The sequence below is a fragment of the Schistocerca gregaria genome, chromosome 9, assembly GCF_023897955.1.
Source record: "Schistocerca gregaria isolate iqSchGreg1 chromosome 9, iqSchGreg1.2, whole genome shotgun sequence".
NCBI classification, from domain to species: domain Eukaryota; kingdom Metazoa; phylum Arthropoda; class Insecta; order Orthoptera; family Acrididae; genus Schistocerca; species Schistocerca gregaria.
In genome coordinates, this window is record NC_064928.1 from 194235538 (window position 1) to 195386704 (window position 1151167).

At 43.5% G+C, this 1151167-nt stretch overlaps 7 protein-coding genes, 2 non-coding genes and 1 pseudogene across 13 annotated transcripts; 5 read left to right on the forward strand and 5 right to left on the reverse strand.

Moving 5' to 3' along the window:
- The first annotated feature begins 34841 nt into the window (after positions 1–34841).
- On the forward strand, positions 34842–110235 carry LOC126291552 (uncharacterized). 2 transcript variants are annotated; one of them, XM_049985062.1, is made up of 8 exons: positions 34842–34971; positions 35049–35185; positions 48935–49126; positions 69742–69905; positions 77351–77499; positions 80025–80274; positions 97348–97502; positions 110032–110235. In XM_049985062.1, the coding sequence occupies exons 1-8, from the start codon at positions 34893–34895 to the stop codon at positions 110169–110171; spliced, it is 1266 nt and encodes a 421-aa protein (XP_049841019.1). In that variant the 5' UTR covers positions 34842–34892; the 3' UTR covers positions 110172–110235. The 2 variants fall into 2 exon arrangements, with proteins under 2 accessions (XP_049841019.1, XP_049841020.1); XM_049985063.1 differs by having other exon boundaries at positions 34844–34971; positions 35065–35185.
- Trnat-ugu (transfer RNA threonine (anticodon UGU)) lies at positions 38009–38083 on the reverse strand. The gene has a single exon. It is a non-coding gene; the product is annotated as a tRNA-Thr (tRNA).
- A 98732-nt stretch (positions 110236–208967) lies between the features above and the next one.
- Positions 208968–714028, forward strand: LOC126291818 (interference hedgehog). 4 transcript variants are annotated; one of them, XM_049985517.1, is made up of 15 exons: positions 208994–209295; positions 599453–599544; positions 624420–624709; positions 640051–640285; positions 644241–644438; positions 648601–648819; positions 658653–658808; positions 667870–668022; positions 669017–669118; positions 672070–672316; positions 679754–679910; positions 684041–684254; positions 692145–692363; positions 700800–700963; positions 710333–714028. In XM_049985517.1, the coding sequence occupies exons 2-15, from the start codon at positions 599466–599468 to the stop codon at positions 710516–710518; spliced, it is 2619 nt and encodes an 872-aa protein (XP_049841474.1). In that variant the 5' UTR covers positions 208994–209295; positions 599453–599465; the 3' UTR covers positions 710519–714028. The 4 variants fall into 4 exon arrangements, with proteins under 4 accessions (XP_049841477.1, XP_049841474.1, XP_049841476.1 ...); XM_049985518.1 differs by having other exon boundaries at positions 209011–209295; positions 684044–684254; XM_049985520.1 differs by lacking the exon at positions 700800–700963 and having other exon boundaries at positions 208968–209295; positions 684044–684254.
- Positions 211456–211573, reverse strand: LOC126292353 (5S ribosomal RNA; annotated as a pseudogene).
- Trnas-uga (transfer RNA serine (anticodon UGA)) lies at positions 272150–272224 on the forward strand. Its single transcript has one exon. It is a non-coding gene; the product is annotated as a tRNA-Ser (tRNA).
- Positions 714029–780169: 66141 nt separating the features above from the next.
- Positions 780170–855439, forward strand: LOC126291503 (cytochrome P450 4C1-like). The gene is made up of 8 exons (XM_049985009.1): positions 780170–780317; positions 789143–789262; positions 803744–803993; positions 808686–808887; positions 822068–822295; positions 837893–838123; positions 846959–847159; positions 854609–855439. Exons 1-8 carry the CDS (start codon positions 780170–780172, stop codon positions 855041–855043), a joined length of 1815 nt encoding a protein of 604 aa, XP_049840966.1. The 3' UTR covers positions 855044–855439.
- A 33249-nt stretch (positions 855440–888688) lies between these two features.
- LOC126291504 (trypsin 3A1-like) lies at positions 888689–934194 on the reverse strand. Its single transcript, XM_049985010.1, has 4 exons — positions 933888–934194; positions 917512–917719; positions 905196–905337; positions 888689–889042 (listed from the first exon to the last, which is right to left on the reverse strand). The coding sequence occupies exons 1-4, from the start codon at positions 934192–934194 to the stop codon at positions 888689–888691; spliced, it is 1011 nt and encodes a 336-aa protein (XP_049840967.1).
- A 19557-nt stretch (positions 934195–953751) lies between these two features.
- LOC126291505 (chymase-like) lies at positions 953752–1012012 on the forward strand. The gene is made up of 4 exons (XM_049985011.1): positions 953752–954058; positions 978660–978867; positions 997240–997381; positions 1011671–1012012. The coding sequence occupies exons 1-4, from the start codon at positions 953752–953754 to the stop codon at positions 1012010–1012012; spliced, it is 999 nt and encodes a 332-aa protein (XP_049840968.1).
- Positions 1012013–1041120: 29108 nt separating this feature from the next.
- On the reverse strand, positions 1041121–1080207 carry LOC126291506 (collagenase-like). The gene is made up of 4 exons (XM_049985012.1): positions 1079871–1080207; positions 1066049–1066256; positions 1055711–1055858; positions 1041121–1041465 (listed from the first exon to the last, which is right to left on the reverse strand). Exons 1-4 carry the CDS (start codon positions 1080205–1080207, stop codon positions 1041121–1041123), a joined length of 1038 nt encoding a protein of 345 aa, XP_049840969.1.
- A 19966-nt stretch (positions 1080208–1100173) lies between these two features.
- LOC126291507 (chymotrypsin-2-like) lies at positions 1100174–1140743 on the reverse strand. Its single transcript, XM_049985013.1, has 4 exons — positions 1140407–1140743; positions 1125855–1126062; positions 1110637–1110781; positions 1100174–1100512 (listed from the first exon to the last, which is right to left on the reverse strand). The coding sequence occupies exons 1-4, from the start codon at positions 1140741–1140743 to the stop codon at positions 1100174–1100176; spliced, it is 1029 nt and encodes a 342-aa protein (XP_049840970.1).
- Between the last annotated feature and the right edge of the window lie 10424 nt (positions 1140744–1151167).

Below are 1151167 nucleotides of genomic sequence, written 5' to 3' on the forward strand. Positions count from 1 at the left end.
CATTACATTTGACATAGCAGAAAGAGATTGTTACAAAGTGTTTGATGTAAGTTGTGGCTATAACCATTTCTTGTCATATAAAAATTACTAATTTTGGTTAAGGTAAATCCTCTTGAAGAAAGGCAAACCCACATTTGTAGATTCAGAAAAAGATTTTCACAGTACTTGCCAGGATACACTCTTCATAATTCTGAAAGTTATCAGCGATAAAATACAGGGCAAAACATTGTCTGTACAGTAACTAGATTGTGTTTCTAAAAGTCCCAGGACATGGAAGGGAAGCATTCATTCAGAAAGGGGTGAAGTAGGGTTTGTAGTATACCCTCTTGTTACTCAAACAGCAATAGAGCAAACAATAGTAAACACTGGGAAGAAATGTGGAAATGGAATTAAAGTTCCGGGAGGAGAAGCAAAACCTACGAGTTTTGGTATTGACATTTTAATTCAGTCTGAGATGACAAAGGACATGGAAGATAGGTTGAATGGAATGGATAGTATCTTGAGAACAGGTTGTAAGATAAACATTAACAAAGGTAAAACAAGAGCAATGGACTGTAGTAAGTAAATCAAGTGATGCTGAGGGGATTAGATTAGATATGAGATGCTGAAAATAAATAGATATTTGATATTTGGATAGAAAAACAAAGCAGCAACAGGAATAAAAAGGATGTGAAAGGTAGACTGGCAATGTATAAAAATGTAACATCTGATAAAAGTCTTAGGAAAACATTTTCTGAAAGTAACAGTACTATATAGAAGTGAATGTACAGGTAGGATAAAAGTAATTAATGGCATAATTTGATTAAAAAGGGATGGGATGCACCCTAAGCCATCATGGATAGGTAATTTGCTGTTGGAGGGTTACAGGCTGGAAAACAGTAAGCATATTTCAGTGGATCCAGGATGCAGTAGTGACACAGATGTGAAAACACATGCACAAGGTAGACTAGTGTGAGGAGCTGCATCAAACCAGTCTTCACTCGTTATGACAACAGCAACAACTTGTCATTTTCATACATATTTTTTCTCTTCATACTGTTCTGACTGACATAATTAAGATTAATATCCAAAGTGAAAAGTACTAACATATTACAAGGTCTGTTCAGAAAATTCCAGAACATTTATAATTTCATGCCAGTGGTGTGTTGGAGAGAAATGTGGTTGTCATCCTTGCACAAGCCTGTGTTTAATGTGTAATTGATGAAAGTATGTAATGTGTCTGTTAGTTATTGTCCAGTACTGTACTGAGTAGAATGTTGAGTCATAAAGTTTGCAAATTTCGAGATAGCATCGTCAAGAAGAGCAATGGGTCTGCATTAAATTTTGCTTGAAACTCAAGAAAACCTTTACAGACACACACCAAATGATGCAGAACGCCTACGGTGATGAGTGCTTAAGGCATGCTCTGTATTACGAATTTTCACATGGTTTAAAAGTGGCCGGACGGAGGTTAAAGATGACCCTTATTCAGGATGCCCTTCGACACATACCGACGTCAGGAACGTCAATGAAATTGTGCGTGTGAATTGAAGAAAGGCTGTCTGAGAGATTGCAGAAGAATGTAACATTTCAGCTGGACCATATCAGGAAATAATTAGACAGCATCTTGGAATGAATTTTCCCGCCAGGTGACTGCCTGAACTGCTGCCTTTCCGAATTGCCAATCTGTCCCTCTGTCAGGTGTTTGGGAGGTGTGAACAGTTACCTAAGGCGAGTGTGCCCCCTTGTGAATGGGGACCCCAGATGAAAGGATCGTGCCATCGGAGACACTGGCAATAGTGGGAGTTTTTCTCGCAATGAGCCAATCATTTCACTATCGACGTCTACAAAACATAAACAGTTCCTTGTGGTTTCACATACTGAAGACGGCCAGTCTTTGGCAATGGTAAATATGTTTATTATTTAGAAAGGTGTTGCTGCAGTTGCTAGCCCTATGAGAAATCCTGCTCTTGTGTACGGAATGGCTCTTTGCTTTTGGAGTCTACTTCTGGTTCTCAAGCACAAAAACTGCTTGCCGCGTCACTTCTCCACGGCTGTACTGTTTGTGTTAAGGCCCATCAAACACTGAATTCTTTGTTTGGTGTTATTTACACTAGGCTGCTCGTTGGCCTGACAGAGGCCAAAATCCAAACATACCTCTCTGATCAGAGCGTCCTTACCATCCAGTGGGTGACAAAATAGTAGATGCACTCCTCTTTTCACCTTTGATAGAGTGGTTCATCCGTCCAAGATCAAAGCAGGCTATGAGGTCCTCACAGTCTAACGGTACTTTCCAAATCTGATGTGCTATTACCAGTGTCAACATTTCAACCACACTCAAATGTCTTGTCAACACCCGGCCAAATATGTAATCTGTGGTAGTGATGTGCACGAGGGTGATTGACCACCTCCTCCTCCCTACTGTATCAACTGCAATGGTGACCATGCCACTTCCTCTCGAGATTGTCCTGTGTATCTCGATGAGTGAGCTGTCCAGGAGATCTATATAAAGGAAAAAGTTCCTTACCTGGTTACTCACAAGTTATTGTCTAGTTGCTAACCCTGTGTTCTACTGTCTGGCACTTATAGTAAGTACTGTTCTTGCTACATCTCACTCCACAAAGGGCGTAACCACACAGACACACAACCTCAAATTCAGCTCTGGGGTCGTGAAATCGCCCAGTGTCATGGTAGCATTGCAGTCCCCTCGTTCAGCTGTGCAACAAGCTATCAAACTCTCGCCTCGTGGGGCGAAGTCACCAGCTACACAACTGGCAGGCCAGAAGGGACAGAAGGAATGCTCTTGTGAAGACTTCCTATGCCCCTCCAGCCAACCAACGCCTAAGTCTTCCTCTGCTAACTGGAAAGGCTTGAAGAAGTCCAACAAAGGCAAATGGTCTTCTTCGCCAACTCGAAGAGCCTCTTTGACGGTGTTACCATGTGATACCTCGCCCGTCCGACCACCATGTTGCTGGTGCACACCACCAACCGTTTTTCTGCGTTGGACTTTGCAGGCCAACAGCGGAAGAAAGCCGACACTTCTGTAGACCTCATGGAGCAGGATCCTCCTGCCTCGGTGCCCTGTAGCAGCTAGTCTTAGCAGGCTGGCACTCGGCAGCCGCCAAGGTGACGCCACTTCATTTTTTCCTCATCATAACACTCTTCCAATGGAATGTTCACGGCCTTCAATCCAACAAAGAGGATTTATGACTGCTTTTAGAATTGCAGCGTCCACCTGTACTCCACAGGAAACAAAATTGCGTCCTCATGATTGACTTGAGCTTTTGCATTTCTTCCTGGTTCATTTTGACCTTCCACCTGAGGTCTGCACTCCATCTCATGGGGGAAGCTTGCTGCTCATATTGGATGACGTTCAGAGTCAACCCATCTTCCTGACTGCCTGCCTTCAAGCTGTTGCAGTTTGCCTTTTCCTTCCTCACTTGACCTTTTCCCTTTGTACTATTTACATCCCTCCGTTATTCAGTGTCTCCAGGGCCAACTTCCTCTAGCTGATTGGGCAACTACCTCACCCATTTCTGCTGTCCACCATCCCATTTGGGGTTGTCCCTGAACCTGTCCCAAGAGGTGCCCTATTGGCTGTCCTCCTTAATCAACTTAACCTTTTATGCCTTAAGACAGGAGCACACCTATGTTCCTCTCAGACTCCTCGCACACCTATTCCCATTTGGACCTATCTTTCTGCACTGCCCACCTTGCCATCATGTTGAGTGGTCCTTTCTGGCACCTGCTCGAGTGGTCATTTCCCATGTGCTATCCATTTGCTGACTCCTACCCCATCTGTGTGCACGCCTAAATGGCAGAGTCCTAGGGCTGACTAGCAGCTTTACTACTCCCTGGCTACCTTCAAAGAACAAGATTTCCCCAGTTGTGATGACCAGGTGGAATATCTCACAAACATTATCCTTATTGCTGCAGAACGTTCCATTCCCTGCACTTCCTCTTTACCATGTCATGTCTCAGTGCCTTGGTGGACTGAGGCATGCTGCGATGCAATTCGCACACAGAGACGTGCCCTCCGCCTTTTTAACCACCATCCTACAATGGCAGACTGCATTAATTATAAATAGATGCGTGCAAAATGTTGTCGCGTTCTTCAGGATGGCAAAAGAGCTAGCTGGATTTCATTCACTAGTTCTTTTAACAGTTCCACACCTTCCTCTATTGTGTGGGCCAACCTCCGACAGCTTACTGGCACCAAGATCCATTCTCCAATTTCCAGTCTGTCAGTAGCAGATGATGTCATCATGGACCCTATTGCTATCTCCAATGCCTTGGGCCCCCATTTTGCAGAAGTTTCAAGCTCCTCCCACTATCACCTTGCCTTCCTCCTAGAATTGTGAGTGTTAGAATGGCAAGTTTACTATGAAGGAGCTACATCATGCACTCGCTTCATCCAGATCCTCCACCCCAGAGCCAGAGGCTGTTCACATTCAATGTTGCAGCACCTTTCTCTTGCGGGAAAGCACTTTCTGTGAAATACATACAACAGCATCTGGGCAGAGGGGAAGTTTCCCATGCACTGGCATGAAGCCACTGTCATACTCATACCCAAGCCCAGTAAGGACAAACACCTTCCTTCTAGCTACTGCTCCACTTCTCTGACCAGTTTTTGCAAGGTGATTGAACATATGATTCATGCCAGGCTTAAGTCTTGCAATTTACTAACCACTGCACAGTGTGCATTTTGAGCTTGCCTTTTTACGGTTGACCATCTTGTCATTATGTCCACCCATGTCATGAATGGTTTTCTGCAGAAATCCCAGACTGTGACCATGTTTTTGAGTTGGAGAAAGTCCATGACACCTGCTGGAGAGTTGGTATCCTCTGTACACTCTACACATAGGGCTTCCATGACTACATCCCCATTTCCTTGAAGAATTTTTAAAAGACCGAGGTTGGAAACTGTGTGGGTTCTGCCTTGTCAGACACCTTTATTCAGGGAGACAGTGTGCCCCAGGGTTCCATCCTGAGGGTCGTCTTCTTTGCTATAGCCTTTAACCCTATAATGGCCTGTTTCCAGCCAGTCGTCACCGGCTCCCTTTTTTGTTGATGATTTTGCCCACTATTGCAGTCCGTCATAGACCTGTCTGATTGAGTGGTGTCTTCAGCAATGTTTCAATTGTCTTTACTCATGGTGCATCAACTTTGGATTTCATTTTTCCACTGACAAAACCATTTGTATGAACTTCTGGTGGCACAATTGATTTCTCCCGCCATCTTTACATCTTGTGCCTGTTGCTCATCCATTCACTGAAAATACAAAATTCCTGGGGCTCCTGCTCGGCAGGAAACACTCTTGGTCCTCCCACATTTCTTAACTGCCAGCCCGCTGTATGTAGTTCCTCAGTGTCCTATGTGTCCTCAATGGTACTCCATGGAGTGCAGATCGAACCACCCTCCACCTCTTATACCAGTCCCTTGTCTGTTCAAAACTAGACTATGGGTGCTTTTCGGAACGAGATTTTCGCTCTGCCGTGGAGTGTGCGCTGATGTAAAGAGTGCGCAGAAGAGCTTCTCTGAAGTTTGGAAGATAGGAGACGAGGTACTGGCAGAACTGAAACTGTGAGGGTGGATCGTGAGTCGTGTTTGGGTAGCTCAGATGGTAGAGCACTTGCCCGCGGAAGGCAAAGGTCCCAAGTTCGAGTCTCAGTCCAGCACACGCTTTTAATCTGCCAGGAAGTTTCATATTATGAATGCTTTGTTTATGCATCTGCACATCCATCCCTCTTATGCCGTCGCAATACTGTCCATCATTGTGACATCTGTTTGGCCTCTGGCACCTTTTAGACTAGCTCGGTTGAGATTCTGTATGCAGAAGCTGCCGAACTACTACTGTCCTACCACCGTGACTTCCTCCTCAACAGGTATGCATGCTGTTTGTCTACCGTGCAGAACCACCCATCCTATGCCTCATTCTCCAATGACTCCTTTGATCACCAGTACGGGGTTCATCGCTCTTCTCTGTTACTTCCTGGAGTTCACTTTTGGCTCTTGCTCCGGCAGGTTAACTTCATGCTCCCTGCAACTTTCCTGGTGGGTATGGACCCATCACCACCTTGGCTTCGTACAGCGGCCCGTGTTTGTTGAGATTGGCCTTCATTCACTTCCTAAGGACACTACACCAGTCTTGCTCTATCGCCTTCAGTTTCACAACCTTCACATGGAATTTCATAATAGTATCTTTGTGTACACTGATGGTTCTCAGACTGATCGTGGCGTCAGGTGTGCCTTCGTCATTGGCGCCGACATTGTGTGGTATCGGCTACCAGCACACTGCTCAGCATTTACACCAGAGCTCTTTGCCCTATCTCAGTCCATGGACTACATCCAGTGGCACAGGCTTTTCAATTTTGTCATCTGCTCAGACTCAGCACCCTTCAAAGCCTGTGCACTGTACAACATCCATCTCTTAGTGCAATGGGTCCAGGAAAGCTTGCACTTTGCTCATTGTTGATAGGGCCACCGTGATATTTGTGGCTTCCTGGTCATGTCGGTCTGACAGGAAACGAGGCTGCTCATGCTGCTGCCAAGGCTGCAGTCCTCATACCTCAGCTCACCAGTTCTTACATTCCCTTTGATGATGTATGTGTTGCTGTCTGTCAGGAGGTGGTGCGACATTGGCATCGCCACTGGTCCTCCCTTCATGGGAATAAGCTTCAGGTTATTAAGCCTCTCCCAGCGGCTTAGATGACCTCCTCTCGCCCCTCCTGCTATAAGTAGTTCATTTTAACTAGGTTGTGTATTGGGCACTGCCTTTTTAGCCATCACCACTTGTTAAATAGCGCTCCCCCACCACTTTTTGCACATTGCACCTAACTTTTAACTGTCTGCCATTTCCCGACAGAATGCCATTTTTTTGGCCAGAGTTTTCCATCTGAGCTATTGGCCATGTTAGTGAATGACGCACAGGCTGTCGACCGCATTTTACTTTTTATCCACTGTAGCAATATGGCGAAGACCACTTAATTTTTAGTTCTGGACCTCCATTTCTCTATTGTGTATTTTATAGATCTTTCTCCACACACATTTCATAAAAGATAAGTCACTCTTTTGAAAGACAAGAGTAAGGGCTTTCAAATAATGTATTCCAATTCTAGAACGAACCATTATTAGCAGGGCTTATGTTGAAGTGCACATTGTTTTAGTTAAAAGTAAACATTGAGTATGGTACTTCTTGAAGTAAAATGTTTCCTCATGAACTAAACTATTCGTACTGTTCTCATCAGCAGACTGTAAACTATACACTGAACAGTAAGGTTTTGAAAAATATAACTTTGACAAGAATTTAGAGCTTTCATATATGGACATAACTGTTATTAAAAGGAGTGGGAAATTGAAAAAAAAAAAAAAAAAAAATATTGTTAGGAGAAACTTTTTTAAATAAATTTATTTATGTTATTTAAAAGTCAGAAAACATGCAGTTTAAGAATACAGAAAATAAATTTATTTCCTGAAAATAGCATCTTCAAATGAGCTCCATTTTTGTGCAAACATTCCAGCAGTCTCTCAACCCTCAAGCAGACACGCCTCTGTATAAAGTGTGTCAATCACAGATAACATTGTTTTGTCCCACTCTATTGTTTTACAAGTGTGATCCTGTACCTATTCCTTCATTATTGCTTCAGCGAACACAGTAGTAAGTTGTATTGTCTTAAGTCCAAATGAGCAGCAGTAATATACAATAAATAGCAACCTAGGTGAGAAAAATTTACAATCTGTGCAAGAAAATACCCAGATTCCTAGCTAGCGGCACAATCCCACAATCAGACAGTTATCTACAAGATAATTAGTAATCAAACATGTAGTTGGCAGGGATTTGACGCAAGTGCACTGTTGAATGCTTCAGTGGGTCATTACTATGAGATAACACATAAAGTAAAAGAATGATATAATGAAAAGGTTTATTTTATTAGTGTTTAATTAAACAGTGGTTTAGGCTGTTCACAATTTGTACAGAAACCAGATGGCAGTTATAAGAGTCGAGGGACATGAAAGGGAAGCAGTGGTTGGGAAGAGAGTGAGACAGGGTTGTAGCCTCTCCCCGATGTTATTCAATCTGTATATTGAGCAAGCAGTAAAGAAAACAAAAGAAAAATTCGGAGTAGGTATTAAAATCCATGGAGAAGAAATAAAAACTTTAAGGTTCACCGATGACATTGTAATTCTGTCAGAGACAGCAAAGGACTTGGAAGAGCAGTTGAACGAAATGGACAGTGTCTTGAAGGGGGGATATAAGATGAACATCAACAAAAGAAAACGAGAATAATGGAATGTAGTCGAATTAAGTCAGGCGATGCTGAGGGAATTAGATTAGGAAATGAGACGCTTAAAGTAGTAAATGAGTTTTGCTATTTGGGGAGCAAAGTAACTGATGATGGTCGAAGTAGAGAGGATACAAAATGTAGACTGGCAATGGCAAGGAAAGCAGTTCTGAAGAAGAGAAATTTGTTAACATCGAGTATAGATTTAAGTGTCAGGAAGTCGTTTCTGGAAGTATTTGTATGGAGTGTAGTCATGTATGGAAGTGAAACATGGACGATAAATAGTTTGGATACGAAGAGAATAGAAGCCTTTGAAATGTGGTGCTACAGAAGAATGCTGAAGATTAGATGGGTATATCGCGTAACTAATGAGGAAGTATTGAATAGGATTGGGGAGAAGAGTTTCTGGCACAGCTTGACAAGAAGAAGAGATCGGTTGGTAGGACATGTTGTGAGGCATCAAGGGATCACCAATTTAGTATTGGAGGGCAGCGTGGAGGGTAAAAATCGTAGCGGGATACCAAGAGATGAATACACAAAACTGATTCAGAAGGATGTAGGCTGCAGTACATATTGGGAGATGAAGAAGCTTGCACAGGATAGAGTAGCATGGAGAGCTGCATCAAACCAATCTTAGGACTGAAGACCACAACAAACAACATCTTTTTTCAGGATAATGAGTAGTAAATAATAATTTTCACGGTCATAAATGTGTTGTTAGGATTACATGGGAATAAAAAAAGGAGCTGCAAGACTCAATCCACAGACCTTGCGCTTAATAAACTAAGTGACTACCTTCTAGGCTCTGGACTCTTTAAATACTAACCACCCTACATAGTTTTATACTCTGAGGTGACAAAAGCCATGGCAGAGTGATACGCACGTATACAGGTGGCAGCAATATCGCACACACGAAGTATAAAAGGGCAGTACATTGGTGGAGCTGTCATTTGTATTCAGGTGATTCATGTGAGAAAGTTTCTGACATGATAAAGCTGCATGACGGGAATTAACAAACTTTGAATGCAGAATAATAGTTGGAGCTAGACGCATTGGACATTCAATTTCTGAAATTGTTATGGAATCAATATTCCAAGATCAACTTTGTCAAGAGTGTGCTGATAGTACCAAATTTCAGGCATTACCTGTTGCCATAGACAATACAGTACCCAATGGCCTTGTAATGACTGAGAGCAGCAGTATTCACATAGAATTGTCACTGCTAACAGACAAGCAACACTGTGTTGGGGATGTTGTCTGGGGGGGAAGAGTCCAAACAGCAAGGTCATCGGTCTCATCGATTTAGGGAAGGATGGGGACGGAAGTCGGCCATGCCCTTTCAAAGGAACCATCCTGGCATATGCCTGGAGCGATTTAGGGAAATCACGGAAAACCTAAATCAGTATGGCTTGACGTGGGATTGAACCGTCGTTCCCCCCAAATGCGAGTCTAGGGTGCTAATGCGCCACATCGCTTGGTGCAACACTGTCTGATATAATCATAGAAATCAATGAGGGACATGTGACACAAGTGCACCTGTTAGTGCAGCAAAATTTGGTGTTAATGGGCTATGGCACATGACTGATGTGAGTGCCTTTGCTAACAGCATATCACCTGCAGCACCTCTCCTAGGCTCATGACCATATTGGTTGGATTGTAGATGACTGAAAAACTGTCTTGGTCAGATGAATCTTGATTTCAGTTGGTAAGAACTGACAGTAGGATTCAGGCATGGTGCAGACTGCACGAGGCCTTGTCAACAAGGCACTTGCAAGCTGGTGGTGGCTCCGTAGTGGTGTGAGCTTGCCTGATGCGAATCCCACTGAACATTTATGGGACATAATTGAGAGGTCAGTTAATGCACAAAATCCTGCAGCAGTAACTCTTTCGCAGTTATGAACATGTATGGCTGCAGCATGGCTCAATATTTGTGCAAGGGACTTCCAACAACGTGGTGAGTGCATGCCACATCTTGCTGCTACTCTGTGCTGGGCAAAAGGATGTCTGACATGACATTAGGAGGAATTCCTTGACTTTTGGGACTCCAGTGTAAGCATGCCTAAAATTTCTTGAAAACAGTTGAGAGTTGTGTCTTCGTGTTTAGTCAGGCCCTACACACCTTGTCACTGTGTATCGAACTGGTGAGCGGAAGTTCCTACGGTCCCCATGTAAGGCAAAAAAAAATATGGAGGGACTGACTTTTCCCAAACATTGATGGAAATGACCAATAGAAGCAGCATTTTCCCATATAGCTGTAGTCTCAAGACTTGTGTTCACAATTGTACTGTTAATTGTGAGTGCACACCTCAGTTTTATGTCGAGTAGATTATGATGAACTCAATGTTTATGAGAATTTGTTCCTATTATAGCCTTAAATTAATTGTATGATGCATGTACGTATCAATTTTTCAAATGACAGCTTTTCAAGTGATATAGCAGGTGCTGCAGTGAAACAGATGATTCTGAAACCTGCATCAGTGACATGAACTTATTCACAATGATATAAAAGAAATACAAATGAATTTAAAACGCTCATCACTTGAAAATAACATCACATAGGTGACCAACGTTTTCGTTCACACACATTTCAAGTCTTTTCTGGAAGTTAGATATTACTTCTTTCAGGACTAGCATTAGATTTTGATTAACATCTGCCAGAATTTGATCCTTCAGTTCCTGGGTTGTTTGTGGTGTGTCACACCTGATAATCTGAGATTTCAAATGAACTCAAAGGAAGAAATAACACACTGAAAGGTCAAGGGTTCTTGAAGAGCAGGAAATGTCCACATTCTTGAAACTGAAAAAACCAGAAAAGATGCTCTCTAGCCCATTAATGGAATGCCATGAGGTTTGGCATATGGTCCTGTCTCATTGGAAGAATGCTTTTGCAGTTGGGGGAAAACCAGCAAACTGTCTTGCTAGGAAGTGGTTCAAATTTCTGTGTTCACAGTAACAGCAGTGCCACAATCATCTTCAAAAAAGTAAGGCCCTGTGATTCCAGACGATGAAACATCACACCACATTACCAGTCTCTGACTGTGAAATGGCATTTCATGATCATTTCAGGATTTTCACATGACCAGAACCTAAAGTTTTCTTCATTAACAAAGTCTGGCACATAAAAATTGGTGTCTTCGCTTATGATCAGATTGTCACACAGAGCTGGGTAGTTGCTCTTGCATTCCAACAATCTGTAGCAAAAGTGTAGTCTCTATGGGAGGTTGTCCGCATTCAGTTTTTGCACATATGAATATTGTATGGGTGGTATTGCAGTTCCTGGTGCAATATTCACCACACACTGTGATCTGATATATCAGGTTGCAGCCCATGCTTGCATGTTGGGCATCTGGGACTTTGGCTAAAGGCATCTTCTACTCTTGCAACATTGTTTGGTGTGCACAAGTGTTTTGCACTTCCACCCGGCTTTCACAATATATTACCTGTTTTCTTGAAGTTCTGTACCCACAATTTGACAGCATGAGCCAACAGGACTGGGGAATGACATGTGAGATTGGAATGAGGTTGAAATACATTCTGCATGGTCAAGTAGCTGTTATTGTTTTTGTAAAACATCTTCACAGCCACAGTGCGTCATTCACTGGTCCATAACATCATACTGATTGAACATCAATATTAGAGTCCATGGCAAAGTTTTGTTGTCCAGATAGCACCACTCCTGGGTTCTGATTCCAGGATTGTCAAACTGCCCATTTCATTGCCACACCTGCTATTTCTCTGAACAGAAACTTCTTAGAATCTGTGCTAAAGGGATGTACTAAAATCTCATGCAAACAATGCCGGTAAAAATGTGTACCAGGTGATCAAAAAGTCAGTATAAATTTGAAAGATTAATAAACCACGGAATAATGTAGATAGAGAGGTAAAAATTGACACACATGCTTGAAATGACATGGGGTCTCATTAGAACAAAAAAAAAAAAAAAAAGAGAAAGAAAGAAAGAAAGAAAAGTCCACGAAATGTCTGACAGGTGGCACTGGACAGCAAAATGTCAGTGACTGTGCATGACAATCGTGTATAAAATAAAAGGAGCTGTAATGAGAGAGAGAATCAGATGCACGAGCAGTCACAGCATGTTGACGTAACCTGAAAAGGCACTTTTAGTGAAGCTGTATTATCAGAATGGGGAATGTACTAGTTCAGCATTATGATTCTATCGCCATAGGAAGGGGATGGGTAAAGGTTCATTGACAAATGCAGCTGTGATGAGAATGATTTCAAAGTTCGAAGCCATGGGTTGTTCAGACGATAGACCCCACAGTGGCCGACCGAGCACAAGCGTAATGTTGCTGAGACAGTTCAGGAAGAAATGGAGACTGTAGTGGGTTCGTCTATGCAAGGGGAAGTCAGCGCTCGTGCAGTCGCACGTTCCACCAGCATTCCATACAGTACTGTTTGGTTGGCACTTAGGCGTATCCTCTGATGATATCCGTACAAAATCCATTGGCATCATGAACTGTTACCTGGCGATTTAATGAAGCGGAGGGCATTTGTGGTGTGGGTGTTTCAAAAGATGGTGGAAGATGGCGATTGGTTGAGTAACGTGCTGTGGACCGACGAAGCTCATTTCACACTCCGAGGGTTTGTCAGCGACCACAACTGCAGAATTTGGGCTACCAAAAATCCTTGAACTGTCTTGGAAACTCCATTGCACAACGAGAAAGTCATGGTATGGGTTGGATTTACCACATCTACCATTATTGGGCCTTTTTTCTTCGAGGAAATGCGTGATTCTGGTTTTGTAGCTGCTATCGTGATGGGTGAAAGGTACGCCGGTATGTTACAGAATCGCACCATCCCCACCCTGGCTGATAAACACCTACTGGAACGTACGATGTTTATGCAGGATGGCGCTCCACCCCATATTGCTAGACATGTGAAAGATCTCTTGCGCTCGGCAGCCACTTTCGTCATGCTTGGCCTCCCAGGTCCCCAGACCTCAGTCCATGTGATTGTTGGCTTTGGGGTTACCTGAAGTCGCAAGTGTATCATGATCAACCGACATCTCTAGGGATGCTGAAAGACAACATCTGATGCCAATGCCTCACCATAACTCCGGACATGCTTTACAGTGCTGTTCACAATATTATTCCTCGACTACAGCTATTGTTGAGGAATGATGGTGGACATATTGAGCATTTCCTGTAAAGAACATCATCTTTGCTTTGTCTTACTTTGTTATGCTAATATTGCTATTCTGATCAGATGAAGCGCCATCTGTCGGACATTTTTTGAATTTTGGTATTTTTTGGTTCTAATAAAACCCCATGCCATTCCAAGCATGTGTATCAATTTGTACCTCTCTATCTACATTATTCCGTGATTTATTCAGTTTTCAAATTTATACTGACTTTTTGATCGCTCAATATTTTACAAGTGAACCTGGCGTTGCTTCACAATTGCTAAGTAATTAAGGGAACTGGATATAAGTCCTAATGTACTTCTCTCTTCGTCCTTCTCCCCCAGCCTCTCTCTCGATCCATCTCCTCTATCTTGCTGTCTCTGTCCATTTATTCTTTCTCCCCTCTCTCTTAGCTTTAGCCTTGTTTATAGTTATTGCAATCAAAACCTGGATTTACTTAAAATGATTGGGTAAATAGCTTGGGATAATTGATATGTGGGGTTTAGAGAGACCTTTCCAGTTGTTGGACCTATGAGGGTAGTAGCTTCAAGGACCATATTTTCCATCATTTTAATCTGAGAATAGGAATGATTAAAAGTGACAGACAATTCAAATTACATAGTAGTATTCTATTCATAAGCCATAAATACAACTTTCTTGTTTTCTGTTAAAACCAACTGTAAGGAGGAAGACAAAACAGATAGACAGACCTGCGCCGTACAGGATTCTTACCAAATAGTAATAACAGAGTACATCAAAAAAGTTCAACAAAGTAGCACATTTTGTATTATTACAAAACATGGGAGAGAGTGTCACTGACATGATACAGGATTTGGGTTGGACATCATTAGAACAAAGGCGTTTTTCATTGTGATAAAATATTCTCATGAAATTTCAATTACCAACTTTTTCCTCGAAATGCAAAAATATTTTGTTGATGCTGACCTACATAGGGAGATATGATCATAATTAAATAAGGGAAATAAGAGTTTGCACAGATATAGGTGTTTGCTTTTTCCATGTGCTGTTTGAGATGGAATAATAGAGAATTACCGTGAAGGTTGTTCAATGAACCCTCTCCAAGGCACTTAAATGTGATTTGCAAAGTATTCATGTAATTGTAGACGATTATGTCCATAAAACTGAAACTGGTTATCTTTAGAAATAAAAGGTGGCAAAGATGGCAAATTTTGCTATGTACTGGAGTAACATTTACTAGATTGTTACATAACTCCTAATTGTCCAGTTTGCGATATTATGTTCTCATGAGTTAATCCCTCTATTTCCTATGAACTGTCCCAGGAAAAATGTATTTTGTGACCTTACATGGTCAATTGTGACATTTCCAAATGGATTTCTTTTTATGTGCAACAAGACATTTCACTATGGTCTGCAATTACTGAAAATTGTTCCTACTCCTTGGGTCTTTGTACCTTACTGCACAGCATCCCCTCATTATTCAATTAATTATCAATAGATTTCTGTATATTAGAATGACCTCTTGCAGTAAGCAGTCTGATTTCTCAGTAATATTTCATTACATTGTCATTTTTTCGGTCGAATTACATTCTGCAATAGCTGCCTTCCTGTTGCCTTTCATCTTTCCTTCTCCTTCTCTCTGTCTTGACGAAGCAACCGCCGGTTGCAAAAGCTCGTAATTGTGTGTGTGTGTTTGTGTGTTATTTTATTGTGCCTGTCTACCGGTGCTTTCCTGCTTGGTAAGTCTTGGAATCTATGTTTTTAATATATTTTTCCCATGTGGAAGTTTCTTTCTATTTTATTTAAAAACAAAGATTCCAAGACTTACCAAGCGGGAAAGCACCAGTAGACAGGCACAATAAAATAACACACACACACACACACACACGCACACACAAAATTTCTAGCTTTCGCAACCGATGGTTGCTTCTTCAGGAAAGAGGGAAGGTGAGGTAAAGGCGAAAGGATGTGGGTTTTAAGGGAGAGGGTATCCTTTTTTCCCCCTAAGGTAAGTCTTTCCGCTCCCGGGATTGGAATGACTCCTTACCCTCTCCCTTAAAACCCACATCCTTTCATCTTTCCTTTTCCTTCCCTCTTTCCTGACGAAGCAGCCGCTGGTTGCGAAAGCTCGAAATTCTGTGTGTGTGTTTGTGTGTTTTATTCATTGTGCCTATCTACCGGCGCTTTCCCGCTTGGTAAGTCTAGGAATCTGTGTTTTTAATATATTTTTCCCATGTGGAAGTTTCTTTCTAATGTAACTTACCAAATGAAAGCGTTGGTATGTTGATAGAGACACTAACACACACATAAAATTCAAGCTTTCGCAACCCATGGTTGCTTCATCAGGAAAGAGGGAAGGAGAGGGAAAGACGAAAGGATGTGGGTTTTAAGAGAGAGGGTAAGGAGTCATTCCAATCCTGGGAGCGGAAAGACATACCTTTGTGGAGAAAAGGGGCAGGTATACACTCGCACACACACACACACACACATATCCATCTGCACGTATACAGACACAAGCAGACATGTGAATTGGATGCACTTACCCTCGATCCAGACCTTGGATCAAGGAATCAGAACCAGGTGAGGGTTTTAGGATTCTTGGTGGTAGGAAGAATTCTTCTAGATGGAACATAATAGGTTGGTTTAAGATGGTGCCATGCAGGTACCCATTGCCATACCACAGATTTATTTGTAAATGTTGCCTTCAAAAGTGAAGTAATTGTGAGTGAGGATATAGTTAATCATGGTGACTAGGAAGGAGGTTGCAGGTTTGGAATCTGTCGGGAATTGGTGAAGTTAGTGTTCAGTAGCGGCAAGGCCATGGGTATTAGGTATGTAAGTGTAAAGGGAAGTGGTATTAATAGTGATGAGCAAGGACCATGACCTACTATATTCTCACCCACAGTTACTTCACCTTTGAAGGCACCTACAAACTAATTTGTGGTATGGCAATGGACACCATCTTATGCCAACCTATTCACAGGTTATTTAGAGAATTCCTTCCTAAACATCCAAAGACCCAAACCTCTCACTCGTTTCAGATTCATTGACATCTTCATAATCTAGACTAAGGATTAGGACACCCTATCCACATTCCTCCAGAACCTCAACACCTTTCTCCCATTCACTTCACCTGGTACCCCTCAACTCAAGTGGCTCTGTACATATCAAATCTATCAGCCACCAATAATATCACCACTTTGACAGGTTCCACCCATTCTGCACCAACAAGTACAATCCACACAACCTAGCCACCCATGGTTGTCACATCTGTAGTGACAACCAGTCCCTCTCAAAATACACCAGAAGTCTCACTGAGACTTCCACAGACCAAAATTACTCTCCCTTCTTTGTACAGAAACACATCTGCTGTGCCCTATCTCTCCAGTCACCCATCACATCCTACAGTGCCACTATCCAGCTGTAAAGGAGCATTCCCCTCATGACTCAGTACCACCCAGGAATGGAGCAACTGAATCACACTCTCCACCAGAATTTTGACTACTTCTCATCATGCCCTGAAATGAGGAATGCCCTACCCACTATCCTTCCCGTCCCTCCCACAGCTGCATTCCACTATCCACTGAACCTGCACAATATCCTTATCCATCCCTCTGCCCTCTCTGCTCCCAACCTCTTGCCTCATGGTTCCTATACCTATAATAGACCTAGATGCAAGACCTGTCCCATACATCCTCCCATCACCACCTACTACAGTCTGGTTATAAGCACCACCTTCCCCATCAAAGGCAGGACTATTTGTGAAAGCTGTTATGTGATCTACAAGCTATGCTGCAACCAAGTTTCATATCAGTGCACACTCCACTGCAGAGTGAAAATCTCATTCTGGAAACATCCCCCAGACTGTGGCAAAGCCATGTCTCTGCAATATCATTTTTTTCTAGGAGTGCTAGTTCTCCAAGTTTTGCAGGAGAGCTTCTGTGAAGTTTGTGAAGTAGGAGACAAGATATTGGCAGAAGTAAAGCTGTGAGTACCGGGCGTGAGTCGTGCTTCGGTAGCTCAGTGGTAGAGCACTTGCCTGTGAAAGGCAAAGGTCCCGAGTTCGAGTCTCGGTCTGACACACAGTTTTAAGCTGCCAGGAAGTTTCATATCAGCACACACTCTGCTGCAGAGTGAAAATCACATTCTGGAAATATTTCCTCAATTTTGGAGTTTTTTGAGGCAGGCTTTTGATGTCATTTGGTACAGCATAAAACACTTTTGCACCCAATTAATGTTCTCTTTTCTGCACTTGGAAGATGTTAGTTCATTTTCAGTGTAAGGCATGTTTGACTTTGTGTTGTGGTACTGAAGAGGGAGTGGATTTTACTAATAAAACATATGTGGGAGAATGTATATTATGATGTCACAAAGAAAATCCATAGTTTCTGGAACTGGTTTCTGCAAAGTTGTTGTTCCTCACTAAATTGCTAAATGATTTGTTCACTGTAGCCCACCTATCCCATAGTTAATTCCAATCCTTTTGTTTCCTCCCAACGTTGTAGAGTCTGATCAAATCAAGTTAATCACATTTATGGGGTCACACATAATGCACCAAGAGCCTTCATTACCTCAGAGAGAATGTGTTCCTGACATGGGATGCACACAATCTGACCAAGACTAAATGTGATGGTTTTGTGCATCTTGTCCAACCTAAATGTGATTGCCACACTAACAGCCAGTGCAGTACGCACAAAATAACTTGACCCATACGTGCAAAGATGGTACAGTAGAAAAGGGGATGGCAGTAGTGGTGGAGGCTCTAAGAGTGCACTCCCTCAGTCCAAACAACAAGGATTTATTATAATGATGTGAACAAGGTATTTGCATTTCTGAATCAGAACTATCTGATTTGTAAATTCTAAGCAGAATGTGATGGGAAACAGCACTGTAGAATTTCAGTTTCACTAATGGGTGTTGCTTTAACCAAGAAGACTTTTAATACTCGTGTCAATTTTTCAAACTATCTGCTGCCCACCTCATCATCTCCAGGGTATTAATTGACAGTGTAATGCCAACATGGTTTATTTTCAAATCTAACATTTCAAACAATCAACTTCACATTTTCATTTTTATGAACTTTGATAAAGAGAGCGGTCCCTCCTGCCGGAGGTGCGAGTCTTCCCTCGGACATGGGTGTATGTGTCGTACTTAGCATAAATCAGTTTAAGTTAGTTTCAGTAGTGTGTAAGGCTAGGGACCGATGAACCCAGCCGTTTGGTCCCTGAAGAATTAACACAGATTTGAATATTGATAAAGAGAGTTACAGTCAAACAAACATTGATTCCAAATTGATGGGATTGTACTGTATTTCAGTTCCACAATTCATTAATAGTTGAAGAATTATAAATCTCTTCTCCTCCTGCCATGTCTTTCCCCATGTAATCAGTCTTGGGAAGTACTTGTACCTACACTTTCTCTCTCCTTTTTTATTCTGTGTAGTGAGCAAACAGAATAGCTAGTGGTTTCTGCAACCTTCTCAAGCATAGATTTTAAGTGGGGACTTCAGGAGGTAGGTTACACTTGTTATCCCATGCTAAGACTGCTGCACAACAAGACTTGTTTATTTTCAAAAGAGTGTACATGATCGAGGTTTCCTGCAGATACAGCTCTGTATGGTATGGATAGCAGCTGCATCACAGTGTCAAAATGGTGTAACATCTGAAAATGCACTAGGAAGTTGACGTATGTGAGACAGTATGGTTCCTGTGGTCAAAAAGTCTACACTGCACAGAGTTTCACCATGATATTCTGGTGGTATGTGGACCAAATGCAAAGCTACATCCAGCCGTAGTGAAATACTGTCAACAATCTGACCAAGGCCACACAGACATGGGTGAAACTGATTGGGATGTGAGGATCATGCACCTTTCAGTCTCCATCCATATGGTGAGCTGGGAGAACATGTGGGGAAAGAGGTTTTTCAAAAATGAGGACATTCACACAGTGGTTCTCAAATGCTCTGTGACTGGGGTGCAGATTTCTTTCTTTGAGGAACTGAACAACTGGTAGAACATTTCTACTGTTGTTTACAGTGCCTTGATGAACATGTTGAAAAATAAAGGATGGTTACAATTAGAATCCTGCATGACCAAGTAAGCGAGCACAAAACACGAGATGGGGTGAGCACACCCTAACTGGATAAGGTGCCCGCACTAGTTCTAGTGACAGAGCATAGAAGCCGCGACCGAATACGTGGCAAGTAACTTCAAACACATTACCCGTGTCATTATCCATGTGAGACTGCAGCCAGTAAGGGCTTCTCATTTGTGGTGTGTCTCCCTCTCTCTGTACTCATGCAGTGCAAGGAAGCCAGTCCAGTAAGACATAAGATTGAAACCAATGTTTACACATTGAAGAAATGGAAACGTCTAAAAAGCCAAGTTGGAGTACATTTTTGTTGGTTGTAGACAAAAACAGTGCGTCTACTGGGTACGTATCGTGCATAAACTGCTCCACATTATTGTGTTTCCAGTCGGGAACAACTCATTTAAAGAAACACAGTTGCAAGAAACCTCACAAAGATACAGCTCCTTCAGGAATACAGGCAGTAATAAAAAATAATATTACTGCGAAGTGTGTTGTAATGTGTGCTAAAGATATGAGACCTTTTAATGCTGGCCAGCCAGAGTGGCCGTGCGCTTCTAGGCGCTGCAGTCTGGAACCGCGAGACCACTACGGTCGCAGGTTCGAATCCTGCCTCGGGCATGGATGTGTGTGATGCCCTCAGGTTAGTTAGGTTTAAGTAGTTCTAAGTTCTATGGGACTGATGACCACAGATGTTAAGTCCCATAGTGCATAGTGCCATTTGAACCATTTGGAAACGTTACTTTTGTATTAAAAGAGAGAGAGAGAGAGAGAGAGAGAGAGAGAGAGAGAGAGACAGACAGACAGACAGAGATAAATACATTGTGTGTGTGTGTGTGTGTGTGTGTGTGAGAGAGAGAGAGAGAGAGAGAGAGAGAGAGAGAGAGAGAGAGAGAGAGAGAGAGAGAGAGACAGAGAGAGAGAGAGAGAGAGAGAGAGAGAGAAAGGTGTTGGATTTGTACAGTACAGCGCAGCGAGCCGGGGCGAGGTGAGGTGACCGGTCATGCTCTGTTATCCGCGTGTCTGGAATCCGGACAACAGACATGGGGCGAGTACGTGACCGAGCCAAGTCGTGTGGGGCTGGACACGAGCGGCTCGGTCACCCCGTCAATAGGCGAGCCGTGACCGGTCAAACATTGAGCGTTGCAGCACTCTAGTTACAATGTCTGTGTTTATACAGTGTCTGTATCTTCACATTACAATATTCTTCAGACATGCGTGTATGCCTGAAGAAACGGACAATTACTGCTTTGGTCAATGTTATGAAATAGATTCATATTTTAGAAATCTGGATTGACATCAGCTGTTTGCAATGCACAAAAATTTGAGCCAGACCGGGACTAAAACCAGATTCCTCACTTATAACATGTGATTGTCTTAACCATTTTCGCTATCGAAGCACAGCTCCAGGACCAATCCAAACTTCCATATGTCAGTGAGTCCACTAACCTTACACTTGCACATTTTGTGATTGACACACAGGAAGAGACAAATATTTTATCATCACGTGTCACTAACAGTTGACGTCAGTTCCATAATTGTCTAGTATCCTCCATAGTATTTGCCTATTTACTCAATCAAAAGATTTATGTATAATATAAAGGCTCTATGTGTTTCTGAATTAAATTTGTGCCTTGTCCCTGTTAAATGTCTTATAATGAATACACTAGCTGTTCCCAGCCTCCCGTCCTGAAAACATTCTGGTATTCTAAAAGAAGGATTTCACTTGTAGCTTGTACTCTCTTGTCAGTTATTCTAACATTATTTATTTGTCCAAGAATCATTTTAGTACACTATTTGTACATGTGATATTTTCCTTTTTTAAAGAGAAGGATGACAACTTCACTCCTCCATGCACTTGGTATATGTCCATTTTTCTGCCACTTTAAACAGATGGAGCATTGTTAATTTTATCGCAATTCTACCATATTTTACAAACTCAGCATTAATTCTGTTCATCTCAATCACCTTTCTATTTTTTTTTCCTTGACACAGCTTCATCAAGATCTTCATATGTCAAAAGATCACCCAGGTCAGATTCATCTGCAACATTGTCTACTGATGCTTTCTGTTCTTCACCAAAAGTCCTCATAATCTCTTTTCCCATTTTCTTCTGATACTGTGTTTACATTGGCTGTCTCATCTTCTGTCTCGTTAAGATGTTTCATTACTTTATAAGCTGTTGCTTGCCTGCCATGTAGGCCAGCCTTGATATTACTAACAAATCTATTCCGTGCTTGATTGTTTAAATGTTCTTACAACTGTTTTTCTCTTTCTAAAATATTCACCTTTATTAATACCCATTTTTGTCTTAAATATACCTTATAAGATTTCTTGTTTCCCTTAATAGCTGTTACATTCTGTGGTATTCTGTAAATAGCACTAATCAGTTTGGTAGTAAGAGATCTACAACTTAGATTCTGTTAAAGGAAAGTAAAGTATTTGAATATGATTCCAATAATAAATAAACATGCACATGAATAAGAATCTGGGAATGTATCTGCCTGCTACAAGTCATGTGTACAGGACATTATTATGGTTCAGAAATGCTTCTATACTGTAAAATGAACCTTACAATAGGAACTGCCTTAAGTAATTTTTAAAGAAGAGTTCACCATTCACTAGAAGGCACTAAAAATCTAATGACCACTGAAACAATTCCCCTTCTGTACCACACCCAGGTTTGTGTTCTTACAGAAGATGTGGTGTGAGAGCTGTTTAAAAAGTATCCAACTTTTATTTATAAAATCAGTCTTTATCCAGATACCATTGTTTGACCATTGTCACCTTCATCTTCTTGCTGCTTCACTTTGTAAGTGATCAACTGTCATATAAAATCCTTTCACACTATTTTCGTAACACATAACTGATGCAAATCTATCTGCTTCCTATACAGGCTGTGAAATACATAGTCAACCACAAAGAAGAAAACCAGCAGAAGACATCACTGATTTCGATTTCTAGCCATACACTGCCACCCTCCTTCCCCCCAAATGCCACACCAGCAGCTACAGTAAAAATAAATGGACAAAGTGTTCAAGATTAATCTAGTTTAAGACTGTTTGAGTAACATTTCTCTATGTATGTGTGTGTGTAAAAATGCCTGAAGATGAACAGAACATGTTCGAAATGCATTGCATTATGTTAGATTAAGCATAAAAGAAAAAGTGACTGGTAGCAGAAACTTGAAATAAATATAAATATTATTAATTTTAAATGTTTGTCAGCCAGTCATTGTTTTTTGGGGTGCAATATCAAGAGTGAAAGATTTAACTGTTCTATCTGGATTACTACAAAGAAATGCCATAACTAAATGCATTAGTAATTCTTCAAGAAATCATTATGAAAATAAATTCAAAGATCATCACTGGAAGAGTCAATGATTGATGTACTAGTAATATTTTGTATTTATGATCATTTGAATCTCATTTCTCCTCTTCATGTTTAAAGGGCTTGCAACCAGATAAGATTTTATTAGAACATTTGAAAGTCAGTCATAATATCCATCATGAGAAATGGTAAAAAAGATAAAACTATGATGTATGGGTGTTGCTAAATGGTGACATGTTTGTGGCAAGTGACAGATAGTAACAAAAATCAAGCCTTGTTCTACCAATCTGAAGAATATAATTTCATAATTTTGTAGCAACCCTTAAAAACCCTTCATCAATTTAACAGTTCTGTAATGTAAGCTGTGCTGTCTAGAAGAATTGGATCCAGAATAGAAAATCTTATGGAGAAATTAAAAATATAAAAAGGTAATTAACTTCTATGGATTTATATTGAGACTGACAACTAGGATGGCATGCATGGACACATCAAAAATTTACTCTCCACAAATTAAATCTGTTACAGTTTTGTTGAGTAACTATTCTCCAAGATAAAGAACAGGACTATCATGGAAAGAGAGTAGTTTGATGGCAGAGTGGCCTTTGTGTGACAAAGCACTATGTTGGATGGACATATTGAGTTTCAAGTCTTTCTTAACGGTCAAAGGGTTAACATTTAGGGATGCAAAGATAAGGCAATGATGCAACAGAGCCGTACTTAGGATCCATAGCATCTACGTTGAACCCTTTCTGTGGAAGCTTTCACGGCAAATATTGTCATGACTAACTTGCAAAGATACAGTGATAGCCAAGCTTTGCTGTTACATCTACATCTACATGCATACTACACACGCAAATGCACGGTTCATGGTGGAGGGTATCAGTTGCCTCTACTAATCATTTCCTTTCCTGTTTCACTGGCAAATACAGTGAGGGAAAAACAACTACCTGCATGCTTCCTATACAAACCCTAATTTCTTATATCTTATATTTGTGGTCCTTGCGTGAAACTTACATTGGCAGCTATCGAATCATTCTGCAGTCAGCTTCAAATGCCGGTTCTCAAAATTTTCTTAGTAGTGTTGCCGTGTTGCTCAAAAAAGAATATCTTCATTCCAGGGATTCCAACCTGCATTCATAAAGCATCTTTGTAACACTTACATGTGTTCAGTGCTACTGGTAACAATTCAAGTAGCCAGCCTCTGAACAGCTTTGTTGTCTTCCTTTAATCTGGAAAGGTGTGGATTCCAAACATTCAAGCAGTACTCAAGAATGGGTCATAATAATGTACTATATGTGGTCTCCTTTACATCTGAACCACACTTTCCCAAATTTTTTCCAGTGAACCAAAGTCAACCATTTGCTTTCCCTTCTATACTCCTTACATGCTTGTGTCATATCATACCACTTTGCGATGTTATACCCAGATATTTAAATGATTTGACTGTGTCAAGCAGGACGCTAATAATGCTATATTAAAACATTATGGGTTTATTTTTACTACTCATCTACATTAACTTACCTTTTTCTACATTTAGAGTTGTTGCTAATCATCACACCAACTAGAACTAATTTGAAGCTATCAAACAAAGAAAATAAGACCGTTAAACTGCTAGGAATGATGATTGACCAGAAACTTAGCTGGGATAAACATATCACATACGTCTGTTCTAAACTTGCACGTGCTATGTTCCTACTTTATAAGCTTAGGAGTAATGTCAGCCAAAACTTACTGCTGCATTCATATTTTGCTTATATCCACCCCCATCTTTCATATGGTATTCTGCTCTGGGGAAATTCTCCCAATTCAATATCCATTTTCAGATGGCAAAAAAAAGCTCTTCGATGTATAGTGGGTTTATCTCCTAGGGATACATGCAGGGAACATTTCAAAAAACTTAACATCATGACAGTTCCTTGTTTGTACATCTATTATTGCTTACTACACGTAAAAGAAAACATAGCTCAATATCCCATTAGGTCATCTGTCCACACCCACAATACAAGACGAAACCACACAATTGATCTGCCATACTCTAGACTGTCTAAGATACATAATAGTTAAGATAAAAAGAAACTTCCACATGGGAAAAATATATTAAAAACAAAGATTCCAAGTCTTACCAATATGTCTGCTTGTGTCTATATATGTATGGATGGATGTGTGTGTGTGTGTGTGTGTGTGTGTGTGTGTGTGTGTGTGTGTGTGTGTGTGTGTGTGTGTGTGTGCGTGTGCGCGCACGCGCGAGTATATACCTATCCTTTTTTCCCCCTAAGGTAAGTCTTTCCGCTCCCGGGATTGGAATGACTCCTTACCTTCTCCCTTAAAACCCACATCCTTTCATCTTTCCTTCTCCTTCCCTCTTTCCTGACGGAGCAACTGCCGGTTGCGAAAGCTCGTAATTTTGTGTGTGTGTTTGTGTGTTATTTTATTGTGCCTGTCTACCGGTGCTTTCCCGCTTGGTAAGTCTTGGAATCTTTGTTTTTAATACATAATAGTTATAAATATGTAGGCTTCGAACTGTTTAATATGCTCCCTAAAATTGTACAAACAGTATCTAAAAGTAAATTTAAGACAACATTGGGTCAATGGCTCAAAGGTAAAGCATTTTACTCAGTTGATGAATTTAAAGACTGTAATATGGCAGATTTGCTGTTTTGTCATAGAGAAAGGTACCTCTACCTGTAGTAGGACCTAAATTTGTATCAATAGCTTAGGATAGTGACATAGTGCTTTCAACATGTATATGATAATGACGTGAATACTCCCTGCTTAGTATAAATCTGTATAATGTTTTCCTTTTTATTGTAAAATTAATAATATATAAAATTCCAAATGTGTGCTATTGTACTACACTAAATTTCATATGATTTATTTATACATTGTTATGAGAATATAACGATCTTTATACTGTAATTGAACTTATTGATGAAGCCCATTGTATAAGAAAATACTGAGCGGCTAATGAAGATTCTTATTCTTATTCTTAGAAATGTTGTCCAAGTCATCTTATATACTCTTCCAGTCACTCAATGATGACACCTTCCTGTACATCACTTCCTCATCAGCAAACAGCTGCAGATTGCTGCTCACCCTATCCACCAGATCATTTATATCTATAGAAAATAACAGTGGTCCTATCACACTTACCTGAGGAACTCCTCATGATATTCTTGCCTCTGACAAATGCTCCCCATCAAAAACAATATACAGGGTTCTGTTAATTAAGAAGTCTTTGAGCCACTCACACATCTGGGAAACTATTCCGTATGCTCATAACTTTGTAAACAGTCTGCAAAGGGCACAGTGTCAAATGATTTTTGAAATCTGCCTGTTCCCCTTCATCCACAGTTCACAGAATATCATGCGAGAAAAGGGCAAGCTGAGAGTAGCATGAGCAGGGTTTTTGAAAACCACGCTGATTCTTGAACAGAAGCTTCTCTCTCTTAAAGAAATTCATTATATTCATATACATTTTACACACACACACACACACACACACACACACACCACACACACACACATACACACACACACACACACACACACACACTGTTCTTCTTTGATTGGCTGCTAAGGCAATTCTGTGTATTGCACTACAGACGTCACAGAGCTATAATATGAATGTTGAAAATTCTGTGGAGTTGTTTTCCATTGGAAGTAGTATTAATTTTTACAACTAAAATATTTTTTTAATATGAGTGTGAGTGTCAGTCTGAAAGTAATGCCTCCAATTTTTTCTTCTTTGTTAAGGTTGTAACATAGTAATGATGAATTTGACACATTTCTACAATGATTTTTCTACAGTCCACTCCAGTAACAGCATCCTACATCAACAGGAGGCAACACTGTGTAAGTGTAGAAACTGGCTCACATTCACATATGTATAAGACAGCATTCTGTGACTCAGTAAAGTCAGTGTGAGCCGTTATTGAAAAATTGAGCTACTGGGCACCAAAACTGCTGACCTACCCAAAAAAATGCAAGGAAAATGATTACATCCAATAAGACTTGCATCTGTTTGACTCACTCAAAGAATCGCATTGAAGGCATCACTTTAAAGGTGTGGAGACATTGAAAAATCTTGTGCACCAATGGCTCAGGAAGCAGGACCATGGTTTTTAACACATAAGTACACATGCTCTTGTTTCAAAGTGAAAAAAGAAACTATGGACAAAGATGGTGATTATATTGAGAAGTTAAAAAATTAATCATGAATGTTGTAGCTGTTATTCTGTGTATGTAGCATTTACAGTTCTTGCAACTATAAAAAGAAGTAGGAGGCATTACTTTTTGACTGACTGTTGTTAATTCTTATTTTATTTGGAAATAAATTTCTACGTTTGATTAAAATTTTCTCCTAAAATGCTGACACTGATAGTGTGAGCTGGCAGTGACATCAAGAGTCAATCAGCTATCTTGTAGATTCATACTTCTATGGACTTCAGCTATGTTCAGTACAATACCTTATTATGCCATTTTTCTCCAATTGGGTTCCGGTATCCAAATAAAATGGATGAAAAAACGTTTTGTTACACTCTCTCTGTGATAACCAGAAACCAGTGTCAAGTTTTGAAATGGTGTCAGCTGTGCTACAGTCGACTCAGAGAAGGGATGCAGCTCTCTGTTATCAACTAGGCATGCTCTGATGTGTCATTATCACTGCTGGCAGCACAAGTGCTACATTTTTCACAGCATCAGGTCAGTACTTTTCTTTGAGATGATGTGTGTAGTATACTGCACAGACTATTAGAACTTTTCAAAGAACCTTTGTCATGTCAGAGAGTGGTCACAAGCACATACTGTTAATTAGTGAATGTTGTTTGAAACCCACTGATAATAATATTTTTTCATTTTATTTTATTCCTTATAGTGTTTAATTAATAATTATAAAATTGAAATACATGGACTCCAGATTATTCATGTGTGGATTGCCCAGTTTGCGGATTATCCATTCATCTAAAACAATAGAAAAATAAATGGGTGAGGGGAGTGTTGTGGTTGGCAGGAGAGCCAACCGTGTTAGTAAAGGAAGCCAAAATGCACGCATTTTAGCTCACGCAGGCTGGCGTGAGGTCTGAAACCTGACAAGGGAATTAGAATTGAGAAAAACGGACGTAGCTGGTGGAATACTTAACTTTAATCCATTAATGACGAACTCCGCTTTTGACGGTACATGAATCACAATATCAATAGTACGGATACTGGCACCTTGCTAAGTCGTAGCAAATAACGTAGCTGAAGGCTATGCTAACTATCGTCCTGGCAAATGAGAGTGTAGAAGTCAGTGAACCATCGCTAGCATAGTCGGCTGTACAACTGGGGTGAGTGCTAGGAAGTCTCTCTAGACCTGCCGTGTGGTGGTGCTCGGTCTACAGTCACTGATAGTGACGACACGCGGGCCCGACGTATACTACCAGACCGTGGCCGATTTAAAGGCTACCACCTAGCAAGTGTGGTGTCTGGCAGTGACACCACATTCCTCCCCCGCAAATCGGCGTACGCTTGTGACATAAGGCTGCCGCCCGCTGTGGGGAGGACCGCATGGTGACGTATGCGATGAGGTGGGGAGCCTAACAACAGACGAGGCTGTGCCACCCGCACCCTGCCATTCGGACTGCGGGAAGCTAGGAAACGCCTGAAAACGTGCTCCAGGGTGCACACCAACATGCGGTGTATGCGCCCGTAGAGAGACAGGAGGAGCCGAAGGGTCGACCTCCATTGGGCCGGGGCACCCGACGGGCGAAGGCAACATATGGTCTGGAGTGGGCAAGAGTTCCATGGCGGAGGACAACTGGTCACGGGAAGCGATCGGCGGTGTGTGACCCAGGGAGGCACCCGGCGGTTGCAGCGGCACGTCCACTGTGGGCATCGCCGGCGGGAGGACAGGCGGCGGCAGCGGCGCCATGGGGCAAAATGGAAGGCAGCATCGGTAACACCTGGGGCTGAGGCGAGCCAGTAGATGGGTCCCCAGAGCGCTGACCGAACGGCATCGTCGCTGAAAGCAGATGGCGAGCGGCAGATCCCGTGCGACGACAGAGGCGCAGCTGATTGAGATGCCGACGCACCTCACCAGAGGCCCCCAAAACCAGATACATAGCGTGTCCGAGGTAGCGAAGTATTGCCCCTTCAAGCCAACGCCGTGAACCTCAATAGTGGCGATAGTAGACAACGTCGCCTGGAGCAAAAGCAGGTGTCTGCCACTGCACAGGCACCTGATGCGGCGGATGGAGCAAAGACATCAAGGTTTTATGAGGGTGACCGTGGAGCAACTCAGCCGGCGAGCGACCATCACAGGGCTGAGAGCGATACGAGGACAAAAAGAGCAATAACGCGTCCTCCCGAGAATGCGACTCTTTCAACTTCAACATCTGTGATTTGAAAGTCGTGACCAATCATTCAGCGGCACCATTTGACTGTGGCGAAAACGGCGCAGAAGTCAGATGTTGAATACCATTGGCCTTGTAGAATGACTGAAATTCTGCGGATGTGATAATTTGCTGTGCACAATTTGGTGCACTTGTTTACCACTACAGGTTGACATGAATGGCGTCACAAACAGGAAAGCCATTAGACTGAATACAGGAAGTCATCGCCCCTCAGGTCAGCACAGTGACAGAACCATGCGGCAGTATAATGGTGACAGCAGTGTTTGCACACACCGAGTACAACTCTTTAGCAGTAAAAGCGGATTTACTGTGCACACAAACTAGTCAGTCTTTAATGCAAAATGGTGCCCATAAAAATAGCGAATGGTACTGTAAGAGATCTAGGAGCTGTTTGTCAACTTTGCACCCTCTAATGCAGACCAGTCAACATGACAGTACCATTGCAAGTTTGAAGAGCAGGTGTGGAAGAGTACTGCACTGTGTGCTTTCCCAAAACGCAGTTCTGGTCTTATGTTAAATCAGTAAGTGGCTCAAAACAGCATATCTAGACACTCTGGGATAATGATGCCATTGAAACAGAGGATGACACGCGTAAAGCTAAAATACTAAACACCTTTTTCCAAAGCTGTTTCACAGAGGAAGACCACACTGCAGTTCCTTCTCTAAATCCTCGCACAAATGAAAAAATGGCTGACATCGAAATAAGTGTCCAAGGAATAGAAATGCAACTGAAATCACTCAACAGAGGAAATCCACTGGACCTGATGGGATACCAATTTGTTTCTACACAGAGCATGCGAAAGAACAGCCGTGTACCACAAGTCTCTAGAGGAATGGAAGGTCCCAAATGATTGGAAAAGAGCACAGGTAGTCCCAGTCTTCAAGAAGGGTCGTCGAGCAGATGCGCAAAACTATAGACCTATATCTCTGACATCAATCTGTTGTAGAATTTTAGAACATGTTTTTAGCTCGCGTATCATGTCGTTTCTGGAAACCCAGAATCTACTCTGTAGGAATCAACATGGATTCCGGAATCAGCGATTGTGTGAGACCCAACCCGCTTTATTTGTTCATGAGACCCAGAAAATATCAGATACATGCTCCCAGGTAGATGCCATTTTCGTTGACTTCTGGGAGGCGTTCGATACAGTTCTGCACTGTTGCCTGGTAAACAAAGTAAGATCCTACAGAATATCAGAACAGCTGTGTGGCTGGATCGAAGAGTTTTTAGCAAACAGAACACAGCATGTTGTTCACAATGGAGAGACGTCTACAGACGTTAAAGTAACCTCTGGTGTGCCACAGGGGAGTGTTATGGGACCATTGCTTTTCACAGTATATATGAATGAACTAGTAGATAGTGTCGGAAGTTCCATGCGGCTTTTCGCAGATGATGCTGTAGTATACAGAGAAGTTGCAACATTGGAAAATTGCAGTGAAATGCAGGAAGTTCTGCAGTAGATAGGCACTTGGTGCATGGAGTGGCAACTGACCCTTAACATAGACAAATGTAATGTATTGCGAATACATAGAAAGAAGGATCCTTTATTGTATGATTATATGATAGTGGAACAAACACTCGTAGCAGCTACTTCCTGAAAATATCTGGGAGTGTGCGTGTGGAACTATTTGAAGTGGAATGATCATACAAAATTAATTGTTGGTAAAGCGGGGTACTGACTGATGGCCTCAGATGTTAAGTCCCATAGCGCTCAGAGCCATTTTAAAGCCGGTGCCGGGTTGAGATTCATTGGCAGAGTCCTTAGAATATGTAGTCCATCAACAAAGGAGATGGCTTACAAAACACTCGTTTGGCCTATACTTGAGCATTGCTCATCAGTGTGAGATCCGTACCAGGTCGGGTTGACAGAGGACATAGAGAAGATCCAAAGAAGAGTGGCGCATTTCATCACAGAGTAATTTGGTAAGCATGATAGCGTTAAGGAAATGTTTAGCAAACTCAAGTGGCAGACTCTGCAAGAGAGGCACTCTGCATCGCAGTGTAGCTTGCTGTCCAGGTTTCGAGAGGGTGCGTTTCTGGGTGAATATATTGCTTCCCCCTACTTACACCTCCCGAGGAGATCACGAATGTAAAATTAGAGAGATTCAAGCGCGCACGGAGGCTTTCTGGCAGTTGTTCTTCCCGCGAACCATATGCGACTGGAACAGGAAAGGGAGGTAATGACAGTGGCACGTAAAGTGCCCTCCCCCACACTTGCGGCGTATAAATGTATCTGTAGATTAAATGCCAATGGCAGCTGGTCTTAGGTGCAGCAGCTTGCTGTCAGCATCACAATGCCTGTTTAAGAGTGACAGAAAATCAGATAAAAAATATTTGGGGGAAGGCATTGTGTTTGACATTGTCAAACAATTCCTCCGTATCAACTTATGGAACCCGGAGAACAGAATTAGATCTGGGAGTACATCACTCTTTCATATGGGATTTCACCATCAATTGTAGAAGCTGACTTTCTAGCATATTAGCATCTGCTATCAGATATGGTAATTGCTCGGCTAGTGGATAACATAACTGGCATGACTTATTGTGTGGTGCTGCTAAGCTGAGCATCTCGCACCACCAAGCTGATGAAAGGGAATATACAACCTCAATTAGATCTCCAGGCACTCTTAAACAAGTGCTACACAATACAGTGGACCATATTAAGACTACTGATGACCCACATATATAATGCAGCACTATTTGCTTGCCACCCTGATGCCTGGCTATTGCTAAAGCTGAGTTTGACACTATGCTGAAAGAAGGTATTATCTGACCATCAAGTAGCCCGTGGTCATCTCCTCTACATCCGGTGCCTAAAAGGTGTGGAGCATGGCATCCAGGTGGGGATTATTGCACACTTAATGCCAAAACTGTGTCAAACAACTACTCAGTACCATTGTTGTTGGAATATACTGCACCTTTCATGGAGCCACTATACTCAGCGTCCTGTATTATGCTGAAGTTTAAACTTAGGTCTCGATGGCAGAGGAGGATATACCCAGAATCACTATCATCATTCTGTTTAGGTTGATTGGAAGCAATTACACAACCTTGAGCTTATTGGAATGCTGCTCAGAAATGGAAGCAGTTTTTCGATTCAGTTCTACAAGATCTGCCATTTCATTTAGCGTACCTAGATGACATTCTCATCTTTTCTGCCACCAAGGAGCATCAACAACAGCTAATTGAAGTACAAAAGTGGACCATATTAGTGTTTAGAGCATTACAGTGTGGTTTAGAATATGATTGATGTGTTTTCAGTCAATCTGAGATCACCTTCCTGGGCCATCAAATTTTTATCAAAATTGCACACCATTAAGGAATTGCACCTGTTTCTGGGGCTGTCAAATTTTTATCACCGGCATCTACTACATTCAGTGGAATTACTGCAACAAATAACCACAACACTGTTTGGCCTGAAAGTTGGCAACAATACCCACTTTGGTGAACTGATGCAATGAGAGCTCTACGTTTGAAGCCACAAAACAGAGTATGACTAACACTGCACATCTTGTGCACCACAGGCTGGATGCACTCTTCTTGGTAGTGGTGGACGCAGTGTTCCAACATTTGCCAGATGACGCATGGCAAGAACTTGCATACTATTCACACACGCTGTTGCCATCGCAGCAAAAGTGGAGTGCCTACGACTGTGTGCCTCTTGTTGTGTATGAAGCAGTTAAGCGCTTTCAACCAGAGTTAGAAGCAATAGAAGTCACCATCCAGTCCTATCATAAACCATTGACGTATGCCTTCTAACGGACAGAATAATTGCTCATCTTCCCTGTATAACCACCTGGAATCCATAGCCCAATTCACCACAGTAATCAAGCACATTTCGGGTATTGACAGTGTAATTGCTGACATTTTGAAAAACGGGACTTCTGCCGGATGTTTGCGTCGTTTCGGGTGGCACCAGAAGAAGAAAGAGAGTTATGTTGTCGAAATATCAAGCGATAATGACGCGAAAATCCAGCAGAAGTCCCGTTTTCCAAAAGTCTGCAGATCGCTGGGAAAGCCTGAAGAATTACAGTGCAGTTGCTGATTACTTCTTGCATGTCAACAGTACCTCATTACCTTCTAGGTCAAAATGATGTCTCTTCTTTTTTGACATTTTAGTTCAGCAGACATTATGAATTAAGACACGAAGGAATGGCTCACGTTGATTGTGAGTGGGCATTAACTGAAATCAATTGTTGAAAGTTGAAAATTTGTGCTGGACCAGGATTCAAACTCCGGTTCGAATACCTGTCGGGCACAATGTTTCATCTGTCCCCACTTACTTCAATCAATGCCCGTTGACAGCCAATGTATGTGGTTCCATTATGTCTTAATTTCTGTGATTCTTTAATCTGATACTTTCAGAATGAAGTTTTTACTCTGCAGCGTATATAGTTTCTATTAGTGCGCGTCTGAGGAAGTTGACTGTTAGTCTTTATCAATGCAGGTGCAGAGGGCATTCATGGTTAAAAAGTAATCGACTTTAAATGAGAACTATATATCCATACTCTGAAAACCACTGGTAGCGGGTACATCCCGTTGTACTAGTTATTAGCATTTCTTCATGTTCCATTCACGTATGGAGAGCGATTTTTTGAATGCCTCTGTGCGTGCAGCAATTATTCTAATTAGTTGTTTCTTAGCTAACCGCTTGAGTGTCAAATTGCCGCAGATACTAAGAATCGCTGTTTACACGACATAAGGTGACAATGTGGATTCGGATTATAGACGTAAATGTATGTGAATGTGGTCAGTGTCGAGTAATTCTACTGAATTACCTGTTACAATTTATTTTTATATCAAAACTGATACATTGTGAAACTAGCAAACAGCTCCACCGTACTTAGTTTTATGGGAGATCTACATTGACAGTGAGGTTTCAACAGCGTTCTTAAAAACATTGAAGTTACGTTTGTCGGTGGTACCCATTCTTTCATTCATTAAAAACAAACGAATATGATGCCGTCTCACATATTTCCAAGTCGTTAAAGCCTTACGATGAAGTTCTCTGTCTCGGCATATCTATCCTTGTTAGTAGGAGGAGAGGGCCACAGCCGATATGAACATTATGAGTTTCAACGTTACTGTCAGCTGTAATTTCATTATAAATGTATTGGCAACCGGTTTCGATGATACACTTCATTGTCATCAGGTCCTCTAAATACACAGTGCCTGAATTTTCCCGAAAGCCATCAGTCAGAAAGTCCTGCGTGAAAATAACCGCTTTCTACATCAGCTCTTATAGTAATCACACAAGTGACACCACTAACAGTAGTCCATGCGCTATTGTTTACTACAAGAGCTGATTCAGGTACACGTAATTTTCAAGCGGGACTTTCTGAGTGATATCTTTCAGAAAAATGTTGCCACTATTCATTTAGAGCGCCTGATGATGAAGTGTCGAAACCGGTTGCCGATTACTTGATAAAGTACACTTTACAGTAGTGTTGAAAATTGTAGCAAATTCTCTGTCAGTTGTTCCACGGACAAGGGCACACGTGGGGTGAAAGCATATAAAATCGCATTTCATTTTCGTGGAAGTAAATACACTTGAGGTGTTGGAAAAACATTTTCTTGAGCGAATCATTCGAATGAATGAATGACTACGACTTCTATTGTTTAGCTTGTTTAGTAACATCTTTGACTCTTCCTTAACTCATCTTTGTGTTTAGTGTTTACGTATTTCGAAAAAAAGAGCGTGCTTTATGCCTAGTGTTTCAAATGCTTCTAACCAGACAGTGAATAATCTGGATACACAAGTATGGAGTGTGAAACTCGTGACAGGTATGTAATACCTGTTTTGATCATATGATTATGTGCTAAAGTTGATTTACATGTTAACAATGTGTATATTCCGTAAGAACCTTCGATTTACAGCAGTAGCTCCGATGAACTGGAACACTCTGAGGATGAAACAGAAATACAAAAGGAGCTGGTGGAAATGCTTGACACAGCTGAACTTTTAGACGGTGAGAGGTATTCCCCCTTAATGATTGAGGTATGTGCTCTTATATCAAAATTAATGTAAATTATTCGAAGTGTTTGCAAATGAATAACGAAACGGGTGTTGCCTACGAGACTCGAATATTTTGTTATGTAGGCACAATACCGTAGCGTTTAGAAAGTTATAGCTGAACAATCTGGCCATAATTACATTCATTTTTAATCCAAAAATGGATACCATTGTATTTTCATTGCCACCATTCAGTATAATGCAGAATCCTCAATTGGGAAGCGTAAGATACATTATAGAAAACCGTGGACGTAGTTACAGTCATGTGACACCACGTTATCTATTAGTCTGGTTTCTTGCCTTAATTGAGGGAGTGACATCTGGCTGGAGTGTTTGTCGATGATTCCCACCAAAGTCTTGGTCATACTGACAGATCTGGGGCACACAAATTAACGTATGCAATATCAAAGCGCAAATATAGTTGTGATAATTCTGGGGAGAGTAATCTCGTCTGCACAGAAAACTTAATCTGATCAAGTAGTGTAACCTATGGCGAACTTGCTTCTGACACCGCGTTGAATCGATCTGCCAAAATAATTACAAAACTTACTGACATGCAAGTTTTAAAGAGAACTGAACACGGACATTTCTTTTGTGTTTCTTAGTTTTTGGAATGTGTGTTGTGACAGGCTGATCTGTAAGGTAACTTGAACTATAGAATAAGGCCCTGGACTGGTTTGCAGCCAATAAGTTCCTGTGCAATCCCATTAAAACCGGACAACCTTTAATGGGAATGTCAAATAAAGTAGGCAATAAGTCAGTAAAACTCTTAAGATATTTGTATTGACTCAAAACTCTGTTGGGAGGGAACTGCCAATTCAAGTTCAGTCTATGGATACATTCTTTTTTTAAAAATTAAGTGGTACAGCTAGCTGTCAGATCATCATATTTTATGACACAAAAGAATTCTTTGAGATGCCTGAGGAGGATATTACCATTTAAAATTTGTCTGTAGTTAAACATATTATTGTGTGCTGTGGTTAAGTCGTATGTAAGTACTTAGTTTATACAAATCACTATGTACAGAATATACTATGCAATACCATATAGTATTATATTATAGTATAGTTTATTGCATTAACTTTAGAAACTATCCTGGCGTAATTTGGTACACTGCCATGCGTAAAATGTAAACTACAATGTACTGACATTAGTTTATTATTATGTATGTACTGCTACATCCTATATGACAAAGCCAGTATCATTGTAAAATGATCTACGGTGAACAAAATTCTTGATCCTAGGGTAGGTAGGAAAGTGAGTTTCATTCTTAAGTGGCAAAGCAAACAAATGTGACAATGGTGACTCATTGATGCGAAGCATAGCTTGAAGTCTAGGTCAGATTGATAAGTGACGGTTGGGTTATCAGCTGGTGAAATGCTATTGAAGGCTTCAGTTAGCTTAAGCCTTTTTTTTTTTATCCAGCTGGTACATGACAGTAGTGCCATGTAAAATCGGTAAATGCCAAACATATGGAAAATCTATTATAGTTTATTGATATGGGCCAAAACCTAAACCTGTATTTAATAGCTTTTTTTCATTGGAACAAAATACATCAATGATTCTTCATATCAGGAATCCGACAGTTGATAGGTGTAGGTATTGTAATCTGTGTAAGTAATAGCTGTTGATTGCATATGTAGTGATGGCGCCCGATAGCAACCCAGATTGGTTCCGTAGAATTTACATCAGGTGAATTTGTTCGCCGAGACGTCTTGAGTTCACGATAATGCTCCTCAAACAACTGTAGCATGGTTATGGCAAGATTTTAGGAGATGAGCAGTGATCTAGTGTAGCAAAAATGTGATTCATCTGAAAGGCCGGCATGTTTCCATTGATTGATAGTCAAATCCTGAAGGTCCCGTGCTCACTACAGTCATAATTGACGATGTTGTTGGGTCAACATCTTAAAGCGTAGGGGGTGGTGTGCTCCAGAGCTCCATGTTCAACAATGTGTAATGAACAGTATGCTCTGAAATACTGGTGCATGCACCAGCATTGTGCTCTTTCGGCAGAGATGCCACAGAGCACCCTGTATCCTACTTTACAGAGCAGACAGCCTTGGAGCCCAATGTTCCATGAATAGTCAAGAACGTCCGACCATGTAACACCTAGTTTGTTTCACTGTCCTTCTACCTTCTTCTGTAGATGCTCACAACATAAGCATGTGAACATGCAACCAGCTTTGTCATTTTCGAGATACTTGTTCACAGGCTCTGCATAATAATAATCTTCCCTTGTCAAAGTCGCTTATCTCCGTCGATTTCCCCATTTGCAGCCCGTATCTTCACTAGGATGATCCGCCGTACATGTCTGCTCAACTTGCATACTTTCGCTACCACTTCATGTGGCCGTAATGCCACCAAGTAACATCCAACATCGCGATGGGCTGTGGTCATGTTTTGGCTCATCAGTGTATATGCTGGCCCCTGTCCTTGTGCCTCCCATGTCACTCATTCTACACTCACACAATCCTCTCCTTACTCTCCATCTTCCTTTGTCCTGCCTCCCCCTCCCAATCCACTCTTCCACATCACTGTGCACTATACACAACTTCTCCCGTGCCTACAGCAGGGTTAGCTTGCATGTGCTGCAGTCCTATGTTGTCCACTTGTACTCTATCTCAATGAGCTGTCAATCATCCTTCCCTCCCACCCGTCCTGTCTCCTTTCTCTCCCTGCGGACTCTGTCCACCAGTACCCCTTCATTCTGCCCAAGCTACTGTGTGGTAATGAAATGATAATTAAATGGACACCCTAGCTGCAAACAGGCGTTGATGACCTTCATTAGGGACATGTTGAAAATGTGTGCCCCGACCGGGACTCGAACCCGGGATCTCCTGCTTACATGGCAGACGCTCTATCCATCTGAGCCACCAAGGGCACAGAGGATAGCGCGACTGCAGGGACTTATCCCTTGCACGCTCCCCGTGAGATCCAAATTCCCAACATGTCCACACCACTACATTTGACTGTGCCTAAGAGATGTTTGCCCATCATACTCATTACTCATTTGAATCCTGCCTCGGGCATGGATGTGTGTGATGTCCTTAGGTTAGTTAGGTTTAAGTAGTTCTAATTCTAGGGGACTGATGACCTCAGATGTTAAATCCTATATTGATTATAGCCATTTGAACCATTTGTTAGGCGATATTGGTTTGGTGTTTGTTGTGCGGGAAGAAGTTTAATTTGGTGTATGGTTTCTGTTAGGTATGGATATGACAGTGAAATTTAATAGTGCGTCATTGCATGCCAAGATGGGTGATGACATGATGTCTATTATTAAATTTCTGCATTTATTTGTGCTGGTTGCAGTGCGTTAGGTGCAGCATTTGTGGTAATAACGAGGCTAATGGGTGTTTTGTGTCTCGGACCAGGGGCACGTATATGTGGCAGTGTCGCTGGGATAACATCTGGCAGTTGATTAGATGTGACACCTGGTTCAAGAAATGTAGGTTGGCCATGAGGGAGATTGTTTTGTTGACTTTTTTTTTAGATCCTCTATTGGTTTTTGTTTCTGAGAGACTGGTGTGGGTGAGAGAATGGTGTTGAATTGGTTTTATTTTTGTTGAGAGGTTTATCCTGAGTATGCTAAGTATAGGGAAAGCTGAGTGGGTGGTGGTTATTTGTTGAGATTGATGAGTCACATTTTGGTAAGAGGAAGTATGGGAGGGTGATTGGATATGCTGATTGTGTTTGAAGGGTTTTAGAGGGCAGTACTAAGAGGGAATTGGTGGGTTTGATCGAAGAATATATTGAAGAGGGGAGCACTACAGTTTGATAAGTTTTCACCCTATAGGGGTGTGTGAAAGAGGTGTTGCGAGCATTTAGCTGATAATCACAGTACTGAGTTTAAAGATTATGAAACTGGGGCTTGTATTAATACAATGGAAGAGGGTTTTTGTGTGTGTGCGGGGGGGGGGGGGGGGGGGGGATTAAATCGGTCATAGGGATGAGGAAGAGGCACTCTTCCAACCTACAATCTCATTTAGATGAGTTTTGCTGGCAACTGAAAAGTGTCATTGGGGATTATTGTATTTTTCACGTTTTTTGAGGATTGTGAGTAACATGTATAGGACGAGGGTGGTGAGTTTTTGGGGTTAAGTTTGTGTGGCATTTGGGGGAGGAAGGTTGTGGGTATTGGTTGTGCAGTTAACGGGGCAGGATGTGGGTGGGGTCGGGGAGAGGGAGGTGTGTTATAATTATGTTCTAGAGGACTAGTTTGGTGGCAGTTTTGTTGATTTGTAAGGTGTGCTTGATTTTGGTTTATTTTGTGTTCTATTTTTTCATTGTTATTTTTTATTTGTTTTTTGGAAGGGGGGTTGATGTGCGTGGTTTAGGAGGCTTTTGTTGTGTTTAGGGTGGCCAACCTAGATTATACCGCCAGATCTTGTTGTCAGTAAGCAATTTTTGTTTTGGCTTTAAGTAATTGTTATGTTTTGTGTATTAAGGTAGGTTGATTGTGTTTTAATTGATGTAGTAATGTCTGATTTTTGGTTTGTTGAGGTACTGGGCTTCTGGTTCTATTTTTCGTAGTAGTAAGTGTTGGTTTTTTGGTATCAACAGTTGTGGTTGAGCTACATAGGCCAAGGGAAATGTCAGATTCCTGCAGTTTTTGTTGGTGTTGCGGAATGCTGTAATTTTTTTTCCCTCATGATATTGTTTTGGGATTGTGCGGCGTTTTTTCTTATTGCTGTATATTTAGCTTGTCCACACCCAAAACCCCAATTTCCCGCAATTGTCTTGTTAGTTTCATTTTATTTTTGGAGTGAGGTGATATTGTGTTATTTATATGCTTTCGCATTATTTTATGTGTGTACATAGTGACGTCATAGTTGTATTGGATATGCTGAAAGTAGGAGTTTCTACTGTATTGATGACATCATGGGTCAAATCAGATGGGTGGAATCAGATGCTTCTGTAATGCCAAATATTGTGTTAAGTAGTTTACTGTACATCATTCAAATCCTCCTGACTGGTTTTTGTTGCTGATGATAATCAGTTTAAGCTAAACTGTGATTTACGTAGCCAAATATGAGAGAGACAAATCATTTTCATGTAGACTTTGCCTTCTTTTCCAGGGTTCAGAATGGACTTAACAGGTCAAGTCTAGTGTGCTGATTCCAATTCTTCACTTTGAGTCAGGATGTAATATGACGTGATGAGGTTACAATGCAAAGCATGTAAGCGTCCTGTTATTAAACCTTATCTGTGATTGTCTTAGTAAATGGCATACACTATACTGTTTGATCAGAGTATGTCCTGGCTTTCGAGTGTTAGGTTAGGCAGTAATCTAAAAGCACAACTTAAACTGCTGCAAATCAAATTGGTAGTAATCATTTTTATAACTTCGATTTTCACAAATATTTGACATTCCCCCCCCTCCCCCCCAAATGTGTCATTATTTCTTTTAAGATTTATTTACTTATCTTTTGCATTGCTGTGTCTACTTGACCTAAATAGCTCAATTTTAGTTGTCAATTCCATGTTTCATGATTTTTTAGCCATGCCTTGTTCCTGTGTCAGTTGGTTTGTTATATTGGGCCATTTCATATTAAATCAATCAACAACAAAATAGACTTGAACCTTGATATTTAATAATTTAGTAATTTTTTGTCATTTTATTGTATTAGAGTAGGATAGTCCAAAATTAGATTTTTTTTGACATTTTGTTTGTATGTTATTAATTTTTAAAGTTTCTTGAAATTGTGTAATTTTTGCAGTGTTTGGAAACCTAAAAATGGCTAGTCTCAAAGTATTTGACACACAGACCTGCAACTTAGACAGTTTTATTTTGTTCATTAAAGTCTCTAAGAATATGTGCTGCTTGACCAAATTCATGAAGATGCCAAATGTTCTCAAACAAAATGATAAGTTCTACAAATTTCAAAAATCAGATTTTTAGTTTAAAAAAAAGAAAAACACAATGTGTTATACACTATTTGTTAATCTGTGTGCCAAATATCATGATGCTATTCCAAAGGGAACATGTGGAAATAATTTTATTTTACTGCTATATGCACTGCCGAATGTACCTTAAGTGCACCTGGGTTTGCAAGTTGGCCTATAAAAATATAGTTAAAGTGAAATTATTGGATATTAATTAAGCACACTTTGCTTTTTCATTTTAAAGTTTCACTAAACCATGCTGTCCAACAATTAACATAAGTAATGTAAGGGACACAATGCCTTTTGCCATTTTATATAACATTTAATATACATTAATTGTGGTTTATAGTTGTGGATCAACAAAAAGGAAATAGATATTTTCAATGTGTGAGGGTAATCCCAAAAGTAAGGTCTCCTATTTTTTTATAAGTACAGAACTCTGTTTGTATGGCAATTGGTCACACTGTTATGAAGAGTGCTTCATGTGCTGTGTGTAAACATGCACGCACTGTAATGAGACACTCAGTCTTGGCCTGGCAGCTGTTGAGAATGGAACTCTCGTTTGATGTTACCGCCAAGTGCGAATTGCACACTGTTAGTCGGTTTTTGACTGCAAAGGGCACTGTGCCAATTGAAATCCATCGCCAGTTGACGGAAGTGTGTGGTGAGTCGCGCATGAATGTCAAAAATGTTCGGAAGTGGTGTAGAGCATTTTCATTCTGCCGGTAAAGTCATGACAACCATTTTTTGGGTTCAGAAAGGGGTGTTGTTGGTCGACTTTATGCCCACTGGGACCACAATTAACGCTGACAGGTACTGTGAGACTGAAAAAACTCAAACGGGCAATTCAGAATCGGAGAAGAGGAATGTTGAGTGAGGACATACACATTCTCCATGACAACACTCGCCCACACATCGCTCGGCAAACCGTTGCTCTCCTGCAACAGTTTCAGTGGAACAGAATCACCCACCCACCGTATAGTTCTGACTTGGCACCCAGTGACTCTCACCTGTTCCCCAGGTTAAAAGAACATTTGGTTGGAAAGCGATTCAGCTACGACGATGAGGTGAAAGAAGAGGTTCATAACTTTCTGAACAGCATGGCGGTGAACTCGTATGACATAGGCATATAAAAACTGCCACAGCGTCTACAAAAATGCGTCAACAGAAATGGTGATTGTCGAAAAATAGCTAAATGTTCAATCTGAAAACTGATGCAAACCATTTTAGAAATAAACGGGTCTGTGTACGTATAAAAAAATGGGAGACCTTACTTTTGGGTTTACCCCTGTATAATGAAACAAAAACAATCATTTGTATTGACAGTAATTCACTCCAGTAGAGCTTAGTTGTTGAGATAAAATTAGCAAAGCACTGGTGAAGGAAAGAGGACCAGTTTGCTGCATGCATGTGTAACTCATTAAGTCCTTGGGCTCAGATGATAAAGTGACAGAAAAATGCCGGTGTCATGATTTAAAATAGTTAATCTTGAAAGGCACCTGTTGGAATATGGCAAGTACCAAGCACAGCCAACAAAGTGGGATGAATGTTGTACATGTTGTATCCCAACATGTGCAGTTCAATGTTTTATTGGAAAAATCAAGCATTTTAAATAATCACACTGTCACATTTATGCCACATGATCACCTGAGGATGTTTATATAGAAATATAGAATCAGTTTGTGGTGCAATAAATGTAACACACATAATTTTGATAGTTTTATAAATTAGTAATTCAGAAATGAAAGTCCCAACAGAATTTTTAATTTAGGTTTTTTTTATGGAAACTACTACAGTACTATAAATATAAAAAAATATAAAAATCTGAGGTGTCAAGAACCTGGTCAATGGTAGTAGTAGTGGTGGTGGTTGTTGGGATGTTTAAGGGGGACTAAACAGCTAAGGTCATCAGTCCCCCAGGTCAATGGTAGATTTCACATGGACTGATTTTATTTTACTATTACTGTGTTTGTAAGATTCTTATGTTACATCTTAGCTTTCACCACCCAGAACAGAGTTTTTCCATGGTTGTCATGTTAGTTTCTATTATTATTATTAACAATTCTTGCAGTTCTGTAATTCATCATTACATTTTGGAGCCATGAAAATGTTTACAAGTATTGGTTGACATTTTGAAATGTTGTACATGTTGCATCTTTCCAGTATGGTATTAGAGGTCAAAGCTTATGAGTTGAATTGCATACTGGAGTTTATCATAGTTGTGTACTTTGGTGGTAAGATACTCAGTCCTGATTCATAACAAACACCAGTTTTCTTTTGTTCTACAGTATTACTTTTATTGTGTTAACTGGTTTTTGGCTTACAAGGCCATCTTCAGACATTTACTAGTATTGTTGCAAAAGAAGTTAAAATGTTTGTGAATGGCATTGGAAGAGAAGTTTATTTATTTATCGTATGGTAATACAGACACATAAGCAAGATACAGACAATCATTAATATAAAAAACGTTAATAATTGCAAACAAACATTACTAATATAACAAAGTTTAAGGATTACAAACAAACATCAAGTCTATAATATAGAGAAGTGACACATTTAGACTGAAGCAGAAACATACAGTAAGTAACATGTTTGACAGTGTGGTGGTAATGCAATGAAAAAGTAAAAAATTGAACAGTAAATAAATAAAAATGGAGTACACAGGAAAACTTTAACCCAAAATGGGAACAGCATGCCTACATAAGTTTCTATTAATAAACAAAACTAATAAAATAAAATAAGACAAGACTACATCAGGAGTTATAAAACATGGAGAGCAATACACAAACCAATTAAAAGGAGAAACAATTTTCAGTGAAACTACAGCATACATAAGGAAATTAAGCAATATCAATAAAATAAACAGAAATAAATAAATGCAGGACAGTGGAGGAGTTTGAGGAAACTTAACGGTAAATACAATCTTTGAGAGTGTGGTGGTGCTGCCTTTTACCATTAACATTATATTCAAAACTGTGGTTTGATGAGACAACTACAAAAGGTGTTAAACATGGACAGTAATACAAGTACCAGTTAAAAGAAAGCCTCAACAATTGAAACTACAGTCTATATGGAATACATAGACAACTTCAATAAAACAGAAGAACTTAATGAATACAGGAAAATAGGAGTATGTAGGAAAAGACAGTGTGGTAAGTAATGAAAAACAGAGATGATCATATGAAGTTTAGAAGAGGGGGAAGTGTTGAGCTGTGTCTGGTCATTTAGGAATTGATCTGGACTGTGAGCTGGATGTTTGTTAATTTCCTGGTCTTCTAGCAGGTTGAGTTTATGGCCTTTCTTTGCTAAGTGAAGTACATGGGACACTGGCTGGTAGTTGTTAGCCTCACTCAGTACATGCTCAGCAAATACGGAGTCAGAATTCTGCAACGTCCAGCTGCGTTCATGTTCAGCCAGCCTAGTTGCTTTTTCTCTGCCTGACTGACCAATGTAAAATTTGTCACAATCAGGACAGGTGATTTTACATAACCCACTTTAGGCTAATAACTGGATCTTATCTTTGCTATTAAAAATACACTGGGCTGTTGTGTTCTTAACATAGTAGGAAAGCCTACACTTGCAGGATTTCAGTGCTTTGGCTACAATCTGTGATACCTGACCTAGATATGGCAGTGTGCACCATTTCTTGCAGACAGTGGATGGGGAAGCAGGTGGGGTATGGAGGAGGGGTATAATTTTCCGTTTTTGTTTCCTGTGCAAGATGTGGCAATAAATTTTATTGATTTTATTTTATCTAACTGTTCTTTCAAATCATCTCTGAACATGCGGACAGATATGAGGTGGTGTACCACTGAGTGGAAAGCTGCAAGTTTGTGAGCTATGGGGTGTTGTGAGAAAGAAGGTATTGCTGTGTCTCTAGTTGTAGTTTTTCTATAAATTTTGAAATAATGTGTGTGTGTGTGTACTGACGTCAATTGTTAGATCTAAGTAGTTCATGGATTTGTTGCCAATCTTCTTTGTGAACTGAATATTTTTATGTTGACTGTTCAGGTTTTTCAAAAATATGTTGAGTTGTATTACCAGTCCACATACGCAGGAAATCATCTACATATCTAAACAAGAATTTGATATTTGCAGTCAAAGGTTCTGTTTTTAGAAAATTTTGTTCCAAATGGTCCATAAATATTTGAGCCAACAGTCGACTGAGAGGGGAACCCATAGCTACGCCATCTAATTGTTTATAAAGAGTCCCTTGAAACTGGAAATAGTTCTGTGCCAAGCATGTCTGAGTGGCTAGTCTGAAGTTGTTCAGTTCCACAGGATTGACATTAGACTTGTGCATCAGCTCTGTCAGAATATCGATGAGTTCCACCACTGGTATGTTGGAAAACAAACTGCAGACATCAAAGGATACTAATTTATCACTGTGTGAGACAGATATACCTTTTATTTACTAGGTCCACAGAGTTTGAAATACCATGCTTTGATTTGAATTTAGTCTTAATTAGGACATCCAGTTTACTTGCTAATTTGTAAGATGGAGCAGTGAATGATGATACAACTGAACGAATAGGAACATCTTGTTTATAGAGTTTAGGAAACCCATACATTCTAGGAGACACTGGGTTCATATTAGTTAAGTTTTGCTTCAAACTCATGCTTTTGCATGAATTGATGGCGATTTAACATCCTCTTTGCATTACTACTGCACTGTCAAAGATGTTACTTACTGTATGTTTCTGCTTCAGTCTAGATATGTTACTTTTCTTCCAATGTTGTTTGCAAACATTGTAACTTCTTTGGTGACAATACTCAGTAAATGTCTGAAGCTGGCCTTGTAAGCTGAAAACAAGTTATCACAATAAAAGTAACACTGTAGAATAAAAGCAAACTGGTGCTCTTCATTTGTTATAAAATTAAAAACATATCATTAGCTGCTATTTTAACAAATTGTCTGAATATGTAGATTCAGGGATTGAAAAGTTTTTAGCTACTTGTCAAGTACTGGTGTAATAATCCATACATACTTTTTGTACTAATATTATAAATGCAAATTTAATCTTTGTGTTATGTTTTCATGACTAAGCTGCTGAATAGATTTTGATGAAATTTGGTATGGAGATTGCATGAACCCTGAGAAAGAACATAAGCTTCTTTACAAAGGATAAAAATAATTGACCACTGAGAGGGTGAAGTAGGGAATGGAACAGCTTGTTCACATCAGTGAACATAAACCATGTTAGAAATTAATAATTTTGTTGTATGATGATGTATAGCACTAAGTTGTACCATGCAGAATATTAATAGTGATCTAAGTTTCATAGGTGGAAAGGTCATATTATTGGCTTGCAGTTGTATGCACTTTTTTTTTTTTTTTTAGTAACTAAAGGGACATTCATGGATGAAATAATCTCATATTAAAAGGTATCAGTCTTAGTGTAGTAAAACGGTCATCATTCCGAAGATTGTTTTGAACACAACATTGTTCTGAGGTGTGGTCCTGTTGGAGGTAGCAACATTTGAACTGAGATGCTGAACCAGTCCTAGTGGAAACTCAGTTTGACGTGAATCCTGAACTACGGTGTAACTCAGAATTTTGAACATCAACAACATTTATCTATACGTGGTGTCTTTTAGACACGTCCAAAGTGTAATCTTCGTTAAATTGTGAGGAAACTATTCAGTAAAAAAATAAAAATTCACATCTTATAGGCAGATATCACAACTTTATAATGAATTGGGTTTATTTATGCTATTGCCCATAGTTAATGTGATGCGTAGAGGTTAAAGAACACGTGAATATTTTGAAAAGTTCAATGAAAAATATAGTCACTGGGCACTTTATGTTTGGTGCATTTTACAGCACATATTGCTGGATAAGAAATGCAGCAAAGATATTGAAATTGTTTTTAATGCTGGAAAGAGAACTGCACCTCTTTTGGGTATCGAGTAAATATGTGATACATTTTGACATATGGGGGTGACGAGCTAAGACGTCCCATACTCGACACTACTAAGGTCACGTGTAGCACCATGAGGAGCTACTTCGTGTTTCTCTTTTTCATGTGTTGCCGATACAAGCCGAAGTATTCACTCTCACATGTGCTTTGAAGCGGGAAACACGTCTTTACCTGTGCATTTCTTCCTGTCGGGATGTGTAGTCAAATGTCATTCACACAAGAGGATTGTTTGAAGATCTTTTTTGTCCAGCTTGTTGAAACAAGCCCTTGACAGTGGAATTACGTTGTTACGTTGTTACTTTGTACTTGAAGTAGATGATGGCCAGCTTGTTGTGGAGGGAGATAGCAACAGAAATATGAGGATTTGATTTAAAACTCCTGTGAAATCTGTACCATCATTTTTAACTCATTATTTTCATTGTGGCAGTTTCTTATGCATATAGCAAACCTACAACTTTGGTCTTCGGAATTTTTCATTCAACACAGAAGTGGAGCAGCTGCTATTTAAGGTTCTGGGCCACCTGACCCCTCCCCCCCCCCCCTCCCCCTCCCCCCTCCCCTTTACCCATATGTAAAGGGGTCTTGCTCTTCTGGGCATGTACTGCCACTTGCAGAAAATGAAGACGCTATGGCAATTTTAGTACAATACTGTTTGCCACGGACCCTCAGGAAGTGGAAAGTTGTCAAACATCAGAAGAGACAAGGAATGTAGTTGAATGTGATGTCGTTGTACAACCACCTCCCCGAAAACAGAAGACGGAGCCAGCAAGGATGGTGCTGAGAAAGCATTTGCCAGCTGACTGGAGATTAAAAAAATATAATTAGATGAAAGGACACGAGGAGTCATCAGCTGATGATGCTCACTGGATGTTTTCTCATTCCATGCTCCTGAATTTCAAGAAACTTAGTGACAGGTGTGGAAAGAGCTCTAAAGGCAAAATTCCTGTTACTTTTGAATGAGCAGCTGGACAAAAGTGAGGTGTAGATGTTGGAATTTTCCTCTTCATCATAGTCTACTTAAATTTTACACACATTGTCTACCCCTGCACAGAATTCACAGCCACTGCCAGTGATGGTGACTGATCTTAGTGAGGCAACATTTCTCATGAAGACATCTAAAATTAATCACATTCTACATTAGCTTTTTAACTTTAACCATTATTTGTATATGTACTTCACTGAACAAATTACCACACTTGGTTGTCTTACTAAAAATAAACTTTTGATGATGGCATTTTTAATGTCATTCTCATACTTTCACCAACTTCTCTTCTCAGCAGGAGAAATAGTAAGTTGAAAATTTGTGTTCTGCTTTTTCAGAACAGCTGAAAGTAGTGGCTCCAGAAAGTGGGAGCTAGACTCATTCTGTAGAAGTCTTGGAGTTCGTGGTTGTGTTGAGAGGTAACAAAACACCTCAGCTGAACTATGTTTAATATTAATAGCACTGTATGGGTGCACCCGGTCCTTCCTTTTTTTTATTCAGTTGTTTGTTCTTTAAATAATAAATTGCAGTAATGTCCTGTTCAGAAGTGCTAATGATTTGCAATTGAGCCAGAAGCATGGTTCATACTGCCTTGTTACTTGTTGTAACACATGTCGCGTCATGTATTGTGTAACATATTGTATCTCCTTGTTGTGATCACAGTCTTAGCATTCGGGTATGCCCTACGTCACTTTCATTCCTGAGTATGTTCGCCATCCTGTATAACGTACTGTGTTCTACTTGTCAAATATTCCCCAAACCAATTATATCTACAAATACTCTGTGCAATCGTATGTCTTTATTATTTAATTTTTAATGCCTGAAACACATGGTTTCTTTGTGTACAACCAAATTATATTGTCATGCTCTTGGGCAAGGTATTTCAGAAGTTTATAAATTGTGTGTCATCTGGTTTGTTGTACATTGTGGTTGCATTTTGCAGAGGCTGAAACATCTGGAGATTCTGTTGACCTTTGACATCCCAGACACACACTGCATTGAGCATAGGTTCGACAGACCACCCAACGAAAGTGAGGAGGAGCGTTTCGAGAGGCTGGGAGTTGAAATAAAACGTGGGTACTTTGACCCGAGTGAAGATGAAATAATAAAAAGAAACTGGGACTCATTTTCTAAGGTAAGACTTTTTATAAATTTATTGCATGCCTGTGTATTGTACTTCTGTCAGTTAATTGATATAGCTACAAAAATAGTTGTCTGACCCAGTTTGAAAATCTATTGAATTACTTATGATGTAAATAAAGTAGAAAGAAACTTCCACATGGGAAAAATATATTAAAAACAAAGATTCCAAGACTTAACAAGCGGGAAAGTGCCGGTAGATAGGCACAATGAATAAAACACACACAGAGAATTTTGAGCTTTCGCAACCGGCGGCTGCTTCATCAGGAAAGAGGGAAGGAAAAGGAAAGATGAAAGGATGTGGGTTTTAAGGGAGAGGGTAAGGAGTCATTCCAATCCCGGGAGCGGAAAGACTTACCTTAAGGGGGGAAAAAGGATAGGTATATGCTCGCGCGGGAGCGCACACACACACACACACACACACACACACACACACACACACACACACACACACACACACACCCCCATCCATCCATCCATCCATCCATCCATCCATCCATCCATCCACACAAGCAGACATATTTAAAAGCAAAGAGTAAGGGCAGAGATGTAAGTTGAGGCGGAAGTGTGGAGGCAAAGATGTTGTTGAAAGACAGGTGAGGTATGAGTGGCGGCAACTTGAAATTAGCGGAGATTGAGGCCTGGTGGATAACAAGAAGAGAGGATATATTGAAGGGCAAGTTCCCATCTTCGAAGTTCGGATAGGTTGGTGTTGGTGGGAAGTATCCAGATAACTCGGACGGTGTAACACTGTGCCAAGATGTGCTGGCTGTGCACCAAGGCATGTTTAGCCACAGGGTGATCCTCATTACCAACAAACACTGTCTGCCTGTGTCCATTCATGCGAATGGACAGTTTGTTGCTGGTCATTCCCACATAGAAAGTGTCACAGTGTAGGCAGGTCAGTTGGTAAATCACGTGGGTGCTTTCACATGTGATTCTGCCTTTGATCGTGTACACCTTCCGGGTTACAGGACTGGGGTAGGTGGTGGTGGGAGGGTGCATAGGACAGGTTTTACACCAGGGGCGGTTGCAAGGGTAGGAGCCAGAGGGTAGGGAAGGTGGTTTGGGGATTTCATAGGGATGAACCAAGAGGTTACGAAGGTTAGGTGGACGGGGGAAAGACACTATTGGTGGAGTGGGGAGGATTTCATGAAGGATGGTTGTCATTTCGGGGCAGGATTTTAGGAAGTCGTATCCCTGCTGTAGAGCCACATCCCGAGTCTCATCCAGTCCCGGGAAGTATCCTGTCACAAGTGGGGCACTTTTGGTGTTCTTCTGTGAGAGGTTCTGGGTTTGAGGGGATGAGGAAGTGGGTCTGGTTATCTGCTTCTGTACCAGGTCGGGAGGGTAGTTGCGGGATGTGAAAGCTGTTTCCAGGTTGTTGGTGTAATGGTCCAGGGATTCAGGACTGGAGCAGATTCGTTTGCCACGAAGGCCTAGGCTGTAGGGAAGGGACCGTTTGATACAGAATGGGTGGCAGCTGTCATAATGGAGGTACTGTTGCTTGTTGGTGGGTTTGATGTGGACGGATGTGTGGAGCTGGCCATTGGACAGGTGGAGGTCAACGTCAAGGAAAGTGGCATGGGATTTGGAGTAGGACCAGGTGAATCTGATGGAACCAAAGGAGTTGAGGTTGGAGAGGAAATTCAGGAGTTGTTCTTCACTGTGAGTCCAGATCATGAAGATGTCATCAATAAATCTGTACCAAACTTTGGGTTGGCAGGCTTGGGTAACCAAGAAGGCTTCCTCTAAGCGACCCATAAATAGGTTGGCATACGAGGGGGCCATCCTGGTACCCATGGTTGTTCCCTTTAATTGTTGGTATGTCTGGCCTTCAAAAGTGAAGAAGTTGTGGGTCAGGATGAAGCTGGCTAAGGTGACGAGGAAAGAGGTTTTAGGTAGGGTGGCAGGTGATCGGCGTGAAAGGAAGTGCTCCATTGCAGCGAGGCCCTGGACGTGCGGGATATTTGTGTATACGGAAGTGGCATCAATGGTTACAAGGACGGTTTCCGGGGGTAACAGACTGGGTACGGATTCCAGGCGTTCGAGAAGTGGTTGGTGTGATATGAGCAGCCCTCTTAGGCTATGACCAAGTTTTTATGGAGAACTTTGAGCAAAGGTCATTTCAGACTGCCAGCAAAAGACCAGCCAGGTGGTACCGCTACTTTAATGACTTATTCGTAGTCATACGGTGCAGAGGAATTGGATGCCTTCCTAATACAATTCAGCTGCATTAATCAAAAAATAAGATTTACTATGGAGATGGGGAATGATGGTAAACTGAATTTCTGGATGTGTCTGTTATCAAGGGAGAGGACAGGACATTTGGCCTGGAGGTATATAGAAAAGCCACACATACTGACCATTGCCTGCACAGTGTTTCCAACCACCACCCCAGACAAGAAAGAGGTGTTAATAAAACCTTGGTAGACAGGGTGCACAAAATTTGTGACCTGGCTTATATTTAAGATGATAATGTAGGGTTCACATTCAAGAAGAATGGTTATTCGAACAAGGAGGTAGGTAGAGCACTTCGTCCTTGGGAGAGAATCAGGATTGACAAGGAACAACATCAGCCCAATAGGGAAGTTTGCATTCTGTTTATCAGCATGATTACACATCGCATTGGGAAAGTGTTGAGCATGTTGGTGTCTAAACTACCTTCAGACCCACCAGGAAGATAAAAGAACATTTAAGATTTGCAAATGACATGATATCCTTTGGTCACACTGGTAGTATATAAAATAACTTTTAGTTATGGTCCAGCTTGTCAAGATACCGCAAAATGTTTTAACACTTGTCTGGTTGAACACGAGGAATTGCTGCCTGGGACATACAGATAAATCAACTGTAGTGGAACACACAATAATGAAATAAAATTCACTGAGATAAGTGTCATATCAAAAACATCACTTTATCATGTCTCTTTGTATAGAGAAACTGTTGTTGTTGTTGTTGTTGTTGTGGTCCTCAGTCCTGAGACTGGTTTGATGCAGCTCTCCATGCTACTCTATCCTGTGCAAGCTTCATCATCTCCCAGTACCTACTGCAACCTACATCCTTCTGAATCTGCTCTCCGATTTTTACCCTCCACGCTGCCCTCAAATACTAAATTGGTGATCCCTTGATGCCTCAAAACATGTCCTACCAACCGATCCCTTCTTCTGATCAAGTTGTGCCACAAACTTCTCTTCTCCCCAATCCTATTCAATACTTCCTCATTCTTGTCTCTAGCGTTCGCTGCCACGTTGGTGTTCTTTCAGTGACTGGGGGGAGGGGCATACTCCTCCCCCCTTGGGGTTTTACCTGCTACGTAAATTTTCGTCTCGCCTGTTTTTGGAATGGGGGACTGATGACCTTAGCTGTTTAGTCCCCCTTAAACATCCCAACAACCACCACCACCATTAGTTATGTGATCTACCCATCTAATCTTCAGCATTCTTCTGTAGCACCACATTTCGAAAGCTTCTATTCTCTTCTTGTCCAAACTATTTATCGTCCATGATTCACTTCCATACATGGCTACACTCCATACAAATACATTCAGAAATGACTTCCTGACACTTAAATCTATACTCAATGTTAACAAATTTCTCTTGTTCAGAAACGCCTTCCTTGCCATTGCCAGTCTACATTTTATATCCTCTCTACTTCGACCATCATCAGTTACTTTGCTCCCCAAATAGCAAAACTCATTTACTGCTTTAAGTGTCTCATTTCCTAATCTAATTCCTTCAGCATCACCCGACTTAATTCGACTACAATCCATTATCCTCGTTTTGCTTTTGTTGATGTTCATCTTATATCCTCCTTTCAAGACACAATCCATTCCGTTCAACTGCTCCTCCAAGTCCTTTGCTGTCTCTGACAGAATTACAATGTCATTGGCGAACCTCAAAGTTTTTATTTCTTCTCCATGGATTTTAATACCTGCTCCGAACTTTTCTTTTGTTTCCTTCACTGTTTGCTCAGTATACAGATTGAATAACATTGGGGAGAGACTACAACCCTGTCTCACTCCCTTCCCAACCACTGCTTCCCTTTCATGTTCCTCGACTCTTATAACTGCCATTTGGTTTCTGTACAAATTGTAAATAGCCTTTCGCTCCCTGTATTTTACCCCTGCCCCCTTCAGAATTTGAAAGACAGTATTCCAGTCAACATTGTCAAAAGCTTTCTCTAAGTCTGCAAATGCTAGAAACATACGTTTGCCCTTCCTTAATCTAGCTTCTAAGGTAAGTCGTAGGGTCAGTATTGCCTCACGTGTTCCAACATTTCTAAGGAATTTAAACTGATCTTCCCCGAGGTGGGCTTCTACTAGTTTTTCCATTCATCTGTAAAGAATTCGCTTTAGTATTTTGCAGCTGTGACTTATTAAACTGATAGTTCGGTAATTTTCACATCTGTCAACACCTGCTTTCTTCCGGATTGGAATTATTATATTTTTCTTGAAGTCTGAAGTTATTTCGCCCGTCTCATACATCTTGCTCACCAGATGGTAGAGTTTTGTCTGGACTGGCTCTCCCAAGGCCGTCAGTAGTTCTAATGGAATGATGTCTACTCCGGGGGCCTTGTTTCGACTCAGGCCTTTCAGTGCTCTGTCAGACTCTTCACGCAGTATCGTATCTCCCATTTCATTTTATCTACATCCTCTTCCATTTCCATAATATTGTCCTCAAGTGCATCGCCCTTGTATAGACCCTCTATATACTCCTTCCACCTTTCTGCTTTCCCTTCTTTGCTTAGAACTGATTTTCCATCTGAGCTCTTGATGTTCATGCAAGTAGTTCTCTTTTCTCCAAAGGTCTCTTTAATTTTCCTTTAGGCAGTATCTGTCTTAGCCCTAGTGAGATAAGCCTCTACATCTTTACATTTGTCCTCTAGCCAACGCTGCTTAGCCATTTTGCACTTCCTGTCGATCTCATTTTTGAGACGTCTGTATTCCTTTTTGTCTGCTTCATTTACTGCATTTTTATATTTTCTCCTTTCATCAATTAAATTCAATATTTTTTCTGTTACCCAAGGATTTCTACTAGCCCTTATGTTTTTACCTACTTGATCCTCTGCTGCCTTCACTACTGCATCCCTCAAAGCTACCCATTCTTCTTCTATTGTATTTCTTTCCCCCATTCGTGTCAGTTGTTCCCTTATGCTCTCCATGAAACTATGTACAACCTCTGGTTCTTTAAGTTTATCCAGGTCCCATCTCCTTAAATTCCCCACCTTTTTGCAGTTTCTTCAGTTTTAATCTACAGTTCATAACCAATAGATTGTGGTCAGAGTCCACATCTGCCCCTGGAAATGTCTTACAATTTAAAACATGATTCGTAAATCTCTGTCTTACCATTATATACCCTATCTGAAACCTGTCAGTATCTCCAGGCTTCTTCCATGTATACAGCCTTCTTTTATGATTCTTGAACCAAGTGTTAGCTGTGATTAAGTTGTGCTCCGTGCAAAATTCTACCAGGCGGCTTCCTCTTTCATTTCTTTGCCCCAGTCCATATTCACCTAATACGTTTCCTTCTCTCCTTTTTCCTACTACCGAATTCCAGTCACCCATGACTATTAAATTTTGGTCACCCTTCACTATCTGGATAATTTCTTTTCTTTGATCATACATTTCTTCAATTTCTTCATCATCTGCAGAGCTAGTTGGCATATAAACTTGTACTACTGTAGTAGGTGTGGGCTTCGTACCTATTACTTGGCCACAATAATGTGTTCACTATGCTGTTTGTAGTAGCTTACCTGCATTCCTACTTTTTTTATTCATTATTAAACCTACTCCTGCATTGCCCCTATTTGATTTTGTGTTTATAATCCTGTATTCACCTGACCAGAAGTCTTGTTCCTCCTGCCACCGAACTTCACTAATTCCCACTATATCTAACTTTAACCCATCCATTTCCCTTTTTAGATTTTCTAACCTATCTGCCCGATTAAGGGATCTGACATTCCACGCTCTGATCCATAGAACGCCATTTTACTTTCTCCTGATGACGACGTCCTCTTGAGTAGTCCCCACCCGGAGATCCGAGTTGGGGGACTATTTTACCTCCGGAATATTTTACTCAAGAGCACGCCATCATCATTTAATCATACAGTAAAGCTGCATGCCCTCTGGAAAAGTTATGGCTGTAGTTTCCCCTTCCTTTCAGCCGTTTGCAGTACCAGAAGAGCAAGGCCATTTTGGTTAGTGTTACAGGGCCAGATCAGTCAATCATCCAGACTGTTGCCCCTGCAACTACTGAAAAGGCTGCTACCCCTCTTCAGGAACCACACGTTTGTCTGGCCTCTCAACAGATACCCCTCCGTTGTGGTTGCACCTACGGTACGGCTATCTGTATCGATGAGGCACGCAAGCCTCCCTACCAACGGCAAGCTCCATGGTTCATGGAGGGAGGATAGAGAAGCTATTGAGATTTTTTAACACCATAATCACTTTAACAGAAAAGAGGAAGGTGTTAAATTAGATAAAATTTGGATGTCAGCATTGCAGTGTAAGAAAGATGATAGATTACTTTTCAGTTGAGTATGTTGGCACTACCAGAGATAATCTTGTAGCTGACATCACGTGATGGATATATTTGGCACTCCCTCGAGTTCTGGTTGGAGTACGCCACTTTACGAAATGTTACGAGAAAATTTTATACATCACCCATGGCCTATTAACTTGGAGGGTTTAAGATATTATCTATGTAGGTGTACTAAATAACACAATCTAATCCACCAGTCTCAAGAAACATTGCAATCAGAACATACAATCAACATCTGCAACTGAAACACACAAACACAAACCCTCCAGACCCCATCCGTGAAATGTATTTTGACATCACACTTAAAAGAATGTGCCAATGGCTCACTATGTTCACTAGGCACCAGATGTGCTCACAAATGGAGGAAAGTATTGAAATACTGTATCCAGGAACAGGTTTTCTTGTTTCATATTGTCAATTAGATTCTGTTGACAGTACTCAAGACCAAAGTGAAGACAGTTTTTAGTCATAGCATGATAAAGATTTTACAGCAAAGGTGATTTGTTAATACAAAAACAAGAGTTTTTAATTATTGTGCAAAAATTAAAAAAGCTATAATAAAAATCAGTGACTGGCAAACCATCGATTGCGAGCTACTAGTAGCTCACGTGATCGGTAGATCACAGTAATGCTGGATTGCTCCATTGAGCTCTGAATGTGTTCATGGTAACTGCTTGTTCCTCCATGCAACTGCCTTTTGTCAGTCAAAAATACTACATTGTCAGCCTAATAGTTGATTGTATACATGTGACACTGTGAACATTGTTTCTTGTGTGTATTTTAGATATTATCTGAAGTAGATAATTCAATTTAAGCATTAACACCAAGCTAGGTTTGTTGTAATGACGTGTTTGAGCAAAAGAAGGAAAAAAAAAAATGCCATTTAGAATGGAACAATGATTATTTCTTTACCCAGGAAAAGGGCAAATGTGTGTTTACCGTGCTATGCAAATATATTAGTTAAGAAAGGAAACACCAAGTAAGTGCTATTTCGAAACTGTTCACTTGGGGAATGAAAAGGATTTTTCACTGGATTATGCTTTAGGGAAAGAAAAGGTAAGTCATCTATCGACCAAACTTAATGCTCAACAACCACTTTTTAAGTTCATTGGACAAGAGTGAAGCAGCAACTGAGGCGTCATTCAAAATTTCAAAAATTATTATACGGAATAAGAAACTATGGATTAATAAAAACTGCATTGTTAAGAAGCTTTAGATTTATTATTCGATAGACTCAAAAATAAAATAAAATTATAATTATGTATTTACTGGAATGATCAGTAAACAAATGTAATATTTTTTTAAAATTTTGTTGCTTCTATCCTAGTTTCTTTTGGTAGCTCATAGTAGGATTTAAAAATGGCTATGGTTGCTCAGAAGCTTCGTAAGTTTGGTAACCACAGCTGTAAATAATTGGAATTAGTTAAATATGTGACTGACATTTGCTGTCTTTACTATATTGCAAACAAGACCAATTGACGACTCCCCCAGAGGGCTCGCCGATCTGTGGCAGGTTTGTGCATGGCTACCATGGAGACCCAGCCTTCCTAGCATCTTTTCCCATCCGTGCTGCATGTCTGTCCTCTTGATGTTCTTTTTTTCTTCCCTTGGGGAAAATGTCTGGGCTGTTTTTGGCAATGTATTCTACATTTTTGGTAGTTGGTGTCAGAATACTCCCTACTGTTTCCCATTCATTTTATCTTTCTTTGTTCAACTTCTCCTATCCTTCCTCTGATTTGGTGTTAGAAGTTTTTGTTCTTCCTCCATGTGTGGTCCTGAAGGCTGGTCTACATGTCTGACACCTAACAGGTGACTGAGTGCCTCGTAATTCCCAACTCTGGAACGACAGGTAGGATTCCCACATACTCCCCTTGTACAAGTCAGGCCAAGGAGGGTCGAGTGCCTGAGTTGCTTATATTCCCAAATTGCCGATTCATCCCTCTCTCAGGTGTTCGGGAAGTGTGACCTAAGGTGGGTCTGCGCCCTTCTGAAGGGGGTCCCCAGTTGGAAGGAGCGCACTGTCAGAGACTCTGGCAATAATGGTGATTTTCTCACAATGAGTCGATCATCTTCACAGTCAATGGCTATGAAACTTAAATGGAATGAGGCTAACAATTCAGAGACCCTCCCAGCTGCACCACAGTTCCTTGTGATTTCACATACTGAAGACAGTCAGTCTTTTGCTATGGTAAATCTGTTTATTATTCACAAAGATCTTGATGCCATTGATGACGATGTGAAATCCTGCTCTCGTTTACACAACTACACTTTGCTTTTGGAGACTACTTCTGATTCTCAAGTACAACTGCTTGCAGCTTCACCCCTCCATGGCTGTCCTGTTCACGTTTAGGCCCATCGAATGCTGAATTCTTCCCGTGGTGTTACTTACACTAGGCTGCTTGGTGGTCTGACCAAGGCAGAAATCCAAATTTACCTCTCTGCTCAGGGTGCCATTGCAGTCTGTTGGGTAATCAAAAGAGTAGATGCCTTCTTAGTGTCCAGACACACTCTATTTCTCTCTTTTGATACAGTGGTTCTTCCATCAAAGAACGTTATGAAGTTATCACAGTCAGATCATATATTCCTAACGTGATGCACTGTTACCAGTGTCATTGTTACAACCACACTCGAGAGTTCTGTTGATACCCAGCCAAATGTGTAACCTGTGGTAGGGATGCTCAAGAGGGCGATTGTCTGCCTCTTACTCCCTACCACATAAACTGCAATGGCAACCATGCTGCCTTATTCCCGCAATTGTCTCGTGTATCTCGATGAGCAGACTGTCCAGGAGATCTATGTAAAGGAAAAAGAACCTTACCCGGTCGCTTGCAGGTTTCTGGGTAGTCGGAAACCCCGCGTTCTACCATCTGGCATCTACAATACTGTTTTTGCTACATCTCGCTTCACGAAAGACATGATCATGCAGACAAGCAACCTCAAATTTAGTACTGCAGTTGTGAAATCGCCCAGCACATCGGTAGTGTCCCCATCTCCTCCTTCACCTGAGCAGCATGCCACCAAACTTTCGTCTGACGGGGCGAAGTCACCAGCTCCACAACTGCAGGCTGGAAAGGACAGAAGGAATAGTCCCATGAACACTTTGTGGCGTTTGCTGTATTATTCAGTGGTTTGGTATTTAACTAATTTGTAAATGAAAATGATTATCTTATTTTATTACATTGAGTAATTACTAAATAATTTTTCTTCCGGCTAAAGATTTGGTCAAGTTACCAAATAACTCCAAGTTAACGTTGTGTTACAGTGTTGTCTGTAAGTTGTGTAAGTCTCACAAAATCACAGTTCATACAACAGATTCTATACAACTATTGATTATGATGGAAATAGTTATCTTCAGCAAAATGATCATTAAAACCACCGAATATCAGCCGCGCACAACACTGACGTATGTTACCTGAAACAATATTCTTCGCAACTCGTGTGTAATTAATTTCGGCTCCATACATCAGATAGAAAAGTTTCTTATAAGGATCGTGCTATGAGCACTGTTTTTAAAGAACCAATCCGATTCGAATCATTTTCATTAAAATAAGTTCGGGACCACCAGTGCACATTTATTTTTACACATTTGTATTATGTTCGGCAGAGTTGCGTAATTTGAATTTGCTGCTGAGATAATTGTTAAGATGGCAGCAGACAATTGATAGATACTTTCTATTGTTGGATCAAATAAGTAAGTATTTGAAATGCTTATTAAACTCTATAAAGTCTACTTTCGTATTGTGCGCTATTTAGACTTCATCAAGCAAACATTCGATTTGTTTCTAAGGAAAACACAGACAAAAATGATACAAATCGCTATGATCAATGGCTGCGCTCGTTGCAGCGGAAAGAAATAATTAACGCAGATAATGCTTACTGAGAGAAGAATTAAAGTTACAAATAATTATTCACTCATATTTATTATAATAATGAACTCTATTTTCAAGTAATAATTAACAAATAATTACAATTTCTTAACAGGCCTCTGTTCAATATGCGTCTGCAACCAACAAAAGCCAACCAACAACGTTCTGACCTCCCCCCCGCCCCGTTCTGACCTCCCCCCCGCCCCGTTCTGACCTCCCCCCCGCCCCGTTCTGACCTCCCCCCCGCCCCGTTCTGACCTCCCCCCCGCCCCGTTCTGACCTCCCCCCCGCCCCGTTCTGACCTCCCCCCCGCCCCGTTCTGACCTCCCCCCCGCCCCGTTCTGACCTCCCCCCCGCCCCGTTCTGACCTCCCCCCCGCCCCGTTCTGACCTCCCCCCCGCCCCGTTCTGACCTCCTCCCCGCCCCGTTCAGACCTCCCCCCCGCCCCGTTCTGACCTCCCCCCCGCCCCGTTCTGACCTCCCCCCCGCCCCGTTCTGACCTCCCCCCCGCCCCGTTCTGACCTCCCCCCCGCCCCGTTCTGACCTCCCCCCCCGCCCCGTTCTGACCTCCCCCCCGCCCCGTTCTGACCTCCCCCCCGCCCCGTTCTGACCTCCCCCCCGCCCCGTTCTGACCTCCCCCCCGCCCCGTTCTGACCTCCCCCCCGCCCCGTTCTGACCTCCCCCCCGCCCCGTTCTGACCTCCCCCCCGCCCCGTTCTGACCTCCCCCCCGCCCCGTTCTGACCTCCCCCCCGCCCCGTTCTGACCTCCCCCCCGCCCCGTTCTGACCTCCCCCCCGCCCCGTTCAGACCTCCCCCCCGCCCCGTTCTGACCTCCCCCCCGCCCCGTTCTGACCTCCCCCCCGCCCCGTTCAGACCTCCCCCCCGCCCCGTTCAGACCTCCCCCCCGCCCCGTTCAGACCTCCCCCCCGCCCCGTTCAGACCTCCCCCCCGCCCCGTTCAGACCTCCCCCCCACCCCGTTCTGACCTCCCCCCCCACGGCCCCGTTCTGACCTCCCCCCCACGGCCCCGTTCTGACCTCCCCCCCACGGCCCCGTTCTGACCTCCCCCCCACGGCCCCGTTCTGACCTCCCCCCCACGGCCCCGTTCTGACCTCCCCCCCACGGCCCCGTTCTGACCTCCCCCCCACGGCCCCGTTCTGACCTCCCCCCCACGGCCCCGTTCTGACCTCCCCCCCACGGCCCCGTTCTGACCTCCCCCCCACGGCCCCGTTCTGACCTCCCCCCCACGGCCCCGTTCTGACCTCCCCCCCACGGCCCCGTTCTGACCTCCCCCCCACGGCCACGTTCTGACCTCCCCCCCACGGCCCCGTTCTGACCTCCCCCCCCACGGCCCCGTTCTGACCTCCCCCCCCACGGCCCCGTTCTGACCTCCCCCCCACGGCCCCGTTCTGACCTCCCCCCCACGGCCCCGTTCTGACCTCCCCCCCACGGCCCCGTTCTGACCTCCCCCCCACGGCCCCGTTCTGACCTCCCCCCCACGGCCCCGTTCTGACCTCCCCCCCACGGCCCCGTTCTGACCTCCCCCCCACGGCCCCGTTCTGACCTCCCCCCCACGGCCCCGTTCTGACCTCCCCCCCACGGCCCCGTTCTGACCTCCCCCCCACGGCCCCGTTCTGACCTCCCCCCCACGGCCCCGTTCTGACCTCCCCCCACGGCCCCGTTCTGACCTCCCCCCCACGGCCCCGTTCTGACCTCCCCCCCACGGCCCCGTTCTGACCTCCCCCCCACGGCCCCGTTCTGACCTCCCCCCCACGGCCCCGTTCTGACCTCCCCCCCACGGCCCCGTTCTGACCTCCCCCCCACGGCCCCGTTCTGACATCCCCCCCACGGCCCCGTTCTGACATCCCCCCCACGGCCCCGTTCTGACCTCCACCCCCCCCCAAGGTCCCGTTCTGACCTCCACCCCCCCCCCCACGGCCCCGTTCTGACCTCCACCCCCCCCCCCACGGCCCCGTTCTGACCTCCACCCCCCCCCCCCACGGCCCCGTTCTGACCTCCACCCCCCCCCCCCCACGGCCCCGTTCTGACCTCCACCCCCCCCCCCCCACGGCCCCGTTCTGACCTCCACCCCCCCCCCCACGGCCCCGTTCTGACCTCCACCCCCTCCCCACCACGGCCCCGTTGCGACATCCCCACCCCCGCCCCCGTTGCGACATCCCCACCCCCGCCCCCGTCGCGACATCCCCACCCCCGCCCCCGTCGCGACATCCCCACCCCCGCCCCCGTCGCGACATCCCCACCCCCGCCCCCGTCGCGACATCCCCACCCCCGCCCCCGTCGCGACATCCCCACCCCCGCCCCCGTCGCGACATCCCCACCCCCGCCCCCGTCGCGACATCCCCACCCCCGCCCCCGTCGCGACATCCCCCACCCCCGCCCCCGTCGCGACATCCCCCACCCCCGCCCCCGTCGCGAGCTCCCCACCCCCGCCCCCGTCCCGTCCTCCCCACCCCCGGCCCCGTCCCGTCCTCCCCACCCCACCCCCGGCCCCGTCCCGACCTCCCCACCCCACCCCCACCCCCCGGCCCCGTCCCGACCTCCCCACCCGCACCTCTCTTGAGGATGGCATTCTATTTCATGTGGAAGTCATGCTGCTCATATGGGATGATGAGCTTAATCAACTTATCTCCCTGACTACCCGCCTTCAAGTCGTTGCAGTTCACCTTTACCTTCCTCACTTCAACTTTTCCCTTTGTACCGTTTACGTCCCCCTGCCATTCTGTGTCACCAGGACAGACTTCTTCCAGCTCATTGGGCAGCTACTTCACCCTCTTCTGCTGCTCGATGACTTTAATGCACACCATCCTCTTTGGAATTCTCCCAGAATCTGTCTGAGGGGTGCCCTCTTGGCTGACCTTTCTGTCAGCTTAACCTCCTCTGCCTTAACACAGGAGCACCCACATTCCTTTCAGACTGCACACACCTATACTCGTCTGTACCTATCCTTTTGCACTGCCCAGCTTTCCCATCGTCACTTCGTGCCAATCCATGCACTGAAAAGGCCCAACTTCACCAAGAAAGAAAAAAAGGTTGAATGAGCAAATTAAGATTCAAACTGATGATTGTTTTTCTCAATGTTCATGTAATTGTGCTTCTTCACTGGGTTCCTTAAAGTCAAACTATTAAAAAACATTACTGCCTTGAGATTGTTGCTCAACTATGTGGGGAAAGCACGAAAGGAATACCCAGATTGTGGAAGAAAAAGTCATGTGTTCTTCATCAAGACAACACACTGTCTCATATGGCATAGTCTTGTTTAGAGGTTTCTAGTGAAGTATGGCATCCCGGTGTTAGACCACCCATATTATTTGCCTGACTTAGTACCACATGATTTACCTGTTTGCCAAGGTCAAATCTGCGTTAATAGGAACAAGATTTCAGTCCATTGAAGCAGTTAAAGAAAAAGTGGCACGTGCCATCAAGGATCTTACATAGAAAGACTTCCTGCACCTATTTCATCAGTGTAAAGTTGGCTTGGAGTGTTAAAGGGAAAGGGATAGGGGAGGGGAGTGTATTCAGTGTGACAGTGACAAAACATATGAATTTGAAATAAAATTATTTTTTATAGCCACACCTAATTCTGGCACATGTGATTATGTTCAGAGCAGTTTAAGCCGAAGTGAGTACATAACTCTGTAGAGGTGGAAAGGTAGTTGACAGTCTCAGATATACCAGAAGAATCCTAAAAGAATCCTAAGGAAGTGTATTTTGTCTACATTTTAGGTCACTTACAACACAGCCTTTTGCCTGGTTCTTGAATATTGTTTGTTGGTCTAGAATCCTATGCAAGTTAAATTAAGATGCAAGGAGGAGTTGCACCATTCATCATCATTTTTCTAATTGCCACTAAACTCGGAAGTGTTCGAGAAATTCCAGTGAGACACACTACAAGGAAGTCATTCTACATTACAGAGAACTTTGCTCTAAAAAAATTCCTAGGAGCTACTTTCCGGTATGAGTTTGCTATCACATTACATTTCAGTAAATGTTTCAGCAGAGTGAAAGTGAGAAGACTCAGAAATTACACAATGGATTTTTGTCTGAATTCTGGCAGTGAAATGAAGAGTATGGAGAAATGAGGTGTGAAATTGACCAGCATGGAATGTAGTTTTGGAAACAAATATTTAATTGCTTCAAAGTTATCAGGGTAATGATGAGAACTTAATTATTGATTTGAGGGAGACTTGAAATATTTCATGAACAGCTGCTGAAACTATCTATGCAAATTGAAGTATCAAAAAATATCAAATCACAGCAGAAATTGAAACTTTTCTGCTTCCCCTTCTTCTATATATCAATAATAATAATAATAATAATAATAATAATAATAATAATAATAATAATAATAATAATAATAAAGAAATATGAAGAAAATCAGTTGGATGCTTTGTGAAATTGTTTGTCTAAAACTAAGAAATAAAATATATTAGACAAACATGTAACCTTCATCTGCATGATGCACAAAATCATGAAGTGCATTACATTTAGAGCAAATGAAGTGTTAGTTGAGAATTTAAAGTTAAATAATCAACTTAGAAGATTGAGTACTAGAGAATTTGTCAGATGGGATTTCACTCAGTGGTCTCCTTATGTCACTAGTGTATCTCATCTGCTGTACATGATTTTGAGAAAGATTCATAGGTGTGTCAAATGTTTCTCTAGTCCATTTTATTTCTTGTTTTTAGACAAATAATTCTACAAAATATTTGACTGTTTTCATTTTATTCCAACGTGTCTCTTGCCTAACGATCGGAACAGTAAAATTAGAAGGGTGTAAACCTGTTTGTCAGGAGATGTTATAGAATGTAGTGGCACCGTGAAGTGAACTTCGCTCACACTAGACAGAATGTCAACATACTGTCTCTTTGCTCTGTCAAACACTGAACATTGAAAGTCAGGTTATGTGGGTCCATCTGTCTTACAAAAAATACTGAATGTAGTGTCAGTATCCGAGCAGTATTTAGGATCTAAAGACTTCTGAAGTAAACCTGTGATGCAGGTCCTAAGAGGGATAACCAACCTCCAAAAATAGAATTATAAAACAATTTTCAAACTAAAGGCCTATAATGCAGCAGTTGAGGTTTAACTATAAAAACTGTACTGTACAATTTATTATGTTATTACTGTTGAGGCCAATGTGACTTCACAAGTAATGGAGGACAACACTTACTCTATTAATCACATTATCCACAGTGATTTTCAATTGGAACAGGTCTTTGCCTCAGAAAGCCATCAGAAGCCCAGTAAGCCTTGGTTTTAGAAATGTCAGCATCGTATCGTATTGTATTGTATCTAGATGTAAAATAGGTTACAGTATTTTTTTTTATTTTTTATTTTTTTTTTCATTGTAAAATAGATGTGGAAATATGTGGCACCATTCATAATGTTTTTAAACAACAAGACCAGGCAAGAAATGGTAAAATTTTGTAAAACTGTGGCTCTTCCAGCACTTTTTCATGGGAGTGAGTGCTGGCTACAAAAGAAGACTAGATAAAGTGTGAAGTCTAGAAATGAGATTTTTCAGAAGAAAAAGACTGCATAAGAACAGACCACATAAAAATGAGTGTGGAAAAACTAAAAGTAGAGCCAATCACCAAATGCTGCAATGAAGAAGAAGAAGAAGAAGAAGAAGAAGAAGAAGAAGGTGATGAGATTAAAAAGAAAAGAATTTTTGTTTGCTATTTCCACTTTTAAATTTCTGTCTTCCTATATCCATCAGTTGGTATTTTATTGTGCTCCATTATTATACAGAAAAATGTCAGTCCTGTTCTACTAACATCTCTATTTTGTTCTTGCATTCTCATCTGCTTTCAGTGACCGGTACAGCTGCAACAGTAATTCTGGTTACTGCAGTGCAATGACAGGTGCAGCTATTGTAACGTTATAATTTGGATGTTGACTATTTTGTTGTCTCATATTGGTGGTGGTGTAATTACTATGATGAAAAGGAAATATTTCTGTAAAAATACATTTGTTTTTAAAGTAAAGGCATTTGAGTATTTCACTTTCTAGGTTCCTGCTAAAGCTCTCCCAGTGGGAGTTTGGCATGACAAGCTAGTGAGCCGCTTGCTATGGTTCCTCTTCTTCTTCTTCTTATTCTTCATCTTCATGAAGTAGGCTGCACAGTCTCTTCCAGAAACTATCTTGTCCTCAGATGCCTATCACTATTATTCAGTGGGTTTCATAAGGCATGGCAATTCTAGGCAAGTGTTGGTGCACTCTTTCTATATGATTACATTCGTTGACTTTGTATTTCTTAATTTTGCCTTCCAAATTGAAAATCTGCAGCACTTGTCTTATTTCTGTGTCTTGTATTTTGTGCATCAGTGTGTGTGCAGCCTATGGTTGCCGTGAGAAATTTCATCCCAACTTAAAATGTAACCAACTGTCATGACTACATTTTTTATTAAGTTTCTTAAGATTGACGACTTGATTGAGGTGTGTAATATGGGTCTGTTGCACTTACTCCACTTAAAATAACATCTGCGCCCAGTTTTATTTAAGTCAGGCAATGTATGTCAAGTTGCATGTTAAAAAAATGCTCAAAATTTTTAGAAGAATTTAATAAAATTACTTCTGGAAACTGAATTAGCTGTTGGTACTTGAGTGCTCATTAGGTTTTGCAGTTTGCTGTAATTCTGCTACAAACACATCATGGTTGTTGAGTGAGCAAGAAATTTTGGAAGCTCAAGAAGAAAAATTGCTCAATAAATCACCTTCCACTTTGTAATCTGTCAAAGAGCTAAAGTAAACTTGAAAAATAAAGATTGAATCTTGTTCTTTTTTTAGTATTTATTACTCTTGATGATACATACATTAGCCTGCATATGTGCCAGCATTGCTTCAAGTAATTGCATAAATGCCCAGTTTTCTAGGCTAGTCTCTGAAGTGTTAACAAGCTGGCTACCTTTTCTCTTTCACACTGTCCTCGAGTGCATTTGAACATCTTGATACGCTTACATGTTTCTTTTGGTCAAATGTTCAAGTGGAGTAAAAATCTTACGCAATGGCTTTTTCGTGAATTTTCATAGCCAAATGAAGAGTGGGATATGGGAAACAGCACTATCAAAAGGAGCAGCATGAGATCTAGTTTTGGAAGGAATAACTAATTAAATAAAATTAATTGATTGTAAGAAATCAGGGTATTCTAGAAAAACTTAGTGGTTTGAGAGAAAATTGAAATACTTCTTAACAGCTGCAGCTAGCTATGTCAATGAAGTGTCAGTATATAAGATCACAGTATAAATTGAAACTTCTGAATAATAATAATAATAATAATAATAATAATAATAATACTGACCAATATTTAAACATATCTTGTGCTTGAAAATAGCTTCTTTTGAAAAAGCTAGTCAAATGATTTGTGAAATGATTTGTCTAAAAGCAACAAATAAAATAGAGAAACATTTGACATATGTGTGAATGACTCTCAAAATCATGTACAGCAAATGAAATGTCAGTTCAGAATTTAAAGTTTAGTATTTAACTTAGACTCTAGAGAGTATTAGAGGATATTTGTCTGGTGGAATTTCACTCAGTGGTCTTCTCATACCATTAATGGCTGAGCATCTCAGCTGCTGTACATTATTTTTGAGCATCACTTAAAGGTGCGTCAAATTCTTTTCTAATGTATTTTATTTCTTACTTTTAGGCAGACCAGTTCACATAACTTTTGACTTTCCAAAAATAAAAAAAAAATTAAAATAAAAATGTTATTCATTAAGTCCTGTGGTTGATACGTGCACTGGCAGCTCTCCTGTTGTATGGCCATTTGAAAACTGAAATGCAGCTAAACGTGTCACTTGTTTTGTATAATACCAAGTATGGTGCATAAGGTAGCACAACATATTTTTACATTGCCCCATTTAGTGTTTGCGTTAAGTATGCCACTAGAGACTGTCACTGCTGATTGTGGTTATCTCTTACACTTATAGCTTTCTGTACCAGAACTGAAGTGTTAGCATTTATCTTCCTGATTGTAAAACAACGAAATAGAGGCTTGGTAGGCTTCTTGTTAAGATTTGACTGTCTAACAGTAGCCGTCATCACATTTACATGACAGCACAGGCTGGTGATCATCACAAGCATGTCGTCGCATCTTACAAAGGCTATCCAGAAAGTAACAAATGTTTTGAAATAAAACAGTGACAGTATGGGATAATCAAATTTTATTATATACATTTTAAAGGTACACGCTTTGGCTATTTTTCTACATACTTACCATTCAAATTGAGGCACTTATCATGGCACAAATTTTTCAATACTGTCCCTAGAAATCTGCTACCTGTAATTGAAACCACTGGTTTTCACCAGCATCCAGTTTGGTGTCAACATCAAAGTGTTGCATATCAAGCAATGTCCTCTTTGCTGAGTAGAGATCGTTGTTGCTCGGTGTCAAATCTGGATCAATGGTGGATGATCAAACACCTTCCATCCAGAACTCCTTGGCTGTTGGGTTGGACTAGCTGTGTGTGAACGTTTGTTGTCATGCAAAGCAAAACTTTTGCACGAAGTTTCCCCCCGATGCCTGTTTTGTATCGCCTGCCTTATCTTTGTTGATATTTCAGCAATACCCCATGAGTTGTGGTGTCACGTTCAAGGAAATCAGAGAATCATTCCCTTACAGCCCAAAAGCACAGTAGCCTTGATATTTCTTACATAGCAGTTGCAAGCACTTCCTTGGGATCTCGAGAGAATTTGTCTGTCCCTATTCCATTGACTGCCTTGTTGTTCCGCAGTTGACATGATTCACCCAAGTTTTGTACGCAGTTAAGATAAAATTGATAACTTCATTAGCATTTTTCTTGTGCCCTTAGAGGAAAGTCAGTGCTGCACGAGTCTTTCTCTTTTTTTAGTCTTCTGTTAGGATTTTGGGAACCAAGCCAACACAAAATTTCTGGTAACCAAGTTTTCAGCCACAGTTTCACACATCAGCTCCTTGAAATTTGGGAAAAATGTTGTGAAAGTTCAGTAATCATGAAATGACAATTTTCACTGATTGTCATTGTTTTCATTGTCAGTCAGTCAAGTCAACGAGGCTTAGGCCTACAACTGCAGTCCTCATTGTGAATGTTGATACAACCATCTTTAAATAGCACACTGGCCTCTCATTCAGGAGGATGAGGATTGAGACCTATGTCCAACCATTCTGATTTAGGTTTTCTGTGCTTTTCCTAAATTGCTTCAGGCAAATGCTGGGATGGTTCCTTTTAAAGGGCACGGCCAGCTTCCTTCCCTAGTCCGACAGGACCGATGACCTCACTTGTTTGGTCCCGTCCCCTGAATAAACCAACCAACCATCTTTAAAATCAATGTGTCATTGCCTCACTTGGCTTTCTCATTATTGCTTTTCTGTACCCCTCGTGAAGGTTACAATACAGTTTACTTGGTTTGCAGTTTTTTGCCCGTTGAAATCTAATTACAGAATGAACCTCACAAGTGGTAGGATTTTCTATTGCAGCATACATTTTAACATGCCACAGAAAGCAAAGTAGCAGAGACAGAGACCATTTGCTGCCACTGCTGGATGAGTACTGAGTGTAGGAATTTCACAGCACCAAGATGGCAGCTGTGGTCCTGCCCACTGCCATGATAGACCAAAATGTCTGTTACTCTCTTGATAGCCCTCGTATATTTGGCCTTGTGGCATTCTGTTGGATTACATGGCCTCCTCTGGCATAACACCTTGATATATCCTTTAGTTCTTCAAATATGCCCATATCACACAAAACTCAAACTGACAATACAGGTTTGACTTTCACCAGTCTCCTAGGCAGTGAACAATAAACTGTTGTTGGAGCCCTACAATATATTGAACATATTACTTACAAAAGTATTGGTGCTGGATTCACAGAAACGTGACAATTTGGAAATATACACGAAGGAAATATGTCACTTTCAATAAACACTGATTTATTGATGCCTTTTTAACAGGATGAACAGTACATTGAAAAGAAAAAAGCAAGTAGTATGAAGGAAAAAATGTAGACAATGCTGTGAAACTGCTTTTGAATGTTAGTCTGAGATGGAGTTACATCAGTTTGGAAATATTGGAAATAATCTCTTCAGTTCAGTTCCTGGCTTCAGTTTCTCTTGGAAAATCTCTCATACCCTGTTGACCAAAATTTTATTAACTTTTTCTGTTTTGCCATTCTGACTATTTCATTGCTTTGTATGTTGCAGATGTATCATTTTGAAGATCCACAACTGTTCTTCTCACTTAAACACCTACAGCCAAGGCAGAAGGTGAAATTTGTGCAGTATCTTGGCCATGGCTTACCCAAGAGGAGACTGTATAGTATATTTACCAGATTTATAAATCTGTACAGAGCAAAATGGGTAGGAAGGTTAGTAGGCCATATCACTTCTTTTTTTCCACCTGTTTGGCTTTTATGTGTGTATGTGTCCGTGTGTGTGTATTTTTGTCTGTTATTTCTATCTCGTGCTCTTGTTTCATTGTATCCCAGGTTCTAAGTAATATTCGCTGTGCAACTGACTTCAGCACAAAGGTTTCAATTTGATGAAAATTTTTCAAGGCAGGCATTCTTTTTATAAAGTTGGAGAAATAAGTGTTGGAGATCACTATGAAAATAAATTAAAACTGATGCATTTTCTGTAGGCTTGTGGCAGGCTTCAGATTTATGAAATTGATTCAACTACACAGGAGCATATTGTATTAATCTGAATGTGGTATTTGTATTGAATAACATGACACAATTTCAAAGACTTAACTGGTCTCATACAGATACGACTGTGTACCTATACCAAAGTGATAAGTAAAAATGTCTACCAAGGCCGGGAATCGAACCCAGGTCCGCTGCTTACTAGACAGGTGCATTAGCCACTAAGCCACCTTGGTGCAGCTGTTCACACAACTACACGGATTACCCTGGCACACCTTCCTCCTCAATCAAAATTCTTACTGTCATCCCAGTCTACTTTAAATTCCCCTTTACACATGATCAGAATTGCTCGGGCTGTCCATGTTCTCAGGAATTGTCATTTCAATTGTATAAGTACCTGCACCTGGGTTTCAGGCTGGATCCCCCATTTACATTTGAAGCCAAGGTGCTGTTCCTGAACAGACAGAATCATGGCAATTCTGTTCATGTGTAAGGAGGAGTTTAAAGTAGACTAACATGGCAGTGAGAATTTGGATCGAGGAGGGGTGCGTGCCAGGATAATCCTCACAGTTGTGTGAACCGCTGTCCTAAGATGGCTTAGTGGTGGACACGCCTGCCTAGTAAGCAGGGGCCCCAGATCAATTCCTGGCCTTTGTGAAAATTTTCACACACTGCTTCCATCTATATACGTTAAATTGAATATTTTCTCTTTTTAAATACTTAGCTGCACCATTTTTTTTTTTTAATAAACATTCCATGCGGAAAAAATATATCTAAAAACAAAGATGATGTGACTTACCAAATGAAAGCGCTGACAGGTTGATAGATACACAAACATACACACAAAATTCAAGCTTTCGCAACCAACGGTTGCTTCATCAGGAAAGGGGGAAGCAGAGGGAAAGGCAAAAAGATGAGGGTTTTAAGGTAGAGGGTAAGGAGTCATTCCAATCCCGGGAGCGGAAAGACTTGCCTCAGGGGGAAAAAAGACAGGTATACACTCGCATACACACACACATCCATCTGCACATACACAGTCACAAGCAGACATATTTATATTACGAATTATATGTTAATTGTTTTTATAGATTGCTGATAAAGTCCCACTGTCATTTCGAAAAATCTCAACTAGGAAACTAAAATATTATGAGGAGGATAGATTGCTAGGGGTAGCGTCTTTGATTCATAATCAGAACGTCATTGGTCCCGGGTTCGATCCCCGCCACTGCCTAAATTTTGATAAATAATCAGCATTGGCGGCCGAAGACTTCCGGCATAAGAAGTAGGCCTCATTCTGCCAACGGCCTTGTCAAAGAGGGCAGAGGAGCAGATAGAGGTTGAGGGCACTCTCTTGTCCTAGGGGTGGGAAATTGCCCCTAAAGGCGGAAGAATCACCAATGATCAACAACATGAGGATGCAGAAGGCAATGGAAACAACTGCATTAAAGACACGTAACGTGTATCCACAGGGCATGTGGCCTGTAGTTGAAGAAGTGTCATGATGATCTCTCCATTGGCAAAAGATTCCGGAATAGTCCCCCATTCGGATCTCCGGGAGAGGACTGCCAAGGGGGAGGTTACCATGAGAAAAAGATTGATTAATCAACGAAACGGTAATGTTCTAAGAGTCGGAGCGTGGAATGTCAGGAGCTTGAACGTGGTAGGGAAACTATAAAATCTGAAAAGGGAAATGCAAAGGCTCAATCTAGATATAGTGGGGGTCAGTGAAGTGAAGTGGAAGGAAGACAAGGATTTCTGGTCAGATGAGTATCGGGTAATATCAACAGCAGCAGAAAATGGTATAACAGGTGTAGGATTCGTTATGAATAGGAAGGTAGGGCAGAGGGTGTGTTACTGTGAACAGTTCAGTGACCGGGTTGTTCTAATCAGAATCGACAGCAGACCATCACCGACAACGATTGTTCAGGTGTACATGCTGACGTCGCAAGCTGAAGATGAACAGATAGAGAAAGTGTATGAGGATATTGAAAGGGTAATGCAGTATGTAAAGGGGGACGAAAATCTAATAGTCATGGGCGACTGGAATGCAGTTGTAGGGGAAGGAGTAGAACAAAAGGTTACAGGAGAATATGGGCTTGGGACAAGGAATGAAAGAGGAGAAAGACTAATTGAATTCTGTAACAAGTTTCAGATAGTAATAGCGAATACCCTGTTCAAGAATCACAAGAGGCGGAGGTATACTTGGAAAAGGCCGGGAGATACGGGAAGATTTCAATTAGATTACATCATAGTCAGACAGAAATTCCGAAATCAGATACTGGATTGTAAGGCGTACCCAGGAGCAGATATAGACTCAGATCACAATATAATAGTATTGAAGAGTAGGCTGAAGTTCAAGACATTAGTCAGGAAGAATCAATATGCTAAAAAGTGGGATACGGACGTTCTAAGGAATGACGAGATACGTTTGAAGTTCTCTAACGCTATAGACACAGCAATAAGGAATAGCGCAGTAGGCAACATAGTTGAAGAGGAATGGACATCTCTAAAAAGGGCCATCACAGAAGTTGGGAAGGAAAACATAGGTACAAAGAAGGTAGCTGCGAAGAAACTATGGGTAACAGAAGAAATACTTCAGTTGATTGATGAAAGGAGGAAGTACAAACATGTTCCGGGAAAATCAGGAATACAGAAATAAAAGTTGCTGAGGAATGAAATAAATAGGAAGTGCAGGGAAGCAAAGACGAAATGGCTGCAGGAAAAATGTGAAGACATCGAAAAAGATATGATTGTCGGAAGGACAGACTCAGCATAATGGAAAGTCAAAACAACCTTTGGTGACATTAAAAGCAACAGTGGTAACATTAAGAGTGCAACGGGAATTCCACTGTTAAATGCAGAGGAGAGGGCAGATAGGTGGAAAGAATACATTGAAAGCCTCTATGAGGGTGAAGATTTGTCTGATGTGATAGAAGAAGAAACAGGAGTCGATTTAGAAGAGATAGGGGATCCAGTATTAGAATCGGAATTTAAAAGAGCTTTGGAGGACTTACGGTCAAATAAGGTAGAAGGGATAGATAATATTCCATCAGAATTTCTAAAATCATTGGGGGAAGTGGCAACAAAACGACTATTCACGTTGGTGTGTAGAATATATGAGGCTGGCGACATACCATCTGACTTTCGGAAAAGCATCATCCACACAATTCCGAAGCCGGCAAGAGCTGACAAATGTGAGAATTATCGCACAATCAGCTAAGCTGCTTACAAGAATAATATACGGAAGAATGGAAAAGAAAATTGAGAATGCGCTAGGTGACGATCAGTTTTGCTTTAGGAAAAGTAAAGGCACGAGAGAGGCAATTCTGACGTTACGGCTAATAATGGAAGCAAGGCTAAAGAAAAATCAAGACACGTTCATAGGATTTGTCGACCTGTAAAAAGCGTTCGACAATTTAAAATGGTGCAAGCTCTTCAAGGTTCTGAAAAAAGTAGGGGTAAGCTATAGGGAGAGATGGTTCATATGCAATATGTACAACAACCAAGAGGGAATAATAAGAGTGGACGATCCAGAAGGAAGTGCTCGTATTAAGAAGGGTGTAAGACAAGGCTGTAGCCTTTCGCCCCTACTCTTCAATCTGTACATCGAGGAAGCAATGATGGAAATAAAAGAAAGGTTCAGGAGTGGAATTAAAATACAAGGTGAAAGGATATCAATGATACGATTCGCTGATGACATTGCTATCCTGAGTGAAAGTGAAGAAGAATTAAATGATCTGCTGAACGGAATGAACAGTCTAATGAGTACACAGTATGGTTTGAGAGTAAATCGGAGAAAGACGAAGGTAATGAGAAGTAGTAGAAATGAGAACAGCGAGAAACTTAACATCGGGATTGATGGTCACGAAGTCAATGAAGTTAAGGAATTCTGCTATCTAGGCAGTAAAATAACCAATGACGGACGGAGCAAGGAGGACATCAAAAGCAGACTCGCTATGGCAAAAAAGGCATTTCTGGCCAAGAGAAGTCTACTAATATCAAATACCGGGCTGAATATGAGGAAGAAACTTCTGAGGATGTACGTCTGGAGTACAGCATTGTATGGTAGTGAAACATGGACTGTGGGAAAACCGGAACAGAAGAGAATCGAAGCATTTGAGATATCGTGCTATAGACGAATGTTGAAAATTAGGTGGACTGATAAGGTAAGGAATGAGGAGGTTCTACGCTGAATCGGAGAGGAAAGGAATATGTGGAAAACACTGATAAGGAGAAGGGACAGGATGACAGAACACATGCTAAGACATGAGGGAATGACTTCCATGGTACTAGAGGGAGCTGTAGAGGGCAAAAACTGTAGAGGAAAACAGAGATTGGAATACGTCAAGCAAATAATCGAGCACGTAGGTTGCAAGTGCTACTCTGAGATGAAGAGGTTAGCACAGGAAAGGAATTCATGGCGGGCTGCATCAAACCAGTCAGTAGACTGATGACAAAAAGATTGCTACTTGCAATGTAGGGGAGATGTTGAGTTGCAGGCAGGCATACTTTTTAGCTCTTGGCCAAGAGGTTCACTTATGAAGTAGAAACACTTGTACAGCTCAGACACATGACCACTGTCTGTGACCACTGTGCGTAGATTGAGTCATAACTATGCCTGATGGAGCAGCAATTTTGTGAGGGTGGTTGCAGGTAAGGAGGCAGCATGAGGTGGGGAAGGGGGATAACAGGGTGGGGTGGGGGCAGCTGTAGTGCTGCTTGTGAATGTGTGCAGAGACGTGGTGGGGCAGGGTAGGACTACTAAGTGCAGTTGTGAGGTTTGAGGGGAGTGGGGATGGGGAAGGGAAAAGGGCTAGTGGGCACATTGGCCAAATAAAAGGCTGTGTTGTGCTGGAGAGGGAATAGGAGGAGGGAGAGGTAAGTGGAAGACAGGGACCAGTGAAACGTGGAAACTATTGGAGACAGAGCATTGTGGCTTGCTGTAAAATGTTTAGTAGCTGCCAAAGTTCTTTTGGTTTTACCAAAATTTAAATGTGTGTCCCACTCATCGCTTGTTGTACGTCAATGCGATATTAGAGTGCTGCCCATATATGGGTGAGCACTGAAGCATTAACAGTTCTGATTGCTTCATGGATTCTTGCACGGAGGACAGCCATGTTTTTTTCTGGCGTTCTGCACGCATGGTCCTTGGTGTAACCCTACAAAAAATGTCTAGTGGCGGGTTGTAGGGAGTGAATCGAGGTCCTGCTATTCAAACATCATGACCCATTCATTTTATGGACAATCGATCTTTCTTCATGGAATTCACATGATGCACGATGAATTTACTTTTGATTGCTGTGTTGAAATGGAGCTTGCACTCTGTCAGTGCATGCTTGAGATATGGGGGACGCCGACTTTGGAGGAGGTCTTAGACATTACCTGCCTCCGAAGTTCTTGAACTGTCTTATTAGGCTAGTTTTTGGTAGTGGTTCCCTCCCATACTGTTGTCAATAATTCAACAATATGGTCTTCACAGATTTGGAGTCTGCATACCACATGACACATTGTGCCTTCTCGTGTTCTGTTACCATTTTTAAGTAGTCCGCACCAAATATTTAACAGACAAAGAAACAAGAACCTCTTTGTGAGCTCCTAAACATTTTACAGCCAATTTTGTTTCTAATAGATCCCAAGTTATGATTTTTTTGAAATAATAGGACGACTTTGGATGCCCTGTATATTAGTACTTCTGTAAGACTGCTTCTTTAATAACACAGATCCTTACTTTACTCTTTTGAAATAAGCAGAAACAAGGATTTCTGGAGGTGGCTACCTCTGGCCATTAGTGCGCTCTGGAGATTTAGTGAGTAACTCAAACATTACTCCTGGAGAACACTGTAAGTTCATCAGATTAGTAAACACTAGAATATGGACCACTCTGTCGGTGCTTACACTGCTGTCAGTTTGCTCACGGAATATGCAGTGTGTGATGAAAAGGAGAATGAAGACAGCACCGCATTAGGGAAGTAGACATACTCATCTGCGAGCCAAATGGTTATGGCAGGGAATAACAGGGTCCAAACAATTGTCAAGAAAATCGCTAAGTATTCCAGATCGTCATAAATAAGTCTACCAAAGGTCACAAAGTACACATCAGGGTGCTGAGACAAGTGAGACCTGATGCTGTGGGCAGGCTTTAGACATGTTGCTGTTGTTCACCCACATTACCTGGTGTTGTCAGATATATAACCTGGCCAACTCGCTAGACATAAGTGTAGTCATATCGATTGATTCAGAACTATTCAGATTTTTTGGTAATTACAATATTTCATAATATTTAACAGTCAAAAAGATGTTGATAAATGAAAACTGCACTAGTGTTTCCTCACGTAAGGCAGCTGTGGTTCTGCTGACTTTTGTTTAGCAAATACAGAATTCCACTATAAAGTTTACTTGAGTAAACTTATTTCTTTATATTTTTAATTTCAGAACTGTGTCATACTGGTTTAGGAAACACTTATGCTTGTAGGATTATGCCATTTCCTTTCACAATATAGGCATGAGAGCACCAGTATTACACAAAATACTGTGTGAATGTGAACAGTTTCAGTTTAAACAGATATGGCACATTATTGAGCTGTACAATATAGAATACAAGAAGTGTTGGTACCTACTGTGCTGTGAGATGTCACCAGTAGCAAAACGTGCTCTGGAAAATGAACACCCAATTGCTTATAACGCAGCATCTTTCATTAAATGAAAAAATGGTTTGTGAGATAGTGTCCTAAAAAAAAGCATCAGAGTTACAGTTTCTGAAACTCCTTCAATAAATCCTGCAGCTGGTTGAAGAGGGTGTGGCAGTCTTGAAATGAAAACTTTGCCTTACATGGCCTTAATGACGTATTGGGCAGTAGCACTGCTGACTAAGGTCAGCAGCAACAGTTCGTGACAGTCAGCACATGACACTGGCCGAGAGCACTCAGCTGAAAGCTCATGGCTTTCTAACCATTTGACACAGCTAGAAGCTTAGGAGAATTTTATCAGTACATATCACTGTGAAGCCATATATTCGTACCTATTTCCTAACTTTTTGGATGACTAATTGGAAGTAACACATTTTAGCACTCTTAGAACTGCCATTTAATCCTTTTCCATCTACATTGTACACACTTGAATGATTTGAGAAATATTTTGTGCTAATCAAACTGGCTTGTGTCTGTCCACAGGTTCACAAAGCATGAGGACAAGCTAATAAAAATGTATATGGAGACGAAGGGAAAAAACAAGTACAAGGAACTTGCAAAAATCCTTGGTAGGGACAGGATGTCAGTCTACAGGAGGTGTGTGCTTCTGGCCAAGAATGGAGAAATGCCGGGTAAGATTCTGTTGGTGTTCACTTGTTGCCTTTATCCAGCAAGGCGTTAGGTAGATTACATGTAGGGTAACCTGTCACTTCTCTAGTAGAAAAAAATTATTGTTCTAGTAGTAGCAGTCTTCAGTCCAAAAAGTGGCTTGATGCAGCTGTCCATACCGTTCAATCCTGTGTAAGTCTCATCATCTTAGAGTAGCTACTGCAGCCTACATCCTTCTGAACCTGCTTACTGTATTCATCTCTTGGTCTCCCTCTACAATTTTTATGCTTTACATTTCCCACCAATACAAAGTTGATAATTCCTTGATGCCTCAGGATGTGTCCTATCAACCAGTCACTTTTACTAGTCAAGTAGTGGCACAAATTTCTTCTTTCCCAAATTCAGTTCAGTACCTCATTTGTTATTGAATATTCCCATCTAATCTTCAACATTCTTCTGTAGCGCCACATGGCAAAAGCTGCTTCTATCTTTTTGTCTAAACTGCTTATTGTACAAATTTCACTTCCATACAAGACTACACACCAGACAAATACCTTCACAAAAGGGTTTGTAACATGTAAACTTGCATTAGATATTAATAAATCCTTGTTTTTCAGATTTTTTTTCTTATATAGTCAATCTACATTTTATATCCCCTCTTCTTTGGCTATCATCAATTACTTTGCTGCCCAAATAGCACAAGTCATCTACTACTTTCATTATTTCCCATTCCAGTTTCCTCAACATCACCTGATGTAATCAGACTACATTCTGTTACCCTTGTTTTACTTTTACTGGATTTGTTTTACAATCTCTCCTTAAGACACTATCCACTATTATCTAAAGTGAATGTGGAGAGGAGGAAAGGAAAGAGAAGCAACTAATGTCAGCTGCATTGGGGGTTTATACAGTGTCAGAAGCAATGAGTGAAAAATGGAGCTGGACCAGGACTTGAACCCAGGATCTCCTGCTTGCTAGGCAGATGAGTTAACGATTGCACCACCCAGACAGTATTTGTTGCCCCCTGTGGGCTCACAATGTTTTGGTGAGTTCGTGCTTGGCTACCGTGGACCCCCAGTCTTTGAAGCACCTCTTCCCTTTCTGTGCTGCCTGTCCATCCTCCTGCTCTTCTTTTTCCCCTCCCTTGGGGAACTTGTCTTGGATATTTTCAGGGATGCTTGTTGCACTTCAGATAGCCTGGCATTGCAACAGCCTCTCATCTGTTTTTCTTTCTTTCTTCATTCTCCATATTCTCCTCTTCCTCTGCTTTGGTATTTGAGGTTTCTCTTTGTTTCTGCTTCCTCCCTTTGCACTCCTGAAGGTGGTCCCATATATTTGACACGTAACAGGTGACTGGGTAATGCGTAATTCTCAACCACAAGTACACAGTTAGGGTTTGTACGTACAACCTGGTAAAGACCAAGGCCCATGGTGGGGGATTGTCTGAGCTGTGTGATGAAAATAATGAGGTGGCACATAAGTCTACAGTCTTTTTTTCATTATGCAGAGATAGCGTTTCTGACAGACTTTATCCTGTTCTGTAGAAACATAGTGTGAAGTGTGTTTTCTGACCACCAATTAAGATTAGAGGCCTTTTAGGTTCTGTTCTTGCAGTGCTGGCATGTTACGACATTGGTCAGACACATCAGGACTGTGGAGGACCAGTGTATTGATCATAAGTGCCACACACACTGAAAAAATAACAAGGAAATCTGCTATTGTAGTACATTGCATTGGTACCAGACATCTTATGGAATCCAGAATGAGATTTTCACTCTGCAGCGGAGTGTGCGCTGATATGAAACTTCCTGGCAGAAGTAAAGCTGTGAGAACGGCCGTGAGTCGTGCTTTGGTAGCTCAGATGGTAGAGCACTTGCCCGCGAAAGGCAAAGGTCGCGAGTTCGAGTCTCGGTCGGGCACACAGTTTTAATCTGCCAGGAAGTTTCATCTTATGGAATGTAATAGAGTTTCTGTTACGCACTTCCGGTTGCTTGGACAGTGTTGTTAAGGTTGCAGTTGAGGTTGAGTTAGCCAGGTATCTTGTAAATAGAGGTGGAGGTTTTTGCCCAATTTCTGCTCGTTGTCCTGCTCTTTCTCTATCCATACAGAGGGTAAAGTTAATTCCACTCCCTCACACATTGGTAGTTGACATTAGCTACCAATAACTTTTGATTCTGGATCTATCTTGTGTGTGTAGGTACTAGCTATTTAGGTTGTGTGGTGGTGCTAGTTGTTGACTGTGCGCGCCTGCGCCCTATTCTGGGTTACAGTTCTTAGTTGGAATAGCCGTATCTACTGAAGGCTTAAATTTCCTCACTCACTGCTCCCTTGTATTTATGCCTTGACTGTGGTGAGGTGTTCCTGTTGAAATGTCAGCAGTTGTTGTAAACATCACCTGGCTACTGTCCCATAAGTTATTTAAACGTTTTATGTGTCGGCAGAAACTAAAACACTTTGTGACTTTTCTTTTCCATCCCAACACTTAATCTGTGTCATTTGCCACCACTACCCCTTGTATTATTGATGAAACTGTATTTTTGTTTTTCAGAAAAAATTGTTTGGACATACGAAAAAGTGGAGGAAATGGTGCGTCTGCTGGTAACTGTCTGCGGTGTTGACCATGTGGAGGAATTTCGTGGACATCTGAATATCAAACATCAATTTTGGGATCTTGTTGGCATTCGTATGGGTTTACCGAAAGCTCGTCTAGTTCGCTTCTGGAGGTGCAAGCTATATACACAGATTTTTGCAAAGAGACCCATCACTCGTAATGATGTATGCATTCACATAATTAATTGGTAAGCTGCACATATGTGAGAAAAGTCTGTTTTTTGTATATTTCAGTTTGAATTTTAATCAGTCTCAGTTGTTATACCTTACACACACACACACACACACACACACACACACACACACACACACACACACACACCTGCCTGTGCCTGTATATGTGTGGATGGATATATATGCGAGTGTATACTTGTTCTTTTTCCCCCTAAGGTAAGTCTTTCCGCTCCTGGGATTGGAATGACTCTTTACCTCTCCCTTAAAACCCACATCCTTCTGTCTTTCCTTCTCCTGCCCTCTTTCCAGATGAAACAACCCTGGGTTGCGAAAGCTTAAAATTTGTGTGTGTGTTTGTGTGTTTTTATTGTGACAAGTTTTTTGAACTCATCGTTGTTCAAATTTTTGACCACCAAGAAACTTTTTCATGTGCAGAAAGAGAAGGAAGTTGCTAGGGGTAAGATCAGAACTGTATGGGAGGGGGGAGTCAGACTGGTTCCAGCCAAAGGTCTGCAAGAGGTGATGTCTTGTCAGCAGTGAGAGTACTAGAACTGTCATGAATCAAAACAATACAGTTTCCGAGCTGTCTCCAGTGCTTATTTTGTATTGTGTGATGCAGTTTCAAAAGTCCCACAGTAAACATTTTCATTTATTTTTCACCTCACAGTAAAAAATGCACCAGGAGATTGCTGTGTCTATCCCAAAAGGCTGTGCACGTGACCTTTTGAGGTGTGAAGATGATTGTCTGCTGAAGTCCCCATTGGTGATGCCGTGTGCCTCCATTCTGTTGATTGTTAAGATTGAGTGTTATTAAAGTGACCCATGCTCATCTCCAGTCATGCTCTTGCTTATAAAATCATCACAATTTTTGTTGTAACATGCATGGACCAGGTACTGTTTCCTTTTTTGTGCCCTGTTAGTTTTTGGCCCCCAACGAACAGAAAGCTTTTGATAATTTAGTTTTTCAGAAAGTTTCATGAAGAAGGGATCTTGAAATTTGTGCAGAGTTCTTAGGATGATGGGATGTTTTAAACTATTTTCCTCTGAGTTCTTAAACTGTACAGACCAATTCTTCATTATCTAAACATGGATGCCCCCTTTGTTAGTAATCAATCAGTTGATCATGTCCATTGAATTGTCAGACCCTTCTTTTTACCGTTGCCTCAATGATCTGTTTCTCTGTAAACCTCACAAATCTGTTGATGAATGTCGACAGGTTTACTGTTTTTGACGATCAGGAAGTGAATTACAGAGCAAATCCCATAACTGGTAGGATTTTTAACCAACTTCACCATTCTAAACAAGAACTATAGAACATAAACAACAGACGGAATATAAACTGGTGTTACCTCCTCCTTGACTCAAAGCAACTACTAGTGCTCCCGTGGAAAGAAATACATATGGAACTTACTTTCTGGATGTACATTGTACATTGTTTGTAACATGCAGAGAGATCTAAAGTTTCAAAAGTTAAGTTGGAACTTCTTATATACCCTCCTATTTAGAGCTAAATAGACAGCTACAACAGTGCTATTAATTCAAGACAGTTTAGTGGTACATACTGTTCAGACAGGAGAAATATAAAGAAACTTAATAAATACTCAGCTGACAAAGTGGGCATGTTCTTTTAGATTGGTGAGAGGTTCAGTTTGTGATTCAAACTGTGGGATGAAATACCATCTTTCATGTCTCAAAAACATGTATTGTCTCATTATCGATTATAATATGAATATTGCGCAAAACACTGGTTGAAATATAGTGCATCTTAGCCTCAAAACCTGACTAATACATTCTCCAGTCCTTATATAACTGAGTAACAGTTATAAATAAGTTTTTCAATTATTGTTTTATTAGTAGCTGTTATTTTTTAGCGAAAATGGTATAAATTTTTTCAAAATAAAATTCAGTTGCCAGCTGCACAGTTGTAATATTTGTTTCACTTAACTGATTCTGATAGATTCATCTGTTTTCTTTGGAAGTCTAAAACTGTAGGAATGTACAAATATGAGGAGCATTCAAGTTCTAAGGCCTCCGATTTTTTTTTTCTCCGGACTGGAAAGAGATAGAAACAAGCGCATTGTTTTAAAATGAGGCCGCGTTCATTGTCATTACGTCCCAGAGATGGCAGCACCGTACGACAGATGGAATTTTACTGCCAGAGGAGAGAATGAGAACTGTTTTAAATACTTAAAGTGGCGATGTTTTCCTTACTTGAACAGCGTGCAATCATTCGTTTTCTGAATTTGCTTGGTGTGAAACCAAATGAAATTCATCGACAGTTGAAGGAGACGTGGTGATGGAGCTATGGATGTGTCGAAAGTGCGTTCGTGGCTGTGACAGTTTAATGAAGGCAGAACATCGTGTGACAATAAACCAAAACAACCTCGGGCTCGCACAAGCCGGTCTGATGACATGACTGAGAAAGTGGAGAGAATTGTTCTGGGGGATCGCCGAATGACTGTTGAACAGATTGCCTCCAGATTTGGCATTTCTGTGGGTTTTGTGCACACAATCCTGCATGACGACCTGAAAATGCGAAAAGTGTCATCCAGGTGGGTGCCATGAATGCTGACGGACGACCACATGGCTGCCCGTGTGGCATGTTGCCAAGCAATGTTAACGCGCAACGACAGCATGAATGGGACTTTCTTTTCGTCGGTTGTGACAATGGATAACACGTGGATGCCATTTTTCAATCCAGAAACAAAGCACCAGTCAGCTCAATGGAAGCACACAGATTCACTGCCACAAAAAAAATTTCGGGTAACCGCCAGTGCTGAAAAAATGATGTCCAAGTTCTGGGACAGCGAGGGCGTAATCCTTACCCATTGTGTTCCAAAGGGCACTATGGTAACAGGTGCATCCTACGAAAATGTTTTGAAGAACAAATTCCTTCCTGCACTGCAACAAAAGCAGCCGGGAAGGGTTGTGCGTGTGCTGTTTCACCAAGACAACGCACCCGCACATCGAGCTAACGTTGCGCAACAGTTTGTTCGTGATAACAAATTTGAAGTTATTCCTCATGCTCCCTACTCACCTGACCTGGCTCCTAGAGACTTTTGGCGTTTTCCAACAACGAGACACTCTCCGTGGCCGCACATTTACCAGTTGTGCTGCTATTGCCTCAGCGATTTTCCAGTGGTCAAAACAGACTCCTAAAAAAGCCTTCGCCACAGCAATGGAATCATGGTGTTAGCGTTGTGAAAAACGTGTACGTCTGCAGGGCGATTATGTCGAGAAGTAACGCCAGTTTCATCGATTTCGGGTTAGTTGTTAATAAGGAAAAAAAATCGGAGGCCTTAGAACTTGAATGCACCTTGTAATTAGAGCATGTTCCTAAATCTGTGTGAAGTATGAGAAGTGTGTTAAAAAGGTGTACTCAGGATTGGTTTCGCACATTTCAATGCCTTCGTCAAGAAAGCAGAATGCCACAATATATCTATGGTTTAACCAACACATGTACACTTTGCTATATCTCTTACAATTATGCTTTGTTGATTAAAGTATTGACGTCTGCTAAACCAATATTAAGTTTTTGTTACAAAGGTGGGGCCCAGAAGTTTCAGTAATAAATTTTTCTAACATCATTTATGCAATATTTTCAGAACTTTTCAAAGTATTCACCTCCTGCTTAAATATGCTGTTGCCAACACTTCATTCAATCATTGAAGGTTCCTTCAATGCAGTTGTTGAAGCTGCTTTTACTACATCCAGTGTCCCATACTGAGTTCCTTTCAGGTTCTTTTGATTCTTGAGGACAAAAAGCAGTCCGCTAGTGGCAGACCGGGATGTATGGCAGCAGGAGCTGCGTTGCCACACCCATTTTGACCAGCAACTCGGAGACAATGAGCACGGTGTGGCTTGATGCATTGTCATGGTGCACGATCCAATTGTTACGAACTTTTTTTCAGATGTCAAACCCAATTGTGTAACCATTTGAGCACTGTCCTTGTGGCACAAATTCACTGTGAACTACACTTTCTCTGCCAACAAAACACAGCGAGCATTGCTTTGATTTGCTATTTGGTCATGGTTACTTTCTTGAGGCGAGAGACTCCTTGGTGTGCTACTTGCTGCTCTGATGTTTTGTTTTGAGATTGTACTAAAAAAATCCATGTCTCATTTCTTTTGATCACTGTGTCCAAAAAGTCTGGGCTCGTTTCATAGTGCTCATGCAATTCCTGGCAACAAACGCTGCACCTTCATCCCACTCGTCAGTACTTTTGGCACCATTTTCACGCAGACCTTTTTCATTTAAAGATCCACAGTTAAAATGTCATGAAAGGTTGCTTTTGGATCTTCTGCAGTCATCCAAACACTTCATCATTGGTTCTTGTCCACAACACGGTGCACATTTTGCACAAAGTTATCTGTGATGTCAATGGGTGTCCCGAGCAGCATTGATTGACTCCAGATCTTCCCCGAACCTTTTGTGCCACATAAAAGTTTGGCTTTGTTTCCTTACTGCATCACAATACTCTTCCCAAAGCATTTCAAGCATCTCTGCCCCATTTTTGACCAGTTTCACAAAGAATTGCATAACACTGCTCCAAAAACCAGTCCAGTTTTTCTCGACGAGGGTGCATTGAGTGTGACCCTGCCTCAACAACTGCCCGCATTCGGCTGTCACTAGTATCATTTCAAAGCTTACATTCCCCACCAACTACTCCACCCAGAGCTCCATCCTGCCACCCAGCGTTGCCAACTACCAAAAATCATTCCGGGAACTTTTAGGACAGACACTGTGTGCTTCTTATACTTTACATACATGTATGGCCATGTTCGAATGGTTTAAGTATTCCTAAATTGTATAGACTTTCCAAGATGACAAATTAATCTGTTGAAACCATTTCTTGATTGCCCCTGTGACCAAGCACTAGGTATCTGCTCGAGAAAATGAGTGAATGGTAGAACGTTATGACTGTTGTTTACAGGGACTTAGTAACTATGTGGAAAAATAGTGTCGTGTATCTGTGTGTAGTGTAGCACTCAATAAAACTTACTTGGTCTGCCTTAATAATGTATTGCAAAATTAAACAATAGAAACTCCAGGTGGGAATATCAACATAGAAAAAGACAGATTGCTACTTAATGTAAACAATAATCCAGAGTGCTGATAGTCATCTGTAGCCAAGCATGTAGTGTTTAACTAGTATGAAAAGCATCCCCATTCTATGTCCGTTGTCTCCTCACCCCTCTCTCTGTCCACCATCTACTATATCCATCTCAACCTTACCCCACCCTCTCACAAGTCGATGTTGATGGGACATTAAACCCCAATCTTCCTCCTTTTTTCTCCCAGCTCTGCCCATGCCCACTATTAGCCCTTGCAAAACAGGTCAGTAAAGTAGGTCAATACTGCTGACACAACACACCTGTTATGCAAGGTATAGCCTGCACTCAGGTGCTAGTAAACCTTTTCTTGCCCCCTGACATATAGGCTGCCCTGCAAAGCATGTCAGTAAAGAAAGCTGATACTATTCCCACACAACATGCCTGTCGTACAGGGCAGTCTATAATTTTTTTGCCCACATCTCTGCTCCTGTCAGAGCTAGGAGGTTATAAACCACACATTGCTGATACTTACGAAGTTTTCTGTTTGTGTGCCAAATTTGGTTGAAACCTATCCAGGGGTTTATGAGGAGACCCTAAACACATTTACCAGAATAAAAATGTTGTTTATTATCAATTAATATCTGATACATAAATGTGAAATGTCTTATTTTTAAATGAAGAAAATAAATACACTGCCTGACAAAGTGAAGCACCCCAAAGACATGGTCAGACTACAATTGTAACTTTATACACATGCACTCATCATTGGGTATGTAAATCATTAGAGCTGCAATCCCCTGGGACATGTAGAACAGCCACAATAATGCATTAGTGTTAATATTGCTAGCCAGGCCTGTTAGGCTACACAGTGATAGGCCAAAACATTATGATCACTGCCCACCGCAACACTTGAATCCACCTGATGGCATTGCAGGCACGTGACATGGTAACAAAATTATGTAAAGCGAGCAGGCACAGATGGGATCACCCAAGGCAAGATACGGGCTGCAAATGGGGAAATCCATTGAGATAAGCGATTTTAACAAAGAGCAGATTATTATTACGCAGAGCCTCTGAACGAGTTTCTCGAAAATGGTGAAGCTGGTCAAATGTTCACATGATACTATCATGAGCATCTATGTAAAGAGGTAGGAGGCCAGTGAAACTACATCTAGGCACTTAATGGTTGGACGTCCACGACTCTCCGCAGAATGTGGAGTTCGGAGGCTTGTCTGCTCTGTTAATTAGGATAGATGATCTGTGGCATCTCTGCCGAAAGAGCACAATACTGGTGCATGCACAACTGTTTCTCAGAATACTGTTCACCATCATAGTTGAACATGGGGATCAACAGCGTACCATCCCCTAAGCGTTTACATGTTGACCCAGTTACATTGTCATTTATGATTGCAGTGGGCATGGGACCATCAGGATTTGACCATCAATTGATGTAAACATGTTGTCTCTTCAAGTGAATCACATTTGTGCTACACTACGTTGATGGTAGTCTCCAAAAACGGCGTCATTGAGGTGAAAAGCAGCTCAATATGTGCAGCACACTACATGGACACAGGCTGGTGGGAGCAGTATTATGCTATGAAACACATTTTTCTGTGCTTGCATGGGACCAGTGGTAGTAATCAGACATATTGACAGCTGCAAACCACCTGCATCCCTTCATGCTTGATGTCTTCACCGATGGTAATGTCGTCTTTCAGCAGTACAAATGTGTGCGTCTTATAGCCAGAACCGTGCTACAGCAGCTTGAGGAACATTATAGTTAACTCAGTGTGATGTCTCAGTGACCAAATTCACCTAAAGTAAATCGTGTGGAAACCAGCCATATTGCTGTCGGGTGTCGCCATCGAATTCGCAAATCAATGGACCATCATTTATGCGAATTACACTACCTATGCTTAGGCATCTAATGCAAAATACTTGCACAAACCTACCAACAAACTGTCGGATCCCTGATATGCAGAGTCAGTTATGTATTTCATTCCAAAGAGGGAAACACTTGCTGTTAAGTAGGTGGTCAAAATGTTTTGCCTCGTCAGTGTATAAGTTGTATGGACTGCATCAGATGTTGAATGATCACTGTCAAGGACACACATGTGCCACATACTCGTGCGAGACAATGTTATTGACACCTGACAGAGTTTGAAAGGCGCCTCAAGCACTTTGTAACACTTTCGCATCTATGCCTGACAACCAAAAACAATTTATGGACTCCTCAAAACATTCTACATCATCCCACACTACTGGTTGGAGATTAGCAGCTGTGGGACTAGGGCAGTATTGTTCCTTACTTTGGCTGGCATTAAGATCGCGACACAAACGGCACCGTTTGGAATAGTGCCATGAGTGGGGAGAATGGACTGCTGATGAATGGCATTGCATTGTGCTCAATGATGTGTCGCAGTTCTGCACTGCATTGTACTGCACTGGATTACCAGTGTCAGCATGGCAGCGACATTAACAGGTCTCATTCTTCCAGTGTTTCGAAGAGGAACAGCATTGTTAGTCTTTGACAGCACAATTGTTAGTCATGAGCATCCTGTGTCCTGATGTTGGCTCTGCCATTTTTCTACAGGACAATGATAGTCCGTTGTTGTTGTTGTTGTTGTTGTTGTTGTCGTCGTCTTCAGTCCTGACACTGGTTTGATGCAGCTTTCCATGCTACCCTGTCCTGTACAAGCTTCTTCATCTCCCAGTACTTACTACAACCTACATCCTTCTGAATCTGCTTAGTCTATTCATCTCTTGGTCTCCCTCTATGATTTTTACCCTCCACGCTCCCATCCAATGCTAAATTTGTGATCCCTTGATGCCCCAGAACATGCCCTACTAACCAGTCCCTTCTTTTTGTCAAGTTGTGCTACAAACTTCTCTTCTCCCCAATCCTATTCAATACTTCATCATTAGTTATGTGATCTACCCATCTAATCTTCAACATTCTTCTGTAGCACCACATTTCGAAAGCTTCTATTCTCTTCTTGTCCAAACTATTTATCGTCCATGTTTCACTTCCATACATGGCTACACTCCATACAAATACTTTGATAAATGACTTCCTGACACTTAAATCTATACTCAATGTTAACAAATTTCTCTTCTTCAGAAACGCTTTCCTTGCCATTGCCAGTCTATATTTTATATCTTCTCTACTTCGACTATCATCAGTTATTTTGCTCCCCAAATAGCAAAACTCCTTTGCTACTTTAAGTGTCTCATTTCTTAATCTAATTCCTTCAGCATCACCCACTTAATTCGACCACATTCCATTATCCTCGTTTTGCTTTTGTTGATGTTCATTATATATCCTCCTTTCAAGACACTGTCCATTCCGTTCAACTGCTCTTCCAAGTCCTTTGCTGTCTCTGACAGAATTACAATGTCATTGGCGAACCTCAAAGTTTTTATTTCTTCTCCATGGATTTTAATACCTACTCCAAATTTTTCTTTTGTTTCCTTTACTGCTTGCTCAATATACAGATTGAATAACATCGGGGAGAGGCTACAACCCTGTCTCACTCCCTTCCCAACCACTGCTTCCCTTTCATGCCCCTCGACTCTTAAAACTGCCATCTGGTTTCTGTACAAATTGTAAATAGCCTTTCACTCCCTGTATTTTACCCCTACCACCTTTAGAATTTGAAAGAGAGTATTCCAGTCAACACTGTCAAAAGCTTTCTCTAAGTCTACAAATGGTAGAAACGTAGGTTTGCCTTTCCTTAATCTTTTTTCTAAGGTAGGTCGTAGGGTCAGTATTGCCTCACGTGTTCCAATATTTCTACGGATTCCAAACTGATCTTCCCTGAGGTCGGCTTCCACCAGATTTTCCATTCGTCTGTAAAGAATTCGCATTAGTATTTTGCAGCTGCGGCTTATTAAACTGATAGTTCGGTAATTTTCACATCTGTCAACACCTACTTTCTTTGGGATTGGAATTATTATATTCTTTTTGAAGTCTGAGGGTATTTCGCCTGTCTCATACATCTTGCTTACCAGATGGTAGAGTTTTGTCAGGACTGGCTCTCCCAAGGCCGTCAGTAGTTCTAATGGAATGTTGTCTACTCCCGGGGCCTTGTCTCGACTCAGGTCTTTCAGTGATCTGTCAAACTCTTCAAGCAGTATTGTATCTCCCAATTAAACATCATCTACATCCTCTTTCATATCCATAATATTGTCCTCAAGTACATCGCCCTTGTATAGACCCTCTGTATACTCCTTCCACCTTTCTGCTTTCCCTTCTTTGCTTAGAACTGGGTTTCGATCTGAGCTCTTGATATTCATACAAGTGGTTCTCTTTTCTCCAAAGCTCTCTTTAATTTTCCTGTAGGCAGTATCTATCTTACCCCTAGTGAGATAGTCCATATGTGGCACATATCTGTATGAACTGTCCATATAATACTGAGGTACTCCCTTAGCCAGCAAGATCTCCTTATTTGTCCCCCAATAGAACGTGTGAGACCAGCTCAGCGGTAAACTCCATCTTCATTCCTGCATGTCAGGACAATTTATAACAGCTGTGAATCAGCTCACCTTACGAGGGGATCCAATTACTTCATGTCACTCCTCCTAACTGAATCTTAACATGCATCCAGGTGAGACGGGGTGCTACATCATACTGAGAAGTGGGCTCATACTGCAAGTTCTTTGTAAATTTGACTTAGTTTTGTAACCACTGAAGTAGTGTCATATATCCTCTACACTCGTATTTCTTGATTCCGTTTCCTCCTAACCTTTCTGGCTGGTTACTCGTTTTGGTTGTCATTGAATGTCAGTAATACTGCTCAATCACCAGCATTAAAGTATTTCATTTTCTTTTTGATGTTCTGCATTTTTGTTCCAGATTTCAATTTATTGCTAATACTTGCATTTCATGTGATTGGTAATTATAAATAAAAAGCATTATTCTTGTAAAACATACTTTTCAAATTTGTCATTTATTTTTTCCATTTGATAATCAATGTAGAATTCAAATAAAAGATTAAAAATCAGTAAGAATCAAACAGGCGACTGATTACAAGATTTGTCTACAGCTATATTCCACAATTGACATTATGATGTGTTTCAGGGGTATTTCTTTTACCAGTGTCTGTTCTCTCTTTTCTTTTTCTATTCACAAATAGAACATGGGAAAAATGATTTAGTCAAGCTTGTAGATCTGACTTTTCATGATTTGTAGGTGGGAGGAAAAACATTAACGTTCTTTTAAAATACCAACAGTAAACCTCTCTGAAATGGACAATGCTTCTTTTTTAGTGTCTGCTGCGGGAGTATGTTGAGTAATGCACTCGTGCAGAGTAAACAGTCCCATGATGAATGGCACCACATTTTTGTGATGTTGTCCACAGAACGAGATTTCGTGTAAAAATTGGTACCTCATGATGGCACCACAAGTAAAGACAGCTGGTGACAGACGCGTCAGTGAATCGGAGGCATCAGTGTAGACATTCCTCCATGTATTTTCTTGCACCGCTGCAGCCGGAGAGTTATTTATGTCCCAGCACTGTGGCGCTCGTCCAGTCTCTATGCAATCAGTGACCACTTGTAATCATTGCTTACAACAACAGCGATCTGGCTGTGTGTTAATAGAGCAGTTACTCAGAACTTTATATCAAGTTATAGACAATTGTACTATGGTGTGAACTATCATTCTGCAATGAACACAGTACTAATTGTTGTTTGTGAGAATAATAATGGTTTCCAAAAAGTATTTTCAATGCTAAATTTTTGATAAATGACTAATAATGTGTGTGTGTGTGTGTGTGTGTGTGTGTGTATGTGTGTGTGTGTGTGTGTGTGTGTGTGTGTGTGTGTGAGAGAGAGAGAGAGAGAGAGAGAGAGAGAGAGAGAGAGAGAGAGAGAGAGAGAGAGAGAGAGAGGGAGAGAGGGGGGGGCACAAACCTGCGAAGGTTCTTGTATCTGCTAGACGTCCTCTTCTGTTAATCCACCTGGTACGGGTATAGAGTCAGTCAAATAAATGTTTGGAAAGACATTCTTTCGTGGATGAGTCAAATTTCCGTAAGATTCCTTTAATGAATCTCAGCCTGGCATCTGCTTTTCCTAAAATTTCTTTTATGTGGTCATTCCTTTGAGGTCGCTTCAGATGGTAACTCCTAGGTATTTTATGGTAATTACTGTTCCAGCAATTTGTCACAAATAGTGTACTTATGGAATGGAACTCTAAGTTTAAAGAGCACCAGCTGACAGTAAGCAAGAGCAAAACTGTAGAAATGGTTATGAGCAGGGTATCTGCCCAGGGCAACCTGATTAGAGTTGGAGAGGAAATTGAATGTGTGAATGCTTTGTTATCTAGGAAGTAGAATAACAAGAAATTGAACTGCCAGACAAGAAATAGAAAACATAGTAAGAAAGGGCTCTAATTTTTTCAGCAAGTGCAGGACCTTGTATGGGACAAGGGAGTTCCTATGAGAACCAAACAGATCATTTTTAAAACATTATCTCCAACCGTTAGTGCCATACAGCTTGGAGTGCTATGTAAATAATTAACAAGGCAAGTTTGAGCAAGTCACAGCAACGCGAAATGAAGTTTCTGTGATCAACCTTACAAAAGATTAAATAAAATAAAATTAGGAATGAAAACATTAAAGGAGACACACAAGAGGATCTATCAGTGACTGAGGGACAGAGTACTGCAAACAACCCCCCACCCCCCGCCCTTTACACCACCACCACCACCACCACTTGTCTGGGCCTCAAGGATCTTTCATGAGTCCACCCTCTCCTTCCCCTCTTTTGGTGTCCTTCCTTACATTGGCCTGGCTATCCTCCTGGTTTCTGGTTTTCTTTCCAGGTTTTATTCCTCTTGATATTCTTTTTCACCTTTCCTTTTAAACGGCTTTGGTCCCCCTTTGAGGTTTGACCATCTCTTCTAAATTTTCTCTCTGTAATGTGGACAAACTGTGGAAGAGCTGCTGCTTCCATCTTTCCCTTGACCCCGTTGTCCTTGAATGCTATATAGCTGGCATGGTAGCCAGACTGTGCGGTGGTGTTTTTATGTACTCTCTTGGTTGAGCACCCGGACAATATAGGGATCACACTTCTGATATCTCCATGTGTATGCCTGGTAGCAGTTGCTTGTCATTCTGGTGCATCGGAACAACCGGCAATGGTTGCTGTGCCTGGTGACCCCTGTTGTGGCGGGGTGGCACCCATAGGGAGAACTGCTGATTGGAGTGAATGGTATCAGGGCAGACACTTTGCATATGTAACACATTAACTGGTTTTGTCTCTACTGCAGTCTGTTTTGTTGGCAGTGGCTCTTTCAGTGCTGCTTCTTATGCTCCTCCCTTCCCTGGCTATGTCCTGGGAGGAGAGCAGATCTCACTGGCTTGAAGTGCACCCCATTTCCACGTGGCCTGATGTGCAGCAGGACTGCTGGGGACACTTTCACTGCCCCGTGATGGAAACCATTGAAGACAAGTTTGGTGAAGTGGACTCTGAGTTAGATACGGTGGAGTTTGGTGTTGATCAAGCCTTTGCTCATCTTGACGACTGTGATGGTAAATTTACAATCCTCACACCAGTCACAAAGAGTAATCACAAGAAAACGCAAACACAGACTTGTAGTTCACAAAGATTTATTACTCATATCCGCAAAAACAGTTTTAAAAAATCTTTTACAAAACTGGCCTTCCAATAGCCACCAGTAACAAATATAATTAAAAACCTTATACAGTCTTTACAAGAGTATATGGAATGAAAAAAGTAAAGATCCTTCCATTTAACTAAATAACAAGTAGCCCCAGATAAATATAGATGACAAGCATAATTGCCCACAAATTTAACAGGAATTTACCGGGACCAAATACCCATTGGTAAAACAAGCAACAGTACGGAATATTAAATAACATTTTAAGTAAAAGAGAAAATTCCCCCATGGGAACTTTAGTACAGTGGAATTCCACCAGTTATATAGTGACTTATTACACTGAAGTCACTCATGAAATCCCTTTAAAGTTTAACAGTATTTAGGCAGAAAAGACAGTTATCTTAATAGTCAGTTTAAGTTTCACGCAACAGTGGGCACAACCCCAACGGATGACCACCCTAATACAAGAGTGAGTAAACTACTTAGGACAGGACGCATCTTGGCACAGCTCAAACATTTTAACGAGAAGAATCTCCAAATAATTACAAGAGAGAATTCTTAACTTCTGTCAACTACTGTGGCGGGCAGCGACTGACGGGATACAGCCAAGTAGTGCCGAGCGTTACCAAAATGTAGCTCGCCGAGCTAACTGTCAATCAAGGTGCCACCCCTTGTATTAGTCAATCTGGAGGTGATTGTGCCCGCTGCTCACAGTACACTTTAACATATGCCAACCCCTTTAAATTCAATACCCTTAACACATGCAAGACCTCAAACAAATAGCATGGAAACTTATTCACTTCTTACAGCTTGTAATTCTTTACTTTTACAGACAGGCGCCAATAACAAGCATAAAGTCTGGAGAAGGTAACGGCCTGCCTGACCAAGAGCATAAAACACCCATAATACAAGACACCAAAGTCACAGCCCCTTCAAACGGACACCACAGAATAAATCATAAATTACTCAAGTAAAATTAAAAGCACACTGTCTTTAACAGTAAACATGTCCTGTGCACTATCCTAGAATGACTCGTGCAGCCTTAGCACTACTCACGCTTAGTGCTCTCGTCACAATGAAATGGTACTTACTTCCTGGACATGCATCATACAATGGACAGACATCTGCGATGTAGATGAGCAATTATGCACATCTACCTGATGATTGTTCTTGATCAAGGGAATGACCTGCACATTTTTCCAAATGCTAGCTACTTTCCATTGCTCCAGCAACTATGTTAAATTACTGGCAGAAGGGGACTGAAGTCTCTCATAATCTCTGCATAACCCCACATGTCTCTCATCCGATCCAGTTGTCTTTCCTCTGCTGAGCAGATTTAGCTGATTTCCTATTCTGCAATTATTTACCTCAATATCTGACAAATTTCATATGGTACACCATCTGATAGCAGTCCTGTTAATAAGTGTTGATTTGGTACTCACTAATATACTTCCAAGAAGTCCAGAAATAATTAATACACTTTATAACCTTCAATCACGGCTTCATGATATTGTGTGAGAAAAGAGTGAATTGGGTTTTCCATGACAGATGTTTGCAGAATCCAGTTGAATGCAATGAACAACAGAAACAATTTCAGTTGAAATCAGCTTTTCAAGTACACGCTAACCTATTGTATTTCAAACAGAAACATGAAACGTACATTAAGAAGGTAAATTTTATGTTACTTAATTTGTAATTTGGAAGTCTGTATTGTGCTAATAAAAGAAAATTATTTTTGCTCACTTCTGTTTACTAAGATTTCTATCTTCACTGAAATTGCTTGCATACAGTGCATTATCTCTTGTTGTCAAGCACAATAAACGAGGTACTTCTCCAGCTTTTCTTCAGTTGTTGAATGTCATCAATCAAAAGAATGAATTTGTAGGAGTAAAACTGTCTTTCCACGTCGGAGGATGATGATGGTGAAAATTTTATGAGATGAAACATTGCTGGAAATGTTGTCCAGTGGACTGTCTTCTTCTCCTCCACTGATAATACAGCAATATTCACTACCTTGTGCTCAATATCACCTCTAATGTCTGACTTTGAATTTGGAATTTCAACAATTTCTAATGATTTCTGCGAAGGTAACGAGATGGACTATAATTCTTTAAAGTTGTTAGCAAGGAAGCTGAAGATGCTATGGTTGTATACCAGAGCATTATTGTTTTAAGTTCAGTAAAAGCCTTTTGTACTGGAACTGAAGATCCTTTTGAAAGTAATCATCAAGCATTGATTACATGGCTTGCAAAAGTTCATTATAAAAACCAACAGCTTTGATCCATGTATCCCACTTCATTTGGACAGTCATTTGGGACAACACTAAATTTAGCACTAGTGAAACATGATGGGATGGCTTTGAGATACATTCATGCTGTATGAAAGTACTTTATTTACTTCTATGGTAAGTCAGATGTGGATATTTTTCCAAGGGACTGGCCTCTTGAGAGAGTCTGGGGAAATATGAACAAGGGTAAAAAACCAATAATATATAATTTCATGCAGTATATGTAAAACATGTAATTATACAGAAATATAAAAAATATGTAACATTAGAATGAAATATGTCAGTGCTAACAACATAGTACGTAAACATTTACATTTTTCATATATGCAGGAATGAAGGAAAGGAACGTGTAATTCATAAAAATCTGGGCTTTACTAATGACCTTCTCACAGAAGTTAAACCATAATCTTTTTCTTTTATTTTAGGAAGAGTACTGTTCCCTCTGTACTAGTGATCTCGCTTTAAGCTCATGTAAATTCTCTCTAATTAATTTTGGGCTGCTTCATTCAACTGTGCAATAGCTGATTTCTTGCCCTGTCAGAGTGAGTACAGTGTTTCAAAAGTACTGAGACTTCATTGGAAGCAAAACCCTCTGCTACCTTACATATACCTCTTAAGACAATAAACGCACCAAGAGCGAATTATCTGAATGGTTCAGAAATTGGTAGATCTGATATACAAGTACAACCAAACAAACAATTACAATGACAGAAAAATTTCATGGCGTATTCAAGGGAGAGAGTTTCACAAATTGAGCAAGTCAGTAACACATTGGTCCACCTATGGTCCTTACACAAGCAGTTATCTGGTTTGGCATTGATTGGTAAAGTTGTTGGAAGTCTTCCTGAGGGACATTGTGGCAAATTCTGTCCAATTTGGTGTGTTAGATCATCAAATTTCTGAGCTGGTTGGATGGCCCTGCCCATAACGCCCCTGAAAGTTCTCTGTTTGGAAGAGATCCGGCAACCTTGCCATCCACGGTAGGGATTCACCAGCACAAAGACCAGCAGTAGAAACTCTTGCTTTGTGCATGCAAGTGGGCATTATCTTGCTGAACTGAAAGTCCAGATTGGCTTGCTGTGAAGAGCAACAAAAGAGTTAGTAGCATATTGTCAGTGTACTGCTGTGCTGTAAAGATGCTGCTGATGACAGAGGGATCCTGCTATGAAATGAAATGGCTCCCCAAACCATCTCTTGTGATTGTTGTGCTGTATGCGAGGTGAGTCAGGTTGGTATCCCACTGCTGTCTGGCATGTCTCCAGACACGTATTTGGCCTGGAATATTATAGACTGCAGTAGGATTGTCTTCAATGATGAGTCTTGCATCAAATTGATCCCCAGTGATCAACACAGACTTGTCTGGAGATGCCCCAGACAGCTGCCGTACGGATCAACAACCACGAGTGGTGATCTTGGATGCTATTTCTTTTCGTAGCAGGGCCCCTTTGGATGTCATCCATGGCACTGATACAACACAGCAGTATGTCGATGATAATCTGTGCCCCGCTTCGTTACCCTTCCCATCCTGGGCTTACATTTCGGTAAGGTAATGACCTCCCCCACATATGAAGAGCTTCTACTGGTTGTCTTCATGCTTGCCGATTAGCAGTTAAGAGCTTCAGGGGCATTATGGACATTGTTGTCCAACCAGCTTGGGATTTTGATGATCTAATGCACCAATTGGACAGAATTTGGCATGATAACCGTTAGGAGAACATCAAATTACTGTATCAATGCCAAGCCAAATACCTGTATGCATAAGGGCCAGAGGTGGACCAATGCATTACTGATTTGTTCAATTTGTGAAGCTCTTTCTCATGAATAAATTGTCAATTTTTTCTAAAACTGTAATAATTTATTTGTCTGTACATGTACATCAGATCTGCAGATTTTACCTATATGGATAATTCCTTCGTGGTCTCATTTTTTTCTCAGTGTATTTGCTGGTATGTTAGTTCACCATCATTTGGTATTCTCGAATTGAGATTGTATTGGGAGGGATTAGTTTCTTAATGTTGAGTGATTTTGTACATGCAGTGTAAAGTGAATTTTTAAAGTTATATTAAAATGTAACCTGTTTTCATGACAAGCTTTTGGTACTCTTAACATACAACTACTTTCCAGGTTAAGGAAAGCCAAGATAAAGTACTGGCAGAATATAAGATGGAAAGAAATTGGAAAGGCCTACGATGAAGGTATCACAGGAGAGTTCCTTGCAGTGATTTTCTACTCTCTAGTGCAACATAGGGTGCCAAAGCAATATTGGCACAAAGTTAAAGGTATTTTACGCTACTTCTACAACTTCATTCTTAACAGTCTAATAAAATAACTCTGTAGTAAATATATTGTATTTTCATTGCAGTGATTGAATGTACAGTTAGTGTTGTTATACATAAGTATGTACCATGAAATGGTTATCAGATTGTTCATGTATTCCACTCAGAGTTAAAAGACAGCTCCGATAAGCATAACTCATACCTTGTAGGAGCCCTCTTTCCATCCACAAGAATGACAGAAAATGCCAGGGATGGTTCTATTTGACTAAACTACACCAAATGTATCTGTATTGCGTTAATTATACCTGCACATGTTTCTTACAGTGTAACAAGTCATTCATAATATTTGTCACATTATGTGAATGTTAGCTAGATATATAACTGCCAACAGCAGTGAAAGAGAAAAAGGAAATCTCAGGAGAAGGCTAGTCCAGTAACCCTGAAGATGCCAGATCTCCCCATTACAGTCAAAGTATTAAAGAGGGGGGCAGCATTCACTTTTCATTGGAGGACTCTCTGTAAAACAGATGATAGGGTGTAGCAGAAAAAGGGTTAACTGCATCTAAAAGCAATTAAAAAAGGATGAAAGGGACTGACAAAGGCAGCTGGCAAAGGAGGTAGGTTTGAGGGTCCTTCAGATCCAGCATGTGGCAGGAGAGGTCCCAACTTAACTGCCCTGCCCCAAACCCAAAAGTAGCTTAAAACATTATATCTGAGAATGAAAACCACTTTTCTTGGAGAAAATTAAGAACCAGTTCAACTATCTGAAGTTTTTGCCAACATGAGAGGTAGAGAATCCAGATAGCCAAGCTTAGTGTGAAGAACTAGGAGGAGGGGGCATTCCACCAAGGAATGAGCTGCTGTCTGCAAGGCTCCATAACCACAAAATGTGGTTGATTCATTACATAAGTTAAAACTATGAACTAATCTGATATGATTAATGGAGAACGGTATAGGGTGGTGGATTCCTCCTGAGAGGAATGGTGCACCATGCGGCAGTAATCTCCTTGATAGTGTGTAGTGTATTAGAGCAGACAGTAGCCTAGTAAATGTTGTTAGAGCTCAGAGAGAGAAGAGGTGCAATTTGCACCCACAAATCTGCACTTCAAAATTATCAAAGTGAATGTTTGGTAAGTAACTGCTTCTCTAGCCAAACGGTCAGCCAGTTCGCTCTCAAGAATATCCACATGCCTTGCACTCTGAACCAGTGTTAATTGCTGTTGTTCTATCCCCACTGTGACTGACAGTGATAAACAACCAATGGAAAATCCAGGATGGAAAGTAACAATATTATGAGAAGGAAAGTGGCTACTCACCATATAGCGAAGATGCTGAGTCGCAGATAGACACAACAAAAAGACTTTCACAATTAAAACTTTCGGTCATTGGCCTTCATCAACAATACACTCACTCACTATAACACACATACACGCACGCGCGCACACACACACACACACACACACACACACACACACACACACTGCAACCAGCAGCACCAGTGCATCATGAGAGTGGCGCCATGGTGGGGGTAAGGAGGAGGCTGGGGCGGGAAGGGGAGGGATAGTATAGTGGGTGTTACGGACAGTGAAGTGCTGCAGGTTAGATGGAGGGCAGGGGGGAGGGGGGGGGAAATAGTGGAAAAGGAGAGAAATAAAAAGACTGTATGTGGTGGTGGAATGACGGCTGTGTAGTGCTGGAATGGGAACAGGAAAGGGGCTAGATGGATGAGGACAGTGACTAATGAAAGTTGTGGCCAGGAGGGTTACGGGAACATAGGATGTATTAAAGGGAAAGTTCCCACCTGTGCCGTTCAGAAAAGCTGGTGTTGGCGGGAAGGATCAATATGGCACAGGCTGTGAAGCAGTCATTGAAATAAGGATGTCATGTTTGGCAGCGTGTTCAGCAACAGGGTAGTGCACTTGCTACTTGGTCACAGTTCGTCAGTGGCCATTCATGTGGACAGACAGCTACTTCCCCCTCCCCCCCCCCCCCCCCCCCCCACCTCTCCTCTGCCCTCCGTCTAGCCTGCAGCACTTCACTGTCCACCACCTCCACCATACTATTCCTCCCCCTCCCCACTCCAACCTCCTCCTTACCCCCACCCACTCGCCACTCCCATGATGCACTGGTGCTGCTGGTCGCAGTGTAGTTGCAGTTGCCCGAGACAGCAGTCGTGTGTGTGTGTGTGTGTGTGTGTGTGTGTGTGTGTGTGTGTGTGTGTGTGTGTGTCTACTGTTGACGAAAGCGAATGGTCGAAAGCTGTAATTGGGATAGTCTTTTTGTTGTGCCTATCTGCTATATGGTGAGTAGCAACTGTCCTCCTCATAATATTGAGACAGTGATATACAGTGATCCTGATGCATGACCTGTCCTCGTAGCCCTTTCACACGTAATCAGGGCACGATTAACATAACAGTAAATGGAGTTGTAGTGGATGTTACTGTCATCTGCTCTGCGATGTGTGTCACTCTCCGAGAAACACAATTCAGATTACCATTCCCCCACCGAGATTAACAAATGTACTGATCCTGAGATAACATCTGCAGGGGTCTGTGGCTTACTTCGCACAGATGTCAGCGAGTTTATTCCCCTCCGTTCTGTTTTGGAAACAAAAGCAATTCAAGTGCGGATGAACCCAGTGGTCATCATATGTATGTTTATTTATCTCCAGGTTGAGAACTTACTTTGAGAAGATTACCTCAGTCCAACTCCCTTGCCTGCCTGCCTGCCTGCCTGCCTCTCCTCGTTTCCCTTACTTGGGCACTTCAGTGTGCACGATTGCCTGTGGGGATGTACAACATTGTTTGAGAGGAGCCTCCTGAATGACCAGCTTCTTACTGACCATGATAAAGTACTGGGAGGAAAAAAGTATGCCACACCATTTTATTGACAAGTGATGACAGGTAGGTCATCATTGTAGGACTATATAACAACAGATTCAGGCTTGCTTCTCAATAAAGGGTTTCCAGTCACATTAGTACACAGTTTACCCCCTCTGGTAGCAACCAGGCATGTACTCTTACATGCAAATGATAAGAAAGGTTGTTCCAAGAATCTCGTGCCTTTTTTTGCTGTTCAGATGTGGAGAAAGTGTAAGTTACTTGTTCAGTGTCCCACATGTGTTCAATTGGTTAGAGAGCTATTGATCTTGTTGGCTAGGGTAATTGTTTGACACCACAAAGAGCACTTTGCATCGCAGCAGCTATGATGAACATTTGTTGTACTTCTGAAAATGCACATTACGTTCTTGCTAAAGAAATGACAGTGGCGCCAAACAGTGCGTGCAATTTAGTGGGCACTTGTTGCTTTACCTTGCAGAAACACCAGAAGTGGCTGCAAGCTGCAACTTGTGTCCCCCCCATGTCAATCCTGGGATGGAACCCGTGTGTATGGAATAAGCATCGCACCAGGTGTGTACCATACATATGTGCATCCATCACTCATGTACAGGCAGAGCCTGCTCTCATCACTGATGAAAACAGAATGCCATTCCACTATCCAGTCAACTCTTTCATGACATCATTGTAACCACACTTGGTGGTGTGATGATGTAAGTGCTACCCTGGCCAGAGGCGCACATGATGTTAGTGCTGCAGCAAGCATATGGTTCCCAGTGTTCCCTCGTGACACAGCAGATGCCATATGTGGCTGGATTTTGGCCCTGAGTGTTCAGTCAGCCACTGCTGCTCATGTAATACAGTGGTCTTGATGTGTGCCTATACTATGCAGGCACCCGGTGTGTAGTATGTGGTTGTGGAAATGTTGGGAAGGCCACTGCTAAAAACAATGAAGTACCACTGATACATTTAGCCCAATATGTACAGCACTCTGTCAGTACATCTGTCAAGCTTCCCACAGGCCCACCGTATTCAAATGACAGAAGTCATTCAACAGAAATATGTACATGTTGGTCAGAAATGGTTGTAGGTTTTCAGCAATTTCTGTAAATCACTTCAGGTAACTGCCGGGATGGTTCCTTTGGAAGGGCACAGCCACTTTCCTTCTCCATCCTTCCCTAATTGGAGTCACTTGTGCTCCATCTGTAATTTCCTCATTGTCGACAGGACATTAAATACTAATCTCCTCCTCCTCAGTGACTACTCCTACCCTCTTCAGTGGAACCCATGGCCTCTTTTTAGGAATTGATCTTATGGTCACTCTCCCCATCTCATGACTTTGTTACTTTGATCACTACATGACATTTTTGTGCCAGTCATCATTTTCTGGTGATACTGTCACTTCCTTGTCACTGCTTGATGGATCAGTTACCACATTGGGGTCTTTGAAGAGTCATGTGGCAGTTGTATTGCATTGCTGTCACCTTTATCCCCTATCTCTGATTGCACTGACAGGGTTGTGGGAGACATTTCTGACTTGATCACTGTCTTCATTGGATCTGCTATTCCCCTTTCGACAGGCCCCTCTCCACTGCCAGTCAGTTGGAGTTGTGGTAGACCAAAAGGCATTGCAACAACTATACTTGTTTGTTGAATGGTCATGCGACATTTCGAGTGATACTCTTCACAGACCATCCTCACCACTTATCAGCAGTTCTCCACTAAGGCTTTCTATCTAACTAAATGCAGTAAGAAGGAATGCTGGGAGCACTACATCTCTTCCTTGGAATGTGTGCCTCTTCATTCCAAAGTTCCATAGCCCGTAGAGCTGCTTTTCTGGGTCTCCTCCTTCAGAGTGGCATTTGTATTGATGCATTGGTTCTTGCTGTACAGCTTTTGACCCTCTTGGCCACATCGTCAACGTCCACTTCTAACAGGCTATCTTTCAAATACGTAGAAGACAAGTTGAAGACATCTCCCTATCCTTAACACCACCCCTCCCATCTCCTCTGTCATGTCGACTTATATAATGATCCTATTAGTGACTGGGAACTGCTTCAGGGTGTTGACTCATCACACACAGTATGGCCCAAGCCCTTGATTAAATTCATAATCAGATGATCCAATGCAAGATTGGTACTCAGGGTCTTCATTTGGATAGAGGGCGTTTTGCCTTCATAGTGACGAGATAGTGTCTTCATCTCTGTTCTTAAACAGTAGAAAACCTCATGTCCGTTGACAGATAGCAACTGATGAGCCTCACTGTGTTGTGCCAGCTTTGTGGTAGGATGGTAGCCCAATGAATATGCTGGGTTCTCAAATTGAGACCTTTTTCAATTATCTCCCACGAAAATGCAAGTCTATCTCTCTCTCATATAATACACTTGTCAACTTGGAAGAACTTCTGGAACTCACTTTTCATTATGGGGTTCAGCTTCTTCAGTGATTCTTTTTGTCTCATCAGTGATGGCAAAACTATGTCCTTTCATGATTCTCTTTGGCAATGTCCAGCAAATACAGTGGCTGAGGCAGTGTAATGGTTTCCTTTTTTGCCAAAAAAAGATTATGAACAACTGTTGATGTGTAAGCGGGAGCATTATCGTGATGTAATTTTCACGAGTGGTTTTACCACAAGTCTGGTCATTTTTGTCAGATTGCCTCATGCAGATGGCACATAATCTCCAGATAATATTCCTTACTGACTTTTCAGCCATAAGACAGGAGCTTATGATGCACTATCCCCTTGTAATCGAAGAAAACAGTGAAAATAACCTTCACATGTGGTTGAACTTGTTGAACTTTCTTGGTTATCACTTGTAAGCTTTTGTCATCCTCTAGTAGATTTACTGAAAGCCACAGCCAACATTTTGAATGTGGTGCTGCACTTTATTCCATTTGTCAATCAAAATTTAATGCAAATTCTTTGAGCCATCTTCTTCAAAAGTAAGGGCATTCAAAAACACACACAACCTTTCTGACTGTCAACACATTGAAAATCGGGTATTTAAATCCCATGAAACAAAAAAAAAAATTCCCATTATTTTTTTATGACACCTATATTCTGAGACAGAACTCTACTTACTGGTTCCAAACCTTGTCATGATATGACAATGTTTGTGGGGCTTATGGCACAGTGGCTGTGAAATTATTGGATCCAGCCTATTATTGTGGAGTAAGAATGGCCACTGGCACCTCCCAGACTAGTCCTGTAAACAGTCTCCTTACTGAAATGGAGATCGTACTTCTTCATTTCCAACGGTACCAATTTCTGCTCGCTTACACAATCACTATCGGAAAATTTCCTAATCATCGGACTTACCAAACTATTTTTGCATCCAGTGACAGGGATTCAAAGTTGGAATGTACACCCCCCCCCCCTTTTCTCCTTTGTTGTTAATACCCCTGCAATGAATTAAGACCAATCTATTTTTGATGACCTGAAGTTTGTCACCCCCATGCCCCATTGATGTCTATTCTTCAGGGATAGCAGGATGCTATTGTCATTTCAATGCTCATAAGGCATGGATAGATTGGAATATGCTTTCACATCTCCTGCTGGTCAAGAACATTATTTGTTGCTGCAAGCGTGTAGCATTTTTTATTGTGGATGTGATAACCATTAACAGAGCCCTACATTTTATTAACCAGGCCTCCATAGACTGTGTTTTAATATGTAGTTCCTCAGTGAGTAGCCTCCAGCCTATCAATCGCTGTTAATGATTTTCTCTAAGTCTGTAGTTGGTACAACTGCTTCATTTGTCTTACACTGGTTCCCAAGTCATGTGGATGTCCTGGAGGATTAGCTGGCCGATCGTTTTACAGAGAAGCAATCACTCGTCCAACATCCACCGACAGATTTGTGGGTGCAAAGAGCAGCTCTCCTCAGCCAGCAATGGTACAATGTCTAGTGGGCTACTCCCTGCTTTAATAAACTCGGCACTATCAGGAGACCACAGCCTCACGGTGCTCCTTCCATTCCTCCCAGGAGGAATCCACTATTATATGCCACTTGTGCATTGGTCACACCGGATTAACTCGTAGCTTTATCTTATGTAAGGACTTACCCCCGCTTTGTGGTTATGGAGCCTTGCAGAGAGTAACTCGCATAATAGTGGAATGCCCACTCCATCTGGCTCTCCACATGAATTGTGAGCATCTGGGTTATCTACCTTTTTCCAGACAACTCAGACAGTTGATCTGATTCTTTGTTTTCTCCAAGAAGGGATTTTCAGTGTCAGATATGTCATTTTATACCACTTTCAACATGGGGCTGACTGGTTAAGATTGGGTTGTCTTTTGCCACATGCTGGGTCTGAATGACTCTCGACGCTACCTCCTCTCTCAGCTGCCTTTGTCATACCTTTTTTACACTGTTCTAATTGCTTTAGGTACAGTCAGCCCCTTTTTCTACTGCAGCCTATTATCTGTTTCAGAGATTACCCTGTGATGAATAATGGGTGCTGTTCCACCTCTTAAATGCTTTCAGTATAATGGATCAAGCAGCTGTCATTGCATGAATAATTCCCACAAGCTCCTGGCCTGACCCACCTACTGACAAGGTTATTTCTCTTGCCTTATCTTATTATTGTTGCCTTATCTTATTATTGTTAGGCTTCTCACTTCTACTGTTACATATGTCCTGTCCACATGGCATTCTTTACCTTGCAACAGTCTTACCCCTTAACCCTTTAAATGTGGTGGACGAGTTAACACATCATGCTCTGTCACTTCCCAGATGCTAAGGAAGTCTTTAAATGTGGCCCCTGGGATATCTGGAAGTGTTACTGATGTGTTTACACATCCCGTTCCATTGACTTCTCACTGCTGCAGAGCTGAAGATGAGTTACTTTCCTGTCTCAGGCAATAAATATCACACAACATATGTGCCTCTTTGTGTGCTACCCTTTGCAAGAAACCTTATTTTGATGTATGACTTACGGTTGGTCATGACATGACCAGTTCCATCCATGTGGACTTGCCAGCTGCAATGACATACCTATCATCCATTTTAAGAAAACTGTTCCATGCAAAAATTTGATTTTCTTGCATCTTACAGTCTGATATCTTTGCATGATAAAGGACTGAATTTCTTTCTTTGTATGACAGTTATTGTGCTGCGTCAAATAAACTAAAACATCACATGCAACTGTAAAGATTTTATAGAGATAAAAATGCATTATTTAAACTTTGTGTATGGTTGGTTTTAGTTCTTACATTGCAGTGAATGAAACATAAATAAGATAAAACTTTTTTAAATAAGATAAAACTTTAGTTATAATTGCGAGAAGAAGGAAATCTCATTTTGCTCTCAAGTTATAAGGTTTTGTATCATTAGGACAATCACGCACAGTGTGCCCATTCATGTCCATGCACGTCATGAACCACGTGGTTATAACATTTGTCATACTCTGTAAACGATTCAAGATACTGAAACAAGGCTTTCTTGCAAAAGATAGCATACAATGATGCACGTATGTTGTGTAATAAATACTGAAAACCTATTTATTCAACAAGATTGGAAGTAAATCTTCTGCAGCAATGAGAGATTAGTGGCTCAGGATGTGTTCAGATGTCCATTGCACTGTAGGGAAATCCAAGCGGCACACGTATACAAATCCACATTATCTGAGGAATGGCAAAGCAGAACATGTATACATTCCCACAACAGTGGAAGGTTAACACCACACAGCAAACGCCTTCATTTTCTTCTTCTTCATTTTTCTCACACTACATATGAGGACTGTTCAAAAAGTATCGGACTTTTTCTTTATTGTTGAAACCAACAGTGGTATCAGGGTGCACGTACTTTCTGTTTGCAGACATACTTAGTGTACGTGCCTGATTTTTTACAACTGTGGAAACTACCAGTTGCTGGCTAGCCATTGACTAGTGAACGTGTGTAAGTGCTAGTCCTCGGATATGTGTTGTGGAGAAAATGGCAGAAAAAGTGGATCAGTGATATTGCAAGTTTTGTTTAAAGTCTGGTGATACTCTGGTTGAAACAGTCTGCAAGATTAAAGTATTTGTGGGACGTAGCAATGGGTGCCACATAGATGAAGGAGTCGTAAAACCGCTTCAAAGATGGATGCTCCTCAGGGATGAGTGAAGCACATTCAGGCAGGGCCTCAACATCTGCAAGTGAGCTTGTTATTAGGCATGTAAGAACACTGGTGACTCAGGGAAGACAAATAACAATTGGAGAAATTGCAGACAAGTTTAAAGTTAATATTGGATCCATTCATTCCATTTTAACAGAGCATTTGGACTTCAGAAGGTTCTCAGCAAATTCGGTAACAAGTGAAGAGAAGAAACTTGGTTTGGAGATCACACAAGACATGCAAGACATGCAAGATACTTTGAACAGTAATCCCAACCTTAACACAATGAACACCGGTGATGAGCCCTGGGCTTATGGATGTAGCACAGAAACAGAGTAGTTTGTCGTCAGTGGAAGCACCCATCATCCCTGAGACCCAAAAAAGTGAGGCAAGTCTGCAGCAATGTGACATGCTGACTGTATTTTTTGACTCCAGTAGCTTGGTCCGTCACGAGTACGCCTCAGAAGGTACAAATGTCGATAAAAAGTACTATCAAGGGGTTCTGCATTGCCTTTGTAAAGCAATGAGAGACAAATGGCTGGACTTTTGGGCAGTGGGGAATTGGCATGTACACCATGACATCGTTCTCAGTTCAGAGCCTTTTGGCCACACACACATCATGACTGGTTTGTCATTCTCCCTATTCCCTTGCCCTATCTTGGAGTGACTTCTGCTGGAAAAGACTCTGAAAGGGACCAGATTTCAGAGCAGGGAAGGCTTGATGCCAAATCGAATGAAGCAGCTGCGCACTATACTAAACTATACCTTCCAACGATGCTTCCAGCAGGGGTAGCAGCATTGGGAGAGGTTTGTAGAAGCTGAAGGGGACTACTTTGAAGCTGATTGGTGTCAAACAATTATCTAAGTGAAAGTTGATTTATAAATAAAACTTGGATACTCTTTTTGAACTGGCCTCGTAACTCAGTGTCCGTACAATGTGCTGGACATTCTCAGAAATTTCTTCCTTCAAATTAAGGCTAATGTTAGGTACTAATAGATTTCTTTTAGTCAGGTATGCCCTCTTCGCATGTTCTAGTTTGCTTATCATCTCCTCCTTGATTCTTCCACATGTTATTTTGCTCCCAAGGTGCTTTAATTCCTTCACTTCATTAACCTCGTGATCGCCAATTTTGATGTTAAATTTATCATTAATTCCATTCCTTCTACTCATCATCACTTTCATTGGTTTCCCCAGTCCCACTTATCTACATAGACTGTTCATTTCGTTCATTGTATTCTGTAATTCTTTCTCGCTTCCAGTGAGTATAGCTATTTTATCACTGAATCCTGTCATTGACGCCTTTTAACCCTGAATTTTAATCCCACTCCTGAACATTTCCTTTATTTCTGTCATAGTTTATTCAATGTACAGTTTGAACAGTAAGAGACAAATACTGCATCAGTCTTTGGCATTTTTACTGTGATAAATTTTTTTTTTCTTTTGCAAACATACACACCCCAAGAGAATCAGCAAGTGTGTTCGTATTTAAAACAAATCTTATTTATTGTTCAGCCTCAGATGCACATTTTTAATTATAATGAGAATACTGTAATGATGTTCTGACACAGGCAAGATGTTGCTGATGCAGCTTCATAGATCTGAAGATGATCTAGAGATTGAAACATGTCATGTAATTAAAAATGTGCAATTAAGAAGTTATCATCATTCTCATTGTCATTTCTGCCTGAACTTAGAATTTTGCATGAGCTTTCCTCTTCATTGTTTCCTAGTTAATCACCTTGTCAGGATGGTTGTTCTGCTACAGATGCATTAGCAGTCCTGTCCAGCGTGGTGTAAATTACAGTGGAGCACCCCAAGTTCCCTATTTCTTTGCAGTCACAGAGAACTGTAGTCTGTTTCCCTGTTCTCTGTAGCGAACAGGGTAAGGACTATGTCCAGTGATGAAGCGCACAGTTTCTTTTGTTAGGTCATCCAGGTGCAACAATTGCTCTGACACATACGAAAAGTTTAGACATAAAAGTGATACCCCTATCATTGCACTCACACTGCCATTCATCTCTTCTCCGGTACTGGAGTTGGACTGTGTAACTGGTATTTACACCTGTGACCACTTTCACTCTCGATAGTCTGCCTCTACTAAACCAGCAGGGTGTTTATCTAAAGTGCTCTTGAAAGTCAGTGGGGCAGATCCATAGTAGTGTCAGTATGGCCTTGTCAAGTGTTGCACCTGAGGCTCTGGTAAGCCTGAGGATTGTGCTTCTCTGTGCTCATCTAAGGATGGACCAGTAGTTCTCGAACTGTAGCCAGTGCATCCACAAACTGGCTGCGAAGCCCGTCATTGAAGATAACTTTGTGGTAAGCATTAATGGCATGTGACGGCAATTTGTAATTTGTGGTGCTGGTTCACACAAACTTGTGCATAATTTTCATAGTTTAAGTGTCTCAGGTATCTTCAGTTCCAAGAGTGTCTGCATAAAAGCTTCCACGACTGTGTTGGACATACTGTTGAATTGTATGCGCAGAAATAAAAAGTAGTTAAAAGCTTACTAATGACTGCCTGCAAGGCTCTACAAGAGGTCCTATCTTTAGACACCTTACTACTGGACTGCTGCTGTTTCTCCTCTTTGTGGGATACAGTCAGTAAGGTGGTGGTGTATGCAGACAATGCCCTGGAGGGCCGACTTCTTGTGTGAAGCTGCAAGAGGAGGCAATGTGCTCAAGCAGGTGAAGCTGTGATGTTAGAATACTACACTAGCCACGGCAGTACACAAAACCACCTATGTAATATTCAAAGATTATCTCAGACAAGACACTCCAGTCAAAATTAATAACACATCTACAGCAAGGTCAGGAGATATTTCCGAGTTCAGTCGGATGGAAGAGTAGTTTTATGACACACATTGAATGAATAGCTCAATATGTGTATAAAATTCACCCCCATACTGTAACTCCATTTCCTCTGTACTTCATTGCTGCCACTACACGTGCCACACTCCAGACCACTCGGACCCGGTCATAACTCGCTTCCAGTGGTGTCAGTCTTTACACCACTGTGAGTGTCATTTAGCACTGACTGCAGAAATGTGCAACTTGTGACGAACTGCTCAACCATTCTATCCCATTGCAGTGTGCGCAGCAACTGTACTAGCTGGGCTGCACCCAGTAGTTCTTTCCCCTGATTTTGTGTGATTTTTTGCAACCACTCTTTACGACACTAGACTACCCCTGCCGATCAGTATGTGAGGTGTGCCTGGTATCGATTTAACGGTGGTTATTCCCCTGTATTTCCATTTCACAATCGGATCACAGTCAACTTGTGCAGCTTTGGAGGGTCGTAATGCAATAGACTGTTTGTTATTCGGCTGACATCCGACGACTAGCCCACATTTAAAGTTTCTGAGCTCTTATGATTGACCAACTCTATTGTTACTGCTTCTCTAGTGACAACACAGTACTCCCTGCCACCTTTTGTTCTGTCAGGTCCACCTCTTGGGATATATACTGATCAGTTGCGCACTATGTATGCGCGTTTTTCTGATCGTATAGTGAATTTGAGAGTATTGCAAAGCAGTGGTCAGTATTTCTACATTTTATATCCTGAAAGTGCCTGATGTGTGTTTTGTCTTTTGTTCCAGCCACTCTGCACTATTTGAAGCAGATAATTCCATTAATTGAATGCAGACGAGATAGGAGATTGCAGAGACTGCAGTTTGACAGTGAATGTAAGCTCCATTTAGTTCACGATCAGGAAAACTGTGATACAAGTGGCTGTTAAATGATGCTGTTCCTGTTTTGTACAAAGTTTTCTACTTATTTATAAAAATATTTATATTTTTCAATTGTCAGTTTTTTTACTTCCATGTCCGTATCCCTGCTGCAAATTATTTTCCTGTATTCTTTCATGCTGCCCAAACTCATCTCTTGCACGTCAATCAGTTGGTCACAAAGTAATGACAACAGACAATCTGCACTGCATAACAAATAATATTTAAATGATAATTAATTGAAACCCTCAGCTGACGACAGGTGTTGTTGACATACCTTGATGGGGACAACTTTGGGAATTGTCAACTTAAGTGGGCGCGAGTAACGAGTGGCTGGGCAAATTATCTATTAGGAACATTACGTATGTAGATTGTGGACAGTTGGGAATGTGGGTCTCACAGGAAGTGTGCTAGGGATAAGTCCCTGCAGTCACCCTATTGATCTGTGTCCTCGGTGGCTCAGACGGATAGAGCGTCTGCCATGTAAGCAGGAGATCCCGGGTTTGAGTCCTGGTCGGAGCACACGTTTTCAGCTGTCCCCATCAAGGTATGTCAACAACACCTGTATATGTTCTTTCGAGAACAGTTACTATCTTCGTATATAAATAATATTTATACACACATTTGGAATTTTTTGGAAACTAGTCACTACAGACACATTAGTCAGTAGCAAATAATGCCATTCAGTAATCTATAGTAAGTATACTTCCACTCAGTGATATTGAGAATAATAAATTTTCAACTTGATGAAGATGAGATTATCTAAGGAATAGTGACCGTAGAAAATTTAATCAAAGTGCATTATTCTAAGCCACAGATAATTAAAGAAATGTACAGAGAAAAACTAAAAGTTATGCAAACTACTCCTAAAAAAGAGAGAGCCAAACAAGACTAAATTTGTAGTTTTGCCATATAATGGAGATGTTTCTAATAGCCAAAATTATAGAAATACAAATATCAAAATGGCTTGCACACTGGAAACAATAATGGTAATACTGGAAGAAATGTCACCCATAAATGACACATTTAATAAGTCAGTCGCATACAAAATTAGATGTGATGGCTGTGACAAAATCTACATTGGGCAAATTGGCAAAAACTGTCAGACACATTTAAAGAGCACATAATGTAATGATAACAATGCAAGCACATCAGAAGAAAATTTCAACTTTTTATTCTTGTGGCCGAACAGTTCTAGGCGCTTCAGTCTGGAACCGAGTGACTGCTACGGTCGCAGGTTCGAATCCTGCCTTGGGCATGAATGTGTGTGATGTCCTTAGGTTAGTTAGGTTTAAGTAGAGCCATTTGAACCATTTTTTCCATTCTCCTTCAGAGCTTTCAGACACCTTTCCGCTGTTTCATGGTTTCTCTGTACATCGATCACTCAATATTGACATGGTGGGGTACATGTTTTGATATATTTGCTTAAACTTAGACCTGAACAAGGGAAATGGTGGAAGTCCAGGATATACTTTTTGGAAGACTTGATTTAGAATCACCATATGATGACAATGATTTACCTACTTCACAGTTTCCCTAAAGTACTTGTAGGTTATGTTGTTTTGGCTTGTTTCCAGCCATGCCTGATTCCTTCTCCTATATAAAACAGTAAATGATGTTACAAATATGCCTGGGTTGCTGCTCTAAAGACTAAAGCTTGCAGGTACACTTAGAAAATTATACAGAAGAAACAGTCGGATCCCAAATCGGTTACAGACAGATATAGATAAGGAGTTTTACAGCACACATTTCCAGAATCTAATGCAGATACAAGACATTAACTACAACTCATCATTTTCTGTTTTCAAAGCTTCACTTGTGGAATGATTCAGTATAACTCTTTCAGGTATAATGTTTAAATCTATCACTGCTCAAGGTTCTTTCAAATGGCTTGATATGGTGCAAGGTTCCATATTCCTGGATTCCTGTATAGCATTTGACACGGTGCCACACTGTTGCCTGTTAATGAAGGTACAAGCACTTGGAATAGCTTAAAAGATATCTGAGTGACTCGGAGGGTTCTTAAGGAGAAGGACCCAATATACTTGTCTCAGCGGCCAGTGTTCATCAGAGACGAGGTTCTCGCCAGGAGTGCCACAGCGAAGTTTGTTGGACCTGTGTTATTTTCTATATACATAAATGTACTGGTGCACAGGTTAAGCAGCAATGTGTAGCTATTTAATGATGAGGCTGTGGTGTATGGGAAGGTGTCATCATCGAAGAACTGTAGAAGGATACAAATTGTTAGTTGGCACGATGAATGGCAGTTAGCTGTAAATGTAGAAATTGTCAGTTACGGCAGAATCGGGAAAACAAATCCATAATGATCAAATAAAGCTGCATGATGCAGTCATGTCAATTAATTATCTAGGCATAACATTCCAAAGCAGTATGAAATGGAATGACCCTGTAAGGATTGTAGAAGGGAAAGCGGATGCTCGACTTCCATTATTGGAAGAATGTTAGGAAAAAGGAGACTGCATATACAATGAAGTGCCAAAGAAATGGTATAGGCATTCGTGTTCAAGTAAAAATATATACAAACAGGCAGAATATGGCACTGTGGTTGTCAACGCCTATATAAGACAACAAGCATGTGGCGTAGTTGTTAGATCAGTTACTGCTGCTACAATGGCAGGTATCAAGATTGGGTTTGAACGTAGTGTTATAGTCGATGCACGAGAGATGGGACATAGCATCTCTTAGGTAGTGATAAATTGGGGATTTTTCCCTTATGACCATTTTGCAAGTGTACTGTGAATATCGGGAATGCAGTGAAACATCAAATCTCCGACAGTGATATGGCCGGAAAAAGATCCTGCAAGAGTGGGATTAACGACGACTGAAGAGAATCGTTCAACATGACAGAAGTGCAACCCTTCCGCAAATTGCTGCAAATTTCAATGCTGGGCTGTCAAGTGGCAGCATGCAAACCATTCAATGAATCATCATCAATACACTTGATGACTACACGACTCAAGGCTTTAAGCCTCTCCTGGGCCCGTCAACACTGACATTGGACTGATGAAACATGTTTTCTGGTTGGTCGAGTCTCATTTCAAATTGTATCGAGCGGATGGATGTGTGTGGGTATGGAGGCAACCTCATGAATCCATGTACTGTGTGTCAGCAGGGGACTGTTCAAGCTGGTGGAGGTTCTGTAATGATGTGGGGTGTGTGCAGGTGGAGTGATGTGGAACTCCTGATATGTTTAGACATGACTCTGACAGGTGACACGTACGTAAGCATCCAGTCTGATCACCTGTATCCTTTCATGTCCTTTGTGCGTTCCGACAGGCTTGGGCAATTCCAGCAGAACAATGCAACACCCCACACATCCAGAATTGCTACAGAGTGGCTCCAGAAACTCTCCTCTGCCTCACTAACACCGTGGGGAAATTTGTGGCGGGGAGCGGAAAAGTAGCCCGGCAATATGCTCACATCGGAACGGCTCATAGGAGCAGTGGTAGTAGTGGACATATGATAAAATTTGCATTACTGTGTACTAAATTTTATTGCCTTTGGGTAGTGTTTTGTTTTTCCCCACTTAAACGCTCCAGCTTTCTTCCGTTAATACATTATACTTTTCTGTTATTTATACCTTTATAGTTTTGTTTTTATTCTGTCAAGAAAAATGCATACTTCAGTAACTGATGAGCCATTGCCCACTGGAATTTTATCATATGCCTCCGCGATGTTTTTAGATCACAGGAAGGGACAGAGGGTACTGAATAAGGAAGCAAGGAATATTATAAAATCGTGTGATTAAGAAGCAAGGCAGGAAAGTAAAACAAGATTATCTCTTTGCTGCCTAGTATGCTGGCGTATGTGTACCATCTCTTACAAAAATTGAGAAAAGGATAATCTCCACAGGTGTGATCCCTTTGTGCTCCAGGTAAAAAGCGTCCAAGATCTGAAGTATAGAAGTCTCTCTGTGATTACTTCCATATGGATGTAACAATATTATACGACACACTCTACTATAGTTCAATTCTTTTATCGTGGCGGTTCGCACATGCCCGCCCAGGCGCGGGAGATTGCTGCGTTGCCAATTGTACGCGCCAAGAGAAGCAGCGCCATAGTATAGTTCGCAAACTTACGTTTAGGGAGGAGCGCGCAGTTTATGAAGTAAAGCCACCATGCCCGCATTAACCCTTTCGCTGCTTCAGAGACGTGCTCCTCGCATTCCGTGATGTGCGCGATTTTGTCATTATTGCATTGCTTGCCTGTGAAGAAACATGGTGTTTCGACTGCTTTGACACACTTTATCATTCGATTTCATAAAAACTATTTGGCCCAAAAATTTGATTTTTACACATCTTCTTGAGTGATACTTTCCCCCCCATAAATGACTTAATTTTGTTTCGATGTTCAGCGCAGTTATTGTGCAGCATTAGATGTAGTAAACCATTGCACGAAATTTTGATGAGTTTGCAGAGGTAAAAGTCCATAGCGTATACTTTCCGTATGGTCGAGTTTAGTTGCCACTAGAAATTTCAAAAAATTACATTCAAACGAATATAATTCATGAAGTAAGACACTTCGATATTGTTTCAAAATAAAGAAAATGTTAAGCACCGTACAAGGTTTGAACTCGGAACCTTTCGTTTAGCAGTCATACATTTCTTTTTTATTTATTGTTTTCTTTTTTCCATTTTGTTCGTTAGTGATCGTTGTGCTTCGTCGTTGCGGACGTCCCAAAACATCCTGTTCAAGTTCGGTGGTTGATCCTTCCACTCAGTTTTTTATTACAGAGGCCAACCGGTTCTGACCGAACACGCTGAGCTATACACTTCAACAATTACGCTAACGCAACTCGTCATTCAATGCATCTTGCGAAGCACTTTAACATATCATGCAAAATACCGACAAACACTGTTGGTATCACTATGAATTACTCACGTTTCGTCGAAGTACAATAGGAACTAACAATTGCCGCTGTTCTTTATTGCGAAAAAGTGGTTAGTGAGAATTATACAAACACCTATCCTTGCTATCGCCTGAATTGGGAGGCTTATTGCTTGTTTGGTTTAATTAATTAATAGAATATGAAGCAGTTGGTATAAAGAATGCTTTTTTCCAAACTTTCTATAAAAGAAAGTCTGCTATCAAGACATTGCTTTTGTTCAATTACTTTATGACTGTCAGTTTCTAAAACTGAAGACACTCGTCCGTGCTCTGCACTGCAGTCGAGCACTGGCAACGTCGTTCTCTGCTCACTGGCTGACTGTGTTTTGTGACGTCAGATGCGCAGAACGAACCTAAAACTCGGCCGCCGTCATAAATGACGCGCACTTTAAATGCATGTGAATATCATATTTCCACTGCAAGCTAGAAACAGTCGAAAAGCAGTCACAAATAACAATGTTTTAATTGGTTCACCGTGATGAGAAAAAGCATTTCAATTCTTGCATGCACATTATCAGCACTAACAAACTAATTATACAACAGGCTACACAAATGAAGAAAATGGTCGGTATTATTACGAAAGTAGGAATATCCTAAAAGAGTGTTATGATTAGATATATTTAATTTGTTGAAATGTACTGCTGACAAAGGCACATCTGCTTTCATGACGATGTTTTTCGAGCGCGAACTCACAAGGCACACATGGCTAGCTTGTGCATTCCTGTCACGCACATTATCCTCCCGCTGCTGACAATACACTGACCATTGTGCTGTGCGACGGACCAATTGTTTACTTTTTTCAATAACAAATATTTCATTCGCGATCATACATTGTCAGTTTGGCAATCCGTAGGTGAGTAACCCAGTATCTGGCATGTGCCTATCATTCCGCCTGAAGGAACGCTCGTCATTATTTTAATACCGCTCAGATCAAGAGAAGGAATAAAATCCTTTGGTAAGTTTCCATTCCAGTCGCTCAGTGTTAAAAATACGATGGGTTACGGGGATTCCACCGAAATTCCGACAGAGTTGGCAATCTATTTTTGTGCGAGTTGTTAACCTTTCCTCATTCGAAGAAGCATCACCGTTTGTGAGTAACGGCCACATTTCTCTTGGTGACTGGTTGAATTGTACTTCCTTTGTCACAGTGTGATTTGCCAAACTCATCTCACAGCAGCTATTGAGACAGAATTCCGAAACGGAGTGCGTCATTTAACAAGTCATTGGCAATCACAGAGCTCAATAGCTAACGAAAAACTTCATAGTGTCGGTTTGCAGTAACATAAAAGAAGAAATTTCATGTTTATTTTCATACTAGTAAGCTCTTGTATCGCTAGCTATCGACAACTCTTAAAAAATTACAGTCAATGGAGTGAAATAAATAAAAAAATGCAAGTGCTGATTTATAGATAAAGTTCCGTGTGTTTAAGAATTGGCAAAACACACTCCTGTTTGTGTGCTATCATTCGCGAAACTTTCGTTTCGATGTCTAGAGCGGTTTAGGAGATATAAGAGATGTTGCGAGTGTTTCATTCCTTCGGAAGTGAGGGCGCTACATGGGATCCATTTTCTCGAGATCGGAGGCAGATAGAGACATCCTCCCAAGTCTAAACAAAAATTTAACGTGTTAACTAAATTTCATACGCAGCAACATATTGCGTAATACTCACCAAACGCAAAATCATATCGACCCCTAACTTTCGTTGCAAACTTTTTGAGTTTTGCGTAGTGTCTTACTAAAATGTGTACATCACGATAAGAATGGTCATTAGCGAGATCATGGGCACTTCGCCACGAAGCTGACATACTGTATAACGCTACAAGTAAGGCAAAAATCATATATTTTCAGTGATTAGTTTATGTAACATCGTTTGAGAAAGGTAACTGGTTGCGCGCGTTCGGTTCTGTCAGCGCAGAACGTCGCCAGTCGGCGCGTACGAAGTATGGTGTACGCGTCGCAATATGCGTTGCACCCGAAAGGCAGTAATTGAGTCCATGCCATGTCATATTGCAGCACTTCTGCTTGCTCGTGGGGGTCCTGCACAATATTAGGCAGGTGTACCAGTTTCTTTGGGTCTTCAGTGAAGGATACTAGAGCGACACGTTGAGTACTGCACCAGGTCCTATTAAAGGATTACATCGATGCAATTCAGAGGTGGTCTCGTAGATTTGTTACCATTCAAACAACACACAAGTATTATGGAGAAACAATTGGGATTTACTGGAGGACAGGTGACATTCTTTTCAACGAGAACTCATGAGGAAATTTAGAGAATCGGCATTTGAGGTTGACTGCGGAGTGAGTCCATTCCCACCAATGTACATTTTGTGTAAGGATCGCGAAGATAAGATTAGAAGGTTTAGGGCTCGCATGGAGGCACACAGACAGTCGTTATTTTCTTGCTCTAAGTTGTAAGTAGAATAGGAAAGAAAATGACTATTAGTGATACAGGGTACCCTCTGCCATGCACCATACTGTGGGTTGTGGAGTATGGATGTAGTAGATGTAGAAGATCTAGTAATTCAGCACAAATACACAAAATACAGAACAATTATTGTGAAATCTTTTGATGCGAAAGGTAAGTCTTTTGTGTACTGTGTCTAGTAAGATCAAGATGGTAGATTCTCAAATCGCTAAATCCAAAGTAGGCGATTTGGTTATAAAATGAAATGATTGTGTAGTGTTTTTGGCCAGAAGACCCTATCTGGGTTTGTTTGGCCAACTAGTCTGACACCATTTTGTTGACTTGCGCACCAATGAGGAAATGATCAGGACAGCACAATATCAAGTCCCTGAAGTTTATGCTGTTGGGACCTGTGGTTTGTGCTTTCACAAATCACTATTTTGAGCTGCCTCTTAATATGATAAAATTGATTAGATGGGTTTGTTTGGCAGTGTATTTTGGTAACTTTGTAGGGGACCTGTTGAAATTTATGTAAATTGTCGGCCATTAAAATTACAGTACTAGGAAGGATAGCAATAAGTTAATTTGTGCGGGCAGTATAGTAGGAAGAATACACCATTAAATTTGTAAATGATTTGAGATTATATACAGCGAGTGAAATTATATTCAGTCAGCCGCCAACTCGGGCAGCAACAGTGGTTCTAACCCTGTTAGGCACTGAGCGGAACAGAGCTCGATGAGAGATAAGGAGATGTTATTCCCAGCAAGGGTTCATCAAATATTATGGCTTGGAAGCAGTGGCATGCCAGTCTCTCAGTAACCTGTGACCATATGTTTTCAATGAGGGAGAGGTCTGGAGAACGGGGTGGCCAGGGCAACAGTTGAATGCCCTCTGTATCATTGCACAGGCATTGTTCAGTATTGTGTTAACTTGTCAAAAGCTAAGATTATGGAGACCTCATAGATGTAGCGTGGCCACTGGCCTTAACACATTACAGATACACTACTGGCTATTAAAATTGCTACACCAAGAAGAAATGCAGATGATAAACAGGTATACATTGGACAAATATATTATACTAGAACTGACGTGATTACATTTTAACGCAATTTCGGTGCACAGGTCCTGAGAAATCAGTACCCAGAAGAACCAACTCTGGCCGTAATAACGGACTTGATATGCCTGGGCATTGAGTCAAACAGAGCTTGGATGACGTGTACAGGTACAGCTGCCCATGCAGCTTCAACACAATACCACAGTTCACCAAGAGTAGTGACTGACGTATTGTGACGAGCCAGTTGCTGGTCCACCATTGACCAGACGTTTTCAATTGGTGAGAGATCTGGAGAGCCGGCTGCGGTGGTCTCGCGCTTCTAGGCGCTCAGTCCGCAACCGCGCGACTGCTACGGTCGCAGGTTCGAATCCTGCCTCGGGCATGGATGTGTGTGATGTCCTTAGGTTAGTTAGGTTTAAGTAGTTCTAAGTTCTAGGGGACTGATGACCTCAGATGTTAAGTCCCATAGTGCTCAGCGGCATTTTAGATCTGGAGAATGTGCTGGTCAGGGTAGCAGTCGAACATTTTCTGTATCCAGAAGGCCCATACAGGACCTGCAACATGCGGTCGTGCATTATTCTGCTGAAATGTAAGGTTTCGCAGGGATGAAAAAAATGTGTGTGAAATCTTATGGGACTTAACTGCTAAGGTCATCAGTCCCTAAGGTTACACACTACTTAACCTAAATTATCCTAAGGACAAACGCACCCACGCCCGAGGGAGGACTCGACCCTCCGCCGGGACCAGCCGCACAGTCCATGACTGCAGCGCCTTAGGCCATGCGGCTAATCCCGCGCGGTTCGCAGGGATCGAATGAAGGGTAGAGCCACAGGTCGTAACACATCTGAAATGTAACGTCCACTGTTCAGAGTGCCGTAAATGAGAACAAGAGGTGACCGAGACGTGTAACCAGTGGCACCCCATACCATCACGACGGGTAATATGCCAATATGGCGATGATGAATTCACGCTTCCAATGTGCGTTCACCGCGATGTCACCAAACACGGATATGACCATCGTGATGCTGTAAACAGAACCTGGATTCATCCGAAAAAATGACGTTTTTGTCATTCGTGCACCCAGGTTTTCGTTGAGTACACCATCGCAGGCGCTCCTGTCTGTGATGCAGCGTCAAGGGTAACCGCAGCCACGGTCTCTGAGCTGGTAGTCCATGCTGCTGCAAACGTCGTCGTCGAACTGTTCGTGCAGATGGTTGTTGTCTTGCAAACATCCCCATCTGTTGACTCAGGCATCGAGACGTGGCTGCACGATCCGCTACAACCGTGCGGATAAGATGCCTGTCATCTCGACTGCTAGTGATACGAGGCCGTTGGGATCCGGCACGGCGTTCCGTATTACCCTCCTGAATCCACCGATTCCATATTCTGCTAACAGTCATTGGATCTCGACCAACGCGAGCAGCGATGTCGCGATACGATAAACTGGAATTGCGATAGGCCACAATCCGACATTTATCAAAGTCGGAAACGTGATAGTACGCATTTCTCCTCCTTACACGAGGCTCACAATGTTTCACCAGGCAATGCTGGTCAACGGCGAGAAATCGGTTGGAAACTTTCCTCATGTCAGCACGTTGTAGGTGTCGCCACCGGCGCCAACCTTGTGTGAATTCTCTGAAAAGCTAATCATTTGCATATCACAGCATCTTCTTTCTGTCGGTTAAATTTCGCTTCTGCAGCACGTCATCTTCGTGGTGTAGCAATTTTAATGACCACTAGTGTATAACGGCTGCTATCAAAGTTACTGGCTGTGTGAATCAGAGGTGATTATGGTGCCCCTACCATCACATCAGTTGCTGTAAATGGAGTCTGGCCAATCTACTTCTTGTCAGATCCTTCACATACAGATATGTTCATCGTGGTACTGTTCCCGTAACCGAGACCCTTCCAAAAAAGACACTGTGCTCCTGTGTCCTGCATGGCCCTTCTGCTGCCACATCTAGGGAAGCTCCAACAACGGTCATTGTTATCTGTGGTGCTCTCGACATCGTCACACTGTCCCTGTTGATACTTCTAATTGAAAATGAGCCCACTTTCTGACTCAGGATATGCGAACGTGGCTGTACGATCCTGTGTGTGGAATTGAAAAATATTCTGCTCTTTGTGTGTGGCATTGAGTATGGCTATCGTCACCAACCAGTTTTATACTTGCACAACAGTTATGGGATCACAATAGATGCGAGCAGTAATACAGCACGTGATAAATTGCATTCTTGATTGGCAACAATCCTGCCATTATTGAATATCGACATGTGCTGATAGGCGTTGCTCTTCCTATGAGGCACGACACAATCCTCTCTCAAACATTAAAATGTGACTTTTTAAGTAAAAATCCAGTGTATAATCTTTCCTTTTATATTGAATATACACGATGCGCCCAGCTTCCTATAGGACTGTGGCTATAAAAAAAAATAAAAGTAAGGGATAATTTTTATAGAATCACTAATTTATTCAAAATGGCCTCTGCCTGAATCAATACACACCTGAAATTATTTTAAAAGTGTTTTGAAAGAGCCCCTGTAGTAATTTCTTGGAATTGCCTTTAGTACTGCTGTACAGTTTCCTTGATCGCGTCGTAATGGTGTCCGTTTATTGCCAGGAGTTGGCAGAGGTCAAATCCGGCGAATATCGCGGATGATCCAGGACTGTGATCCATTTGTTGGCCAAATACTTAAGCAAGATATTTGCTTTGTGGGCTGGGTTGTTGTCACGGAGGAGCGACCGGGAACGAGCCCTTCGATATTCGGGTTGTCTTTGACAAATTCTCGCTTAGAAACGCACAACTTTGTTCACATGTTTTTAATTTTATGTATTAACTGCAATTTAATTTAATTTGTTTTATGAACCTGTTTTTTCGTCTACATTATTCCGATCATTGTATCTGTTTCTCATTTTTCTTGAATTTCGTTTTACTTACAAACCCGTCTTTTATATAAATTATTATCTGCATTGCTTTTTCCGTACTGCAGTAGTTACTTAGGTTATATTTTAAATGTTTAAGGACGAATAACGTGCAAAAAAATTCCGCATGTGGTAACAAAAATGTTTTTCACGCCACTGCACAGATATAAATAGATTATTTCGTCTTTGTTTCCTAACGGATCGGAATTTTCAAATTATGGAATATCATAATAGATAAATATAATTAAATTCCTATTCAAAAAAAATCTGATTGTAAAAAGAATGCTATAAAGAAAAGATGAAACAAATGAAAAAGTTAATACGGTAATAAGAATTATGTGACACAGGAATAGAAATAAATTTCATTGAAACCAGTCAATTGAATAAAATGAAGTAATTTCGAGAAAGATTTAAAAATAAAAAAGTTGTGAGCATTGAGAGATTCGAACCCACAACCTCCTGCACGTGTGCCATCTTATTCATTATACCACGCAAGTAGATTACGTAATACAACTATTTTAATGCTAATGAGTCTCACACAAAATTTCGATTTTTTTCGGTTACTGGCAAACGAGGGCCCATCAGTGTATATGGCTGCAACATGTGATACCTGGGAACGTAACTAAGTCACAGTATAGTTTCAAAAAAATCGATCGCACACTGGGAACCTCTCCATGTCAATTCAGCAGCCTGACGCAAATGCGAAAACGGTTAATCGCTCGCGCACAGATTTGTTTGCAGAGCTGCGGAGGATATGTGGAACTTTCTCAGCCACCGACTAGCCATGATTAATAGGGCGAACGCACGGTATCTGAACGCTAGAGAGCTGATGCAGGATGACCGCCTGCGATACCCATTTACTAAACAAAATGCAGCACTATGAATGATCGGACATGGAGACACCTACGTTATTGAGAACCGAGATGCAATGTTCTCCAAATACTTGTCCCACGCTGAAGGGGAATATTTTCGGATGGCGCAAGATGACAAAATGCTGCATATCATAATCAGGGAAGCCCCACAAGTGCGCTCTATTACGTCACTTAATAGATTATCGACGGAGTGTAAAGGCAGAAACTATAGAAGAATCTGTTACATTGTTATAGCTATCTCATGTAAATGATGCAGGAGCATGAGTAGTAATAGAAGTCGGCATAATTTGGAAGATGAACACTCAGCAAAAGAAGACAGCTTTTATTTAATTACAAAAAAAAAAATCTTTTTACTGCAGGTATAGTTACTTTCCTCCTTGGTGTCAAGAACAAAGGATCTTTTTCTTGCCAAGTCGGAAGTAGTACATTTTAATGAACCAAGAGTAATATGTGTCTAAATTCATATCACCATTTATCATTACTAAAGGAAATTTAAAACTTTACGCTGTCGGAAGGACGACCGACACAATCCTATTTATTTCTTCATATCAATATTATAATCTTATCATCTGCATATGCACGTACGAATTAAAGGCCCTGAAGCCTGGCCAATATAGGCACTTTTTATGAGAGAGAGAAAGGGCTATATAAAAAAAAAACAACAAACAAAAACAGACTGAGTAGACTTGTGGGACCTGGAACCCACATCCGATGGAGTACACGGATGATGAATACGACGATTTGCTCTTCGTGCTGGGAACATCCAATAACTAGGCTGGTGCGCAGCTCGTGCGTATACTGCAAGGTACCCTCAAAGGAACATCCCGATAAGAATGTTTATCGTCGCCTGGAGAAACGCCGTCGGGAACCCGGTAATCTGCGTGCGCAAATAGTGGACAGAGGTCGTCCAAGGACTAGACGTACTCCACAGACAGAGGACGCTATTCTTCAAACCGTGATATTACAAAGCAGTTACCTCAAAGAGAGGTTGTTGAAGCGTTGCACAATGAATGCATCCATATCACTTACATACACGTTAACTCATCAACAGCAGCCAGAATCACATTCGACTAGAACAGTTTTGTGAATGGTTTTTGCACCAAGTGGATGATAACGAATATTTTATAAATAACGGGATATGGATGGACGAATCTAGCTGCACTCGGGAAGGTATTTTCAACCTCCGCAACAGCCATTCTTGGTCGGAACACAGCCCACGTATCAACCGTGAATATAGGTTTCAGGCAAGCTGTGGTATAAACCTGTGGGCTGGAATCGCGGGAAGAATGGTTTTGGGCCGTTGCCTATTGCCGGACAAGCTGAATGCGTCGCTGTAACGGACGTTTATTTGCAGTACTTTGCATGAACCGTTTGATGTTCGGCGATAGCTGTGGTTTCAGCATCATGGTCCACCTACACAATTTGGAATGAATATGCGAAACTATTTAAATGAAGCGCTTCAAGGGAAATGGATCGGTCGTGGAGGTCCATTGTTCTGGCTACACGTTCCCCAGACCTTAATCCATTAGATTTTTATTAGTGGGGGCACTTAAAGATCAAGTATATAGTACTTCACCGATGGATGTACACGACCTAATATCTCGCGTGCATGCGTTTTCGGCTATGGTGGACGCAGCTGTGTTGAGCAGGTTCCTGTAAAGTATGACCCAGCGAGTGGCGAAGTGTCTGCAAATGTAACGTAGTAGCTTTGAACATATTTTCTAATGTGAATGCTGCTCGGCAGTATACGTACCGGCTCTGTGAAGATAAGCGTCGACATTTACATTAACAAACATAAACCTTTACCACCTGCAAACATTTTCAAATTCATAATGGACAATTTTCTTCAAAATATTTATAAAGAAGTAACAAAAGTTTTCAGATTGATTTCTACATTCCCTGTCACTATACAGCTTCTTCGGAAAGAGGAATGAACACACTTAAACGAATGAAACATTGCCTTCGCAATTGAAAGACATAGGTTAAGGTCTCTTTGATCAACTGCAATAGAAAAAACCTGGTTAAACAACTTACAAGTGCTCAGAAATGTAAAGATAAAGTGATTGATAACTTTGCTACCAAGAAGAATCTACGCATCTCCTGCATCAGAAGACGTAAGGTAAGTCTACCCACCATTAATCCATTAGCTTCGCCACTGACCAGCTCAGTACTTTTTTTAATTTTTTTTTATTTCGCGGAACAGGAAAATCTGCCACATGAATTCAGCACTGAGCACCCGTAGACAAAACTTATCATTACACCTAAAAGTGTCTGTGCAGACAACGAGATATTCATCAGTTATTGTTGAGGGAAAGCTATGTGAAAACTGGATTATTTTATTATATGTACTAGTGCAATCATTAAATAGACAAAAAGCGAATACTTTGCAACACGTGTGCGGTAGATGGCGTCAGATATAGGTCACACTAGAACTGTACTTAAATATTTATGAAGATGTTCTTTCGGACATGTCCGAAAGAACAGATACCATCGGTGACCATGCAGCACGATATAATGAAATTACATTGAAATGAATACCCCTAGCTGCAGACAGGCGTTGACATAAGTCAACGGGGACTCGAACCCGGGATCTCCTGCTTACATGGCAGACCTCTATCCATCTTTTTTTATCTCACATTCACAACGTATTGTCCCGCACTATATTCATGGTGCCCCTTCCCATTATACTCATTACTCGCGGCTTTCGCCAATTCCCGAAAGAGTTCGGGCACTGTGCATCCCCACAGAAGAAAATGGTCAAATGGCCGGTGAGCCTTAACATGTCCGAAAGAACAGATACCATCTTCATATATATATACACTCCTGGAAATTGAATAAGAACACCGTGAATTCATTGTCCCAGGAAGGGGAAACTTTATTGACACATTCCTGGGGTCAGATGCATCACATGATCACACTGACAGAACCACAGGCACATAGACACAGGCAACAGAGCATGCACAATGTCGGCACTAGTACAGTGTATATCCACCTTTCGCAGCAATGCAGGCTGCTATTCTCCCATGGAGACGATCGTAGAGATGCTGGATGTAGTCCTGTGGAACGGCTTGCCGTGCCATTTCCACCTGGCGCCTCAGTTGGACCAGCGTTCGTGCTGGACGTGCAGACCACGTGAGACGACGCTTCATCCAGTCCCAAACATGCTCAATGGGGGACAGATCCGGAGATCTTGCTGGCCAGGGTAGTTGACTTACACCTTCTAGAGCACGTTGGGTGGCACGGGATACATGCGGACGTGCATTGTCCTGTTGGAACAGCATGTTCCCTTGCCGGTCTAAGAATGGTAGAACGATGGGTTCGATGACGGTTTGGATGTACCGTGCACTATTCAGTGTCCCCTCGACGATCACCAGAGATGTAAGGCCAGTGTAGGAGATCGCTCCCCACACCATGATGCCGGGTGTTGGCCCTGTGTGCCTCGGTCGTATGCAGTCCTGATTGTGGCGCTCACCTGCACGGCGCCAAACACGCATACGACCATCATTGGCACCAAGGCAAAAGCGACTCTCATCGCTGAAGACGACACGTCTCCATTCGTCCCTCCATTCACGCCTGTCGCAACACCACAGGAGGCGGGCTGCACGATGTTGGGGCGTGAGCGGAAGACGGCCTAACGGTGTGCGGGACCGTAGCCCAGCTTCATGGAGACGGTTGCGAATGGTCCTCGCCGATACCTCAGGAGCAACAGTGTCCCTAATTTGCTGGGAAGTGGCGGTGCGGTCCCCTACGGCACTGCGTAGGATCCTACGGTCTTGGCGTGCATCCGTGCGTCGCTGCGGTCCGGTCCCAGGTCGACGGGCACGTGCACCTTCCGCCGACCACTGGCGACAACATCGATGTACTGTGGAGACCTCACGCCCCACGTGTTGAGCAATTCGGCGGTACGTCCACCCGGCCTCCCGCATGCCCACTATACGCCCTCGCTCAAAGTGCGTCAACTGCACATACGGTTCACGTCCACGCTGTCGCGGCATGCTACCAGTGTTAAAGACTGCGATGGAGCTCCGTATGCCACGGCAAACTGGCTGACACTGACGGCGGCGGTGCACAAATGCTGCGCAGCTAGCGCCATTCGACGGCCAACACCGCGGTTCCTGGTGTGTCCGCTGTGCCGTGCGTGTGATCGTTGCTTGTACAACCCTCTCGCAGTGTCCGGAGCAAGTATGGTGGGTCTGACACACCGGTGTCAATGTGTTCTTTTTTCCATTTCCAGGAGTGTATATAATATACGGGAGTGCCAAATGTGAATCCATAATGCTTCGGACTGAATAACCAGAACAGTCTCTTGTAACACCTTGTGCCAGAATAACAGCGAGCCTCCGCAATTCATTACAAGTTCAGCAAGCGAAATTAATGAAACATAAACCGTGCGATGCCAATGCTACAGGACTGAACTGTTTGCAACACTTTGCTCATTATAACCACTTCGAGGAACGCTCTCACCAAATCCGTCGAAGTGCTGCAGCCGCCTCTGAGCAGCTGTAAGTACCCTCTACCTCCCGGTGCGAGAATTATCTGATTTGCTGCACGTGTCAGCCCGCCCTGCTAGCGGTGCGGTCTAACGCCCTGCTTTCCGGGCGGGAAGGCCAGCCGGTCCCCGGCACGAACCGCACAACGACCCTGGGTTCGGTGTGGGGCGGCGGTGGGGTGGGTGGACTGCTGTAGCCTGGTGTGGGGCTGTGCGCCACTGAGGGCTACGGCGGGGACAAAGCCTCTCCGTCGTTTCTAGGTCTCCAGTTCCATACCGTACCACAGACGTCAGTTTTAAACCCACTACTATATTCCTCTGGATAGAAGTGATAATTTCCAGTTTTATAATTACAAAAAAATGTTCAAATGCGTGTGAAATCTTTTGGGACTTAACTGCTAAGGTCATCAGTCCCTAAGCTTACGCACTACTTAACCTAAATTATCCTAAGGACAAACACACACACTCACGCCCGAGGGAGGACTCGAACCTCCGCCGGGACCAGCGGCACAGTCCAGATATACGAGTTATACGAGTTAGCATATGCTTACTAACGCTTTAGTATCAGCATACAATATACGTCAATAATTAGCGGTTGGCGGTCAGAGAATTGATATAAATACTACCATGTATGTTCTCAGCCTTTTCAGTCTTTGCCGGCCGGTGTGGCCGAGCGGTTCTAGGCGCTTCAGTTTGGAACCGCGCGACCGCTACGGACGCAGGTTGAAATTCTGCCTCGGGCATGGATGTTTGTGATGTCCTTAGTTTAGTTAGTTTTAAGTACTAAGTTCTAGGGGACTGATGACCTCAGATGTTAAGTCCCATAGTGCGCAGAGCCATATGAACCATTTTTTTCAGTCTATAAATACTTTCATGTTTAGTAATAAAAGAAACAGAATACCTTGAACGACAAGAGATACTACGTTCGTATTCACAGGAAATGTTCATTACTGTGGTCTGCGGAAATGATTAGAATTTCAACCATGTCGGCCTGCGCGTTCAAGGTCGGCATCGATGTTGCGGCGCTACACAACCTACCGGTAAAATGTGGCTGCGGCTCTCGTAGCTGTAAATCGAAGGTAACGGATCAATGCGACTTGAACAGACGTGCACGATGCCTCGCAGGCGTATGCGCGAAGCGAACCGTCAAATCAGTCAATTTGAAAGGGGTCGCATTGTTGGCAAGCGAGGATGTGATGCATCCATGCGGTAAATTGCTGCTTGTGTAGGACGAAGAGTTTCGGCAATGCGATTGGTGTGTGCCAAATGGTTCACAGAAGGCCGTAGAACGCGACGCAGACACCCCCCCCCCCCCCTCGAGGAGATCGACACATCCGAATGGCATTGCAGGACAGATCTGGGTCCTTCTCGGCTATGGCGCAGTACTGAATGAGCCGTGGTAAAAACTGCTGTTTTGAAGAGCGCGCCGCAGCGTGTAGTGTGAAGCAGTCGCCCTCCGTTTCTGGCGGTGGCGCCGCTGTGGCTATCGCAGCGTTGGTGTCTCCCTCTGGTTGCCTGTTCACGTTCACTTAAGGGGCGCTATGAGCTCAGCAGCCAGGGAGTCTGTCAGTCTCAGTCGCCGAGTCTGGTTAGATGGTCAGCCAAGTTACTCTGGGTCTGTCTCTCGTCCGCATTGGTGAGGCGGTTAGTGTCTGTCTGTCGTCCGGAGTGCTAGTATGTGTTAGGGCGCCAGTCTGTTCGAGTTTGCTCAGGCAATGGGCACTGGCGGATGGAATGATCGGTTGGTCGGCCGCTCACTGAGACACAAGATGACTTGTCAGTCTTGAGCGTCGGCGCATGTGAGGTCGCCACGTAAGTCCAGCGGGCCGCGCCGTATAGCGAGGGGTAGTGGCTTCGCGGCCGACACGAGAGCAACAGGAGCCAACCTACGACACCGGTCTGGCCGGTGCGAGCTGCGACGCCGTGAGACGGGAGATCGGCGAGCCTTCATGCGTCCGTTGAAGCGGCTGGCAGCGGACGGTTCGGGAGAGCGACTTGGGGGTGCTGCGCCAGGTGTTCGCCAGAAATCGCAGTTATTAGACGTTAAGTGATTGGTGACACGTTGTTTCATTACCTGTTAAATTCTACTTGTTTTCTTGGTCAGTCTCTCGTCCCCAGCTTGCACGGTTGTCTCCCGTTCGCATTTATTAGGCAGTTACTGTCTGTCGGTCTGCCGTACGTTAATAGCTGCCTCTGTCATGTTTGTCGGATTCGGTGTTGACGAATTTATTGCTTAAGGTGTAAAGGCCGAATTCCTGAAATATGTTTTTATCTTGCCTATCATCTTGAGAGGCGGTATATGTGTAATGTTGAGCATGGTGGTGGTGTTGGTGGTGGTTAGTGTTTAACGTCCCGTCGACAACGAGGTCATTAGAGACGGAGCGCAAGCTCGGGTTAGGGAAGGATTGGGAAGGAAATCGGCCGTGCCCTTTCAGAGGAATGTTGAGCATGTTTGTACACTTTATGTAAGAGTAAATTTCATGGGTTTTTATTTAAATGGTCATTTTAGTGTATAAAGTTGCCACCCTTCCACCGTAAGAGTCCTTTTAAAAACAAGTTGCACTTTAGGTGGCAAATAATTTTAATGTGAGTGTTTTGTGCCATTTCCATCCCTCTTACGGGGCGCATAGTTAATGGGGTCGTGTGAGTTGTTACAATTTTTATTTTAAAGTAGTCTGGTGTGTTGCAGATTTGCACCAGTGTAGTCTTTCAGAGGTTGTTGTGAGCGGTCGTGACTACGCTGTGACGGCTGTGTTCAAAGGGAGCGGCAAGGTTCTCAGCCCGAAAGCTCTTACTATCAAAAATAAAAATTGCTAATCTGCCTCTGAATGAATTATAACTTGATATTTACAGGGTGCTTTCTAATTTTAAATCTGTTTAAAAAAAGGGTTTTTAGGAATAAAATTTCCATTTATTAAAAAAAGAATTTAATTTGTCTCATCAGTTACCCATTGGCAACTACTTCCACCCTCACATAGTGTGATTAAATATGTTAATGTCCTTGATGAATCGCTAGTAAATAAAGTAATTCTTAAGAAAAGGTTTTGAGAGTAAATACACGGCTCAGTGAACTGTGTAGCTGTGTAACAAATCGTGCACCATTAGCGGTGGCAGTCCATCGCCGTTCATTACGGTATGGGTTACTTGCGCGTCGTACACTTATCCGCCTACCTTCGACGAATGTGCAGAAACATGCTATACGGCAACGGTCTATGGAATGACGTCACTTCAGACAGGGTCAATGGCCGACTTTTGGTTCGTGGCAGCAGGGGGAGCAGCAGCACAGTGACTGCATTTGAACAAGACGCACAGTGCCAGCTTAAGGCCTTGCGGTGTGGAGTGCTACTGAGCACAACCAAAAATGAGTGTAGGGGATACATGAATGACATCCTGTGACCTGCAGCCATACCCTTTCGGCACAGCACCCCGGACGCCATTTTTCAGCAAGACAATGCAAGACCACATGTTGCTTAATCTACACCCACATGGATACTCTGCAAATCACAATCAAGTGCTGGCAGAGGGTTTATCGAACCACCGTCACAATCCTCTGTTATTCCAATCTCGTATAGCGCGCGGAAAGAATGAACACCTGTATCTTACCGTACTAGCTCTTATTTCCCTTATTTTATCGTGGTGATCGTTCCTCGCTGTGTAGGTCGGTGTCAACAAAATATTTTCGCATTCGGAGGAGAAAGTTAGTGATTGGAATTTCGTGAGAAGAATCCGCTGCAACGAAAAACGCCTTTCCGTTAATGATGTCCAGCCCAAATCCTGTATCATTTCAGTGACTTTCTCTCCCATATTTCGCGATAATACAAAATGTGCTGCCGTTCTTTGAACTTTTTCGATGTACTCCGTCAGTCCTACCGCGTAAGGATCCCACACCGCGCAGCAGTATTCTAAAAGAGGACGGACAAGCGTAGTGTAAGCAGTCTCCTTAGTAGGTCTGTTACATTTTCTAAGTGTCCTGCCAATAAAACGAAGTCTGGTTAGCCTTCCCTACAACATTTTCTATCTGTTCCTTCCAATTTAAGTTGTTCGTAATTGTAATACCTAGGTATTTAACTGAATTTACGGCGTTTAGATTAGACTGATTTATCGTGTAACCGAAGTTTAACGAGTTCCTTTTAGCACTCACTCTTTTCGTTATTTGGGGTCCACTGCCACTTTCCGCACCATTCAGATATCTTTTGTAAATCGTTCCGCAATTTGTTTTGCTCACCTGATGACTTTATTAGTCGATAGACGACAGCGTCATCTGCAAACAACCGAAGACGGCTGCTCAGATTGTCTCCCAAATCGTTTATTTAGATAAGGAAAGCAGAGGACCTATAAAACTACCTTGGGGAACACCAGAAATCACTTCTGTTTTGCTCGATGACTTTCCGTCAATTATTGCGAACTGTGACCTCTCTGACAGGAAGTCACAAATCCAGTCACGTAACTGAGACGATATTCCATAAGCACGCAACTTCACTACGAGCCGCTTGTGTGGTACAGTGTCAAAAGCCTTCCGGAAATCCAGGAATACGGAATCGATCTGAAATCTCTTGTCAATAGCACTCAACACTTGATGTGAATAAATAGAATGCGTTTAGCACAATTTCGGATATTTTATGCGTACCTCCGAAATTAAACATTATTTTCGACAACATATCGAGGGTACATTAAAGTCACCAGCAACTATTATCGTATGAGTCGGGTACGTGTTTGAAATCAAACTCAACAAACTGAACAGAAGCCTTTTCGGTGTCGCAGGAAGTCAGCCTTTTGCCATGGCCCGCCAGATCACCAGACCTGTCGCCAATCAACAATGTGTGGGGTATGGTGCAACGACAGGTGCAGCGCTGTGACCCAGTGCCAGTCACCTCAGATTAACTTTGAAACAAGGTGAATGCAGCATGGTTGGCAATTTCACAGGACACCATTCGTGCCTTATGCACGTAATGCTGTCACGCACGGAACAAGTTACCATGGCCCATGGCTACTCCGTGCGTACCAGACAACAAACAGGTCTTATACTGAAACGAGGTGACTAAAATGCTCATCATTTGTGCAGAAAGTACTAACGTACATATCTGTGAATATGAATGTCCTATCTCTACTCATCAAACGAGTTCCGTTTCTTTTTTTTTTTCTCGCAAGTTATTATTAATTTTCCCTCTTGAAATGTTAGTTTGAAACCTTTCGTGAAAACTGTCGTTAGATGATGCTAGAAAAACACTCGTTGTCGCCGGCCGAAGTGGCCGATCGGTTCTAGGCGCTACAGTTTGGAACCGCGCGACCGCTACGGTCGCAGGTTCGAATCCTGTCTCGGGCATGGATGTGTGTGCTGTCCTTAGGTTAGTTAGTTTTAAGTAGTTCTAAGTTCTAGGGGACTGATGACCTCAGAAATTAACTCCCTTAGTGCTCAGGGCCATTTGAACCACTCGTTAAATTTCGTAAAGCGCTATTTCTTTTCTTACACATAGCAGTAAGACAAAAACAAATCACCGCAATTGTCGGAGATGCTAGAGCTTAGCTTTCGATTTCTTAATTCATATCTGTATTACTTTATTAGTCATACGCCGATATTTCTCTCTATATTTTGATGTCATATATCCTTTTAGTTTATTGCTTTATAAATTATTCATGCAACATAAAATCCCGTTGTTTGACATATCTGACTGCGGTTGTCATCGTGATGTGCAGATGGAACGAAAAATTCCGCACTTGGCGGTCGGTATGCGATTCCTCATACCATTTCAGAACAGGTGTATCTAGCAAAACCTAGTCTCGCCAATAGATTTAACAGAAAATCTTTATTTATACAATAAGACGTTACATGAACTACTTTCAGACGTAAACGGCCACTTTGTTCGGTTCACGACACAAATAAAGCCAATAAAAAACAGTAGTGGATACAATACTATCGTCTATATCCGGCGAGGTACAAAAAACACATTAAGTACTGCACGTTATGCTACACACAATATTTTGCAGTGAACACATAGTGTCTTGTGGGGCGATCACTCTGTTGTAGAAATAATTCAAAAGCCAAGATCGCTTAAATACTGTTCATTGGATGACCGGTTTCAACACACTAAAGATGCCATCATCGGATCTGAATGTAGCTTAACATTTATAAACCATTTGGATGTAACGATACATGAGGCAGACCAGCTGATATAAAATCAATGCCATGACCATGAGAGCAGTTGTTTTTTATCTTTTATTTCTGTGACAATGTCCCCCGCTGAGTGGCCGCGCGGTTAGAGACGCCATGTCACTATTCGTGCGGCCTTTGCCGCCAGAGGATCGAGTCCTCCCTCGGGTGTGAGTATTATCCTTAGTTTAAGTCTAGGGCCCGTGGTCTAGGTGTAGCGTCTTTGATTCATAATCAAAAACGTCTTCGGTCCCGGGTTCGATCCCCGCCACTGCGTAAATTTTGATAAATAATCAGCGTTGGCGGCCGAAGACTTCCGGCATAAGAAGTCAGCTTCATTCTGCCAACGGCCTTGTCAAAGAGGGCGGAAGAGCCGATAGAGGTTCAGGGCACTCTCTTGACCTAGGGGTGGGAAATTGCCCCTAAAGGCGGAAGAATCAGCAATGATCAACGACGTGAGGATGCAGAAGGCAATTGAAACAACTGCATTAAAGACACGTAACGTGTATCCACAAGACAGGTGGCCTGTAGTTGAAGAAGTGTCATGATGATCTCTGCATTGACAAAAGTTTCCGGAATAGTCCCCCATTCGGATCTCCGGGAGGGGACTGCCCAGGGGGAGGTTACTGCACGAGAAAAAGATTGAATAATCAACGAAAGGATAATGTTCTACGAGTCGGGGCGTGGAATGTCAGAAGCTTGAACGTGGTAGGGAAACTAGAAAATCTGAAAAGGGAAATCCAAAGGCTCAATCTAGATATAGTAGGGGTCATTGAAGTGAAGTGGAAGGAAGACAAGGATTTCTGGTCAGATGAGTATCGGGTAATATCAACAGCAGCAGAAAATGGTATAACAGGTGTAGGATTCGTTATGAATAGGAAGGTAGGGCAGAGGGTGTGTTACTGTGAACAGATTCTAATCAGAATCGACAGCAGACCAACACCGACAACGATAGTTCAGGTATACATGCCGACGTCGCAAGCTGAAGATGAACAGATAGAGAAAGTGTATGAGGATATTGAAAGCGTAATGCAGTATGTAAAGGGGGACGAAAATCTAATAGTCATGGGCTACTGGAATGCAGTTGTAGGTGAAGGTGTAGAAGAAAAGGTTACAGGAGAATATGGGCTTGGGACAAGGAATGAAAGAGGAGAAAGACTAATTGAGTTCTGTAACAAGTTTCAGCTAGTAATAGCGAATACCCTGTTCAAGAATCACAAGAGGCGGAGGTATACTTGGAAAAGGCCGGGAGATACGGGAAGACTTCAATTAGATTACATCATAGTCAGACAGAGATTCCGAAATCAGATACTGGATTGTAAGGCGTACCCAGGAGCAGATATAGACTCAGATCACAATATCGTAGTGATGAAGAGTAGGCTGAAGTTCAAGACATTAGTCAGGAAGAATCAATACGCTAAGAAGTGGGATACGGAAGTTCTAAGGAATGACGAGATACGTTTGAAGTTCTCTAACGCTATAGATACAGCAATAAGGAATAGCGTAGTAGGCAGTACAGTTGAAGAGGAGTGGACGTCTCTAAAAAGGGCCATCACAGATGTTGGGAAGGAAAACATAGGAACAAAGAAGGTAGCTGCGAAGAAACCATGGGTAACAGAAGAAATACTTCAGTTGATTGATGAAAGGAGGAAGTACAAACATGTCCCGGGGAAAACAGGAGTACAGAAATTCAAGTCGCTGAGGAATGAAATAAATAGGAAGTGCAGGGAAGCTAAGACGAAATAGGTGCAGGAAAAATGTGAAACATCGAAAAAGATATGATTGTCGGAAGGACAGACTCAGCATACAGGAAAGTCAAAACAACCTTTGGTGACTTTAAAAGCAACGGTGGTAACATTAAGAGTGCAACGGGAATTCCACTGTTAAATGCAGAGGAGAGAGCAGATAGGTGGAAAGAATACATTGAAAGCCTCTATGAGGGGGAAGATTTGTCTGATGTGATAGAAGAAGAAACAGGAGTCGATTTAGAAGAGATAGGGGATCCAGTATTAGAATCGGAATTTAAAAGAGTTTTGGAGGACTTACGGTCAAATAAGGCAGAAGGGATAGATAACATTCCATCAGAATCTCTAAAATCATTAGGGGAAGTGTCAAGAAAACAACTATTCACGTTGGTGTGTAGAATATATGAGGCTGGCGACATACCATCTGACTTTCGGAAAAGCATCATCCACACAATTCCGAAGATGGCAAGAGCTGACAAGTGTGAGAATTATCGCACAATCAGCTTAACAGCTCATGCATCGAAGCTGCTTACAAGAATAATATACAGAAGAATGGAAAAGAAAATTGAGAATGCGCTAGGTGACGATCAGTTTGGCTTTAGGAAAAGTAAAGGCACGAGAGAGGCAATTCTGACGTTACGGTTAATAATGGAAGCAAGGCTAAAGAAAAATCAAGACACGTTCATAGGATTTGTCGGCCTGGAAAAAGCGTTTGACAATATAAAATGGTGCAAGCTGTTCGAGATTCTGAAAAAAGTAGGGGGTAAGCTATAGGGAGAGACGGGTCATATACAATATTTACAACAACCAAGAGGGAATAATAAGAGTGGACGATCAAGAACGAAGTGCTCGTATTAAGAAGGGAGTAAGACAAAGCTGTAGCCTTTCGCCCCTACTCTTCAATCTGTACATCGAGGAAGCAATGATGGAAATAAAAGAAAGGTTCAGGAGTGGAATTAAAATACAAGGTGAAAGGATATCAATGATTCGATTCGCTGATGACATTGCTATCCTGAGTGAAAGTCAAGAAGAATTCAATGATCTGCTGAACGGAATGAACAGTCTAATAAGTACACAGTATGGTTTGAGAGTAAATCGTAGAAAGACGAAGGTAATGAGAAGTAGTAGAAATGAGAACAGCGAGAAACTTAACATCAGGATTGATGGTCACGAAGTCAATGGAAGTTAAGGAATTCTGCTATCTAGGCAGTAAAATAACCAATGACGGACGGAGCAAGGAGGACATCAAAAGCAGACTCGCTATGGCAAAAAAGGCATTTCTGGCCAAGAGAAGTCTACTAATAGCAAATACCGGCCTTAATTTGAGGAAGAAATTTTTGAGGATGTACGTCTGGAGTACAGCATTGTATGGTAGTGAAACATGGACTGTGGGAAAACCGGAACAGAAGAGAATCGAAGCATTTGAGATGTGGTGCTATAGACGAATGTTGAAAATTAGGTGGACTGATAAGGTAAGGAATGAGGAGGTTCTACGCAGAATCGGAGAGGAAAGGAATATGTGGAAAACACTGATAAGGAGAAGGGACAGGATGACAGGACACATGCTAACACATGAGGGAATGACTTCCATGGTACTAGAGGGACCTGTAGAGGGCAAAAACTGTAGAGGAAGACAGAGATTGGAATACGTCAAGCAAATAATTGAGGACGTAGGTTGCAAGTGCTACTCTGAGATGAAGAGGTTAGCACAGGAAAGGAATTCATGGCGGGCCGCATCAAACCAGTCAGTAGACTGATGACAAAAAAAAAAAGTCTTGGGACCGATGACCTAAGCAGTTTGGTCCCTTAGGAATTCACACACATTTGAACATTTTTTCTGCGACAATGTTTTTATATCAGCTGGTCTGCCTCATGCATCGTTACATCCAAATGGTTTATAAATGTTAACCTCATTCAGATCCGATGATGGCACCTTAAGTGTGTTGAAACCGGTCATCCAGTAAACAGTATGTAAGCTACCTTGGCTTTTGAATTATTTCTACTACGCACAATAATTCCATTCTCTACTTTTGACGTCCAGGCTGATCTTCATATAGCCGATACGTACACGTACGAGAAACGTTCACTTTAGAGATGATGTTGATGGCTACTACGTTACATTTGCAGACAATTCGTCGCTCGCTGGATCATACTTTACTGGATCCTGCGCAACACAGCTGCATCCAACATTGCCCAAGCGGCATGCACACGAACTATTAGGTCGTGTACATCCATGGGGGAAGTACTGTAAAACTTTTTTCGTCCGTCTAGCCACGCGGTTTAACGCGCTTCTTCCAGAGCGGAAAGGCGTGCCGGTCCTCGACACGAATTCGCCCAGCGGATTGGTGTCGAGGTCCCGTGTGCCGGGCAGCCTGTGTATGGCTTTTAGGCTGTTTTCCATCTGCCTCATCGAATGCGGGCTGGTTCCCCCTATTGCACCTCAGTTACACTATGCCGGCGATTGCTGCGCTAATACTGGCTCCACGTACGCGTACACTGTAATTACTCTACCACGCAAACATTGGGGTTACACTCGTCTGCTGTGTGACATTCCCGGGGAGGGGGGTGGGGGGGTGTCCACTGGCGCCCAAACCGCACATGACGCTGGGTTGTGTGTGGGGCGGCGGTGGGGTGGGTGGACTGCTGTGGCCTGCTGTGGGGTTGTGAACCACTGAGGGCTACTGCGGGACGAAGCCTCTGTCGTTTCTAGGTCCCCGGTTTAAAACACAATACACACACACACACACACACACACACACACACTCACACTATAAACTTGTTCCTGTAAGGGTCCCCACAAATAAAAATCTAGTGCATTAAGGTCTGGGGAACATTGCCTCTTCACGCCTGATCCTTTTCCCTGGAAGCGCTTCATTTCAATAGTTTCGCACATTCATTCCAAAGTGTGACTGTGCATCGTAATGCTGAAACCATAGCTATCGCCGGCCGGAGAGTCCGAGCGGTTGTAGGCGCTATAGTCTGGAATCGTTTCGGATCTGATAAATGGGCCAATGATTCCTTTGGAAGAAATGGCGGCCCAGACCAGTACTTTTTGAGGATGCAGGGACGATGGGACTGCAACATGGGGCTTTTCGGTTCCCCATATGCTCCAGTTCTGTTTATTGACGAAGCCGTCCAGGTAAAAATAAGCTTCGCCAGTAAACCAAATGCTGCCCACATGCATATCGCCGTCATCAATCCTGTGCACTATATCGTTAGCGAATGTCTCTCGTGCAGCAATGGTAGCGGCGCTGAGGGGTTGCCGCGTTTGAATTTTGTATGGATAGAGGTGTAAACTCTGGCGCATGAGACGATACGTGGTCGTTGGCGTCATTTGGACCGCAGCTGCAACACGGTGAACGGAAATCCGTCACGTTCCCAGTCCGTTGAAATTTTTCAAACAGATCCTTTATTGTATCGCTTTTCGGTCCTTTGGTTACATTAAACATCCATTGAAAACTTCGTCTTGTTGCAACAACACTGTGTTCTATGCGGTGGAATTCCAACACCAGAAAAATCCTCTGTTCTAAGGAATAAACCATGTTGTCCACAGCACACTTGCACGTTGTGAACAGCACACGCTTACAGCAGAAAGACGACGTACAGAATGGCGCACCCACAGACTGCGTTGTCTTCTATATCTTTCACATCACTTGCAGCGCCATCTGTTGTTGAAAATTGTAACTACTGTAATTTGGAAAGTTTGTCCGCCTGAAAATGTACTGTTGTCCCAAGCATATTGCAACAAACGGTGTATTTCTATCGCTGCTCGTTTAGTTTTATTGCCGTTTCAAATATACCGGTCATTTTTGAAACACCCTGTACATGCATGCAAATTAATGGATCCCATTCTCAGGTGACAGGCTGTTTTCATGTGACAAAATGATGCCCTCTTGTAAACAGCGAGAACTAGGGAACGAAGGTCTGAAAAGTGAAAAACGAGCCAGACGAGGATTCGAATCATAGCCCCAATGTTGGATGTCGGTTCGATGTCACAGTGTCTATTCATCCATATTATTTATTTGTTCTTATTTATTTATTGAACGGGCCTCGCATTTCCCCTTATAGCCCTTCCTGTCTCTCAGCAAAAGTGCCTTCATCGGCCAGGTATCAGTGCCTTTGTTGTGTACGTGCACAACCAGATGACAATAACAAAATAGCCGGCCGTTGTGGGCGAGCGGTTCTAGTTGCTTCAGTCTGGAACCGTGCGACCGCTACAGTCGCAGGTTCGAATCGTACCTCGGGCACGGATGTGTGTGATGTCCTTAGGTTAGTTAGGTTTAAGTAGTTCTAAGTTCTAGGGGACTAATGACCTCCGATGTTAAGTCCCATAGTGCTCAGAACCATTTGAATAACATAATAATATTGAAATGAAGAAATAAATAGGATTTAATCTTCTTCCGACTGCATGAAGTAATAATTTCCTTTAGTAATGATAAATGGTGAAATGTATTTAGTCAAGTTTACTCTTGACTGACTAAAATGTATTTCTCCGAGAAGTTTTCCTTGTAAGTAAATAAAAGCAATCTTCTGTTGCTGCGTGTTTATCTTCCAGATGATTCCGTTTAATTGTTTTTCCTTTGTTGGCGACTTCTATTACTACTCGTACAGCTGCATCACTGACATGAGATAGCTATAGCAATGTAAGAGATTCTTCTATAGTTTCTGCGTTTACACTCCGTCGATGATCTATTAAGTCGCGTAATGGAGCGCAGTCGTGGGGCTTCCCTGATTATGATATGCAGCATTTTGTCATCTTGTGCCATCCGAAAGTATCCCCATTCAGTGAAGTTCAAGTATCTGGAGAACGTAGCATCTCGGTTCACAATAACATTGGTGGCTGCATGTCCGATCATTCATAGTGCTGCATTTTGGATAGCAATTGGGTATCGCAGGCGGTCACCTCGCATCATTTCACTAGCGTACAGATACCATGCGTTCGTCTTATCAGTAATGGCCAGTCGGTTAGCTGGGAAAGTTCCACATTTCCTCCGTTGCTCCGCAAACAAATCTGTACGCGAGCGATTAACCGTTTCCGTATTTGTGGCAGGCGCTTGTTGCACTCACATGGAGAGCTTCCCAATGATGCGGTCGATTTTTTGAATCTACCTATACTGTGATTTAGGTTAAGATCCAAGGTATCACATATTGCAGCCATTCACATTCGTTTGCGAGTAATTGGCGAAAAAAAAAATCGAAATTTTGTGTGACACTCACTAGCGTTAAAATAGTTGTATTAAGTAATCTACTTTCCTGGCATAATGGATGACATACTCGCAGGAGCTGATGGGTTCGAATCTCGTCATGTACGCTACTCTTTTTTGTTTGTAAATCTTCATCGGAGTTACTGCAACCGTTATTTTTATTCAATTACATGGCTTCAATGAAATTTTTTATTTCTATTCCTTTGTCACATCAGTTTAATCACCGTATGAAGTTTTTTATTTGTTTCATTTTTCTTTATATCATTCGTTTCACAATCGGAATTTTTTTGAATATGGGTTTAATTATATGTATTTATGATGATGATGATGTGATGATGATGATGATGAGGTCCCATACTCCGAGGAGCGTAGGGGACGATGCGAGAGACCGGCACCGCCGTACTGGGCAAGGTCCTAATGGAGGTGGTTAGCCATTGCCTTCCTCCGACCGTAATGGGGATGAATGATGATGATGAAGACGACACAACAACACCCAGTCATCTCGAGGCAGGGAAAATCCCTGACCCCGACAGGAACCGAACCCGGGGCCCCATGCGCGGGATGCGAAAACGCTACCGCAAGACCACGAGCGGCGATATTCAATTATTTGAAAATTACGATCAGTCAGTTAAAAACAAAGACGAAATAAAAACGTATTTTTTTTAAAGATGCGCAATTTTTTTTGCACTGTAATCGTCCTCAAACATTTAAAATGGCTCTGGGCACTACAGGACTTGACATCTTAGGTCATCAGTCCCCTAGAACTTAGATCTACTTAAACCTAACTAACCTAAGGACATCACACACATCCGTGCCCGAAGCATTATTCGAACCAGTGACCGTAACGGTCGCGCGGTTCTAGACTGTAGCACCTAGAACCGCACGGGCACCCGGCCGGCTCCAACATTTAAAACATAGTATAAATACCTACTGCAGTATGGGAAAAATTACGCTAATGAATATTTAAATGAAAGAAAGATTTGTAAGTGAAACGAAATTCAAGACAAATGAGAAACATATAATGATCGCGATAATATTGACGAAAAAACATGGTGATAAAACAAATGAAATTAAATTGAAATTAAAACATAAAATTAATTAAATTCATATGAACAAAGGTTTCAAGTGGAGAAAGAATGATGGGGAAAAATTTAGAGCAAACGAAGAAGTTGATATTATGATTAAAATTATGACAATGGAATAGAAACAAAACATTGCATTCAAACCAATTAATTGAATATAGTAATCGAAGTAATTTCCATTAAGATACTAAAATTAAAAAAAATTGTGTGTTTGCCAAGATTAGGACCAGCAACCTTATCCTATCCATTACACGACACACACCATGCAACGAAACTTTTTTAGCGCTATTGGGTGTCACACTTTTTTTTTTTTTTGTTTTCATTTCGTCAGTTATCGCATACGGGGACCTACCAGGGTGAATGGCTGCAGTGTGTGATACCTGGGACGTTAACCTACATCACTGTATAGACAGTTTCAAAAAACCCATCGCACGCCTGGGAACTTTTTGTGAGTTGGATTGGATGCAGTTTGTTGGTCGTGGGGATTTTGTCACTGACAATCAGATACGACTGTTGCATGCGACAAAACTTCCGAAAGACGAAAACCGAATTTCGGAAACCGTTTTCCGCTGTCGTGTTTACATGTTAAGGTCTGAAGCGGATTTGTTAGCCCAGTAAAACGCGGCGCCTAGAAAACAGCTGATCCTGTTTCTGATTTAGTGAACTCAGTCGTTATTTCTCCTCGCTTCAATATTACAGGTAGACAGTCTAATATTTCTGCTTCTCCTACAGTGCATAATAATTCCATATTAGCCGAATAAGCAGAAAACAAGACGTAACTTGACAATCCAAGCACGTTTCAAAACCGGTTGCGTCTACATGGGAGCGAAAATCGATTGCGGAATTGGTAAACCGGCAGCTGGAAGCGGATTTCCAGAACCGGTACTGGGAAATCGGTTTACGAAACCCGGCTTTGGAAGCGCCACGTAAAAGGGGTATCATTGAGCTACGATGGCTGCGGGGTGATACACGTTTTTATGTGCTACACGATGTGACTGTTGCCAGTTCTTCGTTTGCATTCATCTGTTTTCGAAAAGCATCCGATCTGATTTTGCTAGATAAACTTTTGTCTTGATTCTGGATGAGGAATGCATGCCGACCTCCAAATGCGGCATTTTTTCTACATTCTGTTTACTACTCTGCCTCTCACAATTAAAAACAAACCGTGAACAAATTGAATTTATTCTCAAAAGTTATATGTATATCTATATATCAATATTCTCTTTTTATCATTGTTACTTATGGTGAAAAGCAACTACTAAAAAAACCAAACTTCGCCCCCAACAGGCCCTGAAGGCCCAACGGTACCGACCGGCCGCCGTGTCATCCTCAGATAATAGGCATCTCTGGATGCGGATATGGAGGGTCACGTGGTCAGCTCACCGCTCTCCTGGCCGTATGTAGGTTTCCGAGATTGGAGCCGCCACTTCTCAACCAAGTAGCTCCTCAGTTTGCCTCGCAAGGGCTGAGTGCATTCCGCTTGCCATCAGCGCTCGGCAGACTGGATGGTCACCCATCCAAGTGCCAGCCCTGCCCGACAGCGCTTAACTTCGGTGATCTGACGGAAACCGGTGTTACCACTGCGGCAAGGCCGTTGGCGAAAAGCAACTACACATCTACTGAACTAACTACGAAGAGAATAAGAAAAATTTTAAATTCCTATTTGATATTAATGCACAGCACGAAATTTATTAGTCAGTTAGCCGTCGCATTTTATTGTAACCGCGTTCCAATGAGTAACCCACAATACCACAAAACAAATTAATCTTTTGCTACCGCCAGTTTTGCCGTGTCCATTATTAAAATTAGCAGATTTCAGGTGTTGGCCACCATCTACCATACTTACCCCTAAGTTTGGATGTAGAAGATTGTCTAAAGTCGATCCAGCTCACGTGACCCCAAGTGACTAAAAAAGCAATTCTCCGATCTTCAACTGTTCCATACGTTCAAAGAAAGAGGTTTAATTCGACTATACGATCAGTCCTGACCTTCTCATCGGTACTTTTCTGCGTACATTTAGTGTGTTTGCTTCTAGAAGACCTGTGTCGTAATTATATTCATGACATACTCTATGAGCCATTCCTGGCTCATGCTATGCGTTGGATTAAACCTTGGTTGCTATTCTGTGTTAGTCCCCCGCGGCCATGGCGATTATGCTGTTATTCTCTCTTTCCGCGGATGGCAGCAGCAGTGTGTGTCGATATTCGTACCTTGGACTATCTTTGGTCTAACGGTTATAGTTTCGGGCTGGGTTGCGTGTGGGCAGTTGGTCGGTTGTTGCGGAGCAGCGAGTAAATCTCCACAGCGCTCAGTTTGGCCGGGCCCGCTGGCAGCCACTATGCTGTGTCGGAGTGTGTGGGGGCTGTTCCCATTGCTATGAGGTTCGTGGCTCACCGATCCTGGACATGAAGGTTGAGTTTTGACTTAATCTACCAGCAAGTCACGACTGTTCACATTGTGTCGTTCGGAGTTCGTTGTCGGCTGTTGGGATATTCCCGCTAGCAACAACGTGTGTTTTTCACCTGATGAGGGAATGATACCGTGGCGTGGACGGTTAAATTTTAAAGTTTACAATCTGTCGAAAGTCACGAAATACGGCATACTCATTCTGATGCTGTGTGATTCGAGTACGGGATACATTTCCTCATTCAAGATACATTCCGGCGCTGGACAGCCTTTAGCAAAAACAGTGATGGAACTATTCATAAATTCTGATGGAAAGTGGCATCACCTGTGCATGGATAATTGTTATAGCAGTGTAGAACTTGCAGAGAAGTTACTTGAAAGGAAAATTCGAGTTTGTGGAACGATACGACAAAATAGAGGATTTCCGGAAAATTAAAGCGCACAGAAGTCAATGTGTTTGAAGCTTGTCATCAACGAAAAGGTCACAAGCGGCCGGCTACAAGCCAAGTAATCCGAATTATCGCTGCCGGCGCCAAGCGAACAAATTTGTAGGTGACTTGCGGACGGCAAAGTGTCGACAGACGTAGCTTAGTGACGTGTTTTAACTAGTTTCGATAGATTTCAGCTTTTATTCGAAAAGTGTTCCATAAGTAGAATGGGCTACTTGTCGTCAATAACAAGTACGTTATTCATTTGAGTGTTCTTACAAAAGCTACAATCTGCTTTAAACGTGTGTGTATGTACCATGATCTTCTCCACATAATACGATTAAACAATGAATGTGTTATATTCAACTAGTACGCAAATATGTGCTCAACTGCAGAACTTGGTTAGATCACTTCGTACAGCTTACAGCGTCATTTCGTTTCAGAAAATCGTTGTAGTACGTTACACAAACTTCCAGGTGCCACCATCTTATCTCACCAAACGCCAGGCTTCAGCAACCTACTTGGGATTCAGTAAAAGATGCGTCTTTGCCAGAGTAATAATGTATATCTGTGGATATCGACTCCATATATTAGCATCTTTGCATTGCATAGCTGTTGCTGTTTGCATGTTTACATCTTTGACGCTCGTGTCATCCATTTACCACGCCTGCTCAATGAAATTTAAACAAGTTTTTGTATCATTATTTCACGGGCTTTATAACGAGTATGGTATATGGAACAGCAGATAAACTCACAATACCACATGCAACTGCTCTTACCCAGCAAGTAGCCGCTTGTATTATTGAGTAGGTTACAACATCCCGTGTAAGTAGCTCCGAAATTTCTATTTTAACGTTTGTCAGTTTCATATATTTGACGACTAATTGTCTTGAAAATGCTTGAAAATGACCACGTGTCGAAACTGCAAAGGCAATAAATAATGTTTTAACAGCCTAAATCGAAATGATTTCATTTAAAAGTTTCACAGAGGTTGTGGACTTAGTCATCATCAAATAGAGTCGTGTTGTGACTGTTAGCCTCTTGTAACATTTAAATCCAGTTTATATGTGCTAATAATGGCGCTGCTATGTGGTTATAAGTTACGGGAACACCCCACATCTGTAGTCCCCTGTGCATCAGTGAATCAGTCGTGCTGGCAGTGTTTGCCTTACGACGGTACGTACTGGTGCCGTGCATCGACACTTCTGATGAAAAAAATAATCAAAAACGTGCTCAGTGGCGTGTGCTGGGAGGTGGCTTTGGCCAATTCAACCCGTGTAGTTGACACGAGCACGTGGCCTAAAGACATTTAATAGAAAAGCTTTGGGGAAAAAGATGTTGAGTAATTTGCAGATCGCTTGGACAAACCAGATATGTTTAAGCATTTCATATGTTTGGACACTTACGAGGACTTTTCTGGAAGTTGTGAAATAAAAACAAAGTGGCTCACAGGTCTGATTCCGTTGACAATTACTGGCAAGACAATTACATTGTCGTCTAGTGAACGTGAAAGAGGATTTTGCCAAATGAATATGATCAGTACTGACGTTAGGATCTCGCTGTTAATAAAACTTCCTTCACTACTTTTTCTGAAGTTGAATGGTCCACCAGTGACTCGTTGTGGCGCTTCAAGATACGTGGAATCCAGGTTGTTTAGTGACGGCTCATCGCTCTGGTCACCAATAACAAGGACAGAGGGAGAGGAGAGGAGAAAGACTGAGTTCCGTTATAAATTTCATCTAGTAATAGCGAATACTCTGTTCAAGAATCACAAGAGGAAGGGGAATTCTTGGGAAAGGTCAAGGGATATGGGAAGATTTCAGTTAGATTACATCATGATCAGAGATTCCGAGCCGGCCGTGGTGGCCGTGCGGTTCTAGGCGCTGCAGTCCGGAACCGCGGGACTGCTACGGTCGTAGGTTCGAATCCTGCCTCGGGCATGGATGTGTGTGATGTCCTTAGATTAGTTAGGTTTAAGTAGTTCCAAGTTCTAGGGGACTGATGACCTAAGATGTTAAGTTCCATAGTGCTCAGAGCCATTTGAACCATTTTTTGAAGAGATTCCGAAATCAGATACTGGACTGTAAGGCGTACCCAGTAGCAGATATAGACTCAGGTCACAGTCTAGTAGTGATGAAGCAGAGGCTGAAGAGATTAGTCAGGAAGAATCAATACGCAAAGAAGTGGGATACAGAAGTACTAAGGAATGACGAGATGCGCTTGAAGTTCTCTAAGTCTATAGATGCAGCAATAAGGAATAGCGCAGTAGGCAGTACAGTTGAAGAGGAATGGACATCTCCAAAAAGGGCAATCACAGAAGTTAAAAAAAAAGCATTGGTGAAAAGAAGGTAACTGCAAAGAAACCATCGGTAACAAGAAATACTTCAATTGATCGATGAAAGAAGGAAGTACAAAATTTTTCAGCGAAATTCAGGAATGCAGAAGTGTAGGTCACTGAGGAATAAGTAAATAGGAAGTGCAGGGAAGCTAAAAGGAAATGGATGCAGGAAAAATGTGAAGAAATCTAAAAATAAATGATAGTCGGAAGGAGTGAATCAGCGTATAGAAAAGTCAAAACAACCTTCGATGAAATTAAAAGCAAGGCTCGTAACATTAAGAGTGCAGTGGGACTTCCACTGTTAAATTCAGAGGAGAGAGATGATAGACGGAAAGAATTCACTGAAGGCCTCTGTGAGCGGGAAGGCTTGTCTGATGACGTGATATAACAAGGGACAGAAGTCGATTCAGAATTGGTAGGGGACCCAGTACTAGAATAAGAATTTATAAGAGCCTTGGAACATTTAGAAACAAATAGGGCAGAATGTATACATAGCATTCCATTGGAATTTCTAAAATCATCGGGGAAAGACTGTTGACGTTGATGTGTAGAATATACGAGTCTGGCGACGTACCATCTGACTTTCGGAAAAACAGCATCTGCACAATTACGATAAGTGCGAGAATTATCGCACAATCTGCTTAATAGCTCAAGCATGAAAGATGCTGACAAGATTAATATACATAAGAGTGGAAAAGAAAATTGTGGTTACGTTAGATAACGATCAGTTTGGCTGTAGAAAAGGTAAAGGCACTAGAGAGGCAATTCTGGTGTTGCGGTTGATAGTAGAAGTAAGAGTAAAGAAAAGTCGACAAGTTCATAGGAGTCGTCGACACGGAAGATGCGTTCGATAGTATCAAATGGTGCAAGATGTTCGAAATTCTGAGGAAAATAGGGGTAAGCTAGAGGGAGAAACGGGTAATATACAATAAGAAACAAGAGGGAATAGGAAGAGTGGAAGACCAGAACGAAGTATTCGTATTAAAAAGGGTGAAAGAAGAGCTGTAGTCTTTCGTCCCAACAATTCAGTCTGTACATCGAAGAAGCAATTATGGAAATAAATAAAAGAAAAATTCAAGAGTGGAATTAAAATTCAAGGTGAAGGGGTATCAATGATAAGAATCGCTGATGACTTTGCTATCCTCAGTAAAAGAGAAGAAGCATTATAGGATCTGCTGAATGGAATGAACAGTCTGTTGGGTACAGAACGGATTGAGAGTAAATCGAAGAGAGATAAAAGTAATGAGAAGTAGCAGCAATGAAAACAGCGAGGAACTTAACATCAGAAATGGTGAACGCGAAGTAGATTAAGTTAAGAATTCTGCTACGTAGGCAGCAAAATAATCCATGACAGTTAGAGCAAAGAGGACATCAAAAGCAGGCTAGCACTGTCAAAATTTGCTTTCCTGCTCAAGATAAGTCTATTAACAGTGAACATAGGCCTAAATTTCGGGAAGAAATTTCTGATAATGTACGTCAAGAACACAGCATTGTATGTTAGTGAAACATGGACTGTGAGAAAACGAGAGTAGAACAAAATGGAAGGATTTGAGATGTGGTGCTACAGAGGAATGTTGAAAATTAGGTGGTCTCGAAAGGTACAGAACGAGAAAGTTCTCCGCTTAATCGGCGAGGAAAAGTGCCAGGATGATAGGACATCTGTTAAGACATCAGGGAATAACTTCCATGGTACTAGAGGAGCTGTAGAGTGCAAGAAATGTAGGGGAAGACAGATCGGAGTACTTTTATGTCTTTTTGTCTCTTGCTACTGCCTTTATCCCGCATTGTGCGCAGGGTCGGCAGGGTTAAGTACGGATTTTGCATGGTTAATTTTTAGGGGAGGCCGGATGCCCTTCGTGCTGCCACCCCATACCCCCCAGGACGGAATTAGTGTATCCCAGCTGTCTGCGTCTAGTGTAAATCGTGAAATAGTGTGTATGTGTTTCAAATGTCTGTGTGTCGTGTAACTGAGGCAGGACGTGGGGACCAGCTCGGTATTCACCTAGTAGGATGTGGAAAACCGCCTAAAAACCACGTCCAGGCTGGCCGGCACACCGGCCCTCGTCGTTAATCCGCCGGGCGGATTAGATCTGGAGTCGGCGCGCCCACCCGAGTCCAAGAAGCAGCGCGTTAGCGGTCTCGGCTATCCTGGCGGGTAGAGATCGGAGTACATCCAGTAAATAACTGAGAACGTAGGTTGCAAGTGCTACTCTGAGATGAAGAGGTTGGTACAAGAGAGGAATTCGTCGCGGGTCGCATCAAACCAGTCAGAAGACTGATGACTAAAAAAAAGTTAAAAGATATAGGTTTTTTCCCTTTTTCAGTATCCTACAGTTAGAATTTCAGAGTGTTCACTTTATTGTAGTGTCCTTTTTGTAGAACATTGTAAATTGAGAAATTATAGCAGGCCGCAGTGGCCGAGCGGTTCTAGGCGCTTCAGTCCGGAACAACGCTGCTGCTGCAGTCGCAGGTTCGAATCCTGCCTCGGGCATGGATGTGTGTTACGTCCTTAGGTTAGTTAGGTTTAAGTAGTTATAAGTCTAGCGGACTGATGACCTCAGATGGTAAGTCCCACAGTGCTCAGAGCCATTTGCACCATTTTTTTTTTTTTTTTTTTGAGAACTAATACACTGACGGACAAAAATCACAATACCAAAAAGGAGTTGTGCGACATAAACGAAAGCTGGTAGGGGTATTTCTGCATCTGAAAGATGGTGTCTAATTAGATTTCGCACCTCTGTGAGGATGTAAATCAGGCTTGCTTTTAAAACATGCTGTAACGGTCGTGGGCGTTGGTTGCCTTTGAGATTGGAGTTGGTGAGATGATGTTAGTTCACAATGTTTTAAGGCCATGTTGTCATTGAAAATTCGATTTTTATTGCATTTTTGAAAGATGTATTTGTCTGGAATGTTGGGACACATGGTTTCTACAGCCCACTGTTCGAAGCAGTGCCACGGGCACCGTGGGATGCTCTCAGGCCGGCCTCTGTGGCCGAGCGGTTCTAGAAGCTTCAGTCTGGAACCGCGTGACCGCTACGGTTCGAATCCTGCCTCGGGTATGGATGTGTGTGATGTCCTTAGGTAAATGAGGTTCAAGTAGTTCTGCGTTCTAGGGGACTGCTGACCACAGATGTTAGGTCCCATTGTGCTCAGAGCCATTTGAAGCATTCTGATGCTCTCAACCGGAGACGCCAGCCCCAGATAGAAAACTTGTCGTGCCGCGACACATGTTCACAAAACGATTTCTATTGCAGTATTCATGCAAACGTATTCGCCGAAAAACCTGATGAACAACGTGTGCAGGCTGCCGAACGTAGCATAAGTACACTCCTGGAAATTGAAATAAGAACACCGTGAATTCATTGTCCCAGGAAGGGGAAACTTTATTGACACATTCCTAGGGTCAGATACATCACATGATCACACTGACAGAACCACAGGCACATAGACACAGGCAACAGAGCATGCACAATGTCGGCACTAGTACAGTGTATATCCACCTTTCGCAGCAATGCAGGCTGCTATTCGCCCATGGAGACGATCGTAGAGATGCTGGATGTAGTCCTGTGGAACGGCTTGCCATGCCATTTCCACCTGGCGCCTCAGTTGGACCAGCGTTCGTGCTGGACGTGCAGACCGCGTGAGACGACGCTTCATCCAGTCCCAAACATGCTCAATGGGGGACAGATCCGGAGATCTTGCTGGCCAGGGTAGTTGACTTACACCTTCTAGAGCACGTTGGGTGGCACGGGATACATGCGGACTTGCATTGTCCTGTTGGAACAGCAAGTTCCCTTGCCGGTCTAGGAATGGTAGAACGATGGGTTCGATGACGGTTTGGATGTACCGTGCACTATTCAGTGTCCCCTCGACGATCACCAGAGGTGTACGGCCAGTGTAGGAGATCGCTCCCCACACCATGATGCCGGGTGTTGGCCCTGTGTGCCTCGGTGTCCCCTCGACGATCACCAGAGGTGTACGGCCAGTGTAGGAGATCGCTCCCCACACCATGATGACGGGTGTTGGCCCTGTGTGCCTCGGTCGTATGCAGTCCTGATTGTGGCGCTCACCTGCACGGCGCCAAACACGCACACGACCATCATTGGTACCAAGGCAGAAGCGACTCTCATCGCTGAAGACGACACGTCTCCATTCGCCCCTCCATTCACGCCTGTCGCGACACCACTGGAGGCGGGCTGCACGATGTTGGGGCGTGAGCGGAAGACGGCCTAACGGTGTGCGGGACTGTAGCCGAGCTTCATGGAGACGGTTGCGAATGGTCCTCGCCGATACCCCAGGAGCAACAGTGTCCCTAATTTGCTGGGAAGTGACAGTGCGGTCCCCTACGGCACTGCGTAGGATCCTACGGTCTTGGCGTGCATCCGTGCGTCGCTGCGGTCCGGTCCCAGGTCGACGGGCACGTGCACCTTCCGCCGACCACTGGCGACAACATCGATGTACTGTGGAGACCTCACGCCCCACGTGTTGAGCAATTCGGCGGTACGTCCACCCGGCCTCCCGCATGCCCACTATACGCCCTCGCTCAAAGTCCGTCAACTGCACATACGGTTCACGTCCACGCTGTCGCGGCATGCTACCAGTGTTAAAGACTGCGATGGAGCTCCGTATGGCACGGCAAACTGGCTGACACTGACGGCGGCGGTGCACAAATGCTGCGCAGCTAGCGCCATTCGACGGCCAACACCGCGGTTCCTGGTGTGTCCGCTGTGCCGTCCGTGTGATCATTGCTTGTACAGCCCTCTCGCAGTGTCCGGAGCAAGTATGGTGGGTCTGACACACCGGTGTCAATGTGTTATTTTTTCCATTTACAGGAGTGTATATAAGCCAGATCGGCTTTTTCCGCCAAGAAGAAGAGGGTTCAAAAATGGTTCAAATGGCTCTGAGCACTATGGGACTTAACTTCTGAGGTCATCAGTCCCTTAGAACTTAGAGCTACTTGAACCTAACTAACCTAAGGACATCACATACATCCATGCCCGAGGGAGTATTCGAACCGGGGACCGTAGCGGTCGCGCGGTTCCAGACTGTAGCGCTCAGAACCGCTCGGCCACCGCGGCCGGCGAAGAAGAGGGAATTGCTCTCCAGGAACAATTGGAGTTACAGGAAGTGTTGATATACGATCCTGGAATTGCAGACAAAACGTAAGTAACCAAAAAAATTGTCTTGTCAAATTTTAGCCAAAACTGGTCAAAATAAGTTCAGAGTTGTGTTCAATGGCATCAAAAGTGTTTAATAACTTGTTGTTTTTATACAAATTGAACTAATAGTAATACATTAAAAATTTTTCCTGAACTTCAAACATGTTTTTCTCGAGAAACAGTTTTTCAAAACTGCATGCAGCATAAAATAAAAATGTTTCAACCTTTTAACTTCTGCCTTTGACCCCGAAAAGTAAACTCTTTTGTTGGGAGCTAATACCTATAATATACAACACTTGCCATTAAAATTGCTACACCAAGAAGAAATACAGATGATAAACGGCTATTCATTGGACAAATACATTATACTAGAAGTGACTTGTGATTACATTTTCAGGCAATTTGGGTTCATAAACCCTGACAAATCAGTACCCAGAACAACCACCTGTGGTCGTAATAACGGCCTTGATACGCCTGGGCATTGAGTCAAACAGAGCTTGGATAGCGTGTACAGGCACGGCTGCCCATGCAGCTTCAACACGATACCACAGTTCATCAAGAGTAGTAACTGGCGTATTGTGACGAGCCAGTTGCTCGGCCACCATTGTCCAGACGTTTTCAATTGGTGAGAGATTTGTAGAATGTGCTGGCCAGGTCAGCAGTCGAACATTTTCTGTATCCAGAAAGGCCCGTACAGGACCTGCAACATTCGGTCGCGCATTATCCTGCTGAAATGTAGGGTTTCGCAGGGATCGAATGAAGGGTAGAGCCACGGGTCGTAATACATCTGAAATGTAACGTCCACTGTTCAAAGTGGTGTCAATGCGAACAACAGGTGACCAAGACGTGTAACCAATGGCACCGCATACCATCACGCCGGATGATACGCCAGTATGGCGATGACGAATACACGCTTCCAATGTGCGTTTACCGAGATGTCGCCAAACACGGATGCAACCATCATGATGCTGTAAACAGAACCTGGATTCATCCAAAAAATGGCGTTTTCCCATTCGTGCAACCAGGTTCGTCGTTATACGATAAACCGCAAGCACGATAGGGTACAATGCGACCTTTATCAAAGTCGGAATCGTGAAGGTACGCATTTCTCCTCCTTACACGAGGCATCACAACAACGTTTAACAAAGCAACGCCGGTCAACTGCTGTTTGCCTATGAGAAATCGGTTGGAAACTTTCCTCATGTCAGCATGTTGCGGTGTCGCCACCGGCGCCAACTTTGTGTGAATGCTCTGAAAAGCTAATCATTTGCATATCACAGCATCTTCTTCCTGTCTTCGCATCTGTAGCACGTCATCTTCGTTGTGTAGCAATTTTAATGGCCAGTAGTGTATGAAATTTGTTAATATTAACTAATTTTGGTAAAGTCATGAAAATGGGAAAACCTCCAAAAATCGAAATCGAAGTTCTAGTAGCACCATATTGTTAAATTGAAGGTTATTTAATTATGTTTAGGTATAACGTCCGATGAACTTAATGTAGTATCGACTGATGTTATCCATTTTTGATTTCACGTAACTCCTGGGGGACTGTACGCGGTGTGCATACTTCAAATTCGTAGCCCTTTGATCAAACCATAATTGCCACTTTTTTTGTATTGAAAATCTACAGTATAGTTCAAAGTATGATCAGTCATAATCCCTCAAAAACGTCCTTTGTATGTCTTTTCATTGTTTAGGAAAAAATTCAGACTTTGCCTATTTTTTGTTCACTTGAATGAGAAACTGGCCTTGAGGCAACAAAGACTCCATTACGAGCGCCTCACTGAGTCTGAACGAGGTCGCGTAATAGGGCTACAAAAAGCTGGTTGTTCCTTCTGCGATACTGCAGAAAGACTTGTCAGGAACGTTGAAACGTCCCCTTAGAAAAAATTATGAATTAGTGTGCTGATAAACCTTTTACATTATTTGATTTTCAAACAGCTGAGCAGAACTGAACGTACTCAGACAGTTCGGTCTTTACCTATTCTGATCAATACTAAACTGACACAAAATATTTTTTAGCGCAAAGCAATCTAAGTTTCAATAATCCCTACAAAAGAATGGCCCTGACTAACAATAACGTATACCTTTCATGAATCACTTACCTCGCAAAAATCTTCATTACTCGAATTACTGCAACACAGCGAGCGCCAATACTGCCAGCTAAATAAAAGATTCTACCTACTTAAATCACTAACTACTGATGGGCATAGTTATCAAATGAAAGATTTTGATAAAGAACAAACAATGTATTTATCTTAATAGTGTTCAAAAGTCATTATATATATATATATATATATATATGTGTGTGTGTGTGTGTGTGTGTGTGTATATCAGTTCATAACATCCAGTCTTACAAATTTACTGTCTCTGATGGACACACGTCCAGATCATCCGCTCTCAAAACTCCGCCATCTCTCTCCCCACATCCACCACTGCTGGCGGCTCACCTCCAACTGCGCAATAGTGATGGGAAGCTCGTGAATGAGTCGTTCAAATGAACGCTTGACTCCAGTGAAGTGTGAACTAACCACTCAATTTCAATGAACTGGTACTTCAAACTCTTCAGAGATAGCACACTCCACACTTTTTTCTAGTTCACTCACTCTCCCCCCCCTCCCCCCCCCCTTCTCCGCCCTCTCCCGCTACATCGGCGCTACGTCACTCATTCTCCCTTCGCTTCAATCCTCCCTCTACAGCCTGTCGACGAATCGCGTGGTGTTTGTGGGGAACGATAGGTTTACGAGGGGTTGGGGAGGTGAGTGGCGAGGGGAAAGCAGCGTCAGTTGCTTCCTGCAGTGCTGACATCATTACCTGTGACTATTTGTGCAGTTAAACTTCGCGTCTACAGATAGCAGACAAATGAATATTAAAGATACAAACGAAGAAGCTGGCTGTGTGAGCACGCACAGCCAACATGAAAATAAAAAGTTTGTTAACAACACTGAAAGAGGGATTTTACCTGAAATCATACCAATGACTACAGGTGACAGATTACGTTTTGAATCTGGAGGGTTATTATTCTCAACAAAAATAAAATCTACAGGAAAACTTCTGAATAATTACTTAACGTGGGTATATACACTTTGTGACAGTGGTAAACATACTCGTTCTATTTTGGGTTAAATTTTAAAAGGAACATGAAATTGGACTGCATTTCTTTGGTAGCCCTAGTTTTCAGTCCATGAATAAAACAAATAATGTTTCACTTGGCAGATAAAGACTTTTTTGGGCGCTTCATAAAAAAAATGTCGAGCAAGATCACCTTCTTTATATGTAACAGGCCTCTCTGTTTATCTTTCCTTTGTCCCCTTCGACCATGCTCTATTTACGTTAACTCAGACGCTGTAAGAGCGTAAAACGTTGCGTGCACGTTACTGCATATTTCGGCCATCTGTTGGTAAAATTATGGAGTATTACGACGCTTTATCGTACGAACGAGCGTAGCCGCGGCTGAGCGGCGAACTGGGCAACTTCGCAAGGCTTCGGTACTTCATGAATGAACTACTTCATTTGAACGCTTCACGGCAAAGAGTGAAACGAATGAAGTAGTTCACGGGAATGAACCAGTTCGACCCATCTCTACTGCGCAACGCTACGCGCTGTTAACAGCCAACTGCCCAACACTACCATGGCAAATTGCAACAATTCAAACCAGCCACAGACTCCACACAGCACAGCCAGTGATTTTCATACAGAGCGCTACGTGGTGTTACCAACATAAAAACCTAAACAGCCTACTTACAACGTAGCCACTGTACGTGATTGCGGGCAGCCGTGCTTACGAGGATGTAAGGCGTTTTTTGCATGGGTGGCGGAATAGTGCGGAACATATATTAAAGACAAGGTACGTAAGTCACCATAGACCGATTAAAATTACTCGATAGTTGACACCCGTCACTTGCAGCTACACTGTTGCCACATCGGCTGAGGACCCGGATATAGGCGACACACAAACACGTTGGGCCATTTCACAAATACTGTTAAAGTGTAACGCGAAGCAATGTTGGAAGTGGCCGCCCGCGAGGTATGACGGAAATGGGAGATACTCAGTCGACAGCTGATTTTAAGTGATGTAGCGACCCTTTTTTCTATCCCGACTTTCGTATCTTGCATGAAAGTAGGAATGTTAATTTATCTATACATTGACTGGTATTGAGGGGTTTTGTTTTATCCCGGCTAGTTCTTAAATTAACCCCAGTGAGTCACTACACGTATTGTCTTCCCAGTTTTGAAGGAAAAAAACATAAGTAAATTAATACTAGTGTTTTCAATACATTCTCATTCACATGTTTCAATTACTAGTCTGCAGTTTATTCTTTGTGAAAATCACGTAACCTAATTACTTATAAACCCAAATCGAAGTAAAGTTCAAGACGAAGAGTCAGTTTCAAATTAATACGTTATTTTATATAACATTCACACGATCGCATTCAAAGGGGATCTTTAAGTATCTAATCTGGAATCCCGTCAATACCACAGATACTAAACAATGTTCTATCACTTACGATAAAAAGATTATTCCCGTTTAATATCCATAAACCATCACTTACTATGATTACTAGTCGCGTGAAGTAAAGCTTTTCCACTATCACAATACAAAGTCCGAATCTGTCCAAAAACCGTTAATTCCGTAAGATATTTAATCTAGTCGCGATTTATTCTTGCGCCTGGTTTAATAAAACTCTTATTGCTGCTTCCTAAAGCTGTACGTCCTAATTGACTTCGAACAGACTAGAGGATAGAGACTGAAGTATCATAATTGCATTGTATGTCTATTTATACTTTAGTAAACGCTATCTTTGGTATTCAAGACCTACTTTCTGTGACTATAACATTGATATTCTCATATATAAGAATAACTAATAATTTAACTATTTCTATCGCTCCCCCCCCCCCCTCCCATGCTTCCAAAATTTATGATTAAAATTCTTTTCTTTTTCTATTATTTTTCTGCTATAGATTTCCCTCTATTTGTCTCTTGTTTCTATTTCGTAAATTACTACTTGTGGAGGGGCTTGGGACATTTTCTGAATTTACATCTCGAGGGCATGGGAGCTAATTTGTGAGCTATTTTGGTTTATTAACACCGAGAGGCGTTGTAGGTGTTACAGTGACCAGTGACTGAACTGCGACGGACGACGCGTTTTGTAGTCCTCAATGTCCTAAGCTAACCACAACGTGGTTGTGTGCAATGTATCCGAGAAAATGGCGGTCAACAATGTGAGGCAGAACTAAAATCACGATCGCTTTGTTCACGGCGATTAAGGCTAACCTCTACAAGCAAACTCAAAGCAGAAAAAAATCAATTTCACCACTAAAAGCAAACTGTAATTTCTCGCTGTCGTTTGTTGCCTGAAACTATCCTCACACTGGCTAAACTAGCTGCCGCTTTACCAACCGATTAGCAGTCCTCATTGTCACTTTCTTGCAGATTATAGGCGACTCAGGAAGATTCCAAACGAAAAATAAAAAAATGACTATAATGATGAAAATGACGCGGCAAAATATTAGAAATGGCGAAGTATTAGAAATAAAAAGAGATATATTTAAACCAATCAGATGATTAAAAATAATAAACTCTTTCGATTAAATTTAGAAATAAAAGGCACTAACTAAGGATAGGCACAGTTAGCAAATGAAAGATTTTAATAGAGAATAAACAATGTATTTCCCTTAATAGTCATAATAAATATATCAGTTCATGACATCCATTCTTACAAATTTCAAAACTCCGCCATCTCTCTCCCCACATCCACCACTGCTGGCGGCTCACCTCCAACTGCGCAACGCTACGCGCTGCTAACAGCCAACTGCCCAACACTACAATGGCGAGTATTACAACAATGCCAACCAGCCACTGACTGCACACAGCACAGCCAGTGATTTTCATACAGAGCGCTACGTGGCGTTACCAATAAGAAAACCTAAACAGCCTACGTACATGCGTTACTTCGCAAAACTCGCTTAAATAGTTACATTTAAAACCATGGTGTCCCAGTCGCAACGATGAATTACAGCTTTCAGAAATTCGGCTTCACACAATGTCGGGCGAAGTTTATCTGATGTTATTGTGATAACTGTACATATATCGCTCAATCGCTGCTTGTGCGCAAGTATCTATTACTGTATCGTTAGTGCTGTGGATGAAACGTGTATATTTCATTAGCACCGATATGCGTGTGTATTGTTTTTGGTGTGGTTATCATGTGTGATGAAATACGAAATAAAAGGATTGCAAACACATCAAGAAAGAAAGTCAGACAAGGAATTGGAAGTGAACTGAGCAATTGTTGTGGCCTTTTGGTAACGGCGAACAGTTCGGGCGTGACTTTATGTGCTCTGGTTGGAGGAAACCAGCTACAACGCGTGAAATGTCAACTGTCGAGTAAGTTTAATAGGACTTCTAGTACGACCGTTTCAAGAGCGTAGTTCTATCGCTTGGAGTCGTCATGAATTATACTGGTAGATTTGTAACGGACTCACACGAAAGTGAACTCTAACGGAAATCTTTGGAAGAAAGCCGACGCTATCTATTGCGAAACCCTGTTGAGCAAATTTAGATAACCGGTGCTCGAGATGGTTATGCAATACGTCTGCTACTTGAATCTGTGAAGTTATTTAAGACGACAGGTGCTCAAGACGGTTATGCAATATATCTGCTACTTGAATCGTGTATGTCGCGTAAACACCACGGCAATGAGATAAGGGGGAACTCACCGAAGCAGACAGACAGTCGTTTCTTTCTCGCTCCGAAAGCGGATGGAAAGTCTTGGCAGTCGATAACATTGCAAGGAAGTACCCTTTCTCACTCGCTGTACTGTGGTAGCATGCAGAGCTAGGTTTTTCCGGCACTGTGACCTTCTGACCGCGATGTTTACTCATATTGTAACACATGTGCATTACAACATAAAGACTCCACAGTCGTCGTTCTGTTTGATCTCATGTACGCAGCATTTTGTAAATACAATTTGTCAATATTTTCGTAAAAACGTTTTCCCTTCAGTTACATCAAAACAATCTCTTTTAAGCATAAAAATACACGTAAAGGATAGTGCCGATAAGAGGGAGCCAGATTGGTGGTTTCATTTGTCTATAGGAGGCAGAAGGCATTTTTCGTAATTTTTCTTTGGTCCTTGCACCCTTATGAGAAAATCTGATCTTATGGACGTCTTTCATAGGAAATTTAATGTAATTTCACATGGGAAAGGTGTTTTTGTGATAACATGTATATTTTTTGAATTGTAGAGGGCGGGATTTGGCATTTCTGGCGTTTTGGCCGAAGGGCCAAAAAAATCACTGCTTGTCAGCACTCTGTAGCGCCATTACCAATTGATAGAAAATCAAAACTCACTAACCGATTTTATAAGAAATTTTGTGTACTTTAAGTTTGTACAGACTGCTAGTCTTTGAAAAACACTTAGTTTTGTAGGTGTAAACGAAAAACTGAAAAAGTGTGATAAATTTGAGTTTTTTGCATTTTTTATTGTGAATTCGGATTAATCACACCAAAAAACATATAGAGTCTGTGCGAGGAACACTTCTGCAGTTTTGTTACGGGAAAACCACCATTTGACTGTACTAATGTTTGAAAAAGGATTCTCATTATTTTGCTGTGTTAAATGGTTTCAATTCTTTAAAAAGTGGAAATAACGTTAAACAGTATGTTATTTGAAGTAATTTGCTTAGTTCTGTTTATATAGCTGTATTTCACTACTACATACTTTAGTCTGGCATTGCCAGAATAACCTGTAAAGTGATCTCTCAATTTTCATATTGCTGCTGCTACCCAGGTGCCTCTGATAACAAGTATGTATATGCGACTAGTTGTAGTATCTCAGGCAATGCTTCCATTGGTCTGCAGAGTGGGGTAAAATGATTTTATGAAACTAAGAGTAATAGTGAATGATGTGGAATTTAAAGTAATGCTTTTCTGAGTATTTTAAAATCTTGAATACAACATCTGTAATAGTAAAAAACAAAACTCCCATGTACATCAACAATCTTTTACTACAATTTTTATCAATGAACTCAACTACACTGATAGAAAAAAACGCACGACCAAAAAATTATTAATGTAGAGCAACGAAACTTCGGGAATACATTTGTCTAGGAAACACATTCAAGTGATTAACATTGCGAGCTGACAGTTTAATGTAATCGCGAAATTCTAATCCATTAATAACTGATGTAATCGCCAAAATGTAGAATGTAAGCATGCAAACGTGCATGCATCGTGTTGTGCAGGTAATGGATGTCCGTTTGTGGGCTGGAGCTCCATGCCTACTGCACTTAGTCGCTCAATAAAGGCACGGTTAATGCTGTATGTGGATGACGCTGGAGTTATCGTCCGATGATGTCCCATACGTGCTCGATTTGAAACAGATTTGCTGGTCGAGCAGGCCGAGGCGACATGTCGAAACCCTGTAGAGCACGTTGGGTTGCAACAGCGGTGTGTGGGCGAGCGTTATTCTGTTGGAAAACAGCCACTGGACTGCTGTTCATGAATGATAGCACAACAGGCCGAATCACCAGACTGAAATACAAGTTTGCAGTGAGGGTGCGAGGGATAGCTACGAGAATGATGCTGATGTCATACGAAATCGTACGTCACACCATAAATCCAGGTGTTGCTCCAGTGTGTCCAGCACTTAGATTAGTAGCAGGCCCAACCCACGAGCATCGCTGCCCCCAAGACAGAACCAGCTTTCATCAGAAACACGAGAGACCTCCGCCCTGCCCTTCAATGAGCTCTATCATGACACAACTGAAGTCGCAAAAGGCAGTGGTTTGAGGTCAATGGAATAAAAGCTACAGGGCGTCTGGCTCGGAGCAATCCTTAAAGTAACCGATTTTTAATACTTCAAGGTCCCCCTGTGGAATCTTGGTATTATATTTATTTATTTAACCTGATCAGATTAGGGACATCAGGCCCTCTCATACATCGGACCAGTGTTTCACACATGCAGCATTTCACACATCAGAGTTCATCATGACAATAGTTTAAATAAGAAAATTAGATTACTCTAGTCACAATATGAATGAAGAGTAATGACTAAGACCTAATAAAGTAAGTACTGGCAGCATTTTTACAACAGGTGCTGCTGTTGTTGTTGTGATCTTCAGTCCTGAGGCTGGTTCGATGCAGCTCTCTATGCTACTCTATCCTGGTGCAAGCTTCTTCATCTCCCAGTACCTACTGCAACCTACATCTTTCTGAATCTGCTTAGTGTATTCATCTCTTGGTCTCCCTCTACGATTTTTACCCTCCACGCTGCCCTCAAACGCTAAATTTGTGATCCCTCGATGTCTCAGAACATGTCTTACCAACCGATCCCTTCTTCTAGTCAAGTTGTGCCACAAGCTCCTCTTTTCCCCAATTCTATTCAATACCCCCTCATTAGTTATGTGATCAACCCGTATAATCTTCAGCATTCTTCTGTAGCACCACATTTCGAAAGCTTCTATTCTCTTCTTGTCTAAGCTATTTATCGTCCACGTTTCACTTCCATACATGGCTACACTCCATACAAATACTTTGAGAAACGATTTCCTGACACTTAAATCAATACTCCATGTTAACAAATTTCTCTTCTTAAGAAACGCTTTCCTTGCCATTGCCAGTCTACATTTTATATCCTCTCTACTTCGATCATCATCAGTCATTTTGCTCCCCAAATAGCAAAACTCCTTTACTACTTTAAGTGACTCATTTCCTAATCTAATTCCCTCAGCATCACCCGATTTAATTCGACTACATTCCATTATCCTCGTTTTACTTTTGTTGATGTTCATCTTATATCCTCCCTTCAAGACACTGTCCATTCCGTTCAACTATTCTTCCAAGTTCTTTGCTGTCTCTGACAGAATTACAATGTCATCGGCGAACCTCAAGGTTTTTATTTCTTCTCCATGGATTTTAATACCTACTCCGAACTTTTGTTTTGTTTCCTTTATTGCTTGCTGAATATACAGATTGAATAACATCGGGGATAGGTGCTGTACATGTGCTATACATACAAATTATGATAAAAAAATCAAATAATAATGATAAACATGAGAAAAATTGGCAATAGTAATGAAGATTTGTGCAGGTGTACATTAATATCTTGGTGTGTAAATTAGATGTTTACTAGTATAGCGAGTTTTGGGGAAGGGAGATTTAAGGAGGGGGAAAAGAGGGAAGTAATGAGGTGAAGTGCATTCATGTACAGAGGAAGACATTACTGTTGTTTAAATAGATACGTCATTAACTGTTTTTTGAAGCCGGACATTTTTTTAAGTTCTCTAACATAACGAGGGAGGTTATTAGAGTCGGGTTCCCGCTACTGTAAAGGACTTGGAGAAGGTGACTGAGCGATGCAGTCGAACAGAGAGGATTTTGTTATGATGGGAACGTGTGTTTCTGTCATGTTGTTCCGAAATAAGCGTTAAGGACGAGGAGAGATATGAGGGACAGTGTACATTTATAAGGCAGTAAATGAGACAGAGTGTATGGAAATCTCTGCGTTTGTCTGCACGCAGCCAGGACAATTTTGCATATGCTGGTGAAATGCGATCAAAAAGTCGAACGTCACAGATATATCGGACGCAGGCATTCATGACCAGTTCCAGACGTCGCGAATTTTCTGAGAGAGGCCTTGTAGGATAATATCGCTGTAGTCAATGATTGGGAGTATAAGCGTTTGTACTAATTTGTTTTTCAGATCGAAAGGGAAGAGTTTTTATATTTTTGTAGGACATGAAGGGATGCTGTTGCTTTTTTGCACACTGCAGTTACGTGCTCTGTCCAATTTAGATTTTCATCCATTATTACTCCCAAACTCTTTGCTGAGGGAGAGAAGTTAATATTTGTTCCATTTAGGATAAGAGATGGTACGGATTCCCGATGTTTTGGGCTAATGAGCTTAGAGTGACCAACAAGTACCGCTTGGGTTTTAGATGTGACTCACTTCAAATGTTAACCACTAAATTTAGGTTTTTAAAGTGTGCCTTCTGCAAAAAGCAACGTATTTATTTATTCTGTTTACCCAAACTATGTGTCATCCTCTGTGGACCTCGATTTATTTGTGAAGTTGCATAAATTCTGAAATTGGTTATGTACATGTCGGCATGCATTTGTGTCTTTTTATGATTTCAGCTAGTCATGTTTTTCCATCTTGTTGTGCATCTCTGGAATGTGTTGTTTTGCTGTAAACACAGAAACTTTTTGACGTCTTTTACACATCAATCTCATCTGTTATTAGGCTACCTCGTACACAGAACCAGCTTATGTCGCCCTGTTCAACTGAAACACAGGAAAAGAAAGGTCAACAGGATCTTCCAACCAGTACACTTAATCATATCAACACGTCACCGAGGGCTCACCACAAATCTTGTAATCGGATACTATCAGCGCCTTTCACTTTATTATGGGCTTTATATAAGATGTTTTTATTCTAAAACGGCCATTAGAGACCCAGTTAGGGTGCTAATTAAGACATTATGCGAAGCATTCTTCGTAGCCCAAACTGTTTGCATCCTTTCTGTGGCAGGCTGTCTTCGTGGCTCTGCCCGCCCCACGCTCAGTTCTCATTCCTGATGTAGAGCCACACCGAGGTGATCCTACGGCCCTATCAGAATTGCCGAAGTTACGTGCCCCCCTCCCCCCACCCCCGGCACACTTTCCACGAAAAACTACATTTCTGCAATTTTTTGTACACAGATGAAGGAAACTTCGTAATTTGTAAGGTAGGTTTAATAAAAATGCACTTTAATTAGCTATACAGACGAAAAATGTTGCATATAACAAAACGAATGTATAACTGTAATAAATGAATTGCAAATTGTACTAGTTTTCTAAAAGAATTCAAAGCAAAGCAAAGTCTGTCTTATAATTTGTGGTAGCTATTGTGATATACCTTTTGCATTTCTTACTGTTATGTTTTCATCCTCTTTAAAAGCAAAGAGAAAAGATGAGGTGGTAGTAGCCCAGCGTAGAACCTGTGCCTACCGTCAGGTATTTTTTGACTTTCAGATGTTAAAAGACAGAGCAGTTTTTGTTCTTGTACGAGTTGTTGGAAGGAAGGTTTCGCTCAGTGAGTGAACGAGTGAGAACCGCAAATTTTTTAGCGAGTAATTGCAGACCGCCATTGTGTGTATTTTCTATGTGCATCGAACAGAAATATATTAGTGTTTTATTAACAGAATATTTGTCAGAGTTATTATTATTTCAAGCAGTAATGCAATAAGAAGAAAGGAAACCCACCTGTGTACTTCGGAAAATTTACGAAGATCCGAATATAACAACACGGCCACAGTCAAGGAGACGGCGATCGGACATAATATTAATAATTGGTACGCATAAAATACTATGAAGACGATTTATTTATATAAATATAAACTAAAATGATTCCTTTCCCGTTACAGGCAGTGCCTAGCTTATTGTGCTTGTCCTTCATGCCAAAGAATTAATCTCTTTAATTCCTCCATTTTAAAAAAGCCACACATTCCAACATTTTATTATCATTCATTCCCTATCCTATTATATTATCATTTTATTATATTATACTATGTTATACTGATTTTATCATGAGGTATAAAAAACAACGGATATTTTTGTTCCCATTAAATTATTAACAGCGTATGAATCATAGAATGAAGGCTTTCACGGCAGGTGTTGTCATCACTTAACACTTCCGGGCTGAGATGCCCCTCACGTTTCGCCTTCGACTGCGGAAGGCATCCTGCAGTTCACCGAGTGTCCTCGGAGGACGCCTTCCGCAGTCGAAGGCGAAACGTCAGGGGAGAGTCTTATGTAGGGACCACGACATCTCATCCCGGAAGTGTTAAGTGATGAGCGTAGGAATCATTCATAGGAAATGAAAGAAAAAGGGCTATAAGCCAGTGTTGAGAACACACTTCTTTGCAAGAGTATAATTTGACTTTCCATTCCCTTGCGTTGAACGCAGAAAACTCACTGACAAAGTCACCGAAGTCAAATTTAGCAGCTACGTCGTATTCTGTCGACAAGGTAGCTGAATTTGACAGTCTGCTTCATCTATACTCGACTCTAAGTACCTTTTTTATCATCTTTAATTTGCTGAAACTGCGCTAAAGTCGTCATAAATATCCTCAAAGCTATTTCGATGTCTGGGTAAGCATCTCGTAAGCCATACTTAGAAAAAAAAAAACCAAAATATCCGAATGGTAATCTGTGACTGTGCTCTTCATCTGTTCTTTCTGCTGGAATTTAATTTAAAAGCATCCATTTCGTTAACTAGCTTTGTTGTATCGATATTTCTGTTGTATTTGGCACCAAAATCTGCTGCCTACACACAGCCATCATTTTATGCTTGTCTGACAGGAAATTAAAGTGATATAGAATTATGTTATAGGTGATAATTGTTTCCCCTTTTCACTTATTATTCTGTCAGATATTTTGATGAAGTCTAGCTTAAACAAATGAAAGTCGTATGTAGTTTCAGAGACTTTTTCAAGTCTGAGATGTATACAGGGTGGTCCATTGATAGTGACCGGGCCAAATATCTCACGAAATAAGTATCAAACGAAAAAACTGCAAAGAACGAAACTCGTCTAGATGGAAGGAGGAAACTAGATGGCGCTATGGTTGGCCCGCTAGATGGAGCTGCCATAGGTCAAACGGATATCAGCTACGTTTTTTAAAATAGGAACCTTCATTTTTATTTCATATTCATGTACTACGTAAAGAAATATGAATGTGTTAGATGGCGCTGTAATAGTCACAAACGTATAAGTTCGTGCAATCACGTAACATTCCGCCAGTGCGGACGGTATTTGCTTCGTGATACATTACCCGTGTTAAAATGGTCCGTTTACCATTTGCGGAAATGGTCGATACCGTGTTGATGCATTGCTATTGTGATCAAAATGCCCAACGGGCGTGTGCCATGTATGCTGCTCGGTATCCTGCACAACATCATCAAAGTGTCCGGAGCGTTCGCCTGATACGTTATTTAAGGAAACAAGAAGTGTTCAGCCACATGTGAAACGTCAACCACGACCTGCAACAAATGACGATGCCCAAGTAGGTGTTTTAGCTGCCGTCGCGGCTAATCCGCACATCAGTAGCAAACAAATTGCGCGAGAATCGGGAATCTCAAAAACGTCGGTGTTGAGGATGCTACATCATCATCGATTGCACCCATACCATATTTCTGTGCACCAGGAATTGCATGGCGACGACTTTGAACGTCGTGTACAGTTCTGCCACTGGGCACAAGTGAAATTATGGGACGATGACAGATTTTTTTGCACGTTTTCTATTTAGCGACGGAGCGTCATTCACCAACAGCGGTAACGTAAACCGGCATAATATGCACTACTGGGCAACGGAAAATCCACGATGGCTGCGACAAGTGGAACATGAGCGACCTTGGCGGATTAATGTATGGTGCGGCATTATGGGAGGAAGGATAATTGGCCCCCATTTTATCGATGGCAATCTAAATGGTGCAATGTATGCTGATTTCCTACGTAACGTTCTACCGATGTTACTACAAGATGTTTCACTGCATGACAGAATGGCGATGTACTTCCAACATGATGGATGTCCGGCACATAGCTCGCATGCGGTTGATGCGTTATTGAATAGCATATTTCATGACAGGTGGCTTGGTCGTCGAAGCACCATACCATGGCCTGCACGTTCACCGGATCTGACGTCCCCGTATTTCGTTCTGTGGGGAAAGTTGAAGGATATTTGCTATCGTGATCCACCGACAACGCCTGACAACATGCGTCAGCGCATTGTCAATGCATGTGCGAACATTACGGAAGGCGAACTACTCGCTGTTGAGAGGAATGCCGTTACAAGTATTGCCAAATGCATTGAGGTTGAGGGACATCATTTTGAGCATTTATTCCATTAATGTGGTATTTGCAGGCAATCACGCTGTAACAGCATGCGTTCTCAGAAATGATAAGTTCACAAAGGTATATGTATCACATTGGAACAGCCGAAATAAAATGTTCAAACGTACCTGCGTTCTGAATTTTAATTTAAAAAATCCTACCTGTTACCAACTGTTCGTCTAAAATTGTGAGCCATTATGTTTGTGGCTATTACAGCGCCATCTATCATAAAGCGAAAAAAGTGGTCCAACTAAAACATTCATATTTCTTTACGTACTACTCGAATGTGTAATAAGAAATAGGGGTTCCTATTTAAAAAAAACGCATTTGAAATCCGTTTGATCTATGGCAGCGCTATCTAGCGGGCCAACTATAGCGCCATCTGGTTTCTCCCTGCAAGCTAGACAAGTTTCACTTTTTGTAGTTTTTTCGTTTGACGCTTATTTCTTGAGATATTTGGCCCGGTCACGATCAATGGACCACCCTGTATATGCAGACTGAAGCAATGAATGGAACTTTGTACCGATATATACACATATGCATCATAGACGTTTGAGACTTGAAAAGTTTCATTGCATTAAAGCATCTGTTCCTGGGTTTCTTTCGATGCTGAGGTACTATTCGAATACATTTGGAGTTTAGGGAGAGTACACAGTGAATTGGTGTGCGAATTGCAACGGTTGGTGTTCTGCAAAGTCATTGTGGCAAGGTGGCGTAGTGGTCAGCGCATGTGTCTATTGAGCAGGAGACCCGGGCTCGAATCCCAGCCATGGTGCAATTTTTCATTCATCATTTCCGTCTGCATGTGTTTTGTCAGCCTCTTCCCATCCATACAAAACAGATCTCGCTAAAATCTTTGTCTCCTTCTAACCACTCTTTCGTTTTTCTGGTACAATTCTTCCTTCCTCGTTTTCTCCACTATATAGTCCAGGGACATAATTCTGGCTGGGGAGAAGTGACGTATGGCTCTCCCCAAGATCAACCTTAGGTCCAGTACTGTTCCTCATGTATGCAACCTGTCTTCCGTCTCGTATACAGCAATGAGAATTAGTTCTTTTTGCAGATGACACTAGTATTGTAATCAATCCAAGCATACATGCATAAACAGAAGAAATGGTAAACTAAGTTCTTAAAAGTGTCATTCACTGGTTTTCTGTGAATTGTGTCACCCTCATTTTTAAAATTCCCAACGTATTCAGTTCAGCACATATAGAGGTACAGCACCACTGATAAGTGAGGAAATAATAAATAGGGTGTAATTCCTAAAAGCCACATTTGCGCTTAGAATCATTGCAAATCTTGGGGAGAGAGAAATCATTAAGTTGACGTATTTTGTATATTTTCATTCAATAATGTCATACGGAATAATACTCTGTGGTAATTCACCTTTAACAAAGAAAGTCCTCATTGCACAAAAACCTGCTGTGAGAATAATATGTGGTACTCACCCACGATTATCTTGTAGACATCTGTTTAAGGAGATGGGCATTCTGACTTCTGCTTCACAGTATATTTGTTCCCTCATGAAGTTTATTGTAAATAATACACTACACCAACAATGATTTGTAATTACAATACCAGAAGGAAAAAGACATTCATTGCTCCACATTAAGGTTACTAAATAACTAACTAGCTAATTCTGGTCAAAACTATCAGCACACCTATTAGTGGATATTAATATGGAGTGTTTCCACCCTTCGCCTTTCTGACGACTTGAACTCAGCTGGGGACACTCTCTATAAGGTGACTGAATGTCTGTGGAGCAATGGTAGTCCACTTTTTCCTCAAGAGTCGGAACCAGAGAAGGTAGTCATGTTGGATGCCAGGGTCTGGCATCTAACTCATCCCAAAACTGTTCCATTGGGTTCAAGTCCGGACTTTGGGGCCGCCAGTCCATTTCAGAAATCGCATTGCCTCATAGATACTGCTTTTGATGGGGTGCATTGTCATGCTGACACAGTCATCATCTACAAACTGTTTCTCTACTGACAAACTAACTGTTAGTTTCTCTTGGTTTCTATCTCGAGTTCTTCGGCTGACGTTTGTTTGATGATTTTTCTGACGCTCCGCCAGCACGAGGGGGCTGACCTTGTAGAAGCTTCAGCGTTCATTGCTGGTGATGGACTGAAGTCGAGCTCGCTGAAACAGATTATATGTACCTGGCGCGTCGTCCAAGGGCTTTCCAGTGGTCATTTCCGGTCCGGTTCTCCTCTTGTTACATGCAATGGTCTTTCGCTGGAGCACTAGAATCCAGGATACGTTCACCTTGAGGCTTTCTTTCATGGTGAGGAACAGCTCGGTAACTTCCTAAGACACCAGAATGCCAACATAAGATTTACCATGGAGGTAGGAAAGACAAATAGCTACCCTTTCTAGATGTGCTGATAACAAGGGATGGTGTAAACCTGGGACACGGCGTGTACTGAAAACCGACACCCACGGACCGATACCTGCACAAACAGTCAAATCACCACCCGAGCCACAAGAGGGGCATGATTAATAAGCTCGGAACGAGAGCGAGACGAATATGCCGCAGCACCTACATCTACATCTACATGACTACTCTGCAATTCACATTTAAGTGCTTGGCAGAGGGTTCATCGAACCACAATCATACTATCTCTCTACTATTCCACTCCCGAACAGCGCGCGGGAAAAACGAACACCTAAACCTTTCTGTTCGAGCTCTGATTTGTCTTATTTTATTTTGATGATCATTCCTACCTATGTAGGTTGGGCTCAACAAAATATTTTCCCATTCGGAAGAGAAAGTTGGTGACTGAAATTTCGTAAAAAGGTCTCGCCGCGACGAAAAACGTCTATGCTGTAATGACTTCCATCCCAACTCGTGTATCATATCTGCCACACTCTCTCCCCTATAACGTGATAATACAAAACGAGCTGCCCTTTTTTGCACCCTTTCGATGTCCTCCGTCAATCCCACCTAGTAAGGATCCCACACCGCGCAGCAATATTCTAACAGAGGACGAACGAGTGTAGTGTAAGCTGTCTCTTTAGTGGACTTGTTGCATCTTCTAAGTGTCCTGCCAATGAAACGCAACCTTTGTCTCGCCTTCCCGACAATATTATCTATGTGGTCCTTCCAACTGAAGTTGTTCGTAATTTTAACACCCAGGTACTTAGTTGAATTGACAGCCTTGAGAATTGTACTATTTATCGAGTAATCGAATTCCAACGGATTTCTTTTGGATCATCTCACACTTTTCGTTATTTAGCGTCAACTGCCACCTGACACACCATACAGCAATCTTTTCTAAATCGCTTTGCAGCTGATACTGGTCTTCGGATGACCTTACTAGACGGTAAATTACAGCATCATCTGCGAACAGTCTAAGAGAACTGCTCAGATTGTCACCCAGGTCATTTATATAGATCAGGAACAGTAGAGGTCCCAGGACGCTTCCCTGGGGAACACCTGATATCACTTCAGTTTTACTCGATGATTTGCCGTCTATTACTACGAACTGCGACCTTCCTGACAGGAAATCACGAATCCAGTCGCACAACTGAGACGATACCCCATAGCTCCGCAGCTTGATTAGAAGTAGCTTGTGAGGAACGGTGTCAAAAGCTTTCCGGAAATCTAGAAATACGGAATCAACTTGAGATCCCCTGCCGATAGCGGCCATTACTTCGTGCGAATATAGAGCTAGCTGCGTTGCACAAGAGCGATGTTTTCTGAAGCCATGCTGATTACGTGTCAGACTAAAGATGCAACGCCTGGAAAGCATTCTGAGCATCATTGGGTACTCCACCAGTACAGAGTGAGTCACTAACTGTTCCCACCAAGAATAACTCCTGAAGTATGATAGTAGCTGAAACGTTTGTGGGACAAATGTTGCATGGGGCAGGGAGGGCCATATATTACGTTCGTTTTTTATTGCTAGGTGATATCGTGTCAGAGATATTAAGGTCAGCTTTGTTTTTTTTTTTTTTTAATGGGATGCTATAGTTTGGTCCTTATGTTCTGATAGTGGCTATCGAGACGAATCCAATGATGTGTAACAGTAAGGTCTTTGAAGGTCAAGGAAGGTCACAAAGGTGGCATGAACGTCCATTTACAGAAGGTGTTCGAAGTGATGACCTTTGGTATCAATGTAGTGTTTCAGCCTTCTTATCACGGACTGAGTGGTCTTTCTTATCACACTGCGCTTATCGAAGCACATGCTCTGACCATTCTCTCTCGCATATCTTCAGGTGTAGCTGGAACGTCTTTATAAACAATGTCTTTTACGAATCCTCACAAGAAAAAATCCAGAGGCGTCGAGTCTGGCGAACGAGCCGGCCACGACACTTCTCCTCCGTGGCCAATCGAACGATTTGGGAATTGTCTCTGCAACTCATTTCTAGCCATTAGCGAAAAATGTGCCCGACACACATCGTGTTGGTAACACATTCTGTTCCTTGTTCCTAAAGGTATTTCTTCCAGTAACATACCTAATTTTTCTTGCATGAATGTGGTGTACTTCCTACCATTAAGATTTCCTTCGATGAAATAGGAGCCTATAATTCTGTCCTCCAGAATCATACACTGACCACGGTTTTTGGTGAGCAACTTGGCCGCAGCCAACATGGATTTTCAGTCGCCCAATAATGCATCTTATGCAAATTAACATTTCCATAGTTCGTGAATGTAGCCTCGTCAGTAAATAAAATCAAATTAATGTGTTATCCCTCTCGAGCCCACCGCCAGAATTCACTGTGACGCATACAATCCGTGCCAGTTAATCCTTGGTGCAGACTGAAATGGTAAGGATGATATTTATGGCGTTGCAGAACACGAACAACACTACTCTGGCTAATTCCAGATTCCCTTGCGATTTGACACGAACTAACACAAGGATCTCGAACCACAGTGGCAACAGTACCAATTTCCGTTTCCTTGTCAGTAACTTTCCTTTGCCGGCTATTTTTCCGAAGCCTTAAAGATCCAGTTCTTCTCAATTTATCATACACATATTTAAATGTACGCGGTGTAGGGCGAGTACGTTGAGGATATCTTTCAGCTTATAAGTCTCTAGCTCTCACTGAATTTTGTTTGCATTCTCTGTAAATGAGAAGCACATCGACTTGTTCTTCGAGATAATATATCAACCACATTCCCTTGATTCGACGATACGAGTCTTACCGCTTGTGTTAGTGTTCTACTGCGACACCGTTGAATGGTGTTTACAGGTCAGTGGCACATTAGATGGCTACGCCGTATTCGGCGAATATTTACTATTTGCACGATATACCAGAGAGAATTGTCAGAGCATGCGCTTCGATTAGTTCAAAAATGTCTCTGAGCACTATGGGACTTAACATCTTACGTCATTAGTCCCCTAGAACTAAGAACTACTTAAACCTAAGGACATCACACAACACCCAGCCATCACGAGGCCGAGAAAATCCGTGACCCTGCCGGGAATCGAACGCGGGAACCCGAGCGTGGGAAGCGAGAACGCTACCACACGACCACGAGATGTGGGCTTCGATTAGCGCCGAAGTGATAAGGAGTGCCATTCAGTCCATGATAAGAAGATTGCAGCACTGCATTGATACCAATGGTCATCACTTCGAACACCTTCTGTACTTCTGTAAATTGACGTTCATGCCCCCTTTTTGTCCTTCGTTAACCTTCGAAGACCTGACCGTTACACATCATTGGATTCGCCTCGATAGCCGCTATCAGAAAATAAGTACCACACTATAGTATCCCATTAAAAAAAATGTTGACCTTTATATCTCTGACGCGACCCCACCTAACAAAAAAAAGCCAATGTCATTTTATGGCCCCCATTGTTCCATGCAACATTTGTCCCACAAGCTTTTCAGCTACTGTCATACTTCAGAAGTTATTCTCGGTGGGAATAGTTAGTGACTGACCATATGTAAGACGTGTAACAGAGTCAAACATTCGGCGAAGTAACACACAGGAAAAAGAAATGTTGGGCACGGCTTTTCTGCAACGTCTTCCCAGAGTGACGGACAGAATCGGTCGTATATTGTGCAAACCGACAAAGAAGATCAAAGAGTGTCTCAGATCGGCAAAGGAGAAAAGGGACTCTCTTGCAATGTCGGGGATATACCGCATACCATGCACATTTTGAAAAGTTTATGTTTGAATGTTTGGACTGTGAATCGACACCACGTTCACCGATCATAAGCGGCATTGCAAGTTGGGGCAGGTAAAGAAATCGACCGTGGCAGAGTACGCGCTATGTGAGACCGACCATGTAGTAAAATTCGCCTACGTGGAAGTTCTGGCTATGGAGAACTATCACATCCACTTGTTAAGAGAAGCTATAGAAATACACAAACATGAGAATAGCTTCAACGAGAAAGAGGGACCCCTCAAAGTGAACGCATCCTGGATTCCCGTGCTGCAGCGAACGACCGTTGCAAGTAGCAAGAGGAGAACCGCGCCGTAAATGACCGCGGGAAAGCTGTTGGACGTGGGCTCCCAGGTACATACAACTTGCGGCTGCGAGCTCGGCTCCAGTCCGCCACCAGCTATGGAGCGTGAAGCTTTCACAATGCCAGCCACTCGCGCTGACGAAACGTCAGAAAGATCATCAAACAAACGTATTACGAAGAACCCGAGACAGAAGCTAACAGGCAGCTTGTCAAAAAATGGCCACATTGCAAAATGTTTTCACATCCTTCCGCATTTAGGATTTTTTATGCGCAATAACGGAACCACGCCCCAACCACGAAAAACAAACTCAAACCGTAACACTACCACCCCATACTTCACTGTTGGCATTTCACAAAACGGCAGGTAGCTTCCAGTAGTAATTCGCCAAACCCAAACTCTTTCATCGGATTGCACTTGGTATAGCGTGACTCAGGACTCCAAATGACTCGTTTCCAGTCACTCGCTATCCGGTGGCGTCAGTCCTTACACCGCCTCAAGCGTCGTTTAGCATTAAGTACGATCTCGTCGACCATTTCGTGCCATTCTTTACGGCGCGCCACAAAAACCGGGAGGCGCGGACGCCACACTGCAAAGCCCCTATGTCGAGCGGGTTGCCAGAACAGCCCCTGCGGCTACACGCCGTTCCAGCACCGCCATATGCAACGCGACCTGCAGAGGGCGTGTAAATCAGCAAGAGAGGTCGCTCCTGCCACGAACCTTATGCTGCATCCGTCAGTGACACGTGCAGCCAATCAGGGGTAAGTGTACCCCCGCTGTGCAGGTATTTAGGAATCCACTCGGACCGATCACGCACCTCCGGCCAACTCGACCCTCCTCACCCGCTTGTCTCGCCTATCCTCTCCCAACCCCGACCGCTGCAGCGCCTGTATTCCCACGTCCCACCCGGTCTCCATCTGTCCACCCTCCTTACCCTCTCCCAAGGTGGCTTCTGCCAGCTCCCCCTCCTTGATGATGTCCTCCTCCCCTCCATCTATCCCTCCTGTCAACTTTACATCTACATCTACATCCATACTCCGCAAGCCACCTGACGGTGTGTGGCGGAGGGTACCCTGAGTACCTCTATCGGTTCTCCCTTCTATTCCAGTCTCGTATTGTACGTGGAAAGAAGGATTGTCGGTATGCTTCTGTGTGGGCTCTAATCTCTCTGATTTTATCCTCATGGTCTCTTCGCGAGATATACGTAGGAGGGAGCAATATACTGCTTGACTCTTCGGTGAAGGTATGTTCTCGAAACTTTAACAAAAGCCCGTACCGAGCTACTGAGCGTCTCTCCTGCAGAGTCTTCCACTGGAGTTTATCTATCATCTCCGTAACGCTTTCGCGATTACTAAATGATCCTGTAACGAAGCGCGCTGCTCTCCGTTGGATCTTCTCTATCTCTTCTATCAACCCTACCTGGTGCGGATCCCACACTGCTGAGCAGTATTCAAGCATTGGGCGAACAAGCGTACTGTAACCTACTTCCTTTGTTGTCGGATTGCATTTCCTTAGGATTCTTCCAATGAATCTCAGTCTGGCATCTGCTTTACCGACGATCAACTTTATATGATCATTCCATTTTAAATCACTCCTAATGAGTACTCCCAGATAATTTATGGAATTAACTGCTTCCAGTTGCTGACCTGCTATATTGTAGCTAAATGATAAGGGACCTATCTTTCTATGTATTCGCATCACATTACACTTGTCTACATTGAGATTCAATTGCCATTCCGTGCACCATGCGTCCTTTGATTCTTTCCGCCCCCACTTCCTGTGTCCTTTCCTTTCGGCACCCTCCCTCCCTTCTCTTTCCTTAACCCCCATCCCCCTTCCTCCGCCCTTCCCCTGGGCTTCCCCTCCCCCTTCCTCCCTCCCCCTATCTACGGCATCTCTGCTCTCCCCCTCCCTCTCCCCTTCCCCTTCCTCCTCCTCCTCTCGAAAAATGGTTCAAATGGCTCTGAGCACTATGGGACTTAACCTCTGTGGTCATCAGTCCCCTAGAACTTAGAACTACTTAAACCTAACTAACCTAAGGACATCAAACACATCCATGCCCGAGGCACAATTCGAACCTGCGACCGTAGCGGTCGCGCGGTTCCAGACTGTAGCGCCTAGAACCGCTCGGCCACAGCGGCCGGCTCTCCTCCTCTCTTGGCAGGTCTCCGGACTCGTACACGGTTAGTGAACATTCGCGCGCCGGAGATCGACGCCTCCGTTTCTGTGTGTGCCGTCGTTTTGTGCTTCAGTGGTTCAGTGTTATTCATTTTGTGCACCTATGTTCACGTGTGACTATTTTTCGTGTAAGTCTGTGTCCAAGTGTCTGAACAACATTTATCTTGGACTCTACGCCCGTGAACGGCTCCATGTATTTTAAAAAGTGTTTGTCTCGGTTTATATGTCCACCATCTTTTTATCTCACATTGTCCTCATTTCTGTCTTGTATGTTTCTCTGCTGCCGAAGAGCGGCGTAGCATGCTGCTGCAGGCCTGCCTGTAAACTGGTTTAAAGTAACAATAAAGAAGAAGAAAGAACGATCACGCGAGTTACGAAGAAGCCAGCCGAGAGAAGTAGTTTCCTCCGGATCGAGCGTCACCTCAACCACAACCCGCCTTCGGCAACGTGCTAGCGGGCCTATTGCTATATTGTCAGATTCGTTTGGCAAAACTGTAGAAACTGTGAACTCGTACAGATCGCAACAGTTCTGTTCCAATGTGCTCCGCGCAAGGAAAGCGAGGACTTCAACATTTGGTAGTCACACTATTGGAGAACGAACTTCGTCTATAGAAACTTCCATTGTGTTGTTTCCTCAGCCAATACTTGTATTCCAAGTACTTGCGTTTAGTTTGATCATACACTACTGGCCATTAAAATTGCTACACCAAGAAGAAATGCAGATGATATTCATTGGACATTGGACATATATATTATGCCAGAACTAACATATGATTACATTTTTACGCAATTTGGGTGCATAGATCCTGAGAAATCAGTACCCAGAACAACCAACACTGGCCGTAATAACGGCCTTGATACACCTGGGAATTGAGTCAAACAGAGCTTGGATGGCGTGTACAGGTACAGCTGCGCATGCAGCTTCAACACGATACCTCAGTTCGTCAAGGATAGTGACTGGCGTGTTGTGACGAGCCAGTTGCTCGGCCACCATTGAACAGACATTTTCAGTTGGTGAGAGATCTGGTAAATGTGCTGGCCAGGGCAGCAGTCGAACATTTTCTGTATCCAGAAAGGCCCGTACAGGACCTGCAACTTGCGGTCGTGAGTTATCCTGCTGAAATGTAGGGTTTCGCAGAGATCGAACGGAGGGTAGAGCCACGGGTTAACACATCCGAAATGTAACGCCTACAGTTCTAAGTGCCGTCAATGCGAACAAGAGGTGACCGAGACGTGTAACCAATGGCACCCCATACCATTACGCCGGGTGATACGCCAGTATGGCGAAGACGAATACACGCTTCCAATTTGCGTTCACAGCGATGTCGCCAAACACGGATGCGACCATCATGATGCTGTAAACAGAACCTGGATTCATCCGAAAAAATGACGTTTAGCTATTCGTGCACCCAGTTTCGTCGTTGAGAACACCATCGCAGGCGCTCCTGTCTCTGATGCAGCGTCAAGGGTAGCCGCAGCCATGGTCTAAGGGTAGCCGCAGCCATGGTCTGCGATCTGATAGTGCATACTGCTGCAAACCTCGTCGAACTGTTCGTGCAGATGGTTGTTGTCTTGCAAACGTGCCCACCTGTTGACTCAGGGATCGAGACGTGGCTGCACGATCCGTTACAGCCATGCGGATAAGATGCCTGTTATCTCGACTGCTATTGATACGAGGCCGTTGGGATCCAGCACTGCGTTCCGTATTACCCTCCTGAACCTCCCGATTCCATTTTGTGTTAACAGTCATTGGATCTCGACCAACGCGAAGAGCAATGTCGCGATACGATAAACCGCAATCGCGATAGGCTACAATCCGACCTTTATCAACGTGATGGTACTGATTTCTCCTCCTTACACGAGGCATCACAACAACGTTTCACCAGGCAATGCCGGTCAACTGCTGTTTGTGTATGAGAAATCGGTTGGAAACTTTCCTCATGTCATCACGTTGTAGGTGTCGCCACAGGCGCCAGCCTTGTTTGAATGCTCTGCAAAACTAATCATTTGCATATCACAGAATCTTCTTCCTGTAGGTTAAATTTCGCGTCTGTAGCACGTCATCTTCGTGGTGTAGTAATTGTAATGGCCCTTAGAGTAAAATTTACTCCGGAAAAATGTTGTTTTTCCAAATATGAAACTGTTTCAAGGCAGAACATGCTGATGTACGTAGGGACAGATACTCTACTCAAACTTAAAATTGTTTCAATCTAGAGAGTCTCATCAATACTGTATTTAATACTCAATGTTTTATAGTAGCATTTTACCAATGAAATCAAATTAAGAAGTATTATCAAAAAGGAGTTACAAGTGTGAAAGTGGTTGGACACTGAACTCGCATTCGGGAGGACGAGGGTTCAATCCTGCGTGCGGCCATCTTGATTTAGGTTTTCCATGATTTCGCTAAATCGCCCCAGGCAAATGCCGGGATGGTTCCTTTCAAGGGGCACGGCCGACTTCCTTCCCCGTCCTTCCCTAATCCGGTGAGACCGATGACCTCGCTGTCTGGTCACCTTCCCCAAAACAATCAACCAACCAACCAACAAGTGTGAAAAGTTTTGAAATAGAAACTATTGGCAATAACACAGTTGCCAGTTTTCGAGGCAGGGACATTGTGACACTAAATAAACTCAGCTCCTTTCCAAATATCACGTGTTCCATAGCTAAGAACCATCCATGTCGAGGTCCACAATGGTGCACGACGAACGAAGCATGGTCTAATCGTCCACACGTTATGTAATTATTTTAAGAAATATACAACATTTTACTCATCATAAATATTTGACAATATCCACAAAATAGCTTTTATATACACAGTTCAAAAGAATTATGGAAACCTATGAAACGATGTCCGGTATGTTATGTTTAACCTTTTTCGATGCAGTACCTACGCTCTTAATGCATGGTTTAAGATCTTCGCTTTCAATGTAGACAATGTAAAATATTCTCTCAAATTAATTCGGTAATTCTAGCTGTATGTGCAGTGGTATCTCATGTACTTTGTTATGTACACATGCACAGATGTGTATGTGTTAGTATGTCTAGTGTAGGTTGGCGCGTCTATTACGTTCATCTGTTTGTCAAGCTATTCCCACCACGATAGGCGATTGTCCGAGGTTTCTGCCCAAGTTCTTTCAAATTCAGCGCTTGATTTTGTTCATACATTCGATCGGGAGATTTTTGGAAGAGAACGTATAAAGAATACCTCTAAGTTTTTTCTCTTTATTTACACACAACAACAAAAGTTTTACATCACCGTGGTTCCCAGAACGCCTGAAGATAGACGTTGACTGTGGATATCGTATCACAGACACAGTTCCTTTGACTGTTCAGAGATGTCACTAAACCCGCCCAAAGATGTAAACAACCGTGCATGAACAGCGTCTATTAGACGGAGGGGGTCCGACAGCCGATCAATTCCAGTCATTCCACCGGGAAGGAGGTACACGGCTCTTGTTGCCTGTAGTTCAACCATGCCTAGAAGGCCAGTACCGTGGTCCGATCGCGTCCGCATTGTTACTTTGTGCCAGGAAGGGCTCTCAACAAGGAAGCGTCCATGCGTCTCGGAGTGAACCAAAGCGATGTTGTTCGGACATGGAGGAGATACAGAGACAGACAGGAACTGTCGGTGACATGTATCGCTCAGGCCGCCCAAGGGCTATTACTGCAGTGTCTAAACATTCATGGTGGTGTCTGTTTGTTCTATATCGTGTCTCCCTACCACTTTCGCGCAACGACGCTCTGAGTGTGTTTTTTAGGGAATTAACTGGTTTGAACCTGGGACCTGTTGCAGATAAGGAGACGCCAGACCACACATGACATGTAGAATTCAGAAGAGTTCAGTGAGACTATCGATGATATAACCAAATACTTAATGATCTCAGCGTCAGCTCCACTGCACTCCCTGTAAAAGAATCTTAATAGTAACTAAATTTAGTGGAAAGGGTTCAAGGCTTTCCTATTTTTAGTTAGCTGGTAAAATAACGTCGAAAAAGCAGTTAAGTTTACCATTGGAAATTTTATTCTGCTCACAAAACATCGTTTATAAATTGCACTATTGATAAAAGGAAATGTTTTAATACAGGATGGTAAAAACCAACTGCGTTCAACAAAAATGTGAACGAATATTCCCTGAATGGGTTTCCAAGTTCTACAATCGATCGAAGAATGACCTATGCCATATCACATCTATAATCTAGGTTTAAATTAAGTTTCACAAAAGAGAAAACTATCAAAATGGTCTACAGTGACCCTCAATTATCTTTAATTACTTATCTAACTTGTCGTAAATTACAGTGGCTGATGTGGATTCTCAATAACTATATAACAGAAAAATTATCGCGTTTCAGATTTTTACTTCAAATGGCAAATGTGAACACCATGAGTTTTAATTAACGATCGACACTAGTATTACGCAAAAAGGGGGTGTAACAGATGAGACTTCTGCAGTTCTTAGTGAAGCCTTACGCGCTCAAAAATGCGGCATCGCGTGCGTTCATTACCTTGTCGGTGTTTAGGCAGCGTCAGGGCGACAGCGTCTGACGCAGCAGCCATCCAGCTCGCCGTCTCGGAACTAACTCTCTTCTAACTTCTCCTTACTACAATTTACCGAAGTTGGTTTAAAAAAAACTATCTGGCTGTGTTTTCATCTGACCAATCAGTGTTAACCTTAAGTTCCGCCTACAAAGATTCTGTCTATCCAATGAGAAACGTTATACTTTTCGTGGTGGGGCAATGTTTTTTAAAGTTTGCAACGTAACAGAGACGCTAAAAAGTCTCACGCTAAAACCTGCAGCTGGTGTGGTCCTTTTAGCGTTATCGTGAGATCTATACTGTTCTTCTGGAGGGCTCTATCTTTTAACATGGGCTGGGGGGGGGGGGGGGGGGGTGGTCCTTGACGTACCTGAGACACAAAAAAGTCTCACGCTAAAACTTGCGGGTGGTAGTGGCCCCTTTTGTGTTATCGTAAGATCTATACTGTTTTTCTGGAGGGCTCTAGCTTTTAACATGGGCTGGGGGTGGTCCTTGACGTACCTGAGATGCGAAAAAGTCTCAAGCTAAAACGTGCGGGTGGTGAGCCCTAGTGGTTAGCTGGAGACGTGGGTGTCCGTCCCTTATCGTAGGGCCTTCTAGCTTAACACGGTTCTGCTCTCGGCTTCTGTCCTCGTTTCTCCCCTCGGAACTGCGTCTGCCTCACGGTGGGAAGGTACGACATGCATTTAGGCATTCTTGTGTTAGTCTGTGGCATTCCATTTGCTCACTCGTTACTTGTATTACTTTGGTTAATTTAATGTCACGATTTATTCGGACCTATGTGACATACTACTAGATTTGCTTATCATGTCAGGGTTTTCATGTAAGGTGTTAGATTTGCCTGACACCTTACAAGTGGATGACCGCTACCTACCGATTGTGGCTCGGAGAAACCCTGACAGCAACGTCACCATGTTGAATAATGCTTTTAGGGCATCCACAGACGTCGCGTTACCACTGAAACTGTGCGCAATAGGCTGCAGGATGCGCAACTTCACTCCCGACGTTGATGACGAGGTGCACCTTTGCTACCACGACACCATGCAGCGCGGTACTGATGGGCCCAGCAACAAGCCGAATGGACCGCTCAGTATTGGCATCACAATCTCTTCACCGATGTGTCGCAGATGCCTTCAACCAAATAATCGTTGGAGACGTGTTCAGAGACAACCTAGTGTGGCTGAACGCCTTAGACGCACTGTCCAGTGAGTGCAGGTTCCCCGCTCTGTGGCTGACGTACGGTGGTGGTGGTCATGTAAGGCGCCGTAACGGCTGTACGATACTTGAATGCCATCCTCCGACCGATAGTGCAACCATATCGGGAGCATACTGGCGGGAAAATTGTTTTCGTGGATGACAATTCGCACTCCCATCGTGCACATCTTGTGAATGACTTCCTTCAGTGTAACGACACTGTTCGACGAGAGTGGCCAGCGTGTTCTCCAGACATGAACTCTATCTTACATGACTGGCATAGATTGAAAAGGGCTATTTATGGACGACGTGTCCCACCAACCACTCTGAGGGATCTACGCCGAATCGCCGTTGAGGAGTGGGACAATCTGGACCAACAGTGCCTTGATGAACTTGTGGGTAGTATGCCACGACGTACGCATCAATGCAAGAGGACGTGCTACTGGGTATTAGAGGCACCGGTGTGTACAGCAAACTGGACAACCACCTCTGAAGGTCGCACTGGTACAACATGTAATGTGTGGTTTTCGTGCGTAATAAAAAGGGCGCAAATGATGTTTATGTTGATCTCTATTCCAATTTTCTGCACAGATTCCGAATCTCTCGGAAACGAGGAGATGCAAAACTTTTTTGACGCGAGTATTATAAAAGGTACTGAGTACTGATTGAAAATATCATTAAATGTGAATAAATAATGTTTTAAAGGTTCGTTTGAGTCATACAGATTACATACCTAGTTCTAAGGTCGTTTGTAATCGAAACAATCGAAACACAGATGAATTTTTCAACAAATAAATAAAACAGTATCTTATTTTAAGAGATGTTTTATTTACGTAGAAGGAATTTATCACGTTTGCAGCTGGCTATACTGTACTTTACCAATTATGACGATATATCAGAATAGGTGCGACAATCCCCGACACACATTAAAAACTGCTGAAGAAAATGATAGAGAAAATAAAATACTGTTTAGGAAAAATTTATCATTGGAGTTACTGTGTCATAAATTTAAGTGATTAGGTTTGCACATATTTTAAATTCAAGCTGTTACCATCGTTTAACATTTATATCTGCTTTAGTTTAAAATAATCATTTAAGGAAGCCACAAAAAATTAGAATGTATCTAATATCTTAATCAAGTAAAACGTCCCTTGGCAGAAAAAGCTCCTCTTCAACCGTTGCTGGAGGCTAACAGGCATGTCTCAGCAGTGTGAAAGTTGACTTATGAACCCGCTAGTTGTTCAGTTATTATAAAATGTACTTGCTACAATCGCTGGGAAACTTTAATTTTTGAGTTTGGCCAGGATTTGGGTAGAAATATTCCACTGGCTGCGGTGAGGTATTTTTCAGTATGGATAGCTGTTGGAACGGCGATAGTGTAGATTCTGGTGGTCGCTCCGCGTCGAAACTACTTGCTGTGGCCCAGCTAACAGAACTGCCGGAGAGTGGCCGTCGCCATCTTAAGTAGCTCCTCAATACTCGGATGACACGTGATTTGCGCAGGCAAAGCAGTACTCCCGCTTGTGACACTGTTGTCTAAGATGTGCGCGCACTGGTCTCGACGCTGGCGCCTCTCGTGGTGAAACTAATGCCCACTTCAAAACGGGCGTGTCTGGGCACAAAGGAACTTCTTGTGGATGGTACGGAGTGGCAGCCGTAATGTTGACGTCTGAGTGGACCGAGGAAGTGTCCCCTACGGAGCCGGAGCACTAGCAACTTGCACAACACGCGTGTGTAGCGGGTAGCAGCAGTTGCAGGCGAAATCCTGGGATACAGCAAGATGCAGAGTTCAGCGAGCGGTTGAATAGTATTTGGTATACCTCCTCGTTGACTGGGTTGGGCAAGATCCTGTAATTATCTCAGGCATAGCATTAATACTTTTGTTTAACAGTACTCTAGGTAGTTGTCACTGTTAATTACGTAGTAGGTTAGAAAAGTAGCTGTTGTTTGTAAGTACACGACTGGCAATTAAAATTGCTACTCCACGAAGATGACGTGCTACAGACGCGAAATTTCACCGACAGGAAGAAGATGCTGTGATATTCAAGTGATTAGCTTCTCAGAGCATTCACACAAGATTGGCGCCGGTGGCGACACCTATAACGTGCTGACATGAGGAAAGTTTCCTACCTATATCTCACACACAAACAGCAGTTGACCGGTGTGCCTGTCGAAACGTTGTTGTGATGGCTAGTGTAACGAGGAGAAATGCGCACCATCACGTTACCGACTTTGATAAAGGTCGGATTGTAGCCTATCGCGATTGCGGTTTATCGTATCGCGACGCTGCTTCTCGCGTTGGTTGAGATCCAACGACTGTTAGCAGAATATGGAATCGGTGGGTTCAGGTAGGTAATACGCAACGCCGTGCTGGATCCCAATGGCCTCGTATCACTAACAGTCGAAATAACAGGCACCTTACCCGCATGACTGTAACGGATCGTGCAACCACGTCTCAATCCCTGAGTCAACACATGGGGACGATTTCGAGACAACAACCATCTGCACGAACAGTTCGATGACGTTTGCAGCAGCATGGACTATCAGCTCGGAGGCCATGGCTGCGGTTACTCTTGACGCTGCATCACAGACAGGAGCGCCTGCGATGTTGTACTCAACGACGAACCTAGGCGAATGGCAAAACGTCATTTTTTCGGATGAATCCAGGTTCTGTTTACAGCATCATGATGGTCGCAACCCTGTTTGGCGACATCGCGGTGAACGCACATTGGAAGCGTGTGTTCGTCATCGCCATACTGGCGTATCACCCGGCGTGATGGTATAGGGTGCCATTGGTAACACGTCTCGGTCACCTCTTGTTCCCATTGACGGCACTTTGAACAGTGGACGTTACATTTCAGATGTGTTACGACACATTGCTCTACCATTGATTCGATACCTGCGAAACCCTACATTTTAGCAGGATAATGCACGACCGCATGTTCCAGGTCCTGTACGGGCCTAACTGGATACAGGAAATGTTCGAGTGCTGCTCTGGCCAGCACATTGAAAACGTCTGGTCAATGGTGGCCGAGCAACTGGCTCGTCACAATACGCCAGTCACTACCCTTGATGAACTGTGGTATCGTGTTGAAGCTTCATGGGCAGCTGTACCTGTACACGCCATCCAAGCTGTGTTTGCCTCAATGCCCAGGCGTATCAAGGCCGTTATTACGGCCAGAGGTGGTTGTTCGGGGTACTGAATTCTCAGTATCTATGCACACAAATTGCGTGAAAATGTAATCACATGTCATTTCTAGTATAATATATTTGTCCAATGAATACCCGTTTATCATCGGCATTTTTTCTTGGTGTAGCAATTTTAATGACCAGTAGTGCACATCGGCATACATACTCCGCAAGGTACCTAACGGTGCGTGGCGGAGAATACCCTGCGTCACTACTCGCCATTTTCTTTCCTGTTCCACTCGCAAATAGAGCGAGGGGAAAACGACTGTCTGTCTGCCTCCACATGAGTCCAAATTTCTCCTACCTTGTGTTCGTGGTCCTTAAATGTCGGCGGCAGTGGGATCGGTCTGTAGTCAGCTTCAAATGCCGGTTATCTAAATGTTCTCAAAAGTCTTTCTCGAAAATGAGGTCGTCTTCCCTCAATGGATTTCCATCAGAGTTCCTACAGCTCCTCCATAACACTTGCCTGTCGTTCGAACCTAGCTGTTACAACTATGGCAGTCGGCCTCGGTATTGGTTCAAAGTCTTCCTTTAATCCGGCCAGGTCCGGATCCCTAACACTTGAGCAGTTCTCAAGAATAGTCACACCAGCGTCCTATATACGGCCTCCTTTACAGATGAACCACACTTTCCTAAAATTCCCCCAGTAATCCGAAATCGATCGTTTACCTTCCTTACCACAGTCCTCACATGCTCGTTCCGTTTCATGATGTTTAAAATACGTGACTGTGCCAAGGAGGAAACTAATGCTCTGTCTGAACATTACGGGTTGGCTTTTCCTACTCATCCGCATTAAGTTACATTTTTCTACATTTAGAGCCAGCTGCCATTGATCACACCAACTAGTAATTTTGTTCAAGTCATCTTGTATCATCCTGCAATCACTCCACTTGGACACCTTCCCGTGCACCACAGCATGATCAGCAGACAACCGCGGACTGCTACCCACCCCGTCCGCCATATCATTTATATGCATAGAAAATAATAGAGGTCCTATAATACTTATCTTGGGCACTCTTGACGATTGCCTTGTCTGTTACGAACACTCTCTGTCGGGGAGTTGCACCGTGGTGCTACTCAATTCTTTAGAAAATCAAAAATTACAATCTCATCACTGTTATTTACAGGAAATAGGAAGCCCGGGATCACTGGTGATCGAAAAGCTTGTGATTGTTCTACAATTTTAATTTGACTCAAACAGATTTTATAATAAACTTCAATTCGGAGATTTCCCCTCTTACTGATGCAATATACAAATCTTCACTTTAATTGAACAAGCCGGCTGGAGTGGCCGAGCGGTTCTAGGCGCTAGAGTCTGGAAGCGCGCGACAGCTACGGTCGCAGGTTCGAATCCTGCCTCGGGCATGGATGTGTGTGATGTCCTTAGGTTAGTTAGGTTTAAGTAGTTCTAAGTTCTAGGGAACTGATGATCACAGCAGTTAAGTTCCATAGTGCTCAGAGCCATTTTTTCATTGTAAAAGTTGTTTTTGTTATGCCATTTAGCCTGAAATTGAGGTGTTACCTCGAATCATGTCGCTAAATAAATAAGTAATACAATAGAACTTGACAAAATTTGTGACTGGTTGCGGTAATTTAAAAAAAAAAAAACATTTACATAATAAGATGTTGATTTGAATTATACTTTGGACAATGGCCAAACGTAAGAGACGAAGAGATCGTACCACGAAAATGAGCACCGTGAGAAGCAGAGAAACCGAATGAACGGACTGAAGAATCAAGAACTGCGACTCAGCAAAAGACTGCGAACTCAAGCCAGCCGTGAAAATATCACCCTACGAGAAGCGCCGATAAGGACAAGTGAACAGTACAACGCAACAAATGAAGCATTCCATTACTACCTGACGAAATAATATAGTAAGACAAACACGTCGTAATCGAAAAAATGGATGACATATACCAATTCGGCAACGCGAAATATTTCAGTAGAGACACACCAGGATTCTGTTGCACGGATGGAAAAATTCGATTACCACAAGTGGAAGCACCTCCGCGGGGATTTATGCATTAAGTGAGCAGGGAAACTGAGTGGGCCATAACTTTTAGCAGGCGTCTCACCAGGGGTTGCGTGTTACTCCCTTGTGCGCTTTTGGCTGCCCCGCCTAGTCGGGAGAGAGGCCTCCAAAGAGCGTCGTCGTGCAGGCAGTTGACGGGTAGTTTTCGCACAGTGCTTGGAGCAACGGACACACGGTGCGGATCGGCACGGCGTCTGTTTCAGGTCGCCGTTCACTCTTCTTCGCCAGGACTGGTCAGAAGGCAAAGATCTGGTCTGCTAATGCTGTTCAGTTCCGTTCACCGATTTCCTGCTCCGAAAGATGTGTGAGCAGATGTTAAGTCTTTATGTTCATTTAGTCGTCATGTACTCCTTGTCTTTTTGGGCTCTATGATCTCAGAATAGTGTACTGCCCTGTTTGCTCTGTGTGATTTTGAAGTTACTTGGCCGGTCGGGGTGGCCGAGCGGTTCTGGGCGCTACAGTCTGGAACTACGCGACTGCTACGGCCGCAGGTTCGAATCCTGCCTCGCGCATGGATGTGTGTGTTGTCCTTGGGTTAGTTAGGTTTAACTAGTTCTAAGTTCTAGGAGACTGATGACCTCAGAAGTTAAGTCCCATAGTGCTCAGAGACATTTGAACCTCCGAATGACACAAAGGGCCCCGTAAAAAAGAAACATTCTCAGCAAGATAATGGCTGACCATCCGGTCTGCCGAGCTCAGTTGGCAAGCGGGGTGCACTCAGCCCTTGTGAGGCAAACTGAGGAGCTACTTGACTGAGAAGTAGCAGCTCTGGTCTCGTAAACTGACATGCGGCCAGGAGAGCGGTGTGCTGATCACATGCTCCTTCATATACGCATCCAGTGACGGATGACACGGCGGGCCTTCCAAGGCCTGTTCGGACGGAGTTTACTATAATCTTGTTATGGTTACGTAGACAACATTCCATAAGAATTTCTAAAATCATTGTGGCAAGTGGCAACAAAACGACTATTCACGTTGGTGTGTAGAATGTACGAGTCGGGCGACATACCATCTGACTTTCGGGAAAGCATCATCCACACAATTCCGAAGACGGCGATACCTGACAAGTGCGAGAAGTATCGCACAATCAGCTTAACAACTCATGCATCCAAGTTCGAAAAAATGGCTCAGCACTATGGGACTTAACATCTGAGTCATCAGTCCCCTAGAACTTAGAACTAAATAAACCTAACTAACCTAAGGACATCACACACATCCATGCCCGAGGCAGGATTCGAGACTGCGACCGTAGCGGTCGCGCGGTTCCAGACTGAAGCGCCTAGAACCGCTCGGCCACTCCGGCCGGCCGGTTGTATATGATTACTAAGAAAGGCGCTATTGTGTCTGCATAGTAGTGGCACCGCCCCTGTTCAAATGAGTGATTCGCAGGTTAATGCCCGTCCAAGTTGCTTAGAAGAATAATATACAGAAGAATGGAAAAGAAAATTGAGGATGTGCTAGATGACGACCAGTTTGGCTTTAGGAAAGTTAAAGGCACGAGAGAGGCAATTCTGACGTTGCGGTTGATAATAGAATCAAGATTAGAGATTTGTCAACATGGAAAAAGCGTTCGACAATGTTAAATGGTGCAATATGTTCGAAATTCTGAGAAAAATAGTGTAAGCTATTGGGAGAGACTGGTCATACTTAATGTGTACAACAGCGAAGAGGGAATAATAAGAGTGGACGACCAAGAACGAAGTGCTCGTATTAAAAAAGGGTGTAAGACAAGGATGGTCTAGGGGTAGCGTCTTTGATTCCTAATCAAAACGTCTTCGGTCCCGGGTTCGATCCCCGCCACTGCCTAAATTTTGATAAATAATCAGCATTGGCGGCCGAAGACTTCCGGCATAAGAAGTCAGCCTCATTCTGCCAACGGCCTTGTCAAAGAGGGCGGAGGAGCGGATAGAGGTTCAGGGCACTCTCTTGTCCTAGGGTTGGGAAATTGCCCGTAAAGGCGGAAGAATCAGCAATGATCAACGACATGAGGATGCAGAAGGCAATTGAAACCACTGCATTAAAGACACGTAACGTGTATCCACAGGACATGTGGCCTGTAGTTGAAGAAGTGTCATGATGATCTCTGCATTGGCAAAAGATTCCGGAATAGTCCCCCATTCGGATCTCCGGGAGGGGACTGCCAAGGGGGAGGTTACCATGAGAAAAAGATTGAATAATCAACGAAAGGATAATGTTCTACGAGTCAGGGCATGGAATGTCAGAAGCTTGAACGTGGTAGGGAAACTAGAAAATCTGAAAAGGGAAATGCAAAGGCTCAATCTAGATATAGTAGGAGTCAGTAAAGTGAAGTGGAAGGAAGATAAGGATTTCTGGTCAGATGAGTATCGGGTAATATCAACAGCAGCAGAAAATGGTATAACAGGTGTAGGATTCGTTATGAATAGGAAGGTAGGGCAGAGGGTGTGTTACTGTGAACAGTTCAGTGACCGGGTTGTTCTAATCAGAATCGACAGCAGACCAACACCGACAACGATAGTTCAGGTATACATGCCGACGTCGCAAGCTGAAGATGAACAGATAGAGAAAGTGTATGAGGATATTGAAAGGGTAATGCAGTATGTAAAGGGGGACGAAAATCTAATAGTCATGGGCAACTGGAATGCAGTTGTAGGCGAAGGAGTAGAAAAAAAGGTTACAGGAGAATATGGGCTTGGGACAAGGAATGAAAGAGGAGAAAGACTAATTGAGTTCTGTAACAAGTTTCAGCTAGTAATAGCGAATTCCCTGTTCAAGAATCACAAGAGGAGAAGGTATACTTGCAAAAGGCCGGGAGATATGGGAACATTTCAATTAGATTACATCATGGTCAGACAGAGATTCCGAAATCAGATACTGGATTGTAAGGCGTACCCAGGAGCAGATATAGACTCAGATCACAATGTAGTAGTGATGAAGAGTAGGCTGAAGTTCAAGACATTAGTCAGGAAGAACCAATACGCAAAGAAGTGGGATAGGGAAGTTCTAAGGAATGAAGAGATACGTTTGAAGTTCTCTAACGCTATAGACACAGCAATAAGGAATAGTGCAGTAGGCAACACAGTTGAAGAGGAATGGACGACTCTAAAAAGGGCCATCACAGAAGTTGGGAAGGAAAACATAGGTACAAAGAAGGCAACTGCAAAGAAACCATGGGTAACAGAAGAAATACTTCAGTTGATTAATGAAAGGAGGAAGTACAAACATGTTCTGGGAAAATCAGGAATACAGAAATACAGGTCGCTGAGGAATGAAATAAATAGGAAGTGCAGGGAAGCTAAGACGAAATGGCTGCAGGAAAAATGTGAAGACATCGAAAAAGATATGATTGTCTGAAGGACAGACTCAGCATACTGGAAAGTCAAAACAACCTTTGGTTACATTAAAAGCAACGGTGGTAACATTAAGAGTGCAACGGGAATTCCACTGTTAAATGCAGAGGAGAGAGCAGATAGGTGGAAAGAATACATTGAAATCCTCTATGAGGGTGAAGATATGTCTGATGTGATAGAAGAAGAAACAGGAGTCGATTTAGAAGAGATAGGGGATCCAGTATTATAATCGGAATTTAAAAGAGCTTTGGAGGACTTACGGTCAAATAAGGCAGAAGGGATAGATAACATTCCATCAGAATTTCTAAAATCAGTAGGGGAAGTGGCAACAAAACGACTATTCACGTTGGTGTGTAGAATATATGAGTCTGGCGACATACCATCTGACTTTCGTAAAAGCTTCATCCACACAATTCCGAAGACGGCAAAAGCTGCCAAGTGCGAGAATTATCGCACAATCAGCTTAACAGCTCATGCATCGTAGCTGCTTACAAGAATAATATACAGAAGAATGGAAAAGAAAATTGAGAATGCGCTAGGTGACGATCAGTTTGGCTTTAGGAAAAGTAAAGGCACGAGAGAGGCAATTCTGACGTTACGGCTAATAATGGAAGCAAGGCTAAAGAAAAATCAAGACACGTTCATAGGATTTGTCGACCTGGAAAAAGCGTTTGACAATATAAAATGGTGCAAGCTGTTCGAGATTCTGAAAAAAGTAGGGGTAAGCTACAGGGAGAGACGGGTCATATACAATAGGTACAACAACCAAGAGGGAATAATAAGAGTGGACGATCAAGAACGAAGTGCTCGTATTAAGAAGCTAGTAAGACAAGGCTGTAGCCTTTCGCCCCTACTCTTCAATCTGTACATCGAGGAAGCAATGATGGAAATAAAAGAAAGGTTCAGGAGTGGAATTAAAATACAAGGTGAAAGGATATCAATGATACGATTCGCTGATGACATTGCTGTCCTGAGTGAAAGTCAAGAAGAATTAAATGATCTGCTGAACGGATTGAACAGTCTAATGAGTACACAGTATGGTTTGAGAGTAAATCGTAGAAAGACGAAGGTAATGAGAAGTAGTAGAAATGAGAACAGCGAGAAACTTAACATCAGGATTGATGGTCACGAAGTCAATGAAGTTAATGTATTCTGCTACCTAGGCAGTAAAATAACCAATGATGGACGGAGCAAGGAGGACATCAAAAGCAGACTCGCTATGGCAAAAAAGGCATTTCTGGCCAAGAGAAGTCTACTAATATCAAATACCGGTCTTAATTTGAGGAAGAAATTTCTGAGAGTGCACATCTGGAGTTCAGCATCGTATGGTAGTGAAACATGGACTGTGGGAAAACCGGAACAGAAGAGAATCGAAGCATTTGAGATGCGGTGCTACAGACGAATGTTGAAAATTAGGTGGGCTGATAAGGAAAAGAATAAGGAGGTTCTGTGTGCAGAATCGGAAAGGAATATGTGGAAAATACTCATAAGCAGAAGGGACAGGATGATAGGACACAATGTTAAGACATCGGAGAATGACTTCCATGGTTCTAGATGGAGCTGTAGAGGGGAAAACAGTAGAGGAAGACAGAGATTGGAATACATCCAGCAAATAACGGAGGACATAGGTTTCAAGTGCTACTCTGAGATGTAGAAACTGGCACAGGAGAGGAATTCGTGGTGGGCTGCATCAAACCAATGAGAAGACTGATGAGAAAAAGAAAAAAAAATGTTATGTAATCTACTCAGTTGTCACTCATCGCTATATGGGGGGCCCATGCCTAACCTGGTACGTTTTTGTTATTGTGTTGTTTTTTTAAAATTCTTATGCAAGGAAACCAGCTGTTTCAAGGTTTAATATTTGTTTTCACTGTGTTTTAGAAGCTGTTGGGCTCTGGTATCACTACTTTCCAGCCCTTTGAGCATGTTGTGAGCTAATGGAAAGACGCGACCGAGCTGTTTATTGTATCCCTTCCTGGAAGAAATTACGGCATCCCTTCTCTAGGTCTCTGTTGGTGAAGCTTATTTCCTACGACGAATGAACTTATTGAAAACGTTCTATATGTGCAATTATTATTAAACCGTAACTTAACTTGTAGTATAATCCCCTCACTTATCTTTCTTGTTGCTAACAGTGCTTATTAAGTAACTGGGAGAAAGTTTCGTTTCGGCGGCTTCTCGCTGCGTGGTCCTGGCCTACTTTCAGCCGTGTGGACGGCTCTCGGGCACTTCGTAGCGTGGTTTGCTGTTTGTTTGCAGTCGTGCGTCCTGGCTGTCTGTGCTCAAGTTGGGTACCTTACGTTATCTGACTTGCACTATGAATGAAGTTTTGCTGTTGGCCAAGAGACCTTTGATTAACTGGCTCCGCACACGAAGTTTTCCCTTTAATGTTTAATACATATTATAACCATGTTGTGAGTTTATTGTAAATCTTTTGATGTTAACCTTTTCCGGGTCTACCTAATGTTTGAAGAGATGTGTCTAGAACTATTTTAATTAGCTGATTTATTTTAAACTGTTTAATTTACGATTTTTAAAAACGCCAATATTATTAAGATCTTATTTCTTGATTTGGTTTGAGGTTATTATTATTACTTTAATTCAACGGTTGTCCAATTTACCAATTTGAAAGCCCTCATATTCACAATGTCAAATCGACTTTAATTTTCTTCACTGTTTTACGAATGGAACCTATTATTGCCAAAAAATACACTCCTGGAAATTGAAATAAGAACACCGTGAATTCATCGTCCCAGGAAGGGGAAACTTTATTGACACATTCCTGGGTCAGATACATCACATGATCACACTGACAGAACCACAGGCACATAGACACAGGCAACAGAGCATGCACAATGTCGGCACTAGTACAGTGTATATCCACCTTTCGCAGCAATGCAGGCTGCTATTCTCCCATGGACACGGTCGTAGAGATGCTGGATGTAGTCTTGTGGAACGGCTTGCCATGCCATTTCCACCTGGCGCCTCAGTTGGACCAGCGTTCGTGCTGGACTTGCAGACCGCGTGAGACGACGCTTCACCCAGTCCCTAACATGCTCAATGGGGGACAGATCCGGAGATCTTGCTGGCCAGGGTAGTTGACTTACACCTTCTAGAGCACGTTTGGTGGCACGGGATACATGCGGACGTGCATTGTCCTGTTGGAACAGCAAGTTCCCTTGCCGGTCTAGGAATGGTAGAACGATGGGTTCGATGACGGTTTGGATGTACCGTGCACTATTCAGTGTCCCCTCGACGATCACCAGAGGTGTATGGCCAGGGTAGGAGATCGCTCCCCACACCATGATGCCGGATGTTGGCCCTGTGTACCTCGGTCGTATGCAGTCCTGATTGTGGCGCTCACCTGCACGGCGCCAAACACGCATACGACCATCATTGGCACCAAGGCAGAAGCGACTCTCATCGCTGAAGACGACACGTCTCCATTCGTCCCTCCATTCACGCCTGTCGCGACACCACTGGAGGCGGGCTGCACGATGTTGGGGCGTGAGCGGAATACGGCCTAATGGTGTGCGGGACCGTAGCCCAGCTTTATGGAGACGTTTGCGAATGGTCCTCGCCGATACCCCAGGAGCAACAGTGTCCCTAATTTGCTGGGAAGTGGCGGTGCGGTCCCCTACGGCACTGCGTAGGATCCTACGGTCTTGGCGTGCATCCGTGCGTCGCTGCGGTCCGGTCCCAGGTCGACGGGCACGTGCACCTTCCGCCGACCACTGGCGACAACATCGATGTACTGTGGAGACCTCACGCCCCACGTGTTGAGCAATTCGGCGGTACGTCCACCCGGCCTCCCGCATGCCCACTATACGCCCTCGCTCAAAGTCCGTCAACTGCACATACGGTTCACGTCCACGCTATCGCGGCATGCTACCAGTGTTAAAGACTGCGATGGAGCTCCGTATGCCACGGCAAACTGGCTGACACTGACGGCGGCGGTGCACAAATGCTGCGCAGCTAGCGCCATTCGACGTCCAACACCGCGGTTCCTGGTGTGTCCGGTGTGCCGTGCGTGTGATCATTGCTTGTACAGCCCTCTCGCAGTGTCCGGAGCAAGTATGGTGGGTCTGACACATCGGTGTCAATGTGTTCTTTTTTCCATTTCCAGGAGTGTATATAAAGTATATGTTCTAGTTCAAGGATAAATGATTTTAGTTAAAGGGCCCTAGCCCTTCCATGTCATTTCCCTGATCCTGGTAATTCTCGATTTCACTCAGAACCGAAATCCTGAGACCTGATTTTTATGATTGCATTGGGTGAAGACGTATTCATGCGTCGCATTTCGTTGACACCCAGTGATTCAAATATGCGCTTCCACTTAAAACGATTGCAATTTACCATGCGGCTTGCATTCGCTTTGAGCATCAACAACGGACAGGGCCAATCATTTTGTGTGGCAGATATTAACCATTTCCGGCAACGCCGGGCACTGCATATAGTGGATTAATACATATGAAAAAACTCCACTACTTGTTCTCTGATGGAAGGCGCTGGTGTGGAGCAGCTACGATATGCTTCGCGAACAATACCGAGCGAGGTGGCACAGTGGTTAGCACACTGGACTCGCATTCCGGAGGACGACGGTTCAAATCCGCGGCCGGCCATCCTGATTTAGATTTTCCGTGATTCCCCCAAACCGCTTCAGGCAAATGCCGGGACGGTTCCTTTGAGAGTACACGGCCGACTTCCTTCCCCGTCCTTCCCTAATCACATAAGACCTATGATCTCGCTGTCTGCCCCCCCCCCTCCCCCCATCAGATCAACCAACCAACCTCCTTTGTGGTGGTCACACATAGTCGGCGGAAACTTGGTGATGAATATTCCTGCCCTCGTGTTCACATGCAGTACAACATCGGACCAGTGTCAAATCCGAATACCAAATAAGTCTGGATATTGGATGATTTGACCAGCCGCTCAAATGGAGACCCTCAATGAGATCCCTTTCAAATTCTGTATGTTGCTGATAACGCCATCTTACTGGAGTACGTGACACCTCCGTGCTCTTCAATACTCACTCAACATCTGACAAGAGCTAAACAGTTTTATGCTATCAGGGGAAACGGAGTTGGTTCTTATAAATGGTTTCCCAACTTAGAATAAGAAAAGTTGCTCTAGGCGTAGAGAGAATAGCTTTGGTGATATGCAATCTCCCTGCCTGAATTCACTTTAGCTACTCAACTTCTCATCATACTGATTAAGTATAATTCCAGCTGTGACATTGATATCTACACTGAAGAGCCAAAGAAACAGGTACACCTGCCTAATGTAATGTAGGGCCCCCACAAGCACGCAGAAGTGCCGCAACACGACGAACGGTGACTCAGAAATGCTTCAAATGGCTCTGAGCACTATGGTTTCAAAAATGGTTCAAATGGCTCTGAGCACTATGGGACTTAACTTCTGAGGTCATCAGTTCCCTAGAACTTAGAACTACTTAAACCTAACTAACCTAACGACATCACACACATCCATGCCCGAGGCAGGATTTGAACCTGCGACCGTAGCCGTCAGACTGTGGCGCCTAGAGCCGCTCGGCCACTTCGGCCGGTTACGAGGACTCGATTGATGTCTAAAGTTGTACTGTAGGGAACCGACTCCATGAATCCTGTAGGGCTGTCCATAAATCCGTAAGAGTACGAGTGCGTAGAGCTCTCTTCTAAACAGCAGTTTGCAATTCCTTCCGGACATGCTCAATAATGTTCACGTCTGGGGAGTTTGGTGGCCAGCGGATGTGTTTAAACTCAGAAGAGTGTTCCTGGACCCACTCTATAGCAATTCTGGACGTGTGGGGTGCCCCATTGTCTTGCTGGAATTGTCCAATGGACATGAATGGATGCGGGTGATCACACACGATCAATTATTTAAAATGACAGTCACAATCGCATTATTTATTTTGTCGCCAACCGGTTTCAACCCGCGATGGGGTCATCTTCAGGGCAATTTACACTGTACAGTTATAATATTAGTAAGTAATCAGGAACTAATCTACAAACAATTAGATCCACAAGTGATGGAAAAATGAAGGGGACAACAGTTATCTGAATTTTAAATAATTGTATATTTCTCTAGATTTAGTTAGTTATATTTATTATTTATTGTTATTATGTTTAGTATTACAACTGGAACAAACTTTAAAATTTACAATTTCCTGCTTAAGCATGTAACTACCGTTGGTCACCGTGGAGGGCATTACTGTCTGCCCACGTGTTGTTGGCAGTTATTTAAGCTCATGCAGAGAACCAAGCATGCGTAGTCACCAACCGTGCACAGGCAGGGTGACCACTCCTGCGAGCGACCAAATTGGTATAAAAATCTATTTATTTATGTAACTTTGACTAATTGCTTGTAGATTACCTACATGATTACTTACTAATATTATAACTTTACAGTGTAAATTGCCCTGAAGATGACCCCATCGCGTGTTGAAACCGTTTGGCGACAAAATAAATAATGCGATTGTGTCTGTCATCTTAAATAAATGATTATAAGTAAACCAGTCGCTGTTATCTCCACACAGCTATGCTGTCTTAAAAAAAATCAGTCACGATGCTTACCTACGTGCCAGCTGTCGTATCACGCCAACAGCATACTCCTCACATCACTGCAAAGCCTCCACCAGCTTGAGCAGCCCCTGGTGACATGCAAAGTCCATGGGTTCATTACTTTGTCCCCGTACACGTACGCATTCATCCGCTCGATACAATTTTAAGCGAGACTCGTCCGACCAGGCAACATGTTTCCAGTCATCAACATGTCAATTTCGGTGCTGACGGGCCGAGACGAGGCATAAGGCTTTGTGTCGTGCCATCGACTCCGAAAGCCAATATTAATGTTATTTCGTTGAATGGTTTGCACGCTGGCACTTGTTGATGGCCTAGCATTGAAATCTGCACTTCTGTCACGTTGAACGATTCTCTTCAGGCGTCGTTGGTACCGCTCTTGTAGGATCCTAGGACTAGTACACATTGGAAGTTTTCTGCTGTTACTGCATTTCTGTTGACCATACGATACTCCCTACAGTCTTTTGTACTGGTCTCCTGACATCTAGTTGTCCAATCCGCTTTACATACTTTCTATTACATAGTGTGTACCTATATGTAGAGCCGATGAGCAATCTGTGAAGTTCGCTTACATTGGACAATCCCAGTCGCTTATAGACTACCATTACGTGAGGCCCTAAAAGAAGCTTTCGGAAACAAATATCTACATCTACATCTACATTCATACTCCGCAAACCACCCAACGGTGTGTGGCTGAGGGCACTTTACGTGCCACTGTCATTACCTCCCTTTTCTGTTCCAGTCGCGTATGGTTCGCGGGAAGAACGACTGTCTGAAAGCCTCCGTGCGCGCTCGAATCTCTCTAATTTTACATTCGTGATCTCCACGGGAGGTATAAGTAGGGGGAAGCAGTATATTCGATACCTCATCCAGAAACGCACCCTCTCGAAACCTGGCGAGCAAGCTACACCGCGATGCAGAGCGCCTCTCTTGCAGAGTCTGCCACTTGAGTTTGCTAAACATCTCCGTAACGCTATCATGGTTACCAAATAACCCTGTGACGAAACGCGCCGCTCTTCTTTGGATCTTCTCTATCTCATCTGTCAACCCGACCTGGTACGGATCCCACACTGATGAGCAATACTCAAGCATAGGTCAAACGAGTGTTTTGTAAGCCACCTCCTTTGTTGATGGACTACATTTTCTAAGGACTCCCCCACTGAATCTCAACCTGGCACCCGCCTTACCAACCATTAATTTTATATGATCATTCCACTTCAAATCGTTCCGTACGCATACTCCCAGATATTTTACAGAAGTAACTGCTACCAGTGTTTGTTCCGCTATCATATAATCATACAATAAAGAATCCTTCTTTCTATGTATTGGCAATACATTACATTTGTCTATGTTAAGGGTCAGTTGCCACTCCCTGCACCAAGTGCCTATCCGCTGCAGATCTTCCTGCATTTCGCTACAATTTTCTAATGCTGTAACTTCTCTGTATACTCCAACATTATCCGCGAAAAGCCGCATTGAACTTCTGACACTATCTACTAGATCATTTATATATATTGTGAAAAGCAATGGCCCCATAACATTCCCCTGTGGCACGCCAGAGGTTACTTTAACGTCTGTAGACGTCTCTCCATTGATAACAACATGCTGTGTTCTGTTTGCTAAAAACTCTTCAATCCAGCCACACAACTGGTCTGATATTCCGTAGGCTCTTACTTTGTTTATCAGGCGACAGTGCGGAACTGTATCGAACGCCTTCCGGAAGTCGAGGAAAACAGCATCTACCTGGTAGCCTGTATTTAATAATTTCTGGGTCTCATTAACAAATAAAGCGAGTTGGGTCTCACACGATCGCTGTTTCCGGAATCCGTATTGATTCCTACAGAGTAGATTCTGGGTTTCCAAAAACGACATGATACTCGAGCAAAAAACATGTTCTAAAATTCTACAACGGATCGACGTCAGAGATATAGGTCTATATTTTTGCGCATCGGCTCGACAACCCTTCTTGAAGACTGGGACTACCTGTGCTCTTTTCCAATCATTTGGAACCTTCCGTTCCTCTAGAGACTTACGGTACACGGCTGTTAGAAGGGGGGCAAGTTCTTTCGCGTACTCTGAGTAGAATCGAATTGGTATTCCGTCAAGTGCAGTGGACTTTCCTCTGTTGAGTGATTTCAGTTGCTTTTCTATTCCTTGGACACTTATTTCGATGTCAGCCATTTTTTAATTTGTGCGAGGATCTAGAGAAGGAACTGCAGTTCTGGCTAGCCATGTAAACAGTCAAATATCGATTCCAGAAATGCGATTCCAGCTGCCGCATTTGCTGTTCCACAATCGATTATTCGCTCTCGTTTAAACGCACAACCGATTTGGAAACGTGCTTGGATTGTCGGGTCTCACCTTGCTTTTAAAATTTTCGGCATATCTGCATGGAATAACCATTAGTGCAGTGAAGGAGAAGTAGAAACATTAGGCTGGGCACTTCTTCCTCTAATATTTAAGAGGAACAGCCATTCGGCTGACTAAAGCAGAAACTCCGAGCGGCTGATTTCGCGACGTCATTTGCGCAAAACAACTGACGATCGGAAAACTGATTTGTGTCGGTGTAGAAAAACCGTTTCGGGCGTTAACGTGTAAAGATGACAGCGAAAAAACTGTTTGTGGAAATCAGTTTTCGTCTTCCGGAAGTTGTGTCTCACGTAAGCGTAGCAATAGTGTTCCAGGGGTCACTTGTTGCCGCGACCAATGGATGAGCAGCCTTTAGGTCCCTTTAGACTATGAAACGTAGTTTTCAAATTCGCTGTTAGCTATACACGTATTTGTTAAACAGTCTACATTATCAAATATAACCTCACTTTTGAGGTAACTGTTACGCTCTGCGCCGGCCACTGTGGCCGAGCGGTTCTAGGCGGTTCAGTCTGGCACCGCGCGACCGCGACGGTCGCAGGTTCGAATCCTGTCTCGGGCATGGATGTATGTGATGTCCTTAGGTTAGTTAGAGTTCTAGGGGACTGATGACCTCAGGTGTTAAGTCCCATTGTGCTCAGAGCCATTTGAAGAATATTTTAGTTACGCTGTGTGTAGCAAAGTACTTTGGACACCAGTTGGCAGCGTACATTTACATATACGGGGTCTTCGGAAATTCCCGTTACAAACTTCTAGGACTTGTACGGTTCAGTGAGTAGACAATAGTGTATTTTTAATTGGAAGGTATCCTCGGAAGTGTACTGTTTCCCTGCTACTTTATTCGAAAACACCTTGATAATGCACGCGTAGTTGGTTAGGCGAGTCCCAGTATATCACTTCGACAGGTTCTCTTCAACGACATGCAGTACGGCCTCTTCCATTTTCTTGTGTGCGGCATCACCTTGGTGCACCACAGTCACTCCCGCTGATGGTGAAGGTACCCTTGTGTATTGTACACTCCTGGAAATGGAAAAAAGAACACATTGACACCGGTGTCTCAGACCCACCATACTTGCTCCGGACACTGCGAGAGGGCTGTACAAGCAATATCACACGCACGGCACACCGGACACACCAGGAACCGCGGTGTTGGCCGTCGAATGGCGCTAGCTGCGCAGCATTTGTGCACCGCCGCCGTCAGTGTCAGCCAGTTTGCCGTGGCATACGGAGCTCCATCGCAGTCTTTAACACTGGTAGCATGCCGCGACAGCGTGGACGTGAACCGTATGTGCAGTTGACGGACTTTGAGCGAGGGCGTATAGTGGGCATGCGGGAGGCCGGGTGGACGTACCGCCGAATTGCTCAACACGTGGGGCGTGAGGTCTCCACAGTACATCGATGTTGTCGCCAGTGGTCGGCGGAAGGTGCACGTGCCCGTCGACCTGGGACCGGACCGCGGCGACGCACGGATGCACGCCAAGACCGTAGGATCCTACGCAGTGCCGTAGGGGACCGCACCGCCACTTCCCAGCAAATTAGGGACACTGTTGCTCCAACATCGTGCAGCCCGCCTCCAGTGGTGTCGCGACAGGCGTGAATGGAGGAACGAATGGAGACGTGTCGTCTTCAGCGATGAGAGTCGCTTCTGCCTTGGTGCCAATGATGGTCGTATGCGTGTTTGGCGCCGTGCAGGTGAGCGCCACAATCAGGACTGCATACGACCGAGGCACACAGGGCCAACACCCGGCATCATGGTGTGGGGAGCGACCTCCTACACTGGCCGTACACCTCTGGTGATCGTCGAGGGGACACTGAATAGTGCACAGTACATCCAAACCGTCATCGAACCCATCGTTCTACCATTCCTAGACCGGCAAGGGAACTTGCTGTTCCAACAGGACAATGCACGTCCGCATGTATCCCGTGCCACCCAACGTGCTCTAGAAGGTGTAAGTCAACTACCCTGGCCAGCAAGATCTCCGGATCTGTCCCCCATTGAGCATGTTTGGGACTGGATGAAGCGTCGTCTCACGCGGTCTGCACGTCCAGCACGAACGCTGGTCCAACTGAGGCGCCAGGTGGAAATGGCATGGCAAGCCGTTCCATAGGACTACATCCAGCATCTCTACGATCGTCTCCATGGGAGAATAGCAGCCTGCATTGCTGCGAAAGGTGGATATACACTGTACTAGTGCCGACATTGTGCGTGCTCTGTTGCCTGTGTCTATGTGCCTGTGGTTCTGTCAGTGTGATCATGTGATGTATCTGACCCCAGGAATGTGTCAATAAAGTTTCCCCTTCCTGGGACAATGAATTCACGGTGTTCTTATTTCAATTTCCAGGAGTGTATATTGTGTATTGAACCGGCAACCTAGAAACGACGGAGAGACTTCGTGGTGCACAATCGTACAACAGGCCACAGCAGTCCACCCACCCCACCGCCGCCCCACGCTGAACCCAAGCTTATTGTGCGGTTCGACCCCGTGTGGACACCCCGCTATTTCCCTCCCTCCCCCTCCCACCGGGGAAGTGAGACCAGACGAATGTAACCCCGATGTTTGCGTGGTAGAGTAATTATGGAAGTGTACTTGAAGACAGTGTTTGTGCATCAATCGCCGACACCGTGTAACTGAGGCGGAATAAGGGGAACCAGCCCGCTTTCGCCAACGTAGATGGCAAAGTTCCTTAAAAACCATCCACAGGCTGACCGGCACACCAGACCTCGACACGAATCTGCCGGGTGGATTCTTGCCGGGAACCGGCACGCCTTCCCGCTCGGAAGCAGTGCGTTAGACCGCGCGGCTAGCCGTGTGGGTCGTGATATCATACACATACCGTCTTTAAAATGAAATGTTATTAACCACAACTGGATAAGATTTGGAAAAGCTAAGCACAAAATGTCTACCAAAAAAGTCACCCGGTGAGACAGTTCCCCATAGCAAGACCCCCCTCCTCCCAATCTTGGTAAAATATCTGCTTACTGAAGCTGAAATAATGTTGCCAGAATTCAATTACTGGAACTTCCCTAATAATTAGGATCGTTTCATCCACTGTGTTGAGATTCGTGATATCAAGCGATGCAAGCAAATCCCCAGAAGAACTCTTTAAAAGAGTTAACTTGTTCTTTCGTATTTTTCACTGAAAAAGACGTCTGCCCCCAGTAGCTGAGTAGTCAGAGCTACAGAATGTCAATCCTAATGGCCTGGGTTCGATTCCCGGCTGGGTCGGAGATTTTCTCAACTTAGGGATTGGGTGTTGTGTTGTCCTAATCATCATCATCTCATCGCCATCGACGCGAAAGTCGCTGAAGTGGCGTCAGATCGAAAGACTTGCACCAGGCGAACGGTCTACCCGACGGGAGGCCCTAGTCACACGACATTGTCCGCCCCTGGTAGCTGAGTGGTCAGCGAAACGGAATGTCATACGTAACGGCCCGGGTTCGATTCCCGGTTGGGTCGGAGATTTTCTCTGCTCAGGGACTGGGTGTTGTGTTGCCTTCATCATCATCATATCATCCCCATCGACGCGCAAGTCACCTACCAGACAAATGTAACCCCAAATGTTTGCGTATGTGGAAACGGTGTTTGCGCAGCAATCGCCGACACCGTGTAACTGACGTGGAATAAGGTGAACCAGCCCGCATTCACCAAGGCAGATGGCAAAGCTCCTTAAAAACCATCCAGAGGTAGACTGGCACACCGGACCTCGACACGAATCCGCCGGGTGGGGGACCGACACGCCTTCCCGCTCGGGAAGCAGCGCGTTAGACCGCGTGGCTAGCCGGGCTGGCGGGATCCGACGCTTTCTACTAGATCATTTATATACGCTGTAAACTAACTATCCTATTAGAAATCCTTGGCGTACTCCGGAAATTACCTTTACATCTCTGATTTTGTTCCCATAAGAGCGACTTGCTGAGTTCTACCTGCAAGGGGGGTCTTGAATCGAGTCGCAAATCTGATCCGATACTCGGCAAGCTCTTATTTTCTTTTTTACACCAAATGGCGTTGCGAGATGGTGTCAAATGTGTTCGTGAAGTCGAGGAACAAGGCACCAGTCTGTGCTCCGCTATGCAGGGTGTTACAAAAAGGTACGGCCAAACTTTCAGGAAACATTCCTCACACACATGCGTCCGGAAACGCTTAATTTCCGTGTTAGAGCTCATTTTAGTTTCGTCAGTATGTACTGTACTTCCTCGATTCACCTCCAGTTGGCCCAATTGAAGGAAGGTAATGTTGACTTCGGTGCTTGTGTTGACATGCGATTCATTGCTCTACAGTACTACCATCGAGTACATCAGAACGTAGCATCAACAGGTTAGTGTTCATCACGAACGTGGTTTTGCAGGCAGTGCAATGTTTACAAATGCGGAGTTGGCAGATGCCAATTTGATGTCTGGATTTGCACGGGGCAACAGTCGTGGCGCAGTACGTTCGAATCGAGACAGATTTCCAGAACGAAGGTGTCCCGACAGGAAGACGTTCGAAGCAATTGATCGGCGTCTTAGGGAGCACGGAACATTCCAGCCTATGACTCGCGACTGGGGAAGACCTAGAACGACGAGGACACCTGCAATGGACGAGGCAATTCTTCGTGCAGTTGACGATAACCCTAATGTCAGCGTCAGAGAAGTTGCTGCAGTACAAAGTACCGGTGACCACGTCAGTTTATGGAGAGTGCTACGGGAGAACCATTTGTTTCCGTACCGTGTACAGCGTGTGCAGGCACTATCAGCAGCTGATTGGCCTCCACGGGTACACTTCTGCGAATGGTTCATCCAACAATGTGTCAATCCTCGTTTCAGTGCAAATGTTCTCTTCACGGATGAGACTTCATTCCAACGTGATCAAATTGTAAATTTTCACAATCAACATGTGTGGGCTGACGAGAATCCGCACGCAATTGTGCAATCACGTCATCGACACAGATTTTCTGTGAACGTTTGGGCAGGCATTGTTGGTGATGTCTCGATTGGGCCCCATGTTCTCCCACCTACGCTCAATGGAACACGTTATCATGATTTCATACGGGATACTCTACCTGTGCTGCTAGAACACGTGCCTTTACAAGCACAACGCAATATGTGGTTCATGCACGATGGAGCTCCTGCACATTTCAGTCGAAGTGTTCGTACGCTTCTCAACAACAGATTCAGTTACCGATGGATTGGTAGAGGTGGACCAATCCAATGGCCTCCACGCTCTCCTGACCTCAACCCTCTTTTTCATTTATGGGGGTATTTGAAAGCTCTTGTCTACGCAACCCCGGTACCAAATGTAGAGACTCTTCGTGCTCGTATTGTGGACGGCTGTGATACAATACGCCATTCTCCAGGGCTCCATCAGCGCATCAGGGATTCCGTGCAACGGAGGGTGGATCCATGTATCCTCGCTGACGGAGGACATTTTGAACATTTCATGTAACAAAGTGTTTGAAGTCGCTCTGGTACGTTCTGTTGCTGTGTGTTTCCATTCCATGATTAATGTGATTTGAAGAGTAGTAATAAAATGGGTTCTAACATGGAAAGTAAGCGTTTCCGGACACATGTACACATAACATATTTTCTTTCTTTGTGTGTGAGGAATGTTTCCTGAATGTTTGGCCGTACCTTTTTGTAACACCCTGTATACAACGCTGTGGATCTCATGGAGGAACAGAGCGAACCGAGTTTCGCAAGATCTGTTTGCAGAATCCATGTTAATTTATATAGAAGATAATTAATTGAAACCCTCAGCTGCCGACAGGTGTTGTTGATATGCTTCGAAGGGGCAGCTATAAGTGTGTGCCCCGACCGGGAGTCGAACCCAGTATCTCCTGATTACATAGCAGGCGCTCTATCCATCTGAGCCACCGAGGACACAGATGAATAGCGCGGCTGCAAGGATTTATCCCTTTCACGCTTCCCGTCAGACCCACATTACCAGCTGTCCACCTACATACATAAGGTACCTGTGGTGTGCGTACTGTAAGACCTTCAGTACACACACCATCAGATTATTTGACTTATCGCTCTAACGAAGTAGGCGAGTGTCAGCAATATGTCTCGTGGTCTTCTCATGGCGTGTTTATCTTCTGCCGTTAGGTCAGACGATAGAAATGCCACTTGCACGCTTAGAGTAGCAGATTGACGGTGACCAACTTTAAACAGAACTTGATTAATTTTCAAACACATTTATTAAAATAATAATAAGCATAAAAATTACTTAACTTGGTTCTGGATGCTATTTACAATTGACAATCTGAAGTTGCTCTGGTATTGGTACGTTAATCTTATTCCCACATATATCTCTGATACTTCACAAAAGTGTCTATACATTTATCTTCATGGCTATGTACAGGAATATGGTAATCTTATTAGGCGCAGACTGAAACTTTACTATAGACTGATACAGACTAATGTAGAACTCGTACAGACTGGTACAGACTAATGCAGACTGGTGCAGACTGGTACAGACAAATGCAGACTAACTAATCGGAGGTCTGTACACTCGTTATAATACCTCGTTCATTTATCACTGCGCGAGTGTGATACACGAGGAGAAAAGGTTCTACGTAAGCAGCAATCTCATTGGCTGCTTTACATATTAATACGCGGATCGGCGGAAGCAGAATTTGGTCCGTCTCTATGGCAGCGCCATCTCGTAGTGCGGAGACGGACGAGCGCTGCGCCTGCGCTGTTGTGCTTAGCGGGGCGCGCTCTAGTGGGAAAGTTGTGTACGCGCTGACTACGCGGATCTATGTACACAACAGTACCTAATAGATATTTGCTCATCGACTCATTACTAGCGCACACTAAGGTGACGATTCCCGTAAGAGTTCGGGCAACCTGTGCGCATTCGCACAGATGAAGGTCAATGGCTGGGTAGCCTTTAACTATATATATGAAGATAGTAACTGTTCTCGAAAGAACAGATACCACTGATGACCGTGAAGCTTCTCTAGAATGAAATGATAATTAACTGAAACCCTCAGCTGACGACAGGCTGTCCACTTCGAGGTATATCAACAATACCTGTGGCAGCTGAGGGTTTCAAGTAACTGTTCATTTCATTCTAGAAAGGCTACCCAGCCATTGACCTTCGTCTGTGCGAATGCTCACAGGTTGCCCTAACTCTTACGGCAATCGTCACCTTAGTGTGCGCGAGTAATGAGTGGCTGGGCAAATATGTATTAGGTACATTACGTGTGTAGATTACGGACAGCTGGAAATGTGGGTCTCACGGGAAGCGTGCAAGGGATAAGTCCCTGCAGTCGCGCTATTCATCTGTGTCCTAGGTGGCTCAGATGGATTAGCCGGCAGGGTAATTCAGCGTGTTCGGTCAGAGGGTTAGCTGCCTTCTGTAATAAAAAAAAAACTGAGTTAACGGATAAAGAACGAACTTAGGCGGGTGTCTTATGACGTCCGCCCTGAGCAGATGGGCAAATATACTAAAGCGAACAAAATGAGGTTAACAAAAATGTGAAACGTCCCCTTAGAAAGATTATACATGGCTGTGCTTAAACTGACACACAATATTTTTTTCAGCGCAACGCAATCTGACTTTCAGTAATACCTACAAGAGAATGGCCATGACTAAATTAACCTATACGTTTCACAAATCACTTACCTCACAAAAGTCTTCGTTACTCGAACTACTGCAATACAGCGAGCGCCACTACTGCCAGCTAAATAAAAGATTCAAACTACGAAAGGCACTAACTACTGATAGGCACAATTAGCAAATGAAAGATTTTAATACAGAACAAACAATGTATTTACCTTAATAGTCATAATATATATAGCAGTTCATGACATCCATTTTTACAAATGTACTGTTTCTGATGGACACACCTCCAGATTATCCATTCTCAAAAATCCGCCATCTCACTTCCCCACACCCACCATTGCTGGCGGCTCGCCTCCAGCTGCGCAACGCTACGCGCTATTAACATCCAGCTGCCCAACACTACAATGGCCAACAACAATGCAAACCAGCCACAGATTGCACACAGCACAGCCAGTGATTTTCATACAGAGCGCTACGTGGCGTTACCAATATAAAAACCTAAACAGCCTACTTACAAATGGATAGAGCGTCTGTCGTGTAGGCAGGAGATCCCGGGTTCGAGTCCCGCTCGGGGCACACATTTTCTGCTGTCCCCTTCGAGGTATATCGACAACACCTGTCGGCAGCTAAGAGTTTCAATTAATTATCATTTATTCTAGAGAAGCTGCACGGTCATCAACGATATCTGGATGACATCGAAAAAGTACAAAGGACAGCTCATTTTGTATTACCGCGAAATAGGGGAGATAGTGTCACAGACATGATACGTGAATTGGAGTGGCAATCATTAAAACAAAAGCGATTTTCGTTCCGACGGGATCTTCTCATGAAATTTCAATCACCAGTTTTCTCCTCCGATTGCGAAAACATTCTGTTGGCACCCACTTAGATAGGGAGAAATAATCATCACGATAAAAGAAATCGGGGCTCGTACGGAAAAATGTAAGTGCTCGTTTTCCCCGCGTGCCGTTCGAGAGTGGGACGGTAGAGAGACAGCATGAAAGTGGTTCATTGAACCCTCTGCCAGGCACTTTATTGTAAATAGCAGAATAATCACGTTGATGTAGATGTCCCAGGTCGACAAATCCTAAGAACTGGTTTTGATTTTTCTTGTCTAGCTTCCAGTATCAACCGCGTCTTAACTGCCATTTTGGTGTCGTTACCTCTCCTAAAGCCAAACTGATCTTCATCTACTCGATCCTCAGTTTTCCATTATTCTATATATTGTCAGAAGCTTGTATGAGTGAGAAGGTGACTGTGCGATAATTCTCGTAGTTGTTGGCTCTTGCTATCTTCCGAGTTGTGTATACTACGTTTTTCCGAATGTCTGATGGTATATCTTCTGTCTCATACATCCTACACACCAACGTGAATAGTCGGTTTGTTGGCACTTCTTCTACGTCTACATCAATACTCCGCAAGCCACCTGACGGTATGTGGCGGAGGGTATTTTGAGTACCTCTATCGGTTCACCGTTCTATTCCAGTCTCGTATTGTTCGTGGGCTCTAATCTCTCTGATTTTATCCTCGTGATCTCTTCGGGAGATATACGTAGGAGGGAGCAATATACTGCTTGACTCCCCGGTGAAGGTATGTTCTCGAAACTTCAGCAAAAGCCAGTACCGAGCTACTGAGCGTCTCTCCTGCAGAGTCTTCCACTGGAGTTTATCTATCATCTCCGTAACGCTTTCGCGATTACTAAATGATCCTGTAACGAAGCGCGCTGCTCTCCGTTGGATCTTCTCTATCTCTTCTATCAACCCTATCTGGTGCGGATCCCACACTGCTGAGCAGTATTCAAGCAGTGGGCGAACAAGTGTACTTTAACCTACTTCCTTTGTTTTCGGATTGGATTTCCTTAGCATTCTTCCAATGAATCTCAGTCAGGCATCTGCTTTACTAACGATAAATTTTATAAGATCATTCCATTTTAAATCGCCCCTAATGCCTACTCCCAGATAATTTATGGAATTAACTGCTTCCAGTTGCTGACCTGCTATATTGTAGCTAAATGATAAGGGATCTATCTTTCTATGTATTCGCAGCACATTACACTTGCCTACATAGATTCAATTGCCATTCCCTGCACCATGCGTCAATTCGCTGCAGATCCTCCTGCATTTCAGTAAAATTTTCCATTGTTACAACCTCTCGATATAGCACAGCATCATCCGCAAAAAGCCTCCGATGTTATCCACAAGGTCATTTGTGTGTATTGTGAATAGCAACGGTCCTATGACACTCCCCTGCGGCACACCTGAAATCACTCTTACTTCGGAAGACTTCTCTCCATTGAAAATGACATGCTGCGTTCTGTTATCTAGGAACTCTTCACTCCAATCACACAATTGGTCTGATAGTCCATATGCTCTTATTTTGTTCATTAAATGACTGTGGGGAACTGTATCGAACGTCTTGCGGAAGTCAAGAAACACAGAATCTACCTGGGATCCCGTGTCTATGACCCTCCGAGTCTCGTGGACGAATTGGTAAGCTGGGTTTGACACGATCGTCTTCTTCTAAACCCATGCTAATTCCTACACAGTAGATTTCTAGTCTCCAGAGAAGTCATTATACTCGAACATAATACGCGTTCAAAAGTTCTACAACTGATCGACGTTAGAGATATAGGTCTATAGTTCTGCACATCTGATCGACGTCCCTGCACCATTTTCCAATCCTTTGGAACGCTACGCTCTTCTAGAGACCTACGGTACACCGCTGCAAGAAGGGGGTCAAGTTCCTTCGCGTACTCTGTGTAAAATCGAACTGGTATCCCATCAGATCCAGCGGCGTTTCCTCGTTTGAGCGATTTTAATTGTTTTTCTATCCCTCTGTCATCTATTTCGGTATCTACCATTTTGTCATCTGTGCGGCAGTATAGAGAAGGAACTACAGTGCGGTCTTCCTCTGTGAAAGAACTTTGGAAAAAGTCTGTCGTCCCCTGTTTCAGTACCATTTTAGTTACAGAGTGTCTGGACATTTTGTTTTGATCCACCTACCGCTTTGACCTAATACCACAATTTCTTAGAATTTTCTGCCAATGATTTTATAAAATTCTGATGGAATGTTATCTCTCCCTTCTGCCTTATTGGTCTTAAGTCGTCCAAAGCACTTTTAAATTCCGATTCGAATAATGGGTACTGTTAACAGTTTAGTGCATCGGAAAGGTTGTCTCAGAGTTGCTACAGTTGGAACGATGTAAATGGAGAAGCATGCTAGCGATGTTCCAGCTCCTCAGCCGCTGAACGACAAAGGCCTCGCCGCCCGGCGCCAGCAGTTCGCGCGTCGGCCGCCAGATGGCGGGACTGTAGCAGCCCGGCCATAAAAGCAACGTGCTCTCCCCCCACCACGACGACCGCGGCTGCCCAATCAGGCGCGACGCCCCCCCACCACCGCGCCATTCACACGCGGAGCCGCGGCGCGGTGCCCGCGAGTTGAGAGTGAACGCGCGTGATTCCGCAGTGCGTTCTGGCGTGCCGTCGCGACTATCTCGTTTCGGCTGACAGTTGCTGCGGCTGGAAGCGCATCGCTTCAGCTCGATCGCGTGTCGTATTAACCGTGTGTGCGTGGGTAGCAAAATTTTGACGGCTGTTTCTGAGTGTGTGCGGTTTGTCTCTGCTATAGCTGCGGCAGGGGCTATGAGTCTGGCTGCGTAAGGGAGAAGCGGAGAGGAAAAAGGAAGGACGAAGCGGGGAGAGGCGAGAGGCTACCAAGACGGCGCGACGCGCAAGGTAAGAGCATCTATCTGCGGAGCTCGTGCTGGTCTCTTTTGGCGGCGCGGCAAGGAAGAAGAGGCGGCCGGCGCCCCCGGCTAGGAATTCTTTTTCTTCCCCCCCTCCCCCTCCGCCCCCCTCTTCCCCCTCGTCCTACAGCCGTGCCGGTAGACCTTGGAATAACTTCCAGCCGGCCGGACACAGGACGGAGCGGTGCCGCCACAAAAACACTCGGGCAGGGCGCTCGCTTCCGTCTTCAAAACAGACCTGGAGCCGCCGCCTGGCGAGTGAAACAACAGGTGTCCGCTCCGCCGGGCCATGGCTGTCACACGGGGCTTGCCCTAGTCTGTCTTTAGCACTCATTCAACCACGCTACTTTCTTTGTGAAAATACTTCGGCTTTTAAAAATCCACCTGCTGCATAATGCAACGTACCTCCTTTTCTGATTCGTTAAAGTACCGGGTGATCAAAAGGTCTGTATAAATTTGAAAACTGAATGAATCACGGCATAATGTAAATAGGGTGGTACAAATTGACACACATGCTTGGAATGACATAGGGTTTTATTAGAAGCAAAAGCAAAAACAAAAGTTCAAAAAATGTCCGACAGATGGCGCTTCATCCGATCACAATAGCAATAATTAGCATAACAAAGTAAGACAAAGCAAATATGATGTTCTTTACAGGAAATGCTCAACATTTCCACCATCATTCCTCAACAATAGGTGCAGCCGAGGAATCGCAGTGTAAAGCGTGTCCAGAGTTATGGTGAGGCATTGGCGTGGGATGTTGTCTTTCAGCATTCCTAGAGATGTCGGTCGATCACGATACACTTGCAGGTAACCCCAAAGCCAATAATAGCACGGACTGAGGTCTGGGGACCTGGGAGGCCAAGCATGACGAAAGTGGTGGCTGAGCACACGATCATCACCAAACGACGCGCGCAAGAGACCTTTCAAAAATGGCTCTGACCACTACGGGACTTAACTTCTGAGGTCATCAGTCCCCTAGAACTTCGAACTACTTAAACCTAAATAACCTAAGGACTTCACACACAACCATGCCCGAGGCAGAACTCGAACCTGCGTCCGTGGCGGTCGCGTGGTTCCAGACTGTAGCGCCTAGAACCGCTCGGCCACTCCGGCCGGCAAGAGATCTTTCACGCGCCAGCTGCCGGACATTTCGTGAACTTTTTTTCTGATAAATCCCCATGTCATTCCAAGCATATGTATCAACTTTTACCTCTCTGTCTACATTATTCCGTGGTTTATTAAGTTTTCAAATTTATACTGACTTTGTGATCACCCTGTACATCAGCACGATGCCTCTTCCTTCTAGCTTCCTAGCTTGCTAGCTAGTGGAGACGCGTACGCTAAAAGTAGCACACAGAACGTACTGTACGAGAAATACAAAGTGGCGGGCACATTCTGTTAGCTAGCCGGCTGGAGTGGCCGAGCGGTTCTAGGCGCTACAGTCTGGAACCGCGTGACCGCTACGGTCGCAGGTTCGAATCCTGCCTCGGGCATGGATGTGTGTGATGTCCTTAGGTTAGTTAGGTTTACGTAGTTCTAAGTTCTAGGAGACTAATGACCGCAGCAGTTAAGTTTCATAGTGCTCAGAGCCATGTTAGCTATTTTCAGGGGGAGGTCCCGGCAAGATTTTGATTTTCCGCTGGGGAAAACTGAAAACTAGGGTCTCTACGCAAGGTAATTGCACGAGCATTGCAATTACTGCAGCTATAGGGCTCGCAATAACATTTCGTTGACTGGAAAGCGATAACAGGAGTTGCACGAAGCACACCGGAAAATGCATGAGTGACATAAATACCGTTGCTAGCCACGCCTGCAGGTTACAGGGTGGTCATAATTAAACTTTAGTAACTTCAGACAGTCCACACGAAAACAAATGATCGTACGGCTGTGGAACTCTGTGGAAACATTTGTAAGGACATGCGGTGCAGAAATACGAATAAGCCATTGAAATAGAGCACTCCGTCTACAGGCCACAAGTGGCCCATCGAGACCATCCGACCGCCGTGTCATCCTCAGGGGAGGATGCGGATAGGAGGAGCGTTGGGTCAGCACACCGCTCTCCCGGTCGTACTCTTGACCGGAGCCGCTACTAATCGGTCGAGTGGCTCCTCAATTGGCATCAGGAAGCTGAGTGCACCCCGAAAAATGGCAACAGCGCATGGCGGCCAGGATGGTCACCCATCCAGGTGCCGACCACGCCCGACAGTGCTTAACTTCGCTGATCTCACGGGAACCGGTGTATCCACTGCGGCAAGGCCGTTGCCCATTGAAATAAACACATTTTTCAATTTTCTCATGAGAGGATAACATTTGTTAACTGCGCACCATATCTGCGTTCCATGTTACAAGCTTTGTTCACTGTGACGACCATCTGCATCGACGAGAGCCTGGAACGGCACTGGAGATACCATTTCACAATTGCTCGCAGCACTTTTGGAACTGTGGACCGATGGATGTTCGTGATACAGCTTGTGTACTGCTTGAATATTGCACATTGCGAAAAGCAGTCTCAGCCATGGCAACACTAGCGTCTCCAACAATTTATACTGCAGTCAGCCTTCGGCCTCTCCCAGCAGCAATTAACGTATCGCATGCTTGAACATACCTGCAGATGCTAGGCAAGCCTCCAGCTGTATTTGAATACGGGGGCACCTGTACAGCGTCCTTAATACAGAGGGATCAAAAAAAAAATGTATCCACTGTTTAAAGTCCATAATTGGCAAACTAATTGATGGAGTTGTATCATCTTTGGTAGTGTTCCGGCAGTCGCCACACAAGCGTTGTATTGAGTTGTTTTGTTTTGTCAGATGACAGTCGCCAGATAGTGTGTTCTTAGTTGCACCTAGTTACTCGAGTAAACATGGCTGGCGCAAGGCTTACATTCGATGAAAGGAAGTCAGTTTTGAAGTGGTATTTTAAGTACGGAAACATTAATGAGGTTCAACGGCAATGGCGAAATGAGTATCAAACAGAGCCACCGACACGTTTAACGATTCGTCGCATTCGACACCAATTAGAAATGTGTTAAAGATGTACACAAACAACGATCTGGGCTACCTGTAACAGTAACAAGTCCAGCCAGCTAACTCCCGTCGTGTGTTACAATAATTCACTCGCTCACCACGGAAGTATGTGAGACAGTGTGCCCGTGAAACCGGAGTGAGTCGGTCAGGTGTTCGGCGAATTCTGAAGACAGCAAAGTGGAAGTGCTACATCCCACGATCGCTACACAGAAATGAACGAGGACGACCCAGGTCGTAGAATGGAGTACTGCGAGTGGTTTACTAACATGGTGCGCAACGATGAAGGCTTTGCAGAGATGACTGTGTGGTCTGATGAGGCACAGTTCAAACACAATGGTACAGTAAATCGCCACAATTGCATCTACTGGGCCGCCGAAACTCCGAATGTCCATGCAGACAAAGCCGTGAATTTGCCAGTAGTAAATGTGTGGTGTGGGTTGTCTTACCGGGGCCCGATTGGGCCATTCTTTGACGGCACAGCTACCAGTGAGGTGTACCTTCAGAAGCTTCAGACATCCATTTTACCTGCCATCCGAGACTTGGAAGAGTTTACTTTCAAAAAAGATGGTGCTCCAGCCCACTACAAAAGTCGTGTTAGGGCGTATCTCGACGGAAAGCTACCAGAAAGATGGATAGGCCGTAGAGGTGCTGTGGAGTAGCCACCAAGTTCGCCGGCCGCGGTGGTCTCGCGGTTCTAGGCGCGCAGTCCGGAACCGTGCGACTGCTACGGTTGCAGGTTCGAATCCTGCCTCGGGCACGGATGTTTGTGATGTCCTTAGGTTAGTGAGGTTTAAGTAGTTCTAAGTTCTGGGTAGTGCTGACCTTAGAAGTTAAGTCCCATAGTGCTCAGAGCCATTTGAACCACCACGATCCCCAGACCTAATTCCTCTGAACTTTTACCTGGGGGGAGCTCTATAGGACGTCGTTTATCGACAAAAGCCACGCACATTGGGTGGACTTCGAGAATCTAACGTACATTCAGGTGCAAAAATCTAACTGAAGACGTTGCAGAGTGTAGTTCGTGCTGCAGTTCGGCGGCATCGTTTGTGTGTGGATGTTAATGGAAACCATTTCGAACACCTACAGTGATATCTTTAAGTTGGACTTTAAGCTACACTTTGAACAAAAATAAGACAATTCTGTCAATTAGTTTGCAAGTTATGGACTTTTAAACAGTGGATACATTTTTTGGACCCCTCTGTATGTTACAAATCGTCAGAACAGTGTTTTGTGTCGTCAGTGCATTATGCCGGAGCTGAGTACATTAGAACGGTGGTAGATTGTAGGTGGTGGTATGGTGGCTGCTTCCGCAACCAAGGCAGCCAAAATGCTAGGTGTTTCAAGAGGCACAGTATCGAAGATATATAGGCTACCGCGTACAGGAAAAGTGGAAAAAAAATCATCATCCGCTGAGTCACAACGCGGACGAAAGTGTGTATTGAGTGATAGTGACGAACGGTCATTGGAGAGGGCTGCGACGAAAACCAACTGACGACAGCTACAGAACTGAAGGTACGGGAACCCTGTTGGCTCCAAAACAACACGAAGGGAGATCAAGAAACAGGGAATTGCAGGGTGTGCTGGAATTTCAAAACCGCGGAACCGTGATGTAAATGCCAGTAAAATAAAAACGCGGCGCCGAATCCATAAAACCTGGACTTTGGAGCAATGGAGGAAAGTCTTTTGATCGGATGAGCCTTGTCTCGCACTGTTTCCAACATATAACCAATTTTAGCCTCGACATCTACATCTACGTTTATACTCCGCAAGCCACCCAACGGTGTTTGGCGGAGGGCACTTTACGTGCCACTGTCATTTCCTCCATTTCCTGTTCCAGTCGCGTATGGTTCGCGAGAAGAACGACTGCCGGAAAACTTCCGTTCGCGCTCGAATCTCTCTAATTTTACATTCGTGATCTCCTCGGCAGGTATAAGTAGGGGGAAGCAATATATTCGATACCTCATCCAGAAACGCATCCTCTCGAAACCTGGCCAGCAAGATACACAGCGATGCAGAGAGCCTCTCCTGCAGAGTCTGCCAAACATCTCCGTAACGCTATCACGCTTACCAAATAACCCTGTGACGAAACGCGCCGCTCTTCTTTGGATCTTCTGTATCTCCTCTGTCAACCCGACCTGCTACGGATCCCACACTGATGAGCAATACTCAAGTATAGGCCGAACGAGCGTTTTGTAAGCCACCTCCTTTGTTGATGGACTACATTTTCTAAGGACTCTCCCAATGAATCTCAACCTGGCACCCGCCTTACCAACAATTAATTTTATATGATCATTCCCCTTCAAATCGTTCCGCACGCATACTCGCAGATATTTTACAGAAGTAACTGCTACCAGTGTTTGTTCCGCTATCATATAATCATACAATAAAGGATCCTTCTCTATATGTATTCGCAATACATTACATTTGTCTGCGTTAAGGGAACAGTTGCCTCTCCCTGCACCAAGTGCCTATCCGCTGCAGATCTTCCTGCATTTCGCTGCAGTTTTCTAATGCTGCAACTTCTCTGTATACTACAGCATCATCCGCGAAAAGCCGCATGTAACTTCCGACACTATCTACTAGGTCATTTATATATATTGTGAACATGGCTGGGTTCGGTGGACTGGGCAGCCATGTTTTGGTTTTCCATGGGCCGCTCGGTTACTCCGCTGTTTTCCAAGACGGCAGGGTCCCTGTTCACCCACCTCGAAACGTCCAGGGCTCGTTTTGTGAGCAGAGAATAAATTGTCGTATCTGCGCTGGCCGCCACAGCCGCCAGATACAATTTGCAAAGCACGACTAGCGTTATAGTGGACTTGGGTTCCACTACATTCCCAAATTTCTCGAGTCCAAGCATTTTCATCCATATACAAGGTGGTCCATTGCTCGTGACCGGGCCAAATATCTCACGAAATAAGCGTCAAACGAAAAAACTACAAAGAACGAAACTCGTCTAGCGTGAAGGGGGAAACCAGATGTCGCTATGGTTGGCCCGCTAGATGGCGCAGCCATAGGTCAAACGGATATCAACTGCGTTTTTTTAAAAATAGGAACCCCCATTTTTTATTACATATTCGTGTAGTACGTAAAGAAATATGAATGTTTTAGTTGCACCACTTTTTTCGCTTTGTGACAGATGGCGCTGTAATAGTCACAAACATATGACTCACAATTTTAGACCAACAGTTGGTAACAGGAAGTTTTTTTAAAATTAAAATACAGAACGTAGGTAAGTTTGAACATTTTATTTCGGTTTTTCCAATGTGATACATGTACCTTTGTGAACATATCATTTCTGAGAACGCATGCTGTTACAGCGTGATTACCTGTAAATACCACATTAACGCAATAATTGCTCAAAATGATGTCCGTCAACCTCAATGCATTTGGCAATACGTGAAACGACATTCCTCTCAACAGCGAGTAGTTCGCCTTCCGTAATGTTCGCACATGCATTGACAATGCGCTGACGCATGTTGTCGGGCGTTGTCAGTGGATCACGATAGCAAATCAACTTTCCACACAAAAATAAATTCGGGGAAATCGGATCCGGTGAACGTGCGGGCCATGGTATAAATTCTTGGACGACCAATCCACCTTTCACAAAATATTTTATTGAATACCGCTTCAATCGCACGCGAGCTACGTGCCGGATATCCATCATGTTGGTAGTTCATCGCCATTCTGTCAAACAGTGAAACATCTTATAGTAACATCGGTAGAACATTACGTAGGAAATTAGCATACATTGCACCATTTACATTGCTATCGATAAAATGGGCGCCAATTATCCTTCCTCCCATAATGCCGCACCATACATTAACTCGCCAAGGTCGCTCATGTTCCACTTGTCGCAGCCATAGTGGATTTTCCGTTGCCCAACAGTGCATATTAAGCCAGTTTACGTTACCTCTGTTAGTGAATGACGCTTCGTCGCTAAACAGAACGCGTGCAAAAAATCTGTCATCGTCCCGTAATTTCTCTTGTGCCCAGTGGCAGAACTGTACACGACGTTCAAAGTCGTCGCCATACAATTCCTGGTGCATAGAAATATGTTACGGGTGCAATCGATGTTGATGTAGAATTCTCAACACCGACGTTTTTGAGATTCCCGATTCTCGCGCAATTTGTCTGCTACTGATGTGCGGATTAGCCGCGACAGCAGCTAGAACACCTACTTGGGCATCATCATTTGTTGCAGGTCGTGGTTGACGTTTCACATGTGGCTGAACACTTCCTGTTTTCTTCAATAACGTAACTATCCGGCGAACGGTACGGACACTTGGGTGATGTCGTCCAGGATACCGAGCAGCATTCATAGCACACGCCCTTTGGGCACTTTGATCACAATAGCCGTACATCAACACGATATCGACCTTTCTCACAATTGGTAAACGGTCTATTTTAACACGTGTAATGTATCACGAAGCAAATACCGTCCGCACCGGCGGAATGTTACGTGACACATCTATCACAAACTGAAAAAAGTGGTCCAACTAAAACATTCATATTTCTTTACGTACTACACGAATATGTAATTAAAATGGGGGTTCCTATTTTAAAAAACGCAGTTGATATCCGTTTGACCTATGGCAGCGCCATCTAGGAGGCCAACCACAGTGCCATCTGGTTTCCCCCTTCAAGCTATACGAGTTTCGTTCTTTGTAGTTTTTCGTTTGACGCTTATTTCGTGAGATATTTGGCCCGGTCACTATCAATGGACCACCCTGTATAATGTTTTTTTTCAATGACTTAGTGTAACCAGTTTAATTACGAAATAAAATATAATGACGTAGTGGAAGTTAATCAGCTTTCACACAACGAGTGAGAAACTTCCTGAAGTATTTCAGAAATAACCATTGAAATTCTTTGTTCTAAACAAAGAGCTTAAACAGGTATGCAATGTTGCAAGTATGACGAAAACGATTAGTTTGGAGTCTTGGATGACGCTGTACTCTCTGGCCATCCGATGGCAGGGTTCGGGGTTTGGGGAACGCATCATTGTACTGCGGAATGATTTTATTAGCTCTTTATTTATATAAAGAGACACGTGAAAATTGTGAGCTAACAAATCTGAAGCAGAAAAAAACAGAAGTATTTAAGCTGTCATTCACTGACCTAATGCCCTGTGATGCTTCGCCATTTCTTGACCGAATGACCTTCTTTTAACCACTTACATTGTATTGTCTACTTGCCATGTTGAGTTAGCGGCTGTTTTAGAGAACGGTGCGCGGTTTGTCGTTAACCTTTTGTTCAGGACCTCCGTCGTCTGCACGGGGTGTTGTGTGCACTGTTCTCCAAGAGGTTGTTTTTAGATGACTTTCCTTTCGTCGATTGGGCTTAACGTGTAGTCGCTTTTAACTTCTTTTTTTTCTGATTAGTGTTCTAAGGCTATGACATGGGCGCTTATGACGCGAGTTGTACCTGCACAAAAAAGCCGGCCGGAGTGGCCGTGCGGTTCTAGGCGCTACAGTCTGGAACCGAGCGACCGCTACGGTCGCAGGTTCGAATCCTGCCTCGCGCATGGATGTGTGTGATGTCCTTAGGTTAGTTAGGTTTAATTAGTTCTAAGTTCTAGGCGACTCATGACCTCAGAAGTTAAGTCGCATAGTGCTCAGAGCCATTTGAACCATTTTTTGCACAAAAAAAGAGAAGCCCACTGACCTTACGCATGCTGTGGCCCACCTTAAAAAAAATATTTTAAAATTACTACCAAGTGCAACTACGGTGAACATCTTGCAATACTTAGGTCTTAAAATTAAACTGGTAAGACATACAGAAAACGTAAGATATAACACATAAAACCGCAAATATCAACAGAAATAGAAGTCATCTAACTTGTATTACGCAATTTTATACGAAAAAACCTGTAAGTTATCATTTGCACGATGATTTGGAAATGGCAACCTGCCGAAACGAGACTAGTCGGTTATGTAAATAAAGGGCTAATAAAATCATTGTGCAGCAGAAGATGGGAAAATATTGCGGTTCGCAACATCCCTGAAATGGACTCGCTTGCCCGTAGTCGCTTCCTGAACCCAGTGAAACAGCTCAGCGATAAGTCAGAACGTTGTAGCTAACTTAGTGCTAATCTGGAGTGTGTTGTGTTGGCGTGGGAGGGTCAACCCGAGTGAGTGTCAATTTTGGCGCGTGCGCCAAGTTGTTCCGCAATTTCCGCTAGGGGCGGTGTGGTTTGTTCTCGGGACGCGCAGAGCTTTTATTCTTTGTTTTCTTACTTTTCGTGTGTCGGTTATTCTGTGTGTTTTTGCCTTTAGCCTTATATGGGTTCCTATGTACAATGTATCGACGAGGGGAGTCCCAAAAGTAAGGACTCCTATTTTTTTTTATAAGTACACAGACCTGTTCATTTCTACAATGGTTTACATCAGTTTACAGCTTGAACATTTAGCTATTTTTCGACATAATCACCATTACTGTCGATGCAGTTTTGTAGACACTGTGGGGGCTTTTATGGCCATGTCATACCAGCTCACCGCCATGCTGTTCAGAAAGTTATGAATCTCTTCTTTCACCTCGTCGTCGGAGTTGAATCGCTTTCCGTCCAAATGTTCTTTTAACCTAGGGAACAGGTGATAGTCGCTGGGCGCCAAGTCAGGGCTATAGCGTAGGTGGGTGGTTATGTTCCACTGTAACTGTTGCAGGAGAGCAACGGTTTGCCGAGCGATGTGTGGGCGGGCGTTGTCATGGAGAATGTGTACGCCCTTGCTCAACATTCCTCTTCTTCGCTTCCGAATTGCCCCTTTGAGATTTTTCAGAGTCTAGGAGTACCTGTCAGCGTTAATTGTGGTCCCAGCGATTCATATCCGACGACGAAGTAAAAGAAGCGGTTCATAACTTTCTGAACAGCTCGGCGGCGAGCTGGTATGACATTGGCATACAAAAACTGCCACAGCGTCTACAAAAACGCACCCACAGAAATGGTGATTAAGTCGAAAAATAGCTAAACGTTCAAGCTGTAAACTGGTGTAAAGCATTGTAGAAATAGGTCTATTTACTTATAAAAAAGTAGGAGACCTTACTTTTGGGATTACCCGCGTAGTAACGCAGGCGGACAACGAGCTCACTAAGCGCAACTGATTTCGCGTTCCTCGTCTCGCGAGCCCGGTATTTAAGCGTTCCTCCTCGTGAGAGCTGCAGCATCCTAAATTCACATACGGTTCCGTCGTTGTGATGATGTCATTTGGTGCACTTACAGCAAACTCTACATTCACCGGGCTACCGCTGGGCCCAGGCTCCTTGCCGCCAACGAAGTGATTGCTTTTGGTGACATCATTCGCAGTAGGGACTGCGCGAATTGACGCTACCTCGTACGGGAAGAAAGAGTAGCTGATGCTTCTGAGGACCGGTCTCGAGCATTACCGACGACTTCTTGGGCTCTTATTCGTGATGGCATTCAGACAGTCAAGGGTGCTGTCGATTGTTACATACGATTGCGAAATATCTGCATTGTGCATCATACACAGCGGCCAAAACGCAGACTGCGCACCAGAAACCAGTGGCTTAACAACACGTTCTCTGGCTTCGGCTCTTGAGGAAAAACTGGGGTACCCCTTCTGCACATTGTGCTCCAGCGGTGCGACCTTACGTTTTTGGGACGGTAGCTTATTTGATGATTTGGCGCTACGGGTCTCAATCAACGCTGATATCAGATTAAATTTCGCTACTTGGTTCCGACCATTCCACATAACTGACCTCCGAATGATGAAATATACAAGCTGTATCAGAAAGAATCGTCCGATTTGGCACGTCTATATTTCTGAAACTAATGAACGTCATGAACGGGAAACTCCAAAACTTTTTTTTTTTTTTTTTTACTACCTTTTCGTAGATGTTCAATACGCCCCCCCCCCCCCCCCCCCTTGAGATGCACGGCATATGTCAATGCGGTGTTCAGATTGTTCCCACACTGCAGCGAGCATTCATTGTTGTTGGTAGCGGAGACACACAGAGTTTTTAATGAACCTCACAAGAAATGAATTTATACAGTCACGTCCGGCGACGTTGGACGCTAGTAACGTAAAGCTGAATTATTTGGTTCAGGGCGATCAATCCATCGATCAGCAACACTCTGATTTAGAAATTCCCGCACTTCGAGATGTCAGTGTGTTGGAGTCCCGTCCTGTTAGTAAATGAGGTTGTTCAAATCAGTCTGTAAGTGTGGGAAAATAAAGTTCTCGAGCATATCGATATATGCACTTCCTTTAACAGCGTTCTCGGCAAATAAAAATGGAGCATACAACTTTTCCCGTGAAACTGCACAAAACACATTAAATTTTGGAGAATTCGCCATGTTGCGGAAATTCATGTGGTTGTTGCGGACCCCATATTCTCACATTAGGTCGGTCACCTTTCCATGGAATGTTGCCTCGTCACGAAACACCAAGCGTGGAAGAAAACTGTCATACTCCCTCTTGCCAAGAACGAAATTATAGAAATCCGCACGTTGTTGTTTGTCACCTTCACGAAGAACTTGCAGTAGCTGAATTTTGTATGGTTTCATGTGTGAACGTCGACGCAATACATGCCAGACGAAAATCTGGGGCATGCTGAACCGTCGAGCTGCACGGCAAATGGATTTCTGTGGAGTCTTTGTGAAACTATGGCGAATGCGTTTGACGTCTGTGTCCGACACTCTGGACGGCCCGGCGATTTGCCATTACACAATCTGTTTCTCAGAATTGTTCATGCCATCGTCTAATGTTCTGTGCTGTAGGAGGCTCCACACATTACCGAGTACGAAAGTCACGCTGAACAGTTATTACTCAACTGCACTGTGCAAAGCGTAGAACACAAAAAACGCTTTCTGTTGTCCCGACACCATTTTAACTAGAACTGAAGTGGGCGCATACTGCTGCTACCTAGCGGGAACCATGTAAAACTCGAGAGTTTTCTCTTTCCAAGAGAACATTGTTCACGCACGTGTATCAAATAACATAATAGTTATGATTTTTTTTTAATCGGATGATTCTTAGGATACACCCAGTATAATATATTAATGCCTGATGTTCCCGCTACAGTGGTCGGCACGAATTCATACCTTTACTGGCGAAATGTTTTCCATTTAATCACAAACATGCGGCGTTTAATGGGCGCGCTTGATTTTGTTACCGTGACAACAAAAGATATTCCAACTCTGCCCACTTATGTGCGCAATTCATCGCTGCCCAAGCAGTATCATTGTTCTCGTAATGGATGTCCGCTCCGCAATTCGGAATAACACAGCCTCTGCAATATCGGAAGTAATATGTTGGCCAACTCTTCTTGGAGCACGCTTTCGCGAAGTGTCCATACTAAACCTCTCTGTGACGCACAACACCTCTCTTGTAGCGCCTGCCGAGCATCTCTGTAACGCTCTCGCGCCAACGAAACGCCCCCGTGACGAAACGCGCCGCTCTTCTTTGGATATTCGCTATCTCTTCCATCAATCCTACCAGGAAGGTGTCCCAAACTGATGAACAGTACTCAAGAATCGATCGAAAAAGTACTTTAATCCACTTCTTTTGTACATGAATTATATTTCCTTACAATTCTTCCGCTGGATTTCAGCCTGGCATATACTTTTCCTATTGTTTCTCCTATGCAGTCATTATGCTTGAGGTAGCGCTGCAAAGATATTCCTAGGTATTTTACGGTGGTAACTATTTTGAGAAATTTATCGTCAATAGCATAGTTCTACAGTAGTTGAATTTTTCTTCTGTGTATGCCAATGCGTTACAGTGTCAACTGCCAGAACGTGCACTATTCATCAAACATCTGCAGGTCATTCTGCAAATCGATACCGTCTTATGGCGTTACTACATTCTTCTAGGTAACTGCATACTCTGCGAACAGTCTTAAAGGGCTTGCGATGCTTTCAGCCAGATAAATTATATTTCTATAGTGGTAAAAGTCCATTTTTGCTCATTCTGAGACAAAGAGTCCTAAAGTTAAATGAGCGCTGAAAAGTCTGCAGTCGAGACACCAGAAATATTCAAGTATATATACTTGAATATTTCTGCAGATTTTTCAGCGCTCATTTAACGTTTGGACTCTGTATCTCAGAATGAGGAAAAATGGACTTGTACCACTATTGAAATAAGCCCTTCATATACGAATGAGGCAGCTAAAACAGGCGACCCCAAATACATCCAGATTAAATAAAGACGTCGAACTGAGGCTTTCGCCAAATTATAGCGGACGATAATGCGAACTTCCTGACATTCGCAAGTAATTTTAATAGTCTGTAGTCGCCAAATTACGACACCGACTTTATTTTTACTCCTGACTGAACTATATACTTTTTTCTGTGACATTTGAAGGAAACTTCTAAGAGAACTTCAACGACATTACGTAAATGGGACTTTATCAAATAGTATCAAGATAACAGCGCAGCAAGCCACTTACAGGCCGACGGTAGAAGTTCCACAAACGTCTGCCCTATTATATCAAGTGTAAGCGAACACGTAACTCAGGTACGTTTCGTGTGTTTATTATCACGGCTGTCACGCTATAAAGAGACTCTGGAGAAAAAAATACTACGCGTTGGATTTCATCTGAAATTAATGGCAGCACAAGCTCGTGTTATATGGAATTTCTTCCTTCGAGTCGTCGATGTTTCCTAGTAGACCTTTTGTTTTAATTTTCGCCGGCGATAAAAGTGTAGGGGTGTTAAGTTTTATTATTGTGCAGTCCCTTTTGCGTTTCCTGAACAATCGCTCGATTGCTTTCCAAATATTCCCTTCAGAGGGTCCGTCGCTGCATGTGTGAAATGAGATGGTTCAAATGGCTGTGAGCACTATGGGACTTAACATCTGAGGTCATCAGTCCCCTAGAACTTAGAACTACTTAAACGTAACTAACCTAAGGACATCACACACATCCATGCCCGAGGCAGGATTCGAACCTACGACCGTAGCAGTCGCGCGGTTCCGGACTGAAGCGCCTAGAACCGCTCGGCCACCAGTGCCGGGCAGAATTAGCAAATCTGCTTCGTGAAAAAAATTATAGATGCATTGTCTATAGTGAAATTTATGGGAGCAATGTGCCAATGGGGCACCTCTACGCCCACACCATGGTGACAATTCGAAGACCGATATGGCCGAGCGGTTCTAGGCGCTTCAGTCTGGAACCGCGCTGCTGCTACGGTCGGAAGTTCGAATCCTGCCTCACGCATGAATGTGTGTGATGTCCTTAGGTTAGTTAGGTTTAAGTAGTTCTAAGTCTAGGGGACTGATGACCTCAGATGTTAAGTCCCATAGTGCTTGAAGCCATTTGAATGAGAATGAGTGGGAACATCAAACCTATAATGTTCGGATGCAGTTTTCCTAGTGTCCTGCTTGAAACAGTTAAGTCGTTTAAATATCTGGGCATAACGTTGCAAAGCGATATGAAATGTACGAGCGTTTGAAGATTGCCGTAGGAAAGGCGAATATTCGACTACGGTTTATTGGGAGAATTTCAGGAAACTTGTCCGAACATAGTGAATTACCTCGAAGGAAACGGTCTTTTGACACACAGTCAACAAGGGTTTAGAAAACATCGTTCCTGTGAAACACAACTAACTCTTTATTCACATGAAGTGCTGACTGCTATTGGCAAGGGATTTCAGATCGATTCCGTATTCCTGGATTTCCGGAAGGCTTTTGACACTGTACCACACAAGCGGCTCGTAGTGAAATTGCGTGCTTATGGAATATCGTCTCAGCTGTGTCAGAGAGGTCACAGTTCGTAGTAATTGGCCGGAAGTCGTCGAGTAAAACAGAGGTGATTTCTGGCGTTCCCCAAGGTAGTGTTATAGGCCCTTTGCTGCTCCTTATCTATATAAGTGATTTGGGAGACAATCTGAGCAGCCGTCTTCGGTTGTTTCCAGATGACGTTCTCGTTTATCGATTAATAAAGTCATCAGAAAATCAAAACAAACTTGAAAACGATTTAGAAAAAATATATGAATGGTGCGAAAAGTCGCAGTTGACCCTAAATAACGAAAAGTGTGAGGTCATCCACATGAGTGCTAAAAGGAACTCGTTAAACTTCGGTTACACGATAAATCAGTCTAATCTAAAAGCCTTAAATTCAACTAAATACCTAGGTATTACAATTACGAACAACTTAAACTGTAAGGAACTCACAGAAAATGTTATGGGGAAGGCCAACCAAAGGCTGCGTTTTATTGGCAGGACACTTAGAAAATGTAACAGACCTACTGAGGAGACTGCCTACACTACGTTTGCCCGTCCTCTTTTAGAATACTGCTGCGCGGTGTGGGATCCTTACCAGATAGGACTGACGGAGTACATCGAAAAAGTTCAAAGAAAGGCAGAACGTTTTGTGTTATAGCGAAATACGGGAGAGAGTGTCACAGAAATGATACAGGATTTGGGCTGGAAATCATCCAATTACCAACTTTCTCCGAATGCGAAAATATTTTGTTGACACCGACGTACATAGGGAGGAACGATCACCAGGGTAAAATAAGGAAAATCAGAGCTCGTACGGAAAGATATTTCATTCTTTCCGCGCTCTATACGAGATTGGAATAATAGAGAATTGTATACGAGATTGGAATAATAGAGAATTGTGAAAGTGGTTCGATGAACCCTCTGCCAGGCGCTTAAATGTGATTTGCAGAATATCCATGTAGCTGTAGATGTAGATATCGAAGAACACTATTGACAAAATTTAGAGAAGCGGCATTTGACGTCGACTGCAGAACAATGCTACTGCGACCAACATACATGTTGCTTAGGGACTACGAAGGTGAGGTACGAGAAATGTAGGGTTCATACGGACGCATATAGACAGCCGTTTTCGTCTAGCTCTTTCTGCTTGCGGAGTATGTATGTAGATGTAGATGTACGTATGTTCCCTTATGACCAGTGGGATGTCATCCAATAACTGCGGGCAGCAGCATATCTTAGGAACTCGAGATACTTTAGAGCATTTAGATTCACATCAATAAAACAGGGACCAATGGAGCGGGTCTTGAAAAACACGCACCAAACGTTGATAGACCAAGAGCGTTGTTTTTATCCAACTTTTGAGGCACCGTGGATTTTGAACTGGCGATTAGTGCATATTGCGAAGGTCGACGTTGTATACGATACTTCTTCCTTAACCAAAACTTTACGTAGGTGACTTTGCACTTTCCGGAGATAGCATTCGGAGAAGAGTAAACAATTTTGGAAATCTTTCCCACGAAACTGTAAACGCAGCGAAATGTGAAGAGTATTAAATACCGTGGAATGCAGTATTCGTGGAACAAACGTTTGATTGATCCTTCTCCTACTTTCGACATTCCTCCTATTGAAATTTGCATCGTGTGTTACTACTGCTAAAATGTTAGTGTCATTTCCTTCGTCAGTAGCTCTTCTTTTTCCTTGGCGTATTTTATTCTCCACTCTTGCATTTTTCTAGAACTTTTTTTACAATGTTTGCAAAGACAGATCGCGAGTGCGTGGCATTGTCTGGATACCATTCGGCACACAACCGCATCGCTTCACTAATAGTCGGGCGACGTTCGTCATAAACGATATCCTTTTCTTCGACTGTCGTATTCAATGTACAATGTAATCACATTAGGAAAAAAAAGAAAAAACAATAGCAAGTTAAGTGTCCTAATTCAGTGACTATAAACGATAAAATTACTTTCGAATTTCAGGAAATTCGCCAAATCGTTCGTTATAATTTGTCGAAAACTGCACCTCGATGTATTTATTTATTCTGGTTATGTTTGAGGTGGCCTGTCTTAGCTGCCTCACCCCATATATTGTAAACAGTAGCGGTGCTGTTACACTTCGTTGCGGTACTCCTGAAATTATCTGTACATCTGTCGCTTTTTTTTCAGTTAAGAGCGACCTGTTGACCTCTGTCTGCGAGAGAGTTCTGAATCCAGTTCACAAATCTGATCCGACGCTAGATAATCTCGAATTTTTTCACTAAATGGCGGTGCAGAGCTGAGTCAAATGATTTCCTTAGGTCAAGGAACACTGCATCAACCGAAGGGGATTTCACCGGAGAAGAGAACGAGCTGGGTTTCATAAGATACGTTTACAGGAACCGTTTTAGTTTTCATTGATATTTTCGATCTCAAAAAACGTCATAATTGCGGATCCAAAGCGTCAAATATGTCCAGCCTCGGCTAAGTGGACGCGAGAGCGTTAAGATAACGCTCCAAAAGTGTGAGGAGTTGCTCTGAAATAATACGAGAGATGGCACTGTGACACAGAAGCGCTTTGCGCTGATTTAACTGGTAATGTGTGATTGAAACAGAAAATTGCGAGTGATTTATCATAAACTCTATCGTACGCGTCAGTTGAGTTTTATTTTCGAATTACCAAATAAAACGAACACGGCGCGCCTCGTCAGAACACAGGAGTCTGCTACCTGCATTGAACGCAGAGCGAGTCTTATCTTTATCGCTATGTTCTCGCAAACCCTGGCATTTGACTTATGTGAAAGATTTCACGTTTTTCCCCTCGTTGCCCCTTCACCAACTCAAATACAAATCAATTGACGCCTCCAGGGAGCGTGAATTACTCAACTCATCTGATTTGATCTATTTAGCTTCCGCTTACGAAACATTTGTGCAACCCATTCTGAAGTCCTGCTGAAGTGTGTGGGATCCACACCAGACAGCGCTAGCGTGTACAAAGAAGGGCAGCGCAAATTGTAATAGATTTGTATGACCAACGACATAGTGTCACAGAAATGTTGGAAATCTTGAACTAAAGTGTTTTTAAAATATATGCCAATTATGAGGGCTGGCCCAGAAGTAACCGACCTAACAAAGAAACCACAATTTTGGCAAAAAAGTCTTTATTTCTCTAAGTAATCTCCTTTCAATTCTTGCCAACGATTTTCACTTGTTCAGATGTCTCCGTACGTGCTGTTTCACCTTTTCCCACGATTCCTACGACAGAGATACGTTGGCGAATGTACAGGATGGGCCTAAAGGCCGTGTGCGATTATCATTATATTATTTCTCAATATCCCTTTCTCTCAACACATACTAATCGTACAGGGATTAATGAGGTATCGTCACAAAGGTTTTTTAACCGGCTTATAACATTGCATACCGATTCTGCACTAAAACTTAGTATTTGCGGAAAATTTCAGGCTAAAAGACACTTTTAACGATCATAGGCAAAATGACATCACGGATGCCCAGCTTGATACCTATATTTTACGAAGTTAACTTAGTAATCACAAATAAGGGACTCCCTTTTCATATTGTCTTATTACAAATACCGTTTTGTTTGTTTTAAAGTACTTATTAACTTGATAATATTTGTACAGCGTTGCCATAGATAACAGTCGTGACCTCTGAAGTAGTCTATTATTTCTGCCCCTCACACAAGTTGATTTTCTGAACGGAAACTATCCGAAACCAGAAACATATTTATCAATGTCGTCTTGAACTGTGATTTACCCATTGCAGTTACAGCCTAACGTGCTTACATAAAGTACGAAGTGCAATTAAAATCTCAAATAAAGTTAGAGGTTATTGTAGCTTTACAGTGATGTGAGACACAACAAGCGGGCACTATGTTCTAAGCTATACATTTCGCATTTATTTACTTCTTCCTGTTTTATATTTGTATTTCTCGTTAAACAACAGGTAAAATATTATGATAGAAAGGTAGAAATTACAAGCAATTGATGACAGTCGAATATTGAGACCGGGAGAACTGTTGTAATACCATCTGATCCGAGTGTGCCTTATCAGTTGACAAGAAGACAGCTACCTATTGAAATTGCATTTGCAATCGCTATAAGCAAGTCTCTAGGACATGCGCTTCAAAGAGCAGGATTGTTTTTACGTAATCCCGTCTTTTCTCATGGACAACACTGTATGTGGCCTTTTCAACGGTAACTACATAAACTATTATTTTTGTATCCCTTAAAGAACCGGAAAAACAAAAAGTACACGGGGATTATATTCTTACGTTAAATGTCGTTTACACCGAGAAACTGTAATGCTCAGTAAAGGATTTTATTCAAAATTATATGCATCGAATTGTGTGTACAAGAATGTACCATTAATTCATTATTATTGTTTCACGTCGTTCGGTTCATTTTTATAGGAGTTTTTTCTCCATTCGTACAAGTAGCGTTATCCCTATGACTGCACATATTCCAAATACCGTCGTTATTTACAACTATATAAGTGCGAAAGTTTCGCAAGAGTTCACTGGTTATCAATATTTATTTTTCAACAGCGATAGAACCTACAAATATGTGGTTTGCGACAAAGAAAAGAATAAATCACCAAGTTTTTGTTACGATGTCAATAAACTTCAACAAGTGCGTCGTTTGTTTCTCGAAGAATATCTAATCTGTATTGCATTTCACGCTATACGCTTGACTACATTCACTGTGTAACACCAGCAACAGTATCTCTTATCCTTCTTCTTAACATATCACATCGCGAACTTGTGTAGCGTAAACCTTATCCTACACGTAGCACCAAAAAAGAACTCTAAACGCGGTGTGATGATGATGTTTGGTTTGTGGGGCGCTCAACTGCTCGGATACCAGCGCCTGTACAAATTTCCAACCTTTGCTCAGTTCAATCTCACCACGCGCATGAATTATGATGAAATGATGAGGACAAAACAACCAGTCACCTCGAGATAGGCGAAAATTAAACGCGGTATGTCTGGTGATCTTACAGTCGGAGCACTGGTACCATAACACCCAATCCACCTGTCGGGAAATGTTCCAGTAACCAAATTCCTAACATGCAATCCCCAATGCGGTGGTACACCGTCTTGTTGAAAATTACATCGGGGTGCAAGTCTCTCGGTTGCGGTTCCGCAAATTGTTCTGCCATAGCCGGACAGAAATTAGACCTTACCGATTTTTCGACAAAAATGGAAGTACCTGTCACTGTGTTGTTTATTAAACCGCACCACATATTCATTTCAGGGGAATCTCTGACCGGATCTAAGGCAACGTGTCGACTTTCCGAGCCCATATCCCAACATTGTGCTTGTTCACTTTACCTGATACGTAGAATGTAGCCTCGACTGAAAAACAAATACTTTGAAGATACTCATTGCTGTGCCGATATCTCAGTTGCGAATTCCGCTCGACAAGTTCCATAACCCGGATGTATGGCGTGTCGTATCTCCACATTATACAGGGTGTTACAAAAGGTCCGGCCAAACTTTCAGGAAACAATCCTCACACAGAAATAAACAAAAGATGTTATGTAGACATGAGTCCGGAAACTCTTAATTTCCATGTTAGAGCTCATTTTAGTTTCGTCAGTATGTACTGTACTTCCTCGATTCACCGCCAGTTGGCCGAATTGAAGGAAGGTAATGTTGACTTCAATGCTTGTGTTGACATGCGACTCATTGCTCTACAGTACTGGCATCAAGCACATCAGTACGTAGCATCAGCAGATTAGTGTTCATCACGAACGTGGTTTTGCAGTTTACAAATGCGGAGTTGGAAGATGCCCGTTTGATGTATGGATTAGCACGGGGCAATAGCCGTGGCGCAAGACGTTTGAATCGAGACAGATTTCCAGAACGAAGGTGTCCCGACAGGAAGACATTCGAAGCAATTGATCGGCGTCTTAGGGAGCACGGAACATTCCAGCCTATGACTCGCGACTGGGGAAGACCTAGAACGACGAGGACACCTGCAATGGACGAGGCAATTCTTCGAGCAGTTGACTATAACCCTAATGTCAGCCTCAGAGAAGTTGGTGCTGTACAAGGTAACGTTGACCACGTCACTGTATGGAGAGTGCTACGGGAGAACCAGTTGTTTCCGTACCATGTACAGCGTGTGCAGGCACTATCAGCAGCTGATTGGCCTCCACGGGTACACTTCTGCGAATGGTTCATCCAACAATGTGTCAATCCTCATTTCAGTGCAAATGTCCTCTTCACGGATAAGGCTTCATTCCAACGTGATCAAATTGTAAATTTTCACAATCAACATGTGTGGGCTGACGAGAATCCGCAAGCAATTGTGCAATCACGTCATCGACACAGATTTTCTGTGAACGTATGGGCAGGCATTGTTGGTGATGTCTCGATTGGGCCCCATGTGCTTCCACCTACGCTCAATGGAACACGTTATCATGATTTCATACGGGATACTCTACCTGTGCTGCTAGAACATGTGCCTTTACAAGTACAACACAACATGTGGTTCATGCACGATGGAGCTCCTGCACATTTCAGTCGAAGTGTTCGTACGCTTCTCAACAACAGATTCGGTGACCGATGGATTGGTAGACGCCATTCTCCAGGGCTGCATCAGCGCATTAGGGATTCCATGCGACGGAGGGTGGATGCATGTATCCTCGCTAACGGAGGACATTTTGAACTTTTCCTGTAACAAAGTGTTTGAAGTCACGCTGGTACGTTCTGTTGCTGTGTGTTTCCATTCCATGATTAATGTGATTTGAAGAGAAATAAGAAAATGAGCTCTAACATGGAAAGTAAGCGTTTCCGGACACATGTCCACATAACATCTTTTCTTTCTTTGTGTGTGAGGAATGTTTCCTTAAAGTTTGACCGTACCTTTTTGTAACACCCTGTATGCATGCAGGTGCAATCTGTTGCTTAGAATTCTTCACAGTGTCTTAGGAATCCTTAGTTCACAAGATTCGCGTCGAGTAGATTTTGAAGGTCCTCGTAAGAACGCCTGTTGCACAGCTCCAATACATTCTTCACTAACCGAGGGCGGCCCTGTTCGCAGAGGATCTAACACACTGGCGGCATGTTTAAACTTTATGTACCACGCAACAATATTCCTGCCATTAGGTGCTTCTCTTCTGTATTGTCTTCGAAAATACCGTTGCCCAGTAATTTGAGATACCACAAAACACAGTGCATATCCTCCTTCTCAATCAAGTAGCTCCTCAGTTAGCCTCAGGAGGGCTGAGTGCACAGCGCTTGCCAACAACAATCACGTTTTCTTTTAAGAACAAAAAAATTGTTAATAAAAAGCAGAAGACCTGCTCTTTTGTAGACAGACGTCGTATATGACTTAACAACGCGAACCTTTCTTCACTCTTCTTGCAGTCAAATCAGCGATTGTGGAACGTAGGGAACTTGTATGGAAAGCAGTAGCTACATTATGTAACGTACCATATACGGGTACCCAACTGTAGCTGAAGGGAAAATCACGCGCACTACGTTTAAATGTGACTCATCTTCTGAAAGATGAAAACCGAATTTCGGAAGCCGATTTTCGATGTCGTGTATACATGCTAAGGGGGGATGTAACGGAAAATGTAAACATTTATTTAAAGAATCGTTACAGCCATATTTATTAATGTACAAATCTAAAATTTTGCATGTGTAAAGCAACGGAAAAATATTATTAAATACGCACGAGTAATATTTTGTCAGAAATTTGGATTTTTAATTTTTATAAAAAGCCATAACTCGAATTCTAATCATGCAATTAATCAGAAAATTTTATTGTAGTGTCCTGAGGAGGTTATACGACCACTGAACTACAGTTATTAATTTATGGTACAACCTGTATCATTAACAGAGTTTCTAATTTTGCGCATCCAAATTTAACTTTCTCTCTGCATGCAATCATATAAAAATCAGAATTTAGCTGCAGACTCTCATATTTTTAGTTCCAAGGAGACAGCAACACGTCGCGAACAGTTCCTGAAAATTTTATAGCATTATCGCTTATACTTTTTGAGTAAAGGCTTCTAATAACGTAAAAAATATAAAATAGAGAAAATGAGTTTCAACGATTTTTTCGCATACTTCTATATGTAATAGGCTTACCTCAATTTTCAAATCCTCCATTCTGATACTCCTCATCCTCCAGGTTTCTCTTCTCTCGTCTTCGAATCTGCCTGACCTGTATTTGCACGTAAGATACTGATCTGAGCTTTCTTGACCCTGCTCTCGTCGATGGTGTAAAATGCTTTGGTTGTCAGCATACCATGATCTATATCAACACCTTTGAGCACTTCAATTTTGTCATGGAAATGAAAATGCCGTGTGGCTAGAGCCTCCCGTCGGGTAGACCGCTCGCCTGGTGCTTTCGATTTGACGCCACTTCGGCGACTTGCGTGTCGATAGGGATGAAATGAAGACGATAAGGACAACGCAACACCCAGTCCCTGAGGGAAGAAAATCTCCGACCCAGCCGGGAATCGAATCCGGGCCGTTAGGTATGACTTTCCGTCGCGCTGACCACTCAGCTACCAGGGGCGGACAATTCTGCCATTATTTCCATTAGTGTAACATAAAACTGCATCATAGATACCTATTTTGAGTACTTTAAGTTCACATAATGTCCTTTTTGAGCATCTAATCCATTAAATTATTGAGTCTTTCATTTGCATTATGTGCATTTCCGTGAAGACACTTCCTCAATAAATCATGGTTTGCAAGTAACCCGAATGTGGGCTTAATTTCCTTAATAACAGGTTCTGGTAATGACTGTTTATGTGAATAGACCTCATTTCTGTTGTTGAACTTACACCAATCGTCATTCGGACACAGATTGTGTATTTTTTGTACACAAATGCGTTTCATCCCCGCTTAACGTCTGAAGCGGAGTCGCTAGCCCAGTTAAATATGGCAGCTGACAAACAGCTGTTCCAGCTTCTGAATTAATCATCAAAGTCGCTAATTCTCTCCACTTGAATTTTAGAGGTACACGGTTTCATGGTCAGTGTAATATTTCTTCTCTTCATTCGCAACAGAATAAGTCAACGTTTCGTATTAGTCGAATATTTTGGAAACAAGGCGTAATCTGGATGGGATCGAAAATCGATTGTGGAAGTGAAAAATCGGCAGCTACAAACAGATTTCCAGAATCGATTGTGAAGTGTTTATTTGACAAGCCAGAAACGGTATTGTGAAATCGATTTACGAAATCCGATTTTGGGAGTCCCATGTAAAAAAAAAGACAGATTTGATAATAAAACATCAATAGCAATGAATCTTGTTTCCAAACGCAGAATAAAACAATTCCATAATTGCTGCTACATCTGAGGCAAAAGCCACAAGACTCTTCAACACATTCGCTTTAGAACCAAAAAGAATTGCTTAAAAAAATATTAGTGTATTAGAAAATCGAGCGAAGTGTAGGAATGTGCATATGGTTAAACTCTACATGAAATTGCTTCATGTCAAGTAATGCGCCTTTTATAAAGGGAACAGACACCAGAAATATGTTTCTCAGGGATGAAATACGTGCTTATATTCTGCAGCTTTCAGCGGAGTATGCTGCAATTATACTCATATTCGAAAGTATTTCATAATGAATAAGTTGTAGCTTATGTTACTGAATTTGGGATCCGCCTTTTTTTACATTAATTTCACAATCATTCACGTCTCTTGATACACTACTGGCCATTAAAATTGCTACACCACGAAGATGAGGTACTACAGACGCGAAATTTAACACACGGGAAGAAGTTGCTGTGATATGCAAATGATTATCTTTTCAGACCATTCACACAAGGTTGGCGCCGGTGGCGTGGCCTACAACGTGCTGACATGAGGAAAGTTTCCAACCGATTTCTCATACCTGTCTGGTGAAACGTTGTTGTGACGCCTCGTGTAAGGAGGAGAAATGCGTACCATAACGTTTCCGACTTTGATAAAGGTCGGATTTTAGCCTACCGCGATTGCGGTTCATCGTATCGCGACACTGCTGCTCGCATTGGTCGAGATCCAATGACTGTTAGCAGAATATGGAATCGGTGGGTCCAGGAGGGTAATACGGAACGCCTTGCTGGATCCCAAGGGCCTCGTATCATTAGCAGTCGAGATGACAGGCTTCTTATCCGCATGGCTGTAACGGATCGTGCAGCCACATCTCGATCCCTGAGTCAACAGATGGGGACGTTTGCAAAATAACAACCGTCTGCATGAACAGTTCGACGACGTTTGCAGCAGCATGCACTATCAGCTCGGACACCGTGGCTGCGGTTACCCTTGACGCTGCATCACAGACAGGAGCGCCTGCGATGGTGTACTCAACGACGAACCTGGGTGCACGAATGGCAAAAAGTCATTTTTTCGGATGAATCCAGGTTCTGTTTACAGCATCATGATGGTCGTATCCGTGTTTGACGATATCGCGGTGAACGCACATTGGAAGCGTGTATTCGTCATCGACATACTAGCGTATCACCCGGCATGATGCTATGGGGTGCCACTGGTTACACGTCTCGGTCACCTCTTGTTCGCACTGACAGCACTTTGAACAGTGGACGTTATATTTCAGATGTGTCTCTACCCTTCATTCGATCCCTGCGAAACCGTACATTTCAGCAGGATATTGCACGACCGCATGTGCAGGTCCTGTACGGGGCTTTCTGGATACAGAAAATGTTCGACTGCTGCTCTGGCCAGCACATTCTCCAGATCTCTCACCAGTTGAAATCGTCTGCTCAATGGTGGCCGAGCAACTGGCTCGTCACAATAAGCCAGTCATTACTCTTGAAGAACTGTGGTATCGTGTTGAAGCTGCATGGGCAGCTGTACCTGCACACGCCACCAAGCTCTGTTTGACTCAATGGCCAGGCGTATCAAGGCCGTTATTACGGCCGGAGGTGGTTGTTCTGGGTACTGATTTCTCAGGATCTATGCACTCAAATTGCGTGAAAATGTAATCAAATATCAGGTCTAGTATAATATATTTGTGCAATGAATACCCGTGTATCATCTGCATTTTTCTTGGTGTAGCAATTTTAATGGCCAGTAGTGTACATGAATACTGAGGGTATACGTCTAATTTCCGTTTTATATACATATATATACACATACACACACAAATATAAAGCTGTCAATGTAACTAAATACTTAGGGATTATAATCTCGAATAAATTGGAACGATGACATAGAAAAGCAAATCGAAGACTGCCATTTATTGTCAGAACACTTAGAAGATGCAGCAGGTCTACTAAAGAAACTGCCTACACTACGCTTGTCCGTGCTCTTCTGGAGTATTGTGGCGCGGTGTGGGATTCTTACCAGATAAAATTGACGGAAGACATCGCAGAAGTCCCAAGCAGGACAATCACTTTAATATTATTGGGAAAGAGAGGAGAGTGTGCCTTGGATATGAACGTGAGCTGGGGTGGCAATCATTAAAACAAAGGCAAAATTCGTCGCGACAGTAATTACTTTTGAAATTTCTGCCACCAACCTTGTCTCCGAATGCGAAATTGTTTCGGTGTCCACGTACATAGGGAAAAATTATCATCATAATACGACAAATAGGAACTCAAACGGAAAGATTTAAGCGTTCGCTTTTCCCCCGCCCTCTTCGAGAGTGGAACGTTGGAGAAATAGTTTGAAGGCGGTTCGATGAATCCTCTGCCACTCACTTAATTGTGAATCGCTTGAGTTATAACATAGATGCAGATGCCTACTAATTAGGGAACTCCAATGGCATACGCTGAAAGAGAGGCAAATTTATGTTAAAGTTCTGAGAGCTTATTGGCTCAAATGGTGCAAATGGCTCTGAGCACTATGGGACTTAACATCTGAGGTCCTCAGTCCCCTAGAACTCAGAACTACTTGAACCTAACTAACCTAAGGACATCACACACATCCATGCCCGAGGCAAAATTCGAACCTGCGACCGTAGCGGTCGCGGGGTTCCAGACTGAAGCGCCTAGAACCGCTCGGCCACAGCGGCCGGCTTAGTTTTGGATTTAGTGATTATGTTAGAGTGAACAATCACCTGAACCTGTCGGAGTGGACTTCTTTTGTTAGAAATATGGTTTGTATTGTTGTTACTCTGAATGTTTATAACACAAAAAAACCGTTTTGGTCAATGTTCTCACAAAATACCTGTTATTTTTACGTAATTACGAGTTAAAAAACCATTAAATTTCAAAAGTTCGGCTCTGCTTATGTATATCACATGAGTGTTACCTGAAATTACAAGTGACTGCATACTTTTTCCCACAAATGGTTTTACTTATTAATTACCGAAACGCGTTTAAAACTTTTAGAAAACAATGGAAAGGGATTTTGTGAAGCCTGATAGAGGAACCCTCCAAAATATCATGCATTTACGATTTACGTCCATTATTCATAAAAGTTAAGTATTTTCTGGAATATTCATTGTTATTTACTCGGGCATGGATGTGTGTGTTGTCCTTAGGTTAGTAAGGTCATCAGTCCCTAAGCTTACACACTACTTAACCTAAATTATCCTAAGGACAAACACACACACACCCATGCCCGAGAGAAGACTCGAACCTCCGCTGGGACCAGCCGCGCAGTCTATAACTGCAGCGCCTCAGATTGCTCGGCTAATCTCGGGCGGCTGTTAAGTAGCATAGTGCTCAGAGCTCTTTGAACCATCTGAATCCGAAACTAAAACAATTCAATAATTCTAAAATGTCAAATTCTAACTGTTGACAAATCACACCGAATCGAACGAGTGGCCATACCGAAACCTAACCACCTCTCGGTGCGGAAAATCGGCGGCAAGATCGATCGGCATCAGGTCTGAGAAGCTTACAGAATAGCAGCTTCGGATGAAGAGCCGAAAATGACGTCACTACCGAGGCTAACCTACCGCCCCGATCGGCACGAACGATACGGAATAGGGCCCGAGGGCGACCGCGACAGCGTGTGGCGACCGCTGTCGGCAGCAGTGTGAACGCAGCCTAAGGCGCAGTTTGTGTGGAGGGTCGGACAGCGGCGGCACAGACCGGCTCTGTTTACGCACCAGGCCGCAGTGACGTGGCGCGGCGGAAGGGATGAGCCGTCGAACGCGGTCCTTATCCGCCCGCGCGGCCTTCCGCGTGCAAACCACGTGCGGCTCGACGCCTGCATAGCAAGCGGCTGTGACGCAACTGGGCGGCCGCCAGGCCAGAGCAGACGTGCCGCAAGTAAACAAACGCCGCTCTGTTCCGGGCCGACCACTACCTGCTGAGTGCGCGCGCGCACTGGCTCTGCTTGCCAAAGGTTTCTGTAGTCGCCACTGTAGTGTCCCATCCTCGTCGCCAGTGTAGAGCCTTGTACTGTAGGAAGCAAGGGAGAGGATGTTGTTATGGGTGGCGAGTATCCTCTTTGCACAACAGAAATGCACACGTGCACTAATACGATTCTTTATTTACTTGTACTGGCAACACTTACTTGACTGGAATGATGTGTTGTGGTACAAGCTCATCAGTAATAGTCCTCTTGCAGGTAATATCGGTAATCCTGCTATAGTCACTGACCTGGTCGCTATGCACTGTCATAGCCTGTGACGTGAAATGAGCCCACAGAGCAATGTACCGACAGACGCCAAGTGAGATGAGTGAGTCAGTGAGGCCCTCCGGCGCCGGCCTAAATACTTGGTGTCGAGAGGCCGTTGTCGGCGTGTTGCTTGTCGGTGTGTGTTTGTGTCCTCTCTCGTGATAGGCTCGCTTGATCCAGCACCTACTGTCGATCATCGCGATTCATCTTTGCCAACCAATGTGCTGGTGACAGCTTACGCCAGCACAGTTTATTTGTTGGGGATCCGAACCTCAATTGGTAGAAACGAAATCCTTAAGGTGGCTTCACACTTAACGGAATGCCATATCACATCACAGGATTCTCTTCTGTAGTTTAATGTTGTTGTTTGTTGTTGTGATCTTCAGTCCTGAGACTGATGTGATGCAGCTCTCCGTGCTACTCTATCCTGTGCAAACTTCTTCATCTCCCAGTACCTACTGCAACGTACATCCTTCTGAATCTGTTTAGTGTATTCATCTCTGGCTCTCCCAAGGTTGTCAGTATTTCTAATGGAATGTTGGCATTCACAAACGCCTTCAACAGAACGTCATCAACACGTCACGTCACAGTTTCTCAGGAAGAGTGTTCAGACGGGCTATTGACGTAGCTTGTTGCCGGCAAGTAGCATCTCCATATTTGTTTTGCTTTGTTCAGCAAAATGGCTCATGAAGTCGTATCTTAGGCAACTGTCAGGTTCTGTGGTGATATTGGACGCCTAAATCTTGAATTCCTCCTCGTAATTTTTATTTGTGTCTCGCTTAACAGGTAAAAATCTCTTGTTTAGGAATCCTGAAAGATTTGTAGAAGCATGACTCCTTCTCTTTCAGCTCTTTGTAAAGAGTGTGGAATGCTCCTACATAGTCGAGATTTTTTTAACATTTTTCTAACATGGACTCTTTCTCGGTCCTGTTCCTCGTCATCGAGTGAAACAGCAGTCATTGCGAGATAGTTTAACCTAAATTTCGGCATTTTATGGCGATCTACTGTCAACTACCAAGTAGCACCTCTGGTGGATATTTTGTGAACCAACTGAACCGTTACATCCTTTCAACGTTCATGTGCCGTGTATTGTGAAAGCTCAAGAATTCCTTTAACGCTCAGAAATGTGACGATTGCGTGACCGCGACGTTCCGACACGTGTGAAGCCACCTTCATGGCATCACTTTGTCCTCTGTCTGTTTCTCTATCTGATTGTCGAAAACCCTTTTCTCAGGAACTGATAGACATACAAAGTCCAAATTTATGTGGCATACTAAGATCCATAGTCCCTCAGTGTTGCAATAAATGCAAGCTTCTAAGTCAGTGCAGACAAAAGACATGGCCATTAATGCCACACATTTTGATATTTGCAAACTCAGTCGTCAAAATATGCCGTTTTCTTCCCTTTGACCTAGAATCGTGATATTTGCCAAGAACCAAGGTTTCACAGTACAACCAATGGGGGAAAAATCCGAAAATTGCTAATCACACGAGCAGAATATTTATTTCGTCATTTGTTGTCTGTCTGTCTGTCTGTCTGTCTGTCCGTCCATCCGTATGTTAAGACCCCTTTTCCTCCGAAGCGGGTTGTCGTATGAAGTTGGAATTTATGTCACATACTTACGTCTGTCTGATGGCAGTGAAAAAAAGAAAACCCTTAAGCTTCTAAGTCAATGAAATAAAAAGACACGGTCATTTAAATCACTCATTTTTGATACCCGAAAACTCACTCATCAAAACCTATAGAGTACTTAGCGTTGACTTAGATTTAAGAAATTTGCCAAAACGCAAGATTTCGTAGTATTAGTACAGTAAAAAAAAATACGTAAAATGTTAATTTCTGAATATATATCACACGAAAAAATATTTTTATTTGTCATTTATTGTCCGAATTTCTGTCCATCTGTTAAAACCTGTCAAGTCACTTGGCGTTGTAAAAAATTTAAGCTTCTACATTAATGCAGTCAAAAGATGCTGCCATTCATATTTTTCATGACTTGCCAGCATCGATAACGATAACAAACAAAAATCATTGAAATTATCGATTCCCAGGATGGATGAGCTGTCTATATACGTAATTAACTTTGTAGGGAACCCTCAGTGTGTAAGTTCTACTTGCACTTATTCGGATTTTGATAATTCTATAGACATTTATACAACCGGTACCGAGAAATAATAACATTTTTAATTTTTTCATTACACCCATTGCTGATTAGAAACCTAGCTCAGTCCAATTAAGGAATAAGTTCTATGATACTACAGGGATATGTAGAAGGTTAAAACTGAAGGGGGAAGGCAGAGACTGGAACATACACAATAAATAATCGAAAATCTTGGGTCCAGTCACTACTCTGAGATGGAGAGTTTGGCTGGCTGCATCAGACCAGTCAGGAGACTAATGTAAGACTAAAGTGCTGCACAGGAAATGGTATGAATCATACTTAACAAACCGGAAAAGTTGTGCTGAATAGTTCAGATAGCGCCGGAAAAGTAGAAAATTTTAGTTCCTACGGAAAAATCATAAATGGAATTCCACAAGGTTCGATTTTGGATCCACTCCTATTCATTACATACCTGAATGACCTTCCATTTAACAGTCAACAAGCAGAATTGGTGCTTTCCGCAGACGATACTAGTGGTACGATAAATCCCATTAGAGAGAAACCAATAGAAGAGCTGGTAAATGATATTTTCCAAAGAATTTTGAAAAAAACATACTACATTCAGTTCTGTATGACAAATAGTCATACCAACGATCGATGTAGCGCATGAGTTGGAGTCCTTAATGTTCCGGCGTAACGTCAAGCGCCCTCTCGTCTTGGCCAGGAACATTACACCAGAGAGGGCATCTAGGCGAATAGAACATGAAGACTAGCTGTTCTACTAGCTTTACAGTAGCGACTTGAGACTTGTATGATTTCACTTGTATTACGCACTGTCTACGCTGACGATACTTCTCGTCTGTCTGTCGCCATTTGCTCACAACCCACCATTGTAAATGCTCAAAGTTAAGTATTGTCATTTATTCACTGTAATAAAAAAATTCGTTAATACGATTTGCTTGGATTGTCGTCTAGCGATCCGAAAAAGCAGCTTTCCTAGGCACCCCATATTCGACGAGTAGATAGAAGACAACAGTTAAGTAGGGTAGAATGTTCCAAATTTTTGGATTTACACACTGAAGAAAACTTGAATTGGGAGAAGAACATTACTAAACTTCTCAAACAGTTAAGTGCAGCTGCTTTTGCTCTTCGTATAATTGCTAATTTTTGAAACAAAAGTCTCAAATCACACATATTGCGTATCTCCAGTCAGTAACGTCGCACGGAATAAGTTCCTCGAGCAACTCATCACTACCGAGCGAGATGGCGCAGTGGTTAGACACTGGACTCGCATTCGGGGGGACGACGGTTCAATCCCGCGTCCGGCCATCCTGATTTAGGTTTTCCGTGATTTCCCTAAATCTCTCCAGGCAAATGCCGGGATGGTTCCTCTGAAAGGGCACGGCCGACGTCCTTCCCCACCCTCTCCTAATTCGATGAGACCGATGACCACGCTGTGTGGTCTCATTCCACAAACAAACAACCAACCATCAACTCATCACTTAGAAAGTATTGATTGCACAAAAACGAGCACTAAGAACAATATGTGTTCTTCACTCACGGACACCATGGAGCTAGGCATTTTAACTGCGCCATCACAATACATATATTCGCTAATGAAATTCATCATAAATAATCCATCACAATTTGAGAACAGTGATGTCCATAACTACAACACTAGGGAAAAAAATGACCTTTATTATCCATTGTTAAAGCTGTCAATGGCTCAGAAAGGAGTTCAGTGTGTAGCAAGAAAACGTTTTGGCCATTTGGCCAATAACATAAAATGCCTGACAGGTAGCGAAGCAAGTCTTAAATCTAATTTAAATTTATTATCCGTCCTCTGCAACTCCTTCTATTCCATTGACGAATTTCTTCTTAAGAACTGGTAGCCAGTTAAAAGAACAATAAATGTAGCTGATCGAGTAGGACTAAAAATAATGCGTTCATTAACTTTAACGCTAATCATATAAACTGACTCGTTCCACATCATTTCGTTAAAAGAATCATTCAAATGATCTGTGGAACATGTAACTACCTAACTAACGGATTGAGGGATTTAATAAAGAATGATGGTGTTCGAAATGAGTTGATCGTTCGTACTATTACTGAAGCAGTAATTGAGTAGAGGAAGGGGTAGAAACTTGGGAACAGAATGAAAGATCCAAGAAGTTTATCATCATGAACTACTACCCGAAAGGCAGGAGAGGCATAGACTGATCGGGATATTCGAGAGCGTGCTGAAAAATAGTACCTCAGAAATTTTTATATGAAAATTCTTAAAGCTTTCTGAATAAAATAGACGTTATTAAGGTCTTTTGCAGCACTTAGCAGTTCTGCTCTATCATTGCCTGCAGTATTCAACCAACAAACTCGTACACGTTGTCCAACTTTCTAGAGGGACAGTACTGAGAAGAACCATTTGTCGACTCCTTAATGCTCTGATGTGTGAAGTAATGTTTACCAGAAGATCTCGAGGATTGTCTGTTTGCCGGTATTTTGTTGCTCGCTTAGCACCACTCAGGGACACGTGTAGGATAATTAACCTTCTCGGCTCCCTCGGTTTACATTTGGGGACCTTCGCTCATTACTGTTTCTCTGTAAACAGGCATATTTTTACGCTTATAGACCGATGGTCCGCGAGTGTGGACCTTCTAGTTGCTAGTTTTAAAATCGGGGCGCAGCAGTTTGCAGAGTACGATTCGTGTGCTATTTTAGAGCTGGCCTTATGCAGAAAATGGTTACTTCAGCAAGTCGGAATGGTATGTGAATAATTATTGTGTCTAAATATTTGACTGAGAATCTGTGTTCTTTCCCTAACTTTCGCTAACTGTTCTAGATGTGGAGATTCAGTTCAAATTCGTATATATTCTGTTCGTTACTTTGAAATAATCCGTTTCCTGGAGGTCCTTGTTATGTGGACCTGAGGTTGTAATGCATATCTGCTGGTTTCAATTTGCTCTTCGATAATGAAATACTGAAATAACTGTTATTTCTACACCGTACAACATTGCATGATATACAGGATTAATTGATGAGTAAGTAGAAGCTCTTTTTTAATGACAGCAATGCGGTATTCTCTGATTGGGTAGATGAGGAATTCTCTTTTTTGGCTGGAGATTGTACTGCAGAGCTTGATGAAACTGGTAAACAATAAGAACGTGAAGATGCCGTGACAACAGCTGAGAGAAGAGGATGTAAATTCGTCTGGGAGTGAAGAGCAAGGTGACGTAGAAAGTGTCAATGAACAGGCCCAGAGGAGCTGTGTTACAGCGAATTTTAGAAGTTAGGTTTTAAATTCTTGGCCAACTACTGAAATTTGTTTAGGCAGGGAATGCCTCAAATGTAGCAAACCTGGCTGCAGTTCCAAGGCAAGAGACGTGTGCATCAAATGTGGACTGTATTTATGTATGAAAAATAATTGTTTCGAAACCTATCGTAAAAATTAGCTAGTAGAATTATTTACTGGCAGTAGAAAATTATTACATGCCAGAAATTATAGTATAATTATCATGTTCTTGCATTTATGTAGTTGGTTTAGAGCATCAACAAAAACCTGTATTGGAAATCTTATGTTTAAAAAAATGTTATCATTAAGAATTCTATTTTCTGTGTGCATTAGCACGCACAGTTTACAATTTCAAATAAAATATTTATGTTGCTGAAGAAACGAGAAAGAAAATGCACTGAAAAGACTAGTAGCTGGTGTAATAGACTGCCAACGAGTTGCAATAAATGGTGGTTTTCAATTAAGCTTTACCATGGTTTCAATGGATTTAAGCCCGTCTTCCTCAGAAGGACAAACTTCACATTATCAATCTGTCTGTAAGGCTATCTCCTTATGAAATGTGTCGGCAATGGTCTGCACGTCCATATACAGAACTTAAGGCCCCTATGATCAAGGACTTGTCACATCAGTAAAACCAATCTCATAAAATACGAGACCATGTTAAGAGGTACATGAGTCAGCATGCAGCTCTTAACATGGTGTCGTATTTTATGAGACTGGTTTTGCTGATTTGACAAGCCTTTGATTCTAGGGGCCTAGGGTATATCAGGAGGAATGTTAAATATTAGTTATATGACAGGAACCATCACTCGGAACAAAAAAGTCAAGTAAACGTGGGCGCTACAATGCATAAGTTAAAGAGACGTGAGGAGTTAATCTTCGACGATGTGGAACGAAGATCTTCTATTGCAAACTCTTTGCTTTCCGTATTTTGTGAGGTGGTAGTATCGAGCAAAACAAGAAAAAAACGATTCAGTAAACATGAGCTGTGCATACCGCAAGAGCTACGAATACGTTTTCATCATTGCTAATGCGAAGAGTATCTCTTCTACTGAGCAAGTGCTTATAGCTCTTAAGGTGTGCATATTACAGCCCATGTTTACTAGAATTTTTTGTTTCGAATGATCGTTCCTGTCATATCGCTTTCCATTCGTCCTCTCACATCTAGTATGTAGACTAAAATCGTATATAATATTTCTCAAGTCAATATCCATTTTTCTCAACGTATAATAATCGTGCAGGGATGACTGAAGAATGGTTAGAAATGTTTTTGAATTAGCTTCTCAAAATGCGTAGCAATTATGCGCTAAAATTTACTATTTGTGGAAAGTTTTAACATAAATAGGTAATAGGGCAGCGCCGCTGCCAAGTTTCATACCTAAGTTTTACGAAGCTGACTTATTAATGTCGAATAAAAGACTCCTTTTTCGTATTAACTGGATAATTTGTATGTAGCATTGTCATAGTAACCGAGATCAATGCAGTAGCCGCTTATCTCTCCCCATATCCGTTAAAGAAAATGAAAAACGGAAAGTACGCCAGGATTAAATTCTTACGTCAAATATCGTTTACATAGAGATATTATAATCACCTACAAAGAATTTTGTTCGAAATCATGTGCATGGTAATGTATATACAAGGATCTATCATAAATTTGTGAATATTATTATCGCGTAGCCTTTTTTCAAAAGAGAATGAAATAAATTATCCGGTAATTGGAAATGAAACTGTTTCTTTAAAAATTCTCTTTTATGTTGGTTAAAAGCTTTCGAAATGTGGTGCTACAGAAGAATGCTGAAGATTAGATGGGTAGATCACATAACTAATGAGGAGGTATTGAATAGAATTGAGGAAAGGAGGAGCTTGTGGCACAACTTGACTAGAAGAAGGGATCGGTTGATAGGACATGTTCTGAGGCATCAAGGGATCACAAATTTAGCATTAGAGGGCAGCGTGGAGGGTAAAAATCGTAGAGGGAGACCAAGAGACGAATACACTAAGCAGATCCAGAAGGATGTAGGGTGCAGTAGGTACTGGGAGATGAAGAAGCTTGCACAGGATAGAGTAGCATGGAGAGCTGCATCAAACCAGTCTCAGGACTGAAGACCACAACAACAACAACATGTTGGTTAAAAGCCACGGCTAATTGTTGCTCAGGGTGCTATCGTCAGAAATATCATACGTATTCCAACGTGAAGACATCCGTCTTACTCACAATGGATAAAAAAAATCTTTCTTTTATGTTTCGCTATAAACCAGTTAAATAAACTACTTAATTATTTCTTTTTCTGTGAAATTTGATGCTCCAGTATAGCTGCCAACGTGCAATGGCAGCGTATACATTAATAAAAATTATTATTCATAAAACTGTACTTCCGGCCTAAAAAATGAAATGGAAAATATTACAAGACGCCGTTCTGTATTTATTAAGATTATTATCTTCAATACTTCTTGCAAGAAATGACTATTAAAAGCGTTTTTATAATATTATTATTAATGGCGTCGCTACAGCAATTAACTTACACAAAATGGCCAGGTCAACATTTAATTACTACGTAAATGAATCATGGATCAGAGAAGGTACTTTCTGCTACCAACAAAAAACACATTCTACCATAAATAATTGCATACATATTTGACATAACTGATAATAACGCTACAGATAATTATATTAATTATTTATCTCTATGCGACCGTCAGATAGGACATCAGAACCAAAAAGACCAGGAAGACAAAGAAGAAGACAAAGGATCAAAATCTCCTTTCGTTATATGCTAAGATACAGAGATAGTAATTATTGCTCATCTAAGGGCGCAGAGAGCGCTTCCATTGTTGATGAATATCGATAAGTTAATTTACATTACCTTTTTCCGAAGGTTATGCTAAATATTTCTCGTCATTCAGTTCATTTTTAAAGATGTTTTCCCTTCATTTCCACACTAACCTTATGCCAACGATTACCCTTATTTCAGATACTGTCACTATTTAAAACTATAAAAGTGCGAAAGTTTCGCTCGGCTCCCATGTTTATCTTAAATAAGGTACTCCGTATGAACCCAATGTAAGAACAGACTTGTGGGTAACGTAATCTCCTTGGGTGTCCCCAAAGTCAGGCTTACTGCGTCATTTTACGGTAACTCAAGGTTTTATGTCAACTGTCTGTAGTCATGCCTATTGCTGCTCTACGACCAATGTTGCCCAAGTCTAAAATAAATAAACTTTGGAAGACGGAACAGGCAGGTGTCCAGCTTCATTGTGTAGGAAGATGACGACATTATACCGAACATAAAAAGGGTCTAAACCATATTTCTGCTGTCCTAATTTTCCGATTAGGTGCTCAATTGCTTCAATTGCTATGAGCACTATGGGACTTAACTTCGGACGCCTCTCTCAACGACTGACCGTGCGTTCGGTCACTGCCAGATCTCCTCAGCGCATGTAAATACCTGCAATGCTCTGGGTTTGCGCCAAGAGAAACTCAATGGCAGCGCTCTGCTTGAAACGGCCCTCCATAAAGGACGTCATTTTGAAGACGACGTACAGCGCCGCCTCCTACAGGAATTTCATGAAACTACAGAGGCTGATGCAGGAATATTCCACGATGTCAAACAACAAATTGCTTCATCTTTCAGCCGAAACAGGCCGATAAAAAAATTGTGATGCATTACTTATTGAACGCATCTAGTATAACAGTTTTGTTATTACCGATTGAGGTACAGAACTACGCTTATGCTCATAAATTAAGGATAATGCTGATATATGGTGAAACAACGCTCTGGTGGGTGGTTTGCGGGTTTAAATCACCTCGGGGTATGATCGTACAGTGCATTTGACCTGTGGCCGTCGCACGGTGGCGCTGGGAGCAGTCCACATACGCAGAGGTGTGTTGGTGCATGTCAGAGTACGGTGCAGCGAGTAATTGTGCAGACGTTTTCAGACGTGCTAATGGTGACTCTTGAGTGTTGAAAATGGCTCAAAGAACACATATTGATGACGTTATGAGGGGTGAACTACTAGGGCGACTGGAAGTGGTCAAACACAGCAGGTCGTAGCACGGACTCTCCGTGTGCCACAAAGTGTGATCTCAAGATTACGGAAACGATTCCAGCAGACAGGAAACGTGTTCAGGCGCTACAGTACAGGACGTCCACAGTGTACAACACAAGAAGACCTATATCTCACCATCAGTACCCGCAGACGGCCACGGAGTACTGCAGGTAGCCTTGCTCGAGACCTTACCGCAGCCACTGCAAACAGTTGTTTCCAGACACACAGTCTACAGACCTGCAAGGTGCATTCCACTGACCCCTGGTCACAGGACAGCCCGTAAGGCCTGGTGTCAAGAACACAGTACATGGTCATTGGAACAGTGGACCCAGGTTATGTTCACGAACGAGTCCAGGTATAGTCTGAACAGTGATTCTCGCCGGGTTTTCATCTGGCGTGAACCAGGAACCAGATACCAACCCCTTAATGTCCTTGAAAGGGACCTGAATTGAGGTCGTGGTTTGATGGTGTGGGGTGGGATTATGATTGGTGCACGTACATTCCTGCATGTCTTTGAGAGATTAACTGTAATACGTCAGGTGTATCGGGGGGTCATTTTGCACCAGTGTCCCCCTTTGCAGGTGTGCAGTGGGTCCCACCTGATGGATGACAACGCACGGGCCCACCGAGCTGCCATCGTGAAGGAGTACCTTGAAACAGATCAGGCGAATGGAGTGGCCTGCCTGTTCTCCAGAGCTAAACCACATCGAGTACGTTTGGGATAATCTCGGTCGACGCATCGCTGCACGTCTTCAAACACCTACGACACACGCTAGTCAAGAATGGGAGGCTATACCCAGCAGCTGCGCGACCACCTGATCCGGAGTATGGCACACGTCGTGTGGCCTGTATACGTGTGCATGGTGAACATATCCCATACTGATGTCGGGGTACTTCGCAGAAAACAGTGGCGTTTTGTAGTACATGTGTTTCGGGACGGTTTTCTCATCTTATGACCAAATGGCTTGGCTCTGAGCACTATGCGACTTCTGAGGTCATCAGTCCCCTAGAACAGAACTAATTAAACCTAACTAACCTAACGACATCACACACATCCGTGCCCGAGATAGGATTCGAACCTGCGACCGTAGCGGTCGCTCGGCTCCAGACTGTAGCCCCTAGAACCGCACGGCCACTCCGGCCGGCCTCTTATGACCAATACCGTGGACTTACAGATCTGTGTCGTGTGTGTTCCCTATGTGCCTGTGCTATTAGCGGCAGTTTTGTGTAGTGCCACGTTGTGTGGCACCACATTCTGCAATTACCCTTAATTTAGAGCCACCACAATGATACGCCGTATACTGCCTTCTAAACCTGATGCAGGAACAGAACGATCTAAGTTGCACGTGGGTGCCCCTTGCATGATGCGTTTGTGTCCAATCGTGCAAGGAACGTGCAGTGCCGGAGTCGCCCGAATGGCTGGCAACCGGTGGAGGGAGGGGGGGGGGGGTGAGGAGGGGGGGGGGGGGTTGAAGCCGCGACAAAGCAGGAGCGTCCCGCCGCGTCGAAATAGCCGACGAGCATTTCAGCCAAGCTGTCGCCATCATTGCGGTGTTCCTGGAAGCCATTCTCTGCGTCGCCTCGTTCCGCACAACACTTCCCACGAAACACCGCTCCATGTTAACGGCGTTCTGCGTACACGCACTTGGAGCGGGGCTTTAAACAGGAAAGGGGGGGGGGGATGAGGACAGGGAACGTGACGGAATCATTGCTCGGGAGCTGCAATACAGAGTGCATCAAAGAGAATCATTCGATTTTAAAAAAATAAAAACTATCATGTTATTTGATACATTTGCGTGAACAGTTGCAAAGAGCTAACTCCCGAGTTTTATACGCTTCCCGCTAGGTAACAGCAGTGTGCGCCCACCTCAGCTCTACACTACTGGCCATTAAAATTGCTACACCAAGAAGACGACGTGCTACAGACGCGAAATTCAACCGACAGGAAGAAGATGCTGTGATATGCAAATGATTAGCTTTTCAGAGCATTCACACAAGTTTGGCGTCGGTGGCGACACCTACAACGTGCTGGCATGAGGAAAGTTTCCAACCGATTTATCATACACAAACAGCAGTTGCGGCGTTGCCTCGTGAATTGTTCTTGTGATGCCTCGTGTAAGGAGGAGAAATGCGTACCATCACCTTTCCGACTTTGACAACGGTCGGATTGTAGCCTGTCGCGATTGTGGTTTATCGTATAGCGGCATTGGTGCTCGCGTTGGTCGAGATCCGATGACTGTTACCAGAATATAGAATCGGTGGGTTCAGGAGGGTAATACGGAACGCCGTGATGGATCCCAACGGCCTCGTATCACTAGCAGTCGAGATAACAGGCATCTTACTCGCATGGCTGTAACGGATCGTGCAGCCACGTCTCGATCCCTGAGTCAACAGATGGAGACGTTTGCAAGACAACAACCATCTGCACGAACAGTTCGACGACGTTTGCAGCAGCACGGACTAGCAGCTCGGAGACCATCGCCGCGGTTACCCTTGACGCTGCATCACAGACAGAAGCTCCTGCGATGGTGTACTTGACGAACCTTGGTGCACGAATGACAAAACCTAATTTTTTCGGATGAATCCAGGTTCTGCTTACAGCATCTTGATGGTCGCATCCGTGTTTGGCGACATCGCCATTGGAAGCGTGTATTCGTCATCGCCATACTGGCGTATCACACGGCGTGATGGTATGGGGTGCCATTGCTTATACGTCTCGGTCACCTCTTATTCGCGTTGACGGCACTTTGAACAGTGGACGTTACATTTCAGATGTGTTACGACCCTTGGCTCTACCCTTCATTCGATCCCTGCGTAACCTTATATTTCAGCAGGACAATGCACAACTGCATGTTGCAGGTTCTGTACGGGGCTTCCTGGATACAGAAAATGTTCGACTGCTGCCCTGGCCAGCACATTCTCCAGATCTCTCACCAACGGAAAACGTCTGGTTAATGGTGACCAAGCAACTGGCTCGTCACAATTCGCCAGTCACTACTCTTGATGAACTGTGGTATCGTGTTGAAGCTGCATGGGCAGTTGTACCTGTACACGCCATCCAAGCTCTGTTTGACTCAATGCCCAGGCGTATCAAGGCCGTTATTATGGTCAGAGGTTGTTTTTCTGGGTACTGATTTCTCAGGATCTATGCACCCAAATTGCGTGAAAATGTAATTACATGTCAGTTCTAGTATAATATATCTGTCCAATGAATACCATTTTATCATCTGCATTTCTTCTTGGTGTAGCAATTTTAATGGCCAGTAGTGTAAAATCGGCCTGGGATTCCATCGCGACCAGGTGATTCATTTGTTTTCAAATCTTTAGGCTGCTTCTGTACGCCATTCTCATTGCCGTTGTTTCAGCACCTACTAATCTGCAGAAAATCGAAGAATAAAGCCTCCGAACCATGAGAGGATTTTAAATTTTTACTCAGCAATAATTATATGAAATCTTTAAAACCAAGTATTTCTTGGCCGGAAGCCGTAGACAGTCATCGTGCAATAGGGGCTTGGTTGCCGTAACCGTTAGTAATACAGACTGTGTAACATAAAGCAAGAATAGTGGCCCAGTGGTGGAACCTTGAGGGAGACACGCCACGTGACGGGTTGTCAGTAGAAAGAACGTAGCGAGTTCTTGGAAGTGGACGGGCGAGATTGGCTGCAGGTTTGGACGCTTCACTGAGCCGTGTCTGTCCTCTCGCTGTGTGTGTCTGTGTGTGTGTGTGTGAGCGCGTGCGTGCGTGTGCGTGTGTGTACTCAGTTCCCACCCTCCCCCCCCCCCCCTCCCAATACACACACACACACACACACACACACACACACACACACACATTCACAGACAAAAAGAGAGAGAGAGAGAGAGAAAGCGAGCACGCGCTAGGTGGTCAGAGAGAGAGAGAGAGAGAGAGAGAGAGAGAGCACGCGCTAGGTGGTCAGAGAGAGAGAGAGAGAAAGCGAGCACGCGCTAGGTGGTCAGAGAGAGAGAGAGATAGATAGAGAGAGAGAGAAAGAAAGAAAGCGAGCACGCGCTAGGTGGTCAGAGAGAGAGAGAGAGAGAGAGAGAGAGAGAGAGAGAAAGAGAGAGGGGGGTGGTGCTGGCTCGCCAGTTGGCAGTTCGCCGACTCGGACGGCGACTGCGCACGCTCGCTGTATGGCGATGCGACTCGACCAGACACACATTCTCCGGCGCGTGCCAACACACACACGTGTTATACGTATGCTGTCTTTTCCAAGCGTACGGAAACGTCACCTACAGCAACTAACTGCCCAGTATCTATGACACGCATCTGCATGTTTAAGCCGTCCTCACATCAGGGTGCGAAAGTTACCCAGACTGTTGTAAGTAAGGGTGCAGGAACACTGCTTCAAACATTTACTGATTAATCATACAATGAAGGCTTTCACGACCGGATGGTACTGTTGGTGATACTTCTTCCGGGTGATATGGCCGTGGTCCATGGAATTCTTCTATTCCTAACGTTTCGTCCAATACTACGTTGGACATCCTCAGAGGTATGGCTGGTCCTGCTGAGTCCTGCCGACTGATGAGTCTAAGCACTATGGAACTTTACTGCTGAGGTGATCGGTCCCCTAGAACTTAGAACTATTTAAAACTAACCAACCTAACAACTACGTACACATTCATGCCCAAGGCAGGATTCGAACCTGCGACCATAGCGGTCACGCGGTTCCAGGCTGAAGCGCCTAGGACCACTCGGCCACTTCAGCGGGCTGTACAGTTACAGCTGCCCATGGAGCTTCAACACTATACCACAGTTCATCAAGAGTAGTGACTGCCGTATTGTGACGAGCCATTTGCTCGGCCACCATTCATCAGACGTTTTCAGTTGGTGAGACATCTGGAGAATGTGCTGGCCAGGCAGTAGTCGAACATTTTCTGTATCCACAAAGGCCCGTACAGGACCTGCAACACGCGGTCGTGCATTATATTGCTGAAATGGAGGGTTTCGCAGGGATCGAATGAAGGGTAGAACCACGGGTCGTAACACATCTGAAATGTAACATCCACTGTTTCAAGTGCCGTCAATGCGAACAAGAGGTGACCGAGACGTGTAACCAATGGCACCCCATACCATCATGCCAGGTGATACGCCAGTATGGCGATGACGAATACACGCTTCTAATGTGCGTTAACCGCGATGTCGCCAAACACGGATGCGAACATCATGATGCTGTAATCAGAACATGGATTCATCCGAAAAAATGACGTTTTGCCATTCGTGCACCCAGGTTTGTCGTTGAGTACACCATCGCAGGCGCTCCTGTCTGTGATGCAGCATCGAGGGTAATCGCAGCCACGGTCTCCGAGGTGACAGTCCATGCTGCTGTAAACGTCGTCGAACTGTTCGTGCAGATGGTTGTTGTCTTGCAAACGTCTCCATCTGTTGACTCAGGGATCGAGACGTGGCTGGATGATCCGTTACAGCCATGCGCATAAGATGCCTGTCATCTCGACTGCTAGTGATACGAGGCCGTTCGGATCCAGCACGGCGTTCCGTATTACCCTCCTGAGCCCACCGATTCCATATTCTGCTAGCAGTCATTGGATCTCGACCAACGCGAGCAGCAATGTCGCGATACGATAAACCGCAATCGCGATAGGCTACAATCCGACCTTTATCAAAGTCGGAAACGTGATGGTTTGCATTTCTGCTCCTTACACGAGGCGGTGGTGGTGGTGGTGGTTAGTGTTTTACGTCCCCTCGGCAACGAGGTCATTAGAGACGGAGCGCAAGCTCGGGTTAGGGAAGCATTGGGAAGGAAATCGGCCGTGCCCTTTCAAAGGAACCATCCCGGCATTTTCCTGAAACGATTTAGGGAAATCGCGGAAAACCTAAATCAGGATGGCTGGAGACGGGATTGAACTGTCGTCCTCCCGAATGCGAGTCCAGTGTGCTAACCACTGCGCCACCTCGCTCGGTCTAAACGAGGCATCACAACTACGTTTCACCAGGCAACTCCGGTCAACTGCTGTTTGTGTATGAGAAATCGGTTGGAAACTTTCCTCGTGGTCAGCACGTTGTAGGTGTCGCCACCGGCGCCAACCTTGTGTAAATGCTCTGAAAAGCTAATCATTTGCATATCACAGGATACTCTAGCTGTCGGTTAAATTTCGCGTCTGTAGGACGTCATCTACGTGGTGTAGCAATTATAATGGCCAGTAGTGTATTAAAAAATTCACAACCCGAAATTTTCAAGAATATCTGTATCGGATTGGGAATCTGTAATGGTGGTAGGAGAAATGTGTTGCATTGAACATTTATTTTCATTTATACGATTATTTATGACGTTCTTGCAGTCTCGTTTTACCACGTCCTCGTTAGCTAGTGAAATATAGGACGTTGGTGTTTACAGTGGATACGGTTTGCTTTTCAAGTTCTGTCCGTCTGTGGGTTGGCGAGAGACGGCACACACACGGACCCCCCTGTGTTTACACTGGTCGCCGGTTTGTTGGCAGTGCGCTCTATGAGTATCGCCTGTCGAGAGACGGCTAGCAGGTGCCACGGCTGTGTTCCCAATATCCGGGGCGACGATCGTCAATGCGCGGGTCTCTGCCCACTTCCTTACTCTGAAAACCACTGTAATAGCAGTAGAGGTCGTTTCTTTGCGTTGCATTCGCGTATGGGGTGCGACAAATCCTGGTCTTTATCGAGCGAGTTTCCGAATGCCTTTTTAAAAGCAGCGCCTGGTCCCGGCGGAGGTTCGAGTCCTGCTTCGGGCATGGGTGTGTGTGTTTGTCCTGAGGATAATTTAGGTTAAGTAGTGTGTAAGCTTATGGACTGATGACCTTAGCAGTTAAGTCCCATAAGATTTCACACACATTTGAACATTTAAAAGCAGACGTGCACGTGTTTTTTTAAATTTCCAGCTGTCACGCTATCGTCAGACAGAAAGCCTTGTGTAAATTTTCTCGTTGTTTAATTCTGTCGTGGTGGAACTGAATCCAATACATAGAGATCTTTCAGATTCTGAACCCTGCAATAATGTGTACTTCCAAATCGCAGAATCCAGAAATGGTTCAAAATAGCTCTAAGCAATATCTGAGGTCATCAGTCCCCTAGACTTAGAACTACTTAAACCTAACTAACCTAAGGACATCACACACATCCATGCCCGAGGCAGGATTCGAACCTGCGACTGCAGCGCTTAGTAGCGCTCTGCCACAGAGGCCGGCGCAGAATCAGACGGAAGTTTCAGTAGTTGCATTTGGGAGCACTTCCCAAAAACTGTTTTTATTTGCATATCGCCTTTTGAAGTTAATGCGATCGATCCCACAATTAGATTCAACTGTGGAGTAACAAGCAGATTAAACAATCGAGAGCAGACTAGGCATCAAATCTGGGAACAACATAAAAAATGGGGTACTACTGGTGGACAGGGAATGTGTTGCTGTAGCTGAGAAAGCTGCTGAAAGCATGACCAAGGAGGCCAGAATAACAAAGCAAAGAAAGAAAACTAAAGAAGACGAAAAGGACACTAAGATTCAGCAAAACTATGAAGGTGGGAGCTTTTGACATGTTATTATTGAGAAGAAAATCACATGCAAATTTTTGTTTGAATTTCACATAAAAAAATGTTATTGCATACTTAGTTATCATTACCTCACCCAGTATTAAAGCTAAGAAAACAAATTTTTTCATGAAGAATAATACAGTTATTGCCTACAAAGCGAGGCACAATATTCAACAGTGTATTAAGTATTATAAGATGGAGCGTGACATATGTTCTTAAATTATTAGGAGAAAAAAGTGGCTTTTCAAAACCATTTCTTTTAAATACACAAAACAAGCCGTGCGGTATAGCCGTGCTGTCTGGGGTGCCTTGTCATGGTTCGCGCGGCTCCCCCGTCGAAGGTTCGAGTCCTCCCTCGGTCATGGGTGTGTGTGTTGTCCACAGCGTAAGTTAGGTTACGTTACATTAAGTAATATGTGAGCTTAGGGACCGATGACCTCAGCAGTTTGGTCCCATAAAAAAACACTCACAAAACAATACATTTATAACTATTCGTCGTTTAGTCATTCTAGAAGTTAATAAATAAGAATAAAATTTGTTTTGACCTTTTATTCGTAATAATGTGTAAGCACAGTGTACCAAAAATAAAAATTGCTCGTAATTCAGTATGTTAGCCAAAAATTAATTTTCATTTTATTACCAACTTCACAGTATTTAAATTTTGGCTGGTAGAGTTCACAGTATACTGACTATTTGGTTAGAGTTTCATTTCATTATCTGTTATGTTTCAAAATACCATGACGTGGAGGTACCTTTGAGACTGAATTGCAGCGCGAACTTTCCTAAGCTATATTCCAAAACTTTGCACGTGTTACGTCGGTTGATGGTTTTCGCTCGAATCGCATTACTGCTGAGAAGGAAATGTAAAAGCAGAACGTTACTTACCGACGAACGACGTAATCTAAGGCTAACATTTACACTATTGTTATTAGCAGCTGGAGGCATTTACATAAGTAATTGCTTCGCATATCAGCAGCTGGTACATATCAAATAGTTTCTGATGTCTGCAGTGATACATGTGAATTGCTTCAAGGAATTTCTTGAAGTATAAGCAAGATAATGTCAATAAAAAGAAATGTAAAATATATGTATGACTTACACCTTCGTAGAATGTACATATGCTGCCTGGTAAAATTTACTATATAGTTTGTTGCAGGACAAATAGCGTTATAATACCAGGTAAATCATTTTAGCTGTTTTAAAAAATCTCTAATGTAACAGTACACACTCTAAGACAAAAAAAGGAAAAAAGACTAGCGAAGTACCGTGAACGAGTTATGCAAGCTGGTCACGAATTTATATTGATATTGATATTGATGGACGAAGTACCGTGAACGAGTTATGCAAGTTGGTCACGAATTTATATTGATATTGGTATTGATGGAAAGTGCAAAATTGTAAAACTTCGGCAGCCGATGGATCAATGTGTGACGCTGCAGCTAGCAAGGGTAGTAACAGCGGCATGCTAGGGCATAAAGTCTTGGAGAATTTCATTCCGTGTAGGCAGACGGACAAGTAACTATGCCACGTAGGGAGACGCGTGAAGAATTTACGCAGTTGTCAGCATTTGGGAGAGGACGTGTAATTGGGTTCAAAGAAGACGGCTAGAGACGAAACACTCATTTGAACAGGAGCGATGATTACTATTGACACACAATAGCGGCTTTGTTAGGAACCATATACAACCACTCACTTGACAAAAGGTCTGCTCCTAAAGGCTGGAAAGTAGGACAGGTCACACCAATATTCAAGAAAGGAAACAGGAGTAACCCACTGAATTACAGACCCAAATCACTGACCTCGATTTGCAGTAGCATTTTGGAGCATATACTGTACTCGAACATTATCAATCACCTTGAAGAAAATGACTTATTGATACATAACCAACACGTATCCAGAAAATATCGTTCTTGTGCAACGCAGCTAGCTCTTTATTCTGATGAAGTAATGAGTGCTGTCGACAAGAGATCTCAGATCGATTCCATATTCCTAGATTTCCAGAAGGCTTTGATACAGTCCCTCTCAAGCTACTATTAATCAAATTGCGTGCGTATGGAGTATCGTCTCAGTTGTGTGACTGGATTCGTGATTTCCTCTCAGAGAGGTCACAGTTCGTAGTGATAGACGGTAAGTCATCGAATAGAACAGAAATAATGTGTGGCGTTCCGCAAGGTGGCGTTCCTGATTTACATCAATGATCTGAGCAGCCTCCTTAGATTGTTTGCAGGCGACGCTGTAATTTACCGTCTAGTAAAATCATCAGACGATCAATTCAAATTACAAACTGATCTAGAGAGAATTTCTGTGTGGTGCGAAATGTGGCAATCGGCACTAAACAAAGAAAAGTGCGAGGTTATCCACATGGTTACTAAAAGAAATCCGATAAATTTTGGGTATACGATAAATCGCACAAATCAAAGGGCTGTCAATTCGACTAAATACCTAGGAATTTTAATTACTAGCAACTTAAATTGGATAATATTGTGGGGAAGGAGAAACAAAGACTGCGCTTTGTTGGCAGAACACTCAGAATATGCGACAAACCCACTAAAGAGACAGCCTACATTACACTTGTCTGTGCTCTCTTGGAATATTGCTCGGCGGTGTGGGATCCTTACCAGGTAGGATTGACGGAGGACATCGAAAAAGTGCAAAGAAGGGCAGCTCGTTTCGTGTTATAGCGCAATAGGGGTGAGAGTGTCACTGATATGATACGCGACTTTGGTGGCAGTCACTGAAACAAAGGCGGTTTTCTTTGCGGCGAGATCTGTTTGCGAAATTTCAATCACCAAATTTCTCTTCCGCATGCGTAAATATTTTGTTGACACCCACCCACGTAGGGAGAAATGATCATCACAATAAAATAAGAGAAATCATAGCTCGAACGGAAAGTTTTAGCTGTTCCTTTTTCCCACCATTAGAGAGTGGAATGGCAGAGAAGTAGCATGAAAATGGTTCGATGAACCCTCAGCCAGGCACTTAAGTGTGTTAAGATGTAGATGTACTCGACGGTTTTTGATGGAATCACGGCCGAACACATAGTCAAAATGAACGCGGTCGACCTACAGAGAGGATAGCAAGCCATCCTGGACTTACAAGTCTCCGTGCTTGCCAAAACCTCCTCTCTGCCAGCAAGGTCACGGGATCTTTCCCCAAATGAGAAAGTTTGAAGTATTATGGACAGGGACCTCCAATCGACTCGGGATTTGGAGGATCTAACACGCCGATTGAATAGAGTTGGGTTGTTTTGGGGGAAAGACCAGACATCGGTCATCGGTCTCATCGGATTAGGGAAGGACGAGGAAGGAAGTCGGCAGTGCCCTTTCAAAGGAACCATCCCGGCATTTGCCTGGAGCGATTTAGGGAAACGGAAAACCTAAATCAGGATGGCCGGAGATTGAATAGAAACTAGCACTATATACATCGAGGGGAGATCCAAGAACTCTATCAGTGAATGCTAAGACGGATAACTGGTCCACAGGTGGATCAACGCGTTACTGACACTTTAATTTCGGTGAATATTTGTATGAAATATTGAAAATTGAATTTTGGCAGCACCTGGGAGCAGGCAACCTGCAACTGTAAGCAGATGGCGGATTATACCATTTAGTAACGTAGACGATCTGTACTCACAGCAAGGGAAAGTTGGTTGTTTGCTGCCGTCCGTAGAGTTGTGACGAAAGTGGTGAGCACTCGAGGCCCACGAGAAAGACAGCCCGCGGCGAATGCGTCACGAAGGTAGTCCTGAACTCGCTCGCTCGCTCAGCTCAGCAGACAAAATGCGTTTCTAACCCTGTTAACTGGCAGCTGGGCGAGTAAGTACTAACGAGACTTATATCTTCCTCTGGAATCTGCTATTATGGAGCCTTACTGATTAACAGAACGAGGTGCATTCAAGTTCTAAGGCCTCCGATTTTTTTTCTAATTAACTACTCACCCGAAATCGATGAAACTGGCGTTACTTCTCGACGTAATCGCCCTGCAGACGTACACATTTTTCACAACGCTGACGCCATGATTCCATGGCAGCGGCGAAGGCTTCTTTAGGAGTCTGTTTGGACCACTGGGAAATCGCTGAGGCAATAGCAGCACGGCTGGTGAATGTGCGGCCACGGAGAGCGTCTTTCATTGTTGGAAAAAGACAAAAGTCACTGGGAGCCAAGTCAGGTGAGTAGGGAGCATGAGGAATCACTTCAGAGTTGTTATCACGAAGAAACTGTTGCGTAACGTTAGCTCGATGTGCGGGTGCGTTGTCTTGGTGAAACAGCACACGCGCAGCCCTTCCCGGACGTTTTTGTTGCAGTGCAGGAAGGAATTTGTTCTTCAAAACATTTTCGTAGGATGCACCTGTTACCGTAGTGCCCATTGGAACGCAATGCGTAAGGATTACGCCCTCGCTGTCCCAGAACATGGACACCATCATTTTTTCAGCACTGGCGGTTACCCGAAATTTTCTTGGTGGCGGTGAATCTGTGTGCTTCCATTGAGCTGACTGGCGCTTTGTTTCTCGATTGAAAAATGGCATCCACGTCTCATCCATTGTCACATTCGACGAAAAGAAAGTCCCATTCATGCTGTCGTTGCGCGTCAACATTGCTTGGCAACATGCCACACGGGCAGCGATGTGGTCGTCCGTTAGCATTCGTGGCACCCACCTGGATGACACTTTTCGCATTTTCAGGTCGTCATGCAGGATTGAGTATACAGAACCCACAGAAATGCCAACTCTGGAGGCGATCTGTTCAACAGTCATTCGGCGATCCCCCAAAACAATTCTCTCCACTTTCTCGATCATGTCGTCAGACCGGCTTGTGCGAGCCCGAGGTTGTTTCGGTTTGTTGTCACACGATGTTCTGCCTTCATTAAACTGTCGCACCCACGAACACACTTTCGACACATCCATAACTCCATCACCACATGTCTCCTTCAACTGTCGATGAATTTCAATTGGTTTCACACCACGCAAATTCATAAACAATTGATTGCACGGTGTTCAAGTAAGGAAAACGTCGCCATTTTAAGTATTTAAAACAGTTCTCATTCTCGCCGCTGGAGGTAAAATTTCATCTGCCGTGCGGTGCTGCCATCTCTGGGACGTATTGACAATGAACGCGGCCTCATTTTAAAACAATGCGCATGTTTCTATCTCTTTCCAGTCCGGAGAAAAATAAATCGGAGGCCTTAGAACTTGAATACACCACTACAGCAAAATTTAATTCAAGATCAATACTCGATATAAATGGTATAACAGCATCTTTATAGCATTTAGTCTCGTTTGCTTAACAATACTCATTACATGCTGGAAGTGGTGCCTTATGCAACTGATAATCGTTTTAGCATGATTTAATTTTATTGTACGCCAGTACAGCCGTAACAAATTATAAATAGGCACATGGACTTCCCATCATTGTAGGACTAGTAACAATAAGATTTTTGTTCGCACGGACACGTCTAGTTACGAGTTAACAGGTGTTGAAACGTAGTTTGTCTGCTGATGAGCGAGCACAGGACAACCTTCGTGATGTACGCGCCGCGGGCTGTCTTTCTCGTAGACCTCGCCAGCACTGAAACTACGGAGGATGCTAAGTTCACCGGACTTGGATACGATGTGACGTCATTATGACGTATACACGCTACATCGAAAACGATAGAAACCGGCCGGCCGCGGTGGCCGCGCGGTTCCAGGCGCTCAGTCCGGAACCGTGCGACTGCTACGGTCGCAGGTTCGAATCCTGCCTCGGGCATGGATGTGTGTGATGTCCTTAGGTTAGTTAGGTTTAAGTAGTTCTAAGTTCTAGGGAACTGATGACCATAGAAGTTAAGTCCCATAGTGCTCAGAGCCATTTGAACCAAATTGATAGAAACCGTATATCAACTATTCGACTTTTGTGAACTTTCGAGAGGTTGTGACAGCGTAGCGCTGTGCTCTGCTCCATTCGTTTGTGAACAGTCGACTCCAAAGCTGAACTGAGTATATGATGACCAAACACATTGGTTCTCCGAGTAAGAGACCTTTACTGGTGCCATCTTCCGCAAGCTGCATCCAGCAAAAGTTAAGAGACTTCTGCATAGTTTAAGGTATCCGCTCATGTTGTGATGCAATTCGTATTTTGCATAATCTTGTCTTCGCAAATTATACTGCTGACATAAACCACATTGACATGGCCAGGTACATGCTAAAACTATTGTGGTCGTATACATGACATAATATACAGTACGTCTGGTTTATCATACCACCATGGAATGCTTTGACACTGCATTCAATCATTTCATACGTCAATCAGTACTAGACACTAACCTTTGGATAAGATTACATTGAGAAATCCACTTCCCCTCGTATTTCATCTCCGGTCGACGATTTTTCTTCAACAATGCCTCATACTTTTCTTTTTGAGTTCGAAATTGAATCGTTCTACACACCAGTCATTACTGGACACTAACGCAGCTCGTGGTCGTGCGGTACCGTCCTCGCTTTCCGCGCCCGGGTTCCCGGGTTCGATTCCCGGCGGGGTCAGGGATTTTCTCTGCCTCGTGATGACTGGGTGTTGTGTGATGCCCTTAGGTTAGTTAGGTTTAAGTAGTTCTAGGGGACTGATGACCGTAGATATTGAGTCCCATAGTGCTCAGAGCTATTTGAACCATTTTGAACTGGACACTAAGGTACCTGTTTCTGCGGTCCGAGTGTAAAATTACTTGGAATTATGGTTGATAAAAGACTATCTTGGGATGGACATATAAATTACTTAGCTAACAAACTTGCACGAGTTTTCTTTCAGCTATATAAAGTAAGAAGAAAAAGCCAGCAAGAGTATGCTGCTACAATCTAATATGTACTGACAAGACCAGTTGTATGAAACCATACTAAAATGTTGATAATAAATAAATATTATTTTCGGCGTAAGCATTCAGTACAACAATCACACAATCTAATGTGGTCGGGACATAAGAAGACTTCACTTTTTACGAAACGTGTTGTCCTTGGTGTTTTCAAGGCCACGGTCAGGAATGTTTCTATTAATATCCAGCTCTTTTACTTTTATTTTGCCGAAATACATATACGCTGCCACACTGAGCTGTTTTGAGAATCGCACCACTAGCTGACGACAGTTTAGAATCTCGAACGTTCGTAAAAGTCGATAGGTGTGTTAATCGACTAAGGCGTGTATACGTCATAATGTTGTCACATCATATCCAAGTTGGGTGAACTTGGCATCCTTCTGAAACAACGGGCATCAGCTAGGCCGGCTGTCATGCCGTTGAGATGGGTGACGGTTTCGATGAGGTGGGTGCGCGCGGTGTGTTTACCTGGGGAGCAGGGGGAAGCTGCGAGCCGAGTTGAGGGCGTCGGCACTCGTGTCTTGCATCGGCCGGACACGGCTAAAGAGAGTGAGAGGGGGGGGGGGGGAGGTGGAGAGAGAGGGGGGGAGAGGAGAGGTTCATTTATAGACGGCACGCACGCCGGCCCCAGCTGGCTTCAGCCTGCCGAGTCGAGACGAACCGCTGCGGCGCTGGATTGCCTGCCGGCTTCCTGCTGCACTGCCAGCAGCGTGTGTGGATATTGCATAGCTGCAGGGGTTGTAGTAAAACAACACCGCGAGAAATGCGGGCACGAGCTGTAAATTGCGCTGTTTGAATTTGACCACTAACGGCGTCTGTGGAACGCCTTCAGCACGTTGCAAGTGTCATTCGTGATCATAACAGTGTTCTGTGTACTTGTGAGTACACATGTCGGAGCTAAACGAATTGGAACGTGGGTAAATTGTTGGCGCTCGTATTTTGGTTGCTTCCGTAAGCATAGGAGACGACGTGTTTGTTGTTCTAAGCGCCAGCGTATCAAAGACTTACATCGCAGGCAAAGAAAGCAGAAATACATCTTGTATCGCACAATACGGATGTGTGCTTACCTGTCGCGACGGACTGTCATTGAAGAGCCCTATGACGAAAATTAGAGGACTACAATTGCAGAAGTTAGAAAAACTGAATGTAGCTCTCGCGCACCCTGTCAAAACAACACGAAGAGAGATCCACATGCAGCGAATTTCAGGACGAGTTCTAAACCACTCATATCTTCTTCCTTTGTTTTTTTTTTTTTTTTTTTTTTTTTTTTTTTTTTTTTTTTTTTTAGTCGTCAGACTGGTTTGATGCGACTCCTCACGAATTCTTCTCCTGGGTCAACCTTCTAACCTCAGCGTAACAGCACCATGGGACTTAACATCAGAGGTCATCAGACCCCTAGAACTTAGAACTACTTAAACCCAACTAACCTAAGGACACCACACACATCCATGCCCGAGGCAGGATTCGAACTCGTGACCGTAGCGGTCGCGCGGTTCCAGACTGAAGCGCCTAGAACAGCTCTGCCAAACCGGCCGGCCTCAGAGTAACACAAGCAACTTATATCCTCAATTATTTACTGGATGTATTTCCTCTACAGCTTTTGCCGTCTACAGATCCTTCCACCGTCGAAGTTATTCTCTGATGTCTTAACAGGTGTCCTGTCATCCTGTCCCTTCTTTTCCTGTCAGTATTTTCCACATATTCCTTTCCTCTCCGATTCCGCACGGAACCTCCTCATTCCTTACCTCATCAGTGGACCTAATTTTCAACATTCGCCTGTTCCACCGCGGCCGACTGTGTATGAAATCTTATGGGACTTAACTGCTAAGTTCATCAGCCCCTAAGCTTACACAATACTTGTTGTTGTTGTGGTCTTCAGTCCTGAGACTGGTTTGATGCAGCTCTCCATGCTACTCTATCCTGTGCAAGCTTCTTCATCTCCCAGTACTTACTGCAACCTACATCCTTCTGAATCTACTTAGTTTATTCATCTCTTGGTCTCCCTCTGCGATTTTATCCTCCACACTTCCCTCCAATACTAAACTGGTGATCCCTTGGTGCCTCAGAACATGTCCTACCAACCGATCCCTTCTTCTAGTCAAGTTGTGCCTTAAAATTTCTCTTCTCCCCTATTCTATTCAGTACCTCCTCATTAGCTATGTGATCTACCCATCTAATCATCAGCTTTCTTCAGTAGCACCACATTTCGAAAGCTTCTATTCTCTTCTTGTCTTAACTATTTATCGTCCATGTTTCACTTGCATTCACGGCTACACTCCATACAAATACTTTCAGAAACGACTTCCTTACACTTAAATCTGTACTCGATGTTAACAAATTACTCTTCTTCAGAAACGATTTCCTTGCCATTGCCAGTCTACATTTTATATCCTCTCTACTTTGACCATCATCAACTATTTTACTCCCTAAATAGCAAAACTCCGTTACTACTTTAAGTGTCTCATTTCCTAATCTAATTCCCTCAGCAGCACCCGATTTAATTTGACTGCATTCCATTATCCACGTTTTGCTTTTGTTGATGTTCATCTTATATCCTCCTTTCAAGACACTGTCCATTCCGTTCAACTGCTCTTCCAAGTCCTTTGCTGTCTCTGACAGAATTACAATGTCATCGGCGAACCTCAAAGTTTTTATTTCTTCTCCATGAATTTTAATACCTACTCCGAATTTTTCTTTTGTTTCCTTTACTGCTTGTTCAACATACAGATTGAATAACATCGGGGAGAGGCTACAACCCTGTCTCACTCCCTTCCCGACCACTGCTTCCCTCTCATGCCCCTCGACTCTTATAACTGCCATCTGGTTTCTGTACAAATTGTAAATAGCCTTACGCTCCTTGTATTTTACCCCTGCCACCTTCAGAATTTGACAGAGAGTATTCCAGTTAACATTGTCAAAAGCTTTCTCTACGTCTACAAATGCTAGTCACGTAGGTTTGCCTTTTCTTAATCTTTCTTCTAAGTACTTAACCTAAATTATCCTAAGGACAAACACACACACCCATGCCCGAGGGAGGACTCGTACCTCCGCCGGGACCAGCCGCACAGTCCACGACTGCAGCGCCCAAGACCGCTCGGCTAATCCCGCGCGGCCGTACTTGCCTAAAAGCGTCAGTAGTGGTAATAATAAATCGTAGGCAGCTAAACACAATGCGGAAAAGATCAACTACAGTAAGTGTAAGCATAAGATACGCCACCCTTCTCACTTTAACAAAGTAATTTTTGGAGGATATAAACAAGAAAGTATGAGAGAAGAAATTGAAAGAAAGAGACTAAGATGGTATGGCCATGTAAAGAGGATGCATGGGCAGAGACTCCCCAAAATTATGGAAGAACTAAAGATGGATGGGAAAAGACCTAGAGGGCGCCCAAGAACACGGTGGAAAAGGAGTGAGAATATCTGTAGAGAGGAGAAGTGTGACCTGGCAGCAAGTGGAGGAAGAAAAGTGGTGGGAGGACCGAGCCAGATGGAGAGGACTTGTCAGCACCGAGACCCGTCAGTAGCTGGAGCGGGATACGGATATAGATAGATAATTTACGTCTACAATCCCTGATAAAGGTTTTCCCTACTTGTGGCTTCCAATGAAGCTGCGATTTCAGGCCATAGAATCTCAGCTATATTGCGATACTGATTTTTTTCATCCTCAAGATACCACAGAATACTTCTTTCTCGCTGCGCGGGGTAACCGAGCGGTCTAGGGCGTCTTGTCACGGTCCGCGCGACTCCCCCTGTCGGAGGTTCGAGTCCTCCCCCGTGTATGTGTGTGTGTGTGTGTGTGTGTGTGTGTCGTCCTTAGCGTAAGCTAGTTTAAGTTAGATTAAGTAGTGTGTAAGCTTAGGGACCGATGACCTCTGCAATTTCGGCCCATGAGACCTTACCACAAATTTCCAATTTATTTCTTCTTTCTCGGACTAAACATAGTGTAAGAGGTCCATCATTAAGGAATTTGTTGCTGCGCACTCGAGCAAATGTAATTTCGATGGATTGCTCATGCGCTGCCCGCGATATGTAAGGTATAAGAGAATCTCAGACCAGATAGCAGTGTTGTCAGCAGTAGGAACTCTGTAGCTGTAGGAGTTTGTAGTAGCGAGCAGTCTGGGGTATCGTGTTGGCTGGGCCGGTCGTGGGAGCGATGGTGGTGCCTGAGCGTTGTAGTATAAGGTAAAAGCAGCCTCGAGGAAATGTATTATTGTTAAGTCCCATGTAAATGTTTTTAAAAAAATCTCTTAATAATAATATTTCCTATAAAAATTAACTTTTGACAATCAATCATTTCAATTTAATGAATTTACTAATTTCTCCAATCCATGGTGATCCCGATTATTGTAAGGAAAAATCAGTTGTTTCTTTTAGACATGGCAAATCTATCAGCCAGCATTGCACTGGGCTGTGCCAGAAAAATTTCTTATAGGAGCAGATATACACTCCTGGAAATGGAAAAAAGAACACATTGACACCGGTGTCTCAGACCCACCACGCTTGCTCCGGACACTGCGAGAGGGCTGTACAAACAATGATCACACGCACGGCACAGCGGACACACCAGGAACCGCGGTGTTGGCCGTCGAATGGCGCTAGCTGCGCAGCATTTGTGCACCGCCGCCGTCAGTGTCAGCCAGTTTGCCGTGGCATACGGAGCTCCATCGCAGTCTTTAACACTGGTAGCATGCCGCGACAGCGTGGACGTGAAACGTATGTGCAGTTGACGGACTTTGAGCGAGGGCGTATAGTGGACATGCGGGAGGCCGGGTGGACGTACCGCCGAATTGCTCAACACGTGGGGCGTGAGGTCTCCACAGTACATCGATGTTGTCGCCAGTGGTCGGCGGAAGGTGCACGTGCCCGTCGACCTGGGACCGGACCGCAGCGACGCACGGATGCACGCCAAGACCGTAGGATCCTACGCAGTGCCGTAGGGGACCGCACCGCCACTTCCCAGCAAATTAGGGACACTGTTGCTCCTGGGGTATCGGCGAGGACTATTCGCAACCGTCTCCATGAAGCTGGGCTACGGTCCCGCACACCGTTAGGCCGTCTTCCGCTCACGCCCCAACATCGTGCAGCCCGCCTCCAGTGGTGTCGCGACAGGCGTGAATGGAGGGACGAATGGAGACGTGTCGTCTTCAGCGATGAGAGTCGCTTCTGCCTTGGTGCCAATGATGGTCGTATGCGTGTTTGGCGCCGTGCAGGTGAGCGCCACAATCAGGACTGCATACGACCGAGGCACACAGGGCCAACACCCAGCATCATGGTGTGGGGAGCGATCTCCTACACTGGCCGTACACCTCTGGTGATCGTCGAGGGGACACTGAATAGTGCACGGTACATCCAAACCGTCATCGAACCCATCGTTCTACCATTCCTAGACCGGCAAGGGAACTTGCTGATCCAACAGGACAATGTACGTCCGCATGTATCCCGTGCCACCCAACGTGCTCTAGAAGGTGTAAGTCAACTACCCTGGCCAGCAAGATCTCCGGATCTGTCCCCCATTGAGCATGTTTGGGACTGGATGAAGCGTCGTCTCACGCGGTCTGCACGTCCAGCACGAACGCTGGTCCAACTGAGGCGCCAGGTGGAAATGGCATGGCAAGCCGTTCCACTGGACTACATCCAGCATCTCTACGATCGTCTCCATGGGAGAATAGCAGCCTGCATTGCTGCGAAAGGTGGATATACACTGTACTAGTGCCGACATTGTGCATGCTCTGTTGCCTGTCTCTATGTGCCTGTGGTTCTGTCAGTGTGATCATGTGATGTGTCTGACCCCAGGAATGTGTCAATAAAGTTTCCCCTTCCTGGGACAATGAATTGACGGTGTTCTTATTTCAATTTCCAGGAGTGTATTTGCGTTATCCGGCGACGTTATTGAGGTAAGAATTTTTAATTTATTCAGAATGATCTTTCAGGGCCATGACGCAGCACTGCTGACGTCCAAAATTTACCAGTTTAGATTCACAGTCAATTACTGAAAGGTTATAAGTGAGCCACAATTTTTATTGAGAGATTACTCACATTTTATTATTGGTAGGTTACGGAAGTTATTTGTTGGGAGGTCACGCTGAATGTGAATTATATACTTATGTTTTTTACTGTTGGGAGGTTATTATACATATTATTTATCTGTTGGGAGGTTGCAATAGTTTCTCACAGTCCATACTTCGTATGTGCTAACGACGGTCGATTCGACCGAAGAAAAGAAACTAATTCGAATTTCATCGATTGTCGTCCTAACTGATTATATTCAGGCGATGAGATCGGCTGAATTGTGACCACGCGCAAGAAGTCGCGGACTCATCTGAAGAGGTCGGTCTACGTCGGTCATCGGCGGACTCCACCGTTGTCGGTACCACACTGCAAGAATTCCTGAAGGAAGGAAACATAACCAGCAGTGGGAAATTCTGTTTTCGGGCCTGACATGGCGCAATACACCAGGCCACCCGTGAGGATAGCAGATATGCAAGGCTGGGACCGACGGTCACAACACGGGGGCGAACGTTTCAGACACTAAAAAGGCATTTGATCGGGTCTGACATGACGGTCGTATCTACGAACTCCACTAATATGACCGGCCGCGATGGTCGAGCGGTTCTAGGCGCTTCAGTCCGGAGCCGCGCGATTTCTACGGTCGCAGGTTCGAATCCTGCCTCGGGCATGGATATGTGTGATGTCTTTAAGTTAGTTAGGTTTAAGTAGTTCTAAGTTCTAGGGGACTGATAACGCGAGATGTTGAGTCCCATAGTGCTCAGAGCCATTATGACTGTCCATATCGTTGTAGAACTGAACGTCGCAGTTGCGAATCCTGTCAGCACCAAAATAACACAAGCGGAACCCCATAAGCAGGTAAGTGTAGGTAGGGCTGGAATTCTGTATGCACTCATCAGTGGTTTATATGTCTTTAGCAGGAAAAAGTGGAGCCGAAGCCATGAAACCTGGACCATGGAGAAGTGGAGGGATCGTTCTTGCTTCATAATACTGGGCGATCAAAACGTCAGTATATATTTGAAAACTGAATAAATCACGGAATAATGTAGATAGAGAGGTACAAATTGACGCACATGCTTGGAATAACGTGGGGTTTTATTAGAACAAAAAAAAAGTTCAAAAAATGTTCGACAGACGGCGCATCATCTGATAAGAATAGCAACAATTACCATAACAACGTAAGACAAAGCAAAGATGATGTTCTTTACAGGAAATGCTCAATATGTCCACCATCATTCCTCAACAATAGCTGTAGTCGAGCAATAATGTTGTGAACAGCACTGTAAAGCCTGTCCGGAGTTATGGTGAGGCATTGGCGTCTGATGTTGTCTTTCAGCATCCCTAGAGATGTCGGTCGATTACGATACACTTGCGACTTCAGGCAATCCTAAAGCAAATAATCACACAGACTGAGGTCTGTGGACCTGGGAGGCCGTGAATGACGAAAGTGGCGGCTGAGCACACGATCATCACCAAACGATGCACGCAAGAGATCTTTCACGCGTCCAGCAATATGGGGTGGTTCTAACAAAACCCCACGTCATTCCAAGCATGTGTGTAAATTTTTACCTCTATATCTTCATTATTTCGTGGATTATTAAGTTTTCAAATTTATACTGACTTTTTGATCACCCGGTATTTCCCTCTGCCCGAGCTAATATCCCAAGAATGAAAAACGGTGGATGTGTGGTGATGGTTTGGGCATCCATATCATCATATTCCATGGCCCCCCAAGACTATTCTGCAACGTCGTATTATTAACAAGCTTTCTGTGAGCATTTTGGATGATCAGGTTCAGACAGTGGTACAATGTTTGTTCCCGAGTGGTGATGCCGTGTTGCAGAGTGACAGGGCCCATGATCAAACCGTCCATGATTGGTTTTCTGAGCATGGGCATGGATTTGCGCTACCATGGCCACCAGAGCTCTGTACTGTTGAGCCTTTGGGGTCTAATTTGGAGATAAGCGTGCTTGATCGCTATCCACCACCATGATCGTTATCCTATCTTGTCACTACTTTGCAGCATGAATGGTACGAGATTCCAGGAGCAGTATTTATCCGTTCCAAGACGAGTGGAAACTGTTTTAAATGCTGGACAGTGTCCTACATCGGGCATGGTTATGTACGTTTCTGGTGTTTCCAGACTTTTGTCCAACTACTGTATTTAACTCATTTTGCAACGTGCCCTTAGAAAAATTGTAAATGACTGTGCTTTAACAGCCGGCAGGGGTGGCCGAGCGGTTCTAGGCGCTACAGTCTGGAACCCCGACACCGCTACGATCGCAGGTTCGAATCCTGCCTCGGGCATGGATGTGTGTGATGTCCTTAGGTTAGTTAGGCTTAAGTAGTTCTAAGTTCTAGGGGACTGATGACCTCAGCCATTAAGTCCCATAGTGCTCAGAGCCATTTGAACCATTTTTTGTGCTTAAACTGACACACAATATTTTTAGCGCAACGCAACCTCTCATAAATTCCTACAAAAGAATGGCCCTGACTAACAATAACCCATACCTTTCATGAATCACTTACCTTACAAAAATCTTCGCTACTCAAAATACTGGAATACAGCGAGCGCCAATAAAAGATTCTAACTAATGAAGTCAGTAACTACTGACAGGCATAGTTAGCAAATGAAAGAATTTGATAGAGAACAAACAATGTATTTACCTTAATAATGTTCAAAAGTCGTAATATATACCAGTTCATGACATCCAGTCTTACAAATTTACTGTCTCAGATGGACACACGTCCAGATCATCCGCTCTCAAAACTCTGCCATGTGTCTCCCCACATCCACCACTGCTGGCGGCTCACCTCCAACTGCGCAACGCCACGCGCTGTTAACAGCCAACTGCCCAACACTACAATAGGAAATATTTTAACAATGCAAACCGGCCACAGACTGCACACAGCACAGCCAGTGAATTTCATACAGAGCGGTACGTGGCGTTACCAATATAAAAACCTAAACAGCCTACTTACATAGCCCCCATGCTCCCCACAAAAATTTTTCCAAATTGTTTCGGGCACTGGCCAATACATTTTTGAAAATATTTTTTTCTTAATTGCAATGACAAAGATATCAAATGCACACACTTACTGATACGCTATTGGTCAAAAGCGAAGATTTTCTCACAGTCAGTGTGGCATCCGTACCAGATCGGGTTGACGGAGGAAATAGAGAAGATCCAAAGAAGAGCGGCGCGTTTCGTCACAGGGTTATTTGGTAAGCGTGATAGCGTTACGGAGATGTTTAGCAAACTCAAGTGGCAGACTCTGCAAGAGAGGCGCTCTGCATCGCGGTGTAGCTTGCTGTCCAGGTTTCGAGAGGGTGCGTTTCTGGATGAGGTATCGAATATATTGCTTCCCCCAACTTATATCTCCCGAGGAGATTACGAATGTAAAATTAGATTCGAGCGCGCACGGAGGCTTTCCGGCAGTCGTTCTTCCCGCGAACCATACGCGACTGGAACAGGAAAGGGAGGTAATGACAGTGGTACGTGAAGTGCCCTCCGCCACACACCGTCCGGTGGCTTGAGGAGTATAAATGTAGATGTAGATGTAAAGACCATAAAGATAGTCCTGATCATTCATCACAGTTGTAATTACAGTTTTTTTTCCTCAAAATTCTGAGCAGTAAAAGAAAATGCACACGGAAGTAGTGGATTTCCATGCAGTCTTGAAGAAGTAGTGTTGTCCTTCCAACGGAAAGACAGTGGTGTCTCTTGACATGCAGACAGGTAATGGGCCACAACAGAGCAAACCCACAACAGAGTCAGTCGAAGTTGTGAAGAATATTTGTAGGTAGGTCATCACAGATCAGACCCACTGTAGCCCTTGTAGAGTACAATTTGTAAAGTAATGATACGTCTGAAGCCGTTTTGTACAGGGGAGTTGGACCCATTACAGAATCGGCGGGGTGCAGGTGTTACTGGTGTGTTATTAATTTTCCAGCTTATCCGAGCCTGAAGACGCATTCCGCCGGAGTTGATGCAGGAACGCGGATCCGGTACGAACAGTTGCGCTGCAGCCAGCAGCCACCAGGATACTGGGGCCCGTGCCGCCGGGTCACGACAGGAGCGGACGCAGGGGTCCGTCAGCCTTGAACCTAACCTCGGCGCATCCTCTCCCTCGCAAGCCGTCTGCTCTCTCTCTCTCTCTCTCTTTCTCTGCCTCTTCCTCATCCTGACATTCTATTCTCATGGCTGGCAAAATTACACTAGTACATTATATCACAAACACATCTTCTCTGCGTATGAAAGGCAACGTCCTGACTGACTGACTCTTCACCGCCCAGCCCAAACTGTTAAGGACAGAAACTTCACATTTGGAAAAGGTGTGGAGCTTATACTGTAGGCGTCGTTTGAGATGGGATTTATCGAGATTCCAATCCTAAGTGAGTAAAATATAAGATGAAGGTTTTTTTTAACAACTGTCACTATTAAGGCAATTATGAAGCTAGACCAACGAAAATTGGTATCTGCTTTCTCTGTCAGAAATAAAGAAACATGTGTTTCAGTGAAACTTCCTGGCAGATTAAAACTGTGTGCCGGACCGAGACTCGAAATCGGGATCTTTGCCTTTCGCGGGAAAGTGCTCTACCAACTGAGCTACCCAAGCATGACTCACGCCCCGTCCTCACAGCCTTACTTCTGCCAGTACCTCGTCTCCTACCTTCCGAACTTAGTGCTCGTTCTGCAAGGTTCGCAGGAGAGCTTCTGTTAAGTTTGGAAGGTAGGAGACGAGGTACTGGAAGAAGTAAGGCTGTGAGGACGGGACGTGAGTCGTGCTTGGGTAGCTCAGTTGGTAGAGCTCTTGCCCGTGAAAGGCAAAGGTCCCGAGTTCGAGTCTCGGTCCGGCATACAGTTTTAATTTACCAGGAAGTTTCATATCAGCGCACACTTCGCTGCAGAGTGCAAAACTCATTGGGGAAACATCCCCCAGGCTGTGGCTAAGCCATGTCTCCGCAGTATCCTTTCTTTCAGGAGTGCTAGTTCTGCAAGTTTCGCAGGAGAGCTTCTGTTAAGTTTGGAAGGTTGGAGACGAGGTGCTGGCAGAAGTAAGGCTGTGAGGACGGGGCGTGAGTCGTGCTTGGGTAGCTTAGTTGGTAGAGCACTTGCCCGCGAAAGCAAAAGGTCCCGAGTTTGAGTCTCGGTCCGGCACACAGTTTTAATTTGCCAGGTAGTTTCATATCAGCGCACAGTCCTATGAGGGTGAAATACAGGGTGAAATCTTTTTAACGAAATAAATCATTATTAAAGAACTACTACAGTATTTTTAAAGTCACTTCTACGAAAACCGGTGTTACGCTTCTCGGTTACAAATAAAAGAATTCGTGTTTCGCGTTTTTTCTAAATTAGATCTCTGTGGGGGTAAAATAAGCAGTGAAAGTTTTCATTGTAATTGTTCATTATGAAAGTATGTTTGCAGCTAAATCTATGAAAATATTTTTTTTTCTTCTCTGTCGGAAATAAAACATACGGAGTCACTCTTTTTTTGGGAATTCGACCTCTTAAGGAGGTGAAATAAGGGATGAAAAGTTTTATGAAAGTATTCTATTGCGAAAGAATTTTTAAAGCTAAATCTTTGAAAATAGATGTTTGGCTTATCGGTTAGAGATGAAAAATACGTGTTCATTGTTTATTGGAAATTCAACCCCTAAGGAGGTGAAACAGGATCAGACTAATTCACTGAGTCATCGTCGGCCACCCCAAACCGCTAAGGATACAAACCTACTACATTCGACTATATTCCATTATCCTCGTTTTGCTTTTGTTGATGTTCATCTTATACCCTCCTTTCAAGACACTGTCCATTCCGTTCAGCAGCTCTTCCAGGTCCTTTGCTGTCTCTGACAGAATTACTATGTCATCGGAGAACCTCAAAGTTTTTTTTTTTCTTGTCCATGGATTTTAATTTCTACTTCAAGTTTTTCTTTTGTTTCACACGCCATAGTGAACACATTAACCAGTTGTCGGAATATGTGCGTAAATCTGTTAATTTGGAAGAAACGAAGAACGCTTTCGTCTATTGTTATGCATGATGCAATTATTTACGTTCAGTGTTCTTCTTTCTGTGTTCTGCTTCTGCTTTGATATCAGCCGTTTTATACTGTTTTGTGGCAAAATAGACGCAACCTTGAAAACCTTCCGTTTGTTGATTTAATTTTCGACACCAGTCTGTATTTAGAGATAAAAACGGATCAAGATAAATGCTGTACAAAGAGAAATACAGTGGAAGTACTAGGTCTACAACGTTGCTTCCGCGGTTTTTTTCTCTAAGTCCGAGACTTTTTTGTGAAAAACTTACAAAAAATTTACGATTCAAGGTATTGGCCATCGTTTGCCACTTGTTTCTTCTTGCTTTATGGCAGCATATGAATCCCGCAGTGTATAAACTAGGCATCTTTTGAGGGGAGCCACGAATCGATCCATTTTTTACAATTGTTCATAATACCGCAAGTGTTCGTCAGCTATGTCGTGTGTCATAGACCCAGAAGGGTGGCAGTCAAAGGGTGGAATATCTGGAGGATACAGCAGGTAGGGTATACTTTCCCATTTCAACGTTTCCAAGTATGATTTGACGGGATTTTCGACATGGGGTCGTGCACTGTCATGCTGCAAAATCATTTTTTCATGTCTATCGCTGTAGTGTGGCCGTTTGTCTTTCAGTGCTCTGCTCAAACACATCAATTGCTTTCGATAACGATCTCCTATGATTGTTCCATGCAGTTGCAGTAGCTTTCCCTTTTTCACAACCCTGCCGGTCTTCTATCTATCTATCTCTATCTATCTATCTACATGACTACTCTGCAATTCACATTTAAGTGCTTGGCAGAGGGTTCATCGAACCACAATCATAATATCTCTCTACCATTCCACTCCCGAACAGCGCGCGGGAAAAACGAACAGCTAAACCATTCTGTTCGAGCTCTGATTTATCTTATTTTATTTGGATGATCATTCCTACCTATGTAAGCTGGGCTCAACAAAATATTTTCTCATTCGGAAGAGAAAGTTGGTGACTGAAATTTCGTAAAAAGATCTCGCCGCGAAGAAAAACGTCTTTGCTGTAATGACTTCCATCCCAATTCGCGTATCATATCTGGTTCAACTGGCTCTGAGCACTATGGGACTCAACTGCTGTGGTCATTAGCCCCCTAGAACTTAGAACTACTTAAACCTAACTAACCTAAGGACATCACACACATCCAAGCCCGAGGCAGGAATCGAACCTGCGACCGTAGCAATCGCACGGTTCCGGACTGCGCGCCTAGAACCGCGAGACCACCGCGGCCGGCCGTATCATATCTGCCACACTCTCTTCCCTATTACGTCATAATAAAAAACGAGCTGCCCTTTTTTGCACCCTGGCGATGTCCTCCGTCAATCCCACCTGGTAAGGATCCCACACCGCGCAGCAATATTCTAACAGAGGACGAACGAGTGTAAGCTGTCTCGTCAGTGGACTTGTTGCATCTTCTAAGTGTCCTGCCAATGAAACGCAACCTTTGGCACGCCTTCCCCACAATATTATCTATGTGGTCTTTCTAACTGAAGTTGTTCGCAATTTCAACACCCAGGTATTTAGTTGAATTGACAGCTTTGAGAATTGTACTATTTATCGAGTAATCGAATTCCAACGGATTTCTTTTATTACTCATGTGGATCACCTCACACTTTTCGTTATTTAGCGTCAACTGCCACCTGCCATACCATACAGTAATCTTTTCTAAATCGCTTTGCAACTGATACTGGTCTTCGGATGACCTTACTAGACAGTAAATTACAGCACCATCTGCGAACAACCTAAGAGAACTGCTCAGATTGTCACCCAGGTCATTTATATAGATCTTCGACGTCAAAAACACCATTCTTGAAGCATGGAAACCATTTTCTGAGAATGATGATTATGATGATGAGGTTTGGTTTGTGTGGCGCTCTACTGCGCGGTTATCAGCGTCCGTACAAATTTCCAACCTTTTCTCAGCCCAATCTCGCAACTTTCATAAATGATGATGAAATGATGACGACAACACAAACACCCAGTCATCTCAAGACAGGTGAAAATCCCTTACCCCGCCGGGAATCGAACCCGGGACCCCGTGCTCGGGAAGAGAGAACGCGACCGTGAGACCACGAGCTGAGGACATTTTCTGCGAAGTTCTGTCACTAACAGGCGTCACATGTCTTACCCAGCTTTTTTTTTTAGCCTTAGCCGCAGATTTCTTCATATGAAATCAGAACATTAAGACGTCCCGCAGATGACGAGAATTGGGCTCATAAGTTGACGTATTCAGTCGAGAATAACTTTATGATGCAATCAAAAATCGACTGATATTTTGATGGCGTTATGTTCTGAAATACCTAAGCTTACTGTAAGACACTTACGACGAACGACTTGCACAACTACTTTCCACTACTGCCGTCTATTGCAAAACGGCGGAAGCAAAGTTGTAAACCTAATAATTGTAAGAAAATTGAAGATGAACCGTGCATTAGGTATACTAGTGACATCGAGGACGACCTACAAGGTTTATAAAGTAATGAAACAGTTTGAAAACGACGGGGAAGGATGCAGCCTGTATGAAGACGATATCAGAAGAACGTTGGAAACACATTACAAGGGCATACGGTAGAGTAAAAACCGGAAGTACCATTAGAAAATGTCACGTACGAAGCTTACTCGGGTGATCAGAGTCAGCGAAACCTAATCTGGAGCGTCCGTGTCAGCCGTCAGCAGTCAGCGGGCGCTGAAACCACGGAGTCAGCAGGTGTCTCGCGTGTAGCAGTCGCCATAGGAAGCGGGGCTCGTTTTTGTACTGGTTTACCTACGAAAGTCGCCTGCTGTATAGGGAGATATGCGCCACCCTGAAATATGACTTCATTGCCGGAAGTACAACCACACTGCGCTCCACAGGTCACCGTTCACGGCCACGCGGAATGTACTTTAAGGACAGATGCAGGGCACCATTGCGGAAAAAAAAATTTGAATTTTTTAATTTGCGTAATTTATTAGATGGATTCTTCAAGAATAACATCGCAAAGTTTCATAATCGAATTCTGGCTAGAAATGCGTTTTAAAAAGCTTGCTTGGGTGGTCTGCGACTGCCACGCCTCGTCTTTCTACGCTGTGATCCACACCTCCTCTACTGAGCGAGGTGGCGCAGTGGTTAGCACACTGGACTCGCATTCGGGAGGACGACGGTTCAGTCCCGTCTCCAGCCATCCTGATTTAAGATTTCCGTGATTTCCCTAAATCGTTTCAGGCAAATGCCGGGATGGTTCCTTTGAAAGGGCACGGCCGACTTCCTTCCCAATCCTTTCCTAACCCGAGCCTTCGCTCCGTCTCTAATGACCTCGTTGTCGACGGGACGTTAAACACTAACCACCACCATCACACCTCCTCTAAGCTTAAGCTTGTTTTGGTTCCATTTTCGTTCACACTATCGAAACGATCTGCAGGTGAGTCTAGAAGGCTGTGGGAAAGATTATCTTTGCTGGTTCCTTTGTTTATAACGTAATTTCTTTCAATAGAACGTGTTACGAACATATTTCAGCTTGTACGTTTGCATATATCAGTCTGTTTTGGTCGAAATGGGTCGTAACAGTGGACGCATATTAAAAGAAGTGAGAAAATGTGCAGGATATTTAAATAACAGCTTCATCAAAGTTTTTGTCATTCACATAATGACCACGGTTACACACGTGATTTGTCTCGAATTACACTGACTGTGGCTTCGTGCCATACGATGACAAGGCGAAACATTGTGACCAGGGCACACGGTGACTCTGAATCTCACCTATTGGCGCCCATCATGAGAGACATGAAGGACCATACCCATCGCAAAGACCGTTAATCCATTAATCGTTAACAAACGAAGTTGACTTTCCGAGTGACGGATTAACTTTAACGTATTAACTTCTGAGTTAATTCTAGAGAACGTCGACGGATTCTTTAATTTTATGACAAAAATGACACCGCACGGCGCACGGAAATCACGTTCTGACTAGTTCGGGTTAAGAAAGTGTGTGCCTACACCGGGTCGCGCGCTATTGACGTGAACAATCGAGTGCAAGTGAGAATAACTGGGTGTTGGCTGTTTATTTTCGTTTGTTTGCAACGTTCGCAAAGACAGTGGTTCCCATCCTGTGAGTAATTACCCCCTCAGGAGTCAAATGAAATTTTTCGAGTGGTAAGAACTAAACGATTTCACTCTGTTCAGTAACACAATTAAATTATTTTCAAAAGATTACTTCCATTATTCTAAGACTATTATATTGATTATATCAATAATTACTTTTTTCAATTAGTAACATTAATCCAGTGAAGCTTGCAGGTTCCTCACATACTTCACCCACTACACACATGTGGTGCTTTGTCCCGTACATCGCTGATGATAAAAGTGAGACAAACATGTAACAAATACTAAATATCTCAAGAAAATGTCTTTTCCAAGTTATAGATAGTACCTGCAGTCGTCCAGAAATTGCTTCATTGCCCACTTCGAAACAAATAAATCGATTAATTGACTGCAAGACGCAGCAGTAATTACATCAGGCTGTACGCAGTATTATTATTATTATTAGAAGACTAATTAGACAGTCTGAAGTCGTCCTATTTATGCCAGTCGAGAAATAAGGAGTCCACCAATCAGGTGATTCACAAACAGTAAGTATAGTGCACACATCTGAACTTGTTTGATTTTAAAAGGCATTGCAGTAAGTGCCGCAAAGGAGAGGAGACATGCAGCAGTTGTATGATTCGCAATGCTTCCTGAAATAATACAACTGATAGCACACCGGACTCGGGATGACAACAGTTCAATCCGCGTCCGGCCATTCTGATTTAGGTTGTCCGTGATTTCCCTAAATCGCTCCAGGCAAATGCCGGGATGGTTCCTTTGAAAGGGCACAGCCGACTTCCTACCCAATCCTTCCATATTCGGATGAGACCGATGACCTCGCTGTTTGGTCTCTTCCCCCAAAACAACCCCAACCGCCATAAACCAACGTATCCGGATGTAGCCTTGGATGGATTTCTGACATACAGACGACACTGTGAAAAAATCCATCGGAAGGTGGGCTCCAGAAACAATATTTTGCGGAAAATCGTAAACAGCAAATGAAGAGCAAAGCCTCTAGCCTGAGAACCACCGCACAAGCACTCTCTACTCTACAGCTGAATACGCCTGCGCGGTGTGAACGAGATCCACCCATGTGAAGAGGGTCGACGTAAGACTTAATAAAATATTTCGAATAACAACACGGTGTGAAACCCACGCCCCTAACAAAGCTTTACAGAGCTGCTCGTCTTGCGAGTCCCAGCTCCGAAGAACATCTCACGAACTCACAGAGAGGCTCAGACAAACCGTCGATGATCGACATCCTCTCTCTGCCATTTAATGCAAGACTGGACAACCGAGGTCCCGTGAAAGGTTGTTAAACAGCGCCATTAAAGAACCACCACCTGACTATCCTCCAGCACAGATAATGGTTCGCGGCTCCACAACAAACTGGAAACATGGCGGACCCTGAACCGCATAAGACAAGGGGTGGGCAAAGTGAAAACAAACGTGATCTGGTGGGCTCATGGTAATCTGGTTGCCGAGAAGTGCGTTTGAGGTGTTGTTCAAGACATGGAAAACCACCTGTCCTGTCCAAACTGTCTCTACTGATGCAAACTCAACGGTTTGTTCAAAAAATGGTTCAAATGGCTCTGAGCACTATGGGACTCAACTTCTGATGTCATCAGTCCCCTAGACTTAGAACTACTTTAACCTAACTAACCTAAGGACATCACACACACTCATGCCCGAGGCAGGATTCGAACCTGCGACCGTAGCAGCCCCGCGGTTCCGGACTGCAGCGCCAGAACCGCACGGCCCCCGCGGCCGGCTCAACTGTTTGTGACTGGTTAAGAAAGAAGCCCTGGACGTAGCCCAATACTGGGTTGCAAGACTATGATCTGTTTCCGGACACACAGAAGCAAAAGTAATTGCTTCTTGAACCCATTGATATCCAGAGACAATTACGTTCTTCACAACAAATTCCCACAGCCGATCATTTTTAAGACTAACTTTATTTCATAAATCAAAGCAATCCAAGGGCTGCTGCATTCCTTACAGTGTATGGACCGTACCCGGCATATTCATGTTGCTATGGAGCGGTGGAGTGCCCCACATATGATCACGTAGCAGCCGAACTAAGACAACGGCTTCCTGCTTCAAATGGCTCTGAGCACTATGGGACTTAACATCTGATATCATCAGTCCGCTAGAACTTAGACCGTAGCGGTCGCGCGGTTCCACACTAAAGCGCCTAGAACCTCTCGGCCACACCGGCCGGCTGGCGACTTCCTGATCGTGAGACATATCACCTACTTAGACAAGAGGAAACTTTTGACGTATTGCACACCTTGACTAATCAGATTTCACAAAAAAGCTTCGGGGAGTTCTTACGGGAAAACGGCCAACAGTAGAACATAGAAGATGTAGTTAGATCGCACCTGTTCATTGAGGAGAAAGGTGCGATGATTATCACGAATTTGACAACAGCACTTAATTTAATTGTAGTGTAGAATCGGATTTAGAATAAGAAGTTTTTTTTAAGTTATTTTTTCAGGAGACTGCAGTGGGTGATAAAGCTTTACAGGCCAGCCCAGCGCCGGGATACGCCCCCTGAGAATAACTCGGTGGACATCGGCCGATAAATTGCCAAGGGCTTGTATATTTACTGGCACAACCTGTAACGCTGCAGGCAGTAGATTTAATCCTTAGAATACAATATTATTACGTGTATCAGGATTTCTGTTGGAACTGTAGTATCGTTGCAGTTTTACGTACGTTAATAGGACCCAGTGATTAGTTCAGGTAATGGGTAGATATGAGCAAATAAAGGAATACAGGAGACTTTCTGTGAAAGAAAAAGAGCTATTGGCAGAAGTACAGCTGTGAGTACGGGTCTGTGACTCGTGCTAGGGTAGCTCAACCGGTAAGAGCACTTGCCTGCATTAGCTCAATTTTACAAGGAGTACACGGTATTGGCCCTTTACCTAGCTTGCGTTTATCGTGAATCTCTCGCGCGGTACAAAGTCCCAAGCGACAGGAAAAAAGCGCAGGTGACTCCAGTATATAAGGAAGGTAAAGTAACGGAATCGCAGAAGTGCAGACCAATATTGGCAACTTCTGTTTGCTGCACATCCTTTAACATATTCTCAATTCGGATATAATAAACTTTCTTGAGACTAAGAAACTTATGTCCACGAATCAGCATCGTTGCAGAAAGCATCGCTCGGCGAGTGTTCATCAGAGACAGGGATATCGTCCGGAGTGCCCCAGGGAAGTGTGATAGGACCACTGTTGACCTCTGTATACATAAATGATTTGTCGGACCGGGTGGCAGCGACCTGCGTTTGATTTCTCACGATGCCGTGATGTACGGCAAGGTATCGAAGTTGGGTGACTGTAGGGAGGTACAGGACGACTTAGACAAAATTTCCAGTTGCTGTGATGAACGGCAGCTGGCCCTAAACGTGATGGAAATGTAAGTTAATACAGATGAGTAGGAAGATCAAAACTGTAATGTTCCGATACATTTTTTTACTAGTGTCCAGCTTGATACAGTCAAGTAGTTTAAATATTTGGGCGCAACGTTGCGAAGAGAAATGAGAGGAAACGAGCATGTGAAAACTATGGTAGGGAAGGCAAATGGTCGACTTCGGTTTATTGGGAGGATTTTAGAATAGAGTGGACCACTTGTAAAGAGACCGCATATAGGACACTGGTGCAACATATTCTAGAGTGCTACTCGAGTGTTAGGGATCCGTAACAAGACGAATTGAAGGAAGACACCGCAGCAAATCAGAGGCGGGCTGCTAGATTTGTTACTGATAGATACTAACAATACGCAAGTGATACAGAGATACTTCGGGAACTCAAACGGAAATCCCTGGAGAGATGGTGACGTTCTTTTCTAGTAAAACTATTGAGAAAATTTAGAGAACTGGCATCTGAAGCTGACTTTCGAACGATTCTACTGCCACCAATATACAGGGTGGTCCATTGATCGTGACCGGGCCAAATATCTCACGAAATAAGCGTCAGACGAAAAAACTACAAACAACGAAACTTGTCTAGCTCGAACGGGGAAACCAGATGGCGCTATGGTTGGCCCGCTAGATGCGCTGCCATAGGTTAAACGGATATCAACTGCGTTTTTTAAAAATAGGAACCCGCATTTTTTATTACATAATCATGTCGTACGTAAAGAAATATGAATGTTTTAGTTGGGCCACTTTTTCGATTTTTGATAGATGGCGCTGTAGTAGTCACAGACGTAGAAATACGTGGTATCACGTAACATTCCGCCAGTGCGGGCGGTATTTGCTTTGTGATACATTACCTGTGTTAAAATGGACCGTTTACCAATTGCGGAAAAGGTCGATATCGTGTTGATGTATGGATATTGTGATCAAAATGCCCAACAGGCGTGTGCTGTGTATGCTGCTCGGTATCTTGGACGACATCACCCACGTGTCCGGACCATTCGCCGGATAATTACGCAATTTAAGGGAACATGAAGTGTTCAGCCACATGTGAAACGTCAGCCACGACCTGCAACAAATGATGATGCCTAAGGGGGTGTCTTAGCTGCTGTCGCGGCTAATCCGCACATCAGTAGCAGACAAATTACGAGAGAATCGAGAATCTCAAAAACGTCAGTGTTGCGAATGCTACATCAACATCGATTGCATCCGTACCATATTTCTATGCACCAGGTATTGGATGGCGACGACTTGGAACGTCGTGTACGGTTCTGCCACTGGGCACAAGAGAAATTACCGGACGATGGCAGATTTTTTGCACACGTTCTATTTAGCGACGAAGCATCATTCACCAACAGCGGTAACGTAAACCGGCATAATATGTACAATTGGGCAACCGAAAATACACGATGGCTGCGACAAGTGGAACATCGGCGACCTTGGCGGGTGAATGTATGGTGCGGCATTATGGGAGGAAGGATAAGTCGAACCCAGTTTATCTATGCCAATGTAAATTGTGCAATGTATGCTGATTCCGTACGTAGTGTTCTACCGATGTTACTACAAGACAGAATGGCGATGTACTTCCAACATGATGGATGTCCGGCACATATCTCGCGTGCTGTTGAAGCGGTATTGAATAGCACATTTCATGACAGGTGGATTGGTCGTCGAAGCACCATACCATGGCCCGCACGTTCACCGGATCTGACGTCCCTGGATTTCTTTCTGTGGGAAAAGTTGAAGAATATTTGCTATCGCGATCCACCGACAACGCCTGACAAGATGCGTCAGCGCATTGTCAGTGCATATGCGAACATTACGGAAGGGGAACTACTCGCTTTTGAGAGGAATGTCGTAACATGTATTGACAAATGCATTGATGTTGACGGACATCATTTTGATCATTTATTGCACTAATGTCGTATTTACAGATAATCACGCTGTAACAGCGTGCGTTCTCAGGAATGATAAGTACACAAAGGTACATGTATTACATTGTAACAATAGAAATAAAATGTTCAAACATACCTACGTTCTGTATATTAATTTAAAAGACCTAGCTGTTACTAACTATTCGTCTAAAATTGTGAGCCATATGTTTGTGGCTACTGCAGCGCCATCTATCACAAAGCGAAAAAAGTGCTCCAACTAAAACATTCATATTTCTCTACGTACTACACGAATATGTAATAAAAAATGGGGGTTCCTATAATTTTAGAAAAACGCAGTTGATATCCGTTTGACCTATGTCAGCACCATCTAGCGGGCCAACCATAGCGCCATCTGGTTTCCCCCTTCAAGCTAGAGAAGTTTCGTTCTTTGTAGGTTTTTCGTTTGATGCTTATTTCGTGAGATATTTGGCCCGGTCACCCTGTAGACAGTCGCTTCACCCACGCTCTATTTCCGCTTCGAAGAGGAAAGGAAATGACCAGTAGTAGTACAGGGTACCCTCCGCTACGCACCGTAAAGTGGCTTGCCCATTATCTATATATAGTTAGTGAAAGGTTCCGGGTTCGAATCCTGAGACTTTTAATCTGGCAAGGAATTTCAGATCAGATTTTCTCGTGAGCGGCCTGCGAAAGTAGATCGTGCAGTCGCTGACCCCCCCAGCTATCGCACTGGGAAAATGGTTTCAGCCGTGCGGCCGCCGACCTCCTCAGGATCGGGTTGGTGGCGCCAGCGTCGGCGCCGCCGTGGCCCGCTACCCGCTACCCAACCGGTACCTGCCGACACCCCGCACCGAGCACCCAGCCTCGCCGCCTCCTGAAATACTGACTGAGCCGCGGGCGACTTCCCCCTCAGCTCTAGCGGCCGAGTTCAACGGCCCTGCAGCACCCAGTGAGGTCATTAGAGAGGGGACACGGCGTTCTGCAGAATGGCTCGGCGGTCTCCACAGCATCATATTTTGGGCTGCGGATCGCCGCTTGCCATCTAGGACAGCCTCAGCGAGCCCAAACGGATGCAAGACCAAAAAGACCCTCTCACACGAGTGGCTTTCGTGCCTCACATGGAGACCACACGCCACTTAGATTTTTGTAATTTATACTCCTGTATAAAAACAAGTCGGTGATTATTATTGTTACGAAAAATCTCGAAAAATTGCTAAATTACTTCAGATTTTTACGCGATAGTCTAATAAACGTTCAGGCGGATATAGGTTACATCTTTTTAATGTTGATGTGGTGTATAAAAACGTATGTACCAGGTGATCAAAAAGTCAGTATAAATTTGAAAACGGAATAATGTAGATAGAGAGGTAAAAATCGACACGCGTGCATAGAATGACATGAGGTTTTATTAGAACAAAAAAAAAAAAGATGTTCACAAAATGTCCGAAGATGCGCGCAGTTTGGTGATGATCGTGTGCTCAGCCGCCACTTTCGTCATGCTTGGCCTCCCAGGTCCCCAGTCCTCAGTCCGTGCGATTATTGGCTTTGGGGTACCTGACGTGGAAAGTGTATCGTGATCGACCGACATCTCTAGGTATGCTGAAAGACAACATCCGACGCCAATGCCTCACCATAACTCCGGACATGCCTTACAGTGCTGTTCGCAACATTATTCCTCGACTACAGCTATTGTTGAGTAAAGATCGTGGACATATTGAGCATTTCCTGTAAAGAACATCATCTTTGCTTCGTCTTACTTTCTTATGCTAATTATTGCTATTCTGATCAGATGAAGCGCCATCTATCGGACATTTTTTGAACGTTTGTATTTTTTTGGTTCTAATATTACTCCATGTGATTCCAAGCATGTGTGTCAATTTGTACCCCTCTATCTATATTATTCCGTGATTCATTCAGTTTTCAAATTTATACTGACTTTTTGATCACCCGGTACTATATGAAGGGGAAAAGTCATTCGCAAAAATCTCGATAAGCTCTTGATCAGTTTACTTCAAATTTTTCAAAAATGGCTCTAAGCACTATGGGACTTAACATCTGAGGTCATCAGTCCCGTAGACTTAGAACTACTTAAACCTAACTAACCTAAGGACTTCACACATCCATTCTCGAGGCAGGATTCTAACCTGCGACGGTAGCAGCAGCGCCGTTCCGAACTGAAGCGTCTAGAACCACTCGGCCACCCCGGCCGGCTTCAAATATTTATACGAGACTCGAATAAAGAGTTGGACGAACATATGCCATGTGGTTTTAGCATGCATGTCATATAAACATATATAAATAAAGTATATGTAAAAGGGGAACGTTGTTAACAATTATCTTGAAAAGTACTTGACCAATTTACTTAAATTTTTACACGATACTCTAATAAACACTTGGACATACGTAAGTTTCTCATATCCTCTATGTTAATGACCCCAACAGATTTACCCATTCATTTTAAGCGACTAGAATAGACATCAAGCTTTCGTTGGAAAAAAGTTGTTAACAAAAATCTCGAAACGTTCTTGAGCGATTTACTTCAAAATTTTTAGGTGATACTCTAACAAACATTCAGACAGACATGTTGTTGTTGTTATTGTTGTTGTTGTTGTTGTTGTTGTTGTTGTTTTCTTCAGTCCAGAGACTTGTTTGATGCAGCTCTCCCCTTCTTAATCTCCCAGTACCTACTGTATCCTACATCCATCAGAATCTGTTTAGTGTATTCATCTCTTTCTCTCCCTCTACGATTTTTACCCTCCATGCTGCCCGCCAGTACTAAATTGGTGATCCTTTGATCCCTCAGAATATGCCCTACCAACCAAATCCTTCTTCTAGTCAAGTTGTGCCACAAATTTCTCTTCTCTCCATTTCTGTTCGACACCTCCTCATTAGTTATGTGATCTACCCATCTAATCTTCAGCATTCTTCTGTAGCACCACATTTCGAAAGCTTCTATTCTCTTCTTATCCAAACTAGTTATCGTCAATGTTTCACTTCCATACATGGCCACACTCCATACAAATACTTTCAGAAATGACTTCCTGACACTTAAATCTATATTCAATGTTAACAAATTTCTCTTCTTCATAAATGCTTTCCTCTCCATTGCCGGTCTACATTTTATATCCTCTGTACTTCGACCATCAGCAGTTATTTTGATCCCCAAATAGCAAAACTACTTTACTACTTCAAGTGTCTCATTTCCTAAACTAATTACTTCAGCATCACCCGACTTAATTCGACTACATTCCATTATCCTCGTTTTGCTTTTGTTGATGTTCATCTTATATCCACCTTTCAAGACACTGTCCCGTTCAGCTGCTCTTCCAGGTCCTTTGCTGTCTCCGACAGAATTACAATGTTATCGGCAACCTCAAAGTTTTAATTTCTTCTCTATTCCTACTCCGCATTTTTCTTTTGTTTCCTTTACTGCTTGCTCAATTTACAGATTGAATAACATCGGGGAGAGATTACCGCCCTGTCTTACTTCCTTCCCAACAACTGCTTCCCTTTCATGTACCTCGACTCTTATAACTGCCATATGGTTTCTGTACAAATTGTAAATAGCCTTTTGCTCCCTGTATTTTACCCCTGCCACATTTAGAATTTGAAAGAGAGTATTACAGTCAACATTGTCCAAAACTTTCTCTAAATCTACAAATGCTAGAAACTTAGGTTTGCCTTTCCTTAATCTAGCTTCTAAGATATGTCGTAAGGTCAGTATTGCCTCACGTGTTCCAGTGTTTCTACGGAATCCAAACTGATCTTCCCCGAGTTCGGCTTCTACTAGTTTTTCCATTCGTCTGTAAAGAATTTATGTTAGTATTTTGCAGCTGTGGCTTATTAAACTGATTGTTCGGTAATTTTCACATTTGTCAACACCTGCTTTCTTTGGGATTGGAATTATTATATTCTTCTTGAAGTCTGAGGGTATTTCGCCTGTCTCATACATTTTTCTCACCAGATAGTAGAGTTTTGTCAGGTGTGGCTCTTCCAAGGCAGTCAGTAGTTCTAATGGAATGTTGTGAACTCCTGGGGCCTTTTACGACTTTCAGTGCGCTGTCAAATTCTTCACGCAGTATCATATCTTCCATTTCGTGTTGATGTACATCCTATTCCATTTCCATAATATTGTCCTCAAGTACATCGCCCTTGTATGGACCATCTATACAGGGTGTTACAAAAAGGTACGGCCAAACTTTCAGGAAACTTTCCTGACACACAAAGAAAGAAAATATGTTATGTGGCCATGTGTCCGGAAACGCTTACTTTCCATGTTAGAGATCACTTTATTACTTCTCTTCAAATCACATTAATCATGGAATGGAAACACACAGCAACAGAACGTACCAGCGTGACTTCAAACACTTTGTTACAGGAAATGTTCAAAATGTCCTCCGTTAGCGAGGATGCATGCATCCACCCTCCGTCGCATGGAATCCCTGAGGCGCTGATGCAGCCCTGGAGAATGGCGTATTGTATCACAGCCGTCCCCAATACGAGCACGAAGAGTCTCTACATTTAGTACCGGGGTTGCGTAGACAAGAGGTTTCAAATGCCCCCATAAATGAAAGTCAAGAGGATTGAGGTCAGGAGAGCGTGGAGGCCATGGAATTGGTCCGCCTCTATCAAACCATCAGTCACCGAGTCTGTTGTTGAGAAGCGTACGAACACTTCGACTGAAATGTGCAGGAGCTCCATTGTGCATGAACCACATGTTGTGCCGTACTTGTTCTAGCATGTTCTAGCAGCACAGGTAGAGTATCCCGTATGAAATCATGATAACGTGCTCCACTGAATCGAGGAAGTACAGTACAAACTGACGAAAGTAAAATGAGCTCTAACACGGAAATTAAGCGTTTCATAACATAACATCTTTTCTTTATTTGTGTGTGATGAATGTTTCCTGAAAGTTTGGCCGTACCTTTTTGTAACACCCTTTATACTCGTTGGGCCATACGGAGCACGATGGTGAGCTTAGTACCCCGCCACTGTCGAGGACCTCTACAAACAGGTCTCCACTGGTCATCATTTTGAAGCAGGGCTTGTCACCAGAGACTGCTCTACTCCAAGGAGATTCCAGGCCGAAGATCTGTCTGGAGACGCCCCGAACAGCGGTAGGATACTAACCCGACTTAGGCCCACCAAATGGCGCGACAATGAGCAGTGATGGTGTGAGGTGCCTTTTCATTTCTTAGCAAGCAGGACCACTTTGGTTGTCATTGGCGACACCCTTACAGCTGAGCGGTACGTCGACGATATTTACACCCCCTTTTGTTCCCATTCCTGGGAAACTATTTTGTTTTGACATTTCAGCAAGATAGCGCCTGCCCACGCATGGCGAGATTTCCTTCTGGTTGTCTGCGTGCTTGTCAAAACCTGCCTCGGCCTCCGAAACCGCGGGATCTGTCCCCGATTGAAAATTTTTGTTGCATTATGGTCGTGGCCCTCGAACTCACCAGTTGGACATAATTCGGCACGATATCTTTCAGGTGGATACCTCACAACTCTGTGAATCTGTAGCAAGAAAAATAACTGCTTGCATAAGGCCTGGAGGTGGCACAACGGTTTATGGACGTGCTCAATTTGTGAAGCTCTATACTTGAATAAGTTATCCATTTTTTTCGAGACTTTAATAATTAGTTCGTCTGTACATGTGCATCACATCTACCGGCTTCTGTTCTGTTCGAATTTTTTTTTTACCTACGTAGTAAGCGAAATGAAAAATAAAATGCAGTTGGGGTGTGTCCCTCGGAGTGTTGAATCACGGAGAGGTCGCGTCAGAGGAGACGCTGGGGCAGTCTCTGTGGATTACCCAGGCGCCGGACTGCGTGTAGCGGTTCGTAGCGCGGGCCGGTATTTCCGGAGAGCGGAGCTAGGCAGGCAGCAGACAGAAGTGGGTATAAATGCGCCGGATACGCATTCCTGAGCTCTCGCACGGCATTGGGGCCGGTGAGGGGCGGGAATCTGACGCCACGGCGAAAGACGCACGCCGGGAATAGACTCCAGCGGCCGAGCGCCGCGGCGAGCTGCCGCGGCAGTCCGTGACGTCAGCAGGTGGTTGGACAGCGGTGGAGGAGTGGCGGCGCTGTGAGGCGAAAGTATTCGGCGCCCTGTGCAGCCGTGGGTACGCGAAAACCACACAAGCCCTCTGTCCAAGCACAAGTTTTGAATCTCACGATTTATTCGGTTGCTTTCTTGACTGTTTGTTCGGTACCTACATTATGTGGTCAACACTTTGCGTACATCCCCAAAAACATTTTTCATATTGGGTTAAAATGGTTCAAATGGCTCTGAGCACTATGGGACTTAGAACTACTTAAGTCTAACTACCCTAATTACATCACACACATCTATGCCCGAGGCAGGATTCGAACCTACGGCCGTAGCGGTCGCGCGTTTCCAGACTGAAGCGCCTAGAACCGCTCGGCCACACCTGCCGGCTCATATTAGGTGCGTTGTGCTGCCACCTACTACCAGGTACGCCATCGGCGACCTCCGTAGTCATTAGACATCGTGAGAGAGCAGAATGGGGCGCTCCGCGGAACTCACGGACTTCGTACGTGGTCAGGTGATTGGGTGTCACTTGTGACATACGTCTGTACGCGAGACTTCCACACTCCTAAACATGCCTAGGTCCACTGTTTCCGATGTGATAGTGAAGTTGGAACCTGAAGGGACACGTACAGCGCCAAAAGGGTACAGACCGACGTCCTCTGTTTGTAATGGTACTTTGACTACCGCGCCTCCGCCAATACAAAGATGTGATTTACGATCGCGCATCCAGAAGAGCGCTGCGCCAGCGACCGATATTTATAAATAATTTTGATCTTTTTTTTACTTTTACGTAGGTGTTTGTTTTTAAGAACTAATGTATTACTCTCTCTCTCTCTCTCTCTCTCTCTCTCTCTCTCTCGTCTTCATACGAAATATGTGTATTTTTCAGCGCTGTGTTGAATATGCTTTTGGGTGGAAATTAAAATTATATTACGAAACGAAGTTGTTTCAATAGTGATTCGAAATGGTTATCACCGAATTTGTAAATTGATCATGACAGTGACAACTTAAAGAAATTTTCAACAGACAGAGAAAAGTGAAAGACGGTTCGTCCTACAAGAGAATTAGGAGGACAGCCACGGAGACTATATTGTAATTAGTACTGCGTTTCTAACAAGATTATAAGGTAAATTTCCACTAGTTTCTGATACTATTTCCTTACAGTGTTGCCGACCCGGTCTGCCATGCACGGTCAAATTACAGTACGATCTCAATCAGTAATACGAATTCCGCCTTATCCGTAACTTATTCCATCAAAATTCAAAACCCAATCAGGTTTTCTATTTTATATTTTTCACGGCAGAACCCCGAGAAAGGGTAACAGTACATGTTGACTGACAGGGACCGCTCACAGCTGAAGAGGGTCGTAATGTGTAATAGGCACACATCTATCCAGAACATCACAGAGGAATTGCGAACAGCATCAGGATCCACTATGGGAGTTAGGCGAGAGGTGAGAAAACGTGCAGTTCATCGTCGAGTGGTAAATGCCAAACGACGCCTCGCTTGATCTAAGGAGAGTAAATCTGGAAATTTGTGGCAAGTTCCTATGGGACCAAACTGTTGAGGTCATCTGATTAGTGCATTATACAAATAAGTTAAAAATAGACATTCAGATAAAAAGACATACAGGTTCCAATTTTTAATAATATTTTTTTCCGCTTTTAAGGAATCCTAAAGAAAAGATCGTTGAATGTACTGCAGAAATTGCAAAAGCATACTTCAGTAACTAATGAAACTGTAACGTTTTATACTTTAAAATTGCTCTCCTGAAAAATCTGTAAAGTGGACTTGCCCTCTTCTTTCCGTGTAGTCTTCAACTGTAATCCCTCAATATTTAATTGAATTGGCAGACTGTAGATTTATGTGATTTATCGTGTAACCGAAATTTAGCGGATTCCTTTTAGTACCAATGTGCTGTTATTTCGGATCAGTAAGTGCACTATGTCTTGTACCGGCAACACCTCCGTAGTTATGGACGGATTTAGATGCAGTATCGCTTAATATTGCTGCAGGGGACTTCCGATGACTTGTTGAGTCCATACAACATCGAGTTGGTGCATTACGCTGGGAAAAAGGAGCCCCGACGCGATATCAGGCACCTTTGTCACAGTATATCCCGAGGTTTTCACAAGTAGTATTCAGCGTGGACCCGGATTGCACTCATACACACTTTTTTTCGTGTCATCGGTCTTCTTAATCGTTTGATGCAGCTTGCCATGCGTTCCTCTTCTGTGCTGACTTTTTCATTTCAGAGTACCACACTGCATCCTCAATAATCTGTTGTCATACTTTAATCTAGAGGACAAATGTAAGGATGTAGAGGCTTATCTCACTAGGGGTAAGATAGACACTGCCTACAGGAAAATTAAAGAGATCTTTGGAGGAAAGAGAACCACTTGCATGAATATCAAGAGCTCAGATGGAACCCCAGTTCTAATCAAAGAAGGGAACGCAGAAAGATGGAAGGAGTATGTAGAGGGTCTATACGAGGGCGTTGTACTTGAGGACAATATTATGGAAATGGAAGAGGATGTAGATGAACATGAAATACGATACTGCGTGAAGAGTTTGATAGAGCACTCAAAGACCTAAGTCTAAACAAGACCCCGGGAGTAGCCAACATTCCATTAGAACTACTGACAGCCTTGGTAGCCTTTGCAGTTATAAGAGTCGAGAGACATGAAACGAAAGCAGTGGTTGGGAAGGGACTGAGACAGGGGTGTAGCCTCTTTCCGATGTTATTCAATCAGTATATTGAGCAACCATTAAAGGAAACAAAAGAAAAATTCGGAGTAGGTATTAAAATCCATGAAGAAGAAATAAAAACTTTGAGGTTCGCCGATGACATCGTAATTCTGTCAGAAACAGCAAAGGACTTGGAAGAGCAGTTGAATGGCATGGATAGTGTCTTGAAAAGAGGATATAAGATGAACATCAACAAAAGCAAAAAGAGGATAATGGATTGTAGTCGAATTAAGTCGGGTGATGCTGAGGGAATTAGATTAGGAAATGAGAAACTTCAAGTAGTAAAGGAGTTTTGCTATATGGGGAGCAAAGTAACTGATGATGGTCGAAGTAGAGAGGATATAAAATATAGACTGGCAATGGAAAGGACAGCATTTCTGAAGAAGAGAAATTTGTTAACATTGAGTATAGATTTAAGTGTCAGGGAGGCGTTTCTGAAAGTATTTGTCTGGAGTGTAGCCATGTATGGAAGGGAAACATGGACGATAAATAGTTTGGACAGGAAGAGAATAGAAGCTTTCGAAATGTGGTGCTACAGAAGAATGCTGAAGATTAGATGGGTAGATCACATACCTAATGAGGAAGTACTGAATAGCATTGGGGAGAGAGGAGTTTGTGACACAACTTGACCAGAAGAAGGGATCGGTTGGTAGGACATGTTCTGAGGCATCAAGAGATTACCAATTTAGTACTGGAGGGCAGCGTGTAGGGTAAAAATCGTAGAGGGAGACCAAGAGATGAATACACTAAGCAGATTCAGAAGGATGTAGGCTGCAGTACGTACTGGAAGATGAAGAAGCTTGCACAGGATAGAGCAGCATGGAGAACTGCATTAAACCAGTCTCAGGACTGAGACCACAACAACAACCATTTCAACCTCTTTCTCCCTCTACAGTTATTACCTTCTACAGCTCGGTCTAATACCACGGATGGATTTCCCTGGTATCAACTCGTCAGTTCTTCTTTTCAGTGTTTTCCATGTGTTTGTTTCTTCGCCAGTTCTGCAGAGAACCTCGTCATTCCTTATCAGTCCACATAATTATCAACATCCGTACCGGAACGACTGAAACGTTTCGAATCTCTTACTGTTTTCCCAATGCTGTGTTCCAAACGTACATTGTCAGAAATTTCTTCCTCAAATGAAGAGCAATGTTTGTTACTAGAAGATGCTAGGAGTACCTTCTTGCCTTTACGTGATTCCTTATGGCTAACGGCTTTCTTTCGAGCTTCTCAGTTCCCAAAATTGATCTCAGTTTTTCCGATTACCACCCTCTCTAGGGACTGGACCAGTTTTATTTGACTTGTTCGACAGCAAGACGGCAGCTTGCAACATAGCAGAAAATTATGGTGTGGATAAATCCCATCTTTGTGACAAGACTATCTCGCGTTTATGTGCTTTTTCCACGAATATATCTGATTTAATTTCAGTTCTCCATGTGTTACTGATCTGTAATTTTCCCCCCTGTTCCCTTCAACATTAAATCATTTACCTATGGAATAGAATTCTCTGTAGTAAGTGATGAAGACTGTTGCGTCCACGGTCTAGGGAACGGAACATTAGCAGGAGAGACCGGTTTGACCTGCTGACAGGGTAACAGTGGGAAGCAGTACCCCTGATTGTTGCCCCACCAACCAACCAACCAAACGAAAGTTTCAACAGAATGATCATTGTTGACATTCTGTTTGCCGGCCGGTGTGGCCGAGCGGTCTAAGCGCTTCAGTCTGGAACCGCGCGACCGTTACGGTCGCAGGTTCGAATCCTGCCTCGGGCGTGGATGTGTGTGATTTCTTAGGTTAGTTAGGTTTAAGTATTTCTAAGTTCTAGGGGACTGATGACCCCAGATGTTAAGTCCCATAATGCTCAGAGACATTTGAACCATTTTTATGACATGATGCTTTTTGCGACGACTCTACATCTACATCCATACTCCGCAAGCCAACTGACGGTGTGTGGCGGAGGGTACCTTGAGTACCTCTATCGGTTCTCGCTTCTATTCCAGTCTCGTGTTGTTCGTGGAAAGAAGGATTGTCGGTATGCCTCTGTGTGGGCTCAAATCTCTCTGATTTTATCCTCTTGGTCTCTTCACGAGATATACGTAGGAGGGAGCAATATACTGCTTGACTCTTCGGTGAAGGTATGTTCTCGAAACTTTAACAAAAGCCCGTACCGAGCTACTGAGCTTTCACGATTACTAAATGATCCCGTAACGAAGCGCGCTGCTCTCGGTTGGATCTTCTCTATCTCTTCTATCAACCCTATCCGGTACGGATCCCACACTGGTGAGCAGTATTCAAGCAGTGGGCGAACAAGTGTACTGTAACTTACTTCCTTTGTCGTAATTTCATATCGTCTATGACACCCGAAGAGAAAATTGCTGCATTCTCCGCTTTTCCAGCGGACACCATTCCTACAAACCGGCCAGTGTAGTCCTCGTTCCAGGCTAACACTGTTTGTTCCGAAGGGCGCAGATCCTTCTCTACCGGGATACAGTACCGTCTGACACTAAGGCAGTCGCAGGTGAACCTACTGATTTGCTTATCTTTCAGTAAAGGAGCCATCTGTTCTTTACCCAACGACACACTCTCTCATGCTGTCCACACACTGCGTCGCTTAGATACAGCACACATTGTCTCGTGCAGTTCGCGCGTTACTCAGTTGCAGCCATTGTTTCGTGACATCAGACGTCATAATTCGTGTACCCAAGCCACGTGTCGTCCCACTTCCAATGGGGCCGTTGTGACACTGAACAGCTACGCTGGCCACAGTGGAAAGCACTACAATGCGTTTAAAACTTTTGACGTTTGGCTGACAGCAGGGGGCCGTGATGCCGTTGCCTAGGTAACACCAATGGCGAGCCGGCTTTGGCTCCCACGTCGCCAGCGATTCTGCTGGTAAGACGCCCCTGTTGCCATAGTACCACGTGGTGCAACGCACTACATGCATCAATGTTCGTCAGATCCCGTTGTAGAGGCGTATTTTCTGGCGTTGAAATGTGCTGTACTCATCAGGTATCGTGAAGTGTTTTTTGAGTTGGTGTTGCATTAATACACTACTGGCCATTAAAACAGCTACACCACGAAAGTGACGTGCTACAGACGCGAAATTTAACCGACAGGAAGAAGATGATGTGATATGCAAATTATTAGCTTTTCAGAGCATTCACACAAGGTTGGCGCCGGTGGCGACACCTACAACGTGCTGACATGAGAAAAGTTTCCAACCGATTTCTCAGACACAAACAGCAGTTGACCAGCGTTGACTGGTGAAACGTTGTTGTGATGCCTCGTGTAAGGAGGAGAAATGCATACCATCACGTGTCCGACTTTGATAAAGGTCGGATTGTAGGCTATCGCGATTGCGGTTTATCGTATCGCGACATTGCTGCTCGCGTTGGTCGATATCAAATGACTGTTAGCAGAATATGGAATCGGTGGGTTCAGGAGGGTAATACGGAACGCCGTGCTGGATCCCAACGGCCTCGTATCACTAGCAGTCGAGATGACTGGCATCTTATCCGCATACTGTAACGGATCCCGCAGCCACGTCTCGATCCCTGAGTCAATAGATGGAGAAGTTTGCAAGGCAACAACCATCTGCACGAACAGTTCGACGACGTTTGCAGCAGCTCGGAGACCATGGCTGCGGTTACCCTTGCCGCTGCATTACAGACAGGAGCGCCTGCGATGGTGTACTCGACGACGAATCTGGGTGCACGAATGGCAAAACGTAATTTTTTCGGGCGAATACAGGTTCTGTTTACAGCATCATGATGGTCGCATCCGTGTTTCGTGACATCGCGGTGGACGCACATTGGAAGCGTGTATTCGTCATCGCCATACTGGCGTATCACTGGGCGTGATGGTATGCGGTGCCATTGGTTACACGTCTCGGTCACCTCTTGTTAGCATTGACTGCACTTTGAACAGTGGACGTTACGTTTCAGATGTGTTACGACCCCTGGCTCTACCCTTCATGCGATCCCTGCGAAACCCTACATTTCTGCAGGATAATGCACGACCGCATATTGCAGGTTCTGTACGGGCCTTTCTCTATACAGAAAATGTTCGACTGCTGCCCTGTCCAGTACATTCTCCAGATCTCCCACCAATTGAAAACGTGTGGTCAATGAAGGCCGAGCAACTGGCTCGTCCAAATACGCCAGTCACTACTCTTGATGAACTGTGGTATCGTGTTGAAGCTTCATGGGCAGCTGTACCTGTACACGCCATCGAAGCTCTGTTTGACTCAATGCCCAGGCGTATCAAGGCTGTTATTACGATCAGGTGCTGATTTCTCGGGATGTATGCAGGCAAATTGCGTGAAAATGTAATCACATGTCAGTTCTAGTATTATATATCTGTCCAATGAATACTCGTCTATCATCTGCATTTCTTCTTGGTTTAGCAATTTTAATGGCCAGTAGTGTAGCAACAGTGCAGCATGTCTGGGCACGAGATTCGGAATAAAACTGTCGTTCAAGAACACGTTCACCGGCTGGGAACATTATTTGCACTTCGACAATAGTAATGGGCAAAACGCCCTACCACTCAGTTGCGATGCATAAAGCTACAACAGTGCTGCGAAGAAAGCGGATGTTTTGCACTGGGTACGAAGAAACGTTCTATGACATAAAGTTTAACCTAGTATGTATAAGGCGCAGGTGATGTAGTGTGGTTCATGCCAAAATTTCACGCAACCACATCGACGGGCTGGTTAATGGTAAAGGGCATAATTTAATCAGGCTTCCTCCGTATCATTTAAATCCGACTGAGAATATATGAGCCTAGATGAAAACTAACGTGGCCAAAAAGCAACAAGAATTTTACGCTCACTGACCTTGAAATGCTGACAAAAGGAGCCACTGAACATGTTACACCACATGACTGCTCTCGAGTTGTCAGCGACTCTAAGAAGGCAGATGAGCAGACTTTGGTTCACGAAGGACTATCACAAGTTTTGAGGAACACTTAACTTCTCTTGTTGCCATGTTAAAATCTCCTTCTCTTGTCAAAACACAGAAGAGTTCATAAATACTCATCTCACTAACATTTTAATGCAGTTGAAATTGCGATATAATCCTGAAATAGTGTATTGTTAAACAAACAATTGAGCGCAAGTGACGTCAGTATTTTATGACACAGCTCATTCTGAATGTAAAAATAAACGTTTAACTTCTTCACTTGTACTGTTACAAAACCCACAGCAGTTCTCGTTTCACTAGCTATCGATGGTCCTCAATAATTACAACTGCTAAGCAGTATAAAATAAAACAGCTATGGCAAACGGAAAGCCGTCCGCTGTGGCAGAGTGGTTCTAGGCGCTTCAGTTCGGAACCAAGCAGCTGCTACGGTCACAGGTTCGAATCCTGCCTCGGGCATAGATGTGTGTGCTGTCCTTAGGTTAGTTAGGTTTAAGTAGTTCTAAGTTCTAGGGGACTTATGACCTCAGATGTTAAGTCCCATAGTGCTCGGAGCAAGTAAATGAGTTTTGCTATTTGGGGAGCAAAATACTAACTGGTGATGGTCAAAGTAGGGAGGATACAAAATGTAGACTGGCAATGGGAAGGGAAGGGTTTCTGAAGAAGAGTAATTTGTTAACATCGAGTACAGATTTAAGTGTAAGGAAGTCGTTTCTGAATGTATTTGTATGGAGTGTAGCCGTGGATGCAAGTGAAACATGGACGATAAATAGTTAAGACAAGAAGAGAATAGAAGCTTTCGAAATGTGGTGCTACTGAAGAAAGCTGAAGATTAGATGGGTAGATCACATAGCTAATGAGGAGGTACTGAATAGAATAGGGGAGAAGAGAAATTTGGGGCATAACTTGACTAGAAGAAGGGATTGGTTGGTAGGACATGTTCTGAGGCACCAGTTTAGTATTGGAGGGGAGTGTGGAGGATAAAAATCGCAGAGGAAGGCCAAGAGATGAATACAGTAAACAGATTCAGAAGGATGCATGTTGCAGTAAGTACTGGGAGATGAAGAAGTTTGCACAGGATAGAGTAGCAAGGAGAGCTGCATCAAACCAGTCTCTGGACTGAAGACCACAACATCAGTAACATATAGCACTTTAATACTCGTCCCTACTTCCCGGACATTTATGTTTCGGAAATGAGTGATTGTCAGTGTATGGTACAGTCTTGACGTAAGTGTGTCGTTACAAACACCCCACACCACAACTCCAAGAATTACGGCCCTATGGATTCCCTGTTTGTTGTCATCTTCCACGAGCACGTTTCTGGACAAGTTTCTGTCGCTCCGACTGCCACAGAGAGAATCGACACTCATCACTGAAGACCACAGAATGCCACTCAACGTCCCAATTGACTGGCTGTATACCAAGTAAGCCTGTGATATGATGTCCTTGATAAACGGTGCATGGCAAATACGTAGATAACCCAACTTGCAGTAATCTGTTTCCGATGGCTCGTGGTGACCTTCCGCTTGGATTTCAGCTGACGTCATTAATCCGTTCGTCAGAGCTACTTGACAATACTACGATCTCACACATTCAAAATGTTGGCTGAATCACAACGCAGAATGCTTTTGCTGATAATGCGAAACGCACCTGGCGCACAACTTTCTTAATTTGCTGTATGCTTAATACAGGAAAACGTAGTAACTCTCATAACCTATTATTTATGACAGTCGCCGTTGCGATGCACTATAGGTGGTTACGAATTTTTGGCCCATCGGTCACCTCCAGATGTATTTGTTTATGTATGTCGTGTGACTAGGGCCTCCCTTCGGGTAGACCGTTCGCCGGGTTCAAGATTCCCTATTTGACGCCACTTCGGCGCCTTTCGCGTCGATGTGGATTATGTGATTATGATTAGAACAACACAACACCCAGTCCCTGAGTAGAGAAAATCTCCGACCCAGCCGGGAATCGAACCCGGGCCCTTAGGATTGACATTCTGTCGCGCTGCCCATTTTTTCTTTTTTAAATCTCATTTTGTTCGTTTTCGTTCGTTGTATCTGCTCTGGGCGGACGTCGAAAGACACCCGTTTGTTAGTTCGTTGTTGGTCCATTAACTCAGTTTTTTTTTTTTTATTACAGAGGGCAGCTAGTCCTCTGACCGAACTCGCTGAGCTACCGTGCCGGCTAACCCACTCAGCTACCGGGGGCGGACATCTTCAGAATATTTAAAAGTTGGATACGGTGTAAAATCGCCCCGTTATAACGCTGAGTGTTGAATCATCCATACGTGATTACCAAGTAGATTGTTACACAGTAACCATATGATGTGTTACACTGTAAGAAACAAAGTTGGCATTTTGATGAAGAAAACAACCAAAGTTGCGAAAATCATTTGACTGATTACCGCTGTTGGGTATCAGAACCCATAATCAAAGCGAAAAATGACGTATTCTGAAATAGCACGCAAACCATGTTAACAATGTACGTACATGTGTCTAAGTCAAGTTTTTCAATGACCATTGGCATGACAAACATTCAACCCAGCATGCTGGAAATCTAAACTGATATGTTACGTCGTAAAGAAATCGAGTTGGCTTGTTATATTGTAAAGAAACCAAGTTGGCTTGTTACAATGTAGAAACCAAGCTGGCATGTTACGCTGTGTAACACACCAAATTATATGTTACCCCTTAACAAGCAAAGCTGCTCGTGTTATACTGTAAACAAGATGACGTTTAACACCGTAAACCAAGTTGATGTTTTATACTGCAAACCAAATTGACATTTTACGCTGTAATCAAACTGACGTGATATAATATAACTAAACAGACGTTTTACGCTTAACCAAGGTGACATTTGAGGTTATAAGCAAGTCGACATTTTACGTTGTAAGCAAATCGGCATTTTACGCTATAAACCAAGTCGATGTTTCATACTGTAAGCCAAGTTGATGTTTCATGCTGGAAACAAAGTTGGCACACTACACTGGAAACCAAGCTGACATGTTACACTGTAGCCAAGGTGAAAAGATGTGAAGATTGTCCACAACAGGCGAAGCTGGGTATCATCTGAATTACCTCACAAATTAGACATTACTGCCCATTGCAGCTTACGAGCAGTTTGCGTGTCTCTCTGTAGTCATAATGCCTGCAATTAAGTAAATACACTCATTGTAACGACTGTTGCGGAAAGTAGCCTCCAACACAAACATACTTAGTTTGTATATTGCACTGTTACTTACCTGTGGTGTAAAGTACATTTTTGTTACCTGTGCTGCTGAGTGTTTCAGTAATCATAAATGTTACTGAATCGGGAACTCGTAATGATATTTTCGTTTATTTTATGTTTCAGGTGAGAAAGAGCCATCCAGTTCACTACATTTGCTCTAGCGATCGATGCCCAGTTATGGAAACGGTATCAGGCTAAAGGTAAGAGAGTTATGGCTGCAGCTGTTTTTTTTCCGCAAACTTTGCCAACGTAAATTCATAAAGACTTGATGTATACCTATAGGGAGTCCGCTCCCTTCTTTCGAACAGTTAACAAGTTGACAGCTGAATACAAACATGTCTGAGCGTTGAAGTTAGTTAGTTACGTGTTCCATTGGTCAATAGCACGGAAAAACCGTTGTGATGTGGAACGTGTCAAATGCACAAAGAATGAGTATGGGAAACAAGTTTTTTTTTCTTTTTCTTTTTTTACATTATAGTGTTATACCTAAATATTTCTATTATCTATCCGATTCTCTTAAATGGCACAAAATGCATATATTATACCTCCAGATTTATTTACTCATATTCAGAAATTCATCTGTGGTATAGAAGGAGTTGTCAAGGAGGTATGATTTCAGTTTGTTTTTGGAACTATTATTGCTGTCTGTCAGATATTTTATTTCATCTGGTAATTTATCAAAAATTTTATAGCAGCATATTTTACCCCTTTCTGTGCCAAAGATAGGTTAAGTAAAGGAAAGTGCAGGTCTTTCTTTTTTCTGGTATTGTAATCATGAATGTCGCTGTTGATTTTAAACTGGTCCATGTTGCTGAGAAAAAAATTTCATTACTGAGTAAATGTACTGTAAAGCAGTTGTAAGAATTCCTAACTTTTTAAACAGATGCCTACAAGATGTGCGACAATGAACCCCACACATTATTCTAACTACTTTCTTTTGAGCAGTGAATACCTTTTGCCTAAGTGTTGAGTTGCCCCAGAATATTATTCCATATGACATCAGAGAGTGGAAGTATGCAAAGTATGTTAGCTTACTAATTTCTACATCATCAACATTGGCAATTATTCTGACTGCAAAAGTTGCTGAACCTAGTCGCTTTAGGAGATCCAAAATATGAATTTTCCAATTAAGATTCTCATCTATATGTACACCCAAAAACTTAGTATGCTCTACCCTGGCTACTGACTTCTTTTGATGTGTTACGTTTATTGAAGGAATTATACTTTTTGCAGCAGAAAATTGGATTTACTGTGTTTTTTCAAAGTTCAGAGCAAGCCCATTCGGAGAAAACCAATTAATAACTTTTCCAATGACCTTATTTGAATCATTTTCTATCGGACTTTCTTTTACTGGATTAATAATTACGCTTGTATCATCAGCAAACAGTATCACTTCAGCATTTTGTTTCACATAAGAAGGGAGGTCATTCACATATATCAAGAACAGAAGGGGGGACCCATGACGAACCTTGTGGAACACCTAATGTAATTTCACCCCAGTTAGATGAAGAGGTAAACTCCTTTGAATCAATTGACGCATATAAAGAGGCTTTTTGCTTCCTGTTCTGTAGATATGACTTAAACCACTCATATGCTGTTCCATTTATATCATAGAATTGTAATTTCTCTAACATAATGTCATGGTTCAAACAATCAAATGCTTTGGATTAGTCACAGAATATTCCTACTGGCGACATTTTACTATTTAAAGACTCTATTATGTGGACAGTGAAATTGTATATTGCTGTCTCAGTAGAACAGATTTTCTGATATCTGAACTGTGATTTACTAAGTATCCCATTACTGTTGATTACATTTAGCAGTAATTGTACAACTGTACGTGAGTGTGCCATTTGTGATCAATTTAATTAATATAGCTATAACGTGTACTAACGGCAGGAACTGAGGGCGGTCAGATGAGGCGAGTCATCCTTTAGCGAACACAATTACTTAATAATTAACAGCTCCCTATTTAAATGCGTAAACATCAATATTGTACCTCTTATGTTAATGAGAATCTCTCAGGGTTGCTTACCATAATTTATTTATACGTACTTCTAAACGGGACATTGGTATATGGGCTTTGATGAGAATGCATGTTTTCTACTGGTTTGAAGCGGTTCGAAACCATACGAAAGTTGCTTGTTTTGAGTTACACGTTCACAGAAACTTGTTCGCTTTTATTATTGTATATTTCCACCATGTCACTTTCCGCTATTAATAACAATACACCTTACGAGTATGTAAGGTTTTATATATCAACCTATGAGATGGTAGTTAAATAACCAGCTGCGAAATCAAATACGTATCAGCTACTATGATTATTTTACGTACTAGTGCATGGTGTTACTCATAAAACCGGTATGCCTCAAGTAACAATGAATTAACTAATAAATAATAGTAACGTTAAAAATATGTAGTTACCTGTTTGTAAGACATGCTGGAAGTGGTGGCCTTGATCATCCAACCACTGCTGATTTCGTGTGATGACATCACCAACATGCTGTAATTCTGCAGGCGCCGTTATGTTGTTAATTTCTCTAGTAATGTTCCGTTTAAGATCGTCTATTGTGCGAGGGTTGTCAGAATACACTTTGCTTTTTAGTGTACCGCATAAATAAGAATCACACGATGTTAAGTCCAGAGACGTTGGGGGGCCAGAGGCCTCTACTGTACTGGGAAGACTGCCTTCAGGGAACACGTTGCTGATGTGGGCCATACTGTGGTTGGAAGATGAGCGGTTTCTCCAGCTTGTTGCAATATTGCATACAGCTTCTCCGCTTCTGTTGATTGTGCATAGAAAGAGTCAAAGATCTCCAGCTATCTGGCACTGTTTAAAGTGTCTTTGAAAAGTATTCGGCCGAAAATGTGCACGCCGTACAATGCACACAAAACACTTAGAGGGTGACAATTATTGAACTATATGAAAAAAAAAACGTAACTTTGTTACAAACTACGGGGAGCGCACACTTTATTCTACATGTAAACATCTCTCCAGATATTAGTATTTACATTATGACATGTTCGATTTAATATTGGCAACCAATGCTGTACAGTCGCAATAAAGTCATGAGATAGAATGAAACTTCCTGGCAGATTAAAACTGTGTTGCGCCACGCACCCCCCAACTCAGTGGAGGTCTAACAAAGACCGCTCGAAGATAGTTAGCAAATAATGTTCGCTAACGTGGCGTGTCTTCGAGAGCTGCATGGGCTGTTCGTAAATAGGTCCAGAAGTCTAGGCGGGATTTAGGTCCCTCATGAAAGAGATAAGCGACCGCCCACCCTTTGACCCACGTAATAGCGTGACATTTGGCGGGGGGAAAATGTCTGTCCTCCGGGCATAGAAACATTCGAGGTTCGATTGTGTCTGGTGGCACCCGGAGATAGCAGGCAGTGATTTGCTGCACGAAGCGCCATACGTCTTGCGATGAGGCGCGTGTCAGACGGTGTTCATCAGTGTCCAGTTGCTGGCGAAGGAGACAAAGAGGGGATTCCGACAAGCCAATGTTGTGCAGTCGCTGCTTCGTGGTGATTTTCCTGTTGACTATGTGATACAACAGTGCACGGACGTTCGTAGGGAGGAAGGGCTGGTGGACGGTAGTCCACACTATGGGCCACTGGATGGAGAGATGTTTGGTCTCCATCACATTCCAGGGACACACAGCGCAGCAACAGGCTGTAAAAATCCTTAGTCCTGGGTGGGCGTGTATCTGGGAGACTGGTATGTATGTAACTGTAGTCGACGAAAAAGGTCGGAAGATGGGACAAATGAGGCACGATGTGGCCGACAGACACCGGTGGTGAGGTGGAAGCGGGTAGGAGGACCTCAAGCAAGCTGCGTGTTAGAGATGTACCCTGGCCCATCCACTGTTTTCTCATGGTACTCATGTACAAGGCTGTGGCTCGCATACGGACACTGACGAGCCCGACGCCTCAATACTGTGAGGGCAGGGTAAGTGTCTCATAACGTATTTTAAACATTGAACCAGCCGTGAGATAATAGCCAAAGGGCGCCTGAAGGTTGCGCCCAATTGCAGTTGGCAGAGGGAGAACTTTTTTTTTATAAAAAAAAATTCTTTATTTCCAGAAAGAATGTTATTTATACATCTAGCCCACTGCCTTATGCGATTAGTGGGCCAAAATAGTTATACAAAGATATTAGTTGCAGCTAATTCTAAGTCATATTTTAGTAACTAGTTAGTAGGTAAGCTATTAGGAGAGAGCAATGGGCAAAAGTTAAAGTGTTAATCTACTACAATCATGTAACCTTAAGACTAGTTACTAAGCCCTACAGCGTTACAAATGTGTCAGCTGAATAGTATAAACCTACTTATAGAGCCTTGCTCATTGAGCTAACTCCAATGAGCGTGCCCCTGACACTGGGCAGGCCAAGATGTTGATCGCTGCAGGTTTATAAGAATAATGGCTAAAAACTAAGTCCTACAACTAACTTATCCTAAGGTCAAGTCCGGTGCGATTTCCAATTCAGTAAGGCTGCACCCCGCTCCCCCAGAATCCTGTGGCGCAGCGGATTCAGACTGAGGAAGTCGGCCTTTCCGCGCCCAGGCGGTTTGGGAGTAGGGTTTCGAACTCTGTTTGTGTTTAGGTTTGTCTCCTATTAGTGCTAATGTAGTTCTCTCAAGTAGTCCTTTAAGACTTCCTGTGATACCGCCTTAGCCAGTTCATTGATGGTATGAAAAGTGTCGCGATGTCTGATCAGTCTATATGTGTCGTTATGCGGTAGTTGGTCACGTAGTACTGAGGCCACATCATTGAGAAGGGGGCACTCGTAGACTACATGGTCAGGAGTACCCTCCGGAACACCACAGTCACACGCAGGTGTCGCCTTTTTACCAAATCGACATAGGTATGTCGAGTACAGTCCATGACCAGTGAGAAAGTGGATTAGTCCCCGGGTTGGATCGAAATATGACATTCCCATCCTTTCCCTGACATCTGGTAGGAGCTAAAAGGTTCGACGCCCTGTTTCTTCGCTTTCCCACGAATGTTGCCAAAGCAGATCCCCTTTTTGCCTGATCTCTACTTTATTTTCAGTCCTGCTGCCCAGAATTTCCTCAGTTTTCTCCAAATTCCCCTTCTTTGCCCAGTACCAAGCGGCCTGCTCCCGAATTTTGATACCCAAGCGGCAGAGCCCCATTATGACTAACAGGGCTCCTCCCGGTGTAGTCCTGTATGCCCCCACTGATCTCAAAATCACGTTTCTCTGCACTCTCCTCACTGTCATGGCGGGCACCACCCTCGTGAGCCTGTGTGCCCAGACTCCCGAGCCGTAACCCACTATAGATGTGAGTATGCTATTGTGATAAAGTTTGATGAGATGTGGTGGGAGATGAAACCGTTTGTGTCCAATGGAGATGAGGTTGTTGAGTACTTGTAGGGCTCTTTGAGTTACGGTTTCGATGTGTCTACCGAAAGACCACCTTTCATCAATGATGATACCAAGGTAGCGAGTCTCACGTCGCCGGAGAACTGGTGATCCGTCTATCCTGACAGTTGGATTGCGAGCTAATTGTCCCTTCAGAAGAAGGTATGTGGACTTGGCCGGTGAAATTTTCATCTTCGTGTTACGGCACCATAGTTGTAGTGTTTCTATTGTTCTCTCAATCTTGGGCTCTATGTCTTCTCGGCTACGGCCGCCGACCCGTAGGAGGAGGTCATCTGCGTAGGCTATCACCTCCAGCACTTCATCACTTTGCATCTAGTAAGGGTTCCATGTGGATGTCCCAAAACAGGGGACCCAGTACGGAACCCTGGGGACATCCTTTAGTGATAGTTTTTCTTACTCTTGTGCTAGTGGATGATAGCCAGACCTCCCGATCCTCACAATAGCTCCTCAGACACCCATATAGCGGCCCTGGACACTCCTTCTCCCGTAAGCAGGAGAAGAGCGAAGGCCATCACAGGTTATCGAAGGCGCCACTTATGTCCACCATGATGCCAACAACGTACTTGTACGGGGTAGAGCCGCAGACCTCGGCCGCCAGGGCGATTGCATCAGATGCCGGAGGGAGAACTTGCTCGATGTGAACCAATTTTGATGCCACATAAAGATTAAGAAACTCAACCCGTTGAAGTGTGTCCTGGCGGCGCAAGACATTCTGGCGGACGTCGTTGCGGATGACGTGTAACAGGCGACGGAAATTCGTTGCATCTGTGCGTGTGACCGTGGGGGTAAAGGTAATGCCCAGGTACCGGAAAGTCCGCACAAGCGGCAGGGGTGCCACTGCATCCCCCTGGAGGCCTCGTCCAATGTGCATCGCAGAAGATTTGGCGACATTCATGGCGCTGCCAGCCCCATAAAGGGTAATCAATTCGAGGTCTTCTCGAATCTCAGAGCCGCAGCGAATGAGGAGGAGGAGGTCATCAGCATATGCCCGACAGCGAAAAGTGTGTTGGCGTAGGGTGAGGCCAGATAGCTTGGTCGTCAAGCCACCAATAAGGGCAATGGCATACAGGAGGGCAGAGAGGGGGCACCCATGCCGTATCGAACGGCAGATAGGTACCGGCCCTGCTAATCGTCCATTGACTTGGACACGTGAGCTGGCACTGTCGTAAAGACGCCGGATGACGTCGAGAAACGGAGGAGGGATGACTATTCCGGGTGCCACCGAAAACAGGAAACGATGACGCACTTTATCGAAGCCGCTGTCGAAGTCTATAGCTACCCAAACACGACTCACGCCCCGTCCTCACAGCTTTAATTCCGCCAGTACCTCGTCTCCTACGTCCCAAACTTCACAGAAGCTCTCCTGCGAACCTTGCAGAACTAGCACTCCTGGAAAAAAAAAAAGGATATTGCGGAGACATGGCTTAGCCACAGCCGGGGGGATGTTTCTAGAATGAAATTTTCACTCTGCAGCGGAGTGTGCGCTGATATGAAGCTTCCTGGCAGATTAAAACTGTGTGCCGGACCGAGCCTCGACTTCACTCTAGAGTTCAGCAATGTGGAGGTTCCTTGCTGTTTTGGGGTGGCATGTGGGGCTATTATCAAATTTCCGATTCCCTGATGCAACAGGGTGTGTCCTATCAACTGATCTTTTCATTTACTCAGACGCTGCTCCCCAATCCGACTCATTAAGCGTTCCCACATACGTCGAGAGTTGTCGAACACTGGGAAGAGACGGCGTCTAGTCCAGTGGCACCTGGTGAGTGGCGCACAGCAGCAGTAGCGTGAACCGCCACTGTATCCTCTGGTCAGACGAGGAACGGTTGGGAGGCGTCGGGAGGGGGGAGGACAGAAGGACAGGGAACAGAAGGGAACAGGGGGGAGCGAAGGCGGGAGAGCAGAGGAGGAGAGGACCGGAGAACCTGCTGCCGTCCTTGGAGAGGCAACGGGGCGCCGCCGCTCCTGCCTTCTTCCTCGGAATGCCGTCGCAGGCGCAGCCGACATGCTCCGACACCCGTCTACAGCTCCACTGGGTAGCCGTAGGCCAGCTGCATCTACCCTTCAGCAACCGTGTGGTGGCCCTTCTCCTAAAAGTAGTAGTAGTAATAATAATAATAATAATAATAATCTATCTCGTAGAGGCCCGGCAAAAGAATAGGCCTCCGGTATGTTCTGCCAGTCGTAAAAGGCGACGAAAAGAACAAACCACTAATAGGGCTAACACCCCTTTTAGTGTGATTAGTTGCTTCAGGACAGAACTAATGAAGCCTCGGACAAGCGCCGTCATGGTCGGGGACGACGCTTGAACCCCATGCCCGTCCACAATGGTAACGACACTGCTAGCCACATGGAAAATGATTTAAATCCAAATAGAGGTGTTTTGCAGTATATGCTTCCTCCAACCACTCTACAAGGAAAACAAAGACAGTGGATGAGATGGTCAGATGAAGTTAACCAACACCTCATGTTCTGTTATTACCAAGCAACAAACTTAGGAACCAACACAACTGGATACAGATCGCAAGTGTACACAACATTTATTACCAGATACCCAGAATTAAAATTTTTAACAGAACAACGACTAGCTGATCAGATCCGTGTAGTAATCAAAAATAACAGGATACCCCAGTCAGAATTAGAAAACATCAAACAACAAGTACAACAAATACTGGAACAAAATAATGTGCAATCAGAAGAAGAAGAAAATACAGTAATGGACTCAAACATCCCAGAGCAAACAAACAAAGAGCACCACGCATCAATTAATCAATCAGAGGAAAAGGAAATCTTAAGACAGCCACCAGAACAAACACAAATAGAACACGAAGTGACACACATGTTAGATATGGAAGAAAAATTTCAGCAGACATATATAGAATACAAAGACACAAATACAGACATTAGACCATTCTTGCATAGACCCCCAAATAACCCACAAGTCGAAAAAACAATAACAACTATCAACACAATCATACACAACAAAATAAACGAAAATACAACTATGGAAGATTTACAACTACTGGTTTATATAGGAGCACTCACTACACTAAATATACACACTAGGCAGAGATCAGAACCAACCAACACACAGAAGAAACCCACAAAACCAGCATGGCAACACGGGCTACAGATCAGAATAGAAAAACCGAGAAAAGACATCGAACAGCTAACACAGTTTATAAGAAATGAAATATCAGACAAAAAACGAAAAAGGTTTGGTAAAATCTCACAACAAGAAGCGATAGAGCAATTAGATGAAAAGAAGCAGAAATTACAAGCATTGGCCAAGAAGATACAAAAAAAGTGAAAATAGAAGGGAACAAAACGAAACATTCAGCACAAACCAAAAGAAATTTTACCAGGCAAATAGATAACACACACATTAAAATAGACAATCTACCAAACATAACAGACATGGAACACTTCTGGAGCAACATATTGTCAAACCCGGTACAACATAACAGACGTGCACGGTGGATACAAGCAGAAACAGACACATACAAGATGATACCACAAATCCCTGAAGTGATAATTTTGCAACATGAAGTGACCCGAGCAATTAATTCTACGCACAATTGGAAAGCCCCTGGAAAAGATAAAATAGCAAATTTCTGGCTAAAGAAGTTCACCTCAACACATTCACATCTAACTAAACTATTTAACAGTTACATTGCAGACCCTTGCACATTCCCTGATACACTTACACAAGGAATAACTTATCTGAAACCTAAAGGTCAAGCAGACACAGCAAACCCAGCAAAATATCGCCCCATAACATGCCTACCAACAATATACAAAATATTAACTTCAGCCATTACACAGAAATTAATGACACATAACATAGAACAAAATTATAAATGAAGAACAAAAAGGTTGCTGCAAAGGAGCACGAGGATGTGAAGAGCAACTGATAATAGATGCAGAGGTGACACATCAAGCTAAAACTAAACAAAGGTCGCTACACTAAGCATACATTGATTACCGAAAAGCTTTTGATAGTGTACTCCACTCATGGTTACTACAAATATTGGAAGTATACAAAGTAGATCCTAAATTAATACAGTTCCTAAACATAGTAATAAAACATTAGAAAACCACACTTAATATCCAAACAAATTCAAATAATATCACGTCACAGCCAATACAGATTAAGCGTGGAATATACCAAGGAGACTCATTAAGTCCTTTCTGGTTCTGCCTTGCTCTGAACCCACTATCCAACATGCTAAATAATACAAATTATGGATATAATATTACTGGAACGTACCAACACAAAATCACACATTTGCTATACATGGATGATCTAAAACTGCTCGCAGCAACAAATGAACAACTCAACCTGTTGTGGTTGGCAGGAGAGCCAACACCGTGTTACTAGAGGAGGCCGAAAGGCACGCGATTTAGCTCACGCAGGCTGGCGTGAGGTCTGGAACAGGACAAGGAAATTAGACTTCAGAAAAACGGACGTAGCTGGTGGAATACTTAACTTTAATCCATTAAGGATGAACGTCGCTCTTGACGATACATGATTGACAATATCAATAGTAACTGACTATGGCGCCTTGCTAGGTCGTAGCAAATAACGTAGCTGAAGGCTATGCTAACTATCGTCTCGGCAAATGAGAGCGTAGAAGTCAGTGAACCATCGCTAGCAAAGTCGGCTGTACAACTGGGCGAGTGCTAGGAAGTCTCTCTAGACCTGCCGTGTGGCGGCGCTCGGTCTGCCACCACTGATAGTGGCTACACGCGGGTCCGACGTATACTAACGGACACAAACAATTACTAAAGATAACAGAAGTGTTTAGCAATGATATAAATATGGCTTTTGGAACAGACAAATGTAAGCAAAATAACACAGTCAAGGGAATACACACTAAACAAGAAGATTACATATTGGATAACCACAGCGACTACACAGAAGCGATGGAAAAGCAGATGTCTATAAATATCTAAGATACAGGCAAAAAATAGGAATAGATAATACAAATATTAAAGAAGAACTAAAAGAAAAATACAGACAAAGACTAACAAAAATACTGAAAACAGAATTGACAGCAAGAAACAAGACAAAAGCTATAAATACTTATGCTATACCAATATTGACCTACTCATTTTGAGGTGAAATGGAATAACACAGACCTAGAAGCACTCATTACACTTACACGATCACAATGCCACAAATATAGTATACATCACATACATTCAACAACAGAAAGATTCACATTAAGCAGAAAGGAAGGAAGAAGGGTATTTATCGACATAAAAAACCTACATTATGGACAGGTAGACAAATTAAGAAAATTCTTTATAGAACGAGCAGAAACTAGCAAAATACACAAAGCAATCACTCATGTAAATACATCGGCTACACCATTTCAATTTCATAACCACTTCTGCAACCCTTTAGATCACATAACACCAACAGATACGAAGAAAGTAAATTGGAAAAAGAAAACACTACATGGCAAGCAACCGTATCATCTAACACAGCCACACATCGATCAAGATGCATCTAACACATGGCTAAGAAAAGGCAATATATACAGTGAGACGGAAGGATTCAAAACTGCAATACAGGATCAAACAATAAACACCAGATATTACAGCAAGCATATTATTAAAGATCCCAATACCACAACAAATAAATGCAGACTTTGCAAACAACATATAGAAACAGTAGACCACATCACAAGCGGATGTACAATAGTAGCAAATACAGAATACCCCAGAAGACATGACAATGTAGCAAAAATAATACATCAACATCTTGCCATACAACATAAACTAGTAAAACAACACGTCCCCACATACAAGTATGCACCACAAAATGTGCCGGAGAATGATGAATTATACTGGAACAGAACCATTATAACAGATAAAACAACACCACATAACAGACCTGACATCATACTTACCAATAAAAAGAAGAAATTAACACAACTAATCGAAATATCCATACCCAATACAACAAATGTACAGAAGAAAAGAGGAGAAAAAAATTGAAAAATACGTCCAACTGGCTGAGGAAGTCAAAGACATGTGGCATCAGGATAAAGTTGACATCATACCAATTATACTATCAACTACAGGAGTCATACCACACAATATCCACCAGTACATCAACGCAATACAGCTACATCCAAACGTATATAAACAATTACAGAAATGTGTAATTATTGATACATGTTCAATTACCCGAAAGTTCCTAAATGCAATGTAACATATACCGTACAGTCAAAAGGAAGTCACGCTTTATCAAGATCCGCGTCACTTTCCATTGTTAACCAGACATAACGTCTGAGAAAGGAAAGAAATAACAACAACAACAATAATAACAACAACAATAATAATCTGAATGAGTATTGTAACCAGGGCTGAAGGCTGTAGCCCCTCAACGCCCACATCGGCCTGGTGATCATGGCAAAAGTTCTACTGTCAATTCCGTATTTATTAGTTACTAATCGAGGATGTGATGCCGTGATGTTATAAGTGCGTCTCGGTGAGATTACCCAGTAACACGGTCGCATCGAGGAGATGGTGGACGAAAAGCGATCAAAGATTAGCGCTTTCAAGGCAGAGGAAAAAACGCGCGAAAGCTAGCTACAAGGGGGAAAAAAGCTTCTGCGGTAGCGGTTTTCTTGCTATCTGTGACAGATCATACGAGGGTGGGGTGGTTGTTAGTTTTGGGTATCGTGCAAAACTCGCTACTGTTTTCATAGGTCGTCGTAAAGAGTGACAGTCCTTTGGAGGAGGGGTACTGCTGGGCTTATAACCCTCCTACCTCTCCTGCTAATTACGCTTTTCTATAAGTCCCTAACATCTCGGGAAAAGCCATCTACGCCGAAGAATGCCGGTCGCATTGACCGAGCGGTTCTAGGCGCTACAATCCGGAACCGCGCTACTGCTACAGTCGCAGGTTCGAATCCTGCCTCGCGCATGGGTGTGTGTGATGTCCATATAACCTTAGGTTCGAGTAGTTCTAAGTTCTAGAGGACTGATGACCTCCGATGTTAAGTCCCATAGTGCTTACAGCCTTCTGAACCATTTTTGAACAAACGGAAAGTTGATGTGCAGTAGCTAAAGTCGTCGAATGCCTGCACCAAGGCGGCCGGTCATGCCCCTTATAGAGCCTCGCAGCCAATGACGCCAAACGTTCATTTCCCTTTACGCCACTAGTCACCATACTTTTCAACATTCTTCTGTTGCACCACATCTCAAATGCTGTTACGCTTTTCCCACTGTCCACGTTTCACCACGATACAATTTTTTTCCCCAAACATACATTCTCAGTTATTTCTTCCTTAGCCGCGCGGGATTAGCCGAGCGGTCAGGGGCGCTGAAGTCATGGACTGTGCGGCTGATCCCGGCGGAGGTTCGAGTCCTCCCTCGGGCATGGGTGTGTGTGTTTGTCTTTAGGATAATTTAGGTTAAGTCGTGTGTAAGCTTAGGGACCTTAGCAGTTAAGTCCCGTAAGACTTCACAGACTTTTTTTTTTCTTCCTCTGATTAAGGCCTATGTTTGATACCGGGACAGTTCTCTTGGCCAGGAATGCCCTCTGCCCGCTGTGCTAATGTCCTTATCGTATCCTCCTTGCTTCTTTCGTCATGGGTTATTTTGCCTCCGAGGTAGCAGAATTCTTTAACTACTTCGTGATCACCAATTTTGATTTTAAGTTTCTAGCTATTCTCACTATTTTGGTCTTTTTTCTACGTCCTCCTTGCTTCTTTCGTCATGGGTTATTTTGCCTCCGAGGTAGCAGAATTCTTTAACTACTTCGTGATCACCAATTTTGATTTTAAGTTTCTAGCTATTCTCACTATTTTGGTCTTTTTTCTACCTCAGGTACTGGATTCTAAGGCTTACCCAGTAGCAGATATGGTCAGAGTACAGTTTAGTAACCATGAAGAGCAGTCTGTAGTTTTCCGGCCGCTGTGGCCGAGTGATCCTGCCTCTGGTATGGATGATTGTGATAGGTTAGTTGGATTTAAGTAGTTCTGCTCTAGGGGACTGATGACGTCAGATTTTAAGTCCCATAGTGCTCAGAGCCATTTGAACCATCTCCCGTCAGGGTACGTAAGTGCGAATAACAGAGTAACCATGTAGCTGTATTTGTAGGTGTAACTATACAATTTCACCTTGGGTGGGTTCTCATAGCACATGCCCTCATGCTACCAACAAGTGAATACCAGAATGAGATTTTTCACTCTGCAGCGGAGTGTGCGCTGATATGAAACTTCCTGGCAGATTAAAACTGTGTGCCGGACTGAGACTCGAACTCGGGACCTTTGCCTTTCGCGGGCAAGTGATCTACCATCTGAGCTACCAGAGCACTACTCACGCCGCGTCCTCACTGCTTTACTTCTGCCAGTACCTCGCCTCCTACCTTCCAAACTTTACAGAATCTCTGTTGCGAACCTTGCAGAACTAGCGAAAATGGATATTGCGAGACATGGCTTAGCCACAGGCTAGGGGATGTTTCCACAATGAGATTTTCACTCTGCAACGGAGTGTGCGCTGATATGAAACTTCCTGGCAGATTAAAACTGTGTGTCCGACCGAGACTCGAACTCGGTTTGGGGGAACGTGACCAGACAGCGTGGTCATCGGTCTCATCGGATTAGGGAAGGGCGGGGAAGGAAGTCGGCCGTGCCCTTTCAGAGGAACCATCCCGGAATTTGCCTGGAGTGATTTAGGGAAATCACGGAAAACCTAAATCAGGATGGCCGGACGCGGGATTGAACCGTCGTCCTCCAGAATGCGAGTCCAGTGTCTAACTGGGATTTAGAACCACTGCGCGCCGTACCGTTGACCGCTACGTCGGAATTTGCCTCACTGAGGCAGGAGTCCTTATTTGCGTAGGCAAAAGTCCACCCGTGACGTCATCCAAGGTGTGGAGCAATTCCCACCGGCGCGTAACTAGACAGGCATTCGCCGATTTCCGGTTGTGTAGCGCGGCTGACCTCTGCTCCGGAGAAAGGCTGTCCAATTCACCTGTCGAGTGACTCAGTTTTCCTAACATATTAAAACCGCAGGTCGAACATGATCTTCAAGTCAGTCCGTTTGGTCACTTAATAGCACTCTCTCGACAAATACAACGCTGTAGACAAACGCAACCAGGTCCTTGACTTTAGGAAGGCTTTCGAAAAAGTCACGTATTTTCTTTTACAAGGGGAGCCACCATACTGTAAATCAAGGATTTTGATGCGCTTCAAATACGAGGGCTATCCACAAAGTACATTACGTTTTCGTATTAAAAATAAATAAAGTATTGGAAATTTTTTCTATTATATACAGATGAAAGCCACACTTAAATACTACTTTTCTACATAGTTGCCATTTAAATTAAGTCACCTATCGTAGCTTGGAAATTCCTTCGTCGTAAAATTCGGCCGCCTGCGCCTTCAACCACGTGGTTACCTCTTCTTGCAGCTGTGCGTCGTCATCAAAACGCTGCATAGCCAACCACTTCTTAATTGCTGGGTATAAGTGGAAGTAGTTCGGTGCCAGGTCGGGACTGTACGGCGAATGAAGAAACAACTGCCACTTAAAAGATTCGAGAACTTCACGAGTGGCATTTGCCGTGTGGGCCCGGGCGTTGTCGTAAATCAGCAAGGTGTTTGAGCCCAACTTCCCACTGCGCTTGTTTTGTATTGCTCTTCTGAGGTTGTGCAGAGTTTGGCAATACCTCTGAGAGTTTATTGAAGTGCCTCTTTCCAGGAAATCCACAAAAATCACACCTTTTCTGTCCCAAAAGACAGTCGCCATCACCTTCCTTGCCGACATTGTCTGCATGCATTTCTTGGGTTTTTGGGGGGTATTTGTGTGCCCCCATTGCATTGACTGCAATTTTGTCTTGCAGTTCTCATGCTTAACCCATGTTTCGTCACCAGTGACGATGCGATCGAGTAATGAGTCGCCATCTTTCTCGTAAGCGTCCAAAAACGTTAACGCTGCAGCCATTCGCTGATTTTTGTGAATCTCTGTCAAGATTTTTGGTATCCATCTTGCACAAAACTTGCGGTAACCAAGCTTTTCGGTGATGATTTCGGGCAACAAACTTCGTGAAATTTGTGGAAAACTCATAGAGAGTTCCGTTATTGTGAAATTACGGTTTCCACGGACCGCGGCATCGACTTTTTCGACAAGTTCGGCAGTCACTGTGCTGGGTCTTCCACTTCGCTCTTCGTCGGCCCTCGCATGTTGTAGAAGCACTTACCCAGAGTATCTGGATATCCGCTTTTTTTAGCGACGGGCCTTGGTTTTTGAGAAAATCGATTTTGAAGTTCATTGCGTTCTTTGTATACCCGTAACATTACATATATTCCGAGCAAGTCAGCGTAGCGGCGGTGGTACCGTGTTCGAATCCTGTTCCCATATGTTTTTTTATGTATGCAAGAGCCGTCCGAAAAATTTGCCCCTAACGTTCAAAAACGAGTAGACCAATTAACTGGGAAACACAGAAATGTAGTCGTGTCCTGCACGAAATCCGGGAAGTTCACGAAACTGATGTACGACGAATTTTTGCCTTCTGTAGCTCTTCCGTATGTGGGACAGAAAAATACTTGATACTGATTAAAGGAAAGCGAGCACCTGTACCCTGCCCGCATCTCGTGGTCGTGCGGTAGCGTTCTCGCTTCCCACGCCCGGGTTCCCGGGTTCGATTCCCGGCGGGGTCAGGGATTTTCGTTGCCTCGTGATGGCTGGATGTTGTGTGATGTTGTTAGGTTTAAATAGTTCTAAGTTCTAGGGGACTGATGACCATAGATGTTAAGTCCCATACTGCTCAGAGCCATTTGAACCATTTTGAACTTGTACCCTAAAAGTGATCGCTCCTTATTGCCAGCCCTGCGATGTTTATTTTTACCGCCAGCTGAAAATCTTCACGAAAATTATTCAGAATGCTCCGACTTGATGAAAAACAATAGAGAGATCGCTTCTAGGGAACATTCGATAAAATTACATTCACTAACTCTACATCAATTCAGCGCACCTAATTTTGAAAGCATTATTAGATACGCATGATTCGCATCGGAATTAGCGGATGAAAGAGAAATCTTTTTGAATGCAAAAGAATTGTGTTTCCCGGTATCGCTCATGAAGAAACCATGCGCCTGCAAGACGGTTGCTTTCATAAAATGCGCGTGGTGCTGCCAAAATTTGTGCTTCGGTTGTTTCTATGATAAGTATCACCCACAATATTGTTCTGGCACACCAAGCAACGTAGACGATGAAAAATAAGATTTTGTAATATATTATGACAGAAAAAATTAATAACTGAATATATCTTTATAATTTAGCACACCTTACATTGTTTGTTGATATTCTGTGAAATAAAATTGAAAAATTCGGTCGATTTTGGAAAAAAAAAGAAAACGTAATTACAGAGAGCGGGATTCGAACACGGTACCTCCAGCGCGGTAGCTGTGAACCTCAACCGTTGCGCTACGCTGACTTACTCGGATTATTTGTGACTGGATTGAGGTCTTCCCAGAGTATAGACTCGGCACGCTGGTCTTAGGAGGATGAAATTGGCAAATGTATGGCCTCCCCCCATGAACCATGGACCTTGCCGTTGGTGGGGAGGCTTCCGTGCCTCAGCGATACAGATGGCCGTACCGTAGGTGCAACCACAACGGAGGGGTATATGTTGAGAGGCCAGACAAACATGTGGTTCCTGAAGAGGGGCAGCAGCCTTTTCAGTAGTTGCAGGGGCAACAGTCTGGATGATTGACTGATCTGGCCTTGCAACATTAACCAAAACGGCCTTGCTGTGCTGGTACTGCGAACGGCTGAAAGCAAGGGGAAACTACAGCTGTAATTTTTCCCGAAGACATGCAGCTTTACTGTATGATTAAATGATGATGGCGTCCTCTTGGGTAAAATATTCCGGAGGTAAAATAGTGCCCCATTCGGATCTCCGGGCGGGGACTACTCAGGAGGACGTAGTTATCAGGAGAAAGAAAACTGGAGTTCTACGGATCGGAGCGTGGAACGTCAGATCCCTTAATCGGGCAGGTAGGTTAGAAAATTTAAAAAGGGAAATGGATAGGTTAAAGTTAGATATAGTGGGAATTAGTGAAGTTCGGTGGCAGGAGGAACAAGACTTTTGGTCAGGTGAATACAGGGTTATAAATACAAAATCAAATAGGGGTAATGCAGGAGTAGGTTTAATAATGAATAAAAAAATAGGAGTGCGGGTAAGCTACTACAAACAGCATAGTGAACGCGTTATTGTGGCCAAGATACACAAAGCCCATGCCTACTACAGTAGTACAAGTTTATATGCCAACTAGCTCTGCAGATGACGAATAAATTGAAGAAATGTATGATGAGATAAAAGAAATTATTCAGGTACTGAAGGGAGACGAAAATTTAATAGTCATGGGTGACTGGAATTCGTCAGTAGGAAAAGGGAGAGAAGGAAACATGGTAGGTGATAATGGATTGGGGCTAAGAAATGAAAGAGGAAGCCGTCTGGTAGAATTTTGCACAGAGCATAACTTAATCATAGCTAACACTTGGTTCAAGAATCATAAAAAAAGGTTGTATACATGGAAGAATCCTGGAGATACTAAAAGGTATCAGATAGATTATATAATGGTAAGACAGAGATTTAGGAACCAGGTTTTAAATTGTAAGACATTTCCAGGGGTAGATGTGGACTCTTACCACAATCTATTGGTTATGACCTGTAGATTAAAACTGAAGAAACTGCAAAAAGGTGGGAATTTAAGAACATGGGATCTGGATAAGTTGAAAGAACCAGAGGTTATACAGAGTTTCAAAGAGAGCATAAGGGAACAATTGACAGGAATGGGGGAAAGAAACACAATAGAAGAAGAATGGGTAGCTCTGAGGGATGAAATAGTGAAGGCAGCAGAGGATAAAGTAGGTAAAAAGACGAGGGCTGCTAGAAATCCTTGGGTAACAGAAGAAATATTGAATTTAATTGATGAAAGGAGAAAATATAAAAATGCAGTAAACGAAGCAGGCAAAAAAGAATACAAACGTCTCAAAAATGAGATCGACAGGAAGTGCAAAATGGCTAAGCAGGGATTGCTAGAGGACAAATGTAAGGATGTAGAGGCTTATCTCACTAGGGGTAAGATAGATACTGCCTACAAGAAAATTAAAGAGACCTTTGGAGAGAAGAGATCCACGTGTATGAATATCAAGAGCTCAGATGGCAGCCCAGTTCTAAGCAAAGAAGGGAAGGCAGAAAGGTGGAAGGAGTATATAGAAGGTTTATACAAGGGCGATGTACTTGAGGACAATATTATGGAAATGGAATAGGATGTAGATGAAGACGAAATGGGAGATAAGATACTGCGTGAAGAGTTTGACAGAGCACTGAAAGACCTGAGTCGAAACAGGGCCCCCGGAGTAGACAACATTCCATTAGAACTACTGACGGCCTTGGGAGAGCCAGCCATAACGAAACTCTACCAGCTGGTGAGCAAGATGTACGAGACAGGCGAAATACCCTCAGACTTCAAGAAGAATATAATAATTCCAATCCCAAAGAAAGCAGGTGCTGACAGATGTGAAAATTACCGAACTATCAGTTTAATAAGTCACAGCTGCAAAATATTAACGCGAATTCTTTACAGACGAAAGGAAAAACTGGTAGATGCGGACCTCGGGGAGGATCAGTTTGGATTCCGTCGAAATGTTGGAACACGTGAGGCAATACTGACCTTACGACTTATTTTACAAGAATGATTAAGAAAAGGCAAACCAACGTTTCTAGCATTTGTAGACTTGGAGAAAGCTTTTGACAATGTTGACTGGAATACTCTCTTTCAAATTCTGAAGGTGGTAGGGGTAAAGTACAGGGAGCGAAAGGCTATTTACAATTTGTACAGAAACCAGATGGCAGTCATAAGAGTCGAGGGGTATGAAAGGGAAGCAGTGGTTGGGAAAGGAGTGAGACAGGGTTGTAGCCTCTCCCCGATGTTATTCAATCTGTATATTGAGCAAGATGTAAAGGAGTAGGTATTAAAATTCATGGAGAAGAAGTAAAAACTTCGAGGTTCGCCAATGACATTGTAATTCTGTCAGAGACGGCAAAGGACTTGGAAGAGCAGTTGAACGGCATGGACAGTGTCTTGAAAGGAGGATATAAGATGAACATCAACAAAAGCAAAACGAGGATAATGGAATGTAGTCAAATGAAATCGGGTGATGCTGAGGGAATTAGATTAGGAAATGAGACACTTGAAGTAGTAAAGGAGTTTTGCTATTTAGGAAGTAAAATAGCTGATGATGGTCGAAGTAGAGAGGATATAAAATGTAGACTGGCAATGGCAAGGAAAGCGTTTCTGAAGAAGAGAAATTTGTTAACATCGAATATAGATTTATGTATCAGGAAGTCGTTTCTGAAAGTATTTGTTTGGAGTGTAGCCATGTATGGAAGTGAAACATGGACGATAAATAGCTAGGACAAGAAGAGAATAGAAGCTTTCGAAATGTGGTGCTACAGAAGAATGCTGGAGATTAGATGGGTAGATCACGTAACTAATGAGGAAGTATTGAATAGGATTGGGGAGAAGAGAAGTTTGTGGCACAACTTGACCAGAAGAAGGGATCGGTTGGTAGGACATGTTCTGAGGCATCAAGGGATCACCAATTTAGTACTGGAGGGCAGCGTGGAGGGTAAAAATCGTAGAGGGAGAGGAAGAGATGAATACACTAAACAGATTCAGAAGGATGTAGGTTGCAGTAGCTACTGGGAGATGAAGATGTTTGCACAGGATAGAGTAGCATGGAGAGCTGCATCAAACCAGTCTCAGGACTGAAGGCAACAACAACAACAACAACACAAGGGAAATGTACAAAAGAATGGAAATGAAACTTGAGGAAATGTTAGATGACGATCAGTTTGGCTTTAGGAGAGGTAAACTCACCAGAGATGCAATTTTGTCATTGCCGTTGATAATGGAAGCAAGACTGAAGAAAAATCAAGACACGTTCATAGCATTTACCGACCTGGAAAAGGCGTTCGACAATGCAAAATGGTGCAAGATGTTCGAAATTCTGAGAAAAATAGGGGTAAGCCTTAGGGAGAGACGGGTAATATACCGTATGTACAACAGCCAAGAGGGAATAATAATAATAATGGACTACCAAGAACAAAGTGATCGGTTTAAAACGGGTGTAAGACAGGGAAGTAGTCTTTCGCCCCTACTGTGCCATCTACACATCAACGATCGAAATAAGAGTAAGGTTAAAGAGTGGAATTAAAATTCAGGGTGAAAGGATATCAATGATACGATTCGCTGATGACACTGCTGTCTTGAGTGGAAGTGACGAAGATTTTCATGATATACTGAATGGAATGAACAGTCTAATGAATACAGAGTACGGGTTGAGAGAAAATCGAAGAGAGACGAAAGTAATGAGATGCAGCCGAAATGAACACAGAGAGAAACTTAGCATCAGGATTGAAGATCATGAAGTAAATGAAGTTAAGGAATTCTGCTATCTAGGCAGTAACATAACCAATGACGGACGGAGTAAGGAGGACATCAAAAGCGGAATAGCACTGGTAAAATGGGCATTCCTTGCAAGAGAAATCTACTAGTGTAAGTAGGCTGTTTAGGTTTTTATGTTGGTAACGTCATGTAGCGCTCTGTATGAAAATCGCTGACTGTGCTGTGTGCAGTCTGTGGCTGGTTTGCATTGTTGGAATTTGCTATTTTAGTGTTGGGCAGTTAGCTGTTAACAGCGCGTAGCGTTGCGCAGTTGGAGGTGAGCCGCCAGCAGTGGTGGATGTGGGGAGAGAGATGGCGGAGTTTTGAGAGCGGATGATCTGGTCGTGTGTCCATCAGCGACAGTAAATTTGTAAGACTGGATGTCATGAACTGATATATATATTATAACTTTTGAACACTATTAAGGTAAATACATTGTTTGTTCTTTATCAAAATATTTCATTTTCTAAGTATACCTATCAGTAGTTAGTGCCTTCCGTAGTTTGAATCTTTCATTTAGCTGACAGTATTGGCGCTTGCTGTATTGCAGTAGTTCGAGTAACCAAGATTTTTGTGAGGTAAGTGATTCGTGAAAGGTATAGGTTATTGTTAGTCAGGGCTATTCTTTTGTAGGGATTTTTGAAAGTCAGATTGCATTGCGCTAAAAGTATTGTGTGTCAGTTTAGTGTTGATCTGTATAAGTAAAGAGCAAAATTCTGAGTACGTTCAGTTCTGCTCAGTCGTTTGAAAATCAAATAACATAAGGATTTTACCAGCACAGTAATTCAATAATTTTTCTAAGAGGACGGTTCACTATTATCAAACATAGCCTTTGATTTGAGGACGACATTTCTGAGAATTTGAGCACAGCATCGTATGGGTCTGAAACATGGAGCATGGGAAAAACGAAACAGGAGAGAATCGAAGCATTTGAGATGTCACGCTACAAACGAATGTTGAAAATTAGGTGGACCGATAAGATCAGGAATGAGGAGGTTCTGCACAGAATCAGGGAGATAAGGAATACGTGGAAAACGCTGACAAGGAGAAGGGACAGTATGATAGTACATCTGTTAAGACACGAGGGATTGACTTCAATGGTACTAGAGGGCAAAATCTGTTAAGGAAGACTGAGACTGGCCTACACCCAGGGAATAATTGAGGACGTTGGTTGCAAATGCTGCTCTGAAATGAAGAGGTTGGTACCGATGGTCCAAAAAGGTAACATTTTGGGTGCCATAAGGGACACTTGTATGCCAGATGCTGTTCCGATATGTAGAGTGTCTTTGGAAATCCCCTTTACAAACTTCTAGGACTTATAGAGGGAGGGAGTACATATTATTTTGAATAGGAACCCACGGAAATAGAGGGAACGATAGGCTATTTACAATTTGTACATAAACCAGATGACAGTTATAAGAGTCGAGGGGCATGAAAGGGAAGCAGTGGTTGGGAAGGGAGTGAGACAGGGTTGTAGCCTATTCCCGATGTTATTCAATCTGTATATTGAAAGAGCAGTAAAAGAAACAAAAGAAACATTCTGAATAGGAATTAAAATCCTTGGAGAAGAAATAAAAACTGTGAAGTTTGCCAATGACATTATAATTCTTTCTGAGACAGCAAAAGACCCGGAAGAGCAGTTGAATGGGATGGACAATTTCTTGAAAGGAGGATATAAGATGAACATCAACAAAAGCAAAACGAGTATAACGGAATGTAGTCGAATTAAATCGGGTGATACCAAGGGAATTAGATTAGGAAATGAGACACTTCGAGTAGTAAATGAGTTTTGCTATTTGGGAAGCAAAATAAATGATGATGGTCGAAGTAGAGAGGATATAAAATGTTGACTGGCAATGGCAAGAAAAGCGTTTCTGAAGAAGTGAAATTTGTTACCATCGAGTTTAGATTTGAGTGTCGGGAAGTCAATTCTGAAAATATTTGTATGGAGTGTAGTCAGGTATGGAAGTGAAACATAGACGATAAATAGTTTGGACAAGAAGAGAATAGAAGCTTTCGAAATGTGGTGCTACAGAAGAATGCTGAAGATTAGATCGGTAGATCACATAACTAATGGGAAGGTACTGATCAGAATTGGGGAGAAGAGAAATTTGTGGCACAGCTTGACTAGAAGAAGGGATTGGTTGGTAGGACATGTTCTGAGGCATCAAGGGATCACGAAATTAGTATTGTAGGGCAGCGTGGAGGGTAAAAATCGTAGAGGTAGACCAAGAGATGAATATACTAAGCAGATTCAGAAAGGCGTAGGTTGCAGTAGGTACTGGAAGATGAAGAAGCTTGCACAGGCTAAAATAGCATGGAGGGCTGCATCAAACCAATCTCTGGACTGAAGACCACAACAACAAACAGGAACCCAAGTCGATGAACGTACCGTTTCCGTTGTATGACGTTTACAATTCAGATGTGTGACGAGTTCACGTCAGCTGAGGTGGTCCAAGCGCGTGGTCGCTGCGGTCACCGGATTTAGCTCGTGTGTACTACTTCTTGCGGGTCGCATGCAAAATTTAATTTACGAGGCTCTTGTAGAGAGAGAGGAAGATCTGCTGGCACGAGTTCTGGTCTTTGCATTAGAAATGGAAGAGACACCGGGTGGAATGGAGAGTATGTACCAGAACGTGTTTCGTAAGTAGAGTGCCTGTAACAACGTTGGTGGTCTCCGCATCGAGCCGCTGTTGTTATGCGTCACTACTGTTCTGTATGTACAGTGTACTGGGTTCTTTTTTGTTTTGTACGTAAATAGGTAACGATTAAGCGTAAATTCAGACAAGTGTTCAAATGGTTCAAATGGCTCTGAGCACTATGGGACTTAACATGTGAGGTCATCAGTCCCCTAGAACTTAGAACTACTTAAACCTAACTAACCTAAGGACATCACACACATCCATGCCCGAGGCAGGATTCGAACCTGCGGCCGTAGCGGTCGCGCGGCTCCAGACTGTAGCGCCTAGAACCGCTCGGCCACTGTTGCTTGCCAGACAAGTGTGCTCAAGTGATAAATGGTTGTTTTGTTAAGTTTCCTTTCGGATTGTTACCTACAATTGTACTGTGTCACGCCTAATTCATTTCCTCAAGCAGATGACTTAAACGTCTGAATAGAAACGGTCGTAGTTCCTATTCAAAATATTATCTACTCACTCCCCTTTGCAAGTCCTAGAAGTTTTTAACCGGAATTTCCGAACAGACAGTATAAATCGTCTAGTGCGACAACCTCGGAAGCTCGTCGAGACTGCAGTGAAATGATCGTATGGCATTATTGGCCGGGAGACCCCCCCCCCCCCCCTCCCCCCGCATCTGGGGTTGTTTAGTCGCCCAGTGCAAGTCTAATAGTTCACGACTTGGGCGCATTTCTCATGAATCTGGCCATTAAAATTACTACACCAAGAAGAAATGCAGATGATAAACGGGTATTCATTGGACAAATACATTATACTAGAACTGACATGTGATTACATTTTCACGCAATTTGGGTGCATATATCCTCAGAAATCAGTACCCAGAACAACCACCTCTGGCCGTAATAACGGCCTTGATACCCCTGGGCATTGAGTCAAACAGAGACTGGATGGCGTGTACAGGTACAGCTGCCCATGCAGCTTCAACACGATACCACAGTTAATCAAGAGTAATGAATAGCGTATTGTGACGAGCCAGTTGCTCGGCCACCATTGACCAGACGTTTTTTATTGGCGAGAGATCTGGAGAATGTGTTGGCCAGGGCACCAGTTGAACATTTTCCGTATCCAGAAAGGCCCGTACAGGACCTACAACATGCGGTCGTGCATTATCCTGCTGAAATATAGGGCATCGCAGGGATCGCATGAAGGGTAGAGCCACGGGTCGTAACACATCAGAAATGTAACGTCCACTGTTCAAAGTGCCGTCAATGCGAGCAAGAGGTGACCGAGACGTGTAACCAATGGCACCGCATACCATCACGCTGGGTGGTACGCCAGTATGGCGATGACGAATGCACGCTTCCGATGTGCGTTCACCGCGATGTCGCCAAACACGGACGCGACCATCATGATGTTGTAAACAGAACTTGGATTCATCCGAAAAAATGACGTTTCATCATTCGTGCACGCAGGTTCGTCGTTGAGTACACCATCGCAGGTGCTGCTGTCTGTGATGCAGCGTGAAGGGTAACCGCAGCCATGGTCTCCGAGCTGATAGTCCATGATAGTGCCACAGACATGATACGTGGAGTGGCAAACATTAAAGCAAAGGCGTGTTTCGTATCGACGGGATCTTCTCATGAAATTGCAGTCACCAGTTTTCTCCTCCGGTTGCGAAAACATCCTGTTTCCACCCACCTACATATGGAGAAATGATCATCACGATAAAATAAGAGAAATCATGGCTCGCACTGAAAAATTTAAGTGCTCGTTTTTGCCGTGTGCCGTTCGAGAGTGGGGCGGTTGGGAGACAGCTTGAAGGTGGTTCATTGATCCCTCTGCCAGACACTTTATTGTGAATAGCAGAGTAATCACGTAGATGTAGATGTAGATGGCGTTTTTATACCGTCGTAACGGTGTAGTTCTTGCAGCCAGTTTCATTCCGTGCACTTTATATTTTAATTGATACGCTCTGACGACCGTGCTGTGGACAATTACGCGTCGCATGCGATTTTTAAAGGATTTGGACGATGGATCCTCATCTGCTACAGGTGGTCACTACGTCTGCGTAAGCACCGCATCCACTATAGTTGCGTGGCTCTTATGTTGTAAAACTCTCTTCGTCATGGCGGGTTTTCATGTTTTGATACGCACTTACCCGTAACTACCGCTGCTAAATGAACTATAATTTTTAAAATACAGCCCACTCAAATGATGTCTTTCCCCATTTCTTTCCATAATTCGCCAAGCTTTAAATTTCTTTGACTTATTGCGAACTATAACTTAACTGAATGTTTTTGTGCTCAGTTTTTCACTCTCAGTTACCACTTTTGGCTCCAAAAGCCACGACAGTGGACGAAACAAGAGCTTCGTTTTGGCCTTGGGACTACGGTTCATTTCAGTGTCATTTTGCAATTCATTTTGATCTTTACTAGACGGTAAACGACAGCGTCATCTGCAAATGATTAAGAAGGCTCTACAGATTGCCTCCTTAACCGTTTATACAGAGAATAGCAGAAGGACTGTGCCTTTTCCTGGGAACTACACGCGTCATTTCGGTTTCACTAGATGACTTCCCGCCAGTTGCTACGAACGCTGTGGCCTTCGTGACAGGGAATCACTTATCCAGTAGCGCAACTGCCAAGCGGTCATTCCTAAGTAAAAATAAACGATGTTCAAGAAACTTGGCGTGTATGCAGAGTGGTCAAAATAATGCAATACGTATTTTTTTCGTTTTTAATGTGTAAGAAGCACCGCGAAAGGTTATTTGGCCAATTAGGTTGAGAGGAAATGTCTTCGAAACCATGAAATAAAAGAAATGTGTTTTATATAAGCTATGTGTTTTATATATATGTGTGTGTGTGTGTGTGTTGAAATGTAATCAAGGTTCTTGAAAATTGTATAATCAGATTTTTTAATGACTTAAAATTTTGCATCGTACCCCACTATCTTTAATTGAGTTTGCAGACTGATAACTTCTGTTACAATCAGAATTAAAGAAGTTTCTACGCCACATTCGACAATATACAATGAAACTGGTTACTGAAATGCCATTTTTGGAAAATAAGTTGTACACAACATGCTGTCGGAATATTTTCAACACACGCAATTAAAATATTTGTTACTTATTATTCTAATTATTTGTTTTACTTATTTTTATGATTTATATTGTAATTTTACGTTTTGAATTAATGTTATTTTTTAGTTTACCGTTTCACATATCTGTATTTTATAAATGATAACGATAATGCTTGAAACGTAACGTTTTTTTTAGACCATGCACATAAAGTGAGCGGAAGTTCTTCACATAATTCATGTGCTGGACAACACTCTATAAAACAAAATTCAGCAGGATTCAAAATTATCGCGAGTGATCGTGTAAATATCCTGATTTTTACCAGGCCTATTTCAGTACATTCTAAAACCTCGGTGAAGAAAATTGGTTATATACTGGAGACTGCAGCTTAGTTATATTGTTTCTCAAGCGGAGATAGACGTAACAGATCTGAAAATCTTCTAACGAAGTCCAACGGCTTTTCCTGTCCGTTCGAGACTTTGAGGACCACTAGATGAAAAACTTCCTTGGCCTCAGGTATGACCCTCAGAACGGTTGCTTCACTCTGAACACGCCAAGAATACAACAGCGACACAAATGTTTGTCCCACGCAGGAAAGAAAACTTCTCTCAAATGTCTTTTGACGTAGTCAGACGCAAGTTTTACAGATTTTCGCTTGACGATCAATACAATCGGCTTCTGCCAGTAGTACATAATCAGTTCTCTTCGATGAGGTTTCCAGTGTACTGAAATAGGCCTCAAACAAACCAGGATATTTAGAGGATCTTTCTCCACAATTTGAGAATCCTGTTGAACTTAGTTTTACATTCCGTTCACCATCGTGTGTATTATGTGAAGAAATTTCGTTCCTTTTCATTATTTTGTTTTAATTGTAAGTCTGTAGTCGGATAGCAAATCACAAAAGATATATTTTTTCGTGTAATATAATTTCAAGTTAACAGTTTCTCTCTTTACTTGTACTGTGAAACCTTGCTTCTTACCAAATTTTATGATTCTAGACCATCGGGAACTACCACATAGGTTTTGATGAGTGAATTTGCGAGTGTCAAAATATGCGACAAAGAAAAATGTTTCAAATGGCTCTGAGCACTATGGGACTTAACTTCTGAGGTCACCAATCCCCTAGAACTTAGAACTACTTAAACCTAATTAACCTAAAGACAGCACATATATCCATGCCCGAGGCAGGATTCGAACCTGCGACCGTAACGGTCGCGCGGTTCCAGACAGTAGCGCCTAGAACCGCACGGCCACCCCGGCCGGCAATATGCGACACAAATGGCCGTATCTTTTGATTGTACTGAACTTAGAAGCTAACGTTTTTTATGCGCCAAAGCACTATAGACCTTAGTATGTAGCATAAAGTAGAACTTCATACGCCTACCCGTAAGGCAGGAAAAGGGGTCTTAACGGATGGAAGACAGACAGCTGGGTAACAAATGGCAAAATTATTTTCGATTGATATAATTACGGATTTATCCCTTTAATTGTACTGTGGGACATTTCTTCTTGTCAACTGTCACGATTTAGGTGAACGGGAAGAAACCTATAGGTTTTGATGAGTGAATTTGGGAGTACAAATATATGTGACATAGATAGCGGTATCTTTTGTCTGCACTGACTTAGAAACTTCAATGTTTTCCACTGCCAAGGGATCGTAAACCTTAATGTGTGACTTTAATTTCAACTTGATACGTCTCCCTCGTCGTAGAAGGAAGGTTTTTAACCGTTGCGCAGACAGACGAACATCAAATTGGTTCTATTAGGGTTTAGTTTTTACCTATTTATGTACGAAATGCTAAAAATACATATCGCATTATTTTTTCCCCTTTACATACCCAGCATGTTTCATCAAGATCGTTCATTTGCACCTGTGTGACGGGCACGGCTGTGAGCTCCCGTGTCAAAAGTATTCTGGAAATCCTGAAATATGGAAACTACCTCTTCGAAAGCGTTAGCCCACTTCGTGGGAACAAAAGATTGTATGGGGCATACTTACAAACATTTCCACTCCGTTCTCAGTTACTGCATCGCTTTCAGGCCCTTCGCCTCTTAGCACGTCGGCAAACGACAGTAAATAGTGGAATCGTGTTGGAGAGAGAGTGGGTCTACCTGCCCCTTTGTTCCAGCCGCGCGCAGGGCATGTCGGGGGATGGGCCCTCTCTTTCTTTCTCTCTCGCGTCGTGTTAAAGTTCCCTCATACCTTCCATAATATTGTCAAACCATCAATATATTGACCGCCTGAGCGTTCCGTATCAGTACTAAAAATATTGACGAGCAGTATTGATGGCCCTCAAATTATTCACAATATTGTCAATACATACTTGAACATGTGAGGTCAAGTGTTGACGGTTTGATAATATCCTCCATTAATGTGTCGACAGAGCTTCACGAACCAGCCACACGGCGTTAGCACAGTCTATACTGTGTATTTAGTGTGTGCTGTTTGTTTTCAGTTCGCCTTTGGGCGTGTCGTACCTCAGATTCAGTTTTCCAACGTAGTCTTTTAAAACATTGTATATAGGAACGCATAATAAACCAATATATCCTCAACATAGGGTACTCTGTGACACTGTTTATCTTATGAATTAAAAAAAAAAAAAAAAAAAAAAAAACAGAATCGGTACGTGAATCTCCACATCGAAAACTATATGTCATACACCTGCAATGATTAGTAAGAGGTCTGCGAAATGCATGTCAGTTTCACCAGATTATCACAAGCCGTAAAAGATGTTTTGCTTTAATTGCCTGAAGATATTCTTGCCAGACAATTACAATTCCTTCACAGGTTTACATAGAATTTTATTAACTGTATTTGCTGACATTACAGAACTAAACTTCGAGCATTCGGGTGATCCGCCTACCGCCAGAAATTTCAGTTATTCCTAATCTCTCGTTGAACGCGATTGCCTCTCTCATGTATGTATTTTACTTATTTATTTTATCTCGTATTGACTTTAGTAACTTGTCGTACGCTGCAGAATAATTTACGAAATCTTTCGGGTCCGTGATTATGATTTCAGTCAGTAAATTCATGAGACCAATCGCTTCTTTTTTCTGTCACTCTCGGATCTATTTCCTCTTTTTCGTTTTTTTTTTCTGTTGCTTGCAAGGTCGACATCTTCCTCTCGTAAAATCGCGTTGTCAACTGACAGTTTTTGTCAGTGTTATTGATGGCGTGAGGTCGCTTCAATATATTCAGGGTGGTCCATTGATAGTGACCGGTGCGAAGATCTCACGAAATAAGTGTCAAACGAAAAAACTACAAAGAACGAAACTTGTCTAGCTTGAAGGGGGAAACCAGATGGCGCTATGCTTGGCCCGCTAGATGGCGCTGCCATAGACCAAACGGATATCAACTGAGTTTTTTAAAAATAGGAACCCCATTTTTATTACATATTCGTGTAGTACGAGAAGGAAATATGAATGTTTTAGTTGGACCACTTTTTCGCTTTGTGAAAGATGGCGCTGTAAGAGTCACAAACGTATAAGTACGTGGTATCACGTAACATTCCGCCAGTGCGGACGGTATTTGCTTCGTGGTACATTACCCGTGTTAAAATGGACCGCTGCGTTTACCAATTGCGGAAAAGGTCGATATCGTGTTGATGTACGGCGATTGTGATCAAAATGCCTAACGGGACTGTGCTATGTATGCTACTCGGTATCCTGGACGACTTCATCCAAGTATCCGGACCGTTCGCCGGATAGTTACGTTATTTAAGGAAACAGGAAGTGTTGAGCCACATGTGATACTCCAACCACGACCTGCAACAAATAATGATTCTTAAGTAGCTGTTTTAGCTGCTGTCGCAGCTAATCCACATGTGAGTAGCAGACAAATTGCCCGAGAATCGGGAATCTCAAAAACGTCGGTGTTGAGAATGCTACATCAACATCGATTGCACTCGTACCATATTTCTATGCACCAGGAATTGCAAGGCGACGACTTTGAACGTCGTGTACAGTTCTGCCATTGGGCCCTAGAGAAATTACGGGACGATGGCAGATTTTTTGCACCCGCTCTATTTAGCGACGAAGCGTCATTCACCAACAGCGGTAACGCAAACCGGCATAATATGCACCACTGGGCAACGGAAAATCCACGATGGCTGCGACAAGTGGAACACCAGCGACCTTGGGGGGTTAATGTATAGTGCGGCATCATGGGAGGAAGGATAATTGGCCCCCATTTTATCGATGGCAGTCTAAATGTTGCAATGTATGCTGATTTACTACGTAATGTTCTACCGATGTTACTACAAAATGTTTCAGTGCATGAGGGAATGGCGGTGTACTTCCAACATGATGGATGTCCGGCACATAGCTCGCGTGCGGTTGAAGCGGTATTGAATAGCATATTTCATGACAGGTGGATTGGTCGTCGAAGCACCACACCATGACCCGCACGTTCACCGGATCTGACGTCCCCGTATTTCTTTCTGTGGGGAAAGTTGAAGGATATTTCCTATCGTGATCCACGGACAACGCCTGACAACTTGCGTCATCGCATTGTCAATACATGTGCGAACATTACGGAAGGCGAACTACTCGTATTGCCAAATGCACTAAGGTTGACGGATATCATTTTGAGCATTTATTGCATTAATGTGGTATTTAGAGGTAATCACGCTGTAACAACATGCGTTCTCAGAAATGATAAGTTCACAAAGGTACATGTATCACATTGGAACAACCGAAATAAAATGTTCAAACGTACCTACGTTCTGTATTTTAGTTTAAAAACCCTACCTGTTACCAACTGTTCGTCTGAAACTGTGAGCCATATGTTTGTGACTATTACAGAGCCATCTATCACAAAGCGAAACAAGTGGTCCAACTAAAACATTCATATTTCTTTACGTACTACAGGCATATGCAATAAAAAAATGGGGGCTCGTATTTAAAAAAAAAGCAGTTGATATCCGTTTGACCTATGGCAGCGCCATCTAGCGGGCCAACCATAGCGCCATCTGGTTTCCCCTTTCAAGCTAGACAAGTTTAGTTCTTTGTAGTTTTTTCGTTTGACGCTTACACAGGGTGTTACAGAAAAGTACGACCAAACTTTCAGGAAACATTCCTCACACACAAAGAAAGAAAGTATGTTATGTGGACATGTGTCCGGAAACGCTTACTTTCCATGTTAGAGCTCATTTTATTACTACTCTTCAAATCACATTAATCATGGAATGGAAACACACAGCAACAGAACGTACCAGCGTGACTTCAAACACTTTGTTACAGGAAATGTTCAAAATGTCCTCCGTTAGCGAGGATGCATGCATCCACCATCCAACGCATGGAATCCCTGATGCGCTGATGCAGCCCTGGAGAATGGCGTATTGTAACCATCCGTCCACAATACGAGCACGAAGAGTCTCTACATTTGGTACGGGGGTTGCGTAGACAAGAGCTTTCAAATGCCCCCATAAACAAAAGTCAAGAGGGTTGAGGTCAGGAGAGCATGGAGGCCATGGAATTGGTCCATCTCTACCAACCCATCGGTCACCGAATCTGTTGTTCAGAAGCGTACGAACACTTCGACTGAAATGTGCAGGAACCACATGTTGTGTCGTACTTGTAAAGACACATGTTCTAGCAGCACAGGTAGAGTATCCCGTATTAAATCATGATCATGATAACGAGCTCTATTGAGCGTAGGTGGAAGAACATGGGGCCCAATCAAGACATCACCAACAATGCCTGCCCATACGTTCACAGAAAATCTGTGTCGATGACGTGATTGCACAATTGCTTGCGGATTCTCGTCAGCCCACACACGTTGATTGTGAAAATTTACAATTTGATCACGTTGGAATGAAGAGAACATTTGCACTGAAATGAGGATTGACACATTGTTGGATGAACCATTCGCACAAGTGTACCCGTGGAGGCCAATCAGCTGCTGATAGTGCCTGCACACGCTGTACATGGTACGGAAACAACTGGTTCTCCCGTAGCACTCTCCATACAGTGACGTGGTCAACGTTACCTTGTACAGCACCAACTTCTCTCGTTGACATTAGGGTTATCGTCAACTGTTCGAAGAATTGCCTCGTCCATTGCAGGTGTCCTCGTCGCTCTAGGTCTTCCCCAGACGCGAGTCTTACGCTGAAATGTTCCGTGCTCCCTAATACGCCGTTCAATTGCTTCGAACGTCTTCCTGTCGGGACACCTTCGTTCTGGAAATCTGTCTCGATATAAACGTACCGCGCCACGGCCATTGCCCCGTGCTAAACCATACATCAAATTGGCATCTTCCAACCCCGCATATGTAAACATTGCACTGACTGCAAAACCACGTTCGTGATGAACACTTCCCTTTTGATGCTACGTACTGATGTGCTTGATGCTAGTACTGTTGAGCAATGAGTCGCATGTCAACACAAGCACCGAAGTGAGCATTACCTTCCTTCAATTGGGCCCACTGGCGGTGAATCGGGGAAGTACAGTACATACTGACGAAACTAAAATGAGCTCTAACATGGAAATTTAGAGTTTCCGGACTCATGTCCACATAAAATCTTTTCTTTATTTCTTTGTGAGGAATGTTTCCTGAAAGTTTGGCCGTACCTTTTTGTAACATCCTGTATTGTGAGATATTTGGCCCGGTCACGGTCAATGGACCATCCTGTATATTGAAGGTTTGAGAGACTAGTAATGTCAATAAATATTGAACGCGTACAGGCCCCTTTAGTATTCGCCAAGAATGCGGCGACCCGCCTAGGTCATTAGCAGCGCATTACCCGCGCAGACACGGAGGGACCGCTCGGGACACAAAAGACACGTAGGTAGACACACAGCTTTGTCCTCTCGCCGGCCTCTTGTCCAGCCAGCCGCACCGCTGTGCCCTGCTGGAGTCTTCCCCCTCTCTATTCCTGGAGAGCTGCGACGCCGGCCACATGTTTCGGGCCCCGTGGCATTTTAACGGGCGACCGCCTTTCACCGGTCGGTTCCCCGGTTCGATCTGGGACGGGGCACTTGTCGCTATTTTTACCGCGCCGGCTTGTCGTCAAACGGCACCGGAATGGATATCCGATTCGGAAAACATCGTAAAACCTCGAATAGATCCGACGACCCAGATTTCGCAGTCTGTTGAGCGATGTTTATGTTCGTGCGGTTCGGCGAGACGGGTGTAAATTTAAATGTAGACGGCAAGACACAACAATCCTTTTTCTTTTCTTTTATCTTTTATGCACACTTTATTATTTTTACTTCGTAGTGGCTGACAGGTCCCTCTCAACGGCTGATTTCTAATAGTGTATATAAAAATGAATATTTGTATGTTTGTCCGTTCGTCTTTTGCGTCTTTCTGTACCATTCAACCGATTACGATGAAACTCTGGTGAGTTGTTGTGCAAGGCCACAAATATTTCTGTGGGGTTAAGGCCCACCTACCACCTTTAGGGGCGCGGGATGGGGGATGAAGAGAATATGACGTCTGCAGCAATCTCAGTAATACATATATATGAGGGAATTAGATTAGGAAATGAGACACTTAAAGTAGTAAAGGAGTTCTGCTATTTAGGAAGTAAAATAACTGATGATGGTCGAAGTAGAGAGGATATAAAATGTAAACTGGCAATGGCAAGGAAAGCGTTTCTGAAGAAGAGAAATTCGTTAACTTCGAATATAGATTTATGTACCAGGAAGTCGTTTCTGAAAGTATTTGTTTGGTGTGTAGCCACGTGTGGAAGTGAAACATGGACGATAAATAGTTTGGACAAGAAGAGAATAGAAGCTTTCGAAATGTGGTGCTACAGAAGAATGCTGAAGATTAGATGGGTAGATCACGTAACTAATGAGGAGGTATTGAATAGGATTGGGGAGAAGAGAAGTTTGTGGCACAACTTAACTAGAAGTGGCTCTGAGCACTATGGGACTCAACTGCTGTGGTCATTAGTCCCCTAGAACTTAGAACTACTTAAACCTAACTAACCTAAGGACATCACACACATCCATGCCCGAGGCAGGATTCGAACCTGCGACCGTAGCAGTCGCACGGTTCCGGACTGCGCGCCTAGAACCGCGAGACCACCGCAGCCGGCTCTTAACTAGAAGAAGGGATCGGTTGGTAGGACATGTTTTGAGGCATCAAGGGATCACAAATTTAGCATTGGAGGGTAAAAATCGTAGAGGGAGACCAAGAGATGAATACACTAAGCAGGTTCAGAAGGATGTAGGTTGCAGTAGGTACTGGGAGATGAAGCGGCTTGCACAGGATAGAATAGCATGGAGAGCTGCATCAAACCAGTCTCAGGACTGAAGACAACAACAACATATATATCTGTGGGGTTAAGACCTACCTACCACCTTTAGGGGCACGGGATGGGGGATGAAGAGAATATGACGTCTGTAGCAATCTCAGTAATATATATATATATATATATATATATATATATATATTGGGATTGCTGCAGACGTCATTTTCTCTTCATGAGAATGATGAAGAGAAGATGACGTCTTCAGCAATCTCAATCATATATTTATTGATTGGGATTGCTATATATATTGGGATTGCTGCAGACGTCATCTTGTCTTCATCCCCCACCCCGCGCTCCTAAGGGCGGTAGGTGGGTCTTTTATATATATATATATATATATATATATATATATATATATATATATATATATATATATATATATATATAGCAGAACTCCTGAAAATAGACGTTGACAAAGATGCATGAGCGCGCCTATTAGACGGAGGGGATCCAATAGCCGAAGTTCCAGTCGTTCCACCTGGAAGGAGGTACACGGCTCGTGTTGTACGCAGTTCAGCCATGCCTAGACCGTCAATACCGCGGTTCGATCGCGTCCGCATTGTTACTTTGTGCCACGAAGGGCTCTCAACAAGGGAAGTGTCCAGGCGTCTCGGAGTGAACCAAAGCGATGTTGTTCAGACATGGAGGAGATACAGAGAGACAGGAACTGTTGAGACATGCCTCTCTCAGGCCGCCCAAGGGCTACTACTGCAGTGGATGACCGCTACCTACCGATTATGGCTCGGAGGAACCCTGACAGCAACGCCACCGTCGTGTTGAATAATGCTTTTCGTGCAGCCACTGGGCCCTGTGTTACGACTAAAACTGTGCGCAATAGGCTGCATGATGCGCAACTTCACTTCCGACGTCCAAGGCAAGGTCTGTCTTTGCAAACACAACACCATGCAGCGGGGTACAGATGGAACCAACAACATGCCGAATGGACCGCTCAGGGTTGGCGTCACGTTTCTTCACCGATGAGTGTCGCATATGCCTTCAACCAGACAATCTTCGGAGACGTGTTTGGAGGCGACTCGGTCAGGCTGAACACCTTAGACACACTGTCCAGCGAGTGCAGCAAGGTGGAGGTTCCCTGCTGTTTTGGAGTGGCATTATGTGGGGCCGACGTACGCAGCTGATGGTTATGGAAGGCGCCGTAACGGCTGTACGATACGTGAATGCCATCCTCCGACCGACAGTGCAACCGTATAGGCAGCATATTGGCGAGGCATTCGTCTTCATGGACGACAATTCGCGCCCCGATCGCGCGTATCTTGTGAATGACTTTCTTCAGGAATTGGCCAGCATGTTCCCCAGACATGAACCGTATCGAACATGCCTGGGATTGATTGATAAGGGCTGTTTGTGGAGGACGTGACCCACCAATCACTCTGAGGGACTTACACCGAATCGCGCTTGAGGAGTGGGACAGTCTGGACCAACAGTGCCTTGATAAAGTTGTTGATAGTATGCCACGACGAATACAGGCATGCATCAATGCAAAAGGACGTGCTATTAGGTATTAGAGGTACTGGTGCGTACAGCAATTTGGACCACCACCTCAGAAGGTCTCTCTGTATGGTGGTACAACATGAAAAGTGTGGTTTTCATGAGCAATAAAAAGGCGGAATTGGTGTTTATGTTGATGTCTATTCAAATTATCTGTAGAGGTTGGAAGAGGTCCATGATTAAGGAATTTGTTGTTAGCGCACTCGAGCAGATGTAATTTCGATGGATTGCTCACGTGCTGCCTGCGATATGTAAGCTGTAAGAGAATCTGAGACCAAAGAGCAGTGTTGACTGCAGTAGAAACTGTGTAGCAGTTGTAGTAAGCAGTTACTAGCGAGCAGTCTGGTGTATCGTGTTGGCTGGGCCGGTCGTGGTGGAGCGATGGCGGAGTCTGAGCGTTGTAGTATAAGGTAAAAGCAGCCTCGCGCATGTGTAGTATTGTTATATCAAGTCCCATGTAAATATTTAAAAAAAATCTGTTAATAATAATCTTTCTCATGAAAAGTAACTTTTGACATTCATTTCAATTTAAAGACTTCACTAATTTCCCCAATCCATGGTCATCCCGATTATTGAAAAGAAAAATCAGTTGTTTCTTTTTATACATGAAAGATCTATCTGCCAGCATTGCACTGAGCTGCGCCAGAAAAATTTCTTATAGGAGCAGATATATACGCGTTATCCGGCGACCTAATTGAGGTAAGATTTTTCAATTTATTCAGAATGAATTTCCAGGGCCATGACGCAGCACTGCTGACGTTCTAAATTTACCAGTTTAAATTCACCGTCATTATTGAAAGGTTATAAGCGAGCGACAATTTTATTGAGAGGTTAATCACATTGTATTATTGGTAGGTTACGGAATTTATCTGTTGGTAGATTACGCTAAATGTCAATGTTATGGTTATATTTTTTACTGTTGGGAGGTTTCGCAACTTTTGCTGTTGAGAGGTTACACTAAATATGAATATTATTCATATTATTATTATTTTATTGTGGGGAGGTTACAAGGTTCAGGGACTCTCCGAACCGAGGTGATGCAAAACTTTTTTATGTGTGTATATGATTCTTTATTTTGTATAATTATTTGTATACAACTATCGTTGGGGAAATATACCTCAGTTACCCTTCGAGATGGTGGTGGCGGTGAGAAGACGTGAGATTTAAAAATATTCGACAACCAATTTTTTTTTTTTTCCCCAGTCGTCATTCTTCTCTCCCGTGCCAACTACTTCTACTTAGATTAGCATTTGCAACATACATCCACAGTTATTTTCTTGATATATTCCATTATCTGCCTTCGTCTACAGTTTTTACCCTCTACAGCTCCTTCTAGTAACATGGAAGTCATTCCCTGGTGTCCTAACAGAGATCCCACCATCCTGTCCCTTCTCCGTGTCAGTAATTTCCTCTCCGATTCTGTGCAGAACCTCCCCATTACAGACCTCCCCAGTGTGCGCCCTGATAGCTGATTGGTCAGCGTCACGGACTGTCGTCCTCAGGGGCCCGGGTTCGATTTCCGGCTGAGGGACTCGGCGTTGTCTTCATCATCATTTCATCCCCATCCGGCGCGCAGGTCGCCCAATGTGACGTCGAATGTAATGAGAGCTGCACCAAGGCGGCCGGACCAGCCCCGTATGGGCCTCGCAGCCAATGACGCCATCAGTCACCATACTTTTAAACATTCTTCTGTAGCACCACATCTCAAATGCTGTTCCGCTTTTCCCATTGTCCACGTTTCACTACGATACAATGCTTATCCCCAAACGTACATTCTCAGATATTTCTTCCTGAGATTAAGGCCTATATTTGATACCGGGACAATTCTCTTGCCCAGGAATGCCCTCTCCCTGGCGTGCTAATCTCCTTATCATATCCTCCTTGCTTCTTTCGTCATGGTTCATTTTGCCTCCGAGGTAGCAGAATTATTTTAACTACTTCGTGATCACCAGTTTCTCGCTATTCTCACTAATCTGGTCTTTTTTTCGAAATCAGATACTGGATTCTAAGGCTTAGCCAGTAGCAGATATAGCCAGAGTACAGTTTAATAATCATGAAGAGCTGACTACAGTTTAAGAGAATCCTCCGGAAGAATCAGTGTGAAAAGCAAACGGGGTGGTGAAGTACCGGAGATTGACGAAAAATGGTTCACATGACTCTGAGCACTATTGGACTTAACATCTGAGGTCATCAGTCTCGTAGAACTTAGAACTACTTAAACCTAACTAACCTAAGGACGTCACAGACATCCATGCCGAGGCAGGATTCGAACCTGCGACCGTAGTAGCAGCGCGGGTCCGGACCGAAGCGCCTAGAACCGTTCGGCCACAACGGCCGGCGAGATTGACGAGATGCGTTTGAAGTTCTTTATGGTTGTAGTTGCCTCGATAAGCAATGCCAGGGTAAGCAGTTCAATCGGAGACCATGGTAACGTTTTTCTTGGAATTTTCTTTCTGCGGGCGGCATCATATGGACTGCCTGATGCGTCGTTGATCTGCAGGTGCCGGCCGTTGTGGCCGAGCGATTTAGGCTCTGCAGTCCGGAACCGCGGCTGCTGCTACGGTCGCAGGTTCGAATCCTGCCTCGGGCATGGATGTGTGTGAGGCCCTTAGGTTAGTTAGGTTTACGTAGTTCTACGTCTAGGGGACTGATGACCTCAGACGTCCCATATTGCTCAGAGCCATTTGAACCATTTTTAATCTCCAGGTATGCAGATCTTCCAGGGAAGGTAGTAAAGGAGCGCAGGGTTGAAATGGTTCAAATGGTTCTGAGCACTATGGGACTTAACATCTGAGATCATCAGTCCCGTAAAACTTAGAACTACTTAAACCTAACTAACCTAAGGACATCACGCAACGCCCAGCCACCACGAGGCAGAGAAAATCCCTGACCCCGCCGGGAATCGAACCCGGGAACCCGGGCGTGGGAAGCGAGAACGCTACCGCACGACCACGAGATGCTGGCGGAGTGCAGGGACTTTCGCTTTCTTCAGTCTTCAAACGTCCCATATTTAACTAAGAAACAGCTTCCACAAGAACCAAAAAACATATATATTTTTTCTTCTATTGTTCCTCGGGGCACTTGGACCAAATGAGACTGTACAAACTTTCATTTGCATTTTGCCTTTTGCCGTCACTTCGTCTTGCCAGTAGTGCATCAGACGGAAGTCTCTGGTAGACAGCCGTCGGTGATTCACAGTCCATCAGGTACTGTGCCAGAATTTAGAGGTGGACATGTCACCCAAATTCATTATAAAAAGCCGAACTAGTTAGGCTAATATACTCAACCCCCCCCCCCCCCTTTTAACTACCACAGTTCCTGTCACGCGACAGACTGTTTATGGAGGATATTATGATATTACCCTGTTTCTGATTAGTTTAAGAGTTGCTCCTTCGACATAATTCTATTTATGATAGTTTAATTGCTGATCACTCTTATCTGGCAAAGGACCTTGATAATAAAGGTAAAATAACCCCCCCCCCCCTTTAACTACCACAGTTTCTGTCACGCGACAGACTGTTTATGGAGGAAATTGTGATATTACCATGTTTCTGATTAGTTTAAGAGTTGCTCCTTCGACATAATTCTATTTATGATAGTTTAATTGCTGATCACTCTCATCTGGCAAAGAACCCTGATAATAAACGTAAAATTCAACTACTAAATAATACAGGGTAATTACAAATGATTGAAGAGATTTCACAGCTCTACAATAACTTTATTATTTGAGATATTTTCACAATGCTTTGCACACACATACAAAAACTCTAAAAGTTTTTTTAGGCATTCACAAATGTTCGATATGTGCCCCATTAGTGATTCGGCAGACATCAAGCCGATAATCAAGTTCCTCCCACACTCAGAGCAGCATGTCCCCATCAATGAGTTCGAAAGCATCGTTGATGCGAGCTCGCAGTTCTGGCACGTTTCTTGGTAGAGGAGGTTTAAACACTGAATCTTTCACATAACCCCGCAGAAAGAAATCGCATGGGGTTAAGTCGGGAGAGCGTGGAGGCCATGACATGAATTGCTGATCATGATCTCCACCACGACCGATCCATCGGTTTTCTAGTCTCCTGTTTAAGAAATACCAAACATCATGATGGAAGTGCGGTGGAGCACAATCCTGTTGAAAGATGAAGGAGGCGCTGTCGGTCTCCAGTTGTGGCATGAACCAATTTTCCAGCACGTCCAGATACACGTGCCCTGTAACGTTTTTTCGCAGAAGAAAAAGGGGCCGTAAGCTTTAAACCGTGAGATTGCACAAAAGACGTTAACTTTTGGTGAATTGCGAATTTGCTGCACGATTGCGTGAGGATTCTCTACCGCCCAGATTCGCACATTGTGTCTGTTCACTTCACCATTAAGAAAAAATGTTGCTTCATCACTGAAAACAAGTTTCGCACTGAACGCATCCTCTTCCATGAGCTGTTGCAACCGCGCCGAAAATTCAAAGCGTTTGACTTTGTCATCGGGTGTCAGGGCTTGTAGCAATTGTAAACGGTAAGACTTCTGCTTTAGCCTTTTCCGTAAGATTTTGCAAACCGTCGGCTGTGGTACGTTTAGCTCCCTGCTTGCTTTATTTGTCGACTTCCGCGGGCTACGCGAGAAACTTGCCCGCACGCGTTCAACCATTTCTTCGCTCACTGCAGGCCGACCCGTTGATTTCCCGTTACAGAGGCATCCAGAAGCTTTAGCCTGCGCATACCATCGCCCAATGGAGTTAGCAGTTGGCGTCTCGCCCTTCCGTGAAGCGCGTCATATCCGGCCACCGATCTTTGCCTGTAAACCAGGATTGTATGAATTGTCGTCACAAGCTAGTCCTGACCTATCTAGGTCAGGTCCTGAAACCTGTACGTACCACTTTCTACCTCTGAGAGCACGTATCGCTTCCAGAGCTGAGCCAGCAATGAGGGCATAACAAAGCGGTCATAAAACGAGGAACGATCGGTTCATAGTTCACTTCGGCCGCGGCGGTCTACTTATAGTTCCCGGGAACGAGGAACAATCGGTTCATAGCCCACTTTGGTCGCAGCCGTCTACTTTAGTTCCCGGGAACGAGGAACGATCGGTTCATAGTTCACTTCGGTTGCGGCGGTCTACTTATAGTTCCCGGGAACGAGGAACGATCGGTTCATAGTTCACTTCGGTCGCGGCGGTCTACCTATAGTTCCCGGGAACGAGGAACGATTGGTTCATAGTTCACTTCAGTCGCGGCGGTCTACCTATAGTTCCCGGGAACAAGGAACGATTGGTTCATAGTTCACTTCGGTCGCGGCAGTCTACTTATAGTTCCCAGGAATGAGGAACGATCGGTTCATAGTTCACTAGTTCACTTCGGTTGTGGCAGTCTACTTATAGATCCCGGGAACTAGGAACGATCGGTTCATAGTTCAATTCGGTCGCAGCAGTCTACCTATAGTTCCCGGAAACAAGGAACAATGGGTTCATAGTTCACTTCAGTCACGGCGGTTTCCTTATAGTTCCCCTTGAACGAGGAACAATCGGTTCATAGTTCACTTCAGTCGCGGCGGTCTACCTATAGTTCCCGGGAACAAGGAACGATTGGTTCATAGTTCACTTCGGTCGCGGCAGTCTACTTATAGTTCCCAGGAATGAGGAACGATCGGTTCATAGTTCACTAGTTCACTTCGGTTGCGGCAGTCTACTTATAGATCCCGGGAACTAGGAACGATCGGTTCATAGTTCAATTCGGTCGCAGCAGTCTACCTATAGTTCCCGGAAACAAGGAACAATCGGTTCATAGTTCACTTCAGTCACGGCGGTTTCCTTATAGTTCCCCTTGAACGAGGAACAATCGGTTCATAGTTCACTTCAGTCGCGGCGGTCTACCTATAGTTCCCGGGAACAAGGAACGATTGGTTCATAGTTCACTTCGGTCGCGGCAGTCTACTTATAGTTCCCAGGAATGAGGAACGATCGGTTCATAGTTCACTAGTTCACTTCGGTTGCGGCAGTCTACTTATAGATCCCGGGAACTAGGAACGATCGGTTCATAGTTCAATTCGGTCGCAGCAGTCTACCTATAGTTCCCGGAAACAAGGAACAATCGGTTCATAGTTCACTTCAGTCATCGTGGTTTACTTATAGTTCCCCTTGAATGAGGAACAATCGGTTCATAGTTCACTTCAGTCGCGGCGGTCTACCTATAGTTCCCGGGAACAAGGAATGATTGGTTCATAGTTCACTTCGGTCGCGGCAGTCTACTTATAGTTCCCAGGAACGAGGAACGATCGGTTCATAGTTCACTAGTTCACTTCGGTTGCAGCAGTCTACTTATAGATCCCGGGAACTAGGAACGATCGGTTCATAGTTCAATTCGGTCGCAGCAGTCTACCTATAGTTCCCGGAAACAAGGAACAATGGGTTCATAGTTCACTTCAGTCATGGCGGTTTCCTTATAGTTCCCCTTGAACGAGGAACAATCGGTTCATAGTTCACTTCAGTCGCGGCGGTCTATCTATAGTTCCCGGGAACAAGGAACGATTGGTTCATAGTTCACTTCGGTCGCGGCAGTCTACTTATAGTTCCCAGGAATGAGGAACGATCGGTTCATAGTTCACTTCGGTCGCGGCGGTCTACTTATAGTTCCCGGGGACTAGGAACGATCGGTTTATAGTTCACTTCGGTCGTGACGGTCTATTTTAGTTCCCGGGAACGAGGAACGATCGGTTCATAGTTCACTAGTTCACTTCGGTCGCGGTGGTCACTTGGGCAGTTCTCGTTCCAGCCTCGGTCGCGTGCTCGTCTCGGTCTCGGTCTCCCTCGGCCGCACCCGTCGTTCTTCGCCTGACCACCTGTCTCAGTTCCACTGCCGACTGCTCCTAGTTAGTTCAGTATCCAGTTGTTCGTTTCGTTCACTGCGCTCGCCTATTTTACATCTGTTCCAAACTGTTCTTGCACTTGATTCTGGCTATTCAATGTCCACGAACGGTAATCAAAAAGTATTGTATAGTTACGTAAATTACATAAAAATTACGTTGTATCTAATAGGTACGTCTTTTCAGGTAACAAAAGGGCATATCAGCTCACTTCATTATATCGATGAACAGCAGAAAACATACTTATAACTGGGCACTTTTTTTTTCTTTTTTGTTATTTATATATTTTTTTGGTTTCATTGAATTGATTTAGCAACTAACTTTCAATAATTTGCTTAATTTATAGTGTAAGAAAATTCACATAAAACTATTTTCCTGTATCTTTCATATACATAACATCACATTTAGAAAGGCTCTAATTATTTTTAAGTTTGGTTATTTCCAATTTGCATTACCTGCTAGTTAGGTTTCTTTGAAAAAAAAAAAAGTGGGTTGTGGGTCATTTTGTCTCAGTAGGAAAAGCGGTGTCTCTCCATTTGAAAAGACTCAGATTACCATAAAATCGTATTTACTTATTATCTCGGAAACAGTTGTTCAGAAGGAGCTTCCAAACCAAAAACTTTATTACTGCGAACTTAATTATTATTATTATTATTATTGCATTAACTTTAATAATGCAACATAAAAACCTAATTTTTACTAAGCATGTGACGCAAGTATGATGAGAAAACCACATTTTACTTTATGCTTCCGCAAAGTCTCTACTTCGCTTACGAACTCAGAGACAACGTGAAGTATATATAGGGTGTAAACGATTATTATTTACAACGTAGCATAGCTATGTAGTAGAAGTCTAAACGAAGAATTTTATACAAGACACTTGAGGTCTATAAGTTGGGAAACAGCTACCAACAAGTTTGCAAGACTACATGAGCTATAGCCCATGCGCATCGCGTGATATTTTCATGTTCTCTTTTCCAGCTCTCTGCACATCGTCATCGATTGTTTCGCAATTGTTGCTTGCATTAGCTTGTTATTTCTTCACGGCCTAATTATTACATGTTCGTTTGTTGTGTCTGCTCGTAACGGGCAACACATCGTCCGCAATTGGCGAGTAGTCTGTACTCGGGGCCGGTTTTCCGTGCGCCACCCGTCATTACTTCCCTGCGATCAGCCACACAACGCTACAGTCGGCTAAACGAGAGGCTCTGCAGAATCACGGAAATTACTTCTAAAAGTGTGTAAGAATTCTGTAATGAATAAAAACTCTATACTCCAGGGGGAGGGGGGGGAGGCAAGTGCTACCTCTTGGTGCCCTCCATCCTTCAGTCACCTACAGTACTAGTTTTCAGTTTTTCATAAGAACCATATACCAAGCACAAATGAACGGTGATCGAGTAAAAATGAATGGTTCCCAAAAACTAGTTCCCAAGGATGAACGAGTTTGCCCATCTCTGCGATGCAACGACGTTCAGACGGAGATCTTGAGATGAGTTTCCACAAGAAGCAGCTCTTGTGGTTGCTTATTTCCTGGGCGTGCATCTGGACACGAAAGCCATTTGTTAGACTCAGACCAGAGCCTGTAAAGCTTTACTACCATCCACGCGGCTTTTTAAGTGCCCCCTTTGAACAAAATTGGTCAGGTGCGAGCACGTCTCGCGCGCTAAGTGCTCCGTACAGAATTAATCATGTGTGTAGACATTTCCTCCACTCTGGGAACCGAGAATCCCGACGAATTTGTCTGTTATCGATACTGATACTCGTAGAATATCGCTCCCAGGAATTCCAGACTTTCGAGAATGTTTTAATTTCAAGTTTGACGTCGAATTACAAATCACAAAAGAAACTCTTTTCGGATGATATAATTCTTCCTTTCGGTTAAATTTCACTTCTGTAGCACGTCATCTTCGTGGTGTAGCAATTTTAGTGGCCAGTAGTGTATAAGGGTTCGCCGGCCTTGGTAGCCGTGCGGTCCTAGGCACTTTAGTAAGGAACCGCCGAGCGGTCTAATTCGCTGCAGTCATGGACTGTGCGGCTGGTCCCGGCGGAGTTTCGAGTCCTCCCTCGGGCATTGGTGTGCGTGTTTGTCCTTAGGATAATTTAGGTTAAGTAGTGTGTCAGCTTAGGGACTGATGACCTTAGCAGCCAAGTCCCATAAGATTTCAAACACGTTTGAACAGTATGGAACCGCGCAACCGCTACGGTCGGAGGTTCGAATCCTGCCTCGGGAATGTGTGATGTCCTTAGGTTAGTTTATGTAGTTGTAAGTTCTAGGGAACTGATGACCTCAGCTGTTAAGTCCCATAGTGCTCAGAGTCATTTGAACCATTTGAGCCTGTAAGGGTTCCCTTTTAACCGACGACTTTCGGAACCCTACCATATATATATATATATATATATATATATATATATATATATATATATATATATATCGATTACTTGGGTTTTTCTTCATGACGGGCCCACAAATTGTTTTAGTGGTTAGAGGAGGACGCGCTCACGAAATCTCAACCGCCGAAGAAAGTTCGTCTTTCTCTCGCGATACTGGATCTAGAGAGCTGCGGTTCGCACTTCGGTGTGGGTAACGTGAGACAGTCGGCCGTGTCCGGACATGGATACGCTGCGGCTGCGAGCGCGGATACACTGCCCGTCCGCCGCCGACCTCACCGCATTCCGTCGTAACAGGAACCTGCGCGGTGCCGGCGCAAACTCTAGTCACGTGGCGGATTACCTGTGGAATCCGGCTGGCCAGGGAGCGGGTCCGAGGCACGCGGTTTATTTGCGGCCGATATAACTACGGAAGGAAGGAAATAAAAAAAGAAAAAACGTCGCAAGCAGGAGAGGGGGAGGGTGGGGGGAGGGAACCGGTCACTTGCAGCGGTGCGCTGCAGGATCCTAGCCGGGCCCGCGTAGTAACGTGTGGAGCTTCCGCTAGCGACCGCTCCGCACCGCGGCGGCGCCACCGCCGCACCGCGGCCGTGACGTCACCGCTGGCCGGCCCAGTGGAATGCAGATCTGAGCTGCCCATCTACCTGCCGCCATAAAACTCCCACACCGCTCTCGCTCTCTGCCTCTTTCTTTCTGTTTCCTTCTCGTCCTTTTCTGTCTTATTTATTTATTTTTTTTCTGCCCGTCTCTCCACGCTCCGGAGCCTGCTTTGTACCGCTCGCGCCCGCATAGCAACTGGACTGGACCCGTCCCGCTCCGTCCTTGCCCCGTTTGATGGGTCGTGACTTAGTGGGGCTGTGGTGGGGGCGGGAGAGACGGGGAGCGCGGGGGAGGGAGTGGCCGCGGCAGGCGCCTGCACGGGCGTCCAGCGGCGCCTGCTGGCGGCCCGCATGCATAAATAACTCCCACTCCAGCCGGCCTGCGTCCCTCAGGACAATCCTCTCAGCGAGCTGGGCTGCGTCAGCAACTGGAGAAACGCCGCCTGACAGCGCAGTCGTTAGCGCGGGAGTCCGTACGACGCTACGCACTTACTGGCGGCTGATTCGTGTGCGCGAGACGTCAACGAACAGAGCATGTGCAACAAAGATGTACAAGTAGCTTCTCTGAACTGCTCAAACTATAGTGTTCCAGAGACATTTTCAAGCGTTCTCGCTTCCCGCCCACTGCGGTCCCGGGTTCGATTCTCGGCGGGGTCAGAGATTTTTCCCGCCTCGAGATGATTGGGTGTTATTGTGTCGTCTGCATAATCATCATTCATCCCCGCCGGCCTGTGTGGCCGAGCGGTTCTACGCGCTTTAGTCTGGCCTCAGGTTCGAATCCTGCCTCGGGCATGGATGTGTGTGATGTCTGAAACATCCCCTTAGAAAAATTTATAAATTTATACAAGACTGTGCTTAAACTGACACACAATATTTTTAGCGCAACGCAATCTGACTTTCAAAAATCCCTACGACGAATGGCCCTGACTAACATTAACCTATACCTTTCACAAATCACTTACCTCACCAAAAATCTTCGTTACTCGAACTACTGCAATACAGCGAGCGCCGCTACTGCCAGCTAACTAAAAGATTCAAACTACGGAAGTCACTAACTACTGATAGGCACAGTTAGCAAATGAAAGATTTTAATAGGGAACAAACAATGTATTTACCTTTATAGTCATAATATATAAATCAGTTCATGACACCAATTCTTACAAATTTCAAAACTCCGCCATCTCTCTCCCCACGTCCACCACTGCTGGCGGCTCACCTCCAACTGCGCAACGCTACGCGCTGTTAGCATCCAGCTGCCGCTGCCCAACACTACAATTGCAGACAACAATGCAAACCAGCCACAGACTGCACACGGCACAGCTAGTGATTTTTATACAGAGCGCTACGTGGCGGCGGCGTTACCAATAAAAAAACCTAAACAGCCTACTTACATGTCTTTACGTTAGTTAGGTTTAAGTAGTTCTAAGTTCTAGAGGACTGATGACCACAGATGTTAAGTCCCATAGTGCTCAGAGCCATTTGAACCATTCATTCATCCCCATTACGGTCGGAGGAAGGCAATGGCAAACCACCTCCACCAGGACCTTTCCTAGTACGGTGGGTCTCTCCTACGCTCCTCGGAGTATGAGACCTTATCATCATCATCTATGATCTACACTCATGAGTCAGAACATTATGACCATCTGGTTAATAGCATATTTGTCCGTATTGAGAACCAAATACGTCACTGACTCTGAGTATTGTGGAGGTATTGGCATTAGATGTCTACCCACATGTCATGTTTTGGAGATTTGTGGTAAGTTCTTATGGGACCAAACTGCTGAGCTTCACAAGCTGCGGCATCGTCGCGAAAAAACAGTTACCCGTATATGTAATAAGTTTCCTTTAATTTACGTCTATGGTCACAAACTTTTATTTAATAGATTACCGGTTTCGGTCTTTAATGAGCATCATCAGATCTGTTCCATAAAAACAAAGTCCTAATGTACTGCAGCCATAGTGGCATCGTCAAATGTTAAATGCGGCTTATGTGTCCGAGTACAACACGCCTTAAACACCTAGTTGGTATTTGGTCATACACCGTTCACGCAGGATTCCGAGTGTATTTTATCTAATTCTAGAGGCTTTTTTTTTTCAGACTAGTACATCCACCTTCAGCCATGACCACACCACGTGCCCCTGGTTCCACAACTCGTTAGAGTTTTCTCCATTATATAGCACATTAAAGTCAATGTATAGTGATTAACTAGGTGCCACCCGCATTACATTTTGGTTACCAGTTTCACGAGTTTGTGGCAACCTGGTTCCACAACTCGTTAGAGTTTTCTCCATTATATAGCACATTAAAGTCAATGTATAGTGATTAACTAGGTGCCACCCGCATTACATTTTGGTTACCAGTTTCACGAGTTTGTGGCAACCTGTCTCAGTAGAGGTTCCTTTGATACGAATGTGAGTGCATTCGCCATGTGCTCAGCTTGCCCACCATAGATAGTGGCCCATGTGATTGCCCACCGTTTTATTACGTGCTTGGGTGTGAGCATGATAGGAGTCTTACCACCAGCCCTGATCAGTCGCGTTGTCCATTATCGATCCCATCTTGTGTACCTAGATGAACCGATTATGAGATTAATAAATATTATTCTAGTACAGTTTTTGGTGTTGGTATGGTGGAGCGGACCATACAGCGAGGTCATCGGTCCCATCAGATTAGGGAAGGGTAGGGAAGGAAGTCGGACGTGCCCTTTGAAAGGAACCATCCTGGCATTTGCGCGAAACGATTTAGGGAAATCACAGGAAACCTAAATAAGAATGGCGGTCGTCGTCCTCCTGAAAGCTTATCTAGTGTGCTGACCACTGCCCCACCTCGATCGGTACGATTTTTGATACTTCTGTTTGCGTAATGAATGCGCTGAATATGCTGCATACTATTCCCATCAGATGCTTGGTTTTAAGGAAAGAAATCTTCATTACAAATGAAACAGAAACCATGTCTATCATGCAAATGATTTCTCACCATCTCAACCATTGCTAGCTCATGCTAGACCACTTCCATCCCGAAGGATTAGTACGCTTATAATGTGGAGACAGATGATTTGCAAAGTACTGAAGGAATGGGAATGAACAGTGTAGGAAAATCTGGATTTGTGTATGAAGCGTTCCCTTTCCTAATTGTTCTCAAACACTTGCGTTGTTCGCTGTGCTATCGATAATCGTGCCATTAAATGTCGTGCTAACAGATGTGGTACTATTAAACGACTGACCATGAAATGCAGTAATTCGAGTATCGGGCCGGCAGACTCTCATATTAAGACGAACTTTTAATCAGAGAGTTCCTCCAGGGAAGGCACCGGCGAGGTAATAATTAAACTGCAGCTATTCGCAGAGGTGTAGTATGGGCTGTAATTATCGTACGGCAGGTCCGACTATACTGAATATCACTGCTAATTGGTACTGTATCTAATCATCTTGGTATTGAAGCTCTTTTTTCCGTGTTTGCTTTAACAATATATATGTTTTTGGATAGGGTCCGCCTTTAGCAAAACACAGTTTTGTTTTTTAACCCAAACATGTTTCACTGCAGTTGCAGCATCCTCAGTGGGCTTTTATTTTCCATCTGTTAAAGATAAAGAACGTTCTTTGTTGTTTTGTATACATGTAGCTATTAGTTTTTTTAAAAAAAATGTAATTATAGATATTTGAAAAAACACATAAATTATGAAAATCCATACCTTTTTACCACATGGTGTGGTTTTTCTGACGTCTTGTGTTTCTACAATGACCGACAGTTTGTCATCTGCAACCACTTATACCTTAAAGTAGATAAATTGTTTAAGCCAAAATTACGATTTGAAGAACTATGTTATTATTATGCCTGAAATTATTTAATTCTATGTGTTTGTGTGTGTGTGTGTGTGAGTGTCTATTTACATGGTGTTTCACTTACTCTTTTTTCGTCTTCATCTCTGTCAAACACTGAATATTGAGTTGCCACTGCCACTGTCACTGTCACTCACTGTTACACTGTTTATCAGCTATAAAAACAAAACATGGCTGGCAGTGGAACAGCTGGAGGTGTAAAAACAAGATGGCTGACAGTGGAACAGTTGAAGGTGTTCCTGGCGGCTGTTTTGAACCTTTCAGAGGTGACTGAGATATTTTTACTTTTTTATTATTATTTTTTTTTTTAGTGTGTGTTTGTGTGTGTGTGTGTGTGTGTGTGTGTGTGTGTGTGTGTGTGTGTGTGTGTGTGTATGTATGTAAAAGGGGGAGACAGAGAGAGAAAGAGAGGGAGAGAGACAGGGAGGGAGAGAGAAAGGGAGGGAGAGAGAGATTTTAGGTTTCAGGATCTTTTTTTTTCTGGTGGTTGGGGGAGGGGGGGTTAAGATCTCTATAGGTTGGTTTTGTCTGTTAACTCTTTGAGGGCAGAGAACAGAGTGCCATTGCAGAGAGCTGTGTATTCATTTATTATTTGTTTGCCTTCTACTATGGCTTTTTGTATCTGGTAATTTTCTTCCATTATCAGTTTCTGTGAGGGGCTGTTGCTGCATTTGAGAACTTTCAAATCCGTGTTGATGTTTGTTGGGCTATGTTTCTTGTCCATGAGGTGTTCAGCAAATGTGGAATGACAGCTGTTACTTTTTAATGCTCTTTTGTGTTCTGTATATCTGGTATTAAAGTTTCTGGTTGTCTGTCCTATATAAACTGCTTTGCAATCCTGGCATGTTAATTGGTAAATACCAGATGTGTTGTGTTTGTCTGTGCTTGTGTTGGTTGTCCTTAGTTTTTTCTGTGTTGAGTTGTCTGTCCTGTAGGCTATTTTTATCCCTTGTTTTTTGAGTATGTTGCCTATTCTGTGTACTGTTTTGTTGTTATAGGTGAGAGTGAACCATCTGTTTGTCATTGTGGGTGTTTCCTGTTCATGTGTGTTTGTAGGTTGAGGCTTTTGTTTTTGACTTTGTATGTTGGGTGTCCTTTTTAGTTTTGCTTTAATTTTGTGGTTTAGTTTATCTATAGTGTTTGTGTCATATCCATTCTTGTATCTACTCTACGACAGAGTTCCTCAATACTAGACCCGTTTGGAGCTTCTGGCGGCTCTGACTCTCTGTCTGAGGCAAGGTACTTTCAGAGGCAGGAAATGGGGAAGGACGTACCCAAAAAGGTCCGACATCAGACTTGGACGGAAATGTGATTAACACTGTCCCAGATGGCCACCGTGTCAGTAGCAGGCAGTTGGCCCTCCAGTACAGAGTAAGCCAGACGACCGTGTGGAACCATGACAATTGTTACTGCCCTTATCACTGACTGCTTGTGCAGGGTTTACTAGCGACGGACTTTGCACATCGGGAGCAGTTTTGTCACTGGTTTCTTACCCGACAAACACGATTGCGGGATTTGTGTCATCCATCCTATTCACCTGTACGTGGAGTGGTATCTTCAACGCTCATAATAGTCATCTCTGAGATGGTATGCAGAACACTCATGGTATGGTGACAGCGAATCATCAGCATCGCTGCAACTGGAATGTGTGAGCCTGGATAATTGGCGACCGTAGTTTGGAACCAGTCTTCTTTCCACGTCGCATTACAGGCCACAACCATCGGCGTTTCTTACGGATGACTTGCCTTGACTTCCCCTCCTAGAAGAAGTGCCATTAATGATTCAGGGTTATCTGTTTTTGCTGTATGGTGGTCCTCCAGCCCATCTCGGCTTTAACACTTGGGCGCATCTCAATCGTGTCTTTACCGGTCTACGGATCGGATAAGGGGGTCGAGTTGCATGGCCTGCACGGGATTTCAACCCCGTGTCATTTCTGATTACGGGGCCATCTCGAAAGTATCGTGTACGCAGAGCCCATCCGAGATGTGGACACACTGGAGCAGCAGATTCATGCTGCATTTGGGACTGTTCGGATGCAGCCTGGCCGATGTGAACGTGTAAGCTAGAACATTCTACGACGCGTGCTCGCTTGCTCTGAGGCATATGCTGTAACTGTGGCTGCATGGTACAGCGCGTATTAGACAGCGGTCTCGGTAATAGTGTGTGGATGAATGGTGTGGCGCCTACCGCCGGATGTTCGAGTCCTTCCTCGGGCATGGGTGTGTGTGTTAGCATAAAACTAAAACTAAACTCCTCCCGAACTGGTCATAAAGGCCCAACGGTACCGACCGGCCGCCGTGTCATCCTCAGCCCGTAGGCGTCGCTGGATGCGGATATGGAGAGGCAGTTGGTCAGCACACCGCTCTCCCGGCCGTATGTCAGTTTACGAGACCGGCGCCGCTGCTCCTCAAGCAAGTAGCTCCTCAGTTTGCCTCACAAGGGCTGAGTGCACCCCGCTTACCAACAGCGCTCGGCAGACTGGATGGCCACCCATCCAAGTGGTAGCCCAATCCGACAGCGCTTAACTTCAGTGATCTGACGGGAGTTCTTAGCATAAGTTAGTGTAAGTCTAGGGACCGCTGACCTGAACATTTGAATGAGTCTAGCATGGAAACTACACATATGTTCATTAGACCTCTTTTGTTGCGTATTCTCTCATCGATCACTCCCTAGAGTTTGTACACGCTGGAGAAAATCACATATGTATATACATGAGTACAGCAGTGACACGATACGGCGACTGTCGTGAGCCCCGTCCGCATCTCGTGGTCTAGTGGCTAGCGTTGCTGACTCTGGATCACGGGGTCACGGGTTCGATTCCCGGCCGTGTTGGGGATTTTCTGCGCCCGGGGACTGGGTGCTTCTATTGTCCTCATCATTTAATCATCACCATCATCATTCGTGATAGTGGCTCATTTGGACTGTGTAAAAATTGGGACTTTGTGCGGGCGCTGATGACCGCGCAGTTGAGCGCCCCGCAGACCAATCATCATCATTTGTGGAGAGTCTGCTGTCCGACCGAATGCGAAACGCGCGACGTGTGCCGCGGGAAGCGAGATCCGGGCTTTTCGGGACAATGGGGGAGAGAGGATGCCCGGCGTGGTCAGAGCCAGCGGCCGAGCAGCCGCCGCCACAACAGGAACGCGACGAGAGTGGGGGCGGGAACGGGGGGGGGGGGGGGGGGGGAGCGTTCCTCCTCCCGCTGCTCCTCGCGCCGACCTGGCTGCGCTCATCGTCCGGACTGGTCGGAGGCGATCGGAAGCGATTGTATCCGGTGCGGAATGCCGAGCCGGTTGCATCGCGCCTCTTATCTGGCGGCAAGGACGCGGCCCGACACTGGGGACAGGCAGGTGCCCAAGGAGGTCAGGGCGAAGAACCGAGCACCTGCCTGCCTCTCCAGACAGCCAGCGGGCTAGCGATGATACTGCACGCTGGTAAAATCAATCGTGGCGTCATTTTGAACGTGTGCCGTGGCCAACGATAAATACAGGTCTAAGCCATCGTGTGTGTGTGACGTCAGCGATGTAGTGCCGACACAGCGCAAGCTTTCTCAAACATTTCGTCGAAGTTCTTCGACCAAACTACACTACTGGACATTAAAATTGCTACACTACGATTATGACGTGCTACAGACGCGAAATTTAACCGACAGGAAGAAGATGCTGTGATATGCAAATGATTAGCTTTTCAGAGCTTTCACACAAGGTTGGCGCCGGTGGCGACACCTACAACGTGCTGACAGGAGGAAAGTCTCCAACCGATTTCTCCTACACAAACAGCGGTTGACCGGAGTTGCCTCGTGAAACGTTGTTGTGATGCCTTTTGTAAGGAGCAGAAATGCGTACCGTCACGTTTCCGACTTTTATAAAGGTCGGATTGTAGCCTATCGCGATAGCGGTTTATCATATCGCGACGTTGCTCCTCGCGTTGATCGAGATCCAATGTCTGTTAGCAGAATATGGAATCGATGGTTTTAGGAAGGTAATACGCAACGCCGTGCTGGATCCCAACGGCCTCGTATCACTAGCACTCGAGATTACAGGCCTCTTATCCGCATGACTGTAATGGATCGTGCAGCCACGTCTCGATCCCTGAGTCAACAGATGGGGACGTTTGCAAGACGACAACCACCTGCACGAACAGTTAGAAGACGTCTGCAGCAGCATGGACTATCAGCTCGGAGACCATGGCTGCGGTTACCCTTGATGCTGCATCACAGACAGGAGAGCCTGCGAAGATGCCACAAAGATGAACCTCGGTGCACGAATGGAAAAACGTCATTTTTTCGGATGAATCTAGGTTCTGTTTACAGCATCATGATGGTCGCATCCGTGTTTGGCGACATTGCCGTGAATGCACATTGGAAGCGTGTATTCGTCATCGCCATACTGGCGTATCACCCAGCGTGATGGTATGGGATGCCATTGCTTACACGTCTCGGTCACCTCTTGTTCCCATTGACGGCACTTTGGACAGTGGACGTTACATTTCAGATGTGTTACGACCCGTGGCTCTACCCTTCATTCGATCCCTGCGAAATCCTACATTTCAGCAGGATAATCCACGGCCGCATGTTGGAGGTCCTGCACGGGCCTTTCTGGATACAGAAAATGTTCGACTGCTGCCCTGGCCAGCACATTCTCCAGATTGAAAACGTCTGTTCAATGGTGGCCGAGCAACAATACTCCAGTCACTACTCTTGATGAACTGTGGTATCGTGTTGAAGCTGCATGAGTAGCTGTACGTGTACATGCCATCCAAGCTCTGTTTGACCCAATGCCCAGGTATAACAAGGCCGTTATTACGGCCAGAGGTGGCTGTTCTGGGTAGTGATTTCTCAGGATCTATGCACCCAAATTGCGTGAAAATGGACTCACATATCTGTTCTAGTATATTTATCCAATGTATATCATCTGCATTTCTTCTTGTGTAGCAATTTTAATGGCCAGTAGTGTCCTTCACACCAACTGATGCAAGAAGCCTACGGTTATGAGTGTTTACGTCGTACTCGGTGTCACGAATGGGTTACACGGTTCAAAAATGGCCGGCCGGAAGTCGGAGATGACCCTCGTTCAGGACGCCCTTTGACCTCCGTCGACATCGCTCATGTCAGGAACGTCAACGAAACTGCGAGTGCCAATCGAACATCGCTCGAGACATTGCAGAAGAATGTAATGTTTCAGCTGTATCATGTCACGAAACACTGACACAGCATCTTGGAATGCATAGTGTTGACACCAAGTTTGTCTCACGTCTCGTGAGTCATGTGTAAATATTGCAAAAAAAAAAAAAAAAAAAAAAAAAAAAAGCGGTCACTGTGGTGCCTCATTCTCCACACTCACCAGACCTGGCCATTATGGACATTTTTCATTTCCAAAGTTGAAAACCCCGTTGAAAGGACGAAGATTCGCAACGATAGACGGGATAAAAAAATATTCACAGATGGCGCTTCACGCGATCCAGCAAGAGGCTCACCAAGACTGCTTCCGGAAATGGAAATGGCGTTGGGAGCGGTGAATCACTTGGGGAGGAGAGGATGTAAAAGATAAGCGTAGATAAATTTTGCGGAAGGAGTTCCGGAATTTTTTTGAACAGATGTCGTGTACCACAGTTTTGTGGTAGTACAGAAAGATATCATTAACCCATCGACTTTCTAATATTTTTCCCCATAGTCGACCCTATATTTACTATTTAAATTTACGAAAATCAGTATATTTTGTCTTACACACTCTTTTTAAAATTATATCATTTTTTCGTAGGAATTCGTCATAAATCCATTCTTACCATTTGTTGAAATGACGAGGAGTTAAGATAATACTGTTTTAGAAGTTTTTGTTGGCGTGGTATACTCGCAAAAATACGGGTAAGTGGAAAGCCACTAGACATTTCTCACACTCGTACCATGTATCACTTTACTTTTTCCATGCTTTGCGCACTGCACAGTTTCTGGATGGTGTTTTCTTGCTAGGATTGGGGAGTGAGGATAAACCTAACAAAACTGGAAAACGATTGCTTATAACTCGCGAAATGTCGAAAGAAATCGAGTGTGTTACACAAAAAAAAAAAAGATTCAAATGGCTCTATGCACTATGGGACTTAACATCTGAGGTCAACAGTCCCCTAGACTTAGTACTACTTAAACCTAACTAACCTAAGCACATCACACACATCCATGCCCGAGGCAGGATTCGAACCTGCGACCGTAGCAGCAGCGCGGTTCCGGGCTGAAACGCCTAGAACTGTTCGGCCACAGCGGGCGGCTATTATACACCACTAAATAGATCGATTTCTCAGCTTTCCAGTGCTGTATAAGAGGCGCAGCAAGAAAGTAAGTTTCGCCACTTTTTTAAAATAAAGACAACCTTGTTACATGAAAAACTTCATTGGCAACAGGTACAACAATGTTTGAGCTATTTTTCGACAAGGTCACCAAAAGAATTGAGACACTTCTGTCATCGTGGTATCAACTTTTGTATTCTTGTGTCGTAGAAGCCTACCACCTATAAGTGGAACCAGCTCTACCAAATGCTCATTGGTGAGGCACCCACCTGGCACACAATTTCTTGAACAGCAGGTGCTTAGTGACTATTTCACGCAACAAGGATCGCGATATCTGCGGAAAATGCGTGCTTCCGTAAGCGTGAAGAGTCACACCACCTGTTAACAGAGAAGAAGAAACACTAAGAAGAAGCGACAGCTGCTCGTCCAGCCTCACAGCTGGCAGTGTAATAACGGACTTGAACCCTGCGACCGGTTGTGAGCCGGCTGTATAGACCAGTGGGTTAAGGAAAGTCGGAAATAAGAATACAGTCTTAATTTTTTTTTTCTCCACCGGCACACATCACTGTTTACAGGGGACGTTCAAAAAGCTTTGCACAGTCGTATCTAATTTTTTATTTTTTGCAGGACGAGAACGATATTTTTTGTGAACATACTTGGAACATTCAGCTATACATTGAGCCTACTCAATGTAGCCTCCATCAGCTGTTACGCATCTAGCCCAGCGTTCTTTCCATGATGTAAATGCACGTTGGTAAAATTGTGCGGATTGACTTTTACACCCTCACTTGACACAGAAAGTAAGGTCTTTCTCACTATCAAATGTTTTACCGCGCAGGTGGGCCTTCAGACGACCAAAGAGGTAACAATCAGACGGAGCCAAGTCCGGACTGTAGGGGGGATGAGCAACAATTTTACAACCCATTTTCCTCATTTTCTCCTGCGTCATTGGAGCTGTATGGGGTTTGGCATTGTCATGGTGTAGTCTGATGAGCTGACCCTGAAGCTGTGGTCTGTGGGTCTTGATGGCACGTCGCAGTTTGTCCAATGGCAAACAGTAACTGTCCCGGTTAGTTATGGAGCCAGATTCCAAAAAGTCAATGAAAATGACACCACACTGATTCCAGAACAAGGAGGTCATCACCTTTCGGCCTGCTGTTCGTGAAAGTCTTGGTTTCTTCTTCCGAAGGGAACCCGGATGACGTCATTCCATGGATTGGGTTTTGCTCTCAGATTCGGACAAAAACAACCATGCTTCATCCTGGGTAATGACGCCGCCAAAACACTGTTTCCACACTTCAGTAAAGGTCTTCATGAGACCCTCGCACACATTCTTCCTCATCGTTTTCATTTCTCTTGTCAATAATCTAGGCACCCACCGTGCACAGATTTGTCTGTGCCCTAGTGACTGTACCAGTGATACCATACTATCCAATGACAAACGAGACATTTCAGCAGGCTGTCGTATCATCACACATCTGTCATTTTGGATGATTTGATCAGTGGTCTCCTTATTCACGTGACTCACTGGCGTCGATTGTTTACCGCATCGTGGATTGTCCAGTGGAGATAAATCACCTTCTTTAAATTTCTGCAACCACCGCTGGATCCTGCTGCGATCCACTGTGTCCTCCCAGTAAACAGGGAGCAACTTCCTGTGAATCGATGTGGCAGAGTCATCGCCGGTCTTGAAGGGGAAGTCCATCACTGACTGTTGTCGCAACCTGACGTCTACTTCACGGTCCATTATGGCTTACCTGTAAACAAAAGAAAATTTATACACCAACTTATAACTAAATGTTCCAAGTATCTTCACAAAAATTTCATTCTCCTCATGCAAAAACATAAAAAAGTAGAAGACGACCGTGTAAAAATTTTTGAACGGCCTTTGCAGTATCAGTTTCTGGTTCAGGCAGCTCTCGAGATAGTACGGAACTCATGGCGACGGGTGCAGATCATTTGGCTGAAGAAACAGCTGTGCTTCCATCAATGCTATGCAGCATTTTTGCCTCACATTTGGCGTAGGTTCGAAGATTCGGGAATTTTTTTGCATCCTTCGTAAAGGCTGATTCCGAGCTCATCGTGGTCAACATCCCAACAATTCATTTTCACGTTGTCATCTTTATAGACATTACTTTCGACGTCCAATAGGCCTGGTCGCAGATGAAACGCGTTTATAAAAATTATACACTCCTGGAAATGGAAAAAAGAACACATTGACACCGGTGTGTCAGACCCACCATACTTGCTCCGGACACTGCGAGAGGGCTGTACAAGCAATGATCACACGCACGGCACAGCGGACACACCAGGAACCGCGGTGTTGGCCGTCGAATGGCGCTAGCTGCGCAGCATTTGTGCACCGCTGCCGTCAGTGTCAGCCAGTTTGCGGTGGCATACGGAGCTCCATCGCAGTCTTTAACACTGGTAGCATGCCGCGACAGCGTGGACGTGAACCGTATGTGCAGTTGACGCACTTTGAGCGAGGGCGTATAGTGGGCATGCGGGAGGCCGAGTGGACGTACCGCCGAATTGCTCAACACGTGGGGCGTGAGGTCTCCAAAGTACATCGATGTTGTCGCCAGTGGTCGGCGGAAGGTGCACGTGCCCGTCCACCTGGGACATGACCGCAGCGACGCACGGATGCACGCCAAGACCGTAGGATCCTACGCAGTGCCGTAGGGGACCGCACCGCCGCTTCCCAGCAAATTAGGGACACTGTTGCTCCTGGGGTATCGGCGAGGACCATTCGCAACCGTCTCCATGAAGCTGGGCTACGGTCCCGCACACCGTTAGGCCGTCTTCCGCTCACGCCCCAACATCGTGCAGCCCGCCTCCAGTGGTGTTGCGACAGGCGTGAATGGAGGGACGAATGGAGACGTGTCGTCTTCAGCGATGAGAGTCGCTTCTGCCTGGGTGCCAATGATGGTCGTATGCGTGTTTGGCGCCGTGCAGGTGAGCGCCACAATGAGGACTGCATACGACCGAGGCACACAGGGCCAACACCCGGCATCATGGTGTGGGGAGCGATCTCCTACACTGGCCGTACACCTCTGGTGATCGTCGAGGGGACACTGAATAGTGCACAGTACATCCAAACCGTCATCGAACCCATCGTTCTACCATTCCTAGACCGGCAAGGGAACTTGCTGTTCCAACAGGACAATGCAAGTCCGCAAGTATCCCGTGCCACCCAACGTGCTCTAGAAGGTGTAAGTCAACTACCCTGGCCAGCAAGATCTCCGGATCTGTCCCCCATTGAGCATGTTTGGGACTGGATGAAGCGTCGTCTCACGCGGTCTGCACGTCCAGCACGAACGCTGGTCCAACTGAGGCGCCAGGTGGAAATGGCATGGCAAGCCGTTCCAGAGGACTACATCCAGCATCTCTACGATCGTCTCCATGGGAGAATAGCAGCCTGCATTGCTGCGAAAGGTGGATATACACTGTACTAGTGCCGACATTGTGCATGCTCTGTTGCCTGTGTCTATGTGCCTGTGGTTCTGTCAGTGTGATCATGTGATGTATCTGACCCCAGGAATGTGTCAATAAAGTTTCCCCTTCCTGGGACAATGAATTCACGGTGTTCTTATTTCAATTTCCAGGAGTGTAGTTTTGTACCCTGAAAAGTTTTCCACTGGTCTACACAACAAACTCACGGCAACAAACTGCGAAACACAAACTGTACGTACATGCACACTTTCAAACAAAGGCGAAACGACATTGTTTTCGTATAGATCTTATAATTAAATTTTCCTCGAGACTTTTAATTGTCATCTTTATCTGCGATAATGCTGGAAGCCGAATAAAGGAATTAAATTTTGTGCCATAGCCGAGACTTGAACCCTGGTCTCTTTGCTTACTAGGCAGGAATGCTGACGATTACATCACCGCACGCACAAAGGAAAACATTGCCGCATGGACTTCCCAAGTCGATTGCCCTCCCCAACACAAACTTCGCTTCATATCTTCAGCTTATTTTCCCCCTAAATCGTCGCTATAGCCAGGGTTCTCCGGCAAGGGAATAGCACCACAGCGTTGGATATGATGGGGAAATTCTGCTCCTCAGTATAAGATCTATACGATCCCCTGACGTACATCATTTCCCCATTACGTCCAACGTTGTGGTGCTGTTCCAATGCCGGAGAATCCTGGCAATAGTGACAATTTAGGAGGGAAATAAGCTAAAGATATGAAACGAAATCTGTGTTGGGGAGGGTATTGAACTTGGGTAGTCCGTGCAGCAATGTTAGCCATAGTGCTGTAAGCAAGGAAACACGGGTTCAAGTCCTGGTACAAATCCATCATTAACCTTGACATTATTTTCGCTCAGACTGTGGTGCTGTCGCTGAGAGAAATAGGAAAGAAAGGTGAGAGATAGAGGGAAGCATTTACAGATAAGAACAAAGAGAGAGATATTCACCGTCCATGTTGGACAACACAGTAGCCCCTTTGCAATGCATCCGCAACTATCTACAACATCAGAAACATTCGCTGGCCACACCGCATAATTGCTGTCTATTGCAGTCACATTGCAGCTATGTTGGCAGCAGCACTGTTGCAGCTAAATATTTTCGTAAAATTTGGCCTACCTAAAGGTACATTAAGATCTGGGCTGCCAATTTGGGCAAGAGTCAAGAAGCGTCCCATGTCAAACAGCGTGTGCAATTGCAAACACATTTAACAGTAATGCAAGGCTCGCATCTCGCGCTCAACAGTGGCATGGTAAGTACCTTGGGTTCAAATGGCTCTGAGCACTATGCGACTCAACTGCTGTGGCCATTAGTCCCCTAGAACTTAGAACTACTTAAACCTAACTAACCTAAGGACATCACACACATCCATGCCCGAGGCAGGATTCGAACCTGCGAGCGTAGCGGTCGCACGGTTCCGGACTGCGCGCCTAGAACCGCGAGACCACCGCCGTCGAAAAGTATCTTGGGGTGGCCTCTCTCGCTGACGACCACTACGTTGTATTCCGTTGGCACCCGCACATCGGCATGCCAGTATCATGCGGACTGGAAGCCGGCCACTGGGGCCGAGCGGTTCTAGGCGCTACAATTTGGAACTGCGCGACCGCTACGGTCGCAGGTTCGAATCCTGCCTCGGGCATGGACGTGTCTGATGTCCTTAGGTTTAAGTAGTTTAAGTTCTAGGGGACTGAAGACCTCAGTAGTTAAGTCCCATAGTGCTCAGAGCCATTTGAACCAACCAAAGGAGAGGGAGACATTTCAGAGGAGACAGTGTTGAAGGTTGAGGAAAGCATTCGCGAAGATCGGCGAATCACCCTGGATGATCTCTGCACTTTGGTTCCTGAGGTTTCCCGAACCACCGCTCACGTAATTCTCAAGACTCCCTGGGCTTCAGGCACTCTTTAGTCAACAGAGATGGCCTGTTATCATCCTTCAATTCGTCCGAGGTTGTTGTTAAGCCTACATTTGCGAGGCAATCCCAAAGTAAGTACATAGACGTGCTTATTTCTACACTGGTTTACATCAGTTTACAGCTTGAACATTTACCTATTTTTCGACATTATCCCCATTCCTGTCGATTCATTTTTGTAGACGCTGTGGCAGTTTTTGTATGCCCATGTCATACCACCTCGCCGCGATGCTGTTCAGAAAGTTATGAACCCCTTCTTTCACCTCGTCGTCGGAGCTGAATCGCTTTCCGGCCAAATGTTCTTTTAACCTAGGGAACAGGTGATAGTCACTGGGCGCCAAGTCAGGACTATAGGGTGGGTGGGTGGATATGTTCCACTGAAACTGTTGCAGGAGAGCAACGGTTTCCCGGCGACGTGTGGGCGAGCGTTGTCGTGGAGAATGTGTACGCCGTTGCTCAACATTCCTCTTCTCCGGTTCTGAACTGCCCGTTTGAGTTTTTTCAGAGTCTCACAGTACCTGTCAGCGTTAATTTTGGTCCCAGTGGGCATAAAGCCGACCAACAATACACCTTTCCGATCCCAAAAAACGGTTTTCATGGCTTTACCGGCTGACTGTGTTTGTTTGAATTTCCGCATCATTGGCGAAGAAGGATGCCGTCACTGGCGTGGTTGTTGCTTGGTCTCAGGTGTAATGTGGTATGCCCAGGTTTCGTCACCCGTGACAACTGAGTCCAGACAGGCGGTGAAGAAATGCGCGGGAAGCATCAACTCGTTGCCGCATGTGGTCCTCAGTCAGCATGCGTGGCACCCATTTTGCGCACACCTTCCGGTATTTCAGTGTTTCCGTTAAAATTCTGTGAGCGGTGCTTCGGGAAACCTCAAGAACCAACGTGCAGAGATCATCCAGGTTGGTCCGCTGATCTTCACGCATGCTTTGCTCAACCTTCAACACTCTCTCCTCCGAAACTGACGGTCTCCCGCTCCTTTGTTCGTCGTGAATTTCGGTCCGACCAGCTGCAAACTCTCTGCGCCACTTACGAACATTTTGACATCCATGCACGACTCATCATACACTTCCGTCAATTGGCGATGGATTTCAATCGGCACAGTGCCTTTTGCCGTCAAAAGCCGAATAACTGCCCGCAATTCGCACTTGGCGGTAACACCCAACTGGAGCTCCATTCTCATCGGCTGCCAAGCCAAGACTGAGCGCCTTAGCGCTGCGTACGCATGTTTACACACAGCGCGTGAAGCACTCTTCATAACAGTCTGACCAACTGCCACAAAAAACAGAGTTCTGTACATATCAAAAAATTGGAGACCTTACTTTTGGGATTACCATCGCACTTACGCGGAAGTAAGACAATGCGCGAAATTCGGAAAAAGCGCGCAATGGAAAATAGGGGTCGCTATGATTTCGCGTTTCTTGCATGTTACATAATACGTTGCTGCGTATGAAATTTAGGTAAGATATGGGAATTCTCTTTAGACATCGGTAGAGGTATGTACCTGCCACCAACCTCGAGAAAATTGATCTGATGTAGCACACTCTTTTGCAATCGCGCCGTGCCAACGATAAAGCCAGAGTGAAATATCCACAACACTCCACATATTTCATAAACGGTATCAGATTTAAAAATGAGATTTTTGCAAATGACAGCACGCAAAGAGGAGAGTATTTTACCATATCGTTGTTACATAAGACTTCATTATCTACTGTCTTATTGCAACAACTACAGACAATTTTGGTGAAAGATCGAAATTTGTAATGGCCACCGATAGCCGGCGAAACGAGAAATGCTTTTAGTTTTGGAACAACATATGTGAAACTACAGGTTTTTGTACAGAGTATATACTTTTTCATAAGCTACTGACTTTACTTTTCCTCAGTTCTTCATTTAAAGCTGGCCACTGTGGCCGAGCGGTTCTAGGCGCATCAGTCCGGAATCGCCCAACTGCTAACGGTCGCAGGTTCGAATCCTGCCTCGCCATGGATGTGTGTGATGTCCTTAGGTTAGTTAGGTTTAAGTAGTTCTAAGTTCTTGGGGACTGATGACCTCAGGTGTTAAGTCCCATAGTGCTTAGAGCCATTTGAACCATTTGAACCTTATTTAATAAACTGAATAAACCACTGTTTCAGAATTCTCCCGCAACTGTGCCTGTGTCTGTTATTGAAGTGAGACAGTGCAAACTCCGCTGTGTTTTGGCAAACGAATCAAATTTTGACATGGCAACCAGAAAAATGTCTAGATTTTACTCAAAATTCTCCACTCATCACACTTCTCTGAAAGCTACAAATCGTTAACAAGCCAGGCGAAAATATATCGTTGCATTTTCGGCGGAATTCTTTTTAGGTACTGACGAAAGCACAGGTGATTGTAAATGTTTTTGAATGGTCAAAAAACGGTTCCAATGGCTCTAAGCACTATGGGACTTAACATCTGAGGTCATCAGTCCCCTACACTTAGAACTACTTAAACCTAACCAACCTAAGAACATCACACACATCCATGCCCTAGGCAGGATTCGAACCTGCGACCGTAGCAGCAGCGCGGTTCCAGACTGAAGCGCCTAGAACCGCTCGGCCACAGCGGCGGGCGAATGGTCACCATGCAAGTGTGGGCGTGGAGGCTCCCCATTAACAGATTGCTCCCATAAATTTTACCGTAGACAATGCATCTATAAGTGTTTCACGAAGCAGATTTGCTAATTCTGACTTACGAGGCTCTACGCTTTGTCAAACGCTTCCCTGGTGGAGACTATTCGCTAATGTTGTCTTCTTACTTTGTTTCAGGTAAGGAAGACGCTAGCAGTGCTGTTCTCACTTGAGACCCCGACGCCTTCCATAGTAGCAAGGTAACCGCCTCATTACGACAGATCTCTATGCGCCGTCAATCACGAGTAAAATCCTTTCCTTAAGGGGGTAAACCAGGGTAGAAATATTTTTTGAGCTGATTTTTTTTTTACTGGCTTATAATGTCCCTTAACGAGTCTAATTACAAGTTTCATTCACATGCAGCGCGCCAGAAATGTTAAAAAATGTGGAAACCGCGATTAACTGCGTGGGCGTTTGGCGCATGCGCGCGCTCGAAGGCAAACGATGTAAGACTGTAACAGTTACTGATGGAATAGAGTTCCTATTAGTTTCGGATGGAACCATAGGGGACTTTAGTATTCTCAACAAGATTTCTCTTCGTAATATGATTTGCTTATGGTAAACAGTTTGAAAACATATATTGTCTCGCGTGTGCTTGGTTTGTATTTCGCCTGTTGTTGTTAGTTTTTTTTTTAACATGAGTGTTTTAAAATGACAAACTAAGGCATTTATACGGATAGAGAAATTTCGAAACGTAATCCCAGACGCGCAAAAAAAACTTGGATTGGTAAGCGGAAGCCAGTTAAATGATATGATTTCGTCAAAATGGTTGTGATTCGGCGTCGGCGAAAAAAAAAAAAAAAACGCCAACTGGGCGGTGCTGGCTTTGCCTATCAAAGGTCGGTTCATTTTTAATGACAAAAAACACAAGTTGAAACCTTAAACGCTTGTTTTTTTTTCAAAACATCAATTTTTTTCAATTTGGCTGGAGTTCAAACTTATTCAGTATACATGCAGTTGCCCGCCCTGTTCACCGTGCGGTCTAACGCACTGCTTTCCGGGCGGGAAGAAGCGCCGGGTCCCCGGGACGAATCCGCCCTGCGGATTAGTGTCGAGGTCCGGTGTGCCGGGTAGTCTGTGAATTGTTTTTAGGCGGTTTTCCATCTGTCTCTGCGAATGCGGGCTGGTTGCCCTTATCCCGCCTCAGTCACACTATGTCGGCGATTGCTGCGCAAACACTTTCTCCACGTACGCGTACACCATAATTACTCTACCATGCAAACATTAGGGTTACACTCGTCTCGTGTGAGACGTTTCCTTAAGGGGGGGGGGGGGGGTGTCCACTGAGGGCCGAACCGCACAATAATCCTGGGTTTGGTGTGGGCCGGCGGTGGGGTGAGTCGACTGCTGTAGCCTGTTGTGGGGTTGTGAGCCACTGAGAACTACAGTGTGGACCAAGCCTCTCCGTCGTTTCTAGATCCTCAGTTCCGTACCATACCAGACATGCAATTACATTATACCTTTTTGTAACTTGTGCATCGTTGTTTTTCTACTGTTGAACGTAGAATTTTGGCCGTATACTTGTATTTTAATTTCGATATTTGGTGCACGTTTTTATAACGACATTTTTTTTCGAAAAAATTGACTTTTACTTCAGAGTGTCGCCATTTTATTAACAACCATTTCTTTTAAATATCCTTTCGTACTACGTTAGACAGTTTCATCAGTTTCAAAGCAGTTTTTAAAATTTTATTTTAGGCTAAAAATTGTGGCGTTTAGAGCTTCCACCGATCTCTCTCGCACTACGCAAAGGTCCTTCGCCGGTGTCGTGTAGTATCCTCTGGGTAAAAAAAACGCATCATTCAGTGTTAAGGATGTGCATTAAAAGCCTAAAGAAAGTTTTGTAATTTCTTTGTTATTTTACTGATTAAAACCACGAATATCGCTTCCAAAACCGAATGTCAGCCTGGTCTATCCCCCTGTAAGTAGGCTGTTTAGGTTTTTATGTTGCTAACGTCACGTAACACACTGTATGAAAATCACTGGCTGTGCTGTGTGCAGTCTGTGGCTGGTTTGCATTGTTGGAATATTCGCTATTGTAGTGTTGGGCAGTTGGATGTGAACAGCGCGTAGCGTTGGGCAGCTGGAGGTGAGTCGCTAGCAGTGGTGGATGTGGAGAGAGATGCCAGAGTTTTGAGAGCGGACGATCTGGACGTGTGTCCGCCAGAAAAAGGAAACTTGTAAGACTGGATATCAAAATCTTTCATTTGCTAACTATGCCTATCAGTAGTTAGTGCCTTCAGTAGTTCGAATCTTTTATTTAGCTGGCAGTATTGGCGCTCGCTGTATTGCAGTAGTTCGAGTAACGAAGATTTTTGTGAGGTAAGTGATCCGTGAAAGGTATAGGTTATTGTTAGCCAGGGCCATTGTTTTGTAGGAATTATTGAAAGTCAGATCGTTGCGCTAAAAATATTGTGTGTCGGTTTAGTGATGATCAGCAGTTTTGCTCAGCTGTTTGAAAATCATATAACGTAAGGGGTTAACCAGTACAGTAACTGATAAAATTTTCTAAGGGGATGTTTCACCCTTAACGCAGTGCCGATACGGACGCGATGGAAAATCTATGGATACTTCTTCGCATCCAGCACTTTCATCTCGATGAAGGAACATATGTACTCGATACTTCTCAATAGGTTCTTTTACTCACACGACTGCTAGTCTCCCGAGAAATTTCAAGTTCTTCGTTTCAGATCGTAATAGCGAGGAAAATATGCAAATTAGTCGTAACGCTTCGGAAAGTACGCGAATTAGGGAGATGAAAAATTGGTGAAGAGAATGAAATCAATAGACCCACGTCTTCGGGCCACGTATGCGCTCTGAAGAAAGCGGTAATTTGTAATACTTTTGCAATTCAACACCATCTGAATGTAATAGCTCAAACTATTGAATTAAGCTGTTCTACATCATACTGTCGTGGAACATGTGCAGGTGTAAGCCTCATGAGTCTACCATATTTTACGGGCTATAAGACTCTACGAATATAGGACGCCTCTTAATTCTTAGGCAGTTTTTTTTAAAAAAATAACATTACTGCCATTTTTGTTATCAGACTGCAAAGCCAGATAAAAAAATTATTAGTGTATGAAACTGATCAGCAGGCCGGGGTGGCCGAGCGGTTCTAGGCGCTACAGTCTGGAATCGCGCTACAGCTACGGTCGCAAGTTCGAATCCTGCCTCGGGCATGGATGTGTGTGATGTCCTTAGGTTAGTTAGGTTTAAGTAGTTCTAAGTTCTAGGGCACTGATGACCTCAGAAGATAAGGCCCATAGTGCTCAGAGCCATTTGAAACATATGAAACTGATATTTAAAATTCCTGAAAATCTCGTCATTTGAAATTCCTTCCCCCCCTTCCCCCTCCGCTCCTCCTCCTCCTAATCATCATCATCGTAATATATAAGATAAGCTATTAACAAAAATATTGTACTGTTACCAATAGCACAATTCACTTTCAGTTTTACATAAAACGAAATGTCATGTGGCTAGGGCCTCCCGCCGCGTACATCGGTCCCCTGGTGCAAGTCTTTCGAGTTGACGCCACTTCGGCGACTTGCGTGACGATGGGGATGAAATGATGATGATGATAGAACAACCCAACACCCAGTCCCTGAGCGGAGAAAAATCTCCGACCCAGCCGGGAATCGAACTCGGTCCCCTTGGCATGACAGTCCTTCGCACTGACCACTTTTTTTGTGATCTAGTTTTGTTCTACATTGTTCGTTTTATTCGATCGGGGTGTACGTCCGATGATACCCATTCAGGTTCTTCGTTGATCCGAACCCTCTAAGGGGGGGGGGGGGGGGGGACTTTTAGTTAAGGTTCACCGGCACAGTAGACTGCAATGACCCATCATAGTCTGGAGACTGTTCTGAGTTCCCGTGGCGGGAACAAGAAACTTCCCGGCAGATTAAAACTGTGTGCCGGACCGAGACTCGAACCCGGGACCTTTGCCTTTCGCGGGGAAGGGCTCTACCGACTGAGCTACCCAAGCACGACTCACGCCCCGTCCTCACAGCTTTAATTCCGCCAGTACCTTCCAAACTTCGAGTGTTGACAAGCTTGTGAATGCCCGCAGCTCACGTTTGTCGCATTGGTGCACTGCTGCTGCCAGTTGGATCAAATGTTGCCAGACAGAGAGATAGGTTGCACGCGGCATCGAATATATGGCCATTTTTACGACTGGCGGGAATTATAAATAAAACACTGGACTTTTTGTAATAATTTAGAGTATAAGACGCACCTGAATTTTGTAGGAAATTTTTCTAAGAAAAAAGTGCGTCTTATAGTCCTTAAAATACGCATGACTCACTCCAAATGCACTGATGATATATATTCCGTAGCTCAAATCAAGATCTGCCGGTAACGTACAGATAGAGCTGCGACAGACTGCAGACTTCCGTCTTATTTTTGACGACGTTCACTCTTAAAGAAGCGATGTGTTTGTTTTTAAATAACTTTTCAGTTACCAGTCACAATTTTCGTTTATCTATATTTAATTCCAGTCCCAAAAAGAGCAGGTGTTGACAGACGTGAAAATTACCGAACTAGCACATTAATAAGTCACAGCTGCAAAATACTAACGCGAATTCTTTACAGACGAATGGAAAAACTGGTAGAAGCCGATCTCGGGGGAGAGCAGTTTACATTCCGCAGAAATACTGGAACACGTGAGGCAATACTGACCCTACGACTTATCTTAGATTAAGGAAAGACAAACCTACGTTTCTAGCATTTGCAGAGTTAGAAAAAGCTTTTGACAATGTTGACTGGAATACTCCCTTTCAAATTCTGAAGGTGGCAGAGGTAAAATACAGGGAGCGAAAGGCTATTTACAATTTGTACAGAAAGCAGATGCCAGTTATAAGAATCGAGGGACATGAAAGGGAAGCAGTGGTTGGGAAGGGAGAGAGACAGGGTTGTAGCCTGTCCCCGATGGTATTCAATCTGTATACTAAGCAAGCAGTAATGGAAACAAAAGAAAAATTCGGAGTAGGTATTAAAATCCATGGCGTAGAAATAGGTTCGCCGATGACACTGTAAATCTGTCAGAGACAGCAAAGGACTTGGAACAGCAGTTAAACGGAATGGAAAGTGTCTTGATTGGAGGATATAAGATGAACTTCAACAAAAGCAAAACGAGGATAAAGGAATGTAGTCGAATTAAGTCGGGTGATGCTGAGGGAATTAGATTAGGAAATGAGACACTTAAAGTAGTAAAGGAGTTTTGCTATTTGTGGAGCAAAATAACAGATGATGGTCGAAGTAGAGAGGATATAAAACGTAGACTGGCAATGGCAAGGAAAGCGTTTCTGAAGAAGAGAAATTTGTTAACATCGGGTATAGATTTATGTATCAGGAAGTCATTTCTGAAAGTATTTGTATGGAGTGTAGCCATGTATGGAAGTGAAACATGGACGATAAATAGTTTGGACAAGAAGAGAATAGAAACTTTCAAAATGTCGTGCTACAGATGAATGCCGAAGATTAGATGGCTAGAGCACATGACTAATGAAGAGGTATTGAATAGGATTAGGGAGAAGAGGACTTTGTGGCACAACTTGACTACAAGAAGGGGTCGGTTGGTAGGACATATTCTGAGGCATCAAGGGATCTCCAATTTAGTACTGGAGAGCAGCATGGAGGGTAAAAATCGCAGAGGGAGACCAAGAGACGAATACACTAAGCAGATTCAGAAGGATGTAGGCTGCAGTAGGTACTGGGAGATGAAGTAGGTTGCGCAGGATAGAGTAGCATGGAGAGCTGCATCAAACCAGTCTCAGGACTGAAGACGACAACAACAGTAACGACACGTTTTGGGGAAAGATTCCCATTTCCAGGTGCTTTTTTCTCTGCGTACTGCGCCCTTTTTACGCAATGTTTTTTATGTGTATTACGCAAAAAATGGCATAGTATACAGAGAAAAACGCACTTGAAAATGGGAATCATTTAAGTAAACGTCTGTTAATAAACAGTGACCACGATGACAGGTGGTAAGAGCAGGGTGCAGACAACGAAAATGGTTTAACAGTGCCGGAACGATCGAATGTTTCCACTCAGAACTGAATGTGCAGGGCACCAGGTGAGTGTTTCCACCCGCTCGTTCACACAGAATGGTTTCACTCGCAAGAGTGAATGTATAATTCAACCGATACGTGCAACTGTGGATCGATTATGTCGCAACAACCGAGTGAATCCTTTGTTTTCAAAAGCTGGAGATGGTGATGCAGGGTGTTGACACCATGTCTCCTGGGGGTGCGCACAGAGACGTGTTAACCTGGCGATTGCGAGGTGCGTGAGGACTGGATTAAGAACGCCGGGTTTGCCAGCTCACTTTCCTCAGTGATCATTGTTTGCGACCTGATGGTCTAGCCACCACACTGTAGAGCAGGTAAGGGATGTGAAAAACCGACTGCTTAATACAGATACCAGCATTTTTTAGGGTCGTTCAATAAATAATGACCCACATTTTCTTTTCGGAACATATTTGTTATTAAGAGCCAGAATTTGGTGAGAATATACACTCATGGAAATGGAAAAAAGAACACATTGACACCGGTGTGTCAGACCCACCATACTTGCTCCGGACACTGCGAGAGGGCTGTACAAGCAATGATCACACGCACGGCACAGCGGACACACCAGGAACCGCGGTGTTGGCCGTCGAATGGCGCTAGCTGCGCAGCATTTGTGCACCGCCGCCGTCAGTGTCAGTCAGTTTGCCGTGGCATACGGAGCTCCATCGCAGTCTTTAACAATGGTAGCATGCCGCGACAGCGTGGACGTGAACCGTATGTGCAGTTGACGGACTTTGAGCGAGGGCGTATAGTGGGCATGCGGGAGGCCGGGTGGACGTGCCGCCGAATTGCTCAACACGTGGGGCGTGAGGTCTCCACAGTACATCGATGTTGTCGCCAGTGGTCGGCGGAAGGTGCACGTGCCCGTCGACCTGGGACCGGACCGCGGCGACGCACGGATGCACGCCAAGACCGTAGGATCCTACGCAGTGCCGTAGGGGACCGCACCGCCACTTCCCAGCAAATTAGGGACACTGTTGCTCCTGGGGTATCGGCGAGGACCATTCGCAACCGTCTCCATGAAGCTGGGCTACGGTCCCGCACACCGTTAGGCCGTCTTCCGCTCACGCCCCAACATCGTGCAGCCCGCCTCCAGTGGTGTCGCGACAGGCGTGAATGGAGGGACGAATGGAGACGTGTCGTCTCCAGCGATGAGAGTCGCTTCTGCCTTGGTGCCAATGATGGTCGTATGCGTGTTTGGCACCGTGCAGGTGAGCGCCACAATGAGGACTGCATACGACCGAGGCACACAGGGCCAACACCCGGCATCATGGTGTGGGGAGCGATCTCCTACACTGGCCGTACACCTCTGGTGATCGTCGAGGGGACACTGAATAGTGCACAGTACATCCAAACCGTCATCGAACCCATCGTTCTACCATTCCTAGACCGGCAAGGGAACTTGCTGTTCCAACAGGACAATGCACGTCCGCATGTATCCCGTGCCACCCAACGTGCTCTGGAAGATGTAAGTCAACTACCCTGGCCAGCAAGATCTCCGGATCTGTCCCCCATTGAGCATGTTTGGGACTGGATGAAGCGTCGTCTCACGCGGTCTGCACGTCCAGCACGAACGCTGGTCCAACTGAGTCGCCAGGTGGAAATGGCATGGCAAGCCGTTCCACAGGACTACATCCAGCATCTCTACGATCGTCTCCTTGGGAGAATAGCAGCCTGCATTGCTGCGAAAGGTGGATATACACTGTACTAGTGCCGACATTGTGCATGCTCTGTTGCCTGTGTCTATGTGCCTGTGGTTCTGTCAGTGTGATCATGTGATGTACCTGACCCCAGGAATGTGTCAAGAATGTTTCCCCTTCCTGGGACAATGAATTCACGGTGTTCTTATTTCAATTTCCAGGAGTGTACATCAACATGTCTTGTCCATGTCCTATTTTTCTACGTAGTCTCCAACACGTTCTATGGCCGTACGCCAACCTTGTGAAAGGGCAAGTGTTCGCTGCTGCTAAAAGCTCTTTTATTGTTGACATATCAATGTTTTCGCTGCATGAGTGACACTCTCGTCACCTTCAACGTGTGTTCCCCGTAGAGAGTCCTTAAGCGACTTAGAGAGATGTAAGTCCTAGGGTGCCAGGTATAGACTGTAGGATGGATGAGGCAGTGATGTCCAATCCAATTTGGCGATGTGTTCCCGGGGTCTCAGACCTGTAGAGCAAGATTTCTGCTGTATTATTGTCCGATCGAACACGTCGGAAACGGTTCTTGAGTTTATTGAAAGCCTTCACGTATGCCTCTGAATTGATAGTTGACCCACTTGGCATCACATCCACGAGAATGACTGCATCACAATCCCAGAGGATTGCCACTACGACTTTTCCGGTATAGGGGGTTGTCTTGAATTTCTTCTTTTGTGGTGAATGTGGATGTCACCCTATGGACTGCCTTTTAATTTTCGGCGCAAAGTGGTGCACCCAGATTTCGTCCCCTGTAACGATCTGTGACAGAAAGGTCTCTCCGTCGGTCTCAAAACGCTCCAACAATTCAGATGAAATGGTCTTTCTTTTAATCTTGTGGTCCGCTGTGAGCATTCGTGAAACACATCGTGAGCACCTCTTTAAATATCCGAGAGTCTCGATCATTGCAGATACACTTCCATTGCTGACCGACAACTGTAGAGCCAATGGTCCAGTTGTGATGCACCGGTCGGCACGAATAATGGCATCCGCACGATTCAGCATGTCTGGAGCAGTGGCTGTGACAGGACGTCCCGAGCGTGGCTGATCATGGAGTTCTGTTTCTGCATTTGATGAGGCTGTAACTTTCTTCACCCATCGCCCAACTGTACTCCTATGAGCTGCAGCATCGCCATACACTGCACACAAACGTTTATGGGTGTCCACCACGGTATCTTTTTTTGCACACAAGAACTCAACAACAGCAGGCTGCTTGCAACGTGAGTCGTATGTAGACACCACTTTGACGCTGTACTACGACTCTGCTATCTGCCAGAACGGTTCGAAATTTCACCGGCGCACAGAACAAATATCAAATATGAAGCACCAACAAGTCGGTTGTCTTTGTATATTAATGGCTTTTTTTGTAATGTGGGGCATTACTTATTGAACGTTCCTCGTAATTCGGAATAAGTGGTGTTTTTCGGTATTTGTTTGGCCTCGGCTGTAACCGGTACTTTTATTTTTTGCTGATCACTAGGGCAGTACTTCCCAACCTTTCTTAGACTATTACGCCTGAGTGCAGTCAGACAGTGGCTAGTACCTCCGCCCTTTCAGCCCCCCCCCCCCCCCCAAACTTATTACCATTTTCAGCCCCTAACTAAACTGTAGTATGAAAGATTTTTCTTGGAACACTTTTAGTTTAAAAATGGTAAAAGATGAATGACATTTTCGGTGTGTGTGTGTTGAAATGAATGACGAAGGAATTTTTGGTGCGACGCAAGTACTACCCACAACTCCTTCTCAGTAAGAAGGCTAACTATCGACAGTGACGGCAGCACCCCGAAAACCGGCAACGGTGCATGGCGGTCCTGACGGTCACCCATCCAAGCGCCGGCCACGCCCGACAGCGCTTAACTTCGGTGATCTGACGGGAATCTGTACATCCACTGCGGCAAGGCCGTTGCCCTATATATTGAAAAGTATAATATAAAAGTATAAGGCAATCTTGGAATTTGTCTGCCCTTGTTCAGTGACTACGTTTGTTACTATAAAGCAGAGCGCGAAAAAACCGAAAATAGTTATTTCATAACGCCGTTAACTTGAGCAGTTATAGCATTCTGTTTAAATGTAGAAGGAAAAATAACCGAAAAACGGTTGTTTCAGTGATAACCGCTGCGCGGGATTAGCCGAGCGGTCTCAGGCGCTGCAGTCATGGACTGTGCGGCTGGTCCCGGCGGAGGTTCGAGTCCTCCCTCGGGCATGGGTGTGTGTGTGTGTGTTTATCCTTAGGACAATTTAGGTTAAGTAGTGTGTAAGCTTAGGGACTGATGACCTTAGCAGTTAAGTCCCATAAGATCTCCCACACATTTGAACATATTCAGCGATAACCGCCTTCCCGGGGGGAGGGGTTTCCGAGTTTTTTTGTCTGACGGAACACTTTGAGAATCACGGTTCTTTGATAGAACACCTTGTCTATTTTTAAGATGAATAAAATTTTAAATAAAATGAGAAGAACTTGTTCTACTCCGTGATTACTTCAGTTTAAAATGATAAGCAGTGAAACTGCGTAATACAATTTTAAGAAAATAATTAGCATCGTCAAAATATCGGAAACAGTCGCCGTATTATGAATAATTTTTCGCAGAGCGGCTGTTCGTGGGACACCAGTGGTTTTCGGAAAGCAGTTTGGGAAACTCTGATCTAGGTTAAAGTGCGTGTTTGGGAATCACGAGACCCCGGGATCGATTCCTGGGTGAACCACGGACTTTTTCAGGCTGCATTTAACGCAGCCTTCAGGTCTCTGAAGATTCGATGGTTCGTATTCCACGTTCAACTGTAGGTCCCCTTCTCCCGGTTAGATTACTGGGGCAGGTTTGGGACGCAAAAGTCGCCTAAGCGGCGTCCGATGCAAGAAACTTGCACCAGGCCTTCGAGCCATACGGTGTTATTGTTTCTGTGCCTGCGTACTTTGGTATAGTATGAACTTGGTGTTTGCCTCGCTGGTGGCGCCCTTGCCTCAACAATGGAGTTTGCAGTGGCGTGACAGTGGCACGGGAACAGAGGTCGTCGCCCTCTGTTCTGGAGCTTCCTGCGTTCCACGCCAGAGATAATGTTCCATTTGCCGCGGTATGTTTACCCTGGCAGCATGCTACCCTCGCTTATCTGCCCCTCTCTGTCCTCTCGTGTAAATTACACCGCGTCTGCTACGCGATAAGTTTCGCGACAAAAGAGCCAACGAAGCGGGAGTTTTGATGTCAAGCCGACCGAATTCCGAGATCGGGTTAGGTGCATTGTCACTCCCACTAGTTCCCTGTTCTTCTTCTCCTTCTTCTTCTTACAATTACTACCAAGCTTGATTTTTTTTTTGTTTTTTTGTTTTTTTGTGTCTCCAGTCTTCCGACTGGGTTGACGCGACCCACCAACAGTTTTCATTTATTTATTTATTTAGCCTGACCAGATTAGGGCTTTAAGGCCCTCTCTTACATCTGACCAGGAACTACACATACAGATATATTACCAAAACATTCATGAAAATGATAACAATCTTAGAGATGATAATCAGCTAATAATAGTAATAATAATAATGATGATGATAATAGAACAGATCTGGAATGTGAAAATGATTCTCCAGATGAGAAACAACCGAAACACAGTGGTCACTTTTGTAGATTTTAAAAAGGCCTACGACTCAATAGACAGAGTAGCGCTGTGCGACACCCTGGAAGAATTCAGTATTGACAGAAAGACAAGAGCAATCATTCGGCAAACATTAACTGACAGTCTCCAAGGTTAAATTTATGGGGGATATCTCTGAACCATTTGAAATCCAAACTGGAGTGCGACAGGGTGAAGGACTTTAACCATTACTCTTTAATATCATTCTTGAAAAATTATCAGGACATGGTAAAAAGAAGTCAAAGGAATCCAAATTGGTATTATAAAAGATAATAGATTCAGTGTGAAGTGTTTAGCTTTTGCAGATGACCTTGCAATCCTCACAAATAATAGAAACGAAGCCACTATCGCCATACAGAAGTTACACGAAATTGCACAAAGCACTGGCCCGCAAATTTCGTATGAGAAAACCCAGTACATAGAAAGAGTGCCACGAGACAAATTGCCTATTGTGACACACATGGGAAAATCGTACAAGTACCACATTTTAAGTACCTGGGAGAAATCATCCAGCCATCAGGGATCAACCTAAAGGCCAATGAGGAAAGAATAAAAAAACTACAGAAAGCATATGAACTCACGTGAAACTATTATAACAAAAAGTCCATATCCATTAGCGCAAAATTGAGGCACTACAACACTGTCGTACTTCCGGAGGCACTGTATGCATCTGAAACAACACAAATAGGTGGGCAAACTAAAATCAAAGAAATAGAGAAACAAGAAAGGCAAATTCTCAGGAAAATTTTTTGCCCGATACAAGAGCAAGGAATCTGGAAGAAGAGACCAAAATCAGAATTATATAAATACATAGACATGATTACGGATACAATAAGGAAAAGAAGAATGCAGTTCTACGGACATATCCACAGGATGAATAAAAACAGAATTTCAAAGCGAATTCTTAAACTCATCAACTCAGGCAGGGGAAAAACGAAATGGATAAAAGAAGTTGAAGAGGACTTCAGACAAGCACTCATAACAGTAAACGATGCAGAAAATAGAACTGAATTCAGGAACATCATCAAAAAACATAAATTTGACACCACAAGACAGAAGAGACCAGGATGCAAATGGACAGCGGAGCGAAAGAAACAACACAGTGAACACATGAAGAAAATTTGGGCTAAGAAAAAACATAAGCAATCATCATAAAGGAATTCAAGTTCAAACGCTCTCTTTAAATGGGAATAATCGATAATAATAATAATAATAGCTAACATTAAAGAAAGAATGGATAAACGACAATAATAACAGTAATAATATAACAAAGTGCATTAAAATAAAATAGACTAGTTCAGAACAACGTAAATCATGTTTAGTACTGTCAGAAAAAGAAAGGATGAAGAACAAGAAAATTGGAATGACAGTAATAGTGGCTTTTAAGGAGAGGACTTGGTTTAAGTAAATAACTCTGTAAGCGAGGAGAAAAGAAAAGTTGTAGGGGGAGGGGGGATTGAAGAGTGTGGGCTGCAGCCCTTAGCTGCTTTTTGAAGCCTGAAAGTGATTTAATTTCTCTGATATTCTGAGGAAGATTGCACCAAAGTCGGGTTCCAAATACAGAAAATGATTTAGAAAACATGGCGGCGTTGTGTGGTGGTACTGAGAGGATCTTTCTTTGTTGAGATCGAGTATTTCTGCTGTGCTGTTCAGTTAGTAATGCAATGGCTGAGGATAAGTAACAGGAAGTCTGATAATTGAGAAGACGATGGAGTAAACATAAAGTGTGGTAGTCCCTACGTTTATCAGCACGTAGCCACGATATTGTTCATAGGCTGGCGTGATGCATCGGACGCAAGCATTCATCGCCAGTTCAAGAATAGCATCGCCACAGTCGAGAATAGGGTGTATTAGAGATTTTCCGAACTTCTTCTTAAGCTCGAAAGGAAATACTTTTTTTATATTTCTGTAGACAATGGAGGTATGCAGAAACTTTCTGGCAGACTGCTGTAGTGTGTTCAGCGCAGTCTAAGTGGTGGTACAGGATTATCCCCAAGTTCCTTGAAGAAGGAGAAAAGGTTATTTCGGTGCAATTTAAAATTAAACATGGAAAAGATTCTCCTCGTGTACTAACCTCTTCATCTCAGAGTAGCACTTGCAACCTTTGTCCTCAATTATTTTCTGGTCTGCCCCAATCTCTGTCTTCCTCTACAGTTTCTGCCCTCTACAACTGCCTCTAGTACCAAGTAAGTCATGTCTCAACAGATGTCCTATGATCCTGTCCCTTCTCCTCGTCAGTGCTTTCCACATGTGCCTTTCCTCTCCAAGTCTGCGCAGAACCTCCTTATTCCTAACCTTGTCAGTCCCCCTGATTTTCAGCATTCGTCTGTAGCACCACATCTCAAGTGCTTCGATTGTCTTCTGTTTGGTAACCGGATGTAGTCCAACTGAAATCTTTCCCTGTTCAAATTTGATATCCAAGTGTAACGTCTTCTTTTGTGGGGTTCAAATAATGTTTTACCCACTGCTAATGAATTCTCTTTACAGAAACTAATTTGTCGTTCCCGTCTCTCATTTCTTATTCCTAATCCAAATTTTCCTACTGTATCTTCATCTCTTCCTTCACCCACCACTGCATTCCAGTCCCCTTTGCGTTTTAAGTTTCGCTGCAGTTTTCGTCAGGTGTTCTTTGAATGTTAGTGTCCTATCTAGGGTAACCCCAAGGTACTTTGGGTGTTTGTTGTGATTTAGTATTTTCCCGTCTAGATATACATGTAGTTCTCTGTTGGCCATTTTGTTGTTCAAATGGAAGGCAGATACTTCCGACTTTGTAGCACTAGGTTGTAGCCTCCATTTTCTAAAGTACTCGCTGAGAATCCCTAGGTCACTCGTAAGGATATCTTCGGCAGTTTCTATATCTCTGTGGGCTGTTGACAGAGCCCTGTCGTCAGCATAACCAAATTTGTGCGATCTGGTTGCAGGCATGTCAGCGATGTAAAGGCTGAAAAGAAGGGGCGCAAGGACAGAGCCTTGTGGGAATCCATTATTGAGATTCATCTGTTCAATTCTCTCATCCCCTTGATGATAATGTAGGCATTTCTCGATGAGTTCTTGCATTTTCTCATAATATTCTTCCACTTCCTCATCTGGCTGGTTGGCATATATACCTGTATTAACATCAAATTTTTGAACTACCGGCCGAATATAAAAATTTAAAATACTGTCATAATCAACTAATTAAGCCGTACGCTAACCGGCCAGAACATTATGACCACCGAGTACTATCGATAAAACCTTCCAGGCTCTAGCAGTGTCACCTAGGGAGGAATGACACCTAGTCAGATGCACGAACATTGCATGTACGAGGGTCACTCCAAAAGAAATGCACACTATTTTTGTAAAAATACAGATTTCATTCTGCATGTGTGAAAGTTTTATAGTGTGTAGATACATCCTTCCCGCTAGTTTTCAAACTTAGTTCAATCTGTTCCCGTAAGTGGCATTGTCACGGCATGTGTTCAAGATGGCTGTTACACTTGACGTTCGTCAGCAGCAACGTGCTGTCATAGAATTCCTGCGCTGTGAAAACGAGACAGTGGGAAACTTCCACAAGAGGTTGAAAAAGGTGTATAAAGATGCTGCTGACGATTGCAGCACAGTTAGTCGGTGGGCAAGCAGGTTACATGACGAAAGCGGCCACGGCAATATTGAGGATTGTCCTCGCAGCGGCAGGCCTCGTACTGCACACACTCCAGACAATGTGCAGAGAGATAACGAATTGGTGACTGCTGACAGACGCATCACAGTGAACGAATTGTCACGCTACGTTGGAATAGGGGAAGGAAATGTTTGCAGAATACTAGAAGTGTTGGCGTTAAAAAAGATTTTGTGCCAAGTGGGTTCCCAGGATGTTGACAGTGGGTCACAAGGAAACAAGAAAAACTGTATGCAGCGAACTTTTGGAACAGTACGAGAATGGTGGAGATGAATTTCTTGGAAGATTTGTGACAGCTGATTAAACATGGCTCCATCATTTTTCACCAGAGACGAAGAGACAATCAATGGAGCGGCATCATGCAAATTTACCCAAGAAAAGAACATTCAAAACCGTACCTTCTGCTGGAAAAGTTATGGCTACGGTGTTTTTCGATTCCGAAGAACTCTTGGTCGTGGACATCATGTCAAGTGGAACCACCATAATTTCTGATGCATATGTGACGACACTGAAGAAACTTCAAGCTCGACTGAGTCGTGTTCGACCAAATCGGCAAAAGCAGCATGTTTTGCTGTTGCACGACAATGCACGGCCACATGTCAGTCAAAAAACCATGGAAGCGATCACAAATCTCGGATGGACAACACTGAAACACCCGGCTTACAGTCCTGACCTGGCTCCATGTGACTATCATCTCTTTGGGAATTTGACTCTCTTCTTGGGACAAGGTTTGAAGTACATGACTCCCTTGCGCACTCTGCCAAACAGTGGCTTCAACAGGTTGGTGCAGAATTTTACCGTGCGGGTATACAGGCGCTGGTTCCAAGATGGTGTAAGGCAGTTGAGAGGGATGGAAAGTATGTGGAGAAATGAAAATATTGTTCCTAAAGGATGTATCTACACACTGCAAACCCTCAAACATGGAGATAAAACATGGATTTAAAAGAAAATAGTGTGCATTTCTCTTGGAGTGAGCGCGCCATCCCTGTGTAGAATGGGGAAGGTGCCCGATATATCTGAGTCCCACCGAGGGCAGATTGTGATGGTCCGGACTCTCGGCGTGAGCATTTCGGAAACTCCAAGAGTTGTTGGGTGTTCAAGGAGAGATGTGGTGAATGTCTTCAGCACGAGCCAAAACCGAGGTGAAGCCATGTCCGGAGTTGTGGGGTTGGGCTGCCATCCCCCACTACACATGTAGCTCGTCATAGGCCAGGCAGACCAGTAAAACAGGACAGGCGGCGAACTGTGGCGGAACTAAGATCAGAATTTATGTTGAGCAGAGTACAAGTGTGTCTGAACACACACAGTTCACCGAACACTCCTAACGATAGGCCTCCATGACCGATGACCTGTGCGTGTTCCCATGTTAACACCACGACATCAGCAACTACGACTAAATGGGCATGTAACCATCGGCATGGACGTTGGCGTAGTGGCAGAGCGTTGCGTGGTTCTTCGTCATGCCGACGGGAGGGCGCGACTCTGTCATCTTCCAAGCGAACAGCTCCTTGACACCTGCACTTCGGGAGGGAGACAAGCTGGCGGTGGCTGCATTACGCTCTGGTGAATATTCACGTTGGCATCCATAGGTCCAGTGGAGCTCGTTCAAGACATTGTGCCGTACACTGGTTGCAGACGACGTAAACCCCTTTGTGACGATCATGTTACCCGACAGCAGTGACATTTTCCAACAAGACAATGCGCCACGTCATAAGGCCAGGAGTGTGGAGGAGTGGTTCCAGGAACGCAGTGGTGAGTTCCATTTAATGTGCTGGTCCCCCAACTGGTCAGATCTGAACCCTATCAAACACGTCTGGGATGTGATTGGGTGTGACGTCAGAGCTCATTGCCATCCCCTCCCCCTCCCCCCTGTTTTCCGGAAGTTAGGTGACTGGACTGGGCTGCGGCTGGTCCCGGCGGAGGTTCGAGTCCTCCCTCTGGGCGACTGATACGGTCGCAGGTTTGAATCCTGCCTCGGGCATGGACGTGTGTGATGTCCTTAGGTTAGTTAGGTTTAAGTAGTTCTAAGTTCTAGGGGACTAATGACCACAGCAGTTGAGTCCCATAGTGCTCAGAGCCATTTTTCCTCCCTCTGGCATGGATGTGTGTGTTTGTCCTTAGGATAATTTAGGCTAAGTAGTGTGTAAATTTAGGGACTGATGACCTTAGCAGTCCCATAAGATTTCACACACTTTTTTTGTAATTAGGTGACTTGTGTGTGCAGCTGTGGTGACAACTCCCTCCAGCGACCCTCCAAGGCCTGATTGCTTCCATGCCACGACTCGTCGCCGATGTTTTGCGTGCCGAAGGTGGAAACACCGGCTGTTAGCTAGGTGGTAGTAGTGTTGTGGCGGATTAGTGTGTAATCTTGCATTTAAAAAAAACCAGTAAAACAAGTGTTACAGTTGGTAACTGTCTTTATCTTGGAACAGCGTGACTGACGGCGCGGAAATACCCTGATTTTAATCTTCCAATGAAACTTCCTGGCAGATTAAAACTGTATGCCGGGCCGAGACTCGAACTCGAGACCTTTGCCTTTCGCGGGCAAGTGCTCAAGTGCTCTACCATCTCAACTACCCAAGCACCCGTCCTCACGGCTTTACTTTTGCCAGTACCTTCCAAACTTTACAGAAGCTCTCTTGCTGTCCTTGCAGAACTAGCACTCCTGAAAGAAAGGATATTGCGGAGACATGGCTTAGCCACAGCCTGGGGGTTGTTTCCAGAATGAGATTTTCACTCTGCAGCGGAGTGTGCGCTGATATGAAACTTCCTGGCAGATTAATCATCCAATATTTGAGAACGGTTACACTTACTGACTTCCAATAAAACTACACATATTTCTCACCCATCACGAAACTTTTTCTTGTTGCTATCCGCCCCAGAAAATGATGAAAGGGAAAAGAAAGAGTACCGCTTACGACATTTTCGCTGTTCATGCTGTCAAACTTCATCCTCAAGCTTGAAGTTTTAATTTATAATTTATTACTTTTTGATGCCAAATCTATTCGCAATACAGTCTGCAGACAATATCTACATGTACCTCTGAAATTAGTTACGAAATTATATCATTGTACGACACTTAGTTCAGGAAATACGACATCATAAACATCGAAGTTCGTAAAAAACGAACTTTTGCTTAAAATGGAGCGCAAATTACAATAACCAATGTCCATCCAGTGTTTGATAAGGAGAGCAATTACCGACTTCCAACAAAGTTTTGCATAATTTCAAACCTTTTCGGAACGTTTTCTCGCTTACATGCTTATCGGCAAATGTTTAACACTGTAACCAATAAATGCGTAAACAGACGTTTGAAGCTTTTTTACATTAAGCAGTTCGATTCTTTAACGAATTGGGGATTGACTGGTATTGCCTAAACCGTGAAGTGAAGGAAAAGGAATAGCCAAAGAAGAAGATAAATGATAAAGTTAAACATTCTACAAGTCAAGAACACATAATAATTTTCTGTATCTGGCATTTGCGTGTCTGTATTTTTGTCCTATAAGATTAAGGTTAAATGATTGGTCGCGTCAGAGTAGTCAGAAAAGTGATGACTAATGGAAAAAAAGTTTTTCAAGAATGGGGGCATCTGGTAACGTGCGCAGATTTAAGCCTTCCTTGTTCAAAACCATTGAACGGCCAACATCTCAAGAAATATTTATTTAAGATAAAGGATTTCAATAAACTATGCTGTCGTCTTCAATGCCTCAAAATCTTTTGATGTAGAACATTTTCATTTTACGCTGACCTCACACGCAAGATGTCAAGTGGATAACAACAGCACAAAATAAAAGCAAAATTTTGTACATGGATGCACGTTCAGAGACCGTGAATAGTTACAATTAAAAGAAAACAGCCCTCGGTCATTAATTTTTAACGAATTAACCGGGTTTCAACACTGCTAGGAGTGTCTTCCTCAGAATTTAAACTGAAAAATGGTCTACATCATAGTCACAGAATTAAGAACGTATGATACAAATTTTAACTATGGTATTCTCGTGAAAGACTGTCAGTATAGACCATTCTTTAGTTTAAATTGTGAGGAAGACGCTCCTAGCAGTGTTGAAACCCGGTTAATTCGTTAAAAATTAGTGACCGAGAGCTATTTTCTTTTAATTGTGACATAATAAAAGGTTTCTCATCGATAAAATACTTAAAACATAAAGCACATTGTGTAAGAGGCTATGGCAATATACGTATACCTCACACTTGCTTGTTGCATCATACAAACTCGGTACACAATAAATGGCTTATTAGGTAGAACCTATCATTTAAAGTGGTTTCGCACTGTTTAGAATATGCCCAGCAAATGTAAACAGCTGTGCTGTTGTGTACGATGTTTGTATGATGCAACTGTGTGCAGTATGTAAGTGGATATAGCCTGTTAGACAAGATGCTTTATGTTTTAAATATTTTAGCGATGGAGAACCTTTCATAATATGCTATTTTAATCCACTTGACATCTTGTGCGTGAGGCCAGTGTAAAGTGAAGATGTTTTACAACAAACGATTTTAAGACATTGAAGATGACAGCTTAGTCTGTTGAAACTGGTTCTTAAATAAAGAAATATTTCATGCGATCTTGGCTGTGAATAGTTTTTAACCATCACTACTCGCAAAATGAGAAAACTCTGTTACGCCTTCCTGCGGGAATTACTTGCTGACTGGTCTGGGCATTTGCACGGATACTCCGAATGCGATATGTGAGCCTACCAGAAGTGCTGAGCTTACGGTAGAGCAGACCTGCAGCACGCAGTTGAGCGAACAAAACGCAAACGCTGCTAAGGCAGCTGACTTGGTGCGAAGCACGTGCGTAGCCCACGCACCGCCGCACGTGTACGCTTGCAGAGCCCACACCTCAGGCCCGAAAACTCGCTCACAGCAGCGACGGATTTTCGAGAACGCTACCACTGACACGCACCAGTCATTGCAGATATAGTCTAAGACCAAAAAAAAGACGCATCACGAAGGAGTCAACCGAATGGGATGGAAATCGACAGATATGATGTAAATATTCAGACAAACGAATGATTATACGCTGAAGCGTCAAAGAAACTGGAATAACATGCGTATTCAAATGCAGATAAATGTAAAGAGGCAGAATACGGCGATCGGCGACGCCTATATAAGACTACAAGTGTCTGGCGCGGTTGTTAGATCGGTTACTGCTGCTACAGTGGCAGGTTATCAACATGTAGGTGTGTCTGAACGTGGTGTTATAGTCGGCGAACGAGCGATGGGACACAGCATCGCCGAGGTAGCGATGGAGTGGAGATTTTACCGTACGACCATTTCGCGAGTGTGCCGCACATTGGGCTATTGATGACTAGAGACATGTTGCCTGGTCGGACGAGTCTCGTTTCAAATTGTTTCGAGCGGATGGATGAGCAGGAAAATGCAGGACGATCTGCAGCGGATAGGCACTTCTTGCAGGGAGTGGCAACTAACGCTTAACCTAGATTGTTCAAATGGCTCTGAGCACTATGGGACTCAACATCTTAGGTCATAAGTCCCCTAGAACTTAGAACTACTTAAACCTAACTAACCTAAGGACATCATACACACCCATGCCCGAGGCAGGATTCGAACCTGCGACCGTAGCAGCTCCGCGGTTCCGGACTGCAGCGTCAGAACAGCACGGCCACAGCGGCCGGCCCTTAACATGGACAAATGTAATGTATTGCGAATACATAGAAAGAAGGATCCTTTATTGTATGATTATATGATAGCGGAACAAACACTGGTAGCAGTTACTTCTGCCAAATATCTGGGAGTATGGGTACAGAACGATATGAAGTGGAATGACCATATAAAATTAATTGTTGGTAAGGCGGGTGCCAGGTTGAGATTCATTGGGAGAATCCTTAGAAAATGCAGTCTATCGACAAAGGAGGTGGCTTACAAAACACTCGTTCGACCTATACTTGAGTATTGCTCATCAGTGTGGGATCCGTACCAGGTCGGGTTGACAGAGGAGATAGAGAAGATCCAAAGAACAGCGGGCGCGTTTCGTCACAGGGTTATTTGGTAAGCGTGATAGCGTTACGGAGATGTCTAGCAAACTCAAGTGGCAGACTCTTCAAGAGAGGTTCTCTGCATCGCGGTGTAGCTTGCTGTCCAGGTTTCGAGAGGGTGCGTTTCTGGATGAGGTATCGAATATATTGCTTCCCCCAACTTATACCTCCCGAGGAGATCACGAATGTAAAATTAGAGAGATTCGAGCGCGCACGGAGTCTTTCAGACAGTCGTTCTTCCCGCGAACCATACGCGACTGGAACAGAAAAGGGAGGTAATGACAGTGGCACGTAAAGTGCCCTCCGCCACACACCGTTGGGTGGCTTGCAGAGTATAAATGTAGATGTAGATGTACTGGTATGGCGACACCCTCATGAATCTTTGGACCCTGCATGTGAGCAGGGGAGTGTTCAAGCTGGTGAAGGCTCTGTAACGGCGTGGGGCGTGTGGCGTTGAAGTGAAATGGGTCCCCCGATACGTCTAGATACGACTCTCCTGCATCGATTCATGTCCATTGTGCATTCCGACGGACTTGGGCAATTCCAGCGGTTTCTTTAGCTCTTCAGTGTACTTTCAGTAAAATTGGTTGATTTATCCAGCATAAAGAGCTTCACAAATTGGGCTCGTCAGTAACGCATTGGCTCACCTCTAGTGCGAGCACTTGTTCGGAGTTGCCACTGACTGACAGAGTTGTTGGGTTTCCTCCTGAGGAATATCGTGCTAAATTCTGAACGTGGTGTTATAGTTGGCGCACGAGCGATGGGGCACAGCATCTCCGAGGTAGCGATGAAGTGGGGATTTTCCCATACGGTCCTGCACGGGTGCCCCGTACATTGGACTGTTGATGAATGGAGATATGTCGCCTGTTCGGACGAGTCTCATTTCAAATTGTATCGAGCGGATGGACGTGTACGGGTATGGACACAACCTCATGAATCCTTGGACCCTACAGTTGAGCAGAGGACTGTTCAAGCTGGTGGAGGCTCTGCAATGATATGGGGCATGTGCTGTTGGAGTGAAATGGGTCCCCCGATACGTCTAAATGGTTGAAATGGCTCTGAGCACTATGGAACTGAGGTCATCAGTCCCCTAGACTTAGAACTACTTAAACCTAACTAAGGACATCACACACATCCATGCCCGAGGCAGGATTCGAACCTGCGATCATAGCAGTCGCGCTGTTCCGGACTGAAGAGCCTAGAACCTCTTGGCCACTGCGGCCGGCCGATACGTCTAGATACGACTCTGACAGGTGACACGTACGTAAGCATCCTGTCTGATCACCTGCATCCATTCATGTCCACTGTGCAATCCGACGGACTTGGGCAATTCCAGCAGGGCAATGCGACACCTCACACGTCCAGAATTGCTACAGAGTGGCTCCAGGAACGCCCTTCTGAGTTTAAACACTTCCGATGGCCACCAAAGTCCCCAGACATAAACACTATTCGCCATATCTGAGATGGCTTGCAACATGTTTTTCAGGAAAGATCTCCACCCCGTCGTACTCTTACGGATTTATGGACAACCCTGTAGGATTCATGGTGTCAGTTCCCTCCAGCACTACTTCAAACATTAGTCGAGTCCACGCCACGTAGTGTTGCGGCATTTCTGCGTGCTCGCGGCGGCCCTGTACGATATTAGGCAGGTGTACCAGAGTCCTTGGCTCTTCAGAGTATTTCCGCTTTGCCTATATGCGATATAAGTTTTCCACATGTCGCTCTTGACACACCAATCACTTCGACTACCTTGGTTACGGAGGATGCATTATGGTACCCGGACATTGAAGTTCGTCCTGATACTTACAGACTCAGAAAGTCTCCTGTAGAAATTGCAACATCGCGCGTTTGATAAACAGGTCAACAGGTATTTCCTGCCATAATAGACGCGCGCACGTTGGGCATTGCCATTCAGTTAGTTTAGTTTAAAGGACATCATGGCATTCTTCACAATGAAACTGTTGACATGAACATTATTGAGCATATGTGGGATGCCTTGCAACGTGCTGTTGAGAAGAGATCTTCATGGACAGCCCTGCACGATTCATAGTGTCATTTCCCTCCATCACTATTTCAGACATTCCATGACACGTCGTGTTTCGGCACTTATGCGTGCTCCCGGGGACGCTAAACGATATTAGGTAGATGTACCAGTTCCTTTAGCTCTTCAGTGTAATTTCAGTAAAATTGGTTGATTTATTCAACAAAAAGACCTTCACAAATTGGGCTCGTCAATAATGAGTCAGTCCACCTCTGGTCCGTATGCAACCACTTGTTCAGAGTTCCATTGACTGACAGAGTTGTTGCATTTCCTCCTGAGAGATATCGTGACAAATTCTCTCCAATTGCGCAAACTCTTAGATAGTCAAAATCCCGAGGTAATTCAGGGACCCTGCACGTAATGCTGCAAACGTTCTCAATTGGGAAGAGATCCGACGAACTTGCTGACCGAGGTAGGTTTTGGCAAGCACAAAGATAAGCAGTACAAACTCTCGTCGTCACGGCCGGGCATTATCTTGCTGAAATGTGAGCCCAGGTTGGTTCGCCATTAAGGGTAACATAATGGGGCGTACAATGCTGTCGACGTACCACTGTGCTGTAAGGCTGCCGCTGATGACGACCAAAGGATTCCTGCTATGAAAAGAAATGACACACCAGACCATTGCTCCTAGCTGTCCAGCGACTTCAGGTTGGTATTCCACCGCCGAACGGAGCGTCTCCAGAGGCGTCGTCGCTGACCATCGGGACTCAATTCGAAGTGGGACTCGTCAGTTAGATCTACTCCAGTCAACGGCATTCCAGGCCTGGAGGCGTCCCGGACGGCGGTGGGATCCCAACCTGCTGCCCGCCATGCGCCTCGACAGCGAGAAGTGGTGGTTTGGAGTGGTATATCTCTTGATAGCAGAACCTCATTGGTTGTTACCCGTGGCACCTTCATAGCACAAAGGTACATCGACGATATTGTACTCCCTGTTTTGTTGCCCCACATGGGAACCCATACCGGGTTTACATCTCAGCAGGATAATAATGCCTTCCCACACCGTTTTGATGCTTGTCAAATCTTACCTTGATAGGCGAGGGCGCCAGATCCCTCCCCAATTGAAAACATCTGTATCATGATGTGTAGGGCAGCAGTTTCCGTGCTGCAGCAGTCCCCAAGTTTGCTTAAATGTGTAGGGCGAGCCAACCAGCTCGGGGTTTGGCGCAATTGGAGAGAATTCGGCACGATATCCCTCAGGAGCTCATCCAACAGTTCTGTCAACCAGTGTCAACCCGAATAACTGCTTGCTTGAGGCCATAGGTGGACCAACGCGTTATTGATTTGCTCTTGAATAAATCATCCAATTTTTCTGAAAATCTAACAATTTTTTGTCTGTACATGTACATCACACCTACTGATTTCTATCACATTCAGATAGTTGCTTGGGGGCGCGTCGGTTGCGATTTTTTCCCCCCCTGTCTTGGAGTGTATTTGGCTTTAGGAGAGGTCCCCTGGAGAGACAATTCCGACGTTGCGATTGACAACGTGAAACATCCCCTTAGAAAAATTATACAAGACTGTCTTTAAACTGAAACACAATATTTTTGGCGCAACAAAATCTCACTTCCAAAAATCCCTACGAAAGAATGGCCCTGACTAACATTAACCTATACGTTTCACAAATCACTTACCTCACAAAAATCTTCGTTACTCAAGCTACTGCAATACAGCGAGCACCACTACTGCCAGCTAAATAAAAGATTCAAACTATGGAAGGCACTAACTACTGATAGGCATAGTTAGCAAATGAAAGATTTTAATATTGAACAAACAATGTATTTACCTTAATAGTCATAATATATATATCAGTTCGTGACACCAATTCTCACAAATTTCAAAACTCCGCCATCTCTCTCCCCACGTCCACCACTGCCGGCGGCTCACCTCCAACTGCGCAACGCTACGCGCTGTTAGCATCCAGCTGCCGCTGCCCGACACTACAATGGCAGACAACAATGCAGACTAAACACAGACTGCACACGGCACAGCCAGTGATTTTTTCATACCGAGCGCTATGTGGCGTTACCAACAAGAAAACCTAAACAGCCTAATTACAAACGGAAGCAACATTTGAAGCTAGCGCGCACGACTTTTTTGTGTCACCGTGAGCATTTCATCTCTGTTGTCAGGTCTGTGAATATGTGGGTGCGTTACAACGTCACTTCCGACTCGCGAACAAGCTGTCACTGTGCCGTTAGGTTTTGATAGCCGCGCGCACAAGGGTGACAAAACTGTCATTCTCTGTGCTTTCTCCGTTCCCCATTTGCTTTCCTACTGTGGACACAGTGATACGGGAACATGACATCAATATCTTCGCACAGCGCGACTATACACGATGACGCCATCGGTAAAGCCAGCTATTCTTACTGAAATATTGTCAAGTGTTTGAGGCAGCTTACGTTCAGGTGGGACAGACAGTCTCAGGTTCGTTTCTATGTGTACTTATGCCTGTAAAATGTGAAATAATTTATCAAAACATTCATTCTAAAACATTGAAAAAAAATTTCCGTGATGTTGTCCACGTATATGAGGGATTATGTGAAATATGCCACTTATTAACCTGTCACTCGAAAGGCGTTGTACCCACTATTCTTTTTTATGTTCAAATGTGTGTGAAATCTTATGGGGCTGCTAAGGTCATCAGTCCCTAAGCTTACACGCTACTTAACCTAAATTATCCTAAGGACAAACACACACACCCATGCCCGAGGGAGGACTCGAACCTCCGCCGGGACCAGCCGCAAGGTCCATGACTGCAGCGCCTAAGACCGCTCGGCTAATCCCGAGCGGCATTCTTTTTTATGATATTTTCTTTTGGGTCTCAGGTGTTCGCAAACAATCACCGTCTCCTCAAGACCATATCGACAAACAAACGCCTGGAGTTCAAAGAAGTTTTAGTAACTGTCACTCTTCAAAGCTCAACTTTGATGACGTGATGTGACAGTGACGGAAACTTTTCTGTCACGTTGACAAGTCACCTGTGCACGCCACCGTTTAATAAAACTCAAGAACAGATACAGAAAATGACAAATAGTGCAAGTTTTCAGAAAAGTAGATGTAAGCTGTAGGGAGAAAGGGATAATATACAATATGTATCAGATTTAAGAAGGAACAATAAGGATGGAAGATCAAGACCGAAGGGTTCGGATTAGAAGATGTATAAGCTAGGGACGTAGTGTTCGCCCCATGGTGTTCAGTCTTATATCGAAGAAGCAATGACGGAAATGGAAAAATGGTTCAGGGCTGGGATTAAAATTCAGAGTGGATTTAGATTTGCTGATGGCATCGCTGTCTTCAATGAAATTCAATAAGAAATGCAGGAATCGTTGTCCAGACTGAACAGTCTAATGAGCACAAAATGAGGAATGAGATTAGTGACAATTTAACATCAGAATTGGAGAACAGGACGGAGAATGCAGTGAAGACGTTCTGCTAAATTCGAAGAAAAATACCACATGGTGGACGAAACAAGCAGCAAATAAAAAAAGACTAGTGCAGAAAAAGTAATATAAAACATCGACTTTAAATTGAGGAAGAAATTTGCAACACAGCAATTTATGGTAATAAGTCGTGGACAGTAGGAAAACTGAATACAGGAGAATCGAAGTGGTGCTGCAGAAATATGTTGAAAATTAGGTGGGCTGATAAGGTAAGGAATGGGGAGGTCCTACACACAATCGGCAAGGGTAGGAATATGTGGAAAACACTGAGAAGAAGACGGGGCAGGACGATACGTCTGTTTGGACATCAGGGAATAACTTCCATGATACTGGAGGGAGCTGTAGAGGGTAAATACGTGTTGCATACTTAAACAGTAGAACATAATTGACCTACAAATCACAATCTCAATTGAAAAAATCAAATATGTAAACTGAAGCGTAAGTCCACGACTTGTACGTCAAGCTATATGCGTCAGAAAGTAAATCTGTAGCAGGCCTTTCAGAAATTGATGAAATGTAAAGGAAGAGCCAAAAGTTGGAAGAGAAAGTTATGGTTCCAAATGGCATATGGGCTGAAACAAAAACTGCAGACTTATGCAGAACAGAGACAGCAAAGGACCTGGAAGAACAGTTGAACGGAATGGACAGTGTCTTGAAAGGAGGATATAAGATGAACATCAACAAAAGCAAAACGAGGATAATGGAATGTAGTCAAATTAAATCGGGTGACGCTGAGGGAATTAGATTAAGAAATGAGACACTTAAAGTAGTAAAGGATTTTTGCTATTTAGGAAGTAAAATAACTGATGATGGTCGAAGTAGAGAGGATATAAAATGTAGACTGGCAATAGCAAGGAAATCGTTTCTGAAGAAGAAAAATTTGTTAACATCGAATATAGATTTATGTATCAGGAAGTCGTTTCTGAAAGTATTTGTATGGAGTGTAGCCATGTATGGAAGTCAAACATGGACGATAACTTGTTTGGACAAGAAGAGAATAGAAGCTTTCTAAATGTGGTGCTACAGAAGAATGCTGAAGATAAGGTGGATAGATCACGTAACTAATGAGGAGGTATTGAATAGGATTGGGGAGAAGAGAAGTTTGTGGCACAACTTGACTAGAAGAAGGGATCGGTTGGTAGGACATGTTTTGAGGCATCAAGGGATCACAAATTTAGCATTGGAGGGCAGCGTGGAGGGTAAAAATCGTAGAGGGAGACCGAGAGATGAATACACTAAGCAGATTCAGAAGGATGTAGGCTGCAGTATGTACTGGGAGATGAAGAAGCTTGCACAGGACAGAGTAGCATGGAGAGCTGTATCAAACCAGTCTCAGGACTGAAGACAACAACAACAACAACATAGACAAGTTCTATGGTCACGTCTACATAACGACCAACACTAGATTAACAAAAAAACTATTTAATAAAATAAACTCAAAGAAGGTAGAAATGACTTGTTTAGAAGAAATTACGCAGGATTTGCTACAAATCAATCGCACAAAGACGGCATCAGAGAACTCAATCTTTGTAATCCTAGTTGCAAATCACACTTCGCAAAGAAAGGTATCAAAAAACACTGGAAAACAGTGGATGGAGGAATGCAAGAAGCAACACGGCGAATTCATGAAGAGGTGTTGAGACGAGAAGATGAAAGAAGCTGTCTGACCAAGTTAGCAAGTTCAAACACGCTCTTCAATTGGGCAGAACGAAGACGAAATCAACCTGTGGCAACTGGAGTACCAACACGCGAAATTAAATGTGTCTCAGTAACCAACTGTGTCTCTTTAACCACTACAAACTGGATACGTGTTTTATGAAATATTTTACTCTATACTGGCTCCTCCTAAAATACTTTCCACTCCTCCTGAAACACTGTTTATTTCGAATTACCCATTTTTGCCAGCTGGTAGTCTATGTTTTCGTCCGTTCCCCTCTCACAAGAGAGGCCACCGCGTTCGGATCACGGATTTACTTCAGAATTCACACGCTTTTAGCAGTCTATTACGACAACAGAATGTGCAAGTAGCAACGCGTACAACGTAGGCAATTTCGGGAAAATTGCGAGAGAAGTAATTTGATGAAATAACACGTGTATTTGCACGAACTTTATTGAATATACAACGGTATTTGAGCGTTTACTAATTTTAATGATTACAACAATTATTATATTTACAATCATCGAAAAGTAAACGACCAGACGCATAACGTTTTCCTGAAAATGGTTGCCTGTCGTGATTTGCGAAATCACTTTTACCTGCAGGCGGGTAAGGTACCCAGAAGTGCTATGCAGCTAGACGCTTCGCTCTGCAGACATAGAGAGACTGGTCCCGTTTGGCAGTTAATTTGCGTAGCGGTGAGACCTTATTAATGCAGCCATTGGAAATTTGTTTTAAGGTCTTACGCCACCAAACTACTGAGGTCATCGGTCCCTAACCGTACACGCTACTCAATCTAACTTAAACTAACGACGACACACACAGCGATGCCCGAGGGAGGATTCGAACCTCCGACGGGGAAGCCGTGCGGACCGTGACAAGACGCCTAAGACCGCGCGGCTATTAATGCAGCAAGAAAGAATAGTGTACGTGCGAATCTTTTTGAAAATCACGAACTTAAATTTTACTGCTAAAATGGAGGTAAAAATCCCAACTTCACAACATCACTAAACAGACCAATCATGTGCTTCGTCGGAATGAAAGAGGACCTCGTCAGCAATAAATGTGAGGGGAAGTCAAAAAGTAAAGGAACTTTTGAGAAAAGTAATATTTATTCTAATGATAAAAACTGAAACATAACCTTCCTGCAATGTTTCACAAGTTCTTTGATTCGGTCGCTAAAAAAGTTGTTCGGTTGCACCTGTAAGCAGTTTTGCACCGCATCAATGACTTCTGCGTCTGTTCTTCCTCTGAGCGCTTCCTTCAATGGTCCAAACTATGGAAATCACTTGTAGCCGAGTCTGGATTGTATGGCTGGTGTTAACAGCAATTCGAATCCCAGCTCCTGTATTGTTCCGGCCGTCCGTTTGGCACAATGTGTGTTCTCTTGCTGCAGTTTTCCGAGACGTTAGTTCGGAATACATCACAATAGTCCTCACTGCTCACAGTTTCGCCTATTGGGTGAAATCAACGGCTACCACACCTACCACGTCCCAGAATAGTGTTACCATAATCCTTAATTTCTGGTGATGATGGCTGTTTCCAAACCATGCTCGCAGGCTTACCCACGTTTCGTCTACAATAACGATTTGCTGTAAAAATCAATCTCGCTCGCCATGATAGCGGACCACATGTTTTCGAGAGGTGTCCATCCTCTGCACCTTATGCTGCGCTGACAATTGTTTCGATACCCACCTTGCAGACACTTCCCGAAAATTTAGCCTCTTGTGTAAGAGGAAATACGCTGAACCATGACTGATGCGTAAAATATTGATTTCGTACACTGTGATTCGTTTGTTCTCCATCACAAGACCCACAGAGATCTCCAGATTGTCCTCAGTTGTTGTCGCTGGCATGACCGGTTTCTCGTTGTCACATAGAGAAGTTCTTCCCTTTACGGTATATTCATAATTTTTACTTTATGGACCGTCTGATTACAACTGAATGAAACACAATTTTCGTGCCTTACGCGTTTCATCTTTATTTTGTCCAATGTATCTTTAGCAGCCTCGACTATGTACAGATTTTCGCTATTTAGTTTACATTTTTTTCAATGTACCTATAGGTTGTAAACAGTGCTGGTGTTTGGTTTTTGCTATTGCTTACTGATTGTACATGGCACTTTACTTTTCGTGGACGATGGAGGAAATGTGCGTATTAATAGAGCTAACGTGGGAATTTTAAGAGCGTACGTTGAGTAAACAGTGTGATTTACGAACTAGAAACATCCCTCAACTGCCGCTGGAGTGCGTTGCGATTGCGTGTACCACGTTGTGGCCCACGTATTGTTCCTGAGCGTTCAGCAGCACGTTGAACTTGGCACGCTCAACGTTAACGTTCGACAGCACGGTCCGTGTGCCGATGGCTTAAGCGTGCTAAGTTCAATGTGCTGCTGAACGCTCAGAAACGATGCGACTTGTGCATACGGTACGTGGGCCCCAGTGGTACACGCGATCGCAACGCACTCCGGCGGCAGTTGCGGGAAGTTTCTAGTTCGTAAATCACGCTGTTTACGGGCGCGCGTAAAATTCCCACCTTAGCTCAGTTAAAACGCACATTTTCCTCCATCGTGCAGGAAAAGTAAAGTGCCATGTACAACCAGTAAGGACACAGCCTTACAAAAGTTCCATTACAAACAGTGCGATACAAATTTGTAAACCTCTTCTACACATAAGATAAACATTATTTCATCGTTCCCACATTTCAATTAGACCCCAAGGTTAGTATTAGTTGATCACTGTTCCTACCCAACAGCAGAATCTTTGCAACATGTGAATTACGAAGCGTAAAAGAAAGAGGAGCAAAATAGCTTTACACAAGTAGCACAAGATGTCCTGTAGATCAAGCCAATCGAACATCAAAAGAAAGGTTATATTTACATAACATCAAAAATTATAGTATATACTTATATTAAACTAATAATAAAGTAACAGAACTCAAAAAAACGCAAATGTTAGGGAAAAAAAGTTATGTACTGGCGAGTCGCGAACCACCACCCAAACATAACAATTTCTCTCGAAAGCAACGGTACTCACCACGCTAAACCAACACCATTTCGTTGAGTGCCATTTCTAGGATCTTAACACTCACTGAAAGCACCTAGCCAGGTGGCGCAGTGGTTAGCACACTGGACTCGCATTCGGGCCTTCCTGATTTAGGTTTTCCGTGATTTCCCTAAATCGTTTCAGGCAAATGCCGGGATGGTTCCTTTGAAAGGGCACGGCCGATTTCCTTCCAAATCCTTCCCTAACCCGAGCTTGCGCTCCGTCTCTAATGACCTCGTTGTCGACGGGACGTTAAACACTAACCACCACCACCATCACTGAAAGCTTTAATAGTAGCTGTGTTACTAACTGAATTTTAAAGATACCAAGAACAAAGCGATTTGTGTGCACCCTCAGTGTACTGCTGCCGTCGGATAGCATACTCTCATGATACGAAAGTAACAATAATTCTTTTGCCACGAATATGATGTTTCCCATTATTTTATTGCAACGGATCACATAGTTTTCCAGTGATTCTCAATTTGCTGGTATTCAGAAACGGCTTATATGCGTATAGGCTTGAAATGAATGCCAATATGGCGGCTCACAACTTTGTGCCGAAGGGAGACGGCGCGCGTGTGACGTAGGTGGCGTTGCGCAATCTGATTGGTCAACGCTCAGCGCACGCTCAGAATATCTGACATGCCAGATATTGCTCTGCACGCTCGGAAAGACACCCGAACTTGCTATCTACATCTACATCTACATCCATACTCCGCAAGCCACCTGATGGTGTGTGGCGGAGGGTACCCTGAGTACCTCTATCGGTTCTCCCTTCTATTCCAGTCTCGTATTGTACGTGGAAAGAAGGATTGTCGGTATGCTTCTGTGTGGGCTCTAATCTCTCTGATTTTATCCTCATGGTTTCTTCGCGAGATATACGTAGGAGGGAGCAATATACTGCTTGACTCTTCGGTGAAGGTATGTTCTCGAAACTTTAACAAAAGCCCGTACTGAGCTACTGAGCGTCTCTCCTGCAGAGTCTTCCACTGGAGTTTATCTATCATCTCCGTAACGCTTTCGAGATTACTAAATGATCCTGTAACGAAGCGCGCTGCTCTCCGTTGGATTTTCCCTATCTCTTCTATCAACCCTATCTGGTGCGGATCCCACACTGCTGAGCAGTATTCAAGCAGTGGGCGAACAAGCGTACTGTAACCTACTTCCTTTGTTGTCGGATTGCATTTCCTTAGGATTCTTCCAATGAATCTCAGTCTGGCATCTGCTTTACCGACGATCAACTTTATATGATCATTCCATTTTAAATCACTCCTAATGCGTACTCCCAGATAATTTATGGAATTAACTGCTTCCAGTTGCTGACCTGCTATTTTGTAGCTAAATGATAAGGGACCTATCTTTCTATGTATTCGCATCACATTACACTTGTCTACATTGAGATTCAATTGCCATTCCGTGCACCGTGCGTCAATTCGCTGCAGATCCTCCTGCATTTCAGTACAATTTTCCATTGTTGCAACCTCTCGATACACCACAGCATCATCTGCAAAAAGCCTCAGTGAACTTCCGATGTCATCCACCAGGTCATTTATGTATATTGTGAACAGCAACGGTCCTATGACACTCCCCTGCGGCACACCTGAAATCACTCTTACTTCGGAAGACTTCTCTCCATTGAGAATGACATGCTGCGTTCTGTTATCTAGGAACTAGGCTATTCCATGCTATGACGTCAGAAACTCGGCACGCTCAGCGGGCAACGTACAGATGCACGGTCCGTGTGCCGAAGGCTTTGTTGACGTTCGACAGCACAATCCGTGTGCTTTAGAGTGGGGGGGTTGCTGCAGCGAACGTGCAATCCGCAACGGTCGGAGATGCGGTCGGCGTTGAGCGCTTGACAGGTAGAAGCTAGGGAGGGGTCGCTCCTGAGAGCTGCCGGCCACGTAAACAGCCCGCGTCTCAAGCCCCCCCACTATTAGGAGACACCCCAGCAAACGCCATTGTCAGCATCTCTGGGGCTTCCCGGGCGGAAAATCGATTTCCGACAGCTGTCCTGTCCGGGAGTCTCTCCTCCTCAGCTTTGTCTTCCAGCTTCAGCTGGGTCCTACCGAAAGAGCAACAACAACAACACACAGGCAGGACGTATCTGGTAGGCTGGCCTCCGTTCCACAGCCATCTTGCGTTCTCAGCAGCACTTCTCCACTGCGGAAAACGTTCTTTTGAGCCATCAGTCCTCTGACTGGTTTTACACAGCACGCCCCGAATTCACCTCCTGTGATAACATTTTCATCTAAGAGTCGTACTTGGCACCTACGTCCTCAATTATTTGTTGGATGTATTCTGATCTCTGTCTTGTTCTACTGATTTTGCTCTCTACAGCTCACTCTAGTGCCATGGAAGTTATTCCCTGATTTCGTTAACAGATGTCCTATCACCTAGTCCCTTATCCTTGTCAGCGTTTTCCACATATTCCTTCCCTCATTTCTCACATTATCAGTGCACTTAATTTTCACCATACGTCTGTAGTACCACAGCGTTTTCCACATATTCCTTTCCTCATTTCTCACATTATCAGTGCACTTAATTTTCACCATACGTCTGTAATACCACAGCGTTTTCCACATATTCCTTTCCTCATTTCTCACATTATCAGTGCACTTAATTTTCACCATACGTCTGTAGTACCACAGCGTTTTCCACATATTCCTTCCCTCATTTCTCACATTATCAGTGCACTTAATTTTCACCATACGTCTGTAGTACCACAGCGTTTTCCACATATTCCTTTCCTCATTTCTCACATTATCAGTGCACTTAATTTTCACCATACGTCTGCAGTACCACAGCGTTTTCCACATATTCCTTCCCTCATTTCTCACATTATCAGTGCACTTAATTTTCACCATACGTCTGTAGTACCACAGCGTTTTCCACATATTCCTTTCCTCATTTCTCACATTATCAGTGCACTTAATTTTCACCATACGTCTGTAGTACCACAGCGTTTTCCACATATTTCTTTCCTCATTTCTCACATTATCAGTGCACTTAATTTTCACCGTACGTCTGTAGTACCACAGCGTTTTCCACTTATTCTTTTCCTCATTTCTCACATTATCAGTGCACTTAATTTTCACCATACGTCTGTAATACGACAGCGTTTTCCACATATTCCTTTCCTCATTTCTGACATTATCAGTGCACTTAATTTTCACCATACGTCTGTAGTACCACAGCGTTTTCCACATATTCCTTTCCTCATTTCTCACATTATCAGTGCACTTAATTTTCACCATACGTCTGTAATACCACAGCGTTTTCCACATATTCCTTTCCTCATTTCTGACATTATCAGTGCACTTAATTTTCACCATACGTCTGTAGTACCACAGCGTTTTCCACATATTTCTTTCCTCATTTCTCACATTATCAGTGCACTTAATTTTCACCATACGTCTGTAATACCACAGCGTTTTCCACATATTCCTTTCCTCATTTCTGACATTATCAGTGCACTTAATTTTCACCATACGTCTGTAGTACCACAGCGTTTTCCACATATTCCTTTCCTCATTTCTCACATTATCAGTGCACTTAATTTTCACCATACGTCTGTAGCACCACTTATCTAACGAGTCTGTTCTGGTTTTCCCAAGTCAGTTTCACTATCGTGCCAACGGTCTATCGCCGAAACTAGTTTGGGATAATAAAGGAATAAAGGAATAAAAAGGTGTTTTGCATCAAGGCGGACCCAATTTTATGATATTACGCACAAGACGTGCTCGACAATGTGGTCAGGAACACCAACTTTTTGTGACTTTCGGCTGTTTTCCAAGCCGAAATGCTTCCAGTGTGTTTTTCAGTAGCATTGCACCTTATCTGACTACGATAGTCAGTTAAGATGGCTGTCTTGGAAGCCGAAAACGGGTTAAGGGGTAACAACAACGTAATGGCTGCTAAAAGCGTTTTCTTGATAGTTTTTTTTTTTGCGGTAGAAAAGGTGATAACAGACATAATACTTGGAGTAGTTATTGAGCATATATTTAAGTACATTACGAGAAAATTGTTGGAAAAATATTGCGAAATTGTGATGATGCTGAGCGTAGGGAACGATGCGCACCGCCGTACTGGGCAAGGTCCTAATGGAGGTGGTTTGCCGTTGCCTTCCTCCGACCGTAATGGGGATGAATGATGATGATCACGATACAACAATACCCGGTCATCTCGAGGCAAAGAAAATCTCTGAATACGCCGGTAATCGAACCCGGGATCCCGTGCGCGAGAAGCGAGATCGCTACCGCAAGATCACGAGCTGCGGATTTTTTTTTTAATCTCATTTTGTTCGTTTTCGTTCGTTGTATATGCTGTGGGCGGACGTCGAAAGACACCCGTTTCAGTTCGTTGCTGATCCAGTAACTCAGTTTTTTATTGCAGAGGGCAGCTATCCCTCTGACCGAACACGCTGAGCTACCGTGCCGGCTCGGATAGAACGGTGAAACGACAGCAATTCTCGCGAGGCACGTTAAATCTGAGACCATCTGCGGCACGCATTATAACTAGAGTCGCTTTGAATCTGGACAAATGTAATCTACATAAGTGTAGCTGCCGGCCGCGGTGGTCTCGCGGTTCTAGGCGCGCAGTCCGGAACCGTGTGGCTGCTACGGTCGCAGGTTCGAATCCTGCCTCGGGAATGGATGTGTGTGATGTCCCTAGGTTAGTTAGAATTAAGTAGTTCTAAGTTCTAGGGGACTAATGACCACAGCAGTCGAGTCCCATAGTGCTCAGAACCATTTGAACCATTTTTTAGTGTAGCTAGTGAACCACGTAGCGGATTTCAGAAATACTGATTATTGTGTAATTGCCCAGCGTTTGAAAAAAGTCGTTCCGTTTTCACCAAGAAAGGATAATCATTTGTTAATAAATATTTTAAGTTAACTAATCGAAACTTCTCTATGTGGTTCGCTCTGGAACGTTCTTTCAAAGTTATTGTTAAATTTTCAGATAAAAAGACTCAAAATTGTTGGTGTTACTGTTAACGCCGCTTTAAAAAAGCATATCCCGAGAAAAATGCGTTTGAATTTTTGAAACGTGTTATAGACATGAGCAAATGAAATAATACTTTTAGAAAACTTTTACCATTAATATGCTTTCCCAATAGAGGCCTGTCATACTGTTGCCGTTGCGATTGCCATTATATGCGCTAATTTATCTAGAAAGACAGCGTCGGTCTTCGCAATTCCGTGAACGCACAGAACTTTATAGTTGCGTTTGACCCTACTCCTAGCAGGCGCATTGCTAGGGCTATTCGACGGTTGATGTCACGTGTGTTCCGTATTAACAGTTTCTGGGCAATTTGGACAAAGAATAAATATTGTGAAGCCTAAGCGTGGAGCACTTCGGTCCTGCAACGTGACGTCTGCATTGCATGTTTTATATTTCACGTGTTGGGAAATAACAGAGAAAACGGCAATCCGTTATTCACATCAGAATGCCGGTCAGTGCCTTTCAATTTCTTAGCAGAGGCTCTGGTCCCTGTCTCATATCTATTCTTTGGACTCTGGTGACACACTGCTTCGACGCCGCGTTGGACACGATGTTTTCGAACCTTTTCTGCCCGAGTACACTTTCTTACCACCCATTCTTTCTTTAAAGACAATACTGTGTACTATAATATCACAAATAAACTATCCAACATTAATATTGCACAGAAAAATCAAGATTCGAAGCGAAAAAACTGTCTTTCCGTCCATGTACTGACGCTTGCTGAAGCCAAGCTATCGTATTATTGTAGTGGAATGTTTCTAATTAGGGCTGTTGATAAACTAACGGTAAATATCGGCGATATTTTCGTCCCCGATATATTGCTATCGGAATGGTGATATCGGGTGCCAGTATTTTTATTCTATATTATTTTTGGAATACAGACGTCTCAATACTGTGATCGACAGAAAGTACAAAATGGCTAAGCAGGGATGGCTAGAAAATAAATGTAAGGATGTATAGCAATATCTCACTAGGTGTAAGATAGATACTGCCTACAGGAAAATTAAAGAGACCTTTGGAGTAAAGAGAACAACTTGGATGAATATCAAGGACTCAGATGGGAAGCCAGTTCTAAGCAAAGAAGGGAAAGCAGAAAGGTGGAAGGAGTATATAGAGGGTCTATACAAGGGTGATATACTTGAGGACAATATTATGGAAATGGAAGAGGATGTAGATGAAGATGAAATGGGAGATATGATACTGCGTGAAGAGTTTGACAGAGCACTGAAAGACCTAAGTCGAAACAAGGCACCGGGAGTAGACAACATTCCATTGGAACTGCTGACAGCCTTGGGAGAGCCAGGCCTGACAAAGCTCTACCATCTGGTGAGCAAGATGTATGAGCAGGCGAAATACCCTCAGACTTCAAGAACAATATAATAATTCCAATCCCAAAGAAAGCAGGTGTTGACAGATGTGGGAATTGCCGATCTATCAGTTTAATAAGTCACGACTGCAAAATACTAACAAGAATTCTTTGCAGACGAATGGAAAAACTGGTAGAAGCCGACCTCGGGGACAATCAGTGTGGATTCCGCAGAAATATTGGAACACAACACCAACAGAATTATTTCTGTCCCAATTTTCGGTAAATATTTGAAACAGTTATTTTTTTGAAATTGCGGTAGAACATAATTTTACTTTCACTATGTGGCGGAGTGTTACTACTTTTTGAGCTTTCATCACGTCCAGTCTTCCTCTGTGGCTGTTTCAAGCACGCATAGGTGGCACAAATAAGTAGTCCGATTGCACTTCAAATTCAAATGGGTCAATCCCCTAGAACTTAGAACTACTTAAACGTAACTAACCTAAGGATATCACACACACCCATGCCCGAGGGAGGATTCGAACCTGTGACCGTAGCGGTGGCGCGGTTCGAGACTGAAGCGTCTAGAACCGCTCGGCCACAGCGGCCGGCTCCGATTGCATTTGAGGTGGCTGTTAAACAGAATAACAAAATTTATGATCTGAATAAATACCACACCAGTTTCGTAAAAAAATATTTAAAAAAATAACAGATCTAGTGTGTTACTTCTTCACACCGACATTCTACAAAATCAGTTGCAGAAATTGATGAACAAGAATCTTAATAACAAGGTTGGTCTTTGCGGTGGGCGGAAACGTGTGCGTATAAACGCTGTCGTAATCGGCGATCATCGCTACCAGAAGAAACTGCAACGCTTAACTTCACAACTACTGCTAGGTCGCTGGTGTTTGCAGATGTGAAAAAGCAGGGAAGTCGACATGAAGTGTTCCGGACAAATCCGATGTGTGACGAAAGCGAACGACTGATCCATTCGACGCCTTCTACTGTGCTACATACGTGCAGTTACCATTGTTGCCAAAGTGGTTATCGCCAAGCGTGGACGAGCAACGGTTTCCTTTTCCTTTCAGTTCTTGCTCCAACGCGGATAGGCATTCTGCTAGACTGTTGATGTACAGAATATACGAGGTGCGACAATAAAGTAATGAGACTGATTTGAAAAAAATGTTGCTTACCGTTTGAGTCAAATTTAGTGTTGTTTCCTTCATAGTAGTTTCCTTCTGATTGCACACACTTTTTCCAGCGCTTCTGCCGTTGATGGTAACATTTATGAAACTAATCTTCTGTAATATCCTCCAAGACCCTCGTCACAGCTTTTTGGACATCTTGTGTTATTTGAAAATGGAGTCCCTTGACCGCTGTTTTGACTCTTGGGAAATACAAAAAAGTCGTACGGAGCGATATCTGGTGAATAAGGTGGTAGTACTGAAATTTGATTTCAGGTTAAAAATCACTGTACTGACAGAGCAGTATGGGATGGCGCATTATCGTGATGCAGAATCCATCACAGACACGAAGAACTCTTTTTACGAAGTCTTTCTTAAATTTCTTTGTAGTAGTATTGGTTAACTGTTTCTCCCGGAGGTACCCACTCTATGTGAACAATTCCGCTGGAATCAAAGAAGCACACAAGCATGCATTTAACTTTTGACCTTTTTTGGTTTGGGTGATCCCTTTAAGCACCATTGCGAACTTCGGCGTTTTGTTTCTGGATCGTACTGAAAAAACCAACTTTCATCACCAGTGATAACACTGCTCAACAATTCTGGATTGATTTCCGTTTGCTCTAACTGATCAGGTGCCACATTTTTTCCTTGTTTGTCGCTGTTGTGGAGTGAGAGTTTTGGGGACCATTTTTGCACAAATCTTTCTCATATCAAGATCTTCAGTTATTATTAGGCGAAACGTTTCTCGATTGGTGTTCAGTTCTTCTGCAATCATTTTCACGGATAATCTTCCATCAGATCGTACAAGTTCACGCACTCTGGGCCAAGTTGACATCTGTCTGTGAGGTTTGGTGGTCGTCCACTGAGGTCTTCATCTTCAACATTCGTTCTGCCTTCACTAAACATTTTATGCCAACGAAAAACTTGAGATCTCGACATAACCTCCCTCTCCAAAAGGCTTCTGAAGCTCACCGTAAGTTGTCGTCGCGTTTTCACCCAATTTAACGCAAAAAGAAATGGCACACCGTTGCGCAATATTGTGCGGTTCCATTTCGGTGAGGAGAGACACACGTAACTTATTACAGCACAACTCACGGCTGACCAGTTGCATCGATGTGCCGCTTGGACTGGAAGCAGCTTATAGACCAAGGTTCAAATGGTTCAAATGGCTCTGAGCACTATGCGACTAAACTTCTCAGGTCATCAGTCGCCTAGAACTTAGAACTAATTAAACCTAACTAACCTAAGGACATCACACACATCCATGCCCGAGGCAGGATTCGAACCTGCGACCGTAGCAATCGCGCGGTTCCGGACTGCTCGCCTAGAACCGCTAGACCACCGCGGCCGGCATAGACCAAGGTCAAAGATATTGTGCCTACGCAAGCCTTCAGGCTTGCCACATCTTGCAAAGAAAATCAGTCTCATTACTTTATTGTCGCACCTCGTATAATAATAAATCGTTATTTAAACATGCAGGTCTAAAACCCGCAGTATATTTACAATGTGCAGCCGATATTTTTAGGTAGGGGAAAGCGGGGCAACATGGGGAAGCTAACTTTAAACCCTTACAAAAGGGACAAAAATAAACAAATTCAAGTAGGTTTAATTATCATTTGTTTACTTAACCATTGAATTACTATAGCGTGCAAAGAAACCTGCAAACTTGTAACGTTTAGTTAGAAATCATGGTTCTGCGAATTGTAGAATCAGGTCTTACGTTTTATTTAGGCCTCTTACTTTTACAAAGTACACAAGTGTGGACAGCCTCGTTATCACCACTTTCTGTCCCTGCACAAGTGTCGTGGGCACCCCGACGCTGAAACACAGATTTCTGTGGCACGTTGAACTGTCGAGCAGCTCTGAAAGAACCCATATGACCTTCTATAACAGCATTTAAAGCGCCTTCCGTTGACTGCAATGATCAATCTTGCCGAGACGTTTGTCGCCGATACTTGCGAACCATCTGAAGTAAAACACGTGGAACGTACTATTGAGTCGGATCATTCCTGGTAATCTACACTCCTGGAAATTGAAATAAGAACACCGTGAATTCATTGTCCCAGGAAGGGGAAACTTTATTGACACATTCCTGGGGTCAGATACATCACATGATCACACTGACAGAACCACAGGCACATAGACACAGGCAACAGAGCATGCACAATGTCGGCACTAGTACAGTGTATATCCACCTTTCGCAGCAATGCAGGTTGCTATTCTCCCATGGAGACGATCGTAGACATGCTGGATGTAGTCCTGTGGAACGGCTTGCCATGCCATTTCCACCTGGCGCCTCAGTTGGACCAGCGTTCGTGCTGGACGTGCAGACCGCGTGAGACGACGCTTCATCCAGTCCCAAACATGCTCAATGGGGGACAGATCCGGAGATCTTGCTGGCCAGGGTAGTTGACTTACACCTTCTAGAGCACGTTGGGTGGCACGGGATACATGCAGACGTGCATTGTCCTGTTGGAACAGCAAGTTCCCTTGCCGGTCTAGGAATGGTAGAACGATGGGTTCGATGACGGTTTGGATGTACCGTGCACTATTCAGTGTCCCCTCGACGATCACCAGAGGTGTACGGCCAGTGTAGGAGATCGCTCCCCACACCATGATGCCGGGTGTTGGCCCTGTGTGCCTCAGTCGTATGCAGTCCTCATTGTGGCGCTCACCTGCACGGCGCCAAACACGCATACGACCATCATTGGCACCACGGGAGAAGCGACTCTCATCGCTGAAGACGACACGTCTTCATTCGTCCCTCCATTCACGCCTGTCGCGACACCACTGGAGGCGGGTTGCACGATGTTGGGGCGTGAGCAGAAGACGGCCTAACGGTGTGCGGGACCGTAGCCCAGCTTCATGGAGACGGTTGCGAATGGTCCTCGCCGATACCCCAGGAGCAACAGTGTCCCTAATTTGCTGGGAAGTGGCGGTGCGGTCCCCTACGGCACTGCGTAGGATCCTACGTTCTTGGCGTGCATCCGTGCGTCGCTGCGGTCCGGTCCCAGGTCGACGGGCACGTGCACCTTCCGCCGACCACTGGCGACAACATCGATGTACTGTGGAGACCTCACGCCCCACGTGTTGAGCAATTCGGCGGTACGTCCAGCCGGCCTCCCGCATGCCCACTATACGCCCTCGTTCAAAGTCCGTCAACTGCACATATGGTTCACGTCCACGCTGTCGCGGCATGCTACCAGAGTTAAAGACTGCGATGGAGCTCCGTATGCCACGGCAAACTGACTGACACTGACGGCGGCGGTGCACAAATAATGCGCAGCTAGCGCCATTCGACGGCCAACACCGCGGTTCCTGGTGTGTCCGCTGTGCCGTGCGTGTGATCATTGCTTGTACAGCCCTCTCGCAGTGTCCGGAGCAAGTATGGTGGGTCTGACACACCGGTGTAATGTGTTCTTTTTTTCCATTTCCAGGAGTGTATATTATATAGTAAATACCATATTTCCTGTAGTTAGTCGTTAAAACATAGCAAGAATACTGACTTTGCACGGTTTGTGTATTTTTATTCACCATAATGCCTAAGGCATACTTTGTAATTAGTTAGGAAACGTTGGAATAACGAGTACAATTGTATGCAACGTATAATGAACGTGTTCAAATGGCTCTGAGCACTATGGAACTTAACTGCTGTGGTCATCAGTCCCCTAGAACTTAGAACTACTTAAACCTAACTAACCTAAGGACATCACACACATCCATGCCCGAGGCATGATTCGAACCTGCGCACGGTTCCAGACTGTAGCGCCTAGGACCGCTCGGCCACTCCGTCCGGCTACGTGTTCAAAATCCGCAGCGAGACGATAAGAACGTAATGGTTGAACAAATAGTAGGAGCAAGACGGGGAAGTTCCCCATCTTGCCCCCCTACGATGCTGTCAGGTTATGTTACGCCTAAATGAACACTATGTAGTGAACATTGACTACTGACACAGCAGTTTACTGTTAATAAGACGTATTATTCAGTGCTATATATATAGTCTGGACAAATGTTCACGAAACACATGTTTTAGGGCCTCGAAAGGTGTAAAACATTGCAAATCAGTATAACAGTTGTACGTACCTTGCAAAGCTCACAGAAACCGCCGTGAAACTAAAGTTCAGCAATGTCAACACACTGGGACCTGTGTACTGATGATGTTGAGGTACCTATCCACAGATGGCAGTACTCTAACTGAAGCTTATAGCCCTTCCCCGTCACACCCCCTGCCTTCCCCTACGTCGGTTATTACCCCGTCGATACATCGATAATCTTTTGATACATCGACGTCCGTTAGAGATAATTTTTATATATCGGTACATCATGTTCACGATATTTTTGAACAGTCCTCCTTTCAACTCTACCCAGATGCTGCAGGTGGAATCGAGTACGCCCCGATACGCCGTTTCTGGTCATCTGAGCTGCTAGACAAGGAGTTCGGAATTCCATAGAGCAAGGTTTTTTTTTTCAGGGATTAGACTTTTGCCTCATATTGCAGAAGGTTCAAAGCCTCTAAAGACAAGAAAAGCATACTTTTTTAAAAAAAATTCTGCAATTGTTCCGTTACCCCTTAACAAAACAAATTAATTCTGTGGAATATACACAGTATTGTGCTATTTACAACTGGCATCTCCAGGTATCCGGTCCGCTGGTCAAGGCAGGCTGGGCCGCTGTGCCGGATGTCGGAATGACGCAACGCCAGAGCGGCTGGCCTCGCGCCCGATAGAGCGGCAGTTCGACTCTAGGCGCCGGTGTTCCGGCTCGTGATGTACGACACTGTCTGCGTACACTGCCCACGGCCCTTGTCTCGCAAGACACGCTTTCCCTAACACATTTTCACTCCCTCATTGTTTTTTTTTGTGAGTTGGGGGAGGGGGGGGGGGGACGTAGGGCGCAGGGTCCGGAGTCCAATGATCGACTCCACACGGTCCACTTTGAAAGTTCGACGTTAATACAGGGTGTGTCTAAAAGCATCATCCGATATGGCACATCTTGTTGTGTTGCGTTGTGGTCTTCAGTCCTGAGACTGGTTTGACGCAGCTCTCCATGCTACCCTGTCCTGTGCAAGCTTCTTCATCTCCCAGTACCTACTGCGACCTACGTCCTTCTGAATCTGCTTAGTGTATTCATCTCTTGGTCTCACTCTACGATTTTTACCCTCCGCGCTGCCCTCCAAAGCTAAATTTGTCGAATAATAAATGGAATGTCGCTTACCACGTAGCCTCCTGCCTTTTATATCAGTCACTCTCCCGGGGAACATTTCCCCTTCGAAGTTGACTACCACAAAGTCATCAAGTTTGAATGTACATTCAGGGGTCTTCTTATTGACCCTTTTCAAGTGGTGGACGTTTCTTGTGTCTCGATGTGACTGACCAGTAGTCGGAGGTGCGCCTCTGTCTCATGGCTCATCTAATGAACTTTCAGAGAGCTTCCGTGTCACTCGGATCTTCGCCGGTCCCCTTGATGACTTCGCTTTCATCTCAGGACTCGACCTTACGTCCTTCTGAATCTGCTTAGTGTATTCATCTCTTGGTCTCACTCTACGATTTTTACCCTCCGCGCTGCCCTCCAAAGCTAAATTTGTCGAATAATAAATGGAATGTCGCTTACCATGTAGCCTCCTGCCTTTTATATCACTCTCCCGGGGAACATTTCCCCTTCGAAATTGACTACCACAAAGTCATCAAGTTTGAATGTATATTCAGGGGTCTTCTTAGTGGCCCTTTTCAAGTGGTGGACGTTTCTTGTGTCTCGATGTAACTCACCAGTAGTCGGAGGTGCGCGTCTGTCTCATGGCTCATCTAATGAACTTTCAGAGAGCTTCCGTGTCACTCGGATCTTCGCCGGCCCCTTGATGACTCCGCTCTCATCTGAGGACTCTTCTTGAGACTTCAGAACACTTTTTCTTTGGCTGCTGAGTATTGTTGGTACCGGGACTCGAAGATTTCGCCTTCGACTTACCAGTCGTCCCTTCTGCTACTGGTATGCTGATTTTATGGTTGTATAATTATACTGCTTACACAAACATTACAATTAACGTCAAATCACGCCATAATGTAGCCAACATATTAACAATCAGGCGTACATACCTGTTTTCTGCAGTTCTTTCACATGAACAGCTCCAGCACACAATGTTTACAACAATTCAAACAATGGCTCCATAGCAGGTGTCAGTACGAACGCACTTCCGACGAACAAAAGAAGCGCGGCAGATTCAGCTGCCACAATATGGTGCAGCACTACAGGCAAGCCACTGGAGATAATCTTTGGTTTCTGGGCATCTTGGACGCAGCGGGAGATTCGAAATAAGCGAAAATGAACATATGTCACAAAGTAATCACATTTTACGGTACGGGTTAAAGCAGACGGGTGGAATCAAACCTTTGTCTATTCCCTGGCAGAGGATGACATGGCGGTCTGTCGGCCACGAGTGGCCCACCTGCTTTTGTCTTAGAGGGCTGTGCCACATTTACGGGCCACCCTGTAATTTATTTTGCATTTTGATAAAGCTTGTCATTAGTCCTAGCCTCCTGTTGCAGCTGGACGCCGTAGTGACACATTAGTTGCATCCTGGTGAACAAGGGGTTTGCTATGTAGCAGGTGCCCCCAGGACCCAGACGAATTTGTTAATGCCAGGCAGATGACGGGACAGGGGACTGGTAGCAGGAAATCAGTACCACCACCTCCCCGTTCATTAATCCCCACTTGTCAGCTCGTTTGGCCCCCTTTGTCCGTCGTTTTTTGTTTTAGAGCCCCTGCGTCCGGTGTTAAGTGGCCGCCGAGATCCGCGCTCGCTCTGACCGCCGGGAAGCCCCCTCCAGGCTGACACGGAACACCATGCGGGCGCCCGCCGCCAGGGCTGCCAACACAATGCACCGCGCAGCGCGCATGCGCAAAGCGACACGGGCCGCGCGCGTCCGCTGCCGCCCGCAGCGCGCTGGGAGACAAAAGACGAACGCGGTGTCGCGTTACCATGGCGACGCGTGCTCCGCGCGGGTGACATGCACGCGGGCTGGTTTTCAGACGCCCATTTCTTTACAGACGAATGGAAAAACTAGTAGAAGCCGACACTGGGGAAGATCAGTTTGGATTCCGTAGAAATATTGGTACACGTGAGGCAATACTGACCCTACGTATTATCTTAGAAGTTAGATTGAGGAAACGCAAACCTACGTTTCTAGCATTTGTAGACTTAGAGAAAGCTTTTGACAATGTTAACTGGAATACTCTTTTTCAAATTCTAAAGGTGGCAGGGGTAAAATACAGGGAGCGAAAGGCTATTTACAATTTGTACAGAAACCAGATGTCAGTTATAAGAGTCGAGGAACATGAAAGGGAAGCAGTGGTTGGGAAGGGAGTGACAAGGGTTGAAGCCTCTCCCCGATGTTATTCAATCTGTATATTGAGCAAGCAGTAAAGGAAACAAAAGAAAAATTAGGAGTAGGTATTAAAATCCATGGAGAAGAAATAAAAACCTTGAGGTTCGCCGAAAACATTGTAATTCTATCGGAGAGAGCAAAGGACTTGGAAGAGCAGTTGAACGGAATGGATAGCGTCTTGAAAGGAGGGTATAAGATGAACATCAACAAACGCAAAAAGAGAATAATGGAATGTAGTCGAATTAAGTCGGGTGATGCTGAGGGTATTAGATTAGGAAATGAGACACTTAATGTAGTAAAGGAGTTTTGCTCTTTAGGGAGCAAAATAACTGATGATGGTCCAAGTAGAGAAGATATAAAATGTAGACTGGCAATGGCAAGGAGAGCGTTTCTGAAGAAGAGAAATTTGTTAGCATCGAGTATAGATTAAAGTGTCAGGAAGTCGTTTCTGAAAGTATTTGTATGGAGTGTAGCCATGTATGGAAGTGAAACATGGACGATAACTAGTTTGGACAAGAAGAGAATAGAAGCTTTCGAAATGTGGTGCTACAGAAGAATGCTGAAGATTAGATGGGTAGATCACGTAACTAATGAAGAGGTATTGAATAGGACTGGGGAGAGGAGAAGTTTGTGGCACAACGTGACTAGAAGAATGGATCGATTGGTAGGACATGTGTTGAGGCATCAAGGGATCACCAGTTTAGCATTGGATGGCAGCATGGAGGGTAAAAATCGTAGAGGGAGACAAAGATATGAATACACCAAGCAGATTCAGAAGGATGTAGGTTGCAGTAGGTATTGGGAGATGAAGAGGCTTGCACAGGATAGAGTGGCATGGAGAGCCGCATCAAACCAGTCTCAGGACTGAAGACCACAACAACAACAACAACAACAACAACAACATTCTCCAATGACGAGCGAAACCAGAAATACGCGGCTGCGACGTCCTCTGCAAGTAGAGCCGTGGATGCGACCATGGCCTTCTAGCCGTGACGTAGTACCATATTGTCGAGTGGCTTTGGCTTCGTTCGTTACCGATGTACTACAGCGCCCATCAAATGAGAGAAGTGATTTCTGGGAAATATCAGAATAAGACCACAGACGAAGGAAAAGAAACTTACTTTGCTGCCATGCTGTGGCTCTGTGTCGGGTAAGATAAGCCGCCTGTTGAAAAGACACAAGATCAAACCAATCTTCAGCTCCAACGAAACTACGTCAATTACAGAGACCAGCTAAAGACGCTGTGTGTCTACGAAATACCTTGTGAGTGTGGCCAGAAGTACATCGGACAAACCGCGCGTACTGTGGAACAACGCAGGAAAGAACATGAGAGGTATTATAGCCTACGCTATCCAGAGAAATCTGCGTTAGCTGAGCATGCGTTAGAAAACGGTCACCACATAAAATTTCACGATACCTCTGTCGTGGCTCGCACTAACGCCTTCTGGGCAGTTTAATAAACGAATCTATTGAAATAAAAATTACCGCAAACACCCTGAATAGAGACGGTGGCTTGCAGCTCAGCGCTGCGTGGGATCCAGCGATCGCGCGGTTGAAGAGGGCACATCGAACGCCGACTCAAAACATGACCACATATGGCAATGTCACGGGCGCCAGTGACGTCACAGCCGGCAGCTAGCGTATATAAGGGCGCACCAACAGCCCACTGGCAGTCATAACACTTGACAATGGCCAAGGAGTGCTTGGCCGAAAGCTCGTGTAGTTTTAAGCAATTGACGCGGTTGGGAACCCGAGAACATTTTATTCAATGTTATCGACGCGAGACTCTGCATTCATACTTTAAAGTTATTGTTCGCCATTATTTGTAGAGGATAAGCCATGTGTCATTTCCGCTTCCTTTTAAAATCTGTATTCTGAGTAATTTTGGGCTGAACAGTTAGAGCCGCCGCTGCAGCAACAGAGGCCGGCCATTACGTGGCATTTTTAATTCACGAATTTAGCGGAAACTAAGAGATCGTCCGCTCCAAACATAACAAACATTTTTTTTCCACAGCCGCCTGACGAAGCGGAAGAAAACATATTTTTTTAAGATTTTTATTTTCAGTTACTCGGTGAGATCCAGAGCCATGACTCGGACTTCCATTATTTGTTAACGGTGGTAAGAACAATTCCCTTGCGTGTGTAGGCAGTTGCAAATTATAGCAAAGATCTCATGCTTGTTAAAAAAATTTTGGCCGAGGCAAATACAAAAATATTATTTCAGTTTTCAATTTAATGGCTGTGAGCACTATGGGACTTAACATCTCTGGTCATCAGTCGCCTAGAACTTAGAAGTACTTAAACCTAACTAACCTAAGGAATCACATACATCCATTCCCGAGGCAGGATTCGAACCTGCGACCGTAGCGGTCGCGCGGTTCCGGACTGAGCGCCAAGAACCGCGAGACCACCGCGGCCGGATTTTCAATTTAAATGCAATGTATTTCTAGACTGGCTCATATTAAGGCAACTTTGACGTGAACAAAAAGTTGCTCATCTTAATCTTTATTAATCAGCCAGTTATTAAAAGCATAAAATCAAAAGTATAAATAAAATCTCAAAAATAATTTCAGTTGATTTCAAAATCAAATCGAAATCATAATATCGCGCCCCCTCATTTTATTTTACCGCGAGAGCTATGTAAACAACTGCTCCAGTATTGAACTAGAGAGTGAGTTGAAGACATACAACAGAAATGATCCTGAAAAGTATGAAAACAACTGAGAGTAGTTGTATCTGGCGGGCGGCTTGAATTCGCTCCCGCAAATTGGCTAATTTCAATTTTAATGAAATCGGGAACGGCGCAACGCACCGAATTCTTTTTCCTGGACAATTATTTCTCAGTGCGAATCTACCCCACAACATTCCTACAAGCTTTTCAGGCTGCTTCTGACCACCTTGTAGACCCGCATCGGAATCACGGTACTATCGAAAGCTGTACGATCGCCGGATATATTTTGTGGACTGTGTCTGCCTCTGCCGGAAAGGTTTCAGAAAATTTTGAAATTGTGTGTAAAGTTTTTTTAGAAACTAGTAACTGCTATCGTTCTCAGATTCTGAAGAAATGTAGATTGAGCGGAGTGACACACAATTACTAGCTTTAATGGTTTGTTTATTGCGTTATACCTTTAACGTAAGATTATACCAGGGCGAGTCAAATGAAAACCTTGAATATATTTTAAATAGTGGTACAAAGCTGTATCACCTTTTAACATATACTCACCCACGCTCAATGCAAGTCCTCCAGCGCTTACAGTGCATAAATTCATTTAGAAAAAAATAACTTTTGGTAGTCCGCGCATCCTCTCATGCACCGCGTGGCGTACCTCATGATGAGACGGAACTTCTTTCCTCCCATTGCGTCTTTGAGTGGTCCAATCATATGGAAATCACTTGGGGCAAGGTCTGGTGAGTATGGTGGATGAGGAAGGCACTCAAAATGTAGGGCTGTGATTGTTGCAACTGTTGAACGGGCAGCGTGCGGTCTTGCATTGTCATATTGCAAAAGAACTCCTGATGACAGCAATCCACGTCCCTTTGATTTGATTGCAGGGGGCAGATGATTTTTTAGGAGATCTGTGTGTGATATGCTGGTGACAGTGGTCCCTCTAGGCACGTAATGCTCCAAAATGAGGCATTTTTCGTCCCAAAAGGGAGTCAGCATAACCTTCCCTGATGATGGTTCTTCTCGAAATTTCTCTGGTTTTGGTGATGAGGAATGACGCCTTTCCTTGCTCACTCTCTTCGTTTCCAGTTGGTGGAAGTGAACCCAGGTTTCGTCGCCAGTAACGATTCTTGCAAGGAAGCCATCACCTTCTCGTTCAAAGCGCCGAAGAAGTTCTTCACAAGCATCAACACGTCGTTCTCTCATTTCAGTAGTCAGCTGCCGTGGCACCCATCCAGCAGACACTTTGTGAAACTGGAGCACATCATGCACAATGTGGTGTGCTGACCCGTGACTAATCTGTAAACATGCTGCAGTGTCATTCAGTGTCACTCGGCAGTTTGCCTTCACTATGGCTTCAACAACTGCTGCCATGTTCTGTGGAGTCACAACTCGTTGTGCCTGAACTAGACGAGGAGCATCTTCCACTGAAATCACACAATTTGCGAACTTCCTACTCCATTCGTAGACTTGCTGCTGTGACAAACATGCATCACCGTACTGAACCTTCATTCGTCTATGAGTTTCAATAGGTTTCACACCTTCACTACGCAAAAACCGAATAACAGAACGCTGTTCTTCCCTGGTGCAAGTCGCAAGTGGGGCGTCCATCTTTATACTGCTTGCTACGGGGACGGTATGTATGCATCTGTCCTATCCTTCCACCTACAGCCCATTCTGCACGCTGTTTATAGCAGCTTACCAACTTACAGGATAACGTCGCGAAATTTCGATTTGTTATTACAAATTTAAGGTTTTCATTTGACTCACCCTCGTACACCTTGACGAGTAGATTGCGTCAGCACATTTAATTTTTTATTTTCGATCAAAAATTATATCAAATATAGAAGCCAAATATTTTTATTGCCCCTAGAAGCAATGTGATGGGCGACATGTAAGTGACATTCGCGATGGGTTAAGCCTTATAGTAATATCGTACCATCGAAAGATTATTTCATACTTTTTTCATTGACGAACTGCATTTCCTTAGCCTTATTCAAATGAACATGTGCTCCAGAAAAAAACAAAATTTAAAGAAAAATTAAATTTTTTGCAGGGCTATTTTATCTCGGCTCTAGAAGATCGTAGAAAACATTTTTTTAATTGTTGAAAAAATATCAGTAATTTCATTATTTCATTGTTATTTTCCACAAAATAAAAATTGAGATATTTAAAAAAACACACTGAACAGAAGTACAAGTTTCCGAACTCAGTTTCTTGATTGTTAAAATTAGTAAGATCCTGAATGAAATATGGTAGCAGAACTCTTTGTGAAGAAAAAAAGTGTGTTACGGGAGGGGGATATGGTGAGGAGATTAGCAAATTATTGAGAGCGCCATTTTTTTAAAAAAAATCGATAGATCACAAAAAATAATTAATATTTTTTAATTTTCCAGACAAGTAGTGTTTGGCTTATGGCGGGCTTTACGTACATTACATGTCAACTATTGGTGAATGTTACCGAGTTATTGAGAATCTAACTTTTAGCTCTTTCTCGGTATGTCTCTAGACGTAATAAAGCAATCAAGACTTGTAAATAAGCGATCAGTTGATCTTTTTAATCCCCGCCTCTTTCTCCTTTAACACAGTTCGATCGGAGGTACAATTTTTTTTAATTATTTAAGGAAAACCTTTTTTTTCCAATCTTGCGGAAGTTTTTTGGTCCTGTTCGTGATCTCGAATCGAGTTTCATTAAAAGAGAAACTCTATTTAAAATTTAATTTTCTATACGCTCATATTTTTTGTTTTCACTTAATAATTTGTGCAGATTTAACGTTAGGCCGTCACAGAATGCTTGGACCATCACTGGCTCGTACGACTTGGATGAGAATGCACGCGATCGCATTGTCGCCAGGACAGACGAGGGTACGTAGATAGCCACAGCGTTGGCTGCACTGCTATCTGGGGCGTATTGCCGTAAATCAGGCGATAGGCGCTGCCTACGGCACGATAATACGGACCCGGCCGACACGAGCGGCTCCGTGCTGCCCTGCCGAACATCCTGGCCGAACCGTCCTAACAGAACCGCATCACGTCCCTTACATCGCGACCACCGTGTGACAGTTACTGCTGTTACCGTATGAAGGACACCGTAATGCCTGTTGAAAAGCTTAAAAACCAGGGCTTAGTTAGTTACACTACTGGCCATTAAAATTACTACACCACGAAGATGACGTGCTGTAGACGCGAAATTTAAACGACAGGAACACGGTGCTGTGATGTGCAAATCGTTAGCTTTTCAGAGCATTCACACAAGGTTCGCGCCGGTGGCGACACCTGCAACGTGATGACATGAGGAAAGTTTCCAACCGATTTCTCGTACACAAACAGCAGTTGACCGCCGTTGTCTGGTGAAACGTTGTTGTGATGCGTCGTGTAAGGAGGAGAGATGCGCACCGTCACGTTCCCGACTTTGGTAAAGGTCGGATTGTAGCATATCGCGATGGCGGTTTGTCGTATCGCGACATTGCTGTTCGCGATAGTCGAGATCCAATGACTGTTAGCACAATATGGAATCGGTGGGTTCAGGAGGGTAATACGGAACGCCGTGCTGGATCCCAACGGCTTCGTATCACTAGCAGTCGAGATGACAGGCATCTTATCCTCATGGCTGTAACGGATCGTGCAGCCACGTCTCGATCCCTGAGTCAACAGATGGGGCGTTTTCAAGATAACAACCATCTGCACGAACAGTTCGACGACGTTTGCAGCAGCATGGACTATCAGCTCGGAGACCATGGCTGCGGTTACTCTTGACGCTCCATCACAGACAGGAGCGCCTGTACTCAACGACGAACCTGGGTGCACGAATGGCAAAACGTCATTTTTTCGGATGAATTCAGGTTCTGTTTACAGCATCATGATGGTCGCGTCCGTGTTTGGCGACATCGCGGTGAACGCACATTGGAAGCGTGTATTCGTCATCGCCATAATGGCGTATGACCCTGCCCGATTGTATGGGGTACCATTGGTTACACGTCTCGGTCACCTCTTTTCCGCATTGACGGCACTTTGAACACTGGACATTACATTTCAGATGTGTTACGACCCGTGGATCTACCCTTCATTCGATCCCTGCGAAATGCTACATTTCAGTAGGATAATGCACGACCGCATGTTGGAGGTCCTGTACGGACCTTTCTGGATACAGATAATGTTCGACGGCTGCCCTGGCCAGCACATTCTCCAGATCTCTCACCAATTGAAAACGTCTGGTCAATGGTGGCTCTTCACAATACGCCAGTCACTACTCTTGATGAACTGTAGTATCGTGTTCAAGCTGCATGGGCAGCTGTACCTGTACACGCCATCCAAGCTATGTTTGATTCAATGCGCAGGCGTATCAAGGCCATTATTAAAGCCAGAGGTGGTTGTTCTGGGCACTGACTTCTCAGGATCTATGCACCCAAATAGCGTGAAAATGTAATCACATGTCAGTTCTAGTATAATATATTTGTCCAATGAATACCCATTTATCGTCTACATTTCTTCTTGGTGTAGCAATTTTAATTGCCAGTAGTGTAATAGCTAGGACACCTTACTAGTAAGCAAGGAGTCCTGGCCGTGGCACATATTTTAATTTATTTCTTCAGCTTCTGTCATTATTGAAGATAATATTGAGACATATCTCAGGAAAAACTAGTTACGAGGTTTGGAACATAAGTAGTGGCAACTATTTATTCACAACCGATACAAAAGAGTTGCATGTTTGCACCTGTTACTGCCCTTCAAAGTAGTCACCAGCGTTGTGTAGAACCCGTTGCCAGCGACATGGAAGGTGTAGTATACCGGTAGCAGAGCCTGTTCTGTTGATGGTGCGAATGGAGCGGTCTGCTGCATGTCGAATCTCTGGAACAGTTCTGTCCCTAATGCTACGAGGCGGTTCCTTCATCTTCGGAATCAAATCAGAAGTCACAAGGACTTTAGTCCGGGGAGTATGGTGGATGGTACAGCACTTCCCAGTCCCGTCGACCGAACAGAGCAGCCACAGCTTGCGCTGTATGCGCCCGCGCATTGTCGTGCAAAATGATGAGTGGATTGCGCAGAAAGTGTCGCCGCTTCTTTCGCAAAGCTGGTCGCAGATGATGCTCCAAAACCGAACAGTAATACTGTGCACTGACAGTCTGCCGTGGAGGACGTAATGAGTTAGGTTAACACCATCACAGTCGTACACGAGAATCACCATAACTTTAGACCGCTCCATTCGGACCATCAACAGAACAGGCTCTGCTAACGGTATAGTACGCCTTCCACATCGCTAGCAACGCGTTCTGCACAACGCGGGCGGCTACTTTGAAGTACAGTAACAGGGACTAACATGTAACTCTTTTATTGGTTGTGAATAAATAGTTGCCACTGTTTAAGTTCCAACCGTCATATAAAGGTCACTTGTTATCCTCTGGCATTCCACGTATGGAAGTCACTGTTCTTCTCAAATTGTGATGAATTACATTCTAAAGAAAAAAAACAATGTGCCCCTCAGAGGACTTATCAAATTGGGATGGAAATTGATGCCTTGGCCGAGCGCTTCTAGGTGCTTTAGTCGGGAACCACGCGGCTGTTACGATCGCAGGTTCTAAGCCTGCCTCGGGCACGGATGTGTGTGATGTCCTTAGGTTAGTTAGGTTTAAGTAGTCCAAAGTCTAGGGGACTGATGACCTCAGATGTTAAGTCCCATAGTGCTTAGAGCCATTTGAACTGTGGTGTCACCGCCAGACACCACACTTGCTAGGTGGTAGCCTTTAAATCGGCCGCGGTCCGGTAGTATACGTCGGACCCGCGAGTCGTCACTATCAGTGATTGCAGACCGAGCGCCGCCACACGGCAGGTCTAGTATAGACTCGCTAGCACTCGCCCTAGTGGTACAGCCGACTTTGCTAGCGATGGTTCACTGCCTACATACGCTCTCATTTGCAGAGACGATAGTTTAGCATAGCCTACAGATACGTCATTTGCTACGACCTAGCAAGGCGCCATATTCAGTAATTAGTATGAATTCTGAACAGACAATATTGTGAATCATGTACCGTCAAGAGCGACGTTCATCATTAATGGATTAAACTTAAGTATCAGACTAATTATGTGGGCTTTCTGAATTCTCATTCCTTGTCATGTTCCAGACCTCACGTCAGTATAGTTCTTCCCTCCTCACGCCAGCCTGCGTGAGCTAAAACGCGTGCATTTCGGCCTCCTCATGTAACACGGTGTTGGCTCTTCTGCCAACGCACCATGAACAATTTTTTAGGTTGACTTCATATATAGCGGGAATCTTCGGCCGCCAGTGCTGATTATTAATCAAAATTTAAACGGTGGTTGGTTTCGAATCCGGGACCGAGGACGTTTTGATTGTGAATCAAAGATGCTACCCCTAGACCACTTCAAACAAATTATAGGAATCGAATATAAAGCAACAGTATCCACGATAGAAACAGAACGAACAAAAACGCTAAGAACTTTTGCATGAACCTATTAGTTCAAATATCTGCTGTTGGTCTAATATGGTACCGACCGGACACAGTTTGAGAAAAATTGTACGGCTGTGCTGTCTGACTGTGTAGAAGACGTCGCTGGAACTGGAGAAGTTGCATACCTGCCGTTCCGGCGTTCCATCGGGCAGAACCCCCCGTCCTTGGCTGCGGAGATATGGACTGGTTGGCTGGCGTGTGCAAAAACACAGGGACCGAAGCGAAGGCTGCAGGATGGAGGAGACCCGGCTACAGCTGGCGTAGGTCACGCCGTGCCCAGAAGCCTCGGCTGGCGAGGCTGGGCTGAGCTGCGATCGACGTCTACATCTACTGGGTGATCAAAAAGTCAGTATAAATAAGAAAACTGAATAAATCACGGAATAATGTAGATAGAGAGCTACAAATTGACACACATGCTTGGAATGACATGGGGTGAACCAAAAAAATACAGTCGTTCAAAAAGTGTCCGACAGATGGCGCTGCATCTGATCGGAATAGCAATAATTAGCATAACCAAGTAAGACAAAGCAAAGATGATGTTCTTTACAGGAAATGCTCAATGTGTCCACCATCATTCCTCAACAATAGCTGTAGTCGAGGAATAATGTTGTGAACAGCACTGTAAAGCATGTGCGGAGTTATGGTGAGGCATTGGCGTCGGATGTCGTCTTTCAGCATCCCTAGAGATGTCGGTCGATCACGTTACACTTGCGACTTCAGGTAATCCCAAAGCCAATAATGGCACGGGCTGAGGTCTGGGGACCTGGGAGGCCAAGCATCACGATAGTAGCGGCTGAGCACACGATCATCACCAAACGACGCGCGTAAGAGATCTTTCACGCGTCTGGCAATACTTTTTTTTCTTCTAATAAAACCCCATGTCATTCCAAGCATGTCTGTCAATTTTTACCTCTCTATCTACATTATTCCGTGCTTTATTAAGTTTTCAAATTTATACTGACTTTTTGATCACACTGTACATTCCAGTGGCCATCTCATGGTCTATGGTGGAGGGCCGTATATGACGGCCGTCGTTCCTTATATGCATAAATGATTTGGCGAACAGGGCGGCTGCAATCTGCCGTTGTTTGCTGATAATGCCGTGGTGTACGCTAAGGCGTCGAAGTTGAGTGAGTGTAGGAAGATACAAGACGACTTAGACAAAATCTGCGGTTGGTGCGATGAACGGCAGCTGGCCCCAGATGTGGCAAAACTTTAGCTAACGGTGATGAGTAGGAAGATCAAACCTGCAGTGATCGGATACTGTATTATTAGTGTCCTGCTTGAAACAGTCAAGTCTCGTTTAAGGGGACCACACCCTGCCTATCTAACCCACCTTAATTTAGACAAGTATTTGATCCATTTCTGAAAAATCTATTTCATGCAGGACCTTAATATTTTTACTGTATGTTACATGATGCTAATAGAGTCAACTGTACTAAAATCTACTTTATTCATTTTATAGTTTCTAAGAAATACTTTTTAAATTTATTAACAAAAAATATTAAGTTTTTTCTGTAGAAAATATTTTTTGTGAACATCCTAATGGGGGAATGTTAATGAATGTAGTACCAGAGGTGACTTTTTATGTTATGCAGAGTCTCTGAAAATTTCATTTATTTACCTGTGATAGTTTATGATATAATGGGGCATATGTACTGAAAATTTTAGTTTGCGGGAAATTGACTTTAAAGAAAAAACTTTTGAAACTTGTTACTTACAGTTAATTAAAACTGTCCTGCTGCATATGTGGCCCTTCTTTGGCCTCTAGCAGGTCTTCCAGCTTCTTTTTCACGTTCTTGGATGTTTGTCTTGTTTTCTTGGTCATATTAGATGCAGACCTCTCTGCACTGGCTATTCTCATTTTATCGCAGTGTTGCAGCCCAGTGATCATATTTTCACCAGGATTAATTCCCAGCTTTTTCAGTACCCAACATTTTCCAATATTACAACTGAATGTAATAACAGCATCGTGAACTCCTAGTTTCATTGTATGCATGCCTACAAATTCAGTTGTAGGAAGGCTGTTCCAAATTATGCAGTTGAAACATTCATTTGGGTTCTGTGTCTGCCCATACAGACATTTCCTTAGAATACGTTTCATTGCTGTAATAGCAGCATCAGGAAGAGAATGGTGGTGAGAATAAGATTCTCCAGTTGCCTGAGCCCTATTGTATTTGCACCACGAATTTTCTCCTGATGGACACAATCCATGACATGGCTTATCATCAGTAGAGGACTTATGGAAGAATATGACCCAAACATCTCTCTTCGTTGCCACCAATTTTTCTTTATTTCTCCCAATTTCCTGCCCATAGTATACCTGCAAGTTTTCTGTTGCAGTTTTATTTAACCGACCCTGTCCGGTCAACAATTTTCCATCTTCTAATTTTTTTCCTCTCATATCAGCATTTAGTTTTCTCAGCCTTGTTCCCAAACGTTTTTGAACGTGACCTACACATTCTATTTTGCTAATAATGGCATCTCCACATGGCTTAGAGTTCACCACATTGTTGTATGCCTTACTGTCACCATCGCCCAAATATTTGGTGTACCGTACGCCTCTTGTTTCTACGGAGCAATGAAATATTTGTTGTACCCCATGAACTTCCATACCACCACTTGTTCCTCTAAAATTAGCCACACAGTTGTGTTCTTTATGTTAATTGACTTTACAACATTTGCAATATTTAGACATTATCTCCCCATCTAACACTTTACCGGTGTCTACACTCGTGGCAGTCACTACTCCATTCGGAGAAGTAGGTCCTCTTTTCTGCCAACTTCCATCAGGTGCAACTGCAACATCCGAACATCCATCATTTTCTTCCACTGATTCCCTAGCAGACAGTTTCATGCTTTCCTCACTGACCTCACATACAGCTTTCTCTAATCTTGCAGTCAGTTTTTTAAATTTATGTGGTGGTTGAGGCAAGTTCATCACTGATCAAAATGTTCTCCCTGCAGCCATGCCCTTGCCAATGGATCGTAAAGCATAAAATAATCTAATATTAATTTCATAAGGGCCACTTGCTTCTGCTTCTGAACTCATAAATGAAATCATACTTGACCATTTAGTCCAAATTAAATCCAAAGCAATTGCTAGGCCTTTTCTCCCACTGGCACTCTTACAAATTTTCACACTCTGTGACTCACCACACTGTCTACATTGTATAAATTTAGAAATTACATCTGATAATGTTCTCAAATTTATAATAATGTTACTGCACCCCTTGTCACTTATAGTAAATTCGTTGTAACTCTCTTGAAATAGTGATAGCTTCTTCGATGATGCACTTGTTGAAGATTTGAGGTTAGAAACATCGTTACCGGGCGACATAACCTCTTGTACAGAAAGATTTCTGAACTTGCTTCCTCTAAATTGTCGTTTCTTGAAAATGCCTTCACTTTTCGTCATCTTCAACAAACACACGTAAACAAGCACTGCAAACGTAAGTATAACAACTACTCGCAATCACACTTGAACAGAACTAACCGAGTGTTTGAAAGCGTGTTGTTTGCAAACAGCACAACCAAAAGAATACCGACCGTTGCATTCCAAGGATAGCCAACACACTCGGGAGGAAAAAAAGAAAAGCGAACTAACTTGCAATGTAGGTGATATAAAGATCTAAAATATATGCAGAAAAGTGGGAGCGGCACATAAGCACACGTGGTAGGAAAATGCTCTAAAAAAATTTGCAGCAAAATCCTTTTCAGAGTACTTAAATAAAACCTTAATATATCGAAACGTGATGAAAACCGAAAATCGATTTTTTTCGACCTGAACCACGGCGTGGTCCCCTTAAATATGTGGACGTAAGGTTACAAAGCGATATGAGGTGGAGCGAGCATGGGAGAACTGTGGTAGGGAAGGCGAATGGTCGACTTCTCGAAGCAGTTCAGAGGCGGGCTGCTAGATTTGTTACCGATAGGTTTGAACAACACGTAAGTGTTGCGAAGGTGCTTCGGGAACTCAAATGGAAATCCCTGGAGGGAATGCGACGTTCTTTTCGAGAGAGACTGCCGCCAATATACATTAAGCGTAAGAACCACGAAGATAAGGTACGAGAAATTAGGGCGCATACGAAGGCATACGGACGGTCGTTTCTCCCTCACCCTATTTGCGACTGGAACAGGAAACGAGATGATCGGTACAGGCACATGCCCTCCGCCGCGCCGTGCAGTGACTTGCGCAGTATCTTTGTAGATGTTCACTCCTGGAAATTGAAATAAGAACACCGTGAAATCATTGTCCCAGGAAGGGGAAACTTTATTGACACATTCCTGGGGTCAGATACATCACATGATCACACTGACAGAACCACAGGTACATAGACACAGGCAACAGAGCATGCACAATGTCGGCACTAGTACAGTGTATATCCACCTTTCGCAGCAATGCAGGCTGCTATTCTCCCATGGAGACGATCGTAGAGATGCTGGATGTAGTCCTGTGGAACGGCTTGCCATGCCATTTCCACCTGGCGCCTCAGTTGGACCAGTGTTCGTGCTGGACGTGCAGACCGCGTGAGACGACGCTTCATCCAGTCCCAAACATGCTCAATGGGGGACAGATCCGGAGATCTTGCTGGTCAGGGTAGTTGACTTACACCTTCTAGAGCACGTTGGGTGGCACGGGATACATGCGGACGTGCATTGTCCTGTTGGAACAGCAAGTTCCCTTGCCGGTCTAGGAATGGAGAACGATGGGTTCGATGACGGTTTGGATGTACCGTGCACTATTCAGTGTCCCCTCGACGATCACCAGAGGTGTACGACCAGTGTAGGAGATCGCTCCCCACACCATGATGCCGGGTGTTGGCCCTGTGTGCCTCGGTCGTATGCAGTCCTGATTGTGGCGCTCACCTGCACGGCGCCAAACACGCATACGACCATCATTGGCACCAAGGCAGAAGCGACTCTCATCGCTGAAGACGACACGTCTCCATTCGTCCCTCCATTCACGCCTGTCGCGACACCACTGGAGGCGGGCTGCACGATGTTAGGGCGTGAGCGGAAGACGGCCTAACGGTGTGCGGGACCGTAGCCCAACTTCATGGAGACGGTTGCGAATGGTCCTCGCCGATACCCCAGGAGCAACAGTGTCCCTAATTTGCTGGGAAGTGGCGGTGCGGTCCCCTACGGCACTACGTAGGATCCTACGGTCTTGGCGTGCATCCGTGCGTCGCTGCGGTCCGGCCAGGTCGACGGGCACGTGCACCTTCCGCCGACCACTGGCGACAACATCGATGTACTGTGGAGACCTCACGCCCCACGTGTTGAGCAATTTGGCGGTACGTCCACCCGGCCTCCCGCATGCCCACTATACGCCCTCGCTCAAAGTCCGTCAACTGCACATACGGTTCACGTCCACGCTGTCGCGGCATGCTACCAGTGTTAAAGACTGCGATGGAGCTCCGTATGCCACGGCAAACTGGCTGACACTGACGGCGGCGGTGCACAAATGCTGCGCAGCTAGCGCCATTCGACGGCCAACACCGCGGTTCCTGGTGTGTCCGCTGTGCCGTGCGTGTGATCATTGCTTGTACAGCCCTCTCGCAATGTCCGGAGCAAGTATGGTGGGTCTGACACACCGGTGTCAATGTGTTCTTTTTTCCATTTCCAGGAGTGTAGATTTACTGCTGTTCGATCCCCACTTTCCCTGTTCCACTTTCGAACGGCGTCTTGGAAGCATAAATGCCGGTAAAAATTTGTATTAACGTCTCGCATTTTCACGCTGTGGTCATTTCGCGAGGCGCTTGTGGAAGGACGTAACACATTGCCCGACTCCTCGCGGAATGTATTCGTCCGGAATTTCTGCAGTAAAACTCTCCGTGATGCACAACGGCTCTCTTGTAGCATCTGCCACTGTTGTTCGTTGTGCGTGTGTGTAAGGCATACACGTCGGCTAAACGATCACGTGATGAAAAACGCCGCTCTTCGTTCGATCAAGTCTATAGCTTCTATGAGTCGTACCCGGTAAGTGTTCCACGTAGACGAACAATACTCAGTAACCGGTCGAAAAAGAACGTTGAAAGCCACTTGTTTAGTGGATGAACTACTTTTACACTACTGGCCATTAAAATTGCTACACCGCGAAGATGACGTGCTACAGACGCAAAATTCAACCAACAGGAAGAAAATGCTATGATATTGAAGTGATTAGCTTTTCAGCGCATTCACACAACGTTGGCGCCGGTGGCGACACCTACAACGTGCTGACATGAGGAAAGTTTCCAACCGATTTCTCATACACAAACAGCAGTTGACTGGCGTTGCCTGGTGAAACGTTGTTGTGATGCCTCGTGTAAGGAAGAGAAATGCCTGCCATCACGTTTCCGACTTTGATAAAGGTCGGATTGTAGCCTATAGCGATTGCGGTATATCGTATCGCGATATTGCTTGCGTTGGTCGAGATCCAATGACTGTTAGAAGAAGATGGAATCGGTGGATTCAGGAGGGTAATACGGAACGCCGTGCTGGATCCTAAAGGCCTCGTATCACTAGCAGTCGAGATGACAGGAATCATATCCGCATGGCTCTAACGGATCGTGCAGCCACGTCTCGATCCCTGAGTCAACAGATGGGGACGTTTGCAAGACAACAACCATCTGTACAAACAGTTCGACGACGTTTGCAGCAGCATTGACCAGCAGCTCGGAGACCACGGCTGGGGTTACCCTTGACGCTGCATCACAGGCAGGAGCGCCTACGATGGTATACTCAACGACTAACCTGAGTGCACAAATGGTTGAACGTCATTTCTTCGGATGAATCCAGGTTCTGTTCACAGCATCATGATGGTCGCTTCCGTGTTTGTCGACATCGCGGTGAACGCACATTGGAAGCGTGTATTCGTCATCGCCATAATGGCGTATCACTCTGCCTGATGGTATGGGGTACCATTGGTTACAGGTCTCGGTCACCTCTTTTTCGCATTGACGGCATTTTGAACAGTGGACATTACATTTCAGATGTGTTACGACCCGTGGATCTACCCTTCATTCGATCCCTGCGAAATGCTACATTTCAGTAGGATAATGCACGACCGCATGTTGCAGGTCCTGTACGGGCCTTTCTGGATACAGAAAATGTTCGACTGCTGCCCTGGCCAGTACATTCGCCAGGTCTCTCACCAATTGAAAATGTCTGGTCAATGTTGGCCGAGCAACTGGGTCGTCACAATACACCAGTCACTACTCTTGAAGAACTGTGGTACAGTGCCGAAGCTGCATGGGCAGCTGTACCTGTACACGCCATCCAAGCTCTGTTTGATTCAATGCGCAGGCGTATTAAGGCCTTTATTACGGCCAGAGGTGGTTGTTCTGGGTACTTATTTCTCAGGATCTATGCACCCAAATAGCGTGAAAATGTAATCTCATGTCAGTTCTAGTATAATATATTTGTCCAGTGAATACACGTTTATCATCTGCATTTCTTCTTGGCGTAGCTATTTTAATGGCCAGTAGTGTATTTCAGATTCTTCCTATGAATCCTAGTAAGGCACCTGCTTTCCTTACTATTTGTTTTATAACACTTAAGGTTCGCCTGCCGGGGTGGGGTGGCCGAGCGGTTGTTGGCGCTACTGTCTGGTGCCGCGCGACCGCTACGGTCGCAGGTTCGAATCCTGCCTCGGGAATGGATGTATGTGATTCCTTAGGTTAGTTAGGTTTAAGTACTTCTAAGTTGTAGGGGACTGATGACATCAGAAGTTAAGTCCCATAGTGTTCGGTGCCATTTGAACCATTTGAACTTAAGGTCGCTCTGGATATTTTACAGTAGATCCTGTTTCTGGAAGTTTTTCATCATTGGTGTAGTTGTACAGTAGTGGATTTCTTTTCATATGCATTTGGAATATGCTACATTTATTTGAGGTCAGGATCAGCTGCCATAGCCTATACCATTCAGCAATCCCGTACAGGTCGTTCTGCAAATAGATACTGTCTGCTGGCGTTGCTACTTCCTTGTAGACAACCGTATCATCTGTGAACAGTCTTATGGAGATTCCGATGCTTTCTGCTATATCATTTATGTACACTGTAAACAGTAAGGGTCCTATCACCCTTCCATTGTATACTCTGGAAATTCTCTTTACATCTGTTGGTTTTGTTCCGTTAAGAGCGATGTGTTGAGTTCTATCTGTAAGGAAGTCATGAATGGAGTTGCAAAACCGGTAGGATCGTATTTTACCACTAAATGACTTGCGGGACAGTATGAAATGCCTTCGCATAGTGAAGGAACACAGCATCAACCTGAGCGCCTATGTACACAGCTCTGTGGATCTCATTGACGAGCAGAGTGAGCTGAGATTTGCAAGATCTCTGTTCGTAGATTCCAGATTGATTCATGTAGAAGACATTTTCGTTCTCCAAAAAGGGTTTTCTTTTTAACCCCCCCCCCCCCCCCCCCCATCCCCCGTACTCCTCTCCCATACCAACCTTTTCATCTCAGAGTAGCATTTGCAATCTATGTCCTCAATTATTTGCCGGATGTATTATTCCAATCTTTGTTTTCCTCTACAGCTCCCTCTAGTACCATGCAAGTTATTCCCTCTTGTCAGTGTTGACCATATGTTCCTTTCCTCGTTACTTTTGCAGACTACCTGCTTATTCTGTACCTTGTCAGCATTGTTATATAGCACCCCGTCTCAAATACTTCGATTATGATTTGTTCCGGTTTTTTCACTGTCTGTGTTTCACTACTGTACAATACTGTGTTCCAAACGTACCATGTCAGAAATGTCTTCCACAAATGAAGGCCTAAGTTTCATTCTAGCAGGCTTCTCTTGGCCTAGAATGCTCTTTTTTGCAATTCTAGTCTCCTTCTTATGTCTTTTTTGCTCTATCCGTCATGGGTTATCTTGCGTAGCAGAATTCCTTAACTTCGTGATCGCCAATTGTGATGTTCAGTTTCACGCTGTTCCCATTTTTGCTACTTCTCATTACCTTCGTCTTTCTTCGATTTACTCTCAATACATATCCATTACTCGTTAGTCTGTTCATTCCATTCGGCAGATCATGTAATTCTTCTTCACTTTCACTCAGGATAGCAATGTCAACAGCGAATAGTACCATTGATATCCTTTCACCTTGAATTTTGGTCGCACACTTGAACCTTTCATTTATTGCCATCATTGCTTCTTCGATGTACAGATTGAAAAGTAGGGGCGAAAGTCTACATCCCTGGCTTACACCCTTTTTAATCCGAGCACATCGGCCTTAGTCCCCCATTCTTATTATTCCCCTTTGGTTCTTGTACATATTGTACGATCCCGTCTCTCCATATAGCTTACCCCTATTTGTCTCGGAATTTTGAACATATTGCACCATTTCACAACGTCGAAGACTTCTTATGGTGCTACAAATCCTATCAATAGGTCTTGATTTTTCTTCAGTCTTGCTTCCATTATCAAGTGCAACGTCAGAATTGCCTCGCCGATACTGTTCCTTTCCTAAAGCCAAAGTGGTCGCCATCTAACAGAGCATCAACTTTGTATTTCATTTTTCTATTTATTGTCCTTGTCAGCAACTTGTATGCAATAGCTGTTATGCTGATTGTGCGACAATTTTCGCTCTTGTCTACGTCTAGGTCTTGCAGTTTCGGAATTGTTGGATGATGTTTTTCCGAAAGTGAGATGTTATATCGCTGGCCTCAAACATTCTATATACCAACGTGAATAGTCGTTTTGTTGCCACTTCCTTTAATGATATTAGAAATTCCAGCGGGATGTTGTCAATTCCTTCTGCCTTATTTAATCTTAAGTCGTCCAACGCTTTTTTTAAATTTATAAATTATAGAGTGCAGCAATCAGCCGTCCTTTTTAGATTTTGTTATGCAAATCCAGATTTCGGCTAGTAGCTATCCCTTCTCAATGTGCTATTTTTTAATCTCAATGTATATAAGTCCCTGTTGTTCGGGCGTCAGTCACAGTTCTTTGAAAATTGAGATTTAAGTGCCAGGAAGTCGTTTCTGAAAGTATTTGTATGGAGTGTAGCCATGTATGGAAGTGAAACATGGACGATAAATAGTTTGGACAGGAAGAGAATAGAAGCATTTGAAATGTGGTGGTAGAGATGAATGCTGAAGATTAGATGGGTAGATCACATAACTAATGATGAGGTATTGAATAGAACTAGGGAGAAGAGGAGTTGGTGGCACGCCAAGCTAACGTATCATTGTTGTGAAATGCTTCTGCCTACACCAAGGCACTACAGGGGCTATCGAGTTGCTGCAGGTAGGCCGTTCCGGATTTTCCGAGGCGCTGGAGGAGGAACTCAGAATTCCATAAAAAGTTTTTCTTCGCAGGTTAGACGTTTTGGCTTATATTTGAAATGGTTCAGAATAACTTTTTAAGCCACTAAAAAGTGATTTTTTGAAAGCTGTACAGTGGTGTTGCCACGTAACTGAGTCGCCCCTGAGTAGTAGGCAATCCGGCGCTCTGCTGTGTATGGCGGTGTTCCGTATTATACGGAGGACAGAACACAGGCAGTTCTGCGAAATTGCTTCTGCTGGCAGGGAGGCACCCGAACAGACACGGCTCTTAACTCTTAACATATCGTATCGCGAATGCGCGCCGCTGGGAAAGTATGTGCGCCGGAGTGGAGTATGTGAAATGCGAGGAATGGGCTGAGGGCGACCGGGACCCCCAGACTACAAGAGCCGGGCTCGAGATCAGACCGCGGACTGCATTTTCCGAGTCAGCGCCTGCCGCATACTTTCGCAGGAGGGAGTGGCCGGTGGCAGGGGCAGAGTTTCGGATTATACTGCGGCCTTGTCCTGCAGCCTCGGTGCAGAAGGTACGGCCCGCCGCTGCCAGTGCGAGCCTTGTTTTTTCGCGCACTTACGCCCGCCTCGCCAACCACCTGTCGCCACATTGCGCCGTCGGCTCGGCATGTGGTCGTCATTAATAACGGAGTGCGTGTGTGCGCGTGTGCACCTCAGCCCTCGCCAGGGCCGGCATTCCTTTTGTTCTGGCTCCTGCTGCGCAACGACACCGCCGCACCTACCTATCCATCTATCCGCAGAGACCTCTTACTGCGTTCGAAGGACAGCAAGCCCGTCCCTAGAGCAAGAAAATTGCGCTAGTGTCTGATGGTAAACAAATATCAACTGGTGACGTCTTATTAGGGTTACCGTACTTCCAAAAAGCTGCACTGGTGGCTGATGATAAAATACTGGCCATTAAAATTCATAAACCACGAAGATCACGTGCTATAGGCGCGAAATTACACCGTCAGGAAGATGATGTTGTGATACGCAAATGATTAGCTTTTCAGAGCATTCACACAATGCTGGCGCCGGTGGCGACACCTACAACGTGCTAACACGAGGAAAGTTTCCATCCGAGTTCTCATACACAAACACCAGTTGACCGGCGTTGACTGGTGAAACGTTGTTGTGATGCCTCGTGTAAGGAGGAGAAATGCGTACCATCACGTTTCCGACTTTGAGAAAGGTCGGATTGTAGCCTATCGCGATTGCGGTTTATCGTATCGCGACATTGCTGCTCGCGTTGATCGAGATCCAATGACTGTTAGAAGAATATGGAATCGGTGGGTTCAGGAGGGTAATATGGAACGCCGTGCTGGATCCTAACGGCCTCGTATCACTAGCAGTCGAGATGACAGGCATCTTATCCGCATGGCTTTAACGGATTGTGCAGCCACGTCTCGATCCCTGAGTCAACAGATGGGGACGTTTGCAAGACATCAACTATCTGCACGAACAGTTCGACGACGTTTGCAGCAGCATGGACTATCAGCTCGGAGACCGCTTGCGATTGTTTACTCAACGACGAACCTGGATGCACGAATGGCAAAACGTCATTTTTTCGGATGAATCCAGATTCTGTTTACAGCATCATGATGGTCGCATCCGTGTTTGGCGACATCGCGGTGAACGCACATTGGAAGCGCGTATTCGTCATCGCCATACTGGCGTATCACCCGGCGTGACGATATCGGGTGCCATTGGTTACACGTGTCGGCCACCTCTGGTTCGCATTAACGGCACTTTGAACAGTGGACGCTACATTTCAGATGTGTTACGACCCGTGGCTCTACCCTTCATTCGATCCCTGCGAAACCCTACATTTCAGCAGGATAATACACGACTGCTTGCTGCAGGTCCTGTACGGGCCTTTCTGGATACAGAAAATGTTCGACTGCTGCCCTGGCCAACACATTCTCCAGATCTCTCACCAACTGAAAACTTCTGGCCGAGGAAGTGGCTCGTCACACTACGCCAGTCACTACTCTTGATGAACTGTGGTATCGCGTTGAAGCTGCATGGGCAGCTGTGCCTGGACATGCCATCCAAGCTCTGTTTGACTCAATGCCAAGGCGTATCAAGGCCGTTATTACGGCCAGAGGTGGTTGTTCTGGGTACTGATTTCTCAGGATCTATGCACCCAATCTGCGTAAAAATGTAATCACATGTCAGTTTTAGTATAATATAGTTTTCCAAAAAATACCCGTTTATCATCTGCATTTCTTCTTGGGTTAGCAATCTTAATGGCCGATAGTGTATCAACTGGTGATGTCTTAGTAGGTTTACCATATTTCCAACAAATTGCACTAGTGGCTGATGACAAATATTGTAACTTTCTTTAAATAATTTTTTACTTTGTGCTACATTAGACGAAGGCGGGTGCATACGTAGCTGCAGTTAACGTGCAGCGTGTTGTAACTGCAAGTGGCGTACTTACTCTGTATTATTGTTAGCAATAACTTCATGCGACTTTATTGGGCAATGCAACTCCCAATACCAATAACGAGATACAGTCACTGCAAAATACGTTCAACCCCTTACACACTGAATGCTCTGGACCTCTTCAAAGCTGATAACTTTGGTCCCTGTGCACATAACACAAATTACCTCTAAGCCGCAACGGTTGAACGCGATGTATTCTGATCTCTCATAAAAAATGGGGAAAGAAGTACAGTAGAAGAAGAATGGGTAGCTTTATGAGAGGAAATAGTGAAGGCAGCAGAGGATCAAGTAGGTAAAAAGACGAGGGATAGTAGAAAACATTCGGTAACAGAATATATATCGAATTTAATTGATGAAAGGAGAAAATATAAAATTGCAGTAAATGAAGCAGACAAAACGAATACAAACATCTAAAAAATGAGATCGACAGGAAGTGCTAAATGGCTAAGCAGGGATGGATAGAGGACAAATGTAAGGACGTTGAGGCACATATCACTAGGGGTAAGATAGATACTGTCTACACGAAAATTAAAGAGACCTTTGGAGAAAAGAAAACCACTTGTATGAGTATCAAGAGCTCAGATAGAAACCCAGTTCTAAGCAAAGAAGGGAAAGCAGAAAGGTGGAAGGAGTATATAAAGGGTCTATACAAGGGCGATATTCTTGCGGACAATACTATGGAAATGGAAAAGGGTGTAGATGAAAAAAAAATGGGAGATACGATACTGCGTGAAGAGTTTGATAATGAAGTGAACTGAAAGACCTAAGTCGAAACAAGGCCCCCGGGAGTAGACAACATCCCATTAGATCTACTGATAGCCTTGGGAGAGCCAGGCCTAACAAAACTCTACCATCTAGTGACCAAGATGTATGAGAGAGGCGAAATACCCTCAAACTTCAAGAAAAATATAATAATTCAAATCCCAAAGAAAACAGATATTGGCAGATGTGAAAATTACCGAACTATCAGTTTAATAAGCCACGGCTGCAAAATACTAACACGAATTCCATACAGACGAATGGAAAAACTGGTAGATGCGGACCTCAGCGAGGATCAGTTTGGATTCCGTCGAAATGTTGGAACACGTGAGGCAATACTGACCTTACGACTTATCTTAGAAGATAGGTTAAGGAAGGGCAAACCTACGTTTCTAGCATTTGTAGACTTAGAGAAAGCTTTTGACAATGTTGACTGGAATTCTCTCTTTCAAATTCTGAAGGTGGCAGGGGTAAAATACAGGGAGCGAAAAGCTATTTACAATTTGTACAGAAACCTGATGGCAGTCGTAAGAGTCGAGGGGCATGAAAGGGAAACAGTGGTTGGGAAGGGAGTGAGACAGGGTTGTTATTCAATCTGTATATTGAGCAAGCAGTACAGGAAACAGATGAAAAATTCGGAGTAGGAATTAAAATCCATGGAGAAGAAATAGAAACTTTGAGGTTTGCCGATGACATGGTAATTCAGTCAGAGATAGCAAAAAACCTGGAAGAGCAGTTGAACGGAATGGCCAGTGTCTTGAAAGGAGGATATAAGATGAACATCAACAATAGCAAAACGTGGATAATGGAATGTAGTCGAAGTAAATAAGGTGATGCTGTGGGAATTAGTTTAGGAAATGAGACACTTAAAGTAGTAAATAAGTTTTGCTATTTGGGGAGCAAATGGCATTAACAGAGGACATCGAGAGATTTCAAAGAAGAACAGCACATTTTGTATTATCGCGAAATAGGGGAGAGGTTATCACCGACATGATACAGGATTTGAGGTGGACATAATTAAAACAAAGGCGTTTTTCGTTGTGGCGGAATCTTCTCACGAAATTTCAGTCACCAGCTTTGTCCTATTTTGTTGATGTGGACCTACACAGGGAGAACAAACATTATAATAAAATAAGGGAAATCAGAGCTCGCACGGAAAGATATAGTCCTTAGTTTTTTCCGCGCGCTGTTCGAGATTAGAATACACACATCGAAAAAAGTTTTGCGTCACCTCCGTTCCGGGAGTTCCGGAACCTGTACAGAAAACTGGAATAGAGGTCAATATAAACATTATTTTCGCCCTTTTTATTGCTCATGAAAACCACACATTGCATGTTGTACCGCCATACAGCGAGACCCTCAGAGGTGATGGTCCAGATTGCTGTATACACCGGTACCCCTAAAACGCAGTAGCACGGCATGTTATACACAACTTAATCAAGGCACTGTTGGTTAAGGTTGTCCCTCTCCTCAACGCCGATTCGGCGAAGGTGATCGATAGGATTCAAGTCGCTATAACATGCTGGCAAATGTAGTCGAGCGATGTCGTTATCGTGAAGGTAGTCATTGACAAGATGTGCCCGATGGGGGCGCGAATTGTCGTCCATGAAGACGAATGCCTCGTCAATATGCAGCCGATATGGTTGCATTATCGGTCGGATGATGGCATTCACGTATCGTACAACCGTTACGGCGCCTTCCATGACCACCAGCGGCGTACGTCGGTCCCATATAATGCTACCCCAAAACAGCAGGGAACCTCCACCTTCTTGCACTCGCTGGACAGTTTGTTTAAGACGTTCAGTCTGACCAGGTTGCCTCCAAATACGTCTCCGACGATTGTCTGGTTGAAGGCATTTGCGACGCTCATCGGTGAAGAGAACGTGATGCCAATCCTAAGCGGTCCATTCTACATGTTGTTGGGCCCATCTGTACCGCGCTGCATGGCGTCGTGGTTGCAAAGACGGACCTCGCCGTGGAAGTCGGGAGTGAAGTTGCGCATCCTGCAACCTATTGCGCACAGTTTGAGTCATAACACGACGTCCTGTGGCTGCACGAAAGCATTATTCAACATGGTGACGTTGCTGTCAGTGTTCCTCTGATCCATAACCCGTAGGTAGCGGTCATCTACTGCAGTAGTATCCCTTGGGCGGCCTGAGCGAGGCATGTCATGGACAGATCCTGTCTCTTTGTATCTCCTCCACGTCCGAACAACATCGCTTTGGTTCACCGATACGCCCGGACACTTCCCTTGTTGAGAGCCCTTCCTGGCACAAAGTAACAATGCGGACGCGATCGAACCGCGGTATTGACCGTCTAGGAATGGTTGAACTACAGACAACACGAGGTGTGTGGTTGTTTACATCTTTGAGCGTGTTTAGTGACATTTCTGAACAGTCAAAGGGACTGTGTCTGTGATACAATATCCACAGTCAACGTCTATCTTCAGGATTTCTGGGAACCGGGGTGATGCAAAACTTTTAATGTGATTGGGATTGCTGCCGACGTTATCTTCTCTTCAACCTCCCCCACCCCCTCCCGCCGTACCTAAGGGTGGTAGGTGGGTCTTAACCCCACAGAAACATTTGTACCTCCTTCCTGGTGGAATGACTGGAACTGATCGGCTGTCGGACCCCCTCCGTCTAATAGGCGCTGCTCATGCATGGTTTTTACGTTTTTGGGAGGGTTTCGTGACGTGTCTGAACAGTCAGAGGGATTGTGTCTGTGATACAATACCACAGCCAACGTCTATCTTCAGGAGTTCTGGGAACCGGGGTGATGTAAAACTTTTTTTGATGTGTGTAATAGAGAATTATTGTGAAGATGGATCGATGAACCCTCTGCTAGGCACTTAAGAGTGATTCGCAGAGTATCCATATAGACGTAGGTGTAGATAATATACGTACAAAATGTCAGTATCATGTAGCAGCTTCAGATCCAAAATGATGTCTCGGTGAAAATTTATTTATTAAGTGTCGCGGTAAGGATACTGATAGGAATATTATTGCAATTATAATATGTACACCACGGAATCCTATAGTAACAAACGACGTTGATCTCTTGAGTGTATTCTGCTCTGTATGGTACCATAGAAAACTAAAAACTAATTCGTACACTACGTGGCGTATATCTTTTGAGTCTAGAAATACCTGAGCATTGTAGGAACGGTAATGGTGATGTTTTATGTTTTATTTGTTCCAGGTAAGAGAGCTGTGCGTGCTGCATGAGAGACTGACCCACAAGTTTCGCCAACAGTGTTCATAGCGCGGTAAGTTTTTTTTCTGTCGTAATTAATCCTAGATACAAAATTAAAATTTCAGTGATAGTTCATTGGTTTGCTTCATTTGCGGTAGTAGAAGCACCTCCACCCCCACCCCCCCACCCCGACCTGTTACCTTCGATTATTTAAAGAAGCGAAGGCCCATGTATCAAACAGTGGAAGGGTGTAGTCTGACTAATTAGGGCTCCGATTTAAGGAAAAGCTGAAGTCAGTGTTTATGTCTTCAAATCATAACTACGTGCCGTATGAAGATGTAAGTTAGCAGGTACTATATCGCCCTGAAAATAAGCAGCCACCACATGTAAGCCGCATCCTTAAATTGCGTGGAAAATAAAAGATGTTGCGCAAGAATAAGCCGCACATTGACCGAGAGGAGAAAAATTACCAAAAATTTATAATATTGTTTTTATACTTGCCTGCAAGATCTAGGCTTGTAGCGTAATCATTTGGTCTAAAATTTTATACAACACACTGGCGACATATTGTGTCTCATTTACTCTCTCCGTTAGCACTGCCGGTATTCGCTTCATCACTTTCACTTCTATCATTTTCTTCATTCTCTTCCCCCACTAAATCATTATCACTGCCATTCAGCGCATTCGATATGAGGCAGTTCTTCAAGACCTTGATGATGGACTGTGATGATACTGAGAACCATGAAGCAAGTGTAACTGGTGGCTTCTTAATCTTACCAGACGGTGTGAGGATATGTATAGTCTCCCTCCAGGAGCCCAACTGCATACATCTTTCAGAAGTTGTCCTTCAACGGTTGTTTTTGGCCGCATCTAGTACCTGTAGTTTTGAATTCATTCCTCCCGGTATTACAAGATCTGTCTTTTGTGCAGCACGTTTATCTTTTACTTTAGCAGCTAGCTGTCCCTTAAAACCATCCAAAACTAGCATGGTTCTCTTAGCAAGTAGTGACCCAGGCCTCGATTCCAAACTGTTGAGCCGGCCGCGGCGGTCTAGCGGTTCTAGGCGCTCAGTCCGGAACCGTGCGACTGCTACGGTCGCAGGTTCGAATGCTGCCTGGGGCATGGATGTTTGTGATGTCCTTAGGTTGGTTAGGTTTAAGTAGTTCTAAGTTCTAGGGGACTGATGACCTTAGAAGTTAAGTCCCATAGTGCTCAGAGCCATTTGAACCAAACTGTTGACACCCAGTCAACCATCAGTTGCGTTGTCACCCATCCACTTTGTTGGCAGCGTATGACTAAGCCCGTAGGAAAGTTTTCTTTGTACATGGTTTTTCTCTTCAGAATGACATAAGGCCCCCATCGGCTCTAATAGCTAACATCACAGTTATTCTGTCTTTTTTTTAAATTCTTTGTTCCTCTTAATGAGATACTTCTGCGCCCTTCATAACTGCTGTCATATTGCTCTGCATGTCAAAAAAGACACGCGTTTTGTCAGCATTGCCACTCTGGTGAAAAGGGTATGAGCGAGACTTTCGCGACTGTATGACGCAACGTTGGCAGGTAACCAGCTTCTCCTCGAAATCTGCTGGCATTCTCTGTGCTGGTTTCGTACTTCGTCGGAAGGCAAGGCCGAGTCTCCGCATAAACCGAAAACACCAACCAATCTTCGCATGAAATTCTCGTTGTGGCACGTTTAAGACTTCTGCGATTTCCAAGGCCTCCAGTTGGATAATTCCTCGTGAGATAGGCATCCTACGTTCCCTCTTATCTTACACGTAGGGAGAACCTTAGCTGCAAGATCCGGATATTGGCCACATTTAGGTCCCCTCAATGATTTTCTCGTTGTAACTGCTTTCTTCCATTTTTCTTCTACATTAACTCAACATCGCACGTTAGATTCGTCCAGTCCGTACTTATTTCCTGCGTCTCTGTTGGATGTGGTTTTGGCATTACGCACAACTGTAAGTTTGGAGCGTGCATTACAACTGCGCCGCATTCTGGTAGATCTGTACAACGTTAACACTAACAGAACAGCGGCAAAGGTTTCCTTTTCATTGCGTTTGCATTGTTGCGTAATAAAGCGCGCATCGCAACTGCGCCGATTCCTTTGGCTTGATAATGCTTTCGCTCTAAATCGTCGTTGTTATCGTCATAAGTCGGTCTTTCTTGCCAGTATCGAACGCAAACTGAATTATAGGCTGACGAAACAATAATGCTAATGCTGAATCCTGCCTTGTCGTCAAATATGTGAAGTCTAGGAAGCCTGCCTTCTCGGGCCGCAAAACAACATTAAAACAAAAAGTATTAATGAGTTTTATTACGAAATGAAAGGCGACAATGTTTAAGTTTGACAAAAACACGCAAGTGTCGCAAGCAAAGGACGACATGTGAATAAAACAAGTGAAGTAAGACAGTTGGCTCTTCTATTCACGTCGCTAGTTGTGAAGCTTCTGACTTCTTCTTCACAGCCCTCTCTGCTCTAACATTCCCCACTGCCGTGCCGGCGCTTGACTACACAGGTGGACCCACACAACGTTCACGCCAATAAAACAGCGGTAAAAGTTTGCACTGTTGCTTAATAAAATGCCTTGTCGCAAGATTCGTCTGCAGACCTCTAGTCGTATTGTTGCAAAAGAGTTTAATTTTTAAACACCAGTCTTTGGTAAAAGGACAAGGTAGCGGATATAAGCCGTACCCTAACTTTTACAAAGTGAAATTTCGATAGAAAGTGCGGCTTACTTTCGAGTCAATACAGTATACGCAGCGGTTTACATGGATACTGTCTGCAAACTGTGTTGCGAATAATGTTTGTAGTAAGGAAGCAATAAGCTGAAACGTCATCTCTGATGAAGCTTATCCAGCATAAATAGCGAAAATGTTATCAAGGATTAACTTTTTTCTTGTCATTATGTTGCTGCAGGTGACAGTTCTCTCATTCTGTTATACTGGAAGAATATAATCTGGGTAATTTGTGCGCCATCTGCCTCAAGACACATACACAGTTTGTAATTTTAATACTTTAATTAACTGTGTTAAACCTTTACTGTAAGATTACGCCTCTTTATCGGTATATAACGACAGCATTTCTAATCTCTAAATTCTATGAATCATTATATGAAATACGTAACATGAAAGGTCTGTGTCTTCTGGAAGGTGTTAGATGGGCCACCTGCTGTTGCGGGCCAGGTGATCAAGCAACCCTTCCAGACAGATACACCACAGATTCAAAGATATAGAAACCCTGAAATCCACCTGAAGATAATGGCATGGCCATAGAAACGCTCAGTGACGTCATAAATAAAAATAATAATTAATTGAAACCCTCAGCTACCACAGGTGTTGTTGATACACCTCGACGGGGGCAGCTGAAAATGTGTGCCCTCGACCAGGACTCGAACGCGGGATCTCCTGCTTACATGGCAGACGCTCTATCCACCTGAGCTACCGAGGACACAGGTGAATAGCGCGACCGCAGGAACTTATGCCTTGCACGTTCCCCGTGAGACCCACATTCCCAACTGTCCACAGTCTACATACGTAATGTACCTAATAGATATTTGCCCATCCTCTTATTACTTGCGCACGTTAAGGTGGCGATTCCCGTAAGAATTCGGGTGACCAGTGCGCATTCGCACAGACGAAGGTCAGTGGCTGGGTAGTCTTTTAAGGGATAAGTCCCTGCAGTCGCGCTATTCATCTGTGTCCTCGGTGGCTCAGATGGATAGAGGGTCTGCCATGAAAGCAGGAGATCCCAGGTTCGAGTTCCGGTCGGGACACACATTTTCAGCTGCCCGCAGCGAGGTATATCAACAACACCTGTCTGCAGCTGAGGGTTTCAATTAATTACCATTTATCCTAGAGAAGCTGCACGGTCATCGATGGTATTTGTTCTTTCGAGAACAGTTACTGTCTCCATATATACACTCCTGAAAATGGAAAAAAGAACACATTGACACCGGTGTGTCAGACCCACCATACTTGCTCCGGACACTGCGAGAGGGCTGTACCACCAATGATCACACGCACGGCACAGCGGACACACCAGGAAATGCGGTGTTGGCCGTCGAATGGCGCTAGCTGCGCAGCATTTGTGCACCGCCGCCGTCAGTGTCAGCCAGTTTGCCGTGGCATACGGAGCTCCATCGCAGTCTTTAACACTGGTAGCATGTCGCGACAGCGTGGACGTGAACCGTATGTGCAGTTGACGGACTTTTGAGCGAGGGCGTGTAGTGGGCATGCGGGAGGCTGGGTGGACGTACCGCCGAATTGCTCAACACGTGGGGGCGTGAGGTCTCCACAGTACATCGATGTTGTCACCAGTGGTCGGCCGAAGGTGCACGTGTCCGTCGACCTGGGACCGGACCGCAGCGACGCACGGATTCACGCCAAGACCGTAGGATCCTACGCAGTGCCGTAGGGGACCGCACCGCCACTTCCCAGCAAATTAGGGACACTGTTGCTCCTGGGGTATCGGCGAGGACCATTCGCAACCGTCTCCATGAAGCTGGGCTACGGTCCCGCACACCGTTAGGCCGTCTTCCGCTCACGCCCCAACATCGTGCAGCCCGCCTCCAGTGGTGTCGCGACAGGCGTGAATGGAGGGACGAATGGAGACGTGTCGTCTTCAGCGATGAGAGTCGCTTCTGCCTTGGTGCCAATGATGGTCGTATGCGTGTTTGGCGCCGTGCAGGTGAGCGCCACAATGAGGACTGCATACGACCGAGGCACACAGGGCCAACACTCGGCATCATGGTGTGGGGAGCGATCTCCTACACTGGCCGTACACCTCTGGTGATCGTCGAGGGGACACTGAATAGTGCACGGTACATCCAAACCGTCATCGAACCCATCGTTCTACCATTCCTAGACCGGCAAGGGAACTTGCTGTTCCAATAGGACAATGCACGTCCACATGTATTCCGTGCCACCCAACGTGCTCTAGAAGGTGTAAGTCAACTACCCTGGCCAGCAAGATCTCCGGATCTGTCCCCCATTGAGCATGTTTGGGACTGGATGAAGCGTCGTCTCACGCGGTCTGCACGTCCAGCACGAACGCTGGTCCAACTGAGGCGCCAGGTGGAAATGGCATGGCAAGCCGTTCCACAGGACTACATCCAGCATCTCTACGATCGTCTCCATGGGAGAATAGCAGCCTACATTGCTGCGAAAGGTGGATATACACTGTACTAGTGCCGACATTGTGCATGCTCTGTTGCCTGTGTGTATGTGCCTGTGGTTCTGTCAGTGTGATCATGTGATGTATCTGGCCCCAGGAATGTGTCAATAAAGTTTCCCCTTCCTGGGACAATGAATTCACGGTGTTCTTATTTCAATTTCCAGGAGTGTATAAATAATAGTGATTGAAGCACAACACCAGTAACTGCTTGTATCTAAACCTGTGGGGGAGGGGGTGCGGCGAGATTTTGGCTCGCGAGCTCTGCCATGGCACGAGTACCAAAGCGCTCAGCCTAACTGCCCCCCCCCCCCCCCCTCCCAACCATGGCACGCTGTCTGGCGGGGAAAACTGTGAACGTGCCACGTGTAGATGGCAATGTGGTCAGACTGCGTATGACTTGGTTTTATATTTTACATTCTTCAGCTGCACATAAAACAAATTCCAGTGTTATGTAATTATTTTTGGCGCGCTGAAGACAATGTAATCTTTATCAAACACACATAGTGAGCATACAGACAGTTGTATTTCTAGTTTCGCTCGTCATTGGAGAATGTTGTTGTTGTTGTTGTTGTTGTTGTTGTTGTCTTCAGTCCTGAGACTGGTTTGATGCAGCTCTCCATGCCACTCTATCCTGTGCAAGCTGCTTCATCTCCCAGTACCTACTGCAACCTACATCCTTCTGAATCTGCTTAGTGTACTCATCTCTCGGTCTCCCTCTACGATTTTTACCCTCCACGCTGCCCTCCAATGCTAAATTTGTGATCCCTTGATGCCTCAAAACATGTCCTACCAACCGATCCCTTCTTCTAGTCAAGTTGTGCCACAAACTTCTCTTCTCCCCAATCCTATTCAATACCTCCTCATTCGTTACGTGATCTATCCACCTTATCTTCAGTATTCTTCTGTAGCACCACATTTCGAAAGCTTCTATTCTCTTCTTGTCCAAACTAGTTATCGTCCATGTTTCACTTCCATACATGGCTACACTCCAAACAAATACTTTCAGAAACGACTTCCTGATACATAAATCTATATTCGATGTTAACAAATTTCTCTTCTTCAGAAACGCTTTCCTTGCCATTGCCAGTCTACATTTTATATCCTCTCTACTTCGACCATCATCAGTTATTTTACTTCCTAAATAGCAAAACTCCTTTACTACTTTAAGTGTCTCATTTCCTAATCTAATTCCCTCAGCATCACCCGACTTAATTTGACTACATTCCATTATCCTCGTTTTGCTTTTGTTAATGTTCATCTTATATCCTCCTTTCAAGACACTGTCCATTCCGTTCAACTGCTCTTCCAAGTCCTTTGCCGTCTCTGACAGAATTACAATGTCATCGGCGAACCTCAAAGTTTTTACTTCGTCTCCATGAATTTTAATACCTACTCCAAATTTTTTTTTTGTTTCCTTTACTGCTTGCTCAATATACAGATTGAATAACATCGGGGAGAGGCTACAACCCTGTCTCACTCCTTTCCCAACCACTGCTTCCCTTTCATGCCCCTCGACTCTTATGACTGCCATCTGGTTTCTGTAAAAATTATAAATAGCCTTTCGCTCCCTGTATTTTACCCCTGCCACCTTTAGAATTTCAAAAAGAGTATTCCAGTCAACATTGTCAAAAGCTTTCTCTAAGTCTACAAATGCTAGAAACGTAGGTTTGCCTTTTCTTAATCTTTCTTCTAAGATAAGTCGTAAGGTCAGTATTGCCTCACGTGTTCCAACATTTCGACGGAATCCAAACTGATCCTCCCCGAGGTCTGCATCTACCAGTTTTTCCATTCGTCTGTAAAGAATTCGCGTTAGTATTTTGCAGCCGTGGCTTATTAAACTGATAGTTCGGTAATTTTCACATCTGTCAGCACCTGCTTTCTTTGGGATTGGAATTATTATATTCTTCTTGAAGTCTGAGGGTATTTCGCCTGTCTCATACATCTTGCTCACCAGCTGGTAGAGTTTTCTCAGGACTGGTTGTCCCAAGGCCGTCAGTAGTTCTAATGGAATGTTGTCTACTCCGGGGGCCTTGTTTCGACTCAGGTCTTTCAGGCTCTGTCAAACTCTTCACGCAGTATCGTATCTCCCATTTCGTCTTCATCTACATCCTCTTCCATTTCCATAATATTGTCCTCAAGTACATTGCCCTTGTATAAACCTTCTATATACTCCTTCCACCTTTCTGCCTTCCCTTCTTTGCTTAGAACTGGGCTGCCATCTAAGCTCTTGATATTCATACACTTGGTTCTCTTCTCTCCAAAGGTCTCTTTAATTTTCCTGTAGGCAGTATCTATCTTACCCCTAGTGAGATAAGCTTCTACATCCTTACATTTGTCCTCTAGCCATCCCTGTTTAGCCATTTTGCACTTCCTGTCGATCTCATTTTTGAGACGTTTGTATTCCTTTTTGCCTGCTTCATTTACTGCATTTTTATATTTTCTCCTTTCATCAATTAAATTCAATATTTCTTCTGTTACCCAAGGATTTCTAGCAGCCCTCGTCTTTGTACCTACTTTATCCTCTGCTGCCTTGACTACTACATCCCTCAGAGCTACCCATTCTTCTTCTACTGTATTTCTTTCCCTTATTCCTGTCAATTGTTCCCTTATGCTCTCCCTGAAACTCTGTACAACCTCTGGTTCTTTCAGTTTATCCAGGTCCCATCTCCTTAATTTCCCACATTTTTGCAGTTTCTTCAGTTTTAATCTACAGGTCATAACCAATAGATTGTGGTCAGAGTCCACATCTGCCCCTGGAAATGTCTTACAACTTAAAACCTGGTTCCTAAATCTCTGTCTTACCATTATATAATCTATCTGATACCTTTTAGTATCTCCAGGGTTCTTCCACGTATACACCCTTCTTTCATGATTCTTAAAAGACAGGTGTAGACAATTTCACAGATTTTCGCAGTCTGGTTGCCACGTAATAGTAACTTAGTTAGCTTCATCATTGAAGAAAGATCTTTCACATACACATGTTGATCGAAATGCTGTAGCACTTACGCAACTTCACTACGAAGACGTGGAAAACCTACCTGAAGAAAGCAATGAAGGCGTCCTAGGCTTTTTTAACGTTATGGCATTTGTCTCTAAAATTAGAATTACAATGCAGATAAGTCAACTACATCTGCACATGCACAAGGCTGCATTCAACTGAAATGGTGAAGAGTCTTGAAAAAGGCTTGGAAACACATACAGAACTGGTATTGTATTCAAAAGGTTTAGAAAAGTATCCTTGTAATGCTTTCAGGGTCACAATGAATTCTTCAAACCTCAAATTTTCTTTAATGCCAGTGAGCTTAGATAAATGGATGGCGTCTTTTGACAGAATTTGTCCTTTGCTGAATGCGATTTTCTTTTTAAATGAGTCGCTATCAAATCTGAAATAACTTTTTTCTCACGTTATATTGCCGTAGTGTGGGCAATGTGCAGTCACAGCGGCATGCGATTCAATCCTGACGTCATTTTCGTTCATGCACTCCATTTTCCTTCACGAATTCAACAGTGGCGGGTTTTAAGTCAGAAAACGTTCCAGATAAGCCCCTAGACTTAACCAATGTACTATGGATTATTATACACATAGTCTCAATACTGTTCGTTCAGTATACTCGAAACTTATATCAGCTTACAGTGGAATAATGCCAGCTACTTCAGAAATTTTACTATTCATACCACCAATTTCTTCAAATGCGCCATGCCTGCAAAGTGAGCACCAAGTGCTTTTTGGCGTACAGGTGAATGAATCTCGTCTAAAGGTCGTTGTAATTTTATACTGCTTCATTGTCACTAAACCTTTAAATTCTTTCTGCATGTTACTGTAATGTCATTTCGCAGAAAATCTGCAGTACCTGTCGATTATGTGGCTTCATGATAGATACTGAGAATTATCATCCCTTTTTTCAGTAATGCCCATTCGATTGTAAAGGCTTGTGGCGGTAGATCGCTAGACTGCCTCTTTGTGTAGAAACAAACACTGGACACACACCAATAGCGCTTAGACAACGATTCTGCCGGACTGGAGAGAGTTGTTGCGACTGAAAACTGCGACACCGCGGTACTACCAGGCATGTTCATCATCATTAGATTTTTATATTTTGTTTAGAAAAAGCGTGTTTGAAAAAAAACGATATTTTTGATACCCTTGTTGACCATTTTTCCACATTATCGCCATCCCGTTCAGTGCATTTGGTGAACCGTGGCGTGTGTGCCTTTATGTCCTCCTGAAAGAAATCTCTTGCCAGCTCCTTCACCCACTTCAGAAACTCTTTCTGCACCTACTTGTCGCCGGCCGCGGTGGTCTCGCGGTTCTAGGCGCGCAGTCCGGAACCGTGCGACTGCTACGGTCGCAGGTTCGAATCCTGCCTCGGGCATGGATGTGTGTGATGTCCTTAGGTTACCCTTAGGTTTATGTAGTTCTAAGTTCTAGGGTACTGATGACCACAGCAGTTGAGTCCCATATTGCTCAGAGCCATTTAGAACCTATTTGTCCGCTGAAATGTTAATTCCGCTCATGTGTGCCGCCCGGGAGGGTGAAATGGTTTGAAGGAACAAAGTTTACGGGGAGGGGGGTTCGGAACATGCCATCGTATAGAGTCCAGGGGCGCCTCGGTGGCTGAGTCTGTGTGGAGGGCGGCCAGTGTCGTGCCACAAGCACACTCCTCTCTCCAGCACTCCCCGCCTTTTCTTTGGAACGCTCCTTTTCAGTTTTTTTAGAGCCTCACAGTATCGTTGTGTGATTGATGGTCTCCCTCTGGGGCGGAAATTCAACCAGAATGATGCCTTTTCAGTCCCAAACCACTGAGGCCACGAATTGTTTGTGACCGAAATTGTTGTTTTGCATTTTTTTTTTTTTTTTTCGGTAGGTGGGGAGTTGGTGTGACGTCATTCTGACGACTGTCGTTTTGTCTCAGGGGTGTATTTAACCACCCAAGTTTCGTCTCCAGCTCAGAAAATTCTCAGTTTTCCAATTTGAGTCGCTCAAGAAATTCGCGGGTGCTATTGATCCAATTTTACCTGTGCTGCTCTGTCAGCTGTTTTGGGGTCCACCTTGCGCACTATTGCCTGTATCCCTGTAAGTGTCTTGTATAACAGACTTGCGGAGAGTTGTGCAAATGTTGCAGAACTTTCATTCTCTGTCAGTTGGCCGTCTTTACGAATAGTTTCCTCCTCTTTTTTTTTTTTTCTCCAACTCGTCTGTCAAACTGGAATATGTTCCCACTCGTCGGTTCCTCGCCAGCATTTATTCTGCCTCCACTAAATTCCCTAATGGCACAGTGTAGGTAGAAGTTCCTGGGTTGGCACTACGACACAGACACCGACGACAGCGCCCTCTAGGCGGCGCTGTGGAGCTCTACGAGCGCCGCTCCAGATTCTGCCCAGTTGAGCAAGAGCAGACGACGGGGACACTTCGCTTCTACTTCATAGGGACAGACAGACTTTGTTTGGTTACTTCAGTGATTGTTTGTCTAACTACTAGTAGCTGTTAGCGTTGGTACCAGCACGGCTTCGCACCTACATGCTCATCTCAGCCGAAATTAAGTGACCATTTTTACTATAGTAAACTTGTAAAATCTACAATCAGTACCGAATTACTTCACTTTTTTCTGCCCCTACTCGCTCCCTACATTCGACCTACCTTTCAGTTTACAGGAGCAGACCCACGCTCCGCCTTTCCAGGCGGGATACGAAACCTAACATCGCTTAAAACACACCCGTTCTGTTTACGAGACCTTCGCCATCAGGCGTTTTTTGATTAGCGAAAAAATTTCGGTAAGAGCTATCCCATCCACGAGTATGTGTGGCAGGATTTCTTACCGACACCTTCCACACAACTGGACAAAATCGTTCAAATGGCTCTGAGCACTATGGGACTTAACATCTGAGGTCATCAGTCCCCTAGAATTTAGAACTACTTAAACCTAACTAACCTAAGGACATCACACACATCCATGCCCGGGGCAGGATTCGAACCTGCGACAGTAGCGGTCGCGCGGTTCCAGACTGAAGCGCCTAGAACCGCTCGGCCACTGCGGCCGGCGCAACTGAACACCAGAATGTGAGTTTACGTGCTACCGTGTTCTCTGTGGTGCTTGCTCTGGTCATAGGCTCCCCCTCTATCACTGAGTGTTGCCAAAACCAAAGCCCGTTATGGCTACAATACATTTACCTTCTGAACGTACGTCGCAAGCGAAATAGCGAGCTGTACCGAGGACCTCCGACAAGGTCTGAGACAGACCACACGCGGCATGCGTGCGGTTTGGCAAGCCGTAGCCGGCACTGCTCTAAAAATTCGCCGCTCTTGCCAAGAAATCCATCATGGAAGACACACCCTATTTTATCGCATAAGCCCCGTCTACCCTCGCATATCCCCCTACCCTACGAATTTTTGTCATTAAAAATTATTTTATTAATATCGCGCGTAATTCCCTCTCCTAGTTCATTCTTACTGCAGGGGCCTTCAAGCGACTTGACAATAGATAACAATGGACACAACCGTACTTCTCATAAAAATATTTCTATTGTGACAACATACCGTAAATTTGAAAAGTGAAATTGCAGACGCATTTCTAGGTCAGTTTTGCTACAATGTCGAAATATTCAGACTACACTACAAAATGTAAATCAAATGTGTCATCTTATGCCGGCACAAAGGCTGCAGGAAGGCACTTCCCCTTTAATCGTGATCCAATACGGAATTGACGGAGGCAAAAAGATAAACTCATGCCTGCAAAGGCAAGCTCCAAATCTATCCGTGGGCCTAATATAGGAAAATATTCCGAAAATGACAACGGTGTAATCGCCTATGTCACTGAACTTCGGAATGATCGTTATACTGCCTCTTACGAAATGGTTCAGAACAGAGCTCGCGAGATACCTGCCACGCTCAACAATAACAGAAAGGATTTTAAAACGAGCGTGCGTTGGGTGATCCGTTTTATGAGATGGCAAAATCTTAGTCCACGAACAAAAACATCTTGCCAGCAGGACGATCTGCAGCGGATAGGCACTTGGTGCAGGGAGTGTCAACTGACCCTTAACATAGACAAATGTAATGTATTGCGACTACATATAAAGAAGGATCCTTTATTGTATGATTATATGACAGCGGAAGATACAATGGTAGCAGTATATCTGGGAGTATGCGTACGGAACGATTTGGAGTGGATTGATCATATAAAATTAATTGTTGGTAAGGCGGGTACCAGGTTGAGATTCATTGGGAGAGTCCTTAGAAAATGTAGTCCATCAACAAAGGAAGTGGCTTACAAAACACTCGTTCGACCTATACTTGAGTATTGCTCATCAGTGTGGGATCCGTACCAGGTCGGGTTGACAGAGGAGACAGAGAAGATCCATAGAAGAGCGGCGCGTTTCGTCACAGGCTTATTTGGTAAACGTGATAGCGTTACGGAGTTGTTTAGCAAACTCAAGTGGCAGACTCTGCAAGAGGGGCGCTCTGCATCGCGGTGTAGCTTGCTGTCCAGGTTTCGAGAGGGTGCGTTTCTGGATAAGGTATCGAATATGTTGCTTCCCCCTGCTTATATCTCCCGAGGAGATCGCGAATGTAGAATTAGAGAGATTCGAGCGCTCACGGAGGCTTCCTTGGCAGTCGTTCTTCCCGCGAACCATACGCGACTGGAACAGGAAAGGGAGGTAATGACAGTGGCGCCAGCCGCGGTGGCCGAGCGTTTCTAGGCGCTTCAGTCCGGAACCACGCGACTGCTACGGTCGCAGGTTCGAACCCGGCCCCGGGCATGGATGTGTGTGATGTACTTTGGTTAGTTAAGTTTAAGTAGTTCTAAGTTAAAGGGGACTGATGACCTCAGATGTTAAGTCACAGAGTGCTCGGAGCCATTTGAATGACAGTGTCACGTAAAGTGTCCTCTGCCACACCCTGTTGGGTGACTTGCGGAGTATAAATGCAGATGTAGGTGGTATATACAAGCAGGAAAATGCAGCATGCACGAACGCTGTTCGAAGGACACCAGGATGAGTCGACCGTACTCGACTGGCTGCTCGACTCCCCGGATTTAAGCCGAATCGTGATTCTATGGGACGAACTCGATCTGGCTGTTTGCCACGGCACTGGAGTCGAAATGACTCCACATCCCTACAGGTACCTTCCAGGACCTGGTTGACCCTCTTCCGTCACGTCTGGCAGCTTTCCGCTGTGCCAAAAGGTGGCTATTCAGGCTTTTGACAGGTGCGTCACATTAAAGTAACAGCTGCCCATGGACGCCCGCAGTACAGGCGGTTTTGTAGCCCACGCCTCTGCACAAGCGCACGAGAAAAGAAGCGTCGTACAGTCCACCTTGACGAGCTGTCAAGACAGCTGAACGAGCACCTGCAGTCACGTTTTTCCCCGGGCCTCTTCCGCCCCCTCCCTCCCCCCCCCCCCCCCCCCCCCTCCTCTACACTGGTATTGGCCGATTCGGCGCAGTTTGCGGAGAACGTAGCGCCGGTGAAGGCCGGGTGCGGATGTCTGCCTCCGCTGCCGTGTCTCGTTCCAGCCGCCCCGCCGGAATCCCGTGCGCATAAAAGTGAGATGTATTGTTCCGCGACTACGAGACGGGGCTGTGGCGATCGTAACTGGCGGTTATTGTCGCCTGGCCAATCTGGCGCTGGCTGCAACATAGCCTCGACGTTTCTTTGTTCGGCCACCACGAACGGCCCTGGCGAGGACCGGCTCGCTTTATTACAATGGTCTCTCCTCTCTGCCTCTTCCCTGCCCTCTTCTCCGCTTCTCCCTCTCTCTCCCCTCCCCTCTTCCCTCCTTCCTCTTCTTCATCGGACGGCCAGCATTTCGAGTTATTAATCTTCCGGGCGAAAAGATAATTAACGTTTTTCTTATTGGCTAGTGCCTGCGCCCGGTCGGCTGCTCGGCGCCTTCTCGATGTTAGTTCCGAGGCGCTGCCTGCCTGTAATAATGGGAAAACGAGCCGACGCCAGAGCCACCTCGCGGCGCGCCGGCCGTAATTGCCCGGCCGGCGCTCTGGCCTAATAGTGCAGGCGAAAAGTTTCCCAGCTCTCTTCTCCTGTGGCTGTTTTTACGCGGCGAGGCAATCTCGAAGAGTCACGCCTGTTGTTGCCGACGATACCAAGGCCTCTCAATTTTTAAGGTACAGGAATGCCGCAGATTTGGCCGTATAATGTCGTGGCGCTTTCTGTATGCTACATTCAGGCGCGAGCACGAATGTAACAATTTGATATGGTTTGATTTGAAGGTTCGGTTGTCTATTAAGAATAGATAAACATTATTTTTTGATAACAGGCATTATCAGAACTGTGGCTGTAGTACAGTGATAATGTTTATAATTTAAAAACAGTAACCATCCACAAATACGCAGTAAAGGATTATTTTAATCACCGTAAACCATTTTTGCATTTACTGCAAATCCATCTTCAAAAGACTTTTAGAGATTCCCTTGCATGCCTTCTGGAGCCTAGTTTTGTAGTCATTATTGGCACCATGCACTAAGATAAACAATTTTCTTTTCTTTCAAATTTCTGTAGACTTACGAAAGATTCTTTTTTCTCTTTCTGATCTTCACAGGAACATGCTTGAAATGCTTAATACATTATGAAATGTGGCAAAAACTTACAAGGTGCATATTTCTGTCTGATGAATTTGTTGTTTGTGTTATACATTTTAAAGATTCCACATTTTGACACTGAGTGCTGTTAAATGCACTGGAAACTGGTTGACATACACCATCGTACATTTTATGGCAGCACACACGCTCAGTATTCACAAAATTTGGACCAGCTTCACAGGAGTGACAAAAACGTTAGCCTCAAAGATGGTAGAATAATAAAGATGTTAAGTTACAGAAACTGTATGGAATATATGGCCAAGTAGGTTAGGTCTTTGCCACTGCACTGAAAGGAAAATAAAATTATGTAGAATGAATCTGAATGAGGCATCCTACTGAATGATGGCCAGTCCGGCCAAGCAGTTGTAGGTGCTTCAGTCTGGAACCGCGCGACCGCTACGGTCGCAGGTTCGAATCCTGCCTCGGGCATGGATGTGTGTGATGTCCTTAGGTTAGTTACATTTAAGTAGTTCTAAGTTCTACGGGACTGATGACCTCAGAAGTTAAGTCCCATAGTGCTCAGAGCCATTTGAACCATTTTGAACCATCCTGTTGAATGGTTAAGACTATTACATTTACTGTACTCACAAGTAAACTATGAAAAGTTTATAGATGTGCATTATATAAATGGATCAGATGAAACACTATTTTATGTTTTGCTGATTGACCAGTTTTAATGTAAGAAATAAGCTGCAATGTTTTTATATATCTATCTATGAATATCAAATTAACATGAGTTTCAGAATCAAAGTGTGGGTAGTTTACATTGCATTCACAGAAGACAGGTAAATATATCAATCAAACACCATTGAGGGTGTGATATGGCCATAATGGGCTATGGCTATTATATGTTGGCTTAAGAGATCAGAAATCTTTTGGAAGTTATTAAAGAGGTCTGTGTTGGATGACTGTTCACTCATTCAGAATTAGTCCTGGGAAGATGTTCCATAACAAGTGAAATTACATAGTTTCTAAGTCGCTGCTGTGGAGCTCATAGAACGGCTAGTCTTCATTTGGCGCACAGCCAGGCAGTGCGGTGCTTCTGTCCTCTTCGTGTTGACGCCATTGCTGTCCACTTGTCGTCATAGAGAGGGGTTGGTCAGTGTACTATTCTCTGACATCTTTCACTGCCCTCTCTGCTCTAATGTTCTTGACCGATGCGCCAGCACTTGATGTTACATTGCAACACTTGGGGCATCAATGTGTTCTTTAAGCCTTCTTTCAAAACTTGTACGTTTTTGGCCTATGTAAAATATGGGACAGTTATTGAAGTTCATTTTATTAATTTCTGCTCTCTTTTTGCGGCAATAAATGTATGGAAATGAGTGTAGAACTCTATACAAAAGTTTATTATTGGTAGGAAAGCTAACTTCGACATTCTTGTTTTTGAATAAGTGTGGCTACATACTTGGTCAATTTTGCAGTAAATGTGATGGACAGAAAATCAGCAAACCACAGGAACTTGAGCAAGGAAGGTAGAAATGGAAATAATCTCCATTAAGGAAAAAATAACAGCAACACTGATTTCCTAGACTGTAGGTGGAAATGATTGAAGAAAACATCATTTCTCTCATTTACATGCAGATAAAGCCATAGATTGAAGACCTGTGTTGAAAATCGTGAATAGAGACTGCATGCTATCCTTATCATTATTAAATTCTAGGCAATTGTGGTACATTAAAAGTGGCTGTGAGAGCAAATTCTACCAGTGGGAGACAGGGATACTGAGTGGGAAAGCAATATAAACTCTGAAGTACTTTACAATGAACTGAGCTTAATTCTAGATGTTTGTCTCCTTGTGGTAGAATCCTAGTTAGTAAAGCACTATGATGTTCAAACTGATCATCTGGTAACAGCAGTTTTAATTCATTTTTTAAAGTTCTTAATCATTTTCAGTTCTGACTTCAGGACATGTACACATCATCATTTGGCTGTTGTATGCTTAATATTATATATACAAACAAGTATGTGATGCAAGTATAGTAATATACAGTATGTAGTGGATTCTGTCAGTACATCCCTTATCCATATTTCTATAATGATTGGAACTCCCATGCATAAAACAGTTTCAAGCATCTGATTAATTTACAAATGTCGAACTTGTAAGCAAGAATAAGTTTAGAAAATGTTTGAAACTATGTTTAAAGTTTGTTGGGAGTTCCTAAATAGTTTCATTACCAAACACTGACTAAGTACATTCTGGGTAATTTGTACTCCATTTTACACAAAAGCTAGTTTCTCTCAAATCTCAATCTTAATGAAGTCATATCACCTGAACTATATGTTGCGCAAGGTATGATATTTTGTAGAAATAATATCTATATTCTTACTTTAGTATCATGATGTTGATATAATGACAATATGGTTATATTTACCCATTATATTTTCATAATTATATTTTCTGTTTTCTGGATATTAAACTGGATTGAAAATGGGAATGTTATTTCTGGAGTGTAATAATTGAGTGTGACTAATATTCTGGAAGGCACCACTTCATGTGATGATGAAAAGACTAGTTGAGAAATCTTTTATTATCTACATTTCCCAACTTGACATGATTTCGGAGCAAACACACACAAGTCTTCAGAACTAAAAAAAATAAAAAGATTGATGCCTGCAGTCTTTGTAAATAATTATATTCACCATGTTTCTCATGAAACATACTAATCTACAATTTGGAGCGCCTAGAATTATCCTTTTTCTTGAGTAGACATTATGTTGTTATATATGCACATTTTTATTATGTTCGGCTACGAACAAAAAGCCGAGAAAAAGAGATTAGCGGTGTGAGAGGAGTGTTGCTGCAGATTACACCGTTCGTTGACGTAAAAATAAAGGAGCAAACTAGGGAAGAGCTTCTCACATCGGAACGGACGTTGTTAAAGCGTGGAAAGTAATCACGGCTGCCAGCTGCCAGATGCCGTGATGACAGGCGCTGTGATTGTTGGTAAGCACGCGAGCGACGGGAATCACATCGAGAAGGCGGTGGTTGCGCCTACGGCGCGAGAAGGGAAGGCGGTGCACGCTTCCAAGGCAAACTGGGATGTGGCGGCGGCGCCTGCGGCAAAATGGACGACGAAGTTTCGGTCTGGAACAGAATAGCAGAGGCAGGCAGGGTGGTAATGGCAAGTTACTCGTGCCTTTCGTGCAAATAGAGGTCGTCCAGAAGCGAAATACTAAAGTTCGTTGTCTTCATAAGCTTTTACCTTTGTTGTCTGCTAAAATATTCGGAGAAATATGTGACCTTTATTACTCACAGCCTGGTCAATTTCTGTCGAAAACAAGAAATTTGTTTCATCTTACTCTTGTGTCTGCTTTTTTCATTTCCGCTTATGTTGCACAACATACTTCACTTTTAATCTCCTGTATGTTATATTATCCCTTCCTTTATGTGGTTATTAATTATTATTATTACTAAAAGGGATTATATATATATATATAGGTGGCCAAAGATAAGTATTAAATTATGTTTCAAATGAGCGCCAGGCTCCCTACAAATTATTTCAAATGCTTTCGGCGAAATGTAATGCAGCGTAAGTTCACCGACATACACTAAATCGTATCTTTGAAAGTATGCATTTTTTGTCAACATAACATTAGTGGACTTTTGCACTGTACTCAATTGAATAATTTGAAATGATTCTTTCTGCTCCGGCTGTGGTGATATGTTACACAAAAAAATAAATTTAAATACGCCATTAATGGCGGCCAATTGTTGCCAGTCAAAGATAACCCGCTGCTCGCTCCGCAGAGACTGAAAAAATGCTAAATAACTTCTTGTAATTACTAATTCGGGGAGAATTGTTTGCATGGGTTCTTTAAGTAACACAATGCACTCACTTTTTGTAAATATATTACTACTAAGCACAGAATACACACTTGAATTATTCGCTACGTACGAGAACAAATAGAACAAAAGCTACCGCTTTACAATAGCAATCGTACCATACATGCAGCAGAAGAAATGATCCGGCTCCAAGTGATTTTTAATATCTTTTTTCTCTTATATATAATGACAAAGATAATAATGTTAGTTTCGAGAACGTTATGCACTACGATCTCATTTAATATAAATGTCTTTTTATTGCATTGCAATCGATATAGTCTTTCTTTGAAGCTAATTACACTACTGGCCATTGAAATTGCTACATCGCGAAGATGAAGTGCTACAGACGCGAAATTTAACCGACAGGAAGAAGATGCTGTGATATGCAAATGATTAGCTTTTCAGAGCGTTCACACAAGGTTCGCGCCGTTGGCGACACCTACAACGTGCTGACATGAGGAAAGTTTCCAACCGATTTCTCATACACAGCAATTGACCGGCGTTGCCTTGTGAAACGTTGTTGTGATGCCTCGTGTAAGGAGGAGAAATGCGTACCATCACGTTTCCGACTTTGATAAAGTTCGGATTGTAGCCTATCGCGATTGCGATTTATCGTATCGCGACATTGCTGCTCGCGTTGGTCGAGATACAATGACTCTAGCAGAATATGGAATCTCTGGGTTCAGGAGGATAATACGGAACGCCATGCTGGACCCGAACGGCTTCGTATCACTAGCAGTCGAGATGACAAGCATCTTATCCGCATCGCTGTAACGGATCGTGCAGCCACGTCTCGATCGCTGAGTCAACAGATGGGGACGTTTACAAGATAACAACCATCTGCCCGAACAGTTCGACGACGTTTGCAGCAGCGTGGGGTGTAAGCTCGGAGACCATGGCTGCGGTTACCCTTGACACTGCATCACAGACAGGAGCGCCTACGATGGTGTACTCAACGACGAACCTGGGTTCACGAATGGCAAAACGTCATATTTTCGGATGAATCCAGGTTCTGTTTACAGCATCATGATGGTCGTATCCGTGTTTGGCGACATCGCGGTGATCGCACATTGGAAGTGTGTATTCGTCGTCGCCATACTGGCGTATCACCCGGCGTGATGGTATGGGGTGTCATTGGTTACACGTCTCGGTCACCTCCTGTTCGCATTGACGGCACTTTGAACAGTGGACGTTACATTTCAGATGTGTTACGACCCGTGGCGCTACCCTTCATTCGATCCCTGCGAAACCCTACATTTCAGCAGGATAATGCACGACCGCATGTTGGAGGTCCTGTACGGGCCTTTCTGGATTCAGAAAATGTTTGACTGCTGCCCTGGCCAGCACATTCTCCAGATTTGTCACCAATTGAAAGCGTCTAGTCAATGGTGGCCGAGCAACTGACTCGTCACAATACGCCAGTCACTACTGTTGATGAACTGTGGTATCGTGTTGAAGCTGCATGGGCAGCTGTACCTGTACACGCCATCCTAGCTCTGTTTGACTCAATGCTCAGGCGTGTCAAGGCCGTTATTCCAGCCAGAGGTGATTGTTCTGGGTACTGATTTCTCCGGATCTCTGCACCCAAATTACGTGAAAATGTAATCACATGTCAGTTCTACTATATTTGTCCAATGAATACCCGTTTATCATCTGCATTTATTCTTGGTGTAACAATTTTAATAGTCAGTAGTGTATAAGGGACGTTCTAACAGAAACGGGTCGGAGGCGTAATTACAGAAACCAGTACCTGTGTGGTAGAAGTATTGACCCTGGCCGTTGAGACACTTGTCCCACTGTGACACAAGGCTGTGAATGGCTGTCTCATGAAATTCCCGGAGCTGCGATGTTAACCTGTTCCCCACGTACAGCTGGACGTCATCGTCCGAGGTGAATCGTTTGCTCCTCAGATCCTTTTTAAGGGGACCAGAAGTGGCGTAATCATAGGGAGGGATGTCCGGACTGTATGGAGGGTGGCCGAGAACCTCCCATTCGACTTTCTGCAGGTGTGCCGCGACTGTGTTGGCCGTATCAGGCTTTGCACTGTCGTGCAGCAGAATGGCCCTACGGGTGAGACTGCCTGGTCGTTTTGATTTGATCGCTTGGCGAAGGGTGGTCAAGGTTTGCGAGTAACGCTGGGCATTCACTGTTGTCCCGTGCTGCAGGAAGTGAATCAGAGGGGGGCCATCTTGGTCAAAGACCAACGGCAGTATAGGGGCCAACGATTCACCTCACATGACTACATCCAGCTTTACGTGCGAAAGTGCTAGAAACGTCCCCTTAGAAAAAAATTATGAATGACAGTGCTGGAAAACCTGCTACGTTATTTGATTTTGAAACAGCTGAGCAAAACTGAACGTTTCTCTCTTTACTTATTCTGGTCATCACTAAACTGACACACAATATTTTTTGCGCATTGCAGTCTGACTTTCAACGATCCTTACAAAAGAATGGCCCTGACTAACAATAACCTATACCTTTCATGAATCACTTACCTCACAAAAATCTTCGTTACTCGAACTACTGCAATACAGCGAGCGCCACTACTGCCAGATAAATACAAGATTCTAACTACTGAAGGCACTAACTACTGATTGCCACAGTTAGCTAATGAAACATTTTGATAGAGAACAAACAATGTAGTTACCTTAATAATGTTCAAAATGGTTCAAATGGCTCGGAGCACTATGCGACTTAACTTCTGAGGTCGTCAGTCGCCTAAGAACTAATTAAACTTAACTAACCTAAGGACATCACACACATCCATGCCCGATACAGGATTCGAACCAGCGTCCGTAGCGGTCGCTCGGTTGCAGACTGTAACGCCTAGAACCGCACGGCCACTCCGGCCGGGCCTGTTCAAAAGTCATCATATACAAATTTCCTTTTTCTGGCGGACACACGTCCAGATCGTCCGCTTACAGTAACCTCTCAAAACTCTGACATGCCTCTCTCCACATCCACCACTGCTGGCGGCTCACCGCCAACTGCCCAACGCTTCGCTACAGCACAGTCAGTAATTTTCATACAGAGTGGTACGTGACGTTACCAACATAAAAACCTATACAGCCTACTTACATAGCCCCCATGCTCCCCACAAAAAATTTTACAAATTGTTTTGGGCAGTGCCCAATACTGATTTGAAAATTTTTTCATAATTTCAATAGCAAAGATATCAGATGCACACACTTATTGATACAATGTTGGTCAAAAGGAAAAACTGTTGTCACAGTCCACAAAGGCAGTCCTGGTCATTCATCACAGTAGTACGAAGTCTGAGCAGTAAAAGAAAATGCACACGGAAGTAGTGGATTTCCATGCAGTCTTGAAGAAGTAGAGTTGTCCTTCCAGCGGAAAGACAGTGCTGACTCTTGACATGCAGACAGGTAATGGGCCACAACAGAGCAAACCCGCAGCAGAGTCAGTGATTTTCATACAGAGCTGTTCGTGGCGTTACCAGCATAAAAACCTAAACAGCCTACCTACATGGTTAACATCGCATCCCCAGGAATTTTATGATACAGCCATTCACCGCCTTGTGTAGCGGTGGGACAAGTCTCTCAACAGCCAGGGTCAATACTTCTAACACACAGGTGCTGGTTTCTGTAATTATGCCTCCGGCTCGTTTCTTTTTGAACTCCCATTATACGTTTCAAGGGAACGATGATTAGCAGCTATTGCTGATTCGAAGAACAAGGACCGCTTAATATCAGTGTGAATGGACAAACTGGTCAAAGCTGCCATAGCTTCCAAGCAAGCTGAGGAAGATGCCGATATCGAGGTTATGAACACCTATCATTTTTGGACCCCGCATATTCAGCTGTCGTTAGGGAAGCCATGGACCTTCTCCCCATTCTAAATGGCCTAATCAATACAGTAATGTATTGTTGAAATCAGGTAGAGAGAAAACCCCACATCAGCTCTACTCTCCTCGGGAACTGGCCACCCCACTTGAGAAATGTCCTGTTTTTGCATGCACTTAGTGGCTGTGACACTACTTCTGCTCTTTCCAATCTGGGCAGAGTGAAATCCGTCACTACAATGAACAAAAACGGTGAACTGCAACAGGACATACAAACATTTCAAAATCCACTGGTGAGGCCGCAGTGGAGTTTGGTAACAGATCCTTCATCCAGTTGTATGGTGGTAAAGCGTCTCTGAACCGCAAAAGATGCAGGTGATACGTCAAACCAACATTCAGAATAACCGCCAGCGTCTCTTCTCTGCCGCCAACTGAGGATGCCGCTTGCAAGCATATTTTCCGAGTGTACCACGAGGTTCAACAGTAAATGAGCAAAATTAATTATCACGAGGAGTGAGTTTGGACAAGGTCCAAATCTCACCTTCTCCCGACCACAATACTTCAGTCGCCAGCACCTATACCGCATGCAAATGCAAACATGTCGTGGCTACTCTTGTAGCCGCCGAAAAATAACCTCCACAGCTAGATACATTAAACGTATTCGCAATTGCAAATGTGGGCATCACCTGTATAATGAAATGACGGCAGTGAATATTTGTGCCGGATTGAGAGTCGAACCCGTACTTTCCGTTTATCACGAGCGATCGCCTTACCAGTAGGCTATCCGAGCAGGACCCACGACCAGACTCGAAGTGCCATATGTCGTCATCCATGTGTCTACAACGTGTGTTCGTACGTCCACAGTGAATATTCCCGTACAGGCGAGACATTTTACTTCGGCAGTCGTTTGCCCGGTGTCGGCAGATAAATACGATACTGCAATGTGTCTGCTATTCCGAATTAGGATGCAATGGTACGCCGCCAGGTCATAAATTTAAACTTGATACGACTACCTATTCTTCAGAAACAGGGTTCTTAACAGTGGGAGAGACGTACAGACGTATAACAAACTGCACAAGGAAGGACGGGAAAAAATAATTTTATTTTACGGCCAAACTCGGTGTTATTTTAAGCCAAATTCAGTGTTATTTTTATCCAAATTCGATGTTATTTTTTATCAACTTTGGTGCTTTATTTTTTCCAAATCCATGTTTTTGCCCCTTTCGCCATTTTTTGCCACGTTCGCCGTTTTGTGTCAGTTAAGGGGATTTCACACAATTAGTTTTTTTTTCAATTTCTGTTCTATTTTTTTGCCAGTTTTGGTGGTACCTCCTTTGGCTGCCTTGCTGTTACTTTTTTTTGCCGAATATGCACTTACCTTTTATAGACAATTATTTTCTGGTAAATTTGGTGCAATTTTTTGTCTAATTCCTTGTAAGGCTCAAATGGTTCAAATGGCTCTGAGTACTATGGGACTTAGCATTTGAGGTCATCAGTCTCCAAGAACTTAGAACTACTTAAGCTTATGTAACCTAAGGACATCACACACATCCATGCCCGAGGCAGGATTCGAACCTGCGACCGTAGCGGTCGCGCGGTTCCAGACTGAAGCGCCTAGAACCGTTCGGCTATAACGGCCGGCAAATTCCGCGTTTCTTTGCCAATTTCACTGTTATTCTTTGCCAATACTCGCTGTTGTTTCTTTTTCAGTTTCGCCAGTTTTTCCTTTTTCGATGTTATTTATTTCCAATTTCGGTGTTTTTTTTCAATTTCACACTTTTCTTTCAATGTACGTGTTTCTTTAGTTTCGGTAGTTTTTCCAGTTTCGGTGGTTTCTTCCAATTTTGGTGCAAATTTTTCCAATTTCAGTGTTGTTTTCTATCCAGTTTCGGAGGTTGTTTTCCAGTCTCGGTGCTTTTTTCAGTTTCAGTGTTATGTTTTTCCAATTTCGGTATTATTCTTCCGATATCGGTGTTTTTCTTTGTCGTTTTCCGTGCTATTTTCGGAGTCACAGAATCGTTAGTGACGCTGAAAATTAAATGTCGTTTTAATATTATACAGTCCGGAACCCTGCGGCTACTAAAGGCGCAGGTTCGAATTCTGCCTCGGGCACGGATGTGTGTGATGATCTTAGGTTAGTTAGGTTCACGTAGTTCTACGTCTAGGGGACTGATGACCTCAGAAGTTAAGTCCCATAGTGCTTAGAGCCATTTGAATGTTATACACTACCGTCAGCTTTGAGGAAAATAGGAAATGCGAGTGCAGTTTAATTATTCAGTAACTACCAGTTAAAAATATCGGTAAACTATAACTGCCGTCCTCAGATTCAAAACATTTTTTATTAGTGTTATTCCATTAAAAACCGTCATTTTCGCGTAATTTTTCGCGTTATCGTCCCCGCAAAATACTTCCGAATAGACTGGAGTGTCTGTGAATTCTCGCCCCCTAGGTGGTACTTTTCAGCATTAGAAGATGGGAGAGTATAAGACAGGTTTTGTTAGGTTAGAGTGCTGTCACTGCAGAGGTGTACGCGGTACTGAGTACCAACCCCTGAACGTGTAACTGACGTTGACACTCGATAATAACTTGGCGTGACGTTCGCGATCTCAGTGTGTGTGTCTTTGTCATGCGGAGAGAAAGAGAAATAATTCCTGCAATTAGTTTTAATGCTTTTCGCGTCGGTTTTTTAATGCACGCCGTTATCTCCGTTCGGTGGACGGGCGGCGAGCTATTTACGAGCGTTCCTGGGCAGCTTACGACCGCGAGACGAAGCTTGGGCCGAATTCTGCACGGCCGATAGCGTCGGTTACTGCGACGCCTGTCTTACCGGCCGCAGCGTAATTGTCGGAGCCGCGGGGGAACGCCGAGCTCTTCTGTATTTTACGACCCACGCCACACGGCTGCAGGTGCGGGCGCTGTCAGCCTCTTTGCAGAAGAGAAAAATCCTGGCCTTCTCGGCAGGGAAACGTCGCTCCTGTCTTTATTTCTCATCTCGTCGGTCGTGTGTGTGGCGATTCCACGTGTCGGCTGGCGAGCTTCTGACAGCATCCCATTCACAGTGCTAGCTTCCGGTTTATCTCCTTGCAGGCCACGCCGAAATCTACGTCATCCTCTTACGAATACGTTGCGATAATAATTCGCACTGATGAAGAGAGAACGCACGATGGTTACTCATAAAGCTTCAATTATCACCTCGAAAACATCAAGTAGCGACCATCAACTTTGCGAAGCTGTTAATCCTTTCAATCTTTCCACCAACTTTGTTGCATGGAAGCGAAAACTGGGTGGATTCAGGTTACCTTATCAATAAGGTTGAGGTTACGGATATGAAAGTAGCTAGATAATTGCAGGTACTAGTAGATGGCAGGAGGGTGTACACAATGAGGAAATCAGAGAAAAACTGGGAATGAACTCTACAGATGTAGCAGTCAGGGCGAACAGGCTTAGATGGTGGGGTCATGTTACACGCATGGGAGAAGCAAGGTTACCCAAGAGACTCATGGGTTCAGCAGTAGAGGGTAGGAGGAGTCGGGCCAGACCAAGGAGAAGGTACCTGGATTCGGTTAAGAATTATTTTGAAGTAATAGGCTTAACATCAGAAGAGGCACCAATGTTACCACTGAATAGGGGGTAATGGAGGAATTTTATATGGGGGACTATGCTATAGATTGAACGCTGAAACGCATAATCAGTCTTAAATGATGATGATGATAATGATGATGATGATGATGTTAATCCTCTTCTACATACAGGGTTGTAAGGTGCGGTTTGGTTTATTCTGTTCTAGAATTGAGAACAACTGTGTAATATGAAATGACAAATTTAATGTCGCAATTTTCTCATAAAATTACACGCTTTTACACAGTTTTCAACCCAACAACATAAAAACAGCGCAATGGATAACGCAACTTGCCAACATCAAACGTTGAAATAATTTTATACACAACAATGTTAAATATTAACTCTCTGAAATATTATGAAAGTTTAATTGAAAGTATCTGTACATTAATCCTAAGCACAATAATATAAAAGTTTAATGGGAAGTTTCTTTACAAAACTGCTCCTACACATACGTTATGATGTTGGTCAGTACTACGAAAATCGTCCGATTTCTGTTCAAAGTTCGGTTCTATTTAGGATGACAATCAAGTCTATGGTTGGTGGTTAGTTAAGTGACGAATCTGAGCGCACGAATACCCGAGACCGCTCGAGTTTACAGTGGACGCAAGCTGGTGAACCAACAAAGTTTACGCCTCTGCACGCGGCATTTACCTTAAGCTGCGACGTGCTGCTGTCTGCAAGGCCGCTCTCTCCCACTGAAATTCCTACAAAACTAATCTGGCCTTTGCTGAACTTTCCAGCAGAAACTTTCCCTATGTTTCTCGATATGCGACAAAACATGTACTAAGACCTTGTCTTATTATGTGGCGATATACACGCACATAGTTGGAGCAGCGTGCATATTATAGTGTCCTCTCAGTTCTCGCAAGAAGAGTTAATTAATTTGGCTAGTTCGTTTCTGCACGGTTGGATCTAAACGTTGCTACAGCTAATTTGTAGCTGAAGTGCAGCTGCTGTGAATGCAGTGTCCACACAGATTTCTTCTCTGCGTCGTATGGAGCGTCAAGCGCTCCATTCTGCACTTGACGCCAGTTCAGAGAAGAGTCCTCTTAAAAACGTCTCTCTTGTTCTACTCACGGCAGAACTGCCTCCGTCCACTTGGGTTCATTTTCCACATCACGGCTTTTTTTCGACCAATAGGAGCATTCCTCTTATTTTGTAGAAAGTCTCTCTACGAATCGCAATGTCCCTTCTATAAAACTGCGTCGAAACTTCAGTGTTTTTCTCCTCACCAGTGCGTTTCCGCTAATTGGGCGTTTTGTGCCCATTCTAGACACCTAAAGTACACTGACCTTTCCGAGTGTCACTCGCTGGCCAAAATGTGTCACTGCCTTATGTTCATATCCCATTGGAATTCCGAAACGTTGCTTTCTTTCCCTTGTGCAGACGTGCCGCTACATGCGTCCTCCAGCCTGAATCATCTGGCCCAGGGTTGCTGACCTTCCTCCTGCCACGCCTTTAAGTGGTTTCAGTTGTAGACTCCCACAGTGTGGCTTCGCTATGCTGTTCTGGGGTTGGCTTTTCAAAACTAAAAGCAACTCATGTTCCCTGTTCCACCTTCCACTCAAAGGCATGCAATGTATAGAAATGTTGTGTCAATTACTGTCGATTGGCTGTCATCCATTTTTGCATTACGTACTGATAGACAAATTTTCTAATAACTGCCGAACTACATTAGGTGTCATCTTCACTTTCTTGTTGCGATGTGTAAAGGTCTCATGTAAGGTGCGAATCTGGCCATTTACGAGGGCATTCAAGCTCTAAGGCCTCCGTTTTTTTTTTGTTTTTTTTTTTTATAATTAACTACTCACCCGAAATCGATGAAACTGGCGTTACTTCTCGATGTAATCGCCCTGCAGACGTACACATTTTTCACAACGCTCACGTCATGATTCCATGGCAGCGGCGAAGGCTTCTTTAGGAGTCTGTTTTGACCACAGGAAAATCGCTGAGGCAATAGCAGCACGGCTGGTGAATGTGCGGCCACAGAGAGTGTCTTTCATTGCCGGAAAAAGCCAAAAGTCACTAGGAGCCAGGTCAGGTGAGTAGGGAGCATGAGGAATCACTTCAAAGTTGTTATCACGAAGAAACTGTTGCGTAACGTTAGCTCGATGTGCGGGTGCGTTGTCTTGGTGAAACAGAACACTCGCAGCCCTTCCCGGACGTTTTTGTTGCAGTGACCTGCTACCCTAGTGCCCTTTGGAACGCAATGGGTAAGGATTACGCCCTCGCTGTCCCAGAGCATGGACACCATCATTTTTTCAGCACTGGCGGTTACCCGAAATTTTTTTGGTGGCAGTGAATCTGTGTGCTTCCATTGAGCTGACTGGCGCTTTGTTTCTGGATTGGAAAATCGCATCCACGTCTCACCCATTGTCACAACCGACGAAAAGAAAGTCCCATTCATGCTGTCGTTGCGCGTTAACATTGCTTGGCAACATGCCACACGGGCAGCCAAGTGGTCGTCCGTCAGCATTCGTGGCACCCACCTGGATGACACTTTTCGCATTTTCAGGTCGTCATGCAGGACTGTGTGCACAGGACCCACAGAAATGCCTACTCTGGAGGCGATCTGGTCAACAGTCATTCGGCGATCCCCCAAAACAATTCTCTCCACTTTCTCGATCATGTCGTCAGACCGGCTTGTGCGAGCCCGAGGCTGTTTCGGTTTGTTGTCACACGATGTTGTGCCTTCATTAAACTGTCGCACCCACGAACGCACTTTCGACACATCCACAACTCCATCACCACATGTCTCCTTCAACTGTCGATGAATTTCAATTGGTTTCACGCCACGCAAATTCAGAAAACGAATGATTGCACGCTGTTCAAGTAAGGAAAACGTCGCCATTTTAAGTATTTAAAACAGTTCTCATTCTCGGCGCTGAGGGTAAAATTCCATCTGCCGTACGGTGCTGCCATCTCTGGGACGTATTGACAATGAAAGCGGCCTCATTTTAAAACAATGCGCATGTTTCTATCTCTTTCCAGTCCGGAGAAAAAAAATCGGAGGCCTTAGAACTTGAATGCACCTCGTATTCTGCCGCCTTACAGGGTGAAAACTGCTGAACTACGATGAAGAGCCAAAGAAACGTACACCTGCCTAGATATTACATAGGACCCCCACGAGCACATAGAAGTGCCACAACACAACGAAGCATGGACTCGACTAATGTCTGAAATAGTGCCGGCAGGAATTGACACCATGAATCCTGCAGGACTGTCCATAAATCAGTAAGCGTACGACGGTATAGAGATCACTTCTGAACAACACGTTTGAAGGTATCGCAATTATACTCAATAATGTTTATGTATGGGGAGTTTTGTGGCCAGACGAAGTGTTTAAACTCAGAAGAATGTTCTTGGAGCAACTCTGTGGCAATTCTGGATGTGTGGGTTGTCGCATTGTCCTTCTGGCATTTCGAAAGTCCGTCGGAATGCACAATTGACATGAATGGAGGCAGGTGGTTAGACAGGATGCTTACGTACATTTCACCTGTCAAAGTCGTATCTAGACGTATCAGTGGTCCAATATAACTCCAACTGCACGTGTCCCACACCATTACAGAGCCTCCATCAGCTTGATCAGCCCTCGGTGACATGCAGGGTCCGTGGATTCATGTTGTCGCTATACCTGTATACTTCCGCTCAATGCAATTTGAAACGAGACCTGTCAAAGTCGTATCTAGACGTATCAGTGGTCCAATATAACTCCAACTGCACATGTCCCACACAATTACAGAGCCTCCATCAGCTTGATCAGCCCTCGGTGACATGCAGGGTCCGTGGACTCATGTTGTCACTATACCTGTATACTTCCGCTCAATGCAATTTGAAACGAGACCCATCTGACCAGGCAACAGGTTTCCAGTCATCAACAGTCCAATGTCGGTATTGATGGGCCTGGGCGAAGCGTAAAGCTTTGTGTCGTGGAGTCATCAGGGGTACACGAGAGGACCTTCGGCTCCGAAAGCCCATATCGATCAGGTTTCGTTGAATGGATCGCACACTGACACTTATTGATGGCCCAGCATTGAAATCTGCAGCAACGTATGGAAGGATTGGACTTCTGTCACGCTGAACGATTCTCTTCGTTCATGCAGAATCTTTTTCCGCCCCAGCGATGTCGGAGGTTTCATGTTTTACCGGATTTCTGATATTCACTGTACACTCTATAAATGATCACACGGGAAAATACGTTCAAACTCACTTAAATCTTGATAACCTGCCATTTTAGCAGCAGTAACCGATTTGACAACTGCGCCAGACACTTGTTGCCGACTCCAAAGCTGTATTTTGCCTGTTTACCTATCTGCCGCCCGAAGTGGCCGAGCGGTTCTAGGCGCTGCAGTCTGGAACCATGAGACCGCTACGGTCGCAGGTTCGAATCCTGCCTTGGGCATGGATGTGTGTGATGCCCTTAGGTTAGTTAGGTTTAACTAGTTCTCAGTTCTAGGGGACTAATGACCTCAAACGTTAAGTCCCATAGTTCTCAGAGCCATTCGAACCTTTTTTTTTTTTTTTTTAAGCCGCGCGAACCATGACAAGACGCCTGAGACCGCGCGGCATTAATAAGACATCTAATACATAAATAGGACTTACTTCCAAGAGCGTACAATACCAGTGTACGTGTGCTACGGCTTCTGACCAATAATCACGTTTGTGTGTGTTTACCCCAGGTTTATCCTTATGATGAATGAACCGTGAATTTAAACATTCAATTTTTTTTCTTATAGATTTTCCTTTTTTACTAGCGATTCATCAAGAACATTAACACACTATGTGAGCGTGGAAGTAGTTACCAAGGAATAACTGATGGAAACAAATTAAATTTCAACCAACGGAAATTTTATTCATAAAAGCCTTTACCAAAACAGATTTAAATTTATAAGCAGGAAAGCACCCTCGAAATATCAAGTTACAATTATTCAGAGGCAGAATTTTTTTTTAATTTTTTTAGCATTAGGAGCCTTCGGGCTGAGAAGCTTCCGCTCCCTTTCAACACGGCCGTAGTCACGACCTCGGAAAAAGTACACTGATGCAAATCTGCAACACACCAGACTACTTTAAACTAAAAATTATAACAACTCACACAACCACATTAACTATGCGCCCCTTAAGAGGGATGGAAATGGTACAAACACTCACACTAAGAAATTATTTTCCACCAAAAGTGCAGTTTGTTTTTAAAAGGACTCTTAAGGTGGAAGGGTGGCAACTTTATAAAAATGACTATTTAAATAAAACCCATGAAATTCAGACTTACATAAAGTGTACAAGATGCTCTACATTACACATATACCGCCTCGCAAGATGATAGGCAAGATAAAAACATATTTCATGAATTTGGCCTTTACTTTAATTCTATAAATTCGTTAACACCGAAACCGACAAACATGACAGAGGCAGCTATTAACGTATGGCAGACCGACAGACAGTAACTGCCTAATAAATGCGAACGGGAGACAGACGAGCAAGCTGGGGACGAGAGACTGACCAAGAAAACAAGTAGAATTTAACAAGTAAATGAAACAACATATCAGTAAGCACTTAACTTCTAATAACTGCGATTTCTGGCGAAGACCTGGCGCAGCACCCCCAAATCGCTCTGCCGAACCATCCGCTGCCAGCCGCTTCAACGGACGCAGAAAGGCGCGCCGATCTCCCGTCTCACGGCGTCGCAGCTCGCACCGGCCAGACTGATGTCGTGGGTTGACTCCTGTTGCTCTCGTGTCGACCGCGAAGCCACTACCCCTCGCTATACGGCGCGACCCACTGGACTCGCGTGGCGACCTCACATGCGCTGACGGTCAAGACGGACGAGTCATCTTGTGTCTCAGTGCGCGACCGACCAACCAATGCCCATTGCCTGAGCAGACTCGAGCAGACTGGCGGCCTAACACATACTAGCACTCCGGACGACCGACAGACAGTAACTGCCTCACCAATGCGGACGAGAGACAGACCCAGACTAAGTTGCCTGACCAACTAACCAGACACGGCGACTCAGATTGACAGACTCCCTGGCTGCCCAGTTTTTTTTCCTTAATTGAATTTCGATTCCCCTCGAAGGGGGCGGGCTGGCAGCTGCTTACTAGGCTGCTCTGCAGCCTACAGACTTTGTTAAAACATAAGAAGAAGATAAGAAACAATAAAAGCAGGCGATAAAACGGTGACTTAAATGGAAAACGGCGGAAAAATTGTGGAAAGATAAAACATAAAGCAAAGGTTTGGCAAACCTAATAAAATACACAGGAAGCAGACAAGTAACATAGTAGACAGCCAATTAAAAAAACATGGCGACAGTCTGGTTTCTGTTCGCAAGAGATATAAAAATCACACCCAGCGATGTCCGTTCGCAACACTTCGGAAAAGACACACGACACTGAACACTCACTGTAAACACTGCACTAAAATGTCGGCACAAAGATGACACACCCTAGCCAAGGGCAGATGGGGGGGGGGGGGGGGGACCCTGGACAGATGTGGGGAAAACAAGGAGGGAGGAGAGAATATACGAAAGGGGTGGACCAAAGTAGGAAGAGGACTCAGAAGGGGGAAGGGGCAGAGCAGACTTGAGAGGGAATGGAAAAAGGCAGAGGAGGGAAATGCAAAAGGACTCGGGAGACAGAAAGGGGGCACAGAGAAGGTAGGTGGGGAAAAAAGAGGATGGAAGGGGGGGAGAGGGAGCCCAGGAAAAGGACAGAGGAAAGGAGAGAGGGCATCATCCGGGAGGGGGAGTTGATGGAAGCCACCTTGGGAAAGGAGATGGAGGGTGTAGAGATGGAGGGTAGGGGGGACACAACAGTGAAGACATGGCAGGGGGCGGGGATGGGAGAGGAGAGGAGCAACCAGGGGGTGAGGGGGATCAAGGCGGCAGGAGGTGTAGAGTATGCGGATATGTTTGAGGCACAGGAGCAGATGGGGGAATGGAATGAGATCATAGACGATCCGCATGGGGGATGGGAGGCATGTACTGAAGGCGAGGTGGAGTGCATGACGCTCAAGGATCTGGAGGGACTTAAAGAATTTGGGGGGGGGGGGGCTGATATCCAGGTGGGACTGGCATAACAGGAGATGGGACGGATTAAGGATTTGTAGGCATGGAGAATGGTAGAGGGTTGCGACCCCCATGTCCGGCCAGAGAGGAGTTTGAGGAGTCGGAGGTGGTTGTGGGGTTCGGATTGGATGGAGCGGAGATGAGGGATCCCGGTGAGGTGACGGTCAATGGTGAGGCCAAGGTAGATGAGGGTGGGGGTGAGGCGGACAGGAAGGGTGCAGGCAGTAAGGGAGAAATCCAGGAGCCGGAAGGAGCGAGTGGTATGACCTACGATGATTGCCTCGGTCTTGGAAGGATTGATTTTTAGGAGCCACTGGTTACACCATACGGCAAAAAGGTCAAGGTGATTCTCGAGAGTGAGCCGGCCGCGGTGGTCTAGCGGTTAAGGCGCTCAGTCCGGAACCGCGCAACTGATACGGTCGCAGGTTCGAATCCTGCCTCGGGCATGGATGTGTGTGATGTCCATAGGTTAGTTAGGTTTAAGTAGTTCTAAGTTCTAGGGGACTCATGACCACAGCAGTTAAGTCCCATAGTGCTCAGAGCCATTTGAACCATTTTTTTCATTCTGGAGAAGGCGTTGGGGCCTTTGGTGGATAGGAGTGAGGGCGAGTGCATGCCGAGCTCATAGCGCCCCTGAAATGCACGTGAACAGGCAAGCTTTCTCCTTCCCCACCAGAGAGAGACATCAAAGCTGCGACTGCCACAACGGCGCCACCGCCAGAAACGGAGGGCGACTGCTTCACACTACGCGCTGCAGCGCGCTTTTCAAAACAGCAATTTTTACCACGGCTCAATGAACGGGGAACTAAAGTGGGCGCACACTGCTGCTACCTAACAGGAGCATGTAAAACTCGAGTGTTCGCTCTATCCAGCCATACGTTGTTCATATCTCAAATAACACAGTAGTTGGGATTTTTTAAAATCGGATGATTCTTTTCGATACACCCTGTATACCGTGGCCGGGATGCTTTTTTGAGGGAGTACTCGGGTCGGCGCCTCCTCCAGCCGCCGTTCTGGTTTTTGTGTAGCCCGCTCGCCGCCCGGATGCCCCCTGGCGTCCTTGATGAGGAGAGCCCCCGGCCTAACGATAAGGCTGCGGCGGCGCCGCAATCAGCGCCTTTGTGGCGCTGGCGATTTGTCAGCGGCAACAAGCCGCCTAACGACTCCAGCCTCTCGTCGCACCGGATTACCCTCCCCCTCCTCACGACACAGCGCCGCTCCTCCGCCTCCCTCCAGATATACGATTCAGTCTCCAGATACCCTCAACAGGTACAGCAACTTGCTCTTATGCCGCTCTGGTCTGGCTGCCACTAATGTGTCGTCGGGTTTCCACACGCGACTAAAGCCGTCGGCACACAGCTCTTGGATCCGAACGTTGAGCGTGCCGAGTTTCTGGCGTCATAGTGTGGAACAGCACGCTAGGGCGTCTTTCCGAACGTGCAGAGCAATATCTGGCATGTCAGATATTCTGAGCGTGTGTATGACAGTTGACCAATGAGACGGCACAGTACGCTTGTTCGCCCACTGCTTGAATACTGCTCAGCAGTGTGGGATCCGCACCAGATAGGGTTGATAGAAGAGATAGGGAAAATCCAACGGAGAGCAGCGCGCTTCGTTACAGGATCATTTAGTAATCGCGAAAGCGTTACGGAGATGATAGATAACCTCCAGTGGAAGACTCTGCAGGAGAGACGCTCAGTAGCTCAGTACGGGCTTTTGTTCAAGTTTCGAGAACATACCTTCACCGAAGAGTCAAGCAGTATATTGCTCCCTCCTACGTATATCTCGCGAAGAGACCATGAGGATAAAATCAGAGAGATTACAGCCCACACAGAAGCATGCCGACAATCCTTCTTTCCACGTACAATACGAGACTGGAATAGAAGGGAGAACCGATAGAGGTACTCAGGGTACCCTCCGCCACACACCATCAGGTGGCTTGCGGAGTATGGATGTAGATGTAGATGTAGATAGCAAGTTCGGGAGTCTTTCCGAGCGTGCAGAGCAATATCTATCATGTCAGATATTCTGAGCGTGCGCTGAGCGTTGACCAATCAGATTGCGCAACGCCACCTACGTCACACGCACGCCGTCTCCCTTCAGTACAGAGTTGTGAAGCGCCATATTGGCATTCATTTCGAGCCTGTATGTATATATGCCGTTTCTGAGCACCAGCAAATTGAGAATCATTGGAAAACCCGTTGTTAGTTGTGTGATTCGTTCCAATTAATTAATGAGAAACATATTCGTGGTAAAAGAATTATTGTAACGAGCGTATTATGAGAGTAGACTATTTGAAAACAGCGACACACTGAAACGCATTGTTCTTCCTACAATTTGTTATAATTATATTTCAATTAATAACATAATTATCTACGATTAACGTCTTTATAAAGGGGCAAAACAATATGTTTAAGATACATGTGCTCGTTGTTGGTTTAGCGTAATGAGTAGCGTCTCTGTTCGTTGACGAGTAGTGGTTAAGCCGTTGGTTCGCGTCGTAGCACTCCCAAGATTTTTTTTTCCTATTCGAATTTTTATGTACTTCTGATACTTTATTATTAGTTTAATATACACTCCTGGAAATTGAAATAAGAACACCGTGAATTCATTGTCCCAGGAAGGGGAAACTTTATTGACACATTCCTGGGGTCAGATACAACACATGATCACACTGACAGAACCACAAGCACATAGACACAGGCAACAGAGCATGCACAATGTCGGCACTAGTACAGTGTATATCCACCTTTCGCAGCAATGCAGGCTGCTATTCTCCCATGGAGACGATCGTAGAGATGCTCGATGTAGTCCTGTGGAACGGCTTGCCATGCCATTTCCACCTGGCGCCTCAGTTGGACCAGCGTTCGTGCTGGACGTGCTGACCGCGTAAGACGACGCTTCATCCAGTCCCAAACATGCTCAATGGGGGACAGATCCGGAGATCTTGCTGGCCAGGGTAGTTGACTTACACCTTCTAGAGCACGTTGGGTGGCACGGGATACATGCGGACGTGCATTGTCCTGTTGGAACAGCAAGTTCCCTTGCCGGTCTAGGAATGGTAGAACAATGGGTTCGATGACGGTTTGGATGTACCGTGCACTATTCAGTGTCCCCTCGACGATCACCAGAGGTGTACGGCCAGTGTAGGAGATCGCTCCCCACACCATGATGCCGGGTGTTGGCCCTGTGTGCCTCGGTCGTATGCACTCCTGATTGTGGCGCTCACCTGCACGGCGCCAAACACGCATACGACCATTATTGGCACCAAGGCAGAAGCGACTCTCATTGCTGAAGACGACGCGTCTCCATTCGTCCCTCCATTCACGCCTGTCGCGACACCACTGGAGGCGGGCTGCACGATGTTGGGGCGTGAGCGGAAGACGGCCTAACGGTGTGCGGGACCGTAGCCCAGCTTCATCGAGACGGTTGCGAATGGTCCTCGCCGATACCCCAGGAGCAACAGTGTCCCTAATTTGCTGGGAAGTGGCGGTGCAGTCCCCTACGGCACTGCGTAGGATCCTACGGTCTTGGCGTGCATCCGTGCGTCGCTGCGGTCCGGTCCCAGGTCGACGGGCACGTGCACCTTCCGCCGACCACTGGCGACAACATCGATGTACTGTGGAGAACTCACGCCCCACGTGTTGAGCAATTCAGCGGTACGTCCACCCGGCCTCCCGCATGCCCACTATACGCCCTCGCTCAAAGTCCGTCAACTGCACATACGGTTCACGTCCACGCTGCCGCGGCATGCTACCAGTGTTAAAGACTGCGATGGAGCTCCGTATGCCACGGCAAACTGGCTGACACTGATGGCGGCGGTGCACAAATGCTGCGCAGCTAGCGCCATTCGACGGCCAACACCGCGGTTCCTGGTGTGTCCGCTGTGCCGTGCGTGTGATGATTGCTTGTACAGCCCTCTCGCAGTGTCCGGAGCAAGTATGGTGTGTCTGACACACCGGTGTCAATGTGTTCTTTTTTCCATTTCCAGGAGTGTAAGTATATGCTATAATGTTTGCTGTTATGTAAATATAAGTTCACCTTTATTTTTTAGGGGTGACTTTGTTCGATTGGCATACTTACAGGACAGCTTGCGCTACTTGAATAAAGATATTTTGCTCCTTTTTCTTTTACGCTTCGTAATTCACATGTTGCAAAGATTCTGCTACTGGGAAGGAACAGTGATCAAGTAAGACTGACCTTCGGGTTGTACTAAAACGTGGAAATGATGAAATAATGTTTATCTTATGCGGAGAATTAATCCAAATTTGTAATGCACTGCTTGTTATCGAACTTTTATAGGCCTGTGTCCTTATTAATTGGACACGGTACTTTCCTTTGCGTGGACGATGGACGGAATGTGCGTTTTAATGGAGCTAACGTGGGAATTTCACGCGCGCCTGTTGAGTAAACAGTGTGATTTACGAACTGGAAACATCCCAAAGCTGCCGCTGGAGTGCGTTGCGATCGCGTACACCACGTTGGAGCCCACGTACCGTGTGCACAAGTCGCATCGTTCCTGAGCGTTCAGCAGCACGTTGAACTCGGCACGCTCAACGTTCACGTTCGACAGCACGGTCCGTGTGCCGACGGCTTTACGCCGCTCTTGTCTGGCGGCCACTAATCCGTACCGTCGCAGGGTTACCACACGGGACTAAAGAGACGCCACAGAGCGAGTGGCGCCTTCAGCTGCCGTTCACACGACTCCACAAACTCCGGTAACACTCAGTTGACCACGGACGACGCAAACGTGACGTAATTTTACGTCATCCGTGACCTACAATTAGGGTGACCAGATGAAATTGTTTAAAAAGGAGGACAAACAGCTTCAAAAAGGACAAAGGAAGAAGATAAGAGGACACATCAAACGGGTCAACTGCAGATGAGGACACCACCCGTCAGCTTTAGATAAGTCACGTGACTGCCGGGAATTCCCGATAAAACTAGTAGTTAATTGTTACTGATAGTCAGGTGGTGGCTAACAGAGCAACATAAAAAAGTTAAAAACATTGATTGTGGTGACAGTGTGACGTCAATAGTTTTGTTATGTCAACAAAACGGAATTGTTTACAAAGCGAAAAACGTAAGACCATTCACCTCCCTTCATTCGATGCACCGCTACCAACATCTACAGTTCAAGAAGCAGCTGACGACATGTAAAATGTACTTTAACCTTCCGAATACAAATAATCTGAATGACTATGAAACAATGAAATAAAACCATGACAGTTAACCTGTCGAGTTATTTCTTACCTTTATTGGCCACTGAGACGTACGTTCCCGCTCCACATATCTTACATTCCGCTTCAAATTCATTTCTCCCTTTCTTGAAAGCCGGATATATGCAAGAAAGGACATCAGAAAATGTATACTTTCGTTTACGCGTAGCCAAATATTTTTACGTAACTCACTCGGTTAAAAATTACACTCACAAATCACACCTGCACTACAGGAAGCCAAGCCAATACAAAGTGAAGATACGAAACGAAAATTTTAAATAATCGATATTTGCATTCACTTATAGGTCGATCAACGATGTCATCGACGATCCTGGTGCCACCTACTAACACCGCCTTCGTGCGTGTTTGTCACGAAGGCCGTGCCAATAGTTAAAGTATTTAAGAAAAGAGCATAGAACGGGACGAATTGTAAATTTAACTCTATCACGCTCAATTTTGCGAAAAAGTCGGACACTGTAAAAATCCGCCCGGACCCCGGACAAAGAGCTAAAAAGGAGGACATGTCCGGATTAATCCGGACGTCTGGTCACCCTACCTACGAAACATAGAGGCCTAAGCGCGGGGCAGTGTGACGTCAGGCCAACGATAAATACGTGTCGAAGCCCACAGTCAAACGTAAGCATGGAGGTAGAATAAGGGGAGATGGCGCTACACATTTACTCTGTACGTTCTTTTCAAGCCAGTGGGCGGGCCTTGCCGTCATCTTGGATCCCTCAAAACATTAGCAGACGAGTATTTACAATTGACTCTTGTCCCGTATTTCTGTCTTGTGCAGGTGATATTTATTTTGTACAGGGTGTTACAAAAAGGAACGGCCAAACTTTCAGGAAACATTCCTCACACCCAAAGAAAGAAAATATGTTATGTGGACATGTGTCCGGAAACGCTTACTTTCCATGTTAGAGCTCATTTTATTACTTCTCTTCAAATCACATTAATCACGGAATGGAAACACACAGCAACAGAACGTACCAGCGTGACTTCAAACACTTTGTTACAGGAAATGTTCAAAATGTCCTCCGTCAGCGGGGATACACGCATCCACCCTCCGTTGCACGGAATCCCTGATGCGCTGATGCAGCCCTGGAGAATGGCGTATTGTATCACAGCCGTCCACAATACGAGCACGAAGAGTATCTACATTTGGAACCGGGGTTGCGTAGACAAGAGCTTTCAAATGCCCCCATAAAGGAAAGTCAAGAGGGTTGAGGTCAGGAGAGCGTGGAGGCCATGGAATTGGTCCGCCTCTACCAATCCATCGGTCACCGAATCTGTTGTTGAGAACCGTACGAACACTTCGACTGAAATGTGCAGGAGCTCCATCGTGCATGAACCACACGTTGTGTCGTACTTGTAAAGGCACATGTTCTAGCAGCACAGGTAGAGTATCCCGTATGAAATCATGATAACGTGCTCCATTGAGCGTAGGTGGAAGAAACTAAAATGAGCTCTAACACGGAAATTAAACGTTTCCGGACACATGTCCACATAACATCTTTTCTTTGTTTGCGTGTGAGGAATGTTTCCTGAAAGTTTGACCGTGCCTTTTTGTAGCACCCTGTATAGTAAATGTTACACTGTTTATTGAACAACGGCATAAGGAACGCAACTTCAAACGTTTTTCTAGTCTTAAATGCGTATTCGATACAGTAACCCGACAGGAAAATATGACGCTTTTGGCCTCATTACTGTAATTCCTTTTTGTTTATACACTTCGAATAACCGAGAAGAGATGTATGTGCTATGAAAAGCGTGCTTTTGTGATCCATTTCTATTCACTTTCATTGCGTTTGTGTCGATAATTGATAAAGTCAGAACTTCAAAAGCAATGATTGATAGTTTAGAGGTACCGTTTTGTATTCGTTGCATTTTCAAGTCAAATGCAAATTTTAAATCTTTACGTTTGCAAGAAACTTACCTTATTTCCTTTGGTGTCCCATATATGTATGCAGGGATGATATAAACAAGCCAGCTCTCACGTCAGCAGAGTGAAAGATACCTTAAATTACGAAGGAAAAGAACTGAATTTAAGATTGTCAGGACCATTGTAATTTCCACATCTGGTCTCTTTGTAAACTGTACCTACCAAATGGCATTCAGTGCGGCAAATAATAGCAATTTACAGGGTAACACGACAACACAATGATTAGTGTAATGATCTAAGCCTGGACTTAGATAGGGAAGTTTGCTTTAACAAATATGTAACCATTCAAGTGGCAATAATTTAACCACTGTAACAGGTGTTCCACACATTTTATTGAAGATTTAATTAACTACATCTAGTTACATTAGTTTTATATTAAATTATTGCATTTTGAAACATTAGTCCCCATTTCCAGGACTTCTTGTCAGGACTTCTCAGGTACTCAAAAACCAAGTGTATTGCTCACCTCACCAAATGTATTCGCCTTGGACTGATAGGAAATCTAAAGTCAAATCACAGAAATAAAACCATACTGTAAAACTTTACAGTGCATCAGAATTTCACTTATAAATAAGAAAATAACGCTTAAATAAGTCCACTTACGAATGAAATGTGATTGTTTAAACTTTACACTACAATCAGAACGATTAGTACACCCGTAAGCGACGCAAGCCGGAATTTTTTATCAAAACACTTCACGACTACACGAAATCAAACCACCAGAAGCGAATGTTTTGTGGTAGCTAACATGGCGGACCTTCGCTTGGGTTGGCTTCAAGTTTGTGACGTCTTGACAACACCTCTTATTTTTACCTCCATGTACGTATGTCTTAGTGTCAAAACCCTTTTATCAAATCATTGCCAGTGTAGTAGGGAAGTTTTACAACGGTCTTTGATAAATGTTAGAGTGAGGCCATTGTTTACATGTCACTTGGCTTGCTTTTGTGCATTTAAGCTATAAAATGACGAAGTGTATTTGGTGCGTGGTCAACACCAATGTGATACGAAATTCTTCATTCCACGTAGTACGCTGACTACAAAACCCATAATAAGCGGTTGCAGTCTTAGAAACAAATAGCTGCAACAGTCTGCTGCATTCGAAGTTGCTACACTGTGGATGATGTTACATGCACTGAACAACCAAAGAAACTGATACACCTGCCTAATATCGTGTAGGGTCCCCGCAACACGACGTGGCATGGACTAGACTAATGTTCGAAAAAATGTTCAAATGTATGTGAATTCCTAATGGACCGAACTGCTGAGGTCATCGGTCCCTAGTCTTACACACTAGTGAAAACTATCTTATGCTAAGAACAACACACACACCGTTGCCCGAGGGGTGACTCGAACCTCCAGCGGGAGGGACCGCGCAATCCGTGACATGGTGTCTGTAACCGAGCGGTGGCTAATGTCTGCTGGAGGCAAATGACACCATGAATCCTGCAGGGCTGTCCATAAATCCGTAAGATTACGAGAGGGTGGAGATCTCTTCTGAACAGTACGTCGCAAGGCATTCCAGATATGCTCAATAATGTTCATGTCTGGCAAGTTTGGTGGCCAGCAAAAGTGTTCAAACTCAGAAGAGTGTTTCTGGAGCCACTCTGTAGTAATTCTGCACTTGTGGGGTGTCGAATGGTCCTGCTGGAATTGCCCAAGTCCGTCGGACTGCACAATGGACATGAATGGATGCAGGTGATCAGCCAGGATGCCCGCGTACGTGTCACCCGTCAGAGGCGTATCTCGACGTAACGGGGGTCCCATATCACTCCAAATGCACATACCCCATACCATTACAGAGCCTCCACCTACTTGAATACTCCTGGTCACATGCAGGGTCCATGGATTAATGAGGTTGTCTTCATACTCGTACACTCTCATACGCTCGATACAATTTGAAACGTCCGACCAGACAACATGTTTCCAGTCATCAACAGTCCTGCGTCGGTGTTGACGGGTCTAGGCGAGGTGTAAAGCTCTGTGTCATTCAGTCGTGAAGGGTACACAAGGGAGCCTTCGGCTCCGAAAGCCAATATCGATGATGTTTCGTTGAATGGTTGGCACGCTGACGCTTGTTGATGGCCCAACATTGAAATCTGCAGCTGTTTGCGGAAGGGTTGCACTTCTGTCACCTTCGAGGATTCTCTTCAGTCGTCATTGCTCCCGTTCTTGCAGGATATTTTTCCAGCCGCAGCGACGTAGGACATTTGATATTTTACCAGATTCCTGACATTAACGGTACAGTCGTGAAATCCCCACTTCATCTCTACCTCGGAGATGCTGTGCCCCATCGCTCGTGCGCCGACTGTAACACCACTTTCAAACTCACTTAAATCTTCATAACGTGCCAGTGTAGCGGCAGTAACCAATCGAACCACTGCGCCAGACACTTTTTGTCGTATATAGGCGTTACCGACAGCAGCGCCGTATTCTGCCTGTTTACATATCTCTGTATTTGAATACGAATGCCTATACCTGTTTCTTTGGCACTTCAGTATATATTGGTACACATGTTTCTGGAATGATAAGTAGATGGTGCATAGTGGAATTCGATTAATGTATGGAAAGTTGGAAGAGCTTTCGCCTGTCCCTAAAACCTCACATTTTCCACGAAACCATCTTTAGCAGAAATAGCATTCATGATTATAAAAATGAAACACTGCACCAGTTATGTATTTTCTGACGATTTGCACAATACTTTGTGAGAATTTATTCTCATCATCAAGTGCAGATATTTACACAGGTATTTTTGCGATGTTTCGGAAATCGCCCAAAATAAATCTGCCCGACAGCAGTTGACCGTAATAACATAACTAAAGGGCAAGTCAGGCAGAACAACACACCTATAAACACCACATTGAATATCTATGCTAATAATTCCCAAAATACGTCGTATTAAGCGTGAAATAATATGTAACTAGTGAATGTTTCGTTATTTAAATCGTGAATGACACAATTGCAGATTTTCAAAAACATCGTTTATGATTAATGAAGTCAAGAAATGAAATTTCTTTAATGAGCAGCGTGAATGCAACTGTGAGGGACCACTTTCACGAGAGCAGGCTGTAATGTCTGTTCGTCTATTCTCAAATAATTTTTATTGTTCATTATGTTCTTGCACTGTAGCTCGTGTAGCTAATTCTGGTGAACAGTTCGTGCTCCTCTCGCTATCCGCGGTTTCACCCGCTATTGTTTCTTTCAAGCAGTGCACTCGGCACCAACATATGCGTTGTTAACTGTTCCGCTTTCATACCGAAACAACATTGACGAAAAATTTTACAATCGTGTAATAGCTCCAGTAAAGTAGTTTGGTCAAAGAAGTTTGACGAAATCTCTGACAAAGCAAGAGTTTTTGTGAGCCAAGTGGGTTAAAATAAGGGGAGATGGCGTTACCATTGCTGAGTACAAGGGAGTATCTAACCTCCTTGGTGTTGGACAGGTATCACTACAATGCTGACGTCACAGAGAAGTCCGCTTAGTCCTATGTTTATCATTGGCCACGACGTCATACGCCATATCGAACATGGCAGGGGCTATCTGTCCACGCCGTATTGGATTTTGTCCGTTTTACATAGCTCAAAAGAATTTGGGAATCACTACTTTGAGAGAGTGCCACTCTCCGTTGAGTAATAATTGAGGGTAGCGTATGCTAGCTCATTATACCTTTATCTTTCACAAATTAAGTACACGGCAAAACATCGTTACACCCTGAGTCGTTTACATAAGAATCACTGAAATGTCCGACAGCGGTTGAAAACAAGGTGGAAACAACCGTTCATCCGGTCACCCTGGACGCTTATCATTGGATTTCGAAAGCTTCAGTAATGTGTATGCCCTCCGTGAGCGTTTATCACTGCCTGAAACCTACGTGGCATGCTCCGTATAATATGTCCACGGAAATTACTCTGTGCTATTCGTTCCCATTCGATAGCCCGTGAGAGTTGTTGGAATGTCTGTGGTGGAACAGAAGCAATAACATTCACCTCAGAGTCAACAGAAAGTTCTATTTTTCTTTACCGCCGGATACATTAACTTCGAAATTGCGTTGTTTTTAAAAACTTTAAATGGACAGAGTTGTGGATAAGGGACATAATATATTTTTAAGAGTAATTCCAAAACTTACTGAAAATGTTATACTGTCTACAATATTTTTCCTAATAAGCCAATCAACCACGAAAGAGTGATGGCTTGCTGATTTACGAACAAAAAACAATCTAGTTGAAGCTAGCGAGCATTCAGTCCAGTAATGTATATATTCAGCAACATAAGTTTATTTTTAGAAAACTGGAAAATTAGAACTCGGAAATTAATATTTATTTAGAAAGGGTGGGGCAAGGACTGGCCTGCGCTTAATTTTCACCCCCCCCCCTCTCTGAGCTAGCCTCGTCCTTGCCTTTTCGGACGTAGTCAGCTTTTTAGACAATGTCACTCATCTATGACCTCTTATTTTCACGTATCGCACTTACTTACACGTCTTATGAAACGTCCCCTTAGAAAAATTATAAATGACTGTCCTTAAAATGACACACAATATTTTTGCGCAACGCAATCTGACTTTCAATAATCCCTACAAAAAAATGGCCCTGACTAACAATAACCTATACCTTTCATGAATCACTTACCTCACAAAAATCTTCGTTACTCGAACTGCTGCAATACAGCGAGCGCCACTACTGCCAGCTAAATAAAAGATTCTAACTGCTGAAGGCACTAACTACTGATAGGCATAGTTAGCTAATGAAAGATTTTGATACAGAACAAACAATGTATTTACCATAATAGTGTTCAAAAGTCATTATATATATATATATATCAGTTCATGACTGTCTCTGCTGGACACAAGTCCAGATCATCCGCTCTCAAAATTCCGCCGTCTCTCTCCCCACAACCACCACTGCTGGCGGCTCACCTCCAACTGCGCAACGCTACGCGCTGTTCACATCCAACTGCCCAACACTCTAATAGCACATATTCCAACACTGCAAACCAGCCACAGACTGCACACAGCACAGCCAGTAATTTTCATACAGAGCGCTACGTGGCGATGCCAATACGAAAAAATAAACAGCCTACTTACAGTCTCCTTCTACATCTACATCTACATCCATACTCCGCAAGCCACCTGACGGTGTGTGGCGGAGGGTACCCTGAGTACCTCTATCGGTTCTCCCTTCTATTCCAGTCTCGTATTGACGTGAATACTTCTTTTAAGACCAGACGCAGGCACGGGCCATCACTCAGTGAAACAGAAGTGAAACGTTTACTATGTAATACATTTTGAGATATAATTCCAAAATTGTATATGCAACCAAAATTGTTGTGTCACTCGCAGAGTATGCAGCGTGCGGAGCGAGACACGTGCCTGCAGCAGCCAGCACAGCTGAGAACTGCGTTGTCGATGTGATCGTCGTCAGTTCTGCTGGAAGGTCGCAGGACAGCGACTCACTTACATATAAAGGCTTCACTTGCCGAAAAAAGGTGTACAAATCTCCAGTACCTATTCAGCGTGGCCAGAGAACGTAAAAGAAAAACGTCTCTGGCCCAGTATCGAAAAGCCGTGCCTTCCAACTAGCCATGACCATGATTTATGGCTCAGAATAAGCAGTTTGGGAAGCACTTCCATTTTTCCAAATAAAGTTGTTGGAACGGAAACAGTGTGACGTACGGCGTAACTGGATAAACTGTTCGTACAGAGCTTTCTAGTTGCTTCAGCTCCAAAATGAGGTCTGACAGTTATTGTCTCAAATATTAATAGCTATTGATTTTTGCTTTCAGATCGAGAAAATAAAGGGAATGGCGGAAAAATTAAAAGAAGTTACAGGAAGAGCGGGGAAAATCAATGTAGAGGACAGTGATAAGAAGAAGGACTATGTAAATGATATTAACGGCAGATACAGTGGAGAGGGGTTGGTGGAGGGAAGACGACATACATATTTCCACATGTAAACGCGTCTACGTCTGGGTAGAAAAGAATGTGTCATGTGACGGGCAGTGAATGATGTACCTGTCCTTTCTCTATATATTACAAAGTATTGTCTTCAGCGATACCCCTATAACAGTGGTTCCCAAACTAAGCCCTAAGCGTAATTAGGTATGAACAAGTCCCCCCTACCCACCCCCCATGTCCCTCCATCATGAACATTAGCGCCTAATATAAGAACGAAAGAGAATTTTCTCTTAACATTTTTATTTTTAAAGTAACGAAAGATTAATGACATTTAGTTTGTGTTGGTGCTTTATTAAACCATGAACTAAAGAGTCGATGAGACATTCTTCCCTATCTCTAGCAACTTTTTTCCTTTCAGAGTGATGTATTCTCAGTGCGTCACAAGTGCTACCTATAACATCTTCTGAGATAAGACAGCTAACTATCCGCACTAAAGGGTAAGACACTTGTTACAAAACGTGCTTCCTCTGCACCACTCCTCTCGCTAATGACACCTGCTTTGTCCCGACCCTGCATCCCATGTAAAATTAACCAGGTTAAAATGTGTGCCCTGCACTTGTTGTTGTTGTTGTTGTTGTTGTTGTTGTTGTCGTCTTCAGTCCTGAGACTGGTTTGATGCAGCTCTCCATGCTACTCTATCCTGTGCAAGCTTCTTCATCTCCTAGTACCTACTGCAACCTACATCCTTCTGAATCTGCTTACTGTATTCATCTCATGGTCTCCCTCTACGATTTTTACCCTCCACGCTGCCCTCCAATACTAAATTGGTGATCCCTTGATGCCTCAGAACATGTCCTACCAACCGATCCCTTCTTCTGATCAAGTTGTGCCACAAACTTCTCTTCTCCCCAATCCGATTCAATACTTCCTCATTACTTATGTGATCTGCAGATCTAATCTTCAGCATTCTTCTGTAGCACCACATTTCCAAAGCTTCTATTCTCTTCTTGTCCAAACTATTCATCGTCCATGATTCACTTCCATACATGGCTACACTCCATACAAATACTTTCAGAAATGACTTCCTGACACTTAAATCTATACTCGATGTTAACAAACTTCTCTTCTTCAGAAACGCTTTCCTTGCCATTGCCAGTCTACATTTTATATCCTCTCTACTTTGACCATCATCAGTTATTTTGCTCCCCAAATAGCAAAACTCCTTTACTAATTTAAGTGTCTCACTTCCTAATCTAATTCCCTCAGCATCACCCGACTTAAGTCGACTACATTCCATTATCCTCGTTTTGCTTTTGTTGATGGTCATCTTATATCCTCCTTTCAAGACACTATCCATTCCGTTCAACTGCTCTTCCAAGTCTTTTGCTGTCTCTGACAGAATTACGATGTCATCGGCGAACCTCAAAGTTTTTATTTCTTCTCCATGGACTTTAATACCTACTCCGAATTTTTGTTTTGTTTCCTTTACTGCTTCCTCAATATACAGATTGAATAACATCGAGGATAGACTACAGCCCTCTCTCACTCCCTTCCCAACCACTGCTTCCATTTCATGTCCCTCGACTCTTATAACTGCCATCTGGTTTCTGTACAAATTGTAAATAGCCTTTCGCTCCCTGTATTTTACCCCTGCCACCTTCAGAATTTGAAAGAGAGTATTCCAGTCAACACTGTCAAAAGCTTTCTCTAAGTCTACAAATGCTAGAAACGTAGGTTTGCCCTTCCTTAATCTAGCTTCTAAGATAAGTCGTAGGGTCAATATTGCCTCACGTGTTCCAACATTTCTACGGAATCCAAACTGATCTTCCCTGAGGTTGGCTTCTACTAGTTTTTCCATTCGTCTGTAAAGAACTCGCGTTAGTATTTTGCACCTGTGACTTATTAAATTGATAGTTCGGTAATTTTCACACCTGTCAACATCTGCTTTCTTTGGGATTGGAATTACTATATTCTTCTTGAAGTCTGAAGGTATTTCGCCTGTCTCGTACATCTTGCTCACCAGATGGTGGAGTTTTGTCAGGACTGGCTCTCCCGAGGCCATCAGTAGTTCCAATGGAATGTTGTCTACTCCGTGGGCCTTGTTTCGACTCAGGTCTTTCAGTACTTTGTCAAACTCTTCACGCAGTATCGTATCTCCCATTTCATCTTCATCTACATCCTCTTCCATTTCCATAATATTGTCCTCAAGTACATCGCCCTTGTATAGACGCTCTATATACTCCTTCCACCCTTCTGTTTTCCCTTCTTTGGTTAGAACTGGGTTTCCATCTGAGCTCTTAATATTCATACAAGTGGTCCTCTTTTCTCCAAAGGTCTCTTTAATTTTCCTGTAGGCAGTATCTATCTTACCCCTAGTGAGATAAGCCTCTACATCCTTACATTTGTCCTCTAGCCATGCCTGCTTAGCCATTTTGCACTTCCTGTCAATGTCATTTTTGAGACGTTTGTATTCCTTTTTGCCTGCTTCATTTACTGCATTTTTATATTTTCTCCTTTCATCAATTAAATTCAATATTTCTTCTGTTGCCCAAGGATTTCTACTAGCCCTCGTCTTTTTACCTACTTGATCCTCTGCTGCGTTCACTACTTCATCCCTCAAAGCTACCCATTCTTCTTCTATTATATTTCTTTCCCCCATTCCTGTCAATTGCTCCCATATGCTCTCCTTGAAACTCCGTACAACCTCTGGTTCTTTTAGTTTATCCAGGTCCCATGTCCTTAAATTCCCACCTTTTTGCAGTTTCTTCAGTTTTAATCTACAGGTCATAACCAACAGATTGTGGTCAGAGTCCACATCTGCCCCTGGAAATGTATTACAATTTAAAACCTGGTTCCTAAATCTCTGTCTTACCATTATATAATCTATCTGATACCTCCTGCACTTACTGTTTCTAAATCACTTGACTCCTAGTCTCCTTACTCCTGAAGCAGAAATCTGAAGACTTCAGGCTGCCAATGCTTCGTGCCTAATCACTGCCACCCGTAACGACAACGACAATAATAATAACAATACTGTGTTAGCCCCACAGCAATTTAATAACCATTACATACACTATGTGATCAAAAGTACCCAGACACCCCCCAAAAACATACGTTTTTCACATTAGGTGCATTGTGCTGCCGCCTACTGCGAGGTACTCCATATCAGCGACTTCAGTAGTCACTGGACTAGAATGGGAAGCTCCGCGCACTCACGGACTTCGAACGCGGTCATGTGATCGGGTGTCACTTGTGTCATAGGTCTGTACGCGAGATTTCCAAACTCCTAAACATCTCTAGGTCCACTGTTTCCGATGTGATGGTGAAGTGGAAACGAGAAGGGACACGTACAGCACAAAAGCGTACAGACCGACCTCGCCTGTTGACTGACGGAGACCGCCGACAGTGTAATAATCAGACATCTATCCACAGGAATTCCAAACTGCATCAGGATCCACAGCAAGTTCTATGACAGTTAGGCGGGAGGCGAGGAAACTTGGATTTCGTGGTCGAGCATAAGCCACACATCACGCTGGTAAATGCCAAACGATGCCCCGCTTGGTGTAAGGAGCAATAACATTGGATGATTCAACAGCGGAAAAACGTTGCGTAGTGTGACGAATCACGTTACACAATGTGGCGATCTGATGGTAGGGTGCGGGTATGGCGAATGCCCTGTGAACGTCATCTGCCTGTAGTGCCAACAGCAAAATTCGGAGGTGGTGCTGTTATGGTGTGGTCGTGTTTTTCATGGAGGGGGCTTGCACTCCTTGTTGTTTTGTGAGGCACTATCACAGCACAGGCCTACATTGATGTCTTAAGCACCTTCTTGATTCCCACTGTCGAAGAGCAATCCGGGGAGGGCGATTGCATCTTTCATCACGATCGAGCACCTGTTCATAATTCACGGCCTGTGGCGGAGTGTTTACACGACAATAACACCCCCGTAATGGACTGGCCTGCACAGAGTCCTGACCTGAATCCTACAGAACACCTTTGGGATGTTTTGGAACGCCGACTTCGTGCCAGGCCACACCGACCGACATCGATACCTCTCCTCAGTGCAGCACCCCGTGAAGAATGGGCTGCCATTCCCCAAGAATCTTCCAGCACCTGATTGAACGTATGTCTGCGACAGTGGAAGCTGTCATCAAGGCTACGGGTGGGCCAACACCATACTGAATTCCAGCATTGACGATGGAGAGTGCCACGAACTTGTAAGTCATTTTCAGCCCGGTGTCCGGATACTTTTGATCACATAGTGTTGTTATTGTTGTTTTGTGCTGTCAATTACTTCGTTTATCTGTTGCGAAATGAAAGATGAAGCAATTTCCGTTCCGAGTCACTGCGGGAACTACGTATAACTCGGAGATGGCATTTTCATGTGGTGTACAAGCATATATGATGCGTATGCCTCAGTTTTGTTGTCATCGAAGGATGGTACAAAGTACGCAGTATGTATGTAGTGGATGGACTGTATGAGGAAGATGTTGTTCATATATTCGTTTCACAGGCTATAGCATCCACCACACTGCACTCCTGTTAACGTTAGTATTGTATAAAAATACCGGTGACTTGCGTAGTCAGTATTGCAGCCTTATGAAAAGTGCTGGTAATAATGATCTTCTAAAAATAGCTAGGCTTCGCGACATCAACAAAATCGGACCCTTTTGTTTTTACTCCTCAGAAAATTTCATTTTACCCGTCAAAGAGAAATTATCCCGATGTTGGGAACCACTGCTGTATAAGTATTTAAAAATTTGTTAGACGGCCGTGGTGGCCGAGCGGTTCTAGGCGCTGCAGTCTGGAACCGCGCGGCCGCTACGGTCGCATGTTCGAATGCTGCCTTGGGCATGGATGTGTGTGATGTCCTTAGGTTAAGTTAGGTTTAAGTAGAATGAGATTTTCACTCTGCAGCGGAGTGTGCGCTGATATGAAACTAACTTTCATTGTCATCTGTAGCTATGTTAAAATTTATAATTTTTAATGTTTTTTATTTATTTTAATTTCTTTTAGGGACAACCTTCTCCCCTCACCGAGGGCACAGAGGATAGTGCGACTGCAGGGATTTATCCCTTGCACGCTCCCCGTGAGACCCACATTCCCAGCTTAAGGTCCACACACTACATTCATAGTACCCCTTCCCATTAGACTCATTACTGGCGGCAGACAGTCTTACCGAGTCCCATAAGAGTTCGAACAATGCCTGTGCATTCAGATCACAAGAAAAAGGTCAATGGCCGGTTAGCCTTAACTATATGAAGATGTGTCCGAAAGAACAGATGCCATCTTCATATTTGTCATCTGTTTCCAGTTAGCACTAGATTTGTGTTGTATTTACAACTGATTCTCACACTTCTCCATTTACACAAAACTTTCATTTGTCATCTTTAGCTATATTAAAATTTATAATTTTTAATGTTTTTTTATTTCTTTTAGGGACTCCCTTCTCCCCTCACAGCCTTTCGTTTTGAGAACTGAAACCATCCTGGTGTGTAGCAAGAATTTTTCGGTAATGCAAATTTGTATACGAATATCTTGACGTACTGTTCTTCTCAAAGCAAAGTAACAGAACTTAGGTCAAACACAATGGCCAGCAGATGGTCGAAACGACAGTTCTTCATAAGAGTTTAAAGCCTGGAACGTTTCTTCCTCGTCAAATGGAAAAATAAAATTTTCACTGGACACTGTTCAAAAATAATAATCGTTATTGAAGCACAACATCGAAAACTTTTTTCCATTGTAAAAAAAAAAAAAAATCGTCTTCTAAATGAAAAGCTCCTGACTGAAACATGGAATCAAAGATAACATGAACTGGCAGCAGATGTTCTCGCACACACTCGAAGTAAATGTTTACCTCCAGAGTTTACATCCTGCTTGGAAATAAAATGTACGTTAAATGTAAGGAACAGAAGTTTCTACCAGCTGTTCTGCCTTTGGCAGTATTTTTCAGTAGACCAGCCTCCTGTCCCCATACATAAGGAGACATGTACTGGAATGTGCACCACACCAAGCAACTCCAGAACACTATTCAGGCAAGTTCACTACGTCTATTTTTCTGTCAGTACTCTTCCAGTAAAGTGTTAGACATGGAAAAAATAGTAATCTCGACACCTGGATCACAGAAAAGCAAATAAGGACTTCGGACAGTAGATCACGAAATCACATTAAATGACAAGAGAACACAAAAGAAAAAGTAGTGCAATAAATTGTAGTCCCACATCACCATACGCTTTTTACAATGGGATTTTCAGGAAATTTGCAAAAGTTTCGTTTTATATTTCTTCCGTGTTTTGTCCTTACCGGGTTCATTCCACAAATGTTATATCTCTTTCTTCCAGGATCCAGGATTAGATAAAGGAATTACTTGCGTAATTGCTTTTATTATGGTGAGTAATAAGCCTCAGTGCTAGAGACTGTAATGCCTGAAATTGAAACAGTACCTCCTGTTATGAATGAAGCAGACTGTGCAGCCCAGAGCGTGCAGGCAACACCAAATCACGAAAGTCGATAGCAGCTCCTGCGGTCTTCGATACTGGTTGTGACGTCAAATTGGCGTCGCGTTTGTAACCTGTGCGTTATCCCACAAATATGGCATCGCCCAGGCACGGACCGAAGGGGAAGAGAGACGGCGTAATCCGTAGGAAACAACGTTTTTACATATACACGGTAATCATAAACTCAATGAAACGTTTCATAAGATGAGTGCTGGCAAATGGCAAAGAAGAATGTAATGTGAGGTACAGTGTGTGAAAGATAAATTCTCACAATTTCTTTTTACAAAGTTTATAAAAGTTTTGCTGTGCCCACCCTTCGTCACACGGCAAACATGTAATCATTCCGCCCATACGTGGCCCAACGTATCAGGATTGAGAGTAAGAACAGTTGCTGTGATCCACTGCCGCAAACGCTACCCTCGACATGACCACACAAGAAAAAGACTGGCCGGGCCATAGTAGCATTCCCACACTGGAGGTTCCATATAAACTTAGTGACGTATGCAGACAGCTCATCCATCTCGGGAATCGAGAACCTGGACGACTTTTTCCTGTTAGCGACGTTGATAGTGGCAAGATATTGGTCCCAGGAATTCCAATACCTTCGACAATGTTAGAATTCGGACAACAATAGACAAAAGAAACATTATTTTCCTGTTTCATAACTACAGATTAAGAATTTTCGGATTTTGTCTTTAATCGTACTACGAAACATTAATTTTTACCAACTGGCATGATTCCAGGTCAGTGGTTCGCAACCTGAGGGTAATTACCCTACCCCTTGAGAGGTAAAATGAAATTTTCTACTGGGTAAAAATTAAAGTATTCGATTCTGTTTCCGTGCGACTGCTACGGTCGCAGGTTCGAATCCTGCCTCGGGCATGGATGTGTGTGATGTCCTTAGGTTAGTTAGGTTTAAGTAGTTCTAAGTTCTAGGGGACTAATGACCACAGCAGTTGAGTCCCATAGTGCTCAGAGCCATTTGAACCATTCGATTCTGTTTGAGTCACGAAACTAAATTGTTTTTAAAAGATCGTTACTATTATCACAGTTTTGTAAGGCTCTAATATTGTATATGTAAGTTTCAATAATTACATTTTCTCAATTAGTGGCATTAATGCTACAGCTTCCGCACATACTCCACCCACTACACACATATGTTGTGCTTTGTCCCGTACATCCCAAATATCTCAAGGAAAGTCTTTAAGTCGTAGACACTACCTGTAGTAGTCCAGGAATTGCTTCATTCAAAAATGGTTCAAATGGTTCTGAGCACTATGGGACTTAACTTGTGAGGTCATCAGTCTCCTAGAACTTAGGACAACGTAAACCTAACCAACCTAAGGACATCAGACACATCCATGCCCGAAGCAGGATTCGAACCTGTGACGGTAGCGGTCGCACGGTTCTAGACTGTAGCGCCTAGAACCGCTCGGCCACCACCACTACCGGGAATTGCTTCATTACTCGCTTCGAAACAGATTAATGAATTAATTGATAGCACGACATAGCAGTGGTAAAGGCTCTATAGTGCCATACACAGTATTATTATTGTTACTATTATTGATCTTATTGCTACTACTCTATTATTATTATTATTATTATTATTATTATTATTATTATTAGTGCTATTACTACCAGCATTACTATTAGTGGCTGTGGTCAGACACAAACCAGTAACAGTCTGAAGTCTTCCAATTCCTGCCAGTTCAAAAGTAAGAAGAGCAGCAATCAAGTAAAAATGTAGATGTCGTGTGACTAGGGCCTTCCGTCGGGTAGACCGTTCGCCTGGTGCAAGTCTTTGTATTTGACGCCACTTCGGCGACTTGCGCGTCGACGGGGATGAAATGACGATGACGATGATTAGGACAACACAACACCCAGTCCCTGAGCGGAGAAAGTCTCCGACCCAGTCGGGAATCGAGCCCTGGCGCATAGGATTGACATTCTGTCGCGCCGACCACTCAGCTACCGGGGGCGGACAGCAATCAAGTGACTTACGAACAATAAGCGTAGTGTACAGATTTTAACTTGGTTGATTTTAACTGGGGTTGCAGTAGTATCATTCTGCTGAACATACTAATGTACAGGGTGATCAAAAAGTCAGTATAAATTTGAAAACTTAATAAACCACGCAATAATGTAGATAGGGAGGTAAAAATTGACACACATGCTTGGAATGACATGGGAACCAAAAAAAAAAAAAACGTTCACAAAATGTCCGACAGATGGCGCTGGACAGCAAAACTGCTACTGTGACGGGTGAGAGGTACGCCGGTATGTTACAGAATCGCATCATCCCCAACCTGGCTGATAAACACCTGCTGGAACGTACGATGTTTATGCATGATGGCGCTCCATCCCATATTCCTAGACGCGTGAAAGATCTCTTGCGCGCGTCGTTTGGTGATGATCGTGTGCTCATCCGCCACTTTCGTCACGCTTGGCCTCCCGGGTCCCCAGACCTCAGTCCGTGCGATTATTGGCTTTGCGGTTACCTGAAGTCACAAGTGTATCGTGATCGACCGACATCTGTAGGGATGCTGAAAGACAACATCCGACGCGAATGCCTCACCATAACTCCGGACATGCTTTACAGTGCTCTTCACAACATTGTTCCTCGACTACAGCTATTGTTGAGGAAAGATGGTGGACATATTGAGCATTTCGTGTAAAGAACATCATCTTTGGTTTGTCTTACTTTGTTATGCTAATTATTGCTATTCTGATCAGCGCCATCTGTCGGACACTTTTTGAACGTTTGTATTTTTTGGTTCTAATAAAACCCCATGTCATTCCAAGCATGTGTGTCAATTTGTACCTCTCTATCTACATTGTTCCGTGATTTATTCAGTTTTCAAATTTGTACTGACTTTTTGTTCACCCGGTACATACGATACATGTCAATATGAACGTCCAATCTGTGGTCGCTTTTTCTTAACATGAGTGTAGTTTCCCGTCATTTTATTATAACCAACCCGTAGCTAAAAGGACTTGTCTTCGAGAGATCCTCAATTTTATGCTGCTCTGAAGCAGCTTATTTCCGTATTACGTGCTCTGTGATAAAAAACCTCGCCAAATACGTAGTTTAAATCAATACAATATTGCGGTTCTTATCTCCTGCTTGCAACGTAAAGCGATGCCGCGCCTCGTTAGCTACACTGCTCTCCACGAGGCAAAGATCTGACATGCCAGATTCTCTATTTCACGCTCTCCAGAGTAGTGGAACGTGCGATTCCAACCTGTGACGTCACCAGCTCCTCGTCCACGTGTATTTTCACGTCCCGTGAGAGTACGGCCTTATCGCTAAGTTTCGGCTGCAGCTTCGGGACGTGGCCACGCTAGGAGTGGTGTTGGGCGATGGTTGTGAAGATGTGGGCAGATTACAGCTCTGACCAGGGACGCCTCCGTCGCCTTCCCCCGCTGCCTCCCTCCCCCCGCGTTCCACCTCTCCCTCCCCCCCCCCTCCCTCCCCACCTATATAGTGTTGCCGACCAGCCTGGGGCAGTGCGTGAGAAGTAAGTGCCTCAAATTGCCGGGTCTGGCGCAAACAGCGGTGTCGGCCCCTCCCATAACAGACGCACTGCCTCCTCATACCTATACCTAGGCCTCTCCTGGACGTGTCCGCCGTCATAGGTACTCCTCGGAGAGGCTCAGAGCTTACACCGCGTCCTGAGCTGAGGTCTGGACCACAGACCACGTAACACGTGATCTGTGGCGTTCACACGAAACAGGCGGTGCAGCTGGTCCACCGCAAGCATAGTTGCTCTATCTGGCGGTGACGAAATGAGGGTGGGGGGGGGGGGGGGAATTTGGCGCTCCTAAGGGGAACGTTTCTTTCTTCTTCTTGCATCGACTCTAGCCAAGTGCCGACCACGTAAAGCAATTACTTAGAGGAACTGTTCATGCGAATAATGTTCTTCTTCCTATCTTCCCAATACCTCTCATTCTTTGTCTCTGCTAATCTTGAAAACTGTTTACTTCAACATTTATAGTTATTACTGTTCGGGTGAAAGACGTACGGAAATGTGTAAAGCTCCATCTCTGACAATATTAGTTTTCTGATTGAGAAAAAATCAGAAATTTATTGTTCTTCCTATAAATCATGAAAAATCAAATTCTCTTATATCTGACTGCGATTATAAAAATATTCTCTAACATGTAACATTTAATACAAACACAAAAAAAAGTTTTGCATCACCTCGGTTTCCAGAACTCCTGAAGATAGACGTTGACTATGGATATTGTATCACAGACACAGTCCCTTTGACTCTTCACAGATATCACTAAATCCGCCCAAAGACGTAAACGACTATGCATGAGCAGTTACCTATTAGACGGAGGGGGTCGGACAGCCGATCAGTTCCAGTCATTCGATCAGGAAGGAGGTACACGGCTCATGTAATCTCTAGTTCCGCCATGCCTAGACGGTCAGTACCGCGGTTCGATCGCGTCCGCATTGTTACTTTGTGCCGGGAAGGACTCCCAACAAGGGAAGTGTCCAGGCGTCTCGGAGTGAACTAAAGCGATGTTGTTCGGACACGGAGGAGATAAGAGAGACAGGAACTGTCGATGACTTTCCTCGCTTAGGCCGCCCGAGGGCTACTTCTGCAGTGCATGACCGCCACCTGCAGGTTATAGCTCGGAGGAACCATGACAGCAACGCCACCATGTTGAATAGGGCTTATCGTGCAGCCACAGGACGTCGTGTTACGACTCAAACTGTGCGCAGTAGACTGCATTATGTGCAACTTCACTCCCGACATCTGTGGCGAGGTCTATCTTTGGAACCACGACACCATGCAGCGCAGTACAGATGGCCCCTACAACATGCCGAATGGACCGCTCAGGATTGGCATCACAATCTCTTCACCGATGACTGTTGCATATGCCTTCAACCAGATAATCGTCTGAGACTTGTTTGGAGGCAACCCAGTCCGGCTGAACGCCTTAGACACACTGTCCAGCGAGTTCAGCAAGGTGCAGGTTCTCTGCTGTTTTGGGGTGGCATTATGTGGGGCCCACGTACGCCGCTGGTGATCATTGAAATCGCCGTAACGGCTGTACGAAGAATGGGTGCCATCTTCCGACCAATAGTGGAACCATATCGGCAGCATATTGGCCAGGCATTCGTCTTCATGGACGACAATTTGCGCTCCAATCGTGCACATCTTGTGAATGACTTGCGTCAGGATAACGACATCGCTCGACTAGAGTGGCCAGTATGTTCTCCAGACATAAACCCTATCGGACATGCCTGGGATAGATTGAAAATGGCTGTTTATGGACGCCGTGATCCACCAACCACTCTGAGGGATCTACACCAAATCGCTGTTGAGGAATGGGACAATCTGGGCCAACAGTGCCTTGATGAACTTGTGGATAGTATGCCACAACGAATAAAGGCATGCATCAATGCAAGAGAACGTGCTGCTGGGTATCAGAGGTACCGGTGTGTACAGCAAACTGGGCCACTGCCTCTGAAAGTCTCGCTGTGTGGTGGTACAACATGCAATGTGTGGTTCTCATGAGCAATAAAAAGGGCGGAAATGATGGTTACGTTGATCTCTATTCCAATTTTCTGTACAGGATCCGGAACTCTCGGAACTGAGGTGATGCAAAACTTTTTCTGATGTGTGTATAATAATGCTCCTGCACGCAGCAGACAACACACCTCGTCTTGTCGCTGGAACTGCGCGAATATCTTGCAGCGAGGATCTAAATTAATTCAAAAGAAGTACTGCAAATCATGCAGAGTGCAATGCATGGCAGGAACTACTCATACAACTGCTGCATTTCCTTATCTAGAAATTGAATGGTCAGGAGGGTTTGGTCAATAACCCTTAGGCGACATAAAAAAAATGAAAGCAATAAAAACGTGTAATTTACTGTATTGTGAAAATTGACAATTCAAACACTGAGAAACTTTACCCGGGTGTTCCCTTTCCTTTGACAGTTTGATTAGCAACTACTTTAATTATTGCATAATGTCTGTAATCACGTATCTGGTCACAACAAAGATACGAATATTACCAGAATGAGATTTTTCACTCTGCAGCGGAGTGTGCGCTGATATGAAACTTCCTGGCAGATTAAAACTGCGTGTGCCCGACCGAGACTCGAACTCGGGACCTTTGCCTTTCGCGGGCAAGTGCTCTACCAACTGAGCTACCGAAGCACGACTCACGCCCGGTACTCACAGCTTTACTTCTGCCAGAACCTCGTCTCCAACCTTCCAAACTTTACAGAAGCTCTCGTGCGAACCATGCAGAACTAGCACTCCTGAAAGTAAGGATACTGCGGAGACATGGCTTAGCCACAGCCTGTTCGCAGGAGAGCTTCTGTAAAGTTTGGAAGGTTGGAGACGAGGTTCTGGCAGAAGTAAAGCTGTGAGTACCGGGCGTGAGTCGTGCTTCGGTAGCTCAGTTGGTAGAGCACTTGCCCGCGAAAGGCAAAGGTCCCGAGTTCGAGTCTCGGTCGGGCACACGCAGTTTTAATCTGCCAGGAAGTTTCATACGAATATTACTCTGAATGCATGCATACACAAGTCTGACAAGATCCCTCCAGTGCGCAAACAGGCAACAGCTACGTGCAGCAAAAAATCAAATTGCTAAAAATCCTCCCTTAATAGCGAAGTCTACTCCGGCGCTAATGCCACGATCACGGCGGGCTGCGACCTCATGTCGGGCGGCTTCTCTCCCAGCGCACGCTGCGTCCGACTGCTTTCAATTGTTCGCTACGACTCGCGATAGTAATATCTCACTCAGAGGTTGTGTATTCACGCCACAGCAGGATCAGCGGCCAACTTGCCAGAGAGATATTAATGCCCAACTTTTCAATCCTTCTCTTCTTGGCTGGAGATTGTTTCACATTTTGTACTCTGTCCCTCGAAAGTGCTTCGTCTCCCTTAATGTAATGTGGACGAACGCACTTCAGAATAGGCAGCCCACAAGTCTGTGCCACACACACGTGCCCGCGCATCACCAGCATGCAAACAGAAACTAGTCTCGTCACTGAAGACACCGGAGTAGCCGTGTTTGGCGGTCTGCGGTCTCGTGGCGTCAGCTGTAGCCTGGCCAGAGACGCACGTCATCTCAACCCTGTTGCAAGCAGATGATTCTCAGTGCTCCCTCACGATACAGCAGGTGCAACATGAGCCCGGATTTCGCCCGTACATGATTTACGGTTGGCCACCGCTCCTGGCCAATACGTCAGTTTTGACGTGCGTCTGCAGGTGATGGAATGTTTCACGGACCACTGCTGAAAGCGCCGAGACAACACCATACATTGTGCCCAACGCGTGTACCAACTCCTCGGACATTACTCTTTGGTTACAAATATGATTTTAAAAGCCTGTCTTTGCCGGCAATGTACAAATTTATTATTACCAATGAGGAAACGAAAACAGCCATAGAAATTAATAACGAGAAAAAAAAATTTATGATTACAGAATGAGATTTTCACACTGCAGCGGAGTGTGCGCTAATATGAAACTTCCTGACAGATTAAAACTGTGTGCCGGGCCGAGACTCGAACTCGGGACCTTTGCCTTTCGCGGGCAAGTGCTCTACCACACACTCCGCTGCAGAGTGAAAATCTCATTCTGGAAACATCCCCCAGGCTGTGGCTAAGCCATGTCTCCGCTGTATCCTTTCTTTCAGGAGTGCTAGTTCTGCAAGGTTCGCGGGAGAGCTTCTGTAAAGTTTGGAAGGCAGGAGACGAGGTACTGGCAGAAGTAAAGCTGTGAGGACGGGGCGTGAGTCGTGCTTGGGTAGCTTAGTTGGTAGAGCACTTGCCGCGAAAGGCAAAGGTCCCGAATTCGAGTCTCGGCCCGGCACACAGTTTTAATCTGCCAAGAAGTTTCAAAATTTATAATATTGGGAGCTAGTTGTTGTGCAAAAAAGGGCAGCTCGTTTTGTATTATCACGTTATAGGGGAGAGAGTGTGGCAGATATGATAACACGAGTTGGGATGGAAGTCATTACAGCATAGACGTTTTTCGTCGCGGCGAGACCGTTTTACGAAATTTCAGTCACCAACTTTCTCTTCCGAATGCGAAAATATTTTGTTGAGCCCAACCTACATAGGCAGGAATGATAATCAAAATAAAATAAGAGAAATCAGAGCTCGAACAGAAAGGTTTAGGTGTTCGTTTTTCCCGCTCGCTGTTCGGGAGTGGAATAATAGAGAGATAGTATGATTGTGGTTCGATGAACCCTCTGCCAAGCACTTAAATGTGAATTGCAGAGTAGTCATGTAGATGTAGATGTAGTTGTTTAGGTATTACTCACTGTCAGGCACTTAATTCTACATTGCAGAGTAATCAGGTAGATGTACATGAAAGACAACGGCCACGAAAGTCAACCGACTTAAATGTTTACGGAACTTTTTTCTATAGTTTTGTTCAGTACTATAGCCTGTGAGAATATGTGACACTGTTTAAGCCCTGTATTATCTGATGGAATTGTATAGCTGTTTTTTGTTTGTATTAGCAATAATAATAATGATATAATAATAATAATAATAATAATAATAATAATAATAATTTTTTGTTCGTCTGTTCTAGGTAAGATTTTGCCGACTGCTGCTTACGACGGTAATTCACACAAGTTGCCCACGTTATCCGCAAGTAGGTAAGTAGCCAGCCGTCACGTGAGTTGCTCCTTCATGTTTACCAATTAGCCCAATTAAACATGTCCACTCTTATAGATGAGCAGACAACTTCGGGAATACCTGATGGCGTGTAAACCTCTTCATAAACTGAACTGCATGACAAATGTTGATGTCTGTCCTGTTGAGTGACCAAAACACCACTCATTCTGTTGTGATTTTCAGTCTGAAGGCTGGTCTGATGGAGTTCTGCAAGGTACTCAATCCTCTGCAATCTCCTTCACTTCCTATTAACTTCTGCAACGTCATCCATCTGAACCTGCTTACAGTAGCAAACTTATCCCTCTACAGTTTTAACTCCACCACACTTCCGTCCGTCACTGATCCGATCTACCTATCTAACGTTCAGTATTCTACTATAGCACCCACATTTAAAACGCTCATATTCGATTTTCGCTGGAACTGCTTATCGTCGGTGTTTCGGTTCCATACACGGCTACACTCCAGACAATTATTAAATTATATGAAGTAAAATAGTCATAACTTCTGAACGGTTTGCGTTAGGAACAATCGGCGCGATATTCCTTGATGGCAGGGTAATTACCGAACGGTACCTGAAGTATTTCGAACATGATTTCAGCCCCATTATCCAAAAGAACTCCGTCTTCAGGCCACAAGTGGCCCATCCGACCGCCGTGTCATCCTCATTTGAGCATGCGGATAGGACGGGCGTGTGGTTAGCACCCCGCTCTCTCGGTCGTTATGATGGTTTCCTTCGACCGGAGCAGCTACTATTCGGTCGAGTAGCTCCTCAATTGGCATCACGAGGCTGAGCGCACCCCGAAAAATGGCAACAGCATATGGAGGCCCGGATGGTCACCAATCCAAGTGCCGGCCACGCACGACAGCGCTTAACTTCGGTGATCTGACGGGAACCGGCGTATCCACTGCGGCAAAGCCGTTGCATCGTCCAAAGTGGCCGTGATTTCGGCAAGATGTGATTCATGGAAGACGGAGCACGACGTCAACGAAGCAGAAGAGTGTTTGACATCCTGGAGGACCACTTTGGGGACCGCACTCTGGCTCTGGGATACCCAGAGGCCACTGGCATGGACCTCGCTTGGCCGCAATATTCTCCGGATCTGAACACGTGCGACTCCGTTTTTTTAGGCGAGGTGTACAGCAATAACGCCAAAACAACTGCTGAACTGAAAACAGCCATTAAGGAGGTCATCGACCGCATCGATCTTCCGGCAATTCAGCGGGTCATGCAGAATTTCGCTACTCGTCTCCGCCACATCGTCGTCAGTGATGGCAGGCATATCGAACATATCATAACCTAAATCGGAATATATGTAGTTACGTTGACATGTTGAATAAAGTATTTGCACGCCGTAGTTTGTAACTAATTTACGTTTTTTTTTCATTAGTTCAATAATTCTCATACTAATAATAGCTCGACTGAATCTCGGTACCGCTTGATAGAGTACTATGCTCGAGACCGGTAGAAATAAATAAAAAAATGTCTAAAAAAGAAGCCATGTTAGACTATCATTACGATAGTATGAGCAACTACTGTTAAATAGAAAGAGAGAAGTATGAGTATGATAGGATCAGTTTTTTTAGAACGAACCTATCCACCATAAACGATCATCTTAAAGGAATGTAACATAGAAGAGGGCACTGGGTTAGTACTCTACAGTTTATACTTTGCGATGTAATGTATATTACTATATGACAGCAGTGACAAATACATGGTTCTAGCCGACCGTGCGGTTCTAGGCGCTTCAGTGTGGAACCACGTGACCGCTACGGTCGCAGGTTCGAATCCTGCCTCGGGCTTGGATGTGTGTGATGTCCTTCGGTTAGTATGATGTGAATTATTTTGTATCCGCCTAATGTAGTTGTTGTGGTCTTCAGTGCAGAGACTGGTTTGATGCAGCTCTTCATGCTACTCTATCCTGTGCAAGCTGCTTCATCTCCCAGTACGTACTGCAACCTACATCCTTCTGAATCTGCTTACTGTATTCATCTCTTCGTCTCCCTCTACGATTTTTACCCTCCACGCTTCCCTCCAATACTAAACTGGTGATCCCCTGATGCTTCAGAACACGTCGTACCAACCGATCCCTTCTTCTAGTCAAGTTGTGCCACAGGTTTCTCTTCTAGCCACTTTTGTACAGTACCTCCTGATTAGTTATGTGATCTACCCATCTAATCTTCAGGGTGCTTCTGGAGCACCACATTTCGAAAGCTTCTATTATTTTCTTGTCCACACTATTTATCATCCATGTTTCACTTCCATACATGGCTACACTCCACACAAATACTTTCAGAAAAGACTTCCTGACACCTAAATCTATACTCGATGTTAACAAATTTCTCTTCTTCGGAAACGCTCTCCTTGCCATTGCCAGTATACATTTTGTGTCCTCTCTACTTCGACCATCATTAGTTATTTTGCTTCCCAAATACCAAAACTCATCTACTACTTTAAGTGTCTCATTTCCTAATCTAATTCCCTCAGCATCACCTTACTTACTTTAACTACATTCCATTATTCTTGTCTTGCTTTTGTTGATGTCCATTTTGTTCAACTGTTCTTCCAGGACCTTTGCTGTCTCTGACAAAATTACAATGTCATCGACAAACCTGAACGTTTTTATTTCTTCTCCTTGGATTTTAATTCCTACTCCAAATTTTTCTTTTATTTCCTTTATTGCTTGCTCAATATACATATTGAATAACATCTGGGATAGGATACAACCCTGTCTCACTCCCTTCTCAACCACTGCTTACCTTTCATGCCCCTCGACTCTTATAACTCCATCCGCTTTCTGTACAGATTGGCCGGCCGTAGTGGATGAGCGGTTCTAGGCGCTACAGTCTGGAACCGCGCGACTGCTACGGTCGCAGGTTCGAATCCTGCCTCGGGCATGGATTTGTGTGCTGTCCTTAGGTTTAAGTAGTTCTGAGTTCTAAGTGATTGATGACCTCAGAAGTTATGTCCCGTAGTGCTCAGAGCCATTTGAACCATTTTTTGTCCAAATTGTAAATAGCCTTTCGCTCCCTGTATTTTACGCCTGCCACCTCAGAATTCGGCTAATATGGTGCTGTAAGTACTGTTAAGAAGGTGAGGATGGCCAGTCGGCCGAAACTAGTTGTTTAAATAGAGATTTTATCAGCAGCTCAAGGCGGTAATCATGTCATTTTTTTCTATTTTTTTACAGTAGTGCTTTGTAGTCCTAAAAAGAAATTCCTAACGTAACAGTTATTAATAAAATTCTTTTCCGGGCTATTGTGGTCTGATGGATTTCGCATTGTAACTCAACGTTTCGTCCCTATCTGCGGAGGACGTCTTCAAGGGGGTTCGTGGCTTCTGTTAACTTCCGAAACACACACCGTCTCACTACTGACTGCAGCAAATTTTTGTTTTCGCGTGCTCCCGCGCATAGGCGTGACGTCACATGTTTTGAATACGCGACCGCAATTGGCCGTTGTCGGTTGCCGCCGTCCGCTGTTGCTATCATCCCATGGCGGAAGACTGGTACACGTCTTCTTCAGCACCGGCATCCAGATGTCATTCAATTTCACGCCCTCCTCCTTCCTATTAAAATTCCTGGGGTGTTTCATGATCTCTATAGCCTCTCTGTAAAGCCTTTCATGATATCCGCTTGTGGCTGCCAGTACTTGAGTGCCATCAAAATAAATGTGGTGGTCTCCTGACTGCAAAGCGTGTTCCGCAACAGCTGATCTATCAATCTCTCCCCTTCTACAATTGCCCTTCTGCTCTTCTAGTCGTTTTTTGACCGTTCTTTTTGTGGTATCCACATATACCTCCCCACAACTACACGGTATCCTGTAAATTCCTGCTTTTTCCAACGGCTTACGAGCATCCTTAGCCAATCTCAGGTGTTCTTGTATCTTCCGGGTAGGTTTGTAAATCACCGCGATATTCCGTTTTTTCAATATTTTCCCTATGCGGTCAGTGACGTCCTTAATAAAAGGCAGGAAAACTTTCGATTTTTGCAAGCGCTTGTGCATTGCTATGATTTTGACGCGGCGGTCTTAACGCTCTTTTTATCTCAGCAGCCGAGTAACCATTCCTGAGTAATGCAAGCAACAGTTATTCGAATGTTGGCATAGAGGTAACCTATACTATTAATCGGTTTATTGGAATAATCGATAGAGTAGTTAATCGACTCTGACTCATAATCACCCGTCCCTACAGAGGGTAGCATTTCTCTCACTCGTCCAGATTTCTAAACACGGTGTGGCAACACTTATAAAACAGGGCGCACCGTTTTATTTTTTTTACTCGGGGCTTAGGGTGGATTGTTAAAAACGGATTTACAATGCCGCCGGAGCACACGTAGCCGCGGCAGCCGCTGTCAATCGAGTGGAGCGCGCGTGCGTGTGTGGAATTAGGGGCGAGTCATTCCTTGTTGCTGTTGGGGAGCCCAGGCCGGGCTTATAAGCCCGATGCGCGCCCCTGCCTGCCCCCTGCCGCTATATAGCTAAGCACCCCGCGTGCCGCCTGCCCGGGCTGCACAAAAAACAAGGCTCCGCGGCCCACTGGACACAAATTGTCGCCCCTCCACCTTTCCCTCTACGGGTCCGGTGTTTACGGCTGGCTGCCCTCTGTAGCTACCTGCCGCGTCTGCCGTGCTCCGCGTTCCATTACGGCTGTTGCCTCCGAGAGTCGTCTTCGCCGGTGACAAGAGGACAGAAACCAGTCGCATGCGACGCTGGGGAAAAAAAGACACCAGTGATAACTCCAAATTTCTACCCCTATCACCTTTAATACACTACTGGCCATTAAAATTGCTACCCCAAGAAGAAATGCAGTTGATAAACGGGTATTCATTAGGACAAATATATTATGCTAGAACTGACATGTGATTACATTTTCACACAATTGGGGTGCATACATCCTGAGAAATCAGTACGCAGAACAAACACCTCTGGCCGTAATAACGGCCTTGATACGCCTGGGCATTGAGTCAAACAGAGCTTCATTGGAGTGTACAGGTACAGCTGCCCATGCAGCTTCAACACGATACCACAGTTCATCAAGAGTAGTGACTGGCATATTGTGGCGAGACAATTGCAAGGCCACCATTGACCAGACGTTTTCAGATGGTGAGAGATCTGCAGAATGTGCTGGCCAGGGCAGCAGTCGAACATTTTCTGTATCCAGAAAGGGCCGTACAGGACCTGCAACATGCAGTCCTGCATTGTCCTGCTGAAATGTAGGGTTTCGTAGGGATTGAATGAAGGGTAGAGCCACGGGTCGTAACACATCTGAAAAGTAACGTCCACTGTTCAAAACACCATCAATGCGAACAAGAGGTGACCGAGACGTGTAACCACTGGCACCCCATGCCATCCTTCCGGGTGATACGCCGGTATGGCAATAACGCATTCACGCTTCCAATGTGCGTACACCGTTATGTCGCCAAACACGGATGCGACCATCATGATGCTGTAAACAGACCCTGGATTCATCCGAAAAAATGACGCTTTGCCATTCGTGCACCCAGCTTCGTCGTCGAGTACACCATCGCAGGTGCTCCTCTCTGTGATGCAGCGTCAAGGTCAACCGCAGCCATGGTCTCCGAGCTGATAGTCCATGCTGTTACAAACGTCGTCGAACTGTTCGTGCAGGTGGTTGTTGTGTTGCAAACGTCCCCATCTGTTGACTCAGGGATCGAGACGTGGCTGCACGATCCGTTACGGCCATGCGGATAAGATGCCAGTCATCTCGACTGCTAGCGATACGAGGCCGTTGGGATTTAGCACGGCGCTCCCTATTACCATCCTGAACCCACCGATTCCAACACTCAAGTAAGCTAAAGGGGTAATCCGTTGAATTACAGGACCAAAACGCTAATTCCAAATCCAAAGAAAGCAGGTGTTGACAGATGTGAAAATTACCGAACTATCAGTTTAATAAGTCACAGCTGCAAAATACTAACGCGAATTCTTTACAGACGAATGGAAAAACTGGTTGAAGCCGACCTCGGGAAAGATCAGTTTGGATTCCGCAGAAATATTGGAAAACGTGAGGCGATACTGACCCTACGACGTAGATTAAGAAAAGGCAAATCTTCGTTTCTAGCATTTGTAGACTTAGAGGAAGCTTTTGACAATGTTGACTGGAATACTCTCTTTCAAATTCTGAAGGTGGCAGGGGTAAAATACAGGAAGCGAAAGGCTATTTACAATTTGTACAGAAACCAGACGGCAGTTATAAGAATCGAGGGACATGAAAGGGAAGCAGTGGTTGGGAAGGGAGTGAGACTGGGTTGTAGCCTCTCCCCGATGTTATTCAATCTGTATATTGAGCAAGCAATAAAGGAAACAAAAGAGAAATTCGGAGTAGGTATTAAAATCCATGGAGAATAAATAAAAACTTTAAGGTTCGCTGATGACATTGTAATTCTGTCAGAGACAGCAAAGGACTTGGAAGAGCAGTTGAACGGAATGCACAGTGTCTTGAAAGGAATTAGATTAGGGAATGAGACACTTAAAGTAGTAAAGGAGTTTTGCTATTTGGGTAGTATAACAACTGATGATGGTCGAAGTAGAGAGGATATAAAATGTAGGCTGGCAATGGCAAGAAAAGGGTTTCTGAAGAAGAGTAATTTGTTTAGAATTGGTACAGATTTAAGTGCAATGAAGTCTTTTTCTGAAAATATTTGTATGGAGTTTACTCATGTATGGACGTGAAACGTGGACGACAGTTTAGACAAGAACAGATAGAAGCTTTTGAGGTGTGGTGCTAGAGACGAATGCTGAAGATAGGGTGGGTAGTTCACGTAATTGATGAGGAGGCACTGTGTAAAATTGGGGAGACATAGAAATTTGTTACACAACTTGACCAAAGGAACGGCCCGGTTGGTAGGACACATTTTGAGACATCAAAGGATCACCAACTATGTGCTGGAGGGAAGTATGTATGGGGGAGGGGGGAATGAAAATCGTACGTAAGCAGATTCAGAAAGCTGTAAGTTGCAGAAATCGTTCGGAGGCGAAGAGGCTTGCACATGATAGAGTAGCGTGGAGAGCTGCATAAACCCAGTCTTCGGACTGAAGACCACAACAGCAACACCGCTAACGTCGATTTGCAGCAGGATTTTAGAGCATATACTGTGTTCTAACATTATGAATTACCTCGAAGGTATAGGTCTATCGACAGACAGCACGGAAACAGAAACTATCTTTATTCTCACGAAGTAATGGCTGCCGTTGATAGGGTATCTCAGATTGACTCCATATTTCTAGATTTCCAAATGGATTTTGATATCGTACCTCACAAGACACTTCTGGTCACATCGCTTCAGTTGTGAGATTCTATTCGTGATCTCCTGTGCTAAAGGTCACAGATCGTAGTAACCGACGTAAAATAGTTGAGTAAAACAGAAGCGATATTGAGCGTTCTCGAAGAAAGTGTTATAGGCCCTCTGCTGTTCCTAATCTACACAAACATTAGGAGACAATATGAGTACCTTTCTTATATTGTTTGCGGATGTTGATGTCATTTAACATCTAGTAAAGTCTTCAGAAGATCAAAACAATTAATGATTGCAAAATGAGTTAGACACGATATCTATATGGCGCGAACAGTGGCAACTGATTCTAAAGAAGGAAAGATGTGTTATCCACATTAGTACAAAAAGGAATCCGTTAAATTTCGGTTACAGAATAAATGTCACAAGTTTAAAGTCTGTCAGTTCGACTAGATACCTAGGAATTACAGTTACGAAGAACTTAAATTGGAATAATTACACGCGTAATGTTGTGTTGAAGGCAAACCACAGATTACGTTTTATTGGTAGAAATCTTAGAAGTTGCAACAGGTCTACTAAAAAGACTGCCTACACCACTCTTGTTCACCCTCTGCCAGAGTTTTGCTGTGATGTATGGGATGCTTGCAAGGTAGGACTGACGGACTACATCGAACAAGTCCAAAGAAGGGCAGCTCGGTTTGTACCATCGCGAAATAGGGGAGAGAGTGTCATGGAGATGACACCCGAATTGGGGTGGCAATCATTAAAACGAACAAGTTTTTAGTTGCGGCAGAGAATCTTCTCACGAAATTTCAATCGCCATCTTTCTCCTCCGAATGCGAAAATAATTTGTTGGCGCCCACCTACATACGCAGAAAATATCATAATAATTTTAAAAAAATCAGAGCTCGCTCTGAAAGATTTAAATGTTTGTTTTGAATGAAAAACAGCCCACAGTTGCACTAATCACTTGTATACTAAATCTTTTGTTGGTGCTGGTGTTGCTGCCATGATGAAAATAATTTAAATGTTTGTTTTTTCCGCATGCTCTTCGAGAGTGGAACTGTAGAGAAATAGGTTGAAGGTGGTTGGATAAACCCTCTGCCAGGCAGGAATTGTTGATTGCAGAGTAATCATATGGATGTACACTCCTGGAAATGGAAAAAAGAACACATTGACACCGGTGTGTCAGACCCACCATACTTACTCCGAACACTGCGAGAGGGCTCTACAAGCAATGATCACACGCACGGCACAGCGGACACACCAGGAACCGCGGTGTTGGCCGTCGAATGGCGCTAGCTGCGCAGCATTTGTGCACCGCCGCCGTCAGTGTCAGCCAGTTTGCCGTGGCATACGGAGCTCCATCGCAGTCTTTAACACTAGTAGCATGCCGCGACAGCGTGGACGTGAACCGTATGTGCAGTTGACGGACTTTGAGCGAGGGCGTATAGTGGGCATGCGGGAGGCCGGCTGGACGTACCGCCGAATTGCTCAACACGTGGGGCGTGAGATCTCCACAGTACATCGATGTTGTCGCCAGTGGTCGGCGGAAGGTGCACGTGCCCGTCGACCTGGGACCGGACCGCAGCGACGCACGGATGCACGCCAAGACCGTAGGATCCTACGCAGTGCCGTAGGGGACCGCACCGCCACTTCCCAGCAAATTAGGGACACTGTTGCTCCTGGGGTATCGGCGAGGACCATTCGCAACCGTCTCCATGAAGCTGGGCTAAGGTCCCGCACACCTTTAGGCCGTCTTCCGCTCACGCCCCAACATCGTGCAGCCCGCCTCCAGTGGTGTCGCGACAGGCGTGAATGGAGGGACGAATGGAGACGTGTCGTCTTCAGCGATGAGAGTCGCTTCTGCCTTGGTGCCAGTGATGGTCGTATGCGTGTTTGGCGCCGTGCAGGTGAGCGCCACAATCAGGACTGCATACGACCGAGGCACACAGGGCCAACACCCGGCATCATGGTGTGGGGAGCGATCTCGTACACTGGCCGTACACCTCTGGTGATCGTCGAGGGGACACTGAATAGTGCACGGTACATCCAAACCGTCATCGAACCCATCGTTCTACCATTCCTAGACCGGCAAGGGAACTTGCTGTTCCAACAGGACAATGCACGTCGGCATGTATCCCGTGCCACCCAACGTGCTCTAGAAGGTGTAAGTCAACTTCCCTTGCCAGCAAGATCTCCGGATCTGTCCCTCATTGAGCATGTTTGGGACTGGATGAAGCGTCGTCTCACGCGGTCTGCACGTCTAGCACGAACGCTGGTCCAACTGAGGCGCCAGGTGGAAATGGCATGGCAAGCCGTTCCACAGGACTACATCCAGCATCTCTACGATCGTCTCCATGCGAGAATAGCAGCCTGCATTGCTGCGAAAGGTGGATACACACTGTACTAGAGCCGACATTGTGCATGCTCTGTTGCCTGTGTCTATGTGGCTGTGGTTCTGTCAGTGTGATCATGTGAAGTATCTGACCCCAGGAATGTGTCAATAAAGTTTCCCCTTCCTGGGACAATGAATTCACGGTGTTCTTATTTCAATTTCCAGGAGTGTAGATGTCTTGGATATCCATCTTTTGTGGTTTCTTCCGGGAGTTTTAACTTTTACGTCCTATATAAGTCAGGACGTTATTTGCAGGTGCCCAACCTTCTGATTTCTACTAATCGCAGGATAACGTAAACATAGCCGTAATTCTCACAAATGTGAGGAAATTATATTTAGCACATGTAATGTCATGGTGGAGAAGGGGGGGGGGAGGGGCCAACACAACCTGCATAACAGGTGTGAAACAAAGCACCGGGCGATAGGTACCGGTGTGTAGATGCTGAATGAATTGCGTTAAGAGAGCAATGGATGGAGCCTTGGTTACTACCGTAGCAGAATATTATCTCAGGATATCACACATAAAAAGAAATTCTGGTCATCTACATCTACATGGATACTCCGCAAATCACACTTAAGAGCCTCGCAGAGGGTTCATCGAACCACCTTCATAATAATTCTCTATTACAGTTTTCCAATCTCGTACAGCGTTCGGAAAAAACGAACATCTATATCTTTCCGTTCGAGCCCTGACTTCCCTTATTGTATTATGATGATTGTTTCTCTCTGTGTAGGCCGCCGTCAACAAAATATTTTCGCAATCGTAAGAGATAGTTGGTGACTCAACTTTCGTACTCTCACGGATGTATGGACAGCCCTGCAGAGTTCATGATGTCAGCTCCCTCCAGCACAACTTCGGACGTTAGTCGAGTCCATGCCACGTCGTGCTGCGGCGCTTCTGCGTGTTCACGGGGGTCCTACACGATACTATGCAGGCGTATTTGTTTAGCTGTTCAGTGTATATTTCGCAAGCTAGAGCTGCAGCCAACTTGAAAAACAAGTTATTTTGAAGAAACAAGCGTTTAAAGTTTCAACTTGTAGTTTTTACTATTGAAATCGAACGAACCTTTAATCGGCAGTGCCAGTACCGTATAGTTGGCCTTTCTTTCGCTGATGTCCAAATTCATTTGGACCAAATTACACTCCTGGAAACTGAAATAAGAACACCGTGAATTCATTGTCCCAGGAAGGGGAAACTTTATTGACACATTCCTGGGGTCAGATACATCACATGATCACACTGACAGAACCACAGGCACATAGACACAGGCAACAGAGCATGCACAATGTCGGCACTAGTACAGTGTATATCCACCTTTCGCAGCAATGCAGGCTGCTATTCTCCCATGGAGACGGTCGTAGAGATGCTGGATGTAGTCCTGTGGAACGGCTTGCCATGCCATTTCCACCTGGCGCCTCAGTTGGACCAGTGTTCGTGCTGGACGTGCAGACCGCGTGAGACGACGCTTCATCCAGTCCCAAACATGCTCAATGGGGGACACATCCGGAGATCTTGCTGGCCAGAGTAGTTGACTTACACATGCTAGAGCACGTTGGGTGGCACGGGATACATGCGGACGTGCATTGTCCTGTTGGAACAGCAAGTTCCCTTGCCGGTCTAGGAATGGTAGAACGATGCGTTCGATGAAGAGGTGTACGGCCAGTGTAGGAGCTCGCTCCCCACACCATGATGCCTCGTGTTAGCCCTGTGTGCCTCGGTCGTATGCAGTCCCGATTGTGGCGCTCACCTGCACGGCGCCAAACACGCATACGACCATCATTGGCACCAAGGCAGAAGCGACTCTCATCGCTGAAGACGACACGTCTCCATTCGTCCCTCCATTCACGCCTGTCGCGACACCACTGGAGGCGGGCTGCACGATGTTGGGGCGTGAGCGGAAGACGGCCTAACGGTGTGCGGGACCGTAGCCCAGCTTCATGGAGACGGTTGCGAATGGTCCTCGCCGATACCCCAGGAGCAACAGTGTCCCTAATTTGCTGGGAAGTGGCGGTGCGGTCCCCTACGGCACTGCGTAGGATCCTACAGTCTTGGTGTGCATCCGTGCGTCGCTGCGGTCCGGTCCCAGGTCGACGGGCACGTGCACCTTCCGCCGACCACTGGCGACAACATCGATGTACTGTGGAGACCTCACGCCCCACGTGTTGAGCAATTCGGCGGTACGTCCACCCGGCCTCCCGCATGCCCACTATACGCCCTCGCTCAAAGTCCGCCAACTGCACATACGGTTCACGTCCACGATGTCGCGGCATGCTACCAGTGTTAAAGACTGCGATGGAGCTCCGTATGCCACGGCAAACTGGCTGACACTGACGGCGGCGGTGCACAAATGCTGCGCAGCTAGCGCCATTCGACGGCCAACACCGCGGTTCCTGGTGTGTCCGCCTTGCCGTGCGTGTGATCATTGCTTGTACAGCCCTCTCGCAGTGTCCGGAGCAAGTATGGTGGGTCTGACACACCGGTGTCAATGTGTTCTTTTTTCAATTTCCAGGAGTGTATATAGATTAACTAGTTTCCGCCGGCCGTAGTGGCCGAGCTGTTCTAGACGCTTCAGTCCGGAACCGCGCGACTGCTACTTTCGCAGCTTCGAATCCTGCCTCGGGCATGGATGTGTGTGATGTCCTTAGGTTAGTTAGGTTTAAATAGTTCTAAGTTCTAGGGGACTGATGACTCAGAAGTTAAGTCCCATAGTGCTTAGAGCCATTTGAACCATTTTTTGAACTAGTTTCCGCTTACCAATAGAAGCATTTTTATCTATACGTATAAACATGTTTGTTTGTTATTTTCAAGAACTCGCGTTTTACTGTGTATAAAAAAACAAACGAAATAACAAGTTAAATAGACTCGAAACAAGGACGTGCTTCCAGACTCTCTTACGACATACGAATCATGTTACGAAGAGAAATTTTGTTGAGAATGATATTTTAGCTGGTACTAATGCCTTGTGTGATACTACCTAAAATTATTATAGCATTACATCGGTGATATCCGAACTCGCAAGAACCAGATGCCTATGCAGTAAATCGCGGTGTTAACATATTGTAACATTTGCGCTACACTTTATATGAATGAATCTTAAAAATATACTCTCTAAGGAAAATTTTAAGCCAATAATTAGGCTAAAAAAATTCTACACCGTTCTGCCCTCTTAAAGAATAGATGTAGGATCCTTATAACTTGCCCGCATTCGGGAGGACGACAGTTCAATCCCGCGTCTGGCCATCCTGATTTAGGTTTTCCGTGATTTCCCTAAATCGCTCCAGGCAAATGCAGGGGTGCGTCCTTTCAAAGGGTACGGCCGACTTCCTTCTCCTTCCTTACCTAATCCGATTAGTCCGATGACCTCGCTGTCTCGTCTCCTTCCCAAACAAGCCGACCCAACCTTATAACTTGCCCGGTAAATCACTTTAGAGGTCGGCAGAAAATGTACTGGCTATAGCACAACGTCTAGGCACTGCGGTGAAAAACTAACCTCCTGCTTGACGACAGATTTACCTAAAATAATGAAGATCAATACACAGTCTTGTCAGTGACACCACAGTTGCCTACTATGGCACTACCTGAGTTTTGATTCTGCGTTGTGAACATTCGCTTCGAGAACTGTATTCAGTATTGCTCCCGCCTTTTCCGGTCACGCATGTTGTCGTGACAGGAACAGCACGCGGTAAAAACTGGAGGCTGAGGGGGCAATTTGGTGGTGTGACGGAGATTATGGCGAGAGTCGAGGGAGGAAGGTGGGGAGGGTGCGATGTAAAAAAAAAAGAAGGTGAAGTGTGGATGACGTAAGAACTGTCGGCAGAGTGAAGAACAAGGAGACAGCCGGCGTCTGTGTTTACCCGTGTTTTCCGAACTTGGCAGTTTGGTTCGCCGAGCGGGACCAATCATGCGGGATTGCCGCGATGTGTGTGTATGTGTGTGTGTGTGTGTGTGCTACCTGAGAGAGCCGGGTCCCCCCATCCCCTCTGCCTCCCCCCACCGCCCCCACTCGCTTCTACCATTCCTCCCACACCCTGAGGCAACAGCTGCCGCTACCTGGGGTACAGTCGCTTACGCAACTATTGGATCCTCCTGTCGCACCGACTCGTCCCTTGTTGCTTTCAAGACGCCGCAGAGGATGCATTGCGACTTTATGGCGGCAGCTGAGTGTCTGTTGGGAAGCATTTTTGTCTCATTTGGAATGAGAAACTGGCAGCTGGCTACGTGACGTCGAACAATACCTGTCGTTTTTCTTTCGAAGTCCCACGGGGGTTCCCTCATCTCGGTAGTAGGGTAAAGTTTGAGTTTACTCTTTATTTAAACTCACAAGGAGAACTTGTTAGGACCATCACGTCCCTAACTCTCTCCTCTGCCGGTTGTTTATTATTTGCATTGTATCATTTCTGTTACCCTTGGGGACTCTTTACCGATGCTAGTGTCCTGTTGTGGTGGTACCTAAGCCGCAGATGTGTCTGATTTCATATCTTTGTTGGTCCAGATGTTCATGTACTTTTGTTGATCTGTGTTATGGCGTAAAGGCAAGCGCCGGCACGCCAGTCGGCAACGATAGACTAGAAATGGCTGTGACAAGAGGTTAGTCAGTAGCACCCTGACCGATGCCTCTCCAGGACGACAATGCGACAGCAGAGGCCCCTAAGTAAAGAGGACACAAGCGCCGCGACCAATCGGTGACAACACAGTTCAACAGCAGCTTCAAAACCAGCCAGTTCTATAGCAGCGTCAACTCTAGTTACTTCGCTTGTACTCTCTACGTATTGCAGACTTGGAATTATCCAATTGTCAGACACTACAATCTGAGTTTTAACATTTTTGTAAAAGGTTTTCACATTTGCCTCCTGGTGTCACTGTTTGAATTCTCGTGTGTCTTAAAGCCCTCAGTATCCGTCGGAGGATATTGTTTTTGTAGTACATAGACGCCTTGGTTCAATTGGCTCTGAGCACTATGGGAATTAACTGCAGACGTCATCAGTCCCATAGAACTCAGAACTACTTAAACCTAAATAAACAAAGGACATCACACAAATCAGTGCCCGAGGCAGGAGTCGAACCTGCGACCGTAGCGGTCGCGCGGCTCCAGACTGTAGCGCCTAGAACCGCTCGTTCACTCCGGCCGGCCATAGACGTCTTGAATTTTGGTCTTGGTAGCTATACCTTCACGAGGTGTATGTATTTCGCTAATGCAGTTACACTACTGGCCATTAAAATTGCTACAGACGCGAAATTTAACCGACAGGAAGAAGATGCTGTCATATGCAAATTATTATCTTTTCAGAGCATTTACACAAGGTTGGCGCCGGTGGCCACACCTACTACATGCTGACATGAGGAAACTTTCCAACCGATTTCTCATACACAAACAGCAGTTTACCGGCGTTGCGTCCGCAGCTCGTAGTCGTGTGGTAGCGTTCTCGCTTCCAGCGCCCGAGTTCCCGGGTTCGATTCCCGGCGGTGTCAGGGATTTTCTCTGACTCGTGATGACTGGGTATTGTGTGATGTCCTTAGGTTAGTTAGGTTTAAGTAGTTCTAAGTTCTAGATGTTAAGTCCCATAGTGCTCAGAACCATTTGAACCATTTGAATCGGCGTTGCCTGGTGAAACGTTGTTGTGATGCCTCGTGTAAGGAGGAGAAATGCGTACCATCGCGTTTCCGACTTTGATAAACGTCGGATTGTAGCCTATCGCGATTGCGGTTTATCGTATCACGACATTGCTGCTCGCGTGGGTCGAGATCCAATGACTCTAGGAGAATATGGAATCTCTGGGATCAGGAGGGTAATGCAGAACGCCGTGCTGGAACCCAACGGCCTCGTATCACTAGCAGTCGAGATGGCAGGCATCTTATCCGCATGGCAGTAACGGATCGTGCAGCCACGTCTCTATCCCTGAGTCAATAGATGGGGACGTTTGCAAGACAACTAGCATCTGCACGAACAATTGGACGACGTTTGCAGCAGCATGGACTATCAGCTAGGAGAACGTGGATACGGTTACCCTTGACGCTGCATCACAGACAGGAGCTCCTGCGACGGTGTACTCGACGACGAACCTGGGTGCACAAATGGCAAAACGTCATTTTTTCGGATGAATCCAGGTTCTGTTTACAGTATCATGATGGTCGCATCCGTGTTCGGCGACATCGCGGTGAACGCACGTTGGAAGCGTGTATTCGTCATCGCCATACTGGCGTATCACCCGGCATGATGGTTTGGGGTGCCATTGGTTACACGTCCCAGTCACCTCTCGTTCGCATTGACGGCACTTTGAACAGTGGACGTTACATTTCAGATGTTTTACGACCCGTGGCTCTACCCTTCATTCGATCCCTGCGAAACCCTACATTTCAGCAGGATGATGCACGACGCATGTTGCAGGTCCTGTACGGGCCTTTCTGGATACCGAAAATGTTCGACTGCTTCCCTAGCCAGCACATTCTCCAGATCTCTCACCAACTGAAAACGTCTGGTCAATGGTGGCCGAGCAACTGTCTCGTCACAATATGCCAGTCACTACTCTTGATGAACTGTGGTATCGTGTTGAAGCTTCATGAGCAGCTGTACCTATACACGCCATCCAAGCTCTGTTTGACTCAATGTCCAGGCGTATCAAGGCCGTTACTACGGCCAGAGGTGGTTGTTGTGGGTACTGATTTCTCAGGATCTATGCACCCAAAGTGCGTGAAAATGTAATCACATATCAGTTCTAGTATAATATATTTGTCCAATGAATACCGTTTATCAACTGCATTTCTTCCTGGTGTAGAAATTTTAATGGCCAGTAGTGTGCTTTATATGGTCTTACTGTCCTTGTTACTTTGAGTTCTTGAATGCGGAATAGTGACACAAATTCGCTCGCCGTTGTGCACACTTTATTTTTTAGGTTTTTGTACATACCACTGGAAAAATAATTGATACTCTAATTTTAAAATGAACATAAACAGTCTCTACCTCAAGTAATCTTTTTTTGTGGTTACTAGTTTCGGTCGTTACTGGCGATCTTCACGGTGGCGGTGGCGGTGAACGGAGCAGCCGCTATGAACTCCACGAACGTCAACTGCTGTGCTCCACGAGAATTATTATCAAATTTCTAATGGTTCAAATGGGTCTGAGCACTATGGGACTCAACATCTTAGGTCATAAGTCCCCTAGAACTTAGAACTACTTAAACCTAACTAACCTAAGGACATCACACAACATCCAGTCATCGCAAGAGATCTTTCACGCGTCTAGCAATATGGAGTGGTTCTAATAAAAAAAAAAAAAAAAACCATGTCATTCCAAGCCTCTGTGTCAACCTGCTACCGTAGCAGTCCCGCGGTCCCGGACTGCAGCGCCAGAACCACACGGCCACCGCGGCCGGCAAATTTCTGATAGTCTAATGTAACCCCCTCGGCCTTGCCGCATTGGTTACCCCGGTTCCCGCCAGATCACCAAAGTTAAGCTCTTGGATGGGTGACCATCCGATCTGCCGAGCGCTGTTGGCAAGCGGGGTGCACTCAGCCATTGTGATACAGACTGAGAAACTGCTTGATTGGGAAGTGGAGGCTCCGGTCTTGTAAACTGACATACAGCCGGGAGAGTGGTGTGCTGACCAAATGCCCCTCCATGTCCGCATCCAGTGACGCCTGTGGGCTGAGGATGACATGGTGGCCGGTCGGGCTTTCATGGCTTGTTTGGGAGGAGTTTAGTTTTAATGTCACTCCCACGTATCTGATAGTTATACTGGTTGGTGAGTCTTGCCCCTACTATCCGCATCCAGCGACGCCTGTGGGTGAGGAAGACACGGCGGCCGGTCGGTGCCGTTGGGCCTTCCACGGCCAGTTCGGTAGGAGTTTAGTTTTAATGTTACTCCCAAGTATCTGGTATTTATACTGGTTGGTGTGTCTTGCGTGGTCTTGGGTACTTATTTCCTCTCCTTGTGTGGATGTTTCTTTGCGCAAATATATCGACGTTTTTCCGGGATTAATTGTGTTTCCGCTATTGCTGCGCCGATCCACAGTTGGATCAGATTGTGTCCCTAGTCTTCTGCTGTTGGAGTTATAATGTTTTCCACTTGTAAGCAGAATCATCTGTGAACTTGTAAGTAGGCTGTTTAGGTTTTTATGTTGGTAACGCCACGTAGTGTTCTGTATGAAAATCACTGACTGTGCTGTGTGCAGTCTGTGGCTGGTTGGCATTGTTGAAATATTCGCTATTGTAGTGCTGGGCAGCTGGATGTTAACAGCACGTAGCGTTGCGCAGTTGGAGGTGAGCCACCAGCAGTGGTGGATGTGGAGAGAGAGAGAGAGAGAGAGAGAGATGCCAAGTTTTGAGAGCAGACGATCTGGACGTGTGTCCGTCAGGAAAAGGAAATTTGTAAGACTGGATGTCATGAACTGATATATTATGAATTTTAAACACTGTTAAGGTAAATACATTGTTTGTTCTCTATCAAAATCTTTCATTTGCTAACTATGCCTTTCAGTAGTTAATGCCTCCAGTAGTTGGTATCTTTTATTTAGTTGGTAGTATTGGCGCTCGATGTATTGCAGTAGTTACAGTAACGAAGATTTTGTGAGGTAAGTGATTCATGAAATTGTTAGTCAGAGCCATTCTTTTGTAGGGATTATTGAAAGTCAGATCGCGTTGCGCTAAAAATATTGTGTCAGTTTAGAGATGATCAGAATAAGTAAAGAGAGAAATATCTGAGTACGTCCAGTTTTGGTCAGCTGTTTGAAAATAAAATAACGTAAGAGGTTTACCAGCACAGTATTACATAATTTTCCAAAGGGGACGTTTGAAACTGCGCAAATTCTACACTGATGAGGAAAAATTTTACGAACGAACGTCAGTTCATAATGACGTGTCACAGACATGTAACATAGCTTGAGAAAACTTGGACCACACACAGAAAGAACTTGTACAGTGTAATATAGAAGGTAACTGGAAAAATTACGCAGGGAGACGAAGAGAAATGACAATTGTCTTCGAAGACAATAATTACGCTGAAGTCACCGCGATTTGTGATGGGCCTCTGGACATTGCAAAAGGCAGGAATGGTTCTTAATAGGGCTTGTTATCACCATAAATGGCCATGCATACTCTGCAAAGCACTCCCACGTTGGCCAGAAGGTTGGTGAGGAGTTCCTTGGTAGGGCCTTCCATTTCTCCACCAGCACAATCCACAATCACTAGCTGGTCGTCTGTGCATGTGGAAGTGATGTAATGCATCTCCCAACGGATCCCACACGTGCTCGCTGGGATTTTAGTTGGGGAAACGGGAAGTTCAGTCCTTTCGCCGAATATCCTTTCTCTGTATGTTCATCTGTTTAGAGATAGTTGTGGGACTCGGCTGTTCGAACGAGGATGTCAAAAGAAACAACACTTTCAGCAGTCTAGTTTCCAACATTACTTTATTTGGCAACCAGTTTAATTGTTCTACTACAACCAACTTCAGGCCCCTGACCGATCTGTAGGTCAGTGAGAGTGTTGACGAGATACAATGTACACCACTGGCCATTAAAATTGCTACATCAAGAAGAAATGTAGATAATAAACGGGTATTCATTGGACAAATATATTATACTGCAACTGAAATGTCATACATTTTTACGCAATTTGGGTGCATAGATCCTGCGAAATCAGTACCCAGAACAACCACCTCTGGCCGTAAGAACGGCCTTGATACGCCTGGGAATTGAGTCAAACAGAGCTTGGATGGCATGTACAGGTACAGCTGCTTCAACACGATACCATAGTTCATCAAGAGTAGTGACTGGCGTATTGTGACGAGCCAGTTGCTCGGCCACCATTGACCAGACGTTTTCAATTGGTGGGAGATCTGGAGAATGTGCTGGCCAAGGCAGCAGTCGAACATTTTCTGTATCCATAAAGGCCCGTACAGGGCCTGCAACATGCGGTCGTGCATTATCCTGCTGAAATGTAGGGTTTCGCAGAGATTGAATGAAGGGTAGAGCCACCGGTCGTAACACATCTGAAATGTAACGTCCACTGTTCAAAGTGCCGTCAATACGAACAAGACATGACCGAGACGTGTAACCATTGGCACCCCATACCATCACGCCGGGTGACACGCCAGTATGGCGATGACGAATACACGCTTCCAATGTGCGTTCACCGCGATGTCGCCAAACACGGATTCGACCATAATGATTCTGTAAACAGAACCTGGATTCATCCCAGAAAATGACGTTTTGCCATTCGTGCAGCCAGGTTTGTCGTTGAGTAAACCATCGCGGGCGCTCCTGTCTGTGATGCAGCGTCAAAGGTAACCGCAGCCATGGTCTCCGAGCTGATAGTCCATGCTGTTGCAAACGTCGTCGAACTGTTCGTGCAGATGGTTGTTGTCTTGCAAACGTCCCCATCTGTTGATTCAGGGATCGAGACATGGCTGCACGATCCGTTATAGCCAAGCGCATAAGATGCCTGTCATCTCGCCTGTTACTGATACGAGGCCGTTGGGATCCAGCACGGCGTTCCGTATTACCCTCCTGAACGCACCGATTCCATACTCCGCTGACAGTTATTGGATATCGACCATCGCGAGCAGCAATGTCGCGATACGATAAACCGCAATCGCTATAGGCTACAATCCGACCTTTATCAAAGTCGGAAACGTGATGGTACGCATTTCTCCTCCTTACACGAGGCATCACGACAACGTTTCACCGGGCAACGCCGGTCAACTGCTGTTTGTGTATCATAAATCGGTTGGAAACTTTGCTCATGTCAGCGCGTTGTAGGTGTCGCCACCGGCGCCAACCTTGTGTGAATGCTCTGAAAAGCTAATCATTTGCATATCACGGCATCTCCTTCCGGCCAGTTAAATTTCGCGCCTGTAGCACGTCATCTTCGTGGTGCAGCAATTTTAATGGTCAGTGGTGTATCTAATGGTCACTTTTGTATGACTGACATAACGCTGGTAAGCTAGAATGCCATATTCTACTCAATATATTATGTCTCTAATCAATCTTGAAATGTAACATATTTTCATATCTTCTGATACCAGTTTTGTGTAGTATTTGTGTAGTACTGAAAGTGACGGAATGTCGAAACGCGTAAGGTATTTTTGGAAGTAATAAAAGTGTGGGCAAGTCAAGAAAAGCTATTAAAGTCAAGAAAAGCAGATGCGGTAGCGTTTGTCACGTTTAAGCTTTTCACTTCGTGTTCCGTGATTCTTCGGACATTGGACAGAGTGTACGCACTGGTGAACAGCGCAGTTCTGTACACGAGAAGTTTTTCCGCTGACGGTATCCTGAGAAATCAGCGGTAGCTCTGGAAAACGGACACCGTATTGACTTCGCCATCTGTTGGTAAACGGACCAATGCTATTCGGGATGGCGCCGTAACAGAAATGATCGAGGTAGAAATCTGTGACAACACGCTCAATAAAAACGACAGCTTGCAGCCTAGTGTAGGCTAGGAGCGGGCTATAGGAAGTCTGAAGCGGTTGCGGCCGTTGCGCAACGAAGACATTTCCGTATACGGAGCTGGAGTGAGCACCAGTGACGTCACGGAAGGCATTGTGGCTGTATAAGGACGGCAGCTCTTGACAATGGCCGATGGGTACTCGGCCGAAAGCTAGTGCATATTTAAATCACTTTACGCGTCTGGAAGTACGAGAGAATTTTGTCAGTAGGGTGAGCTGGAGGCGGAGTGGGATAAATGTTTAATAATTTTTGTAAAGAAATACAAGAAAAGTCTTCTTACAGTTATAAAAATTCACCTTGCAGTATAAGCTAACAAACCGTACGTTTAGAACTGTACCGAGCGAGGTGGCTCAGTGGTTAGCATACAGGACTCGCATTCGGGAGGACGAAAACCCGAATACACGTCCGGTAATCCTGATTTCGATTTCCCGTGATTTCCCTAAATCGGTTCAAGCCAATGCCGCGATGGTTCCTTTGATAGGGCACGGCCGACTTCCTTCCCCATCCTTCCCTAATCCGAAGGGACGGATGACCTCGCTGTCTGTTCCCCTCCCCCAAATCAACCAACCAAAAATGTAGATTACATTTTTCAAAGAAATGCCCGCATATTTCCCGTTCTGCCGCAATGGGAGAAGGCAATATCTTGTGAAATCGTTGCTTATACGTTAAAATCCTTACAAATAGAGGTTCAAAACTAAGACATAAAATTTTATATGGAATCGTCAGAAAATTCGTGAAGAATAAGAAAATATTTTAATGTCAGAAAGAACATTATTTTTAATCATCTTCTTCTTCTTTCGCTTGTGCCGTTTTCCCACCATGACACAGGATCAGCATGATTAATCGTATTTGGCAAGGTTAATTTAAGGGTGGCCAGATCCCCTCCATGCCGCCATCCTGTACCCCCCAGGGGCGGTCGTATGCCCTTCCTGTCACCCCCCTCCCATCCTCTCCGGGAAAGAATTAGTGTACCCCGAGGGTCTGTGCCTTGTGTAATGAATGGAATAGTGTGAATGTGTTCAGATGTCTGCGAGCCATGTAACTGAGGCGGGACGTGGGGACCAGCCCAGTATTGACCTAGTGGGATGTGGAAAACCGCCTAAAAACCACATCCAGGCTGGCCGGCACACCAGCCTCCGTCGTTAAGCCGCTGGGCGCATTCGAACCGGGGCCGGCGCGCCTACCTGAGTCCAGGAAGCAGCGCATTAGCGCTCTCGGCTTACCTGACGGGTAAAGCACAATTATTTTTAATGCTTAGTACCTAATTACCGTTACTGTTATTGTTGAATCCCCTAGGTCGTGCACCAAATGTATTTCTGACTTGTGAACAGACAACATATGATGTCTATACGATGCCTAGTGATAATTCACTGTAACCCAGTCCTTATTTATTTTATTTTTATTTAATTTAAATGTCAAGTTCCGTAGGAATAAATTGAGGAGCAAATCTCCAAGGTCATGGAAAGTGTCAGTACATGAACTTACAACATAAAAAGTAATAACAGATAAAAATAAATGTTCATGAACCTGAAAGAAAATCAGCGCATAAGTTTAAGCAAACGCTATCAGCAATACAATGAGAATCAGCTTAATTTTTCAAGGAACTCCTCGACAGAATAGAAGCAGTGAACCATGAGGAAACTCTTCAGTTTCGATTTGAAAGCGCGTGGATTACCGCTAAGATTATTGAATTCGAGTGGCAGCTTATTGAAAATGGATGCAGCAGTATACTGCACACCTTTTTGCACAAGAGTTAAGGAAGTCCGATCCAAATGGAGGTTTGATTTCTGCCGAGTATTAACCGAGTGAAAGCTGCTTATTCTTGGAAATAAACTAATATTGGTAACAAGAAACGACAATAAGGAATATACGTATTGAGAGGCCAATGTCAAAATACCCAGACTCGTGAACAGAGGTCGACAAGAGGTTCGTGACCTCACACCACTTATTGCCCGAACCGCCCGTTTCTGAGCCAAAAATATCCTTCTAGAATGGGAAGAGTTACCCCAAAACATAATACCATACGACAGAAAGTGAATGAAAATAAGCAAAGTAGACTAATTTACGTGTCGAAATATGACTCACTTTCGATACCGTTCGAATACTGAAAATGGCAATATTAAGTCTTTGAACAAGATCCTGAACGTGGGCTTTTCACTACAGCTTACTATCTATCTGAACACCTAGGAATTTGAAGAGTTCAGTTTCACTAATCATATGCCCGTTCTGTGAGATTAAAACGTCAGGTTTTGTTGAATTGTGTGTTACGAACTATAAAAACTGAGTCTTACTGTGATTTAACGTTAGTTTATTTTCTACAAGCTATGAACTGAGGTCATGTACTGCTCTACTTGAAACCGAGTCAATGTTGCTCATAACATCCTTTACTACCAAGCTAGTGTCATCAGCAAACAGAAATATTTTAGAGTTACCCATAATACTAGAGGGCATATCATTCATATAAATAAGGAACAGGAGAGGCCCCAACACTGATCCCTGAGGCACCTCTCCCCCCCCCCCCCCCCCCCCAACTTGACAGTACCCCACTCAGATCCCACATCACAGCCGTTATCAACATTGTGAATAATGACCTTTTGCTGCCTGTTGCTAAAGTAAGAGGTGAACCAATTGTGAGCTACTCCCCTTATTCCGTAATGGTCCAACTTCTGGAGCAATATTGTGTGATCTACACAGTCAAATGCCTTTGTTAAATCAAAAAATACCCCTGCTACACAAATTTCTTTGTCAAATCTGTGTGGTAATCCATTTCTTTCTTCTGCGTGATTGGCTAGTGACCCGATAGTGAGGAAATGTTTCATATTCGGAATAAAAAGACTGCCCGCCGCTGCCCGCCAACCAGCTAGGGATCTTGACAATCTGTCGCGCTAATTGGACAGAATTTGGCACGATATGCCTCAGGACAACATCCAACAACTCTATCAATCAATGCCAAGCTGAATAACAGCTTGCGTAAAGGCCAGAGATGGATCAACGCGTTATTGACTGATTTGCTTCGTGAAGCTCTTTCTCTTAAGTAAACTACCCAATTTATCTGAAATTGTAATCATTTGTTTGACTAAACGAGTACGTCACATCTTCCGACTTCCTCAGTGTTCGGATAATTCCTTCGTAGTACGTCTTTTTTCTTTCTCTTACAGTGCATACGCCTCGAAACCGTGCATTTGGACAATGTCCTGGAGTCTATCTTCGTGTGTTCTGTCGACAGTTTTGCCGGAACTGCTCAGTAGGAAACTCGTTCAGTAGTCGGTTGGTTTGGTCAAATCTTTCCTCGGTTTTGAGATCGGTATAACTTATGCTTTTCTGCACTTGTCCTGGAAACAGCAGTTCAACGTATAACTACTGTAGATTCTAGCTAGTAAGATGATTGGTTTTATTGGCATTTCCTTGTGTTAATCGTTTGTTAAGGCAGCCGGTTCTGATGCTTTGTTTTTTTTTTCAATTTTTGAACTTAGTCCAAACTTCTCTGGCCGTGGTTAGGTGGGGCGAATGTCTAGTGCGATGCGTATCTACCGGGGAAGGAAGACTAGCGGTCCCCACGCCGTACTCGTACTCGGGATGTAGGTTTCCCATGATTTGGTTTCCCATGATTTCCATAGATCTGTTAAGGTAAATGCCGGGATGGTTTCTTAGGAAGAGCACGGCCGACTTCCTTCCTTAATCCGAGCTGTTGCCGTCGATGGGGCGTTAATCACTAATTTTCCTCCATTCCTTTCTTTGTGTGGCCAGTTATTTTCCTGATTCTCGTTCTCTGATACAGAGGCTATCTTGCAGTACTTTGTTTTGTATTGCGAAGGCTTTTGCTTCTGTTAACAGGTTAACGAATTCTTATGAAACACAACTAGCTCTTTACTCACACGAAGTGTAGAGTGTCAATAACAAGGCATTTCAAATTGATTCCGCATTTCTAGATTTCCAGAAAGCTTTTTGACACTGTACCACGCAAGCGGCTTATAGCGACATACCTTTCTTATGGGCAGGATTTGTGATTGGAGTAAAGAATGGCAGCTAACTTTAAATATAGATAAATGTACATTAATTCAGATGAATAGGAAAAAGAATCCCGTAATGTTTGAATACTCCATTAGCAGTGTAGCGCCTGACACAGTCACGTAGATTAAATATTTGGGCGTAGCATTGCAGAGCGATATGAAGTGGGAGAAGCATGTAATGGCAGTTGTGGGGGAGGCGGATAGTCGTCTTCGGTTCATTGGTAGAATTTTGGGAAGATGTGGTTCATCTGTAAAGGAGACCGCTTATAGAACACTAATACGACCTATTCTTGAGTACTGCTCGAGCGTTTGGGACCCCTATCAGGTCGGGTTGAAGGAGGACATAGAAGCAATTCAGAGACGGGCTGTTAGATTTGTTACTGGTAGATTTGATCATCACGCGAGTGTCACGGAAATGCTTCAGGAACTCGGGTGGGAGTCTCTAGAGGAAAGGAGGCGTTCTTTTCGTGAATCGCTATTGAGGAAATTTAGAGAACCAGCATTTGAAGCTGACTGCAGTACAATTTTAATGCCGCCAACTTACATTTCGCGGAAAGATCACAAAGATAAGATAAGAGAGATTAGGGCTCGTACAGAGGCATATAGGCAGTCATTTTTCCCTCGTTCTGTTTGGGAGTGGAACAGGGAGAGAAGATGCTAGTTGCGGTACGAGGTACCCTCCGCCACGCACCGTATGGTGGATTTCGGAGTATTTATGTAGATGTAGAATACTGTCTCTGTTACATTTACTGGTTTCGTGATTTCCTGTCAGAGAGGTCACAGTTAGTACTAACTGACGGTAAGTCATCGAGTGAAACAGAAGTGATTTCTATCGCTCTCCAAGGTATTGTTACAAGCCATCTGCTGTTCCTTATCTGTATAAACGATTTAAGAGACAATATGACCATCAGTCTTAGCTTGTTTGCAGATGATGCTGTCGTTTATTGTCTAGTGAAGTCATCAGAAAATCAAAAGAAATTGCAGTACGATTTTGAAAAGATATCTCTAATGGTGCAAAAATTGGTAATTGACCCTAAACCATGAAAATTGTGACATCAATCACATGAGTAGTAAAAGGAATCCGTTAAACTTCGGTTACACGATAAATCAGTCTATTCTAAAGGCCATAAATTGAACTTAATGCCGCCGGCCGCTGTGACCTAGCGGTTATAAGCGCTCCAGTCCGGAACCGCGCTGCTGCTACGGCCGCAGGTTCGAATCCTGTCTCGGGCATGGATTTGTGTGATGTCCTTAGGTTGGTTAGGTTTAAGTAGTTCTAAGTCTAGGGGACTTATGACCTCAGATGTTAAGTCCCATAGTGCTTAGAGCCATCTGAATCATTTTTTGAATTTAATACCTAGGAATTACAATTACGATCAACATAAATTAGAAAGAACACACAGAAAAATGTGGTGTTGAAGGCAAACTGAAGAGTGTCCTTTATTTGCAGGCTTTTGTACTCAAACAAATGCCACATATAATTACAGACTATCTAGGAAAGTTAATACAACAGCAATAGATAATTTTTTAAACCTCGTCAAGCAACAAGAACGGCAGGATGTTTATAGTGCCGATAACATAGATGCCAAATATATTGCTTTCCTTAACACATTTCTTATGCTGTTTGAGAGTTGCTTTACATTAGAACGTTCTAAACGGGGTACTAGCAATAAATGGCAGCCTGGGTGGCTGAATAGTGGGATAAGGATATCATGTAGAACAAAGCGGGAATTGTATCAAGATCTTAGAAGTAGTCACAATCAACCTACAGTAGCCCATTACAAACAGTACTCTAAGGTGGTCAAAAATGTTATTAGGAAGGCAAAGAGTATGGCCGGCCGGAGTGACCGTGCGGTTCTAGGCGCTACAGTCTGGAACCGGGCGACCGCTACGGTCGCAGGTTCAAATCCTGCCTCGGGCATGGATGTGTGTGATGTCCTCACGTTAGTCAAGTTTAATTAGTTCTAAGCTCTAGGTGACTGATGACTCAGAAGTTAAGTCGCATAGTGCTCAGAGCCATTCGAACCGAAGAGTATGTGGTATGCAGACAGAATAGCTAATTCACAGGATAAAATTAAAATCATATGGTCAGTTGTGAAGGAAGTGTCTGGTCAGCAGCACAAGGTCGACGATATAAAGTGAGTTCGCAGTAAAAATATTTCTGTTACTGATAAATCAGATATATGTACAACATTTAACAATCATTTTCTGAGTATTGTTGGTGAATTAAATAAAAACATAGTTTCCACAGGGAACGATATAAGTCTCTTGGCAAATGCCTTTCCAAGATTGATGTCTGAAATACTCCTCTGTGATACAGACAAGGGGGAGATCGAGTCAATGATTAAGTCACTGAAGATTAAGGACTCTCGTGGCTATCATGGAGTGCCTAGCAGAATATTTAAGTAGTGTGCTGCACATGTTAGCCCTGTATTCAGCCATATTTGTATTTTTTCCTTTAGGAATGGTCAGTTTCCAAAACGATTAAAGCACTCAGTGGTAAATCCGCTTTATGAAAAGGGAGAAAGGGATAATGTGGACAATGTTATACCTATTTCTATACTAACAGTGCTTGCTAACGTTATTGAAAAGGCTGTGTATGTAAGGATAATTGTTCATTTTATATTACAAGGTTTGCTATCAAATGTACAGTTTGGCTTTAGAAGTAGTTTAACAACTTAAAATGCTATTTTTTTCTGAGTGAGGTACTAGATGGGTTAATCAAAAGATTTCGATCGCTAGGCATATTGTTTGATGTAATTAAGGCGTTTTATTGTGTTTATCACGAAATATTGCTCCAGAATTTGGAGCGTTACGGAATGCAGGCACTAGCTCATAATTGGTTCACCTCCTACTTTAGCAACAGGCAGCAAAATGTCATTATTGACAGTGTCTAGAATGGCTGTGATGTGGAGTCTGAGTGGGGTACTGTGAGGTGGGGGGTGCCCCAGGGATCAGTGTTGGGGCCACTCCTGTTCCTTATTTATATAAATGATATGTCCTCTAGTGTTACGAGTAACTCTAAAGATTTCCTGTTTGATGATGACACCTGCTACATGTGGTCGTGCGTTATCCTGCTGAAATGTAGGTTTTCGCAGGGAACGAATGACGGGTAGAGCCACGGGTCGTAACACATCTGAAATGTAACGTCCACTGTCAAAGTGCCGTCAGTGCAAACAAGAGGTGACCGAGACGTGTAAACAATAGCACCCCTTACCACCACGCCTGGTGATACGCCAGTATGGCGATGACGAATACACGCTTCCAATGTGCGTTCACCGCGATGTCGCCAAACACGGATGCGACCATCGTGGCGCTGTAAACAGAACCTGGATTCATCCGAAAAAATGTTTTGCCATTCGTGCATCCAGGTTCGTCGTCGAGTACACCATCGCAGGCGCTCCTGTTTGTGATGCAGCGTCAAGGGTAACCGCAGCCACCGTCTCCGAGCTGATAGTCAATGCTGCTGCAAATGTCTTCGAACTGTTCGTGCAGATGGTTGTCTTGCGAACGTCGCCACCTGTTGACTCAAGGATCGAGACGGGGCTGCACGATCCGTTACAGCCATACGGATAAGATGCCGTTGGGATTCAGCACGGCGTTCCGTATTACCCTCCTGAACTCTCCGAATACATATTCTGCTGACTGTTACTGGATCTCGACCAACTCGAGTACCAGTGTCGCGATACGATAAACTGCAATCTCGATAGGCTACAACCCGATCTTTTTCAAAGCCGGAAACGTGATGGTATGCATTTCTCCTCCTTACACGAGGCATCACAACGTTTCACCATTAACGCCGGTCGACTAAATACCTAGGAATTATAATTACGAGCAACTTAAATTGCAAAGACCACATACACTACTGGCCATAAAAATTACTACACGATTGACCAGACGTTTTCAGTTGGTGAGAGATCTGGACAATGTGCTGGTCAGGCCAGCAGTCGGAACATTTTCTGTATCCATAAAGGCCCGTACAGAACCTGCAACATGCGGTCGTGCATTATCCTGATGAAATGTAGGGTTTCGCAGGGTTCGAATGAAGGGTAGAGCCACGGCTCGTAACACATCTGAAATGTAACGTCCACAGTTCAGAGTGCCGTCAATGCGAAGAACAGGTGACCGAGACGTGTGATCAATGGCACCCCATACCATCACGCCGGGTGATTCGCCAGTATGGCGATGACGAATACACGCTTCCAATGTGCGTTCACTTCCCATGTGCGTTCACCGTGATGTCGCCAAACACGGATGCGACCAACAGAACTTGGATTCATCCGAAAAAATGACGTTTTGGCATTCGTGCACCCAGGTTCGTCGTTGAGTACACTATCGCAGTCCGTTATAGCCACGCGGATAAGATGCCTGTCATTTCGACTGCTAGTGGTACGAGGCCGTTGGGATCCAGTACGGCGTTCCGTATTACCCTCCTGAACCCACTGATTCCATATCCTACTAAAAATCATTGGATCTCGACCAACGCGAGCAGCAGTGTGGCGACACGATAAACCGAAATCGCGATAGGCTACAATCCGACCTTTATCAAAGTCGGAAATGTGATGGTACGCATTTCTCCTCCTTGCACGAGGCATCACAACAATTTTTCACCAGACAACGCCAGTCAACTGTAGTTTGTGTATGAGAAATCGGTTGGAAACTTTCTTCGTGTCAGCACGTTGTAGGTGTTGCACACCGGCGCCAACCTTGTGTGATTGCTCCGAAAAGCTAATCATTTGCATATCACAGCATCTCCTTCCTGTCAGTTAAATTTAGCGTCTGTAGCAAGTCATCTTCGTGGTAACAGACACCGCAAGAAACGTGTGAAGCTGGTGCCAGCAGCGAGTGCTGGTGTGGTGGCGAACAGGAGCTCCGCTGCCGGCGGCTCGGGCATGAGTTGCGTGGCGGGGCTGCGCCCTACGCAGGCACGCAGTTGTCAGCGTGGGCGTCGAACGGAAAGAGAAAGCTGCCTACCTACCGTGCCGGGCTGCGCGCTCGTTAAGCACCGCAAAGCAAACCACAGCGGAGTGGCGAGTTGCGACGGTGAGGGGGGGGGGGGGGGGGGGTAGAGGTGGAGACGCCCCCCGCCTCACACACACATACAAGACGCCCACCCACTCCAGCCAGGCTGTGTCCAAGTCGGCTGGCGCTGTCATGTACCCGTAGCAGTAGCGGCCAGCCTTCCCCACCACTGTGCCGCCGTTTCTGCACCCCGTCGGGCCACTTTGCTACAAGACTTAACACCGTTATGACGTCTGGAATTAACTTTTCAGACGACTCCAATTTACGCTGAGTACGTACGTCCTATTCCTACAGTGTTAAATTTGCATGATCGATGGCCCGTTATCTCAGAACCTTGGAGATATAGAGATCGGATATTTTTAGGAAATACAGTCTTACTCCTTTCCTGATTATTGGTTCAAATGGCTCTGAGCATTATCGGACTTAACTTCTGAGGTCATCAGTCCCCTAGAAGTCAGAACTACTTAAACCTAACTAACCTAAGGACATCACACACATCCATGCCCGAAGCAGGATTAGAACCTGCGACCGTACCGGTCCCGCGGTTGCAGACTCAAGCCCCTAGAACCGATTATTGAACCAGGATCAGAGTACAGGGTGGTCCATTGATCGTTACCCACCGAGCGAGGTGGCGCAGTGGCTAGCACACTGGACTCGCATTCGGGAGGACGACTGTTCAATCCCGTCTCCGGCCATCCTGATTTAGGTGATTTCCCTAAATCGCTGCAGGCAAATGCCGGGATGGTTCCCTTGAAAGGGCCGATTTCCTTCCCCATCCTTCCATCACCTGAGTTTGCGCTCCGTCTCTAACGACCTCGTTATCGACGGGACGTTAAACGCTAATCTCCTCCTCCTCCTCCTGATTTAGGTTTTCCGTGATTTGCCTAAATCGCTCCAGGTAAATGCTGGGATGGTTCCTTTGAAAGGGCACGGCCGACTTCCATCCCCATCCTTCCCTAATCCGATGAGACCGATGATCTCGGTGTTTGGTCTCTTTCCCCAAACAACCCAACTGATCGTTACCAGGCCAAACATATCACGAAATAAGCGTCAAACGAAAAAACTACAAAGAATGATACTTGTCTACCGTGAAAGGGGAAACCAGATGGCGCTATGGTTTTCCCGCTAGATGGCGCTGCCCTAGGTCAAACGGATATCAACTGCGTTCTTTTAAAATGGGAGCCCCCATTTTTATTACATATTCGTCTAGCATGTAAAGAAATATGAATGTTTTAGTTGGACCACTTTTTTCGCTTTGTCATAGATGGCACTGTAATAGTCACTAACGTATAAGTACGTGGCATCACGTAACATTCCGCCAGTGCGAACGGTTTTTGCTTCGTGATACATTACGTGTCTTAACCCATCAAGTACCAGTGTCCTATTTTGAGGACAGAGCACATATTTATTTATAAATACACAATAAATTATTAATTTGCAGCTATTACTGTTTTTCGTCATTTGCTGATGCTTTTTATAACAAATGTATGCTCACAGGAAATTACAAGCAATAAATCCTACCATTAATTGATTATTGAATACTAAGGCACTCTTTTCGTTACTACAGGTATTTACTTTATCGACAATTTAGTAAAATTTGAAATATGTGGCAAAGATCTTTTTGTGATTATTTATAGTCTACAATGTGTCTTTTAAACTACTTGCATTGTTAGCTCAATTGGAGTTATATTCATTGTTTTCCATTGTTATAAAATTTGGTGTACTCGAAATAGGACACTGAGACTTGGTGTTATCATTTCAGTTATCTGTATTGCAGCACGTTCGAATATGATACTCTGCTACTGCTGATGTATTTTCTTTTTAGAACGTGTTAATTTTACTATATTTTGTTGCTGAGTTAACTGTATGTAAAACCAAGTACATTACAAGTTTCCAGAAGTAACTCGAAGAAGAGACGTCTTACTCATGAGCAATTGGAAAAAGATACCTCCAGTTTATACAAAGCTGTCTCAAGCTAGTGAGCATGACATCACCACAAAGAGAGGGGAATTGAAGGAACGACTTTCTTCCTTGACTCCGAAGGAGATGTTTGAAGAACTGATGAACGAAAACATATACGAGTTCATAGTGAACGAAACTGTGAGATATGCAGTAAATATGAAGAATATGCAGGATTTTATCCTCACAGTTGAAGTGAGGGTCTTTGACGGATTTCTTCTTTTTGCTGGCTACCATAAGCTACCTGCTGAGAAGCTATAGTGGTCTGAGGATGAAGATGTTGGCATACCAATTATAAAGACAGCTACGTCAAGGAATAAATATCAGAAGTTGAAAACATTGCTTCATTTTAAAGATTATGGCTTAGCCAATGAAAACAAACACGATCGCGGATTCAAAACTAGACATCTCCTGAAAATGATAAATGAATCTTTTCAAATATTTGGAATCTTTGAGGAAAATTTGTCAATTGGCGAAATGATAGTCAAACACTACGGACGAAGTGGGCTGAAAAAGTTTATCCGAGGCAAGCCTATTAGATTTGGCTATAAGTTGTGGTCTCTTTGTGGAGCAAGTGTTTCAAATTTGATTTATACTGTGGAAAGGATCCAGAAGATACTGCAAGGGATGACCTACTATTGGGAGCACATATTTATTTATAAATATACAATAAATTATTAATTCACAACAAATAAATAGTTAAGACTTGAATATAGTTTAGTATACTGTTAGATCCCAGCGTCCTATTTTGAGGACGGTCATTATATCAGCATGTATAAATATTCTTTGGCTATTTTTGTACTTATTGTGGTTCATACACTATGTACATTATAATGAAGGAATAAAAAATTCAATTAAAAAAATTAATTTGGGACTTAATGGGTTAAAATGGACTGTTTACCAATTGCGGGAAGATATAGATGTTCATTCTTTCCGCGCGCTATACGAGATTAGAATAATAGAGAAATGTGAAGGTGGTTCGATGAACCCTCTGCCAGGCATTTAAATGTGATTTGCAGAGTATCGATGTAGATGTAGAACTTAGTATGTGACATGAATTTCAAGATGATAGTGTACACGTTCCTAGAAAAAACAGTTATTAACCGTCGGGAAAAGGACATCAAAACGATCGTATAAGGGTTCCGTTTTTACTAGTTGAGGTATGGAACCTTAAAAACACAAAATACAGAGTTTAGCTCCATAGAATGTGGCGTCGCCGAAGTTCTAATTCACCACATCTCAATGTGTTTTGCTTGCATATCATGTCATTTCTGGAAACCCAGAAAGTAGTCTGTAGGAATCAATGTGGATTCCGGAAACAGCGATCGTGTGAGACCCAACCTGCTTTATTTGTTCATGAGACCCAGAAAATATTAGATACAGGCTCCCTGGTAGATGCCATTTAACTTGACTTCCGGAAGGCGTTCGATACAGTTTCGCACTGTCGCCTGATAAACAAAGTAAGGGCCTATGGAATATCAGACCAGCTGTGTGGCTGGATTGAAGAGTTTTTAGCAAACAGAACACAGCATGTTGTTCTCACTGGAGAGACGTCTACAGACGTTAAAGTAACCTCTGGCGTACCACAGGGGAGTGTTGTGGGACCATTGCTTTTCACAATATATATAAATGACCTAGTAGATAGTGTCGGAAGTTCCATGCGGCTTTTCGCGCATGATGCTGTAGTATACAGAGAAGTTGCAGCATTAGAAAATTGTAGCGAAATGCAGGAAGATCTGCAACAGGTAGGTACTTGTTGAGGGGAGTGACAACTGACCCTTAACATAGACAAATGTAATGTATTTCGAATACATAGAAAGAAGGACCTTTTATTGTATGATTATATGATAGCGGAACACACACTGGTAGCAGATACTTCTGTATAATATCTGGGAGTATGCGTACGTAGCGATTTGAAGTGGAATGATCATATAAAATTAATTGTTAGTAAGGCGGGTATCAGGTTGAGATTGATTGGGAGAATCCTTAGAAAATGTAGTCCATCAACAAAGGAGGTGGCTTACAAAACACTCGTTCGACATATATTTGAGTATTGCTCATCAGTGTGGGATGTGTACCAGGTCGGGTTGACAGAGAAGATCCAAAGAAGAGCGGCACGTTTCGTCACAGGGTTATTTGGTAAACGTGATAGCGTTACGGAGTTGTTTAGCAAACTCAAGTGGCAGACTCTGCAAGAGAGGCGCTCTGCATCGCGGTGTAGCTTGCTCGCCAGGTTTCGAGAGGGGGCGTTTCTGGATAAGGTATCGAATATATTGCTTCCCTCTACTTATACCTCCCGAGAAGATCACGAATGTAAAATTAGAGAGTTTCGAGCGCCCACGGAGGCTTTCCGGCAGTCTGGAACAGGAAAAGGAGATAATGACAGTGACACCTTAAGTGCCCTCCGCCACACACCGTTGGGTGGCTTGAGGAGTTTAAATGTAGATGTACAATGCTGACGTTCCACTCCAAAAGGCAAAAAATCGGACATGCCAGATTATTCATTGCCTACGCCAACTAGTGGAATTCCACGCTGTGACATCACTAGCTGCCCTTCCACGTACGTTCTCTGAGAGAACAGCTTCACCGTGGTGGAGATATAAAACCCTGTGAGACGCCAATAAAGTTTTCTTTTCAGACGTAAGCATCTTTTCTCCTTCCATTAGCCGAATTATTTTTGTTAAATACGGCGCATGCCTGTGGTTTGTTTAAGAGTGACTGCACGGAATTTCTGCGGTTTACGGCACGTTTTTAGAGACGGCAAGATGCGCATGTGCTAGGCACAGCCGCCGTAATGGAGTATTCCCGGTAGGCAGTATACGGCGGAGTGCAGAGTTAAGTATAGACGGCGGTCATACTGCGCGCCAATGTGTACGCGTATCACCGGAGAGAGCCCGTGAGCCGCTGCTGTGTGCCGCGTCACGCATTCCTGCTGATTCAGTCGGCGCTCGCCACCCACCCACACCCACACCCACACCCACACACGCGCGCGCGCTCGCGAGCGAGCCAGCGAGAGCTGGTATCCGTCGGTCGTGGGTTCGGTACCTGGCGCTCCGGCCGGAGCGGCAGCCTGCCCGCGACCACACGTATTAAAGACTGTGAGAGATCCGTTGGAATTCGATTACTCGATAAATAGTACAGTTCCCAAGGCTGTCAATTCAACTAAGTACCTGCGTGTTAAAAAATTACGAAAAACTTCAGTTGGAAAGACCACATAGATAATATTGTGGGGAAGGCGAGCCAAAGGTTGCGTTTCATTGGCAGGACACTGAGAAGATGCAACAAGTCCACTAAAGAGACAGCTTACATTACACTCGTTCGTCCTCTGTTAGAATATTGCTGCGCGTTGTGGGATCCTTACCAGGTGGGATTGACGGAGGACATCGAAAGGGTGCAAAAAAGGGCATTTCGTTTAGTATTATCACGTAATAGGGGAGAAAGTGTTGTGGGGAAGGCGAGCCAAAGGTTGCGTTTCATTGGCAGTACACTGAGAAGATGCAACAAGTCCACTAAAGAGACAGCTTACTCTACACTCGTTCGTCCTCTGTTAGAATATTGCTGCGCGTTGTGAGATCCTTACCAAGTGGGATTGACGGAGGACATCGAAAGGGTGCAAAAAAGGGCAGCTCGTTCTGTATTATCACGTAATAGGGGAGAGAGTGTGGCAGATGTGATACGTGAGTTGGGATGGAAGTCATTAAAGCAAAGACGTTTTTCTTCGCTGCGAGATCTATTTACGAAATTTCAGTCACCAACTCACTCAAGAGTCTTCATATATTACATACGTAACGTTTCTCATTCGTAGCAATGATTTCGGCTGAGAAAAAAAAATGCGGTGCATTATTCTCTGGGCTTCCCTCGTGAATGCCATTTCGCGACGCTGCGCTTTTCGGTGTGCAATCGATGCTTTATCACTTAACAAAATGGTGACTAATATATAGCGGCAGGCAAGTTATTTTTAGTCACATTCCGTGTTATTTTTAGCTATATTCGATGTCATGTTTCTGCCAACTTCGGTGCTAATTTTTTGAATTCTGTATTTCTTGTCACTTTCGCTGTTTTTTTGACAACTTACGTGGTTTTTTCCCTTTTTACTATTTTTTTCAGTTTCTGTTCTATTTCGTTGCCAGTTTCGATGTTAACTGTTTTTGGTAGCCACGCTATTACCTTTCTTTCCAGACTCGTTGTTAATCTTTTCTTGCTAAGTTCGTTGTACTTTCTTTGCCAAATTCGGCGTTACCATTTTTACCAAATTCGACGTTTTTCCTGGTAAGTTCGGTACAGGTTCTTTTGTCAAATTTACTATTTTTACCTGTTTCGCAGATAGTTTTGGCGAAATTCGCTGTTATTCCTTTTTCCAATTTCGCCGTTTCTTTTATTTTCCGCTTTTATCTCTTCCATGTTCGGTGTTTTTCGAATTTCAGTGTTTTCCGGTTTCGAAACTTTTCAATTGCGGTGGTTCATTTCAATTTAGGTGTTTTTCCCAGTTTTAAGTTATTTCCTTCCAATTAGAGCCTTTTTCAATTTCAGTGTCATTATCTCAGTGGCATGTTTTTTCCAATTTTGGCACTATTTTCTTTCCAATTTCGGTGTAATTTTCTTTCCAGTTTCTGTGGTATTTTTCCGGTTTCGGTGTTTTACATCTGATATCGCTGGTATATATTGTCAAATACAGTGCTATTTTTGACGTCACATTGTCTTAAATTGCACGAGAAAAGAACTGACATTTTAATATACTCCTGGAAATGGAAAAAAGAACACATTGACACCGGTGTGTCAGACCCACCATACTTGCTCCGGACACTGCGAGAGGGCTGTACAAGCAATGATCACACGCACGGCACAGCGGACACACCAGGAACCGCGGTGTTGGCCGTCGAATGGCGCTACCTGCGCAGCATTTGTGCACCGCCGCCGTCAGTGTCAGCCAGTTTGCCGTGGCATACGGAGCTCCATCGCAGTCTTTAACACTGGTAGCATGCCGCGACAGCGTGGACGTGAACCGTATGTGCAGTTGACGGACTTTGAGCGAGGGCGTATAGTGGGCATGCGGGAGGCCGGGTGGACGTACCGCCGAATTGCTCAACACGTCGGGCGTGAGGTCTCAACAGTACATCGATGTTGTCGCCAGTGGTCGGCGGAAGGTGCACGTGCCCGTCGACCTGGGACCGGACCGCAGCGACGCACGGATGCACGCCAAGACCGTAGGATCCTACGCAGTGCCGTAGGGGACCACACCGCCACTTCCCAGCAAATTAGGGACACTGTTGCTCCTGGGGTATCGGCGAGGACCATTCGCAACTGTCTCCATGAAGCTGGGCTACGGTCCCGCACACCGTTAGGCCGTCTTCCGCTCACGCCCCAACATCGTGCAGCCCGCCTCCAGTGGTGTCGCGACAGACGTGAATGGAGGGACGAATGGAGACGTGTCGTCTTCAGCGATGAGAGTCGCTTCTGCCTTGGTGCCAGTGATGGTCGTATGCGTGTTTGGCGCCGTGCAGGTGAGCGCCACAATCAGGACTGCATACGACCGAGGCACACAGGGGTAACACCCGCCATCATGGTGTGGGGAGCGATCTCCTACACTGGCCGTACACCTCTGGTGATCGTCGAGGGGACACTGAATAGTGCACGGTACATCCAAACCGTCATCGAACCCATCGTTCTACCATTCCTAGACCGGCAAGGGAACTTGCTGTTCCAACAGGACAATGCACGTCCGCATGTATCCCGTGCCACCCAACGTGCTCTAGAATGTGTAAGTCAACTACCCTGGCCAGCAAGATCTCCGGATCTGTCCCCCATTGAGCATGTTTGGGACTGGATGAAGCGTCGTCTCACGCGGTCTGCACGTCCAGCACGAACGCTGGTCCAACTGAGGCGCCAGGTGGAAATGGCATGGGAAGCCGCTCCACAGGACTACATCCAGCATCTCTACGATCGTCTCCATGGGAGAATAGCAGCCTGCATTGCTGCGAAAGGTGGATATACACTGTACTAGTGTCGACATTGTGCATGCTCTGTTGCCTGTGTCTATGTGCCTGTGGTTCTGTCAGTGTGATCATGTGATGTATCTGACCCCAGGAATGTGTCAATAAAGTTTCCCCTTCCTGGGACAATGAATTCACGGTGTTCTTATTTCAATTTCCAGGAGTGTATTATACATGAACGTCAGCCTTGAGGGAACAGGAAATTAAAGTGCAGTTTCAAGATTCAAAAACTATCAGTTAAGAATATCGGTAAAGTGCCGCCCTTAGAGTAATAAAACTTTTATACCAAAAAAATGACAAATTTCGCGATATTTGGAAAAAAAACACCGATTTCCCTCTATTTCGTAAACATCGTCATAGTCGTGTATTTTGCTAAAAACCGGCAGTTTCGTTTTATTGGTTTCGCGAAATTTTCTGCCTCTTCTAACACGCTCACGGTGGAAATTTAATGAAATATTATCGCACACGCCCAGCAGAGTATTGTGTAAAGGAGGGAGCTGTAAGCCAAGGATAGAACGAAACCTCTCCTATGAGACCTTGGATCGTTCAGCTCTGGAAACACGCCCGAGGACGCGTGATAACCAAAACGTGAAGGCTGTGCAGTACTTTCTTTGAGGCCCACAGTAACCAGCAAGGCTTTTTTCCCCCCCCCCTATCACTGAGTGCCAAAATTGATGGATGGTGGTGATAAGGCCAACCTCACACCTCTTGTGATATCGGAGTACGACGACAAACATTTGCGAACAGTTAACGATAAACACGTGCGAAGTGTGAAGCCAATCAGGACTCGGAAGCAGACTGGCTGCTCACACATGTGCAGTGGGAACTGCAAACAGAGGGCGCGCGGACACACACACACACACACACACACACACACACACACACACATGGGCGGGTCGTTCTGGCGTCTGATACGCTCATGCTACACATCGGTACCTCCGAATGAGCCAGACAGGACCGTTCGTACCTTGAAAGCATGAGAGACTGAGAATGCCATTGAAATGAAATGATCGTATGGCATTATTGGCCGGGAGGCCCCATGCGGGGAAGTTGACCCCGCCGGGAATCGAAACCGGGACCCCTTGCGCGGAAAGCGAGAACGCTACCGCAAGACCACGAGTTGTGTGTACATACGCTATCTGATCCGACACCAATTACTGGCAATCATAAGGTGTGTTATTAATGACGGCTTCAACTTTACTGAGAACACTTTCAATGAGGTGTCTCAAGAACCGAAATGGTTCAAATGGCATCTTCTCATATTATGACGGTTCATCCTTCCAGTTAAACACTAAGCGTGGAAGAAGTCAATCATCCTCCATCTTCTCAGAAACGACATTACAGAACGCCACACGTTGTTTGTCACCTTCACGAAGCTGAATTTTATATGTTTTCGTGTGTAAACGTCGACGCAGCACAGGCCAGACGGATATCGCGGGCATGTTGAGCTGTTGAGCTGCACGGCGAACGAATTTCTGCGGACTCTTTGTGAAACTTTCGCGTTCGACGTCCTGTCAGACACTCGGGGACAGGCTGGCGATTTGCCTTTACGCAAACAACCTGTTTCTCAGAATTTTTCATGCCATCATTCAATGGTGCAAATGGGTCTGAGCACAATGGGACTTAACATCTGAGGTCATCAGTCCCCTAGACTTAGAACTACTTGAACCTGACTAATCTAAGGACATCACACACATCCATGCCCGAGGCAGGATTCGAACCTGCGACCTTAGTAGCAGCGCTGTTCCAAACTGAAGCGCCTAGAACCGCTCGGCCACATCGACCGGCATCAAGAACCGAAACCAGAAGAGGTAGTGGTTTTGGACGCTAGTGTCTGTAGCGAAGTTGATGCTCAAACTCATCCGAAGGGGCTTCCATTGAGTTCAGGTCTCGACTCCGTGCAGACCAGACCATTTCAGGATTGTTGTGGCCGAGAAACCATTTTCTCATTTATGCTGCTTTATAACAGGGTAAAGTACCTTGTGACTGATACAATTATCGACTTCCGAATTGTCGACCAGTGTGTATTGTAAAATGTACGTATGTCCTCATGCATGCAGGGTTTACTGAACGCAATAAGAGGACCACACCCCAACCGCAGAACCCATTCTTCTTCAGGAGCAGAAATTAGAGAAGCTAGCGATGTTGGACGCTTGTGTTTCGAGCGAAGTCACGTTCTAATTAATACCGAAAGTGTTCCGTTGCGTTCAGATCGGGACCCTGGGCAAGTCAGTCCATTTCATTTATTATCCACAAACCATTGACTCAAAAAATGGTTCAAATGCCTCTAAGCACTATGGGATTTACCGTCTGAGGTCATCAGTCCCCTAGAGATAGAACTACTTAACGCTAACTAACCTAAGGACTTCACACACATCCACGCCCGAGGCAGGACACGAACCTACGACAGCAGCAGCGCGGTTCCGGACTGAAGCTCCTAGAGCCGCTCGGCCACAGTGGCCGGGCACCATTAACTCACAGATGCTGCTTTATGACATAGTGCATTGTCATGCTGAAACAGCCATCGTCTCCGAACTGTTCCTCTGCTGCACATCCTTCCACATTTAGCGTTTTCTTAGCCACAGTAACAAGGAAAAACACCCCCATATCGTAACTCCACCTCCTACGCATAGTTTCCTGTTTCGAAAAAAGTGAAACACCAACTACGAGAATTGTGATCACATTGAGGTCTTCCCACTGACTAGCGACATGACATTCCGCGAATCATTACAGAACCTTTACATGCAATGTGACCCCGGAAATTCAGCAAGGACCGGCCGTTGTGGTCGAGCGTTTCTAGACGCTTCAGTCCGGAACCACACTGCTGCTACGGTCGCAGGTTCGAATCCTGCCCCGGGCATGAATGTGTGTCCTTAGGTTAGTTAGGTGTAAGTAGTTCTAAGTATAGGGGACCGATGACCTCAGATGTTAAGTCCCATAGTGCTCAGAGCATAAATTTATTTTTTAAAAACGCAGTTGATATCTGTTTGACCTGTGGCAGCGCCATCTAGCAGGCCAACCATAGCGCCAGCTCGTTTCCGCCTTCAAGCTAGACGAGTTTCGTTCTTTGTAGTTTTTTCGTTTGACACTAGTTTCGTGAGATATTTGGCTCGGTCACTATCAATGGACCACCCTGTATACTTACTCTCTGCGGGCACTAATGTTTTTAAATTTGCAAGCTACCTTACTGAAAATAATTAAGGTAAACAAAGTTGTTTTGTAACCAGTGCAACGCGCGTTTTCACAAGTGATGACTGAGACAATCTACAGCACTCACCTTTAATGATTTTGTAAAGCTTGCATGGTTGTTTCGAGTGTGGCGTACGATATCAAGCGCGAGCGCGTGCATGTTGGTTCAAATGGCTCTGAGTGCTACGAGACTTAACATCTGAGGTCATCAGACCCCTCGACTTAGAACTACTGAAACCTATCTAACCTAAGGACATTACAAACATCCATGCCCGAGGCAGGATTCGAACCAGCGAGTGTAGCAGTTGTGCGGTTCAGGACTTAAGCGCCTAGAACCGCGTGCATGTGCGTGTGTATGTGTGTGTGTGTGTGTGTGTGTGTGTGTGTGTGAAACAGAGAGGTCCGTACTCCACGTGTTCGAAGTATAATGCGACGCTTGTACAACAAGGCCGTTGTGTGGAACGTGAAAGAGTTCCGTGTGCGCTTGAGTAAAATGCTCGCACACGCTCGCTTCTTCTGCCTGGATTCGCGCACTCGGCCGCTCTCAAAGTATGTGGTCGGCGCGGAAGAGGCGCGCTATATGTTGACAGGTCCAATTTGCAGGAACACGGAACGTATGGACGTCTTTTCTTAAAAAAAAAAAAAAAAAAAAAAAAAAAAAAAAAAAATCGGTGGGAAAAGGACCCAATAGCCGGGCCTCAAAAACAGGACGTAATGTTTCAATGTTTAGATAAGTATTTCTTTACAATACAACGTATTTTACGGACTATAAGGCGCACCAGATTTTTAAGAATTTTTTAAAGAATATTTTTACTATTTTTATTATTAGACTGCCTATGCACATAAAAAAAAATTTCGTAGTTTGTAAAACCCAACTGGCATTTAATCATTTAATATCCCTGAAAATCGTCATCATCTAGTTTCGGCCATTTTACGTTCAGTACTCTATATGTGCATTTAGTTTTCCTCGTTTACTTTCAGTTCTTCTTTACTAGCCCACAGTGGCGAATTTTTTTTGCTCTTGGTTCGGGCCGAAATGCCATTCGGCTGCTCTCTTTCCATATTCTTCTGCATGTGCTATTACTTTCAGTATGTAGGTCACATCACATAAATACCTTTTATTTTTTTCCATTACGAAACTAGTTACTAACAAAAATATTGGACTGTTACTAATAACATAAATCACTTCAGTTCAAGGTCACTGGCAATGACGCATCATCGGCGAGACAATGTTCTGGGAGGTTGGGTTGTTTGGGGATGAGAGCAGAGACAGAGGTTCACGGTGTCATCGGATTGGGGAAGGACGGGGAACGAAGTCGGCCATGCCCTTTGAAAGGAACCATCGCGGTATTTGCCTGGAGCGATGTAGGGAAATGGCCGGACGCGTCATTGAACCGTCGTCCTCCCGAATGCGAGTCCAGTATTCTGGGTTTGTAGTGGCGGGGCGGGTGGGACACTGTGTTAGCGAGCTGGTGAATTCCGGATTGGGAAGGAGCGTCTGGTCCCCGACACGAATCCGCGTGGCGGACTGGTTTCGAGGTCCGGTGAGCCGGCCAGTCTGTAGATGGTTTTTACGCGGTTTTCCATCTGCCTCGCCGAATGTGGGCTGGTTCCTCTTATTCCGCCTCAGTTACACTATGTCGGCGATTGCTGCGCAAACAAGTTCTCCACGTACGCGTACACCACTATTACTCTACCACGCAAACATTTGGGGTTTACACTCGTCTGGTGTGAGACGTTCCCTGGGGGGTCCACCGGGGGCCGAACCGCACAATAACCCTGGGTGCGGTGTGGGGCGGCGGAGGGGTGAAGTGGACGCCGGTAGTCGTCGTGGGGTTGTGGACCACTGCGGCTGCGGTGGGGTCGGAGCCTCTCCGTCGTTTCTAGGTCCCCGGTTTAACATACAATTCAATACAATACAAGCTAGTGAATCCCCGCAACTCATGTTCGTCGCATTGGTACACGGCTGCTGCCATTTGAATCCAGTGTTGCAATGTATAGAGATAGGTTGCGCGCGGCAGCGACTGACGGGAATTTTAAATGAAACACTGGACATTTTTATATTAATTTCCTGCATAAGACGCATCTGAATTCTGGAGGCATTTTTCGAAGAGAAATGTGCGTCTTATGATCCGTAAAATACGGATGAGAGAAGTTGGTACACTGGTACAACTTAACTCAGAAGTACTGTTTTATTCGTCAAAAGTTCCACCTTTGCATAAACTAAAATTAGAGTTTCTATTAGCCTTCCTCACAGGCACGACTCATAAACTCGTCTACAAAAATTCCGCAGCGCCAAGAACGGGACACTAAGCATACAGTTAATTATTACTCGTGACTTTCTTTATATTTAATCTTTTGATTAAGGTTGATAAAGATTTACCTTGCGTTCTTTACAAGTACTAATCAAATCTTACAATACAAGACAGTTCAATGTTTAGGCTCGTTATTGTAGTGGCGTCTATCCAGCCCCTCGTTAGCCAATCTGGCGTGGCGGTAGAATAAGGCAAAAGTGAAGACGAAGTTTTAAATTTCGCGTTTAAGAAATCGTTCACGCAGCATAATCGTACGAACACATAGTCAGTTGACCATCGCACAGACTGCCGTATGGAGGTCGTAGTAATAGGCATTCCAGGGGTAGAGAAACAACTGGAAGAGATGAAAGTAAATAAATCTCCAGGTCCGGCTGGAATAGGAGAATAGCAGAATACTCTACGGCATTGGCCCCTTAGTTTTCATTTATCGCTAAACTTTCGCCTAGCGCCAAGGCCCAAGCGACTGGAAAAAATCGCCGGAGTTCTGTCTATAAGAAGGGCGAAAAAACGGACCCGAAAAATTACAGATGAATATCCCTAGCCGGCCTCGGTGGCCGTGCGGTTCTAGGCGCTGTAGTCCGGAACCACAGGACTGCTACGGTCGCAGGTTCGAATCCTGCCTCGGACATAGATGTGTGTGATGTCCTTAGTTTAGTTAGGTTTAAGTAGTTCTAAGTTCTAGGGGACTGATGACCACAGATGTTAAGTCCTATAGTGCTCAGAACCATTTGAATATCCCTAACATCGGTTTGATGCAGAATTGTTGAACATATTCTTAGTTGGAATACAATGTGTTTCTGCATTCTGTGTACATAAATGATCTGACGGACGGGGTGTGCAGTAGTCTGCGGCGAACGGGAAGGTGTCTACATTGAGTAACTATTGGAAGTTACAAGATAGAGAAAGTGTCTTGTTGGTGTGACGAATGGCAGCTAGCTGTAAATGTAGAAATATGTAAATTAATAGCCGGCCGCTGTGGCCGAGTGATTCTAGGCGCTTCAGTCCGGAACCGCGCTACTGCTACGGTCGCGGGTTCGAATCCTGCCTCGGGCATGGATGTGTGTGATGTCCTTAGGTTAGTTAGGTTTAAGTAGTTCTAGGGGACTGATGACCACAGCAGTTGAGTCCCATAGTGCTCAGAGCCATTTTTCTAAGTTCTAGGGGACTGATGACCTCAGAAGTTAAGTCCCATATTGCTCAGAGCCTTCTGAACCATTTTTTTTTGTCTTTTCCAAAAATGCTTTTCGTACCACAGCCAATCTACATTTTCTCATCCCCTATGCTTCATCGTTCGTCATTTTGTTGCCCAAGTCTGCCTTTTATCTACTATTCTTACTGTCTCAATCCTTCAGCATCGCGTGATTTAATTTTTCTTCATTTCAAGGAGAAGAAATTTGTGTAAGTTCCTATGGGACGAAACTGCTGAGCTCATCCGTCCCTAGGCTTACACTCTACGTAATCTAACTTAAACTAACTTACGCTAAGGACGACACACACGCGCCCAAGGGAGGATTCGAACCTCCGACTGGGGGAGCCTCGCGAACCGTGACTTGGCGCCGAAGACCACACGTCCCAGAGAGAAAAAATAAAAACTTTGAAATCTAGTAATACCGTACCAACAGCCGTTATATTGTTGTATTAGACAACCAGTTTCAACGTTCCCATCATATTCAGGCCTGTCGCAAAACAAAAACATATCGAACAACGCTTGAATACTTCGTCGAGGTTATACAAAACATATTTAGTTACTCATAAAAAAGTTTCCCACTTGTCAATAATAACAGAAAACTTTTGCCTCTGATTACGATGAAGAACGTCGTATAAAGTACAAAAAACTACAATTATAATGTAGATATATTATGTTTGGGCCTGTAAACTGTGCCTGCATCAAAAGTAAGTACTTTGCTTACATAAAAGCGCAGAAGTTATGCCATCAACTAATTTTATATATATATATATATATATATATATATATATATATATATATATATATATATATATGAAGATTGCCGGCCGCGGTGGTCTCGCGGTTCTAGGCGCGCAGTCCGGAACCGTGCGACTGCTACGGTCGCAGGTTCGAATCCTGCCTCGGGCATGGATGTGTGTGATGTCCTTAGGTTAGTTAGGTTTAAGTAGTTCTAAGTTCTAGGGGACTATTGACCACAGCAGTTGAGTCCCATAGTGCTCAGAGCCATTTGAACCATATGAAGATAGTAACTGTTCTCGAAAGAACAGATACCATTGATGACCAAGCAGCGTCTCTAGAATAAATGATAATTAATTGAAACCCTCCGCTGAAGACAGGCGTTGTTAATGTACCTCGATGGGGAAAGCTGAACATGTGTGACGCGACCGGGACTCGAACACGGGATCTCCTGCTTACATGGCAGACGCTCTATCCATCTGAGCCACAGAGGAGACAGAGTATACAGCGATTGCAGGGACTTATCCCTTGTACGCTTCCCGTGAGACCCACATTCCCAACTGTCCGCAATCTACACAGCCATTGACCATCGTCTGTGCGAATGCTCGCAGGTTGCCCGAACTCTTACGGGAATCGTCACCTTAGTGTTCGCAAGTAATGAGAGGATCGGCAAATATCTATTAGGTACATTACATATGTAAATTGTGGACAATAGGGAATGTAGGTCTCACGGGAAGCGTGCAAGGGGTAAGTCCATGCAGTCGCTCTATACTCTGTGTCCTCGGTGGCTCAGATGGATCCCTCTGTAATAATAATAATAATAATAGTAAAACTTAGTTAATCGATGTGCTACAGAAGAATGTTGAAGATTAGATGGGTAGATCACATAACTAATGAGGAAGTATTGAATAGGATTGGGGAGAAGAGAAGTTTGTGGCACAACTTGACCAGAAGAAGGGATCGGTTGGTAGGACATGTTCTAAGGCATCAAGGGATCACCAATTTAGTATTGGAGGGCAGCGTAGAGGGTAAAAATCGTAGAGGGAGAACAAGAGATGACTACACTAAGCAGATTCAGAAGGATGTGGGTTGCAGTGGGTTCTGGGAGATGAAGAAGCTTGCACAGGCTAGAGTAGCATGGAGAGCTGCATCAAACCAGTCTCAGGACTGAAGACCACAACAACAACAGTTAATCGATCAACAACGAACTTAAACGGATGTCTTACGACCACCGCCACGAGCAGATTCAACGAGCGAAAAAAAAAAGATTAAAAGAAAAAGATGGATAGAGCGTCTGCCATGTAGACAGGAGATCCCGGGTTCGAGTCCCGGTTGGGGCATACATTTTAGCTGTCCCCATCGAGGTACATCAACAACACCTGTCGGCAGCTCAGGGTTTCAATTAATTCTCATTTAACTTGTATTAGTTATAAAATGCGATTTACATTCCGTAAGGATATCGCATACACAATCGACTAACACCAACGATGTACGGTTCTGATTAGGTGCAAACAAAAATTCTTTCTCACACATCCATGTTTGTCTCTCTGCCTACCAATGCTACCACTCCACCAGTAATGCAGCCGTTTACTCTTTCATTTATTATTGTACCAAAACTACCGAACCGTAGTTTTGGTAGAGGGCAACTCTGTAATGATGAGTGATTGGTCAGTTCCCATCGAAAATGCAGAAGCAGAGTCTTCAGTTCCCCTGCAGTGTGCGGCAGAGAATTGTCATGAAGAAGGCAACGGCTGGTCCCGGCGGAGGTTCGAGTCCTCCCTCGGGCATTTATTCTAGAGAAGCTGCACGACACCAATGGTATCTGTTCTTTCGAGAACAGTTACTATCTTCACATATATATAATAAAAATTAGCTGACGGCATAACTTCTGCGCTTTTATGTAAACAAAGTACTTACTTTTGATGCAGGCACAGTTTACAGGCCCAAACATAATAAATCTACATTAATATTGTAGTTTTTTGTACTTCATACAACGTTCATCATCGTAATCAAAGGTAATAGTTTTCTGTTATTATTGAAAAGTGCGAAATTTGTTTAAGAGTAACGAAAACATGTTAGCTTAGTGACTGATGACCTTAGCTTAGGGACTGATGACCTTAGCAGATTTCATACACATTCGAACATTTGAAGAAGGCAATGCTTGACAGTCGCCTTATGTGGGCTGCGTGAAATCAGGCAAAATCGCTCAACAGAACGTCACCCTTGGAGGGAGATACATTTTTCCAGGCATCTTTATGTACTCACTCCGCCTTTAGAATTGAAAAAAAAATGGTTCAAATGGTTCTGAGCACTATGGGACTTAACTTCTGAGGTTATCAGTCCTCTAGAACTTACAAGGGAAACTCCCCATCGCGCCCCCCTCAGATTTAGTTATAAGTTGGCACAGTGGATAGGCCTTGAAAAACTGAACACAGATCAATCGAGAAAACAGGAAGAAGTTGTGTGGAACTATGAAAAAAATAAGCAAAATATACAAACTGTGTAGTCCATGCGCGAGACAGGCAACATCAAGGAGAGCGTGAGCTCAGAAGCGCCGTGGTCCCGGGTTTAGGGTGAACAGCTGCGAAACCAGAGGTTCTTGGTTCAAGTCTTCCTCCGAGTGAAAAGTTTACTTTCTTTATTTTCGCAAAGTTATGATCTGTCCGTTCGTTCGTTGACGTTTCTGTTCACTGTAATAAGTATAGTGTCTGTGTTTTGCGACCGCACCGCAAAACCGTGCGATTAGTAGACGAAAGGACGTGCCTCTCCAATGGGAACCGAAAACTTTTGATCGCTAGGTCATAGGTTAACCGATTCCTCCACAGGAAAACACGTCTGATATGTTCTATACGACACTGGTGACGGCATGTGCGTCACATAACAGGAATATGTTGGCGACCCACCCAACTTGTACACTTGGCGAATGGATAAAAAGATTCTTCTACCTTGGCCGATTTAGGTTTTCTTGTGGGTGTGATAATCACTCCCAAAAAAGTGATCGCATCGGACGGACAGACGGATAATAATTGTCTGAAAATAAAAAATTAAACTTTTCACTCGAGGGAAGAATTGAACCAAGGACCTCTCATTCCGCAGCTGCTAACCACGGGACCACGGCGCCCCTGAGCTCACGCTATCCTTGATGTGTCCTACACAAGGACTACTCAGTTTGTACATTTTGCTTGTTTTTTTCATAGTTCCACACAACTTCTTCCTGTTTCCTCGACTGATCTGTGTTCAGTTTTTCAAGGCCTATCCATTGTGCCAACTTATAATTAAATCTGAGGTGGGTGCGTTGGGGAGGTTCCCTCGTTAGAACTACTTAAACTTAACTAACTTAGGGACATCACACACAACCATGCTCGAGGCAGGATTCGAACCTGCGACCGTAGCGGTCGCGCGGTTCCAGACTATAGCGCGTACAACCACTCAGCATTAGAAAATTACAGCGAAATGCATGAAGATCTGCAGCGGATAGGCACTTGGTGCGAGGAGTGGCAACTGACCCTTAACATAGACAAATGTAATGTATTGCAAATACACAGAAAGAAGGATCCCTTATTGCATGATTATATGATAGCGGAACAAACACTGGTAGCAGTTACTTCTCTAAAATATCTGGGAGTATACGTACGGAACGATTTGAAGTGGAATGATCATATAAAATTAATTGTTAGTAAGACGGGTGCCAGGTTGAGACTCATTGGGAGAGTCCTTAGAAAATGTAGTCCGTCAACAAAGGAGGTGGGTTACAAAACACTCGTTCGACCTATACTTGAGTATTACTCATCAGTGTGGGATCCGTATCAGGTCGGGTTGACAGAGGAGATGGAGAAGATCCAAAGAAGAGCGGCGCGTTTCGTCACAGGGTTATTTGGTAAGGGTGATAGCGTTACGGAGATGTTTAGCAAACTCAAGTGGCAGACTATGCAAGAGAGGCGCTCTGCATCGCGGTGAAGCTTGCTGTCCAGTTTTCGAGAGGGTGCGTTTCTGGATGAGGTATCTAACATATTGCTTCCCCCTGCTTGTACCTCCCGTGGAGATCACGAATGAAAAATCAGAGAGATTCGAGCGCGCACGGAGGCTTTCCGGCAGTCGTTCTTCCCGCGAACCATACGCGACTGGAACAGGAAAGGGAGGTAACGACAGTGGCACGTAAAGTGCCCTCCGCCACACACCTTTGGGTGGGTTGCGGAGTATAAATGTAGATATAGAAAAAATCCGAAACTTTTGAGTTCGTAGTTAGATCATATGAAAAATAATCTCGTCTCTGATTTGTTATCACAGATACAAAAACTTGTTACGAACATCTGGAAGGAAGAAAGAATGCCAGAGGAGCGGACAGAAGCGATAATAATACTAGTTCATAAAAAGGGCGACAAAGAGCAATGCAGGAACTACAGAGCGTCTCATTAATTAGCACCGCCTATAAAGTGTTCTCCAAGATCCTCCAGAAAAAAGAACGACTTAACGCATTAGACGCACATACTGGAGACAGTGTGCAACATCTATGCAGAGCTTCGCTGGATCTTCACTGGGTTTTAATTTCGCGACCGATCGGAAGTCGAAGGGAAAAAAAAAATCTGCCCTCTTTTGCAAGCAAGCTGATGATCCGGTAATATTCTCGCTAGGCGCGCAGTGTCGCGGGAGCAAGGGGTTCAGGTGTTACGTAGCGTCCCTGGAACTCTGGAGGCTGCGCTGTTTGGACAGCGATAAGCCTGAGTGGGCGCTTTCAACGGTCGCGTGTCTGCGCAAACAGCGCGCAGGAAGCCGGGGCTTAAGCTCTGTATACCAGCGGGCGCTTCGGTTCGCGGTGTGGCCTGGCGTGCAGTCGCACCTGAGGATGTGGAGATAGCGCCGTACCCGTCGAAATCTTGCGCCTGGTCTGCCAAACCTACCTCAATCTCTCGTTTCCCAGCTTTCTCCTGACATATTTTACGTATATTTTCCTACCAAATCACACAAAATTTTAATACGATATTGCTCTGCTGTTCTGAATTGCGATGGAACACATCGTAATTCGGAATGACGTAGGCACCGCAATAGCGTATTTATCTACCGACACCGGACAAGCATCTCTCAATTAAAAGGCCTTCCCTGTACGGGAATACACCGGGCGATCAAAAAGTCAGTATAAATTAGAAAACTGAATAAATCACGGAATGATGTAGATATAGAGGTACAAATTGACGCACATCCTTGGAATGACATGGGGTTTTATCAGAACCAAGAAAATACAAAAGTTAAAAAAATGTCCGACAGATGCCGCTTCGTCTGATCAGAATAGCAATAATTAGCATTACAAAGTAAGACAAACCAAAGATGATGTTCTTCACAGGAAATTTTCAATATGTTCACCATCATTCCTCAACAATAGCTGTAGTCGAGGAATAATGTTGTGAACAGCACTGTAAAGCATGTCCGGAGTTAAGATGAGGCATTGGCGTCGGATGTTGTTATTCAGCATCCCTAGAGATGTCGGTCGATCACGATACACTTGCGACTTCAGGTAACCCCAAAGCCAATAATCGCACGGAATGGGGTCTGGGGACCTGGGAGGCCAAGCATGACGAAAGTGGCGGCTGAGCTCACGATCGTCACCAAACGACGCGCGCAAGAGATCAAAATGGTTCAGTTGGCTCAGAGCACTATGGGACTTAACATCTATGGTCATCAGTCCCCTAGAACTTCGAACTACTTAAACATAACTAACCTAAGGACATCACACAACACCCAGTCATCGCAAGAGATCTTTCACGCGTCTAGCAATATGGAGTGGTTCTAATAAAAAAAAAAAAAAAAACCATGTCATTCCAAGCCTCTGTGTCAATTTTTACTTCTCCATCTACATTATTCCGTGGTTTATTAAGTTTTCAAATTTATACTGAGATTTTGATCGCCCGGTATATGTTCCAGAATGCTGCTGTATATCGACGTTAATGGTGTGGGCCTGTAATTTAGTAGGAGTAATCCACTCTTTTTTGAATGCTGGTGTGAGCCGTGCAAGTTTCCAGTCTTTGGGTGGGTATCCTTCGTCAATTGGGCATGCCTTGTAGTTTAGGGCGTCTGGTATTTTCCGCCGCACCTACACGCTTCTGACCACTGGGGACAGCTCGCTCATCAGGGCCGCATTTCTGGCGCCGCTCGGTGTGACGTCAGACGGTGGAATGGCGGCGCCACCTTGTTTGCATACACGCCGGCTGGGAGCGGACGCCAGCTAGCTAGGCTACAGCCAGGCGCCGCCGCCGAGTCCTTGGCTTGTCCAGCCGGAGCTGACCATAACTCGGCTCCCTGGCTCGCAGCCCAGGCGAGTATTTCTCCCGCGCGTTATCCCGGCGACATCGAGGCCGCGCCGAGTCGTTATGCGGTATGCGGCGAGCCACAAACTGCGCGTTACTTAACCCAACTCTAGGCGCCTCATTCATTCCCCGTGGTTTTTATGGTGACAGGTAACTACGTAGTGAGTATAATTCTGATTCTGACGTAAGTCACCTTACAGCAGTACGCAGGTAGCGGGAAAATGCAAAGGGTAGTCGAGATGGTGGCATTGGAATTGACGTCTTGAGGTAACCAGCAACATCAAATTTTATGAAAACTAGAACAGAAATGGACAAAATAAGAAGATATCTAAAGGTGATAAAACAGGTTGGATGGATGAAGACTTCCTAAGCTAACATAAGACTGAAGGGCATTACAGAAGCGTTCGATTCCACCATTCTGCTTTGACCCATGACGTCTTCAGTACGGCGGAAACGGCTACTCCCAGCAGATACAAAATGAGAATGACGTCACTAAACACGCAACAAAAATAAAAATGACACAATAACGTCTCACTCCAAAAATAAATTGAAACTAAGTTTCCTTTAATTTACGTCTATCTTTTATGCTTAACAGATTACCGGTTTCGGTCTTTAATGACCATCATCAGATCTGTTTCATAAAAACAACAATTTTTATGAAACAGATCTGATGATGGTCATTAAAGACCGAAACCGGTAATCTGTTAAACAAAAAAGGTTGTGAGCATAGACGTAAATTAAAGGAAACATATTAGATATACGGGTCACTGTGTTTTTCCGCGACGATGTCGCAGCTTGGTAAATTGAAACTAACAGCAAAACGTCGGAAAATGGGCGGTTTGGGTCGGAGGCAAGCTAAATATAAAAATGGTTCAAATTGCTCTGAGCACTATGGGAACTTAACATCTATGGTCATCAGTCCCCTAGAACTTAGAACTACTTAAACCTAACTAACCTAAGGACATCACACAACACAGCTAAATAAACATTAATAAAAATCACCGCACCATACCAAAACAAATAATATCCAAGAAAAGGTTAAATTACAGCATTCCGCTACACCAACAGAACCATAGAAATAAGATATTTCCCTTGATCTACATAGCTCAACTGCAGATACGAGTACCCAAAAATCAACCACACCTACAACCCAAGAACGAGGAATCGGCCATTTCACTTCACCTACATAGCTAAGCTGCAGCTATCAGTACCAAAAAACTATCTACAACTCCGGAAAGAGGAACCAACACTCCAACGACTCAAAAACCCAAATACCCCATTTCAGTAGAATAAAATCAAAACGAAAGGTATTTACCGACAAAAGCCTCTGGCAAATGCAACCTCGATTGCCCACCACACACACACACACAACACACACACACACACACACACACACACACACACACACACACACACCGACATCGCCATATATACACGTCCCTGGTCCCAGCCGCCGGAACTCTCGTAAAACTTACGTTGCTGCCTAGGCTTGACACACAACGTATTCAGCAATGAGACCGAACATCTACAGAAACTGTATGACAGGCAACATAACATCACCGATCTCAAAATTTAATGATTCACTCGTGAACTTCACTGTCATATCCATACCTAACAAAAGGCAATAAAAAAATTAGACTTCTTTTCGCACAACAATCACCAAAGTAATCGGACCTAACCAAAACGCCAAACACATAAACAAAACAAAAAAATTGTGCAAATGGCTCTGAGCACTATGGGACTTAACATCTGAGGTCATCAGTCCCCTAGAACTCAGAACTACTTAAACCTAACTAACCTAAGGACATCACACACATCCATGCCCGAGGCAGGATTCGAACCTGCGACCGTAGCAGCCGCGCGGTTCCGGACTGCAGCGCCTAGAACCGCGTGGCCACCACGGTCGGCCACAAACAAAACAAAACCGTTAATGAATTACTGAAAACACTTCGACAACCCTTGTTACCGCATCAACTACCTACAATCAAAACCACATTACCACGATGACAACCGAAACTGAAACTCAGATGAACCCAGTACCATACATTAAACTCAGCAGGTTCACATCCACCACCAGAGGATACCATCGCCGGCTGCTGTGGCCGAGCGGTTCTGGGCGCTTCAGTCCGGAACCGCGCTGCTACGGTCGCAGGTTCGAATCCTCCTCGGGCATGGACGTGTGAATTTTCCTTAGGTTAGTTAGGTTTAAGTAGTTCTAAGTCTAGGGGACTGATGACCTCAGATGTTAAGTCCCATAGTGCTTGGAGCCATTTGAAGGATACCATTAAATACAACAACACGACATCTACAAAGCCAACGAATTCAAAAACTACTCGCCGTAGTGTCGTTACACACCACAACGTCATTACGCCACGGGTCAAAGCAGACGGGTGTAATCAGTTTCGTGTCTACAGTATTTCTTGGGATGTAGATTCTGGTGAGAACGGATCTGTAGCGTATCCCGAGACCTGGGTTACTTTGTAAGTTGCCGGAGCGGTATCGAGCGCTTCAGTTAACGCCAAGTAACCACGCCCAGATGTTTGCTCGGGCGCAGCTCCCAGTGCGCCGGGCGAAGTTGCGTGCCCTCTCCCACGTACGCAGTGACACGCGGCAACCCACCTAGCCCCCCCCCCCCCCCCCCCCCACACACACACACACGCACGCAACACTTCCACCGTTGCGTAAGAAGTGCGCGTGCGAAAATAAACGCACACTTGCAGCCGCGAACAGGCGCCGCTAAAGATAGGGCGGGTGCATGCATTCTGCCGTACGGTAGCCAACAAGGACAGCCACTGTAATGTGACGTACGGGCGAGCAAACACAACTGCGAAAACTCCGCGCTATGACGGCTTCTGGCCGCATGTTATTTCCCACAGACAAGCAGGGGACAGCTATCGAAGATACATTACTGGACATTAAAATTGCTACACCAAGAAGAAGTGCAGATGATAAACGGGAATTCGTTGGACAAATGTATTATACTAGAACTGGCATATGATTACATTTTCACGCAATTTGGGTGCATAGATACTGAGAAATCAGTACCCAGAACAACCACCTCTGGCCGTAACAACGGCTATATTCGCCTGGGCATTGAGTCAAACAGAGCTTGGATGGCGTGTACAGGTACAGCTTCAACAGGATACCACAGTTCATCAAGAGTAGTGACTGGCGTATTGTGGCGAGCCAGTTGCTCGGCCACCATTGACCAGACGTTTTCAGTTGGTGGTAGATCTGGAGAATGTTCTGGCCAGGGCAGCAGTCGAACATTTTCTGTGCCCAGAAAGGCTCGTACACGACCTGCAGCATGCGGTCGTGCATTATCCTGCTGAAATGTAGGGTTTCGCAGGGATCGAGTGAAAGGTAGAGCCACGGGTCGTAACACATCTGAAATGTAACGTCCACTGTTCAAAGTGCCGTCAATGCGAACAAGAGGTGACCGAGACGTGTAACTAATGGCACCTCATACCATCACGCCTGGTGACACGACAGTATGGCGATGACGAGTACAAGCTTGCAATGTGCGTTAACCGCGATGTCGTCAAACACGGATGCGACCATCAGAAGCTGTAAACAGAACCTGGATTCATCCGAAAAAATGACGTTTTGCCATTGGTGCACAGAGGTTCGTCGTCGAGTTCACAATCGCAGGCGCTCCTGTCTGTGATGCAGCGTCAAGGGTTACCACAGCCACGGTCTCCGAGCTGATCGTCCATGCTGCTGCAAACGTCGTCGAACTGTTCGTGCAGATGGTTGTTGTCTTGCAAACGTCCCCATCTGTTGACTCAGGGATCGAGACGTGGCCGCACGATCCGTTACAGCCATGCGGATGAGATGCCTGTCATCTCGACTGCTAGTGATACGAGGGCGTTGGGATCCAGCACGGCGTTCCGTATTACCCTCTTGAACTCACCGATTCCATATTCTGCTTACATTCATTGGATCTCGACCAACGCGAGGAGCAATGTCGCGATTCGATAAACAGCAATCGCGATAGGTTACAATCCGACCGTTGTCAAAGTCGGAAAGGTGACGCATTTCTCCTCCATACACGAGGCATCACAATAACGTTTTACCAGGCAACGCCGGTCAACTGGTGTTTGTGAATGAGAAATCGGTTGGAAACTTTCCTCATGTCAGCACGTTGTATGTGTCGCCACCGGCGTCAACCTTGTGTGAATGCTCTGAAAAGTTAATCATTTGCATATCACAGCATGTTTTTCCTGTCGGTTAAATTTCACCTTCGTGGTGTAGTAATTTTAATGGCCAGTAGTATAAAAGTGTCTCCGACGACGTCTTTACCTTGCCGAGCCAAAACGTTATGGATAACTAGTGATGGAAACAGTTGAATGAAAACTGTGGATACTATCGATTGTTGGAAAACAATCACTCTTTCGGTTGTAGTTTTACGTATGAGTTGAGTTATTCTGTCATTATTTTCATCGAAAACAGTGTAATGGAGCAACCGGACGAGACAGTAGACGCTATTCGGCGCATTCACTTCTTAGCGGAAACATTCGATTGTTTTGCTATTGTTAAATTGTTATTGTTGGCTACACTCTGTTATCATCCGTCGTCACTGTAGCTGCCGTTTCGATGTTTGCTCTCCACTGGGTGCCAATAAGTAGCTCAAGTTCATTTTTCTGTCCATGTTTATGAATAGCCATTTTTCTTAATAGCGAACTCTGTGTCTGGATCGGAATACCGAAACGCTCAGTGGCATGAGAAATGAACGAGTCATATGAGTCGATAAAAGGTGATCTCCATTGTAAGTTCAGTACTGTGTAAGCGCAAGAATAATTCATATTATGTAACTATACAGGGTGAGTCAGGAGGAAAAAACGTCGTATGAAGATACTTCCTGTTCTTAACAGTTTCCGAGGGAACCCGATGGGAGCAGTGGCGAAGCACGACAAATGCAGCTGATAGTAAATGGAACACTGTGATCTAATGTTTTGTTTAATTGTGTACGCCTCCGCACAAAAGATGATGAAAAAGACCACAGTCAGCTACACTTCTTTCTCTAATTTCGGCTCTGGGGGAACAATAGACTGCCATTCCTCCACAGATATCAAGATGCCTGATTGAATGTGCCCCTAACAGACTATGCCCTCACAGATATTAAGACATCTAACTGAAAGTACCCCGAGCAGAGCTCAACCCGTTACAAAGGCGACGGGTGGACACATCCCATATTAATGTCCACTAATATTTGCCCGTATACTTTTGACCGTTTGTATGTCGCTTTTAACGGCGGTGTAGATATTCAAGATGTGGTGAGGTCGATTATTATTGGCCATCGATGATGAGGCGGCAACCAGCCATGGGGATGAAACTCATATAGGGACTTCCGGCAACACAGCCTTGGTTCGCTGTCACGCCACTTGGAGCGCTGCAAGTGTATCAATCCGTTATATCGCTTTCTTATTGGCTGACTTTTAGTCACCCAGCCTGTTTTCGTTGTAACACAAGTTGGATTCATCAGATTTTGCTTCGGATCACGACTTCTCGTGTCTACTGCACCGTCCCGAAGTGGAGCCGTGGCCTTAGGGATGGTATTTGACCACCAAATGGCAGTGACACTGTCAAAGCCCATATAACACTGCCGACCCCGTAGAGCAACGTGACTGTGTTGGGAGGAAGAAGTTGAAGAAGAAGATGAAGAAGAAGAAGAAGAAAAGTATAGCCAATATCTCAATAAGTAATTATTTCCAGACACATTTTTGATTGTTATTCTTTCTATCTTCGACCAGTGGTATCTCCCAGTATAACACCTAACGCTATCTGAAGATGATCTCAACACCGAAACCTGCAAAGCTTTATCACGCACGTGTCATCACGAGCTATTTCATGGAGCATGGCAAGTTCTACGATCAGCTGTCACTTAGTCCAGTGGTGCCTAACTTCTTCACGAAACATTTAGAAGCAGACGCTGGACATGGCACCTTGTCAACCAAGGTGTGGTCCAAATTCGTCGACGACACCTTCGTTGTATGGAGCCATGGTGAGGAAACAGCTCAGTGACTTCCTAAGCTTCCTGAACAGCCTCCGTGCCAACTTAAAATTTACCGTGGTGGTAGAAAAGTACCAACAGTAGCCCTTTCTAGATATGCTCGACACTAGGGATGGTGAAAACCTGGGATACGGCGGATATCGAACACCAACGTACACGGACTGATACCTGCGCAATCTGTCTAATCATCACACGACTCAGAAACGAGGCATGATTAATAGGTGTGATTAATACGCTCGTGACGTGATGAAGACGGATATGTGAGCCACAGCACTTCAGACACGAGATACGACAACTAGAATATGGTTTAGAGGAGCAGTGGGTACTCCATCATAAGAAGTGTACAGAACAAAACAGTCGGCAGAGTGACACATTGGAAAAAGAAATGTCGGGTACGGCCTGTCTGTCATACATTCCCAGAGTGATGGATAGAATCGGCCGTATATTAGGCAACCACGTCGTAAGGACCATTCATAAACCGACAAAGAATATCACAGAGTGTCTCAGATCGGCAAACGAGAGAAGGGATCCACTTGCAGATGAATAGGAAAAAGAATCGTGTAATGTTTGAATACTCCATTAGTAGTGTAGCGCTTGAAACAGTCACGTCGATTAAATATTTGGGCGTAGCATTGCAGAGTGATATGAAGTGGAACAAGCATGTAATGGCAGTTGTGGGGAAGCGGATAGTCGTCTTCGGTTCATTGGTAGAATTTTGGGAAGGTGTGGTTCATCTGTAAAGGAGACCGCTTATAAAACACTAATACGACCTATTCTTGAGTACTGCTCGAGCGTTTGGGATCCCTATCAGGTCGGATTGAGGGAGGACACAGAAGCAATTCAGAGACGGGCTGCTAGATTTATTACTGGTAGGTTTGATCAACACGCGAGTGTTACGGAAATGCTTCTGGAACTCGGGTGGGGGTCTCTAGAAGAAAGGAGGCGTTCTTTTCGTGAATCGCTACTGAGGAAATTTAGAGAACCAGCATTTGAGGCTGACTGCAGTACAGTTTTACTGCCGCCAACTTATATTTCGCGGAAAGACAGATTAGGGCTCGTACAGAGGCATATAGGCAGTCATTTTTCTCTCCTGTTTGGAAGTGGAACAGGGAGAGAAGATGCTAGTTGTGGTACGAGGTACCCTCCGCCACGCACCGTATGGTTGATTGCGGAGTATTTATGTAGATGTAGACGTAGATGCGATGCCGGGAATATACCATCTACCATGTGGATGCGCAAAAGTCTATGCCGGAATGACTGGACGATCGATCAACACCAGGATCACCAAACATAAGTGGCAATGGATGTTGGAACAGGTAGAGAAATCGGCCATAGCAGAGCACGCGATGTGTGAGACCAACCACAAAGTAAAATTCGCCGACACGGAAGTTCTTGCTGTAGACTAGAGCTATCACACCCGCTTGTTCAGGAAAGCCGTAGAAATACACGAATATGACAACAGATTCGACAACAAAGAAGAAAGCTTCAACATGAATGGATCCTGGATTTCCGTGCTGTACATAACTAATGTCGCATGTAGCTAGGGGACAACCAGGCCGGCAATGACCACGGAAAAGCCCTTGGACTTTGCACCTCAGGTACATATACAGGGTGTTACAAAAACGTACGGCCAAACTTTCAGGAAACATTCCTCACACACAAATAAAGAAAAGATGTTATGTGGACGTGTGTCCGGAAACGCTTAATTTCCATCTTAGAGCTCATTTTAGTTTCGTCCACCTTCGCTCAATGGAGCACGTTATCATGATTTCATACGGGATTCTCTACATGTGCTGCTAGAACATGTGCGTTTACAAGTACGACACAACATGTGGTTCATGCACGATGGAGCTCCTGCACATTTCAGTCGAAGTGTTCGTACGCTTCTCAACAACAGATTCGGTGACCGATGGATTGGTAGAGGCGGACCAATTCCATGGCCTCCACGCTCTCCTCAACCCTCTTGACTTTCATTTATGGGGGCATTTGAAAGCTCTTGTCGACGCAACCCCGATACCAAATGTAGAGACTCTTCGTGCTCGTATTGTGGACGGCTGTGATACAATACGCCATTCTCCAGGGCTGCATCAGCGCATCAGGGATTCCTTGCGACGGAGGGTGGATGCACGTATCCTCGCTAACGGAGCACATTTTGAACATTTCCTGTAAAAAAAAAGTATTTGAAGTCACGCTGGTACGTTCTGTTGCTGTGTGTTTCCATTCCATGATTAATGTGATTTGAAGAGAAGTAATAAAATGAGCTCTAACATGGAAAGTAAGCGTTTCCGGACACATGTCCACATAACATATTTTCTTTCTTTGTGTGTGAGGAATGTTTCCTGAAAGTTTGGCAGTACCTTTTTGTAACACCCTGTATACTGAACAGCCAACGAAAGTGTTACACGTGCCCAATATCGTGTAGGACCCCCGTGAGCTCGCAGAAGAGTCGCAACACTACGTGGCATGGACTCAACTAACGGCTGAAGTAGAGCTGGAATCCTGCAGGGCTGTCCATAAATCCCTAACAGTACGAGGGGTGGAGCTCTCATCTGAACAGCACGTTGCAAGGTATCCCAGATATGCTCAATAATCTTCATGTCTGGGGGGTTTGGTGGCCAGCGGGAGAGTTTAAATTCAGAAGACTGTTCCTGGAGCCACCCTGTAGCAACTGTGAATGTAAGGCGTGACCGGGCGTAGTGGCCGAGCGATTCTAGGCGCTACAGTCTGGAACCGTACGACCGCCACGGTCGCAGGTTCGAACCCTGCCTCGGGCATGGATGTGTGTGATATCCTTAGGTTAGTTAGATTTAAGTAGTTCTAAGCTCTAGGGGACTGATGACCTCAGATATTAAGTACCATAGTGCTCAGAGCCATTTGTGTCGCATTGTCATGCTGGAATTGTTCAATGTCCAAATGACGTTAATGGATGCAGGTGATCAGCCGGGATGCTTACGCACCTGTAGCCTGTCAGAGACGTATCTAGACGTACCAGAGGTCCCATATCACTCCAACTGCACACGCGCCATACCGTTACAGAGCCTCCACCAGCTCCAACAGTCCCCTGCTGATATGCAGGGTCCATGGTTTCATGAAGTTGCGTGCATACCCGTACAGGTCCATCTTCTCAATACACTCTGAAACAAGGCTTGTCCAACGAGGAAACATGTTTCGAGTCATCAACAGTCCAATGTCGGTGTTGATGAGCCTAGGCGAGGCGTAAAGCTTTGTGTCGTGCAGTCATGAAGGGTACACGAGTGAGCCTTCGACCCCGGAAGCCCATATCCATGATGTTTCGTTGAACGGTTCGCACGCTGACACTTGCTGATGGCCCAGCGTTGAAATCTGCAGCGATTTACGGAAGGGCTGCACTTCTGTCACGTTGAACGGTTCTGTTCGGTCGTCATTTGTCCCGTCCTTGCAGGATCTTTCTCCGGCCGCAGCGATGTCGGAGATTTGATGTTTTAGCGGATTCCTGATATTCACAGAACACTCGTGAAATGGTCGTACAGGAAAATCCCCACTTCATTGCACCTCGGAGATGCTGTGTCCCATCGCTCGTGCGCCGACTATAACACCACGTTCAAACTCAGTTAAATCTTGATAACCTGCCATTGCAGCAGCAGTAATCCGCCTAACAAGTGCGCCAGACACTTGTCTCACATAGGCGGGCGTTGCCGACCGCAGCGCCGTATTCTGCCTGTTTACGTATCTCTGTATTTTAATACGCATGCCTATACCAGATTTGTTTGTCGTTTCAGTGTATTTGTGCGGTCGCGAGTTCGGCTCCACTCCTCCACTGGCAATGGAGGGTGAAACTTTGGCAATGCCAGCCGCTCGTATTGGCGAAACTCCAGAAAAATCCTCATACCCGAGACAGAAGCCAACAGGCAACTCATCAACAAGTGCCCAGGAAAACCTTAACAATTTTGTAGTAGTGAATTCTTCACGTCAAGGCAAATGTTCCTGTTGTGTTCTCAGTACGCTGTAGAAGTCGTCATGGATTCCTCCGCCCATTTCGGATAAGATATATGGAGTCTAATTGAGACGTTATATTCATTATGGACCATCGTGCTGACCCTCCTCGCTTATCTTGGAGCCGCTGCGACCCGGTAAACGGTCTAAAGTACAGGGTGATCAGGCAGTAACATCAAGACTGGAATCTCGGCAACTCCAAACAAATTGTAGCGCAACGCGGGTCACACGCAAAACATATGCGACTTATTTATAATAATTAACTATCGCGATAAAAATAAGCGTTGCTTTATGTAGAAAAATGAGGGTTAGTTTTAGTGTTGTTGTGTTAGGCTTACCGGTAGTGTTGGTAGCACTGGTAGGGACAGAAAAACAATTGAATGTGTGAGAGAGGAACTGGGAGCCTACGACTTCTCTCTTTGTTGTATATGTGTGTGATTAGCGTCGCACATCGTTCAGTGTTAGTCCATTTTATTTGATTACAATGTATAAATTGCATTTCATAAGTAATAAAAATTAGTTGATTGCGTAACTTCTGAAATTTATGTAACGATACCTGCTACTTTTGATGCAAGTATAAACATGTCTATATAATTATTGCTGTTATTTTGTACTGAATAGGATGTCCTTCATCATCATCATCAAAGGCATGAGTTTCCGGTACTTATTGATAAGTTCGAAAGTTGTTTGTCAATGGTAAATCTGAATTGTTTTTACGATTCCGTACCTTAATCGGTAAAAACGGAACCTTTGTAGGATCATTTTGTTGACCATCTGTCTCTGTGTGTGTTCGATTATTAAAAATCCCTTTTTCTCGGGAACGGGTAGACATCTCAAGTTAAAATTTATGATTCACTTCGGCCTACGTAAAAAATTGAAGCTTTTATGTAAACACAGTGGGAAGATAAGGCCATTTATCTCAGATGTTTTGATATTCGCAAACTCACTCTTCAAATCCTGTAGGGTACATCCCACAGACATATAATTATGAAATTTGGCACGAACCAAAGTTTCACACTACGACCAAAGGAAAATATGGTAAAATTGTTAATTTATAATTATATCACACGAAGAAAATTTTTTGTCGTTTGTTCCCTGTTGCTATGGACTCTCGGCGGTATAAAGGTTTTAAACTTCTAAGGCAATGCAACGAAAAGATACATATTGATTCCGGAAAATTCACTGACCAAAAACTAAAGGTTCCTGCCCGTCGGTCTAGAATCATGAAATTCGGCAAGAAGCAAGGTTTCCCAGCACAAACAAAGGCAAAATCCCAAAATTGTTTATTTGTAATTATATATAGCGATAAAAATATTTCTTTTGTCGTTTGTTATCCGATTTCAAGCTTCAAATTAAAACATTCCCCAAAGTCTTCGATCCATAGGACCAATATCTAGCTAGAATCAGTGTCGATAATAGGTAAAAATCGTCGATACCCAAATTGCTGAACTGTGTACATACGTAATTAAGTCGTTCAGAACTCCCAGTGCACAAGTCCTGCTTACATCTTCCTATTTTTTTTTTTTTTTTTTTTCAACTACAACATCCTACTGTTTCTTCAGTGGTTAGCACACTGGACTCGCATTCGGGAGGACGACGGTTCAATCCCGTCTCCGGCCATCCTGATTTAGGTTTTCCGTGATTTCCCTAAATCGTTTCAGGCAAATGCCGGGATGGTTCCTTTGAAAGGGCACGGCCGCTTTCCTTCCCAATGCTTCTCTAACCCGAGCTTGCGCTCCGTCTCTAATGACCTCGTCGTCGACGGGACGTTAAACACTAACCACCACCACCACCACCACCTTCTGTTTCTTACAAGAAGTACACATAAAAGAGAACAACGTAAGTAAGTCTATTTCTTCAGTTTCTTTCTTCATCTAAATATAAATAAAATGTGAATCTTCCTTCGTGTATAATCGTAAACTTCGAAAATTATTCACCGATTGTTTTCAAATTTTGGCACAATGTAGCATTGGAATGCGCCTGTTTTTATATACCCACTGCAGTGGCGCATATATACGAGGGCTGGAACTTAAATAGTGGCAACTGTTTATTCACAACCGATACAAAAGGGTTACGTGTTTGGCCCTGCTACAGTCCTTCAAAGCAGTCACCAGCGTCGTGCAGAACCCGTTGCGAGCGATGTGGAAGGCGTAGTATACCGTTAGCAGAGCCTGTTCTGTTGATGGTGCGAATGGAGCGGTCCACTTCCTGTCGAATCTCTGGAACAGTTCTAAAGCGAATGCCACGAACCCAAAAATGAAACGCCAGTCCAACGAATGACGTCATTATGGGTCTCCGCGAAAGTCGAAAGTGTGTCAGAGCGTCGTATGGTGAAAGCTGTAGTGATTCTCGTGTAAGACTGTGATGATGTTATCCTAACGCATTACTTTCTTCAACGGGAGACCGTCAATGCACAGAATTACTGTCCGTTTTTGGAGCATCACCTTCGACCAGCTTTGCGAAAGATGCGGCGACACTTTCTGCGCAGCCCAGCCATCACTTTGTACGACAGTGCGCGGGCGCACACAGCGCAAGCTGTGGCTGCTCTGTTCGGTCGATGGGTTTGGGAAGTACTGCACCATCCACCATAGTCCCCGGAATTAATTCCTTGTGAGTTTTGATTTGATTTGACGCTCTTTAGCGTCATTGGATGACGTTTCCGGACAGGGGTTATTATGTAAAACTCGATCTACCAAGTACCTTCTGGAAGTGTGTGGTAAGAGTCGTCGGGCACATTTACTTTGCTTTTGCGGCAGATACTTGCAATTTCGTTTTTGCATTGCGTAGCTGGCTTCATTCCAAACAGTTACTACCCGTCACGCCTTTCGTTAGACGCTCAGTGACAACAGAAAACGTCGGTTTGTTTCCCATTACAAACAAGACTATCTTTAAATCGAAATTTTATGCGGCCGTTAGCTCGTTCATAGGATTTGTAGACCTGGAAAAAGCGTTCGACAATGTAAAATGGAGCAAGGTGTTTGAAATTCTGGGAAAAATAGGGGTAAGCTATAGGGAGATACAGGTAATATACAATACGTACAAAAGCCAAGAGAGTATAATAAGATGGTTCAAATGGCTCTGAGCACTATGGGACTTAACTGATGAGGTCATCACTCCCCTAGAACTTAGAACTACTTAAACCTAACCAACCTAAGGACATCACACACATCCATGCCCGAGGCAGGATTCTAACCTGCGACCGTAGCCGTCGCGCAAAACCAGATTGTAGCGCCTAGAACCGCTTGGCCACTCCGGCCGGCGAATAATAAGAGTGGACGACCAAGAACGATGTGCTCGTATTAAAAAGGGCATAAGACAGGGCTGTAGTCATTCGCTCCTACTGTTCAATCTGTACATCTAAGAAGCAATGATGGAAATAAAGGAAATGTTCAGAAGTGGAATCAAAATTCGAGGTGAAAGGGTATTAATGATACGATTCGCTGATGACATTGCTATCCTAAGTGAAAGTGAACAAGGATTACATGATATGCTGAATGGATTGAACAATCTAATAATAACAGAATATGGAATGAGAGTAAATCGAAGAAAGACGAAATTAATGAGAAGTAGCAGAAATAAGAACAGCGAGAACCTTAAAATCAGGATTGATGGTCACGAAGTAAATGAAGTGAAAGAATTCTGCTAGCTAGGCAGCAAAGTAACCAATGACTGACGGAGCTAGTGGGACATCAAAATTTCTGGCCAAGAGAAATGTACTAGTACCAAACTTAGGCCTTAATTTGAGGAACAAATTTCTGAGAATATACGTTCGGAGCAGAGCATTTGTGGTAGTGGTTCCCGGGTTCGATTCCCGGCGGAGTCAGGGATTTTCTCTGCCTCGTGATGACTGGGTGTTGTGAGATGTCCTTAGGTTAGTTAGGTTTAAGTAGTTCTAAGTTCTAGGGGACTGATGACCATAGCTGTTAAGTCCCATAGTGCTCAGAGCCATTTGAACCATTTGCGGTAGTGAAACATGGACGGTGGGAAAACCGGAACAGAAGAGAATCGAAGTATTTGAGATGTCGTGCTACAGACGAATGTTGAAAATTAGATTAATGGTAAGGAATGAGGAGGTTCTGCACAGAACCTCAGAGGAAAGGAATATGTGGAAAACGCTGACAAGGAGAAGGAACAGGATCTACATCTACATCTACATTCATACTCCGCAAGCCACCCAACGGAGTGTGGCGGAGGGCACTTTACGTGCCACTGTCATTACCTCCCTTTTCTGTTCCAGTCGCGTATGGTTCGCGGGAAGAACGACTGTCTGAAAGCCTCCGTGCGCGCTCGAATCTCTCTAATTTTACATTCGTGATCTCCTCGGGAGGTGTAAGTAGGGGGAAGCAATATATTCGATACCTCATCCAGAAACGCACCCTCTCGAAACCTGGGCAGCAAGCTAAACCGCGATGCAGAGCGCGTCTCTTGCAGAGCATACCACTTGAGTTTGCTAAACATCTCCGTAACGCTATCACGCTTACCAAATAACCCTGTGACGAAACGCTCCGCTCTTGTTTGGATCTTCTCTATCTCCTCCGTCAACCCGATCTCCTTTGTTGATGGACTACATTTTCTAAGAACTCGCCCGCCTTACCAACTATTAATTTTATATGAACATTCCACTTCAAATCGTTCCGTATATATACTCCCAGATATTTTACAGAAGTAACTGCTACCAGTGTTTGTTCCGCTATCATATAATCATACAATAAAGGATCGTTTTTCTATGTATTCGCAATACATTACATTTAAGGGTCAGTTGCCACTCCCTACACCGAGTGCCTATCCGCTGCAGATCTTCCTGCATTTCGCTACAATTTCCTAATGCTGCAACTTCTACAGCATCATCCGCGAAAAGCCGCATGGAACTACCGACACTATCTACTAGGTCATTATACTAGGATGATAGGACACCTGTTGTCAAGGATTGACTTCCATGGTACTAGAGGGAGCTGCAGAGGGAAAAAACTCGAGGAAGACAGAGATTGGAATGCATCCAGGAAATAACTGAGGATGTAGGTTGCAAGTGCTACTCTGACATGAAGAGGTTGGCACAAGAGAGAAATTCGGGCGGGCCGCATCAAACCAATCAGAAGACTAATGACTAAATAAAAAAAATTTCGATCGAGCGGTCCCAAATTAGTCTAGTCCGATATTTATCTCGTCGATATGCGTTAACAAGCAGAGTAAAACACGCAGAACAAACAGTTATCCAGCAGTGATTCAACAGCGCTGGATGCTTGGCATTAGCAGTCAGCAAAAGATGGCCTAAATTATAGACCGAAATCTTTTGCCAATCAAAATAAACAACTGTTTTCGTGAGATTTAGAGTTCCCCCCCCCCCCCCCCCTCTCTCTCTCCATACAAACAGGTGGCCAGAACCAGTTGCCAGAGTGAAGCAGGTTTCGTCGGACAACATCACTCTGGACCACAGTTGATGACCCCTATCAACATGCTCCCTACGTCAACAAACTCTTTGTCGACGGCGACGTGGTTGAAGAGGGATGCACTCAACAGGCTTCCGGACGTACGCACCAGACTAATTTAATCACCGCGAAATGGTTCTGGGAGAGACACATGTATCAGTAGCGGTTACAAGGTCTACAGTGATGTTTACTATTAAAAACAGTCTTGATCACTATTTATTTAGTACGGTGACCGGTTTCGACCACTACTGTAATCATTTTCAGACCAATGAGTAAGAACCTCCTTCTGCTGGAGAAGTAGTGATTCTTCAGCAGAAGGAGGTTCTTAGTCGTTGTTCTGAAGATGACCACAGTAGTGGTCGAAACCGGTCACCGTACTAAATAAATTGTGATCAAGACTGTTTTTAGTAGTAAATATTTGTAACATATTGATCACTGTCACTGCCATAATGTATTCTACAGTGATGTGCCTAGGCAGGAGATGTCCGTTCCTTTTCGCCACTGGGGCTACACATCAAGCCTCTTGCGGCGTGGTGGGCCACCGGCATGTTTTCCCATAGTATTTCCAGCGTCAGCGGCCTTTTTTCATCGCGAGATGACGCTATTGGACACATGTGTTGTTGCGGCAGCAATAACACGTTCATCGGCTTCGTGCTGAGCAACTCCTCGTCCACGGTCGTAAAGACTCACATGATGTGCTGCATACGTATGTACCACGCGGAGTGTCGCACTCAACGTTTCCAAAACAATCTTCTTCAAACAACATACTACATTAACTGTCGAATGCTTACAGAGCGTTCGTACAAAGGCTTCGCTGCAGTCAACACGTCTCGCCCTCCACATTCCCTTTTACTATCATTGTTCGGGTGTTCCGAAGCAATTGTCGGCTGTTCCACTGCAACTGGCAGTAGTTCCTTAGTAACTGTCACGCAGTGTACGAACGTGGGTCGTTTCAAAAGTCGTGCACACTGCGCATGCGCGACCGGTATGGTGGCGTGATCAAATTGAAATGCCTATCAGTTGTGGGAGAGACTGTAGGGCGTGACAATCGTACATGTGTTTGCTGGTTCACGCGCTGTCTCGTGAATAATTCAGTGTTAAAATGGAAGCTAAAACTGACTCAGGTCAGATTACACATAGTGACCAGCGATCCCATCGAATTCCTACGTGGACAGAAGCCCAAGGAAATTTACAGTGCTTTGAGAGAGGTGTGTGGGAATAGTGTAGGGGATCGTAGCGCAGTGTCACGATTGTCTGCTCGTTTCCGTGAAGGTCGGGTAGCACTGAGGACAACCCAAGTAGAGGGGAGGCCATCAACTGCAACAGACTACACCTCCCAGATTTCGGTGCGTTTCAGGCCGGAATGTCCGTCTCTTTAATTTATAGAATCCTAACTGAACAGTGAAAGATGAGAAACGTTGCTGCCAGATGGGTCCCACATGATCTGAGTGAAGAGCAGGAAGCGAGACGAAAAGAATCGCAGAAGAATTCCTTCAACGCTTTCGAACAAAAGAATAGTAGCTTCTAAAAGCATTGTTGGACTCGATGAAACCTGGCTACGGAATTTTGAGCCAGAACAGAAGTGTCAGTCGTCACAGTGGTCAAAAAAATTCCGCCGTCAACAATCAAAGTGGAACTGGTGATGATTTTTGCGTATGACATGAATGGAGTCATATGTACAAACAGGAAACGTCCGTATCGGGCGCGTTCTACAAGCTGTTTGGGCAAAATGTTTTTCGCCCCAAAATCCGTCAAAGAGGGCCTGATATGTTTACAGCTGATGTCCCCGTTTTGCATGCTGACGCAAGACCGCATATTGCCCTACCAGGTAGAGTAATGCTCGAGAAATATGAATGGGAAATACAGGGAGATGATAAAAGACATGGGGTACTCCTAACATCTTTTCGAACTTCGCTTTGCCCTACGTACTCTAGTAACTCGACGTGACATGAACCCAAAAAGTCGTTCAAAGTCCCCCGCAGAAATATTGAGCCGTGATGCCCCATAGCCGTCCATAATTGCGTAGGTGTTGTCGGTGGAGGATTCTGTGAACGAACTGACTACTCGATTATGTTCCATAAAGGTCTGGTGGGATTCGTGTCGGTTGACCTTAGTGGCCAAATCATTCGCTCGAATTGTCCAGAATGTTCTTTAAACCAAACACGAACAGTTGTGGCCCGCCGACATGGTACATTGTTTCCATTAAAATTCCACCGTTATTTGGGAACATCAAGTCCGTGAATGGCTCCAAATGGCCACCAAGTAAGCACTCCGTCTTCAGGCCACCAGTGGCCTACCGGTACCATCCGACCGCCATGTCATCCTCAGTGGAGGATGCGGATAGGAGGGGCATGGGGTCAGCACACTGCTCTCCCGGTCGTTATGATGGTATTCTTGACCAGAGCCGCTGCTATTCGGACGAGTAGCTCCTCAATTGGTATCACGAGGCTGAGTGCACCAAGTAGCCGAATGTAATAAAAAAAATGGTTCAAATGGCTCTGAGCACTATGGGACTCAACTGCTAGTCCCCTAGAACTTAGAACTACTTAAACCTAACTAACCTAAGGACATCACACACATCCATGCCCCAGGCAAGATTCGAACCTGCGACCGTAGCAGTCGCACGGTTCCGGACTGCGCGCCTAGAAGCGCGAGACCACCGCGGCCGGCGCCGAATGTAATAATTTCCAGTCAATGATGGCTCCAGTTGGCCCACACCATTATAGAGCCACCACAGTGCCTTGTTGATAACTTGGGTCCATTGCTTCGTGGGATCTGCGCTTCACTACCATCAGTTCTTATCAACTGAACACGCCACGGTTTTCCAGTCGTCCAGGGTGTAACCGATATGGTTGCGAGCCCTGCAGGCGATGTCATCTGTTGGCAAAGCTATTCGGGTCGGTCTTTTTCTGACGTATTCCATTAACCCCAAATTTCACCGCATTGTCCTTGTGAATCCGTTCATCGTGGGCCCTCCATTGATTTCTACGGTTATTTTGCGCAGAGTTGCTTGTCTGTTAGCACTGACAACCTACGCAAACGGCGCTGCTCTCGGTCGTTAAGTGAGGGACATCGGCCGCTGCATTGTCCGTGGTGAGAGGTAATGCCTGAAATTTGTTTTCTCAGCACACTGTTGGCTCTCAGAATATTGAATTCGCTAACGATTTTCGAAATGGAATGTTCTGCGCGTTTAACTCCAGCTACCATTCCGCGGTGTGTTATTCCCGTGGTGCGGCCACAATCACGTCGGAAACCTTTTCACATGAATCACCGGAGTGGAAATGACAGCCCAGCCAATTTATACCTTGTGTTCGCCCTACTATCGCCATCTACGTATCGCTGTCCCATGACTTTTGCCACCTCTGTGTACTTCCTTCCACGCCATGCAGTCCTGATATGACATGACCAGACTCTGATTTGTTCACGAAACTGAAAGAACTACTCCGTGTTAAATGTTTGGATATAAATGATAAAGATTCCTATGTGACCAGACAGTTCGACAATGAAGGTGCCCTACCCGGTATATAGAAGTGGCCCAAACGTTGGGAAGCTGTCATCTACATCTACATCTACGTGATTACTCTGCTATTCACAGTTAAGTGCCTGGCAGAGGGTTCAATGAACCATCTTCACGCTGTCTCTCTACCGTTCCATTCTCGAACGGCGCGCGAGAAAAACGAGCACTTAAATTTTTCTGTGCGTGCCCTGATTTCTCTAATTTTATCGTGGTGATCATTTCTCTCTATGTAGGTGGGTGCGAACACAATGTTTTCGCAATTGGAGGAGAAAACTGGTGACTGAAATTTCATGAGACGATCCCGTCGCAACGAAAAATGCCTTTGTTTTAATGATTGACACTCCAATTCACGTATCGTGTCTGTGGCACTATCTCCCCCATTTCGCGATAATACAAAACGAGCTGCCCTTCTTTGTACTTTTTCGATGTCATCCGTCAGTCCCACCTAATGCGGATCCCACACCGCACAGCTGTACTCCAGAATAGAGCGGACAAGCGTGGTGTAAGCAGTCGCTTTGGTAGACCTGTTGCACCTTCTAAGTGTTCTGCTAATGAATCGCAGTCTTTGGTTGCTCTACCCACAATATTATCTACGTGGTCGTTCCAATTTAGGTTATTTGTAATTGTAATCCCTAAGTATTTAATTGAATTTACAGCCCTCAGATTTGTGTGACTTATCATGTAATCGAAATTTAGCGGATTTCTTTCAGTACTCATGTGAATAACTTCACACTATTCTTTATTCAGGTTCAATTGCCACTTTTCGCACTACTCAGATATTTTATCTAAATCAGTTTGCAATTTTTTTTGTCGTCTGATGACCTTACAAGACAGTAAATGACAACATCATCTGCTAATAATCTAAGAGGGCTTCAGAATGAGTTTCACTCTGCAGCGGAGTGTGCGCTGATATGAAACTTCCAGGCAAATTATAACTGTGTGCCGGACCGAGACTCGGGACCATTGCCTTTCGCGGGCAAGTTCTCTACCATCTGAGCTACCCAAGCACGACTCACGCCTCGTCCTCACAGCTTTCTTCTGCCAGTACCTCGTCTCCTACTTTCCAAACTTTACAGAAGCTCTCCTAATCTAAGAGGGCTACTCAGATTGTCTCCTATCTCGTTAAAATATGCACTCCTGGAAATTGAAATAAGAACACCGTGAATTCATTGTCCCAGGAAGGGGAAACTTTATTGACACATTCCTGGGGTCACATACATCACATGATCACACTGACAGAACCACAGGCACATAGACACAGGCAACAGAGCATGCACAATGTCGGCACTAGTACAATGTATATCCACCTTTCGCAGCAATGCAGGCTGCTATTCTCCCATGGAGACGATCGTAGAGATGCTGGATGTAGTCCTGTGGAACGGCTTGCCATGCCATTTCCACCTGGCGCCTCAATTGGACCAGCGTTCGTGCTGGACGTGCAGACCGCGTGAGACGACGCTTCATCCAGTCCCAAACATGCTCAATGGGGGACAGATCCGGAGATCTTGCTGGCCAGGGTAGTTGACTTACACCTTCTAGAGCACGTTGGGTGACACGGGATACATGCGGACTTGCATTGTCCTGTTGGAACAGCAAGTTCCCTTGCCGGTCTAGGACACGGTTGCGAATGGTCCTCGCCGATACCCCAGGAGCAACAGTGTCCCTAATTTGCTGGGAAGTGGCGGTGCGGTCCCCTACGGCACTGCGTAGGATGCTACGGTCTTGGCGTGCATCCGTGCGTCGCTGCGGTCCGGTCCCAGGTTGACGGGCACGTGCACCTTCCGCCGACCACTGGCGACAACATCGATGTACTGTGGAGACCTCACGCCCCACGTGTTGAGCAATTCGGCGGTACGTCCACCCGGCCTCCCGCGTGCCCACTACACGCCCTCGCTCAAAGTCCGTCAACTGCACATACGGTTCACGTCCACGCTGCCGCGGCATGCTACCAGTGTTAAAGACTGCGATGGAGCTCCGTATGCCACGGCAAACTGGCTGACACTGACGGCGGCGGTGCACAAATGCTGCGCAGCTAGCGCCATTCGACGGCCAACACCGCGGTTCCTGGTGTGTCCGCTGTGCCGTGCGTGTGATCATTGCTTGTACAGCCCTCTCGCAGTGTCCGGAGCAAGTATGGTGGGTCTGACACACCGGTGTCAATGTGTTCTTTTGTCAATTTCCAGGAGTGTAGATCAGGAACAATAGATGGACTATAACACTTCCTTGGGGAACGCCAGATATTACTTCTCTTTTACTCGATGACTTTCTGTCTATTATAACGAACTGTGACCTTTCTGACAGAAAGTCACGAGTCCAGTCGCACAAATGAGGCGATATTGCATTGGTACACAATTTGGTTAGAAGACACTTGTGAGGAACGGTGTAGAAAGCCTTCTGAAAATCTAAAATAGAGATTTTACCGAAGGCCTATAAAGGCATTTTGTAACTTCCGTCTTGCAATGTGCAGAACATTTGAAATGACCCTCGTAAATATAGATGTAGGTGTTGGCACGTTAAGTACAGACCAATATCCTTAACGTCGGTTTGTTGCAGGATTCTCGAACATATTCTCAGTTCGAATATAATGAATTTCCTTGAGACAGAGAAGTTGATGTCCATGCACCAGCACGGCTTTAGAAAGCATCGCTCCTGCGAAACGCAACTCGCCCTTGTTTCACATGATATTTAGCGAGCCATGGATGAAGGGTATCAGGTGGATGCCATATTCCTTGACTTCCGGAAAGCGTTTGACTCGGTGCCCCACTGCAGACTCCTAAGTAAGGTACGAGCATATGGGATTGGTTCCCAAGTATGTGAGTGGCTCGAAGACTTCTTAAGCAATAGAACCCAGTATGTTGTCCTCGATGGTGAGTGTTCATCGGAGGTGAGGGTATCATCTGGAGTGCCCCATGGAAGTGTGGTAGGAGCGCTGTTGTTTTCCATCTACATAAATGATCTTTTGGATAGGGTGGATAACAATGTGCGGCTGTATGCTGATGATGCTGTTGAAACGTCAGCGTAGAAAAATTTATGAATTACTGTGCTGATAAACCTCTTACATTATTTGATTTTTAAACAGCTGAGCAGAACTGAACGTACTCAGACATGTCTCCATTTACTTATTTTGATCAACACTAAACTGACACACAATATTTTTAGAGCAGCGCAATCTGACTGCCAAAAATCCCTACAAAAGAATGGCCCTGACTAACAATAACCTATACCTTTCATGAATCACTTACTTCACAAAAATCTTCGTTACTCGAACTACTGCAATACAGCGAGCGCCACTACCGCCAGCTAAATAAAAGATTCTAACAACTGAAGGCACTAACTACTGATAGGCATAGTTAGCAAATGAAAGATTTCGATAGAAACAAACAATGTATTTACCTTAATAGTGTTCGAATATATATATATATATATATATATATATATATATATATATATATATATCTCAGTTCATGACATCAAGTCTTACAAATTCAATGTCTCTGATGGACAAACGGTCAGATCATCCGCTCTCAAAACTCCGCCATCTCTCTCTCCACATCCACCACTGCTGGCGGCTCACCTCCAACTGTGCAACGCTACGTGCTGTTAACAGCCAACTGCCCAACACTACAATAGCAAATTCCAACAACGCAAACCAACCACAGAGGTCACACAGCACAGCCAGTGATTTTCATACAGAGCGCTACGTGGCGTTACCAACATAAAAACCTAAACAGCCTACTTACACTGTGGTGTGCGGGAAGGTGTCGTCGTTGAGTGACTGTAGGAGGATACAAGATGACTTGGACAGGATTTGTGATTGGTGTAAAGAATGGCAGCTAACTCTAAATATAAATAAATGTAAATTAATGCAGATGAATAGGAGAAAGAATCCCGCAATGTTTGAATACTCCATTAGTAGTGTAGCGCTTGACACAGTCACGTCGATGAAATATTTGGGCGTAACATTGCAGAGCGATATGAAGTGGGACAAGCATGTAATGGCAGTTGTGGGGGAGGCGGATAGTCGTCTTCGGTTCATTGGTAGAATTTTGGGAAGATGTGGTTCATCTGTAAAGGAGGCCGCGTATAAAACACTAATACGGACTGTTCTTGAGTACTGCTCGAGCGTTTGGGATCCCTATCAGGTCGGATTGAGGGAGGACATGGAAGCAATTCAGAGGCGGGCTGCTAGATTTGTTAGTGGTAGGTTTGATCATCGCGCGAGTGTTACGGAAATGCTTCAGGAACTCGGGTGGGAGTCTCTAGAGGAAAGGAGGCGTTGTTTTCGTGAATCGCTAATGATGAAATTAAGAGATCCAGCATTTCAGGCTGACTGCAGCACAATTTTACTGCCGCCAACTTTCATTTCGCGGAAAGACCACAAAGATAAGAGAGATTAGGGTCCGTACAGAGGCATATAGGCAGTCTTTTTTCCCTCGTTCTGTTTGGGAGTGGAACAGGGAGAGAAGATGCTAGTGGTGGTACGAGGTACCTGAGGAGAGCTGATACCTGTCGTAGAATTTTAGAATATGTTTTTTGCTGGCGTATCATGTCGTTTCTGGAAACGCAGAATCTACTCTGTAGGAATCAACATGGATTCCGGAAACAGCGATCGTGTGAGACCCAACTCGCTTTATTTGTTCACGAGACCCAGAAAATATTAGATACAGGCTCCCAGGTAGATGATATTTTCCTTGACTTCCGGAAGGCGTTCTATACAGTTCCGCACTGTCTCCTGATCAACAAAGTAAGAGCCTACGGAATATCAGACCAGCTGTGTGGCTGGATTGAAGAGTTTTTAGCAAACAGAACACAGCATGTTGTTCTCAATGGGGAGACGTCTACAGACGTTAAAGTAACTTCTGGCGTGCCACAGGGGAGTGTTATGGGACCATTGCTTTTCACAATATATATAAATGACCTAGTAGCTAGTGTCGGAAGTTCCATGCGGCTTTTCGCGGATGATGCTGTAGTGTACAGAGAAGTTGCAGCATTAGAAAATTGCAGTGAAATGCAGGAAGATCTGCAGCGGATAGGCACTTGGTGCAGGGAGTGGCAACTGACCCTTAACATTGACAAATGTAACGTATTGCGAATACATAGAAAGAAGGATCCTTTATTGTATTATATGATAGTAGAACACACACTGGTAGCAGTTACTTCTGTAAAATATCTGGTAGTATGCGTACGGGACGATTTGAAGTGGAATGATCATATAAAATGAATTGTTGGTATGGCTGGTGCCAGGTTGAGATTCATTGGAAGAATCCTTAGAAAATATAGTCAATCAACAAAGGAGGTGGCTTACAAAACACTCGTTTGACCTGTACTTGAGTATTGCTCATTAGTGTGGGATCTGTACCAGGTCGGGTTGACAGAAGAGATAGAGAAGATCCAAAGAAGAGCGGCCCGTTTCGTCACACGGTTATTTGGTAAGCGTGATAGCGTTACGGAGATGTTTAGCAAACTCAAGTGGTATGCACTGCCAGAGAGGCGCTCTGCATCGCGGTGTAGCTTGCTGCCCAGGTTTCGAGAGGGTGCGTTTCTGGATGAGGTATCGAATACATTGCTTCCCCCTTCTTAAACCTCCCGAGGAGATCACGAGTGTAAAATTAGAGAGATTCGAGCGCGCTCGGAGGCTTTCCGGCAGTCGTTCTTCCCGCGAACCGTACGCGACTGGGACAGGAGAGGAAGGTAATGACAGTGGTACGTATAGTGCCCTCCGCCACACACCGTTGGGTGGCTTGCGGAGTATAAATGTAGATGTAGATGTACCCTCCGCCACGCACCATATGTTGGATTGCGGAGTATGTATGTAGATGTAGATGTACCGCCCGCCACACACTGTGAGACCGCTTGAGCGCTTGTGGACGTAGACGGTAATGATGATGCTCGAAACTCGCCCGCGACAATTATATTACTGCGCTCGCCGTGTGGCTGTGAAACGGGTCTCGAGGAGTGTAGGTTTTGCCGGCCACATGCCAGATGAGCAGAACAAGGGCGACAGCAGAATGCGGCCGAACCGGACCCGCGGCGTGCGTGGAGTGTAGGTGCGGCGATGTTATCTGCGGAACAAACGGCAGCTGGCCGCGCGAGGCAGGTCGCAGGCGCCGCCAGGGGCGCTGGCATCGCCTAATAAGGCAGCCGACTGAGTCTCGGTGGGCATCGGGCAGTGGGCGGACAGCGTCCAGTCCAGCTAGGCGGCGCCGGCCCTGCCATCTGGCGGCTGGCCGCGCCAACCGGCCGCTGCGCAATTAGCGCGTAATTTCAAACTGCGGCCACCCGTAGCCGAAAGTCCACATTTTTAAACGATTCGTACTGGCTGTGAAATACTTTTATTGAGTTATTTTTGAAGACACTGCTCCAGAAAGCCAGCGTTCACAATGTAACACCGTATTTGAAATAAACTATGAAACAATCTAGATCGCAAGTAACCTCTGGCGTGCCACAGGGGAGTGTAACGGTGCAAAAATGTGGCGCTTTGCGAGTCACCTTGGGGCTCAGCGACTTTTCAGCCAGCAAGGCGTCGACACGTGCGGAAAAAAGGCCGGACCTCAAAAGCTTGGGTGTGCTGTAAGGTGGGTTAATGACGTCACATCACCATATTTCGCCACAATTCTGTCCAACGCCACTTTTGATGTGCTACACGATGGAAAGGTGGTCACACACTCTCCTTCGCCTATATTTGACGTCTCTGCTCGCACCCTCTTTTAGCCATATTTCACCCCTTCTTTTGACGTCTCTTCGACGGAGGTCAGAACCGCGACACTCACCGTTGAAATCACGCGGTTTTCTGATGGTTGGCCGAGGAAAACGTTTGAGACACACCGCCGCTCAGAAAAGGTCTCTGAGGGTAGCATAAAGGGTGTCTATAAAACCACCCATTCACCTGAGGCGTTTATTCTCACATGTTTCGCGGTGAGGCGAAGAGTAACAGGAAGATGATATTGACAACGTTTGACATCGTTGGCACCCCTCGGACGTTTCAAACCTTCTCTAAGGATGAGATTTTCACTCTGCAGCGGAGTGTGCACTGATATGAAACTTCCTGGCAGATTAAAACTGTGTGCCGGGCTGAGACTCGAACTCGGGACCTATGCCTTTCGTGGGCAAGTGCTCTACCAACTGAGCTAACCAAGCACGACTCACGCCCCGTCCTCACAGCTTCACGTCTGCCAATACCTCGTCTCCCACCTTCCAAACTTTACAGAAACTCTCCTGCGATGCCACTCCAATTCACGCATCATGTCTGTGGCACTATCTCCACCATTTCGCGATAATACGAAACGAGCTGCCCTTCTTTGTACTTTTTCGATGTCACCTGTCAGTCCCACCTAATGCGGATCCCACATCGCACAGCAATACTCCAGAATAGGGCGGACAAGCGTGGTGTAAGCAGTCTCTTTAGTAGACCTGTTGCACCTTCTAAGTGTTGTGCTCACAGAACCTTTGGTTGCTCACAGCTTTACTTCTGCCAGTACATCATCTCCTACTTTCCTAACTTTACAGAAGCTCTCCTGTGAACCTTGCAGAACTAGCACTCCTGGAAGAAAGGATATTGCGGAGACGTGGCTTAGCCACAGCCTGGGGGATGTTTCCAGAATAAGAATTTCACTCTGCAGCCGATTGTGCGCTGATATGAAACTTCCTGGCGGATTAAAACTGTGTGGCGGGTCGAGACTCGAACTCGGACTACGAGTCTCTGCCCGGCACACAGTTTTAATGTGCCAGGAAGTTTCTTCTCAAAGGACGTTGTGGAGCAGCATCCCCAATGAACGTGGTGGCTCCGCTTTGGAGTGCATTGCCACCGCATTGTTTACCCTCGTGTACAGGTTGTAAGCACTGTGGATCGTTAAGAACCATTCGACGAAATCTGCACGCGATCCGAAGCATGAAAAGGTACTTATCCTTTTTCAAACCTCCTGTTTTTCGCTCTCCTGTGACGTGATCACACGGGAGAACAACATATGCGTGAATAAATCGGCAAAACGACCCTATAAGACCACTAAAGTACGGCAACACCTTCAGTGTCCCTCCTTCCCCCCCCCCCCCCCCCCCCACACACACACACACACCCCACCCCGCTCTCACCTCCTCTTCATAACATCTCGAACTACCAAAACGATGATATTCGACAATATTCCTAGGTGCATTGCGCATTCCTACCTGTCCCCGCATAAGTGTACGTCCAGCAACTGGATCACGATCGCTTTGGTGGTCCAGCAAAAGTCCTTGGATACCTTGATAAGTTGGAAGATTAAAGGGAAAATTGAAATTGATGACGGGAACGTAGGTTTGATGTAGGGTCGCAACTTTTGGAGTAATGTCATTCATGGCCGCCATTTTGAAATCCGCCATTTTGGATTCAAGTCTTTTTTTTTTTTTTTTTTAATGGGAACGGGGATGTATGACACATCAGATAACACTCGCTTAAGCTCTGGAATTTCGTGGTGTAATTTGTTTTTGTCTATCTTGTACAGTTTACAGGTTATTAATGTTCAAAGTTGGGAAAGTACCTTCATACCGACTGCTACAACACACGTTCTACGTGTTGTCCATCCCATGCAATGCCCAACTGTAGTCGCCGCAACCTCTGACTGCACACGGAGGAGAGTATCTCCTGGAATTTGGTCACAGGCGTGTTGTATGCGTTCCTCCAGGTGTCTCAAATCACGGATGCTCTCAGCATACACTATCTGCTCAAGATGTCCCCATAGATAAAAATCAAGGGTTCTGTGCGGCCACTCCACTGGACCACGGCGACCAATCCACTTCCCTCCAACCATTCACGGACACCAATGCCATTGTGTGGAGGGGCTCCATCGTGCTGAAAATAAGATGGAAAAATGCCGTGAGCATTCAGTCTGGAAGGTCCTGCAGCAGACTCAGATACTGTAGTGCAGTTAAGGTGTTGTAAAAGAAAAATGGCCCAATGATGCGGGTGTCCCATATGCCACACCGCACCATCACCTTTGCTGGACTATGTTCTCGAATTGAGGCAACTCAGTTCGAATTTGCGTCACTCCAATATCGACAATTACGTCGATTAACTTCCCCGTTCAAAGTGAAATAAGCCTCGTCGCTGAACAGTATGCCCTTGGCAAAAGAAGGATCCAGTTCATGTTGTTCAGTAGCCCACAGGCAGAACTCCAACCGGCGATCATCCTCGTTTAAGTCGATGTTGCATCTGCAGCTTGTAAGGATGCCACTTATTGGTGTGCAATATCCACATGGTAGGGCCACACGACGGGAACTTCGTTTAGGACTTCACGAACGACGCAACAACCGCAGTTGCAGTTTCCTCATTGGTGGCAGTCCTTGGTTGCCCACTACGTGCCCTATCGTGAACAGAGCCCATCTCGCGGAATTTGGTAAACACGAGAGCCACCATGCTGTGCGATACCGGTTCTCTGGCTGTTGTAGTCAGCTGCGATTGTTCGGTAGCTGCGTTCCCGTGATATAAGGATGATTTCGATCTTCTGTTCACGCGTCAGACCCAATTTAGATCACCTGGAACATAGAGAGTCATGACTCGGTATCAAAGTAACTTCTAACATTAATAACTTCTAAACTGTACAAGATAGACAAAAACAAATTACACCACGAAATTCCCGACCTCAAGCGAGTGTTATTTGATGTGTCATACACCCCCCTTCCCATTAAAAAAAAGGAATCCAAAATGGCGGATTTCAAGATGGCGGCCATGAAAGACATTCACTTCAGAAGTTGCGGCTCCACGTCAAACCTATGTTCCCATCTTCACATTTCAATTTTTTCCTTTAATCTTCCAACTTATTAAGGTGTCCAAGGACTTTTGACTCGCCCTTTCATTGTAGGGAAGCATAATACTGCATGGGTGTAATTACCTCCAGATCTTTGAACATGGTACACTCACGGGAGCTTGTAATCGTGACACTGTAATTCCCCCCCCCTGCCCCCCCCCCTCTTCCGGGTGCATTAGGCCCTCAATTCATTATTTTTAAGTGACAATGGGCGCCCGTGTAGAACAGAGCAGGTGGCAGAACTCTTGGAAGGAGAATGGACTTCAAAATGGTTCAAATGGCTCTGAGCACTATGGGACTTCACTTCTAACGTCATCAGTCCCCTAGAACTTATAACTACTTAAACCTAACTAACCTATGGACATCACACACATGCATGCCCGAGGCAGGATTCGAACCTGCGACCATGGAGGTCGCGAGGTTCAAGACTGTAGCGCCTAGAACCGCTCGGCCACCCCGGCCGGCAGAGAATGGACTGGCCTGCTTCTTCCTCACGACTTAAACCCCATTGAACACGTGTGCGATGGTTGGGGAGACGAGTTGTAACAGGTTCACGCGCACCAATGACTATGCAGAAGTTTACCATTTCGCTGGTGGAAGAATGAAACATCCTATCACCAGGACTCCATTCCGACCTTGTGGTTAGCACGAGAGCATGCATAGCCGTCCATGGTGATAACGCACCCTATTAAGAACCATGTCTCACTTTTTCTCTGGGGGACTCTCATGAATCACAGTGATTTCAGTAAAATTATCGTCATCTCTGTTCGCGTCTTGGCGTTTTTTCAGCTCCTTTCTATACTATACTGTACTTTACCAGTTATTTCTATATATGGTTTAAATGTAATCTACGTCTACATGGATACTCTGCAAATCACATTTAAGTGCCTGCCAGAGGGTTCGTCGAATCACCTTCACAATTCTCTATTATTCCAATCTCTTATAGCGCGCGTAAAGAATGAACACCTATATCTTTCCGCACGAGCTCTAATTTTTCTTATTTTATGGTGGTAATCATTCCGCCCATGTAGGTCGGTGTTAACAAAATATTTTCGCATTCAGAGGAGAAAGTTGGTGATTGGAATATCATTAGAATATTCCGTCGCAACGAAAAACGCCTTTCTTTTAAAGATTTCCAGCCAAAAATCCTGTATCATTTCTGTGACACTCTCTCCCATATTTCGCGATAATACAAAACGTGCTGCCTTTTTTGAACTTTTTCCATGTACTCCGTCCTACCTGGTAAGTATCCCAAACCGCGCAGTAGCATTCTAAAAGAGGACGGACAAGCGTAGTGTAGGCAGTCTCCTTAGTAGGTCTGTTACGTTTTCTGAATGTCCTGCCAATAAAATGAAGCCTTCAGATAGCCTTCTCCACATTTTCTGTGTGTCCTTTCCAATTTAAGTTGTTCATAATTGTAATACCTAGGTATTTAGTTGAATTTACGGCTTTTAGATTAGACAGATTTTTCGTATAATCGAAGTTTAACGACTTCCTTTTAGCACTCATGCGGATGACCTCACACTTTTCGTTATTTAGGATCAACTGCCACTTTTCGCACTATTCAGATATTTTTTCTAAATCGTTTTATTAGTCGATCAACGAAAGCGTCATTTGCAAACAAACGAAGACGGCTGCTCAGATTGTCTCCAAATCGTTTCTATAGATAAGGAACATCAAAAGGTCTATAACACTACCTAGGGGACTGACTTCCCGTCAGTTACTACGAACTGTGACCTCTCTGACAGGAAATCGCAAATCCAGTCACATAACTGAGATGATATTCCATAAGCACGCAATTTTACTACGTACCGCTTGTGTGGTACAGGGTCAAAAACCTTCCCGAAATCAAGGAATACGGAATCGATCTGAAATCCCTTGTCAATACACTCGGCACTTCATGTGACTAAAGAGCTACTTGTGTTTCACAGGAACGATGTTTTCTAAACCCATGTTGACTATGTGTCAATAGACCGTTTCCTTCGAGGTAATTCATAATGTTCGACACAATATATGTTCTAAAATCCTGCTGCATATCGACGTTAATGATATGGACCTGTAATTTAGTGGATTACTCCTACTTCTTTTCTTGAATATTGGTGTGACCTGTGCAACTTTCCAGTCTTTGGGTACGGATCTTTCGTTGAGCGATGTTACCTGACTGTGGCACATCATGGAATAGGTGCTGTCGTCCTTTTGTTCACCAATATGATGCCGGACGGTGTGGCCGAGCGGTTCTAGGCGCTACAGTCTGGAACCGCGCGACTGCTACGGTCGCAAGTTCGAATCCTGCCTTGGGCATGGATGTGTGCGATGTCCTTAGGTTAGTTAGGTTTAAGTAGTTCTAAGTTCTAGGAGACTGATGACCCCAGAAGTTAAGTCTCATAGTGCTCAGAGCCATTTTAAACATTTGAACCAGTATGATAAATCAATGAAATGAACAGTCACATACGTCTTTTAGACGACAACGTTCCCTCTAAGAACGTGTAAGCAGTGTATCAGTACAGAAGACAGTCTGAAGCATAATTTATCCTCGACATTCACTGCGAGTCATTAATGCGCTCCTGTTGCTCACGCGCAGTTTGTCATCAAAGACAATGTCAGAGGTGGGGGTAAACACCATTCCATAAAAGGGCAGCGGATGCTCCCAACAGCTTTGGTTCTGCGGCGCTGAACAATGGAAAATGGTGCACGCGCGCGGTGCTTGTTTCCCGTCCGCAGACTATACCATCTCTGGCGTGACGTATAGGCTGCCGCGGCTAGCATCTCTGGCGGGACAAAAACATCTACGGCACGGCAAGATGGCGGTGTTGTCCGAAGCATTTCACGGCCATTGTGTGGGCGCCCGGCGTATGTGGTTCCGATCGCAGGTAGCATTCTCTGCTCCTTTTTGTGATTCTCCGCTTATTGTAGCCGCTGTCGGCGCGGAATGCATCGAATCATTCGAGGTCATCCCCTCACCCCCACCTTCTCAGCCTGGTGTCGGCGGCGTCTTTTGTTGCCAGCTCTCCGACACGGCACTAAAACCTCTGTCCGCCCCCTCCTATCGATTGAGATATAATTCAGTAGTTGTGGCTTAACGAGCGTAGGGGCCGGGACACACGCTGCCTCGAAAGTTTCTCCCTCACGGTTGATCGTTACAATTAGAATGTCTTGGTAAAGCGTTTACACACACGCAATATTTTACGGCAATGTGTGGCCACAATAGTGATGCCGTCAGCGTTGCTGCGCTGTATCTACATCTACATTTACACTCATACTCCGCAAGCCACCTGACGGTGTGTGGCGGAGGGTACTTTGAGTACCACTATCGGTTTTCCGGTCTATTCCAGTCTCATAGCCGGCCGCCACGGTCGCAGGTTCGAATCCTGCCCCGGGCATGGATGTGTGTGATGTCCTTACGCTAGTTAGGTTTAAGTAGTTCTAAGTTCTAGGGTACTGATGACCTCAGAAGTTAAGTCCCATAGTGCTCAGAGCCATTTGAACCATTTTTGAACCAGTCTCGTATTCTTCGAGGAAAGACATATTGTCGGTATGCCTCTGTGTGGGCCCTAATCTCTGATTTTATCTTCATGGTCTTTTTGCGAAACACACGTAAGAGGGAGCAATATACTGCTTGACTCCTCGGTGAATGTATGCTCTCGAAACTTCAACAAAAGCCCGTACCGAGCTACTGAGCGTCTCTCTTACAAAGTCTTCCACTGTAGTTTATCTGTCATCTCTGCAACGCTTTCGCGATTACTAAATGATCCTGTAACGAAGCGCGCTGCTCTCCGTTTGATCTTCTCTATTTCTTCTATCAACCCTATCTGCTACGGAACCCAAACGGGTGAGCAATATTCAAGCAGTGGGCGAACAAGTGTACTCTAACCTACTTCCTTTGTTTTCGGATTGCATTTCCTTAGGATTCTTCCAATGAATCTCAGTCTGGCATCTGCTTTACCGACGATTAATTTTATATGGTCATTCCATTTTAAATCACTCCTAATGCCTAGTCCCAGATAATTTATGGAATTAACTGCTTCCAGTTGCTGACCTGCTATATTGTAGCTAAATGATAAGGGATCTTTCTTTCTATGTACTCGCAGCACATTACACTTGTCTACGTTGAGATTCAATTGCCATTCCCTGCACCATGCGTCAATTCGTTGCAGGTCATCCTGCATTTCAGTACAATTTTCCATTGCTACAACCTCTCGATATACTACAGCATCATCCGCAAAAAGCCTCAGCGAACTTCCGATGTTATCCACAAGGTCATTTATGTATATTGTGAATAGCAACCGTCCTACGACACTCCCCTGCGGCACACCTGAAATCACTCTTACTTCGGAAGGCTTTTCTACATTGAGAATGACATGCTGCGTTCTGTTATCTAGGGACTCTTCAATCCAATCACACAATTGGTCTGACAGTCCATATGCTCTTTGTTCATTAAACGACTGTGGGGAACTGTATCGAACGCCTTGCGGAAGTCAAGAAACACGTCATCTACCTGGGAACCCGTGTCTATGGCAATTTGAGTCTCATGCACGAATAGCGCGAGCTGGGTTTCACACGATCGTCTTTTTCGAAACCCATGCTGATTCCTACAGAGTAGATTTCTAGTTTCCAGAAAAGACTTTATACTCGAACATAATACGTGTTCCAAAATTCCACAACTGATCGACGTTAGAGATATAGACCTATAGTTCTGCACATTTGTTCGACGTCCCTTCTTGTAGTTGCAAAACACGGCACTTTTGGGGGATGGTTGGGCTGTCGCAGTTAATTGCCAAGATATTTCTAGTTTTTTTCATCAGGGCTGTAGAATTTTCGTATTGCTGAGCAAAATCAGCTGTGTCCTTGTCTGTAGGTACATTATGTGGTCAAAAGTATCCGAACACCTGGCTGAAAAAGACTTAAAAGTCCGTGGCGCCGTCCATCGGTGAAGCTGGAATTCAATACTGTGTTGGCCCACCCTTAGACTTGATGACAGCTTCCACTCTTGCAGGTATACGTTCGATCAGGTGCTGAAATTTTTCTTAGGGAATGGCATCCCATTCTTCACGGAGTGCTGCACTGAGGAGACGTATCGAGATCGGTTGGTGAGCCCTGGCACGAAGTCGACGCTCCAAAGCATCCCAAAGGTGTTCTATAGGATTTAGGTCATGAATCTGTCCAGGCCAGTCCATTACATGGATATTATTGTCGTGTAACCACTCCACCGCAGACCCTGCATTATGAACAGGTGCTCGATCGTGTAAAAGATGCTGTCACCATCCCCGAATTGCTCTTCAGCAGTGGGAAGCAAGAAGGTGCTTGAAACAGCAGTGTAAGCATGTGCCGTGGTAATGTCACGCAAAACAACAAGGGGTGCAAGCCCACTTCGAGAAAACCACGACCACAGAATAACACCATCTTTTCCGAATTTTACTTTTGGCACTACACACGCTGGCAGATGGCGTTCATCGGGCATTCGCCATACCCACATCCTACCATCGGATCAAAAATGGTTCAAATGGCTCTGAGCACTATGGGACCTAACTTCTGAGGTTATCAGTCCCCTAGAACTTAGAGCTACTTAAACCTAACTAACCTACGGACATCACACAGATCTATGCCCGAGGCAGGATTCGAACCTGCGACCGTAGCAGTAGCGCGGTTCCAGACCGTAGCGCCTAGAACCGCTTGGCCACTCCGGCCGGCGCCTTCGGATCGCCAAATTGTGTACCGTGATTCGTCGCTCCACACAACGTTTTTCCACTGTTCAGTGGTCCAATATTTACGCTCCTTACATCAAGCAAGTCGTCGTTTGGCATTTAATGGCGTGATGTGGAGCTTATCAGCAGCCATTCGACCATGAAATCCAAGTTTTCTCGCCTCCCGATTAATTGTCATGGTACTTGCAGTGGATCTCGATGCAGTCAGGAATTCCTTTGTGATGGTCTGGACAGATGTCTGCCTGTTGCACATTACGACCCTCTTCAACTGTTGGCGGTATCTGTCAGTCAACAGACGAGGTCGGCCTGTATGCTTTTGTGGTGTACGTGTCCCATCACGTTTCCACTTCACTATCACATCGGAAACAGTGCACCTAGGGCTCAGTTCGAAGCGGGACTCGTCACTGAAGACAGTTCTGTTCCAGTCAATGATATTCCAGACCGAAGGCGTATCTAGAAACGCCCCGTATAGCCGTGAGATACCAACCTGACTGCTGTCTGCCATACGGCCTAGAAATCGAGGAGAGAAACCTTTATGTGACTACCGCATATGTGCCTTTAAGAAAAACACTGTTCAACGAAAGCACCTTTGGCTTTAGCGACCTAGGCATCTAGCTGGCGAGCAAAGAATCTGAGTTGTATTTTCAAATGCATTCTGCAGTTATTTTTAGTTTCGTATTTCATACGAATTGGAGGCTTAGTAAAGTAAATAACGTCAAAAACATAGGTAAATAAAATCCTCAAATGACCTTGATTAGTGAAGAATTAAAAACGTAATCGTGGTCGCTTTACAATCACCCTTTAACTCATTCTGAAATGTTAAAATGGCTTAAACTTCATACTTGTTAATAACATTTCACCTGATTGTATAAACTAGTACGAATGTTTAGCTGTTTTAATTTGTCAAAATTGAATTTGTATACCACCTGAAGTACACACATATATATTCGACACCTCAAAACAAACACCTCCAAATGCTTTAAACAATTATTCTGTAATAATGTTTTTTACGATGTATATTCTTTGCACTTTGCGATTATGTCTTCTCTTCTGCTATACGAACCTTGCACCCAGTAGATTTCAGACGCCATATTTGTTTACAAATGCGACAGTATACATGTGATGTGTTACGTTAGCGAAAGGAACCTGTGACCACTGGAGGTACTCTAGTTAACTTATTTTATGTTCACCATTAGACATTAGTTTAATTTTTTGTCAAAAGTAATCCTAAACCATGTTCTGAAATAGTGTCTTGTTTCTCTACTAGGCAGTGCCACAAGTGCCTCCAAAATCGTAACACAACACACACACACACATGTCATACTAGCTAATGTAAATCTACCCGAGGATGGAGGTTTAAACCTTTGAAACGCGTCGTGGATATAAATAAAACGGTGACTGGTAACAGTAAACTCGTTGTTTCATTTAATATTATTCTAATATGAGGCGACAAAGATCCGTGGAATATTTTACGTAAGCATACCGTCGCGAGAGAGTTGGTCCCCCACATTCGAGGTGCAGGCGGCAGCGACGTGCCGAAACTGGCCGCTGTGGAGGGGAGCGTGTTGGACGTGCAGCGCGCCCAGTACGGTATTTACGACCTGGAATGCCCGCCGTGCCGCCGGTCTTTTATTCCGGCTGGCAGCCCGCTGCTCAGCCGTGCCCGCCGCTCGTATAACGCCTGGAACGCATTCCGATACAACCCGCACAACACAGCGGTCTTGCGGGGAAGCCGCGGTGCCGGCATTACCAAAGCCGAACGAATTACACGGTAAGGACCTTACGTACTGCCTATCTATGATTTCCTTTATACCCACAGGATTTTAAGGTCCGTAACCGAACATCAGCTTTCTAAAGCGGCGCGACGCAACTAAATAAAAAGAAAAAACGTCGCGTCTCAAGAACAGAAGGGTTCTAGACTACTGTCGTATTTGGCGATGGACGAATGCGTAATGCAATGGAATTGTAATCGTGAAGTCGGTAGTTCGAGTATCGCTAGAAGCTCTGATTTCACCATGTCTTACCTGTGATAGAAATATTGTTGAAAAATTGATATCATAAAAGAACAATCACAAAACGCGGTTCATTACTTTCGTCAACCCTCGTTGAAGGAGCTGACCCCGCGCCGATGGAAAGAGCGGGAAGCCCCCTGACAACGGTGACTTAACAGCCGACCATGGCTGGTGGGCCCATTTGGGTAGTAGAATAATAGGAAGACGATACGTAGCCTGCATTCTGCGAGTTATAATAGGGCTTAATGTACACTACTGGCCATTAAAATTGCTACACCAAGAAGAAATGCAGATGATAAACGGGTATTCATTGGACAAATATATTAAACTAGAACTGACATGTTATTACATTTTCACGCAATTTGGGTGCATACATCCTGAGAAATCAATACCCAGAACAACCACCTCTGGCCGTAATAACGGCCTTCATACGGCTGGGCATTGAGTCAAACAGAGCTTGGATGGCGTGTACAGGTACAGCTGCCCATGCAGCTTCAACACGATACCACAGTTCATCAAGAGTAGTAACTGGCGTATTGTGATGAGCCAGTTGCTCGGCCACCATTGACCAAACGTTTTCCATTGGTGGGAGATCTGGAGAATGTGCTGGCCAGGACAGTAGTCGAACATTTTCTGTATCCAGAAAGGCCCGTACAGGACCTGCAACATGCGGTCGTGCATTGTCCTGCTGAAATGTAAGGTTTCGTAGGGATTGAATGAAGGGTAGAGCCACGGGTCGTAACACATCTGAAGTGTAACGTCCACTGTTCAAATCATCATCAATGCGAACAAGAAGTGACCGAGACGTGTAACCAGTGGCACCCCATGCCATCCTTCCGGGTGATACGCCGGTATGGCGATAACGCATACACGCTTCCAATGTGGGTACACCGTTATGTCGCCAAACACGGATGCGACCATCATGATGCTGGAAACAGAACCTGGATTCATCCGAAAAAATTACGTTTTGCCATTCATGCACCCAGGTTCGTCGTCGAGTACACCATCGTAGGGGCTCCAGCTGTGATGCAGCGTCAAGGGTAACCGCAGCCACGGTCTCCGAGCTGATAGTCCATTCTGCTGCAAACGTCGTCGAACTGTTCGTGCAGGTGGTTATTGTCTTGCAAACGTCCCCATCTGTTGACTTAGGGATCGAGACGTGGCTGCACGATCCGTTACGGCCATGCGGATAAGATGCCTGTCATCTCGACTGCTAGCGATGCGAGGCCGTTGGGATCCAGCACGGCGTTCCGTATTACACTCCTGAACCCACCGATTCCATATTCTGCTAACAGTCATTGTATCTCGACAATGCCAGCAGCAATGTCGCGATACGATAAACCGCAATCGCGATAGGTTACAATCCGACGGAACGCATTTCTCCTCCTTACACGAGGCATCACAATAACGTTTCACCAGGCTACGCCTGTCAACTGCAATTTGTGTATGAGAAATGGGTTGGAATCTTTCCTCGTGTCAGCACGTTGTAGGTGTCGCCACCGGCGCCAACCTTGTGTGAACGCTCTGAAAAGCTAATAATTTGCATATCACAGCATCTTCTTCCTGTCGGTTAAATTTCGTGTCTGTAGCACGTCACCTTCGTGGTGCAGTAATTTTAATGGCCAGTAGTGTATTATAACCACCCTTCATCTGGTGCTACATACTTCCGAAAACCTACTAGGAACTTGTCGGACCCATGCGACATAGAGTCGCCACTGTATTGCTTATCAAAGGTGGACCGGTACGCCAGTAAGTAGGTGCTCCCAGGGTTGGCTGACGAGTATAACTTGTCAGGGGAGAAGCGTATCTCAGCTTTATTATTCGCGCCGGAAGCGAGACTCGCTTCTTTACACTGACTACACGAGTCAACCCGTGCGTTGTCCCGCGCCTGCCTTTCCAGGGCGCACGTTCTGAGCGGCTGCCATTGAGTGTCGCTGCGGGACTTCTCCGGCGGTGCGTCATGGAACTGGAGAACTGCTTCCGGCACCCTCCAGTGCTCGCTTCCGGCACGAGCGCAGCTTCCGCTTCTCGCAGGGCCGGGGACGCTGTGAGGCAATCCGGTGTCCGGGAGAGAATATCTTGTGGGCTGCAGCACCTGCTGTTTCATTATGATGCACTGGTATCTTTGGATCTTTGGTACGCGTCCCAGACTGACGTGGTTAGTTACCCAGTTAGGGTATTCTTGTGGACGATAATTATCAGCCGTGCTGGTATTCAGAGGTGCAGAGAAGAATTCATACAATTCGTTAGCTGAGACCTGAAAAGCAGTTTCCGATTTCGCCTTTCCGATCCCCAGGCAACTGAGTGTCTTCCACAGACTCATGGGCGTCATATCGCTGCGTACAAGGGAGCGAGCGTGCCGTAACTTCCTATATTCTTCGAAACGCTCGGGTTTCGGATCGTCCTTTTACGGTTGATTAGTACCGCCAAGTACATGTTACAAGTTGAAACGTCCCCTTAGAAAAATTTTACACGGCTGTGCTTAAACTGAAACACAATATTTTTGGCGCAACGCAATCTGACTTTCAAACATCCTTACCAAAAAATGGCCCTGACTAACATTAACCTATACGTTTCACAAATCACTTACGTCACAAAAATCTTCGTTACTCAACCTACTGCAATACAGCGAGCGCCACTACTGCCAGCTAAATAAAAGATTCAAACTACTGAAGGCACTAACTACTGATAGGCATAGTTAGCAAATGAAAGATTTTAATAGAGAATAATCAATGTATTTACCTCACTAGTCATAATATATATAGCAGTTCATGACACCAATTCTTACAAATTTCAAAACTCCGCCATCTCTCTCCCCACGTCCACCACTGCTGGCGGCTCACCTCCAACTGCCCAACGCTACGCGCTGTTAACATCCAGCTGCCGCTGCCCAACACTACAATGGCAGACAACAATGCAAACCAGCCGCAGACTGCACATGGGACAGCCAGTGATTTTCATACAGAGCGCTACGTGGCGGCGGCGTTACCAATAAAAAAAACCTAAACATCCTACTTACAAAGTACATATAGCAAGAGCAAGCCACTAATTCTTATTTTGACCTGGTCAGTAGGTCAGGTGTTGAAGTGTGGACGTGTGGACGCAAAACGGTTAGTTTGTACTGACAGGCATATTCCACTCAGTGGTGCAGTTACGACCGTGCAGAAAACATCAGGTCGTAAAATTTGTGACATGTTTGTGGTACGGCTGTTGGATGCAGAGAAAAAAGTACCAGCACACTGACAGGTGTGCATATTAAGGTACCACACATAAAAATATCTGCTCGTATACCCGTTACACCTTGTATATTAACAGAATTTGACAATTACAAACATCCGAGAAAAACAACACTGTAAAATACTTTAAATATTCTCTTAGTTTCTTGAAAAGGTCCGTTTTCAGATGTATTTGCCGTTTTATTGATGTTCATAACAGAGCACTTCAAATATTGACGTGTTTTCATGTTTCATTTTGTTTAATGGGAATAAACTGCAAATAAAGAATCCTGAGAAAATAAGTATCAAAGAAGGCCATATGTATATGTGGCCAGAAATGCGTTCAAGTATCGGTCAAACGACGGTTTTGGAAGTTACATCCTCCGTGAGTGGTTCAAATGGCTCTGAGCACTATGGGACTTAACATCTGAGGTCGTCAGTCCCCTAGAACTTAGAACTACTTAAACCTAACTAACCTAAGGACATCACACAACACCCAGCCATCACGAGGCAGAGAAAATCCCTGACCCCGGCGGGAATCGAACCCGGGAACCCGGGCGTGGGAAGCGAGAACGCTACCGCACGACCACGAGCTGCGGACCCTCCGAGAGTGAATTGCAATTCCTGAGTATAATTTCAGTGAATCTCAGTCTGGCATCTCCGTTTCCCATTATTAGTTTCATGGGGTCGTTCCACTTTAAATCGCTCCGAACGCTACTCCGGATACGGAGTTTGAACTTAAATAGTGGCAACTATTTATTCACAAGCGATACAAAAGAGTTACATGTTTGTACCTGTTACTGTCCTTCAAAGTAGTCACCAATGTTGCGTAGATCCCGTTGCCAACGATGTGGAAGGCGTAGTATACCGTTAGCACATCCTACTCTGTTGATGCTGCGAATCTCTGGAACAGTTCTGAATCGAATGCCACGACGTGGTTCCTTCATCTTCGGAATCAAATCAAAGTCACAAGGACTTAAGTCCGGGGAGTATAGTGGACGGTACAGTACTTCCCAGTCCCATCGTCCGAACAGAGCAGCCACAACTTGCGCGGTATGCGCCCGCGCATTGTCGTGCAAAATGATGGGTAGATTGCGAAAAAAAGTGTCGCCGCTTCTTTCTCAAACCTGGACGCAGGTGATGCTCCAAAAACGAACAGTGATTCTGATGTCCCATACTCCGAGGAGCGTACTAGGCAAGGTCCTATTGGAGGTGGTTTGCCCTTTCCTTCCTGCGACCGTAATGAGCATGAATGATGATGATGATGAAAACGACGAAAGAACACCCAGTCGTCTCGAGGCAGGAAAAATCCCTGACCCCGCCGGGAATCGAACCCTAAACCCCGTGCGCAGGAAGCGAGAACGCTACCGCAACACTACGAGCTGCGGACGAACTAATACTGTGCACTGGTCGAACTCCGTTGTTCCTATTTCGAAAACACAGTGACACCATCACGTTAGACCGCTCGCTCACAAGTGACTGTGTTTCCCTCGATTGTGTTCACGCCGGTGGCGTGGGACGGGCGAGTCCATTTGCTCGGTGGGTAGGTAGGTATGTCAACAACGTGTGTTATCAGCGACAATAATAGATTCTAGAATGAGATTTTCACCCTGCAGCGGAGTATGCGCTGATATGAAACTCCCTGGAAGATTAAAACTGTGTGCCGGACCGAGACTCGATCTCGGGACCTTTGCCTTTCGCGGGCAAGTGCTCTACCAACTGAGCTACCCAAGCACGACTCACGCCCCGTCCTCACAGCTTTACTTCTGCCAGTACCTCGTCTCCTACCTTCCAAACTTTACAGAAGCTCTCCTGCGAACCTTGCAGAACTAGCACTCCTGAAAGAAAGGATATTGCGGAGACATGGCTTAGCCACAGCGTGGAGGATGTTTCCAGAATGAGATTTTCACTCTGCAGCGGGGTGTTCGCTGATGCGAAACTTCCTGACAGATTAAAACTGTGTGCCGAACCGAGACTCAAACTCTGGACATTTGCCTTTCGCGGGCAAGTGCTCTAGTAGACTCTATTGCATAGTGTCTCCACAGCAGTGTTGCCCACAATTTAAGAACCTACGTATTTAATGGATGTGAAAATTCTGCAATCGTTTAGTCATACAGTAACTGGCCTTTCTGCCTATTTAAGCAGAATGTGCTACACATGGTCGGATATAGCTAGTTTGTTTATTTTGAGAGTCAACTGGTAATCACTGCGGCATGCGTCGATCCACTGCGGATGTCCTGCATTTCGCCACAATTTTCCAGCGGTGAGGATTCTCTGTATAGTTGAGTATCATGTGCGAGATTCCTCATGGAACTTACGCCGTTATCCATTACGTCATTTATATATACCATTTTTAGGAATAAAGTGCATCATATTTTGAGAGGTGACACTATTGACAAAAGACAAAAATATCTTGCGGTCAGGTAGGACTGACGAAGGACATCGAAAAAGTTCGAAGAAAGGCAGCTCTTTTTGTATGATCGCGAAGTAGGGGAAAGAGTATCACGCATATGTCATGGGAATTGGAGTGGCAGTCATTAAAACAAAGGCGTTTTTGGTTACAGTTGGATCTTCTCACGAACTTTTCCCGAGAATGCGAAAATATTGTGTTGGCGCCTACCTGCAAAGGGAGAAACGATCATCATGATAAAATAAGAGAAATCTTTTTTTTTTCCTTTATTGAGTTTCGATTCCCCCCGCAGGGGGCGGACTGGCAGCAGCTTAGTACGTCGCTCTTCAGCCTACAGAATTTGTTTTTAAAAAAATGAAGATAATAATATATAAACAGGCGATAAAATCGGAGGCTTAAATGGTAACATGGCGGAAAATCGTGGAACTTAAAACATAGAACAAAGGGTTGATGATGTTAACAAAATATATATGAAACAGACAGGTAAAATAATAGACAGACAATTAAAAAACACGGCGACATTCTCGTTTCTGTTCGCAAGAGACATAAGATTCACACCCAGCGACAACATGATTTCTGTACGCAACGCTTTGGAAAGACGAACAACACTGAACATGCACTTGAACACTGCACTAAAAAATTGGCACAAATATGATACACCAAAGCCGAGGACAGATTTGGGGGGGGGGGGACGGAAAGATGACGGGAAAAGCAATGGTGGGGGGCGGGGGGGGGGGTGGGGGAAGGGAAGGAGAGGAAAAAAAAACGAAGTGGAGGGAAATGGGGAAGGAGCCGGTGGAGGTTCAAAAATGGCTCTGAGCCTTATGGGACTCAACTGCTGTGGTCATCAGTCCCTTAGAACTTAGAACTACTTAAACCTAACTAACCTAAGGACATCACACACATCCATGCCCGAGGCAGGATTCGAACCTACGACCGTAGCAGTCGCACGGCTCCGGACTGCGCGCCTAGAACCGCGAGACCACCGCGGCCAGCCGGTGGAGGACGTGGACCCATAAGAGGGGGGGGGGGGGGGGGGGGGCGGAATCAGAGCTCGCACGGGAGGATTTAAGAACCGTTTTTCTCCCCGCGCTGTTCGAGAGTGAAAATGTAGAGAAATAGCTTGAAGGTGGTTCGATGGACCCTCTGCCAGACACTTAACTGTGAAGTGCAGCAGAGTAATGATGCAAATGCGCCGTAATGTGCCTACCTTAAGAGCTGCGACCTTCATTACTATGACACACATCTTTTCCACTGCAAGCTCTTTGCTGTTACGGGCAACCTACAATATGCAGCAAACAAGTCGGAGCGCATTCCTATGTTATTGTGCACGGATATGGCATGCAGTAAACATCTGTGTTAGTGTTGGTGCTGTAAACCGTATTCACTCTTCTGGGTAAGTGTAGCACATACATCAGTTCTAAAGAACTAGTTTGTGTTTTGATAAGCCAGTTGCTTTTTCGTTGCAGTTTTATCTTTGCGCTTACTAGCGTAATGGAAGTCTCTTATTCCACACGAAAATATCAGACACGATCTCCAGTTACGGTCTGACAAATGGAAGCAATCGTCGAGCCCTTGTGCTGTATGCTCAAAAATATCCAGAACGCAGGATGTAATCTGCACAGTTGTTCAGCCGTTTTTTTCCCCAATGGCTAGCAGACTCTGGTACTTTTCATTACATTCGTCTCTGTTCGATTTACTCTCAATCCATATTCTGTACTCATTAGACTGTTTATTCCGTTCAGCAGATCATGTAATTCTTCTTCACTTTCACTCGAGATGGCAAAGTCATCAGCGAATCATATCTTTGATATCCTTTCACCTTGAATTTTAATTTCACTCCTGAACCTTACTTTTATTGCATCATTGCTTCTTGAATGTACAGATTGAACAGTAGAGGTGAAAGGCTACATCCCTGTCTTACACGCTCTTTAATCCGAGATCTTCATTCTTGGTCGTCCACTCTTAAAAAAAAAAAAGAAAAAGAAAAAAAAAATGTTGAGATGTGTGTGAAAACTTATGGGACTTGACTGCTAACGTCATCAGTCCCTAAGCTTACGCACTACTTAACCTAAATTATCCTAAGGACAAACACACACACACACACACATGCCCGAGGGAAGACTCGGACCTCCGTCCACTCTTATTATTCCCTCTTGGCTCTTGTACGTATTGTATATTATTCGTCTCTTCTTATAACGTACCCTCATTTTTCTCAAAATTTCGAGCACCTTGCACCATTTTACACTGCCGAACGGGTCGTCAAATCCTATGAACGTGTCTTGATTTTTCTTTAGTGTTGCTTCCATTATCAACCGCAGAATTGCGTCTCTAGTAGCAATAATGACAACAGGAAGAAACTTAACATCAGAATTGATGGTCACGAAGTAGATGAAGTTAAAGAATTCTGCTACCCTGGCAACAAAATAACCAATGACGGATGGAGCAAGGAGGACATCAAAAGCAGACTAGCACTGCCATAAAGGGCATTCCTGGTCATGAGAAGTCTACTAATATCAAACATAGGCCTTATTCAGAGGAATAACTTTCTGAGAATGTACGTTGGCAGGACAGCATTGTATGGTAGTGAAGTATGGGCGGTGGGAAAACCGGATCAGGAGAGAATCGAAGCAATTGCGATGCGGTGCTACAGACAAATGTTGGAAATATGATGGACTGATAAGGTAATGAATGAGGAGTTTCCGCGCAGAATCTGAAAGAATTATGTGGAAAATAATAATGGACAGGATGCTAGGACTTCTATTAAGACATCGGGGAATGACTTACATGGTTCTAGAGGAAGCTACAGAGGGCAAAAACTGTAAAAGAATACAGAGATTGGAATACACCCAACAAAGAATTGAGGACGTAGGTTCCAAGTGCTACTCTGAGATGAAGAGACGGGACGCATCAAGCCAGTCAGAAAAAAAAAAAAAAAAAAACAGATTCTGGGTCTGTATTGCAACAATGGCTGATCGTGACAGATTTCGGACTATTCGTACTCCAGTCGCGGAGGAAAGACAAAAGACTGGAGAAAGATCTTGGAACTTGTGTACGTACAATTTCAGCATCTATCAGGGTTAGTCATCCTCTATGGGCTATCCCGCAACACAGCGGCCAGCGATGTAGCAACCTACCAACTTTCGTTTCTGTCGCACAACTCCTTTTTTGTAATGCGATTTTTTTTTCCATGAGTGTAATTAGGGCCGGCCGAAGAGGCCGAGCGGTTCTAGGCGCTTCAGTCTGGAACCGCGGGACCGCTACGGTCGCAGGTTCGAATCTTGCCTCGGGCATGGATGTGTGTGATGTCCTTAGGTTAGTTAGGTTTAAATAGTTCTGTTCTCGGGGACTGATGACCTCAGATGTTAAGTCTCGTAGTTCTCAGAGCCATTTGAACCATTTTTGTGTAATTGGGGACATAGGATGCAAGTGTCGGCAAGGAGAGCTGATTTTTTTTGTTGTGTTGGTCCATAGTACGACCTCCTAAATATGGAACATTTTTTAACTGTATTTTGTGAACAGTAATGGTGCTATGACACGCCCTTGGAGTACGCCCGAAGTTGTTCATAAATAACGACTTGCTGTGTTCTGTTTGCTAGGAACTGTTGAGAAAACTGGTATTATAGTACGCTTGCATTTCGTTCAGTAGATGGCATTGCGGAACTAGGCCGAACGCTTTTTCTGGAGTCAAGGAACACACGGCGTCTATCTGGACATGTGCGTCTACTGCCTCATGAGACTCGTGTGCGAACAGAGAGGGCCGGGTTTGAGGCAGTCGTTGTTTGCGGAACATATGTCGACTGGTAGCTATTAGTGACAAAACTGTTTACACAGTCAGTGGTTAGCGACAGAACATTTGCTAATCCTGTGCACCGAAAGAGCAATGTTGTTACTTATTCGGAAGTTGTCCAGCCACTCTGAGTTTAAAAAATAGTGAAGTAGAATACATGATGTCCAGCCAGTGGTCACTTCGCACATTTTCCACAACGCGCGTGTCGTAGTAGGTGGGTGTACGAAGACAGTTTCACCCACACGATTTCGTGTTCGTAACACGTTTAAACATATCCTTTTTTTCTTTTTTTTTTTAATAGTTCGCCTGCTTAGCTGGGCCCCGTAACGGTAGCTCAGCGTGTTCAGAGGGTCAGCTGTCCTCTGTAACAAACAAACAAACAAACAAACAAACAAACAAAAACCAACTGAGTCAACGGCTCAACACTCAACTTGAACTGGAGTCTTGGGACATCCGCACCGAACTAATGCAACGAAAAAAATCTAACAAAATGAGAACAATAAAAAAAGGTGATAACGTGCTCGCCTCCCATGCAAACGGGCCCGAGTTCGATTCCCGGTCGGGCTGGGGATTTTCTCCGCTCGGGGTCTGAGTGTTTTGTGTTCCTCATCGTCATTTCATCCTCATCAGGTGCGCGCAAGTCGCTCAACGTGGCGTCGGCTGCAATAAGACTTGCAATTGGCGGCCGAACTTCCCCGGACGAGGCGTCCAGGACAACGATGCCATACTCTCATTTAATTTTTTTTAAAATAACATCCTCCTCCTTAGTAATTCAGTGACTAAAAATGTTAGGAAGGTATTGATAACCTCATTCCGTCGAGGCGAAGAAATCGGAACAGTTCATTGCAGACACCTTTCGTGCGAAAGAACTGACGCTCGAAAAACAAATATTTCGTCTTGGTAGCAAAATGGACTCTGAGTTAAAATGTGAAACGACAGCGAAAATCTGATACAGGAATTCGATGTTCATTTTTCGCAAATTGTGTCGCGTGTGTACGTGGCGATAGATAAGGCAAACGTGCCAGTTTCGCGAAGCTAGTTTTCAATCGCACGCTCAGAAGAAATGTGTGTTCTGGTCACAAATTTTGTTGGGAGAAACAACCAAACAATCTTGGAACCAGTACTGCGCGAGTATCAACTGCCTCCCGTATTCTTGACGATCGGCAGTAGAATTTCCGTTGCAAAACCTGTGATGAAATACCATGTCTGCATTTTTAGTACCACGCTCAGAAGAAATGTGTGTTCTGGTCACAAATTTTGTTGGGAGAAACAACCAAACAATCTTAGAACCAGTACTGCGCGAGTATCAACTGCCTCCCGTATTCTTGACGATCGGCAGTAGAATTTCCGTTGCAAAACCTGTGATGAAATACTATGTCTGCATTTTTAGTATATGTAGAGGAGCGCGGCGTTAAGTACTTGTATTATCACAGACAGACACTTTGAAACGAGTCTGGTTTATTTACGGCAACTTAGTCGCCTGTGCTAATCATTCGCATGGCACCGTCAATTCTGAAGTATTTACAGTTATTCGCGAATGACATGTATTTATCTGCCACAGTCCATATGTCCTAAATAGTGATCTTGACTGTTGTCCCACCTGGGGTGCTTTTTAACCATTTCAGTACCAGTGGTTTCTGCTTGAAACCACCGTTTCACTATATTTATTTTGAAGTAGCCGTGCCTTTAGCATGAAAGCTCTGGTGTTGTTGGACACACACATCTCGTGGTGCACTGAGGTCCTTCTACCAATGTAGTGTGTTGTAGCAGTTACTTATGACGTTCGAAGCAACAGTCGACGCGGAGATTGTGTTAAGTGATTCCAGGAGACTGTGGCAAGCAGGTTTCTAATAGTGTCCATATTGAGAAGATCAATGACAGTGGAAGTAAGTACGAGGAGCGTTCAGTAAGTAACGCGATAAATTTTTTTCTGAAAGGAGGTTGATTTTATTCAGGATTCTTTACACCATATTATTCCCCACTCTTTTGGCTGTAAAACCCTATTTTTCAACATAATGCCCGTTCAATGCGTCGGCCTTACGGCACATTACTGATAGGGCCTATGTGCCAAAATGGTACCACTCTATTGATCGACATTTTGCTGCATCAGTAAACCCCCTCCCCCCCCCCCCCCCCTCATCTTCCTCGGAGTGCATCCTTCGTTGGGCTTAACAGACGTAAGTCGGAAGGGGCGACGTCCAGATAATAGGATGGATGAAGATGAACAATCCAGTGATAATACAGCTATCGTGTGAGCCCCAACTCGCTTTATTTGTTCATGAGACTCAGAAAATATTAGATACAGGCTCCCAGGTAGGTGCCATTTTCCTTGACTTCCGGAAGACGTGTGATACAGTTCCGCACTACAGCCTGATAAACAAAGTAAGAGCCTACGGAATATCAGACCAGCTGTGTGGCTGGATTGAAGAGTTTTTAGCAAACAGAACACCATGTTGTTCTCGATGGAGTGACGTCTACAGACGTTAAAGTAACCTCTGGCGTGCCACAGGGGAGTGTTATGGGAGCATTGCTTTCCACAATATATATAAATGACCTAGTAGATAGTGTCGGAAGTTCCATGCGGCTTTTCGCGGATGATGCTGTAGTATACAGAGAAGTTGCAGCATTAGAAAATTGTAGCGAAATGCAGGAAGATCTGCAGTGCATAGGCACTTGGTGCAGGGAGTGGCAACTGACCCTTAACATAGACAAATGTAATGTATTGCGAATACATAGAAAGAAGGATCCTTTATTGTATGATTGTATGATAGCGGAACAAACACTGGTAGCAGTTACTTCTGTAAAATATCTGGGAGTATGCGCACGGAACGATTTGAAGTGGAATGATCATATAAAATTAATTGTTGGTAAGTCGGGTACCAGGTTGAGATTCATTGGGAGAGTCCTTAGAAAATGTAGTCCATCACCAAAGGAGGTGGCTTACAAAACACTCGTTCGACATATACTTGAGTATTGCTCATCAGTGTGGGATCCGTACCAGGTCGGGTTTACAGAGGAGGTAGAGAAGATCCAAAGAAGAGCGGCGCGTTTCGTCACGGGGTTATTTGTATAAGTCTTCATATCTCCTTTTAATCCACCTATTGTTTTTCTCAGGACCTAGAATTTTTCTTAGTATTTTTCTCTCCCTTTTTTCTAGTTCTCTTAATTCGCCTTTCTTATTCAATTTTAGGCACTCTGATCCATACGTTGCTTGTGTCCTAGTAACTAAATTATAATGTTTAATCTTCGCTTGTATGGATATTGATTTCTTATTGTAGTAGCTTTGTGTTAATTTATATGCAAATTCTAACTTTTTTATTCTTTCTTTATTTGTTGTGTTATCCAGTCCATTGGCGTGGGTCTACTCCCCCATGTATTTGAATCTATCAACTCTTCTGTATTATCTTTGTATTCTATATACTCGGTTCTTTCATAGGATATTTTTAGTCCAGTCTTTACAGCAATCTCGTGTAACAGATCGAGCATAACTGTTGCGTCTGTTCGGTTTTCAGTCATCAGTGCCATATCATCCCCAAAGGCTAAACATTTCACTTCAAATTTGTTCTTTCCTTGGCTCATGCTCATACCCTTTCTGCCTCTGTTTTTAATGTGCTTTCCCATGTTTTTACTGTTTTATCTAAAATCAAGTTAAAGAGAATTGGGGACAGTCCGTCTCCTTGTCGAACTCCTGTTTTGATTTTGAATGGTCCAGAAATTTCGCCTTGAAACTTAATTCTTGATGTTGTATCTGTGAGCGTTTGTTCAACAACTCTTCAGGTGTTTTCATCTATCCCTGATTCATAAAGTATCTGGAATAGTGTTTGTATGTCAACTGAGTCGTAGGCCTTCTTCAAGTCTATGAAAGTAGCTACTGTATTTTTATTTTGTATAGCTCTCACTCTCAAACTTATTTTTAAATTAAGAATCAGTTCTGTACATTATCTACCTTTTCTAAATCCTGCTTGATAGTCTCCTATATTAAGTCCTGCTTGTTCCTCTATTCTATTTAAAAGTGCTTTAGAAAGTATTTTGTATGTCACTGGTAACAAGGATATGCCCCTGTAGTTGTTGGTGTATGTTTTATCTTCTTTTTTATGGAGAGTATTGATCAGTGCTCGTTTCCAGTCACTGGGTATGATTCCTTTTATCCAAATGTCTTTAAATTCTTTGTGAATTTTCTGTCATGCGGATAAGCCCCCTAGTTTCCACATTTCGGCTACCATCCCATCCTCACGTGGTGCTTTGTTATTCTTCAATGCTTTGATAATCTTTTCTTTGCTGTGACAATAAAGGTTAGTTTCGTGAAAAATTTAAAAAATATATTCGTAAGTGAAAGAACCACCTTAAAAGTATTTAATGTTAACTTTTTGCTAATTTCTTCTCGTATTCGTCCCCTACTGTGATAACAAAGATACTTTCCCAAAAAAAATTTAAAGTTATGTTTTTTCATGTTGCTGTTCTCAAAGTTTTTAAGATGTAACAGATCTGGCACCACATTGCTGACGGCTTATTTTGTTGTGTTGGCAGGAATGCGGCCAGCATGGCGGTGTCGCAGGTGCTGTGGCGGCTGTCCGCCGCGCCTCTGCTGTTGGCAGCACTGACCGTCGTCCGCGCTGCAGGTGAGAGAGTAGCGAGCGCCAGTTCAGTTGTTCAATTGGCGTTCAAGATATGGTTACGAAAACTACGGGAGGATGAAATTTTAGAAAAGAAGCAGACCAAAACAGGCCCACTACATTTCAAATGCAAATTTTTAATTAGATCACATGTTTCGATCACTCTGGATCATCTTCAGAATTAAGTAGTTGCGCAGCAAACCGTCTTGTGTACTCAGGACCTTATATCGGAATGCTATAATGGGTTTGAAGACACACATATGTGTTGTTACCAAACGTCATTACTGTTCCAAAAATTTTGTGTGAAATCTTATGGAACTTAACTTCTAAGGTCATCAGTCCCTAAGCTTACACACTACTTCACCTAAATTATCATAAGGACAAACACACACACCCATGCCCGAGGGAGGACTCGAACCTCCGCCGGGATCAGCCGCACAGTCCATGACTGCAGCGCCCCAGACCGCTCGGCTAATCCCGCGCGGCCGTCATTACTGACTTGGCCATTACACCTAAACATTTTTTCACTGTTGCAGCAACTTGTGGGCACAAACGTACTCTTGAGTGCGCCATTTGAGTGGGCACCTTTCCTGAACAGTTTCTCCTCTTCTAAAGATTGGTAAACAGTCACCACAGCTGTACTGGTAGTAGCCGGCCGCTGTGGCCGAGCGGTTCTAGGCGCTTCAATCTGGAACCACGCGGCGGCTGCGGTCGCAGGTTAGAATCCTGCCTCGGGCATGGGTGTGTGTGATGTCCTTAGGTTAGTTAGGTTCAAGTAGTTCTAAGGTCTAGGGGACTGATGACCTCAGATGTTAAGTCCCATAGTGCTCAGAGCCGTTTGAACCATTTTGTACTGGTAGTAAGGCTGAAGTTGCGGGATTTGCACTTCTTGTCTTCTTTTGTGTCATCAGTCTTCCCTATGGTTTGATGTGCCCATCAGGAGTTTCTCTAATGTGCCAGCATCATCTCACCCAACCCTCAATTATTAGTCCGATGTATTCCAATCTTTATCTTCCGCTAGAATGGGGTATGGATTGTGGGAAGATTCCCTGATTAAATACCTTTGTACTTGCTGTCATTAGTCTAATATTGTCTTCGCCAGAAGAGAGAAATATAAAAATGCGAGACTAAGAACGAAGTTCCATAAAAACAGGGTAGAACTGCCGGATGTCAGTAACGTCCTGCCACGATATTTCGGCGCAGAGTCTTCAGGTGAGTGCCACTGTAGTAGTACTGGCGAGTCAGTCTTGATGTGGTTTCACTGTTCACAAAGCTGCCTCTGGTGGACTCACTACACCTCATTGGCAATGTGTTTGGTGCAGACATCACAGCGTTGTTTGAGCACACTCTCCCCTCTACATATTTTATATTTAACAACTAATTTTACGAACAATCTGACGGTGTCGCCATGGGGAGTCCTTTGTCTCCCCTGGTGGCCAATCTTTTTATGGAGGATTTTGAGGAGAGAGTACTCGACTCTGCCACTTATAAACCGACCATATTTTGGCGGTGCGTTGGTGACACTTTTATAGTGTGGCCTCATGGTCTGGGCCGCCTCCAAGAATTTTTACATCACATGAATTCCATACATGAAAACAAAGTTTACCGTGGAGATAGAGAAAGATGGTTGTCTGCCATTTTTAGACGTCTTGGTGCGACGGAAGAGTGATGGCACACTTGGTCACACGGTGTACAGAAAGCCCACTCACACAGACCTGTATCTACAAGCTAGTAGTTGCCACCATCCAGCACAAACAATGGACCAATGGACGTTGTCAAAACCTTGGTCCATCGTGCCCATACTATCTCTGACGCCGACAGTCTTCAAGCGGAACTGGAACACCTGAAAAAAAGTATTTTTGAAGAATGACTTTTCACCTAGGCAAGTGAACAGAGTGATGAAGACCTACAAACGACGGAACAAGGAAGAGGAAGAGGCCTTCAGGTCGACTGTTTATCTACAATTTATTGGGAATATTTCTTCGCAGATAGGCAGAATACTGAGGAAGTATCAAGTGAGAGTGATCTTTCGCCCTCCTTCCAAAATTTCATCACTGGTGGGATCCGTTACAGACGACCTGGGCCTGCGTAAATCAGGTGTTTACAAAATTCCGTGTGAATGCGGCAAATCATATATAGGGCAAACAACACGAACTGTTCAGGAACGCATTGTCGAACACCAACGGCATACTCGCCTTCTCCAACTCACCAAGTCCGCAATCGCCGAACATTGTATTTCCACAGACCATCCCATGAATTACAACGACACAAAAATTTTGGCCCATACATCAAACTTTTGGAGCTCGATTATCAATGAATCTGTGGAAATAAGATTGTCTGACAACGAGACTCTCATCAATCGAGATAGCGGTTATCAGCTAAACTCTGCTTGGAATCCTGTTATAGACGTAGTTATCTGCATAAAGATGGAAATCGCCCTGACACCGATACGCCAGGCTTTCACAGTGGAGGGCGCGACGCGCAGCGCACGGAGTTGTTATGAACACGCACGCTGATCAGCGCATGCGCAGTGTCACCTCAGTTTGGCTTTAAATAGCGGAGCTCAGCGCGCACTCGACAGTACTGCTACAGTGGCACTCAGCGGAAGACTCTGCGCCCAAATATCGTGGCAGGACGTTACTGATATCTGGCAGTTCTCCCGTGTTTTTATGAAACAATCAGTACGCCGGGAAAGCTTTAAACATCACATCAACAACAAAGTGCTCGGATTAATAAAAGGTGTAAGGCGGTCTTTCGCCCCCTACAGTTCACTCTATAAGATGTCCCAGAAATGTGTCAAGCTCCGATGGGTTGCAGTGGGTGTCTGGAGGAACAAGTCGAGGATAGGAACCCGAGCCGAGAAACGTCATCCAACGACGCTACAGAGCGTAGAAGTTATAGGCGGCGGCGCCTCCCACTAGGCAACCCCATCGCCAGCAAACGTGACTTTCTACACTGACGGACCCTATTCAAAACGGCTTACAATGTTGTTTGTTATTCTGCGATTGCGATTGATTGCCACCATCACCGGTGAAGAAGATGCAGCAAAGAGCTGCGTAGGCAGGCCTTGTCCGATGTGAATGCACTGCTGTTTTCCCTAGGTAGATGAAGACACGGGTTTCCATCCACAGTTTCTTTTCCTCCTGGAACCCTCTAAAATCTTCTACAGTTTTCAGTATGCAGGAGAATAACACCAATTAGTGCCATACTAGTGTAGCATCCATGCTGTCCCAGGTATTGATGATCTGGTAGACATTTGGGACAATCTTCTGCCTATAGAAGCGGCTATTCGTGATATTTGCGTAGGAAAGTGGAAAGCAGTCAAGTATCGTAAAATATGTTAAATATCAAAATACCTGGCATGCAACGAATACAGACTATTTAAGAGAATCTGAAGAGTGATATAGTAACAGAAATCAAAAAGAGGTTGCTGTCAACAGGGATTGTTAACGATATTAGCCAATCTACATCCCTCAATTCTGTGGTTTAGATTCTAGAACATACATTTTTAAGATGCTTTAGCATGTTCGAAGGAAACCAAAACTATCAAGGATTCAGTTGCAGCTTCAAACGACTGCCAGCGAGACTCGGCAACACGTTATGGGAAAACAGAGAAACCAAATTTTATTTATGGCCTGAACATTATACTCGTAAAATAGTACAAGAAAAAGAGCAATTTGCACTGCGGTTATTAGCTGAATAATCGCCTTCTAGACGTTAAACAAGATATACACACATCAAAAGAAGTTTTGCATCACCCCGGTCCCCAGAAGTCATGAAATAGACGTTGACTGTGGATATTGTATCACAGACACAGTCTCTTTGACTCTTCAGAGATGCAACTAAACCCGTCCAGAGATGTAAACAACCATGCAAGAGCAGCGCCTATTAGAGTCGGGGGTTCGACAGCCGATCAGTTCCAGTTATTCCACAAGGAAGGAAGTGCACGGCTCGTATTGTCTGCCGTTCAACCAAGCCTGGACGGTCATTACCACGGTTCAATCACGTCTGCATTGTTATTTTGTGCCAGGAGGTCTTTCAACAGGGGAAGTATCCAGGTGTCTCGTAGTGAACCAAAGCGACGTTATTCGGAGGTGGAGGAGATACAGAGAGACAGGAAGTGTCGATGACATGCCTCTCTCATGCCTCCCAAGGGCTACTACTGCAGAGGATGACAGCTACCTGCGGATTATGTCTCGGAGGAACCCTGACAGCAACGCCACCATGTTGAATAATGCTTTTCGCGCAGCCACAGGACGTCGTGTTACGACTCAAACTGTGCGCAATAGGCTGTATGGTGTGCAGCTTCACTCCTGACGTCCGTGGTGAGGTCTATCTTTGCAACCACGACACCATGCAGCGCGGTACAGATGGGCCCAACAACATTTCGAATGGACCACTCAAGATTGGCATCACGTTCTCTTCACCGATCAGTGTCGCATATGCCTTCAACCAGAGAATCGTCGGAGACATGTTTGAAGGCAACCCGGTCAGGCTGAACGCCTTGGACACACTGTCCAGCGAGAACAGCAAGGTGGAGGTTCCCTCCTGTTTCGCGGTGGCATTATGTGGGGCCGACGTACGCCGCTGGTGGTCATGGAAGGCGCCGTAACGGCTGTACGATATGTGAATGCCATCCTCCGACCGATAGTGGAACCATATCGGCACCATACTGACGAGGCATTCGTCTTCATGGACGACAATTCGCGCCCCCATCTTGTGAATGCCTACCTTCAGGTAACGACATCGCTCGACTAGAGCGGCAGCGTGTTCTCCAGATATGAATCCTATCGAACATGCTTGGGATGGATTGAAAAGGGCTGTTTATGGAACGATGTGACCCACCAACCACTCTGAGGGATCTACGTCGAATCGCCGTTGAGAAGTGGGACAATCTGGACCAACAGTGCCTTGATGAACTTGTGGATAGTATGCCAGACGAATACAGGCATGCATCAATGCAAGAGGACGTGCTACTGGGTATTAAAAGTACCGGTGTGTACAGCTATCTGTACCACCACCTCTGAAGGTCTAGCTGTATAGTAGTACAACATGCAATGCGTGGTTTTCATGGACAATAAAAAGGGCGGAAATGATGTTTATGTTGATCCAATTTTCTGTACAGGTTCCGGAACTGAGACGATGCAAGTCATTTTTGACGTGTGTATTATAAGTATGCAGTCACCGGGTACTACCTATCCAAAGCTACAAAGGGTGCGCTGAAGTATTTCAGCTGTATGGCCAAAACACGGTTCCGAGTAGCAGGGTATGTCAACAACACGACAGAAGTGTAAAGTTCTTCCAGAAATAATTTTTGCCCAGTAAGTACATAAGAAGTTGTGATATGGTATCATATGTTTTTGTGGTCATACGTTGCATTTTACACCATTCTATAAATTCCACATTTAACATCAATTTAAAAACATCGAACATTACTGTCGGCCATCTAGGTTTAGACGCCGATGATAAACTCGAAACTGTATCGATGCCTTCCACACATAGCACATCTCTGATCGCGACTACTGCTCCCCCGTTATGTCCTTCGATCCTTGTAACGTACTCGGGTTACTGTAGTAAAGTTCGCGACAATCCAGAAGGTTTTTGACACGGCTTCTCAGAGGTAGCATCCAATGAAATTGTATGTGTTTGGCACATCGTCTCAATTGTTTGACTGAATTTGTGATTTCCTGTCAGGATATTCACTGTTCGAATTAATTGCCAGGAAGTCATAGAGTGAAACAGAAATGATATCTGGCGTTCTCCAACGAACTCTTACAGGCCCTCAGCTGGTCTTTGTATTTTGTAGACAGTCTGAGTAGCCTTGTTAAGCTGTTAGCAGTCGATGACGTCGTTTAAAGTCTAGTAAAATCATCCGAAGATCAAAGGAATTGCACAATGTTAGGTCGTCCACGTGAATACTAAAAAAAATTTGCATTACGCGATAAATAATACAAATTTAACGTTGTAGGTTGAGCTAAATATCTAGGGATTGTAATTACAAACAACTTAAATTGAAACCATCACGTAGAAAATGTTGTGGGGGAAGGCAAACCAAAGATTGCGCTTGGAAGGTGCGACAGATCTAATAAACAGACTGCCTGCAGTGGGGGGGGGGGGGGGGGGGCGTCTCCCACTATACTTTAAGCAGTCTACCTACCTGGATAGGTTTCAGGTTGTCTGCCCCTAACTCTGCGGTAGTAGATACTGGTTTAGCCGACAATTGCAGCGTTGACAAAAATTCGACTAAATCCGTGTCACACAAAGACCACATAAGTCCATGGGCAATAGCTGAAAGATGCATGACTTCGTTAAAAATGTCTAAAATTTAGTTTAAGTTGGTTTATTGCATTTAGGACACTGAAAAAGGCTATCAAGTCCGTCTTTAATAACCCGACATCAATTATGTAATATTACTGACCGCTACTGTTACAAGATCACACCCGAATGCAGGCAGAAGATATTTAGTCGGACCCGATATTTTGAACGTCCTAAACAATCACTCACCCACGACTACCTGCGAGTTAACACATTGAATCTGCTCCCTCCAAAGAAATTCTCGCCATAATGTCTCAGAATCTGCACCAAACACGCCACGCGGACTTTATGTTCGACATGAAATTTTCACACGCAAATATCCCCTAAAGTAAACCACTCACAAAGCTCGAACTTTCACAAAATACTCAAAACTGTAGTCGCTTTTCGTCAACGACACGAGTACTGATCAAATGCGTGAATTTCTTCATTTTGGAACAAATTTGATGAGAGCTGTTTAATCTAGGTGTTTACAAGAAAACTGTTACCGAGCGACTATGGTGACTCATAGATCTGGGGCACTAAGCCGTACTTAAACACGCGGAAATGGCTATCAAGTCCTATTCAGATGATTCAAATGGCTCTATGGGACTTAACATCTGAGGCCATCAGTCCCCTAGAACTTAGAACTACTTAAACCTAACTAACCTGAGGACATCACATACATCCATGCCCGAGGCAGAATTCGAACCTGCGACCGAAGCAGTTGCGAGATTCAGGACTAAAGCGCCTATAACTGCTCGGCCACAACGGCCGACCAAGTCATATTGGCTAGTGTGTTAAGCAGCGAATCAGACCATCTCGAGCTATTCTAGATTTGCGGTATTTGTATAGTCAGATTACCACAAGTAATTTAGACCAGAAACCTCGTAAATTCCGAAACAAAGTAAAATTTAATGAAAACAAAATACTATTCCTTCCACAAAGTAAATTACTAATAAATTTAATACTCAACGCCCCTTCTGGCTGCCGTTTACAAAATCAAGCTCGCTCAGACATATGTCACAAATTTGTCCATTGCACAAGTTTCTCGTCCATCCATTTACATAGTTTTAAATAAAATATCACATTCTCACTTTACGTATATTATCCAGTTACTCTCTCAGCCTCTCCAGAAAACTCACACAACCACAACACGATGAAATAATAATTTTCCAAGTGTTTTTAATTCTAACACAAATAAGTGGTAATGAAATTAAAGAAATTCCAGAAAATTAGATTATATGAACCTATCCTCATGAATGTACTTTCAATTGGTGCTATAGATGAGTACATTACAGTCCCTAACTCAGGTTCAGAATGCTAGCACGGTTATTATGTGTTTCAGGTAAAAATCTATATCTCCGAAAGTATTGAAGTTATTGATTTGGAATTTTAACAATGTGGTTGTCAGAATTAAATTTTCACTTTGCAGTGGAGTAAGCGCTGATATGGAACTTCCTAGCAGATTAATACTGTGGGCGGGACCGAGACAGGAACTCGGAACCTTTGCCTTTCGCGGGCAAGTGCTCTGAGCTATACAAGCACGACTCACGCCCCGTCCTCACAGCTTTACTTCTGCCAGTACCTCGCCTCCTACCTTCCAAACTTTACAGAAGCTCTCCTGCACGCCTTGCAGAACTAGCACTCCTGAAAGAAAGGATATTGCGGAGACATGGCTTAGCCACAGCCTGGGGGATGTTTCCAAAATTAAATTTTCACTCTGCAGCGGAGTTTGCGCTGATATGAAACTTCCTGCCAGATTAAAACTGTGTGCCCGACCGAGACTCGAACTCGGGGCTTTAGCCCTTCTCAGGCAAGTGTTGTACGACTGTGCTGATTTTTATCCACTTGACAACATGGTGTGAGGTTCAACGCTAAATGAACACATTGCACAAGAAAAATATTTTTAAGACCTGAAGACAACAGCAAAGTCCGTTCGAAACAGGTTGTCTTAAATAAAAATCAAACTGTATAAAATGCGTGTTTAAACCACCATCAGCGAAAGGCAAAGGTCCCGAGTTCGAGTCTCGGTCCAGCACACAGTTTTAATCTGCCAGGAAGTTTCATACCAGCGCGCACTCCGCTGCAGAGTGAAAATCTCATTCTGGAAATATCACCTAGGCAGTGGCTAAGCCATGTCTCCGCAATATCCTTTCTGCCAGGAGTGCTAGTTCTGCAAGGTTCGCAGGAGAGCTTCTGTAAAGTTTGGAAGGTAGGAGACGAGTTACTGGCAGAATTGAAGCTGTGAGGACGGGCCGTGAGTCGTGCTTGGGTATCTCCGTTGGTAGAGCACTTGCCCGCGAAAGGCAAAGGTCCCGAGTTCGATTCTCGGTCCAGCACACAGTTTTAATCTGCCAGGAAGTTTCATATCAGCGCACATTCCACGTTGTTGTTGTTGTTGTTGTGATGATCTTCAGTCCTGAGACTGGTTCGATGCAGCTCTCCATGCTACTCTATCCTGTGCAAGCTTCTTCATCTCCCAGTACCTACTGCAACCCACATATGTATTCATCTCTTGGCCTCCCTCTACGATTTTTACCCTCCATGCTGCCCTCCAATACTAAATTGGTGATCCCTTGATGCCTCAGAACATGTCCTACCAACCGATCCCTTCTTCTAGTGAAGTTGTGCCACAAACTCCTCTTCTTCCCAATTCTATTCAGTACCTCGTCATTAGTTATGTGATCTACCCATCCAATCTTCAGCATTCTTCTGTAGCACCACATTTCGAAATCTTCTATTCTCTTCTTGTCCAAACTACTTATCGTCCACATTTCAGTTCCATACACGGCTACCCTCCCTACAAATACTTTCAGAAACGACTTCCTGACACTTATATCTATACTCGAAGTTAACAAATTTCTCTTCTTCAGAAACGCTTTCCTTTGCCATTGCCAGTCTACATTTTATATCGCACTGCACACTCCAATGCAGAGTGAAAATCTCATTCTGCATTACGTTTATCATTACTTAAATAATGTGTAGAGCATGTCATGAATATCAGTAACCAATAATAACAAGCGTACACACACCAGTCCTAAGATCTTCTCTCTGCTCTGTGTACGCTTGTTACTAGTATGTTAGCATCTAACAGTTCTGTGTGGTATATCTATATTCATGGCATGCTTTACACATTATTTAAGTAATGACAAATGTGATGTGGGTTAAACCATTGTAATCCTTATCCGTGAAGATGGCCCATGACGTAAACCGGTCGATATTTGGGTTTAAAATAAAAGCAGCTGATGGTTAAATACGCATTTTATACATTACTTGAAGGCTCTTGATAGACACCTTCCAAATATGTTTAAAAAATGTTTCATACGAGCTAGGCTGTTGAATGTTTTTAGCGCTTCAGATGCGATTTCATCACTTAAACTTTGGGAACTTACTGTTCATGAGCTAAAAAATAAATTGAAAATTTTTAAAAAGATTTCTTTCAAAAATTTGGTCTTGATCACACCACGTTTGTTTCAAGTACATAGGTGACCGGGTTTGATCATAGTAGATGACCATCATCAGACCTGTAATTTAATTTGGAATGTAATAGAAACCTTACTAGATTGACAATAAAATATGACAAAATGCTTATAAGGATAAAATACAATAAAACTTGTTATAGCCATGGCAACCTTCGAAGCTGGTAGGTGGAGCACTCTTCTCAGCTGCTGTGATGTCAACTGGTGCCAGCAAGTGACGGCCATACGCTTAAATACGAAGATACTCCGCCTACTTCTTCTCCCTCTACCTCACGTCAACCAATCAGTTCAGAAAATCATAGCACCCAGTTCAATCCATGGCAGAAATGTACCTTAGAACAGTAGATAAATATGTATATCACAATCATAAACTTCCAACTAGAAATATTAAGAAATATAACTCCATTTTTAATAAATCAGTTTTAAGACACTTAAAAAGAAGTGTATGTAATATCATACCACTCTGCAATTGATCAAATCTTATGCTTGTTAAGCAGGCTATGTTCAGCCACCGCTGATTTTTCCAAATACCAGCATTTCAGGCGACGCTCGTGCTCGATGCAGCGGTCGGCAACGGTTCTTACAGACTGGCCCACGTAATTCTTGCCGCATTCGCAAGGAATTGTACAAATTCCCGGCACTCTTAAGCCGAGACTATCTTTGACTGGTCTCAACATTTCCTTAATTTTACTAGGTGGTCGGAAAACAGGTTTTATTCCTTGCCTCTTCAGGACTCTGGCTATCATGCTCGTTGTAGCACCGCAAAACGGAAGCCGCACTGTGTGTTGGTCCTCTTCTTGTATATGGGCGGCATCGAGTCTTACTTTCTTGGACAATACTGATTTAATTTCACCGGCGGAATAACCATTCCTCTTGAAAACAGTCGTCAAATGGTTAATCTCTTGACCGAGGTGGTCCTTGTCGGAAATAGTCCTGGCTCTGTGTACTAAAGTATTCAGCATAGCTCTCTTCTGAGACGGATTATGGAAGCTGTGGCTATGCAGATATAAGTCTGTATGGGTTGGCTTGCTGTACGCAGAATGGCCCAGTCGTCCATCCGGCTTTGGCTCCACCAACACATCTAAAAAAGGTAACTTCCTTTGCTTCTCTACCTCCAATGTAAATTTTATGTTTGGATGTACACCATTTAAATGTTCGACGAACTGCTGCAGCGTGTCACTGCCGTGTGGCCAGATTAAAAAAGTATCGTCGGCGTATCTGTAGAAGCATGATGGGCGGAGGTGAGCACTGCTCAACGCTCGTTCTTCAAAATCCCCCATGATATTTTATACAATATTTAAGTAGTTCCATGGCTGTAAAGAGATATTTTGTAAAATGTAAACTTTCACGGCCGGAACTGTCTTGATTAATAAAATTCTTTTCCGGGCTATTATACCGTGGTCTGATGGATTTCGCATTGTAACCCGACGTTTCGTCCCCATCTGCGGAGGACATCTTCAAGGGGGTTCGTGGCTTCTTCCGAAACACACACTGTCTCACTACTCAGTACTCAGTAGGGAGACAGTGTGTGTTTCGGAAGTTAACAGAAGCCACGAACCCCCTTGAAGATGTCCTCCGCAGATGGGGACAAAACGTCGGGTTACAATGCGAAATCCATCAGACCACGGCATAATAGCCCGGAAAAGAATTTTATTAATCAAAGAGATATTTTATACATAACTATTTTATGTTATTGTCGTACTTTGGTTTTTTTACGTTTTGACGATTATGTGAACCCGTTTTACACTGACTGGTTGACTTGAGGTAGAGGGAAAAGAGGTAGGCAGAGCATCTTAGTGTTTAAGCGTATGCCCGTCACTTGCTGGCACCAGTTGACATCGCATCAGCTGAGAAGGTTGCCATGGGCATAACTAGTCTTATTGTATTTTATCCTTATAAGCATTTTGTCGTATTTTATTGTCAATCTAGTAAAGTTTCTATCAATCTAGTAAGGTTTCTATTACTTTCTAAATTAAATTACAGGTCTGATGATGGTCATGTGATATGACCGAAACCGGTCACCTATGTTCTTGAAACATACGTGGTGTGATCAAGACTGAATTTTTGAGAGAAAAATTTTTAAATTCAAAATTGATATTTTCGGTCAGTTTCATGAGCGTCCCCAGTTAAAAAGCTTTGAGTATTCAGGTAAACAATTCGGAGGCATTACTTTTCAGCACGGCCTCGTAGAGTGACTGAACGAGGCCAGCGAGATGCGACTTTCCGCCGTCAGCGGAAATGGAAGAGGTTTCTCCGTCTGTGAAAAGGGGCGAGGCCACGCTTGTGAATGGAGCGGCCGCCAGGCTCGCATTTCTGCCCGCGAAAGCTGAATGGACGGAAAGGCCTGGTGGCTGTTGAGTGCGGTGTGGCGACGCTGATGGACGGGTGGCCGCTGCTGTGACTGTCCCTGGAGGCCGGTTTGGGGTTCCGAGAAACGCGCGACGCTCGGGGACCGCTGTGGCTCCATTGAGCGGCTTTCTCCGCCGCCTGGTCGTCATCGCAGCCTCCAAATGCGGAGTCGGCGCTGCAACCTGTCTGGAAGGAGGCTGTACAGACCGTGCGCTCTGCGCGTATGACGAAACCGGCTTTTCCACGGGTTATTTTGCTTTCAACCCCACGCCCCACCACCCCCTCCCCCAGCACCGTGACACTGTGACCTATCGAAGATACTTGATTGTCGCAATCACGATACTCTACGGCAGGAGTTCACTAAGCAATCCACCACCTCCTTTTTTTTTTTTTTTTTTTTTTTTTTTTTTTTTTTTTTTTTTTGAGAGCAGACCAGTATCACTTGCAAAGCGATTTAGAAAAAGATTGCTGTATGGTGTGGCAGGTGGCAGATGACGCTAAATAACGAAAAGTGTGAGGTGATCCACATGAGTTCCAAAAGAAATCCGTTGGAATTCGATTACTCGATAAATAGTACAATTCTCAAGGCTGTCAGTTCAAATAAGTACCTGGGTGTTAAAATTGCGAACAACTTCAGTTGGAAAGACCACATAGATAATACTGTGGGGAAGGCGAGCGAAAGGTTGCGTTTCATTGGCAGGACACTTAGAAGATGCAACAAGTCCACTAAACAGACAGCTTACACTACACTCGTTCGTCCTCTGTTAGAATATTGCTGCGCGGTGTGGGATCCTTACCAGGTGGGACATCGAAAGGGTACAAAAAAGGGCAGCTCGTTTTGTATTATCACGTAATAGGGGAGAGTGGCAGTTATGATCCGCGATTTGGGATGGAAGTCATTACAGCAAAGACGTTTTTCGTCGCGGCGAGATCTATTTACGAAATTTCAGTCACCAACTTTCTCTTCCGAGTTCGAAAATATTTTGTTGAGCCCAACCCACATAGGTAGGAATGATCATCAAAATAAAATAAGAGAAATCAGAGCTCGAACAAAAAGATTTAGGTGTTCGTTTTTACCGCGTGCTGTTCGGGAGTGGAATGGTAGAGAGATAGTATGATTGTGGTCCGATTAACCCTCTGCCAAGCACTTAAATCTGAATTGCAGAGTAATCATGTAGATGTAGATGTAGATGTTGGTTTTATTCAGTATTCCAACACACCACATTATTCTCCAAGCTTTTCGCTACAAAACACAATTTTTCGAGTCACCGTTCAATGCTACGGCCCTGCGCTACCTCACTACACTGAGGCGCCAGAGAAACTGCTATAGGAATGCGTATTCAAATACAGAGATATGTAAACAGGCAGAATACGGCGTTGCGGTCGGCAACGCCTATATAAGACAACAAGTGTATGAAGATAGTAACTGTTCTCGGAAGAACAGATACCGCTGATGACCGTGGAGCTTCTCTAAAATAAATGGTAATTAACTGAAACCCTCAGCTGCCGAGAGGTGTTGTTGACGTACATAGATGGGGACAGCTGAAAATGTGTGCCCCCACCGGAACTCGAACCCGAGATCGCCTACTTACATGGCAGACGCTCTATCCATCTTATCCACCGAGGACACAGATGAATAGCGCGGCTCCACGGACTTATACCTTGCACGCTTCTAATGAGACCTGCCTCGGTCATGCATGTGTGTGATGTCCTTAGGTTAATTAGGTTTAAGTAGTTCTAAGTTCTAGGGGACTGATGACCTCAGATGTTAAGTCCCATAGTGCTCAGGGCCATTTGAATTTGATATATGCGTCCGCAAATCAACCGTTGCCGCGGTATCGTATTAATTCGATTTGGGAACTAGCTGTAAATGCCCCAGAATACTACTGTGTTTACGTCGGTATCGTAAGGACACCACACCCTGCCCTTCTAACCCTGTTAATTTAGGCAAGTATTTGACCCATTTTTGAAAAAAACTAATTGACGCAGGACCATAATATTTTTACTGTATGTTACATGATGCTAATAGTGACTGAGTTTTTATGTTATGCAGACTATCTGAAAAATTCATTCATTTACCTATGATAGTTTCTGATATAATGGGGCATATGTACTGAAAATTTTAGTTTGTGGGAAATTGACTTTAAAGAAAAAACTTTTGAAATTTGTTACTTAAAGTTAATTACAACTGTCCTGCAGCATATGATGGCCCTTCTTTGGCCTCTAGCATGTCTTCCAGCTTCTTTTTCACCTTCCTGGATGTTTGTCTTGCTTTCTTCTCCATATTAGATGCAGACCTGTCTGCATGGCTATCTTCATTTTATCGCAATGTTGCAGCCCAATGATCGTATTTTCACCAGGATTAATTCCCAGTTTTTTCAGTACCCAACACTTTCCAATATTACCACAATTAAATGTAATAACAAATACAATTTTAGGAATGCGGTTCCAAATTATGCTGCCAAAACATTCAATTGGGTTCTGTGTCTGCCCATGCAAACATTTCCTTACAAGTTCAGGATGAGCCAAGTCTCTGCAAATAGGTTTCATTGCTGTAATAACAGCAGCAGGAAGAAAATGGTGGTGACAATAAGATTCTCCAGTTGCCTGAGACCTGTTGTATTTACACCGCTAAATTTCTCCTGATGGACACAATCCATGACATGGCTTATCATCAGTAGAGGACTTATGGAAGAATATGGCCGAAACATCTTTCTTCATTGCCTCCAGATTTTCTTTATTTCGTCTAATTGCGTGCCCATAGTAAACCTGCATGTTTTCTATTTCAGTTTTAGTTAACCGACCCTGTCCGGTCAACAATTTTCCATCTTATAATTTTGTTTTCCTATCATATCAACAGTTAGTTTTCTCAGCCTTGTTCCCAAACGTTTTTGAACACGGCCTACACATTCTATTTAGCTAATAATGGCATCTCCATATGGCTTAGGGTTGACAGTGGGTGACAGAAACGTGGGCGTGTCACATGAACACACGTGGTAGGAAAACGCTCTTTAAATGTTCGAAAAAAAATTTTCAGCAAAACCTTTTTCAGAGTACTTAAATAAAACCTTAATCTATCGAAATCTGATGAAACCGAAAATCGATTTTTTTTTTACCTGAACCGCAGTGTGGTCCCCTTAAGGTTTGGAATCGACTTTGTTTGTTTACGCATGCACAACTACTCCCCCCCCCCCCCCCCGGCTCCCCCCCTCCCCCGCCCCCCTGCACTGTGCTGTACCGGCACCACAATCAGTTACAAACATGAACCCAACACATCCGCTGACCACCAGACTCTCTGTACATGAACATTGTTGGAGGTATCTGGGATGCCTTGCTACGTGCTGTTGAGAAGAGATCTCCACCTCTCGTACTGTTACGGATTTATGGACTGCCTTGAAGGATTCATGGTGTCAGTTCACTCGAGCACTACTTGAGACATTAGTCGAGTCCATGCCATCTCGTGTTAGGGCACTTCTGCGTACTCTCGGGCGTCCTACACGATCTTAGGGAGGTGTACCAGTTTCTTGGGCTCTTCAGTGTATATCATTTTCCTTTACAAATATTAACACGTCCAATAACATCGTCAAAATAATAGCCATCTTACGCACCCTGTAGATAGCTGCCCCCTGAAACAGCCTGAACGGAGACGTGTGTACTGATGAGTAGGTTCAAATGGCTCTGAGCACTATGGGACTCAACTGCTGTGGTCATTAGTCCCCTAGGACTTAGAACTACTTAAACCTAACTAACCTAAGGACATCACACACATCCATGCCCGAGGCAGGATTCGAACCTGCGACCGTAGCAGTCGCACGGCTCCGGACTGCGCGCCTAGAACCGCGAGACCACCGCGGCTAGCCGGTGGAGGACGTGGACCCATTAGAGGGGGGGGGGAATCAGAGCTCGCACGGGAGGATTTAAGAACCGTTTTTCTCCCCGCGCTGTTCGAGAGTAGCAGTCGCACGGTTCCGGACTGCGCGCCTAGAACCGCGAGACCACCGCGGCCGGCTACTGATGAGTAGCGCCCGGATTCTAATTACCTAAAAAACAGTGAAATATGCAAGCATATATGACAAAACTTACATAAATACACTCCTGGAAATTGAAATAAGAACACCGTGAATTCATTGTCCCAGGAAGGGGAAACTTTATTGACACATTCCTGGGGTCACATACATCACATGATCACACTGACAGAACCACAGGCACATAGACACAGGCAACAGAGCATGCACAATGTCGGCACTATTACAGTGTATATCCACCTTTCGCAGCAATGCAGGCTGCTATTCTCCCATGGAGACGATCGTAGAGATGCTGGATGTAGTCCTGTGGAACGGCTTGCCATGCCATTTCCACCTGGCGCCTCAGTTGGACCAGCGTTCGTGCTGGACGTGCAGACCGCGTGAGACGACGCTTCATCCAGTCCCAAACATGCTCAATGGGGGACAGATCCGGAGATCTTGCTGGCCAGGGTAATTGACTTACACCTTCTAGAGCACGTTGGGTGGCACGGGATACATGCGGACGCGCATTGTCCTGTTGGAACAGCAAGTTCCCTTGCCGGTCTAGGAAGTGTAGAACGATGGGTTCGATGAGGGTTTGGATGTACCGTGCACTATTCAGTGTCCCCTCGACGATCACCAGAGGTGTACGGCCAGTGTAGGAGATCGCTCCCCACACCATGATGCTGGGTGTTGGCCCTGTGTGCCTCGGTCGTATGCAGTCCTGATTGTGGCGCTCACCTGCACGGCGCCAAACACGCATACGACCATCATTGGCACCAAGGCAGAAGCGACTCTCATTGCTGAAGACGACACGTCTCCATTCGTCCCTCCATTCACGCCTGTCGCGACACCACTGGAGGCGGGCTGCACGATGTTGGGGCGTGAGCGGAAGACGGCCTAACAGTGTGCGGGACCGTAGCCCAGCTTCATGGAGACGGTTGCGAATGGTCCTCGCCGATACCCCAGGAGCAACAGTGTCCCTAATTTGCTGGGAAGTGGCGGTGCGGTCCCCTACGGCACTGCATAGGATCCTACGGTCTTGGCGTGCATTCGTGCGTCGCTGCGCTTCGGTCCCAGGTCAATGGGCACGTGCACCTTCCGCCGACCACTGGCGACAACATCGATGTACTGTGGAGACCTCACGCCCCACGTGTTGAGCAATTCGGCGGTACGTCCACCCGGCCTCCCGCATGCCCACTATACGCCCTCGCTCAATGTCCGTCAACTGCACATACGGTTCACGTCCACGCTGTCACGGCAAGCTACCAGTGTTAAAGACTGCGATGGAGCTCCGTATGGCACGGCAACTGGCTGACACTGACGGCGGCGGTGCACAAATGCTGCGCAGCTAGCGCCATTCGACAGCCAACACCGCGGTTCCTAGTGTGTCTGCTGTGCCGTGCCTGTGATCATTGCTTGTATAGCCCTCTGCAGTGTCTGGAGCAAGTATGGTGGGTCTGACACACCGGTGTCAATGTGTTCTTTTTTCCGTTTCCAGGAGTGTATGACTTTAAAAATAAAATATGACTTAATAGAAGTTTATTTAAAGCATTTTTGTTTATTTAATTTTTTATTCACCAAAAAGTAATACAAAATTCACTGCTCAAAATGTTGTAGGTATAGTTCTTTCTTTCTGTAGGGTTCGTGGCTAATTTGCACCTATTTTTTGAATGTCTTTTTTGTTTTCTAAACACAAAGTTCAGTGAAAAGGTCATCTATCGAAACACTAAAACAATGTTTTTATTTCTACATAGTGTTTAAAGCGTTTCACATTATTTAATACTGTATGTCAATCTTCAGTATCTGCAAAGTTGCACTGGATCACAAGGTGCATCTTCAGGTTTTCCACTGTCAAAGATCTACTACGGTTGTCGCTGAGGATAGTTTTGTACTTGGAAAAGCTCCTCTCCACTTCACAAGACGTCACTGGAGCGTATTTGAAGGCAGCCAGGTCACTGGAGTTCAGCTTTGTTTCACTATCTTCAAATGTTGCGGCATTCCCTGAAAGACTGTCACTAATTTTGCACAGCGTAGAATATCCAGGATTCCGTTGGAGAACACTTTGCAATTTGGTTTTCACTTTGTCAGCCACGTGACCAGGGGCTCGACACAACTCACTCTGCACATGTTGCACAATACTCAGGGCCCCACATAGCTGAGTGCCAACGGCTTCCAGTCGTTTGATGGCTTTTGATATCACTGAAAAATTGTCGTTGATGAAGTTTCGAGACAATTTATCTGTAAAAACTTCTTTCACAATTTAGATAGCACTTGATTCATCGCTATCAAGCTCACAGAAGATTTTCTTTATTTGGGTGTAGTTGGTGCAGTAATACTCAACAGCATTAAGCCAAGAACTCCATCGTGTAAGAACAGGTTTAGGTGGGAGGGGCGTTGAATGTGTTTGTTCCCTGAATTTCTGCACCCTTAGCGGAGCCTTCGCATAGATTTTCTTGCCAGAGGAAATTAATTTGTCGACGTCACGGTAATTTGATCGCACATCTTCGGCAACTCTGTGCAACGCATGTGCGAGGCAAGTGGCGTACACCATACTGGGGTAGAGAATCTGAAGCCCTTTGGCTGCTTTAGCCATATATGAAGCATCATGTGTTACAAGGAGCTAAACGTTGTCTCTTTTCACACTATCCAGCCAAGGTAGCTTCAGAGAGTTGTCAAACAAGATAGCAATCGCCTAATTCTTTACTCTATCGAGAGCTTCACACGTTAGTAGGAACGTATTTCCAGGGCCATGAACTTTTAGAACACCACCAACAACATTTGCAATATGTCGCCCACTAATATCTGTAGTTTCATCTGTCGACAGCTAGATATTCTGCTCAGCAATAGTAATTCGTATTTTGTTCAGCACATCGTTGTAGCATACGGATAAATAGTTCCTTCTCAGTGTAGATTCATCTGGAACTGGATGTGTTGTATACTTCTCCAACAACCATCTGAAGTGTGGAGTCTTCAGCTTTTCCAATGGGATGTTGCAGGACACCATCATCTGACACAAATCCTTGCAGAATGATTGCACGGTTGACGATTGACCTGCCTCTTCAAATAACAGCGTTTGCCTGCTGTTATTTTCAGCACTTCGTTTCGCACAGCCGCTGTGTTGAGCGATATTACAGTGTTGTTGCACATTAAAGCGCTTTTCTGCACTAACTTTAAGTTCACACAGTTAACAAAATAATATTTTCCCCATCAGTACTAAAGAACTTGTCTGCAAATTCTCGCCGGCCGGAGTGGCCGAGCGGTTCTAGGCGCTGCAGTCTGGAACCGCGCGACCGCTACGGTCGCAGGTTCGAATCCTGCCTCGGGCATGGATGTCTGTGTTGTCCTTAGGTTCGTTAGGTTTAAGTAGTTGTAAGTTCTAGGGGACTGATGACCTCAGAAGTTAAGCCCCATAGTGCTCAGAGCCATTTGAACCTTTTTTTTTTTTTTTTTTTTTTTTTTTTTTTTTTTTTTTTTTTTTGCAAGTTCTTGAACATATCCTCGCAACTTCACGCTGTCGGAGCATTTTGCTTTAGGCATGTTGAACAAGGCAAAGGCTGTATTCAAACTGGCTACTGGGAACACCTGTGCGACTGCCATTGTTGGCTCTGAGAGTGTATTGTCGACTCTGCGCAACAATGTTTTATGTTCGCGAAACGACTGTTGTGGTACACCGATTTTCTGCTACAGTCCTGAGAAATGAAGCTGTGTACTAATTTATCTGTTTATCTTTTATAATAGCACGTTAAATATTGTCTCGTGAGCAACATATTCGTTTTCTTATTCATGTGTCCCGTAACATACGAGAAAAACTGTATATGCATTTTTGGCTAAAGTTGACGGAAATATGGCCTATTATATTAAAAGTTAGCCGCAATATGACCTATTACTAAAATTTGTTGAAATATGACTTTCACATTTTTCGACACTAAAATGCCTAGATTTGTGTATAAATTGTTCTAAAATTCACCCTATAGTCCAGAACAGAGGTCTCCAAACTACGGCCCGAGTTAGCTGGCCGGACATCCCCGGTACCCGGCCCGCCAAATATTAGAGGTGGTGCCTATACTGCCAACAATTGAGTTTCGAGGCCTATGGCGACCAATACACCCCGACACTGGCTCTGCTACTCGCTACAAGACTGCATAAGTAAACTTATTGTTGCGCCGCTTGAAATAACAATGCGTTGACATACTATTCCTCTGTTACGTCTTGTAGTAATAGTGTTGCTAACAATGATTTTGAGATTTCGTTAACTTTGCAGGACGCTTTCGTGAAGAATGTGCAGTGACATACTTTTTTGTCCGTGAAATTCGCCAGAATAAAATACGCCAGAATTTCGGTCTGGTACGTCCACCAATCAAAATTATGTAATGAAATAAAAATCGTAGTTCGTTTCAGTATTCCCACAACCTTAGATTTTTGCGATTTCATCTTTCCTTTAGCCTTACATTACGGAAGTCATGGAGTCCTAGGCTGCTTTAATCCCACTAGGTTAGGGTGACCAAATTATTTTCGGTGAAAACTGGGACACATTCACCCGAATGCCAATGGACACCTCATTCCACATGTACCCAGGTTTCTTAATTTTAAATATTAATGTTTTGTTGATACATTTTGTAAACCCGATTACTATAACTAATAAGAGGATACAGAAGATTGATATAACCTAGATTATCTGTATAATTGATGACATTTAATAAACGTATACAGTAATAAAGAAATGTATTACGATTTTACAAAATTTTACAGCCATTCAACTTTTAATCAATTAGTATTAACATGAGCTTTAATATTACTGAGCACTTGTAGATGGAATTGACTGTCCTTGGAGAAAAGGGTATTTTTCACTGTCTCCAGCCTTCTTGATCATGTCTTTGTTCTTTGAGACACCGTGATCAAACTCGGCACAATCCATTTTGTAGTTGTACAGGATCTGCAGGATTGCTTCAAGAGAGTCCACCTCCATTCTGTTTCTTTCATCAGTCCACTGGATATTCATGAACGAAAATATTCTTTCCACATTGGCATTATGGGCTGGGATTGCAAATAAATACCTTGCAATTATTACCAACTCAGAGTAATGCTGAAGACAGTCACAGCTTTTTTTTTTTAAAAAAAACCTCACCCAATTCTCATGACATTCCAATGGTGTTTTTTTTTTCATCATTCCACTTGTGAAGACTTTCTTCAACAAAATTTGTCAGTACGCCGAACTGATCAAAGATAATGGAATCATCGATTTCAATCTCTTTACTCTTCAAATAAGAAACTGTTCCTTCAACACTTTCCCATTTTGTCACTCTCTTAAGTAACATCCAATCAAACACCGGCGATGAGGGTAAACATGAGGCGCTCCACTTGCTAAGGTATTCTACACAAGTGTCATAAAACTTGTTAACTTCTTCTCTAAAACTCCTTTTCGCTGCTTCTGATACTTCTGCTCTTTTAAGGACAGATTAAACATTAAAAGAAATGAACTGCTGTTCTCTCCTCTTAGTAACAGTTTACAGAGTATTTTTCAAAGCATCATTTACCTCTATTACACTTTTCGTGCTTCCTTCAATTTCCTTTATGCCATGCTGCAAAGTGCTAAGCTGACTGTGAGTGAACTATAAGTAGGCTTCACCTAAAGGGTTACTGAAAAACTGGAACGATATTTTGGGGGCTTTGTCTTCATTTAGGAAAAAATCTTTTAACGGTTCAAACAGGCGGATTACTCTTTCAACTGCTGGAAGCAGTGATAACCAGCGAGATTTCGAGTGACACATTACTTTCATATATTCAGTTCCCACATAACCACAGAACTCCTTAAGCCTCTCTGTTCTAACAGTATAAATGTAAAAGTGTGAGTATACCTTCATGACGATAGTTTCAACATCACTTAAACTGTCCGCAGATGTCTGTACGCTATTGTGTAAAACATGTGCAGGGCACCCTATGCCTTCAATGTTTTCATGCAATGTTGATTTTAATTGGGTAAATACGTTGCATTTGCCTTGTTTTTTTTAAACCACCAAAGTTTGTGTTGATGTTGTCTCCACAAAATGCCATACATTTATTTTTCTCAAGATCGAACATTTCGATAATATTCATACAAAATCTTGAAATTTCGTCAGATGTTTCATTAGGTGGGGAACTCACCTTAAAAGTTTGGTCTGAATTCCCTGATTAATATCGAAACACTGAACAAAAAAATGGAAATATTTTAGTGGCCTTATGATTGCTGGCATCAGTGGATATCCCGTAGAAAGAAGACTTTTTGTTGTATTTAAGACTTCCCTTTACACTCTGGGGAGCAATAACTCCTTTCACTAAGGCTGACACTGTAGTTCTTGCTGAACTAAACTTTTTTGCAATGGAGGAATCATCAAACATAATGCTGTTAAGCTTATTAGTACAATCACTACATCTATAAGTTTGGTGATGTTTTACCGTGTGGTAGGCTAGTGTAAGCTCGGCTGCTCCAACTTTCGTCTCTTCACTTGACTGATGTTTCACAAAATAATTTTGTAGAGTTTTACTGCAGCTCGGTGCACTGTATCTGTTAATGTGTTTCTTTGACCTGATATGATCAACTATGTCAGAACGTCCACCATGACTTATACTAATAAAACAGTTACATACGGAACACTCTGCTTCGTAACCAAAACGACCTTTCTTAATGAAATTCCATTCCTTGGGATAACAGTCACTGAACTTGCAGGGACGTTTCGGCATTGCGTTTCACAGTACTGCAGCAATAATACCACTAATATGAGAAAAAAGTATTGCAGTTTGTCTGACGAAACATCAACTACTACACTGTTCTGACAATGAGTGTGTAAGTGGCGCGACAATCGGACAGTTTCATAGCTCTCTTACAATAATACAACTTGCTATTTGTTGGCCAAAGTACCGCTCAAAATAAATTATTGCCTGAGTGTATCAATACTGATACTGTGATTACTAGTATGGGACAACGGAGGTTTTAGACAAATAAGCTAAAATACACTCCTGGAAATGGAAAAAAGAACACATTGACACCGGTGTGTCAGACCCACCATACTTGCTCCGGACACTGCGAAAGGGCTGTACAAGCAATGATCACACGCACGGCACAGCGGACACACCAGGAACCGCGGTGTTGGCCGTCGAATGGCGCTATCTGCGCAGCATTTGTGCACCGCCGCCGTCAGTGTCAGCCAGTTTGCCGTGCCATACGGAGCTCCATCGCAGTCTTTAACACTGGTAGCATGCCGCGACAGCGTGGACGTGAACCGTATGTGCAGTTGACGGACTTTGAGCGAGGGCGTATAGTGGGCATGCGGGAGGCCGGGTGGACGTACCGCCGAATTGCTCAACACGTGGGGCGTGAGGTCTCCACAGTACATCGATGTTGTCGCCAGTGGTCGGCGGAAGGTGCACGTGCCCGTCGACCTGGGACCGGACCGCAGCGACGCACGGATGCACGCCAAGACCGTAGGATCCTACGCAGTGCCGTAGGGGACCACACCGCCACTTCCCAGCAAATTAGGGACACTGTTGCTCCTGGAGTATCGGCGAGGACCATTCGCAACCGTCTCCATGAAGCTGGGCTATGGTCCCGCACACCGTTAGGCCGTCTTCCGCTCACAGCCCAACATCGTGCAGCCCGCCTCCAGTGGTGTCGCGACAGGCGTGAATGGAGGGACGAATGGAGACGTGTCGTCTTCAGCGATGAGAGTCGCTTCTGCCTTGGTGCCAATGATGGTCATATGCGTGTTTGGCGCCGTGCAGGTGAGCGCCACAATCAGGACTGCATACGACCGAGACACACAGGGCCAACACCCAGCATCATGGTGTGGGGAGCGATCTCCTACACTGGCTGTACACCTCTGGTGATCGTCGAGGGGACACTGAATAGTGCACGGTACATCCAAACCGTCATCGAACCCATCGTTCTACCATTCCTAGACCGGCAAGGGAACTTGCTGTTCCATCAGGACAATGCACGTCCGCATGTATCCCGTGCCACCCAACGTGCTCTAGAAGGTGTAAGTCAACTACCCTGGCCAGCAAGATCTCCGGATCTGTCCCCCATTGAGCATGTTTGGGACTGGATGAAGCATCGTCTCACGCGGTCTGCACGTCAAGCACGAACGCTGGTCCAACTGAGGCGCCAGGTAGAAATGGCATGGCAAGCCGTTCCACAGGACTACATCCAGCATCTCTACGATCGTCTCCATGGGAGAATAGCAGCCTGCATTGCTGCGAAAGGTGGATATACACTGTACTAGAGCCGACATTGTGCATGCTCTGTTGGCTGTGTCTATGTGCCTCTGGTTCTGTCAGTGTGATCATGTGATGTATGTGACCCCAGGAATGTGTCAATAAAGTTTCCCCTTCCTGGGACAATGAATTCACGGTGTTCTTATTTCAATTTCCAGGAGTGTATATTAATTTCTTGTGTTTTATTTCCTTTAATATAGCGAAATCCCAAAAATTTGAGAAAGTTTCACGAAATGTAGTTAAAAATTGAATTCCGGGAATTTTGAGCGTCCCGAAACAAATTTTCGGGACACCGGAACACAGGGATGAAAACCGGGACAATCCCGGTTTTCCGGGACGTTTGGTCACCCTACACTAGGTAGATCTTGACCCTTATGACTTCGTGAAGGAGTCAATGTATCCCGCGGACTAAAATGTTTGGAGACCCCTGATTCAGAACAAAATATGACCTGTCATTAAAATTTGGTTCCTAGTGATGAGAGCCCGCCGTGTGTTTGCCGTGCAGACATGACGCAGCTGTTCCTGCGGAGCCCTGAGGACGCGGTCGCGCCGCTGGGGGACCGCGTCTCGTTCGACTGCCGGCTGCGCTCGGGGGCGGATCGCATCCGCTGGAAGCACGCCGGCCGCTTCGTGTCGCACGTGCCGCAGCAGGCGCAGTCGACGTCGGCGTCGTCGGCGTCGTCCCACGCCCAGCAGGCGCACCCGGCTCCCTCCGGAGCCAACGGCGGCAAGGGCCGCGTGCGGTCCAGCTACCAGGTGCACGTCACCAGCTACGACCAGGCCGGCGACTACCAGGTCGGTACCACGGCAGCGGGCGCTCGCAGTTACCACGGGCGCCACGTGAAAAACTTAAACACACTACTGGCCATTAAAATTGCCACACCAGGAAGACGACGCGCTACAGACCCTAAATTCAACCGACAGGAAGAAGATGCTGTGATATACAAATGATTAGCTTTCCAGAGCATTCACACAAGGTTGGCGCCGGTGGCGACGCTTACAAATTGCTGACATGAGGAAAGTTTCCAACCGATTTCTCATACACAAACAGCAGTTGACCGGCGTTGTTGTGATGCCTCGTGTAAGGAGGAGAAACGCGTACCATCACGTTTCCGACTTTGATAAAGGTCGGATTGTAGCCTATCGCGATTGCGGTTTATCATATCGCGGCATTGCTGCTCGCGTTGGTCGACATCCAATGACTTTTAGTAGAAAATCGAATCGGTGGGTTCAGGAGTGTAATACGGAACGCCGTGCTGGTTCCCAACGGCCTCGTATCACTAGCTGTCGAGATGACAGGCATCTTATCCGCATGGCTGTAACGGACCGTGCATCCACCTCTCGATCCCTGAGTCAACAGATGTGGACGTTTGCAAGACAACAACCACCTGCACGAACAGTTCGGCGACGTTTGCTGCAGAATGGACTATCAGCTCGGAGACCATGGCTGCGGTTACTCATGACGCTGCCATCACAGACAGGAGCGGCAGCGATGGTATACTCAACGACGAACCTGGGTGCACGAATGGCAAAACGTCATTTTTCCGGATGAACCAGGTTCTGTTTACAGCATCATGATGGTCTCATCCGTGTTTGGTGACATCGCACATTGGAAGCGTGTATTCGTCATCGCCATACTGGCGTATCACCCGCCGTGATGGTACGGGGTGCCCTTCGTTACACGTCTCGGCCACCTCTTGTTCGCATTGACGACACTTTGAACAGTGGACGTTACATTTCAGATGTGTTACGACCCGTGGCTCTACTCTTAGTTCGATCCCTGCGAAACCCTACATTTCAGCAGGATAATGCACGACCGCATGTTGCAGGTCCTTTACGGGCCTCTCTCGGTACAGAAAATGTTCGACTGCTGCCCTGGCACATTCTCCAGATCTCTCACCAACTGAAAACGATTGGTCAATGGTGGCCGAGCATTTGGCTCGTCACAATACGCCAGTCACTACTCTTGATGAATTGTGGTATCGTGTTGAAGCTGCATGGGCAGCTGTACCTGTACACGCCATCCAAACTCTGTTTGACTGAATGCCCAGGCGTATCGTGGCCGTTATTACGGCCAGAGGTGGTTGTTCTGGGTACTGATTTCTCAGGATGTATCACATGTCAGTTCTAGTATAATATATTTGTCCAATGAATACCTGTTTGCCATCTGCATTTCTTCTTTGTGTAGCAATTTTAATGGCCAGTAGTGTATTTTAATGTAGCCTCATATTGTCAGGGAGGAGACTGTGGTCCTAACAAAAACTGGTCCTGACAAAAAAATTGTGAACTATAATGTGGAAACATGCCCAAGTCACACCAATATTACACATAGTACGCGAAGGAACTTTGCCCACTTCTTTCAGCGGTGTACCGTAGATCTCTAGAAGAGCGAAGGGTTCCAAAAGATTGGAAAAGGGCACAGGTTATCCCCGTTTTCGAGAAGGAACGTCCAGCAGATGTGCAGAACAATAGACCTATATCTCTAACGTCGATCGGTTGTAGAATTTTGGAACACGTTTCTAGCATTTGTAGACTTAGAGAAAGCTTTTGACAATGTTGACTGGAATACTCTCTTTCAAATTCTGAAGGTGGCAGGGGTTAAAAAATGGGAGCGAAAGGCTATTTACAATTTGTACAGAAACGAGATGGCAGTTATAAGAGTCGAGGAACATGAAAGGGAAGCAATTGTTGGAAAGGGAGTGAGACAGGGTTATAGCCTTTCCCCGATGTTATTCAGTCTGTATATTGCGCAAGCAGTGAAGGAAACAAAAGAAAAATTCGGAATTAAAATCCATGGAGAAGAAATAAAAGCTTTAAGGTTCGCCGATGACACTGTAATTCTGCCAGAGACAGGAAAGGACCTGGAAGAGCAGCTGGACGGAATGATCAGTATCTTGAAAGGAGGATATAAGATGAACATCAATAAAAGCAAAACGAGGATAATGGAATGTAGTCGAATTAGATTAGGAAATGAGACGCTTTAAGTAGTAAATAAGTTTTGCTATTTGGGGAGCAAAATAACTGATGATGGTCGAAGTAGAGAGGATATAAAATGTAGACTGGCAATGGCAAAGGAAAGCGTTTCTGAAGAAGAGAAATTTGTTAACTTCGAGCATAGATATAAGTGTCAGGAAGTCGTTTCTGAAAGTATTTGTATGGAGGGTAGCCGTGTATGGAACTGAAACGTGGACGATTAGTAGTTTGGACAAGAAGAGAATAGAAGCTTTCGAAATGTGTTGCTACAGAAGAATGCTGAAGATTAGGTGGGTAGATCATATAACTAATGAGGAGTTATTGAACAGAATTGGGTAGAAGAGGAGTTTGTGGCACAACTTGACTAGAAGATGGGATCAGTTGGTAGGACATGTTCGAAGGCATCGAGGGATCTCCGATTTAGTATTGGAGGGCAGCGCGGAGGGTAAAAATCGTAGAGGGAAACGAAGAGATGAATACACTATCAGATTCAGAAGGATGTAGATTGCGATAGGTACGGGGAGATGAAGAATCTTGCACAGAATAGAGTAGCACGGAGAGCCGCAGCAAACCAGTCTCTGGACTGAAGACCACCACCACCACAACAACAACAAAACAACAACATTGTGTTCGAGCATTGTGAACTATCTCGAAGACAGCGGTCTATTGACACACTGTCAATGCGGATTTAGAAAGCCACCGAGGACACAGAGGATAGTGCGACTGCAGGGATTTATCCCTTGCACGCTCCCCGTGAGACCCACATTCCCAACTTAATGTCCACACACTACATTCGTAGTTCCCCTGCCCATTACACTCATTACTCGTACCAGACAATCTTACCGAGTCCCATAAGAGTTCGAACAATGCGTGTGCATCCGGACAGAAGAAGAAGGTCAATGGCCTGTTTACCTGAACTATATATGAAGATGGTATCTGTTCTTTCGGACATGCAGTTTGTGGTGGGAAAAGCGATACCGTTAACTGTTTCGAACGTTTCGAAGCAGCAGCCAACCGTTCCTGACAACTGAATCACTGGCAACCAGTCAGTGAGTACTTTCTTGTTCTCTGAGTAAGCCGAGATACGTGACACGGTGTACTTCGTTATTCACTTATTGCTCCCTTCTTGTCGGATATATGGTCGGTACCATCCTGCTTTTCGTTGCAAGATAATTTAGAGGAGGAGGCAGTACTTTAGTTGTTCAAATGGTTCAAGTGGCTCTGAGCACTATGGGACTCAACTGCTGTGGTCATTAGTCCCCTAGAACTTAGAACTACTTAAACCTAACTAACCTAAGGACATCACACACGTCCATGCCCGAGGCAGGATTCGAACCTGCGACCGTAGCAGTAGCACGGTTCCGGACTGCGCGCCTAGAACCACGAGACCATCGCGGCCGGCCACTTTAGTTGTAATAGTTTTAGCTTCAAATGGTTCTAATGGCTCTGAGCACTATGGGACTTAACATCTGAGGTCATCAGTCCCCTAGAACTCAGAACTACTTAAACCTAACTAACCTGAGGACATCACACTCATCCATGCCCGAGGCAGGATTCGAACCTGCGACCGTAGCAGTCGCGCGGTTCCGGACTGAGCGCCTAGAACCGCTAGACCACAGCGGCCGGCAAAAGTTCTAGGTGTCGCAACGCACCTCTTAAACCATATAATCGCCCCCCTCCCTGTACCTTCTCCTCCCTTCCTCCCCCCCCCCCCCTTCTCCCCATGTAAATCACAAGTTTCAATATCTGAAAACCTGTGATGAAGCTCACAATGAGAAATCATTTTTTACAAAATAGTGGTGTGAGATGTAGATTTTAAAACACTATTTCTTACAATCACAACAATAAAACCACAAGATTTAATATAAACAATGGGTGGTACCATCTGTTCCCGTAGCTGTGTCACTATGCCCCCTAGTTCTGCTGGATACATACCGGCGCAAGTCGGTAATCTTCGTGCCTATGGCGTCATGTTTTTAACTGCTGCCTGCAGCAACGTTCAAACATTTGCACTGTAGCTGCTCTGTGAACTTGTCCTGAGTGTGCTGCACGCACGCACACACACACGCAGACACACACACGCGCACGCACACACACACACACACACACACACACACACACACACACACACAGTATAACGCCCACCGTCTGCCCATCGCGTCATGTTTTACTGCATCTTGCACGTTAAAATTCTTGGTTGTACGGTACGTTTATCCTGTCATTTAAATTAATCCGCATGTACACCTCTGAATGAAAAGGACACAAGATCTGTGAAAATAGTTGAAATCTATTTTTTTTAAAAAATTTCTGTAATACCACTTTTCTCCCTCACTCTCGTTTTAATAAGATGTGTCTTTTCCATGCTTGAAAGTACACACATCAAAAAAAGTTTTGCATCTGCCCCGTTCCTAACAGTCCTGAAGATAGACCTTGACTGTAGATATTGTATCACACAGTCCCTATGACTGTTTAGAGATGTCACTAAACCCGCCCAAAGATGTAAACAACCATGTATGAGCAGCGCCTAAGACGGATGGGGTCCGACAGCCGATCAGTTCGTCATTCCACCAGGAAGGAGGTACACGGCTCGTGTTTTTTGTAGTTCAGCCATCCCTAGACGGTCAATACCGCGGTTCGATCGCGTCCGCATTGTTACTTTGTGTTAGGAAGGGCTCTCAACAAGGGAAGTGTCTAGGTGTCTCGTAGTGAACCAAAACCATGTTGTTCGGACATGGAGGAGACACAGACAGACAGGAACTGTCGATGACATGCCTCGTTCAGGCCGCTCAAGGGCTGCTACTGCAGTGGATGACCGTTACCTGCGGATTATGGCTCGGAGGAATTCTGAAAGCAATGCCACCATGTTGAATAATGCTTTTCGTGCAGCCACAGGTCGTCGTGTTACGACTCAAACTGTGCGCAATAGGCTTCATGGTGAGGTCCACCTTTGCAACCACGACACCATGCAGTGCGGTACACATGGGCCCAACAACATGCCGAATGGAACCGTCAGGATTGGCATCACGTTCTCTTCACCGATGAGTGTCGCATATGCCTTCAACCAGACAATCGTCTGAGACGTGTTTGGAGGCAACCCGGTCAGGCTGAACGCGTTAGACACACTGTCCAGCGAGTGCAGCAAAGTAGAGGTTTTGGGGTGGCATTATGTGGGGCCGACGTACGCCGCTGGTGGTCGTGGAAGGCGCCGTAACGGGTGTACGATACGTGAATGCCATCCTCCGATCGACATTGTAACCACATCGGCAGCAAATTGGCGAGGCATTCGTCTTTACGGACGACAATTCGCATCCCCAACGTGCACATCTTGTGAATGACTTCCTTCAGTGTAACGACATCGCTCGACTAGAGAGACCAGCATGTTCTCCAGACACGACCATATCGAACATGCATGGGGTAGATTGAAAAGCGCTGTTTATGGACGACGTGACCCACCATCCGCTCTGAGGGATCTACGCAGAATCGCCGTTGAGGATTAGGACAATCTGGACAATGCCTTGATGGACTTGTTGATAGTATGACACGACAAATACAGGCATGCATCAATGCAAAAGGACGTGCTACTGGGTACTAGAGGTACCGGTGTGTACATTAATCTGGACCACCATCTCTGAAGGTCTCGCCATATGGTGGTACAGCATGCAATGTGTGGTTTTCATGAGCAGTAAAAAGGGCGGAAATGATGTTTATGTTGATCTCTATTCCAATTTTCTGTACAGGTTCCGGAACTCTAGGAACCGAGGTAATGCAAAACTTTTTTTTTGATGTGTATAATTTGCAGAATGTACAAAGCGTGTTTGTTTTATTGCATTTCTTCTACCTTTGGGTGATAAATTTCTCCGAGCCGAAGTCCAGTTCACGCGACAGGACCATAGTAATTAAAGAGCGTAATTTACAGACGTTTATTGTAAGTTGATGCTAATGTAAATGAAATTAACTTTCCGTACAGGGCTGCTCTACGCCAGAAGCATCTTAATGTTTTATAAAAAGTTTAGCGTCTGTTGTAAACACGTAGGGAACTTACCCGCCAGCCGTCGGGTGTGGAAAAATCTAGAAAAATTTCCTTTTATTTTTTTCCACATCATTTTTAAGCGACTTATCGCGACAAGTGTTCACCCATTGTCATGTTCACTGGTGCCCGCGCAGCGGCAAATTATAGTTATGTTGCGATTTCATACGCGTGTGTTATTTTAAATCTCCGGTGCAGACCTGTTCCAGTGAGTTCAAGAAAGAACCCCTTGAAGGTGCTGGAACGCCATCAAGCCCTGAGATAATGTAACCAGAGCAGCAAAATTACAAAGTAATTTACTTGTTCTCCTGCAACTAAAAAGTTAAAACTTGCCCATAATTCAAGCGCGACTGGAAGGTCAGAGATTTAGACGTTGTCGGTGAATGATAAAAGAGCAGATTTAAACCTGAACATTTCAAAAATGATCAGCCACGAGACATCACAGTGTGTTCTGCCCAACGGGAGGTCTGAAACCAGCTGTTGGTGTTCTAGGGAAGGAAACTGAGGAATGGTCCTCATTACCATGACACTCTCGGAGCAGTAGAAGAGCTCAACTTCAGACGAATTACACTGGAAAGGGGAACATAAAGCAGACGCCTCGAGCTCAGAAAATTTTATGATTGCTTAAAACAGCCAGTGAATATTGCTACTTCCGATTGCGCGGAAGTGTTGGACTCATCGACTTGGCCTGGAAATCCTGGAATGACTATTTGAGGGAGAAAAAATGCCTGCATACCTCCTCCTTCCTCCCCCCTTCTTCTTCTTCTTCTACCTGAAACGCTTCTGCTTACGCAGCTCATTCACAGAGCTTCTTCCAAGCGTCTCTTTGCACCCACAGTCTATCATTTAGCACCTCCTACCATTGCAGTCCTCTTCAGTTTACATCGCCCTCCACCTGATCTCTCCATCTTGTTCGTGGTCTTCCGGTTGATCTTCAGCCAGATGCTGTTCACTCTAGGACCCTTCTGGGAAGTCTTTCTGGTCCCATTGTTTAATGTGGCAAAACCATTTAAGCCTGTTTCCCTCAGTAGCCACTTTTAGGAGACTGATCTGCAGGTTGTTTCGTACAGTTTCATCCCTTATACTGTCTGTCCCTTCCCGTCTTATCCTGGATCCCTTGTAGAAATCTCGTATCTGTTGCTGGTATTCTGCTCGGTTTTTTCTTGGTCAAATCCAACATTCTGAATCATAGGTCAAAATTGGCAGATAATATGACTTGTACTTTCTGATCGTTGCTTTGGCAGGCACTTTCCAGTTTCTACTATTTTCTGTTCTCTCCGAGATTTAATCCTCGATGTTTCCTTTCTGGTTAATCTACTTTCTAGATACTTGAAAGAATCTACTTCTTTAATAATTTTTCCACTGCAAGTTACATACTTAATGTTTTCAATTTTTCTTGCTGATTTTTATTAGTTCACGTTTTCTTAAGTTAATTTCCATGTACGCTTCTTCAATTACTTTCTGCCAGGTATTTATGTGTTCATCCAATTTCTGCCGATTTTCTTACTAAATCATCACATCGTCTGCATACGCTGTGTGTTGTGGACTTCCCTTACGATATCCATTGCTGTTTTAAAAAGCACTGGCGAGATCACAACTCCTCTTTATGTTAGAAATCATTCTGATTTTTCGCCGCCTATTATAACACAGTTCAGGCATATTTGAACATGTTTCTGATTCTCAGTTGCATTTCTTTTGTTAATTTAAGTCTGTTCTGACCTTGCCATATCTCTTCCCTTCTGACAGTGTAATAAACCTTTTTTATATCTCCGAAGGCAACATCGATGTCTTTCCCAGATTTTCGAATCTTTTCTAAAACCTGTTGATCTACAGTTGATCTTCTAGGCCGAAACCCTTGTTTTTTCTTCTCTTAACTGTGTTTGTCTTATTCCTGATTTTTCTTCATGCAGTGACACAACGGTGCTACTCCTCTGTAATTCTCACAGAACGCTCTATTATCGTTCTCAACATAGGTACAATAATTGCCTTTGTCTAATAACCAGGAATCTTTCCATATGTCCATAGTAGCCTCATTAGTCTATACAGCCACTGAATTTGGGTAGGTCCTGCGGCTTTGATCATTTCCACTGTGATGTCTTCTACTCCAAGAGCTGCTGTGGCATTTTTCATTTCTAATACAGCTGTCTCCACATGCTACATCTGCAGGTCTTCTCTTTCTAATTCCTCTCTGATGGTGATATTTCTTTCGTCTCCCTCTATCTCGACATGTGTTTTTGTTTCGTCCTGTCCATCATAAGTTTCTTGCAAGTATTCTTCCATACGTTCAAAACTTCTTCCTCCCTCATTACTTTTCTCTCTTTCCAAGCATTCATCCCAACTTCCAGGGCCTGCTGGTTAAGCGAATGTGGCATGTTAATTTTAAGGCCCTTACTGTCGCCACCCTGGTATCACGACAACGTTTCACTAGGAAACACCGGTCAATTGTTGTTTGTGTGTGAGAAATCGGTTGGAAACTTTCCTCGTGTCAGCACGTTGTAGGTGTCGCCACCGGCGCCAACCCTGTGTGAATGCTCTGAAAAGCTAATCATTTGCATATCCCAGAATCTTCTTCATGTCGGCTAAATTTCGCATCTGTAGCACGTCATCTTCGTGGTGTAGCAATTTTAATGGCCAGTAGTGCATCTTTAGAGCGTCAGCAATCTGATGTTAGTTAAATTGCTAGGTCCTCCACTGCAGTTGTTTCAGTTTCTGAGTTAATTACGCTCTTTGCTTATAAACGGCAGACATTGTGTCACTGATATCAAAAGTGAAGTGAGAAGGCGCAATGAACTGACGACAATTTGGAAACAATTATAATGCTAGGTAATGTTAATGACAATGTAATTTTATAGTTAAATACTCGTAAATAATCAGCTATATTGAAAACTTCAGTAATTATCGCTGCTTATATCTAGCGTGAAAGTCCCCCAAACTTATTTAGAAAAAGAGCACTGGCCAAAGCGATTGAATATAATATTAGACTAATCGCAGCCCTCACGGATGCATTTAGCCAGCCATTCATACGTGAATCGTGACTTAAACGGAGTAAAAGCCCTAATAATACGTACAATTGAGCGCACCCTCTGCCACGCAATTCACAGTGGTTTGCAGAGTATAGATGGCAGTCTAATATATACAGTCACAACATTCTCTGGTGCGAGCTGGACACAGTAGCGCTCCAAGTGGTGAGAAAGCACAGTCACATTTGTCATAAGGATAATGTTTGATTTTAGTTATTTTCTACGTAATTAACGAAGTAGTTGTATTTTTGCCTTCCATGCGTTAGTAATTTACCAAGACACATGAATTGTGTATTTGCAGCTTACTCCTCTGAAAGCAAGAGAATATAAATACATGTTTCATGCATGAGAAGCCTGTATTTCCGTTGTTATTCTGACAGGCACTTTCTGTGACACTTAAAAATCTTATGGACTCTAATGATACGCCCAATCTTACACTTGACTCCACTTCTAGCTAAGGAATCTTTTTATAAATATAATTACATTTGCTTCAAAAGCGAATGTGTGGAAGATCCTTGCCGTTAGTTGCTCAGATTTAGCAACAGTTGTGGAACTGTCTTCCTCTGTGTTTGGAAACAGTTTTATTGCCGTTGACGATTTATTATCACGTCTGAGAGTTTTCCCCTTAAGCTACAGGTGTGGTGACTTATTTGGTACGTTAAATAACGTTGGTATTGCATCTTCTGGAGTTTATCAGTAAATATCTGTACATTACAAGAGAATCGCAAATAAACTGCCCTGTAGTGTTCGTTTCATACCTCTCATGGTACCTACGAAAGTAAATGAGGACAAATGCAATGTCTTAGTTATTGTCGACTTTTATGACACTGCGTACACTCATTACGTTGCAAGCCGATATTAAAGTTATTATTTGCACTCATCCGATATCGTATTCAGAAGTATCGCTTGCTGACCACTTAGGGCGCCCCTATCTCTGTGGTTAAGAAAAACGACGGAGTGTCACGACTGTAATGTTGGACTGTGTTATAATTGTAAATGTCTTTGCTGTAAGCGAACCTGTTTTCGACTGTCGAAACCGAACAACAGATTGATAGGGCGATGACAAACAGAACGCTGAATGCTGAGGAGACAGCTTGGCTAGTGTGTTATCTTTCGCGTGTGAGGACACAGATAGATCATTTAAATCAATGTTAACCAAATCAACTGCAGAATTGCAGCGAATAATATTGAGTAAACTGCTAGGTGTGCGCTCTGCTTTTATGCATGAATGAACTAAGACAGTTTTCACGCATGCGATGGACGCCAGTCGGCGAGTCATAGGGGAAACAGTCCGTTTACGATATTGCAGGTTTGAACATATTCGAGGACTGTGTTTTGGTGTGAATAAGCCGTGAACTGTGTTGTATCTGTCACTGAACTGACTGTTTTGCGGGTGCCATGAAGTGGATTACTCGTATACTCTGTAAATACGTGCCGCATAGATCAAATTGCGCACACTCTGAAATAGCGACCCCAGGTTAGGGTTCTTTTTCACAGTTTTGGGGAAAACTATATTTTTTTGGTGGGGGGGGGGGGGGACACATTTAGTGAAACAGAAGAAACCTTGGGGACATTTTTGGAAAGAAAGTATTTTATCTGTCTAGCCTTACCACTAATGCCATCTCTAATATTTTAGAACAAACAACACATACTTGCAGAATGAAATTTTCACTCTGCAGCAGAGTGTGCGCTGATATGAAACTTCCTGGCAGATTAAAACTGAGTGCCGGACCGAGACTCGAACTCGGGACTCTTGCCTTTCGCAGGCAAGTGCTCTACCGTCTGATCTACGACTCACCACCCGTCCTCACAGCTATCTTCGCCAGTACCTCGTCTCCTACCTTCCAAATTTCACAGAAGCTGTCCTGTGAAACTTTGCAGGACTAGCACTCTTGTAAGAAAGGATCTCGCGGATACATGGCTTTGCCAAAGCCTGGGGGATGTTTCCAGAATGAAATTTTCTCCCTTTAGCGGAGTTTGTGCCGATATACCTGCAAAGGCAAAGGTCCTGAGTTCGAGTCACGGTCCGGCACTTTTATCTGCCAGGAAGTTTCATATCAGTGCACACTCTACTGCAGAGTGAAAAAAGTTAAATTTGTATAATCCAAGGAACTTAACAGTAAATGTGTTAATATCATGGAAAGCATGGCACAAAAGTCATTAACGTATCTTCAAAATTGTGAGTTTGGCGCATCTTTTAAATACTGTGTTTTTGTCAAGAACGTCCCCTCTTAAAGAAGAAGAAGAAGAAGAAGAAGAAGAAGAAGAAGAAGGAGCGTGTCCTACATCTGGCGTAAAATAAGACAGAGCTTTATTTACCCATAACAATTTTCTAAAAGAAATATTACTCTTAGAACCCATTGATTACATCAGCTCTCTTCGAATGGACAATGAAACCTTTAATAACTTTTTAAGGCCCTTGTAAAAGCGCAAACTTGTTTATCAGATTCGCCATTATCTAACCACCGGTGTATCAAAATAAGCCTGTACACGTACCAACGATCTTCGTCAGTTCCACTTGACTTTTGAATCAGACGTTGTTCATGTATGCTGTATTGTAACACTAGTGGGACACTCAGAACCTGATGAGTACTTCAACATTCTATGTATGGACAGTGAAATTTTGTGCCGGACCGAGACTCTAACACGGATTTCCCGCTTATTGTGAGCGGTTGTCTTACCATACGGCTATGCGAGCACGACTCTCGGCCAGGCAGAGTGAGGGTATCTACCCCGGGCAGCAATTTCAGGGGGCGCCAAATTCATGTTCTTGAAGAAAAAGAGAAAAAAACCTTGTTTCACAAAGCGCCTAGCACCCAGCGCACGTTGATCTATCGATTGTATGATTTTGAAACGCATCCCAGTTGGCTTTTGAATACATTCTAAGTTGATTTCTGATCGAATCATGAAGGCGTTTTTTGAATGCGTGCATAGTGTACGTGATGTCTCTGCCAGGGGAATCCCCGTCGCACCTATAAATTAAAAACTTTCCCGCTGACAAAAGGGGAAGGGACTATACGAACTCAACAGAATAACCCCAACGAGTGAATGCCAATCGCTGTGTGTTTATGTGGTTTTTTGGGTGTGCAAAAGATTAGCTTTGTTATAATTATTAGCGAAATCCGTATATTCAGAATACCAGAGTGGAAATTAACAACAAAATGATCATTTGTGCCAAAACAATCTCGCTTTATCGGTGCGTGTGGTACAACTGCTGCAATGTTAGAAAGGTCTATTTCGTTTTATATAGTAGACAGTGACAAAATAGACGTAATCAAATCGAGAAACCACACCAGTCTTGGGTACAATTCGTACAACAGCTTTTTAAATAGACAACGACATTTTGATTTTTCATGTAGCGAAACGTTTGACGAACTTTGATGAAGTGATTGGTTCTTTCGCAGAAAGGAAAGCACGCCGTGTAAAGCTGTAGCAAGATTACAGAGACGAAAAAAAAAAAAGTACTGGGATCTAAGGATTGGAGAAATATGCACTGTCTTGCTTGCCTGTTGTATTTACTGGTTTTATGTTTCCTATTTTTAATTTTATGTCACGCAAAAGACAAAATTATTAGGTAATAGGCGATAAAAAGTGCAAATTTACTGAAAAGTTCTTATTCTCCGGGTTACAAATAATCCCACCCAGCACTAATTGTGTTTTTTCTTTTTTTTTTTTTTTTAAAAAAAAAAGGGTACAGGGTGTCAAACCGGCCAACTGGGAGCAGGAGATGCACCACCTTACATTTTACTTTCCACCATCCTGGATATTGGTTTGTGGCTTCCATTACAAAATATACTCGTTTGAATTCCACAGAGCCAAATATAGTGATGTCCGGTAGAGGAATGCTGTGTAAATAGGCGTGACATTGCACTTTGGCACACTTATGGCCAGATAATATGGCTTACATTTCCTCGAACATATATGTTTTACATATCAAACTCTTCAGAAAGTTGTGCGCTGCAAAGAGAACAAATTTTTGAAAAAATCGTTTTTTTTTTTTAAATTTTTGACGTCCTATCTCAAATGGTCGAGGGGGAGGGGAGCTATATCAGGTTAAATTTCCGGTTCGGAAATATCCCAGATCTGGGACTGCTCTCGGCCAAACCCAAATTTCCATATTTCACTTAAGGATGTGTCAACAACCTGCACTCATACAATCATTATGCATATCCCGTACAGGGGAGAAAAACCTCATTGAAAGTCGCTTGCCAGGTGTCGGCGGATAAATGCAATATTGCACTGTCTGTGTTATTCCGTATTACGATGCAATATTTCTTCAGACATGCAGGCATGTCCCAAGAAACAGGCACTGCGGCAACTGCAGCCATTACGAAACGCATGAAATGTATTCGCTGTTGGGAATGTGGACAGTCATCAGCTGTATAAGGGAATGGCGACAATGAAAAGCACATGGGAGAGAAAATCGATTGTGGAAGTAGAAAATAAACAGCTAGAAACTGATTTCCAGAATGGATTTTGGGGTGTTTCCATGACCATCCATAAAACAGTATTGTGATATTAATTAACGAAATCTGATTTTGGGATCCCCATGTAAACACAGTAATTCTCATTTACATTTTCCTTTGTATAATCAGATCAGTTGCATTCCGTAGATATGTTGGCACACGTGAGGCAATATTGACCCTATGACCTATCTTAGAAAATAGATTAAGGAAAGGCAAACCTACGTTTCTAGCATTTCTAGACTTAGAGAAAGCTTTTGACAATGTTGACTGGAATACTCTCATTCAAATTCTGAAGGTGGCAGGGATAAAATACAGGCTATTTACAATTTGTATAGAAACCAGATGTCAGTTATAAGAGTCGAAGGGCATGAAAGTGAAGCAGTGGTTGGGAGGGGAGAGAGACAAGGGTTGTAGCCTATCCCCGATGTTATTCAATCTGTATATTGAGGAAGCAGTTAAGGAAACAAAAGAAAAATTCGGAGTAGGTACTAAAATCCATGGAGAAGAAATAAAAACTTTGAGGTTTGCTGATGTCATTGTAATTTTGTCAGAGACAGCAAAGGAACTGGAAGAGAAGTTGAACGGAATGGACAGTGTCTTGAAAGGAGGAAGGAGGACATAAGATGAACATCAACAAAAGCAAAACGAGGATAATGGAATGTAGTCGAATTAAGTCGGGTGATGCTGAGGGAATTAGATTACGAAAAGAGACACTTAAAGTAGTGAAGGAGTTTTGCTATTTGGGGAGCAAAATAACTGATGATGGTCGAAGTAGAGAGGATATAAAATGTAGACTGGCAATGGCAAGGAAAGCGTTTCTGAAGAAGAGAAATTTGTTAACATCAAGTATAGATTTAAGTGTCAGGAAGTCATTTCTGAAAGCATTTGTATGGAGTGTAGCCATGTATGGAAGTGAAACGTGGACGATAAATAGTTTGGACAAGAAGATAATAGAAGCTTTCGAAATGTGGTGCTACAGAAGAATGCTGAAGATTAGATGCGTATATCACATAACTGATGAGGAGGTACTGAATAGAATTGGAGAGAAGAGAAATTTGTGGCACAACTTGACTAGAAAAAGGGATTGGTTGGTATGGCATATTCTGAGGAATCAAGGGATCACCAGTTTAGTATTGGAGGGCAGCGTGGAGGGTAAAAAATCGTAGAGGGAGACCAAGAGATGAATACACTAAACAGATTCAGAAGGATGTAGGTTGCAGTAGGTACTGGGAGATGAAGAAGCTTGCACAGGATAGAGTAGCATGGAGAGCTGCATCAAACCAGCCTCAGGACTGAAGACCACAACAACAATCACTACAAAAGTTGGAAATTACGAAAACTGATTTTATGGGACTAAATAATTTGTCAGAAATTTTCTTTTATTGTACAGTATAATCAGAAAAAGTAATTATTTTGCTAGGAGTTAGTATTTTTGTGAAGGGTACCAATGTGTAATTATTATTTGCATAATTTCTACTCCAAGAGTAAATTCGTTTTTATTTGATCTGAATTTGGGGCACTAAAATGATTAAGCTTTATTGAACTTACTGATACTGTGCTGTGAGACAAACCTATTGAAATAGACGTAAACATATTACAAGACCTCCAAGGAGACAGACATGTCCACACGTGACCTCACGCCTGTTGCAGTGTGTGGCGTGGTTCGGTGCGGCGGCCCTGGTCTCGACGCCTGCGCAGTTGCTGGTGGCTCGGCTGGACCCCTTTCCCGGTGGCGACGGGCCCAGCCAGCAGGTGGAGGTGCACGTGGCCGTGGGTGGAAGTCTGGTACTGCCCTGCCAGCCGCCCCCGAGTGTGCCACCACCCGCGCTGCTCTTCTACCGGGACGAACACCGTCTCCAGCCCAGGAGCTCCTCTGCTCAAGCAGGTAAGTGCCAATGGCATAGCTAGGCTGAGGTAGCTGGAGCAGAACACCAGAAATAATACACCCCCCCCCCCCCCCCCCAGAAAAAAAAAAAATGGAAATAAAATGTGTAAAATTATATGAGGATCACTCATAAAGAAATGCACACTATTTTTGTAAAAATACAGTTTTCATTCTGGTGTGTGAAAGTTTTACAGTGTGTAGATACATCCTTCCCACTTCCTTTCAAGCTTAGTTCAACCTGTTCCCGTGAGTGGCACCAGCACAGCATGTCTTCAAGATGGCTGCTACACTTGGCATACGTCAGAAGCAACGTGCTGCGAAAACGAGACAGTGGATAACATCCACAAGAGGTTGAAGAAGGTGTACGGAGCTGCTGCTGTCGATCGCAGTACAGTTAGTCGGTGGGCAAACAGGTTAGGTGATGAAAGTGGGCACGGCAATATTGAGGATTGCCCTCACAGCGGCAGGCCTCGTACTGCACACACTCCGAACAATGTGTAGAGAGTTGACGAATTGGTGACTGCTGACAGATGCATCACAGTGAACGAATTGTCACGCTTCGTTTGGATAGGGGAAGGAAGTGTTTGCAGAATACTGAAATTTTTAGCATTAATAAAGTTTGTGTCAGGTGGGTTCCCAGGATGTTGACAGTGGCTCACAAAGAAACAAGAAAAACAGTACACAGTGAACTTTTGGAACAGTATGGGAATGGTAGAGATGAATTTCTTGGAAAAATTGTGATAGATGATGAAACATGGCTCCATCATTTTTCACCACAGGCAAAGAGGTAATCAATAGAATGGCATCATGCAAATTCATCCAAGAAAAAATTCAAAACCGCACCTTTCTGCTGGAAAAGTTGCAGCTACAGTGTTTTTCGATTCTGAAGAATTGTTGGTTGAGGACATCATGCCAAGTGGAACTACTATAAATTCTGATGCATGTGTGACAACGCTGAAGAACCTTCAATCTCGACTGAGGCGTGTTCGACCACATCAGCAAAAGCAGGATGTTTTGCTGTTGCACGACAATGCATGGCCACGTGTCAGTCAAAAAACCATGGAAGCGATCACAAAACTCAGACGGACAACACTGAAACACCCGCCTTACAGTCCTGACCTGGCTCCATGTGACTATCATCTCTTTGGGAAACTGAAAGACTCTCTTCGTGGAACAAGGTTTGAAGATGATGACTCCCTTGTGCACGCTGCCAAACAGTGGCTTCAACAGGTTGGTCCAGAATTTTACCGTGCGGGTATACAGGCGCTGGTTCCAAGATGTCGTGAGGCAGTTGAGAGGGATGGAAATTATGTGGAGAAATGAAAATTTTGTACCTAAAGGAACATGTTGTAAAACTTTCGAACATGTAGAATAAAAGATGGATTTAAAAAAAATAGTGTGCATTTCTTTTGGAGTGACCCTTGTAACTTACAAAATGATGTATGTAGATTCACGAATACCCATATTGTAACACGATTGTGATATAAAGTCACTTAGGAGGCAGGTGACCATGTTGAATATGAACAGTACTACTGAACGAAGGCTGGACTGCTTGCTAATCAAAAAGGACTGCTTCAAAAATAGTATGACTTTATTGCTCATAATGATGTGATTCGGACTTTGCCTTCCTCAGATATCTGTTAAAAATAGTAAAGATACATGAAAATTACATAACAGGATCAGTATAGTGAAATACAAGAGCAACTCTCAGTTGTACAAATAAGGTACTTAGGTGAAAATATTTTGAGGAGCAACATGCTCTACATAGATATAAAGGTTATAAGATGTGTATGGAACAATCTTAAGCAGATTAGTGAAAAAATTTTAACATGAAGCATAGAGATGAACATTCATGCAAGATGGCAGTTAGTAGAGATGGTGGCGCCATACTTCGACATAATTCACAGCATAGTACAAAAAATTAAATCATAAAAAAACAACTGTCAAGTATATATAGAAAACAAAGTTGCTGTAACTTACCAAACGAGAAAGCGCTGGTCGAGTATACATGATAAAATTATAACAGTAAAATGGTTGCTGTCAGGTGGCAGAATGAAAACAGATGTGATACCTTACATTGTCAAGATTGACAGGGAATTTTATTTATGCAGAATAAAAGGTCAACAACAAAATAATTACAAAGTTTAATGTGTAATATAAAACTAATAAGTCTTATTGGCTGCCACCATGTGGAAGAGCAGTAGCAAAATAGGCATCACACATCATTGGAATTGACAATGGATACAATTAAAGCTAAACAACAAGTTATATAAAATTATGACTCAAATAAGAAAAAAATTGTCTGAGGCATATTGGCTGATGTCAGCTTGTAATAAAAACTAACAGATAAAAGGAACACAAGACCTATGGTGAGTGTCTTTTAAAAAAATGATAAACTTGTAGAAATGGAATAAGCAACACAATTGTACCATGATATAAAGACACAAATCTGAAACATAGAAGTACAGTTTGTTACAGCTAGTAGAAAAAGTTAAGACTGACACACATAGGAATAAAAGACTGTTTCAATGCAAACTGAATTTCATACTAGATAAAAACTATTCATAAAACAGTAACAACAGTGTGCATAATGTCTGTAGTGTGAAGGAGTGGGGGGGGGGGGGGTCTTTGAATCTGAGCTGCATGGATTCCAGCCAATTCAGCTTGTGCTGACTGCTATATTTGGGTATTTCATTTACCAGTTACAACTCACAGTGGACTTAAGTGGAACACTGCATATGGCTGTGATCATTCCAGAAATCTATAAGTTTGTAGCTTTTGGAAAAAAACAAAACATAAATAATATTAGTACTTGGCTTTTGACTTTCTTGCCACAATAACCCAAAAGAAATTTCCACAGGCCAGTGATGAATAGACTCAATTAGAACAATAATACAAAGATGTTCTACTTAACTATGTTGCAGGATAAACTGGTTCAGTGTTGTTATCGTACATTAACAACTTGATACACTTTTATCACTACACAACTTTTATTTCTTCCAGTTGCAATACATAGTGACAAATATCTTCTATCTCCGACTCGCAGTAAGCTGTACAATTTCCAGTCTAAAACTCAGTGTGAATGTTAGGAGATATAACTACTTGTAAATATTGAAAACAGCTAAGTTAGTTAATTACATGTTCCACCGGTCATCTGAACAATTCTTGTTCTTTTACTGGCTAACAGTTCTCAAGCAGAAATTCATCAGTGGAATAGGAGGAATTGTCCAGAAGAAATAATTTTAAAATAGATTTGAAATTTGCTTCACTACCTGTACATTATTAGGCAAATGATCAAACATTTTTGTTGCTCCATACTGAACTCTTTTCTGATTTACTGACAGTATTAACAATGGATAATAAGTCATTTTTCCCTCTAGGAAACAGGAGTTTATCAAGTACAAAATCATTATGTATTGACAGTTTTACACGTAAGTTCACTCAGAAATAGTATTAACATTCTAAAAAGGATTTCATGTCATGTTTTCACTATCCTATACAAACTAATTCTTAGGTAACTTCATTATTTTTTCTAGAATTTTATCCAAATGCTTTTGAAACAAAGAGTGCCATATATTTATATGTAACTATTAATGAAAGATAAAATGACACACACTGATATTACCATAAAATAAATATATGCCATACAGGAAACATTAGTTACAGCTCAACACAATAAAATGAAACATCCTTTGTTAGTATGCAAAAGTATGCATGGTGTCAGGTTATTTAACAATGGTGAATTGTGTTCTCCACATTATCTGACATTGGTGCATTATACCATTTCTGTTGGATTGGAAATAACAATATTGTCCATCTTTTGACAAAACCAATTCCTCACGTACATCCCCAGTTTCTACTCAACCTTTACGACGTAACATTCAGTTATTTACTGCAACATTGTCATAGTACTTCTTGATGTAAATGCAAGTATCATTGTTCTGTTTTATTACAGGACCGGGAAGACTGCTCCTTACTTCCCTGAGTGAGTCTGACTCTGGTAACTACACGTGTGAGGCTGTGAATGACATCACAGGGCAGCTGGTGAGGTCACCTCGTATCTTCTCTGTGACTGTCACGAGGGACCCACCACGCTCAGCACCCCGTTTCCTGGATGACCCTGTTCCACTGCGGAGGTACCCTGTCAGGGCAGGTGAGTGGTCTCTCGACTGGATCGAAACTTCAGCCATCACTCACTTCATAAACTTTTATTTCTTTTTCAGTCATACCTTATGAGAAAGCATGTACTGTTCCAGTTTATAATGTGTGCTTTTCAAAGATTAGAGTGCTAGGGTAGAACAGAGGGAAATGAGATGCTGAGTTTTAAGTAAGACTGAGACTTTTCATCCAAATGACCATATTTTGTGGTGTTCTGTTACATTAGTTTGTGCATGGTTTAGGCTGACCCTCTCTAAGCATTATTACATTAACAGTTTTCACATTGTGGTGGATGTCTGCTTGTGATTACGTATATACAGTAGTGACACCATAGACACTTCATGGGACAGTGCTCCATATGATCCATAACAAGTATATTCCAACCAGTTTTGTGGCAGGTTGTTCCTAAAGCAAAATACAAGAAGATGTACATATGAGGTTATAATAATGGGCAAATTTTAATAATCATTGACTGAGCAAGCTTCAACCACAGATCATGGGTAGTAATTCCCAAAAGTGGTCTGGCAAAAAAGTTGGAATAACCTCTTCGGATCCACTAGCATAAAAATAAGTTTATACACATAGTATTTCTCTTACATGTAATCACTTGACCAAGAAGGTTAAGAAAATGTAATTATTTACAAAAATTGTTGGCTATATCAGTGGTTCCTAACATGGGTATAATTACCCCATGAGGGGTAAAATGTAATTTTCTGAGGGTAAAATGTAATTTTCTGAGGGATAGAAACAGAAGGATTCGATTGTATTTCACCAAAGAAACTGAATTATTTTTAAAAGATCATTACTATTACACTATTTCATAATGATTATATAAGTTACCGAAAGATGATATTTTTTCAAGTACTAGCAGTAACATGTGAGAAAGTGTGGTGGAGGTTACAGCTTGCGAAATGAATGCATGAATATCCTTTTCCTCAAACAGACTACCCACTACACATGTACATACTTTGTGCCATACATTTATGAAAGTATACTTGATACATGTACATGCCATACAGCACATATTAAAATGCAATATCTGAGTTGTAGGTAGTTCCCAAAATAGACCAGGAACTGCGTCATTATTTAGTGAGTTTTCTTTCATGGGAGACAACATTCATGTACAATTTTTTGAAAGAAATTTCTTTCATTTAACTTTAATTGTTCATTTATTTTGAACAATTGTGATTTCAGTTTTGTAGCCATTTTCAAGTGCATATTGAAATATTAAAATATTTAGGACATGTTGATGATGACACATCTCAGACACGTCAGATGTAGTTTAATATTTCAATATGCACTAGAGAATCACTACAAATGATTATGTAAATTAAATACTTCATTATTCATTTTGCAATGGATAAATGGAATAATAGAGAACATAACACAACAGTAATTATATAACGGCTGGTACTTTGCTGTATGGCCTCCATTTTATTATTATTATTATTATTATTATTATTATTATTATTATTATTAGTGGCAGTGGTCATAAACAAAGCATTGGCAGATTGAGGTCTTCAGTTTCTGCCAGTTCAGAAGTAAAGGACAGAGCAATTATCTGACTTTAGAAATGTAACTTATCTATAAAAAGATGGTTAAAATTAGCAATACTGATAGTCTCATTAGTTTGTGGGTAAATAAAACACCCCATTTATCCTTTGTCATTTTAAAAATAAAAGTGGTCAAAGAATATTATTTTATTTCTAAATTTTAGTTAGGTGCTAATAATGACTGCAGTGCAGTGAGTGGGACGTCAGGGGTAATACATGATTACATTATTCAATCTGGACATTGAGCAAGAGAAGAAAAAAAGAAGGAGCAATTTGGAAAGGCGATTAAAATTCAGGGAGTAGAAATAAAAACTTTGAGATTTACCTATAACATTGTAATTCTGTTGGAGACAGCAAAGGACTTTGGACAACACCTGAATGGAATGAATGGTGTCCAGGAAACAGACAAGATGAACATTAACAAAAGTAAAACAAGGGCAGTGGAATGTAGCTGTATTAAATCCGATGATGCTAAGGGAATTAGATTATGAAATGAGACACTAAATGTACTAGATAAGTTTTGCCATTGGGGCAGAAAACCCATTGATAGTGGCCATAGCAGAGAGGATATAAAATGCAGGTTGCAAATGGCAAGAAAAGTGTTTCTGGGAAAAAAAAGGGTCAGTAAATTTTGGCACCTAATATAAATTTTAATATTAGGTAGTCTTTTCTGAAGGTATTTTTCTGGAGTGCACTTCACTTGTGAAACGTGAATGACAAGGAGTTCAGAGAACAGAAGATTTTGAAATGTGGTGATATAGAAAAATGTTGAACTTTAAGTGAGTAAATTGGATAATTAGTGAGGAAGTACTGAACTGAATTGGGCAAATAAATTTGAGATACATCTTGACTGAAAGAGGATTGGATGACAGGACATCCTGTGGCATCAAGGGATTGTAAATTTGCTAATGGAGGGAAATGTGGGGGGATAAAAGTTGTAGAGGGAGAGCAAGAAATGAATGCACTAAACAGGTCCAAATAGATGTAGGTTTCAGTATTTATGCAGAGATAAAGAGGCTTGCACAGGATGGACTAGTACGGATAGCTGAAGACCACAATAACAATAACAATCATGCCTGACTTAGTTTACAGGTCACATTAAATAAGAGGGTAATTCGAAAAGTGAAGAATGTTTTTTTTCTACAGAAATTTTTATTTGTTATAATTAAAAAAACTGTATTTTGCATATAATTTGATACCCATACTACTTTTCTACAGAGTCATTGTTCAAATTTAGGCACTTTTCATACTGTTTTACCAGCTTATGTATGCCACCTTCATACCCAGTTGTTGCAAAGTTGTTGAAAGATTAATGGCTTCCATAGCACTATCCACTCAAAAAATCTTTAAGTTTGGGGACTAAGTGATAATAACTTGTGGCTAAGTCCTGATTGTATGATGGTTGTTGAAACATTTCCCACTGGAACCACTGAAGCAAATCCTGTGCCACGCCTGCTGCATGCGGGCTGTATTACTGTGAAGGAGGATGACTTCAGTGATTAACATTCTGCACTGATTGTTTTTTATGTGTGGTGAAGTTATTGAAGCATCTGGCAGTAGGCTGCTGTATTTATGGTCTCATATCTAGGCTTATAGTTGATGAGCAGGGCACCCTTATAATCCTAAAACACTGTAGCTATAATCTTTCTAGTACTCAAAATTTGTTTTGCTTTTTTTTGTTTTGGTGCATATTGCAAATGATGCAATTCCACTAATTGGTTGTGGTGTGAAATGTGATATCCAAGTCTCATTACCAGTAGCTCTGTGATTCAAAAATTCATCACCACCCTGTTCATAGTGACTGAGAAATATCAAATGCAACTGCAATTTTTTTGGTTTTGTGTTCGTTGGACAAACTTTTTTGTTCGACACACTTTTTTTTGTAGCCTGGATCTGCAATAACAGCCTAGTACAACACAGTTTCTGAAATTGTTGGAAAGAACAAGTGAGGTCCACTAATATTGAAGTGGCTATCTTCTTGTATGTTTGTTTCAGTCCTTCCTTTGAGTCTGTCAGTCACCACTGAGGGCTGGTCCAAGCGATCTTAGTCGTGAATATTCTTCTGTCCGTCATTAAACATGATACAGCACTTCTGAACTGACACCTTGTTCATCGCATTACTGTAAACTTATTACCTGTCTATAAATTTTGATGGGTCAGACTATTTGTCCATTTAAAAAGTGGATAACACTGTGCACCTTACACTTGTTGGAAGTCATCAATTTTGCCACATATTTTAAAGTCACACAGTCAAGCAGTAAACAACCATATTGGACCATAGCTGCTGCCAAATTGAAACGATTGAGTAGGGGAGGAAGTGGGGGGTGGGGGGAGGGAAAAGGGGGGGGGTGCAGTCAAGCCTCAGAACAAAACATTCTTTACATTCCGAGTAACCCTCATAGCTACTGTTTAAATTTTGAATCTCTTTTTGCTCATTCAAATCCTGTCTTTTTCTCCCACAACATTCTTGTTCATCCTGATTCACATCTTCTATAATTTTACTTCCAGTTTTGCACAGCAGCTTTCACATACACGCACTAAATTTGTTCTAATTTATGATGTTTTGTCTTACGTGTTTCCCATATGCTGCATTTGACATTTCAGGTGATAATGTGACGTTGCCCTGCTGGGCGCTCGGACATCCGACTCCAGTGACGAAGTGGTTCCGGGAAGGTAACCACAAATTGCACCCCACGCGCTCTGCCCTGGTTCCTGGTGGACTGATGCTGACAGGGACCACACTGGAAGATTCAGGGCGCTACAAGTGCATCTTGGAAAATTCACTAGGTTCTGTCTCACTGGAAGCACTAGTTGAAGTTTTGGGTACGTGGCTTCATACTTTGTAGCTGAGGTCTACTCTGAACTGAGAGCAGAAACAGTATTTTGTGTTATCCTGTTCATTTTATTATTTTCATTTTAGCTTTTGTAACCAAAAATAACATAAAACAATTTATAATTAATTATTCAGGGTGTATACACCCTGGGACAATCAGGAAATCTGAGAAAAATGGGAATTCTTTCATCCATGGGAAATCTAGGAAAAAATTACCATTTTTTTAGAGATCTGAGAATTTTTCTTTGTTTTAGTTATCAGTCAAATTTGTGTAATTTTATTGGGTAAGAATGGATATTCTAGGGTAGAGCCCACTGCTGCAGAATAATACTGCAGCAGCAAAACATAAATGAGGGAATAATACCAAAATAAAATTTTAGTTGTAATGAAAAGGCACCATTTACTACTACAAAACACAGTGCTTACACAAATGTTTGCTGACAGAAAAACATATCAAAGGCTTTAGGATGGAAAATATGCAATACTCCATAACAACAAACTGCTTTTTATGAGTGTAATGTCACAACTGTGTACATTTCTAACAGGCCATAGAAAAAATTGCAACTGGTGGTTTGAGAATTGTTTCTTTCAAAATAAATTTAGATGAATTATTTTAAGTTTGGAAATGTGTGATGAATTTCTTAAACAGTGGAGTGTTTCTACTCTCACTCAAAATTTGACTCTTTGAGGACCAGCCACTTAGAAAAATGTTGGGCACAGAAGACCAGCCATTTAAGCCATTATTTAAAATTTTACTGGCACATTTGTGTTTGATGTATCTTAAATAACTCCTGTGAAGAAATACCATAATTCAAGGTTAGTTTTTCATATTTATTTTAGGTCCTTCATAAATTACAAATTATGCATTAATGATGACAAAAAGTATTATCATCTTTAGAAAAGGGGGGGGGGGGGGGGTTCTTGATTGATTTCACATATAATTGGCTTTTTTTATGGAAAATTCAAAATACTTGATAAAACATATATCCAACCAGGTAAATCCTAAAATATTCAGTGTGCAGCAGTGAAATTTATAATCATGCTTGTCAGAAATATTCAGCTGCTGCAATTTAAGGCAGGTATTTGATTGTGATCAGTCAGTCATGCTGTACTTCATTCAAGCTCTCTGTTTGGGACACACCTCCACTACAGATGCCCTTTTGAAGGTTATGTATAGTGTCACCACCAATCGGAACTTCATGAAACTATAGGGGCATCGCATATATTCATAGGCACTTGTAGAATGTCTGTAGCGACCTGGCAGTGAACAAATGCGTAGGGAGTCGTTGGGCGAGACGTTTGTCATCATCACAACAAGATCGTGCAATCCTATCTGATATCCTACATGCCAACCAACTGAAGCGGGAATTTCCACAATGTCCCAAAACAAATTCTACATCTTTTCAACTGAAATCGGCAAATGGCGGAAGCAAAGTTGTACACGTTACACACACACACACACACACACACACACACACACACACATACACACACTCTCTCTCACACACACACACACGTGCCACAGTTAGGTGCAGGCATTCTAAACTATAGTGCACCTCATACATATTGTGATGGCTTATAGTTTTTGGTTTTTATATCAATTTGTTTGAGTAGAAAATTAAGGAAAAAAATATATTCAACAAATTTATTTTACAATTTATGAAATTTAAATACCAGTTTATAAGAAGATAACTGATGCAGTTGTTCATTTGTTCCGTACACCTTCGAGTTCTTTTATAGAATATAACTTTCTTTTGTTGAATGCCTTAACTGGCAGTTGAATTTTGAAAATTACATCAGATTCATTGTACATAAGAAGATCACTTTGTTTTTGCCAAATATGCCATTTCCTCTTTTTGCCATGCAACTCACTTCTGTCCCAGTTTTACAAACTTTAGTGACTCTTCCTTCCCAGACTTCACTCTGATTGCCCTCATATTTGATAATGACACAATCTTTAATTTCAGATGCTTCCCTTTGACTCATATTTTTTCAAGTACTTCCCTTAAACATAAGTCCATTTTATCTGGTTCATAAAGGCAAAATTGCCTTCCACCTTCTTTGGTTTGATATTTATTGTTCATTATTTCCTGTAGTATAACTTGCAATTTGTATTATAAAGACTATTTTAATACAAGTGTTAAATACTGTACCAGCAGTGCAAAATAATTTAACATGAACACCCTGTAGGTGGAAATTTGGAACCATAGTTACATCTTATTTTTAAGTTTCTTATAAAATATCATACAGGATGGTGCACAAAATGATCCAATATTTGTTTCTGTAAAAAATATTCATTTCACTCAAAATACATAATTGTAAAATACAACATGTTAACGGTGTACCTGAAGGTTATGTTCTGCTTATCGTGTGTTCAATATGACCACCATTACGTGTACCAACTTCTTCATCAGAAACTGCTGTAGTTTTGAATTACTCATTGACACACATCCTCTGCTATCTCATTGCATGCCTCAGCTACCAGCTCTCACAGTTCCATCACTGTACAAGGATGTTTAGAAGAAATCTTTTCCTTCACAGATCCCCGAAGAAAAAAAATCACACAGATTCATGTCTTTCTGAAAATACATTTGTCTTGAAAGTTTCATGTCTGAGACAACATCAGCTGTGTGTGGTTCGATATCATCCTGCATGAACCACTGGTTTTCTAATTGAAATTGTTTTTGCAGAGGAACAAAATTATTACGTATCATGTTTAGATAACATTCACTGTTCACCTGAGGTAGCGGCCCATACAGTAATCTGATATAGTGTGATGCACCATTTCATGAAAAACATTTGGATTCTCGGAAACCCAAAAGTGCACATTTAGTTTATTTACAGTGCATCAAGGTGAAAATATGTCTCAACTGAAACCAAAATTAGTTCAACAATACGCCTTGATTCACAACCCATTCAGCGGATGTTTTCTTCAATGTTTATTGTCTGTCATTAATTTAGGAGACACTGCTTGTTTGTATGGATACAAATGCAAATCAGTTTTTAAAATTTGTTGTACAGATTGTCTGTAAATCCTAAGCTATGCTACTGCTTTGCCTGTTGATTTGCTGGGCTTCTCAGTAATGCTGCTCTGACAGCTATGATGTTCTGTGGAGAATGGAACAATGGCAGACCATTCACACATTCCTTGAGGTACTGAACCATCACTATTGAATATTTCATAACATATACACATTGTTTTAAATGAGAGTGACCAATGAGTTTTAAAATGAGCATGAAACCAATTCTCTGAAACACCACACTTTTCGTTTTACAAAAAAATAACACACAATGCTCTGTTCAACAGTCAGTCTTCCTTTGTCAGCCATATTGGACCAATACATAAACATTGCACTTGGAAATAAAATAAACTAATCTCCTTGAGCTACTCTCACGTCTGTCAACATAACACAAAGTAACAACTGATAACCAAAAAAATTAATGTCAAAACAAATGTAGGATAATTTCATGCACTGCTCTGTGTAATGCAAAATTTATTAAAAATGTCTGGAATAAATCATTGCTAAATATTGAGAAATGAGAATAGTATTCAGCATTATGTAAATTCCCTTACCCATCTATGATCACACACAAAGGTTTGCAACAAAAGCAAAATTACGTTGCCTTCTCAAGAAAGTTCGACAGCAACTGATGCTTTCCAAGTATGCCAGTGTAGTAATTTGGCAGTTTTGTAGTGTGCAGCATGTATAGCATTTCCATATGTAGCAGAAAAGAAATTCACACAATTTGTTCAGGTGTACACAACAATGTCATTGGAGACTTACTGTTAGGACCATAGTTACAAGCCCAGACTATAATTACGACAAACTGGCTTAACATCTACTGCTTTGCTAGTGTAGGCTGTATGGCTTGTAGAGATGTTTTGTTTTGTTTTTATGTAATCAAATTTTTATGTTGTTCACAAATTGCAACAGCTTCTAAGCTTTTCGCTCTAATTAAGGCCATGTAACCATGGTTTTATCTGAATGTATCTCTGATCAAAAATCAATTCTGGTAGCTGGAGTCCAAAGTTTTTGTTAATTGTGCTTTTTGCATTCTTGTGGAGATATTTCCATATCAACTTTCATCCCTTAACAAATATTTCTTTATATCTAACTGAGAAGTGAAATACCAGTTGCCATAAATTTAGCTTTAAATATTTAAAAATGTAATTTAGATTTAATTTTTTTTTAATGTAACAAAATATTTTCTTAAAAATTTACAGCCTCTATTGCACTCTCCAAGGGGTTGAATTCCCAGAAGCACTGAAACATGTATTTTTTTCTTTTTTCGATTTCAAATCAAGAAGTCAAATGCCAATTGTCATAGATGTAGCCTTAAAAATCCTTTAGTAGTTCTGTAGAAATTATTTGTTTTCAAAAAAAATCTTTCAACCACTATTTCGCCCCCTTAGTGGTTGAATTTTCAAAAATGTTTAAACACATATTTTTTATTTTCTGACTGAGATACTTGTTTTTGTAGATCTAGCTTCAAAATTCCCTTAGTAGAGACATACTTCAAAAAGCCTTTCATCCACTATTTCACCCCTTAGGGGTGGAATTTCAGGCAATCCCTCTTCAAAAAGCTTTTGTAATGAAATATTTTCATAAAAAGTCCCATCCCCTATTCCACCCTCTTAGTGTTTCAATTTCCAAAAACACTGAAACACATTTTTTTTATTTGTAACTGTGAAATCAAATACCAATTTTCATGGGCGTAGCTTTCAAAAACTTAAGCAATTTTTTAATAGTGACATACTTTTTTAAAAAGCTGCCACTCACTATTTCACCCCCTTAGGGCACTCTTGTCCTTGGGGTGGGAAACTGCCTCTAAAAGCAGAAGATTCAGCAATGATAAATGGCACGAATATGCAGAACTGAATGGAAACCACTGCATTAAAGACACGTAACATGTAACATGTATCCACAGGACATGTGGCCTGTAACTGAAGAAGTGTCATGATGATCTCTCCATTGGCAAAATATTCCAGAATAGTCCTCAATTCGGATCTCCGGGAGGAAACAGCAAAAGGGGGAGTTACCATGAGAAAAAAACTAAATAATCAACGGAAGGATAACATGTCAGGAATGTCAGAAGCTTCAATGTGAGAGGGAAACTAGAAAATCTGAAAGGGGAAATGCAAAGGCTCAATCTACATATAGAAGGGGTCAGTGAAGTGAAGTGAAATGGAGACAAGGATTTCTGGTCAGATGAGTATAAGGTAATATCAACAACAGCAGAAAGTGGTTATAACAGGAGTAGGATTTGTTATGAATAGGAAGGTAGGGCAGAGAGTGTGTTACTGTGAACAGGGTTGTTCTTATCAGAATCGACATCAAACCAACACCAGCAATGATAGTTCAGGTATGCATGCCAACGTCACAAGCTGAAGATAAAGAGATAGAGAAAATGTATGAGGATATTGAAAGGGTAATACAGTATGTAAAGGGGCATGAAAATCTAATAGTCATAGAATAAAGTTGTAGGGGGAGGAGTAGAAGAAAAGATTACAGAAGAAAGATGGGACAAGGAATGAGAGAAGAGAAACACTAATGGAGTTCTGTAACAAGTTTCAGCTAGTAACAGTGAATACCCTCTTCAAGAATCCCATGAGGATGGGGTATACTTGGAAAAGGATGGGTGGTGTGGGAAGATTTCAGTTAGATTACATCATGGTCAGACAAAGATTCTGAAATCAGATACTGGATTGTAAGACGTACACAGGAGCAGATATAGATTCAGATCACAATATAGTAGTGATGAAGAGTAGACTGAAGTTTAAGACATTAGTCAGGAAGAATCAATACACAAAGAAGTGGGATATGGAAGTACTAAGGAATGACAAGATAACGCTTGAAGTTCTCTAAGGCAATAGATACAGCAGTAAGGAATAGCTCAGTTGGCAGTACAGTTGAAGAGGAATAAACATATCTAAAAAGAACCATCACAGATGTTGGGAAGGAAAACTTAGTTACAAAGAAGGTAACCATGAAGAAACCATGGGTAACAGAAGAAATACTTCAGTTGATTGATGAAAGGAGGAAGTAAAAAAATGTTCAGGGAAACTCAAGGATACAGAAATACAAGTCGCTGAGGAATGAAATAAATAGGAAGTGCAAGGAACCTAAGATGCAATGGCTGCAGGAAAAATGTGAAGTCATTGAAAAAGACATGATCGTTGGTAGGACAGACTCAACATACCGGAAAGTCAGAACAACATTCAGTAACATTAAAAGCAATGGTGGTAACATTAAGATTGCAATGGGAATTCCACTGTTAAATGCAGAAGAGAGTGCAGATAGTTGGAAAAAATACATTGAAAGCCTCTGTGAGGGAGAAGATTTGTCTAGTGTGATAGAAGAAGAAACTGGAGTCAATTTAGAAGAGATAGGGGATCCAGTATTAAAATCAGAATTTAAAAGAGCTTTGGAGGACTTACGGTCAAATAAGGCAGAAGGGTTAGATAACATTCCATCAGAATTTCTAAAATCATTGGGGGAAGTGGCAACAAATCGACTATTCACATTGGTGTGTAAAATGTATGAGTCTGGCGACATACTATCTGACTTTCAGGAAAGTATCATTCACACAATTCTGAAGATGGCAAGAGCTGACAAGTGCGAGAATTAATGCACAATCTGCTTAACAGCTCATGCATCCAAGTTGCTTACAAGAATAATATACAGAAGAATGGAAAAGAAAATTGAGGATGCACTAGATGATGATCAGTTCGGCTTTAGGAAAAGTAAAGGCACGAGAGAGGCAATTCTGACATTGCGGTTAATAGTCGAAGCAAGACTAAAGAAATATTAAGACACGTTCATATGGTTAGTCAACCTGGAAAAAGCATTTGACAATGTAAAATGGTGCAAGATGTTCGAAATTTTGAAAAAAGTAGGGGTAAGCTATAAGGAGAGACAGGTCATATACAGTACATACAACAGCCAAGAGAGAATAATAGGGGTGGGCGACCAAGAGTGAAGTACTCATATTAAAAAGGGTGTAAGACAAGGATGCAGCCTTTTGCTCACATCGTTCAATCTGTACATCGAGGAAGCAATGACAGAAATAAAGGAAATGTTCAGGAGTGGAATAATAATTGAAGGTGAAAGGGTATCAATGATACGATTCGCTGAGGACATTGCTATCCTAAGTGAAGAAGGATTACATTATATGCTGAATGGATTGAACAATCTAATAAGAACAGAATATGGATTGAGAGTAAATCAAAGAAAGAAGAAAGTAATCAGTAGTAGTAGAAATGAGAACAGTGAGAAACTTAGAATCAGGATTGATAGTCACGAAGTAGATGAAGTTAAGGAATTCTGCTACCTAGGCAGTAAAATCACCAATGTCGGACAGAGCAAGGAGGATATCAAAAGCAGACTAGCTACAACAAAAAAGGCCTTTGTGGCCAAGAGAAGGCTAATAATACACTCCTGGAAATTGAAATAAGAACACCATGAATTCATTGTCCCAGGAATGGGAAACTTTATTGACACATTCCTGGGGTCAGATACATCACATGATCACACTGACAGAACCACAGGCACATCGACACAGGCAACAGAGCATGCACAATGTCAGCACAAGTACAGTGTATATCCACCTTTCACAGCAATGCAGGCTGCTATTCTCCCATGGAGACGATCGTAGAGATGCTGGATGTAGTCCTGTGGAACGGCTTGCCATGCAATTTCCACCTGGCGCCTCAGTTGGACCAGCGTTCGAGCTGGACGTGCAGTCCGCGTGAGACGACGCTTCATCCAGTCCCAAACATGCTCAATGGAGGACAGATCTGGAGATCTTGCTGGCCAGGGTAGTTGACTTACACCTTCTAGAGCACGTTGGGTGGCACGGGATACATGCGGACGTGCATTGTCCTGTTGGAACAGCAAGTTCCCTTGCCAGTCTAGGAATGGTAGAACGATGGGTTCGATGACGGTTTGGATGTACCGTGCACTATTCAGTGTCCCCTCGACGATCACCAGAGGTGTACGGCCAGTGTAGGAGATCGCTCCCCACACCATGATGCCGGGTGTTGGCCCTGTGTGCCTCAGTCATATGCAGTCCTGATTGTGGCGCTCACCTGCACGGCGCCAAACACGCATACGACCATCATTGGCACCAAGGCAGAAGCGACTCTCATCGCTGAAGACGACACATTTTCATTCGTCCCTCCATTCACACCTGTCGCGACACCACTGGAGGCGGGCTGCACGATGTTGGGGCGTGAGCAGAAGACGGCCTAACGGTGTGCAGGACCGTAGCCCAGCTTCATGGAGACGGTTGCGAATGGTCCTCGCCGATACCCCAGGAGCAACAGTGTCCCTAATTTGCTGGGATGTGGCGGTGCGGTCCCCTACGGCACTGCGTAGGATCCTACGGTCTTGGCGTGCATCCGTGCGTCGATGCGGTCCGGTCCCAGGTCGACGGGCACGTGCACCTTCCGCCGACCACTGGCGACAACATCGATGTACTGTGGAGACCTCACGCCCCACGTGTTGAGCAATTCAGCGGTACGTCCACCCGGCCTCCCGCATGCCCACTATACGCTCTCACTCAAAGTCCGTCAACTGCACATACGGTTCACGTCCACGTTGTCGCGGCATGCTACCAGTGTTAAAGACTGCGATGGAGCTCCGTATGCCACGGCAAACTGGCTGACACTGACAGCGGCGGTGCACAAATGCTGCGCAGCTAGCACCATTCGACGGCCAACACCGCGGTTCCTGGTGTGTCCGCTGTGCCGTGCATGTGATCATTGCTTGTACAGCCCTCTCGCAGTGTCCGGAGCAAGTATGGTGGGTCTGACACACCGGTGTCAATGTGTTCTTTTTTCCATTTCCAGGAGTGTATCAAATGTCGGCCTTATTTTGAGGAAGGAATTTCTGAGAATATACATCTGGCGTACAACATTGTATGGTAATGAAACATGGACTGTGGGAAAACCAGAACAGCATTTGAGATGTGGTGCTACAAGCAAGTGTTGAAATTTAGGCAGACTGATAAGGTAAGGAATCAGGAGGTTCCTCGCAAAATTGGAGAAGAAAAGAATATGTGGAAAATGCTGACAAAGAGAGGGGGCAGGATGATACGACATCGGTTAAGACATGAGGGTACCTGTGAAGAAACCATGGGTAACAGAAGAAATACTTCAGTTGATTGATGAAAGGAGGAAGTAAAAAAAATGTTCAGGGAAACTCAAGAATACAGAAATACAAGTCGCTGAGGAATGAAATAAATAGGAAGTGCAAGGAACCTAAGATGCAATGGCTGCAGGAAAAATGTGAAGTCATGAAAAAGAAATGATTGTCGGTAGGACTGATTCAAGTGCTACTCTGAGATGAAAAAGTTAGCACAGAAGAGGAATTCATGGTGGGCCACATCAAACCAGTCAGACGACTGATGACAAAAGCCTAAATAATAATTATAAAAAAAGGTTAAACTTCTGAAGATGGTGAAACATGTACTTTTTTATTTCTGGTCAAGAAATCAAATACCATTTTTTTGTAGGTATAGCTTCATAACTGCCTTAATAGTGACATTTTTCAAAAATGCCCTACATCCACTACTTCACTCCCTTTGGGTCAGAATTTTGAAAAAAAATCCTTCTTTAATGACACCTATAGTTTAAAGTCCACACCTTTCCCAAATTTCAAGTTTGTATCATTAGCTGCTTGGACTGGGCAATGATGAGTCAGTCAGTCACTCAGGACATTGTCTTCTATGTATAGAGATTATAGTACTTCAGTGTAAGACTTACAGATTTCCTATATATTCATCAGATCCACAAATTCTGAAAGCTAGTTTCCAATTACAGAGCCACCAGTACTGGTGAGAGGCCCGAAGGTGGATCGAGTGCAGCAAGGAGACAATGTTGTTCTCGAGTGCGAGTTTCGAGGGTCTCCACAACCCAACATCACGTGGGTCTTCAACGGAAACTCTGTGACCAATGACAGCCACATCACAGTTATCAGTAAGCAATGTTCCATGTTCATAGACAGCATAATGAGTGCAACTTTTGCATGTAATCTGTTTGGCATTAAAACTGTTTAATAAAAATGACAATAATACTATAACTTTGTTTTGAAATGTAGTGTTTTACAGCATTCTAGAGTTTTGTAATTCTATAGCTTTCACTCTTCTCCAATTTAGAATTATACAGATTTGAGCCGCAACTCCAATTTACTCCAAAATAATGAGTCTGTTGCAAAGTCTTCAAGGGCAGGAAGTGCACATATCTTGTTTTACTGATGCTCTCAATGATTGTCAGTTGTTATTATTCCATTAACTGTCTGGATTTTTTAAAAAAAATATTTGTGTAATTTATGTAAAACTGGTGATGTTTCAATTAATTTCAGCATCTGATTTATTTGAGAATCATCCATTTATTCACATTTTTTTGAATGCTTTAGGTTTGAAACTGTTTTACTGCGCACTAGTGCATCATTTCACTCTCCTTGTTCTATTACAAGTTTTCATACTGCAGTGACAGAACAAAAACATCTCTTTCAAAAACCCTAAAATATAAAAGTAAATAAGATATATATTATACATAGATTGTTAGTGGAATACAATTTTTTGTGAGTTGAAAAATACTAATAATTTTTATAGTAGTTTTGGTTTATAAAAATTAATTTTATAAAACAAAATAATTATTTCAAAACACTTTACATTAAATTTTATTTAGAAAAGTAATTAAAAATTACTAATAACTGGTTTTGGATGAGACAGGATCACAAGAATATTCATTATTTGTGCAGTATTTACTCCAGAAGTAAACCTGTAATGATGTGTGTGGTTACTGTATATGAAAATGTTTTTTTATTCTTGTGCCTTTGTCCCACATCAGTACAGGGTCAGCATGGTTTTTAATGCGTTTGGTATGTTTAGTTTAAGGAGTCACTGGGTGCCATTCCTGTCTCACCCCTTAACCTTCTCCCCCTCCCAAGACAGAACATGTGTACCTCAGCTGCCTGCGAGCAGTGTTGTTTATGTGGAAGTGAGCAAAATGTTTGTGATTCATGTAATTGATGTGGGATACTGGTACAAGCCTAGTATTCACCTGGTAGGATGTTCTGCTGCAGCAGTTCTTCTAGCACTTGACCCCAGCGTTGTGTTCAGTTGTAATATACACAGTCCCCCAGCTGAGGTGTAGGAACTGTCCTCGCTCTGTCTGCATGCAGCATGTCAGGTCTAAATGAACCAGTCTTGTGCTGGTGCTGGTGGGACCTATTGAGTACCCTGCAGTTTGGACGTCTTCTCCGGGTATATTTTTTGTGATACAGTCATGCTTTCTCCCACGAATTGCTCGTAGCATGCCCATACGAGAAGTGGTTATCACCCATTTCTTCACTTGAAAATATGTATGGCGCTGTGGCAACTACTTCAAATGCTACACATGCACATCATGTTTGCTGTTCTGTGAACAAACTGATACCTGAACCGTAAGGTCACATTCACGTTGCATCCTCGATGCTCACAAATCACCAGCATGGCCGAAACTTGAGATGTGTTCGGGTGCTTTGAGGTCACACTTTGCTTGACAACAATGAAAGCAAAGTACTCAACTAAATGACAGTGATGCTTCAGCAGTGGGGTTGCAGCATAACATAGCCTTAGACACTAAAAGTATTGTAAGATTGGCAGGACTGCAGTTGCGCGTACATTGTAACGTGGAAAATCTTGGCTTCCAAACCCATGTTTATTAGGATTATTTGCATATTTCACTGTTATCTACTTTCCACTTTCCTTTTTACCTAAAACAGTCAAGCACCCAGTAAAGCTAAGATGTTGGCAGCTAATGATCCCATAAACATGAATATGAAACTGATATAATTAAATTTTCCTTGAGACATTTTGGTCTCATCTTTATCTCTGCTGGGGTGCTACTCCAATACCAGAGAACATCAACAATAGTGACAATCTAAGAAGGGAAAAATAATCTGAAGGCATAAACTGAAGTATGTGTTAGGGAGGGCACTGCAATAGGGTAGTCTGTGCAGCTGTTTTAGCTAAACTGCTGCAGGGATGTGAAGGCTAGCACACCTGCCTAGTAAGCAAGGAGACATGGATTCAAGGGCCAGTTGTGGTACAAATTTTAATTCATTCCTTCAGCTTCTGTCATTATCGAGGAATATTAATTATGTATCTCTACCTCCATGGGTACATTCTTCTGTAAAGCACCTTGCCAACCCCCCCCCCCCCCCCCCCCGCCCCCTTTCCCCCTGCTGCTCCCTCTCCCCCCCCCCCCTCCCCACTCTCTCATACACACACACACACACACATTCTCCTTTATCCCTCCTCCAGAACAACTTCTCCTGTTATTTCTTGCATTTCAAATGTTCCTTCCCAAGGAGTAAAGAACATCAGTGTTTGGAGAATGTGAAAATCTGTGTGTATGTGTTTTTGAGAGAGAGAGAGAGAGAGAGAGAGAGAGAGAGAGAGAGAGAGAGAGTGAGTGAGTGAGTGAGAGTGTGTGTGTGTGTGTGTGTGTGAGAGAGAGAGAGAGAGAGAGAGAGAGAGAGAGAGAGAGAGTGAGTGATTTTGTGCTTTACAAGATGAGTTAACAGTAGGGGTAAGTGCAATTTCACAGAAAACGAAATGGAGCAATTACATTTTTGACTTTAGCTGCACTGGTTGCAGCATTGGACAGCACTGAATGGAAGTATGCTAGCAAACTTGCCCGCAGGTCGACATGAGAGAACTGAGCTTTTTAATTAATTTGTCTATGGGCTGTTGTCATCTCACTCTGTTATCCATGTGGATCTCTAAGAATTTCACACATGGAGCTTCATCCAGTGTTTGTCCATTGATCTCTCAACTTTTGGCACCTTAAAGTAATTTTTATATGTTTGGAATTGTATAGTATTAGCACTTCCAGGATTAGGGGCTAAGCTCTTTACTGTGAATCAGTTGTACTAAGTGTATTCTATTAGTCTCGTGTCTAGTTACATATAACTATGACAACAAACCAAGTGAACTACTTTGCAATGATCCACTTGAAACCAAGGTCTCCTATATATCAAAAACTCACAAAGCCTCTGAAAGTTTATTGTTATAGTCTGCTTTTGCCTTATGTACAACATTTGTGTCATAAATGATTGTTTTCAGCATAATGTACAGAAACAATTTTATCAGTCATACCACTGTGGTGATGTAGATACAATTATGATATTAAGAGTGACCTGGATAAAATAGGAGCTGCAACAGGATGTACGAATGTGGGTTTTGTTGAGGTATTGCAGCGTTACGATCAGCCCTCGGTTAACCCTTCTGTGTGGCGAGTTAACAGAGAGTTGAGCGAGCAGCTGCTGGACGGTGCAAAAACACACATTTATACAGTGCCTGTTGGTAGCATTGGGAGCTGGGGATACACTCGACATGGCCTGCACCTAAATAGTCTAGGGAAGGATAGATTAGCTGATTTAATTGTAGGTCGTCTAAAGGGGGCCACTAGCACTCAAGGCAAAACCCCTGTGACCCGAAAGGGCATAGGGGCACCCTTTTTAGGTTGAACAAAATGTCCAGACAGGCAGCTCTTAAAGGTAAAAAAATAAATGGTTCGAATAAAGGTAGAGGAAACAGTTCTGTTAATATATTTCACCAAAATATCAGGGGATTAAGGAACAAAATAGACGAACTAATAATTTGTTTTGAGAATATTAAAAATACAACAGAAGTTGATGTACTGTGCCTGTCTGAACATCATATAACTACACAAATGGAAAATGTAAATATTAATGGGTATAAACTAGCAACTTATTTTTGTAGAGACAATATGGAGAAAGGAGGAGCTGCCATTTATGTTAAGGGGGAACATAGTTTTAAAAACATAGAAACCACAAAATTCTGTGTAGAACAGCACATTGAAGTATGCGCTTGTGAGCTTAAATTGGACAGTGGTAAATTCATAATTGTGACTGTGTATAGGTCCCCACATGGAAATTTTCAAATGTTTCTTAAAAACCTAGATCTCTTGCTGCGTTATCTGTCAGAAAAGGGAAAACACATTATCATTTGTGGAGATTTTAACATAGATTTTCTTAAACACTCAAGCAAGAAGAATGACCTTGAACTATTACTTTGCTCTTACAATCTGCCATCAGTCATTGATTTTCGTACTCGTATTGTACAAGACAGTAGCACCCTGATAGATAACATTTTCATAGACCAAGATAAATTAAAAGAAGTAAGCACATATCCTATTAAGAATGGGCTTTCTGATCACGATGCACAGCTACTTTCAATTCATGACTTTGCTCCATACAGTAATGTGAAAAAAACAAACAAAATAATACGCGCAATTAACCATATAACAATGCAACAATTTAAGGAAAGCTTGAAAAGGGTAGACTGGGAGGATGTTTATCAGGAACCTGATGCAAATGTTAAATTTAACTTATTCCATGATAAACTTGTGGGCATATTTGAAAACAGTTTTCCTAAGAAATTAGTGAATCATAATTCAAATAAACTTGATAAAAAACCATGGCTGACTAAAGGGATTAAAATTTCTTGTAGCCGGAAATGGGAACTATACCAAGACACTAGAATACGTCGAGATGAAGAAAAGCTCAACCATTATAAGAAATATTGTAATATATTAAGGAAAGTTATAAAAAAAATCCAGAAGTATGTGTATCAAGTCTGAGATTAGCACCTCTGATGACAAAGTTAAAACAATATGGAATATAGTTAAAAGGGAAACAGGGCAACCAAGGTCACAGGACAACAGTATTACTGTTAAGCACAATAAAAAGCTTATAAATGAAAAATCACAGGTTGAAAATATTTTTAATAATCATTTTATAAATGTAGTGGAAAATATAGGCACCAGCTGCTCACCAGATAGGGCAGAACTCTATATGAAAGAGGCATTCCCGGTGCAAACAAATGAAATTGAAATCCTACCCACCTCACCGTCTGAAATTAAGAAAATAATAAATTCACTTAAGAATAAAAACTCACATGGAACTGATGGTATCTCCAATAAAATACTAAAATCTTGGCCACACCTGATAAGTCGAGTTCTTAGCCACATATATAATAGCTCATTGAATCAGGGAATATTTCCTGACAGATTGAAATATGCCATAGTTAAACCCTTGTATAAAAAAGGTGACAAGACAGACGTCAACAATTATCGTCCTATTTCACTTCTGACATCCTTCTCAAAAGTGTTTGAAAGAGTAATGTACTCAAGAGTAATTTTACACATTAGTGGGAATAACATTTTAACAAAATGTCAGTTCGGTTTTCAGAAAGGTGTTTCAACAGATAGTGCTATACACGCTTTCACTGATCAAATTTTAAATGCTCTGGATAGTAGAACATCACCAATTGGGATTTTCTGTGATCTCTCTAAGGCTTTTGATTGTGTGGATCATGAAATCCTCTTAGATAAGCTGAAGTACTATGTAATGAATGGTTCAGTACACAGATGGTTTACTTCATATTTAACTGGTAGAATGCAGAAGGTTGAAACAGTAAACCCACATAGTACACAAAGGGCAGCAGATTATTCAGACTGGGGATGTATCAAGAATGGGGTACCACAGGGTTCTGTCTTGGGGCCTTTATTGTTTTTAATATATGTTAATGACTTGCCTAATTATATTCATGAAGATGCAAACTTGGTTCTCTTTGCAGATGACACAAGTATTGTAATCAAGCCTAAAAAGCAAGAATCAGCTGAGTAAAATGCAAATAATGTTCTTCAAAGAGTTATTAGGTGGTTTTCCGCAAATGGACTTTCATTGAACTTTGAAAAAACACTGTACATACAGTTCAGTACAGGGAAAGGCATAACACCAGAAATAAATATAGAGTGTGGGGGGAAATCTTTAGCTAAAGCAGATTGTTCAAAATTTCTGGGTGTCTGTATTGATCAGAATTTAAACTGGAAGACACACATTGACAATCTACTGAAACGATTGAGCTCAGCTACCTATGCTATTAGTGTCATTGCAAATTTTGGAGACAAGCACATCAGTAAGTTAGCTTACCATGCATATTTTCATTCGTTGCTTTCTTACGGAATCATCTTTTGGGGCAATTCATCCCTAAGAAAGAAGGTATTTATTGCACAAAAACGTGTTATCAGAATAATGTCTGGGGCTCATCCAAGATCATCTTGTAGACAATTATTTAAAGAATTAGGGATATTGCCAGTAGCTTCACAATATGTATACAGCCTAATGAAATTTGTTGTTAGTAACCCAGATCACTTCAGAATTAATAGCACAGTCCACAGCTACAATACTAGGAGACAGGGTGACCTTCACTACCGTTCATTGAATTTGACATTGGCACAAAAGGGGGTGAATTATACTGCCACAAAGATTTTTGGTCAATTGCCAAACAATATCAAAAGTCTGACAGACAACCAATCGGCATTCAAAAGTAAGTTAAGGGAATTCCTGAATGACAACTCCTTCTACTCCATAGATGAATTTTTAGACATAGGCCAAAGAAATACAGTAAGCATTAACAATTGTACCGGATATAAGACTAACAATGATTATTTGGGATAAATGAATCTTGTGTACTTTGACACGTTCCACATCATTACGAAAGAATCGTGTTCATGATCCATGGAACAAGTAATATAACTAACTAACTAACTAAGCCTCATTCCTTTTCATTGAGGGTCCTCCCTCACATGTGTTAGACTGCAACACTGTGTCTTTTGAAAATTTGTAGAGAGCTCAGGCAATCAATTCCTATCTTAGGCACACACATTCAGATGGTATTTTTTAAGGCCTAGAGGAAGGGCAAATCTAAACTACATGAAAAGAGCGAAGTATCTTGTGAGATCATATCAATGATTAACGGTGATTTAACACCAGATTTGCACATATGAAAAGTGAGACAAAGATGGCTTCAAAGAAAATCACGACTGAGAAGAAGAACAAATGGAAGGTTGCAAGTCTTTATCTTCTGGACTGCCTTCAGAGGGAGCCTGAATTCTTCAGCCTCATCACAGGTGGCAAATAATGGATCTTGAATATGGTCCTATGACAAAATGCCAGAGTGAGGAGTGGTACACTGCAGTTTTACCCCACCCTAGGAAAGGAATGATGAATAAACCAAGAATCAAACTGATAGTCATTCAGTATTTTTACAGTCAGAGGACTGTCCACAAAGAATTTATGCCTCCACTACAAACAGCTGATCAAAATTTTTGTCAAGAACTTCTTGAAAGACTCAGGGAAAGGGTGAAATATAAGCAACCAAGCAATACACCCATTTGGATGCCTTGCTGTGGCACTGCTCCTTGTCACATGGTCATTTCCACCAGGGAGTTTTGCATTAAATAGCAGTCCTGTGGTTCCTCAGTACACTGGGTTTGCCAGATCTCATGTTCAGTGACGTTGTTGTACTACCTCACTTCATATACCAGTTTAAAAGGACGTCATTTTGATAATGTTGTAGACAAACAAGGTGCTTTCAAAAGTATTGAACCTTCCTCTTTCCTGTGTATACCAGGAAAGCATGGGAGGCTTTCTTCTGAGGAGATTCATGCGCAGTTATGAATCTTTTCCTGCCAGCAGAAAGCATTAGTTGCTGGCAGTCGACCTGTGAATGTGGATGTGTAATGTGTGGTCTTGGATTCCTGCAAGTTGTAAACTGTCATAACAAAGTCTGGCAAAAGTTTGGTGGTAGTTAAGTGGAAATCTTTCACAATATTAAAGCGCCTCATGGATAAAGGAGTGGTACAACTACTTCAAACATGGCCACTCATCAGTGGATGAACCACGCTCGGGCAGATCCTCAACAAGCCGAAATGACAAAGTCATTGAGTAAGTGCGGACTTTGGTCATGGAAGACCATCTTATATTAGTTTACTTGCAAGTAAGATAAGGTAAGCATTAGATTTGTGCATAAGGAGAACGTCTGCAAAATTTGTGCCAAAACTTCTGCCAATGCAGCAGGAGCAGCACTGACTGGAAATTGCACAGGACGTGCTGGACAATGCAAACAGTAATCCAAACTTTCTGAATATCATGATCATAGTTGTTGAGATGTGAGTTTATGGGTATTACCAGGAAGCCAACATACAGTTGTCATAGTGCAAACATTCAACATCTCTGAGGCCTAAAGCAATGTATCAGGTCCACACCAATGTCAAAAACATATTGACCATTTTCTTCAACTCCTGTCAGATGGTGCGTCATGTGTAAACATCACAAACCAAAACATCTCACAGGAATAGTCTCAGGAGCTCATTCGTAGCCTTGATAATATTGCATGATATTAATAACTGGATCCGTAGCTGGTGAATTCTTAACAACTCCATCCCAATAATGCACCAACTGAATGTGCACATCAGATACAGAATTTCCACACCAAACACAACATTCCTGCGGTTAGTCAGGCTCTCTACTCCCCGCACATGGCTCACACAATTTTTGGTTATTTTCCAACATGAAAATGCTTTTGAAATGAACATGATTTGTGTCAAAAGATGACATTCTGCAGAATGCAACAACCCGCATGATGACCATTCCAAAAGAAACACTCGAGAAGTATTTCCAATAATGGCGGGAGCACTGGGAGTAGCGTGAACATTACCAAGGAGACTACTTTGGAGGGATTAGGGTTCTGTACTTCCAAATGTATTTCTATCAACCAAAGGTTCAATATTTGTTGAACACACCTCACAATATTCAGAAGAGTGTAACCAACACAGGGAAAGTCATTTCATGAGAAACTCTCCAGAACTAGAAACAGTATATCAATCAATGTGTTATCTTCAAAAGGAAATGTTTATTAGAACACAACCTTGATATGTAAGAAGGATAAAATTCATGGCTACCAAAAAAATCCTTTTTGTTAATTTTGTTACACACTTTGTATGCAGCTCAGATGCAAATGAAGTGAACTAAATGAATGGGTGGTCAGAAACCACAGAATGGACATCATAGCCTTAGAAAGCACACTTTACACCTCATAGTAACTGCATGCATATTCACTTTTCTGCCAGTATAGCAGCAGTTGACAAAACTTAAGTCATTTTCTTTTCAACTTTCCAGGAGGAAATCTTGCCATACAGAATGCTGACCTAAAGCACGCTGGCATATTCCAGTGCTTTGGTCGAAATGAGCTCGGGTCAGTCTTTGGATCTGCAATGGTGGAAGTCGCTCCTAATGCTGTTAGCATAAATCCAGATGACATCGGAGCAGATGGTAGGAATCTACACTCTTATTGTGTTATCATTATTATTTTACTGTTGAGCCAATGTTTTAACTGAGATGTTGCTGGTATTCTGTAGACAGCCTTAATTAGTTATGTAGTTTACTGTCTCTTTCTGCATGAATAGTTAGTTTAGCCTAGTACATTCTGTGCCATACATGTCACATTTATGGTAATTATTATAATATGGAATAGTCAACTGAATGAAAGTGGTTTAAATATCTTTGGCTTTATGTTAGGTATTTATAAATCTGTAATTTACTATTTCTTTTCAAGAATTCCTGTATAGTATAGAAGAAATTATCTCAGAGGGAAAAAAGGGAGATTAACTAGTATCAATACTGCTGCTTATCAGATATTTCATTTCCATGATCAGACTGATAAAGCTTTTTATAACAGTGTATTTCTCAAACTATGCTGACGCTATGTTTGCTAGAGAGAAGTGCAGATCACTTTCCCCTCAATCTTGTTTTTGTAAAAATTTATATCACTCTTCAACCAATATTGATTGTTGACAACAAATTACACTGGTGGATAAATGTGCCAGAAGGCTAAGGTAAATATTTCAGCTGCGTAAGCTGATGCCTACAAGATGTTCTTGTGTGGACCACACATATAATTCTGTTGCATTATTTTGCACAGTGACTTGCTAATTCATGTCTGTATTTTGAGTGAAGTAATGTGATCTTCGAAGCTTTCTTGGTGAAACTGATACACATCAGATTTGGAGCTTAAAGGTGCTAATCAGTTTGTCATTAATGCACTGAGAAACACCTGACAGAGAATGACAACTACTAAGTAATGAAAAATTTAACTGACACTGTAATGGTATATGGAACAGACAAATTTGTCTGCTTTCAAGAGTAAAGTATTTTTTTGACTTGTTGAGTTATTGTGGTTCTTACTGTTATCTTGGACTTGAACTTGAAATTTAAAACAGCAGAACAGGACAGTGTTGCACTCTACTAATGGATTTGGTATCTCCAGGTGCTGATATCGGTGACGGCAGTGCTGGTGGCAGTTCTGGTAAGAAGTCAGAGGGGCCCCACAAAGGCACCAAGGACCGCAGAAAGATCAACCATGGCCATGGTGAGTTTATGGGACAGTAGTACCTTAAATTAAAGTAAGTCTTGCAGACATATTTATTGGTGTTAGCCAACAAACAGTTGCAGCTATCTCTTTAGAGACATTTGGTGTAATAACTAGCCTTCTGCTATAGCTGCCTCAATCAGACTTATCAAAACTGCTATATTCGTAAGTTACACATTTGACTCGGTTATAAGGTGATAATGAAAATGTTTCAGTTTTTTTCTGTCTATTCCACATCCTTGAGGATCATTTCATTCAGGGTCTCTGGAAGGAACATTTGCATATCTGTTTTGTTTTGGTAAATTATGTGTTTTTTTTTCTGACATGCTCTACATATTTAAGGACCTCCTAACTATGGATTGAAAAGTCTGTCTCTCTATAATTTCAGCCCTCCTTATTATGAACATTCCTGTACCATTCAGTAAAATATTTGTCACTGAGGGGATGATGACCTCAGATGTTAAGTCTCGTAGTGTTTAGAGCCATTTGTCACTGATACCTTATACCCAATATTCTATCACTACCTTGATAATATTGTAACAAAAGTATTGGTACTGGCAGTAACACAAAGTATTGGTTGCTTTTTGAATGTATTTTTAAATTTTTCTAAAATACAAAAGGAATACAAGGTGAAAAATGGCAATTTTAGTATATTTGCATGAAGAAACATAGGCAGAAAGTCAAATACAAACATAAACAAGAAAAATATTACAAACCTGATGTAAATTCCATGTTATTCCATGAATTTCATGCTACTCCCATGTGTTATTATTGCGAGAAAAACTATTTTCATAGTGAAAAGATTTGTCTACTTGAAACAATCTGTATCAGATATGTTGCCTGAAAATAAAACTTTTTCCTTTATGAACATTTAATTCACATAAATGCGAGCACTTGGGCCATTTTACTAGGTAGTGGGTACATACTCAATATTACTGGTGGATGTCACAGAAATCTGACACGTTTATTGTAGTCTGTACATGATTTGTCATTTTAACTGCTGCACTTGTGTTTACTGTAAACTGTATAGATACTGTATTTATTCTCAAAAAATTCCCCCCCTCTATGCGATTCAGTACTTGATAAATACTTGTATTCTGATATTTCTTAAGATACTGTGAAATTATTGAATACTTGGTATCAATAGTGAAATTGTAGGTACAGGTAAAGTCTGTGGCACAAGCCCATGACCAATCTGTTTATCTACCTGTAGGCTGAGTGGAGCCTTTCTATTTGTCGTGCCACTAGGGGTGGGGAGGGGTGAGGGGGGTTGGGGCGAGAGGACCCTCACCTGGGCTGCTGTTCACCCCTGGAAAAGATCACTGGTACTCATTTTGAAAGCAGGCTGACTGGGTGTGGGGCCATTGTGGAGGGACTGGAATGAGGGAAAAATACCCACCCGTTCCTGGGATAAACTCAAGGCCTAAAGGTCCAGAGTCCAGTGTGCTACCGACCAATACTGTATGGGAGTAATAGCAGGACATCCTTAAGCCTAAAAGCAAATCATACAGCAGTTCACTCTCAACATACTCCAATAGACTGCTTAAAATATAATACAAGTGCTTACTAACCTTTCTGCAGATGTGGACATGTATACACATCCTGGTCCACCATTCCCCAAGTGATGTGGATGTGTATATGCCTGCCACTTGGGTTTTACTATAGTGCTACTGATATCTGTATGCATCTTGACCTGCCAACCTCTCACTGCAGCGAACAAGTTACTTCCATATCATGCTTAATAAAAAAGTTTCTGTGTGCTTATCATGCAACATACGGGCCTCTTTGGATTCTATCAATTGCAAAAAACCTCATTTCAGTAACTTGAGTTGTTTATGAAATATGACAATTGTTGTGGCCACATAACTCCTGATTCATAGGGACAGAAATGGGTGCATTGCACACGACCATCCATCGGATATAAAAATCAGTTATTAGAGAATGAAATGAGATATCATTCTGCTTTCATTTGTAATAAAATCTCAATATCTTATCTACATTTTATATTCTACAATGTATGAGCTTCATACACAAAGTTAACCCAATGTGTCTTTACCTCTGCAAACTCTTTAAATTTTTTTGCATTGTTTTACCTCCTCTGATGCAGCACAGTGACTATGGTTTACAATGGAGAAAAATTCAGTCCTTTATTGAGCAAAGATATTAGGCCATAAGATGTGCAATTTTTTAAATTTTATTTTAATTTTTTTTCATATAGTTTTCATAAAATCTGATGATAAGTATTTCTTAGTGGCTGGAATGCTGTCTCCCTCAGCCTAGGTACCAACATTTGACATGCATTACAGCAAGAACAAAGCCACGCTCAGCATGGAATGCAGAGAGTGCATCGGTAGCAAAAGGTTGAGCACATAACATTGCAAGATGGTAAAGTGAAAATTTGTCAGTGTCACTATGTAAGGCTTTTTTTCTTTCTTTTTTATTGTTATCAACAGTGCATACAATGCACTTATTTGTCAGTGTAGTATTTTTCAGGTCAGCACACTTTGTCATATGTTTTGAGAGTCCATCCTAGAAATGCATTTCTGGAAGGTTGCACAGGAAGCATATATGCCTTTCTCAGTATCTATACTGAGTTCAAAATATTTACCAGCTTCAAATTTCTTTAGGTGCACAGAGGTGGAAGTAAGAATGTTAAGAAAATAACTATCTCATATGATGGTATCAGTAGTGTAATGCTCTTTATAGATAATTCTGTTGAGATTAATTAATTTTTTACTGGGGCAGTCTAGAAAGAATTATACACAAACAGGAATGAGATGGTGCCATATCTGATAAATAAAATGTACATTCTATAAATCTGACATCAAATCTCTCTGTTTTTCCCTTCTCTCAAAGTGTCTTTGTAGTCAGGTGCATTGTCCTGATGAGAGCTGGCAGACAGTTTAATGATTCAATTTGTGGAAGAGCATTAATACATATTTTTATTTCAGTACGTATGATTCCTCCCTCGAGGCCACACGTCACACGCCTCTCAGACACATCGGTGATGGTGCGCTGGAAGGTGACCCCGAATCACGGTCTGCCCATCCAGTTCTTCAAAGTCCAGTACAGCCACAAGGGCCATGGGGGTTCGGGAGGCGGAGGCAAGCACCAAAACTGGATGACCAACAATGGGGACATACCACCCTACATACACACGTACGAGGTGGACAACCTGGAGCCCAACCAGACATACCGGTGAGTGCTAATATCGTATTACTGCAGAGGGCTCTACAGACTAAACACTAGGTGCTAATAATAAAAGGTAAAGCAGTTGTCAATCTGTAGGTTGATATGAACACAGTAGTCTTTAACTGTAGTCCGTTTAAAATTACTTGATTGTTGATGTCTGACACTTGCCATTATGGTGTTAACAAATGCTGTTAATGTATAACATGGAGCAGTGTTGGAAGTGGCTGCTGCAAGATATGTTGGAAATATGAGATTCTCTGTTGACAGTGTTTGCAAGTGACCAATGACTGACCTGTGACAGGGGATGTGTTTTGTAACCCTGAATTTAAACTTGTTTCCTAAGCTAACCACAACCTCTTGAGGTGTAATGTGTCTGAGAAAGCAGTGGTCAACAATCTGTGGTAGAACTAAAATCACTATTGCTTTGTTCACAGCTATTAAAGCTAACCTCTATGAGCAAACTCAAGACAGAATAACTTCATTTTCAGTGAAAAAATATTTAATTTATCATTATCACTGGTTACCTGAAACCATCCTCCAACAGGCTACATGAGCTGCCACATTATCAACCAATAAACAGTCCTCGCTGGCACTTGGTTGCAGATTATTGATAACAGAGGCACATTCCAGATGCAAAAAGAATGAAAGGTAGAAAAATAAGACCAAATAAAAAAATCAATACAATGATGAAAATGATCTGGGAAAGAATTATAAACAAAAAATTATGTGTAAACCAATTAATTGAGTAAAAATGGTAGTCAAACTCCTTTAATTGGATTCAGAAATGAATTTTCATGATATATGATAAGCTTCAAACTTACGACCTTCGACATGGTAGGTTAAGACAATAACCATTACCCTAAAGTACAACACTGCTTGGAGTTGTTTTTGACTTTGATTACCCAATCATAATGATGAATTGCAGCCTTTGAAACCTCAGTTTCACGCAATGGCATGTGAAATTTATCTAATTTAAGCCAATCTCTGTGATTATGATAGCTGTATATGCGCGCTGAATCACATCTTGTGCAGAAGCATCCAGTAGTGTTTAGTTAATGCTGTGTATGAAATGTGTGTATTTCATTAGCATTGTTATGTGTATGGGTTGTTTGTGATGTGGTTACTGTGTATTGATGAAATATGAAATATAAATTCGATACTCATGATTCACAGACAAGGAATTGAAAGTAAACTGACTAATTTGGCAATGACAAGCAGTTCAGGCATCTACATCTACATCTACATCCATGCTCCGCAAGCCACATGACGGTGTGTGGTGGAGGGTACCCTGAGTACCTCTATCGGTTCTCCCTTCTATTCCAGTCTCGTATTGTTCGTGGAAAGAAGGAAGTTGAGTGCTCTGATTGGAGAAAAACAAGCTCCAATGCATGACGTGTCTACTATCAAGTATGCCTTTCACTGACTTCTGAAAAGACTTAACCCTGTCAAGCATAGAGGGGCCTATAGTTTGATATGGACTGTGATGCATGGGGAGCGTGGCATACAGGTTGCCTTCCAGGAAATTTTCATTATTTTAGTTTTCAGTTAAATTTATATAATTTTGATTGGTAAGAACTGATACTCTAACAAAGAATTTTGCTTTAGGGCGCTACTACAGACTAATACTGCAGCAATAAAGCATAAACAAGAGATAATGCCAAAATAAAATTTTAGTTGCAATGAAAATGTGCCATTTACAACAACAAAACACAGTGCACACACAAGCATATGCTGACAGCAAAATGTGTCAACAGCTGTAGGAAAAAGACTGCAAACTACTTTTGATGAGCATGTTGTCCCAACTGTTTACATTTCTAACAGGTCATGGAAAAATGTTGCAAATGGTGGTTTGATAAGTGTTCTTCCAAACTAAATTTCCTTTTGTGCAGATGAATTATGTAACATTTGAAAATATCTGAGATTTTTTTTAAGTTATTGAGCATTTGACTCTCATTCAAAGCTTAGCACTTGGAGAAGGAGGAAGAGGAGAAGGAGATTAGTGTTTAACGTCCCATTAGCACTTGGAGGACCAGACACTTAGAAAAAGTTTGAGTCCAGAAGACCAGCTGTTTAAGCCATTATTTAAAATTTTACTGGCACATTTGTGTTTGATATCTTAAGGGGTAACACGTACTAAAAAAGACCAAGCTTGCAAAAAAGTATTATTATCTGGACAAAAAAGAAGGATGTCATTGGGTTGTGGGATCATGTAACATCAACTGTATTTGACTGACAAAAGTGCACTGAAACCTTGATTTCAGTGATTCAGGAGCTACCTTACTGTATTTGGTGAAATTCGTATTTATACTTTCGTAATGTGAAAATAATCAATGTACAATGTTGCCGCACATCAAACATCTTTCCCAAACATGTGTTTTGCTGGGTTTTTTTCCCTACACCAGTATATAAGACCTTTGCCATTCAAAGGGTTAATAAGTTTTACAACTCTGAGGGAAAATATATTGTCACTTAACATGGAAAAATGTACTATCGCCCAGGAAAAAGTGTATTTTTTACCTTGAAAATCCAGGAAAAATTGGAAAATTTCTTCTCTTGTGTACATGCTGTTGTGTAATGTCTGCACAATGTTGATGGATTGGGCACACACCAATGTCTTTAAATGTCCCTGTAGCCAGAGGTCCAGTGGATTCAGGTGCTATCAGATCTCTTTGACAAATGCATCACATGTGTAAGGCTGCAATGAGGTACTGTTGCACAGTCCATACAGAAGGGGTGGAAGCCTGTAATGCATAAACCACAGTTATTGTCATCATGTAAGGATAACATTCTCCATTAGCTCTGCTAACTCTTCATGCAGAAATCAGCAATGTACAATACCTGTTAGTCTGTTTGGAAAAGTGTATGGGTCCATGAATCAGTCACACCAACAATTACTGCCCATTCATTGGTACTGAAGCAATCCTCATGTGCATGATTGCTTGAGGATTTGTATCCACCCACATATGCTTGTTGTGGTAGTTTACTATACCACCTTTTGTGAATCCTGTTTCATCCATAAATAAAATGTAGGCCACTAACTGTTGATCTTCAGTAGTCCATACTTAGTAAGTTTTTGTCTCTGGTCATGTTGTTGTAGGATTTTTTTTAAAGTTTTGACCGATACTACTGTTGCAAATGTAGTAAAAAGAAGTACAGTGCTGTTGCTACAAAGTTGCGTCACATTAACTGGAGATGGATGTGGGTGGCATGAGTTGCCACAGTGCCCAGCGTCATAGCAGATGATAAACAGCGATGCAAGAGGGGAGATAATAGCAGCAGCTAGTTTGCTGTCATAGGATTTAAGTATAAGAGACAGAGTGCTCCAGAGGATCTTCCTCAGTGACCGGCTTCCAACACAGTCTCTGTGAGACTAAGCTGCAAGACCGTGACTTAGAATCCAGGCTATGTCTTTCCTGATAGAGCAGTTGTGGAAGGTTATGCTCTTCTCAGATGCGCCTCAGTAGAACTCTCTCTATATCTCGGTATATTCAGGCTTCTGAGTCTTTATTTAACCTTCCTACATTTCTGCCTTCTCACTGAGTTTCCTAGCCTGCAAAAACTTTCAGCTCTAAGAGTCATCAGAGAACTTCAAACAATGTGCTGAATGGAGTCCATGACTGTTTGCTTATTCAAGTTTGCTGTCAATTAGCAATCATCCTTCTTAGCTCCTTTTCCAGTACATGACACTACCTCTTGTACAAATAGGGGACACATTTTTTTTAAACACCTTATATACACATTACTGTAGGTGGATGAAGCTGTAACAGGAGAAAAAATTCATAGGTTGATTAAGGACTAAACACTCCCCATACATTTCTGAAAAATGTTACAGAAAGAAAAATCTGAAATGCAGGGGAAATGATTTGATACATTCTTTTGTAGTTGTCAATTTGGATCACAAAAGTCATTTATTGAAACTTTGTCAAATACTCTGAAACGGGCTAAATGATGCATAGTTCATAAAAGTTAGTGATCTTGTGAATTCTCCAGGACTACAAATGCAAAGAATCAGAAGAGGGACAGCTTGAATTGTGTTGATGGAAACCACTGATAGGTGAGTCAGAATTCAGTCACTTGAACAAAATGCTATCACAGTCTGCCAAAGTAGAACTTAAGAGCAGTAGGCAGAATGGCATTGTAACAGGTGCAGTTACAACATAAGCATTCCAAAGAATAGCTGCTGCAGTGGAGAATCATTGTCAGTACTTTAGTCCAGGAACACATTTGCTTATTGAACAGAAGAGAGGTTGGGCCAGCTGATGGGCCTAGGTGACTGCCCAGCCAAAGAGGCTGTTCACTGTGTAATGCTCATAGCAACATTGACAGGTGTGGTGAGGCATACTAATAGTACAGCATCATCTTTCAATACATCCAAAGGGATTACAAGAAATTTTGTCTTCAGTTAGCAGAAAGAGAATAAGTCATGCTGTTCCAGTTACAGAGTGGTACATTAATCATATACCGTCAAACTGGGTGATTTCAGACGGTTTTGTTGTTATTTTGATTGTAACTTTCATATATATTGTTAGATTAAATTGATTGTTATGGAAGTGGTAGGGTATATGTGTAACAAACCAAATATCCCAGAACCAGAAAGTGTATGTATAGGTATATTTTTATGTGAGGCAGTTAAATAAAGTGTCTGAAGTCACCCCATGTTTTTTAAATCTCTGTCTGAAGTTACAATCTATAGAGGGTGAATTCAGACATTTACTGTCTTTTTAAAAAATTCTACAGGCTTTTTATTTGATTTTGGGGACATTTTATACATTGGTCATGTTACTAGGTGGGAGATTTTCCTGCTTTGCCTTGATATTAGAGAAAAACATCTTACCAGTCACTTTGGTCACTTCTGCATAAGCTCTTTTAATATTTTCGCTTAAGTGAACGGAAAGATCTTCTGACTGTCATTTGAGGAATAAATGCACCCATTCTTCTCCTGGCAAATTATTATGAAATTTCTTTTCTTTTCGGCCAGATTTATCAAAGTAGTCTTTAACTAAATGTCTACTATCCAATTTAGTGAAGGGAAATCACCAATGTTTAGCTCTCAAGATACCTTGCTTCAACATTTCTTCTTCTTCTTCTTTATTTAGCACTGGCTGTCACCCCATTTTTTTCAGATGTGCTTCCTGCACTTTATTTTGTGGGGTTGATTTAGGTATACCATACAAATCACATGCTTTTCTGTACGATAATTTACCACTCTGAATATGACAAACTGCTATACCTAAAAGTTCCAGGTCATAATTACACCATACTGTAGCACCTCTCCTACTCTTATACATTTTTGGCATTGTCTGAAATCACCCCACACAGTACACAGTTTTCCAAAAACCATCATTATTGTATAACCTTGCATGACAAACTCGACAAACTTGTACAGAAATAATCTCAATGCTGTTAGCTACTGAGCATGTCAACAATTATGGTTACAATAACTTCGTGCTTGGCGCAACAATAGAAAGTTTCCACTTTACGATAGTGCATGGATTTTTAACACTGATACTGTTTGTCAATTATTCACCTAGGGAAACAATTGCCACAAAATAAAAGTTGTGGAAAGCCATAAATGCAATCTTGTGCAATAATGTAAGCTGAAGCAATGGATTAAATTCATAATAGTGGTGCGATTCGAACCCATATCTCCTGCAGATGCGCTAACAGCTGCACCATATTGGCACCGCAACTGCCCATAGAGAGATGTGCCAGGGTAAACCGTGCAGCTGTGATAGCCGCAGTGCCAGTGTGGTAGAGTGGTTAGCACATCTGTGTAATAAACAGGAGACCTGGGTTTAAATCCTGACACTGGTACAAATTTCAATTCATTGTTTCAACCTACAAGGGTAAGTCAAATGAAAACCTTAAATATTTTTTAAAATATTATTTATTGTGCAGAAGAGGTACAAAGCTGTATTGCTTTTCAATGCAATCTCCCCCACACTCAATGCAAGACCACCAGCATTTACAAAGTGCATAAATTACTTAAGAAAAAAACTCTTTTGGTAGTCTGCGCAACCACTCATGCACAGTGTGGTGTACCTCTTCACCAGAATGGAACTTCTTTCCTCCCATTGCCTCTTTGAGTGGTCCAAACATATGGAAATCACTTGGGGCAAGGTATGGTGAGTTTGGTGGATGAGGAAGACACTCAAAATGTAGGTCTGTGATTGTTGCAACTGTTGTATGAGCAGTGTGGGCCTTGGATTGTCATGTTCCAAAAGGACACCTGCTGACAGCAATCCACATCACTCTGATTTGATTGCTGGCCGCAGATGATTTTTTAGGAAATCTGTGTATGATGCACTGGTGACAGTGGTCCCTCCAGGCATGTAATGCTCCAAAATGACGCCTTTCTGGCCCAAAAGAGAATCAGCATAACCTTCTTTGCTGATCGTTCTATTCTGCTAACTGAAGACAAAATTTCTTGTAATCCCATCGTATGGTTTTGGTTATGAGGAATGGCACCATTCCTTGCTCACTCCCTTCATTTCCGGTTGGTGGAAGTGAACCCACGTTTCGTACCCAGTAAAGATTCTTGCAAGGAAGCCATCAGCTTCTCGTTCAAAGTGCCAAAGAAGTTCTTCACAAGCATCAACGTGTCGTTCTCTCATTGCAGGAGTCAGCTGCCTTGGCACCCATCTTGCAGACACTTTGTGAAATTGGAGCACATTATGCACAGAGTGGTGTGCTGACCCATGACTAATCTGTAAACATGCTGCAGTGTCATGCAGTGTCACTCAGAGCTTTTCCTTCACTATGGCTTCAACTGCTGCAATGTTCTGTGGAGTCACAACTCATTGTGCCTGATCTGGACGAGGAGCATCTTCCGTTGAAGTCACACCATTTGTGAAATTCCTACTTCATTCATAGACTTGCTGCTGTGACAAACATGCATCACCGTACTGAACCTTCTTTCGTTGATGAATTTCAGTAGGTTTCACACCTTCACCATGCAAAAACAAAATAACAGAATGCTGTTCTTCCCTGGTGCAAGTCACAAGTGGGGAGGCCATCTTTATACTGATACTGTGACGGTATGTGTGCATCTGCACTATGCTGCCACCTACAGGCCATTCTGCATGCTGTTTGTAGCACACTTACCAACTTACAGGATAACGGTGCGAAATTTCGATTTGTTATTACAAATTTAAGGTTTTCATTTGACTTACCCTCATACATCATTATTGTAAATAACAGAGTTTTATGTCTCCTTTTTTTTATAAACTATTTGTCAAAGTTTCAAAATATTTTACTCATATGTGGTAGACTTACTGCAGATAGGGTGTAAGTTCATAACACAGGGAGAAGGTTGATCATTGGGCGATCCAAATTGTTCTCGGTAATGCATATAATAAATAGTTTGTTGAGCTGAATCACCGTATCTGTGCTCCTGAAAACTTACACAGCTGTAAATAACTGTAACCTCCATTTTTGTTTCAGGTTTCGCATTGCTGCTGCCTACTCCAATGATGACAATAAACTGAGCCCCAACCTGCGACACTTCCACCTGAAGTCGGATGTCGGCGTACACCTTCCGGCCCCGACGCTCTACAGGACGTCTGCCCTGTCCCCTACGTCCATCAAGCTCTACTGGAAGGTTGGTATATATTCTTATAGGGACATATGAAACATAGGTACTGGAACTATCTCAAGTCAACCAGTGCAAGCTGTTTACAGTCGAGAAAGAAGTTATCATTTCAAAACATCTAAGTTTTATGTTGCAATATAAAATATTAATCAATCACATTCTATCTGTTCTCATGTCCTGAGCTCATCTTTATAGACAATAGTTCAAAAATTAAAATCTGTGTTTATGTAGTAGCCGTCTTTAATGATAATGGAGTGCATTATTCAGAGCTTGACAAAATAAGAAGATGTGGCAAATTAGTGCATATGGTTAAAAAGCACTATTTAAAATGAAATAAGATACTTATTTTATATTTTTTCTGTTGTCTTTTCAAAATTTCTTTACCAGGAGAAACCCAGATTTTTGGTTGTTCATGAATAAATTTTAGAACAAAAATATATCAGAACCTTGTTTGTTTTCATCATTTACACAATTTTTTTATCCAAAAAAACTTCCAGCATTGAGTAATAAAGCACTGAAACTCGCCATATAACACAGCAGAATGCAGCATTAGAGTATACAGCCTTTCTATCACTGACTTACCACATATCAAAAAGTGAAGACTTAACTGACCAATAGAGTTCAACTCGCAATGCGAAGATATTTTTGTGTATATTTTGATCTTTACATCCAAAAGTAAAAGTTATATGTAATTAAACAATGGAAACTCCAGGTAGGAATATCAACAATGTAGGAAAAGACAGAATGCTGCTTACCATAAAGAAGACTCATTAGGTTGCAGACAGGCACAATTAGAAACACTTACTTAAAGCTTTTGGGCACAGCCACCATCAGAAAAAGAGAAATACACACCATTCATACACACAAGCAACCACACCTCATGCACACATGGCTGCCAACTCCAGCATCTCTCCAGTCATGTGTGCATGTTTCTCTTTTGCTGATGAAAGCTGTGCCCAAAAGATTTATGTACGTGTTTTTAATTGTGCCTGTCTGCAACTTACTCTTTATGGTAAGTAGCAATCTGTCTTTTCCTACATTGCTTATATGTAATTAATATTTTATAAAATGTACATTAAGATGTTTTTCAAATTATAATGCTAAACTGTGTAAATAATTTTGGTAGCAAAATATAATTGACACAACTTTTAGTTTGATTCCATTTTTGAAACAATTTGTTATTATATATTTTTATATTTGTACATATGTACAGTAACACTCTGCAACTCATTTCATTATAACAAAAAATCAAAATTTTTATTACCTCAGGAGGATGCCTGTGTATCGAGTATTACATTTACTCAAGTGCAACAAGAAGTACCAGCATGTGTAAACAGCACTATTATCCCCCTTCTGTGTCTATGTTTTCTACACTCTACATTTTCCTGTTTCTCATCCAGTCTTCCAACAGTCAATTATTTTTTTCAGCTTTGTCCTTTACCTCCACTGTTTGTTTCCTTGTTAGCTTGCCACCAACATCCTCTTGGTACCTCTGTTGTTGTTATTGTTGTTGTGGTGTACAGACTGTTTTGATGCAGCTCTCCATGCTACTCTTACCTGTGTTAGCCTCTTCACCTCTGAATAACTACTGCAACCTACATCTTTCTGAATCTGCTTACTGTATTCATCTCTTGGTCTCCCTCTATGATTTTTAGCCCCCCACCCCCCTTCACACACACACACACACACACACACACACACACACACACACACAAAACTTCCCTCCAATACTCAGTTGGTGATCCTTTGACATTTCAGAATATGTCCTATCAACCAGTCCCTTCTTTTGGTCAAGTTGTGCCACAGTTTCTTGTCTCTCCACTTCTATTCAGTACTTCTTCATTACTTATGTTATCAACCCATCTAATCTTCAGCATTCTTCTGTACCACCAAATTTCAAATCCTTCTAGTCCCTTTTTATCCACACTCTTTATCATCCACGTTTCACTACCATACATGGCTACACTTCAGCCATATACCTCCAGAAAAGACTTCCTAACTCTTAAATCTATATTCAATGTTCACAAATTCCTATTCTTCAGAAACACTTTCCTTGCCGTTTCCAGCCTACATTTTATATTCTCTCTACTTTGGACATTATCAGATATTTTGCAGCCCAAATATCAAAACTCATCTACTACTTTGTTTCATTTCCTGATCTATTTCCCTCAGCATCACCTGATTTAATTTGACTACATTCCATTATCCTTGTTTTGCTTTTGTTGATGTTCATCTTACATCCTCCTTTCAAGACACTGTCCATTCCATTCAGCTGCTCTTTCAAGCCTGTTGCTGCCTCTGAGAGAATTAAAATGTCATTGGCAAATCTCAATTTTTTTCCCTTGAACTTTAATTTATACTCCAAATTTTTCTTTGCTTTCATTTACTGCTTGTTCAACATACGTATTGAATAACATTGGTGGTAGGCCACAACCCTTTCTCACTTCTGCTTCAACCACTGCCTCTCTTTCATGCCTTTTGACTCTTAGAACTGCTGTCTGGTTTCTGTGCAGTTTGTAAATATACTTTTGCTCCCTGTATTTTAGCCTTGCTACCTTCAGAATTTCAAAGAGAGTATTCCATTCAACATTCTCAAAAGCTTTCTGTAAGTCTACAAATGCTATAAATGTGCATTTTCCTTTCCTTAACCTAACTCTATTTCCAATTTTAATTTGAATTGAAAAATGTCACACTGACTGATCAGTTTATGCTATTCAACTTGTAACCTCATACGCAGTACATCGATTACTTGTGCTAGAACTTATCAGAAAGGAAGAAACATGAAACTGCAGCTAGGGTGACCAACTCTCCCATATTTCCCAGGATCTCCCATATTTAGAGACATTTTTTCATAACCTCCTAGCTCCCGTGTTTTCAGGCTCAGTGGTCGTTTATCTCCCATTTTTAACTTTATTTTTCTTATCATGTGGCGGTATGTAAAAATATTTTTCAATCATTTAAATTTTGCACGCACTGTCAGATTGATGTGGAATGGGCTGAAATCTTGCAATATGTGAATACTAGATAGTTATTTCTCACACCTGCAATAGAAAGGCTTTTAAAAAATTGAGAGCGTATAAAAAGCTATTTTAAAAGCATAGATGAATCATACTGTCCTAAAGTTCTGAAAAAGTATTTTTGCAATGAAAATACAGAAGTAGAAACAATTGTTCAAGCTTATATTAGTTTTTTGTGAATATTGGAAATGTTTTCAGCCAAAAAGCAAAGTATTTGGAGAATTTTGACCTTAGTATTATGGAATCTCATGAAGCTGTAAGCTTACTAATTAGTAAAATTAGACAGAGAAAGGAAGATAGGTTTTTCAGTAGTGGTACTCATAAATTATTAGCCTCTGTTCTTGATTTAAATTTGAAATCTAGTAGTGAGAACAATTTCATTGAATTCTATGATTGTTTGATAAATAGTTTAAAGAGTTTAATCCCATTATATCTAAAAAGGGAATTGACATTCAATGACATGCATCAAGTTGTAGAATATCTTAAGCTGGATTGTATTAATGAAGATGAATTATATGAGAAGTTTTGTAGTTCTAATGGTGCAATTAAATGTGCTGTCTCTTTAGATGGTAACGTTAGCCAGAAATGGATACAGGTTTTTACAACTTTGAAATCAAATAATGTTAATTTTGAAAACTTTGGTAAGCTGGTTTGTTTTGTTATGAGTATATCCGGAAGTAATGCTCACCCTGAGAGAGTATTTTCTCTTATGAATAATAAGTGGACTGGTGTAAGGAACAGAAGTAGCACAAACTTAATCAAATCTGAGCTACAAATTGCCACGAATTATCCCTATTCATGTAGTGAATTCTTTGAATTTGCTAAAAATGATGTAAAACTACTGACCGAGGCAAAATGTGTATAAGCAATTGTGATGTGTAAATAAATAGTTTACTTTTACAAATACTGCTTTGATTTTTGGCAAAATTTTGCTGTGCTATTAATCTCTCTTTTTTTTTCTGTCTAGGATATAAGAATCTCCCTTATTTTCATTTAGAAAAGTTGGTCTCCCTAACTGCAGCAGCAGCAGACATTGCAAGTGTAAAATATTTGGATGCTTACACTCTATTGCAGTTTACCTGCAGAGACAGATTAAGTACAGTGGAAGTGCCACTTTTTCAGCAGTCAGAGCCGGTGGAGCTGGAAGGCTTCTACATTTACTACCGGCCGGCGAGCACGGCCGGGGACTACTTGCACGTCACGGTGGAGGACCCGCAGGCAGACACGTTCGACGTGGAGCACCTGCAGCCCGACACCACCTACGAGGTGAAGCTGCAGGGCTTCGTGAAAGAAGCCGCCTCGGCCTTCAGTGCCATCCTCACCCAGAAGACGCTGCGTAAGTGTTCCCTTTTACAGGTGTTCACTCACATTGGCTCGGCTATTGTCAGCTGCAATATTCTTATTCTTGCACGCAATGACCTACAGGATGGTGCACGAAATGTGTTACCATTTTGTTTTTGAATATAAACTTTATTGTCAATACAATCTGAAAGGAACATATACTACAATGAAGAGCCGTCTGTGGAGATTTGTTCTAACTCAGCATGTGCTCAATATGTCCATCATTTTGTTTCCTAACTTCCTTCAAACGAACACTGAAGTTAGTGATTACCCTACAGCACATGTATTCTGTAATTTCACTGCAAGCTTGAAGAATAAGTCTTCTGAGCTCCGTTAAATCGCGTGGACGTTTTGGGAAAATTTTTTCCTTTAGATACCCCCAAAGAAAAAAGTCACATGGATTGAGGTCTGGACTATTGGGGGGCCAATTTTGTCCATCATTGAAGCGACCTGGAAACCTGAGTGAAATGATCCACATGTCCAAATGCTCATGTAAAAAGTCCAACACAGTGTTTGCAGTACGTGGCCTTGCTCCATCTTGCATGAACCACTGCGTGTTGAAGGGTAAGGCAGTAGCAAGAAGCTGTGGAATGAAGCTATTGTGAAGCATGCTCAAATAACGCTCACTGTTTGCAGGTTCTTCAAAGAAAAAGGGTTCGATAAGTCCGTGACTGGAAATTGTTGCCCACGCTGTAATCCTCGGAGAATAATGTTGTTGTTCGTGAAGCACTTGTGGGTTTTCAGTGGCCCAAAAGCATACATTTAGTTTGTTAACCACACCGTCTAAATGAAAATGCACTTTGTCTGAAAACCAAACGTTGTTGACAGTTTCTTCCCTACCCTCTGCCCATTAAGCAAACAGTAGTCTCTGCTGCTTGTGTTCTTCAGTGAGCTTCTGTGCACAAGTCATCTTGTATGGGTACATATGGAGGTCACTTTTAAGAATGCATTGAACAGAGCATCTGGATATTCCCAGTTGCACTGCTGCCTTTCTACACTATTTCCCGGGACTTCTCTGTACAGCAACTCGTAGTGCTTCAATATTCTCCAGCGAACAAACAGACTTAGGCCAAGGTTGCTTTGCTTCCAATACTGTTCCTTCCTGTACAAATTTATCATACAACCTGTGGATGGTCTTCTTGCAAGGGACCGTTCGTGTGTTAAACTGTTGTCGAAAAGGCCTCAGAGTGACAACAAGGCTTTTCGTTTCATGAAAAAGTAACACAATTGCTGATCGTTGCTGTGTTATCAGTCTTCCATTGTCAACCTCTGTTCCTTACTAGTCTCCTAGTGGCAGTATCGTGAATTGCACATCATTTCGTAACTCATTTGTTTTTCCAAGTTCTACTGGTACTGCTGTAGAGATCCCAGTGGGATACCTAATGTGTGTCATAAATTGTGAAAGAAACAATTGGTTACACATTTCGTGCACCATCCTGTATATCTTGTAGATGAAAATAAAGCCCACTGAAAGCAATTGTTTAAAATTTATATAATCAATTCTGAAACTTCCACTTTAATCTTTGGATGTGCCCTTACATAGTCCCCAACAAGGGGTTATCATGGACTGTTCCTCTTTAGTTCGCTTCCTACTTACAGGCTATTAGGATATAGAGGTTATTGCCTGGACGTTAATTTCTGCAGTTATCAAACGAAATCCGTAAAAATCATGTTTGAGCCTTATATGGTGCTGTTAACTAAACAACATTTGAAATACACTGCTAGAAAAAATGAAAGAATTATTACACCTGGAAAGACGGCATCAATTTTGATCTGGTGATGGCATATGCCATTTGGGGGACAGTAGATGTACTGATATTGGTTTCAGCATTGTGTGCCAGCAGATAGTGTAGTGGCATTGCTACCGGAGTGTCATCTGTGTCTACCCTTTAATAGGAAATGCTTATGGCCAGAAGGCTGTGTGGTGCAAAGATCTGAAGCAACCAGGCAACCATATCGTGGAGATGCACTCATGCCTCTTACAGCCAACTGAATGAATTGGAAAGAGGTCAGATTGTGGTCTTCTGAGTCATGGGCTGGTCCTTTCAGAGAATAACCTCCAAAGCTGGAACCATATCATGGAGATGCACTCACGCCTCCTGCGGCCAACTGAATGACTTGGAAAGACATCAGATTGTGGTCTTCTGAGTCGTGGGCTGGTGTCCTTTCAGAGAATAGCCTCCAAAGCTGGATGTGCTGCATCAGTTGTGCAACAGTGCTGGTATAGGTGGTCATATGAATATTCTGACACGCGTAGATGAATTTCTGGACTTCCCCGCCTGCGCCAGGATCATCATATTGTAGGGACAGGAGTGGCAGATTGTACAGCTACCACAGCTCAGATAAGAGAACTTGTGAGCCAAGATGTGTCAACGCAAACTGTTGCAAAACTGGTTATTAGCAGTGGGACTTTGGGCATATACACCTTTAGCTCGTCTTCCACTTGCACCACAGCATCAACATGTATGGCTTGACAATTGCCATTAGAGGATCACTTGGAAGATGGAATGGCATGTCATGGTCTTCAGAGATAAAAGCAGATTCTGCTTGCAGGCAGGTGCCAGTCATTTGCAGGTATGACGTAGACCTGGTGAATGCTGTCTCATAGACTGCATTCATCCAGGACACCCTGTCCCCACTGCAGACCTTATGGTCTGGGATGCGGTAAGCTACAACTCTTGTTCACCTTTGGTGTTTCTGTATGGGAAGCTAGATAGTGCTCGACATGTCCAGAATGTTGTTAGACTTGTTCTTTTCCTGTTCTTGCAACAGGAAGGTGCTGTGTTGTTCCAACAGGGTAATGCTACCCAGAAACTGCCTGTGAAGCCCAATGTGCTCTGAAAGAAATGCAGTAATTTCTGTAGCCAGCACAATCTTTGGACTTGTCTCCGACTGCTCATGTGAGGGATATAGTGGACGAGCTCATGTGAGGGATATGGTGGACGAGAAATGATTTATGCAACTCGTCAACCAAAAACTCTTGCAGAATTACATGAACAGGTCGAGCAGGCATGACATGACATTTCCTATGACAGTATTCACCATCTGTACGATTGACTGGATGCCATAGTCAGCACCCATACTGCCTCCTATGCAGTAATTATTGTTGTGTCTATCTGCAACTCAGCATCTCTGTTATATGGTGAGAAGCAACTACCCTTTTCATAATATTGTTACATTCCATCCTGGATTTTCCTATGTTGTAATATGAGTGTTTCAGCAGGGGGTCGAAAGATAGTACCCCATTTGTGATATTGATCTCTGTATGTAATCATTTCTTGTACTCCATATGCACCATTGCAACAATAAATCATGAGTGAACTGGAAATCTCTAAAAGGGTGTGCAGTGTGGTGGGGTTTAATTTTTGCCGTCAAATCCGGTTGTGCTGCTCTCTTGCAATAGGTCCACCTACCTCAGTACAGCATCAGTTTACCATCCCGTTTATTTGCAAATGTAGGTACTATTAGTACGTCGAAAAAGCAGCATTGATAAAATGGTGCCAATACTTACGTTGCAAAGTCTGTGTAACTCTAGTAGCCAGTTATCCTGTAAATATCTTATAATAATTTTCGGGAGGAAGGTAGTTGGTTCATTCCTTTTGTAAAATGTCAAAATTCTAATACAAGTCTTTCTACTTCCTTTAGCTCATATGAAAAAATCTTGCCATCAAGTCCAAGACCACTGTTCTCAGTTAACAGTTCATGCAATCCAGATCACACGCAAAGCAACCAGAAATATACATAAGTCCAACCCGAATAATTATGAAATTTCACAATTACAGTTCCACTATTAATAGTGAGTTTCACTCTCGATCCTTTTCAGTGGATTTCTTTAACAGAAACTGCTCGCCAAATATTCCATATATGAATGCAAAACATGCTATGTGGAATTTACACACAGGCCAGAAGTTCACATGTGGTTAACTTTCCAACAAAACAATTACAAAACTTCCAGCTTTCAACAAACTCTTCAAAAATGCAACTGCTTTCATGGCAACACAATCTAGACATGGGAAACCAATTATTTCTTCATTTTGCACATAATAAAGACTGAAATGTTCAACATGATCTGCACGTCCAATGACTAGGACTCCCCCAGATGCTGCTTCTTCCTCAGCATATCTATCTAGCATTGCGCGGGAACTGCTTAACTCTGATTGGCCGATCATTTTGGCTGGCCAATCAGAAGACTTGTTTGAGATCTTTCTCGCACCAAAACTGGCCTGTACCAATCATTATGCACAGATGCATTTATGTCATTCCAACACGCAGATACTAATATAACATTTAGTAAAACCAAATGAAAAGAAAATTAATCTTGGAATAAATTTAGAATATGATTTTACTTTCAACTGTTATTCTGGCTGCATTGCATTGCATAAATTTAAGCCAAGGCTCAACACATTAAGAACTTGATATGTTTATCTTTGTGTTGTATCTTCATGTTTATCTTTGTTTTTTCATTTTTGGAATCAGTAATGTATCTGAAAATGAATATATAACCTGAAACCTAGGTTGTGCTGTAACCTTGATAAAATTTGTGAAACAAGGCAAAAAATAGTGATTTTTTAGTTAATTTACAATGTTTCACCAAGAACCCACAGTTTATTCAATTAAAATTTCGCATTAGATAAGCATGGAGGTCACATTTTGAGATAATTTTACATAATACCACATTTGTGTAATGATTACTGAAAGATAATGCCTTCTGCGCTAACCATAGCCCTACACTACATACAACTCCATATCAAATCTCACACTATCAGCCACAAACAGAAAGAGAAATGGTGAATTAGGAACCTCGTAACATTTTGTATAGTATAACAGTTATTAAGTTTGTTGCATGTTTACTCAGAGTGTAACCATGTGGAGTCATCACCAAGGTGTGTGTTTCACCCTGTCAGTGGTCGTTTGATATTTGGATGTTAACATGTCTGATATGTTCCTCTCACCACATCATATATAGATTATGTTCACTACACTGTCATTTCGTGGCGGTGGCCATAAAATCGGATGGTAATAAGTTTTATAAGGGAAGGGGCAAAACAGGTTGTATTCCAAATGCATTATGGGGATAATATGCTGGGTTTTGCCTGTAGGTTCTGGAGCGAGTGCTTACCATAAGATTTTGTACAGTAAAACTTGCTCAACATGAGAACACATGGGACTGAAACAATTTTCCAAATTGGACAAGTTTCTGGATTACACAAAACTCATTAGCCTACTTAAAATTGGGCAGGTATCATGCACAAAAGTAGAAATTTGTAATTATGCACATATTTATGTACCTTCACCCCTTCACAGTAAATGTTCATTTACTGTATATTCTACAACAGAACAATAGACTGTACAGAAATTCATAAATAACACATCATTTCTGTGTTGTTGTACATACATATTATTCTTGTGTTTATTTTCCTTACATTTCACTTTTTTGCCTATGTTTTCATGTTCAGATATGTTTATTCTACACAATTTTTTGCATTATGCAGCGGTTCCAACAGCTTGAGAGGATTTTTGTGTGCTGCAGGCATCTAATTTTTTAGGGATATCATTTTGCTCATGTTCTTCTCCCTTTGTTTCTTTCCCATTCATCTTATGTTGCGGATTTCTATTAAATATGTTGCTGAAGTAGAGTGAGTTGACAGGAAGCTATCGCTTCAAATGTTGCCTTCTACACTACATGGAATTTTTTGCATTTTAATTTATTCACTGTCAGGTTGTACATGTTGTCTTCCATTGTGTTGCTACTCTTTTTTGCACGTTCTCAGCTTCCTCACACCCTTCATGTCACATGACGTGGTGATTAGCTATGTGGTTCCTGACAAAGGTAAGTATTTTTTGCTTGCACACTTACAAACCCTTCCCACACCATCTTGTTAATGTCTTCATTTCCCATCTTCTTCCTTTTCATTTGCCCATTCCCTTTCATCCACCTTATCCCTGTTTCTTAAGGTACCATAAATTTGTGTTTTACTGCATTTCAAGTGCACCATCATTTCGTTCACAGGGAGTTTCTTTCTCACATGCCTTGACTACCTGAATCTTTTTGTTAAATGTTACTGACACATACTTTTTGTTCCACATCATGTTGCTGGTATCACTTAAAGTACTCCTAGTGAACTGAAATTGACAGAAGATAATGTGCATTTATTTGGATTTCTTGACCTTGTTGGGTAAAAGCGTTGTTTAACTGGACAACATCCACCTCACTGTGCTTATTGCAGCAGAGTGGTTGTAAGTGCACAACAATGTTCCGGTGTGCTCCAGCATGCAGCAGTAATAATGGAAAATGAGAAAGGCCGACAAAGGAGCAAACCATTTCCTTTGGTGTATCGACTCTGTGCCCAACTTGTTCATTGTTGCGCAGTTTGATGCCCATACCCACAATGCCACCCTACGCTGATAACTCTTTTTCTTGGTTTTGCACTGCTCAAGAGCATTGTAATGGCTGAACAGTTTTTGTGTTAAGAGTAGTGTCCTTTTAAAATTGTGAATAACTAATGAATATTGAAATGTAGTAGTGCTGTATAAGCTGTTTTTCCGCATTATGCAACGAATTATTAGTCAAGTCTTAAAACTGTCATTCCATTTCCACATTAGGCACTTTCTGCTTTATACAAAATATTAGCGTATGAAAGAGTATTGAATGCGTCGGGACTGAAATACTTCTATGGTTTGGACAGATTTCCGAATTATACATGTTCCGCTTTGATCAAGTTTTACTGTATTTATTATGTTTGAGGTTGAATGTAATATTCACTTTTTTTTAATTTTAATTGCATTACATTATAATAGGTTATGATATATTGCTTGGTTGTATGGATACTACATCCCTTTCATATATTATATAAATAAAAAATCAATAAATAATAAAAATCACTGAAATTTCAGTCAGTGCATTTTTATTTTACCTTTCATTCTATTGGTAACCCCCCCCCCCCCCACCACCCACCCTCCACACACACAAACTCTCTCTCTCTCTCTCTGCTTGTTATTTAGAATAAAAAGAACTTAACAGTCTGTTCTTGGCAGCCAGAGACAGTGGTCCTATGTGTGAGGGTTGCATTTGTGTGAATGCGTGTTGGTTTTCCAATTCAGGAGAAAGCTGTTTGGCTGAAAGGAATAATTTCAGGAATAATGTAACAAACCAGTGAACAACTTCCGCTTACAATGGATTTTACTTTAAAACATTTAGTGTCTGTTCCACATATGCGTAGCCAAAGGTAATAAGGAAATTACCATGTTACAAATGCCATTTATCCTTTAAAAAACAGCTAAAGTAGCTATCAAAACATAGAATTATATTTTCTTTTTTCATCCAATAGCATCTTGTGGCATCATATTCTGAAGTAACTTTTCATGAGGAAGGAAGTGTTTGTTGCACAGAAATTTGCAATTTGTGATGTCCAGTCTAAAAACTCTCAGACAGCTCTTTCAACAGTTGGACATACTAACAACAACATCATGGTACATTTATTTTCTTGCGAAATTTGTTGGCAACTGTCAATTTCAATTCAAAAACGTCAGTAACATTCACAAATATAATACTAGAAAAGGAAATGATTTACATTACCTGTTCCCCAGTCTTAGTGTGGCTGAGAAAGGATTGACATATGAGGAATTTGAGGTTAGTGCCATTGACAAAGATTTTAAAAAAAGTTTCAAGTGCTTTCTAGTATGCTGAAATAATGAATGGCTGTTTCAATGCTGCCCTCACAACTATTGTACAGAAAAACATTCTCCCTGTAACTACATTCTGAGTGACAAATGATTGCTAGAGAGAAAATGCACTGAGCTAGCATGGCTTCAATTGCACAATTAATTTTGAAACAGTAGACTGCTACTCACAACTGAGTCACATAACTCCCCTGCTCTGTTACAGCTCTGCCCGTGACAGAGCCACCAGTTTCTGGAGCAGACAGCACCGTGGACGGGGCCAACAGTGCACAGGTGTTGGTAAAGACGGTGGAGGCAAGCGGGGCGGGCACCCTCTACCTCGCTGTCGGCTGCAGCGTGGGCGTGATTGTCGTCGTCGTGGTAGCGGCTACCGTCGTCTGGCTTCTGTACCGGCGAAAGGTCTCTGCGAGGGCTGGAGAGCGAGGTTGGTATATTGATATTCTGAGGCATAATTGTTGCTGTGTGTAGGACTGACAAATGAGACATTTTAAAAACTGAAATACACACTATTAATGTTCCACAATAACAATTATTTTGTGTTTTGTTGTGAACCAACTTTCAGCTTTCTTGACTGTCATCAGACAACTTCCCATATTTCAGCTTATAAGGTACACTTTTTTTTTCCTTCAAAAATAGGCTCCAAAACTGAATGTGTCTTACATTCTGATAGCAAGTTAAGGTACATGTGCAAATCATACTTAAGTGCTTGGCAGGGGGTTCATTGAATCGGCTTCACAACAATATTATTCCAGTCTCAAACAGCGTATAGAAAAATCAAACACATATACCTTTCTGTGTGATCTCTGATTTCCCATATTTTGTTATGATGATTGTTTCTTCCTTTATAGGTCAGCATCAAGAAAATATTTTCACATTCAGAGGAGAAAATTGGTGACTGAAATTTTGTGGGGAGATTCTACCTTTGTTTTAATGATGTCCACCCCAAATCCTGTATTGTGTCAGTGACACTCTCTCCCCTATTTTGTGATAATACAAAACATGCTGTTCTTCTTGGAACTTTCTCTGTGTACTTCATTACTCATATTTGATAAGGATGTCACACTGCACAGCAGTACTCCAAAGAGGACGGACAAGCATAGTGTAGCCAGTCTCTTTAGTAGATCTGTTACATTTTCTAAATGTTCTGCCAATAAAATAAAGTCTTTGGATTGCCTTCTCCACAACATTTTCTGTGTGTTCTTTCCAATTTAAGTTATTCATAATTGTAATTCAGAGGCATTTAGTTAAATTTATGGCCTTTGTATTTCACTGAATTAATGAGTAGCCAAAGTTTATTGGATTCCTTTTTGCACTCATGTGAATGGTCTCAAACTTTTTATGATTTAAGGTCAATCACCAATTTTCACACCATACAGATATCATTCCTGAATTGTTTTGATCTTTTGATGACTTTACTAGATGATAAATGACAACATCATCTGCAAACAACCTAAGATGGCTGCTCAGATTGTCTTAAAAATAGCTTGTACAGATAAGGAACAGTTGAGGCCCTGTAACACTACCTTGGTGAACACCAGAAATCACTTCTGTTTTACTCGATGACTTTCCTTCAATTACTATGAACTGTGACCCCTCTGACAGGAAATCGTGAATCCAGTCTCATAACTTAGATAATATTCTATAAGCAAGCAATTTCACTACAAGCCACTTGTGTGGTACACTGTCTAAAGCCTTCTAAAAACCTAGAAATATGGAATCAATTTGAAATCTGTTATCAGCAGAACTGAACACATCATGTGAATGAAGAGTTAGTTGTCTTTCACAAGAATGATGTTTTCTAAATTCTTGTTGAATATGTGTCAACAGACCATTCTCTTTGATATAATGCATAAGGTTCAAACACAATGTATGTTCCAAAATCCTGCAGCATATTGATGTTAATAACAGGGGCCTATAATTTAGTGGATTTCACATACTACCTTTCCTGAATAAGGTAGGTACCTACAAGCTCCATTTCTTAAAAGTTTCTATGTTTTGGCTTGAAGAAATTCATTCTTCATTTCCTTGTGAATTTTGATTTAAGTTGTACAGAGTTCAGTGGATCCTCATGGTTTTTATATTGTTCGTTCAAGCTCCAGTGGCGGTGTTTAGTGTGGAGACCTGTTTGTGTTGTACCTATATTGTGGTTTTATTTGCAAACTGTGGCTGAAAATTGACATTGTTGTATGGTTGCGTTTAAGCTGGAAGTGATTGCATTTGCTAAATAGCATGGAAATAGGACTGCAGAAAGGCACTTTGGGCCACCTACAACTGAAAAAATGGTAAGAACTTGGCAGAATCAGGGAGATGTTTCTAAAAAAAAGCACCTCGCACCAAACATAATCTGAGAAATGGAGCTATTGAATGATCAAAACTTGTCAGGACTCAATACTTGGCTTTTAGAGAACAGAATTTCAGTGTGTATGAAAATGATCCTTCATAAAGCAAACACAAAGTGATTGCCAACTTTAGCGGATCCAGATCATAATGTTCATGATTTGGATCAACTCATGGTGTTCAAGATTTATGAAGTAGTATTAACCTTGTATGCAGACCAAGACAAAAACATCACAGAACGTGCAAGCTAAGAACCACAAAGAAATTATTGGGTTTCATCGATTTGTCATTAATGCAAGGAAAAGAGAATAGTTTGAATTTTCACAGATAGGAAACATGAACAAGACTCTGCTAACCATTGATGAGCCTTATAATGGAACTATGGGTTCCAAGGGCACAAAAAATGTTATTGTTAAAACTTCAATATTATGAAGAGGATACATTGCTACTCACCATATAGCAAAGATGCTGTCACAGATTGGCACAACACAAGCTAATAAACGTTTAGCCAAAAAGACCTTCATCAGAATCAGTTAAAAAAACACACACACACACACACACACACACACACACACACACACACACACACACACACACACACGCGCGACCCCAGTCTCTGGCTGCCGAGGCCAGATTTGGCCTATGATGTATAATTCCAGTGAAGGCCTTTTTGGCCAAAAGCTTATTTGTGTGACAGTCTTTTTGTCATGCCTATCTGTTACTCAGCAACTCCGCATATGGTGAGGAGCACTGTGTCCTTTTCATAATACTGTCATTATTCCAGCCTGGATTTTTCATTGTTTCATTATTAAAACTTCATATCATGAAAAGACTAATTACACAGTCATTTTATCCTGCTGTGCTGATGGGCAAATTTGCTGTCCCTTTTGATTTTTAAAGGAAAGATGCTTCCTAAGGAACAATTACTGAAAGAAGTACTGGTGTTTGTCTGTATACACAATAAAGGCTGGATGGATGGAGGAGGAATGAGGTTGTGAATAGATAAAAATTAGTCGAGGTGACCTGGAGGCCTACTGAAGAAGCCTACCCTTTTAGTATGGGATCAGTTTTGTTCTCACAGAACAAAAGACAATAGACTGAATGCATTGAAGACTCAGTTAGTTGTAATTCTAGGAGGACTAACTAATTTACTTCACCCATTAGACAGATGTATCAACAAATCATTTAAGGGACATATGAAGGAGGAGTGGAACAGATTGATGCAATCTACAGATTTTGAAATTACATCATCAGGAAGGAGGAAGAAACCTAGCATTTCTCAAGTTTGTGAGTCGAGTGAGTCAAAGCTTCATGGGACTTTATAAAAGCTGAAATAATGATGAAATCATTAAAAAAAATATGGAATCAGCAATCCATTGAGTGTTACAATGGATAATTTATTGTATGAGGCTTCAGATTCTGACATGGGGGCATCAAGTATTTCTTCCTTCAGCACTAAGGATGAATTGTGCAGATTTGAGGACAAAAATTAAAAGGTTAGCACTTTTTCCTACTTATATTGCCTAGACATTATGTGTATGTGTACATATGTGTTATTATTGTTTTGCAGAAGATGTATTAAGTGAGAAACTTTTTCCCAAAAATAGTCTAAAAAGCGGTGTGCGTCTTTTACACTGGTGTATCTGAGGCAGCAGTAAATGTGGTAAGACTTACAGATAGTTGACATAACATCAATGGAAGCTTCTAGCTGTAAACAGACTGTTGTTCCAAAGATGTATGACATTTGAAGTTTATGCAGGCATATGAAAAACACAGAACTGGAATGCTTCAATTTGACATGGGAATAAAAAAAGAAATATTATTTAATGATATACTGAACTTTAGTGTAGGTGCATAATCATTAGACATTACATATCATTGGAAGTGACAGGCATTGTCCAGTTATGTTGATGTGTGGGTTGTCTGTTCATTCTTAAATGATCTCACAATGTCTTAGAAAGCTAGTGCACAACAAAATATACATAAGTATTATTGTGGAACATTAATACTACGTGTTTCAATTTTTAATATGTCTGTGTTCTTCCAGTTGCCAACAGAGTAGCCCATAAATGTTACCAAAATATTTTCATCACAGATACTTAGGACACTATCTTCACCCTCTTACTTCCATATACTTTACCAGAGACAACACCTGGAATATAAAAAATCAAGATAACCCAAAAATTAATAAAAACTTAGCATTAAATAGCTAAAATGTCCTTAACATATAAATTGTACTTTACTCTCACCAATCAGACATTAATGCAGTCATTGTCATAATGTGGAAGTAAGTGGAGTGATTTATCTGATGTCCAAAAGAGCAGGCTCATTGGCTTTCAGGTCAAGGGTGGAAGCATGGATAGTGCCCTTTTGTCATTCATGGTATACTTAAGTCATGGTGACACACAAACAGTTCTGAACTGGTAGTCACCAGATGGGGGAAGAATGTTCTAACAAGTAAGAACCTGGAACAAATGTGTGTATCACTTGAATGCAGTCCCAGATGTTCAGCACAGTGAGATGCACAAACATTACAACTGCTGCAATGTGCATTGAGCTGCTTACTGGTTGATTTACCATATAGCACAGATGCTGAGTCGCAGATAGGCACAAGAAAAACACTGTCACACATAAAGCTCTAAGCCAGTAAGGCCTTCATGAAAAATAGTCAACAGACACACACTCACAAAAATGCAACTCACACACACAGCTGCAGTCCCAGGCAACTGAAACCACACTGCAAGCAGCAGCACCAGTGCATGATGAGAGTAGCAACTGATGGGTTTAAAGAGGAGGCTGGGGCAGGGTGGAGGAGGGATAGTATGGTAGGGGTGGTGGACAGTGAAGTGCTGCAGGTTAGATGGAGACCAGGGAGAGGTGGGAATGGAGGGGGATGGGGGGTGGGGGGGAGTAGTGAGAAGGAGAGAAGAAAAAGTAAAAAGACTGGGTGTGATGGTGGAATGATGGATGTATAGTACTGGAATGAGAACAGGGAAAGGGCTGGGTGTATGAGGACAGTGACTATCCGGCCGCTAGTCCGTATGGCTAGGCGCTTCAGTCTGGAACCAAGCGGCTGCTGTGGTTGCAGGTTCGAATCCCGCCTCAGGCATAGATGTGTGTGATGTCTGTAGGTTAGTTAGATTTACGTAGTTCCAAGTCTAGGGGACTGGTGACCTCAGATGTTAAGTCCCATAGTGCTTAGAGCCATTTGACAGTGACTAACAAAGGTTGAGGCCCAGAGGGTTATGGGAACGTAGGATATATTGTAGGGAAAGTTCCCACATGTGCAATTCAGGTAAGCTGGTGCTGCTGGAAAGCATCCATATGGCACAGGCTGTGAATCAGTCATTGAAATAAAATATGTCATGTTTGGTAGCATACTCAGCAACAGGCTGGTCCACTTGTTTCTTGGCCGCAGTTTGTCTGTGGCCATTCATGCGGACAGACATCTTGCTGGTTGTCATGCCCACATAGAATGCAGCACAGTGGTTGCAGCTTAGCTTGTAGATCACATGACTGGTTTCACAAGTAGCCCTGCCCTTGATGGGGTAGATGATGTTAGTGACAAGACTGGAGTAGGTGGTGGTGGGAGGATGTATGGGACAGGTCTTGCATCTAGCTCCATTACAGGGGTATAAGCCATGATGTAAGGGGTTGGGAGTAGGGGTTGTGTAAGGATGGACAATTGTATTGTTCAGGTTCAGAGGACACAGAATACCACTGTGGGAGGGGTGGGAAGAATAGCAGGCAGGACATTTCTCATTTCAGGGCATGACGAGAGGTATTCCACTACCCCCCCCCCCCCCCCTCCCCTTCCGTCCCCCAATCTCTCCCCTGCCCTCCGTCTACCCTGCAGCACTTCACTGTCCACCACCTCTACCATGCTTTACCTCCCCATCCATGCCCCAGCCTCCTCTTCCCCCCCCCCCCTTTCCCAGTCGCCACTCCCATCATGCACTGGTGCTGCTGCTCAAAGTGTGGTTTCAGACTGCCGGTGTGTGTGTGTGTGTGTGTGTGTGTGTGTGTGTGTGTGTGTCGTCTGTTTTTGACAAAGGCCTTACTGGCCGAAAGCTGTATGTTTGACATTCTTTTTGTTGTGCCTGTCTGTGACTCAGCATCTCCACTATATGATTAGTAGCAACTTTCCTTCTCATTATATTGGTGTATTCCTTCCTGGATTTTCCATTGTTCGCTTGTTACTGGTTGATTTGAAGTTTTGTCTGCATAAACTGCAGTTTTTCAAGAGTTGAGAGGTGTTGACAGTCCAGACAGACTCTCCATCTGAACTGACATTCTTGCAATGACTAACACAGAACCACTGCTTCTCCACAACTGCTGATGTCTGATGAAGCAAAATTTTTGATGACTGGATGTGCTAATAAGCAAAATTTCCAGCACTGATCCCAGTAGAATTCATTCACGTGTGAAGCCCCAGGTGAGTCCAAAAGCTGTTGCATGGTATGCAGTTCTTTCCCTACTTAATTTATTAGGAATACTTTAAAAGTATGAAGGGCAATTTGTCTGTTTTTTATATTGTTTAATACATCAACCAGGTCGCAAGAATGAACACTGTAATAAGACAATTTTATCAGTGTGTTTAAGGGCTGAATATCATGCCTTTCCACTGTATACAGCAATTAAATAATGTCCTCTCAGGAATTGCATAGTCTAACAGAGCATAGTGAACTTCACTACAGATACAGATGAAATATTTGTGATACATGATATGTAACCAGTTGAAATACTTGCCAATGGCATTGCTGCAGCGGCAACAAAGGTTCCCAATGGATCACTGAAGTTAAGCACTGTTGGGCTTGGTTGGGTCACCATCTGAGTCTTCCAGGCCCTGTTGGCAAGTGAAGTGCACTCAGCCCTTGTGAGACCAATTGAGGAGCAACTTGACAGAAGTAGTGGCCCTGGTTACAAAATCTGACAATGGCTCTTCATATCTGCATCCAGTGATGCCTATGGACTGGAGATGGTGGCAGTCACCTGGTGCCATTGGTCCTTCCGACACCTGTTTCGACAGAGAGAGAGAGAGAGAGAGAGAGAGAGAGAGAGAGAGAGAGAGAGAGAGAGAGAGAGAGAATTGGAATACTTCTCAGAGACATGCACGAATCAGTCTGTTTACACACTTCTGTATAGAAAAAAACTGTAGGCAGTTAAGATAGAAAATGAACAAAATCTTCACCTTCTTCTTTTTTAATGGTAGTCTGAAGTTTATTGTGGGGAAAAAAGATGAGGGCTAACCAACTTTCATAGGCAGGGTATGATGGTGTATCAGCATAATTCTACGCACTGAGAAAATGTATTTTAATAAACCTTTGGAGTTTGATGTTACATGATATAAGCCAAGTATCTGTCTCCAGATTGAAATGATGAACTCTGCAACAGCAGTAATATTCGACTTGAGGTTTGATGCTGCCCATCAGCTCTGAGCCGTGATAGAGTGGTGTCATGATGGGTGACACCATGTGTGTGCTGAGTTTTGGTTTGCTTTGCTTGGGAGCATTAATAGTGTCATTTAATACAGTGTTTGTGGTTTTCATTGGGTCTGTAATGTGTGTTAGGAATTGTGGTGGTGTGGGCACATTATTAGAGCTACAGGTTTAGCTACTTGAACAGACTATAACAAGTTTACACTAATAATCAGTCAGAGTTTAAACTTTATCTTTGGTTGTCGTGGTAATGAAGATAAACACTGATTACAATTTATGTGAACTTGGAATTTCTTACGAATATCCTCTTCCATTGAAATATAAAATTCTTGTCTGACATGCTGCTTGAGAGATCAAGGCTCAGTTTGTGTGTTAAACTATTATAACTCTGTTTTGTTCATTTCTGAAACTGCATTTAGTTAATTTCCATGAGTTTCGGTTATCTGTAATGGTATCACTTTTTGACTTTGTGTAAAGTATCTGGCTTTTCAGTTGAGCTATATATATGACAAGTGATGTTTTTGATACCAGTTATAATTGGTTCACACTAATTTTCTTTTTTATTTTACCAACTGCTTTATCATCTTATCTGGTTATTTTTGTTTTGTATATTTTTGTGGTTGTTATTTTAGTTTTTGCAGTTTGTCCCCATTCAAAAGCCTCATTTTTCTGTGGTTTTCCTGTTAGGCTCAATATCTATTGTAATTTGTACAATTTTGTAATTGTTGTTTATATTTTTGCACCACAGGAATAGGTGCATCATGGCTTCCATTTTGAAATTTTGTTTGTGTTGCATTTTGAACCTTGTTATGATGCCATTGGTAAAAGTTGATGGGTGTTTCGAGGGCTCTGGTTTATCCAGGTGCAGTGTGAAGCTGCTGTGAAGCATGTGTCCACAGTATTTCCGTGTGTTTTCCTAACAGTCAGTGCTGTACAGTGTATTGCATCAGTTTCTTTGGGAATGTTTGTGTTGGGAAAAGGAGGTTGCAAATATAATCATGTTCATTACAGACACTTCTCAACCAACAGAAAAAAAAGTTCGCTCACACTCCACATGCCTTACCTGTACCATTCGCAACACACAGGGAGTGATAGCCGGGACAAATTCCCAGAGATCACGGCGGTTGCCAAGGGCGGGCGCGGGGGTGGCCAGCAGAACGGCCGACCCCCGCAGCGGCTGTCGCAGACACAGCAACCGCTGGCCAACGGGAAGCTCACCATCACCACGAACCCCCTGGCAGAGGCCGAGGTAACTGCACGATTCCTGGCATCCGGCACGGAACCTCGGGAAGATAGACGCAGTGTAACGGAATGTGTAGTTGGAATACTGGAGGTCTTGGGCCTTGAAAAGAAAATTGACTGCATGCCACACTGTTATCACTTACATTTTTCAAGTTGAAACTTCCATCCTAGTTAGTGCTCGCGACTATCCGTCTTGTTGCATGTCTCTGTAGTTGTGTAACTCTGAGGAGTTACTGTGGTGATAGTTATGTTACAGGAACTTTGACAAAGACTCCTTATGACTGTAGGTCTTGAGCTGTACTTAGAGATTTTAGTGCATGACCTGTCTTCTTTAGTCATAACCTGTGAACCATTCTCATTGTACACTCTCGTCTGAGAGAAGCCTGATATTTCACATTTATCCTAAATTTTGTGGATCTCTTGCCACTGGTATTCAAGAATTAATGAGTATATGCATGCATGAGAAGAATTCTGGATACTGTGTACTGTACACTCTGTTGTTTGTCAGAGACAACAGTTTTGATCTGGTGGAAAATAATATGTAATGTTTACTCTATTACCTAAGTGAATGCAGGTATCAGCAGACTGAATTTGAAATTTTATAATTTAGTATTATGTTCTATATTATATGTGATATATTATTTGTGTACTGGAGACAATGATTGACCTTTACAAGGAGAAAATAATGCAAAAGGAAAGAAATGTGAAATTCGCAATGACAACAAAATGGCTGCCTGTATCAAGTACTTTAAGTAGTTGTTTTCCAACATTGCACCAATAAGTGTGAGAAGCTTATGTGGTGGCACGTACATCATTTTGGTTAGATTAGACAATTATGCCCTCAACAAGTTTTGAGCCAAAGTGAAGGAGCTTTTCAGATACTCAGCCCAAATGAAATGTGGAACACTACCTAGAATCTTACCTGAAGTTATTCAAATACCTTTCATGCTTACTATTATCCACCTTTGTTGTGACAAGTGTGGTACACACAGCAAGAAACAGCTTTCAAGTGGGCAAATAGTCATCATTTGTTTATTGTGGAAAAAGATAATTAATATGTTTCTCATTAAGTCACCCAATTGTGATGATTTAGTTATAGAAAACACAAGAAACCACTGAAGGTCAAGTGTCTGGTTACAATCTGAAAGGTATTATCAAGGCCAGTTTCAGTTAGAAGTTTGTGATGAGGCACTAGCAGTGATGTGGAGCACAAGGCCTAGGATAGTTATCCACGAAGCACAATGAATGAAGTGTAGCCAGTTGAGTCCCAAGATTGCACCTGATGAGATTAAAGTTCCTTCCTATGTCGAGTGTGGTCAGTAGTGTACTCCAGATGAGGGACAGCAGTGTGGCTGGTGTAAGGCCTGTAGTGAACTACCAAAGTAGACTGTGCTTCTCGTCAGTGGTAGAAATGCCACACATCAGTGAGGGGAGGGCAACATTCTGACTTTCTGGTACAGACAAGTCAGTATTGTCTCTGTCCTGACTGGTATTGTTGTGCCCATCTAGAACTGTTGCAGTTGTTCCTCAGTGATGCAGCACGAGCAGGCTGATGAGTCGGCAACCTGTGGGGACATTTTATCTAGCCATCAGACTGCATGTCGAGTTACGATGTCCTTTTCCACTAGGAAATTGCAACTGACCTTCTACCTCTGAGAGACTGGTGGCAGTGACACCGTATCCCTTCTCCCACTCCGAGGAGAAGATGGTCAACCACTGTGATTGCAGTATCTGGCAAAGTTGACTGTTGCGCTGAGACCCGGGACCCCAAAAGGTGGTGGACCAGCAGTGCAAAGCAGTTCCTATTGGTAGTGGAGTGGCCAGTGTTTGCTGGCCCACAAATACTGTTCTGTGTTGAAGTGGAGGAAAACTGCACAAATGCCAGAGAGGAGTCCCTGAAACAAAAGGGCTTGTGTCCCAGTTGCTGTGGAGCCAGAAGGTTTAGAACTGAGGACAGAGGATCGTGAAGGATGGCCAAAGCGACATGTGAGGAACGGTGTGAACAAAAGGAAGAAGTGTGCAGAAAAGCACGAGTGGTACCCGGAAGGCAGAGAGGGGCACTGAGACCCAGCAGCAAACGGGATGGGAAGAAGCGTGACAGGTGCGGGAGCCTGAGCGTGAGCACCTGGGCTGTGCCAGTGAGGATGGAAGCCAGGAGCAGAAGGTAAAAACAAAGTGCTAGGGTCAACTCAGTGGATGAGGAATGAAAAGACTGTGAGGGCTGAGCCCATAGGGCAGTGATGAATCTAGCATGTTGTTGTAGGACACCCAAACATGTGAAGGGCTCTGAGTGCCCTGCCATCCACACAGAGAGAGGTGTCCATGGCTGCAGTGGTGCGGCAAGTACAATGACAGAGGCACATTCGGGTCCACCATGGTTTAGCACTTCTACTTAATTATTATCTACTCTTCGGTAAGGAAATCCTCAAAACTTCGAAGACAGATGAACTGACTTATCAAAAGCACATGTCATCTGATGTTATCTAGAATCATAAGTAGAAGGTTAAAATGAAATTTTTCTCCACATAACTGAAATATTCATAGATTGCCTGGATCTACATGAAGTGTGTGGTTTACAGTGAAAGTGATCGGTTCCAGTTTTTAAACATTTATTCTTCCATTTGTAGCAGCTTATCAAATCCATCATGACACACTGCAAAGAGGCCGAGTTGTACAGTATGTCTTCATAAAACAACTGACTGGTTCACAAATCAAGAAACATACTTTTTCACAACTTTAAATCTTAGTGAAATAATATTCAAATAACTAACACAGGTTACATTTCGAGATATCAGCTCAAACTGCCCGTCCCAGCAGCCTCGCTGCTTCCCTATTTATGTATTCTAAATAATGGCTGGTCACTTAGACCATTATTACTTAATAATGACAACATATTTTTAATCATATTTACAATTAAAAGTTCCAAAGCTAAGATGTTCTGATTACACAGAATAATACGTCTAAAGTTACAGAATTGAATAATATGTGAAATTTATAATGTAAAAATGTTTTTAAATGTGAAATTTCCATCTAAATATGAGTACAATAATGAACTTCACATAGGTAATTAATACATGCTAATTACACAATGACTCGCATTCCCAACAATAACTGAGGCTAAGAGGGTAAAACAAAGCAGATTTGTTGACAGAATTTGTAACAGACTCCTAGAATTTTATAATTAGGCGTATATCTGGTTACAACAATACGAGTTTAATTAAGTCATTAAGACAGAATGTTCTTTACAGCTTTCATCCTAAATTTACGTTTTACAATATGTGCCTTCATTTGCAAGTGACAGAATAACTTCTTGAATGAGTAAACTACATTCTTAAAAGTCCAATTTTGTGAATAATTACAGTTGGTGATTAATACCATATATTTTATTCATACCATTTTCACTATTTCAAGTCTTTCCTATTGCTACAATGAATGCCACAGTCTGTTAAAATACATCGTTGTTTGTTTTATTTTGTAATAGTATCTGCTAATTAGTCTCCAATTTACTGTCATTTTTATGAAATTCACGAATCACCACAATACCAATCATTTTAAAGTGTGGTACACCCTGTCAGGGAATCGAAGTTTTCATTAAGTCTTTGTATATTAGGTACATTACAGTGGAAAGGCAGCATCTGGGAGGGACGACTGTGGCAGATGATCTGTCTGATGATCACAAAGGGGACCTTGGTGTGTCATTTGCTTTTGTAACCATTGCCAACTTTCTTGGTTTTGACTGTATGTTTGTCGGTGTAAGAGTGTGTGTGAGTATTTTTTTTATCTACTTTCTTAGGAGAGGAATGGGATTTATGATCATCTATTGGGATGTTTGTCTCTTATACAGGATACGGCAGAACTAAGCGATCAGTTTTGAGTGATAACTGATAACTGCTCTGGTGTTGGGGGGGAGCATTTGCATATGGTCTCCCTCTGTTCCATCCATGCATGACCCCATTACAGTATGGCTGACATGGTTTGGACCGCAGCTATTCAGTGTCCCCTCGACGATCACCAGAGGTGTACGGCCAGTGTAGGAGATCGCTCCCCACACCATGATGCCGGGTGTTGGCCCTGCGTGCCTTGGTCGTATGCAGTCCAGATTGTGGCGCTCACCTGCACGGCGCCAAACACGCATACGACCATCATTGGCACCAAGGCAGAAGCGACTCTCATCACTGAAGACGACACGTCTCCATTCGTCCCTCCATTCACGCCTGTCACGACACCACTGGAGGCGGGCTGCACGATGTTGGGGCGTGAGCGGAAGACGGCCTAACGGTGTGCGGGACCATAGCCCAGCTTCATGGAGACGGTTGCGAATGGTCCTCGCCGATACCCCAGGAGCAACAGTGTCCCTAATTTGCTGGGAAGTGGCGGTGCGGTCCCCTATGGCACTGCGTAGGATCCTACGGTATTGGCGTGCATCCGTGCGTCGCTGCGGTCCGGTTCCAGGTCGACGGGCACGTGCACCTTCCGCCAACCACTGGCGACAACATCGATGTACTGTGGAGACCTCACGCCCCACGTGTTGAGCAATTCGGCGGTACGTCCACCCGGCCTCCCACATGCCCACTATACGCCCTCGCTCAAAGTCCGTCAACTGCACATACGGTTCACGTCCATGCTGTCGCGGCATGCTACCAGTGTTAAAGACTGCGATGGAGCTCCATATGCCACGGCAGACTGGCTGACACTGACGGCGGCGGTGCACAAATGCTGCGCAGCTAGCGCCATTCGACGCCCAACACCGCAGTTCCTGGTGTGTCCGCTGTGCCGTGCGTGTGATCATTGCTTGTACAGCCCTCTCGCAGTGTCCGGAGCAAGTATGGTGGGTCTGACACACCGGTGTCAATGTGTTCTTTTTTCCATTTCCGGGAGTGTATATTAACGACATAGCCATCTTAGATTATTTGCAGATGATGCTGTCATTTACCATCTTGTAAAGTCATCAGATGATAAAAATGACTTGCAGAATGATTTAGATAAGATATCTGTGTGGTGCGAAAAGTGGCAATTGACCCCGAATAAAGAAAAGTACAAAGTTATTCACATGAGTACTAAAAGAAATCAGCTAAATTTTGATTACGCGATAAGTCACACAGATCTGAGGGCTGTAAATCCAACTAAATACTTAAATTGGAATGATCACATAGATAATATTGTGGTTAGAGCAAACCAAAGACTGCGGGTTATTGGCAGAACACTTAGAAGGTGCAACAGGTCTACTAAAGAGACAGCTTACACTACGCATGTCCGCCCTATTCTGGAGTACTGCTGTGTGGTGTGGGATCCACATCAGGTGTGACTGACGAATGACACAGAAAAAATACAAAGAGGGGCAACTCGTTTTGTATTATGGTGAAATAGGGGAGATAGTGTCACAGACATGATACATAAATTGGAGTGGCAATCACTAAAACAGAGGCGTTTCTCGTTGCGACGGGATCTTCTCATGAAATTTCAATCACCAGTTTTCTCCAAAATTGCAAAAACATTCTGTTGGCACCCATCTACATAGGGAGAAATGATCATCACAATAAAATAAGAGAAATCAGAGCTCGCACAGAAAAATTTAAGTGCTCGTTTTTCCCGCGTGCCATTCGAGAGTGGAATGGTAGAGAGACAGCATGAGGGTGGTTCATTGAACCCTCTGCCAGGCACTTTATTGTGAATAGCAGAGTGATCACGTAGATGTAGATGTGGGGTGGCCTGCATGGTCACCAGACTTGAGCATTTGTGATTTCTTTCTTTGGGGATACCTAAAGCAAAAGGTGTTTAAACATCACCTTACACCCTACCAGAGATAAGGGAGCAAACTATTGAAGAAGTGATATATTTAAATGAACTGTTGAGAATTTCAGAGATCTTTTCCAAAAGTGTAATCATCTTGAGGGCATTATTTTCAACACTGAATGAATGTAAAATTGTATGAACTATTGGTTTTGAATTTAAAAATATTCTTTCAGTGTCTACCACAATTACTTTTTTATAACTCCTCAAAAGCTTAATTGGTTCTTTCACACTTGGTATATCCAGTCAGTGTAATGAGTGACCATGTGATGATATAGTAGTAAATTCTTTTCAGACTTTGTTTAGTATATGTGCTAATTTTAAAAGAAAATTATTGCGCAATGGGACATCATAATGTCTCAGAATACGATCTTGAATCCTGCTATAAGCAGACATCAGCAATCTGCAATTTTTTGCAACTAATATGTTACCCTTTTTGTAACCATGAATTTTGTAGTTGTGTAGAATTATTGCTTGTGGTAGATATTCTCAATAAATATGAGCTAAGAAAGGGCCTGATTCTGCAGTATCTTCAGTATAAAATCTCATTCTATCTTCACTTTTAATATTCTCAGTTCTTTTTCAGTACAAGGGGTGTTAATATCGATATCTCTCATTTGTAAATCTGTTTGGCAACCAAACATACAGATGACAATATAGCATATGCCAAATATACCCACATGTTAATACTTCTTAAAATTAAGCATTTTGTCTGTTCTCTTCAGTTTCAACACCAGACTAACCCACAAGAGATTGAACTGAAGGTATATCGTTTCTGTGCCTTTAAACATGATCAGAACCTCTTAGGATTTTCTGATAGGTCTTCCTCATGGGCTGACTGCACAAACTGTAGGATTACATAAGTCATAGCCCTTTTGATGGATGCACCAGTTGGTGTTGCATTTTCTCTATCAGTTTGGCTATAATCTTTTTCACTATGAGCAACTTCTTCTGAATTATACTATCAAATGAAGGTGACTTTTGCTATATTTTATTACTTTACATTGTATTTATTGATCTAGACTCCAATTCATACATTTCTTTCAACTTTAATGACAACAGTCCTGTATTTTTTGGGTCTGAGTGAAATGTTCTTACTTCATCTTAAGCAAAGCTTGGGACCCAGCACTCACAGAGCACAGAACACAATGTGGGGGGGGGGGGGGGGGGGGCACAAATCTAGTGGTAGTGCCTTACCAACTGAGCAACCAGAGCTGACATACTATGTATGTCAAGCAGCAATAACTCTTTTGCAGAAGTGTTGTTATATTGTGTAATGTGTGGAGTATCAATCATTACTGTCTGATTGTTGAGACAAAAATTATTATTTGACTTTTGCAAACATAAGCTGTTTTTACTTTGCAGGTGATTTATTTGGAATGTAAACCCCATATGTATCATCAGTAGTCAATATTCAGTTTAATAGTGTTAGAAAAAGATAACTTGAATACTTACTTGATTGGTGAAAGATTATGTCCAGGGCTGATCATTGTAAATAATAGCCTGACAAAATTTTGATGTAACTTCCAATTTATTCTTTACAGATATGTCAGAAATATTCACAAACCTTTTTCAGTCATTGTGGCTGTCTGATATTCAAGATTACTTTGAATAAGGCATGATGTATAGGCCTATTACTAAACAAATCTAATACTACTTTGTCGTTTCTCTATAAGAAAATTGGTGCACTTAAGGCTCTGTATATGCCATGCACATAACATAGAATGTGTATATGTTCCACTAATGCAAATAAAATAGAAAGAAACTTCCACATGGGAAAAATATATTAAAAACAAAGGCACAATGAACAAAACACACAAACACACACACAGAATTACTAGCTTTCGCAACCGGTGGTTGCTTCTTCAGGAAAGAGGGAAGGAGAGGGAATGTTTCTTTGTACTGCATGGCATAATCAGTATTTAAATGAGCATAACAAATCGTTTTTCCCATTAAAAGCGATGTCATAGACAAAAGCAGTAAATGAATGAAGCACATAATAGAAATTAATCATTAAATAATCACTAAAAAATCATCAGCCATCATTATAGCATAAATCTTAGTATAAACCATAAAATATCAAAAGATTAAAAGTTAACTCAGTAAATAAAGCTTACATCAAATTTTCTGATTCACCCTTGCAGAGAAATTCGTGCACATCACTGTTGTTCCTCTTATCACACTTTAATCGCTTAAATCCACTGTGCAATTAAAACAGTGAACTACTTCCACATATTGCTATTATTCTTTCCCTTACTGTAACTGACAAGTCAAAATTACAAATTTACTGATCAGGAGCACCCATTTCACACAAAAGTACATAATGTACCACATTATCACAAGGTTCTTTTGAATCCTTTTAAACTGATTATAAAATTTGTTCTGATACTTTGCCCACCAATACAATTCTTTAAAAAATTTAGACAATTTTTCCCACACAGATTCTTTGCATACAATAGATTATGAATAGCTATCTATACTTAATGTTGAAACGTTGTCTACTTTCGACAATACAGATACAATACGTTCACTTTCCTCTGATGAATATTCATCTTTAAAGACAGTAAAACATTTTGTTGCATAATCAATGTGCTGTACTTCATTCTGCATAACCATCATATGAAATAATTACATAACCACCAGTCTTAGCTACATCATGTATATAAACGTTTTCAACATTGGTAGAGCTCATGCAGGACACAGTGGCCAGAGCGCAGTGACCAATTTTTGTCCAAAGCACTAGGTGAGTTCATTTGTTTGCTCAGAAGGGGAGGTCACATTGTTTGTGCACATTTAGCCAATCAGCCAATTGGTGATGTGCTGCACTGACACATTTGAGCTGCACACCCTTCAGTCTTCCTCAAATGATTTTACAGAAAATATTCAGTAAAAAAAATTACTTTTAGTTATTTCGATATTTCCATTTAAGTGGGGTGATGCACAGAGTTTGAAAAAGTTTATAATGAAAAATAGGGGTCATTATGATTTTGTGGAGTACGAGCAGAATGTTTTTAGACCCATTCTTTTGCTGTTCTTGCAATGGGATAGTGATGTGTTCCAACAGTGTAATGCTCATGTGCATATTGTCCGTAGAACTCGTCATGCTCTGCAAGATCTGTGGCAGCTTCCCTGGCCAACACATTCTCCAGTCTAGTCTCCAGTTGAGTACATTGCAGATATGATGGGACGAGAAGTGACTTGTATGACTCTCCAGCCAACAACTCTTACTGAACAGGACAGTATTTGCCATCTGTGTGATGGAATGAATGCCAGTCAGTGCCTACATTGCTACCCCCGGATGCTACACTAGAGACTAATATGAATGCTTCAGCTTCGGTTTGGTACCTGGTACCTAAGAACCATTTTTGCTAATGTCCTTAAATGTAAACACTGTTGGACCAAGAAGTATTGAGTGACATGGAAACCTGTAGATAGTTGTACAGATTTTTTTTCTGGCAGTGTATTATTGAAAAAAACCAGAAATTACCAGTTACAGGATCAAAAAATATGGGTGTATTGGGTTCTTCATTAAACATATGAATCATTAGTACATTATAGGATGTTTAAAATGATTACATTTCAACAGGATGAGAGCCTGATGGAGGCAGCGCGCAGCCAGAACAACAACTGCGAGGGCGTGGACCCGGCCACGGGGGCGTCGGTCCCTGCCGGCTCCACGGAGCTCGCCTGCTGGCGGCAGCAGCAACAGCAGCAGCCACAAGCGCCGGTCCCATACTCGTCCTCGAATCTTCCCCCAGAAAACTACGTGTGAGCACCCGAAGCTGTCATCACATTTATAGCATACAAACACACTTGTAGATGCAAATAGTGAGACTGCTGCAGTGCCATGATTTCAGAAAGTGCTGTAAGAAAAAAAAAGTACCTGCGATACCTTAGTGATGCAGTGTGGTGCAGATCAGTTGAATGTGTCATGTCTGTGGCTTTCCCTCGGTGCACTGTGGATGTACACTTATCACCAGACATGTGGTGTATCCGTAAGAAATGAAGACTATCAATACAGTGCATTGCTCCTTTAGTAGCTTCTATTTTGGTAAAATAGTTAACAGCCGTAACTCCGTCCTGAACCTAATCTCTTCCTACTGCAGTAACATGGCCAGTGCCGTGGGCTGGAAGGTGCTTGTGATTTGTGAAGGACACCTTTTCCTGGTGCTACACCTATCAGACTTCAACTTTCAGCTTATTTACTCAAGAAGAGAGACTGAACCCATGCCCACAGATCCAGTTTGTGGGCAGCGTACAAATGTCTTGTGTTCTTTACTAAACTGGAATGTGTACAATTTATTTAATTGTGTAGCTCTTTTATCATGAAATGTTCTTAGCTTGTGCCTGGTATCCCCTTGGAGCAGTAGATAGGAACACAGATAGAAATTGTGGGGGGGGGGGGGGGGTCTTCCTTTCCAAATTTCACTATTTAAAGATATCACGCTTTCTTACTTCAGACAGTTATTCAACTGAGACTTCCTCATCCTTCCATGTATTACCCAGTGAAGGTTGGGGTGGGTAGGCAGTGGAGGACAGTATACAGAGGAATCAATCAGTTAAATTCTATCTCCAGTGATATTTTTGCATCCACAAATCATGAATCACTGAACCCAAAGAACCAAAAAGAAGTAAAGAGGAAGAGAGAAGAAAAATGTTTGTTGAATGCACAGTTCAGAAATTAGAAGTAGTTGTGAGAGGTGTCAATCTAAAAGTAGAGACATGTTTATTCAAGATAATGAAAGAGAAATTAATTTACAACATATTTTGGTATCTTAGCTATTTGTCTCTGTACACCTATTCAAATTTAAACATCCATTGTAGTGCTACACAAGCTTTCTGCACACTCAGTTGCTGTTAAATTGCTGAATGTCTCATTAGCATCCTCTTTCAATTTACTGTTATTTCCATAGTGCTTTTCGCAAAAAAAGAATCCTTTAGTTTCAGGGAAGCATGGTAATCACTTGGGGCCAAGTCTGGCCTATAAGGAGAATGTCCAAAAACTTCGCACTCTGCCTACATAACTGTAGGTTAGTCAGATGGTCCTTCGTTAAAAGTATTCGTTCATCCAGCATTAAACAAGTTCCACCATTTTTGATCTGAAGGTTTATTCATAACATTCCCAAGAAGTCCAGTTATCTGTGCATACATTTTGATGAGGGCAGAATTTTTTTTTTTTGCATTCAGAAACCATATTACACTATCAGCCTCACACTTGGTGGGACAGTTACTTTTGTCACACATTTTAGAATCGGACAACTAAACAGTAAACGATTGTGCCCACTTTTTCTTAGCGTCATACTGGAGCCAATGATTATGAAGGTCTCGGACATTATGGAGGGGTGGTGGGAGAGTTTCACAGAGTGACTCTTGTATTTGGGAAATTCCATCCCTGTGTCATTTTCACTTGAAGTGTAACACGGTCTTGAAGGAATTGAGATTTGGAGATTTTGTTCAGTCACTTAACTTAATGAACAAAGCCCCTCTACAAGCACTAGGAACCCATAACAGATACTGCAAAACACTCTGTATAAGAATAACTAAGGGAAAAGTGCGTCATCTCAGAAAATAAAACGCATATGATACATCTAGTGGGACAGTTATGTAAACAGAATGGTTATTTCTCTTTATTATTGTTGCAGTGACAATTGTCATGCCCATTTCACTCTCTGGTCTTTCATTTGTCTTTGCCTAATTAGTTAGTGACATTCAGTTATTCAGTCCTGCTATTTTTCTGAAGGTCTGGAAAAAGTTTAAGAGGGGCACCATGCCACAGCATAAACATATGTTAAGAACCAGTTGTTAATTTTATAGCACACAGTTTCTAGTGTGTTATGTCCTCAAGGAGGCAGCTCAGAAGTCTTTGTGCCCTTGTACATACATTAAAAAACTATAGGTTTGTTATGAGAAAGCACGAAGTGCCTGTATAGTGCAGTTGCTTGTATGTTTGCAGAGTAGCAGTCTCCCAATAAAACAGTATGTCTTAGTAGCAAAAGTCTGCAAGGGTTCAGTTTTCCTTGTGCAAACACATCTGATGGAATTGGAAATGTAAGAGTAACTTTTCATAAAATTGTTATTATTTTTAAAAATAAATTTTTGTACAGACTTAACTCTGCACAGTAAATCGCACAGCAGTTGTATGTATCAACTAAAATTAAAATCATATTAATATTGAAATATATGTGAGTGCATTAAAATGTCAAATGAAAATAACAAAAAAATATAAACCATACATAATGATGCTCTTGGTTGCATAAATGAGCAGTCACACTGTATTTACACTTTCTTAGGGAAGTAACACAGAAGTATTGAAAGGTCTTCAAGCTCAAGTTTCAAATCTTTATTCACTTCTAAGGTAACTAAATGTGCTGTGAGATATCTATTTTAACTGTATATATCTAGAACAGTATTAGTCCTTGTAATGATAACACACCTGTCAGTTGACATGGTCCTTCATTGCTTACTAGTGAGACTGCATACCTGAAACTTACAAAAGAATATGGTTGTGAGGGTGTGGAATATTTTATATTATTGATAGAAAAATAAATCAAACTGAAATAACTAAGACTGTATTTTTAAACATTTTTATATCAAAAGAATGAATGTACTTTTGTATATATTGTAAACCTACATGAAAGTATTTCTTACTATTAAACTATTACTTATTCCTATTTAATGGATGACCATCCAGGAAACACTTTACAATGTTTGAATGTGGACCAAAAATTCCACACATCACATTACTTCCCTTTTCCTTCAAATAAAAGAGTGAAAAGTAACTATTTCTGTATGTATCTCATAATAAATGCTACCAAGATTAATGTAATATTTTTTCATCAAATTTGAAACAGAAGTTATACAGATTTTTATACATTAAATTTCCTTTCTCATAGATCCAAGGCAATGACCTATTTAATATGTGAAATGTGGACAACTAACTTTGTACACATCAGATTTTTAGTGAGCAGGCATTAAAGGCTCATGTAAAGTCGATTTTTTTCAGTCGTGGCTTTATCTCATGTGTACACTGTGATTCTCTGAAGTCTATGTGTAATACAGAAACAAATGTATTCATTCCTGATGTGTGTGTTCTTGCCAGTATAAATTCAGTACATTGCACAATCTTGCCAATGCAACAAGACTTAAGTAAGTTGCAGTGTCAGTTTTTGTATTGATGTAATTTATGTATTATATTATTTGTATAACACCTAAATGAGTGATTGTTAATATTTTTGCTCTATTTATAAAATATATTAGCTAGTTTTATAAAAAATAAAATATATTGTTTTTCTTTTTTCCCAGCCATTTCTTTTATTTTTCCAAAATAAATGGATGTGCTAGATTAGATTAGATTAGATTTACTTTCATTCCAATTGATCTGTAGCGAGCAGGTCCTCCAGGATGTAGAACATGTCAGAAAAACAATAATACATGACAAATATTTACAACTGAAACAAATAAGCTAATGTACCTTCCACAGGTCCCAAGTGGAATGATTATCATTTTTTTAATAAACACTGTATGAAAGAATCATTTTACAAACACTAATGCACTGAATTTAAAATAAAAAAAGTTTTTATTTATTTATAAGATAATAAACATGTAACAGAACTACTACAATACTTATTTACAATGAACACATTACTGCACTAAAATGGTGCAGAAGTAAGATTGTGCTTACACACACACACACACACACACACACACACACACACACACACGCTTATTATGGTGCAGAAGGTAAGATTGTGCTTACACACACACACACACACACACACACACACACACACTTATTTACAATGAACACATTACTGAACAGTTCTACTGAGAAATTCATCAATGGAGTAGAAGGAGTTGGCCACCAATAAATCCTTTAGTCTTCTCTTAAACTGAATTTTATTGGTTGTTAAGCTTTTTATGGCTGCTGACAAGTTATTGAAAATGCGTTTTCCTGAATAATGTACACCTTTTTGCACAAGAGTAAGTGACTTTAATCCTTGTGAAGATTATTCTTATTTCTATTATTGATTCCATGAACTGAGCTCATGGTTTGAAAAAGTGACATATTTTTAATGTCAAATTTCATTAAAGATTAAATATATTGGGAAGCAGTAGTTAGTATCCCTAATTCCCTAAACAGGATTCTGCAGGATGTTCTTGAGTTCACACCACATATAACTCTTACTGCACGTTTTTGTGTCTGGAAAACTTTAGCTTGACTTGACAAATTACCCCAAAATATAATCCCATATGAAATTATGGAATGAAAGTAAGCATAGTATACCAGCTTTTTCATTTTTATATCCCCTATGTCTGACACAATTCGCATTGCAAATAGAGATTTGTTAGGACACTTCAGCAGGCATATACTCGTGGGACACCCTTCCAAGTTCTGAACTGCATGTAGTGTGTTTTTTCAAAGTTTAGTGACTAAGAACTAGCTACAAACCAGTGATTAATGTCCACAAATATTTTATTAGCTGATCTTTCTAAGACTACACTCGATTTGCTATTTATTGCAATGTTTGCATCATCGACAAACAAAATGAACTTGGCATCTGGTAATGTTACTGATGAAAGGTCATTGACATACACAAGAAAAGGTAAGGGCCCTAAAATGGAAATTTGTGGGACCCCACATGTAATTAGTTCTCAGTTGGAAGATGCCTGATAGCTTAATACATGTCTCTTTCCAAATAACACCCTCTGTTTCCTGTCAGAGATATAAGATTTGAACCAATTTGCAGCATTTCCTGTTACACCATAATATTCTGATTTACATAAAAGGATATTGTGATTTACACAGTCAAATGCCTTTGACAGATCACAAAATATACCAGTTGCCTGCAATTTTTTGTCTAATGAATTAAGCACATTTTCACTGTAAGTGTAGATAGCCTTTTCAATATCATAACCCTTTAGAAATCCAAACTGCGACTTTGATAGTATATTATTTGAGGTAAGATGATTATAAAGCCAATTGTACATTACTTTTTCTAAAATTTTTGAGAATGCTGGCAAAAGTGAAATTGGATGGAAATTTGACATTACTTCAGCATATTCCACTGATAAATGACTGGTTACACTGATAGCTTACTATGTTACTTAACTGAGGATCACATTCTTTAATTAACTTTGTTGATATTTCATCATACCCACTAGATGTTTTTGATTTTAAAGATTTTATGATGGACATTATTTCTGCTGGGACAGTGAGTGTCAAATTCATATTATGAAAGTTACTCGAAATGTCTGGTCTGAGGTTTCCCATAGCATCTACAGAACCTGACAACCCCATCTTTTCAGTAACAGTTATAAAATGTTTGTTAAAAAATGAGGAAACTTTCAATGGAAACTACTACACATCTAGCTTCTTTGTGATCTTTAATTCCAGTTTTGTTTGACATTCCAGCAGAAGTACTGTTAGCCTTGGGAGAGACAACCATGACAAAACAATCCCATCTGGTGTGCAAGATGCATGAGACAGGTGAAATACCCTCAAACTTCAAGAAGAATGTAATAATTCCAGTTCTAAGGAAAGCAGGTGCTGACAGGTGTGAATATTAATTACAGAAGAATGGAAAAAGCTGGTAGATGCTGACTTCAGGGAATATCAGTTTGGGAGATATAGGAACACTTGAGGCTATGCTGACCCTAAGCTTTATCTTAGAAGATAGGTTAAGGAAAGGCAAACCTACATTTATAGCATTTTTAGACTTACAGAAGACTATCAACAATGTTGACTGGAATACTCTCTTTTAAATTCTGCAAACACCAACGGAAACCAAAAAAATATTTGGTATAGGAATTACTGTTCAGGGAGAAGAAATAAAAACTTTGAGATTTGCTGATGACGTTGTAATTCTGTCAGAGACAGGAAGGGACTTGGAAGAGCAGTTGAATGGAATGGACAGTATCTTGAAACGAGGATATTAGATGAACATCAACGAAAGCAAAACCAAGATAATGGAATGTAGTTGAATTAAATCAGATGACAGTGAGGGAATTAGATTAGGAATTGAGACAAAGTATTAGACTAGTTTTGCTATTTGGACAGCAGAGTAACTGATGATGGCCAAGGTAGAGAGAATAGAAAATGTAGGCTGTAAATGGCAAGAAAAGGGTTTCTGAAGAAGAAGAATTTGTGACACTGAATATAGGTTTAAGTGTTAGGAAGTCTTTTCTAGAGGTATTTGTGTTGTGCATAGCCTTGTGTGGAAATGAAATATGGACAGTAAACACTTTAGACAAGAGGAGAATAGAAGCATTTGAAATGTGGTGCTGATGACAAACGCTGAAGATTGGTTGGGTAGATCATGTAACTAATGTGGAGGTTCTGAATAGAAATGGGGAGGAAAAGAAATTTGTGGTACAACTTGACTAAAAGTAATGCTCGGTTGATAGGACACTTTCTGAGATGGCTAGCCATCTCAAATTTAGTCTTGGAGAGAAGTGTGGGTGTAAAAAATCGTAGAGAGAGACCAAGAGATGAATATAGTAAGCAAATTCAGAGGTATGTAGGTTGCAGTAGTTGCCCAGAGACGAAGAGGCTTGCACAGCACAGAGTAGAGTAGAATAATGGAGAGTTGTGCCAATACAGTCTTCAGATTGAAGCAATTTTCTTTCTATAAAAATGCACAACTCAAGGGGGGGAGGGGGGGGGGGGGAGGAATTGTGGCTCTGTGAAACTGCTTTCAGGTAATATATGTCAAAGGTCAAAACCAAGGACTAATACAGATAATAAATATACAAACATGAGAGATTCATAGGTATTCTGTTATGCGTTTCACCATAATATTTCCTCTGCAACTAACGATGGAGGTATGAAACTGTACAAAGCTATATATAAGTTAACAGTGCTAAATGCAAGCAGTGATGCATTAAAAGAACTAAATGCAAACAAAAGATTTAAGTTTATGTACTCATATTCTGAAATATAAGTCTACCATAGGAAAATCCTTTGTTAAATTAATTTGTTTGGATCCTGTAACGTATACCCCCAGATTATGATGAAAGTCTTTTGATTGAGCTACCCTGTTTGCATGTGTTATGATATTATGAAGAACTTTGGGATACACACAATAGATGTTACCATAATCGGCAAACTACAGTTTAATGGCATTGAACCCTTCCTTAAACTACCCCCCCCCCCTCCCCCCTCCCCCTCCCCCCCCCTGTAATGAAGAACAATAAACCCAGAGTCATGGAACATCCAGTGTGGAACTCTTCCAGGTTTTCAAGTTCATCTAGTCATGACATAAATCAATGATCTACAAAATATGTGAATGGGTATTTTTGAAACTGCTTTGTTTACTGGTGATGCAATTATGCTAGTTAAAAGCCTAGGTCGATTGTTGCTGAAGTCATCTGGAGAAGAATTATTAAAGCTCTGCAGTAACTCCATGAGACACCCATTCATAATCTTGTTAACTGTCATGATGAAACAAGAACACAATGGTTACTGATGTCTGAAGACATGACTTTTTGTAGCTGTTACACATTTCTGGCACAGTGCTATCAAACTGGCTGTCTACATCCATGGGGATGATGAATTGATCAACAGGGACAAAGGGCATAGTCCTAAAAATGCATGGAGTCTGGTGGTGGATAGATTAAAATAAAAGTTACAGAGGACACAACAACAAAAGAATCCATTAACTATTCAGTTTTTTTACCATCTTTCTGCAAACTGCATTGATATTTGTAATGCACAAGAGCCTCAAAATTTGTGATCTCAAGAAAACTTTAAATAGCAAGTTTATAATTGTTTGACAGCAGAACAGCTTAACTGTATTCTTACATAAACATGAATCATCCAGTTTCAAGCAAGTAACAATAAGCTTGAAAGTTCCACTCATAGATACCAATTAAGTATCTAAACCCGTTGGTGCCCAGTGGAAAGTATACCGTGGTAAGATAATTAATAAACTTAGGTATGGCTTACAAACTTCCAGCATGCTGGAGTAGCTTGCGCCAGCAACTTCTGTTAATCAGTAGCACAGAAAACCAATCCAGGTTGCGAATTTTTCCTGTTTATTTATTCAGTGGCTAGGTTTGGGCTGAGACCCATTTTCCAATCATCATAACAAAGTTGAGAATGACATTTCTGAAGGCATCAAAAATGTGCAATGAACATTTACTGTGCATACAGATAACTCTGATATCTGTACACACTTTAAATGTTCATTGCATGTTATTGGTATCTTCAGAAATGCTTCTTAGGTGTGGCTTGTTTATCTATTGAAAATATCTTTCACTGTACTGACTAAAAAAAGGAAATAAAGTTGGCTGTTTAATATTTATTCTGGACAAATAGAGTAAAGTATAAAGTGAATAATGGGAAAGCTGAGTGTCTGATCTTCCTGCATCAGTAATGACTTTCCCATTTCATTTCACATTATCTCATTTTACAGTAATTGTTTGACAACAAACTTTTCAGGGGCATCCCTCATAATCAAGGGCTCATACAAGCATTCATACAGTCATGGCTGGCTGTCAATGTAACATCATATAGAGACACACCATTGGTGGGTATATAAATGATCCGAGTTGCAGTCCTCTGTGAAAGGTCGAACGGGCACCAGAGTGCCGTAGTGTTTGTGTTTAGTGTTAGTACCAGGCTTGGTAGGGTATGTGAGAGGGGTGAACAGCATCAGATGTTGAGTATTTACTATGAAGGGCATGCAGATGCCACATACCATTGTAGCACTTGACAGAGGTTAAAAGGGATCTCATTGTGGTCTCCATTTGGTCGACTGATCAAATCGTGCAATATTAGAGTTTTTTGGGGCATCTGGTCATGATTGTGATCCCATGTTCAACAGCATTCGAATGTGAGGATAGGCATATTCATTGTTAAGATTCTGGTCAACCGCATCTGACCCCACAAGGGAGGATAGCCATATTGTTCACCAAGCACATCATAACCCCCTCACATTTGTGCCTCCCGCCTGAGAACAAGTAACAGACATTCTGTGTCATCGTGCACCATTGGTCAGAGGCTAGCAGCCGTTGGATTAGGGTATTACTGTCCTGTGCATAGTCTACTGCTAACACTATAACAAAACAGGTGCATCTGGAGTGGTGCCGTGGTGGGGAATCATGGACTGCATATGAGTGGTTCTGCAGTGTCCTCAGTGATGTATAGTGTGGCAAACTGGCAAGAGGTCCCATTCTTCCAACATATTGGAAAGGCAGACAGTGGTGTTACTCCTGATGTCAGGCATACTTAAGGTCAAGGCTGGTAGTGATTGAGGGAAGTCTGATGGCACAATGGTGCGTCAGAGACATGCTGCATACTTATGTGTTACTTCTCATGGTGACGGTGTTGCGATGCTATTTTTCAAGAGGACAATGCTTTTCCACACATGGCATGTGTGTCTATGAATGTGTGATGTTGAGGTTTCAGCTGATCATGGTGCATTCCATGTACTCACTGTATGTGTTCTGTCTTTTAGGCTCAAGGTGATCCTTTTTAAGCATGGGCATGGCTGTCCTCATGATGGGAACATTGCCTCCTCATCCTCTCCACCCCCACATACAGTCATACAGCACTTCTTCAATCACACAGTGACTTTATTTTTGCGATATAGTGCTCAAAAGTATGTTTTAAGTTGAAACTAACTGCGGACAACTTTTATAATTACAACCAGAGAATTTTTGCATTAGATTGACCTTATACCATGGATCCCATGAGGAATGATCTCTAGGACATGAAAAGCAAAACTGTACATTTAATTTAACTTATGTGCAATTTAGTGAAATCACTATACATTTCTGTCTTCCAATTTTATTCTAATTATAGCCATATATCACATAATTATTATCTGTGGTAACATCTTAGCAGAAACTATAAATGATTTATGTCAGACCATCTACATAGGTCAGATGTTAGTAATAGATTGCAATGCTCAATGTAAATAAGGAAAAAAAAAATACGGGGTACAGCTACTAACACTGGCTTACTTAGGCAAACCTTAGGACAGAAAACATGGGAGGCTAAAGTAGTGGACAATAAGTGGGAAAATTTCAGAATACTTCACCTGGAGACGTAGACAGTAAGTTAAACTTCATTTAAGGGAAGTTTCAAAAAGTCTTATGTGAAATGGGTAACATTAGAGGAGAAAACTGAACAGCTTAAAAGGAAAATGGAAGAAGTGTGTAGATTACATAGAAATTAAGAAACTAAAAACTCATAATATAAACTTTCAGAAACATCATAACGTGAAATCCTGCTGGACTATAATTAATGGATTGGGAGATATTTGATCTAGAAATAAAATGAATGACATAGAAACAGCTGTTTGGAATAAACATATAGGTTATCGAGTCCTACTCAGTAATCTTGTGAATGACTATGCATGTTGTGGAGAGCGACATTTGTTCAACAAACATTGTATTACCAAATCATCAACTGCAGAACAGACTGCAATAGTGTGAGATTCCTGAGGCAGATGTAATGGATGTTCTTCATCTGATAAATAGTGCACTGAAGTACTTAATTTTTTTTAACCTTATAGTGATTTCAGGTGACTGTAGATGATGTGCCTCATAGTGAACCAGCAGGAAAGGATAACTGATACGCCAGTTTCAAAGAAATGTGTTTCAGATAAATGACATGCAAAGAATAGAACATCATATTTTAGCTGAACATTTCCATCAGTGATAATAAAATAGTCAGATTCTGGGGTTTTCACACTGAGAAAATGTTCACCACACAACAAAATTATATGCCAGTCTATTTTATGGGATTTGTCTATTATACAAGCTAAGAAGCCAAGTACCTAAAGCCCTCTTAGTGTAAATAAATTGCTTCCCCTCCCCTCCACCCCCTTCCACCCACCCTATCCACACCTGTCTTACAGATAAATAATTCCACTTAAAAAGGCCTTTAGATGTGTTTCATTACTTGCTCCAAATGATTCAAGAGGCTATTACAGTCTACAGTTTAAATGCAGTCTAAATAAGTATGACATTAGCTAGGATCTCAGCACGGATCTATGGAACGAAAAACTAATCTAGTCTAATCTAGGTCAGTTAATGACTAGAACCCAAAATGAATACATGCAGCAACCCTCTTTAGATGAAAGTATGCTAGAAGAAAAAATAAATTCTGTGTTGTGCTGAATGCACGGATGAGCAAGACTGCCAATACCAGAACTGGTATGTCAAATTTCATCAGTTCAAACCAAATCAAGGATTATATACCATTTCTTTCAAATACCAGTTTACACATGCTTTCTCAGCATTGCATTCCAAGAATCAAAAACTTAGATATCTGTGGGTATAGTTTGAAAGATAGTTCACATACATGCGTCTTGAGAGTCATTGATAGTTATGATAGTTTCAGTGAATTGTAGCTGGCATTCTCAAACAAATTTTGGTCTGTCAAAAAAAATGGGCAGTCAAGTGAAAGTTGTTGACACCACCTCTACTATATGGCCTCAGTAATGGTACTATTTGTGAGTTTTTGCAGAGGCATTGGGACAATAACATGTATCAAGATGAATCTGTCAAAGATGTGGAACTCTTAGAGATTCTTATATAGTGATTACCATTGCATATCCATGAGAAATAAGCTCTCACAAGATACAAATATATTGACAATGTATTGTATGTAAATTGAACTGAAGCTCTTGACACTGAAAAATGGTAGTGTAAGAGCAACCATTCGAACATGAGAAATATAGACAATGAAGCATCACAAAATGAGTACTGTAATGAACGGAACATTGGAGCACTGAATTGATCAAATGGTTGTAATGAACCATGAAGATATAATGACTGCAGACGACCATTTCGTAGACAACAGGAGTATCATTGTGAATTCCAGATGTACAATGATTGAAAAACTTATCACAACAAAAGAGAAGAAATGATCATTTGGATCCACTTTAGGATTTGCAGGGAAACTGAATTTAGTTTCAGGTGCGATCCACTCTGAAACGGAATATACAGACATGGGGTCACCTATAATAATACAAACAATGCATATAGATGACAGATGTGATATTATGAAGGACATATTAAGGAAATATCAGCAATATACTAAAGAAGCCATCCAACCAATTGTTACAGGAAAGGGGGGGGGGGGGGGATGTTGACATCTTATTGGATTCTGGCTCGGAGGATAGTGCAATAACTGTGAAATTATTCTGAGAACTTAATTATCACATAAACATGCCCATTTTTCTAGTAAACTGACTTAGAATTATAACCACAGATGGTGACCGAAGCAAAGCAATCGGAGAGCAAGTTTTGTTACAATATCGAATTTTGGGAGAAGATTTTTAGCAGCCAGTTTTTATTTTTCAGTTTTTGAAAGATGGAATATCTTCGGTACAGACTGGATGACAGAAAGATGTTACCAATTAGATTTTGTAGGAGAATATACTTATGCCGAAAATTAGGAAGAATGGGTGAAGATTTACTTTAAAGGAATTGTAGATTAAGATTGTGAAGGCACTGCAGATGTGAACCTTCCTTTTGCTAACATGAAATGAAAAGTGGGAGTTGTGACTCTGCACTTTTGGGGTAACACAGTGATCTGAATATGTAAGATGTCACAAGTGATGCTGCTGCAAATATTCGAGGAAAACTAAATAAATTAACAGAACTTGCCAAGTACCAGAGGGACGAGTTTAGAGAGCTATTGCAGTATTACCAAGGCGTATTTCCACTTCAGCCCCTATAGCTTCATGAAGTTACAATAGGTGGCAGCACAATGCATAGCCTTCAAAGTGGTGTCTGTAACGGAGATGCATTACAAGCAGAGAGCTTCTAATGAAGCAGGCTGGGATATTTTTACTTCCCCTCTTGTTTTGCCATCTGCCTCCTTAAAATTCATTTTTTCATGTCTAACTAATTACCATTAACATATATGAGTATAATCTGCATTTTCATAAAAGACTTGGTCCTCAGTTTTAAAGAATATAATTTTGTGTTTAGATTTATCTATGTAATTGATTTTCTAATTTCTATCGACTATTCCTAGTTAATATCTTTTGTTATAAGGTGAAATCAGTAATTATTTCGAACTTAAATTCTATTGTCAACTTATAAACAAATATAAATTCTGTACTAATTATAAATATTTGAAGGAACAACAGATAGTATTCTTAAAGGATCTATTTGGCTTTATTCAAAAACATGCTAGCAAAGCCAGACCTTAATTAATTCCAAAGTAATTACCAGGTTTGTCAAAAGTATTGTTTGTATAACTATATCTGTTAATTTCATCATTTTAACAAATAATTCAGCCTAACTCTTGTATGGAAGAAACTGTTAAAAAGATGGAATTTTTTCATGTAGTTATTTAATTGAATGAGGTATGTTTTAATTGTAATATATATAAATTAAACATTGAACAAAATGTAGTTTAAGTGCCTATTATTGTGATGATATATAAGGGCCTGATTTTTGGTCCTGAGACAGACAGTCCATGGACGAGTTGCAGACTAGAAACTGTGTTGGTTAGAACAACACCAGTGCATCACCTTAACTGTGAAATAAGTGTAATACGATTAGGTCATGACTTAATACAATGGCAGAGTCTGTTCCATACATACCTTATTATTCTACAAGAACTGCGAACTGTGTGGTTAGGCTTTTACTGCCTGTAGATGTTCAACAGTGAACTATTATAGCAGTATGTGGATGTTTCCTGCAACCTATTAATGAGGCTTATCAAAAGTTAAAAGATAGTGCACTGGCCACATAACTGTGTAATATTGGGGGGGGGGGGGGGGGGGTCTTGAACAGTGAAAGTAAAAAACTGTGAAATGCAACTGTGCACCTGTTGGCTACATCATTTACAGTAGTCATTACTGCACTTCCACCACATATTTTTTCAGCCAGTATCACAACGCAGTACGTTGACACCGAGGACCACCAACGAAGAAGTAAAGCAGGCGAACGACACAAGCAGTCACTGAGTTTCTTTCGGCAGAAAACTAGAGCATCATGATACTCACAGGAACTTGCAGAATGTGTACAGAGACTAGGTAGTGAACAAAAAAACACAGAGAGTCATTGGGTGAGGTGTCTGTCATCACCTGTGCGATCCCCCAAGAGCCAGCCTGCTCCACACAGATGTGGAGCCTGCAGTGCTGAAATGTGCGGACACTCTCATTTGAGGTGATCAACAGATCACAATCAAACACCTCACTGCTCAACTGGACATCAACTGCTTGCACATTACTAGACTGATGCAGACAATTTTTTCGAACATCACCAAAGGTGATGAAACGTGGATTCATCACTTCGAACTGGAAGCAAAATTGTAATAATCCAAGGTGTGGCACCTCTTCTGAAGGAAAAGTCCAAAAGCCACACCCTCAGGGGACTCTGAAGGGGTTATTCTGTTTGATGTCCTCCTTCACAGTGCAACAGTCAACTCTAAAGTATACTGTGCTATCCACAGAAAATCGAAGAAATGACTGTTTCGCCTATATACACTTTGCTGCAGCCACAGGTAGTGAAGGGATAACCGACGGTTTTTCGTTGGTTTTTTAGTTGAATGAAACAACTGAATGAGGCCACACTCACACGGGTTTGAGAGACTTCTTGATATGAGACAGCTGCCTGGTACTGGTCTCTGCCTGATTACGTCATTTATATATGAATTTTTTTTACTCAGTCTCTGGGTTTGAGTGAATTTCATTTACCCTTTTTCCCTTTGGCACGGGCGCAAGGAGCCACCGCCGTACCCTCCACCTGCTGCTGCTTGGGCCAGGGGTACAGCCGCTGCAAGGAGGTGGCGCAGTGTCCGGCTCAAGCGCAGTGTTATCGGCGAATGGCGAGCGCGCCACCTCCTCAAGCCGGCTGAACCCCTGGTGCTAACAGCAGCAGAACGCTGACGCTGAACGCTTCCAACAAAATTCCAACAAAATCACAGGTATCAAAGTACCTACCTAAAAAAGTCAAATTAAGAGTCTTTTTATACGTTTTCCATTTTTGGTACTTAGAAAAAAACATTGATATATTTCATTATTGAAAAAATATTGAGCTTTTTTTTCAATTTAGACATCGTAATTGCTAAATTTTTGATTATCGCTCAAAATCTTTGTCTTCAAATCTGGGTGTTCAGTATATATAACAAACACCTTAAAAAAATAAAAATTGAGTATGAACTGAAAATGATAGGAAAAAAATTAAAACTGAGTGTATTTGGTCTTTCAAGAGTACTACTACACTTGAGATTGCATTGAGTAGACATGTGTGAAAAATAAGAAAACACTAACTTCATACAAGGAATTTATTTATTAGAAAAAATGCAGTTACGACAGAGTACTCCATCAGTATATAGTTGGTTTTAATTTTCAGCTCTTAATGAGATGAGTTCAATCTGACCTTTGAGTTCATTATTTCTGAAATATTAGGTTCCAAACATTCACTCTGAAATCCGCCCGATTCCTATATTTGTTTTTCATGAAACCATGGCATGGGTCCGCGGACCATCTGTTGGGAACCACTGATCTAGAGGATAATTCTTAAAACTGGTTTCAGTTACTGGACAATGATGCAAACAGTCCAAAAAATTGGCAATGTTCTTCATATACTCCTAAGAGAACTTCTGTACTTGCATACATACAATGAAGCTTTATTCGTTAAGTGTTAATTTAGAACAATTTTGCAAACCAATCTGCTTATCAGTTTTAAATGGTGAAAAGAAGAATTAGTGTTTCTGTGCATGATTAAATTCCTTGTCTTGGCGTATACCTCTCAGTGTATGTGAACCCTGGTGAAAGTACTACAGACTACAGGTTGGTTTCACTCAGAAGAATACTGGATATCTAGATCAGCTAAATTACTGAACAGTACTTTTAGTTGACAGAAAAACTAAAAAAGCTGGATTTACTTGAAAAGAAATGATGAATGCTCAATGAGTACGGGTTGGGTTGTTTAGGGAAGGAGACCAGACAGTGAGGTTATCGGTCTCATCGGATTAGGGAAGGAAGTCGGCTGTGCCCTTTGAAAGGAACCATCCCGGTATTTACCTGGAGCGATTTAGGGAAATCACGGAAAACCTAAAGCAGAATGGCCGGGCGCGGGATTGAATCGTCGTCCTCCCGAATGCGAGTCCAGTGTCTAACCACTGCGCCACCTCGCTCGGTCAATGAGAACCCTCCCCCGAACAGCAGTGCACTGTGTGGGCAGTTTTTCATTCCGTTGCTCCCAGAACTGGTTTCACGCGAAGAAAATGAATGAATAAAAACATCCAAACGAGACCTAAAACCACAATCCACTGCTTCGATTATATCCATTAGGTTGCTGTCATATAGTCTGGTTTCACTCAAAAGAATGCCTGAATACTTTAACCGATACGGGCAGCGGCAACCAAATGAGTCGGTTGTTTCCACCAATTAACTGAGTCGCTTCAAGCTTCCTGAGAGATTAAAATTGTGTACCTCCCCAAACTCGAACTCGGGACCTTTGCCTTTCGAGGGCAAGTGCTCTACCGTCAGAGCCAAGCGTCCATACAGCTGTGATGTCAGTATCAGCAGAGTCCGCTGTACAGTGAAAACTTCATTCAGGACTGAGTCGATTGTTTACATTCTCTTGTTCCCATCGCTAGCCAAACGTCATTTCGTAGACGCCCACAGTGTGGAGACAATCAAGCGCATCTGTTTTCCGCCGGAAAAAGTCTTCTATTTTGCTTTGTCTGATGAAAGAAGACCAAATACGTGCAATTTTCCTTAGAATCTTGCTTATGCAAAAACAAACTTTAGCGTAACAGAGAGAGAGAGAGAGAGAGGCGATTCCTCGTGGTTTCTATAAGCATAGTTAATATTTCGCTTAAAGGCCCTGTCTGCCGACAAACTGTCGTAGCAATTGGCTTTCATTGTCTTCTTCAAAGAATCCATCGCTGACAAGAAAGGCAAGTGAAGACTGTTGAGCACTGCTTGCTTCTGGGCTGGATAAGGGTGCGAAGTGCTACAGCCTTATCTATATGCTGCAAACAACCGTGAGGTGAATCGCAGTCCCCTAGAACTTAGAACTACATAAACCTAACTAACCTAAGGACGTCACACACATCCATGCCCGAGGCAGGATTCGAACCTGCGACCGTAGCGGTCGCTTGGCCACTTCGGCCGGCTCTTCAAGAGTCTACCGGTTCAGTTCCTTCGGCATCTCTGTGACACCCCCCACGGAGACAACTCGCTCTTCCCTTCTCTGTGTACATTCTTTATCCCCTGTTAGTCCTATCTGGTATGGGTCCCCCACACTTGAGCAGTATTCCAGAATGGGATGCACGTGTGATTTGTACGCAAACTCCTTTGTAGAGTAATTGCACCTCCCCATTAATCTACTAATTAAACGAAGTGTATACCACCTGCTTTGCCTATGTGATCACTCCATTTCATGTCCCTAAAAAGGAAAATTTGTGCAATTTTGCTGATTCCAGCAGTGACTTATTGACTTATTGATTTATGCAGCTTCTTTCAGATAGTGCTTCATTATGGATAACTGCATCATCTGAAAAAGCCGGGGCAACTATTAACATTGTCTCCAAGGTCGTTAATATACGGGATGTTCAAAAAATCTCTCCGTGCGTGCCTTATGCCGCAGAGAATATACCGAAATGAAACTCAGTGAAATACAAGTTATTGATTTACTGAATATTCATTTTTACTTACAAATTTTCACATTAAATGTTGAAAGCGTCCCCCCCCCCCTCTGTTGTTGCATATACAATTCAATTCGTCTAATCATGTTTCCAAACACAAGCTGTAACATTTCTACTGTAACAGAAGCAGTGAAAGTGGATATTGCAGTTTTCAATTCATCGATGGATTTTGGACGGTTTGTATAGACAGATGCTTTCGCTGCACCCCAGAAGAAAAAGTCAGGTGGTGTTGGGTCAGGCGATCGTGAAATTATACGATCATCAAAAACATCAGCAAAGAGTGACACTGAAATGCGAGCCGTATGCGCGGTTGCACCATCTTGTTGAAAATAACCGTTCAGTATTTCACTTAACACAAGTTCTCCTATGAATGTGTACAGAATATCACTGCAGTATCGTTGTGCGTTTAATGTTTCGTTGAAAAATATGGGACCCACAGTCCGACGTCTAGAAATTGCAATCCAAACTCCAATTTTCACAGAATGAAGTGGTTCCTCGTGAATACACAATGGGTTTGCAATACTTCACATACGAGAATTCTGCGCGTTCATGTACCCGGATAAATGAAACTACGCCTCATCAGTGAAAAACGTTTCGTCAAGAATATCCCTTACATTTTGTTGAACGAAATTTTTGAACCATTGACAATAATGCTTGCTCTTGCCATGTATGGGAAAAGTTCAAATTTTTTCCTTACAGCTGTGTGGGCCGTTCCGACACTAACATCGATTTCCTAGGCGAGTTTTCTTACTGACTTGTTCGGACTCTTGGACATTTTATCGGAAATATAGAGTAGTTTATCGTCAGACCAAATCCTACGATGACCACTTCTCGTTGGATCTGTCATTGAACCCACACTTCGAAATTTGTTAATCAAATGTTGGGAGTGTTGTCTCCGGGAAAACTGAATTAAATGTTTGACGAACTGAAACAGTGTATTTACCGCCAGCTTTGAACACTTGTTCGACTAAATACACCCGTTCTTCAATGGTTAGCATTTCAACAGTGATAAAAACGAAACAAACGAACAAAGCAACTATACTCAAACGTTCTGTCAACACGTCACGACACACACCAACTATACTACTGACTCTGGCTGAGATAATCTAAACTGGAATGTTGGAGTCCACTTGAAGAGAAGTAACCCAAGCAGGCGAACAATCATACGGCGCGCGCGGCTAGCAATCATACGGCACTATGGAGAGACTTTTTGAACATCCCGTACAACATGAACAGCACGTGTGCCAACACACTTCCCTGGTGCACATCCGAAGTTACTTCTAAATCTGACGATGACTCTCCATTCAAGACAACGCGCTGATTCCTCCCTGCCAAAAAGTCCTCCTTTCATTCCATAATGTCATATGGTATAATATTTTGGAGTAACTCTTCAAGTCAAACAAAAGTTTTCAGAGCCCAAAAGCGTGTAATACGTATTATTTTTGGAGTAAACTAACGGACGTCTTGTAGAAACCTCTTCAAAGAACTGGGTATACTAACTACTGCCTCTCAGTATATTTACTCCTTAATGAAATTTGTCCTAAATAATATAGCTCTTTTCCCAACAAACAGCTCAGTTCATACATACAATACCAGGAACAAAAATGATCTGCACAAGGACTTAAAAGCACTTACTTTAGTTCAAAAAGGGGTCCATTACTCAGGAACACTCATCTTCAATAATTTGTCAGCAAACATAAAAAATTTAGTTACAAATAAAGATCAGTTTAAAAGGAGCCTGAAAGACTTACTAGTGGCCAACTCCTTCTACTCCGTTGACGAATTTTTTAATAGAAACAAATGGAGTGTTGTATATATTTATACTACTAGTATTGTTATTTCAGCTTTTAAAAAAAGGTGACATGTTCCACATCCACGAGGATCTCCTCAACACGGATCTATGGAACGAAAAACTAATCTAATCTAATCTAATCCAGCCATAAATCGTACTTTTGACAATAAATGTAGGTGTGGTACTGAGTTAAGTGCTTTTCGGAAATCAAGGACTACAGCATCTACCTGACTTATGTTGATCCAAAGCTTTCAGTATGTCATGCGAGAAAAGTGCGAGTTGGGTTTCACATGATTAACGTTTTAGGAATCCATGCCGGTGGGCGTTGAGGAGGTCATTCTGTTTAAGATACCTCATTGTGTTTTATCTCATAATTTGTTCCAAGATTCTTACAACAAATCTGTGTCAAGGATACTGGACGGCAGTTTTGTGTTCACTTCTGCTACCCTTCTTGTAGATGGGTGTGACCTGTGCTTTTCTCCAAGAACTGGGAACGGTTTTTTGTTCGAGGGATCTATGGTTCAATATACTTAAAAGAGGGTCTACCTCAGCCGCAAATTCAGTATAGAGATTCCATCGGGCCCTGGAGCTTTGTTCAATTTTAACGATTTCAGCTGTTCCCAACACAACTGACACTAGCACTTACTCATTAATATTTTCTAAATACCTATTTGTGTTAGTAGACTACCCATACACACTCTATTTTAAAGTGTTGTCATATTTTCTATACACCAACACGTCTAGGAACAGGAAACTGAATGCACTCTCAGCCTCTAAGGTGAGTTGATTCTGGGGTGAATTCCATTTAAGATATTGTGGAACACATGAAGGTCTTCTCGGCTGTGTGGCCCTATGTGTCATCCACATAGTGGAGCCAATAGGAAGGCTTAAGGAACTCTACTTTATGCCTGTCACTCAAAATGTTGTATGAATATGTCATTGTATGACTGTGGTGTATGACTGAATGTTCCTATAGGGGTTACTTTTGTTTGCAAGTTAGTATCTTTACAAGTGCTTTTCTTTTTTATTATTCAACATCTTCGTGTCAGATTAGATTTCTTTTTTTCCCCTTAGGTTGCATTCTTATGACAATTTTCTTATTAATGTGTACATATTATCTACTTATATGTTGCTGGCGTAATTTTATACACAGTGCGAATCACCTAAAATTTGCGCTGCAAAATTTGCGGCGGAAATGGAAACTACTATTGATGTGCGGTTTTCACAGAACAGATTGGTAGTCAGGTACTCGTATTGTCAGCTAATAAACAGACTGTAATAATATTTGGAAAGTGTATTTTTTGTGCGAAGATACACTTTTTTTTTAAGTGGATGAAAGCCAATTGACACTAACAAGCTGTAGGTGTAATTAGAATGTCAGTGGTGTTAGTTGCATGATTCTAGTGCAAGTCGTTTAGGAGATATCATGTTTCTAAAATTGTCCACACCAACAATTTGTTATGCCATTCAGCATGCGTAGTGGCTAGGTACAATGATGTTATGTTTGTTTACATTGTGCTTATGTGTTCTTTGAGTGCATTGCGACTTGGTGGTCAGTTAGTGTGTAGCAGACCAAGCAGTACGTCGTGAGTGGGCGATGCAGTTTACCAATGCAGAAAAACCATATGGACACTCAGGGTGTATACGTGGACAAGGAAAAAAAAAAATCCCGGATTTCCCGGTTAAAAATAAGCTTTTTCCCAGGTGAAAATACGCCTTTTCTGTGTTAAGTGACAGTACACTCTTCCTCGGCGCTGTAAAACTCATCAATCCTTTGAATGTTTATGGTTTTATATACCAAAATAGAATTTCCCGGCGCTATAGAAAACGAAACTCAGGAGGGGAACCACGTTTTGAAGGACCTTTGACGTGCAGCAACATGTACGCTGCGTACTTTCGTATTACGAAGGTATAAATATGAATTCCAGCAAACACCGCATGTCACTTTCCGAAGCATTGAAATCGAGCTTGCGACGCGCTTTTGCAAGCCAGACACATCTCATGTCATGTGATCTCAACAGCTGATGACAGCATAAGACACGTGATGCAGTCAGTCAATAGCAAGATCACTCTTAAGTAGCGCAAACACACAAGTAAGGAAAGTTAATGATTTACATTAATATACATAGCATTCACATAAGAAGATTAATAAGATGGAGGAGAATCTAAACTTCCACATATACTGTTGATCTTCTTTGCGCATGTTACATCTTAAGATACATCACACAAATGTACCAGTAAATTTTTAATAACGATGTAAATATCTGATCTTCTGGCCTCGAAATTCTTCTAAATGGTCGTCCTCAAAGAGTTGATTTTTAAATGAGAGTCAAACCCTTCGTGATTTAAGGAATTCATCGTACATTCTCGCACATAGTCCGTCTTGCGGAAACGGAAATTTACTTTTCAAACCACCAGTCGCAACATTTTCCCGCTAACTGTTAGAAATAGGTTCGTTTCAGCAGTTGCCAGAGAGCGACAGATAAAAGGCGTCACCGCGCTTGCGCAGCTACGATGACGCAGGAAACCCGACGTTCCTACGTGTAAAACATTAAAAGATCTTACATTAAGACATAAAAGAAACAAGACATCAGAGGATACTTTAAGAGCATCGGAATTTCGTGAACCATACTAAAATGCATAATTCGGCTTAAAGTGCACATTCGTAAGTCCAGATTCGGATGCAAATTTTCTTAGAGTACCAGTACTGTATTATCTCATATTTGGTTCTTTATTATAGCATAATGCCATACGTGCACTTGAAATGCAGCGAACAGTTGAAACTAGCCAACAGTGTGAAATTAAACACTTTGTTTTAAATAAATTGAATGCCTCAGCGGAAAAGATTTAATAAAAGCCATACCTCTTTAGCAAACCGACAAAAATAACTTCATTGTTCTGCAAGGTGATTAAGGCTTGACTGTCAGAAAGGTGGACAAAAAATCTGAAACTAATAACATATTTTAGCCTTCCGTAACTATGCGAACGTATTTTAATTCATTTGCTAGCTCCCGCCCACAAAAATCCGTTTTGTTTTCATTTAAAGTGAGAGCAAGAAACAAGGAGGAAACAAAAAAACCACTGAACGTAAACACAGATCACGTGGAGACGACCCCCTTACCCGCCACAACTCAGACTGCTCTGTGCATCAGCCACGGATCTACGATATTTCCGAACCGGGACAATACTAAATAGTGGCAGCCAGCCACATTTCCGTAACCATAAGCAACTGCGCATACCCAACAGTCCGCCAGCAACTGCTCAAACGAATCTAATTTAAACACTTGTCACGTCAAGCTCATCGGAGGTAATTTGTTGTTATGAAGCATTGCGTAGTCTTTCTAAAGCCTTTGACACACTTTGCTGTTGGCAAACGCTCGTCTGAGCACTGTGTTTTGTTGTTGTATATGGCGCATTTCCTTTGCAACTTAAATTTCATTTCCGTTTTCTTTTTTTCTCTCGTTCATGTTTTGTTGCTGCAGAATTATTCTGCAGTAGTGCGATACAGTAATATCCTTTCTTAGAATATCGGTTCTTACCAGCCAACATCACAAATATTTAACTGAAAACTGTTGTTGTTGTGGTCTTCAGTCTTGCGACAGGTTTGATGCAGCTCTGCATGCTACCCTATCCTGTGCAAGCTTCTTCGTCTCCCAGTACCTACTGCAACCTACATCCTTCTGAATCTGCTTAGCGTATTCATCTCTTTACCCACCACGTAAAAAATTGATGATCCCTCGATGTTTCAGAACATGTCCTACCATCCGATCCATTCTTCTAGTCACGTTGTGCCACAAACTTCTCTTTTCCCCAATCCTATTCAATACCTCCTCATTAGGTATGTGACCTACCCATCTAATCTTCAGCTTTCTTCTGTAGCACTACATTTCGAAAGCTTCTATTCTCTTCTTGTCTAAGCTATTTATCGTCCACGTTTCACTTCCATAAATGGCTCCACTCCAAACAAATACTTTCAGAAACGACTTCCTGACATTTAAATCTATACTCGATGTTAACAAATTTTTCTTCTTCAGAAACTCTTTCCTTGCCATTGCCAGTCTACATTTCATATCCTCTCTACTTCGACTATCATCAGTTATTTTTTTCCCTAAATAGCGAAACTCCTTTACTACTTTAAGTGTCTCATTTCCTAATCTAATTCCCTCAACATCATCCGACGTAATTCGACTACATTCCATTATCCTCGTTTTGGTTTTGTTGATGTTCATCTTATATCCTCCTTCCAAGACACTGTCCATTCCGTTCAACTGCTCTTCCAAGTCCTTTGCTGTCTCTGAAAGAATTATAATGTCATCGGCGAACTTCAAAGTTTTTATTTCTTCTCCATGGATTTTAATACCTAATCCGAACTTTTCTTTTGTTTCCTTTATTGCTTGCTCAATATACAGATTGAATAACATCGGGGAGAGGTTACAACCCTGTCTCACTCCCTTCCCAACAACTGCTTCCCTTTCATGCCCCTCGACTCTTATAACTGCCATCTGCTTTCTGTACAAATTGTAAATAGCCGTTCACTCTCTGTATTTTACCCCTGCCACGTTCAGAATTTGAAAGAAGGTATTCCAATCAACATTGTCAAAAGCTTTCTCTAGGTGTACAAATGCTAGAAACGTAGGTTTGCCTTTCCTTAATCTTTCTTCTAAGATAAGTCGTAGGGTCAATATTGCCTCACGTGTTCCAACATTTCTACAGAATCCAAACTGATCTTCCCCGAGTTCGGCTTCTATCAGTTTTTCCATTCGTCTGTAAAGAATTCGCGTTAGTATTTTGCAGCTGTGACTTATTAAACTAATTGGTGGGTAATTTTCATATCTGTCAACATCTGCTTTCTTTGGGATTGGGATTATTATTTTCTTCTTGAAGTCTGAGGATATTTCACTTGTCTCATACATCTTGCTCACCAGATGGTAGAGTTTTGTCAGGACTGGGTCTCCCAAGGCTATTGCATGGGGGCTTAATTGAAAAGAATAATGAATAAATGCAATAACTTTAGTAGCTGTGTGACTGGTTGCAAAGTCTCGTAACCAGTTGGCCCTGAGTAGTATTAGCACACAATCCGACTGCATAAAATAAAAATAAAGAATGACAAGAAATTTCCATTAACACAATTGATTAATTAAGTCCCCTGCAACTATAAAAGCTATGAAACAACACACATAAGTGTAACTGTTCTGTGTATGGTAGTGTGACTCAATGTACATATATCTGGCATGGTTCTTCCTCAACACGACAAGATATTTTAAACACCATTTACAATGAACTAATTGAAAAACCAGAAATACTATAATTGCACATAGAAGCCAGAACCAGAATTACAAGTCTAATACATGAACCCGAGCCAGATGCTTTGTTGACAGAACCTGTGACCAAGATGCATTGTCATTAAAGAAATGTGAAATAATTTTTTTTTGCCTCAATATGTATTGACGAAAAATACACCGTGATCATTACAACATCTTCCATCTATACATTACACCAACCGAACAGCATCTACTCTCTTGCCCAACAGAACAACAACTGCACTCGACATCCTCTGAACTAGTACTGCTCTGCAACCCTCTCAGCAAATATTGTGCACGGCAACCTCTGAACTACTACTGCACCAGTGGAGGTGGCGGAATAGTAATCTTTGGCGCAATCTCTGGCGCTGTGACTCAGTGTAGCCACCTTTCATATACCCCTCCTCCACGGGCTAGAATTTGACGGTATTTTTGCCAGCAATGGTGGTGAAAATACGAAAATACCACCAAATTCGTCCAAAAAACACAGACAAAATAAAAGATGACATTAATAAGTAAATATCACGTAACTAAATAAATTTTGGCTTTGCACTGACCCTTCAATAACCTAATATATAAAATACAGTAAGGAATACAAATACTTGCATAATTTGATTTTACATAATAGTTTACACAAGTATCATTTGTCAAAGTAGTTAAACAGTTAAATCAATGGCACCAGCAATGATGAATAGGTGCAGGTAAGAGTCTAATAACATTTCATAAACAGTAAATACACAAACAATCAGTTTATACAAATATTCACATAAAATCTTTTCAATAGTTCAATAAACAAGTAGCACTCCTCAGAGTAGTTGACATTTCCAACTGTGGCACCCAGCAATGGTGCAGACAGCAACACATGACATTATCTCAGTAGAAGTAGTTCAACCAGTGGCACCCAGTAATGTTGAACAGGTGCAGACAGCAACAAGTGACATTATCTCAGTAGCAGCAGTTCCATCAGTGGCACCCAGCAATGGCAAGCAGGTGCAGACACCAATCAAGGGGAAATATCTCAGCAGAAGCATTTCCATCAGTGGCACCCAGTAATGTTTAACAAGTGCAGACAGCAACAAGAGACATCATCTCAGTAGAAGCATTTCCATCAGTGGCACCCAGTAATGTTGAACAGGTGCAGACAGCAACAAGTGACATCATCTCAGTAGAAGCAGTTCCATCAGTGGCACCCAGTAATGTTGAACAAGTGCTGGTAACAGTCCATAATATTCACTATCAATAATTAAACAGTTCATCAGTAGAAATTCAACATTCCCAAGTGGCACCCATCAATGTTGAACAAGTGCAGGTAACAGTCCGTAATATTCGCTATCAATAATTAAACAGTTCATCAGTAGAAATTCAACATTCCCAAGTGGCACCCATCAATGTTGAACAAGTGCAGGTAACAGTCCATAATATTCACTATCAATAATATCAGAGTTCATCAGAAGAAATTAAACATTTCCAAGTGGCACCCATCAATGTTGAACAAGTGCAGGTAACAGTCCATAATATTCACTATCAATAATTAAACAGTTCATCAGAGTTCATCAGCAGAAATTAAACATTTCTAAGTGGCACCCATCAATGATAATAGGTGCAAGCACGAACAACAGTTTGAATGCACACACTACTGCTTTTACAACATTATTATCAATGCTATTACACTGAACATACAAATTATAATAAACACACAACTGATATCATATAATTGTCATACTAACTATTACAAATACACAAATATCAGTAAACCTATAATATTTATGGGTGTCAGTGCAAGCCACAACAAACAAGTAAAATAATATTTAGGAGGTAGGTTGGTACCAATTATTTGAGATTAGGAAAGGAAAACACACGAAACACACTCACTCATCTTTCAGCCACATATTAAGAACTATTGTGTAATTGAATAGTGTTAACTATGTAAATGCAATTCTGTCAAAATTTGATGTTCTACATGTGTATCAAGTAGTAGTGGCAGCAGTGTATAACAGTCAATAACAGTTAATCAACGTCATAGTCATCATGTCAAGACGAATGTTTGCCAAGCCAAATCAAAATGTACGGTTGCTGAACAACTGTCAGTGTGCCAAGATATGCAAATACTTCCTCTCTCCAAAAATGGTATATACTGCTTATTGATTTAACAAAGTGTGTGTGTAGACAATCTTCCTTCCACTGGAGTGTTCTAGTCTGCCATCCTCATCCTTCTTGTTCCATATAAACCAACAACAAAAAAAAATATGCTCCTCACTTACTTTACCTCTTGTCCACCAAAGCTCCAATAATCATCAGCATCACATGATCTTAATACTTCGATAATACCCCTTCAATACGTCAATACATATAAACCTTATCTCCAATATCATTTACCTTATCTCCTATCCACCAAAACTCCAATAATCATCAACATCACACAATCTCAATACCTCAATAATACCTCTTCAATACGTCGATACATATAAACCTTATCACCAATACCATTTCACTTCCATAACAACTCTTTCCTCTAGTCAGTCCCCTCGAACAAATTCATCATCCCATACAATTCGAAGACACAGTGTCCACACACAACCTCTGTGTAATCCACTTGAGCCAAATCTTCTACTCATTATAAAGCATAAAATACATTTTGGTTACCTTGTCCATCATAAAATAAAAGAAATGCCTACATGACCTGTAACAGCCTTCAGTTTGAATAACTTTCAGTAAGTAGGTGCGAGTACGTAGTATGAATGATCACATAAGACTTTGAATGAATAAATCGTAATATTTCACAGTGTGTACACCACTTCCCTCCCCCCATGAACCATGGACCTTGCTGTTGGTGGGGAGGCTTGCGTGCCTCAGCGATACAGATGGCCGTACCGTAGGTGCAACCACAACGGAGGGGTATCTGTTGAGAGGCCACACAAACGTGTGGTTCCTGAAGAGGGGCAGCAGCCTTTTCAGTAGTTGCAGGGGCAACAGTCTGGATGATTGACTGATCTGGCCTTGTAACATTAACCAAAACGGCCTTGCTGTGCTGGTATTGCGAACGGCTGAAATCAAGGGGAAACTACAGCCGTAATCTTTCCCGAGGGCATGCAGCTTTACTGTATGATTAAATGATGATGTCGTCCTCTTGGGTAAAATATTCCGGAGGTAAAATAGTCCCCCATTCGGATCTCCGGGCGGGGACTACCCAAGAGGACGTCGTTATCGGGAGAAAGAAAACTGGCATTCTACGGATCGGAGCGTGGAATGTCAGGTTCCTTAATCGGGCAGGTAGGTTAGAAAATTTAAAAAGGGAAATGGATAGGTTAAAGTTAGATATAGTGGGAATTAGTGCATTTCGGTGGCAGGAGGAATAAGACTTTTGGTCAGGTGAATACAGGGTTATAAATACAAAATCAAATAGGGGTAATGCAGGATTAGGTTTAATAATGAATAAAAAAATAGGAGTGCGGGTAAGCTACTACAAACAGCATAGTGAACGCATTATTGTGGCCAAGATAGACACAAAGCCCACGCCTACTAGAGTAGTACAAGTTTATATGCCAACTAGCTCTGCAGATGATGAAGAAATTGAGGAAATCTATGATGAGATAAAAGAAATTATTCAGGTAGTGAAGGGAGACGAAAATTTAATAGTCATGGATGACTGGAATTCGTCAGTAGGAAAAGGGAGAGAAGGAAACATAGTAGGTGAATATGGATTGGGGGGAAGAAATGAAAGAGGAAGCTGTCTGGTAGAATTTTGCACAGAGCATAACTTAATCATGGCTAATACTTGGTTCAAGAATCATAAAAGAAGGTTGTATACATGGAAGAATCCTGGAGATACTAAAAGGTATCAGATAGATTATATAATGGTAAGACAGAGATTTAGGAATCAGGTTTTAAATTGTAAGACATTTCCAGGGGCAGATGTGGACTCTGACCACAATCTATTGGTTGTGAACTGTAGATTAAAACTGAAGAAACTACAAAAAGGTGCTAATTTAAGGAGATGGGACTTGGATAAACTGAAAGAACCAGAGGTTGTAGAGAGTTTTAGGGAGAGCATAAGGGAACAATTGACAGGAATGAAGGAAAGAAATACAGTAGAAGAAGAATGGGTAGCTCTGAGGGATGAAGTAGTGAAGGCAGCAGAAGATAAAGTAGGTAAAAAGACGAGGGCTAATAGAAATCCGTGGGTAACAGAAGAAATATTGAATTTAATTGATGAAAGGAGAAAATATAAAAATGCAGTAAATGAAGCAGGCAAAAAGGAATACAAACGTCTCAAAAATGAGATCGACAGGAAGTGCAAAATGGCTAAGCAGGGATGGCTAGACGACAAATGTAAGGATGTAGAGGCTTATCTCACTAGGGGTAAGATAGATACTGCCTACAGGAAAATTAAAGAGACCTTTGGAGAAAAGAGAGCCACTTGTATGAATATCAAGAGCTCAGATGGAAACCCAGTTCTAAGCAAAGAAGGGAAGGCGGAAAGGTGGAAGGAGTATATAGAAGGTTTATACAAGAGTTTGACAGAGCACTGAAAGACCTGAGTCGAAACAAGGCCCTGGGAGTAGACAACATTCCATTAGAACTACTGACGGCCTTGGGAGAGCCAGTCATGACAAAACTCTACCATCTGGTGAGCAAGATTTATGAGACAGGCGAAATACCCTCAGACTTCAAGAAGAATATAATAATTCCAATTCCAAAGAAAGCAGGTGTTGACAGATGTGAAAATTACCGAACTATCAGTTTAATAAGTCACAGCTGCAAAATACTAACACGAATTTTTTACAGACGAATGGAAAAACTGGTAGAAGCGGACCTTGCGGAAGATCAGTCTTGATTTCGCAGAAATGTTGGAACACGTGAGGCAGTACTAACCTTAAGACTTATCTTAGAAGAAAGATTAAGAAAAGGCAAACCTACGTTTCTAGCATTTGTAGACTTAGAGAAAGCTTTTGACATTGTTGACTGGAATTCTCACTTTCAAATTCTAAAGGTGGCAGGGGTAAAATACAGGGAGCGAAAGGCTATTTACAATTTAAACAGAAATCAGATGGCAGTTATAAGAGTCGAGGGACATGAAAGGGAAGCAGTGGTTGGGAAGGGAGTGAGACAGGGTTGTAGCCTCTCCCCAATGTTATTCAATCTGTATATTGAGCAAGCAATGAAGGAAACAAAAGAAAAGTTCGTAACAGGTATTAAAATCCATGGAGAAGAAATAAAAACTTTGAGGCTCGCCGATGACATTGTAATTCTTTGGGAGACAGCAAAGGACTTGGAAGATCAGTTGAACGGAATGGACAGTGTCTTAAAAGGAGGATATAAGATGAACATCAACAAAAGCAAAACGAGGATAATGGAATGTAGTCAAATTAAATCGGGTGCTGCTGAGGGAATTAGATTAGGAAATGAGACACTTAAAGTAGTAAAGGAGTTTTGCTATTTAGGGAGTGAAATAACTGATGATGGTGTAAGTAGAGAGAATATAAAATGTTGACTGGCAATGGCAAGGAAAGCGTTTCTGAAGAAGAGATATTTGTTAACATCGAGTATAGTTTTAATGGTCAGGAAGTCGTTTCGGAAAGTATTTGTATGGAGTGTAGCCATATATGGAAGTGAAACATGGACGATAAATAGTTTGGACAAGAAGAGAGTAGAAGCTTTCGAAATGTGGTGCTACAGAAGAATGCTGAAGATTAGATGGGTAGATCACATAACTAATGAGGAGGTATTGAATAGAATTGGGGAGAAGAGGAGTTTGTTGCACAACCTGACAAAAAGAAGGGACCGTTTGGTAGGACATGTTTTGAGGCATCAAGGGATCACAAATTTAGCATTGGAGGGCAGCGTGTAGGGTAAAAATCGTAGAGGGAGAGCAAGAGATGAATACACTAGGCAGATTCAGAAGGATGTAGGTTGCAGCAAGTACTGGGAGATGAAGAAGCTTGCACAGGATAGAGTAGCATGGAGAGCTGCATCAAACCAGTCTCAGGACTGAAGACCACAACAACAACAACACCACTTCAAGAATCATGGCAAAACAGAAGCAAACATGTGAAGTATTTCTATGTGTCAAGTGTCACTTGCTATATCAATTGCTCACGAGGAATGCAGTGTAATAACTGTGAATGGTCTAAAGTTAGTGTTGGTATTTCATGTCATTAGCTTCCTTTCTATTAGCATAAATTTATACAGCTTCCATAAAACCTCCAGCTCATGTGACTTCAATGAAGTTTCTTGTACCAGTGTAGTTCGTAGAATTATAGCAGTTCATTTTCTTATCTTAAAATATAAACCACTGAGCGTAAGCAAAACATGCAATAGCGAGTAAATATACCAGTAGAGAACAGAATGTCAACAAGTGGATGCAGCACAATCCCTACAACGAGGCTGTGCCAAGCGAACAATCTATAATTAATACCATAGTGTAACCTAAACTCCATGTTCGTACCCAGTATATCAGCACTTCTATATACCAAATTAAAGAGTACTTATGACAACAAAACAGAAATGTGTAAATATGCAATCCACATGCAAAGCAGCAAAGGTATATCTTACATAAAAAATAGGCTATTAGTATCGTATCATCATAAGCAAATAAATGTTAATGTGTAATCTTAATAAGGAAACATGAAGGCGCAAGCAGATAAATCACAAAGTATAACTTACATACATAACCATATCAGCACAACTAATCAGGTGACAATTATAATTTAAATAATTGGCACAGAAGGCGCATAATAAAAAAATATGACATCAGTGAAAAAGTATAGCAGCCAAGCGGTGCATAATATACATAAGTAACAACCCTGTTCATTAATAAAACATTGTCAAAATCAGTTAACACAAAATATAAATCACGTAATCGCGAGCAGCAAAGTACGTATAAAGTACATACCTAAGTAGAAATATGTTACCTGAAAAAAACTCAATTAATAGTTACCTTTTTAATTTATTACTTTTTTCTTCGAAATTACATTCTTCCTGAAATTTTCTCGATAGCAAGTCCTCTAAACGTTGGACGCGCACAGAATTTACCTAAAGTTCTTAAATATTTTATACAACTGTATCCTGGAAAAAACTGAACGTTAATAACATTAGTCACCAAGTCACTATAGCTTTATACTGAATTTAACCGGGGAAATTAGACTGTGTATTTGTCTACGGCTGTCAGTGCATTCGCACTGAGCGCTCGATCAGCTGTAGGTAAGCGTGACGTAGGAAGTAATTGCGGATATCGCCTACCTTGTACGGCGCGCAGACTCACTGTCGCTTTGTGTATGTGCTGCCACTAGAACACGGCGCGGTATCCTTATATTCTCTGCATGTCTACGTATAACTGTTAATTTCTCAAAAGTATGTCATTCCACAAAAATTTTAACGTTCGATATATGATGTATTCCCTTAGAGCGCCGAGATTTTAGGATTTCTACTTCGATAGTGTTATCGTGGCTAATTTTGCGAACTCTATATGGACCGTTATAAAGCATAAAAAATTTGCGACACAAGCCTTTTCCTTTGTGAGACAAACGATGAGACTTAATTAACACCTTTTGACCAACTGACAAAGTTAAACGACCAGTACGTTTAGATGATTTCTATCTTCTAGCAGCCGCAGATGCAATATTTTGGAGAGTCAGGTTCACAACTTCAGAATGCCGCAGTTTCCGTGTAGGCGGAAAAGGAACTATTTCAGAAATGCGATTTGTCGGTGCTTTATTTTTTAATATCAATACAGGCGGTAAAGAAGTTGAATCATTAGGGAGTTCACATTCAGAATGTTTTGAAAAATATGAAGATGCTGATCCCACGTTCTGTGATTATGATGACAATAAAGACGACACAATTTATTGATTTCCTTCATCCATCTCCCTGCAGCGTTAGATTGAGGGTGAAAAAGAGAAATGAAAATTGGTTTAATCTTACGACGCCGTAGAATACGAAGCCAAATTGTAGAGCGAAAACGGCGGAGTCAGGGATTTTCTCAGTCTCGTAATGACTGGGTGTTGTGTGACGTCCTTAGGTTAGTTAGGTTGAAGTAGTTCTAAGTTCTAGGGGACTGATGACCATAGCTGTTGAGTCCCATAGTGCGCAGAGCTATTTGATTTTTAGAGCGAAACTGTGACCCATTATCTGATATAACTTTATCAACATGACTCATTTCTTTAAGAAAATGTTTGATGAAAGCATTAGATACTGAACGAGCTGTTGTTTTGCGTAAAGGTGTAAAACACACATATTTTGATGTCAATTCCACTACTACCAAAGTGTACGCAAAACCATTAGTAGAACGAACCACTGGACCGAAGAAATCGACTGCAGCCATCTCCTTTAATTTCGCTGGAATGATAGGAAACAAGGGTGCTCTGTGAGAAATAGTTGGCGGCTTAGCCTTTTGACATAATTTACATTTGGCAACAACAAATCGTATACGTTTTTCCATATTACTGAAGTAGCAATTTTCTCGTAATTTATGAAAGCATTTTCTGGGATCAAAGTGAGCATAACTGAAATGTGTATACCAAATCAATTTATTAACCAGCTCATCAGGAATGCAAACTGACCAAACAGAGCTGTCAACCGATTTTCGTTTAAAAATAATATCATTGCGAACTAAATAATACTGTGTAATCGCTACGCTTTCCTTTCTCCTCCACTTCTCCTTAATGTCCTTCCAGATTGGATCCTCGTTTTGCTCCTTGGCGATGTCCTGGAGCGAAGACGAAATAAAATTTTCAAACGCAACACCTTGAATATACATCAAACAATAATTGTTTTCTTTGCAGTCCTCCTCAGCACTTTGTTTCAAACCCATAGGTGCACGTGATAAAGCATCAGCAATAATATTTGAAGAACCCTGGATGTAAACAATACTAAAATCAAATTCCTGTAGATACAGCGACCATCGTGACAATCTACCGGTGTTAATTTTGTTGACATAAGAAATTCCAGAGCTCGATGATCGGTGTAAATCTTAGTATGTCTTCCTTACAAAAAGATGCGAAATTTTCTGAAAGCCCAAACAACAGCCAAAGCTTCAAGTTCCGTAATCGAATAATTCTTTTCTGATTTAGAAAGAACACGACTTCCAAATGCAATAGTTTTCTGTACTACAACGCCGTTTTCTTCTGTCTCTTGAAATAAGTGTGCACCTAGGCCTTTGTATGATGAGTCCGTCGCCAAACAAAAATCTTTAGATAAATCCGGATGTGAAAAAAGTGGAGCAGCAACTAAAGCATCACGAAGTTGTTCAAATTATAATTGAGCTTCCTCATCCCAAAACCAATTAGAATTCTTTCCAGAAAGTTCACATAAATGAGGTGTGGCCAAAATGCCCAATCTAACACAGCGTCTAAGAAAATTACAGACACCAAGGAAACTACGAAAATCACGTTTTGTAGAAGGAACAGCATAATTACGAATGAGCGTCTACTTTCTCTGGATCGGGAAGAATACCTTCTGTAGAAATAATATGACCAAGAAATTTCTCTTGAGAACGACCAAATTCAGATTTTTTCCGAGTTCACTGTAACGCCAACTCTTGCAAAAATACGCAATAATGAATTTAAAATTCTGTCATGCTCACTCCAAATACGTTTAGCAATAAGAATATCGTCAACATATGAAGTAATATTGTTACGAAGATAAACAGGTAAAATTGCGTTTAAACCACGAAAGAATGCTGCTGAAGATACAATAAGTCCAAACGGTAATTCCCGAAATTGATAACAGTTACCAAAGGCTAAAAAGGCTGTATATTTTCTACAATCAGGGTGGAGTTCTATTTGCCAAAAACTTGCGTGCATATCAATTGTGGATAAAACTTTAATTCCATGGAAATATTGAAGAAGTTCATCTAGATTTTGTGGACGGTCAATTTCAGGAATGATGATATTATTTATCTGTCTGGAATCCAGAACCAAACGAATTAACACATCCTTTTTAAGAACGACATGTAATGGTCTGGTATAAGGACTGACTGCTGGCTCAATAATGCCTTGATCTAACATGCATTGAAGTTCACTCTTAACCTTGTCTCTATAAGCCAAATGAATAGCGTACGTTTCCCCCCAAAATTGTGTGCGTTCTTTTACGTTAAATAAATATTGTAGGCCTTGTATAGTTCCTATGTGATGACTAAATACTGTAGCATGTGAGGTCAAAATTTGGTGCAAGTCTTCTGTTGCAACGTCATCTGTCACTTCAGCTTTGTTAACCTTTTCATTAATTAATTCTTCAATATTAATTATATCATCCATCGCGTCTCTGTATCTATTGTCACTGTCATGAATGAACACATTGTCATCGTAATACTCAGCGAAAACATCAGAAGTAAGAAACCTTAAACATTTTGTGTCTGATTCAGATTTCGCTACACACTCAAAAAGTTTCAAACATCTCGGCATTTCGGCAACAGTCAAGTTCACACTTCCTTCTTTAAAGTTTAAAATTGCCTTATATGTATTAAGAAACTCCATACCTAGTATAATTTGTGTACTGAGTAATGGAACAATAATAAAATTAGCAGAAAATTCTATCTTTGACAAATGAAATTTAAGTTGGTCTGTTGTTTGACTTCCGCACCTTTTCCAGAAATAGCTCCTAGAATTGTGGTTTTAGAAACAGGTAACACAGGACAAGCAATAGTTCTTACACATAAACGAAAATCTGATTCAGTAATTACATTCAATGGGCTCCCAGAATCTAAAACAGCAGTGAACTTATTCTTACTCACACATACTTCAATAACAGGACGTAAAAATGCGTCTACATTATTTTTCTTTTCTTCTAGCAAAATATCTCTCTTGTCTTCCAAGCGTACGCAGGGTAAAGTCGTAGTGTCATTACTTTCTGAACCGTCTATATTACTGCCAGAAGCCGAAGCTACAAGTCGTTGTCGATTGCGTCACGTCTTTGATTATTTGCGTCATTTCGTGGATCAATTTCAACGATTTGCACTTGTCTCTCTGAATTTCTGTCATGTGGAGGATGCCAGTTAGGTCCCTCCTTTCTGTTACATGTAAATTCTTGGTTGTGTCTGTTATTAAAATTTCTATTTTCCTGGCTATCTGCATGACTACTTCTTGCGTAATTTCGACTGTCACTTCTGAAATTATTGTTAGGACTACTACCCTGATTATTTCTGTAGTAAGAATTTCTATTATTGTATGAATAATTTCTGTCTTGATGATACCGATTACTGTTTCCGTATGATTGATCATTCCCGTAAGAATTTCTGTTATTATACTTGTCTGTGTAATTTCTGTTAGAACGTCTGTTATTGTCATAAGGCTGGTATCTATCGTCCTGTCTGTTTCGTCTGTCATTATCAAAATTACCGCTATAACGTCCGTTCCGATCCTTATCCCTTTTCTCTGAAAATCTATTGTGATTACCGTCACTGAATAAATTACAAAAAATTCAGTCGTCGTTTTCATACTCAAGTTCTTGTAGTAAAGTCTTAAAAGTGTCATCTTTACATCTTCCGGCTAAAGCAATGTGTCTTATCGATTGTGGCAGCTTAGTTAAACTTAATTCAGTCGGGCTATAAGGGTTGGAAAGGAATTGATTCTTTCGAATCATATCTTCAAAGTATTCTGCCGGGGTGTGGAACGCTGACTGTTTAAAATTACGCTGCATAATAAGACTATGCTTGACTCTGTCTTGCGTGTTTTCGGACCAATATGCCGATAGAAATGTATGATAGAAATCATTTAAATTATTACAATCTCTAATAAGTGCGCAATGCGCGTCGCCTGTTCGTTTTCTAAATATCCACACATAAACTGCAGTTTGTGACTTAGTGGCCAATTTGTTGCAAGTGCGTACATAAATTGATCTAACCATGAACATAGATGTATGTCATTATTAGAATTGCGAAAGACCTTAAATTTCCGAACAGTTAAAAAGAGTTTATAGTCACAGTTTTCGCCTCGTGGCGACAAAGACCTACCGCGTCTGTCGCAGTCCGAATGTCGACAATTGTCAAGTTTGCGCGCCTGGCGCTCTTTTGTTGCATCTCGTAAATGAAATAAATTATTTTCTTCAAAACCCGCTGCTATCGGTGATTCTAAATTTCTTCTACTGTCTTTTCCTACGATTTCGCTTTCAATTTGTTTAACTTGCTTTCGTAACGCCTCAGATTCCCTTTTAAGGCGTTCATTAAATTTTCCTTGATTTTCAACACGTTTATTTATGTTCTGGTGCTCTTCTGTTTCTGCAAATGACAATGGCGCTGTATCATCTGAATCTCTGTCCCCATTTAAACTAAGACTTGTCAATTTATCTGAAATCCCCTCAACTCTTTCCGATAAGTCACCTACTTGTTCTTTCTGTTTATTTATGTGTTCCGTAAGTGTCGCGACTCGGGTTTCAATATTGACATATTTAGTAGTTAACTGTTCATATTGTTGTGTTATGAAATCTATTCTGTCATTTGGTACGGATTACTCGATTCTTTCAAATATTTCTTCCTTATTCTGTGCACGTTGAAGATTTAACTCTGAAAATTTTTGTACTATCACGCGATCTCTTTCTTCCTGTTCTCTTTCCTGTTTCTTTTGTCTAATTTCTATTGATATTAATCTATTATTGTGAGCATTCAAAATCGGTTGTACTTATTCTCTAATTTCTTTCCTTAATTCATCTTTCATGCTTTTAAAGGATGTCCCTATTCGTGAGTCTGACCGTGTTTCCATTGTTTCCATATCAGTTTCTAACCGTGTTGCCAATGTTCCCATCTCTGTTTTTAATTCAGATCCTAACTGTGATCCCAAATTTAATACCGAACTCATCAACTGCTCCATAATAACTGGTTCGAAATTCTTTTCGACCCTAACATTTTCCGTAAATATAACTATCCGTGTTCGATACTATTCCAGAATCTTCTGTCGTTATTCTCGTATTCTGAAAATTTTTTGATTGTGAAAAATTTTGAACTGATTTCGGGCTATTTTCCCGGCTTATTAAATTGTTTTCTACTTCATTATTCATCATACTGTTCTCCTGTGTTGGCGAGTTCGTCATGTTAACAATTTCGTCATTCTGAATATCCATCATTTTTACCTTTTTCATCGATCGCGTAATCATTTACAAAACATACAAAACTCGTCACTATATGAAAATTACACACAATATAACACTTTATCAGCAACAATACCATCCACACGAAATGCTTCCCGACAACCACGATTCACGAACAATTAAAACCTTCACAATTGCACAAAATTGTCAAACCCGTATACGACTCATCAAAAATTAAATTCTACAAAAATACCATCAGAAGAATGTCAAGAAAACTACAAATGTTCAATTACAAAATCTATACGTGCAATATAGACTACAATTACTAAACTACAAATTACTACAACAATACTACTATCTGCTATTTTTACTATCAAAAGAATTCCAAGGGACGATCCGAAGCAGCGATCGCCAAGTACATGGGGCCTTAATGAAAAAGAAATAATAAATGCAATAATTTTAGTAGCTTTGTGTCCGGTTACGAAGTTGGCCCTGAGTAGTATTAGCACGCAATCTGACTGCATAAAATAAAAATAAAGAATGACAAGAAATTTCCATTAACACAATTGATTAATTAAGTCCCCTGCAACTATAAAAGCTACGAAACAACAAAGCACAAGTGTAACTGTTATGTGTGTGGTAGTGTGACTCAACATACATGTATCTGGCACGGTTCTTCCTCAATACGACAAGATATTTTAAACACCATTTACTGTGACTACTTGAAAAACCAGAAATACTATAATTGCACATAGAAACGAGAATTACAAGTCTAATACATGAGCACGAGCCAGATGATTTGTTGACAACCTGTGAACAAGAGGCATTGTCATTAAAAAAATCTGTAATAATTTTTTTTACCTCAATATATATTGACGAAAAATACACTGTGATCATTGCAACATCTTCAATATATACATTGCACCAACCGAACAGCATCTACTCACTCGCCTAACAGAGCAACAACTGCCCTCGACATCCTCTGAACTACTACTGCACCAGTGGAGGCGGCGGAATAATAATCTTTGCCCCAAGCTCTGGCGCTGTGACTCAGTGTAGCCACCTTTCAACATGGCCTGCACCTCAACAGGTATGTAAAGGGGAGGTTGGCAAAGCTTAGGTGGGGGTGGTGAGATCACTCATGGGAAAGTTCCTGTAGTAGTGGGTGTTAGAGCTGTACCTTTTTTTTTTTTTAGATTGAAGTCAGCTGATAGGTATTCCTGCTTAAGGAAGTCTCTCTAACATAGAAACCACTTTCGACAAAGCTTAGGTATCCGATTAATGAGGGAGTTAGTATATTTTATCAAAATATACAAGGTATTAGAGATAAAGTTAGTGAACTGCTTATAGATGTTGAGTCTGAAATTATTGGCATATCTGAACACTTCTTAAATAAGGAGATAATTCAGAGGCTTCCTTTACCAGGATACAGGTTGGCTGGTAGCTTTTCTAGGAGCTCTTTGCGGTGTGGGGGAGTAGCCATCTATGTGAAAAACGGTATCCCATTTGAGTCAATTGATGTTTCAAAGTACTGCATTGAAAAGATGTTTGAATGTTGTGCAGGTGTGGTTAAATTTAGAGGAGCTAAACTTTTTACTGTTGTTATTTATAGATCCCCAGATCCCGATTTCACAGACTTTTTTGCTAAAGCTAGAGGAAGTTTTTGGTTCACTTTATAGGAAATACAAAATTTAGTTATATGTGGTGGCTTCAATATTAATTGTATAAGTGATTGTGCAAGGAAAAGGACGCTGGTAGACCTCCTTTATTCATATAATCTTATGCAAACCGTATTCTTTCCAAAGAGAGTGCAAGGGAGCAGTAGAACAACCATAGACAACATTTTTGTTCATTCCTCCTTACTAGAAGGGCATTCTGTTAGCAAAAAGGTGAATGGCCTTTCAGATCATGATGCACAGATTTTAACTCTAAAAGATTTTTGTGCTGTAATACACGTTAAATATAGTTATCAACTTTTTAGGAAAGCTGATCCACTTGCTGTAGAGACCTTAGCAAACCTTGTCAAAGAATAAGAGTGGCAAGATGTTTATAGTGCTGATACAGTAGACGATAAATATAATTCTTTCCTCAAGACTTTTCTCGTGCTCTTTGAAAGTTGCTTTCCGTTAGAACGTTCAAAGCAGGGTACTAGCACAAACAGGCAGCCTGGGTGGCTGACTAGAGGGATAAGAATATCCTGTAGAACAAGGTGGCAATTATATCAAAACGTTAGAAATAGTTAAAATCTAAATGCAGCAGCCCATTACAAACAGTATTGTAAGGTGCTTAAAAAGTTATTAGGAAGGCAAAAAGTATGTGATATGCAGATAGAATAGCTAAGTCTCAGGATAAAATTAAAACCATATGTTCAGTCGTAAAGGAAGTGGCAGGTCTGCAGAGACAGATCGAGGATATAGAATCAGTGTGTAGTGGGAATGTCCGTGTTACTGATAAGTAGCATATATGTACAATATTTAATAATCACTTTCTGAATATAGCAGGTGAACTAAAAAGAAACGTAGTTCCAACAGGGAATCATATAGCGCTCGTAGAAAAAAGTGTTCCGAGACTGTTACCTGAAATGCTCCTCAATGATACTGACAAGAGAGAGATTGAGTTAACAATTAAATCACTAAAGACCAAGAACTCTCATGGATATGATGGGGTATCTAGCAGAATACTGAAGTATTGTTCTATGTATGTTACCCTATTACTTAGCCATATACGTAACTTTGCCTTTAGGAGTGGTCGGTTTCCTGACATTAAAGTGCTCGGTAGTGTAGCCACTTTAGAAAAAGGGAGACACGGGTAATGTTGACAATTATAGACTTATTTCTATTCCATCGGCGTTTGCTAAAATTATCGAGAGGGTTGTATATACAAGGTTACTGGAGCATTTAAATTCAGATAATTTGCTGTCAAATGTACAGTTTGATTTTAGAAATGGTTTAACAACTGAAATGCTATATTCTCTTTTCTCTGTGGGTTTTCGGACGGATTAAATGAAAGGTTGCGAACTCTAGGTGTTTTCTTTGATTTAACGAAGGCTTTTGACTGGGTTGACCACAAAATATTACTGCAGAAGTTGGACCATTATGGAGTAAGGGGAGTAGCTTACAATTGGTTCGCCTCTAACTTTAAGAACAGAACGCAATATTGAGAGTGGTGTTCAGTCCCAATGGGGCACTGTTAAGTGGGGTGTTCCCCAAGGGTCGGTGCTGGGGCCACTGCTGTTTCTTATTTATATGAATGATATGCCTTCCATTTCTGTTTGCTCATGACACCAGCTCGGTAGTGAAGGATATTGTGTGTAATATTGAAACAGTATCAAATAATGTAGTACATGAAATTAGTTCATGGCTTGTGGAAATTAATTTGATGCTAAATCACAGTGTGACTCAGTTTTTACAGTTCAACAAGAACCCATGTTTTGATCAGACAGAATGGGCATACTATAAGCGAGACGGAACAGTTTAAGTTCCTAGGCGTTCGGATAGATAGTAAGCTGTTATGGAAAGCCCACGTTCAGGATCTTGTTCAGAAAGTAAATGCTGCTTTACTAAACATTAGAACAGTATCTGAAATAAGTGACATTTCAACGAAAAATAGTCTACTTCGCATACTTTCATACCCTTATGTCATATGGTATTATTTTTGGTGGTAATTCTTCTGATTCAAAAAGGGTATTTTTGGCTCAAAAACGGGCTGTTCGAGCTATGTGTGGTATAAGTTCGAGAACCTCTTGTCGACCCCTATTCAATAGTCTGGGAATTCTGACATTGCCCTCACAGTATACATTTTCTTTAATGTCGTTTGTTGTTAGCAATATTAGCTTATTCCCAAGAGTTAGCAGCTTTCACTCAGTTAATATTAGGCACAAATCAAATCTGCATGTGGAATGCACTTCCTTGACTCTTGTGCAGAAAGGAGTGCAGTATTCTGCTGCATCCATTTTCAATAAGGTACCACAAGAACTAAAAAATCTAAGCAGTAGCCCAAACACTTTTAAGTCCAAACTGAAGAGTTTCCTCATGGCTCACTCCTTCTATTCTGTCGAGGAGCTTCTGGAAGAGCTGAAAAATTAAGAAAATTCCAGTGTTACATGGTTGATTTTCTTTATTTAATCTTACGAATTGTCGCCTGAATATGTTACTTATATTTCATTTTACCTTTTTCTACTATTCGTGTTATAATTTCATGCATTGACTCGTTCCATGACCATAGAGACTACTCCTTAATTTGGTCCCATAATGACCTGTCTAGACTCTGAGAAGCTCATCTGCAAAACCAGCACGGTTTTAGGAAACAGCAGTCATGCGAGACAGAGCTCGCCCTCTTTGTGCATGATATACAACAGGCTCTACATACCGGCTCCCAGGTTCATGGCATATTTCTCGACTTTCGAAAGGTGTCCGACTCAGTTCCGCACTGTCGCTTGCTCCAAAAGTGCGCGCTTACGGTCTTACCGATGACATGTGCGGTTGGATAGAAAGTTTCTAACAGACAGAGAGCAGTATGTCGTCCTGAATGGGGTGAGATCAACAGAAACAAGCTTAACTTCAGGTGTGACCCAGGGCAGCGTAATAGGTCCACTGCTTTTTGCGAGTTACATAAACTATCTGGTTGCTGGTACTGACAGCGGCATTAGACTGTTTGCCGATGATGCTGTAGTCTACAGGAAAGTAGTATCACACGAAAATTGTGAACAAATCAATGAGGATTTGCAGAAAATAAATGCGTGGTGTAATGACTGGCAGTTATATCTCAATATTAGTAAGTGTAACCTACTGCGTATAACAAGGCGAAAATCCCCATCACTGTACGAGTACAAAACAAATGCCCAGTCTCTGGAAGCGGTAACGTCCGTCAAGTATCTGGGTGTGACTATTCGAAATGGTCTCAAATGGAATGAAAAGATTACACAAGCAACGGGCAAGGCGAGCTCTAGATCGCGGTTTATTGGTAGAATCCTGAAGCAATGCAGTCCTTCAACAAAGGAAGTGGCTTACAATGCGTTAGTTCGACCAGTCTTAGAGTACTGTTCGTCTGTATGGGACCCTTACCAGTTGGGTCTATTCAAGAGATTGAGAAAGTCCAATGAAGAGCTGCAAGATTCGTGACTGGTACATTTAATCATCGCGAGAGCGTTACAAATCTCATAGAAAGTTTGAAGTGGGACACACTTGCAGATAGACGGCGGGCTAAACGGAAGGGGCTGCTCACTAAATTCCGAAATCCGATCTTCGCCGAGGATGTAGAGCATATATTACTGCCACCAACTTTCAAATCGCGCATTGATCACCAAATTAGAGCTCGTACTGAGGCGTTCAGACAGTCGTTTTTCCCTCACGCGATCCGCGAACAGAGGGGGGAGAAATATGACTTTGGCGCGAATTGTGCCCTCTGCCACACACCGCTTGGTGCCTAGCGGAGTATATGTAAATGTAGATGTAGAACGGAAAATGTGGAACCGGTTCTTTGAAAAAATGCAAAAACTTCATAATGTACACTTAAGTGATTTACAAGTACGGTAAGCTAGCTTGTACTACAAGATGATTTTTCATTCATTTGAGAAGTGTTTTCTGGTGCTCTGTTATTTTACAACAATTGTTAAACATTAAGTATCCCGTTCCGCCAACGAGTTCCCCTGTACACGCTGGCAATAACAAGTACTTTTTCCTGTATAAGATCTCTGGCGTCGAGTGCCAGGCTGTAGAAAGGAAGTATTCGCGGAACTACGTGAGAACGGACGCAGAATCGCTGTTTCTGGCGCAACGGTAACAAGGTCAGCAAGTGTGTTGTCCATGAGAATTCCGATGCAGAAGACAAGGGCTACAATAATTGTACTGGTCCCCAATTAATAGGCTGCGGAACGCCTGAAAAAAAAAATCTTGACAACTATTAGCAGGCACTGGACCGTTGCCACTACCAGAAGCGCCGTCATGTCGTGGAGGACAGGAACATTTTTGCCGCTTCACTTCTACTTCGCGTGTGCAGCAGCAAGAACAGGTAACTTGGCTAGCAAGGTCGCCAGCCTCTCCCCAGCTGACCAGCTGAGAACGTTTGGAAGATTACGGGCTGGGTCCTGCTACCATCTCGGGATTTTGACGATCTAACACGCCAGTCGGACAAAATTTAACAGGATATACTCCAAGAGGAATGCAACAACTCTGTCAGTCAGTGACAAACCGAATAGCAGCTTGCGTAAGGGCCGGAGATCGGTCAGCGCTTTACTGACTTGCTCAATTTTTGAAGCTCTTTCTCTTGAATAAATTATCCATTTTTTTCTGAAATTGTTATCATTTGTTTGCCTGTACACGTACTCCGCATCTACCGATTTCCGCTCCATCGGAAAATCCCTTGGTGGTGCGTCTTTATTTTTGTCGTAGAGTGTACTTCCAAACATTTAAATTTCTTTCCCATGTTGAGGTTTCGCTCTTATTGAGAAAATGTATTAAGGAGAAAATATATTCTTGCTACTGCCAGTGCTGGTAACGGCCTTGCCGCAGTGGCTGCACCGGTTCCCGTGAGATCACCGAAGTTAAGCGCTGTCGGGCGTGGCCGGCACATGGATGGGTGACCGTCCAGCCGCTATGCACTGTTGCCATTTTTCCGAGGTGCACTCAGCCTCGTGATGCCAATTGAGGAGCTACTTGACCGAATAGTAGCGGCACCGGTCACAGAAAACCATCATAACGACTGGGAGAGCGGTGTGCTGACCACATGCCCCTCCTATCCGCATGTTCAACTGAGGATGAAACGGCGGTCGGATGGTCCCGATGGGCCACTTGTGGCCTGAAGACAGAGTGCTTCACTGCCAGTGCATATTTTTATCCTCTGTATTTTGGTCATTATCAGTTATTTCGCTGCCTAAAATGCAACGCTCATCCCTCGGTGTCACCTGACATAATTCTACTACATTCAGTTACCTTTGTTTTACTTTTGGTGTTGTTCATAACACATGTCTAAGAGACTATCCATTCCGTGCAACTGCTTTTCCAATACCTTTGACGTCCATGAGGCAATAAAACATGAACGGCAAAATATAGAATTTTTTTGGAATGTAGTCTAATTAAGTCGGGTGATGCTGAGGGAATTGTATTAGGAAATGAGACACTTAAAGTAGTAAAGGAGTTTTGCTATTTGGGGAGCAAAATAACTGATGATGGTCGAAGTAGAGAGGATATTAAATGTAGACTGGCAATGGCAACAAAAGCGTTTCTGAAGAAGATAAATTTGTTGATTTAAGTGTCAGGAAGTCGTTTCTGAAAGTATTTGTATGGAGTGTAGCCATGTATGGAAGTGAAACGTGGACGATAACTAGTTTAGACAAGAAGAGAATGGAAGCTTTTGAAATGTGATGCTACGGAAGAATGCTGAAGATTAGATGGGTAGATCACATAACTAATGAGGAGATATTGAATAGAATTGGGGAGAAGAGAAGTTTGTGGCACAACTTGACTAGAAGAAGGGATCGGTTGGTAGGACATGTTCTGAGGCATCAAGGGATCACCAATTTAGTACTAGAGGGTAAAAATCGTAGAGGGAGACCAAGAGATGAATACACTAAGCAGATTCAGAAGGATGTAGGGTGCAGGAGGTACTGGGAGACGAAGAAGCTTGCACAGGATAGAGTAGCATGGAGAGCTGCATCAAACCAGTCTCAGGACTGAAGACCACAACAACAACAACTTGTGTGTTCGCTCTAGTTAAGAGTGATATCGCTACTGACTGTCTGCATCACGTGTCTTATGCTGTCATCAGCTGTTGAGATCATGTGACATGAGATGTGTCTGGCTTACAAATTCGCATCGCAAACTAGATTTCAATGCTTCGGAAAGTGACATGCGGTGTTTGTTGGAATTCAGATTTATACCTTTGTAATACAAAAATACGCAGTGTACATGTTGCTGCACATCAAAGGTCCTTCAAAACGTTTTCCCCCATGAGTTTCGTTTTCTAAAGTGCAGGGAAATTCTACATCGGTATATAAAACCATACACATTCAAAGGATTGATGAGGTTTACAGTGCCGAGGAAGAGTATACTGTCACTTAACACAGAAAAAGTGTATTTTCACCTGGGAAAAAGCGTGTTTTTAACTGGGAAATCCAGGAATTTTTTTTCCTTGTCCACGTATACACCCTGAGTGTCCATATGGTTTTTCTGCATCGGTAAACTGCATCGCCCACTTACGACTTACTGCTTGGACTGCTACACACTTAACTTCCCGCTCCCAATTCTCCTTCGTTTGCTTGAGTGCTTGCTCGATTTACACGTTTATTAACACTCTCTTCCCCACTAATTCTTCCCCTTGTGCTGTCTGACTACCGAAAGGTTAATGTTAAAATACTTTTATACTGTGTTGGGAAGTTCCTACCCCATTCTGTGTCATCTAGTAGTCAGGCCTATTAGATGAGTGGCTTGCCAAGCGAGTGCTTTTATTATTCGTACATCGGAAATATTTTCATGACTATCATACCTTCTGCAAATATGCTTGAAATACGAGCCTTAGTGTCTCTCAGTTAAGCTATAATTTATTCTCGTCCTTACTTTTTAATGCAACGGAATGGATAACGCATCTGACTAATAGCCAGTGCACATTTCTGATGGTCACACTCCACCCTGGCAAGACCACATTTCCTTCCTGTGCTATATATTTTATCCAAAGCTTATACATCAAAATGGAGGTTACGGTAAAATACCTCAACAAAATGGCTACCCACAACTCAATAATCCAGACCACTATTTGTCTCATATATGTCCACTTTTATTACAATAAATTCTTTAACGCTAACGTTGAAAAATTCCTGGCATTACACTTGAACACAGTAGTTGAACAATGGATTCTCCACCCAATGGGCATGATATGACATAAGCATTTTACTATTCTATGGTCTCGTAATGTTTCTGTCTATTGCTGCTGTGCACTTTCTGGATTGGTAAGGAATCTTTTGCTACTACATTCTCTCCCACATTCATTAGCAACATAACGAACTTACCGACTTTCGTGCTGTACTGGGAAAAATCGTGCTTGACCCTCTAAATTCGCTACTGTCTCATGCAGATCACACAGATTAAATACACATAATAAATCTGACAGTATAAAACACATCTCTAAAAACAAAATGTTTGGTTTTCTACTCGTTCTGCTTTCCCACATCAAACATTAGTCATCCCAGATACACACGTCACTGACCCATGTAATAATTTTCCTACCACAAACTCTGGAGGATATGTGCCCATCTCCCTGCGCAATGGAACCCACATGGAATTGCTGGGTAGATGGCTGACTGACCTTAATTCACTCTCAGAATATCTGAATATCAAGCTGACGTCACACGAATTTATCTCATAATGTAAGTTTTGGTATCTTATTTATCTCACACACGGATCCTCCACTGAATGCTAAGACAAATACTTCTGATTCTTTTTATTGTCTCACAGTCAGGTTGAGACTTACACGGTACTCACCACGTGGAAGTGCTTGTCTCCAATTCAAGTTCTGCGCACGGAAATCTTAATTATTTTCGACTTGGATTTACACACGCAAGTATTTAATCTTAATACTACCACACGCTAGCATTTAGTCTTATGATTACAACACGTGGTTTCTTTGTCAATTCCTGTATTCACCATGATTCTTTATCTGCCTATCTTGTTCAGAACAATTTACATCAGCCTCCCATCAAAAGTTTCTGAAAAGAGAAATTATTAGTTCATCTACTCCTAAATATTCCACATGCGTACCATTTTCATTTAACTTTGTTTTTATGGAGCACACACAGAGCACGTCTGCACACCTCAGGAACCCGCGACAGAGTGCTGAAACATGGCCGTTCATCTGGTCATCCTGCGCTTCCGCAGAGGTGGGAGAGGACCTTGCCACCGTATTCGTCAGCCACATTATAGGCCCTCTGGTACTCTGGTATACTTCCTCGCTTTGGTTCGGCCAAAGGTGACCAGATAACCGTCTCAAAGATGATTATAGAATCTACCTTCACTATCTGTGGTCAGCAGACGACCAACCATTCATCCAATTCACAAACATTACCAAATTGGATTCAGGGATCTATTTTAAGGAAGTGCACATCTGAATAATTAAACGTACACTACTGGCCATTAAAATTGCGACACCACGAAGCTGACGTGCTACAGACGCGAAATTTAACCGACAGGAAGAAGATGCTGTGATATGCAAATGATTAGCTTTTCAGAGCATTCACACAAGGTTGGCGCCGGTGGCGACACCTACAACGTGCTGACATGAGGAAAGTTTCCAACCGATTTCTCATACACAGACAGCAGTTGACCGGCGTTGCTCGAGATCCAATGACTGTTATCAGAATATGGAACCGGTGGGTTCAGGAGGGTAATACGGAACGCCGTGCTGGATCCCAACGGCCTCGTATCACTAGCAGTCGAGATGACAGGCATCTTATCCGCATGGCTGTAACGGATCGTGCAGACACGTCTCGATTCCTGAGTCAACAGACGGGGACGCTTGCAAGATAACAACCATCTGCATGAACAGTTCGACGACGTTTGCAGCCGCATGGACTATCAGCTCGGAGACCATAGCTGCGGTTACCCTTGACGCTGCATCACAGACAGGAGCGGTGCGATGGTGTACTCAACGACGAACCTGGGTGCACGAATGACAAAATGTCATTTTTTCGGATGAATCCAGGTTCTGTTTGCGGCATCATGATGATCGCATCCGTGTTTGGCGACATCGCTGTGAACGCACACTGGAAGTGTGTATTCGTCCTCGCCATACTGGCGTATCACCCGGCGCGATGGTATGGGGTGTTACCTCTTGTTCGCATTGGTGGAACTTTGAACAGTGGACGTTACATTTCAGATGTGTTACCACCCGTGGCTCTACCCGTCATTCGATACCTGCGAAACCCTATCTTTCAGCAAGATAATGCACGACCGCATGTTGCAGGTCCTGTACGGGCCTTTCTGGATACAGAAAATGTTCGACTGCTGCCCTGGTCAGCATATTCTCCAGATCTCTCACCAATTGAAAACATCTGGTCAATGGTGGCCGAGCAACTGGCTCGTCACAATACGCCAGTCGCTACTCTTGATGAACTGTGGTATCGTATTGAAGCTGCGTGGGCATCTGTACCTGTACAAGCCATCCAAGCACTGTTTGACTCAATGCCCAAGCGTATCAAAGCCGTTATTACGGTCAGAGGTGGTTGTTCTGGGTACTGATTTCTCAGGATCTATGCACCCAAATGGCGTCAAAATGTAATGACATGTCAGTTCTAGTATAATATATTTGTCAAATGAATACCCGTTTATCATCTGCATTTCTTCTTGCTGTAGCAATTTTAATGGCCAGTGGTGTAGTTCTAGGTTCTAGGGGACTGACGACCTCAGAAGTTAAGTCCCATAATGCTCAGAGGCATTTGAACCATTTGGCTAGCCAGATCGCCTCCCTTGAATCCTGTTGAACTAAGCCGTGCTGCGGCTCACGTTGGTGCTGTTTGTAGGTTTTCGCCCTGTGTTGGAGGCCAGCCCGTGTCGTTTAATTGACATGGTTGCAGTTGTTTGTCTTCTTCTCGTGTTGACTGGCACCAGTTGCTTTCGTAAGCGTTGCCTGTCCGCTAGTGGCAGCAGCGGCTGTTATCGATATGTAGTAACTGTGGCCCTATCTTTGGGGCGACGTCGTTGTTCCTCCGTGTCGTATGAGTGTGGCAGTTCGGTTGGAGACTCAGGAGGAGCCAGGTCCACACAGTGCGATAACACACTGGACCGCTGGCAGCGTGCTTGGAGTGCCGGATCAAAGGCCTATGGTCACAAGGGTGCACAACCTCGTCGTAAACCAGATCCTGCAAGCCTTGAGTGTTTTTGGATTCAAGTAGAGAAGCCTCCACCATTGTGAGATCTTGCGATTCTCCAGTGTCTTGGGTTCGTGTAGCTGCTCTGTGAAGAGCAGCGACTGGAATGCTTGGGGAAGGCGGATCTGATTAGCTTTTCTGGACTTCTAATTGCTGTTTATAGCGTTCAGTTTGTTACTATTTGCTAAGTTCAACCAGCGGTATTTTTCCTGCCTCGTGGCTGCTAACGCGCCAGTTACCTGCCCTGGTGGTTAGTGTATGCAACGGCAGTGTACGTTTTTTCGCCTTGCCACTGCTGAACAGTGAGGTGTGGTTTTGACAGCTTTCATGATTGTAGGTTGGTTGGCGATTCTTCTACTCTGGTGGTAGTGATTCCTTTCTCGTTTCGGGCCCTCTAAACACAGTATTCTGTGGACGGAGTCCAGACAGCTGGTTCCGGCTTTGGCGTATTATTACATTTTCGCATTTGGTTTATTGGACGTCAGGCAGCCTCAGCACGATTATCATAAGTCATTCGTTAGACTGCCACTAGTCTTAGTTACCATCTTGTGAAGTGAATACAACGCTTGGCTGCCTATCTCATCGCTCAGGGAAGTGTTTTTGCCGGACCTACTCAGAGGTCGATTCCTGGTGCACCGTCTGCGACTGGCCCTTGTGTTTGTTATTCTATTTGCTGTTTTATTATGTGTTTCTAAATTTTTTTATATAATTGCCAATCCTGGCGTTACAGCAGTTTTAAATGATTGTGCTACCATCATTTTGTCTCACCTCTTTGGTGATCAGTTGCTTGTCCTTTTAAATTAACATTTGCTGTTATATTTGCTGTTTTGCTGTATTTTGTAATTTTCAATATATTTGCGATTCTTGACTTTACAGCAGGTTTAAATGGTTGTGCTACCAAGTTTATCATCATTTTGCCTCACCCCTATGGTGACGAGTTGCCTGTCTTTTTAGATTAACTTTCCTATTGCTTTGCTGTTTTACAGCATGTTTGTTAACTTTTTTCATAATTGCCGTTTTTGGCGTTAAAAGCCTTCAGCTGTGACTGTGGTTGCTTGCCTCGATATTCTAATTAGGGTCATATTGACTTGTTTTTAAAACAGTATTTGCTGTGTGTGTATTTTATGCTCCTCTGGAGAACTGTAACACACTGAAAGCAGTATTAATTACACAGTTGTTTATTCCTTCGTTGATAACGTGAGCTATCTTATTTATTACTGAGTCTGGAATTACCGTTTTAAAATAAATTTGTGTAATTGCAAAAGTAACTGATTACGGCCCCGTCCACAATCGTAACCGAATCCTGCCTTCCCTGAGTTCCAGATCACATGAACATTTATGGAAAATAATCAAAATCCTGCAGTGGCAACAAATTTGCAGATTTTGACCGCTGTAGAGGCAGCATGGCTCAGTGTTTCTGCAGGGGACTTCCAACGACTTGATCAGAACATGGCACGCCGAGTTATTGCATTACGTCGGGCAAAAGGTGGTTCGAGAATATATTAGGAGGCATCCCACAACTTTTGTCATCTCAGTATAAAGCAGCCTTTGATTCTAGTAATTCCATTTCCATTAGAATAACACAACACCAAGTCCCCAAGCGGAGAAAATTTCCGACCCAGCCGGGAATCGAACCCGGGCCCTTAGGCGACATTCTGTCGCTCTGACCACTCAGCTACCGGGGTCGGACATGTTTCTCAGTGAAAAATAGGAAAGAACAAGTTAACTCTTTTAAAGGTGCTACCTTCTCTCATGGGGATTTGCTTGCATCGCTTGATATTACGACTCTCTGCACTAATATTACAGTGGATGGAACGATCCTAATTATTAGAGAAAATCTCTCGAAGTACAAGAAATTGAATTCTGGCAAAAATTAAAGAAATGATAACGCTTTTGAGTATAAGTCTCAGACATAACTATTTCAGCTTCAGTAAGCGGATATTTCACCAAGATGGAGGTCTTGCTATGGGGAACTGTCTCATTGGCTTTCTATGTGACTTTTTCGCTAGTCATTTTGTGCTTAGCTTTCTCAAATCTTTTCCAGTTGTGGCTAATAACGGTTCATTTTGAAGACGGTATGTGTATGATACCATGACCCGCTCGGCTAGCCGTGCAGTCTAACGCACTGTTTCCCACGAATCCACCTGGCAGATTAGTGTCGCGCTCCGGTGTACAGACCAGCCTAAGGATGGTTTTTAAGGCGGTTTTCCATGTATCTCGACGAATGCGGGATGGTTCCCCTTTTTCCCCCTCAGTTACATTATGTCGGTGATTGCTGCGCAAACACCGTTTCCACGTACGCGTACACCATAATTACTCTACGACGCCGACCGGAGTGGCCGTGCGGTTTCTAGGCGCTACAGTCTGGAACCGAGTGACCGCTACGGTCGCAGGTTCGAATCTTGCCTCGGGTATGGATGTGTGTAATGTCCTTAGGTTAGTTAGGTTTAATTACTTCTAAGCTCTAGGCGACTGATGACCTCAGAAGTTAAGTCGCGTAGTGCTCAGAGCCATTTGAACCATTTGATTTGAACTCTACCACGCAAACATTTGGGTTGAGACTCATCTGGTATGAGACGTTCCCGGGGAAGGATTCACCGGGAAAAGAACCACAAAGTAACCCTGAGTTCGGTGTGGGGCGGCGGTGGGGTGGGTGGACTGCTGTCACCTATTTTGGGGTTGTAAACCACTGAGGGCTAAAGGGGGACGAATCTTCTCCGTCGTTTCTAGATCTCCAGTTTAATACAATACAAAGATACCATCGTCGTATTTTAAAGCGATGTAAATGATGATATCTCTTAGTGACTCCCTAAACTGCTAGTGGTACTCGAAAATCAGATTTATGTAGCATATAGAAAATCACTGCCATGGAATTAATTTCATCAAGATGAAATTGCTTATCGTATACGGAAAAACTGTTCTGACATGTTTAGGAAAATAACTCCAAAATAAATCATCGTTCATGCTTCTTCCTGCCAGACTTTCAGATATAAAGCTGTATTTTTTCATGCTATGATTGACCGCATGTTTGAGGTCCCTTCTACACCCTCTGCTACCCTGCCACAGAGCTTAACAGTCTTCAATGTCCTGTGTCAACAACGACGATCGATGTAGTCTTGTGAAAAAATTCTATAATGCTAAAACTAATAGGTACGGTAATTCTTCTTTATTAATAAAGATGTCACTGTGAAAGAAAAAATACTACTCCTTTCCTAGGCGAGTAATTGTATCGTATTGTCAAGTCGTTTGGAAAATATGAGTTTAGTGTAGCGCTTACCACACTAATGATGTCTATAAGCTGCTTGTCTTACTTAACCAGAGGTTCACAAATGTGCGATGTACGAAGTTCAGTGCAGTGGTTGTCAGACATTTTATATAGGACAAAAAGGGAAGGCTTTTAAGACCTGTTTTCGCGAGTATTTACTCAACAAAAATGGGGAAAATTCTTATAAATAAACTTTTTCAGAAAATCTTCAAACTGAAAACCACACATTTCCTGCTATCCTCGTTATTCGATATGGAAATTTTTCATGTAGTAGACAAATGGTGCAAAATGAGTCGTTTTTGAAGAGCTTTGAAATTTATGAGTATTCTCGTCTTAACTCTAAGGATTTCTCGAATGACTGACTCGCACTGAAAACCACTTTGTGGTTCTTTTCGCAGTGAATCCTTCCCTGGGAACGTCTCATACCAGATGAGTCTCATCCCAAATGTTTGCGTGGTAGAGTTCAAATCAAATGGTTTGTAATAACTTACTTCTTGTCGAGTTCTTCTTGTATCTGACTACAGATTCGGAGCTGGCATGCTCACAGATTTTTTAAATAATTCATTCTGTTGTTTCCATCGAATATGTAAAAGTCTCTTTTGACGTAACAGAGATCTCTTTCTTTTTAACCGTGTTTTCTTGGCATAGCCACGAGCTGCTACTACGTTTAATGTGCAACTTTCATTCACTGTTTTGCTGAAACAGTTACCAAGGTTTCCTAGCTCCCACATTCCCACACTTTACTTAGCATCTAGAAAAATTATGGGCACGGTTCTGCTCGCAAGGTGAACTTGCAATTAAGCGCCGAGGCTTTCTGCAGACTCGCATCCAGCGGCCGGCCCGGTCTCCATTATACTGAACAGCTCCACGTATCACTGTTTCGCTATCGTCCCATGGCGCCACCATCAACTGATAATAAAATTTTAACAGTTTGCCTACCTTTGCTTGGCTTCCTTTACATAGTAATGATATTTTTTTATATGTGCCTGTTTGCTTAACGCTTGATCCACCGCTTACCTGTCTGCTGAAGTGCTTATATTTATCATTTTACATGGTTTTCTGAGGTGCGGGTTGATCTGTTATTCTGCGCAACGGATTAATTTGAGATGTACCCTTAACCCTGTGGCTCTTGCAAGTTTCAATTCCCACCCCCACACTACTACAGAAGTCACACAGACGCTCCTAACGTTCTAAAGAGAAATGCCTGAAAAACTTTCAGCAATAAATATCTTCTGGAGTCGTCTGCTGTAAGGAAATGACACATAAATTCTCAAAATTTCTTACGTAACTAGTGGGATACTTGGGTACAGGAGTACTGCTAGTTAGTGTAAAAAAAATGAAGCTAACGAAAATTATTATTTATTTTTCAAAAATTCTGAGAAACCACAACGGCACTTTTAGTTATGAACTGAACAAATTATTTCTGGGTTCTTTTCCGAATGTGAAGTTACCTCTTAAGGATAGGATTCTCTAATGAAATTTCTATACAAAGTTTAAGATTGTTATTGACTTGCCAGAATGGCTGAGAGCCGCACCTACTCAACTAGAATACTTATCCTTTAGAATGTTGATAGGTACGGTCGAGGCTGTAGAGTGTGAAATGCAGTGAAGTGTACTGTTGTGGAGGGAATATGGGGCTCGTAATATCTGTAGCGCACAATACCGTAAGCTGCGAAGACTGCTGTCTGCGCCGCTCGCTGCTGACAAATAAGACAACTCTCGTTCTATCTGGATTGACCTTCGCCAGTCAAACTCACCCTACGCCTTGATGAAAGCAAGGATTCCTATTCGCCCTTAGTCTAACTATTGGCGTGGTACACCGGTCAGATAACCAGTCCACCGCGATGCCCCCCAAAATTCGCTCACAGGCGTTTAACTATAACTCTGTCCGTTCACACCGCACAATAAGAGTGTCGGCCAACACAGTGAACAACGCTTAATCACAAAGACTCAACATAGAGTAGCACTTCGATTCGCTGTCGACGGAGGTGCGCTCCCAGTGAAGTACTGAGGAGAGACTTGCTCCTCGCTCCAAGAGCGACAACGGAACGGCGCCTCTCCACACTAGACGTGAAGGGGTTTATCTTTCAGTGTCTTCCATTATTCCTTCAGCTCCAATCTGGAAACCTGTAGCATTGGCGTTTGGCGTTTGCTGTCTCTCTGTGAAAATCTCTGAAACTGCGTACTATGTGTAAAGAATGCATAGGATGGCCGCTCCCACACAATGTAGCGGAATTTGCTTTTAAGCCGAACACGGCGTCGTTCCCCCTTTTCACTCGGGCCCATGCTGCCCGGCCAACATAGGCTGGGTCATCCTATAAAGGGACCGGAGTCCCGTTGTGAGGTTTCTCTCCCGAACTAAAAGCTTCTGTGACCGTCGTGTCTGGAATGTATGTGTGTACGCCAGCCTCGAGTATTTCAACCACGGTGCTCTTACTTGTTAATTGCATATCATTTACATGAATTCATACAACATTGACTTTGGGTTCGAATGAAGCGTCTTGATGTGTGGAATATGATTGTGAGGGCGGAATATGTCAGCAATGAAAGTCAGGAGACCACGACATCTTACAGCTTTATAAGTCCAATTTGAGAGTTTATCGTTCTCTACTCATCGCGTATATCATGTATTTTTTTACTCTGTAACAAAGGTATACACTGGCTTTCAAGCCCAAATATTTTACAATTGTTTTAACAAGCAATACTTCTCTTGTTTGTATATTTGTTTTCAACATACTTGTCCTACAAATGTTTTTTTATGATTCTTTGTAAGACAATAATGTCTGATCCTTATTCTGATGTTGGCTTGTCAATGATTTAAACCTTTTCACCTTTCAATCGACATAAATCTCTGTGCCTGAAAAATCCGCCGGCCGCTGTGGCCGAGCGGTTCTAGGCGCTACAGTCTGGAGCCGCGTGACCGCTACGGTCGCAGGTTCGAATCCTGCCTCGGCCATCGATGTGCGTGATGTCCTTAGGTTAGTTAGGTTTAAGTAGTTCTAAGTTCTAGGGGACTGATGCCCACAGCAGTTAAGTCCCATAGTGCTCAGAGCCATTTGAACCATTTTTTGTAAAAATCCTCAACTGGTCATATCTTACACACAGTTGCCACTTTAGTGTGCTTTGTGACATGCTGATGTAACAGTTAGTCTATAAAATTCAGGGAGTTACATCTGTCATACTGTATATACACTCCTGGAAATGGAAAAAAGAACACATTGACACCGGTGTGACAGACCCACCATACTTGCTCCGGACACTGTGAGAGGGCTGTACAAGCAATGATCACACGCACGGCACAGCGGACACACCAGGAACCGCGGTGTTGGCCGTCGAATGGCGCTAGCTGCGCAGCATTTGTGCACCGCCGCCGTCAGTGTCAGCCAGTTTGCCGTGGCATACGGAGCTCCATCGCAGTCTTTAACACTGGTAGCATGCCGCAACAGCGTGAACGTGAACCGTATGCGCAGTTGACGGACTTTGAGCGAGGGCGTATAGTGGGCATGCGGAAGGCCGGGTGAACGTACCGCCGAATTGCTCAACACGTGGGGCGTGAGGTCTCCACAGTACATCGATGTTGTCGCCAGTGGTCGGCGGAAGGTGCACGTGCCCGTCGACCTGGGACTGGACCGCAGCGACGTACGGATGCACGCCAAGACCGTAGGATCCTACGCAGTGCCGTAGGGGACCGCACCGCCACTTCCCAGCAAATTAGGGACACTGTTGCTCCTGGGGTATCGGCGAGGACCATTCGCAACCGTCTCCATGAAGCTGGGTTACAGTCCCACACACCGTTAGGCCGTCTTCCTCTCACGCCCCAACATCGTGCAGCCCGCCTCCAGTGGTGTCGCGACAGGCGTGAATGGAGGGACGAATGGAGACGTGTCGTCTTCAGCGATGAGAGTCGCTTCTGCCTTGGTGCCAATGATGGTCGTATGCGTGTTTGGCGCCGTGCAGGTGAGCGCCACAATCAGGACTGCATACGACCGAGGCACACAGGGCCAACACCCGGCATCATGGTGTGGGGAGCGATCTCCTACACTGGCCGTACACCTCTGGTGATCGTCGAGGGGACACTGAATAGTGCACAGTACATCCAAACCGTCATCGAACCCATCGTTCTACCATTCCTAGACCGGCAAGGGAACTTGCTGTTCCAACAGGACAATGCATGTCCACATGTATCCCGTGCCACCCAACGTGCTCTAGAGGGTGTAAGTCAACTACCCTGGCCAGCAAGATCTCCGGATCTGTCCCCCATTGAGCATGTTTGGGACTGGATGAAACGTCGTCTCACGCGGTCTGCACGTCCAGCACGGACGCTGGTCCAACTGAGGCGCCAGGTGGAAATGGCATGGCAAGCCGTTCCACAGGACTACATCCAGCATCTCTACGATCGTCTCCATGGGAGAATAGCAGCCTGCATTGCTGCGAAAGGTGGATATACACTGTACTAGTGCCGACATTGTGCATGCTCTGTTGCCTGTGTCTATGTGCCTGTGGTTCTGTCAGTGTGATCATGTGATGTATCTGACCCCAGGAATGTGTCAATAAAGTTTCCCCTTCCTGGTACAATGAATTCACGGTGTTCTTATTTCAATTTCCAGGAGTGTATTTAGACAGTTCGGCTAGTAGTACATTGAACGTAACTGTGCGCTCAGTCCCATAAAAGTTACTGTACGATGGAAGGGTGTATACATACTAATGTGACTACAACGCGTTTCACACTAGTGCCTATGACTATATGTTAATCATTACTTCTATGCATTTGTTTTCTGTCACCGCAACTGTGATTGTAAAACGCACAAATTGCTGTTAGATGCAACACATAGAACACCTGTTACGACTGTCACACGTATTTATCGTAGCAGACGACGCACAGCTGAGTAACCGTAAGATTCTAGTCACTATCGATGTCTTTAGACCAATGTGATCATCTCTGGCTCTACCAGCAAAATGTGATCAGCTGTTCGGTCGCATCTGCTTGGTATGAATCTGTTTACGGTTGTAACACCGATTGCAGTCTTAATATGAATGAGTATACCCCATAGTAGTTTTTACTGATTGACGACATAATTTATATTCCGATATGATACCGGGTAACTCTGTAGAAATAGGAAGCTTTTAAAGTTTTGTGATATGCGGTTGTCGTAATGAGTCACGTTGCTGTCTTTTGTATAGTTTTATTTTCAGTGTGTCGTTAATGATTTTATCACCTGATGATACTGATTTTTATTTCGTCTAGCATGATGCTGTGAATACTTTTATGCGAGTACGTGACACTCCTTTACTTGTGCCGCACTGTTTACATTTGCGTCAGTTAATAAATTCGTGACAGTTTAAGCCTGTAGTCTTACTTAGGTATTATTTTAACAGAAATTGAGGACGTAGGTTGCAAGTGCTACTCTGATATGAAGAGTTGGCAGAGGAGAGGAATTTGTGGCGGGCCGCATCAAACTGGTCAGAAGTCTGATACTAAAAAAAGACACATGTGGCGCCTCTTTTCTAGATTTACATTTTTTTTCGTGTTTTCATTCGCGTTTCCTTTCTTACGAGTAATAAATAACAATAAAGAGGCTTGTTCCCAAGGTAGTAGAGTTCGAGAGCCAAGAACTGCAAGTTAACTAGACACACGACGAAGAATACTTCATGGAGTGTTTAATTGTTTGTTTTGTAAAAGTATAAATGTGACTAAACAACGTAAACTCAGTCAACTCTTTCTAATGATTCCTATTGGGGTTTCTATTCTCAGTGCTCGTTGCCTCTTCATGCAAGTGTATTCAAGCTGCAAATACGATTCCAAAGAAAAGTATTTTGTACAGTTCTGTGCATTATCTAGTTACTCTGAGGAATATTTTATTTTCAGATAATTAGTGAAGACACTGTAATAACTGAAGCTATCGTGAGAGAAAGTTTTGGTCGCTTTCACCCCCAATTAGTGAGTTAAATTTATCTGCAAAACGGGTTATGCATCTTTTCCATTGCATTAAAGGAGTCCAATAGTTTTTCTACAGGCGACACAATGTTTACTCATTTCATAATTTAAAAGGAATCCCACAAGATGCAGTTTCTTGAAGTTTGGGTTGGAATGGATCTGATCGGATAAAAAGACAATAGCTTTCATAATGCAATGTAAGAAAGTAAAGTGCAAAAGCGTCTAATAACATCCAGACTTGGGAAATACATTTCCTCCATCATAGTTACATGTAAAGCTGTTTGGTGCTTCCCACAGAAAATTCTTATAACTAAATACTGAATAAAATACCTATAGTCTCACACCACGTAAAATACTTAAGAAGTAATAATGGAAGCATTTTTTATTTTGATTTTGTTTAGTTATATGTGGTGGCCATGTCAGGAGCATTTTGGTTTCCAGATGCAGAGCATGTTTAATTTTTTTCTTTCTGTGTAATGTGTATACAATGTTTGATTCATATGCAACGACGTGTGAGAAACTGTAGAAAGATAATGAACACAAAATCTTGATGAACTAGGTTTGAATCCTGCCTTGGGCATGGATGTGTGTGATGTCCTTAGGTTAGTTAGGTTTAAGTAGTTCTAAGTTCTAGGGGACTGATGACCATTGATGTTAAGTCCCATAGTGCTCAGAGCCATTTGAACCATTTGAACTAGAATTGCAAAATGGTATTATCGATTTTTTAAGAAAATGTATGCAATTTCAACTCACTACTGCTGTTTCAAATCAGGATAGGGAGAGCAATACTAGGTTCTCTGTATTTGGAAAGCGAGTTCGGAACAGCATTTTTTTTTCAGAAGATCCATGACTCCTGTTCCTTTAGAGTATAATAGGATCTTTTCTCAAACTAGACTTTCATTACGAGATCGATCGTGCTGCAAACACAAGACAGCCACTTCATTTACATGTCTCGCAAACATGGATTAGCCAGTGAGAAGTAATTGTTAACCTTCTTTCTTCCATTTTTGTAATTTTGTTATAAGGAGCTGAGTATTTGTGTAGTGCAGGTTAAAATTTCACCGGTGATTAAAGGTAGATGAAACAAGATGGATTCACTAGTAGACACACATTGCGAACAGCCAGCTGAAGGCAACAGTGCTAATGATACTGAGTTTGAAATGATATGCCCTGCTTTATGAAATTGGAAACCGAAGCAGTCTCATCAGGAAATATTATAGTAACGAAAACTGTATCGGATCCGTTTGCAGATCTGTTCCTGAAATTGCATAATCGCAATCGAAGGTTGTTACAGAATATTGCCAAGCAACAACACGAACAGATAAAACAGATATTTGAAGAACTATACAGAAGACAGGACAAAAGAATAAAACCGAGTTTATATCAATGAAATAAGAAACAGAAAGCATTAGTCAAGCAACAGTCCAAACAGGTTGAATCATTCTTTGAAAGTATACAGACAGAGTTCAGGCTGTTGGAACAAGTATACAAAGACATACCAGATAAGTTAGCAAACTTTAGTATGGAACTGAATACATTAATTCACGTACACAATCAGCTTTAGAATTCATAGTAAAAAAACTAGAGTCGACTTGAGTAGTTTGCCCGAACAAATGCAAAACGTCACAGTAGAGAGTACAGATGAAATTAAAAAAGAAAAACAATTTGCAGAGCAGGGGCAAGTAATCGTACGTGAATTTAATAAATGGGTATCAGAAAAAGACACTCAGATTAATAAAAAGCTAAATACGAAGTGATCTAATATTATACATCAACTCACTTACAGAACATGTCAGGAGAAAATGAGACCTCTGAAGTAGAACTACACCAGATCAAACAAGATATACATTCTGGTAGGAACACATTAACAATAAAATGAAAGAGCTACAACAAGAACTAAAAGACGTTAGGCATACAGCACAGCTTAATACACACTAATATCCTCATATGACTAATACATATCACACAAGCAATCACCAGATCATCAGTATTAGATCAGAATAATGAATCCGACATGAACTCGACTAGTATTCTGTCTCCATGATATTAGCCGAAGAGAAGCTAATAAGGAAAAAACAATTACAAACTTTTATCCCAGAGGAGAAAATCCCACATCCACTTGTCTTGCAACAAACTTGGACAGGGCAACAGGAAATTTCATTTGCTGTAGTATATATAAAAGGGGATGCTGCTCTTTGGACTACCGAGATAGCTGAACGATGTTACACATTTGCTGAGGTTGAAAGACTTTCCTAGCCAAATATTGGTCGATCCGTACACTTACCAAAAAATTAAGAAAATAATTGTAAATCCTACACAATCAAAAACAGAGAAGACTAAGAAAAATAAATTCGAAAGCTGTATAAATAAAACAAAGTACTGGATTGAACCTATTTGACACTGAGATGTGCCAAAAATTTTGAAGGCCGCTCTACCACTTAATATCAAAGAGACGTTAATTTACGTACCTGAAACTGATTTAGAAAATTTTCTATCCATACTAAATTCCATAGATTTACTACAAGAGGGAAGCGAGCAACACAGTAACGGGTATTTTCAGTCTATAAGTCACAACTTCTATAGTCAAACCGGCAGAAGAAATGGAGATTATCATAATAACAACTCGAAAGTGTAACCAAGTCAGAACGGTAACATCTACCTAGCTCACCGGCAGCTGTGGCCGAACAGTTCTTGGCGCATCAGTCTGGAACCGCGCTGCTGCTACAGTCGCAGGTTCGTATCCTGCGTCGGGCATGGATGTGTGTGATGTCCTTAGGTTAGTTAGGTTTAAGTAGTTCTAAGTCTAGGGGACTGATGACCTCAGTCCCATCGTCCTTAGAGCCATTTTTTGAACCTACCACACTTTAACAACATCCATTGACCTAATGCAAATTACAGTCGTGGAAATGGCAATAGATACCACCTGGGTTACCATCCAAATTACAATAAGAGTAATGGTAATCGAAGGTGTTATTCTAACTGATGACAACGTAACGGTCCAGCACAGTGGCAACAAAATACTGGTCCACTTCCCGTGGGAAACATACCTGTGCAAAACAGTATCACAGTCAATCACAAGAAATCAACAGAATGCAAAATTGGGAACAACAAAATCACAATGTACAGGTAATTGAAATCGTGAATGACAACTACACAAGGACATCAGCGCAGTTAAACTGGATATGATGGCATTCCGTCTTCTAATGTTGGTCGCGGAGCAGAATGTGGAATACAACCATACACACGTATTTACACAAAATAACATCTGTGATAATAAGAACACTAATAACAGCTGGTGGCCATGCTCAGGTACAATGATGGAGAGAAGATGATAGAATATTTGTGTTCCGAAGTTATGAAGTGTAAAGAACAGAATACTGGAACAGTACAAGCTGCAGTCCAGGCTAGTATATGTGGTAGAAATTTACCTTTGTACTCGACCCAAGAGCTGCTATAAAAATAATGAATGATTTGTTTTATAAAAGGATGAGTAGTAGGAATAATGTGCTTACTTAGCCATTACACAATTGTAAGGTGAATGGTGCTATTGGTGTCGGGTTGCAATGTGTTATGGAGCAAGTAGAAGTTAGTATGGGAAAAGGAGCACATACGTGCACATTCCTGACAGTAGAAAATTACCCGCACTCTGCATCCTGGGTCTTGTTTTCCTCTGGGGCAAAGGGGAAGGATTCGACTTTGTTGAAAGTAAATGTTTTATTAGAGATAGAGGTGATGAATTGGTACTGGATTTGATTGGAATTCAAGAGGTTCATGGAAAATTCTATCGTGAACTGAAGGTTAGGTACACGAAGCCTATGATATTTAATGTAAGTAGCTAGCGCCTGGAGAACAGAATGATGAGCAACTCAACATTAGATGCAGATGTTGATTGTAGTCTTGTGGACATATGTGATAAGATTAAGCAACCTGAAGATTTGGAGGAACTCCGAAAGGCACAGTTACGTAATCTCCTTGTCAAACATTTGCCTGTATTTCCCAAGAATCTAATTTTGTTAAGAGATATATGTATAACAGGATGTGGCATTCCATTAAACATTTTGCAATACAACTTACTCGGTTCTGTGGGCCAAGAGGGAGGCTGTCAATAAAGAGATGAAAAGGTTGTTGCAGTGGGGGATAACTGAACCATGTTACTGACCCTATAGTACCTCCCTGGCAGATTAAAACTGTGTGCCGGACCGAGACTCAAACTCGGGACCTTTGCCTTTTGCGGGCAAATGCTCTACCGTCTTACTTCTGCCAGTACCTCGTCTCCTACCTTCCAGACTTCACAGAAGCTCTCCTGCGAATCCTGCAGAACTAGCACTCCTGAAAGAAAGAATATTGCGGAGACATGGCTTAGCCAGAGCCTGGGGGATGTTTCCAGAATGAGATTTTCACTCTGCAACGGAGTGTGCGCTGATATGAAACTTCATGGTAGATTAAAACTGTGTGCCGGACCGAGACTCGAACTCGGGTCCTTTGCCTTTCGCGAGCAAGTGCTGTGAGGACGGGGCCTGAGTCGTGCTTGGGTAGCTCAGTTGGTAGAGCACTTGCCCGCGAAAGGCAAAGGTCCCAAGTTCGAGTCTCGGCCCGGCAGACAGTTTTAATCTGCCGGGTAGTTTCATATCAGCGCCCACTCCACTGCAGAGTGAAAATCTCATTATGGACCCTATTGTAGTCCACTTTTTATAGTGGATGAGTCAGATGGAAGTCTGCATCTTGTGTTGGGTGCAAGAGTGATTAATCAGATTATTGTGCCAGTACATACACTCCACAAGAACTTTGAGAAGCAAATACAAAGATTGTACCGTGTAAAGTACCTGACCAGGATAGATTTTCGGACATCCTATAGGCAAGTATTACTTTCCGAGCAATCACCTGAGTGCACAGCATTCATATTTGCTAGCCAAGCCTAACACTTCCGTGTACTACTATTTGGTTTGAATGAGGGCTAAAACAAGGACACAACACATGAAAAAAACTAAATATACCAAAGGTATAAGATAGAGGTAAAGGTACTGTTAAAGGTGCATCCCAATGCTCCTCTGTTCAAGAAGAAGAACGAGAAATGGCAACCAATAAATTCTTGTACATCCAGAAACATTGAAGCGTAGTAGAGTTATACATCACAATGATTTGAAAAAATATATTCATTAGTGATTTTCCGTTGCCCTTATTCGACAGTTCTATGTATTGATATATACTGTCAGATGGAACTGGGCTTCCTCTGTCCATAAAATCTTCCACGGCCAATCATTGTCAACTTCCATGCAAGCAAGAAATTCTAAAGCATAGGTCTCTCTTGCTAGTAGGACAACAGGAAGCAACTTGTGCACATGGGTAATTTTGAATGAATAGCAAAGAAGGATGTTGCGTAGGATTTTAAGCACCGTGCTGACGGGTATGTCCAATGTTCGGGCTATTCTCCGCGCACTACACGTTTGCACACCACCACTCGTCTACTCCTGCATTACTGTGGCTACTGCATCAACTGACGTCGAATCAATTCGTTTCCTCCCTCTACCTGGTTGCACACCAAAGAAACAGTGTTTTTGAATTTCCGAATCATTTTCTCCAGACCCCCGGCAGTCATCGGACCAGCGCGTTTTTTCAAACCCTTCAGTGTCCGGAACTTCTGCAGAGCGACGTGTGCACAGTCATCATTCTTGTAATACAGCTTCACAAAAAGAGTGCGATCCTGCATTGAGACAGTCATGGCGAACGTCGCAGACGCGAAAGGAGGAAAAGCCGTGTACCCGGCGTGTTTATGCCAACTTCAGTGGGTTGTGCGCATGATAGGTGTTTTCATTCACGTATAGTGACACATACAGTGCCACCTATCGATCAATTTTTACACTATTTTTTTTCTTCCGCCATATGTTTTCCCCTTTCTCCGATCATATTCCGCTGCAATTTGACGTCTTTCAGACCAGTGGTGTAATTTCTACAGCGGTTTGATATATATACTCCTGGAAATGGAAAAAAGAACACATTGACACCGGTGTGTCAGACCCACCATACTTGCTCCGGACACTGCGAGAGGGCTGTACAAGCAATGATCACACGCACGGCACAGCGGACACACCAGGAACCGCGGTGTTGGCCGTCGAATGGCGCTAGCTGCGCAGCATTTGTGCACCGCCGCCGTCAGTGTCAGCCAGTTTGCCGTGGCATACGGAGCTCCATCGCAGTCTTTAACACTGGTAGCATGCCGCGACAGCGTGGACGTGAACCGTATGTGCAGTTGACGGACTTTGAGCGAGGGCGTATAGTGGGCATGCGGGAGGCCGGGTGGACGTACCGCCGAATTGCTCAACAAGTGGGGCGTGAGGTCTCCACAGTACATCGATGTTGTCGCCAGTGGTCGGCGGAAGGTGCACGTGCCCGTCGACCTGGGACCGGACCGCAGCGACGCACGGATGCACGCCAAGACCGTAGGATCCTACGCAGTGCCGTAGGGGACCGCACCGCCACTTCCCAGCAAATTAGGGACACTGTTGCTCCTGGGGTATCGGCGAGGACCATTCGCAACCGTCTTCATGAAGCTGGGTTACAGTCCAGCACACCGTTAGGCCGTCTTCCTCTCACGCCCCAACATCGTGCAGCCCGCCTCCAGTGGTGTCGCGACAGGCGTGAATGGAGGGACGAATGGAGACGTGTCGTCTTCAGCGATGAGAGTCGCTTCTGCCTTGGTGCCAATGATGGTCGTATGCGTGTTTGGCGCCGTGCAGGTGAGCGCCACAATCAGGACTGCATACGACCGAGGCACACAGGGCCAACACCCGGCATCATGGTGTGGGGAACGATGTCCTACACTGGCCGTACACCTCTGGGACACTGAATAGTGCACGGTACATCCAAACCGTCATCGAACCCATCGTTCTACCATTCCTAGACCGGCAAGGGAACTTGCTGTTCCATCAGGACAATGCACGTCCGCATGTATCCCGTGCCACCCAACATGCTCTAGAAGGTGTCAGTCAACTACCCTGGCCAGCGCCTCAGTTGGACCAGCGTCCGTGCTGGACGTGCAGACCGCGTGAGACGACGCTTCATCCAGTCCCAAACATGCTCAATGGGGGACAGATCCGGAGATCTTACTGGCCAGGGTAGTTGACTTACACCTTCTAGAGCATGTTGGGTGGCACGGGATACATGCGGACGTGCATTGTCCTGATGGATAGTTACAAACAGCTTCAAAAAAATAAGAAAAAAAGATGACACATCAAACGGGTCAACTGCTAATGTGGATACCACCCGTCAGTGTTGGACAAGTCACTTGACTGCCGGGAATTCCCGATAAAACTAGTAGTTAATTGTTACAGATAGTCAGGTGGTGGTTTAACTGAGCAATATAAAAAAATTAAAAACATTGATTGTGGTGACAGTGTGGCGTCAATTGTTTTGTTATGTCAACAATACGAAACTGTTTACAAAGAGAAAAACGTGAGACCATTCACCTCGCTTTATTCGACTCACCGTTACCAACATCTACAATTCAAGCAGCAGCTGACGACATGTAAACTGCACTTTAACCTTCCGAATACAAATAAATTGAATGACTATGGAACAATGAAATAAAACCATGACAGTTAATCTGTGGAGTTATTTCTTACCTTTATTGGCCACTGAGACGTACGTTCCAGCTCCACATATCTTACATTCCGCTTCAAATTCATTTCTCCCTTTCTTAAAGCCGGATAATTGCAGGAAAGGACATCAGAAAATGTACACTTTCATTGAGGAGTAGCCAAATATTTTACGCAACTCACTCGGTTAAAAATTACTCTCACAAATCATACGTGCGCTACAGGAAGCCAAGCCAATACAAAGCAAAGACACGAAACGAAAATTTTAAATAATCGATATTTGCATTCGCTTATAGGTCGATCAACGATGACATCGACGATCCTGGTGCCACCTGCTAACACCGCCTTCGTGCGTGTTTGTCACGAAGGTCGTGCCAATAGTTATTTAAGAAAAGAGCATAGAACGGGACGAATTGTAAATTCAACTCTATTAAGCTGAACTTTGCGAAAAAGTCGGACACTGTAAGAATCCGCCCGGACCCCGGACAAAGAGCTAAAAATGAGGACATGTCCGGATTAATCCGGACGTCTGGTCACCCTACCTACACTAAAGAACCAAGAAATATCGCGTGGGGCCTCCGCGAGCACGCAGAGGTGCAGCAACACGACGTGTGCTGGGTTCGACTAATGTCTGAAGTAGTGCTGGAGGGAATTGACACCATGAATCCTGCAGGGCAGTCCATAAATCCGCAAGAGTTCGAGGGGGTGGAGATCGCTTATGAACAGCTTATTGCAAAGCATCACAAATATGCTCAATAACGTTCATGTCTGGGGAGTTTGGTGGGCAGCGGAAGTGTTGAAACTCGGAAGAGTGCTCCTGGAGCCACTGCGTAGCAATTCTGGACGTTTGCAGTGTCGCATTGTCCTGCTGGAATTGCCCAAGTCCGTCGGAATACACAAGTGACGTGTGAAAGGATGCAGGTGATCAGACACTGTGCGTACCTATGTGTCATCTCTCAGAGTCGTATCTAGAAGTATGAGAGGTCCTACATCACTCCAACTGCACACGCTCCACGTCATTACAGAGCCTCCACCAGCTTGAATACTCCCCTGCTGTCTTCATACCCGCACACGGCCATCTCGCTCGGTACAATTTGAAAGAGACTCATCCGACCAGGCAACATGTTTCCAGTCACCAACAGTTGAATGTCGTTGTTGACGGACCCAGGAGAGACGTAAAGGTTTCTGTCGTGTAGTCACGAAGGATGCATGAATGGGCCTTCTGTTCCGAAAGCCCATACGGATGATGTTTCGCACGCTGACACTTTTCGGTGGCCCAGCATTGAAATCTGCAGCAATTTGCGGAAGGGTTGCTCTTCTGTCACGTCGAACGATTTTCTTCAGTCGTCGTTGGTCCCGTTCTTGCAAGATCCTTTTCCAGCCGCAACGATGTCGGAGATTTGGTGTTTTACCGGATTCCTCACATTCACGGTACCCTCGTGAATTGTTCGTACGGGAAAATCCCCACTTCATCGCTACCCCGGATATGGCTGTGTCGCATCGCTCGTGCGCCGACTATAGCACCACGTTCAAACTCAGTTAAATCTTGATAACCTGCCATTGTAGCAGTAGTAACCGATCTAACAACTGCGCCAGGCACTTGTCTTACATAGGCGTTGCCGAGTGCACCGCATTCTTCTGCCTGTTTTGAATACGCATGCCTATAACTATTCCTTTAGGATAAAAACCGCGAATTAAAGTAAGGATCGGAGCAACAGAGACAAACTGGTGTAATGATAAGTAACACTTAAAGCCATTAGAAATGATTCCTTGTAGCCGACTGCTAGCAAACTTCACGATTTCATTTTGTGGACAGAAAACATACCTCTGCCTCCTGTTTGCAGCCAATCGTTTCTGTGTTTCTCCTTCAGGAAGCACATAATTTTACTTGTTTTTAATTATTTGTCTTACGATTTCTACACGGTCACGGCCATCTGATTCGGGATGGCGAGCTAACCAGTACCCTCTTCTTTGCTGACACGTGTCAGAGCCTGCCAAGCGGCCACGTCCTTGGCTGACGTGAGAAACGTCTGCTCCATGCGCCAAAGCACGACTGTCTGCCTGTGAAGGTCAGGCCATGATCGCAGAACTACCAAACAAAAAACCGGATGGCAACCCACCTGTGTAAAGACTAAGGCAGAACAAATTCGCTGACAGTACAAATAAGTTCTGTGAAAGTCTTGATGAAACAACCACACACATAAATATTCTTCTCCAGTCAACCAAAGAAAGTAACACAGGAAAATGCAACCAATGGTGTAGGAAATATTTAAATATTTTTGAAATGAAAAATACAGTACAAAAGACTTCACCATAAGGAAATGACATGATTGTAAACCGAAATTTCATATGCAAGAATGTGAAATAATTTGAAGCATATCTTGTAAACGAAAATCAACCATAGTACAGTCTATTTGTCATGTGTTTGCAGGCTTTTTTCGCGACTTGGGCGGGTTTTCCGGAGAACAAGACCGTATGGAGAGCGGTAAGGAATAAACAACGCCAGACAGAAAAAGCAACCCAATTTCAAGCATAGAAGAATGAGATTTTCATTTTGCAGCGGAGTGTGCGCTGATATGAAACTTCCTGGCAGATTAAAAACGTGTGCCGGACCATGACTCGAACTCGGGACCTTTGCCTTTCGCGGACAAGTGCTCTATCATATTTTTTTTGTTAACGTAAATGAATATACAATCTCACCATCAGCAGCATCCCAACTTTTTTTATGTTATTTATTGGCGGAGCACAGGAGAAAGAAAACAAATAGGCTGCAGATAGAGAGCTGTGCGCGAGAAGGATGAACATGTGTAAGGAAAAAAAGAAACCTTAGAAGAGGAGGAGAAAAAAGAAGTGAAATAAAGTAGAATACTTTCTGCGCCATGCTCCACTTTGGCACGCCATCAGAACAAAGTGCATTCTATCATGGACCATTAAAGGGGAACGTGGGATCGTCCAGTATTGGCTGGCACGGTTCGTTGAGATTCCAGCTTTGTGGCGGGTTGGTGAGAATACTCTGTAAATAGTTCGCGAAAGTGGCCCGATGGTGTCGATGTCGGCGAAGGGTGTGGTGACGTACTTGGAGGCGTGTCCCAAAGTCCGCCGGATCGACGATGTCGTCCCGGAAGAGGTGGTTGACAGCCATGCCACTGATACATGTGATGGCGTGCCACTTAGCCGGTGGAAAGCAGGTTATGTTGGGATATATCATCATGGTAGGAGGAACGTGGTGTGGTGGTACTCGGAGGTAGAAAGCCACAATCTTCTGTACGAGGGTCCAGACGGCTGCCGCTGGCCCACACTCGCAACGATGTAAATCTGTATCTTCAAAAAAAAAAAAAAAAAAAAAAAAAAAAAAAAAAAAAAAAAAAAAAAAAAAAAAAAAAAAGGGTTCAAATGGCTCTGAGCACTATGGGACTTAACATCTATGGTCATCAGTCCCCTAAAACTTAGAACTACTTAAACCTAACCAACCTAAGGACATCACACACCACCCAGTCATCACAAGGCAGAGAAAATCCCTGACCCCGCCGGGAATCGAACCCGGGAAACCGGGCGGGGGAAGCGAGAACGCTACCGCACGACCACGAGCAGCGGACACCGTATCTTTGACATTACACTTGAGGCACAGGGGTGAGTCCACCAGCGCGATGCGATGCAGTTTCTGTCTTGTAGTATACTTGCCGCTGACGAGAAGGTACCATATCGCGGTGGTGTCAGTGGTGTGATATGGTTGGTGGATCGTTCTCCAAACTGTAGGCCATGAAACCTGGAGGTGACGTGTTTCGACGGGGTTGCGGGGTGGAGACTTTCTGAGAAGGCGATAGATGCCGCCGATGGCCGTCTTCCTGGTCCTGGGGAGCTCGGTGCATATGAAACTGAATTGCAAAAAGGAACGGCCGACATGTGACATCGGAGGTGGGATGTGCGCCAAAGACGTCGGTGGGCGTCTCGAAACAGGTGCGAGCTCGGAGGTCAACATTGCAGTAAAACTAGCATTTTGGCTTTTCCATAACCGGAGCATAGTATTGGTGTAAAGTGCCGTAGTCCTGGCTCTCACATTAACCAGGTCGAGACCACCGTCCCGCTTCGGTAAGGTGAGAGCTTCATATTGGACTTTGAAGATGCGTCCAGAAGAAATAAAATAGCCAAAAGCCGCCTGTAACCTGGCCGCCATTGTCGAAGTGATGGGCAGAATCTGCGCTATATGGGGTATCCGGGCTGGCAGATGGGTATTGACGAAGGTGACTCTCTGGCACATATTCAGCGGGCGTAGTATGTGATTTTGTATGTTGGCCCGGATGCGTTGCAGTAGAGCCCGAAAATTGATCGCCGGGGTGCGGCGAATGTCTCACGTGTACCTCAATCCGAGACAGCGGTGGGTGTCCACCAGATGAAAGGGGACTACGCTCTCCGCGGGAAGGCCGCGGCCGATCTTCATGGCGCATGATTTTTCCACGTTCATAGCGCTCCCTGCCCCTGCACTGCAACGGGTAATCCACTGCACCGCAGCTTGTACGTCGGCCGCTGAACGTACGACGAGGGCCAAGTCGTCCGCGTAAGCTCGGCAGCGGAACACATGATCCCGGAGTGGAATACCTGTCAAACGTCGCCGTAATCCGCAAATGAGTGGTTCCATCGCAACGGCATAAAGCACCGTCGTCAAAGGGCAACCCTGCCGTACTGAGCGTTCAATCCGTATAGGTTCTGTAAGTCTGCCGTTGACGAGAAGTCTGGACGTTGCCCCACGAAGGAGCCGCATAATCACTTGCGTGAACGTCGGGGGAATCGCCATTCGGTCCATCACTGCGTTGAGGAATGCATGACTAACGCGATCAAACGCTTCTTTGAAGTCGATGGAGATTAAAGCGCCTGACAGTCGCGAATGTGTTGCCACAGCAATCACATTTCGATATTCACTGAGGGCTGTCTGCATATTACGATCGCCGCCTAAGGATGTTTGTTTGTGGGAAACAATGTCTCGTAAGACATGTTTGAGTCGCACTGCTAGAAGGCGTGTGAAAATCTTGACGTCAGAATTGAGTAACGGCCGGTAACTGTCGAGTCGTGTTCCTCCTGCGGGTTTCGGGACTGGTACAAGTAAGCCTTCCATGAACATTGGTGGCGGGTTCACCGCGCCGGACAAAAGTTCCCAGTACATGTCTCTCGATCGTGGCAACATCAAATTTTGGAAGGTTCTGTAAAATGGGAGAGGTAAATCATCCGGGCCGGGAGATCGATTCAGAAACCCTTTGGCCACAGCGCCTTGGACGTCGTCGGTGGTCACTTCAGAAGTCAGGACAGTTGCAGCTGCTGCGTTTAGAGTACCAAGTGTCTCCCGGGCAGCCTCTGCACCGGCAGGTACCTCTTGATACAAGTCTATAGTGCGTCGTGAAGCCATCCTCAATGGTAGCTTGCGAAGTCAGCCGTCGTCCATCAGGTAGATCCAAAGTTGTCATTAAAGCCTGTCGGCGTCGACGAACATTTTGAACAATATCATGCATAGAAGGTTCTTCCCCGTTAATCCTATCTTGCCTGCGTGCTCGTACAATGGCTCCCTGTAGATGGCATCTGGTCAAGGTTAAAATCTTTGCCTTGATGCGTTGAGCTTCTTTTAGACGATCCGGGGATGGAGGATGATCCATGAGCTCACGTAGAGCGCTACAGCAGAAATCAGTTGTGTGGCTCTGCCATAGTGTGCCAAGGTGCGTCAGATGACCGGTTTGTCGCACAGTAACCACCACTGCAGTGTGGTCTCGTAACGCATAATGCGTTGAACACAGGTGTGCCACGTGTCGGTGATCTGTTGTCGGCATTCAGGTTCCCGCAGTAGCGTGACATTGAGTTTCCAAGGCCCTGCACTGCGCTATATAGATTGTCAACGTAGGTTCATGGTACAGATGTAGATGTCATGATTCGAAAAGGCAGACGGCCAACGTTCCGCGTCGAGGAGAACTGATTTTAGAGCGTCAGAGATGTATATTCTATCAAGTCGGCTGGCAGAGTGGCTCGTGATGTGTGTATACCCCGGGCGGTCGCCGTGTACCGCCCGCCAAGTGTCGAGGAGACGAAGGTGGCGGACGAGGAAGCGAAGTTCCGGACATGTGGTGAAATGGGGGTATTGGTCTGTGCGCTCGAGAACGCAGTTGAAATCTCCACCTACGATGAGATGATCGTATCGGCCGAGGAATAAAGGCGTGATATCTTCTGCGTAGAACTGGGAGCGATCCCTCCGTTTATCAGTGCCCGATGGGGCGTAGAGATTTATGATTTTCATTCCTTCAACTTTTATGGCCACCCCTCGCGCCGTTGGGAGATATGCGACATCGGAAACTCCAATCCCTTCTCGGGGGAGGATGGCTGCGCGTGTGTGTTCCATAGCTGCAGGGGCGGCGTACGTCTCATATCCATAACACCCAGTCCAAGTTGCTGTCCTCAGTTCTTGTAACAGGGCGATGTCGATGTCCGCTGCTCTTAGCGTGTCACGGAGCAGTTGATTTAACGTGGGAGCCGATATTCTTAGTACTGATAGTAGCTATTCGGTACGCTTGATGGGGGATCCGTGTTGTCGATAGGTTAGTAGCTGGTTAAGATTGTCGTGGTGGATTCTGGAAGTCCATAGAAGTCGCAGGAGTCCAGGAGTCGTCGTAGAAACATCCCCCATTTTAGTGTTGGTCTAACGGAGGAACAGATCTCATATCCGCATCAGGTGGACGTGGGAAATCCGTGTCATCCGCCCATGAAAAATGTCCGTCAGTTTTGACATCGGCGAGAGGTGGCAGCGCTCGCCGAGTCGGCTCAATTGCGTCGGTGACGACAGGCGTGCTGTGTTCCATGGCTTCTGGGCGCGGGGCTTGCGCACACTCTCTGTTGGACGGCTCACCGTCTTGTGGATGACGCGTCTCCGTGTCAGAGGAGAAAGAGTTATCGTGTACTCCGTCAGAGTGATATGCCATCTCTTCGTCCTGCTGAGGGGGCTCAGCGGTCGATTCTGTTGTCTTGAGGCGTTTTTTTCGTCTTTTGGGCGACTTTTGCTTCCGGCAATGAGTTTCGGTGTCTGAGGAAGGAAGAGATTCACGTCGTTCCAGGACAAAAGCCGCGGGTGCTATGAAGTGGTCTTTATTCTTCATAACACTCTCGCTTGTATCCTCGTGATCTTCTAAAGTTCCGGCTGTAGGTCATGTTCAGGAGCGGCGTTGCTGGGAGCCTCCGGGTGTATCGGTCCAGAGAGGCGCTCATGAACGGCGTCTTGTGTGGGCTGGACGTGCAGTGTCGCCGCATAGGTGGCTGGAAGGGTCGTTGTGGTTCTGTCGTTCGTATCGTCGTGCCTTAGTTGTGTGATGCGGCGTTGCAGGCATTCATTCCGGACGTGGCCTTCTTTGCCACAACCGGAACATGTTCGAGGTTGTCCGTCGTAAATGACCACCGCACGGCAGCCGCCGATAGAAATGTACGATGGGACGTGCCGTTTGAGATCGATTCAGACTTGTCTCACACCATTAAGCACCGGATACGTCGTAAACTGTGCCCATGTCTCGGCTACGTGGCTCTGGACTTTTCCGAACGGGCTTAGCGCCGCGATTTCATCTTCACCACCTCGAAAGGCAGTCCGAATACATGGATCGTCCGAAGGCCAAGTCCTGCATGGTCGCCACCCACAGGCCCGACGTTTCCGCCGGAGTACCGAAATTTTACTCCACGTCGCGTCAGTTGAATAATCTCGTTGCAGGCAGCGTCGGAAGTCATCTCAACATAAACGACGCTGCTAATGATCGACAGGTGTATGCCGATGAGTTCGTCACGGGGGATCGTCACGTCTTCGAGTAGGAAGCGTTCGACGCCCAGTGCTTTGGGTCGTGCGTATTCATTTGAGAAGGTGAACTTAAGGAGTGTTCTTCCTGTAAGAGTTGGCAATTGGAGCTTGTTCGACTGAGAAGGGCGGTGACGAGGAAGTAAACAAACACTCCGCGCGCGCAGCGGCGTGGACGGCCGAGCGCGGTGCTTACTGCTGCCCTGCCGAACGCAGACTGCACCATCTGAGCTACCCGAGCACGATTCACGCCCCGTCCTTACACCTTTACTTCTGCCAGTACCTCGTCTCCTACCTTCCAAACTTTACAGAAGCTCTCCTGCGAACCTTGCAGAACTAGCACTCAAGCGTAGAAAGCAAATCGAAAACGCCAAATGAACGTTCTAACAACCCTACCACAACAAAGGTCAGCATTTAATAACGGTTGTGGTGTTGCTCACGCTGCTAAATACTGCATTTTCGGGCAACAACAGCGATATTATGTGGCAGGTGTCATTAGAGCACAGTTAGTAAAGTTATTTCATGTAATAATCAAAAAACTAGGCACTCATCTTTTTGTGTTTCCCACGCTGGTCTCGTATTATCATGGCTCAATCGGAGAAAATCTAGGTGGCTATGATTCCAAGCTCGGATGCAAAGAGGCCTAGGTTTTATCCTGTTATACTCAAAAGTTATGTAGATGCGCTTCACAAACCATCCTCGAAGATTACACTTTTGCTGGACAATAGTGATGTAAAAAAATAATAAGCACTCCGAAATTAAGTTACATTTCCTTTTAATTGCAATATCACGTAAACTCAAAACATCACTTCACAATACAAAACATACTTGAAAACATCTTCCTCACTGTCACTGTTAAAGTTCACATTTTATAAGGGGACTACGTTATGCGTCTTTCCAACATTACTTCCAAGACGTCCGACTCTCTAACAAGTTAACAACTAACTAACTAATAATCGCTTACGCGCCCAAAAATTAGAGTTACAGGTACGTCAAAGATCATAGTGACAAAAGAAAGAATACACATAAGAATAATATCATTGCAATATAAACATATCGATGCATCAAAAGTGAAATCAAATCTGAATGTTGTCTCAGAAATATGTCAACTACTTTACAGAAACACATTAGAATATTGCTGGTATCAAGAGGTTCAGGTGAGGTGCCGTAATGGTTGCGTAATTCAAATACCATTACAACGTGTTGCTTCAAATGTAACGAAAGAACAAACGAACATTTTCTATGTATTGTTCAACGGATGTAAATATCATGATGACCCAAAAATTTGTATTTACTGCATCTAATTCCGTGAAGTTAAACCTTTATTATTCGCTATCAAAGTGATGAAAACTGCATGTGGTAGATTAATACAACGGTAATGTAAAGCAACATAACAAACAAAGTTCTGTGTTTGATGAAATGCGCATCCTGAAGTACCTATACCCAGCCAAGATAAACCTATGTCCCTACTGAAAATGTACTTTTCATCTGAGAAAGAACAATGGATAAAATTATGAGTGCGTAATTTGGGTAGTATTTATCACTTGGTTCAAATAGCTCTGACAACTATGGGACTTAACTTCTAAGGTCATCAGTCCCCTACAACTTAGAACTACTTAAACCTAACTAACCTAAGGACATCACACACATCAATGTGCGAGCCAGAATTCGAAACTGCGACCGTAGCGGTCGCGCGGTTCCAGACTGTAGTGCCTAGAACCGGTCGGCCACCCCGGCAGGCCTTATCACTTGGTATAAATATAGTGTGTTCCATATATATATATATATAGTGTGTTCCATTGGTAGTGACCGGGCCAAATATCTCACGAAATAAGCATCAAACGAAAAAACTACAAAGAACGAACTTGTCTAGCTTGAAGGGGGGAAACCAGATAGATGGCGCTGCCATAGGTCAAACGGATATCAACTGCATTTTTAAAAAAAATAGGAACACCCATTTTTATCACATATTCGTGTAGTACGTAAAAAAATATGAATGTTTTAGTTGGACCACTTTTTTTGCTTTGTGATAGATGGCGCTGTAATAGTCACAGCCGTATAAGTACGTGGTATCACGTAAGATTCCGCAAGTGTGGACGGTATTTGCTACGTGATACACTACCCGTGTTAAAATGGACCGTTTACCAATTGCGGGAGAGGTCGATATCGTATTGATGTATGGCTATTGTGATCAAAATGCCCAACGGGCGTGTGCTATGTGTGCTGCTCGGTATCCTGGACGACATCATCCAAGTGTCCGGACCGTTCGCCGGATAGTTGCGTTGTTTAAGGAAACAGGAAGTGTTCTGCCACATGTGAAACGTCAACAACGACCTGCAACAAATGATGATACCCAAGTAGCTGTTTTAGCTGCTGTCGCGGCTAATTCGCACATCTGTAGCAGACAAATTGCGCGAGAATCGACAATCTCAGAAACGTTGGTGTTGAGAATGCTACATCAACATCGACTGTACCCGTACCATATTTCTGTCCACCAGGAATTGCATGGCGACGACTTTGAACGTCATGAACAGTTCTGCCACTGGGCACAAGAGAAATTACGACACGGTGACAGATTTTTTTGCACGCGTTCTATTTAGCGTCGAAGCGTCATTCTCCAACAGAGGTAACGTAAACCGGCATAATATGCACTGTTGGGCAACGGAAAATCCACGATGGCTGCGACAAGTGGAACATCAGCCACCTTCGCGAGTTAATGTATGGTGCGGCATTATGGGAGGAAGGATAATTGGCCCCCATTTTATTGATGGAAATCTAAATGGTGAATTGTATGCTGATTTCCTACGTAATGTTCTACCGGTGTTACTACAAGATGTTTCACTGCATGACAGAATGGTGATGTTTTACATGATGGATATCCGGCACATAGCTCGCGTGCGGTTGAATCTGTATTGAATAGCATATTTCATGACATGTGGATTGGTCGTCGAAGCACCATACCGTGTCCCGCACGTTCACCGGATCTGACGTCCCCGGATTTCTTTCTGTAGGGAAACTTGAAGGATATTTGCTATCGTGATCCACCGGCAACGTCTGACAACATGCGTCAGCGCATTGTCAATGCATGTGCGAACATTACGGAAGGCGAACTACTCGCTGTTGAGAGGAATGTCGTTAAACGTATTGCCAAATGCATTGAGATTGATGGAATTCATTTTGATCATTTATTGCATTATTGTGGTATTTACAGGTAATCACGCTGTAACAGCATGCGCTCTGAGAAATGATAAGTTCAGAAACGTTCAAAGGTACCTACGTTCTGTGTTTTAATTTAAAAATCCTACCTGTTACCAACTGTTCGTCTAAAATTGTGAGCCATATGTTTGTGACGATTACAGCGCCGTCTATCACAAAGCGAAAAAAGTGATGCAACTTAAACATTCATATTTCTTTACGTACTACACGAATATGTAATAAAATATGTCGGTTTCTATTTAAAAAGAACGCAGTTGATATCCGTTTGACCTATGGCAGCGCCATCTAGCGGTCCAAACATAGCCCCATCTGGTTTCTCCCTTCAAGCTAGACGACTTTCGTTCTTTGTAGTTTTTTCGTGTGACGCTTATTTCGTGAGATATTTGGCCCCGTCACTATCAATGGACCACCCTGTATATATTTTCAGCTGTTGAATAGCTATCTTCAGTGTATTTAAATCAAATCATATAGACCCGTCTAGCTTTTGTCTACACCTTTTTTTACGCAATTTTTGTATATACATTGCCGGATTACAATTAAATCGCAAAAAAATGTGTCGACGAAAGGTAGACGAGTCTATATGATTTGATTTAAATGCATTGAAGATAGGTACGCAATAGCTGCTACCTAGATCTGCAATAAAAAATGAGATTGGACAGTCTGAATTTGCGACTCACAGCAATTTTTTTTTTTAATGCTACTGCACAACGGTTCCGGTGGGATATTAGCATCTGATACGACATGTTGCTTGTAAACGAATGTGATATTCTGCCTGGTTAATACGTGGCAGATTACAACGTCTCACAGTCCTAACTGATAAGTCGTGGCTCTTTCCATCTGCTGGGAATTTCTGAAGCCACAGCACTTTTTCGCTAAGAGCCGATGCGCGCTCGAGGTCATGCCTAAGAACCGGTGCGGGTGGTTCTGGGCGCGTCCAAGGATGACTGGTGGTCCATATAATAACAGCGCGCTGCATTCTGCACCGTGCAGTGCTGCACCGGCAGGCGTCGCAGAAGTCTCACCGCCGCGCGGGCGCCTACGTCATCGGCGCTCCAGCTCTGCCTCAGGTGCCGTCCGTGTCCATTCTTCGCGAGCAGCCCCACCTGCCGTGTGAGTAGTCTTTCACCGGGCGCTCTACCTTCAAGTTTCTCATCATCTCCGTGACGCCTCCCTCGAATTGGTCAAACCAACATGTGGTCATTCCTATTCAAGAACTGACGTATTGTCAAATGGAAGTATGCGGGACTATAAATATTTACATATAACAAAAACCCACTCCCATAAGGTCATTCACATTTCATCAAATTCACCATCCTCTGATTTTAGTCAGTATTGTATTATTACTCTTTATTTCACCCTATTTTGTATGCAGGGTGTTACAAAAAGGTGCGGCCAAACTTTCAGGAAACATTCCTCACACCGTCTCCGGCCATCCTGATTTAGGTTTCCCGTGATTTCCCTAAATCGCTTCAGGCAAATGCTGGGATGGTTCCTTTGAAAGGGCACGGCCGATTTCCTTCCCCATCCTTCCCTCAACCGAGCTTGCACTCCGTCTCTAATGACCTCGTTGTCGACGGGACGTTAAACACTAATCTCCTCTTCCTCCATTCCTCACACACAAATAAAGAAAAGATATTATGTGGACATGTTAGAGCTCATTTTATTTTCGTCAGTGTGTACTGTACTTCCACGATTCACCGCCAGATGGCCCAATTGAAGGAAGGTAATTTTGACTTCGGTGCTTGAGTTGACATGCGACTCATTGCTCTATTATACTAGCATCAAGCACATCAGTAAGTAGCATCAACAGGTTAGTGTTCATAACGAACATGGTTTTGCAGTCAGTGCAATGTTTACAAATGCGGAGTTCGTAGATGCCCATTTAATGTATGGATTAGCACGGGGCAATAGCCGTTGCGCGGTACGTTTGTATCGAGACAGGTTTCCGGAACGAAGGTGTCCTGACAGGAAGACGTTCGAAGCAATTAATCGGCGTCTTAGGGAGCACGGAACATTCCAGCCTATGACTCGCGACTGGGGAAGACCTAGAGCGACGAGGACACCTGCAATGGACGAGTCAATTCTTCGTGCAGTTGACGATAACCCTAATGTCAGCGTCAGAGAAGTTGCTGCTGTACAAGGTAACGTTGACCACGTCACTGTATGGAGAGTTCTATGGGAGAACCAGTTGTTTCCGTACCATGTACAGCGTGTGCAGGTACTATCAATAGCTGATTGGTTTCCACGAGTACACTTCTGCGAATGGTTCATCCAACAATGTGTCAATCCTCATTTCAGTGCAAATGTTCTCTTTACGGATGAGGCTTCATAAAAACGTGATTTTCTGTGAACGTTTGAGAAGGCAATTGGTGATGTCTTGATTGGGCCCCATGTTCTTCCACCTACGCTCAATGGAGCTCGTTATCATGATTTCATATGAGATACTCTACCTGTGCTGCTAGAACATGTTCCTTTACAACAGGTTCGGTGACCGATGGATTGGTAGAGGCGGACCAATTCCATGGCCTCCACGCTCTCCTGACCTCAACCCTCTTGACTTTCCTTTATGGGGGCATTTGAAAGCTCTTGTCTACGCAACCCCGGTACCAAATGTAGAGACTCTTCGTGCTCGTATTGTGGACGGCTGTGATACAATACGCCATTCTCCAGGGCTGCATCAGCGCCTCAGGGATTCCATGCGACAGAGGGTGGATGCACTTGTCCTCGCTAACGGAGGACATTTTGAACATTTCCTGTAGCAAAGTGTTTGAAGGCACTTGTAAGTTCTGTTGCTGTGCGTTTCCATTCCATGATTAAGGTGATTTGAAGAGAAGTAATAAAATGAGCTCTAACATGGAAAGTAAGCGTTTCCGGACACATGTCCACATAACATATTTTCTTTCTTTGTGTGTGAGGAATGTTTCCTGAAAGTTTGTCAGTACCTTTTTGTAAACCCTGTATATGAACTGCTTGTGACATACACTAGCTGATCAAAAGTATCCGGACATCTGGCTGAAAATGACTTACCACTTTGCAGCGCCCTCCATCCGTAATGCTGGAATTCAGTATGGTGTTGGCCCACCCCTAGCCTTGATGACAGCTTCCACTCTCGCAGGCATACGTTCACTCAGGTGCTGGAAGGTTTCTTGGGGGATGGCAGCCCATTCTTCACAGAGTGCTGCACTGAGGAGAGGTATCGATGTCGGTCGGTGAGGCCTCGCACGAATTGCTCTTCAACAGTTGGAAGCAAGAAAGTGCTTTAAACATCAATGTAGGCCTGTGCTGTGATAGTTCCACGCAAAACAACAAGGGGAGCAAGCCCCCTCCATGAAAAAGACGACCACACCATAACACCACCACCTCTGAATTTTACTGTTGGCACTACACACGCTGGAAGATGACGTTCACCGGGCATTCGCCGTACCCACACCTTGCCATCGGATCGCCACATTGCGTACGGTGATTCGTCATTCCACACTCCACTGTTCAGTCGTCCAATGTTTACGCTACTTACACTAAGCGAGGCGTAATTTCGCTTTACCGGCGTGATGTGTGGCTTATGAGCAGCCGCTCAACCATGAAATCCAGGTATTTTCACCTCCTGCCTAACTGACATAGTACTTTCAGTGGATCCTGATGCATTATGGAATTCCTGTGTGGCGATCTGCATGGATGTCTGCCTATTACACATTACGACCCTCCTCAACTGTCGGTGGTCTCTGCCAGTCAACAGACGAAGTCGGTCTGTACGCCTTTGTGCTGTACGTGTCCCTTCACGTTTTCACTCCACTATCACATCGGAAACAGTGGATCTAGGGATGTTTAGGAGCGTGGAAATCTCGCGTACAGACGTATGACACAAGTGACACTCAATCACCTGACCACCTTCGAAATCCGTGAGTTCCTCTTTCTGGTCTTTCACGATGTCTAATGGCTGCTCAGGTTGCTGATATGGAGTACCTGGTAGTAGGTGACAGCAAAGTACATATAGTATGAAAAGCGTAAGTTTTGGGGGTGTCCGGATACTTTTGATCACATAGTGTAACTCTGTAATCGATGCACCTGTGTTCTTACTTGAAATTTATGCATTTACGTGAGTTTATCGATTCTACATCATAAATAGCTGGGCTAGTTGGTACATCTGATGCGTTTGCAGTTTTGATGTTTTGCTGCCTCTCGTGAGTTTTGTCTTTCGTTGTCTCGCTCTTGTAAGGTAAGCATGCCATTCTGTTGTGCTCATTGTAAAGATTATGCAAATGATAATTAGGTTTCCTTAATACAGTATGAAGTTCAAGTTGCTGTGCCTTTAATTTCTAACAAAAAACATGTCACTTATATATGATTTTTAAATTGCGTGATGTGTTTTTAGAGGCTCGCGGCACATTGTTAGTGGACGTTAATTACCCAACACTTTTTACTGCGTCTTACGCTATAAGTCCCTTAGATACTTTGACTGGTCATTTTATTTATGTTTTGAGGATTTCCACCCAAGCTATGCAAAGAATGATTCGATCATTCGTCAAATAACAATGACGTCGTTGTACGGCTTACATCAGTCGGAAAAGTCCCCACGAACATTTAAAAGTTTTTGATGGCGGTTAATATCCCTTATATGTTGCATTCTCAGCTTCACGAAGAAGTTGGTACGGAGCATTGGTTGTATTACAGCGCTGAGGCGTACATATTTTAGACCACAATACGCGGAACCACCATATGCTGATACCTACCCTGTTCTTTTTTCTTTTAAATATATAGTAAATCACTTAAATTACTGCTTTTGAATCCCTTTAAGGGGCTAGGACGTCAAAAATTAAAAAAAAAAAGATTTTTCAGGCACATGCCTATTTGTAGCACACGTCTTCCTGAATAGTTTGACGTATAAAACACATATATTTGAGAGATTTTAAGGCACGTTATTTGGTCTTAAGTGTACCGAGATGCAGCGCCACACCCCTTTGCACAGCATTCCTCTGTCATATGTGAGTGTATTTCGCTCTGTAGAATTCGTATGTTTATATCTACGCCAGAGATTGTCATGCGTGAGACAAAAGACTATTAATGTATTTTGTCTGCTAGTGTCGAAGTGCAGTGTTTTGATCGCTGATTTTGTTTGTTCATTGCTTTGAAAGGCTTGCAGTGTGGTGTTGTGAATTTCGAAACGATTTTCATTTGGCTGTGTTGCTTTGTGTCTGTCTGTGGCATATTATCGCACAAGATGCCTAGAATTCATAGGGGACTTGAAAAATATGACGCAAGCAGTTTGGGCCTTATACTTACACAAAATGACCACAGACAATAACCTTATGCACAACGTGTGCCCAAAAGCAAGCGAATCATGGTGTGGCTACCAAAGGTCAATTGCTGGTGGTGAAGAATATCATCACAGGAATTCTTTACAAAATGCTGCAATGGGAGCCATCAAACCTATATTCAGGGACCTTTCAAATGAAAACTTATTGAAGAAACGTCCTCATGTACCAATCCAAATGAACGTTTTAACCAATGTGTATGAGAAAGATTGCCAAAAGCCATTTTTGTGGGTGTGGTATTGGTGTTTGCAGTTTCATGTTTTAATGATGGTGTGCAAAGCAGGAAATATGTTTTAGAGAAAATGGGAATTAAGTCCGGAGTGAACTGCATCAAAGTTTTGTATGCGATAGATAGTCAGCTTATAGTGAAAGCAGATAACTCATTTTTGGAGGTGATAAAATCAAGAAGAGTGTATCATAGGAAACTGATTTAGAAAATGAAACAGAACTTACCTATAGTGCTGGACTGTTCTAAAAGATTGCCATATACAAGCAGAAACTTCAACGGCCATTTTCCGCAAAACACAAATTTCTGTACTTAGGTACATGTACCATCTGAAATAAATATCCTATTACTTTCAAACTTGGTACGCTTGTTAAACACAAACTCCTTAATGGAAAATTCTAGAATTTTTCGCCGGCTGGAGTGGGCGTGCGGTTCTAGGTGCTACAGTCTGGAGCCGAGCGACCGCTACGGAGGAACATGTGTGTGGAACAGCAGAAATGTACCACATCTGTGAAGAGTGCTAAAAGCAAACAAAAGAGAAGCGAAGAGGTCATTGCCACCTTTACAGGCAGATTTCGTGGTGTTGCACTTCATAACTGTAAATTATAGAATTAATTTCACGGTACCCATTGTGTTTGACAATCTAACGAATTGCGCTGGACTCTTTATAATCATGAACATTAGAGAACAAATGGAGAAAACACTCAAAATAAATGAACTCCATGTTTCTGTGATTGCAACAAATTCGGTAAAATATAAAAAATCTACTAAATCTATTACAGTTGAAACGTGTTCGTATTTGTTTGAACTCGTGTTTGTAAGGTCCTGGTCCGAATCTGAGAAACATATAAAGATTCTTTTGATATCGAAATATGAAAATTTCAGTGCAGGGCAACAGAGCTGTGTTAAAATTTAATTTTGAATGGAAATGTGTAGGTCAACGCTACACGATGTGGAATACAGACCAGACGGTATATCAAACAGTTCGTATGCGAGAAAGCAATCCGTTTTCAGTGAGATTTACATATGCCACCTGACAGCAAAACAAAATGATACATTAAAATTTTTGCCCTGAATATAGCTAATCTTTAGTCTTGCAAACAATCACTGTATCAGTACTGATATTGTAATTACAGAGGAAATGAATATAAAAATTAACGCATCTTACCTTGTGATAAGATTGCTTGAAAATTAACAAGATAGCGCTTTATCTAATCGTTTACCGGCATTAAGCTTTAGAATTACACTCTGAAAATCACGGCGCCTCACAATGCATATGAGCTTCGATGGTAATTAAATTTACTGGAATATCTCCGCACACGGAATGCTCGTTTGCTTTGAAACCTGTCACTATTAGGATAATACTGAGACTGCCATGTGCAATGCAAGACAGCATCAAACAAATTTTCATAAAAATGCTTCTCAGTACACTGCTCGCGATGCGTAATACGACTATATAAACACAGTTATCTAATTTTAACGACTGATAAATGAGAACAGACACTCCAAGTTTAATTATGCTTCATTAAGCCACGACAATAATACAGCTTTTCATAAAGTTCTCACATCCAGAGAAGTTACCAAAATTTTCTAATAATTTTTCTGTGTACAATTACTTTCCTTGACAGTTGTTTGCACTATAAGACGAAAACATATTTTACATTTATGGCTCAAACTCGTAGAAAATCGTCATGGCAAATAAGACCGTTACTTTCTACAGTGGGACATCACAGAGACATAAAACTTCGCTTTGTAAGTTTCGTCAAATTCCGGAAAAATGTATCTCATATTTAGAGACCAAAGAGTTGAAAATAACGAGAGAGTATTTTCCCAACAGGTAGCAGATTTACATTACTGGCCATTAAAATTACTACACCACGAATATGACGTACTACAGACGCGAACTTTAACCGGCAGGAAGAAGATGCTGTGGTATGCAAATGATTAGCTTTTCAGAGCATTCACACAAGGTTGGCGCCGCTGGCGACACCTACAACGTGCTGACATCTGCACGAACAGTTCGACGACGTTTGCAGCAGCATGGACTATCAGCTCGGAGACCGTGGCTGCGGTTACCCTTGACACTGCATAACAGAGAGGAGCGCCTGCGATGGTGTACTCGACAACGAGCCAGGGTGCACGAATGGCAAAACATAATTTTTTCGGATGAATCCAGGTTCTGTTTACAGCATCATGATGGTCGCATCCGTGTTTGACGACATCGCGTTGGACGCACATTGGAAGCGTGTACTCGTAATCGCCATACTGGTGTATCACCCGGCGTGATGGTTACACGTCTCGGTCACCTCTTGTTCGCACTGACGGCACTTTAAACAAGATGTGTTACGACCAGTGGCTCTACCCTTCATTCGATCCTTGCGAAACCGTACATTTCAGCAGGATAATGCACGACCGTATGTTGCAGGTCCTATAAGGGCCTTTCTGGATACAGAAAATGTTCGACTGCTGCTCTGGCCAGCACATTCTCGAGATCTCTCACCAATTGAAAACATATGGACAATAGTGGCCGAGCAACTGGCTCATCACAATATGCCAGTCACTACTCTTGATGAACTGTGGTATCGTGTTGAAGCTGAATGGGCAGCTGTACCTGTACACGCCATCCAAGCTCTGTTTGACTCAATGCCCAGGCGTATCAAGGCCCTTATTACGGTCAGAGGTGGTTGTTCTGGGTACTGATTTCTCAGGATCTATAGACCCAAACTGCGTGATAATGCAATCACATGTCAGTTCTAGTATAATATATTTGTCCAATGAATACCCGTTTATCATCTGCATTTCTTCTTGGTGTTGCAATTTTAATGGCCAGTAGTGTATTTGGGCAACAAGAAAATAGTATTTCCCTACCAGCATGTAACTGGCGAATCCGTTTAGTTGTAGGAACGGTTACCGCCGCTTGAGGCCTTTTAAAACTTGTTGACCAGTGCAACAACATCAAAAAACAGGATTAGCAAAAAGCGTGCGAAGTGTGGAATCTATTTGAACGCAAGACAATTTATACACTCCTGGAAATGGAAAAAAGAACACATTGACACCGGTGTGTCAGACCCACCATACTTGCTCCGGACACTGCGAGAGGGCTGTACAAGCACTGATCACACACACGGCACAGCGGACACACCAGGAACCGCGGTGTTGGCCGTCGAATGGCGCTAGCTGCGCAGCATTTGTGCACCGCCGCCGTCAGTGTCAGCCAGTTTTCCGTGGCATACGGAGCTCCATCGCAGTCTTGAACACTGGTAGCATGTCGCGACAGCGTGGACGTGAACCGTATGTGCAGTTGACGGACTTTGAACGAGGGCGTATAGTGGGAATGCGGGAGGCCGGGTGGACGTACCGCCGAATTGCTCAACACGTGAGGCGTGAGGTCCCCACAGTACATCGATGTTGTCGCCAGTGGTCGGCGGAAGGTGCACGTGCCCGTCGACCTGGGACCGGACCGCAGCGACGCACGGATGCACGCCAAGACCGTAGGATCCTACGCAGTGCCGTAGGGGACCGCACCGCCACTTCCCAGCAAATTAGGGACACTGTTGCTCCTGGGGTATCGGCGAGGACCATTCGCAACCGTCTCCATGAAGCTGGGCTACGGTCCCGCACACCGTTAGGCCGTCTTCCGCTCACGCCCCAACATCGTGCAGCCCGCCTCCAGTGGTGTCGCGACAGGCGTGAATGGAGGGACGAATGGAGACGTGTCGTCTTCAGCGATGAGAGTCGCTTCTGCCTTGGTGCCAATGATGGTCGTATGCGTGTTTGGCGCCGTGCAGGTGAGCGCCACAATCAGGACTGCATACGACCGAGGCACACAGGGCCAACACCCGGCACCATGGTGTGGGGAGCGATCTCCTACACTGGCCGTACACCTCAGGTGATCGTCGAGGGGACACTGAATAGTGCACGGTACATCCAAACCGTCATCGAACCCATCGTTCTACCATTCCTAGACTGGCAAGGGAACTTGCTGCTCCAACAGGACAATGCACGTCCGCATGTATCCCGTGCCACCCAACGTGCTCTAGAAGGTGTAAGTCAACTACCCTGGCCAGCAAGATCTCCGGATCTGTCCCCCATTGAGCATGTTTGGGACTGGATGAAGCGTCGTCTCACGCGGTCTGCACGTCCAGCACGAACGCTGGTCCAACTGAGGCGCCAGGTGGAAATGGCATGGCAAGCCGTTCCACAGGACTACATCCAGCATCTCTACGATCGTCTCCATGGGAGAATAGGAGTCTGCATTGCTGCGAAAGGTGGATATACACTGTACTAGTGCCGACATTGTGCATGCTCTGTTGCCTGTGTCAATGTGCCTGTGGTTCTGTCAGTGTGATCATGTGATGTATCTGACCCCAGGAATGTGTCAATAAAGTTTCCCCTTCCTGGGACAATGAATTCACGGTGTTCTTATTTCAATTTCCAGGAGTGTATTTGAAGACCGACTTATTGCTTCTGAGTGATGTTTTTCAATATTTCTGCACTCCCTGTCTTAAAATATTCAAAACAGCCCTGGCGTGTTAAGTGACCTCAGCTGCTCTGGCGTAGTGTGTAGTGTTCAAAAGGCCTATACTAAAATTGCAACTTATTACCGATTTTGAGCAATTACTGTTTGTTGAGCATGACATCATAGGTGGTCCTGTTAATGCTCGCATAGACATGCAGTTGCAAACAAAAGGTTCATGGCTCCCTATGATGAACGGGATGAGTCTCACGTTATGTACCCAGCTGTCAACGGTCCGCACAGGTGGGCCAAATTGCAATGGCTGCCACTTCATGATTCTGAGTGGAAGCCTGTCGAGGGTTTTGATGTAAATTGATTATTCAGGAGTAGGTTACATTTTAGAAGTACATCTTGAATAGCTGGAAGATTTACACAAACTTCGCTCTGGTCTAGCACCAAGTGAGAGAAAATTGTACCATCACCCAGCATCAATAAGCTGGTCAATGCAAAAATTTTATTTCCATTTTGTTTAGTAAGAAAAAATATGTGATTCACTATGAAATTTAAAACAGTAGGTTAAGGATAATCTCATTCAGCACAAAAGTCACCAGATGTGTTCGTTCCGACAATAAGCCTGGATGGATATGTATATACGAGGATGCGTCGAATGAAAACCTTAAATTTGTAATAACAAATCGAAATTCGGCGCCGTTATCCTGTAAGTTGGTAAGCGTGCTACAAACAGCGTGCAGTATGGTCTGTAGGCGGCAGCATAGTACAGATGCACACATAAAGTCGCAGTATAAATATAAAGTTGGCCGCCCCACTTGTGACTTGCACCAGGCAATAACGGCGTTCGGTTATTCGGTTTTTGCATAGTGAAGGTGTGAAACCTCTTGAAATTCAGCGACCAATGAAGGTTCAGTACGGTGATGCATGTTTGTCACAGCAGCAAGTCTACGAATGGAGTAGGAAGTTCGCAAATGGTGTGACTTCAGTGGAAGATGCTCCTCGTCAAGGTCAGGCACAACGAGTTGTGACTCCACAGAACATTGCGGCAGTTGAAGCCGCAGTGAAGGAAAACCGCCGAGTGACACTGAATAACATTGCAGCATGTTTACACATTAGTCATGGGTCAGCACACCACGTTGTGCATGATGTGCTCCAGTTTAACGAAGTGTCTGCAAGATGGGTGCCACGGCAGCTGACTCCTGAAATGAGATAACGACGTGTTGATGCCTGTGAAGAACTTCTTCGGCGCTTTGAACGAGAAGGTGATGGCTTCCTTGCAAGAATCGTTACTGGGGATGACACCTGGGTTAACTTCCAACAACCGGAAACGAAGAGAGCGGGCAAGGAATGGCGCCATTCCTCATCACCGAAAGCAAAGAAGTTTCCAACAGAACCATCAGCAGGGAAGGTTATGGGGACTTTTTTTTTTTTTTTGGACGAAAAAGGCGTCATTTTGGAGCATTACATGCCTAGAGGGACCACTTGTCACCAGTGAATCATACACAGATCTCCTAAAATATCATCTGCGGCCTGCAATCAAATCAAATCGACGTGGATTGTTGTCAGCAGGTGTCCTTTTGCAACATGACAATGCAAGGCCCCACACTGCCCGTACAACAGTTTCAACAATTACAGACCTGCATTTTGAGTGTCTTCCTTATCCACCATACTCACCAGATTTTGCCTCAAGTGATTTCCATATGTTTGGACCACCCAAAGACGCAATGGGAGGAAAGAACTTCCGTTCTGATGAAGAGGTACGCCTTGCGGTGCGTGAGTGGATGCGCGGACTACCAAAAGAATTTTTTTTAAACGAATTTATGCACTTTGTAAGTGCTGGAGGATTTGCACTGAGCATGGGGGAGATTATGTTGAAAAGTTATACAGCTTTGTACCACTTCTGCACAATAAATATTTAAAAAAATATTTAATGATTTATTTGACTCACCCTCGTAGATATTAATACTACGAAACATGTGAAAGCAAAGAACGATTTCGAAAAAAACTTCAAACTCATGGATAGCAGTGTTTTCGTCAAAACTACGCAAAATATGCGGAACATGAAAGATGTAAAGCTAGTAAAGATTTGTTGTTGTTGTGGTCTTCAGTCCTGAGACTGGTTTGATGCAGCTCTCCACGCTACTCTATCCTGTGCAAGCTTCTTCATCTCCCACTACCTACTGCAACCCACATCCTTGTGAATCTGCTTAGTGTAGTTATCTCTTGGTCTCCCTCTACGATTTTTACCCTCCACGCTGCCCTCCAATACTAAATTGGTGATCCCTTGATGCCTCAGAACATGTCCTACCAACCGGTCCCTTCTTCTGGTCAAGTTGTGCCACAAACTTCTCTTCTCCTCAATCCTATTCAATACTGCCTCATTAGTTATGTGATCTACCCACCTAATCTTCAGAATTCTTCTGTAGCACCACATTTCGAAAGCTTCTATTCTCTTCTTGTCCAAACTATTTATCGTCCATGTTTCACTTCCATACATGGCTACACTCCATACAAATACCTTCAGAAACAACTTCCTGACACTTAAATCTATACTCGATGTTAACAAATTTCTCTTCTTCACAAACGCTTTCCTTGCCATTGCCAGTCCAAATTTTATATCCCAGTAAAGATTTAAGAAGCTAAATACAGAGCTGCTGTTATGATTGCAAAATCGAATTTCACGGGAGGTGTCCCAATTGATGAAAATTTGGTTGCAGTTGAATGAAGCATGTTTAAAATTTGTAGCTGTAAGAATGACTATTTTAGGTCTTACTAAGACACTGGTTATAGATTTTCATTACAGCAATATATTGAAGAAATTTGAGCTAAAAATGTTGAAATATGTTACACAGATAGACCAATATATCATGTAAGCACATGAAATATTTATGATATTATTCGAAATGTTGTTTGTAGATTTTCTGACACTTCAAGTTACTCTGATTTACAACATTCCACGTGTCAAAAAGAAAGAGCGTTGGTTGTAGGTTTAATGAAAGATGAATTGTCAGGAAAAATAATTAAAGAATTGATAGGACTGAGAATAAGAATGTAGAATCACGTAACAGAGACGCAACGTGTAATGCTTAGAGAAAAAGGCGTGAAACACTCGTCAGCAAAAGGACTTGAGACCGATTAGTACTGGGGATCGTGTTGGGATATCGACCGTGCAGTACGTGATTCAGCATATACAATACGTTGTTCCTTTTATTAGACAACATAAACTTGCTTTATCTGCACTAGACAACAAACGTTTGAGACTTCATGATAGGTGATACAGTCAGTTGGATGGATCAGGTTTGTTGTTACACAGGGTTGATGGTTGTGCCAAGATATGCCGCCATATACGTGAATGGCTGTTTGGAAGGTACAATGCGCTATGGATGCAGGACATTGGTGCAGTAGTATGCTATCGAGGACATTCCCTGGGCTTCCATGGGACCTGAGGTAGTAATCGAAGGCACCATGACAGTTGTGGACTAAGTGAACAATATATTGTGGATTACCTGCTCCCCTTTCATACTTGGTGTCTCCTCCATTGGCAATGGCAACTTCCAGTAGGATAACAACGAAAGAATTGTGCTGCAGTGGTTCGAGGAGCGTGGTTGTCAACTTACGTTGATATCTTGGCCACAAAATCGCCTGAACTGAACCTGGTGGAATTTATTTGCGATGCTGCCGTGTGCCAGCTCAATGGCCACAAAGCACCGGCCCCTAATACACTGAAGCGCCAAAGAAACTGGTACAGGCATGCTTTTTCAAATACACAGATACGTAAACAGAGAGAAAAAGGCGCCGTGGTCGCCAATGCCTGTATAAGACAACAAGTGTCAGGCACTGTTGTTCGATAGGCTACTGCTGCTAAAATGGCAGGTTATCAAGATTTAAGTGACTTTGAACGTGCTGTTATAATCGGTGCACGAGCGATGGGACACAGCATATCCGAGGTACCGCTGAAGTGGGTATTTTTCCCGTATGAGTGTACCGTGAATATCAGGAATCCGGTAAAACATCAAATTTCCGACATCGCTGCGTCCGGAAAAATATCCTCCAAGAACGGGACCAACGACGACTGAAACGAATCTGTCAACGTGACAGAAGTGCAACCGTTCCGCAAGTTGCGGCAGATTTCAAGTGCTGGGGCATCAAAAAGTGTACGGTGTGCGAGTCATTCAACTTCATCTATACGGGCTCTCGGAGCCGAAGGCTTGCAGTGATATGGGACCCCTGATACGTCTAGATACGAATCTGACAGGTGACACGTAGGTAAGCATCCTGTCTGATCCCTGCATTCATTAATGCCAATTCTGCATTCCGACGGACTTGGGCAAATCCAGCAGGACAATGCGGCACAACACACGTGCAGGATTTTTTACAGAGTGGCTCCAGGAATGCTCTTTTGAGTTTAAACACCTCCGATGGTCACCAAACTCCCTAGTCATGAACATTGTTGAGTACATCTGGGATGCGTCGCAACGCGCTGCTCGTACTCTTATGCACAGTCCTGCTAGATTTGTGGTGTCAGTTCCCTCCAGCACTACTTCATAAATTAGCCGGGTCCGTGCCACGTCGTGCTGCGGCATCTCTGCTTGCTCGCGGGGACCGTACACGATATTTGGCAGGTGTATCAGTTACTACAATGAGATTTTCACTCTGCAGCGGAGTGTGCGCAGATATGAAGGAGACGAGGTACTGGCAGAATTAAAGCTGTGAGGACGGAGCGCGAGTCGTGCTTGGGTAGCTCAGTTTAGCCGGCACGGTAGCTCAGCGTGCTCGGTCAGAGGGTTACGTGCCCTCTGTAATAATAAAAAAACTGAGTTAATAGATCAACAACGAACCTAATTGGATGTCTTACGACCTCCGCCCCGAGCAGATTCACCGAACTAAAGAGAACAAAATGAGCTTTTTTTTAAAAAAAGAAAAGTTGGTAGAGCACTTGCCCGCGAAAGGCAAAGTCCGGAGTTCGAGTCTCGGCTCGGCACACAATTTTAATCTGCTAGAAAGTTTCAGGTGTATCAGTTTTTTTGGCTCTTTAGTGTGTAAGGAGAACTGTCTTGTACCTTTCGTACGACATAGCTCATGAAACCATGCCATGCAGAATCGCCGTTGCACTGAACTTCAGAAATCGACCAGCATGCTATTAATCAGATGATATTTTGGATCATCGGTGGATTACGACTGATGATGTTTGGTTTGTGGGGCGCTCAACTATGCGGTCATCAGCACCCGTATAGTCTTAATTATTACACAGTTCATTTTTTTCACAGTTCATTCTAGCCAATGCCACAAATGATTTTGATCATGAAATGATGAGAACAACACAAACACCCAGTCTTCGGGCAGAGAAAATCCCCAAGACGGTCGGGAATCGAACCTGGCGCCCTGTGATCCAGAGGTAGCAACGCTAGCCACTAGACCAAAAGATACCGACGTCAGTGGATTAAGTGATCTCGACGGCTTTATTCAGGAACAATTTTGCACGCAATAGCTGTAGAACGCCATCTGATGCTTGCCATCCTTACTGAACTTGCCTGTGCACAGTAATGAGAACCATGCCAAAGAGTGACCAGCTGTGCTTCTGACCGCAGGTTGGTTACCCGTGGCCGTCCTCGGTTGTTGGACCATGGTGTGGTGGTCGTGGTTGTTGATGCAGCTGGCGGTGTGGAGCTGCGCCGGCGTGGCGGCGGTGCTGTGGTGGCTGTGGGTCACCAGACCCCGTGTGGACGTTCCAGGGCCGGCCACGCTGCCCATCATCGGGAACATTCTGGACTTCCGCGAGGTTCCGGTGACCCTACACAAGTTTAGAGAACTCCACCACCGGTATGGAGACTTGACTAGGTGAGCTTCTAGTGCCTCTGTGTGGACAGTGATCAAAGGTATTTAATATTTATGTCATTATCCATAATATTGGCACTAGAGCGTATGTCAACCACTGTTTGTTAACTCTTCCTCATTTTAACAATCTTACTATTGTCGTGTTCTTCTTTTTATTGCTTTTTATTACTGTAATGCCTTTATACGTTATAAGCTCACTACAGACTTCAACTATTGTATGCCCCCTTTATTTTCACGGTTTCAATTAATTATTGAAAACTAGTGTATGCCGACATTAGCGACATCTGGCCAACGTACTATACAAACATCTTGTGGCTTCTGTACGGCAGCTTGTTTTAAACAGTAGTGTTACTGACAACATGACTCCTGCATGTGATGTTATTTATATGTATTTGACGATGCTGGTGCAGATTCCGCATTTAACATTTGACGATGCCAATATGGCTGCAGTAGATTAGGACTTTGTTTTTATGAAACGTGTATGCCTCTTCATACTTAAAGCGCACAAATTTATATATTGTCAGTACTATTTTTCTTTATGGTCTATGTATTGTTTTTAAGCTGTAGACAACCTGCGAGTGTATTTATGTTTTTCCCAGTTTTGCTGCATATCTGATGATGCTCATTAAAGACCGAAACCGGTAATCTGTTAACAAAAAGTTTGTGATCATAGACGTAAATGAAAGGAAACTTAGTGATCATTCATTTGACGGAATACAGATAGAAGCTCACCACAGTGGTAACAGATTCATAGCTTTCCTCAGTGTGAGCCACATCGTCAGATTTCTATTTGTCCACCAGTTTATCTTTTATAAGCGTGATTTCACAATTACGAAATACCCTGTATGGAGATTTGAGAACGTGGCCTTATTGGAACGCTTAGGGCAGTGGCTGGCTGATAACGCAACACTCGGAAAGAAAAAAAATGCTGTCTAATCTTCAGAAATCAGTGGTATAGTTATGTAGCCTCGGATACTCTTCGATGAGTTGAAGCCTTACGGAATTAAGAGGAAAAGTGAACAATGGTTCTTTTCATAACTATAAACTAAAACTGAATTTTTTCCTCCACTTTCAGAAACGCGATTTCGCAGACAAACTCTAAAAGTAATGACTTGGGACACCATATGGTCTCAGTTCCTAGGCGGTAACGTTAAAAGCATTCTTTGACTCGAATCCCTATGTATAGATGACATACTTCAAGGAGACAATTCCTAGATGATTGCGACGAGAATGTGGAAAACTTCTTTGAAAAAAGATGGTACCACTCCATTGTTGATCAGCACATTGGTCTTCATGATTCGTTCATTGAATCTGCCTGCCTCGTGGTTTGCCAGGTATTATTCGTCCCCATGCTCCATCACTACAATGAAATTGTTGTGGATAGAGATATAAAGAACTATTAGACAAGACCACCCTATAGAGCTCTCCCCCCCCCCCCCCCACAAACACAAAAAAGAAAAAAAATCCGCAGCCCCACAGTCACACTCACTTTCTCTCTCTCTCTCTCTCTCTCTCTCTCTCTCTCTCTCTCTCTCTCTCTCTCTCCCTTTTCACACACAACATACACACCCACCCGCCCACCCACACCCACACACACACACAAAACAAAGTACTTATAATAATAATAATGAAAAATCCTCAAACCATCTCTCTCTCTCACTCTCTCTCTCTCTCTCTCTCTCTCTCTCTCTCTCTCTCTCTCTCTCTCTCTCTCACACACACACACACACACATATAGACACACAAAAGATGCACAAACTCCTCTGAAAGATTCAGAACAACTGCTGCGAACACTTTCAACTGTTCCCCCATCAGCCATCTTGCTTTACACCTTCAACTCTCCCACTGTCCGCCATGTTTGTTTTTATAGCTGGTAAACAGTGAAACAGTGCCAGTGACAGTGACAGCTCAATATATAGTATCCATTTTTTGATATTCAGCTCCTTGTATTGACCGTGTTTGCAGTTAAACATTTTTGGATGTGAGGTCCACCAGTTGTGCAAAACACCGTTTTTCTCAGTAACCAAACATATTTCGGCACCACTGTGTGATAATCAGTGGGTTTTCGTTTTTTCATTAAGGTGTTCCTGTATTTGTGGTAGAGCTTGCTGGAGAATGCCTGGCTGGGTGTTTTGCACAACTGGCGGACCTCACATTTAAATTTTTTAACTGCAAACAAGGCCAATACAAGGAGCTGCATGTCAAAAGATGGATATTTCGTCACCCAGCCAGGCATTCCCCAGCAAGCTCTACAACAAATACAGGAACACCTTAATGAAAAAACGAAAACCCACTGATGATGGCACAGTGGTGCCGAAACACGTTTGGGTACTGAGAAAAACGGTGTTTTGTGTAACCGGCGGACCTCACATCCAAAAAATCAATGTATAGTGTTTGACAGTGATGAAGATGAGGACAAAGAAAACGTAAGTGAAACGTAATGTAAATAGACACACACACACACACACACACACAATGGGGTGTTTCAAAAATGACCGGTATATTTGAAACGGCAATACAAACTAAACGAGCAGCGATAGAAATACACCGTTTGTTGCAATATGCTTGGCACAACAGTACATTTTCAGGCAGACAAACTTTCGAAATTACATAGTTACAGTTGTCAACAACAGGTGGCGCTGCGGTCTGGGAAACTCTATAGTACGATATTTTCCACTTATCCACCATGCGTAGCAATAATATGCCGTAGTCTGTGAATGAAATTACCCAAAACCTTTGACAACGTGTCTGGCGGAATGGCTTCACATGCAGATGAGATGTACTGCTTCAGCTGTTCAATTGTTTCTGGATTCTGGCGGTACACCTGGTCTTTCAAGTGTCCCCACAGAAAGAAGTCACAGGGGTTCATGTCTGGCGAATAGGGAGGCCAATCCACGCCGCCTCCTGTATGTATCGGATAGCCCAAAGCAATCACACGATCATCGAAATATTCATTCAGGAAATTAAAAACGTCGGCCGTGCGATGTGGCCGGGTACCATCTTGCATAAACCACGAGGTGTTCGCAGTATCGTCTAAGGCAGTTTGTACCGCCACAAATTCACGAAGAATGTCCAGATAGCGTGATGAAGTAATCGTTTCGGACCTGAAAAATGGGCCAATGATTCCTTTGGAAGAAATGACGGCCCAGACCAGAACTTTTTGAGGATGCAGGGATGATGGGACTGCAACATGGGGCTTTTCGGTTCCCCATATGCGCCAGTTCTGTTTATTGACGAAGCTGTCCAGGTAGAAATAAGCTTCGTCAGTAAACCAAATGCTGCCCACATGCATATCGCCATCATCAATCCTGTGTACTATATCGTTAGCGAATGTCTCTCATGCAGCAATGGTAGCGGCACTGAGGGGTTGCCGCATTTGAATTTTGTATGGATAGAGGCGTAAACTCTGGCGCATGAGACGATACGTGGACGTTGGCGTCATTTGGACCGCAGCTGCAACACGCAGAACGGAAACCCGAGGCCGCTGTTGGATCACCTGCTGCACTAGCTGCGCGTTGCCCTCTGTGGTTGCCGTACGCGGTCGCCGTACCTTTCCAGCACGTTCATCCGTCACGTTCCTAGTCCGTTGAAATTTGTCAAACAGATCCTTTATTGTATCGCTTTTCGGTCCTTTGGTTACATTAAACCTCCGTTGAAAACTTCGTCTTGTTGCCACAACACTGTGTTCTAGGCGGTGGAATTCCAACAACAGAAAAATCCTCTGTTCTAAGGAATAAACCATGTTGTCCACAGCACACTTGCACATTGTGAACAGCACACACTTACAGCAGAAAGACGACGTACAGAATGGCGCACCCACAGACTGCGTTGTCTTCTATATCTTTCACATCACTTGCAGCGCCATCTGTTGTTGAAAATTGTAACTACTGTAATTTCGAAAGTTTGTCCGCCTGAAAATGTACTGTTGTCCCAAGCATATTGCAACAAACAGTGTATTTCTATCGCTGCTCGTTTAGTTTTTATTGCCGTTTCAAATATACCGGACATTTTTGAAACACCCTGTATATATATATTTCAGGCATATAAATAACAATTTTCAATTCGTAATTTTGGCTTAAGTAATTTATCTAATTTAAGGTGTATCGCAGATGACAAACTGTGGAACAAAACAGTTACTGTAGAAACACAATACAACAGAGAAACCATACCATGTAGTAAAAACGTATGAATTCAAATTTTATGTGTTTTTTAAAATATCTGTAATTACGATTTAAAAAACTAATAGTTATATGTATACAGACAGGAAAGAACATTCTTTATCTTTGACAGCCATAAAATAAAAGCCTACTGAAGACGCTGCAACTGCAATGAAACATGTATGGGTTAAAAAACAAAATTGTATTTTGCTAAAGACGGACCCTATCCAAAAGCATATGTAGAGATATAAAGGGTTGACGAGAGAGATCTGCAGGAGCAGACGCAGGCAATCTTCAATTTCTGCAAAAACTTTTAGATTCTCTGAATGCACTAAATGTAGACATACACCATAAAAATTCTAAGTGTCTCGCACGTATTACGTAGAATCGGATAAATGTCTTCACTGTCGTATCGTGGTGTACTTGACTTGTTCTTGAACTTTGGCTTACACACGATTGTAGTTATTAATCGCTTAGGGTGGTTTTTCAGCCACACCAAGAAATGATGATGAGGGCACCCTTGTTACGCTGGTGGCAGGTTCTACCTGGGTCCAATTCTGGTGGTGGTTGTGGCGCACCCGGACGATGTGCAGCAGATCCTGCTGACGTCCAAGATGGTGGACCGCGACCCCTTCACCACCCATGCCATGCGGGTCTTCGCCGGTGATGGGATACTCGCCACCAGTGGTGACCGCTGGAAGACCCAACGGAAACACGTCAGCCACACGTTCCACTCTGAGGTGAGTTAACGCTTTCATGGATAAAATTCATTTTTTACAAATTTTTAAAATATTAAGGTGATAACAGTTTCTTTTCAGTCCCATTATTATATTTTCACCACCAAAATATTTTTTAAGTTCTCCATTTTTTCACAACAGGACGTGGGACGCACATGTCCCACGAACCAACGCAAGATACCTTTTCTGCTGACTGACTGATTTTGTAATTTTATTTTTTTAGCCATAAACAGGATTTTCCAGAGAATAAAATAACTACAAATTATACATGCATGTAATCTTTTTATTTGTGTAGAGCCAGTGTAAAAAATATTCATTACATTTCAGTTTTCATGATACATGATCAATACTTACAAAACTTTACATGCCATGAAACTTGGGAAAACATGGTATAGCACAGAGTGGTACACCACAAGCAGTGCAAACAATTTTTGTTCTCTTCTCTTTAGAGTTTGTGCTGCAGAATCTGCATAGCTTCCTAGTGCCACTGTCTTTCGGTACATGTTTGCCTACGCTCATGAGCCGGACGTCATCTGGCACACTAGAGATTCCTCTCTTTGCTGGGAAGAAAGTGGGCATTGATCCCCTCTTTTTCCTGGATGAATACCCATTAATCAATTGGCTTGCCAATCTTTACAAATAATATCTGCTGGGACACATGTGTCTCACGAATTTTATTTCGATTATAAGATAGTACAGTCTCTGAGAAGTACATTCCACACTGTGTTAGTACTAAAAATGATTATTAAGTTAATAAAGATGAATTACTTACTTCAGACTTCGCTAGAAAGTGAGAAATAATGAAAACTGAAGAATGACACAAATAAGTGGCGTTGCAGCGGCCATATATAGAAGCCAGTCAACAAAAGTAGTCACCGCTTCTATATTGCCTTTGCAGTGCAGTCCCGATTTATTTCTTATGTTCAGTACAGTCGCCCCTAGATGACAGCACCGTGCAGAGCTGGATGACATATATCCCGACATTCGAACTGGCTCTCAGAGTTAGTGGGACATATATGACCCATCAACCACGAAAGGGTTAACCAGCCTACGTTAAGTTGCGTCCTCTATCGGCAGCCACTGGAAGGTGCACTGAAGTAGTGAAGCAACGTAAATCACTTAATGAAAGCAAGTCTTCAGGTCCAGACTATCTAACAATTAGGTTCCCTTCTGGGTATGCTGGTGCAATAGCTCTGCACTTAACGGACATATACGGGATGTTCAAAAAGTCTCTCTGTAGTGCCGTTTGGTTGTTAGCCGCGCGTGCCGTAGGCCGCAGAGAAATACTGAAATGAAACTCAGTGAAATACAAGTTATTAATTTATTGAATATTCATTTTTACTTACAAATATTCACATTAAATGTTGAAAGTCTCCCCCCTGTTGTTGAATACACAATTCGATTCGTCTAATCATGTTTCCAAACAGAAGCTGTAACATTTTTTCTGTAGCAGAAGCAGTGAAAGTAGAAAGTAGATGTAGATGTAGATGTAGATGTAGAAAGTGGATATTGCAGTTTTCAATTCATCAATGGATTTTGGACGTTTTTTAGACAATTAATTATACCCTTGTTAATTAATAATCTTCGTCTACCTAAACGTTCATAAATAATATTAGACAAACAAAATAATCCAGAAGAACATAAACCATGATCAACCATTAAAGAAAGAGAACCTATACAACCTGATCAATTTATGGTCTTCAAACTACCAATAACCATTCTTATACGACCAACAGAAGAATATCCAATTAAAGACTTTAAATCAACCTGACGAAAACAAATAAATCTAACAATAACTCCACCAGATGAACCTAAAGATAATCAAACATAATTAAACTTTAAACCCAAATAAGAAATAACCTTTTATAACACGAAAAATACCATAACCACCCAACTTCAATAAAACACCACCAAGAATTATTCTACCTGCAATAGGGGCCTCTACATGAGTCTTAGGAAGTCATAAATGAACCAAAATATTGGCATCTTAACTAAAAAAGCCAAAATTATAAATACATAAAACATAAAATAATAAGAACCAAAATCAACCAATAAAGGGAAATATAAAGTGTTAGAAAATCAGGTGATGTTAGGTCAGGCGATCGTGGAGGCCAAAGTCCCTGTGAAATTATGCGATCACCAAAAACATCAGCAAGCAGTGACATTGACACGCGAGCTGTATGCGCGGTTGCACAATCTTGTTCAGTATTTCACTTAACCCAAGTTCTCCTATGAATGGGTACAGAATATCACTGCAATATCGTTGTGCGTTTATTGCTTCGTTGAAAAATATGGGACTCACAATCCGACGTTTAGAAATTACAATCCAAACCCCTACCTTCACAGAATGAAGTGGTTCCTCATGAATACTCAATGGATTTGCAGTCCTCCACATACGAGAATTTTGCGAGTTCATGTACCCGGATAAATGAAACCACGCCCCATCGGTGAAAAACGTTTCATTAAGAATATCCCTTCCATTTTGTTGAACGAAATTTCTGAACCATTGAAAACAGTGCAGTCTCTTCCCATGACCAGTATTTTTCAGTTCTCGCACGACTGCCACTTTGTATGGGAAAAGTTCTAATTTTTTCCTTACAGCTGTGTGGACCGTTCCGACACTAACATCGACTTCCTGGGCGAGTTTTCTTACTGACTTGTTCGGACTCGTGGGCGTTTTATCGGAAACATCGAGTAGTTTATCCTCAGACAAAACGCTATGACGGCCACTTCTCGGTGCATCTGTCACTGAAAGTTGTTAATCAAATCTGGAACAGTATCGCGATGTGGGAGTGTTTTCTCCGGGAAAACTGAATTAAATGTTTGACGAACTGAAACTGTGTATTTACCGCCAGCTTTGAACACTTGTTCGACTAAATACACCCGTTCTTCAATGGTTAGCATTTCAACAGTGACAAAAACGAAACGAACATAGGAACTAAACTTAAACGTTCTGTCAACACGTCACGACACGCACCAACTATACTACTGACTCTGGCTGAGATAATCGAAACTGGAATGTTGGGAGAGTCCACTTGAAGGGAAATAACCCAGGCAGGCGAACAATCATACGGCACGTGCTGCCAACAATCATACGGCACTACGGAGAGACTTTTTGACGACCCCGTATAAACGCTCCCTCGACGGAAGATCCGTATCCGAAGACTAGAAACTTGCAAAACTCACCCATATATTTGAGAAAGGTAGTACGACAAATCCACTAAATTACAGGCCCGTATCATTAATGTCGACATATAGCAGGATTTTGGAGCATATATTGTGTTCCAACATTATGAATGACTTCGAAGAGAACGGTCTATTGACATATAGTCAACACGAATTTAGAAAAAATCGTTCTTGTGAAACACAACTAGCTCTTTACTCACACAAAGTGTTGAGTGCTATTGACAACAGATTTCGAATTGATTATGTATTTCTATTAAGTCTAGAACTTTGCTTCGCCGTTTTGCAATAGACAGCAGTAGCGGCAAGGGGGGGTTCAGGTGGTTGGTCATAGGTGTAATACAATGAGCTAAGGCATCTGTAAACATCATGCCCCACAAAAGACACCCAGTTCTTCCGCCACGGGATTCGTATGCTATCCGAAAGATGGGAAAATGTAGTGGCCAGCGATGGGCAGTACTATGAATCATATTTTTTTGGTAAGATTTTCACAATAAAGCGCCGAACTTCAAGAAAAAAAAAAAACGGCGGAAGCAAATTTGTAGACCTAGTATACTACAGGCCATTAAAATTGCTACACCAAGAAGAAATGCAGATGATAAACGGGTATTCATTGGACAAATATATTATACTAGAACTGACATCTGATTATATTTTCATGCAATTTGGGTGCATAGATCCTGAGAAAACAGTACCCAGAACAACCACCTCTGGCCATAATAACGGCCTTGCTACGCCTGGGCATTGAGTCAAACAGAGCTTGGATGGCGTGTACAGGTACAGCTGCCCATGCAGCTTCAACACGATACCACAGCTCATCAAGAATAGTCACTGGCGTCTTGTGACGAGATAGTTGTTCGGACACCATTGACCAGACGTTTTGAATTGCAATTGGTGAGAGTTCTGGAGAATGTGCTGGCCAGGGCAGCAGTCGAACATTTTTTGTATCCAGAAAGGCCCGTACAGGACCTGCAACATGCGTACGTGCATTATTCTGCTGAAATGTAGGGTTTCGCAGGGATCGAATGAAGAGTAGAGTCACGGGTCGTAACACATCTGAAATGTAACGTCCACTGTTCAAAGTGCCGTCAATGCTAACAAGAGGTGACCGAGACGTGTGATCAATGGCACCCCATACCATCGTGCCGGGTGATGCGTCAATATGGCGATGACGAATACACGCTTCCAATGTGTGTTCACCGCGATGTCGCCAAACACGGATGCGACCATCATGATGCTGTAAACAGAACTCGGATTTATCCGAAAAAAAATGACGTTATGCCATTCGTGCACCCAGGTTCGTCGTTGAGTACACCATCGCAGGCGCTCGTGTCTGTGATACACAGTCAAGGGTAACGGCAGCCATGGTCTCCGAGCTGCAAACCTCGTCGAACTGTTCGTGCAGATGTTTGTTGTCTTGCAAACGTCCCCATCTGTTGACTCAGGTATCGAGACGTGGCTGCACGATCCGTTACAGCCATGCGGATAAGATGCCTCTCATCTCGACTGCTAGTGATAGGAGGCCGTTGGGATCCAGCACGGCGTTCCGAATTACCGTCCTGAACCCACCGATTCCATATTGTGCTAACAGTCATTGGATCTAGACCAACGCGAGCAGCAATGTCGCGATACGATAAACCGCAATCGCGGTATGCTGCAATCCGACCATTATCAAAGTCGGAAACGTGATGGTACGCATTTCTCCTCCTTAGACGAGGCCTCAGAACAACGTTTCACCAGGCAACGCCGGTCAACTGCTGTTTGTGTGTGAGAAATCGGCTGGAAACTTTCCTCATGTCAGCACGTTGTAGGTGTCGCCACCGGCGCCAACCTTGTGTAAATGCCAGTAGTGTTAGTGATTTAGGTGACAATGTGAACAGCTGTCAGGCTGTTTGCAGATGATGCTGTCGTTTATCGTATAGTAATGTGATCAGAAGGTCGTCCGCCCCTGGTGGCTGAGTGGTCAGCACGAGGGAATGTCATACCTATTGGCCCGGGTTGGATTCCCGGCTCGGTCGTGGATTTTCTCCGCTCAGGGACTGGGTGTTGTGTTGTCCTTATCACCATCATTTCATCCCCATCGACATTTCATTTCATTTCATCTCAAGATCAAAACAAACTGCACTACGATTTAGGAAAGAAAATTGTATGGTGCCAATATTAGCAATTGTTCCTAAGTATTGGAATGTCTGAGGTTATCCACACGAGTGCTAAAATGAATCCGTTAAACTCTGGTTGCACGATAAATCAGTCAAATCTAAAGGCCTTAAATTCAACTAAATACATAGGAATTACAATTATGATCAACTTAAATCGGAAAGAACACAGAAAACGAAGTGGGGAAGGCAAACCAAATACTCCCTTTTATTGGCAGATCACTTGGAGATGCGACAGATTTACTAAGTATATTGCCTACGCAGCGCTTGTCCATTCTCTTTTGGAGTAGTGCTGCGCGGTGTGACGCTATGACCATATAGGATGAATAGAGTATGTCGAGAAAGTTCAAAGAAGGGCAGCACTTTTTGCGTTATTGAGAAACAGGGCAGAGAGTATCAGGGACATGTATAGGATTTCGGGTGGACATCATTAGAACACAGACGTTTCTCGCTGCGTCGTGATCTTCCCAAGAAATTTCAATCACCAACTTTCTACTCCGAATGCGAAAACACTTCGTTGGTACCGATCTGCACAGGGCGAAACGATCATCATAATAAAATTCGGGAAATTACACCTTGAACGGAAAGGTGTAAGTGTTCGTTATTTTCACGAGCTGTTCGAGATTGAAATAATAGAGAATTACTGTGAAGGTGGTTCGATGAACCCTCTGCCATGCACTAAAGTGCGATTTGCGGAGTATCTATGTAGACGTAGAGGAATACCGATCAACCCCACAATAGACACTGAGGTGTCTCACACAGCTTTGGAGGTTGCAAGGACTTACGGGAAAGTGATTGTGCCGAAAACTGACATTTTGAGTCCGTGTCTGTGTACAAAATACACGTTGATGCTTGCAGACAAGATAACAGTAATCACCCATTTCTTATAATGCCATATAATATTTATAATGCCATGTAATATTTATAATCGGTCTTCTTGTGGTGTTGTACACTATGGACGTCCCATACTGTAGCGCCTGGACGCGTTTCCTGTCTGCTGGAATCGTTGCCATAATCTTGAGATCACGCTTTGTGGCACGCGGAGGGCCCTTGCTACGTCCTGCTGTGCTTGACCAGCCTCCAGTCGCCTTAGTATTCTACCCCTCATAACGTCATCAGCATGTGTTCTTTGAGCCATTAAAAAAAATGGTTAAAATGGCTCTGAGCACTATGGGACTTAACATCTGTGGTCATCAGTCCCCTAGAACTTAGAACTACTCAAACCTAACTAGCCGGCGTTGGTCTCGCGGTTCTAGGCGCGCAGTCCGGAACCGTGCTACTGCTACGGTCGCAGGTTCGAATCCTGCCTCTGGCATGGATGTGTGTGATGTCCTTAGGTTAGTTAGGTTTAAGTAGTTCTAAGTTCTAGGGGACTGATGACCACAGCAGTTGAGTCCCATAGTGCTCAGAGCCATTTGAACCTAACTAGCATAAGGACATCAACCACATCCATGCCCGAGGCAGGATTCGAACCTGCGACCGTAGCAGTCGCGCGGTTCGAGCCATTTTCAACACACAGTCACCATTAGCAGCGTCTGCACACTTACTCACTGGAACAGAATCTGACATGCACCAACACATCTCTGCGTATGTGGACTGCTGCCAGCGCCACCGTGCGACGACCGCACGTCAAATGCACCGCATGGTCATACCCCCAGGTGATTTAAACCCGCAAACCGCCCACCACAGCGTTGTTTCATCATGTATCAGCATTATCCTTAATTTATGAGCATGAGTGTACTTCCATTTGCATATGCACTCGGGTGCAAATAATCAAGGGGATTCAGGTTAGGTGACGTCGCAGGCCATGGAATAGGACCTCCCAGTCTAGCTACCAGGAAATACTTCCTACTAATCAGGCTTTATCGCAGGAAACAAAGAAATTACATGGCGCCGGCCAGTGTGGCCGAGCGGTTCTAGGCGCTACAGTCTGGAACCGCGCGACCGCTACGGTCGCAGGTTCGAATCCTGCTTCGGGCATGGATGTGTGTGATGTCCTTAGGTTAGTTAGCTTTAAGTAGTCCTAAGTTCTAGGGGACTGATGACCTCAGAAGTTAAGTCCAATAGTGCTCAGAACCAGCCAGAATGTACATGTAAACAAACAGTACAGTACGTGTAAACTTGTACTCATGTTTTAAGCCGGTAAACAGTAATGCTAGACAAAGTGGAGGCAAGTTTACTTCCACATGTCCTTAAGCTGGTTTCCTTCGTCAAATTGCTCAGTGGAGCACTGTCTACGTCCTGTTACATTTTTGCACGCTGTTACGGAAACACGCTGTTTAAAGCAAGTGCTTCATAAAGTCTTTGCTATTGCATGACCACGAGCGGTCAGCATTGCAACGTAATGGCACGGAATTTTCTACGAAAGTAACTAAAACATTTTCACTTTAATAATCTGTTTACATCGTTTGAAATCGTTATGAGTCACAATTACAGTTAAATGTGTAATATTTTAATTATTCCTTGCTACTGTGATGTTATCTTGAAACTGTGAAAAAGGAGGACAGGCGTTCCAAGGCACGGAAGCAGAGACAATGCTGAGGGCAGACGAAACTAGGAGAAATATTGTTACATGAAGTAAACCGGAAGGGGAGAGCCTTGCGAAAATGCAGTCGCCCCCAGACGCTGTCCCAGGGCGCTAGTTACTCTTCAAGGAATTGACATGTAGCTTCATATGTCGTCCAGACGCTGTGGTAGGTTGCCACGGTAGAATTTTGTAACCAACAGGCAGATATTAGCGTATTAGCTTGATACCAGCCCTGAGAACAGCAACCCCAGCAGGCTCACAAGGGTTATAAAGAGAGCGAAAACGCCGAAAACTGTTGACCTAGCAGTCTCTACTCTGGGGAGCCCGAGGGGCGGGTCTAAATGACGTGTAACAATAATGTTGCAAGCCTTATTTGGCAGAGCAGTTACGTTTATACCAAATACGGACTTGGTTAGTCCAACTGCATTAACATCCCCGCCTTCGGAGCAGAAGAGGGGACCTAACTAAACCATGACTGGCAGGCACCTGCAAGAGACCTACGGGATTGGCTGGATGGCTTTAAGTGAGAAAAACCACTAGATTCCGCATTTTGGCGGAGTTCTCAGTCAGACGATCTGGGCGCCGAATCCGCGACCGTCGACTCCAGCCTTGGTTCAGCTCCGCATGTCTGCTCTCTCACTGGCAGGGCCTCAGTGAACAGTGTCACATTCAGTATGTTTTGTTTTGCAACTAAATTATCGCCTCAAGATGATGCTAGTGTTTGCTACTGTTTTTAGTATACACTCCTGGGACTTCTGCACTGGTTTCTGTTCCAATAGAGTTATTCATGCTTTTTCTAACCCTAGAACTAGCCTCCAGTGTATTAGTCAGACCTGTCTGGAATAAACAACTATTTGAAAACCCTGTTTGACCAAGAGTCTCCACAACGAGTTCCCTACGGAGTCTCACCACCTGCATTTCTAGTAAATGCCTGTACCAGTGTTGGCTCAGATAGGAGAAAACAATCACATGCCTTCACTGTGAATTGTCCTTCTGCCTTCTGCTCTGTACCGCTCGGGAGCGCAGACTGACCGGTAACCCCTTTCTCCCCCTTCCATCTATGTCAGGACACGACAAAGACAGTTTCTCACATCATGTTTTGGTTGTAGGGCACCATTAACCCAAGTAATTTTCGTCATGTGGGAAAATAAAAAGTGAAAACTGACGAAAATTGCAACCTCGTATTTAACACGAACAAACTGTCTGATGTCGAAGTTGTCTGTTTGAAAATGGTAACGGAGCTATTTATGTAAATAAATAGCGCCATATAAAGTGGACGGTTGCTGTTATCTTCTCGGCAAGAGACAGTCTGTTTATACAGCGATGATCAAAACACAGCCGGCCGGTGTGGCAGAGCTGTTCTAGGCGCTTCAGTCTGGAACCGCGCGACCGCTACGGTCGCAGGTTCGAATCCTGCCTCGGGCACGGATGTGTGTGATGACCTTAGGTTAGTTAGGTTGAAGTAGTTCTAAGTTCTAGGGGACTGATGGTCTCAGAAGTTAAGTCCCATAGTGCTCACAGCCATTTGAACCACCAAAACACAGAAGCTGTAAAAGAGAAAGGAGCACCTTGTAGTTACGACTGCAGATTACGGAACTCTTATTGACATACTGCGCGGGTTGTAGGATGTTTACGATCGAAATGTAAAGATCATTCATCTGAGGATTGTTACCTTTCCACGATGCTGTCACTGTCTTTCATACTAACTCCTATGTACAGACCCTAAAACTGGTCTCAAACAAAAACGAGTAAAGCTTTTTAACTCTAGAAATATGATCGTCCCTATTATGACGAAAAATATTGATATGAGAAATAAAAAATCCTGATAAGTACGAGCAGAGCTCCTACAAACTTAATAATGTTTACAGATAGGTCATCGAACCCAGGAATCGACAGTATGGAAGACTTTCACCTGTTATCGATATACAGGGTGGTCGGGAATTCCCGTTACAGACTTCTAGGACTTGTAGAGAGGAGTGAGTATATCGTATTTTGAACCGGAACCCCTGTCCGGAAACGTCATCCAACGAGACTACAGAGCGTCAAAGTTATCTGTCGGGCGTCTGTAAATGTACGTATACACGGGGTGATTCCATGATGATGTTACAGACTTTCTAGGATAATGGAGAACGATAAATGTGTTTTTTTCTCGTTTTTTGTCCACACTACCACCAGTGAAAGTTAGCAGCCCTACAATCTTCGCAACACAAGAACCGGTACATTTATTCAGCTGTCAGAGGTATCAGAACGGTTTTCGTTTATAACTTTCGACTTGTTCGTTTCCGGTACAGGGATCCTTACTTCAAGTTAATACATTTATCGTTCTTCATCATCCTAGAAAGTCTGTAACATGACCAAGGAATCAACCCTTGTATATGTACATTTAAAGAGGCCCGCGATTATAACTTTGACGCTCTGTAGTCTCGTTGGATGACGTTTCCGGACATGGGTTCCTATTCAAAATACGATGTACTCACTCTCCTCTACAAGGCCTAGAAGTCTGTAACGGGAATTTCCAACCACCCTGTATATACAGGCAAGATATGCATCTACCCATTCTTGAGAGAAAGTGGCCCTTCCAGGACATACTGTTGGATAACAAATGACAAAGGAAATATGGTTTTCGTGTGGTATAATCTGAAATTAACAATTTTTGGGTTAGTTTGCTTTGCATGTACTGTGAAAAAAAAAAAAGGTTCAAATGGATCTAAGCAATATGGGACTTAACTGCTTGGGTAATCAGTCCCCTAAAACTTAGAACTACACTCCTGGAAATGGAAAAAAGAACACATTGACACCGTTGTGTCAGACCCACCATACTTGCTCCGGACACTGCGAGAGGGCTGTACAAGCAATGATCACACGCACGGCACAGCGGACACACCAGGAACCGCGGTGTTGGCCGTCGAATGGCGCTAGCTGCGCAGCATTTGTGCACCGCCGCCGTCAGTGTCAGCCAGTTTGCCGTGGCATACGGAGCTCCATCGCAGTCTTTAACACTGGTAGCATGCCGCGACAGCGTGGACGTGAACGGTATGTGCAGTTGACGGACTTTGAGCGAGGGCGTATAGTGGGCATGCGGGAGGGCGGGTGGGCGTACCGCCGAATTGCTCAACACGTGGGGCGTGAGGTCTCCACAGTACATCGATGTTGTCGCCAGTGGTCGGCGGAAGGTGCACGTGCCCGTCGACATGGGACCGGACCGTAGCGACGCACGGATGCACGCCAAGACCGTAGGATCCTACGCAGTGCCGTAGGGGACCGCACCGCCACTTCACGGTGTTCTTATTTCAATTTCCAGGAGTGTACTTAAACCTAACTAACCTAAGGACATCAACACATCCATGCCCGAGGCAGGATTCGAACCTGCGACCGTAGTTGTCGCGCAGCTCCAGACTGTAGCGCCTAGAACCGCCCGGCCACTCCGGCCGGCTGGACTGTGAAACATTGCCTCTTGACAAATATCGTGAGTCTAGGTTAAGGGGAAGTGCTCTATTGGTTCTGATGAGAGAGTCTGCAGGAATAAAATATGTGACGTAAATAGCCGTATATTTTGATTGCATTGACTTGGGTGTGAGACATAAATTTGAAGTTGATACGTGAAGCTGTTTCTGACAGAGAAGAGTCTTAACAGTCAGACAGACAGACAGACAGTTTGATAACAAAGGATAGAATGAAAGTGCTGTCATACAGTTACAAATTGACAATTTTCAGATTGTAAACCAGTAAAGTGGTTTTAGTGTATGTTTCGTAATATTTGCAATTATTAATGTAGTTTTCCAGATTTGGGATTACATTTGAAAATGGCGACTCAGTAAGTTAAAAGTAATTATGTAACCTTTTAAAATTTTCATTGTTTTAGTGATTGTGGCTTTACGACGGTTTGTGGTGTCAAATAAACATTCTAAATTTGATGACTGGGTTTAGGGGCTCAAAATGAGTGACAGAAAACGCCATATCTTTCGACTACATTGACTTCTAAGTTCAATTTTTTTAATTTGTGAAGGGACCATACACTTTAACGTGTGGCCCAAATTTGAACTCGATACGTTTGACAAAAATATGTCCTAACCGAACGATAGACAGCAGTCGTATGACAAATGACAAAAAAAGACAAAGGGTATCATGTGATATAATTAAATTTTAATGATTATCGAATTTCTTCTTTTACTTTTACTCTAATTCCTTGCTTCTGGCCAAATTTCATGATAATGTGTTGTAAGTAGGCTGTTTAGGTTTTTATGTTGGTAACACCATGTAGCGCTCTGTATGAAAATCACTGACTGTGCTGTGTGCAGTCTGTGGCTGGTTTGCATTGTTGGAATATTCGGCATTGTACTGTTGGGCAGTTGGATGTGAACACCGCGTAGCGTTGCGCAGTAGGAGGTGAGCCGCCAGCAGTGGTGGATGTGGGGAGAAAGATGGCGGAGTCTTGAGAGCGGTCGATCTGGACGTGTGTCCGTCAGAAGAACGAAATTTGAAATACTGAATGTTATATATGTATATATGACTTTTGAACACTATTAAGATAAATAGATTGTTTGTTCTCTATCAAAATCTCTCATTTGCTAACTATGCCTATCAGTAGTTAGTGCCTTCAGTAGTTAGAATCTTTTATTTAGCTGGCAGTATTGGCGCTCACTGTATTGCAGTAATTCGAGTAACGATTTTTGTGAGGTAAGTGATTCATGAAAGGTATAGGTTATTGTTAGTTAAGGCCATTTTTTTGTAGGGATTATTGAAAATCAGATTGCGTTGCGCTAAAAATATTGTGTGTCAGTTTAGAGATGATCAAAATAAGTGAAAAGAGAAATGTCTGAGTACGTTCAGCTTTGCTCAGCGGTTTGCAAATCAAGAAACGTAAGAGGTTTTCCAGCACTATCATATATAAATTTTTTTCTAAGGGGATGCTTCTGTGTCAATGTGAAATACCAAATAGGTTTTGATAAGTGAATTTGAGAGTATCAAGATATGTGACATATATGGTCGTCTCTTTTGACTGCATCGCCGTAGGAGCTTCAACTTTCTACACCGCCAAGGTATCGCGGCTGTAAAATGCGACATACAGGTTAACTTCAATTTAACAGGTTGACAGACTCCATATAGACAGACGGCAAGGTGATACTATAGGAGGTTCCGTTTTTCCGATTGTAGGACCCGAGACAGAACCCTGTGGTACACAGTGGCTGTTACGATGTTGCTATGTGACAGACAAAGGAGCGAGATACACTGTCTTCTATCATGAAGATGGCATTGATACCAACTTCAGGCAGTTGCAGCTGGAGAGGAGGCACAGTGAGTGTGTGCTCTGTTCCAGCTGATGGAGGGCTACCTCCATGCGTTCCACGAGGGCGGACTGCTCCTGAGCGAACGCCTGGCTAGGACCAGAGGCGCCGTCACCCTACTCTACCCTCCAGTGCTCCTGGCAGCCGTCCGGAACGTCTTAAGTACCATCATCGGCATCGACCCAGACCTGCTGTTACCAGATGCCTTGGCAGAGGAGGAGCTGTCTGCCGCCATGAGCGATGCCATGGCCACCATCCAGGTAAGGTCGGTTAAAGCAGCGGGTTTACCAAATGATATTCCAACAACAGCATTATCTGTTGCCACATATACTTTTGTACCCCAAGGGCCACCTCATGGTTTGTATCGCAGGAAACATTACACCATGCTCATAAATTAAGGATAATTGCAGAATGTGGTGCCGGTACACAAAAGTGGCGCTAATAGCATAGGTACATAGAGAAAACACACGACACAGATCTGTAAGTCCATGGTATTGGTGATAAGATGAGAAAACCGTTCTGAAACACATGTCCTACAAAACGCCACTGTTTCCTGGGCATGTACCCCAATATCAATATGGGATATGATCACCATCCCATTCTTGCACCAGTGCCTGTCGGAGCTCCTGAAGTTTCGCAGGGGCTTGAAGAAGTGCAGCGATCGACGACCGAGAGCATCCCAGACGTGCTCGATGGGGGTTTAGATCTGGAGAACATGCAGGCCACGCCTTTCGCCTGATATCTTCTCTTTCAAGGTACTCCTCCACGATGGCAGCTCGGCAGTGCCGTGTGTTATCATCCATCAGGAGGAAGGTGGGACCCACTGCACCCCTGAAAAGGAAGACGTACTGGTGCAAAATGACGTCCCGATACACCTGACCTGTTACAGTTACTCTGTCAAAGACATGCAGGGGTGTACGTGCACCAATCATACTCCCGTCCCACACCATCAAACCACGACCTCCATACAGGTTCCTTTCAAGGACATTAAGGGGTTGGTATCTGGTTCCTGGTTCACGACAGATGAAAACCCGACGAGAATCACTGTTCAGACTATAGCAGGACTCGTCCGTGAACATAACCTGGGACCACTGTCCCAGTGTCCATGTACTGTGTTCTCGACACCAGGTTTTAACGGCTCTCCTGGTCAGTGGAATGCACCTTGCAGTTCTCTGGGCGAATAAACCATGTCTGTCCAGCCATCTGTAGACTGTGTGTCTGGAGGCAAGTGATCCACTAGCTATCTGCAGTACTCCGTGGCTGTCTGTGGGCACTGATGGTGAGATATCGGTCTTCTTGAGGTGTTGTACACTGTGGACGTCCTGTACTGTAGCGCCTGGACACGTTTCCTGTCTGCTGGAATCGTTGCCATAATCTTGAGATTACACTTTGTGGCACACGGAGGGCCCATGCTACGACCTGCTGTGTTTGACCAGCCTCCAGGCCGGCTGGAGTGGCCGTGCAGTTCTAGGCTCTACAGTCTGGAGCCAAGCGACCAGTACGGTCGCAGGTTCGAATCCTGCCTTGGGCATGGATGTGTGTGATGTCCTTAGGTTAGTTAGGCTTAATTAGTTCTAAGTTCTAGGCGACTGATGACCTCAGAAGTTAAGTCACATAGTGCTCAGAGCCATTTTGAACCATTTTTTTGAACCAGCCTCCAGTCGCCCTAGTACTCTACCCCTCATAACGTCATCAATATGTGTTCTTTGGGCCATTCTCAACACACAGTCACCATTAGAACGTCCTAAAATGTCTGCACACTTACTCGCTGCACCGTGCTCTGACACGCACCAACGAACCTCTACATATGTGGACTGCTGCCAGAGCCACCGTGTGATGACCGCAGGTGAAATGCACCGCATGGTCATACTCCGAGGTGATTTAAACCGGCAAACCGCCCAGCAGAGTGTTGTTTCACCATGTATCAGCATCGTCCTTAATTTGTGAGCATGAGTGTACATTGTCCTTGATGGAGAATGACCACTGGAGACGAAGGCCCGTTATGACTGCCCCACGGAAGTGACATATGGCAGCTCTTGTTCTTTATAACCCACCTGACACGTAGCATAAGCAGCAACACTCGACATTTTGCTGATGACACTGTAGTGCCCGGGACTGACTGTAGGGCGATGCTGGATCGCTTGGATATAATCTCTCATTGATGTGATGAACTGTACACTCACGTCCAGAAAAAAACAGAACCCCTTGAACGACTAGAGATAACACGTTCATATTCACAGGACATGTACATTAGTATATTCTGCAGAAATGATTAGCATTTGAACCATGTCGGCCCGCGGGCTCGCGGTCAACAACGATATCGCAGCGGAGTACCACCTACCTACAAAATGTGCCTATGGCTCGTGTTGTCGCTATATACCGAACGAAATACACTACTGGCCATTAAAATTGCTACACCATGAAGAAATACAGATGATAAACGGGTATTCATTGGACTAATATATTATACTAGAACTGACATCTGATCACATTTGGGTGCATAGATCCTGAGAAATCAGTACCCAGAAGAACCACCTCTGGCCGTAATAACGGCCTTTGATACGCCTGGGCATTGACTCAAACAGAGCTTGGATGGCGTGTACAGGTACAGCTGCCCATGCGGCTTCAACACGATACCACAGTTCATCAAGAGTAGTGACTGGCGTATTGTGACGAGCCAGTTGCTCAGCCATCATTGACTTGACGTTTTCGATTAGTGAGAGAATGAAGGGTAGAGCCACGGATCGTAACACATCTGAAATATCACGTCCACTGTTCAAAGTGCAGTCAGTGCGAACAAGAGGTGACCGAGACGTGTAACCAGTGGCACCCCATACCATCACGCCGGGTGATACGCCAGTATGGCGATGACGAATACACGCTTCCAGTGTGGGTTCACCGCGATGTCGCCAAAGACGTATGCGAGCATCATGAAGCTGTAAAGAGAACCTGGATTCATCCGAAAAAAAGACGTTTTGCCATTCGTGAACCTAGGTTAGTCGTTGAGTACACCATCGCAGGCGCTCCTGTCTGTGATGCAGCGTCAAGGGTAACCTCAGCCACGGTCTCGGAGCTGATAGCCCATGCTGTTGCAAACGTCGTCAGACTGTTCGTGCAGATGGTTGTTTTCTTGCAAACGTCCCCATCTGTTGACTCAGGGATCGAGACGTGGCTGCACGATCCGTTACAGCCATGCGGATAAGATGCCTGTCATCTCGACTGCTAGTGATACGAGGCCGTTGGGGTCCAGCACGGCGTTCGGTATTACCCTCCTGAACCCACCGATTCCATATTCTACTAACAGTCGTTGGATCTCGACCAACGCGAGCAGCAATGTTCATTAGAGACAATGTTATCTTGGCGAGCCCCAAAGCAAGTTAGACGTAACACCTCTTGTTCTCTACTTACATAAACGTTCTGACGGGACAGGGTGAGGAAATATCTGCAGCTGTTTATTTGCTGATGACGTTGTAGTTGTTGGTTGACTGTAGGATGGTGCAAGATGACTTGGATACAATTTCTATTTTGTGTTATAAATCGCAGCTTGCAATAAATGTGGGAAAATGAAAATTAATGTTATTGTGTCCAAAAAATAGTCCTGTGAAAAAATGTTGATGTGCTCTTTGACAGAATCATGTCTATTAAATATGTAGGCGTAGCTGTGCAATGCGACATGGAATGGAATGAGCACCCGAGATTGGTTATAGGGAGGATTCTGGAAAAGTGTAATTCATCTACAGAGGAGAATACTAGTACATCTTAATAGTGAGACCCATTCTTGAGAACTGCTCGAGTTTGCCCAAATGAACGAATGAAACGAACATATTAAAACAGTTCAGAGGCGTGCTGCCAGATTTGATACCCGTAGGTCCGATCAAACCGCTTGTATTACTGAAATGCTCTGAGAACTCCGTTGGAAAACCCCGAAAGGAAGGCGACGGCCTTTAACGGAACAGCGTTGAGATAGTTTATAGAACCGTCAGTTGCTACAGACTGCAGAGAGATCCTAGTGCCAGCAAGGTACATTTAGCGAAAGAACCTTGAACACGAAATAAAAGATTCAGTGGTCGTACTGAAGGATGTCTACAGTCGTTTTACCCTTGGTCCATTTGTGAATCGAACCGGAAAGCTAATCAGCTGCAGTGCTACAAGGTCCCATCCACCATACACTGTATGTTGGTTTTTGGGGTGTGTATAGTAAGGAGAATGCAGACTCGCCAATACATTTGTCTTTCCATCCTGTTTAGTTAAGGCGGTAGGGAGCTGTTTGTGGATTTGTAAGATGCAGTGTTCACAAAATTGTGTGTGTATGGGCGTTCAATAAATAATGCAAAAAAATTTTTCGTGGAAGCAAGTCGATTTTATTCGGGATTCCAATACACCATATTATTTCTTTTGGCTACCAAACCCTTTTTTCTTTTCGAGACAATAAGACAATGTCCGTTCAGTCCTCCAGCCTTAGGCCATCTTGTGGGGATACCACTGTACTGGTCGACGTCAGAAGTCCTGCCACATCAATAACCTCCTGTCTGCCCCCCGGTAGGTGAGTGGTCAGTGCGACTGAATCTACATCTACATCTACATCTATATTCCGCAAGCCACCTGACGTTGTGTGGCGGAGGGTACCTTGAGTACCTCTATCGGTTCTCCCTTCTATTACAGTCTCGCACTGTTCGTGGAAAAGAAGATTGTTGGTATGCCCCTGTGTGGGCTCTAATCTCTCTGATTATATCCTCATGGCCTCTTCGCGAGATATACGTAGGAGGGAGCAATATACTGCTTGACTTCTCGGTGAAGGTATGTTCTCGAAACTTCAACAAAAGCCCATACCGAACTACTGAGCGTCTCTCCTGCAGAGTCTTCCACTGGAGTTTATCTATCATCTCCGTAACGCTTTAACGATTACTAAACGATCCTGAAACGAAGCGCGCTGCTCTCCGTCGTATCTTCTCTATCTCTTCTATCAACTCTATCTGCTACGGATCCCATACCGGTGAGCAGTATTCAAGCAGTGGGCGATCAAGTGTACTGTAACCTACTTCCTATGTTTTCGGACTGCATTTCCTTAGAATTCTTCCAATGAATCTCAGTCTGGCATCTGCTTTACCGACGATTAATTATATATGGTTATTCCATTTTAAATCATTCCTAATGCGTCCTCCCAGATAATTTATGGAATTAACTGCTTCAAGTTGCTGACCTACTATATTGTAGCTAAATGATAAAGGATCTATCTTTCTATGTATTCGCAGCACATTACACTTGTCTACACTGAGATTCAATTGCCATTCCCTGCACCATGCGTTAATTCGCAGCAGATCCACCTGCATTTCAGTACAATTTTCCATTGTTGCAACCTTTATATATACTACAGCATCATCCGCAAAAAGCCTCAGTGAACTTCCGATGTTATCCACAAGGTCATTTGTACAGGATGTTACAAAAAGGTAAGGCCAAACTTTCAGGAAACATTCCTCACACACAAAGAAAGAAAATATGTTATGTGGACATGTGTCCGGAAACGCTTACTTTCCATGTTAGAATTCATGTTTTACTTCCCTCCAAATCACATTAATCATGGAATGGAAACACACAGCAACAGAACGTACCAGCGTGACTTCAAACACTTTGTTGTAGGAAATGTTGAAAATGTCCTCCGTCAGCGAGGATACACGCATCCACTCTCCGTCGCACTGAATCCCTGATGCGCTAATGGAGCCCTGGAGAATGGCGTATTGTATCACAGCCGTCCACAATACGAGCACGAAAAGTCTCTACATTTGGTACCGGGGTTGCGAAGACAAGAGCTTTCAAATGCCCCCATAAATGAAAATGAAGAGGGTTGAGGTCAGGAGAGCGTGGAGGCCATGGAATTGCTCCGCCTCTACCAGTCCATCGGTCACCGAATCTGTTGTTGAGAAGCGTACGAATACTTCGACTGAAATGTGCAGGAGCTCCATCATGCATGAACCACATTTTGTGTCGTAATTGTAAAGGCACATGTTCTAGCAGCTCAGGTAGAGTATCCCGTATGAAATCACGATAACGTGCTCCATTGAGCGTAGGTGGAAGAACATACTGACGAAACTAAAATGAGCTCTAACATCGAAATGCGTTTCCGGACGCATGTCCACATAACATCTTTTCTTTATTTGTGTGTGAGGAATGTTTCCTGAAAGTTTGGCCGTACCTTTTTGTAACACCCTGTATATATTGTGAATAACAACGGTCCTACGACACTCCCCTGCGGCACACCTGAAATCACTCTTACTTCGGAAGACTTCTCTCCATTGAGAATGACGTGCTGCTTCCTGTTATCTAGGAACTCTTCAATCCAATCACACAATTGGTCTGATAGTCCGTATGCTCTCACTTTGTTCATTAAACGACTGTGGGGATCTGTATCGAACGCCTTGCGGAAGTCAAGAAACACGGCATCTACCTGAGAATCCGTGTCTATGGCGCTCTGAGTCTCGTGGACGAACAGTGAGAGCCGGGTTTCACACGACCGTCTTTTTCGAAACTCATGCTGATTCCTACAGAGTAGATTTCTAGTCTCCAGAAAAGTCATTATACTCGAACATAATACGTGTTCCAAAATTCTACAGCTGATCGACGTAACAGATACAGGTTCTGCACATCTGTTTGACGTCCCTTCTTGAAAACTGGGATGACCTGTGCCCTTTTCCAATCCTTTGGAACGCTACGCTCTTCTAGAGATCTACGGTACACCGCTGCAAGAAGAGGGGCAAGTTCCTTCACGTACTCCATGTAAAATCGAACTGGTATCTCATCAGGTCCAGCGGCCTTTCCTCTTTTGAGAGATTTTAATTGTTTCTCTATCCCTCTGTCGTCTGTTTCGATATCTACCATTTTGTCATCTGTGCGACAATCTAGAGAAGGAGCTACAGCGCAGTCTTCCTCTGTGAAACAGCTTTGGAAAAAGACATTTAGTATTTCGGCCTTTAGTCTGTCATCCTCTGTTTCAGTACCAATTTGGTCACAGAGTGTCTGGACATTTTGTTTTGATCCACCAACCGCTCTGACAGAAGACCAATCCTAACGGCTCGGGTTCGATTCCCGGCTGGGTCGGACATTTTCTCCGCTCAGGGACTGGGTGTTGTGTTGTCCTAATCATCATCATTTCATCCCCAACGACGCGCAAGTCGCCAAAGTGGCGTCAAATCGGAAGACTTGGACCAGGCGAACGATCTACCCAACGGGAGGCCCTCGTCACAAGATATTTTCATGTTTTTAAGTAACCTCCTCGTCATCAGCCTCGTAACGTGCAAAGAGCCCCACAAATATGGTCCTCCGTTGCTCTTTGTGGTCTTTTGTTAGGTTGTAGGAAATCGAGCGGGCAAAGACCTTTGAGCTCCCCAACTGGTGGGCAGGTGTGTCAGCACTACGAACAGAGATGTCCAGTTATGCAGAGAGGTGTCTGATTGTGATCCATCGATCATCTCGAACGAGAGTGTCCGCACGTTCCAAAGCTGCAGGAGTCACAGCTGTGTGCGACAGGCCGGCCCACGGGAGATAGGACAGGTTTGCGTGACCTTGTTGCGATGGTGACAGGCGCCTAAACCAACAACTCGCCGTGCTTTTGTTCACTTCCAGGTCTCCGTAGACATTCTGCAACCACCTACGAACATCTGGGATGCTGTGATTTTCCTCCAGAAGACTCTCAATGAAAGATCTCTGCTTGAAAGGCTCCTTCGCGATAGTCGCCACCTTGAAGGCTGCGTATAGCACCATCAAATATCTGATCTTTATGAATGAGTCTATAAGGGCTCACGAAATTAATTAATACAGTTCTTAAAATATAGAGGTACAAGAAAGTAATTTAAAAAATAAAAAAAAAGATTCCTGCATGTTGTTGGACCTAAAATAAATCTTCATCCTTGCAGCAAGTACACTACTGGCCATTAAAATTGCTACACAACGATCACGCGCTACAAACGCGAAATTTAACCGACAGGAAGAAGATGCTGTAATATGTAAATAACTAGCTTTTCAGAGCATTCACACAAGGTTGGCGCCGGTGGCGACACCTACAACGTGCTGACATGAAAAAAGTTTCCAACCGATTTCTCATACACAAACACCAGTTGACCGGCGTTGCCTGGTGAAACGTTGTTGCGATGCCTCGTGTAAGGAGGAGAAATGCGTACCATCACGTTTCCGACTTTGATAAAGGTCGGATTGTAGCCTATCGCGATTGCGGTTTATCGCATCGCGACATTGGTGCTCGCGTTGGTCGAGATCCAATGATTGTTAGCAGAATATGGAATCGGTGGGTTCAGGAGGGTAATACGGAACGTCGTGCTGGATCCCAACGGCCTCATATTAACTAGCAGTCGAGATGACAGGCATCTTATCCGCATGGCTGTAACGGATCGTGCAGCCACGTCTCGATCCCTGAGTTACCAGATAGGGACGTTTGCAAGGCAACAACCATCTGCACGAACAGTTCGACGACGTTAGCAGCAGCATGGACTATTAGCTTGCAGACCACGGCTGCATCACAGACAGGAGCGCCTGCGGTCGTGTACTCAACGACGAACCTGGGTGCACGAATGACAAAACGTCATCTTTTCGGATGAATCCGGGTTCTGTTTACAGCATCATGATGCTCGCATCCGTGTTTGGCGACATCGTGGTGAACGCACATTGGAAGCGTGTATTCGTCATCGCTATACTGGCGTATCACCCGGCGTGATGGTATGGGGTACCATTGCTTACACGTCTCGGTCACCTCTTGTTCGCATTGATGGCACTTTGAACAGTGGACGTTATATTTCAGATGTGTTACGATCCGTCGCTCTACCCTTCATTCGATCCCTGCGATACCCTACATTTCAGCAGGATAATGCACGACCATATGCTGCAGGTCCTGTACGGGGGGTTTCTGGATACAGAAAATGTTTGACTGCTGTGCTGGCCAGCACAGTCTCCAGATCTTTCACCAGTTGAAAACGTCTGGTCAATGGTGGCCGAGCAAGATTTAGATAAGCAGGGTTTAGAAGGCACCAGCTGGAGTAATTCATGAGGGTAACTAATCTTAGGGCGTTACAGGCATGCAAACAACGGCAACAGCCGTTCAAATATACAAAAAGAATTAGCTAAGCGAGGCTGGCAGAAACGGCAAACAAACAAGAACTAGCTGACCAGTGTCATACCAAGATACCTTCTCCGCAGATGTATGAGGCATTTACATTACCAAAAACGATCTGATGAAAGGCCACCTCAAACATACAGTGAAACTCCTATCCGAGTTCGATCTTGCATGCAGTAGACAAAGTATTAAATAATGGTTAATCTGTCCTGTAACACACACACACACACACACACACACACACACACACACACACACACACACACACACACATATATATATATATATATATATATATATATATATATATATATATATATATATAATCAGAATTAATCACTATTCTAATAACATGCAGAACACCAATAAATAAAATAACGGTGATCAGCAATGAATAGGTAATACACCAAACAATTAGCTTAAAGAAAAAATTTAACTGCAAGTACTGGCTCGTGTAAACAATCAACCCAAATCATGCTACACAGTACCGTGGTAGGTAGGAATGAAAATACAAATTACCATCGATGTTCGCCTCTAATCGCAAAAATGTATCCAGAAAATCTGCTGTACTCTACCTGCTAGAGAAATACACTACTGGCCATTAAAATTGCTACACCGAGAAGAAATGCAGATGATAAACGGGTATTCATTGGACAAATATATTATACTAGAACTGACATGTGACTACACTTTCACGCAATTTGGGTGCATAGCTCATGAGAAATCAGTACCTAGAACAACCACCTCTGGACGTAATAACGGCCTTGATACGCCTGGGCATTGAGTGAAGCAGAGCTTGGATGGCGTGTACAGGTACAGCTGCCCATGCAGCTTCAACACGATACTACAGTTCATCAAGAGTAGTGACTGCCGTATTGTGACGAGCCAGTTGGTCGGGCACCATTGACCAGACGTTTTCAGTTGGTGAGAGATCTGGAGAATGTGCTGGCCAGGGCAGCAGTCGAACATTTTCTGTACCCAGAAAGGCCCGTACAGGCGCTCCAACATACGGTCGTGCATTATCCTGCTGAAATGTAGTGTTTCGCATGGATCGAATGAAGGGTAGAGCCACGGGTCGTAACACATCTCAAATGTAATGTCCACTGTTGAAAGTGCCGTCAATGCGAATAAGAGGTGTCCGAGACGTGTAACCAGTGGCACCCCATACCATCACGCCGGGTGATACGCCAGTATGGCGATGACGAATACACGCTTCCAGTGTGCCTTGCCGTTGTCAATGAAATGTTGTAATATGAAACGGTCAGTCCAAACAGGAAATACTCGCTCGCTCAGTCTCTTCTCATTCACTTCAAATTCCAGACATGCAACACTTTTTAAATCTCAGCTTATAACGCTACCACTACTATTGTGATTTAGTATGCTTTTATCTAAATAACAGAAAATCCTGTTTCTATGTTGCCGCGTATAACTCTCTTACTAAATTTTGTTTTAGTTTCCAAATAAAGTACACTATGGGAAGATAGTCCTGTTAATTGGAGAAGCTAATCAACATAGATACCCTTTTTACAAGATTTGACAGACTGTTGTGTCTAATAGATAGGTAAATCATACTATTCAATTCTTTTCCTAAGGTCTTACCCAGCGGTTATAAAGAAATGCAGTACGAGTAGTATTATGTTGAAGCTAGGACAAGTCAATTTCAAGTTCATTTAGTGGTTTACAATATGCACTAACGGCCGCCAGCCCATACAGGCAATGAAACAGTGAAGTATTGGAGAAGGAGAAGCATGCATTTTGCCTACTTTCTTGCTACTGTTTAAGTTGCTTCTTCAAATAAATATTACTCCACGTAAACAATGTTGGTGCAGACTCTGGAATTTTTTGGCTATTATACCCTCATACATTACGTTTTTAAAAGAGAAAAAAGCCCAGTAGATAACTTCAAGGAAGCTAAAAAGATTTTAGCCAGGAGGGACCTTTAGAAAAGCACTTTACATAACCAAAAAACTTAAATACTAAAATACTTAGATGCTAAAGCACATACCTTTTATACTGAAAATTTCCCTTCAAGAAACGTCTTTCTTAGTGGAATTTACGTTCAAAACGTATTACTCTTTGGACTTACTCTGTATAAGCATTTAACAGACTCTAATATCTTGGCTTCACTCTAATTGAATTTTATGTAAACAAACTTTTACTATTACACTTTGCAATAATTAAGAAAACTTATAAAAATAGTTTCACTTTATTAATCTGTAATGTACCATAGCATGCACGTGTTATTACTCTAATTAAAATTCTCATTACATCTTTCAATGAAACGACTAAGACAACTTTTTACATAAAAACAATTTAAATTGTGTCTTTATATTAACTTGGCACTTCGTAAGTCTGTAAAACACGATACTTTGATTAATCAACCACCAGTAAGGAACCTTAAGTAGGTGTATGAGTAGGATAAATTAACAGTGTGAACCAGTTTCTTTAAAGTTCAAGAACGGTTATTTACTAATAAACACAATTTAAATTAATGGTTCACGGTGTACAAAACTAAAATACAAAAAAAAATCTTATCTGTTGGCTGTAGGTTTGGGTGTGTCGAAAAATTATGACGGCTACACTACCCACAACACGGCCTGAAAGTATCTTGCTTTATGGACTCAAATTTCTCTCCTTCGCGTCGTTCAGTTTTACATACAGTGGCTCAACAACTCGCAACCGTCTGCAGTCTTCATCTGAGTTATTTTTGTGCAAATCTGCAGGCAAAACTTCCCCTGCTCCGCAAGAGTGTTGCTTCAGTCACTGCTGCCTGCAGACTGTGCGACTTACTTCCCACACTCGCTCAAGGTAGCGCCGCAATTTGCCCTTGCCACATTTTCAACTCAGCATAGCCACTTTCCTTTCAGACAAAAGTACACTGGCACTTACGTAACACCTATGTCTTACATTGTCCGTAAGCGTGACCATTTCTTACAACTGTCAAATTTACGTAAACATGAACAGTTTACACACACAAATATTTTTAAGTAGAAAATGTCACGAGAAAACAGTTTGACGTGATAAACAATTTACATAGTATTTTATATACATTACTCACATACAATGCAAAGAACTTCAACCTCCAGTATATTACACTTTCCATAAACAGAAAATATAGTACCTATTTTAAAGCAAAAAAATTATAAAAATTTATATCAACCGTAAACAAACTCAGACGCTATCTTTGTAGGAGCTGCTGGGAGACGCCCCATCTTTGCGACCAACCAACATCACTCCACGTTTCGGTCAGCCTGCATCCAGAGCAGAATGCAGACACTTCAGCTGGCTAATGTTTGTGTTACTGGCTGTAAAGGTGCTGCTCCCTGTCAACCGTCTGAGAGGCTGCTTTTCCAAGGGGTATGAAGAAATACTGGCCATCCTTTGGAAATTAATCGGCTTTGAGAACAGTATGGATGGGGTAGCCCTCCCGGTTAGCCGTGCGGTCTAACGCAATGCTTATCGAGCGGGAAGCCGTGCAGGTCCCCGGCAGGAGGCCGCCCGGTGGATTTGTGTCGAGGTCCGGTGTGCCGGCCGGTCTGAGGATGGTTTTTAAGGCGGTTTTCCATCTGCCTCGGTGAATCTGGGCTGATTCCCCTTGTGAGTAGGCTGTTTAGGTTTTTATGTTGGTAACGCCACGTAGCGCTCTATATCAAAATCATTGACTGTGCTGTGTGCAGTCTGTGGCTGGTTTACATTGTTAGAATATTTGCTATTGTAGTGTTGGGCAGATGGATGTGAACACTGCGTAGCGTTGCGCATAGAGGTGGGTCGAACTCGTTCACTCCCGTGAACTACTTCATTCGTCTCACTCTTTTCCATGTAGCGTTCAAATGAAGTAGTTCATTCATGAAGTACGGAAGCCTGAAGTTGCCCAGTTCGCCGCTCAGTCGTGCCTACGCCCGCTTCGCCTCGCTCGTACAATAAAGCTTCATAATACTTCATAATTTTACCAACATATGGCCGAACTATGCAGTAACGTGCACGCAACGTTTTACGCTCTTAGAGCGTCTGAGTTCACTTAAATAGAGCACGGTCGAAGGGGACAAAGGAAAGATAAAGAGAGAAGCCTGTCACATATAAAGAAGGTGGTCTTGCTCGATATATTTTCATGAAGCTCCCAAAAAAGTCTTTATCTGCCAAGTGAAACATTATTTGTTGTATTTGTGGACTGAAAGCTAGGGCTAACAACGAAATGCAGTCCGTTCCTTTTAAAATTTAATCCAAAATAGAATGAGTATGTTTACCACTGTCACAAAGTCTATACACCTACGTTAAGTAATTATTCAGAAGTTTTCCTCTAGATTTTATTTTTGTTGAGAATAATAACCCCCCACATTCAAAACGTAAACTGTCACCTGTAGTCATTGGTAAGATTTCAAGTAAAATCCCTCCTTCAGTGTTATTAACAAACCTTCGTTTGTGTCTTTAAAATTCATTTGTCTGCAAGCGCTGCCAACGGTAGGCTACCCGTAGACGCGAAGTATAGCTGCACAAATAGTCACGGGTAATGATGGCAGCACTGCAGGAAGCAGCTGATGCTGCCTTCCCCTCACCCCTCACCTCCCAACCCCTCCTAAACCTATCGTTCCCGACAAACACCACGCGATTCGTCGACAGGCAGTAGAGGGAGGACTGAAATGAACGGAGGACGAGTAACGTAGCGCCGATGTAGTGGGAGAGGGAGAGGGGAAGAGAGCGAGTGAACTAGTAATAAGTCTGGAGTGCGCTATTTGTGAAGAGTTTGAAGTACTAGTTCATTGAAACTGAGTGGTTAGTTCACACTTCACTGGAGTGAAGCGTTCATTTGAACGACTCATTCATGAGCTCCCCATCACTAGTTGCGCAGTTGGAGGTGAGCCGCCAGCAGTAGTGGATGTGGGGAGAGAGATGGCAGTTTTTTGAGAGCGGATGATCTGGACGTGTGTCCACCAGAAAGAGTAAATTTGTAAGACTGGATGTCATGAACTGATGTATACATTATGACTTTTGAACACTATTAAGGTAAATACATTGTTTTCTAGCAAAATCTTTCATATGCTAACTATGCCTATCAGTAGTTAGTGCCTTCAGTAGTTAGAATCTTTCATTCAGCTGGCAGTATTGGCGCACACTGTATTGCAGTAGTTCGAGTAAAGAAGATTTGTGTGAGGTAAGTGATTCATCAAACGTATAGGTTATTGTTAGTCAGGACCGTTCTTTTGAGGGATTGTTAAAAGTCAGATTGCATTGCGCTAACAAAAATATTGTGTGTCAGATTAGTGATGATCAGAATAAGTAAAGAAAGGAATGTCTGAGTACATTCAGTTTAGCTGACTTATTTGAAAATCAAATAACGTAAGAGGTTTATCAGCACAGTAATTCATAAATTTTTCTAAGGGGACGTTTCACCCTGGGGCGGCGGTGGGGTGAGTGGACTGCTGTAGCCTGTTGTGGGGTTGTGTACCACTGAGGGCTATGGCGGGGACGAAGCTTCTCTGTCGTTTCTACGTCTCCAGTTCTATACAATAAGATACAATACAATGGACAGGATAGACTGTGAATTTTATTCCACTTGGTGGGTTGTGATTTATTATGTAGCATGATACGGTATGTCCAGTTGCTGCAGCGCTGCCCATTAGAAAAGACAGGATACCCTCTCCACAAATGACTGATGGTCATGCTACATGGACCCAGCAGTTTATGCTGCATATCCTCCGTATGTAACAGTCAGGAAACAACAACGTGTGCAATTAGTAGAAGGGCGTGCTGAAAAGTAGTGCCTACAAATTTTTTGTTCTGTTCTACATATCATTTGAGGTATTACATGTGGTGTATACAACTCGGTCGAGTTTCCCGCTTGCCAGACACAAGTTGTAGCCTTCTGCCACTACAGGGCTGCAAACTGTAGGGCATCACATGGCGGTGTGTGAGGTAAGTATGCCGGTGCGTGAGAAACAGCGTGCTGTCATCGAAAGCACGAATTCAAAGTGGTCGACCTCTCCTTCAGCAGGACAATTCCAGGTCATACAAGAGCGCTGTGATGTGTACAACAATCCGACATCTTGAGTTCACGGTCATCAGTCATCTTTCCTACTGTACCGACTTGCCCCATCCGCTTTTTATCTGTTTCCAAAACTTGAAGATCACTTAGGGGGGCTTCAGTTTGTTAATCACGAAGCGGTGCAAGCAGAGGAGAGGTTGTGGTCCCGTCAAAAATGTCAAACATTCTACAGTGTCAGTATCAACAAACTGCTCTCTCTTTGGGAGAAATGTGTTCATCGGCAGGGTGACTACGTTAAGAAATAAATATGTTGACGTGTTCAATAAAGTTTTAGAATGTTAATAATCTTATCTTATTATTTATCAGTCACATAAAAATTCTGAGGCATTACGTTTCAGAAAGCCCTCCTATATCTGACACAGATTTGCGTCACAGCAGAAACTTATTCTCGTTTGTAGCGTAAAACTTTTTATAAGAGCATTTAACTGGATTAAGGGAAAGTGAGGGCGTTATCTACAGGATGGACAGTAGTTGCTGCTCCCCGGAAACTGAAGAAACAGCACCTTTGTTCACAACAACGACCGCCGATGGGCGTGTCCAGGAACTGATAGTTACAGTTTATCTGCTTGATCAGTGTTTAACTTCCACAATAAATCACAGTTAAACCTTGTATTCATGATTTTCCATAGGGAGTTTCGATACTATTCGTATTTTTTGCGAGACTAGTTCTGACGAGCACCGTGTGATATTTGGTGTTTACAGATGATGATAGTGCGGCCGTGGCTGCAGAGCAAGTTCCTGCTGAAGATGACTTCCAAGGGCCGTGGCCTGTTCAAGTACACGCAGCTGCTGCAGGACTGGGCCATGAAGTGCATCGCCATGACGTCGACGACCACGGACGAGGAACCTGCCACAAAGCACCTCAACCTGACCGAATCTCTCGTAAAAAGAGGCGGGCAGACCATGATGCCACTCAGCGAGGCTCGGGATGTGGTGAGTCAGAAGCAGAGGCAGCCTCGTTGGCCTCATTATACCAGTCATTGTCTTTCTTCACTTTCCCAACATATTTAGCTCCCTCCTACAACGCCTGCTCCTCCTACTCCTCCTCAATTTCCTCCCACTGGCCTTTTTCTCCTCCAGTTCCACCTCCTACTACATTTAGTTTTCCTCATCTGCAACTCCCATCCTCCTCCCTCACTTTGACATCATCCTTGCTATAATCCTACTTCTCTGTTACTTTTCCTTCATCGCTTGATCCAAATCTTTCTCTTCTTGCTCATTCTCCACTACTTTATTCCCCTACACTTCATGAAGATCTTCTCTACCTCCTACTCCTATTCCCCTTTCCTCATCCACAATCCTCCTCCCCTCTCACACTTTATTATTTCTCTTCTCCTTTTCTACTTCTCCTTCCTTCTTCTGCATCCATCATTTTACCCAACTCTTTCCTCCAGTTCATCCTTCAGTGCTTCATTCCCCCTTCACTTTACCTTCATCTCCCTCAGTTCTTCCTTTTGCTTGACTTCCATATCCTGTGCTTTATCCAGAGTTTACTAAATTTTTCTGTCTCCTTCACATAGTTCAACTTATATCTCATTCTTTCTCCAATACTTCATCCAACCTTTCATCCTTTTGCTTGTTCTCCATTCCCCCAATTCCCTTTACTTCATATTTATTTATTTTCTCAGTTTCCACTGCAGTTCCACCTCTACTGCCTTTTACTCATGTGCACCTTGCTTCCTCTCACTCACTTTATAGAATTCATTTTTCTATTTCTGTTTCTTCTTCATTGTTCCTGTACCATTTCATGTATCTTCTCCTCCCCCCTCTCAGCCTCCAGTATCTTCTTCCTTAGGTTCATTCTGATCTTTTTACGTTCTTCACCCCTCAACCTCACCCCTCATCTTATCATAAATGTTATTCTGTTCCTACTTCTTCTTAATTCTCCCTTCACCAACTCATTTAAATCTTCTCTTTACTGCTCATCTCTTGCCTCTCCCTTATTCCTCATCTTTATTCCTCATCTTTATTCTTCCTCTTATTGCATTTATTGTTCCATCCTGTGCTTTTCTCCAAGATCTTACTCACTTTTTCTCCTTTTTTTCTCATTTTGTCCATTCTCTTTTTTATTCACTGCTTCACTTTTCTGTTTTTCAAGTTTTTCCTCTCATTCTTATTTGTTTGATTTTTATCCCTTATCCTCAAACTTCTTACAGTTCTTCCCCCTTTTTCTCTCCCCTACATTTTTCCTTCTTATTCATCTCTTCCTCCTCCTTTCAGAAATTTCCATCTTTACACTTCTGTGCTGTCCCCTACAATTCCACCTTCTTCTACCACCTCCTTGCTTATATTTTTTCCATTTTGTCTTATCTTTTAATCAGTCTTCTCGTTCTAGTCCAAATTCTTATTCTTCTCCTGCATTCTTATTGCTACTCCTCTGCTTTGTCTTTTCTACTCACTTTCCTTCATTATATTTTGCTCTGTCCATCTTTCTCATTATAGCTCTTCATCCTGCCCTTCTTCCCCATTTATCATAGATAAATATATGCTCTTACAAACTGAAATTTTCAGCTTGGCAGTGAAAGACCTTGTGTTTAAGTAAAAAAAAATAGATTCAAGTTTTTTAAGCAGCTCATGTAAGTAATTCACAGAGTAGAGTCCAATATTAAAGTGTTATTCATCACATGTGTCAATAACAAAATATATTCATTGTTATCTGCACCATCACTGTAACCTGAGAATCATTCGCCTTGATCTGGTAAAAAGAGAGTTTATTAACGGAATATTTCAAAACAGGATAATCTAAATATGAAGAGAAAGAGTTTTTCTTCAGTCGAAATAATACTTCATTATTCTGGAACTTAAACTTTTAGTAACTTGCCAGCAATCTTAAAAAGTTTTTTTACTGGAAATATAGCAAAAAACGAATGCCAAGTATAAGTTGGTTCTGACACCTTCCACCCACTAAAAACATTATGTAGCACATTTGACTGAATATATATATATATATATATATATATATATATATATATATATATATATATATATATATATATGAACTAATGTAATAAAACATGCTTAAATTCCGCACATTTCAAGCACACTAAAGTGATGAGTACGATTTAGTACTGCAATCCTTTCTTTGAATGTCATTTGGCTAAAACACACTGTGAACTATTATAAATGGAGCCATGTTTGTAATATACAACGTATATGTAAAAATCCAAAGTAGTGCATAGGCAATTCCTTATATATACTTACACGAGAAAATATTACTGTATGCATAGATTAGATAATTTTGCAAAAATTGTTTCCATTTGCAAGCACTATGCTATGTCTGATGCCATTTCGTAAATTATGTGTAAATGAATAAACAACTAAGTAACAATTTCCTGAACATGACGTTACTGAGATTGTCATACAGTACAATGTAAATGTGAATCACTAAACACACAGAATTCAAGAATATCAACAAAATACAACCACAAAAGTTTTCAAACTGATGACGCATGTTTAAGAAAGAAGAAACTATCAAAATTTCTCCCACAACTACAAGATAGTTCATAAATGACATTTCTGCCATATCAACCCCAAATTATTGTATTCAACATAGTTTGCTTTCTGTGAGGGTGTTCATATGCTTAGAACTTCTCTGGGAGTTTAACCGTGATAACGAATATTGAATCCTGTCTATTGTTTGCCTATCTGTTCTGTTGGTGCTGAAACCAACCTTCCTGCACCTGATTTCATGCTGCCCGCATCACAGAACTGTCATGTGTGACAGCATGGTGTGGCAACGGTCCAAGATGATGTAGGCAGTCAGCGAAGGAAGCCAGAGTCATCCGATGATCTTGTCCGAAAGTGGATCAGCCGATTTCAGAAAATCCTCTGCGAAGGCAATTCAGAACAGGCGTTGTCGTTCTTCATAACAAGGCTCGGCAGCTGACAGCAACTGCATCGAAGACTCTCGTGCAGTGTTTTCGATGGGAAGTGTGTTATCTCCCATCATAGAGCTGAGACTTTTTCTGGTTTTCATCTCTTTGCTCACATGAACGTCTGGCTATAAGGGCAGAATTTTGGAACAGAGAACGAGCTGCAGGCCATAATAGAGAACTGGCAGACAAAACAAGTGGCTTCCTACTATGAGCAGAGTATTGGCAACTTGTCACAAAGCTACGAAAAATGTCTAATTCTTAGTGGCAACTATCTAGAGAACCAAAGGGAAAGATGTAACTAAATATTGCAAACAACATGTTTTAGTCTTCCATTGCGGTTTCTATTTCACGGCGGATTGGACCTTAAGAAATACCTCTCGTATATACGTTGTGAACCGGCAGTCAACCACCCAAATTTCAGAGGTTGTATTATCGACGAAAACAATAAAAAATGAGTAGCAAACAAGTAGATCAACAATGCATACCTTCAGAGGTATGAGTACATGTTAATCTTCGCTACTGTGAGGCACATATCTTCTACTCACAGATCTTTGCTAGCCATTTTTTGAGGGGCTGCACTATGGACCAAAACAAGAATAAAATGTCCGGTAAACATGACCTCTAAAGTGCATTGCTAAGAGATATCACCACTAGTTCATTGTCGCTAGTGTGAAAGATATGTTCTATCAAATAAATGGTTCAAATGGCTCTGAGCACTATGGGACTTAACATCTGAGGTCATCAGTCCCCTAGACTTAGAACTACTTAAACACATACATGCCCGAGGCAGGATTCGAACCTGCGACAGTAGCAGCAGCGCGGTTCCGGACTGCAGCGCCTAGAACCGCTCGGCCACCACAGCCGGCTATCTTCTATCGAACAACTGCTTATAGCTCTCAAGGTACGCGTTTTAGAGGCCATATTTACTACACATTTTTCATGTTTTGGTCCATACTACATCCTCCTTAATTATGGACAGCAAGGAGCTAGTAGTAGAATAGATCTCCACAGCATCGATGATGAACAAGAGCTCAGAGTTTTTAGGTATGGATTTTAGAGCCCATGTTTACTACAATTTTCCTTGTTTTGGTCGATACCGCCACCTCTGAAAGTTCGTTCATGGATTCCTGGTTTACCCTGTATATAGGATGATTCAGCTGACCTTACCTAAGGGTTTTATGTGACCTACAACGCCTTCAAAACCCACGGGATTTTCGTATTTTCGCGATCGCTACACGCAAACAATTGTTCCAACAGAAAAAAATGAACAACATTTTTTTGTTAGAATTTTAATGTAGTGAAATTTGTACTGGGATACGTTTTCGCTGGGGGTCTTTGTTTTAGAGTTATTCAAGAAAAGCGCGCTTGAAGGTCACTTTTGTACGTTTCTTTAATAACTCCAACAAAAACGTATCAAAAATGGTTCGAATGGCTCTGAGCACTATGAGACTTAACACCTGAGGCCATCAGTCCCCTATAACTTAGAACTACTTAAACCTAACCAACCTAAAGACATCACACACAACCATGCCCGAGGCAGGATTCGAACCTGCGGCCGTAGCGGTCGCGAGATTCCAGACTGAAGCGCCTAGAACCGCTCGGCCGTATTGGCCGGCAAAAACGTATCCCAGTACAAAATTTAACTAGATCAAATGTATTACAAAAAGATCCTGTTCATTTTTCATGTGGGACTAATAGTCTGCAGGAAGCGAGTGTGAGAATATGACAGTCCTGCGAGTGATATTTGAAGGCATTGCAGGTTGCTAAACCCAGTGAGCAGCTAACTCACTCAGTATATTCAAGGCTGAAAAGAATATTTGAGACATTATTTTTGAACGAACGATGTACTATACTGATCAGTTAGAACATTATTGTCACCAACCTAATAGCCAGTACGTCGAACTTTGGCACGGATAAAAGCGGCGACGCATCGTCGCTTGGAAGCAACGAGGCCTTGATAGGTCGCTGGAGGGAGTAGGTACCATATGTGCTCACACAAGTCACCTGATTCCCATAAATTCTTGGGAGGAGGGCGATGAGCTCTGACACCATGTAGAATCACACCCCAGAAGTGTTCGATCGGTTCAGATCTGTTATGCTGGGGACCAGCATATCAATTGGAACTCGCCACTGAATTTCTCGGACCATTCCATCGCATCCCATGGAACGTGGCGCATTATCCTGTTGAAAAATGCCACTACGATTGGGAAACGTGATCATCATCTACATCTACATCTACATCTACCTGGTTACTCTGCAATTCACACTTAAGTTCCCGGCAGAGGGCTCATCGAACCATTTTCATACTACTTCTCTACCATTCCACTCTCGAATGGGGCTTGGGAAAAGGGAACACCTAAATCTTTCCTTTCGAGCTCTGATTTATTTTATTATGATGATCATTTCTCCCTACGCAAGTGGGTGACAACAAAATATTTACGCATTTGGGAGAGAAAGTTGGTGATTGAAATTTCGTAAATAGATCTCGCCGCAAAGAAAACCGCCTTTTCTTCAGTGACTGCCACCCCAACTCGCATATCATATCAGTGACACTCTCACCCCTATTGCGCGGTAACACGAAACGAGCTGCCCTTCTGTGCACTTTTTCGATGTCCTCCGTCAATCCTACGTGGTAAGGATCCCCCACCGCGCAGAAATATTCCAGCAGAGGACGGACTAGTGTAATGTAGGCTGACTCTTTAGTGGGTTTGTCCCATCTTCTAAGTGTTCTGCCAATAAAGCGCAGTCTTTGTTTCGCCTTCCCCACAATATTATCTATGTGGCCTTTCCAATTTATGTTGCTCGTAATTTTGATCCCTAGGTATTTAGTCGAATTGATAGCCCTTAGATTTGTGCGATTTATCGTATACCCAAAAATTATCGGATTTCTTTTAGTACCCACGTGGATGACCTCGCACTTTTCTTTGTTTAGTGCCAATTGCCACTTTTCGCAGCACACAGAAATTCTCACTAGATCATTTTGTAATTGGAATTGATCGTCTGATGATTTCACTAAACAGTAAATTACAGCGTCATCTGCAAACAATCTAAGGGGGCTGCTCAGATTGTCACTTAGATCATTTATGTAAATCAGGAACAGCAAAGGGCCTATGACACTACCTTGCAGAACGCTAGATATCACTTCTGTTCTACTCGATGATTTACCGTCTATCACTACGAACTGGGGCTCCTCTGAGAGGAAATCACGAATCCAGTCACACAACTGAGACGATTCTCCATATGCACGCAATTTGATTAATAGTTGCTTGTGAGGAACCGTATCAAAAGCCTTCTGGAAATCTAGGAATATGGAATCGATCTGAGATCCCTTGTCTGCAGCACTCATTACTTCATGGGAATAAAAAGCTAGCTCCGTTGCTCAAGAAAGGTATTTTCTGAATCCGTGTTGGTTATGTATCAATAAGTCATTGTATTCAAGGCGACTCATAATATTCGAGTACAGTATATGCTCCAAAATCCTACTGCAAATTGAGGTCAGTGATATGGGTCTGTAATTCAATGGGTTTCTCCTGTTTCCTTTCTTGAATACTGGTGTGACCTGTGCTACTTTCGAGTCTTTAGGAACAGACCTTTCGTCAAGTGAGCGGTTGTATATGATTGCTAAGAAGGAGTGTACGTGATGTGCAACTAGTGTACGATACTTCTTGATGTCATGGTGCTTGCGCCAGCTCCACTGCCCACGTGAAAATTCCCCAGAATGTACTGGATCCTCCCTTAGCTAGCCTCCTTCGTGCAGTACAAGTGTCAAGGAGCTGTTGCCCTGGAAGACGGCGGATTCTCGTCCTGCCATGGGCAACATGAAACTCACTGCCACTGCAGTGACGCCCATTGCCCATTTCAGTCGTAGTTGCCGATGACGTAGAACACTGGCACATGGAAGGGTTGTCTATTGTGCAAGGCCATCGTGCGTTCGGACACACTTGTAATCTGCACATGTAATGTCAGATCCGTCACAGTTCGCTGCGTGTCGAGGTGTTTTACCACTGTGCCCAGTCCACCAAGTCCAAAGTCTGTAATTGAGGGGGGGGGGGGGGGGTGGCCACCGCCCAACCCCTACGAAGTCTAGAAGTGTTGAAGACACTCACCACAGCATTCCTTGAACACCCGGAAGCGCCTGCAGTTTCGGAAATGCTCACACAGAGCCTCTGCACCATCACAATCTGCTCTCGGACAAACTCAGATAGGTCGTGGGCCATCCCCATTCTTCACACGGGAAGCACGCTCACTGATACTACAGACATCGGCCCTGTGGCCGAAGAGCAGTCATTCCTCGCCAGGTGACTCTGCTGTTGCCTGGGTGGGTCTATATCGACAGTACAGTACTGGCCAGTAAAATTGCTACACCAAGAAGAAATGCGGACGATAAACGGGAATTCATTGGACAAATATATTATACTATAACTGACATATCACAGTTTTGGTACACAGATCGTGAGAAATCAGTACCCAGAACAACCACCTCTGGCAGTAATAACGGCCTTGATACGCCAGGGCATTGAGTGAAACAGAGATTGGATAGCGTGTACAGGTACAGCTGCCCATTCAGTTTCAACACGATACCACAGTTCATGAAGAGTAGTGGCGTATTGTGACGAGCCAGTTGCTCGCCCACCATTGACCAGACGATTTCAATTGGTGAGAGATGTGGAGAATGTGCTGGCCAGGGCAACAGTCGGACATCTTCCGGATCCAAAAAGGCCCATACAGGACCTGAAAGATGCAGTCTTGCATTATCCTGCTGAAATGCAGGGTTTCGCAGGGATTGAATGAGGGGTAGAGTCGTAACACATCTGAAATGTAACGTCCTCTGTTCAAAGTGCCGTCAGTGCGAACAAGAGGTCACCGAGACGCGTAGCCAAAGGCATCCCATACCATGACTCCGGGTGAAACGCCAGTATGACGATGACGAATACACGATTCCAATGTGCGTTCACCGATCATCATGATGCTGTAAACAGAACTTCGATTCACCCGAAAAAATGACGTTTGGCCATTCGTTACCCAGGTTCGTCGTTGAGTACACCATCGCAGGCGCTCCTGTCTGTGATGCAGCGTCAAGGGTACCCTCAGCCATGCTGCTGCAAACGTCGTCGAACTGTTCGTGCAGATGGTTGTTGTTTTGCAAGCGCCCCCATCTGTTGACTCGGAGATCGAGACGTGGCTCCACGATCTGTTACAGCCATGCGGATAAGATGCCTGTCATCTCGACTGCTAGTGATACGAGGCCGTTGGGATCCAGGACGGCGTTCCGTATTACCCTCCCGAACGCACCGATTCCATATTCTGCTGACAGTAATTCGATCTCTATCAACGCGACCAGCAATGACGCGATACGATAAACCGCAATCGCGAAAGGCTACAACCCGACCCTTATCAGCGTCGGAAACGTGATGGTACGCATTTCTCCTCCTTACACGAGGCATCACAACAAAGTTTCACCAGGCAACGCCGGTCAACTGCTGTTTGTGTATGTGAAATCGGTTGGAAGCTTTCCTCATGTCAGCACGTTGTAGGTGTCGCCACCGGCGCCAACCTTGTGTGAATGCTCTGAAAAGCTAATCGTTTGCATATCACAGCACCTTCTTCCTGTCGGTTAAATTTCGCGTCTGTAGCGCGTCATCTTCGTGGTGTAGCAATTTTAATGGCCAGTAGTGTAGTTCGGTGGTTATAATGTTCTGTGTGATCAATGTTCACTTCCATATCGCAATTAAATCTTGAGCACCTGATTTATTTTAGAATAATGATCTTCTTTTCTGGTGCGTGGGTAGCTCTCAGCTGCTTGTATGTGCAGGGTTCCCTGCAGTAACGGCCATTCCTTGCCGTGGGCCTCCAGAAGAGGCAGTGCATGAACGCTGACGTAATTACCTTGCAGATCATGAACGTGATAGTGGCCGGCAGCGAGGCGATGTCGGTGTCCGTCAGCTTCGTGCTGGCAGTGCTGTCCCTGCAGCCAAAGTGGCAGCATGCGGTCCACCAGGAACTGAGGGCCGTGTTTGGTGAGGGCGACGAGTACCTGCGCCCCGCCAGCCTCGCAGACCTGACCGACCTCAGGGTGCTGGACAGCGTCATCAAGGTGAGCCGATGCCCTCCGCCTGCAGGGTGCAGTCGTAAGGCGTGCTATGAGTCTCTTCCCTCTCTGCTCCGTATCTCCACCAACGTAGTAGCACCGTATACAGGCTGAAACCGATAGTGAGAATTTGTTCCGAGGCCAGGAACTGAACACAGTTCTCCTGCTTGCTGGACAGGTGCGCCAGCCACTAAGCCACCTTGCAGCAGCAGCTCGCACAACTGCACCGATCACCCTGGCACCTTCCTCTATCCAAATTTTCACTGCCTAGTAAGCAGAAGGACCGGGTTAGATTCCCGGCCTTGGTGCAACATTTTCACCTGTCTCTATGCATGATACACAGCCGCGCGGAGCAGGGCGCCTTGCCACGGTTCACATGGCTCCCCCCTTCGGAGGTTGAAGTCCTCCCTAGAACATGGGTGTGTGTGTTTTCCTTAGCGTAAGTTACACTATTGACCATTAAAATTGTTACACCACGAAGATGACGTGCTACAGACGCGAAATTTAACCCACAGGAAGAAGATGCTGTGATACGCAAATGATCAGCCTTTCAGAGCATTCACACAAGGTTGGCGCCGGTGGCGACACCTACAACGTGCTGACATGAGGACAGTTTCCAACCGATTTCTCATACACAAACAGCAGTTGACCGGCGTTGCCTGGTGAAACGTTGTTGCCATGCCTCGTGTAAGGAGGAGAAATGCGTACCATCACGTTCCCGACTTTGATAAAGGTTGGATTGTAGCCTATCGCGATTGCGGTTTATCGTATCACGACATTCCTGCTCGCGTTGATCGAGATCCAACGACTGTTAGCAGCACATGGAATCGGTGGGTTCAGGAGGTTAATAGGGAACGCCGTGCTGGATCCCAGCGGCCTCGTATCACTAGCAGTCGAGATGACAGGCGTCTTATCCGCATGGCTGTAAAGGATCGTGCAGCCACGTCTATATCCCTGAGTCAAGAGATGGGGACGTTTGCAAGACGACAACCATCTGCACGAACAGTTCGACGACGTTTGTAGCAGCATGGAGTATCAGCTCGGAAACCATGGCTGCAGTTACCCATGAAGCTGCATCACAAACAGGAGCGCCTGCGGTTCTCTATTCAACGACGAACCTGGGTGCACGAACGGCAAAACGTCATTTTTTCGGATGACTCCAGGTTCTGTTTACAGCATCATGATGGTCGCATCGGTGTTTGGCGTCAAAGCGTCGAACGCACATTGGAAACGTTTATTCGTCATCGTCATACTGGCGTATCACCCGGCGTGATTCTATAAGATGACACTGGTTACACGTCTCGGTCACCTCTTGTTCGCATTGACGGCACTTTGAACAGTGGACGTTACATTTCAGATGTGGTACGACTCGTGTCTCTACCCTTCATTCGATCCCTGCGAAACCCTACATTTCAGTAGAATAATGCACGTACGCATGTTGCAGGTCCTGTACGGGCCTTTCTGGATACAGAAAATGTTCGACTGCTGCCCTGGCCAGCACATTCTCCAGATCTCACACCAATTGAAAATGTCTGATCAGTGGTGGCCGAGCAACTGTGTCATCACAATACGCCAATCACTACTCTTGATGAACTGTGGTATTGTGTTGAAGTTGCATGGGCAGCTGTACCTGTACACGCCATCCAAGCTCTATTTGACACAATGCCCAGGCGTATCAAGCCTTTATTGCAGCCAGGGGTGGTTATTCTCGGTACTAATTTCTCAGGAAGTATGCACCCAAATTGCGCGAAAGTGTAATCACATGTCAGTTCTAGTATGATATATTTGTCCAATGAATATCCGTTAATCATCTGCATTTCTTCTTGGTGTAGCAATTTTAATGGCCAGTAGTGTAGTTTAAGTTAGATTAAGTAGTGTAAGCCTAGGGACCGATGATCTCAGGGGTTTGGTCCCATACGAACCTACCACAAATTTCCAATTTACATAATGCACAGAAGTTATAGACTGGACTACTAGCGTCATTGTTATGCGATTGGCGCGAAATTTCAATACACATCATCTTTCAGATTCAGAAAGACTCCTAACAACTATCATTGACGTCGCACAACTCCTCCTTGCGATTTCTTTTCTGTCGGTGAAGACTGTATTCTGAAAAATATGATCAGCATATGGACCCCAGGGGGCATCCACTTGGTGCTGGCGGCTCTTGGCTGATATTTCACTTTGCTGGTGGTAGGGTAAATCCCGGAGCGGGGCGACATGCAATAGAGACGTCGCTCCCCTCGTAATTTCGGTAAATACCGAAACAGTGTGCTTTTATCGGCAGGCCTTAATAAAATCGTAGATAAAGATGAGACTTCATTGTCTCGGAGAAAATTTAATTATAAGAAATGGTTCAAATGGCTCTGAGCACAATGGGACTCTACACCTACGGTCATCAGTCCCCTAGAACTTAGAACTACTTAAACCTAACTAACCTAAGGACATCACACAACACCCAGTCATCACGAGGCAGAGAAAATACCTGACACCGCCGGGAATCGAACCCGGGATCCCCGGGAAGCGAGAACGCTACCGCTCGACCACGAGCTGCGGACTTAATTATAAGATCTATACGATCACATATAGTACAGGACCTCCCCATTACGAGTCACGCTGAGGTGCTATTCCAGTGCCGGAGAATCCTGGTAATAGTGACAATGTTGGGGGGACATATGAGTTGAAGTTTGTGTTGGGAGGGGATTCGACTTACGTAGTTTGTGCAGCAATGTTGTTCATAGTGCTGCGATGGGTCAGCATTTGTGGCTAATAAGCAAGCCTCTAAGGTTATTGTACTTTATAAAAGTGTTTGCAGGTATGAAGATAGTGACTGCTCTCGAAAGAACAGATACCAACAATGGCCGTGCAGCTTCACTACAATAAATGATAATTAATTGAAACCCTCAGCTGCTGACAGGTTTAGTTGATATACCTCGAAGGGGACAGCGGAAAATGTGTGCCCCGACCGGGACTCGAACCAGGTAATGATTGGATGGGCAAATATCTATTAGGTACATTACGTAAGTAGATTGTGGACAGTTGGGAATGTGGGTCTCACGAGAAGCGTGCAAGGGATAAGTTCCTGCAGTCGCGCTACTCACCTGTGTCCTCTGTGGCAGGAGATCCCTAGTTCGAGTCCCGGTCGGGGCACACGCTTTCACCTGTCTCCATCGAGGTATATCAACTAAACCTGTCAGCAGCTGAGGGTTTCACTTAATTATCATTTAAAAGTGTTTGCGTTCCGATCGAGTACGGTTTACATAAGCTGTGGGAGAATAACTGACGTAAGTCTATAAATATCTCTTGAAAACCTTTTCATTGTAGCCGTTAGTTGTTAGTCTATGCCAAAGAGTAAAATATTTCTAAATGTTTGCGTAGTTGTATCAACAGTCAGTCCGACTGCGCGTTTTTTCGATTCTAGCAAGGTCTTCTTAGCTATCGCCGTCAAGGATATATTAGGAGCGACGTCTCTCCTCTACAGATCGGGATACATTCCGCAATAAAATCCTGTACATATGTCACACTACTTTTTCGTTATGAATACTTCCTGCACATATCAAACAGCAGTATGAATTTACTCATGTATGGCTCGAAGGAGCGATCTGTGAGCTTATTTAGGAGAAGAACTTCTTAGCCGAGATCGCTAGAAAATACTTTGTTGTACATAACCGGTTTCGGAAAAACTACGTTACCATCTTTAGACTTTAATAGAATTACAAGAAGTGTTACAAAATGTTCTGCAAATAATGCTACATTAACTCAGATAAGAACCAAATGACAGCATAACTTGATAAAGGTTATCACAAACACCTTGTGCCAGCTACACACAAAACTTTTCCATTGAATTTCCAGGTACGTAAAACATGATATGAGGGATACGTTGGAGCGTCAAAATTAAAATTACTATGTACATGACAATTCGCCAAAATATCGTTCCTTTAACATAACACCTCATGCCTAGCAGGGCGCCACAAGAGTAACTGTCAATAGATGAAGCGTGAGGCGAACTAGCCACAAGCACAACAGGTGTCGCTGCAGTACATAAGTTCTATCAGTAAAAGTCAAATACGTAATTTAAAAGCAACACTGATTCTCAACAGACATGTATAAAACATTCTGAAATGTACATAAACCATTTTCGACGATATCTTCATGTTAGAATATTGCTAAGAAATCTTATACACTATACTTACGATATTTGATTTACATCGTCGCAGAACTGCAAGTACCTTTTTGTGTTGTAAGCGACAAACATAGGTACAAAAGAAATTTTTTTTTTGAAACTTAGACTGTATGCAAAAAAAAAAGTTAGTTATTCAAATTAAAATACAGCCATGTTCGGCCCAATATGTGAAGCTAGCGAAACCAGTCTGAAAATTATACCGTTGTATTGCAACACATCATGTTCAATGCAGCGAAAAATTAGGCGAAGTGGGAGCCTGTATCAGCGCCATGAATACTACGTAGGATACCAACGGAGAAGCGTCAAAACCAATTACAGTTCGCGCCTTAGACTGAGTACATGGACATCTGTAGCTAAAGAATACTGAAAATAACAAACCATAAAGCATTGGATTGCATTATATTAATATAAGCTGCGGACTAATATATAACTGAGTGCCTGCGAAAGTAGTAATGTTGCTATGACCTGTCTTCATACATTAACCTACGAAAAAGGCTATTCACTGTGGATGGAAAGTTGAATAACTCATAGGATTGCCACAGACCCGGCAAAAGACAAAATAATTAATAAAAAAAACTCTCAGAGGTTTCCCTTAATAAATCGTTTTATTAACCACCATAACTCGAGGTTTTCGTGCAGTAGTATACAATTGAAAGCACTGAAGATCTAACTACGCTAGATACCTAGCAACTGTATGCAACAAAATAACTAGTCTGTTCTGTAATACAATTTTGTCATATGATGACATGACTGGAGACTGTGGCTGTTATTTGAAGACAAATAATGATGGTGTTGAGACAGCTACCAGCCACAAATTTATTTTGTGTTCCTTTATTCAAAAGGTACTGTTACCGGTTACGAATCACTTCAGTTCATCGTCAGATGGCTTTCATGCTTTCATTAGAACATGTGGTGCATTTTTTACTGATTAGTTGTACTAAAATATAAATAATGCATAATTTTTAGCACGTCACACTGATGGTTGCTTTACGGATTTGCATTGGGATGTGACTCACGTGAAATGCTGATTTGGAGTACTTGTTTTAATAGTTTTCATCCAGCAGACGGCGTTGGTAGTTTGTACACATAAACTTGTATAATTGAGCGCTTCAGATTTGTCGCTGAATACATGTCCACCATATTCCTACCGTTGTACACGTAAATTTGTATCACTGAGCACTTCATATTAGTCACAGGACAGGCTTCTAACATATACTGCATGTTTTGATGGATACAAAGTGTTTACAAACATGTAAGTGCCAAAGATACTATGATATATCGTAACATTATGTAGATGCTCCATATTTGGAAAAAGATTATATATTGACTTATGTAACTGAAATGACTTTCACAACAGCACAGAGAGTCACTGAGTTTGTGAATATTAGAGCAAATACTGCTACACTAACTATAAAGATGTTCCATATATATATATGGGTAAGACAGTACATTACTTTTATTTACATTTAGCATCATGAGAATTGTAGTAACATATAAATTTGCTACTTGATCTGCAGATAGATGTAGGAATACTATTTGCTTTGGAGGGTGGAAAACAATATTTGGAAACTTTTCAGGAAAGTGGTGTTAGCCAACTCAGTTTGTTCATTAAGGATATAGTCTGGAGTGCTGTTTGTGTGTGTGTGTATTTCTATTTCTTCCAATATATTCATAATATGCCTTTTAGGCTAGGTGTAAAATTTTTAAGTTGTTTTCAATGTTTCTCACAGAATGGTTTTCTACAGCAATATGGACTGCTAATGCAGATTTTTTCAAGTTGCCAAGCCTTAAAGCATCATTGTGTTCTTTCTATCTAATTTTAAAACTTCTGCCTATTTGTCCAATGCAGATTTTTGGGCATGAATCACATTTGAGCTTGTATATTCCTGACATACTGAAGGGGCTCTTGGAGGTGTTTACATCATGGATTACTTTTTGTTGTAATTTATTATTTGTGGAAAAGTTGATTGTGATATTTCTCTTTTTAAATAAGTTTACTATTTGGTATGATAGTCGGCCTATGTATGGGAGAGCAGCATATTTAGGTTTGGCTTCTGTGGGAACTGGTTTGGTTTGGAGTGCATGTTGTGTGGATTGGTATTAAGTGGATCTGTGGTTTTTGTTTGCATTTTGTTGTGCAGTTTTTCTATTATTATGGGTTTATATCCACTATTATGAGCAACTGTATTAATTATATTGTTTTCATTGATCTGTGTCACTCATTGCTACTTTTTTAATTTGATGTACCATGGCTCTGAAATATGCAATTTTTTGTTGGCGGGGACGGCAAGCCTCAGTAACCGATCTAACAACTGCACCAGACACTTGCTGCCATATATAGGCGTTGTCGACCGCAGCGCCGAATTCTGCCTGTTTACATATCTCTGTATGTAACGGTTTCTTTGACGCTTTTGTGTACAAGGTGTAATGGGTATAACTGCAGGTATTTTTTTCGGTGACTGAAGACGATGTAATCAATATCATTACGTCAGTATTTACTTCAGAATGAGATTTTCACTCTGCAGCAGAGTGTGCGCTGATACGGCCCGGCACACAGTTTTAATCTGCCAGGAAGTTTCAGTATTTACTTCATTTACAGACTAATAATTACAGATAGGTGTTAGGTGATGTATGTTTTTAGGCTAGTTAGTACCTCCAGGTATGTGTGGAAACAGCAAGACATTAATGCTTATTTTCTCATGGGATCAGATGTTGAAGTGTGGACATGTGGATGCAATGTTTTAAACCTATACAGTCATAGTCCACTTAGTGTTGCAGTTATGGCTATACAGTAAACATCGGTTCGTAAAGTTGGTGACGGCTTTGGTAAGACTGATCGATACAGAGAAAAAAGAACAGACACATTGGTGTGTGTACATATTAAGGTGTCACATATAAAAATATCTGCACGTATACCCATCACAAAAAAATGGTCCAAATGGCTCTGAGCACTACGGGACTTACCTGCTGAGGTCATCAGTCCCCTAGAACTAAGAACTACTTAAACCTAACTAACCTAAGGATATCACACACATCCATGCCCGAGGCAGGATTCGAACCTGCGACCATAGCGGTCGCGCGGTTCCAGACTGTAGCACCTAGAACCACTGGGCGACACTTGCTGGCCTAGCCATTACACATTGTATTTAACATACCTACAGTTTCAGACTTCAGTTACTTCCAGATATAAGAAGTTTATTTGCTCCTCAACTCTTGGTGGGCACACACAGTATAAGTCCACATTTTGATTCTTTTCTTGGTGTGATCCACAGGAGACACTACGCCTGTTCCCGGCGGTCCCGCTGATCCCTCGGGTTGCCTCGAAGGACCTCTGGCTGTCGAAGGGTCAGGTCCTGGTCCCTAAGGGCACCCTGCTCTTCGTGTTGTCCTTCCTCACACACCGCCTGCCGGAGTTCTTTCCGGACCCACTGAGGTTCGACCCTTCGCGCTTCCTCGAGGGCTGCGGGGTTAAGGAGCACCCGTGCAGCTACCTACCATTTGGGGTTGGCCCGCGCAACTGCGTGGGCTACCAGTATGCCCGCCTGGAGCTGAAGGCCACGCTGGCAGATGTCCTGAGGCGCTTCCGCTTCCTGCCACACACCACCTGGGAGGACCTGGAAGGCGGCACGCTCTCTGTCACCCAGCACCCCGTCAAGCCGATCAGAGTTTCCTGCGTGCCTCTGCAGCGACCTGTCGCATGTGAATAGTACCCTTCATACTGATCGAACCAAGGTCTTCCTGACCAGTATCCTGAGGCACTACTCCCCCCTGCTGCACAGGCACTTTGAGGATGTGAACGACGATGCACTCCCTGTCACCCTACACAATGTCAGTCTGATAAGCTGCTGCTGCCATTCCTCTCTCTGCATGTCATAGCACCCTTAACACAATTTAGATCAAGGCACACATATATTAATGATGTTACCTACCAGTCGGCATTGATTTATATCAGTAGGGCAAGTCTGACCTAAGTTTCTGGGATGCAATGACTACTACGCCATACAAGTGATATAAATCAACGCTCTGGCAGACAATGCCTTTAAATTCTGTGTGTCTTGAGTCATAGTGTCTCCAGGTTTCAACATGGTGTCCGTTTTTTCAGAGATGTCATTAACATGGTCCATCAGGAGATAGAAGTGGTCGAAAGCGATCGAAGGGTAGCGGTTGCAAGGGCAGAGGAAAAAAAGTGCCAAGGCAAGAGTCAAGGAAAAAAAAAAAACCTCTGCGACAGTAGGACGGGTAGTAAGGGCAGTAGCGGCTTGGTAGCTGCGATAGAGCATGCAAGGTGAGGTCGGTTAGCGTGAGGTATCGTGCATCGTTACCTATGTGCTGCGTGTCCGTTAGCTGGGTCAGTCCGGGTGCTGCAGCTGGGCTCGCTTGTAATCTCCTGGGCCGGCCGCAGTGGCTTCCTCCCTGTAACATAAGAGTTCGGCGCGGCAACGCATGCGTTGCTGTTGGGCACTCTGCTGCGCCTTCTCGTCGGTGACTTGGTGCAGCTTCATCAGGCTGGTGCAGAACGACAGCGATCGGCTACCGTTCAGCGTCCTCCTCTACTGCACGCCGCAGCTCTTCCGTAATGTAGCTTCCACGAGCTCCGATTGTTCGAAGAGCTGCGACAGTTCAGCGTCCGAGGAAGTTCTGCCGTTCGCTCGCGACTGGGCGATAAAGGCTGCCCTTTTGGCTCCTCGATCCCTTGCGGGGCCCGCTCCCGTAGCGTTCGGCGTTGCCACCGGTTCAGCTGGGGCGGCGGTTTTCTTCTTTGCACCTTTCACCTGCCGTGCTGCTGGGGCAACCGCTGGCTCAGGCGCGCGGACGTCCTTCTGCGAGGTCGCAGGAGTGTTCGCAGGTACTACAGCGCCGGGGCCTCGGGCGAAGACTGCTCGCAGCTGCCTCGAGGCCTCTTCCTTCTCTGCAGCCACGGCGGCTGCGAAGGCAGCCCTCTCTGCCGCAATGACGGCTTTGAGGGCTGCGGTGGCCTCCTTCACGGCGGTGCCGAATTCGAGGTGACGTATCTTCTCGGGAGCGCGGGCTGCGTCCTGGCCGCCCGTTTCCGAGCGGTCGTCCCTGCCCCTGGCAGGTGGAGCTGCTGCTGCGCCGTCCCTCTGCTGCGCCGGGCTGTTCTGAGCCCTACGCCGTTTCCGGCGTCATCTTCGCTTCTGCCGCTGCCGCCCCCGGCACAACCGCGCCAACTGGCGACGTGCGGGCCGCCACACCGGACACAGGTCGGCAGAACGTTGCTGCCACGGTCGCAGGCGCGGCTGTCGTGCTCCCCTGAGCACTTGACGCACCGCACCGCGTTGCGCAATACTTCGCAACATGGCCCTCGCCCTGGCACCCGAAGCACTGGGGCTGGGGGTCCATGGCGGTCGGGAGAGCCTCTGACGTCACCGGGAAGCCCAGCAGCTTCCGCAAGTCGAAGATGTCGCTCCCGCCACCGACCGTTTGCACGGTCACGGCATAGAGCGGCGCCCTCTTCTTGTTGGTCCGGTTGTGCAGCCTTGCGGTTACACCACCAAACCCGGCTCGTAGCAGCCCTTCCCGGAGCGCTGCCTCGCCACAGCACCGAGGTAGCCCCCTGAGGAGTGCCTTGGTCGTCTTCATCCTTCCTGCGGAAGGTGCCTTCTCACGCGCCGGCGGCGCGTCGACGACGTGGTCGGCCACTGCGACCTTGATCGCCCTGTGGTCGGCCACGTTTGCAGCTCGAACGCAGATCAGCGAGTCTGTGTCGACAGACTCGTAGACCACTTCGTTCCGAGCGCAACTCGTAATGGTGTCGAACAGCGCTGTCCACCCGCCTTTGCACTTGACGTACAAAGGGGGGACAGGCCGCGACTCGTCTTCTCGGGAGTTCCTTGCATGGTCGGCAGACTCAGTGAGTTGCACAACCGAAGGCCCCTTAATAGCGGCAGGTTTCCTCTGCGCACCCTTCTTTCCCATGCTGCGAGGCGCGGAACACGACAATCTGCACGCGTTGTGAAAACAACGCACGACAATTTGCTCTCCGCGGCGCCCACAGCACAGAAACCTCTTCACGAGCTCTCAACGGCCGAGTTAGCGTAGCGCGCAACGGCAGCGATGCGCTCGCCTCGCCAGCTCAGGCCGATCTGGTCGTGCGCGACAGCGTCCGGTGCTGCCTTGACATCCCTCCCTACTCCTATGTGACCGATAACCTCGCTGCTTGGTCTCTACAACCAACCAACCAACCAACCAACCATCTGTCCGTGTTACAGTCCATGTCTAGTATTAGCCACCACAGTTGGACCCTTCATAGGCAGTTGTCACATACCTTCAGAACTATAATATTGTGTGGTAATGAGCACTCAGTGAAACATGTTTATGTGCAGTTTTCAGCCACATACAGACTGGACAGTTTGGTCGACCAAAGATTCCGCGCTTTGCAGCCGGCCATGCCGCACTGTTGAGCGCTCAGTCTGCACCAGAGATATCGTATCTACTGCCGGTTCTCCTCTCAGTGTCCAGTCGCAGACTAGAAAGAGACTCGTTAAAAAGAAAGTGGCCAGGGATGGTATCCATCGAACATTCACGTCAGCACTGTATTTCATTCTAACCTATTACCAGAATAAACAGTATACGAATCGTACACTGATAAGATAGCATTTGAAACAATTACCTGACCTATTGTAACCAGCTCACCAATGAATGTCTGGATCGAGCTGGTTCTTTAAATCCCAACTGGTTCTGTTCCTCCATTGAGATTCCTTAATTTACATTTGTATAAACTCGAGAAAGAAGAGTATCGAAGAAACTGAGGTGTGCGTTAACGGAATGGTGCTGGAAACCTTTTCAGTATGCTTGGATGAGATGAAAAATATGTGGAAACCTCTAACTCTGATAAGGGACAGGATGATAGAGCATGTATTCAGACATCACAGAATAACCTCCGTAGTACTAGAGCTGTAAGGCATAAACATTGTAGGTGTACACTAAGATTGAAATATATACAACAAATAAAAGAAGCAGCGCTACTCTAAGATTGAGGTATTGTCACAGTAAAGGAAATCAGGGTTGGCCGCATCATAGTACTCAAAAATTTTAGTAACTTCAGGAAATACAGATCTCCGGGCGGGGACTACTCAGGAGGATGTCGTTATCAGGAGAAAGAAAACTGGCGTTCTACGGATCGGAGCGTGGAATGTCAGATCCCTTAATCGGGCAGGTAGGTTAGAAAATTTAAAAAGGGAAATGGATAGGTTAAAGTTAGATATAGTGGGAATTAGTGAAGTTCGGTGGCAGGAGGAACAAGACTTCTGGTCAGGTGACTACAGGGTTATAAACACAAAATCAAATAGGGGTAATGCAGGAGTAGGTTTAATAATGAATAGGAAAATAGGAATGCGGGTAAGCTACTACAAACAGCATAGTGAACGCATTATTGTGGCCAAGATAGATACGAAGCCCACACCTACTACAGTAGTACAAGTTTATATGCCAACTAGCTCTGCAGATGATGAAGAAATTGAAGAAATGTACGATGAAATAAAAGAAATTATTCAGATAGTGAAGGGAGACGAAAATTTAATAGTAATGGGTGACTGGAATTCGAGTGTAGGAAAAGGGAGAGAAGGAAGCATAGTAGGTGAATATGGATTGGGGCTAAGAAATGAAAGAGGAAGCCGCCTAGTAGAATTTTGCACGGAGCACAACTTAATCATAGCTAACACTTGGTTTAAGAATCATGAAAGAAGGTTGTATACGTGGAAGAACCCTGGAGATACTAAAAGGTATCAGATAGATTATATAATGGTAAGACAGAGATTTAGGAACCAGGTTTTAAGTTGTAAGACATTTCCAGGGGCAGATGTGGACTCTGACCACAATCTATTGGTTATGACCTGTAGATTAAAACTGAAGAAACTGCAAAAATGTGGGAAATTAAGGAGATGGGACCTGGGTAAACTGAAAGAACCAGAGGTTGTACAGAGTTTCAGAGAGAGCATAAGGGAACAATTGACTGGAATAGGGGAAAGAAGTACAGTAGAAGAAGAATGGGTAGCTCTGAGGGATGTAGTAGTGAAGGCAGCAGAGGATAAAGTAGGTACAAAGACGAGGGCTGCTAGAAATCCTTGGGTAACAGAAGAAATATTGAATTTAATTGATGAAAGGAGAAAATATAAAAATGCAGTAAATGAAGCAGGCAAAAAGGAATACAAACGTCTCAAAAATGCGATCGACAGGAAGTGCAAAGTGGCTAAACAGGGATGGCTAGAGGACAAATGTAAGGATGTAGAAGCTTATCTCACTAGGGGTAAGATAGATACTGCCTACAGGAAAATTAAAGAGACCTTTGGAGAGAAGAGAACCATGTGTATGAATATCAAGAGCTCAGATGGCAGCCCAGTTCTAAGCAAAGAAGGGAAGGCAGAAAGGTGGAAGGAGTATATAGAAGGTTTATACAAGGGCGATGTACTTGAGGACAATATTATGGAAATAGAAGAGGATGTAGATGAAGACGAAATGGGAGATACGATACTGCGTGAAGAGTTTGACAGAGCACTGAAAGACCTGAGTCGAAACAAGGCCCCCGGAGTAGACAACATTCCATTAGAACTACTGACGGCCTTGGGAGAGCCAGTCATGACAAAACTCTACCAGCTGGTGAGCAAGATGTATGAGACAGGCGAAATACCCTCAGACTTCAAGAAGAATATAATAATTCCAATCCCAAAGAAAGCAGGTGCTGACAGTTGTGAAAATTACCGAACTGTCAGTTTAATAAGCCACGGCTGCAAAATACTAACGCGAATTCTTTACAGACGAATGGAAAAACTGGTAGATGCAGACCTCGGGGAGGATCAGTTTGGATTCCGTCGAAATGTTGGAACACGTGAGGCAATACTGACCTTACGACTTATCTTAGAAGAAAGATTAAGAAAAGGCAAACCTACGTTTCTAGCATTTGTAGACTTAGAGAAAGCTTTTGACAATGTTGACTGGAATACTCTTTTTCAAATTCTAAAGGTGGCAGGGGTAAAATACAGGGAGCGAAAGGCTATTTACAATTTGTACAGAAACCAGGTGGCAGTCATAAAAGTCGAGGGGCATGAAAGGGAAGCAGTGGTGGGGAAAGGAGTGAGACAGGGTTGTAGCCTCTCCCCGATGTTATTCAATCTGTATATTGAGCAAGCAGTAAAGGAAACAAAAGAAAAATTTGGAGTAGGTATTAAAGTCCATGGAGACGAAGTAAAAACTTTGAGGTTCGCCGATGACATTGTAATTCTGTCAGAGACGGCAAAGGACTTGGAAGAGCAGTTGAACGGAATGGACAGTGTCTTGAAAGGAGGATATAAGATGAACATTAACAAAAGCAAAACGAGGATAATGGAATGTAGTCAAATTAAATCGGGTGATGCTGAGGGAATTAGATTAGGAAATGAGACAAAGTAGTAAAGGAGTTTTGCTATTTAGGAAGTAAAATAACTGATGATGGTCGAAGTAGAGAGGATATAAAATGTAGACTGGCAATGGCAAGGAAAGCGTTTCTCAAGAAGAGAAATTTGTTAACATCGAATATAGATTTATGTATCAGGAAGTCGTTTCTGAAAGTATTTGTTTGGAGTGTAGCCATGTATGGAAGTGAAACATGGACGATAACTAGTTTGGACAAGAAGAGAATAGAAGCTTTCGAAATGTGGTGCTACAGAAGAATACTGAAGATAAGGTGGATAGATCACGTAACTAATGAGGAGGTATTGAATAGGATTGGGGAGAAGAGAAGTTTGTGGCACAACTTGACTAGAAGAAGGGATCGGTTGGTAGGACATGTTTTGAGGCATCAAGGGATCACAAATTTAGCATTGGAGGGCAGCGTGGAGGGTAAAAATCGTAGAGGGAGACCGAGAGATGAGTACACTAAGCAGATTCAGAAGGATGTAGGTTGCAGTAGGTACTGGGAGATGAAGCAGCTTGCACAGGATAGAGTAGCATGGAGAGCTGCATCAAACCAGTCTCAGGACTGATGACAACAACAACAACAACAGGAAATATTTTAAAAAGTTGTTCTGAGCTACACACAAATGCTGATGCAGAATCAACTCTGTGTTTTCAGGAACAACGGCCACAAATATTTGACTCTTCCTTATTAAAAGAACATTTGCGTACAGCACTTCTAATGACTTATAAAATACACCGAAAGTAAAGTTTTTGACAGAAAGTTTTCTTTCTACTGTATGGTACCTTATCAACACTCCTATTTAATATCCATCTTTTGATTTGCAGCTCCTTATATTGGCCATGGTTCAAATGGTTCAAATGGCTCTGAGCACTATGGGACTCAACTGCTGTGGTCATCAGTCCCCTAGAACTTAGAACTACTTAAACCTAACTAACCTAAGGACATCACACACACCCATGCCCGAGGCAGGATTCGAACCTGCGACCGTAGCAGTCGCACGGTTCCGGACTGCGCGCCTAGAACCGCGAGACCACCGCGGCCGGCTATATTGGCCATGTTTGCAGTTAAAATGTTTGGGATTTGAGGTCCGCCAGTTACGCAAAACACCGTTTTTCTCAGTACCCAAACATGTTTCAGCTCCACTGTGCCATCATCAGTGAGTTTCAGTTTTTATTTATTCTGCTATGTGAACATTTTTGTTACATGATTATGAAATTATGTGCATTACTAAAAATGCACATAATTTTAAAACCATGTAACAAAAATGTTCACATTCCAGAATAAATAAAAACGAAAACCCACTGATGATGGCACAATGGTGTCGAAACATGTTTGGGTATTGCGTTACTGGCGGACCTCAAATCCCAAAAATCTCCTATTTAACTTTATTTTGGTTTTATTTTTAACGGGTTGGGATTCAGACCACCCACTCACAAACTGAATGACTGACAGGTACAAAGCACATGAAGTGCTGTTAGTATAAGATGCCTAGCTTCACAAGTAACGACATTACATTTCTTCCAGAACTACACTCCTGGAAATTGAAATAAGAACACCGTGAATTCATTGTCCAAGGAAGGGGAAACTTGACACATTCCTGGGGTCAGATACATCACAAGATCACACTGACAGAACCACAGGCACATAGACACAGGCAACAGAGCATGCACAATGTCGCCACTAGTACAGTGTATATCCACCTTTCGCAGCAATGCAGGCTGCTATTCTCCCATGGAGACGATCGTAGAGATGCTGGATGTAGTCCTGTGGAACGGCTTGCCATGCCATTTCCACCTGGCGCCTCAGTTGGACCAGCGTTCGTGCTGAACGTGCAGACCGCGTGAGACGACGCTTCATCCAGTCCCAAACATGCTCAGTGGGGGACAGATCCGGAGATCTTGCTGGCCAGGGTAGTTGACTTACACCTTCTAGAGCACGTTGGGTGGCACGGGATACATGCGGACGTGCATTGTCCTGTTGGAACAGCAAGTTCCCTTGCCGGTCTAGGAATGGTAGAACGATGGTTTTGATGACGGTTTGGATGTACCGTGCACTATTCAGTGTCCCCTCGACGATCACCAGAGGTGTACGGCCAGTGTAGGAGATCGCTCCCCACACCATGATGCCGGGTGTTGGCCCTGTGTGCCTTGGTCGTATGCAGTCCTGATTGTGGCGCTCACCTGCACGGCGCCAAACACGCATACGACCATCATTGGCACCAAGGCAGAAGCGACTCTCATCGCTGAAGACGACACGTCTCCATTCGTCCCTCCATTCACGCCTGTCGCGACACCACTGGAGGCGGGCTGCACGATGTTGGGGCGTGAGCGGAAGACGGCCTAACGGTGTGCGGGACCGTAGCCCAGCTTCATGGAGACGGTTGCGAATGGTCCTCGCCGATACCCCAGGAGCAACAGTGTCCCTAATTTGCTGGGAAGTGGCGGTGCGGTCCCCTACGGCACTGCGTAGGATCCTACGGTCTTGGCGTGCATCCGTGCGTCCCTGCGGTCCGGTCCCAGGTCGACGGGCACGTGCACCTTCCGCCGACCACTGGCGACAACATCGATGTACTGTGGAGACCTCACGCCCCACGTGTTGAGCAATTCGGCGGTACGTCCACCCGGCCTCCCGCATGCCCACCATACGCCCTCGCTCAAAGTCCGTCAACTGCACATACGGTTCACGTCCACGCTATCGCGGCATGCTACCGGTGTTAAAGACTGCGATGGAGCTCCGTATGCCACGGCAAACTGGCTGACACTGACGGCGGCGGTGCACAAATGCTGCTCAGCTAGCGCCATTCGACAGCGAACACCGCGGTTCCTGGTTTGTCCGCTGTGCCGTGCGTGTGATCATAGCTTGTACAGCCCTCTCGCAGTGTCCGGAGCAAGTATGGTGGGTCTGACACACCGGTGTCAATTTGTTCTTTTTTCTATTTCCAAGAGTGTAAAATTGAAGTTATGCTTGTTAATTATGTAGGGAGTTTAAACATAGATTGTTTTGGCAGGTCTCCACAACGGACGTCACGTCCGAGTTAGATAGTGAGTACAGTCCTGTCGTACGAGCTGTTTTAAAGATTCCATGGCATTACTGGAGAAAAAAAAAAACAACAATCAGATTTATGGAGGTGAGATCCAGTTATACTGGGCTGGTGCTTAAGTTCGTAGTGTTTATCCATAACTTTAATAAATGCAAAAGATACACATAGCAGAGGTTTTAGTCATCAAATAATATACTATCCTTCACTATTTACAAGTCTGCCACCGCTGGGATAACTTTTCGATTCCGCGACTGTACAAATCATGTGGTTTTGAGGTGAAGAGTTCGTCGTGCCCCGCGGAAAGAAATTTCCTTGAAGGTTGTACGATAGAGAACGTAACCCAAACTCCTGCACAGCTTATTCTGTCAGTCTTGCAGAATGCGGGCGGGCGTTATCATCTACATCTACATCTACGTGATTACTCTGCTATTCACAAGAAAGTGCCTGGCAGAGGGTTCAACGAACCAACTTCAATCTGTCTCTTTACCGTTACACTCTCGAAAGGCGCGCGGGAAAAACGAACACTTAAATTTTTCTGTGCGAGCCCTGATTTCTCTTATTTTTATTGTGATGATCATTTCTCCCTTTGTAGATGGGTGCCAACGGAAAGTTTTCGCAGTCGGAAGAGAAAACTGGTGACTGAAATTTTATGAGAATATTCCGTTGCAACGAAAAACGCCTTTGTTTTAATGATTGACACTCCAATTCAAGTATCATGTCGGTGGCACTATCTCCCCTATTTCCCGATAATACAAAACGAGCAGCCCTTCTTTGTACTTTTTCGATGTCATCCGTTAGTCCCACCTGGTGCGGATCCCACACTGCACAGCAACACTCCAGAATAGGGCGGACAAGCGTGGCGTAATCAGTCTCTTTAGTAGACCTGTTGCACCTTCTAAGTATTCTGCTAATAAATCGCAGTCTTTGGTTGGCTCTCCTCTCAACATTATCTATGTCATAGTTCCAATTTAGGTTATTTGTAATTGTAATCTCTAAGTATTTGAATTTACAGGCTTCAGATTTGTGTGACTTATCGCGTAATCGAAATTTAGCTGATTTCTTTTAGTACTAATGTGAATAACTTCACACTCTTCTTTATTCAGGCTCAACTGCCACTTTTCGCACCATACAGATATCGTATCTTAAGCATTTTGCAATTCGTTTTGGTCATCTGATGACTTTACAAGACGGTAAATGACAGCATCATCTGCAAACAATCTAAGAGGGCTCCTCAAATTGTCACCTATGTCGTTAATATGGATCAGGAACAATAGAGGGCGTATAATGCTTCCTTGGCGAATGTAGTATGTTACTTCTGTTTTACTCGATGACTTTCGATCTATTACTACGAACTGTAACCTTCCTGACAGGAAATCACGAATCTTGTAACACAACTGAGGTGATATTTTGTAGGCACGCAGTTTGGTTAGAAGACGCTTGTGAGGAACGGTGTTGAAAGCCTTCTGAAACGTCACCAGTAACGTTACAGGTTAGTAAAGGTCGGTGTTGTTCACGAGCCAATTGATGACGAGCAACGTATGTACTTCTACACAAGGCACCCCTCAGCTTGTAAGTATTTAATTCTACAGGAGATGTGGCTTCAGATCCTACATCTGCCTGTCACAGGTATTTTAGTGTAACAGTATAATGAGAATGGGTAATGCATTTTTGCTGACCAGGAGTATTCACACCGGTATCCATAAGCTTTAGGTGCAGAGCAAGGTGGTGGTTGCAGTCTAACTGCAGATTTTTGTGTATGTAAATGTGTGTTACGAGATGGATACCCTGCCCGTCCCCCACCCTCACACAAGACCGTTTTTCATTTTATGGAAATATTCCACTTTTGATTGCAACCAAATATTTTTGAATTCCAGATTCACATTACTTGCTGTTTTGATGCATTGGGAGAGAATACGGTAGCCTTCGGAATCTGAATAAACAATACACTAAAAATCACAATACGCTGAAAAACTTGAGATAACAGGTCATAGGGCATGGCCTCTAGTTCTTTTCTCCCTGTATATTCCTATTCACTGAACTAGCAGTTTAGCAAACGAATGGATGTTTACCACTTAGGCCAAAAAATTTCTTATTGGTGGGAACAGAATATGCATCGTGGGTTTGAACCTGTGCAAAGATCGAAAAACAGTATTTACAATGTGCTACTCTGTACTCCGTCCTAATCACCCTCACGTAGCATCAATTACAGGCCGGCCGGGATGGCCGAGCGGTTCTAGGCGCTTCGATCTGGAACCGCGCGACCGCTACGGTCGGAGGTTCGAATCCTGCGTCGGGCATGGATGTGTGTGATGTCGTTAGGTTAGTTAGGTTTAAGTAGTTATATGTTCTAGGGGACTGATGACCTCAGATGTTAAGTCCCATAGTGCTCAGAGCCATCAATTACAGAATGACTTACACAGCGGGCTGCTGTGTGATGCTTTACAGTGTTTTGCAGTTTGACTATAGAGTAATAAGGTCCTACACATGGATAATGGGTTTTGTGCACGGAAAAGAAAGGTAGAAAAAGAGAATAGCAAAATCAAAAATCGAAGAGCCCAGTATATAGCTTAGACCTCTGCCATATAGGAAGAATATAAACTGACATTAGAAAAAGAAGAAGCTATTGCAAATGCGCAAGCAAGGTTTACATAGCGCTTTAAACACACTGTGTAGAGTAATCTGACTACAACTAGGCAATATAAGATATTTGCACATACTGTAAATATAAATACTGAGTAACCATAAGTACTGCTCCTAATTGCAAATCATACCAGTTATAGCATGAAGTTAATAACAATGCCTCCACTAATAGTTAATTAGTTCTAAAATTATCGCGTCACGCACTCAAAGTATGATCTTTTTATTGCGCAATTAAAAGGTCCTTAGTGTGGCAGGTATTGCTACATCAGTTGATTACAGTCACTGAAGAAAATTAACAATAATATGACTTATCTTGTATTTGCAATCCAACGGCGATCTCGCTCTGGCTTTGGCTCGCAATTAAAAATGTTGTCTAGGTAGCATGACTATCGCTGTTGGTGCGAAAGGTACTCGGATGTTAATTACGCCGACTTGGAGAACTTACGAAGACTATCTTAAAGGATTAATTTGATGATTTATTTTTTCATTGCAATGTGCTTCATACTTTTTTTAAACAATAGCCACTTCAGAATAGTTCTTGACACTCACTTTTCATATTTATTAAACTTTTTATATTTTCGCATGTTCGAAACATTACTGCATCATACAATTTCGCAGCTGTTACTGCTCTTAATAAAACTCACAACATTTTTCATTGTCCACGACTCAGGCACATCTTTTCATTTCCAACACAAAGTCAAGACTGTTCATATGCAACGCAAAAAATTGACTATTCTGTACGCTTCCGCGCCAAAAGTCTCAAACCAGCATCAAAGATAACAATAAGTACAAAGATATTCACACTAGATATTACACTCCTGGAAATGGAAAAAAGAACACATTGACACCGGTGTGTCAGACCCACCATACTTGCTCCGGACACTGCGAGAGGGCTGTACAAGCTATGATCACACGCACGGCACAGCGGACACACCAGGAACCGCGGTGTTGGCCGTCGAATGGCGCTAGCTGCGCAGCATTTGTGCACCGCCGCCGTCAGTGTCAGCCAGTTTGCCGTGCCATACGGAGCTCCATCGCAATCTTTAACACTGGTAGCATGCCGCGACAGCGTGGACGTGAACCGTATGTGCAGTTGACGGACTTTGAGCGAGGGCGTATAGTGGGCATGCGGGAGGCCGGGTGGACGCACCGCCGAATTGCTCAACACGTGGGGCGTGAGGTCTCCACAGTACATCGATGTTGTCGCCAGTGGTCGGCGGAAGGTGCACGTGCCCGTCGACCTGGGACCGGACCGCAGCGACGCACGGATGCACGCCAAGACCGTAGGATCCTACGCAGTGCCGTAGGGGACCGCACCGCCACTTCCCAGCAAATTAGGGACACTGTTGCTCCTGGGGTATCGGCGAGGACCATTCGCAACCGTCTCCATGAAGCTGGGCTACGGTCCCGCACACCGTTAGGCCGTCTTCCGCTCACGCCCCAACATCGTGCAGCCCGCCTCCAGTGGTGTCGCGACAGGCGTGAATGGAGGGACGAATGGAGACGTGTCGTCTTCAGCGATGAGAGTCGTTTCTGCCTTGGTGCCAATGATGGTCGTATGCGTGTTTGGCGCCGCGCAGGTGAGCGCCACAATCAGGACTGCATACGACCAAGGCACACAGGGCCAACACCCGGCATCATGGTGTGGGGGGCGATCTCTTACACTGGCCGTACACCTCTGGTGATCGTCGAGGGGACACTGAATAGTGCACGGTACATCCAAACCGTCATCGAACCCATCGTTCTACCATTCCTAGACCGGCAAGGGAACTTGCTGTTCCAACAGGACAATGCACGTCCGCATGTATCCCGTGCCACCCAACGTGCTCTAGAAGGTGCAAGTCAACTACCCTGGCCAGCAAGATCTCCGGATCTGTCCCCCATTGAGCATGTTTGGGACTGGATGAAGCGTCGTCTTGCGCGCTCTGCACGTCCAGCACGAACGCTGGTCCAACTGAGGCGCCAGGTGGAAATGGCATGGCAAGCCGTTCCACAGGACTACATCCAGCATCTCTACGATCGTCTCCATGGGGGAATAGCTACCTGCATTGCTGCGAAAGGTGCTGTGAACTAGTGCCGACATTGTGCATGCTCTGTTGCCTGTGTCTATGTGCCTGTGGTTCTGTCAGTGTGATCATGTGATGTATCTGACCCCAGGAATGTGTCAATAAAGTTTCCCCTTCCTGGGACAATGAATTCACGGTGTTCTTATTTCAATTTCCAGGAGTGTATATCGATTTCAACATCTCAAAATATCGACGTACATACATACAAAAATGAAACCAAATTTGAATAGAGTGAAAAATATGAGAGTACGTAGAAAAATATTAATTAATCTACGGTATCGAAAAATAGGGTGCACATGAAAAATCTGTTTGTGAAGCTCTATTCACATAAGGGTCTGCTTAGAGAGGAAAGTTATATTGCATCTAAATGTGTTGTACTAGATGCTGTATACCTAGCAACATAGCCGGCCGCGGCGGTTTCGCGGTTCTAGGCGCTCAGTCCGGAACCGCGCGACTGCTACGGTCGCAGGTTCGAATCCTGCCTCGGGCATGGGTGTGTGTGATGTCCTTAGCTTAGTTAGTTTTAAGTAATTCTAAGTTCTAGGGGACTGATGACTGCAGCTGTTAAGTTCCATAGTGCTCAGAGCCATTTGAACCATTTTTTGAACCTAGCAACATAACAACGGTCTGTACCGTTTATAGCCGACGAACTAACATTTTTAATGGTAATTCATTTGTGAAGACTGTTAATTTAAAGTACTACATGGTTATACAACACTGGATGCAGAAGCGGTGTAAAGCAACCTACTGCCATATTCAGACGTGGACCTTTGTGTGTGTGGTAAGGTGCAATCATTTAATATTTCACTCGCGTACACAGCAGTTTTCTCCTAGGCTCCGTCCTCTACGCTGCAGGCCTGAGACTGCACGCTGTACATAGCACAAATACTGATGACTCACTATGCCCAGGCCTGCGTCCACACGATACAGCACTCTGCCTGTGCTGGGGGAATGCATGCACAGTCTCTCAGCAGGGTGAATGCTGTGCTGTGAATCAAGGCTCCACAGTATACAGGGTGTTACCAAAAGGTACGGCCAAACTTTCAGGAAACATTCCTCATACACAAAGAAAGAAAATGTTATGTGGACATGTGTCCGGAAACGCTTACTTTCCATGTTAGAGCTCATTTTATTAATTCTCTTCAAATCACATTAATCATGGAATGGAAACACACAGCAACAGAACGTACCAGCGTGACTTCAAACACTTTGTTACAGGAAATGTTCAAAATGTCCTCCGTTAACGAGGATACGTGTATCCACCCTCCGTCTCAAGGAATCCCTGACGTGCTGATGCAGTCCTGGAGAATGGCGTATTGTATCACAGCCGTCCACAATACGAGCACAAAGAGTCTCTACATTTGGTACTGGGGTTGCGTAGACAAGAGCTTTCAAATGCCCCCATAAATGAAAGTCAAGAGGGCTGAGGTCAGGAGAGCGTGGATGCCACGGAATTGGTCCACCTCTACTAATCCATCGGTCACCGAATCTGTTGTTGAGAAGCGTACGAACACTTCGACTGAAATGTGCAGGAGCTCCATCGTGCAGGAGCCACATGTTGTGTCGTACCTGTAAAGGCACATGTTCTAGCAGCACAGGTAGAGTATCCCGTATGAAATCATGATAACGTGTTCCGTTGAGCGTAGGTGGAAGAACATTGGGTCCAATCGAGACATCACCAACAATGCCTGCCCAAACGTTCACAGAAAATCTGTGTCGATGACGTGATTGCACAATTGCGTGCGGATTCTCGTCAGCCCACACATGTTGACTGTGAAAATTTACAATTTGATCACCTGGGAATGAAGACTCATCCGTGAAGAGAACATTTGCACTGAAATGAGGATTGACACATTGTTGGATGAACCATTCGCAAAAGTGTACCCGTGGAGGCCAATCAGCTGATGATAGTGCCTGCACAAGCTGTGCATAGTACGGAAACAACTGGTTCTCCCGTAGCACTCTCCATACAGTGACGGGTCGACGTTACCTTGTACAGCAGCAACTTCTCTGACGCTGACATTAGGGTTATCGTCAAGTGCACGAAGAATTGCCTCGTCCATTGCAGGCGTCCTAGTCGTTCTAGGTCTTCCCCAGTCGTCAGTCATAGGCTGGAATGTTCCGTGCTCCCTAAGACGCCGATCAATTGCTTCGAACGTCTTCCTGTCGGGACACCTTCGTTCTGGAAATCTGTCTCGATACAAACGTACCGCGCCACGACTATTGCCCCCGTGCTAATCCATACATCAAATGGGCATCTGCCAACCACGTTCGTGATGAACACTAACCTGTTGATGCTACATACTGATGTGCTTGATGCTAGTACTGTAGAGCAATGAGTCGCATGTCAACACAAGCACCGAAGTCAACATTACCTTTCTCCAATTGGGCCAACTGGCGGTGAATCGAGGAAGTACAGCACATACTGACGAAACTAAAATGAGCTCTAACATGGAAATTAAGCGTTTCCGGACACATGTCCACATAACATCTTTTCTTTATTTGTGTGTGGGGAATGTTTCCTGGAAGTCTGGCCGTACCTTTCTGTAACACCCTGTATACAGTAACAGGCAGAAGCTGAGCTATGCTTAGCCGGCCATCAGCATTCGTGCTGAACACACTATGCATTCTCGTGCCTGCCGGTGTGGAGCATGGAAGTTAGGAAAATAGTAAACTTTCCAGATTAATTGTATACATAAATTCAGTATTAAATGATGGTGTTATCTTGTGTACAGAGAGGCCCACATTTGAATATGGCAGCATGCTGCTGTAGACTGCTTCTGCTTCCAACATATTATAGCTACTCGTATGTAGGACTTGACTTTCACAGTTTTTGCTAACGAATCACCATTACAAACCACTATTCCATCAGTACTAAACTAAGCAGGCGGTTATCTTGCTGTTTGCACAACATCTAGTGTGAAACATTTAGATGCAATATACACAACGCATTCAGTACGTAGTTTTCTAAAGATAAGTTGGTCTTATTTAGAATTTCAATACACCATGTTATTCCCAACTCTATCATCATCATCATCATCATCATCATCATCTTAACCTTTCCCCATGCCATGTGGGGTCCTCGTTGCTTTGCTGGATCCTTCTCTTCCATAAATGCCTATACTGAGCTTCTTCTCTGAGCCATCCTTTCTCTCGTAGGTCCCCTGCTACCTTGTCATTCCCTCAGTTTCGGTCTTCCTCTTCTCCTTGGTCCTTCCATTTCTAGGTCTTCAATTCTTCTCCCCACTTTTCTACTCCCCTCTTCTCTGCACATGTCCATACCACCTTAGCCTACTTTCTTGGATCTTCTTCCCTATGAGCCTCACTTTCACTATTCCCCTGATGTACTAATTCCTTATTCTATCCTTCTGTGTCACCCCACTCATCCACATAAACATTCTCATTTCTGCCACTTCCATTTTTTTCTCTTGGGATTTTGTAACTGGCCACGTTTCTGCGCTACACAGCATAACAGGCCTCACCACAGACTTGTGTCCGCCCCCTGTAGCTGAGTGGTCAGCGCGACAGAATGTCAGTCCTAACTGCCCGAGTTCGATTCCTGGCTGGGTCGAAGATTTTCTCCGCTCAGGTACTGGGTATTGTGTTGTCCTAATCAACATCATTTCATCCCCATCGACGCGCAAGTTGCCGAAGTGACGTCAAATCGAAAGACTCGCACCAGGCGAAGGGACTACCTGAGCGGCGGCCCTAGTGACACGGCATTTACTTTTACCACAGACTTGTTAAGCTTTCCTTTCATTCTGCAGCTAACCTTCTTATCACAAAGTACTGCGCTCAGTTTCCTCCAGTTGATCCACCCACTATTTTTCCTGTGCTGTATTTCGGTCTCCAGTCCTCCATCACTTTGCATGTAAGGCCATAGGTATTTAAATTTCTTGACCAGTATCAGTTGTTCTCCTTGCAGGTTAATACAAGGGTCACTCCAAAAGAAATGCACACTATTTGTTTTTAAATTCATCTTTTATTCTACATATTTAAAAGTCTTACAGTATATAGATACATCCTTTAGGTACTATATTTTCATTTTTCCACTTAATTTCCATCCCTCTCGCCTTACGCCACCTTGGAACCAGCGCCTGTATACCCGCACGGTAAAATTCTGGACCACCCTGTTGGAGCCACTGTTTGGTAACGTACACAAGGGACTCATCGTCTTCAAACCTTGTTCCACGAATAGAGTCTTTCAGTTTCCCAAAAACATGATAGTCACACGGAGCCAGGTCCGGACTGTAAGGCTGGTGTTTCAGTGTTGTCCATCCGAGTTTTGTGATCGCTTCCATGGTTTTTTGACTGACATGTGGCCGTGCATTGTCGTGCAACACCAAAACATCCTGCTTTTGCCGATGTGGTCGAACACGACTCAGAAGAGATTGAAGTTTCTTTAGTGTCGTCACATATGCATGAGAATTTATGGTGGTTCCACTTGGCATGATGTCCACAAGCAAGACTCCTTCGGAATCGAAAAACACCGTAGCCATAACTTTTCCAGCAGGAGGGGTGGTTTTGAATTTTTTTTCCTTGAGTGAATTTGCATAATGCCACTCCATTCATTGTCTCTTCGTCTCTCGTGAAAAATGATGGAGCCATGTTTCATCACCTGTCACAATTCTTCCAAGAAATTAATCTCCACCATTCTCGTACTGTTCCCAAAGTTCGCTGCATACCGTTTTTCTTGTTTCCTTGTGAGCCACTGTCAACATCCTGGGAACCCACCTGGCACAAACCTTTTTTAACGCCAACATTTTCAATATTCTGCAAACACTTCCTTCCCCTACCCCAACGTAGCGTGACAATTCGTCTGTCAGCAGTCACAATTTCGTTAACTCTCTGCAGATTGTCTGGAGTGTGTGCAGTACGAGGCCTGCCACTGCGAGGACAATCCTCAATATTGCCGTGCCCGCTTTCATCACGTAACCTGCTTGCGCACCGACTGACTGTACTGCGATCGACAGCAGTATCTCCATACACCTTTTTCAATCTCTTGTGGAGGTTCCCACTGTCTCGTTTTCACAGCACAGGAATTCTATGACAGCACGTTGCTTCTGACGAACGTAAAGTGTAGCACCCATCTTGAAGACATCCTGTGACGGTGCCACTCACGGGAACAAGTTGAACCTAGTTTGAAAACAAGTGGGAAGGTAGTTTCTACACACTGTAAAACTTTCACACATGCAGAATGAAAACGGTATTTTTACAAAAATAGTGTGCATTTCTTTTGGAGTGCCCCCACGTATTTATGTCTTTGGCATTCTTTGCACCCTGCTAATTCTCATTCCGCTATCCTCCACTGTTCAAGCTTGTCTTGAAGTGCCTCCTGGGTGTGTTCACAGACTACAACATCAATTGCAAACATTACGCTCCAAGGTGCCTCTTTTTTCACATCTTTGACTAGTACATCCATGACAAGGTGAAAGAGAATTATATTCCCCACCCTGTTGGCTAGAAAATCCTGTTTTTCAACATGGTCTCTGTCCAATGCAACGGCCTTACGCGACCTTACTGGGACGGCTTGTTTGCCCGCATAGTACTACTCTACTCGTCGACGTCAGAGTCAATATTGTACTGCATCAATAACCTCCCCATCATCCACTTACTGCTCCCCCTGGAATGCATCCCTCTTTGAGCCAAACACATGGAGTTTAGAATGGTGAGATCTGGGCTGTGGGTTGGATGAGGAAGAAAAGTTCAAGCTCCTATCTGGTGCGTAAACTTGTACTGTCATGGAGGAGAGGAAGCTCGTTTGCACTTTTGTATCGACGAACACGCTGAAGTTCTTTCTTCAATTTCCTGAGGGTTGCACAACCCACATTAGGGTCGATAGTGGCACCATGAAAGAGGACACCAAACAGGATGACCAATTCATAGACCAAAAGGCCCGTCGCCATGACTTTACTGATTGAGAGTGCGGCTCTGAACTTTTCCTTCAGAGGAGAGGTGGACTGTGAACTTCTGTACAACTTGGCGTTTTTTATACACACAAATCATTTCCAAATACGAAATAAAACAATACGAGAAGGGAAAACACCTAAGACCAACGAAGACTTGAACTCTGGACCTTTGGAATCGTAATTTTACCAACTTGGCTAACGAGCAACGTCACACTACTAGGAGAACAGCCGGAATGACTATCAGCTGAGGGTATGGCTTCGACAATTTTCCTTCACAGACGACGTGGTGTTTCACCACTCCATGAATTACAATTTTGTTTCCGGTTCGAAGTAATCAACGCATGTGAGGAGGTTCGACAAAAAACTGCCACAATAAGGCTCTTAACGCGCAAACAATCCTGCACAGATGGTACTTCGTTGGTCTTTATGGTCTTGCCAGATGCGAGGTCCAAATGGTTCAAATGGCTCTGAGCACTATGGGACTTAACATCTGAGGTCATCAGTCCCTTAGAACTTAGAACCACTTGCACCTAACTAACCTAGAGACACTACACACATCCATGCCCGCGGCAGGATTCGAAACTGCGATCGTAGCTGTCGCGCGGATCCAGACTGCAGTGCCTAGAACCGCTCGGCCACACCGGCCGGTCCAGGCGCGAGGAATCCAGCGGATGCACACCTTTGAATACCACAAATGATGGACCACTGTGTCAGCACTAACAACAGAGACATCCAGTTGTGCAGCGAGATGCTTGGTCGTGGTCCACTGATCACCTCTAATGACACCTCTAATGAGAGTGTCCGCACGTTCCAACATTGCAGGAGTCACATCAGTGAGCAGCCAGCCAGCATGGGGGAGATTGGACTGTTTCGAGCGACCTTGTTCCGAAGATGATAGACGCCTCGCCCAAGGACTCATCGTACTTTTGTTCACTGTAAAGTCTCCTTGGACACCTATGAATAACTGCGTGTGTCTGGTTTTCTGCCAAAAGAAACTCAATTGCATCTCTCTGCTTGAACCACACTTCCGTTACAGACACTGTTTTGAAGGCTATGTACAGTGCCATCACGTACCGGAACTTCATGAAACTATAGGGACTGTAGCGAGAATATTCCTCAATATCCCACAACAAATTCTTCGTTTTTTCAACCGAAACTGGGTGAGGAAACAATGCATCGCCTTACTTATTGAACCCCCATTGTAACTTCCCTTTCTAAGCAGATCAGCATGTGGATGCAACTTCATAAACACATTATTCGTGTGTCCCTTAATGGAATAAATGGTCTCGATTGCGACACTTTCGGCCAGTACTCTTACCTATTGTTACTCACTATTGCCATTTACAGCAAATGCTAATATCTTATATCCCCAAGTCATAGTGAGATTACTCTATACCCTGTGTTTAAAGCATTATGTAAATCTTGCTTGCTCATCTGCAATAGCTTCTCGTTTCTCGTTGCAGTTTATATACTTCCTCCGTGGCAGCTGTCTTCGACATATACTCCTGTTTTCCGTTTCTTGACTTTGATGTCCTCCATTTCCAGCTTTCTTTTTCGTATACATAACACAGTAACCGTGCTTGGCGGCTGATTACACCGGTAGACAGACTGCACAACACTGTGAAACACCACACATCGGCCATTCCATAACTTATTTGTTAACGGATGCGACATGGGAGCGCCTAGCACAGAGTATGGTGGGACACGTTGTAAAAACTGTTTGTTGGTCTTCTGTTCCCAACGAAAAGATTCCGTTTTGGTGTAAAATGATAGACACACATTCATTTGCTAAACTACGTTTTGTATGCAGAGAGATATGTTAGGAGAAAAAAACTCGATGACATTCACTATGTCATACTACGCCATGTTACCACACTGTTTCAGCTGTGCTGTTCTCTCCCAATAAATACGAGCTGCGAGTAAAGTGTATTTGGAATTGCAAAATTTTTGAATTCAATCTACAGTGAAATTATTCCATGAAAAAAAGAAGCCCTGAGGAGGGAGGGCTCTTAAATTCGCTGCACACACTCACTCACTCACACACACACACACACACACACACACACACACACACACACACACACAAACACACAAACACACAAACACACACACACAATGTAAATACATTACGAGTAGAACCACATTTAGAAGACATTACCGGAAGAACATGTTTTTGACAAGAGGTGTTTGGATGAACACAGCAAGCAGATTCCATATTTTTGGATTTCCGGAAAATCTTTGGCACAGTGCCCACTGCAGGCGGTTGACGAAGGTACCAGCAAAACAAGCACGGTGATTGTTCACATGGGACGTCTGCGACCGTTCAAGGGAGCGCCAGTGGTGATTCCACAAGAAGTGCTTGCAAAGGTAAGGAAGGATATTAAGAGGAAATTAGCGGAACGATGAGCAACGGGAGAGGAAAGTCCGGATACGTCAGACTCGTTGTATATTAAGGTCAAGACAGTTTATTTGTATGCGCAGTGTAGGACATAACGTTGATAATATTGGTGGTAGACCTATATATTTATTTGTAGTAGTCTTATCAGTAGAACAACAAGACGATCGCTGTTTAGAGGCAGCAGGCTTCTTGGGGGAATGGAGCAGATATAAATCTCTGACCTCAGGTTGCCAGGCGAAGGAGAAGAACTCTCTGTACCTGTTCGCTGGGGGCGGAGTCAAGAGACTCCAAGTGCATCGGCTGGACGGTGGAGTATTGTTTTCCACAGAGCGAGATGTATTTTGTAGCCATAAATGATATTCAAGTTTAAGTATTTAATGTATGGTAGTTACGGAATGAAATCGGGAGGCAGGAAGAAGTATTTTCAGGGGTGTAAGAACTGTTCATTATTAGTGGGAAGCACAGAGAGGTGTCAAAGGAGCACATGAGCTTGCTCGTAGCACGTGTGCACATATTCGGATTTAGGTTCTAACATGTTCGATATGCCTGCCATCATTGGCGATAATGTGGCGCAGACGAATAGCGAAATTCTGCATGGCCTGCTGAAATATCGGAACATTGATGACCTAGTCAATGGCTGTTTTCAGCATAGCAATGGTTTTGGAGTTATTGCTGAACACCTTGTCTTTAATGTAGCCCCACAAAAAGGAGTTGCATGTGTTACCATCCAGTGAATTTGGAGGCCAATCGAGAGCCATGCCAGTGGCCTCTGGGTACCCCAGAGCCAGAATGCGGTCCCCAATGTGCACGCCAAGGACATCAATCTCCTGCTCCGATTGGGTTGATCTCCATCCCGCATGCACATCTTGTCGAAAGCAAGGTCACTTTGCACAATAGGGGTGAAATTATTTTCCAAAGACATCACATACTGTACAGTAGTCACCTTGCCATCAAGGAAAACCGCACCAATTATTTGTAATTGGAGACTGTACACGACACAGTCAACCGTTGAGGCTGAAGAGCTCAGTCCCTCAAATGTGTCAATTTTTCTTGTTGACGAAGCCACCCAAATTAAGGTGGACTAAAGCAAACCATGCGCATACTAATTCCCATCATGACCTGCAGCAAATCGTGCAGTTTGAACGTCCTAAAGCAAACCGTTCAGGAGTTACGACGATTTTATTTCACATAGTCCAATAATTTACACCATTTATGTAGGCCTCAATGACAGATGCGCAAGTGACTTTCGAAGTGAGGACAGCTGATTGCGGTGATAAACTGCCCCGAACAGCAAAGAACGATGTAGGAAGCGAGTCACTGTCACCACACTGGAGCAAGTCCCTTTGTTATGGGTGACATGACTAGACACCAGGTTTTAGATAAACAAATAAGCAGTAACAATATGTGAATGAAGCTGAATTTGAGTGCAGGACAATTAGATTTGGAGACTTGGTCAAGGGTGAGTAGCCACACCAGGACGCTGGAGCATCACTGGACTGTGCCACGACTGGGTAGCACCAGCATCAGCCTACGGTTCGAGACCAGGCTGCATGTTCCACCGCACTGGGTTATTCCTTCACAGAACTTGTTGCCACAGCACCACCGGCCCTTCTGTCTCTGCCAACTGCCACTTATCTGGAGGTCCAGTCACCGTTCGCCACTTGCCTGGGCGATGTCGTTCGAGACCCATAAATGGCCGCTGGCATGCGGTTCCGCCAGGAAGCACCGTTGTGCAGCTGGCTGTGGCCTGGGCTTCGCCGACGGTGCGCAGACGTAACACAGTGTCACCAGGCGCCATACTAGCAGCAGTTGGTAGCCGCACTGTCCAGAGCTCATGAGAAGAGGCATGCCTGCCTCGTATGGAATTGAAGATCTAATAAAGATATATTATCAATTTGTCCACAGCGTTTCCACCGCCACCAGCTATGGCACCATGACACACACAAACTAAACTCTACAGATTTCGTATGTCCATCCTTGGTCTTTGGGACGGCGCCCATTTACTATTGTGAGAAAATGAAACGCCTACAGCCAATCTTATGATTTTATTTATTTTGTTGCAACCAGTTTTGGCGCTACAGTGCGCCATCATCTGGCTGTAGCTGATGTGGAAGGGATTAGCATGATCCTATATATATTGCATCAGTGGCTAACATAATTGGTTATGCAAACTATCTGAAATCTCTGGTGACATCACTCTCACCATCAACTGCTAACTGGCATCCAAATTGTGAAGAAATATTAAGACTTAATTACAACTCCAATTCAGTAAATTTGTATCAACAAATCAAAGAAAATGTAAGAACTGTTTGCCACTACAATTATTTCAACACTTTGGTTGAATATTCACGAGAACAATTGTATGAAGATATAAACAAACTTGGAAATGCTTCTCAGACTATAAAGCTAAATTACCAAGTACTTTTTTCATAGTAAAATTTTACTAAATATTCATAATTTTTTTAAGTTCATCTAATAAGCAAAGCTCACTATATCCTTCAAATAATTCCATCAAATCAAATTTAAAATCCTCTAATGATTTTGGCACTAAATCCTTATGGTCAACCTTTATTTGAGTATCAACTCTATCTTTTTAATGAAACAATAAGCATATTCAATAGCAGCATGTTTTAATTTTCAGTAACACTCGCCATTTAAAATAAATTTTTTTGTGAACATCTTAAAAAATTACATTACTTTTATTTATCCAACTCTTGTGTGAATTATCAAAAATTAATCATTTAACATATACTACCTTTCTTATTTAAATCTTTTTCAACCAGATAAACATCTGGAAAGTTCGTTTTAGTAGTTCTTGATCATAAAAATTTCCTTTTTTTTGTTTGCCATTTACTTCTTAAATTTATATGTAATTAGATTAGAATGAAAAACATCTTTAGTTTCAACAATACTTTATCAAAAATTCCTTTCAATTTACTTACTCTTACTTTGTTAACAATTTTACATTTAGCTTCTCTATCTAACAAATTTGTTAATTGAACAATTTTCAAATCTTTTCAGTTTCTTTATTCACACCTTTTAGTGTCATTTTTAGAGTTGAACGATTTGTGTTATTTTATTCATCAATCAATTTAGAAACAATGTAAAACCTTTTATAATTTCCTTGAAGAGTAGATATCTGTCACATGTTTTTTTTCAATGTTCTATTAAATCGTACAGTAAGAGTTGGTTTTAATTCACAAAAAGTTGAATAATGATCAATGTTACATATTTTCATTAATTCTTGAAATTCTTTATTATAAAATTCTTTACCTATTATGTGTTTGCACCTTTCTTGGTTTTCATGACTTGAACATTTTTTCAAATGAATTGATTTTATTTTTACCTGTTTTCTGTTTAACTGGAATGGGGCAAGCAAATTTTAAAAAAAACATCTATAATAGTTAATAAATATTTATACCATTATTTATTTTCGAAATTACTTTCAGGTTACTCGAATCCATTTTGACTGTGTCAGATTGTCATAAATTATTTATTTTATAAGAAATTTCATTTCTTGTTTGAAATCCTTTTCTCTCACTAATAATTTATCCACGAATATTTACACCTTCACCTACCAATTTTTTTAATGAATTTATTTTGTTTTAATTTTAGAAATTGAACAAAGTACTTTGATTTTTTGTTTTCCATTTTTAGCTGTTAATCTATCATAAGTAGTGTTCACTAAACTTTTTGCACTTCAAATAGTATATGTGAATATTACTTTTCATTTACATTGAATAAAAAAACAATTAATTTGTTTCACCAAATACAATTATCATTACATCACTTGGAACAGTTTTATCAGAATCTTTTAATGTTCCAATCAGAAAATTTGATTTCTATATTTTGTTTCCACAACTCCAGGATTTATTTTGTAAAGTATGTCAATAACACTCACGCACATTACAAGATCATTAAACATTACATTTCTGTTTATGCTTTTACCAACAACAACAACTTTTTAATCATAAACACATATTCACTGTAATTGTACATTTTTTGTTCACCTCCAGTCATAAAAATAAATTTAATAATTCATTTATCATACACATTATAATTAAGTTTTTTAACTCATTTAAGTACGGAGTTAAATCTTTTTCTGAAGTAACATCTTTAATTTCCTTTTTTGTGAAGTAATCACTTAATTCTTGTTTACTTATATAACTATTGAATTGTCAGAATACTTGTATATTACAGTTATGTAACAAGATTTGATAACTAATTCTGTAAACAATGTTTGTTCACTAAATCTGTTGCATCTATTGGATCATTTACATTCACAATTCTTCTTCTAATGTAGCATATAGTTACTTTAATAATGGCATTTAATTCTTTCTCAAATTTTTCAAGTAAGTTATTTAAATTTGGATCTCTTGATGTTTTAAAATCTTTTATTTTTCATTCTAACGATTCTGATAATGGCTTTATTTTTTATTAACGTTTGGATATATTAATGATTGAAAATTTTTGATTTGTGATTCAAAAATTTTCTAATTTTGAAATTAATTCATATATTATCTTTGGAATGAATAACAAAATATTTTAATTTTTCTAAATTGGTACTGAGTTTATTTAAAAAAATGTCGATTTAGTAAATTTAAAATATCATTAAACTTATAATTCATGCTTACTATTTTTAAAACAAATGAACACAAATTACTTTTCGAAGTTTTGTGTTATCTCAATATTGCAGTGTAAATTATTTTTTCTCAAATAGCTAACTATTTGTTTCAGTATATTTCCTCAATATGAATGAAAAACGAAATTTATATTTTTATTTTTATGATAACAAATCCAATGAGTTCCAACACGACCACAAGTATCTAAATTTACTATTCGACATCTAATTTTTTAGTTCATTAGGTAATTCATCAATCATAAAAACAACATGAAAATATTAAATTTTTAATTGTGCAACTAATTATTTCATATCAAAATTACATAATATATTATTACTTTTACCGATTATTTCTTTTAAATTTGTTTTACTACTTTTCCTTTTTTTTCATCGCTAAAATATATCTTTTTTGTTCTTCTTATCATTAATTCCCTTTTTCTTGTTTATATCTGGGTTTTGAATTGCTGGCGAACCAGCAGAAAGTGAACCAACAGCTGCTCAATAAGTTAATGCAGTTAATAACAATAATAAGAATCCACCTTCATGTTTTGCTTCTTTTTTGTTTGTTAATTATTCAATGATCTTTTTGACAGCAGGAATAGCTAATATAACAATGACATTTCCACCAGCTCCATGTCCAACATTGTACAATGAATGGTGTGTACTGAAACACTTCTACATGCATGAGCATTGTGCACTTTTGGAGGAAATGCCACAGTTCACAATCTATCCTATTTTACAGAACAGACAAGCCTTTGTATCCCACATTCTGTGAACAGTCGTGGATGTCAAACTTAGTTTCACTGTGCTACCTCTTTCCATAGACATTCAACACAGTAGTGTGTGAAGACGACCAGCTTCCCTGTTTTCGAGATACTCTGTCACACGCTCTGAGTAATAATAATGTGCCATTTCTCAAAGCTGCTTATCTGAATGGATTTCTTACGTACTTTTGTTACTGCTTCACGTTTTCGCAACATCACCAGGAGGCATCCTGCCAAGTGGCAGTGTTCATAATGTGTTGCCTTGTAATTGTATCTGCCAACCGCCAAGAAGTTTGCAATAGAGATCGAATTCTCGATGAAATTTTCAGAATTCCACCAGTAGTTACCAAAGATAAGTTCCAAAAATTTCACAAAGTTCCTGGAGTACTGTGTATCCGCGAATGGTCGCCATTTGTGGGATCTAGTATCCGCCAGGGTAGCCAAGAGTGCTAATGCGCCGCTTCCTAGACTCGGGTAGGCGCCCCAGCTCTGGATCTAATCCGCCTGGCAGATTAACAATGAGGGCCGGTGTGCTGGCCAGGCTGTATGTGGTTTTTAGGCGGTTTTCCACATACTGGTGGGGCAATATTGGGCTGGTGCCCACGTTCCACCTCATTTAGAATTTTTGAACTAATCTTCCATAACTATTGGAGGAATTCAGCAACATTATAGTAACTGAGAAAACAAGAGAACTCCTTGCTGAGAAAGCAAATGAAACTCTCAGGAAGTTTATGATTGGTCAATAAGTACTAAAGTGACATTGGATGTAAAGAAAAGTAATGCCATGAATTTCAGTTTGAAGAGGAAAAATGACAATGTTATATTAAATGTAGATGGCACTTCTATAGCCTGTGTAACAAATGCAAAATTTCTAGGAATGAATATTGATTTTCAGTTGAAGTGGTGTGAAAACACAATGGTACTTGCAAACAGAACGTCATCAGCATGTTATTCCCTTAGAATCCTATCATCATTATGTAACATGCAGTGTCTTTTAGTTACTATTATTCATATGTACACTCAAATCTTAGCTATAGCATTCTTTTTTGGGGAACAAATGCACAAAATATGGACACAATTTTTAAACTCCAGAAAAGAGCCATAAGAATAATAACCAAAAATACTAGTCGAAAAAATGGTAAAGATTTGTTCAGAACATTGGGGATTTTAACTGCTCCATGTGAATACATTTACCAGTCAGCTGTACTCATAAAAAAAACATTGGTAGTTACTGCAAAATCTGTCGATGACCATGCAACAAGAGACTGACTCAACTTACATTTACCAAGAAAAAAATAAACATAAAACTCAAAACGGCATTTTCTACAAAAGAATAAAACTGTACAATAAATTACCAAAAGAGATTAAAGAAATTGAAAAAATACACTTATTTAAAAAGGCAGCTAGAAAGTACCTGTTATGCAATACAATTTATACATTGAAGGATTTTTAGCTTAAACAGAGTAGGTGTTTGATAAAAAATGTTATACAAATGAATAATAATAATGATTATAAAATATCCACCATTCCACATAACACCTTCACTTTATGTTTTCTTCCTTTTTTTAATTTCTAGAAATACTTACCCCCAAGCTCAACATCTCACTCATTATGGAGGCATGCTGACTCAGTTTTTCAGGATAGCAAATGGAAAATTCTGGTACAGAAAATGGCCCAGAGATCACCAGTGTGTTTGTATGTATGTGTGTGTGTGTGTGTGTGTGTGTGTGTGTGTGTGTGTGTGTGTGTGTGTGTGTGTGTGTAGTGAGTGAAGTGTTATGAAACAATGTGTGACTGATTGTGAGATATGAGTGAACAATGTGGCATTACTTTATTTAATAAGTTACTTGTAAGAAAAGTATTGTATACCAGGAGTAAATTTAATGATTGTCTCTAACTAGAAGTCTGTAAATATACGAGTATACGAATTAGCTTATTTAAATTGATCTAAATTTCTAAATACTTTGACATGTCCTATATCCTTGTAAAAAGAGATCTACAGATGAATAAAACTACTACTTTTACTGTTACACGGTTCGCAGATATCTGAACACGTTTGCACTATCCCATGGCTTACACTAGACGCTGACAGTTGGGGTACACTAACTCCTACTTGGGGGGGGGGGGGGGGGTACGGGGTGGCGGCAGGAAGGGCATCTGGGCACCACTTACAATTAACATGTCACATCCGATTACCAGCAGACCCCGGCAGTCGGGATTAATTCTTGGAAAGAGAGAGTGCTTTTCAAGTAAACTTGAATAAATTTTGCATCTTGCTGAGATTCAACGTTGTTTCTTGATTAGTTTGTATGTTCCTCCTATTTCAAAACGTCAACAATATGTGAAACACTTCTGGAGATACTTTTTCAAAATTTCTTGATAAACCAAAATGTGAAATATTTGCCCGATGTCAATCGGCCAATCAAAGATAAGTAAGAGAGACAATCACATGATTATGCTTTTCAGTTGTTACCTTTAGTAGTAATTTTCTGTTGTGTTCTCGTTCGCCATAAAGTGTAGACGTATATGTGAAATCTGGTACTATTTTTATGGAAGTTTATTTGAATAATCATCAGTTTAAGTCAAAACTAAATCTCCGCATTAATAATTATTGAAGGAAGCCTAATACCATATTTTCCTGGACCAATATTGTTATTATTTATACGAGATGGATACAGATACGAGGGACGATTTCGCGACGGCGCAGAAGTGGAGGTAGGTGAACATGCCCTTTTCTTCCTTTGTATCCTCCATTCTCTCTTTTTGTTAATTTGGTCATTTGCCGCTACACTAATGCCTGCAATTTTCAGCATTTCTGTTTTTCTATGGAAGTCCGATTCTTTAGCTGTTATTTTTATCTGATTCTTATATTCATCGTAACCGATATTCCTTGCAACCAGGCCTCAAAGACAGGTCAACCTAAGAAAATATCTGCGTCTCCCTCTCGCGTATATTCGTCATATGTGAGTGACTTTTACAATAATTACATTTTCTTACCACCATTCCCAAACGTAGTAGTTATTAAACGGCTCACTCACTCGGGAATGTACGCGCCTTTTCTCGTTGCCACAGCCAGTGTGGTGTTAAATACTACACTACTGGCCATCAAAATTGGTACACCACGAAAATGATGTGCTACAGAGGTGAAATTTAACTGACAAGAAGATGCTGTGATATGCAAATGATTAGCTTTTCAGAGCATTCACACAAGGTTGGCGAAGGTGGCGACACCTACAATGTGCTGACATGAGGAACGTTTCCAACCGAATTCTCATACACAAACAGCAGTTGACCGGCGTTACCTGGTGAAACATTGTTGTGATGCCTCGTGTAAGGACGAGAAATGCATACCATCACGTTTCCGACTTTGATAAAGGTTGGATTGTAGCCTATCGCGATTGCGGTTTATCGTATCACGACATTCCTGCTCGCGTTGTTCGAGATCCAACGACTGTTAGCAGAACATGGAATCGGTGGGTTCAGGAGGTTAATAGGGAACGCCGTGCTGGATCCCAGCGGCCTCGTGTCACTAGCAGTCGAGATGACAGGCGTCTTATCCGCATGGCTGTAACGGATCGTGCAGCCACGTCTCAATCCCCGAGTCAACAGATGGGGACGTTTGCAAGACAACAACCACCTGCGCGAACAGTTCGACGACGTTTGCAGCAGCATGGACTGTCAGCTCGGAGACCATGGCTGCGGTTACCCTTGACGCTGCATCACAGACAGGAGCGCTGGCGATGGTGTACTCAACGACGAATCTGGGTGCACGAATGACAAAACGTCATTTTCTCGGATGAATGCAGGTTCTGTTTACAGCATCATCGTGTTTGGTGACATCGCGGTGAACGCACATTGGAAGCGTGTATTCGTCATCGCCATACTGGCGTATCACCCAGCGTGATGGTATGGGGTGCCATTGGTTACACGTCTCGGTCACCTCTTGTTCGCATTGACGGCACTTTGAACAGTGGACGTTACATTTCAGATGTGTTACGACCCGTGGCTGTACCCTCCATTCGATCCTTGCTAAACCCTACATTTCAGCAGGATAATGCAAAACCGCATGTTGCAGGTCCTGTTCGGGCCTTTCTGGATACAGAAAATGCTCGAGTGCTGCCCTGGCCAGGACATTCTCCAGATCTCTCACCAATTGAAAACGTCTGGTCAATGGTGGCCGAGCAACTGGCTCGTCACAATACGCCAGTCACTACTCTTGATGAACTATGGTATCGTGTTGAACCTGCATGGGCAGATGTACCTGTACACGCCATCCAAGCTCTGTTTGACACAATGCCCAGGCGTATGAAGACCGTTATTACGGCCAGAGTTGGTTGTTCTGGTTACTGAATTCTCAGCATCTATGCACCCAAACTGCGTGAAAATGTAATCACATGTCAGTTCTAGTATAATATATTTGTCCAATGAATACCCGATTATCATCTGCATTTCTTCTTGGTGTAGCAACTTTAATGGCCAGCAGTGTATTTTTATGGAAGTGTATTTGAATAATCACCAGTTAAGTCAAAACGAAATCTCCTCGTTTATAATTATTTAAGGAAGCCTAATACCATGTTCTCCTGGACCAATATTGTTATTATTTATACGAGATGGATACAGATACGAGGGACGATTTCGCGACAGCGCAGTGCAGAAGTGGAGGTAGGTGAACATGCCCTTTTCATCCTCTGTATACTCCATTCTCTCAATTTTTTAATTTGGTCATTTGCCGCGACACTAATACCTGCAATCTTCAGCATTTCTGTTTTCCTATCGAAGTCCGATTCCTTTTGCTGTAATTTCTATCTGATTCTTATTTACACTGTAACCGATATTCCTTGCAAACAAGCCACAAGGAAAGGTGAATCTAAGAAAACACCTGTGTCTAACTCTCCCGTATATTCGTCATATGTGAGTGACTTTTATAATAATTACATTTTCTTACCATCATCTCCAAACGGAGTAATTATTAGGCAACTCATTCAGTCGCGAATGTATATGCCTTTTCTCGTTGTTGCAGCCAGTGTGGAGGTAAATATTACTTATATTTCATTAATATTCTGTGACATAGTTGCCATTTGTGTACGATGGGCGTTTGAAAAGTCCGTGCAAAAATAAAAACTACTTACGTGTTTGGGGTAAACCTTTTTTATTTTTCGACATAGTGTCCTTTTAGACTTATACACTTGATCCAACGTTGTTCTAATTTGTTGCTCCGTTCTGAATAATAGGAATTAGGAATTCTCCAAGTCTGCACAATAGCTACTAGTTGCTATAATCACCTCCTCGTTTGAATAAAATCTTTGTCCCGCTAGCCATTTCTTCAAATTTGGGAACAAATAATAGTCCGAGGGGGCCAAGTCTGGAGAACAGGGTAGATGTGAAACGATTTGAAATCCTATTTCCATTAACTTTGCGACCACGACTGCTGAGGTGTGTCCTGGTGCATTGTCGTGATAGAAAAGGACTTTTTTGCGGTCCAATCGCCTGCGTTTTTCTTCCAGCTCGGTTTTCAAACGTTCCAATAACGATGAATAATATGCACCCTTTTCCAGATAGTCTATGAGGATTATCCTTTACAGACCCCAAAAGACAGTCGCCATAACTTTTCCGGCAGAGGGAATGGTCTTCTTTCTTTTTGGCGCAGATTCCTCCTTGGTAACGCATTGTTTAGACTGTTGTTTGGTCTCGGGAGTATAGTAATGCATACATGTTTCATCCACAATGACGAAGCAACGCTTAAAGTCCTGCGGATTCTTCCTGAACAGCTGCAAACTATCCTTGCAACACTTCACACGATTCCGTTTTTGGTCAAGCGTGAGGAATCGCGGAACCCATCTTGCGGATAGCTTTCTCATGTCCAAATGCTTATGCAAAATATTATGTACCCGTTCATTCGAGATGCCCACAGCACTAGCAATCTCACGCACCTTAATTCTTCTGTCATCCATCACCATTTTACGGATTTTATCAATGATTTCTGGAGTCGCAACCTCCACAGGGCGTCCAGAACGTTCAGCATGACTTGTGCCTATATGGCCACTCAGAAAATTTTGAAACTACTTATAAACCGTTCTAATCGAAGGTGCAGGGTCTCCGTAATGTTTACCAAACTTCTGTTTAGTCTCCTGAGACGTTTTGCCTTTCACAAAGTAATGTTTAATCACAACACGAAATTCTTTTTCGTCCATTTTTTGACAATCACTCGACTTCCTTGATTCACACGAATGCCAAACACAAGGAAATAGACCAATATGGCTGAAACTTGGTGTGCGTTCTTTCCAAAGATGCTGATAACTAAACATGACCTGAATACGCTCCGGTGGTGCCATCTGTCGGACTTTGCACGGACTTTTCAAACGCCCCTCGTATATTTGTATTGTCGGAACGCTGGTTGATGGCGAGCATTATGATTAAACTCATTTTCCAAATTACTACAACGGCTGGAAACAACAATAGAGGGCTGCTCAGACTGTCTCCTGATGGTGGGACGTACACCAAGTCATGCAGATGAGTGGACGTTTATTGCGAAGCTGAGCAGAGACGCGGCTAGTGTACAAAGCGAAATCAGCTGCGAGGCTGCCGGGAGCACAGCAGCAGCTGCCGGGAGCACAGCAGCAGAGCGGACGCGGTACGGCTCGTGTATGCGGGAGAAGATCCAGTCCCGGTAGAAGCCCACGAAGATGTGGTAGTTGAACTGCGCCGGCGCCCCACACCATTTGGCGCACTCGTTCTTGTAGACCACGCCCACGATGAGACCCGTCTGGAAGTCGGGCGTGCCGCAGAAGACGGGGCCCCCCGAGTCGCCCTTGCAAGCGGACTTCGTCTTCACGTCGAAGGTGCACAGACCGTTGTCCTGCCGACAAAGAGTCAGCTTGTCGATTTACAGCCACACGTGTACAGGTGGTCCAATAAACGGATCCCTGATTTTAAAAGTAAATACAGTGCGCGACAAATAACGGAAGGACCTAGAACACATGATAAGGAGTCAAAAAGTGAAAAACCCTGAAGTCATTGGTCATCTCCAGATACACACCACAGCCGAGTATACAGGGTGGTCCATTGATCGTGAGCGCGATACCAGTGGATGATGGGTGACTAGAAACAAGTGATGAAGTGTTGAATCACGCTATACCCTCTGGAAAACGAACGGAATCGTTTTTCTTTGGGCAATGCCAGAGAAAATTATCTGCCACCATGTGTAATATCAGCAGTAACATACAGACGAGAGTATTTGGGTATCTTTTGTGATTGGATTGTGGTACACTTATTTAACTTTAGAAAACTGTAAATGAGGAAGTGTATGAACATATTTTACAGCATTGTGTTCGGAGACGACGATTGTTTGTAAGAGCACAGCAATGCACTGTGTCATAAGACAGCATGTGTGAGGCAATAGTTCGCGGGCAATAACATTCCTCAAATAAACTGATCTGCTCAGAATCCTGGCCTGACGTTAATGGAAAACCTTTGGATGACATAAAACGTCGACTGTGTTCCAGAGCTACGTGTCCTGTATCACTAACTTATGTGGTTCAGACTCTTGATGGAGAGCTGGGTGTCACTCCTCCATTGACATACAGGGTCACCTCACAGAAAGTGTCCTCAGCAGAGTAGAAGTCGTCATAAAGGCGAATGGTGAACCCAACCCACACAAATGTCCACTAATATACAGGGTTGTCCACTGATCGTGACTGGACCAAATATCTCACGAAATAAGCGTCAAACGAAAAAAACTACAAAGAACGAAACTTATCTAGCTTGAAGGGGGAAACAAGATGGCGCCATGGTTGGCCCGCTAGATGGGGCTGACATAGGTCAAACGGATATCAACTGCGTCCTTTTAAAAAATAGGAACCCCTCTTTTTATTACATATTCGTGTAGTACGTAAAGAAATATTTATGTTTTAGTTGGACCACTTGTTTCGCTTTGTGACAGATGACGCTGTAACAGTCACAAACATATGGCTCACAGTTTCAGACGAACAGTTGGTAACAGGTAGGTTTTTTAAACTAAAATACAGAACGTAGGTACGTTTGAACATTTTATGTCGCTTGTTCCAATGTGATACATGTACTTTTGTGAACTTATCATTTCTGAGAACGCATGCTGTTACAGCGTGGTTACCTCTAAATACCACATTAATGCAATAAATGCTCAAAATGAAGTCCGTCAGGCTCAATGCATTTGGCAATACGTGTAACGACATTCCTCTCAACAGCGAGTAGTTCGCCTTCCGTAATGTTCGTACATGATTGACAATGAGCTGATGCATGTTGTCAGGCGTTGTCGGTGGATCACGATGGCAAATATCCTTCAACTTTCCCCACAGAAAGAAATCCGGGGACGTCAGATTCGGTGAACGTGTGCTTCGACGACCAATCCACCTGTCATGAAATATGCTGTTCAATACCGCTTCAACCGCACGCGAGCTAAGTGCCGGACATCCATCATGTAGGAAGTACATTGCCATTCTCTCATGCAGTGAAACATCTTGTGGTAACATCGGTAGAACATTACGTAGGAAATCAGCATACATTGCACCATTTAGATTGCCATTGATGAAATGGGGGCCAATTATCCTTCCTCACATAATGCCACACCATACATTAACCCACAAAGGTCGCTGATGTTCCACTTGTCACAGCCATCGTGGATTTTCCGCTGCCCAATAGTGCATATTATGCCGGTTTACGTTATCGCTGTTGGTGAATGACGCTTCGTCGCTAAATAGAGCGCGTGCAAAAAATCTGTCATCATCACGTAATTTCTTTTGTGCCCAGTGGCAGAACTGTACACGACGTTCAGAGTCATCGCATTCCAATTACTTGTACATAGAATTATGGTACGGGTGCAATCAATGTTGATGTAGCATTCTCAACACCGACGTTTTTGAGATTCCCGATTTTCGCACAGTTTGTCTGCTACTGATGTGCGGATTAGCCGCGACAGCAGCTAAAACATCTACTTGGACATCTTCATTTGTTGCAGGTCGTGGTTGGCGTTTCACATGTGACTGAACACTTCCTGTTTCCTTAAATAACGTAACTATATGGCAAACACTTGGATGATGTCGTCCAGGATACCGAGCAGCATACATAGCACACACCTGTTGGGCATATTGATAACAATAGCCATACATCAACACGATATCGACCTTTCTCGCAATACGTTTGTGACTATTACAGCGCCATTTATCACAATTCGAAAAAAATGGTCCAAGTAAAACATTCGTATTTCTGTACGTACTACACGAATATGGAATAAAAATGGGGGTTCCTATTTTTAAAAAAACGCAGTTTGACCTATGGCAGCTCCATCTAGCGGGCCAACCATAGCGCCATCTGGTTTCCCTCTTCAAGGTAGACGAGTTTCGTTCTTTGTAGTTTTCTCGTTTGATGCTTATTTCGTGAGATATTTGGCCCGGTCACTATCAATGAACCACCCTGTATGCAATAAGTGATCAGAGCTGAAACTGCCCGTTAGAAGTAGAAACGACACCACAGCGAACTAGATTTATTTTTGTTTACCGTCGTTACCAGGCCTGGTCACCATCATCATTTATTGCGCAAACACAGACCACTTAGACCCATGGCAGAAGACTAAAATATACACATACAAGACATACACAGAACATAATGAAATGATTTACTCATCAAGTCCACGAATCGCGGCAAAATATTGTAACATCACAGAAAATTTATTACATATTCCACAATGCTTCTCCAGGCGGGTGTAAAAATAAATGTGCGCAACGGAAAATAATAAACGCTAAATTGAAGATTTGGCCCTGTCTGACTACCCCCTGAAGCAGATCTTAGGGTCTCTTAATGGACTTTAACATATAAATTACAACCTAAACATAAATGAATGATTAAGGCAACTAATAATAGTAAATGATAAACGTTGTTCCTGCTTATATATTTATTGTAGATTAAAAAAAAAAACATTATAATACAAAGTTTACATTTCCTAAGTTGCCCATCTCTGCCCGTTATTATGACTGCGCGATCTAATTCAATAACGCCAAATGACTGACATCATTTACGTACCAAACACTAGAAGACACTACTTTCAAAAATGATCTACGGTGGTGTGGAACCTCAGTAGAAACCAACTAACGTGATCACACCTGTTTAGCTATTATAGCCCTAATAACCCGGCTCACCGGTGTGGCCGAGTGGTTCTAGGCGCTTCAGTCTGGAACCGCGCGACCGTTTCGGCCGCAGGTTCGAAACCTGCCTCGATCATGGATGTGTTTTATGTCCTTAGGCTAGTTAGGTTTAAGTAGTTCCAAGTTCTAGGGGAATAATGACCGCAGATGTTAAGTCCCCTAGTGCTCAGAGCCATTTTGAACCTAATAAGCCGAAGCAATTTGCGATATCACCGTATGTACTGCATCCGGTGCATCCGGTGATGGTTCTCGTACCTGTCTGCGTCGATGAAAGAACTTCAGCCACAAAGAAAGTCAAACACTAGGATGGCAGAAGGCGGTCCTCTGACTAATATACTCTAATACTGTCTTCTCCTCTCTGTGTTGTACAGACGAGAAACGTGAGCTCCCAGCCACAAGGACGGAGTTCAGATAACGTCTCAACATAAGTATAGGCAGAGGAAGTGCTCTCAATTACTGAACGCTGCGTACTCAATGACGACTTCTAACCCGGAGGTAAAGTCCAGAATCGTATAGGTTCGCTATAGTAGAGTGCCTAACTGTTCTAACTATAAACTCTCCTGAGAGCAAAGACAGAAAGTCCGTCCGTACCAACAAAGCTGATATCGGGCGACAGTCACACACAGGTGCTCACAACGGAACACCACGTCTCTCCACTGCTGGCTTCCCAGCAAGGCTCAGATCCCCACCCTCGTAATTCCGAAAACGAATCATATTCCCGAAACCACGGAATATTCTCCCTCTCTACAGATTCTTCCGAACTTCGACCAACCATATTTTAGTGATTTGTCGTTCAGCGCGGAAAGTTTGCGAGGAAAAACCTACAGTCTTACAACGGTACGCTTTTGAGTAAAAGTCCACAGAAATAACCCAGGCTACGTCGTTTCAGACGTGCCGCTTCTTCCTTCCTTTCACCTGCATCCAAGATTTGCAGAGTTCGGAAGTATTATCAGGTTATCCTACTGGCCATACTACAATAGCGGCCCGCCGTCACCCTACTGTGCTCCAAAGCTCAGGTGCCATGACGTACGTCTAGCTACTTGCTGTTTTAAAGCAGGACCAACACCTGTGCGGGCCTTCCACCCAGAGCTTGAGTTCTGCCTACCGTTTCATTTCCACTGGCGTTCCAACCTCTACTAGTATAGGCAATCGTTTATTACGCCGTTTTTATAATAAAGATACTCCGTCACATTTCATGCAATAAGCATTAACAATTATTTAGAAGGCGTACATGACAATGTCAGTCTCCTGTAAATATTCATATATACGATGTACAACCTATCAAATGATATCTAATTGTGGCTGTAGTTCACGGCAAAGTATGTGGGTGAGTGCTTGTAAGGTGCGAAATTATAGCCACCTTACAATATGTTTACCCATTTATTTCTATCTCGAGTTTCTTCAGACCTGGCTATTAGATCTGCTTCTTCCAGGCGACACCTCTTGGACGTCTACCAGCTGCGTGGTGGTGTAGAGTCTTCTATGTTCATGGAATATGTCCTGCCAGGTAGGGCACATAAATGGCATGAACAGCGTCAGGTACTGAATGATCACTGTGTCGGACACGCAGATGCTGCATACTCTTGAGACAGCAAAGTCAGCATCATACAAACTTTCAATGGTGCCCCATTGAGGACGTTCACAGCTCGTGATGTAGTGGCTAGCATTCCTGTCTCTCTATCACGGCCTCCCAGGTTCGATTCCCGGCTGGATCGGGGATTTTCTCCGCCTGGGGACTGGCTGTTTGTCTTCTCATCATTCCGTAAAAGTGACATGACTGGACTGAGAAAAATTGGGAATTTGTATGGGCACTGAGGACAGAGCAGTTAAGCACGAAACAAGCCACGTATCGTATCATTACCATTGTGATCTCCATTTGGCTAGCTGGCCGAATCGAGCGATGTCCGTATTTTTGGAACATTTGGATGGGACAGTGGCCCGATGTTGGACTGTATGCAAATGTCAGGGCAGGCATGTTCGGCGCCTAGGTTTCACTAGAACACTTCAGACCATCACGATGGAGGACTGCACCATTGCGCACCAAGAACATGACAACCCTTTCACACTTGCGCCAGGTGTCTGAGAACGAGCAACAGACTCCCTGTATCGTTCTGTGGCAAGTCGCGCCATTTATCAGAAGCTAACACCAGCTCGATTACGGAATTACCGTCCCATGCGTAGATTGTTGTTAACACCACAAACGGTTGCATATGGAATGGTGCAGTGACTGTAAAACACTGTAAATCACAGTTCTGCACTTCCCCAGATACTAAAAAAAGGCCAGTATGACAGTGATCTCAGGTGAGATCCAATATTCTGGAGCGGCACGGCGATTTTACTCTGGGTGTCATGCGCGTAATTTGGGAAGCCATCAGGTATGGCTTCAGATCAAGTACATCCAGCATCATCGTGTACCAGTGTCTCGGTCCCATTTTTCAACTGGAAAATCCTCGCCCACACATAGTTTGTGTACTTACGAACTGACTACTTGATGTTGAGGTACTTCCGTGGCCAGCAACATCACAAGATCGGTCACTGATGGAACATGTGTTGAGGAGCTCGGATGTCAGGGTCATACCAACGGATTTAGCCAACACAGTCCAGTTACAACAGTTGTGGACTAGTTTGCCTCTTATGTCACCCTACTCAACTAAATCAATACATGCATCTAGACCAGAAGAGATGCGACGTCATAAAAAGAAGTGGGATCATGCTTCAAATGGCTCTGAGTACTATGGGACTCAACTGCTGTGGTCATTAGTCCCCTAGAATTTAGAACTACTTAAACCTAACTAACCTAAGGACATCACACACATCCACGCCCGTGGCAGGATTCGAACCTGCGACCGTAACAGTCGCACGGTTCCGGACTGCGCGCCTAGAACCGCGAGACCACCGCGGCCGGCAGTGGGATCATGTCTCGACATTACATTTTATTCGCCACCAGTGTAACATGGACATGGCGATAACACTACTGGCCATTAAAATTGCTACACCAAGAAGAAATGCAGATGATAAACGGGTATTCATTGGACAAATATATTATACTAGAACTGACATGTGATTACATTATCACGCAGTTTGGGTCCATAGATCCTGAGAAATCAGTGCCCAGAACAACCACCTCTGGCCGTAATAACGGCCTTCAAACGCCTGGGCATTAAGTCATGCCCATGCAGCTTCAGCACCATACCATAGTTCATCAAGAGTAGTGACTGGCGTATTGTGACGAGCCAGTTGCTCGGCCACCATTGACCAGATGTTTTCAGTTGGTGAGCGATCTGGAAAATATGCTGGCCAGGGCAGCAGTCGAACATTTTCTGTATCCAGAAAGGTCCGTACAGGACCTGCAACATGCGGTCGAGCATTATCCTGCTGAAATGTAGGGTTTCGCTGGGATCGAATGATGGGTAGAGCCACGGGTCGTAACACATCTGAAATGTAACGTCCACTGTTCAAAGTGCCGTCAAACGAACAAGAGGTGACCGAGACGTATAACCAATGGCACCCCATACCATCACGCCGGGTGATACGCCAGTATGGCGATGAACACACGCTTCCAATGCGCAATGTCGCCAAGCACGGATGCGACCAACATGATGCTGTAAACAGGACCTGGATTCATCCGCCATTCGTGCACCCAGGTACGTCGTCGAGTACAACATCGCAGGCGCTCCTGTCTGCGATGCATCGTCAGGGGTAACCGCAGCCATGGTCTCCGAGCTGATAGTCCATGCTGCTGCATACGTCGTCGAAGTGTTCGTGCAGATGGTTGTTGTCTTGCAAACGTCCCCATCTGTTGACTCAGGGATTGAGACGTGGCTGCACGATCCGTTACAGCCATGCGGATAAGATGCTTGTCATCTCGACTGCTAGTGATACGAAGCCGTTCGGGTCCAGCATGGCGTTCCGTATTACCTTCCTGAACCCACCGATTCCATATTCTGCTAACAGTCATTGTATCTCGACCAAGGCGAGCAGCAATGTCGCGATACGATAAACCGCAATCGCGATAGGCTACAATCCGACCTTTATCAAAGTCGGAAACGTGATGGTACGCATTTCTCCTGCTTACACGAGGCATCACAACAACGTTTCACTAGGCAACGCCGGTCGAGTGCTGTTTGTGTATGAGAAATGGATTGGAAACTTTTCTCATGTCAGCACGTTGTAGGTATCGCCACCGTCGCCAACCTTGCGTGGACGCTCTGAAAAGCTTATCATTTGCATATCACAGCATCTTCTTCCTGTAGGTGAAATTTCATGTCTGTAGCACGTTATCTTCGTGTTTAGCAATTTTAATGGCCAATAGGGTATGATACACACAGTATCGAAGCTGGTGATGTGAGGCAGCCAGACTCATTAGATGAACAGTTAGCTCCTTCTGATCAATTTCCTCAGATAAGGATCAAGGACCTGTGTGCAGAATACCCAGATGTGTTGACCAATGAATTACTGGACTTCTAGAATGCCACGCTGACTTAAAAGATACGCTGTGACTTGAGAAGCAATCCTGTAGCTTACCGCCACCCATATTGGCAATATTAGACGAAGATGTAGGAAAGTTATAATGTATAGTAATCTGGTCGCCTAAATCTCCTTATGTTGTTACAAAGTTCTTGGCTCCCAAACGTAATGGTGGGCACCTTCTGGAGTTGGATTACTGTGAATTAAATGAAGAGTGAGCACTAAGATCAGTGTGATTGTCTGATTGGAATTTGTGCCTAAGATGGTTTGAGAGAGTGCAGGTCTGTACCACCTTTGTTATCAATAAGGCCTGTAATCAAACATTCTTGGAAGAGGGTTCGAAGCTAGTTACAGCATTCACAGTATATTGAAAGATATTTGAGTCTAAATGTGTCCACTTTGGATTAGCTACAAACGTTGCCTTCTCTTGCAAATGTATGCTGTGTTTTCCAACATAAAGCTTCGATATCCGTACCATTATCTTGACGATTCAGTGGTGTTAGTAGCTCGCTTCGGGAGCGCGTACGGCACCTGCGTGACAATTTTAAGCGATTAAGAAACGCAGATATGATGTTTAATCCACAAGAGGTTGTGGTTCCCTGATACTCTATACAGTTTCTAGGGAACATAGTTTCAAATGAAGGGATTCATACCGACCTAAAGAGAGAGGAAGACGTTAGTCATCACCCCTGGAAAACGTTAAAGAAATTGTCAGATTTGTGAGTATGGCCAATGCTTATAGGAAGTTCATCGGCAGTTTTGCCGAGAAGGGTGATACACTTAACGAGTTGCGGAGAGAAGGGTGTAAATTTCTTTTGGGCATTCACAGAAAGCCTAATTTATTGGTACTGAAGGAAGCGTTGAAGTCAGTCCTGGCATTAGCCTTCATTCTTCAGACAGATGTGTTGGCCCTAGAGGTACGAGTTGCTTTGCTGCAGGTGCAGGAAGGAGGTGAGAAAGCAACTGACTGTACCTGAAAGGGATTATATGAACAGCAAGGTACTCAATTTATGAATTGCAAGCCTCTGTTCTTCTGTTTGGGATGGAAATGTTTCGATGCTATTTGGAGCATCGAAAGTTCATTGCAGAGACTGACAGCCAAGCGCCCATTTCCGTCTTAGACAGTGCATGCAATACTGGTCGTATTGCCAGATGGATAACAAGAAATTTAACCTTTAAGTTCGAGTTCCATATTATAAAGGGTTCAGAAAATGTGGTCGCAGAAGGGTTGAGTTTTATGTTTGTTTCCAGTGAGAATTACTGAAGAAACTATCAGCTGGTGAAAAATAGTGCTTAAGGTCTGATTATGACTTTAGTTCTTACTCACATATCTCACCTACTTCGTGACATTAGAAAATTCCAAGATCAAGATGAATGCTTTCGTGAAATTAAAAAGAAAATTCATGAAAGTGAAACAGTAAAGGCCCGTATGTCGAGAGAGTCAATATTATTTTGTAAGTCCCAACGTCATCAACATTAAGTCCCAAAGAGGCAATGAATTTCAGATAGTGCTTCCTAAGGAATTGTTTCTATTACTTTTCCGGTATTTACATGAATCATCGGGGGGAGGGGACATTTAGGTGTCACAAAATATGTGAACTTTTTATATGATCCAGGATGAACAAGGAAATTCTTAAAAGACTGTCTACTTGTAATGTGTGTGCATTCAGTACAGTAGCACACAATAGTAAGATGGGAAATCTGGCCTCCAAGCCAGTCGAGAGGGCCTTTCAAAGGATGTGCGTTGATACTGTGCGGCTGTTGCCTCAGTGAAAAACAGGAAACTGACATATTTTGGAGTGTCTGGACACGTTTAATAATTTCGTGGAATCGATTCTCGGTGGGATTAAATTTTTATTTATTTATTTATTTATTTACACATCAAGTTCCGTAGGACCAAATTGAGGAGCCAATCTCCAAGGTCATGGAACGTGTCAGTACATGAACTTACAACATAAAAGTAATAACGCATAAAAATAAATGTTCATGAACCTGAAAAAATGTCTGTCCATATGTTTAAGTAAAGGCTATCAGCAATACAATAAGAATCATCTTAATTTTTCAAGGAACTCCTCGACAGAATAGAAGGAGTGACCCATGAGGAGACTCTTCAGTTTCGATTTGAAAGCGCGTGGATTACTGCTAAGATTTTTTAATTCGAGTGGCAATTTATTGAAGATGGATGCAGCAGTATACTGCACACCTTTTTGCACAAGAGTTAAGGAAGTCCGATCCAAATGCAGGTTTGATTTCTGCCCAGTATTAACCGAGTGAAAGCTGCTTATTCTTCGGAATAAACTAATATTGGTAAGAAGAAACGACAGTAAGGAATATACATATTGAGAAGCCAATGTCAGAATACCCAGACTCGTGAATAAAGCTCGACAAGAGGTTCGTGAAATCACACCACTTATTGCCCGAACCGCCCGTTTCTGAGTCAAAAATATCTTTCTAGAATGGGAAGAGATACCCCAAAACATAATACCATACGACATAAGTAAATGAAAATAAGCAAAGTAGACTAATTTACGTGTCGAAGTATCACTCACTTTTGATACTGTTCGAATAGTAAAAACGGCAGTATTAAGTCTTTGAACAAGATCCTGAACGTGGGCTCTCCACGACAGCTTAGTATCTATCTGAACACCTAGAAGTTTGAACTATTCAGTTTCACTAATCATATGCCCATTCTGTGAGATTAAAACGTCAGGTTTTGTTGAATTGTGCGTTAGAAACTGTAAAAACTGAGTCTTACTGTGATTTAACGTTAGTTTATTTTCTACAAGCCATGAACTGAGGTCATGTACTGCACTATTTGAAACCGAGTCAATGATGCACACAACATCCTTTACTACCACGCTAGTGTCAGCAGCAAACAGAAATATTTTAGAGTTACCCATAATACTAGAGGGCATTTCATTTATATGAATAAGGAACATGAGTGGCCCCAACACTGATCCCTGGGGCACCCCCCTCCCCCCTCCCCCCCCCCCCCCCCCCCACTTGGCAGTACCCCACTCAGATCACACATCACAGCCGTTATCAACAATGAGAATAATGACCTTTTGCTGCCTGTTGCTAAAGTAAGAGGTGAACCAATTGTTAGCTACTCCCCTTATTCCGTAATGGTCCAACTTCTGGAGCAATGTTGTGAGATCAACACAGTCAAATGCCTTAGTTAAATCAACACAGTCAAATGCCTTAGTTAAATCAAACAATATGCCAAGCGTTCGAAACTTTTTGTTTAGCCCATCCAGTACCTCAAAGACAAAAGAGAATTTAGCATTTTCAGTTGTTAAACGACTTCTAAAGCCGAACTGTACATTTGATAGCAAATCGTGTGATATAAAATGATCAATTAACCTTACATAACATAGCCTTTTCTATAACTTTTGCAAACACTGATGGCATAGAAATAGGTCTAAAATTATCTACATTATCCCTCTCTCCCTTTTTATGAAGCTACTTTCCTACTGAGTACTTTAATCGCTCAGGAAACCGACCATTCCTAAAGGAAAAATTACAGATATGGCGAAATACAGGGTTAACATGTGCAGCACAGTACTTTAATATTCTGCTAGACATTCCATCAGAACCATGAGAGTCCTTAGTCTTCAGTGATTTAATTATGGACTCGATCTCCTTCTTGTCTGTATCACAGAGGAGTATTTCAGACATCAATCTCGGAAAGGCATTTGTTAAGAAATTTATATGATTTCCTGTAGAAACTAAATTTTTATTTAATTCACCAGTAATGCTCAGAAAATGATTGTAAAATACGGTACATATATCTGATTTGTCAGTAACAGAAATATTATTACTGCGAACTGACTTTATATCGTCAACCTTGTGCTGCTGACCAGACACTTCCTTCACAACTGACCATATGACTTTAATTTAATCCTGTGAATTAGCTATTCTGTTTGTATACCACATACTTTTTGCCTTGCTAATAACATTTTAAGCACCTTACAATACTCTTTGTAATAGGCTACTGTAGCTTGATTGTGACTACTTCTAACATTTTGATATAATTCCTGCTTTGTTCTACATGATATCCTTATCCCACTAGTCAGCCAACCGAGCTGTCCATTATTGCTAGTACTCCGTTTAGAATGTTCTAATGGAAAGCACCTCTCAAAGAGCATGAGAAATGTGTTATGGAAAGCATTGTATTTATCATCTATATTATCGGCACTATAAACATCTTGCCACTCTTGTTCCTTGACAAGTTCTAAAAAAACTCTCTATTGCTGTTGGATTAACTTTTCTACATCGTTTGTAATTAAATATGACATTGGTTTGAGTACAAAAGCCTTTTAATGTTGAAACTTGTGCATCATGGTCTGAAAGGCCATTCACCCTTTTACTAACAGAACGCCTGTCTAGTAATGAAGAATGAATAAAAATATTGTCTATGACTGTGCTACTGTTCCCCTGCACCCTAGTTGGAAAAAAACACAGTTTGCATCAGATCATGTGAATTTAGGAGATCTAGCAACATCCTTCTTCTAGCACAATTATATACAAAATTAATATTGGAGTCACCACGTATGACTACTTTCTGGTACTTCCTAGAAAGTGAATCAAGAACCCTCTCTAGCTTAAGCAAAAATTCCCTGAAGTTGGTGTTAGGGGACCTATAAACAACAACAATTAGAAGTTTAGTTTCACTAAATTCAACTAATGTTGCACAACTTTCAAATATCTGTTCAGTGTAGTGTCGTGATACGTCTATGGAGTCAAATGAAATACTGTTTTTTACGTACAGAGCAACTCTCCCACCCCGCAAGGAACTCCTTGAGTAACAGCCAACTAATCTGTAGGCTGGTAAAGGAAGCCTCTGAATTATCAAATTATTTAAGTGGTGCTCTGATATACAAATAATTTCAGAGTTAACATCTATTAGTAGTTCACTAACTACATCTCTCTTATTTCTGTTTGTTGATCCAGCTTCTCAATGATATGGAGATTCGGCAGAAACGAAACATGTTTCCGATTCCGCGTTAAGCCGTGAGTCGCCTTCTCCCAGTTGGACAACTTGTTATGGAGTCAAAAGTTGCCGCAGTGACTTCCAATTGAAAGATTTGCACCAGCACATTAAGCAACACGAAATTATTATTACCAGGACATATACAGATACAGGACGAAGGAAAAATGCCGTGCTAAGCGTTCGGTGTGCAATTCAGGACAAAAGTGTATCCCGCCAGCGGGTCTAATAGAAAGGCGATTTAAAAATCGAAACTCTGGCAACATTGTAACTGCACGCAGCATGGCCAAGAACAGACAGCGTGAACCCCTCTAAACTCTGCCAGAGCTGTCCCATTAGCTCAGTGAGAAGAGGCAGTGCCATGGGGAAAGGAAATGCACACTCGCCGATGTTCGAGTCGCGTTCGCGCCAAACATTCCTTTTTCCCAGTTAAAGCACCAAATTGCACCAAGTTTACACTTCCATAGTGCGGTGTATTGCTGCCTTTATTTAAACATTAAGACATAACACTAATTTCTTGCAGACGTGAAGACAACTTTGTTTCGTAAATGACACAAGTAAAGCGAATAGAAAATAATATTGCATACAGTAACGTCGTATGTATCCAATGAGGTACAAAAAACACAGTAGGTAGGCTACGCTATATTGCACATTATGCTACGCACGTTTGATGTCCTGGTTTATCTTCACAGAGCCAGTACATACGCGTGCTAGAAACGTCCACTTCCGAGAAAATGTTCAAAGCGACCACCTTGGATTTGCCAACACTTCGCCATTCGCTGGAACACATTTTGCTGCACCGTACGCAAAACGCCTGCATCCGCTATCGTCATGTAAGAGAGCTATTAGGTAACTTACATCCATGGGTGGACCACTACAAACTTGTTCGTTTAAGTGTACGCACAAATAAAAATCTACTGGGTTAGGGTCTGGGGAAAATTGAGGCCGGAACATAGGACCTACTCGACCAATCCATTTCTCTGTAAATTCTTCATTTAAATAGTAATTCATTCCAAAGCGTGGCGGTCGTTCTCGAACGCCATGTGGAACGTTTTCTAGTGCATGGGCAACATATTGCAAAGAAACTTACGATTCAAGTGAGCATACAACTAGTCCAGCAAAAGGTAACGACCCAGACGCGCTCCTCCCACAACTCCAGCCCACAGGTTTATGCCAGAGCCTGCATGAATCCACGTTCACACATCGATCCAGGCGTTTCCTGAATCCACTGACAACTATCCACAGACGGCTCCCAGAGTTCACTGGCACTTCCAGCACAGGTGCAACACGCCAAAGGTCATAAATTTCCTGATTCGAAGCAATCCAACTGGTTCAAGTTTGGGGTACTGGGGACCATGCTTTTGGAGAGCCACGCCTGATACACTTGTCGAAACACTATTTACCAAACTTAAGTATCCTGAATTATGATAAAATCAAACGATGACAATTTTTTTTTTAAATTTTAATAACTAACAGCCTCAGTTGCACTGTTTGCCTAGAATTTACCTAGGTTTCAGTCGGGATAACCCAACCTGCTTCAGAATAACAGTATCTATCACTTGTCCATAGTAAACATCGTCAAGCTAAAACTACAAATCTATAGACTATCGTCAGACTGTAAAACTTATCCGGAACTGCCTCGGCCCCACTTCGCGACCGCAATGCTGCAGCCACGAGTGCTGTACTGAAATTGACCGTAGCGCCAAGAGACCCGCCTGGGCAGACACAATACCTTGCGGCTGCGCATAAACTGTGTGATAGTTACTTGTTGGGACAAGACGTGAACTTAACACCTGACCTTGAATTTACTAATAAAGTGTAATAAAAGTTATAGCTGAGGAAAAGGGCGTATATGTTAACCTGTGCAGAACGTACTTAGATCGACTGTCTTAACATTTAAGAAGTATTCATTGGCCGTGATATGAGAAAGATACGTGCTTACAAGGTATGGCCTATCTAGGAAAATTTTTGAGCTTAAGCACGAAGTTTAATCACCTAAGAAGAACTTAGGAGTGGGAATAATAATATAAAGGCAACAGAGTCGATATTACAACTAGGTCTAGAAGTTTTTAAGACGTAATTGTTAAGCACCTGCTTAGTCATGGTTACAGTGCATGAACATCTTATTGACTTAGCACACAAACACTCATGATTGAACTTAGGAACAAGTCTATATTTAATCTGTAACATCCGGCAATACGGACCATATAAAGTAGATGGTCACTATTCAAGTTTAGTATATTTGACCTGAAATGGTCTAGAATCAAGTCAAAAACCGATACACGTGCCTGATTGAGCTTCTTGGCGAATTTACGGTTATGAGTTGTAGCAAACATTGAAGTAGGGGAAACGTGGCGGCAATGGGGTACTCCGTTTGCCTCCATGGAGGGGATCCACACACATACTGTAAAAACTGTGTGTGGACCACTACCATCATAATTCGGGCCTCGCGAGCACTGTCATTCAACTCAGGGAATGACAGCGGAAATATGCTTAAAGCTAAAGTGTGACTTGGCGCACATCGCTCCAGTCAACACACCTAAAAACTATTGACCGACATGGGTCAATTGCGCTCAAAGCTCAAGTTCCAGTACAGCACTCGTAGCTGCCGCATGGCGGTCGCAAAGTGGGGCCGGGCAGTTCCAGGTAAGTTTTTACAGTCTGACGATAATTTATGGATTTGTAGTTTTAGCTTGACGATGACCACTATGGAAAGACGGTAGTTACTGTTATTCTGAAGTAGGTTGGGCTATCCCGACTGAAACCTAGGTAAATTCTAGGCAAACAGTACAACTGACGCTGTTAATTATTAAAATTAATAATAAAAAGATCGTTCAAATGGCTGTAAGCACTATGGGACTTAACATATGAGGTCTTCAGTCCCAAGATTTAGAAGTACTTAAACCTAACTAACCTAAGGACATCACACACATCAATGCCAGAGACAGGATTCGAACCTGCGAACGTAGCAGCAGCGCGGTTCCGGACTGAAGCGTCTAGAACCGCTCGGCCACAACCGGCAATAACAGTGAAACAGGCTGAAAGCAAATGAGCTAAAAACTGAGCATGACGCACATGATGAATAGAAGCGTTGTTCTGTGCAACATGCTTGAAAAAATGGTTCAAATGGCTCTGAACACTATGGGACTTAACGTCGCTGGTCATCAGACCCCTAGAACTTAGAACTACTTAAACCTAACTAAACTAAGGACATCACACAATACCCAGCCATCACGAGGCAGAGACAATCCCTGACCCCGCCGGGAATCGAACCCGGGAACCCGGGCATGGGAAGCGAGAACGCTACCGCACAACCACACGAATGGGGGATGCACATGCTTGAAACCCCACCGCTGTGCGGTCTGTGTGGTACTCACTTTGATTTCCGGGAGGCCACACTTCTGCCCAGGCTCCATCAGGAAGCTGCCTCCCCTCTGAATACCCGTGTATGGCGGCGCGTCTCTGGCTCGCCTTCCGAACCCCACTATGGTGCAAATCTTTTTGAAGTCTGCCGGGTACCTGCAATAAGTATAAGATGTTAGTAAGAGACCACTGCTGCAAGGGCTGCATTTACGTTGTACATACACACTGAGATGACGGTGTGGTGCTGGCCACGGAGGAAATTTTCCGTTAACTAACTCGCAAAAACAGAATTTTGTAGAATTACTAGCTTGTAACACAGCATTTCTTTAACGTTTATTATTTAATGGTTTAAAATTTGTCTACACAGCTTGTGACATAATAAACTGGTAAGATATTGAAACATAAAATGAACTGAAGTACACACATCAACAAATTATATCCTCCCACTCGACGACCATGCTGTAGCAACGCAACCTTGATAAAGAAGGTGAACATTAATACAAGGGTCACTCCAAAAGAAATGAACACTATTTTTGTAAAAATACAGTTTTCATTCTGCATGTGTGAAAGTTTTACAATGTGTAGATACATCCTTCGCGCTTGTTTTCAAACTTAGTTCAACCTGTTCCCGTGAGTGGCGCCACCAAACCATGTCTTCAAGATGGCTGCTACACTTTACATTCGTCAGAAGCAACGTGCTGTCATAGAATTCCTGTGCTGTGAAACGAGGCAGTAGGAAACATCCACAAGAGGTTGAAAAAGCTGTATGGAGATGCTGCTGACGATCGCAGTACAGTTAGTCGGTGGGCAAGCAGGTTACGTGAAGAAAGCGGGCACGGCAATATTGAGGATTGTCCTCGCGGCGGCAGGCCTCGTACTGCACACACTCCAGACAATGTGCAGAGAGTTAACGAATTGGTGACTGCTGACAGACGCATCACAGTGAACGAATTGTCACGCTACATCGGGATAGGGGAAGGAAGTGTTTGCAGAATACTGAAAGTGTTGGCGTTAAAAAAGGTTTGTGCCAGGTGAGTTGCCAGGATGTTGACAGTGGGCTCACAGAAAAACAAGAAAAAAGGTATGCAGCGAACTTTTGGAACAGTACGAGAATGGCAGAGATGAAATTCTTGGAAGAATTGTGACAGGTGATGAAACATGACTCCATCATTTTTCACCAGAAATGAAGAGGCAATCAATGGAGTGGCATCATGCAAATTCACCCAAGAAAAAAAAATTCAAAGCCACACCTTCTGCTGGAAAAGTTATGGCTACGGTGTTTTTCGATTCCGAAGGACTCTTGGTAGTGGACATCATGTCAAGTGGAACCACCATAATTTCTGATGCATATGTGACGACACTGAAGAAACTTCAAACTCGACTGAGTCGTGTTAGACCACATCAGCAAAAGCAGAATGTTTTGCTGTTGCACAACAATACATGGCCACATGTCAGTCAAAAAACCATGGAAGCGATCACGAAACTCGGATGGACAACACTGAAACACCCGCCTTACAGTCCTGACCTGGCTTCGTGTGACTATCATCTCTTTGGGAAACTGAAAGACTCTCTTCGTGGAACAAGGTTTGAAGACGATGACTCCCTTGTGCACGCTGCCAAACAGTGGCTCCAACAGGTTGGTCCAGAATTTTACCGTGCGGTTATACAACGCTGATGGTGTAAGGCAGTTGAGAGGGATGGAAATTATCTACAGAAATGAAAATATTGATCCTAAATGATGTATCTACACACTGTAAAACTTTCAAATATGTGGAATAAAAGATGAATTTAAAAAAAATAGTGTGCACTTCTTTTCGTAAAACTCACAAACCGTAAGGATGGTTTCCGGACAGGAAATGCAAGAAAGTAGGCCATACGAACGTGTGTCTGGAAATGCATCGTTGTCTTGGCAGATGGCGCTGACGAATGAAAATTCCTACGACCACCTGCCGTGTTCGCCTTGTGTGTGGCACGTTGTGTGATTGGCACAGCGGACTGTAAGCAGCAGAATTGTCCAGTATTCGTGCCGGGAACAAGTCGAGACTGCGTGTGTCTACGGCCAAGCAAATGGAAACGATCGGAAGGCACCACAGCCACATGGAGAGAAGTACCCTCACAGACACCAACCACATCACACAACATTTCAAGCCATTTTTCGACATTTGGGAGTTCATGGTTCCTCTCAGGCAAACGAACTTGCATGGAAGCGGCGGAATGTGCGTACGCCACATCTGGAGGGCCGACATGCATTTTCAGTAGGATAAAACAGTGTAGGCTGCAAAAACTGCATAACCCTTGTTGACTCTTTTCGCCTTTCTGAGGCAACTTCAAAATTCATACTTGGGAAAAATACGTAAAAGTAGTTTAGGGGTATGGTCCTGTATAGCATGAGAAGGTGGTAAAAACGTTTTTAAAACTCAGGGTTTATCAAGAAGAATCATCCGCTATGGCTCGTCTATATTTCTGAAACTAATAAACATATACAATGAATTTAGATTTTTGGTGAACGGGGAACTCAAAAAGTTTTTTTTCATACCTTTTCATAGGTGTTCATTATGCCCCCCTTGAGATGCACGGCATATGTCAATGCAGTACTCAAATTGTTCCCACACTGCAGCGACATGTCTTGAGTTACAGCTTCTACAGGTGCCGTTACGGGATGTCTCTGTTCATTCATTGTTGTTGGTAACAGAAGTACATAAACAGAGTCTTTTATAAACCCCCAGAAGAAATAATCAGATACAGTAAGTTCCGCTGACCTTGGAGGCCAGTAATCTGAGGCTGAATCATTTGGTCCAGTGCGAGCGATCCATCGTTCAGTAATCCTTTGATTTTAAAATCAAAAATTAAACATCCAGATGCCAGTGTGACGGTGCCCCATCCTGTTGGTAAATGAAGTCGTTTGAATCAATCACCAACTGTGGGAAAAGAAAGTTCTCAAGCATATCGAGATATGTGCTTCCTGCAACAGTGTTCTCGGCAAAGAAAAGTGGACCGTACATCTTTTTCCGTGAAACTGCACAAAACACATCAAATTTTGGAGAGTCCTTTTCATCCAGAATGAGATTTTCACTCTGCAGCGGAGTGTGCGCTGATATGAAACTTCCTGGCAGATTAAAACTGTGTGCCCGACCGAGACTCGAACTCGGGACCTTTGCCTTTCGCGGGCAAGTGCTCTACCAACTGAGCTACCGAAGCACGACTCACGTCCGGTACTCACAGCTTTACTTCTGCCAGTATCCGTCTCCTACCTTCCAAACTTTACAGAAGCTCTTCTGCGAACCTTGCAGAACTAGCACTCCTGAAAGAAAGGATATTGCGGAGACATGGCTTAGCCACAGCCTGGGGGATGGTTCCAGAATGAGATTTTCACTCTGCAGCGGAGTGTGCGCTGATATGAAACTTCCTGGCAGATTAAAACTGTGTGCCCGACCGAGACTCGAACTCGGGACCTTTGCCTTTCGCGGGCAAGTGCTCTACCAACTGAGCTACCGAAGCACGACTCACGTCCGGTACTCACAGCTTTACTTCTGCCAGTATCCGTCTCCTACCTTCCAAACTTTACAGAAGCTCTTCTGCGAACCTTGCAGTTTGCAAGGTTCGCAGAAGAGCTTCTGTAAAGTTTGGAAGGTAGGAGACGGATACTGGCAGAAGTAAAGCTGTGAGTACCGGACGTGAGTCGTGCTTCGGTAGCTCAGTTGGTAGAGCACTTGCCCGCGAAAGGCAAAGGTCCCGAGTTCGAGTCTCGGTCGGGCACACAGTTTTAATCTGCCAGGAAGTTTCATATCAGCGCACACTCCGCTGCAGAGTGAAAATCTCATTCTGGAACTATCCCCCAGGCTGTGGCTAAGCCATGTCTCCGCAATATCCTTTCTTTCAGGAGTGCTAGTTCTGCAAGGTTCGCAGAAGAGCTTCTGTAAAGTTTGGAAGGTAGGAGACGGATACTGGCAGAAGTAAAGCTGTGAGTACCGGACGTGAGTCGTGCTTCGGTAGCTCAGTTGGTAGAGCACTTGCCCGCGAAAGGCAAAGGTCCCGAGTTCGAGTCTCGGTCGGGCACACAGTTTTAATCTGCCAGGAAGTTTCATATCAGCGCACACTCCGCTGCAGAGTGAAAATCTCATTCTGGAACCATCCCCCAGGCTGTGGCTAAGCCATGTCTCCGCAATATCCTTTCTTTCAGGAGTGCTAGTTCTGCAAGGTTCGCAGAAGAGCTTCTGTAAAGTTTGGAAGGTAGGAGACGGATACTGGCAGAAGTAAAGCTGTGAGTACCGGACGTGAGTCGTGCTTCGGTAGCTCAGTTGGTAGAGCACTTGCCCGCGAAAGGCAAAGGTCCCGAGTTCGAGTCTCGGTCGGGCACACAGTTTTAATCTGCCAGGAAGTTTCAGTCCTTTTCATGTTGTACAACTTAATTTGGTTGTTCCGTACACCGTATTTTCACATTACGACTGCTCAGCTTTCCATTTAAATGGAATGTTGCCTCGTCGCTAAACATTAAACGGGGAAGAAAACTGTCATCCTCCATCTTACGAAAAACGAAATTACAGAACTCCACACATTGTCGTTTGTCACCGTCACGAAGTGCTTGCAGTAGCTGAATTTCTTATGATGTCATGTGTAAACGTTGACGCAAAACACGCCAGACGGACATCGGGAGCATGCTGAGCTGTCGAGCTGCACGGCGGACGGATTACTACCGAATTCCAGTCTCCAATGACTATTAAATCAGAATAATGTATTTTATAGCATCATACATTTTTTCAGTCTCTTCATCACCTGCGGAGCTAGTTCTACTGAAGCTAGTTGTAGTGAAGTGTGGGCTTCGTGTCTATGTCGGCTACAATAATGCGTTCACTGCGCTGTTCAAAGTAGTTAACCCGCGCTCCTATTTTTTATTCATTATTAAACCTACTCCTGCATTAACCCTATTTGATTTTGTATTTATAACCCTGTATTCACCTGACCGGAAGTCTTGTTCTTCCTGCCACCGAACTTCATTGATTCCCACTGTATTTAACTTTAACCTATCCATTTCCCTTTTTAAATTTTCTAACCTACCTACCCGATTAAGGGTACGTACGCCCAATAATTTCTCAAGAACGTTAGCAAGCAAACACATGTCCATGTCCATATTAAGTTTTGCATACTTCCCTAAATTTAGGATTTTGAAATCCTGTCAAACATTTACTACATGCTCATACTCTGCATATGATACTGCACCACCTCTAAGGTTTGTGGTGCATGCAGTTATGTAGGGTACCCTATTTTCGTAGAGTTTTTCCGTACAGCCCAGATACTAGTATGGCAAAATCCCCTTCCTCCTCACAAGCTGAAGCTTTGCATAATCATAATATGCACTAAAGTGATATGCATATCCTCCTGAGAAAGAGTTTGAACTAGTTTCTGTAGTGATAGCTGCATAAAACACAGTGCAGCTAGGAAGCAAAAAGTAATTCTTGGCATCATTCATTTTGAGAAAGAAATGTATTTCTCGACGCTGTGAGGTAGGACACTGGTCTGATCTTTCTTCATACCGAAATCAACCAAGTGGTCAACAAGGAAGTGTGCATCATACTCGCTCAAACTGTGAAAAAAGGGGGTATGTGCCATGGTAGTTTATACTTCAAGTTGCCTGCACTGTGAGCAGCACTATGGAACTTCTCATTTAGGCAAGAAAGCTCCCTACGAGGAGATGCCACTTCTATATCTAACAACAGCCTACGTATATGACAGTCACCCACACTATTGTACAAATCAATATTCTCCCTTGATTTAGTCATGGGAATATTGCTGCTCTAGAGCTTATAACGCCCCATTAATGTTTTCTGAGGTCAGGGAGCAGCCAAATCTCGGTATTATTCCTGACAAATTATGTGTGGCGCTTAAGACATCAACCGTTTAGATTATATTAGTTTTTCGTTCCATAGATCCATGCTGAGAAGATCCTCGTGGATATGGAACATGTCAACTTTTTTTTTAGTTGAAATAACAATACTAATAGTATGAATATATACAACACATCATTTGTTTCTATTAAAAAATTCGTCAGTGGAGTAGAAGGAGTTGGCCACTAGTAAGTCTTTCACGCTCCTTTTAAATTGACCTTCATTTGTAACTAAATTTTTTATGTTTGCTGGCGAAATATTGAAGATGAGTGTTCCTGAGTAGTGGACCCCTTTTTGAACTAAAGTAAGTGCTTTTAAGTACTTGTGCAGATCATTTTTGTTCCTGGTATTGTATGTATGAACTGAGCTGTTTGTTGGAAAAAGAGATATATTATTTAGGACAAATTTCTACATGACGTCCGTGAATTTACTCCACAAATAATACGTATTACACGCTTTTGGACTCTGAAAACTTTTGTTTGACTTGAAGAGTTACCCCAAAATATTATACCATATGACATTATGGAATGAAAGTGGGCAAAGTATGCAAGCTTTTTCATTTTTATGTCGCCTATGTCTGCTAACACTCGAATTGCAAATACAGATTTGTTAAGGCGTTTCTGCAGTTCTGTGGTGTGCTCCTCCCAACTGCATTTATTATCAAGTTGTAATCCGAGGAATTTAAGACTGTCAACCTCTTTTATCTGCTCTTCTTCATACTTTATGCATATGCTGGGTGGAAACCTCTTACAACCGTATGAATACACAAGCTGTATGCTGCTGCATAAGGTACATATTTGCAGAGATGGTACTTTGTGAGGCTGTAGGGTCGCCTTCACTGCGTGTCACAGGAGCGAGGAGGCGTTAAGAGTCATCATACACTACAAAGGTGTTTGGTCCTCGGCAATGCACACAAACGGATCCCAGATGACATGAACGTGTTATCTGGGAAGAACAGCTCACACACGTTGTATTACATGTAGGTGCCCCATTGTGGAAGGAGGAACTGTGGCAGACCAAAAGCAAATCAGTGCCCCACAAATATACACTTTACTGTGCTGCAGTACTTAACTAGAGTTGTAGAGCAACTCGCTGGACGTGGTTGTGGACAAATAAAATCAAGCAGCCGCCTCTCAAGGTGTACATTACTGAATACTGAATACAATGTCAACAAGACTAAGTCCATCCTGAGTGCCACACTGTCACTCACGGTAGTAACCATATGTCCTTGAGCGCAGGCCATATGTGACTCCATCTGTAGACTAAGTCTCGCAGGCTGATCACCACTAAAAACTGTAGCAACTCTGACTCTACACTAGAACTATCGTAAACCATCGCTGAACATGAACTCGTTCATTGCTGCCTGTGGTCGCCGGTTATCACAACAGAAAGGTCAATCTCATTGGTGACAGTGAAGAAGTTGCTGATTACGCTTGTGATTGGCCGCCAACTTCAAAGTGCACGCCATGGCGCCGGTGGGAAAATGCCTGAGCACACCAGATCTGCTTGCGCCCACTGGCGAGGACACGACAAAAAGGACATTGCCACTCATGGTGGGCATTCTCAAACTTTGAGAATTTGTTTTACTCTTGGTAGAAAAATCCACCAGATGCTTTGCTAAAAACTTACTTGTGGTGTAAGCAGGCTGTTTAGGTTTTTATGTTGGTAACGCCACGTAGCGCTCTATATGAAAATCACTGACTGTGCTGTGTGCAGTCTGTGGTTGGTTGGACTCATTGTTGGAATATTCGCTATTGGAATGTTGGGCAGTTGGACGTGAAGTTAGTGTAGTGTTATGCAGTTGCAGGTGAGCCGCCAGCAGAGGTGGGAGAGAGATGCCATAGTTTTGAGCAGACGATCTGGATGTGTGTCCATCAGAAAACGGAAATTTGTTTAACTGGGTGTCACAACGCTATTAAGGTAAATACATTGTTTGTTCTCTATCAAAATCTTTCATTTGCTAACTATGCCTATCAGTAGTTAGTGCCTTCAGTAGTTAGAATCTTTTACTTAGCTGCCAGTATTGGCGCTCTCTGTATTGCAGTAGTTCGAGTAACTAAGATTTTTGTGAGTGATTCATGAAACGTATAAGTTACTGTTAGTCAGGGCCATTCTTTTGTTGGGAGTATTGCAAGTCAGATTGCGTTGCATTAAAAAATATTGTGTGTAAGTTTATTGATGATCAGAATAAGTAAAGAAAGAACTGTCTGAGTGCGTTCAGTTTTACTCAGCTGTTTTTGTATCAAATAACGTAGAAGTTTACTAGCATAGACATTCATAATTTTTCTATGGGGACGTTTCATATCTAGTTATTGTTTATTGCTAGCACATAATTGTAGTGAGAATTTCCTTTGTAGTTGTAGTTTTTCATTGTTGTACTGTAAAACAGTTGTGGCATGCATCTAGACTTGCTCCAAGTATTTTGTAGCCACGCTTGCAATTAATTAGATATTATTTTCAGTGCTATGTTAACGTGTTTTCTTATTTTTGCTCTTCAAATTGTGCTTTTCTTGTTATCGTGTGAAATACATGATAATTATGGCGTGTGAAAAACGTAACACTAGGCTGCAAAGTAAATTGAGAAATGACAGTGAAGACGAGAGTAGTGTGTTAGCGCCACTGTGTAATGAATTAACAAATATTCAGAATAGTAATTTGATAATTCTGCATAGGGAAATGGACCAGGTGGCAAATAATGGTGTAGATACTGAAACAATTAGTGAACAGAGAAGCATTGTCGATCGTTCGGTCGGCAACAGCTCGCCTCAGGAATCCGAAATGACGGGAAAAAATTTGCAAATATGTAGATTCAGGTTTTGCGTCCTCACCTTTTTCTCAATTACGTCAAGACACATTCTCTGCTTTTCAAAATACGAATGCTGCCGGTGCAAATGCACTGTCGATAGGCACAAAGGAACATGTTCCAGACACTAATAAATTATTATTGTAATTATTGTAACAAATGGAACAAAATCAAAAACAAACAATCGCAGCAACAAATGGAACAAAATCAGAAACAAATTAAAGAAACACTTCAACAAACATGTGAAGGTTTAACTGCTGAGTTACTTAAAATCGAATCGAAATGTCAAAAAGTCTGTAATGACGTAAAAACACAAATTTGTGAGCATTTTCAACCTATGTTTTCGCGCATGAAAATGCATTACAGAATCACGAAGCAGCCATAAAAGAACTGCAAACCATTTTTCATGAAAATCATGAGACCTTGTGGGCTAAAATTGACTCAGTTGCATCTACCGATTCGGTTGCACTACTTGCAAAAACTCAGGAAAACTTAAAGGACACAGTAGATCTGTGAAATATGGTTCAGAAAGACACACGGAGGAAATCGGTTCATTACCAGAGAAAGTAGTCAAACTTTCAGATCAGCTAAATAATTTATCTGTGAAGGTAGATGATAATCTGAATGACACAAGACGGGCAGTCTTTACTGACACAGAAGAATTCGAACAAATTAGGAAATGCAAACAAAATCAGAATCAAATTAATACGCAACACAAAAGAGAAATCCGTGAAATACAAGATCAGTTGACACAAGTAATACAAGAATTAAATGTTTTAGAGGACACTCACGCTCCAATACGGGAAGAGGGACATAAAAATACGGAAAACAACAGAGAGAAAATCTGGAATACATTTTACATAAATTTTCTCAGCATGTTATAGTCTTAAGTGGAGATTTGAATTTACCAGATATAGACTGGAAGACTCAGATGTTAGGACGGGTGGGAGGGACAGAGCATCGAGTGACATTATACTGAGTGCACTATCCGAAAATTACCTCGAGCAATTAAACAGAGAACCGACTCGTGGAGATAACATTTGGACCTACTGATAACAAACAGACCCAAACTTTTCGACTCTGTAAGCGCAGAACAGGGAATCAGTGATCATAAGGCCGTTGCAGTATCCCTGAATATGGAAGTAAATAGGAATACAAAAAAAGGGAGGAAGGTTTATCTGTTTAGCAAGAGTAATAGGAGGCAGATTTCAGACTACCTAACAGATAAAAACGAAAATTTCTGTTCCGACACTGACAATATTGAGTGTTTATGGAAAAAGTTCAAGGCAATAGTAAAATGCGTTTTAGACAGGTACGTGGCGAGTAAAACTGTGAGGGACGGGAGAAACGCACCGTGGTTCAACAACAAAGTTAGGAAACTGCTGCGAAAGCAAAGAGAGCTTCACTGCAAAGTTAAACGCAGCCAAAAACTCTCAGACAAACAGAAGCTAAACGATGTCAAAGTTAGCGTAAGGAGGGCTATGCGTGAAGCGTTCAGTGAATTCGAAAGTAAAATTCTATGTACCGACTTGACAAAAAATCCCAGGAAGTTCTGGTCTTACGTTAAATCAGTAAGTGGCTCGAAATAGCATTTCCAGACACTCCGGGATGATGATGGCTTTGAAACAGAGGATGACACGCGTAAAGCTGAAATACTAAACATCTATTTCCAAAGCTGTTTCAAAGAGGAAGACCGCACTGCAGTTCCTTCTCTAAATCCTCGCACAAACGAAAAAATGGCTGACATCGAAATAAGTGTCCAAGGAATAGAAAAGCAACTGAAATCACTCAACAGAGGTAAGTCCACTGGACTGACGGGACACCAATTCGATTCTACACAGAGTACGCAAAAGAACTTGCCCCCTTTCTAACAGACGTGTACCGCAAGTCTCTAGAGGAACGGAAGGTTCCAAATAATTGGAAAAGAGTACAGGTAGTCCCAGTCTTCAAGAAGGGTCGTATAGTAGATGCGTAAAACTATAAACCTATATCTCTGACGTCGATCTGTTGTAGAATTTTAGAACATGTTTTTTGCTCGAGTATCATGTCATTTCTGGAAACCCAGAATCTACTCTGTAGGAATCAACATGGATTCCGGAAACAGCGATCGTGTGAGACCCAACTCGCTTTATTTGTTCATGAAACCCAGAAAACATTAGATGCAGGCTCCCAGGTAGATCCTATTTTCCTTGACTTCCGGAAGGCATTCGATACAGTTCCGCACTGTCGCCTGATAAACAAAGTAAGAGCCTAAGGAATATCAGACCAGCTGTCTGGCTGGATTGAAGAGCTTTTAGCAAACAGAACACAGCATGTTGTTCTCAATGGAGAGACGTCTACAGACAAAGTAACCTCTGGCGTGCCACAGGGGAGTGTTAAGGGGCCATTGCTTTTCACAACATATATAAATGACCTAGTAGATAGTGTCGGAAGTTCCATGGGGCTTTTCGCGGATGATGCTGTAGTATACAGAGAAGTTGCAACATTAGAAAATTGCTGTGAAATGCAGGAAGATCTGCAGCGGATAGGCACTTGGTGTAGGGAGTGGTAACTGACCCTTAACATAAACAAATGTAATGTATTGCGAATACATAGAATGAAGTAGCCTTTATTGTATGATTATATGATAGCGGAACAAACACTGGTAGCAGTTACTTCTGTAAAATATCTGGGAGTATGTGTGCGGAACGATTTGAAGTGGAATTAATTGTTGGTAAGGAGGGTACCAGGTTGAGATTCATTGGGAGACTCCTTAGAAAATGTAGTCCATCAACAAAGGAGGTGGCTTACAAAACAGTTTGTCGACCTATACTTGAGTATTGCTCATCAGTGTGGGATCTGTACCAGGACGGGTTGACAGAGGAGATCGAGAAGATCCAAAGAAGAGCGGCGTGTTTCGTCACGGGGTTATTTGGTAAGCGTGATAGTGTTACGGAGATGTTTGGCAAACTCAAGTGGCAGACTCTGCAAGAGAGGTGCTCTGCATCGCGGTGTAGCTTGCTGTCCAGGTTTCGAGAGGGTGCGGTTCACGATGAGGTATCGAATATATTGCTTCCCCCTACTTATACCTCCCAAGGAGATGACGAATGTAAAATCAGAGAGATTCGAGCGCTCACGGAGGCTTTCTGGCAGTCGTTCTTCCCGCGAACCATACGCGACTGGAACAGGAAAGGGAGGTAATGACAGTGGCACGTAAAGTGCCCTCCGCCACACACCGCTGGGTGGCTTGCGGAGTATAAATGTTGATGTCGATGTAGAAAAGCCACAAAATAATAACACAGGGAATTTCGGAAATTATGAAATAAATTGGCAAGGTGCATCGAATTTTGAGATGGAACCGCCGACACGACGTAACAATGGTTGTTCAAATCTTTGGGCGTGTTTAGTGATAGCTCTGAATAGTCTAAGGGACTGTGTCGTTTATACAATATCCACAGTTGACGTCTATCTTCAGGAGTTCCCGGAATCGGGGTGATGCAAAACTTTTTTGATGCGTGTACGTGTAGATACCTTTGATCAGATAGTGTGCGGGAGTCACTTAAATCGGATACTGCAGACTGACAACTGAACTCACGGGCACACCCTGAAGGGCAGTAAGTTGGTAAACAGGCTCGCCACTGCAGCCTACTGTGGCGCTGCACTCACGTCCTGTTCTCGGTGATGGGGATGACAGCGACGTAGTCCCGCACGATGGTGAAGGCCCTCCAGAGCTCCAGCAGCAGGATGTCGTGGTCCAGGTGGTCCGGCTGCGGCGGCCAGTAGCGGTACGCCTCCCTGGCTATGCGGATCTGGATGTTCACTTTGGTGAAGACTCGGTCCGTCGTGAAGTCCACGTCGCCAGCGAAAATAACACCTGCGGAGGCCGAGTGCGGTGAGTTTATGATACCTCTCTGATTACGGCTGGTCGTCTTTGCAATTGAGAACAATCCGCCGCAGTCCCATGGCTTGATTATAAACTGGAGGAGGAGACTACCGTTTAACGTCCCGTCGTCAACGAGATCATTAGAGACGGAGAACAAGCTCGGTTTAGAGAAGGTTTTGGGAAGTAAATTGGCCGTGCCCGTTCATAGGAAGCGATTTAGGGGAATCACAGAAAACCTAAATCAGGATGGCCGGAAGCAGGTTTAAACCGTCTCCTCCTGAATGCGAGTCCAGTGCGCTAACAACGGCGCCACATCGCTCTGTTTATAAATTGTCATCATCCCACAGACGTCTATGTCTTTTTTAAGCCATTTCACTACCTTCTTCTGTGCGGATGCACAAACAGTGCCTCGCGCCGGCACGGTAGCCCAGCGTGTTCGGTCAAAGAGCTGGTTGGTCTCTGTAACAAAAAAACTGAGCGGAAGGATCAACAAACGAACTTGAACGGATGTCATACGACGTCCGCAACGACCAAACAACGATCAATAACGGAGGGAAAAAAAGAAGGAAAGAAAATGGATAGAGCGTCTGCCATGTAAGCAGGAGATCCCGGGTTCGAGTCCCGGTCGGGGCACACATCTTCAACTGTCCACGTTGACTCATATCAACGCCTGTATGCAGCTGAGGGTACTCATTTCATTGTAATAATATAAATAATAATAATAATAATAATAATAATACGTGTAACTGTAGGTTACAGAAAGATTTTTACAATGTAGAAAGCAGCAGACGTAAAATACGGACAGTGAAATGTTACTTGAAACTTTTACAGAATGGAGACTGCAGTCATGTGTTGAAGGACATGAAAGGGAAGCAGTAAGAGAGAAGAAAGTAAGGCAGAATCTTAGCCTGACCCCATCTACATCTACATCTACATGGATACTCTGCAAATCACATTTAAGTGCCTGGCAGAGTGTTCATCGAACCACCTTCACAATTCTCTATTATTCCCATCTCGTGTAGCGCGCGGGAAGAATGGACACCTATATCTTTCCGTACCAGCTCTGATTTCCCTTATTTTATCGTGGTGGTCGTTACACCCTATGTAGGTAGGAGTCAACAAAATATTTTTGCATTCGGAGGAGAAAGTTGCCGATTGGAATTTTGTGAGACGATACCGTCGCAACGAAAAACGCCTTTCTTTTAATGATGTCCACCCCAAATCCTGTATCATTTCTGTGACACTCTCTCCCATATTTCGTGATATTACAAAACGTGCTGCCTTTCTTTGAACTTTTTCGATTTACTCCGTCCTATCTGATAAGGATCCCACAGCGCGCAGCAGTATTCTAAAAGAGGAGGGACAAGATTAGTATAGGCAGTCTCCTTAGCAGGTCTGTTACACTTTCTGAATGTCCTGCCAATAAAACGCAACCTTTGGTTAGCCTTCCCCACAACATTTTCTATGTGTTCTTTCCAATTTAAGTTGTTCGTAATTGTAATACCTAGGTATTTAGTTGAATTTACGGCTTTTAGATTAGACAGATTTATCGTGTAACCGAAGTTTAAAGAGTTCGTTTTAGCACTCATGTGGATGACCTCACACTTTTCGTTATTTAGGGTCAACTGCCACTTTCCGCACCATTCAGATATCTTTTGTAAATCGTTCCGCAATTTGTTTTGCTCTCCTGATGACTTTATTAGTCGATAGACGACAGCGTCATCTGCAAACAACCGAAGACGGCTGCTCAGATTGTCCCCCAAATCGTTTATATAGATAAGAAAAGCAGAGGCCCTATAAAACTACCTTGGGGAACACAAGAAATCACTTCTGTTTTACTCGATGACTCTCCGTCAATTACTACGAATTGTGACCTCTCTGACAGGAAATCACAAATCCAGTCACGTAACTGAGACGATATTCCATAAGCACGCAATTTTACTACTAGCCGCTTGTGTGGTACAGTGTCAAAAGCCTTCCGGAAATCCAGGAATACGGAATCGATCTGAAATCCTTTGTCAATAGCACTCAGCACTTCATGTGAACAGAGAGTTATGTTACTTCCTCTGTACAATGAACAAAATGTGAAAAAAAACTAAGGGGAAATTTTAGAAAGAGAATCAAAGTATATGGGGAAGAAATGTAAAAATAAGGAGGTTTCAAGATGACAGTGTAATTGTCAGGGGTGGCCAAAGGATTTGACACAGGAGTTGAACAAAATGGATAGTCTCTTGTAAAGATATTGTAAGACGAACATGAACAAAAGTAAAAAAAGGCAATGTACTGTACAAGAAATGCGTTCGCTATTGCGAATATGATCACGCTAAAGCTGCACAACACATTTGTGAGAATGAAAATTTGTGCCAAGCCGGGATTCGCACCCGAATTTCCCATTTCACGCGATCATTTGCCCTAACTGTCTCGACCATCGGAGCACGTCTCCAAACCGATTCAAAGTTCAATATGTCAGCTTTTGTTTACGTCCTGTATTCGCACAATTGCTGTGATTTCTGCACTGGTAGAGAGTTATGATTACTGTCGGGGCCTTGTCTTGGCATGAAATACACTCCTGGAAATTGAAATAAGAACACCGTGAATTCATTGTCCCAGGAAGGGGAAAATTTATTGACACATTCCTGGGGTCAGATACATCACATGATCACACTGACAGAACCACAGGCACATAGACACAGGCAACAGAGCATGCACAATGTCGGCACTGGTACAGTGTATATCCACCTTTCGCAGCAATGCAGGCTGCTATTGTCCCATGGAGACGATCGTAGAGATGCTGGATGTAGTCCTGTGGCACGGCTTGCCATGCCATTTCCACCTGGCACCTCAGTTGGACCAGCTTCATCCAGTCCCAAACATGCTCACTGGGGGACGGATCCGGAGATCTTGCTGGCCAGGGTAGTTGACTTACACCTTCTAGAGCACGTAGGGTGGCACGGGATACATGCGGACGTGCATTGTCCTGTTGGAACAGCAAGTTCCCTTGCCGGTCTAGGAATGGTAGAACGATGGGTTCGATGACGGTTTGGATGTACCGTGCACTATTCAGTGTCCCCTCGACGATCACCAGAGGTGTACGGCCAGTGTAGGAGATCGCTCCCCACACCATGTTGCCGGGTGTTGGCGCTGTGTGCCTCGGTCGTGTGCAGTCCTGATTGTGGCGCTCACCTGCACGGCGCCAAACACGCATACGACCATCATTGGCACCAAAGCAGAAGCGACTCTCATCGCTGAAGACGACACGTCTCCATTCGTCCCTCCATTCACGCCTGTCGCGACACCACTGGAGGCGGGCTGCACGATGTTGGGGCGTGAGCGGAAGATAGCCTAACGGTGTGGGGGACCGTAGCCCAGCTTCATGGAGACGGTTGCGAATTGTCCTCGCCGATACCCCAGGAGCAACAGTGTCCCTAATTTGCTGGGAAGCGGCGGTGCGGTCCCCCACGGCACTGCGTAGGATCCTACGATCTTGGCGTGCATCCGTGCGTCTCTGCGGTCCGGTCCCAGGTCGACGGACACGTGCACCTTCCGCCGACTACTGGCGACAACATCGATGTACTGTGGAGACCTCACGCCCCACGTGTTGAGCAATTCGGCGGTACGTCCACCCGGCCTCCCGCATGCCCACTATACGCCCTCGCTCAAAGTCCGTCAACTGCACATACGGGTCACGTCCACGCTGTCGCGGCATGCTACCAGTGTTAAAGACTGCGATGGAGCTCCGTATGCCACGGCAAACTGGCTGACACTGACGGCGGCGGTGCACAAATGCTGCGCAGCTAGCGCCATTCGACGGCCAACGCCGCGGTTCCTGGTGTGTCCGCTGTGCCGTGCGTGTGATCATTGCTTGTACAGCCCTCTCGCAGTGTCCGGAGCAAGTATGGTGGGTCTGACACACCGGTGTCAATGTGTTCTTTTTTCCATTTCCAGGAGTGTACAATACTGCAGTGCCTGTGTTTCTATGATGTCCTCTGCAACCTCCTTCAGACCTGCACGCACGTCTGAAGCACATTGCGGAGTACATCATAAAAACACAGGCTCTGAAATATGGTAATGCACTGTTGCTGGATTAAATCTCGCAATGCTGGAAGAATTTCATTATAAAATGAGACACTGAAGGTAGCAGATGACTTTCGTTATTTGGCAGCAAATAACAGATGATGGCTGGAGAGGATGCAAAATGCAGACTAACAATATTGAGAGAAGAATATGTGAAAAAAGAGGAATTCATAACATGCAATATCAATTTAAGTGTTAATAACGCTTTTCTGATAGCATTTGTCTCGAGTTTAGCCTTTTTATGAAGCGAAACAGAGACGATACGCAGTTCACACAAAAAAACAACAGAACGTCTTAAAATGTTTGTGCTACAGAGGAAAGCTGAAGATTAGATGGGTGTATCAAATAAGAGATGATGAGTGAGCCGTGCGTGGCTCGTGTTCGTGCCATATCTCATTTGACATCCTGTTTTTACTGTACTACCACCTCGTTGCGTTAATTTCAATTACAGGTGTCACCGAGTTGCCGCCTTGCCTGCCCGTGAGCGGCAGAAGCGGTGCTTATCGATATAAGCCCTGGCGTATTATCTCTACTGACTGCTATTACTTCCCAGTTGTCGTGTGTTCAGAGTTCGGATCTGCCAGTGAGTTGGGAGGTGCTAGCAGTGCAGTTCGGACATGGAATTGTTTGACTTAGGACTCGGCAGAAGTTGAGTCGAGACGCGGCTGCAGTGAGGTCTGGACAGCCATGACTTGCCCGATAACACTTGAGTGCGGACCAGCTTGGCTGGTCGTCGGTCGGTCGTCTTGTCGGACGACGTGTGTGTTGGCCGGCGATCGCTTATGGGTTGCCTGCGTGTGCTGACTCGTGATTCGTCCTTGTTACTGCACTGTCGCTGCCTGCCGTCTCCGTTCTGATGTGTGACAGTCGGTGGGTTGGTGTGGTTCAGCCAGGAAATCTCCACACGGCGCAGTGGGCTGGGCCCGCTGGTGGTCTCTACGCAGTGTCGGGGTGTGTGGGAGCTGTCCCCATTGCTACGAGGTTCGTGGCTCGCCAACCCAAAACATCAAAGTTGAGTGGTGATTTAATTACCGAAACCAGACTGTTGACGTTGTGCCTTTGGTTTTGATGGTTGGCTGTTGGGGGCATTCCCGTGAGCAACAGCGAGTGTTCGAGTTGGCGCAGGTTTGGCCACCATCCGGTGGAGTTCAACTGTGTTTTGGTTATTTGAAGTCCAAGTGCACGAGCGGAATTTTCTGCCTCGTGGCCGTTAGCGTTCCGGTTACCTGTCCTGGCCGCTGATGTGTCCTTTCCTCACTGTGTTGTCGCTGTCCAACACGTGTATGTAGTTTTGACAGCTTATGAATACTTGGTTATGGGCAGCTGCGCCTTTTACGTTTTGGCTTTGGAGTTCCTTGTGTACTGGTCGGGTGGAAAGCAAGTCGTCTTGTCGGTGGGTCCGTTGACTATCTCTTGGTTGGGTTGCCGGCGGATCGGATATAATTGGGCCGGACTGCCTGTCTTCCCAAAGGGAACTCTAAAATTTCAAGTGCAGACCGACCCCCAAAAACTTCTGAGCGCCGCTGGCTGTATTGCCTTTTCTTATTGGTATTTGATTGTGTATTTTAATGGCTCATAGCCGATGGGTTTGAATGTGTATGCTTTTAGATGGGTTTTAAATAATGGGCCTTCAGTCACTTTAAAATTGAAAGTTCCTTACTTGTCAAGTCTTACAACGTGTGGGCCTTCAGCCTCACTTATAATATTTATTGGATAAAGCTTTGGGCTTTCTGCCTTTTGAAAAATTATTGTCGTTGTGTTTTTCAATCATGACCTTTCAGCTGTTTTAAAATTGTAATTCCTTATTTGTTAAGTCTTAGATGGTTTGGGACTCTACCTTTTAAAAATGTATTGTAGTTGTGTTTTTCAATCACGGGCCTTCAGCCGTTTTAAAATTAAAATTCCTTACTTCTCAAGTCTTAGAATGTTAGGGCGACTAAATAAAGTTATATGTGTTCGAGTGTAACTGAGAGCTGCTCATTTTTGGCCCCTTTCCACAATTCCAACTACCTGTTCTGTCCTGCGGGTTTAACCAGGCGTTTCAGTGAGTTTACGCAACACATTGGAGGAAAAAAATTATGGCACAGTCTGACTAAAAGGAGGGACGGCTGAGGACGTAAGAAATGCATTTGGAGATCAAGGTTTGAGTACAGTAAACAGGATCTACGACTACATCTACATAGATACTCCGCAAGCCACCGTATGGTGCGTGGCGGAGGGTATTCTGTACTACTACTAGTCATTTCCCTCCCTGTTCCACTCGCAAACAGAACGAGGGAAAAACGACAACATATAGGCCTCAGTATGTCCCCTAACATCTCGTATCTTATCTTCGTAGTCCTTACGTGCAATGTTCACCACTGGACATTAAAATTGCTACACCAAGAAGAAATGCAGATGATAAACGGGTGTTCACAGGACAAATGTATTATACTACAACTGACATGTAATTAGATTTTCACGCAATTTGGGTGCATAGATCCTGAGAAATCACTACCCAGAACAACCACCACAGGCCGTAATAACGGTCTTGATACGCCTGGGCATTGAGTCAAACAGAGCTCGGATGGCGTGTACAGGTACAGCTGCCCATGCAGCTTCAACACGATACCACAGTTCATCAAGAGTAGTGACTGGCGTATTATGACGATCCAGTTGCTCGGCCACCATTGACCAGACGTTTTCAATTGGTGAGTGATCTGGAGAATGTGCTGGCCAGGGCAGCAGTCGAACATTTTCTGTGTCCAGAAAGGTCCGTGCAGGACCTGCAACATGCTTTCGTGCATTATCCTGCTTAAATGTAGGGTTTCGCAGGGATCGAATGAAGGGTAGAGCCACGGGTCGTAACACATATGAAATGTAACGTCCACTGTTCAAAGTGCCGTCAATGCGAACAAGAGGTGACCGAGACGTGTAAGCAATGGCACCCCGTACCATCACGCCGGGTGATACGCCAGTATGGCGATGACGAATGCACGATTCCAATGTGCGTTCACGGAGATGTCGCCAAACACGGATGCGACTATTATGGTGCTGTAAACAGAACCTGGAGTCATCCGAAAAAATGAAGTTTTGCCATTCGTGCACCCAGGCCCGTCGATGAGTACACCATCGCAGGCGCTCCTGTGTGTGATGCAGAGTCTAGGGTAACCGCAGCCAAGGACTCCGAGCTGATAGTCCATGCTGCTGCAAACGTCGTCGAACTGCTCGCGCAGATGGTTGTAGTCTTCCAAACGTCCCCATGTGTTGACTCAGGATCGAGACGTAGCTGCACGATCCTTTACAGCCATGCGGATAAGATACCTGTCATCTCAACTGCTAATGATACGAGGCCGTTGGGATCCAGAACGGCGTTTCGTATTACCCTCCTGAACCCACCGATTCCATATTCTGCTAACAGTCATTGGATGTCGACCAACGCGAGCAGCAATGTCGCGATACGATAAACAGCAATAGCGACAGCCTACAAGCCGACCTTTATCAAAGTCGGTAACGTGATGGTACGCATATCTCCTCCTTACACGACCATCACAACAACGGTTCACCAGGCAACGTCAGCCAACTGCTGTTTGTGTATGAGAAATCGGATGGTAACTTTCCTCATGTCAGCAAAAAAAAAAGAAAAAAAAAAAAGAATGGTTCAAATGGCTCTGAGCACTATGGGACTTAACTTCTGAACTTCTGTGGTCATCAGTCCCCTACAACTTAGAACTACTTAAACCTAACTAACCTAAAGACATCACACACATCCATGCCCGAGGCAGGATTCGAACCTGCGACCGTAGCAGTCTCGCGGTTCCGGACTGAGCGCCTTAACCGCGAGACCACCGCGGCCGGCCCTCATGTCAGCACGTTTTAGGTGTCGCCACCGGCGCCAACCTAGTGTGAATTCTCTGAAAACCTAATCATTTGCGCATAACAGCACCTTCTTCCTGTCGGTTAAATTTCGCGTCTGTAGCACGTCATCTTCGTGGTGTAGCAAGTTTAATGTCCAGTAGTGTATGTTGGCGGCAGTAGACTCGTCAGGCAGTGAGCTTCAAATGCCGGTTCTGTAAATGTTCAAAGTAGTGTTTCTCAAAGAGAACGTCGCCCTCCCTCTAGGGATTCCCAGTTGAATTCCCGAAGCATCTTCATTACTGTAACAAATCTAGCAGCCTGCCTCTGAACTGCTTCGATGTCTTCCTTCAGTCCGACCTGCTCTGATCCCAAACACTCGAGCAGTACTCAAGAACAGGTCGCACCAGCGTTCTATATGCGGTCACCTTTACAGGTGAAACACTCTTTCCTAAAATTCTCTCAATGAACCGAAGGCGATAATTCGCCTTCCCTACTACAGCTCATACTTGCTCGTTCCAGTTCATATCACTTTGCAAAGTTATGCCCAGATTTTTAAACGACTTGGCTGTATCAAGCGGGACACTGGTAATATTGCATCAGATTTCCTAAGACACTTGAACAGCCTCCATGCCAACATAAAATTTACCATGGAAGTAGAAAACGACAAAAAACTGCCATTTCTAGACATGCTGGTCACAGGGGATGGCCGACACACACGGGCCGATACCTGCACAAACTATCAAACCACCATCCGAGCCAGAAAAGAGGTATGATTAATACTCTCGTAACGCGAGCAGGACAAATATGTGAGCCGCAGCAGCTCAGACGCGAAATGCAACACCTGGAATGTGTTCTGAGGAGCAATGGCTACTCCACAAGTTATATTAGAAGCGTAACAGAGCCAAAAGGAATAAAAAAAAAAAAAAAGAAATGTCGGTTACGGCCTTTCAGCCATACATTCCCAGAGTGACGGACAGAATCGGCAGTATATTGCGCAAACACGGCGTAAAGACGATTTTCAAACGGACAAGGAAGATCAACGAGTGTCTTAGATCGGCAAAGGAGAAAAGGGACCCACTTGCAATGTCGGGAATATGCCGTATACCATGCACATGAGGAGAAGTTTATGTCGGAATGACTGGACGATCAATCAACACCAGGATCAAAGAACATAAGCGACATTGGAGGTTGGGGCCGGTGGAGAAATCGGCCGTGGTAGAGCACGCACTGAAGGAGACCGACCACGTAATAAAATTCCCCGACACGGAAGTTCTGGCTGTAGAGAAGCACTATCACAGCCGCTTGTTCAGAGAAGCTGTAGAAAAAAAACACGAAAACACGCGAACAGCTTCAACAAGAAAGAGGAAAGCCTTAAGGTAAACCGATCCTGGATTCCCGTACAATCGCAGGTAGCAAGAGGAGAACCGCACCGGAAATGACCGCGAAGAAGCCCTTGGACGTTGGCGCGCCAGGTACATATAGTCTGCTGCCGCGAGCTCGGCTCCAGTTCACCACCGGCAATGGAGGGTGAAGCTTTGACAAAGCCAGCTACTCCTGCTGGCGAAACGTCAGTAAAATCATCAGATGAATGTTGGTCGAAGAACCCGAGCCAGAAGCCAATAGGCAGTTTGTCAACAAGTGGCCACGAAAGCTTTAACAATTTTGCATTCACATTAACTTACATTTCCCACATGTAGGGCTAGCTGCCATTCATCATACCAGCTATAAATTTTGTCTAAGTTGTCTTGTAGCTTCCTACAGTCACCAACTTCGACATCTTATAGTACACCACAACATCGTCAGCAAATAACTGCAGATGGCTCCCCACCCTTTCCGCCAAATGATTTATGCATATTGAGAACAGCGGTACTGTCACACTTCCTTGGGGCACTCCTGACGATAACCTGGTCTCTGATGAATATTCGCTGTCGAGGACAACATACAGGTACTGTTACTTAAGAAGTCCACGGCCGACCGCATATCTGTGAACTTATTCCATACGCTCGTATCTTTGTTAACAAGCTACAGTGAGACAGGCAACGGCCTTGCCGTAGTGGATACACCGGTTCCCGTGAGATCACCGAAGGTAAACGCTGTTGGGCGTGGCCGGCACTTGGATTGGTGACCATCCAGCCGCCATGCGCTGTTGCCATTTTTCGGGGTGCACTCAGCCTCGTGATTCCAGTTGAGGAGCTACTCGACCGAATAGTAGCGGCTCCGGTCAAGAATACCATCACAACGACCAGGAGAGTGGTGTGCTGACCATACGCCCCTCCTATCTGCATCCTTCTCTAAGGATGACACGGCGGTCAGATGGTCCCGGTAGGCCACTAGTGGCCTGACGACGGAGTACTTTACAATGAGACACCCTGTGAAATGCCTTCCGGAAATCTAGATATACGAGTATGCCACCGACCTGTTGCCCATCATACATAGTTCGCAGTATATCAGAAAAGAAGCTGAGTTTGGCACGAGCAGAGCTTTCTAAAACTGTGCTGATTCGTGGACACGAGTTTCTCATTCTCAAGAAAGTTCATTATGTCTAACTGAGAATATGTTCAGCAAACCGAATTTATGTATATTAGACTGTAATTTTGCGGGTCCTTTCTTCTACCCTTCTTATGTACCGGTGTCAGCCGAACGTTTTTGCAGTCGCTTGGGACTTCGTGCTGCACGAGACATTTACGACAAATGCAGGCTAGGTAAGGGGCTAATGTCGTAGAGTACTCTAAAAATCGAATTGGGGCTCCATCCAGACATGGTTGGTTTGTTTCATTTTGATTTAGGGCGCAAAAAGCAGCTGGGGTCACACGCGCCCAACTATAGAACAAGAACACAGAGTGGAGTTAAACGATTATGCGTCAGTCCCAATGGACAGAATAAGAGACAGCTAAAAACAGGCACGTGGAAAAAGGGCTAAAAAGCACCATACAGTAATGGAGGTCCAAAACTAAAAATTAAATGGCCTTCGCCATATTGCTGTAGCGGATAAAAAGTAAAACGCGTCATACGATAAAATGGCTGATAAATCAGGGATGGTATTTGCTTTTTCTAAGCCATGGATGCTTATTATTATGTTGTCCATGTGAGAGTCTGTCCAAAGGTCAAATCACGGTATATTTGTACGATTCTTCTTGAAAGTGACATTTAAAACTTCGACTTCCGTTTTGCTTTCTAACAACACCACTACTTGCAAAGTAGGTTAGAAATCAGATTAATAGTGTTGCTCACGCAGCATATGTTCGCTTTATCGGGCAACAACAAAGTTATTGACTGTGGAGGGTATCGTCAGACTGGAAATAATGAAGTCACTGTAAAAAAGTCTTTAATTTTGGCACTTATCTTCAATGGATTCCCACGTAGATTTCGTCGAAGTTTTTATGGCTCATCTTGTTGATTCTAGGGTGATTCCACTTTGACTGCTAGAAGGTCCAGATGTGTATTTTAGCAATATTTGAAGACCTAACAAATGCGTTTTTCAGGAAATTCTTAATGATCAAACAATCCCAGAGCAGAACAATGGTATGGTAGAAATAATATTCACATATACTTCTTCTTAATTGTCACATCGTCAAGAAAACAATCTTCATATATTTAATTTCTACTTTAACCAAACACAAGACTTGACTGTTCTTTTACAAAGCGAAATAACAACTTAACTTCTGCAAAGTGAAACAAAGACCACTCTATGCGCATTCGCGCCAAAACGGTTACAAGTAAGTCAAAGACTATGACAGTCTCACAGAAATGAATACACAGAAGAACCATATCACTGTAATATATCGATACATCGGAGTACCTATACATTAATAAAACCAAATGTGAATATTGCCACAAAAATATGTCTGTTACTTCGCAGAAAAGTAGTAAGGTATTACTGGTATATAAAACTAGGGTTGGAGTGCTGTAATGGTCACGTAAATAAAGAACCATTACAAACTGCCAAACCAGACTGGTCAAAAGGGGACTGAATGGAGGCTTGGACCCGCTTAGCGATTTTACCTACGACCAAATTTTTCTAGGACACTCTGCCAGATCTTTTGATGAGGTATGACGGTGGTAGCTGTTGTATGCTTCGCGCATAGATCCTTCCGCAGACACACTGATCAGCACTAATCTTTGACTGCCGTAATTTGAGCGTTCTATTTTGAATCTAGAGTGCAGCAGCCTTCTGCTTCTTCCGCAGTTTGTTATTAAACCGTGGGGGGAGTTTTTCAACCTTTATCCACTTACTAGGCGCATAACTCTGAAGATCACAATTTAGAATCTGCTTAACCTGGGACCACAATCTTTCTAAGTCCATCTTACTGGAACAATTATGTACGTTCACTGTCCAAGTGCTCTATCTAGCAGAAACTCTCTCTTAGCCTTCTTGACTGATTTAATAACTTTTGTAACATAGTTGCTATAATGACATACTGATCGCTAATCCCTGTTTCTATACTAACTCTTCAGGCATGGTCCAGCCTATTTGTAGCTGACATGTCTGAGAGATTTCCATAGACCTCTGGCTATGCTGCAGGACAGTCTGTTACCACAACGTTTTCCTCCACTGACATTTGTTGGCATTGCAAACTCACAGTCAAAATATAACACTGGAATACAAAACAATTTCACAAGAAATCATGTCATATTCAGAAAAAACATACATTACAAGAAATAAATACGAAAATCATTAACAAAATTTATAACAGAAAGACAGCCAGATCAATAATCGCCAGTCTCACTCACCACGTCGAAAACAAAAGTAATGAATTTGTGTCTTACGCTGTAATAAGTAGTTTCAGCGATTCTCAATGCCTACCAAGTCAACGAAGACTAAAGAAAGTCTATTAGGGGGAAAACGGTGTGGTCGCAAATATTTGTACAGTGCTAGAAGTGGGAGTGTCATGAACAACACACTATACATAATGACCATTGGTGTACGAGTACTGGGATGCGGGAGGAGCGCGTTTTAAGGTAACGTGTTTATGTTTTTCTGGAATTATTCGGAAATCGCGGATCCTAGCGAAATTTTATCCCTGTACAAAATTAAACTACATTACACCGGGTGACCCAAAAGTCTATTAACATTTGAAAACTCGCTAATTCACAGATATTATAGGCAGAGGCGTCAAAATTGACACGCATGCCTGAAATGGCATGCGAGTCTAAAGAGGAACATGTCAGTAACGTTGCATGAGAATCGTGCATAAAATGAGCGACAATGAACTATTAACCAGCCATTTTGTGACGCGGAGATTATTTCCAAAAAAAGAAAAAAGAAAAGAAAAAAATTGACTCTGAGAACTATGGGACTTAACATCTGAGGTAATCAGTCCCCTAGAACTTAGAACTACTTAAACCTAACTAACCTAAGGACATCACACACATCCATGCCCGAGGCAGGATTCGAACCTGCGGCCGTAGCGGTCGCGCGGTTCCAGACTGTAGTGGATTATCTTCAGTGTGGGCACTTCACAAGCTCACGCTATGTTGTGTAATGTGTTACGGACCGACGAAGCAAATTTCACCCTCCGAGAGCCTGTCGATAGCCAAAACGGCAGAATTCGGGCAACTGAATATCCTGCAACAGTTGCCTAGATCCCATTTCGTGAAGAAGACACATTGTGTGGATTTACCATACGACCCTTTTTCTTCGAGGAGATGTGAGGTGCTTCTTTTCAAACTGTCAGTGTGACATGTGCGAGATACACCGATATCTTACAGAATCGGATCATCCCTTGCATGGCTAGCAAACACCTATTGGAAAGTATGACTTCTATACTGCATGGCTCTCCACCCATGTTGCTACACACGTGTAAGATCTCCTGCACACATCGTTTGGTGAGGATCGCCAGCTAAGCCATCCCTTCCATCATGCTTGGCCTACTATGTCCCCAAATCTCAGTATGTGTGTTTATTAGTTGTGGGGTTACCTGAAGTTGCGAGTCTACTGCGAAAGTCCGACAGCAATTTCGCACCATATCTACTGATATGCTGTACAGTGTTGCTTACAAAACTGTCCTTTGACTATAGGTATTCTTGATTAATGTCGACTGATATGTTCACCCCTTGTTATTAAGAAGAATGTCGTCGCTAAAAATCAATATTTATGTTAATTATTGCTTTGTATTATATGTCGCATCGAGAACAGCTGCCAACATGGGTAACGTAGAAGTAAATATCCTCGGAGTAGCGAAGTAACTTAAATCACTTAATAAAAGCAAGTCTTCTGGTCCAAACCGTATACCAATTAGGTTTCTTCCGGAATATGCTGATGCATTAGCTCCATAATTAACAATCATATACAACCGTTCGCTCGACGAAAGATCCGTACCCAAAGGCTGGAAAGTTGCGCAGGTCACACCAATATACAACAAAGGTAGTAGGAATAATCCACTAAATTACAGGCTCATATCGTTAACGTCGATATGCAGCAGGAGTTTGGAACATATATTGTGTTTGAACATTATGAATTACCTCGAAGGAAACGGTCTATAGACACACAATCAACATGGGTTTAGAAAACATCGTTCCTGTAAAACAACAGTCTCTTTATTCACACGAAGTGCTGAGTGCTATTGACAAGGGATTTCAGATCGATTACGTATTTCTGGTTTTCCAGAAGGCTTTTGACACTGTGCCACACAAGCGGCTCGTAGTGAAATTGCGTGCTTACGGAATATCGTTTCAGTTATGTGACTGGAATTGTGATTTCCTGTCAGATAGGTCACAGTTCGTATTAATTGACATAAAGTCATCGAGTAAAACAGTTATTTCTGGCGTTCGACAAGGTAGTGTTACAGGCCCTTTGTTGTTCCTTATCTATATAAACGATTTGGGAGACAATCTGAGCAGCTGTCTTCGGTTGTTTGCAGATGACGCTGTCGTTCATCGACTAATTAAGTCATCGAAAGATCAAAACAAACTGCAAAACGATTTAGAAAAGATATCTGAAGGGTGTGAAAAGTGGCAGTTGACCCTAAATAACGAAAAGTGTGAGGTCATCCACATGAGTGCTAAAAGGAACTCGTTAAACCTCGGTTACACGATAAATCAGTCTAATCTAAAATCCGTAAATTCAACTAAATACCTAGGTATTACAATCACGAGTAACTTAAATTGGAAGGAACATACAGAAAATGGTGTGGGGAAGACTAACCAAAGGTTGCGTTTTATTGGCAGGACATTCAGAAAATGTAACAGCGGACTAAGGAAACTGCCTACACTACGCTTGTCCGTCCTCTTTTAAAATACTGCTGCGTGATGTGGGATTCTTATCAGATAGGACGGAGTACATCGATAAAGTTTGAGGAAAGGCAGCGCGTTTTGTATTATCGCGAAATAGGGAAGAGAGTGCCACTGAAATGATACAGGATTTGGGGTGGACATCATTAACAGAAAGGCGTTTTTCGTCGCGACGGAATCTTCTCACGAAATTCCCATCACTAACTTTCTCCTCCGAATGCGAAAATATTTTGTTGACTCTGACCTCCATAGGGAGGAACGATCACCACGATAAAATAAGGGAAATTGCAGCTCGTACGGTAAGATATAGGTGTTCATTCTTTGCGCGCGCTATATGAGATTGGAATAATAGAGAGTTGTGAAAGTGGTTCGATGAACCCTCTGCCAGGCACTTAAATCTGATTTGCAGAGTATCCATGTAGATGTTGGTCATTTTGTGCACTTTTCTCTAATTTCAATAAAACCCCGTGTCATTCCAGTTACGTGTGTCATATTTTACATATCTACCTACATTATTCCGTGAAGTATTGAATTTTTAAATATTAACGGACTTTTGGGTCACCCTATATTTCCTACACGAAACATCCTATTCATTATTTCTGTAGGACTAACAGTTTCATGGATTTAGGGATGGAAAATTTGCAGATTATTAAAATATTGTTCAAATAGTATAAAATTAATGTTTATCTTTAAATGCAGGGGGTTCAAAACAAGTATTTAATGTGTATACCACAATTAATTGCAGTAGCCGTTTTGAGTGATAAATTGTGCTCTGGAGATATAACAGGCTAGAAGTGAGGGGAAGGTAGTTCGCCAGATTGTATTCATGCACTGCTCTCCTTCATAGGTCTCAATATTGAAGGTCGAGCAGGTGTTCCCCACTATCTACCCCCTACGTCACGAGAAGCGACTACAGGGTGTTTTACAAGTTTATTCACAAAGCTATACAGACCCTCCACAGCGCCCAAACTACTACTACTACATATGGTGAGTAAGACGCGGAATGAGGTTAACTCACCTTCCCAGTCCATCGTCAAGATGCAGTGTCGCGCTGTCAGAATCCACATAGGAGCCACAATGCTGCCTGAACACGTCTGTAAGTTATCTTTTGAAAGCGAGTACCAGAAGACAGCAAAGGGGTACAGGCTGACGAAAGTGACGAATCCGCCAAATATTCTGTCGTCAGGACAGCCGCTGTCTCGTCCCTTGCGGTGCCACAGCTCTAGGGCTTCTCTGCCCTTCCTCACCTCCTCTGGAGTGTTGAGGCTACAGCGTGCCACAGTGACGACAGCGCACCAAGCGGCCAGGCGACGAACTAGCACCATGTCAGTGGATGGCTATCGGCTCCGTTTGCGAGAAAATTTCTGGCAGATGCCTTCCACCATTCAGACAAACGCGTGATTTGCGCATCACGTCCCCCTGTGAGTCAAGCGGCCGTTAAAACAGCGCTGTAAAACAAAACAATTCGCGAAATTTAAATACCTAACTCTCAGTCGGAAGAAGATCACGGACACAACAACTGTCACGTGGTAATAAAACACTATCAAAAAACAAGCAACGAACCATAATTTTGTTTTCATCACACGCTGTGTATCTTCAGCTGTTTGTCGATCATCAGGTTACATCGCTGCTTACTGCTGGTCAGCATATTCTCTGATTTTCCACATAGAGTAGCAACCACAAACTCGAAACAGTCAATTGACGTCTGATTCTCTCGGCGAGAAACAACGAACATAATGTAATAGAGCTGTGAAAGTAACGAAATAAAGTGTATCCGTGTGTATTCGTTACTAAAAGCAACAGTATTCATTACACACGTATCGTTACTATTTACTTTGTTATCGACCATATCGTAACACTGGTAATTTCCAAGAATGATTGCCTATCGAAGTCGCTGGTCCAAACGATACATATTGAACGTGCGGTCGTAAATCGATCATGTGACTGGTGGCGGGTGTTATGAGTATGTTTACGTTGGTCACAGGTTACTACAGGAACGACAAAAGAAGGGCGTTACAAAAATACTTGTAATTGCAAAGGAGACGACTATCCTTACTCGTCATCGGTGTTGTCATGTGAAAGATCATGAGGATGGTCTGAATGGATAATTTGGAAGAGTCGAACTATGTATTCTTCCTGACACTCCTTCGTTTACCGCAATGTCCGCAATGAAATTGTAACAGTATTTCAGCATCGGAACTGTTCTTACGACGTTTTACACACATCGCACCACAACAGTGTACACAGTCTCTTCTTTTCTTCTCCGGTAGTACTCCATATTTGCGACAAAAAGTCGAACAATTTTCTATGCTGGATAAACATGGAACTAGATTCTTCCATGCGACAGTATCCGCCGAAGAAAAGTCAAGAACACCAGACATCTCACTCACTAACGACACAAATCGTCTGTTTTTCCCTAGCAACTCACAAATAATTCGCAGAGGTATGTAATTTAGAGCAAGTAAGGAAACGACGGAAAACAGATAAAAATGACAATCACAAATAATTGATGACAACGCCCGCCATCCGTGTCGCAGCATCGACTTGCGATCGCACGTTCGATACGTATCGTTTGGACCCAGTGACTTCGCTAGGCAGTCATTCTTGGAAATTACCGTAAAACTCGTATGGAATCCTATTTTCGCTCCCATGTAACCATAACCGGTTTTGAAACGTGCTTGGGCTAACAAGTTTTGTTTTGTTTTCAAAAACTTTCGGCTAACATGACCGGAGTGGCTCTTTGTACAGTGAAGGCTGAAGCTGTTTACTCCTCGTCTAATTCTGAAGAGTAAATCAGAAATTGTAACAGCTGTTATCCGGGCGCCATATTTAACCGGGCTAGCAAATCTGCTTCAGACCTTAACATGTAAACACTGTTTCCGAAATTCGGTTTTCGTCTTACGGAAGATGTGTCGCATTTGAACGTAGTGACGATAAACGATACTACTCTCATCATTCATCGGTTGCCGTTTTTAACAATGTCCGCTTGGAGCGCTGCTGTCGCAGTGTGTAACAACAATAAACAAGTGTGTAGCGGTTGTATGTGTTAAGGTGCGCTAATACTTGACACTTTAAATATCTCTGGAAATGTATCGCGAGTTTAGGACAAAAAAAAAAAAAAAACAGCTTTGACTGTTTACGAACTGAGAGATATCACTAGAAATTTATATCACAGATATGTGTCTGTCAGTTCCAGAAATGCTAAAATTCGCAATAAATGTACGGCGTTTAGATGCGTTTACATATGATATTTATTGCATGATAAATAAAGATGTTGCCTTCGGCCAGGCACCAAGTAATAAATATGGCCATAATATGACATTTTATAATGAATAATTCTAACTAAGCTGCTTCTTCTTTGCCACAATATTGTATCGGCTGTAGAGCCTTTCACAAGTAATCATCTAGTTGCAATAAATGCCCAAATTGCATCAGAGGATAAACTGACGACTGTCTGTTTGTTGTTAGATCGTTATAAGCACCTAAGGTTCGCTTGTATAGAATATTTTCGTGAAATACTTTTGACAGCTGTATTGACAAGATGTTTACTTGAGAATGGCGATATAGCAGAAACAAGTTTGTAGTAAAGAAGAAGCATTACTAATTAAAATATTTGTAGTTACTTGGAATTATTCATTACAAAAGAAAATACAGGTGTGCCCTGTGTTGAACATCTGCTTGCCATGTTGAAAGCATCGAAGCGTAAAATCGCGGCCTGCATAATTAATCCAAAGACGTCAGACAAGAAGAAAAAACGTTCTTTGTGGGTCCGAGAGTGGGCTTTGAGACGTGCAGACTTGGGTTCCTACAGTCACTCAGTGTCTGAATTCCGTATTGAGGATACAGTGCAATTTTCGGATTTATTAAGAATATAACCAGCTGATTTCTAAAAGCTTGAATGTAGCATTGATCCCTTTCAAAACAGATACTTAATTCAGAAACGTTACTTGCGTAAGAGAACGACTTGTTATAACTTCGCGATTTTCAGCATAAGGTAAGTGGGTACTAATACTACATCATGAAAGAGTATTTTTTGCGTGGAACGCCTGCATTAAAAAAATGATTACATTGAGGTAATTGCTATTAAATGGGTGGAAAAGTACTTTCAGTTTGTCAGTGTACACGATGCCAAGGTTTTCGGTGTAGTAGATTTATATAATGTCCAAAATTGCTTGACGATTCAAAAGACCGCTTCTCGAAGTCACCGAATTACGATTGCTATATTTATGAAAAGCGAGTTTTGATAGTAGCTCCTCATTTATCTCGGGTAAGAGCTACAAAAATTTAATTTTCATTTTTTTACGTGAACATTCTGAAGAGACGTCTCATTTCGGCTGCAACATATTTGCCAAAATCATCACGTTGGTCCTCTTCTTCGCTCAATTCGCTTATAGCTTTCTGCATGATTAAATTATTTGTTGCAACAGTTTCCTCTTTGTTTTGGTATTAATTTTATTTTTTTCCGATATATCTTGATTGTTAGATGGTGTCTAGCTTACATTTGCTGCCTCCTGCACTGTAGCAAACTTATCAGAATATAATAAAAACAATAAATTGAGTAAGTTGGGGATAATTTGTAAAAAATATCTTTTTAAATTTTTTTACACCATCTCCAGCATCAGGAGGCTTGCGAAGTGTTGCCAACAAGTGCTCCGGAAGGCTTTTGACACCGTTTCCTCACAAGCGACTTATAACCAAATTGCGTGCCTACGGAGTATCGTATCAGTTGTGTCACTGGATTCGTGGTTTCCCGTCAGAAAGGTCACAGGTCGTAGTAACTGATGAATTGTCATCGACCAAAGCAGTAGTAAAATCAAGAGTCCCTCCAGAGAGTGTTACAGAGCCTGATCTACATAACCGATTTAGTCCTCTTAGATCTGTAATGACTGAATCATAAAAGCTTGCCATAAAAAAAATCGTCCGAGTATGAATATTAGCTGTAAGCCTTGTAACTTAAGTAGAGACGTACATTCAAAGCCGCTTTCGTCAGTCCATTAAGAGTTCATAAGCATTGACAAACAGCTGATGTCATATGCACCGACTCCGAATTGGAGGTAAGAACAGATGCAGTCACGTATGATCTACACTCATGCTCATAAATTAAGGATAATTGCAGAATGTGGCACTACACAAAACTGGCGTTAATAGCACAGGCATGTAGGGAACACACACTACACAGATCTGTAAGTCCACGGTACTGGTGATAATTTGAGAATACCGACCCGAAACACATGTGCTACAAAACGCCACTGTTTCCTGCACCTGTACCCCGACATCAATATGGGATATGACCACCATGCACATGTACATAGGCGGAGCAACGGGTTGACATACTCTGGATCAGGTGGCCGAGCAGCTGCAGGGGTATAGCCTCCCATTCTTGCACCAGTGCCTGTCGGAGCTCCTGAACTGTCGTAGAAGTTTGACGACGTGCAGCGATACGTCGACCGAGAGCATGCCAGACGTGCTCTATGGGGTTTAGGTCTGGAGAACAGGCAGGCCACTCCATTCGCCTCATATCTTTTGTTTCAAGGTACTTCTCCACGATGGCAGCTGGGTGGGGTCGTGCGTTATCATCCATCAGGGGGAAGGTTGGACCCTCTCCACCCATGAAAAGGCGGACATACTGGTGCAAAATGACGTCCCGATACACTTGACCTGTTACAGTTCATCTTTCAAAGACATGCAGGGGCGCATGTGTACCAATCATAAACCCATCCCACACCATCAAACCACGACCTCCAAACAGGTCCCTTTAAACGACATTAAGGGGTTAGTATCTGGTTACTAGTTCACGCCAGATGAAAACCCGGTGAGAGTCACTGTTCAGACTATACCTGGACTCGTCCGTGAAAATAACCTGGGACCACTCTTCCAATGACCATGTACTGTGTTCTTGACACCAGGCTTTACGGTATCTCCTGTGACCAGGTGTCAGTGGAATGCACCTTGCAGGTCTCTGGGCGAATAAACCATGTCTATTCAGTCGTCTGTAGACTGTGTGTCTGGAGACAACTGTTCCAGTGGCTGCGGTAAGGTCTCGAGCAAGGCTACCTGCAGTACTCTGTGGCACCAATAGTGACATATCGGTCTTGTTGTGATGTTGTACACTGTGGACGTCCCGTACTGTAGCGCCTGGATACGTTTCCTGTCTGCTGGAATCGTTGCCATAATCTTGAGATCACACTTTGTGGCACATGGAGGGCCCGTGCTAGGACATGCTGTGTTTGACCAGCCTCCAGTCGCCCTAGTATTCTACCAGTGACAATGTCATCAATATGTGTTCTTTGAGCCATTTTCAACACAAAGTCACTATTAGCACGTCTGAAAACGTCTGCATACTTACACGCTGCACCATACTCTGACATGCACCAACACACCTTTGCGTATGTGGACTGCTGCCAGCGCCACCATGTGATGACCTCAGGATAAGTGCACCGCATGGTCATACCCTGAGGTGATTTAAACCCTTAAACCGCCCTTGTATCACCGTTATCCTTAATTTATGAGCATGAGTGTATAAGCAAACAGCCTCAGTTGTCATATACAGAGACCCTCAAACACCATGAAAGGCAGGGTTCGACAGATCAAGAGTCCAGCATTCGAAAGAGCAATACCATGTGAGTCAGCAGTATAATCTATTAACATTGACCTCTAAGAAGAACTTGCAAAGCTTGTCTACACGTACCTCTGGGCCAGGGACATTGGTTCCATTGTGCATTTATCTACATCTAGATGACAAAAGTCATGGAGTACTTCCTAACATTGTGTCGGAACACCTTTTGCCCGATGTAGTGCAGCAACTCGACATGGCATTGACTCAATAAGGCTTTGGAAGGCCCCTGCAGAAATATTGAGCCATGCTTTCTCTAAATTCGTCCATTATTGTGAATGTGTTGCCAGATTAGAATTTTTTGCACGAACTGACCTCTAGATTATGTCCTGTAAATGTTCGATGAGATTCATGTCGGGCGATCTGAGTGGCCAGATCATTCGCCCGAACTGTACGAAACAAAACGAAACTCCTCCCGAACAGGCCATGAAGGCCCAACGGTGCCGAGCGGCCGCCGTGTCATGCTCAGACCATAGGCGTCACTGGATGCGGATATGGAGGGGCACGTGGTCAGCACACCGCTCTCCCGGCCGTATGTCAGTTTCCGAGTCCAGAGCCGCTACTTCTTAATCAAGTAGCTCCTCAGTTTGCCGACAAGGGCTGAGTGGACCCCGCTTGCCAGCAGCGCTCGGCAGACAGGACGATCACCCATCCAAGCGCTAGCCCAGCCCGACAGCGCTTAACTTCGTTGATCTGACTGGAACCGGTGTTACCACAGCGGCAAGGCCGCTGGCGCTGCCGAACTGTACAGTGTCCTCCAAACCTGTCGCAAACAACTGTGGCCTGATGACACGGAACATTGTCAACTACAAAAATTCCATTGTTGTTTGGGAACATGAAACCCATGAACGACTGCCGAACATAACCATTTCCAGTCAATGATTGGTTCAGTTTGGCCATAGGACCCAGTGCATTCCATACAAACACAGCCCTCACCATTATGCAGCTACCACCAGCTTGCAAAGTGTTTTGTTGACCAGTTGGGTCCATGATTTCGTGGGGTCCGCGCCAATGCTAACATCAGCCCTTACCAACTGACATCGGGACTCATCTGACCAGTCCACGATTTTCCAGTCATCTAAGGTCCACTTGATATGTCCCCGTACCGAGGAGAGGCGCGGCAGGCGATATTGTGCTAAGGCACTCGCATGTCTCTGAGCACTATGGGACTTAACATCTGAGGTCATCAGTCCCCTAGACTTAGAACTACTTAAACCTAACTTACCTAAGAACACATCCATGCCCAAGGCAGGATTCGAACGTGCGACCGTAGCAGCAGCGCGGTTCCGGACTGAAGCGCCTAGAACCGCTGGACAACAGCGGCCGGCTCGCGTCGGTTGTCTGCCGTCATAGCCCACTAACTCAAAATTTTGCCGCACTGTCCCAATGCATACATTCTTCGCATGTCCCACACTGATTTCTACGGTTATTTCACGTAGTGTTGCTTGTCTGTTAGTTCCGACAACTGTATGTAAACGCCGCTGCTCTCGGTCGTTAAGTGAAGGCCACTGCGTTGTCCATAGTGAGAGGTAATGCCTGAAATGTGGTATTCTCGGCACACTCTTGACACACGGATCTCCGAATATGCCCTGACAACTTCCTGGAATGTACAATGCGTTTAGCTCCTACTGTCATTCCTCGTTCAGAGCCTGTTAATTGTCGTAGCGCGGCCATAATCATGTCGGACACCTTTTCACATGAATCGTATGAGTAAAAATGACAGCTCCATAAATGCGCTGTCGTTTTATACCATGTGTACGCGATACTATCGCCACCTGGATACTTCCAAGTTGCTATACCATGCCTTTTTTTTTCTTTTCCTTTGTTGCATTTCAATTCCCCATCGGGGCGGGCTGGCAGCAGCACATGCGCTGCTCTTCAGCCGAAAGACATAGAACAAACAATAGAAGACATTAAAAAGGACAAAGGAGAGAATATGGTGAACATAGATATAAAAAAAGGGGGAACATCATGGAAGGTAATAGACAAAAAACGGGGTGACTGTAAAATGGAGATAAAAAACTGTTTAAAAGTAGAACACACAAAAAGCCACACACTGCGACAGTTAAAAGAACACAAAGCACAGTATGACTGGAGCATGGCGTAGCACATAACAAACACTGACGGCGAACCTCAAGGCAGTACACAATTAAAATTACACCTCTTGACACACAGGGGAAACAGCACTAAACACAACACTGATATGGCACACTGACGATAAATCAAAACAGAGGATCTGCCAGGCGCAAGGAGATGAGGGAGACCGGAAGAAGGGAGGGAGGGGAAGAAATGGGGGAGATGAGCGGGGGGCGATATATACCATGCCTTTTGCTACCTCAATATGTTTCTGTATTCACTTACATTGTGACGAATACTTGAATGTGAGGGTTCCATTAGAGCAGTAGATTCTGGCACCTCCGTGGTTCGTGGTCCATATTACCATACGCTGATGAGTCAAAACATTATGTCCACCTGCATAATATCATCTTTGTCCTTCTTTGGACTGAAATATGTCATTGACTCTGCGTATCAGGGATCCGACAATCTGTTAGTAGGTTTGTAAAGATATGTGGCATTAAATGTCTATGAACAGTTCAAGTAATTCGCGCCGGCCGCGGTGGTCGAGCGGTTCTAGGCGCTGCAGTGCGGAACCGCGGGACTGCTACGGTCGCAGGCTCGAATCCTGCCTCGGGCATGGGCGTGTGTGATGTCCTTAGGTTAGTTAGGTTTAAGTAGTTCTAAGTTCTAGGGGACTTATGATCTAAGATGTTGAGTCCCATAGTGCTCAGAGCCATTTGAACCATTTGGGCCAAGTAATTCGCGTAAACAACGGATCGCTCATTTGTATACGCTATTATGGTGCGCGGTAGCGAGACAGATGAGTTCCATAGGATTCACGAGGGTGAGTCAAATGAAAACCTTAAATTTGTAATAACAAATCGAAATTTCGCGTCGTTATGCTGTAAGTTGGTAATAAGAGTGCTACAAACAGCTTGCAGAATGGCCTGTAGGTGGCAGCATAGTGCAAATGCACACATACCGTCGCAGTATAAAGATGGCCACCCCACTTGCGACTTGCACCAGGGGAGAACATAGAGTAAATATCTCTGGAGTGAGCAGTAACATGCGCGGAACAGATTTTGTGTTGTCAACATATATTGCCGGCCTGGTCACGTGATATCGGGACGTCGTGTGTTTGTCCGTATAGCGCCCTGTATATTTAGAATGTCACTACATCCCTAGTACAGACGGATTCTTTTCGTACGTTTCGTGGATTATTTATATATGTTGCGTAGACATTTTAACAGTGTCCATTTGATACCAGGAATAAACCAGCTACGTAACTTTTAAGGTCAAGTGGTATTACATTCTGCTTCATTGCGATAGGTGTCACAGTTCAGATGCACTCGATTTTTGGTAGTTTTCGGTATCATACGGCACTTTATAGTATTAAAGAGCCTGACGTACATTTTTGCAGTGATAGTCTTGCAAAAAGACTTGACAGTACGCTAGTACTTTTGCAAGTGTCCGAAAAACACCGAATTTGCCATACCTTAGCGATTATATCCCTGCTAATTCGTCGTTTTTTCTTGTATTTCTGCGTATTTATTTTCTCGTTTTTGCGACCTAAAGCACAATTTTTCTTACTGGTGGCACTTTGAGCTATTTATTTAACGCATTTTAAGTACTTGCTCCTAGTTTATTAAATAAATAGTAGACTGATTAATCTAAATACATAATCGACAAGTCACTGATAAATGCATGGAGGATAGTATTTACTGAAACAAATAACCATTCCCTTTCCTGTTCCACTAGCAAATTTACAAGAGGAAGCAATTGTTTGTAACGTTTTGTACAAGTCTTAATATCTGTTATATAGTCACACAAACGTAGAAAAATAGGACTACAGAATCAAGCCTTAATTATAAGGCGTCTCGAAATTTTCAAACATATACAGTGTCTCTCACTAATATAACTATAATTAGAGCTACATGGTATGTACCAATGAAAAGTTACTATCGCTCCTTTCACATATTTTTCTTTGCATCCGTAGCAACAACAGTAATTCACCCTCGCTATTACACTATCAACAAACAGTGAAAGACAACAAAAACTCTTGATATTATAAACTTCAAACGCTGCAGGAAGCACACACGCATAGCGAAATCCCGAAAACACGTGACAATCCTGGTTTAATGTTGACAACATGCGAAGAACGCAATGCTCACTCCATTGATATTTAGTCTATGGGGCAGAACAGCGTTCTGTTATTCGGTTTGCCGGGCGGGGTGGTCGAGCGGTTCTAAACGCTACAGTCTGGAACCGTCCGACCGCTACGGTCGCAGGTTCGATTCCTACCTCGGGAATGGGTGTGTGTGATGTCCTTAGGTTAGTTAGGTTTAAGTAGTTCTAAGTTCTAGGGAACTGATGACTTCAGAATTTAAGTCCCGTAATGCTCAGAGCCATAAGAACCATTTTTTGTTATTCGGTTTGCGTAGCGAAGGTGTGAAACCTACTGAAATTCATCGACGAATGAAGGTTCAGTAGGGTGATGCATGTTTGTCACAGCAGCGAGTCTACGAATGAAGTAGGAAGTTCGAAAATGGTGTGACTTCAGTGGAAGATGCTCCTCGTCCAGGTCAGGCACAACGAGTTGTGACTCCACAGAACATTGCAGCATTTGAAGCCCTAGTGAAGGGAAACCGCCGAGTGACACTGAATGAAATTGCAGCATGTTTACACATTAGTCATGGGTCAGCACACCACATTGTGCATGATGTGCTCCAGTTACACAAAGTGTCTGCACAAAATGGGTGCCACGGCAGCTGACTCCTGTAATGAGGGAACGACGTGTTGATGCTTTTGAAGAACTTCTTCGGCGCTTTGAACGAGAAGGTGATGGCTTCCTTGCAAGAATAATTACTGGGGACGAAACCTGGGTTCACTTCCACCAACCGGAAAAGAAGGTAGCGAGCAAGGAATGGCGCCATTCCTCATCACCAAAACCAAACAAGTTTCGAACAGAACCATCAGCAGGGAAGGTTATGCTGACTCTCTTTTGGGATGAAAAAGGAGTCATTTGCATCATACACTGATCTCCTAAAAATCATCTGCGGCCTGCAGTCAAATCAAAGCGACGTGGATTGCTGTCAGCAGGTGTCCTTTTGCAACATGACAATGAGAGGCCCCACACTGCCCGTACAACAGTTGAAACAATCACAGACCTGCATTTTGAGTGTCTTCCTCATCCACCATACTCACCAGACCTTGCCCCAAGTGATTTCCATATGTCTGAACCACTCAAAATTGCAATGGGAGGAAGGAAGTATCGTTCTGATGAAGAGGTACGCCACGCGGTGCATGAGTGGTTGCACGGGCTACCAAACGAACTTTTTTCTAAAGGAATTTATGCACTTTTTAAGAGCTAGAGAACATGCTTTGAGCGTGGGGGAGATTATGTTGAAAAGTGATACAGATTTGTACCATTTTTGCACAATACGTAATACTTAAAAAAATATTTAAAGTTTTCATTTGACTCACCCTCGTATATCAAGCGAATTTCGTCACTGAGACATCAACTTGAGATCACTATAATGCTTCTCAACCCATTGTAACACGATCCTGGCTCCGAGACACATCCAGTTATACTGCTGAATGATAACATAACGTCATCAGTATGTGTTCTTTGAGACATTTGCAACACACATTCACCATTAGCATGTCTGTAAAATGTTTGTACACTTACTCGCTGCACCGTACTCTGACATGCACCAACACACCTCTGCGTATATGGATAGCTACCAGCGCCACCGTGCGACGACCGCAGGTCAAATGCAGCGCAGGGCCATACCCCGAAATGATTTAAACCTGCAAACCGCCCACCAGAGCGTTGTTTCACCATGTATCAGCATTATCCTCAATTTATGAATATGAGTGTATTTAGTGTCTAGGGGTAGTTTCACTGTTCTTCTACTTCTTTCTGTAGATTCTCGCGACAGTAGCACGTGGACCTTCGACTAACTTCGCCGTTTTCGAGATACTCGCTCAAAAGCTTTGCGTAATAATAATCTGCAATTTGTCAAAGTTGCTTATCACAGTGCATTTCCCCGTTTATAGCCCTTATCTTGACTAGGCTGATCCGCCGTCGGTGTCTGCTACGCTTACATACTTTTGTTACCGTGTCACTTGCCCGCAACGTTACTAGGCGGCATCCAGCGTCGCGGTGCGAAATAGCCATAATGTTTTTTCTTATCAGTGTTTGCCGCAATGGTAACACTGGTTCCCGTCAGATCACCGAAGTTAAGCGCTGTCGGGCTTGGCTAGCACTTGAATGGGTGACCATCCGGTCTGCCGAGCGCTGTTGGCAAGCAGTGTGCACTCAGCCCTTGTGAAGCAAACTGAGGAGCTACTTGATTCAGAAGTAGCGGCTCAGGTCTCGGAAACTGACATACGGCCGGGAGAGCGGTGTGCTGACCACATGTCCCTCCATATCCGCATCCCGTGATGCCTATGGGCTGAGGATGACACGGCGGCCGGTCGGTACCGTTGGGTCTTCATGGCCTGTTCGGGAGGAATTTGGTTTAGTCTTTAGTTCATTACTGAGTCTACTTGACTATGTAAGTAGGCTGTTTAGGTTTTCTTATTGGTAACGCCACGCAGCGCTCTGTATAAAAAAACAATGGCAGTTGGAGGTGAGCCGCCAGCAGTGGTGGACGTGGGGAGAGAGATGGCGGAGTTTTGAAATTTGTAAGAATTGGTGTCATGAACTGCTATATATATTATGACTAGTGAGGTAAATACATTGTTTGTTCTTTATTAAAATCTTTCATTTGCTAACTATGCCTATCAGTAGTTAGTGCCTTCAGTAGTTCGAATCTTTTATTTAGCTGGCAGTAGTGGCGCTCGCTGTATTGCAGTAGCTTGAGTAACGAAGATTTTTGTGAGGTAAGTGATTTGCGAAACGCATAGGTTAATGTTAGTCAGGGCCTTTCTTTCGTAGGGATTTTTGGAAGTCAGATTGCGTTGCGCTCAAAAATATTGTGTGTCAGTTTAAGCACAGTCTTGTATAAATTGTTCTAAAGGGACGTTTCATAAGTACGTTTTGTGGCTGCCAGCGGTATGAGTCATTGCCTATTGTGTCTTTGTTGGCGCGCGTCGTTATTGGTATTTGGAGACCTAACTTCTACAAATTCACCTTGTCGAGAGGGCCCTGGTCTGTTTGAATCCCGCCAGTTCTGATGCAATTCAGGTCTGTCGTTACGATCATATCGTCTGTCGTCATGTCGGTAGATTTCATAGTTTCTTTCTTGTCGGTCACGTGGTGGAGAATTTCTCTCTGAATCGTAACTGCGCGCTAAACCGTTGCGTCTTAAGTTATTCGGTCTCCCTTGATAATAATTATTTTGGTTCCCATATTGTCTGTTTCCCTGATTGTCTCTGTGATAGTCACTACTGTGGAGAGGTGATCTTTCCCTGTAATTATTACTACTCTGCCAACGGTTGTCATACGGGTGGTGTCTGTTTTGGTCACGATTTGTGTTGTGAGAATAGCCTTGTCGTGTCCAGTTATTATTTCTTTCATCGCGGAATTGCGACGGATGTGACCTGTAATTGTTGTGTTCCTGTTTTCGCGTTCCGCGATTGTCAGTGTCAATTTCTAATTCTTGTAAGAGTCCCTGAAAAGCTTCAATGTCGTCTTTGCAACGGCCTGCCAAAATAATATGCCGTAAATGTTCAGGCAATTTGATTAAGCAAATGCGGATGAGTCCTGACGGACTGTATGGGTTTGAAAGATACTGATTCTTATGTAACATGTCTTCAAAATATTTCACAAGACTTGACAATTCAGATTGTTCGAAATTTTTCATCATTATGATATCATGTTTTACTCGGTCTTGTGTGGCTTGAGACCAATATGCTGAGAGGAAGGCATGGTAAAATTCTCCTTCACTGAGGCAATCGTGAATGACCGATCGCATTCTTACAGCTGTTTCATTCTCTAAATAGCCACACATAAATTCTAATCTGTGCTCTAATGACCAGTTGGGGGGGGGGGGGGAAACAATGAGAGAATTGATGAAGCCACGCTTGTGGATGAATGTCGTAGCCAGAACTCCTAAATGTTTTGAATTTACGTGTAGTAATGAACAGCTTATAGTCAAAATCATCGTGTCGGCGGGTTGCATGTCGGTCATTGTTACGTCGTTTCGGCGGTTCCATATCAAAATTCGGTGTACTCTGCCAATTTTTTTCATAATCTCCAAAGTGCCCTGTGTTATTATTTTGTGGCGGCTCCGTATTTTTATGTCCCTCTTCCCGTATTGGTGTGCGAGAGTCCTCTGAAACACGTAATTCTTGTATTACCTGTGTCAGCTGATCTTGTACTTCCCGGATTTCTCTTCGGTGTTGCGTATTAATTTGATTTTGATTTTGTTTGAATTTCCTAATTTGTTCGAACTCTTCTGTGTCATTAAAGTCTACCGGGTTTGTGTCATTCAGATTATCATCTACCTTCGTAGATAAATTATTTAGCTGATCCGAAAGTTCAACTACTTTCTCTGATAATGAACTAATGTCCTCCATGTGTCTTTCTGAACCAATTTTCAGAGTATCTACTGTGTCCTTTAAGTTTTCTTGAGTTTTTGCAAGTTGCGTAACCGAATTGGTAGATGCAACTGAGTCAATTTTAGCTTGCAAGGTCTCATGATTTTCATGAACAACTGTTTGCAGTTCTTTTATGGCTGCTTCGTGATTCTGTAATGCGTTTTCATGCCGCGAAAAAATAGGTTGAAAATGCTCACAAATTTGTGTTTTTACGTCATTACAGATTTTTTGACATTTCGATTCAATGTTATGTAACTCAGTAGTTAAATCTTCATGTGTTTGTTCAAGTGTGGTGTCTAATTTCCGAAGATTTTGTTCCATTGTGTCCAACTGTTGCTGTGTTTGTCTCTGATTTTTTTCCATTGTGTCTAACTTTTGAAGATTTTGTTCCATTGTGTCTAACTTTTGAAGATTTTGTTCCATTGTGTCTAACTTTTGAAGCCTTTGTCCCATTTGTTTCTGATTTTGTTCCATTTGTTTGCATTAATTGCAATAATAACCTATTAGTGTCTAGAATCTGTTTTTCTATGCTTTTTGGCAGTGCATTTTCACCGACAACATTTACATTTTGATAGGCAGAAAATGTGTCTTGACTTATTTGAGAAAACGGCGAGGACGCAAAACCTGAATGTACAGTATTTGCAAGGTTGTGTCCTGTCATTCCCGATTCCTGAGGCGAGCTGTTGCCGACCGATCGATCGATAATGCTACCCTGTTCACTACCTGTTTCACTGTCTACACCATTATTTGACTCCCGCTCCATTTCCCTATGCATAGTTACCAAATTACTACTTAAAATGTCTGTTAATTCATTACACAGTGGTGCTGGTAAGCTACGCTCGTCGTCACTATTATTTCTCAGTTTACTTTGGAGCCTAGTGTTACGTTTGTCACACGCCATTATTGTCACAATCTTTCACACAACAACACAGAAAAACACAATTTAAAAAGCAAAATAAGAGAACACATTAATGTAGCACTGAAAATAATATCTAGTTAATTGCAAGCGCAGCTGCGAAATACTTGGTGCAAATCTACATGCATGCCACAACTGTTTTACTGTACAACAATAAAAGACTGCAACTACAAAGGAAATTCTCTCTATGATTACGCGCTAGCAATACACAAAGGCGACACTAACTACACAAACTACAAGAAAAAATCAGAAGATTCCAGTGAGGTATCCTCGGCTAAGGGTCGACATATGAAACATCCCCTTAGAACAATTTATACAAGACTGTGCTCAAACTGACACACAATATTTTTTAGCGCAACGCAATCTGACTTCCAAAAATCCCTACGAAAGAATGGCCCTGACTAACATTAACCTATGCGTTTCGCAAATCACTTACCTCACAAAAATCTTCGTTACTCAAGCTACTGCAATACAGCGAGCGCCACTACTGCCAGCTAAATAAAAGATTCGAACTACTGAAGGCACTAACTACTGATAGGCATAGTTAGCAAATGAAAGATTTAAATAGAGAACAAACAATGTATTTACCTCACTAGTCATAATATATATAGCAGTTCATGACACCAATTCTTACAAATTTCAAAACTCCGCCATCTCTCTCCCCACGTCCACCACTGCTGGCGGCTCACCTCCAACTGCCATTGTTTTTTTATACAGAGCGCTGCGTGGCGTTACCAATAAGAAAACCTAAACAGCCTACTTACAACTATTAACAAAGTTATAAGCCGAGATAGCCATTTGATCTGGTAATTGGTTATAAAGCTCATCTGTCTTCTACGCTTTCTGAAGTTATGAAGTAGTGCATGCGCTCTTCTGAATGTTCCTTGCTAATACGTGAAGAAGCAATGAAAAGCAGACCAACGCAGAGTCTCATTTACCCTGGCATCATCTCTATCTCCTTAGCCTAATCTCCGAGTCATTCTGTACTGTCTCCAACCACAGCTGGTTACCGAAAATACCGCTCAATCTCTGATTTAAGCGTGAGACTTTAAAGAATATCGCGACCCACGTCAGGTTACGTGATATTGTTTGCACATGATGCTCTCATTTACCGTCTTTTAATGTCATCACCTGATCAAAACCAATTTAAAATGATTTAGACAAGATATCGATATAGCGTGCAAAGTGGCAAATGATCCTAAATAATGAAAAGTGAGAAATCATCCGTAGGAGTAGACCTAATAAAATGAATCCGCTAAATTTCGGTTGCACGGTAAATCGCACAAATCTAAAGGCTGTGAATAGAACTAAATACTTATGGATTACAGTTACGAATTACTTCAACTGGAACAATCACATAGATAATGTTCATGCACATCTACATCCATACTCCACAAGCCACCTGTCGGTGTGTGCCGGAGCGTACTTTGAGTACCGCTATCGGTTCTCCCTCCTATTCCAGTCTCGTATTGTTCGTGGAAAGAAAGATTGTCGGTAAGCCTCTGTGTTGGCTCTAATCTCACTGATTTTATCCTCATGCTCTCTTCGCGAGAAATACGTAGGCGGCAGCAATATACTGCTTGACTCCTCTGTGAAGGTATGTTCTCGAAATTTCAACAAAAGCCTGTACCGAGCTACTGAGCGTCTCTCCTGCAGAGTCTTCCACTGGAGTTTATCTATAATCTCCGTAACGCTTTCGCGATTACTAAATGATCCTGTAACGAAGCGCGCTGCTCTCCGTTGTGTCTTTCCTATCTCTTCTAGTGGGTGAACAAGTGTACTGTAACCTACTTCCTTTGTTTTCGAATTGCATTTCCTTAGGATCCTTCCAGTGAATCTCAGTCTGGCATCTGCTTTACCGACGATTTATATGGTCATTCCATTTTAAATCACTCCTAATGCCTACTCCCAGATAATTTATGGAATTAACTGCTTCCAGTTGCTGACCTGCTATATTGTAACTAAATGATAATGGATATTTCTTTCTACGTATTCGCAGCACATTACACTTGTCTACATTGAGATTCAATTGCCATTCCCTGCACCATGCGTCAATTCGTTGCAGATCCTCCTGCATTTCAGTACAATTTTCCATTGTTACAACCTCTCGATATACTACAGCATCATCCGCAAAAAGCCTGAGTGAACTTCCGATGTTATCCACAATGTCATATATATATATATATATATATATATATATATATATATATATTGTGAATAGCAACGGTCCTACGACACTCCCCAGTGGCACACTTCAAATCACTCTTACTTCGGAAGACTTCTCTCCATTGAGAATGATCTGCTGTGTTCTGTTATCTAGGAACTCTTCAATCCAATCACACAATTGGTCTGATAGTCCATATGCTCTTACTTTGTGCATTAAACGACTGTGAGGAACTGTATGAAACGCCTTGTGGATGTCAAGGAACACGGCATCTACCTGGGAACCCGTGTCCATGGCCCTCTGAGTCTCGTGGACGAATAGCGCAAGCTGGGTTTTATACCATCATCTTTTTCGAAACCCATGCTGATTCCTAAAGAGTAGATTTCTAGTCTCCAGCAAAGTCATTATACTCGAACATAATACGTGTTCCAAAATGCTACAATTGATCGACGTTAGAGATATTGGTCTAAAGTTCTGCTCGACGTCCCTTCTGGAAAACAGGAATGACCTGTGCCCTTTTCCAATACTTTGGAACGCTACGCTCTTCTAGGGACCTACGGTGCACCGCTGCAAGAACGGGGGCAAGTTCCTTCGCGTACTCTGTGTAAAATCGAACTGGTATCCCATCAGGTCCAGCAGCCTTTCCTCTTTTGATCGACTTTAATTGTTTTGCTATCCCTCTGTCATCTGTTTCGATATCTACCATTTCGTTATCTGTGCGACAATCTAGAGAAGGAACTAGAGTTAAGTCTTCCTCTGTGAAACAGCTTTGGAAAAAGACATTTAGTATTTCGGCCTTTAGTCTGTCATCCTCTTTTTCAGTACCATTTTGGTCACAGAGTGTCTGGACATTTTGTTTTGATCCACCTACCGCTTTGACACAAGACCAAAATGTCTTAGGATTTTCTGCCAAGTCGGTACATAGAACTTTACTTTCGAATTCATTGAGCGCCTCTCGCATAGCGCTCCTTACACTACATTTCGCTTCGCGCAATTTTTGTTTGTCTGCAAGGCTTTGGCTATGTTTATGTTTGCTGTGTAGTTCCCTTTGCTTCCGCAGCAGTTTTCTAACTCGGTTGTTGTACCACGGTGGCTGTTTTCCATCTCTTACGATCTTGCTTGGCACATACTCATCTAATGCATACTGTACGATGGTTCTGAACTTTGTCCACTGATCCTCAACACTATCTGTACTTGAGACAAAACTTTTGTGTTGAGCCACCAAGTACTCTGTTGTGGGTAAGGCGAACCAAAGACTGCGATTTATTGGCAGAACACTCAGAAAATGGAACAGATCTACTAAAGAGACTGCCTACGCTACGCTTGTCTATCCTCCTCTGGAGATAGGTTTGATGGAGGACATCAAAGAATTTCGAAGAAGGCAGCTCATTTTGTATTATCGCTTAACAGTGGAGAGGTTGCCACGGATTATGATACACGTATTACAGTGCCAGACATTAAAACAAAGGCGTTTAACGGTGTGGCAGGACCTCTTCATGAAATTTCAATCACCAGTTTCTTCCTCAGAGTTTGAAAATATTTTGTTGGCGACCACCTGCACAGGGAGAAGTGATCATAAAAATAAACAAGAGAAACCAGAATTCGCGCGAAAAGATTTAAGTCTTTCTTTCTCCCGCGAGCTTTTGGTGAGTGGAACGGTAGGGTAGCAGCTTAAAGGTGTTTCGATAAACCCTGTGACAGACACTTAATTCTGAATCGCAGAGTAGTCATGTATATGTAGATTTATATGTAGAAAATAAGATCTGCGCGAACGAAAGACAGGGATTTATTGGCAGAACACTTAAAAAAGTGCAACAGTTCTACCGTCACTTTACTCTTTCCCGTCCTTTTCTCGAGTACTGCTGCGCATTGTAGGTTCCATATACGATAGAATTAACGGAAGACACCGAAAAGTTCAAAAGAAGGACAACTCGTTTTGTAGTATAGCGAAATAGGAGTGAAAGTCTCAGGGCAATGATAACGCGAAATGGGGTGGCTGTGATTTAAACAAAGACGTTTTTCATTGCGATAGGACGTTCTCATGAAATTTCTATCATCAGCTTCCTCCTCTCAATGCGAAGATATTTTGCTGGTGCCCACATAAACAGGGAGAAATGATCTTCAGAATGAAATGGGATGAATCAGAGGACGCACAGAAAGCTTTAACGATTTGGTTTTCCTGCTCGTTGTTCGTGAGTGGAACGGTAGAGAAATAGCTTGAAGGTAATTCAATGAATGCTCTGCTAGGCACTTCAGTGTGATCGCAGAGTAGTAATGTAGACGTGGATGTAGATATACTCTATGTTTGAGTCCATAGATATCCCCACGATATGAGCGCGCCAGAGATAATACGTAGTCCACAGCTGAGACCACAGAACAGCTGAATAACTGCAGAACGAGCTAAATCTTGTTGAGTGATGTTTTCATATTCACCGCCGCTTTGACGTGCTGAACGGACGATGAAAATTTAGAGTAACGCTCCTCGCAGTTCAAACCGCCGTACACTGAGGTGGCTACTCCTGTTTTCTCATTGTTTGGAGGAAGGAAAAATTGATTTTCGTGACTGAATTGTGTATCGACGGGTCATGTTGCTAGTGTGGCGACTGGCCATATGGAGCGCTGTCGTCGCGCTCGTGAGCTGTGGCTACAACACGCCGGAGGAGATTCGGGAGGGGAAGGCGGCCTTGGAAGGAATGCGACGCGAACGGAAACGCGAGGAGTTTGCCGCAAACCGGATATTCGGAGGATTCCAGACACACGTGGGACTGTATCCTTTCGCCGTGTACCTCATCACCAAAGACAAGCAGGGGTATGAAGACTGCTCCGGAAGTCTGGTGGCGCCTGGTTGGGTCCTGACGGCGCGGCACTGCAAGGGCACAGGCGGCTGGGACGGTGAGCTCGCCTTCATCTGCATGACTACTACACAATTCACACTTACGTTCTTGACAGAGGGTTCATAAAACAAATTTAAAACACTCCCTCCCTCCCTCCCTCCCTCTCCCTCTCCCTCTCCCTCCCTCCCTCTCTCTCTCTCTCTCTCTCTCTCTCTCTCTCTCTCTCTCTCTCTCTGCCATTCCACTTGTGAATGTAAAGTGGTAAAATCGAATGACAAATCTTTCTCTGCGAACTCCAATTTCTCTCACTATTATTATTATTAGTATTAATATTTTTCTCTAATGGGCCAGTTCATCATCAGATGCCAAATTCAGTTCCTTAATAATAATAATAATAATAATAATAATAATAATAATAGGAAAAGCTATAAATACTTATGCTATATCAGTTCTGACCTACTCCTTTTGGAGTAGTGAAATGGAGTAACACAGAACTAGAAGCACTCAATACACTTACACGATCATAATGCCACAAATGTAGAATACATGACATATGTTGAGCAACAGAAAGATTCACATTAAGCAGAAAAGAAGGAGGAAGGGGATTTATGGACATAAAAAACCTACAGTATGGACAGGTAGACAATTTAAGAAAATTCTTTATAGAACGAGCAGAAACTAGCAAAATACACAAAGCAATCACTAATATAAATACATCGGCTACACCATTGCAATTTCATAACCACTTCTACAACCCTTTAGATCACATAACATCAACAGATACAAAGAAAATTGGAAAAAGAAAACAGTACATGGCAAGCACCCGTATCATCTAACACAGCCACACATGATCAAGATGAATCCAGCACATGGCTAAGAAAAGGCAAAACATGCAGTGAGACAGAAGGATTCACGATTGCAATACAGGATCAAACAATAAACACCAGATATTACAGCAAGCATATTATTAAAAATCCCAATACCACAACAGATAAATGCAGACTTTGCAAACAACAAATATAACCAGTAGATCACATCACAAGCGGATGTACAATACTAGCAAATACAGAATACACCAGAAGAGATGACAATGTATGCAAAAATAATACATCAACAACTTGCCATACAACATAAACTAATAAAACATGTTCCCACTTACAAGAATGCACCACAAAATGTACTGGATAATGACGAATACAAATTATACTGGAACAGAACCATTATAACAGATAAAACAACACCACATAACAAACCTGACATCATACTCACCATTAAAAAGAAGAAATTAACACAACTAATCGAAATATCCATACCCAATACCACAAACATACAAAAGAAAACAGGAGAAAAAATTGAAAAATACATCCAACTGACTGAGGAAGTCAAGGGCATGTGGCATCAGGATAAAGTTTGCATTATACCAATTATACTATCAACTACAGGAGTCATACCACACAATATCCACCAGTACATCAACGCAATACAGCTACATACAAACATACATATATTACTACAGAAATCCGTAATTATTGATACATGTTCATATACCTGAAAGTTCCTAAATGCAATGTAACATATACCACACCATTAAAAGGAAGTCACATTTGATCAAGGTCTGCATCACTTTCCATTTTTAACCAGACATAATGTCTGAGAAACAAAAGAAATAGTAATAGTAATAATATTATCATCTTGGATGCGCCAATTAATGGCAATGTGCCAAGTTATTTTCTTTATTGTTTTTTGTTTCTTTTCATCCATTACCCTTTAGCCTTTTCACTATTTTTTTCTTCTTATGTTCTCAACATTTCAGTCCAGTTTTTTTCCACTGTCTTCTCTTGGAATCCTTGCACATACAATACTCTTTCCCTAAACACATCTCTGTCAGCTGTTTCTTCAGCTTTTAAAGTATTTTTTTCCTTAATACCTTTTTCCATCGTGAAACCAAATATTTATTGACTTCTTATTCCAGAGATATCTGAAGCTCGTTTTGATTGATCTACTGTCTTTTATCCAGCATAACTGCCCAAAAGTACGTCTCCTTTTCCTCATTACTAATTCATATGCCTTTTCTGTTTCGATAAATTTCATCATTACTACACTATTTCTAATCTTACACAGTTTTTTGTGGGCGTAACAGCTTCCTCATAATTCGATCTTCTAGTATGTCTGATTTACCTAAATTATAGTTTCATGATAGACATACTCTTGTATACACAGACATTCTAGTTTCTCTACTGTGTTGTAAAACCTTATTTCTGTTTCTTTTTCTTATTTTAGACAGGTATTTCTTGTTGTAAAATGTTATCACGTTTCCTCTTCCCAGTTTATATATCCTTTCCTCTATGCAGATTTTTCCAAATCGTTTCTTAGATTATTTCACCAAGACATTTAAATTTTTTAACCTGTACAATTTGAACAATATCTATTGTCAAACATTTTTCTGTGCCTTTTTAATGTTCATAAGATATTTGTTTCTCTCTACAGTAATTCTAAAGCCAGTCCTACTGGTTATCTCTTCTAAGAGAGTAAGTTGTGTTACAGCAGATCTCAAATTTTTAGGAAATACAGCAAAGTCATCTGCAAATGTGAGACATTTTATTCCAGTATATTTGTTTCTTTTCCCAATCCTATTCGTCAAATCTTATATTCATAGATTTTTCCATTCCAAATTTACACAGTATTTTTACTAGAATACGATTACGAAAATTGGGGATAGCCCATCATCTCCATTCATTTTGAAGGGCTGAGATATTTCTTACATAAATTTCACTTCACTTACTGTGTCTGTATGTATTTGACGAATTACATTTTCTAATTTAGACTTTACACAGTATTCTGCAATTACTTTATGTGGGCTCATAGTTTTTACATCAACGAAATCAAAGGCCTTTTTGAAATCAGCAAAGATTACTACTAAATAAGGAGTAAAATTCTCTTTAATTAATTGCAGTAGTCTTAAGATGGAGAAATCAATAATAATTGAACACTACAATATCTTTTGTATTCAGTGATCAGAGGCAAAGAATTGATTTTAGATTAACCCTAGATTACTAAAGTTTCATAAAAACTTACAACTGAAGTCATTATCAATTCGTGGTTCCCAACAATTTATTATTGTCATTATAGGGCGTAAAAAGGACACTTTCTACTTTTTTGTGTGATGAACAATATGAGGTTTTATAATTGTAATTAACTAGTGCATAAACTGCAAATTATGACTTCTTCTGAGGAAAATATGGAGTAGTAAAATTTACTATGGTTTAGTAATAATGTCGCCCCTTCAGTGATCTATGGTCAAACATTTCTGCCCTTCCTAATCACCTTCATATTTGAGTAAATGACTGTCCAGTGTTGTTTCTATTCCACTTAGTAAAATATAAGATAATATTTTATATACAGCAGTTCACAAAGAGTTTACTCTTTAGCTTTTAACATCTTGGTTATTGCCTCTCCTGTGTGGTAAATGTATGAAGGCTTCGTTCCAGGCCTCTGGGAATTTTTTCTGTTTTCTAGATTTCCTCAAAAATTAACTTAAGCTGTTTTAAAATTTTTGGTAGTGATCATTTCAAATGTCCTTCTGTTGTAGAGTCTTCTCTACTTACTTTACTGTTTCTTAAGGTTGTAAATAGTTCTTGAATGTCTTTGGTATTCAGAGTTAAATCTTCTTCTCGATTTTCATGACTTTTTGACAATTCCAATTTATGGATTGGTTCTGGAAAGATAAGAAGTTGATCAAAATATTTGGAAATATTTCGCAATCTTCAGAGCTGTGTAAGCCAAGTCAGCTCTTAAATGTCTGATAAAATCAGAGATATCACTTTTTTAAGATACCCTTAATTTCCGCCACTTTCTTCTTTTCAAGTTCGCTTTTAGTTCTTCCAATTGCCCTTTCTTTGCTCTTTAGTATTATTATTACTTTTACTCTGATGTTAATTTTTCCATATGTAGGTGTTCCTTAGCAGAATATTTTCGCATTCAGAGAAAAAGTTGGCGAATTAAATTTTATTAGAAGATCTCACTGCAACGAAAAACAGAATCGTTTTAACTATTGCCACCCTAATTTGATTTACGTGTCCATGACACTCTCTTCCTTATTTGATGATAATACAGCAATAGCTACCCTTCTTTGAAGTTTTTCGATGTCTTCCTTCAACCGAGTCCAGTAAGGATCCCAGATTGCGCTGAAATACTCCAGAAGAGAGTGCGCTATCAAGCGCACGCAGTCTCTTCTGTGTTGCATCTTCTAAGTGTTCTGTGAATAAAACTCAATCTCTGGTTCACTTTCTCCACAACATCTTCTATGCGATGGTTCCAGTGTAAGTTATTCGTAATTGTATCTCTAGGTATTAAGTTGAATATGCAGTCTTTAGATCTGTGTGATTTATCATGTAAGAGAGATTGGCGAATTCTTTTTAGTAATCATGTGGATACCTTCACACTTCTCATTACTTAGAATCAACTGCCACTTTTCGCACCTCACAAATATCTTGTCTATAATATTTTGTAATTGGTTGAGATTATCTGATGACTTCACGAGATGGTGACTTACAACATGATCTGCAAACAATCTAAGAAGGCAGCTCAGATTGCCTTCCAAATAGTGTTGTATAGATTGGGTAAAGCAGAGGATCAATAATACACTACTGGCCATTAAAATTGCTACACCACGAAGGTGACGTGCTATAGACGCGAAATGTCACCGACAGGAAGAAGATGCTGTGATATGCAAATTATTAGCTTTTCAGAGCATTCACACAAGGTTGGTGCCGGTGGCGACACCTACAACGTGCTGACATGAGGAAAGTTTCCAACCGATTTCTCATACACACACAGCAGTTGACCGGCATTGCCTGGTCAAACGTTGTTGTGATGCCTCTTGTAAGGAGGAGACATGCCCACCATCACGTTTCCGACTTTGATAAAGGTCGGATTGTAGCCTATCGCGATTGCGATTTATCGTATCGCGACATTGCTGCTCGGGTTGGTCGAGATCAAATGACTGTTAGCAGAATATGGAATCGGTGGGTTCAGAAGGGTAATACGGAACGCCGTGCTGGATCCCAACGGCCTCGTATCACTAGCTGTCGAGATGACAGGCATCGTATTCGCATGGCTGTAACGGATCGTGCAGCCACGTCTCGATTTCTGAGTCAACAGATAGGGACGTTAGCAACACAACAACCATCTGCACGAACAGTTCGACGACGTTTGCAGCAGGCGTGGACTATCGGCTCGGAGACCATGGCTGCGGTTACTCTTGACGCTGCATCACAGACAGGAGCGCCTGCGATGGTGTACTCAACGACGAACCTGGGTGCACGAATGGCAAAGCGTCATTTTTCGGATGAATCGATGTTCTTTTTACAGCATCATGATGGTCGCATCCGTGTTTGGTGACATTGCGGTGAACGCACATTGGGAGCGTGTATTCGTCATCGCCATACTGGTCTTATCACCTGGCGTGATGGTATGGGGTGCCATTGGTTGCACGTCCCGGTCACCTCTTGTTCGCATTGACGGCACTTTGAACAGTGGAAGTTACATTTCAGACGTGTTGCGACCCGTGGCTCTACCCTTCATTCGATCCCTGCGAAACACTACGTTACAGCAGGATAATGCGCGACCGCATGTTGCAGGTCCTGTACGGGCCTTTCTGGATACAGAAAATGTTCGACTGCTGCCCTGGCCAGCTCATTCTCCAGATACCTCACCAATTGAAAACGTCTGGCCAATGGTGGCCGAGCAACTGGCTCCTCACAATACGCTATTCGTTACTCTTGATTAACTGTGGTATCGTGTTGAAGCCGCATGGGCAGCTGTACCTGTACACGCTTTCGAAGCTCTGTTTGACTCAATGTCCAAGAGTATCAAGGTCGTTGTTACGGCCAGAGGTGGTTGTTCTGGGTAGTGATTTCTCAGGATCCATGCAACCAAATTGCGTGAAAATGTAATCAAAACGCTTCTAGAGGCTCTAGGCGCTTTGTCCGGAACTGCGCGACAGCAACAGTCGCAGGTTCGAATCCTGCCTCTGGAATGGATGTGTGTGATGTTTTTAGGTTAGTTAGGTTGAAGTAGTTCTAAGTTCTAGGGGACTGATGACCACAGATGTTAAGTCCCATAGTGCTCAGAGCCATTTGATTTTTTGTACTCAAAAATGGTTCAAACGGCTCTGAGCACTATTGGACTTAACATCTTAGGTCATCAGTCCCCTAGAACTTAGAATTACTTAAACCTAACTAACCTATGAACATCACACACATCCATGCCTGAGGCAGGATTCGAACCTGCGACCGTAGCAGTCCCACAGTTCTGGACTGAAGCGCCTAGAACCGCACGTCCACCGTGGCCGGCTAAAATGTAATCACATGTCAGTTCTAGTATAATATATTTGTCCAATGAATACCCGTTTATCATCTGCATTTCTTCTTGGGGTAGCTATTTTAATGGCCAGTAGTGTAATTCACACATTTAAATTCTTTACAACGGGATGAAATGATGGTGATAGCTTTGTATGAGAGGCTTTCAAAAAGCAACGCAAAACATTTCTTTTCTTAGCCAGTTTCTGGTGAAAAAATGCGGAATTTCTTGTAGGACATTATGGAATATTCCCGCTTCAGCCCCTGCAGGGTTTCATGAAATTCCGACGATGCCATACGTAGCCTTCAAAATGGCGTCTGTAACAGAGGCGCTTTCAAAGGAGAGAGCTGACACTCACTTTCATTCTTCGGAAATCCAGAGCCTCACTGATATTTATAGGTGCTTGCAGAACATCTACAGAGACATAGCAGTGAATAGAAGAATGGTGAGTCGTCGAACAAGTTGTCTATCATCATTGCAACAATGTCGCACAAATCTGTCCGATTTCCCACGTGCCGGCTGGCTGCAGGCAGTTGTGACTTCTGCAATGCTGGAACATGAGGACATTCTCACTCGACCACCCTGCTGCACAACTGGATGTCTCTGCTGGTAGTGCTGACACACTCTTCCACTGGTTCACATACTTAAAGGATGTGCCCACTGCGTTTCTCGCTGCCTAACAGAAAACTAAAGAACAATGAAAGACCATCATGCTTGTGCCTTACGACGCTGATTGTGAATTTTTTTTGTTGAACATCGTCACAGACGATGAAACAGAAACTGAAACAAAACACCAATCGATGGAGAGGTGGCACACCAATTTTCTTCTGGAGACAATGTTCAAAGTAGCATCTTCAGTTAGTAAGTCATGGCAACGATCTTCTGGAACACTGGAGCAACGATCAACGCTGAGGTGTATTGGGGTACCACAAGGAAACTGAAGAAACGACTTCAGCGTGCTTGTCACCAAAAATGCAAACGAACTTCCCCTTCCGCATGACAATGCATAGCCTCACACAAGTCTGCGCGCCCGAGAGGATCTCGCAAAACTTCATTGGACTATTCTTCCTCATCCACCCTATAGCCCGAATCTCGGATGTTCCGACTTCCATCTATTTGGCCGAATGGAGGATGCACTCCAAGGGAAGCAGTGTGGGGATACTGGGGAGGTTTCTGAGGCAGCAAGACGTTGGATACGAAGTCAACTGTTAGAGTGGTACCATGTGGGTATTTGGGCCCTCCAAGTACAGTGGCGTAAGGCCGTCACTTTGGTTGGAGATTATGTTGAAAAGAAAATAACTTTTTTTTCCAAAAGAGTGGGAAATAAAATGGTGTATTGGAATTCTGAATGACACCAACTTGCTTTCACGGAAAAAAAGTTTTGCATTACTTATTGAATATAACTCATTCAAAATCGGTTTAAAAGTCATTCTGATCTTTAGTATACAGGCTGGTCCACTAATAGTGACCGGGCCAAATATCTCACGAAATAAGCATCAAACGAAAAAACTACAAAGAAAGAAACTCGTCTAGCTTGAAGGGGGAAAAAGATGGCGCTATGGTTTGCCCGCTAGATGGCGCTGCCATAGGTCAAATGGAAATCAACTGCGTTTTTTTGAATAGGAACCCCCATTTTTTATTACATATTCGTGTAGTACGTATAGAAATATGAATGTTTTAGTTGGACCACTTTTTTCGCTTTGTGATACATGGTGCTGTAATAGTCACAAACGTATAAATACGTGGTATCACGTAACATTCCTCAGTGCGGACGGTATTTGCTTCGTAATACATTACCCCTGTTAAATGTACAGTTTGCCAATTGCGGAAAATGTCGATATCCTGTTGATGTATGGCTATTGTCATCAAAATGCCCAACGGGCATGTGCTATGTATGCTGCTCGGTATCCTGGACGACATCATCATAGTGTCCGGACCGTTCGCCGGATAGTTACGTTATTTAAGGAAACAGGAACTGTTCAGCCACGTGTGAAACGTCAGCCACGACCTGCAACAAATGATGATGCCCAAGAAGGTGTTTCAGCTGCTGTCGCGGCTAATCCGCACATCTGTAGCAGACAAATTGCGCGAGAATCGGCAATCTCAAAAACGTCTGTGTTGATAATGCCACATCAACATCGTTTGAACCCGTACCATAATTCTATGCACTAGGAATTGCATGGCGATGACTTTGAATGTCGTGTGCAGTTCTGCCAATGGGCACAAGAGAAATTACGGGACGATGACAGATTTTTTGCACGCATTCTATTTAGCGAAGAAGCGGCATTCACCAACAGCGGTAACGTAAATTAGCATAATATGCACTACTGGGCAACGGGAAATCCATGATGGCTGCGACAAGTGAAACATCAGCGCCCTTGGATGGTTAATGTATGGTGCAGCATTATGGGAGGAAGGATAATTGGCCCCCATTTTATCGATGGCAGTCTAAATGGTGCAATGTATGCTGATTTCCTACGTAATATTCTACCGATTTTACTACAAGATGTTTCACTGCATGACAGAATGGCGATGTACTTCCAACATGATGAATGTCCGGCACATGGCTCGCATGCGGTTGAAGCAGTATTGAATAGCATATTTCGTGACAGGTAGAGTGGTCGTCGAAGCACCATACCATGGCCCGCACGTTCACCGTATCTGACGTCCCCGGATTTCGTTCTGTGGGGAACGTTGAAGGATATTTGTCATAGTGATCCACCGACAACGCCTGACAACATGCGTCAGCGCATTGTCAATGCATGTGCGAACATTACGGAAGGCGAACTACTCGCTGTTGAGAGGAATGTCGTTACACGTATTGCGAAATGCATTTAGGTTCACGGACATTATTTTGAGCATTTATTGCATTAATGTGGTATTTACAGGTAATCACGCTGTTACACCATGTGTTCTCAGAAATGATAAGTTCACAAAGGTACATGTATCACATTGGAACAACCGAAATAAAATGTTCAAATGTACCTACATTCTTTATTTTAATTTAAAAAAACCTACCTGTTACCAACTGTTCGTCTAAAATTGTGAGCCATATGTTTGTGACTATTATAGCGCCATCTACCACAATTGGAAAAAAGTGGTCCAACTAAAACATTCATATTTATTTACATACTACACAAATATGTAATAAAAAATGAGGGCTCCTATTTACAAAAACGCAGTTGATATCCGTTTGAGCTATGGCAGCGCCATCTAGCGGGCCAACCATAGCGCCATCTGGTTTCCCCCTTCAAGCTAGAAAAGTTTCATTCTTTGTAGTTTTTTCGTCTGACGTTTATTTCGTGAGACATTTGACCCGATCACGATCAATGGTCCACCATGTATATTTATTTAGGGTATGGGTAGTACAACATCGCAAATGAAAATGTTTTACCCCCAGCAGTACAAAAATACATGTTTAAGACACAAAAAATATTTCATAATTATAAATTAATTAAACCTACAGTATTTACAAACCACAGATGGTTAGAGACATATGTCTAACTGCTAAACATATTCAACTGGTGTCTTTCTTTCCCTCAGGACCTCCTTTGGTTCACCAGGAAATGATCGGTTTGGGGACATACGCATGATATGTGCAGCAATTTGTGGTGTTTCCATGCCAGGCTGCGTCCATCTGCTCTCAACAACCACTCGCGATAATAATATCTCACACTCAGAATTTGTGTATGCACGCCACAGCAGAATCAATAGTCAACTTTCCAAAACAAGGATATGAACGTCCGACTTGCAGTGTCACTGACTACTAAAGCATCACTTAATGCAAACGATCAACATTTACAAAACTGCATATCCATGTGAGACTTGACTAACACTGGTCATACTCAGTAATGTTGATTGCTTAAGATGGGGTCATGACTGAAGCAGAACGAGTCCATGCTGGGGTCCATATTGAACTCCGTGTGAGGGCGCTGATATGCTGAGAAAGAGGCCGCGTCTTCTTCAGCTTCTCCCATTCATCGCTGAAGGGGGCGTGTCTTCTTCAGGCTCCCTCATTCAATATTGCGGTTTTCTGCGAGACGTTGCTCATGTCTGTGGTACTGATGAAAGTTAACACATTTGGTGTAGCACAGCGATCTTTGGTCAACACCACAACAGGCACTTGAGAACTGTTGCCGAACTGCATTAGGCGACCGTGTTTAGGAAATCAAATGGTGCAAATGGCTCTGAGCACTATGGGACTTAACAGCTGTGGTCATCAGTCCCCTAGAACTTAGAACTAATTAAACCTAACTAACCTAAGGACATCACATACATCCATGCCCGAGGCAGGATTCGAACCTGCGACCGTAGCAGTCGCACGGCTCCGGACTGCGCGCCTAGAACCGCGAGACCACCGCGGCCGGCTTAGGAAATCACAAAACACATTGTGCTTCCCCCTGCATAGACGCGACTGGGACAGCAGCACTCCTAAACTACGCTACCTGAAAGAAGAGACAGGGAAAAGACGTCAGATGCTCTCACAGCACACGTAGAAGCGTGTCCGTAAAACCAATTGCAGTGAACCGCATAGCAGTATCTCGCATAGTTTCTTAGGAATAAATTTTTGTAATCAGGGAAAAAACTTTATGCTCGCATTACACAGTGACTGCTAGAATCGCAGAAAGCAGCAGTGTTAACCCTCAAGCGGGCGCGTACATTCTTCTTAATGTTGTTGGGCACTCAACGTACTTTACACTCCACACCAATCTCATTTATTCATTATTCATTTATTATTATTTTGTTATCAAAAAATGGTTCAAATGGCTCTGAGCACTATGGGACTTAACATCTGAGGTCACCAGTATCCTAGAATTTAGAACTGCTTAAACCTAACTAACCGAAGGACATCACACACATCCATGCCCGAGGTAGGATTCGAACCTGCGACCGTAGCGGTTGCGCCTAGAACTGCTCGGCCACTCCAGTCGGCTTTTATTATCAGTTCATATTGATTAGCTGACACTCTCTGCTACATATGGCATGCTTCTAGTAGAACTGTGTATAGGCGGCACATGTTGCCAGGGGTGTTTCGACTACGCTGCAGAAGTTTCGTTGGGACCCATCAACCATTCAGTCCCAATCTCTCTCCAAGAGATTTCCGTATTTTTTTTAACCGTGAAGAAAGTTGTCTGTGGCTGTCATTTTGCATCAGCCGAAGATGTGGACTCCTGGGTACCATCATGGTTTAGCAGAAAACTAGCAGGAAACTATAAATATTTTCCCATGAAGGCATTGACCCTTCTTGACTCATAGTGGGATAAATGTATTAACAGTTATGGCGATTACGTTTGAAATGATAAACAGTTTATTGCTTTTCTTCCATTCGTCTTGTTTTCTTTTGGGTTGGATAAAAAGTAGTGGAAACACCACTGTAACATGAAGGACGTGCGTCACATGGCATGCCCACTGTGTGTAGCAGATAGTACAAAGTCGAGTGAAGTAGCCCAGTAGCGGTGACGGCTAGGTTTGAGTCAGTCACTGTGTGTACTGTCTGACAGTACAGGAGGCCAGTTCGAGCACCCTAACAGTATGTTTAGGAAACATGAACAGTGCACGTTGATCAAGATTCAAGTGTCACGTAGTGGGAGCACACGACAGTGTTTCCTTCTGGCACTGCATCCCATCATCATTCACAACAATGCACAAGGCCACAGGGCGAATCCCGTGCAGGAGCTCCTACGTTTGTAGTACATGACAGATACCGGACCATCTACTGTTTGCCTGCCCGGCTAGGCGCGCTGTCTAGCGCTCTGCTTCCCAAGTGGTAAGGTGTGCCGGTCACTGGCACGAATCCGCCTGGCGGATTAGTGCCGAGGTCCAGTATGCCGACCAGCCTGTGGATGGTTTTTAAGGCGGTTTTCCATCTGCCTCGGCAAAGGGGGGCTGGTTCCCCTTATTGAGCCTCAGTTACGCTGTGTCGGCGATTGCTGTGCAAACACTGTCTCCACATACGTGTACATCATAATTACTCTACCATGCGCACATTCGGGGTTACGCTTGTCTGGTATGAGACATACCTTGGGGGGGGGGGGGGCTGCACCATAACCCTGGGTTCAACACGGGGCAGCGGTGGTGTGGTTGGACTGCTGTAGCCTGTTGTGGGGTTGTGAACCACTGAGGACTACAGAGGGATGAAGCCTGCCCATCACCTCCAGGTTCCTGCTTAAAAATACACAATCCACTGTTTTGATCCGATATGAAACCGTGCGATTATGACCCGTCCGCCAAAATGAAGGAACCTCTTCGTGGCATGTGTTACAACGCAAGATAACACATCATCTGTTCCATAGAACAGCCCTTCCAAGACGTCGACAGAGGTGGATGCGCTGCTGGTTTACGGTGCCTTCCCTGTCGGTGGAGGAAGGCGATTGAGATGCAGGACGAGAGGGCACGTAATATGGTGAACGTGTCTCAGTAAAGTCTGGTAATAATTATAACCGTGTTACCAGTACTTTTTATCCAACCTGTCTATAAAAGTCTACTCACTTTATGAGACATAGCATTTCTATTTTATTATTTAATTTAAATCGTTTCTTTTATTAAGAGTAAAATTTACAAACATTATTATAATAAACAAAATTTTCACGATTTTTTGTTTGCTTTACTTTTACTAATATTGCAGGATGTTTTTCCATTTACCTTCTTTGTCTCTTCCTATGAAATACGTCTCATTTGCAAGCCCACTACTTCCTTCCCTACAATCACCTTCAGCTCATTTTATGAATTGAGTTCGCTATAGTCAATGGTTTCATCTTCTTCATCAGAACTGTCATCACCCCCACCTGAATACTCTATTTCAGCGTCGGAATCCGCAATGAATAGCTCATAAAGTTTGTCGGTTGTGACGCTTTTACGCGACCTGAAGAAGGATAATACACTGTAGATGACTTGGATACAAAACCAGTAGCAAAACAGTAGCTGTACGAGTGGAAGAAGACAAAATTTCATTCGGAGAAAGAGAGAGTGAAAATTTCTATCTGAAAACATCCCGCAAGCTGTGGCTAGGCCATGTCCTCGTAATATCCTATTTTCCAAGACATCTAGTCTTGCAAGTTTTGCAGGAGAGCATTTGTGAACTTTAGCGATAGGAGACGGCATTAACCCTGTATGTTGTCCTCGACGATGAGTGTTCATCCGAGGCAAGTATACAGTCAGGAGTGCTCCAGGAGATGTGATAGCACTGAGATGATGGGCAGCAACCTGCTGTTGTTTGTTGATGATGCCGTGGGGTAGTGTAAGGTGTCGAAGTTGAGTGACTGCAGGAGGATACAAGACGACGTATACAAAATTTCCAGTTGGTGTGATGTATGGCTGCTAGCCCTTGAAGTGGAAAAATGTTAAGTTAATGCGGATGACTAGGAAGATCAAACCTGTAATGTTCGAGTACAGTATTACTAGTCGTTTAAATATGGGAGAAACACTGCAAAGCGATCTGAGAGGGATCGAGCATGTGAGAAGTGTGGTAGGGAAGGCGAATGGTCGGTTTCGGTTTATTGGGAGAATTTTAGGAAAGAGTGGTCACCTGTAAAGGAGACGACTGCATATAGGGCGCTGGTGCGACCTATTCTTGAGTACTGCACGAGTGTTAGGGATCCGTACCACGTCGGACTGAAGAAAGACATCGAAGCAGTTCAAAGGCTGACTACTAGATTTGTTGCCGGTAGGTTCGAAAATCATGTAAGCGCTACAGAGTTGCTTCAGCAACTCATGCGGGAATCCCAGGAGGGAAGGCGACGTTCTTTTCGAGAAACACTATTGAGAAAATTTAGAGCACCTGCATTTGAAGCAGACTGCAGAACGATTCTACTGGCGCTAACATACATTGCATGTAAGGACCACGAAGATAAGATACGAGAAATTAAGACACATACGGTAGCATATAGGAAGTTGTTTTCCCCACGCTTTATGTGCGAATTGAACAGGAAAGGAAATGACTGTTAGCGGTACGGGGTACCATCCACTACGCACCGTACTTTCGCTTGCGGAGTATCTATGTAGATATACAGGTTGTTACAAAAAGGTACGGCCAAACTTTCAGGAAACATTCCTCACACACAAAGAAAGAAAATATGTTATGTGGACATCTGTCTGGAAACGCTTACTTTCCATCTTAGAGTTTATTTTTTACTTCCCTCCAAAGCACATTAATCATGGAATGGAAACACACAGCAACAGAACGCACCAGCGTGACTTCAAACACTTTGTTACCGGAAATGTTCAAAATGTCCTCCGTTAGCGAGGATACATGCATCCACCCTCCGTCGCATGGAATCACTGATGCGCTGATCCAGCCCTGGAGAATGGCGTATTGTATCACAGCCGTGCACAATACGAGCACCAAGAGTCTCTACATTTGGTACCGGGGTTGCGTAGACAAGAGCTTTCAAATGCCCCCATAAATGAAAGTCAAGAGGGTTGAGGTCAGGAGAGCGAGGAGGCCATGGAATTGGTCCGCCTCTGACAATCCATCGGTCACCGAATCAGTTGTTGAGAAGCGTACAAACACTTCGACTGAAATGTGCAGGAGCTCCATCGTGCATGAACCACATGTTGTGACGTACTTGTAAAGGCACATGTTCTAGCAGCACAGGTAGAGTATCCCTTATGAAATCATGATAACGTGCTCCATTGAGCGTAGGTGCAAGAACATGGGGCTCAATCAAGACATCACCAAGAATGCCTGCCCAAACGTTCACAGAAAATCTGTGTTGATGACGTGACTGCACAATTGCGTGCGGATTCTCGTCAGCCCACACATGTTGATTGTGAAAATTTACAATTTGATCACGTTGGAATGAAGCCTCATCCGTAATGAGAACATTTGCACTGAAATGAGGATTGACACATTGTTGCATGAACCATTCGCAGAAGTGTACCCGTGGAGGCCAATCAGCTGCTGATAGTGCGTGCACACGCTGTACATGGTACGGAAACAACTGGTTCTCCCGTAGCACTCTCCATACAGCGACGTGGTCGACGTTAGCTTGTAGAGCAGCAACTTCTTTGACGCTGACATTAGGGTTATCGTCAACTGCACGAAGAATTGCCTCGTCCATTGCAGGTGTCCTCGTCGTTCTAGGTCTTCTCCAGTCGCGAGTCATAGGCTGGATGTTCCGTGCTCCCTAAGACGCCGATCAATTGCTTCGAACGTCTTCCCTTCGGGATACCTTCGTTCTGGAAATCTGTCTCGATACAAACGTACCGCGCCACGACTATTGCCCCGTGCTAATCCATACATCAAATGGGCATCTGCAAACTCCGCATTTGTAAACATTGCACTGACTGCAAAACCACGTTCGTGATGAACACTAACCTGTTGATGCTACGTACCGATGTGCTTGATGATAGTACTGTAGAGCAATGAGTCGCATGTCAATACAAGCACCGAAGTCAACGTTACCTTCCTTCAATTGGGCCAACTGGCGGTGAATCGAGGAAGTACAGTACATACTGACGAAACTAAAATGATCTCTAACATGGAAAGTAAGCGTTTCCGCACACATGTCCACGTAACCTCTTTTCTTTATTTGTGTGTGAGGAATGTTTCTTGAAAGTTTGGCCGTACCTTTTTGTAACACCCTGTAGATATTGGCGGGAGTAAAGGTGTGAAGAGCGCTCGACAGTCGCGCTTGTGTAGCTCAGTCGGTAGAGCACTTGCCCATGAAAGGCAAATACGATGAGATTGGCTCTGCGTGTGGTACACAGTTTTAATCTTCCAGGAATTTCATATGAGCGCACACTGCGCTACAGAACGAAAATTTAGTTCTCTCAAATTTTAAATAGGAGGAATTTTACTGAGAGGACCAGGCGCGATGTGTGTTTTGTACGCCAAACGTAACACAGTCGCTCTTTAGCTGCTCACTGATGTACTACGGTGGGCAAAACCTATCGCTATGGTACCCGAAGCGATAATGAAGGAATTATTGTTTTCTCAGACCGAACAGAGTATCTAAACTGGCAAAAATTGAGATTAATCTATTAAATGAAACGCGCTTCCGCTACGGTCGCAGGTTCGAATCCTGCCTCGGGCATGGATGTGAGTGATGTCCTTAGGTTAGTTAGGTTTAAGTAGTTCTAAGTTCTACGGGACTCATGACCTCAAAGGCTAAGTCCCATAGTGTTCAGAGCCATTTATTAAATGAAACAACAAGTTTACTGTTACCAGTCACTGTTTATTTATCTTCACGACGCGTTTCAAAGGTTTAAACATCCATCGTCAGGTGGATTTACATTTGTGAGTATGACATTTGTGTGTGTGTTGTGTTACAATGTTTTGGAGGAATTTGTGGCACTGCCTAGTGGAGAAACAAGACACTATTTCAGAACATGGTTTAGGATTACTTTTGACAAAAAATTTAACTAATATCTAACGGTAAACGTAAGATAAGTAAAATAAAGTACCTACGGTGGTCACAAGTTCTTTTCGTTGTCGTAACACAGCACATGTATACTGTCCTACTGAAACTTCTTTATTTAAATGAATGTGTCTGTACTTAAATTGCAGAATGACTGAGAAGATGAAACTTCTACGTTATTTGATTCTGAAACAGCTGAATAAAACTGAACGTGCCGAGCCTTCTTTCCCTTTACATTTTTATTATCATGTCAACACTGACCCACAATATTCTAGCTCAACGGACTGCTCAAAAAACATTACAACCTGACTTCAAATAATTAATTCAAAAGAATGGCCCTAACTAAAAAGAAATCTTAACAATAACCTATACATTTCATTAAGCTTTTACCTCACAAAAATCTTCATTACGCTAACTACTGCAATACAGCGAGCGCCAATACTGCCAACTAAATAAAAAAAAATGGTTCAAATGGCTCTGAGCACTATGGGACTCAACTGCTGTGGTCATTAGTCCCCTAGAACTTAGAACTACTTAAACCTAACTAACCTAAGGACATCACACACATCCATGCCCGAGGCAGGATTCGAACCTGGGACCGTAGCAGTCGCACGGTTCCGGACTGCGCGCCTTGAACCGCAAGACCACCGCGGCCGGCAACTAAATAAAAGATTCTAACTACTAAAGCCACTAACCACTAATAGGCCATCCTGATTTAGGTTTTCCGTGATTTCCCTAAATCACTTCAGGCAAATGCCGGGATGGTTCCTTTGAAAGGGCACGGCCGATTTCCTTCCCCATTCTTCCCTCACCCGAGCTTGCGCTCCGTCTCTAATGACCTCGTTGTCAACGGGACGTTAAACACTAATCTCCTCCTCCTCCTACTACTAATAGGCATGTGGTTAGTAAAGGAAAGATTTTGTGGCAAACCAAATAATGTATTTTTTACATTAATAATGTGTCATACAGTTCAAACACGAATATAAATCTTTATTGACATCTAGTGCAGAGGTATATAATCACGAAAAATATTCTCCAAGTCGAGCATGTACAGATTGTTAGCCTACCCTCCATCAATGCTAACGTCTCATATTTAACATCCATCACTGCTGGCTGTTCACCTCCAACTGCACAACAGTACTTCCACCACTGCTGGCGACGAACTTCCAACTACGAGTCCAACCAGCCACAAAGTCTCTTACGAAGAAAGCGCAGTCAGAGATCCAATGCAAAGCGCTACACATCGCTACCAGCACAGAAGCAGCTCACTTGCAATATTTTGTAAACAAATATGTCGTCTGGAAACTGTTAGGTGGAAGGATCGTATAGCAGAAGAGAAAACATTATCGCAAAGAAAAAAGAATATGCATTATTACAGAACAATTTTTTTTAAGGATTTCTTTTGCCGGCCGGTGTGGTCGTGCGGTTCTAGGCACTTTAGTTTGGAACCGCGTGACCGCTACGGCCGTAGGTTCGAATCCTGCCTCAGGCATGGATGTGTGTGATGTCCTTAGGATAGTTAGGTTTAAGTAGTTCTAAGTTCAAGGGGGCTGATAACCTTAGATGTTGAGTCCCATAGTGCTCAGAGCCATTTGAATCATTCAAGGATTTCTTTTTTTTTAAAAAAAAGTTCAAAGTATATACATAGTAACAACATTATTACAGAATAATTTTGAGGATTTTTTTAAAAATTATTCAGTAATAATGTTATTACGATGTATATTCTTTGTACTTTGTCATAATGTTTTCTCTTCTGCTATACGATTCTTGCACCCAATAATTTCCAGACGCCATACTTATTTCCACCCCCCCATGAACCATGGACCTTGCCGTTGGTGGGGAGGCTTGCGTGCCTCAGCGATACAGATGGCCGTACCGTAGGTGCAACCACAACGGAGGGGTATCTGTTGAGAGGCCAGACAAACGTGTGGTTCCTGAAGAGGGGCAGCAGTCTTTTCAGTAGTTGCAGGGGCAACAGTCTGGATGATTGACTGATCTGGCCTTGCAACATTAACCAAAACGGCCTTGCTGTGCAAGGGGAAACTACAGCCGTAATTTTTCCCGAGGACATACAGCTTTACTGTATGATTAAATGATGATGGCATCCTCTTGGGTAAAATATTCTGGAAGTAAAATAGTTCCCCATTTGGAACTCCGGGCGGGGACTACTCAAGAGGATGTCGTTATCAGGAGAAAGAAAACTGGCGTTCTACGGATCGGAGCGTGGAATGTCAGATCCCTTAATCGGGCAGGTAGGTTAGAAAATTTAAAAAGGGAAATGGATAGGTTAAAGTTAGATATAGTGGGAATTAGTGAAGTTCGGTGGCAGGAGGAACAAGACTTCTGGTCAGGTGATTACAGGGTTATAAACACAAAATCAAATAGGGGTAATGCAGGAGTAGGTTTAATAATGAATAGGAAAATAGGAATGCGGGTAAGCTACTACAAACAGCATAGTGAACGCATTATTGTGGCCAAGATAGATACGAAGCCCACACCTACTACAGTAGTACAAGTTTATATGCCAACTAGCTCTGCAGATGACGAAGAAATTGAAGAAATGTACGATGAAATAAAAGAAATTATTCAGATAGTGAAGGGAGACGAAAATTTAATAGTAATGGGTGACTGGAATTCGAGTGTAGGAAAAGGGAGAGAAGGAAACATAGTAGGTGAATATGGATTGGGGCTAAGAAATGAAAGAGGAAGCCGCCTAGTAGAATTTTGTACAGAGCACAACTTAGTCATAGGTAACACTTGGTTTAAGAATCATAAAAGAAGGTTGTATACGTGGAAGAACCCTGGAGATACTAAAAGGTATCAGATAGATATAGATATAATGGTAAGACAGAGATTTAGGAACCAGGTTTTAAGTTGTAAGACAATTCCAGGGGCAGATGTGGACTCTGACCACAATCTATTGGTTATGACCTGTAGATTAAAACTGAAGAAACTGCAAAAATGTGGGAAATTAAGGAGATGGGACCTGGATAAACTGAAAGAACCAGAGGTTATACAGAGTTTCAGGGAGAGCATAAGGGAACAATTGACAGGAATAGGGGAAAGAAATACAGTAGAAGAAGAATGGGTAGCTCTGAGGGATGAAGTAGTGAAGGCAGCAGAGGATAAAGTAGGTAAAAAGACGAGGGCTGCTAGAAATCCTTGGGTAACAGAAGAAATATTGAATTTAATTGATGAAAGGAGAAAATATAAAAATGCAGTAAATGAAGCAGGCAAAAAGGAATACAAACGTCTCAAAAATGAGATCGAGAGGAAGTGCAAAATGGCTAAACAGGGATGGCTAGAGGACAAATGTAAGGATGTAGAAGCTTATCTCACTAGGGGTAAGATAGATACTGCATACAGGAAAATTAAAGAGACCTTTGGAGAGAAGAGAACCAAGTGTATGAATATCAAGAGCTCAGATGGCAACCCAGTTCTAAGCAAAGAATGGAAGGCAGAAAGGTGGAAGGAGTATATAGAAGGTTTATACAAGGGTGATGTACTTGAGGACAATGTTATGGAAATGGAAGAGGATGTAGATGAAGACGAAATGGGTGATACGATACTGCGTGAAGAGTTTGACAGAGCACTGAAAGACCTGAGTCGAAACAAGGCCCCGGGAGTAGACAACATTCCATTAGAACTACTGACGGCCTTGGGAGAACCAGTCATGACAAAACTCTACCAGCTGGTGAGCAAGATGTATGAGACAGGCGAAATACCCTCAGACTTCAAGAAGAATATAATAATTCCAATCCCAAAGAAAGCAGGTGCTGACAGATGTGAAAATTACCGAACTATCAGTTTAATAAGTCACAGCTGCAAAATACTAACGCGAATTCTTTACAGACGAATGGAAAAACTGGTAGATGCGGACCTCGGGGAGGATCAGTTTGGATTCCGTAGAAATGTTGGAACACGTGAGGCAATACTGACCTTACGACTTATCTTAGAAGAAAGATTAAGAAAAGGCAAACCTACGTTTCTAGCATTTGTAGACTTAGAGAAAGCTTTTGACAATGTTGACTGGAATACTCTTTTTCAAATTCTAAAGGTGGCAGGGGTAAAATACAGGGAGCGAAAGGCTATTTACAATTTGTACAGAAACCAGATGGCAGTCATAAGAGTCGAGGGGCATGAAAGGGAAGCAGTGGTTGGGAAAGGAGTGAGACAGGGTTGTAGCCTCTCCCCGATGTTATTCAATCTGTATATTGAGCAAGCAGTAAGGGAAACAAAAGAAAAATTTGGAGTAGGTATTAAAATTCATGGAGACGAAGTAAAAACTTTGCGGTTCGCCGATGACATTGTAATTCTGTCAGAGACGGCAAAGGACTTGGAAGAGCAGTTGAACGGAATGGACAGTGTCTTGAAAGGAGGATATAAGATGAACATCAACAAAAGCAAAACGAGGATAATGGAATGTAGTCGAATTAAGTCGGGTGATGCTGAGGGAATTAGATTAGGAAATGAGACACTTAAAGTAGTAAAGGAGTTTTGGTATTTAGGAAGTAAAATAACTGACGATGGTCGAAGTAGAGAGGATATAAAATGTAGACTGGCAATGGCAAGGAAAGCGTTTCTGAAGAAGAGAAATTTGTTAACATCGAATATAGATTTAAGTGTCAGGAAGTCGTTTCTGAAAGTATTTGTATGGAGTGTAGCCATGTATGGAAGTGAAACATGGACGATAACTAGTTTGGACAAGAAGAGAATAGAAGCTTTCGAAATGTGGTGCTACAGAAGACTACTGAAGATAAGGTGGATAGATCACGTAACTAATGAGGAGGTATTGAATAGGATTGGGGAGAAGAGAAGTTTGTGGCACAACTTGACTAGAAGAAGGGATCGGTTGGTAGGACATGTTTTGAGGCATCAAGGGATCATAAATTTAGCATTGGAGGGCAGTGTGGAGGGTAAAAATCGTAGAGGGAGACCGAGAGATGAGTACACTAAACAGATTCAGATGGATGTAGGTTGCAGTAGGTACTGGGAGATGAAGCAGCTTGCACAGGATAGAGTAGCATGGAGAGCTGCATCAAACCAGTCTCAGGACTGAAGACCACAACAACAACAACAACAACAACTTATTTACAAAATATGACAGTATACATGTGATGTGTTACTACAGCGAAAGGAAGCTGTGACCACTAGAGGTACTCTATGTTACTTATTTTATGTTTACCGTTAGCTATTCGTTTAATTTTTTGTCAAAAGAAACCCAAAACCATGTTCTGAAATAGTGTTTTGTTTTGTCCGCTAGACAATGCCACAAGTTACTCCAAAAAAATCGTAACACAACACAAACACAAATGTCATAGTAACAAATGTAGACCCACCTGACGATGGAGGCTTAAACCTTTGAAACCCGTCGTGGGGATAAATAAACAATGACTGGTAACAGTAAATTTGTTGTTTCGTTTAATGTCAGTAACAGTGACGGTAAAGCCTAATCTAAAATGTTCGCATTAAAAGTGAAATTAATTTGCCTTTGGCATATTTTATACGTGCCAAACGCCTTGCCGCAATGGTAACACCGGTTCCCGTCAGATCACCGAAATTAAGCGCTGTCGGGCTGGGCTAGCACTTGGATGGGTGACCATCCGGTCTGCCGAGCGCTGTTGGCAAGCGGGGTGCACTCAGCCCTTGTGAGGTAAACTGAGGAGCTACTTGAGTGAGAAGTAGCGGCTCTGGCCTCGGAAACTGACTGTCGTATCCTGACATAGGTGGGAGAGGGAAAAAGGGGTTGCTGGTTAGCCTGTGCTTCCGAGCGGTACAGAGCAGAAGGCAGAAGGACAATTCACAGTGAAGGCATTTGATTGTTTTCTCCTATCTGAGCCAACACTGATACAGGCTTTTACTGGAAATACAGGTGGTGAGACTCGGTAGGGAACTCGTTGCGGAGACTCTTGGACAAACAGGGTTTTGAAATAGTTGTTTATTCCAGACAGGAGTAACTAATAGACTGGAGGCTAGTTCTGTGGTTAGAAAAACCACGAATAACACTGTTACAACAGAAGCCAGTGCAGAAGTCCCAGGAGTGGATGCTAACCACAGTAGCAAACTCTAGCAGCATCTTAAGGCAACAACTTAGTTGCAAAACAAAACATACTGAATGTGACACTGTTCACTGAGTCACTCCAAGTGAGAGAGCAGATTTACGCAGAGCTGGACCGAGGCTGGAGTCAACGGACGCGGATTCGGCGCCCGGATCATCTGTCTGAGAACTCTGTCAAAATGCGGAATCTAGGGGTTTTAAAGAGTCGCGTGGGGGCACTGTTTTTCCCACTTAAAGCCACCCAGCCAATCCCGCAGGTCTCTTGCAGGCGCCTGCCAGTTATGGTTTAGTTAGGTCCCTTCTACTGCTCCTAAGGCGGGGACGTTAATGCAGTTGCATTAAATCCGTATTTGGTATCAACATTGTTGAGCTGAAAGCTCAACGTAACTGCTCTGCCAAATAAGACTTGCAACATTATTGTTATATGTCATATAGATACGCCCCTCGGGCTTCCCAGAGTAGGGACTGCTGGGGCAACAGTTTTTGGAGTTTTAGCTCTCTTTGTAACTCCTCTGAGTCTACTGACGTTTCTGTTCTCAGGGCTGGTATCAAGCTGGCTTTATACACTAGTGCGTGTCTGTTGGTTACAAAGTTCTACGGTGGCAACCTACCACAGCGTGTAGACGACATATGAAGTTACATGTTAATTCCTTGAAGAGTAACTAGCGCCCTGGGACCGCGTCTGAGGGCGTCTGCATTTTCGCAACGCTCTCTCCTTACGGTTTACTCCATGTAATAATATCTCTCCTTGCAACGACAAGGAAAGCGTTTCTAAAGAAGAGAAATTTGTTAACATCGAGTATGGACTTAAGTGTCAGGAAGTCATTTCTGAAAGCATTTGTATGGAAGTGAAACATGGACGATAAATAATTTAGACAAGAAGAGAACAGAAGCTTTCGAAATGCGATGCTACAGAAGAATGCTGAAAAAATGGTTCAAATGGCTGTGAGCACTATGGGACCTAACAGCTGTGGTCATCAGTCCCCTAGAGCTTAGAACTAATTAAACCCAACTAACCTAAGGACATCACACACATCCATGCCCGAGGCAGGATTCGAACCTGCGACCGTAGTAGTCGCGCGGTTCCGGACTGCGCGCCTAGATACGCGAGACCACCGCGGCCGGCAAGAATGCTGAAGATTAGATGGGTAGATCACATATCTAATGAGGAGATATTGAATAGAATTGGGGAGAAGAGGAGTTTGTGGGACAACTTGATTAGAAGTAGGGATCGGTTGGTAGGACACGTTATGAGGCATCAAGGGATCACCAATTTAGTACTGGATGGCGGCGTGGAGGGTAAAAATCGTAGAGGGAGACCAAGAGATAAATACAATAAGCAGATTCAGAAGGATGTAGGTTGCAGTAGGTAGAGGGAGATGAAGAAGCTTGCACAGGATAGAGTAGCATGGAGAGCTGTATCAAACCAGTCTCAGGACTGAAGACCACAACAACAACAACAGTTTCGTCTGCCTTCAGCATCGTCTCTGCTTCCGCGCCTTGGAACGCCTGTCCTCCTTTCTCACAGCTTCAAGATAACACTACAGTAGCAAGAAGTAATCAATATATTACCGCGGTGTCTTGACCACATGCCGCTCCATATCCGCATTCAGTGACGCCTGTGGGCTGCGGATGACACGGCGGCCGGTCGGTATATTGGGCCTTCAAGGGCTCTTCGGGAGGGGGGAGGGTTTATATATTATACGGCAGAGAACTTGCTAGAGGGTTTAGTATGTAGTTTAGTACGGTCGCAGATGGTCGCTTGTAGTATATCGCGACAATTCCGTGATGATTGTAAACCCTGTAGCCCAGATTCCAGGAGAGGGCATTGCCCGCGCCGCTCTGGGGAAGGTGGACCCTTGACTCATACTGCCTGCCCGCAGCTATCGTTTTCGCTGGTGACGTGGACTTCTCGACCGACAGAGTCTTCACCAAGATCAACGTCCAGATCCGTGTCGCGGCGACGGTCAGCTACTACAAGCCGCCCACTCCAGACAGACTGGACCACGACATCATGCTGCTGCACATGTACCGCGCCTTCGAAATGGTCTCCGGCTTCGTCGGTATTATACCCGTCACGGAAATGAGACAGTGAGTATGTCAGCCTGGTACGGACACTTCATTCTCGAGTCCTTCTCGTTACGTCTAGCTCATTGCCACTGTCTTTTACTTCTAACCCAACTATCTGCATTCTTCCGGCACTATCGAAGGCTGTAGAATACACCGCGTGTTAGGTGTATAGATGTAGATATTTCTACTGATGACTGCGGCAGTGTGCTGAACAACATTACATTAGTATTTACTACATTTGCAGATTAATGATTATAACTACCATAAGTAGCATGTTTTTAGGACCTCCAAATACAAGGCGTGTTTTTTAAGTAAGTACCATTTTGAAATTAAAAAAAGACGTGCTAAAATATCTCAATAATTTTATTTTTACATGAAAGCCTGTACCTTAATCTACTTTTCTACATAATGTCCGTCAATACTGAGTCACTTGTCATAACGTTGTAGCAGTTTTTGAATATCCTCCTCATAGAAGTCTGCCGCCTGACTTGTTAGCCACTGCATCACCACTGTTTTGACTTCGTCATCGTCTTGAAGACGCTGACCGCCCAGGTGTTTCTTCGAGTGCAGGAACAGATGGTAGTCACTGGGCGCAAGATCGGGGCTGTACGGAGGATGATCTAGAGTTTCCCACCGAAAAGATGTGATGGGATCATTGGTCCGATTCGCCACTTTCGGACGGGTATTGTCTTGCAGCAAAACGATGCCCTTGCTCAATTCCCACGTCTTTTGTCCTGAATTGAACAGCGCAGATTTTGCAATGTCTTACAGCTGCTGCATTGAGTATCTCATTACGAGGCAGAAATTCCACAAACGATACTCCTTTTCTGTCCCAAAGAACTGTGCCCATGATTTCCCAGGCAGAAATTGATTGCTTATACTTTACTTTTCTGAGTGAATCTGAATGCCGCCATTCCATGGACTGTTGCTTTGATTCTGGTGTGACGTAGGCCACCTACATCTCATTGCCCGTAACAATTTGGCTTAAGAAATCATCACCGTCGTTGTGGTACCGCTTAAGGCAAGTCAATGCACTGTCTAAACGTTTGGTTTTGTGCACATCCGTCAACATTTTCGGTACCAAACGGGCGCACAATTTTCGGTAATTCAAGTTCAAAAAATGGCTCTGAGCACTATGGGACTTAACATCTATGGTCATCGGTCCCCTAGAACTTAGAAGTACTTAAACATAACTAACCTAAGGACATCACACAACACCCAGCCATCACGAGGCAGAGAAAATCCCTGACCCCGCCGGGAATCGAACCCGGGAACCCGGGCGTGGGAAGAGAGAACACTACCGCACGACCACGAGATGCGGGCGGTAATTCAAGTGCTCGGTCACAATGCCATACAAAACACTACGAGAAACATTAGAAAAGTCATCCCGTAAGGAGGAAATCGTAAAGTGTATGTTTTCTCTCACCTTATTGTCCACTTCCTGCACCAAACTTTCATTAACGACAGAAGGACGCTCACTCCGTTGTTCATCATGCATATTTGTGTGGCCATCTTTAAATGCTCTCATCCACTTTCTTACCATTCCATCACTCATAATGTTTTGTCCACAAACTGCACAGATCTCACGATGAATATCGATAGCTTTTAGGCCTTTGGCACTAAGAAATCTTATAACAGCCCGTACTTCACAGTCGGCGGGACTCGCGATTATCGGAGGCATCTTAAACACTCAGTACACTACGTAAACAAGGAAGAATCAGACTGTAATGGCGTCAGTGCTTAGACAACAGATGTAGGTACGCAGTTCACATGCGCAGAAAGCCGACCGCAGCGCTGCGGCTGCGGTGTGGCAAAACGGTACTTACTTAAAAAACACGCGTCGTACATAAGGCATACGTAAGCTATTAATCCCCCCCCCCCCCCCCCCATGAACCATGGACCTTGCCGTTGGTGGGGAGGCTTGCGTGCCTCAGCGATACAGATGGCCATACCGTAGGTGCAACCACAACGGAGGGGTATCTGTTGAGAGGCCAGACAAACGTGTGGTTCCTGAAGAGGGGCAGCAGCCTTTTCAGTAGTTGCAGGGGCAACAGTCTGGATGATTGACTGATCTGGCCTTGCAACATTAACCAAAACGGCCTTGCTGTGCTGGTACTGCGAACGGCTGAAAGCAAGGGGAAACTACAGCCGTAATTTTTCCCGAGGACATGCAGCTTTACTGTATGATTAAATGATGATGGCATCCTCTTGGGTAAAATATTCCGGAGGTAAAATAGTCCCCCATTCGGATCTCCGGGCGGGGACTACTCAGGAGGATGTCGTTATCAGGAGAAAGAAATCTGGCATTCTACGGATCGGAGCGTGGAATGTCAGATCCCTTAATCGGGCAGGTAGGTTAGAAAATTTAAAAAGGGAAATGGATAGGTTAAAGTTACATATAGTGGGAATTAGTGAAGTTCGGTGGCAGGAGGAACAAGACTTCTGGTCAGGTGACTACAGGGTTATAAACACAAAATCAAATAGGGGTAATGCAGGAGTAGGTTTAATAATGAATAGGAAAATAGGAATGCGGGTAAGCTACTACAAACAGCATAGTGAACGCATTATTGTGGCCAATATAGATACGAAGCCCACACCTACTACAGTAGTACAAGTTTATATGCCAACTAGCTCTGCAGATGATGAAGAAATTGAAGAAATGTACGATGAAATAAAAGAAATTATTCAGATAGTGAAGGGAGACGAAAATTTAATAGTAATGGGTGACTGGAATTCGAGTGTAGGAAAAGGGAGAGAAGGAAACATAGTAGGTGAATATGGATTGGGGCTAAGAAATGAAAGAGGAAGCCGCCTAGTAGAATTTTGCACAGAGCACAACTTAATCATAGCTACCACTTGGTTTAAGAATCATGAAAGAAGGTTGTATACGTGGAAGAACCCTGGAGATACTAAAAGGTATCAGATAGATTATATAATGGTAAGACAGAGATTTAGGAACCAGGTTTTAAGCTGTAAGACATTTCCAGGGGCAGATGTGGACTCTGACCACAATCTATTGGTTATGACCTGTAGATTAAAACTGAAGAAACTGCAAAAATGTGGGAAATTAAGGAGATGGGACCTGGATAAACTGAAAGAACCAGAGGTTGTACAGAGTTTCAGGGAGAGCATAAGGGAACAATTGACAGGAATAGGGGAAAGAAATACAGTACAAGAAGAATGGGTAGCTCTGAGGGATGTAGTAGTGAAGGCAGCAGAGGATAAAGTAGGTACAAAGACGAGGGCTGCTAGAAATCCTTGGGTAACAGAAGAAATATTGAATTTAATTGATGAAAGGAGAAAATATAAAAATGCAGTAAATGAAGCAGGCAAAAAGGAATACAAACGTCTCAAAAATGAGATCGACAGGAAGTGCAAAATGGCTAAACAGGGATGGCTAGAGGACAAATGTAAGGATGTAGAAGCTTATCTCACTAGGGGTAAGATAGATACTGCCTACAGGAAAATTAAAGAGACCTTTGGAGAGAAGAGAACCAAGTGTATGAATATCAAGAGCTCAGATGGCAGCCCAGTTCTAAGCAAAGAAGGGAAGGCAGAAAGGTGGAAGGAGTATATAGAAGGTTTATACAAGGGCGATGTACTTGAGGACAATATTATGGAAATGGAAGAGGATGTAGATGAAGACGAAATGGGAGATACGATACTGCGTGAAGAGTTTGACAGAGCACTGAAAGACCTGAGTCGAAACAAGGCCCCCGGAGTAGACAACATTCCATTAGAACTACTGACGGCCTTGGGACAACCAGTCCTGAGAAAACTCTACCAGTTGGTGAGCAAGATGTATGAGACAGGCGAAATACCCTCAGACTTCAAGAAGAATATAATAATTCCAATCCCAAAGAAAGCAGGTTCTGACAGATGTGAAAATTACCGAACTATCAGTTTAATAATTCACAGCTGCAAAATACTAACGCGAATTCTTTACAGACAAATGGAAAAACTGGTAGATGCGGACCTCGGGCAGGATCAGTTTGGATTCCGTAGAAATGTTGGAACACGTGAGGCAATACTGACCTTACAACTTATCTTAGAAGAAAGATTAAGAAAAGGCAAACCTATGTTTCTAGCATTTGTAGACTTAGAGAAAGCTTTTGACAATGTTGACTGGAATACTCTCTTTCAAATTCTAAAGGTGGTAGTGGTAAAATACAGGGAGCGAAAGGCTATTTATAATTTGTACAGAAACCAGATGGCAGTCATAAGAGTCGAGGGGCATGAAAGGGAAGCAGTGGTTGGGAAAGGAGTGAGACAGGGTTGTAGCCTCTCCCCGATGTTATTCAATCTGTATATTGAGCAAGCAGTAAAGGAAACAAAAGAAAAATTTGGAGTAGGTATTAAAATTCATGGAGACGAAGTAAAAACTTTGAGGTTCGCCGATGACATTGTAATTCTGTCAGAGACGGCAAAGGACTTGGAAGAGCAGTTGAACGGAATGGACAGTGTCTTGAAAGGAGGATATAAGATGAACATTAACAAAAGCAAAACGAGGATAATGGAATGTAGTCAAATTAAATCGGGTGAGGCTGAGGGAATTAGATTAGGAAATGACACACTTAAAGTAGTAAAGGAGTTTTGCTATTTAGGAAGTAAAATAACTGATGATGGTCGAAGTGGAGAGGATATAAAATGTAAACTGGCAATGGCAAGGAAAGCGTTTCTGAAGAAGAGAAATTTGTGAACATCGAATATAGATTTATGTATCAGGAAGTCGTTTCTGAAAGTATTTGTTTGGAGTGTAGCCATGTATGGAAGTGAAACATGGACGATAACTAGTTTGGACAAGAAGAGAATAGAAGCTTTCGAAATGTGGTGCTACAGAAGAATACTGAAGATAAGGTGGATAGATCACGTAACTAATGAGGAGGTATTGAATAGGATTGGGGAGAAGAGAAGTTTGTGGCACAACTTGACTAGAAGAAGGGATCGGTTGGTAGGACATGTTTTGAGGCATCAAGGGATCACAAATTTAGCATTGGAGGGCAGCGTGGAGGGTAAAAATCGTAGAGGGAGACCGAGAGATGAGTACACTAAGCAGATTCAGAAGGATGTAGGTTGCAGTAGGTACTGGGAGATGAAGCAGCTTGCACAGGATAGAGTAGCATGGAGAGCTGCATCAAACCAGTCTCAGGACTGAAGACAACAACAACAACAACAAGCTATTAATATTTATTTTCCCCTGAGCATCATGTCAGATATTTAAATGTAGGCACACGAATGCAAAATGATTAGTCTACACTAACAAGTTCAAATGGTTCAAATGGCTCTGAGCACTATAGGACTTAACATCTGAGGTCATCGGTCCCTTAGACTTAGAACTACTTAAACCTGACCAACCTAAGGACACCACCCATATCCATGCTCGAGGCAGGATTCGAACCTGCGACCGTAGCAGCCGTGCGTTTTTGGACTGAAGCGCCTAGAACAGCTCGGCCACAGCGGCCGGCATACTGACAGGTGTCGTTCACTTTGTGCTGCTATTACTACTATGCAGAAAACATCAGTTAGTAACAGTTGGTAAATTATGTGCATTGTTAGCGGGGAGACTTTCGGACACAGGCAAGAAAACAACAAACGGACTGAGGTGAGTAAATATTAAGGTAGCAATGATCACAATATCCGCACCTATACCCCTAACCCCCCGTGTAGTCCATGACTAGCTAGGCAACTACTAGACCAGCGGTTCCCAATCTCTCTGAGGGCACTACCTCTTGAGTACAATCCGGTATTAGCTAGTACACCCCCCGCCCTCAGGTACTTGATCCCACCATCAACAACTTTAGCCGCTAACTTTCAAATGAAAATATTTCTTTCAAAACTTATTTTTATTATAACGAAAGATAAATTATATCTAGTTTTTGTACATGTTTTATTAAACCATGAAATGCTGAGTCAATGAAAGAATTAGTACTGATTATTTCTAAAAATCTTTCTCATAGAATGACGAAGCAATTTGTAGTGCACCGCAAGTGTTACCTACAACTCATCCTCAGGAAAGGACACTAACTATCTACATTTAGGGTAGACGCTTGTTACAGAGCATGTTTCCTCTGCACCACACCTCAGCACTGTCAGCCCCCAGTAGCTGAGTGGTCAGCGCGACAGAATGTCAATGCTAAGGGCCCGGGTTCGATTCCTGGCTGGGTCTGAGATCTCTCAGGGACTGGGTGTGCTGTTGTCCTAATCATCATCATTTCATCTCCATCGACGCCCAAGTCAGCGAAGTGGCGTCACATGGAAGAACTAAGTCCTTAATGTACGAATGGAGACTCTCAGACACCTCATAGTGTCTCACCGATGGGAGGCCCTAGTCACAAGACATTTACATTTACCTCAGCACTTGCTTTACCCACAACTTGCAACCACATTTAAAATAAAGCAAGTTGAAATGTTTGCACAATACTTAGACCTACTATTTGTAAATCATTTGAATGCTGGATTCCTTACTTCTGAACTGGCAGAAATTAAAGAATTGAGGCTGCCAATGCTTTGTGTTTGACCACTGCCATTAATATTATTATTGATAATAAAGTAATAATACTAATTAATATTATTTATTTATTATTATTTATCATATGGATGTACATATACAATTCACAGTAATATTTACACAATGAAGTACAAAAGAAATATGCAAGAGGTCTGGTCTCAACTGACCTTACGGAGTGTGGTCGAGAGAGTCCATCCATTCTAATGTTATTGCGGGGCTTTGATGATTTCATTCCAGTCTCCACTGAAACATCTCTTGGAACGTTTCTTCACAATGTTGTCAATGGTCTTCCCTGATCTTCACAGTCACACTATGAGGTGTCTGAGAGTCTCCATTCGTACATTAAGGACTTAGTTCTTCCATGTCTAAAAGGGACTCTGTTCGTTTGACACCAGGTTCTTCTAGGCAGTTGGAAGCGTGATACATTTGGGGGTTCTTTAAGGCCCTTACGACATATGATGTTGTTATTTTTACATGTCTACTTCCAAACATCTTCAGACATTTTTAGTTGGTTCACACGAGCGGTCCAGATTGGAATTGAGATGCGGGCTAGGTGAAGTGAGTGCAAGTTCCTTGACAGGTAGACTTTGGAAAAACTCTTAAGTTAGTAATCCCTTTCCCATTCACAGGTCACTGCTTGTTTTTTCTTAAATGCTATGGAGGATATAGCTAAGGTAGAGGGGTTGTTCTCAAGGTGTCTGTTATGACTGTTATGCTATCATTCAGACGGAGACCAAGCTTACTTACACTACTGGCCATTAAAATTGCTACACCAAGAAGAAATGCAGATGATAAACGGGTATTCATTGGACAAATATATTATACTAGAACTGACATTGTGATTACATTTTCACGCAATTTGGGTGCATAGATCCTGAGACATCAGTACCCAGAACAACCACCTCTGGCCGTAATAACTGTCTTGATACGCCTGAGCATAGAGTCAAACAGAGCTGGGATACGCCTGGGCATTGAGTCAAACAGAGCTTGGATGGCCAGGTGATACGCCAGTATGGCGATGACGAATGCACGCTTCCAATGTGCGTTCACCGCGATGTCGCCAAACACGGATGCGATCGTCATGATGCCGTAAACAGAACCTGGATTCATCCGAAAAAAATGACGTTTTGCCATTCGTGCACCGAGGTTCGTCATTGAGTACACCATCGCAGACGCTCCTGTCTGTGATGCAGCGTCAAGAGTAGCCGCAGCCACGGTCTGTGAGCTGATAGTCCATGCTGCTGCAAACGTCGTCGATCTGTTCGTGCAGATGGTTGTTGTCTTGCAAACGTCCGCATCTGTTGACTCAGGGATAGAGACGTGGCTGCACGATCCGTTACAGCCATGCAGATAAGATAAACCGCAATCGCGACAGGGTACAATTCGACCTTTATCAAATTCGGAAACGTGATGGTACGCATTTCTCCTCCTTACACGAGGGCTGGCCGCGGTGGTCTAACGGTTCTAGGCGCTAAGTCCGGAGCCGCGAGACTGCTACGGTCGCAGGTTCGAATCCTTCCTCGGGCATGGATGAGTGTGATGTCCTTAGGTTAGTTAGGTTTAAGTAGTTCTAAGTTCTAGGGGACTTATGACCTCAGCAGTTGAGTTCCGTAGTGCTCAGAGCCATTTTTTTTTCTTACACGAGGCATCACAACAACGTTTCACCAGGCAGCGCCGGTCAACTGCTGTTTGTGTATGAGAAATCGGTTGGAAACTTTCCTGATGTCAGCACGTTGTAGGTGTCGCCACCGCCGCCAATCTTGTGTGAATGCTCTGAGAAGCTAATCACTTGAATATCACAGCATCTACTTGCTGTCGGTTAAATTTCGTGGTGTAGCAGTTTTAATGGCCAGGAGTGTACATGCGCACACTTGTGCTCTACTGAAGTGCAGCGGTTAGCATACTGGATTCGCATTCGCGAGGACGATGGTTCAATCCCGCGTCCGGCCATCCTGATTTACGTTTTCCGTGATTTCCATAAATCGCTTCTGACAAATGCCGAGATGAAACTTCCTGGCAGATTAAAACTGTGTACCGGACCGAGACTCGAACTCGGGACCTTTGCCTTTCGCGGGCAAGTGCTCTACCAACTGAGCTACCCAAGCACGACTCGCGCCCCGTCCTCACAGCTTTACTTCTGTCAGTACCTCGTCTCCTCCTTTTAATCGGCCAGGAAGTTTCATAACAGCGCACACTCCGCTGCAGAGTGAAAATCTCATTCAGGAAACATCCCCTAGGCTGTGGCCAAGCTATGTCTCCGCAATATCCTTTCTTTCAGGAGTGCTAGTTCTGCAAGGTTTGCAGGAGAGCTTCTGTAAAGTTCGGAAGGTAGGAGACGAGGTACTGGCAGAAGTAAAGCTGTGAGGACGGGGCGTGAGTCGTGGTTGGGAGCTCAGTTGGTAGAGCACTTGCCCGCGAAAGGCAAAGGTCCCGAGTTCGAGTCTCGGTCGGGCACAGAGTTTTAATCTGCCAGGAAGTTTCATATCAGTGAACACTCCGCTGCAGAGTGAAAATCTCATTCTGGAAATGCCGAGATGGTTCCTTTGGTAGGGCATGGCCGACTTCCTTCCCCATCCTGCCCTAATCCGACGAGACCGATGACCTCGCTGTTTGGTCTCTTCCCCCAAAAACAACCCAACCCAACAAACTGAAGCCAGGCTGAAAATCGACGTCCTATAGTGGTCTCCATACTCTACACGGCCCGTGTGGCGCCTATAACAGTTGCTGTCCTTCAAGGTTGGGCAGGTGGCGCCGCCCTTAGCAGAACACCGGCGACAATGATATATCGCACTGAGAGACGATTTTCGAGGAGTCGGATTTGCCACACTGAAGAACGTTTTGTTTTGATGCGGGAGTGTACAATGTTTCACGCCCTGCTGAGAGGAAACCCATTGTCTCTATTAATTAAATTATCCACCGTCCCAATTCAATTGCCTTTTTATAGACACTGACCCAAAAACCGGTAGCGTTGGCAACTATCACAGTTTCGACAAATTTGATTTTTGGGCAATGTTCTGGTACCGACGGTTCTTCTAGTTTTTGTAGCCTCGTATGACGGCAATGTTTTACGCACTTGTCATGAATTGTGCGAATCGAGCGGCCGATGAAAGCCTTCCCACGCTCACACGGAATCTTGCATGTACCAGGCCTCCCAAACCCCAAATCATCTTTCACAGAGCCGAGTAGCGCCCGAATCTTGAAAGGTGGACGGAACACACTCTTAACGTTAAAACTCCTTAAAATTCCTCCAGTCTTAAACGACGTGCCCCCAGCGCAAGGGACGAAGGCCACCGATATGTGCTCATCTTCCAGCACCTCCGGTGATAGTCCATACTCCATAGCCCGACTAATCTACTTCTCAGGGTATCCATTTTCATTACAAACAGCCATCGAATGGGCAAATTCTTGGGGTGAACTGCCGGCGTCGGAAATGGCATATGCTGTGCGTACCAGAGTCCTAAGGACACACCGAGCGAGGTGGCGCAGTGGCTAGCATACTGGACTCCCACTCTGGAGGACGACGGTTCAATCCCGTGTCCGGCCATCCTGATTTAGGTTTTCCGTGATTCCCCTAAATCGCTCCAGGCAAATGTCGAGATGGTTCCTTTGAAAGGGCGCGGCCGACTTCCTTCCCCGTTCTTCCCTAATCCGGTGAGACCGATGACCTGACTGTCTAGACTCCGTCCCATAAAACAGCCCAACCCTAAGGACTCCACTGCATTGGTGTGGTGGATGACAAATCTTAGAATGCAGATACCGATCTGTGTGCGTCGGCTTCCGGTGAACACTGTGCATTTTATTGTTTTCTAAATGTTTATTAAGCTCATACAATAACAACGTAAATGCAACTATTAAATTAGATTACTCAGAATAGCCACTCTTTCCTTTAATCATTATCATGCATACTCTCGGGATACAATGGGTCAATTTTGCCAGTGTTTAAATTGGGATTAGGACCTCTCACACAAGGGACGTTTGAAAGGCCGTGCAAAAATAAAAATTACTTACGTGTTTGGGGTAAACCTTTTTTATTTTTCGACATAGTCCCCTTTTAGACTTATACACTTCGTCCAACGCTGTTCTAATTTGTTAATCCGTTTCGAATAATAGGGACTGTCCAAGTCTGCAAAATAGCTAATAGTTGCTACAATCACCTCCTCGTTTGAATAAAGTCTTTGTCCCACCAGCCATTTCTTCAAATTGGGGAACAAATAGTAGTTCGAGGGAGCCAAGTCTGGAGAATAGGGGGGATGTGAAACGAGTTGAAATCCTATTTCCATTAATTTTGCGACCCCAACTGCTGAGGTGTGTGCTGGTGCATTGTTGTGATGGAAAACGACTTTTTTGCGGTCCAGTCTCTTGCAGCTTGGTTTTCAAACGGCCGAATAAGATGAATAATATTCACTTGTAATAGTTTTTATTTTTTCCAGATAGTCGATGATGATTATTCCTTGATAATCTCAAAAGACAGTCACCATAACCTTTCTAGGCCGAAGGACTGGTCTTCGCCTTTTTTAGTGCAGATTCTCCGTTGGTAACCCATTGTTTAAATTGTTGTTTGGTCTCAGGTGTATAATAATATATCCATGTTTCATCCACAGCGACTAAACGACGCGTTAAGTCCTGCGGATTCTTCCTGAACAGCTGCAAACCATCCTAGCAACACTTCACACGATTCTGTTTTTGGTCAAGCGAGAACAATCGCGGAACCCATCTTGCGGATAGCTTTCTCAGGTCTAAATGTTTATGCAAAATATTATGTGCCCATTCATTCGAGATGCTTACGGCACTAGCAATCTCACGCACCTTAATTCTTCTGTCATCCATCACCATTTTATGGATTTTATCAATGATTTCTTGAGTTGTAGCCTCCACAGGGCGACCAGAACGTTTAGCATCACTTGTGGCCATATGGCCACTCAGAAAAGTTTGAAACCACTTATAAACTGTTCTAATCGAAGGTGCAGAGTCACAGTAATGTTCATCAAGCTTCTCTTTAGTGTTCTGAGGCGTTTTGCCTTTCATAAAATAATGTTTCATCTATTTTTTGACAATCACTCGACTTCCTTGATTCAAACGAATGCCAAACACAAAGAAATAAACCAATACGGTTGAAACTTCTTGTGCGTTCTTTCCAAAGATGCTACTAACTAAACATGACATGAATATGCGCCGGTGGTGCCATCTCTCAGAATTTGCACGGACTTTTTAAACGTTCATCGTATGTGTGTCCCACTCATGATTCCCCGTTTTTGGATCTTCCTGTACACCATGTTCTTCAAAATTCTCTGAAACTCTAGAGATTTCACATAGTTCTGACACAAACTGGACGTATGCATGTTTCGGGCCGTTGTGTTTGTTCATCTTTCCATCTATCTTCACCAAACCTCCGACTTTATTCCCTCCAGAAGATCTCCATACCATCACAGTTGGAATTCATGGATTAATCAGCGTACGAATTGACGGCGTTTACTTCCAAATGTTTCCAACTTGGATTCATCAGTTAATAAGGCTCTTACCCAATCCCCTGCTGTCGAATGGTGGTGTGTCATAGTCCACCGACGCTTTTTTCTTCTTGTTTACGGAGCGCAACAATGGTTTTCTTTGCTGTTGTTTTCTGCGGTCTCATTGTTGACTCTCTTTTTGGAAACTGAATAATGGAGCAAATTCTGCGTATTTCTGAAACTACCTACAATTTTGAGAAGACATTTACGTGAGAGATTTAAGCGTATGTTTTGTAACTGTCTCAATTTTACTGTCACAAATGCATGGTGCAAAGAATAAGCTATGTGTGTAGTGGGAATATTGTGTGAAGAAGATGATGTTCATACATTCGTTTCACTAGCTGTCACCTCAGCCATAATTTGTCCTTCATTGATGATAGTATTTCAAATAAATGAAATTGTTCATAACTTATGTAATCAGCATATTATGGTATTACGAAATAGTGATAGTAGTAATGATATTTTAAAAATAATTCAGTTTTGTGACCGAAACACTGTTGAATCCTTTTGTTGTTTATCGCTCAGAAAATTACATTTTACTCCGCAGGGGGATTAATCCATGGCTGGGAACTGCTATACCAGATGGATACCAACTGGGTTTCCGTAAACGTCGCAAAGCATTATTTGCCTTAAAAACATGTAGCAGATGATCTGGCACTTTTTATGGATGGACAAGGTGTGGCTCTTCTTAGACTTTAGTAAAGTCTTTGATACTGTCGACTTCGAAATTTTTACTTGCAAAACCTACCAGCCCGTGTTTTTTCGGCGTGATTTGTTAATGAATTGCTACAGTGTGGATACATTCAAAGCTAGATCGCATCACCACACACATCCAGGAGTTACATATATCTGTGAACTCAGGGAAATAAATTTGTGTGTGGACACATATGTGCCGCTGATCACAAAACGGGCCCCTGGCTAGATTTTAATCAACTTAGTGCCTGTCCTCATACATCGTTTAAAATGAAACCTCCATCCTTAATTATAAGGTTTTCTGCATGAAGATTCCTGGCAGATTAAAACTGTGTGCGGGACCAAGACTCGAATTCGGGACCTTTGCCTTTCGTGGGCAAGTGCTCTGCCAAGGTTCTGCAAGGTTTGCAGGAGAGCTTCTGTAAAGTTTGGAAGGTAGGAGGCGAGGTACTGGCAGATGTAAAGCTGTGAGGACGGGCGTGAGTCGTGCTTGGGTAGCTCAGTTGGAAGAGCACTTGCCCGCGAAAGGCAAAGGTCCAGAGTTCGAGTCTAGGTCCGGCACACAGTTTTAATCTGCCAGGAAGATTCATATCAGTGCACACTCTGCTGCAGAGTAAAAATATCATTCTAGGTTTTCTGCATCTTCATTTCGATAGACTCCTTAATTGTGCTGTCCCAGAAATTATCCTCTGCACTGAGATACTGGTTGCATCGTATTTCATTTCGCTATTGTATTGGAGGCAGTGCTCGAAGACAGCTGATCTGCTTGCTAGCTCTAGTCTGATGTGTCGCTGACGTCACTTGAATCTCTTGTCGACTGTTGGGTTATGGAAATGGAAAAGCCGTGTGGCTAGGGCCTCCTGTCGGGTAGACCGTTCACCTGGTGCAAGTCTTTCGAGTTGACGCCACTTCGGCGACTTGCGTGTCGATGGGGATGAAATGAAGACGAAAAGGACAACACAACACCCAGTCCCTGAGTGGAGAAAATCTCCGACCCAGCGAGGAATCGATCCTGGGCCGTTAGGTACGATACTGCGTCACGCTGAGCGGGTAACGCGACGCCGTGCTCGGTCAGCAGCTGTGCAGGCAGTAGGAGGTTGGCAGTACGAGGCCCGGCCCAGCTCGCCTCCTGCAGATGCTGCGGCTCGTAACGACGCCGGGAGTCGCCGGTGCAGCAGTGGGCAGCGCCCACCGCCGGCCGGTCCTCGGGGACAGCGTCACTGATGACGACGACGTAACAGCGACCGAATGCCCAATCCGTCGAACCGATGCCGATGCCTACCTCTGATGCCCTTAAATAGTGCAGACCGATGCTGAATCCGCCGGTTACGCGGCGCCGTGTTTATTAGAACATAACGCGCCTGCGTAATTCAACTAATGTTGCATTCTGGCTGTCGATGCCTGCCGTGCACATACACAAATACCGACGCTCGTTGCAAAACTGTGTCACCAGCATAACACGCCCGACAGCCGTCATCCGCCGTCTGCCACGAGGCAGGTGCATCGCGCACTAAAACACACGCAATCACTATTTCGCATCATACTTCCCAAAAATAACCCCTTGTCCTTTACAAACTAAATGATGTGCACATCATAGTGAACCTGGCATATAAAGCTACAAGTAAAGCAAAACTGAAACTCTTTTTGCCAAACAGTTTCTGTAAAATCGATTGGGAAATATTGTATGGTGTGCGTGTCGATATTGTGATCGCTGACAGACCGAAAGATGGCAAACGCTTGTCGCCCTCCCCTTCTGAAGAAACAAATGGACTCGCCCAGCGCTGGTCGCTGCCCATCATCCAGTGTATCCTGCGCGATGTGTACTGAGGGGCAGAGAGTGTCACGCGTTGAGGAGGAGAAACCACTCGTGCTGGCAGCAGTGTAGCTAGAACAGTGACAGGGAGTAACGTGTGGTGTACAGTGGTTTAGCAGCTACTCATAAGCCACAGATTTCTGTAGTCAGTGCTCAGCAGTGGCTGAGGTGGTGTAAACAGCAACGCCACTAGACGCTGGATGGCTGGAAACAAATGATTTGGACCGATGGATCACAGTTTACCTTGTGACACAGCGATGGAAGTGTTTGGGTCTGGCGAATGCCCAGAGAACTAGGGGTGGTTTCTCCCTGTAACGTTCCCTCTTTCTGTTTATTTAGGTTTGATTTGTTTGATTGTTATTCTTTATTTCTATTATTCGGAATCTTTTTTTTTATTAAATTGAGCCTGAAACTTACGTAATAAATACTTCGCGTGAAGTACGATTTGCAGCATAAACAAAAATTAATTTCGGAAATGCAATCCACTGAATATTAAAAGTAAAGCTTTTGAACAACGCGCGTGACTGACTAGATACATTCAGAGGGTACGTACATTCGCGTGCGAGTGGTTGCGGTCTGATGAGAAATTTTCATTGTGAAATAATTTCGTCGTAACACACTCGGAGATTGCGAACGTACATTCAGAGTAGAGGCACGTACGTTCTATCATTCCCCGTGGCCTGGGTAAAAGAATGGCAATTATTTAAATCTAAGAGTATTTCTTTTGCATCGGAGTAGTATTTTTATAAGAAAAAGAAGATTGCAGGTTCTGAATGTCTCGGCAAAACGAATCGGAAGTAATTTTAGCGGCCACGAAAGGAAAGTAGAGAGCACAATCACGTACCTCTATTGTTGAGCAGCGCCGTTTTGAAGATCTTCGGTTCCATCTAAAACTCGCCTTCTCTGCTTAACATAAATACTCCATAGGCATGGGAATAAGGCTTGTTGTGCGATGAAAATAATATAAAACACATCTTGCGTCTTTTAACTCATTCATTTACCACACACACACACACTAGTAATTAGACAGTACGACATGCCACCAGCCCATCAGAACAAAAAGTAGTCGTTCATACAAGAAATAAAAAACGAAGGGCGAAATTGTTCCTATGTCTCTCAAAGATAAAAAGTTTACCAGATATTTCTCTGGTGTGTCACTGGAACAATTTTTCAGCACCTCTGCGATTAAATCACAATATTTTCAGTTCCTTTACATCCCAAATTGAAGAGCACACGACGGACCAGGGACCGACATATGCTAGGAGGCAGCTTCAGGGATAGGATTGGATCGGAGGTCATTAAGATTTTGTATGTCCATCCTTTTAGCGGGACATCTCTGGGATGACGGCTGTTTACTATTGTGACAAAAAATTATAACACCTACAGCCGTCCTTACGTTTTCTGCGGAACTCTCCCATTACCTGGTAAGATACATCAAACTTTTGTATGTCCATCCTTTTAGCAGGACGGGTCTCGGACGACGGCCATTTACGATCGTGACAAAAAAAAAAAACAAAAAAAAAAAAAAAAAAAAAAAACTTACGAGGTAATGCGACAGTTCCATAGGAATCATAAGGATGACTGTAGGTGTTTTTATTTTTTGTTACGATAGTAAACGGTCGTCGTCCCAGAGACGTCCTGCTAAAAGGATGGACATACAAAAGCTTAATGTACCTTACCACGTAATGGGACAGTCCCACAGAAATCATCAGGACGGCTGTAGGTGTTTTTATTTTTTGTCACGGAGGACATTAGAATGAGAACAAAATAACAGACGTCCTTGAGAGAACTGTAAGGCTGAAGTGGCAATGGGTCAGACACATAGCTCAGCAAGCAGCAGGTTGACCCATACGATAGTTCACTGAAGACCATAAGACCACAAGAGAGTCACTGGAGGACACCAAAAGTGAAGTGCTGATGGCATGAAGCTGGTGGCTGGAACACAATGATAGCAGGTGGCACAAAATCCAAAGCAATGGAAGAATATGGAAGAGGTCTATATCGAGCCGTGGGATGAGATAGACTGAAGAAGAAGAGCAGGAGGAAGAGGAGGAGAGAGCATTGTGTACTGCATGCAGTTGGGGAACAGCTTGTAGACGATCACCATGACAGTGCAGCCTGTGATAAAGTAGCAATTATGAGGCAGTTGATTGTGGACAACGACATTCGTGAACACAATGGGAACACTTTTTGGGTGAGTTACGTCAACTTTCCGCCAGCCCCCATTGTCCAAAATCACTATTTTCTCTGGTTTCGGCTCTTGGGGAAGAAATCAGACACCTCACTTGTAGTGCCCCCAGCAGAGCTCAAGACGTAGATTTCGCATTACCGATACTAATGTCCGCTAATATGTGTTTGTAAACTTTTGATCAATTAGTGTACAGAAGTGGAGATATAAGTTTTCATTTTGTGCTGATTAATAACAAACTAACTTAAGATAAAATTTTTGTAGATTCTTCAATCATTTCATATCACATCAGACATATAGAACCGTGAACCTGCAACAGTGGACAAAGTGACTACAAAAAGATAAGTATGAGGCACGTTGAAAAAATAATGAGAATTTTATCTTTGAAAATGATTTTATTTGCTCGTCTACACCAAAATTTTGCCCTCCAAATTAGATCTCATGCACTTATGCCAGTGGCTTTTCCAATTGGAAAAATTTGGAAATTTGTGAGTGCAAAGTTCACCGAAGAATGTCTCAAACTTATGAAGAAAAGTGTATCTGAAGCAACAAATGCAGCCAATAGTAAATGAAAAAATGACGAAATTTCACATGTAAACTCACTGCTATGAGTGTCAATCCTGAATCCTTCCTGGTCATGCTGACAAAGTTTTGGGAATTTATTTGTAAAAGTATGGTTCAAATGGCTCTGAGCACTATGGGACAAAACTGCTGTGGTCACCAGTCCCCTAGAACTTAGAACTACCTAAACCTAACTAACCTAAGGACATCACACACATCCATGCCCGAGGCAGGATTCGAACCTGCGACCGTAGCAGTCGCACGGTTCCGGACTGCGCGCCTAGAACGGCGAGACCACCGCGCCCGGCGTAAAAGTATGGACAGTGGAAATTGAAATGTTCTGTGGTGCCTCTTCTGCTCCAAGTCGGCCCGTTTGACATCCTGTCCTCCTTAAAGAACCCACTGATAATGGTGATCTTTGTCGCTGAAACCAGTTTGGGAAATAAATAAGTAAATAAATAACAAAAAGTGTTTTGCATCGAGGCTGCTTCACAACTCCCACATTGTTGTCGAAAGTAAGGTTAAAAGTCGCAGAACAAACGTTCTGGATCGCCAAGACCAAAGAAATTACTTTTAGCGACGAGGTCGAAAGATCAGTAAGAAGAACTGCTTTCGAGTTCAGCGCCGTTTACGTGAAGAAATCTGAAATAATTCCCGCATTTGGGGCGAATCAATATTTATGGCATCTTCACCACGATAAATACACATGCTCACACTTGGTTGCTTGTCCGCGAATTTTTGGCCAGGACAATACAGTAGTGATGCCCCATTTTACATTTTCCTTTTTCCAAAAATAAAGAAAACCCTCAACGCCCGTCGATATACAAGCACAGATAAGATTAAAAACGTGTTGCCGACAGAGCTAAAGAAAGAGCCAAAGATCGACATCGAGAAGTTTTTTGGGGTGTTATAAAAAGCGCTGGTATAAGTGCATAATATCTAATGGGGGCTATTTTCAAGGAGGTTACGTTGATGTAGACGTGAAATAAAATATTAAAAAAGTATTCCACTTCATTTCTTTGCTCGACCTGCTACACACTTATTCGCCTGAGTTGCTAGTGATGCTCTGTGTAAGTTTCTGTTAGACGTAAAGTCATTGTTTTAAGGGAACCATTGCTACCTCTAGGTACCCCGAACACTTCAACGAGAGGTGCACTGTCGTTGGTTTTGGTTTGCGAGGCAAAGACCTGAAGCCAGAGACTGGGATCCAGAAGGGAGCCAGCTTCATGATGGAACCCGGCCCCAACTGCAGGTTTCCTGGCATCGACGTAAGTATCACTTCATTTTCATACACCCGGGGGTGTTGTCGAGTTGCTATAAGCCTTAGAATAACTTTCCTCTATTCTTTGATTACATTTCTCCACTCAAATTAATTACATACTTCATTTAACAACTAGCTCAACAAAATTGCTTTATGCAAAGAGCAAGCAAGAAAATAGAAACGCAGAATTAATCAGGGAAGAACCGTAGATGTAAACGCCCAGGGCAGTAGTGTAAGGTGCTTAAATAGACTAATCTACAGGAAATGAATTTAAAAAAAAATAACTTAAAACATTTACGGAACTAATTATCAGTGGAAGCTCATGAAATTAAATCATTCCAACAATGCACTCAAGGAGTGATTCCAGTTTTGGGCCCTCACTGAATGCCAAAAATGGCTGCCTGAGACCAGCTGTACAGAACTGTTTACAACAATATGGAAAGGAATTTCTGAAACACTCATTAACAACAGTTAACACACAAGGAATATTTTAGTAACCCTCTACCTTTATACACTGAAGAATCAAAGAAACTGGAACCCCTGCCTGGTATCGTGTAGGGTTCCTGCTAGCACACAGAACTGCGCGACGTGCCATTGACTCGACTAATGTCTGAAGTAGTGCTGGAGGGAACTGACACCATCAATCTAGCAGGGCTGTCCAGAAATCCGTAAGAGTACGAGGGCCAGAGGTCTCTTCTGAACAGCACATCTACATCTACATGATTACTCTGCAATTCACATTTAAGTGCTTGGCAGAGGGTTCATCGAACCACAGACTATCTCTCTACCATTCCACCCCGGAACAGCGCGCGGGAAAAACGAACACCTAAACCTTTCTGTTAGAGCTCTGATTTCTCTTATTTTATTATGATGATCTGTCCTACCTATGTAGGTTGGGCTCAACAAAATACTTTCTCATTCGGAAGAGAAAGTTGGTGACTGAAATTTCGTAAATAGATCTCGCTGCGACGAAAAACGTCTATGCTCTAATGACTTCCATCCCAACTCGCGTATCATATCTGCAACACTCTCCCCCCAATTAAGTGATAATACAAAACGAGCTGCCCTTTTTTGCACCCATTTGATGTCCTCCGTCAATCCCACCTGGTAAGGATCCCACACCATGCAGCAATATTCTAACAGAGGACGAACGAGTGTAGTGTAAACTGTATCTTTAGTGGACTTGTTGCATCTTCTAAGTGTCCTGCGAATGAAACGCAACCTTTGGCTCGCCTTCCCCCACAATATTATCTACGTGGTCTTTCCAACTGAAGTTGTACGTAATTTTAACACCCAGGTACTTAGTTGAATTGACAGCCTTGAGAATTGTACTATTTATCGAGTAATCGAATCCCAACGGATTTCTTTTGGAACTCATGTGGATCACCTCACACTTCTCGTTATTTAGCGTCAACTGCCACCTGCCACACCATACAGTAATCTTTTCTAAATCGCTTTGCAACTGATACTGGTCTTCGCATGACCTTACTAGACGGTAAATTACAGCATCATCTGCGAAAAACCTAAGAGAACTGCTCAGATTGTCACCCAGATCATTTATATGGATCAGGAACACCTGATATCACTTCAGTTTTACTCGATGATTTGTCGTCTATTGCTACGAACTGCGACCTTCCTGACAGGAAATCACGAATCCAGTCGCAGAACTGAGACGATACTCCATAGGCCCGTAGCTTGATTAGAAGTCGCTTATGAGGAACGGTGTCAAAAGCTTTCCGGAAATCTAGAAATACCGGATCAACTTGAGATCCCCTGTCGATAGCGGCCATTATTTCGTGCGAATAAAGAGCTAGCTGCGTTGCACAAGAACGATGTTTTCTGAAACCATGCCGATTACGTATCAATAGATCGTTCACTTCACAGGTGATTCATAATGTTTGAATACAGTATATGCTCCCAAACCCTACTCAAACCGACGTCAATGTTATAGGTCTGTAGTTCGATGGATTACTCCTACTATCCTTCTTAAACACTGGTGCGACCTGCGCAATTTTCCATTCTGTAGGTACAGATCTATCGGTGAGAGACCGGCTGTTTATGATTGCTAAGTAGGGAGCTATTGTATCAGCGTAATCTGAAAGGAACCTAATCGGTATACAATCTGGACCTGAAGACTTGCCCGTATCAAGCGATTTGAGTTGCTTCGCAACCCCTAAGGTATCTACTTCTAAGAAACTCATGCTAGCAACTGTTCGTGTTTCAAATTCTGGAATATTCCATTCGTCTTCCCTGGTGAAGGAATTTCGGAAAACTGCGTTCAATAACTCCGCTTTAGCGGCACAGTCGTCGGTAACAGTACCATCGGCACTGCGCAGCGAAGGTATTGACTGCGTCTTGCCGCTTGTGTACTTTACATACGACCAGAATTTCTTCGGATTTTCTACCAAATTTCGAGACAATGTTTCGTTGTGGAACTTATTAAAGGCATCTCGCATTGAAGTCCGTGCCAAATTTCGCGCGTATGTAAATTTTAGCCAATCTTCGGGATTTCGCGTTCTTCTGAACTCCGCATGCTTTTTCCGTTGCCTATGCAACAGCGTTCGGACCTGTTTTGTGTACCATGGGGGATCAGTTCCATCTCTTACCAATTTATGAGGTATGAATGTCTCAATTGCTGTTGCTAGTATATCTTTGAATTTGAGCCACATCTCGTCTACATTTGCATAGTCAGTTCGGAAGGAATGGAGATTGTCTCTTGGGAAGGCTTCTAGTGACACTTTATCCGCTTTTTTAAATAAAATTACTTTACGTTTGTTTCTGGTGGATTTGGAAGAAACGGTATTGAGCCTAGCTACAACGACCTTGTGATCACTAATCCCTGTATCAGTCATGATGCTCTCTATTAGCTCTGGATTGTTTGTGGCTAAGAGGTCAAGTGTGTTTTCACAACCATTTACAATTCTCGTGGGTTCGTGGACTAACTGCTCGAAATAATTTTAGGAGAAAGCATTTAGGACAATCTCGGAAGATGTTTTCTGCCTACCACCGGTTTTGAACAAGTATTTTTGCCAACACATCGAGGGAAGGTTGAAGTCCCCACCAACTATAACCGTATGAGTGGGGTATTTATTTGCTACGAGACCCAAATTTTCTCTGAATGTTCAACAACTATATCATCGGAGTCTGGGGGTCGGTAGAAGGAGCCAATTATTAACTTAGTTCGCCTGTTAAGTATAACCTCCACCCATACCAATTCGCACGGAGTATCTACTTCTACTTCACTACAAGATAAACCACTACTGACAGACACAAACACTCCACCACCAATTCTGCACGTTGCAAGGCATCCCAGATATGCTCAATAATGTTCATATCTGGGGAGTTTGGTGGCCAGCAGAAGTATTCAAACTCAGAAGAGCGTTCCTGGAGCCACTCTGTAACAATTCTGGATGTGTGGAGTGTCGCATTGTCCTGCTGGAATTGCCAGAGTCCATCGTAATGCATAATTGACATGAATGGATGCAGGTGATAAGACAAGATGCTTAAGTACATGTCACCTGTCAGAGTCGTATCTAGATATATTAGGGGTTCATATCACTCCAGCTGCACACGCCCCACACCATCACAGAGCCTCCACCAGTTTGAACAGTCCCCTGCTGACATGCAGGGTCCATGGATTCATGAGGTTGTCTCCATAACCGTACATGTCCATCCATTCCATACAATTTCAAATGAGACTCGCCCGACCAGGTGAAGTGTTTCCTGTAATCAAAAATCGAATGTCGGTGTTCACGGGCCCAGACGACGCGTAAAGCTTTGTGTCGTGCAGTCATCAAGGGTACTCGAGTGGGCCTTCGGCTCCGAAAGTCCATATCGATGATGTCTCGTTGAATGCTCCGTACGCTAATAAGCTACAGCAATTTGAGGAAGGGTTGCACTTCTGTCACTTTGAGCGATTCTCTTCAGTCGTCGTTGGTCCCGTTCTTGCTTTTTTCGGTCGCAGCGATGGTGAAGATATGAAGTCTTACCGGATTCTTAATATTCACAATACACTCTTGAAATGGTCCTACGGGAAAATCCCCACTTTACTGCTACCTCGGATATGCTGTGACGCATCGCTCGTGCGCCGACAATAGCACCACGTTCAGACTCACTTAAATCTATAGCAGCCGTAACCGACCCAACAACTGCTGAGACACTTGTTGTCTTATATAGGCGTTGCACACCGCAGCGCCGTATTCTGCCCGTTTACATATCTCTGTATCTGAATACGCAAGTCTATACCAGTTTCTCTGGCACTTCAGTGGATTAAACACTCTTTAAAAGATAACACACCTGTGCTTGGTGCTGTATGTGACTTTTAACCAACAAATGGATATACACTACTGGCCATTAAAATTGCTACACTACTAAGATGACGAGCTACAGACGCGAAATTTAACCGACAGGAAGAAGATGCTGTGATATGCAAATGATTAGCTTTTCAGAGCACTCGCACAAGGTTGGCGCCGGTGGCGACGCTTACAACGTGCTGACATGAGGAAAGTTTCCAACCGATTCCTCATACACAAACAGTAGTTGACAGGCGTTGCCTGGTGCGATGTTGTTCTGATGCCTCGTGTAAGGAGGAGAAATGCGTACCATCACGTTTCCGACTTTGATAAAGGTCGGATTGTAGCCTACCGCGATTGCGGTTTATCGTATCGCGACATTGCTGCTCGCGTTGGACGAGATCCAATGACTGTTAGCAGAATATGGAGTCGGTAGGTTCAGGAGGGTAATACGGAACGCCGTGCTGGATCCCAACGTTCTCGTATCACTAGCAGCCGCGATGACAGGCATCTTATCTGCATGGCTGTAAAGGATCTTGCACCCACGTCACGATCCCTGAGTCAACAGATGGGGACGTTTTCAAGACAACAACCGTCTGCACGAACAGTTTGACGACGTTTGCAGCAGTGTGGACTATCAGCTGGGAGACCACGGCTGCGGTTACCCTTGACGCCGCATCACAGGCAGGAGCGCCTGCGATGGTGTACTTCAACATCGCGGTGAACGCACATTGGATGCGCGTATGCGTCACCGCCATACTGGTGTATCACCCGGCGCGATGGTATGGGGTGCCATTGGTTACACGTCTCGGTCACCTCTTGTTCGCAGTGACGGCACTTCTGAACAGTGGACGTTACATTTCAGATGTGTTACCACCCATGGCTCTACCCTTCATTCGATCCCTGCGAAACCCTACATTTTAGTAGGATAATGCACGACCGCATGTTACAGGTCCTGTACGGCCCTTTCTGGATACAGAAAATGTTCGACTGCTGCCCTGGCCAGCATATTCTCCAGGTCTCTCACCAATTGAAAACGTCAGGTCAATGGTGGCCGAGCAACTGGCTCGTCACAATACGCCAATCACTACTCTTGATGAACTGTGATATCGTGTTGAAGCTGCGTGGGCAGCTGTACCTGTAGACGGCACCCAAGCCCTGTTAATCGAGCGAGGTGGGGCAGTGGTTAGCACACTAGACTCGTATTCGGGAGGACGACGGCTCAATCCCGTCTCCAGCCATCCTGATTTAGGTTTTCCGTGAGTTCCCTAAATGGTTTCAGGCAAATGCCGGGATGGTTCCTTTGAAAGGGCACGGCCGATTTCCTTCCCAATCCTTCCCTAAACCGAGCTTGCGCTCCGTCTCTAATGACCTCGTTGTCGACGGGACGTTAAACACTAACCACCACCACCACCCATAAGATTTCACACACATTTGAACATTTTGTCCTTTAGAAAGTTGTCGTCAACTTCCGGCGGGAGGCTGAACACTCGAACATTGGTATATTCGATTTCAGCATCTGCGAGGGACACCATACTAACGGAATTATCACGATGCTTGAACAGGACTTGAGAACCATGTCGCGACAGTAATCTTTCAACGTGAAGGGGATGGATAAATTTCACCTAAAAGACTTACTCGTCGGCATCAAAACAAGCAGTGTGGATCTGATCGGAGTTCACATAAACCGTATAGACAAGCCAGTCGTGGATTTCTAGCGACCCGGGCTGCACGTGTCGCATTGTTTTATCGAAAGTGAAGCTCACATTACCTTCACGTGGAAACCGTGGTGGCCATAGCGGAGCGGCCGACGGCGCTGCAAGTACACGAACACTAAACAGGCAGTCAGGCGGAGCGGAGGCGCTACGACTCACTCGGCAGACAGAGCAACACGAACGAGGAAAACTTCACACAAGCGACGCTGCGGCTAGTGAGATATACAAGAACCTTCCCGCAGACCGTGGGTGCAACTCTTGTAACCTCCCCCTCACTTATCGACCTTACTGACAGTTAAAAATTAAACCGCGTGTACCTAATGGAAATTTGGGAAAAGCAATCGTCACCGAAGGTAATCTGTCGGTAAAGAGGGAGGAAAGGATTACATCTAAATTAAAGGAAAAATGCAAACGAAATTCGTGGAAATTAATTTTGAAAAGGGGTAAAGTTAATAAAGAAAGTAAATGTGCGGTCGTTACGTTAACAATTAATTGGCGTTAATTAGATATTTGAGATTTGGGGAAAATTACGGTCTCCAGTCCTATGGACAACTACTATAATAACTGAAAATGAAAGATTAATGCACATATAATTAGCACTAAAAGCGTGGCAACTGAAGGTTGACACATGTGTGAAAACTGAACGTTTGTCAGAAGTAATAAATTTCGCTACTCTCTGACTTAATTTAGCAAAAGAATTAATGAAACCGTAAAATTGAAAGTTAATTTAGTGACTGAAATTAATAGTGAACTTTGTTTTTGAAGAAGCACTACGAAATTCAATAAAATAAGGTTAGTCTTGGGCTACCTCAATACTCATTTCAAAAGCTACTTGAATCTACGGTATTTAGAAATACGAGATTTAACTTTGAACTTGAATTAAATGATTCTGAACAATTAACAATAGTAAAATTTAGTATGTACCAAGCTGAGCTGCAGTCACAGGTAAGCTAAAATATGGTAACAAAACTCGCACTCTTAATATCTGCTTTTGTAATCTAAATCTAGTAGCCAACTATGGAAACTTTAACTGAACTTTGAAATTAAAGCATTACTTTAATGCTGGCGTTTGAATTTCAACGACACTCCGGTTCATTCTGGAAAAGGAAGAGACCCTACTTGGTAATGCAATTGGGACAATGAGCAACAAACGTTAATGCTAAGTTGCTGTATTTTGCTAATGGAATAGTTTGAAAAGCTGAGGTCCGCCATACAGCTTCCTTGTTGGTTGATTGAAAGTTGAAGTCGTCGATCGAGGAGGTGGCGACAGTTACTCATTGTCGGCCGTCGCTGTTGCAGAAGCTGGATGTTGGCGCGCCTTCTTCTCGACACGGTCACCAGGCGAAACAGGCTCTTGATGTGTGCCACCTAATGCTTCCCATCCGCGACACCCTGTCAGAAACCATCATAGCAATTACATGCTGCCAAACCCCGAAAGCACGGCAACTCGCGGAAGCGTCACACAACACACCTGCTCCACCGCCCTACTCCAGCCAGACTCCCCCTGCCCGGGCTCCATGCGCAGAGTTAACACTACCAAAGATCCTAAACGCTTTGGTTCTCCACACGACCTATTGATGTAATCGTTTGATAGCATAGTTTTCCCTAGGACAGACCCAGCGTAAAAATACAAATAATATTTACAAAACAAACCAATTATACATCGACATAAAGTAAAACAATTACATTATTTAAAGACACAGAAATGTCATATCTTCAGGTGACAAATAAAGGAAAAAAATTTATAGCACAATAGATGGAAATAGGAGTATATGCATTTCCGGCGTTACACCCTGCTGAAAAATATAGAAGGTATATTGTAAATGAAAAGGTCATCGATAAAGGTGATATTGAAAGTGAATTTGGGGATGATCCAGCTATACAGCTAGAAAATCAGCCTACTTCAGAAAGTCGTCCAGGCAGTGGCGGCTGCTGTGTAGGAGCACAAGAGCACCTGAACACCCGAACTTTTGACACTTTGTCGATTTATTGGTTATCTTCCTATGAGTGTTGTTAAGCGAAATGTAGATGTGGTGATCTGAAACAAACGGCACTGAATGTACCGCGCTGTGTTGCATATTGCTTCTCTAGACTCGGTGCAAAATTTGGGAAAGAGTTATAGAAGCAAGATTACGCAAGGAGACTGTGGTGTGTGAAGAACAGTTTGGGTTCATGCCTGGAACAACTGATGTAATTCATGCTTTAAGGCGGATAGTGGAGAGACACGGGGAGCTACAAGCCGATCTACATATGGCTTTCATTGATTTGGAGAAAGCATATGACTGAGTCAGAAGGGACGAAATATCGAGAAGCATGAGAGAACAGTGCGTGCCAGAGAAGTATGTGAGGTTAGCGAAGGAAATGTACAGAGGAGCAATGGCACAGGTGAGAAGTAGTGTGGCCATTACAAAGGAGTTTCCAGTAAAAGTAGGGTTACATCAGGAGTCTGCGCTTAGTCCCTACCTGTTTGACCTGATTGTGGATGTGCTGGTGAATGATGTGAAGGAGGAAGCGCCGTGGAATATAATGTTTGCGGATAATGTGGTTCTTTGTGAGCAAAGCATCGACAGACTTAAGGAGAAGCTGGAGGATTGGAGGAAGGCACTAGAAGAAAGAGGGATTAAAATTAGCAGGACGAAGTCAGAATATTTAGCACTGAAGGATGTGCAGATGAGGTCTTGCAAGATCCAGGATGATGAGCTGAAATCGGTCTGCAAATTTAAATACCTGGGGTCGTACATAAAGAGGGATGGAGGACTGGAAAGCGAGATACAACACCGAATAAATTGCGGTTGGAACAACTGGAGGAAAATGAGTGGCGTGTTGTGTGACAAGAAGGTGAGCATTGGGCTCAAAGGGAAAGTGAACAAGTCGGTGGTAAGGCCTGCTATGATATATGGGGCAGGGACATGGCCAATCACAGTAGCCCAGGAAAGGAAGATGTAAGTGGCGGAAATGACGATGTTGAGGAGGATGTGTGGGGTAACAAGGAAGGACAGGATTAGAAATGAATTTGTTAGAGGAGCTGTGAAAGTGGGGCCCATGGGGAAAAAGATACATGAGAGCAGACTAAGATGGTATGGACACTTACAGAGAAAATGGGGAAGAGTATATCGAAAACAAACTTGACGATATAAAGACAGAAGGAACGAGAAGGAGAGGAAGACCAAAGATTGGAGGACTGGGACCTAAGGGAGAAAGCATGGAAGAAGGAAGAGGCAATGGATAGAGTACTATGGAGGAGAAGGATCCAGAAGAGCAACGCCGACCCTACGTGATGTGGGACAAGGCGACGATAAAGAAGAAGAAGAAGAAGAAGAATAAAGAAGAAGAAGACCGGTGCAACTTGACATCAGAGTTGCGAGCACACCTTCACTTGTGCACATTTTAAGGAGCTTCTGCACATGCGCAACTGCAGTGACGTAATTATTTTATGGGCCAAATTCATACGGATGTGATAAACGATGTGCACGGTTGATGGCGTGCGCTTCTAGTCGTAACCATTCAACTACAAGTTTACGTCAATGCCACGAGGTGGCAGCACACTGCAGTTGGCTGTAACCTACATTCACCACACATCTAGGCAGTAGCACACTCCACAGATATGCGAGTTCACTCACTATGTAGTAAAATTAGATCGGACATCAGTGTATATTATAGTTATTCTGGTAGAAAAACGTGCGATTATTTTGTGGGATAATGAATGAGATATAGTACATTAAGTTTCGGATTTTTTAATAGACTAAAACATTTGAAGCGCTGAGTACCATAAAGCACATCATTGTGATTCTTCAGATTCTCCCGGAGTATTTGTTGCTCGAACAGTCCACGGATGTACTGCCGGTTCATAGCGTCTAACGGGCACAATGTTTCGGCCATCAGGCATGTGACCATCGTCAGGTGCACTGACGAACTGAGCTCCTGAGGGTGGGCGGCCGATTTAAATGCCCTCCCCCCGCGTACCGCTCTTTCCGCGCCGGCGGTCGCGAAGACGCGGGCGTCGGAATCTGTTGTAGCGTCGATGTGCTCGCTACGTCCGCCCTGGTCGCCAGTTCGTACTTCTTGCCGAGAGTTTTCTTAATTACATTCAATGCCGGGTCCCAAGCCTTGCTGAAATTGTAGCCGCAATCTCGGTTGATAAGATCTCCCCTGGTACGAATTTCGATAGCCTCCTTTATAATGCTGTCCCAATATTTAGAGGTCTGAGCCAGGATCTTGGTACGCTCATAATATGACACGTCGTGTTTCTCGGACAAAAGTGCTCTGCTACCGCCGAATTATTTGGATATTTCAGTCGAGTGTGCCTTTGATGAATATAAGTCTTCTCACACTCATAGGGAATTTGTTATATGCCGGCCTTCCTCAAATCGAGGTCATCTTTCACACTTCCCAGTAATGCTGGTGCTCTATTGGGCGGGCAAAAGACGGTTTTAACTTGGTGTTTCATTAATATACTGCTGATTTTCGCCGACAGTGCGCCATTGTACGGAATAAAGGCAGTGGATACCTCTTCTTCCGTGACTTCATCCGTCTCCACAGGTTGTGCTGCGGTGGTGGGACGGAGAGCGCGTTTAATCTGCCATTCCGAGTACTTTCCGTACAATGGCGCACTATCGGGTAAAATCGGCGTCATATTAAAGAAAAACCGAGTTAAAACCGTCTTTTACCCACCCAATAAAACACGGGTATTACTGGGAAGTGTGAAAGATGTCCTCGGTTTGAGGAAGGCCGGCATATACCAATTTCCCTATGAGCGTGAGAAAACAAACAAACCCCCGCAGCCTTACAATTGCAAAGCGAGAAACAACATGAAATTATACGGGACGGAGCGCAACCAATTTGGGCGATGTCTTTTAAGGCAGGGATTGATCCAAACAACACCTTAAAATTCAAAACTTCCAAAACATCGCTACAGCAGCTTAAAAAAAAGAAGCAAAATTTTTCTCAAATGATCACGCATAAAGATAGCGAGAAATAGTCTGGAGACGTCGGTGACATAGAACAAGAAGCTAGTAATAGGGTTACGGAAGTAAGATGTTTCACTGAAAAGTATGATTTCACCCCATAGCAAATAATTACTGCACATTAGTCAGGATTTGCTAAGGAGGTACATTGTGGGATAACTTTTGCCGTTAAGGGAGTGAAGACGATTTATGCTGCCTTAGGTTCTGTTGCAGAAACCATATCTTCGTACATGACAATGACTGTTATTGTATTTTCTTGTTTCGGAACTCATTGGGAAATTTCTAACAATCATGACACTTGAATTATGCAGTGTGAAGCAAGTGCTACCAAATCACCCAACAAACAAAATGGGATTTGAAAGTGTTCCTGGAACCGGTAGTGTAGATGGATTTGCACGACGGAGATTCTTCTTCTTATTATTTTTTTTATTTATCTGTTGTCCGTGGACCAAATTAAGGAGGTCTCTATGGTCATGGAACGAGTCAATACATGAAATTATAACAAGATAGAAGAAACAGATAAAATTAAATACAAGAAACGTATTCAGGCGACAATTCGTAAGTTTAAATAAAGAAAATCAAGAATGTAACACTGGAATTTGCTTAATTTTTCAGCTCTTCCAGGAGTTTCTCGACAGAGTAGAAGGAGTGAGCCATGAGGAAACTCTTCAGTTTAGACTTAAAAGTGTTTGGGCTACAGCTAATATTTTTGAGTTCTTGTGGTAGCTTATTGAAAACGGATGCAGCAGAATAGTGCACTCCTTTCTGCTCAAGAGTCATGGAAGTGCATTCCACATGCAGATTTGATTTCTCCCTAGTATTAACTAAGTGAAAGTTGCTAACTCTTGGGAATAAGCTAACATTGCTAACAACAAACGACAGTAAAGAAAATATATACTGTGAGGGCTATGTCAGAATTCCCAGACTATTGAATGGGAGTCGACAAGAGGTTCTCGAACTTACACCACATATAGCTCGAACATCCCGTTTTTCAGCCAAAAATACCCTTTTTCAATCAGAAGAATTACCTAAAACAATAATACCACATGACATAAGCGTAGACGACTTTTCGCGTTATACTGTCACTTATTTCAGATACTGTGCTAATGGTAAATGAAGCAGCATTTAGTTTCTGAACAAGATCCTGGACATGGGCTTTCCACAACAGCTTACTATCTATCTGAACGCCTAGGAACTTGAACTGTTCCGTCTCTCTTATAATATTCTGTCTGATAAAAATATCAGTTCTTGTTGAATTGTGAGTTAGAAACTGTAAAAACTGAGTCTTACTGTGATTTAGCATCAAATTATTTTCCACAGGCCACAAACTTATTTCATGAACTACATTATTTCATAATGTTTCAATATTACACACAAGATCCTTCACTACCAAGCTGGTGTCATGAGCAAACAGAAATGGAAGGCATATCATTCATATAAATAAGAAACAGCAGTGGCCCCAGCACCGACCCTTGGGGAACACCCCACTTAACAGTGCCCCATTGGGACTGAACATCACTACCACTCTCAATACTGCTTTCTGTTCTTAAAGTAAGAGGCGAACCAATTGTAAGCTACTCCCCTTACTCCATAATGGTCCAACTTCTGCAGTATTATTTTGTGGCCAACACAGTCAAAAGCCTTCGTTAAATGAAAGAAAACTCCTAGCGTTCGCAACATTTTATTTAATCCGCCCAAAATCTCAAAGAGAAAAGTGAATATAGCATTCTCAGTTGTTAAACCATTTCTAAAACCAAACTGTACGTTTGGCAGCAAATTATGTGAATTTATATGCTCTAGTAATCTTGTATATACAACCTTCTCGATAACTTAAGCAAACACCGATGGCATAGAAATAGGTCTATAATTGTCAACATTATCCCTGTCTCCTTTTTTATAAAGTGGCTTCACTACCGAGTACTTTAATCGGGCAGGAAACCGACCACTCTTGAAGGAAAAGTTACAGATATGGCTAAGTACTGGGCTAACATACATAGAACAATACTTCAGTATTCTGCTAGATACTCCATCATATCCATGAGAGTTCTTGGTCTTTAGTAATTTAAATATTAACTCAATCTCCCTCTTGTCAGTATCATCGAGGAGCATTTCAGGTAACAGTCTCGGAACACTTTTTTCTACGAGCGCTATATGATTCCCTGTTGGGGAATGACCATATGATTTTAATTTTATCCTGAGACTTAGCTATTCTAGCCGCATACCACATACTTTCTGCCTTCCTAGTAACTTTTTAAAGCACCTTACAATACTGTTTGTAATGGGCTGCTGCATTTAGATTTTGACTGTTTCTAACGATGATATAATTGCCACTTTATTCTACAGGATATTCTTATCCCTCTAGTCAGCCAACCAGACTGCCTGTTTGTGCTAGTACCCTGTTTTGAACGTTCTAACGGAAAACAACTTTCAAAGAGCACGAGAAAAATCTTGTGGAAAGCATTGTATTTATCATCTACTGTATCAGCACTACAAACATCTTGCCACTCTTGTTCCTGGATAAGGTTTACAAAGGCCTCTACAGCAACTGGATCTGCTTTCCTAAAAAGTTGATAACTATATTCAACACGTGTTGTAGCATAAACATCTTTTAGAGTTAAAACCTGTGCAGCATGATCTGAAAGTCCATTCACTTTTTTGCGAACAGAATGTCCTTCTAGTAATGAGGAATGAAGAAAAATGTTATCTATGGTTGTTCTACTGTTCCCTTGCACTCTCGTTGGAAAGAATACGGTTTGCATAAGATTACATGAATTAAGGAGGTCTACCAGCATCCTTTTCCTTGCACAATCACTTATACAATTAATATTGAAGTCACCACATATAACTAACATCTTGTATTTCCTTCTGGTTGACTCTTGGACAGCAAACAAATATGATGGTCTATAACATCACACAGTTCTAGAAGATGTTGAATTTCACAAGAAATTGGTCATTACAAAATGCTTCTGCGAAGTTTGGAAGGTAGGAGACGAGGTACTGGCGGAATTGAAGCTGTGAGGGCAGGGCGTGAGTCGTGCTTGGGTAGCTCAGTTGGTAGAGGACTTGCCTGCAAATGCCAAAGGTCTCGAGTTCGAGTCTCGGTCCGGCACACAATTTTAATCTGCCAGGAAGCTTCAACTATGTATTATTTTTTATAGCTTCAGTAAGTAAGGGTTGAGTATGAACCAGCTGGTCCAAAACTAGTCGCCAAACATATGTACTGCAAATGTGACAGATTTGTTAATAAACACTCCATGAAAAAGTATAAATTTGTACTTGTAGATGTGCAGTACAGCACAAGAAGTGTCACACTACTTGTTGACAGATTAACGGCCTGTGCACTTTCGACGTCGCCACGAAGTCCGTGTGCCGCGGTGACTCTGGAGGACCCGTCTTCTGCAAGGGCGAACAAATCCAGATGGGCCTCGTAGTGGGCGCCAAGTACAAGAACTGCTGCTTCGAGTGGTGCGGCGCGCCCGTCTGGAAGAACGTACACATGTTCGTGGGCTACTATCGAGACTGGATCGAGGACGCCATCACACCAGGGGCGCGGGAACACGCGAACCGCAGTGGCAGCCATGCAGTGGGCACCCCGCTGCTGGTCTCCCTCGCTGGTCTGGCGGCCTGTCTCTCCAGCTGCTCAGTAAAAGCCCCTCTGCTTCATTAATGAGATGTTCCTTTACTACTCCCGAAGGTCGGCCTAGGTACCGACTCCACTGTCAAGAAAGTACAAAAACAAAATTTTTGAGGGCTGTGTAGAGTGGACTGTACCTCAGGGTTCTATTTTAGGTCTACTGTTTTTCCTGATATACACTACTGGCCATTAAAATTGCTACACCAAGAAGAAATGCATATGATAAACGGCTATTCATTCGACAAATATATTATACTAGAACTGACATGTGAGCACATTTTCACGCAGTTTTGGTGCATAGATCCTGAGAAATCAATACCCAGAACAACCACCTCTGGCCGTAATAATGGCCTTGATATGCCTAGACATTGAGACAAACAGAGCTCGGATGGCGTGTACAGGGACAGCTGCCTATGCAGCTTCAACATGATACCACAGTTCATCAAGAGTAGTTACTGGCGCATTGTGACGAGCCAGTTGCTCGGCCACCATTGACCAGACGTTTTCAAGTGGTGAGAGATCTTGAGAATGTGCTGGCCAGATCAGCAGTCGAACATTCTATGTATCAGGAAAGGCACGTACAGGACCTGCAACATGCGGTCACGCATTATCCTGTTGAAATGTAGGGCTTCGCAGGGATGGAATGAAGGATAGAGCCACGGGTCGTAACACATCTGAAATGTAACGTGCACTGTTCAAAGTGCCCTCAATGCGAACGTGTAATCAATAGCACCCCATACCATCACGCCGGGTGATACGCCAGTATGGCAATGACGAATACACGCTTGCAATGTGCGTTCACCGCGATGTCGCCAAACACGGATGCGACCGTCATGATGTTGTAAACAGAACCTGGATTCATCCGAAAAAATGACGTTTTGTCATTCGTGCACCCAGGTACGTCATTGAGTACACCATCGCAGGCACTCATGTCTGTGATGCAGCGTCAAGGGTAACCGCAGCCATGGTCTCCGAGGTGATAGTCCGTGCTGCTGCAAACCAGCACGAGATGGTTGTTGACTCAGCTGCTTCACGATCCGTTACAGCCATGCGAATAAGATGCCTGTCATCTCGACTGCTAGTGATACAAGGCCGTTCGGATCCAGCACGGCGTTCCGTATTACCCTCCTGAACCCACCGATTCCATATTCTGCTAACAGTCATTGGATATCGACCTACGCGAGCAGAAATGTCGCGATACGATAAACTGCAATCGCGATAGGCTACAATCCGACATTTATGTCGAAAATGTGACGGTACGCATTTCTCCTCCTTACACGAGGCATCACAACAACGTTTCACCAGGCAACGCTGGTCAACTGCCGTTTGTGTATAAGAAATCGCTTGGAAACTTTCCTCATGTCAGCACGTTCTGGGTGTCGCCACCGGTGCCAGTCTTGTGTGAATTCTCTGAAAAGATAATAATTTGCATATCACAGCATCTTCTTCCTGTCGGTTAAATTTCACGTCTGTAGCACTTCATCTTCGTGGTGTAGCAATTTTAATGGCCAGTAGTGTATAAGGTGCATAATAGAGGTGAAGGTAACAAAAGGTCACTAAAGATGCACATCAGAAGCGTATAACACTGTACATATCCATGCTCATCCTACAACGCACACGCCATGCTTGGATAAGATTAGGAGATTGCTCCATACTTATTGCGGGCAAGGTCTTTAATCTTGGTGTCACTCAGTTATTTGGAGGTCTTTCTTTCTAGCTGCTCAGTAAACACTGCTCTGTCTCAATTTGTCGTTCCTTCACTACTACTGAAGGTCTGTTGAAAGACTGCCATCAGTGTAAAGGAAGCATAATTAAATTTATTGGGGGCAGTGCATAGCAGACATTACATCAGGTTGCTATTTCATGTTTCTCTTGATATATGAGGAGCATAACAGAGGTAAACAGAACAAAAGATCACACAAGACGCACATCAAACGTGTATTATGCTGTATCTGCCCTTGCTCATCCTACAGTGCATGTCCCATAATTGGGTATGATTAGGAGATTGCTGCATGCATGCATAGACCAGGTCCTCAGTCTTGGCTTCACTCAATGGTTTGGAGGCCTGTCTCTCTAGCTCCTCAGTAAATGCTGCTCTGTCTCATGAACGTTGTAAAGGAAGCAGAATCAAATTTATTGGGGCAGTGTAAAGCAGACAATACATCAGGGTGCTGTTGTAGGTCCACCATTTCTCTTGATATCTGGGTGCATGTCAAGAGGTAAACGTAACAAATGGTCAGAAGCGTATTATGCTGTACTTGCCCATGCTCATCCCACAATGCATGTCTGACAATTTTACATGATTAAGAGGCTACTGGGTACGTATCATGGGCAAGGTGTCAACTTGGCCTTGGTGTAACTCAGTAGTCTGGAAGCCTGTTTCTCTAGCCCCTCAGGAAATGTCGCTTTGCATCATGAATGTGTTGTCACTTAAATTGTGCTGAAGGTCTGCTGGACGACGATCAGCAGTGTGAAGGGAGTGGAGTCAAATTTATTGGGGATGGTCTAAAACAGACCTCGCCTCAGCGTTCTATGGCACGTCCACTGTGGTTCTCATTTGTGAGGTGCATATCAGCATTGAAGTTTACAAAACGTCACCAAAATGCGCCTGAAAATGTGTCATGTCTCCCATGCTCATACTCATCCTAAAATGAAAAACATAAATAATTTGACAAGATTATGAGATTGCTGCATGTTGAAAGATTATAATCAAGACGTTTGGATGTACAGCTAAGGACACATGATAGCATTGCTTTTCGTGCCTTCTGAGAACTTTTACAGCCTTTCAATCACAATACTGAAACTACTGAGAAATTTAAATCGAGACCTATGTACATAAAGGAGACAAAGCAGAAATTTGGAAAGGTAATTAAAGTTCAGGAAGATGAAACAAAAAATATGTTTTGCTCATTACACTCTAAAGCTGTCTGATGTCGCAAATGAGTTTTAAGAGAATTTGAATGAAATGGGTAGGGTCTTGAAAAGAGTTTGTAAGATGACTGTCAGAAGAGTATGGCAATGCCAATGGAATATAGTCAAATTTTATCGAGCAATGCTGAAGAAATCACATTCGAAAATGAGGCTCCAAAAGTAGTAGATGGTTTTTCCTATTTGTGCAACAAAATAGCTCTTGATTGATTGATCTTGAGAGGATACAATATACAGACTGACAATCGCAACGAAAACTTTTATGAACGAGAGGAATTTTTTAATGTCCAGTCTTTGTCTGGAGTGCTTCATTATATGGAATTTACACTTGGACAGTAATCAGTTCAAATGAGAATAGCAGCTTTAGATAAGTGGTGCTACAGAATAGTACCGAAGTTAGGTGGGTAGACTGAATAAACGATGGGGGTATTCGATTCACTTGAGGAGAAAAACACTTACCGCAAAACTTGACTAAAACAAGCTATTGGTTGATGCAAAGTATCCTAACGTATCAAGGAATAGTTTGTTTGGTAATGGAGGGAAGTAAGAAGGGCGGATGTGTAAAAATTGTAGAGGGAGACCAAGGCTTAACTACAGCAAGAGGGTTCAATATGGATGTAGTTTGTGGGAGTTATGCAGAGATGAATGTACTTGCACTGAACTGACTGGCATGGAAAGCTGCATCAAACCAGTCTTTGGACTGAAGACCACAACTAAAATAAAAACGTTGTACATAAAAATGAAGTTATGTTTGTCCACCTGTTACATCGTAATGTAGCAACTCCTAGAGCTCCACCCTTTAATATCTGGGAAAAGACTCCGTTTTGGGGTAGGAAACCGTAGCACTGTCAAGGGTGGAGGGCTGATCCGAACGATGTCACATGCAACAGTAATGGCATCCGAACTGGCGTTGAATCTAGTCTTCTGAGTTGGTAGGCTTATTGTGACGCCTGCTGCTGTTGGATGGTGTGGAATCTGAAGTATAGCTCTGTAATGCTGGCAGCAACACCAACCAAAACTGGAATGTGCATAAATTATTATTGGACTACGCAAAGTACTTAGGGGCGTGCATCTGCCTTTCTTTGTGCCCATACTTCTTTCATTCTTTTGCTGTAGGCTTCTTTTCTTTCTTGAGACCACGTTGTTCCAGTCTCCTTCTTTGGTTTCTCTTCTTGGGCAACTTGACTTGTAAATTTTGGATCTGAAGATTTCCCTATTTTGGATATCCTCTGGGGTCATCCCTGCTAGTTTCAAATCTGTTTTGATTTCACCAATCAATTTAATTGGGTCTGTTTTAGATTTACTCCCATTTCCATAGAATTCAACTATTTGCTTTGTAAGTCTGTCCGGATTCATTCTTTTGATGTGGCCACACAATCTTAATCTGCGTTTTCTAATGTCACCGTGAATATTAAAGTATTGTTTGATTTCCTGTTTCCCTCTGAGCCGGTACTGTTCATCTACAAGTTTTGGGCCGAAAATTTTTCTTATGATCTTTTGTTCCTTCTTCTGAATGTTTTCTATGTCTGTTTTCCTGTTTAAAATTAGTGTCTCTGATCCTTATAGGCATTCCGATTTTATTGATGGTATTGTAATGTCGTAGTTTTGTGTGCTTTGAGGCACATTTTCTTTATTGTAGATATTTTGAGTGAGTCGACAAGCAGTGACCATCTTTTGGCATCTGACCTGGTTGGCTTTCGTTTCTATTCCATTTTCCTGAATCGTTTCACGGAGATATTTAAATTGTGGTACTCGTTTAATTTCGCCATATTTTGTCTCCATGGATTTTGGTGCTTGTTTGCTGCAAGTCATATATCCTGTCTTTTCAAAAGATACTTGCAGGCCGAAGTCTTCTGCAGTTTCTTTCAGGAGTTCTATCTGTTTTTTGGCTGTTGAAACATCGTGAGTTAAAATGGCTAGATCGTCTGCAAATACTAAGCAATCTGTTAATTTTCCTCTGCTGAGAGTAATTGGTTGCTCGATCCTGTGAACTGATTTCAGTTTGCGCCATCCTTGTATCACCTTTTCAAGGACGCAGTTGAACAATAGTGGAGAGAGTCCCACTTCTTGTCTTACTTCTCTTTTGATCAGATAACATTCGGAGATCTCCCCCATAAATTTGACTTTAGATTTTGTGTCTATCAATGTCTGTTGTACGATTGAAAGTCTTTTCGGATTTAAACCATGTTCTTTTAATATTTTGATAAATGATAGACGATCAACTGAATCGTTGGCTTTTTTAAAGTCAACAAATGTGCAAACTACATCTTTGCCATTTATTCTCTGATGTCTTAAGATTAGTTTCTTAGTTCAGGATTTTCTCTGGACATGAACGGTCTGGTCTGAATCCTGCCTGATATTCTCCAATTTTTGGTTCTAGTTGTTGTTGTGCTCTATCGAGAAGGCACTACTGATATCAATGACATTCCCTTATAGTTGTTTACATCCTATCTATCTCCTTTCTTGTGTAGAGGATGAATTAATGCTTTTTCCACTTGTCCGGAATTCGTTCTGTTTGCCAAATGTTTTGTATTAGTTCTGTGATTTCTTTTACGGTATTTGGGTCTGCTGATTTGAGGATTTCCGCTACGATTCCATCTTCACCTGCAGCTTTATTGCTTTTAAGACGTTTGATCTGTTTGGTGATTTCCTCTATATCTGGTGATAATGAGTTTTAGTTTGTGGATTGAGATTTCTGAGGCGGAAATATTTGTGTTGGTTCTGGGCAGTTCAGCTGTTTTTAAAAATATCTTCGCAATTTTCTTGTTTGTTCAGTGCAAATTGCCCATTTACTTTCTCGAAGCAAAGATTTTGCGGCTGATATCCTGTGAGCTTTGTTTTCAAATTCTTGTAAAACTTTCACGTGTTGTTTCTTTTAAAGTCTTTCTCGATTTCAAGTAGCTGATACTTTAGAGTTTCCTTTTGGTCTTTCTGAGTGATTGGGGTGTCTCTTTCCCCACTGCCAAGAATGTTTTGTAATTCTTCTCAATCTTTCTGCTGTTCCAATTACTGTATGCTTTCTGTGGAGACTGGATTGCTTGTTCACATTCTTCGTTCCACCAAGGTTGTTTCTTTTTCTTTCTTGCAGAGGTATCAGTGTTTGTGCAGTTTCGATTAGTTTGCTTCTGAGTTGCTTCCGAGTTGGAGGGCTTCTTCTCTAATTCTTCTGTGAAAGATGGTTGGATTCGGCTAGTCCCAAATTTTGGGATTAGTGGCTTCCTTTTTGTTCATTTCTGAGGTTATAACTGTAGTTTGATTCTCGTTAAGAAATGGTCTGAGTCTAACTCGGGACCTTTGCCTTTCGCGGGCAAGTGCTCTACTATCTGAGCTACCGAAGCACGACTCACACCCGGTACTCACAGCTTTACTTCTGCCAGTATCCGTCTCCTATCTTCCAAACTTTACAGAAGCTCTCCTGCGAACCTTGCAGAACTAGCACTCCTGAAAGAAAGGATATTGCGGAGACATGGCTTAGCCACAGCCTGGGGGATGTTTCCAGAATGAGATTTTCACTCTGCAGCGGAGTGTGCGCTGATATGAAACTTCCTGGTAGATTAAAACTGTGTGCCCGACCGAGACTCGAACTCGGGACCTTTGCCTTTCGCGGGCAAGTGCTCTACCATCTGAACTACCGAAGCACGACTCACGCCCGGTACTCACAGCTTTACTTCTGCCAGTATCCGTCTTCTACCTTCCAAACTTTACAGAAGCACTCCTGCGAACCTTGCAGAACTAGCACTCCTGTAAGAAAGGATATTGCGGAGACATGGCTTAGCCACAGCCTGGGGGATGAGTTCGAGTCTCGGTCGGGCACACAGTTTTAATCTACCAGGAAGTTTCATATCAGCGCACCCTCCACTGCAGAGTGAAAATCTCATTCTGGGTCTGAGTCTACATTTGCACCCTTTCTTACTTGGATAGTCATGATTTTTCTGTAGTTTGGATAGGAAATTGCTACATGGTCAATTTGGAATTCACGAATGAGTGAGTTGGGTGATCTACATGTCATTTGTTTTGATGGTTTCTTCTTGAAATACGTTGACATGATTTTAAGGTTGAATATCCTCCAGAATTCGACCAACTTCCGTCCTTTTTGATTACACCATTTATGTGCTGGGAAGTTTCCTATTGTTCTCCTGTCTTCCTTTGTCTAGCTGCGCATTGAAATCACTTAGTAAGATTTTGACGTGGTTTTGTGGAATTTTGGATACATTTTCTTCTAGTGTTTTCAACGATTTGTCTACCTTTGCGTAATCTGTTTTATTGTCATCATTGAAAGGCATGAGTGCATTGATCAGTGTGTATGTTTTGTTTGCACATTTTAGGGTGATTGTTATTAGCCTATTATTTATATTTATAGGCTTCACATGAGTTACCGCGTTGAATATGCTCTTTTTGACAGCAAAAACCAACTCCTAAATGGGGCGTATTTTTGAGAATCCGTTTGTCTGTTTTGCTTTTGAAAAGTCTGTAGTTCCCGAAATCCATTGCGTTTTCGTCGGTCAGTCTTGTTTCTTGGAGCGCCAGTATTTCTAATTTTTGCTCGTTAAAGTTTTTCTCTAGTTCATACAACTTCACAACCCGCAAGAAACAATTTACATTTAATGTTCCGAAAAATTTTTTGGTTCAAAGTGGTTCAAATGGCTCGGAGCACTATGGTACTTAACATCAGAGGTCGTCAGTCCCCTAGAACTTAGAACTACTTAAACCTAACTAACCTAAGGACATCATACACATCCATGCCCGATGCACGACTCGAACCTGCGACCTTAGCGGTCACGCGGTTCCAGACTGAAGCGCCTAGAACCGCTCGGCCACTCCGGCCGGCATATGTTCTGGTATCTGGGTGAAGTTGGCCGGAGGTCTCTGACTCCCCCTGTACGCGTGTCAAGCCAGACTCCCCAGAATCCGATAGTCTGGTTGTGCTGTTGATGGTGGTTTCAAATTTGGGCATAAATTTGTTACTTGTCACGCCTCATAGTGCTTGATCACCACAAGGTGTGGACTGTAGTCCAGTTTCATGGGACTGGAGTGGATAGTTCCGGAACATACATTTCCAGCCGCACCTCTGGTGATCAGACGCTGACCACTTTGCCGCTTGTTGCGAGTCAGAAGCAGAGTGGATTTAAGTCAGTTCATCCGCCCTCTCTGACACTGGGGTTGCCCCTCTTCTGCCTTCGAGATCGTTGACCATTCTCCTCATTCCCTCAGTTGATCCGCGGGTGCTTATTTGGCTATGCCTTATTTACACCTGTCATGCATATCTACAGGAATTACGCTACCGGCCAGTGGGACGCGCCATGTTGGGGTTGAGGGCCCCCATCCCAGTGCTGTACGCAGAGCTATGCCTACCTCTTACTCAATTCAGAGCTAGACCCCACATAAGCTGACTGGGCACAGATTATTATTATTATTATTATTATTATTATTATTATTATTATTATTATTATCATAATCATCTTCTGTACATCTTTGGCTTTGCTTGTTATGCTTGTGATTAGTGTAAGTCCTTCCATCTGGTTCTGGATCTCCCTTTGTCCCTTTGTCCTATAGCTTTGTATTTTAGAATTTTTTTTTTATTGTGGTCCTTCGCCCCACCAATGTGTTTTTCCATTTCCTTCTCTATTCTTCTATTTTTTATTTTGTCTAGTGCAATTAATTCTAATTCTGCTCTTATTTTGCATTATGTTTTCGTTCTGGTCTTTGATGTCAGAAATCTCGTTTCTGACATCTATATTCTATGTGTACCCTGTTTTGATCTTATAGACGTTACGCTCCCACAACTGTTGATTTACACTGTTTTGTAATATTTGAGGTATATTTGTCTCTTTCTTTCCTGTGTAAAGTTACCCAATAGTATCATTCATTTCTCTGTGTTATGCTGAAATTCCATTTCGTCTTCATGAATTCAGACAACCCTAAGTATTAAAATTTCGTATCTTACCCTACCATTTTTCCATTTATTTCAATTTTGGACCTCATTATCTGTATCACAGTATTGACTCTTAATGATGGCTTGGGGGCCTGAAGGGACTGGCAAGTGAAGCTAATCGAAAATTATCGATATGAGTGCCGAGTACATAGTTTTCGTAGACGCTGGGTTGATTGGTAACATTCTGATGGCATTTGATCTCTAGGGGTCGGGGTGGTGGAAGGAAAGGGTGGTATGCGAAATATTCTGGAGAGACTTGATTCAAATGGCTCTAAGTAGTATGGGGCTTAACATCTGAAGTCATCAGTCCCTTAGACTTAGAACTACTTAAACCTAACCAACCTAAGGACATCTCACACATCCATGCCCGAGGCAGGATTGGAATCTGCGACGTAGCAGCACCGCGGTTCCGGACTGAAGAGCCTAGAACCGCTCAGCGACAGCGGCCGGCGGAGAGTCTTGAGAAACGTCAATCAGACTTACGACACTGCCAGAGAAAAAAATGCAACACCCTCAACGACCGTGTTCAGTGGCCTTGGGACACAATAGGTGCATACTGCGGGGTTGTAGTGTTGGTGATTTATTTGCAGTTGTCATCGACGACCAGATGGCGCTCGAGAAGCTTATCGAATCTCCCTCCTTTTTTTTCTCTGCAGACAGTAATTGTGCTGAGTTTAGCTGTGAATAGTGGTTATAGCGTTGAGTCCAGGGTACAACGATACCCCGCAGATAAGCACGCACGCCTGTTGAACAACTCCAGCCATCTTAACGAGGCCGCAACCTGTTCCCGCAGGAAGCTGAATTGACATATTGACTGGTTGCAGCACACGTTGGCCATAATGTTACGGTCGTGTCTAGGTGCTTTCAGCAGTGGTCTGTGGAAAATTCCCATACCTGCACACTAGTTTGGGATGTAGTTCAGTTGCATATCAAGATCGACGCATTGCTCGAGGAGCAGTGGCCGACTGGACATCATCCAGCGACGAAATCCAGGCACATAGTGGGTCTACTGTGTCACTAAGGACCACTGGGAACTGTCTGATGCAGCAGGATTAAGATAACGGGTGCCTCCAGCCAGGGTGGACCACGACACACTACCAAGCACAGCTACTTTGGTGTCGATTGGAGAGTCTGTGTCTTCAGTGATGAGAGCAGGATTTGTATGTACACTGATCAGCCAGAAAATTATGACCAGTTGCCTACTACTGATATATACCCGTCCAGGTGATAGCAGCCTTACCTGGCGAGGAATGGATGTTAGTCAGATTCACACATGGTGCATGTAGTATCAGTGACCGTGCTATCTGTATATAGAATGGGGAAGTCCCACACTCTATCTGAGTTTGACTGAGGGCGGATTGTGATGGCATGGAGGCTTTTCTCAAGCATTTCAGGAACTGCACGACTTGTCAGATATTTGAGGGGTGCTGTGATGAGTGCCTTCAACGCGTGTCGAAACAGGTGAAACCACATCCAGACATTGTGGGGTTGGGCGGCCACCATACATTACGTATGTCAGATTTCATAGGCTGGGCATCCTGATTAAACAGGACAGACGTCAAACTGTGGCGGAACTAACATCTGACCATAATATTGGGCAAAATACAAGAGTGTCTGAACACACAGAGCACCAAACAGTCCCATCGATGGTTCTCTGGAGCTGACGACCCATGCATGTGCCAATGTTAACACCACAACATTGGCAACTTCGACTGAAATGGCCAGATGACCATCGGTACTTGACGTTGGCGCAGTGGCAGAGCGTTGCACAGTCTGATGAATCCCGATACATTCTTGATCGTGCCGACGGGAGCGCGCGAATCCGTCGCCTTCTAGGGGAACAGCTCCTTCACACTTGTGCTGCAGGATGGAGACAAGCCGGTGGCGACTCCATTATGCTCCGGGCATCATTGTCGTGGGCATCCACAAGTCCAGTGGAGCTCGTGCAAGGCAACATGAGTATTGTACAGTGATTGCAGGCCACATGACAATCATGTTTCCCGACATCAGTGGCATTTTTCAACAATATAACTCGCTAGAAGGCTAAGAGTGTGATGGAGAGGTTTGAGGAACACAGCGGCGAGTTATATATGATGTGCTGGCCCCTTAACTCTCCAGATATGAAACCGATCGAATACATCTGGGATGTGACTGAACTTGTAGTCAGAACTCATCGCCCCCTTCCTGAAATTAAGGGGAATTAGCTGACTTGTTTGTGCAGAGATGGTGCCATCTCCCTCCAACGACCTACCAAGGCCTCATTGCTTCCATGTCATGACTCATTCGCACTGGTATCCATGTCAAACTTGGACATACTGGGTGGTCATAATGTTGGGGCTGATCAGTATATGTGAGTGATGGCCATACTCGTGTTTGGCGCACACATATTGAGCTGCCTGTACTGGAGTGTAAGCGTACAGGACATGCAGGTCCCATCCCAGGCTCATGGTGTGGGAGCCCATCAGTTAAGCTCGTGGTTACATATCTTGGTGCTTCTGCAGGGAAAAGTAACCAGTGCCCTCTACATAGCATAGGTTCTTATCCGCGTGCTACTGTCACTTATTTCACAAGATGGTGATGGGTTTTATCAGCAGGACAGTGCACGTCCACACATTGCTGCTACTACACAGTGTGCTGTTCGTGATGTACAATAACTGCCCTCTTCAGCAAGGCAGCAGACCTCTTGCCAACTGAACACGTATGGGACGTTTGTATGTGTGAACCGACAACCATAGTGCTGCCTGCCAATCCACGAACGGCAACAGGGTAATCATGTGATCCACCTTCCTGACATGTGCATCTGAAGTGGCCGTGTGCGTCCATCCAGGTCTCAGTATGTCCTGCACTTGCTGACGTCCATCACTGAATTGCTGGCACCATCTCCACAGCATTTGCCTCGAAATCACACCTAAACCATACACCTCAACAAGGCGTTTATGAATTTCTGTGCCTCATAGTCCACGTGCCCATTAATACCGGATAATAGCTCTTACTGCTGCCTTTGACCACAACTCCGAAAAGCACCTTTTCTCCATAGCTCCGGGAAAAGACTGAGTGGCTAGCCTCTACTTTGCGCAGGCGCTGCGACAGCGCCATCTGCTTGATCGCGGTCAACCTCTACCCAATATATATATATATATATATATATATATATATATATATATATATATATATATATATATATATATATATATACATAGCGTTACAAAAAGGAACGGCCAAACTTTCAGGAAACATTCCTCACACACAAAGAAAGAAAATATGTTATGTGTACATGTGTCCAGAAACGTTAGAGCTCGTTTTATTACTTCTCTTCAAATCACATTAATCATGGAATGGAAACGCACAGCAACAGAACGTACCAGCGTGACTTCAAACACTTTGTTACAGGAAATGTTCAAAATGTCCTCCGTTAGCGAGGATACATGCATCCCCCCTCCGTCGCGTGGAATCCCTGATGAGCTGATGCAGCCCTGGTGAATGGCGTATTGTGTCACAGCCGTCCACAATACGAGCACGAAGAGTCTCTACATTTGGTACCGGGGTTGCGTAGACAAGAGCTTTCAAATGCCCCCATAAATGAAAGTCAAGAGGGTTGAGGTCAGGAGAGCGAGGAGGCCATGGAATTGGTCCGCCTCTGACAATCCATCGGTCACCAAATCAGTTGTTGAGAAGCGTACAAACACTTCGACTGAAATGTGCAGGAGCTCCATCGTGCGTGAACCACATGTTGTGTCGTACTTGTAAAGGCACATGTTCTAGCAGCATAGGTAGAGTATCCCGTATGAAATCATGGTAACGTGCTCCATTGAGCGTAGGTGGAAGAACATGGGGCCCAATCAAGACATCACCAACAATGCCTGCCCAAACGTTCACAGAAAATCTGTGTTGATGACGTGATTGCACAATTGCGTGCGGATTCTCGTCAGCCCACACATGTTGATTGTGAAAATTTACGATTTGATCACGTTACTGGCGAATCTAAAATGAGCTCTAACATGGAAATTAAGCGTTTCCGGACACATGTCCACATAACATCTTTTCTTTATCTGTGTGTGAGGAATGTTTCCTGAAATTTTGGCCGAACCTTTTTGTAACACCCTGTACATACGGACTATGGTTGTCGGTTCACACATACAAACGTCCCTCGCCCCGCCACTGCCCCAACGTGATACGCACACGTGTCGGATAGTTCTTCGTGTTTTGTCTCCACCTCACGTCAGAGGCAGTCACACGTAAGCTTTGCTTCAGTGCACACACACGTCATCTGCGATTTAGTCATACACTAAGCATGGCAGCGCAGTACTCGTTTGAAGAAGAACGAGATATGTTTTTTTTATGGACTAGGCAACAGTAATGCGCATGAAGCTCGACGGTTGTATGAGGAACGGTACCCAGAAAGACACCACCAACGTCCAGCCGGCCGCGGTGGTCTCGCGGTTCTAGGCGCGCAGTCCGGAACCGTGCGACTGCTACGGTCGCAGGTTCGAATCCTGCCTCGGGCATGGATATGTGTGATGTCCTTTGGTTAGTTAGGTTTAAGTAGTTCTAAGTTCTAGGAGACTGATGACCACAGCAGTTGAGTCCCATAGCGCTCAGAGCCATTTGAACCATTTTTGAACCAACGTCCACAAACTTTTACAGCAATTCACCGGCAACTTGGCGAAACAAGAGGAGGAGGAGATTAGTGTTTAACGTCCCGTCGACAACGAGGTCATTAGAGACGGAGCGCAAGCTCGGGTGAGGGAAGGATGGGGAAGGAAATCGGCCGTGCCCTTTCAAAGGAACCATCCCGGCACTGGCCTGATGCGATTTAGGGAAATCACGGAAAACCTAAATCAGAATGGCCGGAGACGGGATCGAACCGTCGTCCTCCCGAATGCGAGTCCAGTGTGCTAACCACTGCGCCACCTCGCTCGGTGGGCGAAACAGGCTCGTTAGCGGGGTGATGCTGGAAGAACTCTGTCACGACGGGCGGGCTGTATTTGAAGATACTGTTCTCGAGCGCTTCGAGGAAACACCTACGACAAGTACTCGAGCGGGTGGAAATAACATGGGGTATCACTCATCGTTTAGACTGGTAAGTTTTGAGGGACGAAAATTCACGCTCTTCTTCGCATTGTGGTTCCTCACATACTAGCAGTATAAAAGCGTCAGAAAATTTTGTGCTGCGCAAATTTCCGACAGTAAATGGACGTTACAGATTGGCAACCTGGCAACACTGTAATCACATGGACGGGAACTACGGTAACTACGCGAGTCAGGACGCCGGCGTAGTGCTCTACAGTTCATGCAGTGCATAGCGATTTGGATGATGATGATGAAGTTTGGTTTATGGGGTGCTAAACTGCTCGGTCATCAGCGCCTGTACAAAGTCCCATTGTTGACACAGTCCAATTTTTTTTACACAGTCCAATTAATCACTGTTACAAATGATGATGATGTTGATAAAATAGTAAGGACAACACAAAGCTCCAGTCCCTGGGGGAGAGAAAAACCCAAATCCGACCGGAATCGAACCTAGGACCCCGTGATCCAGAGGCAGCAACGCTAGCCCCTAGACCGCCAGCTGCGTACAGCGATTTGGATTAGTCTGTAGGAGGTCGACGATTCGATTCTGACTCAAGGCGTAGTCATTTTTATTTGCTAAATGTAGTCTGCGTCCTAATCGTCATAAAGCGATCACAGTGGGTCTACTCCAAACCACTCGCACTTACGCGCCACAACAACGGAAACTGAGGTACCATCGTTTCCACTGATAAGCTTCTAAGGAAGCATTTTACACGTCGTGGTGGACGGCAATTGTTTCGCACCCCTGCATCTACTTGATTCCAAACCTGTTCTCTGTGTACCCTCCCCAGTGGACCCATTGATTAGTACCAATTGTTGTTCTTAACATGTCCATTACAGTTCATTAGGGCCTTATGTCACCAGTAGGGGTAGCAACGTTCTTTGCAAATAATTTCAAACTTGGTTACTATTTGCTTGTTTTATCACCATGGAATCGCTAATCATGACTTTCAATATTGGGTCTGATAAGCGGATGTTGTTTAATAAGTAGTTGGTATTATTATTATTATCAGCAATGGAAATGTGGAAGCATATCGCCCATTACTGTTAGGGTAGTTAGGTGGTTAGTGTTTAACGGCCCGTCGACAACGAGGTCATTAGAGCGGAGCGCAAGCTCGGGTTAGGGAAGGACTGGGAAGGAAATCGGCCGCGCCCTTTCAAAGGAACCATCCCGGCATTTGCCTGAAACGATTTAAGGAAATCACGGAAAACCTAAATCAGGATGGCCGGAGACGGGATTGAACCGTCGTCCTCCCGAATGCGAGTCCAGTGTGCTAACCACTGCGCCACCTCGCTCGGTACTGTTAGGGAAACTGCGTAATACGAATATTTCTGAATTGTCAGTGACGGGATGAATCATGCACAAGAAAAGCTGTTCAAATGGTTCAAACGGCTCTAAGCACTATGGGACTTAACACCTGAGGTCATCAGTCCGCTAGAACTTAGACCTACTTAAACCTAACTAACCTAAGGACATCACACACATGCATGCCCGAGGCAGGATTCGAACCTGCGACCGGAGCAGCCGTGTGGTTCCGGACTGAAGCGCCTAGAAACGCTCGGCCATCAAGGCCGGCTAACGAAATCTGTAAGAGAGGTGATGAGTGTTACATGCAACAGCCAGCTGCGACTAATGACGTGTTTACACTATAAGCGCTCGCTTATCACCAGACGGGGACTGATTTCTAGTGGAGTAATGCGCCCATGACTGATTCCATATGCGCCGGCCGGGGTGGCCGAGCGGTTCTAGCCGCTACAGTCTGGAACCGCGCGACCGCTACAGTCGCAGGTTCGAATCCTGACTGGGGCATGGATGTCTGTGATGTCGTTAGGTTAGTTAGGTGTAACTAGTTCTAAATCTAGGGGACTCATGACCTCTGCAGGGGAAGTCCCATAGTGCTCAGAGCCATTTTAACCATTTTGACTCCATATGCATTCGTAAACGTTATTCTATAACAGCGTTGCAGACGTACAGCATACACAAACGATGAATATGAAGATATGCTCCTGGTCCCTGGTGTACCTGATAACTGCTATGGTGTTGCCACTCATGAATATGCTGCTATATATCCTCCTCGGCAATGTCACACATTTACAAATGTGTTTCGTCGTCTGGAACTTCGCCTTCGGGAGACAGTTTCTCTCATTCCACCATCGCGTCACAGAGGTTGTCCACGGACTGGTGGCCGGCTGCTGTGGCCGAGCGGTTCTAGGCGCTTCAGTCTAGAACCGCGCTGCTGCTACGGTCACAGGTTCGAATTCTGCCTCGGGCATGGATGTGTGTGATGTCCTTAGGTTAGTTACGTTTAAGTAGTTCTAAGTCTAGGGGACTGATGACCTCAGATGTCCAAATGGTTCAAATGGCTCTGAGCACTATGGGATTTAACACCTGAGATTATCAGTCACCTAGAACTTAGAACTACTTAAACCTAAATAACCTAAGGACATCACACACATCCATGCTCGAGGCAGGATTCGAACCTGCGACCGCAGCGGTCGCGCGGTTCCAGATTATAGCTCCTAGAACCGCTCGGCCACTCCGACCGTCAGATGTTAAGTCCCATAGTACTTACAGCCATTTCAACCATTTTGAACAATGGACTCGCCGTACTCCACCTATTGAAGAAGCTGTTATGGATGTCACACGCCAAGAACTAAAGCGCATTAAACGTAGCGTTGCAAGGAAGATGCGTGTCTCTCAATGCAGGGCCACGTGCTGCACGAGCATCAGCTTATTACTTTAACGCAACAACATCCTCCACACCGCTGTCTGCGAATCCAATTCTGTGAATGATTTCAACAACAACGGGAAGCCAACAACGATTGCATTGGCAAATAGAAACATATCCGCTTCGACCCAGAATCGAACCCTTGACCTCTTGCATGGTGATCCAAAACGCTATCGGGTGCACCAACGGCACAGCACCGCTAGTACAATGAAGCGTCAGAGAAACTGGTATACGCATCCGTATTCAAATACAGAGATACGTAAACAGGCAGAATACGGCGGTGCGGTCGGCAACGCCTATGTAAGACAACAAATCTCTGGTGCACTTGTTAGATTGGTTACTGCAGCGACAATGCCAGGTGTTCAAGATTTAAGTGAATTTAAACGTGGTGTTATAGTCGGAGCAAGAGCGATGGGACACAGCATCTCCGAGGTAGTAATGACGTGAGGATTTCACGAGTGTACCGTGAATATCAGGAATCCGGTAAAACATCAAATCTCCGATATCGATGCGGCCGGAAAAAGGTCCTGCAATAACAGGACCAACGGCGACTGAAAAGAATCGTTCAGCGGGACAAAACTGCAGCCCTTCCGCAAATTGCTGCAGATTTCAGTGTTGCGCCATCAGCAACTGTCAGAGTGTGAACCATTCAACGAAACATCGTCGATATGGGCTTTCGGAGCCGAAGGTCCACTCGTGTACCCTTGATGACTGCACGACACAAAGCTTTACGCCTCGTCTGGACACTACAACACCGACATTGGACTGGAAATACGTTGCGTCTTCGCCTGAGTCTCGTTTCAAATTGTATCGAGCGGGTGAACGTGTGTGGGTATGGAGACAACCTCATGAATCCATGGACTCTGCATGTTCCAGAGGACTGTTAAGGCTGGCGGGGGCTCTGTACGGCTTGGGGCGTGTGCAGTTGGAGTGATGTGGGACCACTGATACGTCTAGAAACGACTCTGACGGGTGACACGTACGTACCTGTAAGCATCCTGTCTGATCATCTGCATCTATTCACGTCCATTGTGAATTCCGACGAACGTGGGAAATTTCAGCAGGACAGTGCGACACCCCACACGTTCAGAATTGGTACAGAATGGCTCCAGGTACACTCTTCTGAGTTTAAACACTTTCGTTGGCCACCAAACTCCCCAGATATGAACATTATTGAGCATATCTAAGATGCCTGCAACGTCCTGTTCAGAAGAGATCTCCACCCGCTCACATTCTTACGAATTTGTGGACGGCCGGATTCATGGTGTCAGTTCCCACCATCACTACTTCAGACATTTGTCGAGTCCATGCCACGTCGTATTGCAGTACTTCTGGGTGCTCCTGGCGCCGGACACGATATTAGGCAGGTGTACCAGTGTCCTTGGCTCTTCAGTGCAGCAATACACTATTCCCGTGTATCGTAGCCATTATGAAGTGGTGTCTGCCCCCTGTAGCTGAGTGGTCAGCCCGACAGACTGTCAATCCTAAAGGCCCGGATTCGATTCCCGGTTGGGTCGGAGATTTTCTCCGCTCAGGGGCTGGGTGTTGTGTTGTCCTAATCATGATCATTTCATCCCCATCGACGCGCAAGTCACCGAAGTGGCGTCAACTCGAAAGACTTGCACCCGGCGAGTGGTCTACCCGACGGGAGGCCCTCACCACTGGCCATTATTATTATTATTATGAAGTGATACTCCTCTCTTCGGCTGACCATGTGCTAAGAGTCCCTAGGCGGAGCTCACCTCATCCGGGTCTCTCCTTATGAGTATTCGTTCAGGACGTTCTGAGAAATTCACGGGCTGTTTACAAATGATTGGAGATTTGGAAATTTGTGGTATGGTCTTATGGGATCAAAGCGCTGAAGTCATCTGTATCTAAAACTACAAACTACTTAATCTAACTGTGCGCAGCTCGTGGTCATGCGGTAGCGTTCTCGCTTCCCGCGCAGCGGGTCCCAGGTTCGATTCCCGGCGGGGTCGGGGATTTTCTCTGCCTCGAGATGACTGGGTGTTGTGTGTCTTTCATCATCATTTCATCCTAAAAAAAAGTACAAATGGCTCTGAGCACTATGGGATTTAATATCTATGCTCATCAGTCCCCTAGAACTTAGAACTACTTAAACCTAACTAACCTAAGGACATCACACAACACCCAGTCATCACGAGGCAGAGAAAATCCCTGACCCGGCCGGTAATCGAACTCGGGCGCGGGAAGCGAGAACGCTACCGCACGACCACCAGCTGCGGACATTTCACCCTCAGTCACTCGCAAGTAGCCGCAGTGGCGTTGAGGGGGGGGTAGGACGTCAAACGGGTCGACTTAGAGCAGGAAAGGCCCCACATGACATTTTAATTTCTACTGTCTATACTTTTACAAATAAATTCATAAAACTCTGTCACCATGACCACGAAGGATTGATGACTCACACTCATAGCAGTGTAAGTTCAAGTGTGAAATTTCATCATTTTTTTCACTTACTACTGGCTGCATTTGTTTCTGTAGGTATACTTTTCTTCCTAAGTAAGAGAGATTCTTCGATGAATTTTGCACAACATACAAGCAGTACTTACAGGTGTATGAAACTCTAGAATTTTCCAAATCTATTAAAAACTGTGTAAAAATTGAGATAATTAACTATAAAATTCTAGTTTTTTTTCTAAACATGGAGTTTAAAATGTAACAGTGCATTCATTTTTTCATAATTTAAATAAACTCTAGAGTTTCATACATATGTGGCTATAGTTTTTATGCTGTGCAAAATTCATCGAAGAATCTCTCTTACTTAGGAAGAAAAGTAGACCTATAGCAACAAATGCAGCCAGTAGTAAGTGGAAAACATGATGAAATTTCACATGTAAAAAATGTATTTTGTTACGTTTTTGAGCTTCCACTGCTATGAGTATGAATCCTGAATCCCTCCTGGTCATGTTGACAAAGTTTTATGAATTTATTTGTAAAAGTATAGAGAGTGGAAATGAAATGTCCTGTGGTGCCTCTCCTGCTCCAAGTCGGCCCGTTTGACGTCCTACCCCCCTTAAAGAACTCGTGGACCGGTGGCCTAACCGACCCGCGAGGGGTCTCCCGGCCACCAATGCCGTACGGTCATTATTATTATTATTACTTCATCTAACTTAAACTAACTTACGCTGTGGACAACACACACACACATGCCCGAAGTAGGACTCGAAAGTCCGACGTGGACCGTGACAAGGTGCCTTCGACCGCACGGCTACCCCGCGCGGCTACAAATGATTCATCAGTTTTGACGTCTTATTGCTTCAAATATACAGCGTGTCTCAGGAGGAGTGGGCAGTATTGAAGGATATGGCAGGAATGCTTATTTGAAGCAAAGACCTTCATTGGACGTATGCCCTATTCCGAGTAGTACCCGAGACAGAACACATTTAATGTGCATTTGTTTTTGGGCTAATGGTTCGCATGCATGTGTCTTATCCACCGAACTTCTTTGATCTTTTATTCTAGCTCAAACTAAGGCATCGCTTTCAACCTTACATAAGCCCTTCACATGCGCAGTTATCCAAGCTGTCTTTTGAGCGAATTAGTTCGTCGGAGGGAGTGTGTTTCAGAGCGAAGCATTTATTAATTGTGATTGTACACTGTGCTGGTTTAAATGCCACACGTCTAGACTGATGAAGAATATGGAGATACGGCTTCTGCTCCTGTTGAAGAAACCCGTAGATGCCTCCGATGTGTCGAATTCCCGGCCGCAGAGTAGCGTCACCATAGTTTTCAACACATCGTGTGACAGAGGTGTTCTTGCAAGTTCCCCTTTTGCGTCTGAACATGTAGTTCAGCAATGCGCGCACGGACAGCGACACATTTTATGAAACGGACAGCGTAGTTCAGGATGGCTCTGAGCACTATGGGGCTTAACTTCTGAGGTCATCAGTCCCCTAGAACTTAGAACTACTTAAACCTAGCTAACCTAAGGACATCACACACATCCATGCCCGAGGGAGGATTCGAACCGTAGCGGTCGCGCGGTTCCAGGCTGTAGCGCCTAGAACCTCGGCCACCCTGGCCGGCGACAATGACAACCATCATTTCCTTCCATTAATACAATTCACTGATGAAGCCACGTTTACACGTACCTGAATCAACAACGCAAGTAATCGATAGTCGCAGGAAAATCTTCACACTCCAATGGAAATGAGTTAGCAGTTTCGTTTGTAGATCAATGTTTGGAGCAGCATGATCGGTAACATGTTGATAATTCCAGTCATTTTAGGAGAGCGAATGATGGGACAGAATTACTTGCATTTTTCGGAAAATTCGTTCTTTGAACTTCCTGACGAAGTTGCAGTGCATTTTCAAAAGCTGGTTCAAATGGCTCTGAGCGCTATGGGACTTAACATGTGAGGTCATCAGTCCCCTAGGACTACGAACTATTTAAACCTAAGGACATCACACACATCCAGGCCCGAGGGAGGATCAGAACATGCGACGTAGAGGTCGTGCGGTTCCAGACTGAAGCGCCTAGAACCACTCGGCCAGTTGCGGCCGGCTAGTGCATTTCCAGCATGACGGAATCTCTTCATACGTCACCAGCCCCACGTACCCTAATCTCTGGATTGGTAGTCGTAGTACAGTTAACTGGCCACCAAGATCAGTCTACGATCAGTCGTTTGCTCGTAGACTTTACGCCATGAGATGTTTGTTTATGGGGTACGATAAAGTCTCAGGTGTAGAAACGAAAGGTGAATACGCGATATGAAATGCGTGGGCGCGTCATGCACGCTGCTGCCCTCATTAGTAAACTTGCGGAGGCACTCAGACAAGCAAGACAACGTGCTCTCCCAAGATTGAGCAAATGCACTGAAGTTGTCGGAATGATACCCTAACCTATGTTGTAGATTGTACGACAGCTGCAATGTGACGTCTATGAGAATGCTTAGAGGTCAATGTTTTCAAAATATCATTACCAAACTGTTACTTAAAACGCATACTATAATGTTTACGAACTGTACAAGTGAACATGTGTAAATCTGACAATGTACTAGTAATACGGAAATCAAAAATGGTTCAAATGGCTCTGAGCACTATGGGACTCAACTGCTGTGGTCATTAGTCCCCTAGAACTTAGAACTACTTAAACCTAACGACATCACACACACCCATGCCCGAGGCAGGATTCGAACCTGCGACCGTAGCAGTCGCACGGTTCCGGACTGCGCGCCTAGAACCGCGAGACCACCGCGGCCGGCAATACGGAAATCAATAATTATGTACATTAAATGTGTTCAGTCTCGGAAACCATTCGGAATAGGGTATATACCCATATGAAGTTTTTTGCTTCAAATGGTCGTTCCTGCCATACCCTAAACGATGATGAGATGCATTTGGCCCTATCCCTATATATATATGCAACTCAAAGTTCAAAAGGTCAGTTTCCCTTCATAGTGGCTACAAAATTCGTTGTCACAAACTGAAAAAAAGTCTTTCGGGATCACAAGAGACGTCTATAACAAAAAATTCATTATGTAGACACCGAACTGAAACACTTAAACACAGTCACCGAGCCATAGCGTCTCTACGGAGCTAAAACACTCCAAATAAAAAGAGAGACATTGTAAAAATATAAAAGAGACAATGTAAATTAATATGGAGAATTTTAGGTCGAAACTTTATTGAAGCAGGAACGTAAAGACTAAGAGCAAGTAAAGAAATAGAAAAATACATTAACATGTTTTCGGGTATGAAAAACAATAGGTTAAAATTCTATGGTCACCGAAAGAATGAAGCCGATCAGTTTAACTAGATAGGGTTCGGAATTCTACGAAACTCATGGGTCGATGCTGTAAGAGACGACATGGAGGAAGTAGGAATAACACAACTCGATAAACTACACAGCAAAATTCTTAGGCAGAGAATTCATCAGCGGAAACATTCGAATGCGTTCCTGTTTGTTAAATAGAATCTTCCGACTGAAAAGTGGGGTACCAGCTGCCTAATTCCACCTTCCTTAGCACCTTTAAAAAACTTCCAAACATTTTGCCATTTGCGATCCTTTTATCATGCAATCCACATCTTACTCTCACAGGTTCATCTAACTCTAACTGCTACACTCACTAGTCCATCGCTGTAGGTCGCCCATACCCATCTACATCTACATCTACATCTACATTTATACTCCGCAAGCCACCCAACAGTGTGTGGCGGAGGGCACTTTACGTGCCAATGTCATTACCTCCCATTGCTGTTCCACTCGTGTATGGTTCGCGGGAAGAAAGACTGCCGGAAAGCCTCCGTGCGCGCTCGAATCTCTCTAATTTTACTTTCGTAATCTCCTCGGGAGGTATAAGTAGGGGGAAGCAATATGTTCGATACCTCATCCAGAAACGCACCCTCTCGAAACCTGGCGAGCACGCTACACAGCGATGCAGAGCGCCTCTCTTGCAGAGTCTGCCACTTGAGTTTCCTAAACAACTCCGTAACGCTATTACGCTTACCAAATAACCCTGTGACGAAACGCGCCGCTCTTCTTTGGATCTTCTCTATCTCCTCTGTCAACCCGACCTGGTACAGATCCCACACTGATGAGCAATGCTCAAATATATGTCGAAAGAGTGTTTTGTAAGCCACCTCCTTTGTTGATGGACTACATTTTCTAAGGACTTTCCCAATGAATCTCAACCTGGCATCCGCCTTACCAACAATTAATTTTATATGATCATTCCACTTCAAATCGTTCCGTACGCATACTCCCAGATATTTTACAGAAGTAACTGCTACCAGTGTTTGTTCCGCTATCATATAATCATACAATAAAGGATCCTTCTTTCTATGTATTCACAATACATTACATTTGTCTATGTTAAGGGTCAGTTGCCACTCCCTGCACCAAGTGCCTATCCGCTGCAGATCTTCCTGCATTTCGCTGCAATTTTCTAATGCTGCAACTTCTCTGTATACTGCAGCATTATCCGCGAAAAGCCACATGGAACTTCCGACACTATCTACTGGGTCATTTATATATATTGTGAAAAGCAATGGTCCCATAACACTCCCCTGTGGCACGCCAGAGGTTACTTTAACGTCTGTAGACGTCTCTCCATTGATAACAACATGCTGTGTTCTGTTTGCTAACAACTCTTCAATCCAGCCACACAGTTGGTCTGATATTCCGTAGGCTCTTACTTTATCAGGCGACAGTGCGGAACTCTATCGAACGCCTTCCGGAAGTCGAGGAAAATGTCATCTAGCTGGGAGCCTGTATCTAATATTTTCAGGGTCTCATGAACAAATAAAGCGAGTTGGGTCTCAGACGATCGCTGTTTCCGGAATCCATGTTGATTCCTACAGAGTAGATTCTGGGTTTCCAGAAATGACATGATACGCGAGCAAAAAAAAAAATGTTCTAAAATTCTACAACATCTCGATGTAGATATATAGGCCAATAGTTTTGCGCACCTGCTCGACGACCCTTCTTGAAAACTGGGACCACCTGTGCTCTTTATAATCTTTGGAACCTTCTACTAGCACTTGCCCATTTCCATTCACTCACTCAGCCCAGCTCACTGTCATTACCTCTTTGTGTCTGTCACTGTCCCCTGTCTCACAGCTACAGTCTCCTCCCTTCTGTCCAAGTAATATTGTCTGCTCTCACTCTAACCGTCTTCCCCTTACTGCTACTGTCTCATTCATTCCTTCCCACAGCTGCTGTCTCTTCTTATTGTCACTATCTCTCTCTTCCACGTTTTCATTGTCATATACTCTGTCTCTCGCTATCACTGTCTCTCACTCACTTCAATTTCCACTTGCACTTTCTCTTTATTCCTGCCTCCCCTCTCTTGGCATTGCCTGCTTCACTCTTTTCCCAGCACTGACCTGACATTGTCAAATATGTTCCACTGCCACTGTGTCCCTCTCTTTCTCTCACACTATCACTTTCTCTTTCGCACTTTCAATACTATAACCACTTTCTGCTATCTTCCAGTATTTATTACGTTTCCGCCTCTTTCCCATAGCCACTGTCTCCGCCTCTCACATCATAGAAAGTTCGAATATGAACAAATGAGGTGCGCCAATAAAGTAATGAGACTGATGTGAAAAAAAATGTTGCTTAGTGTTTTACTCAAGTTTAGTGTTGTCTCCTTCAAAGTAGTTCCCTTGTGATTGCACACACTTTTCCAGCGATTCTGCCATTGATGGTAACATTCCTGGAACTCATGTTCTGTAATATCCTCCAAGACCCTCGTCACAACTTTTTGACATCTTGTGTCGTTTGAAAATGGTGTCCCTTGACCGTCGTTTTGACTCTTGGAAACAGAAAAAAGTCGCATTGAGCGATATCTGCTGAATAAGGTGGCCTAACAGATCGGCTGCCACATTTTTCCGTGATTCTCGCTGTTGTGGTGCGAGATTTTTGCACAAATCTTTCTCATTCCAGGATATTCAGTAGATTAACCGTTTCTCAATTGATGTCAAGTTCTTCTGAAATCATTTTCACGGATAATATTCGATCAGATCGTACGAGTTCACGCACCCTGGCCAAGTTGACATCCGTCCGTGAGGCTGATGGTCGTCCACTGCAGTCTTCATCTTCAACATTCGTTCTGCCTTCACTAAAGATGTTACGCCAGCGAAAAACTTGAGCTTTTGACATAACCTCTCCAAAAGCCGTCTGAAGCTTACCGTAAGTTGTCGTCGCGTTTTCACCCAATTTAACGCAAAAAGAAATGGCATACTGTTGCGCAATATTATGCGGTTCCATTTCCGTGACGAGAGACACAAACACGTGTTAACTTATTACAGCACAACTCACGGCTGAGCAGTCGTATCGATGTGCCGCTTGGACTAGAAGCAGCTTTTAGACCAAGGTCAAAGATATTGATCCTACACAAGCCTGCAGGGTTGTCACATCTTGCAAAGAAAATCAGTCTCATAACTTTATTGTCGCACGTTGTATGTCAAAATTTTTGGGAAAATAGAACATAGAATGGAGCAGCTCATATGTAACGTTTTGCTATTTTGTCAAAAACTGACGTTTTGAGCACGTGTCTGTGAAAAAAATATAGGTTGACTCTTACACAGAAGATTTCCGCAACCAGCCACTTTTTACAATGTTAATTATTTATTTAAACAATGCTTCCTACCACCAACAGAACGAGTTTCAAAGAGGTCAAATTGTGCCCTTCCGAGTGGCGGGATGGTCTTTGTGGAGAATGCAGCACAAGTTGAAGGCGCTGTGTCAGTTGTGCAACGATGCTAATACCAGTGGTCACGTGACCATTCTCACACCCGTAGATGAGGTTCATGACATCCACGAAGCACGAACGGCCGCCAGGTTCGTTGTATTGTAAGGGCAGCAGTGACAGATTGTACAGCTACCACAGTGCAGACAAGAGGGCTTGTGAGCCCAGACATGTCATCACGAACTGTTGCGAACAGGTTATCAGCAATGAGACTACTGGCATCCACACCTCTAGCCCGTCTCTCATTCACGCCACAACATCGACGTGCACGGCGATACTGGTGCTGTCAGAAAACCATTAAACAAGATGGAATGGTGACCAGTGGTCTTCGGCGACGAAAGAAGTTTCTGCGTGCATGCAGGTGAGGGTCGTTTGCTCGTAGACTTTACGCCATGTCACAGAGTGCATTTGTCCAAGACACAATGTTGATGAGCTACAACATTGTTTCAGCTTCTGTGTTTCTGGTGTGGGGACGTGTTGTGTACATAGTTCCGCGTAGTCAGCGCGTACACAACTTTCCCACTAGAGCGCGCCCCGCTAAGCACAACAGTGCAGGTGCAGCACTCGTCCGTCTCCGCACTACGAGATGGCGCTGCCATAGAGACGGACCAAATACGATCCGCGTATTAATATGTAACACAGCCAATGAGATTGCTGCTTACGTAGAACCTTTTCTCCTCGCAGATCACACTCGGGCAGTGATACATGAACGCGCGAGGTATTATAACGAATGTACAGACTTCCGATTAGTCAGTGTGCGTCAGTCTGTACGAGATCTACATTTGTCTGTACCAGTCTATAGTCAAGTTTCAGTCTGCACCTAATAAGATTACCATATTTCTGTACTTAGCCATGAATATAAATATATAGACACTTTTGTCAAGTATAAGAGATATATGTGGGAATAAGATTAACGTACTAATACCAAAGCAACTTCAGATTGTCAATTCTAATAGCATCCAGAACCAAGTTAAGTAATTTTTATGCTTGTTCTATTTTAATAAATGTATGTGAAAATTATTCAAGTTCTGTTTAATGTTGGTCATAGTCAATCTGCTACTGTAAGAGTGCAAGTGGCATTTCTATTGTCTGACCTAACGGCAGAAGATAAAAACACCACGATAAGACCAAGAGACATATTGCTGACACTCGCCTACTTCGTTAGAGCGACAAGTCAAATAATCAGATGGTGTGTGTACCGAAGGTCTTACAGTATGCACACCACAGGACACTAAGCAGCCCTTGGCACATGTAGAACGTTTGGCGATACTTGCAACCGGAAGCTGACGTGTTGTTCCAAGAGGATAATGCTTGCCTACGCACTGCCCGTGAAACTCAACGTGCTCCGCAACAATTTATCTGGCAGAACGATTTCTCAGTTTGTCTCGAGTCGTCCACGTGTGGCATATGATGGGACGAGAAGCGATCCGTGTGACTCGTCAACCAAATCGCTTACAGAACTACGTGAACAGGTCGAGCATGCATGGGATAATGTATGCCAGGCCGCCTGGCCATTGTGAGCACCTGCATTGCTGGTCGTGGAGGATGCACCACCTACTAATGTGGGTGCTCCAGAGTGGGTCTAAACCTGGACCACTTGTGCTATAGATCTGTAATTGGATTAATTTCATGTAATCCATATACCCTGTTGCAACAGTAAATCTTGAGTGAATTGGAAACCTCTAAAAGGGTGTATTAATTTCTTTTTATGGTAGCTTTATGTAATAGTCCTTTTTCTATTTTCAATAGAAATTCTTTGAAAGAATAATACTGTTCTCGCATTTAGACAGACTGTGACATCATTCCCAAGATCTGTGACAACCAGTCTGGAGTCAGGAGAAATCCTATGATAGAAAGGCAAATTCTGGATATTGTCTCCTCAAAAATTAAAAATCTTACACTACTGGCCATTAAAATTGCTTCACCAAGAAGAAATGCAGATGATAAACGGGTATTCACTGGACAAATATATTATACTAGAGCTGACATGTGATTACATTTTCACGCAGTTTGCGTGCATAGATCCTGAGAAATCAGTACCCAGAACAACCACATCTGGCCGTAATAACGGCCTTGATACGCCAGGGCATTGAGTCAAACAGAGCTGGGATACGCCTGGGCATTGAGTCAAACAGAGCTTGGGTGGCGTGTACAGGTACAGCTGCCCATCCAGCTTCAACACGATACCACAGTTCATCAAGAATAGTAACTGGCGCATTGTGACAACCCAGTTGCTCGGCCACCATTGAGCAGACGTCACATGTAGGGTTTCGCAGGGATTGAATGATGGGTAGAGCCACGGGTCGTAACACATCTGAAATGTAACGTCCACTGTTCAGAGTGCCGTCAATGCGAACAGGAGGTGACCGAGACGTGTAACCAATGGCACCCCATACCATCATGCCAGGTGATATGTCAGTATGGCGATGACGAATACACGCTTCCAATGTGCATTCACCGCGATGTCGCCAAACACATATGATACCATCATGATGCTGTAAACAGATCCGAAAAAGTGACGTTTTTCCATTCGTGCACCCAGGTTCGTCGTTAAGTATACCATCGCAGGCGCTCCTGTCTGTGATGCAGCGTCAAGGGTAACCGCGGCCATGGTCTCCGAGCTGATAGTCCGTGCTGCTGCAAACGTCTTCGAACTGTTCGTGCAGATGGTTGTTCTTTTGAAAGCGTCCCCATCTGTTGACTCAGCGATCGAGACGTGGCTGCACGATCTGTTACAGCCATGCGTATAAGATGCCTGTCATCCCGACTGCTAGTGATAGGAGGCCATTGGGATTGAACCCACCGATTCCATATTCTGCTAACAGTCTTTGGATGTCGACCAACGCGAGCACCAATGTCGCGATACGATAAACCGCAATCGCGATAGGCTACAATCCGACCTTTATCAAAGTCGGAAACGTGATGGTACGCATTTCTCCTCCTTACACGAGGCATCACAACGTTTCACCAGGCAACTCCGGTCAACTGCTGTTTGTGTGTGAGAAATCAGGTGGAAACTTTCCTCATGTCAGCACGTTGTAGGTGTCGCCACCGGCGCCAACCTTGTGTGAATGCTCTGTAATGCTAATCAATTGCATATCGCAGCACATTCTTCCTGTCGGTTAAATTCCACGTCTGTAGCACTTCATCTTGGTGGTGTAGCAATGATAATGGCCAGTAGTGTATAAACTGAGCACTTCCCTCCCCCCAAAAAAGAAAAAGAACTGGAGAATCTTAGGTGAAGTGGTGAAATATACAATGGCAGACTCATGTAGCCCAGTGAGAATTTAATGAGGAGCTCAGCAGGGAGAGAACGAGTCCAGAAGACAGTGCGAGGATCGACATGGCCGCCCGCTGGGACGCGGCAGCCCGGCGACCAGGCTCCCTCGCCACTGGGGGGTTGATGACCGCCGTGATCCAGTCGCGGTAGTAGCCCAGGAACAGGTGTATGTTGTACACCGCCGGGGCCCCGCAGTAGTCGATGGTGCAGTTCCTGTACTTGACAGCTACCACCAAGCCGACCTGGACTCGCACGTTGTTGCAGAAGATGGGGCCTCCAGAGTCGCCGAAACACACCGACTTTTGTTTGACGTCAAACGTGCACAGGCCGTTCTGTGGACGAGAAAGATGACACGCTTGTAAGGGTCATACGTGACTCTGTCTGTTGCAGATCACAGACTATTCACATGTGTCACATGTACACTGTCAAAAAAAAACAAAACACATTACTGACATGAGTTGGGCCTTAAGCCATTATCAAGTACAACATGGTTCAGCACGACTCCATTTTGTTAAGTGAGTTCGAGGTCAAAATCTATTGAACTGGGTGTCCAGGTGTGTAGGAAAGTACGAAACCATAGAAATGTCTCGTAGCAAATATGTTTTCCAGCCATAAAACCATTGAGCCACGCAATGAACATCAATACATTAGCTACACGAACATGGTCTGAAAATACACTCCTGGAAATGGAAAAAAGAACACATTGACACCGGTGTGTCAGACCCACCATACTTGCTCCGGACACTGCGAGAGGGCTGTACAAGCAATGATCACACGCACGGCACAGCGGACACACCAAGAACCGCGGTGTTGGCCGTCGAATGGCGCTAGCTGCGCAGCATTTGTGCACCGCCGCCGTCAGTGTCAGCCAGTTTGCCGTGGCATACGGAGCTCCATCGCAGTCTTTAACACTGGTAGCATGCAGCGACAGCGTGGACGTGAACCGTATGTGCAGTTGAGCGAGGGCGTATAGTGGGCATGCGGGAGGCCGGGTGGACGTACCGCCGAATTGCTCAACACGTGGGGCGTGAGGTCTCCACAGTACATCGATGTTGTCGCCAGTGGTCGGCGGAAGGTGCACGTGCCCGTCGACCTGGGACCGGACCGCAGCGACGCACGGATGCACGCCAAGACCGTAGGATCCTACGCAGTGCCGTAGGGGATCGCACCGCCACTTCCCAGCAAATTAGGGACACTGTTGCTCCTGGGGTATCGGCGAGGACCATTCGCAACCGTCTCCTTGAAGCTGGGCTACGGTCCCGCACACCGTTAGGCCGTCTTCCGCTCACGCCCCAACATCGTGCAGCCCGCCTCCAGTGGTGTCGCGACAGGCGTGAATGGAGGGAAGAATGGAGACGTGTCGTCTTCAGCGATGAGAGTCGCTTCTGCCTTGGTGCCAATGATGGTCGTATGTGTGTTTGGCGCCGTGCAGGTGAGCGCCACAATCAGGACTGCATACGACCGAGGCACACAGGGCCAACAACCGGCATCATGGTGTGGGGAGCGATCTCCTACACTGGCCGTACACCTCTGGTGATCGTCGAGGGGACACTGAATAGTGCACGGTACATCCAAACCGTCATCGAATCCATCGTTCTACCATTCCTACACCGGCAAGGGAACTTGCTGTTCCAACAGGACAATGCACGTCCGCATGTATCCCGTGCCACCCAACGTGCTCTAGAAGGTGTAAGTCAACTACCCTGGCCAGCAAGATCTCCGGATCTGTCCCCCATTGAGCATGTTTGGGACTGGATGAAGCGTCGTCTCACGCGGTCTGCACGTCCAGCACGAACGCTGGTCCAACTGAGGCGCCAGGTGGAAATGGCATGGCAAGCCATTCCACAGGACTACATCCAGCATCTCTACGATCGTCTCCATGGGAGAATAGGAGCCTGCATTGCTGCGAAAGGTGGATATACACTGTACTGGTGCCGACATTGTGCATGCTCTGTTGCCTGTGTCTATGTGCCTGTGGTTCTGTCAGTGTGATCATGTGATGTATCTGACCCCAGGAATGTGTCAATAAAGTTTCCCCTTCCTGGGACAATGAATTCACGGTGTTCTTATTTCAATTTCCAGGAGTGTACATTGAGTTTATGCTCCATATACACTCATGCTCATAAATTAAGGATAATGCTGATACATGGTGAAAGAACGCTCTGGTGGGCAATTTGCTGGTTTAAATTACCTCGGAGTATGACCATGCGGTGCATTTGACCTGTGGTCGTCGCACGGTGGCCCTGGCAGCAGTCCACATACGCAGGGTTGTGTTGGTGCATGTCAGAGTACGGTGCAGCGAGTAAGTAATGGTGACTGTGTGTTGAAAATGGCTCAAAGAATACGTATTGATGATGTTATGGGAGGTAGAATACTAGGGCGACAGGAGGCTGATCAAACACAGCAGGTCATAGCATGGGCCCTCTGTGTGTCACAAAGTGTGATCTCACGATTATGGCAACGACTCCAGCAGACAGGAAACGTATCCAGGCGCTACAGTACATGACGTTCGCAGTGTACAACACCACAACAAGACCGATATCTCACCATCAGAGCCCGCAGACCGCCTCGGATTACTGCAGGTACCCTTGCTCGGGACCTTACCGCAGCCATTGGAACACTTGTTTCCAGACACACAGTCTACAAAAGACTGAACAGACATGTTTATTCGCCAGGAGACCTGCAAGGTGCATTCCACTACACCCTGGTCACAAGGAAGCCCGTAAAGCCTGGTGTCAAGAACACAGTACATGGTCATTGGCACAGTGGTCCCAGGTTATTTTCAAGGACGAGTCCATGCATAGTCTGAACAGTGATTCTCACAGGGTTTTCATCTGGCGTGAAGCAGGAACCAGATACCAAACCCTCAATGTCCTTGAAAGGGATCTGTATGGAGGTCGTGGTTTGATGGTGTGGGGTGGGATTATGCTTGGTGCACGTACACTCCTGCATGTCTCTGACAGAGGAACTATAACATGTCAGGTGTGTCGGGACGTCATTTTGCACCAATATGTCCCTCTTTTCAGGGGTGCACTGGGCCCCACCTTCCTCCTGATGGATGATAATGCACGGTCCCAACGAGCTGCCATCGTGGAGGAGTACCTCCAAACAGAAGATACCAGGCGAATGGAGTGGTCTGTCTGTTCTCTAGACCTAAACCCCACTGAGCACGTCTGGGATGCTCTCAGTCAGCGTATCGCTGCACGTCCTCAAACCTCTAGGACACTTCAGGAGCTCCGACAGGCACTGGTGCAAGAATGGGAGGCTATACCCTAGCAGCTGCCCCACCACCTAATCCAGAGTATGCCAACCCGTTGTGCGGCCTGTGCACGTGTGCATGGTGATCATATCCCATATTGATGTCGGGGTACATGCGCAGGAAACAGTGGCGTTTTGTAGCACCCCTGTTTCGGGTCGTTTTTCTCAACGTATCACCAATACCATGGACTTACAGATCTGTGTCGTGTGTGTTCCCTATGTGCCTATGCTATTAGCACCAGTTTTGTGTAGTGCCACGTTGTGTGGCACCACATTCTGCAATTATCCTTAATGTATAGTTGCATTTGATAATGGCTTAGGACCGAAATTATGGCAGTAACATAAAATGAAGAAGTTTGTACAGTCAAGTACCAGAAATACCACACCAATATTATTACGTGATTGGCCCAAAAATATGAAAAAAATGCTCGAATGTGAGTGTAACTTTGTACATACAGGGTGTTCGGTAATTCCTATTACAAACTTCTAAGTCTTGTAGAAGGGAGCGAGTACATATTCTGAATAGGAACTCATGTGAGGAAACGTACTGTTTCCCTTCTACGACAGTTTCAATTCAGATGTTTAGCTCACCTACCTATGTTTGAGGAACTGAAATGGGCGTGGCGCAGTACAATTATTAGGTAACAATTCGGAAGGAAGTATAACGAACATTACGTGTTACATTACTGCATAACAGAAGTGACACAGCATACTGTACGTAGAGGTCAGTTTCGATGCATTACAACAGCGGCTCGATAGGTCGACGACCAACGCTATTACAGACATTATACCATCGGAGGATGTCCTGGTACACAATCCCCATCCCACCTGGGGCCTCTTCAGTTTCTACAGCAGCAGCCAGAACTCGTGCCAGCAGATGTTCCTCTGTCTCCACAGGAGTATCGTAAATAAAACTTTGCAGTTACATGAGGTGACCGTCTGGCGTAGTATAGGTCATCCTATCCACAACAAGCAATTCGAGACCTTCGCCTTTCCATCAGCAGACGTGGACGCGTTCCACATATGAATTGAAACCGTCGTAGAACCGAATTGGCACGTTTATGGGTATGGGTTCCTGTTCCAAACGTTATGTACTCACTCCCGTTTACAAGTAATAGAAGTTTGTAACGGGACTTTCAGAGCCCCCTGTATATGTACCATCGGCAAGTATGTAAGCTGAAATTCTTGTGACAGGTAGGACAGCCATCAAAGAGCATTACTACTGTTTGCGTTCGGTCTTGTTGTCAAGTCAGGTAAGGTGTAGAAGGGGTGTGAAGAGTTTCAGATATGGAGTCATCACTGTGGAAGAGAGAGAGAGATGCCACGTACTCTTGTGAGACATCGTTATGAGGCAGCTGACAGAGTTTTAAAGGGACGTCACTGAAGGTCTCTAGAGTGGAAGCTGCTCCAGTGGCGCAGTACCCAAATCTGTGGGACATTTGGATGTAAGAGTAGTCAGATGCACTGAGTGGGAACCTGAGGGTAGGCACACTCGTCGTCTAGCTTCCAGCTGACCGCGTCTGGCCACCACAAGGCAGGCTCGCTGTGTTGTCCGCAAATCGCACAACAACAAGTAATGGATTCGCTGCAACATTCTGTGTAATCCTGCACCATTGGTCAGAGGATAGTAGCAGCTCGACTAGGAAATCACCGTTCCATCCTAGGTAGCTTATACCACAACACAAATTGCTGCATATGTAATGTTGCTTGCCCAGGGAGCCTGGACCACTGATGAATGGCGTCACAATATCTTGAGTGACGAACTATGGTTCTGTGCTACCGCAGACGACAATCGTTAACAATTATGGAGGCGACATTGGGAGAAGTCCAATTCTGTTGTAGTTTTCGAGAGTAAGATGGGTGTTACTCATGGTGTCATGGTGTGGGGACCCATTGGGTGTGACATCACGTCACATCTGGTAGGGACTGATGTAACTCTGTTGACACAACTTTACGAAATGGTCAGCCCCCTTCCGTATTTGTTACAGTGCTGGTCCATGTATGGAATGTGTGTGTCTTTGAACTGTCTATGAGATACTGATGTACTCATGTTGCCAGAAAGACGCACAGATCTGTCCCAGTAGAACACGGGTGAGATCAAAATGGTCGGCAACTCTGCCCCAAACCAGGATGAAGAAAATCAATTATAACAGTGGGCCAGCTTGCCTGTGGAGAAAATACAGGGACTTCCCAACACCCCTCCCCTCCCCCACACATGTAAATCAGAGCATGCGTCCAGGCATGAAGGAGTCCAATGACACAATGGAAAGTGTGCTTATACCATCGAGTCATATGTAAATTCGACTTGAGATTGTAGCCACTGAAATAAAATCACATTCCCTGTCAGACCGTAAAGTTTCATTTCATTTACTTCTCCCCTCCTGTGAGCCTCACTTTTTTTGTCTGGCAGTCTAAGTTATTCAAACAAAATATACTGTGAGCATATAGTCTTTTTCTGATTACAAAAACTTACTTCTAAGGAACTATGCTAGATAGGTTACACATAAGCAGTTTGCTGCAAATGGTCGGACATAAAGTCTTAACAATATACACTCCTGGAAATTGAAATAAGAACACCGTGAATTCATTGTCCCAGGAAGGGGAAACTTTATTGACACATTCCTGGGGTCAGATACATCACATGACCACACTGACAGAACCAGAGGCACATAGACACAGGCAACAGAGCATGCACAATGTCGGCACTAGTACAGTGTATATCCACCTTTCGCAGCAATGCAGGCTGCTATTCTCCCATGGAGACGATCGTAGAGATGCTGGATGTAGTCCTATGGAAAGGCTTGCCATGTCTTTTCCACCTGGCGCCTCAGTTGGACCAGCGTTCGTGCTGGACGTGCAGACCGCGTGAGACGACGCTTCATCCAGTCCCAAACATGCTCATTGGGGGACAGATCCGGAGATCTTGCTGGTCTAGGAATGGTAGAACGATGGGTTCGATGACGGTTTGGATGTACCATGCACTATTCAGTGTCCCCTCGACGATCACCAGAGGTGTACAGCCAGTGTAGGAGATCGCTCCCCACACCATGATGCCGGGTGTTGGCCCTGTGTGCCTCGGTCGTATGCACTCCTGATTGTGGCGCTCACCTGCACGGCGCCAAACACGCATACGACCATCATTGGCACCAAGGCAGAAGCGACTCTCATCGCTGAAGACGACACGTCTCCATTTGTCCCTCCATTCACGCCTGTCGCGACACCACTGGAGGCGGGCTGCACGATGTTGGGGCCTGAGTGGAAGACGGCCTAACGGTGTGCGGAACCGTAGCCCAGCTTCATGCAGACGGTTGCGAACGGTCCTCGCCGATACCCCAGGGGCAACAGTGTCCCTAATTTGCTGGGAAGTGGCGGTGCGGTCCCCTACGGCACTGCGTAGGATCCTACGGTCTTGGCGTGCATCCGTGCGTCGCTGCGGTCCTGTCCCAGGTCGACGGGGACGTGTACCTTCCGCCGACCACTGGCGACAACATCGATGTACTGTGGAGACCTCACGCCCCACGTGTTGAGCAATTCGGCGGTACGTCCACCTGGCCTCCCGCATGCCCACTATATGCCCTCGCTCAAAGTCCGTCAACTGCACATACGGTTCACGTCCACGCTGTCGCGGCATGCTACCAGTGTTAAAGATTGCGATGGAGCTCCGTATGCCACGGCAAACTGGCTGACACTGACGGCGGCGGTGCACAAATGCTGCGCAGCTAGCGCCATTCGACGGCCAACACCGCGGTTCCTGGTGTGTCCGCTGTGCCGTGCGTGTGATCATTGCTTGTACAGCCCTCTCGCAGTGTCCGGAGCAAGTATGGTGGGTCTGACACACCGGTGTCAATGTGTTCTTTTTTCCATTTCCAGGAGTGTACTTCCACATGTGCTCTGACACCATCTGATTTTTTTCCCATTCTCTCTCATTCTCTCAACATTATGCTTTGGCGATGGTCAACAGCATGTTCAAATTTTAAAAAACTGTTTCGGTTCTGAACCATCACCAACGGCAGCGGTACAACATGCGAAAGTGGACAATGTGAGAATGCCAAACGAAAAAAAAAAGAGGAGAAATCGTTAAATGAATCAAAATACTAAATACTCACGATCACTATCAAAGGTATATCACTTGTCACACACACTTTAACATCATTTACCACAGAAAACCATAACTACCATGAAAAACCATAAATTATTACAAGATTAAAATGTGATGGCACATTGACACAAGGACAACATGTGATATACAGCCTAATTTAAGGGGCATGAAAACCGAACTTTTGAAATCTGCCCGGGACGTTCGACTGGACACCAAAGTTTTTATTTAAAAACCTGACTGTCCGCTCTAAAACTGGACAGTTGGCAACCCTGGGCAGATATTCTCAATAGCCTTCCTGAAGCCCTCGTCCGTCTCCGCACTACGAGATGGCTCTGCCATAGAGACGGACCAAATTCTGCTTCTGCTGATCCGCGTATTAATATGTAACGCAGCCAATGAGATTGCTGCTAACGTAGAACCTTTTCTCCCCGCAGATCACACTCGCGCAGTGATACATGAACACGTGAGGTATTATAACGAGTGTACAGACCTCCGATTAGTCAGTCTGCATTTGTCTGCACCAGTCTGTACCAGTCTGCATTAGTCTGTACCAGTCTGTACGAGTTCTACATTAGTCTGTATCAGTCTATAGTCAAGTTTCAGTCTGCGCCTAATAAGATTACCATATTCCTGTACATAGCCATGAAGATAAGTGTATGGACACTTTTGTCAAGTATCAGAGATATATGTGAGAATAAGATTAACGTACCAATAACAAAGGAACTTCAGATTGTCAATTGTAAATAGCATCCAGAACCAAGTTAAGTAATTTTTATGCTTGTTATTATTTTAATAAATGTGTGTGAAGATTAAACAATTTCTGTTTAAAGTTGGACACCGTCAACCTGGTACTGTAAGCGTGCAAGTGGCATTTCTATCGTCTGAACTAACAGCAGAAGATAAACACGCCACGATAAGACCACGAGACATATTCCTGACACACGTCTACTTCGTTAGAGTGACAAGTCAAATAATCTGATGGTGTGTGTGCTGAAGGTCTTGCAGTGCGCACACCACAGTTAGTTAGGTTTAAGTAGTTCTAAGTTCGAGGGAACTGATGACCTCAGATGTTAATCTGAATCTATGAGGCCACATCGATCGGGCTGTTCGCGCCAAACCTAGTGCAAATGGCCACTGCACTGGAGTTGACATGGCTCCACATCCTTGTCGGCACCTTCCAGTACCCCACTGACTCCCTCCCTGCACGTCCACACTGCAAATATGCTTATTCGTGTTTTTCACAAGCGGACACATCAATGTGACTGGTCGTTGTAATAAACAATAGGAGCTTGACAAGTCGGTCATAAGTGAGCATCGTCTGGAAAACGACATAAAATACAATTTGAAAATACGAGAATCTTGGCCCTTGCAACATGTAGGGATTCCATTATAAAGAAAGCAGCCTATATTCGAGTAAACCGCAAAAGTTTCAACAGAGATGAGGAGTACCCTTGGCTTGGAATATCAAGCGAAGACAAACACCGCAATTACTAGGAGTTTCTCAATGCGCCTATGTGCGCATGTGTCACTTCGGCCCTCTGTGGAAGATTGCATACATCGCAGACCTGCCAGGGTGGTCCACTGATAGTGACCGGGCCAAATATCTCAAGAAATAAGCATCAAACGAAAAAACTACAAAGAATGAAACTCGTCTAGCTTGAAGGGGAAATCAGATGGCGCTATGGTTGGCCTGCTAGATGGCGCTGCCATAGGTCAAACGGATATCAACTGCGTTTTTTAAAAATAGGAACCCACATTTTTTATTTCATATTCGTGTAGTACGGAAAGAAATATGAATGTTTTAGTTGGATCACTATTTTCGCTTTGTGATAGATGGCGCTGTAATAGTCAGAAACGTATACATGCGTGGTATAACGGAGCATTCTGCCAGTGCGGACGGTATTTGCTTCGTGGTACATTACCCGTGTTAAAATGGACCGTTTGCCAATTGCGGAAAAAGTCGACACCGTGTTGACGTATGGCTACTGTGATCAAATTGCCCAATGGGCGTGTGCTATGTATGCTGCTCGGTATCCTGGACGACATCATCCAAGTGTCCGGACCGTTCGCCGGATAGTTAAATTATTTAAGGAAACAGGAAGTGTTCAGCCACATGTGAAATGTCACCACGTCCTGCAACAGATGATGATGCCCAAGTAGGTGTCTCAACTGCTGTCGCGGCTAATCCGCACATCAGTAGCAGACAAATTGCGCGAGAATCGGGAATCTCAAAAACGTCGGTGCTGAGAATGCTACATCAACATCGATTGCACCCGTACCATATTTCTACGCACCAGGAATTGCATGGCGACGACTTTGAAGGTCCTGTGCAGTTCTGACACTGGGCCCTAGAGAAATTACGGAACAATGACAGATTTTTTGCACGCGTTCTAGTTAGCGACGAAGCCTCATTCACCAACCGCGGTAACGTAAACCGGCATAATATGCACTATTGGGCAACGGAAAATCAACGATGGCTGCGAGAAGTGGAACATCAGCGACCTTGGCAGGTTAGTGTATGGTGCGGCATTATGGGAGGAAAGATAATTAGCCCCATTTTATCGACGGCAATCTAAATGGTTCAATGTATGCTGATTCCCTACGTAATGTTCTACCGATGATACTACAAGATGTTTCACTGCACGACAGAATGGCGATGTACTTCCAAAATGATGGATATCCGGCACATAGCTCGCTTGCGGTTGAAGCGTGAAACGGTGCTGAATAGCATATTTCATGACAGGTCGATTGGTCACCGGATCTGACGTCCCCGGATTTTTTTCTGGGGGGAAGGTTGAAGGATATTTGCTATCGTGATCTACCGACAACGCCTGACAACATGCGTCAGGGCATTGTCAATGCGTGTGCAAACATTACGGAAGGCGAACTCCTCGCTGTTGAGAGGAATGTCGTTACACGTATTGCCAAATGCATTGAAGATGACGGACATCATTTTGAGTATTTATTGTATTAAAGTTGTATTTACAGGTAATCACACTGGAACAGCATCCGTTCTCGGAAATGATAAGTTCGCAAAGGAACATGTATCACATTGAAACAACCGAAATAAAATGTTCAAACGTACCTACGTTCTGTATTTTAATTAAAAAAACCTACCTGTTACCAACTGTTCGTCTAAAATTGTGAGCCATATGTTTGTGACTGATACAGCGCCATCTATCACAAAGCGAAAAAAGTTGTCCAACTAAAACATTCATATTTCTTTACGTACTACACGAATATGTAATAAAAATGGCGGTTCCTATTAAAAAAAAAACGCAGTTGATATCCGTTTGACCTATGGCAGCGCCATCTATCGGGCCAACCATAGCGCAGTCTGGTTTCCCCCTTCAAGTTAGACGAGTTTCGTCCTTTGTAGTTTTTTCGTTTGACGCTTCTTTCGTGAGATATTTGGCCTGGTCACGATCAGTAGACGACCCTGTATAAACCTAACACTGTACCAGCTCCGGAAGTGAGCGGTGTTTCTCAAGACAACAATGGCGGAGATAGCCGTCGGAAGTATGACTGTTGTACGTGAAGTAATGCGGCTTGGAAACCGAGACTACTTTATCAGGTATCTTGCAGCGAAAGTCTCTGAGGACACAAATCATCTCTTATGTGTACTGATTTGCTAAATGCCTTTACATAAATTTAAGAAGGTAAATGCTTTTTTTTGTGTTTGCGTAAGGCTGGTTGGGGTTCATCTTGTAATTCCTCGTTACACATTTTGTCTTTTTTGAAACTGAGGCTGAGTGGTCGATTTGGGAAGAGGACGAAACATTTAGATCATCGCTCCCATCGGATTAGGGAAGGATGGGGAAGGAAACTGGCCGTACCCTTTTAAAGCAACCATCCCGGGATTTGTCTGAAGCGATTTAGGAAAATTACGGAAAACCTAAATCAAGATGGCCGGACGCGGGTTTGAACAGTCTCCCTCGCGAATGCGAGTCCAGTGTGCTAACCACAGCTCGCTCGGGTTTTTAAACTACAGTTTATTCGACCTGGCCATGAACAATTCCCATATTTCATATCAAACCACGAACTCTCGGTTTAAAGCAGAAATATTAAATAAAAGAATAATAAGAGCCAATGTAATAGAGAATTGTGTGCAAAGCAGCAAGGGGCTTTATTCAAAGAGTTTCTAACCATCATCCCTTTTCTTTCATAACTATTACGAAAACCCAACGCACGTATTGTTAACGTTTTTCGCGTCTGGTAGTCTCTTGCGTCTGTAGGTCGTTAGCGTCTGGGAGTCTTTGTGTTCAGGGATTTTAGTGTCCGAGCTTTTAGCGTAGTAGTTCTCAATATTCGTGACACTTAAGTTCAAGCGCCCCTGCGTGAAATAGTTAACCTCACTGGAAGCCGGACTGATTAAAAGTAAATCTCTTTTACTTTCGATTATAGACACTGTTTAGGCATTAATTAACGGGATTAAGTACGACAATCCATCGTAGTTAATCATATCATAAAACTGTGTTAAATGAAACCTGTGATTTTTGAAGGAATTAATTCGGTGCACATGTGCTACACAAAATCAAAGATATCAGTTCATTTTGAAACTCGAATCGGCTGCCTAGTAACTGTTAATCAGCATCTTTGTCGATAACCGCTGAACAACGCAGCTAAAGGCCGGTCCACACGCAACGGCCTGTCTGCGCGAATGTCTGCACACATCACATCTGCGCAGACAAATCGTTGCGTGTGGACAGAAGATTTGCACCAACCTGAGGTGTGTTCAAACATGGAAGTTGGAGTTGGAGGTTTGAGCGAAACCTCTCAATTCTGTGGGTTCAAACCACATCTCCGCAGACAAGTTGGAGGGTGTGGACAGGCGATCGCCGCAAATCTGGCGCGAAACAGCTGTTTACTCAGTCTAGTGTTTGTATTTGTGCGCACAGGGCATTAAAATGGCTGATATTCGTCAGTGTTCTCGAGAGTCTGTTAGTGAATTCATTGAAATATATAGAAACCACCCATGATTGTGGAAGATTAAAAGTAAAGAATATAGTGACCGAGACAAAAAGACAGCACCATACAATGCTCTAATTGAAAAATTGCGGACATTTGACTGCTCGCAAACAGAGCAACAGTAATAAAATGAAAAAAATCGTTGCGAAATGTTATCCAAAGTTCAGAAATCTAGAAGATCTGCTGTAGAAGTAGACCAAGTATACCAGCCAACGTTATGGTATTTTGGTCTGTTTGACTTTCTTAAGGTTCGCCCTGCAAATCTCGCAGTAAATTTACGTGAGAAAACTGCTTTCGCTTTAGCTGCCACTGTCTACACCATTTTGACCGCTTTCTCTGTTTCCTGCGGTTGGTTTGAAATTTTTTTGCAACGCAACTTGCGTACACAGACCACAACAGAACTTCCTCCATTTCTATATTTCAAAATAACTGAATTAAATTTAAATTTTTGACGTTTATGAGGAGCGTAGTCGCTTGCCACTGATATTTCTTTTCTACACCGACAGATGGCGGGCGAGTAGTAAATTGGGGTTTTATGTCGTGTGAACACACCACATTTGCAGCGATATTTTGCATGTACAGCCATCTGTTGCGTGTGGACCAGGTTTAATAGATATTAATAATGTGAATTTAAACTTGATCAACAAATACTGACGTACATTGAAATGCTGAAGAATTCTGGCTGGGCATAGAAAAAGGACATTACACCTTCGCTAATCGTGGAAACGCCAGTAGGCAGCAATAGGAGGCGTCAGAGTCTCAAGATGATTCATCCTTAATTTCGCGGAAAGCTAGCCGTGCTCTGTGTATTCTACGGCGGCTACATCAACATCGACAACCAGGGACTGACATTTCTTCGGTCATCTGTAGGGTACCAAGTTGGATGTCAGATACACTACGGGCCATTAAAACTGCTACACCACGAAGATGACGAGCTACAGGAAGAAGATGCTGTGATATGCAAATGATTAGCTTTTCAGAGCATTCACACAAGGTTGGCGCCGGTGGCGACACCTGCAACGTGCTGACATGAGGAAAGTTTCCAACCGATTTCTCATACACAAACAGCAGTTGATCGGCGTTGCCTAGTCAAACGTGGTGAGGAGGAGAAATGTGTACCATCACGTTTCCGACTTTCATAAAGGTCGGATTGTAGCCTATCGCGATTGCGCTTTATCGTCTCGCGACATTGCTGCTCGCGTTGGTCGAGATCCAATGACTGTTAGCAGAATATGCAATCTGTGGGTTCAGGAGGGTAATACAGAACGCCGTGTTGGTTTCCAATGGTCTCGTATTACAAGCAGTCGAGACGACAGGCATCTTATCCGCATGCCTGTAACGGATCGTGAAGCCACGTCTTGATCGCTGAGTCAACAGATGGGGACGTTTGCAAGACAATAACCATGTGCACGAACAGTTTGACGACGTTTGCAGCAGCATGGACTATCAGCTCGGAGACAGTGGCTGCGGTTACCCTTGACGCTGCATCACAGACAAGAGTGCCTGCCATGGTGTACTCAACGACGAACATGGGTGCACGAATGGCAAAGCGTCATTTTTTCGGATGAATTCAGGTTCTGTTTACAGCATCATGATGGTCGCATCCGCGTTTGGCGACATCGCGGTGAACACACATTGGAAGTGTGTATTCGTCATCGCCATACTGCCGTATCACCCGGCATGATCGTATGGGGTAACATTGGTTACATGTCGCAATGACGGCACATTGAACAGTGGACGTTACATTTCAGATGTGTTACGACCCATGGCTCTACCCTTCATTCGATCCCTGCGAAATCCTACATTTCAGCAGGATAATGCACGACTACATGTTGCAGGTCCTGTACGGGCCTTTCTGGATACAGAAAATGTTCGACTGCTGTCCTGGCCAGAACATTCTCGAGCAAATCGTCTGGTCAACGGTGGCCGAGCAACTAGCTCGTCACAATACGCCAGTCTCTACTCTTGATGAACTGTGGTATCGTGTTGAAGCTGCATGGGCAGCTGTACCTGTACACGCCATCCAAGCTCTGTTTGACTCAATGCCCAGGCGTATCAAGGCCGTTATTACGGCCAGAGGTGGTTGTTCTGGGTACTGATTTCTCACGATCAATGCACCCAAATTGCGTGAAAATGTAATCACATGTCAGTTCTAGTATAATATATTTGTCCAATGAATACCAGTTTATTATCTGCAATTTCTTCTTGGTGCAGCAATATTAATGGCCAATAGTGTACATCGACTTACTCACTTCGTCGGTGATTCCGCTGTACCCACACTCGCCACCAGGCTCCATGACGAAGCTGGCTGCTCTCATCAGTCCCGTATCTGGTTTCAAATTCCGCCCACGTCGTCCAAAGCCAACTAAGGTGCAGGTCTCCTCGAACTCTGGATCCAACCTGCAATAAATAGGATATTCACTGATACTCAAAGTACTGTATGACAATGAACAGGTGTTGTTTTTGTGGTCTCCAGTACGAGAACTTATTTGATGCACATCTTCATCTCTGCACAACTGCTGCTCCCTACATCCATTTGAACCTGCTTACTATAGTGATGTCCTTAGGTTAGTTAGGTTTAAGTAGTTCTAAGTTCTAGGGGACTGATGACCATGGATGGTAAGTCCCATAGTGCTCAGAGCTATTTGAACCATTTTTACTGTAGTGAAGACTTGTTCTCTGTGCTGTATTGTCTTTCTACAATCCCCCCCCCCCCCCCCCCCCCGCACTACTCTCTTTGTCAAATCAGCTCTTCGTTGATGCCACAGAACGTGATCTATCAACCGATCCCTTCTTTTAGTTAATTTCTACCATAAATTTCTCTTTTCCCAGTTCATTTCAGTACCACCTCATTCCTCACTTCGTCTACTCACTTAATCTTCAGCCTTCTCGTATAGCACTGTATTTCAGAAGCTTCTGTTCTCTTACTGTCTGAAACATTTTTCGCCCAAGCTTCACATTCGTACGAAGCTACACTCCCAAAGTCTGTTTCAGAAGTGACCGCATGACATTTAAATTTATATTCAAAACCAACAAATCTCTTTCCCTCTTTCAGAAATGCTTTTATTGCTATTGTCAGTTTGCTTTTTATTTCTTGCCCATTGTTGGTTATAGTTTCATTGTCTCAGTCCCTAATCTGATTCCCTCTGCATATCCTGACTCGATTGGACTAGATTATTATTTTTTTATGTTCATCTTGTAATCCCTTTTCATGACGCTTTCGCCGGCCTGTGTGACCGAGCGGTTCTAGGCGCTACAGTCTGGAACCGCGCGACCGCTAAGGTCGCAGGTTCGAATCTTGCCTCCGGCATGGATGTGTGTGACGTCCTTAGGTTAGTTAGGTTTAAGTAGCTCTAAGTTCCAGGGGACGGATGACCTCAGAAGTTATGTCCCATAGTGCTCAGAGCCATTTGAACCATGACACTTTCCACACTGTTCAACTGTTCTCCCGAAACCCTTTGCTGCCTGTGACAGAATTACAATGCCATATGCAAACAGTGAAGTTAAACCTGCCAGGGTAGCCGAGAGTGCTAATTCGCTGCTTCCTGGAGTCGAGTAGGCGCGCCAGCTCCGGATCGAATCCGTCCAGCGGATATTCAACGAGGGCCGGTATGCCGGCCAGCCTGGATGTGGTTTTTAAGCGGTTTTCCAGATCCCGCTGGTGAATACCGGGCTGGTCCCCACGTTCCGCCTCAGTTACACGACTCGCAGAGTTTTGAAACACGTTCACACTATTCCATGGATGCAGACAGCTGGAGTACATTAATTCCATCCTTGGGGGTTCGGGGTGGCATTAGGTAGGGCATCCAGCCGCCCGCTGCAATTAACCCTGCCAAATGAATAGTAACAAGGCCGACCCTGCATTGCACGGGGAATAAGGCCTCAAGAAAGAAAGAATGCAATCCGTGAAATTAAATTTCTCCTCGATAACTTTGATTCCCTTTCCAAATTTGGCCTTATTTGCCTTCACTCCTTGCTCGATATACAGTTTGGACAACATCGGGGGAGGGGGGGGGGGCTGGGGAAGGGGGTAGAAACCCGCCTGGTTCCTTTCTCGAAGATATTCTGAGTTTTGAAGAGCATTGGGAGTGATAGTACACACTGCAAATTTTCAGACCAGCTCACTGAAAACGAACAACACCGTTGGAGTCGAGAAACTGAACTCCAGATCCGGAGGCACAGTGATCGTCTTTACTAACAATAGAAGGAAATTTCTATATCCACAGTACTATTGAACAGGTCAATATACTGATCAGTGACGAAACAGGACGCTGCAATAGAACATTTTCAACATTATAAACGAACTATCAAACACCACGCATTAAATAATCACATTGCCACAAATAAATTAACTTAAAAAACACAACTGAACAAATTCAAACTTGGCCTCTGACAGTCGTAAACATGACGGCGAAACAAGTGGCGGTCAACAGCGTATCTGTAAGGTTAATGTTCAGTGAAAAGTATATGTGTGTTACAACAGCGAAAAATGACAACAAGAAGTCGCCAATGAGTTTGAGAGAACGTAAGTAATATATGTGACAAAGACACAATACAGTATACAAATAGCATATCATATCAGATAGTTTTCTAAAACACAAATAAATGAAATTTTACTAAAGCTCTCTGGTTGCTTTAAGGATAAAATGAACAAAAAACTAGTTTTACAGCCCAATATTAAAGAAGAATATCTATGAACAGATGTACTGTAGCAATGGTAAGCGCCAAATGCGGAATACGCCAGCTAATCTAACCGACTATACACACTACTGCCCATTAAAATTGCTACACCAAGAATAAATGCAGATGATAAACGGGTAATCATTGGACAAATAAATTATACTAGAGCTGACTTGTGATTACATTTTCACGCAATTTGGGTGCATAGATCCTGAGAATTCAGTACCCAGAACAACCACCTCTGGCTGTAATAACGGCCTTGATACACCTGGCCATTGAGTCAAACAGAGCTTGGATGGCGTGTACAGGTACAGCTGCCCATGAAACTTCAACACGATACCACAGTTCATCAAGAGCACTGACTGGCGTATTGTGACGAGCCAGTTGCTCGGCCACCGTTGACCAGATCTGGAGAATGTGCTAGCCAGAGCAGCAGTCGAACATTTTATGTATCCAGAAAGGCCCGTACAGAACCTGCAACATGCGGTCGTGCATTATCCTGCTGAAATGCAGGGTTTCGCAGGGATTGAATGAGGGGTAGAGCCACAGGTCATAACACATCTGAAATGTAACGTCCTCTGTTCAAAGTGCCGTCAGTGCGAACAAGAGGTCACCGAGACGCGTAGCCAAAGGCATCCCATAGCATCACGCCGGGTGATACGGCAGTATGCCGATGACGGATACACGCTTCCAATGCGCGTTCACCACGATGTCGGCAAACGTGGATGCGATCGTCATGTTGCTGTAAAGAGAACCCGGATTCACCCAAAGAAAATGACGTTTTGCCATTCGTGCACCCAGTGTCGTCATTGAGTACACCATCGCAGGTGTTCCTGTCTGTGATTCGGCGTCAATGGTAACTGCAGCCATGGTCTCCGAGCTGATAGTCCATGCTGCTGCAAACGTCGTCAAACTGTTCGTGCAGATGATTGTTGTCTTGAAAACGTCCCCATCTGTTGACTCAGCGATCGAGACGTGGCTGCACGATCCGTTACAGCCATGCAGATAAGATGCCTGTCATCTCGACTGCTAGTGATACGAGGCCGTTGGGATCCAGCACGGCGTTCCGTATTACCCTCCTGAACCCACCGATTCCATATTCTGCTAACAGTCATTGGATCTCAACCAACGCGAGCAGCAATGTCGCGATACGGTAAAACGCAATCTCGAGAGGCTACAATCCGACCTTTATCAAAGTCGTAAACGTGATGGTACGCATTTCTCCTCCTTACACGAGGCATCACAACATCGTTTCACCAGGCAACGCCGGTCACCTGCTGTTTGTGTATGAGAAATCGGTTGGAAACTTTCCTCATGTCAGCACGTTGTAGGTGTCGCCACCGGCGCCAACCTTGTGTGAATGCTCTGGAAAGCTAATCATTTGCATTTCACAGCATCTTGTTCCTGTCGGTTAAACTTCGCGTGTGTAGGACGTCATCTTCGTGGTGTAGCAATTTTAATGGCCAGTAGTGTAGTATTGCGGTTATGTTCTGACAAAAAATCACAACAGACTATTGGTGGTTCTTTGACGTTTTTCAGACCACTCATTTCAACATTCCCGGTGACTAAGTGACGTCCCTCTCCTACATTTTCATATTCCGTGGGCAACAGCCATATTCATAGGACTGCGCACATACTTCCTTGGTTTATAGGGACACTCAGGCACCTCGTCTTTCATACTGAATCACACAGTTTTAATCTTGTACTAAATACCTGGACTGTTTTGGACACCGAATGAAGCACTGCAGTTAACATTCTCGCTGTTTGGTACTTCTACGCCAGGGTCGGCCAAGGCACTCAAGCACCGTGTGTGAGATGCGTGCGAGCCGAGCGCTCGTCCTGTCCTGGCTTTGTTCGCTACTTCACGGAAGGGCCCAGTACATAGCGACATTTCATTTGTTATTGCCATGTGGCATTTTTCGTTCTGCGCAACTTTCTTCAGTTCGGCAGAATTGTAGTCTCAGCACTGTTTATCTATCACTATTTGCACGTGGTATGAAGGTTCAGATGTGCAGTGGATGTTTGCACAAGAAGGGTCAGCTAGCGTCTATCGTCACTAGGCTTTAAAAAAGAATGGGCATTCCCATAATGTAAAGTATAAGGCTTCTCAGTATCTGTTATCAATATATAGCTGCAAATTTGCTATGGAACCACATTAAAACATGATGCAGGAAGAATTTAAACATTTAGTTGAGCATGAAAGCAAAAGACGATGAAAGAGCAATAAATAAATAAAACATGAGTGCCCGTAAATGATGTGACTTGTGTAACCCAACACCTCGTTACTTCCGATTCACATTTTGGTGGTTGTCAGTCTTACAGCTGAATCAGTCTCGGATCATTGAAGCTGCATTTTTGTACGACTGAAATTAGAGAGGAGAAGCCCATCTATGAATAATTGCCCGTCACGTTGGCTTCATTACTTTATATCGGAAGCAACACGATTATAAGCGAATTTTTGTACACAAACGAAGCATTCTAGATTCTATCAAAGTTCTATAAACATTCTTCATTTCTGATAAGTATGAGTATCATTTTACATTTACAACCATTTGTCTCGTTGAATACAACGGGATTTTCACGTTTCTTTCTGATTCCTTACATAGTATTTGTAAAATTACATTTATTGCTGTGAAAATTTTTTGTTTGTTAATGACATACGATTTGAAAATATTTCTTTGAGTTATTTCCTAGCTTGTTTATTATTTTGTTGGAGATTTGATAGTTACAATAATACGAAAAAATAAGTCCGTAATATTGAATTTACAAGGATACTGTCATGATCTTTTTTATGCTATAAAAATATGAACGTAGTGTACAACAATGGACTTCAATGTTAGCTGGAGATATGACAAGTAATATGCATGGAAAAACATTGAATAGTAGCTATTAAACCTTGGGAATGTAAAAGATTTGATCTGCCTAACAGAGTTTAGTTTTTGCAGTGTAACACTTCTTCAAGCTCACTGATGGTAATATTAGTACAGCAAATCCTCCCTTGCAAAAACCTTTTACTTCTCTGAAGAAGATAGGCACTCACAAGTCTGTGGCCATTACCCATTCCATATTTTAAACTCTACCATCTTCTTGATGCTGTGGACTTCAGTCCTGAGACTGGTTTGATGAAGCTCTCCATGCTTCTCTATCCTGTGCAAGCTTCTTCATCTCCCATACTTACTGCAACCTACATCTTTCTGAATCTGCTTAGTGTATTCATCTCTTGGTCTCCCTCTACGATTTTTACCCGCCACGCTACCCTCCAATACTAAATTGGTAATCCCTTGATGCTTCAGAACATGTCCTACCAACGGGTCCCTTCTTCTAGTCAAGTTGCGCCACAAACTCCTCTTCTCCCCAATTCTATTCCGTACCTCCTCATTACTTATATGATCTATCCATCTAATCTTCAGCATTCTTCTGTAGCACCACATTTCGAAAGCTTCCATTTTCCTCTTGTCCAAACTAGTTATCGTCCATGTTTCACTTCCATACATGGCTACACTCCATACAAATACTTTGAGAAACGACTTCCTGACTTTTAAATCTATACTCGATGTTAACAAATTTCTCTTCTTCAAAAACGCTTTCCTTGCCATTGGCAGTCTACATTTTATGTCCTCTCTACTTCGACCATCATTAGTTATTTTGCTCCCTAAATAGCAAAACTCCTTTACTACTTTAAGTGACTCATTTCCTAATCTACTTCCCTCAGCATCACCCGACTGAATTAGATTACAGTCCATTACCCGTATTTTGCTTTTGTTGATGTTCATCTTATACACTCCTTTCAAGACACTGTCCATTCCGTTCAACTGCTCTTCTAAGCTCTTTGCTGTCTCTGACAGAATTACAATGTCATCGGCGAACCTTAAAGTTTTTATTTCTTCTCAATGGATTTTAATACCTACTCCGAATTTTTCTTTTATTTCCTTTATTGCTTGCTCAATATACAGATTGAATAACATCGTCTTCTAATAACATAAAATCTGGGAAGCACATTCTGCCACCACTTTTGTTGGGATTCTCTCTGCTCTTCTTCTGGCCACTAATCAAATCACTAATAATAAAAGCAAACTGTTGTGCACATCTTTAAACGCATTTCTGTTATTGATTGCTACCTTTACACCAAGTGTAAGGTGGCAGATTAAATGAAGGTCAGTTTCGCACCTTACATGAGAGATTTATGTATCATAACAGGATGGTGAATATAAGACCTAACTCACTTCGGCAAAAAGGAGCAGATTTGCCTATAAGTGTGTAATGCAGAGGGATGACAGTCAATCGACGCTGTTAAGACACCGATCCTATATACTGCATGTCAATGAGCAAGAGGTGAAGCAAGCATCTAGAGGAAACGTTTTGCTTGGAAGCAAGTGTGAGCAGGTGCAAAGGGTGCACCACGGGCAGTACAACAGAAAGATCTGGGGGGGGGGGGGGGGGGGGGCGTCCCGCGCCGAGAGTTAACAAACAGGCGCCAGGTGACTCATGCAGCAGAGCAAGATGTGGGCCACCGGAATGTGATGGAAAGAAGTTTTAGAAAACTGTGTTATAGAATTTCCAAATGGATACGAACAAACCAGAGATGCAGTTGATCACGTGAACAGCGCGTGGTACGCTCATGCTCTACACATGTAACTTTTAGGCATGTGAAGTGGACACAAAATGTCTGATTGGCGGAAAGGAACCAGGAAGGAGTAAAGTGCCAAGAGTTCGACGCAGTTTAATGGTAGGACCTTTGCCATTGGCGGAGAGAGGTTCCACAAAATAAGAGGAACGCTCTTAGAATGAAATTTTCACTCTACAGCGGAGTGACCGCTGATATGCAACTTCCTGGCAGATTAAAACTGTGTGCCGGACCGAGACTCGAACGCGGGACCTTTGCCTTTCGCGGGCTGGTGCTCTACCAACTGAGCTACCCAAGCACGACTCACGCCCCGTCCACACAGCTTTACTTCTGCTACTACCTCGTCTCGTACCTTCCAAACTTTACAGAAGCTCTCCAGCGAACCTTGCAATACTAGCACTCCTGAAAGAAAGGATATTGCGGAGACATGGCTTAGCCACAGCCTGGGGGATGTTTCTACAATGCCCGCGAAAAGCAAAGGTCCCGAGTTCGAGTCTCGGTCCGGCATACAGTTTTAATCTGCCAGGAAGTTTCAGGAACGCTCCTACTGGACAGAAAAAGCTGTGATCTGAAGCACGGAAGGAACCAGGTGGGGGACAGTTTTGCTACGAGAAAGACAAGACCGAAATTTTCGAGGACACTCTCCTCTGTACTGGTGTCAAGTGCAGAATGGGGCGCATAATGTTCTGTATGACGCAAAGGAGACATTTGTGTGAACACTTATTTCACTGCAGCTGACAATCAGCTAGATCTTAGCTGTAGCTCCAACTGCGGAGAAACGAACCAGCCACTTTGGTAATTGTTCTTCCGAGAACTGAGAGGGCATTGTAATATGCATGCTGCTCTAGCCATGCACACGCATATCGCCATATTCCAAGACTAGGGATGAGTGCATGTTTTCTCGCCTCATGACAAAGATAGGAGAGTTTCTGCTGATAAAATCAGCAAAGGTTTTGATCAGCATTTACAGGAATTTCAGAGGACGAGAGCTGCCATGCAGACAAAGGCTCATTGCACCTAAGGTAAATACCACGAGCAGAGGCATAAGTTGTTGGTTCACCAGCTTGCGATCGCTATGAACTCGAATAACTTTGGGTAATATTTTACTCAGCTTGTCACAAAACTAACCATCCTCCGTAGGCTTCATTGTCACCCTAAATAGTACTTAGAACCAGAATCGGATGATTCATAGTAATATTGGCGAACTTCACGATGTAGTAGAATAATGTTGTAAAAATGGTTCCAATGGCTCTGAGCACTATGCGACTTAACTTCTGAGGTTATCAGTCGCCTAGAACTTAGAACTAACTATACCTAACTAACCTAAGGACATCACACACATCCATGCCCGAGGCAGGATTCGAACCTGCGACCGTAGCAGTCGCTCGGTTCCAGACTGTAGCGCCTAGAACCGCACGGCCACTACGGGCGGCAATAATGTTGCAAAGAAACTTCTAGTTAAAATGTGATATTGTTGTGTTGAGAGTAATTTCACTTAGTCAAGACGAGAGGCGTTATCTTGACAACTGTCCTATCATTATCACATTGCAAAGTGTGTAAAATCGTGTATTTCTGTGACAAAATTTCAGCGTTAAAAACCAATTTGCGTACAGCTGAAACACCGTTGTGCTCTGTCATAGAATAAGGGTCCACTCCTTACCCCAGTCATTTAATCTGTAGACGTTAACGCACTCAAAGAGTGTTTATGCTGACCTCTGATGAAATAGAAGAGGAATGAAGTGTCAGACACAGAGTAAGTGGACCTGTCTTTTTGAACTTCAGTGCTGTGGTACATTATTATATTGGCAAGCCTCGTTCATACTAGGGCTACAAATGAAGCTCTATCTGTCTAATAATACGCAAATATTAAATACACTCCTGGAAATGGAAAAAAGAACACATTGACACCGGTGTGTCAGACCCACCATACTTGCTCCGGACACTGCGAGAGGGCTGTACAAGCAATGATCACACGCACGCCACAGCGGACACACCAGGAACCGCGGTGTTGGCCGTCGAATGGCGCTAGCTGTGCAGCATTTGTGCACCGCCGCCGTCAGTGTCAGCCAGTTTGCCGTGGCATACGGAGCTCCATCGCAATCTTTAACACTGGTAGCATGCCGCGACAGCGTGGACGTGAACCGTATGTGCAGTTGACGGACTTTGAGTGAGGGCGTATAGTGGGCATGCGGGAGGCCGGGTGGACGTAACGCCGAATTGCTCAACACGTGGGGCGTGAGGTCTCCACAGTACATCGATGTTGTCGCCAGTGGTCGGCGGAAGGTGCACGTGCCCGTCGACCTGGGACCGGACCGCAGCGACGCACGGATGCACGCCAAGACCGTAGGATCCTACGCAGTGCCGTAGGGGACCGCACCGTCACTTCCCAGCAAATTAGGGACACTGTTGCTCCTGGGGTATCGTCAAGGACCATTCGCAACCGTCTCCATGAAGCTGGGCTACGGTCCCGCACACCGTTAGGCCGTCTTCCGCTCACGCCCCAAAATCGTGCAGCCCGCCTCCAGTGGTGTCGCGACAGGCGTGAATGGAGGGACGAATGGAGACGTGTCGTCTTCAGCGATGAGAGTCGCTTCTGCCTTGGTGCCAATGATGGTCGTATGCGTGTTTGGCGCCGTGCAGGTGAGCGCCACAATCAGGACTGCATACGACCGAGGCACACAGGGCCAACACCCGGCATCATGGTGTGGGGAGCGATATCCTACACTGGCCGTACACCTCTTGTGATCGTCGAGGGGACACTGTCATCGAACCCATCGTTCTACCATTCCTAGACCGGCAAGGGAACTTGCTGTTCCAACAGGACAATGCACGTCCACATGTATCCTGTGCCACCCAACGTGCTCTAGAAGGTGTAAGTCAACTACCCTGGCCAGCAAGATCTCCGGATCTGTCCCCCATTGAGCATGTTTGGGACTGGATGAAGCGTCGTCTCACGCGATCTGCACGTCCAGCACGAACGCTGGTCCAACTGAGGCGCCAGGTGGAAATGGCATGGCAAGCCGTTCCACAGGACTACATCCAGCATCTCTACGATCGTCTCCATGGGAGAATAGCAGCCTGCATTGCTGCGAAAGGTATACACTGTACTAGTGCCGACATTGTGCGTGCTCTGTTGCCTGTGTCTATGTGCCTGTGGTTCTGTCAGTGTGATCATGTGATGTATCTGACCCCAGGAATGTGTCAATAAAGTTTCCCCTTCCTGGGACAATGAATTCACGGTGTTCTTATTTCAATTTCCAGGAGTGTATTTCCACTGGTTACTTACGTTTTGTCCTCTGTGATGGGAATAACTGAGACGTAACCCACGATGGTTGTGAAGCCCCTCCACACACGGACCATCATGATGTCGTGGTCCTTTGTGTCAGGAGTGGGGGGCACGTAGCTTTTCGCCGCCCTGACGATCCGTATCTGGATGTTGTACTTTGTGAACAGCCTGTCTGTCGTGTAGTCCACGTCACCAGCAAATGTCACGCCTGTGGAGGTCAAAGGAGATAGTTACTTCGCTCACAAGTAGCGTTAATCTGCATACTGGGCGTTTCACTATTATAGGTACCCACAAAAAGGAGCTAGTAGAGGGCTATGAAACGCCAAATGATCCTGATAAACGTAGGTCTGGAAACAAATGCTTTCTCCGATATGACGTACTACGACTGATTACATGAACACATTATAACAGAATCCCCTAGGATCAACTGCAGGAATTCGCTTGAGGACAAACATATTACAATCAGCGCACACTCCGCTGCAGAGTGAAAATCTCATTCTGGAAACATCCCCTGGGCTGTGGCTAAGCCATGTCTCCGCAATATCCTTTCTTTCAGGAGTGCTAGTTCTGCAAGAAGAGCTTCTGTAAAGTTTGGAAGGTAGGAGACGAGGTACTGGCAGAAGTAAAGCTGTGAGGACGGGACGTGAGTCGGGCTTGGATAGCTCAGTTGGTAGAGCACTTGCCCGGGAAAGGCAAATGTCCCGAGTTCGAGTCTCGGTGCGGCACACAGTTTTAATCTGCCAGGAAGTTTCATATCAGCACACACTACGCTGCAGAGTGAAAATCTCATTCTGGAGACATTACAGTAAATGTGCCATATGTCCATTACTCATGTGAAGGCAGGCCTCTGCATGTCCCCTCATTGATGTCCATAACACGTTCAAAAATCCCATGCGCGGTCTGAATGCATTGACAACCATCAGCAGCGAGTCCCCAGAGTCCATTAGCAATAACAACGGAGCTGGAATACGTCAAACTTTTTAAATATCGCAGCACAAAGAAGTCAACGGTTTCAATTAGAAGGAACCTAGAAAACTATGGCATAGGCGATCCACGGCTGATACACTTGCTGTTGAAGATTCATGCTGTGTATTCCAAAACAGCCTGTTGAGAGTGTGCCGATGCACCATTGTGCATCTACCAGATACAAATCCTCCCTAAGGAACATCATCCAAAAAGTTGATTAGCTTTTGTTGTGGGAAATAATGGGACCACCACGAGTAGGTCGGCGTTGCAGGAAATGTGGGCTTATCGGAGAATCCCTCGGTTTCATAATCTATGTCTATTGATATTATTTGCTTGTTTCATTGCCCTCTGCTCACCCCCTTTCCTTTCCACCTACAATAAACAAAAATTTTGTTTATTTAGCAATATAATGTGCATATGTATGTAAACCCCTTACATTTAGAACCAATAGACCAATGTCAACCAAACTTGGCACATACACCATTTACTATCAGGAACGAAGCACTTTAGGGATAAGAACCATCTACATACCACATGGGTTAGGGTGAGGGTAAATAGGGGGAGATATAGAAGCATAGCTATGAAGCGTCTGAAGCAATTTCGATCAAATTTTGCACATACTTGATCCACTATTTGTACTGCTTCTATAATTATAACAGGTGCTGAGAATAATACGAGCTTAAGGCACACCATCATTGAGCCCATATTTACGTGACAATCAGGGAAACGAGTGAGGCAGCTTTCGTGAATGTTCATATATATAGTGTGGGCCTACAGTACAGATAAACCTTACTCACCATATGATCAACAGATGTCATAAGCATGAATAGATGTTACAGTCTCACAATCGACGATGGGTGTGCTTTAGGCTCTTAAGGTTCTCAGCGCTTCATGTCTATATAAATACCGTGAGGGGGGATACAATAGCACTAGCACACCTGTGGGTGAAAGACTTCTCAGGGGACCGCAAGTAAGGCCTTCCTGGTTAGTCTGACAAACAGGTTCTAGGTGCTGTCAGGGGCTGACACTGTCCCTCAGCCAGATGCAGTCTCTTGTCCTGTTTCAGAGCAAACCTCTCGGCCTGCAAGATACGAGCAATCACAAAGGATGAGATTATTGGTAGTTGGGAGTTCCAATGTGAGGCGGGTTATAGGGCACCTTAAGGACATGGCTCCCAAGCAGGGGAAGAAAGCCACTGCGCTCACCATTTGCACACCAGGTGCAGTCATTCCAGATGTGGAACGGGTCCCTCCAGATGCCGTGAAGAGCACAGTGTGCACCAACTGCAGGTGGTGGCTCACGTCGGTACCAATGATGTGTGTCGCTTTGGATCGGAAGAGATTCTCTCTAAATTCGAGCAGCTAACAGAAGTGGTAAAGGCTGCCAGTCTTGCTTGCAAGATGAAAGCAGAGCTGACCATTTGCAGCACAGTCGACAGGACAGATTGCAGACCTCTGGTACAGAGCTGACTGGAGGGTCTGAATCAGACGCTCAGACAGTTCTGCGATTGTGTTGGCTGCAGATTCCCCGACTTGCCCCGTGGGGTGGATGGGTTTCAGGTTCCGGTGAATAAGTCAGGACTCCACAACACGCTGGAGGCGGCTACGCGGGTAGCAGGGGCTGTGTGGTGTGGACTCGGCGGTTTTTTTAGGTTAGAGGGTCTCGGAGAAAGACAAAAAGGGCTTGAGTTTAAAAAGGGTGCCGCTCGAACACAGGAAGAACGTAGATCCAGGAACCATCGGTATAACAGTTGTAAATTGTTGTAACTATGTTGGGAAAGTACTAGAGCTACAAGCACTGATAGGAAGCACTGACGCCCAGATCGTTATAGGCACCGAAAGCTGGCAAAAGCAGGAGATGAGTTCAGTCAAAATTTTTGGCGAAGAACCTATCGGTGTTTAGAAAGGGTAGACTAAACACAGTTGGTGTTGGCGTGTTTTTGCTGTAAAAAGTTGTTTATATTTTAACGAAGTACACAGTTCCCGACAGTAAGGGCAGATGCCATTCTTGGCAGTCAAACAGAATAACAATTGGGTCCTTTAACCGACCTCCCAACTCAGATGATACCGTTGCTGAAAGGTTCAAAGGAAACGAGTTTAATTTCAAACACACATCCGACTCATACAATTATAGTTGGTGGCGACTTTAAATTACCCTCGATATGTTGGCGAAGATACATGTTTAAATCTAGTGATACGCATAAAACATCAACCGAAATTGTACTAAACGCGTTCTCCGAATATTATTTCGAGCAGTTAATTCACGAGCCAACGTGAATAGTAAACAATTATGAAAATACACTTGACCTCTTAGCAACAAATGATGCTGAACTAATAACGAGCATCAAAACGGATACTGGGATTTGTGTATTGTAACCCTCAAATCCTTCAAAAATAAACGAAAAATATACCTATTAAAAAAAGCAGATAAAAATTCACTTGACTCCTTCCTGAGAGACAACTCCGACTCCTTCCTAATTAACAACGAAAGTGAAGACCAGATGTTGCTTGAATTTAAAGAAATAGTATCGACTGCGATTTACTTATATCAAATAAAGTAACAAACGACGGAGATGATCCTCCTTGGTACACAAAATGGGACAGAGGATTGTTGCAGAAACAACAAATAACAGCATGCCAAAATTAAACGAACGCAGAATCTCTAAGTTTGGCGATCTTTTACCGAAGCTAGAAATTTAGCGCCGATTTCAATGCGAGATGCCCAGAACAGTTTCCACAACGAAACCTTGTCTCGGAACCTGGCAGAAAATCCCAAGAGATTCTGGTCCTATGTGAAGTATGTTAGCAACAAGAAGCAATAAATGCCCTGTCTGCACGATACCAATGGAAATACTATCGAAGACAGTGCTGCCAAAGCAGAGTTACTAAACACAGCCTTCCGAAATGCCTTCACGAAAGAAGACGAAGTAAATATTCCAGAATTCGAATCGAGAATAGCTGCCGACGCGAGTAACGTAGAAGTAAATATCCTCGGCGTAGTGCAGCAACTTAAATCACTTAATAAAAGCGAGTTTTCTGGTCCAGACTGTATACCAATTAGATTCCTTTCGGAGTATGCTGATGCAGTATCTCCATACTTGACAATCATATACAACCGTTCGCTGGACGAAAGATCCGTACCGAAAGACCGGAAAGTTGCACAGATCACACCAATATTCAAGAAAGGTAGTAGGAATAATCCATTTAATTACAGGCCCATATCATTAACGTCGATATGCAGCAGGATTCTTGAACATATATTGTGTTCGAACACAATGAATTACCCCGAAGAAAAAGGACTGATGACACACAGTCAACATGGGTTTAGAAAACATCGTTCTTGTGAAACACAACTAGCTCTTTATTCACATGAAGTGCTGAGTGCTATTGACAAGGGATTTCAGATCGATTCCGTATTTCTGGATTTCCGGAAGACTTTTGACACTGTACCACACAAGCGGCTCGTAGTGAAATTGTGTGCTTATAGAGTATCGTCTCAGTTATGTGAGTGGATCTGTGATTTCCTGTCAGAGAGGTCACAGTTCGTAGTAATTGACGGAAAGTCATGGAGTAAAACAGAAGTGATTTCTGGCGTTGTCCAAGCCAAGTTAGTGTTATATGCCCTTTGCTGTTCCTTATCTATATAAACGATTTGGGACACAATCTGGGTAGCCGTCTTTGTTTGTTTGCAGACGACGCTGTCGTTTATCGACTAATAAAGTCATCAGAAGATCAAAACAAACTGCAAAACGATTCAGAAGAAATATCTGAATGTTGCTAAAAGTTGCAGTTGACCTTAAATAACGAAAAGTGTGAGGTCATCCACATGAGTGCTAAAAGGAACTCGTTAAACTTCCGTTACACGATAAGTCAGTCTAATCTAAAAGCCGTAAATTCAACTAAATAGCCGGCCAGAGTGGCCGAGCGGTTCTAGGCGCTACAGTCTGGAACTGCGAAACCGCTACAGTCGCAGGTTCGAATCCTGCCTTTGGCATGGATGTGTGTGATGTCCTTAGGTTAATTAGTTTTAAGTAGTTTTAAGTTCTAGGGGACTGATGACCATAGCAGTTAAGTCCCATAGTGCTCAGAGCCATTTCAACCATTTTTCAACTAAATACCTAGGTATTACAATTACGAACAACTTAAATTAGAAGGAACACACAGAAAATGTTGTGGGGAAGGCTAACCAAAGAATGCTTTTTATTGGCAGGACACTTAGAAAATGTAACAAACCTACTAAGGAGACTGCCTACACTACACTTGTCCGTCCTCTTTTAGAATACTGCTACGCGATGTGGGATCCTTTCCAGATAGGACTGATGGAGTACATCGAAAAAGTTCAAAGAAGGGCAGCACGTTTTGTATTATCGCGAAATATTGGAGAGAGTGTCACTGAAATGATACAGGATTTGGGTTGGATATCATTAAAAGAAAGGTGTCTTTCGTTGCCATGGAATCTTCTCAAGAAATAGCAATTACTAACTGTCTCCTCTGAATGCGAAAATATTTTGTTGACACCGACCTACAAAGGGAGGAACGATCACCACGATTAAATAAGGGAAATCAGAGCTCGTACGGAAAGCTGTAGGTGTTCATTCTTTCCGCGCGCTATACGAGATTGGAATAATAGAGAATTGTGAAGGTGGTTCGATGAACCATCTGCCAGGAACTTAAATGTGATTTGTACAGTCTCCATGTAGATGTATATGTAGATCCCGGAAACCATCTCACGTTTAGAGCGGCAGTTGGATTTAAATTGTTTCATATTTTGTGCAATTTATAAATGGAAATAACTATTACGGTTCTTGTGTAACCACTAACGCCGGAACGAAATGCGGAACGCAAGAGCAGAGAAGGCGGTGAGCAAACGCTACCCAATGGTGCGCGGAATTGGACCACGCTGCGCCAGGAGCGACATCTGGAAGAAGTAAATACAAACGGCGCTCCTGCTAACCTCGTCCGCTCAGATCGACACCGGATCGCGGACATTAGTTATCAGTGACGTGTGTCAACTTGCCTGAACAGTTAACATATCAAGGACTCTAAATTATATTGTTTGTCACCCCTCGTTTGCGACTACTATGCCGCTCAGCGTAGCCACGTGGTCTAAGGCGCCTTGTCACGGTTCGCGCGGCTCTCCCCGTCGTAGGTTCGAGTCCTCCCTCGGGTATGGATGTAAGTTGTGCTTACAAGGGGAAGGCCTCAGACACGGCCAACCGATTCAGCACAAATTTGGCAGGTCGCTTGTGTACAACCTAAAACGAAGGACTGAAAGATATTATGGGTCAACACACGCGCAATTTTGAGAAAATCACCCCTATAGGTTATGACGAGCAATCGACTCAAAATTGGCGGTATCTATAGACAATTGTAAATAGAGCATTTTTCATCATCAGGTATAGGGTCCGCAAACGCAAAATTTTTGCAGATATCGAGGAAAGAAACTTTTACAACTGCCGCTTCTGTACCCACACGGTAAACGCCTTTCGCCGACAGCGTAGGCCGGCTCGGTTGCTCAGCGTGTTCGGTCAGAGCCGTCGGTGTACTCTGTAATAAAAATAACTGAGTTAATGGTTCAACAACGAACTGAAACGGGTGTCTTTCGACGTCCGCTCAGAGCAGATACAACGAATGAAAACGAACAAAATAAGAAAAAAAAAGAAACAGCGCCGATGGCGCAATGGTCAAGGTAATTGGCTGGGAATCGGAAAACCCGGGTTCGAATCTCGAAGAAAAGTAGCGGATGTTATTCTTTTCATTTGTATTTTTCCATATCTCAATTGATAGGAATAGGGGGGCGGGGGTAATAAGGTGAGTAAATCAATAAGGAATGATAATAATACTCACCTTATTAGCCTTCCTATCTCCCTTAACTGAGATATGGAGAAGTACAAACGAAAAGAACAACATCCGCTAGATTTCTTCGAAATTCGAACCCGGGTTCTCCAAGTCCCAGCCAATTAGCTTGGCCATTGCGCTGTCGGTGCTCTCGGCGAAAAGCGTTTACCATGTGGGTACAGAAGCGGCAGTTGTAAAAGTTTATTACCTCGATTTCTGGAAAAGTATGCATTTTCGGACCCTATGCCTGATGATGAAAAATGCTCTGTTTACAATTACCTATCGATCCCGCCAATTTTGAGTCGATTGCTCGACATAAACTTTAGGGGCGGTTTTTTCAAAATTGCGGGGGTGTTGACCCAAAATATCTTAGATTCCTTCGTTTTAGGTTGTACACAAGCGACCTGCCAAATTTGAGCTGAATCGGTTGGCCGTGTCTGAGGCCTTTCTCTTGTTAGTCCTAAGTTACTTTAAGCTTGATTAATTAGTGTGTAAGCCTAGGACCGATGACCTCAGCAGTTTGGTCCCGTAGGAACTTACCACAAAATTCCAATTTTTCGACTACTACTTGTAAATCTCCAAAGTTGGGTATAGTCAATTTTCTTTCTAGAAATAAAACTACTAATGCTATTTGTTTGAATTGCTGTATAGCACTCCGAGAATGCTGCACTCCGTAGGCACCTTATCAGCGACGAGTTGGCAAGACCCCACAATTACCATCGTCGGAAAGCGCATAGTTTACGAGGTATGAGAAAATAGCTAAAACAAGTCCAAAAAATTCGCAGTTTTTTACATATTACTCAGGAAGCATAGGCTTTTCGAAGCTGCAAAGCTGGGTTCACACTACCGTAACTGGTCCTAACAATGCATCAGAAAATCATAACTACTTCACGTTTTGCGATTTTGCCATCTGATTTGGTGTGTTCAACAGTCAGATGGAAAAAACAACTTTCAGAGCAGTGGCTGTCGTGAATATACACATCAGACTAGTGCTAATTACGGTGCATTACAATGTCAGCGGTTCTTCCACTGAGTGCTGCTGTTGGCAATTCGATACCGTTGAAGTTTCGAGAACATACCTTCACCGAGGAGTCAAGCAGTACATTGCTCCTTCCTACGTAGATCTCGCGAAGAGACCATGAGGATAAAATCAGAGAGATTAGAGCCCACACAAAGGCATACCGACAATCCTTCTTTCCACGAACAACACGAGACTGGAATAGAAGGGAGAACCGATAGACGTACTCAAGGTACACAACGTCAGGTGGCTTGCGGAGTATGGATGTAGTTGTAGATGGTCGTAACCAGTTAGGTTTTAGTAGAGGGTAACCAGTGAAAATAGCTGAATCTATCGATTGTTGCGGCGGAAGATGTAAATTAATTATTTTTGTTTCCGATATGGAGAGCGCGAAATTAACTAATATTGATCTGATTATTATTAATTTTAGTGTTCATTATGCCAAATTTAAAAGAACGCAAAATCCGCAAGATTGGCAAAGTATTACAGAAGTTCGAAATATGGGGCGCACTTCAATGCTAGATGTTTTTAATAATTTCCACAACGAAATTCTGTCTCGAAATCTGGCAGAAAACACAAAGAAACACAAAAGCACACCAGTGGCAAGACGCAATCAATACCTTCACTGCGCGATAACAACAGTAAAGTCACTGAAGACAGTGCCACTAAAGCAGAGTTATTAAACACGGTTTTCCGGAACTCCTTCACCATCGAAGACGAAGTAAATATTCCTGAATTGTAATCAAGGACAAATGCCGAAATGAGAAAAATAGAAGTAGATATCCTCGGAGTAACGAAGCAGCTTTAATCACATAATAAAGGCAAGGCATCCAATCCAGATTGTACACCAGTCAGGTTCCTCTCACAGTATGCTGATAAAATAGCTTCATATTTAGCAATTATATACAACCACTCGCTCACAGAAAGATCCGTACCTAAACGCTGAAAAATTACTCAAGTCACACCCCAATACCCAAAAAGGGAAGTAGGAGTAATCCGCTGAATTACAGGCCTATATCGCTAACATCGATTTGCAGTAAGGTTTTAGAACATATACTGTATTCGAACATTATGAAATACCTCGAAGAAAACGATATATCGTTCTTGTGAAACAAAACTAGCTCTTTATACTCATGAAATAATAAGTGCTATCGCCAGTGGATGTCAAATTGATTCCATATTTTTAAATTTCCAGACGGCTTTCGACACCGTTCCTCACAAGCGTCTTCTAATCAAACTGTGTGCCTACGGAGCATCCCCTCATTTGTGTGATTGGATTCGTGATTTCCTGTCAGAAAGGTCACAATTCGTAGTAATAGACGGAAAGTCATCGAGTAAAACAGAAGTAATATCCCGCGTTCCCCAAGGAACTGTTATAGGCCCTCTGTTGTTCCTGATCTGTATTAACGAGACCATCTGAGTAGCCGTCTTAGATTGTCTGCAGGTGATGCTGTCATTTACCGTCTTGTAAAGTCATCAGATGATCAAAACGACTTGCAAAATGATTAAGATCAGATATCTGTATGGTGCGAAAAGTGTCAATTGACCCTGAATAAGGAAAAGTGTGAAGTTATTCACATGACTACTAAAAGAAATCAGCTAAATTTCGATTACGCGATAAGTCACACAAATCTGAAGGCTGTAAATTCAACTAAATACTTAGGGATTACTATTACAAATAACGTAAATTGGAACGATCACATAGATAATATTGTGGGTAGAGCGGACCAAAGACTGCGACTCATTGTCAGAACACTTAGAAGGTGCAACAGGTCTACTAAAGAGACGGCTTACACCACGCTTGTCCGCCCTATTCCTGAGTATTGCTGTGGGGTGTGGAATCCGCATCAGATGGGACTGACGGATGACATCGAAAAAGTACGAAGAAGCTCAGTTCGTTTTGTACTATCGCGAAATAGGGGAGATAGTGTCACAGACATGATACGTCATTAGAAGTGGCAATAATTAAAACAAAGGCGTTTTTCGTAGCGACGGGATTTTCTCATTAAATTTCAATCACCAGTTTTCTCCTCCGATTGCGAAAACATTCTGTTGGCACGCACCTACGTAGGGAGAAATGATCATCACGATAAAATAAATCAGGGCTCGCACAGTGCTCGTTTTCTCGGTTGCCGTTCGAGAGTGGAATGGTAAAGGAACTCTCTGCTAGGCACTTTATTGTGAATAGCAGGGTAATCACGTAGATGTAGATGTACTGCTTCTTCGTGGTTTTTCCGAATAAACTGCTATTTCCGAAGTTGTTGTCATACTGGGGTATAATTCAAAACTCAAGCGATACTGGTTGGTCATTCTAGCGTAAAAAGCCAGAAATATCGGGAATCCCTAGCTCCTTTAATTCTAAATAGGACAAATATCAACTTCTCTATCTTAACAAAGAGTCTATCAGTAATAAGGACTGAGCACGTAACTGCATGTGCAAGAGCGCATTTGCATCTCCCCATGTCCCACAAAATACAAAACGCTCGTCCCTTTTGGACTGAAAAAGAATCTTGTACAAACGCTTATACTAGTAATAATTGATTACAGCAAAGTTATACTGCAAGGTACTCCTCAGGTACGGCGCCTGGAACTGGTTAGGAATGCCTGTGTACGTTATATCTGTCACGTTCGACTCTTTGACCATCTTTCACCATCATATGCACAGCTATCCTGGTTGTGTGCAGACAAGCGCAAAGATTTCTATACACCGTCTCCTCCACTGTCTCACCAGCATACTCTGTTCCTCATATCTCTCCTCGATCCTAACGCTCTTGTCCGAACAACATGGCAGAAACACACATTCCCATCGCAGTAAAACCCTTTTTTTCCACTCCATCGTTCAGCGACTTTCTCGAAGTTCTTTTTCAGTAGCAAAACAGCGACTCTGGAATAATCATTATATTATTGTGGTCTTCAGTCCTGAGACTGGTTTGATGCAGCTCTCCATGCTACTCTATCCTGTGCAAGCGTCTTCATCTCCCAGTACCTACTGCAGCCTACATCCTCCATATCTGCTTAGTGTATTCATCTCTTGGTCTCCCTCTACGATTTTTACCCACCACGCTGCCATCCAGTACTAAATTGGTGATCCCTTGATGCCTCAGAAATGTCCTACCAACCGATCCCTTCTTCTGGTCAAGTTGTGCCACAAACTCCTCTTCTCCCCGATTCTATTCAATACCTCGTCATTAGTTATGTAATCTACCCATCTAATCTTCAGCATTCTTCTGTAGCACCACATTTCAAAAGCTTCTATTCTCTTTTCGTCTAAACTATTTATCGTCCATGTCACACTTCCATACATGGCTACACTCCATGAAAATACTTTCAGAAACGACTTCCTGACACTTAAATCTATACCCGATGTTATCAAATTTCTCTTCTTCAAAAACGCTTTCCTTCCCATTGCCGATCTACATTTTATATCCTCTCTACTTCGACCATCATAAGTTATTTTGTCTCTCCAAATAGCAGAACCCTTTTACTACTATAAGTGTCTCATTTCCTAATTTAATTCCCTCAGCATCACCTGACTTAATTCGATTACATTCCATTATCATCGTTTTGCTTTTGTCGATGTTCATCTTATACCCTCCTTTCAAGACACTGTCCATTCGATTCAACTGCTCTTCCAAGTCCTTTGGTGGCCGTGCGGTTCTAGGCGCTACAGTCTGGAGCCGAGCGACCGCTCCGGTCGCAGGTTGGAATCCTGCCTCAGGCATGGATGTATGTGATGTCCTTACGTTAGTTAGGTTTAATTAGTTCGAAGTTCTAGGCGACTGATGACCTCAGAAGTGAAGTCGCATAGTGCTCAGAGTCATTTGAGCCAAGGCCTTTGCTGTCTCTGAGAGAATTTCAATGTCATTGGCGGACCTGAAAATTTTAATTTCTTCTCCATGGATTTTAATACCTACTCCGAATTTTTCTTTTGTTTCCTTTACTGCTTTCTCAATATACAGATTGAATAGCATCGGGGAGAGGCTACAGAAGTTAATCTCTAACTTCAGAAGACAGTTAACGACTTATGTACTAAAGTAACTGTAATGTCTGCCTGTGTCTCCTGTATGAAATCGTCACCCGACTACATGCTTCCTTACAAGCAATTCTCTTCATTTCCCAGTGCTCTTAATTGCTACAGTTTACTTAAATTTCCCTTTCCCAGGACACACTATTAAGAAATTATCATTTATGTACATCTACAAACATTTTTTTTCATATCTGTGACTACTACTACTATTATTATTATTGCCGCTCTGAGTAGCTGCGCGGTCTAGGCTCCTCTTCACGGACCGTGCGGCTGACCCCGTCGGAGGTTCGAGTCCTCCCTCGGGCGTGGTTCTGTGTGTTGTCCGTAGCGTAAGTTAGATTAAGTAGTGTATAGGCTTAGGGACAGATGACCTTAGCAGTTTGGTCCCATAAGATATTACCACAAAATTAAAAAAAAATATTAATATCGTTTTCATCATCATCATAATTAGTAGCAGTGGCAACAGAAGAAGTAAGGCCAGTATTAACTTCACTACTTCATAGTACTTTTTATTGACACTGTCTCTACATAAATTCAAACCGTTTTATTACTATTTGTAGTGTTAAAACTATTGTTCTTTCTAAGGGAGCTATGATGAAAAAAACACTGTACATAAGAGAGAGCCTAGACACACTATTCTGAGCTGGTTGAATAAATAAAACCAACAGCACAGCGTAAATCGTTGAGGGTGAAACTGCCAGCAAAAACATTTAAAGTCTTGATTGTCTGAAGCGTATACTAATGTCTTGATTAGGATAGAATATGCTAAATTGGTTGCGAGTTGGCAGATCCAACAAATGTGAACCCCAGAGAACAATTGTGGGAATCTATTGATCTGTAGTTTAGTTTGTAAGTAGGCTATTTAGGTTTTTATAGTGGTAACGCCACGTAGCGCTCTGTATGAAAATCACTCACTGTGCTGTGTGCAGTCTGTGGCTGGTTGGCATTGTTGGAATATTGCTATTGTAGTGTTAGGCAGTTCGACGTGAACAGCGCGTAGAATTGCGCAGTTGGAGGTGAGGCGCCAGCAGTGGTGGATGTGGGGAGAGAGATGGCAGAATTTTGAGAGCGGATAATCTGGACGTGTGTCCATCAGAGCAGAAAATTTGTAAGACTGGATGTCATGAACTGATATATATATATAATGACTTTCGAACACTATTAAGTTAAACACATTGTTTGTTCTCTATCAAAATCTTTCATTTGCTAACTATGCCTATCAGTAGTTAGTGACTTCAGTAGTTAGAATCTTTTATTTAGCTGGCAGTATGCGCGCTCGCTGTATTTCAGTAGTTCGAGAAACGAAGATTTTTGTGAGGTAGTTATTCATGAAAGGTATAGGTTATTCTTAGTCACAGCCATTCTTTTGTAGGGATTTTTGAAAGTCAGATTGCGTTACGCTAAAAATATTGTATGTAAGTTTAGTCTTGATCAGAATAGGTAAAGAGAGAAATGTCTGAGTACGTTCAGTTCTGCTCAGCTGTTTGAAAATCAAACAAAATAGAGGTTTATCAGCCCAGTAATTCATTAATTTTTCTAAGGGGACGTTACAAGTTGAAATGGCTCTAAGCACTATGGGACTTAACATCTGAGATCATCAGTCTCCAGGACTTAGAACTACTAAAAACTAACTAAGCTAAGGACATGACACACATCAATGCACGAGGCAGGATTCGAACCTGCGATCGTAGCATTGCAATCATCTGCTCATGTATCTTACTTCCAAACTTGCCACAATTTTCGAGTAAATTGTTAACTCGGTAACTAATAGCACGAGATATCAGCTAACTTTATTTACGAAGCATAGGAAATAACAAACGAGAATGTGATTGACTATCAACACACGAGTCACAATTTGTCGTATTCACTTCCCTTCATCCAGAGCGCGTCACGCGGACCATTACGGACTAAAGAGCTGCGGCCAGCGTGAGTGTACTATCACAACAAAGCAGTAGAGATGTCATGGCTGCTCACCTTCCCACACCGCATGTCCTGCACAGTGTCGCGCCGATAGAACCCATTCCGTAGCGACGATGCTGCCCGAACAATGCCAAAAATTGTCCAGTTCCCTGATCTGCATGTAAATGGCGAAGGGATAAACGCCGACGTGAGTCTCGAAGCCTCCGAATACTCTGCCCTCCGGATGTCCGTCGCTCTTCGCCGAGCGACGCCACCTCTCCCACGCCTCCCTGCCCTTCCGTATTTCCTCCGGCGTGTTGAGGCCGCAGTGAACCAACGCGACGACAGCGCACCACGCGGCCAACCAGCACACCTGCACCGTGCTCCAGCGGTGTGCCGTTCGATGCTTCATTGGGAATTTTGCGCTGATTCCTCTTGCGTAGAGGTACCATCAGATATTGTGCTAATACAAGTTCGTCACACAATACTCTAGAGCAGCATTTTAACTAGAGCTCCTTGCAGAAGCAGAGATGAAATTATAATCGAAACCTAATAGCTTGTCATAGTGTTTCATGCATCGGTTAATCTTTTGAGGAGACGTGGGATTTTGTTTACCGTGGAAGACAAGACTGTCATTACATACCGTCATTTGTTAATCGAACGTCAGATGCTTCACTGCTGCCATCTGTGAAGTCTAATCTTTGGCGTCCACACAAAGCAATATCTGTGCTGAGCACTGCACTAGTATTTATCATTATGTGTATTGTACGTTACAACCAGACGCCAGTGAAAGCTGATTTGTAAAATCTATGACACTGTAGATATCCGACTTTCGATAAAAATATCATTCTCACAACCCCGACGATAGCAAGGGCAGATAACTGCGAAAGATATCGAACTGTCAGCTTAGCGTTTCATACATCAAAGTTCCTGACAAGAATTGTACGCAGAAGAATGTAATGACAGTGACACGTGAAGTGCCCTCCGCCACACACCGTTAGATGGCTTGTGGAGTATAAAGGTAGATGTAGAATGTAGATGTAGAATATCTTTGGTGCGAAAATGGAAATTAATTCTGTAACTATAATTCTTTCAGTAACGATCAATGTGGCCTAGGAATCGTTAAATATGCAGTACTTGACCAACATAAAATAATTAATATAACAGTCGAAGCAGCAGCTTTCTTCATAGCTACAACTTGAAACATCCCCTTTGAAAAATTATTGAATTACTGTGCTGATAAACCTCTACGTTATTTGATCTTCAAAGAGCTTTGCAAAACTGAACGTACTCAGACATTACTCTCTTTACTTATTCTGATCAACACTAAACTGACACACAATATTTTTAGCGCAACGCAATCTGACTTTCAATAATCCCTACAAAAGAATGGTCCTGACTAACAATAGCCTACACCTTTCATGAATCACTTACCTCACAAAAATCTTCGTTTCTCGAACTACTGCAATAAAGCGAGCGCCAATACTGCCAGCTAAGTAAAAGGTTCTAACTACTGAAGCCACTAACTACTGATAGGCATAGTTAGCAAATGAAAGACTTTGATAGAGAAAAAACAATGTATTTAGCTTCATGACATCCAGTCTTACAAATTTCCTTTTTCTGATGGACACACGTCCAGATCGTCAGCTTTCAAAACTCCGCCATCTCTCTCTCCACATCCACCACTGCTGGCGGCTCACCTCCAACTGCCCAACGCTAAGCGCTGTTAACAGCCAACTGCCCAACACTACACAAGCGAATATTACAACTATGCAAACCAGCCACAGACTGCACACAGCACAGTCAGTGATTTTCATACAGAACGATACGTGGCGTTACCAACATAAAAACCTAAACAGCCTACTTAGAATATTCTTGCAGTAAACACTTCAATTTTCAAAAGGGAATGCCCGACTCTTCCGCGTGGCACTGCTTAAATAGTTCCAGCCCCGTACCACTGGAGAGGTCTGGTATTTTCTCGAAAGATTGGGCTTGATCTAGAAAGTGCTTGCATTGTCCAATGCCATCTCTAAGACGACCAGGATTCGAACCTGCGACTGTAGCGGTCGCGCGGTTTAAGATTAAAGCGCCTAGAACCGCTCGGCCACCCGGCCGGCTCTCCGAATAACTGCTGCAACAAACATCCTTCTGAATCTTCTTGCTGTATTCATCTCTTGGCCTCACTCTACGATTTTAACCACCCTCCCCCTTTCCACATTTCCGTCCAATACTAAATTTGGTCAAGTTTTGTCGCAAATTTCTTTATCACTAGTTACACACACCAAAATGAGTTTTACATCACCTCGGTTCGAAGGTAGAAAACATTGAAACAGATATCAATCTAAACATCATTTCCATCCTTTTTATTGCTCACGAAAACCACACATCGCATGTTGTACTGCCATACAGCGAGACCTTCAGAAATGGTGCTCCAGATTGCTGTACACACCGGTACCTCTTACACGCTGTAGCACGCCCTCTTCCATTGATGCATGCCTGTATTCGTCGTGACATACTTTCCACAAGTTCATCAAGGCACTGTTGGTCCAGATTGTCCCACTTCTCCAAGGCAATTCGGCGTAGATCCCTCAGAGTACATAAACAGCCCTTTTCAATCTATCCCAGGCATTTTCGATAGGGTTCATGTCTGGAGAACATGCTGGCGATTCTAGTCCAGCGATGTCGTTATCCTAAAGGAAGTCGTTCACAAGATGTGCACTATGGGGGCGCGAATTGTCGTCCGTGAAGGCGAATGCCTTGCAAATATGTTGCCGATATGACTGCACTGTCGGTCGGAGGATGGCATTCACGTTCTATGGCTGCACGAAAAGCATTATTCAACATGGTGGCGTTGCTGTCAGGGTTCCTCCGCGCCATAATCCGTAGGTAGCGTCTCATCCACTGCAGTAGTAGCCCGTGGGCGGCCTGAGCGATGCATGTCATCGACGGTTCCTGTCTCTCTGTATCCCTTTGGCTCACTCCGAGACGTCTGGACACTTCCCTCGTTGAGAGCCCTTCCTGGCACAAAGTAACAATGCGGACGCGATCGAACCGCGGTATTGAGCGTCTAGACATGATTGAACTACAGACAACACGAGCCGTGTACCTCTTTCCTGGTGGAATGACTGCAACTGATCGGCTGTCGGATCCCCTCCGTCTAATAGACGCTACTCATGCATGGTTGTTTAAATCTTTGCGCCCGTTTAGTGAAATCTCTGAACACTCAAAGTGACTGTGTCTGTGATACAGTATCCACAGTCAACGTCTATCTTCCGGAGTTCTGGAAACTCTGGGTGATGCAAAACACTTTTTTTTGGTGTGTGTACAACATATGAAACATTAGTTCATTTTATTACAAGAACGGTAAAGAGATTTACTTAACTTTATAGAATCAACTGCCACCGTAATGTGCTAAATATTTACAACTGCATATGAATAAGCCGCGCGGGATTAGCCGAGCGGTCTAGGGCGCTGCAGTCATGGACTGTGTGGCTGGTCCCGGCGGAGGTTCGAGTCCTCCCTCGGGCATGGCTGTGTGTGTGTTTGTCGTTAGGATAACCTAAATTAAGTAGTGTGTAAGCTTAGGGACTGATGACCTTAGCAGTTAAGTCCCATAAAATTTCACACACATTTGAACATTTTTTCAGCACAGTATCAAAACATTTTTATAATCACTTGCGTGACACAGCACACTAATCCAACAATCCTTTCGACACTTTATGATATCCAGTGATTCCCAGTCATCAGATGCACCTCCAGTTTAATAATTATGATTGTAAACACCACTGAAACGGTTTCTTTGACCCTTTGATTATGATCTTGGCTTTAACTCACAATAATTAAAACACTGTGCAGCATTTTGTGCGACCCACGACCGACACGTGACAGTTCACTTGCGCTAGCATCACTTGTAAACATTTGCTAAATTCCTGTTTTGAAGTAGAGAGTTCACACAGTTCAGAATGACAAAAAAATGGTTGAAATGGCTCTGAGCACTATGGGACTTAACATCTATGGTCATCAGTCCCCTAGAATATAGAACTACTTAAACCTAACTAACCTAAGGACATCACACACAACACCCAGCCATCACAAGGCAGAGAAAATCCCGGACCCCGCCGGGAATTCAGAATGACAGTTCAGTCTAAGACATGAGTAGCACTTGTTCCCTAACTGGGCGATTTTGTCTGCTTGACCAGAGGTCACGAATTGGGCCGAGCCTTCCTCTGCTCGTCTGTGTTTGGGCCTCCGTGTGCTGGCGCTGCGCAGCTGGCAGACACGGCGCACCCTATTCATCGTTGCAGTATGGAGCGAGTTGCCGCCTGTGTTATGGCAAAATGATCCTTCGGTGATAGCACACGCAGTGTGTCATTTTAGGTCATGTTCCCCCGTTCCCTCGATAGTCGTCTACTAATTTTGATTTCAAGTAATCCGATGACATCTGCTACCAGTTCTGGACGCACAATTTGCCATTACAGTAGAACCCCTCTAATCCGACCTTGGATGGTCCGTCACTCCTGTTAGTCCGACCATGGTGAGGCTCGCGATTCTGTGCCGGCTTGTCACTGACTGAACGCCTGCCGGGCCATTGTTGCGATGTCCATATTGTTATACTGTACGTTATTGTGCAGTTTTATCCTTTGTTGAGATCAAAAAAACGTCGTTGTTTGCTCGATTCCGTGTTCTCTACAGTACTTATTACTGTACATTCATTGTGTGTACAGTTGTCTGTTTTTCAACGTGTCTGGATTCAAATGTAAACACGTAACTCTTTTACTAAATGAAATATTAGCAGTGCCACAAAGACTGGACGAAGGAGAATCGCTCCAAAAAATTGCAAAGGATCTGAATGTATGTGTTACGACAATTAAGGATTGGAGGAAGAATTGGAAAGACATTGAATCCTATACAGTTACGATTGATGGTGAAAACACTCTGAAGAATCGCAAATCATTAAAAAATCCGAAACTTGAAGTGCTTGATAACGCATTGCGGATGCGGTTTTGTCAAGAAGGAAGGAAAGAAACACCAATATTCGGGCCAATTCTCAAAGAAAAAGTGACAGTTTTGCACAAAAAACTGGAAGCCGAAAGTAAATTTGCTGCCAGTGAAGGCTGGATTCATCGTTGGAAAACTCGTCATGGTGTCCGATTTGTTTCTATTTCCAGTGAAAAACTATCTGCCGATGCCGCAGCTGCTACGTTTTCTGTTAAGTTTCAAGAAATTGTAGAAGAAAGTGAACTGTTACCCTGCCAAGTGTATAACACCGACGAGACAGGGCTGAACTTTAAAATGTAGCCAACAAAACCGCTTACAGCTTAAAATGTATCCGTGTGTAAATGCTATCTACACAATCGCTCCAGCATTGGATGAAAAGAAACCTGACACACTGTGGCAATCGTGGCGTAAGCTTTGGCCACAAGTAATGACTCTAAATGAGCATACCGAAGCTGAGCAAAAGAACGACGCACTGGAAATCGTTACAGATCTACAAACTCTGGAGCCGAACGTACCTGCCAATGAAGTTGAAGAGTGGATCAACTAATGTGACAAACACTGACACTTCTAAACAGCTCAATGACGACCGGATTGTTGCCGCTGTTAGCCAGGAAACTATGAATGAGGGCTCCGAAGGAGAAGACGATCCCCCTACCCGGATTTCACACAATGATGCAAAAAACGCTTTTGACATCGCTCTTCAATACATCGAGCAGAATCCAGCTTACAGCAGTTTTTGTAAAAAAAAGTTCCTTTGTATATACAATGCTATAAACATTTTTTTAGTTTACAGTATATATCGTTTATACGTTATTAAGTAATTTGTCGTTTTTTCTTTTAAAACCAATACATATTATAGTATGTGGAGACGTTTTTAGTTAATCTATTGTTTAACACTTTGTAAAAATACATCGTCTTTTATTACTGTAGAAGTCTTTTAGTTCTTAAATCGTTTAATTTTTGTACCAAATGAATTTTTATATTTTTTGCAATACATATTACACTTTCGGAAAATCCGACCTTTTTTTTCGTACCGACCAGGTTCTACTGTACCTTAGTAGACCAACTTCTTGACGTATGACTACGGTCTTCCATTTCTCCCTGGACTCGAAAGGAGGCGGGAGAAGCTAGTAGTTTACTTACTTCTTGCATACCACACTAGTCTACTGTGTGTGCAGTGTCATTCATTTGTGGTAACATACAATCTGTATTAAGCTCTGAATTTCTATTTCTCAACGGAGGGTGCTACAGCTGCAGTGTGAACACACAGAGAAACTATTCGCATGAAATAATCGGTTTTATTGGTGGTGAGGAATATTTGACAATCTATTAAGCTACATCTCTTGATAGGCACGACTTGTTTTCAGTGACTTTTTGGGACATCGAAATGTGTGGTGGGCTTAAATGTTCAAAACTCCATTACTATCAAAATAGGCGTCTATTTCAGTAATTTTAATACCCACACAAAATATATTATTGAATCTATATTGAAGGAAAAATGGTCCCTCAACATAGGTAATAATTACAGTATGCCAAGACTCAGTGGCAATGTATGACTTGTGAGGGAGTGGATAGGAAAGTAGGAATCTTCGCAAAATGAAGAATCGTTCGGTTTTTCATACATGAAACCAAGTACCATAGAAGTTCAAAGAATTGCAGTAGTACCTCATCTCGATCCCACGAAACTATACAGACAAACGGCAAATATAGTGAAATACAGTGGGACAGAATTCAACATTAGACATTTTCCGTACAAGTTAATAAACTCAGTAACTGCATTTAAATCTGATTCCCTCCACAAATATATTATAACTTCCTTGCACGCTGTGTGGTTCTTTGGAGGATACAGGAGCTAGGAACAGATGCTGTTCATGAACAGAGAATTCAGATATTGAGTTGTTCTAACGCCAATATCAAATAGTAAAAACAATACATAATTTTGTTGCTGCAGTTGCAGTATCAGTCGCTGACAGTAGCTTTGAATGTTGAAACATATACACATACCGCAGATTTACAAATCTTTCAGCCTTCGCTACAGTAACTATCCAGAAGATGAAGAGGTTGAAAAAATCAGCCTACCAGTTGCAAACCAAAGGTTTATTTAGCTCCAAAAATATCTTCTTCAGAAGGTGAGCCCTAAAAATGTATATAAACGGTTGCAAGCTATTTTTATTTTGATAACAAACTATTCTCACAGAAGAAGCTGAGTAGCACCGTGTTGTAGTGGCTATGATGCTGAACAATTGCATCGAAGGTCGTGAGTTCAAAACTCACCTGGATTGTACAGTTTTAATTTCTATATTCTGTTCGAGTACATTCTAAAAGTAGCCACAAGTGGCAAGAATCATTCTACTGGAATGTTCTGTAGTTGTATATATACTGCATGTGTTCTGGCAGGAAGTAGTTCGCTCCGTGCTCTTGTATGTGCAAGTGCTGAATAAACCTTCGTTAAGTGAAGTTAGTGTTCGTCATTCATCTACTTACACCTTCCTCTACGTGACAATATCAATAATAGAAAAATAAAAAATTACTTATTATATCACAAGGCGGTAAATTCCATTAGCTGGAGCAGAGCGGCTCTTGACGTATATAAAATTGATATAAAAACAAGAAATATCACATGCCATGGCTTAAGACAGCAGCAGGATTACATTCAGCGTGCGTCAGAACAAATGCACAAATGTATTCGCCCACTGGTACAGCCTCTTGTCTACATAAAATTATATCTGGAGACCAAAGGATAAAATATTTGCATAACCTAAGTGTTAACCACGCTAGTTGGTTCAAATGGCTCTGAGCATTATGGGACTTAACATCTGTGGTCATCAGTCCCCTAGAACTTAGAACTACTTAAACCTAACTAACCTAAGGACATCACACACATCCATGCCCGAGGCAGGATTCGAACCTGCGACCGTAGCGGTCGCGCGGTTCCGGACTGAGCGCCTAGAACCGCTAGACCACTGCGGCCGGCTCACCACGCTAGAGACGAAGGTCCGACTGTTGCAAGGTACAGACTCAAGTCATAAGGAAAAATTAGGATGCAAAGGGAGGTAAATACATGCGTGTAAAAATTACGCCTTGCTTGTGATAAGTAACAGAATTTTACATTAAAATATGAACGAAAATTTTTTCTACAAGGAACTAGTAACGCCCTTACATTTAGAGGTATACATTACACATAAAATCTCAAATACATTTCCTGACAGAGTAATACTGTACGTAAATTAAGCGTACAGAAGCTAGAGTTCTATGTACTGGGGTGTATTTTTCCCTCTTCTCCTGCTGATGTATATTTTGTAGGGTTTTTGGTTGGTCTTAAGCCAGAACCAGCGGAAAGTTGGGTCCCTGGCCGATATAACTGCCGGTAATATTTTTCCGATCCCAATACACAGTCACGTGAAAGTAGTATTACATTTATCCTCTCTTCTCAGAGTAGTTGTTTGGTGGCCCGGATCCTTCCGTGCCACCTCCTTGTCGACTCGGCTGAGGTGAAGATTCCTGGAACGCCGAAAGTTCTCTCTACTGCGCTACTAAATAAATAGCCACACTTCTCACAAACAGGGGTATATTTTGCCCAACATTTTCACAAAACAACACAACAAACAATTGCTACTGTAATACCACTCTCTTGGGTACATTAAAAAACGTTCGTACATGCGTACTTTTTAGGACCTGAGAGAACAACCTAAATAAACAATTACTGCTGTTGAAACGTCCATTACGCCCTTGTTGGTGCGTCGTTTACGCCACGGCTCTCGGATTCAGGCATTTGCTGTACCATGGTCCAAATGATTCCCGGACGACCAATGGTTGCAATACAATTTTGACTGGTCCCCTTCTCGCCGGCTCCACCAGTGCTACACATTCACAGCGTTCAAGAAAGGAAAACACACCGTTTCCCTTTCCCACTACATTTATCCTTATTCAACTTACTCACGAGCATCTCTTGTCGACAGCTTCCAAGTGGTGTGTGGTGATGTTTACAAATATCCCCAAACACTACACTACAAAGGACCCCTAAGATAAATGCATGGAGAAAGAGGAGCAAATATGAACTAAAACAACGTCACTAGAAAGTCTTCAAATTTTTACAGCTCCTGAATCGCAATCATGTTTAAAATTTCATTCAGAATATGTTGAGCCCTGGCAACTATGAAAGTCTGTAAAAGTTATTCAACGGGCAAAACAGACAAAATGCGTTCAGTGCATGGATGCTCGAACTGCGGTACACACACCACTGAAGCTCCGAGGAGCGACATGAAGATCGAAACACAAGTGCACAGTAAACGCTCACAAAATGGCACTGATGGAAGCAGACACAAGATCCATGGATAACGTGAATACCCAACTAAACAGTCACAGACTTGTGTGTCCCAATACATCACTCTATATCTTAAAGTCCTCCCTCGGGCGTGTGAGTGTGTGTGTGTGTGTGTGAGCGTGTGTGTGTGTGTGTGTGTGTGTGTGTGTGTGTGTGTGTGTGTGTGTGTGTGTGTGTGTGTTGTCCTTAACGTAAGTTAGTTTAAGTTAGATTAAGTCGTGTGCAAGCCTAGGGACCGATGACGTCGGCAGTTTGGTCTCATAGAAACTTACCACCAGCAAGATCACAAACTTACTTACCTAACAGAAATCCAATTTAAAAATACTTGAGCCATGATTTAAGCAGGCGCTGTTTAACTGTACGAGCGCCGATGCAGAGTCTACCCATTTTAATCAAGAGCAGACGGCCGGGACTCTGCGCTTCATCTTCGCTTCATATAGAGACTTTGCTCTACTTATACCTACGTGCTCATCTGTACAAAGTTATGTATGCCTCTGTGTATATTCATGCACCAGTGAACCACTTTTACTTACTTGCAGTACCGACGTGTTCTACCTCACCTGCTCCTCCTAGTTTCCTACATTCGGCCTACCCTTCAGTTTTCAGGAGCAGGGCCACGCGCCGCCTTCCAGGCGGGATACAAAAGTTTCATGTTATAGATCAACAAATTTCGAATAAAACGTTAACTAAATATTGGCAATTTCAATTTTGCAGTCTATTTACAACTAACAGATACGGGGATAAGTATGTAAAACAGAAATGTTCCCTAGATTACCTCGCCCCTAATAATACTCTCACTCAGTTTATAGGTGGTGCACCGCTTCCGGTTTTTATGGAATCTAATAAGATACCGATCACATATGTAAAGAAAGCGATTGATATGTGGTAACGCCAGATAGGCATGCAACACAAAAGTGTCGTGGGTATGACCATAACTGACTAAAGATACTAGGAAAACCACGCTAGTCCACGCTTACTTATGGTAGTCTACAGTAACCTACACTAATTTTAGAACTCTTAAGTATCCCTGTAAGAAAGATACACACATTAAGCACTTCCTTCCACTTAACACTTTCTAAGGATGCACGGAATCTTAAATATCCTTGTGGGTATCGGCAGATAAGAGGTTCCCACACGGTGGGACATTCATTTGCAGTGTAACATGAACTTTTTGTAGCCATAAGCTTCCTATCCTCCCCCCCCCCCCCCCCCCCCCCCCATGAACCATGGACCTTGCCGTTGGTGGGGAGGCTTGCGTGCCTCAGCGATACAGATAGCCGTACCGTAGGTGCAACCACAACAGAGGGGTATCTGTTGAGAGGCCAGACAAACGTGTGGTTCCTGAAGAGGGGCAGCAGCCTTTTCAGTAGTTGCAGGGGCAACAGTCTGGATGATTGACTGACCTGGCCTTGTAACACTAACCAAAACGGCCCTGCTGTGCTGGTACTGCAAACGGCTGAAAGCAAGGGGAAACTACGGCCGTAATTTTTCCCGAGGGCATGCAGCTTTACTGTATGATTAAATGATGATGGCGTCCTCTTGGGTAAAATATTCCGGAGGTAAAATAGTCCCCCATTCGGATCTCCGGGCGGGGACTACTCAAGAGGAGGTCGTTATCAAGAGAAAGAAAACTGGCCTTTTACGGATGGGAGCGTGGAATGTCAGATCACTTAATCGGACAGGTAGGTTAGAAAATTTAAAAAGGGAAATGGATAGGTTAAAGTTAGATATAGTGGGAATTAGTGAAGTTCGGTGGCAGGAGGAACAAGACTTCTGGTCAGGTGACTACAGGGTTATAAACACAAAATCAAATACAGGTAATGCACGAGTAGGTTTAATAATGAATAGGAAAATAGTAATGCGGGTAAGCTACCCACACCTACTACTGTAGTACAAGTTTATATGCCAACTAGCTCTGCAGATGACGAAAAAATTGAAGAAATGTATGATGAAATAAAAGAAATTATTCAGATAACGAAGGGTGACGAAAATTTAATAGTCATGGGTGACTGGAATTCAATAGCAGGAAAAGGAAGAGAAGGAAACGTAGTAGTTGAATATGGATTGGGGATAAGCTATGAAAGAGGAAGCCGCCTGGTAGAATTTTGCACAGAGCACAACTTAATCATGGCTAACACTTGGTTTAAGAACCATGAAAGAAGGCTGTATACATGGAAGAAGCCTGGAGATACTAAAAGGTATCAGATAGATTATATAAGGGTAAGACAGAGATTTAGGAACCAGGTTTTAAATTGTAAGACATTTCCAGGGGCAGATGTGGACTCTGACCACAATCTATTGGTTATGACCTGTAGATTAAAACTGAAGAAACTGAAAAAAGGTGGAAATTTAAGGAGATGGGACCTGGATAAACTGAAAGAACAAGAGGTTGTACAGAGTTTCAGGGAGCTCTTAAAGGAACAATTGACAGTAATGGGGGAAAGAAATACAGTAGAAGAAGAATGGGTAGCTTTGAGGGATGAAGTAGTGAAGGCAGCAGAGGATCAAGTAGGTAAAAAGGCGAGGGCTAGTAGAAATCCTTGGGTAACATAAGAAATATTGAATTTAATAGATGAAAGGAGAAAATATGAAAATGCAGTAAATGAAGCAGGCAAAAAGGAATACAAACGTCTCAAAAATGAGATCGACAGGAAGTGCAAAATGGCTAAGCAGGGATGGCTAGAGGACAAATGTAAAGATGTAGAGGCTTATCTCACTAGGGGTAAGATAGATACTGCCTACAGGAAAATTAAAGAGACCTTTGGAGATAAGAGAACCACTTGTATGAATATCAAGAGCTCAGATGGAAACCCAGTTCTAACCAAAGAAGGGAAAGCAGAGTAGTATATAGAGGGTCTATACGAGGGAGATGTGCTTGAGGACAATATTATGGAAATGGAAGAGGATGTATATGAAGATGAAATTGGAGATACGATACTGCGTGAAGAGTTTGACAGAGCACTGAGAGACCTGAGTCGAAACAAGGCCCCCGGAGTAGGCAACATTCCATTAGAACTACTGACGGCCTTGGGAGAGCCAGTCCTGACAAAACTCTACCGTCTGGTGAGCAAGATGTATGAAAAAGGCGAAATACCCTCAGACTTCAAGAAGAATATAATAATTCCAATTCCAAACAAATCAGGTGTTGACAGATGTGAAAATTACCGAACAATCAGTTTAATAAGCCACAGCTGCAAAATACTAACACGAATTCTTTACAGGCGAATGGAAAAACTAGTAGAAGCCGACCTCGGGGAAGATCAGTTTGGATTCCGTAGAAATACTGGAACACGTGAGGCAATACTGACCTTACGACTTATCTTAGAAGAAAGATTAAGGGAAAGCAAACCTACGTTTCTAGCATTTGTAGCCTTAGACAAAGCTTTTGACAATGTTGACTGGAATAGTCTCTTTCAAATTCTAAAGATGGCAGGGGTAAAATACAGGGATGAAAGGCTATTTACAATTTGTATAGAAACCAGATGACAGTTATAAGATTCGAGGGGGATGAAAGGGAAGCAGAGGCTGCGAAGGGAGTGAGACAGGGTTGTAACCTCTCCCCGATGTTATTCAATCTGTATATTGAGCAAGCAGTAAAGGAAAAAAAAATTCGGAGTAGGTATTAAAATCCATGGAGAAGAAATAAAAACGTTGAGGTTCGCCGATGACATTGTAATTCTGTCAGAGACAGCAAAGGACTTGAAAGAGCAGTTGAACGGAATGGACATTGTCTTGAAAGGAGGATATGAGATGAACATCAACAAAAGCAAAACGAGGATAATGGAATGTAGTCGAATTAAGTCAGATGATGCTTAGGAAATTAGATTATGAAATGAGACACTTAAAGTAGTAAAGGAGTTTTGCTATTTGGGGACCAAAATAACTGATCATGGTCGAAGTAGAGGGGATATAAAACGTAGACTGGCAATGGCAAGGAAAGCATTTCTGAGGAAGAGGAATTTATTAACATCGAGTATAGATTTAAGTGTCAGGAAGTCGTTTCCTAAAGAATTTGTATGAAGTGTAGCCATGTATGGAAGTGAAACATGGACGATAAATAGTTTGGACAAGAAGAGAATAGAAGCTTTCGAAATGTGGTGCTACAGAAGAATGTTGAAGATTAGGTGGGTAGATGACATAACTAATGAGGAGGTGTTGAATAGAATTGGTGAGAAGAGGAGTTTGTAGCACAACTTGACAAGAAGAAGGGACCGGTTGGTAGGACATGTTCTGAGGCATCAAGGGATCACAAATTTAGCATTGGAGGGCATGGTGGAGGGTAAAAATGAAGAGATGAATACACTAAGCAGATTCAGATTGATGTAGATTGCAGAAGTAATGGGAGGTGAAATAGCTTGCACAGGATGGAGTAGCATCGAGAGCTGCATCAAACCAGTCTTTAGGACTGAAGAGAACAACAACAACAACAACAACTCGTTGCCTTCTTCAGGTGCTACCTGATGATCCATGGAACATGAAACTAACTGATTAACCGATGCCGACATGGCGTCCGATCCAGAAAAACGGCAACGTTACTGATCGAAAAAGTGATCAAGTTGACCATTTTGCCGGCAGCTCATTTTTAAACCGTTGAGAGTAAGATTTAATTACTTCCGTATATAACAGGTAATGCTACAGATTTCCCTCTAAATACTTTTATACAAAGCTGTCATCTGTTATTCTGTCCATTTGTGACGATTTTTAACTAATTAAAGAAGAGTTCTGCAACAAAAAAAAATAACTGTAGGTGACAAAAAATTGTGGGAATCTTATGGAGTGTGTTTACAAAAAACAAGTAACCATTGATTATGTTTCTGAAATGGAAAAGCGATTTTATGGAGTTACAGTGAACGATGTATGGAGATTAGCATTCCAGTAGACAGAGGGGAGCAAAACACTGCATCACTTTAACAAAGGGTCAGAGAGGGCAGGTGAAGACAGCGCTCTAATATTACTCTTAGGAAGCCTACCTCAATGGCTGGAGGAGAAACTTTTAATACAATTAAGTTTTTTGGTTTTCTTAAAATAGTACAGGAAAAAGAGTTTCATCCTGATCATCACATTTATATTGTGGATGGAACCAACAATGGTTAGGTTAACATTCCGTTTCCCTTAGAGAGGTCTCATCATCCGGCATTCCCCCATTCAAAGCCAAATAACTTTTTTATTTCCAGAATTAGATTTTCACTCTGCAGCGGAGTGTGCTCTGATGTGAAACTTCCTGGCAGATTAAAATTGTGTGCCGGACCGAGACTCGAAGGCAAAGGCCCCAAGTTCGAGTCTCGGTCCGGCACACAGTTTTAATCTGCCAGGAAGCTTAAACTTTTATATTTGTGTGACAATTGTAAGAGTACACCTGCTAGAGATAAGTCCCTGCAGTCGCACTATCATCTGTGTACACGGTGGCTCACTCAGACAGAGCGTCAGCCATATAAGCAAGACGTCCTGGGTTCGAGTCCCCGTCGGGGCACACATTTTTCAACAGTCTCTGTTGATATTTATCAACTGCTGTAAGCTGCGAAAAGTCCATATTTCATTATAACTTCATTCATCCAGAGCTGCAAGATCACTTATGATATCTGTACAGATACTTGCTTCATATGATAGTGAGTAGACTAGTCAGGACTTATTTTTTTAAATATTTGCTTAACTTATTTTAGTGTCTAAATCTCTACGTGTAAAAGGTGATGTCCCAACTGACTGACTCATTCACTCACCAGCTGACTCATCTTAGCCTAACCCAATGTAAGAGATTTTTCGAAATTTCACTCCTAAAGGGGTTAAATAGGGGATGAAAAGGTTTTTGAAAATATGTTGATATTATGGCAATTTTGAAGCCAGACCTACGAAAATTGGTATTGGTGACATTGTGGGATAAAGGTTTTTTTAAATGTATCATTATTAAATAATTACTAAGTAGTTTTAAATGTATGTCTACCAACTTTGCATTTGACTTCTCGGTTACAAATAAAAAATACATGTTTCAATGTTTTGGTAATTCAACACCTAAAAGGTTAAATAAGGAATGAAATGTTTTATGAAAGTATTTTATTGTGAAACCATTATTATAAGTAAATATATAAAAAATTGCCTTTCGCTTCTCAACTAAAAATTAAAAAAAGTTGTTCAATTTTTTTTAGAAATTCATTCCTGATGCGAGGGGAATAGGAGATCAAATTTATTATGGAAATATTTGATTATACAATATTTTTGATGTTAAATCTATGAATATTTATATTTGGCTTTCCCCTTACAAATAAAAAATACACATTTCACGGTTTTAGAAAACTGAACCTTCGCTATGGTGAATTAGGGTGTGAGAAATGGTCTGAAAATGTTTCATTACGGAAGCACTTGTAAAGCTAAATCTTTGAAATTCGGGATTTGGTTTCTTGGTTGCAAATACATGAATATGTGCTTCACTGTTTCTGGACATTCAACTCTAAGGGACTGAAAAAGTGTAAGAGTGAGTCGTTGACACAGCATCACCGACCCTAAACCGCTAAGGATACAAACTTGAAATTTAGCTAGAGTGTTAATCTTAAACTGCAGACGTTGAGTAAGAAGGAACTGTTCAAAATTGCATTCCTAAGTAGGCGAAATAGGAACTGAAAAACCCTTTGAAAAGCTGTCGTTATTAAGACAATTTTGAAGCTAGAACTACGATAACTGGTGTTTGGTTTCTCAGTCAGAAAAAAAATCATGTTTCAGTTTTTTTTGGAAATCGAACCACTGACGAGGTAAAAATAGTTGGTGAAAACGTTTTGGAAATAAATCGTTGTTAGTGAACTGCTGAATCATTTTTAAAGGTACACCTAAGACAACTCGTATTTGACTTCTCGATTGAAAATGAAAAAAAACACGTGTTTCAGTGTTTTTGGAAATTCAACCTCTTAAGGGTGTGAAATAGGGGACGCAAAACTTTATGAAATTATTTCATGATGAAAGCATTTTCGAAGCTATATCTATGAAATTTTGTATTTAGTTTCTCTGTTAGCAAAAAAAAAAAAAGTGTTACACGGTTTTTGGAAATTGAACCCCTAAGGGAGGTGAAATAGAGGATTTTAAAGAAAATATTTCGTTATATTAAAAATATTTGAATCCAAGTCTATGAAAGCTGGTATTTCTCTTTCAGTGTGGTTTGAGTTGTCTGATATCGCAGTCGTGTGTGTGATTTATGTTTGCATGAGTGTGTGTGTGTGTGTGTGTGTGTGTGTGTGTGTCTATTGTTGACAAAGGCTATAAGCTGAAAGCTATAAGTGTGAAAGTCTTTTTTCTTGTGCCTATCTGCGACACAGCGTCTCCGTTGTATGGTGAGTAGCACTTTCCTACTCGTAATATTGTTACATTCCATCCCAGATTTTCCATTGTTTGATATTTCACTTCTCAGTTAAATATAAAAAAGATGAAAATTTCTGCGGAAATATCACCAGCAGAACGCAAAATGCATGATTAGCATAAACCTTGCACTCTAGCTACCAGAATCACTTTTTCACTAGAAGTACATTCTGAAAAGACCATGCTTCTATGGCCTTTGCGTGAGAAGTTTAGCAGGTGTCGTAGTTTGTAAACAACATAAAAATTCTATTAAAGAAAAACCGAAAAATCTGTGCAGGCCATACAGCCTACACAAGCGAGGCAGTGGATGCTAAGATAGTTAATCATAAATATACAGGATGTTCCCGTATAACAGGACATAGAGGATGCTCCAATGAACAATTTGAGGTAGGAAACCTGGGGTCGCAGCAGCCAGTTTCAGGAGGTAATAGGAATAAAATTACATTACTGTGTACTTTTCTTATTTACATTAATTAACTGCAAATACCGTCATGGCACAATGAACGTACCATTTCTACTGTATGTTGGACAAAATGTGCTGAACCTGACGGCTATCAACCTCAATTCAAGCATGATATCGGTGAACACTATTCTGATGTACCTTGACAAATATCCCTGGTATGTTTCGAATCATATCACAGGCTGCTACAGCTCCGGCAACTAATTCCATCTGCGTATTGTAATGCGACACCCTCCTCTAACATCACCTTTCTTTATAGAAATAGGCGATACCAAAAGGCATACTTCTAAATCTTGTATAGGTTAAAATTATCTCAGCTATTCCACAAAAAAAAAGTTCAAATGTGTGTGAAATCTTATGGGACTTAACTACCAAGGTCATTATTCCCTAAGCTTACACACTACTTAACCTAAATTATCCTAGGGACAAACACAAACACACCCATGCCCGAGGGAGGACTCGAACCTCCGCCGGTACCAGCCGCACAGGTTTCACTAAAACAATTTCTTATGATTTTATATACAATGTATTCTGTTTCAGGATAAAATGTGTGAAAAGAAATTAATCTGTTACAATCGATATGCACTAATGGTTAAAATTACTCTCCTTTTAGAAATATCTGAAATTACGAAATTTCTGGCATATTTAAAATTCCTATTATTAATTTACACCATTTGACGATATTAATTGATTTTATTTCTGGACTCATTTATAAAATAATGATATAACTTAGTACAGATTCTTCTTTTCTCAAGAAAGTTTTTAAACTCTTTTGCTTTGTAAACTCCTCGGAATATTGTGAGTACCGCAGAATGTGAGTAGTATTGGGTATGCCTGTGACGGAAACGCACGTGTATTTTAAATTTTGTCTACAACGATGTAATTAATGGATTTACGCAAATGGAGACTGTGAAGTGAGTGTGATATAGAAGGCTGGAAAATCATAGCAACAGATAGTATATTTTATCAGTTATTTAATCACCTGGAACCCAGTAAGTCAAAATTTCAGCCGCAAGAATGTAACACTAGACGCGGTAACTGCAACCGATGACGACAACAATAAGAAGAGAAAATGAGGATAAGTAAAAAGTTTTTTCTTTTGTATGTCTTACCCCTGTTTAAGTTTGTGGAACTAATTATGACACTAAGGAAAATTTTATAGTGATGTGTGTGACGGCAAGATTACAGTATCTACTTGGGTCTCATACTCAAGTGACTCCAGATATCCCTATAGGAAATAACCAGGAGGATGTAAATACGAGACAACAGAGCCGTCTTATGGACAAGTAAAGCAAACAAAACCTGCATTATGACATCCTGGAAACCAGGGTCGTCCTCTTTGTTTCCCTGGAGGAAATAAAGAATGTACATGTAAATAAACAGCACAGTACGTGTGAACATGTACGCGTATTAGTTGTAAATAAGCTGGAAAACAGTAATGCTAGACAAAGTGGTAGTGAAGTTTTCTTCTATATCGTCGTTAGGCTGGCTTCTCCAACCCCAGGTTCCCTACCTCAAATTGTTCAATGGAGCATTCTGTACGCCTGTTACATTTTTGCACGTTCTTACGGAAACGTCCCGTTTAACAGGGCGTTATCAATATCATAGTTTGAGACCTGAGTTTCTCCTGGCGTATACAACTTTCAAATATCTTCTGGGAATTCAGCCAGTAACACTTTCAGCGACCGCCGATATTTCGGCGGGAGAACACCCCTCCATTTTCAAGGCAAACTGCAACGGACAGGCGGCGTACACGCAAATTTAAAACCTCGGTTCTCCCACTGAAGCAGGAAAGATAACACACACACTGAACACTAGTGCCACCAAAGATGACCAAAGTCAGAGATATCGATAGTGAGACTACGAATTCGCAGGTGAGGTAACATTGACGCTGTCGCTCTGTTTTTTTACAAGGGAGAGAGACGGATTCCAAACAGAGTTTAAACAGAAACCTCCAGCCCTGTTAACGAGGTTGCTCGCTAATTTAATCTCAACTGCTTCCCTAACAACACTGTTCCAATAGCTGGACGTACATGCAATATCTCAGTGTTATATAATAACATGGGGTGACCAGTATCCAAGCAATGTTCGGCAACAGCAGATCTATTTGGCTGCTGTAATCGTGTGTTCAGTACATCGGTCCTCCACGGTCCTGATAGTTTGACCAATATATGCCATGCCGCGGCTACAAGGAATACGATATACACTCGCCTTACGCAGTCCAAGATCATCCTTAACGGAACTCAAAAGTGCTCTAATTTTAGATGGAGGTCGGAAAACACATTTCACATCGGATTTCCGTAAAATACGACCGATCTTGCTGGACGTGTTTCCTGCGTAAGGCAAAGAGGCAGTAGACTTGGGTGTTGACTCAGAATTGTCATTAATCACCTGATGCACAGTTGGTCGATAGTGCAACGCACGTTCAATCTGTCTATCACTATAACCATTTTGATGAAATGTAACTTCAAGATGGGACAGCTCAGCTGGCAAAGTCTCGGCGTCAGAAACGACATGTGCCCTGTGTACCGAGGTACGAAGTACCCCTCCACGCTGAGCCGGATGGTGACAACTATTAGCCTGTAAGTACAAGTCGGTGTGAGTACGTTTCCTGTAGACTGCATGTCCCAATGATCCATCATCCTTCCTCCTAACCAACACGTCATGAAAGGGAAGGCAACCATCCTCTTCCACCTCCATCGTAAAACGAATGTTCGAGTGGATCGAGTTCAGATGTTCTAGAAAGACTTTCAAATTCACCCTACCATATGCTTCAGTCCGAGAACCGAGGTTTTAAATTTGCATGTACGCCGCCTGTCCTTGAAAATGGCGGAGTGTTCTCCAGCCGAAATATCGGCGGTCGCTGAAAGTGTTACCTGGCTGAATACCAGGAAGTTATTTGAATATCATAGTTTGATTTTTCTTTTTTTAATACAACTTCTTTCTGAATAAATAATTTATTTTTTCGTATCCAATCTGTGACACTGTCCCCCAATGTCCGTGGTGAGCAACCCAGAATCAGGGCAGGTTATCACAAACATTTTCTGCAATATAACTTTGTTTTTTCTGAAAATGCTGCTGTGCCCTCAAATTTTTGGGACACACGGCAAATATAGACAAGGGTACATATTACGAGGTCGCTAGTGATACAAAGGGAAACTCTGAATACTGCTCCTTACGCAGTCTGCCCTGGGTCTCTTGTACAGAAATGTGGTTGGGGCATCGCAGAATGGGTCGGTCTGATATGCAGCGACAGGCTCAGATAGCCAAGACAGAGTCTGGTAAGGATCTGAGCAGGGAGAGAGCGAGTCCAGAAGACAGCGCGAGGGTCGGAGCGGACGCTGTCTGGGAGCCGGCGTCCCGGCGCCCCGGAGCCACTGGCGGGTTGATGAACCTCATGATCCACTCGCGGTAGAAGCCGAGGAACAGGTGTATGTTGAAAGTGACCGGCGCCCCGCAGTAGTCGATGGTGCAGTTTTCGTACAGGGCGGCCACCACCATGCCGAACTGGACCCGCACGTTGTTGCAGAAGATGGGCCCTCCAGAGTCGCCGAAACACGCAGACTTCTTCTTGACGTCGAAAGTGCACAAGCCGTTCTGTGGACGATAAAGCAGGCACAGTTGCAAGGGCTGCATACAACAATCCCTGTTGTGGACCATAAGCTGGTAACGTACTATGACACATCTCCCATGTACGTTACTAAGTGCCTAACCGGACTCCACAATTCAGATGCAGCTATAGTAAGTGTCATTTACGACGGCGGCCGAGTTTAGGTTCGTTCTGCGCATCTGACGTCACAAAACACAGTCAGCCAATGAGCAGAGAACGACGTTGCCAGAGCTCGACTGCAGTGCAGAGCACGGACGAGTGTCTTCACTTTTAGAAACGTTCAGTCATAAATAAAGTAACTGAACAAAAGCAATGTCTTGATAGCAGACTTTCTATAAAAGAAAACTTGGAAAAAGCATTCTTTATACCAATTGCTTCATATTCTATTAATTACTTAAACCAAACAAGCAATAAGCCTCCTAATTCGGGCGATAGCAAGGAAATTCATTCTCACTAACCGCTTTTTCGCAATAATGAACAGGGTAATTGTTTATTTCCTATTGTACTTCGACGAAACGCGAGTAATTCATAGCCATACCAACAGTGTTTGTCGCTATTTTGCGTCATTCTTTAAAATCCTCCATGGTTTATATTTAATGACAAGCTATGTTAGCGTTATGGTTAACAAGTTTGGCTGCTAAGCAAAAGGTTCCCGGTTCAAACCTAGTTCGATCCTTAATGTTTTCTTTATTTAAAAACAATATCGAAGTGTCTTCCTTCATGAATTTTATTCGTTTGAATGTAATTATTCGAAATTTCTAGTGGCAACTAAAATCGACCATACGGGAAGTATACACTGTGGACTTTTACCTCTGCAAAGTCTTATTTCGTGGAACGGTTTACTACATTTAATGCTGCACAATAACTGCGTTGAACATTGAAACAAAATTAAGTCATTTATGGAGGGAAAGTATCAGTCAAGAAGATGTGTAAACATCAAATTTTTGGGCCAAATAGTTTTTGTGAAATCGAATGATAAGTGTGTCAAAGCACTTGGAACACCATGTGTCTGCACTGGCGAGCAGTGCAGTGATGACAAAATTGCGCACAGCGCGGAATGTGGGGAGCACGTCTCTGTAGCAGAAAAGGTTTAGTGCGGCCGTGGTGGCTTTACTTCATAAACTGCGCGCTCCCCCCTAAACGTAAGATTGCGAACTGTACTATACTATGGCGCTGCTTCTCTTGGCGCGTGCAACTGGCAATGCAGCAATCTCCGTCGCGTCTGGGCGCGCATGTGAGAGCCGCCAAGATAAAAGAATTGAACTATAAGTGCCTAAGCGGACACCTCATTTCTGATGCAGCTAGCTCCCTACGGCTCCCAGGGGCAGCAAAAACTTGACTTTCACTATTTTACATAATTATTGATTGAATTTAATAATTTAATATTCTGTCATAATGCATTCATTATCAGATGCATTATTACGTTAAAGATGTAATACAGTAAGTTAAGTACGAGGGTGAGTCAAATGAAAACCTGAAATTTGTAATAATAAATCGAAATTTCGCGACGTTATCCTGTAAGCTGGTAAGCGTGCTACAAACAGCGTGCAGAATGGCCCATAGGTGGCAGCATAGTGCAGATGCACAAATACCGTCGCAGTATCAGTATAAAAATGGCCGCCCCACTTGCGTCTTGCACCAGGGAAGAACAGCGTTCTGTTATTAGGTTTTTGCGTAGTGAAGGCGTGAAACTTTGAAATTCATTGACGAATGAAGGTTCAGTACTGTGATGCATGTTTGTCACAGCAGCAAGTACACGAATGGAGTAGGAAGTTCGTAAATGGCGTGACTTCAGTGGAAGGTGCTCCTCGTCCAGGTCAGGCACAACGAGTTGGGACTCCACAGAACATGGCGGCAGTTGAAGCCATAGTGAAGGAAAACCGCCGAGTGACACTGAATGACATTGCAGGATGTTTACAGAGTAGTTCAAATGTACAAATGTGCGTGAAATCTTATGGGACTTAACTGCTGATGTCATCAGTCCGTAAGCTTAGACACTACGTAACCTAAATTATTCTATGGAGAAACACACACACCCGTGCCCGAGGGAGGACTCGAACCTCCGCCGGGACCAGCCACACAGTCCATGACTGTAGCGCCTTAGACTGCTCGGCTAATACCACGCGGCTTCAGATTAGTCATGGGTCAGTTTCACGAAGTGACTGTAAGATGGGTGCCACTGCAGCTGACTCCTGAAATGAGAGAACGACGTGTTGATGCTTGTGAAGAACTTGTTCGGCACTTTGAAAAAGAAGGTGATGGCTTCCTTGCAAGAATCGTTACTGGGGATGAAACCTGGCTTCACTTCCACCAACAGGAAAAGAAGAAAGCGAGCAAGGAATGGCCCCATTCCTCATCACCAAACCAAAGAAGTTTCGAACAGAACCATCAGCAGGGAAGGTTATGCTGACTCTCTTTTGGGACGAAAAAGGCACCATTTTGGAGCATTACATGCCTAGAGGGACCACTGTCACCAGTGCATCATACACAGATCTCCTAAAAAATCATCTACGGCCTACAATCAAAGCAAAGCGACGTGGATTGCTGTCAGCAGGTGTCCTTTTGCAACATGACAATGCAAGGCCCCACGCTGCCCATACAACAGATCCAGCAATCACAGACCTGCATTTTGAGTGCTTCCTCATCCACCATACTCACCAGACCTTGCCCCAAGTGATTTCCATATGTTTGGACCACTCAAAGGCGCAATGGGAGGAAGGAAGTTCCGTTCTGATGAAGAGGTAAGCCACGCGGTGCATGAGTGGTTGCACGGGCTACCAAACGAACTTTTGTCTAAAGGAATTTATGCACTTTTTAAGAGCTGGAGGACTTGCATTGAGCGTGGGGGAGATTATGTTGAAATGTGATACAGCGTTGTACCACTTCTGCACAATAAATAATATTTTTAAAAAAATATTTGAGGTTTTCATTTGACTCACCCTCGTACGTTCATCGTACATCTCGCACTGATTTCTTCGGTTATTTCCCGCACTGTTGTCTGTTAGCAGTGACAACTCTACGTATATGCCGCTGCTCTTGGTCGTTAAGAGAAGGCCGTTGGCCATTGCGTTATCCATGGCGAGAGGAAATGAATGAAATTTGGCATTCTCTGCACACTCTTGATATTGTGGATCGCGGAACATTGCATTTTCGAACCATTTCCGAAATGAAATGTTCCATGTGTCTAGGTTCAAGTATCACTCCGCGCTCAAAGTCTGTCAGTTCCCGTCATGTGGCCATAATCACATAGGCAACCTTTTCATATGTATCGCCTGAGTACAAACGACAGCTTCGCCAATGCACTCGTCTTTTATACCTTGTGTACGCGATACTACGGTCATTTATATATGATGATTTTTGTTTAGCTTTTTAATACTGTAAACAGAATATTACAGCCCAGTAGAAGTCTACTTTTATTTTTTTACCAGAGATCAAGACGGGCGATACTACTCAAAACTGGTAATTCTGCTGTAATAAAACCGCGATCGACAGACTGCAAAAAGTGAGCTCTCATAAGCTACGTTGTATATTGCAGTACTTACCCAGCCAGCATAAGAAAAACAGGTAATTCTGCTCCAAACCTTTGGTTATACAGTCAGAATGAGTCTCACCACCACCACCATACTTGGCATGAAGACGGAAGTTAACTGAGGACAAACTGCTCCCGTCCAGTACCACGCATGTCTTTCTTAATGTCTGTTGTGTACATGAAGAGTGGAAAGCTTTGGTGCATTTCCTTGTTTTGTCGTGAAATAAGCGGTATTCTCGTGTGTCACGTTGGTACCAGCATTGAGCTGCCTCTTCCATACAGAGGTTTTTTTTGGAATTAGAGACGTGTGAAGGAAGATCTAGTTTCGCAGTCATTAATCGCTTCCCGCCATGAGGGCTATTCGTTCTTAGCAGTCATTTGGTGCTGTTGGGCACACAGTTTGCTGATTTTGGGGAAATGTAAGAGTTGCAATGGCGGTAGCACGATCCATATTCTCAGAATCTTGTTGTTTCCTCCTTACTTTACCACTCAACTTGGGTCGCTTAGTATTTCAATTTTTTTTTTTAACAATTTGGGCTTCTTGTTACATACTTTTTGCGAGATCCCCAGATGAGCAGACCATGTAGTGCTTTTTGCATACAGTCTTCCGCACTTTTTGGCACATCCCCAAAGTGTCAGGGATACAGTGTTTGATTTGATTTTTAGAGAACTTTGTTCTCTAGTAATATTATTATGATTTATTTCAATCATTGTAGCAAGCAAATAGACACCTGGTAACTTCAACCTGACTTAGATTTCAAGGGTCTGTAAACCGCGCTACAATTTTTGCATGGTCAGGCGACCCACGAATGATAAATATAACCTGGTGCAGAACTAAGCTTGTTGTTTTCACTGTGGCAGCGTAGTCTTGTGGTCGGTGGTAAAACTCAGTCACGTCAGTCGTCACCAGGCAGCCACTTTCAATTAAACTGTCCTCCCTTGTACGAGAATTACATAATGTGTGCACGGATACAGCTTGCAACGCCAGAACGTTGACATATGGAACTATGGGTCTGATTGTGGGTCGAGTAAGAATAGCCAAAGCGGTTGAAGTGACTCATTGTGTAAAGTGGTAAATGCAGGTACGAATCCCAGACTCGCACAAATTTTCACTGTCGCCATTCGCTTATAAAACTGATAGTTTTTCATATTCACAGATGCTAATACATTTCACGTATCTCATGACAGCTGCAGTAGCTGCAGCGCCTGTTCCATCGGACATGGATGCATGTCCGGAAAATGACGTCATTCTTCTTGAAGAGGGTTGTTGTTGTTGTGGTCTTCAATCCTGAGACTGGTTTGATGCAGCTCTCCATGCTACTCCATCCTGTGCAAGCTTCTTCATCTCCCAGTACTTACTGCAACCTACATCCTTCTGAATCTGCTTAGCATATTCATGTCTTGGTCTCCCTCTACGATTTTTACAGCCCACACTGCCCTCCAATGCTAAATTTGTGATCCCTTGATGCCTCAGAACATGTCCTACCAACCGGTCCCTTCTTTTTGTCAATTTGTGCCACAAACTCCTCTTCTCACCAATTCTATTCAATACCTCCTCATTAGTTATGTGATCTACCCATCTAATCTTCAACATTCTTCTGTAGCACCACATATCAAAAGCTTCTATTTTCTTCTTGTCCAAACTATTTATCATCCATGTTTCACTTGCCTACATTGCTATACTCCATACAAATACTTTCAGAAACGACTTCCTGACACTTAACTCTATACTCGATGTTAACAAATTCCTCTTTTTCAGAAACGCTTTCTTTCCATTGCCAGTCTACGTTTTATATCTTCTCTACTTCGACCATCATAAGTTATTTTGCTCCCCAAACAGCAAAACTCCTTTACTACTTTAAGTGTCTCATTTCCTAATCAAATTCCCTCGGCATCACCAGACTTAATTCGACTACATTCCATTATCCTCGTTTTGCTTTTTTTTATGTTCATCTTATATCCTCCTTTCAAGACACTGTCCATTAGGTTCAACTGCTCTTCCAAGTCCTTTGCTGTCTCTGACAGAATTACAATGTCATCGGCGAACCTCAAAGTTTTTATTTCTTTCCGATGGATTTCAATACCTACACCGAATTTTTCTTTTGTTTCCTTTACTGCTTGCTCAGTATACAGATTGAATAACATCGGGGAGAGACTACAATCCTGTCTCACTCCTTTCCCAACCACTGCTTCCCTTTCATGTCCCTCGACTCTTGTAACTGCCATCTTGTTTCTGTACAAATTGTAAATAGCTTTTCGCTCCCTGTATTTCACCCCTGCGACCTTCAGAACTTGAAGGAGAGTATTCCAGTTAAAATTGTCAAAAGCTTTCTCGAAGTCTACAAATGCTAGAAACGTAGGTTTCCCTTTCCTTAATCTTTCTTCTACGATAAGTTATAAGGTCAGTATTGCCTCACGTGTTCCAACATTTCTAAAGAACCGAAACTGATCTTCCCCGAGGTCGTCTTCTACCAGTTTCTCCATTCGTCTGTAAAGAATTCGCGTTAGTATTTTGTACCTGCTTTCTTTGGGATTGGAATTATTATATTCTTCTTGAAGTCTGAGGGTGTTTCGCCTGTCTCGTACATCTTGCTCACCAGATGGTAGAGTCTTGTCAGGACTGGCTCTCTCAAGGCCGTTCTAATGGAATGTTGTATACTCCTGGGGCCTCTTTTCGACTCAGGTCTTTCAGTGCTCTGTCAAACTCTTCACGCAGTATCGTATCTCTTATTTCATCTTCATCTACATCATCTTCCATTTCCATAATATTGTCCTCAAGTACATCTCCCTTGTATAGACCCTCTATACACTCCTTCCACCTTTCTGCTTTCCCATCTTTGCTTAGAACTGGGTTTCCATCTGATCTCTTGATATTCACACAAGTGGTTCTCTTTTCTCCAAAGGTCTCTTTAATTTTCCTTTAGGCAGTATCTATCTTACTCCTAGTGAGATAAGCCTCTACATCTTTACATTTGTGCTCTAACCATCCCTGCTTAGCCATTTCGCATTTCGTGTCGATCTCATTTTTGAGACGTTTGTATTCCTTTTTTGCTTGCTTCATTTACTGCATTTTTATATTTTCTCCTTTCATCAATTGAATTCAGCTTTTCTTCTGTTACCCAAGGATTTCTACTAGCCCTCATCGTTTTACCTACTTGATCGTCTGCTGGCTTCACTACTTCATCCCTCAGAGCTACCCATTCTTCTTCTACTGTGTTTTTCCCCCCATTTCTGTCAATTGTTGCATTATGCTCTCCCTGAAACATAAGGGAACAATTGACAGGAATGGGGGAAAGAGGGTAGGACGTCAAAAACTTAAAAATATTAGATTTTTCAGAAATATACCTATTTTGTAGTGCACATCTTCCTGAACAGTTTGATGTATAAAACACATATATTTGAGAGATTATAAGGCACGTTATTTGGTCTTAAGTGTGCCAAGATGCAGTGTCAAAAGAAAGTGAATCATGGTGTGGCTGCCAAAGTCAAGTGCTGGTGGTGAAGAAGATTCTCACAGAAATTCCTTGCCAGCTGCTGTAATGGAAGCCATCAAACGTCTATTCAGGGATCTTGCAAATGAAAACTTATTGAAGAAATCTACTCATGGCGGTAACCAAAACCCAAAAGGAGGTTTTAAGTAATGTGTATGGGAAAGATTGCCAAAACCCATTTATGTGAGGAGAAATACGCTTTCTATTGGTGTTTATGATGCAGTTTCATGTTTTGGTGCTGGTGTGAAAGCAGGAAATACGTTTTAGAGAAAATGGAAATTAAGCTCGGAATGAACCGCATCAAAGCTTTGTTTGTGATAGACAGAGAGCATGTAGTGAAAGCAGGTAAACCATTTTTGGATGCCATAAAATCAAGGAGAGTGCAACATAGGAGTGTGAAAAGGAAGGAAACTGATTTAGAGAATGAAAAAGAATCTGCCTATGTTTCTCGACAGTTCCAAAAGAACACAAAATTCTTTAGTTAGGAACATGTAATACCCAAAATAAAGATCTTATTACTTTAAACTTGGTATGCTTATTAAACACGAACTACTTAATGCAAAAAATTAAAGAGTTTCATACACCTGCAAGTATGGTTTGTATGCTGTACCAAATTCATCGAAGAATCGTTCTTACTTATGAAGAAAAGTGTACCTATAGCAACAAACGCAGCCAATAGTAGATGAAAAAATGATAAAATTTCACATGAAAAAATTATTTTGTTATGTATTTGAACTTCCACTGCTATGATTGTGAATCCTGAGTCCTTCCTGGTCATGCTGACAAAGTTTTATGTATTTATTTGTGAAACTATAGACTGTTAGAGAAAGCTTTTGGCAATGTTGCCTGGAATACCCTCTTTCAAATTCTGAAGGTGCCAGGGGTAAAATACAGGGAGCGAAAAGCTATTTACAATTTGTACAGAAACCAGATGGCAGTTACAAGAGTCGAGGGGCATGAAAGGGAAGCACTGGTTGGGAAGGGAGTGAGATAGGGTTGTAGCCTCTTCCCGATTTTATTCAATCTCTATATTGAGCAAGTAGTGAAGGAAACAAAAGAAAAATTCGGAGTAGGTATTAAAATCCATGGAGAAGAAATAAAAACTTTGAGGTTCGCCGATGACATTGTAATTCTGTCAGAGACAGCAAAGATCTTGGAAGAGCAGTTGAACGGAATGGACAGTGTCTTGAAAGGAGGATATAAGATGAACATCAACAAAAGCAAAACGAGGATAATGGAATGTAGTTGGGTTAAGTCGGGTGATGCTGAAGGATTTAGATTAGGAAATGAGACACTTAAAGTAGTAAAGGAGTTTTGCTATTTGTGGAGCAAAATAACTGATGATGGTCAAAGTAGAGAGGATATAAAATGTAGACTGGCAATGGCAAGAAAAGCATTTCTGAAGAAGAGAAATTTGTTAACATCGAGTATAGGTTTAAGTGTCAGGAAAGTATTTGTATGGAGTGTAGCCATGTATGGAATTGAAACATGGACGATAAATAGTTTGGACAAGAAGAGAATTGAAGCTTTCGAAATGTGGTGCTATAGAAGAATGCTGAAGATTAGATGGGTAGATCACATAACTAATGAGGAGGTATTGAATAGGATTGGGGAGAAGAGACGTTTGTGGCACAACTTGACCAGAAGAAGGGATCGGTTGGTAGGGCATGTTCTGAGGCATCAAGGGATCACCATTTTAGTATTGGAGGGCAGCGTGGAGGGTATAAATCGTAGAGGGAGACCAAGAGATGAATACACTAAACAGATTCAGAAGGATGTAGGTAGCAGTAGGTACTGGGAGATGAAGAAACTTGCACAGGATAGAGTAGCGTGGAGAGCTGCATCAAACCAGTCTCAGGACTGAAGACCACAACAACAACAATAGACAGTGGAAATTAAGATGTCCTGTGGTGCCTCTCCTGCTCCAAGTCGGCCCGTTTGACGCTCTACCCCCTTAAAAACACAGGCAATATCGTTAATCATCAATCTCTTATTTTACAATAAAAGTAACAAGCACTGCACTCTTTCGTCTTGTTTGATTGTAAATCTGTTTATTGGCAACGGAGAACTTTGTCGATTTCCCCTAGTATTAAAGTTTGTCGTGTGTTGTTTCATGACTACTTGGTTAACGCCTTGCTGGACTCACATGTAATAAGCAGCAACTCTCCATACTTTGCTATCATTAACAGACTGTTATCCTTGTGTGCGCATTGCAACATATCTCACACTCATCCGAAAATAACATTCTTATGTGAGATGTGCCATTTGGAAATGTACCGACAAAGCACGGGGGGTTGCAACTAGCTGCTCTGTGTCATTGTCAATCAGAAACATTAATCTAAATCATTTCATATAATACTGACAACAACGTTGTTACCAACTGTAAAGCACGGTCACGAAGAAAAAAGTTATTTATTTCGTGTATTACATGTAGTTAAAAGGGGTATGGGAACTTTTCGGATACGCTGTTTATAGACACCTTCCACCTAATATGTTGTGCCATTTTGGTAACGTACAGAATTCACCGTAGAGATTCTCAATAGTTTTAATGAAGTTAAATGCTTATGCAATAAACATAACTGGGGGACATCAGCATGTAAGTAGTATTTACAGCAGGACAGAACTGATGCCACCCCACAACATACAATGAGAAGAGTATCGGTCTGAATCCTGTACAGTAGGATATGCCTGTGACTACATGTTTTCATTACGACTATGTCGGCCCAGACATAATCCATTGTTAGTAGAGTGTCATGTATGAACAAAACCTTTAATGGCACATGGAGAAAGAGTCGGCACGCTGGGTCTGATAAGTAAATTATAGTCAAGTCTTATCTATAAATGGTTCACTTTACATTTTCAGAAACTGTTATCATCTTATTAAAACAAATGTGTTCTGATGTTTGCGAAAGCCTGACTCATCTTCGGCTACTGTTTGATTCATCACTACTTTGACTGAAAGTTGGTCGTGATCTCTATTATCTGAGATGGCTACACCAACCTCAGCACGTGTGTATTGGTATTTTCTTGCAATCTTTAGGGTATCGAGCTGGACGTAAAGAACATCGACCCGAGCGTAGATGATACTCACGTCAGTGATGCCGCTGTAGCCACACTTGCTGCCATGCTCCATGAGGAAGCTGGCCCCCCTCAGGAGTCCTGTATCTGGTATCAGGTTCCTCCCACGTCGTCCGAAGCCCACTACGGTGCAAAGCTGCTTGAACCCTGGATCTAGCCTGCAATAAAGTGGATATTCACTGTGTGACAAATCTTCAGGTGGTGGTGTTCTGGTCTTCAGTCCAAAGACTGGCTTCATGCAAATCTTCACGATAGTCTATGGAATATTTGAACCTGTTTATTGTAGTGTAGACTTGTTGTCTCTCTCTCTCTCTCTCTCCCTCCCTTTCATTTTCTCACAAGCCCCCACACTTCATTCGATCGCCAAATTAGCTATTCCTTGGAGTCCCAGAATGTGCCCTATCAACTTTTAGTTAAGTTGCATTCTGAAGTTCTTTCTCCCCAATTCAGTTCTGTATCACTTCATTAGTCATTCGACCTAATCATCTTCTGACCTCCCCTGTAGCACTAAAATTCAAAAACTACTGTTATTTTCTCATCTGAAATATTTTTCGTAAAAATTTCACGTTGTTAGGTTACACTCCAAACATTTGGAGTTAACAGTACATTCAGCTAGTGGATAATTTCACATCTAAGCAAAAGAATGCAGGAAGTTGTACTTAGTAATTCAACTCATGTAGTCTACAGATATAATTCTGACTGGGGGAGGGGGGGAAAAATCACGAATGGGGTTCCCCAGGGTTCAGTCTTAGGTCCACTATTGTCCTTCAAATATATGTAAACTATATTTTCTCTAATATACAGCAAGCAACATTCTTTTAGCGGAGGACGCTAGTATTGTAATCAGTCCAAGCACACATACACCAAACAGGAAAACAATAAACAAGGTTCTTAAAAGTACCCATTTCTGCAAATGGTTTTACCCTCAATTTTAAAAAGGCACAACATATTCAGTGCTGCACAGTTAGGGGTACTTCACTTATGATAAGTGTAATACATCGTGAAGAAATAATAAATATGGTGGAAACTTCAAATTTCGTAGGTGTTCCTATTGATGAGAATATTAACTGGAAAAAACACCTTTTGGAACTCCTAAAACAAATTAGTTCAGCCACATTTGCACTTAGAATCACACTCCTTGCAAATCTTTGGGAGAGACAAATAATTTAGCTGGCATATTATGAGTACACTCCTGGAAATGGAAAAAAGAACACATTGACACCGGTGTGTCAGACCCACCATACTTTCTCCGGACACTGCGAGAGCGCTGTACAAGCAATGATCACACGCACGGGACAGCGGACACACCAGGAACCGCGGTGTTGGCCGTCGAATGGCGCTAGCTGCGCAGCATTTGTGCACCGCCGCCGTCAGTGTCAGCCAGTTTGCCGTGGCATACGGAGCTCCATCGCAGTCTTTAACACTGGTAGCATGCCGCGACAGCGTGGACGTGAACGGTGTGTGCAGTTGACGGACTTTGAGCGAGGGCGTATAGTGGGCATGCGGGAGGCCGGGTGGACGTACCGCCGAATTGCTCAACACGTGGGGCGTGAGGTCTCCACAGTACACCGATGTTGTCGCCAGTGGTCGGCGCAAGGTGCACGTGCACGTCGACCTGGGACCGGACCGCAGCGACGCACGGATGCACGCCAAGACCGTAGGATCCTACGCAGTGCCGTAGGGGACCGCACCGCCACTTCCCAGCAAATTAGGGACACTGTTGCTCCTGGGGTATCGGCGAGGACCAATCGCAACCGTCTCCATGAAGCTGGGCTACGGTCCCGCACACCGTTTGGCCATCTTCCGCTCACGCCCCAACATCGTGCAGCCCGCCTCCAGTGGTGTCGCGACAGGCGTGAATGGAGGGATGAATGGAGACGTGTCTTCTTCAGCGATGAGAGTCGCTTCTGCCTTGGTACCAATGATGGTCGTATGCGTGTTTGGCGCCGTGCAGGTGAGTGCCACAATCAGGACTGCATACGACCGAGGCACACAGGGCCAACATCCGGCATCATGGTGTGGGGAGCGATCTCCTACACTGGCCGTACACCTCTGGTGATCGTCGAGGGGACACTGAATAGTGCACTGTACATCCAAACCGTCATCGAACCCATCGTTCTACCATTCCTAGACCGGCAAGGGAACTTGGTGTTCCAACAGGACAGTGCACGTCCGCATGTATCCCGTGCCACCCAACGTGCTCTAGAAGGTGTAAGTCAACTACCCTGGGCAGCAAGATCTCCGGATATTTCCCCCCATTGAGCATGTTTGGGACTGGATGAAGCGTCGTCTCACGCGGTCTGCACGTCCAGCACGAACGCTGGTCCAACTGAGGCGCCAGGTGGAAATGGCATGGCAAGCCGTTCCGCAGGACTACATCCAGCATCTCTACGATCGTCTCCATGGGAGAATAGCAGCCTGCATTGCTGCGAAAGGTGGATATACACTGTACTAGTGCCGACATTGTGCATGCTCTGTTGCCTGTGTCTATGTACCTGTGGTTCTGTCAGTGTGATCATGTGATGTATCTGACCCCAGGAATGTGTCAATAAAGTTTCCCCTTCCTGGGACAATGAATTCACGGTGTTCTTATTTCAATTTCCAGGAGTGTATTTTCATTCATTAATGTCATATGAAATAATTCTCTGAGGTAACTGATCTTTAAGAAAGTCTTCATAGCACAGAAACCTGCTGTAAGAATAATATTTCATGCTCACCCACGATCATATTGTGGATACCTGTTTAAGGAGTTGGGCATTCTGACTGCTTCACTATATGTTTATTCCCTCGTGATGTTTGTCGTAGGCAGTCCTCTAAAGTTCAAAAGAAAAATGATTTGTATAATTATAATACCAGAAGCGAAAATGGCTTTCATTACTCCACATTAAGGTTGTCCTTAGCACGAAAACGGGTGAATAATGCTGCAATAGAAAGTATTTTTCACTTACCCAGTGACATGAAGCGTCTGAAAGACAGAAAAGTAAAATCTAAAAACAAACTCAGAAAGTTTCTACTTGAAAACTTCTATTCTTTAGAATAATTTGTATTGATGTAACGTGTAAGAAGTGGTGGGTGGGAATTACTGTCTCACATCTGTATATCTTTTTTTGTTTTATAAAAAAACTTAGAAATATTCAGAATGTAGTAATACGTACAAATTGATTTACAAAGTGAAGGGAAAATCACTTACTCCATAGCATTACGATCCATCGTGCAAAATGATCCATGGAACATGAAATTAATAACTAATTAACTGAGTCACTGTCTTTGATTCATTAGAGACATCCTGACGCTTAAGTTTGTATTCGACGTTAACAGATTCCTCTCACTCTTTCAAAAATGTTTTTCTTCTTAGAAATTCGCCCATCGTCGTTAGTTTGCTGCCTAAATAGCAAAATTCGTTTACCACTTTTAGTGTCTGATTTCCTAAACTAATTTCTTTCACACTGCCAGCTTTAATTCGACTACATTCCATTACCCCTGTTTCAGTTTTGTTGATGTTCATCGTATAATATATTTTGTGGGTACTGCCCATTGTGCTAAAGTGCACTTCCAAGTCATTTTCCGTGAGACAGTATTACATGTGAACCGTGAAGTTTTCGTTGCGTCTCCCTGAGCTTTGATTCCCTTTCCAAATTTCTTCTCCTTTTTCTTCACTGTTTGCACGGTTTACAGACTGAAAAACATCAAGGAGAGGGTAAAACACAACCTTACACCTTCCTCGATGTGATTCTGAACATTTAAGCCCATTGAAAAGTGATACTACACATTCCACATTTGCAGAATACCTCACTGAAAACAAACAACACCACAAGAGGCACATAAACTGATCTTCAGATCCAGAAGCGCGCACACACACAGTGTGTACCATTTATTAAAAACAGAAGAAACTCTCCGCATCCAAAAAACTATTACACAGGTCAAAAAAATTCATCAATGATGAAACAGGGCTCTGCAACAAAATATTTTCAGCACTGCAGGCGAATTATCAAACAACACTCAATAAATACACCACCTACCCACAAATAAACACTAACACACACACCTACCTACAAATAAACAATATTCAATGGAATTAAACTTCTCAGCTGACAATCGTCAACAAGACAGCGAAGCAAATGATTGGCAATAGCTTATGCGTAACGAAAATGTACGGTAGAAAGTCTTCAGCTTATTCGATATATACTCTTGCCCATTATCACAACGGAGATGACTTACTTTCAAATTGAAATGAGCTGTAAACTTTGCTTCAAATTTTTGAAAATTTTTGGCACTTCTGGCTTTGTTTCTAGAAAATATACGCAAGTAAAATGAGTAAAGTCATCAATAAATGTCTGAACATACCTTTTAATATCATATCAGTTTCGAATAATTGTTCCAACTACATAACTGAATAAATTCTAGTGGTTTGGTCGCTTTTACTCTTCATGTTTTATGTGGATGAGAAGTCTGTTTCCCTTCAATACATGTATGACAAAAATTTTAATCTGATCTGTTAGACTTAAAAGTTCATTCCGTCGGCTTGCTTCTGCAACTTACGAATATTATTGTAACTCAGATGAACCAACCATTCATGCCATAATTAAAAACGTCTGTGTTGGTGAAACTACATGACATTTAAGTCCCTTTGTATACAATTTAGTGTGTACATGTTTGACTCACTCCTTTGTGCAATGGCAAGAGCACATTGTTGCTCTGATAAATACAAAAACTGCTAGCAAACCTTTTGATCCAAGTTTATGCACGGACAACAGGTTTGCTGAGGTTTGGAACTGAAAAAATATTTGTAATCGTGCCATTTACACAACTCATAACTTCAATTTCACCGACACACGTAACATATAGAAAGATTCCAGACTTAGTAACATTGATTTTAATTGAATACGGCAACGTTCTCATGTATTTCAATTGCATGTTGCTATTTTTTAAATGTTCTGTGGCTCCGGAATCCAAATACCATTTAATATGAGCTAGTGTTGACGAATTTTCATAACTAGTTGCTGAGAAACAGTAATTATTCTCTTCTCCATCTTGATCATTAGAAGCTGCTCTCATAGGTTTTTTTTTGTTTCTGTGCTTTTTTTTATTTTAGACAATCTGAAGTTTTATGTGTATTCAATGCTCAGTTATAGCACGTTAGTACCTTTGCTACCTGACTGAATTCTGTTACCAGACTTCGATTTCTGTCCTAAATGCGACAAAAAAACTTCGATAAGTTAATATGGTCTCCCTTGGGAACATCTTTCTTCTTCTTCTTCTTCTTCTCTTATCCAAAAGTCAGTTCTTCACGAAATATAGAGTTAACGCATCTGGTGATAGTATTTTTATCATATCCGCCGGCAATGTCAACAACAGATGACAAACAACAACGGTTTCGTCTAGTTTTGCTCCAGATGATCGTAACTCTCTAATTAAATTGCCGAATTGATTAAAATGATCAGTAAGCAAGTTCCTTGTTGAGTCAAATTTCATCAGTAGCAAAGTTTTCCAAATTAACAACTGACTTGCCGTTCCTCTTGCCTCGTAAACAATGTTCAGCGACAGCCATAGATCAAACGGAGTATCTTTTCTTTGACATCTTCCAAATAATTATCCGCAATTCTCTTTATGATTTGTGACATACATGTTTTTGTCACATTTCTTCAAAATTGCTGGAATAAGTTTATTTCACTTCACGTCTTTGGTCACAAACTTGTAAGTCCCCAGACTGCCGGTTTCGGTCAGCAATGACCATCTTCAAGTCTGCTTTATTAAAAAAAAGTGAATACATAGGACACCTTTTTATAAAACAGACCTGAATATGGTCATGTTGTTGTTGTTGTTGTTGTGGTCTACAGTCCTGAGACTGGTTTGATGCAACTCTCCATGCTCCTCTGTCCTGTGCAAGCTTCTTCATCTCCCAGTACTTACTGCAAGCTACATCCTTCTGAATCTGCTTAGTGTATTCATCTCTTGGTCTTCCTCTACGATTTTTACCCCCCAAGCTGCCCTCCAGTGCTAAATTTGTGATCCCTTGATGCCTCAGAATATGTCCTACCAACTAACCCCTTCTTCTTGTCAAGTTGTGCAACAAACTCCTCTTCTCCCCAATGCTATTCAATACCTCCTCATTAGTTATGTCATCTACGCACCAAATCTTCACATTCTTCTGTAGCACCACATTTCGAAAGCTTCAATTCTCTTCTTGTCCAAACTATTTATCATCCATGTTTCTCTTCCATACATGGCTACACTCCATACAAATACTTTCAAAAACGACTTCCTGGCACTTGAATCTATACTCAATGTTGACAAATTTCTCTTCTTCAGAAACACTTTCCTTGCCATTGCCAGTCTACATTTTATATCCCCTCTACTTCAACCATCATCAGTTATTTTGCTCGCCAAATAGCAAAACTCTTTTACTACTTTAAGTGTCTCATTTCCTAATCAAATTCCCTCAGCATCACCTGATTTAATTCGACTACATTCCATTATCCTTGATTTGCTTTTGAAGATGGTGATTGCTGACGGAAACAGGTTGTCTGGGGACTTACAAGTTTTGACCATAGACGTGAAATAAAACAAATTTATTCTACATTTTAGGTTGTTCAAAATTGCCATCTGCATGTTTTTCTTTCGCGTACTTCTGCCTTATCATTCTCTTCAAATACGACCATTTTGTGTGATGAATTCCATCAGATCCATCTATGGAAAGTACCTCAGTTCTAAATTTCCAGTTTCTAAAATTGGTTCCATCGAACAGCGGAATTGTATATTTCTCCACCTCATCAACCATGATCAACAGTAAAGTCGCATCCTTTATATTATACAAGTGAGTTATGTGTCCTGTAAATCAGCACAGCCTTGGGTCCATGACGTTATAAATCTAGAGAGCTGTGGGCATTCCTCAGGCACACGAATTATCAGTTTCCTGGCATTAATAACGATTTATCTGATTACCTTCAGAAAACTTCTATTTACTTCTCAAAAATCCCAAGAAACTGTAACAAAACACATATCAACAACAGAATAAAAAAGTAAAAAGGAAAATACTCCAAAAAATTAATAATTGTGTAGAGAGATCTGAATTGCAACTCTCAACATAAATGTACAGTGAAAAGTGCGAGCTGGCTGCAGTGGCCGAGTGGTTCTAGGCGCTACAGTCCGGAAACGCGCTGCTGCAACGGTCGCAGCTTCGAGTCCTGCCTCGGGCATGGATGTGTGTGGTGTCGTTCGGTTAGTTAGGTTTAGGTAGTTCTAAGTCTAGAGGGCTGATGACCTGAGATGTTAAGTCCCATAGTGCTTATAGCCATTTGAATTTTTGAAAAGTGCGTGTGAGCCATAGCAGTGATGGTTCAAATGGCTCTGAGCACTATGGGACTCAACTTCTGAGGTAATTAGTCCCCTAGAACTTAGAACTAGTTAAACCTAACTAACCTAAGGACATCACACACATTCATGCCCGAGGCAGGATTCGAACCTACGACCTTAGCGGGCTCGCGGTTCCAGACTGAAGCGCCTAGAACCGCACAGTCACTTCGGCCGGCCCAGAGCAGTGAAATAAAACAGAATTCACCAATGAATTTGAGAAACCTTAGGTAAACTCTGTTACAAAGGCACAACACAGTATATAAATAGCGTATCATACGAGACAGTTTTTCAAAACTGAAACTAGCGACGATTTATTTGTGCCCTGTGATCGCTTTACATGTAAAAGAAAGGACAAAGACACATTCAGCAGCAAAATGCTAAGGAACAACAGCTGCTTTCTTTATCCGCATGCATAGTTTAGCAGTTATATTAAAGACAAAAAATTCAAAATACACATTGCCGCAACACCCCGTAGTTACTTGTGATGTGCTCTATCAATATAAAGTTGACCCTCATTTCGTTTTGACAGCCATAGGATACAAATAGCCTTATGGAATATCGAGAGCTTCAAGAGGCAGAAACATCTCTGACACCAGGGACAGCATCCTCTGGGGAGTAAAAGCGATGATGATGATGTTGGTTTGTGGGGAGCTCAACATCATGGTCATCAGCGCCCGTCCGAGTTCCCAATCTTTCCATGTCCAGTCTCGCGACTTCTCGAATGATGAGATGATGGGACAACGCAAACACTCAGTCCCCGAGCGGAGAAAAACTCCGACCCTGTCGGGAATCGAATCCGGAAAGGTGGAGATGAACAGTGCGTTCTTGACGTTGTAACGGCATGGCAGCTCTGTAAGCTCGCTCTATGCAATAAAAAAACTCATGTGTAATTTCATCATACATCATTCACTAGTGGTTCTCGTACACCTTAGTACCCTATTTCCACAGCCTAATGTATGTTATACACATTATATACAGGGTGTTACAAAAAGGTACGGCCAAACTTTCAGGAAACATTACTCACACACAAAGAAAGAGAATATGTCTTGTGGACGGACATGTGTCCGGAAACGCTTACTTTCCATGTTAGAGCTCATTTTATTACTTCAAATCACATTAATCATGGAATGGAAATACACAGCAACAGAACGTACCAGCGTGACTTCAAACACTTTGTTACAGGAAATGTTTAAAATGTCCTCCGTTAGCGAGGATACATGCATCCACCCTCCGTCGCATGGAATCCCTGATGCGCTGATTCAGCCCTGGAGAATGGCGTATTGTATCAGAGCCGTCTACAATACGAGTCTCCACATTTGGTAGCGGGGTTGCGTAGACAAGAGCTTTCAAATGCCCCCATAAATGAAAGTCAAGAGGGTTGAGGTCAGGAGAGCGTGGAGGGCATGGAATTGGTCCGCCTCTACCAATCCATCGGTCACCGTATCTGTCGTTGAGAAGCGTACGAACACTTCGACTGAAATGTGCAAGAGCTCCATCGTGCATGAACCACATGTTGTGTCGTACTTGTAAAGGCACATGTTCTAGCAGCACAGGTAGACTATCCTGTATTAAATCATGATAACGTGCTCCATTGAGCGTAGGTGTAAGAACATGGGGCCCAGTCAGGGCATTACCAACAATGCCTGCCTAAACGTTCACAGAAAATCTGTGTTGATGACGTGATTGCACAACTGCGTGCGGATTCTCGTCAGCCCACACATGTTGATTGTGAAAATTTACAATTTGATCACGTTGGAATGAAGCCTCATCCGTAAAGAGAACATTTGCATTGAAATGAGGATTGACACATTGTTGGATGAACCATTCGCAAAAGTTTACCCGTGGAGGCCAATCAGCTGCTGACAGTGCCTGCGCACGCTCTACATAGTACAGAAGCAACTGGTTCTCCCGTAGCACTCTCCATACAGTGACGTGGTCAACGTTACCTTGTACAGCACCAACTTCTCTGACGCTGACATTATGGTTATCGTTAACTGCACGAAGAATTGCCTCGTCCATTGCAGGTGTCCTCGTCGTTCTAGGTCTTCCCCAGTCGCGAGCCATAGGCTGGAATGTTCCGTGCTCCCTAAGACGCCGATCAATTGCTTCGAACGTCTTCCGGTCGGAACACCTTCGTTGTGGAAATCTGTCTCGATACAAACGTACCGCACCACAGCTGTTGCCCCGTGCTAATCCATACATCAAATGGGCATCTGCCAACTGCGCATTTGTAAACATTGCACTGACTGCAAAACCATGTTCGTAATGAACACTAACCTGTTGATGCTACGTACTGATGTGCTTGATAATAGACCTGTAGAGCAATGAGTCGCATGTCAACACAAGCACCGAAGTCAATATTACCTTCCTTCAATTGGGCCAATTGGCGGTGAATCGAGGAAGTACAGTACATACTGACGGAACTAAAATGAGCTCTAACATGGAAATTAAGGGTTTCCGGGCACATGTCCACATAACATCTTTTCTTTATTTGAGTGTTAGGAATGTTTCCTGGAAGTTTGGTCGTACCTTTTTGTAACACCCTGTATATGCAATGAAGAGTCAAATAAACTGATACATCTGCCTAATATCGTGTAGGGTCCTCGCGAGCACGCAGAAGTGCCGGAACACGACGTGGCATGGATTCGACTATTGTCTGAAATATTGGCAGAACGAATTGACACCATGAATCCTGCAAGGCTGTCCATAAATCCATAAGGGTACGAGGGGTTGGAAATCTCTTCTGAACAGCACGTTACAAGGCATCCCAGATATGCTCAATGTTCATGTCTGGAGAGTTTGGTGGGCAGCGGAAGTGTTTAAACTCAAGAAAGTGTTCCTGGAGCCAGTCTGTAGCAGTTCTGGAAGTATAAGGTGTAGCATTGTCCTATTGGAATTTCCCAAGTCCGTCGGAATGCACAATGCACATGGATGGATGCAGGTGATCAGACAGGATGCTTAAGTACATGCCACCTGTCAGAGTCGTATCTAGAACTATCAGGGGTCCCAGATCACTCCAACTGCACTCGCTCCACGCCATTACAGAGGCTCCACCAGCTTGAACAGTCCCCTGTTGAGATGCAGGGTCCATGGATTCATGATGTTGTCTCCATACCCGTACACGTCCGTCCACTCAATACAATACGAAACGAGATTCGTTCGACCAGGCGACATGTTTCCAGCCATTAGCAGTCCGATGTCCGTGTTGACGGGCCCAGGCGAGGAGTAAGGCTTTGTGTCGTGCAGTCATCAAGTGCTCACGAGTGCGCCCTCTGCTCCGAAAGCCCATATCTATGATGTTTCGTTGAACGGTTCGCACGCTGATACTTTTCGGTGGTCCAGCATTGAAATCTGCAGCAATATGCGGAAAGGTTGCACTTCTGTCACACTGAACGATTCTCTTCAGTCGTCATTGGTCCCGTTCTTGTAGGATCTTTTTCCGGCCGCAGCGATGTCGGAGGTTTGGTGTTTTACTGGATTCCTGATATTCACTTTACACTCGTGAAATGGTCGCACGGGGGAATCCCAACTTCATCGCTACCTCAGAGATGCTGTGTCCCATCGCTTGCGGATCGACTATAGTACCACGTTGAAACTCCCTTAAATCTTGACGTGCCATTGTGGCAGCAGTAACTGATCTAACAACTGCGCTAGACACTTGTCTTATACAGGCGTTGCCGACAGCAGCGCCGTATTCTGCCCGTTCATATATCCCTGTATTTTAATACGCATGCCTTACCGGTTTCTTTGGCGATTCTGTGTGTAACGGCTTTATTTCTGCCACCTACGTACCGATCGATGTCGAAAGGGCAATTTCGATATCACTACCCCGCAAAAAATTCTTGTTCTCTGGAGAAGATGCACACGCACAAATTTGTAGTCTCTGCCGATTCCATATTTTAAATCCAATTGTCTTGTAATAACTTAATATCTTGGAAGCACATTCGGCCACCATTTTCTTAGGCACTGGCTACTGTGAGCATCTTTGAACGCATTTTTTTTTTACCGCTTGCCATAGATACACCAGGGAATAACATAATTTGCCATGCTTGTAACTGAATGCTAAAGTACATTATGGTTTGGGCAAGCTTAGCTCACACCAGGACTAGAACTAAAGCTGGATTTGTCCAGTAAAACACAAGTATAGCATGAACATTAATGAAACCGACAAACTGCAGGGAAACCGACAAACTGCAGGGACGGGTCCTGATGCATCGTTGCCACGGTAGATGGCGCTGACGAATGAACTTTCCTCTGACCACGTGCCGTGTGTTCCTCGTGTGCTGCAGCGTACTGTAAAGAGGAGTGATGACAGAATTCCTATCATTGTGATTGTCTGGTGCAAAAGCCATCAACACAATCCTTCTTGTAGAGAGAAATCCACCGCCAATAATCCTTGCACTCGTTGGAGGTGATAGGGATAGTAGAATAAATATCATCGTACTTCGTGATACACCGCTCTTCTTTACCTTCTTTATACGGCGGACATGCCTCCGCCTGCACCCCCCCCCCCCCTACACCTTCTCCAGTACGCCGATGACATCGCCTTCCTAGCCCTCGCCCCCACCCTGCAACGCTCCCAGCACCTTCTCCAATCCCATCTTGACCGGTTCACCTCTTCGTGCAACCAGTGGTTGCTTAAGGTCAATCCTTCCAAGACCCAGGCAATCATCGTAGGCAAAACCACCCCTTCCTTCCGTCTCCTTGATTTCTATCTTACCATTTATGGCCGTCCTATTAACCTCACCCCCACCCTCAAGTACCTTGGCGTCACCCTTGATCGTAGCCTCTCCTGGACCCCTCATCTCCGGACAATCCAAGCCAAGGCACGCTCCCGACTCCGCCTCCTCAAGCTCCTCTCTGGCCGCACATGGGGTCTGGACCCGTCCACCGTCCTCCACACCTATAAATCCCTCATCCGTCCTATCGTTTGTTATGCCCATCCCGCCTGGATCTCCGCCCCTCCTACCTTTTACCAATCCCTTCAAATCCTTGAACGCCATGCACTCCGCCTCGCCTATCGCATCCGCCTCCCTTCTCCCACGCGGATCCTCTATGACCTCATCCCCTTCCCACACCTCCTCCTTTTCCTCGAACGGATACGGATCCTCTACACCTCCTGCAAGCTTGATCCTCCCCACCCGCTTGTCTCTCCCATCCTCTCCCACCCCCACCCGCTGCCGCGCCTGTACTCCTGTATCCCACCTGCTCTCCATCTTCACACTCTCCACACCCTCTCCCAAGGTGGCTTCCGCCAACTCCCCCTCCCGGATGATGCCCTCCTCCCCTCCATCTACCCCTCCTACCAACTTTGAGCCTTGCCTTCCCTCTCCTCTCCTTATCCTGTAGACACCCTCTCTCCCTTCTCTCCCTCCCTCCTTCCCTCCCCTCCCCTCTCCCTGGGCTTCCACACACCACCCCTCCCTCTCCCATCCTCTCCCCATTGGCATCAACCCCTCCCCTATTCCCTCCTACCCTCGCCCCTTACCTCTGGCAGGTCCCCGGCCTTACTCGTGTGACAAGTGCATCACCAACCGCCGGAGATTGTCGCCGCAGTGCTTATGTGTTTTGTCGTCCTGTTAATGCATCCGTGTCTCTTGTTCCGTGCTCCATCGTTCACGTGTGCTACTTTGTATCTCTCCGTTCTGTGCTGTGTGAATCGCTTTTAACTTGCTGCTCCACAGTGAACGGCTTCTGTTATTTTACTCTGTTTGTCTACTGTTTTTTAACCTCCATCTCTCTTTGTATCACTTACCGCTTGTACTATGTTCATGTCTGTGGCCGAAGAGCGGCTTAGTTACGCCACTGCTGGCCTACCTATGTATAGGTATAAAATAACAATAAAGAAAAAAAAAAGTGATACACCGCATCCTCTCCCACCGCCGTCCGTTACCGCGCCTGTATTCCCACGTCCCACCTGCTCTCTCCACTCTCCTTACGCTCTCCCAAGGTCGCTTCCGCCAGCTCCCCCTCCCTGATGATGCCCTCCTCCCCTCCATCTACCCCTTCTATCAACTTTGATACTCCGCTCCCATTTCCTGTGTTTGTTCCTATGGGCACCCTCTCTCCCTTCTCTCCCTCTTCCCTCCCTCTTCCCTTTCTCCCCACTCCTCCCCCAGGCTTCCCCCACCCCCTTACCTTCATTCCTCCCCCCATCCCCTCCACCTCCTTCTTCCCTCTCGGCAGGTCCCTGGACTCACACACATTACGCGCCGGAGATCATCGCCATCAGTTTCTCGTGTGTGTGCTATCGTGTTTGTGGTTTAGTGTTTTTCGCCGTCATGCTCCTTCGTGCAGCTGTACCGTCAAAGTTGTCAGTGTTTGTGCGCTGTGCCAACAGTTTTTAGTGTGTCTTCTGTCGAGTGTGAACGGCTTTGTGTTGTTTGTTTGTGTGTCTACTGTTTTTTGCTCGCCACTTTGTTCAATATCTTATGTATCTTCTTTGTATTTTGATTTGTCAAACTTGTGGCTGAAGAGCGGAGTAGTATGCTGCTGCCAGCCCACCTTATGTAAAGGTGTTAAACAACAATAAAGGAAAAGAAAAGCGTTACACCGCCCCACCACCCCTGCCTGTTGCCTCACCTCTACCGCTACATCCCTCCTCTCTCCACCTCCACCTCCACACCCTCCATCTCCGTCATCAGGGCAATTTCCAGCGCCTCCCCCTCCCTCATGATGAACTTCGCCGTGACATCTACCCTTCCTTCCTACTGTAACCTGGCCTTGTTCCCCCCCTTCCCAGGGCTCCCTTTTTCCTCTCCTCCTCCCACAGCGGATTTTGGTCCCCCCCCCTGAGACCCTGCACCCCATCCTTGCCTCTTTCCCTTCCACGTCCCTCCCTACCTGGCCCCCTTCAGTGCGCCCCCCACCCACCTCCCCCTCTCTTCCCCTCCCTCCCTTCTTCCCTTCTCCCTCATCTCCTTGCACCTGGCAGGCCCTCCGTTTTCATCCTCGTCAGTGTGCCATGTCACTGTTGTGTTTAGTGCTGCTTCTCCTGTGTGTCGAGAGGTGTGATTTTAATTGTGTGCTGGCCTTGTACTTAGTGTTGCTGTCAGTGTTTGTTATGTGCTACGCCATCCGTCGAGACTTTTATGCTCCGGTCATACTGCGCCTTGTGTTCTTTTAATTGTCCCAGTGTGTAGTTTATCTGTGCGCTACTTTTTTACGGTTTTATCGCCATTTTACAGTCGCCCCTTTTTTGTCTGTTGTCTTCCACGATGTCCCCCCTTTTTTATATCTATGTTTACCATGTTTTCTCCTTTGACATTTTTAAATGTCTTCTATTGTTTGTCCTATGTCTTTCGGCTGAAGAGCAGTACATATGCTGCTGCCAGCCGGCCCCGATGTGGAACTGAAATACAATAAAGAAAAAAAAAGCGTTACACCATGTAGGTGGGTCACTTTCCGAGAGCTTGTACTAGGGTTCTTCTCAGTATCCTGTAGAACACGGTCTTGCCAATGTGGTGTACACACAGTCCACACCATTAATGCGCATTCGCCTGTCTGAAAGGACCCACGATCACACAAATGCTCAAACAGGGCTCGAAATGTTGTGTGATGTAGTTGGTGTCTGTGAGGGTACTTGTTTCGGTATAGCTGTGCTACCTCTCGACCGTTTCCATCTGCCTGTCCATGCACAAACACCGTCTCGGATTGTTCCCAGTATGAACATTGGACCACTGCAGCTTGAAAAACACAAGGAACACACAGCACGTGGTCAGAGGAAATGCTACTGCCCGCACCATCTACTGTGGCAGCAATGCATTTCCGGACACATGTTCGTAGGATCTTTTTTCCTCCGTTTACAGTCGAGAATCCGTCCCTGCAGTTTGTTTCCAAAATCTCCATCTGGAATAAATATTTCCAGTCGTTACTTACGTCCTCTCCTCGGTGATGGGAATAACTGTGACGTAACCAACGACGGAAGTGAAGCCCCTCCACACCCGGACCATCATGATGTCGTGGTCCTTGTGGTCAGGAGTCGGAGGTATGTAACTCTTCGCGTCCCTGACGATGCGTATCTGGACGTAGTACTTTGTGAACACCTTGTCTGTCGTGAAGTCCACGTCGCCAGCGAATATCACGCCTGTGAAAGAAGAGACCGGATGGCTGCTTCAAAAAGAAACATGCAGGCGCAAAGTGCAGTGTTGCTTGGCGCAGAGACAGCGTTACGCTCTATATTGGGTGTCTACTAATGTGCGAAAAAAAGCCAAGCAGAGACCAATGAAACACACACATAATCATAATGTAAATATGTGAACTTGACTGGAATACTCTTTTTCAAATTCTGAAGATGGCAGGGGTAAAATACAGGGAGCGAAAGGCTATTTGCAATTTGTACAGATGGTAGTTATAAGAGTCAAGGGAATTAAGGGAAAGCAGTAGTTGAGAAGGTAGTGAGACAGGGTGAAACGTCACAGGTTTACGGTTCATTTAAGTATCTGATTAATTTCTACATGTTTAATAATTCATTTTACACCGAGAGCATCCTTCCAATGTTTCGTCTAGGTAATTAACCTCTGGATTCAAGAATGCTTCCTTGTATATTTTTTCTTCTGTTGGTGTCAGAGAACGCACCACTGGAGGAGAGTACTCAAGACAAAAAAAAAAAACACCCACCATCCCCGCACCTACATACCACCCAATATATCATCGTAATAACTTAAGTACTTACTTAATGACCTATTTTAATCACCCAGAGAAGGAGACCTCACTACCCGTGAGGCCATTATCGAACAACTTCCGGCCGCCGTGCAGAGAGAGAGAGGCCTTATCAGCGTACTGTGGCACCACTTATCGAACAACTTCCGGCCGCCGTGCAGCGAGCGAGAGGCCTTATCAGCACAAAGCCTTGAAGCTTTTCCAGATGCTAACATTCTGACTTGGAAGACGTGGAGTATTTCGGAGACTACAGGACTGTTGGCTAAACAGCCTTATGGTACTCTAGTTCCAAGCATGCCATTTGTTTTGAGTACTAGAAAGAAGAAAAAATTAAATGCTGATGAGTACCTTTTTATATGGGCGATAGTTGGTAATGGCAATTGTAAAATAAAGATTAATGGAGATTGTATGATATATTATAGACATCCCGTGATGTATGTGGATGGATAAACGTAATTATGCATGGGATATATAATAATCTGGGTTAGTCAAAGATGGCATCAGTAGGGTAGTTTAGCACCAACATAACAACGTGAGCAGATTCGGCAGGGAGTTCGCGATTCCAAAGATGGTGAGGATGAGCAGGGCAGAGTTTGTGAGGTTGGTTCTCACTGAGGTCCTACCCACGCCAGCAGTTTTTTTGAACGGTTGGCGGTTGGTCCTGGAACACGCCATGTTAGGACACTCTGGGGCCGCCGATTGAACGAGACGGACGCAGGGGTGCGGCGCTCGTCATGGATGGTGAGAGAAGTTATTCATAATGTAGGTTTGTTTGGGGTAACATTGATTATGAAACATGTTCGGGTCAGCATTAATACCGGGAAATGTTCAGCGATATTTCATTTGTAGAAATTTTTCAGATTAATGTGTTTCAACTAGCGGATTTTGGCGCGAGGTGACTGAGGGCATGAACTAACGGTTCTTGTTCTAAGGTCAATAGCGGATAGATTCATTAATGTTTCCATTTGTTGTATAGTTTAGTTCTGGAAAAAGCAATATAAAATTTTTCTTGATTCAACGGTTTATTTTACTCGTTTATTTGTTGCGAACTTGGCCACGTGTTGCCAGCATTCATAACGGCAGTCACTGGATTTGCCTTTCGTTAATCATAGCATGAATAATCTGGAGTCATGAAGACTTGGCCGGTTTGCTCACGTTGCATTGCGGTTGCATAACACGCGGTTTCAACATGAACTTATCCCCATGGTACTGCATGTGTAGTAACCCAAGTAATGTTTCAGAGAGTGAAAGGTAACATCCTTCCCTACTCCGCGCGTTAAATAGATGTGACAATAACTGAATGGTGTTAAGAGGCCTCCATTCAGTAACATTCATTTTTACCCATTTTAATCTTTAGTAGATGTAACTGTTGTACATGTTTCCGATATGACGAGATGCAAGAGATAGTGAGTGCTTCATGAAGGTTTGTCTCTGAGAGTGGTCGTTTTCTTAAGTATAATAGATTTCATGTATGTTTTGTCACAGAGGGTAATAGTTTTCTTAAATATTATCGAAATAAATCAGAATGATAATTGAAATTCTCTGTTAGCGTTATTCAGTATTCTTCATCCATTCCACTGAGATAATGACTACATTCTATGAATTTTCAATCCAGGCATATCCATTGTATGCATTATGCACTTTATGCGACTAACTGAATTCATAGAATCAAAAAAAAAAAAGTCTTACAGTCCCTAATGTGCACGTTTCTCCATGGCCATTCACCGATGTTGCGTTATCCGTTGCTTCATTTTTAAATTAGAATACTATCTTTTCTAGCGGGTTTGATTACCCGTATCTCAATTTATCGGGCCTAATTGAAAGAATTAGACACATAGCGGTAGAAATGGGAACCATGGAGCACTGCGTCCGCTTATATTAAAGGGAGATACTTCTTACATGAAAAATAATCAGCATAACAAACGAGTTAGGGGCAGACTTTCAAGGTTTGCACCCTGTCCCGTCGTTGTTCAATCAGTAAAACAAACAAAAGCAAAATTTGGTGTAGTAATTGAAATTCATGGACAAGAAATAAGAACTTTGAGGTTTGCCGATGACATTTTAAATATGTGAGAGACAGTAAAGGACATGGAAGAGAAGTTCAACGGAATGGACAATGTCTTGAAAGAAGGATGTAACATGAGTGTCAACAAAAACAAAACGAGGATAATGGAATGTAGTCGAATTAAGTTAGGTGATTCCGAGGGAATTAGATTGAGTAACGTAAAGTAGTAAACGAGATTTGCTATTTCAGAAGCAAAATAACTGATTATGGTCGAAGTAGAGAGGACGAGGACACAAAATGTAGAGTGTCTACGGCAAGGGAAGCGTTTCTGAAGAAGAGAAATTTGTCAACATCGAGTATAGATTTAAGCGTCAGGAAGTATTTTCTGAAAATATTTGTATCGAGTGTAGCCATGTATGGAAGTGAAACATGGACGATAAATAGTTTAGACAAGAAGAGAATAGAAGCTTTCGAGATGTGGTGTAACACGAGAATGCTGACGATTAGATGGGTAGACCATGCAGCTAATGAGGTGGTACTCAATAGAATCTGGAAGAACAGAAAATTGTGGCACAACTTGACTAGAAGAAAGGATCGGTTGGTAGGATGCATTCTGAGGCATCAAAGAATCACCAATTTAGTACTGGAGGGAACTGTGTGGGTAAAATTCATAGAGGGAGACCAAAAGATAAATACACTTAGCGGATTCAGAAGGATGTAGGTTGCAGTAGTTACTCGGAGATGGTGATGTGGTTGTAAGGTCTTATGGGACCGAACTGCAGAGGTCATCGGTCCCTAAGCCTACACACTACTTAATCTAACTAATACTAACATATGCTATGGACAACACATACACCCATGCCCGAAGGAGGACTCGAACCTCCGATGTGGGGAGGCGCACGGACAGTGACAATTCGTCTGTCTGTCTACCCTGCATGGCAATGATGACGCTTGCAGAGGTTAGAGTAGCATGGAGAGCTACATAAAACAAGTCTCTGCACTTAAGACCACAACAACAGCAAAACTGTGAACACTCAAAATTGAAGTACCTAGTTTATAATATTAATTATGCAAGGAGGCAAATTAATCTTGCACATCTTACACATGCACACCAAAGTGTGTACCTTTCGATTGTGTCATAGATGTGTACAAAAAAATCATTATTAGGTTACATCTACAGCCGCTCAGAGAAGTACGAGGAAGCAGATACGCACACATGAGAAACGTTTTCCGGTCTCTCACACTTTATCTGCTTTCAGAGTGCATATGGATTAGGGGCTCTATGTAGTAGAAATTACACGCTAAAGTAAAATCGCGTGAAATCGTATTCTAGGGATATTCGTGTTTAAATACTGCAGATCGATCATTTGCAGTAACACATACATACCGAACAGTTACAATGCCACAACTGCTAGGTTGTTGATGTCGCTGCCAGTAGAAAACAAAACATTGTTGTAACGCATCCTGGGGGCCAATACATACTACGTTTACATGAGGGACATCTTCCGAAAGGCAGAAACAGAACTTCAGAAACTGTCTTGCGCTGTCATTTTTATACGTTAAGATCTGAAAGGGATTCGCTAGCTTAGTTAAATATGGCGTCTGGAAAAATGTTGACTGTTAGAACAATGTGTGTTGTGGCCCACTCTGCATTGTTGCCAGATGTATGCAAGATGGCGGTGATGATGTCATCCAAGATGGCTGCGTATAGACTTGGCATGACATCACCCGAAATGGAGGATGCGAAAGATGACGGAGTTTTGACGGGAAGTTTGAATTTTGGTGGGAAAGTGCCATGGCCCCCTCTCCTCCTCTCCTCTCCTCTCAGAAAAATGAAGTGAAGTTCAAATTCCAACAGGATAATGCACCACACCCAGGGTATTTCTACTAAGCAAAGATAATCGCAGGAAAATAGCGCACTTGGCCTACCTCCACTAACCTAAGTCACCCGATCGCCACTTCTTCCTATGAACTGGCTCCAAGTTTGAATTTTAGCCATAAGCAAAAGTCAGTTCGCATATATCGACTAAGCTAAGAAAATGGCGCGAAAGAAAAGACATTTGGAGTAGCCTCAGTCACCCGACCGCCACCTCCTCCTAAGGATTTGTCAGAAAAGGACTTGAGCATAAGTCTTTATTTAAACAATTCCATGCAGTGTGGGCATCCAGTGTGTTCACCATGACGTCCGCACTCCAACTGAGTTAGTACACATCGCTACGACCAGAGGGCACTCTCATCTGTGATGTAATCCAAGATGGCGACACCCAGTTTGTTCAACACAAAGTCCAGAGCCCAAGTGACTTAGTATACATCACCACTGTCAGAAGGCGCTACTGTGACGTCAGATGATGACGCAAGTACCACTATCAAAGATGGCGGCAAACAGTGAGTTCACAAAGAGCTCCAATTGACTTAGTACACAGTAACAGCATCAGGGCGTGCTGTCGTCTGTAACGTCATCTAATTATATGACTACCATTATTCAAGATGGCGGCATACAATGTATTCACCACGAGGCCTAGTACACCACCAGAGAGCGCTACTGTGGACTTCGAATGAATTTTCACGAATGCCATGCCCCTGTGGACTTGCAAGAAAATAATTAAAGTCTCCACCACGTTCCTCAACCGACCGCCACACCCCTTTACCAACCAATGTTGTCAGGCTAATATACACTAAAGTGCACTAACGTGTACTAAAGTGTGCTAATGTGCACAACAGCGCATGATGTCATCCAAGATGGTGGGGCGAAATGGTGGGAAAACAACTCTCTCTATGTCTCTGAGCACTATGAGACTCAACATCTTAGGTCATAAGTCCCCTAGAACTTAGAACTACTTAAACCTAACTAACCTAAGGACATCACACACACCTATGCCCGAGGCAGGTTTCGAACCTGCGATCGTAGCAGCCTCACGGTTCCGGACTGCAGCGCCAGAACCGCACAGCCGCTGTGACCGGCCAATTCTCTCTATGATGGACCCCTTTATTATTTTTCAAGCAATGTCTCCACCACGAGATCTAGGCTCCAACTGTCCTAGTACACATTACTGCCACCAGAGGGTACCGTCATCCCTCCTGTGGCCAAATCCCAGCTGGTGGCCTGTAGAGTGAAAATGGCACGAAAATGACTCAACCAGTGCCGGGCTGCTGTACACAGTAAGGGAGGAGTGCACTCTATTTATTTTGAAACAATTTATTTAGGGAATGAGTATATTTATAACACTGATGTGCTTGGGGACACAATACACAATCTGCAGACACGCAAACAACTCCTAGTTTTCCGAAATAATTTCAGTACAGACCTGTAAACTGTTCCTAAATAATCCAGTACACCGATGTGCAGACACGAAATCAACTCGCAACCTGTCCAAATAGCACACAGCACAGCCTACAGGCCCGCTCGCAAAATAATGCAACAGACATGCATTCAACACATGCCAAAGCCCCCACAAAGTGATGCTGCCGTCAGCTGTCACAGCACACACAGACGTCCGTTTAGGGCTGCATGCACTGTCACAGCTGAGACCCACCACTGGACGCAGGGGAAAGTTGTCTCTATTTCCGAGTATACAGTCATGGTTATAATGACGTCACTGAACTTCAAGGCACGTTTATGTCTGTCCCATACACAAGACACCTCAAGGCATCACAGAACAGCACAGGCTGCTTTCCCCTTAGCGTTTGCAATGGACCATGGGGTGATATGTTCAGCCATGCATACCTGCCCCAGGATGTATCACACCTCACCTCGCCACAAAAAGTCCACTTGGCGACTCACCATCTAAAATGTTCTCAATGTTATTCTTACGCTACCTGGTTTTACGTCACCTGGTTTCTGGACACATGTCAACATATTTTCTTTCTTTGTGTGTGAGGAATGTTCCCTGAAAGTTTGGCTGTACCTTTTTGTAACACCCTGTATACTGGTAGTAGTAGTATCCTATTCTTCAGTTAACCCATATGTTGTTGTTGTCTTCAGTCCTGAGACTGGTTTGATGCAGCTCCCCATGCTACTCTATCCTGTGCAAGCTTCTTCATCTCCCAGTACCTACTGCAGCCTACATCAACTGAACTATGAGTTTTTCGCCTTTGTTAACACTAATATCCTATTCCTCAGCTGACCTGCATACTCATCTGAAATAAAGGATACATATTTTACTGTTGTATTCGGAAAAAAACAAAAAATCAGTAACCAACCATAAAATTCATTATAACTAAATTGTTTATACACTACTGTCCAAAAAAATTGCTACACCAAAACGAAATGCAGATGATAAATGGGTATTCATTGGACTAATATACACTCCTGGAAATGGAAAAAAGAACACATTGACACCGGTGTGTCAGACCCACCATACTTGCTCCGGACACTGTGAGAGGGCTGTACAAGCAATGATCACACGCACGGCACAGCGGACACACCAGGAACCGCGGTGTTGGCCGTCGAATGGCGCTAGCTGCGCAGCATTTGTGCACCGCCGCCGTCAGTGTCAGCCAGTTTGCCGTGGCATACGGAGCTCCATCGCAGTCTGTAACACTGGTAGCATGCCGCGACAGCGTGGACGTGAACCGTATGTGCAGTTGACGGACTTTGAGCGAGGGCGTATAGTGGGCATGCGGGAGGCCGGGTGGACGTACCGCCGAATTGCTCAACACGTGGGGCGTGAGGTCTCCACAGTACATCGATGTTGTCACCAGTGGTCGGCGGAAGGTGCACGTGCCCGTCGACCTGGGACCGGACCGCAGCGACGCACGGATGCACGCCAAGACCGTAGGATCCTACGCAGTGCCGTAGGGGACCGCACCGCCACTTCCCAGCAAATTAGGGACACTGTTGCTCCTGGGGTATCGGCGAGGACCATTCGCAACCGTCTCCATGAAGCTGGGCTACGGTCCCGCACACCGTTAGGCCGTCTTCCGCTTACGCCCCAACATCGTGCAGCCCGCCTCCAGTGGTGTCGCGACAGGCGTGAATGGAGGGACGAATGGAGACGTGTCGTCTTCAGCGATGAGAGTCGCTTCTGCCTTGGTGCCAATGATGGTTGTATGCGTGTTTGGCGCCGTGCAGGTGAGCGCCACAATCAGGACTGCATACGACCGAGGCACACAGGGCCAACACCCGGCATCATGGTGTGGGGAGCGATCTCCTACACTGGCCGTACACCTCTGGTGATCGTCGACGGGACACTGAATAGTGCACGGTACATCCAAACCGTCATCGAACCCATCGTTCTACCATTCCTAGACCGGCAAGGGAACTTGCTGTTCCAACAGGACAATGCACGTCCGCATGTATCCCGTGCCACCCAACGTGCTCTAGAAGGTGTGAGTCAACTATCCTGGCCAGCAAGATCTCCGGATCTGTCCCCCATTGAGTATGTTTGGGACTGGATGAAGCGTCGTCTCATGCGGTCTGCACGTCCAGCACGAATGCTGTTCCAGCTGAGGCGCCAGGTGGAAATGGCATGGCAAGCCGTTCCACAGGACTACATCCAGCATCTCTACGATCGTCTCCATGGGAGAATAGCAGCCTGCATTGCTGCGAAAGGTGGATATACACTGTACTAGTGCCGACATTGTGCATGCTCTGTTGCCTGTGTCTATGTGCCTGTGGTTCTGTCAGTGTGATCATGTGATGTATCTGACTCCAGGAATATGTCAATAAAGTTTCCCCTTCCTGGGACAATGAATTCACGGTGTTCTTATTTCAATTTCCAGGAGTGTATTACACTAGAACGCCGGCCGCGGTGGTCTCGCGGTTAAGTCGCTCAGTCCGGAACCGCGTGACTGCTACGGTCGCAGGTTCGAATCCTGCCTCGGGGATGGATGTGTGTGATGTCCTTAGGTTAGTTAGGTTTAAGTAGTTCTAAGTTCTAGGGGACTGATGACCACAGATGGTAAGTCCCATAGTGCTCAGAGCCATTTTATTATACTAGAACTGACATGTGATTACATTTTCACGCAATTTGGGTGCATAGATCCTGAGAAATCAGTACCCATAAGAACCACCTCTGGCCCTAATAACGCCTGGGCATTGAGTCAAACAGAGATTGGATGGCGTGTACAGGTACAGCTGCCCATGCAGCTTTAACACGATACCACAGTTCATCAAGAGTAGTGACTGGCGTAATGTGACGAGCCAGTTGCTCGGCCACCATTGACCAGACGTTTACAATTGGTGAGAGATCTGGAGAATGTGCTGGACAGGGCAGCAGTCGAACATTTCCTGTATCCAGAAAGACCTGTACAGGACCTGCAACATGCGGTCGTGCATTATCCTGCTGAAATTTAGGGTTTCTCAGAGATCGAATGAAGGGTGGAACCAAGGGTCGTAACACATCTGAAATGTAACGTCCACTGTTCAAAGTGCCGTCATTGCGAACAAGAGGTGACCGAGACGTGTAACCTATGGCACCCCATACCATCACGGCGGGTGATACGCCAGTGTGGCGATGACGAACACACGCTTCCAATGTGTGTTCACCGCGATGTCGCCAATCACGCATGCGACCATCAAGATGTTGTAAACAGAACTTGGATTCATCCGAAAAAAATGACGTTTTGCCATTCGTGCACCCAGGTTCGTCGTCGAGTACACCATCGCAGACGCTCATGTCTGTGATGCACCGTCAGGGGTCACGGCAGCCATGGTCTCCAAACTGATTGTCCATTCTGCTGCAAACGTCGTCGAACTGTTCGTGCAGATGGTTGCTGTCTTGCAAACTCAGGGAACGAGACGTTGCTGCACGATCCGTTACAGCCATGCCGATAAGATGCCTGTCATCTCGACTGCTAGTGATACGAGGCCGTTGGGATCCAGCACGGCGTTCCATATTCTGCTAACAGTCATTGGATCTCGACCAACGCGAGCAGAAATGTCGCGATACGATAAACCGCAGTCGCGATAGGCTACAATCCGACCTTTATCAAAGTCGGAAACCTGATGGAACGCATTTCTCCTCCTTACACGAGGCATCACAACAACGTTTCACCAGGCAACGCCGGTCAACTGCTGTTTGTGTATGAGAAATCATTTGGAAACTTTCCTCATGTCGGCACGTTGTAGGTGTCGCCACCGGCGCCAACCTTGTATGAATGCTCTGAAAAGCTAATAATTTGCATATCACAGCATCTTCTTCGTGTCGGCAAAATTTCGCGTCCGTAGCACGTGATCTTCGTGATGTAACAATTTTAATGATCAGTAGTGTAGTTAATCTAGTGTTCTCTATATGGAATACAAAAGCAACCATTTCGTATCTTCCCCTCAAAGAATCGTTTGATTCAGCGATTCCAAGTGGCTACCGTATACTATCAACCGATTGGCTATGCCCAACGGAAACGAATTGCTAGTACCGCTGACACTGTAATTTCATCTTAATTAAACTTACAATATGACGTGTATAGTCGCGACATTCACAGGCATGAAAATTATTTCTGTCTAACACTATCACATCTAGCGGAAAAAAGCACGCCATCCACTAAATCGTACTTTCGGCAACCGCTTTCTTTTCTTTTCTTTTTTTTTTTTTTAGTTGGCGTGTTAGATACTGACGAAAATAGAAAATATAATCTGGAATTCTGCGTGGTCATAAAAGTCCTCATGTTCGGACGTTTATCGCCAATGGAAGTTCAAATAAAGTGGATAATGATCTTACTTTGTCTTCGTCTTCATCTTCATTTTCAACTCACAGTATCTGAAGACCTTAGTTGTGGTTATGGGCTGAGCTGTAGTGCAGTTTGTCGTTTAGGTGAGTTTGGAAGGTACAGTTCGGTTGCGAGACTTTTTTTTTTAACGGGTGGTCCCTGGACGTTATATACAACGGTGGGAAAACGCGGTAGCCACCTGGTTGGCCGATCGGTTCTAGGCGCTACAATCTGGAACCGCGCGACCCCTACGGTCGCAGGTTCGAATCCTGCCTCGGGCATGGATGTTTGTGATTTCCTTAGGTTAGTTAGGTTTAAGTATTTCTAAGTTCTACGTGACTGATGACCTGAGAAGTTTAATACCATAGTGCTCAGAGCCATTTGAACCATTTTATTGAAAACTCCAAATCCGATTATGTCCGTAAATCTATGAAAAACACTAAGAACAGCCTATTTCTCGACACTTTTAACCATGTTCCACGCACCTGTTTCATTACAGAACAAAAAAAAAAACAGCTTCAGCCATTTTCATATTGCGCGTCAATGAGAGCACAAGGCTGCAAAAGCAGTGACCGCACATGATTTTTGAAATAAAAGCTACGTAGCTAAAGCGAGATTAAGAAAAAGGAAATTTCCAAGAATTATTGCCTATCGAAGTTGCTGTGACCAAATGATACATATCTAACGTGCGATCGTAAATCGATCATGCGACTCTGATGGCAGGCGTTATGAGTTAGTTTAGGGTGGTCGCTACAGCAACGACAAAAGAAGAGCGTTACAAAAATACTTGTAATTGAAAAGGAGACGACTTACCTTACTCGTCGTCGGTGTTGTCATCATGTGAAAGTCCATTACAGTGGTCTGGATGGATAGTCTGGAAGAACCATGTGTTCTTCCTGTTACTCTTTCGTTTCCCACACTGTCCGCAATGAAATTGTAAACTTTATTTAGCATCGAAACCGTTCTTACTGAGTTTTGCACACTTCTCACCACCAGTCTACACAGTCCCTTCTTTCCTCATCTGGTAGTAATCCATATTTGCGACAAAAAGTCGAACAATTTCCTACGCTGGATAAACATGGAATTAGATTTTTCCATGTGAGAGAATCCGTCGAAGAATCCTCAAGAACAGCAGACATCACAGTCACTAACGACATAAATCGTCTAGGATTTCCTAGCAACTCACAAATAATTCGTGGAGGTATGTAATTTAGAGCAAGTAAGGGAACGACGGAAAAGAGATAAAAACGACGATCACAAATAATTGATCATAATGCCCGCCACCAGAGTCTCATGATCGATTTATGATCGCATGTGCGATATGTATCGTTTGGAACCGCAACTTCGATAGGCAACCATTCTTGGAAATTACCCATCGTTCTTCCAGATTATCCAACCAGACCACCGTAATGGACTTTCACATGATGACAACACCAACGACGAGTAAGGTGTCTCCTTTGCAATTACATGTATTTTTTGTAATGCTCTTCTTTTGTCGTTGCTGTAGCGACCACCGTAAACTAACTAATGGTAGATGAGACAATAGTAACCGTTGGGCATAGGGTGGCAAATCTATTTAACAAGTACTTTATATCCGTTACTAATAGAACGGATATCCCCTTGAATATCTGAAACTAGCCTTTACAAATAGCTTCAGGTACATGAATATGTCACTCACTTCACCAAAAGAAATGACTTCCATAATAAAATCTTTAAAAACAAAGCATTCTAGTGGTTACGATGAAATATCAGCAAAGTCAATTAAGGCATGTTCTTGTGAGTTTAGTACAATTCTGAATTACTTGTATAACCAGTCAATTATAACTGGGACATTTCCAGAGTGGCTAATATATGCAGATATTAAGCCTCTATTCAAGAAAGGGGATAAAGAGATACCATCAAACTACAGACCGATTTCACTTTTGCCAGCATTCTCAAAAATTTTAGAAAAAGTAATGTACAGGAAGCTTCTCAATCATCTGACCACAAATAACATATCATCAAAACACAGTTTGGATTTCTGAAGGGTTCTGATATCGAGAAGGCTATTTACATCTACAGTGAAAATGTACTTAATTCATTAAATAACAAGTTACAAGCAGCAGGTATTTTCTGTGATTTATCAGAGGCATTCGATTGTGTGAACCACAACATCGTTTTAAATAAATTAATATTCTATGGTGTCACAGGCAGTGCTGCAAAATGGTTCAAGTCATACCTCACTAACAGAAAACAAAGGGCGTCAGTGCAAGAGACTAGTGAATTAAGTCATCAGTCATCATCAGTATGGGAAGAAATTACATGTGGTGTCCCACAAGAATCCATCTGAGGGCCATTCCTTTTTCTTGTGTACATTAATGATCTCTCATCAGTTACACTGCCAGAAGCAGAGTTCGTTTTGTTTGCAGATGACCCAAGTATTGCAATAAATAGTATGTCGAGTGTAGTTCTAGAAAGATCTGATAATGAAATTTTCATGGATATTAATAAAAGGTTTAACGCCAACTCATTGACATTAAACTTCAAAAATACTCACTATATGCAATTCAGAACCTATAACAGGTTTCCACCCAGCATATGCATAAAGTATGAAGAAGAGTAGATAGAAGAGGTTGACAGTCTTAAATTCCTCGGATTACAACTTGATAATAAATTCAGTTGCGAGGAGCACACCACAGAACTGCAGAAACGCCTTAACAAATCTGTATTTGCAATTCGAGTGTTAGACGACATAGACGACATAAAAATGAAAAATCTTGCATACTTTGCCTACTTTCATTCCATCATGTCATATGGAATAATATTTTGGGGTAACTCAAGTCAAACAAAAGCGTGTAATACGTACTATTTGTGGAGTAAATTCACGGACGTCCTGTAGAAACCTCTTCAAAGAACTGGGTATACTAATTACTGCCTCTCAGTATATTTAGTCCTTAATGAAATTTGTCCTAAATAATATATCTCTTTTTCCAACAAACAGCTCAGTTCATACATACAATACCAGGAACAAAAATGATCTGCACAAGGACTTAAAAGCACTTACTTTAGTTCAAAAAGGGGTCACTACTCAGGAACACTCATCTTCAATAATTCGCCAGCAAACATAAAAAATTTAGTTACAAATAGAGATCAGTTTAAAAGGAGCCTGAAAGACTTACAAGTGGCCAACTCCTTCTACTCCATTGACGAATATTTTAATAGAAACAAATGATATATTGTATATATTCATACTATTAGTATTGTTATTTCAGCTTTAAAAAAAATATTGACATGTTCCACATCCACGAAGATCTCCTCAGCATGGATCGAAAAACTAATCTAATCTAATGTAATTTAATAACGTCTGCCACCAGAGTCGTATGATAATTTAAGATTGCACGTTCGATATGTATCGTTTGTGCACCGCAACTTCTATAGGCAATCATTCTTGGAAATTACCGAACCATGTATTCTTCCTGATACTCGTTCGTTTCCCGCACTATCCGCAATGAAGCTTTAAACGGCATTTTAGGATCAAAACTGTTTTTACGGAGTTTCACACACTTCGCACCACTACAGTCTACAGAAAAACGTTGATGACTGATAATACATTTGAGTATCTTAACGTTTCATTTAACTTAACTCACTAACAAAGTATCTAATATATAAGTAGGAACTACTTCCAAGAGCGTAACAACACCAGTGTACGTATACTATCGTTTCTGACCAATCATCGCGTTTGTGTTTGTTTACATCAGGTTTATTCTTATGTTGAAAGCATTATAGTATCTTACTTCCGAATTTGACAAAATTTCCGAGAATGTGGTTAACTAGGGGCCTGACAACAGAAAAGATCACCTAAGTTTATTTACGAAGCATCGGAGATAACGAACGAATAGTGTAATGGGTTAACTAGGGGCCTGACAGCACAAAAGATCACCTAAGTTTACTTACGAAGCATCGGAGATAACGAACGAATAGTGTAATGGGCTATCCACATACGACTAACGATTTGTGGTGATCACTTCTCGTAATTCATCAAGCGAATCATTACCGACAGCGGCACATAATAGAAGATCTGTGGACAGGATAAGTACAGGGTTTACCAAATTTCTATATACACATCATGGCTCCTCACCTTCCCATATTTCATATCCCCCACAGTGGCGCGCTGACAGAACCCACTCCTTGCCCACGATGCTGCCGGAACAGTGCCAGACATCGGTGTGTTCCCTGACCTGCATGTAAATGGCGAAGGGGTACACGCCGATGTGCGTCTGGAAGCCTCCAAATATTCTGCACTCCGGATGTCTGTCGCTATTGCTTGCGCGACGCCACCTCTCCCATGCTTCCTTGCCCTTCCGTATTTCCTCCGGCGTGTTGAGGCCGCAGTGAACCAACGCGACGACAGCGCACCACGCGGCCAACCAGCACACTTGCACCGTGTTCCAGCGGTGTGCTGCTCGATGCTTCATTGGGAAATTTCCGGTGGTACCTCACGCGCACAGGTACCATCAAATATTGTCGTAATATAATTTCGTCTCACATGAGTCTAAAGTAGCATTTTAACTCGAACTGCTTTTATATGCGGAGCTGAATTTAGAATAAAAACCTGACAGCATGCCGTACTGTTTAATGTAACAGTTAATCTTTTGAAGAGACGTGGGATTTTGTTTACGGTGCAGACAACACTGCCATCGTATATCCTCAGTTGTTAATCGGTCGTCAGATGCGTCACTGCAGCTTTCTGCGAAGTTTAATCTTTGGCGATCATACAAAGCAATATCTGCGCTTAGCGATGAGAGAGTATCTTTGGTGCGAAGACTGAAATTAATTCTGTAACTGTAATTTTTTTAAAAAAATAATGATCAGAGGAGTCTTGAAATTATTAAATATGGAGTGCTTGACCGTCATAAAATAATTAACGTAACAGTGGAGGGAGTAACGTCATAGTTGTAGCTTGCACGATTATTTCGTTTATGGCTGGTCAAATCTGATTTATAGGGTGTACATAATTGAAGTTCCAGTTTTAAAACTGTATAAAGAGAACCACTGCTCAGAATCTACATCTACATCGATACTCTGCAAATCACATTTAATTGCCTGGTAGAGGGTTCATCAAACCACCTTCACAATAATTCTCTATTATTCCAAATTCGCACAGTGCGGGGAAAAAACGAACACCTATATCTTTCCGTGCGATCTCCGATTTCCCTTATTTTATTATGATGATCGTTTCTCCCTATGTAGGTCGGCATCAACAAAATATTTTCGCATTCGTAGGAGAAACCAGTGTATGAAATTTCGTGAGAAGATTCCGCAGCAACGAAAAACGCCTTTGTTTTAACAATGCCACTCCAATCCTGAATCATTTCAGTGACATTCTCCCCTATTTTGCGATAATACAAAACGTGCTGCCCTTCTTTGAACTTTCTCGATGTACTCCATCAATCCCATCTGGTAACGATCCCACACCGCTAAGCAGTAATCCAAAAGAGGACTGACAAGCGTAGTGTAGATAGCTACTTTAGTAGATCTATTACATTTTTTAAGTGTCCTGCCAATAAAACGCACTCTTCGGTTTGCCTTCCCCACAACGTTTTCTATGCGTTCATTCCAATTTAAGTCGTTGGTAACTGTAATTCCTAGGTATTTAGTCGAATTTATGGTCTTTAGATTTGACTTATCATGTAACCGATGTTTACCGGTTTCCTTTTAGCACTCAGTTGGATGTCCTTACACTTTTCATTATTTAGGGTCAAGTGCCTATTTCTGCACCACACAGATATCTTTTCTAAAGTGTTTTGCAATTTGATTTGATCTTCTGATGACGTTACTAGACGATAAAAGAAAGGCATCATCTGCAAACAACCTAAGACGGCCTCTCAGATTGTCGTTTATATAGATAAGGAACAGCAAAGGGCCTATAACACTTATCTTGGGAAAAGCCACAAGTCACTTCTGTTTTACTCGCTTTCGGTCAATTACTACGAACTGTGACCTCTCTGACAGGAAACCAGGAATCCAGTCACACAATTGAGACGTTCCATAAGCACTTAATTTCTCTACAAGCCACTTGTGTGGTACAGTGTCAAAAGCGTTCCAGAACTCTAGAAATACGGAATCGATCTGAAATTCCTTGTCAATAGCACTCAACACTTCATGTGAGAAGAGAGCAAGTTGTGTTTCGCGAGAACGATGTTTTCTAAATTAATGTTCACTGTGTGTCAATAGACCGTTCCCTTGGAGGTAATTCATAATGTTCGAACACAATATATGTTCCAACATCCTGCTGCATATCGACGTTACTGAAATGAGCCTGCAATTTACTGGAGTACTTCTACTACCTGTCTTGAATATTGGTGTGACCTGTGCAACTTTCCAGTCTTCGGGTACGGATGTTTCATCGAGTGAATTGTTGTACATGATTGTTAAGTATGGAGTTATTGTTTCAGCATACTTTGAAAGGAAGCTGAGTGGTATTCATTCTGGACCGGGAGACTTGCTTTTGTTAAGTGATCTAAGTTGCTTTACTACTGCAAGGATATCTACTTCTATGTTATTCATGTTGGCAGCTGTTCTTGATACGAATTTTGGGTCATTTACTTAGTATTCTTTGGTGAAGGAATTTCGGAAGGCTGTATTTATTAACTCTGCTTTGCCAGCACTGTCATCGATAGAACTTCCGTTGCTATCTCGTAGAAAGGGCATTGATTGTGTCTTGCCGCTAGCATACACTACTGCCCATTAAAATTGGTACACCACGAAGATGACGTGCTACAGACGCGAAACTTAACCGACAGGAAGAAGATGCTGTGATCTGCAAATTATTAGCTTTTCAGAGAATTCACACAAGACTGACGCCGGTGGCGACACCTACAACGCGCTGACATGAGGAAAGTTTACAACGTATTTCTCATACACAAACAGCAGTTGACCGACGTTGCCTGGTGAAACGTTGTTGTGATGCCTCGTGTAAGGAGGAGAAAGGCATACCATCACGTTTCCGACTTTCCTAAAGGTCGGATTCTTAGCGGAATACGGAATCGGTGGGTTCAGGAGGGTAATACGGAACGCCGTGCTGGATCCCAACGGCCTCGTATCACTAGCAGTCGATATGACAGGCATCTTATCCGCATGGCTGTAACGGACCGTGCAGCCACGTCTCGACCCCTGAGTCAACAGATAGGGACCTTTGCAAAACAACAACAGCCTGCACGAACAGTTCGGGGACGTTTGCAGCAGCATGGACAATAAGCTCAGAGACCATGGCTGCGGTTACCCTTGACGCTGCAACACAGACAGGAGCTCCTGGGATGGTGTACTCAAAGACGAACCTGGGTGCACGAATGGCAAAACGTAATTTTTTCGGATGGACCAGGTTCTGTTTACAGCATCATGACGGACGCATCCGTGTTTTGCGACATCGTGGTTAACGCACATTGGAAGCGTGTATTCGTCATCGCCATACTGGCGTATCACCCGACGTGATGGTATGGGGTGCCATTGGTTACACGTCTCGGTCACCTCTTGTTCGCAATGACGGCACTTTGAACAGTGGACGTTACATTCCAGATGTGTTACGACCCTTGGCTCTACCCTTCATTCGATCCCTGCGGAACCCTACATTTCAGCAGGATAATGCACGACCGCATGTTGCAGGTCCTGTACAGGTCTTTCTGGATACAGGAAATGTTCGACTGCTGCCCTGTCCAGCACATTCTCCAGATCTCTCACCAACTGAAAACGTCTGGTCAGTGCAATGGTGGCCGAGCAACTGGCTCGTCACAATACGCTAGCCACTACTCTTGATGAACTGGGGTCTCGTGTTGAAGCTGCATGGGCAGCTGTACCTGTACACGCCATCCAATATCTGTTTGACTCATTGCCCAGGCGTATCAAGGCCGTTATTACGGCCAGAGGTGGTTGTTCTGGGTACTGATTTCTCAGGATCTATGCACCCAAATTGCGTGAAAATGTAATCACGTGTCAGTTTTAGTATAATATATTAGTCCAATGAATACCCGTTTATCATCTGCATTTCTTCTTGGTGTAGCAATTTTAATGGCCAGTAGTATATTATAAGCATCTCGCACTGAAGTACGCGCTAAATTTCGAGTTTCTGTAAATCATCGCCAATTTTGGAGATTTCGCGTCCGTTTAAATTTGGCATGTTTCTTCGTTGCATATTGTTGACGCAGTGGGAAAGATCATGGAAAAATTTTTTAACAAAAATTCTATCATATATGGCGGTTTAAGGTCAGCTTATGCACACTAAAGGGCGGCCGGCACATGGGTGTTTCTCAGTTTGCGCCTGAGACGCCTAACATTGCTGTCCCCATAAAAAATCGCGCGCTGCTGGCAAAGCTCTTTTACAAGAACGCCGACTGTGAGCCAGTAGACCTGCAGAATTTCCAGTCACCCAAGGATATGAAATGAGTCATTGGTCCTATGTCTGCTAAGGATCTCGAGAGAATGGAAACAGAATTCGAAAAGACAGGCAGAAGTCCAATATGGGAGACGGTGTAATGCATTTGATCTGACGTCTGTCGAAGATGTGGCCACAGAAGTGCAGGAGGGATCGAGCGACGCTTGCGAGCACAGTGTCTAAAATCCTACGAAATATCCTACATTGCTATCCACATAAAGTCACCCGTGTTCCGGAGTTCCATCCTGCACAGCTGCCAGCACAACATACGTTCGATCTGGATTTTCTTGCTCGCGTGGAAACCGACAGTGAATGGTCCTGGAACATTCTGCGGACAGACGAAGACCGATTTTCATCCGAACACTCATAGCTGCTTGATAAATGCAGCGGAAAACACGCACGCACATCAAACAGTACTACTTCATTCTTCAAAGGTGACTGTGTGGTGCGAACTGACGGCATCGTTTATCGTAGGGCCGTATTTCATCGGGGAGATGAGTGCTGCGGGTCCTCTTACCTCTATCGTCACTGGTAAATGCTATGCGAGTCTTTTGAGCACCAACGTCACTCCAAGTTTTCAACAACATGGATGAGTGGGTATTCTGGTACCGTGCGCCGTGGAATTTGAATCCGCGCCAGACGTCATGGTTGTCGAAGACCCCTAGAAGTCTCTTAGCCATCGCGTCGTAAGCTGTGGTGGCGCGCGCCTCCCGGCCCGCTTTTAGTGTGAGGGCGCCACAGTGGAACACGTGGTTGCAGCGACCAATAGCGACGCCCCCGATGGAGTACTTAAGCGCCTGACTCTCGCTCATCCAGCACCACCTCCGCCGAAACCACCTCCTCCCCAACACCCAGTGTGGCTTCTGACCTTCCCATGACCAACTCCTACGTCTCACTCATCTCCTCTCTCTCCAGCTTAACTCCCGTTGCTCCGCCATTTTTGTCTCCCTCGACCTCCGAAAGGCCTACGAAGGTGTCTGGCATCCCGGTCTCCTGTTTAAACTCCAAACCTACACCGTACCTGTGAACTACACTCCTGGAAATTGAAATAAGAACACCGTGAATTCATTGTCCCAGGAACGGGAAACTTTATTGACACATTCCTGGGGTCAGATACATCACATGATCACACTGACAGAACCACAGGCACATAGACACAGGCAACAGAGCATGCACAATGTCGGCACTAGTACAGTGTATATCAACCTTTCGCAGCAATGCAGGCTGCTATACTCCCATGGAGACGATCGTAGAGATGCTGGATGTAGTCCTGTGGAACGGCTTGCCATGCCATTTCCACCTGGCGCCTCAGTTGGACCAGCGTTCGTGCTGGACGTGCAGACCGCGTGAGACGACGCTTCATCCAGTCCCAAACATGCTCAATGGGGGACAGATCCGGAGATCTTGCTGGCCAGTGTAGTTGACTTACACCTTTTAGAGCACGTTGGGTGGCACGGGATACATGTGGACGTGCATTGTCCTGTTGGAACAGCAAGTTCCCTTGCCGGTCTAGGAATGGTAGAACGATGGGTTCGATGACGGTTTGGATTTACCATGCACTATTCAGTGTCCCCTCGGCGATCACCAGAGATGTACGGCCAGTGTAGGAGATCGCTCCCCACACCATGATGCTGGGTGTTGGCCCTGTGTGCCTCGGTCGTATGCAGTCCTGATTGTGGCGCTCACCTGCACGGCGCCAAACACGCATACGACCATCATTGGCACCAAGGCAGAAGCGACTCTCATCGCTGAAGACGACACTTCTCCATTCGTCCCTCCATTCACGCCTGTCGCGACACCACTGGAGGCGGGCTGCACGATGTTGGGGCGTGAGCGGAAGACGGCCTAACGGTGTGCGGGACCGTAGCCCAGCTTCATGGAGACGGTTGCGAATGGTCCTCGCCGATACCCCAGGAGCAACAGTGTCCCTAATTTGCTGGGAAGTGGCGGTGCGGTCCCCTACGGCACTGCGTAGGATCCTACGGTCTTGGCGTGCATCCGTGCGTCGCTGCGGTCCGGTCCCAGGTCGACGGGCACGTGCACCTTCCGCCGACCACTGGCGACAACATCGATGTACTGTGGAGACCTCACGCCCCACGTGTTGAGCAATTCGGCGGTACGTCCACCCGGCCTCCCGCATGCCCACTATACGCCCTCGCTCAAAGTCCGTCAACTGCACATACGTTTCACGTCCACGCTGTCGCGGCATGCTACCAGTGTTAAAGACTGCGATGGAGCTCCGTATGCCACGGCAAACTGGCTGACACTGACGGCGGCGGTGCACAAATGCTGCGCAGCTAGCGCCATTCGACGGCCAACACCGCGGTTCCTGGTGTGTCCGCTGTGGCGTGCGTGTGATCATTGCTTGTACAGCCCTCTCGCAGTGTCCGGAGCAAGTATGGTGGGTCTGACACACCGGTGTCAATGTGTTGTTTTTTCCATTTCCAGGAGTGTACATCCGTCTGATGATCTCCTTCCTCTCCCGCCACCCCTCCTACGTTACCATCCATAATGCCGATTCCCACACCCTCTACCCCTCTGCAGGTGGGCCCCACGGGTATGTCCACTCCCCTCTCATCTACCTCCTGTACACGGCAGATTGCCCCTCCTCCCCCCATCCAGTACACCTCCTGCAGTATGTCAATGACACCGCATTCCTTGCCCTTGCTCCTGCCCTCCAACGGTCCCAACGCCTTCTCAAGAATCACCTTGACCTTTTTGCCGCATGGTGTCACTAGTGGCTCTTCAATCCTTTCAAGTCCCAGGCAATCATCGTAGGTCGTACCACTCGCTCCTTCCAGCTCCAGATTTCTCCCTTACCATCTGTGCTCGTCCTGTCTGCCTCTCCCCCACCCTCACCTACCTTGGCCTCACCACTGACCATCCCTCATATCCTCTTCATCCAATCCAAAGCCCACAACCACCTTCGACTCCTCACTGGCTGGACATGTGGGTTGCACCCCTCTAACATCCTCCACACCTTCAAATCCTTAGTCCATCCCATCCTCTGTTATGCCACCCCCCCCCCCAAATTCTATAAGTCCCTCCAGATCCTTGAGTGCCATGCACTCCACCTTGCTTTCCGTATACGCCTCCCGACCTCCACACAGATCCTCTACAACCTCATTCCTTTCTCCCATCTGCTGCTATTCCTCGAAGATATCTGCATACTCTACACCTCCTGCCGCCTTGATCCCTTCACCCCCGGTTGCTCCTCTCCTCCCCAATCCCCGCCCTCTGCCACGCCTTTACTGTTGTGTCCCCCCTACCCTCCATCTCTATACACTTCATCTCCTTTCCCAAGGTGGCTTCCGTCAACTCCCCCTCCTGGATGATGCCCTGTCCCACCATTTTTCCCTCCTATCAACTCTGATCCTCACCCCCTGCTTTCCTGTCCTTTCCCCAGACTCCCTCTCCCCCCTTCCATCCTGTTTTCTCCCCACCTAACCTCTCCCTGCCCCCCCTCCCCACCCTCTGTCTTTCCCCACTCCCTGTTGTCTGCCCAGCACTCGCCCCCCCCCCCCCCTCTTATGGGTCCTCGTCCTCCATCGGCTCCTTTCCCCCCTCCCCCCACTTCGTTTTTTCCTCTCCTCCCCCCTTTCCTTTCCCGTCCTCTGTCCAAGTTCCCTCCCCCCCATCTGCCCTCAGCTGTGGCATATCATATTTGTGAAAACTTTTTGGTGCAGTGTTCAAGTGAATGTTCAATGTTGTTCGTCTTTCCAAAGTGCTGTGAACAGAAACCATGCTGTCGCTGGGTGTAAATTTTATATCTCTTGCGAACAGAAACCAGACAGTCGCCGTGTTTTTTTAATTGTCTGTCTATTCTTTTAACTGTTTGTTTCATATGTATTTTATTAGTATCTTCAACCCTTTATTTTATGTTTCAAGTTCCACGATTTTCCGCCATTTTACCATTTAAGTCACTGATTTTATCGCCTGATTTTATTATTTATTATCTTCATCTTTTTAACACAAATTCCGTAGGCTGAAGAGCAGCGTACTAAGCTGCTGCCAACTCAATAAAGGAAAAAAAATCGCTCTGGCAGCCAACCTAGTCTCGCGTACATCTGTGAACACATCGCCTCGCGTTAGACAGCTTACTTACATTCTTGTTCTGTGTACGAGTGGACGTGTTTGTTAGGTTTCCTCGGGCCTCCGTTGTTTCGATCTTGTTGTTCGTTCTGTCCTTCGTTGGTCTTGTCCGTCCTCTCCCGTTGTGTTGCTTTCGCGGGCCTCTCCGCGGATCCCGCCGCGCTTGCCGTCATTTCATTCTACACGTTTGAAAGTTTTACAGTGTGTAGGTACATACTTTAGGAACAATATTTTCATTTCTCCACATAATTTCCATCCCTCTCAAGTGCATTACGCCATCTTGGAACCAGCGCCTGTATACCCACACGGTAAAATTCTGGACCAACCTATTGGAGCCACTGTTTGGCAGCGTGCACAAGGGCGTCATCATCTTTAAGCCTTGTTCCACGAAGAGAGTCTTTCAGCTTCTGAAAGAGATGATAGTCACATGGGGCCAGGTCAGGACTGTAAGGCGGGTGATTCAGTGTTGTCCATCAGAGTTTCGTGATCGCTTCCATGGTTTTTTGACTCACATGCGGCCGTGCATTGTCGTGCAACAGCAAAATATACTGCTTTTGCCGATGTGGTCGAACATGACTCAGTCGAGCTTGAAGTTTCTTCAGTGTCGTCACATATGCATCAGAATTTATGGTGGTTCCACTTGGCATGTTGTCCACAAGCAAGAGTCCTTCGGAATCGAAAAACACTGTAGCCATAACTTTTCCAGCAGAAGGTGTGGTTTCGAATTCTTTTTCTTGGGTGAATTTGCATGATGCCATTCTATTAACTGCCTCTTCGTCTCTGGTGAAATATGATGGAGCCATGTTTCATCACCTGTCACAATTCTTCCAAGAAATTCATCTCCACCATTCTCGTACTGTTCCAAAAGTTCTCAGCATGCCGTTTTTCCTTGTTTCTTTGTGAGCCACTGACAACATTCTGGGAACCCACCTGGCACAAACCTTTTTAATGCCAACACTTTCACTATTCTGCAAACACTTCCTTCCCCTATCCCCACGTAGCGTGACAATTCGTTCACTGTGATGCGTCTGTCAGCAGTCACCAATTCGTTAACTCTCTGCTCATTGTCTGGAGTGTGTGCAGATTGATAGTGATCAGAGCCATTTGTAAGTTCACTTGTTTACCCTGAAAAATGTGTTTGCTCATTTCTTTTCTTTATGTGTGTGTGTGTGTGTGTGTGTGTTTTTAAAACACCTGTAGTTACGAAACGAAATATTACTTTCAAACCTCCTGGCAGATTAAAACTGTGTGCTGCACCGAGACTCGAACTCGGGACCCTTGCGTATCAAGGGCAAGTGCTGTACCGTTTAAGCTACCCAAGTACGACTCATGCCCGGCCCATCAGCTTCAATTCTGCCAGTAGCTTGTCCCCTACTTCCAAACTTCACAGAAGTTCTTGGCAGAGCACTTGCCCGCGACAGGCAAAGGTCCTGACTTTGAGTCTCGGTCCAGCACACAGTTTTAATCTGCCAGGAAGTTTCACACTCCGGTGAAGGGTGGAAACCTCATTCTGGAAACATCCCCCATGCTGTGGCTAAGCCATGTCTCCGCAATATACGTTCTTCAAGGAGTGCTAGTTGTGCGAGGTTCAAAAATTGAAATTGTTCTAAACACTAAGTTGTCAGTCTCCTAGACTTAGAGCTACTTAAACCTAGCTAACCTAAGGACATCACACACATTCAAGCCCGAGGCAAGATTCGAACCTGCGACCGTAGCAGCAGTGCGGTTCCTGACTGGAGCGCCTATAACCGCTCGGCCACAGAGGCCGGCTCTTCAAGGTTCGCAGTAGAGCTTCTGTGAAGTATGGAAGTAGGAGACGAGATACTGGCAGAATTGAAGCTGTGGGGACGGGTTGTGAGTCGTACTTGGATAGCTCAGATGGTACAGTACTTCCCCGCGAAAGGGAATGGTCCCGAGTTCGATTCTCGGTCAGGCACACAGTTTTAATCTGCCAGGAAGTTTCATATCAGCGCACACTTCGCTGCAGAGTGAAAATCTCATTCTGGAAATCTTTCACTGCAATCAAATGCGGCACAAAGCTTCACAGTTGCAATAAAGGAATGTTAAATGAAAATACTAAGACTACCATAAATTGAACAGTATTCCAGTGATCGCCTGTCAGTGAATGCAGTCAGCTGATCGAGATTTTTCTTTCGATATAATGACGTCATGTGCGGTCTGTATCATCTATGGTCTAAGCCATAGTCATCTACGTTCGAGATAACCCTTATTGTGATGATTGACTGATAATAGGGGCTATCAATCACATACTTTCTGAATGTAAATTGTGTCCAAACCAGAAATTTTTTTTCACATCAAATAATATAATGTCATCAGCAACCATTACTAACTCCTACACCAACTCCCCTTCATCAAAAT

Bases quoted from the DNA above. Each gene is read 5' to 3' on its own strand.
- LOC126291552 (XM_049985062.1), top strand. From the start codon at position 34,893: ATGCCTAGTGTTTCAAATGCTTCTAACCAGACAGTGAATAATCTGGAT. The intron at 80,275-97,347 runs GTAAGCTGCACA...ACTACTTTCCAG, and splicing joins TGCATTCACATAATTAATTG to GTTAAGGAAAGCCAAGATAA. The intron at 97,503-110,031 runs GTATTTTACGCT...CTTTTGTTCCAG, and splicing joins ATATTGGCACAAAGTTAAAG to CCACTCTGCACTATTTGAAG.
- LOC126291818 (XM_049985517.1), top strand. From the start codon at position 599,466: ATGGCGGTGTCGCAGGTGCTGTGGCGGCTGTCCGCCGCGCCTCTGCTG. The intron at 644,439-648,600 runs GTGAGTGGTCTC...TTGACATTTCAG, and splicing joins GAGGTACCCTGTCAGGGCAG to GTGATAATGTGACGTTGCCC. The intron at 668,023-669,016 runs GTAGGAATCTAC...TGGTATCTCCAG, and splicing joins AGATGACATCGGAGCAGATG to GTGCTGATATCGGTGACGGC.
- LOC126291503 (XM_049985009.1), top strand. From the start codon at position 780,170: ATGGTGTCGATGTCGGCGAAGGGTGTGGTGACGTACTTGGAGGCGTGT. The intron at 780,318-789,142 runs GTTATGTTGGGA...TGCACCGTGCAG, and splicing joins ACTTAGCCGGTGGAAAGCAG to TGCTGCACCGGCAGGCGTCG. The intron at 847,160-854,608 runs GTGAGCCGATGC...TGTGATCCACAG, and splicing joins TGCTGGACAGCGTCATCAAG to GAGACACTACGCCTGTTCCC.
- LOC126291504 (XM_049985010.1), bottom strand. From the start codon at position 934,194: ATGGTGCTAGTTCGTCGCCTGGCCGCTTGGTGCGCTGTCGTCACTGTG. The intron at 917,720-933,887 runs GTGAGTTAACCT...CGGCCTCCGCAG, and splicing joins CTTGACGATGGACTGGGAAG to GTGTTATTTTCGCTGGCGAC. The intron at 889,043-905,195 runs GTGAGTACCACA...CTTTGTCGGCAG, and splicing joins GTGGCCTCCCGGAAATCAAA to GACAACGGTCTGTGCACCTT.
- LOC126291505 (XM_049985011.1), top strand. From the start codon at position 953,752: ATGTTGCTAGTGTGGCGACTGGCCATATGGAGCGCTGTCGTCGCGCTC. The intron at 954,059-978,659 runs GTGAGCTCGCCT...GCCTGCCCGCAG, and splicing joins GGGCACAGGCGGCTGGGACG to CTATCGTTTTCGCTGGTGAC. The intron at 978,868-997,239 runs GTGAGTATGTCA...TGCTACCTCTAG, and splicing joins CCCGTCACGGAAATGAGACA to GTACCCCGAACACTTCAACG.
- LOC126291506 (XM_049985012.1), bottom strand. From the start codon at position 1,080,207: ATGAAGCATCGAACGGCACACCGCTGGAGCACGGTGCAGGTGTGCTGG. The intron at 1,055,859-1,066,048 runs GTAAGTAACCAG...TATTTATTGCAG, and splicing joins CCCATCACAGAGGACAAAAC to GTTGGATCCAGAGTTCGAGG. The intron at 1,041,466-1,055,710 runs GTGAGTAAGTCG...TCTCGTCCACAG, and splicing joins ACAGCGGAATCACCGACGAA to AACGGCCTGTGCACGTTTGA.
- LOC126291507 (XM_049985013.1), bottom strand. From the start codon at position 1,140,743: ATGAAGCATCGAGCAGCACACCGCTGGAACACGGTGCAAGTGTGCTGG. The intron at 1,126,063-1,140,406 runs GTGAGGAGCCAT...CTTCTTTCACAG, and splicing joins GGGATATGAAATATGGGAAG to GCGTGATATTCGCTGGCGAC. The intron at 1,100,513-1,110,636 runs GTGAGTATCATC...TATCGTCCACAG, and splicing joins GCTACAGCGGCATCACTGAC to AACGGCTTGTGCACTTTCGA.